The sequence below is a fragment of the Lynx rufus genome, unplaced genomic scaffold, assembly GCF_022079265.1.
Source record: "Lynx rufus isolate CCGP_SWC_20201006 ecotype Redwood Valley unplaced genomic scaffold, mLynRuf1.p SCAF_29, whole genome shotgun sequence".
NCBI classification, from domain to species: Eukaryota; Metazoa; Chordata; class Mammalia; order Carnivora; family Felidae; genus Lynx; species Lynx rufus.
Window position 1 is genome coordinate 3,729,564 of NW_025814844.1, and position 1,153,433 is coordinate 4,882,996.

General features: G+C 41.8%; 4 protein-coding genes across 10 annotated transcripts; 1 reads left to right on the forward strand and 3 right to left on the reverse strand.

The window, feature by feature from the left end:
* The first annotated feature begins 5,099 nt into the window (after window positions 1-5,099).
* On the forward strand, window positions 5,100-27,077 carry MPPE1 (metallophosphoesterase 1). Of its 4 annotated transcripts, none has more exons than XM_047090190.1 (12): window positions 5,100-5,199; window positions 6,059-6,141; window positions 11,437-11,550; window positions 15,296-15,678; window positions 18,844-18,952; window positions 21,558-21,661; window positions 22,301-22,375; window positions 24,217-24,325; window positions 24,465-24,533; window positions 24,619-24,741; window positions 25,440-25,580; window positions 26,596-27,077. In XM_047090190.1, exons 4-12 carry the CDS (start codon window positions 15,410-15,412, stop codon window positions 26,776-26,778), a joined length of 1,182 nt encoding a protein of 393 aa, XP_046946146.1. In that variant the 5' UTR covers window positions 5,100-5,199; window positions 6,059-6,141; window positions 11,437-11,550; window positions 15,296-15,409; the 3' UTR covers window positions 26,779-27,077. The 4 variants fall into 4 exon arrangements, with proteins under 4 accessions (XP_046946146.1, XP_046946148.1, XP_046946149.1 ...); XM_047090192.1 differs by having other exon boundaries at window positions 24,468-24,533; XM_047090193.1 differs by lacking the exon at window positions 22,301-22,375.
* A 685-nt stretch (window positions 27,078-27,762) lies between these two features.
* GNAL (G protein subunit alpha L) lies at window positions 27,763-180,374 on the reverse strand. 3 transcript variants are annotated; one of them, XM_047090186.1, is made up of 12 exons: window positions 179,600-180,374; window positions 135,075-135,147; window positions 134,322-134,376; window positions 134,098-134,217; window positions 71,760-71,857; window positions 40,342-40,396; window positions 39,080-39,153; window positions 38,467-38,525; window positions 37,843-37,963; window positions 35,805-35,935; window positions 33,786-33,853; window positions 27,763-29,586 (listed from the first exon to the last, which is right to left on the reverse strand). In XM_047090186.1, exons 1-12 carry the CDS (start codon window positions 179,964-179,966, stop codon window positions 29,440-29,442), a joined length of 1,368 nt encoding a protein of 455 aa, XP_046946142.1. In that variant the 5' UTR covers window positions 179,967-180,374; the 3' UTR covers window positions 27,763-29,439. The 3 variants fall into 3 exon arrangements, with proteins under 3 accessions (XP_046946142.1, XP_046946143.1, XP_046946144.1); XM_047090187.1 differs by lacking the exon at window positions 179,600-180,374 and adding an exon at window positions 135,410-135,619; XM_047090188.1 differs by lacking the exons at window positions 40,342-40,396; window positions 71,760-71,857; window positions 134,098-134,217; ... (1 more) ...; window positions 135,075-135,147; window positions 179,600-180,374 and adding an exon at window positions 39,892-40,294.
* On the reverse strand, window positions 46,025-48,755 carry CHMP1B (charged multivesicular body protein 1B). Its single transcript, XM_047090194.1, has one exon. The coding sequence runs from the start codon at window positions 48,644-48,646 to the stop codon at window positions 48,047-48,049; it is 600 nt and encodes a 199-aa protein (XP_046946150.1). The 5' UTR covers window positions 48,647-48,755; the 3' UTR covers window positions 46,025-48,046.
* A 60,032-nt stretch (window positions 180,375-240,406) lies between the features above and the next one.
* PIEZO2 (piezo type mechanosensitive ion channel component 2) lies at window positions 240,407-710,521 on the reverse strand. Of its 2 annotated transcripts, XM_047090353.1 has the most exons (56): window positions 710,458-710,521; window positions 628,983-629,078; window positions 550,898-551,023; window positions 490,892-490,934; window positions 446,029-446,191; window positions 431,530-431,740; window positions 429,558-429,771; window positions 370,830-370,992; window positions 367,883-368,002; window positions 364,689-364,727; window positions 363,611-363,749; window positions 360,576-360,724; window positions 357,139-357,369; window positions 352,996-353,119; window positions 351,409-351,692; window positions 349,717-349,865; window positions 347,299-347,472; window positions 343,366-343,407; window positions 336,942-336,974; window positions 336,378-336,571; window positions 334,193-334,353; window positions 324,914-325,090; window positions 324,529-324,654; window positions 322,959-323,159; window positions 322,041-322,245; window positions 321,818-321,919; window positions 320,536-320,701; window positions 316,752-316,995; window positions 314,303-314,399; window positions 312,552-312,711; window positions 308,645-308,734; window positions 306,465-306,586; window positions 305,308-305,379; window positions 300,595-300,701; window positions 299,217-299,315; window positions 295,070-295,184; window positions 290,008-290,067; window positions 285,464-285,630; window positions 284,302-284,468; window positions 277,134-277,301; window positions 274,253-274,657; window positions 273,671-273,929; window positions 270,424-270,606; window positions 267,576-267,828; window positions 266,211-266,343; window positions 263,859-264,006; window positions 263,546-263,760; window positions 257,273-257,431; window positions 255,400-255,547; window positions 250,230-250,418; window positions 249,803-249,895; window positions 248,067-248,239; window positions 246,072-246,200; window positions 244,809-244,888; window positions 242,442-242,625; window positions 240,407-241,106 (listed from the first exon to the last, which is right to left on the reverse strand). In XM_047090353.1, exons 1-56 carry the CDS (start codon window positions 710,519-710,521, stop codon window positions 240,854-240,856), a joined length of 8,568 nt encoding a protein of 2,855 aa, XP_046946309.1. In that variant the 3' UTR covers window positions 240,407-240,853. The 2 variants fall into 2 exon arrangements, with proteins under 2 accessions (XP_046946309.1, XP_046946310.1); XM_047090354.1 differs by lacking the exons at window positions 277,134-277,301; window positions 299,217-299,315; window positions 336,942-336,974; window positions 343,366-343,407.
* Window positions 710,522-1,153,433: the final 442,912 nt, after the last annotated feature.

Below are 1,153,433 nucleotides of genomic sequence, written 5' to 3' on the forward strand. Positions count from 1 at the left end.
GTTGGCCTTGAAGAAGCAACTGCCATGCTGTGGGAAGTGCCATGGGGCAGGCACAGCGGGAGGTCCTGGGAGCTGAGAGCTTAGTCCTATAATCACATGGAGCTGAATTCTCCCAGCAACCATGAACTGGAGGAAGACTCGAAACAGAATGTTGTAAATTGCTGTTTGTGGTAACTTGTTACCCAGCTATAGAAAGCGAATACACAAAAGTCCTTCTGCTGAATGTCAGGATTCATACTGTCTCTCCCCTCAGCTTCGTCTCTATCTCACAGCACAATCCCTAGAATAATCTGTGAAAATTTAGCCCCTAGGAACAGAAAGTCTCAGTGCATGTCTGTTGCATTGCATGGGTGAATGAAGGCAAGAATGCAAATAGCTGGATACTCTGGAGTTTCTGCTACATGTGTTTCACTTTTCTCCAAGGTGTTCATGCACAGGATGCAGGTAAATATTTTTCTATAGGGCAATTATGGTTAAAGTGCCAGAATGATTGCTCAACTATGTCCCTGAGGCTGTCTGATCCTGGACTTTTGTTTGTTGGGAATTTTTTGATTACTGATTCAATTTCTTTGCTGGTAATTGATCTATTCACATTTTCACTTTCTTCCTGATTTACTTTTGGGAGTGTATATGCTTCTAGGAATTTACCCATTTCTTCTAGGTTGTCCAAGTTGTTGGCATATAATTTATCATAATGTTCTTTTATAATCCTTTGTATTTCTGTGATGTCAGTTGTTATTTCTCCTCTTTCATTCCTGATTTTACTTGAGTCTTCTTCTTTTTCTTTCTTTTCTTTCTTTCTTTCTTTCTTTCTTTCTTTCTTTCTTTCTTTCTTTCTTTCATGAGTCTGGTTAAAGGTTATCAATTTGTTGATCTTTTCAAAGAAGCAGCTCCTGGTTTCATCTGTTCTATTGTTCTATGTGGAACAATCTGTCCTATTGTTTTTTAGTTTCTGCTAACTTTCTGTTCTAATCTATTATTTCCTTCCTTCTACTGGTTTTGTTTTTGTTTTTCTTCTTTTTCTAGCCCTGCTAGATACAAGGTTAGGTTGTTTGAGATTTTTCTTGCTTCTTGAGGTAGGTCTGCATTGCTATAATCTTCTCTCTTAAAAAGCTTTTGCTGCAGCCCAAAGATTTTGGACCATCGTGTTTTCGTTTTCATTTGTCTCCATATATTGTTTGATTTCTTTTATTTCTTGGTTGACTCATTCATTGTTTAATAGCATGTTATTTAGCCTCCAAATATTTGTGGTCTTTCCACATTTTTTCTTGTGGTAGATTTCTAGTTTCATAGCGTTATGCCTGGAAAAGATGCATGGTATGACTTCAATCTTTTTGAATTTGTTAAGACTTGTTTTGTGACTTAACATGTGATCTATTCTGGAGAATGTATCATGTGTTCTTGAAAAGAATGTGTTATCTGCTGTTTTAGGATGGGATGTTCTGAATATATCTGTTAGATCCATCTGGTCCATTGTGTCATTCAATGCCACTGTTTCCTTGTTGATTTTGTGTTTGGATAATCTATCCATTGATGTAAGTGGGGTATTAAATTCCCGTACTATTATTGTATTACTATCAATTACTTCCTTTATGTTTGTTACTAGCTGCTTTATGTATTTGGTTGCTTCCACGATGAGAGCATAAATACTTATAATTATTACATCTTCCTGTTGAACTGTTCTCTTTATGATTATATAGTGTCCTTCTTTGTCTCTTGTTACAGTCTTTGTTTTAAAGTCTATTTTGTCTGATAATAAGTATTGCTACCCTGGCTTTCTTGTCACTTCCATTTGTATGATAAATGCTTTTCCATCCCTTCACATATTAATTACACTTTTAATGATACTTTTTAAAAGGACATATATAATTCTTTTTCAAATTAAAATGCATCATAATAATTTTGTTAAGTCGGATTCTGTTATGCTTCAGGTATAAATGAAGTACTTTTATTTTTATTTTTTTAAGTTTATTTATTTTGAGAAGGAGACAGAGAGAGGATGAGCAGAGGAGGGGCAGAGAGAGAGGGAGAGAGAATCCCAAGCAGACTCTGTACTGTCAATGCATGGAGCCCGACACGGGGCTCAGTCTCACAACTGTGAGATCACGACTTGAGGCAAAATCAAGAGTCAGATGCTTAACTGACTGAGCCACCCGTGCACCCCATGAAGTACTTTTAAAATGTATTTCATAGTTAGGTCTATGTTTTTTGGACTTAGCAAACATTACAAAAAATTTTAACCATACACAAGAGTGGAGAGAAATATAGTGAATGCTTATATTGGTTTTCTATTGCTGCTGTAAAAATCACTATGAATTTAGTGACTTAAGGCTACACAAACTTGTTATTGTTCTGTAGGTGAGTAGTCCAAATGAAGTCTCACTGGGCTAATCAAGGTGGTTCTGTGAACGAATCCATTTCCTTGCCTTTTACAGCTTCTAGGGGGCTACGTGCCCACATTCCTTGGCTTGTGGCCCCTTCCTTCCTCCATCTTCAACATCACTAACAGCAGGTGGAGTCCTTGTTAGGCTGCATCTCCCTGACCCTCTGCTATGCACTGAATGTTTGTGTCCCTCCAAAATTCACATGTTGAAATCCTAATGACCGTGGTAATGGTGTTTAGAGGTGAGGCTTTGGGGAGGTGTCCGGTCCTGAGGGTAGAGGCTTCATGAATGGGTGTTCTTATAGAAGAGACTTCCTGGGGCTCCCTCACCCCTTCTACCATGTGAGGGCACAGTGAGAAGGTGCCAGTGATGAACCAGGAAGGTGGCTCCCAATTTTCAGCAACCATGCTGGTACCTCAGTCTTATATTTCCAGCATCCACAAGTTTGAGAAATACATTTGTGTTGTTGATAAGCCACTCGGTATTTTGTGTTTTGTTATAGGACTGACACACTCCTGTGTTACCTCCCCTAACTGACAAGCTGTCCTTCCATAGGGAAGGACCCAGTGATTAGACTGGATAACCCAGGCGAACTTCTCACCTCAAAGTCCTTAACCTTAATCACACTTGCAAAGTCCCTTTTCCCATGCAAGGTAACATAGTCACAGGTCCGGAGATTGGGATGTGAAAGTCTTTGGGGGGCCATTGTTCTTCTACCCACTATGCCATGCACCCCTCTTCTTGCTTCAACATTACCAACATTTTGCCAATGTTGTTTCTTCTCCTACTTCCCTGTTTGTTTTTTAATTTCCTGCAATATTAAAGCAAATTCCAGAAATCTTATAATTTGGCTGTACTTTAGTTTCTCTAACCTTAAAAAAAAATTAACCACAATAGCATTATCACAGCAAAATCACCAACAATTCTTTGCACATCCATTCCACATACATGTTTCCCAATCTTTAATTCTTTTTTTTGAAAGCTAGTTTGTCCTAATTCTGACCCAAACAAGACCCACATACTTGCCTTTGGCTCAATGTGTCTCTCAAGCCTGCTTTATAACAAATTTCCCTCCCCTCCTCTCTCCTTTTTTTTTTCCTGATGCTGTTTATTTGTTGAATAAAGAAGGTAGGCCATTTGGGCTGTAAAAATTCCACATTCCGGATCCAGGGAATTGCTTCCTGGTGGTGTCATTTAACCTGTTCGTTTGGTCCTATATTTCTTTGAGCTTGGAGTTAGTTATAGGTTTTACTGGATATATTTACTTTTTTTTTTCTAGTTAGTGAGAATACTTTAGAGATGATGCTGCATACTTCTGTTGCATCATGTCGGTGTGCATATGGTGGCAAGCTGTGATGGTAAAATTGTTAACCAGGAGGTATTTGAAAATATTACAATATTCAGGGGCACCTGGGTGGCTCAGTCGGTTAAGTGTCCAACTTCGGCTCAGGTCATGATCTCGCAATTCGTGGGTTCCAGGCCCGCATCCGGCTCTGCGCTGACAGCTCAGAGCCTGGAGCCTGCTTCGAGTTCTGTGTCTCCCTCTCTCTCTCTCTGCCCCTCCTCTGCTCATACTCTGTCTCTCTCTCTCAAAAATAAATAAATGTTAACAAATTTTTTTAAAGAAAATATTACAATATTCTTAATCAATAATAATGTTTCCATTTACTGCTTACTTACCAGATAGCAGGCATTTAGCTGGTTGCTTTCTATACGATTTCTATTATATCTCTGCACATTAAGTATACTCAGTTAGCAAAAATATACTAGAATTCGTTGGTTGGGAGACCCTGTGTGTTATTGCTTCGAGCTTCAGTTTTACTTCTTGTAACGTAGGGTAATGGTTCTTGCTCTTAATTTACAAGCTTATTCTGAGGATTATTTGAAGTAATGGATGTGAAGGCCCTTTGAAAAGTAGCCCATGCCATGCTATACTGTTATTAACATTAGTTTGAAAAACATGAAAACTAAGTCCCCAACAGTCGCTCTGATGGCCTCATTTATTCATCGCACACTCCCTGAAGGCACTTTGCCAGGCCCTGGAGAAGACGACGGTGAGGGAGACCCAGCGTGGGACTCCGGAGCGCGGTCCAGCGGGGCAGGAGGAGGGAGCGAGCAATCACAGCGCCACCCACCGACGCCGCGCGGGGGTCAGGCGGCTCGACTTCCCGCCGCAGGCAGCTCCCCGGCGCCCGGGGCGCGGAGCCCGCCTCGAGCCGCAGCCGTGCAGACCGGAAACGAGACCGGGGCCGCCCTGACCCACGAGCGAGGCACCGGGGCCGCCGCAGGGCCGCCCTGACCCGCAACGGCCGGCGCACCCCGCCTCCCCTCACGGGCGCTCGGTGCGCCAAAGGCTTCGCGGCCGCCGCGCCCCCCTCGCCTTCCCGGACGTTGTTCTGGGGGTTCCAGGGAAGCTGCAGCACTAAGGACTCACGGGGAGAGAAAAGTCTAGAAGACATTAAGGATGGCGCAAAGGACCGAGTCGTTGCGGAAGATGCGACCAAGTGTTGGGTTTTGCTTCTTTGCACCGACTGTTTAGGAACGCCGTGAGCCGCAGGGCCGAGCCGCTACCACCTGGTCTGTCCGCACCGCCCGAAGAGTGCCGGGAGCCCGCGTTCCAGAACGCCGGCCCCCAGCGGGGGCGCGGCTGGGGGCGTGCTAGGGGCGGGGCTAGGGCGGGCCTCTCCTTGGCGACTGTGCGTTTCCCCGCCCGCCCGAGGCCGGCGGGGCGGGGTTCCAGGGCCGACCGGGACCCGCCGGGCCATCCGCGCGGAAACTGGAAGCTGGCGGGGATGGTCGGCGGGCTCCAGGACAGGTGAAGTGATGGGGGTCCGGCTTGCCCGGAAGCCTTTGCTTTCTGATCCGCCTCCCTTGTTGCTCTCCGCCCACAGCAAGCAAGATTTTCCAGGAATTCTTATGACCGTGTTATATAATATTTAGGCTTCTAGGTTAATTGCTATTTCTTGTTACTGCAAACTGGAACCTCCTTGCCTTTTTAGCATTGCAAGTTAGCCTATTGAAAAAACGGTATTCTGGGAATTAGTCATTCTTTGCTGGAGAATCACGATTACTTAAGGCCCCTGTATTACATCGTAGGGGCCTCTCTCTAGTTTACCTATGTAGACTGACAAAAAAAAAATACGTCTTATTAAAAAATACCATTTAAGATGGAACATTTAACATGCAAATAGCCATTGATGACACTGTGGTAATATGCTTAAGATAATGGGCAAGTAAGAGAAAAAAACTACAGGTCAGTGCATGTTAAACATGTTTTAATGTTGTTTTTGGGTGGAGGGAATTTAGATATTTAATGATAGCTTTGAAGTTAAAAGTCAGTCAACGGATAAAATATTTTGTTCCCAGTTATGGATTGCAGCTACTGTTCTTATGTGTTGGGCAATGTAGAACAATGTTGTAATAATATAGAGCAATCTTAATATTTTATGCTATAATTTAAAAGAGCTATTCTAGAACAATAACATGTCAGTCATTTCTGTTTAGTGTGTGGTTTTCAGGTTATTTTTGTGTTGTAACGGCCAATCAGCTTCCTTCTCCTTGTGCCACAGGGCAGCAGTCACTGCCCTCTGGGAATTGATGCATCTTCCACTTTAATTAAATAGCTAAACGAATGAAAGATTCTTCAGTAACACACATATTTTGTTTTATTTCAGGTAGAGGTGCTCTGATTTGGGGGAACACAAGCCAACTTAGGGCCTTCATACCAGTCTCATCTACCAGTTGTATCCTTTAAAAGGTGAGAAGGTGACTTAGTGATATTCCCTTGAACACAGGCTCCCAAGACTTCTTTTTAAATATAAAAGTAGTGGCTTTATGGGGTGCCTGGGTGGTTCAGTCGGTTAAGCGTCCCAACTTCAGCTCAGGTCATGATCTCGTGGTTTGTGGGTTTGAGCACTGCATCCGGCTCTGTTCTGGCAGCTCAGAGCCTGGAGCCTGCTTCAGATTCTGTGTCTCCCTCTCTCTCTGCCCGGCCCCTGCTCGCACTCGGTCTCTCTCAAAAACAGATAAATATTTAAAAAAATTTAAATATAAAAGTAGTGGATTTAGATCCAAAAGGAAGCCTTTGCTCTAGGACATTGTTAGCTTGTAGGGTCTTGTGTGTGTGTTTTGTGTTTGTGTGCTGCTTCCTTTTTAAAGAAAATTGTGGCAAAACCTGCATAACATAAAACTTAACCATTTTAACCGTTGTAAAGTGCACAGTTCGGTGACGTTTAGTACATTCACATTATTCTTCAACCATCACCACTATCCATTTCCAGAACTTTGTCTTTTTCCCAAATTGAAACCCTGTAAATAATGACTGCTCATTTCCCCCCTCACCCACCCTGACCCCTGGCCACCACCATTTTACTTTGTCTCTATGAACTGTCTACTCTAGTCCCTTATGTAAGTGGAAGCATATAGTGTTTGTCATTCTGTGTCTGGCTTATTTTACTTAGTATAATGTCTTCAGGGTTCACCGAGCTGTATCATGTATCAGAATATCATTACTTTAAATTAAAAAAAATTTAATTGTGGTAAAATATACATAAAATTTACTATCTTGCCAACTTTTCATAGACTTTTTTTTTTTAAAGAGCAGTTTTAGGTTCACAGCAAAACTGAGCAGAAAGTAGAGAGTTCCCATATACCCCTGCCCCCACATAGCACAACCTCCCCCATTATCATCATTCTCCACCAGAGTCATACATCTGTTACAATTGATGAATCTACACTGACATATCAAAATCACCCAAAGTCCATAGTTCACATTAAGTCTGCTCTTGGTGATGTACATCTAAGGGTTTTAACAATGTATAGTGATATTATATCCACGTATTAAATATCCACGTATAAAAATACCCAAGAGTATTTTTACTGCCCTAAATATCCCCTGTTCCCCGCCTGTTCATCCCTCCCTTCCTTCCCCTAAGCTCCCTGGCAATCACTGATCTTTTATGGTATCCATAGTTTTGTCTTTTCCAGAATGTCATATAGAAAGAATCATATAGTATGTAGCCTTTTCAGGTTGACTTCTTTTGGTTAGTAATATGCATTGAAGGTTCCTTCATGCCTTTTCATGGCATGATAGTTCATTTCTTTTTCGCACTGAATAATATTCCATTGTGTGAATGTACCACAGTTTGTTTATCCATTCACCTATTGAAGGGCATCTTGGTTGCTTCAGAGTTTTGGCAGTTAGGAAAACAGCTGCTGTAAATGTTTGTGTGCAGGTTTTTGTGTGGATGTAAGTTTTCAACTCATTTGGGTAAGATAACAAGCAGCACGATTGCTGGATCACAGGGTGAGAGTATACTTAGTTTTGTAAGAAACTGCCGAACAGTCTTCCAAAGTAGCTGTGCCTTTGTGTATTCCCACTAATAATGAAGGAGATGGTCTGTTACTCCACATCCTCGCCAGCATTTGGTGTGGCCCGTGTTCTGGATTTTGGTGACTCTAATTTGTGTGTGTGTCTAATAGGTGTGTATCTTGTTCTTGTTTTAATTTGCATTTCTTTAATGACCTATGATGTGGAGCTTTTCATATACTTATTTGCCATCATACTTCTTTGGTGAGCTGTCCTTGAAGGTCTTCGGCCCATTTTAAATTTATTTTCAATTATTAATTTTTCATTTTCCCCCCAGCTATATTGAAATATAATTGACAAGTAAAATTGTACATATTTAAAATGTATGATGTGATGATTTGAGATACGTCCCTATAGTGAAGTGGTTATCACAGTCTACACAACCATCAGCTAAAACATCCATCCAATCGCATGGTTATTTTTGTTTGTGGTGTGTGATGAGAATGCGTAAGATCTATTGTCTTACTTTTGCCCACTTTCTAACTGGGCTGTTTGTTTTCTTTTCTTTTTTTTTTTTTTAAACGTTTATTTATTTTTGAGACAGAGAGAGACAGAGCATGAACGGGGGAGGGTCAGAGAGAGGGAGACACAGAATCTGAAACAGGCTCCAGGCTCTGAGCTGTCAGCACAGAGCCCGACGCGGGGCTCGAACTCACGGACCGCGAGATCATGACCCGAGCCGAAGTCGGCCGCCTAACCGACTGAGCCACCCAGGCACCCCTGGGCTGTTTGTTTTCTTATTGAGTTTTAGGAGTTCTTTGTATATGTTTGATAATAGTCCTTTATTAGAAGTGTGTTTTGCAAATATTTTCTTCCAGTCTGAGGCTTGTCTTGTGATGCTTCTGAATCTCTCTGTACTCCATTTTTAAGTGTATAGTTCAGTAGGGTTGACATTGTTGTCCAATCTTTAGTGCTTTTCCATCTTGCAAAACGGGATCTACACCCATGAAACAACAACTCCCCGTTTTCCCTTTTCCCAGCCCCTTGGTCACCCCCATTCTACTTTCTGTTTGTATGAATTTGATGACTCTAGTTACCTCTTATAAATGGAATCACATAGTATTTGTCTCTTTGTGACTGGCTCATTTCCCTTAGTATCATGTCCTCAAGATTCATTCATATTGTAGCATGTGTCAGGATTTCTTTCCTTTTAAAGGACTGAGGAATATTCCATTATATATACACACGTGCCACATTTTGTTTGTCCATTGATCAATTGACAGACATTTGGGTTGTTTCCACCTTTTGACTGTTGTGAATAATGCTGCTGTGTACATGGGTGTACAGATATGTGAGTCTCTGCTTTCACTTCTTTTGAATGTTTACCTGGAAGTGAAATTGTTGGATCATGTAGCAGTTCCATTTTTAATTTTTTGAGGAACCACCACACTGTTTTTTATAGTGGCTGCACCATTTTACATTCCTACCAACAGTACACATGCATTGCAATTTCTCCACATTCTCATCAATGCTTATTATTATTATTTTTTTTTATAATAACAATCTTGTTTCTCCCCCTCATTTTCTGTTTTTTTTTTTTTTTTTGCTGTTGTTTGCTTGTTTTTGAGCAACTTGCATGAGATCACATACTAGGAAATAATACAACTGGGATATAGACTTCCCCAGCTGCTGGATCATGCCATCCCTGGGGCTTAGGAGAGAACCCAGGAGCTACCAAGCAAGTACATGAAAGTCATGTACTTCCCTTGTAGAAAGAAAGCTCTTTTCTCCAAAAAGGCTCAGGGAAGATTACTTCCCTTCCATCAGAGGGCCACCCAAACTTTTCTTTGGAAGAGTTCCACACAGGGGCTGGTGAGAAAATGTGTTCTGGCCACCTGTTTTGCCCATCTTTAAATTCCTGCTTGGCCCTTTGACCAGAGGGAACAGGTACATCTTCTTTAGCTGTTTCTCTTGTTCCTATGACTGGAGACTGTGAAGCGTTTAAAGACCAGAAGAGTGATAATATATGTTTGTAATTCTAGAATGTTTGAGACGGTAAGCTTAAATGGGGGTCTTTAACTCCGTGGATGCGTATCGAGCACTTACTGTTTGCAGGCACTATCCTGGGCACCGGCAGAGGCGGGATATGAAGACGGTGACTAGTGCAATGAGAAATGTATTTTATATCATGATCAGGACACACAGATCCGTGTACTGAAAAGTGGAAGCAAAAGTTTGGTGAAATAAACTTTATGATGCCTTGCCTTGACTCTGTACAGTGCAGGCTAATTTTTTCTATTCTGTTTTCTTCTATCTAATTTTTTAAAACTCTGGTCACAAACCGCCAAACTGATTTCATGAACCAGAGATGGGTTTCTTTTGGCTTTTTGCAAAATTCTGGGTTGGGAGATGTTACCGATGCCATCGTGTGTGATGTCAGGAATACGGAGTGTGTCGGTGGTAGAAATCAAAATCTCCAGATTCCGCGCTTTAGTTTTTACCAGGGCCCTCTGGGACCTTTAATATCAAGTGTAGCTCTCTTAGAGACAAGTCGGGAAGGGTCCTGAGGGGAGTGCATCTGCCTTTTGATCCCAGCCAGACTGAACATTGTTGGGAGGCCTGTATAGTTTTCCCGCTGGGATATCATTCACCGAGTTTAATAAAACTGACAAATTGACCTTGGGGGGTGAAAACACGAACATTTCAGTAATTTTGCGTTTTGAACCCAAATCTGCTACATGCAAAGGAAAGCGTCTCATATGGACAGAATTCTTCATCACTTAACCACAAGCACTTAACACGCAGAGAATATCATCTTTATTGAAACCCCTCATAGCTTAGTTTTACACCTAGTGATATAAGATGGATAAACATCTTTTCCCCCCATGTATTCACTGAGGAGGCAGGAAGAGCTGGCCATATCTGGGCCTGGGTGGAGCACTCCACAGTGTTCTGATAAAGGACCAGACCCTCCTTCCATTTTGTCTTAGAAAGAACACAGTTTCTCTCCGTTAGCCTGTAAAAGCCTGGATGTGGAAGATATAGTAGCATTTAGTTATTCAGGCTGTGTGGCTGTGGAGATTTTAAATCATTGGCCTACATATTATGGTTGAGATAAAATTACAAGTTTACTTCTAGTAAGGGAAGGGTATGGGGATTTTGGATGTCAAGCATTAGAAAGTCCAACTCAGTAAATGAGTGGGGAAGACAGCCGAAGATGGCCACAGCTTCTAGATTCTAATTTCTGGCCTTTATTCTCCACTGGGCTTCATTCTCCCTAATCTGATTATGGCCATTTGAATTGAGTTCCCTTGCCTTGAGCCTGTTGAAATTCATCAGATTGTAAGGTTTACTGTCTAGTCTAATCCTGATATACCTGCTTCATTTAAAAAAATTTTTGTGAACATTATTTCTGTCAATCTCCATGACATCAGTGGAGGCAAGTGCTGTGACCCCCACGATGAGGCTCAGAAAGGATAAGTGGCTTGCCCAAGGTCACATGTAGCAGAGCTGAGCAGTAGGCGGAGTTTCGTCCAATTCATCGTAGCTACTCTCTCTGCTGGTGGGTATTCATAAGTAGGAGAAAATACTGGAAGAGGAATAAGTGGCTGCTGATTCCCTATAGAGCTCTTCGGTTTTCCTGTTTCCTACCAAGAAAGGTAGGCTCAGTTGTCCCATGTCTGCTCCAGGGGTGGAGTGTCCTTTGCTCCCAATGGCTGGTGGTCAGCATGCTTTTTTTCACAGGTCAGCTGCATCAGAAAACGAGGACGCAGTGCCGTCCCTGGGGTTGGCTTAAGTGCAAGTTGGCTTGAACCCAAGGAGGAGGTCACTTTATACCCATCTGGAAGCAGCCATAAGGTAGGAGTGGCATCTCATTACGTAATGTGCACCTGGCATGGGGGCCTTGCTGTGTCAGTTCTAGGGAGAGATTGGATCCTTTCCCCACCCCATCAGCCCTAAAAATTACTGTCTTCATTTCAGGAGGTAAAAGGGGATATGCTTTGACCATAACATTGAAGACCACATTGGAGATACTACTTTGATGAGTCACACGATGAGTTTGGATAGAGAAGGAGAAGTAGTTTCCCAAGATTTGAGCAAAAGGAATTTTTGCTTTAAGGATTTGGTGTCAGAGGTTGTCAAATAATGGTTTTCACTCTGGTGAGGAGTTCTATTGCTTAAAAATGATCACACTATACTGGAGAGCTGATTGACACGGTGTTAGGGTTTTCTCAAGAAAGTATGGAACAGTACCAGCTAGCTCGCTCTCCCTCTTTGCCTTTCCTTTTTTTCCCCTCCTACCCTCCCTCTCGCCTTCCCTCCCTCTCTCCTTCCTTTCCTCCCTTCCTCCTTCCCTCCCTCCCTCCCTTCATTCTGAGTCCTCTGGCTGAATGGCTCTGTGTGGAATATCTTTTATTTCTTTGTGGAAAAAAGAACACAGACGCTTGAGGGAAGGGCAGGGGCTCCCCCAACCTTTTGTTGCCACGTGGCCTTCCTTAAGCTGAGGAATTGTTCCCTGCCTTTGCTGCAGTCAGCCTGGAGGCAGGGGCCAGGCTGAGCCTCAGCAGGATCCAATGGGAACCTGGGAACCGGGTCGGGGAGAGCCAGCGCCACCTGTGAGTGCAAACCCCGTGGCTTGTCTCTGTGTGTCCTGTTCTGCTCCCTTGGTCCAGGGAAGCTGACAGACTGCAGCTTTGTGTCCCCTCGGCTCCTGGCCCCCACTCTCTGCTGCACTTGGAGGTCAGGGTGGGCCTGCTGTGCTCCAGGCCACCCATCTTCCCTTGCTGTGTTCCTGGATCTTAGCTATCACCACCGAAACCAGCTTCTCTGATGAAAGGAGGTGGGTGTAGAGAAGCAATTAGAAAGTTGTCATTCTGGTTTTTACCTCGGGACCTTGGAGCCTATAAAGAGCAAAGCTTTGCATGTTAAGAGAATTCTGAGGCTAACTCCAGAAGGCTGGCATTCCTTCCTCTCAGCTTGTCCTCTGAGGCGTGAGGAGACATTAAAGTTTTAGGAAGTTTCAGCTGCTGTTTTTAGGATTTCAGGAGATCCTTCCACCTTTTGAAAGAAAATGAGACATTAAGACCAAATGGTTGCTTCAGACATATTTGACTGAATCAAAACAAAGGAAATTGGATGGTATTAAGAAATACATTCATTGTTCCTTAGAGTCTTTGTCTCTCTCTTATGAGCATCACCCAAACAAAATCCGTACCCTTAGTTGTTACTGGCAGCAATTGCACCTCCTTCTGGAGTTTGACTGCTGATAAGTGGATGACAGCAGGAGTCCTTGCTTTCTCCTCACCTGCATCAGATTAAGCACCAGCCTTATGGGCTGGAGCCTTATGGGGTGGCTGCACCCCCCGAGTTGCCCAGAACTGCCCTGTTTTTTTATTATTGTTGGTGCCACCTTTCACTCTCAGAGGAGTCCCCAGTTAGAAGATAAAGTACGGTGATTTTAGTTATGTGGCACAGGGGTTCAACCTTAGAGAAAACAGAGGGGTGAGGAGGTTCTAAGTACAAGGACAACGTATGGCACATGGTCATGGTGGTCGGACCCGCTTGACAAAGATACTATGGATGTTCTGAGTAGAGTTCCAGGAAGAGCATTTGAGCCCAGGTTACATGCACAGCTGCTTTTGACCTCTCTGTCTGAAAGGATGCATTTAAAATCTGGCATTCGAGTCCTGTTCCCTCTTTAATCAAATACTTCCCAGTAAGAATGCCACTCGAGAGCAGGTGGAAGAAAGTGAAGGCTTGGGCACAGAGCCATTCATTCCCCTCCTATCCTCTCATTTCTTCTTTTCTGAAAAGCCATAGATGGGCGTGAGGGCTTCGTAGTCCAGCAGACCATTGTCACAGCTCCATTTGGAGAAGCGTGAAGTGTATCCATCATCTTTCAGTTTCTGAAGGCACTTTCAATTCTGGGGTTATGTTTTGAACCTTTGGTAATGGCTCAAAATACATGTTTACCCCCATTTATTTTTCTTTAGGTAATTTTTATGTTTACCCCCACTTAGTTTTCTTTAATCTTACCCTGTAGGTAAGATTTTTAAAAAGTCCTGTATCTCAATATAGAATGCCGCTGTGCAGTAAGCGAGGGCCTTTTATAGGGACTCGGGCTTACATGCAAACATGAACAGCTCTGGAAACGGAATTTTGCAGACATTGTTGTAGACCCTCCAGGAATGAGACTGTTCGTGACCCCTTGTCTGTCAACCATATGAAGGTTCCTGCATTCATCTTAGAACATCATTTCCCCAGAAAGGGCTTTTTTGTATATATTGGCTCAGTGAGCATCTGGTCAATGTCTCTCATAGCCCCCACCCACTCTGAGACTTCTGGAGTTTTTCCCATATCTGAGTTCTCTGCAGCCACCAGGTCACTACCCTTTAAGATCCTCATCCTTTTTTTTTTTTTTCTTTTTTTAAATGTTTATTTATTTATTTTAGAGAGAGAGAGATAGAGAGCGAACAAGCAAGGGAGGGGCAAAGAGAGCGGGAGGCACAGGATCTGAAGCAGGCTCCAGGCTCCGAGCTGTCAGCACAGAGCCTGACACGGGGCTTGAACCCATGAACCGTGCGATCATAACCTGAGCCAAAGTTGGATGCTTAACTGACTGAGCCACCTAGGCGCCCCTAAGATTCTCATCTTGAGCATAAGATGAAGAACTTTAGTAGCATTCCACTTTTTTTTTTTTTTAAAGTGGGCTTCACTCCCCTCCCATTGCGAGGTTCAACTCACAACTGTGACACAAAGACCTGAGCTGAAATCAAGAGTTAGCCGCTTAACTGACTGAGCCACCAAGGTGCGCCGCTCCCCCACCCCACCTCCCCACCAACATGCCACTTTTTAAAGCCCATTTCAGGTCGTCCATGTACCAGCCTTTTTCTTCATATGTGTCAAAAGTAAATGCTTTTTTTTTTTTTAATAGGATGCAAAGTTCATTTATGATTCCAAAAAATCCAGAAACATTTTAAAGTTTCCCATAGAGAAACCATGGCACATAAATGTCTTCTGACAGAAGGCCATCCAGAATTTTAAGGCCGATTTGCAGGTGAAAACCCATGTTTGTGAAACATATAGTCCTAATGCATCATTGACAGATGTGTGCTCTGTGAGGCTCCGGCCTCCGAGCCCAGAGTGGAATGGATTGCTCAGATCCCTGAAGCACATTGTCTGTGAATATTCACTTCTTTTGTGGAAAAGCAGTGTGGAAAAGTGATGAATTCATACCAGAGGCAACACAATGCAGGGGGCTTCTGGCCTGTTGATTTGTAAGGTCCAGGAAGGGCAGTGAATCCCTTTGGGATTCAAGTTACTCCTACTTAATATTTGTTGACTTTCCCTATTATGTGTCCTACCTTAACATTGTCTGGACAGATTGTTATTTAATGATTTCCAAAGTGGTAGTAAAACCTTTTTTAGCGGGAAGATCATTCTTCTAGCATAATCTGACATAGTATTCTTGTACAAGTATTGGACACTTCATGTATTTGGCAATATAGGTAGGATTCTGGAACTCATTAGTTCTTAAAAGAATGAGATAGTGTGTGTGGCATTATTACGGAACGTAATCCAATCATTTCTCTTTTCCCTGTAGGTACATGGCTAAGCCCTGGACACCTGCCGCACCTTATGCAGGATTCCACAGTCCCCCCTGGTGAATTCTTGATGGATTTCACTCCTGATTGCTGGCAATTCCTGGGCAGGAGAGATGGCCCTGATCAGGCTGGGGTTTGGAAGGCAGCATCTTTATCTGTTAAGGAGGAGGAGTTTCTTGCTGTCGAAACTCATAGCCGTTGTCTTTGCTGTGCTTCTATTCTGCGAATTTTTAATCTATTACTTAGTGATCTTTCGATGCGATTGGCCTGAAGTGAAAACTCCAGCCCACAACAGTGGACAAGAAACTCTGAAAGCCATGTTTTTGGCTGATACTCACTTGCTTGGGGAAATACGAGGCCATTGGCTAGACAAATTACGAAGGTAGGAGCTACAGTCAGAAATCTTTCTGATTCTGAATCTTTCTGGTAGAGAGTCTCTCTCCATAGGTCAAGGTACTCATTAGTTATTTTCTTCTCAAAGAAAGACACATGGGACATGGGACTTTTCCTTAAACATACCATTTGCTGAGCATCTGTTATTTATAAGGACCCAGAATTTGGAAGGCAGGTCTGGGTTTGAGTCTTGTGACTTTGGACAGGTTACTAGGGCTCCTCCAAGCCTGTCTGCCTCCTTGTTAGTAACAGAGACCTTATGGGCTGTATGAGGAAAATGCCCACAGTAAGGTCCAGCACATGGGTATGGCCGGTCAGGGTAGGTTTCCCTTTTCTCCTGGGCAGGGGGAGAAACAGAGCTGGGTTGGTGGTCCTCTCTTGCAGGCAATGGTGTGTAGTTTATGATTTTATTTTTTAAAATTATTATTATTTTTTTAATGTTTATTCTTGAGAAAGAGCATGAGCAGTGGAGGGACAGAGAGAGAGGGAGAGACAGAATCTGAAGCAGACTCCCAGCTCCAAGCTGTCAGCACAGAGCCTGATGCAGGGCTCAGACTCATGAATTGTGAGATCATGACCTGAGCTGAAGTCAGACACTTAACTGACTGAGCCACCCAGGTGCCCCAATGGTGTGTAGTTTTGAGCCTACTTGAGCAGATATGTGGCTTTCACCCTGGGGAGAGGATCAGGTCCTGTCTCTCCCACTTAGACCTGCCTAGCATAATCCATCTGCTTTCCCATCAGAAGGCTTTTTAAAAAATTTAACTGTGATAGAGTACACATAACATAAAAGTTACCATCGTAAACAATTTTAAGTGTACATTTCAGTGACATCAAGTACTTTCATATTGTTGTGCAACAATCACTGCCAGCCGTCTCTGGAACTTTTTCATCTTCCCAGGCTGAAACTTGGTCCTCATGAAATACTGACCCCTCCTTCCCCCTCCACCCCAGCCCCTGCAGCCACCATTCTACCTTCTCTCTCTATGGATGTGTCTACCCTAGGTTCCTCATATAAATGGAGTCATACAGTATTTGTCCTTTTGTGTCTGGCTTATTTCACTTAGTATGATGTCTTCAGGGTTCATCCATGTTGTGCATGTGTCAGGATTTCCTTCCCTTTTAGGGTTGCATAATATCCGTTGTATATGTAGACCACATTTTGTTTCTCCATTCACCTGTTGATGGATACTTCCACTTTTGGCCATTGTGAAGAATGCCCACCGAAAGGCGACTGATGGGGCTTTCTACCCCAGGGCATCAGAGCTCTTTTCTTGTCCTTGGTGACGCACTACCCTGCCCCCTTTTCCTCATCATGACTGCATTTGTGCAGGTCTTTAACCTTTACTAGGAGGAATATCCGTGAGCACTTCGGATATGGATGAACCTTGGGGGTTGGGGGTGGGGAGGGGGTGAGATGTGTAATGTCCTTAGAGGTGAGTGACAAAGGCGAGACAAAAGAAGGAAAGATGGATGGGGTCTTCCTTCTTTACTCAGAGTTTTAAACCAAAGGAGGCATGAGATAGAGAAGGGCCAGGGTGAGATTTCCTTGGGCTTCATTTGGGTTTTACCAGTTGAGCTTTCTTCCCTGCCCTCCTGCTGCTGCTGTTTCTAGGTGCTTTCTTCTCCAGGGTGACTAACATTCAATCAAGAAAAACTGAGAAATGAATTTTGGGAGGTATCTTGAGTGAAGGGGTGCACCACGCAGCAGTTTACATGGGGCCTGGCCAGTCTTCTCTGACCCCAAATTACCCTCCCCTATTTATGTGCCCCGGGATGTCACAGTCCCCTTGGGTAGAGGAAAAACAGCCAGGAGGATGCCTTAGAAAGCAGGAAGAGTTGGAATCCTTAGGAATAGGACACAGGTCATAGTTGGTCAGGGAGAGGGGAGGGTGGGTCAAGGAAGCACTAACATGTTTGAACACCTATTGTGTGTTGGTGCTGTGCTGGGCACTTTACAAATGCTATCTCATGTAGGGGCGCCTGGGTGGTTCAGTCAGTTAAGTGTCTGACTTTGGCTCAGGTCATGATCTCACGGTTCGTGACTTTGAGTCCTGTGTTGGGTCCTGTGCTGACAACTCAGAGCCTGGAGCCTGCTTCGGATTCTGTGTCTCCCTCTCTCTCTGCCTCTCCCCTGCTTGCACTCTCTCTTTCTCTAAAATAAATAATAAGACACTAAAAAAACAACCAAACCCTAAAACAACAGATGCTATCTCATTTAATCCCATAACTGTCTTATGAGAGACATAGGATTTATTATTCCTGTTTACTAATGAAGAATAGAAATCAGAGAGAGTAGGCAGCATCTTCAAGGCCACACAAGTGGTTAATGGGTGCAGCTGGAGTGCCTGTCATGTTCTAGATCCCCAGCTCTTTTCATTTACTTGTCTTACCAATGGGATGATTTCTTGGATGTCTGAAGTCTCTAGGATTTACAGTTTTGGTATTAGCTAGTCTGATTCTCTCATTATCTCCTCCCAATTCTGAAGGCACGTAGGAAGTTGAGGTCCCTTCAAGAAGAAAGTGAAACTTAAGCCAGATGCTATCATCTCCTTGGTGTGCTGTAAAATCAGTCTATGCAAGGCATCTTTGGAAGCTGCGTTAAGCCCTCCCTGACCTCTTGGGCTGTCATGAGGGATGGCTTCTGGGGTACAGTGTGTGTGGGGCCTGATCTGTGGGTGTCACATAGGGGGAAGTCAGCCTTTAAGATGTGTGGGCGGGGCAGTCCAACTCCCTGGGGGCTGTTGTTCCCCACATTGAATCAGATATGGACTCTGACCCTTCCAAGCATGGATGGGAAGCAGGGATGGGGCCATGAAGGAGAATGGGACTGTTCAGTTTCCTTTTTTTAATTTTTATTCTTAAATATTTATTTGAGAGAGACAGCATGCGTGCGCTAGTGTGCGCAAATGCAGGAGGGGCAGAGAGAGGAGAGAGAATCCCAAGGAGGCACCACGCTGTCAGCGCAGAGCCCAATGCAAGGCTTGAACCCACGAACTGTGAGGTCATGACCTGAGCCAAAATCAGGAGTCAGACGTTTAACCAACTGAGCCACGCAGGCGACCCTCAGCTCACTTTTTAAATGGCCCATAAGACAGATCTGGGCTCTCCTAAGAAACAGACTGATGCTGTGCTTTTTCCTGTTGGCCTCAAGGGAGTGGCAAATGGAGAGAGCCTTCCAGACAGCTCTGTGGTTGTTGCAGCCAGAAGTCGTCTTCATCCTAGGGGACATCTTTGATGAAGGAAAGTGGAGCTCCCCCCAGGTAGGACCCTATGATCCGGGCACCCTCATCCCATCCTGCTTTCAGGGTGCAGCACAGGCAGCCCAGAAAATCCATGAAGCGGTATCAGTGAGAGTTGAAAGTTTTGCTTACTACCAATATTAAAAATGTATCATCTATCTTGAAGGTCATTAGGATCTGTACCTTGAGTTAAGCTAATCTTAGACAGTTGACCCTTGAACAATGCCAGGTTAGGGGTGCTGACCTTGTGTAGTCAAATATCTGTGGGTAAGTTTTGCTGCTCCTCAAACTTAACTACTAATAGCCCACTATTGACCGGAAGCCTTACTGTTAACATAATTAGCACATATTTTTTTATATTACATGTATTCTATACTGTATTCTCTCAATAAAGTAAGATAAGAGAAGAAAATGTTATGAAGAAAATCTTAAGGAAGAGAAGATACATTTATAGTATGGTCCTGTCTTTATATCTATATATATAGATATATTGTATATTATATATATACATATATATATATTATATAGAGAGAGTATGGTCCTGTCTATATCCACATATAGGTCAACCCACACAGTTCAAACTCTTCTTGTTCAAATATCAATGGTATTTGTTTATGTAGGAAATAGGTAGTTTAGTCAGACCTTACTTTGTTGGAATGTGTATTCCCATGATCCTCTCAGAAAGGGAAAAAGAGGCAAGGTGGGTGCAAAGTTGCTTTTCAGCAGAATTACAGAATGCATATGGAAATATAATTTGACTTAATGCTCTTTTATTTAACCACGAAATTATGAGAACTGTGCTATAAAAGTTACTTGCTACTCTCCTTTTTCTTTCTTCTGAGGGAGAGGTGCAGAAGGGGCCTTAGGGGCCTGTTGTGAGGCTACTGTGCCTGTAGGGGTCTCCATCTGGGTAGTGAGGTGGCATAAGCCTTTCCATCACCAAAGAGAAAGGCTGTTCTCACCCTAGCTGTCAAAATATTTGGCTTATTATATTCCTGGAATTAACGGAAAAAAAGAAAAAAGCTGTTTTGCTGCTTAGTTGAAAATGTTTAGTCACAAATGGTTTTTAGAAGGGATTTTGGGGGGTGGGATATTTTTAAAAAATCCATTGGCATTTCCCAGGATAACCCAAAAGGCATACAAAGAAGGTCTTGGTCCAGATCTGATAGAAACCCACTATTTATAAGGTTGCCTTGTTCGTTATAATCTAGTCTGTAATTAGATATAAGATAATGGAAATACTATATGCAACAAATAACTAGTTATAAAATGAGGCTGGATATACATGTTGCTTTTGCATGTTGGATATGCGACAAATAACTAGTTATAAAATGAGGTTGGATGTACATGTTACTTTTGCTTAATTTTGAAAATTAAGGGCAGCATTTTATGTTTTTATGTTTTTCTAACTTTGTTATTCTAACTTTATTTTTATTTTTTAGTGTTCTTTAAAAAATGTTTACTTTGAGAGAGTGAGTGGGGAAGGGGAAGGGGCAGAGAGAGAGGCGAAGAAAGAGAATCCCAAGCAGGCTCTGTGCTATTAGCTCAGAGCCCAATGTGGGGCTCAATCCCATGACCCTGGGATCATGACCTGAGCCCAAATCAAGTCAGATGCTCAACTGACTGAGCCACCTAGGCGCCCCTATGTTATTCTACCTTTAAATGTTATATGTTAAAGTGAAGTCTTTGTAAATGTATTGAAGGACTCTCTATCCAGCATATTTCTCTAGTGTGGACCTTATTTAAAACTTTTAGGATAAAGTTAATTACTATTCAACTAAGTATTGTCTTCCTAGTGTTTGTCCAAGTGATGTTTTTAGGCTTAATAAAAGTCAGAATGATACAAATCTAATTCTCAAGCTTTAATAGTTAAAGCAAATGTCAGCAGAATCTTGAAATATTTGTTGGATTTTGTCTTTCCCCCACATCCCATCCGTTCTCATTCCCACAGTTGTAACCATGGGGAAATGCTAAGATGAGGGATGTACTCATCCTTGTATTGGTTGAGACATACGAATTTGCTTGGCATTTCCTAAGAGCCTCTTCTTACAATGTGTCCAGATCTGGAGTGATTATCAGCCTGGACTCCATGGTTGGGCTTCGGGGGATCTTTTCAGGGGATCTTAAAACAATGGATGTATGAATCAAATATTTTGAGGATTGCCATCTAATGTTTTAATATGGGGGAATATCATTTAAATTTTTTTCAATGTTTACTTATTTTTGAGAGAGAGAGAAAGACAGAATGTGAGCGGGGGAGAGGCAGAGAGTGAGAGGGAGACACAGAATCTGAAGCTCTGAGCTGTCAGCACAGAGCCTGACATGGGGCTTGAACTCACGAACCATGAGATCATGACCTGAGCCGAAGTCAGACGCTTAACCGACTGAGCCATCCAGGTGCCCCTGGGGGAGTATCACTTAATTAAAAGTTGGCATCAGATTAAATAAAATATTAAGTCTTAGAAAAAGAAGTATGACATAGAATTGGAAATTCTAAGTTCTACATTAGCTCTATGAGCATCTGATTTGGACAGGGTAATTAACTTATCAGAATAAGGAGCATATTTTTTAGCCACAGGGAAGAGAGGTTTCTGTAGCTCTCAGCAGTGACCTGTTTTTCCCACAGGCCTGGGCAGATGATGTGGAGCGGTTTCAGAAAATATTCAGACACCCACGTCATGTGCTGCTGAAGGTGGTTGCTGGCAACCATGACATTGGCTTCCACTATCAGTAAGTAGTTCAGTGAAGCATTGCATCCTGAGGGCTCTCCTTAACTATAACTTTAAACGTACCATTCTGGTGAAAGCCTTACTTATGCTGTGTGGGGGACATTTGTTGCCCTTGAATGATGTAAGCCCAGGAGCATAAACTCCACAAGGGCAAAGATTTTTGTCTTGGCACTTGTATACCCTTAACAAATCTCTGTTGAATAAATGATTTGTATGTGCCCTTGGGGGATTCTGACTTGAAACTTACGTTTAATGACCAATTGTTTTCTTTGGGACTCAGAAAACAAGACCATTTACACTTTTGTAAATGGCATTTATATAGTGCTTATGATGTGCCAGCCTGTTTTAAGCGCTTTACTTCCTTATAGTAACTCATTTAATCTTTCTGATGGTCCTGTTATTTTAACCATTGTGCTGGTGAGGAAACTGAGGCTCTGGGGACTAAGTCACTTGCCCCAGTCTTTACAGTCAGTCAGTGGTGGAGCTGAGATTTCCACCTGGCCTGGGCCAGCTGGAGCTCTCACCTCAAAAAGCTAGTCTGGCACTCAAATCCTGAGTTATTTCTTGTGTTTATGCTAAGTCTGAAGAGGTCCTAAGATGGCTTGCTCTGAAAAATGTTTCTTTTTACAATTGAATGTAGGATGAGCACATACAAAATAAAACGATTTGAGAAAGTTTTCAACCCTGAAAGGCTGTTTTCTTGGAAAGGAATTAAGTGAGTATTATTTATGAATTAAAAAAAAATTTTTAACGCTCATTTATTTTTGAGAGACAGACAGATACAGAGCATGAGTAGGGGAGGGGCGGAGAGAGAGAGGGAGACACCGTATCTGAAGCAGGCTCCCAGGCTCTGAGCTGTCAGCACAGAACCTGATGTGGGGCTTGAACTCATGAACTGTGAGATCATGACCTGAGCCAAAGTCTGACACTTAACCAACTGAGCCACCCAGGCACCCCTATTTGTGAATTCTTAAGGAGCCCTTCAGTCCTTGGAAACTTAATTTTTTAAGGGAACTGTCTTCGCCTGCCACACCGGGCTCTGTGTGGCGTGGTTTACGGTTTCTGATGAAGGCACCACAGGCCTCATCCTGCCTGACGGTCACTGTCAGAGTCACCAGCCCGGTGGACCAGCCAGTCTCTGACTTTGCCTAGCCACTGAGGGCAGCGTCTTCCTGTGTGCGGTGTCTCTGGGTGATAGAGATTCCATCAGGCCACTTTGTAGAGGAGTATATTTCATTTGTTCAAAATGTACTTGTTTCCCTTTATAAAGGATGCTATTGACATCATGCTATCCCAGGATTGGGTGGAGGTGTGTCCACTGGGCTGTGTAGCTGTGTGCCCCACCCCCACGCCCGTCAGCCTTGATCTGTGGACCAAAGTGTCCCAGCCCTTTTGTCTGACCACAAATGAGCACCTGCTCTCCTTCTGCGTGGCCATTTTCGTGCTGTGTCTGGACCCTGTCGAGTCCGTGTGTATGTTTGCAGCACAGTGGACGAGACCATACATGGTGTTCTAGTTGCAGACCTAGTGGAGAGAGAAAAGGTGGGAGAGGAAGGCTCTTCCTCTTTAGGTCATGGCCCCCATGTGTTTCCAGCACTCGTGACTTTGGCCGTGATAGCTCACTGGGCCCATCTCAAGAGATGATCTGTGACACTCCCAGAGACCAGGTCGGGGGTTCTCTACAAATGCTCGCTCTTTCCCTCCCTTTGCCCATAGGACTAAGTTTCTAGTAGCGTCCTTTCCTGAGTCATATGAAGACTTGACATAGTTGTAGTTCTTTTTCCCTAGGGAGTAGAGTTTAGGAAACTTGAAGTGCACTGACCATATTTCAGATCGTTTAGTTAGCTCCTTCTCACTAAAATTCTTTAAATTTCAAGCAATCTTTACTGACAGGTGCCTTCTTCATGCCCAGTTGATACGTGTGTAGGAGATGAAAGCATATTTAATGGGAGTCTATAAAAATATAATTAAGGTAAAGTGGTTGTAAAGGGCAACCAAAACTGACTTTATCATCATCCTAATTTGGGATTATCCATACCAGTTAGCTGTGACCTGCAAACCCCCTCCCACCCTGCCTTGTTTTCTGAGTGCGCAGATGTTAGCAAATGTTGCCTGTGGTTTGCTTTATGTAATAATAACAGTATCTAACATTTACCGAGTACTTCCTAGTGGCAGGCTTGATGGTAGTATTTCATTCCGTCCTTACCACAAGTCAGTGGCATGGGTGTGCTATTATATCCCTGTCTTTTCACGTGGTCAGATGCGAGGCTCAGTGGTAGTCTGACCTCAGAGCTTCTGTAATCTGGGATTTCTGAAAGTTCAAGATTAAAAATCTTCTTATGATGTCTTAGACTCCACTCCCAGTATACTGCTGTTTTGTTTTCTTGACTCGTACCTAAAAACATAGATTAGTCGAGTGGAGATTTAAAGCTGTTCTGGGGCATGTTTCTTCACACTATGGGTGCTTTCCTTTTGCTTCACGGGAACAGCATTGTGAGAAGACAGTACACGGGAAGCCCAGTGGCCCTGACTCTCTGCCTCCTCCCTCTGTCTCAGTTTTGTGATGGTCAACAGTGTTGCCCTGGAAGGGGACGGCTGCAACCTTTGCTCCGAAGCAGAAGCTGAAATTATCGAAATTTCTCACAAACTGAATTGCTCCCGAGAGGTAGGAGAGCATCTGAATGCACAGGTGCTTCTGTTCTGGCATCTTCTGCGGTGTGGTTGCTGCACTTTGTGTTTTGTCCACCTCTCAGTTCCCTCTTCCCTTCCTGCTGGGGTTGCCGGGTTAACTGATTCCTCCCCAACAGGAACATCACTCCAGCAGGTGCACAGATGAGCAGCCGCTGCCGGCGTCAGCCCCGGTCCTTCTGCAGGTGAGCGGGGAGAAGGTGGCTCTGCATATCTGGTGGACCAACCAGGGCCTCCTGGTCACATCTGACCGTCTCTAAATCCTGGCAGCATTTCCCCCTTTACCGGAGAAGCGATGCTAATTGTTCCGGGGACGACGCCGCACCTCTGGAAGAGCGGGACATCCCCTTTAAGGAGAGATACGATGCACTTTCCCGGGAGGCCTCACAAAAGGTTTGCTGTGGACTCCGATGCCCCCCAACAGACAGACAGATGGCTGTCACAGTTAGCCACCTGAGGGCGGAGGGCAGGGCTTTGGCAACATCAGCTTTTCCTATCACCCTTTTGTCCCTCCCGTACCCCACCCCCGGTACTTCAACTGCCTAGTATCAAGTTAATGAACATCCTCAGCTTTAAAAAACTTTATTCGAAGTTTTTTCCACCAATTTAAAGGTATTTGGAAATGTGAATGGAACTTAGAGTTAACTTTGGGGGCTTAGGATGTGCTGACTTGTATGTATTTATATAATACAAATATGTATTTATATATTACACAAATATGTATTGTATAATACTTAAATTATAATTATGATATATCAGTATATGAAAATATTTTTGTTATTTTATAAAACATAATGTAAATATTTATATCATATAAATACATATTTGTGTAATGTATGATATGCTGTACTATGTGATAAGATACAAATATATTTATAAAATACATCTACAAAAATATTTATAAAAATATAAAATCTGCGATGAGAAGGATAGATTTTCCCTAAAAGCTCGAACTTACTTTTGATAGGATTTTAAGAAAAAAATGAAGCACTCTACCAAGTAGGGATTTTATATTTATGTTACTGAATACGGGCCCCGATGGGGCTCTGTCAGAGCACTAACCAGCTATCGCTGTCCCCCGGGTGCGGTAGCTGCTCTGGTGGCTCCGGCCGCGACTGGTCCTGAGCGGCCACACGCACAGCGCCTGCGAGGTGCTCCACGGGGCGGGGACCATGGAGATCAGCGTGCCGTCTTTCAGTTGGAGGAACAGAAACAACCCCAGTTTCATCATGGTAATGTGGACGTTTATTTTCATCTGAAAGCTTTCATATAAGTATTGACATCAACACAGTAATCAACTATTTAATTGCTGCGATCCGTAAACACATACAAAAGCTGAAAATACAAACTTCCCCTGCTCCACACGCGCACTTAGTCTGATACACTGACCCCTGTCTAAACACCTCCCTGGGGACAAATAAACATGGCATTGCTCCTGTAGGGGGCGGGGTGGGGGGCATCTTACAGAGTGATTCCAGGGACGGCACTGTTCTCAGGTCTGAGCCTCTGTGTTTTTAATTTTCTAAGGAAACAGGATCATGTCTTCATTAGCCATACTCCATCATCTTGTCTTAGGTTCCAAACGTGCCCATTTGCTCTGGCAGAAAAAGGCTATGGCTCTTGTAAGTTAGCTCAAGATGTTTCAGTTAGTGGCCACCTGGTGTTTATTTCACCCAGGTCATAATGCTTTTATGTCAGGTACTTTTACTTCATGAAAAGGTGGGGAAACCCTCATGTTTTCAGATTCAGAGTAAACGAAACCATTCCCCAGTGTCGTTCCGCACAGCAAACATGTCTTCAGAAAAACCCATTGAGGTGCCCCCGGCACATGCATTTCTGGGTAACAGGTTGCTTACTTTAGCATCGAGCGCCATGAGAAATGGCCTTGTAGTCACTCCCCATTTCTCAATGGCCACTTACATATGGCCTCTTACATATGCCTCTTGTATCTCTGGCACGTATGCCCACTGCACTTTAGAGGAACCCATTGTGCCGGGGACTGGTTTCAACGGAGAGGTCAGCTCCACTCGGCACACTGGGAGCCTCCACGTTGTGTCTCCGATCAGTGCTTGGGGTGGGTGGCTGGCTCGTGGAAGCTGTGCCCCGCAGTCTCAGGGGAGGAGAGCCACTTCCTGGCCTCACCTGAGGGGACCAAGAAGGCTGCGTCTCCTGTTTTGTCTAAGACTGGTGTGTTGGTGCTGCGGCAGGGCTCTCACTGCAGCATCGCTATTCTCATTTCCTTTCCAGGGCATGTTGACCCCCACAGAGTACGCCCTTGCCAAGTGCTACCTCCCCTATGAGAACACCGTTCTGGCCACATACTGTGTAGCAGTTGGGTTCCTTGCGGTCCTCATGTTAGCTCACTTTAAGCTCCTAGCCTCGCCTCTTCTCTTTGGTTGGAACTTGCTCAGAAAACTTAAGACAATGTAAAGCGCAGGAGACGCTTTTGCATTTCGTCACAAATAACAAAGGCAGGAAAACTGAACTCTGGGTAGTGCTCATGTGAGAAGGGGACAAAGGGGGTGGCGGTCTTTACACCCATCACAGGAACTGTAAATCACGGATGCGAACTCCTGCAAGGATAAATAGTTGACTGTACTATTCTCATGCTATAACAATGGAACGTGTACTCTACAACAAGTCTGTTTTCTCATTTTATCAAATATATGTATAACCAAAGATCGTGTCTGTACAATATGTAAAAGCTATTAAAGTCTCACTTGCATGCACTATGCTGTCTGTCCTTCCCCAAGATGGAGCCGGCACCTGGGATTATGTGTGCACAAACACTGGGCTTGCTTCTGTCCCCCTACGAAGTGGGCCTCAGACTCCTATATATTATAAAGCTATGCACTTAAAATAAAAGTACAGACGCCACAAGCAGGAATATATTGTTCTCACAGACTTTTGTGCTTCTGTGCTCATTATGGAATCAGATTTTTAGCTAAGTGTAATTTTCTCTCCAGCAGGCCAAGCTGTTAAATCTGAATTTAATGTCTGTCTGTGATCAAAAGAAACCTGACAAAGAGCTGGGAAGGGGCTTTTGGTACTTAAAAATAAATATGTCTTGATAATTTGAAACCAGGTAAAACGTGTTCTTTTCCAAGAGTCCAACTCTGTGTTTGAAGAGGAAGTTGAGTTACTGCTGAGTGATAACGTATATAACAGTATGCAGCTTTTGCTTTTTGTGCATATGGGGGTGTGTGTGGCTCTTCGGTTCACATTTTATGTGGAAAGTGCAATGGAAACACAGTAATTTCTACTTTATGTGTCTTTATGTGTGTCATTTCAGATCAGGGTTTTATGAAACAGGGAAGAGAGGTCCAGGAATTTAGGGATGCTGACATAAACAGTGTGCTTCTTACACTGACTGTCTACAAAGTTATCCTTTCATTCATGGAAAAGTAGTATTTCAGTCTGGATGCATTTTTTTTTTTGTTTTGTTTTTAGTCTGGATGCATTTATATAGGATTACAAAATGCCTACTTATAGAGTAAACTTGACAATACTAAAGACTAAAAGGAAATGAAGTCATGTCAGCGAGGCTGTCACCTCTGGGTTTGTATTGTTGAAATCCACCTTTGGACATCTTTGCAGATTATCTCGCACCTAAGGCAACGACCCTCAAAGTTGTGGCTGTGGGTAGAATATGAAGCATCACCGCTATCGTGATTCTTGCTTTCTAGATACTGCGCTGTACGATAACTTCTGACGCTGCATTTACAAACCTTTCGAGCGTGAGAAACAGCCATATATTTTGACTTTGTCTTCCAAATAAAGGTTGTGTAATATTTCTTCTTGAGAGCAGGCAAACGGAGATGCCATCCTTTGACTCTCTTGGGCTGGACACGAACACAGACACCTCTGTCATCTTCTTGCTCTTTGTTTACACTGGAAGCTGTGGCCCAAGTAAGTGGTTCGAAAACTTTGACTAAAGGGAATGGTTGACCTATTTCCACTCAGGGAACTTGTAAAAAGTCTTTAAATAGGAAAATAATCAAAAGACATATTGTCTGGAGAAAAAAAATCCTTGGTTCTTGAAAAGCTTGTGATGTTGGTACAAAATTATTTGTAAGAGGTGAATGATTAATGTGGATAATTTATATATATATGCATATATATATTTAATCAAAGATATTTTTAAAAGCACTAACCTGAAGAATATCCTAAATTCTACACACACCATTCTCTTTTTTAGAGCAAGCAGCAGGTAATGTTGACATTTAGCGGTTCAGCACGATAAAAACACGTTTCTTTTACAGATACAGCCTGATCGAGGCACAAAGATCTACAAGGATTTTTGAGTAATTATAGAAAATAATATTACATTTTGTGGTCTGTACAGTTATAATAAACCAGCAGTAAAACAACAACAAGAATATATGAAGGGAGACTCTTGTCCAAGCATATCACACTCTAGAGGATCATGTGTAGACAGGACACACTTTGCAGTGGTGAATGTAGTAGGTTGTCTGCTCAGAGTAGGTCTAACTTAATGCCTGAGGTTGGCAGCGACTCAGATATGATTGAAACGGGTTTCTCTCCACCCTGTGACTTGGGGTCTAGCCTCGCTCCTGGGCCAGTGCAGCTCGGGAGAGGTGGCCACTTGCCCATGCATGTGGCTCACCGCCTCATACCCCTGCCACTGCAATCATGCCTGATAAGTCAGAAAAAAGTGCCATTTCTCCCCCCTTTATCAAGTTCCTGCCGAATCAAGAAATCACTGAATGGATGACTAAAAGGGGCCCTCACCCAGAGGGGTTTCACTGCAGCACCACCCAAGTGAGAGTGCTGGTTTGCAGCAACACAAATTGGTGGGGTTGGGGAGGCTGTGGAAGGTTGTGTTCAGTGAAAACGAAAGCTACAAACCAAACCTGAGGGGAACAGAGGTAGCCAGAGGCTTGGTGGTCACACAGGTCAGAACAGGACAGGGCGGCAGCTGGATGAAACCGGGAACTCCCTACTTTCTACCATGGCTTGGGGCTGACAGACAATCCTGGAATAAATGTTCCACCTGGTGGGGTGGCCAAGGGAGGAGAGGCAGGTGGAGAGAAGGTGCCAGAAGGCGCGCCCACCTGCCCCAGGGCTGCCTCACAAGAGTTCGTACTGTTTGAGGTGCATCCTCTGGATGATGTCACGGCAGTCATTGAACACTCTGCGAATGTTCTCGGTGTCCACAGCACAGGTGAAGTGTGGGTAGCAGTAATGTTTGCCGTCCCCTGTCGCTGTGCTGATCCTCTGGAAAAAAAAAAAAGCCATCTATGCTGTGGGACCCTGACCACCATGCCCAGGGGTACATGGGAACACTGCTGCTACTCCATTAATTCTTGGAGAAGAATTTGGGCAATACTTTGATCAAAGACAAGAGGAGCTGGGATTGTGACTGTTTAAATACTGAGTACCCTGCTGGAAACTCAAAGAACGTCACACTTCTGGCCACAGAAGCTTAGTGTTCAGTTGACAGAGGACATATATTTAAAAGACAGCCTCGGGGCGCCTGGGTGGCGCAGTCGGTTAAGCGTCCGGCTTCAGCCAGGTCACGATCTCGCGGTCCGTGAGTTCGAGCCCCGCGTCGGGCTCTGGGCTGATGGCTCAGAGCCTGGAGCCTGTTTCCGATTCTGTGTCTCCCTCTCTCTCTGCCCCTCCCCCGTTCATGCTCTGTCTCTCTCTGTCCCAAAAATAAATAAACGTTGAAAAAAAAAATTAAAATAAATAAATAAATAAATAAATAAAAGACAGCCTCTCAGGGGTGCCTGGGTGGCTCTCAGTCGGTTAGGCATCCGACTTCAGCTCAGGTCATGATCTCACAGTTAGTGAGTTCGAGCCCCGCGTCGGGCTCTGTGCTGACAGCTCACGGCCTGGAGCCTGCTTCGGATTCTGTATCTCCCTCTCTTTCTCTACCCCTCCCCCGCTCATGCTCTGTCTCTCAAAAATCAATAAACATAAAAAAAATTTTTTTAAATAAATAAATAAAAGACAGCCTCTCAAGTCAGGGTAGAATTTTCCGGAAATAAATGTCAGTCCCACACCAGCACTGTCCAATGGAACTTTTTGCACTAATGGAAATGTTCTGTATTTCCCCTGCTCTTACGGGAGCCACTATCACTAACTGACGCAACAGAGACTGGAGTTTTAGTTTTAATTTTAATTAACTTAAATTTAAATATCCACATATCACTAGTGGTTCCATGTGAATGGCTCATCTGTCCTACTGAGCCCTCCTCCACATAACAACTTGAGCATTTCCTGGGGCGGGGTTGGGAGGGGGGGGGGTCCCCTGGTTAGTAGTGGGAGGCTTCATGGGCTTTCTCCCACAGGAGAAAAAACATGACTGATGAGGATTCAGAAGGACATCTTGGAGGGATACGCGCATGTGCATTGGGAAGTCAGGTGGGGCAGTGTGGAGAGAGGCTGCCATGGGCTGAATGGTGTTCTCCCCCACCGATTCCTGTGGTGAAGCTCTAACCCCCAGCACCTCTGAGTGTGACTGTATTTGGAGATAGGATCTCTTTTTAAAGAGGTAATTACGGGGCACCTGTGTGGCTCAGTCGGTTAAGTGTCCGACTTCGGCTCAGGTCATGATATCGTGGTCTGTGAGTTCAAGCCCCACATCGGGCTCTGTGCTGCAGCTCAGAGCCCGGAGCCTGCTTCGGATTCTGTGTCTCCCTCTTTCTGCCCCTCTCCCGCTCCCTCTCTCTCTCCCTCCTTCTCAAAAATAAATAAGTACAAAAGAAAAAAGATAAGTTAAAATGTGGTCATATGGGTGAGCCCAAACCCAGTAAGGTCCTCATAGGAAGAGGGGAGATTGGGACACACACACACAGGAAAGGCCATGTGGCGACACAATGAGAAGACACAATGAGAAGGTGAACATCCACAAGCCGAGGAGAGAGGCCTCAGGAGAAACCAACCCTGTTGACATCTTGATCTCAACTTTTAGCCTCCAGAATGGTGAGAAAATAATGTGTTAAGCCCCCAGTCGGTGGTGCTTTGTTACGGCCTCCCCAGCCAGCGAATGTAGAGGTCACATGGAGCTTTCTTCATAGGTGCCCACAGGGATCCCCGGACGTCCTCCTCGTCCCCCCTCCCATCCCCTTTCTTGCAAAGCATCTTGGGAATCAAGATGAGACCCCTGCTGGGCTGGGGTAAAGATGTTCATCAGGTTATGAACCTCCTCCTGGGAGCACAGACTTATTTTTAGCAATAGGATTCTCTTGAGCAATTATAATTTTTAAAAAACTTAAGGACACTGAAACGTGTAGGGTAGGTATCTTTATAGCCCTAGAACATGGGGAGGAAGAGCTGTGTCACACGGGGTGGGTGAATAGGCAACAGGCTTTCTTCTGTAATGATCTGACCAATCTGTCCCCGCCTGGGGCAACAAGAATGTCAGGCAGAGTCATTACAAAGGTAGTGGCTGTCTGCTTATCTCTAAACACACTGATTGTCACTTTAAATGACAGCAATAAGCTTGTCAAGGAAAACTGGGCAGTTCCAGACTGTGCTTGATTGGGTCCCCTGGCTGTTGCCCATCTCTGAGGTCCCGTCAGGAGATGATGTTCAAGGTAAAAGAAATCAGAGGGGAGCTCATACAATACCAGGAAGAGAAGCCCGATTAAAGCATACAGGCTTCTAATAGATGCCTAAGGCATCAAGACACAGGGTGTCACTCATGCTTACCACCTGCTTTAAAAGGTCTGGTGACGCTTGCCCCAGAGGACTCTCTGGCCCAGGTCTGGGCGTGGGCTTGCAGGTGGTTTCCAGTGTGAGGGACAGGACCGCTTGACGGTGACGAGGGGAACACGGGGGGGGGCTGACCACCTGGCCCTCCCTCCTCCTGGCTCCTGGCCCCTTTCGTTCTGAGTTCCTCCTGCTCTGGAGATGAGTTGGGCCTCCCCGTCGTGGGAGGAAGTGACCCTGACTGGGACAAACCTGGTGGTCCTTGCCCTCCTCACGCGATGACAGTTGAGAATGCTCAGACAGCATGTGGCTCTTTCTTACAGAGGGGTCTATCTCATTATGCCCTTGCCTTTCTCTCCCCAAGCCCACCTTTACCTCCTCAAGGCCAGGTCCCCCCACAGACCTCTCCCTCTCCATGTACGGCCTCTATTCCCCACCCCGTCTCAGGGCCTTCTATCACCAAAGTTATTGTTTCGCCCGAATTTGCTCCCGTCCAGATTCGATACTGTTAACCATTTCTGTAACCTGCTCCATTGCCTTCTAAGTCTGGGGTTAGGGCTTCCAACTCAAAACTCCTCCCACGACTCACTGGCCCAGGCAAATTCCACCATAAAAAAAACCCTAAATCAATAACCCCTAGGCGTTTATTTCCCTGACTTGCAAACTGCATACAAGCCAGATTTCTCCCATTGTTAGAGAATCAAAGGTTTCTTCCCAACACCAAATGGTGGTGGCACGGCCATTCATTTGGGAGGGGGGGAGCTCTGTTTCTAATCTTTGAATGCCTCATAGGCACACTTAGTTAACTTTTAGTCCTCATTAGGACAGCTTTTTGTGTGTTTTTATATTTTATGGTCTTGCAAGATGTTCCTCCAAAAGGAAGCCTGTGATAAACTACAAACCGATTTACCTTATCCAAGAGATTCACAAGGCACACGGGCACAGCAAAGGTTCTAGAAAGTCTGACAACGGAGAAACCTGTCTCACTTGATTTATTTCCCAGATTTACTCCTTGCAGAGCCCTTTCCCCGTGCTACCTGTTAACCTCCTGGGGTTAACTGACTGTTCCTCAGAACTCACTCTGGGGACTTGACTTCTTATCCTTGTTACTTTCTCAGTATAAGATTTCAGGAGGCAACCGATGGGGGCCCGTGGTGGGAATAGGATAACGAGGTTCCCCTGAGGAGTCAGGAAGGCACCTTGATCCCCGTGGAAATGTCAGGCAGACTGTGGGACCGTCCCTGCTGCACACTGGGCTGATTGTCACCTCTCCAGAAGCACACAGTCCACGTATATATAATTCTTTCACTTTTTATGTAAATTTGAAATCATCTCAAAATAAAAAGTTAAAAAAAAAAGAGAGATCTGAATTTTTCTGAATGTCTGAATTAGCCTCTTAGTGGTGAGTGAATGAAAGGGGGAGGGGCACCCAGTGTGGGTGCTGGTATTTCAGACTCTGCTAAAGGCTTCTTTCCTTTTAGGAAAACACAAGTGAACACAGTCTGGTGGTCTCAGTGCCATTCTCTGGGGCCTTGTGCTGTGCTCCTTGTTTTCGCTTGGGCGCTGTGTGAACTGAGGTGAAAAGCCCCACCTCTCTGAACCCCAGTATGGTCAGTGGTGAGATGAAGTAATAATTCCTTTGCCTCTCATAATTTGGGTGGAGATTAAATCAGATCATGAAAGGGTAACTGATATGCAAATTGCAAAGAACAATACAACTCTAAGGAGGTAGGAAAGCAAAGAATAAAACTGCTTACCAAAAACAGGTCTCGGATAAAGAACTTGGCTCGTGTAACTTTGGGATCTTCTCCTGCATCTGGTGTTGCTGTAAAAATTACAAGTGGAATTTTGTTTAGGTGATGAGAATACAACTCTATGGAAAATGGAAGAGGAATTACAAAGTAGGGCTGCGGTGCACTCACAGCACTAAAAGACACTCAGAGCAAAGCAGAAAGCTGAAATGTAACTTTCTCTCATTCAGCAGCTGATGAAAGTTTTGGTTTTGTTTCTGATGATGGGGGATGACTCCCACTCAGAGAAAATGAAAGCATGCCACTGAACACTGACCAATCCCACAGCTGCCATCCCCTTCAGAGCTCCCTTGAGAGAGAAGGTTCCAGGGGCTGTGGTTTTAGCAGTGGTTGTGCTCATCGGGTCTGCATTCTCTTAGCCTTGTTCCCGGGAGACCCTCCCCTTCACTGTTCCTACCACAGAGCCCTTCTGTGAAATTGACTGTAGTAACCTGATTCTTCTCCCATGCAGATTCCAAGTTCCTAAAATCTCAGCTTCCCTGCATGGTCTCATCGCTCTTTTCCTTCTCTATTGCAACTACTATGATTATATGATTATTCACGATGAGCAGGTGATGGGGAATTCTACAGATGCTGAGTCCGCCCTGATCTGGAGACCTGCCGTGCTTGACCCAGGGCAGGTGCCTGGGCAGGTTTGGTGCAGAAGGGAGGGAGGAGCAGGCAGAGAGAGGAGCACAAGATCCACTGAGGGTGTGTGTGGGAGGAGCACAGGATCCACAGAGGGTTGAGGGTTTGGAGCACAGGATCCCCTAAATGTGTGTGGGAAAGGAGCACAGGATCCACGGAGGGTTGTGGTGGGGAACCTAGCTTGTAATATTTTCTGGCCGGGTCACGTGTGGCCTCAGCTTGTGGTGAGATTAAGTCTGTGTTGGTAGGGATCGCAAGTAGAGTTGTGGTTGTGTTTCAGAAAGATTTTGGCAGCAATCCAAAGACCGTTCTGGAAAGTTGAGTGAGCAGAATAAGGAAGCCTGGGCAGGATGCTACCTTGACCAGATCCGGAACTGAGAAGAGGGGAAGGAGGGCCCGGACCAAGACAAAGAGGGAGAGCACATGACAGTGGACGCTTCAGTGTTGACTGTCCAGAGTGTGGGGATGGGAGCCTGGCTTGCTGAGGGCCGTAGTCCAGAGATGAGAGGGCAATGCAAGCCGAGCTCTGCTGACTTCTCTTACACCAGGGGCTCAACACTAGACTGGCCAACGTTAGCACAAGGATGAAGAATTTTCTTCACTTCTTATCTAAGTTTCTAGGAGAGTCCCTTTCATTCTGCTTTATCTAGCTGGGGGTTCAAATTTTAGGAAGTGGTAGCATTTCACTGCCAATGAACCCCTCCTACAAGGTGGGCCGAGAACCGAGGAGCCGCAGTTGGAAACGGGGTGTGCCCCGGTCCAGGGCTTTAGCACTGAGAGCCCCCTGCCCCTGAACCCCGCACCTGCTCGACCAGGCCATCCTACTGGTAGCCAAAGTCATCGCTGGGCCGTGGTGGCTGGAAGGGTGGGCTTGGGCATGAAGGTTCAGAGGCTGCCTCGTCCTGGCAAGCTCTACCTGAGTGACCTTGAACGACTGACTACCTCTCTCAGCTCACTTTCCACAGGAAAACATGCAAATAACAAACTTCCACGTAGGGTTACAGTGAGAGTCAAGGTTGACGTAAAGGGCTGACACAGTGCCAAGTTCAGGACAGACCCAGCCAAGACACCAAGAGAGAGTACTTAATAGACACACACCCAAAAGTGCCCTGTCTTCTCCTGCACAGTTTGAATGGAAAGTCAAACCCCGACAAATGGAATCCTAAATAGGACATTTTAACACTCTAGCATTTGAAGGTGGGGGCAGCAGTCCGGAGAGTTATGCAAATTAATTGAATTTCCTTAATTTTCATCACATCTGTTGGAACTACAGTTACAGGGCTAATGAAAAAATAACCAATTTTTTTTCCTGAATCAGAACTGGTTTTGAAATCTTACCATCTTCAGGAACAGTATAATTTGCATACTCTGGGAAATAATCTTCAATTTTTGATTTCCCCGCCAAGACTTTTTCTGCCAGCATATCCTGTTTGTTCAAGAACAAGATGATAGAAATGGTCCGTAACCACCTGAAAAGAGAAATAAACATACAAACTTCACATCCACTAGTACGTGAAAGTACCTCTAACAGAGGAGGTACTCAGTGAAAAGAACAGCATTTCCATCTTCCTGAAATGTACAGGATCTAGAATGATTTGATGTACCAATCTTGTGGACCCCCACTCCATCTGCATGCAAGACATTCTTATAGTAAGTAAACCTTATAATAAATAGAGTTAATTTAGCAGTTCAGTATTTTCTAATTAATCTTTACTGAGAATATAAATTTACTGGTACCAAAGCTAAGGTTTATTTATGGAATAAATACACCCAGAGTTTTACTAAGAAAGGGTCAGATAAACTAGAAGTTAGAGCGATAATAACAATAAAATACATGAGTCATTAGCTAATCACACAGAATGTAATTTGTAGCTGGCTTGAGTCAGAACAGGCCGAATTTCTCCAGAGGTGGAGCAGGTTGTTAACCAGATATCGGTCATGACCACTGCATTGGACAAGTTAAGGGGAGGGGCTCCGTTACAGTGGAGGAAAGGTTCTCTCTCATTGTTTTCCTAAACAGACATGAGAACTGGCTTAAGATGAGCTCAGTATGCACATCAGCAAAGCCTTTGTAAATTCTGTTATTTCAAAGGAATCAAGCTGATGACTAGTGCACAGGAATCTTACTATGAATTAGAAACACAATCTATTCTTCCTCCAAGTGGAAATAGTTTTACTGTTCCTTGTTATAAAATATATAATCCTGGTAAAAATGAATTTGTAATCACAGAAAATACATAGAAAAAAATCAAATGTAATTACACACAAAGGCAACTATTAGAACTGTTATGTTTTTACTTCCAGGTTTTTTCCTATTCTCAGACATATTTATGAAATAAGATCATGGTGTTTTTTAATCTGCTTTTTCATTGAACAGTATTGTGGTCATTTTCTCATGTGGTTGTGTGTGTGTGTGTGCTTACATATATATATTTAAATTTATATATATATAAATTATATATAAATATATAATATGTATAAATGTAAAATTTATATATACGCTTATATAAAATTTTTTTAATGACTCCAAAGTATTCCTTCATGTACCCAGTATTTCCTGACTTTTTTTCTTTCTCATTAACTGTCTCAATACTATATTACTGAGAACAACTGTTAAACACTTGATAAATACTTTCCTGATAATCCGAATGTTTTGCAAGGTCAGCTTACGTTTCCTGTCCTCCTTGGTGATATTTCTTCTTAAATAGTTCAGAAGACACTTCGATTTTTATATAGGTATGTATCGTGTGTGTGTGTTTGCTGGGTTCCTTTCTAAAATAATCACCCCTTTGCACTAGTAGCAATTTCAAACATGATTATGCTGTGCCTTTGACCTGTAAGGGATCTTCTAGAGATCATCTAGTTATTTGTGGATGGTACTTTCTAAATTTTAAAAACCAAGCAAAACCATTTTTTAACCCTCGATATAATCTTGAGCTTTAAAAACGGATATTTAAACTTTCTTTCTTTTTTTTTAATTTTAGAGAGGGAGAGAGGGGCAGAGAGAGAAGGAGAGAGAGAATCTTAAGCAGGCGCCATGCTCAGCATGGAGCCCAATGTGGGGCTCGATCTCACAGCCCTGACATCATGACCTGAGCCGAAATCAAGAGTCAGTCACTTAACTGGCTGAGTCACAAAGACGCTCCTTAAATTTTCTTAACAGAGCACTATCAGAGCTTCATCGAGGACTACTGCCCATTTTAAGTGGGTCTATACACGAGATGGACCAAAAGAGATCCTGCTAACGGTTTTGGATTTACCAGTAAGAAAAGAATGAATATATCTGGAGAATAAAAATGAAAGCGAGCTGAGTGGTATTTTTAATGAAAGAAAATTTGCGATCCAGAGGTGCAACTGAATTTCTTATTTTTATAACCTGTTGTTCCAGATGCTTTCGAAAAGGTCCAGGGACTCTCTGAGCCTGTTGGTGTTGTTATCTTCCCGAATCACCATGTTGTAGCTGCTGCAGGCCGCAACATAAATGATAGCCGTGACATCTTTGTGGAAGAAGAGAGAAAAAGGGAAGCCCCGGTTAGAGAGCCACTGTGTGGTTATGATCAAGTACACGTCCAGCTGCTACTCATTTTCATCCCGTGATTATAAGAACGACTTAAAAAAGCACTGTGTGTGTGGTTGTTTCAGTAATGCATCCGTATGAGCAAATGACAAATGTAAATTTAGGATGCTTACATTCCTTTTTTAAATTTAAAAAAAAAATTAATGCTTATTTTTGAGAGAGAGAGAGAGAGAGAGAGAGAGCGAGTGGGTTAGGGGCAGAGAGGGAGACGCAGAATCTGAAGCTGGCTCCAGGCTCTGAGCTGTCAGCACAGAGACCGACACGGGGCTCGAACTCACGGACTGTGAGATCCTCCCCTGAGCCGAAGTCGGACGCTTAACCTACTGAGCCACTCAGGTGCCCTGGGATGCTTAAATTCTTTATGAGATTCACATTTAAGGCATTTGATGGATGGTCTAATCTGATTCAAAGCACAGAAATCACCATTAAAGCACTGGATCCATTTTCTTCTCTCGTCCCTCTGGCCGCCGACATCAAACATGCTGTGGAAGAACAACAGGACACGATGACGGGGTTGCGGGGGGGGGGGGGCGTGACACCTCTGTGCTTCTTTCCTTGGCTGAGGCTCCCGGCCTGAAGCACTGCCCCATGGGTGGCCCCCGCAGACTGCTCCACTGGCTCTAAGTTTCTGCCTGACCCGGGAGTCCACACCAAGCTGTTCCTTGGGGTCACAGCCCTCACTCTGTGGTCACCAGGCCGGCTTGGGCCCCTCTTCTCAGGGCAGCCTGTGCCGGGAATCCCCCTGCCTGAGCGGGTCCTCTGTACCTACCCAAAGGCCACTGGATCTTTCTCACCTTCTCAGGTGGCTCTGGTTCGCATGTTCCTCCCTGCCCTAAACTTACTGCATGCCCTTTAGGGCCACAGAGTCTGTACGGACTTATCCAAAAGGACAGCGAGGCACATTTGGGATGTTTGATGTCCCAGGGCCCATGGGAGGAAGGCTGGGCTCCCTGACCCCATCAGGACGCCAGCAGACAGCCAGGGCGGGGGGCGTCCTGCCCTTGTCTCCGCAGCTGGTCTGCTCTCAACAACTTACTGAAAGTTTACTTTGTCCACTTGGAATCGGGTCTCAAAAATCCCCGATGTCAGAACTCGGCATCTGAGAAGGTCCTGAGAACAAGAAGACAAACCAAGTGGCAGCACTGTTCTTCAGAAGGAAAAGCCCTGATTGCAACCATAATAACGGAGTTTTTCAGATGACCATCTCTTCCCATTGTAAGAGAAACAATAATAACTAAAAAGTCAGACAAATGCTCTGTCTCACCACCTCCCTCCCAGCAGAAAGTCATAATTAATGTATTAGTTTTGTCTTAGAGACTTAGCAGCTGTGCTTTAATTTCCTTTAGTAGGTTTTGCTGTTATTGTTGTTGTTTTTTAATTTATCACTTCTGCATGTATGTCCATGCCTGTCCTGCACCTGACAGGAGACCCCACGGCTCTCTGCTTGCTGCACTTACCTGCAAAGCCACCTGCTCCGGGTGCAGACCTTCTGGGTGAGAAACCAAAGGCTCGAAAACAAAGATTTGGATAGTTTTGAGCTCTTGGGGTCAGCCTCACAGAGAGATGGATTTTGGGGTGAGAGAGGAGCTCAGGCCTTCAGGAGAGGCAGAGAGGAGAGAGATGCCAGGAGGGGCCCACTGCCAAGGCCCTCCAGGGGACATAGGACACTGGGGGGGGGTGTTGGAGAGGCTGTTTGAATGGAGCCCCCTAACTTCTTTGGCGTTCACTAGCTCTAGAGGCTGCTGGGAGCCTCCTAAGCTGAGCAATTCAGGGTTTTCTCCAAGTCTCTGCAGATGCCTGAGTGCCAAAGGTTTCGAGGGGCACAGAGGGTCCCTCTCTTCTACTTACGAATGTACAGTGGGACGCTTTTATCCAGCTCAACCCAAAGACGACGCTCTGGGTCACACCCGGAGAGTGTGCCTGTGATATGTGAGCCAGGCCAGGGCCCAAAGCAGAATGGGCAGAGTTTACGAAGCTGGTGAAGCACAGGTTCAGTTTTCCGTTCACGGCTCCCAGAGGCACGGGAGTGGCACATTCCTATTCCACAGGGGAAATTACTTTGATATTGGCAGTTTAGAAAGCTAGTAGGTTTTAGAGAGCTATCAGGAGGCACAGCACAGGTTCTGGTGGGTACGCTGCGTGTACGTGCAGGGACAGTGGAAATGATTTGCCAGAAGTAGCTATCTTGTGGAATCCTTCCTCCTTAATCCACGTTAAAATAATCAGTGAGTGATAACTGGCACTTCCTCTAGTCCCAGAAATTTCAAAGAGGTGGTTGCGGGCTCCCGCTTCACCTACCTGGTCTGTGGGTGTGTAGTCCACCAGACTGACACTGTCGATTCTTTCCAGGAAGCTGAAAAGAAAGCCAGCATGGGCTCAGTAGTGTTCTCTGATGGCTTCTCTCCGGGACTGCGGGCCAAGGGGATGGGCTCCTCACACAAGCACAGGAGGGCAGGGGCAGGCAGAGAAGCTGGGGTAAGTTCCCCCTTCCTTCCCTGAATATGTGTCCTCCCAGACAGCAGAACATTACCGATGGAGGGGCCAAGGCTGACTTTTCTTTTTTACCTCTTTTTTTTTTTAACCTTCCCTCTTCCCTTTTGCCCACCGCCCTAGAGTTGGGGGGGAGGGGCCGCTCAGCAATTGGGGAGGGGCACAGGGCCTCCTTCAAAGCCACGCTAGTAGCAGAAGCCCATGTTGCAACGTAAACACAACGCGGGAGGTCAGAGACGTTCCTTTAGTGTCACGGGTTCCTAATAAGATCGAAGTAATGTGCGAGCGCGCACACATCAGCAGGTTTAACCTGGTGTGTTCACCTGGAGGGACTCACAGAGGGAGGGAGAAGTAAATGAAAGGAAAGGAGAGGAAGGAAATCGCACTGTATGTGTACGTGGAAGGAGACGTGGGCACTTGCTCTCTCTCCCCACAGAGAGGCCACCCTGTCCATCTCCTCGCCAACCTTGCTTTATTCTTCCACGTGGCACTTACCACGGCCTGACACGAGTCACATTTATTTGTTTATGTTTATTATCTATCTCTTCCTCCAAAACACGAGACCCCCAGGGCAGGTCTTTGTCTCGCTGGCCCAGGTATCCCCAGCACCTAGCGCAGGCCTGGCCCCTAAATCTTTGTTCGGGGAATCAATGTCTGCTCCGCTCCTCCTCCCGCAGCTAGAAGACGTAACTGAGCAGGTGGCTGAGAGGCCCAGCCCATAATGGACACTGTGGAGATTTTTAAGACACAGGAAGACCTGGGGACTGGTTACCTGGCGAGTAAGGACTGCTTCTGGACAGAGAGGGGGCAGCGGAGGCTTCAAAGGGAGGAAGGACATACAAGTGAGGGAGGGGACTGAGTGGCCCCTGGTCTCCTGGCTGTGGGTGAGGCTCCAGCCCTGGGGAGAGTGAATGTGCCCCAGACTAGGGGGGACATGGCCGACTTCCTGGTCTGTCCAAGCGGGATGGTTTGGGTTCCATTACTGGGCCTTCCTCTAATGCTCTGATGCTTGTGGGCATTTTGCACAGTGCGGGATGCTGTCACCTCCCCATCTCCACATGCTCCCCCCCACCCGCCTGAATGGCAGGCCCGTAAGATGCTTCCAGCCTGGCAAGAGGAAGGCTGAAGGCACATTAAGGCTACTCAATTCCCTTGGCTATTGTTATCTCCTCCCTCCTGGAGAGCTACAGATAGCCCCCAGTGGCCCGAGATGTGGCCTGGTGCTGGGGTGACATTTTGGGGGCCCTTCATGACTGCACTGCCTGTCACGGCAGCGGTCGTGAGTCATCTGCAGAACTGTGGCTAGGCAGCAGGGCTGCTGAGAAGCCAAAGGGACCCGGATCTGCCTGCGGCCTCTCTGGAGCGGGCACTGCGAGCCCTGGTAGGTGTTGCTGTGTGCCTTCCAGAACATGGGTGAACTGGCCGGTGGGTAGAGCTGGTCCCTGAGCAGGAGTTCGGACAGGGCACAAACAATTCTGCAGGTGGGGCAGGAGGGCCTGCCTGGGAGCTGGGAAAACACAGGAGCCCCAGGGAGGGGCCTAGCTTGCTTGAGGTCTGGTTTGAGAGCCACAGTGCAGTTTGGCTCAGTCCTTGCTGCCCTTGAATTTGGTATGGTGGAGAGCGTCTCAGAAGTACCCACCCAGTTCCTGACCATCTAGTGGAAAAGGGGCGGAAAGACTCTGATGGAGTCAGAGTGAGACAGGTTTCTGCTCCTGGAAAGGGGGCTCTGGTCTGTAGCCCAGCCGACCAGGCGGTCCGGTTGGGAGATGGGTGCTCCCCCCACACTGCGTGGGCTACAGTAATTCGATTCAGAAATGGTCTATCCTCCCAGCAGGAGACACATAAAACTGAACGTGTGATACAAAAACCAATCATCTCGGATGAAAGGGGCTAGAAAATTAACCTAAATATGGAGCCTTTGGGTATAGTTAGAGTTTAGGAAGCAACCAATTTCAAACAGGATGCAAGAGGGTGGAGGTAGGTGGGTGAATTAATTCAGATGGTAATAACTAGTATAAGTAGAAACAATGAAATGTGGTTAAAAAAATACATCAAAAGTTCTTGATAGATGTGATTAAAGACTGTCTTCCAAAGGAAGAGGTGGGAGTACCATACCGAACGCTATTAAAAATAAGTGGTTCTGAGGTGCCAATGACAAAGGCAAAAGATGTCGAGTTCTTTCCCATCCCTAATTTCCAGGGCAGATATTCAAAGTTCCACCTGGCTCTGGTACTTAATGATCTAAGTGAGACCTGAGAGGCATCCGAACATTTCCAAGAGTATCTTCTCAATTGTTACTGACGCTGAACGGTATTGTGAGTTCATGCATTTCAAATCTGTGCAATGAAAACAAAACGTGAAAATTCCCCCCTGAATGTAAATGCATCCCCCCAGTTCTTTGAAAGACCCTCTAAGGCATAAAGGAATGACAGAAGAATCTATACTGTGGATTTCTGCCAGCCTTTTGCCTTAATCTTTGATTCAATCACTGTATTTTTTCCAGCATGCTGTTAGAAGTACTTCAAATCAGAGCTCCTAAGATAATATCTATAGAAAGCTGAGTTTTAAAAGGGTCTTCTAAATCATACACAGAATTTCACATGACTACATTTTAAAGGGTTACTAAAACTATCTTCTTAAATATGCCTCTGCCTCTTACATGGAAAAATTAACCAGAGTTAAGACTCAACCTTGGAGACCAGTCACTCACACTGGATTCAGTTGCAAGACAATACCAAACTAGAATTATAAAAAGTCACCATAGTGATATGCATGCTGTAAAAAAGTAGTTAGAAAGCAATTTATTTTGATTTTTTCCCCCCATTATTTCCAGCTACAGCTCAGGATATTCGTGCTTGGAGAAACATTTTCATGCTTTCCATTTCCATCCCCTCTTCTGCTGGATACTGGCACAAAACAGCAGCTCATGGTCTATTTCTCAGCTGCTGTCTGCCACCCCACTATAACTCAAAAGTCACAGAGTTCTTATGACCAAGGCGTTGATCATGAAGCAGGACAAGGGAGTATGAAAAGATGAAAACTGTTGTTTAAACACCTTTAAACAATGAGATCTGAGAAGAAGCACCAACTATATTTAATTAAAATGTATTACAAATTGTTTCGTTTGTGAACAAGTGGCAAGCTGGAATTCTGGCAAAGGTCAGTGAGAAACTTTTCTCAGCGTTAGTGAAGTTTACTTCATGATGCTAATGTGCAAGACATACAGATACCGTTGGAGGAGAAAAATATGACCTCCACAGTGACAAAGCACCAGGCAGTTCTGACGTGCAGCAGGTGAAGACCTACGCTGCCCAGAATGCGATCCTCAGACCGGCAGCACGTGCCAACCTTCGGAATCGGGATTTCCAGCTGAGCCACATCCCTAGGTGGTTCTGACCCACAGCATCCCCGGTGCCTCAGTGACCCCTGTGCACGCATCTTTTCCTCTGTTTTTACTGCCTTCCTGCTCTAGGCTTCATCTCGTGTCAGCAGGACAATACAGTATCTGATGACTCACACTCCTGCTCCTTTCCTCGGGGTAAAGTCCACATTTCCATTCCAGCCTCCAAGCCCTTCGCAATCTGTCCAATCTCTTCCTTGTTTTTGATGCCAACGAACCCTCCACTCCTTTCAAATCCCCGTGTGGTTCTGGGCCTCTCAGACCTTTGTGTAATTCCCACTTTATTTTCTTTGAAGCCCCAGATTCAACCCTACCTCTTGCAAGAAGCCAACTCTAACCACAACGGACATCGTGATCCCATTCTCTGTGTACTCAATGTGTATGATTTGATTAGTATGGGCTACTGCTTTATAGTGTAACTTATTCCCTTTTTTTTAAATGTTTATTCATTTTTTGAGAAAGAGGGAAAGAGACAGATTGAGCAGGGGAGGGGCAGAGAGAGACAGATAAACAAAACCTGTAGCTGTCAGCACAGAGCCCAATGCGGAGCTCCAACTTAGGAACTGCGAGATCATGACCTGAGCCGAAGTTGGATGCTCAGTCGACTGAGCCACCCAGGTGCCCCACTTAACTTCCTTTTTAAAAGTTGAAGTATAAAACACATGTGTGTCAAGTGCACTTAGTGTTCATTTTGATGACTTTTTAACATTTGTATACACTCGTCTCCATTTTTCTCTCTGTGTGTATGCTTCACCTACCTAAATATATGGAGTACTGTTTAAGGCAGAAGCGTGTCTTTTCCCTAGAAAGAAGCCCCAGATCTATCTAGTCGACATCTGATATACTTTAGTCTAAATCTTTTACTGTATTCAGTCACTCTGAATAAACACTGCTGAATTGTTTGTCCTGCTACTATTCAGGAGGGAGGGAGCATGTATAAACCTCAAACAGTAGGAACAAACATTTCAATTTGAAGAAACGTGCTGAAAGAAAAGGATACACGGTGCTTCTGAGGAGACATAACAGGGCTCTGGCCGAGTGCCCCCTGCACCCTCTTTACCCATTGTGTACGTTGTCATTAGAGAACTCTAGGCAGGATCACAGCTGAGAACCCCAAGGGAGCATGCGTTCACACCAGGGACACTACCAGGAGCCAGCTCAGCTGGGTACCACACCAGGCCCAGTAATTGTGACCAAGACAGACACTGCCTTACCATCTAGTTGTAGAAAAACAAACCTAGGTAAACCAGGCAGGCATTCTGCTATGATTTGCTATGATGACCAGTGCCTGTTCCTCAGTTCATTGAAATGTCCACTGGCTTGGAGCTTTTTGCCAGTATTACAGAAGCTGTTGAGCTTTGGATTTTTGGCTACAGAAATGGCTCCTAGAAGATGTTGTGTGTGTTACAGAGGAGGCATCTAAGACACAAGGTTCCTCCCTTCTGCTTTATGATGTGAGGTCTGTCTGGCTGACCCGAGACTACGTTCTGTTAGTAAGGTTATCAGATGGGTGCTTATTTTAGGTGGCTCTTTTCCAAATCAAGGACAGCAGGGTAGGCACCCAGTGTACAAGACTCATAGCATGCCTCCACCTGAAAGGCACATATTCGTTAACATTTCTGGAAGAAACAGCTTTAGTAAGAGTTCTAAATTGCACACGTATCATCTGAAATGAAGGAAGCTAAATCGTTCATAAAATAAACTAAAAGTATATTATAAATCCATGTTAGAAACTGTACATTTGAAGGCAGAAAATAAAAAGGAGTAAAAATTTTACTAGTACCTGCATGGAAGATTAACTATTTCTGTGGGATGTCTGAGCGGAAGCCTTTTATAAAATAGATCTATCATTAGTCCAGCAAGTTTCAATACAAGGAACAATTCTTGCTGCCATGAAGAAACTATTACAGTAAAGAAGTAATAACTAGAGTTTCTAGAAATATACATGAAAATTCCATGCTAACAAAACAGAAATTAAGGTGGTAAGGGAGAGTGTGGAAGAATACCATGCTTTCTGAACCAAATCTTCCTCTGAATTCTTTTTTCTTATATAGTTTTCTTAAATAGGATGTACACTCACATGCAATAACATGCAGTTTAAAATGATTTATTTGACAAACTTCTGTGGCTTACATTTCAGCATTTCATCAGCTGCAAAAGTGAGGAAATAATTCATGGGCCTGGTATGCTTTTGAAAATATTTATGGTTCATAAAAATGTACATTCATATAGTTTGAAATGAACATATTTTAAGAAAGTTCAAGCATATACAAGCATTGTTTAATCTCACAAAATATATTAATTTTGTTGGGAGTATTTGCACTATAAAAGGGTCTTTAATTTACCAAAGGATTCAACACTAGCTATATTTTAAGTTGTAATTATTTTTCCCAGTCTAAAGAGGCGGTTATGACTCATGCTATGCTCACATAGCTGCCTCTGTGCAACCATGTGGATAAGAAGAGACCCCAAAAGGGAAGAGTTCTAGAAAGAAGAGGCAGGGACAGATAATCAATCGACAGGTATCCCTTACGGAAGACTTCGGAACATCCAAATGTAAAGACACTTAAAAATGAGGGTCAGTCCTCATCTGCATTTACCTGTTTTTTTTTTTTTTTTTTCTTTAATACACCCATTCATACTGGAAAACGTAATGGTGACTGTTTGGCCATGAATCTTTCAAGGGGCTTGAAAGAGTCCCTATAACTATTTTTTTGGAACACTGGAATTCTCTTATGGAGAAATCTACCAGTGAAGGAAAGGGGAAATTTCAAATATCCCCAAGTATTTAACTTGGATTAATACACTTGCCAAAATAAAAGCAAGTTGCTGTTCTCCACGTTCAGAGGCTTTGAGAAAGTGGTGGTTACATGCTTTACTTTGCAGCCAGAAAACACACACTGCTGTTCTAGAAAGATGAAAGGCAGCACAGATGGGCTCTAGCCTTAGAGGGTCAAGTCTACTGTCAAATTCTCCATCTTTCCTCCTTCCCAGACTTCCAGCTGGCTGCACATATACTTAAGTTATTTGCATGGCTAAATAAAACATTCCAACTTACTTCCAAGGCTTTTCAACAAGTTGTTCCTCTAAAAGAAAATAATAAATGCAAGTAATTAGAACCTAAAATGCAGTTCTAATTTGATGTCTATTTTTGGTTATTAAAATCAAAAGAAAACCTACAAACACACCACCCCGGAGTTCTCTTAAACCAATCAACAGTTCTTTGGCAATGTTAGAGTAATATGACTGCCATGCTAATTAACATACTTTATAACAAGGCTAATTAAAGTGTTGAGATAGGAAAATAACTAGAAGTGTGTTCAAGACGTTCATTTGAAACTGTCACGTTAAACCTTGTCTTTTGACAAAGTCTTTAGTAAATAAAAATATAAATGAGCAAACAATTTTTCCTTATAATAAATGAAATTATGTGGCCTTTTTCCAGTTGTAAAAACGTAACTACCACATGAAAAATTTATAGAACATAAACAGTAAGAAAATATTATGCACAATGTCCCACCATAATTTCAGTATAAATTATGTGAACAGATCAACAGAAGTCTGGAGGCGATGGCAAAAAAAACAAAACAAAACAAAACAAAACAAAAGACCCCCCAAACCCCACGGAAATAGCACGGTCCATGAAGTTGAATGAGGTGTTGATAGCCCTGTAATCAATCTAAGTAATCCTTCTCCTCTTAATTTTTATGCACCACCTGTCAACTCTAGATATTACCAATTACACTAAATTTAAAAAAAGATCCCCAATTTTGAAAATTCAGGCAGAAAACTGAATACACCGAACAAGAGTTTGGACCAAATTTTTGAGAAAGATTCATACACACCAAATTAACTAGTTCTGTTAAAAGGGAGCTATAAAAATACACATCATCACAAGCTATACGGAACTTTAAAATCCAGTTAAGATGGAGGGAGCCTGGAATTTCTTAGTGTATCTGGAGAGCACTGTAAACCCAAAGGTAGAAGCATCTTAAGTAGAGAGCATTTCAGCATTCTGGCATGTTCAGAGTTTCTAGTGTATAGTATCTCATTAATATACAGAGCATTTCAGAAGGTGGCTACGGCCAGGAAACCTCAGAGTGGGTTCTGTCGTCACACCTGATCCCGCAGGCGGGCCAGTCTCTGGGACAGTTCATCCTGCTCGGCGGAGGCCACGCTCGTGCCCACAGAGCCGGTCTGCCCCTGCGGCAGCTCCATGTTGAGGTCTAGGCCGGCCTCGTCTGCCATTTCCTGGAGCAGCATATCCACTTGGTTCTGGGGAGTGGTCAGCGTTGTCGTGCTGCTCATCGTGTCTTCCATTTGCTGCGTCTGGACGTCCAGCGTCTCAAACTGGTGCTCAAATTTGTCCATCAAAGCAGAGATCTTCTCCAGATTCATAGTCTTCAACGTCGCATCCATCGACTTAACCACACCGGCCATCGACTTGGTCACCTTGCCCATCGTCACCGCCGTCTGGACTCTGGCAGCCACCGCATCGACCCGCGCACTCATTCTCAAGAAATTCACCGCTTGGTTCTTCTGGCGAATGGCATTTTCGGCGTGTATCCTCGCCACTTCCATGTTGCCCTTCTGAATGGCCTTTTTAATCTTGGCCTTTTCGGCCTTTTCCTCCTTGTCGCATTTTTTGGCACTCCTGCTGAGTTCTTTGGCGGCGAACTTTAGGTTGAACAGGTGTTTCTCCATGTTGGACATAGTCGGACGGTTCCTAGGGGTCTGTGGCCAGGGCCAATATGAGCGCGGAAGAGGGAGAAAGAGGCAGGTCCGCTCCCGGCCGCCGCTCCTTTGTTTTGGTCCCACTTCCTGTTTCTACGGCGCGCGGCGCAGACGGTGACGTCAGAGCCCGGCGCCGGGGCGGGGCCTGCGGGACGGACGGCGCTTGGGGTGGGGCGGGGGCGGAGCCTGCGGGACCCAGGGGGCCGGGGGACGCCCTCTGAGGCGGGGCTCGGACCGCACCACGCAGACGCGGACGGACGCATACGGGTGGACGCTGCCGGTGCCGACCAGGGCGCTTGTTTTCTACGCTCCGTTTTACAAACATTCAAGCATTAGTAAATTGACAAAAATGAGTGTATATGCACACTTGGGAATTAATCTACCGACGCAGGCAGGCTGTGTCTCGAACTCCCCGTAAAAAAATCTCCGAGGTCCAACTTGGTAGGGCTTCAGGTGTCTGGTCAGGGGGCTAAAAACCGTCAGCCAGGTCTGCAGACCAGCGCTTTCTTTATTTGCCCGGGTAACTTCCACTTCCTCAGGGGAACCTGAGCCGTGGTTCATTAATTCGTTAACAAAACAAAACAAACCTGCATCCCCGACTTGCTTCTCAATTTCTGACTACAATTTGGAAGGGAATATTGTGATATCCTTTTACTGCAATGGGTGAAAATACCTTCAGAACCGTGGACCACCATATTCATACGGTAGCTTTAAGTTCAGCTTATAGGTGCTTTGCCAGCAACTGTCATCCATCTTTTGCTGACACAATTCTATCTATTTGACGTTTTATAAATATCCAAGGAACTTCACTCACATTTAAGTTTGACAGGCTACATTGTCATTTTAAATTATGCAAGCAGAGGATGGTGAAGTATTGGGACCGACACCCACTGGCATACATCAAAACTGTCACTTGGTATTATACCCTTAAAAAACTCAGGCTTTGCAATGGCGGCAATGTGTGCTGTAGCTTTTTTTTTTTGTTTTAGAAAGATTCCTCAGGTACAGCAATAACAAAATACAAGAAGGCCCAACCTGCCCTAATGAGCTAGGTTGAAAATGAAGAGCGAGAGCTAGTTCTGTTCAGAGAGAATTTTAATCCAGAGTCATACCATCCCGTTCGGTTTCCTGTGGTAACTTGCAAACCGTCTTGCACCACAAAGTAAGGGGGTGCGCGTGTCACATGCATCTTCTTAAACCACAGGTCTGATTAGATCACTCATGTGCTCCAAAATCTGGGCAAAAAGGCTGAACTTCTCTGTGAGGCATACTGGGTCCCCACCTTCTTTTTCTTTCCTTCCTCTCTGTGCCAGTCAAACCCGACTTAAGCATGGAAGTCTATGATCATTTGTGTCACTTGATCAGTGTGGAGAATGAGGCACGCTCCTCCCTCTGTGTACATTGTCCCTGTTGCCTGAGCTTCCACCCCACATACCTCTGCCTATTGAGATCCTGACATTTCTTTTTTTTTTTTTTTCTTTTTTTTTTTTTCTTTTTTTTTTCAACGTTTATTTATTTTTGGGACAGAGAGAGACAGAGCATGAACGGGGGAGGGGCAGAGAGAGGGAGACACAGAATCGGAAACAGGCTCCAGGCTCCGAGCCATCAGCCCAGAGCCCGACGCGGGGCTCGAACTCACGGACCGCAAGATCGTGACCTGGCTGAAGTCGGACGCTTAACCGACTGCGCCACCCAGGCGCCCCAAGATCCTGACATTTCTTAAAAGCCCCCTCCTCCATGAAGCCTTCCAGGATCCCTCTCCTCTGTGCTGCCTCTGTACTCTGGACCTCTGCCTTAGCACACAGGGCATAACTCCTGGTACTGGGTCTGTGGGTTCAGGGCACTACTGTATTATCAACCACATGGAGGTAGAGAACAGTTTTATTCCTTTCCCCCTAAGGAACCCAGCAAGCTCTCTTCACAAAATAGGCACTGAGTCCAGTAAGACTTTGCTGAATTGAATTGTGGTTGAGAGGAGCTAGAACATTATCCTACTTAGCAGCTTAGCCAAGATTACTTTTTTTCCCCAAAGCAGAACTCTTTCTTCACATGGGACACTTCTAGAAACAACAGAAAAAAGCAAATAAAAGGAAATCTGTTTGAAGTGGGGGTAGAGGACCTACGTCTCCTTCTCTGCTCACCCCCACCCCCACTCACCCTCCCTTTCTTTTGGGTTCCTTTCAGTTAGCCAAATGGTTCCTTGACATGTTCTTTAGTTTGCCCAATGACAAATTCTAATCAGGTGAGAGGGTTTGGAGCATAATCATGAGAAACTCTGATAGATGAGGAGGATGAGGACAACAAACATTTATTAAGTACTGGTGTGCCAAGCATTGTTCCAAGCACTTCACATGAATTAGCTCATCTCACCTTCACAAACCCTCTGGGGTAGATGCTACTAACGTCTCCGATGTACTGGTTAGGAAACTGAAGTACAGAGAGCTAGGCAACTGGCCTGTGACCACACATCTGCTTCGTGTTAGAAGTAAGATTCCGTGGGAGCACCTGGGTGGCTAGCCCGTTAAGTGACCGACTCTTGGTTTCGGCTCAGGTCAGGATCTCACAGTTAGTGAGTTAGAGCCCAAAGTCAGGGTCTGTGCTGACGTTGTGGAGCCTGTTTGGGATTCTCTCTCTTCCTTGCTCTCTGCCCCTCCACCCACTCAAAATAAATAAATAAACTTAAAAAAAAAAGTAAGAAGATTCCATGGATATAATGAGACCAGTATAATAAGGAGGACTCCAAGCAGTTAATAAGAATAATAGACTGATCATCTTTGGCTTAAAAGAATAAGGTGACTTAGCTGTTCTTTTGAGAAGACTGAGGAGTTGCATGGACTCTAAGGTTGATGTGACCTAAGTTAAGGTTGCTAAAAGCAATTAACGCCCCTTGAAGCTACTGTCACTGACTGATGGCAAGTCTCCTCTCTGGGCCGGTCAGTCTAGAGCATGGGGTAGGGTTCCAGAAGCCATATTTTCAGACAGCAGGAACAAGGAGGGGCCAACTTCACCTTTGGCCAATGCCCTTCCTCCCCCTGAGCTGGGTAGCAGCAGTCCTTAGGCCTCATCCTCTTCTCTCCTCTATCAATACCCCAGCCATCCCCATTGTGTTCAGTATGATCTATAGCTAACACTCACTTGTGCATTTCTAGAGCAAGTCTCTTTCTGAGCTCCAGTATCCCCAACTGTCTCCTGACACTGGAGAATTTGGGGTGCCAGACTGTTTGGCAACTCCTCCAATTGACTGAACTCTCAGTCCTTCTCCCGAAAACCTGCTCATCCTACCTATGAAATGGCACCTCTGTTCACCCAGTTACTTGCTCGAGCCAGATTCTTAGGAATCATCCTGATGACTCCCTTCTCTACATCTATCTACATTCTATTGCTAAGTTTTCCATTCTTTCCATTCCATTGAGGGTGTAAGCCTTCAGGGTCTGTTTCAGACTAGCATGCTTTCTTTTTGTGTATCTAGGAAAGGGGAGATTATTTTGAGTTTATGTAAGATTATCAAGGAACCTTTGTCCTATGGCAATTCTGACTGCACATGGGAATCTTCTGGACTCAATTCATGGTGTAAAGAAAGAATACAGACCTTCCTTGATTTACGATGTGCTATATCCCAATAAACCCATCATAAGTTGAAAATACCCTAAGTTGAAAAAAATGCATTTAATACATCTACCCTATTTAAATTTTTTAAGTGTTTATTTATTTGAGAGAGAGAGAGAGAGAGAGAGACAGACAGACAGAATCTGAAGCAGACTCTGCATTGTCAGCACAAAGCCCGACATGGGGCTTGAACCCATGAACTGTGAGATCATGGCCTGAGCCAAAGTCGAACACTCAACCGACCGAGCCACCCAGGTGCCCCAATACACCTAATGTATTGAACATCATACCTTAGTCAAGCCTGCCTTAAACGTGCTCAGAATACCTTCATTAGCCTGTATTTGGGCCAAATCATCTAACGCAAAACCTATTTTATAATCAAGTATTGAGTATCTCATGTAATTGACCGAATGCTCTACTGAAAGAGACATACACAATGGCTGCAGAATGGCTGCAAGGGTATTATCCTTGTGATCATGTGGCTGTCTGGGAGCTGTGTCACTGCGAGGAGCTTTACTGCACATCGCTAACCTGGGAGAAGATCCAAATTCCAAGTATGGTTTCTACCGAACGTGTATTGTTTTCACATCATTGTAAAGTTGAAAAGTCCTGAGTCGCAACATCGGAAGTCCTGGACCCTCTGTAAACAGTGTACGATCGTGGGACTAGTCAAAGCTTCTGCAGTACCTTATAACACCCAGATCCAAAGTAGAAACTTTCTTCTTAGGGACTCTAAGAAAATTTTGATTAGAGTACAGATATCTCTAGAAAACTGTGAGTCAAGCCAGCTAATTATTTTTACCATAATATGGGGAAGAAAAATGTTTTAATTTGGTTCATACGGCCTATTCTGTTTCTTTCTTCCTTTGAACCAATACCAATGGCTAAACTTGAGATATTTAAGCGGGTCCTACGGCTTGAGTTCATTGGAAAAGAATCATTTGCTAAATCTAAAGACATTCCAAAATAAAAGAAGGAACTAAATACATATGGAAAATAATTTTATTGTGCGTGTTAAAATCCTACTTCTCACAGGTAGTTTTCCAGGGGGGTTGAAACGTTATGCCTTGAATTCTCTTTTAGAGTTCCTCTTCACTTCCCACAATTGTACCTATGTATGTATCTGTGATTATCTCAGTAGCAGTGTGTCCTTTCCGATTTTCCCATGGTGACATTTTGTTTCTTGACCTGGTACCAGTCAACCTCTGGGACACACAGATGCTTAATACATTCCTGTTGAATGTATGAATGCATTCAAAGAACATGGCATTGGATATATATCTTCTTGGTGACCACTTTAAGGGCTACATTACATATACCGTATTACTGTATATATTATATATATAATTGTTTCTATCACCTTTTAATTTTGGAACACGGCTATAATTGAAAACTCCGAGACTCCTCACACCTTGGGAAATTGCAAAGTCATGGTACCTCAAACTATGTTAACGTGATGTCAACGTTTTAAAATGAGTACAAGGAAGAGTTAGAAACAGGAGAGTTGCATTTGAGTGGACTTCTGCATTGCTGTGCATACAGGCTGGTAACGCCTAGATTATTAGTCCCGACGGTGGTGCAGGGAGTTAACACTCTTAGGAGTACCCGAATTCCCTATGTCCTGATGGTCTAATTTGGGATCTACCAACTGTACTGACGAGGGGGTGCTCATGTTTCCTCTCTATACTGAATAACTTACCTGTGTGATGACAGGCTGGAAATTAAATCTAGATACTCCTGGCTTTCTAAGGATAGTCCAGGATTTCTTTTGGTGTCGAGTGGAGCAATGATCACCTTGTCCTAGATGTTCAGAGAACTGGGTGGGAGGCTCCAGATTCCTTCCCAGTCCTCTTTGCAATAAAGAAAGATCTAGATTTAGAAAAAAATCAGTGGCAGTTTTTTTTTTTTTTAAGTAATCTCTAAATATTAATTTTTCTGCTTGGGTTTTGTTAAAGCATAACTCTACACTCTTTTTAGTTCAGTCTTATTTTAAGATGATTTTGGATCTTCTCAGCAAAGGAAGCAATGGGAAAGCAGAGGGAGAGGCGTGCAGTGTGGTCCTGACTGAGCAAGGGGCCTGGGGCTCTTTTTTTCTGTCCTGGGCAGCGCTATCAGCTCTCCTTGCTGGGCCTCATTTCTTCATTTATAAAACTGGAAAGGGAGAAATTATGATCGTAACAGTGGGTAACAAGGTCTGCATCAGGTCTTGGCACCAGGAAGGACTGTTCCAAACCACTAAATTAAAAAAAAAAAAATCCCTCAGAATAATTCAGGCAAAGTCTCGAAATAGCGTGTTCTGGCAAAGATATAAAGCAATGAAGACTCTCCCTGGGAATGTCAGTGGATATAATCTCCTTGGGAAAAATAGCATTATCTAGTAAAGTTAAAATATGCATCCCCTATAAGCACCAATTCCTTATCTGATTATCCACCCTAGAGAAACTCTTGTACCTGTATACGAGATTTCAGAACAAAATGTTCACAGCATCATTATTCGTCATAGCCCAAACCTGGAAACAACCCAATTGTCCATGAACAGAACAGAAAAATAAATTGTGGTGTATTTTTATAATCGAATACTATATAGTAGTGAAAATAAATAGCTATCACCATACTCAACATATGAATAAATCTTAAAACCTTAATTTGAGTGAAAGAATCAGACCAAAATGGTATAGGCTGCTTAATTTCATTAAAAAAAAAATCCTGAAACAGTCTGTACAGATTCACTGTACAATTTACTAAGAGAAAAACGTGTATTATCTAAATTGTCCTTTTCCCAGCAATTTGTGATGGACGTTTGCAGATCTCACAGGGCACATGTGGAGTAGATTCAGCGAAAACAGAGAAGGCAGTCTGTGTCTATTTCTGTGTTACTCCTCCGTTTACAGAATGTTCTGTAGAAAGAAAACCTACTCCTTCGATGGGGTTCCTGCCTCAGAGGGAGACAAGAATATGAGTAGAAACTAAACTACGGAAGGAAAACAAAGACCTGAAATATTTTCTGTCTGTGAAACAAGCAATATATTCCTCTTTCCAATCACCGTTCCCCCTTTCACCAGAAATCTTTATTATGCTTTTTTTTTTCTTTTTAAGAAAAACTTATTTCCCTGCATAGAAACACACGGTAATATCTAGTACTGCCTGGCTGTCTAATGGGACACTGGTAGGTCGTCCTGCAGACCCAGTGTCGGATGGAAAGCAATTTCACAGCTACAGATCTAGGGCAAATGGGCAGGGGGGCCACACTGGCCTGCCCAGGCTTCGTGCGGGGCCACTCTGCAGGAAGTGGCTGTTCTCACATCACTTTAAAAAAAACTTGAGCATTAAGCTTACAACCTGCGAGTTAAAAAATCGTTAATGTGCACACAAGACAGCGAATTTTGTTGCACACTAAAACCTTCTCTTGTCTTCCTGTTGGTGCACCCTGTGTGTATAATGTAAACAGATCATCAGAAGCTGAGAGCTTCCCCAGGGCTATTTTGGACTGAGTAGGGGGAGGTGGTGGGGGTGGGGGTGGGTCTTTACTGCTGCTTCCGGGAACCAGTATGCGCTGTTGACGCACCCGTATCCCTCATCAATGCTGGATCTGATCTGCCATGTGACACAGCTTTCAAGTCACATCATCTCACAGTTAAATGAAACTTAAGTCAAGTGACTTAAAATATTCACGTCCACAGAATAGAGAGTACTAGTTCTAAGGAATCGCATATTCTGAGAACCATTTGAAGTCTTTTCAATTCTGGTTTAACCCCTACAATATACAAAAAGGAAGGAGTCATTGGCCATTAGTGCCCCTGCAAGGCTGAGCCTGGGAATTCCTTTTGGTCAAGGAAAAGCTGCAATTCAGCTTTTGAGCCAGAACATAAAGACGGTAGTTTAAGCTGGTATCTTTAGTTAAGCAAAACCATATTAGAAACCAAATACAGGGGCGCTTGGGTGGCTCAGTTGGTTAAGCATCCAATTCTTGATTTCCACTCAAGTCATGGTCTCAGGGTTGTGAGACTGAGCCCTGAGTCGGATTCTGTGCTGAATGTGAAACCTGCAGGAGATTCTCTCTCTCTGCTGCTTCCCTGCTCCTCTTTCTCTAAAACAAAAACAAAAACAAAATAAAGAAAAGAAACCAAATATAACTTAATTCAGGGAGTCCTACTAGAAATAATTTATTTTTTAACCCTCTGTTTACATTGTATAAAGCCCTACGGCGAGGCAGAATATTTCTTGTTGCTTCTATACTACTACAACGTACTATTACAGGATTCATTTTTCTCTGAGACAGTGAACACTGGTGGCTTAATTAAAGTAAGCCAAAGATAGATACATATCTTGTAAGTGTTAACTTTAAAATGGTTTTGAACTAAGCCATCAAGTGCCAGATACCTCAACTAAAATATAATGGATATGCATTCTTGTTCTATAATCTTCAATGGGGCTGGGCTAGAATCTTCCAGCTCGTGCCCAAAAATATTTAGTGAGTTCATGGCTCAGGGATGGGAGACAAGTAATCAGCAAACGCGATGCATGTATTAATGTTCCATAAAGCAGAGGTAGTTATTTCCCCCGGTGTTTCTTCTCGTGGAAGGTTCTGCACAACTGGGGCACCAAGGTGCTGGCTGAGCTTTTCCACTAAGATAAGTTCAACATGTGGTGGTTTCTTTTCCAGGAACTACCAGACTGCCTCAGGACATGATTAACCATGTCCTAAATATAATAAGTCCCAGCCAAGATTAACATCTGGAAAATAAGACCTAATAGTAAATCTTAGCATACTGCAGGAAAAGGAAAATGTATTTTTATGAGTAGTTTAGGGGTTAAAGGAGAATTTTCAAAGCTAACTGAATTGCAACTTACGCTACAGTGTGAAACTTTGTGAATTCCTCCAAGTCATTTACAGGAAATAGAATAAGGACACCAAGACAAATTGCATTCAACATGGTTCCTGATCACTGGAAGCATCCTAGGGTTTCCTTTCTGCAGCAGCTGACAATGGTGTGTCTGTGACGGTACCATCCTGGCGGGTCCCACTATCTGCCCCAGGTCCTTGCAAGGAAGCTGACCTTTAGAATCTAACTGGAAGCATGTGGTTGAAGAAGGGTAGAGAAAGGAGCAGTAGGGACTTCTGGACGAGGCGAGCCTTCTGAGAAGGGGTACCCCGTGGGCTCTCTATTTTCAGAGACCAAGTATATGCTGATTTGTTCAGACCACACCATTTGTCAGAGGAAGAAATGGGATTGGCCCTTCCAATCTACATTTACCTGACGCTGAGTTTCTTACCTGAAAAGAGATCTGAGACGTTTTTAACATGTTCAATGCAGGATAATAAAATTTTTTTCACAAATGACCTATTAAGTCTCGTAGATTTTAGAAGAAGATATATTTAGTCCCTGCATGGATCTTGGCAAAGTATAGCAAAGTAATTTCTTTCTTAGCAGTTACCACCTGCCTCAGGTAGCTTGGTACGAAGACTCTTTCATTTCTTCTTCCCAGAAATGATGCAGAACATTCACATTAATGCAAAATATTAATTCCAGATTCATAGTAATATAAAATAGATTAAGAAACAATGGCGTACTGTCCACTTAATTGTTGTTATATGAATAAAACTGCTAGTGAGCAAATGGAAATTCTCTTTGTGCTTAGATTTCCTCAATCTAATATAATAATAGAATAAACTTGGATTTGAAAGGTAGCTTTTCATTGATATCATGCATTCTAATTATTATGTGATCGATGTGGTCTGGTGTAAAAGAAGATATGTAATTCTAACCACTGACACCATGCACTATCTCAAGGAAGGCTTTTTCCTTTCTTCCTGTTTTTTTTTTTTTAAATTTTTTTTTAACGTTTATTTATTTTTGGGACAGAGAGAGACAGAGCATGAACGGGGGAGGGGCAGAGAGAGAAGGAGACACAGAATCGGAAACAGGCTCCAGGCTCTGAGCCATCAGCCCAGAGCCTGACGCGGGGCTCGAACTCACAGACCGCGAGATCGTGACCTAGCTGAAGTCGGACGCTTAACCGACTGCGCCACCCAGGCGCCCCTCCTTTCTTCCTGTTTTGAGGGCTTTCTTTAATGTGAAATTGTCAAAGGGCAGCTTCCTTACTGGCTAAATCCAATTTAAAGGCTTTAACTAAATTTCTTGATACTGTGAACACATTCTTGTTGTTTACTGGGCGGAGGGAAGTAGTTCTACAACGTTCTGCCATGATATATACAGTTTTCTCTGAGACAGTGAACACGTCTGCCCTAAAGGAGGCCACGAGGTAGTAGCTATGAATATTTCATGCTTTTAAGGGCTGAGTAATAGTTCATCGTATGTACAGACCACACTTTGTTTCTCCATTCACATGACAGACATTTGTGTTGTTTCCACTTTCTGGCTATGTTGAATAATGCTGTCATGAACAGATAGCGTGCCTTTACCCGAGCTTTACAGGAAAATCAATTCTGTATACCTGAGAATGGCAGGCTATGAATGGTACAGAACACAGAGAAAGGAAAGTTATAAAAGTCCATTCGTTTAACAACTATTTTCTGAACACCTGCTATGAGGCAGGGGTGGCTCCAGGCACAGTGGCATGTATGCAATAATTCCATGTGAGCAGTCGAACTGGCACACGAACCATCCACAAGGAAGACTTTAAAAACGTGGTTATAAAGAGGTTAGAGTGGGAGAGAGAGCCAAAGCATAAGAGACTCTTAAAAACTGAGAACAAACTGAGGGTTGATGGGGGGTGGGAGATGGGCATTGAAGAGGGCATCTTTGGGGATGAGCACTGGGTGTTGTATGGAAACCAATTTGGCAATAAATTTCATATATTAAAAAAATAAAAAATAAAAAATAAAAAAAATTAAAACGTGGTTAGGTTTCTTACTCATTCAACAAACATTTAATGAGATGTTACTGTATCAGGCCCTGCATGGAGAGGAGTAACTCAAAATGTCACAGAAGTAACTTTATGTAAAATTACCTGCCAATTTCCATGATGATTATTTTTTAGAGAAGTTAAGACATATTTTCAGCATGAGAATCATATTTTGAATCCATAGCTTTGCTTTTTCATTTTTTCCTCTCTTTCCTCTCTTAAACGGATTTTAAAAGTAAGAATATGCAAAATGTGAAATGTTGGAGTCTTATACTGAAAACTATCCACAGCGTAATTACTGTGACCACACTCAATTCAAACACACAGATATGCCGGAATTCACTGTATAGGGAAAGGAATATGAAGTTCTATAGAGCAATTGTTCACTACTTTTGATGGAGTCTCTCCCCCTTGCCTTGGAATTAAATAGAAAGGCCCTGAAATTAGGAAATTCAAATTATCAGCAGTCTCCAAATGAATTTTACTCAGGAGTCCAAGTTAAGATCTAACAAGCTAGTTGCAACAAAGGATCTGAATATAAAGTGCATTTGAAATGCACAATTCAATGTGTTTCACATATTCAGAGTTGTGTAACCATCTCCATGATTATTTTTAGGACATTTTCATCACTCCAAAGGGAAACCTTGTACCCATTAGGCAGTCACTCCTCATCGGTCCCCTCACCCTCCCTCAACGCTATGCAACCCTAATCTACTTTCTGTCTCTAGAGGTCTATTCTGGGCATTTCCTATAAATGGAATCATACAGCATGTGGCCTTTTGTGTCTTCCTTCCTTCACTTAGCATCGTGTTTTCAAGGTTCGCCGAGGTTGCAGCTTGGATCAGTGCTTCATTCCTTTTTATAGCTAGCTAATCATCCATTGTATGGATAGACCCATTCATAATGTTTACCCATTCATCAATTGATGGGTATTTGGGTTGTTTCCACTTTCTGGCTCTTACGAATAATGCTGTTATGAGTATTTGTCTTGAAGTTTTAGTATGGATGTGTTTTCAGTTCTCTTGAATATGTATCTGGGAGGGGAACTGATGGGTCATATGGTAACTCTGATTCACTTTTTGTGGAACTGCCAGACTGCTTTTGGAAGCAGTCCTACCATTTTATATTTCTACCAGCAATATGTGAGTGTTCCAATTTCTCCACATGCTTGCCAACGTTTGTTTTTTATTTGGCTTTTCTATTATAGCCATCCCAGTGGCTGTGAGGTGGTTTTACTTTGCATTTCTCAATGGCTAATGCTACCAAGCGTCTTCTCATGAGTTTATTGGCCATTTACATATCTTATTGGGGAAATGTCTATTCTGCTCCTTTGCTCTTTCTAAAATTGATAAAAGTGTTAATGTTAAAGTTATTTCTGTATTTATTATTGAACTGTAGGAGTTATTTCTATGTTCTGGATCCAAGTCCTTTATAAGATACATGATTTACAAATATGTACCCCCTTCGGTGAGTTGTCTTTCCCTTTCTTGAACCCCCAGGACCTCTATAAAAAAACTATCCTGGCTTTCATTTGCAAACCATACTCATGATAGGAATTGGATGGAAATGGAAGGTAAATGAGAGTGGCTTCAGAATCTGAGAAAATGGGTGCCCTTGTGAAAATCCACTTATTTATAAGCTTAGAGCCAGGCCTCATCACTTTTACAATTTACCATCTGGCCACGTCTGGCACACACGTGTGAACTTGAACTTTTAAGAAATAATCTCTCAGATCTTTAGGTTTGGGTTTTTTTTTTTTTTTTAAGGTTTATTTACTTTTGAGAGACAGAGTGTGAGTCGTGGAGGGGCAGAGAGAGAAGGAGACACAGAATCTGAAACAGGCTCCAGGCTCCAAGCTGTCAGCACAGAGCCCCCAACGAGGGGCTCGAACTCACAGACGCCGAGATCATGACCTGAGCCGAAGTCAGACGCTTAATCAACTGAACCACCCAGGCACCCCATTACATCTTTAGGTTTAAGATTTGAAATACTGGATAAATCAAGTAATAATCTGGCATGATAGAGTCCTGTGTAAACTTAGGTGATTTTGTTTCCTCCTCTTTGGATAAGTACGAGGATTAATTTGTTAACTTACGAAACGTGCACAGAATAGTGCTCCACGTGGTAAATTTCTATAACTATGAGCTGTTTTGTAGCTACCTTTTGAAGGTTAGAAATACAAGACATACCTCTAAGTCTTTCTGAAGCTGTACACTTTGTTAATTCTTGTATTTGGTGGTTTTCAATCTGAGGTCCTTGGGTTCCTTGGAAATATTTCAAAGAATTCATCAAATACTTAAGAGAATTGCAATAAAAACCTCTTACAGGCAAATGTCTCATGTGGCATGTTATACTTATGCAGTATCACTGATGTGTTAACCTGTGTTGCTATGTAATTTATTTTTTTCTATGTTTTCTGATCACATCTGTACACATGTATTTTCCTCCCCCTACATTTCACTATGAAACGTTTCAAACATACAACCTGAAATAATTTCATAGTGGATGCTTGAGTACCCACCATCTAGATTTTGCGATTACCATTTTACCATACTTAAAAAATGATCTATCTCTTATTTTTGATACATTTCAAAGAAATTGCAGACATCAGTTCGCTTCCTCCTAAATACTTCAGCATGCAGATTTTTGTCTACAGATCAGCATTTATTCACAATTTTTTTCTGTGGATGTAAAATTTAGGTTGAAAGAAACACAAATCTTGAGTGCACATTTGCTGAGTTTTGATACATGTGAACACCTGTGTGGCCCCATCCCTCACCAAGTATTCTGCACACATTTTCAACTTCTTGCAGATGTGCTGCTGTGCTGGGAGAGGGGCTGTGGCAGTGCACTGGCCGTTGTGTAGACGGCACAGCACCTGTCCAGCAGTGTAACCATGAAGGTAGGTCCCCGTGAGGCACAGACGAGGCAGCTCCCTGCTGCAGAGAGGTCCAGCCCACAGGGGAGCCCGGGCTCTCATCACACGGCAACTGTCACAGGTGAAAATGTGGCACAGAATAGATTTCTGTCTTAAAGACTGTATCTGTGCATTAAAAAATTTAAAGATCTAAGAACTTAAGTGTCTATCAGACACTTTTTAGAAGTGTGAGTGGGCTATTAGGAATTCAATTTGGAAGAGAATTTCTTGCTCTTCTCCTTTTCACATGCAGCATAATTTAACTTAAAATGTTTCTTGTGATTACACAGCAAAAAAAAAAAAAAACCCTTATTTTTGCTACTATTTGTTATTACTCATCTGCATAAACCAGAGCGTTTCCAAACACCCTGCCCCCAGCAGGAAGAAACTGGATGTTGAGCCCTCGTGAAAGATTCAACGGTCATCTATGTGCACTGAGTTTCAATTTCGTTTTTATCAAAATGGCCACATAGATCTTAGGATAAGTAAGTGTTATCAAGGTGAACATCTAAAATAACTTTCACTCTAATAAAATACCACTTTGGTGGGGCGCCTGGGTGGCTCGGTCTGTTAAGTGTCCGACTTCGGCTCAGGTCATGATCTCACGGTCCGTGAGTTCGAGCCCCGCGTCGGGCTCTGTGCTGACAGCTTGGAGCCTGGAGCCCGTTTCAGATTCTGTGTCTCCCTCTCTCTCTGCTCCTCCCCTGTTCATGCTCTGTCTCTGTCTCAAAAATAAATAAACGTTAAAAAAAAAAATACCACTTTGGTTTGATACAGTTATTCTAATAAAATGCCACTTGGAGTTGGTATTTGATGCAAGTTGCCTTTGGTCCTGCTGTTACAGCTTTGGAAGCTGGCCTTAGTCTTTATTTAAAAAAAAAAAATTTTTTTTTAATGTTTATTTATTTTTGAGACAGAGACAGACAGAGCATGAATGGGGGAGGGGCAGAGAGAGAGGGAGACACAGAATCGGAAGCAGGCTCCAGGCTCTGAGCCATCAGCCCAGAGCCTGACGCGGGGCTCGAACTCACAGACCGCGAGATCGTGACCTAAGCTGAAGTCGGACGCTTAACCGACTGAGCCACCCAGGCGCCCCTGGCCTTAGTCTTTAAAGTGGGCCCCGGGAGTGTTTCTTGGCACTCACTGAGCCACTGCAAAGGAGCACGGGAGAGAGGTTAAGGGTGTTGCGAGGCTCCTCATTGCTGCTGACCCCCTCTTCACTACTGGCACCCCTCACAGAACACTGTTTGACAAAAGTCCTATTTCTAGAAATAACTGGGGACATACAGCTAAGGCAGGAAAAACATTATTATAACACTTTTTTTTTTTTATCATATATAGTTCGAAGGCTTGGTCTTCACAGCTTCAAAATGAATCTAACAATATCTACTGAATGGGAAACACCAGAAACCACTGTGACGTGCTGGAAGGGACAGGACTTGGAGCCCCATCTCAGCATCCTCTCTTTATAAGAAGCCTGAAGATTCAATGAGATGATGCAGGGGAACCAACTAGGATCCTCCACTCAAGGGAGTAGTTTTCCTGAAAGATTTGAAACATTTGTTTACACATGTGAGATAGCCAGGATCTCTGATCCTGATACCTGGCACAGAGCTTTTGAAACTCTTGTCAATTCCTAAGTGATAAGAGCACTGGGAGCATTTTCCATTCTAATATTTGGTCATGGGCCCCTGTTCTTAACACTGCGCTCCTAAATCCCTTGTACCTTCCCGTGTGATAGGAGTGTCTTTTGTTTCAATGAGGCGACTCTGGGTGGGCTCCCTGATGGGGCTGGTCAGCAGAAGGACCAAACCATGACTAGAAGCTTGGCTTCAGCTCCTGCCTACCCCATCCTCCAGGAAGGGAAGAAGGGCTAAAGTTAAGGACAGTTCATGCCTACATGGTGAAGCCTCCATAAAAATCCCAAAGTACAAGGTCTGGAGAGGTTGGTGAACACATGCATGTACCGGGAGGGTGACACATCCCAATTCTATGGCGACAGAAGCTCCTGTGCTCGAGACCCTCCCAGACCTCGCCCTGTGCATCTCCTCGTGTGGCTGTCCATGTATATCCTTTATCACTTCCTTTAATTAACCAGTAAATGTAAGTAAGTGACCTTGAGTTCTGTGAGTCGTCAGTAGTAGAGCAGAAGCTATAGATAACCTGGAGACCTATCGCTTGAGACTGGCGTCTGAAGTCGGGGGCAGCCTCGTGGGACTGAGCCCGCAACCTGTGGGATCTGACGCGGTCTCGGGGTAGACAGCATCTGCACTGAGTTAAATTGTAGGACACCCAGCTGGTGTCGTGGGGAATCACTTGGTGTGGGAAAACACCCCACACATCTGCTGTGAGCAGTGTCGTGCGTGTGTATCAGGTGAGTGTGAGAAGGAGACACAGGAGAAGAAGTGCAGGCTTCCTACTCACACAGAAGCCCTGGTGTTAAGCAAGCCCTCTTAAAAATTCCTTCTCAGGGCAGGGTTTCCAAACGGGCACAGAATAAAATGGAAACAACCAGGGGCTGACCGACTGACTCTGGGGTATTTGGTCCATCTACTTTGTCCTGCCACTGATGCCATGCTTCATACCCACAAGAAATGGACTGTACTGCCCATAAAAGGAACGCGTCCAATTCTGCAGATCAAGAAAATGAATCTGACAATACATTTGGCTAGAAATAAAGATCAACGTGAGTGTTAAGGACAATGTGTAGGTGCACCCAGTTGGTTGATTATATATTCAATGGATTCAACAGGGTGTAGTAACATGGACATTTTAAATTACAGTTTCGTTGACTTGAAGATGACCTCAAAAAAACAGCTTTGGGGCGCCTGGGTGGCGCAGTCGGTTAAGCGTCCGACTTCAGCCAGGTTACAATCTCGCGGTCCGTGAGTTCGAGCCCCGCGTCAGGCTCTGGGCTGATGGCTCAGAGCCTGGAGCCTGTCTCCGATTCTGTGTCTCCCTCTCTCTCTGCCCCTCCCCCGTTCATGCTCTGTCTCTCTCTGTCCCAAAAATAAATAAACGTTGAAAAAAAATTAAAAAAAAAAACAGCTTTGCAGCTGAGACTTCATGTTTGCTAATAATTTCCTGATTGTCCTGAAAGCTTAAATCTGGGGACTTGGGAGCCATGAGAACAAAATCAGTCCTAGAGAGTAAATGTGGTCAATGTGGTCAATGTGGTCCCCAAGACTCCTGAGAGATGGCCAGAGGCAGACGGGGGCATAGCAGAAAATCACTGTACCTTTCTTGCAATTCTTTCCTTTTTTTCTGGAATATTCTCTCTGAGAGTATTCTAAAACCCATTATTCAAATGGATGCACTCCCAGAGGTGCTTATCATGTAAACAATCAGTACAAAGCACTGGGACCTGCACTGAGCAACAGAGTTTCAAGCTACATTAAGCGAAGTCTGATTTTATAAACCTGTTCTAAAGATCCAATTTTCTCTGATTTGCTTTCTCCCAAAATAGCTGTTTCCATGGCTACATAATCACTTATTATTAGGACTTAGAGGAAATGCATTTTGGGGGATAATGCAGGAGAGATTGTCTTTTAATTTTCACAGTGGGAACTGGGCAATTCTGTACAAAATATAACCTCTACTTATTTGTACGGCTTGCTTGGTGCTTCAGAGACATTCATTTTTACCCAAAGTACAATACTTAATGCTCGGTTATGATGACTGTTCCCACAATCCTCTAGCCAAATCGGTCTGTCCTGGCGTTAGACAGTGCAGCCTGGTTGCCCTGCCTTACCGCAGCCTCTGCTCAGGGATGTGGGTGTGGCCACTGACCGCCCAGGGACAGCAGGTGGGGCCACCATGTGAGCAGGCTGGGATCATGGCCAGACGCAGGCTGTCTCCCTTTTAGCAAAGCTGATCTCTCTGCTTCCTCTGGGACCTGGCCTGCAGTTGCAGAGTGGATCTGTCATTAGGAGCAAAGCCAAGCTGAAATGTCCACACAGCAGGAACAGAAGAGCTGGTCCCCACAGCATCTTTGACTCAACAGTGGTTTCCAAGAGAAACTCAGAACAAATTCCCCTCTTTTTGAAGAAGCCTGAGCAAGTTTCTACTCTTTGCATGCCAAATAGCATAATATAGATCATCATAGCTTTTTTTTGTTTTTATACCATAGGCACTTTATAATTTGGGGGCTCCCATTTGCTCATATGTGTTTGCAGAACTGGAGTGTGGCATGCATTTGTGATTGACAGAGGCCTTCTAAAAAGCAGGCCTTGTAAGCTCATGTGTAGACTTTCATCTGATGTTGACAAGAGGACCCCTGGCTCATCGAGGAGACTGTTCCCTGGCCAATCTTGACGAGTGTTCCCTTTGCCTTTCCTGCCCTGAATCCCTCCCACCTCCACAATCTTTCTTTTTTTTAGATTCAATATAACCCACATAACATATATTTCATATAACATAAAATTCACCATTTTGATTATACAATTCAGTGGTTTTTAGCACCGTCACAAGGTTGTGCAACTATCAATACTATTCCAGGATATTCCCATTGTCCCCCAAATAAATTCTATACCCAGCAGCAGTCCCTCTCAATTTCCCCTTCCCCAGGCCCCTGGCAATCACTAACCTACTTTCTGTTTCTGTGGATTTGCCTGTTCTGGATGTTTCATGTAAACCGAATCATATCATATGTGCCCTTTTGTGTCTGACTTCTTTCACTTAATAGAATGTCTTCAAGGTTCATTTATGCTGTCTCATGAATCAACGTTTCATTCCTCTTTATTCCACATGATATTTCGTTGTGTGATGCATCAGGTTTTGTGCATCACTTGAGGGACATTTGGGTTGTTCGCACTTTTTAGCTATTGTGAGTAATGCTGCCATGAATATCCGTGTGTGAGTTTTTGTGAGGACGTATGTTTTTAATTCTGAGTAAATACCCAGGAGTGGAACTGCCGGCTACCTCTGTGTTTAAGCTTTTAAGGAACCGCCAGACTCTTCCCAGATTCCTCACCAGCAGCTCGGCCTTAACGGAATTTCAGCAGCACTGAGAAGCACCTCTTCCCCCAAAATATTCCCAGGGTTTTTGCCACGGAAGAGGTTACTTTAACCGGGCTGAGAATTATTCCCTTCATAACAAGCATGAACGTTCAAAATACAATTCTGCTGAGCCAGGTAACACAGTGACTTCAATTTCCACCAAGATATAAGTTCTATATTTTCTCTGAACAATTTTAATGAGAGGGAAAAAGAAAATGCGTCAGAACACTGGGGATCTGCAAGGGGGAAGAAGGAGGCCACGGAGCCTGAATCCGGGGTAGGGTGCGTATGTTTAAAGGGACAGGCCAGCTTTTCCTATCAGTACCATAGTGAACACCAGGCTCCTGTTTTGCTAACTCATTTATTTCAAATAGCCCCTACTGAGCAGCGACTTCATGAAACAATATTCACCTAAGGGCTGAGCATTTAAGGACGAATAAGACACATTCCTTGAGGAATTAAAAGTCGGGTGGGTTGGACAAGATGACCTGAGGATCATTGTCCCAGGGATTTCCTGAGATCATGTCCCTTCATTGTTTTGATGCTGAAATGTCTTTTTTTTTATTGGAGGGATGGGCATGGCTGATAAAGGCAGCTTCTGTTCCTTTTTAAAAAAAATTTTTTTTTTTCTTAATGTTTTTATTTATTTTTGAGACAGAGAGAGACAGAGCATGAGCAGGGAAGGGGCAGAGAGAGAGAGAGACACAGAATCGGAAGCAGGCTCCAGGTTCTGAGCCATCAGCACAGAGCCTGATGCGGGGCTCGAACTCACAGACTGTGAGATCATGACTGTGAGATCATGACCTGGGCCAAAGTTGGACGCTCAACTGACTGAGCCACCCAGGCGCCCCAGCTTCTGTTCCTTAAAATCCAATTTGGCAGCATGAAATTTGGTAGCTGTGTGTTGGGTCTAACCAATGTTATTGAAATATTCCTTGTATTTTAAATCCCTCACCCCCACCTCAAAACCTGAGTTTAGACGAAAAGCAACAGCTATTAAGAGACAAAGGGTATTGATCCGTCTGGATTCCCACATGCATTAAAATAGATAAAAGAAGCAATGTTGGAGAAGTTAGGATTAGTGAGGTCTAGAGGGGGAATCGCTTCCTGTGATTCTGCCAGGCCCCGAGTCAAGAAAGCATAATGAAGCTCTGGTGCCTCATTCCTGACGAGCCTGGAGTCTTGACCTTACGCACAAGCACTTTGTGCCCTGGCTCTCGGTAATCTGAAAGGACGGGACTGAAGGTCGTGGCTGTGTGCCACCTGTTTCTGGGAAACTGTGATCTTAAGTGCCTTAGTTTACCTCTCTGGACTTCAGCTTCCATGCTGGTGACATAACATCAGGAGCTTATGTGGGGCTCACCCACGTGCCAAGCACCATTTAGAGGACTTTGGTATATACCTATTTAATCCTATGGGAACTGAATGAGAATGGGACCCATGTCTGTTCCCGTGAGTTTGCCCAGAGTCTCACACAATGGTCGGTGGGAGAGCTGAGATCTGAATCCTGCCTCTTGTCAAGGCTCTACTTCTTCCTTTTAAAAAAATTATATTTGCATATTCTACCTTAAATTAAGTCATGATTTTTATTCCTGGAGTGGTAGGAGACTAAGTTGTCTGTTTCTCTTTAAAAAAAATTAAATGTTTATTTTTGAGAAAGAGAGAGACAGAGCGCGAGAGGGGGGATGGGCAGAGAGAGAGAGAGAGAGAGAGAGAGAGAGGGAGACACAGAATCTGAAGCAGGCTCCAGGCTCTGAGCTGTCAGCACAGAGCCCCATGCAGGGCTCGAGCTCACGGACCGCAAGATCATGACCTGAGCTGAAGTTGGACGCTTCACCAACTGAGCCACCCGGGCGCCCCAGTTTCTCTTTTTTTTAAGAAAGAGAAATTCCTAACTTGACACTGAGTAGCACTGTGGTGTTTGCTCATGATGTCCCTGCTCAAGAAATACGGGAAAACAATGATAAAGCACATATTCACATCAACTTTAAATGCCAACGTATGTGAATTTTAAAATTATTTTGAGCTGTGCTTGAAATTCCCATTGCTAGCATTGACTTCAGATAGTCCTTCCATCTGTCTAACACTGCCATGGCCTTTACATGACTCTGAGATGATATGTTCGAGAAAGAGCGAGTAAGAGCTGGAAGGAAAGATAGAGGCCCTTTGGGAAGTGGAGTGCCTCCTGAGACCCTCCCAGGGTGAGTCCGAGCTCCCCTGGGAAGCTTGCCCCACTCCACACCCAAATCTAAACCAGTCTAAACGTACCACACGACGTGAGAAAAACCACAGTGATGTATTCACCAATGTAAACTAAGGGGCACGCCAATTTGAAAAGGGAATGTTGATTTAAGGCAGGACTTGAAGAAGAGGAATTTTAAATACTTTTCTAGTTCATGAAAAATTTCAATCAGTGAAGGGTTTCTTTAGTATATACAGTGGAGGGTCATTAATGCTCACCTCAGGGCGTATGCAACAGGTGTGTGCCATGCCGAGACCGCTCCCTAGATGTACCTGCTGCTCACCAAATGCTTGAGGACCACCTGCTTGTGGACTGGGGTGGGGGTGGGGAGTGAGCCAGTTCTTGGTCATCGTAAGAAGGAAGTTAAGTAAATTGTAACGCCATCAATTCTCCCCCATCTCAACCCCAAGATCCTCTTCCGTCCTCTAAAGGACTCCCTCTCCATCTACTTCTCAGATGTGGTTTTAGGCTCCTCCTCTTCCTGAAACCAACCTCTGAGGATTGAATTTCCATGTCCAGGACCCTCTCCTCTATATACCCTGCCAGTCTCAATTGTGAGCTCCAGGCTCCTGCTTCATCTTTCCCCTCGGGTATTGCCTTTGGGATCGCTAACTTAATTTCTTCAAACCGGCGCTCGATACTGTCCCCTGTCCTCCCATAATACGTCCCAGGTTCCTCCATCTCAATAAATGGCACCATGACCTATCCTGTTGTCATCCTTGATCCCCACTTTCCTCCGCCTCCTGCATTTTGACCCACCATCTAGATCTGCCCGTTTGTGCCCCAGGGCTCGCCTCCACGACCCGAGGCATCCCACTTGGGTCCTTGTTTCCTTCTTTTAATTCTCCACACAGCAGTCAGAGTGACCCTGACAACGTCACTTATTGAGCTGACTTTTACTCACTGCATTTGGAGGAAAATCCAAGTTCCTTGGCATGACCTTGGCACTTGGCTCCACTGACCTCTCTCATCTGTTTATGGCTACTCTTCCATTACCCATCTGCCTTCAGACTGGCTTCCCGTCCCTGCCTGGGACACACCCAGCACCTCTCCTTGGGCCCTTTTTTTTGGCTTCTCTCAGTGTCCGTCACAAGATGATGCTGCCTGAACTCCTATGGGCGGCCACACAACTACCCTCTCCTTGAAATCAGTATTCAGGGCATAGCTCCATCGGTGGGTAACAAATATTGTGAACTCCCAGATTGTATGCTCATGAAATCTCTTCCACACGTATGAAGTTTTATAGTTTACAGACTTAAAATGTAAAAGCACTCATTTCTTGCCGCCCCAAGAGTTATATAAAACAACTTTAAATACAGTTTTTATCAAAATAGCAAACATATCTAGAGCTTCTTGATTCACATTCTTCTCAGGCCCATTATTGACTAACAGATATAGAATGAGGCTAAAATAGCAAAATGAAATAGGAAAATGAGCATTTCAGGGAAAAACAGTGAGCCAGCCTAGGCACCAGTATTTTCCTTCCTTCTTTCTTTCTTTCTTTTTTTTTTTAAGTTTCTTTATTTCTGAGAGAGGGAGAGAGAAGAGAGAGAGAGCGCGCGCGCGCAAGCATGAGTGGGGGAGGAGCAGAGAGAGGGAGACACAGAATCCAAAGCAGGCTCCAGGCTCCAAGCTATCAGCACAGAGTCCGATGCGGGGCTTGAACTCGCAAACTGTGAGATCATGACCTGAGCCGAAGTCAGATGGTTACCCAACTGAGCCACCCAGGCGCCCCCCCTTTCCTTATTTCTTGTTTCTCTTCTTACATTTTTTTCATCAAGTCTTTACTTACTATATTAATTACCACCTACTTTCAAGGTTCTAGTCTACTTCTGACTGTATAAGATGATCACTTAGTACTTTAAGTGAGAGCTTGGGCACAACTGCAGATGTCGATATTATTTTATTAGTATTTTTAAAAAATGTTTTATTTATTTTTGAGAGAGAGAATGTGAGCAGGGGAGGGGCAGAGAGAGAGGGGGGCAGAGGATCCGAAGCGGGCTCTGCACTGACAGCAGAGAGCCTGATGTGGGGCTCGAACTCACGAACCATGACATCATGACCTGAGCCAAAGTCACATGCTCAATGGACTGTGCCACCTAGGTGCCCTGATATTATTTTAAAATTTAATTTGGGGGCCCTGCTCCAAAATGAATATATAACAGTGAATATCTAAGTGCAGTCTAATTTATGGAAATACCTGTAATTTTATAGAAAGCAAAAAAATGAACAGAACTAAAAACACTGATCAGGGTAAAATGAATACACCTGCTTCTGATTCCTATTGGATTTTTAGTTTTCCATCCACCAAATGTGTGCCACTTTAAAAGCTGATTTCTGTAGTAAGATGTTAATGCTTTGTTCCTTGCACTGAAGAGACATCATCGACCCTGGGAGGGCAGCGAACTATGGGTGCAAGGGGAGCTTCAGACAGGCCAGGCCTTGATCAGAAGCTGACTTACTATTGTGCGCAGTCTATCAGCTGGTATTCGTTGGACCTCTCAAAGCACGCCTTCACGCCTTCATCGTCCCAAAGCTTCTTCACGTGATCAAAGAATTCCTAAAATCGGAAAAAGTTACAAAGAAGAAAGCACATGTGTTATCATCTTTTCAAAAGGTAAAAGTAAAAAGAAACTGCCAAAAAAATTTTTGCAGGTAGCGCATGAACGGTTTTCTTTGAGGGAGTCGATGTTACACGCCATATACACCACACAGGGCTTGCGATCAGCGTGACGAAAACATGCACCTCTGTGATCATCGCTCACATCAACAGGTCACACATTCTTATTGTTCCAGGAAGTTCCCCCAAATGAAAATTACAAGTCAAAAGTAATTTTCTGGCATTCACCAACTATACATATGACAGCCATTTTAAGAATAATTTTAAGGTTTTTAGTACTCAGTCACCTGTCTAGTGGTAATGTCACTTCAGCAATGAAAAATCATGCCTAGGGGCGCCTGGGTGGCGCAGTCGGTTAAGCGTCCGACTTCAGCCAGGTCACGATCTCGCGGTCCGTGAGTTCGAGCCCCGCGTCAGGCTCTGGGCTGATGGCTCAGAGCCTGGAGCCTGTTTCCGATTCTGTGTCTCCCTCTCTCTCTGCCCCTCCCCCGTTCATGCTCTGTCTGTCTCTGTCCCAAAAAATAAATAAACGTTGAAAAATCATGCCTATTACAATGATAAGTTTGTGTTAGCTGCTGAGCCATGATTAGGAATGGGCATGACTGAACAGATGGGTCAAATTCAGCCCAGAAGCGTTAGGTACACCAGAAGGAAACCTTTAAAATTTCACTCTTCGGGGATGCTAATTCACCGCTTTTTGGCATTTTTTAAAACTGTGAGTTAAATTTTGAACTGTGATTTTGGTTCCCTCAAGCCCATGTGAGCGCAAAGCTCAACTTCATCCATTACGGCAAGGAGCACCCTCCCTGAAAAGGAGGCCAAGAACTTTCCTTCTCTCGAAGTAAGAGGTGGCTTTATGAATTCTTATTTCCAAAATTACCCAAATTAAATTAGCAGTGCTATGGAACCAAATGACAACACATCAGCTCCTAAATATAAAAGAAGTTATGTAAAATTTCACAAACCCGTTCATTAGCATATTTATATCCCTTCCCACATCAGTCATCAGCCCTTCCCGGCAGCCCTAGGCAGCACCCAATTCCATCTCTGATCTGCATGAAAGGGTCTGGGGCTTCTGATGCCTTATGTTCACTGTGGCTGCCATGTTCTCTAAGAATCAGCATTGATTTTTTGGAGAAAAAAAAAATAAAGGGCTGGTTCTTTTGTTGGAGATTCACAATTCCATACAAGGGCGGATCCAAGTACTGTGGGGGCCTCTTTGAAAAAAGAAGAATAAAATCACGAGTACACAATTCAGTACAAAACCCTAGAAGGGGCAGTAGGACTGAGGGGCCCTGAGCTTAAGCTTCATGAGGTTCTGACTGCCCAGAATCAGGAACAATCTTTAAAGGTTTGCCACATCTTTACACGTGTCATCTGTCTGGCTGCCTGTTGTCATTAACAAATCCAAACTATCCACAGCTGACAACGAAGGGGAACTCCATATGAAGGAGAGATGCTGAACCTCTCAATTTTTATCTCCCTCGATTTGTGGTTCCTTCTGGTGTCTCCCACCACTGCTCTTGTCACTCCACTGACGAAGTTTTTATCAGTATCCTTAAAATTTTTTTTTCATTCTAAGAGCCATATGAAGACACACACACACACACACACACACCCCAAATGAAAACTACTCTACTTGATATTGTCAAGACGGTCTGGTCTTGGAAGACAGTGATAACTCCTGTGTCATGGTGATATTCTGAGTTAAACCCCATCTCTCTCCCCCTCCTGCAAACCCCAAGTGCAACAGTCGCTTGAATAAAGTTCCTGACTGTCTTTATCAAGTGTCAGAATCATTTTCTTCTGTCAGCAGTCTGAGCTGAAGCCTCTGAGACAGAATTACACAGCAGTGCTTGAATCACGAACCAAGATACAGGATTTCTGAGGTCCGTGTTCATAGCAGTAGCAGAACAGGAATCGCGGGCACTGTGGTTTTAAAGCAGATGATCTGGACAACACCAGATGAACACAAAAACAACAGTCTCTCTGTTTCAGCTTCCTAATTGGTGACCAAAGATGTCGGACTAGAACAGAGCTAGAGATCGACAGAGAGCCTGGATTCTCCATGTTTACTTTTATTTTTTATTTATTTAAAAAAAAATTTTTTTTTCAACGTTTATTTATTTTTGGGACAGAGAGAGACAGAGCATGAACGGGGGAGGGGCAGAGAGAGAGGGAGACACAGAATCGGAAACAGGCTCCAGGCTCTGAGCCATCAGCCCAGAGCCCGACGCGGGGCTCGAACTCCCGGACCGCGAGATCGTGACCTGGCTGAAGTCGGACGCTTAACCGACTGCGCCACCCAGGCGCCCCACTTTTATTTTTTTTAATGTTTGTCCATTTTTGAGAGACAGAGTGAGAGCAGGGGGAAGGGCAGACAGAGAGGGAGACACAGCAGGCTCCAGGCTCTGAGCTGTCAGCACAGAGCCCGACTCGGGGCTTGAACTCACCAACCACAAGACCGTGACCAGAGCTGAAGTCAGACACTTAACTGAGCCACCCAGGCACCCCACTCCATGTTTACTTTTAAGGGGTTCTAAAAACCTCATGGAAAATTCCAGAGCCGCTACTGCTGTTGCTTCTGCCTTTTATTAGGGAAAATTTCAAACTTACAAAAGGAGAGAGAAGAATTCCCCAGGCCTCTCATTCCTCAGCCTCCACGTTTATCAACACATGGCCAATCCTCTCTCTCTCCCTTTTAATAACTCATGGCTTTTCCCCCACATTTCCTATTTTGCAGCACATCTCTTACATCTTATCATTTTATTTCAACATTGTTTCCAACAGATAAAGGCTCTTAAAAGTCATAGCCACAGTACCACTACCTCCATGAAAAATATCACAACAAATAAAGAAATGATTCCGTAACATCATTATTCAGTCAGCCAATTCAGCTTCTTCAGCTATATTTAAACAGTTGTCCAGAGCCAGGCTAGAATTTTCACGTGTTTGCTAAACCAACTGGGAAATAAATATGAGGAATAATTTTGGTATGCCTCCATTAGCAACTAAGGTGAATAGTATTAAATAAAAATAATTTCAGTGTCGTGCGTGTGGTGTGTATGTGTCTGAAAAAAGAAGGATGATTCACAGAGAAATGTAATTTGCTTTTGACAACTGAGAATATGTAGAAGTTGAGAGTATAAAAAGAAAATTCTTGGGGCACCTGGGTGGCTCAGTTGGCTGAGTGTTCGACTCTTGGTTTTGGCTCAGGTCATGATCTCACTGTCATGAGATCAAGCCCCCACGGGGGTGGGGGTGGGGGGTGGTCTATGCTGACAGCATGGAGCCTGCTTGGGATTTTCTCTCTTTCTCTCTTCAAAAATAAATAAATAAACTTAAAAAAAGAAAATTACGGACATTTCTTAATTTTCTTCTGTATTACTGAACAAAAATTGCCTTGTGATCTTCATATATTTAGCAACTGAAATACACATTTATGTTATTCTTATTTAAAGGGATTTGACATAGCATAACCTATAAAGTTATCAAGTCACTGAGTTGTACAGCTGAAACTAATGTCACATTGTGTGTCAATGCTCTTCACATTTAAAAATAAAAAATAAAAAAATCCAAAGGGGTTTGAGTTGTGTTATAGAAACTAAAAACCAGGGGCGCCTGGGTGGCTTAGTCGGTTGAGCATCCGACTTCGGCGGCTCAGGTCATGATCTCCCGGTTTGTGAGTTCAAGCCCCGTGTCGGGCTCTGTGCTGACAGCTCAGAGCCTGGAGCCTGCTTCAGATTCTGTGTCCCGCTCTCTCTCCGCCCCACCCCTGCTTGTACTCTGTCTCTCTCTTTCTTTTTTTTTTTTTTTTAATTTTTTTTTCAACGTTTATTTTATTTTTGGGACAGAGAGAGACAGAGCATGAACGGGGGAGGGGCAGAGAGAGAGGGAGACACAGAATCGGAAACAGGCTCCAGGCTCCGAGCCATCAGCCCAGAGCCTGACGCGGGGCTCGAACTCACGGACCGCGAGATCGTGACCTGGCTGAAGTCGGACGCTTAACCGACTGCGCCACCCAGGCGCCCCTGTCTCTCTCTTTCAAAAATAAATAAACATTAAAAAAAAATAAAAAAAAGAAACTAAAAATCATACACACACAGGTCTTGAAGGAGAGCTTTCACATGTGGCGTGGATGGAACCCCTCCCTGGGTTGAGTGTAAAGATGTTCTTCATGCTCATTACCTAATATCCCTTCTAAGACGACTACGGAAAATCTCTCTCCAATATTAGTATCGAGAATACTTTTTCTGCATCTCTCAAAACCACTTTTTATATTTTATTATTAATTTTTAATCACAGGGACCCTCTGGCTCTTGGGCTGTTTTCATTTATGTCACTGAGTTGACCGCACGAAAGCGCTGAGGTCCTGTTCTGGGGTCAGTCTTCATGCGTGTCAAGTCATGATCTCATGGTTCTTGAGTTCGAGCCCTGAGTTGGGTTCTCTGCTGTCAGCACGGAGCCTCCGTGGGATGCTCTCTCCCCCTCTCTCTGCCCCCTCCTCTCTCTCAAGAATAAATAAAGATTTAAAAAAAGAGGTCATACCTAGTATTTACTGAGTGCCTTGTATGTTCTAGGCAGTATTCTACGAGCCTTATATACAAGGTCTCCAAGCCTCACGCTTTGGATTCTAACTCCACTTTCGGTTTCGCGTAACTTACTCTCCTGATCCTAACTTCCTTCTCCTGCGTTTTCACATATTTCATTACCTTGTATTACAACTTTGTAAGCAGCACTAAATCCTTTCTGGAACAAGCTGAAGCACAAACAAATGTTTGCTGGACCTTTCTATGGGAACACAGTGGATAATGTCCACCACCACAATCGAACGGACCTTAGGAATAGGCAGTGGGAAGGTCAGAAGCCCTTTATTTACTGGGATTTTCTACAGCTCAAGTTGCGGTCTGATTCATTTAAAATACACACACTCAATTTTATCCCTTGGCTAACAGAAAGACTGAATAGGTTTTTGTCATTTGTTTTTTCAGATATATCTGGTGGATATCATGCCTGCCGACACTATCGTTCTGTGATTCGTAATCTCTGTCCGTCCTCAAATCTAATTCAATACAGTATGTCTAAAATTCTATTGAGAAACAGCTTTTAGAAACTATATTAAAAGAAAAGCCAAACATTAAATTACTAGCAGTCCCCTCATCCATGTCCTATGACCCACCCTGGGCAGCAATCTCAGCAGGTTACCACGTATGAAAAGAGGTCCCGCTGGGGCACCTGGGTGGCTCCGTCGGTTAAGCCTCTGACTTCTGCTCAAGTCATGATCTCATGGTTCATGAGTTCGAGCCCTGAGGTGGGCTCTCCGCTGTCAGCACGGAGCCTCCTTGGGATGCTCTCTCCCTCTCTCTCTGCCCCCTCCTCTCTCTCAAGAATAAATAAAGATTAAAAAAAAAGAGGTCATACCTAGTATTTACTGAGTGCCTTGTGTGTTCTAAGCAGTATTCTAAGGGCCTTATATACAAGCTCTCATCAGAGACACCCCTGCCATGTAGGTGATTCCATTTCCATTTACTGAGGACAGAATGAGTTGATTACGGATACTTGATACTTGCTCAAGCTCTCTTGGCTAGGAAGTGGTCGACCCTGGATTCCAAAGCCTGCTCTGAGGCCAGCTGGCTTCCTTCTCCTTTGCTGGAATGGCTGCTCCCAGTGAGGGCAAACGCAAATGTACAACGTACCCCACACTCGTCTATTTTTTTCTCCTTTAGGACAGCCTACTTTAACTATTCTTAGAATCATTTTTAACAGCTTTTGAGGTATACTATACATACTACAAAATTCACCCATTTACTTACAAAGTCGTGCAACCACCAACGCAATCAAGTTTTAGAACGCCTCCATCATCTCCTCACCCCTCTCTGGTGCCAAGCTCCACCCCAACCCCGGGTCTCAGACACCGTTCATCTACTTCTGTCTCCACAGCTTTACCTTTTCTAGAAATTTCATATAGATGCAATCACCTTGTCTTTTTGTGTCTGGTTTCTTTGACTCAGCATGATTATTTTCGAGGTTCACCCATTTTGTTATGTATATTTTAGCATCTGTTCCTTCTTAAAAATTGCTGAGTTCTATGCCATTGTATGGATATACCTTGTTTTGTTTATTCATTCACCAGTTGATGGTCATTTGGGTTATTTCCAGCTCTTGACTGTTATGAATAGTGCCATTAGGAATATCTGTGTACCAGACTGGGTTGATAGCCAGAGTGGAATTGCTGGATTATATGGTAGGTGTTTAACTTAAAAATTTTTTGTTAATGTTTATTTATTTTTGAGAGAGAGAGGGAGAGAGACAGACTGTGAGTGGGGGAGGGGAAGAGAGAGAGGGAGGCACAGAATCTGAAGCAGACTCCAGGCTCTGAGCTGTCAGCACAGAGCTCAACGCGGGGCTCAAACTCACGAACTGCACCGAAGTCAGATGTCCAACCGACTGAGCCACCCAGGTGCCCCGGTAGGTGTTTAACCTTAAGAAACTGATACACTGGGACACTGGGTGGCTCAGTCGGTTAAGTGTCTGACTCTTGATTTCGGCTCAGGTCATGATCTCACAGTCGTGAGATCCGCGTGGGGCTCTGCACTGGGCCACAGAGCCTGCTTGAGATTCTCTCTCTCCCTCTGCTCTTCCCCCAGTTGCATGTGTGCTGTCTTTCAAAAACAAAACAAAACAAAACCAAAAAAACCCCCAACAGCAACCCCCCCCCCAACCTGCTGCATTGTTTTCCAAAGTGGCTATTCCATTTTACATTGTCAAGAGGTCCATGTCTAGGGGTTCTAGTTTTGCCACATGGTCTCCCATGCTTGCTTCTGTCAGTCTTTTTAATTTGAATTACTCTGGTGAGTGTGTAATGGCATCTAATTGTGGCTTCAGTTTGCATTTCCCTGACGACCAATGAGTTTGAGCATCTTTTCATGTGATTGCTAGCAACTTGCGTATCGTCTTTTTGAGTGTCTGTTCAAATATTTTGCCCACTTAAAAAAAAACTGGGTTGTATACCTTCTTAGTATGGAGTTTTATTTCTTTTACAAGAATAAGGGATTTAAAAAATTGTCTGGATTTAAGTCTTTTGTCAGCTCTAGGTTTTGCAAATATTTCCTCCTAAAGTGGAACTTGCATTTTCATTTTCTAAAGTGTCTTTTGATGAGCAAAGTTTTAAATTTTCTGATGCCCAGTGAATCAATTTTATCCTTTTAGCATTTATGCTTTTTTTGTGTGTTCTAAGAAATCTTTTCCTAACCCAAAGTAAAAAAAAAAAAAAAAAATATATATATATATATACATATATATATATATATATATTTCCCCCAAGTTTTCTTCTGTAAGTTTTAGAGTCATAGTTCTTACATTTAGGTCTATGATTCATTTGAGTTAATTTTTGAGTATGGTGTGAGGAAAGGGTCAAGTTTCATTTTTTTTCCATATGGGTATCCAGCTTCCCCAGCATATTTATTGCAAAGAACCTTCCCCACTGACTTACTTTGGTACCTTTGTTGAGATAGACTATATACATGTGGGTCTATTCCTGGACTCTCAGTTCTGTATCACATTGAACTGTATGCCCCTTCTTTCGCCAACAATACACTGTCTTGATTGCTGCAACATGTAGTAAGTCTTAAAATTAGTAGTGTGAACTCCTCCAGCTTCGCTTTTCTTTTTCAACATCATTTTGGCTGTTCTAGGTCTTTTGAATTTCCACATACATTTTAGAATTAGCTTGTCAATTTCTATAAAAATCCTGCTGGTATTTTGATTGAGATTGCATTGAATACATAGTTCACTTAAGGGAGAAGTGTTCTAATCCATGAACATGATGTGTTTATTTATGTCTTATTTAAATTCTTTTGTAATTTACTGGGTATAGAGCTTTCATATCATTTGTTAAATTTTTTCCTCTATAGATTTCTTGGATGTTATTTAAACAATTTTTGTTAACATTTATTCATTTTTGAGAGATAGAGAGAGACAGAGCATGAGCATGGGAGGGGCAGAGAGAGGGAGACACAGAATCTAAAGCAGGCTCCAGGGTCTGAGCTCAGCACAGAGCCTGACACAGGGCTTGAACTCACGAACTGCGAGATCATGACCTGAGACAAAGTTGGACACTCAACTGATTGAGCCACCCAGGTGCTCCACTTGGATATTATTTTAAATGTACAGGTTTTTAAAATTTCATTTTTGGATTTCTTTTTCATTGCTAGTATGTAGAAATACAATTGGTTTCTGTATATGATCTTATAGCCTGCAACCTTGTTAATCTCACCTGTAAGTTCTAGGCGCTTCAAAGTGCAGCTGTGTATAGAAACAGCCGCATGGCTCTGGTCTCTCCTCTCTCTTCCTAAAGTGTGACCCATTAGGCAGAATCATACCCTGGAGCAGAATCAGAATTCTCTGTGGTTCCAAGCACAGAGCGCTGAGCCTAGGGGACTTCACTCCCTGCTGTGGCCATGTTTCATGGCTTTTGCTGCTCTTAAACACTTTTTTTTTTTTTTAAGATACGCTTGGGGCGCCTGGGTGGCGCAGTCGGTTAAGCGTCCGACTTCAGCCAGGTCACGATCTCACGGTCTGTGAGTTCGAGCCCCGCGTCAGGCTCTGGGCTGATGGCTCAGAGCCTGGAGCCTGTTTCCGATTCTGTGTCTCCCTCTCTCTCTGCCCCTCCCCCGTTCATGCTCTGTCTCTCTCTGTCCCAAAAATAAATAAACGTTGAAAAAAAAAAATTAAGATACGCTAAGGGGCGCTTGGGTGGCTCAGTTGTTAAGCGTCTGACTTTGGCTCAGGTCATGATCTCGCGGTTTATGAGTTCAAGCCCCACGTTGGGCTCTGTGCTGACAGCTCAAAGCCTTGAGCCTGCTTCAAATTCTGTGCTTCCTTCTCTCTCTGCTCCCCGCTCCCTGCTCACACTCTGTCTCTTTCTAAAATAAATAAACATTAAAAAAGTTTTTAAAAAAGATACACTAAGATTTGTCTAGGGATTTTACTTTTATTTCCAAATTATAACCTCACAAAACAACTGCGGTAAGTATAAAGTTTTAGTTAATCAGATCCACGAACCATAGCAGAGAATTAAATAAATCGACCTCATAGTGATGAGAACATAATATTCCTCAAGTATTTCTTTCTCCACAAACTTAATTTTTGAGCTTTTGATTTCCCCTTCACAACACTCCCACTCTTATACCTAAGAGTCTCTCTGTAAAATCCTAATTCTCTGAGAAAATTGTGCACTTGGAGAATGTCTAAGAGACTCATCAGAGAAACTTATTTGTGTGGGAACAGAAATAAAATAATTAGGTATTTTCATTAGGGATAAAAGACTCAAAGAATCACGACTTTAGTCACTGCTTCCAGACAATTCTCTATCAAGTTTTCTGACACAAGTTCTCGTTGGAACATAATTACATAACCCTTTAAGGTATTATTCTTGGTCTTCTTAGTCACTCTGAATTCTTTGTTTTTTGTGCTGAGAGGCAACATGAAAGGAGGACCCCTCCTCTTTGGGAAGAAAGTGAGATTTAAAGTAAATGTCTTTAAAAGTGCGTTTGCTCTATTTCTGCTGGCAACAATTATAGAATTAGCTACACATTTCTTTGAGAAAGTTTTAGTGTAAAACATACTAACAGTATCTAATAAGGAATCAGAAAATACTCATGGTTTGAGCATGGATTTTTGTACTGGAGTGCCTGGGATCAAATCCCAGCGACTGAGACTCAGTTTCCTTTTCTGCTCCACAGGATACAACAGTTCTTCTAGGCAGAGGTTGGCTGGGACAGGTCAGTATCTGGGGAACAGGAGGTGCACGTGTGAGGGGTGAGGGCAGGAAGGAGACGAAGTAAGGTGGCTGGAAAGACAAAACGAGACGTGGGATGGGGTGACGTGGGGGAGCCAATTCTGACTCAAGACAGCCAAGAGAGTGATGACCAACAGCGTGAGGTGCCGGTGAATGGTGAGGGTCCGGGAGAGTCCTTTGACACAGGACAGCACAGAACACAGCGCAGTGTTTCTGTAAGAATGGGGCAAGAGCCGTCAGATTCCAACAGGCCGAGAGGGAAACACACGGCGAGGAAACAGAAGTCACGGGTAGGCTCCAGAATGGAGTTCTAGAAACATCTACCACACACTTGCTGGTACAAGGCATTACACCAGGCGCTGGTGTGGGAAAGAGAGGGCTCGGGATTTCAGAACGTAAGGAGAGGGATGAGCTGGGTCACCAGCACAAGGCAGGTGATGGTGCGGCTGTGCAAAGAACCAAGAGCAGTGCTTAACTTCCCACCCAGTGCTTCTGATCCTGGATTTACCCTAGACTTGCAGACCCTTCCAGAAAGCCCCCCCCCCCCCCCCCCCCAGCCAATGTGGCTTGTCCAGATTTACCCATTTAACAGCTGGGGAGGGAATGAAGCTGGCTGAATACTGTGTAAGATTACTAGAAGGAAGGAAAGAAAAGGGTGCAGGATATTTACATAAGAATGTGTGCTACAACTTGGGAAATGTGCCTTCATGGCCTTGTGCTGCAAACTGAGCCTCCGAGTCCTTTGCACAGGGGTAGGGTGCCTGCCAGTGACCTCAAGGACCAACAGCTCTCCCCCGCAACAGAAACAGGGTGCAGCCAGGAGCTGCCATGGGGGCAGCTACGTGTGTACCCGGACCCTAAAGTTAGCTGACGGTGTCCTGAATGGGCAAGAACACAATCACGCGGGGTTTTATCATGGGAAACGTGGGGCCCCGCAGCTCTGCTGGGTGGACCAGTCAGAGTGCTCTCTGGGAGGTGACAAACAGCCACCAGAAACTTTGGGACCTCGCACTACATTGGAGGCATTGGTGATTCAAATTTCTATGTAGATATAAAAGAAGGTATTTCAAAGGCAACCACGGAGCTCCTTGGCGATTCTGCAGCAGCTGCCAATCTGACGACAGACAACCGACATAAAAGGGAAGGAAAACTGTCCCCAAACCCCAAACACCGTGCGTGTTTGTGCAAGATCGTCTTTCGGATTTCTTCCATTTCGGGGACTCTATGATTTTAAGTGTTGTGTTTTTCCTCTTTCTTTTTATTTCTTATGCACCAGTTTTACTGGGATATAATTCACACACCATACAATTCACCCATTTAAAGTGTATAATTCAATGGTTTTCAGTATACTCGTAGAGTTGTGCAGCCATCTCGACAATTGCTTTTGGAACGTGACCTCTCCCCACCCCCCGAAGTCCTGTACTGTCAGCAGTCACCCCCCCCCACGTTCCTCCCCCCCAGCCTGTGGCAATCACTGATCTACTTTCTCTCTCCTCGGAGCTGCCTATTCTGGACATTTCATATACATGGACTCGTAGAACACATGGGTCTTTTGTGTCCGGCTTCTTTCCCCCAGCATGTTTCCAGGTTCATTCATATTACAGTACAGATCAGTGCTCCATTCCCTTTTATTGCCAAACAATATCCCATTGTGTGATGGATCACATCTTGTTCATCCATTCATCATCTGGTGGACATTTGAGTTGTTTGCACTTTTTGGCTACCGTGAACAATGCCGCCACGAACATCTGTGTGCGAGTGTTTGTGTGGATGCATGTTTTTAATTCTCTTGGGCACACACCTAGCAGTGGGCCTCCTTTCTTTCCCCAGGGAAACATCTGGAACCATTTACAAGCATTACTAATTGGAATTTCTAATTGCACGTGTTTAATTCATCTCAGCATTTGATGACCAAACAGTTATGTGTCCTAACGGAGGCTGACAGTGTGGTAGATGTTACAAGATGGTCAACCTCATCTAGCTTCTGAATGTACTTCAGGTTTAATGTGAACACAGACGGGGGTGCCTGGGTGGTTCAGTTGGTTAGGTGTCCAACTCAGGCTCAGGTCATGATCTCTCGGTTCGTGAGTTCGTGAGTTCAGGCCCCGCGTCGGGCTCTGTGCCGACAGCTCGGAGCCTGGAGCCTGCTTCGGATTCTGTGTCTCCCTCTGTCTCTGCCCCCTGCCCCACTCACTGTCTGTCTCTCGCTCTCAAAAAATAAATAATGAACGTCAAACAGATTTAACTTTGAACACAGACAGACCTGGCCTTCTTGAGCTCCTGACAATTGCAGAATAAAAAGACTCGAAGATGACCTGAGGCCCCGGCTCCTCCCGCCTGGGCCCCACATCTGTGTTCTGCTGCAGCGGCTGGCAGTCATCTCCTGAGCTCACTTGGGGCCATGCCCCGGGGAAACAGGAGGCACCAGGGAAGGGCAGAGCCGGTTCTATTCCTTTGGAGCTTACAGTGACCAAGTGAGTGTTTGGAAGGAGAGTTGTGTGGGGCGGAGGGAGTGATTATTCCTTCCACACCCTCCACTGTGGACTCAAACAATAGGTGTTATTCGTCCACAGGTGTGATTCGGCCAATGTTATTGAGGGCCCGGAATGGGTAAGCGTTGTGAGGGGCAAGAACAAAAGACAAAGTTAAAAAAAAAAAAAGGAATGAAAAGCGCCTGGCAGGCAAGAAAGGGGGATTTCTTGTGCAGGTGAGGATTAAGCCCGTGACCTCCCAGCTGTGCTGGGTTCAGTGGTCAATTCTCAGTCCCCTCTTACCTGGCCTATCGTAAGAAGCATCCAACACAGCTGACCACAGTCTCTGTACTCCTGGCTTCCAAGACATCTCCCTCTCTCCTGACTTTCCTCCGACCCCATGGGCAGTCTTGCTTGGTGTTCTTTGCTTGGTCCTTCTCTCTTCCCAGCCTCCTACCACTGGATGGACTCACGGATCCTCCTGGGTCGTCTTCTCTGGCTAAACTCACTTCCTCGGTGAGTTCCTCCATCCTGAGACTTACATACCATGAACATGCTTGTGACTTTCACGCTGACGTCTCCAGGTGAACTCTCCTCTGAACTCTGCACTTGTGCATCCATTGCCTGCTTGACATCAACACCTGAATTCTAATAGGCGACTGCAACTCAGGAAGTCCAGAACAGGATGCCTAATTATCCCCCTAAAACTTGCCCCACTTTAAGTCTTCCCCTGTCGCTGGCAATGCCACAATTTAGTTGCGCAGGCCCAACCCCCGGAGTCATCCTTGACCCCTTTCTCTCACACCCGACATGTGATCCTCAAGGAAATCCTGTCGGCTGTACCTTCAGAATACACCCAGATTCTGATCACATCTTGGGCCTGTGCCGCTGCATTCCTGAAGGCAGGTGTCACCCGGGACAGGAAGGTATTGCCACTGAACCCCACCTGACTTGTTTCCACCCTTTCTTACCAGTCTCTTCAACTCCGGAGCCATGGAGTTTTTGAGAACGTAAGTCTGATCACATTACAACTGGGTTCAAAACGATCCCATGCTAACAGCCCAGTCTCCACAGATGGGTGCACAGATGGACAAAATGTGGTATACACATACAATGAAATCATTCAGTCTTAAGAAGGAAGGAAATTTTGCAATATGCTACAACATGGGTGAACCTTGAGGATATTAGCCTCAGTGAAGTAGGCCAAACACGAAAGGACACACACCGCACGATTCCACCTATATGGCGTACCTACAGTAGTGGAATTCACAGAGAAGAAAGTGGAATGACGGTTGCGAGGGGGTGGGGTGCGGGGAATGAGGAGTTTGTGCTTAATGGGAACAGAGTTTCAATTTGGGAGGATGAAAAGGTTCTGGTACGGATGGTGGTGATGGCTGCAGAATAACATGAACATACTTAATGCAACAGAAATCATACACTTAAAAATGGTTAAAATGGCAAATATTACGTTTTGTGTATTTACCACATAAAAGAGTTTATTAAGAAAGCCAAACCAATCCAATCCAATGCTTCCCATCCCAGAGTTAAAGCCGAAGTCCCCACGTTATCTGACTCCCCTCCCCCATTCCTGGACCTCTTGCCTTCTCGTGTCTTCTTGTGTCTTCTCCGGACACAGGCCTGGCTGTTCCTGGGCCAGGTCCAATATTCTCGTTTGCCCCACCAGACTGTCAGCTCCATGAAAGTAAGCTCCTCTATCTGCTGCTGTATCCACAGCACCTAGAATCATGCCTGGCACACACACATTTGACGGCCATTTTTGGAATCTATGAATGGATGGGAAGTCTTTGGAGGTCTGGATCAAGAGAACCCCAGAACTCTGCTCTAGGGATGTGAACTCAGGGGCGACAGGGAATACACCACTGTATACAGCAAGCCTGGAGTGAGCTTGCCAGAGGAGAGAAGGAGTGATAAAGCAAGAAAGGATGGCAAGGATGGGACCTCAGATTGGAGATCCGGAGGAAGAGGAGAGCCAGGAGAAGATTAAAAAATGTACTGTAAAATGAAAACCAAGATGTAGTTGTGGGAGCAGGGCCGCTAGCCAAGATGGAATTTAGCCGATTACCGAGGTCAAAGTGAAAAACCACTTACAACAAGACGGTAGACACATGGCTTCCTTCAGAATCAGTGCAGTTATTCCAGTAAGAATTGAAAGCAACCTCCAGGGGCTATGCAAGACATAAGGAACACAACAAACAGAACAGCTCTAGTTCTCGCTCTCGTGAATCTCTTAGAGCCAAACCATCTAATGAGCAGCCAGCAACAGGGCTTTAGGGGGAAGTCCACAACAAGGAGGATCTTTATTAATTTTTTTCCTACCTTGACTCCAAATATCAAGAAAGTGATATTTTCATGGCAAATGGAACAGTAAGAGGGAATAAATTAAGGCAGCTGACAGATTACAGGAAGAAGAAATATTTTTCATATAATCTTTAAAAAAATTTTTTTTAAATGTTTATTTATTTTTGAGAGAGAGACAGAGAGAGAGAGAGAGAGAGAGACAGAGACAGAGACAGAGCATGAGCAGGGAAGGAGCAGAGAGAGAGGGAGACACAGAATCTGAAGCAGGCTCCAGGCTCTGAGCTGTCAGCACAGAGCCCAAAGCAGGGCTCGAACTCATGAATTGTGAGATCATGACCTGAGCTGAAGCCGGACGCTTAACCGACGAGCCACCCAGGCGCCCCATTTTTCATATAATCTTTATCCTAAATCCACTTTTCTTCCTACCACAAGAAAAATGTCCCTCAACTTTCAGGGAAACAGGTAACCGAGTTATATTTGGAAAAGCTTTGAAAAAATAAACACTATATATGATGGTTAAGCATTGCACTGATTATTGTTGTGCCTGTTCTAAGGACAGCCTGAGCTCACTTATCTGACAGTGTCTCCTTATTCCCTGACCACAGAGCACTGTCCTTGGAAGAACCTGGTACTTAAAGTTGGAGAAGAACAGTTCTAATGTCTTTCCTTGGGTGTCTAGTGGACGTCTTAAACTCCACACGGTCGGTGTTGAACTCCCGACTCCCACCCCCCACCCCCCGGCCAAACCTGCCCCCTCTACAGCCTTCACGTCTGGGCGGATGGCAACTTTGTCTTTCCAGTTGATTGGAACCAAGCGTGATGTCATTTTGATGCTCCTCTTCCCCTCACCGACCACACTGGGATCCGTCACCGTGACTCTGCTTTCAAACTGTAGCTGGGGTTGAATATCTCACCGTGTGCACGGTTCTAACCACTAATACCTGCCACTTAGGTTATGGCGAGACTCCTCCCACCGGTCTCCCTGCTTCCACCTACAGCGTCTTTTGAAACTGCAGAGGATGATGCTTTTATAGTGAAGGTCAGCTCAGGTCACTCCTATGGGGCACTACTCACTCAGAGTCCCCAGAGTAACTGTAAGACCCTGTTTCTTCAGCACCCCTCCCTCCATACATCTCTCTAGATTCATGCCATCAGCTTCCTCCTGCTCACTGTCCAGCCACGCTGGCCTCCTGCTCTTCCTTGCACCCCTGGGGTCTCCCATCCTGGGGCAGGACCTTAGCCCTCGCCTAAGCCTGCCCAACCATTCTTGTCTCTGCAGTCCTTAGCACCTCCTAATACTCTTTAACAAATGCAGTTATCATGTCCCACTTATTCCTTGCATTCCCTGCTAGACTATAAGCCCTACGAGGGCAGGGATCTTCACGTTTTCTTCCCTGATGTATGTCAAGCACTTGAGATAGTCCTGACACTAGGGCTCGAGACGTGGTTGTTTCACAAGCAAGTGGACAAATAAACTGTTATGGGAAGTCCCCTCCTCTCGCTCTGTCAATGTTCACCTCCATAGCAAAAGTTTATGCTAATTGTCAGCTGAAAATTTGGGGCGCCGGGGTGGCTCAGTCAGTTGAAGTGTCCGACTCCTGGTTTCAGCTCAGGTCATGATCTCATGGTTGGTGAGGCTGAGCCCCGCGTCAGGCTCTGTGCTGCCAGTGCAGAGTTGGCTTGGGATTTTCTTTCTCTCTCTCTCTCTGCTCCCTGCCCCGCTTTCTCTCTCTCTCAAAATAAACAAACTTAAAAAAAGCTTAGAGAAAAAAGAAAGCTGAGCATTCATACACGTTATTTGTCAGTAAATTTGAATTGATGGAAACCTGGTTTGTGTCTACAGGTGGGTTTCATCATTTGACGTTTAAAGGCACGTTTCTTCCAGTTTTCCCCTATGAATAATTTAAAAAGTACCTTTTCTCGATCCCAAGAACATTACTGTCTTCAGGAAGTTATAAAGAACTCATGTAACTGACAGCGTGTTGAGCACGACAGGTGAAGGTGCTTCCTTTCTAGGACAGACAGAGCTCAGCCTTCCACACGGGAGCTTCACCACGATGCGCCCTGCAAGTTCGAGGCTGCCCAGCCCTTTCCGGGCCAAGCTCTGACCCCCTGATCCTCAGGGTGGTTGTTTGCCCTGAGGGTTGTAACCCATGGCCGTGTCATCCGGCATGGTCAAGTTCTACCCGGGCCTGTGTCTTGAGGGACATTCTCCTGACGCGGTTGCCCCTTTCCTTCTGTTGGCTTCCGCCAGGATTTATAACTCTCTTCCCACCAAATGCTGTTTCTACATGGTAGTAAATGGCCCCCTGCCACTTACGCATCTCCCCAGAATCTCCAGCAAGAACCGTTTATTCCATACTCGTCAAATTCCTAATTATGACCAGCAATGTGCATGGATAACAAACAACCGAAGCGTAAAGTTACACCCTCAATTTACTCGTCCGTACAACTGGTCACACAACCCTCACGTGATTCTTAAATTCTGGGCCTCACTGCCGGGGTTGGTAGGACACTTGCTGTTTTTCATTTTATCCACCCATCCATCCACCATCCATCCATCCATCCATCCACCCACCCACCCATCCATCTATTATCTGTCCATTTTGTGTATGTTTACATTTGAAATAAATATATAGAAATAAGCATATATATATATATATATACAAGCAACCGTGATAATAATAACAGCACTTTGGTTTCATGGTCTGTGAAGAGTAGAGAGAGATGGGAGAAAAGGAAAGGAAGGGGACAGAGGAAAACAGACACAGAACAGGGACAGGAAGATAGCTTCAGATGGAGGGGAAGACAGGAGAGAGGATGAGAATCAAAGAGAAAGACTCAGGGGCACAGAGACACAGGGGTTCGCACACACCTGGCAGCAAGGAGACAGTGGGACGTTTCGTAAATTGTGTCATTTTCAGACATGGCTACTAACGTTTTAAAACCAGTGATTAAAACAAGCCACAAGCAAAAGTAGTACTAACTAAGGGTAGGTCCGTTGCTAACAAGCAGAAGGCTGCATGGGCTGGATAGCGACCCTGTTATATCACTGTGTTACTGTATAAAACCACGGAGACATCCTCACTGTAGAAATAATAGAACATTTGTGTTTAAGGCGGGGCAACCAAAAGATGCCACAAGACATTGAAAAATGATTGCTCTAACACCTCCTAAGGAGACAATGGTCCTCACAGCAAAACACTCAGACTGCTCCTGGGCCACAGAGGTACCTCTCCCAAAAGCACAGTCTCAGAGGGACTGATGGCCTCTGTGCCTGGGGAAATAGGCTTGGGAGCATAGGGCTCATTAGTTTGAGGTGTGTTTTCTGAAGATGTTGTTGGAAAAGGTATATTCATTTAAAATATGTTAAGCTACTTAAGTGCTTTTAGCTAATGATCTGACATCCACATTTGATTCTGAATGTTCCATCTTTTGATATAAACACTGCTAATTAAGAGAGAATGTCTTTAAAATCCACGAAGGCATTTAACAACAAATATATCAAAGTAATATTCAAAGGATAGAATTCTGAATGTGATAAATATCAGCAAACCATTTTATGTATGCATGTTGTAAATACAAACACAATTTATACACCTTTGACGAACTGGATCGGTACTTGCCTTTTATTGTAAAGATCACAGAAAACGGGAAGACTTAAACGCTAACTACTTTAAAGTATATTTATTTACTTTTGCGAGAGAGAGAGAGAGAGAGAGAGAGCAAGTAGGGGAGGGGCAGAGAGAAAGAGGGAGAGAGAAAATCCCAAGCAGGCTTCATGCTGTTAGTGTAGAGCCCGGCATGGGTTTCGAACCCACAAACTGTGAGATCATGACCTGAGCTGAAATCAAGAGTTGGATGCTTAACCGACTGAGCCACCCAGGTGCCCCTTAAATACTAACTACTTTAAAGGCACAAGGAATAAAGAGAATTAGCTACGTAGGGGAAGGTCCACCCAATTCTGGATCCAATCCATCCAATTCTGTGTTTTGTCGCCATGAAGCTGAACTTCCCTGTGGAATGAGATGGGCACGAAGCCCCCTGTCATCAACCCCAAAGGTCCCGCAGTAGGTCTCAAGGCACATAACACTAACCTGAGGGCAGGAGTATCACCAGCGTGCTTTACATGTCTGTTGCCAAACACTGTACCTGCTCATTGTCTATCTGTTATGGGGAAGTATGTGCTAGAAAATCTAACTTACTCATTTAGGTTACAATGTCTACACCAGCACTGTGCGATTCGTTCACTAACTCCTTGCTCCAATTCCACTTCATGATGTCACTTCATGGTTGGTCCGAAACCACTGGGACCTTTCTGTTTTGTGTTTCTCTGTGTGGGTGGGCCTGTTTGCAAAAAATACATAGCACATTCTGACATTCATTTCTAAACTCAACTGGAAGCGGGGCACCTGGCACCTGGTTAAGCATCCGGCTTTGGCTCAGGTTATGCCCTCATGGTTCATGAGTTTGAGCCCACGTTGGGCTCTGTGCGGTCAGTGCAAAGCCCTCTTTGGATCCTCTGCACCCCTCTCTATGCCCCTCCTCCCCCTCAAAACAACAACAACAACAAACCCCTAAATTCAACCAAAAGCTTACTTCTCTGATAACACTGTCCCCAAAGGGCTCTCAAAAAGGAATACTAAATAATCAAGTAATTCAAGGGACGGAACTTTGTATACCATAAACAAAACATTCTTTTTTCTGTTACAATTAGGTTAGTCCCCCAAAGTAGTAAATATGACAATATAAATCAAAAGCCTTAGGGATGTTGTACCTTTAAGCAGTTCTGTTCGGAATTTATCCAAAACAGTGTGAAGGTTCCTCAAAAAATTAAAAATAGAACTGCTCTATGACCCAACAATAGCACTGATAGGTGATGCATAGGGGAACATGTACACCAATGTTTACATCAGCACTTTCAACAATAGCCAAATAATGGAAAGAGCCTAAATGTCCATCAACAGATGAATGGATAAAGAAGACGTGGTTTACATATACAATGGAATACTACTTGGCAATGAGAAAGAATGAAATCCTGCCATTTGCAGCAACATGGATGGAACTGGAGGATATTATGCTAAGTGAAAGAAGTCAGTCAGAGAAAGACAGGTACCATATGTTTTCACTCATATGTGGCTCTTGAGAAACTTAACAGAAGACCATGGGGAAGGGTAAGGAGAAAAAAAGTTACAAACAGAGAGGGAGGGAGGCAAACCATAAGAGACTCTTAACTACAGAGAACAAACTGAGGGTTGATGGGGGGTGGGGGAGAGGGGAAAGTGGGTGGTGGGCATTGAGGAGGGCACCTGTTGGGATGAGCACTGGGTGTTGTATGGAAACCAATTTGACAATAAATTATATTAAAAAAATAAAAATAAATTAAAAAAGTAATTTATCCTAAGTTAAATCAAGAGTTGTAAAAAGTTACATGCAGTATTTTACATATATAATAAATTTCATATACTACGTAATAGCAAAAAATTAAATGTCTACAATAGGGAGTCTGCCAAATGAGTAATGGGACGCTCGTATGATGAATACTATATATAGTAGAGGGCAGCCATTAAAAATCAGGTTGTAAAAGTATATTCATTAAATGCGAAATGTTTCTAATAAGTTTAAAAAGCAGGTTTTAAATCAGTAGCAAACTAAGATCCCAATTTAATAAAAAACGGGCATGCTTGTCCATAAGATACTGGAAAGATGTCACCGAGGGTTCGTAGTGTTTATCTCTGGGGACTGGGGCTGTGGAAGGATGTTATTTTCTTTCACGGTACTTTCCTGTATTAAAACTAAGAAATCCTACAACATATGCACTCTCACCACGTTAGTCAGCACATTGTGGGTGCTGGGGTTACCTCTCACTGGCTTTCTGCTTAATTATGTTCATTTCTGAATACACAGCAGGTCTGCACAGACGTAATGGGACAGAATGGAATGATTGTTTTCCTCTAATGCAGTAACAGTGTCCTTGCAGGGAAATGTTCTGGTGTCTTTAAAAGCAGACTGCAGTTTTGATCAACCTCATTGCTGGCCCCTCCGTTCCTGGTCCTCAGTCATCTGGAGCTGATGAAAGGGGAACTGTTTTACCCCTACCCTGGGGGGGTACCCCTTCTCCTTCGAGAAGGCTGTTCTCCTCCTTACTGGAGTCTGAGGAGATCCAAAGAACCCAGGTGAAACCCAGACCTTCAACAGAGGGCTGCTTTTCTCAGCCAAGCAACCGAAGTGTGCCGAAGAAGCACACCGAAGAAGCCTGGCCGGCAGAGGCAGGGTCCTGCTGTTACCAGCTCCCGACACAGCCAGATGACCCAGATGTGCAGACAGAGCCCTAAGCTACACCATGATCAAGTTTCAAGGAAATAGCTGCCTATAAAGGATCTCAGTTAAACTTTTCCCGTGATGGAATTTATATTATTTTAAGTATCAAGTCTTTCACCGTATCTGCCCTTTCGTCACTATCCATAAATCTGTAGTTTAGCATGACAGTCCTTGGAAAAACGGCAGTATTTTAAGTTGTTTTAACCTATTTTTTACTCAACAGAAATTCAAGAAAGCAAATTTTTCCTGATGATGGGCACAGACACTGTTAGGTGCCTCTTTATGTACCTCTTAAGATTTTTTCAGAAAACTGAATTGAAATTTGCGTAACAGGGGCGCCTGGGTGGCGCAGTCGGTTAAGCGTCCGACTTCAGCCGGGTCACGATCTCGCGGTCTGGGAGTTCGAGCCCCGCGTCAGGCTCTGGGCTGATGGCTCGGAGCCTGGAGCCTGTTTCCAATTCTGTGTCTCCCTCTCTCTCTGCCCCTCCCCCGTTCATGCTCTGTCTCTCTCTGTCCCAAAAATAAATAAACGTTGAAATTTGCGTAACATAAAATCAACCATTTTAAAGCATGCAATTCAGTGGTATTAGTATGTTCACAAGGCTGTGTACCCACCATCTCTGTTTAAGTAGGTTCTAGAACTTTCATCAGTTCAAAAGAAAACCTGTGCCCATTAAGCAATCAATCTCCATTCTTCCTCCCCGCTCCCCAGTACCAGGCAACCACTGGTCTGCTTTCCGTCTCTATGGATTCGCCTGTCCTGGAGATTTCACAGAACTGGAACCCTACGACATGTGGCCTTCATGCCTGGCTTCTTTCACTCAACGTAATATTTTCAGAGCTCGTCCACGTTGCAGCACGAGTCAGCGTGTCACTCCTTTGTGGCCGAGTAATATTCCATCGTACGTACAGACCACGTTGGGTTTATCTGTTCATCTGCTGATGGACATTAGTTTCTTCCGCCTTCCGGCTATCGTGAATAATGCTGCTATCAACATTAGTTTATGGATATCTGCTCGATTCCCCGCTCTCAATTATTTTGGAACTGCTGGGTCACATGGTAGTTCTTTTAACCTTCTGAGAACTTCCAAACTGTTTTCCAGAGTGGCTGCAGTGTCTTTCTTTCCCGTCAGCAGTATATGAGTGTTCCAATTTCTACGCATCCTCACCAATACTTGTTATTATCAGTAATTTTTATTTATTTTATTAAAAAATGTTTTCTAATGTTTATTTTATTTTTGAGAGAGAGAGAGACAGAGCGTGAGCAGGGGAGGAACAGAGAGAGAAGGAGACACAGAATCCGAAGCAGGCTCCAGGCTCTGAGCTGTCAGCACAGAGCCCGGCGCGGGTCTCGAACCCATGAACTGCGAGACCATGACCTGAGCTGAACACGGACGCTCAACCGACTGAGCCACCCAGGCGTCCTGGTAATTTTAATTTCTAATGACAGCACATCTAGTAGGTGTGAAGTGGTATCTCATTGTGGTTCTTATGTGCATTTCTCTAACAGCCAGTGGCGTTGAGCATCTTGTCATATGCTTATTGGTCATTTGTGTATTTTCTTTGGAAAAATGTCTATTCAAGTTTTTTGCTCATCTTTTTTTTCAGTTGTAAGATGTTCTGAATACTAGACCTTTATCAGATATATCGATTTGCAACTATTTCTCCCCATTCTGTGGGTTCTTTTTTTACTTTGTTGATAATGTCCTTGGATGCACAAACGTTTTAAGTTTTGATGACGTCCAATTTATTTAACTGTGTTTTCTTCTGTTGCTTCGGCCTTTGGTGTCACCGCTAAGAAATCACTGCCAACTGCAAGGTCACGAAGATTTAATCTTCTAAGTCTCTTTATAGTTTTAGCTCTATGTTTAGGGCACTGATTCATTTTGAGTTATTTTTTGTGTATGGTGTGAGGCTACATACATTGTTTGATGGTAGTTCAATGCAGGGGCACCTGGGTGGCTCAGTCGGTTAAGCGTCCGACTCTTGATTTTGGCTCAGGTCATGATCTTATAGTTCGTGGGATGGAGCCCTGAGTTGGGCTCTGCACTGACAGCACAGAGCCTGCTTGGGATTCTCTCTCTCCCTCTCTCCTGCTCCTCCCCCATGCTCGCTCTCTCTCTTTCAAAATAAATAATTTAAAGAAAGGTAGTTTAATTTAGACTATTCCTCAAACCCACGTGAATATTTGTTGGAAAGCGACATATTTCAATGCTGTTAACAAGTCCATACTACATAAACATACCTAACTTTATCAAGGAATTTTGTAGTGCCCTCTTTCCCACAAAGAGAATATGAAGACTCTCACACAGAATCTTCATCAGTATGTCACTGAGATGGTAGTTTGCCAAAGACATTTTGAAATAAGGATTACCTTCTCCCTCAAAACTTGTCTTCACCACTCAAGTATTCTCTATGTGCCAACAATCAGTCAGTCACTCAACAAACATTTACTGAATTCCAACTCTGTACTAGGTACCGTGTTAGGGGTTAGTGAGACCACAAGTGAGTGGGAAATAATCTGAAGTTTTGCAAATTATGTGCCTAGCACAAGGCGAGGTGCTGGGGAGACGGATCCCAAGTATTAGCCCCCACCCCGGGTCTCAAGAAGTTAACTCCTTAGTAGGGAGACCGTGCTCAGATATACCAAGTAATGAGAAAATAATAAAAGGCAGTGAAGTACTGAAAAAAATATAATGACTAAATTTACAGTACCTGGGGCCCTAGGAAGTGAAAACTGCAGGGACTCGGGAAAGGGAGAGATTAGATCAGAAAGGTCTCCAAAGAAGGCAGGCTTAAACTTCAGAGAATCCGCAGGATGCAAACAATGAAGGTGGGAATTGTCAGGAGCCTTTGAATAGACAGGCCTAACGTGTTGGGTGGGACGTTGATACCAGGGCACCTCGAGGGGGAGGCTGGTGGTGCTGCCGTGGAGGCTGGAGAGAGGTCCCTGCACACCTGGATTACTGCAGAGATGGACACAGGAAAGCTACTTGATCCCAGAGGACTTTGTAGCATTGTCTTCTGTGTCCTGATCATTAAACCCAATGGATCAGAAAGCTCTATACCTACGTGTTGCTGGTGGGGCTCAGGTCTAGGTCTGCACCCAGAAGCCAACCTCCTTTTCCCCAGTAACAGTGTTTTACCTAAATGTATCACATGCACAGTAGGTTGATTTTTTTTTTTTTTGGTGGTTACTATATGGACACAGTATCTTATTTAGATAGCAGTGGAGTTGATCATAGGGTTTTGTTTTGTTTTGTTTTGTTTTCATTTTTAAAAGCTTTTGAAATGTTTTACCAAGAAAAACTCCCAGAAGACACCACCTCATTTATTCCAAACAAACAAGCATGATCTCTTGGTAATCAACCTTCTGTTTAGAAGGCAAACACAGTCCCCTATGGCTTCTCTGATCACCTCTCGTGCCTGCGTGTCTCTGTTGCCCAACAAGGGAGTTGTGGTTGCACAAAAAACACCTAGCTGTTCCCACTCCTATAGCTGGCAACGAAGATACAAATGGACAGGGAATTTAAAAATAACTGTGGCCAAGAGATCTCTTACAGAGTGTCAGCATCACTTTCTTGGAAACCTTCATTAGGATGCCGGCAATGGCTAACGAATCCACACAAGCTTCACGACACAGAGCTTTTCTTCACAGTCACCGAAGGGACAGCTCTGTTGGAGATCGTCATCGTTCCCAAATCAGGATATCTTACTCTATACGTTCTGAGTCGTCGTTTTATCTCTTGTACTAAGCATTGAAATAGTTTAGATAGAAAAATCAATAGGCTGCAAACCACAGAATTTTACTTTATGTTAAATGCCAAAGGAGCCTCAGACATAAAAATTGAATGTGTTAACAGACTCTTTTCCACCCCCAGCATGTCCCCTCAGCGCCACTGTAACGTTAAGAACTGCAGAGTTAAAATAAATGTTACAAACTCTTGGCACATTTGCACTAACAATGAGGTCTCTCTCCAAACAACACCCCTCAAGGGGCACAGTGATGTCAGACTGTTGGAAGCTGGGGAGTCATGATGCACTAACAAATGCCCTGGAGAATTCTCCCGTTCCAGTTACGGTGCTGTGAGGTCCCAGGGGGACAAATCGCACCCCCACCCACCTACCCAAGACGCAGCGCTCAGTTCCTCATCACAGGAATGGCTCGAGTGACTTATATTTAAACTATCAAAAACCATTCTTCCATTTACATGTTTTACTTTGAATACATCTGCCATCTCGTTACTTTAACATAAAAGCACCAGGGGCGCCCGGTGGCTCAGCTGGTTGAGCATCCGGCTCTTGATTTTGGCTCAGGTCATGATCCATGGTGGGATTAAGCCCCACGCCCAGAGTGGAGCCTGCTTGGGAATCTCTCTCCCTCTCTCTCTCTCTCCCTCTGCCTCTGTCCCCTGCTCTCTCTCTCTCTCTCTAAAACAAAATAAAGTAAAAGCACCATTCGTTGGCCACTGGAGAGGTTTAGAAAACTGAAGCCTTGAGCTTGGCTTTCTAGAATTTTCTTCTCATTTTTAATACCAATGACCTGAGCCTTTTCTTCTTCCTTATTAATTTAACATATAATTGGCATATGACATTATATTAGTTTCAGGTGTACAACATACTGTTTTGATTTTTTTATATATTCCAAGTGAGACTTTCCTTCTTCAACTACTGCTATATATTACGAGTAATCAGATTCATGATATACTTCAAACAAAATATTTCCTTTGAGACTGTCACTGTGAAACACAGTAGGGTCACTGGGTCACAAGCTACATCTTGTAACAAAGGCATTTTATTTTTATTTTATTATTATTATTATTACTATTTTTAAATTCTTAATTTGTTTTTTTAATTTACATCCAAGTTAGTCAGCATATAGTGCAAAAATGATTTCAGGAGTAGATTCCTTAATGCCCCTTACCCATTTAGCCCAGCCCCCCACACACCCCTCCAGTAACACTCTGTTCTCCACATTTAAGAGTCTCTTATGTTTTGTCCCCCTCCCTCTTTTTATATTATTTTTGCTTCCCTTCCCTTATGTTCTCTGTTTTGTCTCTTAAAGTCCTCATACAAGTAAAGTCATATGATTTTTGTCTTTCTCTGACTCACTAATTTCGCTTAGCATAATACCCTCTAGTTCCATCCACATAGTTGCAAATGGCAAGATTTCATTCTTTTTTATTGCCGAGTAATACTCCACTGTATGTATGTGTGTATATATATATATATATATATATATATATATATACCACATCTTCTTTATCCATTCATCCATCGATGAACATTTGGGCTCTTTCCATACTTTGGCTATTGTCGATAGCGTTGCTATAAACATTGGGGTGCATGTGCCCCTTCGAAACAGCACACCTATATCCCGTGGATAAATACCTAATAGTGCAATTACTGGGTAGTTCTATTTTTAATTTTCTGAGGAACCTCCATACTGTTTTCCTGAGTGGCTGCACCAGTTTGCATTCCCACCAGCAGTGCAAAAGAGATACTCTTTCTCCGCACCCTCGCCAACATCTGTGGTTGCCTGAGTTGTTAATGTTGGCCATTCTGACAGGTGTGAGGTGGTATCTCATTGTGGTTTTGATTTGTATTTTCCTGATGATGAGTGATGTGGAGCATTTTTTTCATGTGTTGGTTGGCCATCTGGATGTCTTCTTTGGAGAAGTGTCTATTCATGTCTTTTGCCCATTTCTTCACTGGATCATTTGTTTTTTGGATGTTGAGTTTGGTAAGTTCTTTATAGATTTTGGATCCTAACCCTTTATCTGATACGTCATTTGCAAATATCTCCTCCCATTCTGTCGGTTGCCTTTTAGTTTCGCTGATTGTTTCCTTCACTGAGCAGAAGTTTTCAATTTTGATGAGGTCCCAATAGTTCATTTTTGCTTTTGTTTCCCTTGCCTCCAGAGATGTGTTGAGTAAGAAGTTGCTGCGGCCAAGGTCAAAGAGATTTTTGCCTGCTTTCTACTCAAAGATTTTGATGGCTTCCTGTCTTACATTGAGGTCTTTCATCCATTTTGAGTTTATTTTTGTGTATGGTGTAAGAAAGTGGTCCAGGTTCATTTTTCTGCATGTGGCCGTCCAGTTTTCCCAGCACCACTTGCTGAAGAGACTGTCTTTATTCCATTGGATATTCTTCCCTGCTTTGTCAAAGAATAGTTGGCCATACATTTGTGGGTTCATTTCTGTGTTCTCTATTCTGTTCCATTGATCTGAGTATCTGTTCCTGTGCCAGTATCATATGGTCCTGATGATTATAGCTTTGTAGTATAGCTTGATGTCCAGGATTGTATTGCCTCCAGCTTTGGTTTTCTTTTCAGGATTGCTTTGGCTATTCAGGGTCTTTTCTGGTTCCATACAAATTTTAGAGGATTATTTGTTCTAGCTTTGTGAAGAATGCTGGTGTTATTTTGACAGGGATTGCATTGAGTACGTAGGATTGGGTAGGATTGACATTTTAACAATATTTGTTCTTCCTATCCAGGAGCATGGAATGTTTTTCTATTTTTTTGTGTCTTCAATCTCTTTCATAAGCTTTCTATAGTTTTCGGTGTATAGATTTTTCACCCTTTGGTTAGATTTGTTCCTAGGTATTTTATGGTTTCTGGCAACTGTAAATGGTATTGATTCCTTCATTTCTCTCTGTTGCTTCATTATTGGTATATAGGAATGCAACCAATTTCTGTGCATTGATTTTATATTCTGCCACTTTGCTGAATTCATGGATCAGTTCTAGCAGTTTTTTGGTGGAATCTTTTGGGTTTTCCACATAGAGTATCATGTCATTTGCGAAGAGTGAAAGTTTGACCTCCTCCTGGCCGATTTGGATGCCTTTTATTTCTTTGTGTTGTCTGATTGCTGAGACTAAGACTTCAATAATATGTTGAATAACAGTGGTGAGAATGGACACCCCTGTCTTTTTCCTGACCTTAGAGGGAAAGCTCTCAGTTTTTTCCCATTGAGGATGATATTAGAGTTGGGTCTTTCTTATATGGCTTTCATGATCTAGAGGTATGATCCTTTTATCTCTACTTTCTTGAGGGTTTTTATCAAGAAAGGATTCTGTATTTTGTCAAATGCTTTCTCTGCATCTATTGAGAGGATCATGTGGTTCTTGTTCTTTCTTCTATTGATGTGATGAATTACATTGTTTTGTGGATACTGAACCAGCCCTGCATCCCAGGTGTAAATCCCACTTGGTCATGGTGAATAATTTTTTTAATGTATTGTTGGATCCAGTTCGCTAATATCTTGTTGAGGATTTTTGCATCCATGTTCATCAGGGAAATTGGTCTATAGTTCTCCTTTTTGGTTTTGGAATCAAGGTAATGCTGGCTTCATAGAAAGAGTTTGGAAGTTTTCCTTCCATTTCTATTTTTTGGAACAGCTTCAAGAGAGTAGGTGTTATCTCTTCCTTAAATGTTTGGCAGTATTCCCCTGGAAAGCCATCTGGCCCTGGACTATGGTTTTTTGGGAGATTTTTGGTTACTAATTCGATTTCTTTACTGGTTATGGGTCTGCCCAAATTTTCTATTTCTTCCTGTTTCAGTTTTGATAGTTTACATGTTTTTAGGAATTTGTCCATTTCTTCCAGATTGCCCATTTTATTGGTATAAAATTGCTCATAATATTCTCTTATTATTGTTTGTATTTCTGCTGTGTTGGTTGTGATCGCTCCTCTTTCATTCTTAATTTTATTTATTTGGGTCCTTTCCTTTTTCTTTTTGATCAAACTGGCCAGTGGTTTATCAATTTTGTTAATTCTTTCAGAGAACCAACTTCTGGTTTCATTTATCTGTTCTACTGTTTTTTTTTGTTTGTTTGTTTGTTTCAATAGCATTAATTTCTGCTCTAATCTTTATTATTTCCTGTCTTCTGCTGGTTTGGGGTTTTACTTGCTGTTCTTTTTCCAGCTTTTTAAGGTGTAAGGTTGGGTTGTGTATCTGTGACTTTTCTTCCTTCTTTCGGAAGGCCCGGATTGCTATATACTTCCCTCTTATGACCTCCTTTGTTGTGTCCCAGAAATTTTGGGCTATGGTGCTATATTTCATGGCGCATATATTTCATAGCTATGGTGTTATATTTTCATTGGCTTCCATGTACTTTTTAATTTCTTCTTTAACTTCTTGGTGAGCCCATTCATTCTTTAGTAGGATGTTCTTTAGTCTCCAAGTATTTGTTATCTTTCTAATTTTTTTCTTGTGCTTGATTTTGAGTTCCACAGCATTATGGTCTGAAAATATGCACGGTATGATCTCGATCTTTGTGTACTTGTTGAGGGGTCACACTGGAATTTAAGAACTGGGCCTTTTACAGCTCCTGGGCCTAAACTTTCCATTTACAACTCAAAGTTAGATGAGCATTATTTGTATAAATAGCATGTAAAACTCTGTGTCAGCGTAAGCTTGCTTCCAAAGTATGTTAGTTAATGCCAAGATAAAAATGGAGATGAAATGTAAGTGGGATGAAGGAGATACACAGAGTACTTTAGTAAAAAATGCACTTAAAAAAGGATATGTTTGTTTATGTTTGTAATCCAGAAGAGCATGGTTGTGTTATCCGATCTGTGGGGAATCTGTCTATACAGAGTCTCCTCACCAAATGCTTCGCAGGTGCCATCACCTGGTGCTACCTGTACACGAGTCCCCCAAGCCAGCCATGAGGCTGTGAGAAAACGCTGAACAGGGATCAACAAACATCTGGAAGCAATGCCAACATGGTGGGAATCTATTACTCAGAGTCTCTAAACCTAGAGACCCTTCCCGGTGCCAGAATTTCGACCACCATTTTAAGATTCTTTAATCACTCACAGCTTCCTCAGGCTTAAATACACAGTGAAAGACCAGGACCATTCTGGGCCACGTTTGGCCATTTTCCACGGGCTCCATCGTTCTGCCTGGGGCTAGCCTTGGCTGACTTCTTGGCATTCCATAGCATTAGCCCAGTCCTGTGCCTGCAAGTGGGAGCTTCCCACCAAACCCCGCGCCAGCCGTCCTCTGTGTCTGGCAGGCCTGGCTGGGTGGGGAGTGAAAGAACAGGTGGAAAAAGGCCCAGGTCCTGTCCCCACACTGGAGGCCAGCGAGAGGTGGGGCAGGTGCCCGAACTGACACAGGGCTGGTGGAGCCACTGTGGCTTCAAGCCTTCTTTGTAACCAATCCTGAGCATTTACTTTACCATATACATTCTGCTTTAGCAAAAATGCTGTTGATGACTTTTAGTGAGTCAAGATTTGTTCTGAATTGTAAACACAAAAAGAGCTGTGGGCAAGTGCGGTTCTTACTGTGACCGTGAACGGTCCCTGCAGAGAAAGCAGGGCAACCCGCACCAGTGACTACTCATCACGTGACTAGACAGTTCCTGCACATTCACTGAACATCGCTGAGATTTTAAAATAGGTTCCTTGAACCTTCCCCCAAGAATTCCTGAATCAAAATCTCAGAGGGCAGCTTGGGAATCCTGGTTTAAAAGCTCCCCAGATGATGTTGGAGTGCGGCCTGCTTTGGGAAGAATCCACTGACTGCGTGGTTGAGAAGTTCTCAGGACTCTCCAAGATCTCAAAGGCCTGAATATGGGAGTGGCTCCAGGTGAGATCAAGGATTAATTTGATGGGGACAGAAGGAAAAGAAAAAGTTGCAGAAGGAAGTGGGAAATTGGCAATGCCAATGGGACCAGGAGCTAAAACGCACTCTGTGCCTTTCTTTATTATCAGGCCAGTCTGGTGCAGGTTGCCCAGGATGCTATTAAGTGGATATACCCTAGATAGACATGAAAACCTCATGAGGTAAGTAAAATTCACCAAGGCCGATAGATCTCAAATACAGGAAATCATCCAATCAGGATGAACGTTTATGAGTTAAGGGATGGCTGCCAGATGATGCCAAAGTCTGGAGTGTTCTAGATCTTATGTCTTATGTCAATGTTGCAAAAAGTCACTAATGATAAAATTAGATGATGCTGTAAATGTTGAGAACAGCTTCAGACCATCTTTCTGAACATCAGATCGTTGCCTCCGAGCACAAGAATGGTTGCCAAACAAGTGATGTGTTATTAGCAGAGACTTCTAATATCTATACATCACAGACCTGTACATGCGCTGTTTTGAAGTTTGTCCAGAACAGACTTTTGCCGTCGTCAGATTCTTACTTTCCTTTCTATTTGGTCATAGGAAGTAGAGACAATTCTAAACGAGGACTTTGTTAAATGCCAGGATCTCTTGGTCTTTAGCTCCCCATGAATATCAGTCTTATCTTCCTTATTAGACCATAAGCTCTAGAACAGGGCTTATTTATTTATTTATTCAGTGTTTTAAAAAATATAATTTGTCAAACTGGTTTCCATACAACACCCAGTGCTCATCCCAACAAGTGCCCTCCTCAATGAGAGCAGAGCTTATTTAAAAAATCTTTTCCATACCCCTCAAAGCCCCAACCCAACTTCTTGAACACTGGAGGAGTGAAATGAACATACGTCGTATAGTTTCGTTAGCCTGGTATGCACAAAAGTGAGTTGAATGAACAGAGAAATTCAGAAATGATGTTCTGAAAAATCCAAAAAGATTTAAATGGAAACTTGTGAAAATCTATCCACTACACTTCCTTAGTCACATGGCAAGAATCCTTACCAAACACTACTTCACATTCAGATCTGACCCCCAAAATAGATTTCTTTTCAGCGGAAGTTCTAGTGCTCAGTGGGATAGGAAAAATCAACCGAGTTTCTGTTCCCTTTACACATTCTTCTCTGTATTTCAGTAATTTGGGGTCTTGGAGTAAACTGCCCTCTGGGGCCATAAGCCCTCCAGAATGGACACCCCCTCCAGGGCGAGCACGTACTCTGTATTAGAGCGTGTCCTGCATTTTCAGACTCTGAATTGTAAGCTGGAATAAGCACACAAAAGGATGAGATAAACTTCCCCTTCTCCTGATTTCTGAGAGCCAGAATTCTTCACCCTGCTTCTGATCACATCCTTCACGGGTGAGGAATAATAAAGGAGGGGCAGAACCCACTTTTCTTCTCTCTCCTTTTGAGAACAGGGAACAGCCATTTTTCTTTCACTTTCATAATTTCCTCCCTTGGGAGAGGAATTCAAATGTCTTTCATTTGCAGGAGAGTGGGAGGAAGGTGGGTGGAAATCTTTAAAGACCTTCAATAACAGCTTGACACAGAGCTGAGCTGGCGCTGTAACCCATTCGGAGCCGAGGCAATCTCTGGCATTTCGCTGGAGGCAGGGAACGAAACCAGGGCTCTGGTCAGAATGACCCCTTAAGGCCTCACATACACCAGCTTGGACCCAATTTAGGAAAGACGTGTGGCAAAAACACAAAACTAAAACAATGCAGTTCGCTTTTAAATTCCCTGGCACTGACTTCTCTTACCTAAGAGAATCGATTATAGGCTAGGGAGGGAAAAGACAAAACCCTTAGAAAGGCTGGATGGGGCGCTCCCTGGACGACAGTTCTTGAAGGGTCATGGCCGCACCGGGTCGGTCCTTGCTGGCCCGCACGGCGCCCGGGCTGCGGGGAGGAGTGCTCCTGGGCACTGGCGCGGACAATTCCAGAGTGGCCCCGCATCCTGTTTCCTCTGTTTGACCTTTATATTTTCCATTTGTTGTACTTGTTGGGAGGGTCGAGGCATTCCTACTTACTATGGAGCATTCCTACTTCCATCTGCTGTATGGACACTGCCCCCCAATCCCCCCCACCCCCCGCCTCTAGAGGATCGCTAGGGGCTGGAACCACGTGAACGGGCAGAAGCCGGGTGCACCTGCATAAGCTTCGCGTCGGCTTCCAAGGACCTTTTCACCTTTCAGCTTTCTGGACTTAATTTCCAAATTCCACTGGGGCAAATCTCATAAAAACCCGTCTAGCAGACTTCTCTGGATTGAAGCAGGGGAAGAAATTTCAAATGGCTGAGAAGAGACGGGACCTGAGCGTGGGGCTTGACAAAGAGTATGAATCACAGTAATTCCAGACTTTGGAGGAACTAAAAATGCTACAATATCTGGAACTTTCTCTCCTCAAACACTATTGTGCTAATTGTCTTCTGGTTCTCAGTTTTAAATAGTAGTGACTGAGTAATGCCTCTTGTTTATTCCCTTTTTCTAAACCTGACTTCTCTGTACACCGTGAATCATATTATTTCCTCCCACTTTTCTGACTCCCTCACGTACAGGACACCCAGGCCCGCACAGCTGTCTCAGAATTAAACAGAACACGCACAATGAGTTCCTTTAAGGCTCAGAAATCAGGTACTGACTTATTTTCTCTCCCGATTCCACTGAGGCTGATAAAGATTTATTTTTCTCCCTCGTGCATCCCATTCAGATTCATGACGCAGTCATTTTAAACACACAGACCGGAATCCAGTTTCTTGTCTCAGAAGTAACATGCTAATCTGTATGTTACCAGTGAATTACCAAATGCCCTAAAAAGTGCATGCACAAAAGAAAAACGGAAAGAACAAAACTACACACTCTCTAGCCATACATAATCCCGTGGCTCTTTGTAAGCAAAGGCATCAAGAATACATTGAGAGAGCACAGCATTAGGCTTACTACAGCTTTCAGTAACTAAGGTGGCACGGTTACACCTGTACACAGAGAACAAGGCTGTCAGCAACACCGCCCATCAATGTGGAAAAGGGCCAGGTGGTTGGATTTAGTCCCCATGTCAGGCCATGGTATTGGCATAAGAGATTTAGAAGCAGTCAGCTGGATTAAGGGGTCACGTCCATTTGGCTGGACACCTCACCCACGGACCTAAAGACAGAAAAGTGTCACAGAGAAGGTTCTACAAGAGTAAGAGGTTCAGGGGTGCCTGGGTGGCTCAGTGGGTTGAGTGTCTGACTTCGGCTCAGGTCATGATCTCACGGTTTGTGGGTTCAAGTGCCACATTGGGCTCTGTGCTGACAGCTCAGAGCCTGGATGGAGCCTGCTTCAGATTCTGTGTCTCCCTCTCTGTCTGCCCTACCCCACTCACTCAATATAAGTAAAACATTAATAAAATAAAAAAAAAAAAGAGTAAGACGTTCTTGTCAGCACTTGGAGGGCAAAGGAGGACACATGGCTACCAGGCCCAGGCTGTGCCCACTCCTTAGTGAACACCACCCAAGATGGGTCTCCCTTCACGACAGCCTCCACCCTCTAAGGGTGCAGTGGGGTTTGGAGAAGCACAACGAACAGCCGCAAATGGTCTTCTCACCTGACCCCGTGTGTGTCAGTAACGTTAATGCTGAGGCTAGTTAAGAAGAAATCATTAGTCTCCTTGCCCACATCCTCTGGATCAGCCCTGCCTATAGCCACTACTGACAGGTGGCTTTTGAGCACCTCACCTGTGGCTTGCTCAAGCTGAGGTGTGCTGTACATTAACATACACACTGGATTTTGAAGACTGATTACACAAAAAGATTCTAAAATATCTCCATAATTTCTAAAAATTACACACTGAAGCAGTCTTTTGGATGTACTGTGTGAAGTAAAATATATTATTAAATTTCACTTGTTCCTTTTGGCATTGGAACGGTATGGCTACTAGAAAATGTAAAATTACATATGTGGTTGTCATGTGTCGTTCACATGGTATTTCCATTTTTTGTATTTGTTCAGTGCGGGTCTAGAGAATGCATTCATTAAAAACGTGCTGGCCACAGTTCCATGTAACGATGCAGTCACTGTGAGCTCAGCAGAATATCTTGGCTTTGCAAACATATAACATGAAAAGTTTGATTTAAAATTTTTTTCCTCTGCATGGCGAATATGGAGTACTTACAATGTGCAAACATTGAGCCCAATCTTTCACGTATATTAACTCATTTAATCCTCATTACAACTCTGTGAGGTAGGACCCATTTTTGAAAGGAACAGACTGAGGCATACTGAGCTGCTCCCCAGGGAAGGGCAGAGCTGGACTCCAAACTTAGGCAGCCTGGCTCCAGTGAGCAGCCTTCTCTCCACCGCCCTTTCTGTTGACTGTTGAAAGTTTAAATTACCTTTAAAAGAATTTGGATTATATTGATAATAAAAAAGAAATAGAAGAGGCATCCATCTCTGGAACTGGAGTCTGCTTAAGTGCAAGCATGACTGACAGAAAGCGATATGAAATTTACACAATGATAGTTAATTACTTTTACAAGCATCGATTTTTGTACCACATCTTCTGCATAATTGGAGTCTGTTTTCATGAAGGTAATACCCTCAGTAACTGTGCCAGCGAATCTGAAAGCACTGCCATCTGTGACAATAAATCCAGATCTCAAATAAAATTCCCGAGATTTATGACTCTTTTTCTTGTGCAGTATGCTCACCTAGCCCCTTCCATATCATCTATGTAAAATCTTCCTTTTTTTAAAAAAAAAATTTTTTTTTCAACGTTTTTTATTTATTTTTGGGACAGAGAGAGACAGAGCATGAACGGGGGAGGGGCAGAGAGAGAGGGAGACACAGAATCGGAAACAGGCTCCAGGCTCCGAGCCATCAGCCCAGAGCCTGACGCGGGGCTCGAACTCACGGACCGCGAGATCGTGACCTGGCTGAAGTCGGACGCTTTACCGACTGCGTCACCCAGGCGCCCCAGTAAAATCTTCCTTTAAGATGGGACATGACACAAAGAAGAATGTATGTCAATGAATGAAGAAAACTCGAATTTCTTTTTAATGTGGACTGCAGGTGAATAGCACTGGCTAATGATACAAGGTCATCGTTAGTTCTCACCTGGTCTTCTTTTCTTTATCTTATTATCTATTTGTTAAATAATACAGTGAACACCACGAATGCCCTCTCTTCCCCCACACTAGGCACGATCAATAATGGACATTCACCCAGGTGCTCATCTCTGCCTCCTCTCCACTACCCTGAATAGTGTGATGACCATTCTCTCCTCTTTTCAAAAAGTTCAGCACAAATATATGCATACTGAAACAATATGATATTTAATTTTGCTTATTTTTGAGCTTTACAGAAGGGTATTGTATTATATATCACCTTTCAACACTGTAGTTTTTCATTCAACATTAAGATACGGAGATCCATCCATCTGCTATGGTATGGGTGTAATTCATTCATTTCAGCTGCTGCATACTTCATTGTATGGCTATTCCTCATATTACGTATCCATCGTCCTATTGCTGGGCATTTGGTTATTTCCAGTCTTTTGTTCTGATTAACAGTACCACTATTTATTCTGAAGAATAACATGTTGAAACATGTTTCCTGTTACACATTTCTAATGATAACATTTATTTATTAAAACAAATTTAACTTTGAAATCCCCTGTAATCCTTGCCCTTCTGGCAGCAGTATTTCTTAGATTTTCCTTAAAAATGGCAGAATAGGGGCGCCTGGGTGGCGCAGTCGGTTAAGCGTCCGACTTCAGCCAGGTCACGATCTCGCGGTCCGTGAGTTCGAGCCCCGCGTCATCTGGGCTGATGGCTCGGAGCCTGGAGCCTGTTTCCGATTCTGTGTCTCCCTCTCTCTCTGCCCCCTCCCCCGTTCATGCTCTGTCTCTCTCTGTCCCAAAAATAAATAAACGTTGAAAAAAAAAATAAAAAAAAATGGCAGAATAAACCAAGACCCAGGAGTTTGATGATTCTACTGTGTCCAATTCATAATTTCCTATCCATGTTACTTACCAAATAAAGCTTTTCAGTCCCTTTAATTACAAATATAACACACACAAATCACTTTATATATATAAAATATAAATTATATATAAGTCACAAAGTACTTTACCATGCTCACAAAAGACAACATTTATCTTCAAAGAACTCTGTAATTTGTACATTATGTAAAATGATGTTTTTTTAAAGAATTATGCAATTAGCCAAGGAAATGTTTACGACTGCTCTTCTCTTTTTTTCAAAGCAATCTGATGTTTAATTTTTCACAAAATGCTGTATTTTCTCCATTCTTGAGGTTCTACTGTTTTAATAATAGACTTTTGAGGGTATGGGGGAGTATGGGAGAAGAATGCTATCACATTAAATGTGCATATCTATTATAAGATACATGGCAACCTCAGAATTCTACATTTTTAAAGTAAATTTTTTTAATGTGTTTATTTCTGAGAGAGTGAGCAGGGAAGGGGCAGAGACAGAGGGAGACACAGAATCCGAAGCAGGCTCCAGGCTCTGAGCTGTCAGCACAGAGCCTGATGCCAGGCTTGAACTCACAAGCTGTAAGGTCATGACCTGAGCTAAAATTGGACACTTAACTGACTGAGTCACTCAGGCACCCCTCTAAGTCCAATTTTTTTTTTAATTTATTTTTTATTTTTTAAGTTTATTTATTTTGAGAGACAGAGTGGGGATGGGGGAGAGAGAGAGGGAGAGAAAGAATCCCAAGCAGGCTTCACACTGTTAGCACAGAGCCCGATGTGGGGCTCGAACCCATGAACCATGAGATCATGACCATGAGCTGAGATCAAGAGTCAGATGCTTAACTGACAGAGCCACCCAGGTGCCCTTCTAAGTCCATTTTTTCATGTATAAGACAGAGAATGTTTTATTTGTAAGGACCACAGGTATGGCATGTTGAAAAGATGCATATAAGAGTAAATGTCAGTAAGGCAAAATAAAAGACCTTTTCCCTACACTGAAAGTCTTACTTTGAGAACTTATTTGGAGGTTCTAGCAGAGGAACACAGATGCTTGTACATCCTTGACCAACGAATGGTCCTCCTCTGTGGGAGGGACGCGCATGGAGCAGTGAGGAAGGAAAGGGACACCCCCTAGCCAGTGTGATCAGTCAAATCAACCCTGGGGATCAGTGGGGTGACAGGAGTCACAGCCAAACCACACTCACAACCCAAAGTCTTAATTTGAAACAGCCCTAAAGATCACTCATAAGTTTCTGTCATTTACTGGTTGATATTTATTTTTTTTTTATTTAAAAAAATTTCTTTTTAATGTTTTATTTATTTTTGAGATAGAGAGAGACAGAGCATGAGCAGGGGAGGGGCAGAGAGAGAGGGAGACACAGAATCCAAAGCAGGCTCCAGGCTCTGAGCTGTCAGCACAGACCCCGACGCAGGACTCGAACTAATGGACTGTGAGATCATGACCTGAGCCAAAGTAGGATGCTTAACCGACTGAGCCACCCAGGCGCCCCTGCCGGTTGATATTTAAAATTTAACTTGTAGAATATCGCTCCAGTACCACGGGCTCTGAGTTGGTTAAAATGCAAAGATACCTGGTAGAGGTAACACGTTAGTAGTCTGTTATCAGTCATTCACACCTTGGTGAGGCTTAGTTAGGTCTTCCGGGTTTGGCATGGAGTTGTCAGGATTGTATACGTCTTTGTGTTTCCTGCTAATTTTTATTGTAATTCAAGTCCCTTTCTGGTGCTGGCATTTGAACTTAGCCAACAGTAATAACATCTATATAATAATAATTTACATCTATTTTGTGTGTGTGTGTGTGTGTGTGTGTGTGTGTGTGTTTGCGTGTGTATGTTTAACTTACCAAGCTTTTTCATGCATGAGACCTAATTCATTTCCCAGCACAACTCCATGAAGTAGGTATGATTATCCCCATCGTACAGATTGGAAAATTCAAAGGCAAGTTGGCTGAGAGACTGTGTCTGGCCAAGAACTGACTCAAGTCTTTTTAATCTTGGGTTCACTGTACCACACTTCACTGGGGTTGATTGGAATAATTTTGAAAAACTGTTTAGACAGGACATTCATCTTCCATATAGCTAAAATATTTTTATTTTAAGGAGCTAAAGCTTCCTTGAGGTGCCTGGGTGGCTCAGTTGGTTAAGTGTCCAACTCTTGGTTTTGGCTCAAATCATGATCTCACGATTTGTGGGTTTGAGCCCCGCCTAGGGCTCGGTGCTGACAGTGCAGAGCTTGCTTGGGATTCTCTCTCCCCCCATCTCTGTCCCTTCCCCACTTACACGCACTTCCTCTCTCAAAATAAATAAATAAACTTAAAAAAAGGAGCTAAGGAGTTTCCTGCAACATAACCACAAGAATTTATTTTTTTGAAGACCTTGAAATATTTACAGATCCAGAGTTAGCACATCTTCAACTTGACAAAACTTATCCTTTTCTAGGTAGAAGGGGCATAATAGGAAATTTTAGATATGCACTCTGAAAGAAGGCCTATGTATCAGGATTCACATATGTAAAAACAGTACACAAGGCTAAACTTCCGGATAAGAGGGCAGGAATGTGATGAAGGAAAATTCCCTCAACCTCAGGGACTGGTTTCGAGTCCCTATTGAATAATTTTATGTAACAGCACATGAAAAGAAGTTAAAAAAATTGAGAATAGAAACTGATCACAGAGATCTTTTTATACTACAACCAAAAAGGTAACACAAACCACCTGAGACTCTAAGAAAGAAAAAAACTACACAACCAAACACTGTAAAAAGACACGAAGTGAGCCAACGATCAATGTTCTAATGGTGTATGTATTCCCACAACGACATATTTATTAAAGGCCTTTCTCAACGTGAAAGCCGTTGAGATGCAGTAAGCCCAAGAATCCTTCAAGTGAGTGGAAAAAGAACGCCTGGTTGACACTTTGCCCCTTGATCTCTGTTCCTGACTGCACAATTAAATTTTTCCAGTAGGATGCAGGGAAATGAATAAAACTGCAGGCGTATTCAAGTGAAAATGGCTGACTTTCAGCAAAAGTTTGGCCGATGCACTGTCCTTCAGGGCAGGGACTGTGATATCCAGTTTCCAGGCCATCCTAGACTTGACCTCTGGAAATTCTACTTGAATGAGTGAATGATCCGGTCATTCCCACACTTCCCTTTTCATCTACCTGCATTTTTGCTCCTATAAAAAACCTGAGTGACTATTAGATCTGATTATTTACAGAACAGCTGGAGGTAGGTCACAATGAACTGAAAGAATGCTCTGTGATTCCAGGTCATTTCCCCCTCTTATGCTGTTACAGGAGGTGGAGCCCCTGCCACACAAGCTCCTGTCAGCAGGTCGCTCTCTGTAAGAGTGGCACTTCATCAGAGGACTTATTCCAGCCAGTGTCCACCAAGCAATCTCACTGTCTATCTGTCAAGGGCAGTGATGGGTCATAATAAGGATACCACATACTTGAAACTTGAAGAGACCTAATAATATAAACTTAGGATGGCAAACTACTAATGGCAAACTACTAAAGGTACAGATTTGGTAACCAAGAAAGTTGCTTCCATCATAACGATTGCTTGTAATCTTTTGCCCTACATTTGGCAACAGCATGAGACGTCATTCTCCAACCCAAAGTGTGTTTGTCTCCGTGCCACCAACCAATGCCACAGTTACTGGGCTAGGAAGAACAGGTCCCTCTGTGACATCTACACACTGTTTCTAGTTCTTTCCATAGTCAACAGTCAGTGTGTCTCCCGATTCATGATGGCAACTGATAAAAATAGGTTCTTGAGAAAAGGGATTTTTACTTTCTCTATGAATTTTCACCAATGTTCTTATTGCACTACTTAAATAGTATCGTTGTCATAATTCTACTGGTTCTTAGAGCTGAACCGGCCTTTCAGGGATCACCTTGCTTGGCATCCATTTTTACAGATGATGCGACAAAACCCCCGGATATTGAGTGATGTTTTGCTTGTACTCACTGAGGGGAGGAGAAGCCAAGTCCCCTCCTACAGAGCTTCTCTGTCACATCACCCTGCCTCTGCAGATGTGACTCCAGGCTCTGAATATTTGCATAACGATCTAGGGGATGCTCACTCGGTCTACAGTTAGCAGCATTTTTGAAGAAATAACTGAAACAAAATTAAAATTACTGGGAAAATAAACGGAACTTAATGTGGACACAAAAGTAACCTTGTCTATAGAACCACAGATGGGTCAGGGTTCAGACATTCCAGAGAATTCAACTCTTCTTTGATACTGAACTATGTTCATCTGTCCCAAGGATGGGTCAAAAGAAAACCTTTTCCATTCCAAAGGCAGGTAACCAAACAGCTGCTCTTTTCCCTGCCTCAACAGTCACTAGTCCCCGTATCTACGTCATGGGTGGCGGTGACAGTCCTTTCCTGAATAACGTGTTTGGAGCCAGCACCGGCATCTGTGGGAAGCAAGCCAGTAAATGGGAATCTCAGGTACCAGACGAGCTGGTAGGGAGGTGTAGATTCTGGGGCCAGAGGCAGCAGTGTGAAGATATGCAGACAGGCTCTGGACCTGAACCCACCACTGACTAGTGGTGTGGTCCTCCTTCCTGCACTGCAGTCTCCTGGTCTATAGAAGACGGGACACCAAGAGGCCCCCCTTCTGGGTTGTGGTGGGCATTAAGTGAGCATGTGTGTCTGAAGCCCTCAGTGAGCACAGAAGCACCTGTTCTTCTGGGAAGGCGGAAATCCTTGGCAACCTTCACAACAGGGAAACAGGCCCATCCAGCTTACCTACTGGGTTTTGATTCAGCAACTTGCAAAGAAGAGACTGAAGAGAGGGATGTGTGGGAAAAAATTTCCAAATCCTAATTATATTACAGGCAGAGCAACACATTGTTCTATCGTCTCGTCATTCTTACTCGGATTTGAAGACGCTTTTCGTGAGCATGCCCTTCCCATTCCAAATGCACCGTTCAAATGAACACGTTGCTTAGATTCATAGATCTCTTCGTTTATATGCCTCTCTTAGAGGTCTTGTGACAAATCATTTGCTGTATTCTGAATACACAGTAGTATGAAATGAAACAGTAGCAGTCTGAATACCTGTTGCCCAGGCCTTCACAGACACAGAAGGTGCCAGATGAACCGAGCTCCTGAAGTAGGTCAGCTGGAATAATGGGGAATTGAGTGTGATTTTAAGCTGTATGGTTCATTGTACTTTAAAGTGAGAAATTCTCACTAATTCCGTGTCATCTGACACACGACTAGGAAGAATATTGATCCCAGAAGAAAGGGCTGTCACTGTTAGTCATGCCATGAACTTGGGGAAATCCTACCCCCTCCCCAGGATTCTTGCTTCTCATCTCTGACTCTTCAGAATTCTCTGAACTTACACAAGCACATCATAAACTGAGTTTTTATAAGAGGATTAAGGGAAAAGAAGAGTAAATAAAAATGCATTTGGCCTTCTGATTCCTAATGATGAGGAAAAGTAAAAGGGATTTTTTTGAAAGTAGTTTTTTGTTTATTTATTTTGAGAGACAGAAAGAGAGAGAGAGAACATCCCAAGCAGCCTCTGGGCTGTCAGCATACAGCCTGACCTGGGGCTCTATCTCATGACTGTGATGACAGTCAGGACCTGAGCTAAAATCGAGTCGGACGCTTAACTGAGTCACCCAGGCGCCCCAGCAAAATGGCTTTTCATTTTGATACATCCTTTATGCTTTTATGATTACTTGTTTTTGAGGTTTCATTTTTGGGGTGCCCTCCTGGCAGGCACAAGTGACTATAAGAATAACAGGTGAAGAAATTTGACAAACCGTGAAGGAACCTACAGCCCATGATCCAGTAACAAGTCTTAGTGATGAAAAGTACATTCTCAACAAAATTACTTTAATGTTTTCAACAAAGCCAAAGGATGAAAAGAATATTGTAGTATTTCTAAGTTTTAAAATCTTATCGTAGGAGTTCTCTCTTATTATTAAACACACCAGAAAGTGTTGCTCTTATAAGATTTGAACCCCAGGCGTCTACGTGGCTCAGTAGGTTAAGCGTCTGACTTCAGCTCAGGTCATGATCTCACAGTTCACAAGTTCGGGCCCCACATCGGGCTCTGAGCTGCCAGCTCAGAGCCTGGAGCCTGCTTGGGATTCTGTGTTTCTCTCTCTATCTGCCCGTCCCCTGCTCACGCTCTCTCTGTTTCAAAAATAAATAAACACTAAAAGAATTTTAAAAAATGTGAACCCTCTCTTCATTAACATACTCTTTACATAAAAAAACTTCTTTTCTCGGGGCGCCTGGGTGGCGCAGCCGGTTAAGCGTCCGACTTCAGCCAGGTCACGATCTCGCGGTCCGTGAGTTGGAGCCCCGCGTCAGGCTCTGGGCTGATGGCTCGGAGCCTGGAGCCTGTTTCCGATTCTGTGTCTCCCTCTCTCTCTGCCCCTCCCCCGTTCATGCTCTGTGTCTCTCTGTCCCAAAAATAAATAAACGTTGAAAAAAAAAATTAAAAAAAAAAAAAACTTCTTTTCTCAAGAGTATGGAATTTTTTTTCCTAATGAGCTAATTAGAATAAGGTTGTTATCTAAATAACATTTTGTATAATCAAAACAAGAGTGGCTAGAGAAATCAAAAGAACAACATGGGTACCTGAATTTAAGAACGAGAAAAGTAGCTTATGAAACAGCAGCAAAAATGTGAATCCTACAGAACTGTATTGAAAAACAAGATTCTAATAAACATAGAGGAATTCTAGAAACCAAAGCTGTTGATTTTTTGACATCACTAGACCATGAGAACGGATGGATAGGTTATACGTCACTTCCATCCAGACTCTCCTCTCTGGGCGTTAACTATTATAGTTAAACCTTAGGTAAACCAACAGTTAACAAGATTCCAAACAGCCTATCAATCCAAATCAAAGATTTCTAGATACTCATGGGTTTAACTTTTTCAGCAAAACGTATTTTCCCCATATCAATGACTTTTGGATAGAAATCTTTCTGAAGCGGTCCATATATCCTTGCCTTCTTAAAAGTCTGGTGTTTCACTTCTTGCTTCTTAAAGACTCAGGATATAGATTATGAGTATCAATTATTGTATCTGACACAGACAAGTGACACCCAAGGGAATCTGTTCCTACATAGGATGCCTCAGAGGATTTGTTTTTTGAGTTCTTATGCATATGTTCTACTCATTTCTGTCTTTTTTCCCAGTTGCTCATAGTACTTTTTTTTTTAACGTTTATTTATTTTTGAGAGAGAGAGAGAGAGAGAGAGATGGAGCATGAGCAGGGGAGGGGTAGAGAGAGAGGGAGATACAGAATCTGAAGCAGGCTCCAGGCTCTGAGCTGTCAGCACAGAAACCCACATGGGGCTGGAACCCACAAACCATGAGATCATGACCTGAACTGAAGTTGGACACTCAACTGACTGAGCCACCCACACGCCCCTGTAGTACTTTTTTTTTTTTTTAAGGTTTATTTATTTTGTGCAGGGGGGCAGAGGGAGCGGGAGACAGAGGATCCGAAGTGGGCTCTGAGCTGACAGCAGTGAGCCCAATGTGGGGCTCGAACTCATGAACCGTGAGATCATGATTTAAGCTGAAGTCGGACACTCAACCCACTGAGCCACCCAGGTGCCCCTTCTTAATTTCCAATCTGATACAGGCTTAGGGTTTCGGTCGTAGACAGACTCTTGGACGTTAAGGCTTAGAGTGCAGGCTTTAGAGGCAAGTAGCAGCCCTCCAAGCATGAGCTATGTGATGTGGGGCCAGTTATTCCACTGAACCCCTTCATCCACTTCATGGGGTTTGTAATAGTGGCTACCTCATAGGTGTGTGTGTGTGTGTGTGTGTGTGTGTGTGTGTGTGTGTAATGAGATAATCCACGTACAACCTCAGAATGGTGTGTGCTGCAAAGCTAAGTATTCAGTGATACCCAAACCAATGGCTTGAAGATGTTTTCATGTGAGGATGGTTAAGCCATGGGGACTTGGAGCAAACCCAGCCTGGCCACCCTCTTCACCGTCACCGTCACCGTGTCAGCAGTTGGCTATTCCCCTCCCTCAGAGTGGGGAAATGATACAGAGCGGTTCCTTTAAGGCAGAAGGTTCGTCTTCAGTGATCAAGAACCGGAAAGAAGCCCCAGTCAAGGGCAGATGCAGCAGGAGGTCTCTGCCTACACACTGGGCTCTCCCGAGATAAAGCAGCCAGGCCTGTGCTGTGGGAAGAGCTGTCATCTCTCAGATGAGGAAGTGAACGATGGCCCCGGTTGGGGGGACCCTGCCCACCCCCAGACAGACTATCATGTAGTCAGATATAGGACCCCGCTCATACACTGCTTACGTCTTCTCAGAGACGTACAAATGAGTCACCAAGTTTCATCGACCTCAACTCTGAAAACAAAGATCAAAATGAGGGACACCCTGCTCAAGTCACACCCTGCGGCTGAAATCAGGCTGATTCAGCGTGTGACGTGGACCAGCAGTCCCTGAGCCCAGGAAGGTGACACGACAGGCTCTGGAGTCAGACCCCCTGGGTTCCTGACCTGAACCACGTGCCCACCAGCTCCATGGCCCCCTGGGCACGTCACCTGCTTCTCTGTGCTTGTGTGTCCTCACGTGTGAAGTGGGGAGAGCAGCGGCCACCCCAGAGTGCTGCTGTGGACACACAACCTAGGGCAGCACTTGGCGTGCAGAGTTGCATGAGCGTTACTCGTTATTTTCATTGCTACCAACTCAAGTTAGCAACATCACTAAAAATATATACATATACACATATATATACACACATATATATGCATATATATATAATAGTGAAAAGTGAGGGGCAGAAAATTTTTTTGGTTGGGTATCATGCATTTTAAGATTCCAATTTGATTTTTCTTATATTTTCATCTAAACTATATAATTTACTCCAGATGAAAACATTTTCTGCAGCATATAGTATTTTTAGCTCTTCCCGTACAACCCCAAGCCTTGAAAAGGTACAGAAGAGAGACAGTCCTCTGCACACAGCACAGCCTGACCCTTCATTGGGAGCCACGCTGGCTCTGGGGCAGCTCCCAGAAGTGCCGGGCAGCCTGGGCGCAGTGCACGCATCTGACGGGGTGGGGGGGGTGCATGGGCGCTGTCCCATGTCGGTGACAGCTCCCATCGCCCTGCTCCCGAGAGCCCTGCTGGTCTCAGGAATTCATCAAGGATCCCAAGCAGTGCACTGTCTCTCTGGAGAGAGTGGGGGCAGCGTCTCCTCACCTCCCCCGGAGAGCAACAGTACTCTGCGTGTTTCTGGTGCACAGGTATCTGACAGCAAAATCCCTAAACGAAGTTTCCAAAGCTTCAGCACTTGGCAATGTCTAATAAATGCCACCAGAAAGGCTATTAGATAACAGCTAACATCTGTTGGAAGCTTGCAGGATGCCAGCCACAGTGGAAAGCACTGAGATGCATTAGTGTATTTCATTTCCATCACAAGGTAGGCATTATTATTATTATCCCCATTTTACAGATGAGAAAACTGAGCACAGAAATGTCATTTAAATCACCCGAGGTTATATAGTAGACGACAGAGAGAAGACAAGAGTCTCCATAACATTTAAGGAGTTTCCTCTAGTCACCAAAATGACTCACATACAACTGTAGTTTTTGTTTATTTTTTGAGAGAGGGAGAGCATGCGCGCGCGCATGCAGAGGGGGAGGGGCAGAGAGAAAGGGAGCCACAGAATCTGAAGCAGGCTCCAGGCTCTGAGCCGTCAACACAGAGCCCGACATGGGGCTCGAACTTATCAGCCGTGAGAGCATGACCTGAGCCCAAGTCGGAGGCTTAACTGACTGAGCTACCCAGGCACCCCTGTTTTAATGGAACTATATATGTAGAGCTATTATAATTAGATTTCTGGTGCAATTTTGCTTCCTTTCTTTTCAAGAAAAAAAAAAAAAGAGCCTGAAGAAAGGATACCAAGCTGAGTAAGGGAACGAGTTCAGAGACTGATTACACAGAGCACACCATCCTGTTTATCTCCCACCCCCAACATGTACTGAGACTCTTTCAGGGTGACTTCACACAAAATCCTTTAAACTGACTGCTTGAAGTTCTCGCTGTTACGACTGTAAACAAGCAAACATGTCACATCCTCAGCCACCAAGGATGTGTAACGTCGACCAAATAAGCACTGAGGCAGCCCTGACCAAATGCATCAGGGCGGGGGAAACAGGGACACCGAGGGGGAGGGGGGACGGGAGGATTTGCCACCTCTTGGCCCACAGGCTCCTTGCAAGGCTTAGGAAAGAACCTTGCCCTGCTAAAACCTGGCCACTGATGTGCCCCTCATCGGGGCCCTGGGCATATAAGGGACTGAAGGCTGGTCGGCGACACTCAATCCATAAGGTTAAACCACAGGAAACTGCATATTGTACGTCAAAAATGGCCGCATACTGGCAATCCCTCTTCCTATAATCTGTCCTATTTATTTTACAACTGGACATTTTAACCCCCTTCTCCTATTTCGTCCATTCCCCCCCCCCCACCTCCCTCCTCTCCACTCTGCCAAACATCACATTGTTCTTTGTATCTATAAGTCTGTTTCTGTTTTGTTTTGTTTATTTGCTTTGTTTTTTAGATTCCACATGTGAGTGAAGTTATATGATATTTGTCTTTCTCTGACTTACTTCAATTAGCATAATGCTGCCCTCTAGATCCATCCATGTTGTCCCAAAGAGCAAGATCTCATCTTTTCATGGCTGAGTAATATTCCATAGTTTATCCTTTCATCTATTCACGGACACCTAAGTTGCTCCCGTATCTTGGCTATTGTAAATAATGCTGCAATAAACACAGTGGTGCATGTATCTTTTTAAATTAGTGTTTTTGTTTTCTTCAGATAAACACTCAGAAGTGGAACTGCTAGATCATAGGGTAGTTCTATTTTTAACTTTTTAAAGACCCTCCATACCCCTTTCCATAGTGGCTGTACCAGTTTGCATTACCACCAACAGTATATGAGGGCTCCCTTTTCTCCACATCCTCACCAACATTTGGTATTTCTTGTCTTTTTGGTAATAGCCATTCAGACAAGTATGAGGTGATATGTCCTTGTGGTTTTGATTTCCATTCCCCTGATGATGAGTGGTGTTGCGCATGTTTACATGTGTCTTTTGGCCATCTGGATGTCTCTGGAGACATGTCTATTCAAATCCTCTTTTTTAAGTTTTTTTTTTTTTTAAATTTATTTTTGAGAGAGAGAGAGAGAGAACAAGCAGGGGAGGGGCAGAGAGTGAGGGAGACACAGAATCCTAAGCAGGCTCCAGGCTTCAAGATGTCAGCACAGAGCCCAACATGGGGCTTGAACCCACAAACCGTGAGATCATGACCTGAGCCAAAGTCAGACACTCAACCCACTGAGCCACCCAGGCACCCCATCCTCTATTTTTTAATTAAATTTTTTTGTGTGTTGAGTTGTGTGAATTCTTTATATATTTTGGATATTAACCCCTTATCAGTGGTATCAGTTGCAAATCTCTTCTTCCATTCAGTTAGTTGCCTTTTCATTTCGTTGAAATATTTTGTTCTGTCGATGGTTTCCTTTTCTGTGTAAAAACCTCTTAGTTTGATGTCGTCCCACTGGCAATTTCTTATTATTCAATCTAATAGGTAATACAAGTCTTCTATATAAATGCAGATCTGGACCATACATAATGAAGCCAATAAGATGAAAAGCAAATGAGGAATTAGGAGACTCTGTGTCTAGTCCTGGCTTGACCTCTGGGTCAACACATTTGGAAGACCCTAGACAAGTCTCTTAAGGTTCTGCTGTCACATCTTGCTCATCTATAAAGTAAGTTCACGCTTAAGGCTAGACTAGACACACTTAAGTCCGCTTCCAGCTGAAATGCTAAGAATCAAGAAGTCAAAATAAGAGTGGAGAGAAGGATGGGGCGTCTGGGTGGTTCGCGTCCGACTTTAGCTCAGGTCATGATCTCATGGTTCACGGGTTTGAGCCCTGCGTCAGGCTCTGTGCTGACAGCTCAGAGCCTGGAGCCTGCTTCAGATTCTGTGTCTCCCTCTCTCTCTACACCTCCCCCACTCATGCTCTGTTTCTCTCTCTCTCAAAAAGAAATAGTAAAAAAAAAAAAAAAAAGGAGTAGAGAAAAGGAGGTGTGGTCAAAATGAAGTGAAGAAGTCAACTGCATATGACCCATGATCTATTGGGACAAGAGTAGTGCTGAGTACAGAGCAAGTACTGGAAACAGACACCCTGGAAAGAGTTAATCTCCCAAATTTCTTGGTCTCATGAAAAATAATTTGGCTTAAATAGAAAGTAGTTTCAACTTTATCCTCAGTGAAATCAGCTTGGACCATTTAAAGCAATCTTTTCAATGAAGCTCATACATTTTCTGAAGTTCTTGTAATTCTTTTCTATTATCTGTGCAGTTGTTTTTATTTCTTTCTACCGTAACCCTTACACTATAAAATCTTACACTGGAGTAAGTATAAAAGTCTCCAGTTGAATTACCTAGAGCTCAGCTCCAAGACAGCCATGACTCTAAGAACATCTCACCAGGATATTTCTGCAGGGCTAGACTCTCTTTCTCGATTCCTGTTGTAAGCAGGACTCTGCGGATGTTTCACGATTTGTACAAGGTGCTCTGGCACCACTCCCCTCCATCCCTGGTCTACCTGCCAAACTCCTTCATTCTGCGGTCTGGTCCAGGTCTCACCTTCCCTGGGACAGGGCCACCAACCGCTCCCTAACAGGCCAATCCGACCCTCCTCTGCATAGACAACATACCTCAACGTGTCCTAGTTGTTTATTTAAACTCCTTCTGGACACACAAAAATGTACCTTGGCATTTCCAGTGTTTACCCCAGTTCCTGACATACCAGGTAACCATTCTTGAAAAACTGTATTGAATGCTTATTCGGAGAAAACTGATAATGGGTAATTTGAAAGATAATTACCCTCTGGTAAAGGAGAGAAATTCACATGATATGATGTACTACTTATTAAAGATAACTTTTAACAATGATCATCTTTATCAGCTTAATTCTTTCAAGCAGATAAAGATGCCAGTTGATGTCCTTTGAGTTTCTTGGGTAAGTGATTACATAGTTTCACCAAAACAAATAAAAATACAACGTTTTAAGAATTATTTTAAATAACCTAAAGAAATTTAAAAACGAGTACTTGGTTATGATATTTCATCATTTAAAATGCAAAGCAATCGAACATTTAAATAATGTAAAAATTTAGAGGAGACTGGGTAAGGAGAGGAAGCTTGAGAAAGACGGGTTAGGGTTCTCCCAATAATTTCTCAAATCAGTCGTATTCTTGTTAAAGGTATTCTTTAGGGTAATGAATATGCTGCTACGGATAAAAACAAATGAAACCTGGTAATAATTCCATAAAACTGCTAACATTAGTTTTGATTAAAATAAAAACTCAAGTAGCGATTCTTGTTTTTTACAAATACTCATTTGACTGAGATTGTGTAGATGGTTCTAGAACCCAATCAAGAATCACGGATGGTAAAACTCATTTTTGAAACCAAACATCACTCGCCTATCCGATGGATGATAATAAAAGGGGGGAAAAATAAGGAGAAAATGTCTGTTTTCCTTTTCCAGAGAGAACTGTAAAAAGAGTTTTTGCTGTGAAAAGTTTTCATTCTTTTCAGATATTTTTGAAGAATTATCATTGCACTAAGTGTAATATTTTATTTATTTTATTTCATTTTATATATAGAGAGGGTGTGTGTGCATTAGTGGGGGAGAAGAACAGAGGGAGAGAGAGAGAGAGAGAGAGAGAATCTTAAGCAGGCTCCATGTTCAGCACGGAGCCTGACATGGGGCTCGATCCCATGACCCTGGGATAATAACCTGAGTCGAAATCAAGAGTTGGATTCTTAACTGAGCCACCCAGACACCCCATAAGTGTAATATGTTTAAAACAATGTTCACAACTTACATAATACTTTGTGCATGATTCAGCCTGTGTATGTGTGCGTGTGTGTGTGTGTGTGTGTGTGTGTTTTAGATGTGTATGTGGATAAATACGTAGGATAAACAAGATTTTGGTAAGGTTCATTTCACCTCAATGTGGGATAAGCAAGTTCAAATGGAAATGAGTGGCTGTTTATCTTTTCTCTTCCTACATTTTACATGCTTTATAGAATGAAAAAAACACAATTAGCCTGAATATAGTTTTGACTACTAACACTTCTTTAAACACTAAGTAATTATGTGCATGTGTAACAAACTGACTGCCACAACTGTGATCTCACTACTTAAGCTAAAAGATGACATTCTTTCTTTTTTTAAACACCATGAAGCCAAGTCGGTAGACCGTGGGCTCACCTTAGGCTCCAGCCAAGCTCATGGCTTCCACAGTCCGTCAGGACAATGAAGGAGCTACACTGGCAGATGGATCCTGATTTCGTGATGGGCGTGTGCTTCCTGACCAAGTGAGTGCTCGTGTGATTCCGTGGACTGCCAATGTCTCTTCCTGTCTGCATTCTTCTGTTCCGTCTCCCAGAAGCCTTGTTCCAAATCCACAGTGTGCCCGATTTTTTAATAAAATGAATAGTAAGTGTTCCAGCTGGGTTGGCAGCCTCTGTCCTGTCTCCCTAACTCTCCATCTCCTTTCAACACCCACCTTGACTTCAGCTAGGCTGGTTTTTCCCAACTCGGTCCGTAGCTCTTGCTGCTCTGCTAATGAAAACATTATTCTCCCAGGAAGTAGCCCCACCACACGAAGCCTGTGGTCTGATCTCTACTGTCCTTAGGAATCTTCTCTGAGTGGCTACAGAATCTCTAGTCTATCCTGCAGGAGGTAGCATTCAATTATACAACACTGTGTGGCTCATTAATTCTATAGCATATACCATAGCTTGCTGTACGTACGTCTTGTTTCTTCACTAAGTCGTAGGTTTCCTGAGGCTACAATCTTTGTGTAACTTTGCATAACTCACAGTCCTAAGTACAGTGCTGAGTGTGCGGCAATTACCTTGGTGACCACAGTACACATTTTGGAGCAGAACTGTGTGGCAAATGCCATGGCAAGCAAGGAGGCGATGGTTCCTACCCCCACTAAATACACGTTTATTGGCAAAACACAACACGACTATGACGTGTGAGCTTTAAATAAGAAGGATGGGTAAAGATTTGAAATCATGACACATAACCCACTTTCTAAGTGAGTTTAAGCCTTGCTAATCGGAGGAACTCAAAGGGGGCAAATACTCCTTTCTTTAGTTACTTATATCCCTCAGCATTAGTTGAGAACTTCCTAAGTACTCAAAAGGAACCTCTGGCAAATCAGTATTTAAATAAAGACGAATAGCACCCAAACTGTGTTTTGGGAATCGTGGTCGTTCAGAGAGGAATTAAGAAACAGCAGGCAGGTTTTGCAGGTGGTAAAGCAAGAACTGGTGGGAAGGAGGGACCACGTATGATGTGCGGAGGGAGGTAAGCGTGGCACATGGGAGGAAACCGGGGTCTTTCCTAATGCAGAAGTTTCAAGGACTGGGAAGTGTGGGAGGGACAGAATGTCCTAAAGCCAAGAAGGAATACTACAGGATGGGTACAGAATGAACGGGAGACTCCTATGAGACAGGGCACACGGCCCGACAGGAAATGGTCAGAGAAATAGCCCCAGAGAACTACCAAACGCTCTGACAGGCTATTAGCCACCCAGAACCCAAAGGTCAAATGCCCTCCAGGTGTTCCACTTGGGTTAACTGTATACTGTAAGGTACCCCTCGGAGGGATGAAGGCTGTGGCTTCTACACTTTAAAACATGGATGTTCACCCTCCAGTTCTATCCACGTTGTTGGGAGAGTGAACTATGCTAAGTGAAGTAAGTCAGTCAGAGAAAGACGGAAACTTAACAGAAGACCATAGGGGAAGGGAAGGAAAAATAAGTTATGAACAGACAGGGAGGCAAACCATAAGAGACTCTTAAATACAGAGAACAAACTGAGGGTTGATGGGGGTGGGGGAGGTGGGTGACGGGTACTGAGGAGGGCACTTGTTGGGATGAGCACTGGGTGTTGTATGTGAGTGATGAATCACAGGAATCTACTCCTGAAGCCAAGACTACACTGTAGGTGAGCTAACTTGACAATAAATTGTTTGAAAAAAATTAAGAAAAGAAAAAAAAAAGAAAACTATTACTCTGAAAGCAAAAAAAAAAAAAGAATAAATAAAACATGGATGCCTAATAAAATTTTCCTATATTTTCATAACGAAGTACTCTGGCATTTCGTCTAAGCACCAAAACCATTTCCTTACAATTTAATGCTAATTCGTCAATGTCAAATTTTATTTCAAAAACATTCACTTGGCAATTCAGGCTAGATATTTTCCCCACATTTAAAAGATTAACTGCAATTGTGTTTTATAAGTGACTACCACTCTGAGATAAAAAGACGTTAAAAGGACTGCTTTCTGAGGGCCCTAAGTCAATTTTATGCTACACCGGCTGTCTCTGGGTGCGAGACTGGGTATCTGGGGGCTGGAGTAAGAGAGAGACTTTTCACCCTTTTACATCTTTTGGACTTTGTGCCATACACAAACACTTCCTATTCAAAAAAATACAAATACAACTTAAAAAAATGCAACTGCTTTGTGTAGTGAAAATGTTATGCATACAGTGGATTTAATTTAATCCAATGTTGTTAAGAAAGGCAGAACAGAAAATGTACAGGAGTATTTTAAGAGGTGAGGAAAAAACCCCACACATTATGGATGAGGTTCTCAAGCAAAACTAAAAAAATTCAAAAATCAGTGTCTGGAAGGAATCTTTTCAGGAGTAAAGTCATTGCTCTGCCTCTTAAAACCTCAGTGTACCTTTCTCACAAACCACACGTGTCAACTCGTTCAAGTCTTAATGTGACATAAGTATACCCTACTTGTCTGCTCCTTCCACCATTTCCTGAGAGAGAGTCGTAAAGTTCAAGATGTTTTCTCTCCCAGTTACATAAAACTAGCAACGATAAGGACAATATGCTCTAATGCTAAGGTATTTTTAAATGTCATAGGCTCCTGGAAAGAGCAAGTGTCCTTCGAAGTGAACTTCTGCTTTGGTAAGCCAAGTGACAAATTCCCAATGTATCAAAATTTGAGATGAGACTTGACAGCAAAAATCTCACACTTTCAAAGGATTGGAGGTTTCAATGACATCTTACTCAAGGAGTTAAAAAAATGTGTTGCTTTATTTTGTGACCCTTGAAAATGTGTCCCCTGTAAGGAAAAACACTCTAGGGAAGAGTTGCCTTGTGGGCTCAAGCCTGGATTTCTTGGTGTGTTGTAGACGAGAGGTTGCTCCACACGCTTTTATTATCAAGAGCACAGAATAATGGCCTTTTAATTATGTGAAGAGCAGCATCACGATCTACGTTCTATTTGGTTTTCACTGTAGGATGTAGAGAGAATCAAAAAAATTGGTAACAGCTTGCCCCTTAAGTATTTACTGTGGATAAAATTTATTAGTCTGCTAAAATCAGAGTGTGAATGTTTTGATAAGAACAGGGTAGTTATATGGCCTCAAAAAGAACATTCCTAGAACAGACGTAGGAATTACAAAGAGGAAAAGGGCAGCAGACCCCACCTTCACTAAGAGCTTCAGCGTTAACATCCGTGATGCACTAGGAAGGATACGAGGTCACTTCTGGGCTTTTGCTGCCAAAGCGTTAATTGCATCTGGTCACGACACATCAGATGAGCCACAGTGAGGGCACTCCACAAAATTAATGTCTGGTCAAGGTCAGGACAGAAAGGAAGGCTGAGGAACTGATGCAGAATAAAGGAAAAATGGAAATGAAATGTAGTGCTTGATCCTGGATTGGACTATTGACCAGAGTTCTCACGATGATGATGACGATGATGATGGTGACAACGACGAAGACGACGCTGCAATTTCACTAAGTTATTCACTATATATTATTATCTGGACAAGTGGTGAACACTGAATAACATTTGTAGGTTACAAAACAAGACCAAATCAATGTTAAATCTCCTAATTTTGATAACCATACTGTGCTTATGGTTAAGCACAGTGCTTAACCGCCTGTCCTTGTTCATCACAATACACACTGGAGTGTGCCTGTCCTTGTTCATCACAATACACACTGGAGTATTTAGAGGTAAAGGAACATGGTGCCTGCAACCAACTCTCAAATGGTTCATGAAAAAAATGTGTGTTAGTGTAGACAGAAGGGGGAAGCAAATATGGCCAACTAGCTATTGGTGAATCTGTGTGATGAGTGCCTGGAAGTTCTTTGTACTACTTTTGCATTTTGGGGGTAAGATTAAAAGTGTTGCAAAATAAAAAGTCACTTGTTAGGAATGCCCCTTATGATACTGTTTCAAAGAAAAAAAATGGAATTTTGTTTTATTTTTATTTATTTATTTTTAATGTTTTTACTTATTTTTGAAGGAAAGAGAGAGAGAGAGAGAGAGAGAGAGAGGCAGAGCATGAGCGGGGGAGGAGTAGAGAGAGAGGGAGACACAGAATTCGAAGCAGGCTCCAGGCTCCGAGCTGTCAGCACAGAGCCCGATGTGGGGCTTGAACCCACAAACTGTGAGATCATGACCTGAGGCAAAGCCGGACGCTCAACCGACTGAGCCACCCAGGCGCACCAAAAATGGAATTTTAAAAAAGCATCCTCACTGAAGCGCTAGTCTTGTCGATGGATCTAACCAAAATACTTTATTAAAATAATATCAATTCCTTTCATTTTATACCAGCTGTGCAAAATGAAGTATGGGGGTTCCATTTGTCCTTAGCATTTTGACACAAGCAAAGTGAGGCTTGGAAGCAGGTTTCTGATGGGGGACTGCCTTCTGCCCAATGGCAGATGGACCCTCAGAGAGCCTTGCAAAGGCAGACATGCAGGAGTGGCCTCTTAATGGATTCGGGAGTAGTCTTGCCAAAGACAACTTACATTTTGTCACTCCCTAACTAGAATCAGTGAATGGTTTTCCAGAACCTTGAGGAGGAGGCCCAAATCCCCTGGCCTCAGCTCAGCATGAAGCTGGTCAGGTGGGGCCCCCCACACACTTCCAATAGCTCCCCATAAACATCTCTAGTGTAGCACTGTACAACAACATCCACTTTGTTCATAAGTCTGTATTCCCTCTAGAGGATAAAAGCGTCTAGAGGAAAAGTAGCGCTCCTTATTCATCCTGGTATCCACAGACACTTAAGTGTGTTGACTAAACACTGAAGAAGCAAGAGGAGCTAAGGTAACCTCTTGCACATCCACCTTTCCCCCTCAGCAGCACCTTCACACTCAGTTTTGGCAGAAAATCCTTGGGGGTCATCAATGCTATCCCACTGAAGACTGCTCTTCAGACCACTCTGTTATAAAGGCCTCTCTCCGGAGAGAAAGGGAAGCCATGTTCCATCTTTGCCAACAGCCAGGGTACTCCACGCGCAGTGGGAAATCATGAAACTCCCTGCTTCCCTGGCAAGTTCTTTCCCTCGTTTCCTGCCGTTTCCTCAACTGGACTCTCAGACTAGATGGTCTCTAAGGCCTCACCAACAGTCCGTTTTCAACACACACCACGGTTTTTAAAATATGACTTTGATAACGCCCTGTAAAATCAATATGGCGGCCTTGCTCTGAGACATAGGCACTCACCACTTCCAGCAAACTTCAGAAAAGGAAAAAAAATCCAGGGGTGCAAATGAGAGAAAGAATGGTTATTCTTTACTTAAAGAAGTAATCTTTCTAGGATTTTTTTTTAAAACTAGAGAAACACATCCTGGGACATTTAAAATATTTTATTTAGCAGAAGTCTAATGCTGAAAACTTTCCTGAGGAGGAAACTATTCTTGAAATGTGATGTATTTCAGTATTAACTTCCCTTGCGGAGGGAGGGGGTGCTTCAGGATACAGCTCATCTCTCTATTATTAGAAAGGGTGTGTTGGGGTGAGTACCGGGTTACAAGCATTAGCCAGAAGCTTGCTGGAACATGTGGCAAAACCAAGCAGACACTGTAGCCCCAGGGAGGAAGGTGAAAAATGTGACAGACATTTGGCAAATCTAGGGCAGTTACAGGTGGCCTCAGAGAACCTGTCGCTAGGCAAGGCACAGAACGGAAGGGGAGGACCAAGAGGGGCAGAGATGGTGGTAAAGGAGGAAGCCGGAAGTCACTTCAAGAAAATCTGACTGGAGGTAAGATGGAGTAGGAGGTACACGGCTGAGACACGGGGGGCTGTGGGTGACAGAGGCCAGGTGGGAGAGTACCTGGAGGAGCTCCCCCTGCCCCCGGGGCATCTGTGCTGTGAGGAGACACTCAGGCCAGGGTTCCCGAGCAGTCAGGGCCAGTGGATGGCTTGACAGCTCTTTGGGGATAAATAGAGACACCTCCTCCCAGGTATGTTGTGAGGTGTTGGGGACATCAGCACTTGGCGTGGACAGAGGACACGGTTTATAGGTGCTGGCTCAAAACAGGGCTGCAGGGTGCAGCTGGCTGGTGGGGGAATAGTGAGAAGGTTCAGTCGTCTCCCCCCCTGCACCCAGAGAGGACTTGACAGTGTGCAGGCAGCTGAGCGTTCATCGGAGGCCACCAGGGCAGGACTGTGGTGAGGAGGGCTGGCACCAAATCAATGCCGGATCACTGCTTCAGTCCTCACAACGACCTCACGCAGTAGGTACTGTGATCACCTCTGTTTCACAGTTGAGAAAAGGCAGACGGCAACGAAGTGATTTGCTCAAGGTCCTGCAGTGGCGGGGACGTCAGAATTGGAGCCCAGGTGGTCTGGCCCCAGTATTTTCCCTCAAGATCAAGACACTGTCCAGTCCACAGACTCCGAGATCCTGGACAGGAGTCTCTGGAGCACCTTGTCCACTTCCTAGCCCAGGAGGATGCTCTTTCTAGGCCCTGCCTTGGCCCTTGAAAGCACAGACGCAGCCTGAGCCCCGCGAGGCCATTCTCCCCTTGGGCTCCCGTTCAGGGCAGTCAGCTCCCCACCCCGCGGCTCCCCACACCAGGGGCGGCTGAGATCTGGGAAGGGTGCGCCCAAAGCGCCCCCGTGCAGTAATCCCTGTTTATTAATCACATCTGAAATTATCCAAGAGGATTTTTCTCTTGGATGCCATATATACAGATTTCTAAGAGTTTCTGGGTTACTGTGGAACACATACTGGTAGTTCCCACTTCTTACACTTCCTCATGTTACCCTTCTCTTTTACAACACAAAGTAAACCTCACTCCTTCGAAAGGCAAAGAACAGGGTGGGTGCCTGGGACGTGGATCGAAATGTCATCTTGAGTGAAAGCGAGGGTTCACTGTTTCGTTGTATGGAGGGGAACCTTCCTTTCCGTAACACAGCGTGATGGCCCAGGTGGCCAGTCCCCTGACTTGTGACACCCACAGCTCCCCAGTGGAGTGGACAAAGGATTGTGTTATATTCTAACAGGCACTCAGGAGTTGTTTTCCGTGTACCCAGCTGTGTGGTGTGAGTTGTCGGGGGAGAGGACAGGAGGACAGCCAGGGGAAAAGCCTGTTCCGTGGGAGCTAACACAACTGGCCTGTCATTTTCTGACAGTGCTGGGGGGCTCAGAGGGTCCTGATGAGGTTCGAGGGCAAATGCTGGGGACCTAGGGGGGTACTGCAGCTGGGGCTCCAGACGGAAAATTTACTCCTACATGACATATATTGTAGGCTTTAAAGACTTTTTGGGTGGTGGGATGAAAGAGTTCAGTTGGTTAGAAAAACACTAGCCCACTAACCTGGGTGATGTGAGTCCTAGAATTCTGCACGCATTCCCCACAGGACACAGGACAAGCGCACAGTCAGGAGTAGCTAAGGGTGCATCAGCACCGGATGCTTCTCAGCCCTTCCGTGCACCCTCCTAACAGCCGCTCCAGGAAGCCTGGCTTCCACATCTGTTCTCACTGAGGGGCAGGCCACTTGCCAGGGGTCACGTCTTTTGAGAGTGGTGGATCTAAGACCCAAGGTGGGCAGCTCCCCGGGCCCTACCCCTCTGCTCTGCAGGGAGCCAGCCTATTCTTCAACCAAATTCCTGGTGTACTTTTACCTGGGAGGGGAGGACAGAATAGTTCCTGCTCTCCGGGCTTATGCTGACCTATAATTCTGATAAAACGGTCACTTAGGAAATAGCAGCTAGTAATGACGGATCAACACATCAGACTGCTTTCACATTTCTCCTTGAACCTTATTTATCAGCTTCCCCTTAGAAAAAAAAAACCTAGCAAGCCACAATTTTAAAAGAGCTAATAAAATCCCCACATTTTAAGAAGAAAGGAACCATACAAATTACTAATTCAATTTAATTAATTGACTTAGGTTTGGTATTGTGCTAAAAGTTTTTTGGGAGGTGAAGGGGGAATGTGTCACAGTCATCAGCTGAAACAATTTTCAATCACCTCATGTGTAGATGAGCTGGAGGCAAAGGCATGGTCCTAACTAGCGCAGGGGTTCCTGGACGGACCCCAGTCCACAGAAAGACAAGTTTTGGATGTATGCATGAGAAAAGAAGTAACTAGGCATCGATCAGTGAATACCATCCCACACCAGGCTGCTCCGTTATCTCCCATCTGAATTGCTTCAATAGCTTCCTGAAGTTGCCCCTCTGCAGTCTTGGCTTCCTACTATCCATTCTCCACCTACAGCCAGAGTGGTCCTGATAAATCACAACCAGAGCATGTAACTCCTCTCCAAAGGCCCTTCAGATCAGTACAGATCTGGGAGGTCTGGCCCTGAACATTCTCCCTTACCCCCCACCTCTCCAGAACAACTGTTAGCTGGAGAGATGCCATCCCCTGTCCACCTCGGCATTCTCTATTAAAACTTAGGTTTCAAGTAATTCAGCTGCCATCCAAATGGAAGGCAATATGAACAGCAAAAAGCCAAAAGGTAAACTTAAGTGTAATATTCTTAGAGAAAATCCTTAAGACACCTCAAGATAAGGCTAAACTTTTCACGATAATGGGCAATCTCATATAATTTTAAATGTATATTCTGATTTTTCCTTCTTAAATTAAAGAACCCTGAAATTAACTTTTTATGATAAAATCCTTTTCTATCTACAAGAAAATGAGCCTAAGACCTCACTTATGACACCGAAAGACTTTCTCAAGGATCCAATCTCAAAAAATCCTAGATTTAATGAATTTGTGCTGTATTTACTATTAAGATACTTGATTTAGCTCTACTTTTATGGCCTATACAATAATATATATTTTCTTTAAATAAAAGTTAATTTTCTCCAATATCTTAATATCTTTCTCAGTGAGGATCATCAAAATGTGAATCCAAGAAATATTCAAGTTAGTAATATAAGTGATGACTATTTCAGAGCATGATAGAATACATGTTACTGAAAAATGTGTGGACATTAAAATAAAAATGGAATCTTCAGAAGGAACGTTATACGTTTAGGTATTAATTTCCTTCTTTATATAAATGTAGACTATTAGAAACATAATCACATTTGACACACCATAGGCACATAAGACAAAAGAATGTCAGGGTTAAAACCTACCGAAAGAGAAAAAAAAGGATTATCTCTGAAAGAGCATAATTGCATTCATCCCAGTCAACCCAGAACTGTTGGGTCCTAATTCTCTTTTATTTTATTTGTAATGAATTATGGTTTCTGATACTTATTTTTAAGTAGCCTTAACACACCTATGTGAAAATACATGTTTTCAAAGGAAATGGGTCCTTCAGTTTTCTCTTTTTATTAAAAATATTCACGATAGAGCTCAAAAACACTTTCACAGGTTAGGTGCTTTGGATTCCTTAGTAATCCCCTCAGGAGTTACTGTTTCTGAACTTGGCATTGAATATGAAATCCCTTATCAGGCGTGAGCCTATCATGTGAAGAAGAAAAACATGTGACTAACACACCTTAATTCTAATTCCTCATTACATGATAAGAATCACTTTTTCTCCTAAGTCAGAATGATATAGGAGATATTTTATGGTTACTTACTTTCAAGCAAACATGCCCAGACAGACTTGAGAATTCAAGTATATGTCTATGAATGTGTAAATCTGAAGTTGCATGGGAACGCCATCTGTGATTTGAGCTAGGACCTTGTAGTTTTGGGGGACCTCTTCGATACATACAGTGTCGCAGAGTACTAGGGGACACCCTAGAGCTCTAGCTGGCTGAATCACTGCTTTGGTCCTACCCCCTACGCTCCTCCCTCATCATCTCCTCTACCCCCTCTAAGCCATCCAGTTAAAAACACAGCTCAGGGAGCACCTGGGTGGCTCAGTCGGTTAAATGTCCCACTTCGGCTCAGGTCATGATCTCATGGTTCATGAGTTCGAGCCCCGCATTGTGCTCTGTGCCGACAGCTCAGAGCCTGGAGCCTGCTTCGGATTCTGTGTCTCCTTCTCTCTCTCTCTGCCCCTTCTCCACTCATGCTCTGTCTCTCTCTCTCTCTCTCTCAAAAATAAATACACGTTAAAAGTAATTAAAAAAATAAAAAAGACACAGTCCAGTAAAAAAGCATTCCTGCTGTGCCAGACACCCTAGCCCCCTTTTCTAGCCAGTTTGCCACTTCTAACCCTCCCTTTTAGAAATTCTAGAGCTCTGACTGGTTACACTGGAATGCTTATCAGAAGCAAAAATCAAATGAAAGGATGCAAACAAAAGCTTTAAAAAAGGGTAATCCTTATCTGCCATCTTGCTGCAAAGCCTATAGGACACGATGCTCCCGATGAAGAGACAGGGTAGGGGCTAGAAGGTGCACACTGGCCCACACTTCGGTCAGAGTACTTTACACGCTGTCTGTTGTACACACTGCTTTTTGCATCACCTTCCCTTCGAAGAGAGGACTCTGAGAAAGAAAAATGCCTCAAGAGCCCTACACCGGGTGATGAAAACTTTGAAATTCTGTTACTGTTGGCAATGTACACATATACACACACACTCACGCACGTACACACACACAGGTGCACGCACAAATATGTTCTTTTGGCACAGCTATAAGAAAGATGAGTTTCTGAGAAATCTAACAAACATATTTTCCTTTGACACATGCTTAATCCAATTACCACACAACAATATTTTGAAAATATGCATATACACCAAAGAAAAGAAAAGTACAATTTATTTCACCCTTTCACATGAGCCATACTGCCATCCCACTGGTTAGGAAAGTGCCCGTAAATACTGCAGATGTGAAGCAAACTACATTTTTCCATCATAGAATAAACACTCAGAAGGGATCCGTGTTATTTACAGCATGCATTCTCTTCTCATTTGAGCTACAGGATGCGCATCGTAAGAGTGACCTGAATTCTGTTCTACTATTCCCATGGAAGCAATCACTTACCATAAGTATTTCTCTCTGCTTACGTAAATTCTATACTTTGGTTATCTGGGAAACTGCTGAGTTATTAATTTAGAAATACATATAGGAAAAAGTACTATCAATATTTTCCTAAAGGTATGCTACTTTCCTGATTACCGACCTCACGAATACATTCATAAAAGCGTTTCTTACGACCCTATCATCTTTAATATTTTTAACAAATGTTAATACTTTGTTATGAAGGAAAGCATTTCTCTAGGCAGAGACCTAGATTTTAAAGAATGTCAAGAATAAAATAATATTAGCATTGATTCCCAAGCAATCTCATTGAAAATGGGTCTCTCTTGAACCATTTAAAATATTTCAAGAAAGATTTACTTACCTGGGAATATTCAAAGTCAGTGATAGGAGCTATACTCTTGATATAGTCTGATCGAAACTGGTTTTCTGGGTTGGCCAGTGGAACTGGAGGTATGATAGTACTCATAGCAGAAACAATTGTCTAAAATGGAATGAAGAAAAAAGTATATGGATAAATAGAACATTGAGGCTCCGTGTATGACAACTAAAATATACCAAACAAACATTTTTTTAAAAAGCCCTTACCACAATAGCGTCTTTAACATTTTTCCGGATGTCCAGGATTTTCTGTTTCTTTTCCCTATATGAAGAGAATTGTTGTTAATTTAGTTCACTTTTAGCACTCACTTGAATCAGTTGATGTGGGGTTTTAAACTTCCAGCTGCAGCATGGGGCTAGACTGGTTTTCCTGGGGGTCAATGTCAACCCCCAAGACAAAAGGTGCAAAGTTTTTAACTGGTAAAGGAAAACATGCTTTTTTCCTAATCTGTACTCTAAGCAAACTTGAATGCATGCGTTACAGACCATATATAGTTGTATACAACTACGCAGGCTACACGTAGCCTAGCAAAGTGGTTATGAATACTGCATATAAAAGATATACAGCTACACTTGTAAATACATTTCATTTGAATTATCATATGTTGATAGTTAGGAATTGAAATAGAAGCAGACAAAGGATATAGAGAAAAATATTTAGTGACATATTGGTTAAGTGTACTCAGAGCAAAACTAATAACACAGACAAATACCTCAAGACCATCTAATAAGTCATATTTTGTTAAGCAAGTTATTTTATTTTTTGAACTAGACACCACCAAAAGGATTAGGCTAAATATTACAAATTCAACAACAGGCTTCTCTTTTCCTCCCTCTCAAAAGTCTGCTCGGTGATCAAATTAACTGTTTAAAGAAAGCACTTTGGGGGAAGCTAGAGAGAAGTGAAAGAGTTCGCATGCAGTTTGGAGGCAAAAGCAAAACTGGTCGATCGTTCCTTACTCAGGATTAAATCCATTGACATGCAGGATCCTCATTTGTTTGACGATAGTGCTTTTCCCCGACTCACCAGCGCCTGCAAACAAACAAAAAGATTGCTGTGATCTGTAGCCCAACACCGTTGCCATCGCTGCCGACAACGCAGACAGCAATTACCCTACCCAGCGTGGGTATTTTCCAGCACGCGCCAGCTCCTGGCTGGAGGAGCGGGTCCCCGGTCGCCGGCGGTGCGCGCGGCCCCCTCCCGGCCCTGCCCGCCCGGCCCCCGCGCTGGCTCGCTGCGCTCTGGGCTGTGCGCTCCGCTCGGGCCGGGGCCGCCAAGCGCCCACCGCCCTTACCCAGTAGCAGCAGGCGGTGAGTCGCTTTGTAAGCCAGACGCTCCTTCTGCAGCTGCTTCTCGATCTTCTTGTTGGCCTCGCGTCGTTCTTTTTCATCGACGCCCTGGTCTTCTGCGGTCTTGCTGTTGCCCAAACACCCCATGCCTGCCCCCTTGGATGGACGTCGGGCAGAGTTAGGAATTTGCACAAAAAGCAATAGAGAGTTGTAGATGTGTGTAGATCCTGCGACGGCTTCTCCTCCTCGCTGCTGAAAGAGATGCTCTGGTCTCTCGGTGTTTTTCGATCAGAACAAGCGTTCCGTCTCCCTCCCTCTGCCCACCGCAAACTCCTAACTCAAAAGGATGCGAGGACGACTCGCGGAGCCAAACAAATACTTTTTAAAGGTAAAGGCTTAGTATTTTCTGCTGGACAAACAGCATGGCATGAAAGGAGACGGGGGCCGAGAGCGCCGAGCTCTGCCGGAGCCAGCCGGGATGGCGCTGCGCCCTCCACTCGCCCCGCGTCTCCGCGCCCGCGCCGCCCGCCGAGCTGAGCCCCGCTCAGCCCCGCCCCCGCCTGCGCGGCGGGGAAGCGCCCAACGGGACCGTGAAGATGCCCGGGCCCCGCGGGCTGCTGGCCGACCGCGGCGCGGAGGGACGGAACTCGTCGCCGGGTCCCCGAAGGGCGATCGTGGGCACCAGGCGGCCGGCTCGCGCTCCGCGCTGCCTCCGCCGTCGGACGCGCGCCCCCTCCCGGTTCCGAGCGACCCCCGCGCCTCCGCCCGGCCGGGAAGGGGAGCTGGGCCTGCTGGCGAGGATCTGGCAGGGGCGCTAGCGCTAACGGAGCTGGAGGGGTCGGGAGCTGACCTCTAGGAGCCCGGCCCCGCGGGACGCTCACCCGCGCGGGGTCCGCACCGCGCCCGCGTGGCCCTCTCGCACTCGGAGCCCGGGAGAATGGGTCTGGGCGTGCGCTCCCCGCCGATGTCTCGGACGCCTCCTTGCTCCCAGGCGGGCGAGGACTCGCGCAGGATCATGCATATTCTATCAGGGAGGAGGATCTGTAAGAGGCTCACCAGTCACACCGCCTTTGTTCGTTCATTTTCTAGACTATTCCAGCGCACCCACGCTGCCGCCTCCCTTAGCCTCTTGTCTTTATCTCCAGCCCCCGTTTCTCCTTCGCAGTTCTCTGAACAGCTCTACTACATCCCTAGGAGACTCCATGGCCTTGAACTTGGCATCTTAGCGGTGGAACTGATGAAGGCAGGAGACCGGACTGTGCTCTCATTCGCTGTGCTGAGTGCGAGTTCCCAGAGACGGTCCGTCCGCAGTCTTGCAGTCGACTTTTTGGATTTGAGGGAAAGATGGCAAAAGAGGCGACCCAGAAGTCCAGGTCCCAGATCACTTCCTTGTGCACCGCTGTTAGGGCTCGGTGAGGCCGGCACACAGATTCTTTTAATGGCCTTGTTCATCTGTCTTCTATGCCCCAGTTTCTTCCCTCCCAGCCTACATTTCTCCCTTTCTCACCAAGGCCTGATCTTCTTTACAGAGAGCAAACACCACGGCGGGGGTGGGTGGGTGTGGGGTGTTTTCCTTGCTCTGCTGCCCCCTCTCCTCTGCAGCCTGCACCCAGGGGCACAGCCGGCTTCACTTGTCCACTTGTCTCTTCTCCTCTGGCTCTCCCCTCTTTCCTCAGCCTCCCCTTTTCTGCTGGCTCGTAACCTCAAGTGGACAAACGTATTCACCTCTGCCTTATTCAAAACCAACAGCACCTCCTTACATCTCAGGCTCCTTGTTAGTGTCACCATTTTCCCTCCTGCACATGGCGGCCTAGAGTTAGGAAGGGCATCTGACTCTGGCCTGACTTTCTTTACCTCCTGTTCACGCCTCTCAGCTCCTGGCAGCCTGGCTTTGGCCCACCTCCCTACTGAAGATATTCAGTATATTTCAGAATATTGAAAATATTCTCATTAGGGTCTTCAGTGGTCTCCCAGGCACTAAACTTCATTCATGAACTTAGGTCTTTACTCTCTTTGACCTCTCCAGGGAGCTGGCACTGACCCTCCTTGAGACTGTCTTGTCCTGTGGTTTTGATGTCCTGTTCACCCTCTGCCTGGTGGAGGTGCCTGAGACCCCACCACTCTTTCTCCCCTTGCACACATTCCTGGAAGGGCTGACTGTATCCTCAACAGTCTGTGCACACAGCTCTATGCCCACATCACATCTCCATCCCGGCTCACCCGCTTGTCCAACGCCGTCCCCAAGCACACCTCCATTTCTATGCCTCACAGGGATCCTCACTTCTACCTGCCAAGGGCTGAGCTCCTCCCCTAAGCCTACCCCCACACCCCCGCCTGTTCCTCTCTGTTCTCTCTCTCTGTGATAAGGGCCCCTGATTTTCCAAACCAGAACATGGGAGCCATTCCTGACTCCTTTTGCTTCTTGCAAACCCGAGTAGTTACTGTGTCCCAAAGAGTCTGTTTCCTAAATATTTGTCCTGTCTTTTCCACCCTATCTTCCGTTGCCATGGTCTTAGATCACGAATCTAACCTGGACTTCAGCAATGGCTCCTGCTCACTCACTCCAGTGCTGGTACCATGTTGCTGCAGTGACAATACAGATCTGCCATGTTCCCGTCGCCTATGAGGGCTTGACCATGATCCTTCAAGGCTGGGTTGATGTAAACTCTGTGGCCACAGCTTTCTCAAGTCTCTCCCCTTCCCAGCACTGCCCTACTACTTGTACTTCCTGAACACCCTAGCTTATCCCTGGGTCCACATGCCGGTTCTTTCTGGAATACCTGGAATACCTTCTTCACTCGGCCACCTCCTAATTATCCTTCCAGCCTCACCACTCCCTCCACATGCAGGTTAGGCCCCCTTCCCTGTGCTGCATCCTCTCACCAGCTCCTTGCATTGTAATGGTTTATTTGCAGCTTTCCCCACAGTTCACTAGATGGGCGACTCTACGAGGGCCAGGTCTGAGTCTGCCCTTTACACATGCAGCACCTGCCTCCAGTCCAGGGCTCGGCCTGCAGGAGCTGCCTGCCCCAGGAACCTTCATGGAATGGATGAATGAATTCATGAAAGCCAGAGATAACTCTGCTCAAAGTCTGGGGTCTCATGAAAGGAATTTTGTGATCAGGTTTTAAGTTCAGAGAGTACTTGTCCAGGTTAGTATCATGTCGAAATTATTCTTTTCGACAAAAGCAAACCTCCAGTGCCATACTATACTCTGAGCTAGGTTGAAAGTTCTCGTGTTGTGTAAGGGGACTATTTATCACTGTTGCCAGGCCTCACACCTCGAGTTAACACAACTGTTCACACGTGGCAACAGCAACCTGGCATGTACTGTGGCTACTGGGGAAGTCGGGAGGCGAGAAAAGGTAAGTAAAAATTGCTTAGTGTAGTGGGATGTTTATAAGGATTTGCCAACTTTCGTAATGCCAAGATTTTTAGAAACTGTTAGTTGGAAGAAAAAGTTTCAAAACGAATCCCATGGAAACTTATAAAGGGAGAATTAAGTTAGAACCCCCAAACCACACTTTGAAGGCAGCCTGATAATTCGGTGACCCTAAAAACACAGCAAAAAGTTTCCACTTGTTCAGATCTAAGAATTAGGGCTGTTACAAGACAAGACAACAGGTCCAAAATGGAGTCCCTTATGCTAAGCCCCGCATCACCAAACTGAGAATCAATTAGTTTTGACTTTCCCAGAAATGAAATCTTAAAGCTGTCAATCTGGAACCGCCAGATCAGCACTAGTTAGATAATCTGCCTCATACACTCCTGTCATCTCCTAACGGCAAGGAACCTTGCAATAACCAGCCCACTTTTTAACCTAGTGTAATTGCCTTGTTTCCGCTCCCGGCTGGGTATGGAAGTCTTTATTTTGTACTGCTCCTCGGAGCTACTTTCCATCAGCTAGATGGGGTGTTGCCTGATTTGAATCGAGTTTTGCTCAAATAAGCTCTTAAACATTTTAATATGCCTGAGTTTATCATTAAACAGGGTTAACGATAAATTCTTATATTTGGAATTCAGAAAGACTTACGTGAACAGGTATGATGAAAAATATGCCATAATACACCCAAGAAGTTAATATATCAATATAATAATAATAATAGTAATAAAAAATAATAATAATCCGTGTAAAATAGCTTCTACTAGTTGTCCACTGATTTCTGGCACTGTACTAATCCTTCCCATGGAGTAATTTGTGTAGCATTTTCAGTAAGGAACTATTGCCAAGATTACTTCCAGAAGCTTAGAAGGGCGAGGAAGAGGTGCATCTGGGATATAAACCTTTGTGTCCTGGCTGCGATATCTGCACTGTACGAGGTACAGTGTGCCCACAGTCCACTGCTAAACATTCGAAAATAGAAAGTCAACGTCCGTATACAGTGATGTGACAAAGCCAGTTTTACCTAGTCTGTTATCAGGTAGGAGTTCAAGACACTTTTTTTGTTTTTTTTTAAATCCAGTCATCTGGCCTTTTTCTGTCTGGTCTGGGAAGCGAATCCTCATTTGTGTTTTAAACCATGGGATCAGAATCCCAAATCCCAGCTGTCTCTGTTGCAGGGGAGCTTTTGGGGAGCACCCAGGGTAACCTGGAGCGCAGGCAGCGTGAGCATCTGTTGCCAGGCAACGGCTATGCAGCAGCATCGCCCTCACCAAGAAGCACGCACACCCACCTGCAGAGACTAAGGGCTGCCCTGCAGCTGCTTGCCCTGAGAGGAGGGGGTGGCAGCGGGGCAGGGAAGCGCCTGCGCCTGCCTCCGAGGCTGGGAAAGGCCCTGGGCTCACCAAGGAGAACTGAGAAGGCACAGAGTTTGAGGCAGAAGGACAAAGGTCAAACAAAGTGGTGTTTTCCTCACTCTTGTTGATATTTAAGACAGGGTATCTCAAGTCTGAGTGCATTTGGAAGTTTAATTATTTAAATTTCTTTTACACTTAGTTTTGTGACTTTTGAATAGTGACTTTAAAATTTGGTTTTGCCTCCGACCCTCTGATTTAAGCTGGCACGTGATGAAAACAAAAAAGAAACTGCACCTGTTCTCTGGTTAGCTGAACTCAACATCGTGGCAGCAGGACCGACACCATTTGCTTCCCCCTTAAGGAGGTACCGGTAGAAGTGTAATTAACAACCGGCTGGAACATTCAAGGAAACAGTTTCAGTTTATGACAAGCCTAAATGATTATTTTAAAAATGTAGTAACTGGTCTTGGGGTGGCATTTTATGCTTTCCAACTTCCTGAACATTAAAGCTGCAGTAAGAATTTTAGAACAGATGTATCAAAAGTTTTAGAAGAAAAGGAACAAAACAGTTTAGGAAAGGTGCATAGTTACTAATTCCATGCAAGGGCAGTGTTCCAAGAAACTAAAAGCTGCAGCCAGTTTTGCTAAGCCCAGGGCGGGGGTGGGGTGGGGGAAGGGGGTGGTGCCAGCATGGCCACGGGCTGAGCGGATGGTGTGCACACAGCCGTGCCACCGTAGACAGCTTGCTGTTGTTTTATCTCTTTTCTTTCTTAGCGCATTGGTGCAAATAACCCGTGTAGATTATTTTCCCTTAGAACAGAGCTCACTGCATGACCTAATTACCATACACTTAAAAATACTGTGGTTAAAAAGTTGTACATTTTTTATGGAAAAGCAGGGACACATTCAGTTTACCCTTTCTGTACATAATACTCTGCAATCAAATACTTGAGAATTCATTGAAATAATTTGTCTTTTTCGCCCTTGCTCCTCCAGCCAAAGTAATATTAAGTAGCATTTGGAAGGGCCATACATAAAGGGTAGTGATGCAGTCTGTTTAGCTGACAGCTTTAAAAACTAAAACAGCAACGAATCTGTAGGAAAGGTATTTTAACTGTCTTTCACCCTGCCCTGTGTCCAAAAACCTAGGACTGAAATATCCTTATTGGAATATACAACTCAGTGTGACAGGCAGGAGTTTAATTACAGTATAAAAATAGAAGTGAGACTACTGAATACCTTAAAGAAAACAACAACAAAGACTCCATAAAGCAGAATGGGCAATCTGCAAACAGCGTGAAACTATTACAGTGTTGCAGCTCAAAACATCTGTGAAAGCTACCAAGCAGGTCAGGTTATGAGGCAGAGACATCAGAAGGGCAGCTTGTGGACCCTCCCCTTATATTGCAAGAGAAACCGCACGCATCAAAGTTGCATTTAGTACACATTTCCCAAACAGAAATCAAATAAGGGGCTCAAGAAGGACGGAGTGAAAAATTAGCCTTCCACCAGTAAAGATTAGCATCCCTAGCTATTTTATCCTGATCTTCAACCTTAGATGGCCTAACAAAATATGGGACTACAGCAGATTTTCAGACACAGGTTGCTTAATTGATAGATTTTGATACTGATGTAAAATTGCAAAGATAGTCTGAACAGTTTTAAAGATCTTTCTTTCTTTACTAATTAACAACCATCAGATGTAAGATGTAGAACTTGCAAACAAACAAATCTACCATATGTGAATCAATTTTACATTTTTTTAAAAGTTTTTTAATTCCACTTAGGTCACATACAGAGTTATACTAGTTTCAGGTGTACAATATAGCGATGCAACACTTTCATACCACACCGTGTGCTCATCCCAACAAGTGCGCTCCTTAATCCCAGTCACCTGTTTCACCCATCTCCTCGCCCCCCCCCCACCTCCTTCTAGTAACCATCAGTTTGTTCTCTATAGTTAGGAGTCAGTTTCTTGAATAGTGCTTAAATCTAAGGAACATTTTATGATAAAAATAGTTTTAGCATTTAGTTCTAGATACCATGAGTTTTCTAGTCCTCAGCTAACTATATCCACCAACACTTTTTTTAAAGATTCAATCTCATGCAATCTCTGGGGTTAGAAGAATGCGCCCGGTGATTAAGAGTTCTCGCCCAATTTAGTTTTTTGTAAAGTGCATCACATTCTTCCCCTGATTGGGAGCAAAAAGAGACAATGTGATGCACGTTTTAAATGCTTACAAACGTTCTCTTGGTGTCAGTGAGGTGCCCTTATGGGATGCCAGAGCTTCAGGAGGCTTGGTGACATGAATCCTGGTTTTCGCACGCCTATTCGTAGGGTTGGACTTCAGCGATGCCTGCCTGCCTCACAATTGTCCTCCTAATTTAAGCAAATCCAGTAACAATATGCTATAAGGCAAGGTCATTAAGAGAATCCAATTTTGTATCTATGCAATATAGATTCATGTCATTGAACACATGTTTATCTCTTCCTACAGGCCATCATCTGTGGAGATGTACCACTGAAGCCATTTTCTCACCTTCTCGAGCAGCTGGGGAAATCAAACTAGCACACTGCCATCATTCAGAGGTCAATGTGTGACAACATGCCTGAGCCCAGGGCTGAAAGGGGTGGGAGGGTTCATGGAATTGGCAAAAGCTTCACCAAGGAGGAGGGGCCCCAGGTTGGACAGGGTAGGGAGTAGGAGCACACTACAGGTGAGGAAGAGCTGCTTAAGTAAAAGCAAAGGGGAGGGAATAGGTATAGCAGAGGACGCAGAGGGACGCACGGTGCACCGTGTCTCCGAGGTGGGGTGAACCCAATGAGCCCCAGGAAAATACATACTCTTGGCATGGCAATTTTCCTAAGATAAAAGCTCTCCCTTGGCTTGTATAGCTCAGAGGTTAAGAGCATGGGTTGCTGAGCAAGAATGGCTGGTCTCAAATCCATTTTCTGCTGTGTGGTTCTGTTTCTTTCTCCATAAATGGGTGAGAACAATGGCACTCACCTCATAGAGTTACGGCAAGAATGTTATGAATCGGTTCATCTTATCATAGTGGCTGGCAAGGAGCAAGCTCTCAATAAATGTAGTAATTATTATGATTCAACATTAATTTAACAAGTACAATTTAACAATATCCACTTAACTCCTCTACATGAAGCAACACGTTGTCCTCGATGAGCTCCTGATTTTTTCTACTAGGCAGACACACGAGCAATGGCATATAGTACAGTCAACAAAGATTGGTTGAGGGTCTACCTACACTCAGCTGAGCAAAGTACTAGCCCTGGCTGGGGACATAAAGGCAACATGTCAGAAAAAAAAAAAAAAAAAAAGCACAAGTGGTGGATGGATAGACAAAATGTGGTCTACACATAGGATAAAATAGTATTCTGCTTCAAAGAGGAAGGACATTCTGGGGACCCCTGGGTGGCTCGGTCTTTTGAATGTCTGACTCTTGATTTTGGCTCAGGTCATGATCCCAGGGTCATGGTATTGAGCCTTGCATTGGGCTCTGTGCTGAGTGTAGAGCCTGCTTAAGATTTTCTCTCTCTCCCTCTGCCCCTCTCCCCTGTTCGTGTGCGTGATCTTTCTCAAATAAAAAAAAAAAAAAGGAAGGAAGGACACTCTGAAGGGTGCTGCAACATGGGTGAACCTTGAAGACATTATGCCAAGTGAAAAAATAAAAACAGTCACTAACGGACATTTACTGTGTGATCCCACTTACGTCAGGGACCTAAAGTTGGTCCGATTCATGGAGACAGAAAGTATAATGGTGGTTGCCAGGGGCTGAGGGCAGGGAATGGGGAATTATTGCTTAAAGGGCAATGAACATTTCTGTTTGGGAAGAGGAAAACATTCTGCGGATGGATGGAAGCAGTGGCTGCCCAACAATGGGATGAATGCAGTTAATGCCACGGAATCATACACTTAAAAATGGTTAAGAGGGTAAATTTTATGTTATGTGTATTTTGACACAATAAAAACAAGAAAAAGTCGCATGTAGAATATTTATCATGCCAATGTGGAATAGAGAAATCTTTCTCCTTTGTGGTTTCAGGATGTTTGTTTTGACTTTTCTGATTCTGGTTAAGGGACTTCAATTTGTTTGGAAACATTTACTGCAATTATAGATTCTTACCAGCAGGTGGCAATGTAGAGCTGGTAGGACAGATGGAAGCTGTAGGGATGCTTCAGTGGTACATTTACATTCATTCTTTCACCATTAAGTATGTTTTTAAATGTCTATATATGCATAGCCTTGAGATTATAAAGATTAATTAGACACGGACCCCATCTCAAGCAGTTTACTAGTCTAGTAGAGAGGGGAAGACATGCAATCAAGTAAATGCGATCAAGTTCTCCGCATTCTGTAGAGATTACAGCAAGGATACATAGAGAGTGTGTGGTCAATTATAAAAGTGAAGAAAGAATATCATTTACTTTCCCAGGGAAATGCATGCTAACCTTTGTTACTCACTCTTCATCTTAATTTTGAAAAGACACTGAAAGGTGCTTTATTTCTAGCATCGCATCCGATCCTCACAGCGGCTTCCAAGATGCACATTATCATCCCCATTTTGCAGAAAGGGCTGTTGGTCTGAAGGTCCCACCAGGGCCTGAAAGGGGTGGGGCACCTGTCTGATCGCAAAGCCTGTGCCTTGTCCAGAAGGAACTCTGTGGCCCTTACAGACTGAAAAAAAAAAAAAAAATCACACCATTCTTCTTCCACTATTTCCAAAAAGAAAAAAAAATCAAACAAGTCCACCTCCTTTCTAACTCAGTTAGGCAGATTAATCTGCATATAATGACTGATGAACTAATTAACTCTTTGCCCAGTTGCCTTAGCAACTGGCTTCTTTTAGAATTTGGCTTAGTTGCAGAGTTTAAAGCAACAGTATTCCTTATAATAGAATGTCAAATTGTATATGAAATTAAATGGAACATAAACTCATTTTACCACAGGTGGGAACCTGTGGCTTTCTCAGAAAAGTTGCAATGTCTCTTCCTAAAGCTTGCAGGGCTGTTGTTAAAGAACAACGAAGATAGAGTCTGGTATTTATTTATATTTGCCATTACATGGTTTGTTTACATTTGTCATTAAGTAGGAACCACTCAGTGGATTTAAACTGTAAATAAATGAAAGACTGACATTCCAAAGGGGAGTCTCTGACTGAAGACAAGCCCCAAACTATCTTAGATGTATGTAGGATTGAGCAAGTGCAGAAATGTGTTGATGTGGTTATAGACAGCCAGGATTTTCAGAGGGGAAGAATAATGCACAAATACAGAATGAGGAGGGGCGCCTGGGTCGCTCAGCCGGTTAAGCGTCCATCTCTTGATCTCAGCACAGGTCACGATCTCTTGGTTCATGAGATCGAGCCCCACGTCAGATTCTGTGCTGACCACGTGGAGCCTGCTTGGGAGTCTCTCTCTCTCTGACCCTCCATCCTGCTCATGGCCTCCCTCTCTCTATCTCTCAAAATAAATAAATAAACTTAAAAAAATATAGAATGAGGGAAGGCAAAGAAAAGCCTGTGAGAATGAGTTGGGATTGTAATGACCGCTGGGAAATCATGATTTTCAAATATGTACGTATATGTTCATAGTTATGGGCACATATGTGTGTTCAGTTGTATGCCTGTGTATATATATATACGTACAGATCATTGACCTTGAACAATGCAAGGTTGGGGTGCCGATCCCCTGCATAGTTGAAAGTCCATGTATAACTTGACTCCTCAAAAACTCAGCTGCTCATAGCCTACTGTTGACCAGAAACCTTACTGAGAACATAAACAAATAATTAAACACATATTTTGTATGTTAAATATATTATCTACTGTATTCTTATAATAAGTAAGCTAGAGAAAAAATGTTATTAAGAAAATCATAAGGAAGGGAAAATATATTTACAGTACTGTACTGTATCAAAAAAAATCTGCATGTTGGTGGATTTGTGCAGTTCAAATTTGTGTGGTTCGAGGGTCCACTGTATGTGCATATATTTTTTAGTGTTGTCTGCTGAAAAGGCCAAGAAGTTAAGACACTCCAGCAGCAGTGAGCGCATCTCCTGTCCAGATCTGGGTCTTTAATCTTACGACCACAAGGAACTTGAGCTCTCCAGAGAAATGGCTGGTACCAGCATGGGGGCCAGGGAAGCTACAGGCTATACCTGGAACACTGTTATGCCAGAAGGTAAGAAAAGTGCTTAAAAACCATCGGGGTCATGTCATCAGAACACAAGAGCCAGATCGAAAGGGCTCTTACCTGGTCAAATCCGGATGACATGAGCACCCACATATTTACTCACACAAATGAGTTCTAAAGCACTGAAGAATACAGGAATATTATGTGTCCTTGCCAATAACACATAGATAAATAAATACATGGGGCAGAAAGGAGGGCTCTTGCTGGCTAGCAGCCAGAGAATGCGAACGGAGTCCTGGAACGGGAGAGTCAGCGCTTGTAACCAGCACAGTGAACTCTGGGTCAGGCAAGATCCAGTGACAGAGGCTCAATCAAGGGGAACATTAAAAAAAATTTTTTTAATGTTTATTTATTTTGGAGAGAGAGGGAGAGAGAGAGAGAGAGAGAGAGAGAGAGAGAGAGAGAGCGTGAATGGGGGAGGGGCAGAGAGAGAGGGAGAGAAAATCTAAAGCAGCTCCAGGCTCTGAGCTGTCAGCACAGAGCCCCATACGGGGCTTGAACCCATGAACCGCAAGATCATGACCTGAGCTGAAGTTGGGCGCTTAACTGACTGAGCCACCCATGCACTCCATCATTAAAAAAGTTTTTTTTAATGTTCCTCTAGATTGAGGGGTGCCTGGGTGACTCAGTCGGTTGAGCGTCTAACTTCGGCTCAGGTCATGATCTTGCTGTTCATGAATTCGAGCCCCGCATCGGGCTCTGTGCTGACAGCTCAGAGCCTGGAGCTTGCTTCAGATACTCTATTCCCCTCTCTCTGTGCCCCTTTCCCCTCTCAAAACAAATAAATGTTAAAAAAAAATTAAAAAAAATAAAAAATATGTTAATGTTTATTTATTTTTGAGAAAGAGAGAAGAGTATGAGCAGGGGAGGAGCAGAGAGAGAGGGAGACACAGAATCTGAAGCAGGCTCCAGGCTCTGAGCTGTCAGCATAGCTGACTATTGATTACTTAAAGTAATCTGTACACCCAACAGAGGGCTCAAATTCACAAGCCTGAGATCAGGAGTCGTCGCACGCTCCACCGACTGAGTCAGCCAGGCGTTCCCCAGGTAACATTTTCTTGAGGAACAGAATTTCTGCATGATCTCCCCACAGACTGCTTATCAGTTACAAAAAAAAAAAAAAAGCTACTCAGTGGAGAAACTAGACAACAATTTGGGTAATTAAAATGAACACCATCACAGGAGGAGGGGCTGGACATTATCCACTTCCAGATACAGATCCTGAGAAGGACACATGTCATCTAGGTAAGTATTCTGGCCAGGGAGGCATAACCTGAGCTTAAGTCAGGAGGAAACATCAGGCAAACCTAATTTTTTTTTTTAATGTTTTTTATTTATTTTTGTGTGTGTGAGAGAGAGAGAGACAGAGTGAAAGCTGGGGAGGGGCAGAGAGAGAGGGAGACACAGAATCCGAAGCAGGCTCCAGGCTCTGAGCTGTCAGCACAGAGCCCGTCGCGGGGCTTGAACCCACAAACTGCGAGATCCTGACCTGAGCCGAAGTCGGACGCCCAACGGACTGAGCCACCCAGGAGCCCCCAAACCTAAATTTTACCAAAAGGAAGGTGGGGGGTGGGTATGTATTCTTCAAAAATGGCAATGTCGTAAAAGGCAATGCAAGACTGTGGCAATGTTCCAGGTCAAGGGTAACTAAAGAGAGGTGGAAACTAGACTGGATCCTGTGCTGGAGGGGAAAGGCTATACGGGACATAGTCGGCTCAACTGATAACAACTAGAATACGGGCTGCAAATAAAATATATTGATGGTGTCAATGTTAAACTCCCCGAAGTTGCTAACTGCACCGTGGTTATGTAAGAAAATACCCCTGTTGTTAGGAAGTGAATGCTCAAGTCTTTCAAGGGTAAAGGGCCACGATGCTGACAAGTCAGTCTGAAATGATTAAGGAAAAAAAGAATCACGAATCTAGATCTATACCAAAGATTCGTACAAAGAATGCAAGTGATGAGGCATGTGTGGCCAATGTTAGCAGGCGCTGGATCTGGGTGACAGGTATCCGAGAGTTCTCTGTACTCTTCTTATACTGGAAACTTTTCTGAGTTTGAAATTACTTCTAAATAAAAAGTGAAATCACGAAAACAGTACCACAGGGATTCTGTGCTCCACAAAAGGCTCAAAAACGCATTAAAAAATCAAATGCCCCTAGGGCATTTAGGTTTGTCTAGAGCCCTCTCCAGGCTGCGTGGCCTTGTTCAGTCAACAACCTACGCACCCACAATATGTCGTTTAGTAGTACATCTAGTGCATGGAGTATGGTAAGAACATGGTGTTAATGTGGGACAGCTAAGCACATGTGACCATCCTCAGCCGCTATGGTCATTAGTGCTCCTTTAGAGGTGCAGGTGTTGAGACCTCAAAAATCACTTGCTGTCCTGCGGCCATCAAACGGGTCCACAGCTCTTTCATGTGCGGTTCACACCATACAATTTTCCCATGCGGCCTGGAAGGAGTGGTCTCGAATTCCCTACTGGGTCCCTGGTCCAAGGGGAAAGCGCTTAGAGGCTAGGAGGAGGGAGGCTGGAGGCATTGTCCACCTGGGCTCTGCCCATGGGAGGTCAGACCTTCCAGACACCCTCCTGCTCCTCTGGAAGACTGGAATCCAGCGCTCGCGCCCTTGACACTCCCCACCCCCGCCCTGCTCCCTGCCAGGAGCAGATGTGACAATACATGTTACAGTCAGTGAAGCCACAGAGGCCAAGAGCCAGGGGCACCTTGGTCTGGGATGTGCTCAGGCACGGCCCAAAGCCTGTCAGGAGAAGGGCCCTGGAGGAAATAGAGAGACTATCACTAGCAAAGTTTGTGGGGGTACAGGCTGTGTTCAGGTTGGGGAGTGCCGATCTCAAAGTTTGCAGCCTGGTAGCTGGAAGAGATAATGTTGGCTAGCTGGGTCTGTGGGAAGTTTCAAAAATACAAATAAGGAATGTAAGTCAGCCCTTTATCCCTTAAGTGCTGAGATACCAGCAGGCCTGTTAGCCTCCAAGTCCACTACCTTAAGTGAATCAGAAAGGATTCTATGCCGGGTATTTTCCTGGTTCTGCAGACCTGTCCTCTTGTGCCCAGGAGGCTGGTTTCTGCACACCACCTCATGTGGGCTCCGGGTTCCCAGCTCCCATGGGTGCAGAGGGGATGGAAAGGCAGGGTGGGGGGTGGTCACAGTGTGTGCCCTAGTCCTCTCCCTGCCAGACTATTGTCCGGCTGTGGCTTTCTCCTCCCCTGAAAGCCACAGCTCCTGGCCAGAGGCCCTTTCCTTGGCTCCAATAACTGCTGTGGCCTCCTGCCCCTTAGGCCTGGGCTGGCAATGGCTCCCTGCTGTTGGCCATCTCCGGGATACGACACCATCCCTTTTGGGTTTTCCTAATCCTGTGCACACTTTTATAAATAATATTTTCATCAAGCTCCCTGAAATAACTTGGTTTGAATGGGATATTTGTTTTCTGCCAGGATCCTGACCCAAACACAGCCCTTCCTCTGAGCTGATGTGTCCGTGTGCCAGGCCTGTGGTTTGGGAAGCAGAGCCATCTGGGTTTCAGTCTCCATGGCTATTTTGGTTAGGTGTCTCTGTCCAGTGGAAAATCGGTACAACTGTGTTTGAGTGGAGCCCAGGCATACTGTCAGGTTCTGAGCGGGCTGTGATCTGACATGGCCTTTGCTTTCAGAAGGAAGAATCGTTCCCAAGCTGGAAAAGATGAGTGAAGGGACAAGGGGGTGGCTCAATCAACAGAGAACTGGAGGCCCAGGCAGGGTGCTGAAGACAGCGCACATTATGAGGAAGAGCGGAAGGGAGAAACATTCAGAGAAACTTGCAAGAACGTGGGGGCTTGGGGAGAGGGAAATGAAAAAGTGCTCAAGATCCTTAGAATTGGCTAGAAGACAATATACCCAGTGTAAAAGCATTTGTGGGTCATTATTACAAAGAAGCAAGCTATTTTTCTTCTACAGAGATCTTTAAGATATGTACAATAAACTGATTTAATAGTCACCACGTCAATATTTAGCTACATGTTTTTCAAATTTTTTTAAATATGAAATTTATTGTCAAATTGGTTTCCATACAACACCCAGTGCTCATCCCAACAGGTGCCCTCCTCAATGCCCATCACCCCCCCCACCCCCCATCAACCTTCAGTTTATTCTCGGTTTTTAAAAGTCTCTTACGGTTTGGCTCCCTCCCTCTCTAACTTTTTTTTTCTTCCTTCCCCTCCCCCATGGCCTTCTGTTAAGTTTCTCAGGATCCACATAAGAGTGAAAACATATGGTATCTGTCTTTCTCTGTATGACTTATTTCACTTAGCATAATACTCTCCAGTTCCATCCTTTTGCTACAAAAGGCCATATTTCATTCTTTCTCCTTGCCACGTAGTATTCCATTGTGTATATAAACCACAATTTCCTTATCCACTCGTCAGTTGATGGACATTTAAGCTCTTTCCATAATTTGGCTATTGTTGAAAGTGCTGCTATAAACATTGGAGTACAAGTGCCCCTATGCATCAGCACTCCTGTATCCCTTGGGTAAATTCCTAGCAGTGCTATTGCTGGGTCATAGGGTAGATCTATTTTTAATTTTTTGAGGAACCTCCACGCTGTTTTCCAGAGTGGCTGCACCAGTTTGCATTCCCACCAACAGTGCAAGAGGGTTCCCGTTTCTCCACATCCCCTCCAGCATCTATAGTCTCCTGATTTGTTCATTTTGGCCACTCTGGCTGGCGTGAGGTGATATTTGAGTGTGGTTTTGATTTGTATTTCCCTGATAAGGAGTGACGCTGAGCATTTTCTCATGTGCCTGTTGGCCATCTGGATGTCTTCTTTAGAGAAGTGTCTATTCATGTTTTCTGCCCATTTCTTCACTGGATTATTTGTTTTTTGGGTGTGGAGTTTGGTGAGTTCTTTATAGATTTTGGATACCAGCCCTTTGTCCGATATGTCATTTGCAAATATCTTTTCCCGTTTTGTCGGTTGCCTTTGAGTTTTGTTGATTGTTTGCTGCGCAGAAGATTTTTATCTTCATGATGTCCCAATAGTTCATTTTTGCTTTTAACTCCCTTGCCTTTGGGGATGTGTCAAGTAAGAAATCGCTACGGCTGAGGTCAGAGAGGTTTTTTCCTGCTTTCTCCTCTAGGGTTTTGATGGTTTCTTGTCTCACATTCAGGTCCTTCATCCATTTTGAGTTTATTTTTGTGAATGGTGTAAGAAAGTGGTCTAGTTTCATTCTTCTGCATGTTGCTGTCCAGTTCTCCCAGCACCATTTGTTAAAGAGACTGTCCTTTTTCCAATGGATATTCTTTCCTGCTTTGTCAAAGATTAGTATGTTTTTCAATTTTTAATTTTGAACTTACAGAAAGTTGTAAGAATAGCATAACATTTTGCTGCAGACCCTTCACCCGGATCCTCCATTGGTAGCATGTTGCTGCATTTGCTTTATTGTACAATCTGTGTTTTCATACTTCATATGCACACACTTTTTCTGGAACTATCTGACAGTAAACTGCAGACATTATGTCTTTGTCAGTGTGTATTTTCTAAGAACGAGATTCTCTCATAGAACTACAAACACTTCCATGGTCCTAGTAACTAATCTAAAGTCTATACTCAAAGTCTGCCAGTAGAAAGATTGATGTCCCTTACAGCCATCCTGTCCGTCCCCCTTCCAGGAGCCAGCCCACCATCACGCAGCATTCTGTTGTTAGGTCTGTCTTTTTCCTAATCTGAGAAATGTCCACCCTGGTGCTGATGTGGGAAAATGAGAAAGGATGCTTTTCATGTGCCGAAGGAGGCTGTGATTTCCAGCAGCTTCCAAACAACATGGCAAAATCTACTCTCAGACATGTGCCTGTCCCCCAGGGCCTTGTGCAGAATCCCGGTGCAAATCTTTTAGGACGGATGCTGTACAAAGGCATTGTAAAAGGGGCATGGCGCTTTTTAAAATCCTCATTCATGAGATTGCCTTTTACCATGACTTAATTTTCAAATTACTTAAAAATCAAACCAACGCCTCCACATTAAAAAGAAAGAAAACCACACACAAGGATCTTTGATGAAAACTACCCTGCCGGTGGAAAGAAAACCAAGTAGTTGTAGAGGCGCCCTGACATGTTAGGTCAGGTCCCCAGTGGGCTGCAGGACAATGTAAGGTGCACTTCCCCGCTTGTCTAAAGTTATGTATGCCCCAGATTCTTGTCTGCGACAATGCAGAGGGCCCGAGGGGCACCCAGAAAAATTGGGACAGGGGAAGGGAAGGTTTTCACTTTTGGTTCTGTCCTTCCGCATTCTCTGAACTTTTTACAATTAATTTGTATTCTTTTAAGCAAAAGAGACCAATGGACAAGTGAAATTACTGAAATCATCAGTCCCTTGTAGTCACCTCTTCAGTTAATCCAGCTCCTTTCCGAGCACCACTTGCTAATACCTTCAGTGTCCATCAACCCTCACACTGGCCCAGTGTTTTCCCCTCCCTGTATTAGTTCGGCCTCTCTCTCTGTCTGGAAAGGTTTTCAACAGCATCCTTGCACATCTATGCACATCCTTTTGCAACCCTAGACTCCTGCCAGTGTCTCCTGTCCGAAGGCGACCCTGGTCCTGCAGTGACACATCTCATGGAAATCCCACTGCGTTTTTAACTCCCTCCCTCGTCGCTGTGGTTCTGTGAATGCCTAGTGTCTCTACTAGAATAAGCCCCTCCAAAGGCTGTTTCCCACAGGACTTATCAGATCCACGATGTTTACTGACTGAAGGAGAGAAAGACTACAGGGCAACCTCCACTTAGGGACAAGTGGTGTTCCTCTTGGAACCCAAAGCCAATGCCATGAGGTGGTTAGGATCCCAGGCTAGCCCATGACATCCCCACAGTCTCCACGATGCCCATAAGGATTCTTACCCAGCCATGTCCAGTTTTTTTCTGTGTTGTTCTTGTCAGCACCGATGTGGACAGAAAACTCCTGAAACTCAGCCATTTCAATTTTATTCATGTCTCACAATCGTTTCTGTTTACTATATCCTAAAGTATGATCCTACGATATTAAAAATCTGAAGCAATATATTTATGGACACAGATTTTCCATGAACACTATTGTCATCTTTTTAAAGTTTGTAATCCATAAAGGAAAAAAGTTTATTACTGCATATGAATTTTCCTGGCATAGAATTCCTTCCCCCACCAAATAGAGAATAAGAAATATTTCAACCTTCATTGAATATAGTTCTGAAATATTACTTTGCCTTTCTGCTTAACCAAATAAAATGTTTTTAAAGTAAGTTACCTTTCATTAATTTTATAGGATCTTAGAGACACTAAAATAAGTGATCAAAATTCTACATTCTCCAGGGTTGTTTCTTTCATATGACACTGAAATGCTTGTATGCAAGAGACGTTAAAAAAAAAAAGGTTATATTGTGGAGGGGGCACCTGGGTGGCTCAGTTGGTTAAGTGTCTGACTCTTGGTTTCAGCTCAGGTCTCATTAGACTCTCCTGTCTACTCTAGCTCAGGTCATGATCTCACAAGCCGTGAGATTGAGTCCCGCGTCAAGCTAGCACTGGGTGTGAAGCCTGCTTGGGATTCTCCCTCTCTCTCTCTCCCAATAAATAAACATTAAAAAATAAAAATAAGAAAAGTTTTATTGTGGAAATTTTCAAACATATGCAAAAGTAGACAGGTGAGTCTAATGACCACCTCACCATGCTCTCGGCCCGCGGAGCTCCAGCGATGACGGTTTCAACCTGATCCAGACTTTCGATCCTTTTGCACAAAGAAAAGGTTGCTGCTCTTGCTTAAGCCCCCAACTCCATCAAGAAACCACTGAGCCTCTGGACAGACAGCTGCATCTGTCTGAGGACATGAGACCCCTCTGATGCCTTAATCTTTCCTGGTGAGACGGGAGCATGAAAGTCTTGGAAAGTCTTGCAGTCTTGATGACCTACAAATCAGCACCCGTGCAAATCTCCTTACGACGTGGCCCAGAAACACCTCAGTTCATCAGTCAGGGAGAAATAAGAACCACTTCTTCACCACTACTTCTGTCAGCTCCTTACCTTCTTACTTGCGATATTTGGATTCAGTTTGTGCAGAGTTTATCACTGATCTCCCCAAGTAATTATGGCATGCTGATGACGTGGCAGGTGTTGTCCCAAGGAGTCAGGGACTCACACACTGACTAGCTGTGGGTTCTGATGAAGATTCTGTTCTTTATCCCGAGAATGGCGGAAGTCACAGAGCTGTCAGAAGGAGGGCAGTGACAGGGAAAGTTTAGTCTCAAAATGATTCTGATATGTGGAGAACTGATTACAGGTAGGACAAAACTGGAATCAGGTGGCAGTTAGGACGCGCTGTGCTTTCTCTGGGGCAGAGACCATGCGAGCAGTTTTGGACAGTGGACAGGTGCATGACGTGACCAGAAATGTGCAGAATCACATGAGCACGTAAGTCTTGGGCTTGGATTTCTTTAGCACAGAAAAAAATATTCCCAGAAGAGAATAAAGAACATACAGATGACGGGATGGTACCTGCTGCTGGCTTAACTCCAACTCCAGAATGCTGCTGTGTGTCCAGGTAAGCGCCACCCAGGCCTCATCCATGGGCACTCTGTGGGGGCCACCTGGTATAGCATGCATCAGACGGACCACTTGAACTTCCCTTTGAAACAGGTAATGGAGGAAATCGTCCAGTACTCACCATTTCATATCTAGGAGCTTAATACGTGACAGTTTTCCACTAACAACAAGAACTTGGGTGGCAGCCGCCCCAAGTAACCAGTATTGGACTCTGAAGGTCCCTGGAGCCCTGGTGACAGACTGCAAGAAGCCCCTCCTCTCTACCCCCTACCCGCCATTCTGGGCCCTCGGCCACGAGTCCAGCTTTCCTGTTCGACAGCACCATCTGGCGGCTGGGTCAGGAATAACCCAACTGTGAGCCCCTAACTTAAGCGTCTCACTTTCAAGCGCCGGCGAACCACCGCCAGGCACCGCCTCTTTTTCCTTCTCAGCAGGACAGCGCACAGATTAATTTCTCTTTTCCCCCTGGTTGCTATTTCTCAGATATCAATTAATCAAAGCTCAGAAAACACCGGTTTCAAAAACACACAGCACTTCCTTTATCCACTCCTTCTTCCCCTTCTCTTTTCCTAATATTGCTGTTTTCTCTCTCCTTGAAGGTCCCAGTACTTCTGCTTACCCTACTGCTGTTAGCTGTTAAATTATCGTGTTCGGGACCAGTTATTAGGGCCTCCCGATTTAACAATGACATTGATAAAACCGATTCAAGGTATATTCACATCTTAATTTGTTTTGAAAATTCCATATATTCCCCCTAAATTTGTAAATGTCGGTAAAGGTCCATATTTAGAAACTTGAAATTAAGACTCTTGATATTGCTAACGTGCAACACAATTAAAATTATAAAAACTAGGGGTGAAAGTTGACATTATTCACTATTGAGTAGATATCCCATGGGCTAGCACACAAGGCTCAGAGTTGCATGTGGTTAGGAACAGAAGGCTCTAGTGTCCAGAATATTTAAGGAACTCCTACAACCCAACGACAGGAAGACAAATAACCCAATTAAAAATGAACAAAGGATTTGAATGTAGACACTTCTCTAAAGAAGATACACAAACGGCCAGCCAGCACATGAAAAGATGCTCAAAATAAAAATCGGAAGCACAGTGAAAACAATTTCACACCCACTAGGATAGCTGTAATCACAAGGACAGACAATAACAAGTGTTGGTGAGGATGCAGAGAAACTGGAACCCGTACGTATTGCTGGTGGAAACATAAAATGACTCAGCCGCTCTGGAAAACTCCTTTACTGTTCGTCAAAAAGATAAAGAGTTAGCATATGACTCAGCAATTCCACTCCTCGACATATACCCACGAGAAATGAACACAACCTTGCAGGCAATCACTTGTGCATGAATGTTCATGGCCGCATTCTTCATGATGGCCAAAGAGTGGAAACAACCCAACTGCCCATCAATGGAATGAATGGACAAATAGTGTGGCATATCCATGCAGTGGACTCTTATTACACCACACAAAGAAATGAAGTAACGGTACACATTACACATGGATGAAAACATCATGCTAAGCAAAAGAAGCTCAACACCAAAGACTGTGTATTGTAGAATTATTTATATGACATGCCCAGAACAGACCATTCCATAAAGACAGAAAATAGATTAGTGGTTGTTAGGGGCTGGGAGGGGGTGGAAAATGAAGGATGGGGTTTCTTTTCTGGGGGGATGACCATGTTTTGTAACTAGACAATGGTGATAATGCCACAACCTCGTGGATGCACTAAAACCCACCGACTTGTACCATGTAAAGAATAAATTTCATGGTACAGGAATTATATTTCAATTAAGAAAAAAAAAAGGAACACACAACAGTCTTTCTGGATTGGAATGAAAATGCATAATGGGATTTTCATGTTCTCATTTCCGTTTTGTCAGTGGTTGTTTCTGATTCATTTTGTGCCAGATTCTTCCAGGTTGTATGGAGGCCACAGAAATGAACCCGAAATGAACCCAGAAATGAACCATGGCTCTCATAGAATACATAATCTGATAATAGATTTAAGCTAAGCTCATGAATATCTACAACATAAAGTAAAAGGCATTGTAAGGGAAGTACCTATAAAATGAACAAAGACTTCCAACAGAGAGGATGAGGACATGTTTCAAAGAGGAGGGAACACTTGAGATGGCTTCTGAAATATGGGGATGGTATCTAGCCATTTGGGGAAGGGATTCCAGGGGCAAAGGAAGCTGAGGAGGCAGCAAGCAGAGAGGTCTAGTCTGGTGGGTTCACACTGCAGATTAAAGGGGGTGTGGTTCATAAGAAATGGGGGAGGGAAGCCAAAAGGTGCAAAGTTCCAGTTATAAAATAAATAAGTCCTGGGATATAATATACAGCATGGTGACTATAGGTAATAATACTGCATTGTATATTTGAAAGTTGCTAAGACAGTAGATCTTAAAAGTCCTCATCACAAGAAAAAAATTTCTGCAGTCCCTATCAAAACAACACCAGCATTCTTCACAGAGCTAGAACAATCCTAAAATTTGTATGGAACCAGAAAAGACCTCAAACAGCCAAAGCAATCCTGAAAAGAAAACGGAAGCTGGAGGCATCACAATCCTGGACTTCAAGCTGTATTGCAAAGCCGTAATCATCAAGACAGTATGGAACTGGCACAAAAACAGACACATAGATCAGTGGAACAGAATAGAGAACCCAGAAATGTACTCAGAAGTGTATGGCCAACTAATCTTTGACAAAGCAGGAAGAATATCCAATGGAATAAAGACAGTCTCTTCAGCAAGTGGTGCTGGGAAAACTGGACAGCGACATGCAGAAGAATGAACCTGGACCACTTTCTTACACCATACACAAAAATAAACTCAAAATGGATAAGAGACCTAAATGTAAGACAGAAAGCCATCAAAACCCTCAAGGAGAAAGCAGGCAAAAACCTCTCTGACCTCGGCCGCAGCAACTTTTTACTCAACACATCTCCGGAGGCTAGGGAAACAAAAGCAAAAATCAACTGGTGGGACCTCATCAAAATTAAAAGCTTCTGCACAGCGAAGGAAACAATCAGCAAAACTAAAAGGCAACCGACAGAATGGGAGAAGATATTTGCAAATGACATATCAGATAAAGGGTTAGTATCCAAAATCTAGAAAGAACTTATCAAACTCAACACCCAAAAAACAAATAATCCAGACAGGAAATGGGCAAAAGACATGAAGAGATACTTTTCCAAAGAAGACATCCAGATGGCCAACCAACACATGAAAAAATGCTCAACATGGAAATACAAATCAAAATCACAATGAAAGTCCACCTCACACCTGTCAGAATGGCTCACATTAACAATTCAGGCAACAACAGATGTTGGCGAGGATGTGGAGAAAGAGGATCTCTTTTGCATTGTTTGTGGGAATGCAAGCTGGTGCAGCCACTCTGGAAAACAGTATGGAGGTTCCTCAAAAAACTAAAAATAGAACTGCCCTATGACCCAGCAATTTACTACTAGGTATTTATCCAAGGGATACAGGTGTGCTGTTTAGAAGGGATACAGGCACCCCAATGTTTATAGCAGTGCTATCGACAATAGCCAAAGTATGGAAAGAGCCCAAAGGTCCATCGACGGATGAATGGATAAAGAAGATGTGGTATATCTTCTTTATACCTATATATACCTATACCTATATCTATATCTATATCTATATCTATGTCTATATCTATATCTATATATATCTATATGGAGTATTACTCGGCAATCAAAAAGAATGAAATCTTGCCATTTGCAACTATGTGGATGGAACTGGAGGGTATTATGCCAAGTGAAATTAGTCAGAGAAAGACACAAATCATATGACTTCACTCATATGAGGACTTTAAGAGACAAAACAGATGAACATAAGGGCAAGGAAGCAAAAGTAATATAAAAAGAGGGAGGGGGACAAAACATAAGAGACAAATATAGAGAACAAACAGAGGGTTGCTGGAGGGGTTGTGGGAGGGGGGATGGGCTAAATGGGTAAGGGGCATTAAGGAATCTGCTCCTGAAATCACTGTTGCACTAAATGCTAACTAACTTGGATATTATTTTAAAAATTAAAAAAAGAAGAAAAAATTTCTTTTTGTAACTCTGTGTGGTGACAGATGTTAATTTATTATGGTGATCATTTTGCAATCTATCCAGATATTGAATCATTATGTTGTACGCCTGAAACTAATATGCTATAGGTAAATTATGCCTCAATAAAAAATACTAAAACAAAATAACCTCCAAGAAAACAGGTTTGCCATCTAAACGTGCACTCGTGGTCTATAGCATCATGCCCCATAGCATCCACCTGCTGGGGCACAAGAGGAAAGCATTTACACGTGGTGCCAAGGACTCTCCTTACTTATTACCATTCTGATCTTAATCTGACGTTCATTTATTTATTGAAAACATCCTTCAGGCACCATGAAGGACACAAGAGACTGAGTAGGAGACATGAAGGCTGAGGTCCCTTGTCCTAGGAGTTTATTGGTGTCAAACACTAAGCAAACACATGAATGAAAATATACTTGAGAAATGCAGTAAGTTCTATGAAGAAAAGAGACAGTTAATCCCCGGAAAGAATAAAATGGGCAAGCAAGTAAAGCCTCTGAAGAGGAAGTGATAATTGAGCTCATATGTGAAGAATAAGATGGAGTTCATGCAGGAAAATTAAAAAAAAAAAAAAAAGGACGCATTTTCCAGTGGCAGGAATACCAAGTATAAAGAGGTTAAAAAAAAAAGGGACAGAGGGGTGGAGAGAAAGTCATCTATAAAGTACACCTGAAATTAAGTTACTGGTGGTATTTCACAAAACAAAACAAAGCAAAACAAAACAGGGGTGGGGGGTGGAAAACAGCATAGTTGGGTCATTAAGAGCCTTAAAACAAGCCCGCTTTAGGCAGGAAAGCTTGTATTCTTTCTAACCTCTCAGGAAAAAAAAATGTTCCATTTCTCTGTGTTAGATGATGCAATACATCACATTCTGAATGTCATTCCCAGGATTTTAGAAAAACGGCTTACATATCTTCTTTGCTGCTAAATATTAAATTGTACAAAGACCAAATAACAAATCAAAACTATGATACTAGAGGTCTCCCCGCGCCCCCTCCCCAAAGGTTCTGACATCTCTCAATGAGACTTTATCTACTAAATGGTCCACCCGCACCAATGTGTTTAAACTCTCGGAACTGTAAGTGATGATTTGTGATTTCTCCCATGAGAGGAAGCAGCCTTTCCTCAGTAGGCTCCCAAGGAAACAATTTGCCTTCAAAATGCATAAGTGTTTTCAGCTTGCAATATTGATTGGTATCATAAAACTCACTGTCTAAGACAGAATCCAGGAACATTTTTCTTTCCTTACAGTGATGTAGCAAATATCTGTTTCTGTTCATTTCATCGCTATAAGGAAATAAAAATATGAAGAAATCAAGGTCTCTTACCAAAGATTTGTGGTGAAATTAAGGTCAGAAATAATTTTAGAAAATACTAAATGAATTTATCTTAAAAAGTAACTTGTATGGTGACAGATGGTAACTAGACTTAGTGTAGTGATCATTTCCTAATGCATATAAATTTTTTTTTACATTTATTTATTTTTGAAAGACAGAGACAGAGCACAAGTGGGGAAGGGACAGAGAGAGAATGAGACACAGAATCCGAAGCAGGCTCCAGGATCTGAGCTGTCGGTAGAGCCCAATGTGGGGCTTGAACCCACCAACTGTGAGATCATGACCTTAGCTGAAGTTGCATGTTTAACTGACTGGGCCACCCAGGCACCCTTCCTAATGCATATAAATGTCGACTCACTCTGCTGTACAGCTGCAAGTAGTGTAATATTGTATGTTAACTATACTTCAGGCTTTTCAAAAAAAGCAATCCTGCGGTTTGGGAGAACAAATGCCAGTTAGAAACAATTTTATTTTATTTTATTATTATTTTTTTAAACGTTTATTTATTTTTGAGACAGAGAGAGACAGAGCATGAACAGGGGAGGGGCAGAGAGAGAGGGAGACACAGAATCCGAAACAGGTTCCAGGCTCTGAGCAGTCAGCACAGAGCCCGACGCAGGGCTCGAACTCACAGACCGTGAGATCATGACCTGAGCTGAAGTCGGACGCTTAACCGACCAAGCCACCCAGGCGCCCCTAGAAACAATTTTAAACTCTCAGTTGAATTGTCCAGTTCAGAATTGTTCCGCCTCTTTCCACTGGGCTCTTAAGACTCTGTGATGTTGGAGGGAGCCCTGGTGGCTGAGTGGTTAAGTGCCCGACTTCGGCTCAGGTCATGATCTCATAGTTTGTGGGTTTGAGCCCTGTGTCAGCCTCTGTGCTGTCTCCCTCTCTCTCTGCCCCTACCTTGTTCACGCTCTCTTTCTCTCTCTCAAAAATAAATAAACGTTAAAAAAAAAAAAAAAAAGACTGTGATGTTGGAATCACTGGTAGCATATCTGAAATAGTGGCCGGAACAGGCAGAATGGAGCCCTGGAAGTGACGGAGTGTGGATGACAATGCCGTCAGGACATGTGGACTTCCTGGTTCCACGCTACTCCTCTCCCTGTAACTTACACGTTTGAGTTCGAATTCTGTCACTTACGATAGAAAGGGTCTGGATTAAAACAAGCAATGTGCAATTTCTTCACACAGTTGGCCCAATGAATGGCTTCTTATCAGGCTTTCTGCCTTTGAGTTTCAGGTTTGTAACTTCAATTAGGGGTCCTGATGTAGAGCGAAGACAGAGGGGAACAGAGCATAAAAGGAGTAAAGCAGTAGGGGGTCCGATAACAAAGTAGTTTATGGTGCCACGATGGCTGGCATCACGTAGGAGCTCCGAAAGTGTCCAAATAGGCAGTTAGTTTGAACACAAAACTCCTCTTTCAATCCTGAGTACACGACAGAGAGATTAGCTACACCACTCTCGCCCCCTCCCACATACCAAAGTCCCACTTCAGAATTTGGTGTTTAATCTTTGGGATCATCAGAACTCATTCCAGCCAGAGGTGGAGATCTTTTTTCTGCATTAAACATATTAAATTCAGGTATGATGTAGCAAGCCGTAATTTATGATCTCATTATACAGTTAGAATCGTCTTTGTTGAATTTTAATGTATCCTTTAAAAAATCCTTTTTTAAAATAGCAAACATTTACTACCTTTTTACCAAGTACATGCAGGCACCACTTTTAAGGTCTTCATTAAAAAAAAGCAAAATTTACCTACAGTGAAATACACAGATCTTAAGTGTATAGTGTGATAACTTTTGATACATATTTACACCTGTAGAATTACCACTTTGATCAACATATAGAATATTTCCATGACCCCAGAAAAGTGCCTCATGACTGTTTCCAGAAATCTGCCCCCCAAAACTACTATTGTGATTTCTATCATCATAGATTAGTTTTACTTGTTGTTGAATTAAATATAAATAGAATCCTAAGTAGACACTCTTTTATTTCAGCACACCTTTTTATATACGTGCATAATACTTTATTTTTATTTATTTTTAACATTTATTCACTTTTGAGAGACAGAGAATAACAGAGCAGGAGTGGGGGGGTTGGGCAGAGAGAGAGAGGGAGACAGAATCCAAAGCAGTCTCCAGGCTCTGAGCTGTCACCACAGAGCCCAACATGGGGCTTGAACTCATGAACTATGAGACCATGACCTGAACTGACATTGGATGCTTAACCAACTGAGCCACCCAGGCGCCCCTATTTTATTTTATTTTGTTTTAAATGTTTATTTATTATCTTTGAGAGAGAAAGAGAGAGAAAGAGTGCGAAGAAGCAGGGGAGGGGCAGAGAGAGAGGGAGACAGAGGATTTGAAGTGGGCTCCACGCTAACAGCAGAGAGCCCAATGTGGGACATGAACCCACAAACAACGAGATCATGACCCGAACCGAAGTTGGACGCTCAACCGATTGAGCCACCCAGGCACCCTATTAGTTTAATTTGTTTTAAGTTTATTTATTTTGGGGGAGGGCAGAGAGAGGAAGAGAGAATCCCAAGCACAGAACCCAGTGTGGGGCTGTGTACATATTTAAAAAAATTTTTTAAGTTTATTTATTTATTTTGAGAGAGAGAGAGTGTGAGCAGGGTAGAGGCAGAAAGAGAGAGGGGAGAGAAAGAATCCCAAGCAGGCTCCTTGATGTCAGCTCACCTTGATGGTGGCTCAAATTCACCAACCATGAGATCATGACCTGAGCTGAAGTCAAGAGGGGGCATGCTCAACAGATTGAGCCACCCAGGTGCCCCTCTGTACATATATTAAAAAAATTTTTAATTAAATTAATTAATTAATTAATTTTTAATTTACATCTAAATTAGTTAGCATATAGTGCAACAATGATTTCAGAAGTAGATTCCTTAGCGCCCCTTACCCATTTAGCCCATCCCCCCCTCCCACCACCCCTGCAGCAACCCTCTGTTGTTTGTTCTCCATATTTATGAGTCTCTTATGTTTTGTCCCCCTCCCTGGTTTTATATTATTTTTGTTTCCCTTCCCTTATGTTCATCTGTTTTGTCTCTTAAAGTCCTCATGTGAGTGAAGTCATATGATTTGTGTCTTTCTCTGACTAATTTCACTTAGCATAATACCCTCCAGTTCCATCCACGTAGTTGCAAATGGCAGATTTCATTCTTTTTGATTGCCGAGTAATACTCCGTTGTATATATATCCCACATCTTCTTTATCCATTCATCCATCGATGGACATTGGGCTCTTTCCATACTTTGGCTATTGTTGCTAGTGCTGTTATAAACATGGGGGTGCATGTGCTCCTTTGAAACAGCACACCTGTATCCCGTGGATAAATGCCTAGCAGTGCAATTGCTGGGTCATAGGGTAGTCCTATTTTTAGTTTTTGGAGGACCCTCCATACTGTTTTCCAGAGTGGCTGCACCAGCTTGCATTCACACCCTCTGTACATATTTTAAAAATTCATCAATGTTGTTTTCCATTAGTAATTTTTATTGTTGAATATTTTGTTGCATGAAGATACATAATTTGTTTATGCATTCTCCTGTTGATAAAATTTGGGTTGTTTCCTGTTTTTGGCTATCTTGAATAAAGTTGATATAAACATTCTGTATAGATCTTTTTTTTAATTTTTATGTTTTTAAAGACTGTTTTTCATTTTATTTATTTTTAGAGAGAAAGAGAGAGAGCGCAAGCAGGAGAGAGAGCAGAGGGAGAGAGAGAGAGAATCTCAAGCAGGCTCCATGCTCAGTGCAGAGCCTGATGTGGGGCTCGATGCCACGAGGCTGGGATCACAACCTGAGCTGAGATCAAGAGTCCACACTTCACCAACTGAGCCACCCAGGCACCCCATGTACAAATTTTTGTGCAAACACATGTTTTCATTTTTCTTGGGTAAATTCCTAGGAGTGGTATCACTAAGTCTTAGGATAGGTATATGTTTAACTTCGCAAAAAAACCCCAACCACAACAACAACAACAACAACAACAAAAATCCAATAATTCTTTGAAGTAATTGTACAACTTGTACCACCAACAAAGAGTGAGACTTTAGGCTCTAGATAAGGGCTCAGCAAACTTCAGTTTGCCACCTGTTTGTATATAATCCATGAGCTAAGAAAAGTTTAAATGGCTGAGGAAAAAAAAATCGGAAGAAGAATAATACTCCACAACACTTTACAATTCTATGAAATTCAAATTTAAGTATTTATAAATAAAGTTTTATTGGCACACAACAACACTCATGTGTTTCTGTGGGGTCTGTGGCTCCTTTCTTGGTACAACGCAGCACTGTGTAGCTGCCACAGAGATCCTATGGCTTGCAAAACATATTTACCATCTGCCCCTTAGAGAGAGTTTGCTGACCCCTATTCTGCATGCTGATCAACATTTGGTATTGCTGGATTTTAAGCCATTCTTGGGGGTGTGGACTGCTATCTCCATGATTTTAATTTGCATTTCCTTGATGACCAATGACGTTGGCAGCTTACTGATTTTTCATGCATCATTTTTCGTGAAATGTCTGCTTCAGATCTTTCGCCTGTTTTAATTGGGCATCTTTTTATGTCAGTCTGTAGGATTCCTTTTTATGTGCTGGAAACAAGGGCTTTGCACCTGTGAGATCATGACCTGAGCTGAAACCAAGAGTTAGATGCTCAATCAACTGAGCCACCCAGGCGCCCCGAGGCTGTTTCTACTTAATAGTGGCCCGGGTATCTTATTTTAAATTGTTAGGATACTTTTATCCCGTAGTCATACAATTCAGATATAACAGCTTCACATATTTGGTTATAATGTTCTGTTTTGAGAATTTAGAGCACACACAGAGACAATAAGTCATAGCTCTGCATCCCCCCCCCACCCCCCACCCCCACCAACTATAACGATAATCCTGGCCTCCCCCTGCCCCACCCGAACTATAACCATAATCCTGGAGTCCTCGCTTTCTCTCTCACTCATGTCCAATTCATCAGCAACTGTTAATCTGCTTTCAAAATCTGTCTAGAAACTGACCACTTCTCATCACTCCATTGCTACCACCCTGTTCCAGGCTTCCACTGGCTATTTGATTTATTACAATAGCCAGAGTAAAATCCAAGATCTTTTTAGTGTCTTGTATGTTCCTACGTGGTTGGCCACCGGCTGGGCTTCTTCCTTGACCATGCTAGGCTCATGCAAACCTCAGGGCCTTTGTACTCGCCTCTCCATATCCTGAGATGCTCTTCTCCATAAAATTACCTGGTCCTATCTTTTATCTCCTTCAGGGCTTGGTGCAAATATCCATCTTCTCAATGAAAGCTTCCTGAACAAATTGCAACCCAGTGCTCATTCAGCAATCCCTGTGCTCATCAGATGTCATTTAGGTGGCGGCAATGATGAAGCACAGCAGAGGTGCCTAGTGGGCAGGTCCCCGGAAAGAGAAGTGGTTATAGAAAGGCTGGGAAGAGCTAAAATCCTAGTGTCACTTATTTTTGCAATTCTGTTTAGTTGCTGGCACTGGGGGTGGCCTTAGAAAACCCTGATTCTGGGCTGTTCCTTTATTTAGATAAAACTTGGGCTTTGTCCCCTGTAAGGTGCAGATATTCCTGGGGAAGGGAACACGTAAGACCTTGCCCTTAAGCCATGGTACGAATTAAGGAACGACAGGAACAGGGGGCAGGAAAGTGCCTTCAGCGTACTCTGTGTCTTGAATTTTCACAATGATCCTTCTGGAAAGTACTCTCATCTTCATGTTATACTGAAGGAAAGGAAGCTCAGAGGTGTTGAGTAACCTCCCAGGGCCTACACGGCAGGGGCTCTCTGTTAGTTCACACAGCCGCTTTCTTTATGGATATGTGCATGCAGAAGACAGAAAATGTAGACAATGGTTCTGCCATATGTAAAGATCCAACTTCGACCCACAGCACCCAGCCCAGGAGGCCAACCCACTCTCTGCACTAACCAGCCCAGGAAGTAAAACCCTTATCTCAAGCAACTTGTTCCAGAAGGCAGACAATAACCCTGTAACAATTGGTCCCAAGTGGCCAGGACTTGATTAATAACTGACAGCTTCCTTAATTTTTGTCCCCAACCTCCAACTTAGGACCACCTGGAGAATGGCAAATAGGTACTCCTAACCAATCAGATGGGATGCCCTTTTTCTAGTTAGCCCACCTGCAGCCTCCCCTCACCAGCAGCCTCTGCTGGGAATTCCACCTGAGGCCTTTCCTTTTTTCCACTGAAAAGCTTTCTGGCTCCTCTGCCTCTGTCTCTGAGCCTGCCAGGTGCAGCGACGGTGGCGGACTCTCCCGCTGTCACAGGCTCTGAACGAACAGCCTCTGCTTGTGCTCATTTGGGTGGTCACCATGAAGTTCCACAGTGGGTTCACAGAAGCAGCTGAGTTCTGGGTACACAGTGCTTGTGGATGCTTTGGGGTGATAAAATTGTTGTTGGTTAGCGTGAAGGACTGCGGTATAGCAGCGTCTCGCAAGAAGCGGTGTTCAGTCTGGGTTCCACGGTGTCCATGGCTGGGAACTTCAGAGAGGATGCTCCCAGCAACCTGGGATGGGGGTCCTTCCCTCCCCGCTTCTGTCACCCCTGCCTGGGGGGTGGGTTGCAGGGGGAGATGCAGGAAACAGACTATTCAGTGAAGACACAGGGAATGGAGTCTCTAAAAGGCGGCTAGTTAATACCAGCCGTGGAAAAGTCTGTGGACCCTGTACCTGTGCTCCTTCGGAGCCCTGACCGGGTGCGGCTGAGTCCTCCCCTCCTTTTGGAGGGGAAACTGAGTAACAGAGCCCACGCTGGCTGGGGAGGGCCAAGGGGGAAATGTGGACCAGGGAGGGAGACCAGGCATTTCCAATTGGACTGGAAACTCTATGGAAAAAATTACAAGTGATCTCGTACCATCCTTTGGCCTCCAATTGAATTACAATTCTCTAGTAATAAAATGTTATCCTTGGTAATGGACTTAATCTTCATTTAATAACGCGACAGGAATGACTAAAATGCCCCACTTAAGAGCAAGGTGCTGTATGGAGAAAATGAAAGCAAATACTGATATCAAGAAAGGGGAAGAGAGGCAAAAATGGAGGAGTGGAGCCCAAAGACCCTAGCGCGGGCCACTTGGTGGGTTCTGGGGGCCGGGGAGGGAGCTAGTGAGCGGATCAGGCAGCTGGAGCTGTCCCTCTGCACCTGTGTATTAACAGGAGCAGGTGCATATTCATGTGGGGGAACATGTCCTCACAGCTCATTGGTCATTGGTTGTCCCTAGCCCTGTCCTCACTGCTCCCACCCTCTGCCCTGAGAGCCTGGGCCCTTAGTACTTCCTGGGCCCCTACCGAGGGGCTATGCCAAGAGTTTTGGCAGAACTCCAAGCTGTCTTCCCCTGTGGTGTCTAACTGGTTCTCCTCAAAACACTGAATTTCTTTGCACAGCAAAAACCTACAATAGTCAAAAAAGAAAAAAAAAAAAGAAAGAGTAACTCCCAATACACTGCGTGATCCAGGCTGTGACCCACCGTGTGACCCACAGTGATCCATGGTGTTCAGGTTCTTTTGAAGAATGGCTTGCTGCTTTTTTTTTTTTTTTCCATTTTGGTTTGAATAACAGGATTTTGAAACCCATCATCTATATTCCTAAGTGAACATTCAGCTATGCTTGATTTAAATCAGGGACAATTTACACATAGGATAACCTATAGGAATTTATGTCAAGGGAGAGCTGAGGCAGAAATAAAAGGCCTTCCTTGGGATGGGGCAGTATCAGGGGAAGCACGCCTCCCTGTGTCCACTTTGGTGACTCACTGACACCAGATCCCTCCTCTTCCTCCATCCACAGGGCCACACAGCTCCTGCGTCTGTACCTGTGCGAGACCATTGACCCTGTCCCCCTGCACCCTGTTATGAGCTCATTATTGTGTCCAAGCCCAAATGGGAGCGGTTTCTTCTAAGAAAATACCATTAGACCAGAAGAGGAAAGTGGATCTGAATATTAAAGAAATATTCTCCATTAGGCACAGCAAAGTATATCAGACCAACTTCCTCTCTGCCTGCTTTTTATTTCTATGCAGCATATATAAATAGTTGATGTTCAGCATGCTGTTCCATTAACAAATAATTCTACAATGAAGTACCAGTTAAAATAATTTCAGAGATAAAGAATTATGTAATTGTCCATTACTGGCCCAGGAAGGAAAGAAATGTATTAAATGGCTGTCTTCCTCTCATGGCATCTGATTGGTTTTCTTTAGCACATTGGGTTTCTTAGTACAACGAAAACCTGTAATAACCAAAAAGAGAGGGTTACTCCCTCATGTCCCAAGAATGTCACATATGTCAATTACAATGTATCTGAACTGGACTTTGAACTTTGCAGTGGACCCAGAGTTTTAATGCACCTCTGGAAAACGTGTGATTTTTTTTTACTTTTTGTTTGTTCTAAGTGGAACCTTAATATACTCTATTCCAACAAACCCCTCAAAATAGAAAGCAAATCCCTTAACTTTATAAATGGAAATATTCAACAAGGGTATTTTCATTTTTCAGTGAGAAAGCTCTTTGGAGGTCGGACTTGGGTGACCTCTGCCCAGAAGCTCCTTTGTATGGCCTCGTCCCTCTGTCCTCAGTGCATCATGGGTACTGGGTTATGCTGTGTCATTCGGGTGCTTTATATCCTTGTCTCCTGCACAAAGCCATGAGTTTCTGAGGATGACCTCGTATGCCAGCCCTTGGCAGACCTGGTAGGTCGCAGGTACCATTGACTGTGATTGAAATAATGAAGGAGTGGCCCATCATATAGCACTGACCTCCTTCTGAGCACACAAGTGACTCAAACAAATAAGGTCGAAGAGCTGATTGATTTGGAACCTACACTCCTCTGGGATATGCTGGCTTTGGCCTTGTTCTAGGTTTCCTTCTCAGGGAGCTGTGGCCTTATGGTTTGTCTACGTGGTCTCTAAGGCCGAACAACCCTCCTTGGGGGTTCAGGTAGGGTGAGGCCCAAGCACTCCCAGGGATTAGCACCCACCTTCTTATTCTGTCCTGCTTCATGCTGTGGGCCCTAATCCACTTTCCGAGTCTTGCTCTGCTCATTCAGAATGGTGACTTTTGTGTCTACATAGATCTTGGTAGCTGGCCTACCTCTGATTGTCTTTCCCCTGAGAAAGAAATACAATCTGGGTCTCAGTGCATGTGTGCCTCATGATTCTGACTCGACCTGATGCCTCTTACTGAGAAGCTACTTGTGGGGAAAGAAGAATCAGAAATTTAGGTCTTGGCCTCCCAGCTGGAGCATGCATGGAGATGCCAAATTATACTCTCTAGATGTTTCTAGAAGCTCCTGCAAAACACAACTGCTTCTCTGCAATGAAGTTAAAGGTTTCACATTATGGCTTGGCATTTATTTTTACAGTTATTTTCTTTCAAACTATAAAACAACAGTTAATTAGAATTATACCATCAAAAACTCCTTACCCACTACTGTCCAGGGGCGGGGGGAAGAATTGCCAATGCCTGGATCCTGGGTAAGCTATTCCCCTCACCTGCGCACGTTTTAAAACCACTTTCATCAAAACTTAAAAACTGTTGTCCTTGGGGCATCTGGGTGGCTCAGTCAGTTAAGCTCTCAACTTTGGCTCAGGTCACGATCTCCTGGTTCATGAGTTCGAGCCCCGTATCGGGCTCTGTGCTGACAGCTCAGAGCCTGGAGCCTGTTTCAGATTCTGTGTCTCCCTCTCTCTCTCTGGCCCTCCCCCGCTCGTGCACTGTCTCTCTCTCTCTCTCTCTCTCCCAAAAATAAATAAGCATTAAAAACATTAAAAAAGAAGGGTGTCCTTATGACAGTAGTAAATAAACAGTGTCCACTGCTTAAATGTGGACCGTTTTTGAGGGTCGAATAACAGCCCTGAACTTCACAATGAATATGTTTCTTCATAAAAAAAAACCAAAGATAAACTTTTGTTTTCTTCATGCCTCTTTACAGTCAGTCTCCCACGATGGTGTAATTCAAGATGCAGCTTCTAGTATTGATTTATGAAGCACTTTGATGGTTGGGGGTAAAAGGAGCCATCTCCCTCTCACTTCACACTGCATTTATACTGCCGTTCAAACTTTCTTCATGTTCTCAAACCATCCGTCCTATTTGGTAAGCACCCCAGGTCTCTGCTACCTCCTGAGCACCTCTGGGTTCTTTCTGTGGCTCTACGATGAATAGGGAAACCGGGCTGCCAGGTGTAAACTCCCAGCGGGTTTCAGAATGCTTCTGCTGGTGGTCTGCTTTCAGGATCTGTAACAGCATTATACACATTTATGTGCAAACGCCAAAATTCCTCCAAGCAATTAAGTTCCTGCCTTCCTTGTGCTCCCCTGCTAAGAAGGCATCCTAAGGAAGGGGGAAGCCTATCACACTGTTAGATTTCTGTGTGACCCCTACTACTGGTGTTATTCACCCATGCTGTTGCCATTCAGCACATAGCACGCGCACACTTACATTGCTATTTCTTTTGTAGGCTCATGCCCTTTTTCTTTGACCACACTGTGAGTATCTTCTGGGCTGAGACTGTATCCTCTGCCCCTTGGAATCTCCGTAATATTACCCAGAGGAGCAACTGCCACACAGTAGGCTCTCAAAGAAATGTGTGTGGTAAGTGAGCAGTAGAAGTGATTCAATGGATAAAGCACCCTTTTCCCTCGTGGCTCAGGGTATCGATACAATTGCTCCTTGTTTTCCTCTCACGCCAAATGTCCTCTGGCTGAGTTCGTCCTGGATGACTTTCAGGGCGTATCTGACTTCCTGGGAGAGAAAACTCACTTTTCTGCTGCAGAAAAATGCACCGAGTGAGCCCTAATACAAGGTATAGGGATGCGGGCCTCCCCTAGGTCTGTCTCTTCTGTTAGGATTAAAGAGAAGGTGACCCAGTGGGCTGCTTTCACACGTCCTTACCCACCATCCGGCTGCAGCTCTGCTGGGCACGCGGCCCACACTTACCCTGGGACAGCTTTGCATCTTCACTGCCCTCACAACAGCAAGTGAAGGCTTGATGGGAGGCCCCCCCAACATCCTGTCTTCAGTGACACTGGGTACGACCCCTTTTGACAGCAGCGGCATAATGATGCTGTGACTGCTCTTGACTAGGACACAGAGATCGGGCAGCCCTACAGAGCAGATGCGAGGCCGCCTGGAGGTCTAGGGCGCGGCATGCTACTCCCCACACTGCGGAGGGGCTGCATTGCGTTCTAAAAGCCTTCTTGGTTGCCAGTAATTTACCCCCTAGTACTGCAGGAGGAAATGTATTCAAGTGGTGCTTTTTTATTCATAAGCCATAGCTTTTGGTAATGAGACACGATCTCTCCTGCTTTGGTCAACTTTTTGGGCTTTTTAAGAGGAGGGCCTGATGCTTGTGGTCCTGGGCTCTTCCTCTTGGGATCCTAATTCAGGGATAAGAATTTTTCTCCTTTTCTATTAAGGGAATTTTAAAAAAAGATCTAATTTTAGAGTAGTTTTAGATTCACAGCAAAATTGGAGAGTATGGAGACTTCCCATATCCCCCTGCCCGCCTTCCCCGCAGCCTTCCCCTACCACTGACATTCCTAGATCAACAGGGTGGTTTGTTTGTTACAGCTGATGACCCAACACTGATGCATCTTTATCCGCTGAAGTCCATAGTTTATATTAGGGCTTTTCCTTGGTGTTGTATATCCTTGGTGTTGTATCCATTGGACAAATGGATAATGACCTGTATCCATCATTACAGCATCATACAGAGTAGTTTAGCTGCTTTAAAATTCCTCTGTGCTCTGTCTATTCATCCCTAGTAAGGAAATTTTAAAACACTAGGCACTTTTCACTGTCCCTAAATAGAATTAGAATCACTGCTTCAGCTGACAGTCTGATTCTCTTCTCTTTTTTTCAGTTTAAAGAGTTTGTTTTGGCTTGAAACCAACCAAAAAAATAACTGAGTATTAATAAATGTAGACATGAAGTCAATTATTCTGGGTGCTGTGGGGTAAGGAACAATCATTCAGGGTTCTTTGTTTACTCCAATTGCTTTATTGATGTCGTGGGGTTTTGACAAGCTCCTGCTTACCTTTCAAAGTCATGAGCTGATTTGAGGCCCTCATAGTTAGGTCTTACCTTTGAAAATGCTTATACTCGGAAACTTTTCATAGACCGAATTAGCTAGAGAATTTGCTCGATCTTTTGGTTTCAACTGAACTGAACAACCTGCTTGCCACTGAAGAATTTCACTCTAGATTGCAAATGTGTCTGACAATGTCAAGAGAACAGTTACCTGGGGTAGAGGCGGGGGGGAGGGGGGCAGGGCCCACACACCTGAATGTGAGACAGCAGACTCATGGGAGTGCTAGGCAAGCCCGGGCTCTCTCAGGAATCCTTGTGAGCACAAACACCTGATCATTCCTTTCCCCACGTCTTTCTCTTCACCTGCAGGAGGCAATCACCAGTACACATCCTGCAATTTCATTTGGATCCTTCCAAACCCTTTCCTTAAGGCCCACGTTGAAAGTTGTGGTCACTGCTGTATTGTCCTCCCCAGAATGGGCTCTGTGACAGCTGCACTGTTCCTGCCTTCTTGTCTCCAGCCTCCTGTACCACCTTTGCATAAAGTGGAAAACGCTGGGGATTCCTTTTTGGTCCTAATTATCTTTGAACTCCCAGCTGAAACTCCTTGGCTTCTCCCAGATGTCTTTGTTATTCTTTATACCTTTCCTTCTGCAACACTCTTCTGATCTGGGGCCCTGTCCTGGGCCCTTCTTCTCCTACTCTGAATATTCTCCTGGGGTGGCATCCCCTCCCCCAGGGCCTGTTGCTTCCCAGAGAATGCCCACCGGCTTCTCATGGGTGACTCACCTTCAACACATTCCAAGGGCAACTCATTGTTCTTTCACTCCGCCTCTCTCTTCCTCCTAAGTCCCCTATTGTAGGGGGTGCCATTGCCATATTGCCCGAGAGAGAAATCTAAGATTTCACCAAGACTCGCCCCGCCCCCCCTCCCCCCCCCCGCCGCCCCTCCTTTCCACCACCTCCTCGGTCACCAGATTTGGTGGATTCTACTTTGCCTATATCTGGATCCCCTCTGGCCCTTCCTCTTTGTTGTTACTACACCGGCCTGCATTTACTTCTTCACCTCTCTTGACTGGACCATTGCAACCTTCTCCAGCTGGCTGTTTGCCAGTGTGGTGCATTGAAGCCAGACTGCTGGGTTGGAATCCTGGGCTCCATTACAGAGAGGTTGTGTGAATCTGGAATGGGATTAGTGTTTTTAGACTGTGTGATCTCGTGTTACTATTTAGTTTACAATTTAGAGTATGGGTATTACAGGGAGGAGTGGTTCCGCTGAATATAGAATTCAGAGATTGTGCCAATTTATGGAGTCTTCACCAGGTGCTAAGCTCTATGCCAAGTAAGTTTACATACTTTTTTTTCTCAACTAATTTCAATTAATCCTGTCAGTAAGCATGTGGCATCAGGATTATTATCGATATGGAAACTGCAGCCCTCACCTACGGTCGCATAGCTGGTAAATGGGTACGTTGGGATTTCAAACAAAATTTCTGACTCCAATGCCATGTTCTTAAACACCATGCATCTTTTAGTGGATCATAAGTATATCCCCAAGTTTTGAGAGTATTCATGAAAAGACTTACATATTCCAGTGACACAATCACAGTAGTTGACATCTAGCTTGAGACCAGTTTCAGAGCCAGTACTAATCATCTGTATAAACATGAATGGGTTTGCAAGTCGTTATGGACTGAGCGGTGTCCCCTCAAAAGTCATATGTTGAAGCTGTGTTTCTGAGCGTGACTATCTGGAGACAGGGTTTTTAGGAGTAAAGTTAAAGGCGGTCATAAGGGTGGCACCCTAATCCAATAGGGTTGGTGTCCTCATAAGAGGAAGGGAGACCAGTGCCCTCTCTTGCCATGACAGAGCGTTCGAGAAGGCAGCCATCTGCAAGCCACGAAGGGAGACTTCCTCAGACACCAAATTCTGCTGGATGTTGAACCTGGACTTTCCAGCCTCTGCAAACTGTGAGGAAATTAATTTCTGTGGTGTAAGCCACCTTGTCTGTGGTGTTATCACAGCCAGAGCTGACTACGACCCAAGTCAAAGAAAGCAGCTTTGACTCGGTGCTCTGACCTTCCGGTGTTTTGACAGGTCAAAGAACAGCTTGAATTCTGGGAATGAAATCTGGCTTCATGTAAACAATGCCAGTGTCAAGCCTGTAAAACTGTAGTTAATGAATTAAACAGTAGAATGATACAGAAGTTGTGACTAAAATACCATAAGGGCATGACATCCCCTTCCAAGGCTGTAAGGAAGTGTGACGCTTCTGTGACTTTAGGAAAGTGAAGGTGTAGTCAGGTTATCTGGGACTTCTACTGACTTTCAGAGCCACGCTCCTACGGGAAGCTGGGGCAAAAGGAAGGCAGCGAGTTGACGAGGATGTGCCGCAGACAGCCACGAACCTCAAGTCTACTGCACAACTCAATGGCTATCTTGGCCACTGTATGCATTACCATGAATTAAGGGGGGGAAAAATAACCCAGGGGCGCCTGGGTGGCTCAGTCGGTTAAGCATCCGACTTCAGCTCAGGTCATGATCTCACAGTCCGGGGGTTCGAGCCCCGTGTCGGGCTCTGTGCTGACAGCTCAGAGCCTGGAGCCTGCTTCAGATTCTGTGTCTCCCTCTCTCTCTGCCCCTCCCCTGCTCACACTCTGTCTCTGTCTCAAAAATAAATAAACATGAACAAAAATTATTACAAAAAAGAAAAAAAAATCCCAGCCATTTATTTGAAAACAAACAAACAAACAAAAAAACAAGTGATCAAAACCCTACAGTGGAGAATATTCCACGTTTCTGTGACTATACCAACCGCCTCCTCTTGGAGCAACTGAACACTTGGACTGAGGTCATTCTGGTTTGTACTAACAGCCCGGCGCAGAGGGAAATCAGCAAATGCCCCAAAGGGATTGCTTCCCTGGTGAAAGGTGTATTTCTGGCACAGAAGTACCAATCATACAAACACAGGACAGGAAATAGTTGAATACAGCAAAAAAACATAAATCCTACCCACCACTGAGAATTGGAAAATTGAGTAACAATCTGGAAAAGGAATAGTATCAAATGAGTAGCTGGGCCGTACATGACGGCTCTGCCCCAACAGGTATGTGGTGAACAAGGTTCACATCAGAGTCAACAAAAGCTGTGGAAGAAAAGACAGTGGCATCTACTATACGATAACCCCATGAGCTCAGTGGTAGAAAAATTCGCTCGGACAATGGTGAATGTAGCTTTCCTTGCTCAAGGTGTTTGGATAAATATTCTGATCCTACCTTCAGTTTTGTCAACTGTGTTTTCATCGGTGTAGACCCAGGGCCGCTGCCACTGGAGCCTAGAAACGTCTGTGTTGCTTGGGACAGAGATCAGAGATAAGAACTGGTGGCCTGTGGACTGCATCAGGCACATAGGTTGTGTTTTATTAATTCGAGCCAATGCTTAAAAATAAGTAGGCGTCAGATGAAAATGGGCATTTTCATCTTGTTTCGGAAATTCAGAAGACCTGGCAACAGTGGGCCTGAGTTCTCACAAGGCAACAGTGGGATGAAGCTAGGACACAACGGCCCCTTGTAGTCAGAGCGTGGTCTGTCTCTGAAACCTCCTTCTGAATTGTGCCCCTCCCCCTACCTCTCATTCTTAAGTTGAAGCCCTAACCCCCAAAGAGCCTATATTTGGAGACAGGGCATTTAAGGAGGTTCTTAAGGTTAAATGAGGTCATAGCGTGGGTCTCTAATCTGATTTTTCCGTCTCCCCTGTGTACAGGTGTACAGAAGAAAGGCCGTGTGAGGACACAGCAAGAAGGTGGCCATCTGCGAGCCAGGAAGAGAGGTCTAAAGGAAACAAAATCGGCTGCGCCTCAGACTTGGACTTCCAGCCTCCAGAACCGTGAGAAAATAACTGGCTGTTGTTTGGTACTTGTTATGGCAGTTCAAGCCTACTCATATACAGCTCATGCTCTGGAGAACAGAGTTCTCTGAGAACTCCTCCCCATGGTCCACCCTACACACCTGACATATGCCCACTTCTCCGAGACCATTCCCTCCCCTTTCCTGCTCCACTGCTCTAGCTCTGACTCCAGGATCCCTTCTGGATCTGTGGCCTGCTAACTGGAACCTCCATCTTATCTCCACACCGTCGCTGCACCCTCTTAAAATCCAGCCACCCCATGCCTGAAAGAATGCTCCATCTAAAGGTTACAATGGAATTACATCCCTCTTGTTGTTAAGCCCTCATGGGTCACATTGGCTCCCAGACTCTGGTGCTCTTAGCACAATGTGGGGTGCTAAGTCCTGTGCAAGAAACAAAGCCCAGGTCATTGGCATGGACCCAGGGGGGCATCAGCATGCATCAAAGTGCCCATGAAGTCCTGTGGACTGTAACAAAGTGCCAAACAAGAGATGCAAATAGAATTCAATATGGACACGAGTGAGTTAAACATTTATTCCCATGGAAGACTGTGGGCATGTCTCCTGGAGGAGATATCAACATGGAAGATGGGACAGCCTTGGACCAGGGAGCATGGAGTAAGGAAGGGCCCTGAAGTGCATGTGTCCTTCCTGAGCCTGTGAGTTCTCTGATACACATTCCGGAATAAGTAAATGGGGTCCGCAAGCAAGATAAATGGCTACTCAACACAATAGCAGCGAAACAAACATTTGAGGACATGAGTGGTCAGTAAATCATGCTTTTGATTCAAAGTTTTCCAGCTAAATCCATTCTAAGTCCTAACAAAACCAAGAACCTTTCTCAGTTTAACTCAAATCTATACAAAATCTGATAAACCATGTCAACCTGATGCAACAGTATATGTTTTAATGTTGACCTCTTTGGGTGACAGATACAATGTATTTTTCCCCCAAAGGGTGAGTCGTTGGGTTCAACACCATTTTCAATATGAGGTTGATATACAAGTTACATTAGGCTATGAGACAATATCTTTAAAGAGGATAGGCATTCAATATGTGTTACTAGAAGTTAGTTCTTTGGCGCACATCAACCCCTTCATTAGATAGATCTCCCAGTTTCTCTTCAAAGAATTATAAGCTTATTCATTTTTATATATATCAGACAAGCTCTGCTTCACCTATCCTTTTATTTTTTAAAAAATTTGTTCAACTGCACAATCACATTAAAACATTACATTGCCACAACCCTAGACCTTATTTTATTCTTCTCTTATTTCTTGCGACCACAATCCTCTCCTTTTTGAGTTATCTTAATCTGATGCACTTACAAATTTTGGCTTGAGCAATTTCAAATCAATTTCCTTCCAGACAAATAAGTGGGTGGGAGCATGCTTTAAGCACTTGCATTTCTGAAAATCTAATTTACCCTCATACACAAACAACAGTTTAATGAGATATGAAATTCTAAGATTACAATTCCATATTTTCGGAACTCTGGAAATGCTGCTCTGTCATAGTGTAGAAGTGAGCACTATTGATGAGAACTCTGCTTCTGATGTGGTCCTTTTCTCTGTTCAGGTAACCTCTTGCTTGTTTAGTTTTTTCTTCTCTGTTTCTCTCTCACCAACCGCCCCCCGCCCCCATTTCATTTTATTTTAGAATTCAGATATCTCACCAGGATACAACAGCTAGGGTTGTGTTGTTTTAACTAGTCATTCTTGCAGTAAGTGAGCTCTTTCAAATTGAAGACTTAATTGGTTCTCTAAATGTTAAAAAGGCCACCTTCATTTATAACCAGGTATCTTAAGTCATGGAATGGGTTCTTTTCCTATGCATAACAGAGCACAGAAGTAAACAGTTTTTTTTCTTTATTATCTCATAAAATTTGGGTCAAAAGCCCACATATTAATTACACTTTTTGCCTTACAACTTATTTTTTTAAGCAGTTTATTTATTTAGGGGTGCCTGGATGGCTCAGTTGGTTAAGCATCTGACCCGCTCAGGTCATGATCTAGCAGTTCGTGAGTTCAATCCCCGCATGGGGCTCTGTGCTGACTGCTCAGAGCCTGGAGCCTGCTTCGGATTCTGTCTCCCTCTCTCTTTGCCCCTCCCTTGCTTGTACTCTGTCTCTCTCTCTCTCAAAAACTAAATAAACATACATTTTTTAAAAATTTTATTTATTTATTTTGAGAGAGAGAGGTAGAGAGAACACGAGCAGGGGAGGGGCAGAGGAAAGAGAGAGAGAGAGAGAGAGAGAGAGAGAGAGAGAGAGAGACAAGGAGGGAGGGAGAGAGAAGCAAGCTCTGCTTTAACGCGGGGTTGAACTCACAAAGGGTGAGATCATGACTTGAGCTGAAACCAAGATTCAAGGTTTAACCAACTGAGCCACCCAAGCGCCCCTTGCCTTAACATTTAAAAGGCGTCAAGCAGCATCAGGAATTCATGATTTTTTAAAAATTTTAAAGGATTTATTTATTTTTATTCTCCAGTAGAGTACATAGAAAATGCTTTCCGGGTGTTAACTTGGAGAAGCACTGCTATGCTTGCTACAGCTAAAGCTTTGAGAAAATCCTAGCAAACCGTGTAGCAGTTTGTTCCTTTAAAACGCTGGTGACTTGGTGCCCGCTTTCTTGCAGGCAGTTAGCACCACGCACAGCTCTCGGGGAGCCTGCCACGCTACTCTGCTTCTGGTTCTGAAAGAGAAGCAAACGTTCCGAGAGCACTAGGGCTGCGATTACTCAATGAAATAGAAGTGCCACATCTTCAGCTGTTGAAGTTACTTCTACAAGCCACACCCACCGACAACTCTGCCCTAATTCTGCGATTGGAATAAAGCTTTGCGGTCACGCTAAAAGGCCTTCCAGTCTCCTGCCATTTGTGTTCCTAAAACAAAGTGCAGCGTGACTACACCGTTGCAGGAAATGAGATGCTCGCGTTAGCCATCCCTGTGGATCACAGGCCGGGGAAGCAAATCAATTGAGGGGGGAAAATTCCCAGAGAAGCTCATTAATTAGTAATAAATGGGCTAATGGCCCAAATCACAAGGTGTGGAAGGCAGCTAAGGCCGGCAGTGTGTTCTCGGCCAAATCACGGATGTAAATACTGTCGGCGTAAAAGTCGACCTAGCGACGATTTCAGCCCGACCACCCGCCCCGCACACGCCTGCGGCCGTAGCCCACCGGGTGCGGAAGGACCCGGGCCCCGCGCCCGGCCGGGGCGGGGCGCGCGCCGACGACACCTACCCAGCAGCAGGAGCCGGTGCGTCTGCTGCAGGTCGCGCTTCTGCTCGCGGAGCATGCGGTCGATGTTCCTGCTGACCTTCCTCGCCTCCCGCTCCGCCTCGCGCTCCTCCGCGCGTAGCTGCTCCGGCCGCCGTCGCCGCTCCTTCTTCGGGGCGGCTTTGGGCCGCGTGCACGCCGGGCTCTCGCCGGCGCCCCGAGGGAGCGGGGTCTGGGCCGCGCCTCCCCCTAGCCGGGTCGGGGCCGAGGCCGGGGTCGGGGCCGGCACCGGGCCGGGCCGCGCGTCCTCCGCAGGCGCTTCCGAGGCGGCGTGGGGGACGTCCTCCGGGTCCCCGAAGAGCAGCGGCCGCAGACTGTAGCACAGACCCATGTGGACGCGAGGGCGCGGGGCGCTCGGGGCTCAGGCCGGGGCCCCCGCGGAGGGGCGGGAGGGGGCTGCACCCGCACCCGGCGCGGCGCTACCGCCCGCAGGCTGCGGGCTGGGGGTGCGGCGGGCCCGGGCCGAGGGCCACAGCCCCTCACTGTCCCGGAGGGCCATTTTGCATTTTCCGCCGGGTGCAGGGGGTGGCAGCCGCCCGGGCTGGAGATCACCTGATAACGCGGCGAGCCGGCCGCGCCGACGGGCCTCCACGAGCCCGGCCCCCGTTACCGTAAATACCGCCTTCCGGGCCGTCCCCCGTTACCGTAAAAGCCGCCGCCAGGGCCGACCCTCGTTACCGTAAATACCGCCGCCAGGGCCGACTCTCGTTACCGTAAATACTGCAGCCGTGCTGGTTGCACCGTAAATCCTACCGCCTGGTCCACTCTGATTACGGTAGATACCGCCGCCTTGGCCCGGCCCCCGAGACGGCAGGCACCGCCTCGCGCTCGGGACTTCGATACCGTAAATACGGTTGCCCGAGTCCGGCGTGCAGCTGCGGACAGTGCCGCAGTGGCGGTGGTGGTGCCGTCACCACCCAGAGCTGCCATTGCAGCACTTAAAATCTGGGATAGTGGTAAAAGAGAACGGGAAGCCGGAGAAAGGGACGGAGATGCTAGCTTTCAGATCTTGAACTGCCGGATGTATTCCCTGCAGAGATTGCCGCACCTTGCCTCGCCTTTTTCTGCTCACTTACATTTTACACGCATGCAGACATGTCTACACACTTTTGGTCCTTACCGTAATTCTATTATGGCTTCGGTGTCGACAAAATCTCCAAATCAGGAGGTCCGTGACATCATTTTTAACAACTACACTTAAGAAAACACTGAAAAGGAGAACATGTAATTGTCATATGCTATTTTTATTTGCTAAGACGAGTTATGAGCACTCTGTATACTATTTGTTGATCCACAGTATAGGGCAGAGAGGAGCAGAGGCACATCCAGACGGAGTGCCCTTTCTCCAGGCCTCCTATGGCTACAACCTCCCAGAAATCCCCAGTTTCCATTGTTTCCCCTTTAATATCCATCATCTTATAGATCGTTTGCAACAGATGAAGATTTCTGTTAGCTTTTAAGAACTCTGCTATAATATGTGGTCCTTAATTTCCAGCAAAATGACATGAAATATTACAACTGATGGTTAAATATATCTAATATAAATCCCGTTAATACAGCAGATTGGTCTGCTAAATGCGACACAGCATGTAACAAGTGTATGCTGTACCAATTGGCACTCGGTGTAAATATTACATTTGATTAAGTTTTTAAAGAAGGAAATTGGGAGATCTAGATTCACATTTACTTCAAGGCCCCATTAATAACAAATGTATATACCATGTAATGTTTTGGATCTAACAACCCCCCAATTTCCCCAAAATTGGCTGCATTTTAGATCTTTGAGTAGTAGAAGAAAGAGGCTATAGAAAATCTAACTTGAGAAAACAAAAAAAAAATTATCTCTGTCATTCTCACTACTCCTTCACTGACCCATCCTCCCTGTTATCCATCCACTTATTTAGTATTTAGCAAGCACTGACAATATGCTAGGCATTCTGGTTTGTATCTGGTGAGGCAAAAGACATGGGTCCTTGTGTTTATACACTAGTGAGGTAGAACTATGTTCAATCACATACACACACAACTTAATACATTATACATTTCAAATTATGCAAATGCTGTTAAGGGAAAGAACAGGGTTCTCTAAGAAGTTATAAGGCCCAGTTTAAATTGGGAAGGGAGGCCAAGAAAAGGAAAACCCTGATTCAAAGTGATACATGCACCCTTATGTTTACAGCAGCATTGTTTACCATGGCCAAGATATGGAAGCAACCCAAGTGTCCATCAATAGATGAATAAAGAAGTTGTAATAGATATATACATATATATTATATAGTAATACAGTATAATATATGGTATTCCATTATGTATGTATACATATATACTTTCATACTATATATCATATATGTATCTTGATTTTAGCTCAGGTTGCGATCTCATGGATCATGGGATTGAGCCCCGTGTTGGGCTCTGTGCTGACATTTAGAATCTGCTTGGGATGTTCTCTCTGTCTTTCAAAATAAACAAAACCAAAATACTTTGAAAAAAGAAACTTTTATTTTTTCTCAACATTAGGAATCAAAAGACCAAATGCAGCTTTTTTTTCCCCACTCTTCTTTTCCTTTGGTCCTCTTTTAAAAATTCAAATTATGGGGCACCAGGGTGGCTCAGTCAGTTAATCATCCAACTCTTGATTTCAGCTCAGGTCATGATCTCATGGTTCATGAGATTAAGCCCCACATTGGGCTCTGCGCTGACAGCACAGAGTCTGCTTGGGATGTTCTCTTTCTCTCAAACAAACAAACAAACAAACAAAATACTTAAAAAAAAAAAGCCCCTTCACTTTTCCTCAGCATTAGGAATCAAAAGGCCAAATACGTTTTTTTTCCACTCTTTTCCTTTGGTCCTCTTATAAAAACTCAGATTATGGGGCTCCTGGGTGGCTCAGTCAGTTAAGTGTCTGACTGTTGATTTTGGTTCAGGTCATGATCTCAGGGTTTGTGAGTTCGAGCCGCCCCCCCCCCCCCCCGGGCCATGGGACTCTATGCTGATAGTGTGGAGTCTGTTTGGGATTCTTTCTTCTCCTCTAACTCTGCCCCTCCCCCACTCATTCTCTCTCAGTCTCTCAAAATAAACTTTAGGGTGCCTGGGTATCTCAGTTGGTTAAGCGTCTGACTTTGGCTCAGGTCATGATCTCATGGTTTGTGGGTTCGAGCCCCACACCAAGCTCTCTGCTGTCAGCACAGAGCCTACTTCAGATCCTCTGTCTCCTTCTCTCTCTGCCCCTCCCCTTCTTGTGCTCTCCTTCTCAAAAATAAACATTCAAATTAAAAATAAACTTTAAGAAAAATAATACTACACACACACACACACACACACACACACACACACAATGGAATATTACTCAGCCATAAAAAATAAGGAGATCTTGCCATTCACAACATGGATGGACCTAGTGAAATAAATCAGAGAAAGACTAATACCATATGATTTCACTCATATGTGGAACTTAAGAAAACAAATGAACAAAGAAGAAAAGAGACAAGCAAAAAACCAGACTCTTAAATACAGAGAACACACTGGGGCATAGTAGAGAGGAGGTAGGTTGATGGTGGGGATGGGTGAAATAGGTGAGGTGGATTGAAGAATAAACTTATCATGATGAGCACGGATAATGTATACAATTGTTAAATCATTATATTGTACACCTGAAACTAATATGACAGTGTTTCTTTTCTTTCTTTTTTTTTTTTTTTCTTTTAAAGTAGGCTCCACGGCCAATGCAGAACCCAACATGGGACTTGAACTCACGGCCCTGAGATCAAGACCTGAGCTGAGATCAAGAGTTGGATGCTTACGTGGATGGAACTGGAGGGTATTATGCTAAGTGAAATAAGTCAGGCAGAGAAAGACAGATACTGTATGTTTTCACTCATATGCGGATCCTGAGGAATTTAACAGAAGGCCATGGGGAAGGGGAAGGGAAAAAAAAAGTTACAGAGAGGGAGGGAGGCAAACCATAAGAGACTCTTAAATACTAAGAACAAACTGAGTGTTGATGGGGGCTGGGGGAGAGGAGAAAATGGGTGATGTGCATTGAGGAGGGCAGCTGTTGGAATGAGCACTGGGTGTTGTATGGAAACAAATTTGACAATAAATTATACTTAATACATACATAAAAAAGAGTTGGATACTTAACTGACTGAGCCACCCAGGTGACCCTACACTGTATGTTAATTATACTTCAAAAAAAAAATTGGTAGGGAAAAAAAGTTTGTGTATGATACAGGGAAGGCCTTTCAGAGGAAGGGATATTTGAACGGAGACCTGAGGAATATATACCAATTCCTTTCCTGTTGTGACTTATTAGCTAAACCTTGTCAACTAGTATCACAAGAGACGGATAACATTTTACATATTTAAGGCAGGTGAAAATAGAAAATACAGATTTTAATTTTTTTAACATTTATTCATTTTTGAGACACAGAGAGGGACAGAGCGTGAGCAGGGGAGGGGCAAAGAACAAGGGAGGCACAGAATCCAAAACAGGCTCCGAGCTGTCAGCACAGAGCTGAATGCCGGGCTTGAACTCACTGACAAGGAGATCATGACCTGAGCTGAAGTCAGATGCTCAACTGACCGAGCCACCCAGGTGCCCCTAGATTTTTAAATTACATAAATTAATTTGTATCTAAATGAGAATTCACTCACATTTAAGAATTTATTTAAAAGAAGAGCTAGAAGACAATGTTTTCTATTGGTACCCAATATTATAAACTGAAAATAATTCTTGAACTCTTATTAACAGACTCTTAGGAAAAACTGTTGTGCCCATTGTGCCCACATTTCAATTTCTTTCAACACTTTTAATTACATATCAATTATACAAAATTGATTACATGTTCTCCGCATAAGATCAATTAGAATATTTAATACTTATATATCACTGTTAATTAAATTTAATGTTTTCTAATGCAAGGCTGATTTTTAATTCATGAATAATTGAGTCATATCAGTAAGCAATTTCTAATGTCAAAGAATGATTGTGAATCTGAAAATAGAAATTATGAGGGGACTCTAAAGTAAATGTAAAATTATAGCATGTTAATTTAGGGTGTAATTTTATGTTTAATCTTAACTGATGCCAATATGATTATTTCAGTCTGAATCCATTTTCCTCCGGACTTCCTAAGAGCAAACCAAATTAGATGTAGTGAAACATTATGTCTAAGGTCTTTGTATGGAAATTATGTTCAGTTGATGAAAGTGGCATTTCTCACCCCAGTTGGAGCTATATTTGAATAGTATGATGTATAGTTATAGAGGATTGATTAAAAATGATACATCCTCAAGAATGTGGTAATAATGTATCCATTAAAAATGAAAGAGGACTAATTTCCTATAATAGAAGATTTCTCAACCTTGGCACTATTGACTTTGGTGGCTAGATAATTTGTTGTGGCGGAGAGCTGTCCTGTGTATTGTAGGATGTTTAGCAACATCCTTGGCCTCTACCCAGTAGATGCCAGTAGGATTCTTCCTCAATGGTGACAACAACAATAAAATGTCTCCAGTTATGCCAAATATGTACTTAGGCAAAATTGCCCCTTGTTCAAAACCATGGTTGCAATAGAATGGCAGAGGAACCAACTCAGTTGGACTAATCAATTAAAAATATCTCCCATTTGAATGTACTAGAGAGTAACCAGGATGAATCTACCCTTGAAAGATAAACATGATGGATAAGATTTGCGATTTTAAGGCTTTTTGCTTGAGGACATTTCCCAATCTGTAATCAGTGGGCAGCAGAAAGCCACAATTATGGGGCCCAGGGCAAAATGAAAATCCTATGCCCCTTGTTGCAAATTTAATTTGAAGACAATAACAGAATATTAAACCAGGCCTGAAGTCCTGTGCGACTTTGCCCGTGAAGCTGGGCCTACTTATGGGCTTGAGATGGTAGAGAATAGAATTTGGGAAACAGCCAGAAAGTTAGTAGTGAAATCCTAGAAGGGAGGGAACTTTAGAAATGTGAGCCCCACAAATCTGTATATAAAATCCACTCAAATCTTTGGCTGACTATTAAACAATAATGCAGGAGGAGACCCTGGGGGCCTAAAATATACAAAGGGACAGAGCAAAGATTTCATGGTCTTCTTTCTTCAGGACAGGTAGAGTTTGAGTCCAACACAATTACTGGGTTAGAGAACAAAACAAAACAAAACAAAACAAAACAAAAATCACTCAGTAGAGAGATACAACAGAAAACAAAGTCTCTACAAGATACCATTTATAATTCCTGGCATCCAATGAAGAGCATTAGACAAGCACCCAGACAGAAAAATGTGACCCATAGTTAAGAAAAAAAGCAGTAATATAAATTGATGCCTAGATGAACCAGATGTAACAATCAGCAGACAAGGGTTTTAAAGTAGCAATTAAAAACATGTTCAGAGAGTTAAAAGAAGATGTCTACATCATGAAGCAACCCATGGAGAATTGAAACAGAAACCGAAACTGTAGAAGGGGAGCAAATGGAAATAATAAAACTCAGAAGTACAACAACTGAAATAAACAAAATCACTGGATGGGCTTCCCAGCCGGTTGAAGATAGAAGAACACATTGATGAAATTAAACATCTATCCATAGAGATGATCCAATCTGAAGAACAGAGAGGAAAAGACAACTGAAGAAAAACTAGCAGATCCTCTGAGGACTGTTGATCAATACTATGTGGTCTAAACTAAGAGCAATTAAAGTCCTAGAAATAGATAGAAATTGGGATAGAAACAATATCTGAAGAAGTAATGGCCCCAAATTTCTGATATTTGATGAGACAACATTAATTTGCAAATCCAAGAAACCTCAGTGAACCTTCAAATATGAAGAGAGATGAGAGAATAAAAGTAGCCAAAGGAAACAGAGACATTATGTATAAAAAGCAGCATATGAAAAATGCTGGCTTTTCATCAGAAACGGTGGATGCTGAAAGGCAGCAGGACAGCATGGCTGAAGTGCTGAAATACAGAGAAATATTGCCAACTGACTGTTTTATATCTTTTGAAGCTATACTTCAAGAATAAAAGTGAAAAAAATAAGATTAAGGAAAATAAGAGAGGCTAAACATCAGCTGACCTGTGCTGTGGAAAAATGCCAAATGGGAGTCTTCAGGCTAAAGGGATGTGACACTAGATGATAACTCAGATCCAGAGGAAATATAAAGATCAGCATAAATGGTAAATATGAAGACTGTCTGTATTTTTCTTTTTAAGATTTCTTTTATAAACATGCCTATTTAAGGAAAATTATTAATAGTGTATTGTGGATTTATAATGCACTCAGGTGAAATCTATGGAAATGTTACAAAGAGTGGGGTGGGCAAGGGACTAGACTCTCATAAAGTTCTAATGTTTTATGGAAAGTCAGTGCCTTTTTCCTTCCCCAGATCAGGGAAGTTCTCAGCTATGATTTCTTCAAGTACACCTTCAGCACCTTTCCCTCTCTCTTCCTCCTCTGGAATCCCAATTATGTGTATATTATTACCTTTTATCACATCACTTAGTTCTCTAATTTTCCCCTCATACTCCTGGATTTTTTTAACTCTCTTTTTCTCAGCTTCCTCTTTTTCTATAATTTTATCTTCTATTTCACCTATTCTCTCCTCTGCCTCTTCAATCCGAGCTGTGGTCGCTTCCATTTTATTTTGCAGCTCATTGATAGCATTTTTTAAAACTCCTTCTGTTTCTTAGTCCCCTGATCTCTGTAGCAGTAGATTCTCTGCTGTCCTCTACGCTTTTTTCAAGCCCAGCGATTAATTTTATGACTATTATTCTAAATTCTTGTTCCGTTGTATTGCTTAAATCGTTTTTGATCAATTCATTAGCTGTCACTACTTCGTGGATTTTCTTTTGAGGAGAATTCTTATGTTTCGTCATGTTGGATAGTCCCTGGAGTGGCGTGGAACTGCAGGGCACTTCCCTTGTGCTGTCTGGAGTCACTTGCATTGGTGGGCAGGGCCACAGTCAGACCTGATGTCTGCCCCCAGCCCACCGCTGGGGCCACAGTTAGACTGGTGTGTACCTTATCTTCCCCTCTCCCAGGGGCTGGACTCACTGTGGAGTGGTGTGGCCCCTGTCTGGGCTACTTGCATACTGCCAGGCTTGTGGTGCGGCTTTATGGGATCTGGCATATGAGCCGGGGTGGATCCACAAGGTGCACAGGGGCGGGAGGGGCAGACTCAGCCTGCTTTGCTTTCAGTGGTCGGCTTCAGGAGGGGCCCTGTGGCACCGGGAGGGAGGCAGACCCGTTGGAGGGATGGATCCATAGACGCACAGTGTTGGGTGTTTGTGCGGTGCAAGCCAAGTTCGGTGCCGGGAACTGGTTCCCTTTGGCATTTTGGCTGGGGGATGGGCGAGGGAGATGGTGCTTCCTAGCCCCTTTGTTCTTCTCCGAGCTGAGCTCTGTCCTCCTGGGCTCAACAACTCTCCCTCCTGTTGTCCTCTCGCCCTCCCTCTCTCTCAGCAGAGCTGTTGACTTATAACATTCCAGATGTTAAGTCCTGCTGGCTGTCAGAACTCACTCTGTCCGGCCCCTCCGCTTTTGCAAGTCAGACTTGGGGGCTCTGTCTTGCCGGGCGGGCTGCCCCTCCACCGCCCCGGCTCCCTCCCGCCAGTCCTTGTAGCATGCACCGCCTCTCTATCGTTCCCACCCTCTTCCGTGGGTCTCTTTCCTACGCTTGGCTGGAGAATCTGTTCTGCTAGTTTTCTGGCGATTTTCTAGGTTATTTAGGCCAATGTGGGTGGAATCTAAGTGATCAGCAGGACGCAGTGAGCCCAGCGTCCTCCTACACCACCATATTCCCAAATTCCTCTGTTCTCATCTGTTTTCTTAAATTCCACATATGAGCACCCCAATATTTGTAGCAGCATTATCAACAATTGCCAAAGTATGGAAAGAGCCCAAATTTCCATCAACTGATGAATGGATAAAGGAGATGCATTTATACACACACACACACATATATACACAATGGAATATTACTCAGCCATCAAAAAGAATGAAATATTGCCATTTGTAATGACATGAATGGAGCTCGAGTGTATCTTGCTAAGTGGAATAGCTTGTATCTTACAAGCAGTTTTGATGCCCCCTTAAAACACCCACATGTAGCCAACTTAATTTCTAATAATAAAGCCAATAGTATTTCCTACACAAAATAGCTGTTTGTTTTAAAATAGTATCCCAAATGGTTCAACAGTCTTCTGCAGTTGGGGAATGGATGGATAAAGTGAAGCATAAAGAAGTGAAGTCACTCACATCAAAGGACATTCATGGAAATGGACCTATATTCTTGATATTCTTCATATTTAGACACAACTGAGAAAACAACAATTAGAAAACTGAAACTAATGACCAAACTCTAGAGCTCCAAGAAGAAAGAAATCAGGAAATAAAGGGACAACATAATTACCATACTGTCCTTTAATGATTGGTGAAACATGAGAACAATACAATCTCAAATGAGATGTTTTCCTGCAATTTCATTTGCCTGTTCCGAGATTATCTGGTTGAATTGTGCATGAAGATGCTACTTAAGCACTGCATTCATAAAATGAGGTATTCACTGATCACCCGTCTTCAAATGTAGCCACTGACTGTAAACATTCAGCCATGAATATGCTGGGTCTGATGAAGATAATCATTGAACAATGCAACAGACAGGATTAACCACTGGCTCATCATCCACGTGTGAACATACTGGATAATATGTGTATGTATATGTGTTCTGGAAGAGTGTGTGTGAGTGTGTGATTGCTTCCAGCCTCTAGAGCAACGCCTGGCACATAGTGAGCACTCAGGAAGCATTTGTGCTTATCCGCTACAGTGCCATCTGTGTGTGACACATCATCTCCCAGAAACTCCTTTTTGTTTAGTTTTATTTTTATCAAAATTGTATACACATATTTTAGAGGGAAATTGTTCTCTAATTTATGAAAAACGGCTTTCCTTTGCCAATCTTCCCACCCATTTCTGGTTCTCAGGAGGCAGCCAATTTCAACTTTCTTAGCTTTTTTTTTTTTTTTTTTAGTATTTATCTTATTCCTGTAATTTACATATGTAATTTCCACTGCTACTCCCTGATTGTTCAATTTCAGGCACAGTCTGTGGGCTTCCCAGAAGGGAAGTTGGGACTTCAGCTCTTGTTAACACCCTGCCTGCTCCCTCCACCCCTCACATTGACTCTTCTAAAAAAGACTTGATGTGTAATTGACATGTAACATTCATTATGTGTACAAGATAATGATTTGCAATTTGTATGTATATTCCAAAAGGATCACCACAGTAAGTCTGGTTAAAATCTGTCACCATACACAGTTACAATTATTTTCCTCGTAATGAGAACTTTTGAGATTTGCTCTCTTAGCAACTTTCAAATATGCAATACAGTATTACTAACTACAGTCACCATGCTGTATGTTACATCCCCAGGCCTGTTGTACCTTTGCCTCCCTTCACCCATTTCGCCCCCCACCCCTACCAATACCCACCTCTGGCAACCACCAATCTGTTCCCTGTATCTATGAGTTGCATTTCCTGTTTGTTTTATTTTGTTTTGTTCTTGTTTTTTAGATTCCACATATAAGTAATATCATACAGTATTTGTCTTTCTCCATCTGACCTATTTCATTTGGCATTTTGCCCTCAAGGTCCACCCATATTGTTGCAAATGGTAGGATTTCCTTTTCTTATGGTGGAATAATATCTCACTGTATATATATTTTCTTTATCCATTCTTCCATTCATGGACACTTAGACTGCTTCCATGTCTTGGCTATTGTAAATAATTCTGCAACAAACATGGGGGTACAAATATATTTTCACCATTCTTCATTCCCTCTCAAAAATCCCATAGCATTTTATTAAAATTTAGGTCAGTATTTAGCATTTACATCATTATGACTAGGTAAATTCTCTTTATAGTTGAGCCACTTGACTATACTAGTATCACTTTTCCATTTCTGTACGGTGTTATATTTCCTCTAGAGTGCATAATCCTCTGTCTACTCTGGTTTTCTACATCTTCATCACTAATTCCACTCTACCTTCTGCTCTTCTCTCCCCTCCATTGTAGGAATCACCTCTGAACACATTCAAACATATTAGTGTTATCAATTCCAGTGTTTGCTTCTATCTGGACTGGTTGCTCTCTCTCTCTCTCTCAGCCTGGGTACTGCTGGGGCTTTCCCTTTGCTAGAAAATTCCTCAGCCCAGGTATTATTTCACTTCTTTTGGCCTCCCCTCCCCTCCCCACCCCTATTTTATTACATAATGTTTAAAAATAAAGATTATTACATAGCATTTCATCATTTAGACATATATTCATTTTCTTTTTTCTTTAAAAAATTTTTATTTTAGAGAGAGAGAGCACATTTGTGAGTAGGGGAGAGGGACAAAGGGAGAGAGAGAATCTTAATAAGCAGGCTCCATGCTCAGTGTGGATGCAGGGCTCGATCCCACAACCCTGGGATCATGACCTGAGCTGAAATCAAGAGTCAGACAGTCAACCAACTGAGCCACCCAGGTGGCCCGATGGATATTATTTTTCATAATCATTCTGATTTTTTCCTTAGGAAATATCGTTAGAAGCAGTGTTACTGGTTGAAATGAATTAACTTTATAAAAAGACTATTTTTTAGAGCAGTTGTGGATTCAAAACAAAACTGAGCAGAAATTACAGAGATTTCCTATAGATCCCCTGTTCCCGTGCATGGGTAGCCTCTCCCATTACTGACATCTTAACTAGAGTGATGCATTTGTTACAACTGGTGAACCTACTTTGACACATTATTATCAGCTATATGTTATAGTTTACATGGTGGTTCACTTTTGGTGCTGTACTTTCCGTGGACTTTAACAGATATATAACAACCATGTATCCACCACTAAGTGCCATACAGAATACTTTCTATGTCCTAAAAGTTCTCTGTGCTTTGCCTATTCATTTCTTCTTTCCCCCAGTTGCTGGCAAGTACTATCCTTTTACTGACTGTGGTTTTGCCTTTACCAAAATGTCATATAGATGCAATCATACAGTGTGTTGTCTTTTCAGATTGGCTTCTTTGCTTAGAAATACGCATTTAAGTTTCCTTCATGTTTTTTCATGACTTGATAGCTCATTTCTTTTTAGCACTGGATAATATCCTATTGTCTGGATACACCAGTTTATTTATCCATTCACCTACTTGCTTCCAAATTTTGGCCATTATAAATAAAGCTGCTATAAACATCTGTGTGCAGGTCTTTGCGTGGACATGTTTTCAAGTCCTTTGGGTAAAAATACCAAGGAGCACGATTGCTAAATTGTGTGATATCATGTGTCTTTTATGTAGGATTCCCTATTCTCTGGATGCTATGAATTTCTCTTTCTTGCTTTACTTCCTCTATTTTGTAGAAAACATCTGGTAATAGCGTTTTTAGAAAGGTACGTTGGATGTAAACTTGCTGAGTAGTTGTGTATCGAAAAATGGCTTCTTCACCATGCTTAATTGCTAGTTTGGCTGGATATAGAATTCCGTATTTGAAATATTTTTTCTTAGAATGTTTAAGGCATGCAGTTTACTTTTTTAAATTTGAATGTTTATTTTTAAGAGAGAGAGAGAGAGAGAGAGCGCAGGGGAGGAACATAGAGAATGCGAGAGAGAGAATACCAACCAGTCTCTGCACTGTCAGCTCAGAGCCCAGCACTGGGCTCCATCTCACAAATTGTGAGATAGATCATGACCTGATCCAAAATCAAGAGTCCAACGCTTATGACTAAACCATCCAGGCACCCCATTCCTCTTTTATTTTCCAGCTATTTGTCTTTTTGCTTTACTTTTTGTGGGAGTTTTAACTCCCTATTCATTGCTTTAAAAAAATACACAGATACGTAGAGATATAACTCACATGTCCTAAAATTTAGCCTTTTAAATTGTATAATTCAGTGTTTTTTTCTAGTATATTTACAAAATTGTAAAACCATCCCCTCTTCCTAATTCCAGAATATTTTCATCATCCCCCAAAGAAATGTGTATTTATTAGAGGTCACTCCCTGCTCCTCTCTCTTCCCAGCTTCTGGCAACCACTCCTCCTCTCCTTCCTAGCTCGATGGATTTGCCTATTCTGGACATTTCATATGAATAGAATCATACAATATGTGGCCTTTTGTGTGGGTTTCTTTTATTTAGCATACTGTTTTCAAGGTTCATCCATGTATCATTACTTCATTCCACCTATTGTGCACCATATTTTTTTTATCCATCAGTTGATGGACACTTGGATTATTTTCACTTTTTGGCTATTGTGAATAACAGTGTTATGAATATTTCTGTACACATTTTGTGTGGACACACATTTTCATTTCTCCCGGGAATTGCTGGTCATGTGGTGACTCTATGTTTAATTTTTTGAGGGACTGCCAAACTGGTTTTTTTCCGTGGCTGCCTCCATTTTATACTCTTACCAGTAATATATGGAAGTCCCAATTTCTCCACATGCTTTTTTTTTTTTGAAGTTTATTTATTTATTTTTTGAGAGGGAGAGAGAGAAGCAGAGAGAGGAGAGAGAGAATCCCAAGCAGACTCCATGCTGTCGATGTGCAGCTGGTCGTGAGGCTCGATGTCATGAACGTGAGGTCATGACCTGAGCTGAAATCAAGAGTCAGATGCTTAACTAACTGAGCCACCCAGATGCGCTCAAAGTTTTCTTAGTCTTGAATTTTTTTTCCATGTTTCTCTTCATATATTTGCCTTAGTGTCTTTCATTCTGTACATTTTCCTCCAAATTATGTGGTCACCCTTTGAACTTAAAAGTGTATTGGAATCTCTGTGCACGTGGGCATTACTATACAACTGTGCTGTCTTCCCTGTAAGGTGATGTGGCTGGAACATTTTATGGGGGTTGGCGGGGGGAGTTCCCAATTAAGTATCTTCAGGCCTTTTCTCCTGGATGATTAGATTCTCCAGAAGTTTTTTCCATGTTTTCCCCAGAGGGTCTAAGCTTGAGCTTGGCTCCTGGCATTGTGATGGTTGAGTGGGGAATCTTATCATTCAGTGTGCAAACTTTCAGTTAATTTCCCTATTTTCAGTTCCATAATCCATCTTTCAGCTGTGCCCAGGTCAGATGTCCTGATTTACCCTCTGCAAAGAACAAGGTTCGAGGCCTCTGCCAGGAGGGATGAAGGGCAGTTGTTTAACTGTGTAGAGTGAGGGAGAGGATTTGGGGTCTCACTGATTTTTTGTTTTTAATTTTTTTTTAAAAATTTTTTTTTCAACGTTTTTTATTTATTTTTGGGACAGAGAGAGACAGAGCATGAACGGGGGAGGGGCAGAGAGAGGGAGACACAGAATCGGAAACAGGCTCCAGGCTCCGAGCCATCAGCCCAGAGCCTGACGCGGGGCTCGAACTCCCGGACCGCGAGATGGTGACCTGGCTGAAGTCGGACGCTTAACCGACTGCGCCACCCAGGCGCCCCTGTTTTTAATTTTTTTAATGTTTATTTATTTTTGAGAGAGAGAGAGAGAGAGAGCGAGAGCAAGCGCAAGCAGGGGAGGGGCAGAAGAGAGAGGGAGACACAGAATCCTAAGCAGGCTCCAGTCTCTGAGCTATCAGCACAAAGCCTGATGCGGGGCTTGGACCCACAAGCTGTGAGATCATGACCTGGGTCAAAGTGGGGACACTTAAACAACTGAGTCACCCAGGCCTTCCAAGGGTTTTACTGCTTTTTAAAAACTTTTTAGCACTAAGATTACCCTCATTTCTAGATTTATGTTCATGTCTGTTATATTCCTGAGTCTTTGGGTGTCTAATGACATCAACCAGGTGCTTTCCTTGATTTCCCACTGCTGTTTTATGGTACAGTTTTCTTTGAGCTGATCCCTCTGATCTGGCTTCCAAAGTTTTGTTTTCTTTGCTCCCACTGTCTTGTTCTTTTTTTATTTCAGCTTAGTGGAGTTTAGGGAGGCAGCAGATGTTAAGCACACTTGGTCAGTTTCAAAATATAGATAAAAATGAGCAAGTATGAATTCTCTGTGCACCTTGGATCACAACACACACACATATAATGCTTTGACATAAAGAATGCCTTCCTGTGACTCCATTTTTAAAAAAGACTTTCTCATCTGGCAATAATATCAGTCAGACCCAGCTTGCTCCTTTTAACTTGTGAAGTGAAGAACTCAGTCAAGGATAGCTTTTGTCCTGACAATCATGGCTATGGGGCCAGTTTGGTTCACCCAGAAATAGTACAATAACCTATGCGTAAATGATATTCAGATTTATGAAACAGTGACCTTAGGCCCACCTACAGCTATATATTCTGTGGATTAGCACAGGTGCAGTGTGTTCAGTAAACATTTACTGCCGACTACCCTGGGGAGGTCTTGAGTGAGGTGCCAGTGGTGATGAGGAAACGGAAGGGAGAAGGACTTTTCTACTGTTAAAGATGGTCCTTCATAGGTCCTTCTTTGTGTGAGAACGATGAATTCTGAGATCTTGCTTCCTTTCACCAAGAAACTAGAGAACAATGAACAGAAGCCTCATCTTCTCCTGGACAAAAATGTAAACCCATTTTCATCGATACCTGTGCTTCCTCTCTTCCTCGGGAGGGGTGTCTGCTTCTATCAAGGTCCTTCTGTGTCTGCTCCCTTCTCACGCCCTCTAGCATCTTTCCCACAATTATCGCCTCTCTTTCCTGCACCACATGTCTTGCTTTCTACTCAATCATCCTCAGTAGGAATTCAGGTCCAATTCTTTCTCTGACCCCATGCTTTCTGGCACCTGTGCCCACTGTCCACTGAAAACAGCTCTGGCCAATGTCAGCAGGGACCCGCTTGCTGCTACAGTTGTTAGGGTTAAATTGTAGTGTAGGGCTAACTGGTGGCTTAAAAAATAACGGCTTTGTTCTGACACTGAAGGTCAAGAGGTAACAGCCTTGCTTTACTCTTGTAAATCACACTTCATACTCTTGTAAATCAGGCTTCGCCAATGAAGGAAACAAAAGCTCAAAGAAAAGAGTATCAGAGGCAAGGTCAAGGAGATCCACTGGTTGCAACTTAAAATAATCACCTCATCCGGCATCTGTTTCTAACTCATCTGGGAACTGTTCTGTTCCCAGGTGATGATAAAACGATGCGATCGGCCATAAAAATTCTGTACTCCGGCTGTTCCGGGCCGCACTCTTATCAAGAGTGTTGGTCCTGATCGGTTGGCCTTGCCTCTCATTGCAATAAACTTTGTTGTGACTGTCACTGGTGCCTGTAGCATTCTGTTTCAGGAGTCATGTGGATGCAACACAGTCATCAGGCATTTCCCGTGTCAACATCAAGTTCAGCTACATTTGATACAGTTCTTAGAGTCTGTCTTCTCTCCTCTTTTGTGACTACTCTCTCCCAATTTTCTTCTCTAGCTGCTCTGTCTCACTCTCCGTTGCCATCCCTACTTCTTTTACCTAATCTCTAAATGGTGTGAGTCCTCAGGCTCAGCCCTTTCTCTCTTCCCAGATCGTGGTTAAAATCCAGCCCACAGTTTGAATCCTTCCTCCACATTCGTGACCCCAGATTTCTAGGGCTAGCTCACACTTCCTCCCGACTTCCAGGTTCTAACACTTAATAAACTACTCAGCAACTGTGTTTGCATGTCTACTAGTCAATTTACTTTAACTTGTGCAAAATGAAACTCCTGCCCCCTTAACGGATTCCTTTTTCCGTCCTCCCCAAGTCAGATAAGGAGACCAAAGACCAACCATTGCTCAATACAGGGACTAAGGAGGCCTCCTCTGTCCCTCTACCTCATGCTCCACACCGGTCTGTGATCAAGCCCTGTCACTTCTACCTTCACGTGTACTTCAAGTACTTCTGTCTCCACCGCCTGCATCCTGGGTCAAACAACTGCCTTCTTTCAGTTGGTTTTCTGCAGGAGCCTAATCAAAATGATTTCCTGGCTTCCACTACAATGTGGTGGCAGCAATCTTTTAAAGGCATAAATCCAATGATGTCACTTTGTTTCTATTAAGCCTTCAGTGGTTTCCCTTTGCATTGAGAGTAAAGCTCCCACCTCCTTGCCCCGACTTATGCGCCCTGCATGATCTGGTTTCTGCCTACCTCTCTGAGTCTTCTACTACTTTCCTATAACATGCGCAGGTCCACTGTGTCTGGCTTTCTGGTCCTCAAACACCAAGTTCATGTCTGCCTCAGGGCCTTTGCAACTGCCCTTTCCTCTGCCTAGATAGCGTTCCCAGGCAGCTACTAGCTAGCATCGCTGAGTGGCCAGGAGTAAGGAATGGGAACTGAATGTAGGCTCTGTGGGAAGAAGAAGCCAGTTTTTCTAATTCCCTGTATCCCCTGTGTCTAGGTCAGTGAATGAATGAACTAGAGTTGTTTTAACCACCGTGTCTCAAAGGAAGAAGACATGGGGGAAAGCACTGAGGAGCATTCAGAAAGAAAGTGGGGTGCCCTTGCCCTTACTCCTCACTTTCCATCCCCAGAGTAGACTCTCCATGCATGGAGAAGGAGAGACAGAGGAGTTAGGAGAAGTGTCCTGCTTTCTGGCTGCAACTCGGGGATGCCAGAAAAACCCAGAGGGAGAGAGTTACGGGGTGGTGCTGCAGTTTGAAAACAGGGCCACAGACAGCTCTGTCTGTAAGTTTCAGACAGAGTCAGCAGACCCAAGGGACTAGGTGGCCACATGTGAGAAAAGTCTCTGAGGGCACTCAGGGGCAGGTAGCCACCACACCTGGAATCACAGCATGATATTCCCAGTAACATGGACAAAACCCCAGGAGTAGGGGGTGGGGATGGAAAGGTGGCACGAGGCTGGTCCTCCATGAGAGCAGGTGAGAGTACTTTGTGGGGCTCTTTCCAGCTCCCACTCAGTGACATCATATTGGGAGGCTGGGATTGGTCATAATGGGAATATTTATATCATGGAAAATAGTAAATGCTAGAGATCAAGATCTTTGCTTTTTCTTTTTCCTGGACATCCTGGTTTACTTGTACACTACTGGGAACAAACCAGTAATTGACCAAGGAATTCCTTCAGTCTGGGTCGAATGAAGTCTCCCAATAGAAATTTCATTGAGTTATAAGAAAATACCTGTTATTCTTTGCATGCATGTGATAGCAATTTATTTTTCATTTTGGCAATCGTTTTCGGTGGGGTTCCCCAACGGCAGACAGACCTTGAGACAGAGATTTGGATGCAAGTGATTTGTTAAGGCAGTGCTCTCCGGAGAAGCTGGTTAGAGAGCAGGGGAAGTGAGGTAGGAAGGAGCCGGGCCAGGTGGGATTTTAGGTGATGGCTCATCTTTGGCCTGATCCCAAGGGAAGCCCTGGAGCCTATGTCGCATCACCGTCTTATTCCTGCCTTGAGGCCTGGGGGGCTTTCCTGCACCTCAGTGATCAGCCACTGGCCACGAGCTGCTCAGAGGGCCACAAATTCCCAGGTACTTCCAGCAATCAGCATGTCTAATGAAGCCATTCTAGTAGCCCAAAGGCCATCTTCTGAAGAAGCTTACAGAAGCAGAAGCTGGGGACAGGCTAGTGTCCTGAGGATATAGTCAGAACAGCAGAGTACCTCCTCAGGGTAGCACCCGAAAGATGAGACTGATTTATTCATCCTCTTTGGTTCTTGGCCCATTAACGTCACTGGTCTGTGCAAAGTCCCTACCTCTGTGCAAGGTCCCTATCTCATTTTTCCTCCTTTACCCCCACCCCCACACTTCCACGTGCCCCATAAGTGCCCACTTGAACGTGTCGGATGGAGATTGATACCAATTACAACATGTGGACACGTAGCATGCTTGAAGATTACAGGTTTACCCAAAGCACCTGTGTGTGTGTGCTGGGGGAGTTGCAGTGGCACAAATGGGTTTTGATTTTAGGAAGGGACCACACGAGCCCAGAGGGGAGAAGGAGCAAGGCAGAAACCCACTCCCTAGGAACATAGAGGAAATGCATCCTGCCGCAAAAGTTGGCCCCGGGGACTCCGGGACGAGCCTGGACAGTCTGCATCGTGGCGGGTCTGCAGGGTAGGGCATGCTTTGGCAGAATTCTGGCAGCTGTCAAGGGCAGAGTACCCATTCGGCGTGGGGCATGGTAAAGGAAAACTCATGGCCCGGCTCTCTGTGGAAGCCAGGATGGCTCTGGTCTGAATTAGAATCGCTGTTGATAGCAGCGACACCCTTAGCCTACAGCAACTCCGCTGTAGGGAAGCAGGTTTGCAAAGATATTGGGAAGGTTCCCTGTCCCCGTGCACCACAGCACTGCTGCCTGAGTGACTCTGTGGTGCCAGGAATCAAGTCAGACTCCCAGGAGGAGATCAAGAAGCACCAGGCCCCTGGAACCGAACAGAGATTCAGCTCACTCTTAACATAGTGGTTCCCAGGAGTGACTGCTGGCCAAGAAGACTCAAGAGTGAGAGCGGGTGACAGGCATAGGAGTTTAATTCTATTCCTTAAGAGATAGTTTATTGCATTAGCAACAAGATCAATTCAAAACCTACTTGGTGGTAGCTCTGGTCTACCATTGACCTCTCATAGGTGGACTTAGTTTCTGGTCACCCTAGCTTGTGGGCCGTGGTCCCCCCTCCACTGGTGCAGGGCGGGGGGGTCTGGCCAGCACATCCCTACCGTGTGATTCCTTCCCTTTTCCGCGCCTAAACGGGTTGCGTGGAGCCTTAACTTTGGATGAGTCAATGACAAAGTCAAGAATTAGTATCAAGAAAGATGGCCATTCTCTGTTTTGATATCTAATGTGCTGATTCAAGGCAGCCAAGGGACCTGTAGTCAGAGGAAGCCATAACAGAAAAGAAAAGAACATAACAGACGTTCAGAGAGGACCCCAGGTAAGACCAGAGAAGGCCGAGGGCTTCTCAGAGGTTGTTTCCAGGACCTGTTGGAGGACCAGCTGTGATTTTGGCTTTGGGGTCTAGAAGACAGACCACTGTCTGTGCAAGGAAAGCCCTCCTTCTTGTCTCTCCCATTTTCTCTATTTGAGAACTTCCTCCTCATCCTTTAGAAAAGCCTCCCAGACCTTTCTAAGTTGGGTCTGCTGTTCCCCTTCTGTGTTACCACAAAACAGTCTGTGTTTCCCACCAGACTCAGAACTCTTTAAAGGGGCCTACATCTTAAATTCATCTTTGTAGCCCGACTGTGTATTCTTGAGTTAGGCAATACGAGGAGGTCAAACAAGAGTTTTAAAACAGAGTGCTTGACAGAATAAGTGGCCCAAGGGATGTCCCAGGATGAGGACAAAATGTATCCATAACTTTTGACAATGAGCAGCTCACTGGTGTCTTTGACAGAAGCTGGTGTTGGCCACGTGGTTAAGGCCAGGATGCAGTGGATTCAAGAGAGGTCAGGAGGGGTGCAAGGAAAGGGGAGAATAAACCGAGCAAAATTTTCAAGAAATCTGGCTATGTGGGAAAGAGAATGTAGTACCTGGGTGAAGGTGGAGGGTCAGTGACACAGAGATGGCCAGGAGGTGAGCCCAGCCCAGGGAAAGTTGGTGGCATCGTGGCAGAGCACAGCTACCTAGAAGCCCCGTTTCTGACTGTGCAAAATTTGAAATGATAGATTTCTGGATACTGAGCCCAGATGTCACCACCTTGGGGCCGAAGGGAATGGCAGGCCCGGGACTAGACTTCAGACAAATCGTCTGGGTGGCCGGCCTAGCCAGAACAACGCCCTGCAGCACTGGATTCCTTTTTTAAGAAATAGCTTTTGTGTGATCCTGAGTCTTTGACAAAAGTATTTAAGCGTGACTTCAAAAGGCTCGAGGCTGGAGATTCACGAGGAAGATGGCGGCGTAGGAGGATGCTGGGCTCACCACATCCTGCTGATCACTTAGAGTCCACCCACACCTGCCTAAATAAGCCAGAAAACCGCCAGAAGACTAGCAGAATGGAGTCTCCAGAGCCAAGTGCAGACGAGAGGCTCACAGAAGAGGGTAGGAAGGGCAGTGGGGCATGGCGCACTACACGGACTGGTGGGAGGGAGCCGGGGTGGAGGGGCGGCCCGGCGGCCAAGCAGAGCCCCTGAGTCTGGCTTGCAAAAGCGGAGGGGCCAGACGGAGTGTGTTCCGACAGCAAGCGGGACTTGACATCTGGAAGGTTATAAGCTAACAGCTCTGCTCAGAGAACGGGAGGGCTGGAGGACAACGGGAGGGAGAGTTGTTGAGCCCCTGAGGACAGAGCGCAGCTTGGTGGGGAACAAAGGCGCTCGCCAGCTCCATCTCCCTCGCCCACCCCCCGGCCAAAATCCCAAAGGGAACCAGTTCCTGCCAGGGAACTTGCTTGCACCGCGCAAACACCCAATGCTGTGCTTCTGCGGATCCATCCCTCTGGTGGGTCTGACTCCCTCCCGGTGCCGCAGGGCCCCTCCTAAAGCGGATCTCCGAAGGAAAAGCGAGCTGAGCCTGCCCCTCCCACCCCCGTGCACCTTGCCGATCCACCCAACTAATACGCCAGATCCCCAGCATCACAAGCCTGGCAGTGTGCAAGTAGCCCAGAGGGGCCACGCCACCCCACAGTGAATCCCGCCGCTAGGAGAGGGGAAGAGAAGGCACACACCAGTCTGACTGTGGCCCCAGCGGTGGGCTGGGAGCAGGTATCAGGTCTGACTGCAGCCCCGCCTACCAATGCAGGATATTCAACACAGCACAGGGGAAGTGCCCCGCAGTCCCGCACTACTCCAGGGACTATCCAAAATGATGAAACATAAGAATTCTCCTCAGAAAAACGTCCAGGAAATAACAACAGCTAACAAACTAATCAAAAATGATTTAAAAAATATAACAGAAAGTGAATTTAGAATAACAGTCATAAAATTAATTGCTGGGCTTGAAAACAGTATAGAGGACAGCGGAGAACCTATTGCTACAGAGACCAAGGGACTAATGAACAGCAGGAGGAGCTAAAAAATGCTATAAATGAGCTGCAAAATAAAATGGAGATGACCACAGCTCGGATTGAAGAGGCAGAGGAGAGAATAGGTGAACTAGAAGAGAAAACTATGGAAAAGAGGAAGCTGAGAAAAAGAGAGATAAAAAAATCCAGGAGTGGGGCGCCTGGGTGGCGCAGTCGGTTAAGCGTCCGACTTCAGCCAGGTCACGATCTCGCGGTCCGTGAGTTCGAGCCCCGTGTCAGGCTCTGGGCTGATGGCTCAGAGCCTGGAGCCTGTTTCTGATTCTGTGTCTCCCTCTCTCTCTGCCCCTCCCCAATTCATGCTCTGTCTCTCTCTGTCCCAAAAATAAATAAAAACGTTGAAAAAAACATTTAAAAAAAATCCAGGAGTATGAGGGGAAAATTAGAGAACTAAGTGATGCACTAAAGAGAAATAATATACGCATAATTGGTTTTCCAGAGGAGGAAGAGAGAGGGAAAGGTGCTGAAGGTGTACTTGAAGAAATCATAGCTGAGAACTTCCCTGATCTGGGGAAGGAAAAAGGCATTGAAATCCAAGAGGCCCAGAGAATTCCCTTCAGACAGAACTTGAATCGATCTTCTGCACGACATATCATAGTGAAACTGGCAAAATACAAGGATAGAGAGAAAATTCTGAAAGCAGCTAGGGATAAACGTGCTCTAACATATAAAGGGAGACCGATAAGACTCGTGACGGATCTCTCTATGAAACTTGGCAGGCCAGAAAGGAATGGCAGGAGATCTTCAGTGTGATAAACGGAAAAACTATGCAGCTGAGAATCCTTTGTCCAGCAAGTCTGTCATTTAGAATAGAAGGAGAGATTAAAAAAAATAAAATAAAATAAAAAAAATAAAAAAAATAAAAATAAATAAAATAAAATAAATAAAATAAAAAAAAAAAGAAGGAGAGATAAAGGTCTTCCCCAACAATCAAAAACTGAAGGAATTCATCACCACTAAACCACCCCTACAAGAGATCCTAAAGGGGATCTTGTGAGACAAAGTACCAGAGATATCACTACAAGCATGAAACCTACGGACATCACAATGACTCTAAACCCATATCTTTCTATAATAACACTGAATGTAAATGGACTAAATGCTCCAACCAAAAGACATAGGGTATCAGAATGGATAAAAATACAAGACCCATCTATTTGCCGTCTACAAGAGACTCATTTTAGACCTGAGGACACCTTCAGATTGAAAGTGAGGGGATGGAGAACTATTTATCATGCTACTGGAAGTCAAAAGAGAGCTGGAGTAGCCATACTTCTATCAGACAAACTAGACTTTAAATGGAAGGCTGTAACAAGAGATGAAGAAGGGCATTATATAATAATTACAGGATCTATCCATCAGGAAGAGCTAACAATTATAAATGTCTATGCACCGAATACGAGAGCCCCCAAATATATAAAACAATCACAAACATAAGCAACCTTATTGATAAGAATGTGGTAATTGCAGGGGACTTTAATACTGCCCTTACAACAATGGATAGATCATCTAGACACACGGTCAATAAAGAAACAAGGGCCCTGAATGATACATTGGACCAGATGGACTTGACAGATATATTTAGAACTCTGCATCCCCAAGAAACAGAGTATACTTTCTTCTCGAGTGCACATGGAACATTCTCCAAGATAGATCACATACTGGGTCACAAAACAGCCCTTCATAAGTATACAAGAATTGAGATCATACCATGCATACATTCGGACCACAATGCTATGAAGCTTGAAATCAACCACAGGAAAAAGTCTGGACAACCTCCAAAAGCATGGAGGTTAAAGAACACCCTACTAAAGAATGAATGGGTCAACCAGGCAATTAGAGAAGAAATTAAAAAAACTATGGAAACAAACGAAAATGAAAATACAGTAATCCAAACGCTTTGGGATGCAGCGAAGGCAGTCCTGAGAGGAAAATACATTGCAGTTCAGGCCTATCTCAAGAAACAAGAAAAATCCCAAATACAAAATCTAACAGCACACCTAAAGGAAATAGAAGCAGAACAGCAAAGACAGCCTAAACCCAGCAGAAGAAGAGAAATAATAAAGATGAGAGCAGAAATAAACAATATAGAATCTAAAAAAACTGTAGAGCAGATCAACGAAACCAAGAGTTGGTTTTTGAAAAAATAAACAAAATTGATAATCCTCTAGCCAGGCTTCTCAAAAAGAAAGGGGAGATGTCCCAAATAGATAAAATCATGAATGAAAATGGAATTATTACAACCAATCCCTCAGAAATACAAGCAATTATCAGGGAATACTATGAAAAACTATATGCCAACAAACTGGACAACCTGGAAGAAATGGACAAATTCCTCAACACCCACACACTTCCAAAACTCCATCAGGAGACAATAGAAAGCTTGAACAGACCCATAACCAGTGAAGAAATTGAATCAGTTATCAAAAATCTCCCAATAAATAAGAGTCCAGGACCAGATGGCTTCCCTGGGGAGTTCTACCAGACATTGAAAGCAGAGATAATACCTATCCTTCTCAAGCTATTCCAAAAAAACAGAAAGGGAAGGAAAACTTCCAGACTCATTCTATGAAGCCAGCATTATTTTGATTCCTAAACCAGACAGAGACCCAGTAAAAAAAAGAGAACTCCAGGTCAATATCCCTGATGAATATGGATGCAAAAATTCTCAATAAGATACTAGCAAATCGAATTCAACAGCATATAAAAAGAATTATTCACCATGATCGAGTGGGATTCATTCCTGGGATGCAGGGCAGGTTCAACATTCACAAATCAATCAACGTGATACATCACATTAATAAGAGAAAAGATAAGACCATATGATCCTGTCAATCGATGCAGAAAAAGCATTTGACAAAATTCAGCATCCTTTCTTAATAAAAACCCTCGAGAAAGTCGGGATAGAAGGAACATACTTAAACATCATAAAAGCCATTTATGAAAAGCCCACAGCTAACATCATCCTCAATGAGGGAACACTGAGAGCTTTCTCCCTGAGATCAGGAACACGACAGGGATGTCCACTCTCACCAATGTTGTTTAACATCGTGTTGGAAGTTCTAGCATCAGCAATTAGAAAACAAAACGAAATCAAAGGCATCAAAATTGGCAAAGATGAAGTTAAGCTTTCCCTTTTTGCAGATGACATGATGTTATACATGGAAAATCTGACAGACTCCACCAAAAGTCTGCTAGAACTGATACATGAATACAGCAAAGTCGCAGGATACAAAATCAATGTACAGAAATCAGTTGCATTCTTATACACTAATAAGGAAGCAACAGAAAGACAAATAAAGAAACTGATCCCATTCACAATTGCACCAAGAAGCATAAAATACCTAGGAATAAACCTAACCAAAGATGTAAAAGATCTGTATGCTGACAACGATAGAAAGCTTATGAAGGAAATTGAAGAAGGTATAAAGAAAGGGGAAAACATCCCGTGCTCATGGGTTGGAAGAATAAATATTGTTAAAATGTCAACACTACCCAAAGCTCTCTACACATTCAATGCAATCCCAATCAAAATTGCACCAGCATTCTTCTCGAAGCTAGAACAAGCAATGCTAAAATTCATATGGAACCGCAAAAGGCCCCGAATAGCCAAAGTAATATTGTAGAAGGAGACCAAAGCAGGAGGCATCATAATCCCAGACTTTAGCCTCTACTACAAAGCTGTCATCATCAAGACAGCATGGTATTGGCACAAAAACAGACACCTAGACCAATGGAATAGAATAGAAACCCCAGAACTAGACCCACAAAAGTATGGCCAACTCATCTTTGACAAACCAGGAAAGAATATCCAATGGAAAAAAGACAGTCTCTTTAACAAATGGTGCTGGGAGAACTGGACAGCAACATGCAGAAGGTTGAAACTAGACCACTTTCTCACACCACTCACAAAAATAAACTCAAAATGGATAAAGGACCTGAATGTGAAACAGGAAACCATCAAAACCCTAGAGGAGAAAACAGGAAAAGACCTCTCTGACCTCAGCCGTAGCAATTTCTTACTTGACACATCCCCAAAGGCAAGGGAATTAAAAGCAAAACTGAACTATTGGGACCTCATGAAGATAAAAAGCTTCTGCACAGCAAAGGAAACAATCAACAAAACTCAAAGGCAACCAGTGGAATGGGAAAAGATATTTGCAAATGACATATCGGACAAAGGCTAGTATCCAAAATCTATAAAGAGCTCACCAAACTCCACACCTGAAAAACAAATAATCCAGTGAAGAAATAGGCAGAAAACATGAATAGACACTTCTCTAAAGAAGACATCCAGATGGCCAACAGGCACATGAGAAAATGCTCAACGTCACTCCTCACCAGGGAAATACAAATCAAAACCACACTCAGATATCATCTCACACCAGTCAGAGTGGCCAAAATGAACAAATCAGGAGACTATAGATGCTGGAGAGAATGGGGAGAAACAGGAACTCTCTTGCACTGTTGGTGGGAAGGCAAACTGGTGCAGCCACTCTGGAAAACAGTGTGGAGGTTCCTCAAATAATTGAAAATAGACCTACCCTATGACCCAGCAGTAGCACTGCTAGGAAATTACCCAAGGGATACAGGAGTGCTGATGCATAGGGGCACTTGTACCCCAATGTTTATAGCAGCACTTTCAACAATAGCCAAATTATGGAAAGATCCTAAATGTCCATCAACTGATGAATGGATAAAGAAATTGTGGTTCATATACACAATGGAGTACTACATGGCAATGAGAAAGAATGAAATCTGGCCTTTTGTAGCAACGTGGATGGAACTGGAGAGTGTGATGCTAAGTGAAATAAGTCAGGCAGAGAAAGACAGATACCATATGTTTTCACTCTTATGTGGATCCTGAGAAACTTAACAGAAACCCATGGGGGAGGGGAAGGAAAAAAAAGAGGTTAGAGTGGAAGAGAGCCAAAGCATAAGAGACTCTTAAAAACTGAGAACAAACTGAGGGTTGATGCGGATGGGAGGGCGGGGAGGGTGGGTGACGGGTACTGAGGAGGACACCTGTTCGGATGAGCACTGGGTGTTGTACGGAAACCAATTTGACAGTAAGTTTCATATATTTAAAAAAAAAAAAAAAAGGCTCGAGGCTCCGATGGAGACAATCACCAGTGCGGGTCACGGTTGACGGTGTCTCAGGAAGTGAGCTAGTCCAGGGCGGGGCCGGTCCCCGGTGGGGACGGGAGGATCGGAAGGCGGTTCTGAGTCACTGGCGGTTGCGTGGAAGCGGTTGATGGGCGGGGCAGCCTTTGGAACCCCAAGGCAGTTATAAGAGGCGGTTCCAAGGCCAGAAGCAGCCTGCGCAGAGCTGGGCTGGGCAGAGGCGGAGGGCAGAGTGTTGACTCTTCCTTCTTCGCGCTTTACAGTCTTTGACTCATAGTTCGGTGTTGCAAGGACCCGAGAAAGAGCAGGGCTGGGGGCGGGGGCGGGGGGGGGGGGGCGGGGAACCGGGAGCAGAGCGCTCCTGCCACTGTCACAGGCTTGGGAGGAAGTTCCTCCTGGCCACGCAGCCGGCAGGGCTCGGGTGGGGTGAAGGCCTCAGAAGACAAGTTTCCCCTCTTCTCTCACCTCTCACCATCAGGCCGGCTCTCTGCACCCCCAGCGCCGCTGGCCAGTGGAGTGAAGAGGCAGACGAGCCATTTCTAGAGAGATTCTCGGCTTGGACAACAGCACCTGTTGGGTGTGTTGGACTCTAGCATTGGCCTCTATTCCCCATGAGGCTGGCCGAAAGGGAGCCAGAGTCACGGGGGTGATTCAAACCCACCGTTCCCTGATTCTCCCAGCCATCCCTGGGCTCTATGCATTTCTCTATGGGGATATACCTACTGCCTTTCTTTCTTGTTTTGTTTTGTTTTTTTTTTCCTGACTCCAATCTACTCTCTACAAAATAGTTTCAAAACTTAAAAAAAAAAAATTAAACATCAAAAAGCAAACCAAAAACCCCAAGAAGCAGTCCCGGCATTTCCTCTCAAATCTCCGTAACGTCCTCTTAGGCCCATGGGGCCTGTAGGCCAGGTCTGACGTGGCCCCCTGGCCCCAGCTCTGGCACGTTGCCCGGTGGTCTGGGGCTGTCCGCCACTGATGGAGCCACCCCGCTGCTCCTGCCTCAGACCTCCAAGTGTGCTGCCTTGTCCCGGAAACCTTCCTTACCTCTGTCTGGGGCTCCTCACCCTTCGTCTGGGTCCCGGCAAAACCACCACTCCCTTCGAGGCTTCGTGACCGAGCTGGCAGCGTCTCCCCGAGAGGCTCTGTCTCCGTGTCCTGTTAATTTGCTCTCAGCCCTCACCAGGTGTGCCGTGTATTTGCTCAGTCTGTGTCCCTAGAGGGGTGGCCGTCACACGGGATTTCTCAGCCAGCACTCGGCATGCAGCATGCACGGTGTGTGTCTGATGAGGGGGCACCCGGACTCTTGGGTCTCCTGTTTACGTTACAACCTATGCATTCTGCCAGGAGGAAGGCTCCACTCCTGTGTTAGCCGAGTGCTTGCAAGCGTTGGCAGCCTTGATTTTTACCGACTGAATCTGCAGCGTCTCAGTCAGGCTTGCAAGGGGTCCGGGCGTTTCTTCCCACTCGGGCCCGCTGGGCTGGGGAGAGGGGTGACATCTTCCCATCCCTCTCTGAACGAGCGAGCTCTTCTAGACCATGTCTTCTGGCGGTGCCTTTTCCATACTGAACTCCTGTCTGTCTTCCCTTGACAAGCCAGTTGCTTCTAAAATTTGCTCTCTGATGTCCTCTCCTCTGAATTATTTTAAGGATTCATTTTGAGACCATTAACTTTGGTGGCCCAGTCACATATCACTTATTGATAACTATTTCTGTGACTGTGTGCTTTGTCTATCTTCCCTCCAGTACTTTTAAGTTTTTAAAGGGCAAAGGCTATGAATTTTGTACTTTTCACAGTGCCTTGCAAGCAAATCAAACCTCAATAAAACCTTGAATTTAGGAAAACAAAAAAAAAATGTGATTCCTACTGGACTATAAGAGCATGCGGTTGCATGAAAAAAATGATTTTTAAAACTGTTTTGATCACTCTTGTATCTTTGGAACCTTGAGTCGTGCCTCGTACACTAATAAGTATCGGTTGAATGAATTAATCTTTTAAAATGTGGTGGGGAAAATATCCTTATCCCATAAAATGTTCATATTTTGTAATAAGAAATTAATATGGAAGTAACATTCCACAGTTTTGAGTTATTTTGAATGTCCCTTCAATGTACCAGCTCGTCTCGATCATGTCGAATCGGCTAACAGCGTTGCTTTGCCATTTCTGTCAAAAAGGTCAATGAAAAAGTAGCATTTTGATTATAGAAATTTGCATTAGAGTCCAACAATTTAAGCCGATGGGCAAGTAGTGTGTAGCTAACACAATCTGGTAGAGAGGGGGAGTGGGATTCGTGAGAAAGTACTGTGGTCTGAGTCAGGAGACCTGTCCCAGACTGAGTTCTGTGGTTAACCAGCTGTGTGACTTTGGACCAAGAACTTAATTTCTCTGGCACTCTCCTGCCTCATGAAGACGAGGGGGTTATGTTAGATTCTGTCTAGTTTTAACATTGGGGGGGGGGTTATTTCTGGATCATATCAGCTGCTTCTGAAGGTGACCCTGTGGTAGTGGAAAAATATCTGGACTGAGATCCAGGACCCTTGAGACCGTGGGGTGACAGTAAGACATACCGGGACCTTAAGCTTATTAACCTCGGGGACTTAGAAGTACAGAAGTCCATAATGCACAGATAAGACATGAAGTTAGCCCTTGCTAACCTTAAAATTGAGTTTCTGGGCCTATATAGCTGATGACCAGAACTTAGGCCTTGAGGTTCAACCAGGAGGTAGCGAAGACGAGGCCTCCAAAGATTTCGGGGAGATGAGCCATGTGCAGAATGGCACATAGTTAATTAAAACAATCTACAAAAGAAAGGCAGCAGGGAAAAAGAGGAATATAGTGTTTTAAATGTAATTCTTTACCCTGTGACAGGCCGCGCCCCAATTTCACGATTATGTGTATGGCAATTAGAGTCGTTACTGGCCCAATTCACTCAGACATGACACTTCTCGACCTCGTTTCCTGTAGAGTAAGGGAGTTGGAATAGCCGGCCTCAACCTCCGTTTCAGCTCTACTGATCTGTGATTTGATTTTGCATCCCTGAAATCCTAGGTAGCAGATGCATTTTGACCTGATCTTACCCTCTTTGGGATGGTGACTTGATACTCTTTGTTGGTGGCAGGCTCAGCGGAGGGTGAAGGGCCACCGCACTGCAGAGCTAATGGTTGCATGAATGCTATTGGGCAGAGAAGCTCATCTCTCAGCCTAGGGCCTCCTTTATTGGTGATAGTTCGGAGAGAAATCTTTGTGCATCCAGAGTACTTGTCTGTTACTGATAGAACATACTGGCAGATACGATGCCCCACAGGTTCCCAAGCTTGCTTGGCCACCAATCCCCCTTCGTGCACAACCAAAAGTGTCCTCATATAAAATCTGTCCTTTCCACGAAGGACTGACTCCCAGTCTTGCCTCTGTTCCTTCCTTCCTTTGGTGAGATGAAAGACGTTGTTTTTTCTTTGCACAGCCAAGCTTGAGGCATGATTTTTGTAATCATGCTCCCCTAATTTACCAGGACAACATTTCTAGTAACAACTCTATTAATAGGAAGGATTAAGGCCATTTATAATAACCGTAACATGGGGGTAGAGTGGGGCCCGGGGGAGCACGCATCCACTCCAGCTGGGGGCTCAGCCACTCCGAAGGTACGAGGACTATTAAATGGGAAGGGGGCGGGTCCCCAAATGGGGGTTGGGCAAAGTGGTTACATCCCTAGTTATAGAATTAATGAATCTGATGCCTCTTCTCAAACCCCCAGGAATGGGGGATGCTCTTGCACCGTAGGTTATAGTTGCTTTGATATTTGAGGAGGAAGGCAGAGGTGCCCAAGGTTCCAGGCACGGGCTTAACATCCTGTGGTCCCTCATGTGTTGCTTCAGGTGTTTTGTTCTCTCACCTCCCAAAGTGTTTGTTGAGAAGCAACAAACCGTGGGACAGACATTCTCTGCAAGCGGGGTCAGTGCATTTTCTCGTAAATGTTGCTAAGAACAAGCTTGGTGACATTTTGCGTCCAAAGACTGCCCAGTGAAGTGGGGAAAGCCTGAGTTCTCGAGTCAGAAACCTGGGGGTCACATTTAGGCCTCTGTTTTCACATCTGGGTAAGTGCTGCTTAGGCATTTCACCTCTCTTTCCCGACTGGTAAGATGGCGGTGGGCTCATCAGTCTCCTCTACATGAGAGGGTTTTGTGGGGATCAAATGAGATTATGCATGGGAGAATGCTTTCATAAAATCAAATAGTTACATGGATAAAGGTCATATATTTAAGAATTTAAACTAATATATAAATGGTATGCTCCCAAGTGTTTGTGTGAGTGAATGAACTTATCTTAAGTGTTTTAAATGTTTTATCTACTTTATAAAGCCCACATCTGTGTTCAGTCAAGATATAACACCCTATTTTTGCTGCCCTAATAAGTTACCACATCATGATTCTGAGCAAGGCACAGAGTAGCCCATGCAGGGGAGGGAGCCCACAGGGATGACTGGGGGCTCTCAAAAGCTTCTCATCTTGGGTCTAGGCACCCCACCAGATCTAAAGCAGATGTGTGACAGGCCAAGGAGTCACTCATTGCTGGGGTCTGGCTGAGATGAGGACACCACTTCTATAAGAGACATGTGAATTCCAGAAACCTCAGTCAATTTCTCCATTTGGAGGGACTATTTAAAAAAGTTGTTTTCAGGGCACCTGGGTGGCTCAGTCGGTTAGGCGGCCGACTTCAGCTCAGGTCATGATCTCGCGGTCCGTGAGTTTGGTCCGTGGGTTCGAGCCCCGCGTCGGGCTCTGTGCTGACAGCCTGTTTCAGATTCTGTGTCTCCCTCTCTCTGACCCTCCCCCGTTCATGCTGTGTCCCTCTCTGTCTCAAAAATAAATAAACGTTAAAAAAATAAATAAATAAAAAAGTTGTTTTCTAGAAGCAAAAGATTAACAGGTCATCTTGGTGAGGAGCTCTAAAGGATCCCACGGCACCAGTATGACATGAGGTCGCGTGGTGGCTGGATGGGTCAGAAGTCATCTGTGACTCTGTGAGCTTCCCTGAGATTGGGGCAGTCCTGGGGCACATACTTATGCCCTTGGTAGTAAGAGCAGAATCAATATTTCTTGAACTGAACTGAAAAGGACAACCTTTCGTCCTTCATCTTACAATGGTATTAGAGGAATTTTGTGGTCCTAAAACACCTGTATTTTGGGAGCTGTAATTTAGAACTAAAACTCATCTACCCCTTTGCTACCACCTTGCTCCCAATCCTTCTAAAAGACAAAGAGGGTGGGATCCTTAACTTTCTAAGGAAGACATTAACGAAAACATTAGTCTGAATGAAAATCAGATCAGTAGTCAATTTCAGGACAATCCTTCAATGTCTCTTAAAAGAGAGACGGAATAGATCCCTATCTCAACTGCATGATTCTGTGGGAATGGACTCCCACAGTTCCTACCGTAGGAAAATCATCCCCCTTGGGGTGGGGAAGTGTGTGGGTGCCCAACAACCGAAACCACAGGCAACGTGAGGGGCCTCAGTAGCAATTCGTAAACTGGCACCCCACCTGTCCACCCGAGCAGCAGAGATGAGTTGGTTGATTCACAGAGTATGTTAAGAAAGTGTGAATTGGCTGAAGACATTTAAACATTGGGGCATTCCACACAAAAATATGTGTTTCTGACTTCCCTTGAAAAATCCAGAAGACCAGGAAGCCTGGGGCATGTATGTGCACAGGCCAAAAATGGACCTCTTTGCTGGGTGATGGCTGCCACGGGTAATGGCTGGACCCCTTTCCGTCTCCTGCCTGGTCCCACAGTGATTTGAACTTGTGACTCTTGCTGCTAGGGTCTTTGAGGGAGGAAGGGAGGGGTAAAGCAAGGATAAGTCATTTGAGATGTTGAAAGCTAAGCTTTCATGGTGAACAATCCAAGCAAGAAGCAATAATTAGGTATTTCAGGGCAGGAAACCTAAACTTTATAAACTTGACTTTTCTTCGTTGATTTTCAAGTGTATTCATATTATTAAAGTCCTTTAGAAAATCACCAGCGTTTACAGATGGGCTGAGGGTGGGGGAAAAAAAAAAAAGACAGAAAGTGCTGAGTTGGAGGGGAGGAGGAAAGTTGCCCTTTCACTGTGGCCTTGCAAGGCTCCGCGCTCTTGGTTCAGAAAGGATCCAGGGAGCCGCCAGGGGGCGCCACACACGACCTCCTTGCTCCCTGCCCCTGGAGACGTGAGGGTCCTCTTAGCCTCTCTTTTTGGTCAGTTTTCCTTTATTCACATTTGTCAGAGAGAAAAGCTGGTTGGTGGAGACTGGGGCAGAGAGGGATATAAAAGAAAGAAAGCCTGAAGGGACAATGGAAGCTCAGATGAACGGAGGCAAGAAGTTCCTTTTTTCGTATTCTTAGGAAGATTTTGGGACATCTTCTCAGAAGGGAGGAGTGTGTGTGCTGTGGTGGGAGCACTCCAAGCTTATTTAAAACTTTTTAGAAGAGAAGAGATTGATAATATGGCTTGGGAATTCACTTCTCACTTATTCAGGGTGTAACGGTTTAATTTCGCGGTTCAGGAAGAAACTTGAAATCATTTTCTAGGTCAAGGTTTGGCTTAGCCCCGGATGGACATTTAGTGACTGCTATTGAATCCTAGCTCAGTGCTTGTGTGGGTGAATTAATGGGTACCGGTGCCCATCCCAGGCAAACGCCACCCCACATGTAGCCCGGTCCTGTTTGCTCAGGGACAGTTCCTGTTAGGGAAGTGCAAGGCCTCACCCTCCTTGCCTCCACTCTGCACCCGCTGCCCACCTTCAGGGCAGATCTGGCGTGTTCTTGCTTCTGCAGAACAAACATTTACTGAGCCAGATGAACAATCTGGCTCTTACTTAGGTTCTGAGGAGAAATGAAGGGACTCCCTCACTTTTAACACCCCTTTCTCTGTCCTGCTCTTTCTTAAATCCCTGTCACGCCTCTTCTGGGTCTTCTCTCCAAATGTTTTCTCCAAAGGCCCTTCAAGCCCACTCACTTTTCTTTCCTGTCTGACTTCTCGAAATCTCAACTTGCCCTTTGGTCAGGAGAAACAATAGAAAAATTTCCTGAACCCCGAAGGCCTGTTCCCTTCAGCAGACCCCTTGGGTTTGGAGTTGGAAGGCCTTAATTCCTCCTAGTTAGGAGAAGTGACAGTTAAATATGACTTGCCAAGTGATGATCTGACTGTTAGCCTTTGTGTGTTCTTCTGTAGCCATGGACCTCCACGTGCCGACTTGTTTTTTGGGCAAGAAATAAAGCGAACCCTGTATTTCTGCGTATAAACAGAGGCAAAAATAGGATAATAAAAGTTAGAAGCTTTATTTGTTACGTAAGACCACAACTGCCTTGTGTGGAGGGGACCCCGGTGCGTCTTGCATGGATGGTGGGGTTTTCACGTGTGGCCCTGGGCTGAGGGAATGGGAAGGCTGGGGGGGCTCTGCATTAGGGCTGGAAAGGGAAGACTTTGGAGCCTACCAGACTGGGTGCTGAGGTAATGAGAAGGGGCCTAGAACAAAGGCCTTGGGTTTCCTATCAAGATCGTACTCCCATGTTTACAGAGGAATAGTTTATGGAATCCATATGGCTCACCAAGGCTTTTGTGTAAGTTGGTTCTTTCAGGGCAGCCTGGGGAAAACATTCAGGTTCATGACTTGGGTTGGCGGGGTGTGGGGGGAAGGTGGGGTGACCCTGGGGGCGTGGGGACCCCAGGGGCAGACAGCATGAGCACTCGCGAAGTAGGGACTTGTCTGGGAGTCTCCACAGACGAGCGTTAGGAGGCTTAGGTTTCCAACCTGTGGTAGGTTTGAAGGGATGGCGGGGGACGGGATGTGGTTCCAGGTCTGTCTCGTGAGGTTGTCATCTCAGAGAGGGCGTTGCAGATGTGCGAAGTCGCCTTCTGCTAATGCTTGTCACATTTGCTCTTGATTTTCGGGGTTTGAAAGAATAAGGAAGTCAGGGTGGTTGTCGGCGAGGAAGCCGGGGAAGGGGGTCAAAGGTGGTCCAGTGTCCGCGCTACCCATGTCCTGTTGTCTGAAACCCTGTGGCAACACCAGCATATTGTAGAGGCTTTCTCCTCCCCTCGTTTAAAAGTAGAGTTTAGTGTCAGTCTCGCCCACTGAGAATCGGCCAGTCGTCGTCTTTGTTGAGGACAGTCCAAATGTGCTTTAGCTGTCAAACAGGCCCGGGGCCTGGCTCTTCCCGGGGCGGGGTGGGGGGGGGCTACTGCTCTGGCCTCCTTCTCTGCCTGCAAACCACGAGTAAGGACAGGCTCTCTCTACCCCACAGGGTTGTTGTGAACAGCAAAGGGGACAATAAGTGCCAGGTGGTGCTTTAAAAAGAGTCCCGAGTGGCTGTGCAAAGTGTACTAGTTATTTGGGGGACCCGCGCGAAGCGAGCAGTGGGATATTGCGGTGGTTGAGGGTGCGATGAACTGACTACCTGTGAGCTGCCTGAGCTCAGACCTCCTTGACTCCGTCCTGAATCACAGCTCTGCCCCCTCGAGGCCCTCACTGACTCCATCCTGCCTCAGGTGGCCCAGTAGCCTCTGCGACGGCCACGATGATATCCGAACGCACGTACCTCACCCCTCACGCCCAGGTGGATATTTCAGTGGAAACCTGGCTGTGGACTTTGGGCAGTGCACCCGCTTCTCGGGTTCACTACCACCTCCGCCCCCCGCCCCGCACACGGCCCCTCTGCTGAGTGTGCCTTTGCACACGCTCTCCCCACATTTTAGAAGGCTGCTTACCTCTTCTTCCCGAATGCAACCTCTTCCGGGTGCTACCACCTCTAACAAAAAGTGAAAATAATTATTCCACCTGTATATGTAAGTCCTGTATGTAGAGTTGAGAGGGGATCATAAAAAGCTGCCCTTCCCTGCCAAACCGGTAATAAATGCATGTTGTACGTTGCAAAAATCAGACAGGCATGCGCTTTACTTCCGATGCCTTTGGCTTTGCTCCCTGTGGCTGGAATCAGTGCCCCGTCGCCAGCCAGTCTGTCACCTCCACGTAGTCCCTCCCCTGAACGTGGCAGGTGCATTTGTCACGGTACACATGCTGGTTTCTATTCGGTTGACTTTGTGACTGTAGGGTCAGATGATGCCCTTTCCCCTACACAAAGTCCAAATTCCCTGCCTGGAGTTAAGGGCTCTGCATGGTCTGGTTTGTGCCTGACTCTTTGAGGTCAACTCAGACTCTTCTTCTCCTGGGTTACCTTCTCCTTTGGCCTTTGGCCTATGTGTGGGCCATGCCAACCTGTGCCTCCTCGTCCCTGGGAAAGCTCTGCCCTCAGGCCATTCCCCTTGTGGTTATGAGCTCCATGAACTCACACATCACACCTCAGAGGAGAGATGGTGTTCAGCACCCCAGTCTTTCGAGAGTGGTGCAGATGCTCTCCGCCGCATCAGCCTTCATCATCTCCGCCTTGACCCGTCTTATTTGTCCGCTTTTGCCCCGTCTCCCCCGTTGTGGGGTGGCAAGCAGAGAGAGGTCTGGTTTAGTTCTCTCCAGCGGTGCCTGCATCAGTGCCTGGCACGTAATCACTCAGTAAACCCTATGGGACAAATGTCTTGCTTCTCCAACTAGATTGTAAGCTCTTGAGCACTGGAACAGCTTGCCCTTGCTTTGATTCCTTCTCCAAAGTGCCTGGAACACAGGCAGTGCCGGGTGAGCATGCATTCGTTCATAGGTTATCGAATGTGGTTGGCTCTCGTTTGGTGACACCAGTTGGTGGAGAGGAAGGCATCTGGGTAACAGGTTTCCCGGTGGTGCTGTGAATTTGCTCGTACACACTACATACAGATTGGGAGCATGTGACACGGGGCACGCTTTGACTTGGCTTCTAGTTCCATTGCTACCACTAAGCAGCTGTGTGTTCTTGAGGAAGTATTTTCATGTATTCTGCAAGGGAGTGAGCCTCCTAGCCTGACCCCCTCAGTTCTCATACCTCTGAATATGGGAATTAGGTGAGGGAGGATCTGGGCTCCCTCCCAGCTCTACATTCTGACCTGCGTCCTTTGAGGCCAGCACGTCCCCTCATCAGGTCTCTTCCCCTTGGTTTTTTGAATATTCACTGATATTGGTAGCTCAATCCTATGCTGTGGGAAGCATCGTTCTTTCCAGGACAGAGAACAGGTACAAAGGCGAGAGGCATAGATATGTCACTGAGAAGTTGGGTCCGGAGGTGTAGGCAAGAGAAGAACCCCGTAGCGGGCGAGCAGAGGTGCCCGGCTGGGTCCTGCCCAGCTGTTCCGGGCTGGTTGCTCAAGTGAATGCTCTCAACGTGCCGCATCGTTCATTTGTGAGAACTGACCTTGGAAAGCAACCTGGTGATGGAGGTGAGGAGGGCAACCGATGGGCAAAAGTTTAATTCTGCAAAGAAAGTTTAATTCTGAAAAAGAAAAGACAAAAGTAAAAGTTTAATTCCGGGCCACATTGTGGTGCACAATTTCAACACGGACTCCGTGGAGGGAAAGGAAAAGCTGATTCCCGAAATTGTTTGAACGAATGCTTCAGCCGATACCCTTCAAAAGCACGAATCGGATGCTTCCTAAGGGGGTGTGTGTGTGTGTGTTTCTGGATGGCTTTAAGGCGTATTCCTTGTGAACATGGATAGAAAGTAAGATGCGGGCACATGCCCAAAGTGCCTGGGGTTGGAAAAATGCCAGCGCGCCTTCCTCAGCTGCTCCCACCGGTGCCTCTGCTGGTTCCCACCTACTCATTCCTCTTCCTTCCGTTCCTGGCTAATCTTCCCCTGGGGCCCAGCTAGTGAGCGTGGTCTCAGGTCACAGCTGGGGGCTCTGAAACAGTCCTGGGGAGCCTTCTATCCAGGGTGCTGGGTGCTCCCCGCCCCCAGGTCAAGTCATGGCGTCTTGTTCAAGTAGGTTTCTCCTTCCGTTTCCGTGTCTAGCGCATGCCGCTGGCCCCGGATCCTGACGCCCTGGCCTAACTTCTTGGTCCCCTTGGCAGGACAGTGCGGGCCCCTCCCTCTGGTTGCGGTCAGAGTCCAGCCACGAGTGCTGTTTGTGTAAACAACAGCGCTGCCACCGCGCCCCCCCCCCCCCCCCCCCAATGCAGTGGTCCTTTCCTGACAGATGCAGCCAACCAGTTCTGCGTCGGCAAGCCTGAGGGCCCACGACCTTTGGGCTTCCTTTTGTACACGTCTTAGGTGGATGAATCTGTCTGCCCCGGCGGAGGCTGGGGTGGGGGGGGTGGGGGCGTGGGGGAGGGGGGTGGGAGGGGGGGGTCGGCTTCGTGGCCGCCAGCGGACTCTCAGGATTGGTTTCCTTTCCCTTCCCCCAAGTTCAAGGCGCTGAGGCCACGTGGCAACTGTCCTCGCATCCACACCGTGCTTCAGGGCGAACCTTTCCCGGGAAAGGAAATTAACCTCACGTTTGAAAGCAATCCCAAACGCCTTACTAGTCGTAGGGGAGGTTGGCTTGAACTTTATCGTTTGACGGTCCGGGGCCTGAGACAAACGAACTTAAAAATGAAATGAATTGGCGACTTTAGGATTGTTAAATTGAAAAAAAAGAAAAAAAGTTGAATTGTTACCACCCCATCAGCCAATGGGGTGGTCAGGATCCTGTTTTTTAAATGGATTGTGCATGTTTATGCCAGTTGGGAGTGTTTGGGAAACTATGTGTGCTTTTCATTATTTTAAAGTCTTGATCTTTCGGCCATTATACTTTTACTTGGGCTTGCGGTAAGCACGAATATTTGTGGAAAACATCCAGCTCTGTGGATAAGGTTTGCAAACCAAAGAGCTGTTTATCCACACTGTCTCGAACCACATAAACGTGGGAGATAATTTTTTACTCGATATAGAACCACGGGGCTCTCGGGGAGGAAGGCAGTTAGACGTTTGCCCAGCCCTACCTGGTGCTGAAATTCCCTTCTGGTGTTCTGTCTGAGAACACTTCTGATGACAGAGAACTCATTACCTCTGAAGAAAGACAGGCTTAAGCTTGGTGTTAGGCCGGTCTTTTACTCAGCCCAAATGCATCTTCTCATACTTGGCTCTCTCCCTGCTGTTTGAATTTAATTCTTCCCTTTGGGGCACCGTGGAAATAGCCTGGGTTCTCTAGAGATCAAAGCTGGACGCAGAAGGAAGAGGGGCCGGGGATAAAGAGGAATGAGGCAAGGGAGTCCATAGCCGGGAACTTGTTCTTGATCATGACTGATGTCCCAGTCCACAGGACCATGCTTTTGAGGGGCTACGCCGGCCAAGCCCTAGGATGTTCCGTTGGCAATGACAAAGGGGGAGAATCCACGCATTGGTTTGGGTCTCCTACTGGGGGGATAGCTCCCTTACACTCTGGGCGCCACCCACGCATGTGTTGGTGTGGACACGTGGTGGTATGGAACAGTGACCTCTCCAAGGTTGGGGACAAGAGGCATGTGGGCAGCACTGTCAGGTTGTGCCTGCATCGAGATGGTTGGTGTACTGCTGATCAGTAAAGGTCAGACCAGGAGCCCCTTTGAAAGTGAAAAGGGACACAATAATCATGTCAGAACAACAGGCATACACTGGGATTGTTCTGGGCAAACTGGGATGCATGCCCATCCTCCTCAGAGCCCATGAAGAGCAGGATCCAGGACTCATGAGGTCTCGAGGCTCTGAAGAGGTGCCTAAGAGGCTCTGCTGTGACTCTCGTCCACATGATAGTGTGAGTTGAGGGTTCATTCATTCACTTCCACAAATATTTATTGAGTGTCTTCTAATACCAGCACTGCACTGGGTCCTAGGGAGACAGGAGTGAGCAAAGCCATGCACAGCTTTCTGCTTTCCTGGAGTCTGTAGTTTAAGAGAGCACATACCCACTTCGCAATGATTAAGTAACTATTTAATTACCCGTCTGGTGCTGTGGAGAAATGCTGTAAATACATAGAAAGTTATAATGTTTTCTGGGGCTAGTGGCAATCAGGAAAATGTCCCTATGGGAGTAATGTTAAAGGCGAGACACTCAAGTGTGAGCAGAATTGGCCAGGCTGGGCTGGGCTGGGCAGAGGAGGAAAGCATGAAGGAGGGAGAAGGGAAGGGGCAGGGCAGGAGAGAAGAGTGTCTTGGGCAGGGCAGGTGTCATGGCAGAAGACTCCTGGCTGCGACGAATTCGGTGTCCAAGATGATAGGAAGTGCAGCCGTGAGCCTGGGGCCCGGCATCCGAGGGGAGGGTTAGATGGGGGTGAGAGCACGTGGAGGCTGGGGCCAGGTTGCTCCCGGCACCAGGCTAAGGATCACGTCTTCGGTGATTTAAACGGAAGCTGTGTTCTCACTACCATCTGCTGTGTGGCGGCACGTGCACAGGGGAAAATCCCTAGGAGGTTTTTGGGAGTGTCGTACAGTGAAAGTTGCAGGTGCTTTGGGTAGGACGGAGGGGGCGGAAATGGAGAAAAGTCGATGGGTCGGGGATATTTAGAAGACAGGACTGGCAGAGCTCAACGACCTGACCTGTTGGGTGCAAGTGGGGAGGGACAGGGAAGGGTCAAGGATGAGCTCCAGGTTTTAGCGCGAAGGGCTTCAGCGCCGAGTTGCCATTTCATGGAGGTGAGCAGGGCGGAGAGGGAGGAGCTGTTTGTGTGCAAGGAAGAGACCCAGCCATGTGTGCGTTCTGGATTTGCAGAGGCTGGGGCGATGTGCAATCCTCCCGTGGAGAGGTAAATTAGGTAGCTCATGGGGCGGACTGGAAATGGAGCAGAGATTTGGCCTGGAGTTAGGGATCGGGACATTATGAATCTCTGAAGCCACGGGAGTGGTTCGACCTTTGAAGGAGAGCCCCTAGAGAGAAGGGAGTCTAGGACAGCATCTCGGTGAACTCCGACGTTTAAAGCTTTGGAGGAGAAGGAAGAGCTCTCAAGAGGAAACTCAGAAACACTGGCCGGAGATTCAGAAGGGAAACAAAGAGAGTGGTCACTCAGGAAGCCGGGGGAAGAGTGTTTCAAGAAGGAACAAAATGGTTAACGGTGCCCAAGGCTTCTGAGAGGTCCAGAAGATCGAGACCCTCCAGGCAGCAGGTTTATCAAGAGGCAAAGTCATTGCTGACCTAAAGGAGAGCTTTAGCGGAGGGCAGGCCGACTGGGGAGGGCGGGAGAAGTAGTGGGGGCTGAGGAAAAGGAAAAGCAAACAGGGAGTGGGCATGAATCAGAGGGAGGCTGAGACAGGAGAGATGGGGATGTCGCACTGGCGGCAGGGGCCACTGGGGAGGCTCACGGCGGGAGAGACAGGAGAATGTCCGCAGGCTGCTGGGAAGAGAGCTCGCAAGGAGAGGCTGAGGGTGTACAAGAAATGGCCGCACTTTGGTTCAGATAAGGTGGTGGGCAGGATCTGATGGAGTTCCTGACTGGTGGCCTCCGATGAAACGTCTGAGATAAGTTCACCCACTACATGGTGGCAAGAAATGCTGGAGGGGTGGGGGGACATTTGGAGGTATTTACTAGGTTCCGTGATACAAAGATGGCCCAGAGGAGTTAGCCAGCTCCTGAATGTTCCCTGAGAAGTTGGCCACCTCAACCAGCAGCACAGACGGTGGTCACTTTCTCAAGAGCCTGTGCAGATATTTGAGGCACAATGTTCCTGCCTTGTCACCGAAAGTCGTTCTGGGCTCAAGTATACTAATGAGCATCTGAGACACTGTTCCCACCTTCTTAGCTTTTCTGTTCAAAACGTTTTCACAAACTACTTTTCTCTGCCCCCTGGTGAGAGATCTCAAATTTGGCTTAAAAAAAAGAAATCGCTTTCTGGGAATGCCCATGACCTCATAGCTGAAGCGACAAAGCCCATACCCTTTATTTTTTATTTATTTTTAATTTTTTAAAAAATGTTCATCTTTGAGAGAGACACACACACACACAGAGACAGAAAGAAATAGAGATTGTGAGTGGAGGAGGGGCAGAGAGAAAGGAAGATACAGACTCCGAAACAGGCTCCAGGCTCTGAGCTGTCAGCACAGCTTGAACAGCATGGCTTGAACCCATGAAAGGTGAGATCATGACCTGAGCTGAAGGCAGATGCTTAACTGAGCCACCCAGGCGCCCCCATACCCTTTAGAACAAAGTACATTTTCTTGTTTTTTGTAGTTGTACATTGGGATGGGGGTGGGGAGGGGTGGGAGGCAGAGCTCGATTTCATTGGCACAGGAAGGCCCCAAATGCATGCATATCAGAGGGGGAAACTGTCCCTGTCTCTTGTCTGTGCTCCTTTGTTGTAGAAAAGATGGTAACATTCTCTGGGCCACATCTGGAGGCTTGAGTTTGCTAAATGTGCTCTCTACCTGGACAAACCACAGACAATTTTTCCTCCAAATTTCTATTTAAATTCCAGTTGGTTAGCATACAGTGTAATGTCAGTTTCAGGTCTACAACATAGTGATTCATCATTCCATACATCTCCTTGGGCTCATCACAACAAGTGCCATCCTTAAAGCCCATCACCTATTTCACCCATTCCCACCCCCCACCCCCCACCTGGTAACCATCAGTTTGTTCTCTACAATTAATAGTCTGTTTCTTGGTGTGCCTCTTTCCCCTTCCCCCACCCCCTTGCGTTCATTTACTTTGTTTCTTAAATTCAAAGAAGTGGTATATATACACTGGAAAACTACTCAGCTGCAAAAATGAATGAAGTCTTGCCATTCACAGACAGCTTTCTATGAAAAGCTATTTAAGGGACACTGGCCCTCCTGGGAATGCCACAGAGATTCAAGGGATTTAAAAGTCTGGAATAAAATCTGTCGCAAACCACTCTATTGGTGAACGGCCTAGTTTTGAGCTGTGTCTGGTTGAGATGCCCCACTAGTGGGCCCGAAGCCCTTGTGGGAGGGAGTAGTGTTGATCTGGAAGCTGTGGTTTAGTGCTGTGGGACTTCCAGTGAATTCATTTATGAGGGATATAAACTTTGTGCCTCGGAGTTACGATTAGGGATTAGATAGAAGGATAATAGTTATTCATAAACACGATCACTGCTGCAGGCTCCCTCTTGACTTCCGACTCCTCACAACGGGGCTGGTCTCACCTCTGATTCCTGGCAGGGAAACTTCCACTCTAGCTCTGCAGAGTAGATGAGGCAGAATCCCCTTGAACTGCCCTCAGGAGCACTCTGGACCCCATGTCTTCTTTCCCCTTGACGTCCTCAGTTCCTTGAAGAGTGGGACGATGCCTCCTATGTGTTTGTATTCCCAGGGTTTCCCACTGAGTACTTTCTGGATGTACGGAACTCCTCGGATTTTCAGAAGAGTTGCTCAGCTGTAAAGACCAGACACTGAACTTGCTAACAAAATTTCCCTTTTACTGTGACATCAGCAAATTCTCTTTTCTATCAGCTTTTAGTAGACAAAGAGCAGCACCCTCGTAATTTTCCCATTGTCCAGACCCAGCTCGCCCGTTCTCCTCTTCTCCTCTCCATCACCTTTCTACTGTTGAATTAATAAGAGGTGAGCCAAGAAGTGCGATCCATCTGTATAAAGCGTGACCCATGCCACGGGAATGATTTCATCCTGGAGGAAAACAGGTGCTGGCAAGGTAATACACAGCGGTGTAGAGCGCCCTCTGCTGGCTTCACTCAGAACCGCAGAGAGGGTTGGTTTAACCCGCTCTGTGTCACATTTATGGAAGAAGACATGGCTTCTCATGAATCTAGAAACTTAGCCTCTTGGGAATGCGAAGACGTAGGTTAATGTCCCTTGGGCCGCCTCTCCAAAGCTGTAGGTTTCATTTTAGTAAGTCGCTTAGCATGACTGGGGGAGGCCGTGTTGCTTTAGAAATCAAATGGTATTTCTGCTTTACAATTTTACCAGACCCAGGCACTCAGCGAAGGTGTCCTTTGAAAAGCCACACTTACCTAGAAGCCAAAGCAGGGGCAGTGTGCCCTGAGGGAAACGGGGGTGGCTGGTGCTGAGGAAAGGGCGCTGGGCTTAGTAGTGGGGAGGTCAGCCTTGGATTCCTGGCTCCTTCCCTAAGCTGGGTTTTTCCTTGTGAAAAATAGAGTCGTTTGACTAGATGATTTCTAAGGACCCTTCCAGCTCTGTGTCTATTGGAGGCAGCACCATCCCTGCCTTCCAGGAATTTATAATCCAAGTAGCACATTTATTGGACCTACTGTGGTAAAGCACGTGCATGGCCTGGCATGGCTGGTTGGGTGAAGTGCTCTGACGTGATGGATGGATGGCCACCTCTGTGACTGAACACATACACACACACGCGCATGCACACATGCTTCCTTCCTGGTCACTGACCCTACTCAACGTTGGCTGAGGTCACCTGGGCATCCAGCACTCCTTCCCGATTCCTGTGTGCATCCCTACACAGCGTTCCCTTCCATTGAGCAAGAGAGCTCTTTCAAAGCTTCCCCGCCCCAGTCCTTTGATCCTGTCGCCTGTTACCATACTCTTCACAGACGAATCTGCCTCCCTCCTGCTTCACAGAGGAAGACAGAAGCTATTGGTAAAGAATGCCCCCACACTGCCAGCCTCCCTCTCATGGCTGGCCTGCTCCCACTAGTATTGAACTTATTCATGTCTGCCCCATCCAAAAAAATAATAAGCCTCTCCCTGGAGGACACACCCCCATTCTGCATCTTCCGTGTCCTCACGTTCACAGCCAAATGTCTTGAAAGCAGTGTCTACATTCACTGTCTCTCTGAGGGCCTTTTCCCCACTCACCCCCTGTTCAGTGTGGTTTTCTCCCTCCATTCCACTCCCCTGAAACTGTCCCCGCTGACCTCCATGTTGCCAAGGCCAGTGGATACTTGGCATTTCTTGTCTTCTCAAGGCTAGATGGTTCCGCTCTCCCTCCGCAAGCCTCTCTCTCCTCGCTTGACTAATGGTTCCACTGGATGCTACCGGTTTCTCTCCTCTCTCTTTGGCTGTTTATTTCTGGTGTTTGGGGTCCTGCCACCTTCGTCTTTCCTTTGGGTTCTGTCCTAGATGCTTTTCTGTTTTGCTCCACACCCTCTCCTGTTGAGACGGGGACAGAAGGAGGGGGAAGCAAGAGCAGAGAGGAAGGTGTCTTGGGTAGGTTGGCTATAAAAAGCAAAAGTGGAGGGAACTTGGCCTTGTTTTCAGTTCCAAACTGTAGGTGGAGGGTCGGGGGACATTTATTAGGGTGGATGGAACGGTGTATGAATAGGAAAAGCACCAGTCGGCATGCCTGCACCCCGTCAGCTCCTGTGTGGCCTAGGGGGCTGGGGCCCAGACATGCACCCACATCCACAGAGGCATGACGGCTGCCAAAGTGGGGGTGGCGAAGGGGCCCTGTAGATGAAGGTGGCTGGGTGAGTTGCCTGGAGAAGGGATGGGGTGGGGGTTGTACCGTAATTGTGACAGGGGACTCCGAGGGGCCCCTAGTGCCAGCAAGGGCTGAACAGGGGTGTATCAGCATGAGCCAGTGGACAGGCCCTTTGAGAGGAATGCCCACGCTGAAGGAAAGGCTCATTTTCCCAGCTGGATGCTAGGGGCCAGACCAGCCCACCCTGCTAAGTGACCCCCCCAACGTGCACCCCAGCCAGCACGTCCAGTCCAAGGTGGAGTCCGAGGTGAAGGCATGGGCAGGCCTCCGATGCCATGAGGGCACCAGGACCCCTCCAAGTGCTGACTCCCTCTTGGATAGGAGCAAGGGAGTGGGAGAACATGGGCACTCACACACCCCCAAAAGTCACTCACAAGAGCCCATTTCATTGGGCAGGGACTGTGGCGACATAAATCGTCAGGTTGAAAGTTGTCCCTGTTCTCAAGGAGGTGTAGGGTCTTGAGAACAAGTAGTTTCAGAAGATTAAAAAAACCCCACATGTTCTTTGCACATGTCAGTGTGACGTGAGAAATGTATACATTTTACAAGACACTTGAAGGGGCCTTTAAAATACTTGAAAATATACATTCATGATAACAATAAATATAGTCTGTGGATCAATACAAAAAAACCCTATGGGATGTGATATTAAGTGAGCAAAGAATACACATTGTATGTTTGATTTTAACCACTGAAAATTATATGCATTTGAGTAAAAATCTGGAAAGAAGCACAAGGAGATGAAACTACCAGTGCCATAGTCACATAGACAGATTTTTGCAAAGTTTGTATTACTGATAAAATGAAACTATTAACGGATTCATTTTATTAATTATGGTATGTTTAAGGTGATGAGTGAAAGTCCTATTTCCGTTTTGTTTTCTGGGAGGGCCTCCCACTCCACACTTCCTTTCTTCTTTCGCTGGAGCAAGTGTTTCCGTTTGCAAACCACCCAGAATATAATTTTCAGTGGCCGTTCCTTCAAAAATTGCTTTCTTAAAAAACATACAACTGACATAGCATTTCCTTCTCCTCTGAAAACTCATAGAAGCTTCAGGTGCACGCTAGGCTACAGAATAGAAAAATGCAGTTTGATCTTATTTGTGTAAAATAAGTCTCCAACCCACGTGCCCCATCTCTGTTACCGATTCCCGACTCTATTCGACGTCTCCCTTGCATTTCAGTAAACCTGTTCTCTTGTAAAATGATTCCTATGAGACATATTATCTGTCGCTGCATGAAAAATCACCCCAATGCTCAGTGGCTTTAAACAATGCTCGGGGGTGTATTTATTGTCTGACACTGATTTGCGGGGAGGGGTCAGGGATTTGGGAGTGGCTTAGCTTGAAATTGCTCACAAGGTTGTAGTCAAGGCCTGGGCCAGCCCTGCAGTTGTCAGAAAGCTTTGTGGAGGGGGTGGAGGACCCAGCTTCTGCCTACTGCCAAATCCACAGCTGCCCCTGCATCTTAGGTTTTTGTTTCTGTAGTGCCCTACCACTGAGTTCCAAAGTCTATCAGTTATCTATGACTGTGTAAGAAGTTACCCCCAAACTTAGATGCTTACAACAACAAGGTGTCTCACTTGCATGACCGGGAGGTGGGGGCTGGCTGTTGGCTGGAGCCCTTAGCTGCTTGCTCTATGGACCCCTCTTCAGGGGTGCTTGCATGTTTTGATGGCATGGTCATTAGCTTCCCTCAAAATGAGTGTTACAGGAGAGCTCAGGGGAACTCAAAATTATCTTTGATGACCTAGTCTTGGAAGGCATATGCTGTGATTTCTATTGGTTCCACACACAGGGCCTGCTCGCTGTGAAATGGGAAGACACAAGGGCATGAATACCAGGAGGTGAGGAGCACTGGGGGCCATCTTGGAGGCTGGCCACCGAAGTTGACCCTCTGGCCTCCCAATGTTACTCATGTCCTTTGCACATGCAATATACTCCTCTCTTCTCAAGGTCCCCTAAGGGTTTCATCCCACCCAAGGATCTCCTCCAAGAACCCAGGGTCTCATTATCTAAATGAGGCCCAGTTCCTCACAGTCTGAAGATCTGTGAAGTAAAGAGACAAGTTATTTGCCTCTCACACCCAACATTGAGTGATGGGGCAGCAGGCGCAGGATAACTGCTATAGACATTCCTGTCCAAAAACCGGGGAGAAGGGGGCTATATGGGAGTCACTGGCCCATAGCAATTCTGAAATCCATCGGGATACATTTAAAAAACTTCTAGGACTCAGTCCTCCTCCTGCCTTGGAATGAGTCTCCCACGGCACCAGTATGACATGAAGTCGCGTGGTGGCTGGATGGGTCAGAAGTTATCTGTGACTCTGTGACCTTCCCTGAGATTGGGGCAGTCCTGGGGCACATACTTACGCCCATGGTAGTAAGAGCAGAATCAATATTTCTTGAACTGAACTGAAAAGGACAACCTTTCGTCCTTCATCTTACAATTGTATTAGAAGAATTTTGTGGTCCTAAAACACCTGTATTTTGGGAGCTGTAATTTAGAACTAAAACTTATCTACCCCTTTGCTACCACCTCGCTCCCCATCCTTCTAAAAGACAAAGGGGGTGGGATCCTTAACTTTCTAAGGAAGACATTAACGAAAACATTAGTCTGAATGAAAATCAGATCAGTAGTCAATTTCAGGACAATCCTTCAATGTCTCTTAAAAGAGAGACGCAATAGATCCCTATCTCAACTGCATGATTCTGTGGGAATGGACTCCCACAGTTCCTACCGTAGGAAAATCATCCCCCTTGGGGTGGGGAAGTGTGTGGGTGCCCAACAACCGAAACCACAGGCAACGTGAGGGGCCTCAGTAGCAATTCGTCAACTGGCACCCCACCTGTCCACCCGAGCAGCAGAGATGAGTTGGTTGATTCACAGAGTATGTTAAGAAAGTGTGAATTGGCTGAAGACATTTAAACATTGGGGCATGCCACACAAAAATATGTGTTTCTGACTTCCCTTGAAAAATCCAGAAGACCAGGAAGCCTGGGGCATGTATGTGCACAGGCCAAAAATGGACCTCTTTGCTGGGTGATGGCTGCCACGGATAATGGCTGGACCCCTTTCCGTCTCCTGCCTGGCCCCGCAGTGATTTGAACTTGTGACTCTTGCTGCTAGGGTCTTTGAGGGAGGAAGGGAGGGGTAAACTAAGGATAAGTCATTAGAGATGTTGAAAGCTAAGCTTTCATGGTGAACAATCCAAGCAAGAAGCAAAAATTAGGTATTTCAGGGCAGGAAACCTAAACTTTATAAACTTGACTTTTTTCGTTGATTTTCCAAGTGTATTCATATTATTAAAGTCCTTTAGAAAAGTACCAGCGTTTACAGATGGGCTGAGAGTGGGGAAAAAAAAAGACCGAATATGCTGAGTTGGAGGGGAGGAGGAAAGTTGCCCTTTCACTGTGGCCTTGCAAGGCTCCGCGCTCTTGGTTTGTAACTGTTCCATGGGTCCTTGGAGAGTTTATATATTCTCCATCTGTAGATGGTTGTGTTCCATAAATAACGGACACATCAAACTTCTGAGCTGCCTTGTTCAAATCTTATTTTTATTGCACTTGGTCTGTAAGTTTCTAAAAGAGCTGTAGGATCACCTCCCACTATGGCTGGGACTTTGGTTTTATCAATTTCTCCTTGCAATCATGTTTCTATATTTTGAAGGAGATATGATTAGGTCCAACTTATTACTATGTCGTTTGGCTCTGTATGCTTATCTCTACCAAAAATGATAAAATTACTGATCAAAAGGGTACATAAATTTCCTCCATCTGGCGATCGTCCCTAACTGACAGGACTTGGCACTAGTTAGCTATTCGTTGCTGATGTACATGCTTTCATTTTACCCTAACGCTATCGTTGTGAGGCCATAGACATATTGGTATTCCCGATTTACTCCGGCATACATGGAGCCCGCACCAGAACCTCAAAGTCTGGGCTCTTTCCTAGGCCCGTGCTGTCTCAAAAAAGGCAAGCCAACATCTGAGGCCAAAACAGTCGTGCACAATCCATTCCCCTCGGAAGCTGTTTTGACGGATCTCCGTGGGGCAAAAACTTGTACTAGAAATTAGCTGTTCCGGCTGTGTCTTGCCAGATTGCACGGCACCTGCCTGCTCTTTCGTTTACCTGGCCCCCGTTAGCACCTGGGAGCACACAGTGGCCCTCAGCCACACCGTCGTGATGAGGGAGAAAGGAATACGAGCTATGTAGTGGAGATGTTTTCCTAGCTTGTAAACCTTCCTCCTTCTAATTCCTTCCCTGAAACATGCATTCCCTTTGCTGGAGCACATTTCCCAGGTTATTCTCACGAGGGGTCCCATACATCAGCCCTGAGTCTGATGATTCATGTTTATACCTCTGCCTCGTGAAGCTTTTGGCCCGATCCTGTGTTGGTGTTTCTGTGGAGCCTGCCTGACTCCAGTGTGTTCTCTCTGCCAGACCCCAGCGTGGGGAGGCAGCCTGGTGGCACGGTTAGGCTCCCAAGCCGACTGCTGTCTGCAAGGGTCTTTGTTCTGTCTGTTCTGCAGACAGGCTTTACTTTAGTATATCAACTTACATCAGACATTTTTTCTCTGTTTTCTGGCATTATTATGTTTTTTGTTTTTGTTTTTTCCCTTATTTAAAAAAAAAAATGTTTCCTGGGTTTCTTGTCCCAAGTGCAATGCAGGACAAAAGCTGGTTATTAACTGCTGCGGGCTCAGGGCAGGGCTGAACAATGTGAGGCACAGCCATCTGCAAGGTTCATTAATATTTCACTGCCTTGCATCGGTCTGGGTGCCACGAAGCAGCATAACTCATAACTGAATATTGCTGGTGTGCAGTTCCCTAATGCATCATTAGTGTTTTAGGATGGTCTGGCCCATGGAGCATATGTTGCATATGTGCTGGCAACCTCAGAGGTCAGGCTCTGGGCAGCCCTTCCGCACCAGGGGAGGGGAGAACATGCTGCGCAGAGCAGCCCAGCTGAGCTGTCCGCTAGCCAAAGGCACTGGGAGTTCAGGGAGGTTACCTCAGAACTTTCCATAGCTCAATCCACCTCGGTGTTTGCACGAAGCCTTCCTACACGGAGATGGAACAACATTCACGGATGTAAAATTTTTTCAGAAAGGACTTCGCTGCGATTGAATTCGTACCAAAAACATAAAAAGATGAATGCGTTATGAAAACAGCTAATAGATGAACACTGATTTTATTTAGGAAGATTTTAAGCAGTGATATTTCCACACTTGGAAGTATAGACATTTATGATTTGGCTTGGCTTTAGGCTTGCAAAAAGCCATCATGGTCCCTAAGTTTTGTGTATTTGGTTGAATACTCCATCCTGTAGACAAGTCAGGGCGGGACTGTATTCTGCCCTGGTCCAGGTACTCTGGACATCACTCCAGGTGATGTCCTTCCCTGGTGACTCTAAGCCTTTTTTTACTCTCACCCTCTCATATTTCCTATTCATCTGCCCTCCATATATCAAAACGGATGCCTGGAGATGATCCACCCGTTGGCATAACTTCAAGACGATGTGTCACCTTTCCTGGTGGGACTTGCGTATATGAATTCTCTCTAGCTGAGGATAGAAAAATTTACGCTTTCTTTTGAAAATCATCTCTCCTGTAATCCAAGGGGGAGGAGACTGATTTCATGTGAGGTGTGAGAGCCTGCTTAGTATTACTGAATCTACTCCAAGTGGGAGACTCATGGCCTTTTCTAGTTATCTTTGAGGCCACGCTTAGGGCCACCAATTGTGCCTCCTGGATTATCATTTATTGATGAGTCCAGCCAGACGTTTCCAATTATTGGCTACTTGGTCCTGAGCCCAGAGACTTCCCTTGTCAGCCATCGTTTTTAGAAGGCTGCAAACATTCTTCACTCTTCTCAGTAAACTTGACCTAGTTTTCCCAATAGGCATTTGACCCACACCCGAGCAAGTGTAACTGATTAGGAAGTGAATGAAAGGGAATGGACCCCTACCTTCTGTCTCTGGAGCTCTAGTTCCCCAATTGCTTCAGACATCCTTTTCATGGGGAGTGGTGGGGACAAAACTTTGGAGCCAGCGTGGCTGGAAGGGTGGCAGAACCAGCCTTTATTGAGCATCTTCTATACATTATCATGATGTCTTAGATATAGACGTATCTGGCAAGGCTCAACTCGAGGACAGAAAGGGAAGGGAGTATCTTCTGACCTGGCTGAGGTTGAAATCATCTGAAAAGGTTTAGACCCTGGCCTTCTAAGTCAGAGTCCTAGGGAGTCCAGAAGTCTGTATTTTTTTAAATTAATTTTTTAATGCTTACCTGTTTTTGAGAGAGAGAGAGGGAGGGTCAGGGAGAGACAGAGAGAGAGAGACACAGAATCTGAAGCAGTCTCCAGGCTCTGAGCTATCAGTACAGAGCCCAGCGTGGGGCTGGAACTCACAAGCTGAGAGATTGTGACCTGAGCTGAAGTTGGATGCCCAACCAACTGAGCCACCCAGGCATCCCCAGAAGTCTGTATTTTTTAAACAAGAGCTGGAGATGATTCTAAGCAGTTTAGGAGCTAAGGAGTTTTAGGAGCCTTTGGATTAGATGTACTGTCCTTAAACACAGATCCATGACCAATACTTCAGAATCATCTGGGTGCAGGTAAAAAAAAAAAAAAAAGGTATTTCTGGGCCCTAGATCTCTATGATCTGATGGTTTAGTCTTGTAGGCTTCTGAACTCTGGCTTTTCAAAGCTCTCTGTGGATTCTGATCATCAGAAAGATCTGGAAGCTGCTGGAACAGAGAGGACGGATGGAGAGTAGAAGCCTGGATGCCCAAGAAGGGGTCGCTGCGGTTAGCAAGAAGTGTGGGGGCAGAGCCACAATACCGGCATAGCAGAGGCTTAGGGGACTGGACCAGACAGGTGTCTGCTCGACTCGGTGGCTTGAGTGAATGTCAGACTCTCTGAGGTCCTCAGCCTGAGACAGTATTAGTAACAAATATAAGGCAGGAAAGTTAAAGAGAGCTGAGGTGAAAATCATGATTTTGGTTGGGGGCATATTGAATCTGAGATGCCAATGGATTATTAACGTAGAATCCCTCTACGTAGAATCCCTCTGAGTGGTTAAGAAATCCCTCTGTGGTTAGAAAAAGCAGAATGGATAGAAAAGAATTAAGACTATACGTCTAAAACTGCCTTCATGGTGGGGACATTGAATGTGGACAAGGGTGACATTCATCATTGATCGTGACATGCATCACCCACGAAGCCAACCTGGAAGAGAGAATCTTCAGAAGAAAAAGGGACCATAGGGAAGTAAACTTGGCGTTACTTCGCATAAGTAAAGGGTGACTTTATATCGGGTGCATAGGGATCTGCAGAAGAAGTTCTGTCCCTGTTAGACGATGGCTTGTCTTGTCTATGACCTGGGACTTGGGTTACTTATGAGGAAGAGCTCATATAGTTGATCCTCCACTAAGAGCCAGGCTCTTTACATTCCTTCTGTGACCCTAAATGAAACTCATGGGCTGTTCTGAACTTCAGTGGTCACCTGTCAGTTAGGTTTGGAGACTGACCTCTTACCCAAGGCAACAATGCCATTAATCAGCCTAGAGCCTGATACCTCCTAAGTAATGGAAAGACATCTTTTAAAAATATAACCCAACTATATATAAATAACTTATACAACTCTATACACACACACACACACACACACACTCCTTACACAACCCAAGAAATAATCTGATTTAAAAATGGTCAGAACAGGGGCGCCTGGGTGGCTCAGTTGGTTAAGTGTCCGACCTCGGCTCAGGTCATGATCTCACAGTTTGTGAGTTCGAGCCCCGCGTCGGGCTCTGTGCTGACAGCTCAGAGCCTGGAGCCTGCTTCAGCTTCTGTGCCTCCCTCTCTCTCTGCCCCTCCCCTGCTCATGCTCTGTCTCTCTCTGTCTCAAAAATAAATAAACATTAAGAAAAAAATAAAAATGGTCAGAACACCTGCACAGACATTTTTCCAAAGAAAACCTACAGATAGCCAACAGACACATGAAAAGATGCTCAAAATCACTCATCATCAAAGAAATGCAAATCAAACCCATGATGAGATATCACCTCTCCCCCGTGAGGATGGCTAGAATCAAAAAGGCAAGAAATAACAAGTGTTGGCGAGGATGTGGAGAAACGGGAACCCCTATGCACTGTTGGTGGGACCGTAAATTGACGTGGCCCCTGTGGAAAACAGTGTGGAGGTTCTTCAAAAAAATGAAAAACAATAATACCAAGTGATCCAGTACTGGATATTGACTCAATGAAAATGAAAACGAAAACACTAATTGGAGAATATTATGTTTGCTGTGGCGTCATTTACAATAGCCAAGACGTGGATGCAGTGCGAGTGTCCATCCACGGACGGATGGATATGGAGGACACGATATAGATATACAATGGACTATTACTCGGCCATAAAAACTACAGAGATCTTGCCATTTGTGACAACCGGGTAGGACCTAGAGGGTCTTATGCTAAGTGAAATAAGTCGGACAGAGGAAGACAAATACCGTATGATTTCACTTATATGTGGAATCTAAAAAACCAAACAAACCAAAAGCAGAAACAAGTCCATAAAGACGGAGAACAGGGGCGCCTGGGTGGCGCAGTCGGTTAAGCGTCCGACTTCAGCCAGGTCACGATCTCGCGGTCAGTGAGTTCGAGCCCCGCGTCAGGCTCTGGGCTGATGGCTCAGAGCCTGGAGCCTGTTTCCGATTCTGTGTCTCCCTCTCTCTCTGCCCCTCCCCCGTTCATGCTCTGTCTCTCTGTCCCAAAAATAAATAAACGTTGAAAAAAAAAAAATAAAAGACGGAGAACAAACTGATGGTAGCCAGAGAGGAGGGGGGAGGGGATGGGCAAAGTGGGGTAAGTCACGGGAATAAAAGGCACAACGTAGAGAATATAGTCAATGGTATTGTAATAGTTTTGTGTGGTGACAGATGGGAGCCACACTCGTAGTGAACACGGCATAACTTGTCATCACCTTGCCGTACGCCTGACATTAATGTGACATTGTCTGTGGACTATGTGTCTGTTAAAAAATATGTGTCTCATCAGCCAGGAATGAGGTGGGAATTCTTTGTAAGACAGCACAGATGTGCCAGTGAGTGTGAATCCTCACATGGGGAGGGTCCGTCCTCTGTCAGGGAACTGCCTGGAGGGCAGATCACGGGAGGCTCTCTTCTCCCTCTTCTCCTCCATTCTGGAAAACCTAAGCTCACTCCCTCAGCCTTTGGCCAATCCGTCTCCTCTCTCTCCCAAGTGGCACCTGAAGCCCGACCTAGCAGAGGGTGATGGCCACGTACACGGAAAGCCGGGAAGAACCGAGACGGGGGGCCATGGTGAGGTAGGCGTGAGCAAACTAGAAAGGATGAGAGGCTGCGGGAGGGGGCGAGGCGTGTGGAGGGCTGACCCGGGTGCTTAGAGGTTTTTGAGACCGCACCCCTGCGCCAAGCCCGAGGATATGGGAAATATACTAGGTGGCTTCTTCCCAGTCCAACCCCTCCACGTTTCTCTATACATTTCATTGCTTGATGTAATTCAACGACTAAATGCCCTTCCAGCATCCATGTGTTTGCTGACATGAGGCTGGGCTCCGACCCCCAAGCCCGACGAGCTCACTGAAATGAAGCTGCCAGGCTGTTCTAGAGCACTTTCTCATAACAAATCTTCGGGCTCTTTCCAGAATTCCTACTCTGGTGTCTCAGCTCTGGTCACCTGGCCTGGGCCTCAGCCACATTGTTAGCGGTCCCTGGCCATGCCACTCTTCCGTGGGCAGATGGAAACACCTAGGCATCTGACAGCCTCCTGGGTGAAGGTAGCCTTTCAGAAACACTTTCCCAGACCTCAGTGCAGGACAGAGGGCAGGAAAATAGGGGGCCCAGAGCTACCTAAATGACATCTGCAGTTTCCATTCCTCCCATAGCATCCTTACCTGAGACATTTAGCTTCAGTTCCTTCCTTTGGCAAAAGGTTTCAAACTAATGTTTTGCTGTAGCTCTAAATCTTTGCCTACCGTCCCCCGAGACGATGAGAACTTGTCCTGAGTCCTAAGCTCTGGGGTACATGGGTGCTGCAGCCAGGGTGGAAGGAGGGCGCAGCAGGTGCTTGGCTGGGGGCTGGGGCACTCAAGGGCTGGGGAGTGTGTCCCCCACCCAGCACCTTCTATCCTCCTGGCTGGTATTACTTACCCTCACTGCCGGAGAGAATGAGAATTAGAAATACGGATGGTGTGGAAATCAATGTTCAACAAAGACTTTGGGGAAAGTGTCCCTGCAACCTATTAAACAATTTCCCTAAAAGCTACCAATTTCCCTCACCCCGAAGGCGATTCTTGACACATTTGATGCATTGCTCTAGAACCGCAGAACAGCTTCATTCTATGGGCACCACTGAGTGCTGGTGACGTATGCAGATAGCGGTGGCACTACGTCAGGTGCCTCGACGTTCCGTCTGCATTTGCTCCCAGAACGGGCTGTCGAGAGGCTAACCTTGCATTCGTGTAGCTGCTCCATGAAGGGCTGCACGGTCCACCCCTCCCGTAGTCTGCATAATCAACTGCGCGTGAGGAAGAGCCCTTGCGCAGGAGGCTGATTTTGGAGGTCCAGATGATTGCATGCCAAGGGGATGGTGGAAGCTGTTACCGCAGCTCAGGACTGATACCGCCTCTTTGTAACTAAATAGAAAGTAGACCCAATAACGTTCCAGCCAGTAGTAATATGGGCGTGAAGAACAAATGGGAACCGAGAAGTTACTAATTGACCGGGAGGGAAAGAGGAGCATCTCTAATGCATTTTATGGCTGGAGCCGTCAACACCGCCAATCTCCACACTCTGTAAAGAGGGCAACCCCGGCTCCCTCCCAGCCGTGTCTCTCTGAGAGAGGGGACGGGGTGCAAATGTGGATCCCTCCCCAATATGGCAAATGCACCGAGCCAAAGGTAACCGCTCGTTGGGATAGATCTCTCTGAGTTAAGATCATGGCTGTGGATTTTGCTTCCCTGGTGCGGACCGACTGCCTTCTCAGCCAGTCTTGGATCAGCACGATTTTCCCCATCAGTTTCACTCAAGCTCCCCTGAGTTTCTGCTCTGGGTTTGCAGTACTCTTGGTGGTTCCGAGAACATGCTTTTGCCTTAGATAACTGGGGAGGCAGGACCTTTGATCATGATGGGTGAGTTCTGTGGGTCCTTTTTGATTTGGGGGCTCTTTAGAAAATGAAGCACAATCAGAAACGTGGTGTTGAATTGAATTGTTGTCTTTTGAACGGTTTTTTGAATTTATTTATTTTTGAGAGCGACAGAGGCAGCGTGAGCATGGGAGGAGCAGAGATAGAGGGAGACAGAGAGGATCCTAAGCAGGCTCCATGCTGCCAGTGAAGAGCCCGATGCGGGGCTGGAACTCATGAAACCGTGAGGTCATGACCTGAGCTGAGGTCAACAGATGCTTAACCAACTGAGCCACCCAGGTGCCCCGAATTGAATTGCCATCGTAAGGACCAAAAGAATCTGTGAAGACAACACAAGCTGCTTTCCTGAAGTGACCTCAATTTCTCTAAGGGGCTGAGAACATCTCTGCCTGAGACTGATCAGAATCAGAAATGGAGGGCTTTAATCTCTTTGACTTTTAATTCGTGAAGATAAGAAAGCTATTAGTGTTCTTGGGTTCTTGGACATTGACTTGATTAATAGTTAATCAATAGTTAATTAATAAATGAATAGTTAATATTTTAACTTCCCTTTCTCACTGAAAAAGGACAGGAGGCTTATATTTCAATTTGGAACAATTCCATATTAGTATTTTACTTGTCAAGTGTCTTAATATTGCCACCTTATTTCACTGCAGAACCTCACCTAGGTGATGTCAGCCAAAGTACTGGGACATAGTTTGTAGTGGAAAATTATTTAGAGATTGAAATTTTGGTCTTAGGTATAGAGTAATGGAAATTACTTAACGAATAGAGTGTTCTGAGCTACTTCAGAACCTTCTGGGGACAAAATCTAGACTAACCATTGGAGGTCCCATGAAGATGTCCCAAGAAGCAGTGTGGCTGGTGTTGAAGGATGGCCTCATTAATGTGGGTGCACCCACATTAAATACCACAGGTATTTAAACTTGAAACGATGCTCTAAGCTAATGAAAAATAGCTTATTTTTTTACAAAAAATTCTTCTTCCTCCAAACAATGTAGGCTTCCAAGAACTAATCACTTGTGCACACTGTCCTAAAGCACCTTTATCGCAAGTAATTGATTTAAGCAAGCCAGGGAAATGTAAGGCTGTTATCCCTAACTGTGAAATTCAATGTATTCTTCCTTGTTGAATACTGTGATTCTCTGTCTGCCCCTCTCTCCTGCTCCTGCTTGCTCCCTCTCCCTTTCTCAAAACAACAACAAAACTAACAGATAGAAACTGCTTCTCAGGACCAGGCCCCATGCCTCGGGGACACTGCTAGGAATAGAGGGGGCAGAACAGGTGCCGATGAGAAGAGAGAACCATGTAGAGGCTGGGTGGGCCTCATGGAGAGGTGAGCAGAGCTGGGGGCTTCAGAATGGAAGACATATTTGTGGACACTCCGGGACTGTGGGAGGGGTCTCCAGAGTCGCAGAGCTAGAAGAGCCATCCCCTGACCCAAAAGTTGGGAAACCTAGTGCCACACCCCAAGGAGCCACAGAAAAGGGCTGTACTTAAATACAGTATCAAATTCGTATCAGTAAAAAAGAATAAAGAGCAGAATCAGGTCCCTAGAGACAATACAAGTTTACCAGAAAGGCATGGCCGCAACAACACGGGTGAAAGCTATAACCCAGTATTTCAAACAGACGAAAATAAATTAGCAATTAATACAAGACACCAAAGAACAATAGAAATCAGGATTTGAAAGCCAGTGAAAAAGGAAAATAATCATTTTAGAAAGGATCACTAAACTAGAAGGACAATATGACAGTTCTGGCAAGGGACAGGGTCACCGTACGGATGGAGCCACGTTACAGATGGGGTCACCTATGCACAGGGTCACCTTATGGAAAGGGTAGGCTGAGAGAGGAAGGCTGCGGCTATACAGTCGGGGAGGGAGGCAGACGCTGTGCTCAGGGGTCCCGGGGGGACCAGACTGAACAGTAAAAGAGGTAAATGCAGCAGCTGGGACCAGAGCAAGGCTGGTAACGAGGACGCTGGGCCCCTATGGCCGAGGGTCTGGCTCACCCTGCCCGGCTCCCTGCCTCATTGGGACAGGGACCAGATGAGGGTGAGGGGAACCTAGAACAGGTGGTGGAGGATCGATGCTGAGTATTATGTCTGGCTTCAAAACCAGCTGCGGCAGCAGGGGCCGGATCTCCTGCGTCTTACTCTTCCCTCATAAGGGAACTAAGTCCTCACAATCTTCTTACGAGAAGCCAGCGGGTCTGAGTGGCCCAAGGATAGACAGTGATGGATACTGCAGTCTCCACGAATGCCCTCTGCACGCCCACATGCCCGTGCTCACGGGTCAAGGCTGTGCCCCTCCTTCCGGGGAGTAGGCTCCCGCCTCATCAAAGGTGAAACCCGCACAGGGAGTGGCGGTGGCAACAACTTGCTGTTCCAGCATCCAGTTGCCATGCCCTTGCCCGGGACGAGGCAGAACCACCCCAGATCTCAAGTGCCCTGAAGGGTTGGGTGACGTTCAGCTGCAGCTGCGTGATGGGGCAGCACGTCCCTCTGCTCAATCCTGCCTTCCTTGCTGACCAGTGTAACTCCCGGGACCACTGCCCCAAACGTCCTTGGTCCAGGCTGCTCGTTTCGGAGGCCGTCTCCAGAGAACCCAATCTAAGGTGGCAGGCCATTTTCACAAGGAGCGTCCGCCGGGCCGGGGCTTGGAACGTGGCTGGCTACAGTACGACGATCCCTTCATGTTGTCAGATACGTGGGGCTGAGAGGGGACAGGGCCTGCTGGCCCGGGGGTTCCCTGCCCAACGGTGGCCTGGCCAGGCCTGCGGACCTCCTCGTTGTCTGCCATTTCCACTCTAGCACATGCCTCCCCGGAGGAAGCGCCTCCTTTCTACAATCCTTTATTTCTATCTTTTATATTTCCTTCTATACCCCCCTCCCCCCACACATACAGGAAGCTTCTTCTTGAACCCTGGAAATTGCTCTCTTGAAGAGCATTCCCATTCTGGTATAGTTTGACTTTCCACTTTCTTCTCGGGAGGATTTCCTACTTCTCCTCTTTCCTGAATGTGTCATAACCTGCTCTCTGGAAACTCCCTTGAGCTGCCCTGTTTTCAAAGAAAGAGTTCACAACCAGGAATACACACAATGATTCTTCGTGTTGTTGGGAAATCAGAGTGTGGGCCACAGTTTGTGGTCTGAGTTTACTGCTACGACGACTGGAGGAGCTGATTGTCACAGGGTGGGAAGTACACTGGCTTTCCCGCCTGAAGAAAAATATGCACCAGTTCTCTAGAAGACACCGAACACCGTCTGATCTGTGTTTTTTTTTAAAGCTCCATATTCCCTTACCATGATTTTTTTAAACTCCTTGTACACAGTATTGAAAATAGTAATTTTTTCCTACTTCACGCAAAGGAGGCAGAATGAAGACTATTCTTGAAATGGCTTTGCAAGATGTGCTTTATTTTAAGTCAGTCCTGAACCCAGACTACATAGGATCATTTTTTTGGACATGTTCTAGTCCATTTAATGACTCCTCAGAAACTGTATTTTAATACAGAATGAAAACTATATTTCAATCATAAATTTTCATGCTACATTGTTATTTAATGAAGAGGTTGTATTACCAATAATAATAATTTAAGAAAAGGCCGTTTTTTTTTTATTTCCCCAAGCTCAATATACATATTTCTTCCATAACTATGAACTTAAAAAACCCGTCTCAGATGTAAAAATGTGAATTGGAATATGTAAACTCTTCGATATACCTGAAAAACAGGAAGGAAAATGTCACATACTGGAAAAAACCATTGCCTTAAATCATCGAAATGGGAAAAAGCGTGTTGAGGGATGGGGAAAAAGGTAGAAGGGCGTTCATGACCTCAGTTGGGAAAGAGTTACAGAGTCAGAGATTTCCACACCCAGCTGGGCGCCATTTTCATCCTTCTGCCTGGAGCCTGTGTCTGAGGAGGAGCCGAACTCTGGAGCAGAACAGCCGCCACTGAAGCGAGTCATTTGCTGGGCCTCGACAAAACCGGTGTCCCCATTTTTGTTTTGCTGCTTTTTTTTCTTTTTTCCTGAGAAGTCACTGGTGTTTAATGGAAAGTTTTTTTTTTTGTTTTTTTTTTTTTTTTTTTTACTAGTCTTCAGTTAAGATAAGGCAGTAAGAGTGTCACTAATGTTAACTTTTTGCTTAGAATGAGGCTCGTTCGTCCACTGGTATCGTCATGGGTCTTTGGCTCCCTCTCTTGTTCCCCCCCCCCCCCCCGCCCCAGAAATCTCTTCAGGAGTTTCAGCCTCCTATTGCTGTTGCGTATTTTCGGGGCGTGCTGAGGCCCATCTGTTCTCCCCACAGCAGCTTCCCCGTTGGCAACAGGGTGCGGCCTACTGAACTAGAGCATCTCTTCAGGAAGTGTGCGGGCTCCGCACAGAAAACCATGGGCAACTTTCCTTTTCCCTTCTTCTCTCCTGTTTCTCTGAGGGAGGAGACCCATAAATGATTCCTTTGCATCGTCAATCAGAATGCAAGACACTGTTGACTATATCATAAAACAAATAGCCCTGATTTTGGAGAAATGGAGTTACAAATAACATTTTCAACAGCGCCTTCATTTACAAGGTAGCTTAGACTGCAGAAGGAAGTCAGCTCCTTTTGACCACCTGTCAGAAGAGAAACCATTTCCATCCAACTAGAAATGCTTAGCTCTTATGAGGATATTGTGCTTTTTTTAAAATTCAAATGTTAATTTGATCTGCAGTCTGTGTCTTAAAGCATCAATTTGTTTTTTCTCTAGTCCATTTGATCATGGTTTCTGGTGAGCGGTACAGGAATATTAATTTGGCATAGAGATCTTCCTCGAGTTCCAGTTCCCCTGTCTCTCGAACTAAAAAAATATCTGTGCACAACTTCAGAATTCGGTCCACATTTGGAAGCTCTTCAAACATGATGGAGTGAGAAATCCCACTGAAGAATTCACGGACAAACTTCCCAATCACAAGGACAACTGAAGCATACAATCCCATGATACTGGGGAAAAAAAAAAAGGTAGCTAGAAATTGTATCTACCAGTTAAACACAGTTAATAGAACACGTCTAAAAGAAAAAAAATAACAAAATTTCTCTAGAGTTTTTCCCTTTGGTGAAAACATTTACTCTGTTTATTAAAAAGGTAATTCAGGGGCACCTGGGTGGCTCAGTTGGGTAAGCAGCCAACTTCAGCTCAGGTCATGATCTCGCGGTCTGTGAGTTCAAGCCCTGCATAGGGCTCTATGCTGACAGCTCAGAGCCTGGAGCCTGCTTCCGATTCTGTGTTTGCCTCTCTCTCTGCCCCTTCCCTGCTTGCTCTCTGGCTCTCTCTCTCTCTCAAAAATAATAAACATTAAAAAAAAATTTTTTTAAAGGTAATTCATATTCCTTGTGTAAACACACTTTATACACTACAGTGTTTTAAGACTTGAAAAATAAAAGTGCCAAAAAAATCTCAATTCTGGAAACAACCAATGCTAGTAGTCTCATGCATGAACTTCAGGGGGTTTTACTGCAAATATTATATAAAGAAACCACATAATATACTTGATAGAAATGCAATTGTACTATATATACTTTTCTGCACCTAGCTATTTATTTTAATACTATAATTCTGCATAGACATTGACTTCTTAACAGACTTTCATGTCTTGTAGGGGATGCGTGTGTCTTAGAATGTAAGCATCAGAACACGGTGAAATGATAGCATCAGACCATTTTGGACATTGGACCATGTCCAAAAATTGCGATGCTTGACTGAGCATCTGTTGAGGTCAGAAGGCAATCTATACGGAAAAGAGATAACCCTACACCAATTTCTAAGTTTAAACATTGAATTACATCAAACGTAACAGGAAGACGTGGAGTCAAGAAACCAGAAATATGACTTCTAGTCCTGTCCTTAATGGTGTTATTCACCCCAGGCATTTTGACTTCTTTGGGACTCTGGTTCTTTTTTTTTTTTAAATTTTTTTTCAACGTTTTTTATTTATTTTTTTTGGGACAGAGAGAAACAGAGCATGAACGGGGGAGGGGCAGAGAGAGAGGGAGACACAGCATCGGAAACAGGCTCCAGGCTCCGAGCCATCAGCCCAGAGCCCGACGCGGGGCTCGAACTCACAGACCGCGAGATCGTGACCTGGCTGAAGTCGGACGCTTAACCGACTGCGCCACCCAGGCGCCCCTGGGACTCTGGTTCTTGAAGGGCCAATGATCTATGAATTTTAACACTGCAGCTGTTAAGTTCAAGAATTTTAGGAAGGTACAAAGCTTCCCATCAACTTTATATGACACAGAAGTAGGCTCTTGTGACTGCTAACTGAAATGCGTCCTTACCCATAGCCAGCCAGGAACCCCAGACTGGGCGGGCTGACTTTGTCATTGAAGACCACCAGTTCCAAGGCCTGAGCGTGCTGATTGTATATTCTGTTTCCAGTCAGGTTGAGAACCCACCACTCACTGTTAGATTTAGTTGTATTGTCTCTGGACAAAATGATGGTGATATTCATGAAGTTATTTTCTGCAAGACGAGAAAAATGAAACCAAGTTAGCATGAGCATATTAAGATTCAATGCACGCAAACAATTGTCAGATGGCAGAACCTGATTACCACTATCCGTAGCGTGTGATGCCAGGATGAGTAGGGCACATGTTAACAGTGTGAGTGGAGAAAGAAAAGTGGGCCGCAGGTGTGCATAAGGTTTCTCCTTGTCGCTAAAGAGGACGCTCACTGTTGCTAAGTGAGCATGGCAGCCATATCACAGGGAGAGAGCGAAGACCCACGTGATATATACGTGAGTATCACACGTGCTTAATATACATGAGTATATTTCTTTGCTAATAATTCCAAGCAACTAGTTAGACATTTAAAAACCCAGATCACTGACTTTTTATTGACTTGACTAATCCAATCATATTACTAGCATTTATTGAGTGTCTTCTGGGAGGAAGGCCCTCTGTTAGGTGATCAGGGGTTACAGAGTTGAATACAGCACAATTCCATATCTCAATGGGAACAGGCCATGTACATGAGCACAACTTATGGGCACCTGGCAACCACTATTAGACCTGTGCTGACAAGGAGAGAACAATTCTGGTTGGTAGGATCCATGAGGGCTTCCCAGATGACATGACTTCTGAGTTGAATTTTGCTGAGAACATCAGTAAAGTGGAGATGGAGAGGGAGAGGAGGTTATTTCCGCAAGGATTGATGGCATGAAGCCCAGAAAAGTTCTGAAAACCCGTGATGTGTGGTTAATGATTGCTTGTGTTGGAGCTTAGGGTGAATATGGAAGAACAGTAAAAGGGCCAACAGAAAGCTTGGAGATCTCTGTGTAGGCCTTTCTAAGAAAATACCACCACTGCCAATGATAATATGGCCTCCACTGAGAATCATGGTGGTGGACTATAAACTCTGTGAGGGTGGGGGCCGTGGCTGCATTATTTCCTGCTAAATTCCTAGATCAAAGGAATCTAGGACAGTGTGTGGCAATGTAAGTCTACTGGATGGATGGATGGATGGATGGATGGATGGATGGATGGAGAGTGAGGCAGGAGACTCATAAAGATAAAGAAACCCCTCCTCAAGAAGAACGTGAACCACTGAGAATGCTCAGGAAGAAAAAGAACCTTGGTTCTGAAGTCTAGAGAGTTCTGAAGGGGGACATGTGGCCCATGTTTGGATCTAGTTTGTCCACGTACTGGTTGTATAACCTTTGCTGAGTAATTCACACACTGGGCCTTGGTTCCCCCTTTGCAAACTGGTGATAACCACCAATGTATGCTAAATAGGCCTTATGGTAAAGATCAGAGAGAACTCAGTAAAGCTAATCAGAGAAGTTGTTGTGTTGGCAGGACCTGAGAACACCAAGACCTGTGGTGTGGGGAAGGGGGACTTCACAGGCTGAACCTCATGAGGAAGAAATGCATAGAGATGTGGGGGCCCGCCCACCCTTGTCTTCGGAACCTCTATGCTGCCTCTACTTCTTGAGATCTCCATGGGGGCGTCTACCTGTTTACCTACGCAATCCCCATCTTTCCAGCTAAACACGAACCATGTAGAACCTTGTCTCCAGTGCCTGGCATACTGCCTGGTGACAGTGAGCAACCCATGTTGGCAAAGGAATGAATGTGACTTGGATATATACCGCATTGTCCTTCTACTTTTACCATCCATACCCATCTGTTCTGGTCCAGGCAACTGATGAAGTCAAACAATGCTTCATAATTAATGCTTAAGAATTCCATATCATCATCTTACTACCATCTCTGTTATTTGGGGTAAATACAGTCCCTAGAGACTACTGTTGATACTTAACGACCCTTGGGCTGAATCACGCACATTTCCTGCTACCTTTTTATTGTTCTTATCGTGGGGCCTTCATATTTAATACTGCATGAGGCCATTTTCTGCCCAAGATATGGACGTTAATAGAAACAAGTAAACAGACTAAGGCACTAAATGTGGATTTAAGCCCATCAAGTTCTATATCAATGAAAACAATGAAGAATATGGCTTCTGGTGACTGACTGATTCCTTCTGGCTGTGGAACGCAGCTGGGAGTCTCATGCTTCCTATAAGCTCTGTCTCACAGAGACAGAAAACTGGAAAGAAGCTCGAGAAAGGTTGAAAATGCAAACTGTAGAAGTTGAATAAAAGAAGGTTAAAAAAAAAGTTCTGAAATAATTCCTTCTCAGCCTTACCAGACAAAAGTTGCTTTATAGGTTTCGAATTCGAATCACTAGGTGCTTTCACGTAATATGGGTAGATCTTTTCTATAGTCCTGTATGTTAAAAAAAAAAAAAGGAGGGGAAGCGTAATTAAGTTTTAGTTGTTTTACCCACATAAAATTGATTTTTTTGTTGCTACTTTGACCTCATATCAAACGATAATGGTGAATCTTTGTATATGTATACAATATGATGTCATCGCAATTTATGGGTTCCATTATAACTAGAATTCTCTGAAGCCAAAAAAATTTTACCTGTTTCTATTCGAATACTCAAGTAAACTCTGTACATGAGCAGTTTATGACTTGAAAACTGCTACAGAGATTTTCCATGACTGTGACTGTTTCTGAAGCAAGGGACTGTCTTTCTTGCTAGGATCTAGGTCTGTACTCTCTCTCTCTAGATATATCTATAATCAAGTGGACGGCATGAATCTATCTAGTGACAAGACTGAGGCTTGAGGTGAGAACTAGTGGCCTGGACCTAACCCTCCCTCTGCCAAGGACAAGCTAAGTGACCTGAGCAGGTCGCTGTGTCTTTCTAGGCCTGCCTGTTCTCTCATGAAATAATGGGGGAGGAACTGACAGCCTTTGAGGTTCCTTCAACTTTAGTGATTAACAAAGGCTGTCGTAGGGAGCACGTCTGAGGACTGCATCACGGAGGCTTATATTCACTGCATTAAAGTGGGGCCAAGGCAGACTGGAGGTCAGAACTAGGCATTGGCTGGTGGACGTCTGGAATACTTCATTTAGTGGTTTTACACCAATACCATTTTTTCTCCCTCCTGCTTAGAATCTAGACATCACAGCTTATATCTGTTTGAAGTGGAGTACTTATACGGCAGGAGAATATATTAAGATGTAGATCCCCCCCCCCCCCAAATTTCCTTTTACCTCTTATCTTCTCCTCATCTCCCATCCATTCAATGACCCCAGGCCAGGGGGTCATAGTAGAGGAGGGGTATCTCAGGGGCTTTCTCTGGCTTTTGGTGATTATGGTCAGATAAGAGCAAAGTTTGCTACCCAGGAACAAGGTCAGTACTCCCAGGGCTAGGTGGACAGAGTACCGGGGGAGGAAAACAGAGCTGCCTTAATGTAACACAATGAGGCCTCCAAGTAGAGATTGACTTGAGTTACTGAAGAAAGTTGCATTTCTGGTATACGTGAGTTTGCAGATGCAGATTTTGTACCAGATATACCCATCTATTAAAGCTAATTAACAGGAGCAATCACTTACACCGGTGTTCTTGAACTTTCCGTGTTGTTGCCGGCTATCATTTTAGCTATATGTTCTCGTGTGGTATTTTTAAGAGGAAAAGAAAGCTTATCGGTTGCAATTTCTGCCTTTGCACCCAAACTCATGTTTCTGTGAAGAGAAATAAAAAGGCTCAATGTCAGTGATTACTTGGAAGTCTAGAAGAGACGTTCAAAAATTCACTTGACTCTTCATTTTATTAATCTCACCAAATCTTCCTTGGATCCACAACTGTCACCCCCAACCTTTTCTGTCCACCTCACCTTTACGTCCAGCTTCTTAGACAACCAAGTTAGTAAAGCCCGGGGAGGCCACAAACACCTTTAAAACAGATGGCAGGTGAGAGGGCAGAGTCTGTTGACTAGAAGAGAAACCGTCTTGATGCTCTGATAATGAGTTTCTGAAACACTTTTTTTTTATTAATCTAGTGAGGTTAGTCTCCATGGTGACTAATAGAATCCATGCTTTTAAAGAATGTTCCATCAAGAGTTGATCTTTAATATTGTTATTATTTATTATTATTATTATTTTGGTAGCTCTTCAAAGAAAAGGCTAGAAAGTGAATTTTGGCAGTACAGAATTTCATGTGAGGAATTTGGGATGTTCTAAAGGAGAAAATAAGATGACAGAAAGAGTTCTTTCAATTCTGAACAGCCCCCTTTCAGATATTTCTTTACTGTTTCCTTGTAAGTTCACTTTAGATTGGAGAAGCCTTCTTCTGTACCTATCGGAATTCTTTCTTAATTTTATCCTAGAAGCCAGGAACCATGAACCCAATGAACCTGTCACTTGACTGCTGGCATAGAATCCTGAACCACAAGACTATGACAAATACAAACAAACAAACACTAAGCCAACCAACTAGTGTATTGTGTTGAGGTTCCCCGATTGCTTCACTAACACATTGGGCTTCTGAATGCAAGAACTTTTCTTAAGACACGCTCATGAATGGATAAGGAAGATGTGGGTGTGTGTGTGTGTGTGTGTGTGTGTGTGTGTGTATGGAATATTACTCAGCGGTAAAAAGGAATGAAATCTTGTCATTTGCACAGACATGGATGGAGCTAGAGAGTATTATGTTAAGCAAAATAAGTCTGTCAGAGAAAGAAAAATACCATATGATTTCGCTCCTGTGCAGGATTTAAGAAACAAAATAAGTGAGCAAAGGGGAAAAACAGAGAGAGGCAAACCAGGAAAGGGACTCTTAGCCACAGAGAACAAACCGACGGTTACCAGAGGGGAGGTGGGTGGGGGGATGGGTGAAATAGGTGATGGGGATTAAGGAGGGCACTTGTGAGGTGCACCGGGTGTTGTATGGAAGTGAAGAATCCCTACGCTGTACAGCTGAAACTAATATTACACCGTGTGGTAACTAACTGAGTTTAAATACGAACTTAACAGAGATCAACAAGTGCAGTAGTGGCCACGTGCTGGCCATGGGCTCAGGTTAGGTAAGAAGGAATCTCTCTCAGCTCTCCCATCTTGGGACTCCCAGGCTGCTCTCACGTCTCCTGCTTAGAGAAAAGATCTGACAGGACCTCCCTACGTTGGAGGGATTCGAGTGAGAATTCGGGTTCCCGAGACTGCCAATTCTTTATTGCTAAGACCAAATGTCCACCTTTCGGGGAAATCTTACAATCATCCAGACATTTCATTTTATAAGTCATGACACTTTTTCTTTTTGCTTTACCTCTCTCTCTCTCTCATTCACAAAACTCACTGCCAGCCTCTCTTTAAAAGCTGGAGTGAGTAGAAAAAAGGAAAACTAAGAAGTTCTTATTTTTGTCAGAGATTCCTAGGCAAACTGTTATTTAGTAAACACAGATGTTAGCTGTAGCATCGAGTGAACGTTCCCAAAGTGTAACGTCAGCTATAAACCACATCCATCGACTTTTTCTTTACTTCTATCCCCCCACCCCCACCCCGAGTTTAGATTGGGGGGAAAGGGGAAATTATGCACGGAAATACAGTAACTACCTCTGAATACTCCATGAAAAAACAACAGAGAAGCTACTATTGGGGTCCATGAGTTCGCTTATCATTTTCTGCTTACTGGGAGGGCTGATGGTCCACAAAGAATTTGAGTTTCCTTCCAGTTCTGCTACAGTTATGTCTTCTTTTTCATAATTTTCCAGAAATTGCATAGCACCCTGTATGCGCACAAATACACATGCATAAATAGATCATATATATGGTGATGTACAAATAAAAAGTTTTCAAAAATGTTTATTTAGTTTTGAGAGAGAGACACAGCGCGAGCAGGGGAGGGGCAGAGAGAGAGGGAGACAGAATCTGAAGCAGGCTCCAGGCTCTGAGCTGTCAGCACAGAGCCCGACGTGGGGCTCGAACCCACCAACCTTGAGATCATAACCTGAGCCGAAGTCGGACGCCCAACGGACTGAGCCACCCATGTGCCCCCTGTGGTGATGTACAAATAAAGTGATTACTGTTCTTTGTAACTGGCTACATGAAGGGGAATTCTTAGTAAGGAAGGGCAATTTTTACAGTGCATGGTCTTCATGCTCAATTGCACCATTCTGTTCCCCTCCCCACAGGGATGGGCAGCCCGAGTGCCGTGGAGCAATCTTGGTGATGTTGCCGCACCAATACAGCTATGGGATCATCCCAACTCATCAATAAAGAAAAGACAAATGACTTGGTATCAACTATTAAGAAGGAAATGTATCAACTATTGGGGTGTTCCCTCTCACCACCCAGTCAAATTTAATCCACCCACAATATCCTGGTCCTGTCTTCACAGCTGCACATCCCTCAAGATTAGTTTTGGCAGTGTGCATTAGAGGCTGATAATTTTATAAAGGAGATAAGCATCTGTGTGCCTAATCATTTTCTTTAAATACAAAGTATTATTTGTAAAGCAAATTTTAATTCTGAAAGCTCGATTTATCATGTGATTAAAAGTTTGTAAGGTAGGGAAGAGAATACATCAGCCACAACTTTACCACCAGGGCATCACCGCTGTGATATATGGCAGGAAATGTAGATTTCATTTGTTTTCATTTAAAAAATAGGAATGTGTGTCCTTTTTCACTTAGCTTTTATCTTGAGAAATGTTCACGCCATGCAGAGTCTCTGCAATGACTATTTTGTATTATGAAAGACGCTGCTCGGAAAATATTCAGAAGACATAGCATGTAAATAAAATGAAAAGTGGTGGTCCCCTTCTCCCACGCCGACCGCCCTAGGGCAGCCAGTGCCTATCAAATTCACTTGATACATTTGCCATAACTTATTTAACCGGTCCCTAGTTATGAAGCCCTCAGTGGCTTCCAGCTTTTACTAATGCAGAGAATGCCAGCACACGCAAGGGCCTGCGTAGAGCTTTTCCAACATTTTGAATGACTCCCTTGATATAGATTCTCAGATTAGACCTACCCATCAAAGGGGTCAGTATCTACTACAATTAAAAAAAAAATTAAAAATATGAAAGAGGACCTACATCTGTTAAGCTTACATTAAAATGTCCCGAATTACAATTACGTTTATTAACACACATCCAATGATACGGACATAATGGCTCAGAGTATCGAAGGGGCCAGTGGCCAGAAATGCGCTGCGGACCCCTGGTAACCCCTGAAAAGTCCCTCCCACCACCACAGGCCATGACAGAGGAGTGAACAAAATGACAAGCAGTGAGCTCACCTTTCGTCTAGAAAGGTCTTCACAGAGATCTACTACATGCGTTTACTTACAGTGTCCCTAGAAAAAGCTTTCATAAATTTATTAAACTTGGGCTGATCCATAACTTTCAACTGGCTTTGCTGTGCACTCATTGTGAAAATAGGCTGGAAAACAAAGAAACAAGGTGCCGTTAGCCCTCCAAGGCCCGTCTCTGCATCCTGGGTTCAAAGAACAATATTTCCGCCGTGTTATCGCCCCCCCGGGTACCCGAGGGCAGCCGGCCTCAGAGATCTCTTTTTGAAGTGATTACCCAACCAGAACAAAACGATTCTTTCACTGTCCTCGGTGCTTTACCTATCTCATACATCACGTATTTGCTGACCAGCCGAAATGTAGGGAGGAATCTGGAGCACCAAAGCTAACTCCACATCCTGTGGCTGTTCATTGGGAAAGGCGCCGGCAGGTGAGTGAGCCCTGGGGGAGGTGCACAGCGGTTACCTGGTACCCTCCCAGGGTGATTGTGACCGAGACGTCCAGGGGCTGGTTGATGACCCCCGCCACAGATTTGATCAAGGACATGAAGAGAAGGGGAAACCAGACAATGCAGATGAGCAGAACGATGATCATGCCTCCCATGCCATACTTCACCACTTTCTTCTTCTTCTGCCCCCGGGGCTGCGGGTATCTCTGCAACAGAGGGGTCACACCGGGCTCAGGCTTCTGGCCCCGAGAAGCAGGCGGGGTCTGGGTCGGGGAAGAGGGGTGCGCGCTCTTGCCGCGGGACCCGACTGAGTCCTGATTCTGCTCAGTTCGCTCAGGTCACTCTAGGAAATTAAGTAGTGATGTGAAGCTCTAAGGAGCACCCAACACGTCCCCACGGTGGTGCCACGAGGGACCAATGGGACCCGAGGGACTTTCTCCTTAAAACTGTGTTGGTTTTGGCTGATGATGAACCTATGGACCGATGGATCAAATACTGCTGAACAAAGCCTCTGCTTTCAAGGGATCATGTGGGAGAAAGACATTTTACTGCAAATTCCTGAATATTCCAAAGCTGTGCCTATCAACCACCTGCTCTTGGTGGGTGGAAAAAAGTTTTTCACTTCATTCATGACACACGTTGTCAGAAGGCAGTGTGGTTCAAGCCCTGCAATACGATCTATACGATCAGAAGAGCCCTCTCTCTCGGCCGCCAGGACTCCACGCGGGTCCTCAGCGGGGGCTGTGCTGAACAGCAGGAACTGGGGGTGGTGGCAGAAGTGTGCGTCACGTGAGGGACCTGCTCTCTCCTACAAAAGCAGTGCGTTTGGGAGGGATGGGATCACTTCCATCAGCTTTGTTAGGGACCCACCAAGCACTGCTCCTAAGCAAGGCGCAAGGAGCCAGCTTTGCTGTCCGGAATCAAAAGGGCTTCAGACATGCACGTGTAATCCTTGCTTAAATGTTGCTTCTCCGTGACCTTTTTGCCTTCCAGGGTCAGCCCCTGAAGCTGGGCTGCATTACCCCCACTCCCCAGCCTGGTTGTGAGATTTATCCTGGGGGGCACAATCCCTCAGGAGGCAGCCATTCATTTCGCTAGAGGCGAGGTAAGGAAAACTCATCCACATTCTGCCTGCAGGCGCTGAGCTCACGTGACAAGCGACAAACAAGGACAGAGGTCTGGGAGCCAGCACTGCTACAATGGCTCTATGGGCCCTGGCCGTCCGTGATTGCTGAAGTCAGGCCTGGAAGTATAGGGCGGGGGCTGGACGGGGGGGCACGGGAGCCAGTATGGGCAGCATTATGGATTCTGTGCTCAGGAGACAGTGCCTCTCAGTGGCTGTGCTCCGACTTAGGGCACGACGTTCAGATCCAGCACTGTATTTCGGCATCTTGGCACTGGAATTTGAGGCCACTGACTATAATTTTCGATTGCGAAAGAAAAACTGCAGTATTGGGAGAATTTCAGATATATATTCACACACACACAGGCTTGCTTTTTCATCTTTTTCTCCGGGAGGCAAGTTGAGACAAGCGGCCTCTCATCCTCACGCAGGAGCGCTCAGGCACAAGGTGGCCAAGTGTTTTGTTGGTTCAAGACTTTTCTCTGCTAAGAACAGCCTGGGTCTCTTCTGACTGTAGTGGTGCCATATCGGTTCCTCTCCTGGAGGCCACCCTTTGAGGCTCACTGCCAAAATCCCCAGAACCTCCCCCTCCGCTCTCCCCGTTCTCCTGCTCAGCCCCGGGGCAGGACAGGGCCAGCACCTCTGGACCTCTCTCTAACTCTGAGGCTACTTCCCCCTTCACCTTTCAAAGGGACCGTCCCCTTCCTGTCCTGCACTGCCTGTCACCCCTTTCCTGGGTAAGTCAATGCTCTTCTGGGTCTCCCAGTTTGCATAACCTTCCAGGCTCCATTTCCAATCAGCTTCCTAAAGTGTTTTGGGACGTGGCTGCCTGGAAACCATTGGAAACGAGGACTGGGACCGAGTGGCCTGCATTTGTGAGTGCTCCTGTGCCAACACTCTGCCTTTGAGGAAATTGTTCCGGCTTCATAAAGTGTGTTCATAAAGCCCCTGGAGCACAGCACATTCGACTTGGAAGAATCCCCAAGAAAAGTTACTTCATTTTTTTCTTTTAGCATTTATTTATTTTTGAGAGACAGAGTACGAGCAGGGGAGGGGAAGAGAGAGAGGGAGACACAGAGTTTGAAGCAGGCTGCAGGCTCCGAGCCGTCGGCACAGAGCCCGACACGGGGCCCGAACTCACAAACCGCCAGATCGTGACCTGAGCCGAAGTCGGACACTTAACCGAATGAGCCACCCAGGCGCCCCAAGAAAATTTACTTTGAAAAGCAGCTTCCTCTTCTGCTTTATACTGGACAAGAGACGGTCACTGGTAACGTTTCTGTCTCTGATGGGATGGAGTAAAAACGCGTGCCAGATTCGCCTGGACTCCCCTGACACTGACCTCCCACACACCTAAGTTCCTTAGCAAATTGTACTACGTGTGATTTAAAAGGCTCTTATTCTGAAATAGCCAGCGACTGAGCATAAGATAGAAGTATATATTTAAGTAGAGGTGATACATTGAAATGAGGCTCTTTATTTCTTGAAGATAAAATGACAACAATAATCGTAAACCTTTGTGGGGAGGAATGCTTCGTGTTCTAGGGCACAGCAAACCCTGTCCTTCACAAGGACGACGGGCAATGGCTGTGACTTCCTCACTATAGTATTAAGAAGGTTGTCGGGGCACCTGGGTGGCTCAGTCAGTTAAGTGCCTGACTTCTGCTCAGGTCATGATCTCAGGGTTCCCGGGTTCCAGTCCAGTATTGGGCTCTGTGCTGACAGCTCGGAGCCTGGAGCCTGCTTCAGATTCTGTGTCTCCCTCTCTCTCTCTCTGCCCCTCCCCCGCTCATGTTCTGGCTCTTTCTCTCTCTCAAAAATGAATAAACATTAAAAAAAAAACTTGAAAAAAAAAGATGGTTGTCACCTGTTGGCTCAAAGGCAGTGAAAAGCTTGTAAGAACTAACAAATGGGGCAGACACAGCTGCTCCCATGAAAGGTGGCCCTGTATCGATGTGGGACAGTAACGTGACCTCTGATTCAGAAACCCCCACCTGAGGACTCCCCTCCCATTCATCCAGAGGAAGTAGTATCTCACGGTTTCCAGTGCTCAGTGGACAGGCTCCGGGTTTTAGGATGCTGTCCTTCCCTCCTGCTGTCAACAGATAAGTTCGTCTACTTCATGCGGAAGCCAGGCTATGTGGTGTGCAGTCGGCTCACCACATCTTTCCCCAGCTTCCCGTAGGATGGCCACTCCTCTTTGCCACTACTAACTTATTCACCCACGCCTCTGGTCCCACGCTTCCCGAGGCCCCCCACCCAGACCTTTATCCTTTGGCTTCGATGCTAAGAATTTTTCTTTTTCTTTTTTTCTACCGTTCTTTTCCTTACCATCTACAGAGGTTCAGATCCTCTCTATTCCGAAATTATCTTCTCCACTTGCCTGTCTCTTGAACCGCTTCTCTCTCGGGCCTTTCTCTGGCCTGTGCCTGCTCCCTCTGGAACAGCAGCCACAGGATGACCCTGGGCAAGTCCGTCCAGCGACATGCAGCCCAAACTGCCGACCCGCAGAATTGTGAGCAAAGAAAATGGTTGTGATTTTTTTAAGTTTATTTATTTTGAGAGACAGAGCACGAGCAGGGGAGGAGCAGAGAGAGCAGGGGACAGAGGACCTGAAGTGGGCTCTGTGCTGACAGCAGGGAGCCCAACGTGGGGCTTGAACCCACATGACCGGAGCCGAAGTCAGAGGCTCAACCAACTGAGCCACCCAAGTGCCCCCCAAACGGTGGTTATTTTTAAACCACTAAGTTTGATGTAGTTTGATAAGCAGCAATAGACAACTGATATGATAAACTGCTGAATGAATAGATCTAGGACCCACGCTTCCCAGCACAGAGGTTTCAGGATGTAAATTCTCCTCTGTGTGACGGTGTAGATGCGGACACCTCTGGGCAGCAGCCACCTCCTGAGGCAGCCAGTCTGTGATGGGGTAGCTTCGACTGTTAGGAAGTTCGTCAGATGCCACGGAAGCTTACTAGAGCTTTTGCCAACCTGTCTCAACTCTGTTATCTTGCGTCTTCTAGACAAATTCAAACTTTCCCCCTATTTCCCACTATTTCAAATAGTTAAAAGCGGCTATTGTCTTTGCCTCCTTCCATTTGTTTTTCTACTTCCGACAGAACAATTCTTGGTTCTTCCCGCTTTTCTTCACTGGTCACAATTTCTGGATGCTTTACCGCCATGACTGTTACCTTCAAAGTCCCTTTGGTAGAATATCTGCCATATTCTGTCATTTTATCAGCTTCTCTGCTCCTTACAAATGAGGACAAGCGAGCAGATTTTAAGTTTGCTGCCAGCCCTGTCTCCTTTACTCTCACAAACCCCACAAATACAGGAGCCGCAGGTCAGTGGGACCCGTGATTATGAAACTGGAACTCCAAGAAGCAGCAGCAGAACATGCTAGAAATTATATACACCGGAGGGAACTTTTTCAAGGAGGGTATTATCAAGAAGAGAAACAAAAAAGGGATACTTTCTACCACCTCAGCCAACGCTTGTTGAGCCATTGCCACTGCTGTTATGACTCCTGTTTCCGACGTTAAGCTTTTGCAAAAAATCCAATAAATAACGGTAATTGTAACCGTATTCAAACTTTAATATTCAACCTAACAGAATAAGCAAATATTTGCACTTCGATTTCCTTTGCACAAGGAAGTTATATTGTCCCGTCGCTCATCAAAGAGTGAATCAGAGGGTGAGCCTGAGTCCAAGCCACCTGACCCCACTTTTCTCCATCCTACCACATTCCCTTCTGCTCCCAAATGAGCCATTTAAGAATTATGGGGTCACAGAGCAATATATCACTTCTTCCTTTAAAAATAACTACAATATAGGCTGGCCAAAAGAAGAACACATCTGGATGCCATTGCTGACTAAGGCAGCAGTGAGTCCAAAATTCCCAAGTCCACCGGGGTGGAAACCAACGGGACAGTCACAGGTCCTCACCATTTTTGCCCCCTGCCTCCATGTATTTGGCCACAAAGCTTGCAGAGATTCACATGAATCCTATACCCAGCCTGGACGGAAGGGAAACGAAAAGGGGTAAGGCATTTTTATTGGCTTACTTTTTCAGACTCCCGCCAACACTTCAGGATGAATATGTGAGCGTAGATGTCCTCCACACAGATCCAGCTGGAGAGGCTCAAGGTCGTGTCTGTCCACACCCAGTCCATCACAGCCCTCAGCTCAGTCAGAAAGGGAACGAGGCGGAACCTGCCAGAAACCACATCTTGCTAGAGAGGCAGTTGTGGGGTGGCCCCCGTCATCCTCCCAACCCCGGGAGCTCATGTAGTTCCTTATTGTTTTAGCCCCTATGACTTGGGAAAAATCCTCAAGGTGACCCTTATGGTAAAATTAACTTGGAATACAACTGCTTCTCATCTTAAGTCAACGTATGAATTAGTATTTTCCATTCTTTTTTCTATTTTTTCTTTTTGCTGATGGTCTTAACAAATTAGGATTGCCTTTTAAATAAGTTTGAAGGTGTCCTCTCCCATGTCTCTCATCAAAGTCTTGTGGTTTTCATTGCCCAGATCTTTTCATTTCTTTGGTTAAATTTATTTCTAAGTATTTCATTGTTTTTTGGTGCTATTATGAATGGGATAGTTTTCTTTATTTTTTCTTTTCTGATGTTTTGTTTTTAGCGTATGCAAACACCACTGATTTCTGCATGTTGGTTTTATATCCTGCAACTTTACGATGAATTCATTGATTACTTACAACCGTGTTGCGGTTGATTCTTTAGGATTTTCTACATTTAAGGTAATATCTTCTGCAAAAAGACCCATCATTTTACATTTTAAAACGTGTATGTGGTTTATGTTATGAGAATCTGTCGGTCGCGGGATTATTGAGTACTGGGGTTTTGCTGTTGAATGAGCTAGGAAAAGTTGTACACCTGATACGTGAAAGCTGAGGGGAGACGAGAGATGTCAGAGGGAGCAGGACATGGGGTTGGGGGCACACAGTAGACTTAGTAGATGGTGGACTGAGTAGCTGCCTCAGGTTAATAAGATTCTGGCCTTACGTTCTCACATTTGGGAATGGGTTGGCGTGGGCTCCTCTCTGGCCTAGGAACTATTCCCTGTTTCTTGACTAACACAGAGCTTCTCCCAGCTGGAGACCTAGGTTCACCCTAGGCTCTTCAGAGCAGCTTGGGTTATACTCGGAAATTCTCCCCTAGGCCACTCAGCTCTGCCAAGTGAACACTAATCCAGCCCGTTGAAGAAATATCAGGCCACGCACATAGAACACCACTAAGTGACTGACCGAGCACACTCCACACCTCTTCTGTGACTAAGTCACCTGTCGCCAGGTCTGGTACAACCAAGGAGCCAGCGGTGCCATGAGCAGCCTCACCTTCCGGGCCATGGTATGATCTTCATTGGAACACAGAGGAGATACTACCAACGAAATTCTTACACGGAAGAGCCGATAGGCCTTGTCTAGTAGCTAACTTACTACCAGGGACAAGCAAGTCATGTGGCATTCAGGTTGACGTTGGGTGGAATAAATGGCCCTCTTCAACGGAGGAACTCATTGTATACGCAAAATTCCGAGGGGATCTTCAAATAGTACAAATGCCGAATTTCTATTCCATTGTGCCCAGAAATACATTAATACCTAAGGATCGTGTATCCCTGGTTTTCATCCTGAAATGTTAGCACAGTAATTATGCAGGATCCAGTAATAGAAAATTAACCCATGTGGATAATTCTAGAACTCTATGCTGACCAGGTGTGTGGCAACTACACCTAGAAAGGCTATTTCAAGAGGCGTATCTGTCTTTTGCGAAAAGTCATAAGAGTTCTGTGATGATCTAAATTGCCACATCAGCCTTTTTGCACCTTCCTGTTTCTTCCCAAGGAAACAAGTGCCTTTCTATTGCCAGCCTCCCCTCTGTGAGTGACTGTGACAACACAGAGTGTCCTTCCTTACCCTTGAAACAAGAAGAGGTTGACATAATTGTAGCTCTTGGTGAGGAAGTTTCCAAGGACTCGCGTTGGGTAGCCACAACGGATTTGGTAGGCAGACAACCCAAAGTAAACACATTTCACAAAGTACCAAAGCTGAGCAACCAGGTTCTGGCTGAATTTCCTAAAGCGCAAAAACATAAAAGTGAAATAATGGAATATTCTTCTGGTATAAGAGCATACCAGTTTAGGATTCAAAAAAAAAAAAGTCGAATTGTCCCTGTGGCATGTAGAGCCAGTTCAGTCAATTGTAAGGAATTCTCTGCACCTAGTAGTAGATTACTTCGAAGGCAAACAGCAGGGTAAGAAAGTCTCATAATTAAAAACAATTCTACAAATGGTGCCTCCAATGTGTTAGTGCATAATTCAGTTGTTTAGGCCATGAATAAACTAATTTCTTTTTAAGTGCATTTACTAATGAACATTTTCTCACAATGTGAAAGATGCTGCTACCGTGATCCAAATTAAAGTTCATCAAAAAGATGTATTTTTTTGTTTTTTACTTCAAAGGACCTGTAATTTGGAAGATGTAGGAGGAGGTATCCTGAGGAATGAATCCCCCCCTTTTTTGCTATCCATCTATAAAGGCAGGTCGTGGATTAACAAAGTTTCAACACCCTTGGTTCCAGTGGTGTTTATAACCTATTGCGTTTGTTCCTCAAGCCATCATGCTCAAGACGTCTGTCTTCCTTTGAAGACTTTCCCTAGCTCTGAAAATCTATGATTCCATGATCTAACATTCTTTTCTCCAATGACATCTTCAGCAGTCGAAATGGTAGTCCCTTTTGCCAAGACTTCTGTATCATCTTCCCTGTGTTTAAAGTTAAGAGCAACACTTAAAGCTTCCTCTTTATTCCTCTTTATGTTTCAGATTCGTCTTAACTTTTAATTCTGACATTAGAAGAAGACATGTGTTATTTTTTTTTAACTGAAAATACTATTTAGTTGACCAGATCTAAGAACCAGCCAGGGATGCACTGGCCCATGTATCTCAGGGACCTAGGGACCTCTATGTGGATCTCAACAACTGGAAATCTTAAAAGTATTTCTTAGAAGTGTCTTACCCTGTAGAGAAACCAGTTTTGGTGTTTCAGGTCCTAATGTGTTAAATACACTTGACCATGATCTAGCACTTGATAAGTTATTAATAAACATATCAGAACTTTACAGAGAGCCAATATCAACTATTCCTTCCCTCTCCCTTTCTCGGGACTGTCTCTATTGGTGTAATAGTAAGAAAGAACATTCTTTCAGCTTTCCAGGGAAATGTCCTTGGATTTTACAAATAATTTATATGAAAACTGCATGAGGAAAAATTGTTATCTATCAAAATTATAATCAAAATTACAAAACTGTGGGGCGCCTAGGTGGCTGAGTTGGTTGAGCGTCTGACTTCGGCTCAGGTCATGATCTCACAGCTTGTGAGTTTGAGCCCCACGTCGGGCTCTGTGCTGACAGCTCAGAGCCTGGAGCCTGCTTCGGATTCTGTGTCTCCCTCTCTCTCTGCCTCTAACCCACTCGCATCCTGTCTCTGTCTCTCTTAAAAATATATAAACATTTGGGGCGCCTGGGTGGCGCAGTCGGTTAAGCGTCCGACTTCAGCCAGGTCACGATCTCGCGGTCTGTGAGTTCGAGCCCCGCGTCAGGCTCTGGGCTGACGGCTCAGAGCCTGGAGCCTGTTTCCGATTCTGTGTCTCCCTCTCTCTCTGCCCCTCCCCCGTTCATGCTCTGTCTCTCTGTCCCAAAAATAAATAAACGTTGAAAAAAAAATTAAAAAAAATATATAAACATTAAAAAAATAAAAAAAAAAGGTTATAAAACTGTGTTGTCTTCTATCCCTTATAAAAGGACCAACCCATGTTGTGATGAGTACCGGGTGTTGTATGTAAATTTCAAAATCACTAAATCATACATTTGAAACTAATATTACACTGTATGTTATGCTAACTAACTGGAATTTATTTTTATTTATTTATTTATTTTTTAAAATTTTTTTTTTCAACGTTTATTTATTTTTGGGACAGAGAGAGACAGAGCATGAACGGGGGAGGGGCAGAGAGAGGGAGACACAGAATCGGAAACAGGCTCCAGGCTCTGAGCCATCAGCCCAGAGCCCGACGCGGGGCTCGAACTCACAGACCGCGAGATCGTGACCTGGCTGAAGTTGGACGCTTAACCGACTGCGCCACCCAGGCGCCCCCTTTTTTTTTTTTTTTAACTAACTGGAATTTAAATAAAAACTTGAAAAAATAAATGAACATTTCCCTTCCTTCAACCTTAAAGTGAATCAACTTGGAATAAGTTAATCAGTGGTTCCTGAAGTAATCCTGTTATATCTAATAGGAACATTAAGGTTGTCCCACAGTGAAGGACTTTTTCTTTTGGTGGTCTCTCCATCCTTTATTACTAGCAGCTGGAGTTATGCCTTACCAATCTGTCCCCCACGGCACCAGCCACACAGCACTTTGTAGACTATAGGCAACCACTGAAAGTTTGTGGACTAAATAAATCACGTGCCCACACACAGAAAAAATCACTTATCAGATGAATTATTTAAAATATTGGAGCTTCCTGATGCTGAATATTATAACTGGTAGCCATAATTTTTTTTTCTGTGTAGTTTCAACTCCTAATCTGTTCCTTCTTTTATTCTTTTCCTGTTTTGAAAAGGATTTAGATAACATAACTATTAATGACTGCTTTCTTTTGCACAGTAATGAGTAAAATGTTTAGCAACAATATCTGGAGGAGGAAAAATGAATCTGGGATGTTAACAAGTGATGGCAGCATGGCTTGAAATGACATGAAATTATATTGTCACTGACATGCTGGCAATGTAGACTCAAGGCTCACCAATCCTAATATATCTTGAATTAAATGTCCAAAAATAAAGATAGGGTAATCCATTGCACTAGGAATGACCATTAGGTGAGGCTCAAAAGTGAGATCCAATGAGACAGAAATGATCTCTGTGGCCATTTTTTTTTTGGTAATATTTATAGCAGCTTTATTTGTAATTGCCAAAGGACTATAAACAACCCCAATGTCCTTCAACTTTTGTATATTTAAACACTCTTTGGTACATTTACATGATAGAATACTACTGACCAACAAAAAATAATTAAGTACTGATACATACAACAACATGGATGAATGTCAAATATATTATGCCAAGTGAAAAAAGCCAGCCTTAAAAGCCATAGGACATGTGATCCATTTAAATGACATTCTGAGAAAGGCAAAATTGTAGGGACAGAAAATGGATGTACCAGAAGCTAGAGGTGAGGGATAAGCCTCTGTCTACAAAGGGCATAGGAGATTTTATATATAACATTATATAATATATATAATATAATTATACTAATTATACTAATATAATATAACATTATATTAGTCTTAGGTGTGCAGCTATGGGCATAGTGTTAGTATCATAGTGCCTCAATCTCTGGAATCCCATCATGTGGTCCTTCCCAGATGGGGATAGGTCTCTGCTTTATTCACGTTAGTGTTATGCCCCTTTTCACCTGGTCTACTGCCCTAGACATAGCAGGTACTCAATAAATGAGAAACTGAGTTGAAGTTTTCATTAATTCAGGTATTATAACAAACATTCCAGCTCTATTTGGTTTGCAAGGTATTGTTGCTTAATGCCCAGAACCTGTGAATATATTACCTTTCTTTTTTTTTTTTTTTTAAATTTGAGAGATTCATTTTTGAGAGACAGAACATGAGTAGGGGAGGGGCAGAGAGACAAGGAGACACAGAATCTGAGGCAGGCTCCAGGCTCTGAGCTGTCAGCACAGAGCCCGATGTGGGGCTCAAGCTCACGAACTGTGAGATGATGACCTGAGCTAAAGTAGGACACTTAACCAACTGAGCCACCCAGGTGCCCCTGTTAACTTTCAAAGAAAAAGAAGGCTTTATAGTTGAGATTAGATTAACGACCTTGAAGTAGGGAGATCGCCCAGGTTATCCAGGTGGGCTGATTCTAATCAATGAGCTCTTAAATGGAAGAAATCTTTCTCAGCTGCGGTCAGAGGGAACCATGATGGTGGAGGAAGGGAAAGAGTGAAGCAATGAGAAGAGGACTCCACTCACTGATGTTGGCTTTGAAGACTGAGGCCGGGCCATGAGCCAAGGAAGGCTAGCACCTCAAGAAGCTAGAAAAGGCGAGGAAAGGGATTCTCCCCTAGAGCCTTTAGAAAGGAATGCAGCCCTGCCTACCCCTTGATTTTAGTCCAGCGTAAGAGATAAATTCATTCTGTTTTAAGCCCTAAGTTTGTGGCAATTTGTTACAGCATCAATTGGAAACTCATACCAGCAGGAATAACCCAACTATTTGGTAATTTGATCCTGCTGAAGGATTCTCCATGGCCTCTCCATTGCCCTATTTCTGGAAACACCAGTCTCTATGAACTTTTCTATCAGGACATGGCAACATCCATGCTCTGGAACTCTGTTCTGGGGATGGAAAAATCAAATCCTTTTCACAACTGCACAACGAATTGTAGGTTGTATTATTTCAAGAAATCTGCTTGGTAGTGAGCACCCCCCCCGCCATGGGAGGTGGGGTGTAGCATACAGTAGGGTCAAGAGGTCTGTGATTGGGATCTGGTCTCACCACTAGCCAACTGAGTGACTTTGGGGACACTACTCTTCTGTATGGGTTTTACCTATCTTCATCTGTGAAGTTAGCAGGTCTAGAAAGCTTTTTAAGGTCCCTTTCATCTCTGAAATTAAGAGTTTCTAGGAAGGCTGGTGGAGAATGCCCATTGATGCTCTTAAATGTCACAGAGATAACATTCATCATCTAACTACCATGGCTTTTGAATGTGGTTTGCTTCTCTGAGTTGATATGTATATAGAATTATTTATAGAGAAAAGCGCATTTATTTCACTTTAAAGACTAACAAATAAGATCCACAATGTCCTTACAAAGTATTTTAACAAAATACTAGTCTTTTAACAAAAAGCTTGCCTTAATCTGAATTATTTTTATCAGCTGAGATATGTTTACTCTCCCCATACACAGTATAGTGTGAAGGACTTATTTGGCTGTTGGTATTTTTCTGGGTAACAATTCTTTATTTACTTAGTTTTACTTCAGACTCATGGGAAATATCCTAACTCCATTTTTGCTTTTACAATATTTGCATTGCCACCAAAATCAAAAGGTCACAGCCTAACCATCCAGGTGAGAGTAGACAGGTAGCTGAAGCATTGTCAGGAGAGAGTTGAATTTCCTCGTTAAGGATGCCATTTGAGTCAAGTTATGAACCACATAAGTGAGAGCAGTTTTCATTACTTTCTAGTCACTCTTCGGAAAATGGCATTGGCCAGCCAGATTGCCATGTTATTCACAAGGCTTGGCCAGGAATGACCCTTGAGGTATGATAAAAAGATCAGCTTCTTGTAAAACATGAAGACTTTTAATGATATGTTCATTAAAAAGATCATTCCTATTACATTATATGGGTGCTTCCATGTCCCCTTCTGTTCACCCTTTGTTCCCATAATGTCCTATTTATAGCAGTCTCCCTTGTTTCTCTTTCATTCATTGGCGCATCCATTTGTTCATGTGTTTGGCACCGACTCGGTCCCAAGTAGTGTTTCTGGTGGAAGCAACCTGGGAAATCTAAAGGGTGAGGAGGAAGAGTGGGTTGGAGGCAGGAGAGAAGGGCAGTGAACAAGGTCCCATGAGGTGTAGGAGGACATGGCGCCCTCAATATGACTGGACCTTAGAGCTCAGGGAGACAGGGAAAGGCAGCAGACAGCCACCTCCAAGGATCTCACTGGCCCTTTCCCCATTGAACTTTAGGCTGCTCTTTTTATGTCCCACTTTCTCATAGGACATAGTCTGAGAGCCTCTCCTTCTCTTAGCAGTGCCTGTAAGACCATCTCTGGTTCACCTCTGTCTACTAAGGGGTAGAGACAATCACAATGGAAGGCCTCTGGTTTTCTCAGATCGCCAAGGTCATCACTTCTCCCACCCTGAAAAACCCGATTTCTATGAATGCGTATGAACACGCAATGAAAATGTGTTTGAGGAATCAGTTCACGTTTTGAGCCACACTGAATTTGATAGTGATGAAGATCTCTAACTTTTCCAACCCATGGTGCTGTTCGGCCGTGCCTCTGCCTGTACCTGGTGATATTGTTGTGGTGATGCGTATGGCATGATAACCTCCTGGAACACATTTGCGTTAAAGTGGGAGTGTGCCTCCGGCTTCCACCTTACCTCTCAGTCACACCAGGCAAGATGAAGAACATCCAGAAGTGAATTCCAAACACAAGAATGACCTGGAAAATGACCTTTCCCAGGACGGTCTTCCTGAGGTATAGTGCTCGGTCCACGACCATGGTTCCAAACTGAATTAGGACCATCACCAAAAAAGGCCCAGGGACCTGGTCCTCTGACAGCGAAGAGGTGATGTCTGCTGCTGCTGAGTGTTTCTGGGAAGGAAACAACAGGTTTAGGCACGAGTGGCACTTCACAGGACAGCATCGCTCTTACTCGTTAGAAGTGTGGTGGCCTTCACCCCCCAACCTACCCCAAAGGCCCAGAAGCCAAAGACGATGATGACAAAGTCAACAGTGTCAGCCAGGAACATGAGCACATACACATCGGTCACAGCACTGTAGTCTGGATGGATGAGGTTGTAGAAGAACTGTCTGATGGGCACATATATTTGCAAAGTCCTGCAAAACAGAGACCCCCAGCACTTGCTTCAGGAGGGGCAAGATGGGAGGGATGACCGGGTATTTCCATCATTCCATTCCTCCGTATCCCTCTCTCCCAGCAGGTCACACCTCCCTTTTCAGCCTCAGCAGAGCCCGGTGTGGGGTGGGGAGGCTTCTGCTCTAATGGCAAGTGCAGACACATTCAAGTGCCTTCCTTGGCACTCTGCCTCCTTGTGCTGATGAGACCACAGGCCTCCTCTGTTGTTCGAAGCACAAAAGAAGGGTCGAAAGCCCCAGAAACGAGGTGTTGGGTTTGTCACCTGATTCAATTACTCCCTGCCTGTGAGCCCCTGAGCATGCTACTTACTTCTCTGTGTTTTTGTTTCCTCTGTTGTAAAACCCCACAGGGCTGGGGTGAGAATTAGATGGGACTACATAATGGTGCTTAGACCTGGAGTCTGACCTGAGCACCCTGTACACATTAGGTAGCCCCTGCTCCTCCCCTTTATGGGTCCGTGCCCCTTCTGATTCCTACATAGTGCCCTAGGCTTTTGACTACACCTTGTTCTGTCCAGCCTCTGCTCTGTCTTCCTTGTTTTCTGGGTTCTGCCTTCAATTCAAGGCCATGTTCACGTTGGATGGCCCTCCTGGTCTCAGAGGCCACATTCAAGGCCAGCCTTGCCGAACCCCTCCATTCCCATTGCTTGTCTGCTGCCTGTCAAGGTCCCCGGCACTGGAGGAGGGGCTCATGCATTTTGCTGGAGACCAGCTGTGTGCCAGTGAACCTCAGTTTCCCCTCTCCAGGATGAGAGTGTTTCTCTAACCTTCCAACTTTAACATCATACACCTCTCTGTCTAGGTGGGATTTAGCATGATGATGCTTGGAAATACATACTGTGAATCCTTGAAATTATTTATTCTATTCAAATAGGAAAACTATGTTTATAAATGTAATGGATATAAAAATGAATCACACTGAAAAGCGATTTTTAAAAACAATACATTACCTCACACAAAAAGACAGAAAAATAACATGTTGGTGAGGAAGTGGAGAGAAGGGAACCCTCGTGCACCGTTGGTGGGAATGCAAATTGGTGCAGTCACTGTGGAAAACAGTATGAAGGCTCCCCTCCAAAATTAAAAAATAGAACTACAATATGATACAGCAATTCTACTTCTGGGTATTTATCTGAAGGAAATGAAAACACTAACTCAAAAAGATCTCTGCACACCAGGTTCAGTGCAGCATTATTTATCATAGCCAACTCATGGCCCCCAAGTGTCCCTCAATGGATGAATGGATAAAAAAAAATGTGTGTGTGTGTGTGTGTGTGTGTGTGTGTGTGTGTGTGTTTGCACAGTGGTATATAATGAAGTATATATATTATTGGGATGAATACACACACACACACACACACACACACACACATGGAACAAGTCTGAGAAAGTCAAATAACATATGATATCACTAATACATGGAATCTAAAAAAAAAAAAAAGAGAAGAACCCACACTCAGAGATCCAGAGAACAAATAGGTGATTGCCATGAGGGAGGGTTGGGCAAAAGGGTGAAGGGGGTCAAAGCATACAAAGTTCCAGTTATAAAGTTAGTCCTGGGTGCACAGCATGGTGACTGCAGTTAATAATCCTGCACTTTACATTTCATTAAAAAAATTTTTTTTTAAGTTTATTTTGAGAGACAGAGAGAGCAGAGGAGGGGCAGAGAGCAGAGGAGGGGCAGAGAGAGAAACCCAAGCAGGCTCCGTGCTGTCAGCGAGGAGCCCGATGTGGGGCCTGAACTCATGAGCCATGAGATCATGACCTGAGCCAAAACCAAGAGTCAGACGCTTAACCAACTGAGCCACCCAGGTGCCCCGTGTACTTCACATTACAAAGCTGCTAGGAGAGTAAATCTTAAAAGGTCTCATCATAAGAAAAAATCTAACTACAGGTGGTGATGAATGTTGACTATTGTGATCATCCCACAACGTATACATCTATCAAATCATTATATTGTCTGCCTGAACTTAATGTATATGTCAATTACATCTCCATTAAGAACAATACAATAACAAGTCATTTTCTTATGCCTTAAGCAGATGATGTTTGTGATATGAGAGGTAACTTCTCTGCTCTGCACCCCTGGTTTACATGAAATAATTGATATCAGCTCCCTGACCCTAAAATAAAACACCCCACACCAAGTGTCTTCATGGACTCACTTCTTTATGGTAAATGCTTTTGCTTTGATTAAATGTTCTTGAAGCTTTTCCATATAAAGTTCCCTTTTACTTTTCTGCTTGATGCTCAAAACACTGCTTCCTTTTTGACTGCTGTTTCGGGTGCTTGTGCTACCTAGAGACAGAAAAAAAACCAAGATGTGCTGAGTTACAGGTTTGTTGACATAAACACCACAGAAGCCCCTGGAACCCACAGAGCAGAGGATGGCCTGAAGCAGATTGAGAGGGTGACTATATACGATGGACTGTAAGAATAGTGACTGGGGATTTGCAATCTGCAGTTTCAACTCTGCCTCCACAGTGAAATGTATTTGGGTTTCTACACCCAACACTGGCTCCTTCTGGGGTTGTTATGCCATCTTTTTTTTTTTTTTAAGTTTATTTATTTATTTTGAGGGAGAGAGAGAGAGAGAGAGAGGGAGCTCAAGCAGGGGTGAGGCAGAGAAAGGGCACAAGAGAGAATCCTGAGCAGGCTCCATTCTACCAGTGCAGAGCCTGACATGGGGCTCAAACCCATGAACCCAGAGATCAAGACCTGAGCCGAAACCAAGAGTTGGATGCTTAACAGACTGAGCCACCCAGGCGCCCCTGTTATATGATCTTTATTCCAGGAAGAAATAGATTGGAAGAATAGTTTTTATCGTGCTAAACGGGGTCGCAGGTTGTGGGTTTTCCAGATTGGGTCCATGCCCCATGCCTTTTTCATGTCCAGATTTCTCTAACTGTGAAACGAATATGGATGACTGCTGGTGCCTGCCTGAAAAGTGTATTCTGAAGATGAATACACGGGTGTTTGGAAAGCTTCAGGCAGGAGCACTATAAATACAAAAACCCAATTTCTCCAAGAGTGGAAACTGGAGAGCTTATCTATCTGCTGATAATACCCAACTATTTAGTTAGAAATTAACTAGCTTAGGGAATAAATAGGTGGTTTTGCTAAAAGTTTCCACTGATAAAATCTAAAAAATATTTTCAAAATAAATTGTGATTTATAGCATTCTGGACACACCCTGAAATATCTCATATCTCTGGATATGATTTAAAAACTAGCATGTGCCCAGCACTTACTATACGAGGCAGTGTGCTGGCCACTTTTCACAACGACCCCAAATCCTCGTCCTGGGAAGGAATCAGATGTTTTAAAGAACGATATGGCTGCCCCAGGTCACACAGTTGAGCTATGAACTGAACTTGAGCCTGTGATGTCAAAGCACTTTCTTCTCACATCACCACATCTGTCTCGAGAGCACCCCGTAAACGCCCCTGCCCAAGACCCAGACCCACTGGCACCGGAACAACCAGAAAACTCAGAGTTTTTCCAGCCTAAGGAAATCATGCGACAGATACCTCTTTTGGACCTATTGGAAGAAAAGCTGGATCTGGGCGATATCTGGGAGCTACTGCCCGATCGCTTCCTCCGGATGGCCGTGGGCTGCTCCGGGAAGGACACGTGCACCGACTCCGCTGACGCAGCCAGGTTGATGGATTTCAGAGAATCAGAGGAGGCTCTCCTGCCACGACTGAGGGACAGCTCATCATCCGACTCTTCCTTGTCTGTGCCACTGTCGGTGATGTCATCTTCATCCCATAAGCCGTGGCACTGAGAAAGCATAAGGGACAACTCAGACGGCCATTCCCGGTGAGGTAGCATCGCATCCCCCACGATTAGAAAGCCAAATGTGAAATACGGTGACTGTGGCTGTGATATTGCATCATAAAACTGACATATGCTAGATAGTTAGAATTTAAATGTTCTCACAAAAAAGAAAGAAAGAAAAAGAAGAAAGAGAGAAAGAAAGAAAGAGGGAGCGAGGGAGGAAGGAAGGAAGGAGAGAAGGAAGGAGAGAAGGTAAGAAGGAAGGAAGCAGGGTGGGGGATGGGAGGAAGGGAGGAAAAAAATAATGAAAAAGAAAACAGATATATACGGGAGGTGATGGGAACTAATGAACCCTATGGAGGTGATCCTTTCACTGTGTCTACATAAAACACATCACCACAATGTATACACTTTAAATATATTACAATTATTTTTGTCACTCATACTGCAATAAAGCAGAAAAAGGATTGGAAAATGAAGGGACTCTAGGAAAGCTTATTATCTAGATGTTTATGATAGTCCCAGAGAGCGGGGATGGTCTGGTGCAGATCATGAGTTTGGCTAACTAATTGACATGGATGCAGATCATGTCTGGCAGGTGGAGTAAAGGCGAAGTTATAATCACTTAACTCGTTCCTGAGGGAAAGCACTTTCTAGAACATATTTCTCTGTGTTTACAAGTAGCATTTTAAATATCAGTGGGTGAATTTAGCCCCACCGTCCATGTTCACCAAATACCTACACTTGAATACAAATGCTGTGTCTCCCTGAACAGCCACGGTAAGCTGTGAACCCCTGCATCACCCACGGCTGGGTCAGGAGCAGAGCTGCAAATACTCTACTCAAAAAATGTTGGCCCACATATGAGACAGAGATTGTGATGCACTCTGTAGAGCCTGCATTTTGCTTCAAAGAAATGGGCAAAAGGGGCTGGTAGGACAGCAGGAGGAAGGATAGCAGGGGAGGCTGAGAAAAACCAGGGGTCTTGCTGGTGCAAGAGGTTACCTGGACAGCAAATCCACCTTACAAAGACCTTGCTGCCATTTCTTGAAGCTCCCCAGGGAGCCCACTGCCTCCTGAGTGCCCAGACTGCCAGGCTATGCATTTATTCCCCCAGGAGCTCACCCAGTCCTCCCTCTGACACATGCTGTAGAGGATAAGAGCTTCAGTCCAATTTGCCAAAATTCAGTTGGTCAAAAAATAACTTGGAGCATGATCAATTCATTAAAAGACAATGTCACCTAAAACACAGATTATTCTTTTATTTTTAATTTTTTAAAGTCTATTTATTTATTTTGAGGTGGGGAGGGGCAGAGAGAAGGGGAGAGAGAAAATCTGAAGCAGGCTTCATGCCCAGTGTGGAGCCTGACGTGGGGCATGATCCCATAAACCATGAGATCATGATCTGCACCAAAATCAAGAGTCTGACACTTAACTGACTGAGCCACCCAGGCGTCCCTATTCTTAAATATTAATAGGTATATTATTTCAAAAAGAAAAGTCAGTGGATGCATTCTTGAAAACATAACAAACATTCTAGATTTTCCTAATGGGATCTTCCAACTTATATTGATTCCTTTTAAATCATTTTTTTTCTTTTAAATCGTTTTCAAAGTTGTTTTCTCTTTGGCCAACTTTGGAACATGTTTAGATTCTTTTACTACTTTCATAGTAGTGTATTTGTTAGTGAATTCTTCCAATTATTTATAAGATCTATAGCAATTCATACCAAATAGGATAGTTTTAACCACATTTGAAATTTCCACATAGTTTGAACTGTTTGATTTCCTAGATTTCCAAAGCTGTAGGGTAGGGTAGTTTTGTCTCCTTATGAAAAGATTTGTTATTCTAAAAATGATTTTTCATATCATTAGCCAAAATTTCAGCATAAGAGTGCCTCAAATACATTCACCATAGATATGAAATTTTCTAAGAAACCAGAGTAAGTATATCAATAGGAAACGCCAAAATTTTGTTTATTCTATGTTTTAAATATTCAACTGTAGCTGCTAAACCACTGAAATATTAATGAGAAGGCAGCAAAATGCCTAAACGTTTATATATACATTTTTTAAATGATGTGAAAAAGGATACAAGTTGCAAGAGAGTTGTGAAGTGACCAAATTTATACAATCATGTCTTTTTTTTTTAAACGGAGGTGTAGTTGACATACAACATAATACCACCATGTCTTAAATGCAGAAATTTAAACTTCAATTTCTAGAACTGAAAACATAATGTTAACACATTTGTTAATATATTCATAACAAGAATTAGTAAACTGCATGAATTCAGGTAATTTATCAGAAGAACTAGAAAATTCAGGCAAACTCAGTTTTGGCTAAGTGGTTTCCTTGGATAACATACCTTTGCAAGGTTATGCATTTTTTCTAACATAATTCCCACAAATATGGATTATGATATGTTCATAATAGAAGTAGAAATATGGGGGAATTCTCTTCTAAGTTTGTTACAGTTTCCCTTATTGAGCCCCATATGCCTTGGCCTCATCGCCAATCGTAATGTTCAGGTTCTCCAGGAGCATCACGGGGGGCTGCAATGATCAACATGACCCGGTTAAGTGTCAACGTGCAGTACCTTCAAAATGGACCGATGGAAGAAAAGAGCCAAGAGCTGAATGAGATCATAAAGGACATAGCCTTCTTTTTTCTCCACTCCTATGATATTCGGTGGGTGGAAAGGTTTATCTTTGTTCAATTCCACGTTCTTGTTCCAGGGAAAGAAGCCAAATTGGAAGAAATACTTGACCACAATTGCCACCTACATGCAGATGATGGAAATAAAAAAAAAAAAAATCACTCCTTTTAAGAATGGTTCTATATGAAAAATAGTGATATAAAAGCTAAGAAAAAGATCATTTCACAGTTTTGGTGATAAGATCACACACAATGATGTGGAAAAATAACATTATCATTCGTACATGGACTTTAGACCAAGAGCAATATCTTACCGCTGCCAGGGCAGGACTGCAGATACATCAGAGCCGGCCAGGTTACTCACGGCACCTACTTATGAGTTTTTCTATTTTTCAGGACTTGGCTAGTTTATGCTGATTTAATAAGGTTTAATTACTCAGCTATTAAGATATGGTAACGAGGACAAACTTGAACAAAAAGAATTCTATATTTTACATATTGCTTTCATTTGTAATCTTCCTGAGCATCTCAAGCTGTTTTGATGCCTATTTTCATTTTCCTCTGACCTCTTTGTTCTCACCATTAAAACAAAATTTTTTTAATGTTTTATTTTATTTTTGAGAAGCAGAGGGGGTAGAGCGTGAGTGGGGGAGGGGCAGAGACAGAGGGAGACGCAGATTCTGAAGCAGGCTCCAGGCTCTGCACTGTCAGCAGAGTCTGACGCAGGGCTCGAACCCACGAACCGTGAGCTCATGACCTGTGCCGAAGTCAGATACTTAACCGACTGAGCCACCCAGGTGCCCCTGTTCTCACCATTTCGTTGCTCCCTGGAAGTTCTCCTCAAGAAGAAATAAAAAGAAATAAAAACTTGCCGGTTGTGGTGACTAGTTAAGGGTACAAATGTTGGGGAGAAGCGGTCTGTGACAAAGACACATGAGAAAATTGACAGGCCTCATCTAAACATCCCTCTGACAGCTGGGTCACCGGGAATCAATTGCAATTCATGCACTTCATCCATAAAAAATATTTTTCGAAGTCCTCTTCCGACCTAGAGTCACTTTACCCTCCTCCCGTCTCTCTCCTTCTTATAGCCAAGCTTCCGCAAAGAACAGTCCTGTGTTTCTGACCATGCTGAGCAGCACTGCCACAAACGGATGTCAGAGCAGATACCTGAAGACTATCTTTGCCTCTTTCCTTCTCACTCGCACCCCCAACCTGTTTGGGTCACTTACTAAAACTCCTCATTTACCCCATCCATCTTCAGCCTCGTGGCCATTGGGTCAGTTCACATCCCATGACCTCTCAGCGTCTTTTCAAAAACTTTCATACCAATGGGAGAAAGTCCCGAGCATACACCCTGTTGACATTCCCAAGAGCCTACTACCGTGCTGTCCACTCACGGCCTGCCTCCCAGCCATCACAAGCCATGTGTCATTCTGGGCACACGTCAGAGCGTCTATACCTTTGTTTGACCCTTTGCTTTTTGTCCTTTGATGACCTTACACTCATCCGTTAAGACTCAGTTCTAAGTTGTCTTCTACTGAGAAGATGCTATGATGGCCTCTCTCCACACCACCCAGGCTGCACGAGGCACAGACCATATCCGTATTTCTTGTACGCTCTCTAATGCGGTTTTGTGTTGTACTGTAGGGCAATTCTTTGTTTACATCCTATGTGTTCACCATATTGGTTTGTGAGCCATTGAGAAACAGAAACAACTTTTTTTAAAAAAAGTTTTTTATTAAATTTATTGTCCTCTTCTTATGCTTGGCATAGTTCCTGGGTTTTGGTGCATAGTCTAACTTGTAGAGTGAATTAACATCACCTTAATCTTCTACTTCCTCCCTTCTTGGTGTGACAGAGAAAATGGGGAACCCCAATTTAACTTAACTAGGAAGATTTCATTTTATGATGAAATAACGTAAGTAGCTCTTGTTCCCTTCTCTAAATTTTTAGAGAATTTCCTTCTTCCTTCACTTCTACATTAGAAACTCCCTTCCTTCACTTCTAGGTTAGAAATTCCCTCACCTCTGTACAGAGGTGGTACAGAGAATGGACCCATTCCCCAAATAGGGGGTCATTTATGTCCCAGATCACAAAGTTTATGTGATGGAAGTAAGACTTAAAAATGATTATTTTGGCAAGATCGTGACAGATAGTCTACTTAAAGTGATAGCTAGGTAGTTGGCTTTCCACCTTTTATAAGTATTTAAATATATTTAAATAATTACTATGGAAATAAGATACATGATACTTTACACTGATACTTTCGAGATGCTTTGATAAAAGCTTTGCTTTATTTTACTGGTGAATTACCTATAAACCTACAAAATTTCTGGAATCTCAATGTACATCCATCATGAATTCCATCCTTTAAGACGCAACTACAGTACCAATGTTAGTGAAAACTTTCCTTTATGAGCCAGGTAAGAAAATTCGCCTTCTTCAAAGACCTCAGAACACAAAGAACTACAATAACCCAAGGAAAAAAAGGCTATTGAGCCTCCCTTTTAATTCCCAATTTTATCGTTGTCATGGGAGTTTGTGACATTGCATATATTTGATGGGGAAGGATAGAAAAACAGGTTCGTATAATTGGGAAGAGTGTCTCCTGTCCCTCACACGTGATGAAAATGAAATGGTAATTTACCCTCGTGTTATTCAGATTTTTAGGTAGGTGCTTATGTGACTTTGTGTTTTTGTGTGTTGAAACTGGCTTTAAGCTTAAAAATGGGAAATATGCATGTTGTATCAAACTATATTCAAATTGCTTACTGTGTTGTTTAATTCAGCATCCATTCACTGGACATCCACTGGCACGAGACACTAATTTCTGCATAAATAACACATTATTTCAGTAGTTCATATCATAGGACAGATGACCAGATTTCAAAAGCCTCCCCCATCACTTGCCAGTTGGGGCAGCCTGGGTCAGTTATTTCATCTCGCTAAAGCTGTTTCCTTGTATGTTAAACCAAACGATATTGGTGCCTATCTTGGTGTGATGTGACCTGTGAAAAGACATGTACAATCGCCAGCACTAAATAACTGTTAGTTAATAGTCATTTGCCTATCTAAGAACATCCATTTACTTGAATGTCCTACGTGAAACTGTCTGGGAGACAGGGCTGGCCTGCCTCGAGTGAATGCCGGAAGCGATTTATTAGCAATTCCCACTCGAGGCTTACCTCTGTGTAGACAATGGCCATCATCCAGAATCGTCTACTGGGCCTGGGCACAGACAGCATGGCCCAGAGGAAGATCAGAATGGGAAGCACAAGGGTGATCATGGAGGCAGAGACCATGTGGTTGAGGATGATCACAAAATAACACACCATTTCTGAGCGGGCCACCAGAGTGTTGTACATGGCATAGAACAACAGCAAGAACCGGGGTTGGCCAACGTAGAATTTTTCGGACTCTTCCAGCTCGTCATCATGGAACATCCTGTTCAAATAAACAACATGAGAATAAACTCGTCTTCATGTCTCCAAATCACTGATTTCTGCTTTGCATGATCCCTCTTGTCCCTCCCCTCCTTCCCATGTGGCCAGAGTTCTGGCGGAGTCAACCTAATAGCCTACTGGAGGAAGAAATGTGTGCACAAGTGTCTATCACGGACTGCTTTGGCTAGTTCTGTGCTTCACGATGGGAGCACTGAACATTGGGTCTGTTTGCTCTGAATGGCCAGGTGGACGGTTGTCCACGGGAGTTTGTCTACCCACAACCTGCAGAACACCCCCTCCCCCCCACCCGCCCAGCACTCTTACTTATTCAGCAGCAGCTCGCTGGCTGTCAGCTCGTGAGTCAGGGGCGGTAAGATGCTGGACTCGAGCCTGTCTGAGCGGCTCTCGTCAGGGCTCACGGCCATGTGGCTCTGGCCTGCAGAGTCGTCCCGCGAGCCGAAGGACAGGCGCTCGAAGCTGACTGCCTTGCTGTAGGAGGGAGGCGCCTCCACGTCCCCATCCTCGGTGGAGTAGTGCGGCAGCTCGGCATCTGGGGTGAGGCCGGCCTCTGAGGCCTCCGAGGCCTCCTCCGGCCCCAAGTCCGCGGCCTCCTCCCCTCCCTGATCGGCGTCTTTGGCCACCGCCTCGTCATCCTGCTCGGCCTCCACCTCCGCTATGGTTTCCGTGGTCCCCTGGCGCGAGTACAGCATGGTGCACTGCGTGGGCTCGCTGTCGGGAGAGAGGGAGGGCACACACCCCGCTCTTAGCATCCTCCCGATTCTCGAGACACCTTCCCAACACTCCCCAATACAAACGTCAAGGCGGGCGAGAAAATTACCACCCCGTTCCCTCCCCTGCCCCCACCACCCCGCCCCCGACATTCTATCCACCTGCTTTGTTCCTTCAGAGTATTCATGTCTGGTCTGCAGAGACTGCAAACAGCAGCCTCAAAATGCAAAAGCCCACAGTGCACGCGCACGGTTGAGACCCTGAACAAGTCACAAGACATGGCTCAGACGTTGCTAAAGCCACCTATGCACAGAGGTTGTCTAAATCGTATCAAGATTTGCAGCCATGGTTTCCAGTGTTTCTTTTCAAATGGAGACAGCATAGCATACCTACCGCTATATTAAAGGATGGTGCCTATGGAGACAAAACTTTGCCAGTTTGGGTCTGTGGGTGTTGGCCAGGAGGTACTCTACTCCCAATTCTACGTAATGGGCCCACTCCTACCCATAAGGGGAGGATAGGAATGAGAAAATATTGGCTAAATTAAACAACCTGCATGCTTGATGGAAAAAATGCCTTATTTCTTGGATATCTGTTCCTCCTCCCTATTTTTCCATCCTTTCCCTCTTTCTTACTGGTGCTTATTACATATGACTGAATTTTCACCATCTCTCTGGCTCCCACCCATCCCCCGCTGGGTTCTTTGTGTTGCACATGGGAAGGCCTGCCATTTTGTCCTCCCCAGTGCTATGGACCCTCTCCAGTACTATGGATCCTGCAGGCTGCACCCTCAGGGTGTACCCCTGCTATCTCTGTCCCCAGTGACTGCAACTTCTCTTTTCTACTTGTTCCCCATGGAGTATTCATTCTCCCTAAGCTTCCCTACTTATCTCCACCCTCCAGTTTTGGCAACCTGACCATCTCTCTTGTACCTCTCCTTCTCTGTCCTTTATCTCCTAACTTTCCCTGCCATGTCTGTGTAGGCGACTTTGGAAATGAAAATACAGCAGCCATAACAGTGAAATTCATGGCCTGCCTGTTTTTATTGTCTACTCCAGCCCCTGAAGGGCAGAAAGGCAAAAAATGTTTTGGAGATGTGGAATCTGGTAGATAGAGGACCATACTATGTTAGACTCTGAAATTGTACTGTTATCTGAATGGCATACGGTGAGCAGCTTGGGCCCATAAACACAGAGATTCTTAAATATACAGGTCGTACCCACTTTTCTTGTCATGGACGACAGTAGACATGTCAATAAGTGAGTGGATGGGTGGATGGATGGATGGATGGACAGATGAACAGGCCTTGGCAGAGCCCTTCATGGCATCCTGAGACCGAAGAACATTTATGTGAACCCTCGGTGCCCACTCATGTGTTTATGTTTCGAGGACCTTGGACTTCAGTACGGAACATCGCATAGAAAGCTCTTGGAATGCCAAGGCAAACTGGGTATTTTTCTAGGACTTACCTCCTAGGAAGGCCATGAAATTGATCACCCCAGGCAATTTTCAGAACAGTGGAGCCAACCCCACATCAAGTCTAACTTCCAGCTGGACTCTAACCAATTACAAGCAGGTTCTTTATGGTTTGGGATCAGGTCTGGCCCTGAAGGGAGTCAACGAGTCCTGGTACCTTCAGGACTCAACCGAGTGCAATGGAAGAGAATAAGTTAACACCCCTCTGATTTACCACCGTGCACGGTCAAAACTGAAATTTGTTTTGGTTCGGGTGATTTTTCTGGTGTCACGAGAAGCGCAATGCAGCTGATGTTTCTGTGCCCCCATGGACCATTCAAAAAGGCAATTCCACAAAGAGCTTTGGGACTGTATATAAATCATTTCATTTCTAAATGAGTATTGTCTTACGGTAGGACTTAATGAGAAAACTCAAGCCCAAAGCAATAAGTTCCAGTCGGCAAAGGCTCTATATTCTACCACACAATAATGTTCTTTACAAAAGCCAATGGTAAAGTATATTCTAAGTTCTGTAGATTTGGTCTTATCCACTAAAAACGACTCCATGTGGCAGATTTTAATTTTTTTTTTCTATTGCATGTCTCTTTTGATGAAATCATGAGAAAAAGTCTTCTATATTTCCTGGCCCATTTTCCTCTGTGAGGACTGCCCACATGAGCTCTCCATCAAGGAGGGAGCATGCTTATCTCTTTACGCCTAGGAAGTGGAAAATACTTACAAAATGGAGGACAACGTTTGTAATAAGGATTTTTAAGAAACTCCTAACAGACAAAAAGCAAAGAGCGGTTAGTGTAAGAGAATGCTGTCCTGGGAGTGACCAGTCATGTCCCAGAATGAGCGGCGGTTATGCTTTTGGTTAGTCATGCAAATTCTTAAAACGAAAATTAAGAAACCAAAACTAAAACCAAATGGACATCACAGGAGCTTATGTTTGCAATGACACAAAGGGGGAAAAGTGGTAACGTGAGGGAAAAAAACAAAACATGCACGAGTTAAGCACCTTGATGCTAAACTGCCACTGTCAGCTGATGAGGAGGACATATCCATGCTGAACATTTTACGAAGCCTAGGTCGAGCACGCTCACTTGTTTTAGGAACAGTTTCTGGTCCATCTAAATCATCAAGGGTAGACTGCCTTGAGAACAGCATGGTTGCTTCAGTGTAGCAGCTAGCAGCGCAAACAGTTACAGAGACACAGTGTTAAAACACCAGCGGTACATCAGTTTACACACGGCTCAACTGACCAACACACGGTCATGCAGCAAATCACACACGACACCAATACTACGGACAACGAGCGCCACAGCGGGGCTCAGGGATGGGGAAGGACCTGTTCGGCCGGACGAGAAAACAGAGCAGTACTACGTTTTTATAAAAGTATCCCGGCTGGCAATAAATCACGAAACGTCACTCTCTGGGTGGGACAGGGAAATAGAAGAATTACAAGTCCCAATATTTCTTTCGCAGAGCGGCATTCGTACTTCATGACTTTGTAGCTGAGTTTGGTTTTGTTTTTAAATTAGAGAAGATATGTTTTATTTGGAGCTCCCAATCCTGAGTTCATTGAAACCATTTGGTAACCAAATGGCTTAAGCAGAAATACCTGCTTGGGTAATATTTATATAGAACATTTCATTTTTAGAAAAAACATAACAGTCTCCAAGATGAGAGAGGGAGCGAGGCTCAGAAATGACCATGACAAACTGAATTATCCACCCCATTTTCTGAGTGGTATTCAGTGAAGCCAAACTAGATGCCTTGCATGTGAAGGAGATGCTGGTTTGATCTGCAACCAGATATAAACCAACATCGGAAAAAAGAAAAAGAAAAAGAAAGAAAGAAAATGGTACAAAGAAAACAACAGAGGAAGTCTAGCAATGGCAGGGTCATTTTGTCTGTTAACTTCTCATTTTGCCTAATGAATTTTTTTCTTCTGGATCACGTTTTAGGTCTTGGCAGATGTTATTTAGGGCGAGAACCCATGGGCTAAAATCCTCACTTCTTGTTACCCCACGGAGCGACACTGGGGGAGAGAAGGCTGGTTGATTCAGGACTGAGGACTGCGTGAGCAACTGAGGAAGAAGCAGACAGAGTTATGACGTGGGCAGAATTTCAGTGCTGACATATAGTTTAACCCAAAGGGGTACAGGCACCCGAAGAACCTATGCAGGAGACTACTGGAATGAAGAATCTTCTAACCTGAGCACTAATGAGCTGGCTGACCCAGCGGGACAGGACTTTGTGACACAGGATGGCTGATCCCCTGGCCGAACACCATTATCACGTGAGTGACTGAGGCCTACTGTGTGCCCAGCCCACACAGCCAGATGTGCTCAGTCAGACTTTGTGAGGCAGCAATGGAAACCATTCAGGAAGTGACAACGTCCAGGGCTCAGGGAGTGTAGGGATATCTGAGTCACTCACTCGCGGAACCAGTTAAAGGGCTTTTCGGGTTCTGAGAGCTGTGGCACCAAGCCCATGAGTGCTCGGTGGGGCCCCCCTGCAGTGCATGTAACATGCTGTGCGTGTGGTCAAGATGCAGGGCAGTGACAGAGGAGAGTTGGGGAACAACCAGATGGTCTCTAATAAGGCCATAGCGACTGTTTTTTTTTTTTTTTTAAAGGCCCCAACTCCTCTAGATATCACCAAATCCTTTATACAATGAAGAGAGGAGGACAAGATCGAGTAGAAACCACTGGCCAAGTACAGTGAGGGCTGGGCTCAAGTCCCCACGCTGACAGGAACTGGCTCTGGGGGTTTAGAGAAATTCATTCTCCTCTCTGAGGTCTCCCGCTCTCTCTCTCTCTCTCTCTCTCTCTCTCTCTCAGAATCAGAAGAGGTTTCATTATGATGAAAATAACTACAGATATTATTGCTTATTTGATAAAGTTCGGTAGAAATTTTTGACTTTAAGTTTATAGAATTGATAACATATAACCTGTTCTCTCATTTATAAGATGAGGGAAATGGATCTTTGAACTTCTGTATTTAATTTTCTAGTTTTAGGGGTGCACCCTTACCGCCATTTAGGGGTTAGCATGCAGGCAAAAAGATACCGTGTGCCCTCTTCTGTGGCCCTGCTCAGATTTTCTGTGTGGGAACCACTGTTCTAATCCCAACGTCGGCTTCACCTTGTTAATTCCTGGGTCTGCTGTCACACTGGCTGACCCTCAGACCCCACACCATCCCACCCAGTTTGGTTACTTGGAGTGTGACCAATCTGTCGTCCAATCCAGGGCATTTTAAAAGTGAAAGGGAAGATTGGGTGCTTTCCGATAACTGGCCCAGATGACAAAGGTGAAAGGGACAGTTGCTGTCACCTCCCTGATCAGCCCACGCCTTTTAGGTGACACATTTCAAGTGACGACCACTCCTTTGGTATCTAGGAATGCTCTTTAGAATGTCATCTAACGCTTCTTGCGGCCATTTAAAATAATTTATTTTCGAGGAATGTAGACGAGACTGATTTCAGGAAACAACCATTAAAATAAGTGCCGTTTTACAGCCGGATTTGAAGGAAATCGTGACTTTTGCAATAAGTCAAGGGAATAGAAAGTCATTTGTTAGGCTTTTATCCCAATTCCATCTGCAGTACGCCCAAAGGTGAAAACGGGTGACGTGGAAGCCAGAGCACGTGTGGCAGGTGCGACAGCCCCATCCAGGCTGGGTCCTCTGCACGGGGAGGGGGGGCCATGCGCAGCCCCACTGGGGGACGATGCTAGACCCTGTCTAATGACACAGGTGTCTCAGAGTGACCTTCCACTCGGAATCCCTTCTAGGGAAGATTCCTGCCTTTCTAGTAATCAGCATGGCCTCCAGCAGACTTCAGTGTAGACAAATTTTGTCTGCAGATTGGATAGTTTCCTAAAGCAAAAAAACCAGAAGGGGAGGTCAGCCACTAAGAAAAGGGCAGGTATGTTAACTCATTTATTAACAACATAATGACCTCTACTGCGCCTCCCCTTTCTTTAGGTTGAAATAAAAAGTAAAAAATACATTAGGAACGAATTGTAATTCTTTTTATGTTTTTATTTTAGAGAGAGAGTGAGTGGGGAGAGGGACAGAGGGACAGCGAGAAAGAGAGAGAGAGAGAGAATCTTAGGCAGGCTGCACACTCAGTGCAGAGCCCAACACGGGGCTCAGTCCCACGATCCTGGCATCACGACCTGAACCGAAATCAAGAGTCGGACGCTTAAGCAACTGAGCCACCTTGGCACCCCAGGAACTAATTTCAAAGGTACTCGTTTTCTACTAATAAATTTATTGACTGATTGACTGGTTTTAAGTTTGGAGGATATTTTGCCAGTCTTTGTTAAAAAGCAATCAGTGGATTTAAATAATTCCTACCTCATGGTTTTTAATCACGGGAAAGGTTTTACACTTGTAATCTTGGGTCCAACATAAAGGTAGTTTACTTGATTTCATTTCGATCAATCTTCTTCTTCCTTTTATTATCGCTCTTATGTTGTGATTTATAATATTAAGTTGATTTCTTAACTGGGCATGTTGTCAATTATTATGCAGTTACAAGTTACTAATATAGGCATCACATGTTTATTTTATGGACAACTCGTCAGTCTACTCTCTAATTCTCTTTGATTTATTTGATTCAGTTTGGTTCCTGAGCAGCTATTTTCCAGCCAGTCCAGAAGGCCTGTAAAACCCTCGAAAATTTATGGGAAAAAAAATTATATTTCTGGGTAGTTTTCCCCTTTGGGAGATAGGACATAGCTTCATGAAACTTCAAAAGAAAAGCGGTTCATGAAAAATAATGTTGCCGATTACTAGCAGTGTCATTGCAAATTATTGAGGGAAAGTTATTCCATCCATTCTCCTTTTTACTTGCCAAGCTTAGGGACCCAGGTAACAACAGCAACAACAACACCCTCTGTATTATGAAACTAGGCAAGGGAAGAGGTTAAAAAAACGTTCATTAGAAAAAAATAAGTCTTATTATGGGCAGCTTTATTATTATTATTTTTTTAAGAACAGATGCAAATAAATATGCAATAACCACATTATATACCCTGGGTGGATGTTAAGTGTATTCTTCGCTATGTGGGAGGAAATCATCCCAGTTGAATATGAACATGACTTTCTGTTAAGTTACCCAGAGCTGACTGAAACCTTTTATTCTGGAATGCAGATAAGGGAAAACGGTTTGCGTCAGACCCAGTGTGCAATACAGAGCAGCACTGTCCGAAGCTGAATGCCGCGGGACATTTGTACATGGTATGCAATAACTCACTAAGTAACTAAGATGTATCTTGAGAAGTATACATCTTACCATTCTCCTTTTTTTTTTTTTTTTAAACCAGTTGTTTGGTCATGAATAGGTTACAGAGTGTGGATCTGGAAACTGTGTGATCCCCTGGGGGCCTTCGTTGACCCCTCTCACTAGAAAGTAGCATCTGTCAGCATCTTGAATATTCACTACCTTCAAACAAATCTTGCCTCCCCCTGCCTCCCTGTTGACACATTGAATACTTTTGTACCCACGCTCATGCAGGCTTTATTTATTATTATGGGAATAGCTACCACGAAGTAACGTGGGATATGTCAGAGCCTGGGTAGAAGGTAGACAGAAATGGATTTTCAGCTTTCGCATCAAAATGAATCGAGAGAAAATAATTCTGTTTAAATGACTGATTTGTAGATAGAAAACTGTTGCAACAAGAACAAATTTAAGAAAGTTGGAAGCTTCCAAATAGACGAGTTATTATGATTTGCAGAAAATGAAAATAAAATATAAACCATAATGATTTTTTGTCTCAGTGGAGTCTGTCCAAAGAGAATGAAGTTCCCCTTTCAAAAATGCTATTTTCCTGAAAGTGAAGACACACAAGGGGGCGCTGTCAGCACTTGCCAATCAAAAGACATGAAAACTAAATTTTCACGTTGTAACTTTGCTATTACTAATGGTTTCAAAAACTACTGATTGAGAAATGTGTGTATGCCTGGGTGGAAAGAGAATGAGAAAATTTTATTAGCATACCCACTGTTCTAACAATCAAATATTTTATTCTAGAAATTAAAAGCATCTTGAACAGGATCTCAATTAGCAAATAAATGCTTTGACCTTGAAACTTTTTTTAAATTAAAAATTAATGTTTATTTATTTTTGAGAGAGAGAGAGAGAGAGAGAGAGAGGCCGAGCATGAGTTGGGGAGGGGCAGAGCAAGAGAGGGACACAGAATCCAAAGCAAGCTCCAGGCTCCTAGGTGTTAGCACAGAGCCTGACGCAGGGCTGGAACTCACAAGGTGTGAGATCATGATCTGAATCGAAGTTGAAGTCGGATGCTCAACTGACTGAACCACCCAGGCGCCCTTTGACCTTGAAACTCTTAATTTTGTCCTGAGTATCTCTTCTCACAAAAATCTACAATAGCTAAAATATTATGTTTCTTTGGAACTGACAAATGAGCAAAGATTATCCCCAAATTAAAGGAAAAATATAATGCCTTTTATTATCCCTCAAAGGACTTTAAAAGAATCAATACCTATTTGGGGGACAGGAAGGGATATATCCAAGCAGAATTTTATCTGTACAAATTTCACATTTAAATCAATATATGCATAACAAATGAGAATGAAGTTTTAGCATACATTCTATTTTAAAACCCGACTTTTTACTCAATGCAATGAATATCTTTCCATACTAATAAATATAGATCTGCATCAATAGGTAGTTATCGGGTAGCAGAAGAACTGGCATGATTGGAGAAGCTCAAATATAGCAATTCAGCAACAGTTAAACATAGCTCTTCAAGGCAAAACATTTTTTTTACCCACCTCTCCCCATTCAAGTTGCAATTTCAACTTGACGTTATCTACTTTGGATGTGGTATCGATAACATAGTCTCAGTTCCCTCCTCTCTTTCATCTGTTAACATATCCAGTATTTGTGGAGGACAGATTTTCTACCAGGCCTCTGATGCCTTGCACAGTGTATGAAGTGGGACTGAGGGTTTTCTAAGAGCTTCTAAGTCAGCCACCCTCACGGCAGGAACCTCAACCCAGGATTCTATGGATAACCCTATTGGTAGGTCTTTCTTCCCAGGCTCAAACTACTTAGAGATGACTTATCTTTATGTGTCTATGTCAGAATTGATCTTGGGGCCTGGCATGGAACAGGTGCCCATGTTTAATTAAACATTAAACATGTTTAATGAAAGCGACAAATGTCCTCAGTGATAATGTTCTTTACCTATGAAGATATGTGCAAGGTGTAATTCATCCAACCTAGCTAATCATCCTAGCCATGTCGGGACTTCTGCTCTAACTCAGAAGCTAGCTCTGTGCCATCAGCAGCAGCTGTCTAGAACAGCGAGGCAGAGAATGGGGAGTCTACTGGGATAGGCAGTAAGAAAGGTCAGTTCTCAAAGTTGGCCTGGAGTGCAGAAAGAGGCCACGAGAGGCGGGGTACCATGGAAGTTGAGAGACCGGGCTCTGAGCCGAACCATGTGGTTTTGGATCTTGGCTCTGCTCTATAATACTTCCTAGCTGTGTGGCTTTGGGTAAGTTACTTAACCTCTCTGTAAGTGAACTTCATGTTCTGTAAAATGGGGATGACAATAGTATGCATCTTGTAGGGTCTTGGAAGGATACCAAGAGGTAACCCATGTACAGTGAGTGGTGCTGGCCCGTGTGTGGCAGGTGCAGGGTCCGTGTTGTGAGAACAACGCACACGATCACACAGGTCAGGGAAGATGGAAGCTGACAGAATCCCTTCTTAATTTTTATTATGAATCACAAAGTAACAATTCTGAAAGGAAAAGATTAAAGACAGCACCAGATGACAATTCTAGTATAGAAGATACTCGATGGGGCAGCAGTTTTCAAAGGAATTAAAGACGCAGCCCTTGACACAGTGTTTTGTGATCAGGAAGGCTTGTTCCTGCCTCCAGCTTAGAAAGCTCTAGCCTGTGCCTCTGCGTCATACCAATACTTCTAATAGTCTATTATGGATACCTGATTTTGTCTGGCTCAGTCAAGGAGAGGACAGTATTCTTTTTGCTTTGTTGCATGCAGGGAGGTAGCCCAAAGGGGGTGGGGATCCATGTAAGTTTTTGATTAACTTTCATTTCACACATTCATTCCTCATATTGGCAAAGCCCACCTCTTTTACCTTTGTCAAAAGCAAACCCATTGTTTAGAACGTGAAATACCTGGAGATACTGTCATGTGAATCTAAGCTATCCATCCTGTGGGCTGTCTGTGCACCTGAAGCTGCGCCGGGACGGTCATCAATGGTGTCCAGTCCCGACTCTCTGGAAAGGTTCATGATGTGGTTCTGGTAGTACATGTGGATGCTCTCCCGGGTGGGAACGTTGCCCTGCGGAGGGGAAGACATTGCCACAGTGCTTACCTGCCTGCGCGTTTCTCCATACCGACAACTCTCAGCCATCACGCGCTCCTTAAGCAAGGATTAAAACAAAGCTACTCAAGGTGGGGATTGATGTTGACTCATTGAATTATTGGCCCCCGGTATCGCTGGGCAAGGCTAACAAGAAATCCCCTCTCGGTTATGGGTGAAGGGAGTCAAAGGCACAAACTTCCAGTTGTAAAATACATCAGTCCCGGGGATGTTGTGTAGAGCATGGTGACTGTCCTGCATACTTGAAAGTTTCTAAAAATCTAGAACTTAATAGTTCCCATCGCAAAAAAAAAAAAAAATTGGAACTATGTGTGGTGATAGACGTTAAGCGGACTAACTGTGATCATGTCGATATACAAATATCGAATCGTTATGTTGCACACCTGGAGCTAATATAATGTTGTATGCCAATTTTATCTCAATAAAAATAGAAACTTTTAAAAAAACAAATCCCTTCTCATATGTAGATAATTTTGCTAAGTGACAGTAACTTTTTCAGAAACAAACTATCAGTTTTAAATACTATCTACAAACCACATGTTACCATATTTTGTTGCTCTGCATATATCTTAATTTCCCCTATGAGAAGTTTCAGACCAAATTTCCCAGACTAAACAACATAATCCGTCATGAGACAGCAGCGTCTGTGCACCTGCAAACTGGTGAAGGGAGAGAACAGAACAAATCAACTGGCCACTGTCCCAGGGCTGTGTGTGTGCGTGTGCGTGTGCGTGTGTGTGTGTGAGTGTACATGCATGCACGCGCATGTAGTGTCTGATTATTTTATTTCTGAGCGTGGAACAGATTGAGATATACAGAAAAACAAAGGGGTTATGTTAAGACTGTCTGAAAGACTGTAGATTTTGTGTTATCCTGTTTGAAGTTCTAGACACTGACTTTTAAAATGTTTACAGTGTGAGAAGAAGCAAAAAGAATTATACCAACAGTGTTACCTTTTTAATTTCTCTGGTCAGCATGCATCGTTCAATCCTCAGAACCGTAGATATGTCAATATGCTCCCTTGAGATGGAGTTAAGCCAAGTTGTGAAACTATCCACTGTTGCCAGAAACAGGACCCAGGTGAATTTCAAAATATTAAATATCCTCTTGATGATATTGTCTAGGAGGAAGAAAAGCAACAAGATTTCAACGGAGCAAAATGCCATCAGCCATTTTGCCGTCGTGTATCACAGCGATGTTTTACCAAAGGCAGATGTGGTTTCAGACCTGCATACCCAATATGGCGTGAGGCGTGTGGCCCTCAGCATCATGGGGGGCATGGAGGACGGGCGGTATAGGAAGCTATGGGTGGGTCTTTCTACACATGCACTTGGTTTTGATGGCTGTATCAAAACCAAACTTGAATAGAATTTTTAATCCTTGGTCAAAACATCAGTCAGAATAGGTCCAGATACAGCTAACAGAAGTAGAGATCGCATTCCAAGAGATTTCTCTTGTTGACACAGGGGTGGAAACAGTTTGTATCTATCCAGGAAACAGGGTCCCTTCATGCTTCCGCTATAAATTTCTTCTTTTCTTAAGTAATAATTATCGTTGGAAACAATTGATGTTTCAATGACTTCCCACTGCAGCTACATTTCAGTTAAACCGCCTTCAAGCTATTTTGGAAAGAGCTCAGTACACATACTCGGAGTATATCCATACTCCTGAGTCATCTTCCTCATTCCTATTTAATTATACTGCGATGGGCTAACTATGGAATTCTGCACATGGGATCAGTCCTGTGCAAACCAGCAGGAGCTGTGAGATTCCTGATGTACTTGGGTTCTCTTCCTTATCTGCGACCGTGATGTAGGGAGGCCAGGCAAGCTGCAGCTCGGTTCAGATTGTCACTGTGTGTGTGACATTATCTCAGGGCAACATGCATGTCTCTCTGGTTCCCTCACGGAGTTCTTCGGGAGCTCCCTGATCATTGCTAAGTTTGAGGCGGTCCCACAGCTGCGGCCTGACTTATTTCAGGGCAGAATCAAAATCAAAGAGTGAAGATGGCAACTTAACTGCCTGTCCTACTCATTCGTTCCTGTAAGCCAGTGGGTTTTTTCAACTGGCACACGAGGAACCTTTCAAGCCATGCTGCCAAATTTTGAGCCCATGTGAATTCTTTTTTAATTTGGCATTAAAAAAATTTAGTTTTCTTAGTGACTTCACACATCAGCTGCAATAAAGTGAACACTTAGTGAACCTCACAATGAATTACAAATTGTCTTCGTGTTTATTAGTAAAAACACAAAACACCACCACCACCACCGCCAAGGAAAACAACTTGTATCCCTTAACCTTTCCCCACCAAAAAAGAAAAAGTAAAAAAAAAAAAAAAAAAGAAAGAAAGAAACAGACAACCAGATTCAACTGCCATAGTAAAATGAATTCATGATTCATGATTATAGCTTGTAATTCTCGTTTAAAACCATGACTATAGCATGCAGAAAATTCATGATTAATGATGATAGTTTGTAATTCTCGTTTAAAATCATGACTAGAGCATGCAGAAAATTCATGATTAATGATGATAGTCTGTAATTCTAGTTTAAAATCATGACCGTAGCATGCAGAAAAGGGCATTAGCCTTTATGGACTTATGTAGGATCCTTTTGCTGGACAGGATCTGATTGCAGGCCATACTGTCTCTATTATAACTCATCTTTTCTGGTGTGCTGTGTAAACAGCTGTAGACTGTTTGCATTGTCCATGAATGGGCACGGCTGGGTTTCCAATAAAACTTTATTTGCGGACAATGAAATTTGAATTCCATAATTTTCATATCTTTTGACTTTTTTAACCACAAAATGAAATCAAAATCAAAATCATCCTTAGCTAACAAGCCATATAAAAACAGCAGGCGGGATCTGACCCCGGAGGTTGTATAGTTTACCTAATCTCGAATCCAGCCAGTGCAATCAGATGTGACCCTTTCATGACTCACCACTAATCCTCTCTCTTTCTAAAGCCCACAGTCTGACTCAGCATTTAACTTTGTAATAGGAAAAAAAAAAAAAATGTTTGTGAATTGGGTTGCCTAGGAGGAAGGCAGAATTTCTCTCAGGGAAAGGTTTGCTCTGAAAAGGAGAACCATCAAAAGGAAGTTGAGCTAACAGCGGCGTGGCCTCGGGACAGAGTCCAGGCGGGCAAGGCAGAGACAAAGAAGTTGAACAGTTCTACCTACTGAAGGAACAGGGATCTTGGACTTGCCAGCTGGTACCTGGGGAAGAAAGCGGGAATGATCTAATGAGCCAGGCTCCAGAGGCACCAGCTGGGCAGAGACACTGAGGTAGGAGTAGTGATCACCGACTTTCCCTTTAAAGTTGTTTCCTGTCTCTGCTGCTCCCCACCCCTGCTCTCCCCCAAAGCCTCATTAAATGTTGTCAGACCTAACCATCTTTCAAGAGGCGCACTTGAGGAAGGAAGGAAATGAGAGTATCCTCTGTTGAGCAAAGAAGCCCAGGAAGGGACCAGCAGCTACATGAAGCTGAATAGAGTGAGGTCCTGCAGATGCCACTGAAGAGCAGTTCTGAGCCAGAGGCAGCCACCCCCCCCCCACCCACCCCCCCCCCCAGCCCGTTTTGGGTTTAATTTTGACCAAGATATGTATTTCCTACAGTGCTTTGGATGGAATCTGTAGTCGCTTTGTGTAGACACCAAAAGAGAGTCTGAGCCTGAGAGGCTGAGGGACTTGGAGGTTACACCTATTAATAAACTTAGCATCTTACATTTTTGACTATTTTTTTCTCACATTCACAATTATTGCCTGAGAGGTGGTGATGATACATATGATTATTCCAGTTTTGCTAAGGCTGGTCCTGATGGCAAAACTAAAATTGCTGTGTTGCAGACACGAATAACATACTTTATTAACTTGGTGATCACAAACTAACATGTGAGATTGCATTTTTAAGTTTTATTTATTTTTTTAGCCATAGGGGCAGTAAAGCATAATGGTTAGGAGCACACACTTTGGATTTAGATCTTTTGTGTTCACATTCCAACTCTACCCCTTGGTAGTTGTGTAGACTTGGCAAAGTTCCTTTCTTTCTCACCATCTTTCCTTTCTTTTCTTTCTTTCTCTCTTTTCTTTTTTTCTTTCTCTTCTTTTCTTTTACTTTTTTCTTTCTTACTTTCTCTTTTCTTTCTTACCTTTTCTCTTTTCTCTCTTTTCTTTATTTCCATCTATTTTCTTTATCTTCTTTCTCTCTCCTCTTTTCTTTCTCTTTCTTTTCTTCCCTTTCTTTCTTTTTTCTTTTTTTCTTTCTTACATTCTTTCTCCTCTTTTCTTTCTTTCCTTTCTCTCCTCTTTCTCCTTTTTTTTCTTTTCTTTCCCCTCCCTTCCTTCCTCTCTTTCTCTAGTTATTTTCTTTACAAATTTTTATTTAAATTCTAGTTAGTTACTAGACAGTGCAATATTGGTTTCTGGAAAGACTTGGCAAAGTTAATTAATCTTTCTCTGCCTCAGTTTCTTATCTCTTAAATGGGAGAGAGGGTTTTTTTTTGAAGTAAACAGTTAACATGCCTTAAAGCTCTTGGAAAAGCACCCGGCAAAGATGTGTGATCTAAAGTGTTAGCTACTATTACTCTATGAAGTTTTGCAGCAATAATAGAATTATCTGGCTTCACATACGTATGAGTGAAATAATCTGGAAATGGGGGTTCAGGGTAAAGTAACTGTGCCACAGATAGTGTTAGACAGCCTTCGGGAAGTCTCATTTTGGGTCAGCAAATGGCATCCTTGAAAGTATTTGTGAAAAGAATCAGAACGCCTCAAAATCTTGCCTGTAGATAAATAATACACACAGGAGTTCGAACCTGGGGACACAGAGGAAATGGCATGTTTATGGAACTGGAGAGGCATTTGAGTTTTTTTCAGTTGGAGGCTTTTGTTTTGCCTTTTTTTTTTTCCTTCATGGAGAAATCTTCCTCCCAGTCACATCTGACATGAAGCCCAAGTGACACCATGACTGAGCTAGACGTTAGAAGACATGGATTCTGTCCCTGACTGTGTCACGTAGTAGCTGTTAGAGTCCTGAGCAAACTCACTGGGATTTGGTTTTCCCTTCATCAAGTGAGGACTTTGGCCTAAGTTTCCAGAGGACCTCTCACTTCCCCAACTGTACTTACCTCTCACTTAACACATTCTATGTTCTTTAAAATTAATTGCCAATGTCTTTTGTGCTTTTGTTTTGATGGCTTCTATGGGACATATATAATGTGTTCCCCCAAGTCCCCTTTCATAGGTATTTGGATAAAAGAATTTACAAACTGACTCTAATCCAACATTTGAGCCAACAGTGTAAAGGTCAGATCTACCTTTAGGAGTCACTTTGAAATTTCACTAGAGATGAGATTTTATGACACATTGATTATTTAATCACAGTCCAGAAACAGTATTTGATTAATTGTTTTTAGGCAGCCTTCCATGACATACCTTCTGGGAAAGCAACATTTTCAAATTTCCCCCTGCTCATATTTGTCTTTATTTTTTTACCTGGTCCATCAGATTTCTTTTTGATTGGTTCATCCTCTCGGGCTTCCCACTCCACAGGACCTGCGAAGTGTGTTGAACAAACATGAGTTACACCCTTTTAGGGTAAATTAAATGTCAACACTACCCTCCTGGACTAAAAGGAATTTTGTAATTAAATCTAGAATATTCTGCCTAATTTAAGAGTTCTCGGGGGGAAAGCTGTAAGAATTCATAGCTCTCAGATTCTCTTTACTCCACTCCAGAATAAAAATCAGGTGTAACTGAGAATGACTAAATGATAATCCACTGGATAAACCCTGCCAGCTTCCCACTGTTGAATGGCCTATGAATTCGGGTTTTTATATTTTTAATAGTTGAAAAAAAACCCCCAAAAGAACAATATTTTGGCATGTGAAAATGATAGGAGATTCAGATTTTAGTGAACAGAACCACACCCATAAGTTTACATATTGTCTGTGGCTACCTCTACCCTACACTGGCAGAGATGTGTTGCCACGGAGACTTAGGATCTGCGAAACTTAAATCATTTACTTCCTATCTGTCTCATTACAGAAAAAGTGTGCTGACTCCTGAGACATACCATTAAATTTTAATTTTGAGCACCTCGGGGTAATGTTACATATTTTAGTGTGTCACCCCATAAAACGGCATTATAGGGTTTCATTTTATTTCTTAGTCTTTTATTCCAGGCTATGGATGTCAGATCTAGCAAATGGAAATACGCGACACCTAGTTAAATCTGAATTTAAGAAAAACGACATTTTTTTTTTTTTTTTTAGTGCAGGTCTCATACAATATGTCCACATTATACTTAAGCTAAAAAAAATATTTGTTGTTTATGTAAAAAAGAAAATTCAACTTTCACTGGGCCTCATGTATTTTATCTAATGGTACTAAAACCATTCACAATCTAACTTCAATTAATCTTTTCAAACTTACTTTCTATGCTGTTTTCCACTATTCTGTTTCACATCTTGTCTTTATCAACTAAGCTGACCTGCCCTTTAGTTTTCATACATGGCCTTGCTTTCTTCTGGCAGGATGTCAGGCTCTGTTAGAAGAGTTTTTCATGAAGCACTGCATTCCTTAACACTCCCAGCTATAAGTTCTCCTTTTTCCTTCTAGTCCCACACTATTTTATCTGTGCTTAATTTTTTAAGTGAAACTCTGCACTTTCTACACCATAAGGGATTTTCCCCTATACTTGTGTTCCCCATTTGTCAAGATAGAGGGTCTGGAGCCACAATGCCTGCATGAATTCCAGACCCATCTGGATGGCTGTGTGACCTGAGGCCAGTTTCTTCCCTCTCTGGTACCTCATTTCCTCATCTGTGGGACAAGGAGAGTAAAATGCCTTGGACTGTTGTAAGGACAAATGAGTTACTGCACAGAAAGCACTTATGGCAACACCTGGCACTTAGGAAGGTGTGCTTCCTCTGTCTGAAAGTAATCTGGAAGAGATGAGCCCCTCTACCAAAGAAGAAGGGGTTAAATAAATATTTATTAAAGAAATAAATAAACATCTATTTCAGTCCCGGTATCTTCTAATTATTGCTGTTTTCAATCTGAAGGTCAACATCTGAGCATGGAATAGTCACCATGACACAGAGCAACGAGATCTTTACAAGATGACTAAAAGACACATTTTTAGAGCCAGTCAATGAATTTTGTAAGCACAAATGTCTGAAAAGAGCAAATACAAGTTTGGAAAAATAAATGGGGTAGTGAGGGGAACTTGCAACACTAAATATTAAAACCTCTATAAGCTACTGAACTCAACAGATGACACTGACCCAGAGCTAGACAGTAGGATAGTGGATCAAAGTCCAGAGTCCAGCAACATACCAAAGAATAATTAGGAGCTTAATATTGACAAAAGTGCCATTTAAATTCACTCGGAAAAGGGAGGATCATGTAGTCAGCAGGGCTATAGCATAATTGCCTATCTATGTAAAAGTAAACAAAGTAGATCTCTACTTCATGGAATAAAAATTCAACATGTAAATAGACTTGGGAGGAAATAAGGGAGACCATTTGTATTATATGTGGGGGAAAGATTTTCTTAAGCAACATGGAAACCTGGAAACTGCAAAAAGACATGGAGACCTCGTTGACATCACAAAAAATTAAAACTCATTTAGATAATAGATACCATAAACGAAATCAAAAGATAAAAATTGGATGGGGAAACAAACTCGTAACACATGAAAAAAGGATACTATCCCTAACATGTAAATAGTCCCTAAATTAATAAGGGCAAACAACCCAGTAGAATGATACTACGAAAAATGATAAAAATGTTTAAATCTTAGATTGGGAAGCAAAATGCCATGAAAAATAGGAAATAAAAAATGTTCAGTCTTATTAGTTAGGAAAGCTCAAATGAAAACAAAAGTCATTTGTCATCCCTAAGAAAGACCAACAGTAAAAAAAAAAAAAAAGTAATAACATCCTGTAGGGTAAGGGTACAGGGAAATGGACACTCCTATCCCTTACACGTAGGAGTATAAATTTCTAAAACCTTTTGGGAAACTATAGATTAAGGTAAAAAAACAAGTCACACCCCCTAACTCAGAAATCCCACTTTTGATGACTTTTCTGTGGAAAGTCTGTGTTCTTTGTGGCTTTACACTACACACACACACACACACATACACACACACACATTCACACCCACATGTATGTATGACTGTATGAATTTCTGTGCAAGAATATCTATGATAGCATTATTCATTGTGGCAAAAATTTGAAAGCAAACTTAATGTCCATTAGTGATGGAATAGTTGAATAAATTATGCATATCCATATTGTAGAGTATTTTGCAGCCATTAAAAAAAGGAGGATATAGTTTTATAAATACTTAATATGAGAAATGTTTATGATACATTGCTAATAATTACCCCAGAGCGATTTGTATAGCACGGATTCATTTTTGAAAGTAAACAAAGGAAATGGTGCCTGCATATTTACACACACACATGAGTAAGGACTGGAAATGAACACTACATATTCTGAGGCTTTGGCACCTGTGGGGGTGGGTTTCCAAGGGAGATTCTGCATCTAGCTCTTGACTGCTTACTTGTTACATTGGCTGTGTCTTCATGTTGTCTTTCAAACCAATAAAGTAAAATCAAATTAAAGCTACCAGGAGGTAGCAGGGGGCAGAATGGTCAAAAAGGAGACAGATTGTGCAGTTAGAGTTCCATTAGTAATTATGCTTTTCTTTGATTTTTGAATACATTTTTAATTTCACACAAAAAATCGATGTATATGTTCTTTGTAATGAATCAAAATATAACAGATAATCATACCACTTAATCTCAGTCTCCCCACTCCTCCCCCAGAAGTAACCACCGTTAGTAACTAATAAGTATTCTTCCTGATCTTTCTCTTGCATTTATACACCGTTATATGCATGCATTAAAAATGCAAAATACTGTCTTGAGGAATGCTGGTTTCCGTTGTTTCATAAATGGTTTCATAATGTGCTGCCATTTGTAACAGTACTTTTCATTTAACAGTATGTCAAGTTTAAAGTACAGCTGACCCTTGAACAACACAGGTTTGAACTGTGCAGGTCCATTTATACGTGGAGGTTTTTAAAAAATAAATACAGTAAAGTTCTGCAAATATATTTTGTCTTCCTTATGATTTCCTGATAACATTTTCCTTTCTCTAGCTTACTTTATTGTTAGAATACAGTATATAACATATATAACATACAAAATGTGTGTTAATCGACTGTTTATGCTAGCAGTAAGCCTTCTGGTCAACAGTAGACTATTAGTTAAGTTTTGGGGAAGTTAAAGTTATACAAAATTTTTGACTGTGTGAGGGTCAGTGCCCCAACCCCCACATTGTTCTAGGATCAGCTATAATCCATCTCACTTTTTTAACTACCGAATAGAATTTTATAATATATAGTAACATAATTTACTTGACTCTTCTTTATGTAGGCATTGAGAATGCTTCCAAGTTTTTGTTATTAACAAAACAAATGATGTTTGATAGGTATTCTTAGACATGGGTCCTTGTGCACATGTGCAGATATTGCTTCAAGTTGAACCACACATCTAGAAGAGGGATCGATCTGTAGTGGGAGATGGACATTTAACATTTTTACAGATATCAACACATTGCTGTTCAAAGGGGATGCACTACTCTACGACACCGCTCGTCGTGTTATATGGGTTGTAACTCATACAAACACTTCTCTTCCCACTAACTCCAAATGGTGATGTTAACAAATTAACGAACGTTTGGGTTTTTCCCAATCCAATAGGTAAAGCAACAAAAACAACAACAACAAAACAACAGTATGTCAAAATATGGGTTGTGGTTCTCCTATTAGTAGTGAAGCTGAGCTCCTCTGTCTATTTCCGTTTCCTGATCTGTGAATTGTTTTTCACATCTATTCATCTATTGGGTTGAACTTTTCTTTTACTGCTTCTTAGAAGTCCTTAATATATCCAGAATACTATTTCTTAGTCTGATATATATAATGCAAATATTTTTTCTGAGTGCCCCACTTGAACTTTCACTCCACTTTTGGTGCTTAGCTGTAGCTTGGAGTTTTTCCCCTCTTTAGAAATGTTTTCCTATCGTATGTTTTCAAATGTGATGTGGAATACGGCATTGGTAGTTATGTTCCATTTTTGGTTCCTGATACTGTGTTTTTCCTTTTCTTCTTAATCAAACTTCCAAAGGTTTCCCCATTTTACTAGTTTTTTCTAAGAACAGCTTTTCACTTAATGATAGATCTTGTCTTGTATTTCTTTTCTATAATTTAACATCTGTTTAAAACATTAATTCTTCCTTCTACTTTGAGTTTAATTTGTTCCTCTCTCTCTTATTTTATAAAATGTACCTTAACTTAAATTTACATTTTTATTTATTCCAAGGGTCAGACACAAGCAACGAAGGACAAGTAGAACTCTGTGCATTCCTCAGAATGTAAGAATGTCATTCCTCCAAAGCTTCTGTCCTTTGTGGTTCCCTTTGGGATCCCAGGGCCACAGGGACAGAGAGTGCTGGCTGGGCCCTGCGCTCACTCAACACTCACCATCCCCAGATCCTTTTCTCCTTCTTTTCTGTTCTTCTCTTGCAGACCTTTTTTTCTCTTTGCGCCTCTGTCGGAGTGCTGTTTTAGGGTCCGTGATCCAGGCTTGATAAACAAACTGAAGGGAGAAAATTAAATTATTTTCTGCCTTTTTAATATTTAAATGAAAAGAAAAGGGACCAACACCAAGCTTCCTGACTTTTGGAAATATATACATATTTTTCTGCCAGCACAAACTAAATCTTCTGCTCCCACATCCCTCAGTATTCTCAGTTGACCTGTGCTATTTCCATGATCATGAAATAAAATATGAAAACAGATGTTGTAGGAGTGTATTTCATTTGGTATCACAGTCAGGAGATACTTTGGGTGACCATCATTCCCCCCAAGTCCCCATGTACCACTACCACTTGTGACAGTCACTGACTCTTTTGTATTACACACAATAGGAATAAGCTAGACCTCTTGCTAAGTGTCACTGGAGTGATTTTTCTCCCCTCACTAATAAACTTTGAGTCAAAAACAAAACATCGTTTACTCATTTACTTTGGGAAAAGAGTTTAGTACATCTGATGCTCTCCCTTGTGAAAAACAGCTATGACTAGCAACTTGAGAAAGGGTTCTGTAGACTGATTAGTATTTGGAGAGGAAAAATGAGTGCGCTATTAAGGTTACAGAGTTATTCCAGAATGTTCTGGAAGGAAAACTGTGGTGACCTTGGTTGCCTTTTGTCATTTTCATTCAAGAGCTGAAAACGGTTACATTAATATGATAAAACCGATAACCACCGCAGAGCAATGTTGAACAGTCCACCCACCAATAGTCTCCCAAATCATGCAGAAGGAACAAAAAGAAAACCCTGGTAAACAAAGTCAGCCATCTGTAATCACGAAGCCAAGCAGGCATGCTCCTCATGCACCCACAAAGCCACCTGGGTCTCAGGGAAGCTGGGTTTTCTATTATGATGTTCAAGTTGGAGGGCTGTTTTGTGGGGGCACTTTGTAAACCCAGACACTTTCACTGTACTCTGTATGACTTTCAGATTTCAGGAATCCTTGGAAAACACAGTGTAAGCAAACCACAGGCATTGTGAGGTCAGTAAAAATAAAGAGGGACCCAACTTTTTGATGTACAGAAGTGTAAAAGTCATGAGTGACTAAGGAAGAGAATTTCTTTTTTCCCAATGGTAGAAATCTGAATCTAACGGCAACTAACACAAGTGTAACATCTGTATTGTTTCTGAATAATAATAAATCCAAGAGGCAAAAAATAATCCTATTTTCTGCCAAAAATGTATTTTGAGAAATGAACTGACACTGGACAAAGAAGGACCACATGAAGGAATTTATGGTAGATGTTTACTAAGCATGCTACTTGGGAACTCTATCAAGAATATCTTTGGGGGTGCCTCGGTGGCCCAGTTGACTAAGTATCCAATTCCGGTTCAGGTCATGATCTCGTGGTTCATGAATTCAAGCCCCACGTTGGGCTCTGTGCTGACAGCTCAGATCCTGGAGCCTGCTTCGTATTCTGTGTCTCCCTCTCTCTCTCTTCCCCTCTCGTGTTCATGCTCTGTCTCTGTCTCTGTCTCTCTCTCAAAAATAAACATTAAAAAAAATTAAAAAAGAAGGAAGAATATCTTTGCCAAATATGTAAGTTCCCTTGCTTATTAAACCTGTCACCTACCAAAAAGAATATCTTTGAGGTTTAGTAAATTAATAAGCAAACTTGCTTCCACAAAATATTGATTCTTTAAAAAAAATCTGAACTGCTAGATGCAAGAAATTTTCAGGTTTAAGAGCAATATACGGTGACATTTTCTTTAAAAAAAATGGGTTATGACCATATTGCTTTTAGATAATGCCAGAATCCCCAAGATAGAAAATAAAAGAGTAATTCAGGGTTTGTGAATGCATTAGGTATACAAGTTGGAGGAATTCTTTTATACTGGAGAAAAATGGGGAAGGAGGGTGAGAAGGAGAGAGACAAGGGTCATTTAGGACAGAATTGCAGAACTCTTGTAGATGGGGGAGTATCATTAGGATTTTGCCTTATTGGGGCACCTGGGTGGCTCCATTGGTTAAGCGTCAGACTCTTGGTTTGGGCTTGGGTCATTACCTCATGGTTTGTGAGTTTTAGCCCCTGCATCAGGTCTGTGCTTGGGATTCTCTCTCTTCCTCGCTCTGCCCTTACCCCACTTTTTCTCTCCCTCTACTTTTCTTTCAGAATAAATAAACATAAAAAAATAAAAAAAAAAAAGATTTTGCCTTATTAAAAGGAAACTCCTGGCTCTACCTATAATCCCAAATGACGAAGCTGTCTCACTAAGATGAGAATTTACATAATTCAAAGAAGGGGGAAAAAGAGAGGGGAAGAAAATCTTATGAGGAGTCCCTATTTGTAGGTAAATTATCTTAATGTTGACGTTTGGAGATACAAACTCGGTATAGTGCCAGGAACATTTGATAGAGGGTCAGTCTGTTTCAGGAAATGGTGATGACAAAGTAGGAGGAAAAATCCCAATTCTTATTGAGTGGAGAAATGGAAGTTTCTTACTGAAACTTCTCAATTCTCACATTGCAGCCATAACCACTGTTCAAGTTCATGGGACACCCACACCACTAACCATAAGTACAAAAAAAACAAGAAAATGTCCATAAATGACCTTTGGTTTCTTCAAATTGCCATTATTAGTCTGTATTCTCAACATTATCTTAAATTCTAGTTACTTATTTATTTATTCATTCATTCATTCATTCATTTATTCACTCACTTACTTTATCTTAAATTTTATCTTAAGTCTTATATGATTTTTATCTTAAGCTTATCTTACCTAGTGGGGGGGAAATGAGATTCATTTTCCTGATAATGTACTATGCCAAAAGCATTTAATTTTTCAAACAGGAGAGGACTTTATTGAAGCGAATGGAGATCCTTAACGGAAATTGGTTAAATTTAATAGACTGTCCTTTGATTCATGTGTAACCCAGGACTTTCTTTATGTTGTCTGAAAGAAGTTGTTTTGTTTCTTGTTTTTGTTTTTAAAGTAAGACGGGGATAATTACATTGCAATCTTTCATATAAATTCTTAAATATGAATGGAGAGACTTATATGGTAGTCATAAAAGAGAAAAGAAAAAGAATCTTAGGGAAGTTAAAACATAGAATATTAAACTAGCAATCAGAACGCTGGCATTTTAAAGATGGGAGGAACCTAGAAGCTTAGACCCTCCTATTCAAGATAGACCCCCAGCTGTCTGTCCCCTGGGAGTTTGAGAGAAATACAGAATTTCAAGGACCTGCTTAATTTCCATAACCTGCATTTAAATAAGGTCCCAGGTAAAATGGGACAAGCACTGGTCCCCCTCACTATCCAAACATTTGCTAAACACATGAGCATAAAGACCTGAGAGTTTAAGTGCCTGCCCAGACTAAGTGCACAGAACCAGCTTTCTATAAAGTACATGAACAGTAATTCATTATTTATGATTTTCAATAATGGGTAGCTACCGCCCAGGTAGCTGGATACTTTCTGCTGTGCATTAGATTAATTGACAAATAGCCTCTTCGCAGTTGATCCCGCACTCTCTCTGGTGACATGGGCATGAGAAACTCCACAGACCGTACATGGCAGCACGGTCTTGTGAGGAATTGTACCAAAGGCAGGAGAGTAAAACGGAAGGCGATATCCGATTGAGGGAAGATGGAGACTTGAAAGGGAAGCCAACAAGAAGGTGGAGAAAAATGAGTCTTCTATTACCTTGGTCATAATTTTACCAGCTTTCTGAGAACGATTATCACACATTTTACACATCACGACTGACGCATGCAACCAGATGTGACCCTTTTCAAATGAGATGTGACGTAGGCCAAACTACAAGAAGGACAGAGTAGATACATATCTGCATTTTCTCTCTCTATGTCTCGATAGGCTCTTGTGTCAACTGAAGAACAAGAATGAAATAGTAAGAAATTTGGCTTCTCAAAACTCTCCTTGGAAATGTTTCCCTAATATTTTAAGTTCTTATACTTCCTCCGTTGTACGACCTATAGAGCAGGGAAAATGCAGATGGAGGCGACAGGGATCTGCTTGTCTAAATTTCTACAGAGCGGAGGGTCACACACCACACGTCAGTGAAACATCAAATACCTTTGCAGCTCTGATTAAATACTGAAGAATAGTTTTGGGAAGTTTAATGACAGACTTTGGCAAGGCTAAAATGGCCGACGCAAACTTCCCAATAGCTCTCTACAAAGAAGGACAAAGCGACAGTGATTAGTAGAAAAACATCAAAGACTAACAATTTTACATATGACGTCAGTATGAATTTGTCTCTACAGTTACATCAGCTAGGTTAAAACGTGCCCCATCACTGAAGCTGGAACAAATGTGCTTTGCTTGTTGGTTCAGAATAGGAAAATAGTCAGCCATTGCATGTAATCCATAAACACGGTGAGGAATGTTCTCTTCTTGGCTGAATGAGTGATGGTTATAAGGAAACTCATGAGAATAAAGATACACACGTCAGGTCATCGGTATTTGACGAGCCAGCCACACGCACAGACACCACCTTTAAGAGACACAACTCAAGTAGCGATGGGGCCAGCGAGGAAGCATCAGAGCAAGGTGGCTCCATAAATAATTTAGTTCTTCAATGTCGTTGGGAATACAGGGGTGGATGTAACCCTGCAGCTTGAGGAGACCCGGTCAGCAGAGTGACAATGACCTTTTCATGGACACATCATGCGGCTTGATGGGTATCGCTCCATATGTCTTGGATTGTAATGAACAGGAAAGAACAGTCCTCACAAGTGACTCTTTGGTAAAAGAAATATATGCCAAGCTTTCACCCCATGTGTAACTCTACTGACAAGTCCTCATCGCTAACAAGCATTGCTTAGACAATCACTGGGTACACCGTATTAGGCTGGTGAGCTATGTCACCAAGAATGAGGTGGCACATTCTGAAAAGGAAAGGCAGCTAAGATGAAAAAATCAGGACTGTGCTGGCTGTTTTCATGACTGCAGTACAGTCTCAAACCTTTGACAACACAAATGAAATGGATTTGCAAAATCTGAGGTAACATGGAAGTGGCCGTTGGTTTCAAAACAAAGCAAGTGCTTTATTTTTATGATCAACTATTTCACGTCTCAAAATGGGAAGTCTGCTCAAGCAATCCAGAGCAATGCCAGAGAAGTCTTCTTCACCTTCTACTTGTAACAGAAAAATAAAGTTCACCCAGGGAAGCTTTATTTTTGGTTTATAGCATCAGAAGGGTTTTTGATGCACCGGAGCAAACACCTGGTGGGAACAGTGTTCTTGAATGGCAGGAATTACACCAAAGCTGAGGGCAAGCAGCGTTACAGTTTAATGAGGGATGGATGATTTCAGGTGGAAATTAGAAGCTTCTGGAAGCTATAACACACGTGAACATGGCAGAAGAAGTCTAGGCCTGCATTCAAGGTCTGTCGGAAAGAAAAGCCCTTCAACCAGCAAAGGGCATGGTTTTCCCAACCCCAGAATTACCTGGAAAGCAGACCTTCTCGGAGGTTCTTCATCTTCCTTTTTCAGTTCTTCCTCTTCCTCCTCTTCACTATCCGTTTCAAACAAATAATAATCTCCACTCCTGACCACTAAGCAAAACAAAATATTTACTTATTTCTTGCAAGAGAGATGAGATCATTAAGGGCTTATTAGTGAACTGCCCCCCCCACCGATATACACATTGTCCACAAAAGACCAGCAAGAGATGTTGGCAGGGGGGGAAAAACAAGAGATGAAGAGAACTCATTCTGGGCTAACACTACGTGGTGTTGGTGTGGCCGGGTCTACAGAGCATGAGGCCTTGTCTATGCCATGTAAGAAAACTGGCCACTGCTGGGTTTATCTGATACTCTCTTCCTTCTTCGTTGTAAATTTTACACAGATAACACTGGATCAACTCTGCAGCAACCAGTTTTGTTACCAAGATGGCCAAAATAGTGGCTGGAAAACGGTTACAGTTTCACAACTCAGACCAGTCGGCAATTTGGGTCCTTTAGACGAGGCCAAAGTGAAGTAGAGGATTTGGTGTTGTCTGAATGGGTCCGGCGTGTGGTAGAGACGCCAATTAGGCTGATTCAGGACCAAGAATCAGCATCACCGACTTCGACTTCACTTTACACTCTGCAGACCTGGCTGCTCCGCATGTGACACAGGGGACAGAGCATACATGGCAAGACATTTGAAAGAGTTAAACAAACACAAAAAACATTCCCCCGCCCCCCCCCCCCCCCCACACACACACAACACACACACGCGTTGCCACAAGGAGGAAATGGGCAGGTAACATTAAAAAAACAAAACAAAACAAAAAAACCAACTACAAAAACAGCACCACCACCACCACTCTGGCTGTTTCTACAAGTAGCACGGGACAGACTGAGGCACGGCAGACATGGCCGATATGGTTTAGCGCTGTTGGGCTTCTGGTCAACAAGGAACTCCGGCTGCTCACTGAAATGTGAGGAGAACCATACTGACCAGAAGACACAAAGCACAGACAGTCTGGATAGTCCGTGCCTTGCCTTGCCTGATCTTCTCCCTGCAAGAACATATTGCTGTGTTAAAAGGAGCAGAGGAAGCTGAAATGTCCAGAGACTTAAAGAAATTTGAGAATCCCATCTTTGTCGGCTTGAGCGTTACGTTAAGTTTATCAGAGAAAAGAGACCCAGCGTACGTATTGCCGATGCTACAAGAACTGTACCATCATTGCGGGGGAAAAACATAGTAGCACTTTCAAGGTACATTCAAGTTTTCAAATGCTGAGGTGTCTTTTGGACGACATAACATGATGTCTTCCGTGATCTTTTGGATTCGTGCGTTGTAAGGTAATGGAACACCTTGGCTTGTTTAAAATTAGTTGCGTGACCATCACTAAACATGGCCAGAAGGAGGTAATTTTGCCCAACGGTTTCAGACCGTATCTGAAGCCTCCATCCGTGAAGTTGCACACGGAATGAATTGGGCCTTATATCCTTGAACAGAAGCACTGTAGTTTGTTACTTTTATTTTGAAGAAAGAACCAGGCCCAGAGTACTGGGTCCAGGCCTGAGGGAATAAATGCAATACAACAGAAGGTAAGAATAAGCAAGAACAAACCAAAGTCACAGCATTACGTTTGACAGTGAGGAAGACCATTAAAGTAATGCCTTCAAGTAAGCTCAGACATTTGCAGGAAAGTTACATGGACTCTATGTCACATGGTCATTTGGTAAAAAACAGAGTATTACAGGATTGAGCATTTTACCCTCATTATAGGCTCTAAAATCAACAATAGCTTCAACTGTATTCAATCATACCTTCTGTGACTTTTACTCGTGTGGACACAGTGAGCCCAAACGGTTTTCTTCTCAAGCAGTCACAACACCGATTTGATCATTTTAAAAAAACAAACTATCAATTTGTATGCGAGAAGTAGAATTGACACGTTAAAACAAAGAAGGAAATGCTTAGGAAAATCCCCTATTCGTTTATGAAATGTTACTGAGATAAAAGTACGAAAACAACAGAGAGTGTTTTCTTCGGTGCTATCTGCTAATAATAAGGAGAGAAGCTCTTACATACACATTTGTTAGTTCAGAGAGCGATCCTGCCCCCAGCCTGTGTCCAGAAACATGTGGATATTGATGTGATTGCTGAACTGAGTGCGAAAATAACTTTTAAAACCTACCACCTGTATCCCCAGAAGCCCAGACCTCTGTTTCAGATATTTAACAAGAGGAAGGTACTGAATTGGCATGGAGGCATACTACCTTGGAATGGAAGGTATCATTGAACAGCAATAATGCAATCGCATGTGTGCACATAGGTATGGAAGTGGAAGATTGGCCACCTACAGACTATGTTAAGATCTTGACTGCTTGCCAGTATTATGAACAACTTGGCCATATCACTGTATCATCTGTAGACTTACACAAGGGTATTCAACTACATGTATTCTCACACTCCGCACCTGTAAGGAACCATCTAGGCAAAAGCCCATTGACTCAAGAGATTGAAATAAGGGCTTTTAGTAAAGTGCTTCCAGATCTAAAGATAACTTTTGGAACTCATGGCCTAAGAAATAATCCACAGAGTCATTCCTTTCCTTTCCTCATGAGCTGGTAAAAGGAAATGTAGTTTGTGGAAAAATTTTAACACCACGGTCAGAATCTGATTCCAAACCATGAATTACACACATTCCTGCATTATTGCACCAAGAGGTGTTGTAACAAGGCACATTTAATTTAATACCAGTCTTCAAGAACTCGATATAATGAGGGTGAAATGAATCAGAAAACTAAAGTCAATAACCTTCATAAGCAGTTCTTTTTCAGTTATTACCAACTTGTAAGATGATTATCGAAGACCATATCCAATTCCTTCCAAAATTCAATGTTTAGACGAGAAAAGGAAAGACAACTACAATTGCAACGGGAATTTACCCCAGGTGAGAGAGAAAACATTCAGTAGGACACAATGTCGAAATGGATAGGTCTGTCTAAACTAGCAAAGGGCCCTTTACAAACAGAAAGATAAGCACAGTTTTCTTGTGACTTGATAGAAACAGGCTTACAGTGTGCTGCATTATTGGATCGTTAGCATGACGAACATGCCAATGAACAAAAGATTCAAGAGTCACACAGAATTTCGATGTGAATCTTTGTCTTTTGACTTGGCAGCAGGTGAAACAAAACTCATTGAAAGTCATGTTTTTTTTTTTTTTTCCCTCACATAATGCTATAAATTCAATGTTTGGGATTAAATTTAGTATCATTCAGGCGTGTTGAGCAAATTTTGAATTAATACTTCCGTAAATCGGCTTGCTGATTTTAGAAAGTTAACTTTGGGGCGAGAGAAGCCAACACTATATCTCAGAGACACGAAGAATCAGGCACAGCAAAACATTCTGATCAACTTGATTTTCTAGTGATTCTGAAGATCCCGTCAGTAGAGTCTGTCCCACCATCGTGCGACACTGTGGGCCTCAGTGATAGTCCCTGTCTGATCACGTTAGCTGAAGTTATTAAGCCACAGGATAAGGCATAAAGGCCTGAAGGTATTATTAGTAATTTGCAACATAATGAATAATTATTCAATATTTGAACAAACGCAAGGAGGGTCAGACTGAAATGGATCATTCCATTCTAAGACCGTCCACTGGCCAATCGTGAGTGATATTTCCTTTGCTAAGCAGAACAAATATAGCCACTGAGTTCCATAATTCCTCATCCCTTTTTTCCTGTTTTTAAAGTTTATTTATTTTGAGAGAGAGAGGAAGAGAGAACAATAGCAGGGGAGGGGCAGAGAGAGAGGGAGGGACAGAATCCCAAGCAGGCTCCCCACTCTGCACTGAGCCTGACACAGGGCTCGATCCCACGACTGTGAAATCATGACCACGACTGAGATCATGACCTGAGCTGAAATCAACAGTCGGAGGATGCTTAACCAACTGAGTCACCCAGGCGCCACCCCCCTCATTTCTTTTAATGATCAGGAGGGAAACTTTAATTCTATGTGGCCATGAAGCTCTGCTTTTCAAAAACTGTTGTCCACCTCTGCTCTGAATTGGTCATGGCTGGTGGCTCTACAGCCACGCCACATGCTAGGCTTCGAATGTGGAATGTAGTACGAGAGCCTTTTGAAACTGGGGCAGAGGCAGAATGAGAAAGTGAACACATTTTAAGTTAGCCTCCCCTTTATATTCAATAAATTGCCAAAAGACCTTACATGCAAATAAAATCAAAGCTCTGGGAAGAAGGGGGAGGAGAGACTCATCGGCATCCATGCCTAGTGCCTTACAAAGAGGGTCACAAACACTTTGAACTTAATGAGTATCCTCCCAGGGGGAGCCAAAACTCATGTTCAATAAGGGTTTTCAGTTACAAGACAAATACGTATCAGCAGAGCTCTGGACCTCAGAATTAGATAAAAAGGTAGCAATTCTTCGCTTTCTGAGCCCTTAGGATGCTCAGGCACGTGTCAGCCACATGTGGGGCTTTCTTCAGACGGCATGGTAATCAGCTGATTTCTCTGGAAGGTGCCATCACCAGGGCCCAGAGACCCATTTCCATGAAAATTTTCCTACACTCTGACCCCCTATCAAGTCACAAGGACCAAACCATGCATGGAACACACAGGTCATGGGGACGCCTGAATTCTGGTCAAGGATATAAGGGTTAGAATCGATGAAATTGTAAGAGGATCAAGAAAACCTACTGGAAGCATGATCAACCCAAGGCCGCCACCACTGCTTTTTTTTGCCCTTGGCTTTCTGTTTGTCTGCTTCTCCTAAAATAAAATATGTCCAAATATTAATTCTTATGAAGTGAGAAAACAAATTTTGAAAACCACGCTTTAACAACTCAAATGTCAAAATCTAGGTAAGTTGCAAAAGTACATCAGACGTCAGGGAAAGAAACTATATCAAATCTGAAATGTTTACACGCATGAGCAGGCGATTTCACAAGGCAAATACTAAGTGTTCTATGAACATTATGCCACATTTTTGCTTTCTTTTTAGTAATAGAGTGCATATAAAGAAATATAAAAAAGAAGGTTAGCTCTCAAAAAGGCATCACACATTGAATTTTCCGGTGAATTAACAGAAAAGAAGCATCACCTAAACTTTATAAAACAATATAGTGGCAGATAATTTGTGAAGATGCATATATTCCAATAACCAGGAGTTTCCTTGTGATTATTTTCATGCATGGTTGGAAAAATACAAATTTATTGGTTATTAAATAGGTGCTATATATTAGAAAACACCATGTATTATTTTGCCATTCCCCTTCAAATAGAAAAGCATGCAAACTTCTATCAGAAGACCTTTTAAACTTAATTGGATATAGTAAATCTGCAGATATACTACAGATATAATAATGTATATTTCATTTTAGACTTCATTGGAACAGACAATAATTGAAGGATACTTAACTACCATTATTCAGATACCACATAAAATATGCATACATATTTCATTTTTGTATAACATTTATAGAAATCAAAGACAACAATAGACTGTGTACCTAAAATATCTAAAATATTTTCTCTAAAGGAATAAATTAAAATTCCTTCTCATTTTCTTCAGAAACACATCTCTGTGAGACAGAAGCTAGGCTATGTGTTGATTAAAGTCATTGTGCTGAAGAAGAGATACTCATAAAGTCACGGAGTCATTACATATGTACTTTGTGAAATAAATACATGTATCCCACTCACAATCAGAAGGTAAAACTTGCTGAGTTAAAAAAAAAATACAAACATGCATAATACCGGCAGAGTAAAAGTAATGTTATTTTACAGCCCTAGCCCTTATCATGCTATTATTCAATGCCAAGCTACTTGAACAAGAGGGAAACGTCTCGACATACTTTCGTCATCCTCTTCAGAGAGTTTTTGGATGTCTTGGCCTTCCCCTGATTCCTGGGTCAAGCTCAGCATCCTCTCCTTACCCTTTTTGTATTTCTGTTGCCTGGCTTTGATGCGATCCATCCTATAAGATAAAGTAGCAGCAGCAATGCCAAGAACACACCCACAGTTACCACATGATCAGTTTGGGTTTCCACTTGTATGTATGTGGGTAAAATCACAAAGTGGTCAATATTTGGGACTTTTGAATGTTTTTTTTTTTTTATTGGCAACAAGCATCTTCTTGGGGGACAATATATACATGTCTACACACATATATATGTATATGTATGTATACATATATGTATGTATATATATGTGTCTCCCCACATCTCCCTGTTATTTTGCTCTACATAGATGCTGGTCTTAATAATATGATCACAATTATGCTGAAGTTTGGTACACAGTACTTTATGTCCACCTACACCTTGTACCAAAGGCATTTTGAACACACTAGACGATGAAATGGAAGTCCTTTATTCTTCCAGATTTTGCAATTTTTAACAATTGATACCTGTGTATCTCACATAGTTGTGAAAATCAAATGAAAAAGTATGTGTGAGGACTATTTTGTAAAAAGCATGTTGCTCTTCAGATGTTCTTAAGTATTCTATCAGACCACGTGACTCTTCTCTATCTCAAATCTAATCTCCTATTGGTTCTGGAAAAATGTATTATTGCATCTTTAATTACTGAGTTAGAGCCTTTTATTTTGTCTGCTTAATTGGGAAGTCCAACTATTCAGAAACTGCAGTGCTGAACTCTGTTTCCCAGACCTGTCCTCCTGCGGTGTTTCAGTTCTTAAGTTTCTTAAAATTCTGGATACGTTGCTCAAGTTTTTAAGCTGATTTCTGCTTCCTGCAACTTATACAGCACTTTTAGCTTCTCTTTGGCAATGATCATTACCTACATTCTTTTATATTCTGACTTTCTGTCACTTAAGAGGATGCATTCTTAAAGCAAATGGAAAAATTCAGTAAAGTGAATGATAGTAACAGGTTTCCCCTATGGGTAATTAGGAACTCATTCTACATGTGGGTCCAAATTTATTATTTCTCTGACCTGATGACTAGAGACCACAATGGCAACAGTTATACCATAACTGTTTATATGACACTTTATGTAACTCATATCGTCAATTGTGGAATAAGCCAGGCAATGGGATGGTGTAAGTTATGCTAGCAAACATTTTTGCATGGGGAAAGGAGCTGGGAAATGAGGTCATAAGGGAATTAAGTAGTCTCAGCAAACTTGGGGGATTTTCCTGGTGGGCTGATGGAGTCTCCACTTTCCTGGAGAAAGTGGCTAGGTTTTGAATTCCGTGGCCATCAGCTCTTAAACCTGCCCCTCAAATGAAGAGCTACTGATCCTCGGAAGTGACATTTACTGCTGAAAATTTCACTCCAAGAAAATTCTTTTCAAGGGATCATTTAAAAATTAACTAATTAATTTTAAAAAGAAATTATCAAAGCTCTTGAGTGGAGTCAGTCCCTTACTCGACTTCCCCAGAACGCTGCGGCAGAAAACAAGCTCTTGAAGCGAACACAGGGAAACGGGGGTTGTATTTCTAGTACTGCCTCTAGTTTGTTGGGGATTTTAAGTCATCTAATGTCATGGGTCAACAGTTTCTTCCCAAAGAGACTGTATCATACTATCTTTAGAGATCCTTCCAAAGCTAGGACTCTGTATTTATTCCTTTAATCCACAGATATAATGAACATTTGCTCCACCTCAATGGTACTGGCAAAGGCCCTGTCTCATTCATGAACTCTTTTCATCTTTATAAAAACCCAGATATGATTGTGAGCCCTAATTTCAACAGGAAGTTGAAATTCAGAGAATCTGAACGATGTGCTCATGGTGCCAGAGTAAGCAGCTGAACCAAGACTTGAACCAAGTCTTATCCAACATGGCTCCCCTTTCTACCACGCTGCAGCCATCTTTCTTTTAAATTACTTCCATTTTCAGTCCAGTGAGCATAAGCTACTGCCATGACACAGAGCAAATACCCAGAAGTTGTAAAAGTTAACACAAATGGGTTTTTCAGGGGATTAAGGGTACCTGGGAGTGGAGAGCCAGCCCAACAGGATCAGGCAAACCAAAATTAAAAGGAAAGGAGAAGAGTGAAATAAAGCCTCCTTACTGCCTCTTCAGTTGATCCATTGATTTTTTCTCTTCCTCAATTCTTGCCTTTACGGCCTTTACAATTGTGGCTTGGAAAAGTTCAGCCCCTCTAGAGAAAAATCAGAAATAGAGAAAAAAATCAGTATTTCTATCCTTTTTACTTACCTTCCCCTGAAAATGATTATGAGGATTAGAAAACATTTCTTTTTAGCTCATTAACTGGATTCTTTTGGCTGGCAGTGGGAGTCTCAAGAGCCCGTGCAGAGGCCCCTTCCCAGTGGATGAACACGGCACAGCCACCCGAGGGAGGGAGTGGGCCTGCTCACAACCACAGAAGGTCAGTAAAACAAAACAAAACAAAAAAAATGGTTTGTGTTTTTCAAGACATTGAAAAGAATGCATCCCTTCAAACCTGTCCCACTGAACCTCGTATCTTAGCGAAGCATTACTCACCTGACCTTGTTATATATAGTTGCCCCATGAGGGACCATTTGCAAGGAGGAGTGAGTTCAGATTACTTTCCTACTCAATGAGCAGAAGCAGGTATGGAGTGAATTGGGCTAAGGAAATAGGCGAAGCTGGAGTTCAAGCTCCATCACGGGCACGTTCTGTCTCCTGCCTCTTTGCCTCTCTGCTTCCCTCCTTCCAATCCCTCTGCCTGTTCTCACTTTTCAAGCCAACTTTGGGTCCTCCTAGATCTATTTCATCAACCTCTCTTAATATCTTCAACTCTGGTTCGTCATCTGATCATATCCGCTTGGTAAATCCCAAGTCAGCAGGAACCCAGTGGTGTGCCAGCCCTGTGGTCAGAGGTGCAGGACAGGCGTGACCGGGCACGTTATCTGCTGACTCCTCATGCGCCCTCGGAATTCTTCCCTACAGCAGCTATTTAAAACCCCTTCTACTTTTCTCAAATCTAGACTTCTGTCAAGGGCTCTTCACTCCTTGTTTCCTACTTCCCGAGAGAACATAAGTCATGAGGCAATAGTTTGCTCAGCTGCCTCCCACCTAGCCTGCGGAAACTCTTTCCTGCAGTGACAGTGGGAAAGGTGACACTGTCGCCTACGGTCTGCCTGTGCACAAGTCCCTTCCCATCCCTGCAGCCAGAGTGGCTCCATCCTTCCCTTATTGCTCTGTTTCTGCATTTTCAGCCTTCTCACTGCCACTGAGTCCTCCTCACAAGCATGCCCACATGCTCACATCCTGCTAATCTTAGCAAATAAAAACCCGCGCACACTCACAGTCTTCTATGTCCGTGCATGACTATCTCCCAGTCACTGTCCCTAAGCCTTTCCCTTCAACCTCAGCTCTCCCATGTTTGGCTCTGGTGCCCAGGTGTTGAGGTCACCAATTTCCGCGTTCAATTTTCAGTCTTGTGTTTGTACATTCTGTCTGCTGAACGTCTGTTTTGAAACAGCCTTTCTCGGGCTCCAAGGGCACCATGCTCTCTTAGCTTCCTTTTCTCCTTTCTGGATCAGAGTTGCTGGTCTTCTCTGCCCATCTCTTAAGTGTGGATGCTCCCCAGGGCCCTCTTCTCATTCACATTCCCTCCAACCACTCACCTGCTCTAATCCCCTATGGGTCATGAGGCCCCTCGAGTCTACTCCCACCTCCATACCTGTCCTCCCACCGGACTTGCCAATGGGTTTGGTTTTACAAGCTCACCAACCCAACAACTCAGGTCTGTGGTCAGTGTTCTCCCAAGTCTAGAGCTTCTTGGCATCTCTACATTTGGGAATGGTACCACCATTTGCTTCAACCAGAACCCTGGGCATATCATCCTCTACCCTCTCCTTTCCAGCTGCACCTCCCTTCCTTCCAATTTTCCAGTTGTGCCAATTTTACTCTTAAATATCTTCCTAGTTTATCCCATCCTGGTCTGAGCCATTGTCTCTCTTCTGGATCAGCAGAGAAGCCACCTAACCGGTCCCTTTGCCCATGGTCCTGAGTACACGCCACAAGCAGAGTGAGCTCCTAAAACATCACTAAGGCCACACCATTCCTTTGCTTCTTATTATCTGTGGTGTTACTTTTAAAGTCATAAACATGGTTTCTCAGGCCCCTGATAATCGGACGTCTCCCTATCTCTCCAGCTTATTTGTCATCATTATCTTCACCTTCAAATTTCTGTTTTTCAACCATGCTGAGCTTCTCAGGGTTTCTTCATGAAAACTTCCCCTGGTAACTTCACTTGGGCTGTGTCCCCGGCCTTCCTCCTCTACCTCCTGTTCATCCCTCAGGGTGCAGCTTAGAATGGAAGGCTGCCGTGGTTCCTGCCATTTGCAGGTGTTTATGTACCCTTGATATAATCCCCACGGCTTCTCTCCTACCATCACACTAGTCACATGGCATTGTGACTGCCTGTTGATATGTCCTTCTCCCCACAAGGCTATAAGCTCTGTGAGGGGAAGGCCAACCATCTGCCTCCTTGTAACACAGTAGGCTGTGGACAAATCAATAAATGAATGAATGTCTTTTCTTTGGAAATTCCGTTGTGAATTCAACGCTTGTTAAGACATGGCTCTTCTTGAACAAGCACGAGCTGTACTCTGAACCAAAGCCATCAGTTTCTATAACATGAGGCATATGGCTTTCTAAATAACTGTGATAACTTTGAGGGAAAAATACCGGCTTACTATTATGATCTGGATGTCTAAGGACCAAATGTTTAGGAAAAGCCAAAAAAAAAAAAAAAGATGTATTTATCAGCACAAATACCAGTTGCTCTACAAGTAAATAAAATTTCTATTAGGATAAAATATCTTGGATGAGCCCCCCCAAAAGAAAAAGAAACAAAAAGAAATAAAAAAGGACAAGACATTGTGCTCTAATGAAACTGATACGCTGGGTGTTAGAAAAACAATTACAATGGTAAATTCTAGGGCCAATATTGTGCAGAAAATGAAGTCCCTGTTCATGCACATAGTGAGGGCCCATGGTGGCACAAAGCTCCTCAGAGTAAATGTAGGTCCCCTACTGAAAATTCTTTTTACTGGGCTCCAAGTTAGTGAACAAAGGCCAGGAACTGCTTCCCTATAAATGGCTTCCGAAATAAACATTTTGTTTATCCTGGCAGAGGGAAGGAATAGTCTCTAAGAGCACTGGTGGTATAAACAGAAGTGTATTAATCTAAAACACAAATCAAAATGATAGATTCTGGAAATTCCATATGAGACAAGCTGATGATTATCAGATTATTTAGCACCATGGGTCTGATGGAATCAGCAAGGCTGGTGTCCCTGACATGGGCAGAGCTGTCTAGGCATTGCCTTTAATACCTAGCTTTCTTCCCAGTCTTTCCCCTTAAAGCTACAAGATTGGGGCAAAAACTGGAAGAAGGGTGGAGTCTAGGAAGAAGAAGGTAGTGTGGCCCGGTGACCTCTTGTTAAAAGAGAAAATCAGGTTGTTGGGGAAAAGAGGTTGAAGGGAAGGAAAAGATAAGAAAAGATGGATAGGAAGGTTTAGAATGAGCTTCAGTATCTATCACACTCCTTCTCAACCTAAATCTGAAAAATAATACGTAAGTGTGCTTTTCTCCGTTTTTAGGACAGAGCCAGAGAGGGGGAATGTGGACTAGTCTCTATAGAGATCAACACGGTCTGTGTTACTGCTCTTTCTGAGGCCAAAATGAGCGATGCCCAGTGAGGTGGTCTGTGCCCAGAGGGCTCTAGATGACCAGTCTGTCTTTGACCTCTCGTAGCATCCCAGATCTTTGTAAGGGTGACTTGGTACCAAAGACTTTCTTGTTACTCTTCTAGTTTAGGTTTTCAAGGCCTTGTGCTAAACCCTTCTTGGATTGGTTTCTCCAGAAGGGGTTTCTTAACCTATTGCAGGTTCTACAGGCAAGCTCAGACAAGAGCACAGTGCAATATTACTTCCAGACAGATACTTAAAGAGAAACCACTTGATTTCATGGCCTGACCCACCTTGATGCCAGGATCTGTGAAGCTTTTATATCAGCCACAACATGTAGGAAATAGTAACTCATGAAAACTCTTCTCTGCAGTAGGAGGAAGGCAAAACATATGCTGTCCCAAATAATTCCTGCTTCACCACTGGGGAGTTTACATGAGGAATCATCATCAGCTGGGGTCAAAAAGTAGAAAAAAAAAAAACAAATTAAAATTAACATCCATTTTCATTGTTATTTTTTAATATCTGTGGCATAATCAGGCTTGGGAAATCCCACAGGCCTCAGAAAAATATTCTGATGCATGGACTCACTTATGGATGGATTTGTTTACAAGCAAAGATACACATTTCAACTCCAATGTCAACATTGATTTGTAAGACTGACCACAAGTAACAGTGTAAGGCACAGACAGGACTCTTCACCAAGGGTGCCTCCTCAGGACTTCTCTCTCTGGGAGAGAGAGGTTTCTTTCTCTCTGAACAAGGGCCATGGAGAAATAATGTCTCTATGTCCCAATGCCAGAGGCAATGCTCTGATATGAACAAATAAACAAACAGAAAACAAAACAAAAAGCCCCGGCTATTCTGGGAATGGTAATCCGAGTATAACCAGAAGAGCAGTTAACGCAGTATGGTCTGTTAGAAAAAGAGGTTATCAACAGATATCTTATCCTAAATCAAAACAAATTCCCAGTTGCTCTTCATCCTGGGCAAAGGGTAGCCTGGATTGGAAGCCACAGTGGAGAGAGTGCCGTGGTCAAGTAGCCCCCATTTCGGGCACCATGGAGGACCAAGTGTGGTTTTGTCCTGGGTTCTGGTACAAGAGGCAGAGGATGGGAATGGAAACTTCTGCCTCTGCCCTGGGAGTCTAACTGCAGAAACTGTGGAGGTTCTTCTAGTTGCCTTCCTGATTTTGAGGTTCCCTGAGCTTCCTGAGGAGAGAAAAATCTGGAAGTCAGAGGTACTCTGACTGCCCAAGAATCTAGCTGCAAACACCACAGGTCTATGGACTTCTGTAACCCTTCCTAATGTAACTCAAAGAAGTTTGGGGAATTATTACAGGCCACATACAATCCCCAGACCTGCCAGGTCTTGTACGTTTCCAGAACATGACTAAACATGTCTAGAATAGGGGCACTTCATGGTAGGGACAATAGAGTCATAATGTACTACAGTCCTATAGCCTCCATCTAGAAAGGGAATTGACCTCTTTTTTTCTGTTTTGTTTTTTCATTTTATTTACTTTATTTAAAATAAGTTTTTTTAAGTGTTTGTTTATTTTTGAGAGAGAGAGAGAGAGAGAGAGAGACAGAGAGAGAGAGAGAGAGAATGTGGACGCATGTGCATGCAAGTCGGGGAGGGGCAGAGAGAGAGGGAGACCCAGGATCTGAAGTAGGCTCCAGGCTCTGGGCTGTCAGCACAGAGCCTAACCTGAGGCTCAAAGTCACGAACCGTGAGATCATGACCTGAGCTGAAGTTGGACACTTAACCAACTCAGCCACCCAGGCGCCCCTCATTTTATTTATTTGAGAGAGAGAGAGAGAGAGAGAGAGAGAGAGAACACAAGTGGTGAGAGAGGCAGAAGGAGAGAAAGAATCTTAAGTACGTAGGGCTCAATCCTGGGATCATGACCTGAGCCGAAATCAAGAGTTGAAAGCTCAGTGGAGCCACCCAGGTGCCCCTTTGGCCCGATTTTAACATTAGAACAATACAACTGTTCTTCCTTCCCTGCCCTCCCACTTCCAAATTTGCTTTTCATACTTACGCATTTTATAGCCTTTGACTGTACAGGCCAGGCTGAACGCTTGGATCAACCAGCAACTATTTTGAACCAATTTTTCAATGTATCCACAAGCTCCTATCTGAAAAACAAATGGGAGTGGCAAACTGTGAAACCCTGCACCCAGAAAAAGAGGTTGGTGTCTTGTGATCTCCGTAAGCGCAAGAATTCATGAAGTCTCTGTGCTAATGATTCCAGAGGTAACCTGTAGTACGTAAATTTCAGTCACCATGGGGAAATGCATTTGATGCTTTAGAAGTACCATAGTTGCCTGGGGGAAGATAAATCCCATGAGTAAAGGAAGAGTCTTTAGTGTGATGATTTTAGCACTTAGAAGCCTCTGTCTTTTCACAGAGAAAATCTTGGACTATTGCAGGAACAAGATGAACTCTGTGATATCAAATGGGTGAGCAATGACCCCCAAGGCTTTGATTTTGGTACAGTCACTTTCCCACAAGATCGGACAAATTACACCTATGCTGTTTGCCAGAAGATCATCACAAACATCAGCTGCATGGTTCAGTTCTTAGAATAGGAAAAGAGTATGTATTCTGAGCCTTTTTTGGCCAATTGTCTGTGAAAAGGATTATTCTTTGTTGATTGGCATGTAGTTGTCTCATAACAATGATGCATGTTAAGTTCACATCTTGAGGGGGAAGGAGTTTAAACAAACAATCATTGCCAGCCAAAACATAAAGGTGATGACTGAATTGTGTGTATTTCCTGGGGATATGTGAGGTAGGAAAATGTCATTAGAATTTGCTTCCAAACTGGCAGTTACCCAGCTTGAGTTGCCCTGCCCATTGGAACACGCTTTCCATGTGATGATACCTGTCCTCCATGGTCATGCTTTCATTTGGGTTCTCTAGGTTGGGAATCTCCTCCTCCCTTTGCCTCCCTGGACACCCTTGATTCTGGTTTTCAAGTCTCTGACAGGTTCAAATGGCATCGCGTCTGGAAAGTCAGCTCCCAACTTACTTAAGCAAGGTATGAGTCACTCCTTTTTCTTGTTCTGGTTTTCCGAAGATGTTGTGATAATTAGCATTAACAGACCAAATTATAATAACTAATAAGTAGGTTTGTTTTCCCTTTTAGAGTGTGAGTTCATTACGGTAAAACTTGAAGGCAATACTGTACCTAGTTCTTCAGGAGAAAAGTAATGTCTAGCAAAGAACAAGTCTGCAATATAGGTTTACAGAATGAATGAATGAATGAATGGACTTTGTAGCTACACCATTTTCAGGACTGGTTGTAGGAATCAGCCTCTGGCAACAGATCCCTCACCATCACACTGGCTATTAAATAAAATGTTATTCTGTAGTCCTGTCTCGTACCCTCTCCAAGAGCTTTCAATACTACCCCAAACGTAAATAAAGATCAGTGGGGTAAAATTGTTGCATAAAAGTCACTTTTACTATCAACTGGTCTTAGACAAAATTTCAGTGGTCTTAGACAAAGTAAATGACTTGAATACATATTCATGGCAACCTACACTTGGCTTTCCAAGACCTCTAAACACAGCAGTACATCTGTCAAAAAAAATTTAAATGCCTTCATAGATTTGCCCGGCGAGCTCATCTTTAAGTAGCAAGGAAGGTGAGAAGCAGGAAATTCTTACATCACGCCTCCTCTAATGCACTACCACTACTAGAGAGTAGTGGACACAAGGATTCGCTTTGACTTAGGCCAGCTAGAGATGTATTAACTCGTTCAGCTCGTGCAAGGTTGCCATTTAATTTCGTGAAACAAGTAAGTAACTTAAAAGCTGTCCTGTGAGCCAAAATATTTGATGCAATTCTAGGATTACTAGCGGGCAGTCTAAGTTACCTACCAGGCCAAGGGACAAGTTGTACCCTGAAACATGGATATTTAATAGCAGAGCGGCTAAATTTTGCAGAGGAAGGACATCTGTTTTGCCTCAACCCTCTACTGGCTTAGCTGAGCCCTAATCAGGACCCTTCTGCCCAGAGGTAACCACAAAGTTGCATTCTCCTGTGTGTTTACATCTCATGGGTACATGAAATGTGCATTTAATAGCCCATTCTGCCTCATTTGCCACCCTACAAAGTGTTACAGAGAACTACGCTCATTTTATTTTGTACTTCCATAATGCTTTCTAGGCAAGCCAACATGATATGCCTTTGGAAGAGATTCAGTGACTAATTCAGCTCATGAAAGAGCCATTTTGTAGCACAAAGTGTGAATGGTGATAAATTATCCCTCAGAAGAAAGGGGATTTTAACTGAAAAGTACATTTTAGGATGCAAATACACATCCTCTTGTCATGTGACCTTGAGATGCTGACCTTGCAGCATCTCATTTGGGGCTTTTAAGAGAGCAGGGTGACTGGCAATTGGGCTTTTAATAACCACTGAATGGATTGTTTACTCTTGTGCTGAAACCACAAATGTGTTATACAGTGGGAGGCACTTACTGATAATATGTTTTTCATCGTAATCACAAAAACGTTGTATGCAATCAGCCAGTCCCAATAGCGCAGGATGCTCCTGATGGGTTTCAGCAGCAAATCACCCCCAAAGAGCAGGAAATAGAAGCAGGCCACCAAGTAACCCATGCAAAAGATGCTGATCCTGGTTGTCCCCGTGATGAAGATGATTGTGAGGACAAACCAGAAGAGGTAGCTGAAGATGATCACTTTGGACATGTCTAAGTATGATCTGGAAAACAAAACCGAACCATCAAAGGGCAACGATACAAACACACAAAAAAACTAAGTCGAGAGATTCTGCTTTAATGAGGGTAGAAGTTCATATTACTCATTTGACTCTCTTGTAAGCAAGGCAGGCCGTGGGGTCAGTATTCATCTTTCATTTAACACTGCCACGTCTGTAGGAAATTCTTGCCCAGTTAGTAAGAGACGAAGAGGTAAGCTGCAAATACTTGTTAGTATCTTATTTGGGCCAAATTTCCCACAAACAGCAGGATTTTCTGCCTATTACTGGAGTACTCAAAATTCCTCCCTATCTTCCTGTGGGAGGCATGAAAAATTAATCATATGTTAGAAGAAATTCTAAGATACAGATGCCTTCTGAAGCAAGAGAACAGGGAAGAATGGATTCACTTTCAATGAACTAGACATTAATAGATAAAACGAATCCGTGTTCTACCCGAAGGTCTTACTGGAGATGGAAGTCTGTCCCTGCAGATGAGTAGTAATTCTCACAAAGCATACACGGTCATGGTGAGGCTTGTAGGCTCTGTCCAACACCGTGTCTTTGGATGGCGTCAAGATTCCTTTTTGGGGAGTAATTTTCCCTGTGACCTTCCTGATGAAAGGTGAGGCAGCCTGTAGGTCACTCACTGTGCAATAAATGGCAGCTGCTGGGAGCTTCGGAGCATGGGTCACTGACAGCTGAGGGAAGTGGTACCCACAGGCCAAGACCCATCTGTTTGTTTAATTAGAGCTTCTTTAACTTGGATGTTTTGCTTTAGCTGTTTCTCTTCCCAGGTAAGGGCAAATGTACAGTAGAACCAATTGTGGGTCAGTTATTTGATGAATGAGCTGTGATTTTGTAAGAGTTAACAAGTAATTTCTTGATAAAATCTGGACTCCACTACCCAGCATCATTAGAGAACATCATTCCTAAAAGTACACTGTCACATAAGCAACCTTTTGAACTTGACCCTTTGGGGACTAAAACACTCAATCCTTTAAAATTGTTTCCTGAAATGTTCATCTCAGATCTATTTCACTCTTCTTTACCTTCCTACCCAAAGGAGAATGAATAACATGTCAGTATATGTCAGGATCCCGGGAGCACTGCAGGTGAAATTAATGATTCAGACGAGGGGTAACATGGGAAGGCCCACAGGGCCTTCTGGTGTGTGTGTGTACGTGTGTGCGCTCTGGAGTCAGCAGAATCAGCCTGCTGGCATTCTGGGTGTGAGCGTGTGTGTGTACAGAAACATGTGTGGTAGTGCACCATGTGCTTTCCATAGATTTCCCTTCCTTGCCTGCAGTTGCTTCTCATTCCTGCTCCAGGGGTCTTGGCCTCCACTCCTCAGCACTTCACCTGCTTTAGTCTCAGGTATCATTAAGACCAAGCTTGTGAGGGCCATATGGAAAAGTCTAGTCAAGGTGCCCTGAAGAGGAGCCTCATGGGCCCCGGAGCACATGAATGAGCCATGGTGGCATGTCATGAGGTTAAGAGGCTCCTTTCCAGAGCGGCCGAGCACGTGCCCACGGAGAGGGTGTGTGGGACTCCACGGTGCCCCCGACTGCCAAGTGCTTGCTAGCTTCCAGCTCGTGACTGTGCTTTGTGATGGGTCACTTCCTGATGCGTACTTGTCCGGCAGCCCTAATTGGGAAACAGAACTAAAAGCTTGAAATAATTCCATCTTGAAAAGATATCACTTTAAAAATCAGTGGTGCACAAGCATTATCTTGTTGACGTTTTAGGCTTTTCATAAGTGCACTGTAGAGTTGAATACATGTCTTTTTCCCTTTAAAATAGGGAAAAAGATGAGCTGCACTGATTTTTTTTCCCCTTAGTATCACAGAGAAGAGGTAGAAAGTGGAAGTCCTAGCTTATATTCGTGTTTAGTATGATACATTATTCCTAGAAGGAATCTATAGGTCTACATAGCTTATCATTTTATTTATTTATTTATTTATTTATTTATTTATTTATTTATATTTATTATTTTTTTTGAGAGAGAGAGAGCACGAGCTGGGGAGAGGCAGAGAGAGAGAGGGAGAGAGAGAATCCCAATCAGTGCAGAGCCTGACACGGGGCTTGAACTCACAAACCGTGAGATCATGACCTGAGCCATAATGAACAGTCAGATGCTTAACTGACTGAGCCACCCAGGCGCCCCTACATAGCTTATCATTTTAAAGCAAATTCACTTATTGGTTTGTTCAGTATACGCTGAGCTCTTAGGCCGCAGAAGGGCCTCAGCTCCCAGGTACTGGAGCTGGGTTGACTGGCTTCAGATCCTTGCTCAGATTCCTGATCCACAAAATGGCAATAACAGTTTCTCATAGGTGGTCGTTAGGGTCAGATGGCTTCATCCATGTAAAGCACCTGGAACACAGACTGGCACTCTGCAAGCACTCAGTTACCGCTGTTATTAACATTGCTATATGCATTATAGGCCAAAGACTATTGGTACAGATGGGGGGCAGGCATGTACACGAAAAGTAAGTTAGAAGTGGACTTTGCCCTAAGTTGCCTATATCTTAGACTGGGGGTGGAATAGGTTTAGATTCTTCAAATAACAATCCCATGCAAACACGATACTCTGGGAGTCAGATGCTAGGGAGCAAATCTCAGGTGAGGAGAGGCACGCTGGCTTGAACAAGACTGATTTCCACGTGGCACTGATGCACAGCCTCCCCGGGGCCCTGACAGCAGAACTGGAGGGTGGATGCTAGTTAGTGAGGATCGGCAAGTCCAAGGGCACACAGCTAGCGAGGAGGCATAGAACATCCCGCCAGCCTGTCAGATCCCCGACCACAGGGGTGGAGCTGGACTGTGAGAGTTGACTCTGGAGGCAGTGGGATGCCCGCCACAAAGTGGCATCAGGCGAAAAAAGCATGAGGACTTGGGAACCCAGAGAACACAGAAAGAATGCATAGTGAGAAATTTCGTCAGGTTCAGACACACACTCTGCAGAGGGGACTATCAGGCTGCCCAGATCGGCTGCCACCAGACTGCAGAGGATGGTGGAGGACAGAGGAGGTGCTGCCGGGGGGAAGCCGCACACCCGAGGAGATGGCACATAAGGGGGGGGTGCCAGCACAGGACACACTGTGGTTCCCATGGAGCCCACTGGCTATGGGGGGCCAGGAAGGGGAAGAAGGACAGGGGACAAAGCTGAGGAACAGGGGATCAGGATGGACAAGGGGTGAAGAGGAGTTGGAACAGAAGATAAAGATGGGGGACAGTGAACAAGAGCAGGGGGTCTCTGCTGGAGCACCAGGAAGCAGTATCATGGGCACCGGTCAGTTTGTGTGTGACGAAGCGGAGGGAAACAGAGGGGACGTGTGTGGGTCGTGCCGAGGAAAGCAGGAGCAGAACCGTAATTCTGAGACCCAGTCTCCCGATCGCCAAACCCTCTGCATTTATGAGCTTGGCATGTACAGGTAGGTGCCCAGTTTCCCAAGAACGGGGAGAAGGGACCGTGAGCCGAGGTACGGCTTCCAAGTGAAACACACATGCAAAATGGCTTTCGACCCGCACAGCCACCCTCACCTGCAGTGAATGAAATCTGGCACGGGGTTGTGCTGGCTGAAGGAGGCCGCGTCGAGGTTCATGCAGATCTCCACGTTGTCCCCTGCCATGATCCGCACTGCAGCCTTGTTTTCATCCTCAAAGATCTGCCTTTGCAAGGAGGCGCACAGGAGCAGCATGAAGTCATCTGGCAGGGCAGAGAGATCACTGAGTCACCTTCTCCTCATCCGGGTTTCCATGATATAGGAAACAGTCCCCACACGGCAGGAGTGGCTCCCCAGATCCTGAGTGAGTTGCATTCCCAAAGTTCCCAATGTGCAGTTCTCCTTGGATTCTCATCTTGGGGCCAAGTCCCACCTTGCCCACCATGGAAGATGGAAGAAGGGGGCACAGGCACAGGGGAGCCTGGATTTTGTTTACACATTGGTGGGTATGAGTATCAGGTGATAATCACTAGTCTTAGGACTTGCTTATGGGATGATGTTTACTTGCATTTATCTCCCACCAGAATTTTGAGGAGGCCACTCGAGTACACTTCTCCATCTTTATCTTTTTACTTATGGTAGAGGCAGGTACTTCCGGTTTTCTTCATCTTCTATGGGATCCCCCATTGTACTTGTAACCAGACCCTTTCTGGAGTGGACACGGCAACGAAGGCAGGGAGCTCAGGTGAAGATCATGGCCAGTTACAGGCTGGCAGCCTCCAGCACCAGTGGCTTCGTCGTACTTTATGTTCAACCTGAGTGTGAGTAGGCAGCACGGTCCCTCTGTAGGTGACCCTCTCATCTTAGGTGGGGCTGCTCCAACCTTGGGACCATCAGCCTGCCCTTGGAAGGGCCAGGGGCTACAGCCCGGCACCAGAGCAACTGCAGTTTGGGTAGCATCTTCCTGGCTTCTACCCTCTCAGTTTCAGCTTTGGTCTGTCTGTTCTAGCGGCCTGAAATAACCCACCTCACAAAATACAAGGCTTCCCTCTGCGGTCTGCCTGGTGGAAGGCGGAGGAGTGATGGTGTGTGTGTGCGGGGGTGGGGGGTGGCGCTGGAGACTGGGTGTGTGTGTGGGGGGCGGTAAAATCATGGAAGTGGATATGGTATTTCCAATGTTTATTTATTAATTTTGCAAATGTAATAGGGCAAGTAGAAGCCATTAAGGACCTGTGATATTAATGCATCAAGACAAGCTTTTACATGATCGCAAAGTGCAGTGGAAGAAGGGGGGGCACTAATGCATAACACATGAAGAAGACTTCGCGAAGAGACAACCAAACCCCAGTGCTTCGTGGCCCCGGGGCTGCAACACTTACAGACAAGAAACACGGGGTTGGGCCGCACGATGAAGTCTGGGAAGTACAGCCACTTTATGATGTTGTCGTTGAAGCTAGCACCCTTGAATCTCCACGGGTAATCTGCAGGGAGGGAAGTGGTAAAGAGCAAAATCAATACGCTTCTTCACTGCCCTCGCCCCAACTGTCCACAACATAAGGGCTGATTACAAGAGCGGCAGGCTCCTGGGGAGAGCCCACTCACCCCTGCAAGGAGCCGGAGGGACGCCGATGCAGATGAAATACTGGAAGGTGATGATGCATGCCAGGAAGCAGCAGTACTTGGGCCAGATCTCAGCAATGGCCTTTCTTCTGCGCCGATACAAGACAGCGATTAGCCAGCAGGCGTGAATCATGGCATAGAAATCCATTCGCTGACCGATTACATTAACTGACATTAGGAAACAGGTCTGTATAAGGATGAAAAGAAGAAAAAAAAAACAAAACAAAACCAAAAAACAAAAAACAATCGGATTTACAGAGAAGGGGAGTGGTGTCACCTGTCAGCCCTGGGCAGGTGCCTCAGAGACCTGCATTCCTGAGGGTAGGTCTGTCTACACACGTTCACCAAGTCTTGCCTCTTTGGGGTGTCTTTCAGCATCAAGACTGAAATAGCATATAAATTACTGCCAAGGGAAAGACTGACTACATCACTGTTAGCAAGAACCGCTTCACGCTGTGAAGAGAATACAGCTATGATCTCTTCATGTTCCAAATGTGCTCCGTTAAGAGACAGGCACCTACCGCAACCCTTTCAGGTCAAAGCAGTTCATTTTGGCTCAAGTTAAACTTTCAGAGAGAATGCAAAGAACACAAAGAAGATTTATAACACATTAAAGAAACCAGTTAAAATGACAAAGTGGTATTCATGCATCTGTAAGGCTACAGAGATCCAGAGGGGCCAAGTTCATGGCTCCAGAGTATGGAGCACTGGCCTTGGTCTCAGAAAACTTTCAGCCAGGCCAGGTTAACCCTTTAGGAGAATCTCTTTCTGCTGATCTGAAGAAGACAGTCATCACAGCATGGAGGTGTACAAGTAAGCTCCAGTGGCCAACTGGCCAAAAACAGCGATTGGGATTTTCACAGAAAACAGAAAAAAATATATGTCAGCAAAGAAACTCACCTCCAGACCAAACTTGTAGAAGAAGTAATTTATGAAATATTTGGCACAATTAATAAGTCCATCATCTAGATGGAGTCTTGTAATGTCATGAAAGATGGTTTTAGACACAGGGGCCATGAGGTTGTTTCGACCTCGATAGTATTCCTGATGGCGGTAAATTGTAACCTCAAAGGCCAGAATGGCCAGCATCAGCAGATTATTCTACAAAGCAAGAAAACACAATTGTGCGAAGCCAAACGCTTGAGCTGGGTAATTTTAAACAATCCCCACAATATATTATTTCTTTTCCCATTCGTGGTGTCTAGAAGAACAATGCTTTATAAAATCCCCCCTCTATAAAAGCCTTGGGTTCAAAGTTCATTTTCCCTATGGTACGGTAATGAGGTGGAGTTATGTGCATTCTGCCAATCAGGGTGATTCCCATGATACTAGGATCTAGAAACTCTAGACAGAGGGCTGGTGATGCTCATACCTGTTTCTGGAAAAGTATACTACCCATAGGAAGATGCAGTGAGCGGTTGCCTGGGGAGGGTGGTCCACCTCGTTTGCAAGTAAAGGTGCAAAACAGTACAGGGCCATCTGGGAAACACACTAAAGCTGGAGCAGAAATCTTTTAACACCTCGGAAATCTGGCTAGAGAGAGCTGCACACTGACAAGCATGCTCCTTATGACAAAGTAATCAGAATCATACTGAAAGTCGTTAACATTTATGGAACCTTATGTGGCCAGACACTGTTCTGATTGCTCTTTTCAAATACCAGCTCCTTTTACCCTTATGATAGGTCTTGATGGTGGAGAGCATTTGTATTGCTGCACATGATGTCTGTCATATGAGAAGAGAAAGCTACACACACAAACGGGATGCCTTGTACATTTAAAAATTCCAGACATTGAGTATAAATGCTTTTTTTTTTTTAAAGTGTTTCTGTCAGTGTGTTAGGAAGACTGCTCAGATCATCCAATCAAACTAAAATAGGAACAGTCTAAAGTATATATTGCTTTCATTCTGTTTGTTAGGACTGGTTGCAAGTTTCTTTTCAAAGATATGTTGTTTAAAATTGTATTCCCTTTAAATATAATACATGTCTTTCATTAAACATTATAGAGACATAGAATTCAGACAGCAAAAATTACTCATAAATCTACAGCTGCTTCTCAGAAATAACCACTATATACAATTTGGTATATTTTACTTAATGTTTTTCTTTGCATCTAGAAGAGATCATATGATGCATATGGTGTATTGGAATTTGTTTTTTTTTTTTTAAAGTTAATATATTTTGGACATCGTTCAACATCTCACAGTATCAGTCTACAATCTTTTACATCATATTCCAGTGAATATTACATTTGTTATACTTTATTCAATCAATTTCAAACTACTTGATCAATTTCTGTTTGGTACAATGCAACACTGATGGCCATGCTTAGTCATTTGTTTTAAAGGTGACCCCAAATGTCACATAAAAAGGTTAGCTTCCTCTCAAATGTGATATCAGAGGTCTCAAGGCAGAGGATCTCAGGCATTAATTGTGCAGAGGCACAAGCGAAGCATGACGGAGGCCTTACCCTCAGGTAGACGAGCAGAGGGGAAGATTTCCTCAGGCCGACCCATTCTGTTGGGTCAATAGGAGTGCTGTAGAGTTGAGACTTGTTCAACTGGTGGATGGGTATATTCGTTTGGTTTTCATTTGGCTGAAAAGAAGAGAACATGGGGTTAAAAATTTCTCCTTCAGCTTCCAGCAAAGGGACCTGGTGGGGACAGGGAGGGAAAGATCCACTTTAGGGGGAAGATCTTACTTAGCATGAGAAGAGAAGAAGGGTCAGAACATATCCAACATGGCTGAGGTGACTGAAAGGCCAAGCAGAATGTGCCTGGGGGTATGGGTTTCCCAATAGCCGCCTCGCTTCCCTAAGCCCCAGTCAAGAAGATTCCCCTCTCTTTGAGGCTCACCAAGGAACAGTTAACAGAAAAGTTCTCAGGCTTAATGGTTTGCAGCTGGTACAACATTTTGCAGACGATGATCACACAAGTCCAGACGGTGCAGACACTTGAAGCCAGACGGCGTAGCTTGGCGTATGGCAGAGCAAAAGCCCAAGAAATCAAAAATACAGAGTTGAACAGTGACACCTGAAAACATAAAAATCAGAAATGGGGACAAAAATACATAATACGGCATAACATCCACACAATGCGGCAACTCGACTTATTCAGTTCAGCAGAGTTTGATGGAGTTCCCAGCACACACAGGGCATTGCCCTATGTGTGTATGTGTGGAGATATCTCATATGGCAGAAAGATACATAACCAGGATATGTTAATACAGCATAGTAGTGGCTCAACTATAGATGGGAACAGGCTTCTATGAGAATACCCAGAGGGGGTCCTTGGCCAATGTGGAACTTCCAGAACATTTCCCGGAAAAGATACTACCTGAGCGAAGCCTTGAAAGATGCATAAAGCCAGCCAGGCCAAGAAAGATGAGAAGCATATTCCAGGTAAAGGATGTATAAGAAAAGGCAGGAAAGCATGAGGTGGCATGGTAGGGACGGGTGATCACAAACAACTGGAAATTCTGGAGTTGAACACAGTGAGCTGCAGCAGCAAATGAGGCTCAAGATGCAGCTGGGTGCTGAACTTTTATGGACCTTTTTTAAACCATGCTGTGGCCTATGAACACCTTGTGCAGAAAATAGAGAGCCAAGGGGCGCCCGGGTGGCTCAGTCGGTTGGGCATCCGACTTCGGCTCAGCTCATGATCTCGTGGTTCGTGACCTCGAGCCCCGCATCCGACTCTGCGCTGACAGTTCGGAGCCTGGAGCCTGCTTTGGATTCTGTGTCTCCTCCTCTCTCTGCCTCTCCCCTGCCCATGCTCTGTCTCTCTCTGTCTCTCTATAATAAATAAACGTTAAAAAAAATTAAAAAAAAAAGCAAAAAGAAAATAGAGAGCCAAGACTTCCCAGGGAAAATCTTCAGGAAAGACTTTCATTTGTTGAAATAAGTATGACTGAAGAATGGAGGTACATCACCTTCAATGAGAGGTGAGGAGACCAGCTTACATGTGCTGCCAGGAGAGCATGACCAGAGCCCAAACTAGGGCAGTGGAGCAGAGACGGGGATGAGTCACAGATTTGAGATGGGTCGTAAAACTAGCTGGAGTTGTTGGCTGGTTGGCTTGGAGGTGGTGATGGGTGGGGTAAAGGAGGAGCCATAAGAATGCCTCCCAGGTTTCTGGCTTGGGAGCCAGAGCCTTGAGAAGATGACAGGGCCACTACTGAGATATGATCTTGTGGGGGGAGGGGGCAGGTGTAAAGAGGGAAGGCAGTGACTGCAGCTTGGGTGTAGACTCCATGTATGTTTATCAATCAGGTGATATGTCCACTCATTTCCAACTGTTCTCAATAGCCAATGGTTCGCTGAACAATATGGAAGCACAGCCATCTTACTCATCCATGGAAAACACTCATGTGATTAAAATAATGATTAAAATAATATCTTAATATTGTTAAAGTAATGTTCTAAGAACATTCAATATTATCGGCATGAATTAATTAACATTAGCAGCATGTGCTCAATTGATAAAATTCAACAGGTACAAAGGGCTAAGCACACTCTGGGCTATCAAAAACATGGATGCCTGTTTGGTCTATAAAACTAAAGAACTGGAAGTGTGGAGATTCCAGGACAGTACTTAATTCTGTAATTTGTTAGCTACTACTTTTCTACTTAATTATTTGTCACAGTCCAAGGCAAGGGACCTCTCTGGGAATTAAGGGCTGAAATATTAGGGTAGTAAGAACTGCCTTACAGAATTAATTGAGGAGGAAAGAAATATTGGCCTGTGAAGTATACAACACTCATAAACACAACAAATGTTACATTTTAACAAAATACTTTGATGGCTAAGTGACTCATCCTCAGTCATCGGCAAGTGTCATGTTAACTGGGATGTTAAAAAACATCCTTTCCTCCTCAATTCTGTAAGCCTAGTAAAGCTACTATGACATTAAGGCTCTTCATTATTCCTTTTATTATGTATTTAAGGCACTGAGTATAAAAACAGCACAATGAATTTACATACAACTCTTCATCTTTTGAGTGTTAGAGAAAGAGAAGAAAAGATCTATTTTATTAAGTCTTAATTAGGTTCAAAGTATCATATCCTGTGTGGATCCCTGGCCTCAAGAGACATATGAGGCAGTGCAGAATATAACTGCATAAAGGGCTCATGACAATATGGTGGAGGGGATATCTGCCTGGGCTGATGCTGGCCGTACGGGAGCACAGGGCTGAATGGCTAGTCAGGGATTAGGGAAGATTGCTCAAGGGCATTCAATCTAAACTGAGGCCAGAGGTACAAATAGGAGTTAGCCAGGCAGAGGAACTGTAGGGATGGGGCCTTCTGGAGAGAGCGAGCATGGAGTGGATGTCCTTGGTGCCCCAAGAAGCTCACCAGGAGAGGACTGTGATCAGGGTCCCTGTAGAAGGCTTTGGGATCCACCTAGGTAGGCTAGGGTGTTTGGGAAAGAAAATGGCAAAGCGCTCTAGGGCCAGATCATGGGGGTCCTATATCTCATGCTTGTGAGGACAGGAGAGCTGGTGAAGGTTTTTGAGTTGAGGATTAACAGGATCATATTTATACACTGGTAAGAGGTTCTGGCTGCATGATGGAATACATACTGGCAGGAGAAGAGATTGGAACAGGGTTGGACATCTGGTAGAGTAATCTAATAGGAAACTGCTGTGGAGGTAGGGAACTCAGTTTTAGACATATTTAGTTGAAGGTGCTTTGGGGACATTCAGGGATAAGGTCATGTCCAGCTATCACTTGGAGAAACGGGCCTGGAATTCAAAGAATGGACAGGATGAAGGCACAGATTTATAATTCTTGCACGTAATTAGCAAGTGAACCACAGGAGCTCATGAGACCACCCACAGGGGGTCTAGAACCAGAAAAGGGGGCTGCGGATGAAACCTAAGGAAGAGAGGAATTGGTGGGAAGAGAAGGAGGCCACGAATGAGGCAGAAGGGAGGCCACAGAAGTGTGCTGTTTTGGAAGATGACAAAAGCGCTTCAAGGACAAGGAAATGATTGTCAATATCCAATGTCATAGAGAATCAGGAAAATGAGGACTGAACAGCATCTGTGAGGTGGGACAACAGGGACTCGGAGAAGGACCATACTTTGTTCAATACAATCATGGTTGACAACGGTTTCATCCTTTCCCTGATGGTAGGAATCTCGTGAAATGTCCTTTAAAAAGCAAAAAACAAAGACAAATACCTAGAACCCAACCAATATCTGGTGAACCAGAATTTGTAGGGAAAGAGCTGGGTCATCCTTGTACCTAACAAGTATCCAGGTGATTCTTATTATCAAGTACCTTGGGAAAGTAATTTTATGCCTCAAGCCTTCCTCACAAAACGTTTTTCCACAAATTGCCATTTTCTCTGAATATAAACTTGTAAGGCTTGAGGCCACTGCCTTGAAAGAGGGGTCCCTGAAAACCGTGGTTCCCCAGCCGTGTGTTGGCCCAGCTGGCCTCCTCCCTCAGAGCACCTGCAGCTTCGGTGATCACTTTCACAGTGACACACCCCTGCATGACACCCTTCCCTTGCACTCACAGCCTCCTGGGGGCCCCTCTAATCTGGCCGTTAATGTGACTTTGGCTTCATTTGCCAGCCATGACCATCAGACTGCGAGCAGAGACAAGAGATGTGTCTTTCATACTTTTGTGCCAACGTCTAGCACAGTATAAGCATTCAGCTTATTGTAATTTAATTTAAGTACATTACAAAGGCTAAATGAATGGTGAGTGAGAGTGAGAATCATAATGAAACATCAACTGACATCTGGGGACAATCTCAAGCTTTCAAGGTTTTATTTATTTCCTTCAGTCAGTAAACATTTATTGAGCTTCCACAACTGGCCAGCCTCCGGAGGAGCTGGTCAGGGTACTAAAATAAGGTGTGGCCCCTTCCTCAAAGAATAACCTGATCTCTCAGAGCTTTCTAGGAATGTAGTTGCACATACAAAAAGAAGACAGTGTTATATATATTTAAAATCTAGGTCCTTCCTATGTGGTGTTGCTCTGGTAAGAGGAGGTGATGTAAAAGAAAGGCCTCTGTTGGGGCGCCTGGGTGGCTCAGTCAGTTAAGCGTCCAACTCTTGGTTTTGGCTCAGGTCACGATCTCCCCGTTCATGATTTCTAGTCCCGCGTCCCCGTGTCCGGCTGTGTGCTGACAGCATAGAGGCTGCTTGGGATTCTCTCTCTCCTCTTGCTTTGCCCTTCTCCCTGCTCACTCTCTCTGTCTCTCAAAATAAATAAGTAAACTTAAAAAAATAAAATAAAAGAAAGGCCTCTGCAACAAATTCTTTCTCATGGCCTCTTCTTCCTCAGATGTCCATGATGATAACCTTGGAAAGGTTTAATGTTTGATTCCAAAATGACCTGAGAAATGACCCCGAAAGTTTGTGAAAACAAGTGGCCTTGCTGATGGCCTTAGATAAGGATGAAGACTTCACTGGGGTTGTTGACTTTGTTCTCATTTTGCCATTTACTGATCAGCAATGTTTGAGAAAGAGTATCTTTTGCGCTAATCAAAATCAATAAGCTACAAATGGAAAATATATGTAGCAAATGTCATTGCTGATGGGCTTCTTTGGCTGAGGATAAGCCAAGCCTTCAAAGCAGAAGAGGCCCCTGCAGGTATAAATCGGCACCTCAGAGGTGCACAACGTTGGGGGGTTGCTGTTCGCAGGTGAACACTGCCCCCGGAACTGTGCAACATGGTTCCCCTCCCGCCCATTCCCCCACCATGAGAATCCCCATACACTTGCCTCTATTATAATCAGATCAGATTTAGACACATGATAGTCTGGATTGGCATGCAGCTCCTTACAAGAGTCAATGGTTGTCTTTCTTCCCTAACTGTGCTCAGTATAGAAAGACTTCAGTCAAAGCCACATGAGGCACCAAGTTAGAATGGATGGAAGCAAAAGATTCCAAAATGAAGTATTAGCCAGCCATGTAGACATTTCAAATCAAAACCGTTGATGGAAAACCGTTTAGAGGTCTTTAAGGCACTCTGAGAGGGTACAGATGGGTCAAGATGGTGAAGGTGACAGGACAGAGTGTGAAGAAATTTCTTTGTATGAGGTGCTTCTGTCAGTCCCCCCTTATTAGGTGATGGGGTGGGAAGGAAGGGACGCTACATTCTTCACCCAAACCCCAAGAGAGCAAGGAGCTCCAAGCAGCACCACGCAGAGACGCTGATGCGTGTACTCTGTGGTCTGGACACTGATGTCCAACTTCAGCCAGGAAATCCGGCTGCCAGGGATTTGGTGAGTAGGCACAGGAGTTGCCTCATGGGGACCCACATACACTAGCAGTGTGAGTGCTGCCTTTGGACCTGAATCGTGAGAGAGACAGAGAAAGAGAGAGTGCCCAGAGCTATTCTAAGTCCCGCTCAGGGACACTGGCCACACGGGTGACGAGACTCCAATGGAAAGTGTCCGGAAGGAGAGGATGCTGGGAAACCAGGAGGTAGAAGAGCCCCATGAGAGAAAGGGAAGATTTGATCCCCTCCAGCCCAGTGTGAGGCCGTCCTACGATAGCACACCACCATTCCTGCCTGACGCTGTGGTTCAGCCCGGGAGGTCACGTAACGGAAGTTAGTTCACTGGAAGTGGGGGTAAGGAGGAAGGCAGTGAGGGGAGGTATGTGTGAGAAAGAAAGAAGCCACTAGAAAAGGATTTGCTTCTACCTGGAAAGAGATCAGAGTTCAGGTGTTGGCAAGGATGTGGAGAAAGGGGAACCCTCTTGCACTGTTGGTGGGAATGCAAACTGGTGCAGCCATTGTGGACAATGGTACGGAAATTCCTCAAGAAGTTGAAAAGATAACTACTCTAGGAGCCAGCAATTGCACTGCTAGGTATTTACCCAAAGAATACAAAAACACTAATTCAAAGGGATACATGCGCCATGGTGTTTATAACAGCGTTATCTACAATAGCTTAATTATAGAAACAGGCGAAGTATCTATCCAATGACTGATGAATGGATACATATGTATATATGTACACACACACACACACACACACACACACACACACACAATGGAATATTACTCAGCCATAAAAAAGTGAAATCTTGCTATTTGCAGTGACGTGGATGGAGCTAGTGAGTATTCTGCTAAGTGAAATAAGTCAGAGAAAGATGAATGCCATATGATTTTACCCATGTGTGGAGTTTAAGAAAACAAATGAGTAAAGGGGGAAAAAGGAGAAAGAGAGGCAAACCAAGAAACACACTCTTAACTATGGAGAACAGACTGATGGTTACCAGAGGGGATGCGGTAGGGGGGAGGTGGATGAAATAAGTGATGGGGATTAAGGATTGCACTTGTGAAAAGCACCGGGTGTTGTCTGGAATGGTTGAATCACTATATTGCACGTACATCGTATGCTAACTAGCTGGAATTTAAACAAAAGCTTTAAAAAAATAAAAAATAGGAACACTCCACCTTCATGCAAAAAAAAAAAAAAAGAGAGAGAGATGAGAGTTTGCTTCTTTTCTGTGGCTGGACAAGTCTAATTAATGAAGTGAGATTCTGTTTGCTACCTGAGGTAACTATAGTACTTTGTGTTCCCTAGGAATGATCAGACAGCATTTAGCATTCAGGGGCATGGAGAAAACTTTCTCTGTACAATACATTTTAAAGGGACAGCAGAGGTCCAAAATAAAGTGTGTTTTATGATTCCACCCCACATGTTCTGATCCTTGATATTCCAGTGACCTCAGTACTCATCAGCAATGAAGGGAGCCAAGAGACCAAAGTCAGCGTGCAGACAGGGTAGACCTCGTGACATCCAAGGCTCATGCAGGAACTCACCCTTTGGGGCCGGAAACCCCTCATGCGGGTGGGATGACAGCAGGTGAAGCTGGGCTGATAAACTTGGGGGCTAGCCATCTCACAACAAGGGGTCTCTGGCAGATGCTAGTAGGAGTGGGGGCAGAATTTCTCTGATCCAGGAGCCTCTGATGTGTTTTATTTTTTATTTTATTTTTTAAAATGTTTATTTACCTTGGAGATAGAGAGAGAGAGACACAGAGTGTGAGTGGGGGAGGGGCAGAGAGAGAGGGAGGCACAGAATCCGAAGCAGGCTCCAGGCTCTGAGCTGACAGCACAGAGCCCGACGTCAGTCTCCAACTCATGGACTGCAGGATCATGACCCGAGCCGAAGTCGGACACTTAACTGACTGAACCACCCAGGTGCCCCGATGTGTTTTAAACTTACAGGTGAAAGAGGTGGAATTAGGAAGGACAATCCTGGAAGTGTGCACAATGTATGGATCCTAGAGAAGGAAATGGTCATGTGCTATCAAAGGCCATTTTCCTAATGGTGTAACAGGGTGAACAGATCATGTTGCTTTATCTACTTGACAGTCTATTAACAGGGCACTCTTGGGATTCATTAAGATGGTTTTAACAAACACATTTGGGATTTGTAAGAACGTGGTATCATTTAACTCTTTTATTTCTCTGTCTGAACTCTGTAGGATGGATTTCAGACAGGGGATTTTCTGTGCCCTAATTTCTTTCATTTAACGCCCAGGCCCATCATAATATTGTCTTCTGTGCAACAACTTCTCATGCCATCAGAAGATATCTGTGCATCAGATTTGGTTAATTCAGAAACAGCCTTTGTGGATTTTAGGCAAATGCCTTCTCTTGCCCTTCTTCATTGCTCTCTATTTTTTTAAGTTTATTTTTACTTATTTGGAGAGAGAACTAGACGGCGAGGGGGGCAGGGGGAGAGAGAGAGGGAGACAGGATCCCAAGCAGGCTCTGTGCTGTCAGCACAGAGCCCAATGCGGGGCTCAAACTCCCAAACTGTGAGATGATGACCTGAGCTACAATCAAGAGTCAGATGCTCTCGAACCACCCAGGCGTCCCTTCATTGCTGTTTTAATACTCTGACCCTCAAATTCTGTCTGACTTGGTGGATTTACTTCTGCAGTTAAAATGCTGAAACTCTTTTTCCTCAGTGAACACACATATTAGGCTAGATTTTAGTTCTAATTAATGTGGAGACTGTTAGTTAACAGTGGAGTATATGTCACTCTCTTCTATACATCTCTCACAGGGAGAGCAGTTTATGTTTTTGTTCCCATCTGGCAGTGATCACAGATCCATTCCAGATGGTTTGTATAAAATGGAGAAAGGTCTAGGTTAGACTGGGGAGCTCAAATAAGGTGCATCCCTAGTGACCTTCTCGTGAATATTTCAGGTAGTATGATGTTATTATTTAACTTTTAAAAAAATTAGAGGCAGTAGTTCCCTGACTTAATTTTCATAGGGCAAAGACTCTTTCGAATTGTCACTCAAAACTAGGTCAGGCAGATCAGAAACATGCAGAAATTATCTGCTGAACAAACTGAAAGACAGCTAATCTCTCCACAGTATGCATCATAGATTTGTTGGCAGAATGATGCCTCTCCCCTTTCCAAATGAGGAAACAGAACTGCAGTCCAATGTTGAAACACTGTGTCTTGTCACAAAACTCCCAATAATCAACAAGGTGAACTCTACCACACTTTTTATTAAATTTGGGAAGCTGAGGGGTTCCTGGGCGGCTCAGTCGGTTAAGCGTCTGACTTCGGCTCAGGTCATGATCTCACGGTTCATGAGTGTGAGCCCTGTGTCGGGCTCTGTGCTGACGGCTCAGAGCCTGGGGCCTGCTTCGGATTCTGTGTCTCCCTCTCCCTGCCCCTCCCCTGCTCATGCTCTCTTTCTCTCTCAAGGAATAAACATGAACAAAATTAAAAAAAAAAAGTTGGGAAGCTGAATTTGCTCCTTGGTAAACTGGAATCTTCTTGCTTTCCTCACACACAGTTTATGGAGCTAGATTTCCACAGGTTCTGCAGAACAGTAGCCTGCTCTCACACACTTCCACCAAAGACTACATGAAAATAAGTAACCTTTCTGACATGAACAAGCCAATCAGGAACTCAGCCAGGAGCCTCTTTCTGCCCTGCTATCTTTCCCACCTCTCAGGGCAACTGCCCTTTGATTTTTCCATATGTCAAAGGGTATGCGCCCTCTTAGAGCCTTGGTGTTCTAAGGTAGTGGGAATTACGCTTAAAACAAAATCGTGGACAGCTGGAAACGGGAAATGTTGACCCCCTGGGGTTCTGCTTGGCCTGAAGATACAACAAACATTCACTTGCCTCTTTCACAGAGACCCAGATGATGTACGATGAAACAATTTTGATGATGTGCAACTCCAAAATCCACCACATGAACACCTGCAGTTTGTGAAAATACTCCAGGAATTTTAAGAAGAGCACAGTGAGGCGGTCAATCACCAGATGCCATTTGTTTCTTAAATCTGCAAAATAGTTAAATTCACCCAAGAGCATAAAAAAATGTGGGTGGCTTTTTTGTTTGCATTATTATTTAAAGCATATCTTATGCAGACTGGAACGAGAAACTGCAAAATAACAGTAGTGGATGAATTCTAAGAATATCAAAATCTGGAGGAAGGGCGGTCTAAGAATCCCACATCATGATGATGTAGACACCATACGCTGAGATTCGGAGGGACAAGGATTTTTATCCACCTGTTAAGTTAGTGTGAAGAGGAATTTTGACCTTATTTACTTCTAAGGCTGAGAGATATAATTCCCTAGTTTCTTGGGAATATTCAGTAACCGAGCTCCCTCTAAATGACATCTTCCTTGCCAAAACCAGGCTTCCATAAGTTCCAGTCTCGTCCACCCCTACCTCCCCCCAACCCGGGGCTTAAAGAGGGCCAGGCTGAAGCTCACCAGTGGCCCTGGGGGAGCGAGCCTCCTCAAAATTGGGAATGAACACCAAGGGTCTGAATGACCCGGTCCCAGTTCATGAAATGTGGTCAGATGAATTCTAATCATAATTTTTAAGCAAATTAGTCATTTCCCTCTTTCCACCTTGTGCCAAGTAGTAATATTTTGCAGACTGGGGTCATGCTTTTGTCTAGAAGGGCTGTCTTGGTTCATCTAAAGGGAGGTCAGGACAGAAGCATTTTGTGGTATCAGCACGTCACCACACGTGGTCACAAAAGCTCACGAGCCCAGGCAGATAAAGACCTGAGCGTGTCTAAGTAGCTTCTTCACGTGGCTGGGGTGGTTGTAACAGTTCTTGTACTTGGTCCGAAAAGTTTAAGTGAACTTTCAGTCGTCGTCGTGAAAAATGGCTATTTACAAAGTGACTCAGATAAGAGTCGATACAAAGATTTCAGTCATAACTGAGCATACTTTAGAGGTGTGGACGGCAGGTGTGTGGGGGGATGCCAGAAAAATGAAATCCAATCTTTAGTGAGGTCCTATTAGTAATGCTCAAAACCTTCATGAAGTAGGACAGCAAATCTTAGTCCTGGGTCCTTGGTCCCACCGAGCTCGGTGCTCCTTCACCCTGAGGAACAGCCAGTGCTCAGATATGGAAAGGGCAGTTCTGGGCATCTCTCGGGGTCTTCTGAGATGAGGGAGTAAAGGGACCAGGTTTGGGGGAGTGTGCCTTTGGGAGGGATCTTCTGCCTTGTGCTTTTTCATTTTCTAAGCCCGTAAAGCACAGAACACCAGCAAAGTCAAGTGCAGCACATCACTGTCATGCCCCAGGCCACCACCCCAAAGGCTATGCAATCTTTCCTCCCATAGTGTCTGGGAGCTGCTAAACAGAGTAAAGCGCCTCGTGTTCTCTGCTCGCTGTCAGATAAGGCTTCCTGATCACCACGGCGGTCCAGATCTCCGTCATGCCCTATTAAACATTATTTCAAGTCTATGAAGAGAAACAGGAAAAAAGAGCCTAAAGAAGAAGGAGGGAGAAAACCTAAAATAACAACAACAAGAAAAACACCTCTAGGAGTTGGCTTCAAATGATAATCATCCTGTTGCTTATGTGCTCCACTGGTTCCCAGGTCCTGAAACATTAGGGCTGAATTACAAATATGTTCTCAATGACCAGTTCCCTGGAGAAGTCCCAGCCTGGCTTTTTTGAGAATGCATTTGAAAAGGCCCTGTCTAGAACTTTCTGAAATTCTACACAGCTGCCTGCCTCTGCTGCCGGTAGGAAATGTCCTGCCCAGGTTTTCTACTGAACAGAGGTTAGAGCCACACCCCCCTGGTTCTGGCCAGGATCACCTCTGGCAGATCAGTAGTTGATAACCAGTCATCTGCTCTCTTCTTCTAAATCAGAACCACACAGAAATGATGGGAGCAACTAGAACTGGAATGTTGTAACAATTGCAGAAAAGACGCCACCCCAATTTGTATTTCAGACTGTTTCAAATATATATCCATCGGGCACATGTCAGTTTCATTCACTGAGTCAGTCAGCCAGGATTTTCTGAGCAGCTACTGATAGTGGGTGGGTTACCTGATGTCTCTTCCTCCTCCTCTTCCTCCCCTTCCTCCTCTTCTTCGCTGTCTTTCCCAAGCTCAGCCTTTTCAGGGCATTCCTCTGGTTTGTCCTCCCCAGACTCAGCCAGCTTCTTCAAGTCCGGCTTCTCCAGGCTGGCGGCCAGATTCATCATGGCAAGGTCTGGAAGGCTTCCTTCAGGGTGGGCCAGTCTGTTGGCAGAGAGCAGCCGAGTCAGGAGAGGAAAGAACGCCAGGAGAGATTTGAGTGAGGGGCAAGTAAAAGGAGGATAAACAAAAATGAAAATCAGTGCACGTACACAGGCCTTGCAATGTGGGGTGGTTAGCGTCTGGTCGCTTTTTTTTTTTTTTTTTTTAAAGCTCTTTCTAAAAACAAACTGTAAACTCAGCTAGGTCTTGTTAGTTTTTCCAATTCAGGTTCTAGTGATTAGTCAGTAATGAGAGCTATCGACACCTAAACTTGACATTTTTCCCGGAGGAGAAAATGGTCAGAGTTTAGGATGTAGAAGCATGAAATGGCATCATGTAGAGCAAGCATTTCATGGCTTCACGGGGGACTTACTCATTTTGGTGGATTGGTAATTTTTTCTTGATGCTGCTCAAAGTAATTGAAATAGAAAGGAAAAAAAAAGGAGATGAGAACAGAAGAATTATAAGGAATGTCAGAGATCACACATCATGCTACATATCATCCACTATCGCATTCCTGTATGCCGGTTGCAGTAAGTCCTAATGCCAAGTGCATTCCAGGATGGCGTCAATAGCGTGCTTGTGCTATGAACCCTAGGCTTGGCGACTTGAGTTGAGAGTGGACAGGACTGCAGGTTATAAAGGGGAGAATGTATAGACTACAGAGGCAAATCATGTCATGCTTTTTTTTTGGTAACATAGCAAACCATCCCGCAAGAATCCAGTCACTTCACGCTTTTAATAGGCTTTTAAAAAACCATTCTTAAATGATACGTAATCGTAGTCAACCTTTGCATAGACTCATCTCATTCTGCCATCATCTAAAGCACATGTAGTGGAAGCGAAATGCTTTCAGGAGCAAGAAGTCTGCATCACATCCCAGTCCGTGGGCATGGGTATCAGCTGCAGGACACGCAGTCGTAAAGACACGGTGTGTGACAGCCCAAGTGAGGCACCGGGAGGCAGTTTCACTGAGCCCGGACAGCAGCCAGAGCATTACAACTTATTTCATACTGGACAATAATGAGTACGATCTTCCTCCTAAATCCTTAAAGATTGTTATCTTTGGGCTCATAGCCAGTTTGAAGGAATATTTGTGGGCAATAAATTAGATATTAGGAAAAGGTCTACTGGAAACACCGAAAGTCTTCCCCATTTGTAAAAATTCATGTATACCTTTCAGCTTGGGTGTAACGGGATAGACAATTAATAATGTTATTTTATTTGTATAACTGTGGACTCGGAGTATATTATTTAACCTTTCTGGAATTCACTTTATGTTCTATAAAGTGAGAAAGTTTGGCTAGAGAAAAAATCTAAGCTTACTTGCAACTCATTGGTTTTATATGTGAAACACACCTGCGATGTTGGGTAACTTGTGATGAATCTGCATTGCTCTTAGACTTTCAGAGCGGTTACCGTTCCAAAGTAATTCCTCTTAACAGGGTGTCAAGCAGGTAAACTATAGAAACACTGTTAATCGAATGAATATACAACATCCCGGGGATGGTTCAACATTGGTGGAAGGGCTTACACTGACTTACTACTTTCTTATTTTCCAAAGCTAGGCAATTCACCCTCCTGTCTCTGAGAACGTCTTCCACTCTTGAAACTCCAGTACCATATTTTGTACACCAGCACTGCATGTCAGATCTCACGGGGCACACGTGCTATTCCTGCTTTGTCAGGACTCTGCGTATGAAATGGTATCCAACGTAAAAGCAACCGGGTGTCACACAACCGTCGATATTTATGTGTTCTCATCAGCATTGCCAGGTGATGCATCTTATAAGTGAGAAGATACTTCTCATGATGACATTTGGTGGAAGTATGACCGTGTCAGAGTGCATTTCTAACATCTACGTCAACACTGCCATGACTTGATACTGACATGAAATACAACTTGTCAAGAATTAGAGCTAGTTTATGGAATGAAACTTACAGACCTGAGGCTGTTGCTTCTGCCTACATAACAAAAAGTCCTGAGCAACAAGGCCCCCAAAGTGTCGTGGTACGAAAGGCGGGGCAGATTGAGGGGAGATTAGCTAAGGAAGGAATCAAAGAAAAACACTAGAGTAAGCCTGGTGTGAGTATGTCCCAAAGATTGACTTCTCGAAACCCGTAACAGTTTACAAGAGATCTGGGACTAGATAATGCTGGGGAGAGAAGAGAATCAGATATGAGTGTCTAAACCAAATATCTGCACATTTCTGTCTGACATAATCCTTATGAGGAAACAGGGCACCCGGCTGCCTGCAGGAGCAGACTAACCTCAGGAGCTGGTAAATGGCAAAGGGAAAAGGGTAGACTTCTATCAGGCTGTCGTTGACTAGAGTCTAGGAGTCTGTTAACTGAAAAATTGCATGAGAAAATCTACGTGCATAAAATGTGTACGGACAAAAATGTTTTTAACGCCTGATTGGAGTTTACGACTTGTTTTGCATTTTTTTATTTTTTATTTTTTCATTTATTATTATTTTTTATTTTATTTTTTTAAATATAATTTATTGTCAAATTGGTTTCCATTCAACACTCAGTGCTCAGCCCAACAAGTGCCCAAAGGACAGCTGTGTAAAGCCTTTCATTTTCTCTTCCATTTTTTCATAGCAGTTTTTTTGAAGGCAATACAGAAGAATGTTAAAGCATGTTCCTTAGAATCAGAAAGACTTGGATTCAGGCCTCAACTAGAGAACTTACTAGCCAGGTGACTTGGCAAAACTCCCCACCCTGTCACCTAAATCTCAGTTTGCTGATCTATAAAATGGAGTAACAGCACCTACTTCACAGGATGCCATGCGATTTCTGTTAAGCTCTTAACAGCGTTTAGCACACAGGGAGTATTTTTAAAGTAAGGAGCCACCTGCTAACGATAGATTTTCATACACTGCTTTGATAATCTCTATCATGAAGAGGAATTAGAAACATGCCTTTGTAAGGGACACTAGACACTGGGGCAGGTGCTCAACTTGGACTATAACTCTGTCATCAGCACATTCTTGAACATAACTTGTGTATTAAAATGGCCACTCGGAAGAAAAAGAGCAAACGTTCCTTCCTTGGGGGTCTGTCTCCACCCCTCTCAATCTTCTGCACCCTCTGCTGTCTGCCATCCTCTCCCACCACATTTGCCGAGGCTGGGCTCCTGTGGAGGTAGGGCCATCTGCACAATGTGGAGTTCATGGGCAGAACTAGCCCCTGGTCTGCCATCCTGAACAGCTTGACTGATTCTCCAGGAAAGGCTGTGTACCTCAATCTAGATATTTCCACCCCCCCCCCCCCCGCCCAGTAAATTTTAAAAAGGGATCCTGGTTTTCCAAAAATTAAATTAGTAACCACGCTCCCTGAAACTTCTGGCAAAGAAACTTCCAATACTGGTATTTCTGTATTGATCCTCATGGGCAAATTATCTAATCATCACTTGAAGGAGACTTATAAATAGGGTGATGAACTGGATTCTCAGAGAACCCCCTCTCGCACTTCCTCAAATCCCACCTTTTTTGCATGCCTGGGCTCTCCCCACCAAAGAGTTCATTTTCTTTTCTTTGCATTGTCTTTGTCTACACCTATAGCTTCCGTAACTTGCTTTAATGATGATCCAGGCAGGCTCTGAGCTGTAATCCTCTCATTGACTGGCCATATCTCTTTCTGCATTCTAATAAAGCAGGTGATGTTCTTCTCTTTGTGTCTTTACTCACTCTTTCTTTCGTGCACCCACAGCTCTTTATACGGTCCATAATATGTGCATCTCTGCAATTGTATCTACATACTTTTATTCTAATTATGGCTCTGGGGATTCTTCCTTTAAAGGGCAGAAACCCAGTCTCAAGTCTACTGGGCTCGCTTGCAAAATGTGATTGACTGAATGTCTGGTGAATGGATTCTATGTACTGGATGGCATTCTTATTTGAAACAGAAGAAACAAATTATGATACACGGACAGCTGAAGAGGCTTAATTCTATACCAGGAACTGACTCAATATATTAAGCCACATATTAAAGAAAATGGAGTCTACCACGGTAAAATCTCTTTAGTCTAAATTCCATTTATTTATAACTATTCTAATTCGGAATATGTGGTAATGTAAACTGCACTCACCCCATTCATTAGACTATTAGAAAAAAGAGACATCTTGCAAATTTCTAGTGTTCATAAGTAATATTTAAAGAATGTCTATACTGCTTGTTTTCTAGAATGTGTACTTTTAGAAGACTATAGACACAGATGAGCAATTTATTTGTAAGTTTAATATCACATATTGAATGTGTGTGGTAGTAATTCCTTCAAAAAATCTACTAGACATGGAGCACCTGGGTGGCTCAGTCGGTTAAGCATCTGACTTTGGCTCAGGTCATGATCTCGAGGTTACTGAGTTCAAGCCCCGCATCAGGCTCTGTGCTGACAGCTCAGAGCCTGGAGCCTACTTAGGATTCTGTGTCTCCTTCTCTCTCTGCCCGTCCCCCGCTCACACTCTGTCTCTCTCTGTCTCAAAAATAAATAAACATTAAAAAAAATCTACTAGACAGGATTGGGTATGATGACTCTAATATCTGCATATGTGACAGAAATGACCATTACTCCTGTTAAAACATTCCAATTTATTCTATTTATGAATTCAGTGGGAACTTCCCCACAATGATTCATATCATCAAAATTTTATCAGTCACCCACTGTCCCCAACACTCTTGCCTACACCTTTTTAGGTCATGTCTAAATGTTGATCAACCCAGAAGTTGAATGTAGGTATGTCTTTTCCTCCACCCAGAACTCACGTTTACAAACACATTATTCTCCCTGTGAAATAACACTGAGCATTAAGGAAGAAATTATGGGAGAAAGAAAGCTCACTTACTTAATAAAAGAATCGACTTATTTCTTACTTTCAACAAGACTAGGCCCTATTCAAAATTAGGCTTTACACACAGTCTTTCGGAAGCATAGTGAGGGAAGAGTTTATTGGGGAATGTCTTCCTTGGGGCATAAATCTGGCCTTTCTTAATATGTTAGCATTCACACAAAAATGAAAGATTGCACTGGAAAGAAGACAGTGCTAACAGTGGAATTCTTTGAGTTTTTAATTCTTTCAGAGGACTTTGAATTCTGAGAATTCCTGAATGTATCCCCTGGCCTTGTGACTTAACAGGCATGGGCTTTCTCTCAAGAGAGAAGTCTGAGACAATCAGAACCATAACTTCTGTTAGCCTGGGCTATTGGAACCCATCAAACCAACTCCTGCCTCCTTAGGTATCCAAGCCATCCCCTCACATAGCAGATGGTAAATACTTTATGGGAAGACACAGTGAAAGACAGAGAAAAAGATATAGAGGGACAGGGGAAGAAGGAGAAAGGGAGAGGGATGGAGGGCAGGGCCAGGAGTGGAGAGGAGAGAGGCCGAAAGGGAAGGGATAGAGGGGGAGGGATGGGAGGGGGAAGAAAGAGAGAGAGAGACAGAGAGAGAGAGAGAGAGAGAGAGGTTGAGAGAAAAGTTCCTTATGTTTTAGAGATGAAATTTCAATAGTTGCTCAAGATCTCCAGCTAGAGTTTTTAGCTAAAAACCTGAGGTTGATTTTTCTCCCTCAGCCTGTCGACAAAACCGCCCCCCAAAGGAACCAGTCACTCCTCACCCCTCCTTCTTCAGTGACTTGCAGAGCGATGCACTAATTTTTCACACTTCCTCCTAGAAGTTTTGCCTCCCAGGGCTTGCTACTTGGTTGTCAGCTTTAGGATTTTATTTAAGAGAATAGTGAGTGAAGTAGAAAACCAACAGATCTTACCTACAAAACCAACAGATCTTTCAAAAAAGAGTTATTTTGTTGATTGGGTTTGTTGCAAAACACACGTTTCTATGACCTAAATGACTGGGTTTATTACTAATGACATAAAGTTATAGGAGGGGATATTTTAATTCACTTATTTAATAAAGTAAGGACAGCTGTAGTAAATTCACTCCCTAAGGATCTTTTTCTCTGTGTTCTTAGGAAAGTTGAGGATAATTCTGCAAACAACACTTATCAAAGCTTATTGTTTATTATGTGTGGTCATTTGCACGTTTTATCTCCCCAGCTGAGTTATAGGGCTATAAGGTAAGGGCCACGCCTCAGTGCCCAGCTCTGCATCCGTTGTGAACTCTAGTGATGGGAACTATCTTTCTTCAGTATGCTGATCTATTGAGGTCTTAATTTTCTTATAACCATATGTTGTTGTGACTATTTTCACTTCATTCACGACATATGTACAGATGGAAGGTCAACTAACGGGCAAGGCCCTGAGGCAGATGATACGCTGACACAGTGGTGAATTATACAGGGACTCTAGGCCCGAGGGGCTGATGCCTCTGGCAGGGGAGATAAGATAGGCAGGCAGGTGGGGGGGCTGGAAGGCAAGTATCAGGAGGCAGCAACCAGAAAGTGCTATGGATATTCAGAGGGAGGGCGGATTACTTTTAGCGGGGGAAGTTGGCATTGGTGGGCACGTTCGTGGGAGGAGCGAGATAAGCTCTCACGCGAGCCTTGGACTAATTTGCCAAAGAATGAAATCGATGGGGCGTACGTTTGAACCAAGACCCAAGGCCGAGCACCAGCTGAAGACCCTTGGCAACCTCCGAATCCACTTGTAGCACCATTCGGAATAGTCACCAAATGGTTGTGTTGGCAAAATACATCTATGAGCATGCCTGAAGACCACTGTGCACTATCTGACGACATCATTTTCCGTTTACAACACAGTAAAGTGTTTAACACACTAAGCGACCGTTAAAAAAAAACAAAAACAACAAGAGAGAAAACATGGAAGTACCCACCTATTTATTATTAGATATACGCGCCCATTGACTTTGGCATGGCTACGAGGTGAAAGATGGAGCACGAGGTAGCATGCGGTGGCGACGGGGAGACAGGTAGGAGAGAGAAAGAGCAGACTGTTAGAGAGGAAAGAAGTAGACCGTCTTGCAAGCTTTACGTCATCACGGACACTTTCATGCACGAAGACAAGTCAGGGCAGAAAGATTCAGGAGCAACGTGAAATTAGATGTATTCAGGAAAAATGCTGGAAGGTGGCAAGGTCCGGTCCGTTCTTCTCATTCCTCCCCATCTCACACACTTCGCTAAAAATCTGTAACCTTTCAATTCTCAGAGCAAATTTATCAAAGAAAATACAATCTAATAGATTAATTCTTGCTCCTTCCCCCGGATTAAAAAGAAATGAAATCCTACTAAGTAACTAAGTGATCCTGACTAAGTAATATTGTTTTCTATGTTTTCTAAGACTGAAGGTAGAAAAAAGCCATTTTGTTTCCATATGCATTAGAATACTTTCTTTTTTTTAAAAAAACATTTATTTATTTTTGAGACAGAGAGAGACAGAGCATGAACACGGGAGGGTCAGAGAGAGAGGGAGACACAGAATCTAAAACAGGCTCCAGGCTCTGAGCTGTCAGCACAGAGCCTGATGCGGGGCTCTAACTCACGGACCTCGAGATCATGACCTGAGCTGAGGTCGACGCTTAACCGACTGAGCCACCCAGGCGCCCCTAGAATACTTTCTAAAATGGAGCATGGAGGAATTGCAGGGATGGATATTAAATACCTAATGGATATCTAGTACCTTAGTATTAAGTATATATATTATAATAATTATGTTGTGATTCTGCTCTAATATTATATATTTTATCAATAGATAAGTGGAATAATATTCCTGAGAACACCTGCTTAGAAATAAAAATAGTTTTTTCTATTATTATGATATCACAAAACTTTTTCGTAATACTAACTTGATAATTCCATAAGGCTAACCACAATAGATTCTGCTTCAGTCACATGTGACATTTGCCTGTATGACCTATTTATGCACAAAAACACAGTTCGCACAAGTAGTGAACCAAATAGGAAAAGAACAGTTGGATATTTACAGAAACAACAGCAGTAGAATCAATGTAAGGAATATAATGGATTGATTATTCCCAATTCGTGGGCCATGGTGGGCGCAGAGAAGGCAAAGCGTGACTGTCCATCTCAACACTGTAAATATTTTTTTCTTCGTCAGTTTTATCCTAATATGGTCATTTATTAGGGCTCCAGGGACAAAAAATACTCTGAGGTGAAAACTATTAGTAAAGAAAATACCAGAATGGAAACAAGTTGCCTAAAAAGATGGGATATGTATCCTAGCTTCAAAGTTAAAATTTGGGGACCTTTATATTAAACTCTTGCAGGAAATCCCAAAGCACTGAACTTGAGTTTGAACCAAACTTTGAGCTCTTTAAGGTCCTAGACAACTCTTTTTTTTTGAGGAACTAAAAGTGAAATCCCATGTTCCTAACCTCTTTAGATAGCTGGCCTTATATACTCTCATCACTGTTTATGTTTTCTTGGAAAATTAACTGTTCAGGGCATTCTTAGGGCTAAACCATGGCCATGAAGATGACAAGCAATGACCTCAAATGGCTACAGACCATTTAGACCTTCTTTCCCCTCTTGCCATGACATGGAGGGTGAGGGCAGTGAATGGAGCAGCGGTGGCAACGGGGAGAAAACATCTTCATGTGAAACTGTAGTCTTTCCCCAGAATCTACATAATTAAATAATGCTCTATATGCTTCCAGGAAACTCTGAGGAACAAATTCAGTTTTCATGTACCCTAGGTGATTCTTTGGCTGGTACAATTTTTGCTGAGCTGCATTGTCTTCTGCAAAACTGTGGCCCTGAAAATCTCTTATCTTCCTGGAAAATTGTAACCTATATCTCTGTTTGATTGTGTGACATTAGACTCAAAGGCTTATGATAACAATAAGAACAATGGCGGGGCGCCTGGGTGGCTCAGTTGGTTAAGCGTCTGACTTCGGCTCAGGTCATGATCTCATGGTTCATGAGTTCAAGCCCCACGTCGGGCTCTGTGTTGACAGCTCAGAGCCGGGAGCCTGCTTCAGATTCTGTGTTTCCCTCTCTCTCTCTCTCTGCCCATCCCCCCCCAGCTGTGACTCTCTCTCTCTCTCTCTCTCTCAAAAATAAAATAAACATAAAAAAAAGCTCCTATATCCTGGAGAAACTTTGAACAGAAAATAAAGATTTGAGGGAAGAAAGGCATTTTGAAGAAAAAAAAATGGAAAGGTATCATTAGCTTTCACCAATAATTACATTTCTTTTACAAACATACAAACATGCCGACTAAAAGGCTTTTCTCAATTATTGACTATGATTTTTCGAACAGATGGTGAGGGTTTAGGGTTTATAATTAAATAAAGCAGGTTACCTTGCCAGAGTCAAATACCAAATACTAATTTTAGCCCCAGGTGTGCCAAGCAATGTCAAAAAGGTCATCAAAAAATACTTTTTCTAATTGTTGGTAAATCTTACTTTCCTAGACCAGCACTATGTTTGCAAGCTTTTTAACCTTAGAGTGACTTCTTCTGCTAACAAATTTGCCTATAAACAATCTCTCCTAGAGGGCTCCCAAACTTCTAATAACTACCTTATTTTTCCTAATGTTTGACTATCACTGAAGGCAGCCACTGACCCCATTCATACCCTCTTCCTGGCGGGCATTTGGAGGAGACAGGGTTTAGCTGAGTTCTTAATGATGGTGGCAAGACAGGGTAGGAAATAACAGCTGCTTGCTATCTCTGCATTCTACTGGTTGGTCATCTGGAGCGCACTCAGAATGAAAACGACATGTGAACTCAGATTCAGCAAAACGCGATACGGAAAACAAATGTGCTAAATACATAGATAAAGATTATAAAATGGTTTTCATCACCAAATAAAAGAGTTTTGGAGTTATCTGCAACTCCAGCCCTTACTATAGCAGAAAATGGAACGCTCGGTATTTCATCAACTGTGCGTGATGAAATACTACTCTAACTTCTTTTGACGTACTCATTTTTTCCCTTCAAGAAGAGTTCAGAGGGAAGCCAAAAAGGCTAAATGGGATTGTCAGCTGGCGTCTATGCTCCTTTCATACAGCCCTTTGCCCCCTTGGTTGCTTAACAAGTGTTTTTCCAGGAACTGAATGGTAAGGCTAAATCTGAAACAAAAGAGGAAAATCAGTGTGAACGTTCACTAGAAGAATGCTTGAAATTTCCCTGTGAGGGACCAGACTGAGAGATTTGTGATAAATCCATCACGGTTTCAACACACATGGGCAGGGAGAGAGATATCTCATCTGTTGCTTGTAAACACTTGATATTTATCGATGAGAAGACAACAGAGAGATGATCACAGCAATTACTGTCTTCACTTTATTCCCTTTCTTGTTATTCTCATCACTAGATTGGAGATCCTATCCTTCTTAGCTGAGGTTCTTTATTTCCAAAGCGGAAGGGAAAATCCTGCGCCTCACCTTTTGGTATGCTCTCACTTCCTTACTGGTTGTCAGCCCACGCTCTGAATCAGCCAGATTTCGTAAATGTTCTCAAAACACATCACCAGCCCAGACACGAAATATCCACTGCCACCTCTGAAGTGTTTGCATCTGCGCAGCTATTTTGAACCCACTCACATGATGGTGAAGATCACTTCGCATTAACCAGTCATGAGTCACCACCAATTGTTACAGAAAGTGTCATCAAATACTACACATTCCGCGCCCCCCCCCCCAGGTTGGTACTCAAGGGAAGTTCAAGGCTGAAACTCTACATTAGTTCTTGGCCTCTTGCAGGCCCCCCCCCCCCCAAGCTGAGGTGGGGAATCAAAGCCGCCCTGACCAGAGCAAGTGGCTCCTGCTTCCTGCTCGCGCTCACCTGTAGATGGCGCTGTCTTCCTTGCTGGGAATGGACTTCAGGTCCGTGAGCTCCAGGAACCGATCATGGAAGTAGTGGAGGTGTAAAATGCACACCAACAGAAAGGAGGTTGGGATGAAGATGCGAGTGAATAGTTCTGCTACGGTGAACTGTTTTAAGCCGAGATCCTCGAGCCTGTAAAACAAAACGACACGAAAAGCAAGAACTTTTCTTAGGCAATGAGGGCACTTTTTTTCCCCCCCATCATAAATTACATCAGTCTTCACTGTCTCAGTTATACCATTCCTTGAATTCCCCTCTCTCTTCCATGCGTTCCACTTTGGTTTCTGCTTCCACCAATCCAACGGACCCGCTCTTACATCGGGCGGTAACAACCTCAGTATCGCCAATCCAGAGTGGCTGCTTCTCTTTAATTCAGCTTCCAATCCTTCTTGAAACCGTCCTGGCCTTGGTGCCGCCACACTGTCATGGTTTTCCTCTTCTGTCGCTGTCTCCTCCTTTATTGGACCTCCAGATGTGAAACAGCCCCAAGCCTCGGTGCTGAGTCTCTTCTCCCGCTGATGTTTCCCTTAGGTAATGTACAAGTCCTGGGGATTTACACACCATCTTAACACCAATGATTCAAACGCACATTCAGAGTTCCGGCTTCTCCTGTGGATTCTTGTGCCCACATGTCTACCAGCAGGTTTTTTTTTTCCCCCCAGTTATTTCATATTTAGTGTTTTCCAAACGGTATTCTTGATTTCCCAGTTTTGCTTGGCCACGCTGCTCTCCACCCCGGCCCCCCACTCGAGTCTTCCTGGTAATAACTGTCTACCTTGTGCCAAATTCTGAACTACCTCTTCTAGATGAAACCACCATCGTTTCTCACAAGAACACTGCTGTTGCCGACTCACCCGCCTTATGGTTTCTACGCTTGCCTTCTGACAGCATTGTTCTTTTCAGCCAGTCAAGGGTTACTTAAAGACTTAAAAATTTCCCCAAGAATAAAATGCCAACACCACTGCCTACAGGCCATGCACATCCTGGGTGCCTGGCTCTATTCTGCACCTCTGCTTCCAGTCTCCCCCCTGCTCCTGGCAGGCGAGCCTTCCTCTGGTTCTTCATTTGTGCCGAATTCAGTCTTGCCTCAGGATCTTCACATTTGCTGCTGTCTTTGCCTGGGAAGCTTTTCCGCAACTCGGCTCCCAACTCACGCAGTTTTCTTAAGACAAGCCCTTTACGTGGAGTTTAAATGTCACCTTCTCAGGGAAGCCTGCCCTGATCACTCCATTTATAGTTCATATCCCCCACGGTTTACTACCTCAATCTGTCGTTGGTTTTCCTTCACACACTTGCCACAGTTAGCAATTAATTTATTTGCACATTAAGTAGGGCTTTTTTTTTGGTCTCCTCTACTAGAATATAAACTCTGTAGTGCTTAGACTCCATCTGTCTTGCTTCCTGTGTGTGTCCCGAGGCAGAGTCAGTGTCTGGCACATGGGAGGCATTTGATAAATATTTGCTGAATAAATGTTCAAGATGTGTTAGCCTAGCTACATGGCGATCCGTTCCCTTTCAGCTTTTCGCTTAGCCACCTCGGTATATGCATTCAGCCCTCTGCCCAATTCTGGTAACTAATTTCAGAAGTTTATAGCAGCAAATTAGAAAAAGACAGGGTACATGTACAGATATTTCACACATACATGAAAAAAAGATTTCATCATCATTACTCCATTAGCACTTACAGAAATTTCTTTTAAGTCTATTCATTTAATTTTAAGCCTATTCATTTAATTTTAGAGAGTGTGAGCAGGGGAGGGGTCGGGGGGGGGGAGAGAGAGAGAGAGAGAGAGAGAGAGAGAGAGAGAGAGAATCCCAAGTAGGCTCCATACTATCAGCACAGAGCCCGACCAGGGACTCGAACCCACAAACCGTGAGATCGTGACCTGAGCTGAAATCAAGAGTTGGACACCTAACTGACTGAGCCACCCAGGCGCCCCTGAAATTTTCTTCTACGGCATCGAGTGCTCCTTAGAATCTTAGCACCTGCTACTTAAATGAGAAGAGGCTGATGCTTTATATTATGAGCCTGTGAACCAACTGAGCCGCAGAACTGAACTTCCCTTTGGAAAGCAGAAGGCATGCCTGGTTAAGTACTAAGCAGGTGTTTCAGATGAAATGGCCATTAGAAAAAGTTATGGCATTAAAATGGGGCTGAAAATTCACTTTTCAGTCAATATTCATTGAGTATGTACTATGGGTGTCAGGCTCAGGGCTTGGCAGGGAGACCATAAAATGACTTGCTCTCCAGGAACTTACAGACCCTGACGACACCATGTTTTATTAAAACCTTCCACAAAAATGTTTGAACCACATGCATGCAAGTCTTCATCCTGTCTGTGGTTTCCACAGCTCATTTTACACCAAACTGCTTACTTTTCTTTTTTCAATCCTGTCATATTTTGCCACAGGCCTGGGAAGTTTTCAAACTGATATGTGTATATAAAGATAAGCACCAGCATAGTGTAAATAACCACAGACATCCAAAAATATTTTAGGATTCGCCTCCACCATTCGTAGTGCACCTGTGAATCAGATGTTGAAAAACAAAGAAGAAAAGAAGAATTCGTTATTAAAAAAAAAAAGCAAATTAAAAAAAAATCTCATTTATTCCAGTATGACAGGTGGTGATATTTACAAATACTAAAAAATCAAATCTAATTCATTTTTTTTATTTTTGAACCTCTGTTCCTCATAGAGTTGGTTGGATCTGGATTGGAATCTCAGGACTACAAGACTTGCTACCTAGGTCCTTGGGGGAGTCGCCAGACCACACTGAGCTTTAGTTTCTTACTCCCTAAGTGCCTATTTGGAGTGCTGTTAAGAGGGAGAAATCAGAATATTTATAAGGCTCTTGGCACGGTACCTAGTTTATAAAAGGCATTCAAGCATTAGTATGGAAGATGTTGCCATCACGGCAGTTATCACTGAGAGAAAATTGTGCCAATTTTGAAATTCTAGGTGGTACTATATGAGAAAAATGTGAAGCCAGTAAAGAGAGGTTTACCACCTCTTTACCAAAAGCCTGTGTATTTCCATCTGAGAACATCTACCCTGATTTTTTTTTTAAGTAGGCTTCATACTCACTGTGGAACCCAATGTGGGGCTTGAACTCACCACCCTGAGATCAAGATCTGAACTGAGATCAAGAGTCAGATGCTCAACCAACTGAGCCACCTAGGTGCCTCCCTACCCTGAATTTCAAAGATATTTCAAAATTTTTATCAATTTCGGTTGAGCGATTTTAATCTCTATCAGTGAATTCTTCTTGCTTATTTCAGTTGCTTTATTTGCTTGGCTGCCTGCAAGATTAGTGTACTGTTGCACGTGTTTTTCTTTTTTTTTTCTTTTAGAGAGAGCGAGAGAGAGACACAGTGTGAGTGTGGGAGAGAGGCAGAGGAAGAGAGAGAGAATCTCAAGCAGGCTCCACGCTTAGTGCAGAGCTTGATGCGGGGCTCGATCTCATGCCCCTGGAATCACAGCCTGAGCTGAAACCAAGAGACAGACACTCAACTGACTCAGCCACCCAGATGGTCCTATGGCACCTGTTTTTATCACTGAGTTAAAATTTCTCTAGAAGTTAAGACTGAATTTGTGGAGAGGCTAATTGTTTTAGTAGAATCTTTTATATATTCTAATTAATAAAATATTAAAATAGTTGATACAACATGCATATATGTTTACATACACAGTTTTCTGATTCTAAACTCTGAAGAATAAGTGAACTGAGAATCAACCAGTACTTTAGATTTTCCAGCCACTGTTCTTAAACTATTATTCAAAAATTAATTTAATTATACAGGCTTTTTTTTTTTTCCAAGAATTTTTGAAAAACTCATGAATATTTTTTTACTTTTTAGGAACCCCAAATTTTAAAACAATGAACAAGCTGAAGATAGTCATTTCCCATTTTAGGCCTTCTTAATATGTAATGTTTGAATCACATTGATCACTTTATATAATAGGTTCACGGCATTATATTAATTTAGGATCTTGTCAAAGGAAGCTCACATATATTTCTGGGGCTGCCACAAGGATCGGAAAAATAGAAGACAATCATTTACCTACCTGATACAAGGCCACACAGAACAGAAACAGCACCATGTAGATGATTTTGTACATCACAATTTTACCCTCGAAGCTGACGAAGAAGAACATTCCTCCACACACGTAGATCCAATACTTGATGAACATGGCCACCACCAAATTGCCCAGCACTTTCATGATGTCCTGGTTGTCATCTTCTTCCATTTCTTCTTCTTCTTCTTTCCTTCTCTCTTGCTTTTCTTCCTTTGCTTCCTCTCCCTCCTTCTCCTCAGCCTCTCCTTCCATTTGTAGCTCTTGCTCATCATCTTTAAAACAGAAGATTTTGCTGTTACATTTAGCTGGTTCCCTGCCCGGAGCCACACTCTGACTGGGTGTCATATGTGGGACTTAGAAGCACATGGTTTTATGTGTTACTCTATGATTTGAATGATTTCAGACTGTTCTAGTAAACAAGGCAGCATTTATGACTAATCATAATCAATTTTCATAGCCTTTGTGAAATATAATTTCAAAGAAATAAACCTGGTAATACTTTATGCTAATCTGTTTATAACACCTAATTTGATTTCCGACATCCAAGGACAGATTTAAGAATGGCAGAATCTAGGGGCATCTGAGTGGTTCAGTCGGTTGAGCATCTGACTTCGGCTTAGGTCATGATCTCACTCCAATTCATGAGTTGGAGCCCTGGGCTGGGCTTTGTGCTGACAATGTCAAGACTGCTTCGGATTCTGTTTCCCTCTCTCTCTGCCCCTCTCCCACTTGGGCTCTCCTTTTCTCTAAAATAATTAAAAACAATAAATTAAAAAAAAGAAGAACTGCAAGATCTAGAAAAGTAACTACAGTGGTCCCCCCTCCCCAACTCTGTTCCATGGTTTCACTTTCCACCATTTCAGTTACCCGAGGTCAACCACAGCCCAGAAGCAGATGATGCACCTCCTGACGTATCATCAGCAGGACAATACTAGCCTAATGCCATGTCACATGCCTACGTCATTCACCTCTGTCTCATCACATTAGTATTGTATCATCTCACGACATCACCAAAAGGGTGAGTACAGCATAAGATATTTCGAGAGAGAGACCACATTCACATAACTTTTATTACCCTTTCTTACTATAATTGTCCTATCTTATTAGTCGTCCATGTCTTACTGTGCTTAATTTATAAATTAAACTTTATCATAGGTATGTGTGCGTAGGAAACGGCCTATTTAGGGTTCAGTACTATCCACAGTGTCAGGCATCCACTGGGGTCTTGGAACATGGTCTCTGTGAGTAAGGGGTCCCCTGTACATAACAACACAAACCCAAACTAGTATATCAATTTCTAGTTCTGATTGTTTCACGGCTCGAAAAGTGTGACCATGGATAACCATTTAACTTCTCTGAACCTGTTTCTTCTTCCCTTAAGTGGGAATCCATTTTGTGAGGATCAAACGACAGCACATTTTCTAAAGCTCCTTGTGGGCTCATAGTGTTGTCTACTGCTCCAGGTTAATGTTTGGCTTTTATCTGGTCTGAAGCACAGAGGCTTTCTGATGCGTTTTGGGTGCTCTTTCTCTGTAATTCAGCGGAGCACGAAAATCTCTGGTCACGCTAATTTACCTTTTCCTTCATTTTCCTGACTTCTGATTTTGACCTCAGATAAAAGAGATTCCTTTTCTTGAAGAGCTTTTTGCTCCGTGAGGTGCTGCCTCAGCAGTAGCCAAAAAGTAATGGTGAAAAGTATCTGAAAGCAGAGAATGAGCAAAACGAGAATTAAGCCACCGTCCCAAGCATACATGCATTTCAGCATATACAACAGTTTGCCCACTTCTCAGTGGGAACACAATAAATAAGCCTTTCTATCTGACACAGAGTCGGGCACCCACTTGCTTTCACCTGAAAGTCACTGGCTTTTAAATCCCCTTTGCTGAAGACACGAGCAAGCGTGTCGAGGGCCAGGAGTCCATTCGGCAGTGTGCACAGGCCCAGGGGGAGATGTCTGGACAGTCCAAACCGCTTCCATCTGGGCTGGAAATCAGCTTTGGCAATTGGTCTCCCTGGAGACCAGTCCTCGATAGGACCACTCCCTAGTCCTCGATTTCCTGTCCTGATGGTGACATCAGCACAATTGTAAGAGGAAGGAAGACATGTTTCTTCCACAATACTCCTGGACTCTGCAGTGTTCCTTGTTATGAAGAATTCCACAGATGGGAAAATGTACATTGCATCCTGGAGAACAGAGCCCTTTAACATCCCATTCAGCTCCTAGAGCTGAAGGAAGAATTGTTCTAAGTGTCCATGCTTGCACATTAATATTTTATGGAGGGCTAGGAAAAAAATAGCTGACGCTTTAGGGAAGCTCCGTTCTTCAGAGAATATGGGACCTGGCACAGAGCAGTTTCTTTTCTTGTACTAGCTTCATTGAAATGTAATTTACATGCCATACAATTCACCCATTTAGAATGTGCAACTGAGTGGTTTTTAGTAAATTCACGGAGTTGTGCAACCATCACCGCGATCCATTGTAGGATATTTTCATCGCCCCAAAAGAAGACCCATGGCAGTCACCCCGTCCCTCCCCACCTCAGCCCTAGCCAACCATCAATTTACTTCCTGTATCCAAAATCTATACTTTCAGGGATCATTTCTATAGTTCGTTACTTCCTGTCTCCATACACTTCCTAATCCGGGCATCTTATATAAATGGAATTAATAATAAGCATTCTTCTATAAGTGGCTTCTTTTATTTCGCATGATGTTTTCAAGGCATATTCATGTTGTAGCCTGTATTGGTACCTCATTTCTCTTTATTACTGAATAATAGTCCATTGTGTGGATGGATAGACAACATTTTATTTCTCAGTTGATGGGCAGTTAGGTGTTGCCCGCTTGGGGGCTATTAAGAATAACACTGCCATGACATTCAGGTGCAAGTTTTTGTGTGGACATAGGCTTTTGGTTCTCTTGGGTATAATATCTAGGAGTGGAATTGCTAGGTCTTATGGTAATTCTATGTTTAACCTATTGAGGAACTGAGAGACTGTTTTCCAAAATGGCTGCAGCATTTTATATGCTCCCCCTCCTTCAGTGGTGTATGGGGCTTCAGTTTCTCTATTTCCTTGTTAATACTTATCATTGTCTGCTTTTTTTTTTTATTCTAGCCTTCCTGGTGTGTGACGTAGTATCTCATTGTGGTTTATAGTAGGATTTTAATAAATATTTGCCAAAGAAATGAAAACATAAATCGGCAAATGAATGGGTCCTTTTTTACTTTGACTAACTGCCCACTTAACTATCCCTAAATATCCACTTTTCATTTGCCTTCAACATAAACCAATCCCAGGAAGTCCTGGACAACATGTTTAGGGCCTGAGAAAGTCAAGGACCATTTCAAGAACTGTAGTCAAGAACACTTCTGGAAGTCACAAGCCATTGAACTGTAACTGCAATTTGGGAAAGAAGTCTGTTTCTCGAATGCATATGTGTAACAGTCTAGGGATACTTGAGGGCAGGTGGGCCATTTTTCCTAGGTGAGTTACAGGACAGGCTTGGAAGGCACGGTTGACGGATGTGGAAGACATTTTAGCAGCTGATAGATACTATGAGGTAGCTGAGTCTGGCTCCCCCAAAGTGGTCAGACTTCTGAGGATCCAGGCCATATTCTTTCTTTCTCTCGATTTCCATGATCCACTCAGTACTTTGAAAACACTGTGTTTAATAATGTGCTCTGACATATGTCACCGTGATAGAGATTTTATGATCTTGGGTTATGTTTTTTTATTTTTTTTTATTTTTTTCAACGTTTATTTATTTTTGGGACAGAGAGAGACAGAGCATGAACGGGGGAGGGGCAGAGAGAGAGGGAGACACAGAATCGGAAACAGGCTCCAGGCTCTGAGCCATCAGCCCAGAGCCTGACGCGGGGCTCGAACTCCCGGACCGCGAGATCGTGACCTGGCTGAAGTCGGACGCTTAACCGACTGCGCCACCCAGGCGCCCCAAGGTTATGTTTTTATCTATGACAAAACTTGTTTTCTTTTTAGCTCCTGAGTACATTAAAATATAAATGCAGACCCTGCTTTCCCCAGAATAACACTGCCTTTTTTCTTACAAGTAATAAATTTATTTCCCCCAAATGTCCCCCCATCCCAAGGACTGTTGATTTAAAAAATTTTAATATTTATTATTTTGAGAGAGAGGAGAGTGCAAGTGGGAGAGGGGCCTAGAGAGAGAGAGAGAGAGAGACAGAGAAAGAGAGAGAGAAGATCCAAAGCAGGCTCTGTGCTGACAGCAGAGAGCCTGACACAGGGCTCGAACCCACAAACCCTGAGATCGTGACCTGAGCCAAAGTCAGACACTCAACTGACTGAGCCATCCAGGTGCCCCCCAAGAGCTATTGATTTTGGGCAAGAAGTAGTTCAGCCAGTTAGGTGGCATACATTTTCAGATGCCTCCCCAATATTCTGAGCCAGGATGACACAGATTTGCACAGTCACAAGATGAGATTTCAAATTTCTCTTATTAAAAAAAAAAGACGAACGTATCAGTTGTGTGTGTGTGTGTGTGTGTGTGTGTGTGTGTTTAAGAGGAAGTCCAGGGAAGGAGAGAATGAGAGGGAAGAGTGGGAGGCAGAAGTGACCTGTGAATGGGAATACGCTGTGGGACTGTCATCGTGGAGTGGGGTTTGAGAGAGAAAGTGGAGTAGGGTGGGCATGGGAGTTTTATATGAATGAATGAATCAATAAATGAACTGGCCATGGTCCATGAACACAGGGGATTATGATCTAACTTCTAACTCTTTAGAATTCACCTGTTAGGAGTTTCTCCCTTACCCCAATAGCCTTCACCCAAAAATCTGTTATGAGAACCAATCTTTGGTGTCTCCTAACACCCTGTTGATGCCTGGTTGCTTTGGCTATGGGCTGTCTGGTGTCTGGTAACCTGTAAAAAAGGTGGTTGCTCTCAGGAACGGTGGATTTCATGCAATGTAAATTAATGTCCCTCTAGGCAGAAACTAATTCTCTGCCTAGAGGAGAAAGATTTCAAGGCTCATGGAGTAATTACATGAATTACCCAGGACTGCTTTCACCGTCTTACTGCAAAGTCATCGACACAAATGGAATGTGTTTAGAGTCTGCCAGTGGTCACAAAACAAAGTTTGGGGCAATTTATAATCTTCTGAAGTGAAAACTATTAAAATGGGGCATGAAAATAATGAGTAGTGACAGATCATGAGCTTTCTCACTACAAATGAAGGCACATCATGTAATCCACAGAAAGAAAAAAATAAGTGTCCTATTTAATTTTTGCTGCTATAGTGTTTTTAAGACATAATTGAAGAAAAAAGGTTTTTATGAATAATCGGTGATTATCTGTAATAGCAATGTGTTCAGCCTGCTTTGCAAACTGAGATCAAAGTCTCCTAACCCTTTGATACATTTTACACTGTATTTTCCTGTTTCCCCCTCTAATTTCTACCACACTGTAATTGACATTAAAATGTAACAGCCTATATTTTTCCTTCCAGTGGAAAGCACTGTTATTTTAAATAAAATCTAAAAGCATGGTGTAATATTTATTCACATTTAAATTATAGAGACCTCTAAGGAATATGAGTTATTTCTTAGAGCTTTTAACGTACTCATTTTTGTAAAGCACTGAATATTTGGAACCTACCTTTGTAAGTCTGTGCCTGGATATGCTTATTATGATTATTGTGGATTGGTTTCAATGTTTTGTTTTCTTATTTTCCCATTCACTTACCTTTGAGGCAAGTTCTCCTGGCTCTTTCTTTTCTAAAAATCCTGGGACCTTTTTAATTTCAGGAAGTTCAAAACTCCATATATACTGTAATATCAGCAACAGATTTCCATAGACGACCATGAAAGGAGAGCTGATCATGGCATATTTTCTTCTGTTGCGAATCATCCAAAGGGTGCATGACCAAATCAACAACACAAAAGTCAACCAGCTGTGATAGGTGATGCTCCAAGCCTTGAGGGTGAAAGGAAGAGGAAACACAATGATGGTCACTACACTGTATAGTCCCCCGCTCTGGTACGTTAACAGTTATCTAAAAGGAGGGGCATTTAGGTGGCTCAGTCAGTTAAGCGTCAGCCTTCTGTTCAGGTCGTGATCTCACGGTTTGCGGGTTCGAGCCCCATGTTGGGCTCTGTGCTGACAGCTCAGAGCCTGGAGCCTGCTTCAGATTCTGTGTCTCCCTCTCTCTCTCTCTCTCTCTCTCTCTCTGCCCCTCCCCCCTCATGCACTGTCTCTCTCTCTTTCTCAAAAATGAATAAATGTTAAAAAAAATTAAAAAAAAAGTTATCTAAAAGGAAAAAGTCAATAATATTCAAACTTAGGAGAGGAGACAGTGGTGAAATCATGGAGAGATACCCCAACCTGGGGCATAGGGAGAGAACTGAAGAGAAAGACTGATCTTGCTGAGAAGAGCATTATTTTTTAACTTCCTGCAGGGAACAGAGCCAACGGCAAATGTATGGCGGGTCTTCCTTCTAAATATTTTTCACTTTAGGTACAAAGATACAAAGGTACACCCTACTTTGCAGTATTAAAAGCAACTGTAAGTGATCTATCCCTTCTTTTTCCAAACTAGACTGGAGAGTTATTTAAGAGTGCCAAGGAAACGTGGCCATAAAAATTTCCTCATATTATTTCCTCTCGGCAATTTGCAAGTTTGTCCTATAGGAGAGCTAGCTTTTTAAGTGGTGAACTTACTTAAAATTTATTTAAAATTGTTGGTTGAAACACATGATAAACATAAACTGGAAATTAAAGTTGCTTTTATTGAAATTAGGTGAGTGACTGCTAACTATTAGCAAGTCTGAATTATTTTCATGAAAATATTATTTCTTGGAAATACTGTTTATCAAAGGTTAGGTAGGTAACAGTTAATGCACTTGCATTAAGTAGTGTATTTAATTCATTTATCCCGGTACGAAATACAGATGTAATGGCCATTCGTTTGGGTGTGACCCAGGAAAATCATCTCCGCAGATATTACAATTCCAGCAAGTCTGTTCCCCTGCACCCTATTCTTGGGAAGGTGGGGGTGGAAGAAGAAGAAAAACAAGTTATGAGGATTTTTTTAAACCTCTTTCCTGTGTAGTGCCTAAGTGACATATGACTTTATGTTGTGGTATTTGGGATGCTTCTGCATTATGTTCAGTTTCCAGATTGTCTGACAGTTTACTGTATTCCGACTTTATATTTTTGAATAAATACAAGTACCATTCTAATAGACTTGGCTCCTCAGGACTACTTTTTCTGTCTGTGATTAAAAGTCTGTCACATGGGACACTTCCATGGAAGGCAGGCTCTTTTAAAACATTAATATGATGGCTCCGTTAAAACAATGAATATGGCACCAGACAGGGGCATGTCTTTAATGAAGGATCTGCTCTCTTAAGTTGTTTTTACAATAGATTCTTTTTTATACTAAGTAGCAAAATGTGCAATCAAGGTTTTTGGGGTTCCTTTTTAAGCTCTATTGCTTTACAAAAAAAAAAAAAAAGACCAGACTTGTTTTTAGAAAGAGAGAAGAAAGGAATATACTCTTTTGAGTTCTGAATCAGAATTGTAAGTTGCATTTACATTTAATAGTTTGAATTTGGAATTTTGCTACAGTTTAGAGGATGACATGTCGAAAATGCCAGAAAGCACCCAAGAGCACAGAATTTACATTAAAGAAGAGTTTGCAATCACCTAACGAGCTATCTTTCATTTCTTTTAGCACAGAGCCTGCCACAGGGTTCAAACCCACGGACCGTGAGGTTGGGTGCCCAACCAACTGAGCCACCCAGGCACCCCTGAGCCATCTTTCATTTCAAGGAGCTTTCTTTCTGCCACCCCTCTCTCAGATGTACCGCTGTCCTTACTAGAAGCTGAAGTTGATTGGACACACAGGTTGGTTCATTTGGTTCATCTTGAGGGGAGGCCTGGAGAAACCGGGTTCAGGCATTTCCCGCCCCCCCCTCAGAGGTATAGAATATCTTCATTCTATTATCATTAAAGGTGTTCATGGGATCTCACCATTGACTACAAAATGTAGAAGAGTCTTGTGTTAGGTAAGTGTTAGGTGTCTCAAAAATAAATCAGATTTCCCATAAAAGTTTGTTTTTAGGAAGGGGACAAGTTAGACTTTCTTATAGCCCCTCTCTCTAGGCCAAAGGATGATGGTGATGATGATGATAATGAGGATGAGGATGAGGATGAGGATTTCTGAAACTGTGATGCTGGGGATGGAAGATGTACCTAGAAGTGAGTACAAACATGCATCAACTGAGCACTGAAAATCGGAAAAGCTCTTGGGAACTCTGGCTGCTGGATGTTCATATCAGTAAAAATTTATTGCAGCTAAGATGGACTACAGTTTCACTGAAATTTAAGATAAGATGTGAATGTAATTCTCCCATGTGAAGAAAATAAAAGCAGTTTATGGACAATCTTGAACACCTTCAGCGTCACATAGAAAAACTACCCAATAGATCCTTTTAAACTGGCAAAACAGGCAACCGTCTCACTTGTAAGGCTAATTTGAGAGAAATGCATTAATATTTAAAAGGAGGTTAAATAGAACAGAACCTGACTTAAAAAAATTTTTTTTAATGTTTTTGTTTATTTTTGAGACCGGGAGAGACAGAGCATGAGCAGGGGAGGGGCAGAGAGAGAGGGAGACACAGAATCCAAAGCAGGCTCCAGGCTCTGAGCTGTCAGCACTGAGCCTGACACGGGGCTTGAACTCATGGACTGTGAGATCATGACCTGAGCTTAAGTTGGACGCTTAACCGACTGAGCTACCCAGGCGTCCCAGAACCTGATTTTTTTAATGTTTATTTATTTATTTGAGAGAGAGAGTATGCAAGCAAGCAGGGGAGGGGCAGAAAGAGAGGGGGACAGAGGATCCGAAGCAGGCTCTACTCTGACAGCAGAGAGTCTGACGTGGGGCTTGAACTCACAAACTGGGAGATCATGACATGAACCGAAGTCAGACACTCAACTGACTGAGCCACCCATGTGCCCCAAAACCTGATTTTTGAAATCTGTAGTATAAAGATGCTGGGAAAAATAAATACCCAACCCTTCTCTGCCAAGATATTGGAACGATTAGGTATTTGTGCCAGTCACGAGAGGATGGTGGGGCATTTCTTGAGCATGCCACTGTCCCATTTCATACATACCATCATGGCAATAAGGGCACAGATGTAACTTTGTTTCATAATAAACTGGAACACAGAGACCATGGCATGAACTTTAACACTTCGTTTCTCCTCATGGCTCCTTTCCTCCTCAAAGTCTTCCTTCTCCTCCCCTTCTTCCTCTTTCTTTTCTAGATGGAGAAAAAAATTATGTAACTATTTATGCTAATATGTGAATTCTGGATAAGGGTCCCAACTGCTGCACCACATATATGGTTTTAACAGAGACTTTTATTTAAGACTTCAGAGATTCTTTCCAACTGACAAAGCCCTTCAAATTCAAACAGAATGGCCTGGCCAGCGTAATGGAACCCAGCACTCAGAAATCCCGGAAAGAAAATTTCAATTTGAGAGGAATGGAAAGCAGCCTCAAAGATGGTCCCTAATAATCTCTACCTCCTGGTCTTCATGCCCTTGTGTAGTCCTTGTCCCTTGAGTGTGGGTGGGACCTTTGATGAGCTTCTAAAAAGTAGGAGGGATGGAATATGACTTCTAGGATTAAGTTTAAAAAGACTATGGCCTTGCCTTAGGCACCTGGGCACTTTCTCTCATTTCTCATTCATTCTGAGAGAAGCCAGCTGCCATGTTGTACACTGCCCTAAGAAGAGGCCCGGGTGACCGGGAACTGGTGCCTCTGGCCAGCAGTCAGCAAGAACTTGAGGTCAGTCAACAACTACATGGGTAGATGTGAAAGTAGATTCTCCTCAGGTGAGCCTTCAGATGAGACCACAGCCCGAGCCAGCAGCTTATCTACAACATTATCAGAGACCTTGAGTCAGAGAAGCCCATCCTAGTCACACCCGATTCCTGCCCTACAGCAACTATGACACTAAACATTTTAAGCCCTTAGGTTTGGCCATAATTTGTTATTCAGCAATAGATAATTAATACAAGCAGTATCTAGAGTATGGATAGAATGAAGGTGCAGAAAACCAACCAGCCAGCCAACCAACCATCCAACCACGTTGCCAGCGTGAGCTCAGTGGCCCATGGTTTCCTAGGTTATGCCAAGGCAGAAAAGTCACACTAAGGATGAAAGATCATCTTAAAAAGCAAGAGAAAGTGTGGAGGGCTGAGGAGAAGAGGACCAGCAATCGGAAAATATGGGCATAGCACTTAAAGAAGGATTTCTTCTCAAGATCCTCCCCTACTTGTCAGGAAAACTAATTTGAATTCAAAGATGAAGTAATGAGTGCCACATCCCTTCTGTCCTCCTGTTTAAATTAAATGGGCTACGTATAACTGGGTCACACCAGGGAGTCGCTCTACACCATGCCAAGGAAACAGAAACCAGTGAAGAACCAGTGGCCATGCACAGCACCTTGTGCAGGCTCCAGAAGTGAGTCTCTAAGCGAGGGGCTGGTATTTCCTCCTGCAGAAGCCTGCTGCCTTCCACCCTTCCACTGTGGGGGCTGAGGATTATAAGGGGAAGGCCACAGATTGGACACAGTGATGAAGAAACGGAATCTGATGGATTTTACAGCTCGTGGCATTACCTCTCTGCTTGTAACACTGTCTGCATATATATATTCAAATTTAAAAATAACTGTCCAGCTTTTATGTTACCTTTGAAAGTTCAACTTATGATGTATGTGTGAGTGTGCCTTGTCAGCAGCCAAAATTGTATTCATCTCTTTTTACGTTAGCTATGTGTAAAGAGAAGTGTATCTGGCTGTGACCTGAGCGTCCCAGACTTTAAAAGTCACAAATGCTGGCTCTCGGCCTGCCCCGTGTGATTCTGATGCCAAAGCACTGAAGACCACATTGCAGAAAGTACTGGATTTTCTTGAGATATTCAGTAAGTGAACTGCAAACTAAAACACTTGCAAGTAGGAAGCAGAAATGGGTAATTAACCCATAGAGTCTGGGGCTCTGTGGAGACGGCAGGTGCCATCTAGGGCTGGGGGTATGTGTGGGCTGCTGGGTTAGGGAAGTGAACCTGGTCTGACCTTACTGAGGAAGGCTAGATAGTGTGACTAACCCTTTGTATTGCTAAGTAGATGCCAGGTCAGAGGCAACTTCGGGGTATACTGATAACTATGCAGAACAATACAGTAGAGTAAGTCTGATGAAGAATTATGAACAAAAAATACATGAAGCTTAATGTACCAATCACAGGCTGGATAGTTGCTTGCCATTTACTTAAGGTAGGATCAGGTGTAACAACTCCAGGGTCAGTTCCATATAAATAGAGAGAAAAATCCAGTACAGTTTTGCAGCCACTTTGACGCAAACTGCGTACTCTGCCTTTTCCCCCCAACAGTAAACTTAGCTAATTCTGTCGTTATGAACTGGTGATTGGCATGGTCCCCGTCAGGGCAGTGACAACAGTGGTTGAGTCAACGCTTGCCTCGCAGGAGTGAGGGGCTAGTGTTGCCAGATATTCACATTCTTCAAGAGATTCCAGAAATTTCCGTATCTCAGAGCTGCAGCTTTTAAAATGTGGGTTACTTTTTTTTTTTTCATTTTAGAAAATGCTGCATAGGCCAAACAAAACAAAATAAAACACAACCCAAGTCAAAGCCACCAATTTGTCATCTCTAGTATCCGCCTGCTTTCCTTCAACATAATAAACTGAGAGAAACGCAAAAAAAGGCCTAGTACAAGTTTGAGCCCTCTCCTTTTTTTTATAGACAAAATAAACTCTTTCTAAAAATGGTCATCCATTAACCAGCAAAACTATTAACCATGATTACAATATCAAATTATACAAAAACCCAAACACACGCACACACACTGTAAGTTGATGTGTTTAAAATAACTGTTTACCTTTTATTTTTCAGAGTTTGCTCCAATTATACCATTTATTTTATATACAAGGATAAAATACACAGAGAAATACGCTAGGGAAAAATAGAGAACTTGAGGAAATGAGCTTAATGATACTGACCATGGAAGACAATGCCCGTGTTAAAAGGAGAAAGAACCAACACAATAAACAATAAACAAGATAGAGAGAGATGTTGAGCGTGTGCATGAGAGGAGATCAAAGTTGAGGTATGATGTGCACCCCTTACCTGAGGAGTCTTCAGAGGGCTCCCACCGGTACTGCGGGGTGGAGTACAGGTCGGCTTTGGCGGGGCCGTTCTCTACGGGGAGACTGGGGTGGATGGTGTGGTAGTCTACGGGATTGCCATTCACGGTCACCAGCAGGCCCTGCCAGGGGAGCATGGGGCAAAGGCACAGCTGTGACAGCAGTTCCAGTTTTCAATGTGGACATACCACCTCCTTCCCTTACGCTAGAAAGGCATAACTCAACAGTGAAGAACTAAATGGAAGCCAGACAACTAATCAAGTATCCGCTTTAGCAAGATGAATCACGTACATTCATTCCTGTGTCCAAATCTATTTTCCACAGAGTGGTCCCAGTAAAAATTTAATCTGATCTTGTCTTGCACTTCTGCTAAACACCATGCAAGGCACCCTCTGTTCTAGGTACCAAGTGTAAATCCTGGAAAAGGCTGGCTGAGCCTTGCTGATCTGGTGTGATCATCTCTCCAGCCTCTGTTCTGATGGCCTCTCTCCCAGCCATCCCTCCAGCTAGTGCAACTCCAGATCGTTCCTAGGCCCCAGCCAGAGCACCCCTGTCCACACTTAGCACATCTGCGCATAGGACTAATGTAGTCTCATTAGCTGGCACCCCCTCTTGAGATCATTGCTGATGCTTTGCAATTTCTGTGCTGAAGCATTTCATACACTAAGTGCGATTTCTTGTTTTTTTTTTTTTTTTTGTTTTGTTTTGTTTTGCCTCTTTGGCTTTACGATATAAATATACATGTGTGTGTGTCCATGAACATGCAAGACTTCCTATTCAAATTATGTAATAGGTCTACCTGCAGAGCAAAATGCTTTTACAAACTCTCCAATGTGGCTTTTTACAAGTTTAAATATATTTTGTATGACTATACGCACGCTCATGTTACATGAGTTAGTGTTTTAACAGCAATAAACCAGATATAATTTCTACAAAAAATTATTCAAAAACTTCTGGAAATTTTATAGATTATTAAAATATACTCAAAGGAGCTAATTCCATTTATATCACTTTTACATCACTTACACGAGCATAAATGATAATTCTAAGAATATACTAACATCAGATGGTTTGTAGTCATCTTGGGTCATGGATAAAAGCTGCGAAAAGCAATGCAGGACAGCAATGTTAATATGTAAGCAAAAAGCATGGTAAAGTTTATACATATCTATAAAGTTTTGCTTTACACATACCCATTCTTTCAACTAGCTGGATGCTAGTATGTTAAAACTGCCATGCAGAATATGAAGGGACAAGTCACTGAACTGGCTGTTGCTGTTTATTACAACTGTTTTACAGCTGCTGATGTTAACGTTTAATTGTGACAGCAAACAACCAGTCATAAACCACATGACTTCAAAAGCTGATCATGTTTTTCAACTGTTTTGTTCTAATAGAATAAGCTGCTTCATTTAATACTCCTAAGACCCTTTGAGACGTCTGCAAAATTCTGAAAATATTTACTTTTCAATAGAAGTTTCATAATAGAAGTTTCATAATAAAGCAAAACTGATTTGTAATGTGTGGGGTGAGATTATTTTTAAGATTTGCATATTGTCTACCACAAAATAATTATTACATGACTGTGCTTTAATTTTTTTTGAACGTTTATTTATTTTTGAGAGAGAGAGAGAGAGAGAGAGAAATGCGAGAGGGGGAGGGCAGAGAGAGAGTGAAACACAGAATCAGAAGCAGGCTCCAGGCTCTGAGCTGTTAGCACAGAGCCTGATGCGGGGCTCGAACTCACGAGCTGTGAGATCATGACCTGAGCCAAAGTCGGAGGCTCAACCGACCAAGCCACCCAGGCACCCTAATGACTGTGCTTTTAAACTATATTAGTGCCAGGTGGTTTGGACCCTCCTCAAATAATAAGTGTTTGCTATTCTGTGTTCTGCGTGATTCTCCGACCATTTTGGATCAGGACTCATTTATAATTATAAACATCACGGAGAGTCCCAAAGAGTTTTAATAATATGGCTCTTATCCATCAATATCTACTATGCTAGAAATTAAAATTGAGGCATTTAAAAATATTTGTTAGTTTGTTCAATTTTTCTTAAAATTTAACATGCTAATAAAAATCATTTTGTTCAGTTGTATTTAAAAAAACCAAACAGCGAAAAAAGTGGTATTATTTTATACTTTTGCGTATCTTTTTAATATCTGGCGTAAATGAAGACAGCTGGATTCTCATATCTGTTCGTGTGCTCAATCTGCCATGAGGTGTTATTCTGGCTGAAGTATATGGGGAAAATTTGGCTTCAGCGAGCTATGCAGTTGGAAAAGGAAAGAGTATTTCAAAAGTCTAGCCAGGCAATTGTGGGCAGTTTTTTTGGTTTGTTTTCTTTTTAATACTACACCAAACTCAACAAGTGGTAGTAACCGGAAGATTAGTTGCAACATGGAATCTGAAAGTCTATCAGTGAACTTTTTACACTCTGTTACCTTAAAGTCCAATGATGCATTTCACGTGTTGGTGATTTGCTCCAGTGAGTTATACAGTCTCCCAAATACTGACACATTTCGTTACACAATATTTAAAACACACACGTGTTAATATCACCACTGATCTCATCAGAGAGGTGCTCAGTATTGGGAAGTTTTCCAGCTCCGAAGAGTGGACGCAAGTTTTCTAATATTCTAATCTTCACTCATAAGTTCAAGTGTTACCATTGGCAATAAGTGCTGTCTGTTGCGTGCCTTGAAGTGACGGGCTCACTTCTCTTCTTTTCCAGTAACTATCTGCCAAATACCCATCCCTGAATCACCATAATTTGTCTCCTAGCAGCTCTGTCAAGTGAGTCTGGTGTGAGGTGGGCAACAGCTAGTTCAGTTCACGCTTCCTACAACCAGCCAAGTGCTTTTCGTCAAGATGCTCATCACACGTTTGCAGGTGGTACTTTGTGGCGACTTCCCTTTTTACCACATGGGATATTAAACAGATGTGAGCTCTGATGTGGAGATTTAAAAAAAAAAAAACGGTAACTATTTCTGGTTCATCAAGGATATTCTTTTTTTTTTTTTAATTAATTTTATCTCTCCAAGGATATCCTTAAACGAAATTGGCCTTCCTGCTCTGATTTCTGTGAGTGCGTGGTGGTGAAGGGCAGGACCGCGGCTGTAAGGTTTCGTGCCACGGCCTTGGTCTGTGTTTTTGTGTCACCAGAACAAAGGTCAGCACAGGGGGAAAAGGCACATATTTTAAATATTATTTCAATAGTAGTTTTGAACCTGTGGATCCCTGTGAGGGTCTCAGGAATCCCCGGCGGTCCACAGACCTCAATTTGAAAAACTCCTGAGCCATCCTCTATCGCTATCTGTCCTTAGGAAAAGGGGCAGGATAACTGGACACATGATGTGATGAGAGAGAGAGAGAAAGGTCCCTGGAAATCCTCACACATCTAAGGGAACCACATGTACTCCGCACAATTGTCTGCTGTCTTAAGCAGCCCATTCATTGTGTAGCCTTCTCTCTTGATATGACATGACATGACATGACATGACATGACATGACAGCCATGCTTAGAATAAGACCATGTGCCTTAGGGAAACTAGCCTGCCACCAAATACGTCAGAGAATCTACTCCTCAATTCTCTAACATGCCAGGAAGTAAATGCTTTGTGTTTGTCATTACCACGTTACAAATGGGCAATTTTTAACAAGTCAATATGGCGCTGAGTTGAGTTCAAAATGGTCAATAAATAATCAAAAGGTTACATGAATTACCCATTGTGACTCACTTTTCCTCATCAACCCATACTGTTGCCTCCGAGTGGTAGGAGATACTTAATCATATTCGTATCGACTGTTTTGTTCTTTCTAAGTGGTTACTTGAGTTATTATTGGGGCTGGCTACCCGATAGAGTGAAATCATTTTCTGCAATGTATTTCAACACTAAGACTTTCCCTGCCGGTTGGATTGCTTTGTTATATTTTGTTACTTTAAAATACAAAGTTGTTTTTTTTTTTAATTAAGAACAATCTTTCTTTTTAGGATTAAGAGACTTCAGTAGAAAGTGCTGCAATATAAAATGGTGTTCTCATGGGGTATTATGGAACCATGTATTTCCTTCAGAAGCACTGGGTTCTCCTCTCTGAATAGAGCGCTCTGCTCTCGAGACATCAAAATCAAACTATTTCTATAAACTATGAGCAATCTGACTTTGCACGTGATACATGGCTCATGTTCAGCAATGTTAACACAAAAGTAGCAAAATTAGTTAGGAAAACAGAAACTGATTTCTTGTGGCTTACTTTTCTCTCATCCGTTGGGTACTGTGTGGCATACCACAGGCTTCGCCTCCTCTCAGCTGTTATTTGGATGGGGCTACAAGCCAGGGCTCTGTCCTCTTCTTTGGTCCTGTCATCCTGCACCTAAGACACAGAATAACCCACAGGGCCAGCTCTGCTTCCTGGAGCAGTTCCCTCTGTGGCTTGGGTGACCCAGAGAGAGAGCTTTTCGTCTTTGCTCCAGTTTTTAAATTAATGTATACAATATGTGGAGTTTTATCAAGACGCTTTGGGCATGACACCAATACCACCCTGTAAATGCTAAGCACATCAATGTTAAATGTTGCTGATCCCTCCTAGGCCCCGTAAATCACAGAGATATGCTTCAATGTTAAATAGCCACAGCTTCTCACTGTGTATTCCAAACTGTACTAGAAGGCAGCTATGTACATGGTTCTTAAAGGAAGAACTTCCAAAAAAGTGCTCAATGAACTGTGTAAGCCATCCATGGACAATCTTTAATTAAGAAGAAATTTATTAAAGGTGGAATCATCTAGAGCTTATACACATGAGTAAGGAAGAACATATCTAATGCACAAAACTGTCACCTTGCCTTATGGGACACTGGCCTAAATTAGGCAATTGGTCTAGAAGAGATGATGATGATGGAGAGAGTGTAAGGGGCAGAATACACTGGGTGCTTTTGTATGGTTTCTGAACAAAAGTGCTCCAAAAGGGCTTTAACACACTATTGACACCAGAGGTTAGGAAGGGAACTTAGCCTTAGTGCCCAATTTCCTGGTTCTAGTGTGCCAGGGTAGAGTAGCCATGGGGAGCACCCAAATGCCCTGGTGGGAGCCCATATATTATTTTACTCTCGACACCTGTTTCTGTCTCTGTCTCTCTCTCTGTCTCTGTCTCTCTCTCTCTCTGTCTCTCTCTCAAACATGCATCATAGACTTTTGCCTCAGGACTCACATTTGATAGCTGACATTTTTCATGAAGGGTGCCAGGTCATCTGGAACTATGATATAACCAGCCACCTGTCTTCCATCAGTGCCTCAATGACAAAGTGCGGTGTCCCAGCACATTTAAAATATAGGCCCCTTGAAATGTTGACACTGGTATGAATTAGGCCCTGTTCTCCACACACCCTTCTAGACACTGTGGTCTGTAATCTTGCTATTAACTCTACCTTCCTTCATCCCCAAATGGTCCAAGGCTGAGGAAGCCAAATGTCTCTTGGGCCTATGGGACTATAATGTGGCCTTCACCCACTATGGAAGCATGACAACAGGGGTCACATGCTCCTGGCATGCTGGGGGTGCTGAGATACCCCCCAGAGAAAGTGAAGGACACCTGTGACTCTTACTAACTTGAATGCCTTAATTTCCATCCCTCATAGGACACTGTTCAGAGACCATCCCCGTTAACATATTTTAATTTCTTTTGTATCCACTTTCATTTGTGCAATGTGCACACCCTTTACCTTCTGTGTGTTTGTGGACGAAATGAACACAATGACTTCACTTGAGAGCATTTTACTGGCACACTCAAACTTTGAGGAGAGAACTGGTGGAAACTGTAACCATAAAATGATGGAGATTCCTTATGACCCCAGAAAACATTTTGTTACATGAAGCTGCTATCGATGGCCCAAAGAAAGACACCATATGAGAATCCTGTGAACAAAGCTGCCTCTGTGGCCCTTGGGCCTGCCTGCCCAGTGGGGACAATGGATCACCGGTGGGGCACATGACAGCGCCCCATTTCTGCAGGTAGCAGTTCTGCTGGGGATGGACGAGACACGCGTCTCACCCAGTTCCACTGTGCTATGTGACTTGGATCCCACTTACTTGTTTGGACTGCTTTTTCTCTTCTGGAACGTCCAGTTCCCCTGGGGCACCTTGCCTAGGGCGATGCTCTATGCCTGGCCCCCAGCTTCATGTCTGAGAGCGTTGGCTTTCAATAAATATTTGCTGTCTGCCTGTCAGATGAACTGAATGGATGTGTAGATACAGTCTTGTGGGTGTGAACACAGAAAAGGCCCTAACCTAGAAGTGACAGGAGAGGAGGCGTGACTTCACGCAGATGGGCTTCCAGTCAGTGAGCTCCCCCCGCCCCCCAGAAGGTGCTGGATGAGAGGTGTGACCATCCTTGTCTACACTACTTTCCTCCCTCATGTGCCAACAAGCTCCCTTACAACTGAGCTTCTTATAGTCAATTATGGGGAAAAATGAAAGGGGCTGAAGTTTTCTGTCACCAAAAAAGGAAAAGAGAGAAGCTACCCAGACTCTCTGGTCCTGCCCTCAAAAGTGCCTTGCCCTTGTTAATACCTCACAGGAATAAATCACTCCTCTGTTGTCCTGAAGGAGACCCCCAAGTCCCCATGCCTCACAGTGGGGCTACTCAGAAGGCTACAGGCCCCGCTGAGAGCTGGGGTGTCCCTATCCCATCCTCAGACGTTAGAGGTCAGAGAAGTTTCTGAAACTCCAGTCACCATGATAACAGGCTGTGTAGTCACTGAAGCTCTCGCTTTGCTGTCAAACATGAGTTTGAATCTGATTTCTACCGCTCAGACCAATGGACCTCTCTAACCTCGTTCTCCTCATCTCCAAGATGGGTATGATACTATTCTAATTCTTTCAGAGTTATGCAGTGAATTCAGTGAGATAATGTCTATGGACAGCCCATCGTATGGCATTAAGTGCTCAATGCAAAGGTCTTCCATTCTCCTCACCAGGGACCATTCTCAGCAGCACGTGGTGATGTACTGAAGAGACCAGGCTTTGTTATGAGAGCACTTGCATTTGCATAGTGCTCTGTGCTGAAATAAGGCACCAGAACTAGAACACTCCAGTTGTTTTGGAATATAGCCTTGACCGCTCAGTAGTTAGTAGGAATGAACCACTTCTCCTGGAGTTTCCAGGTTCCTTGGCATATCAGATCACCAAAACCCTTTTATCCTTACAAGGGGTTCCTGCAGCCAGATGCGGATCAGAGTTGCCAGCGTATAGTACATCACCAGCAGGACTATGGGGTTGGCATGGTGATACCATGACAGGTCTGGGTTTGCTACGATCTTCCACGTGCTGGAACAGTCCGTTTGAATGACTGATTTGATACCAAACAACCTGTTTAAAAACAAAGAAAAATATCAGAAAAATACAATAAACTATATGTCCCTAACACAAAATAAAAGCAGGTTTTTGGGGGTGCCGGGGTGGCTCCCAGTCGGTTGAGCGTCCGACTTTGGCTCAGGTCATGATCTCGCGGTTCGTGGGTTCCAGCCCCGCGTCGGGCTCTGTGCTGACAGCTCAGAGCCTGGAGCCTGCTTCAGATTCTGTGTCTCCCTCTCTCTCCGCCCCTCCCCTGCTCAAGCTCTGTCTCTCTCTCTCTCAAGAATAAATAAACATTACGAAAAATTAAAAAAAAAATCTTGTTTTTAATATACTCATGAGCTAGTCCTAGGTTAATCCATCCTACTCTAGACATTTCATTATTCTTATATATACAACTACATCTTTGTTAGTTTTAATTTTTTTAAGTTTTTTTTTTGTTTTGTTTTTTGAGAGAGAGACAGACCATGAGCAGGAGAGGGGCAGAGAGAGAGGGAGACACAGAATCCAAAGCAAGCTCCAGGCTCTGGGCTGTTACCACAGAGCCCGACGTGGGTCTTGAACCCACAGACTGTGAGATCATGACCTGAGATGAAGTTGGACACTTAACCAACTGAACCACCCAGGTCCCCCTATACAACTACATCTTTAAATGACATATGTATGCATGTACATAATATACATATAAAATATACATCCTGAAATCATATATATATATACACACACACACACACACATAAAAATATATGTGTGTGTGTGTGTGTGTATATATATATATGATTTCAAGATGTATACTCATATATATATATATGAGTGTGTGTGTGTGTTAGTATATGTGCATGTGTGCAAAATAGATGCCAATATTGTTTTCATACTGGTTGAAAAATATAATACTATCTAATCCAATACTATGTAATATTAATACCATTAATCTAAGTCCTTGCTCCTTTTAAAAATTTACATTTAAAAAATATTATTTATTTTTGGGAGAGTGCAAGTGGGGATGGGACAGAGGGGGACAGAAGATCTGAGAAGGACTCTGCATTGACAGGTTGACAGCGGTGAGCCCAGTGTGGGGCTCGAACTCACGAAGCACAAGATCATGACCTGAGTCGAAGTCGGATGCTCAGCTGACTGAGCCACCCAGGTGCCCCTAGAAATTTACATTTTAATTGCCATTGAACCCTATTAAATCCCTGCATTACTGAAATGTCAAGTATGTGGTAACATGTTACTAAGTTCAGCTAAATGAGCACTTATTTTGTTTTTAGCAGGATTTAGCATTAGCTCTTCAGCTAATGCTGATGTTTTTGGGCAAATATTGAAATTGGACTCAGTTCTGTGATTCAGTCATAAAAGCCAGATTATTATATACTAGAGTTTCTGGAAGATACGTTTCTGTCAAATTTTATTTATGGGCAATTTATCTTAAAGCCTTATAATTAATTCTTTATTTTGAAATATAACTTTATGAGGCTTATTAAATTTTGAAATGATTTTATGTTATTTCTACTATATAACAGAATGAATCTGATTAGATATTGGGAAATTATATAGACATGATTCATTTAGAAATTCACTTTATATGGACTTTTTCTAAGAAAGGATTTTACAAAGTGAATAAAACTTTTACATGAAATGAGTCTCGTATCTCTCTGGGTGCCTGGGCAGCTCTGTCGGTTAAATGTCCTTGATTTTGGCTCAAGTCATGATCTCATGGTTCATGAGATCAAGCCCCGCCATTGGGCTCTGTGATGACAGCATGGAGCCTGCTTGGGATTCTCTCTCCCTCTCTTGCTCTCTGCCCCTCCCTCTGCTCACGTGAGCTCTCCCTCTCAAAATAAATAAATAACCATTAAAAAAACACAAAAAGTGAGTCTCATGTCTTTCTACTGTTTGTATCTTTCATATGTGAACTTCCTTTAATTTTTAAGTTCCATTCTTCATTCAGTTATAAGCTCTTCAAGGACTGCATGCCCATCACTCGTAAAACCACTTGGAAAACCTCTCAGGGCTATTACTGTTTTCTCTTACGAGGCTAGTGCCGTATTAGTGAATTGTTCGACATAGATTTTAAAGAAAGCTAAATAGAAACTAAACTTTCTTCAATTTTATCAGAAAAAAATAAGTTAACTAGAACTTGCTCTTCCTACAGGTCTTTTCTTCCCAAGTCTAGGCAGATTTTTTTTATAGTTAGCATTAGAAAGAAAATTTCCTGCTAACAAAACTTATGTCCCCCTTAGAGTGGTAGAACACTGGGAAATTGTTTTTGCAGTCCCAGATTAAAACGTCAATTTCTTGTATACAGTGCACAGAACTGAAAGTGTTTAGATTTAGAATCAATTGTTAGCTGAAAGTCTCTGTTTTAACGAAGCGGTAGGTTTCAGCCCCCAAGTCTCTCGTCTTCTTGTCCCACAGCTAGCACACATGCTAGAAATGACCTCCTCGATCATCAGTTTCCAAATACCTGTCTTGCCCCATCAGAAAGTCTGTAGGGATTTCTGCAGCTGTCTGTAAACTGAACCACGTGCCTCCTAAAAGACTTGGTATCACATCGAGACCCCACACCTTACTGTTGATATCATAGTTTATTCCAAACTGATTTTGCACATTTTATAAGAATACTGAGAATCAGTCTCACGTTTTGTACAATGAGTACGGACTAACCGACATGGATACAAGCTACAGAATGACTGACTGTTGTACTTGTAAGGAACTTTTTCTAACAGAGCTATGGAAATATCATTAAGACCTAAGAGTTCTCTTTTCTTGCAAGAAAGAAAGAATTTTTTTTTATTTAAGTAGGCTAGCTCCTATAGAAAAAATTCCTATACAAGATGGGAAGTTTGTACTTCAAGTTTCACATCCTGTCTGGTGCTAAAATTCTAGGAGGCTGTGCAACATCCAACTGTTATTTGACTTGCTTATTAGCTTTTTATTGGGAACCTCACATAATCCAGAATTGCTTCGTAGTACTGATGATACAAAGAAAAGTGAAACCGGAGGGCCTTGCCTCCAGGAAGTGACTCATGATGTAACGTGACATGCTCCTTTGGGAGAGCAAGATGTGACAGAAACCTTTCCTGTCTGTGGCTGTTTCTGTCTGGGAAGGGTAGTCAGGAAGAAGAATGTGGCATGTCAAGATAGTCCAAAAAGGGGAGATGAGTAAATGAGAGAAAAGAGGAGTCCTGTATAATGGCCAGGCTGTGGGACTGGGCTGGGAAGAGAGAGAAACTGGGCACAGTGAGAAGAGCACCCTATTTTTTGTTACGGAAGCATCATTGGATATTTATAAGCTTCCTCCTGTCTTGATGATTCCCACACAACTGCTAGTGCCCTTGCAGTAGCCCTAGTTCAAACTGGTTGAATAAAAGTATCTGTATTGTTTCTCAGTCATTAAAGTACGTAAAAATGACTATCTTTTATCTCTCTCTCCACAGAAATGTCTCTTTGCCAGAGAAGTATATGATGGCACAACTTTGGAGTAATGAATTCCTGTTTACTGCTTATTTAGAAGCAGAAAGATAAAGCTTCTCAGATCTTCTGTGTATTTGGAATATCCTTGGACCCCAGGCCGGGTCTATCAATAACAGATGGGAGTGCATTTGGTAGATGGCTCACAGTGTCTGAAAATCCAGTTCCTTGTAAAGCCTAATGGAATTGGGGGTGGGCAGAGGGTGTAAGCATGTGGACAAAGAAAGGACATTTTCCTGGCGATTTTATGCTAACTGCTTAAGATCTCACAAACTCTTCTAGTTTTCAGAGTACGGCTGGAGACAGCTTCCTGTGTGATCGTCAGTTCCCAGTGGAAACAGATCAGCCCCTTGGGCTACACACTCCTGCCTTGGTATCTGGCCAGTCTTGCTCTGCTATTTCACTCCCAACATCCTGTCCATAGAACAGGTCCTCAGCTTCTCTTCCTGCACAATTACAACGTAAAGGGCAGTCTTTAGTTTCTCTCCCTTCCACAGCATGACCATTCCCAGAGTAACCTTCAAGAAGGTTCGGGTTCAGCATGCCACCTTCCCCTTCCTACTTCCTATTCATTCATTGCCTGGAGAATACCCCCAAATGCCAGCAAAGTATTGCACGCGTTAGCAGCCAGGTTTCCTCTCCTTTCTCCCTGACGCCATCAACCCAAGCTGCACTAGACTATGTGGGGGTTATCGTAAAATCTTGGTCCCCTTGGTCTTGCTACTTCTTGTTTTACCAGGGTTATTTCCAGGTAGTTGTGACTTTTTGGGGGGAATTGCCAAATCAACGATTGAGGTGTATGTGCCAGGTAAGCGTTGTCCACTCCTTGGCAATGCAAATCCAAGGTGGCAGGCTAGGCAGGGTTCACAGACTCTCAGACAGATATCTCTCTGGACAACTCCAGGACAAGCCCCACCCCAACCGTATCTCATAATCTATACATATCCATGTATTCCTTCCACGTATGCTCAACCACCTTAAATTATTGCAGAGGTCCCCCAGGATACCAGTGGCCAGGAATACATAATTATATTAACACCATAGCCCAGGAATACATAATTATATTACCACCATAGCCCATCCCCTGAACCCTCATGCTAATTTATGGTAGTTGTTTTTGCTGAAAGCATCAATTCTTGATTCTTTCTTTTGGCCCAGATGGTCTCTACAGTAAATGTGAATTAATACTCCAAAACCAATCTCCATCCCTCTTCATTTTGGCTTCTTTTTCCTATTCCTTTCTGTTTTGGTGGGATAGCCTTGATATCATCAAGGCCTAGCTCTTGGGAGCTAGGGACCCAACCTCTGGGAAATGTATGATTTCTAACTGGAATAAATTTGTCCTTCCCAGTGTATCCACAATAACTATTTGTAGTCACGGTTTGTAATTGCATTATTGTTAGCTTATGTGCTTATGTCTCTGCCCGGCTCGATTCTACTTTCTTCAAAAAAGGATACGTGGGGGCGCCTGGGTGGCTCAGTCGCTTGGACATTCGACTTCAGCTCAGGTCATGATCTCACAGTCCGTGGGTTCAAGCCCCGCGTCGGGCTCTGTGCTGACAGCTCAAAGCCTGGAGCCTGCTTCGGAATCTGTGTCTCCCTCCCTCTCTGCCCCGCCCCCCCCCCCCACTCATGCTCTGTCTCTCTCACTCTTAAAAATGAATAAATGTTAAAAAATTAAAAAAAAAGGGTATGTGTTTTGCCACCTTGCTTTGATGGATGTGCCTAGTGTATAGCAAGTATTAAGTGTAAGCTTACTGAGTTGAATTAAAAGCACTAAACACTAAGTTATACCATAAAGTTATCATAGGCGACCATGGTTATATAGGAGAAGTAGAGACTAAGGGATAGCAAAGTTCCTGCTTTGGAAAAAGAAAAAGAGAAAGACAGGATAGAAAGGAACTATATCACATGTGCATTCTAGAATTTTAGAGAAACATTGCTGTGGCTTAGGCCACACCATCCATGATTTTAGTGCCCTCGGTCCGGGAAATAAGAACACAGAATAAGAGCATAACAAAGGCATCACAAGAACACTTTCGCTAAACAGTATCTTGCATCATATGGAACGGATAATTATTTTTGTTCCCTACAGGTTGCCAAGAAGAATCTTGAACTTCACCTTTTGGATGGATCAATAATTAAATGTATATAGTCAAGAAGTAACTTTTTTTTCAGCCCAAGAGCTCTCTAATTAAGAAGCAATGAGAGATTCAAATATCCAATAAGAGAAAAATATGGAGCAGCCTGGATGGTTCCTTCAAGACCCCCAAACTGCACTTTACTCAGCTTATTATGTCTAAAAATTCATTCCAAGCCTTTTGCTAGAAGAGGACATCACAGCTACAGGAAGTGTCTCTGACCACAGCCCTTTGGTTATTCTTCCCCCGCCCCAGTGTGCAGCTGACTCTCTCAGCTCCGTTGGGGCTCTGGGGGCTCATTGTCAATGCCTCTCCACCTGCCAGGGAGCACTGGCTTTGCACTTTTTTTCCTCTGCCTCCAAAGCACTCATAACATCTGAAAGCATTCGGTGAATGTGAATTGGCAGCATATTTGTTCTGATTCACACATGTTGGCAACTTTATAAAAACTCCACCTGTTTTCAGGTTCACTCCAGACCATATCTGTTTGGTCGCTAGTCATATAGATACCCAGTGATTTGCAAAAAAACAAAAACAAAAACAAAAACAACAAAAAAACCTATGTAATACTGAAAAAAATACCACGTTTTAAAACAATTTATTTGGGGGCGCCTGGGTGGCGCAGTCGGTTAAGCGTCCGACTTCAGCCAGGTCACGATCTCGCGGTCCGGGAGTTCGAGCCCCGCGTCGGGCTCTGGGCTGATGGCTCGGAGCCTGGAGCCTGTTTCCGATTCTGTGTCTCCCTCTCTCTCTGCCCCTCCCCCGTTCATGCTCTGTCTCTCTCTGTCCCAAAAATAAATAAATGTTGAAAAAAAAAATTAAAAAAAAAACAAACAAACAATTTATTTGTGGTAAAATACACATAACAATTTTCATCTTAAATGTTTAAGGGTCCAGTGCAATCATATTAACTATACACGCAGTGCTCTGCAACCAATCTCGAGAACTATTTCATCGTGCAAAACTGCAACTCTGTACCTGTTAAACGATAACTCCCTATTCCCCCCTTCCCACAGCTCGTGGCACCTAACCATTCTAATTTCTGTCTCAATGGATATGACTTCTCTAGCTACCTCATACACATGGAATCATGTAGTATGTGTCCTTTGTGTCTGGCTCATTTCACTGAGCATTATGTCCTCAAGGTTCATCCATGTTGTAGCATGCATCGTAATTTCCCTTCTTTTTGAGGTCGAAGAATATTCCATTATATGTATAGACCATATTTTATTTATCCATTTCTTTTTTTTTAATTTTTTTTCAACGTTTATTTATTTTTGGGACAGAGAGAGACAGAGCATGAACGGGGGAGGGGCAGAGAGAGAGGGAGACACAGAATCGGAAACAGGCTCCAGGCTCTGAGCCATCAGCCCAGAGCCTGACGCGGGGCTCGAGACCTGGCTGAAGTCGGACGCTTAACCGACTGCGCCACCCAGGCGCCCCTATCCATTTCTTTACAGATGGACATTTTTCCCTTTAAATAATTATAAATAATGCTGCTATGACCACACATGTACAATTCTCTCTTCAAGTCCTCGCTTTCAATTCTTTTGGACATATACACAGAAGTAGGACTGCTGGATCATATGGTAATTCTATCTGCAATTTTTTGAGGAACCTTCGAACCTTCCATCATGGCTGTGCCATTTTACATTCCCGCCAATGGAGCAGAAGGGCTCTAGTTTCCCCATGTCATTCCCAACACTTGTTATTTTCTATTTTTTGATAGTAGCCATCCTAATGGGTGTGAAGTTGGGCAACACACTTTTTATTTAGCCTTTTCCTCTCCAGAGCTCAGGGCTCTTTATAATCTAGACCTCTTATGATACAGGGAGGCATATCCTTCAGTTAAATAAACACTGCTAACTAGAATGGATTAGTACACAGTTAGGTTGATAGAAGCCTGGGAAGGTTTTAAATCCTCTTATGAAACCAGGGAATCTATTCTTTCCAACTAGAGTAAAATGACTGTTTTGGGGCAACAACTGTCTGGAGAAACTATCTTTTAACAATCTTTGCATTTTAAACTTAGATCCTTTAATGAAAATAAATGGGGGACTGAATGGAGGGAAGAAATAGAAAGGGAAGGAGAGGAAGCTATTTCTCAGGGAATCTGCGTGCCAAGTGCAGGCTGTAGGGCAGAAACCAAGCTCAGAAAGGGGGAGGCTTCCTAAAGAACCCGCGCAGCTCCACCAAGATGAAGATTTTCACACTGTCAGAACTCCAGGGTGCTCAGCCATTTCTATTCTCACTCAGACTTCTCCCCTTCCCTGCTAAGGAGTTTGATGGCAGATGCCAAGGGTCCCAGTGCTCACTATGGAGAGCCCCCATGCTGAGTATTGTGGAGGTTCACGAAATACAAGAAGCCAACCAGCGGTCATTATCACTGACCAGTTGTACACACTTACCTGACTCAGGTGAGTATCCAGGAACAAGCAGCAAGTAGAGTTCAAAGAGGGAAAGGTGAAGCCTCATCTCTGTAAACCAGTCGGGGTTCAGAGGGAAGCACAGAGCCTTTGAGTATAAAGCCAGCCATAACCACAGCTGCCCAGAAAAGGTCTTCGGGGACCTGACACTTTACACAAACATGGGTACCCTAAAGAAGCTTGTGGAAGTAACTCAGGGGAAAATCACCAACTGCCTAAAAATAACTGACTTTTCTTTTTCTTCCATCTCTGCCTACTCTTTCCCGACTCTAAGGACCATAAGTCTAAGGGTAACAAAATGTGGGTTTATTTTTTATTTTTAAAATTTTTTATGTTTATTTCTGAGACAGAGAGAGACAGAGCATGAGTGGGGGAGGGGCAGAGAGAGAGGGAGACACAGAATCAGAAGCAGGCTCTGAGCTGTCAGCACGGAGCCTGGTGCGGAGCTCGAACTCACAAACCGTGAGATCATGACCTGAGCCGAAGTCGGTCGCTCGATCGACTGAGCCACCCAGGCGCCCCAATGTGGGTTTATTTTTAAAGGTTAAAAAAATGTGATGAAGAGTCAGTGGTATATATTCTATAATATTTTGATTATAAAATGAATCCCTTGAATTAAATGGCCTTAGCATGAACTCATAATAAACTTGAAAATAATCAAAAGCTATAGGGCTCAATGGAAAGAACAGGAATATACGTAAAGACTCACATCCTGCCTCAATTATCAGCTGTGTGTCCTTGCATATGGCCTTCAACTTTTTTGAGCCTCAATTTCTTCACATGGAAAATGAGGCTAGTAAATATGTATCTTTAAAAAATATTTTCTATGTTTATTTATTTATTTAGAGAGAGAGAGCACGTACAAGCAGGGGAGAGACTGAAAGAGAGAGAGAGGATCTCAAGCAGGCCCCATGCTTTCAGTGCAGAGTCCAATGTGGGGCTCGATCCCATGAACTGGGAAATCATGACCTGAGCCGAAACCAGGAGCCAGACGCTCAACCGACTGAGCCACCCAGGCGCCCTGCAAATACGTATCTTGAAAAGATACCGTGAGGATTAGAAATGATAGTTGTAAGACTTGGAAATACTTCTCATGCCAGTTCAACTTAGAATTGTTGAAATGGGGTTTGCAAATACCCTATGTAAAATAGTTTCAGATTGCAAGCAATATGGTCAGTACATTTCTTTTAAAATCAGACAGGTATTAATTTCTTTCTTGTATAAAAATACAGACTCAGATAGTTCAAGCTGGAATGATATATCTATTTTTTGAACAGCAGTATATATAGCTAATATTTGGATTTGGTGATGTGAATGAGAAATACATGGAGAATAGTTTCTTGATGGTATATTCAGGTTATAATCTAAATATTCATATATACTTTCCTCTCACACTGAGAACATACCTTTCCCACCCCAAGGAACACCATTTCAAAATTCTACCCAGTTATACAACTCACCAGCTGGATCCCTATGTGATGCTTGGTCATTTCTTACAGTTCAAGAAATACTCCATATAGTTCTGCAAAATTGCACTGAACAGTAACACCACAACAGCAAAATCTCCCATTGGAAACATGGAATATGGACAACACACTACAGCCACCAGGCTGTAGTTGTTATCAAATCCTGCTAGATGCTGGACATGAACTGAGACATCTTCCTGCCCGGCAGACCAGTAAGTCTCTTGCTGGAAGTTCTTGGTTCCTCTCAATGGGAGGGACCTCCTTGCCCACTGTCTCTCATGACCTGTTGATCTCTGCCAATATGAATCCCATTCATTCCCCAGACCCATCTCAAATGTTGTGTGTGGTTGACATTTTGGTTTATTTAACATCTAGAGTCTTCATTTAACCACAGATCACAATGTCTTATAGTATTAGTCTTCTTTGATATGTCTGTGTACTGTATCTTAAGAGCCAATATCATGCAGTTCTTAGCATCTTCTACAGCATCTACAATAGTTTTACGAACAGCCCATACTCAGAATAATTATAAGGGTGGCCCTAAGAGTAGCCTTACTAAAACATGTTCAAGAGTAATTCAAAATATTGACTACATATTTTAGATTTCATTCACGTAATCAATGTAAAATTAATGCTGCATTCACAAGCATTGCAAACGGTTCCAAAGACTCAGGTATGAAGCTCTTAAAATGGCCGTTTCTCCAATCAGTTTGACACCGACTGTTCTATCAGATTCCATACCTCACTTAACAGCCCAAAGGTAAATGGTTCCAGGGTGGTTGAATCTGTGATGAATCAGTAATGTGTATTCTCTTTTCCCTGCTATTGTCCTCCCATGATTCTTCTTTCATGGGCATGACAAGCGTTTCAGCTTCAGACAAAATATCTTCACAAAAATTCATTGAGAGGTAGAGAAAAGGGGAATCTCCTTTCCAGAGCTTTATATTTGCAGCTCTAAGTTTCTACCTAGAATCACTTCTCTGCAGTCTGCAAAACACCCTGTAATGTTTTGGATAGTGTCTGTTGTTTCTCTAAGAATATCTTTATTTGAATTTTATTTTTTCCACCTACATCCTTCAATACAAAATTATACACTGATGGGTATAAAAAAATTTTTTTTTATTTCTGCAGAATTTTAAAGATGTTGTCCCATTGCCTTTTGAATGTACATCATTCTGGCAAGAAGTCTGTGACAATTCTTATCATTATTGCCTTGAACCTACTGTATTTGGTACTGTATTTTGAACCCAACCTACTGTGTTGGGTCACTTTTAATATTTTTCTCTGCCATGGGTATTAAAACATTTAATTATATTGCACGTTGGTTGAACTTTTTTTGTGTTTGTATTGAGGTTTATGGAACTTCTTGGATTTGTGGGTTTCTATACATCACCATTTGGGGGGAACACTTGCCCATTATTTATGAAAATATTTTTTTTCTGTCCTCGTACTTTTCTAAGACTCCAATTACACTTTTATCAAACCTTTTAAAACTATCCTACAGGCCACTGTGGTTCTGTTTACAACTATTAATTTCTTGATCTCTTTTCTCTCTTTGTGTTTCAGTTTGAATAGCTTCTGTTACCCTGTATTTAAGTTTATTGATCTTTTCTTCTGTGGTATCTAACTTTCTCTTAAGCCCATTTGATGGGTTTATTTTATCTACGGTATTTTTTTAAACCTCTCCCAGTTCCATTTGTTCTTTTTGTACATTCATTCTTTTTTTTTAATGATTCCATTTCTGTCTTCCTTATGTTCATGTTCTTTAATCTTGAAAATAATTAGAAGAGCTGTTTCAAAGAGCTTGTCATTTCTAGGTCATTTCTTGATTGATTATTTTTCCTTGATTCTGTATGTGTCTAATAATTTTCAACTGGATCCCGGACATTGTAAGTTTTATATTGTTGAGTGTCTGGATTTGTTTGTCTTCCTTTAAAGAATGTTGAGTTTTGTTTTGGCAGGTAGTTCCTTGCAGATCAGTGTTATTCTAGCAGGCTTGTTCTTAAGTTTGATCACTGTGGGTGTGGAGTGGCCTTTACTGTGTAACTAGTTTAACAGGCTTTTAAAAAATGTTTATTTATTTTGAGAGAGAAAGAGAGAGAGAGACAGAGAAAGAGAGAGAGAGAGCACGAGCAGGGGAGGGGCAGAGAAAGAGGGAGAGAGAGAGAATCCCAAGCAGGCTCCATGCCGCCAGTGCAGAGCCCAATGTGGGGCTCAAACTCACAAACTGCCAGATCATGACCTGAAGTCAGACACTTAACTAACTGAACCACCCAGGTGCCCCAACAGTCAGACTTTTAACGGTTAGACTCAGCAGTCTTTCTATTCTGACTAGCTAGAACTAAAATACTTTCCCAATCCTATCTGAACTCCAGGAGTTACTGAGTTTATACGTTCTCAATATTTGTTCCTTCCCCCAGGAGTCTTGATTTGTCTGGTTTCATGGAGTCTCACTCTGTGCATGCACAGCTTAGAATCCAGCTAAAGTATCTGGGTGAACCCCGTGCAGATTTCCAGAGCTCTTTCTCTGTCCTGCTTCCTTATTTCCATTAGTCTTTACCGCAAGTTTCAGCCCCCTCAGCTTCTCTCTTTCTACAGCCCAGCAAGACCACCGTGCTCTTCTTAGGTTCACTATTCAACACAACATGCAGTGGATGCTAAAAGGTGAAAAGCTGGGGGCATCACAGAGCTCATCTTGGTTGTTTCCCTTGTGCCAAGCATCACACTCCTATACTTCCAACTGTGAAGTGTTCAAAAACAGTTGTTTCATATCTGTTGTCTAGTTTTCGCCTTGTGGCAGGAAGTCTGGTCCTGTATACTTTATATAACTTTTAAACACCAGCCAAAGCATAAGAGACTCTTAAAAACTGAGAACAAACTGAGGGTTGATGGGGGGTGGGAGGGAGGGGAGGGTGGGTGATGGGTACTGAGGAGGGCACGTTTTGGGATGAGCACTGGGTGTTGTATGGAAACCAATTTGACAATAAATTTCATATACTGAAAAGAAACCACCAGCCTGGCTCATACACACATATACTGGCATAATGATACCTGTCTTCCTATCTATCCAGAAGTAGGGTACTCTACTTAGAAGATTTTTACCATAGATTTACTAATCTGTAAACACAACGAGAATAATAAATACGTCCATTCCAAAAACCCATGCATAAAAATAAATGATTGTGTCCTTGGCTCATGTTTTCTCTTCTGCCTTCATTTCAGATACAACCCAAAAGCTTTCCAGGTTGTTGTCAGCAGGAGCATTGGTCGTGTGTCACCAGAGGAACATTTTCATTGAGATTCCTTCTTCTCTTGTGTGTCTCACCCTTGACAACATATACCCGACATGAATGCACATTCTCCTATATATCCCTCCCTGCTCACCTTCCTTTAACTCTTACCAAAGAGCCTCAGGAAAATTTCTTCTTTTCTTTTCACTCTATCTCCATATTATTTGTAAATCTTCAAGTGATTTACATGACAAATTATAAATACAGCAGTGTTAGCGATAAGTGTGTTTTGGGGAAAATCAAAAGTTACATATTTTATAATGACAATAGGTGTCAGGCCAAGTTCAATCACTTTCTAAAACTTGTTTCCCAAACCATCTATGAGGACCATTCAGGAAATCCCTATCCATTGCGTGCAAATACATGTGTAAAATATAAGAAAAAGTAATGAACAGAAAATAATCCCATGCCTGAATGCCACAGCAATGCCAAACTGCTACATAGGTTTTAAATGCTTTCTCTCTTTAAATAGATTTCTGTATTTAACTTGTTGAAAATCTGCTTCAAACAAGTCGTGGACCTGCAATGATCTGCAACATAGAGTATACAGAAGTCCTTGTCCGAATATTGTCAGTAGTCTATCACTATGGATTGACCATCTCTAATTAACCTTTTCCTCAGACACGTCTTTCAAAATAAACATTTAGAGCTTTTCTTCCCGATGTAATTAATGTTCTTAACACAACAAATATAACCCATGATGATAACTAAAATTTCCTTATAGGTGTGTGTGTGTGTGTGTGTGTGTGTGTGAGAGAGAGTGAGAGAGAGAGAGGGAGAGATTCTTTAAAATCGAAGAAACGCTAACACATGTTTTCTGTTGTGCTTCGTGTCATCAGGGTGTCTGACAGCTAGTTAGAAGAGAAGCTCCCTGATCCAGCACTGTAGATGGAATGTTGGCACCCCAAAGCACTTCCTGCTTAAATCTCTGACCTGGAAAGAACAGAAGGAACCAGGTCAGGATTTGCTGGTCCCCGGCCAACCAAGGGGATCAGCTCTCATGGGTGAAGAAGAAGGCAGGGACCTGGTGACTACCCACTGCCATACTTCCTGTTGGATGTGATCAGCATCTCTCTTTGCAACTTTGTATTTAGTGAGGATAGGCTGGAGAGTCTAGCCTTCCACTCCAAAGTTTCTAAAAATAGCACAAGCCAAAAGACAGCCAAAAAACAGAGGCCTGATCATTTGGATTAAGCTAGCTTTCATAAATAAAACTTGAAAGCTAACATCTATGTCTAACCCAAATAGATCAGGAGCTCCACGGACTTCTGGAACTGGACCACAGTGAAATCTGTGTGCTTCTTATATGTGGTATAAGTCACTATTTTTAAGTAAATAGAGTCCATCTGAAATTAAGATGGTTTTGAACACGCTATGACTTTTTTTCCCAAGATTTGTAAAAGATTTAAGATCTTTCATGACCTCGCAGCCAATGTTACGAACACCCAGTCCATTATATGGTAGTACACTCATAGAGGTATGAAGTTTCTGGTAATTTGTCTTAGTATTTTTGTCCTTTTAATTAAAAATAATCAATTTTAGCTTTCAGATTTTTCCTGTTGTATATGTGACTTTGAATTATTTACTTATTGCGTATTTTGGAGAGTTCTAACAAAAACAACCTGAAGCTTCTTTTCCTATCCCCTTTAGAACTGTGATGCATTTTTTAATGTTTTATTTATTTCCTAAAGAGAGAGAGAGTGCAAGAGGGGGAGAGGCAGAGACAGAGGGGGGGGGGGACAGAGGATCCAAAGTGTACTCCATGCTGACAGCTGGATGCGGGGTGTGAACTCATGAACCGTGAGATCATGAACTGAGCTGAAATCAAGAGTTAAAAACTCAAACACAGTACTGAAGGCACTAAAGCTCCATCTATTATCCAGTAAATGTGGGAATAAAAGACCAAAAGCTGTGTACTATTTTGGTGAATGCTTGAGGGAATACAATTTTTCCGAGTTAGTTTTCATTCTCTTATAGTCTTGCTTAAATTGAAAAGAGCAATGTGTCTGGAGGAAAGAAAAAGAGAAAGGAATAAATTTAGGTGCATTCAACAGGTGCCAACACAGGCAAGATAAAGTCCATTTTTGAAGTATCAGAGGGAAGAAGAATCCTATAATAATTTGCCCACAATACAAGGGGCTGAACGAAACCACATATAAATAAAATGATTTTAAATTTTAAAAACTGGGTGTAAAGACAGAATTTATTTTTTTTTTTATTTTTTTTATTTAAAAAAAAATTTTTTTTTAACGTTTATTTATTTTTGGGACAGAGAGAGACAGAGCATGAACGGGGGAGGGGCAGAGAGAGAGGGAGACACAGAATCGGAAACAGGCTCCAGGCTCTGAGCCATCAGCCCAGAGCCTGACGCGGGGCTCGAACTCACAGACCGCGAGATCGTGACCTGGCTGAAGTCGGACGCTTAACCGACTGCGCCACCCAGGCGCCCCAAGACAGAATTTATAAAACACACATAGATACCCCTTGCTTAGATAAAACAGATATTAGCGTTCTGCCATATTTGCTTCTCTCACATTTAAGCAAAAAAAAAAAAAAAAAAAAAAGGTTAGTGGCATACCTAAAGCCTTGCCCATTATTCTTTCACTCCTCCCCTACCTTCTTCAAACACTATCTAGACATTAGTGTGTATCATTTCCATGAGCATTTGCTCACTTGCTACATATGTCTACAACTATAAATAATCCATACTATTTTTATGTGAGCTTGACTTCATATCAGTGGTCGTATTTGCATATACTCTTATGCACATATATAATAGAGTTCATTTTTTTAATTTTTATTTTTTGAGAGAGAGAGAGAGAGATTGAGAACACAAGCAGAGATGGGACAGAGAGGGAAGGAAACAGAATCTGAAGCAGGTTCCAGGCTCTGGGCTGTCAGCTCAGAGCCTGACATGTGACGTGAACTCACGCACTATGAGATCATGACCTGAGCTGAGCTGAAGTCAGACGCTTAACCAATTGAGCCATCCAGGTGCCCCTATAATAATAATTTTAATTTCTGGGTATTATTTCTTGGTATAAATAAACAGAGTACTCTAAAAATCCAGAAATGGAATATTTGACAGGAGTATAAAAATACAAGTTTCATTAATTTGTGGGAAAAATGTACTAAAAATAAAGGCAACATTAAGGTGACATAAAGGTCTTCAAGTCCTCAATATTTTCAGAGACTTTGCTTCTTATATGCAGCTTTTTCTCTGGCACTTTTTCAAAGCTTCTTTAGACTCTATGTGTTTGATAGAGGCAAATTCTTGTATATGTGCATATTTAAGGATGTTTATTGGGCATGGACAGTAATAGGACAAAGCTACTAACTTTCTAAATGAATATGACAGGGTATATCCAAATAAGTCATGGCATATCCATATATGTTATGGAATACTATGCAGCCATTAAAAATAATAAAGAATATTGGGGCACCTGGGTGGCTCGGTCAGTTAAGTGACCGACTCTTGGTTTTGGCTCATGTCATGATCTCATGGTTCATGAGTTCAAGCACTGCTGTCGGGCTCTGCACTATGGAGCCTGCTTCAGATTCTCTCTCTCCCTTTATCTTTGCCCCTCCCCTGCTTTCTTTCTCAATCTCTCTCTCTCCCTCCCACTCTCAACATAATTAAAAGCTTAAAAAATTAATAATAATAAAGAATATCTCACCATATTTGACAAAATGTTGCAGGGGATTATTTTAAAATAAGTTTTAAACTTTAGAATAATTTGAGATTTACAGAAAAGCTACAAAGACTTCACAGAGGTTTCCCCACCCCCAGTTTCCTCTATCATTAACATCTTAAATTTGTCACCCCTAATGAACAATACTAGAACATTTTTTAAAACCAAAGTCCATGCTTTTTTCAGGTTTCATTAGTTTTTACCTAATGTCCTTTTTCTGTTCTAGAATCCCATCCAGAGTAGAGCATCATGGTTGGTCATCATGTCTCCTTAAGCTCCTGCAGATTGTGACATCTTCTCAGACTTTTCTTGTTTTTGATGACCTTGACAGTGTTGGGTCCTGATAAAGCATTCTGTAGAATGCCCCTTAATTTTGGTTTATTTGTTTGCTATGGTCAGCAAGATTTATGGATTTGCGGGGAGGACGACCACAGAGGTAAAGTGTCATTCTCATCACATCACATCAAAGGTACATGCCATCAACAGGATTTATTATTGATGATGTTAACTCTGACCGACCAGCTGAAGAAGGGTTTGCTAGGTTTTTCCACTGTAAAGTTGCTCTTTTCCTCCTTTCCCTATTTTAAACTTTGGAAAGAAGTTACTATGTTCAGCCCACACTCAAGGGGTGGGAGGCTATGCCCTACCTTCCTGAGGGGTTAGTATTAACATGTATTATTTGGAATTCTTTCATATGGGAAGACTTGTCTTTTCTCTATTTATTTATTAAATCATTTATTAGATCCATAGGACTCATGGATATGTATTTTACATGTATTTCTAGCCATATCCACAGATATGGTTCTAATCCAATACTGCTTTATTTATCTTGTTGCTCAAATTGTTCCAGCTTTGACCACTGGGAGCTCTTTCAGTATGCTCTTGTGTTCCTTTGACAAGTACCATTACTTTGTTATTTTTTGGCACTACAAGATGCTCCAGAGTCATAGTCCCTGACCAAACCCTGGAATCAGCCATTTCTCCAAAGTTCCTTTTGCTGGAGAATGGTGTTAGAAACCAAGCCCTGGGCACTCGACGTGCTAATTTCTACTGGGGTGTCACTGCTTGTATGCCCTCTCAGCTGACAAAGCGAGGAAGCACTTGTGTGCATACTTACTCATGCATATACACATATCTGGACATATTTGTGTATGTAGCCATCTGTGTCTTCACTAAAGTCCACGGGAGTTCATACTGATGTCTCCAACTCTACTCTGTTATCAAATGGTTCTATCCTTCTGCCCTTATCTGTGAACTTCCTCTTTAACAGTGACAAACCTGGTCTCCAACCTGCCTTGCATTTACTTATTTAATCCCAGTATACACTATAGCAGCCTTAGAATTTTAACACGTAGCTCCATGGTGAACAACTTCACCAACCGGAGTATAGTGCTTATGTACAGTTCCCTTTGTCTCTAGTTTTATGATCTCTACTCATATCTAAGGTTACTTAAGTAGGCACCTTTCTCCTTATCCCCTTAAGGGAGGTTATATCATACATCTGTAACATTATTTTGCCACATACGCATTCCACGGTGGGATCTTCTAACCTCTTAGTTGATTATTTTTAAATTTGCATACACTAAGGCTCACTATTTATGCTATTGGTGTCATGTGCCCACCACTATGGTGTCGTACAGAGTAATTTCACCACCTTAAAATGTTTCCCATGCTTCACCTATTCAGCCTTCTGCCATCTCTCCCCCCAAACTTCTGGAAACCACTGATGTATTTACCATCTTTATAGTTTTTTCCTTTTCTAAAATGAAATTATATAGTATGTAGCCTTTTTGGACTGGCTTTTTCACTTAGCAATATGCATCATCCTTCTAGCCTTACTCTGACCTTACATGTGTTCTTATGTGTGTATAAATATACCGGGAAAATATTTGGAAAGAGACTTATTATTGGACTCAGCTACCTCTGGTAGAAAGGAACTGAATTACAGATAGCAACGAGGTAGAGGGATCAGAATATATAAAATAATCAGAATATATAATAGGGGTAAAAATATATATTCTGATATAATATATATATTATATTCTTATTGATTTAGACTTTTTCCAATGAACATGCATTACCACTATAATTTTAAAGATTATTAAAAAGATATTCCATTCTCTACCACCTTTGTTTTCCTTCTTTGTTCATGTCTTTATATATTTCTTAGATTTTTCATTACTATAATTGATATTAAGATTTTTGATTAAAAGTATTTACCCTATATACAGAACAGACCTAGAACTTCTTTTATTATGCATCTTTCCAAAGTTTTGATGTTTAAAATAATTTAAATGAACCTAGTTTTCTTTGCTTAAACCAGCGTTTGCCTCCTTTTCTTTCTCTCTCTGCCCTTTTTCCTTGTTTTCCTTTTGTATCACTCCCGCCACTGAACCCTAACAGGCATTACACGTTAGTGGGCAACACACAAGGCTTACAAAGGCAGTTTTCAAAAGAATTACCCTGAGAACTGCCCAAATTGATTGCATCAACCATTCTGAGAAAAAGACCTCAAAACATGGCATCATGTTCCCACAATTTCAGCTACAAGTTTTGCAGCAGTTACAGATAAAGACAGCTATAACCTTGGACAAGACCACAGTCGTGTACCTCGCTCTTCTCTTTGCTTCATAAAAATGAGGGGTGCCTGGGTGGCTCAGTCAGTTAAGCGGCCGACTTTGGCTCAGGTCATAATCCTTCAGTTCATGAGTTCGAGCCCCGTGTCAGGCTCTGTGCTGACAGCTTGGAGCCTGAAGCCTGCTTCAGAATCTGTCTCCTCTCTTTCTGCCCCTTCACCATTCATGCTCTCTCTCTCTCTCTCAAAAAATAAATAAACATTAAAGAAAATTAGAAAAAAAAAAAAAAAAAACCTCCGAAACCTTCTTCAGCTCAGGGAACTAAAATTTTGAGGGGCTTCTTGATGTACATGAAACAAATAAAGCCTTCAACTTCTATCTGAGTACTGTAACTATCTTTTTCTTTGATATTGTCAAAAGGGAAAAAAAAGTTTCTGGTAAAAATAAATCTCCTATGCAAAAAAAATAAAGAACTAAGCAGCTAAATCTCAAGGGTAAGTTATTATGTAAGCAGATTTTATAAGCAAAAGGCAGAACACAGGCATAAAATATTGCCTGATTCCACAGCAAGCTTAACAACAAATAAATCTACAAAAAGTTTAAATAGCACGATGGCATCCAATTCAAATAAAACCAATCTTGTAGACAGTCAAATGTCACTGAACTTCAAACTTTAATAGTTGGAGACAGGATGCTGAAGTACTACGTGATGTAAACTTTCCCCACTTTCTGAAAAGTGTGCTAATAATGGAAAATTTTCCCAGGCTTTTACAAGTCGAAGTTGTTGGAGTCTGAATACCCACTGACTAAACTGGGTATTGGACAATAAACTCATCAAAAGGAGAAATGGAGCTGCTGCCCCGTAGGGATTTCTGTTTTAATAAAATGGTTGGCACTTTTGGTGCATTGTGACTGCTCTCTTCTATTAAAGGAGCCAAGTTTTCCTTCCGTCATTTTCTTTATATATATATATATAAAATTTATTGTCAAGTTAGCTCACATACGTTGTATACAGTGTGCTTTTGGTTTTGGGGGTGGATTCCCGTGACTCATCGCTTACACACAACACCCAGTGCTCATCCCAACAAGTGCCCTCCTCAATGCCCATTTCCCCCCTCCCCCACCATTTTGCAAATGAACCTGGAAGAGCTATTAACAGAAGGTAAAACGTACAGAAAGAAGGGGCTCTAGGGAGACTATGGAATTACTGTATTTGGCGTGAGTTGTTGATGTCCAGAAAGGACCCTGGATCTCATGTGGTGAACTGCAAACTCTGTTTCTTCTCACCACCAAACACACCAGCATTACCACCATGCATGTGACAATGTGCGCCCATACGTTCAGAGAAATTCCAACGTCTACAGTCTCAGCATCCACAAAAGTATCAGAGCCTTATAATACATTCCCCTCCCTTACTATCTAAGGCTGAACATTCCATCACATCTCTTATCAGTGGCAAAGTGCTGTGTCCTCAGGGTTCTGGTGGTTGCTCCTCAATGCTTTAATGAGTTCAATGTATGTGAAATAACACAGAGGCAGGAGTTCACAGGCAAACTCATCTTTCATGAGCAGTAACGTACATTCATTTTTCATGTGGCCATCAGCGGTTCATGGTTCAGTCCTGCTATCTCCTATCTGATTCCCCAAATGAGCCTCAGTCCTGGTCAGGAAGCCTCATCCCTGCTCCCAGCATCTCCAGCTAACCTCCATCTTCCAGCAGTTGTTCACATCTTTTCCTCTCATGAACGATCCTGACTCCCGGTTCCAACTGCTCACCTTCCCTCCAAGGCTGTGTCCACACTGGTCTCTCTTCTCTCAAGTTTTTACACCTTATTTACCTCAACTGTTGAGAGCTCCCTTGCATGTTAAGGGCCATACATGATTTGTACCCAAAGTTACTTCACATGCCTTATCTTATTTGATGGGTATATGTTTCATACTTGCATGAGTCTAGAACCCATCTCAGTGACCTCTGAAACTCTCCTAAGAATAAGGTTTAAAATGTATGCCTCTTTGCATCACACAGAGCATGTAACTCAGACTTTTACTGGGTGAAATGTTCTTTGATGGCCTGGAGAGACTGGTAAAATGTCAGGTCCTAGGTCCCAGCTCTAGGCATTCTGCATCCTTACGACTGAGTGAAGCCCAGGGGAAAGCCTTTTTTAAACTTGTCCTCTAGTCCCCAATCCCTGAAATTCTTATGCCACCATCAGAGCTGAGCTCTGATCAGCTCAATGCCAGTCAAAAATGAATAGTTACTGATGAAATGAAGTTGGAGACATTCTCACTAGACCAAGAACATTTCTAGTTCTTGATTTCTCGTTAGCATTGAAAGGAAGGGAGAATACATGTGAAGGAAAGGTCTCCTACAGGCAGACAAGGTACTGGAAGAAGCCATACCCATAGAGAGTGTTAATTTACCCGGTGCACATGGTTCCTGCCAAGTGGTTAAGCAACATCTGAATACAGACCAAACTGGCCCTGGAAGAGGGGGGTGAGGCATTTTGTCTTCTTGAGTAAGAACAGAAAAGGTTGGTGCTTAATGACAATATTTCTTGGGTGAGCAAAAGCAGGAAGGAAGGACATGGGGAATTCAAACAAATAGAACTCTGTAATCCTAAACGATCCATCCACCATGGCATAAATGGCGGACTAGCCTGTCCAGTGTAATCTGGTATGACGTGCATCTCTTTGTGGTTCCTTGTATACCGGAAGAACTTGTTAGGATGCTAAATTTCCAGGCCCCAGCTCTGAAAATTCTTGATTTTAATTCATGCGGGGCTCAGGGGTAGGCATATTTTGGGGATCAGCACTTCAGGTAATCCCTAAGTACCCCCCCCCCCCCGAAAGACCCTGACGGGCAGCTCCCCAGGCTGCAGGGCCTGATGTTTCCTCCTGGGGCCCATCTCCCCGCCCTCCACGGTCTGCTCCGATGAGCCCCCTTCATAACCCCGCAGGACTGAAGGGACAGGAGAGGCATTTTCTTTAGAACCTGCTTGCTGGCAGCTGTGGTCAGACTTGCCTCGGAGAGAAAGTTCGGCCCGGAGTGGGCGACTGTGTTTCTGTGTGGCTGGGAGGTCGCCACACCTGAGGGCTGCAGTGATCACGGCGGTGGCACTTGGTGAATGGCCGAGGGCTCAGAGAATGCTGGTCGATGATACAAGCCACCGTGCCGTGGAGGGGTACAAGGATGAAACAGAGACCTGAGGCTCTGGGCTCACTTTGTCCCACTTTTCTCTTCTCCTCTGGTACTCGAAACCCACTGCTGTACTTGTAGACTCTCTCCTCTCTTGGAGTCACCTGGGGACCTTTCAAAGTACCACTGGTTGGCCCGGTCTTGAACCACCTGGAATCTCTTCAGGTGGGGCTAACGGTGGCAGAGCATTTACCGAACTCCCCTGCGGCTTCGCCTTTGCGATTGGAGCTGACAGTGACCTGCCCACGACAATGTTCGCTACAAGGATGGGCAGCCCTACAGTACAAACCATACACAAACGGAGCAAGTTGTAAAGACCTCACCTCACAGAGGCTTCAAGAGCCAGTCTCGCTCTTTCCTCCTATTTCGGCCCCTCGGGCTTAGACCAAGCTCCTCAGGCTTCTAGGTCACTGGAGAGAGGCCTCCTTCTTTCCCCTCAGCTCTAGCTCAAATATGCTTTCTCTCCTCAGCTTGGAACCTCAACACCCTGCTTACAAAAATGTATCTGCAAGTCCTTTGTTTGCAAAACTCATTAATTTACTCTTTCCCCAAAGCAAAGGTTGCCCTTGTATACACGTCCTTGGCACTGGCTAACATTCCTTCTGAATGCTGTTGTTTTTTTTTTAAAGTTTATTTATTTATTTTTGAGAGAGAGAGACAGAGACAGAGAGGGCGCAGAAGAGACAGAGAGAGAGGGAGACAGAGGATTCATGCGGGGCTTGAACTTACAAACCGAGAGATCATGACCTGAGCCAAAGTCTGAAGCTTAACCCACTGAGCCACCCAGGCGCCCCTGAATGCTTACTTTTACTGTTTTTCTACAGAGCCCATTACCTTTCCGTGCAGTAGGAAAGCAGGGCAGAGATTTGGAGTATGGGCTTCAGTTAGGTTTGACTTCAAACCCTTCCTCTGCCATTCCTATCACGTGACTTGGGATGAATCGCTTAGTTAGCTACACCTCACTTTTCTTATCTTTAAGATGGGGGATTCTAGAACCTACCTTACAAAGTTGTTGGGGGGGATTCAACGCATTGGTTAGAACTTGACAACAGTAAGTGTTCAATAAACCTTAACTATTGTGATTAGGAACCTAGCCCCACTGTGTATACTAGGTGCCTGCTTTTCCTTTCGTATGTCTTCATGGAGTTCTGGAGCTCTCCTGCCAGGCCCGTTATAGCCACAAACTGTGGATCCCCGAGGTGGGTATTATCCAACCAATTACAGGATGGAGAAGTAAACCAGAGAGCGAGCGAGGGCACGTGGGAACCCAGGCCAGTCTGAATGCTAAAGTCCCTCCCCTCAGGAGGCCACGCTGCCGAGAAAAGGGACAGCTCCTGGATTGGTTGCACTAGAAAGACTTCCCATCTCACTTAAGCAAGAAGCACCCAGTTTCCTTTCTTCACACCATCTCCATCTCTTCATTTTTATAGTCATGTCATCATAGGCTTTTCTAGGCTGAAGGTCGTATGAACGACCTCCGTCCACTTGGTAAGGAGGTAGAAGACACAGGATGAGAAATAGACGTTCCAGATTTAGAATATTGAGCAAGGAGCCACAGAAGTGTTCAGGGTCCAATATAAAGCATTGTTCTAGAAAGACGCAGACACTTTCCAGATATCTATTCAATGTTTTTCCAGCATTTTTTACACCACCATTGCATTAAAATGTATATAATGTCAACACTGGCAAAATGCCTGTGATATAACTGGAGTGCATGGTAAAACCCCTAACCAAGGTTGTACATTGATAACTTACATTCCTAGTAATTCTTACAAAACCTCAGTTCTGACTAGCAGTATCCTAGCAAATGCTCCATTACAAAGACCCAACTGATGTTCTTACATGAATTTCCTTTATGAAAAAACATTCGCTTACTCTGATAGTGTAATTAACGTCATTGCAAGAAACTAATATAAACGACTCAAACTTAGCCAACATCACTTACACTTCAATTTTCTCCCTAGTAGAATGTAAAGTAAAACTTCTGGTTTTCTAAATGGTTTTTGTGATTCTCTTGGTTACTGGATTACATTAATAAATTCCCCCCAAATGGAAAATAACTCTAAGCCAGACTTAACTACTTTCTGGAATCACTCCCTGCATCTCCAAATTTAAAGAGTCCTGAGTTATACTCGCTTCCTCCTGCCCGACTGGTGATTATTAGAATTTCTAACGCCATACCTTAATAGTGAATGATAAAGCTGTCCCATGGCAGCAAACAATCCGCAGCCTATTGACTCCGTTATTTTAGGCCTTGGAGTTCTATTTTGACTCATAAATATTTTTGAATGGGAAAAGATCTTAGCCGTCACTGACCTTTACCTCTGCCACTCCTCTCTCTATCCAGTGCCCTCCCCTCCCTTCTTTTCTGGTCCAGATACGACTTGCTCAAGCTCACGTACCATACTGAAGAAAAGGACTAGATCTAGAAGAAAGAACTTTGGAGAACTATTGCCAATCCATTGGTAATTCCTCTACTTTGTTGTTATGACTAGACTGAAGTAATGAGGGGTATGATATAATGCATATGAACCAATACCACAGAATGTGGCACATAACAGCTGCTCATGAAGTTCTGGCTATTGGTACTAATCACTGTCATTCCTATAAAGTATAACAGGAACCTGGCTTAGGCAGGGGTCACAGCTTTTTTATAAAACCATAATGATGTTGCTGGCAAATCAGAGTAGACAAATGCCCTCTTTAAGACGGAACAGAATGATAATCCTCCCCAGGGTAAAATGGGTCTCTTCAAGGCTGGTAATATTTGGCACAGGTTCGGGCAGCTTGCTGAGGTGGTAGGGAGGGTGTGCGAAACTTACCCCATTGCGTTATTAATTAGGTTATTCACCAAGAAAGAAATCTATGTCTTTCATCCCGGTAATGCAATCAAAGAAGGGAGAAGCAGGCCAGGGAGAATACTCAAAACTGTAGATGGGTTTCTACAAAACATACATTCTTCCATTGTTGGCATATATGCACTCTTATACACTCACAACTTGTATGCTAATTTCTTGTATCAAACAAAGAAATACTCTTTGTCCTGCAACTACTTTCCAAACCGAGGAGAACGTGAATGAGGTGACGGTGGTGTAAGCCTTGTATGGGCATCAACTGGACACAGGAATCGACTAAGGGGGCAAAACAGAAACTCCTGAGGTCACCGTTCCCAACTGCACCCACATTGACGGTGCTCATCCCCCACTCCTATCATTCTGATACATTTCCCCGCGGGCTGTCTCCTGGGGCGGGATGGTGGAGTGGTACGGAGGGAGGGCTGTCCTTGAGATAACGGGGGCCAGCCAACAAGCTTAAGCTTGTTTGCCTAGACGGTGGCAGATGCTAGACGGTGGCAGAATCTCTTCCCAACCCAACACTGCATGGCGTGATCAGCAAGAGCAAAGGCCCCAGGGCTGACTGCCGGCACCAGCGGGGAAACAGAATTAGCTTTTACGTGTGAAAGAAAGCAAGGACACACTGTCAAAAAGGCCGGGGAGATCAGATGTGCACAAAAAGCGATGTTTGTGTTTCCAACCCTTTTAAGAAATGCCTTCAGTGTTAGACAAATGCCTTTGCTGGAACAAGATGGACTCTATCTTTAAGTGATCTTTCCAGTAAGATTCTTCTCTCTCTTTCTTATGGCATCTCCTCCATATGAGTATAATACTGCTTTTTACACATGAGTTTTTGCTACTTTGGCTTCCAATTCCCCTTTTCCCTCTGCATTGCATCATATGAAAAACACAGCCAATGTTTAACGATCTTTTTTCATTAGTTTCTTACTTATGCTTTAAACACGTTTCCATGCCAAACCCATAGACACTTTTCGTGTGTGTGGGAAAATTGAATTCTGACAGGTTTCGCACTACATTGTTTTTTTAAGCTTGGAAAAACTTTGCACTGAGTCCCCTGGGCTCTGCATCATGGCTTTGAAGTCTTTTTTGGCACACATGGGTCTTAACTGTTTGCCAATTTGCTATAATTGGGCTTGAGGCTACATGTGCGGAACAGTGCCTTGTAATAAAGGCATTCTGTCCAAAGGACAATTTTGCAGCAGGTAAAAGGTGTGCTGTCTTCAGAACTGTGATTGTTGTTGAACAAGCTGAGGCCATTTGAAAGGTAGTTTCCATTTAACTATTAAGGCACTCTAGCTTTCTCTGATGTCACATCTAGGTTTCATAAGAGAACATTTATATTCTATGAGTGTTTCAAATTTATGGTCTATTTCCCTTGCCTGAACACATTTTCACCTCTGAAAGAAATGTGAGAAATGAGTCAGGACCAGGACTCCCAGGGCTAGCTGCTCATCCGGGCTCCTTCCTGTGCTGCTTCTTAGGACAGTAAGACCAAATTTGATGCACAAACCTTGTGACCTTTTGTGCTGGGGAGCACAAGATAAGAAGTAGTAAATGTAGGCATTTCTATCACACACAAGTATAACATTCCTCAAGTAGCTGTAATGTAAACATGAATTTAAATACCTCATTTTGAAGTCCTACATAGTTAATAACCAATAAAGTTGCAAAGTGGGAAAGAAGGAGACCCAGTAAGTGGCTCCTCCAATGAATCAGGTACTGTTACAAGGCTTACACCAACTCTGATGGGTATCTCCTGTTGGTTCTATTATACATGTAGATTTGGGGCACACATGACCAAAAAGGCGGTAAGTGGTGAAGCTTACGAATCCAGGTCTGCTGGTTTCAAATCGCGCTGCCTATTTCTCAAATGCAATGAGTGGTGGTGTAAGAAAATCCTAAAAGTATCAGGACAAACCTTAAGGAAAGGGCATTAATGGAAATTCCATTACAGAACTCACTTATTAATTCATCCTTTTATTTGCTGAATCCTTACTCTGTGTTGGCTACTATAGACAGGGCTGGGGACACCCAGATAAATAAGATACAAGGAGCCCCACGCTGTAGAGGTATGGTGGAATGCTTTTAGGAAATTGGCTCTGACTTGCTCACTCCATAGGAAGATGGTTGTCAAGCTTTTCTTCTTATAGATTTGCTTTGCCTGGATGGTGGGTGGAGGGAGACGATGACTCACCCCACCTCCGTCTGAGCAGCAAAGCAGCAAGAATTAACTCTGAAGGGCACAGAGGCTCCTCACTGACCCCACAGGAGGGAACCTCACTTCCCAAGAGAGTGGATGCTTACCTGCTCTTGCATTTTAGTTTATAGGAAGGGCACGAATAAGAAACTTGCAAATTAATAATTGAGGAGTTCAGGTAGTGCTAAAAATGCAGAGAAATAAAAGGAAGAAGACTGGATAATCCACTAATGGAGGTATACTCTACCAGGGAAAGCCCTAAATCTGTAAGAAAAGTAGCTAACTGAAAACTACTCAAGAAAGAAACTAACAAATCTAGACAAGGAAACAATTGGTAGAAGTCTAACTAAAACGCAGATCTTCTCACTGCGAGTCTAGGTAAAATGTTTCCATAAATGCTGGGATAAAGTCCTAAGTGTCTAAGGTTCAGGTCATAGGAAATGACCATAACTTCCCATGAAATATCCTTATAACATGACCCAACAAAAAGTACAAGCTGAATGGATCATCCTTGGGAATTTTCTTTTTTGGGAAAAAAAAAAAAGTAAACCTAAACATTTTAATATACAAGATGTATCATGGAACTATTGTTCAAGGTAATTTTATTTATTTATTTTTTTAATGTTTGTATTTATTTTTGAGAGAAAAAGACAGAGCATGAAGGGGGGAGGGGCAGAGAGAGAGGGAGACACAGAATCCGAAGCAGGCTCCAGGCTCCGAGCTGTCAGCAGAGAGCCTGATGCGGGGCTTGAACTCATGAACCATGAGATCATGACCTTGGCTGAGGTTGGACGCTCAACTGACTAAGCCACCCAGGTGCCCCCGTTCAAAGTAATTTTAAAGAAAGGCAAAGGTTATCTTTATGAAAAAAAGTCCCTTTCCATTTAATCCTAAAATAATTTCTTATTTATGTCTACTGTCACAGAAATAAAATTAATATATGGTTCACTCTTTCATGTCATGCATATTAGTGTCAGATGGGATTAAAAGGTTTAGGAGAGTGAAATATTGGCTTAGTGGTTACATTAACCACTTCTAAACCCAATGAATCATGGGAATGAATGTTGTATCTATTTCTTTTTCACTCTGGGCAGTGGTCAAGAAGGTGACCACAACAATTTCTCATTAATATTAGCTTCAGGTATGATTTCTTCCAGAACTTTCAGTGAAACCAGTCCTTTTAAAAACAGATGGGAAAAATCTAGCTCAATAAAAGTAAAATATGTAGAGTTTATAAACAAGCACTCAAAATATCTGATTTCAACAATAAAGGGCCCATTTCCCATTAAAAGGTATAATGGGAAAATACTGGAATTGAGTTCATTGAGTCAATTTAAAAGGTATTCTCCATAAACATATTAGATTTCCCATTTGAACCAGGCTCATAATTGTCATGGTTGCAGATTCTTCCTGGCAACTATATTTGGGGGCTGGAGCCCAGATTTTTCAGAGTAGCTGGAAAAATGTGAGGAAAAAAAAACCACTTTTTTCTTGCCCAATGAATTTCCACTAGATGTTCAGATTATTATCCAGCTCCTTCCTATCAGTGATGATACAGATACACTAGTTAAATGTGGGGTGAGAGGACAGCCTGCATGTGACTGATAGAGAAAAGGCTCCTTCATGGGTTTGTCAGCATCAGGGTCTAGGATGACTGTAGGGGAGGGATAAACAACATTCTGAGCTTCTGTCATTAGCACTAATAACTACACAGAAATTTGTTTCTTGTCAAGGTGACAGCGATTGGATTTACCGTCTTTACTGGAGCTACCAAAAATATATGAAGCAATGATTTGATAGACACGGCACATCAGGGAATGCAGAATAGTGATCTCTGAAAAAAACAATGAGAGAAAACAAGATAATCTCGTAAATTACCCATGCTTACTGCACTGACATCCCCTCCTCTGGGGCTGGCAGGAGAAACACAGGCAGAAGATAGCAGTTCTCTCGGTTGAAGAGATGGTTGAGGAGAGTTTCAGAAGGCTGCAGTAGCTAAGTTTCAGAGGACAGAGTATCTGAGAGGAGGAAACTATAGACAGAACTCCAGAGAGTAAGAGAGGAACATTCTGATATTCTGCAGAGTATAGTCCAATGCAAATACGTTCATGCACGTGAGGAAACTACACTACACTGACAAAGGAATCATCTGGAAGATGGCTAGAGATAACAGTACCTAGTGTTCCTACTGGGTAGAGAATAGTGCCTATCTCACCAGCCAGAGTAAAAACTCTTATGATCATGGAGCACTGGGTAGAGTCAATAGAAAAACCTTGCCTCAATAAGGAGGAATGTTTCATCCATCACTGAGCACTGCTTTTGTCCCTCCCAATTAATCCTAAAAATAAGACCTGAAAGTCTCAAATATTTTCACACAATTTAGTTGCTTTCCAGTACACCCTTCATGAATAATTTTAGGAACACAAAACATTCAGCACCAAACAAAGTAAAAATAACAATGTCTGGCATCCAAGAAAAATTACCAGGCATAAGAATACAAGCAATTATAACCTAATAAAGAGGAGAAAAATAAATATTGAAATTGACCTAGATTGGAGTGTGATGCAAAATCAGTAACCAAAGTCAAATATTTCATAATATACAAACAATTAAATGAAGACATGGAAGATATAAAGATACAAAATCCAAACTAAACTTCTGTTGATCAAAACCAATGTATGAGAAGAAAAATACAGTGGATGAGATTAACAGCAGATTAGATATTGCAGGAAAAAAATGTGTAAACTTGAGGACACAGGAATAGAAAGTATACAAAATGTAACACAAAGAGAGAAGAAAATAACGAAAAAGTGAACAGAACATCAGTGAGCTGAGAGATAATTTCAATTAGCATAATATATGTGTTACTAGAGTTCTCAAAAAGGGATGCATATGTGAATAAATGATGGTCCTATGGGGTGCCTGGGTGGCTCAGTCAGTTAAGTGTCCAACTTTGGCTCAGGTCATGATTTCGCAGTTCATGGGTTCGAGCCCTGTATCGAGCTCTGTGCTGACAACTCAGAGTCTGGAGCCTGCTTTGGATTCTGTGTCTCCCTCCATCTCTGTCCTTCCCTGCTCATGCTCTGTCTCTCTCTCAAAAATAAACATCAAAAAAATTTTTTAAAATGATGGCCCCAGAATTTCCAGATATGGGTGAAAACTATATACGAACAGTTGCAAGACACTCAATGAACCTCAAGAACAAGAAAAGTAAAGAAAAACTATACCCTATTCAAAACTAATGACTGTGAGAAAAATCTTAAAAGCAGCCAGAGGAAAAAGGCATGCTACAGAGGAACAATTATAAGAACTGCAGATTTCTTATTAGATACAGTATACCTGAAAAGTGGGACAGTGGGACAACCTCTTTGAAGCAGTGAAATAAAAACTGTCACCCTAGAGTTCTACAAAAGCAAAAATAGCTATCACCAGCAGACTCACAATACAAAAAAACGTGAAAGTAATTCTTTTATGCAGAAGAAAAATAATGAGATGGAAATATAGACATATATAAAGAATTTATATATATATAAAGAATATATATATAAAGAAATATATTTATAAAGAATATATATAAAGAAATATATACACATAAAGAATATATATATGTATATGAAGAAATGAATAACATGAGAAATGATAACACATGAGTAAATATGTGCCTTTCATTAATTAAAAATATTGAAAATATGGTTGAGGCACTTAAATATAATAACAATGTGGTATGGAGCTCAGAATATATACAAAAGAAAAATGTATAACAGCATTGGCACAAATGTTGGGAAGAAAGAAATTGTAGTTTACCATTGAATAGGTCTTATATTACATAAGAAGTGGTATAATATCACTCAAATTTGAAATAATTAGGCCTTAAAGCAACCACCAGTATATAAATATATGAAGTAATTATTTTGGAACTCTAGAGTTTACTAAAAGGCTTGACCCTTTGAGAGAAATACTTGGCTAAAAGTCACAGTTAATACTGGTCAATTCATCTTTCAATGTGGTAGTAGCTACACATCTCCCACGTTCCAACCCCATGAAAGGTGGCAATGGGGATGGCAGCCTACATTCCTGGCATGGCTCGTTGGGGCTAGGGTGGGCAATATGGATCTCGATCTCCTAATATCAGAGTTTGTATCTGAATTGCAAATTGCTGTTCATGGTCACTGAAGTTCAGGGAGAGAGGTTAACTACCATTGTTTCAATTTCCACTGAGTGAAACAGCTTCTAGGGGATTTAAAGGAGCCACATCTGGGCTTTTTTTGAGGGGACCCAGGGGACATTCAAGAGCAACCATGTATAAGAAGGAATTTAGAAAGCTACTAGGTACTCAGGAAAGATTCAGATTCATAAAAGACCAGGGAAGACCTTAAGCTTTCACCTCAGATTGATCCCCAGCCAAGACACTCTACAATTAAAAAAGAAAAACAAAACCCAGCAAACCCTGTGGTTTATTTCTAGAGTTAACACATTATAAGATTCAAATGTCCAGTTTTCAACAAAATATCACAAGGCATGCAAAGAAACAGCAAAGTATTACTTATTCAAAGGAATAAAATAAATTGAGAGAAACTATATCTGAAGATGTGTGGACACTGGACTTACTAGACAAAGGTTTTTTAAAAACTATTTTAAGAAGCTCAAAGAACTAAACAAAGACATGAAAAAAGACAAGAAACTAATGTATGAAAAAATAATATTATCAATATGGAGAAATTATTAAAAAGAAATCAAAAAGCAATTATGAAGCTAAAAGGTACAATAACTAAAATGAAAATTATACTAGAAGGTTTCAAAAGCAGATTTGAAAGGGTATAAGAGTCAGCAAATTTAATGATAAAACAATTGACATTATAGAGTCTGAAGAAGAGGAAGAAAAAATAATGAAGTAAAATGAGCACAGCTTAGGGACTTGCAGGACGTCATCAGAGAGAACCAACAAATGCATTGGGGACTCACGGGAGAGAGAGAGAAAGGGACAAAGAGAATATCTGAAGAAATAGTGTCTGGAAACTTCCCAAATATAATGAAAGACATGAATCTTCAAGAAGCTTATAAACTTGAAAAGGTGCACACTGAGATAAATTATAATCAAACTGTCAAAAGCAAAAGAAGGAGTCTTGAAAGCAACAAGAGAGAAGTGATTCATCACATACATGCAATCCTCAGTAAGATTATCAGTTAATTTCTCATCGGAAACTTTACAGTCCAGAAGGCAGTGGGTTGATATATTCAAAATGCTAAAAGAAAACAACTGTCAACTGAGAATTCTATACCTGGCAAAACTATCCCTCAAAAATGAGGGCTAAATTAATATAAATTAAGATAAACAAAAACTGACAAAGTTCATTACCACTAGGCCTGCCCTGCAAGAAATGCTAAAAGGGGTCCTGCAGGATGAAATGAAAACTGTTAAATAGTTACTTGGAGCCATATGAAGAAATAAAGATCTCCATTAACGGTAAATACATGGGCAATTTAAAACCAATTTTGGTTTATGACTCCAGTTTTTAAATTTTCTACATGATTTAAAGGACAAAGTCATTATAATTCCATGTGGAAATTTTACAAAAAAATGGACCATATTCTGGATTACAAAACAAATTACATTCTCTGACAACAATGGAAGTAAATTAAGATCAAAAGAGAAACGTCTCTGGAAAATCTCCAAATATTTGGAAACCAAATACATATATAAATAACCAATAGATCAAAGAAGAAACTCAGATGGAAATTAAAAAGTATTTTGAACTGAATGAAAAGTGAAACATGGTAGGGGCGCCTGGGTGGCTCGGTTGAGCATCCAACTTTGGCTCAGGTCATGACCTCACAGTTCATGGTTTCAAGCCCTGCATTGGGCTCTCTGCTGTCAGCACAGAGCCTGCTTTGGATCCTCTGTCCTGCTCTCTCTCTGCCCCTCCCCTGCTCTCTCTATCTCTCAAAAATAAAAAAAAAACATTGTTAAATTGGAAATAAAAAAACATTAAAAAAATAAAACATGGTAGGTACACTTGGGATGAGCATCGCATAACATATAAACTTGTTGGATCACTATGCTGTATACCAGAAACTAATATAAAATCGTGTGTCAACTATACTAAAAAAAAACAAAAACAAAAAAACTATACCGTATCAAATATGTAGGATGTTGCTATAGTAGTATTTAGGTGGAAATTTAGATTTCAATTTAATTAAAATTTTCTAAACACCTATAGTGTTTTGAAAAAACATATCAAAAAACATATCAAAACGTATCAAAAAAGATATCAAATTAATGGCTCCAATTTCCACTTTTGGATTAGCAACAGAGAAGGTAAATAAAAAGAAGAGTCTACTAAGGCCAAAGTTTAATTTAATTAAGTCAATTAAACAGAAAGGAAGTGGAAAAAAGGAAACTAAAAATATCTGAGTTGCAATCAGTGAATAGAAAATAGAATATCAATAGGAAAAAAAAAACAAGGGCTAGTACTTTGAGATGATAAATTGATAACATCTAGATAGACTGAACAGGAGGAAAAGAAAGAAGGCACAAATTACTAATTTCTGGAATAAATTAAATGGCATCATTACAGATTCTACTAATATTCAAAGGAAAATAAATACATATTATCAATAACTTTATGCCAATAAGGTTGACATATTACTTACAAAAGCAAATTCCTTCAAAGACACAAAATACCAAAATGTACTCCAGAAGAAATAACCTGAACAGTTTATATCTATTTAAGAAATCACATTTGTGGTTAAAAACTTTCCTGCAAAAGAAACTTCAAGCCCATATGGTTTCACTGGTGAATTCTACCAAATGCTTACAGACGAAAAAAAAATACAAATTCTAAACCAACTCTTCCAGATCACTGAAAAACAGGAAATACATTCCAAGTCATATTTGGGGTACAGCATCACTCCATATCCAAATCAAAGACACCCTAAAAAAAGAAAATGACTGGGCATTATCTGAAATAAATATGGATGTAAAAATTTGAAACAAAATTTTATCAATTCAAATTCAACAATACACATAAAAAAATATTCCTGCTTGACCAAGTGAGATTTATTCTGGGAATACCAGGATGGTTTAATATTAAAAAAATCTACTTACCATATTAACTGACTGGAAAATCATTAAAAAATGATGATTTCAATAGATGCAGACGGAGCATCTGGCAAAATCTAATATGCATTGTGGATAAAACCTCTCAGAAAACAAAAATAGATGGGGATTTATGTCAACTTGAGAAAAAAGCATCTATGAAAAACCTACACTCAGCATCATATTTAATGATGAAAGAATGAATGCTTTTCCTCCAAAGACAGAGAAAAGACAAGGCTGTCCATTCTCACTACTTCAATTCAACATTGAACTGGAGTGTTAGCAAGTGTGATAAAACAAGAAAATGAAATAAAACGTATCTGAACTAAAGAGAAAGAGAATAAACTATCTTTATTCATGGATGACATGGTAAAAAACAAAACAAAACAAAACAAAACAAAACAAAACAAAGAAAACACCTGATGGAATCAATAAAAAAATCTTATAGAACTAGTACATGTGCTTAGTAAGGGGGCAGGATACAAGATCAATATATAGAAATTAATTGTATTTTTATATACTAGCAATGAACAATCAGAAATAAAAATTAAAACTTCCACTTGCAATGGCATTAAAATCATGAAATACTTGAGGGATAACTGACAATAGATGTGCAAAACCTGTGCACTAAAAATTAAAAAGCATTGCTGAGAGAAATTTGAAAGACCTAAATAAATGGAGAGATATAACATACTCATGCATCAGAAGACATAATGCTACCCAAACCATTCTACAGGTTCAACACAATCCCAACCAAAATCCCAGCAGGCTTTGCTGAAGAAATTGACACACCGATTTAAAATTGGGGCGCCTGGGTGGCAGAGTTGGTTACGTATCCAACTTTGGCTCAGGTCATGATCTCACGGTTTGTGGGTTCGAGCTCCACATTGGGCTCTGTGTGACCACTCAGAGCCTGGAGCCTGTTTCAAATTCTGTGTCTCCCTCTCTCTCTGCCCCTCCTCCACTCACACTCCATCTCTCTCTCTCTCTCTCTCTCTCTCTCTCTTTCTCAAAAATAAATAACATTTAAAAAATTTAAAAAAATTCATATGGAAGGGGCACCTGGGTGGCTCCATTGGTTGAGCATCTGACTCTTGATATCAGTTCAGGTCATGATCTCATGGTCTTGGAATTAAGCCCTGAGTCTGGTTCCATGCTCACAGTGCAGAGCCTGCTTGGGATTCTCCCTCTCCCTCTCCCTTTGCTCCCCTGCCCCCAACTCTTTCTCTCAAAAAAATAAATTTTAAAATTCATATGGAAACATACATGTCTTAGAATAGCTTGAACAAACAAAAACTGAACTAACACTACTTAAGTTCAACTTATTATCAAGTTACATTATAGCAGTCACCCCTTATTAGTGGTTCCAACTTCTACAGTTTCAGTTACCTGCAGTCAATATCCAGAAGCATATGACCCTCCTTCTGATGTACACCAGAAAGTCAACAGTAGCCTAAAGCTATGTCACAATGCCTAGGTCATTCACCATACTTCATCTCATCACATAGGCATTTTATTATCTCACATCACCTCAAGAATAAGAATGGTGGATACAATAAGATATTCTGAGAGAGACAGACAGACAGATAACTACGTTTATGTATTTATTACAGTACATTGTTCTACTTTATTATTATTGTTAATCTCATATTGTGCCTAATTTATAAATGAAACTTTATCATATGTATGTATGTATACGAAAACAATATTATACGTATATATATATATATTATATATGTATACCAAGAGCCGTATATATAGAATATACAGAATATATACAGCCATATATATATAATATATATAATATATATATACGGCTCTTGGTACCATCCTCAGTTTCAGACACCCACTGATGGTCTTTGAATGTATTCCCCATGGATAAGGGAGGACTACTTTAATCAAGACAATGGTATAAAAATGAATAGATCAATGGTACAGTGCAAGGACATATACATGGACATTTGATTTTTAACAAAGTACAAAGGCAGTTCAGTGTAGAAAGAATATTTCTTTTTCTTTTTTCTTAAGTTTATTTATTTATTTAAAAAATTTTTAAGGTTTATTTATTTTTTAAAGAGAGAGAAGGAGCACAAGTGAGGGAGGGGCAGAGAGAGAGGAGACACAGAATCCAAAACAGGCTCCAGGCTCTGAGCTCAGTCTGACACGGGGCTCAAACTCACAAAACTGAGATCATGACCTGAGCTGAAGTTGGACATTTAATTGACTGAGCCACCCAGGTGCCTCAAGTTTATTTATTTTTGAGAGAGAGAAAAAGAGAGAGAGAGAGAGGAGAGAATGAGTGGGGGAGGGGATGAAAGAGAGAGATAGAGAGAGAATCCTAAGTAGGCTCTGCACTGTCAGCATGAAGCCAGACTTGGGGCTCCATCTAATGAACCGCTAGACCATGACCTGAGTTAAAATCAAGAGTTGGACACTTGACATACTAAGCCACCCGGGCATCCCGAAAGAATAATTATTTCAATAAGTGACCGTGGAACTATCTGAAATCACAGGCAAAAAAAAACAACAACCCAAAACAAACAAACAAAAAAAACAAAAACAAACAAACAAAAAAACACCATAAAACTTCCAGATGAAAATATAATTTGAGTTTGGCAAATATTTCTTAACTATACACCAAAAAGCATGGTTCCTGAAAGAAAAACTAAAAATTGTACCTCATCAAAAGTAAAATATCTACTCTTACAAATTCATAGACTGGGCAAATATTTTCAAAAACATATATCTGATAAATAATAAATGACTTGTATCTTGATTTTCTAAACAACTCTTAGAATTCACTACCAAGAAAACAAAGAGTTCTGATGCTTTTTTAAAAAAATTGGGTGGAAATATTTTAAGAGACACTTCATCAAAAAAGTATGTGAAATGTAAAATCAGCTCACAAAGAGATTCTCAGGCTCCTTAGTCATTAGGAAGATTAAAATTAAATTAAACCCACAATGAATTGCCAGTACACATTTATTAGAAGGCACAGCTTTAAAAAAAAGATTGAGGAGAACCTGGGTGGTTCAGTCGGTTAAGCGTCTGACTCTTGATTTTGGATCAGGTCATGATCTTGTGGTTGTGAGATAGAGCCCCGTGTTGGGCTCTATGCTGAGCATGGAACCTGCTTTGAATTCTCTCTCTCTCTTCCTCTCTCTCTCTGCCCCTCCCTAACTAATGCACGCATGTTCATGCTCTGTCTCTCTTTCAAAGTAAATAAACATTTTAAAAAATGTTTAAAAATTAAAAAAAGATCAACCATATTAAGAGTGAGTGAGGATAGAGAACTAAAGTTCCCACAATGGAATGTGACTGAATCTCAAAATAACTAGGCACAGTGAAAGAGTCCCTACCTCCTACCCAACAGGCAAATCACAATCGTAATCAGTACATAATGTATGATTCCATTTATATAAATTCTAGAAGATGTCAACTAATGTAGTTACAAATAGCACATCAGCCATTACCTGGAGATGGAATGGGAAGAAGATAAAGGTCAGGAAAGAAAAATTACAAAAGGCAAGAGGAAATTTGGGTTTGATGAACATGTTCGTTATCTTGCCTGTGGTGATGATTTCATGGGTATGTTTATATCAGACTTATCAAATTGTATGCTTTAAGTATATGAAATTTATTATATTATCGATTATACCTCAAGGAAGATGTGAAGAAAAACAATCACACTCCTTTCACCAATAATAAATGACTAGCAAGTTTATAAAAACCTCTGTCAAATCTTCTCAGTAAAAAGCCTGCTTGGAGAATAGAAACTCTGAAGAGAAAATTAAAACATCTTGGTTCATTTTCGGGGCTGATCTCTTGTGCTTGAATCAGAGTTGCTTAGATCTAAAAAGGAGACTCAACTGCAGAAGTTACTGCATAAGCAACATTTGGAATGTTCGTAAGTCAAGCAGTTATGAGGCAATATTGTTCATTATATTTATTCTCAAAATACTTCACGAGTCAGCCAAATTGGCTTCTCTAGAATCAAACTAAAAAAAAATTAATGAAGTGTTACTGCAATTAATGAGAACCCAGACCAGGATGAGAATCTTAACTCTAATAAACAAGATGGCTACGCTTTTCAGTAAAAAGCTTGACAACTAAATACATGTTTTGTTACAAAATGCCCTTTCTCAAAAGATCACTTTAGATTTAATTTTTCATAAGCTGTTATCGTAACTTGAAGGAACCGTTCGTTCATCTTTCTTTTACAAGAAATCCTACCATCTTTAATCTGATATTAATTTTTAAAGTTGAAAGAATCTAAATGCACCATCCAGGCCTGGTATGTGATATGTTCATTAATACCAGTCATTTGGAGCAAATTTAGAAAAGAATATAACTACGAACTATATCTTTAGTCTTCTTCATATTTTGAAAAATGAAATGTAACAAGAGTCATTTTTTTTCACCTAACAAGTGTTCAGTGGAGGCTGCGGCATGCTGGGCATGGCTCCACATTACTGAGAGGACACCAAGATAAATTAGATGTGGTTTCTGCCTTTGAGTTGCTAAGGCAAATCCTCTAGCACTGCTCCTTGCCCAGATGTAAATGTTATGTGCCCAAAAGGACTAGTTCAGTCCACCTCCATTATGTCCAGACCAACAGGCTGCCTCATGTTGCTATGACTATAGATAGATGTCCCACATGGGCTCAAACTACAGACTCCGGACCTCTGACACAGGAAAAAAGTACAAAGACTGGGTCACTGAAAAGCCATTTTGGGGCCTGGCAGTACAGTATAAAAGGGATTGTTCATCAATATTCTAGAAAGGTAGTGGAAACATTATTTTATGAAGGCGGTGATACTCCGGATAGCTAATAGGGCACAAGGCTGAGTCAGACAGAGTAAAGGTAAAAATCCTGGCTCTGTCACGTAATAAACCTGTTGCCTTGATGGTTACTCAACCTTTGTAAGCCTCAGTTTTGTCTTTTAAAAAATGGCCATAAAAATAACAGTACCTACCTCTAAAGGTTTTTTCAAAATTAAATACAATAAGAGGTGCAAAGCAGTAAAACCAAGTGTCTTTGTGCAAACAAAGTCACATACCAAAAATAAAAGCTATTTTTAAGTCATGCAACAAACACCTACAATTATGTTGCCTAAAACCAAAATTGTTGTTTGAGCTCAAAGTTTACAAATAAAATATATAAAATAAAATATTATAGCTATATATTGTTATTAAAGTTCTGATCAAAGACTTTAATCCTTGATTAACTGTTGACAATTTATTTAATAAGTTTTAATAAATACCTCTTTACAGTTCTTACTATGTGCTAGGAGTCATTCTTTACAAATATTAACTCATTTAATATTCATGACAACCTGTGGGGAAGGTACTATAGCTGTCATAATTACCCCCATTGTATACATATTTGCAAAATATATATTTATGTATAGGACTTATATACATAAATTATATATATTAATATAAAAACATATATATAATTATATATTTATATGTAATATAAATAAATTTATATGTATATAAATATATATTTCCTTACATACAAATATATATATTACATATAAATATATATTATATTTATATACATATATTATATATTATACATATAATGTATATATTTATATATACATATAATATATATTATATGCATGACATATAATATATATTACATATAAATATATATTTCCTTACATATAAATATATATTTATATGTATATAAATACATATTTCCTTAGGTTTGCCTAAGGAATGTGTTTTGTTTTATAGGGAGGATACCAAAAAACTGAAATAAACAGTGCTAAATTTTCCCAGAGCCAGGGCTGATTTTGGTATCAATAATACAATGATGGTGATGAGACTTTTATGGGAAGATGAAAAAGCGTTATTTTATTAGAATGGATTTCACTAAACTACTAGATGCCAGGTAAGTTGGAAATCAGCAGATGGAGAAAACATCATTACTTACTACCCCTTGCATACAATAAATAGTTCGTTAAATGAAAAAAAAAATCACATCACCAAGATGGCGAAATTGGTCATTCCTGACTTCACAGGAAGAACAACTCATAAGAAGAACAACCGATAACTACTCAAGAGCAAGGCACCAATGAGAGAATCCTAGAACACAGGGGTCTGAAGCACCCCTGCACCACAGAGCCCAAGACAGGCTACCTAAGAAGGGTAAGAGAAGCAGCTATAGTTGACTGCATTGCCCCTTCTCCAGGGCAGTGCAGCGCCACATGGAGAGGTCCCCTTGAACTCCCAGTTCCTCCAGGGGGAAAAGAGAACCCAGAGGGACAACCATCACCACCCAGGTGTTATGGTCACTTTGAAGGAGCCCCTACTCTGATCTCACCCCACGGGGACTACAGGGGGATCTGTGGGACTCAACCACTGGCAATCTGACTATGACAGAGAGCAGGGGGAGGAGCTTGCAAAAACCAGTACACAGATCCTGGCAGACTTGAGTTCAGCCATGCCCAAGTAGCAGTCTCAACTTAGAGAATCAAGTCAGAGGTGCACTCTGACCAGGGAACTCAGTGGGGTGCGGATCTGCTTGATATGGATCCTCAAAGGAAGAGTTGTGCTGGCCCTAGAGCCTAGTGTGCCCATGCTCATGCCAAGAGTGGATTTACAGCACCACCAATTGTGGAGTGTCTCCCAGCCTCGTTTCACCAGGAAGGCTGGCATAATTCTTGGACGCTGTGATGCCCACAGGCGCTCCAGTCAAGAGAAGGGCAGGAAAAACCGAGTTTTCAAAACAAAGCTGGTCGGCCTGTTCAGAGAAACTAGGCTGTAGATTGACTTGGGACAAGAAAGAGTTTTACTGGCTTCAGAGCTGCTTTTCCAGCTGCACCTGGAGCAGAGAATCTAATTTGTAGCCGCACTCATCACTAAACAGCCTTCATCCTGTCTGCCCAGGGAACCTAACAGAGCACATGGGAATCTGTCTAGCCCATTCAGTGGCCCTCTGTACAGCAGCACTTGAAGAGAAAGCAGAGTCCATGACTTCCCCCAGTGGCAGAGCAAAATTAGTAGCTTCACGTGACGAGAGAATTTAGTGCACACTTGCTTGATTTGGCTCCCCAAACAATGATTTACATAGGCACCGAGTCCCAACTTGCTGCCCTGCCCGGGTAGGGGAGATAATTCATAGCCCCTTACACTACTAAATATAGTACGCAGTCCTGGCCATCTAGTAAGCCTGACCAGAAAATCCAGGCAACGGCAGAGCCCATCCTACAGCCTTAGGTAGAAAACCAAGTCAACAGTTTTATTTTACTGTTGTTAGCCAGAGGCACATGCCTACCATCCCCATCATTAGAGCTTGAACAATTATCTCACCTAAAAATAGACTACAAGGGCAGGTCCCACTTGCCCAAAGACATTATCAGCAGGCACGCTCAGAAAAACAAACAGCTGACTTGTGAAGAAGAGTCTCTTTCAAAGCAAACCTCTACAGTCTGGATAAGGTGGTCAACACCCAAATGAACAGATAACAACATAAGGAATCAAGGATCATAAAAAATCAGTTAAATAAGGCCATCAAGGGGCGCCTGGGTGGCGCAGTCGGTTAAGCGTCCGACTTCAGCCAGGTCACGATCTCGCGGTCCGTGAGTTCGAGCCCCGCGTCAGGCTCTGGGCTGATGGCTCAGAGCCTGGAGCCTGTTTCCGATTCTGTGTCTCCCTCTCTCTCTGCCCCTCCCCCGTTCATGCTCTGTCTCTCTCTGTCCCAAAAATAAATAAACGTTGAAAAAAAAAAATAAATAAGGCCATCAAAGGAAACTAATGAAGTTCCAGTAACTGACCCCAATGAAATGGAGATCATGAACTGTTGGACAAAGAATTCAGAATAATCTTCTTAAGGTAGTTTAGTGAACTACAAGAAAACACAGAAAGGTAACTAAATGAAGTTAGGAAAACAATGCATTAACAAAACAAGTTCGGCAAGGAAACAGCAACCATCAAACAAACCAACAAACAGAAGTCTTAGAGCTGATAAATATAATTGAAATAAAGAATTCAAAAAAGAATTTCAACAGTGGGCTCAACCATACAGAAAAAAGAATCAGCAACTTAGAGGATAGGACACTGGAAATACCCACTCAGAGGAACAAAAAGAAAAAAAAAAGAATGAAGAAAGTCTATGGGAATTATGGAATACAATAACAATAAGCAATATTTACATTATGGGAATTACAGAAGAAGAATAGAAAAAAAAGGGACAGAAAGTATATTTCAAGCTATAATGGCTGAAAACTTCCCAAACCTGGAGAAATGGACATTAGGTCCATGAGATGTCACCATCCAGGTGACATCTGCTTATAAGACTCTGGGCAGGTATTTCAACAGAAACTTTTTAAGCCAGGAGAGAATGGGATGACATATTCAAAGTACTGAAAGACAATAACTGTCAACCAAGAATTTTTTATCTGGCAAAGCTGTCCTTCAGAAATAAAGGAGGGATAAAGACTTTCCTGAACAAACAAAAGCTAAGGAAGTTCATCATCACCAGACCGACCTTATAAGAAATGGTACAGGAAGTTCCTTGAGTGGAAGTAAAAGAACACTAATTAACATCATAAAAACATTAAAATTAGAAGGTAGAGTAAATTGTACCAGTAATGGTAAACATATGGTCATAGTTAGTTTTGCAGTATGGGATTGTGGTTCATAACTCACTTACATCTCTAGCTTAAAAGGTAAAAACAAGTGGTAAAAATAACCACAATTGTAACTACTCTGTAACTATATGTACATTTGCATGCATAAAAACATGCAAACTGTAACAGCAATAACCTAAAGTGTGAATGGGGAGTAGAAGTGAAAGTGTAAAGTTTACAAATTCTATTGAAGTTAAATCGTTATCAGTTTAAAATTGTTATAAGTTTAAGATATTTTATGTAAGCCTCATACTAACTACAAGGGAAAATTCTGTAGTCATTATACAAAAGAACATAATAAAGACGCCAAAGCATACTGATACCAAAAGACATCAACACACATACACACACACACACACACACACACACACACACACAGACAACAGCATAAGAAGTAAGGAGCAATTATGCTACATCATAACCAGAAAACAACTAACGAAATGGCAAATAGTAAGTCTTTACCTGTCAGTAATTACTTCAAACATAAACAGATTAATACTCCAATGAAAAGACACAGAATGGCTGAATAGATAAACACAAGATCCAACAATGTGCTACCTACAGGACACTCACTTTAGCTTTAAGGACACTAGACTGAGAGTGAAAGGATGGAAAAAGGCATTTCAAACAAATGATAACCAAAAACCACCAACAACAGAAAAGAAGGGTAGTTAAACTTACATCAGATAAAATAGTTTAAAATGGTAAAAAGAGGCAAAGAAGATCATTATGCAATGATAAAGTGGCCAATTCATCAAGAAGAATATATAAGGCACCTGGGTGGCTCAGTCAATTAAGTGTCTAACTTCGGCTCAGGTCATGATCTCATAGTTTGTGAACTCGAGTCCTGCATCAGGCTCCGTGCTGACGGTTCAGAGCCTGGGGCCTGCTTTGGATTCTGTGTCTCCCTCTCTCTCTGCCCCTCCCCCACTCATGCTCTGTCTCTCTGTCTCTCAAAAATAAATAAACATTAAAAAAATTAAAAAAAGAATATACAATAATTGTAAATATTTAAGAGCCCAATTTAGAGCATCTAAATACATAACGCAAAAAACTAACAGAGCTAAAAGGAAAAATAAGCAGTAACACTATAATAGTTGGGGATTTTTTTTTTAATTTTTTTTTTTTAACGTTTATTTATTTTTGGGACAGAGAGAGACAGAGCATGAACGGGGGAGGGGCAGAGAGAGAGGGAGACACAGAATCGGAAACAGGCTCCAGGCTCTGAGCCATCAGCCCAGAGCCCGACGTGGGGCTCGAACTCCCGGACCGCGAGATCGTGACCTGGCTGAAGTTGGACGCTTAACCGACTGCGCCACCCAGGCGCCCCCTAATAGTTGGGGATTTTGATATCTCATTCTCAATAACAGAGAGATCATCCAGTCAGAGACTCAATAAGGAAACAGCAGGTTTGAACAATACCAGCGACCAAATGGACCTAACAGACATATACAGAACATTCTCTTCAACAAAAGCAGAATAAACATTTCCTTCAAGTGCACATGGAACATTTTCTAGGACAGACCATATGTTAGGCCATAAAACAAGTCTGAGAAAATTTAATAAGACTGAAATCATAACCAAGCATCTTCTCTGACCCCAGTGGCATAAAACTAGGAATCGGCAAGAGGAAAATTGGAAAATTCATGAATGCATGGAAAGAAAACAATACTCTCCTGAGCAACCAATGGATCAAAGAAGAAATTAAAGAGGAAATAAGAAAGTTTCTTAAAACAAATGAAAGTGGAAATTCAACATATACCAAAACTTATGAGTACAGCAAAAACAGTTCTAAGAGGGGAGTTCACAGCAATAAACACATACTTTAAGAAGTAAGAGAGGTCCCAAATAAACAATCTAACTTGACACCTTAAAGAACTGGGAAAAGAGGAACAAATGGATCTCAAAGTTAGCAGAAGAAATAAACTAATAAAGATTAGAACAGATATAAATTAAAAATTGAAAAAACATAGAGAAAATGAACTAAACTAAAAGTTGGTTCTTTGAAAAGACAAACAAAATTGACAAACACTTAGTTAGACTAAACTAAACATGGAAAAAATAGAAAGGACCCAAATCAAACAAATTAGAAATGGACAGAAGACATTACAACTAATAACACAGGAATTCAAAGAATCATAAGAGGCTACCACATACAACTACACACTAATGAACTGGACAACCTAGAAGAAATGGAAAAACTGTTAGAAACATACAAATTAACAAGATTGAATCAGGAAGAAATAAAAAATCTGAATAGATCTGGTAAGGGAATTGAATCAGCAATCAAAAATTTCCCAACAAACAAAAGTCCAGGAACAGATGGCTTCACTGGTGAATTTTACCAAATATTTAAAGAAGAATTAACAGCAATCCTTCTTAAGCTCTTCCAAAAAAAAAAAAAAATCAAAGAGGAGGCAACACTTCCAAATTCATTTTGTGAAGCCAACATTATCCTGATACCAAAACCAGAAACAGACACTACTAGAGAGGAAAACTATCTATTATATTTGATAAAGAAAGATGTAAAAATTCTCAATAAAATACTAGCTAACTGAATTTAGTAGCATGCTGAAGGGATCATTTACCATGATCAAATGGGATTTCTCCCAGGGATGCAAGGACAATTCAACATATGCAAATCAATCAATGTGATACATCACATGAATAGAATGAAAGAAAATAACCACAGGACCATCTCAATAGACACAGAAAAAGCATCTGACAAAATTAAACATCCATTCATGATAAAAACTCTTAACAAATTAGGCATAGAAGGAACATATCTCAACATAATAAAGGGCATATATGACAAGCCCAGAGCTAATATCATACTCCATGGTGAAAGGTTGGAAGCTTTTCCTCTTAGATCAGGAACAAGGCAAGGTGCCCACTCTTACCACACCTATTTGACACTGTACCTGAAGTCCTAGCTACAGCAATCATGCAAGAAAAAGAAATAAAATGTATCAAAATTGATAAGGAAGAAGTAAAATTGTCTCTGTTTACTATCTATATTATAGTAAATATAGAGAGAATCCTAAAGACTGATTTAATTATTAGAGAAATCCTGAATACTCAATGAAAAAATTGTCAGATATAAACAATGAATTCAGTAAAGTTGCAGGACACAAATTAACATACAAGAATCAGCAACGTTTCTATATGCTAGCAACTAATTTTCTGAAAAAGAAATAAAGAATTGATCCCATTTACAATAGCATCAAAAATAATAAAACACTCAGGAACAAATTGAACTAAGGAGGTGTAAGATCTCTTGGTTGAAAACTAAGACATTGATGAAAGATACCAAAACAGACACAAATAAATGGAAAGGTATTATACATTCATGGACTGGAAGAATTAATGGTGTTAAAATGTCAATGCTACTGAAAACCATCTATAGATTCAATGCAATCCCTATCAAGATTCCAGTGGCATTGTTTTTACAAAAGTAGATATAATGCTCATGAAATTCACATGGAACCAAAAGAACCCCCAAATAGCCAAAGGAATCTTGAGAAAGAGGAACAAAGCAGGAGGCACCACACTTCCTGATTTCAAGCTATACTATAAATCTATAGTCAACAGCATGGTAATGGCATAAAAATGGATAAGTAGATCAAAGGAGCAAAACCGAGACCTAGAAATAAACCAAGTATGTGCAGTCAACTAATATTTGAAAAGGGAGCCAGGAATACTCAATGGAGAAAAGACCGTCTCTTCAATAAATAGTGCTTGGAAAATGAATGAATGTTCATACATAAAAGAATGAAACCAGATGTATGTATTACACCTCTCACAAAAATTAACTCAAAATGGATTAAATACTTAACTTTAAGCCCTGAAAACATGGAACTCCTAGAAGAAACCTTAGGAACAAAGCTCTTTGTCACGAGAACTAGCAATCTTTTGGATATGACACCTAAAGCACGAGGAAGAAAATAAAAAATAAAAAATTGGGACTATAGCAAACTAAAAGGCTTCTGCACAGCAAAATACATCGTCAACAACATGAAAAGACAACCAATGGTATGTGAAAAAATATTTGCAAACCATATATCTGGTAAGGGGTTAACATCCAAAATATATAAGAGACTACCACAAGTCTATGGCCATAAAAAATATAACCCAATTTCAAAATGGGCAAAGAACCTGAATAAACATTTCTTCAAAAAAATAATATATATATATATGAAAGGTCAATAGGTACATGAAAAGATGCTCAACATCACTAGTCATTAGGGAAATGCAAATTAAAAACACAATGAGTTATCACCTCATGCTTGTTACAATGACCATCATTAAAAAAAAAGATAACAAATACTGGGGAGCACGTGGAGAAAGGGAAACCTTTGCGCACTGTGGATGGGATTGTGAATTGCTGCATCCACTGTGGAAAACAGTATGGAGGATCCTCAAAAAGTTAAAAATAGAACTATTGTATGATGGGGTGGGAGGGAGGGGAGGGTGGGTGATGGGTATTGAGGAGGGCACCTTTTCGGATGAGCACTGGGTATTGTATGGAAACCAATTTGACAATAAATTTCATATTTAAAAAAATAATTCCATTTCTGATAATATATCCAAAGGTAAAGAAAATGCTAACTGGAAAAGATATCTACACCCCCATATTCACAGAAGCTTTATTTATAATAGCCAAGACATGGAAACAGCCTAAGTGTCCATCGATTGATGAACGGATAAAGTTGTAGGATATATATGCCATGGAATATTTTTCAGCCATAAAAAACAAGGAAATCCTGTCATTTTTGACAACACAGATAGACCTTGAGAGCATTATGCTAAGTGAAATATGTCAGACACAGAGAGACAAATACTGTATGATCTTACTTACATGTGAAATCTAAAATCAACCAACCAACCAACCAACCAACCAACCAACAAAAAACCCCAAACTCAGAAAAGAATATCAGAATTGTGGTTACCAGATGTGGGGAGAGGGAGGGGAACTGGAGGAAGGTGCTCAAAAGATACAAAATTTCAATTATAAAATAAATAAGTATTAGGGATGTAATGCACAACCTGACGACTGTAGCTAAGCCTGCTGTGTGATACATAGCAAAGTTGTTAAGACAGTAAATTCCTAAGAGATCTCATCACAAAGAGAACATTTGTTTCCTTTTTTCTTTACTTCTTTCTTTTCTGTTTATTGTATCCATATAGGAAGACGGATGTTAGTTGAATGCATTGTGTTAATCATTTCATAATATACATAAATCATACCACCACACTGCATGCCTTGAACTTATGGTGATGCATGTCAAATATCTCTCATTAAAACTGAAGAAAACCGTACTGTGCATGCTTTCTACACAAAATACTACAGAGAAAAGTAGAACTAACATTTCTTAATCGCCTCTGGATTGCCGGGCTGGGGCAGACCTTTATTTGCATCATCTCATCAATATTACCATGGCTCTCCTATTTTTAAAACAAAGTCTAGGGGAATTAAGAAACAAAAATCAAAGTCTCTCAACAAACAAGAGATAAACTGGATCCCCGAGAAACACCGAATGTGAACCGAAATCTCTAATTTCTTCAAAAGTGAAAGCTGCTTACTGCTTTAGCTGTGTTAACTTTAACCACCAGGGACAAAGCTATTTTTGAATTTTCTAAATAAATACATGTAAAACTATCATTTTTTTTTCTCAAGCAAAAACTAAATATTTGCCAACACCACAAGTAAGGAGCCACATGTACTGTAGCCACCTTAGTTTTTCACTGAACTTGACATTCACAAACTGGGGACATGTACCACAGACCACAGCAGTGGGGCTACACTGGGTGCACTGCAAGTGACAGTGACCTTTCTGGGAAATAATTTTCCCATACATCTCATAAGCAGTGGCTCCATCTGTGGCTGGGAGTTCAGGAAAAGCCTAAACAAATTTTACCTCATTTTGGTGCACAAGTACATGAAATGCAAGGGGTACAGGAGACAGTGCACAAAACAGATTAAACAGGGATTTCCTGAAAACCATGTGATCAGCAGTGTTAGAGGCTGAGTCCCCAGGCCACCCAGACCAGAACCTAGCAGGGAGACACATTCATGGACACATCATTATGGTCTAGTGCAACAAATGGGAGGAAGCAAGTTTGCATAGAGTAATTGCCCAGAAGATAATTCTTGTTCCTCACAGAAGGAAACCTGGAAGGTTCCAGAAGGAAGTGTATGTGCTAGGTTTTGAGGGAAGAGTAGGAGCGAGTGGGATGAGGAAGTAGAAGGACATTTCCAGTGAAGGAAACAGCACAAGGGGCAGAGTAGCTTAATGAGCTCAGGGAACTGCATATGAGATGCCAGATAAGGCTGCAATCACCAGACATGGGAAGTTAGTTTGAATAGGAAAAATATTTTATGTGTGTTAATATGATGTTTACAATAATAAAATCAGCTCCACATTGCCCAGCATTTGGTGACTCTTCTCCTGTTTGATACAATACTCTTCTCTGAGACAGGCACTATTCTCATCCCTATTTCATAGATTAGGAAATACAAGCACAGAGCATTTGGTAATGTGGTGACCAGATTCTCTGTTTAGAAAGCAACAGGGCCACTCCTGAGCTGTTGGACTCCAGAGAATGGGTTTGCAAGCATCAGTGTAATCCTCTCAATATCACATTAGGAGAAAGTAGATCCTCCACTTTATCCTTGATAACAGGGCTAGCATTTGGGCAAAAAGGTCCTGCCCTGTTGCAGTGTGTGCGTGGGTGTGTGTGTGTGTATGCACGTGTGTGCAGGTGAGCTGTTCTTGTACATATGAACCCAACAGAGTGAGACACAACTGTCAGGTCAATCACTGTAATCCTCACAGAGAATAGAGTAGATTTTCTATGAAAACGGAAAGGAGACCCCTCCTGAGAGATGCTCTCAGTAAGTAAAACATGAGCAGTTTGGTCCACAACATTTAATCAAGACTGAAATTCAGGAAAGCGATGTTGGGAAGTCTTAGGTCTCTAAGTGAGACAGACATCCTGTGCCAAGGCTTGTCCACCTGGTGAGAAGCAGTAGCTGCTTCACATGTAATATCAGGTGTCACAGCTGGGCAGGGCACCCCATTTCTCAGGGATCCGGGATCCACAACACACCATCCTAAGTGGCCATAAGGTTGTGCAAATTGCCCAGATGGACTCAGGGGTTCAAGTATTTACATTCGACGGATTTCCCATTTCTCTGTGGAAAGTCAACTTCTCTTCTGGCTTCTATCGTTCACCTTTCAGACAAATGCAAGTGAACTCTGCCTGAGACCTTCGAACAAGTCACTTAACCACTAAGAATCTTTAAAAAACGAAACCCAGAGTCTGGTTATCATTATATCACCTACCAACTCTACAGTTCGATAGATACCTACCAGTGCCATCTTTCAGCAGGAAGGCAAAGGAAAAGTGTCAACTTCTTTGGGTGAATTTACATTTTTTACTGTGAAAATGGCCTGCTTTTACCTTTGTTTTTCCCCACATGCTGGACCGCTGTCAGATGAAATTCTTGCCAACTGGTCTCCATTGAAAACAATTTAGTCTTTCTGTGCTGTTTTTGTAACTAAACCTCAGATTACCCCAAAGCAAGACAGGCAGGCACAACATAGCCATCTGGGGCTGGGGTCCAAAAGTGCATTCTTTTAAATAACCTGAATTCTGTAACAGCTTGCGAAGCAAACCACAGTCGACCCAACATAAAAACTGATTGTGCTGTTTCATTTTCTAAAGGACCCACTGGCTTTCTCCAAATGGGAGAGAAAGACATACAGCACTGGGGCCTCAGAGGATCTGAGGCGGATTCTGTGCTGACAGTAGAGACCCCCACATGGGGGCTCGAACTCAAGAACTGACATTCCTACATGTTACTGACATTTTTATGACTAGCATAAAAATAGTATAAATGTAATTAATGAGATCGCACTCTTAATGTTGGTTTTTTAATGTTTTTCATAGATAGTTTACTCACGATGTTGGAGTTTTAGATTTTGCTTTTTCTTTTTTACATTGTTTTTACACTGAAATAAACATAGCTTTTCCTTCACTAAACATAACGCATTTTCTTATCATGATGATTTACTGAAATAGAACATAAAACGGATAACATGGGACAAGTCGTTGTGTATTTATTTTATACAGAATCCTACTTTCACAGAGAATGGCCTGAAACTCTCTCATTCCTTCCCCCTATTTCATATTCAAACTTCAGATCTTAAAGTGGAGAAGGCAACAAATGAACTCATTGAATTGGGCAAACAAGAGTCCAATGACTGCAGTCACTCCTGCGAATGTTCTTGAGAAAGTTCAGGACTTGGAACGAAAGCCAGTCAAAGTTCAAAAGAGACAATTTAAAGCATGGCCGAGGAATGCCTGGGTGGCTCAGTCAGTTAAGCATCTGATGTGGGCTCAGATCATGATCTCACAGTTCTTGAGTTCGAGCCCCACGTGGGGGTCTCTACTGTCAGCACAGAGTCTGCCTCGGATCCTCTGTCCTCTGTCTGCCCCTCCCCCACTTGCGCTCTCTCTCAAAAATAAATAAAAATCCTAAATGAATAATAAACAAATAAACAAAAAAGAATGGCCTACTCACTCATCTCAATGCTTGACATACACAAAATGTTCATTAATGGGGTCGAAAATTCAATGTACGCATTCCAAGTGCCTCCATCATAATTAAGAAAAGAGTAGGCATTTAGTCTCCTGCCACATCTTCCACCCTGGTCTAAGTCAGAACTTTTACCTGTTCTATCCAGATAACTCAAGATTAAAAAACAGGGAACCCGGGGCACCTGGGTGGCCCAGTAAGTTAAGGGTCCGACTTCAGCTCCGGTCATGATCTTGCTGGTTAGTGAGTTTGAGCCCCGTGTCGGGCTCTGTGCCGACAGCTCAGGGCCTGGAGCCTGCTTTGGATTCTGTGTCTCCCTCTTTCTCTGCTCCTCCCCTGCTCACGCTCTGTCTCTCTCTCTCTCAAAAATGAACATAAAATTTAAAAAAAAACAGAAAAAAACCCTGCCCTTGGCCCCATCCCTACCCAGCACACCTTCTGCACTTCTAATGCAGAAAACCTGCAGGACAGAAATGATCTACGACTCAAAGCTTCATAAATGTGGCCAGTCCTACAAGCAGAGAAACAGGTGAGGATAAACACATGTGCAACTGGAGAAATGTGAACACGAGCCCACCACCTTTACTCTTGCTTCGTCTTTCAAAACAGGAGGGGTTTGCTGTCTACAGAAATTCACCTGAGCACTGGATGTTGTATGTAAGTGATGAATCACTGGGTTCTACTCCTAAAATCAATACTACGCTGTATGTTAGCTAACTTGAATTTAAATAAATAAATTTAAAAAAATTCACTTGAAAATACAAATCTCTTTGGAAGAGATTACACACTGCATTAGCCAAGCCAAATTTTGTTTAGCTCACCATTTTTGTTAGGGAGACCTTCTAGAAGAACAGCTGTCACAGGACTCTGTTCTATTAAACACACTATGTTGACTGGTATATTCTTGATCTTATATAGTTTGTGGATTTGTTCTGAAGTTTTATTTTGCTGGATCAACTTCAGAAGTGTGATCACTAATGTTTTTATATGGTTACAATATGCTACAACATTTTAGCTTTGGGAAAAATAATCTTTTCAAATGCAGCGTCTTCACCTTTCCATAAGTACAATCATAACTATCAAATAATGAGCTGACTGTTGTTTTGGAAACATCTGGTCATGTGGCTCCTATGTGAAAAAATGGAAGAGAATCACTAATTTTCCCCCTGGGGCAACATCACTCTCCTACTCTGCCTCCATCTGAACTTTGGTCTCCTGTCCATCCCATATGGCTGCTGGTCCCCACTCACCTTCTCAACACCCCTCCCTGGATAAACGTAATGGAAAAATTCCATCACAGGTTTGGATGGAGCTACAAGGAAGCTCATGATCGCTTGGTTGAAAGAAGAGCTCTCTCTAGAGAAAAATAAAACCCCAGATCTGTGCTACACCTAGGTATGGGATTTAAATGTACAATACCAGCATGGTGAGGGAATCACAAACCAGTACGTTATCCTAACATTGGCCCAGGACCATTGAAACCTCCAGATCCCACAGCAGAGGTAAGCCCCAAACAGTCCTTCAGAGGCTCCTTCCCAACTGAGGGTACATGAGGTTGCACCTTGCTCGTCAGGAGTTTTACTTAAATTTAGAAGTAATGTGGGTGCACACCACAGTTTTACTGAAGACGGCAAAAATGAAGAATGATCTAAATCTACACGGTCAGTGAAATCATAAAAATCCAAGAAGAGAACACAGTCAGTAACCCCTCTGACAATGGCCATAGCTACTTCTTACTAGATATGCCTCCCGAGGCAAGGGAAACAAAAGCAAAAGTAAACTACTGAGACTGCATCAAAATAAAAAGCTTCTGCACAGTGAAGGAAACAAACAACAAAACTAAAAGGCAACCTACGGAATGGGAGAAGATACCTGCAAATGACATATCTGCTAAATGGTCAGTATCCAAAATATATGAAGAACTTACAAAACTCAACACCCAAAAAATGAATACTCTAATTACAAAACGAGCAGAAAACATGAAGAGACACTTTTCCAAAGAAGACATACAGATGACCGAAATACACATTGAAAAGATGCTCAACGTCATTCATCATCGGGAAAATACAAATCAAAACTAAAACGTTATATCATCTCACACCTGTCAGAATGCCTAAAATCAACAACACACAAGAGAAGCAACAGGCCTTTGAGAGGGTGTAGAGAAAGGGGACCCCTCTTGCACTATTGGTGGGAATGCAAACACAGGCAGCCGCTCTGGAAAACAGTATGGAGTTTCTTCAAAAAGTTAAAAATAGAACTACCCTATGATCTAGTAATTGCTCTACTAAGTATTTACCCAAAGAATACAAAAATACGAATTCAGAGGGATACATGTACTCTGATGTTTACAACACCATTTTCTGCAATAGCCAAATTATGGAAATAGCCCACTTGCCCATCGACTGATGAATGGATAAAGAAGATGTGGCATATTTATACAATAGAATATTATTCAGCCATAAAAAAAGAATGGAATCTTGCCATTTGCAATGACATGGATGGAGCTACAGAGTATTATTCTAAGTGAAGTAAGTCAGTCAGAGAAGGGCAAATACCGTACGATTTCACTCATATGTGGAATTTAAAACAAAGGAGCAAAGGGGAAAAAAAGAGAAAGGCAAACCAAGAAACAGACTCTTAACCATAGAGAACAAACCAATGGTTACCAGAGGGGAGGTGGGTGGGGGGATGGGTGAAATAGGTGATGGGGATTAAGGAGGGCACCGGTTGTGAGAAGCACCTGGTACCGTATGGAAGTGTTGAGTCATTATTACACTGTAAACCAATATTACACTGCATGTTAACTAACTGGAATTTAAATAAAAACTTAAAAGCTTAAAAAAATAAAGTTAATGGAAAAATGGGGAAAAAATCTACATGGTCAGAAATCAGGGACTGACTATATCTACACATTCAAAGACTTCGCTGCCTATGGAAATCACATTTTAGAAGAACATTTCATAACATGGGAAAATGTAGAACTTGAATATGGCAACTTATAAAAGAGTACTTGCCTTATGATTCAAAGTTTGTTTTAAAAAGGCACATATATGCCTAGGAAAAATTCTGGGAGAATACAGATCCTGAAATAAATAGTATTTATTTCTGGAAGTTAGGATTACATTTTTAAAAGGTGGTTCTCCTTATCCTTCATTACATTTTTCCAAATAATCACCAAAAAATATGTATTATCCTAATGATGAACAAATCAATTCAACTTTTCTAAAAATAAAGGTAATTCTGACCAGAGACGCATTTGAAAGCTTTTGAGAAGACAAAAATGGCTTGGATTGTTTTACGAACAGCCACATCCGAAGCTGGATATATGCGCTGGGGTCTCTGTGGTTATGAAATTTGTGACAAATGCCCACGCAAAATGAGTGTTTGTTTGCCACTTTCCAGTTTTTTCTTCTAACTCATAATTTGGGGTTAATAGCAATGCACTGGAATTGTGCCTTATGAAAAAGCTATTGTTTTAGAGATGTAAATTTCCAAGCTTTCTAGGACTAAAATGCAATGTCTTGTTATCACCAAGTTAACGGGGGGAGGGTGGGAATCTACAACATGGCAGTGTATTTATATTTATATTTATATTTATATTTATATTTAATTGCTTAGCTCAAACTGTCTAGAGCCTGACAAGCAACTTAACTTTTAATGACTTAGCTCTATGAGATCATAGTAACGGACTTTTTAAAATGTTTAAACGGATCATCTACAAAATGTAATTATTAATTACAGGTAATATAATTATTATTACCTGTAATAAGTTATAATTATTTTGTTTGGGACAAGTCAAGTGAATAATAGAGATAGTACATTATTAGCCTATTGGGACTACTATTATCTACACCGTAGGTTGGCAAGCTCATTCACCACCTATCTGGGTACAGCTGGTGAGCCAACAATGGTTTTTATATTTTTGAGTGGCTGGAAAAAGGCAGAAGAAAAAGAATATTTCATGAAATGCGAAAGCTAATATGAAATCCAAATTTCAGTGTTCACACAGTTTTACTGGAAGAGAACCACACTCATTCTTTTAAATCTGTCCGTGACTGCTTTTGCACTACAACGGCTTCTTGAAAGAAATGCGACAAAGTCTCAAATATTTGTTAGTTGATCCTTTACAGAAACTGATGCTTTCAAGGTGGTTCTGAATATTATTTGTATTTCCCATCATCAGTCTCTAGATGGCAGAAAAGATCCTTAAACTGGGGGTTACTGGCATATGGAATATTTTTATATTCCCAATTAACTCACCCCCTGAAAGTCACCCCTTCCAACAGCACAAAACATTTTTTCTATACCTGTTCAATAAACCCAAAATTAAATGCCTCAAAGAAACCAAAGGGTTCATTTAGCCTAGAACGAATGTCTGTACTGAAATTTAGCGTTTATTCACTACTGCCTAAAATAAATAAATATTACATAAATCTGCACCATTAAAGAGGCTGACAGTATAGCTGACAAGTGAAATTGTAATATATTTAAAGCGTACAATGTGATGATTTGACATATGTGGACATTGTGAAATGATTACCTCAATCAAGTTAATTAACACATCAATGACCTCACCTAGTCATTTAAAAAAATTTTTTTTACGATTGACTCCTTTAGCAAATTTCAAGCATACAATATACAATACAGTACTATTAGGTAGAGTGAGCCTGCTGTACGTTAGATCTTCACAATTTATTCACCTTATAATGTTCACCTTATAATCTTCAGAATTTATTAAACTTTTTAATGAGTTTATACCCTTTTACCATCCTCTCCCCATTCCTTCCAACACGCCACCATTGGCAACCACTTTTCTACTCTGTTTCTATCAGTTGACTCTTTTGTTCAGTTCCATATATAAGTGGACAAATAGCATTTGTCTGTCTCTAACTTATTTCAATAGCAGAAAGTCTTCAAATTTCATCCATGTTATCATCAATGGCAGGATTTCCTTCTTTTTTAAGACTGAATAATATTTCATCATGTGTATACACATACATACACGCAGATACACACACACACACACACACACACACACCACATTTTCTTCATCCATTCATCTGTCGATGGGCACTTAGGTTGTTTCCATATCGTGGCTTCTTAGTTTTAATGTGTCCATAAAACATTCTTCTCTTTATAGACTGAAGTACACTTGTTAAACCTCCACATTATGCCAATAGGTTTAGAATTAGTTACGCTGTGTGTGTATTGGGTACTAACTTGTTTTAACAGAATATAGGAGGTTTTAGGACTTGAATTTTCTCCTAGCGTTGGGTAGACATAGCTACAAACTAGACAGATTTTACACACGGATCAAGAAGAGCAAGGTGAGTGGGTCTGCACACACACATCGCTGCTTCATATTTACTATCACATAAAAAACAGATGGGGATCCCTCGAAAGAAGGATGCAAATCTATACCATCAACATGATAGCATGACTCATGTTCTTTGAAATTCCAAGTTCCTCATTTCTCTGTTCACACACTGTTCACCCCCTCACATTCCCTTCTGCCATTTCTGCCCCCGTTTACTTTTCCTGTAACTTCCAGGCATAAACTTTTCCACAGAAGTGGAGAAGTTAACATAGGACAATGGATACCCCAGTGGCCAATCCCCTGGTTTAAGTAATTTTATTTGTCTCTCTTTCCTGCTTCTCTTTCCCTGCCTCTCCCTCCCTTTCTCTCTCCCTCTCTCATGTCTGTTGCTAAACCAGTAGAAAGTTGCAGACATCATGACACTTCACTCCTAAATAATTCACCACATATCTCCTAAAATAATGACATTTTCCTGTACGCCCACAATACAATCATACACATAAGAATTAACAATAGTTCTAGGGGTGCCTGGGTGGCTCAATCAGCTAAGCACCTGGCTCTTGATCTTGGCTCAGATCATGATCTCATGATTCATGTGACAGAGCCCCACGTGGGGCTCTGCTTGGGATTCTCTCTCGCCCTTTCTCTCTGCCGCTTCCCAAGTGCTTGCTCTCTATCTCTCAAAATAAATAAATTTAAAACCAGTTTAACAGTAATTCTATACAATCAACTAATAACCGGTGAACATTGAAATGTCTCCATTTAACCTTAAAATGTCTTTTAGAGATCTGCGGGTGACCAGGATGTAATGTAGAGTCAGGCTTCACATCTGGTTGCTGGGTTTCCCAAATTCTCCTTTAAAACTACAGGAGTCCCTGCCCCCACTGCCTCGACACACACTTCTTTTTATGATGCTGAGTTTTTTTAGAGACCAGATCATTTGCTTTATAGAATCCACATTCTGGATTTCTCTGATTGTTTTCCTCTGGAGTCATTTAAACTACTTTTCTTTAAACATTTTTTTTAATGTTTATTTATTTTTGACAGAGAGAGACAGTGTGCATGCGTGTGCACGTGAGTGGTGGGGGTGGGGGGCACAGAAAGAGAGGGAAACACGGAATCTGTAGCAGGCTCCAAGCTCTGGGCTGTCACCACAGAGCCCGACGCGGGGCTCGAAACATGAACTGTGAGATCATGACCTGAGTTGAAGTCGGACGCTCAACCGACTGAGCCACCCAGGCGCCCCTGCCCTTGTTATTATTTTTAATGCTCTGTTTGGTGTGTGAGAGCATCTTCCAGCTGGATGCTTTAGCATGTTGTTATTATTCTTTGATGCAAAATGTTCTTCTGGGATCTTTTTCCACAGCTGAGACCAAACAGCAGCCTTCCCTCTCTTCCATGTCTCAGCAGCACCTCCATTTGAAGAGACCTCCCACTTCCTTTTGGACTTTGTCATTCAATAACTTGAAAGTGCTACATTGCTTCCCCCATCCCCACCGACCCTTTGCGGAACACATCAATGGGCATCAAGAGGAACCCTTGCAAATTCAAACAAGATCATAAAGGAGAGTCAGTTGTCCTTGAAATGCCTTAACGTTTTGTCTTACCTTGCATAGTAGTCATTGGGTGGAACTGCTTCTTGAAAGAACTGGAACTGGTATAAATAAAGTCCAATCAAGTGCCCCGCAGTGAAAATAGCCAGCAGCACACAGAGACAGCTGAACAGCAATGGATCAAACGTCCGGCACCAGGACCACCAGGTGCACAGACCCAAAAATACAAAGAAGTACACAGATGAGGTCAAAGATGGCAACATCATACCTAAGGAAGAAGAGATGTGATCATGAAAAATCGCATGGAACTGGGAAATCATTCACCACTCGAGACATGTTCCTATTGGAGATGATGGACATTTCCTTCATATGCTTTCCGGTGTGGATCCAGTGATTAAAATGGGAATCCCATTTCATTTATAAAATCAGAGCTAATGCTATTTTTTTTGTGGAAAAGATCACACATAAAGTGGTATTTGTTAATATAGGGAAACACAGGATGATGCCAGAAATTCTTCCCGTGCTGTTTGGCAGAGCAAGTATCTACTTTTCATACAGTAAAGTTAGCACAGTTACTTGCCTGTTTCCATCTTTCTACTTCTCCCCCCAGTTTTTTCCGGGATACTTGTGTGCCCATTCCAACTTACCCTGATACCATTTTTAAAAATGTTTACTTATTTATTTTTGTGAGAGAGAGAGATTGAGAGAGTGCAGAAGGGGCAGAAGGAGTGACCGACAACCCCAAGCAGGCCCCGCACTCCCAGGGCAGAGCTTGACATGGGGCTTGATCTCATGAACCCTGAGATCATCACCTGAGCCCAAATCATGAGTTGGAGGCTTAACCGACTGAGCCACCAGGAGCCCCTCCCTGATATCACTTTTTATAATAACTTACTTTTTTGGGGGTAAGTTGGATTCATAAAATTATTCCATCTATGGCAAAGTCTCACTAAAACTTTGCCCTACCCAATGAAATCTGATTCATACTATTACCAAAAGGGGACATGGAAAATGAGGGAATTTTTTTTTATAGGCATTTAAAAACTTTTGTAGGGGGCGTGTTGAAATGACTCTTCATTAAAATATTGGGATATTTCTTGAGAAATTCAACTCTCTTTTCCACTTTTTAACTTTGCTATTTAAAAAACTGTCACATTGTTTCATCTTGTGCAACTTCAAGGAAGCGGTATGGACCCAACTTCCCAGTGGCTCTGGAGCAGCCGCCAGCAGCAAGATGGAAGGAGGGAGAAAATGGAGATAACATTATTATGGAACAAGCAGTCAGCGGCCAAGATTTAAAGGAAGTGAGTGTCTGTGCTGCAAGATTACAATCTAACTGAGGAAGAAAAATAGTATATCCTGGAGAGTTAAATTAAGACTCCTAATGACCCAGTGTAAACAGACGTGCTTTCAGAATGCACACATGTGGCTCTCTGGAGAGTATACTGACATTGTTCATCGTAGCTGATCGCCATTCACGGGCTCTGGGGGAGGAGAACGGTGGTCTTTCTGATCTACGTATAAAACATAACATCACCTAGATATGGAAAAAGATTGCTTTACGGAGGTTAATAGAAACGAACCAAGGGGCATCTGGGTGGCTCATTCGGTTAAGCGTCTGACTTCAGCTCGGGTCATGATCTCACGGTCTGTGAGTTCGAGCCCCGCGTTGGGCTCTGTGCTGACAGCTCAGAGCCTGGAGCCTGCTTCAGATTCTGTGTCTCCCTCTCTCTCTCTCTCTCTGCCCCTCCCCACTCCTGCGCTCTCTCACTCTCAAAAATAAATACACAGTAAAAAAAAAAAATAAATTAAAAAAAAAGAAACCGACTAAAAACACAAACATGAGAACTGAACAGGAAAAATTATTTGTGTGTGTGGTGTGTACACGTGGCCAGTTTTACAAGTTATGGCTATGAGTTTGGTGTTCTGGAATGAGGCCGTTTTCTTCGGCATTTTCTCCTCAGCCTTGTCTTTTATGACTCGCCAAAGCGCTACCTGTATTCCAACCCATACTGGAAACTCTCACCTGATGAACCGAGTAAAATGGTCACCACAACTTTTCCAGCAGTGGTTATCATGTTGCCGATAAACTCCTTAAGCTTGGAGGCCACCGAGGCGAGTCTGCGGAACATTTTTAACTTTGTGCTCTCTTCCACCTCGCCTTCCACACCGTCCCCTTCATCTAAATCCTCTTCGTAGATCAGTGCCTCTTCTGGATCTATTTTTTCTCCTCCGGCCTAAATAAAGGGGAAACAGAAAACACTGCAGTCCAGAACTCTGCCTACCACCCCGCAGATTATATGGTTTGTAATTTATGGGTCAGTCAGTGAGGTGAGCTTCACAAACCAGGGGAAAAATGCAGACAACCACCGAAGTCCCCCCAGGTCTCTGCCAGCCCCTGTGTAAGCCCAAGTCACTTGGATCTTTCCTGAAGAAGTAAACAGGAAACATCACCAATCATAGAACCCATAACAACATGCTACTGAGCCACATGAACTCACTTTTTATAGTCAGAGGAAGAAACTGTCTGAGACGTCTATTAAAACCTTAGCTTTCATCAATCTTGGTTTGGTTCCTCACATTTAAAGTGTTTGCCACCAGGGGGATAGGTAGTTTGATTAAAGTATCCATGGCTTTACCCAAAACGGTGGATCAAATCTGTGCTTGTGCAATCCCTTTTCTTTCTGAAGTAAATTTTGTCCACTATGTTAGTGTCTCCTGGTCAGAGGAGGGTGAGTGCTCTTAGGTCACCTGACTAGATATACAGTCACTTCCTAATTTATCCTTTGACAGAATGATATACTGGTTCGATCCTGGGTGATTCGGCACCTCAGTAACATCCTCAGAGATGTAGGGGAGAAATACAGGGGTAGAACATACAATTTTTTATATATTATTTTAAACTGGGTATACTGATGTGTTTTTGTCTGTTTTGTTTTTAGAGAATACGTAGAAATATTTTTTTTTGGCTAATTATAGTCTTTCCCTAGAAGTCTTAGGATTTTTTTTTTTTAAGTTGTTAGAAATATAAACCATCACCTAAGACTAAAGGTTGTTTTAGGTGCTCAGACTCTCTTTGCATTTGCCCCTAGGCTGGCAGATTTCTTTTTTTTAATTAATTAAAAAAAAATTTTTTTAACGTTTTTATTTATTTTCGAGACAGAGAGAGGCAGAGCATGAGCAGGGGAGGGGCAGAGAGAGAGGGAGACACAGAATCCGAAGCAGGCTCCAGGCTCTGCACTGTCAGCACAGAGCCCGATGCGGGGCTCAAACCCACGGGCTGTGAGATCATGCATGACCTGAGTCGAACCCAGGACGCTCAACCGACTGAGCCACCCAGGCACCCCTTTTTTAATTAATTTTAAAAAATATGTTTATTTGTTTTTAAGCTAGACAGAGCATGAGTGGGGGAGGGACAGAGAGAGGAGACACAGAATCTGAAACAAGCTCTGGGCTCTGAGCTGTCAGCACAGAGCCTGACATAGGGCTCAAACTCTGAACAGTGAAATCATGACCTGAGCGGAAGTCAGACGCTTAACCAACCGAGCCACGCAGGCACCCCTAGGCTGGCAGACTTCTTTTAGCCCAGTTGAAAAGACCACACTGGCTGCAGAGCCAGAAGGGTCTTTTAGGCCCAGTTCAGACATCCATTTAAGGCCTAAAGAGTACATCCCAGCCTCTCTATTTTCCCACTTAAAGATTTCTTTCTCAGCCCAGCCTCTCCATTTTCCTATTTTAAAGGTTGTTTTTTTTTTTTTTTCCTTGATACACTTAGCTCAGATATTCACATGATATTCACTGCTGGTAACTGAACCTCTAACTATGCCCTTGGGCATGAAAGGAAGCCTGCAGAGAATGGCATTAAAGCTCAAGTTAGTGCCCAGTGGCCTTGAGAACTTAGAGATCTTCCTTTGCCTAGGAAGATACAGGCTGCTTGTGACAAGCTATCTATCGATGAAGCCAAGGGTGTAGGATGTACCCTTACCCTCTACAACGCACCCTTTCACACACAGATTTAATCTAGGGCCTATTCAAGTCTAAATACCCAAACTGGGTTCTATTCTCTTCTATCATGACACATTTGTATTTTTCCCTGAAAGAAAAGAAATGCCTCATGCTTCTTCATGAAGACTTCTCTCGCTGTTCAGGGCCTAGTAGGTGCTAATATCTCATAGGAGATACAGTGATAAACATGTAAACAAGTAGAAAATTAACAAGCTGAATCTCTCGCAGTAACAAATTCCAGTCAGGGAATGAAAATAGGGGGATATGACTGTGAATGGCAGGGTGACTGTTTTAGATTCCGAGGTCAGGGAGAGCCTCTCTGAGGAGGTGACATTTAAGCCCAGATGTCACAAAGTCACCAGCCATATGAAAATCCTCTTCAAGAACATCCCAGATGGAGGGAAGGGCAGGTCAAAGATTCCATGGTATGTTCAGAAAGAAGGCATGTGTTCCCTGACACATTGCCTCTTCTAGTAATTCACCCTCCTCCTTGTCAGTTGTCAGTCAGCTGATGAGCCCACTTCCTACTTCACTGAGAGAAGGGGGGGAGAGCACCCCACCAGCATGACAGGGAGCCAAAGACATGCTGAGGACAAAGCACAAGCTAACAATTGTCCCCCCCCCCCCAAAGTGACATTCCTCAGACACTCCTGGCTGTCCAAGAACAAAGGAAGGGGAAAAAGGGGGAAACAAATGGTTAACTGATAGAAATCAGTTTGCAAATGTCTTAGTAAGTGACAAAAAAAGGCAATGTTATAATAACAGCCAGACTTCCAGAAATCCACAGACTCAGTTACCTGGAGCCCTAACATCACCTTCCCTTCCTTAGTGATGTGCAGAACAAAGGCAGGAAGAAAATGTAAATAACGTTAAATTTCTTTATAACCTGCAGCCCGTTGACAAATACTTGAGGCAAATACAGAGTATAACATTCCTCCAGGAACCCCCTACTGTCTTAATGTTAACACTTTGCTAGAGGGAAAATCAACCAACTCAACAATAGCAAGGACTCAGTATCTTATGAGTCCTCTTGAACATATGAAAGTCCTTTTGGAAACCTCCCTTTTTCCTTACCTGGCCCCCCAATTCTGTAGTATATAATCAGTCACTCTTCACAACCCCAGTGCAGCTCTTTCTACCCACAGGTCCTGTCCCACTGCTTCAATAAAATCACCTTTTTGCACCAAAGGTGTCTCAAGAACTCTTTCATGGCTGTCGGCTCTGGACCCCCACCACCACTCCAAAACCACATCAAGCACATCAGCCTACAGACCTAGAGCTAACCTGTGCAGTGGCACTCGGATTCCCTGTCCTGTGACTGTGGATGAGTCGTATGCCCTGGGAGACCAGGGAGAAGGGCAGTCCTTCTCTTTCCCCTGCGTCACCTCCTGCTCCCTTCCGCCCATATCTCCCCATCAACAAACAAATACGCCTCACCAATTCCAACCCACGTGGCCTCCAAACCACATTTGCCTCTCAAAGTGACTCTCCCAAGAGTTGGGCTAAAAACATGGCACCACTTCCCCTATGCCTAACTTCTCTTGAATTCACTCTAAAGGGAGTTTGATCACCAACCACTCCACCTAGTGGGGGCTCTCATGTGGTCTGTTTCACATGGTGATGCCAAGGCAGACTGCAGCTAGGAGGCTATTGCTGTGGTCAAGGAGACAGGAACTCACAGAGCTGAAGGGAGGTTCATGTCTTTGCAGTTTGTCTTAAAGGTCAAGTCAGCAGGACTCGCTGGTAAATTTGATGTGGAGGGTGGAGGGACAGAGGAGAAGCAAAGAAAATTCCTGTATTTCTGTCATTATTGAGGAGACAGGGATAACCAGGGGCGGAGAGGGTTGGGGGAAATTCAGTTCTGAGATGCCCTTCAAGCATTCTTGTTGGAGGTGTTATATGGGCAGCCAGGATAGGAATCTGGAATGCTGGAGGGAGGTGGAAAACTGGAGAGGTCTATTTGAAGTTCAGGGACATAGAGATGGTTTTAAAGTCAGGGGTCTGGTGAGATTACCTAGAGAGAATACAGAGGTTGACTACCCCTCAGATGCTACCACAAGTAGAACCAGTCTGTCTCTCCAGGCTTATCCTCATTTCTGTCTAGAAGCACCCTGGGAAAGCAGGCATATGGAGAATCCAGAATCCACACTCTTGGCCTTGGAATACACATGGAACGTGATCCTCTCTCCATCTCCTAAGCCTTTCTACCTGCTCCAGCTCCCCCAAGCAGAGTTTCTATGGGGATCTGCCCAGTGAGACTGCTGATATGGGGCCCACACTGCTGTCTATATACAAACCATGCACTCATGGGGCACGTGTTGCCTAATATCCCCCTCACAACAAGGCGACCCATAAAAATCTTCCTTGAGGAAGAAAGTTTGGCCAAAACCTTCAGTCACCGTACTTGAAAAAGGAGACATGGAGAGAGAACACAGCCAGTGCTGCCTGGGTCCCAGTCAGAAACACACTCCTAACTTTCATAACAAATGGCTTGTTATTCAATTGCAGAACTGCTACGGATATAGATAAAATCAAATAAGATTCTCTGGTCAAGACTTTGTGAGGTTAGACAAATGCATTTCCTTGACCTCTCTCGGGTGGGACCGGGGCCCCTGTGACTTTTATAAACATACCACTGTACTGGAGGGTTTTCAGCATTTTTGTACCGGAATCCCTGGGGACCTCAGTTGGAAACGCTTTCTAAACCTGCCAAGCTGAAAGAGGGCCGAAAGAGAGCCAGGTTGGCCTCCGTGAGCCCTCACTGTCCAGGCTGGGGCCAGAACAGCCATTAGTCATGGCAGGTCTGCTTATTAATGGGCAGGCTTTCTCCTCCTAAATGATTCGTCTGCTGAAGTATAAACACCGATCCTCTGGAACAGCATCCACTCGCTTAACCGTATTTACTAATAAGCACCCTTGCTTGGGGGAGCCATAATTTGTCCCGGCGTTAAGGAGTAGCTGTAAATGAAGACTTAATCCCCCTGGTTCCAGAGCTGTCTTAGAAATTAAAGACAAAGAGAACCCTTTACAGTTCAGAAAGGCATATAAAATATTCCATATTATTACCGCCCGTGTCAACATCTAAAACTTATTTGAAGACATGTAAATCCTTTAACTTGCCTTTGCTGAAAGTTCCTGACTTCGAATGTTCCAGCACATATTACGAGAGACCCTCTCATTTCACGAGAGGAAGCTCTCGCTGCTCTGGGACCAAATGCATGCAAGGTCATGCTTTTACCAAGCAGCCACCCCCTTCTCAACCCGCAGCTGCTTCCCACCACGGCCACATCCACACTTAGCACAGCTTCAGCAGCCATTTCCACTCAAATGGGACAGGGAAGTGCCTCAGGGTGGAGCACAAACATCCATTTCTCTTTAGCTCTGAGCACTGCATGATTCATCCTGGGTTGGGGTAAGTCCTGGAGATCACCTGGGAACCCTTAAAGGGACGGGTATCAAGCCTCACCTCAAACTTCCTCAATCAGAAATTCTGGGAGTGAATCTCAGGAATCTGTACAATCAAAGAGCTGCCGTACGTGATTTTGAAGCAGCCCATCTAGAATCCATGCACAGGCTACATCTGCAACCCCCAATCAATTGATTCCACGCTCGGCAGACTAGATCACACTGCAGATATTTTGTTGGACTCAGACGCTGGGCAGACTCCTTTAACTGGAAAATACATGGAAGTAATTTATCTGTGCGACCTCCTTCCGGTTTCAGGCAACCTTTGTGCGTTAGCCCAGAACTTCTCCTTAGATGAATCCGCTTTCTTCTTTGTGGCTACAAGCAGGCTATTAGAAACATTTCAGTGGGGGTGTATCAAAGTCACAAACAATGAGCCAAGGATCTGGGAGGCAAAGGGAACATTTTTCTAAAGTGTCACGAGTTGTTTATTGTTTATTATTGAAAGTTAACAATTTATCTTTACAGAATGGGCTCATCTCAACAGAAGAGCCCAAGAAAGGAAGAAGCAAGTGTGGTGCCTCATTGCAGAAGACAGACAGACGCTGTAGGCACAGCGCTGCCTGTGAAGTGAACAGAGAGAATCTTGTCTTTATGATGTCATGTATGTTACTCAAGCCTACTGTGAGAACATCGTGCAGATGAAGCAAATATTTCATTCCGTTGCTACCCTTGTTCTAGAAAGGCGATTTTTCCAAACTTGTGAGAGCAGTGGAGCCTGGGGCCACCATGCCCATTTCTCGGCCTCCCAGACACTTTGATTCCATAGGTCTGGGATGGGCCTTGCATCGGAACCTTCATAAACTTCCCAGGTCAAGTCCCCAAGTTAGAAATTGCAACAGTCTTTGAGAATCACCTGAACGTCATTAGAAAGGGAAATGAACAAAAATGGAGAGGAGCCAAATGGGACTGACCATTATTTTAAAGGTTTGTATCTTTAAAAGGACCTGCCAAGTCCTCTTTAAGGTTTATTTAAAAAAATCACTTAATGGAACACTGTAAAACTAAGTCTGTATTAAAATACACACACACACACACACACACACACACACACAAACACACCCTGATATCATCTACTCAGTTTGTCTTTGGTTGTAGAGATTATTCCTGACCCTGAACCACCCATTTTCTCTTATAAGAAGCAGCTGAGTTTAGCTCTTCTAACGGACACACCCGGTGCTCCCTCTAGAAATAAAGAATTCAGGGAGTGATAACAAAGCAGCATTTTGAGGGCACACAATCCGTCCGGTTCCCGAATCTTTCAGAATTCCTTCTGTAGAATTCCTTCTGATGGACTAAGATGCAAATAAAATGCATGCTTTTGTTATTAAAACCTTACAAGGCTGAACAGTGCTATAGCTGCCCTGGGATCCACAGTGTTCCTTCTCCATCCTCCCTTCCTGTTCCTCCCTCCTCTCAGAACTTTTCCTGACCCTGAGCTCTGCTCTGAGCACTGTGCAAGATCTAGAGAGGTTTGAACTCACTCAGAGGAAATAAACCAGGTGTATACGACTGTTTCTAAAATGTGACTATAAGATCCTAAGAACATTGAGAGGGAAAGGGGGGTTGCAACTGACCACAGGGATTTGGAATGCCCAATACCAGTTATACCGAAAGCAAATATGATAGAAAAAAAAAAGAGCAAATGTCTTGGAAAGCAAAGAAAAAAAAACTAAAGAACAGTCCCTCTTAGATATTAGTTTCTGCCCATCCTGGCACATAGCAGATACTGAATAAAAAAGCATGCCCATGGATAAATACACATCCTTTTGTGCAGTCACAGCAAGGAGAGACCACTCAAGACAGGCGTGTGGATTTTTCTGGTAGTTTGTGGGAGAAGCAGCTCTTTGCAAACAACCCTCGCCCGGGACTGACACTTTACACTTTGTTCCTTTAGTTTTACACTTTGGATTGCATTGTGCAAGACTCCATATTAATCAACCAGTGCTTAACCAATTAACTTGATAAGTATTTGAGTATTACCATGTGTACAATTTCAGATCACTTTGCTAACTTAGGATTTGCTGCAACAAAGAACAAGACAGATGTGATCCTCTCCCTCAGAGAGCTTACAGTTTACTGAGGGAGACAGAAAGTAAATAACAAAAAAAGCATTATGCAGAATAATTACAGATTATGATAAATGTTATGGGTACAACAAGGTGGATACAGCAAAGGCCTCTATGCGAAAGAGCTCGCCTGATGATGGAGGAGGAATCAGCCATGCAATGAGCAGGGAGTGAATTGCATGGCAGAAGGGAAAGAGCTGGCCGGTGCTGGGCACAGAGAGGGGGGCAGTGTGGGCACAGCACAGAGTGGGAGTGGGGCAGGGCACAGGGTGAGGATGTAAAGGCAGGAAGTGCCATAGCCCTCAGCGTTAGGAGCCCGAATTTTGTTCTCCTTTCATGGGAATCCAATGACGTGTTTTACCTAAGGAAGTGACACGTTCGATTTATAATTTTACAAGGATAATCCAGATGCTATGCGTGGTATCCGTGGGGTAGGGTAAGAACGGAAGCTGGAAGTGAGGGGGTCTGGTAGGAGGTTACTCAGTGGTCTAGTTGAGAGGTGGGAGAAGGACCGTGGCAGTAGAGACAGAAAAGTGAACAGTTTAGACACAATGTGAAGGGAGGACCCATGGGACTTTTTGATGGTAATGGATAAGCGGCCCAAGGGACCCAGTGTCGTACCAGGGCTTGGGGCTCCAGTGACAGTGAACGGTGCTCCTGTTAACTGGGTGGGCAGTCAGCAGTCAGGCTGGTGGGAGCAGGGCTGGGAGGTCTTGGGAGGTCTTGCTCCTGCCCTCAAACACACCACCAATACTTTGAAAGAAACCTGGGCAGCACATGAAAAGATGCTCAACGTCGCTCCTCATCAGGGAAATACAAATCAAAACCACACTCAGATATCACCTCACGCCAGTCAGCGTGGCCAAAATGAACAAATCAGGAGACTATAGATGCTGGAGAGGATGTGGAGAAACGGGAACCCTCTTGCACTGTTGGGTGGGAATGCAAATTGGTGCAGCCACTCTGGAAAACAGTGTGGAGGTTCCTCAAAAAATTAAAAATAGACCTACCCTATGACCCAGCAATAGCACTGCTAGGAATTTACCCAAGGGATACAGGAGTACTGATGCATAAGGGCACTTGTACCCCAATGTTTATAGCAGCACTCTCAACAATAGCCAAATTATGGAAAGAGCCTAAATGTCCATCAACTGATGAATGGATAAAGAAATTGTGGTTTATATACACAATGGAATACTATGTGGCAATGAGAAAGAATGAAATCTGGCCCTTTGTAGCAACATGGATGGAACTGGAGAGTGTTATGCTAAGTGAAATGAGTCAGATAGAGAAAGATACCATATGGTTTCACTCTTATGTGGATCCTGAGAAACTTAACAGAAGCCATGGGGGAGGGGAAGGAAAAAAAAAGAGGTTAGAGTGGGAGAGAGCTAATGCATAAGAGACTGTTAAAAACTGAGAACAAACTGAGGGTTGATGGGGGGTGGGAGGGAGGGGTGGGTGGGTGATAGGTATTGGGGAGGGCACCTTTTGGGATGAGCACTGCGTGTTGTATGGAAACCAATTTGACAATAAACTTCATATATTGAAACAAAAAAAAAAGAAACCTGGGCAGTTCAATGAAACCAAGTTGGTGACAACTCCATGTCAGGGGTATTTGCAGCTGAGAGAAGGATGGAGAGCATGACCACCCTGGAAGGAGTGAGGGTGACGTGGAGCCTCTGGAGCAGGAGCAGGTGGCAGGGGTGGGGCACATGGGTTCCTCCCATCACATGTGTGCCTGACCGCACACCCTCACTGGAGGGACACCAGGCCCTGCAACTTCCCCACGTGAGTCTCCCTTGGGACCGTTTTGTTGTTATTTGCACTTCAGATGCACAAAATCACCTATCAAATATTCCAAACACAGAACAAAATATGCCAAGAATTTCTAAAAACATTGATCAAGACATACTGTTTAAGGGTAAAAGTCTACCTTGAAGCTTTGATTTTTTTTTTTAATGTTTATTTATTTCTGAGAGACAGAGTGTGAGCAGGGCAGAGGCGGAGACAGAGGGAGACACAGAATCCGAAGCAGGCTCCAGGCTCTGAGCAGTCAGCACAGAGCCCGATGCGTGGCTCGAACCCACAAACCGTGAGACTATGACCTAAGCCGAAGTTGGATGCTTAAGGGACTGAGCCACCCAGGCGCCCCTGAAGCTTTGATTTCTTTAAAAAAAGCAGAGATTAGTCACACACTGTTAAATGTTGTCAAATGAACAAATGGGTGGGAGAATGAAGATGTATTTAATTTGAAATCATTTTATTTTAATAATTTAAAAATATTTGAGCTCTCTTCCTAACTGCTGATTCTTCTTTTATTTTTACTATCAGTCACATAGTCAAGTCCAGTCTAGACAAAGTTCACTCAATTAACATACTGTCAATAACAGAATGTCCCTGCCTTTCTATGTGATAAGGACGCCTCTGACTGTCACATGGGTATGCTCCCCACGTGTGTTTCTATCAGAGGAAAGGATGAGAGGGACCTCATGCTCTCACCTGGTGTCCAGGAAGATGTATCTGGAAGACAGTGGGGGGTAAATTTAGTCAGGGATCTGAAGTTAACTTGTCCCTGTGATACTTTGTTGCTCAGACTGTAATACTGAGCTCTCCTGGAGCTTTCTGAAGACAACAGGCCAATGGTTTCCTCCAGTTAAAAACTTTTTCTTTATTTAAATGAATGGCATCTAAAATCACCACCATTAAGGTTCCCCCAAGTTGTAAATGTGTTTAACCCAGAGAAGGCAGACCAAGCGGGCTGCATTTTGGCGGGGGGGAAGCAGTTGTCCCCACTTGCTAACATTCCAAATGCCACCGGAAAGACCTGAAAAGACAGTGATCTGTCTTAAATCTGATCCCTTAAAGCAAGTGATTTTGGACTACATCTCAGGGGAGATGCGGAATGCTTATTGAGAAGGTGACAACAAAACGATGGGTTTCTTTCATTCTTTTTTTTTGTTGTTGTTGTTCTTCTAAAAAAAAATAGTAACTTGAACCTCAAAGCTGAAACTTGAGGCATAGCCCCATTGGTCATTTTATGTGCCAGAATGTGGATGCCACAGGAGACTGGTTCACGTTAGATTTTAGAAAGGAGGGCACAGGTTTTGAGGCTCAGAATGAATTTCCAGATAATGTTAGCAGGATCCAAATGTTGAATCCCCAAACTTTTAACAGATGGCGGATGACTTACACTGAAATATTCTTTTTTTTTAAATTATATTAAAAAAAAAAAAGCTGTTCTAGAGACAGAGCACGCAAGCAGGAGAGAGGGGCAGAGGAAGAGAGAGAGACAATCTCAAGCAGTCTCCACGCTTGCATGGAGCCCAGTGCAAGGCTTGATCCCATGACCCTGGGATCATGACCTGAGCAGAAATCAAGAGTCAGATGTTCAACCAACTGGACCACACAGGTGCCCCTGAAATATTCTTTTTTATGCTTCACATTTGATTTGTCAGACTATTTAACCAGACCAAGTCATGACTAAAATTCCTATTTGAATAAACATTTAGTTTACCATAAATTTGTTTTCATAATATATTAAAATACTATTTGTTTCCCAAAAAAATAAAGCCTGAAATCTCATTAAATAGAAAGAGCTAGTTTTACAGAAATACACAAGATAATAGCAGTTTGGTGAAATTACGAAGTGTTTTGAGCAGGAAGCCCTTTTCTACACAATTTAATTTTCATAACATAACTTTTTTTTTTTTTTAAGATTTAAGATTAGGAATCTTTCTCCCAGTTAGGATTTGTAGATGTGCTTCTGAGTTACAATGAACAGGTAAACAAGCCCACAGATTTGTCAGTTAAAGAGAACCTTCCTGGTACTGGAGGAGTTGGCTCCCTTACTGAAGTCTGTTCTCTGTACAACGCAAAAGCGAAACAGGTTCTCCCACCCACTGACTTCCCCTGGGGATTTCTGGGGGGAATTCTGGGATTTGCGATGCCCTTTAAAACACCAAACTTGAGCCTCACTATCCAGTCGAGGAAGGTTACGAAAGACGCAGGAGTCTTCTCCAGAGATTAGTTGCTAGTTTAAAACAATGCTGGATTTGAAAAAAAGTCTCTCAGGCACCAATGGATTAATCTCGCCCTTTCTCTATTGAGATAAATGAAAGGAGAAGAAATGCCCGCAGCACTATTTTTTTCAAAGGATCCTCAAAAAACAAACATTGGTGCAAATGTCAAGATTTATAAAAGGGAAGAAATATGTTGGGACCTTCCAAAACAAAATAACTTCCCTACTTATTTTGGCCGTGTGTTTCTATTCTTTTCAGACTTGAGCAAGATTGTTCACATGTTAGAAATATTTCCTTGTGGATTTGTCTCAGAAGATTCACTCACCAGCCTGCTTCTCCCTGGCCACCTGGTGGGCTGGAATGTGCTAAGAGGATGGAAATTAATATCTAAAGGAGGCCAAAACAAATGTAAATGAGAAAGAAATCGACCTCATAATAATATTTAGTATTTTCAAATCCCCAAATAAGTAATATAGAATGTCTATCAATTTATTGTTATTTTAAATTTTTTTAGTATTTATTATTTATTTTTGAGAGAGAGAGAGAGAGACAGCACAGGGGAGGGGCAGAGAGAGACAGAGACACACAATCTGAAGCAGGCTCCAGGCTCTGAGCTGTCAGCACAGAGCCCGACACGGGGCTCGAACTCACAGAGCGTGAGATCATGACCTGAGCTGAAGTCGGACGCTTAACCGACTGAGACACCCAGGTGCCCCAATTTATTGTAATTTTTTAATAATGTGATTGATAATATAGGGAATACAGATATTTAAACAAATTTTAAACAGGTGAGAGGTATCCTGAGTGTATCTTTGAGAGCTGTGAGAAATCAGGAAGGAAACATGATTTTAGAATTAATCCATGTGATGGTTTTGTGTTCTCTTCTTCACCAGATGTGTGACCTCAACCATAACCTGATATCCATGACCTTCCAACAGTCATTGTAGGCTTTCTTAGTCCTATGGCAAAAGAGCGTTTGTCCTCGGTGACAGAAGTTCTTTTCCTAAGAAGCTTTGTGATTCATTTATGGCTCAGTGACGAATAAGAGACTCTTACTGAGTAGGTTGGCCTCAAACGGACCGCCCAGCTTAACTTTCTATCATTCTAAGAGGACTCTGAATTTGAAACTGCTCCAGTAACTTTCCAATTGGAGAAGAGCAGGATGCGGAGAGCAAGTAGCATCTCATTAAGCAGCCCAATGAGCAGACGCTGCCCTAGGTGTGTTTTATTTGACATTTCATTTAGTGGTTGCAGCAACTCTACGACGTAGGATTATGATCATCCTCATTTTGCAGAAGAAAGAGAATAAACACATTTCTCGACATCACACTAACACTGTTAGGTAGCTTCCAAGTCTGCCTTCTGAGTCCACTCAATTTGCAATAAGCATCCTTTACCCTCTATCCGTAATATGAGGATAACGGAAAACCAGTCTTGCTTTTATAAATAATAGTAATGAAAAATCCAAAGTCTGGAGAGCTCAAGTTCCTGGGTTTACTTTCACCAAACTTGGACAATTTTGGGCAGTAATTATCAAAGCCAGATTATTTTCAAAACTGTAACTATTATAAATAAATGTAAAAGTAGAAATTAAAATTTAAGTTCTGCTTTAAAATTGTGAAGCCAACAAGAAGAAAAGGCACTTTCATAGTTTTACCCATTTTTAAGACACTGATAAGTCCTACAGAGTTTGTAGACATAAATGAAAGATAAGGTTAGTTGCTATCTTGCTATAATTGCTTTTTACACCAAGTACTTGTTAACGTCTGCCTTTAAAAAAGCAGAATATTGATATACAATGTGATCATTTATTTACCCATAGTGATTTTAGGTAGTAATATCATTTCTAGTCTGTATGGATTTATTGAATTATATCTTCGCTTTCTTTATTGTTTTTTAAATAACCATACAAGGCAATTTGCTACCTATTTTTGAGGCACATAAGTAAGTCATTTGCTATAACTGAGAATTGTCTTCCCTGATGCCCTTGTGATTACCATTCTCAAAATAACTGATTTCAATTCACCCCAGTTTTGCAGGTGAAAGTTCTTGCCCAACTTCTGAGTAAAAACATTTGCTAGTTGTGTCTCTTGTGTCAAATGTCCAGAGTAAGTCTTTTCAATATTTTTTCCTTTGCAAATTTCATCTTTCAATTACCAAATCAATTACTTTTTAAATCAACGTCACTGAAACTCACATAACAAAGTACAGTGTTAGAACAGAGCAACATTCTGAAACAGATCTGGGGACAGTGACGAGCTGTCCAACTTGCTCTCATACAGGGAGTGAGATCTGATGTGCTCCCTGCTCCTCCTGAAACTCTTTCTACTAAAACACATAGATAAAAATTAACATACATTTTCCTCATTATTTTTACCTTTTTCCAATTCTTATACTTTTCCAAAGGTGTGTGTGTGTGTGTGTGTGTGTGTGTGTGTGTGTGTGTATTCCTTCCCCACCCCCCGCCCCGAATTGCTTTAAAATAATGATCAAAGCATGCTCTGAACACAATTCTTCTCTGAAGAGCAAAGTACACAGACCAGAAAGCTTCCCTTCAGGAAGGAATTACTTTTTTTCTCCTAAAACTACCAGGTGCTACTTCTCTAAATATTTTGTATTGACTAAGGTATCTAGACAACGGGCCACAATATAATGAATTTAAAAGGTTAACCATCAGAGATAATATTAGATGAGAGTAAAAAGAACACTGGATTGGGGTGAATGCCTCATGAATGGCAGTGTTCACACTCCTTGAACTGTCTCCTGGTGGCCAAGGTGTGGAGGAGACTGCCTACCCATCAGAACTACACCGGGGGAGGGAGGGTTGTGCAAAGTAACTGTGAACATTTAAGCCAAGCTCTGCAGAGCCTAAGTGCTATGCACATTTCACTTCTCCACAACTTATTAAGGGTCAAGGCTCTCAGAAATCAAAGAAGGAAGAGGGATGCAGGACGTCAGATTTACCAATTCTTCATTTTCAAACTCCGAGTTATACTGTGCTCCTTCTTCGGTCACGGGTTTCTGAACGATGTTCCTGCAGACGAGCCAGATGGTCAGACTAGCAATGAACATCCCGATATCAGGCACAAACACTCTGATCCCATTGCCGGCATCAGCTCCCTTTAAGCTACGGAGGGAAAAAAAAAAGAGGGAGGAAATTTAGTTGTTTTTCTATTTCTATGGTTACACTATCTTAAAGTATTTCTGAATCTTCTTAATGAGTTTTAAAAAAGGGATCCTCAGTTTCTGCCTAGAAGGGACTGGAAAGCTTTCCCTCCATCTCAGAATCTTATATAATGTACTAAGATTCAGGAATGTTCCACGATTTCACTGGAGTTTCTGAAATACTATAAAGGATCCTAACCCAATTCTCACTCCTAAAACATGCTAATGATCCATATTGTTATTAAATAAGCCACATGTGCAGCACAGATACAGGTGTCTGCAATCTAGCTGAAGCACATACTAGCAGCTGGGAGATAGTTTACCTTAGACGTAAATCAAAGCTAGAGAAAAAGAGAGAAAATGTTAAAGCAGTCCTTGAATGCAGGACCTCTTCATTATTTTGAATACTTAGTTGATTTTGTTTTCCATACTGTTCCAAGAAAGGTGGATCTAATATGTTTCTTCCTTCAACCTAGGAGAATGGACAGTGAACTTAGAATTGGAAGATTTGAGTTCAAGTGTAATGCCTGACACTGACAAACTGTATTCACTGGGGGGTTTCCCATGGCCAATGCATTCCTTCTCCATGCCAAAGGGATACTACTCTTTGCCTTCTTTATAGAAGTCAAATGAAAGTGATTCAATGTTTATCAGAGATAAACTCGTTTAGGAACTAAGCACGTGATCAAATACATACTCTATTCATTTATATTGTATGCATTATATATTTTGATAAAAACATAAAATGGGGGGCGCCTGCATGGCTCAGTTGGTTAAGTGTCTGACTTTGGCTCAGATCATGATCTCATGGTTCATGAGTTCGAGCCCCACATCAGGCTCTGTGCTGACAGCTCAGACCCTGGAGCCTGCTTCGGATTCTGTGTCTCCCTTTCTCTCTGCCCCTCCCCCACTCATGCTCTGTTTCTCTCTCTCTCAAAAAGAGACATTAAAAAAAAAACATAAAATATAATAAAAAGCAAGATCCCCATTGCCTAGAAATGACCGTTGTTAACATTTTGGTAAATGAAAGCATTGTTAATAATATCTACTACAACTGAGCAATTGCTCTGTATTAAGAGCTTGGTATATAGTATTTCATCCAACCAACCACCATATGGAGATAGGTATTATTATTTATCCTCCTTTTACATATGAAAACAACAACAACAACAACAACTAAGTCTCCAAAAGGTAAATATACTTCCCTCAAGTCAACACAGATAGAGAGAGAACAGAAGTATACTCAAGCTCCCTTTAGGACCAGATTTTATGTTCTCAACTACTGGGTTCTCGCATGTATATCTGCGTGGCTTTTCCTTCTAGTTTTCCTCTGTTTCTAGACATACATAGTGACGGTTTACAACACTAAGCTCATACTATGTTTTGAAAATGATTAGCTCCTGTAATAGATCATTAATAGTTTTTCAACTCACTGATTATTTAAAAAAATTTTTTTTAACATTTTTTTTTGGCACAGAGAGAGACAGAGCATGAACAGGGGGAGGGTCAGAGAGAGAGGGAGACACAGAATCGGAAACAGGCTCCAGGCTCCGAGCTGTCAGCACAGAGACCGACACGGGGCTTGACCTCACGGACCGCGAGATCATGACCTGAGCCGAAGTCGGACGCTTAAACGACTGATCCACCCAGGCGCCCATCAACTCACTGATTATTTTTAAACATCACCATGTTCATGATCTGACAGCATTTAACTATTCCACTACTGCTGTACATTTAGAATGTTTCCATTTATTTGTCACTATAGCATATGTAAAAGTTAAGTGTTAATTACCTAAAGAATCTTCCCATCTAGGATCTTCCAGGACAAAAAAAAAAAAAAAAAAAAAAAAAAAAAAAAATATCCTCACATCTTCTTTTTAAAGAATGGTCCAGAATAGGGCATGCCCCACATAAGCTTCTTTTTTTTATACATGGCTCTAAACCCTTCTGAATAGAGAAGCATGAGTAGTTAAGAGATCTCTTACCTCCATAAATGAAACAGACATGATTGTGGCAGAGGTATTTAAAAATGGCAAATCCCTTTCATTTGGGGGAAGGGTAAGAGGATTTAATTAAGAAAACTTCACCCCAAACGAAACATACAGCATGAGATCTAATGATTGATTTTATCTCAGGAAAAAGGGAGAGGTTTGTTGTATACTTTAAAAGTGATCAGACAGTGCAAACAAAAATAAGAATAAAAAGAAAGAAGAAAGAAAGAGAAAGAAGGGGTCCAGGGGAGAGACCAGGAAAGAAGGCCAGGCTCCAGGGGCTGTTTGGTGCTGTGCGGGGCTCAGTTCCAGAGACCCACCAGTCCTAATCAGGGGGGCTTGGGGGAATAGATTATTATAGCTCTTTCCCGGGAAACACGTTGACTGTGGCATTTTATGAAGAGCACCAACCAAGCGGAGTTGAGAGGAAAAGAATTCTTAAAGGAAAGGTAACAAGGATTCTAGGTCTGGCCTCAGCTGCTTCTTGCCTCACAGCACAGAGACCGGGAAGCCAGAGCAGAGCCTTATGCCTTTCCCACCTGTGGACTGCATTAAGTTCCCAGTCTGCAGTCACTTTGAGGCAACAGTCTCAGCTTTGTGTTTCTTGGTCCCCGAAGACACATTTCATAGCATACATACATCACGGGAGGAGATGAATGCTGTTTGCAAAAGCAATCACTCCACTCACTGTGATAGAATTCAGCTACTGGATCCAGGATTGGGCTGTGATCCCGATTTGCAATGAAACCATTCAGCCACAGAGGTGCTAACCTATTAACTACTACTCTTGGCTTGCTGAGTTAACAAAGCAGTGCATTCATGCAACCGTTGAAGAAACAATGAAACTTCTGAAGAATCTGAAGAGCATGTACAACGAACAGGTCACAGTCTAATTGATATGTCATTTGGGGATCGTCTCATCAATCAAGTTTCCTTCATTGTTTGGACAATGTAGTGGACCAGTGTCTACTAAAGTAAGCTAATCAGAATGTTAGTCCCCAGAAATGCTGTGAATTGAATATAATAAGACGAAATAAAAGAAAACAAAGTGGTCAAATAAGTGTCAGAAAATCACAGTGCATATTACTGTAGTAGAGAACTTGATAAGTTATGTAGCAAAACAAGAAATTTGAGTTTACCTCCTTCTCTGTTTTTTTTTTTTTTTTTTTTTTTTTATGAAGTTTATTGACAAATTGGTTTCCATACAACACCCAGTGCTCATCCCAAAAGGTGCCCTCCTCAATACCCATCACCCACCCGCCCCTCCCTCCCACCCCCCATCAACCCTCAGTTTGTTCTCAGTTTTTAACAGTCTCTTATGCTTTGGCTCTCTCCCACTCTAACGTCTTTTTTTTTTTTTTTCTCCCTTCCCCTCCCCCATGGGTTCCTGTTGAGTTTCTCAGGATCCACATAAGAGTGAAACCATATGGTATCTGTCTTTCTCTGTATGGCTTATTTCACTTAGCATCACACTCTCCAGTTCCATCCACGTTGCTACAAAAGGCCATATTTCATTTTTTCTCATTGCCACGTAGTATTCCATTGTGTATATAAACCACAATTTCTTTATCCATTCATCAGTTGATGGACATTTAGGCTCTTTCCATAATTTGGCTATTGTTGAGAGTGCTGCTATGAACATTGGGGTACAAGTGCCCCTATGCATCAGTACTCCTGTATCCCTTGGGTAGATTCCTAGCAGTGCTATTGCTGGGTCATAGGGTAGGTCTATTTTTAATTTTCTGAGGAACCTCCACACTTCTTTCCAGAGCGGCTGCACCAATTTGCATTCCCACCAACAGTGCAAGAGGGTTCCCGTTTCTCCACATCCTCTCCAGCATCTATAGTCTCCTGATTTGTTCATTTTGGCCACTCTGACTGGCGTGAGGTGATACCTGAGTGTGGTTTTGATTTGTATTTCCCTGATAAGGAGCGACGCTGAACATCTTTTCATGTGCCTGTTGGCCATCTGGATGTCTTCTTTAGAGAAGTGTCTATTCATGTTTTCTGCCCATTTCTTCACTGGGTTATTTGTTTTTCGGGTGTGGAGTTTGGTGAGCTCTTTATAGATTTTAGATACTAGCCCTTTGTCCGATATGTCATTTGCAAATATCTTTTCCCATTCCGTTGGTTGTCTTTTAGTTTTGTTGGTTGTTTCCTTTGCTGTGCAGAAGCTTTTTATCTTCATAAGGTCCCAGTAATTCACTTTTGCTTTTAATTCCCTTGCCTTTGGGGATGTGTCGAGTAAGAGATTGCTACGGCTGAGGTCAGAGAGGTCTTTTCCTGCTTTCTCCTCTAAGGTTCTGATGGTTTCCTGTCTCACATTTAGGTCCTTTATCCATTTTGAGTTTATTTTTGTAAATGGTGTGAGAAAGTGGTCTAGTTTCAACCTTCTGCATGTTGCTGTCCAGTTCTCCCAGCACCATTTGTTAAAGAGGCTGTCTTTTTTCCATTGGATGTTCTTTCCTGCTTTGTCAAAGATGAGTTGGCCATATGTTTGTGGGTCTAGTTCTGGGGTTTCTATTCTATTCCATTGGTCTGTGTGTCTGTTTTTGTGCCAATACCATGCTGTCTTGATGATGACAGCTTTGTAGTAGAGGCTGAAGTCTGGGATTGTGATGCCTCCTGCTTTGGTCTTCTTCTTCAAAATTCCTTTGGCTATTCGGGGCCTTTTGTGGTTCCATATGAATTTTAGGATTGCTTGTTCTAGTTTCGAGAAGAATGCTGGTGCAATTTTGATTGGGATTGCATTGAATGTGTAGATAGCTTTGGGTAGTATTGACATTTTGACAATATTTATTTTTCCAATCCATGAGCAGGGAATGTCTTTCCATTTCTTTAAATCTTCTTCAATTACCTTCATAAGCTTTCTATAGTTTTCAGCATACAGATCCTTTACATCTTTGGTTAGATTTATTCCTAGGTATTTTATGCTTTTTGGTGCAATTGTGAATGGGATCAGTTTCTTTATTTGTCTTTCTGTTGCTTCATTGTTAGTGTATAAGAATGCAACTGATTTCTGTACATTGATTTTGTATCCTGCAACTTTGCTGAATTCATGTATCAGTTCTAGCAGACTTTTGGTGGAGTCTATCGGATTTTCCATGTATAATATCATGTCATCTGCAAAAAGCGAAAGCTTGACTTCATCTTTGCCAATTTTGATGCCTTTGATTTCCTTTTGTTGTCTGATTGCTGATGCTAGAACTTCCAGCACTATGTTAAATAACAACGGTGAGAGTGGGCATGCCTGTCGTGTTCCTGATCTCAGGGAAAAAGCTCTCAGTTTTTCCCCGTTGAGGATGATGTTAGCTGTGGGCTTTTCATAAATGGCTTTTATGATCTTTAAGTATGTTCCTTCTATCCCGACTTTCTCAAGGGTTTTTATTAAGAAAGGGTGCTGGATTTTATCAAAGGCCTTTTCTGCATCGATTGACAGGATCATATGGTTCTTCTCTTTTTTTTTGTTAATGTGATGTATCACGTTGATTGATTTGCGAATGTTGAACCAGCCCTGCATCCCAGGAATGAATCCCACTTGATCATGGTGAATAATTCTTTTTATATGCTGTTGAATTCGATTTGCTAGTATCTTATTGAGAATTTTGGCATCCATATTCATCAGGGATATTGGCCTGTAGTTCTCTTTTTTTACTGGGTCTCTGTCTGGTTTAGGAATCAAAGTAATACTGGCTTCATAGAATGAGTCTGGAAGTTTTCCTTCCCTTTCTATTTCTTGGAATAGCTTGAGAAGGATAGGTATTATCTCTGCTTTAAACGTCTGGTAGAACTCCCCTGGGAAGCCATCTGGTCCTGGACTCTTATTTGTTGGGAGATTTTTGATAACCGATTCAATTTCTTCGCTGGTTATGGGTCTGTTCAAGCTTTCTATTTCCTCCTGATTGAGTTTTGGAAGAGTGTGGGTGTTCAGGAATTTGTCCATTTCTTCCAGGTTGTCCAATTTGTTGGCATATAATTTTTCATAGTATTCCCTGATAATTGTTTGTATCTCTGAGGGATTGGTTGTAATAATTCCATTTTCATTCATGATTTTATCTATTTGGGTCATCTCCCTTTTCTTTTTGAGAAGCCTGGCTAGAGGTTTGTCAATTTTGTTTATTTTTTCAAAAAACCAACTCTTGGTTTCGTTGATCTGCTCTACAGTTTTTTTAGATTCTATATTGTTTATTTCTGCTCTGATCTTTATTATTTCTCTTCTTCTGCTGGGTTTAGGCTGCCTTTGCTGTTCTGCTTCTATTTCCTTTAGGTGTGCTGTTAGATTTTGTATTTGGGATTTTTCTTGTTTCTTGAGATAGGCCTGGATTGCGATGTATTTTCCTCTCAGGACTGCCTTCGCTGCGTCCCAAAGCGTTTGGATTGTTGTATTTTCATTTTCGTTTGTTTCCATATATTTTTTGATTTCTTCTCTAATTGCCTGGTTGACCCACTCATTCGTGAGTAGGGTGTTCTTTAACCTCCATGCTTTTGGAGGTTTTCCAGACTTTTTCCTGTGGTTGACTTCAAGCTTCATAGCATTGTGGTCTGAAAGTATGCATGGTATAATTTCAATTCTTGTAAACTTATGAAGGGCTGATTTGTGACCCAGTATATGATCTATCTTGGAGAATGTTCCATGTGCACTCGAGAAGAAAGTATATTCTGTTGCTTTGGGATGCAGAGTTCTAAATATATCTGTCAAGTCCATCTGATCCAGTGTCTCATTCAGGGCCCTTGTTTCTTTATTGACCGTGTGTCTAGATGATCTATCCATTTCTGTAAGTGGGGTGTTAAAGTCCCCAGCAATTACCACATTCTTATCAATAAGGTTGCTTATGTTTATGAGTAATTGTTTTATATATTTGGGGGCTCCGGTATTCGGCGCATAGACATTTATAATTGTTAGCTCTTCCTGATGGATAGACCCTGTAACTATTATATAATGTCCTTCTTCATCTCTTGTTACAGCCTTTAATTTAAAGTCTAGTTTGTCTGATATAAGTATGGCTACTCCAGCTTTCTTCTGGCTTCCAGTAGCATGATAAATAGTTCTCCATCCCCTCACTCTCAATCTAAAGGTGTCCTCAGGTCTAAAATGAGTCTCTTGTAGACAGCAAATAGATGGGTCTTGTTTTTTTATCCATTCTGATACCCTATGTCTTTTGGTTGGCGCATTTAATCCATTTACATTGTTATTATAGAAAGATACGGGTTTAGAGTCATTGTGATGTCTGTATGTTTTATGCTTGTAGTGATGTCTCTGGTACTTTGTCTCACAGGGTCCCCCTTAGGATCTCTTGTAGGGCTGGTTTAGTGGTGACAAATTCCTTCAGTTTTTGTTTGTTTGGGAAGACCTTTATCTCTCCTTCTATTCTAAATGACAGACTTGCTGGATAAAGGATTCTTGGCTGCATATTTTTGCTGTCTAGCACCCTGAAAATCTCGTGCCAATTCTTTCTGGCCTGCCAAGTTTCAAAAGAGAGATCAGTCACGAGTCTTATAGGTCTCCCTTTATATGTGAGGGCACGTTTACCCCTTGCTGCTTTCAGAATTTTCTCTTTATCCTTGTATTTTGCCAGTTTCACTATGATATGTCGTGCAGAAGATCGATTCAAGTTACGTCTGAAGGGAGTTCTCTGTGCCTCTTGGATTTCAATGCCTTTTTCCTTCCCCAGTTCAGGGAAGTTCTCAGCTATTATTTCTTCAAGTACCCCTTCAGCACCTTTCCCTCTCTCTTCCTCCTCTGGGATACCAATTATGCGTAAATTATTTCTTTTTAGTGTATCACTTAGTTCTCTAATTTTCCCCTCATACTCCTGGATTTTTTTATCTCTCTTTTTCTCAGCTTCCTCTTTTTCCATAACTTTATCTTCTAGTTCACCTATTCTCTCCTCTGCCTCTTCCATCCGAGCTGTGGTGGTTTGCATTTTGTTTTCCATTTCCTTTAAAGCGTTTTTCAGCTCCTCGTGACTGTTCATTAGTCCCCTGATGTCTGTAGCAAGAGATTCTCTGCTGTCCTGTATGCTGTTTTCCAGCCCAGCGATTAATTTTATGACTATTATTCTAAATTCACTTTCTGTTATATTATTTAAATCCTTTTTGATCAGCTCATTAGCTGTTGTTATTTCCTGGAGATTCTTCTGGGGGGAATTCTTCCGCTTGGTCATTTTGGATAGTCCCTGGTGTGTTGAGGGCCTGCAGGGCACTTCCCCTGTGCTGTGGTGTATAACTGGAGTTGGTGGGCGGGGCCGCAGTCCGACCTGATGTCTGCCCCCAGCCCACCGCTGGGGCCACAGTCAGACTGGTGTGTGCCTTCTCTTCCCCTCTCCTAGGGGCGGGATTCACTGTGGGGTGGCGTGGCCCGTCTGGGCTACTTGCACACTGCCAGGCTTGTGATGCTGGGGATCTGGTGTATTAGCTGGGGTGGGAAGGCAAGGTGCACGGCGGCAGGGGGGGCAGGCTTAGCTCGCTTCTCCTTAGGTGATCCACTTCAGGAGGGGCCCTGTGTAGCCGGAGGGAGTCAGATCGCTGCCGGAGGTTTGGCTCCGCAGAAGCACAGAGTTGGGTGTTCGCGCGGAGCGAGCAATTTCCCTGGCCTGAGCCGGTTCCCTTTGGGATTTTGGCTGGGGGATGGGCGGGGGAGATGGCGCTGGAGAGCGCCTTTGTTCCCCGCCAAACTGAGCTCTGTCGTCCGGGGGCTCCGCAGCTCACCCTCCCTTTGTCCTCCAGCCTTCCCGCTTTCTGAGCAGAGCTGTTAACTTATGACCTCCCAGACGCTAAGTCGCGCTTGCTGTCGGAACACAGTCCGTCAGGCCCCTCCGCTTTTGCAAGCCGGACTCGGGGGCTCTGCTTGGCCGGCGAGCCGCCCCTCCGCCCCGGCTCCCTCCCGCCAGTCCGTGGAGCGCGCACCGCCTCGCCGCCCTTCCTACCCTCTTCCGTGGGCCTCTCGTCTGCACTTGGGTCCAGTGACTCTGTTCTGCTAATCCTCTGGCGGTTTTCTGGGTTATTTAGGCAGGTGTAGGTGGAATCTAAGTGATCAGCAGGACGCGCGGTGAGCCCAGCGTCCTCCTACGCCGCCATCTTCCTAGTCTTCCCTCCTTCTCTGTTTTTATCTTATTTTATTTTTCCTTCCCTTCCTCTATGTTCATCTGTTTTGTTTCTTAAATTCCACGTATCAGTGAAATCATAGTGTATTCGCCTTTCTTTGACTGACTTATTTCAAATGAGCATAATACATTCTAGTTACATCCACATGGTTGCAAATGGAAAGCCTTCATTATTTTTGATGGCTGAGTAATATTCCATTGTATTCCTGAAATCAATACTACACTATATGTTAACTAACTTGAATTTAAATAAAACCTTGGAAGAAAAAAATTGATTTAGTTAAGACTCTGTTTCCCAAATTTATTTGACCAAAAATCATTTCTTAGAAGTTTTATCTAATACCTATTACATTTTACTGAGCTGGTGTTCGTGGAACAGGTCTTAGGAAATGTTGGGTTACCGTCTGCTTATTGGTCTAGATTTTTGGTTGAAATTAATAGATACTTTGGAAACTACCCTAATGGGTAGCTAATCCTTATAAATTCGATTTTTAATAGGTCTCAAATGAGTTTAGAAGTCAGTGGCATCTCAGTCCCTTCTCACATCCAATTGTCCAACCATCCATCCATTGACTCCGTAAGTCATTGAAATTATGCAGCTGGAAGATAACTAGAAATAGTCCAGTCTTCCTCATCTTACAGACTGGAAGCCAACAAGGGAAAAGGTTAAATGACTGGCTCAACTTCTCACCTAGGGGCAGAGCACTTCTGTTTCAAGCTGTCTGGTGAGTACAGCCACCCCTCACTGCACCTGTCCTTGCTCGGATAGTCCGGCACCTGTCTTCCACCTAGTGCAACAGGCTCCTTTCCCCACACTGCTCAGAAAACGCCCTGTGGAGGGTCACCAGTGATCTCCCAGCTATAAGGCCCAAACGACCCATTCTAATTCTTATCCTACTCCACCTCTGCGCTGCACTTGACAAGCAAGATCAGCTCTTGCTGCCCTCAAATCTACTCGGTGTTCTCGCCTCTCTTTTCCAGTTACCTACCTACCCATGGATGTTCTTGAAATCTCACACTGCTGGGAAATCCCACTCAGAAACACGCGGTGGGTTGTGCCCACCAGACTCTTCTTTTCTGCTCAAATATTGATGAGTCTGCAAGGTTCTACTCTTCACTTATTTCTCTTTTAACTCTACATGGTAGACCTGGATGATGTATCTATTCCCCAGACTCCAGTCGGCACCAACATGATGACTTACAAATCTACATACTCAGTCCTAACATGTCCCCTGAGACACACAAACAGATACCCATTTTCCTACCAGATATCTCCACTTCTACAGCTTTTAAAACTAAATGCTATCTTTATTCCAAAATCTGTCCTTCCAGTGATATTCCTCACCTTGAAAAAGGGTGCTGTTATCCATCCAGCAGCCAAGAGAGAACCTGGACCCTACCACTCTCTCACTGAAAACCTGGAGGTTCTGTCTCCATACTGTCTCTCTTACTGCCATTTTATTCCCACAGCTCAGTTCTGCTCCTCGATTACTGGAATAGCATCCTTACTATTTTGTTTCAGGTTGTCCTCTCTGCCAGTCAGGTCTCCATATTGCTACCAGAGCTTAATTTTTAGAAGCATAAGGTCGAGCATGTCAACTGTGATGCCTACAGAAAAGGTCCGTATCGCTGAGTGTGACATATGAGGCCTTCTGTGTTCCGGGCCTGGCTGCCCTAACTCTTGTTATGATTTCCTTGTACCTCAAATTCCATCCATCTTGAACGCAAGCACCAGAATCTGCAAGTGTTTTCCCCTATGAGCTACTGTGCGATCTTTTCCCACAGGCAACAGTGGCCTTTCTCCCATGACACTTTTACATTCTGTTCATCTCTCAAACCCACTTCCCACATCTCCACTGTGAACCCCTTCCATCTCCCTTCCTTGACCACTCCCTCCTTTAGAAGCCTGCCATACCTTGCACATACTCAATCATAAAATGTTTAACATTTTATGTCACTCGATTATTTACCAAAGGAGGGCTTCCTATCTACTTCCTCTGTGTATCTATATATAGAGATACATATATATCTATACATATATATATACATACATATACATATATATGTATATATATGCATGCATGTGTGTATATATATGTATAGGTATGTATGTGCATATATGCATGAATGTATCTATGTATCTATATATATACATATGTATCTATATCTATATCTATACATACATACATACATACATATACATATGTATCTATATATACACATATATCTATATACGTACATATCTATCTATCTATATATACATATACTCTCTCTATATATATACATATGCATATATATGGTACAATGTACACACTGAATAAAAGCTGGCAGAATAAATTAAATGTTATCTCCAAATATTTACACTTTGCTTTGTACCACAGCAGTTTGTGCGAAGTACTGCTGAGGCATTAGATGAGATATTTTAGTTCATTTAGATAATTTCACTCAGGAAAAATAAAATACAAACCCAGACAGGAAGAAATGTCTCTTTGTCTGGGACTAGCTGGAGATCAGAAGCCCATGAGTAGTCTCAGTTACTTGGACACAAAGATGTAATTGTCAAAACTGGAAAATATAAGCCATGAAATATATACATGTGGTTTCGTCCAATACAAACGTTGGAGAAAACATTTCTAGAACAAGAGATAGGAAGTGCATCTAATGAATGTTAAATGGCTCAGTTTGGCAGAATTTGTCATTTGTTCATTAAAAAAAATATTTTTTAAGCATCTATCATGTGCCAAGTACTAGCCTGGCAATTGACTGTTGGTTTTATGAAGGTAGGTAAGGGGCATGATAAAGTCAGAGAGATGGGTTAAGGCTGGGCCCAGGGCTTGGACTTTTGGCAAAGAACCCACATAACCAGAACTACTGAAGGATTTAGAACAAAGGAGGAACATAATCACCAAGGAAACTGAGAGATCGCAGGAGAGATTGTGATTTGGTTGCAGGAAGTGGGACATGGAAGCCGTGTTTTCATGGCGGGTGTGATGTGTAGTGCAGAGGCGATATTTCATGCTGGAAGTCCCATGAAATTTGTGCCTGAGAGAGAAATCATGGCTGAAAGGGTAGTTTTGAGAGTTTTCTTCCATGTGTGTTGGCTAAAGGCAATAGAATAAATTAGGTTGTCCACGGACGGGGCACTGTATAGAGTACATTTTTGTATAAGGCCCTCTAAACTAATTATAAGTATACATACAGGGCATTTAACAAAAAAGCAAATTGCATTTCAAATAAATTCTACATTTGAAATCAGGCTAACCATGTTTTGTGTAGAACGATTTTAATAAATTAACGAGATGAATATATACATTTCCCTATAAAATGTTATCTTAGATAGTGTTGCTTTCCGGGCATACAATGATACTTTTCATATAAAAAAGCATACACTAAACTGCTTAAAACACCAGGTTCTCTTAAATAGGCAAACATTTTCTTTCCAATCGTGCTATAGTCACATTGATCTTATTTGTTGAGAATGATTTTACCTCTTGACAAGGAATTGAGGGGGCGCCTGGGTGGCTCAGTCAGTTAAGTGTCCGACTTCAGCTCAGATCATTATCTTGTGAGTTCGAGCCCCGTGTCAGGCTCTGCGCTGACAGCTCAGAGCCTGGAGCCTGCTTCGGATTCCGTATCTCCCTCTCTCTCTACCCTTCTGCCACTCACACTCTGTCTCTGTCTCTCAAACCAAACCAAAACAAACCAAACCAAAACAAAAACACGTTAAAAAATTTTTTAAAAAAGAAAAGCAAAGGAATTGAGGAAGCTGAAAATTGGGAATAACCTGCATATCCTTCAAGAGGAAAATGAATTGGTTAAATTAGTATGCTTCCACAAAATAAAATACTATAAATGAATAAACTAGAGCAAAAGTGTGTGTGATGGATCTAAATAGGGATATATCATCTCACAAACATAACGTGGAACAAAAAAGAAGAAGAAGCAAAAGTACAGAATACAGATCACTTAGGGATCCGTGCATAAAGAATGGCATGAAAATGACAAATACTTATTTCTGGGCAGGTAAGAGGGGTATCATAAGCTATTATATAAATACCAATAATCAAATATTGGTAATGCTCAAGGTCTTAAACTGGTTGAAAGCCAGTTGGTAGGTACAAAAGTTTATCTTTAATTCTTCACATTATTTTTAAAAGTTGGAATAGTCATACTGCCTAAAATTCCTTGTGTAGAACATATGTGAAAAACATGAAGGCAATTATCTTGGCTGGAAAAGATAGTGACTTTTATTGAGGTAAAACTGCTACATAACATATCAATTTCAGGTGTACAATAAGTTGATATTTGTACATACTACAAAGTGATGACAGTAAGTCTAGTTACCATCCATCATCATACAGTTGACCCCTCTTTATCCTTTTTGTCCGCCTCCGAACCTCCTTCCCCTCTGATAACTACCAATCTGTTCTCTGTGAGTTTTGTTTTGTCTTAATTGTTCATTTGTCTTGTGTGTTCATTTGTTTCGTTTTTTTAAGATGTCACATGCAAGTGAAATCATATGATATTTGTCTTTCTCTGTCTGACCTATCTCACTTGGCACAATATCCTCAAGATCCATCCATGTTGTCACAAATGGCAACATTTCCTTCTTTTTTATGGCCAAAAAGTAATCCATTATGTGTGTGTGCGTGTGTGTGTGTGTGTGTGTGCGTGTGTGTCGTATTTTTATCCATTCAACTATCCATGAATGCTTATTTCCTTACTGTTGGCAATGAACACAGGGGTGCATATGTATCTTTTTAAATGAGTGTTTTCATTTTCTTTGCATAAATACCCCAAAGTGGATTAGCTATATCTAGATCATATGGTAGACCTATTTTTAATTTTTTGAGGAGCCCCCATACTGGCTTTTACAGTGGCTTTACCAATTTACTTTCCTACCGACAGTGTAGGAGGGGTCCCTTTTCTCTAAAACCTCTTCAACACTTGTTATTTCTTGTCTTTTTGATAATAGCCATTCTAACAGGAGTGAGGTGGTATCTAACTGTGATTTTGATCTGTATTTCCCTGACGATAAGTGATACCGAACATGTTTTCATGTGCCTGTTGGCCATCTGCATGTCTATTTTGGAAAAATGTCTTTTTAGATCCTCTGCCCATTTTTAAAAATTGGATTGTTTGGGTTTTTGCTATTGAATTATTTGAGTTTTATGTGTTTTGGATATTAGCCCCTTAACAGATATATGATTTGCAAATATCTTCTCCCATTTAGTGAACTGACTTCATTTTGTTGATGGTTTCCTTTGCTGTGAAGTTTTTTTGTTTTGTTTTGTTTTGTTTTGTTTTGTTTTCCGATGAAGTCCAACTTGTTTAGTTTTGCTTTTGCTACCTTTGCTTTTGGAGTCAGATCCCAAAATTCAACAATAAGATGGAAGGAGCTCATGGCCTATTTTTTTTTTCCCTAGGAGTTTTATGATTTCAGGGAATAGTGACCAATCGATGCTGTAATCACCATGATTGTATTTGGTATGACTCATTAGTCAAATTTAATCACCATCCTTCCCATCAAGGTGCAGAGAAATAGTGCAGCATGTGGGTATTTCCATGGGCACATGGAAATTTTTCTAAGTTTCAGATTTTCTCATCTACGAAATGATTTTTCAGGGTCTTCTGAACTCTAAAATTTCATTCCAACTAGAAAAATCCAAAATAAAGAGGCAGTGGAATTGAGATGGGACTGGGAGAGAAGAAAAATGGTGAAGTTTCAGTATTGCTGAGAAGAAACATCCAGATACAAAAGCAACCACAGTCACCTCCAGAAGTTCAAGAAGAATAATTTAATTTGTGCAACTCCTTTGGGGAGGCAAGTCCTTCGGTTCAGAGTTAGTAGAAAGGTCAGCTTCAATTGAATTCCAATAGATGATTAAAATATCAGATGAGCATTATTTAAATGAATACAAGCTATAAATATGGTTTACCTTGTTCTCTAGTGGCCTCTGAAGTTCACACGCTAGCAGTCAGACTTTTGATTTTCTTAAGCTTAAGTACTCTGACGTCCATCAGTCTCTCAGATTTAGCAAACCACTTTAAGAACAGAGTGAATGTATATCTAATAGTAAAACCTTAATGTGAAATATAGAACTCTGATTTCAATGGTTTCCCACATATGTCTTGAAAATATGGATGGAGGCTATCTCTTTATTGAATATATGATTTCATACAGCAAGTCACATAAACCAAAACCAATAGAGTTGATGTCAATGAATCAAGGTATAGATGAGAAACTCTGGAAAGAAATGTACCACTTTTTGAGAATCACTTTCAGTATCCAAATCAAGGAATTCAAACAGAATTCCACAGTTGTTGATGCATTGGAGAATCCAAATAGCTCATTTCTGTGAACTTTGAAACCTTTTCTACCCTAAAATAGCAATTGCATACCAATTTCTAATATCCTAAAGGTATGAGCTGATGCTGGATTTTCAGGATTTTTTTTTTTTATTAGTGGCAAGATTTTTGTGAGCACCTTAAAGGTGAAACAGTACTCAAATATTTTGATCCACTTATCTCACTGTGACAAGTTGCTACTTTCCATTTGGAACACACACACTTCCCTCTCATGTAAGTGTGCAGATGGCTTTTCACTTCTGTTATTTATGAGGCAGAAGGTCAGTTAAGAGAATCCTAAGGTTCTTGCTCTGATGGAGGGCATTCACAAAAGGGTAGGGAAGGAAGGGTAGGGTTAGGTGACTGACAAATCATTTGTCCTTATGTACTTAGCTGTTCAGGAGTGTGCTGGAGCTGGCTGGTTCCAGCTGTGTTCAGTGACGATGTATTACTGGCTTGAAACTGACTACAGTACGAGTATTTACATCATGGAAGTTGGCAAATGCTGCCAATAGTGCACTTTTCCCCCAGAGAGCTGGTTGTTCCACATTTACCGGCACACCACTGCTGCTATCTAAGCACTAATAGGTATTTACCCAAAGAATACAAAAACACTAACTCAAAGGGATACAGGCACCCGGTGTTTCTAGTAGCATTATCTACAATACCCAAATTATGGGAAGATCCCAAATGTCCATTGGCTGATGAATGGATAAAGAAGATGTGATTTATATATATATTATATATATTAATACATAATATTATACATAATAACAGTTAATACATTAATATATAATATTAATAATTAATGCATGATATATAATAATATATTATATTAATATATAAATATATTAATATAATAATATATTATTCTATAATAAAATTATATTTATATAGAATTATTATTCTGTATAAAATTATTTAATTATAAGTCTTTTAAACTTAATTTAAATTTAATTTTTGTAATAATTAAAATTTATTTATAAAATTATATAAATACATAAATTATATATTATATTAATGTAATATAATATATATTATATAATTTATAATTAAATAAATTATAATAATTATAATTAAATAATTAAATTATACAATTATATATAATTAAGTTTACATAAATAAATTATATAACTGAATATATTATATAATATAATATGTAATGATATATTATATTAATATATCATAATACATTATATTAATATATCATAATATATTATATTAGTAAGTTATATTAATATGTTATATTATATTAATATATTATATTACATTATATATTGTGTAATACTATGTTATTTTAATATATATTGCATTAATACATTAATATATATTACATTAATATGTATTATATATAATGGAATACTACTCAGCCATAAAAAGGAATGAAATCTTGCCATTCGCAACCACATGGATGTAGCTAAGTGAAATGAGTCAGAGAAAGACAAACCATATGATTTCACTCATGCGGAATTTAAGGAAAAAAAAAATGACCAGCAGGGGGAAAAAAGAGAGAGGCAAATCAAGAAACAGACTTCTAACTATAGAGAACTGATGGTTACCAGGAGGGAGGTGGGTGGGGGTGATGGGTTAAATAGGAGATGGGGATTAAGGAGGGCACTATCTGTGATGAGCACCTGGTGTTGAAACACTAACCTGCATGCCTGAAACTAATATTACACGGTGTGTTAACTAAGTGGAATTCAAATAAAAACAAAAACACTACAACAAAATACAAAATAAAACAACCCCCCAAAACAGACAATAAAATGCACTCCTTTTGCCACATGACTCTCATGGGCAATATTCTAAAAACTACCCTAAAACTTAGCATCAAATCCAAAATTCTCTCCGTGAAGTTCAAGTTTCCCTATCTTTAATCTGATTTCTGGTTCCTCCTGAACTTGTGACCTTCCTCTAGGGGTCTCACCATCCTATGACAAGGACATATTTCTTCCAACTTCTGGACCTTCGCTGATGTAGTTTCTATCAGCGTGAATTTTCACCCACATCTTCTGCACTTGTTCCAATCAAAACTCACGTGTGTGCTCTTTTGAACTTGTTGATAGAAGCCTCTGTGTAACTGATCATACATTCTATCCACTGGTCTCACTTCCTGTCCACTTCTCCATGCATTTGAGAGCTCCTCATATGCCTCCTGTTTATTGATTTTGTGGCCACAAAAAGGCTACCACCAAGGCAAGGTCCTGGTGAAACCCCCTCAGAAATCTTTTCTTATGGTTTATCAAAAATATTGATAAAAATGCAGTGACCAAGAACTTCCTCCAGCTGTCCTCTATTCCTTGCTGGGGAACCGCCTATGCCCGCCTCTTGGATTTGTCTTCTTCTTACTTACTTTCTCTGAGCCCTCAGAGGATAGTCTGTCCACCACCACCACCACTAAATCCTATAGATCACTGTTTGGAGTCTCCACGTCATGTATTCATAACAAAGGAGAAAACTCCGTCATAACATTCACAAAAACCAGAACTGCACCACCTGGAGCATATCCCGAAGTGGCTTGCCTTCCAACTTGAAAACAAAGCACTGGTCACACTGTCCAGCTGGTGAGCTACCAGGTTCTGGTGGAGGTGGGGCTACAAGGATAATATTAAAAACAATCAGAGGTCTTCATCCTGAAACCACACTGGAGTAAACACAACATGCCACATCAGAGGTTCCCCCTTGTTTGAATTCCCGTGTTGAACAGTTTGGGGAAAATGAACTACAATTAATTTTGTTGGAAAGAAAGTAAGACATGCGATGCGTGGCTGCAACCAAGTAGCTCATTTATCATCTTGATAAACACTGGATCCGAAAAAAGCAAAAGGCTTTGTGTGTCACTACGGAAAGCTAACACGGAATAAAGAAAACAGCATGAACTTTGGACTTAAAGACCTTGAAGTGAACCCCATTCCTGTTAATTTAATTCAACAAATATGTATGAGTATGTATCAGCTCACAGGCATTTTGCCAGGCCCTAGGCAGACGGTGCAGAGAAAGACACTGCGCCTGGCTGTAGCAACTAAGAAAGGCTGGTAGGAGGCCAATAAACTCCTGAAGATGGGTGAAGTCAATATTATCAATATTACCCATGTGTAGAAGTGTCAGCAAAAAGAGGGAACGATGGGTGAGCTCTATTTGTCAAGGAGGCAACAGGGGCTGCTCCCTCGGTTGAACGTCTGAGATGGGTTTCAAAGGATGTCTCAATTAGTATGGTGTGTCTGGGGAATTCCAAGAAAATTCATTTTGTTGTGATCTAAAAGATGAGAATGAATGGTGGGAGAAGGTCTTGAAAGGTAGCAGGATCCAGGCCAGGAATGACCTTGAATGTCATTTGGACGTTCATATGTCAATGCCAAGGCATGTGCCGAGGTTATTGGTCAATATTTACAAGCCACTTGCTTTTTAGTGTTTATTTATTTATTTTTTTTAATTTTTTTTTCAAATGTTTTTTTATTTTTGGGACAGAGAGAGACAGAGCATGAACGGGGGAGGGTCAGAGAGAGGGAGACACAGAATCGGAAACAGGCTCCAGGCTCTGAGCCATCAGCCCAGAGCCTGACGCGGGGCTCGAACACACGGACCGCGAGATCGTGACCTGGCTGAAGTCGGACGCTTAACCGACTGCGCCACCCAGGCGCCCCAGTGTTTATTTATTTTTGAGACAGAGAGAGAGCATGAACGGGGGAGGGTCAGAGAGAGAGGGAGACACAGAATCTGAAGCAGGCTCCAGGCTCTGAGCTGTCAGCACAGAGCTCAACTCGGGGCTCAAACTCACGGACCGTGAGATTATGATCTGAGCCGAAGTCAGACGCTTAACTGACTGAGCCACCCAGGCGCCTAAGCCACTTGCTTTTATATGTACATGTAGGCAAGTTGTTTAATTTCTCCGTTTCCTAAATTATAAAAGAAGAGAACCGGATATCTCCATCTGTGTCACCCCTTCTCTCTGCTCCACTGAATACTTCACCCAAATGAGGGCTCTCTCCCGCGTTACCACCATGCATTCTTCCCATGCAGAAATCAGCACCGACATGCCACTATCCAATGACCACCCCCTTCTTATTCCATCAAATGTCCTGACAGTGCCTTGTCCTCCTCTGGGGCCAGGACCCTCCCCAGGCACGGGAAGTGCATGTAGCTGTCATGTCTCCTCAGTTTCTTACCATTTGGAACAACTTCTCGGTATGTCATTCTTAGTCTTTTGTGATCTCGACAGTGGATGAGTACAGTCTTCATTATGTAGGATAACCCTCAATCTGTCTCATGCTTCTTGTGAAAAGTTCCACAGAGATGATGCTATCTGGTCTCTGTGTACCAGGTGGGGGCACGTGATTCCACCATATCCCACCTGAGTCATTTGGTTGGGTCACTGTTGCCATTTTCCCTTTTGTACTCGACTCATATTTTGTGGGCAGATATTCCAAAATTACAAAAACCCCATTCCTTGTCAAACCTCCATCCCCCAACCTCAACCCTCATCAACATCTCCTGCCAGGATCAACTACCATTATGATGGCTGCCAAAGCTGGTTAACTGCGCCTGTACTTAATTGCCGTTCCGCTCCAAGCAAGCCCTCCCCCCTTATCCCCAATTAATTAATTACTTAGCCAACTGACATCAGAGTGGACCCAAGAATTCCACATTGTATTTTGAAACTACCATTATTTATTTTGAGGCTCAGACTGCCCCTGAGCTGGAGAGTCCCTGGAAGCTGGCCCCTGTGACGTCCTTATCGTCCATGAAGCATTTTCGAACTTTCTGGCACAGTGAGGTTTCAGGCCCATCCCCTATTTCCTCTTCTTCCATCCTTTCTACTCTCTGGTCCCCAGAGAGCCCTGTTTTCCCTTAGTGGAACATGGTATTCAGAACTGGGTTCTCAGAGGTCTGGGTGCTTGGCCATTGTTTCTGGGCTATCCCACTCAACAGGGTAGGAAACAGGTGTATTTAGCACACAAAAATGTACATTGATTACGATTTCTACATCTTTCTGTGCATATACATTCTTAAAAGACTTGAATCCATTCTGATACGTTCCCTTTCAATTTCACACCTCGGGATGTTTTCTAGTCTCTGCCTTCCCTGTTTCATATTTTTTTCATGTTTATTTATTTTTGAGAGAGAAGGAGAGACAGAGCATGAGCAGGAGAGGGGCAGACAGAGAGGGAGACACAGAATCCAAAGCAGGCTCCAGGCTCTGAGCTGTCAGCACAGAGGCCGATGGGCTCGAACCCACGAACCGCGAGATCATGACCTGAGTGGAAGTCAGACGCTTAGCCGACTGAGCCACCCAAGTGCCCCTTCCCTGTTTATAAGTCTTTGCTCAGATGGTGAGAAATCTGGCTCTCAGTGTGCTTTATATGTTTAGTTATATGCTCAATCATTTTGTTGTTATTGTTGTTGTTTAATGGAACTAATTTCCAAACCACACCAGCTGCCTCATCCACCTGCAGCTATGTAATCCCTGGTACAGGGTCACTTTTTTATACTGGGGACACTCCCTCCAGTACCTCCATACAACCTGCTCCCCAGGCCCTGGCTTGCCCACACCCACACTCCAGCAGTTAGCACTTCAAGGCAGCCCTTCACCCCTAAGGGCACACTTTGTGGCAGTAACATTTAAATGCTTGATTGCAAAGGGGGAGAAGGAAAGATGGGGAGGCCGGGAAAGACGGGAAAGGGCCCCGCTGATTCCTGATATGGGGAAGATTTAAGAAAAGACAACAGGGAGGAGAGAAGTGAAACGCATCTGGGGCAGCACCTATGCGCATAGGTACTTCCGTCGGGCAATGCCCTGGGTTCCAATCTAGCTCCCATGTTCTTTCAGTTTCCCCCACCCCCCAATCTGAGACTTGCCTACTGAATAAAGTACCACTGAGCAATGTTTGAGGAAAACAGCAGCAAATTATTCTAAGCCACAGCCTATTAATAGAGTAGTTTGGTTAGGTCAGACTGAGAAATCTTTGTGTTTTGATAATGAATTGTTTTCAGGCTTTGGACCAAATGCTTGACCTCTCCAAGCAATCATATATGACTGTAATGTCTCTGCAGACTGGAGACATTAATGATGAACATTAACAGTATGGTTTCTGAAGACCACAGTTAAAGGTATTTAGAATAACAATCTGCAGTTTAGGGTAACCTCCTAGCTGCTGGGTTGTGCTGCCTCAACTTGGTTAAGGTGGGGCTGTTTCTGGAATCTTGACCCTTCAGAGTTTTGAATCAGAAATGTCCCAGGAGATACCTGTGTGTGAGCTGGAGGGTACAAGAGAAGCAGGGCCGCTGTGTCCTGGGGCTTCTCACAGTTGGATGAGGTGACAGAGGTGTCAGGCAGGAGTCCTTCGCCCCGGCTCTCCTCCACTCCACACCCAGCCCTTCCTCCTGGAAACTGGCCCCGCAGGTCAAGCAGACCAGGCCCAGCACAGACTGTGGCTGCACAGACAGAGCTTCCCATAGGCCTTTCCAGAAGCTTCCCACCAGGTCCCACTTCCAGTCCTGGATGTGCCCACTCCTCAGACGCACTGCCTCACCTCCATCTTTCCCGTCAGAACTTCGCTTCCCTGGCTCCGCCCACAACTTATACAGTCTCGTTCCTGGAACAAATTCTCTGTCGTATCACAGAGCAGCTCTGGTGCCCCACAAAAGCCCTGAGTGGCACATTCCTGCTATAATTCTCTCGTGGGCTTGCAAAGCTCTCTTGAGTTACTGCAAAATGGGGACCAGGCAAAATCTACTCTGGAGGTCAGGGATTCACTCTACGTTATTAGAGGATCCACAGCCTTGGGGTCTCCATTTGCTTGATCTCAGGTGTGAGGATGGCGCATCTCATCCCCATTTCTGAGGCAGGGCGACTCTCATTCGTCAGTGTGACACTCTTCAAATGCCATGAGGTACAAGCATTTGTCACTGTTGTAATGTCTCCCAGTAAGCAGCTAAAAGAGGGATTAACTTCCACTAATTTGCTGCCAGCTTTCTGTATATCATGCTGGGCCTCACCCTCCAGCTCAGTGTTGTGTTTTGCTTTGTTTCATTTCCAACTATACGTCATGACTAATTCATTTATTAGCAAATACACTGAGTGGTCATCAATCAGCATTTTCTTTTTCATGAAGCAAGAGAATGAAACGGAACAAAAACATAGGAGCGTACCGCATGTGGTAAGAGCGGCCATTGTTTTTTGAAATTTCATATATTTGCATTGTATTGTACCATTGGCATAAGGGTACTAGCGTGGTCACAGGAGAAGTTTGAAAAGGATTCTCTAGCACATTCCGTCAAACAGGTGGGGCAGTTGTATAGGGCAGAGCACAGATAAAGATGATACCCAGGTAGAGAACAGATGAAAATAACACAAATCCTCTCTCCAAATCTCTTGGAGCCAAATGTATTTCAAAATTCATACTCTTCCAGACTTAAGAGAGGCTCCTCTTACTGTATGATTTAGTGCTGGCAGCCGGCACTGGGGCTGTGGCCCCATCCAAACACACACGCCTGGGACAAGCCACGCTAACTGCAGTGGTCTCCCCTTGGCTACCAGGTGCGTTCAGGTCAGGTTAGGCTTTTCCATCAACAAATTAGACTCAAACGTTAAGTTCCCAGGCATTTTTGAATTTGAGCTTGCAGGTAAGGGCTGCGGATCTGTACTCTACCAAATTAAAGCAAACTAGAAGTACTAAGCTGTAAAACAAGTCAAAATTGTTCCAGGTAGTCACGTGAGTTTAAAAAAAAAAAGAAAGAAACTCTGAAGTTTTAACTGTCAAAAAAGTGTACCCGTATAGATTCAAAAACATGAAAATACAAATCTATGAAGCAAAGATTAGAGTGTGCTGGTCTACAGCAAATAGAATTGCCAAAGAGTATCTCTAAATATACTTCCCCATGCAGTTAAAATGTGATTTAGTTTTCAAAAGTTTGTTCAGTAAGCATTTTGAGTAATGCAGAATTCATTAACTGGCAGGCATACTGAAGACAAAATAGACAATTTAGAGACTCCCGGAATAAGAGAAGCAAAAATATATAGTCACACAAAGACCTAGATGCAAATGTTTTTAACAGCTTTATTCATAATCACCCCAAACTAAAAACAACCCAAGCACCCACCAACTGGTCAATAGATACTTCTGATCTATGCAATGATCTATACAATGGAATGCAAATAGCAATAAAAGAGAATGAAGTACAGATACTTTCAACTCTGTGGATGAACCAAAAAAAGCATTATGCTAAGTGAAAGAAGCAGACACAGGAGGCCACGTGCTCCATGAGTCCATTCATAGGCCAATGTGGACAAGATAAAACCACAGAAAGAAAAATCAGATCAGCAGTTGAGCAGGGAGAGGGCTGACTAGGAGACTTTTCTGAGATGATGGAGATGTTTTGTATCTTGAATGTGGTGGTGGGTACATGATGTATCTGTTTGTGAAAGTCACAGAACTATACCCTGAAAGGGGGGGGGTGAATCTCACTGAATGTAAATTATACCTCAGTAAACCCAATAAGAGAGAGAAGAGGAGGGAGAGAGAGATTGAGACTGACAGAGAGCGTGAGAGCAAGCTGGACTAATCCAGTATGAAATGACAAAGGCAATCTAGAATGACCTATGAGGACTCAAGACGAAAACCACCATCTGAGACAAAGGAAAGGAAGAAACACTGCAACCAAACCAAGCAAGCACTCGGTACAACTGGCATTTTTTAAACCAGCTGCATCTGTAAATCTGTTAACTGAATGACACAGAAAATGTACTGAATGGTAGCCATTGCTCTGTGACGTCTCAACATTCAACAAGAAAGATGGTCCCAAAGGTCCTTGGGCATTTTGCTACTGTACTTCCACAGAAGCTGTTCATCGGCTGCTTCTCCCAGGGGGTTTCCCTAATAGAAAAATTTATGGCAAGGATAAAATTAACACTGCTGGATGCAGAGGAAATGGTTTCTTTTGTGCATCCCTTTGCTCGAAATTCTGGGAAGTTATGTTCAAACAGTCCGAGACCTATTACCAAATCCCCAGTTTATGGGATTACAGCTAGGTTATTGAGAGATTTTCTCCTAAACAAAGACTTAGTATTCTTATAAATAAATAAAATCAACACTCTTCAAGTGACCTGTGGCCATTTGTAAACCTACAAATCTGAACACCGGGTGCTTCTCTCCTGTTTTCAGGATACGAGTCTTCTGCCCCAGCCAAGCCAGACTTCTCAGCAGTGCTCATACAGGTCACGCCTACCCCATCCTTGTTGCTGTCACTGCCCCTCACAGACTCTCCCTTCACCCCCTGCAACTACTAACTAACCCCCATGATTCATCAAGATGTAACCAGTGTTCCACGTTGGGTCTCTTCCTTTGAGTCCAGACCCATGGTGTCTCCACTTGGGTTCCTTGATATGAATGCAAAAGCTGTCCTGTTGATATTGTCCAACAGTCAACTTTGGGGCAGCTATTTGAGAATGAGTGAACAGTTCAGAATGAGGCCATTTCTTATGTTTCTTTCCTACCCTCTTCATGCCTGCCTCAAGGCTGGGTATGAAGTATTTATTTAATTAACACCTTTATCACACTGTACAAGAAATCATCATTTTTTAGAGTTGATAGCTTTGGTGCGACTGGATGTTCAATAACAGCTCACTGTTTATGCTGTAATGAAGTTCTCATTTTACCATGCGATTCAACAAGCACTTCAATTCAGTATTTTTGAGTGCTTAGCCACTGTGATGGCTCTAGAGTGTCCTTCTAGAGCGTGTTTTAATATTATGTGTCTACAGATTTCAGTATCCCTTCCTTACTGAGAATAAATTCTTTTTTTTAATGTTTATTCATTTTTGAGAGACATAGAGAGAGAGAGCCAGGAGGGGCAGAGAGCCTGACACAGGGCTCGAAACCACGAAACCAAAGTCAGACACTTAACCGACTGAGCCACCCAGGCGCCCCAAGAAGAAATTCTCTAATAGAGAAAAGCATTTGGCTCATGCTTCGACCTGGTTCTTCCTCTCCCGCAGCCTTCATGGACTATCATTTGCCCAGAGAACGTCTGTCTTTCAGGTGCTTCCTAGCCACCAGCACTGGGCTACTCCTGGCTTGCTTCGTAGAGAAAGCCAATGACCTTGGGAAACTACTTGGCCCCCACACCAGAACCACCAACAGAACACATGGCTTGGGGGATGGTGCTATTGGTCAGATAGTGGGCAGTGTCAGGGCCTGAGAGGGACTGGTGACCATGGGGTGCCTCATTCAGACAGAGCCAGAAACAAACTTCAGCTTACTCACTGGAATGAGTACACTCACTTTGACACACGGGTTTTATCTCTACCTGACGGCTCTCTGCAACAGATGGCCTGGCTCTTTGTTTTTTGTTTGTTTGCTTGTTTTGGCTTTTTTATTTTTCTGCCCTAATAGTAACTCAGAGCAAACGTGTGGATAATTTGTAAACCATACGAGCATCCCTTGGGTGGAAGAGGTGGAGACCAACACGAACCACTCAACCACTCAGCAGATGTATCCTAGTAATAATGGATGAGCCGAGCAGAACGACATTCACACCTCACCGTCATTTTCCTTCAAGAAGTTAGGCACCTGTTTCCTGGAAAGTGCTGGTGACTACCCAATAATTGAGGGCAAAGCCTGAGCATCTGGTTTGGGATTTCTAGGGACAAGGACATCCTATTCCTCCGGACAATGGTCTACATCCATTAGTGTTCTAATACAAAACACGCACGTCCCCTGAAATGGTATTCATTCCAGTGCGGAATTCAAGTATCTGTGTGGATTTCTAAGTAAATACATTTCACTAGTCAGATCAGAGTGCAGAGAAGATTTCAAACCCTAACAGTTCTCATGATGACCAAGTGAAAACAATTTTCTCTCTGTTTATGAGAAACAGGTCAATGAACAGCATCCAGTAGAATCCATTTGGAGCCATCTCTGTGGCTTCTCTGACTTGTCTCATTTTTTTAAAAAATTAACATTTATTTATTTTTGAGAGAGGGAAATAGAGCACAAGCGGGGGAGGGGCAGAGAGAGAGGGAGACACAGAATCTGAAGCAGGCTCCAGGCTCTGAGCTGTCAACAGAGAGCCTGAGGTGGGGCTTGAACTCACGTACCGTAAGATCATGACCTGAGCCCAAGCCGGATGCTTAATTGATCGAGTCACCCAGGCAGCCCTGACTTCTCTCATTTAATGTCGATACTTCTCTGTGCTACTGACTTGTTCGTTGTTCAGCATTCTCCATTTGCTTTGTGAATAATATGCTCCCAGGCTTTTTATTGTTCACAGCTTATGAGATGAGGGCAGAAATGCATGATATTGGTTAACTGCTCCACTGTGGGAGTTTGTCACTGCCTGTTTCCATCTCTTGTTTGAAGAGCAGGTTTGTGAGTCTGTTTCTCCTCACCACCGACTGTACCATTAAGAGTTGTGGGGGTAGAGGTCCAGAACTATTTCCTTCTCAGGTAATGGCCTTCAACACAATTTCTGCACAAGAAAAAATCGCTCAGCCTCTCATTGCCGCAACAGAGTGATGCAGTATTGATTCCCAAGTCCGAAGACCGTCATGTGAAAAACTAAAAATACCAAATAGTGCTGCTCCTTCCTATAGCCATGACCATTGACATGCACAAATATTCATGATTTTTCCCATTTCCAATGGCTTTAAACATGTTTCAATGTACGAGACCATACTCTTAGAGTCAAAGGAAAATACAATCTGTGTTGCCAACAAATTGTAATTATTTTATATGATCCTTCTGAAATAAGGACCGCAACTAACTCTTTTGGTAATACAATGACTTAAGGATTTCTAAAGTACTTTTCCTTCTCCACTGGAAGAGCAGATGACACATCTTCATATAATAGTCTGTATTTATTTATTTATTTATTTATTTATTTATTTATTTTTTAAATGTTTATTTATTTTTGAGAGAAAGAGCGTGAGCAGAGGAGGGGCAGAGAGAGGGAGACACAGAATCTGAAGTAGGCTCCAGGCTCTGAGCTGTCAGCACAGAGCCTGACGTGGGGCTTGAACTCACAGAGCCTGAGATCATGAAGGGAAATCTAACCCAGTGAGCCACCAGGTGCCCCTAATACTCTGTCTTTAAAGCTTTCCCTGCTGTGAAATGATATTCACATGGGCAGATGCAAACATTGCAAATTCTTGTTAATTATGCAGAGGAAACATTGATTTAGATAAAGTTCTAGCTTACCAATTATCTCTGAGATTCAGTGCAACAAATGTTATTTTGTATCTGCTTTGCATTTGGTATCCGGCTGAGCACTCAGCCATGAATATGGTTGTCTGTTTGGCAAGGATGCTCTCTGAAGTAAAAATTTTACGAAGAGAAACTATATCACACGGAAACTCAGGACAGGGGGCGGGGGGGGGGGGAGTGTCCAGAAAGAGGTGAGGTGACATAAGGGAAATGTCTCCGAGATGGCAAGATTTTGGTAACAAAGCACGAAGCAAAGGGTGTTCCAGATAGAAACAGAGTCTAGAAAGTATGGGGCGGATTCTGATTCCAATCTTCAGAAAACCTGAGTTATGTGTGTAGAAGGAAGCAGTGGGAGACAATCTGGAAATGTGGGTGGGTCCCCAATTTGGGAAAATGTAGAAAATTAAGGTTGAGGACAGACATTAATTCAGTAGGCTAATGAATAATTTCATTATATCTGTTTTAGTAAAAACAACTTAGTTTTCCTGTCTTGAAGCAAGGGGATATGGAAAAATTGGAACACAGCAGGAAGGTAAGACAGAGAAGGTCATTTCACATTCCCGAGGAGGAGTAAGGTGGGCCTAAACCGAAGTAATGACAATAGGAAGTGTATGGCAAGGAGGGAATGAACCTCAGAGCCTTTTCAGATGTTGGGAAGTGTTCCTCGAACGTGTGTAAACCTGTGCAGTGCAGGAGTGAGGCGAGAAGAGGGATGCAATCACTTGAGGCCAGCAAAGCGTAAAGAACACAACCAGTGACATTCACATCATCACCACTCTGGCGGCGGGATTCCCCCTGACGGGTTCCACCCGGATTCACATCTGAGAGGTTAGCAAAGCAAAGAAGTATGCAGGCTTGACGATCAGAGAGACCTAACTGCCACTTGCTCGTGTGAAAAGAAGTTACTTCACTCTTCACTCACAGGTCACTATGGAAATGAAATGACCAAGCTACAGAAAATGGTGCAAAACTGTAATTGTGTGCCACTTCACATATCTTGTGTGCAGACGCATTTATGTGCCTACGGGCATGTGTAAAGATAGATCAGGAAAAAGAAGAGTCAGAAGGAACTGTTTCCACTTTGGTCATCCAGGATGATGCATTTCTTTAAATTTTTTTTTTTAACGTTTATTTATTTTTGAGACAGAGAGAGACAGAGCATGAATGGGGGAGGGTCAGAGAGAGAGGGAGACACAGAATCCGAAACAGGCACCAGGCTCTGAGATGTCAGCACAGAGCCCGACGCGGGGCTCGAACTCACGGACCGCACGGACCGCGAGATCATGACCTGAGCCGAAGTCGGACGCTTAACCGACTGAGCCACCCAGGCGCCCCAGGATGATGCATTTCTAAGGGTCCGATGGAACACTCAAACAGTTCCTACGACATACACTTAACACAAACTGCAACTTCCCACAAGCAATAATGGCTTGGCCTCTAGCTAAGGTGTTTAACTGGAAAAGACATTTCAGAGTAGTTTGAGCTATGAAAGAGCTAATTTCAGAATTGCAAGTAAGACGTAGAGCAAATAAGAAATCTGAACCCCATGCCTGTATCGGACTATTAGCATAAGTCTCCAAAACATTCCATTTTATAGACTCAACATCCAAATTCTACGTCCATATCAAACAGCATGAATTTCCTGTCTATTATTCATCATGCTGTCTACACCAAGACTTGAAACCTTTAAGTGATATATTACACAGTTCATTTGTTCATGTTACTAATGAAATATAAAACATTCCTTCTGGTACCTCTAATTTTGTATGGGACAAGGTGCCAAGGTAACCACCTGAGAATTTAGGATTTTAGTTCAAGACTGCATCATTTTCCATAGGACCTGATCTTTATCACTCATTAACTCAGACTGTTTATATTAGTCACAATGACCTGATTTAGTGAAGATGGGGATTACAAATCAGAAAATCTTTTTTTCCAGCCATATTTTAAGAGAGAGATAAATTTCAATGAAGGATTACATCTTTTTTTTTTCTAGAAGAAAAATAGATCTGTTCACCAAATACTTACTGACTGATGTCACTATACTTGAATTTAAAGTCATTTTCTAAGTTGTGAGCCAAATTCCTATGGTAAAGCTTTCAACAACGTAAGAAATGCAAATCACCTACTTTCGTGATATACAGACATACACACACACCTCTGTACATATATTAGTCTGTGGCTTTTAATTTGTTTCAAGTATACACAAGATATTTTGGCAGATCAAAGAAAACAGCAAATCTGATCAATTGCAAAAGAAATGTTAATGCATTTCTATATGTTACATGTTATATATAACTATATGTAACTATACGTTATATGTTATATATATGTAACTATATGTTATATAGAGACGTACAGCCTCAGATGTTAAGATCTTCTGGCATTTCTTCCAACTGTGTGGGAATTACAGGCACTTGTTATGCACTCAATGTCTGTGTCCTCTCAAAATTCATATGAGATCCCAACCAGCAATGTGATGGTATTAAAAGGGGTGCCTTTGGGAGGTGATGAGGTCGTGAGTGCAGAGCCCCCACGAATGGGATTAATACCCTAATGAAAGAGTCCCCAGCGAGCTCTCCTGCTCTCTTTGTGCCATGTGAGGACACAGAGAAAAAAATGCTGTCTCTGAACCAGGAAGCAATTCTTCTGGCAGATACTGAATCTGCCGGCGTCATGATTTTGGTCTTCCCAGCCCCAGAACCATGAGAAATAAAAGTTTGTTGCTTAAGCCACCCAGTCGGCAGTATTCTGTGACAGTAGCTTGAATGGGCTGAGGCAACACTGAGTAAGTGCTTATAACAAGAATGAACGGGACCTCTACCTACTATCTTATGCTGAAATGTGGCCATCTCATGACAGGGAGTTTAAAGAAAAGCTAAGACTGAGTTCCCTCATCTTACAGGACTTTAGACTAAGGTAAAATTATTCAGTCGGTCTTAGAACATAGTGGTCTTCTCTCAAGGTGCCTAGGGGGACTGCTACTCACCACAGCCTTGCAAATCTCTGATGGACATATTCTGATCCCAAATAGTAACATCCTGCTAAGCCAGGCTGGGGGTGTGAGGATGGTCACCCTGGCACAGTCCACAATCCCCTTGGGAATGGGAAACAGAGGCAGGTGTGCTTTTAGTCCCCCTCCACACCCAGGGCAGATATCTCTGCCTGCCAATGGCACTCATTTTTGCCTAAAAACTTTTAAGTTGAGTGTTTCAGTCAGCCACTGGCAATAAATCTGAGTTCCCTGGTTACATGGTTATAGAAAATAATATTCCTTGTTTTATTTATTTATTTTGAGAGAGAGAGAGAGAGAGAGCATGTGAGTGAGTGGGGGAGGGGCAGAGAGAGAGAGGGAGACAGAGAATCCCAAGCAGGCTCCGCTCTGTCAGCACAGACTCCAACGTGAGGCTCGATCCCGCGACCTTGGGATCATGACGTGAGCCGAGATCAAAAGTTGGACACTTAACTGACTGAGCTACCCAAGCTCCCCAAAACAACATCCTTACTTAGTCCTGTGCTTGATTCTTTAAAGATACATTTTTGAAAGGAAAGGATAAAGGGAGGGTTAGAAAATATTTATTAAACAAAACTGTTACTGACAGAGACTATTTGACATGTGCATACTACCCTCATCTGAGAGAACTGATATCCTGTGACTTTAACGAAACCTCAGCCAATGTCGGAGATTGATGGTGAGACGCAGGGAGAATCAACCTCTCAGATTCTCTGGTGTTTTTTTTACGCTTGCCACATTGTTTCCAGGCAAAAGGAGCCTAGCTGTTTGTTTTATTCTATATGTGGAGTATATCAATAGATTGCCGTGAATGTTTCATCGTGACGGCCCTTCTTTGAGCCCTGGGGCTCTTGGTTTAGCCCTTCTAATGGTGTGGTAAGAATTCTGGACTGTGTATCAGCGGTAGGTGGGTCTGAAGCAGGAAAGGTAAGTCACTTGCTCTTCTTAATACATAGTTGCACACATGCACACACACACACACACACACACACACACACACACACACACGTGCACCCATCCAGCAGGGCACATGAAGAGTAAAGGTCAATAGAGTTATTTTTGGCAACTGTCATTGAGACCTAAAGCAAGAAAGTAGGTTGAGTGGTGGTGTTCAGAGATTAAATCCATTGTCTACTGCTTCCGAGCCACGTGGCCACTGAGGGGAGGGGCTCTGCGCCTTGGTTTCTATACGCATAAATTGGCTTGGTGCTATCAGCCACTGCAGGAGACTGCGTGCGGGTGATGCACACACAGTGATGTCTACAGCGCTTGGCTGAATATTATTACTTGGCTGAATGATGACATAATTAGCCTTACTAAATGGTGGCAAAATAATTTCATTAGTAATAAAATTCCATTTCACGGAGTTTTATGAAACGATCTGGATCTGCACACAGATCTGGGCTTTGACCAATCTTGAGTTTAAAAGCCGATTTCTAGCTCTCCTGCTTAATTTCTCTACGCCTAAATGTAACCATGTGCAAAAGAAGGAAGAAGGGTCCTCTGGGGTCTCTGGAGTCTCTGGAGTCTCAAACGGCATGATTCTAGGACCCCAATTTAACTCCTATTGGCCATGTACCTCCGGGTAATTGAGGGAGGAGAATAAACATTTGCAGATTCTATACACTGAGAAAGAAATACAATGATGTCTTCATCTAAAACAGGGCTTTTTAACTGAGGTTCATTTACTGCGCTGTGCTTCTAAGGCTCTTTGAATCCCCTGAATCTTCAGCACGTAAAATGTTCTGTTTATGTGAGTATGAGAATTTTTCTGGAAAGCCTATTACTTTCAGCAGATTTTCTAGCAATCTATGACATGTCACCACCTATGTCCCCCAAAAATTTAAACCAAAGATTGCTAAAGGTTCATAATTTTTTCATTAAAATAATAATATGACAGGGGTACCTGGGTGGTTCAGTCGGTTGAGCATCCGACTTAGGCTCAGGTCATGATCTCACGGTTCGTGTATTCAAAGCCTGCACTGGGCTCTGTGCTGACAGCTCAGAGCCTGGAGCCTGCTTCGGATTCTGTGTCTCCTTCTCTCTGTCCCGCCCCCAGTTGCCCTGTCTCTCTCTCGTAAAATAAATAAACATTAAAAAAATTTTTACATACTATTACAAATAATAATAGCGCTATTTCGTACTCACAAAATAAATCAATACCAAAGATAAAATTGGAATCTAAGTTTTTTTTTTTTTTTTTTTTTTTTTACCTTAGTGTCAATTAAGATAGTTTAGCACTGGTATCTTATTTCAGGTCTTCCAAAAGCCTGCCTGGAGTGGAAGCCCTGGGTGCAGGTGGTTTATTTGGGGAGTCTTCTGGAAATTGCAAGAATGTGACAGCGATGGATGGAGAAAGAGAAGCCCACAAGGTGTGCCGTTGACAGGTCACTGCTGTAAGCGGCTCCTAGGAAGCTTTTGCACACTCCAAGCGATGCCCTCTGGATTCTTGACGGCAGCTGCAGCACCTATATCCCTATATCCACTTATTTCTCCTGCTCACCGATGCTTCCCGGCCTTTCACTGCAGGCCCTTCCGGGCTGCCCTGCCTGTGGATGGAGCAAATTTCCTAAAGGCTAGAGAAAGCCCCAGGGCAGAGAAGCAGAGTGTTGCAGGCACTAGATGGAGAGACAGCAGCCAGAGAGTGGAATCAGCCAACTGGACGTGGCCCATTTCAGAATTCTTCTCTCACACACCACATCCAATCACCCACTGAGTTGTAACTTCCCATTTTAAAGCCTAAAACACATTTGGCACACATCCTCTCTATCATATTCAGTTGCCCCTACCTCAGTTCAGGCAGGAGTAATCGCTCCCCTGAACTACTGCAGTGTTTTCCAGTTCATCTTGCTCGCCTAAGCTATCCTCTGGTCCATGTCACTGCCCACGGGATCCTTCTAGAAGTACATCTAACAGTACCTTCCCTGGGTTTCACACTCTTCAGTGGCTCCCAACACTGTCAAAGATTATCCTGATGGGTTTCCCACCCGTTCTCAGTTTCATTTCTGTCTTCATTTGTGGCCCTTGTGCTCTGTCTCTAACATCTGATGGTTGGTCTCCAAAAAAATCACCCTTGTAAACCCCGCCAGGGCAGTTGCTGCAGTGACGTTTCAGAAACCACTCTTCCCTGCCTCTCAAAACTAGTCAGCCAGGCCTCTGCTCGTGCCCCCGCAAGCAGGCACATTGCCCCATTTGTCTCTACTCCATTCTGTATTATTTGCATCATTATGGTCATACCTGGTACATAGTAGCCCCTCAAACACATTTTCAAACGGCTGCACTAAACAGTAGCACATCATCGCTGCGTCATAGTTTATATTTACATATTGGTGTCTTCTAGAAGACCAAGACCGTGTCTTTCCATCCCCTCCCCCCCCAGCCCTCAGCGTAGCAAGAATAATGTGTGTTCAACCAATGTTTGTCAGCATGAAGCATCATAAATGCTGGACGGAAGACTGTGAAAGTACCGAAGGTAGAGTCACATAAAAGTGAGTTCATATCTTGTCTTTGACACTCACTAGCTGTGTGGTCTTGAGCAAATTACTTAACCACTCTGATGTTGCTTTGCTCATTTACTAAATGCGGGTGGCATGCTCTGGTAGATTATATAACTTCTTCCAATGGGACACTCTCCTTTCCTGAAACAGTAGTATACACTCCTGACCATTCCCGTGTGACTTATAGTGCACCTCTGCAGGAGGAGTGTGCTGCTTTGCCTACAGACTGTCACTTGGCCACGGGACCTGCCTGAGCAACTAAAAGTAAGCGGAAGTGGCTCATCTCCCATTTGAGCAAACACTGGAAGAGCCACCGCTTGCCTTGGCCATAGCTATTTTCCCCAGCCACAAGAAGGGCATGTGCCAAATGAAGGCTTGGTTTCAGCCTGGATCCCAGAATGAAAAAGGCTTTTGGAGAAGAGCCACAGTTGGTCCACAGCCTCTGAAACCAACACCTAATATGAGCAAGAAATAAACCCCTGGTCTTGTAAGTCACTGGGATATGAGGTTGTTAGCTAGCTTAGCATAAGTCAGTAGAATCCAACTCCTGAATGTTGTAAGAATTCAATAAATCAGATACGCAAAGTGTTTCTCAGAGAGGCCACCATTCGATAGGTCTTTGAAAAATCTAACTCCCTTACCCTGTCACGTTCCTCTGAAAACCCAAATCTATCCCAGAGGTGGGCATAAAGCAGAGGTTTGAAAATGTTCAAATTGTCAAATAAATGAATAAATGCATATGTTGGGCTTAATTTTAAATACCAAAATACAGACACATCTTTTTCATCTAGTCATTTCCTGCGTATAAATGACTTTGGCAGGGTGCCTATGTGGCTCAGTTGGTTAAGCGTCCAGCTTCTTGATTTTGGCTCAGCTCATGATCTCATGGTTCGTGAGACCGAGCCCCGTGTAGGGCTCTGTGCAGACAGCGCAGAGCTCACTTGGGATTCTCTCTCCCCCTCTTTCTGCCGCTCCCCCACTCCTGCTTTTTCTCTCTCTCAAAATAAATAAAAAACATTAAGAAATTACTTTGACAAATATTTTATTTTATTTATTTATTTTTTTTTCAACATTTATTTTATTTTTGGGACAGAGAGAGACAGAGCATGAACGGGGGAGGGGCAGAGAGAGAGGGAGACACAGAATCGGAAACAGGCTCCAGGCTCTGAGCCATCAGCCCAGAGCCCGACGCGGGGCTCGAACTCACGGACCGCGAGATCGTGACCTGGCTGAAGTCGGACGCTTAACCGACTGCGCCACCCAGGCGCCCCTGACAAATATTTTATATCGTAATTTCAAAACAGCTTGCTAAAGCTTCCAGGAATATTTACATGGGGTCTAAAGGAATTCAAGAATTTAGTAGCTCATCTTTCAGAAAACCAAAACAGGGCAAATCATTTAATTGAGAAACATCTATTGTGCACCTACATCCATATGCAAAAATACCATTGGCTTAAATGCTGTGAGTGTGAAAACACATTGCTAAAGCCCAGCTATGATTTCCCTTGATTTACTCCATAGACCACAAGACTATAACAATGCTGTGATTTGAATTTAATGTGTTTTCCTTTCCGTAGGCTTCTCTGAAAGGCAATGTAAGGAAAAACTTGTCTTGATCTAAATGAATAGGTATTCAAAATCATCCATTTTATCCCACAGACATGACCTTAAACAATTAAGAAACATAAACAGTGACTCTAGGCATTGATATCTTTGTTTCTGTCAAAATTGATTTCCCTTAACCATCACATTTCTTGGATGCAAGTTTTCATATGGAAAAGCACATCATAAATCCATCATTGGAGTGCACCTTTCCATTATTTTCCACATTTTATAGAGCATTATCTGCAGAAACAGCATTAATTTCAATAGCACAGCTAGTGAGTTACACATAAAGCGGGAGGATTGAAAGGAATTTGAAGATTTGCCTTAAATTTCTCAAGGAATCAGTTAATTCTCCGAAGCCAAAAGAAACTAAAATTTATCAGGACAAGCAGATTCCACGGGGCTGGGCCAACAGAGAAATGCCATACTAATATTTATTTGCAAGGCCATTTATCGAACACTTATTAAATGCCTGTATTTGCCAATGTGTGGGCCAGCACTAGAGGCCATAAGATGGTGAGCAGAGGTCCTGCCCTCAGAAGGATAGGTCTAGTTTGACCTGATATGCACTGATAAGTACATATAAGATTATGAACATACCTGGTGGCTTTGTTCTAACAGAAGAGCAGGAGGGGTTGAGAGGACAGGAGAGGACCCTGAGGGTGGTGCTCAGTGGGGCGAGGGGAAGGTTCTGGGAGGAGGTGGGGGCTGGGCACAAACAACCGTGAGTGTCCTGAAAGGCACCAGAGGCAGGAATGGGGGAAAGCCAATGAAACGCGGTACAAAGAGTCTGCTAAGCCCTCCCCTGGTTCTGTTGCCAGAATCAGGTCCTCACTCCTATCTTCCTTTATCCAACCACTTCACAAAGTGAGTTAGGTGCCAGGTGTCTCGGTTAACAAGACAGACACAGCTCCTGCCTTGGTGGAGCTCTCAGTCCTATCAGAGGGAATCCTATGCTGGGAGGCAGCGGGTGCCAAACCCGGCGCATGAGACTGAGTAGTTTGAGAAGAGAGACTCGGGATGCTCCGTGTTAATACGAAGGTCAGCGAATTAAGTAATTGCTCACACTGACACAGAGAATAAAGCCACATCCTCCTCCCGATGCTCTCAGGGACGAGCTGGCTCCGGCTGCAGGCTCCTCCTACAGGCCACCACAGTGCAGGAAAAAGGAGACGCTGGGACCCTGCTCTCCTGCCTCCTAAGAAGCGCACTCTTGTACAGTCCCTTTCCACCCAACCCCTGAGCTCCTCGCCACAGAGGACTCAGTTCTGTACTCAACACGCAACACGCGTCTGCTGAGCTAGCACACTGCGAGAGTGTCCTGGGCACCAGGGTATCAAGGCAGTTCCATCCTTCACACACTCACAGACTTCAAGGTCCAAAGGGAGAGAAACACAGGAAGTAAGTTTCAATACAAAGTGTCCATGTATCACACCATATGAGGTAACTGATCAACTATGCCCACATTTCATCCAATAAGGTATGGCACTAATATGGCAGCGTAGAAGAATGCATGAGGTATGATGGAAGAGGTGGGGCCCTGGGAGGAAGCCATCAGGTAAGGTTTTGCAAAAACAATAATATTTAAAATTAGAATGGTGGGTAGATGGTCTTCACGGGCTAGATGCGAGGGAGGAGCCTGACAACAGACAGGCTGTGGAAGGCTGGTGAACCCCCCGAAGACAAAGCCATGTTCTTTGAATTATGTCTACATTGGCAAAAAAAAAAAAAAATCCTTGGAATATTTGCGTTTCATCACAGCAGGCTCTTTTAGGGTGATTTATATTTTAAAATAATCTTTGAAGGGGAAAGATACTTCATTCCACAATTCAAGTAGAGCATCAAATAAAGTCACATGCAATACTGTTACTAATAATCTAATTTGAGGTACCGTGCTGATTATACAGATTCATTAAGAATAGGCTCTCTGCTTTTTAAGTAAAAAAAAAAAAAAAGGGTGGAATATCAGTACAAGATTGTTATTTTAAAATAGGCAGCAATAAGACTTCCCAGAAAGTAGGAACTTTTATTTCTTTTGGCAAGTTACTCTGCAGGAACCTATTTACTTGCTAAAAAAGTTTTTTTTTTTGTTTTGTTTTTTTGTTTTTTTGTTTTTTTTTTGCTCAGATGAAAAGTGCAGCTTTGGAAAGAGAAAGCCATTTCAGACCTTGCTCAGAGCTTATTGTGACAGATATTACGAGTGCCTTCTACTTCTGTCACGGTGACACCTCTTCTTCCCCCTAAATTATTAGCAAGGTGATTCTCTTTGGGCCCCAAACTGTGAGTCACAGTGACAAATGCCACTTCCAGGTGGAAACATTTAAGGGCCAGGATGCATTGCTGCAAGCTCTCCTTCCAGGCTTAAGCAAACTCAGAAGCGTCCTGTTGAGGCATAAGTGCCACAAGGTTGAAGCCGGAGAATGGCAGGCCATGTACAAGGCAAGATGCCCTCTAGATCAATCTGGCCTCCTCATTAGACTTTGCCTGAGTGAGAAAGAAACATTTGTTGGAGTAAGCCCCTGAAAATGTGGGCCATTCCCTAGCTGATACATTTGCTTAGAACATGTTGGAGTATCAGTGAATTTCCAAAGCCCCACCCATATGCATCACTTGAACAGAGATTAATGAAGGACTGTGATTTGGAAACATTTACAATCATTAATTTAGACGATCTGCACAAGAAGCTGAGCTTCAGATTGAAGTCAAACTGTTAGGCACAGATTTTTTTTTTTTTTTATAATAACAACAAAAACCCCATGTCTGCTTTTGTTATGTAAATATCAATATTGTAGCAGGGCTGAGAAGGCGGTAACGAAGGTCAGATCCAAGACATATGAACCTATACCTTTTGTACATTACAACACACTCCTATGCTGAAATCCTAAAATAAACTCTTGATATCCTCCACAGAGGGGCAATGTGGTTGTCTGCAAGGTGAAAAAACACATTGTCACGAATTCAGCCACATAAACTGTGACGATGTGTATTTACTCTGAGATAATGTATATAATCACACAGATTCCAGAAAGGAAATGGCTAAACACCATCTCACAGGCAAGTGTTCCTGCAAGGACAGCAGGCAGGGCAGATCCCTTAGGTCTTGCTTTCGGTTACAAAATGTACAACAAAGGGAGTCTTTGCTTTCTTATTCTTGGAGAAAACTTTGAAGCTTTAGCTGACTTAGTCACTTCTTTTCTTTAGATGTGGCCACTTTAAAATAATCTGCTAGCAAACAGATTGATGGACAAACTTCAAAGGACACAGCGATGAAAAGATCAATATCTCTACACAATTTCTCTAAAGAACCAGATCGCTTCATTTAAGATATAATTGGAATTACCTTTAAGAGAAAGAAGAGGTTAAACTCCAGAAGAAAAAAGCACAGCCACATTTAACAGCACTGCTCGACAGTCTTTGCGACTGTAAATGCGCAATAACCTCCAAAATCAATATTTGTTCTATATTTTAAAATGCTTCATGCGGGGTGCCTGGGTGGCTCAGTCAGTAAAGCGTCCAACTTCGGCTCAGGTCATGATCTCAGGGTTCACGAGTTCGAGCCCCGCGTCGGGCTCTGTGCTGACTGCTCAGAGCCTGGAGCCTGCTTCCGATTCTGTGTCTCCCTCTCTCTCTGCCCCTCCCCCGTTCATGCTCTGTCTCTCTCTGTCCCAAAAATAAATAAATGTTGAAAAAAAAAATTTTTTTTAAAAATTAAAAAAAAAAAAAAAAGATCAGGATGATCACCCAGCTGAGATTACGTTAAACAATAAAGGATCGCACTTGATATATTCCTTAACAATATTTTTATCTGCACATTTGTTTGGAAGTATAACAATTTTAGGGAGGCATTGCAGCATGAACTTGATACTGCCTAGTTTTATTCAGATAAGAATATCCAGTAAGATGGTGACTGGAGATTATATCCCCAGAGCTATAAGGACATGGAAAATAAAACAACACAACACAAAAGAGACCTATAATGAAGAATTTAGGGTGTTTTGGTGTAAAAATCTTCATCCTTGGAACCAGGCAAACCTGGAAATGAATATAGGGGAGTACTAATGCAAGTCAATGGCCATGACTATATGGGTAGATTACTGGATTTCTTTGAGTTTCTTTACCTTTGAGATGGCAACCACAGTCTACGGTGGGGGGGTGGGTGTCAATAAATAATGGCCAGTTGCCTGTTTTTGTAAATAAAGTATTATTGGAATATAGCCATAATCACTGTCTGCGGCTGCTTTCTGCCAGAAGGCAAAATTGAGAGGTAACAGAAACTATATGGCCTGTAAAATCTGCAATATTTACTATGTGTCCTTTATAGTAACCATTTGCCAATCTCTGGTCTGTGTGGTTGCTATATGGACTAGAAATTATTTAACATAGTGCTTGGTACACAGTAGCTGTTTCTTTAGATCATTATTCAAGTAAGGAGGGAAAGGTTAAGGTCATACAAATGTGTATGACAGAAACACACAGAAAATGTCTCAACTGCCAAATCCTGTTGATCAGTGAATCCTTAATCATCTGAGAAGAAGCTCTTGCCCAAAGTGCTCTTGCTTCATGTAGTTGACAGCAAAGATCTTAACCTGTTCTTTACTCTAATGGGAAAATGATGCAGGATAAATGCAAATTAAATGGGCACTGAGATACTATTTCTCACCTATCAGACTGGCAAAAATCTCAAGTTTGACGGCATGTTCTGTTGATGAGGCACTGGGGAAATAATCACTCTCCTGCATTGCTAGTGGGAGTGCAAACTGTCAAAAGTCAAGAGAGTGAAACTTGGCAAAATTAGCAAAATTCCGTATAAATTTACCCTTTGATTGTCCTTGGGAATCTAATCCCTAAGATAATCTGGCAAAAGCACAAGTGTGCACAGGGTTATTCATTACAGAGTTCTTTTGGAAGAGCAAAAGACTGGAAATTAGCCTGAAGGTCCACCCACAGAGTACTGGCAAAGAAGGAGTTGAAGCAAGTTGCTTGTGATCCATTTTCCCCTGAATACCAAGGAGATACTGGGGTTGAGGGAAGAAGGTAAGTGACCTGGTTTAGGTTCTGTGTAAACATATTAACTAGATCACCGGGCAAACAGATTAATTAATTAGTTTTTCTTTCGCTAGGAAGAGAGTCCTCATCAATGGAATGTGTCAAGCAGGAAAGCCTTGGTTCAAGATGTTACAATAAACAAATCTTCAATCTATAGATGGATGAGTTATGACTCTTTGGAGAAGGTCACATTTCTTAGGCATAAAACTAGACATGTTGCAAAATCAAATGCTTCCTCCTACGTGAGGGACTTGCAAATCTCATTAGAAACCTCAACTATCACTCTGGGTCAAAGGGGATAGAGCCGGTATGAAAAAGGACCTGAGGAGTCACATGGGCTATCCTGGATTTCTCCTTACATTACCAGTGTCCTTTGGTCATTTGAATCCCTGAAATGATTAGTAAAGCTTGATACTGGATAAGATCCCAGTCTCATCCTTTGTGCTGGCTCATCCACACAAAGTAGTGCCACCGGCAGGTTCATGGAGTGATGAATACCTATCGACACTGATGGGGAATGATCTCCACAATATACTCTCAAAGTGTAGAATAATGGGTATAATATGCCACTCTTCATGCAAGATAGGGCAAGGATACAGATACACACGAGGACTGGTTTGCACGTGTGAAAATAAACACCAAAAGGTTAAACCAAAAGCTAATAAACATGGTAATTGTAGAAGGAGGAAGGCGTGGGGCACAGGGGAAGAAGATGCATGTGACATTTCTCTGAAAACACGTTATACATATAAAAACAATATAATTGGTACATGGAGATATATACATGCGATATATTCAAAAATGAAATGTTAAAAATCCATTGACATTAAAAAGGTTCTGAAACAAATGAGCCAAGTTATATATAAAAAGTTAGACTACAATCACATAGGAAAAAAACCTTAAGCAACTTTACTTTTACTTTTCATTCTTTGATTGTACATCCTTAATGTAATACGGAGTTAAGACAATGAAAATTTAATTAATTAATTAATTAATTTAATGTATTTATTTTACATTTTTGTTTTTTTGGAGAGAGGGAGAGAGCGTGAGCACGAGCAGGGTGGGGGGAAGACAGAGAGGGAGAGGGAGAGAGAGAGAGAGAATCTTAATCAGACTCCATGCCCAACACAGAGTCCAAGCCAGAGCTGGATCTCACAATCCTGAGATCATGACCTGAGCCAAAATCGAGAGTTGGACATTTAATCGACTAAACCGCCCAGGCACCCCAAGACAATGCAAGTTTTAATTTTTTTTTCAACGTTTATTTATTTTTGGGACAGAGAGAGACAGAGCATGAACAGGGGAGGGGCAGAGAGAGAGGGAGACACAGAATCGGAAACAGGCTCCAGGCTCCGAGCCGTCAGCCCAGAGCCTGACGCGGGGCTTGAACTCACGGACCGCGAGATCATGACCTGGCTGAAGTCGGACGCTTAACCGACTGCGCCATCCAGGCGCCCCGACAATGCAAGTTTTAAAGACTTCATTTAACATTCTTAGTATGAATTGTAATATTAGTGTATTATTTTTAAATTATTTTATATAATATTTTATATATACTATATATTATATATATATATACATTAAAATGAAATAAGTTTTGTTAAGAACCAAACAAAACTTTATTTTTCAGTGAAAAATAAAATAAATACAAATATAGTACCAGAGAAGTTAAAAATTCTGTAGGGCTACATTTGATCTGGAAATAATGTATGAATTTAGGGTATTTTTTTAATTAAAAAAAAGTATTTTCTACCTCTAACATGTATTGAAGAAACAGCCCGGAAACAATGATGGTCTAGAAATGATGGGCATCCCAAGTATTTAGATTGTGATTTCAAAATACCACTCTCCACAAAGAAAGTAGGGCTCCTTGGAAGAATGCGTGACTCCGGGTCTGGAATACCGGATGGGCTTGTACATAGAACTGTACTAGAAACACGGAAACTATAAAAGACTGATGGTCCTGTGTCAAAAGGACAAAAAGCCAAGGTGAAGTTGTTCCCAGTGAGTGAAAGGGAACATGCTGAATTGACATGAAATAGAATGAATAGAGACACAATCCCACAAACAGACAAATCCAGAACGTGAGACCTTCTTCAAGACAACTGACCTAGTTTCTTGATAAGTCAATGACATGAAGAAAACAAAATGAAGTTGGTAGGGAATTGTTGTCTGTGATGTAACAACAAACAGGAATGTGTGTGCTTCAATAGCACCCTGATTCAAACCAGTATCTTTAAGATGGCATTTTTGAGATCATCAGGAAATGGAAGCATTGATACCAAGGGCTTGTTTTTTTTTTTTTTTTTTAAGTTTATTTATTTTTGAAAGAGAGAGAGAGAGTATGAGCTGGGGAGGAGCAGAGAGAGAGGAGACAGAGAATCCCAAGCAGGCTCTGTGCTGTCAGTGCAGAGCCCAATTCGGGGCTAGAACTCATGAACCCCAAGATCATGACCCGAGCCGGAAGTCAATTAACCAACTGAGTCACCCAGGCTTCCCACCATGGACTTATTGTTATTTGCACTTGGTATGATGGTATTATGATTCTGGAAGAAAACACCCATTTTTTTTTTTTTTCAGAGATGTATCCTCAACTTATGTAGGGAAAAAGTGACACGATGTCCGAGGTTTTCCCTAAAATAGACAAGAAAAAGAAAACAGACGAAAGAAGTATCCAGCTTCCCACTGAAGCTGGATAATGACTTTCAATTTATTATTTTCACCCCTTTGCTTATGTTTGGTGTTTGTCATTAACATGAAAGAAGAATCAAGAGAAAGAAAGATACTTTGGGAAAAGACTTCACACAAAATGAAAGAATGATAGGATTTTCTATTCTCTGTTTTAAGTTGGCCCACGATATCTGCCTCTCAAGCCAACCTCGTGCAATAACCTTCAGAATAAACTACAAGGATTTACGGGGAGACCAACAGCGATGGTGCTGATTTTTGGTGGAAGTTTAAGTGGAGAGAGAAATAAATCTCTGAATCAAATAACAAATGATACAGGAAATGCCACCATAGTTAGCCTGGCGAGCCTGACAATTCTTATTGTCTCTTGCTAACGGAGAAATGCATTTTAAAGTATTTTATTATTTCTCTAAGCATTCTGTCAGCTTGATTAATACACCTAAAAACACATTTCCAATGTGATAAAAAGAACTAGTCAAAATCTGCTTTTAGAGTAAAAAATAAAATAAAGTCACTTTCCTCTATTCCAATAAGTTTGTACCGACCTGGGAAGCTCCATAGTAGACACCAAATGAGAGACGTCTGTCACACAAGCTGCCACTGAGTTCCAAGGCAGGTTGGTTAGCAACCTTATTAACTCTACCTCTACTTTGATGGTATAATAAGTCCATTTTGTTTTCTTTTGGGGAGATGCTGGTGAAGGAGTGCTTTTAGCTAGGAGAGACATGATCTCAGCTTCTAACTTGCAGCGACTAAGATCTAACAATTGTGATGATTGGAAAGGTGTCAATATCAATGTACATTTCTTTGTGCTAAAACTGTACAACTAATGGGACACAAGCGGTGATAAAGCTAGAAAAGAGCAAACGACTTCCCATAATTCTCCAATTAGACAACTCACGTTTGATGCTGTTTCCTGATTTAAGAGGCATTTTCATATAAATTCCTCCATCTGATCTCCATGTTCACCCTGCAGGCTGGCAGGGATTTTATCATTCAAAGGGCTACTTTACAAGGAAACAGAGGCTCTGGGGGCAAAATGATGACTTCCTCATGGGCATAGAGTCCCTACAGCAGTGGTGACGAGACCACTGATCTATCATCAGTAAATTACTTAGAGTGAAATAGGACAGGAGAACCGAAAAGTGAAGCCATGCTAAATGGTGCTTACCTTTCAAAGCCAATCTGCCGAAATGTCTTTTCCCATGTTGAGCCTGTAAACGAGACAAAAGAACATAATTAACTGATGTACCTCAAGCATTCAGTTAGTTTTGTCCTCTTTTTGCACACCCTGGTAGATACTTGGCTTTACAGTTACATGGGATGAGTTTTCCCTCAAACTCATCGTTCCCACCACCAGTCCCCAAATGGCCCTTTTAGAGAACATTCCACACAACGAACAAGTGACAAAGCTCTACCTCCCTTTCCTCTGGTTATACTGTAGGCCACAAAATCACACTCTAAGAGTCCGAATGCATCAGAATAACAGGAGTAAAACTCTCTTGTCTAAATTAACGCAACAGCATCTTGTAAGTTGTAGCCGCTAAAATTCAACTTTTTTTTTTTCAACGTTTATTTATTTTTGGGACAGAGAGAGACAGAGCATGAACGGGGGAGGGGCAGAGAGAGAGGGTGACACAGAATCGGAAACAGGCTCCAGGCTCCGAGCCATCAGCCCAGAGCCTGACGCGGGGCTCGAACTCACGGACCGTGAGATCGTGACCTGGCTGAAGTCGGACGCTTAACCGACTGCGCCATCCAGGCGCCCCTAAAATTCAACTTTTAATTTCATGTGGCACATGGAAAGCAAGATGGTGCCCTCAAGGTCTAACTCATTAAACACCAGGCCTTTATCTCACCAGTGTTGAAGCACAAGGATGAACAGTTCTTTCTTTTTTAAATTTTTTTTTTTTTCAACGTTTTTTATTTATTTTTGGGACAGAGAGAGACAGAGCATGAACGGGGGAGGGGCAGAGAGAGAGGGAGACACAGAATCGGAAACAGGCTCCAGGCTCCGAGCCATCAGCCCAGAGCCTGACGCGGGGCTCGAACTCACGGACCGCGAGATCGTGACCTGGCTGAAGTCGGACGCTTAACCGACTGCGCCACCCAGGCGCCCCAAACAGTTCTTTCTTTTTAAAGCTACACATTTAAATCAGAAGTCTCTTGCATGCAAAACATACTGTTTCCAGTGACATGATTTAAAGAGTAGTATATCCAAATCCATAAAAGAACAGCTGGGCTTTAAAAAAAGATTTTCTATAATATTTTTCATGTAATAATTCTTCCCTACCTTATAGGCATAATAATTTCCCGAGAACCTGATAGACAGAAGAGTGCTAAATTTTTGTTTTTTATCAAAGACCACTTTAATAAAAACTGCATTAATAGAAGTTAAGGGTTTGTATTAACTCATGGTTTGACGATTTACATGAGTCAGTGGCAAATACATTTTGAGTTCAGCACTCACTCACTTAGCCCTAAATTCGTGAGTTATGCTTTGCATTAGCTTGTTAATCACAGCAGATAATCACTGCCCTTCTGTACAACTGATTTCTGCAAACAGGAAACGGGAGATTCAGCACTGGGTCTCCAGAGGCAGATAAAGTCTACCCTGTTTGTTTTCCCCCAAGTCACAGTGAACTACGATGGTGCTGTATCTCTTTCTAGAGAATTCGGCTTCAGATGCTTTACTGTCTGGTGGCAACTCAGCGTCTCCTAGGGTTAGGCTTCCTGAAAAGGCAGGGGATTATACAGTGGTTTCCCTGGGCCCTCTCTGAAGACTGAGTCCCAAGAGAGCATGAATATGATGTTTGCCTTCGGTTCACATACTTGGTTATGACGAAGCATTTTAAACAAGTATTCTACATAATAAAGGACTACATTTTTGTTATGAATTTTGAGCACACATGCACACATGCACACACACACACACACACACACGCACACACACACACACAGATTTAAAGCAGATTCAGGCTTATCTCTTTGGATGAAGTCACTCTTATCCAATTGAATTCCAGTATGCTTTGCGGAGTAAAAGTAGGAGTCGTGGAATTTTAGTTAACCAGCCCAGGAATGTCCATGGCTCCTCATCCAGGGGAGTGGGCCCATATGAATGTCATCTGTCCTGTGAGTCACAGGCAATTCAAAATCCCTATCTCAGGAATTCTTGGAAGACAATTACCCTGCCCCTGAGATACTAGCAATTAAGACCCTGGCAAAACATAACAGAACCTGAGTCAGAAACCACACTGTATTCAAAGACAGCTGGCAACAGCCTGGCCCAAACAGAGAAGTGGGAGAGATTAAGAGTCTCCTGCCAAGTGAGAACCAGACAGTCTGAGCTCAGACCGAGTGGCAAGGGTCTAGGGGAGGCTGAAGGGGTTCATGAGAGGGTCCGGACGCTATTCTCGTTGACTTGCTTCCGGTGAGAAACAAAGCACCTTTACATTTTTTTCTACATTTTCATTTTTTTTTGCCCAGATCTGCTGCGTGCATCCCTAAACTCATTTTTTAAATACATTTCTAAGAAAACTCCCCTTTTTAATAGATCTATTATCTATTATCAGGCTCTATTATCTATTATCAGGCTCTTAAAACATGAAACTTTAGTTAAGAAATAGCTTCCAGGGGCGCCTGGGTGGCTCAGTCAGTTAAGTGTCCATCTTTGGCTCAGGTCAGGATCTCGCAGTCCGTGAGTTCAAGCCCCGTGTCGGGCTCTGTGTTGACAGCTCAGAGCCTGGAGCCTGCTTTGGATTCTGTGTCTCCCTCTCTCTCTGCCCCTCCCCACCCCAAAAAAATAAACTAAAAAAAAAAAAAAAAAGAAATAGGTTCCCTCTTCACATTTCTTAGTAGACTCACTCAAATAAGCAGAACAAGATAAAAGTTTTTGGTGCAAGACTCCCAGCACTCCTTGGAATAAATTTTCTTCAGCCACTCAACCAAGCACAACAGAGATGGTACAAAAACGACTTCCTTCTAGTGGCCAGATACTAACTTAATTGATACTTTGAGCATCTTACCTACAACTGGCATTCATCATTGTTTGCTGTGGATACTCTACTAATCATCTTACTGTGTTAGTTATACGACTGAATATATTAAAATATGGTTTCTGCCCTCCAACACCCCACATACCCTGGAGGTTTGGGTTTTTATGTCTTTTGTGAGCACTTAGTCATGATGAAATGAGAAACACACAATAAATGAAACAGACATATCCAGATCCCTCTGGCACCAAGAATATTTTTGGCAGCTCATTATTCAGTTGTTGGGGAATTCTTTTAAAGCCATTAACCATGTTTTACATGGTAAGGTAATATTATTCTCCTTTGCTGGAGCGGTCCAACAGGGAGAGAGAAAAGTAGGGAAAACAAAAGTAGCTGGCAGACTTCCTTGATTCAACACTTTTCAAATGAGATTTATAATATGGAGAAGTCTAAAACATGTTCCATTCTTCAAGGGAAAGCAAAGGACAGCAACAACAAAAAGAAAAATATATGGCATAGAATATCAGACACAAAGCCTAGGGGCGTTTTTCCTTTCTGATTGTAGATGGAGTCAGAAATAATGAATTAGGGTTCTTTAGTTCTAAAAATCGCCCTTGATAGCACCAACATCCAACAGCAGAACTGAAGTGTGGAATGGCATATGACAGTGTCCAGAAGCTGCAAACAAACCAAGACTCAAGGCCATTCGGTCTGTACAGCAAGTTCCCGAATCGATGCTGTGTGTGCCCAAGGTTAACAAAATGCCCTGTAGCATCCTGCAGCACGGACTCTTCAAGGGGGGCACCACCATGCAGAGAAGTGCAGGACATTTCCTCCTTGAAGAAATGAATCAACCATCGCTACTTTACAGAACAAACAAAACACTATCCATTCTCTCTCTCCCTCTCACCCCCATTTTCCAATTGGCATCTGAAGATCCAAGTTCCTGTTCTTTCCGTAAGAGAAAGAAGTTATGGAAACTTCTTTTCTTGGGAACCATCTTCCCCAAGCCAAATGGGTGCGTTCTGCTGGGGCTCCCTGGCCCAGGAGGCAGGGAAATCTAGATTTGGGGCCACAGAGTCAACGTTCTGAACCTCCTTACTAATTGCTTTGTCATCCTGTCTTCTTGCCTTTCCATACTTCTTCACCTTCCTTTCCTTACTCTCCTTGCTATCACTTGTCTCTCACCCTGATCTGGCCTCAATATGGAATTCATAACAATTTTTTTAATTTTACAAAGTTTTCTGTGTCTGGTTATTAATTTCAGAAGCATGTGGGAGCCTCCAGTAGAAGATATATCATCAAACACCTTCCCATATGATCTTTCATCTAGGACCTGTGAGTTTCCAAAACTATGTTAATTCTGTTTAGCACTCAGCATGACCCCTAGGAGTACGATTTATACAAATATACATAGACAGAAGGCCACACGCCAAAATGTAACCTGAAGATGATGGGACGGGGTCGATTAATTTTGACTTCTTCAAATTTGTTTATTAGTAGTAGTGTAAAATCGCAGGGCTGGGCCTGTTGTTTGAAACCAGCCATTCAAGTTCCAGGGTGTCCAACAGGTCCCTTTCAGTTCGTAATTTTCTGTTTTTCATAGACGTCAATTTACGTCCTGTCATAAATTGGTCACTCGCTTTATTATGTTTCCTCGGCGATTACTTTTATCAGTCATTCTTTCAATCTGTTGCTCAATTTCTAATACAAAAAGAAAGTAACATGATTTTTCCTACAGGCTTCATAATGCACTGGTAGACCTGGTGGCCATATGGGGCAGAGATTTTCTTCCAACTGAACAGTTTTAGCCCAAGTATGTCTCAGATGTTGAGAGCCACTTGAACTTGGACCTACACCTCTGCTTTTTTTTTTTTTCCAAAATAATTAGCAGAAAAGGACTAATAATTCATAGAAGTGGTAGATGTTTGCCAGCACATTCCTATAAAAATGGAAGTACTTTTTATATATCGCAGGGGCCGCCAGGCAGCTGAACGTGTGGCCTGGCACAGAATTCGGTGATCAAACACAAATACCAGGAAATTAGACCGCTTACAAGTTTTCTGGTGGAAGCTTCATTTACATTATTTTTAACTCCTGAGAGATGTTCACATCTATGCCACAAGTCAAGATTGTACCATGCATCTAACGTTGAACATAATGTGAAATTCTAGGAGAAAAATAGATTCTTCTCAGTTGGCCAGCAGTGACAGTTCACTTTGCAAATATGAAGATGCTCTTGGGTTGAACTGTAGCTAAAACTCTCTTAAACCACAGAAATGGCTGTTATAATGAATGATATGAACCCAAGTAATGCAATTTTTCCAGCCACTGAGCATGCCTGTAGCACTCTGGGTTACATGGTAAGAGATCTGTCAAATTTTCGGCATCCTAACTCCCAGATGAGATTTGCTATTAATTGGTTAAAAGTCACTGTAAAAGATCAAGAAAAAAAATTCTTCACCATCTCTTATTTAATAATTTTCATATTCAATGACATGTATTTTCTAAAATATCATTTTCCCCTCCACCTAATACTCTTGTAATGCCCATCATGTCCTGCTCTGTCATGTAAATAGATGACACACCACTTTATGTACACAGTTAGTGTCATTTAGTTGCATACTTTGGTTTTCATTACACGTACCCTTTGTCAGTTCTTTTCGTAATAAGTCTTTTTTTTTAATTTAAAAGAAATTTATTTTTAAGAGAGGGGGAGAGACAGAATGAGAGCAGGGGAGGGGCAGAGAGAGAGGGAGACAGAATCTGAAGCAGGCTCCAGGCTCTGAGCAGTCAGCAGAGAGCCCGATGCGGGGCTCGAACCCACAAGCCGCAAGATCATGACCTGAGCCAAAGTCGGACACTCAACTGACTGAGCCACCCAGGCACCCCCATAATAGGTCTTAATTTTCCATCATCTAGAGATGATCACTCATGAATGGTAAGGGTCAGAATTCATAATTCTCATGAACAATATGGTGGCATATATAGAACACATCATCAACAGTATGTTTTTCAAAATAAGCGACTTTATTTTTTCCCTTATTTGTAAAATAATATATAGTTGACCCTTGAACAATGTGCGGGTTAGGGGTGCTGACCCACGTGCATTTGAAAATCCACATATAACTTTTGACTTCCCAGTAACCTAGCTACTAATAACCTATTACTGACCAGAAGCCTTACTGATGACATTAACACCTATTTTGTATGTTACCTGTGTTCTATGTTGTGTTCTTACAATAAAGTAAGCTAGAGAAAAGAAAATGTTATTAAGAAAATCACAAGGAAGAGAAAATACATTTACAGTATTGTACTGCATTTACCAAAAAACATCCATGTATATGTGGACCCACACAGTTCAAACCTGTGTTGTCATTAAAGGGTCAACCAACCACAGATCATCACAAAACATGAAAATACTTATAATCTTTTATTTTTGCATTAACACCCACCCCCATGCTAAGACTCTCACATTCATACCCGCACATATAAACTAAAGGTCATCCTATTTTGAAACCTGCTTTAATCACTTAGTAATATGTAATATAGCTTTTCCGTGTCAATAAATGTAGGCATGTAATCATTTTATTGCCCATATAGTATTCTATAATTTTTCAAAAAAAGTAAGTCCTTATTAATATGTAAACTATATCTATATTTTTGCTAATACCATAAGCATGTGTTAAATACCTTTTTACATATATCTTAAACATTTGTTCAATTAATACTTAAGATAAATTCCTAAAAGTAAGAGTTAATGTAACATGATCTATGCATATACATTAACATGTATTAATATACATTGTGTATATATATATATATAGTGCATATTAAAGTATATACATATATATACATGTGTATATTTGATAATATTAATCAAAAATTTACCCCCAAATTTTATTCAGATACATGTAACTGACTGAATTCCTTTTACCTTCTATAAAACATTTTAACTTACCTTTTTGTAATTAGTAATGAAATTCAATAAATTTTCCTAGATTTTTAAGATTTTAATATTTTCTATTATGAATCGCTTATTCACGCTCATTGTCCATTTGCCTATTAGATGTTTGTCTTTTATCCAATTGATTTATAACAACACTTTATATATTAGGGTTCATAATCCCAAATATAGTATGTCTGCAGGAAATAATTTGCTTTTTAGACTAAAATGTTGAATACCTAATCATTTTACTTTCCTGAATAGAATTGATGACTGTTTGCATTATTAATTAATTTCTACCATTTTAGCTTTTTCAGTCTCTCAATTTGAAAGTTTGCTGCCTCAGTAAGTAGGAACAAATATTACATTTGTGTTTTTGTATCCAAATATCTCATGTCCAGGAGGTTTTGAAGGAGCACCACACATGTTTCATGCTGTCATCTGAGCTGACTGGTCAGTATGTGACAAAATCCATTACCCGTATTCATTCTTTGTGGAGACTAAGACTAGCCTATTCAGACATAGTCAACAAGTCTATTCACAAATATGCCACTCTCCTCTATGAATGGAGGCTGTTACAACACGTGAAAGATTTTCTTTTGAGAAACTATCTTCAAAGTACTCCAAAATGAAATGTACCTCCTAAATAATGAATCCCCTCATCAAATAATGGATTTTTAAAATGAACTGTTGAGCACAAAAATTGGCTCTAGGGTGCCTGGCTGGCTCAGTCAGGGGAGCATGGGATTCTTGATCTCGGGGTTGTGGATTTGAGCCCCACGTTGGGTGTAGAGATTACTTAAAAAAATAAAATCTTTTTTTTAAAAAAAAGATTGGATCTGATTGGCAGCCTGTGATGTCTCTTCTACCAACTTCCAGGGAACTCACATGCACACACACACACACACACACACACTCTAAGAGTAAATCTATTTTCAAGGATCTAAGAGGAACTTTCACAAGTAGGTCAACTGAACTGTGAAACTCAGCATGTAGTGTTCTGTGCATCTGTTTCCCATGGAAACCAAACAAACCAGTCGGCCCTTCAGAAGGTAAAAACATGTTCCATTCTCTTCCCACCATACTCCTCCTGGTTCAGAAACACAGATCCATACAGAACAGGAAGTGGTAGTGTGCCTTCCCTGCACAGAATGCCTCTGAGGAGGCCAGATTGCTGGCCCTGTCATTGTCACCATCACCCTGCCCTTCCCTGCCCTTCCTGCCTTCTAGATCTTTCCACATCCACTCCAACCCTCAGAAACAATGGACACCAGGAGTGTTTGTGTGTGTATGCATGTGTGTGCACGTTCACATGTGTGGAAAGTGATTGACAGGAGGGAAGGGACCCAACCCTCTTGGCCCAGTGTCTTTTCGGGCACATAGTCCTTATCAGGGAAAAGTTATAGGAACACTTAGGATCTGAAAATACTTGGTAATTACCCATCCTGAGAACTACAAATAGCCTAAACATGCAATGATTATAAAATGTTTAAATACATTATTTTACAAGGTAGGATACTATATGACTTTAAAACTTAAATTAAAAAAATGTTTTTTTACATTTTATTTATTTTTGGTAGACAGAGAGAGACAGAGCACACTTGGGGGAGGGGCAGAGAGAGACGGAGACACAGAATCTGAAGCAGGCTCCAAGGCTCCACGCTGTCAGCACAGAGCCCGATGCGGGGCTTGAACTCACAAACCGCGAGATCATGAACTGAGCCAAAGTCGGACGCTTAACTGACTGAGCCACCCAGGCGCCCCTAAAACTTAAATTTTAATAGAAATTGATGAGATAATGAGACTCAGAATCTTTATATAACCTAACTGAAATCGTAGCTGATGTGATGTCCCATTCATTCAAATCCAGGTTTCCACGATGCCAAATTATTTTTGCTGCTTCTTCAGCAAGAGTGTTTAGAGACATAAGATCATCAGGGATGGCGATTGGGGGAAATTAGTTAATTTTTAAAGAGCAGTTTCAGAAAGATGATCCAGTTAAGAAAAAAAAAAAAACGTTAAATGAATGTGAAAAGAGGGGGAAGAGGGAATCAAATGTAGTAGAGGGACCAATTTTGATAAGAGGGCATTCACATATTTTTAGCTATTGGAGAAGACAGGTAACATGTGTAGCAAAGTCTCAGTAGAATTACAGAAAAGATCGTGCAGAAAAGGAGTGATTGAGAACTATATGGATGGTCAGGAAGTGGAGGTGGTGAGGGCAGACTTCTTTTAAAAGCCAGGCCTTTTTTTGGGAATGCAGACTGGTACAGCCACTCTGGAAAACAGTATGGAGGTTCCTCCAAAAACTAAAAATAGAACTACCCTACGACCCAGCAATTGCACTACTAGGCATTTATCCACGGGATACAGGTGTGCTGTTTCAAAGGGACACACGCACCCCCATGTTTATAGCAGCACTAGCAACAGTAGCCAAAGTACAGAAAGAGCCCAAATGTCCATCGATGGACGAATGGATAAGAAGATGTGATATATGTATACAGTGGAGTATTACTCAGCAATCAGAAAGAATGAAATCTTGCCATTTGCAACTACGTGGATGGAACTAGAGGGTATTATGCTAAGTGAAACTAGTCAGAGAAAGACAAATATATGACTTCACTCAAATGAGGACTTTAAGAGACAAAACAGATGAACATAAGGAAGGGAAACAAAAATAATATAAAAACAGGGAGGGGGACAAAACATAAGAGACTCACAAATATGGAGAACAAACAGAGGGTTGCTGGAGGGGTTGTGGGAGGCGGGGATGGGCTAAATGGGTAAGGGGCACTAAGGAATCTACTCCTGAAATCATTGCTGCACTCAATGCTAATGTGGATGTAAATTTTAAAAAATAAAAAATTAAATTAAAAAAACAAATAAAAGTCAGGCCTTTTTGAGGTGGGGAGGGGTGAGAAGGGGGTGGGAGGAGCCAGGTCATGGACAACGTGGCTCCTTCAGGTTAAGCTGTATGGAGGTCCTAATAAACTAAAGCGAGGATGAAGACACAGACAGGAAGGACACTGCCAGATTCCAAGGTAGCCAGGAGAGAAGGCTCTGAGCAGGCAGAGGACTCTGAGACCACAGGAGACAGACGAGGGAGAATCCGTGGACTGTGTCTGCAGTAGAGGCCACGCAGGATGGCGGGCAGTTCAGACAGCACTCTTTAAAGAAGGAAGGGAGCAGGAAATGTAAGCGATGGACGCACAAAAAAGCATCCTGGTTGACTGCCTCCTTCAAGAACTGCAGACACTACACATCCATATATAGGTTACTTTCTTCAGGGAGTGATATTATGTAGAACACTGAAATTACACAAATAAAGCCATCTGTTTTAGACAAATGAGAAGATACTTAAGGATCCGGCCATGTTCTTTACTATGAAGAACCACCTTCATTGTGGAAAGCTTAGAATGAAGGGCTACCTCTGAATTGGTCTCGTGATATGCTCTGAAATTGACTTTAAAAATAAAATAATGTGTCAGTTCCCTAGTTAGCCTGAAACTCTTAGATGCTCTCATAAAATTCCAGTCTGCCCATTCTTTTTTTTTTTAATTTTTTTAGTGTTTCTTTATTTTGGAAGGAGAGAGAAACAGAGCATGAGTGGGGGGCGGAGAAGCAGAGAGAGAGGGAGACACAGAATCTGAAGCAGGCTCCAGGCTCTGAGCTGTCAGCACAGAGCCCGATGTGCAGCTTGAACTCACAAGCCATGAGATCATGACCTGAGCCAGAGTCAGACGCTTAACCGACTGAACCACTTACGCACCCCATCCTGCTCATTCTTACAGGAACTTCGTGATATGGCTTGACATAAAAATTTAAGGAGATAAGATCTAATCAATTAATGAGTGGAAAATCACTAGAAAGTGCTAACTGTTAAAATTCACAGTCTGCTATCCACCGCTGAGGGTGTTCAGCTTTAGGGAACACGGTAGGTCACAACATTGTGAAAATTCAAGAGCAGCTCATCAGAGGTAAGGCCTGAGTTGTAGCAGGAGACCAAGTTAGAGTCACCTTAAAAAAAGGCGTCAGGAGCCTGGCAATCTTGGGTCCGTATATGTCACATCTTCATAAATTAATATTTAATTCACATGCCCTTATTTTCTAGGCCTCAAATATAAAATTTTACATGTCAGAGTCAATGACACACAGCTTGTCTCCTTTCTTAAACTAGTCTGCTATTTTGTATACGTTGGCCGGACGGCACCACCGAAGCTAACTTCTCTCCATTTTGGGGTGTCGGTTTCCTCTCAAAACCAAAGATGAAGTATCTGAAATTTCAGCAGGGCCGATCGCAGTAACTCAGCTCCAGCAGCAAAGTAACTTTAGCCTTGAATCCCTTCTCCAATACCTGCACGGTCAGCTATGATGCTGGTATACTCACTTTGGGTCCTCAGGTTAGTCAAGGCGTCTCTACAATGCGATCAGCAGCATCTTCACACAAATCCAGACAAATGTAGACAGCTGGTAGCCGCTACATTATAAGCCTCTTGACTAGCATTTCAACGTACGACGTCGCAATGCAGGCAGCACCGGGGAGCCTGAGAACCTTAATTGCATGGAATAACCACAGCCCAATTTCTCCTTACACACACACACACACACACACACACACACACACACACACACACAGATTTCAACAAAGGCATACATTAAAATGTAGAGCAATTAACTTCAGCATTTCTGTTCTTAATTTGGTACATCACTGTGTTTTGTGGTTGGTTTCACGGTATCATGTTGTACATACTTTTCCTTTTAGTGCACGTTTGCCAAAACTCTCCTAACATTATCGCAGGGGAAAGGCGCAGAATGTGTCTTTAGGTTAAACCAATAAATAACTTTATTCGTTTACACTGAAGCACTTCACAAAGAGCTTACCAAGCTTATAAAAGTTTTCAGGTTGGTGTTTATGAGGCTGTCCCTGAAAGATACACGTGAGAACATGAATTGTGTGCGAGAGATCTTGTCACTTCCTGCGCTACTGGTCCCAGGGGTATGCCACATGTGCAAGGTAGGTGGCGGAACAATGAAACGCAAAGTTGACCCATGAGGTCTTTTATAACACAACTGTATTTTCTCCACTAAAAATGCACTTATAGTATTCTTCTGAGAGAAGGAAGAAGAAAACAGAGTTATTTCAGGTTTCTTATTTGCCAGTATTTATAGAACACTGGCAAGCATCTCAGTGGAGGATGCTTAGTTTCGTAGGATGAGGATTTTCACTTTTATGTGCCTTTGGGCGTCTTTTATAACATTACAGTTCCTTTGTATGGTTTGTGGCTTTCTTTACGCTAACTACAAACTTCCCATTGCCAGAAGCGTATGCCAAAGACTGATGTTCACTTGTAAAAACAGAATAAACACTGGCGGACATTTTGATAGCTGGAAATTTTATGAAAAAGAAAAACTGATGAAGCATATGTAGCTTAAAATTGCAATAGCAGCAATTGAGTTGTTTCCTCTGAGCATGGGTCAACTATAAAGTGCAGACAAAAGTCCATAATACCTATTTATTATATGGAGTGCTGGGTAGCTTGTAGTTCTTCATTTTCAATACAGTTGATATAAATTTTATCATGTCATAAAACATTTAATGTATGTAGAAAAACCTCCTCTCATTGTCTGTCCTACATTTAACAATTTTTATTTCAAGATTACCTTATTCCTGAGAACACTGTATATTTCTAAATGATTCATTCTGTAATTATTTAAGTTATCTTTGCTGTTAAATGTCACCTATTATCTTTGGGTTAATACGGTAATAAAATCCAGTCGTTATTTAATAATACCTGTGAAAACAGGTAAAAGTAAGGTATTCATTCAATTTATTCAATAGGCTTTATGAAGCCCTATTACATGCTAAGCAGTGGTAAGAGAGCAGCAAACGTGAATCTTACATTTACTGGGGGGAAAAATAACAAAAATCAGGCTATACACATATACATACATATACATGCATACATACTATGGAGAAAATAAAGAAGAGAGTAGGGTTAGGGAGATAAAAGTGTCACAGATTTAAAAGGGTAAATCTTTAAGAGGATTTAAGGATAAAAGTGCTAAGTAAATAAATGAAGGATTTATTTATAGTGAAGTGAAATTTTTATGTTTGTAAATTTTTTTGAGCCACATTCAAGGTGGGTGAAGAATCATAAAACTAAAGTTTGACTTTGTGGTGCCCTTCCTTCATTCGGCTAGCCACTTCCTCTGCAACTGGCTGCCCGTTTTACTTAGAGAAACACTAATACTGATTTTTTTCATTTCAGATATTAGGAAATACATCCTCAGGATCCCCTCTCTGATTCAGTTTGCATTCGAGGGTAGAGACCTGTAATGGGAAAGGTACAGAAAACAAGTGTCTTCCAATGGCAGCTTGAGCGAGGATGCAGAAGGTCACGGTCCGACCCTCAGAGACATTTGTTTTTTGGCTGACCACAGCCTGGGGAGCAAGGGTGAGCTGGAGGTAGCTGGCACCAGCCCAGGGTCTCTTCCTAACTCCCTGGTCAGTCGCATCATGTTCGCAGCTTGGGGTCACCCAGGGCTAGGGTATTTATGCCATGGAAATCAGTGACTACTACAAAGCAGGTGGTTTTCCTTGAATATCTGGTTGAATGTCAACTTCCCCAGTGCACCACTAGATGGGACATATTTAGGTGGCCGTCTTAGCACCTGGAAAGGCTCAATTCAATCAGGCAGATGGACTACGTCAAAAGAGGGGGCTTTGAAAATCCGAGTCCAATAAATCAACTAGAGAGGAAAGCAGGTTCCAATGAACCCAACTAGGTAGAAACCTCCATAATCCAGACTCCCATTTGAGGCCAAATTGTGCATTTCCCCCTCTAATCCTCTGCTTTTAGGAAAAAAGAAATAACTGAAACAAACTGGACGCCAGATTTAATGAAAAGAACGGAGTCTAGGCTAATTCCTGCACCTTAAGCAAATACCCCCATCCTCTCTCCAGCGCCAGCTTGCAAAGATGAACAGGCAACATGACTTGAGATGTTCTTGCTGGAGCAGGAAGACAAGAGCTTCCCTCAAAGATCTGCAATAAGCAGGAGTCTACAAGGCCAACCATTATTAGCTGACTAGAAAATACAAACTGGACACACTAAGGAACTAGTCCTTATTTTTCCTGAGGTCTTATTGGAAACAACTAAGCAACTATGTAGTCTGACAGCTAAACGCACACGCCACACAGCACTCCTCCAATCTGCTTCTGTGAAAGAAACAATGAGAATGTTTTCTTCCTGAAGATCTTTCACTTAGTAGCCACCAGGAAGGAGGGGCAGGCATATGCTTGTCATCTGGGTCACACACAGGAGAAGGCCGCAAGCTACAAACTTCCTGAATGTCCTTCCTGTGCATCCTCTGTTCTCCCCAGAGACTGGTAGCCACTTTTCCAAGTATTGTTATCTGACTCTCTCAGACGTCACGATTTTTTCTTAACTTTTTTTTTTTTTTTTTTTTGATGAGACCCCTTTCAAAGCTTGAGTTCTTGGCTCAAAAAAGCATCTGTGGGGGTGCTCTGTCTCCCACACAGAAACTTGAAATTGGTTAGATGGGGAGCTCCATGGGGAGTTTCCAGACCCACCCCCCATAGGATTCCTCTGGCTCCGCCCCCCCACCTCCGTACCCCCCAGGCCATGGGGAGAGGCTGATGTAAGACAGTTCCGGAGCAGCCAAGCCTATCCCTCAGAATCATGCTTTTTACTGATAAATACTGTGAACACTACATTCGCATTTAAGAATGTCTGACTAATTTCTTGGCACAAAGCAGAATCCCTGAGTTTTAAATTTGAACCAGCTGAAAAGCAATCAATACCCATTTAAATAATGCAGCAAATATCAGACATTTTAAATGTGTAGATAGATAGATAGATAGATAGATAGATAGATAGATAAATAGATAGATAAATATCATTTTTTCAAATCTGAGGTATTTAGTAACACCTAAAACGAAGGGCAAAGCTTTCTTGGACAAAGTACAGAATTTTCCTGTCTCTCTGTGGTTTTCCAGTAGTCCAGCTCAAATCAAGCCAGACTAACACTTGCAGACGTAAGCTTTTCTGGGGGCTGATAACTATAGCAGGCTTCCTTTATTTTATTGTATACTCTCTATGCTTTAGGTCAAATTGGAGATATAAAAACTGCATTTTTAGGGGAATAAAATGTTTATGACGAGGGCAGCAGACCAAACCCTGAAGAACTTAGACGTGGATTAATATATTTAGTCTAGGGAGGATTCAAAATGTCATAAGCATCCAGTTCCTTAATAACAATACCATACCTTTGCATGGCGACACCGTGCCCAAAGCAGCCTTTCAGATGTGACTTCACGTGGAAGCAATAAGGTCAGGCTCACACACAGACCAGGAGGACAAGTCGCCTCATTTACTATATGGTGATTTCTCTGCTTCACTACGTGCTTCTCACTTCCCCTTTGAGAGGAGGAGCTAGGGTTTTACTTTATTTTTTAACCCTCAGTTCTTAAACACTGCCTGGCACATAAATGCTATAAATAAAAAATGAAAAAGGGGTATTATAAAAGACTAAATGTGACAAGCATGGAACAAACGACTTCACAAGTCCCTGGTCGCAATGCCATCATGTTCTGGTCCACGGGGACAGATTAAAACCAGGAGACTATTCTAGATCCAGCATCACAAGAGCCAAGAGTTCCCCTTATTTATTAGTGACCTAAAGTGGTCTGTGGCCAGCTTCCTTAGAGCATCCATTTGTCCCCTCTTTTACTGGCCAAAACCTCTCTTCCCAGGCCATAATTCAAAGCAAAGGAACCTTTGCAAACAGCCCCATGAAGCTTTTGGGATAAAAGGTGGAGAGTAAGCCGAGCCTGGTCGCAATGTCTCAAAGCTGGACACAGCCCCTCCCTCTTTCTGCAAAACTTTTACAACAATTTACCTTTAACCCTGTTTAATGGCTTACTTCGGATGCATTAATGGGAGGAGGAAAAAGGATTCTTGGTTTGTCTTAGTGCCGACTCAAAAAGATTTACAGCGCTTTGCTGAGGTTTTGGCTGACTGTCGTCTCTCCCAGCTGCTGTTCAAAAGGTATCTGTGCATCCGTCTTCATGTAAACTCTCCCAGCGTTAACCATGGCTGCAATGTAAATTAGCGCCACAGAAAATATCCTTCTTTATGTGGTGAGGTGGACCATCTCAACTGACAGAGCTCAAAAAAGGAATCTTGAAAAAGGTGTGGCAGGAGCTGCAAACGCTCACAGACAGCACTAAGGCGCTCTGCTGCTGTGTGAATGGGGACACCCTAAGGCAGGCTGCCCTCCCAGAGCCAATTCAGAATGGCGCAGAACCGCCCCAGGCGCACAGAAGGTCTGAATGATTTTGCCTGGATCCCTACACCTGCCCCTGCATCTTCCAGTAAGACTGGACAGTCTGAACCAAAGAAGAAAAAGCTCTTACAGATCGCTTAGCGTAAAGGAGGCTTTTTTGCATTTCAGAAGTTTCACACTTGGGGGCCCTTCCAAGTAAGGCACAGGTAGGTCGCTGGCTGCACACGCTCTCACCTCGGAGGAGCTGGGAAGCGGAAGGTCACTGGCAAGGTGCTGAGAGGAGGCTGTTCCCCGCCCCCCCCCCCCACTCTCTCAGACCTCGTTCACGGCCGGCCCTGAGGACACAGGCTGCTAATCTCACCCATAAGTGTTTAAAGCTCTTCTGCAGTGTTTATTGGGGTTTGACACAAATTGGTACACGGATGGGATGTCAGAGTAAACACCTTGACCCGAGGGGTTCTTGAGTGTACAAAGTTCTAGTGGCTTCTTTGCCGGGGGTGCAAAAGGGCACTAATATTTACTGAGCCCCCAGTACACGCACGGCTGGACCTACACTGTCTGGTCACAGGTGCTTCTTCAGGTTCTTGTTATACTTTGGGAAGAATAAGGTTATAACTCTAAGATACTATTTCCAAAAATATATCTAAGGAGCTATGACAGATAACATTTTTATAATTCTGTTATCAAGCTCAAACGTGCCTTAATTTCGGAGAAATGGATGTCCCTGTAGGTAATCTCCTACCTCCTAAAGGCACCACAGTGTGGTATTAGGAATGCTTCATTTGATTTTTCTCAGCCCTTTTAGTTTAAAACGGAGAATAGTTTATTTTAAATTGCAGAACCTCACACTTACCACCCCAGACTTCCGTGATAAAATCAAGAACTCTGTTCTGTAACTGTGGTAAATAGAAGTTGCTTACAATTTGGGAGTGTCTGAAGTGTAGATTTCAACTGAATTATGATTCTATTTCTCTCATCTTTATCTGCCATCCAACTATCTAAACATACATTTATCTACAACTTCAATGGGTTCTAGAATTTAATCTTCTCAAAGGATCTTTCCTTATAGCACAAATGTATGTGCATTTAAATCATAAGTAACCCCACCTTCCAGAAATTAACCATTGTTAATATGTTGGTATATATCCTTCCGGGCTTCTTATCGATGTGTGTGTGTGTGTGTGTGTGTGTGTGTGTGTGTGTGAGAGAGAGAGAGAGAGAGAGAGAGAGAGAGAGAATCATATGCACTGTTACATAATGTACTTCTCTTAACTTCACTTCCAGTACATGGATGTACCCTAATTTAATTAGCTTCTTCTTTTGGAATAGACATTTAGTCTGTTTCAATCTTTTCTTTTTCAATCTTTTTTTATTATTACTAAATTATGAATAAGGCTGTGAGCGTCGCCACCTCTCTGCATATGGTTACTTATATCTGTGTATCTTTATCTATACGTCTATCTATCCTTAGATAAAGAAATAGCAAGAGTATGGGTATGTTTACATCTTTTAATACTGTAACTGAAAATATCCCCTGAGAAATCACATTAATTTACAAGTCAAACCATGTTAAATTAATGATAGTTGACAAAAATAATGATAGTTGAAAAAAGGCAATGTCATAGGACTCGACATACCATAAGCGTAACATTATTTTAAAAATCTTAAAGACCCCACTTCATGAATGTATTCAGACATCTGGAAAATACGAAGCGAGCAGTTACTGCACGCTAAGCATTAAATCAGGTCCCGCGTATAAATCGGGGAACACACCATCTATGCTTCTTGCCTGTTTGCAGTTTACAGTCCAGAGCAGAAGAGACGCAATGAAGAAAATCATATGATTAAAAATTACAGCCAATTTTAAGAAGGTGAAAAAAAGCTGAGAGAGAGAATACTTTAAACTGGGAGGGGAAGGGACATTTTTATTTTTATTTTAAAAAATGTCTTCACGTTTATTTATTATTGAGAGACAGAGAGAGACAGAGCATGAGCAGGGGAGGAACAGACAGACAGGGAGACACAGAATCTGAAGCAGGCTCCAGGCTCTGAGTGGTCAGCACAGAGCCAGACGCGGGATTCGAACCCACGGACTGTGAGATCATGAGCTGAAGTCGGACGCTTAACTGACTGAGCCACTGGGCGTTGGGGAAGGGATATTTTTAAGCAGAGCAGACAAGGAGTCGGGGGAAGACTTTCCAGGCAGAGACAATAAGATTCAGAAGACCTGGAGCAAAGTTGTCCATTAGCACCTTTGAGAACTTGCTGAATGAAGGGCAGAAGGGCCGAGAAAGTTGTAATCGGGGGATAAAGCTGCAGGCTGCAAGGTGGGAGAGCAGAGAGCCACCATTCACTTTTTCAGTCTATCCCAGTTTTACAGGCAAAGAAAATGTTACCTAACTCTCCCGTGAATTTACATTTCTTTAATCCTAATGATACTGAACTTCTCTTCACACTACATTGGCCATTTAAAATTCTTTTTAATTGCTTGTTTTTGTCTTTTCTCTATGTTTCTTTTCTTTTTCCTTTTTCCCCTCTATTTTTCTTTTTTTTTTTAATTTTTTTTTAACGTTTATTTATTTTTGAGACAGAGAAAGACAGAGCATGAAGGGGGGAGGGTCAGAGAGAGGGAGACACAGAATCTGAAATAGGCTCCAGGCTCTGAGCTGTCAGCACAGAGCCTGACGCAGGGCTCGAACTCACGGGCCGCGAGATCATGACCTGAGCTGAAGTTGGCCGCTCAACTGACTGAGCCACCCAGGCACCACCCCCCTCTATTTTTCTATTGGAGTCATCATTTCCTTATTCATTCCTAAGGTTATATATTAAGAATGTTAATGATTTTCCATTTATTTTGCAACTTTTCCCCCCACTTGTTATCTTTGGATATGGAGCTAATTAGTGTGTGCTAGGCTATGTACTGCAAGGGTCTCCACCATCACGGGACAGGCTACATCACACATATCATCTGTCATTTATTTGAGATGATGGAATTACACCTTCTCTCTATCCATCCAACACACCTCCTGGAGGGATTTGGGAGCCCTGCAGAGGACCGCTGTTTGCCACGCAGACATGTCACGAGATGGATCTTCTTTTCCCGAGCTCTAATTCAGGTGAACTGATGGCATGATGTAACTACTTTTCAGTCTGAAAAATGCTCGTGGTCATGTTCTATGTCCCCCAGCAGAATTAACTACTGTGATCTCCTAGTACCTGAGCAGAGGACAGTGGCATTGTGTCCTCAGGGGGAGAACCGAGGTCAAAGACTGGACAGTGTGACCGCTGGGTGCCCACGTGGCTCTCACGGCGAGTGTATTTCAGCAGGTGTGGACAGAGATTTCTGTGGTCCCACCCCCACCTCCAATCAGGCAGAAAATCCACTTTAATTCATGCATTTAGATAGTGGAAAGCATCTGTTAATATGCTAAAGAATCCTGAATAATTTCAGTTGGGTAACTTGAATCTTATGCAAAGACTGAGAGACGAGAAGAGTTAGGAGTTTTTAATATTATAAATATATATTTACAGACTATATACTACTTTTGGCAAACATACAATACCCTCGTTGATAATTTTTTTAAGGTATGTTAGGCTTGTTGGGCACAGCAAAGAGCCTCAAAACCTAAACACTCAGAAGAATCGCTTAACTTAATGTCCAACTCTCCACTCCTCTTGAGACCTGGTCCAATAGGATGCTTTCACCCTAGGTCTGTTATGAGCCCATGCTTAACTGTCCCCCTATCGACATGCAAAGAAATAAAAAGTCTTTCTTCTTAAATAACTTCATTTCTTCCTTCCTTCCTCCCTTGCTTTCTTCCTTTTTATTTAATAAGCCATTTTATATCACTTAACATGTAGCAGGTATTATTGCAGGCTTTTACAAATCTTCATTCATTTTGTTAGATCTCCTCTGTGAGATAGAGACTCTTATTAGATCCATTTTACAGATGTGGGAGCTGGGGCCACAGAGAGGTTAACTACCTTGCCATGGGTCGCATGGCCATTGTGGAAGAACCAGGATTCCAGCATAGGCTGTCTGGTTCTAATATCTGTGTTCTAACCCCTGCTTTGGCGGTGCTATTCCCCCAGTAAATAGCCCTGCATGGCTGTTGCAATTAAAAAGAAAAGGTATGTCATTTTTTGATAACTGAGAATATCATGGTTGAAGTCCTAGTTTTCTTCTTGGGGACAATGCACCATGCAGACTCTCAGAGAGCCTCCCTACGATGCCACCATGCTCATGAACAGGAATATTTACTTGGCTGGCAGAAACCTGGATTATTTAGCCTGTAGTCCACAGAGGGGAAGGGAAGCTTGACAACTCCCGGGAACATTCCAGTGCAGTGATGCAGGAGAGAAGCTAGGCTGCGCAGCGCTACTCAGAGGGCAGAATTAGAAGTCGTGGATGACCATGACAGCAGAGGTTGATGTGGCTCCTTCTAAAAGGACACCACTTGTGAACTAGACTCTGAATGAAATGGATAAAATTCGGTGCAAAGGTGGAGGGAATGAAAGAGAGCACGCTTCCAAACCTAAGATTCCAGGAAAAGGAGATTTCGTGCACATAACAGAAATCTGCTAAATTAGAACTATGAACAAATTCTGGCTTCAATTAAGGCACATTTTGTTCAAAAAGCAATCTGACTTATTCAAGAGCCAGGACTCTTCATTCTATTGCGGTCAAAGCCACCTCCCTGCCCGCCCCCCCCCATTTACTGAGATTTCGCCCATCTCCAGCACCACTGAGGCCACTGCTCGCCACCCTGACCGCGGTGGCATCCCACCCACGGCATCCCTGGGAGCACTAGGCATGGCCCAGCGTGGAGCTCTGTAGCCCACATTTACCTGGAAGGAGATTCCAACTCTCCACACTCTGTTCTTCCTATCACTTTTGAGGAAGGATTTAGTGGGGGGTATGCTCATGGGAAGTGATCCATTTAAAATGGTCCCCTTAAAAACCTTCTCTTTTGGGCACCTGGGTGGCTCAGTCGGTTAAGTGTCTGACTTCGGCTCAGGTCATGATCTCGTGATTCATGGGTCTGAGCCCCACATTGGGCTCTGTGCCGACAGCTCAGAGCCTGGAGCCTGCTTTGGATTCTGTGTCGCCCTCTCTCTCTTCCCCTCCCCTGCTTGCACTATCTCTGTCTCTCTCAAAAATAAATAAACGTTAAAAAAATTAAAAAAAAAAAACCCTTCTCTTCCACACATTATCCCTAGCTGATATGTATGAGGATGTTCTGGGCAGTCTGCATAGGGAGCAGATTCTAATGACTTCTCAGAGTGACAGCAGAGAGGCTCTGTGGGGTGACATTTAGCATTGTTAGCTGGCACCGGCTTTCCCTGAAACTCCTGCTAAAAATGAGGCTTTTGCTTTCTCAGAGCATGAATGCCTCTCTGGGGGCCCTGCTTTACTTTCTATTGGAACATCTTGCAGATCAGAGTTCTGCAACTGAAACGTCTCAATTCCTTCTTCTTTTTTTTTTTTCTTTAAACTAACGCAAACTTCACAGCTCATCACCTTCATTGGATTTACAAAGGTGAAGCTTGCTTTGGAACGTCTCCTGGAGTCTGTGCACATTGAGATTGCTTTTGAACACAGGCCGGAAAGAGAGAAAGAAAGATAGAAAGACAGAAAGAAAGAGAAAGAAAGAGAAAAAATAGAGAGAGAAGGAAAGAAAGAAAGAAAGAAAGAAAGAAAGAAAGAAAGGAGGGAGGGAGGAAGGAGGAAGGAAGGAAGGAAGGAAGGAAGGAAGGAAGGAAGGAAGGAGGAAGGAAGGAGGAAGGAAGGAGGAAGGAAGGAGGAAGGAAGGAGGAAGGAAGGAGGAAGGAAGGAAGGAAGGAAGGAAGGAAGGGAGGATGGATGGGTTAAAATCACAGAAGGGAAGCTTCATCCACAACCAGGCTGTAGCAAGCCCTCAGTGCAGTATCACTGATACAAAAGTCCTGCCCCTCACCGTTTCTTTGTTTCTGCTGTTGTGCCGGTTGGCGTTAACCCTCCTGGCCAGGGGAAGTTCAAGGCCTGGCAGCTAAATTGTAGCAGTTTTGCCAAGATTAAAATTCCTGGGGCTAGAATTAATAGTGTCTGAAGGTAGGAAGGAAACAGTCAGATGTCATCACTATAGGCCAGGCAATCAAAAACTTAACCCAACAGAATACATCTTCGCTAGAGATAAGAAAAACAAAACACTAACTCCACTGAGTTCTGCCTTCAGGCATGTGTAGACACAAACCAATAGTGCTCCCGTCAATACTGCAGCTGCTTGAATCCCGTGAGGATGAGGCTTCTCCCCAGCTCTGCACGACAGAGTTATGGCCCCTCCTCCCCTCCAGCTTCCTCCTTGTGGATGCCCCCCCAGCCGTTCTCTCTGACATCCCTGGAGATCCGGGCAGTTTTTAAACTTGCTTAGAATGTTCATTTTAGTCTACTCTGGTTTCTCCACAATGACAACTTCTAAACAGACAATCCAGCTTACTGTCATCAAGAGAAATGAATATTTAGTTTGTGAAGAGTAAACTATTCGCTAGAAAATTACATGTAATGACGGGGAGATGGCATGAAATTAAACACAGCTCCCGGAGGCTGCTGAATGGAGCCTTGCCACGAGCTACTACGGGAATGAATGAAAAGCCACCTCCCGTTTGTTTGGTATTTTACTGATTTCAGCCTTCTTTCGCAACAAACACTAGAAGTCTTCATTCTTTTCTGACTTTGAGTTTGGCATCTTAAACATCTTAAACGAGGCATCCCAGACCTATTGGCGGTATGCTCTTTGAACCAGCTTGTGCATGTGATATTTTCACATGTTCTAAGCCTGTAATGCTGGTGGAGAGCTTCATACAGGGAAGAAAGGGTCAATGGTCATCACCCTGTGGCTGGGATTGGACAGATCTGGGGAATTCTGACAGATTTCCCTAAATTTCTAGATGTTATCTCCCCTATATACAGAGCTATGCATTATAATGGTGTCTTTATGCTTCATATGATAGACGGAAGCAATTTTAAGACAGCCTTCTACTGGAATCATAACCAGACTTCCACAGAATCAGATTTTTTTCTTTATTCCTCTCATTTTACTAGTGTTCTGTCTCCCAAATTGTGGGAACTTCCTTCCAAGCACCTCACCTTCCAGCTACTTCCAGTCCCTCCTGAGCAATTTACTAGGCTCTCGATGGCCTTCTTGTCACCTTCTTCCCTGATGTTCTCTTGAGTTATACTCCAAATTCTCAAAGGCTTTGCCTTGGCTGTGCTTATGTAGGAAAATAGTAAATTAAGGCACATTAGAGTGTTCCTTTAAAAAAAAAGCTTTAATTCAATTGGCTGAGGCACAAAGAGTGGATTTCAGAGAGCAGAGGTGAGAGAAATAACTCTCAGTGAGAAGTTATGTAGGTAGACTTTAAATAAGTCTTATATATGTGAGCTTATATATGTTTTGCTTTTGTACATGTTTTGCTTTCAACATGCAAATAACTTAGCCATCTGAAATGGCATGTAAAAGGCTCATTATATATTTAATCCCACGTCATAATTCACCAAAATGGGAAGTGAGGTATCTACGGAATAACAGAAGGAGCATACTTGGGATTCAAAGACATATGGTTAAATCTCCATTCAACCCTGACCAACTGTGACAGCAGGCTATTGGCCTCAGGTTTCTTATCTGTAAGACAAAATTAGCAATACCTGCTTTATGTGGTTCTTAGCATTAAATTGAAATAATAGTGTGGCGAGTGCTTTGCAAATTGCTCAGTGCTCCAGAAATGTGAAAAGCTGAATAAAAGTTAATATACTAGGCATCTAATAAGTATTAATAGCAGCAATGTCTGACCACAGGCAAACACCTATTTTAAGCTCTGACTTGTGCCAAAAATCCAGGGCCAGACGGAGGAAGGAAAGGCTCATAAATCAGTCTCTTTAAGAAGTCTCCTTAGGAAGTTAGCGAAGATTTAAACATTTTTAGCTTTCAGTTTAATTACCCTTGAACAACTCCAGAAATATACTAAAAATTAATTATTTAGGCTTCACATGTCATGAATAAAATATATCGTTCTAAAAGACAACAATAAACATATTGAAAGATTCTTCATGACCAGAAAAAGAGAGACTAGTCAATGCATTTTATGAATGAATTTATAAACTAATTCATTTTATAAATGAAGAACCAAACAGCAAATTTCTAACACACAAAAGAGATAACGAGGGTTTAATTTTCACATTTCAAAAGGCATAGTTTCAAGGGGAGACTGGGTGCCTCAGTTAGTTGAGCATCTGACTCTTGGTTTCAACTCAGGTCATGATCTCATGGTTCGTGAGTTTGGTCCCCACTGACAGCAGAGAGCTTGCTTGGGATTCTCTCTCACTCTCTCTCTCTCTCTCCCAAAATAAATAAATAAACTTTAAAAACTGTATAAAAATAAAATAAAATAAATAAAATGTAGGAGCTTGAGTTAATATTACAGATTGCACTGAAATTGTAATCCCGAGCCATTTTTCAGTTCATAGATGCATGTGCGTTTATGCTGGCTGAAGGGCTGAGACAGATGATCTCAGCCTTTTTGTGTAGAACAATCCAAAAAGAACGATCATCACATACCACGAAAGTGATGACCCTAAGAGAAAAATGTACCTGTGGAAAGGGCTCGGCGGTTTAGTCTATAAATGTGTTGGCACAGGCCATGGGAGATACGTGCACGTTAGCGGCTTTTCACCCGCGCCCCAGGGGCAGTCAGTTGCCCTTGTCAGACACACACACTCCAGGGGGGTTAGCCAACATCTCCTACAAAAAGCCACACCCTCGAGGAGCTTCTTTGGCCATCTCTATGTCTGATTCACACAGGGATTGTTATTAATCAAAATAAGTGTTAAAGTGAGGGCTCCCAGGTGAAAGTGTTGGTGTTCGAGCTGTGTCCACTGGTGGGCACATGGTGGAGCCCTGGTACCCACATGTAATCCTCCTGGTGCTCCCAGTGGCCTGGCCCACGGTGCAGGGGGAGGGCTGATTGCATCATAGTGCCGGGCCTACCTACTGAGTCCTCAGGGTTCATGTGCACCGATGCCAATGGCAGGTGTGACTCATCCTACCTGTAGACACAGTGTTTTCCTCTAGTGAACACGGCATGCATGCTGTGCTCACAGCTCTTTCTAGGGCCAGGCACTCTGGGAAGAATACAGGACAGGATATGTCACTACTTTTGTGCCTATTGATAATGAATGCTTACATCTCTAAAAACATTGAGTCTAAGGGATGCCTGGGCGGCTCAGGCAGTTAAGCATCCAACTCTTGGTTTCAGCTCAGGTCATGATCTCACGGTTTTGTGAGTTCAAGCCCCGTATGGGGCTCCGCGTTGACAGTGAGGAGCCTGCTTGGGATTCTCTGTCTGTCTGTCTCTCTCTCTGCCCCCGCCCCACTTGTGCTGTCTCTATCTCTTGCAAAATAAATAAATAAACTTTAGAAACAAAACATTCAATCTAAGATACTAAAAGATGGAATCTGAGAACTCATACCCCAACCAAGGATATAGAGAAAAGACATATGGCCCTAGATTTCTCTAAATATCAGGGACTACTGCTATTTAATAACTTAATAGTTGTGCATGACCAAATCTACTTGGGCCTGTTTACAAGTCTGACACATTGATTTGAAAACATAAAATGTCTCTGGGGCGCCTGGGTGGCGCAGTTGGTTAAGCGTCCGACTTCAGCCAGGTCACGATCTCGTGGTCCGTGAGTTCGAGCCCCGCGTCAGGCTCTGGGCTGATGGCTCAGAGCCTGGAGCCTGTTTCCGATTCTGTGTCTCCCTCTCTCTCTGCCCCTCCCCCGTTCATGCTCTGTCTCTCTCTGTCCCAAAAATAAATAAACGTTGAAGAAAAAAAAAAAAAGAAAACATAAAATGTCTCAAATTTACATATCTAAACATAAAGGAATTCTATTTTTGGCAGTGTAGCCAACTAGATACCCTAAATAAAAGCAAAAAGTGTCGAGTACAACATTTCAAAAGACATTTACATGCACCTCTGAAAGCATTTAAATGCTTTCTCCCAGGAGAAAGCAAGGAATCCTCTGAGGACAGAGAATGAGCGAGGCATTGGTCTGTGCTCCAGAAATGTCTGCCACACTCTGGAATGCTGGAGAGTCACACAGAGCAGTGTGAAATGGTTATCAATCCCAGGTTCCACCCATATTAGGGAATCCAAATGAGGACATCTGGATAAAGTTGGCCCCAGGTGTAATGGGTTATACCTTAACAGTGACCTCTGAGGAAAGGAAACAAACTAAGCAGCACAACCCCTGTTCCCAGATTACTGCCATGAGAATGGAGCATGGAGGGGCCAGGGGGCCAGTTTAGTCCAGGGGACCCCCTGAGTGGAGGAGACAGAGCTGAGGGTCCAGGGAGACCAAGGATGGTACAGTTCACAGGACAGAGTACAAGGAGGTAGGGATCGGCACAGAAAAAGTACCCTGGATATCCAGTGTTCTGCTTGGGGATTCAGTCAAGTACTAGACAGCACATGTGTATGAGAAAATTCCATGAGCCTGAGGGAAAACCCATCTGAAAGGATTAAAAGGAACAGTGCCTACCTATCTTACAAGGCCAACGATATTTCCTGTTCCTACCAGGCAGCATTGAGTAGAATAATCAAAAGGGGCCTGCCTCAGCAATGAAGAAAAGTGGACCCAGACTTAATGCTGTTCTGGTCCTGCCTAACAAATTTTAAAAACAAGACCCAAAGGATCAAAATGTTTCCAAAAAACTTAACTTCATTCCAGAACAGAGCTTAAGAGCTTTTCTAGGAATTTACAAGGTGGGCATCCAATCAAAAATTTCCAGTTGTATACAGAATCAGAAAACATATGACCCATAATTAGCAGAAAAATCAATCAAAAGCATCCCAGAGCTGCCACAGATGTTCACCTCAGCAGACAAGTAAATTAAAGCAGTTGTTGTAATTGTATTCGATACGTTCAAGAAGTTAAATAGGTAGGTAGAAGATAGAAAAGGACAAGAAATTATGCTTCTGGAGATGAACAGTACAATGTCTGAGATGAAAAATACTCTGAAAGTGATTAGAAGATTAGATGTTGCAAAAGAAAAAGTTAGTGAGCATGAGTAACATCATGCAAGTAACCTAACTGAAACACAGAAAAGAAAAACAATCAATAAAAATGAAAAAAAAAAAAGCACCATTGAACTGTAGGCAACATCAAGTGCAATAGTACACAAGTAATTGGACCCGGAAATAATTGTCAAACATTTCCCACCTCTGATGAAAACCATAAACTTAAAGATCCAATAAGCTCAATGAAGTCCAGGAACAAGAGAGATGGGAAAAAAATCACCCTGGGGCATATCATTTAAATGCTCCAAATCAATGAAAAAGGAAAATCTTAAAAGCAGACAGAAAAAAAGACACGCTCACGACAGAGAACAAAGTAAGAATGACTGTAGATTTGTTACTAGTGGCAATGAAGTGAGAAGACAAGGGCACAACGTACTTAAAGGACTGAAAGGAAAAACCTGTCACTTCTAATTGTGTCTCCTGCAAAGAGATCTTCCGAAAATGAAGGGATGCTTAGTGAGGAACAGCAATTTCACTCCCACCATGCAACAACAGAGCAGTGTCTCCCATTCCCTGGTATTCTTGCAGGTTCAGCGAGGAGCTGAGCTTACATTTTGAAAGGAATGAGGTAGTATGAGGCCATACACTAAATTTCACCGGGAAAGTGCCAGTGGGGTCAATGGAAATTTGCAATTGATCTCACATATCCCTGATAAGGCAATGTGACTCAACACTCCACGTGGTTCTCTGGGCTGGTTTTGGAAGCGCTTTGTGGGAAGCTGAACACCCACCTGGGCCTTGTGCTACACCTCAACAGGGAGACTACTTTTTTTTTTAAGGTTAATTTGGATCCAGAATCTTATCTATTACATCTAACATGTCCAGGATACAAGTGAAAATCAATCATTGGCATCAGAGCCAGAAAAACCGCAACTTGAACAAGGGAAAAAAAATATATCCCAGACCAACACCAAGATGAATCAGATTTTGAAATGATTTGGCAAGGGTTTTAAGTCAGCAATCACAAGTACACTTTATTAAACAAATATAAATTATCTTGAAACACACGAAAAATGAAAAACCTCAACAAAGAAATGTTATTAAAAAAAGAACTAAATGGGGGCACCTGGCTGGCTCAGTCAGTAGAGCATGTGGTTCTTTATCTCGGGATTGGGAGCTCAAGCCCCACATTAGATGTAGAGATCACTTAAAAATAAAAATCATAAAAAAAAGAACAAAATGGAAATTATAAAACAAAAAATACAAATCCACAACTTGCTAGATGTGTTCGGTAGTAGATGACATGGAAAAGTCAGAGACTTTTCAAAATGATGAATTTGAAGAACAAAACCTACAGAATCTGTCTAGTCTTAAAAATACAGAATGGAATGGGGAAAAAAAGGAGTTAGATGTCAGGGATCTTTGAGACAAGAACAAAACAGCTAACATTCATATTTTGGGATCCCAGATAAAACAGAAAGAAAGTAGAACTGAGAAAGTATTCAAAAAAATAATGGATGAAAACTCCCTAATTTTGGCAAAAGACAGAAGCCTACAGATTCGAGAAGCTGAGAAATCCTCAAGAAGGTTCAACCCAAAGAAACTCTTGCCAAAACACACCTTAATTAAGCTTCTGAAAATTAAAGACAAAGAAGAAACTCTGAAAGTAGCCAGAGAGAAATCATGCATCATCTATGGGGGAAGATCGGTTCAAATCAGAACATCTATCTCATCTGAAACCATGGAGGCCAGAAGGAAGCAACACAAGATTTTTCAAGCATTGAAAGAACAGAAACGTCAATCATGAACTCTATGTCTGGTAAAAATTTGTTCCAGGAATGAAGGAGAAATAAAAACATTCTTAGATGAAGAAAAACTAAGAGTATTTCTTTCTAGCAACTCTACCTTTTAAGGACGACTAAATGATCCTATTTAACAGAAATGAAATAATAACAGAGGAAGGCTAGGAACTTCAGAAAGATAGGGACATGGCAAGGGCCACAACTGGGCTAAATGTAACAGATATCCTTCTAATGAGTTTCTTAAATCACATTTGATGATTGAAGTAAAAATCATGACGCCATTTGATATGGTGCTCAACATATGGACAGGAAATAATTAAGACAATTATATATTTTGAAGACAATATATATTTTGAAGTGTTAAAAACATCAACACCAATAATCTGTGATATGTTACATATCACAGCTATATACTGTAACACCTAGAGAAAACAATGAGAAAACTGTAAAGTGATGCCCTCAAATACTGTAAATAAATCAAGATTTCACATAACCCACAAGAAAATTAAAAAGAAGAGAGAGAAAGAAGCACAAGAAATAAACAGAAAACAAAGAATAAGATGGCTGAATTAAGCCCTACATACATATCAATAACTACCTTAAATACAAATAGTCTAAAAACATCAATTAAGAGAGATCGGCAGAGTGGCTAAAAAAGAAAAAAAAAAGAAAAAGAAGAAACGTGATTCATCAATATGCTGTCTGTGGCATCTCATCCCAAACACAATATAGGGAGCATAAAAATAAAATATTGTGGGCAGCAATAGAAACTTGAAGTGAAATAGACTTTTTGCACACTAGGAGACTGTCTCTATGAGAAATATGAAAAGAAGTCCTTGAGGCAGAAGGGGATGATCCAGGTGAAAATATAAAAAAAGGATGAAGAACACCGGAAATGATAACTACATGAGTAAATATAGAAGATGTTTTATGTATTACGTATATTTCTTTGAAAGATGACTGGATAAACAAAACTATGTATTATGGGTTTTTTTTAAACATATGTAAGTAAAATGTAATGGGAACAGTGTAAGTGCTAGGAGGGCATACATTCCAGTATGCTACAGCAAGGTTCATAATAAATGAAGTGTTATAAACGTCACATGAACATAGACTATGATAGGCTAAAGGTGAATATTATAAGCCCAAAGAAAGCCATATATATGTGATGTACAGCATATTGACTATAGCTAATAATACTATATTGCATATTTGAAAGTTGCTTAGAGAGTAAATCTTAAAAGTTCTTACTACAAGAAGAAAATACTGTAGCTACATGTGATGACAGACATTAACTAAACTTACTGTGGTGACCCTTTCACAATATATACATTTATGAAATCATTAGGCTGTACCACAAAATCTAATACAATGTTATATGTCAATTATATCTCACTAAAACTGAAAAAAAGAACACTATCAAAAGAACAAAACAAAGAGTTTTGGGTAGTAAGTAAAAACAGGGTAAGATAAAATTTAATTAAAAATAATCAAAAAGGGGGCGCCTGGGTGGCGCAGTCGGTTAAGCGTCCGACTTCAGCCAGGTCACGATCTCGCGGTCCGTGAGTTCGAGCCCCGCGTCAGGCTCTGGGCTGATGGCTCGGAGCCTGGAGCCTGTTTCCGATTCTGTGTCTCCCTCTCTCTCTGCCCCTCCCCCGTTCGTGCTCTGTCTCTCTCTGTCCCAAAAATAAATAAACGTTGAAAAAAAAAATAATCAAAAAGAAGGTAGAAAAAGAAAAAAGGGGGAAAAATAGAACAAACATAAAATGACATCAGCTTAAACATATCAATTACCACCTTAAATTAAATCTCCAGATTGTAGAAGGGCCCACTTGAGGCTTCTAAGATATATGCAAGGTTTTAGTTGTATTGTTAATCTTTTTATTTTAAATATGATTTCAATATATAATTAAAATACACAGAGGTGTTCAGAGAAACTTGTGCTAACAATTACTGTACTAATATTCATACATATACAATGGAATTATTTTTATATGCTGACCAGTAGTTCTTTATTTATCTCAGATTCTTTATGAGATATAATTAACTTTGTTAAATTAGAAGACTTTTCTATAAGAAATGTGATTTTTAAAAATTTTTCTAATGTGTATTCATTTTTGAGAGACAGAGACAGACCACAAGCAGGGGAGGGGCAGAGAGAGAGGGAGACACAGACTCCGAAGCAGACTCCAGGCTCTGAGCTGTCAGCACAGAGCCGGATGTGGGGCTTGAACCCAGTGAACTGCGAGATCATGACCTAAGCCGAAGTCGGACACTCAACCGACTGAGCCACCCAGGTGCCCCTATAAGAAATGTGTTCTTAAGAAAACCTACGATGCATGTGTTTTGATTAATGCAATCTCTGAATACCAGCAAATATCAAATAATCCTAATAAAATCTGACCTGCTTCTCAACTTGTTGTATTGATGATGTTTTAAGATTGATGCATTTTTTGGTCTGTTGATTGGAATGGGTGTTGAGAATGTATTCACAGATGGTCAGAAATGATAGGGATCAGTATGGTACCAAACAGGAAAACTGTGTGTGGGGCTGAGGACTGTGTAAAGATTTACAGTCCCAAAGGGGAAAAATATCTGGAAGTGGCTATGAAAGACCTGCTGATTCTTTTTCCAAACTGTCTTATTATTCTCTAACAGTAATTTACAAAGATATAATCTTCTTTGCAAACTTTAACTTCTAGAGAATTTGACTTCAGATTTGATTTTATAATATGTGTATGTGTGCATGTGTGTTACAGAAATACAAAGCATGCAAAAGAAATTAAATGGTGTGTTTTGTAAAGCTGCGGGTAGATGTGCGTGCATTCACTCTCATGACAATATATATGTGAGGGTGTGATAGCCTGTTTCTACAAGCCAGACTCTTATAAACATGTTGATATTACGCAAGCCCTTACTATCAGCTCCAGAAAATAGCTGGGACCTGTCTATTTCAATGCAAGGCCAAAAGCCCTGGGAAGAACGCTGAATAATAGAACTCGTGAGTATTAATACAGGGATAATCATTTATTGGCTAGTAAAATAGTAGTTATATCTATTTTGAGATAAAATTTCCCAGGAAGCAATAACCTAAGGTTTGAATTTTGTAATTGGCTTCTGACTGAAAAATAGGAAACCTTTTTTTCCTCATTTCCTGCCACTTTGTAGCAGCCTAAATCAATAGCAATGCAGGATATGAGTGAAGAGCTTGTGTAGGTTTGCCCTTCACATAAGCAATGCAACAAGCCATATGAGAACAAGAAAAATCAAACAAACTACATCAATACCAACCTGAATGTGCTCAAATAATTTTTTTCATTAAAAAACTTTAATGTTTATTTATTTTTGAGAGAGAGACAGAGAGAGAGCGCGAGCAGGGTAGGGGCAGAATCCGAAGCAGGCTCCAGGCTCTGAGCTGTCAGCACCGGAGCCTGACGTGGGGCTCGAACTCATGGACCGTGAGATCATGACTTGAGTCAAAGTAGGATGCTTAACGGACTGAGCCACCCAGGTGCCCCTTAAATTAATTTTTTAAAAGGAGTTTGGGCAAGAACTTTATGGGGCTAAAGATGCCCCGCTTCTCAAATACCCTTTCTAGCGATCATCCCAGGGCTGTGTTTTCCAGCCCAGAGGTGATAGAAGGTCTCCAAGAGCCCCTCTTCCAACCTCCTTATTCTAAGAGTTCAGGTGGCTTCGGGCAGAGCAAGAAGTCATGCCAGCTCCTAGGACCCATGCAGCAATCTTGCACAAAACTCTTCTATGTTGTCTGGATGAAAAGGCTCAGAAAAGCATTCAGTCTGGCCGGGACATCAGCCACAACTGGCAGAAAAATCGCTGCCTTCAGACTCCTAACGAGGCCAACTTAAGCAGGTCATCTGAGACGTATGTTGGCTTCACTCTACATATTTTAATGAGAGCTAATATTGAAAATAAATGACGAATTAGAGTTTAACTCCAGTGAGGGGGTTAGCGCAGATAAACCTACTCCCCCCCCAAATTAATGGGCATGTAATGAGTATACAGTGAACTGAAGAAAGGTCAATCGATAGCATACCATCTTGTCACTTAAAAAAATCTGTCTCCTATGTGCCAGACACCTTGCTTAAAGCTAAAGAGAAGAGAAGTAAGCTTCTCTGAAGTAGTTCACCACCTAACGGAAGAGGCAGGTACGAAAACACACAAAGCACACGTTAGAGCAACCGAATGGAAAGCAAGAACTGAAGGACACACACACCGTGCAAACTGATGATGTTTTGTCATTTCAGCTGAAATCTCTGATTGCCAATTGAACAGGGCTGGTTTTCTGCTCTTTCTTTCAATGAGGGAGCAGGAAATGTAAGTTACTGTAAATGTGGCTTTATCTATTACCAGCACCTTGATAACCTCAATATTCGTGTCTCCAAGGTGTCTTTTCTGAACCATGGAGCCACTTACACAATGACCTATTGGACGTTTTCACTTATAAAGCACATGGATCTCAGGACAGACGCATCGATCTTAGGATTTCAAACACTAAACTGACTCCCATCCTTCCTGCCCCTCCCACCCTTTCCCTTTCCCTCTGCCAAATATGAGCTTCCTTGCATGGTCTTATACTGTTTAAATGGTACCTCTAATCACTGAGTCAGGTATCTTTCTCTTTTCTCCTTGAATTAGATAATAAATCCTAAATATTCTAACATTCCTCTGTCATCGGCTTCACTCAGACGCCACTTTTCACCCAACAGTCCCTGACTGGTCTTTCTACCTCCATCGTCCCCAGTTATCATACACGCATACCCCACACCCGCACCCACACCCACCTCTACACTAACAATTAACACTGTGGCCAGGACGATCTTTCTAAAACATAATTTACTCATGTTTCTACAACTCCGTAAAAATTTCAGTGGCTCCTGCTACCTAGACACTAATTTCTAAATTCTATAAATGATGTACAAGACCTTCCAAGTTTCTCAATTCCCTCCCATGGCCCCATAGCTGGAGAAGTTCTTCAATCATTCTTTTTTTTTTTTTTTTCCAATGTTTATTTATTTTTGGGACAGAGAGAGACAGAGCACGAACGGGGGAGGGGCAGAGAGAGAGGGAGACACAGAATCGGAAACAGGCTCCAGGCTCTGAGCCAACAGCCCAGAGCCTGACGCGGGGCTCGAACTCACGGACTGCGAGATCGTGACCTGGCTGAAGTCGGACGCTTAACCGACTGCGCCACCCAGGCGCCCCTTCAATCATTCTTTTGAGGACCACTTGACCCCATAATGATCTACAGGGCTTTATCGTGCATTGCTGCAGGGATGTGTTTCCATGTCGAACTCACATTTTAGATGTGCAACTCCCAAGGCAGGGGGCTACAGCATCCTCCTCTGTGAGACCCTGAGGCTGGGACACTTCTTGGGAAACAGTATGCCCATATATTCAGTAAGTATTTGTTGAATAACTCAATAAAGAAAATATAAAATATAAGACGGTTTCAAAAACATCATCTAATTTGGTCTTTATAATAGATCTTGACACACTGATCTTGAGAACTTATAGCCAGAAACAGAATCTACCGCTGTGATCCCTCCACTCCTCATCAAAGCCTCAAAACTAACACTGAGGAAAAAGTCCAATCTGTTCCAATCGTGGTCACTGACTTTCAAAATCTATTTTTTTTTCGGGGCGCCTGGGTGGTTTCGTCAGTTGAATGTCCGACTTCAGCTCAGGTCATGATCTTACGGGCGTGGGTTTAAGCCTTACGCCAGGCTCTCTCTCTCTCTGCTCCTCCCTCACTTGTGCTCTCTCTCAAAAACAAATAAACATTAAAAAATTAAAATCATTTTTTTCTTATTAAGGTATAATTTACACAATAAAATTCACTGGGTTTTTTGTGTATAAATTTTCAAGTTCTGATAAAGCATACCGTCATGTAACCACCACTTCTGTCAAGAGGTGGAGAAGTTTCCTCAGCCCCCAAATTTCATGACATCTGTGGTCAACCACTGCCCTGATCCCCTTACCACTGGTGTCCACTGATCTATCTCCTGTCCTTAGAGGGTGATCTTTTTCAGAATACCATATATGTCATCATATAGTATGTAGCATTCTGAGACTGGCTTCTTTCACTAAGCATAATACATTTGAGATTTATCAATGCTACTTTGGGTATCAATAGTTTGCTACTTTTTGTTGCTGATTAATATTCCATCAGAGGACCACAGTTTCTTTATCCATTCATCAGCTGAAAGACTTTCAATTGTTGTTTCTTTTTTCCAGTTTGGGGTAATTATAAGTAAAACTGCTATAATCATTTGTTCAGAGATTTTTGTGTGAGCAGACATTTTCATTTCATCTGAATAAATGCCCAACAGTGGGATTGCTGGATTGAATTATAAGCATATAGTAACTATGTAACAGACCACCCAACTGTTTTCAAATTGTCTGTACAATAATCATTCTTACTAGTGAGGTATTTAAATTCCAGTTCCACATCTTTGTCAGAACTTGGTATTGTTTCTTCTTTCTTCTTCCCTCCTTCTCTCCATTCCTTTCTTTCTCCATCCCTCCCTCCCCCTCCCTCCCTCCCTCTCCCTCTCTCTCTCTCTCTCTCTCTTTTTTGTTCTTTGCCAACCTAAGAGGTGTATAGTGTTAATCTCACGTTTTAAATTTGCATTTCGCTAATGACTAGCAACGTTAAGTGTATTTGCCTGTTTTTATTTGCCATTGGTATATATTCTTTAGTGAAGAGTCTCTTCAAATTTTTTGCCCATTAAAAAAAAATGAGATGCATGTTTTCTTAGTATTGAGTTTGGGAAGTTCTTCATATATTCTGGACAGAAGTCCTTTACCAGATATGTGTTTGGCAAAAATTTTCTTCCAATTTGTGGTTTGCCTTTGTTTCATTTTCGCAGTGGATTTTGAGGAGCAGAAGGTGTTTTTTTTTAAGTTCATTTATTTATTCTGAGAGGGAAAGAGACAGAGAGCAGGGGCGGGGTAGAGAGAGAGGGAGAGAGAGAATCCCTAGAAGGGGCACTCAGGTGTTGTAAGAGTGTTATGGTTTTAACTTTTATATTTAAGTCTATAAGCCATTTTGAGTTCATTTTTGCATATGATGCAAGGGAAGCGCTGAAGTTATTTTTTGTTGTTGTTTGTTTGTTTTGGTTTTTAACATGGATACCCAACTGTTCCTGCACCATTCGCTTCAAGTCTTTTCTTTCTCCACCAAATTGCTTTTGCAACGCTGTTGAAAATCAATTGATCATGTCTATGTGGGTGGATTTCTGGACTCTCTCAGTCCGGTCAATTCACGTATATGCCCTTTCGCCGATGGCAAGCTGACTTGAGGGTGGTTTTGCGGTGTTCTGACTGCCTCCTGTTACCCCTTGGTGAGGGAGGGATCCCCTGCCCTAAACAGTATGCGATGGCCACACAACACACAGCACTAGACAGATCAGACTGGCAGCAGTTTCTCAGTGACACGTACTCACAACCCTGGGAAGGAGGGCACTGTAGACACACAAGGTTACTGGGTTGCACTCAGAAACAGAGCGAACCAATAGGGCTGTGGGAGGCGGGCTTTGTGATGTGAAGAGGATAGGGTAGACCATGGTTACCCAGGGGGATGAGATTGGCTTGTTTGAATGATTGTGTGGGGTAGCAGCGAATGAAGCCCAGGCTAGCTGGGCTGGCGCAGCTGAGGGAGGCTTTCTGGCTGCAGGGCGCGTATTCAGTGAGAGCTGGGGAGCTTACGGTTTGGCGGGGAGCCCGGGGAGGCTCAAAGATGTCAAGGTGGAATATGAAACTTTACACCTTACACGACATAAGTATATCTTGAAATCACGGAGTGTAAATATTCAAACTTTCATTTTTCTTTTTCAAAATTATTTTGGCTCCTCTAGTTCGTTTTTCCGTGTGGGTGTGTGTGTGTGTGTGTGTGTGTGTGTGTGTGTTGGAATCAGCAGGTTGATCTATACAAGAACACTCTGCTGGGATGCTGGCTGGAATTGTTTTGAATCCACAGATCATTCAGGAGATAAATGCCATCTTAACAACACTGAGTGTTCCAATTTATGAATACAATGTATCTCTCCATTTGTTTAGATTTCATTTGATTTATTTTAGCAGCACTGGGGTTTCTGCACATGTTGTTAGATTTGTATCAAATCTGGTGCTATTTTGGTGCCATTAAAAATACCATTTTAGGGGCGCCTGGGTGGCTCAGTCGGTTAAGCGTCCGACTTCAGCTCAGGTCACGATCTCTCGGTCCGCGGGTTCGAGCCCCGCGTCAGGCTCTGGGCTGATGGCTCAGAGCCTGGAGCCTGCTTCCGATTCTGTGTCTCCCTCTCTCTCTGCCCCTCCCCTGTTCATGCTGTGTCTCTCTCTGTCTCAAAAATAAATACATGTTAAAAAAAATAAAAAAAATACCATTTTAAAAAATTGTATTTCCAATTGTTGACTGCTAGTACATAGAATTGCAACTGACTTTTGTATGCTGACCTTGTATCCTGCAACCTTGATCTTCTGGAATTTCTACACAGACAGGGTCCCTGACAGCGTGCATGTTTGTATAGGAATGAGAATCATTTATATGTGTACCCAGCAGAAGTGATGCTCCTTAGGACACAAAAACAAACAGTAGGAAAACAGTGACATTGTAACTTACATGAGTTCTCTTCAGGTTCGTGTACCGCTCATTGGAGACAGGCTTTGTTTGGACTTCCAACTCACAACAGAAAGAAGGGGAATTCGGTGGACATGCTGACCCCATCCACACACCTGTGGTGTGGTCAGAGCATGGGAACAGTGGTGACTGAGGCATGACAGCAGGCAGAGCCCGGAGCCAACTGAAAGCCCTGTAACAGAAATGGATCAACTAGGGATCGAGTGGGCTGTTTCTTATGCCAAACGGCCAGATGCCAGGAGTGCTGAGCCAGTCGCTCACATTTTCTGGTCAATACCTTGTTCGGCAGGTGCCTGGCGCCAAGAGCAGAGAGCAATGCACGCTTCCGGCCATCTACAGAAAGAATTCCCTGGGTAGATTTAGTCACTGAACAAATAATTGTCAGGAGAACAAGAGGTGCCTTCGTCATCCTGCGCTATATTCATTATTTTCAAGAATGAAAATAATTTATGGCTGTTTTCCCAATCTTCAGAAATGATCGAGTATCCGTGACACCAGTTTTTCTCTACAGCTGATCACATCCTAGAACAGGCTGGTGAGTCATGAGAGCTAATAGTTGAATAGGATCCCATCTCTGTGGATTATTTGGCAGATCAGGTCTAAGCAATATGAAACCATCTCAAAAGTTCTGCTTCACCCTCCCATCATCCTCTGCACAGGTAAGCTGGCAGACACACACCTGTTTGGTTTATCTAAATAAACAAATGTGAAAGCTGCATTAAGAATTTCTAGAGATGTCTTGTATCTAAACTTGATTATTGTGAAAAATATTTGGCTCTCAGTGCCTGAAGACAGGAATATACAGAAAAGAGGTCATCACCAGGAGCTCCAGGACTAGGGACAGCAGACCCTGAGGGACTTTTTTTTCAAGAAGGCAATCTCAAGAAACAAGAGTGAAGAAGAAGGGAAGTGAAGTCAGGAATTGGACATTCTAGCAACTGGCCACCACCTAGGGGCACTCATAGCTCCATCTTGCAGGACTATCTACCAAGAGGTAGAAACTGCTTCTCAGGACAATCCATCCTGGGAGAAAGTGAGATAAACCTATCCTCCTCCTGACAGGCACTGATGGAAGGTTCTTCCCCTGAGGTATCAATCCCTCACCATTTGTGTGCAATGCGCCTCTTCTCCATTGGCCTCCCTACAGTCGCACCTCAACACCACAGGAGAAGCTGCAGACAGGAGGGCGAGGTCCAAGCCTGGGTGACTGGTGGCAGCCCACGCAGAACTGGTTGCCACGGTGACGGCCGTGGCTGACAAGGGTGACAAAAGGCCCCAGAGATAGGGAGGCTGAGGGGATCTGCAGCCGCACGTAACAAGTGTCTGCTACAAAGGCACACAGACTCCTCACGCCCTGAGGGGTGCAGACGTCATGAGATGCTAAGTTCTTTACATTCTTCTGGCTCTTGAGACAATCCTTCACACACTGTGACTATTCAATAGAGAAGATGAGTAGTCAGAGAAGAGAGAAGGGACTATAAGGAAGGAGCAGAAAGGAAGATGAGAAAGGAGAAGAGAAAGGGAAAAAGAGAAAGAGGAAGTGAAGCAGAGCTGAAAGGAACGTGAGCGCGTGCTTTTACCTTGAAGTTCTAGAAGAACATGTGTCCTTCCTTATGTTGTATTTCACGGCGGAATTGAAATATGCAAGTTCAAACAGAAAAAGACTTTCTAGAAACCGAGTCCAAATTACATTCAGACATGATCACCTTCATCTCCACTGACAACGGGGCCTCGGGGTGGCAGGAGTGAGGCTGGGCTCTAGCAGGAGAGAGGGGACAGAGAAATGTCCCCTGAGGAGGCCTGGAGGCCTGTGAGATGCCTGACAGAAATTATTTAATTCTGTCTCATGTTTCCTCTCAGTTACCTGTTTCTTGTTTTGTTTTTGGGGTTTTTTTTTACTTATTTAAATTCAAGTTAGTTAACATCAGCGTAGTATTGGTTTTGGGAGTAGAATCCAGTGATTCATCACATACACACAACACCCAGGGCTCATCCGAACAAGTGCCCTCCTCAATGCCCATCACCCATTTAGCCACTTGCAGCAATGTGGATGGAACTAGAGGGTATGATGCTACGTGAAATAAGTCAGTCAGAGAAAGACAAAAATCCTATGATTTCACTCATGTGTGGAATTTAAGAAACAAAGCAGATGAACACAGGGGAAGGGAAGGAAAAATAAGATAAAAACAGAGAGAGGCAAACCATAGGAGACTCTCGGTTACCTGTTATCTGGGATCCTGAGGTGGGAAGGATGTGGATACGGTCACTAGAACAGAAATGCTTGTGTTTTCATGTTTCCTTCCAGCTACTTAACATTTCAGCTCTATAAACAACTCCATAGAGTGTGTGCTTTGGATGCCAACTCATCCGAAAATAGAAGTGATGCATGAGGAAAATTGCTGCTGTATTTTTTCATGTTTCCACTTTGTGTGTTTCTGTGACCTCCCTATCTAAAACTTCAAGCATGGCTGACGTCAATATTTCATTTCTACCTTCTTGGATTAATTTTCTTCTTAGCATTTATTGCCATCAGAATGTTATGAAGCTTGCTTATTTATATGCCTTCCACATTACAGAGTGTCTGCTCCTCAAGGGCAAGGGTTTCCATTTTTGTTGTTATTTTGAAGCGACTTTATCCCTGGCATCTGGAACAGTATCTAATACATTGTGGGTGTGATAATAAATATTTATTGGGTGAATGACTAGCCTCAGGCTGTGCTTGCCATGACTCTGACATTCTTGGGGTGGGACAGGGACATCCTCTCTCTGTTTATTTAAATTAGACATCCACCATTATTTCCTGGAATCAGATATAAGGCCTTGAATGACTTGGCCTCCTGGGAAAGAGTTTCCAACTGATAAGTCTTATCAGCTTCAGGATTCTTAGCCAATCCCAACGTCCTTGGAATAACACCTTGGTTTCACTCTAATGGAAACAAAAAGCCTACTTTTTCCAGAAATGCATGCATGTACTTCAGGCAGCCTATCATTTAAAGTAAGTCTTAAGGCCATAAAACTGTAGACATATTCTAGGGAATAAATTTGGTCACTCTGACTTTAAAACATAAATAAAAATACCAACTCTGTGAGAATTGTAGCTTATTGAGCATCAAGTTTACTGGCATAGTTACTGAAGCATAATAAATTTTTACAAAAATTACATCATTATTGAGAATGTTTACTGCTATGACTCACTGTCAAGAAAAATAATAGTTTCAAGAGTAAAATAAATGCCAGATACTGTTGATGATAATGTCCACCTGTAACTGTAGCACAAAGACGCTGAATATATTTGTCAACAAAAAAATAGGTTAATTATTCAGTCTTATTAAGGAGATGCCTCTTGTTGCTTTTCACTAGCCGATTAATTCAAATTTTAAAATATGAACTGGTGACTCAAAAAGCTGTTTTAAATGGAAAATGTATTTGGTTTTTTCTTGTTTGCAAAATCTTCATGGTAAAATGGTATGCTCACCTGCATCTGAATTAATAGAAAGGGTCAGTGATTTCATAAAGATCTCATCAAAAACTTCACATCTTACTTTTATTTTAGGATTATTTTATCTAAAGTCAGAATTTTAAAGTCTCGAGTTTTGGATCACTTAATTGTTTGGGCTGAGGGAAATGTCACATGGCCAAGTTCATTGCCAATATGTCAGAACATCATATAAAGATAATCTATTGCAGGTATGGTTGACATGAGGTAACACATTCATCCAAATATAACATGTTAATTCTCAAAGTGTTTTAGGACAACTCTGCGTTGCGCTTTGTTAAACAACACCTGTGCATACCAACACCTTCTGCAAGATTTCTAATCAGTTCATATGTTTCTACCACCACGCTTCCATTTCATGAAATCACAAAATCTGCTGAGGAACAGTGACCTGTCCAAGGGCGGAGAGTCAGAAGACTTTTAGACTTAGTTAAGAGCCTCCGGTTTAAATTAGAGCTCTAATATAACAAGCATCAATATTTCTTTTAAGTAAAATATTATTCGACATACCTTCAATAAAGTCAAGACATAATAAATAAATACAAGACATAAATTTTAATCTCATCACAGACTGTATCAGTAAGTCTTTATCATACCTATTGTATCTAGGCACTTAGAAATAAAGAAATGTCTCTGTGTCATAAGTACTGAAACTGTTAAAGATGCCACATTTCTAGTTTCAGAGAATCTGGAGTTTCTTATATATATGGATACTAACATTTTAATATTTGTAAAAGTAAAAAAATGATCAAATTGAAGTAAATCAAGCTTTTTATCAGCTTTGGAATAACTGAGATCACAAGGCTCTGAGCATGATCTTACACGAATGCAGTTGTGCTTTTCATTTTTTTATTGAAATTAGGAAATTTTTTATTTTATTTTATTTATTTTTTTAATTTTTTTTTCAACATTTATTTATTTTTGGGACAGAGAGAGACAGAGCATGAATGGGGGAGGGGCAGAGAGAGAGGGAGACACAGAATCGGAAACAGGCTCCAGGCTCTGAGCCATCAGCCCAGAGCCTGACGCGGGGCTCGAACTCACGGACCGTGAGATCGTGACCTGGCTGAAGTCGGACGCTTAACCGACTGCGCCACCCAGGCGCCCCAAAATTAGGAAATTTTTTAAATGACCAGCCAATATTCATCTGTACTTTAAATATTAACATTGGTTTTAATGCTGCAGAATTCACTTAAAATGCTTTAAATATAGCTTTAAAAGGTTTAGCTACATGATAGCAAAAAGCAAAAGTTCTTATATGCCTGATTCCGAAGATCTCTTGCAAGAAACAAGGAAGCCAGACTCTACAATAGAAGTAAGAATTCTCTAGCCTAGGGGTGCCTGGGTGGCTCAGTTGGTTAAGCATCTGACTTCAGTTCAGGTCATGATCTCACAGCTTGTGAGTTTGAGCCCCACATCCGGCTCTGTGCTAACAGCTCAGAGCCTGAGCCTGCTTTGGATTCTGTGTCTCCCTGTCTCTCTCTGCCCCTCCCCTACTCATGGTCTGTCTGTTTCTGTCTCTGTCTCTCTCTCTCAAAAATAAATAAACATTAAAAAAAATTAAAAACAAAAAAACAAAAATAAAACAGAAAAAGAATTCTCTAGCCTAAAAGGGTGTCTTTATACTATTGCTTACCTTCAAACTCTAAAAAGTAATTAAAAACATAAAGTGTAGCATTTCCAGCCCTAAAAACGTCTTTTATAGACCCAGTATATTTTTTTTATTTTTTTTAACGTTTATTTATTTTTGAGACAGAGAGAGATAGAGCATGAACAGAGGAGAGGCAGAGAGAGAGGGAGACACAGAATCTGAAACAGGCTCCAGGCTCTAAGCTGTCAGCACAGAGCCCTACGCGGGGCTCGAACTCACGGACCGCGAGATCATGACCTGAGCCGAAGTCGGACGCTTAACCGACTGAGCCACCCAGGTGCCCCATATAGACCCAGTATATTGAAACACCTTCGTTAACATCAAGAAGCAATCGGGTATTAGTAATTACATGGCTGTGGCTGCAAAACAATGAATTTTCTAACTTTATGGTAAACATCTATTTTTATTTGGTTTTCATAAATCAACTGCGTGTGCATTTATTTCGCCCTGAATTGACAACTCAGACCAGAAAAAGTGCCCCAACCCTAATTTTAAAATGATATTCACAATTTTCTCAGAAACATGATTATATGAGCATTGGACTAGGTGCCCTATTATGATCTTTGCAATTAGCTCTCAGTGACCTTGGGAAAGTCACATAAATACTGTGTCTCTGTTTGGTTATCCTTGAAGTGAAAAGGTTGGATGGGATAAACTATACATTCCATTGGATAGAGAAGCCCATTATTCTCTGGATATAGACATTAAAAAAGGAGGTGGCACATATAGAATACAATTCCCAGGAGGGTAAATGCCGTTTAGAAGGTGATTCCAGGGATCCTCTTAAGGCATTTTTGTACTCTCTATTTACACTGCTGGGGATCTAACTCCACAAAGGGAATTTGAGTTCAGTAGAGAAGGATTTTTTTACGAGTGATATAAGGCCACACTTATCCAACCTTAAATGTAAAAGTCAATATGGCCGGATGGCTCCTATGTCTGAGAGGAAATAATCTGAAACGAATAACAAAGAAACAGAAACAAGGACTTTCCCTAAAGATCCATTAATGAAAACATCTCACAACCCAAAACCAGCATTGGCTTTCCCTGAAGGACTTAACAGAATTTCAGGTGAGACCCCTCACTGTTTGGGCTGCACGAAAAGCCATCCAGGTATGCACCCTGATTCTCACAATTCACATTTTTTTTTGTCCAAGAACCTATGACCAAAGACTATAATCAACTACCTTAGCAAGACAACAAGCTCTTTACACTGTGCACTTATACTGATTCCCCAAATTGCAACTGAGTTAGAATTCTTTCCACATGCTCTGTTCAATGACAGAGTCTCAAAAGGAGTGAGAAAGAATGACATCCCAGGCTTGTGTGTGTGTGTGTGTGTGTGTGTGTGTGTGTGTGTGTGTGATACCTGTGTCTTTTATCTCATTTCTCCCACAAAGATTCAAGCCCTTCTCATCTTCTTAGACAGGGAGTCCACCCACCTGGCCCTGCCCAAGGCTGGTGGATTGCAATGGGAGGGCTGCTTCTGCTGAGGAAACTACATCCGTGTGTAGGTGCGGTAGGTCAAATACCCAACCATTGCCCCTCTGCCTGTCTGTTGATTGGCATCTTCCCCCTGCCAGCCCACAGCTTCTCCCTGGGACTCACTGCCCTGTTTCTGCTCCCCATAGCTTCCTCCTGACAACTGGCATTCTCTCCCAACGCATTCTCAACTTTTTCATTGAGTGAGTGGAGACATGTAAAGACTGGGGCTGCACACAGGATTCATTCACTCATTGCTCCTCTCCTTGGGATTCACGGTTGATCTTCATGCAGTCTCGGCAGTTATGATGGCAGAAGAACCAGACTTTTGTGCTTCATACAGCTACGCTACATCACCCTTCCTCTTTCTACCTTTCCTTCTACTTTTCTTTCCTCCACTGACACATTTCCAGTACTCACCCGGAGATGCTCTATCACTGCAATTTTGGGACTCATAATTCCATCCCAAGGATGTGCTGGTGATTGAACCTCTTTAAATGGAAGGGTCCTTTCTAGTGACCACATTCTATGAGTACATGTTAGCTACATAAGGGGTTACTTTGCCCTCTGAGCTGATAGCTATTTGTTGTAACAACCGTGAAAGCTCCATTCAATCAAGAAATGCACACCCCTCTATCATGTTGTGGACTCGAAAATTTTAGACTCGGCTCTGGGGCTATAAACACTCTCATGAATGTTCCTCCAATCAAGATTAAGTAGAAATAGCTTCAGAAAGAACCAGTTTACTGAGACATTGGATAGCTCTTAAAATAGTAGCATTTACTCTATAAAACTGAAAGCAACATTTCTGTACCTCTGCCTAGGTAACTGAAGAATTGCACCAGAGACATATCAAATTTAAAGTCGAGATCTTGACCAGATGCGTAACATCTGGAAAAAGTCAAAGATGGTTTTCCGCATTAACTGGCTATACTAGATAACACTAAGAAGAAAAAAGTTTAATTTCTTTTCTACCTTTATCTTCTGTCTCCCCCAAATAGATGTATTTACTCATAATGATGTAATTCGTGGAAGGATGACAGATAAAAACATCTATACATTAAAGGTGAGCTGAGTCTGAAAATATAGGGTATAATCTTATCCTTCCCAGAAGCTCTTTCTCAATTTTATGGTTTGGTATTGAAACACACATAGTTGATGTCTGACTTGGACATGAAGGTTACTGAGCCTATCAATAGTTGCTAATTCAGGGTATGGTCATCTGCATTTGGGGGAATCTACATTTTCTACTAGCATTTCAGTTTTTCAGGCTTATTCAGAATCTCCTCCAAATAGAATTTCAAGTTTCACAATAAAAAGAAACATGGGATGCGGAGCGGAAAGCAAGAGAAAGAGAAGCAGCAGGAGAGGCAGATATATTAACGAAATGAACTCCTACAGGATACTGAAGAAGCCACCTTTCCGCCAGGCCTCAGAGAAGAGTGCCTTGTGCATGAGCAAAGCTCACCTATTGGTATCAAAGAAAGGATTATTTAATCAACAGTGATGGGAAACCTACTATCCATTTGGGGTGGGGGGGGCGGAATCCATTCTCCAAGGTTTCTATGCACAGTGAACTCCAGAGGAATTAAAAGACTTGCATCTAGTTTATTAAAATGTAAAAAAATTAAAAAGTGGAGTACAATAAATATCAGCTCTGTAAATTTACAGCATTGAAGCGATAAGAAAAGCTAGGAGAAATGGATTACAATTTTTAAAATGAAAAACTCAATGTAATGAAAGTTAACCAAAATTAGGATTTAAAAAAAAATGTTTATTTATTTATTTTAAGAGACAGGGAGACAGAAAATCCCAAGCACAGAGGGGACAGCACAGAGCCCCAATGTGGGGCTCAATCTCATGAACCGCAAGATTGTGATCTGAGCCAAAACCAAGAGTCAGACACTCAACTGACTGAACCACCCTAACAAAAATCAATTTTATTTTATTTAAAAAAATTTTTAAGTTTATTTATTTTTAGAGAGACAGAGACAGCATGAGTGGGGGAGGGTCAGAGAGGGAGGCAGAAAGAGAGAGAATCTCAAGCAGGCTCCATGCTGCCAGCACAGAGCTCCATGTGGGGCTTGAACTCACGAACCATGAAATCATGACCTGAGCCGAAATCAAAAGTCAGATGCTTAACCGACTGAGCCACCCAGGTGCCCCACAAAAATCAATTTTAAAAATCAAACTTGTAAAATATATTTACAGAGAATAATATGAATAATAATATGAGCAATACTATTCCACAAAAATAAATAGTAAACATATGGGAAAATGTTTGTTTTTACCAATAATTATTTTTAGAAAAAGCACTGGTTTAGGGGCACCTGGGTCGCTCAGTAGGTCAAGTGACCGACTCTTGCTTTCGGCTCAGGTCATGATGTCACAGTTTGTGAGTTTGAACCCCACATCAGGCTCTGTGCTGGCAACGTAGAGCCTACTCGGGATTCTCTCTCTCCCTCTCTCTGCCCCTCCCCTTCTTGCACTCTCTCTCTCTCAAAATAAATGAGTAAAACATTAAAAAAAAAAGAAGAAGAAAAAGCACTGGGTTATTTAAGACTGACTAGGGCAGCAAAAATGCTTTCTTCAAATGCTGATGAGACTTCAGTGACTACGGTACACTTCTTTATTATTTTTCTCCTTTGCGGAGATGAAATTCATATACATAGGGTTAAGTATCTGGAAGTAAACAATTCAGTAGCCTTTAGTACATTCACATTGTTATGAAAACCTCACTTCTCTCTAGTTTTAAAACATTTTCATCACCCCAAAAGAACACCCCACACTCATTAAATACTCATTCCCTGTTGCCCCTCCCCACATTGGGTTTATCCATTCACCCTTTGATGGACATTTGGATTTTGTTTCATCATTGGCTATCATGGATAATGCTGCCATGAACACTCACATATAAGTATCTGAACGCCTGCTTTCAATTCTTTTGAGCATCTACCTGGAAGTGGAATTGCCAGATCACCACGTCATTCTGTTTAATACTTTAAGGAACCACAAAACTGAGTTCCAAAGTGGCTGCACCATTTATACTTGTAATAGTAATGTATGAGGGTTCCAATTTATCCACAGCCTCGCCAATGCTTGTTATTGTCTTAACATTTTTATTATAGGCATCCTAGTGTTTGCAAGGTGGTATCTCATTGTGGGTATGATTTGTATGGCCCTAGTGACTACTGCTAAGCATTTTTTTATGTGTTCCTTGGCCATTTCTATGTCAGAACGAAGCTGTGATTGAGGATTTCTCTGAGGCTTTCAGGGGTCCCAAGACTTCAAAGTTTATGAGACAGTCTTAAATTTCTCTCTCTCTCCCTCTCTCTCTCTCTACTCACTTATTTGCCTATCTATCCATCAATCCATCCTTCTATTCATCATTTATTTATGTTTACAGGTGGCATTCCAAAAGCTTTACAAGTATGTTGATAAGCAATATGCTACAGTATAAGAAGAGGAATAATAATATTTAAACTCTTTGACCTAAGAAATCCACGCTTGGAAACTTATCCTCAGGAAATAAACAACAGATTTGCTCACCAACAACAGTTGCTCACCAACTGCTCATGTATAACTGCTCACCAACGATACTGAACAGCAAAAATCAAAACCACCCAAGGAAAACTTTGGGACACTCTTATGTATCACGATGAAGAAAGATTATGCCAGAGGTGAAATATTTATAGAAATGTGGAAACACAACACATAGCAAAAAAAAAAAAAAATTCTGATTTCCATCAAGGTGACCCAGGTTTGATGTCCATCACAGGGACACAGATTGAAGGGATTATACTCAGCCTTCGGGTTTTTGTTTCAGCATCACGTCCTCGAGGGAGTCTCCCACCCAGGCCAAAGGAGGTAAGTACTATGTATATTTCTATCGTTCTTTGTATAGCTTATGCCATACACTAGTGCCTACACCAGGCTATTACTGTCATTCATTTATTTGTCTGCTTTTGCCTTTTACTTGTAGACTGGAATGTCTGTAAGGGCAGGAGGGCCTGTGGTGTCTATTTACTGCTGTATCAGAAGCACCTAACAGAAGGAACGCACACAGCAGGGATTTCATAAACACTTAGCAAATAAATTAATACATGACAGGATCGCGGAATTATAAATAACCTGAATTATTTAAAACTAATTTTCTTTGGGGCACCCGGGTGGCTCAGTCGGTTAAGCGTCTGACTTCAGCTCAGGTCATGATCTCACAGCTCGTGAGTTCGAGCACGTCGGGCTCTGTGCTGACAGTTCAGAGCCTAGAGCCTGCTTCGGATTCTGTGTCTCCCTCTCTCTCTGCCCCAGCCCCGCTCACACTCTGTCTCTGTCAAAAATGAACATTAAAAAAAATTTTTTTGAACTGATTTTCTTTGTGGTTGTTGTGGTTTCAACTTTATGGAAAATATTTTCAAAATTGACAAGGCAAGATATCATGGTTGTCATTATTCTAATTTCAATGTAACATTGTTTCAAATTTCTCAATTAGGAAATTCTGATACTGCAAAAATAAAAAGAAGGAAATCTGTGCGTGCTGTATCCTGATTTGATTCATGTGGTTTATATGTCATGACTGCCTTGGGTTTTGTGACCTGTTGGCAGTGGGGGAGATGCAATCATCACATGGGGATTTTTGGAAATCAGCCGTCGCATCTTACTCCACAGCATTGCTACTGAACAATGGTTTGGGGCCCTTTGAGAATGATTGTTCCCTTAAACCTACAGATTATCACTAAATAACAATGCAAAGTAACGAAACTAGAGCATTTGAAGCCATAATTATCAATGTGATGCACATATTTGCAAAGCAAATGCTTTTATCAGAAAATAAATGGTAAACAATATGCAAAACATCTGTCGATAAGTGTTATCAGATATTTTACAGTAGTATCTTTGATAGTAATATTCTATATATGCCCATAACCTACAATAGAGACGTCAGGAAATGTTTTTGATGTCTCTAAAAATGAACATAAGAGAGAAATTATATTAACAACTTCTCTGCTGATCTTCTGCATCCTTGAAATACACTTTTAACATGTGAAATCAAGAGGGATTTTCTGAATCTAAACTTCTGTTTATAGGAAGAAATGGTATTCATTTATGAACCCACATACCTCAGCCCTAAGGCACAGATCACTTTGTAAGTCTGAAGAATAAGTGAACTTACATCCACACGATTAATATCTTCTGGAATGTCATGACTATATCTGGCCCAATTTTGCTGCTTGTTCTATGCCCTTGAAATATCCTTCCATTATACCATGAGTTTCAAAACATACACTGATAGCTTTATGTTGTCTATCACTTTGAGGTTAAGTTTATTCCCATACCACACAGACTTGCCTTAGTGCTTTTATGGTAAATAATTTACACTAGAAATGCTGCATCATGAAACTGAGGCTAGGGAAATTGTTATTTAAGCAAACACAATCGATCCCAAATCATTTTAAACTTCCTGCCCTGTGATTTATCTTACAGCAAGGACCGGTGGGCCCATGGAGTGGGAGCAATGAGCTGGAGGAGAATGGCATGTCTATTATCTTTGGCGGGCTTCTCTTCCCTCCCTAATTATTAATGAGGCCACCCTGCCACAGCACACGTACCCCTTCTCCTCTCCCCTCCTTGCGACTTCCAGCATCATCTTCTCTACGTTCATCCTCGATGGCCCCAAATACGAATGGAAATCCAAATTTCCTTGTGCAAAGGAAATCAATACTAGGTTCCTTTGTTTGGGATATCGTTTTTAAAAAGAAACAAAAGCCCTCGCGTGAATGGATCGTTCTCCTATTTCCGCCTGAACTGAAAGGAGGGGAATGGCAATGACTACGAGTCAGATCTTCAGGAGGCACATAGGGGACAGAGAGAGCGGAACAAGTTCGTGGCAGAGAGGGGACATCGTACGGGACAGCTGCTCTCCTCAAAGGTTTAACGACAGACCTCGATGGGGAGGAGTCCCCTGAAAATTGGTGACAAAACAAGACAGTCGTCCCCTCTCATCTTTGTCACATTTTCATTTCCTTTTTTTCCCTGCTCTTAACTCATTTCTTTGCTCTTCGAACACTTACCGGGCCGTATACTACACACGGGGCACTGTGGTAGGCACTCAGGTCACAAAAATAAACAAAATGTGATGGTCCCTACCCTCAATTTGATCACATGCTAATGGGAGAATATATATACAATCAGTGATTATAAATCAGCACAAGAAGATCAATGGACGATGCGCAGAGCTTTCAGGGAGCAGAAGGGCACGTGACCCAGTCGGCCAGGTCTCCTGGAACAGGTGCTCAGCACTGAAGGGTGGGCCCAGCGGAGGAGGAATGGGATGGGAGGTGTGGGTAAGAAGACTCCCCCAGGGGAACAACTACAGCAAAGGTACAGATGGGGAATTGGAAGCTTGCAGGACTGGCCAGTGGGGGGGCAGAAAGGACACCCATGGAGACGGGAGAAGTAAAGCTGGTGAGGTCATCTTTCTGCCTTGTCTGTAGCTCTTCCCCTCCCTCTCCTTAGAGAGGCACAATTGACCTGTGGTGTGTGCGCATGCGCACACACACCATGGGCCCCAGGGAGCCAACGCCATCCTTGTGAGCCTGCAAGTCACATTTGTCACTTTTTAACCAATCAGAACCTATCTCTTCTGTTGCTGTTCAGTCTCTTTAACCGCAAGTGAGTTACTCACTTGTAAGTACAGTACAGTAAGTACCTTGCAGAACTATGCGATATTGAGATTATTACACAAAAACGATGCCTGGCCCATAAGGGGCAGTTGTACATTAAAGCTGTTACCAATACTGATTTAGAGCAAAACTTAGAACTTAGAAAGGGATAAAAAGATGTTATTTAAAAAAAAAAGATGAAGAAGAAGCTGGGTGTGAGATACGGTGAGGCCAAAGCAAGAGTGAAGAAAATAAGACTTATTGGCGTGCCAGGAGATCCACACATTTTACTTCATTTAGGGATAAGAGGAGGATGCTGCATGGTAAGGAAAGAGTTCTACTCAAGGAGAATCAAAATCCCAAGTCAAGGATGGGGGCACATCTGCCTTAAGGGAATTAGAAGTTGGATTCACAAGAAATAGATCTGGTATCTTAGGTGAGAAAAGATCTACATGGCAAATATACAATCCATGACAGACCCATAAGTTTAGCTGATGGGAAAAAAGGACAGTTTCGAGAACAAGGAAAGTCACAGCCCTGTGAGGTCTGTTACCAGTTTCTGGAAACTGAAACCACAGTTTCCCCACCTGGTAAGACATTGACGCTTTCTTATCCAATCAGCCACACAAGACGCTGACCAGCTGAGCAGACAGCACAGGGGAGGGACTCAGGATGGACCTGGAACAAATACTTAGATGCGATATCACAGCTGCCTTCAAATATTTGAAAGACTGTTGTCTTCAAAAGAAAAGATCAGACGCTATTATGTGTCATTCTGGAAACTGCCTCAGGACCCAGGATCTCAGAGATTCACATTTCAGGGAAGTAGATGTCCGTGCACCGAAACGCAGCCCACATAATCTTGATTTATTGACTGATTTACCTCTTCAGGAAAAAACAAAACAAAACTCCAATTTTCTCAGGCTTGATAAATACAGATTAAAACCGCTCACAGACCAGAAGGCCTCCATTGTTAGCAAGCTGATAGAGGATCCACAGGAGGTGAGGCAGACAGGGACAGTCGATCCGGAAGGACCAGGAAATACGCATTCCCTGTGGCAAACGTACATCCATGCGCCCAACCAGGAAGCCTCTGTAGAGTCCACATTGTTCGCTTTTGGGGGTGAAGATATTCTTAAACACCAATATTTACCAAGTAAAACATACTACCAACCATTAATGCTTTACCTAGAGTAAGTGCGATTGATTAATTATCCTCTCCCTCAACAGATCCTCCAAAAAGTGTGCGTCCTAGTCTTATCTATCTCTCAAAATCTAATTAGCCAAAGCCCCATTTCTCCATAAAGTTTTCCCCACACACTTACAAGGCTGCACAGCACATTAGAAATGATGTGGTCTGTGGAGTCCGAAAGACCTCAGTTTGAATTCTGGTTCTGCCACTAACTGAGTGACCTAACGGAAGACACTCTTCACCTCTAGTCCTCACATCCATGGGAGCGAGAGCCACTATGTTTTAAGAGACATAGGAGGAATTAAGTGGGATAATATGAGTTAAGTGCTCGTTTAGTTTTCCAAAACAAAACAAAACAAAAGTTAGCACTTCTCTTCCTAACATTTTCAGCCTTTGCCTTGTCTAAAATTCTGTAACATAGAAAAGGTAGTAAACAGTGAATATGTTAGTATTTATCCCTCTATGCTGGAGGGCATGGGGTGGGTGACAAGCTTCAGGGCAGGGAAGGAATGAGGAGAGGGCTCTGATGTATTCACGAGTCCAGGCCAGACCCAGCAGTACAGCCATGGGGCAGGGATCCCTCAACAGGGGAGGTGCTCTTGAAGAAAAGGGGGAAAAAACAGTACTGAAGGAGGCTGGAGGGTCACTAAAGACACGTGTCATTGACACCACCTTCCAATCAGCACCATTTCACCCTATTAGCCATGATTTCGACCACACAGGGTAGAGTCGCATCAATCCAAATGTAACAGAATTAGTAGGCAATTAAGATAAAGATTGGAATACAGAATTATTTGGTACCATGTAAGTTTCACACATTTCATAATTTCGAAGGTGCATCCGTGTGACTGTGTATAATTTGGAGGTGGGATTCAGTTCTGAGAAATTTCTGTCACCTTGTAGCTGTGCTACATGATAGCTGTGCTATCATTATCTAATGATAGTGACAACAGTAATAATAGCTTATATCTAATGAGCACTTGCTATGGGCTGGGCACTGTTCTAAGGGCATTGCCTGTATTAACTCAACCGCCACAAACAGGCCTTGAGATGGCAGACATTTACAAGCAAGGACGCTGAAACACAGAGATGAGTAACTTACCTACCATCACGTAAGATCCTGCCTCTGCTCCAGTAGTGAATAGTATACACAATTCTCATGCCAAATATTTCTCACAATAAAATGAATATTCTATTTGAAAAACACTACGTAAACCGAACGTCACTGCATGACTATTAGTCCAAGAGAAATCAGGGTATCAACAAGGTACTGGCCTAAGAGATTCTCATCCTGATGGGGTTTCTCTCCCACATGGTACTACCCTCTCAATCCTTCCTCTCGCCTGGAGAATTCTGGCTTTTGGCAGTAAAAACTGAATGCATTTGTTATTCCAAGAAAGTAGAAGCCATCAAATCTCAGGTTGCTAGAGTTCTCTTTCAGCAATGCTTCCCATCCAGAGAGTACGGATCATAAATTAGTCTTAGACTGGAACAGCCTTCCTTGCCGACAGTGACGAGCGCCAGGCTCTATCACAGGCTGGCACGTGCCTAAGCGTGTCGGGGGATGGAAAAAGCAAGCTGCCTCAATTACCAGGGACTGAAGGAAATAACACCTAAGGCTAACTGCACTTACAATAAATGCAATCGTAAGGTGTATGTACAACCCAGACGCTTTTAGACTATTTTAGTTAAGAGAAAATTAGACCAGTACCCTCATCCTGGCACAAATGACCAGGGAACTTGGTCCAGAGTTTGTTTTTTTTTTTTAACTGTTGTATTGAGGGGCAGTTTGTCGATTCACGAAGGTGTCAGGGGAGAGAAGAAGAGAAGAAGGAGGAGAATCAAGGCTCTCCCCGATGTCACCTGTTGGCGACTCCAGGCTAACTTCAATAAGAAAGCAAGCAGCAGAGGGATGCCTGGGTGGCTCAGTCAGTTGAGTGTCCGACTTCGGCTCAGGTCATGATCTCCCAGTTCGTGGGTTCGAGCCCCGTGTCAGGCTCTGTGCTGACAGCTCGGAGCCTGGAGCCTGCTTCCGATTCTGTGTCTCCCTCTCTCTGCCCCTTCCCCCCTCATGCTCTCTCTCTCTGTCTCTCAAAGATAAATAAACATTAAAAAAAAAAGAATTACATAAAGAAAGCAAGCAGCAGAAAGTAACTTCAAAAATTACTGGTAAAGCAAGTGTAGGGATAGTTTCCTTTTACATATTTTCCCTCCCACTTCATAAATATTCACTCTTTCCTCCATAGTACTGTGTGAAATGTAAAAAATAAAGACTATCCATAGAGGTTACTTCTACCAGGATGGACTCATCAGATGACTGCAAATCTAAGGGTCTATCTCCAATTAGCACGATTAACGATGAGCATGATTCTGTCTACATGTGCCAAGAGCGAAGTCAGCATTGGCACCAGAAATCAGAATGTCTATAAGAATGGCTCACTCCATGCACCCACCCCATCCGATGAGATGCCGAACTGCCAGGCCCACATCTGTCCCTCAGTGTTCTTGTCCCATGTTAATGTTTCATATATTGGGTCTCAGCACGGAGACCCTCATGTTTTGGGATAGACGAGCATCAGGATAAAGTACTATTAAGGCCTATAATAACCTCTTGGTCAATGGGCTTCTAGGCCTAGTTTCCTGTGCTCTTAGTGTGGAAAATCAGAACTCTAGATGCTCCCCCATTCTGCCCCAAAAGAGGGAGAAAGCAGTTGATCTGATCCTCTGTCATTCAGGAGGAAAGACTCTAACTGAATGCTGCAATCTAATAAAGCAAAGGAAATATTATGAGGACATACCAGAAACATATGTAAATCCTTTGAAACTAGACTACTCCGAAGTCCTAGAAAGTGCAATGGAGGACACAATCCTAAATAGATGGGGAATCAGGAGTTCCCCAAATAGAAGGAAAGATGGTTGGGGCACCTGGGTGGCTCAGTCGGTTAAGCGTCCAACTCTTGGCTTTGGCTCAGGCCACGATCTCACAGTTCCTGAGTTTGAGCCCCACATCGGGCTCTGTGTTGGCGGCATGAAGCCTGCTTGGGATTCTCTCTCTCCTTCTCTCTACCCCTCCCCTCCCCAAGTAAATATATACACGTTAAGAAAAAAAAAAAAGAAGGAAAGAAGGTGGAAAGCCAGGCAGGTCAGTGCTCAGATCCCAGTTCAGACGTGTGGCAGTGTGGATGACTCACTTGCTCATTTCTTCACCGTCACGCTCAATGCTACCCTCACTCCTCACCCCTGTCTCATCCATCATTAGCCTCATCCCTACCTCAGCGCCACCAGCAGACAGACACCGCATGTATACAAAAGAAAGGCACCATCTTGGGGCAGACAGCTCATAAAAGGCACAGCCCCACCGGGGCAAGGCTTGGCCAGCAGACTGCCTCTTTGTGGCAATAAAATGATCCCCTACATCCGGCTTACTCCAGCCTGGCTCTCAGAGCCTGGAGTGGATGGCAGCTCCCACTCAACTCTTCAGGGGGTGCCCATAGGCAATGCACAGCTGGCCATCTGCAGACCCTAACCTACCCTAAAGATTTGCTCAGAGAACGGACCAGGGCCATGAGTATGGAGTGCCCTACTTAAGGATATCCGGGCTCATCTGTGACAAGAAAAAGGAATCATTAATTAGAAAGGGAACGTAATGATCCTTGGGGCCTACCAGTTAGTAGACGCTCTACAAATAGCACCTATTATCACCACCGATTTCTCCTTCAGAGTTTCAAACTCAAAAGGTCCTTCCAATCAATAACGCGCTTTAGCACCGCACAAGAAGCCAGACTGGCCTTGAAATTTCACTAATGTTGCCACACATCCACCAGTGAGTCAAACAAACTACTTCTATGGAATCTGTAATGACATAATTGAAACCGGGTTTACATTTATTTAAATAATATAGGTTTGATGGAATGAAAATATTTTAGTAAGCGGCACAACACATGTTTGAGGAAAATTTACACGGGTTCCCCCACCCCTGCCCCATAGATTTCCTCACTTACCTATAAGCACCATTTTGGAAATGAAGAAAGAGAGAGAAAGAGGGGGTGTGGAGGTTACGTTTCAGGTCTGCACAATGGCACCTTTAACAAACCTGCCAGCTAGTCAGAAACTAAATAGGCTGGTTTAAAAAACTCTTTACTACTGCCAGTTAATATTCACAGGGCTCTAGGGGAACGAGAACTTTCAATGACTCAATATTTATAAATGCTACTGTTGTCCCCCAGACATGTGTCTTAGATTCCTGAGGGATCCTGGGAGCTTTTGCTATAATGAGGGTAAGAGTATATGAGTTTCAAATGGGGAAAGGAATAGGTAGGAAAACAAAATTAAACACATATAAATGAGCACATGGTGGTCCTGAATTTGAATATGATTGGGAAATCTGACCTGTGTGGGCTATTGCATTTTCATTTACCAATGTCTTGAGCAGAGAGAAAGCATTCAAAATGCACAGCAATGCTGGCCAAGACACGTTGTGTCTTTTTGTTTGAAATTTTGCTGCTTTGTGTCTACAGATGCCAAAAAAGGGCTACCCTTCAAATGTGGGATATCAAACTAGCTGGGTTTGTGTTTACAACTCTGATGGTGTAATCGAAACTCCAAATGGTCAAGGAACAATAACATTACTGAAGTGAAGTCAACTCTAAATTAAAAGTCAGTGTTTCCATTACCCACTCTAACAGTATTTTCTGGAGTTTATATAACTTGATCATTAAAAAATGCTCGAGGCTGAAAACCTGGTCTGTGTCAATTTTGGACTAACCTAGTTTGCAAAGCTCTGAAGTTTGTTTGCCTGTCCCTTTTATCCCTTTTCAAGAATGTATTGCTTTTAAATGCTACACACGAAACTGGACCAAAAAACTCTGTAACACCCGATGAGCCAACAGTGTTACATGCATCACTCATTTTTCAGAAGAAATTTATGATTTCTGTAAAGTCACTTTCAAGGGGCTTATGACTGAAAGCAAAGAGTTCAAATTCCTTTTTCTAACACAGTCTTTAGCGCATCCCTTCTCTGTTGGTGACCTCATCAAAAATATGCAACTGCAAATTGCAATATCAACTTTTGTAGGGACAAACTTCACATTAGAATTTAACGTGGTAGAAATAAAATTTACTGTTATGATCTCCATTATATCGGCTCTCGGTGGAACAGAATAGAGCTTTTGTATGGAGATGTCAAAAAAGGAAGGGAAGGCAGGATGTTAGATCAGGACATATTCCAGTTACACTGCAGCGAACGATGACAGCAGAAGGTAATTGTGCATGAATAACAATATCTCTGACAGACACATGGAAATATCTTGGTATCTACAAGCCCAAATATTTAGGATGTGAGGTTAGTAAAGGCAGACCTAACTCAAGGTTGAGTTGTACAGAATGCTATGTCAAGAGGCCAGCTTTGAATACACCAAAGATGGCCTCCATACCTTCACCACTGAGAAGTGTGGACTTCTCATGGCATTAATGCAGGGCCCATCCACAGGATCCAGGCAATTTGGACCCTTGCCTGGGAAGGAGGAGACAAGGGAGGAACAAATTTCCATGTGTATGTGTGTGTGTAAGTCTGTATGTCTTCCTGTCTGTCTGTCTCTGTGTCTACCTCATAAGGGAGGCCATACATAGAGTAAATATATTTATAAATGTGGAAAGGGGAATACTGTTTTAACATTTCATATTACATTTGTGTTTTGACTTTTGTAGAATTGTGGCAAATCATCATTTTGATTTAAAAAAAAACCCCAGAAATACCTAGACTCTGGGTCAGAAGAAATGATGAAGTGCATTTCCTAATCTAGACACCCTCCGGTACAGTTGTTTCCACAATATCACTCAGTAGAAATGGGCAAGATATTTATAAACTCAAAATTTTAAAATCTGGTAAGTTGTAATATATCCTGTGATTAAATACTTCCAGTGACAGACAACTCATTATTCATGAAACAGTCTTTTATTCAGACAACCTTCCTTATGATCCTACGAATGCCTTCTTAAGAAATCTCCAAAGGATTTGTGACGGAAACACATGAGAAAATACAGCTTCTGACATTTCTCCTAAGTCCAGAAAGATCTGAACCTGGCCAAACATAATAAATGCTTTTTATCATTATAGCATAACTAAAGGAACTAAAGTGTCATGATTTAAACACTTTATTTTTTCAAGTTTTGAATAATGAGCTGACTTTTACCAAACAGCAAAACAACATTGCTAACAATCCATGTTAACAGTGGAATATTCTTCAGCCACGAAAAGGAACAAAACAGCAATACATGCTACAACATGGATGAACCTTGAGATCATCATGCTACGTGAGAAAAGCCAGACACAACAGGTTACATATCACACAGTTCTTTGATGAAATTTCTAGAACAGGTAAACCTAACAGAGGCAGAAATTAAATTAGGGCTGGGTGAAAAGGGAACGAGAAATAATTGTTCCATGCACGGGGTGGTTCTCTTTGGGGTGATGAAAATTTTCTGGAATCAGATAGCGGGGATGGCTGCACACTCCAAAAACCACTGAACTATATTCCTTACATAGGTGAAATTTGTGGTATATGAATTATATCTCAATGTGAAAAACAAGAACTATATCTTCAATCATAGATTTTTAAATCAAAACCATTTTGATAGGCATTGGTATCCAATGAATTTTGAATTCAATAAAATGGCCAAAATGATTACTAACTTTAGATCTGTAAACTGTAGATTCCTAAAAGTTAGATGGTGAAGGATACTGAATAATTTATAAATATGAATTTTGCTAAAGACTATCTCACTATATTTGTGTTAACAGTCTTTGATTCATGAAGAATTTTGACCTTTTTTTATTTGACAGGAAAGGATAGGTTTACTTCATATCACTTGTGCTTGCTTTTATGAAAAATCAGGAAGTTGAAAACCTACAAATAGGTTCCTCAAAGAAAAACTGACAATTTAAAACAGTTATTATAATCTTTTTCAAATATCTCAGGGTTTCTTTAGGCCTAACTTAAAACAGGTGGAATGTATTCCATCTACTTGAAATGCTTCTGTTTTTTCAAATGACAGTCACACATCGTATAAAAACTGAAGTCAAATTATCTGATAGCACGTTACTTTTGGAAAGATGATGTCACCTAGATGAAGAATATATATGTTGACTTTCTCAGATCAAAACTTCAAAATATAATGCATACAAACATACTATTTCCCTGTGAGTAGCAATAAAATACTCCCAATTAAAAAAAAGAAACTCTGTGTCATTACATTTTTCTCATAAAGTTATATGAAATCTTACATTATACTGTAGAATAGTATAGAGATAGAATAGTAGAATAGGACTGAGGTCACAGTCATAAGTTATTCAATTTCTGTACTCATGTTAATCATGTTAGAAACTGTATATGTCTTGCTTCACTAGCTGTACCATATGCTCCAGGGACTATATATGTACATATACATATATATATGTATACATATATAGTCACCACATATATGTGTGTGTATGTGTGTGTGTATATATATGTGCGTGTGTATGTATGTACATGTGTATATATACATATACATATATACACATATATGCATATATTCATATATACATATATACATACACATATATGTGTGCGTGTGTGTGTGTGTGTGTGTATATATATATATATATATATATATATATATATCTTGATTTTTTTTTAGATTCAGCCCAGTAATAATGTCTTACATACAAATAGGGCCCAAATACCTAATTTTTGTTGAACATTCATTAAGTAATTTACTTGTAATTTTCCATGACAGTTTCCTTATATGTATTTCTCATACAGGATTGCCAAATGACCACAAATGATTGTGGATTTCATGATGTAATTGTTGTACAGATTTCTATAAGCATTACAGCACACAGCTTTATTCATACATAATATGAAGAAAAAAATCACCATAACACTCACAGTTGTAACCAGGTCTGATACGATGTTGAGCTTCCAGGCTGGCCAACGTGATGTGGAAAATGATGTGAAGCAACAGGAAGGAAAGACTGGTGAAGCACAGAGACTTTAATAACCGGCCCGTATGTCCTAGAAGGTAAGAAACACAGAGACGGTGAGGGCGCTTCAGATGCAACACACTCACTCTGACCTTTGCAGCATTCCACGCGGATTCTGTTTCTGCCGAATCTATTACATAGACACACCCAGAAGTGTGTCAAGTGTAATAATTACTCTCTTAATTCTTAGTTTAAAGCTAAAGGTATTTTGTTCCCTTTGTAAAATTGTACAATTAACATTGATTAAAAATCCAATGTGAAAGAACGATGCTTTCCTACTTATTATATGACAAATTACCACAAAATGGACCACAAATAGCCCCTGGCCCAGAAAGTATTATAAGAGAGCTTTGCCAAAGTTAAAGGGGAAAAAAAAAACTATCTTATCAAAGTAGTTTCGGAAAATAGGAAAAGAAGGGAAGTTGCCCAAAATATTTTACAAAGTTAGAGTAACTTTAAATTCAAAATAAAACAAGGCTAGAAAATAAAAAGGAATTTGAAGCCAGTTTTACCTATGAACATAGACACAAATTATTAAAAAAAGATATTTGCCAACCAACTGAATTAGCAGAGTAAAAATAGAATACATCACATTAAGCTAGGGGTTAAAAGAGACCTGTAATACAAAAACAAACGTGGCTTTCGAGGGAGAGGGGTAGAGGGACGGGCAAAATGGATCAAAGGGAGTGAAAGATACAGACTTCTAGTTATGGAATAAATAAGTCATGGGAATAAAAGGTACGGCATAAGGAATATAGTCAATGGTATATATTATAGCATTGCATGGTGACAGATGGTAGCTACACTTGAACACAGAGAAAAACTGAACCACTATGTTGTACACCTGAAACTAATAAAACACTTTGTGTCAACTATACTAAGAAAATAATAATGAGCTAGGGTTTATTTATCACAGAGACACAAGTATTTAACATTAGCAAATGCATATGTGTAAGTCACACACCAGTGGGCTGATATAATTTTCTAAATGGATGCAGAAGAAGCATTCATAAAGTCAAATTCTATTTATGATAAAAGAAAGTAACACTCAATAAACTAGGAATAGAAGGAAATATCCTTAATATGATGAAGGTATTACACCACAGCTAAAACAAGCAATCTACTTGTGGTGGAATTTTAGACATACATTAATGTCAGAGAATGATCAAGGACACTTAATGATCAATGATCAAGGACACCACTTAACATATCACTGGGTGCATAGGCCAACGTTATAAGAAAAAGAATGAAGAATTGTAATAACTACAATTATTTGCAGACAATATGAGCAAATGAAACTATTTGTAGATGATATAATCAATATAGAATGCCAAAGTGAAGCCACAGACCAACTATTAGAATGCCAGAATTCAGAAAATGATTTAGATCATCATATAAAAATCAATATAGTTCCTTTATATTAACAATAATCAAATAGAAAACAAGATACAACCTAAATTAGCAACCAAAACTGTATTGTAAATGGTTTTGCCAATGTATCAACTTGGCTGGACTATAGTCCCCAGTTTTTTAATCTAACACTAATCTAGACGTTGTCATGAATTTAGAGATATGATTGAAGTCCATAATCAACTGACTTTAAGTAAGGATATTATCCTTGATAATTTGGGCAGGGCTGATTCAATCAGTTGATAGTCTTGAAAACCAGTCTGAGAAGAGAGAGAAACTTTCAGGCCATCAACAAACATATTCCAAAATATATAAGAAAAGAATTTTTGAAGAACTCAACAAACTTATTTAAAAATGTATTTGGAAGAACAAAAACCTCAGAATTGCCAGGCCAATTTTGAAATTTTGAGATAAAAAATGGGTGAGGTTTATTTGTCCTACCAGACAATTAAGGTATGCTTTAAACCTGGAAGTTAAAACAAAACAAACAGAAACTTAGTTCCCTTACAGAAAGGAAGAAAAGTCAAATGGAATACCACATACAGTTCAGAAAAAAAAACCTAATTCACTCATATGAGCTTGATGAATGTCAAAGTTGACCCCACAAGCCAAGAGAAGAAGAATAGGCTATCTAGCAGGTGAAAAATCGACTTCAATAAAAAAATAATAAAAATAATACTGAATCCCTGTCATAAAGGTGATCTTCCAGCAAATAAAAACCTAAATGTGAAAGATAACATTCTAAAGTCAATAGATGAAAATATGGAAGAATAACTCTGTGCTTTGGATTTCCATGGAGATTGCCTCTAACATAAGACCCAAAATATAAGCTATAAAAATAAAGATAAATAAATTAAGTAAATGAATAAATAAATAAATAAATAAATAAATAAATAAATAAAGATGAGTTTGACTACATTAAAATAGAAAATTCAATAGACACCACTATAAATAGATTTCACAGACAGATGATCAGCTGGGGCATCTAAGATTAGAGATGACATTACTGAGATTAATATTTCAATAGACAAAGAATGCCTGAACATCAACAAGAAGACCACTGAACCAAGAGAGAAGTGAACAAAACATCTACATAGGTCTTACAAAGGAAAACTTGAGAGGGCAATATATTTATACAGAGAAACTAAAAGTGGAAAGACATTATTTAAGTCATTAGAGTTAAAATCAAAAATGGGTTAACATTTTACACCCATCACATTAAAAAAAAATTTTTTTTAATTTATTTATTTTTGAGAGAGAGAGAGAGAGAGAGAGAGAGAGCAGGGGAGGGGCAGAGAGAGAGGGAGACACAGAATCCAAAGTCGGCTCCAGGCTCTGAGCTGTCAGCACAGAGCCCGATGCGGGGCTTGAACTCACAAACTGTGAGATATGGCCTGAGCTGAAGTTGGACTCTCAACCGACTGAGCCACCCAGGCACCCCTTACACCCATCATATTAGCAAAAATTATGAAATCTATAATATTGGGGTGCCTGGGTGGCTCAATTGGTTGAGCTTCTGACTCCATTTCACGACAGGTCACGATCCCAGTGTCAGGAGATCGGGCTCCATGTCAGGCTCTGCACTGAGCATGAGCATGGAGCCTGATTGGGATATTCTCTCTCTCTGCCTCTGCCCCTCTCCCCGTGCTCTCTCTCTCTCAAATTTATATATATATATAAACATATATAATATGTTTATAAATAAATATATAAACATATGTAATATATAATTATATATAACATAAGTAAATATATAATTTATATATTATATATGTTTATATATAAATTATATATTTACTTATAAATAAATTTATACATAAATTATATATTTATAAATACATAAGCATATATATGTGTGTATATATATGTGTATGTATATATACATATGTGTGTATATATATATGTATGTGTATATAAATGTATATATTTCCATAATATTGAGTTTGAGTTTTTTTCCGAGGGGAAACAATATTACAGTAATAGCGTGAAATTGGTACAGCCTTCCTGGAAGTCAGTACGTAAATACGTCTCAGTCTCTGACTTGGCAGCCACATTCTGAGTTATAAAGTCCAGAGAAATTTTTGCAACAGGTCTACATGGGGACTTGAGTCATAACATTCATCATCCTTGTCTGTAGCAGCAGAGATTTGGAGATATTCTAATTTTCTGCCAGTCAAGAGATGAATATGTAAAAATGTGCTGAATGTGCATCTTGAAATATGTGCAACCATTAGGAGCATGAAAGCAGAACCACCTATGTAGATCTTAAAAAAAAATGGGTTAAAAATAATAAGAAACAAAATGGGACAATTATTTTGCGGGACACAGACCACAAAATAATTCAGATTAACCAAGAACACAGATCTGGAAAAATAACATATATGTTTAACACAAATGTGTTTATGTATAGTTAATATATGTCTAAAACACATTTAAGGAGTTTCCTATGGGGAGGCAGGAAATAGGAATGAGAATGGGGTATGAGAGATGCTCTCTGAATAATCCTAAAATAAAACTGGTCTGTGAATTAAAGAGTACACTTCTGCAACTCTGCTCTGGAGAGGACTAGGTAGGTGCCAGACTGGATGGTCTACATTCTGGTCCTTGGCCTGCCTCTGGTCATGCAACTGGGGAATTGATTAGATGGACCCCCAGGCCTTTGAAACTATAAAGTTTTATGTACAAATAAAATTTATTTATATGACAAATATATACCTGATAAGTATGTAGTATACTTATGAATTTGTATGTATAAATAAATTATATCTTTATATTTACATAATGATAAATACATAAGCTATATATATAATATAGTGCATATAATTTTATATTTAAGTATACTTGTGTTATACACACACACACACACACACACACACACACACACACACTTTAAGATCTAACCAAAAGTTACATTATCTCATTTCAGCATAAAATCCTTCTTTAGTGGTTAAAAAACTGCTTGCCACAGTCTCACTGCCTTGATTACTAATCTGATGTTGGGAAAGAAGAATGAGCCAGGGTTACCTTAAAATACGGAGACACCATTAGTTGAATATCTCTCAGGTCTACTTTCAACAAACCCATACAGGAAAGAGGGATTTCTCGGTAGCCCAAGAGAAGATCCCATCAAAACCTGGGCAATATTTATCTTTGAGGCAAAGTGAGAAACCACACACATGTCCTAACTCACTCTTTTCAGCAACTGTGTTAACCGCCCCCATCCACTGCCATGGTTGCTGGGGCGATGGCTCTCCCCAGGCTCTGAGCTCAGGGTATTTACTTCTGTGTTTCTAATGTTGACGTGGAAGCATTAGTGAATGCTGCTTGCGTGGACCTAAGACAGAGGAGCCCATAAAATACCCTCAGGGAAAATACGGAACAGTCCCCCCCCCAAAAAAAAATGAAGCATAAAGATTTAAAATGTCACAAACATAAAATATATATACAGCTAAAATGTACATTTCATTCTAAAATGCATTTTCTTCAGGTTTCTCTAACTTTTGACATAATATACTTTTGGCATGTGGTCAGTTACTTAGAAACATAGCTTAAGGAAGTTAAATTTTATTAGCCTTTTAGGAAAATGAAAAGCTTAAAATAAAAGGAAGCAGAAGGGAAGGGAATTAATCTTCTGATTTCTTCTCAATTCTACTGTAGTTTTTATTGCTTTCATTAGGGACAACTAAGGATTAACACACAGAGATAAAATTTTCTCAAGATCAGTCAAATAATGTATACTTATATGATATGAATAACTGGGTTTTACTTATCAAGTATTCCCTTACAGTAACATTTCTTGATTTATATATTATACATATATTATGTATATAATATATAAATATTGTATGTGATATATAGATGGCATATGTGGGACACATAAACAGTTTCCCAAGACACTGTTTTGCCTCAAAGATAAATATTGTGCAGGTTTTGATGGGATCTTCTCTTGGGCTACCGAGAAATCCCTCTAAGGGTTTGTTGAACGTAGACCTGAGAGATATTCAATTGATTTTATCTCCCTATTTTAAGATAATCCCGGTTCACATTGTGAATATATTCTATATGTATATCCACAGTGTTGTGAAACCATTGCTTCTATATACTTTACAAAACATTTTCATCACTCCAAAAGCATCCATGAAGCAGTTACTTTTTCTCAATTCCTGCTTTTCCTTCTCCCTGGAAACCACAAGTCAGCTTTCTGTCTCTATGGATATTCCATATAAATATTATCATACAATACGTGGCCTTTGGCGTCTGGCTTCTTTTCCCTTAGCATAATGTTCTCAAGGTTCATCCATGTTGTTGTGTGTGTACTTCACTCATTTTATGGCTGAGTATTATTCCTTTGTATGTATGAGCATTTCTTCATTTATTCATCTGTTGATGGATATTTAGGTTGTATCTACCTTTTGACTACTGTGAACAGTGCTGGTGTGGACATGTACGTACATGTATTTATGTTAGAGTACTTTTTCCACTTATTTTATGTACATACTTAGGAAATGAATTGCATATGATCGTATGGTAATTATATATTTAGCTTTTCGAGGAGCAGCCAAGCTATTCCCACATTTTACATTCCTGCAAACCATGCACAAGATTTTCAAGTTCTCCATATCTCTGTCAGCACTTGGTATTTTCTGATTTTTTAAATTATTATTTACTATAATAATGAGTCATTCTAGTGGATGTCAAATGGTATCACATTGTGGTTTTGATTTCCATTTCCCTAATGACTAATGATGTTGAGCATCTTTTCATGTACCTGTTGGCCATTTGCACATCTTCTATGGAGAACACTCAATTCTATTTTATTGGCTTACACTTTTATCCTTATAGAAATTCCATATTGTTTTGATTACTGTAGCTTTGGAGTGAGTATTAAAATCTATTAAAATCAGGAAGTAGAAGCATGATTGCTGAAACTTGATTCTTCTTTTTTTCAACCGTTTTAGCTATTTGGGACCCCTTGCAATTCCATATGAACTTGAAGATTAGCTTTTTTTATTTCTGCAAATAAAGGCCATTGGAATTTTCATTGGATTCGCACATTATCTACAGCTTGTTTGGGGTAATAATGACATTCTTAAGGATATTAAATCTTCTAACCCATAAGTACAAGATACCTTTCCCTTTATTTCAATCTTCTTTAATTTGTGTCAGCATGTTTGACATTTTCAGTGTACAAGTCGTTCACCTGGTTAAGTTTATCTGTAGGTATTTTATTATTTGATTTGCTAATGTAAACAGAATTGTTTTCTTAATTTTTCTACAGATTGTTCATTTCCCATGGGCAGAAACAAAACTGATTTTTGTGTATTGATCTTTTGTGTGTGTACGTGTCTGTGTCTGTGTGTGTGTGTGTTGATCTTGCATCCTGAAACTTAGCCGAATTTCTTTATTAACTCTGGTAGTATTTTTGTAGATTCTTTGAAATTTTCTATATGTAGGAACATGCTATCTGCAAATAAGAACAGTTTTACTTTTTCTTTTCTACTTTGGTAGTCTTTTACTTTTTTTCACCCAACTTCTCGGCCAGAACTTGCTGTACAATGTTGACTGGCAACTGTAAAAGTAGATGGACGTATTCATTTGCTAAGGCTGCCAGAACAAAGTACCACAACTGGGTGGCTTAACCAACGGAAATTTATTTTCTCACAGTTCTGGAGGCAAGACATCCAAGATCAAGATGTCAGCAATTTCTGGCTTCTTCTGAGGCCTCTCTGCTTCACTTGCCCTTGGGTGGATGCCTTCCCATTAAGCCCTCACATGGTCTTTTCTCTGTGTACATGTACCCGTGGTATCTCTATGGGTCCAAACATCCCCCTTCTATAACACCAGACAGACTAGATTAGGGCTCACTCTAATGGCCTCATTTTAACTTACTTCTTTAATGGCCAAATATGGGTCAATTGAAATGATTGTTATTTTTTCCCCTTTTGTCCTATTCATGTTGTGTGTTACACTGATTGACTTTCTTATGTTGAACCATCTTTGCATGATAAAATAAACTCCACTTAGTCACAATGTGTAATCCTTTCAAAGTGCTATTTTTGCTTGTATTTCACTGAAGACTTCTACATCTATATTCATAAAGGATACTCGATTGCAGTTTTGTTGTTTTTTTTCCCCTTTTGTGTTGTCTCTGGCTTTGTTACTTGGTAACACGGGTACCACAGAATGAGTTAGGAAATATTCCCTCCTATTCTATTCTAGTTTTTGGAAAAGACTGAGAAGTATTGGTGTTAATTTTTCTTTAGATATTTGGTAGAATTTATCAGAGAAGCTATCTGGTACAAGACTTTGCTGACAGGTTTTTGATTACTGATTCAATTCTTTACTTTTATAAGTCTGTCTACATTCTCTGTTTCCTTTTTGTGTCAATTTTGGTAATATTTATGTTTCTAGAAAATTCACCATTTCAATTAGGTTATCTAATTTGTTGGGGTATCTTTGTTCATAGAACTCACATAAAATTATTTTTTAAATGTTTTTTAACATTTATTTTTTTTTTAAGGTTTATTTATTTTTGAGACAGAGAGAGACAGAGCACGAACAGAGGAGGGGCAGAGAGAGAGGGAGACAGAATCGGAAGCAGGCTCCAGGCTCTGAGCCATCAGCGCAGAGCCCGACGCGGGGCTGGAACTCACGGACCGCGAGATCGTGACCCGGGCTGAAGTCGGATGCTTAACCGACTGAGCCACCCAGGTGCCCCTAACATTTATTTATTTTTGAGACAGACAGAGACAGCGTGTGAACAGGAAAGGGGCAGAGAGAGAGGGAGACACAAAATCCAAAGCAGGCTCCAGGCTCCAAGCTGTTAGCAGAGTCTGATGTGGGGCTCGAACTCACAAACCTGAGCTGAAGTTGGATACCCAACTGACTGAGCCACCCAGGCACCCCACATATAATTATTTTAATTCTGTAAGGTTGGTAGTATTGTCTCCACTTTCATTTCTGATTCTATCATTTACATCTTGTCTCACTTTAGATTTGTGAATTTAGCTAAAGGTTTGACAATTCTGTTGATCTTTTCAAAGAACCAACTTTTGTTGATTCAACAAATTCTCAATTAATTGCATTCAATAAATTTTGGTATATTGTGCTTCTGTTTCCTTTTGCCTGTAAGGATTCTCTAATTTCCCTTGTAATTATCTCTTTGACCCACTGGTTTTTAAGAACACATTATTTAATTTCCATGTATCTGTGAATTTTCCACTTTTCCTTCTGTTATTAATTTCTAGCTTTATTCCCTTGTAGTTTGAGAAGATGCTTTATATGATTCAATCTTTAAAACTTTCTTGAGTATTCTTTTATGGCCCAACATATGGTCTCTCCTGGAACTATGTCATGTAAACTTGTGAAAATTATGCGTTCTCTTACTCTTCAGGGCAGTGATTCTCTCTCTCTCTCGCTCTCTCTCTTTGTCTGTATATATATAATTGGTTTATAGTATTGTCCAAGTCCTCTTTTTCTTTATTGATCTTCTACCTAGGTGTTCTTTCCAGTACTGAAAGTGATCTAGTGAAATATTCAATTACAACTGTAGAATTGTCTATTTATCCTTTCAAAACTGTCAAGGTTTGATTCCCATATTTGGGGCTGTGTTGTTTGGTGAGTACATGTTTATAATTGTCATATCTTAAATGTTTTATTTATTTTTAAGAGAGAGATAGCATGCAGGGGAGGGGTAGAGAGAGAGGGGGACGGAGTATCTGAAGCATGCTCCACGCCGACAGCAGAGAGCCTGACGCGGGACTAAAACTCACAAACCATGAGATCATGACCTGTGCCAAGTCAGACATTCAAACTGAACCACTCAGGCGCCCCAATTGTCATATGTTTTTGATGAATTGATCTTTTATTGATATAGAATGCTTCCTTTGTAACAGTTTTTTTTATGTAAAGTATGTTTTGTATAATATTAACGTAGCCATTTCTGCACTTCTTCGGTTATTATTTGCATTGAATACCTTTTTCCATCTTCTTCACTTTTAACCAACTTTGTATTTGGATTTTAAGTGAGATTCCTGAAGACAACATACAACTGAATCATGTTTCCTTATCCATTTTACCATCTTTGCCTTTCACTGGAGAGTTTATATAAAAATGATTACCACTTATATAAAAATGATTACCGGGGCGCCTGGGTGGCTCAGTCAGTTAAGCGGCCGACTTCGGCTCAGGTCATGATCTCGCGGTCCGTGGGTTCGAGCCCCACGTCAGGCTCTGTGCTGACAGCTCAGAGCCTGGAGCCTGTTTCAGATTCTGTGTCTCCCTCTCTCTGACCCTCCCCCGTTCATGCTCTGTCTCTCTCTGTCTCAAAAATAAATAAACGTTAAAAAAAATTAAAAAAAATGATTACCAAAGATATACTTCTGTCTCTTTGCTATTTTTTTCTGTCTGTCTTATATCCTTTTTGTTCCTCACTTCCTCTATTACTTCCTTCTTTTGTGTTTAATTGATTTTTGTAGGGTACCATTTTGACTGCCTGCTCATTTTCTTTTGTGTGTATATTTTTTAGACATTTTCCTATTCATTACCATGGGGATCGCAGTTGATATCCTAAATTTATAACAATCCAGTTTGAGCTGGTTACCAACTTAGCATCAATGTTATACAAAATCTTGTGGTGCCTGGGTGGCTCAGTTGGTTAAGCATATGACTTCAGCTCAGGTCATGATCTCATGGTTCATGAATTCAGTGAGTTCGAGCCCCGAGTCAGGCTCTGTGCTGACAACTCAGAGCCTGGAGCCTGCTTCTGATTCTGCGTCTCACTCTCTCTGCCCCTCCCTGACTCGCACTCTCTCTCTCTCAATAATAAATAAAAAAATATATGTGTATATATATATATATATATGTGTGTGTGTGTGTGTGTGTGTGTATATATATATATATAAATATAATATTATACAAAATCTCTGCTTCCATACAGCTTCATCCTTTCTTTATGTTGGTGTCACAATTTACTTCTTTATACATTGTGTACCTATTAGCATATATTTATACTTATTGCTTTATGCACTTGTCTTTTAAATCATATAGGAAATTAAGAGAGAAGTAGTGAACCAAAGATACAGCAATACTGTGTTTTATGTTTACACAGTATCTTTATTGGAGTTTTTCCTTTCTTTGAATGTCTTTGAGTTACTGTCTAATGTTTTTTTCATTTCAGCCTGAAGGATTCTCTTCAGCATTTCTTCTAGGACAGACCTATGAGTGACACATTAGTCTTTGTTTATCTGGGATTTTTGTCTTCTCCTTTGTTTCTAAAGGATAAATTTGCATGATAGAAGATTCTTGGTTAACAGTTTTCTTTTCTTTTTGTTTTCCTTTCAGCACTTTCAAAGTATCACATTTCTGGCTTCTATGGTTTCTCATGAAAATCTGCTCTTAATCTAATTGAAGTTTCCCTGATTGTGGTGAGTCATTTCTTTCTCCCTGTTTTCAAAATTTTCTCCTTGCCTTTGGCTTTGACAATGTGATTATGATGGGATTCAGTTTTCTCCTCTTGGAAGTTATTGACTTTTCAAATGTGTAGTTTCATGTGCTTTTTCAAACTTGTCATGTTTTGATATTCTTCAAATATTCTTTCTGGCCCATTCATTCTCTCCTCTCTCCCTGGGACTCCCATTATGTGTGTGTTGATATGCTTGACAGTGGCTAATAATTCTGTTAGGGGCACCTGGGTGGCTCAGTCTGTTAAGTGTCCAATTCTTGATCTTGGCTCAGGTCATGATTTCACAGTTCGTGAGTTTCAGCCCCGTGTCGGGCTCTGCACTGACAGCATGGAGCCTGCTTAGAATTCTCTCTCCCTCTCTCTCTACCCCTACCCCACTCACGCTCACTTGCACACTCTATCTCTTTCTCTTCCTCTTCCTCTCTCTAAATAAATAAACTTTAAAAAAATTAAAAAGAATTCTCCTAAACTCTGTTCATTTTTCTTTATTTCTTAAATCTGCTCTTAGACTGGATAATTTACACTGACCAATCTTCAAGTTCATTAATTCTTTATTCTGCCTGCTCAGATCTGCACTTTGAAACTTATTTTTCTTTTTAGCTATTATACTTTTCAGTTTCAGAATTTCTGTTTGGTTACCTTCTATAATTCCCATCTCTCTATTTATTTCCTCTAATTTGATTAGAAATTATCTGCATTTCCCTTAGTTCTTTTTTCATGACTTCATTTACCTCTTGGAACACATACAACATAGGCAACATAAAATGTCTAGTAAGTTCAAGGTCTGTTGCCTCAGGGAAATTTTCTGTTGATTTCTGCTGTGAACAGGTCATGTTTTCTTGTTTCTTTTAATGCTTCACACTTTTATCCTGAAAATTAGATATTTTGAATATTACCATGTGATAATTCTGGAAACCAGATTCTTCCCCCTCAGAATTTATTTTTGTTGATTACAGCTATAGCTGTATGTTTAGTTACTTTTCTTTCTTTTTTTTAAGGTTCTATATTTTTCAAGTCATCGTTATACCCAATGTGTGGCTCAAACTCACAACCACGAGATCAAGAGTCACATGTTCTACTGATTAAGCCAGCAAAGTGCACCTAGTTACTTTTCTAAACTAATTTTCATGAAATACATATCCATTTCTATGTGTGGTCCATTCCTCTGTGTTGTCTTTCACTAGTGTTTACACAGAAATGTTTTTAAATATCAGGGACCGTGGATGGTGAGAGAAAGAGTGGGAGAGAGGGAGGAGGCTGCTTACAATTCTGCCTTAGCCTTCACTTCCTACTTGCGCTGAGACTAGAGATCTTACAGAAGTGAAAGCTTGGGGTCTTCTCGGGTCTTTTCAGAGTATGCATCCTGCCCTTAGCATGCATATAACTTTCTATATTCCCCAGTATACATGGGCACTTTTGGATGCCAAAAATTCCCAAAGAAATTTGGGAATTTTACTTCTCGGCTTTTACTCCCAGGCTTTCAGCACCCTATTGCTTGCCTCAGCTGTAACCTTCTGAAACAGGCAGCTGTGAGTTGTTCATTTGCCTCACAAGGTTTCTGAGGAATGGCTGGTCTTTTCTGCTTTAAGCGACTTCTGAATTGGGTGAAACAAGTCAAGTGACTTTCAGGCAGCCCCAGACATATTAGAACACACGAAAACAAGTCTTTGAGAATAGGTCTTCTCTCTTCCCTCTGGAACCAGGGACCAGGATCCCACATTGGCAATGTTGGCAGCTGTCTTCAGGACTGCCAACATGCTGGGGCTGGGCAGGGAGCAAAGGCAAATAAAAATGCCAAAAAATTATCCTGCCGTTAAGTTACCTTTTTCTTGATTCAACATTTCTTTGGCCATTGTAAATCTTTCACTGTTTTCTACGGTTCTGAAAAAATTATTCTATTTTTTTTCTTGAATTTTACCTCATGCTGTGTAGGGAAAACTACCTTCTCTGCCATTTTTGCTGATGTGTTCTTTCGGTTTCAAAAGATTTACCATTTTTAAAAAATTTTTTGAGTTTATTTATTTTGAGAGAGAAAAAAAGGACAAGTGGAAAGGGGCAGAGAGAGATAGAGGGAGAGAGAGAATCCCAAGCAGGCTCCACACTGTCAGCATGGAGCCCAATGCAAGGCTCAAACCCACGAACCATGAAATCTGACCTGAGCCAATGTCGGGTGCTTAACTGAGTCACCCAGGCACCCTTATTATTTTTCTTAAGTAGATTCCATACCAAGCGCAGATGCTAATGCAGGGCCCAAACTCACAACCCCGAGACCAAGACCCAAGCTGAGATCAAGAGTCGGATCCACCCAGGTGCCCCTCAAAACATTTTTTATTCAAACTTTTGGTTTTCATTTATTGTGTGTGCATGTACTGTGTATATATACTCTTTTGAACGAACTGAATAGGAGATTATTATTCCTTTATCTAAATAAAATGCAGCATAATAATTACATCTAATACCATCAAACATAGACTCTTTCAAAACTGTTTTTTTCCTTCTAATCCTGCACCAAAGACTCTTCCAGTTGCAAAGCTTCACTGCTGCTACTGCCCTGAAGACCTCTAAAGACCCCCACCTCCTGCCCCCAATTCTACCTCTCTGTGATCAGAGGAACAAGGGAAAGGGGTACCACGAGGTAAAGATTAAAGAGGAGATACTGGTGAGAAGAAAGCCAGAAGGGGAGTTCCTCTAATTCTGTTACAAATCAGCACAAGTCTTGTTCGCACGCCCAAATTACACATGCGTGGAATGGACCCACAAGACCTTTAAGAACTGAACTATGATGCAACGAACTACTCAAGTACCAGACTAATCTCTGAGTGCTGCATATGCAGGGAAGAACCAAAGAGAAAAGCAAAGATTTTGATATTGGTACCACCACCCATAGAACGTGAGATAAACTTGTGACGTAAAACCAAACAGACTAACTGCTTGCTAAAACACAGACGTGAATAAAAACAAATCGACAGTTGTCTGAAAATTTTAACATGACCCTGATGTCTCATAACATAATATTCAAAGTGACCAGGATACAATCTCAGATTACTTGACATACAAAACATCAGGAAAATCTGACCAATTGTCAACAGAAAAGATAATAAGGTCAACTTTAAAATTACCCAGATGTTAAAATTATTAAAAAATTATTTTAAAACATCCATCATAACCACATTCCACAAGGTAAAGGTAAACAATCTTGAATGCATGGAAATATCAAAGTTGTCAGCAGAGAATAAATAAATAAAATTTTAGAACTGAAAATATACAGTATCTGAAATTTAAAACTCCCTGGATGGGCTTAATAGTAGAAGACAGATAACAAAGGAGCGAGTCAGTCAACTTAAAAAGATTAATAGAAATTATGCAAGATGAGTAACAGAGAGCAAAAGATAAAAAAAATTAACAGGCCCTCAGGGACCTGAAGTTCAAAAGGCTTATCACTTGTTTCATTTGTGTCCTTAGAGTTATCAAAGGAAGAGAGAAAGAGATTGGTGCAGAAAAAAAAAAAGGATAATAGCTAAAACTTCCCCAAATTTGGTACAGACATAATTTACACATTCAATAGGCTTAGTAAACCCTAAAGAGGATGAACTCAAGGAAACCACTCCCTGCCACATGATAACCAACATGCCAGAAATACTGCAAGCAGCAAGAGAAAAATGTCACAGTATATACAGGAAGACAACTATTTGAATTACTACATATTTGTCACCACAAACCATGGAGACCAGAACGCAGTGTGGAGCAGTACCTTTAAACGTACGAAAGGAAAGACCACGAACCCAGAATTCTCTAACTTGTGAAAATATCCTTCTGGAATGAAGGCAAAACACAGACATTTTCAAATGAAAAACAAAAACAAAAATACATCGAAGAGTATCTGTCATCTGAAGGATGACATAATGGATAAAAAATGGATAAAAAGGTATTTGTTTCACACACGCGTGCGCGCGCGCGCACACACACACACACACACACACACCCCTCTTGATTATAACCATGCTCCAATTAAGTCATGGCATTTCTAGAAATGATCCCTGGGTTTTTTTGTGGTTTTGGAAATATTTCGTGTGAACAGAAATAATTGGGGGTATTATGTTGCCCATGTGTTTTGAATAGTCACTCTTATTTATACAAGAAATATGAAATATCCAAAGATATGTCACCTAATAAATAATCACTCATAATTAAAAACACAAGAAAATGGGGCATATATTAAAAGGATTAAAAATATATATGCTAACTTCAAGATGATTTACAGAAGTACCCAAAAAGCAGATTCACAAAATGAACAATTTATGGCCAGAATTACAGAGTACCAAATTGTGTATTTGTATACTATATTTCTCTAATTATTAGAATGCTAAGGCAGAAAAAATTCAGTGCTATCAGAAGAAATAAATAATAAGGAGAAAACATAGAGGTTTTTTTTCAAAAATTTTAGCTTAAAGCTTTTTTTTTCTCATAGATTCTGTTTATTTGTCATATATTTCCTCAAATAGAGCTAAAAGAAAGACTATTATTATTTATGGATTTTATCCAGGAATTAGGATTTATTTTTTACTTTTTCTGGTGTTTATTTATTTTTGGGGGGGGGAGGGAGGAAGAAAAAGAGAGAGAGAGAGAGAGAGAGGGAGAATGAGTGTGGGAGGGGCAAAGAGAGAGGGAGACACAGAATCCAAAGCAGGCTCCAGGCTCTGAGCTGTCAGCACAGAGCCTGATACAGGGCTCGAACTCACAAACCATGAGATCATGACCTGAGCAGAAGTCAGATGCTAAACTGACTGAGCCATCCAGGTACCCCCAGGAACTGGGATTTAAAGACAGGTATAAAGGTAACTTAGGTATAAATCTAAACATAAATGTGATAATTTGTTACACTTATAAAAGTAATTCAGAGGTTATTGCCTTAGCCAACATTTCCAATTCTCTAGCTTTCAATGTATTCAAAGTGTGACATACAAATGTGAAAGATCCACGGTTTTCATGATTATGCCGATATTTATAAGCTAATTTAAAAATTTTCCATCTAAGAAGTAAGGCATTCCACAGGGCGCCTGGGTGGCTCAGTCGGTTAAAGTGTCTGACTTCAGCTCAGGTCACGATCTCGTGGTCCGTGAGTTCGAGCCCCGTGTCGGGCTCTGGGCTGATGGCTCAGAGCCTGGAGCCTGTTTCCGATTCTGTGTCTCCCTCTCTCTCTGCCCCTGCCCCATTCATGCTCTGTCTCTGTCTCAAAAATCAATAAAACGTTAAAAAAAATTAAAAAAAAAAAGAAGTAAGGCATTCCATAAACTTAACAATTCCTGTAAGAGAGCTCTGAGCCTTGTGGTCATTCACTTTTTGGTGAAAATGAAACAGCAAGAAGTTTCACTGATACGGCTTTATAGATAAGTTAATTAATTGAATTCAAATTCTGCATAAAAACAGAGTTTGAAGAGTTCTATATATATTTCAAATTTTTAAGCACCCAAGATATGTTTATTATTTATTTGCAACTTAATTAGAAAGACCCCAGTGGAATTAACCATGTCGCCAATGTAAATGGCATTTACAGAAAAAATATACCTCGGAAAGCAAGTATTTATATTTAAAGGATTTCCCACAACTTTATGCGCCAGGTAGAAAAAACGAAAAGCAAGTCAATAACATAAAACCAAGGTTTTTCTCTTCAATTCAAAATGAGGTTAACTATTGATACCTATTAGCTGGAAAAGAGTGTGCTAGGACTTCAAAATGAACTAAGTCGTCAAGCTTGTAGGTTGAGTATACATGAACTTGCTAATCCTAACCATTCTGATCTACAGGAATGGCCATTTCATTAGTATCAGACTCATACAAATGCAGAGAAGAAATACATGTCTGCCACATATTCTCCTTGAAATCTCATTGAGGTCATCATTCCAACCCTCCTGGAACTCTTTGTTGCTAAAAAACAGCAAGAGGGGCTTTCTGGGAGCACCACAAAGCCAACGGAAGAATGGATGACAAGATCATTGCCTTCGGAGTCCTCCGCACCTTCACAAATTAGACTGCGAGCTTCTACTGCATGTCTCTGAGTGGGACTTGCAATTCCCCACCACACCCACGTCTTAATCCTCCCTTGCAAACGCTCAAGTTTCTATTTCCAATTTTTTTATTGACATATTGTTGGAGCCAAAAAAAAAATATTTTTTTCCCTTCTGCCTTCCCATTTGGATCCGTCATTTATTACCTTGGCTTTATGTGCTATTATTTAATAACTTTTAAAGTATTGTAGTTTCTTCTAAAAGGTTCCTCACAATGAAATGGATATAATCAGAGGGCAGGGGGGGGGCGGTGGTGGTTAAAAGAATGCCAGAGAGAAAGATGACTCTCTGGGCACACAGAAGAATGCTAGAGGAGGGACCAGGAAAAGGACACGAAGCTGCCAGCATTACAAATGTCCACTCCATCCTTCCTTCTAAATCGATCATTCATGACCAGGTCTCACATCTTTTACATCTTTCCTTACTACTCTGACCCAATGTCTTTATCTGACACTCAGAAATGTATATCTTATATTGTCAGTTGCTGCCCTAGGCTGGGTGACCAGGAATAGACTCAGACTGAGATTGGTGTACAGGAAATTATTGGAGAGGGCTGTGGGCAATATCATCAATAGAGGGGTGAGGGAGGCAGGACTGAGCCAGGGGAGAATCTGGACTGCAATGTGGCTGCAGCGGAGCCCTCAGAGGGTCCTTGGGAAGCTTTGGAGCTGGAATGGCCCTTCACAACTGTCTGGAATCGAGGCAAGCGGGCTAAGCCTGTGTATCCCACTCACCCCCATCACTGGCCAGAAACTAGATGTGAGCTGTCCCCAGAGATGGGTGTTACTTAAGCAAGGCAGCTTCCTACAGTTCACGACAGTGATTGCTGTGAGCAGTCCTGAGTCAACTCTCCAGGAAACCTGGGGGAATCAGTGCCACCATCATGGAGGGGCTAGGGGCAGCACCTCACAGAGCAACTAGGTCATCTTGTTCTAGACATTCGTTGTCCTCAGATGCAGCATAAGCCTCCTGAAAGCAGGCACCACGCTAGCATAATATCTCAAGCTTAACAGGGACCTCAATGGCTAAATATCTGGGGCAAGAAGCAGAACTGAGAGCATGAAGTGGCAGGGCTTTCTCACTCTAGAAAGCACAGGGGCCTGGGACTTCCCAGGGGTAGAAAGTTCCTATTTTTGAGGTACCTTTTGCCCGACATACATGGAAATATAATTGACACTTGGACAACACGGGTTTGAATTGGACGGGTCCACTGGTACACAGAATTTTTAAGAGTTAACCACACAAGCCAGAGACATTTCTCCATAGGACCCAATGGAAGGCAATCTGCACAGGGGTCATGGCCGCTGACCTCTGAGGACCAAGGAGGCCCCCTGGTGAGCCCAGGCAAGGGCAGGACCTGGCAGGGCTGTAGGTCACCCCATGTATGGATGGGGAGGTTGGGGAGAGCACCAGGGCTGGCTGTCAGGAGGCTGGGCTGAAGCACAGGAACTTGCCCAGAGGGCAGGGATGGCGTAGCACCAGAAGCGCCTCCCCACTTTGCCCCCAACCCTAAAGCAGCACCTCAGCATCTCTGCATCCGAAGGCCAATGCACTCATGTGTGGCTTTGGCTGCTGATGGCCACCCATTATTGGTGGGGTACCTCCAGGCACACAGGGCAGCTGTCCCTTCCTGCAGTTCCCCTGGAAGCTAAGTCCAGGCCCCTGCGCCTGTCCCAGCCTGGCCTGCCTATTCATGGATTTTTTTTTCAAAAATTTACATACAGCACTGTAAATATATATTCTCTTCCTTAGGATTTTCTTATCAACATTTTCTCTTCTCTAGCTTACTTTATTGTAAGAATACAGCATAGAAGACACGGAAAATACAAAAATATGTGCTAATTGGCTGTGTTACTGGTAAGGATTCTTGCCAACAGTAGGCTATTAAGAGTTATGTTTTAGGGTGTCAAAAGTTACTGGTGGATTTTCCACTGCATGGAGTTGGTGGGGGGGGGGCTTGCCCCAAGCCCTTGGTTGTTCAAGGGTCAATTGCAATAGGTAAAATATGAAGCTGATCACCAGGAAAATATAACCAGGCACCAGCATAAGATAAACATATGTAAGGGTCAGGATGAGCAGAGAAATGCAAAGCTGAGTGCAGGCTGGTCTTAAAGCAGGCACACAAAAAAATGAAAGTGGGCTTCATGGTGAATATCTAATGACATGCTTGGCATGAGCAAGGGAGCTGTTGTTAGGAACACTGATTAAAATAAAGGTTTGGTTACAGCTCCCCAGATTTTAAAAGGATGCTGGGAAAGAATGTTCTCCTGACCACTTTGTGATTTACAGTTTACAAGGAGCTGTGTGCTTAGGGAAGAGGGAGAACATGGATACCCCATACCTGGGAAGCCCAAACCCCCAACATCATCACAGGAGAGATCTCTCCGTCTCCACTGGGATCCCATAGGTCCAGGTGGGAGCAACGGAAAAGTTTTAGAGAGATGAGCACAGAGGGTGTGGAGAAGGGGAAAGCTAGAACCAGAGCAAGAGGGGTTGGGGTGGAGACCAAGGAAGCCTTCTTGTTCGATATTAGTGAACAAACAGTAATTCAAAATACATGAAGAAACACGAATTCATCGAAAGTAAAATGAAACATACAACAGACTGAAATTGACTTTAAACTAAGTTTCTTGGGGTTCCCCCAAAAAGAGAAATAAGGTAAATCCCGAAAAGTGAACAAGAAATTGTTTTTTCAAAGACAGAAGAAATGAAATAAAATAGATGACACTGAAAACAGCAACGAAATGTCTTAGAAATTTAAAATATGGTCATTTAACTACTGAAACAGATCAACAGGTAAGCTACCCCCTAGATTGGGTGGAGGCCAAGATAAATTCGGTGAACTGGATGACAGTATTGAGGACCTCATGCAGAACTCAGCACAAGGTAACAAAGAAGATGTAAAACAGCAGTCGAGAGCATGGAGGACAGACGGAAAAAATTCAACATAGATCATTAGGAATTCCAGGAAAGCAGCAGAAACAGTGGGAGAATTATTTGATGAATTGCCTTCCATTTATTTGTAAATGTATTCATGAAACTACTGTTTTGCAACTACTATGTGAGAGACATCTTGTTTAAAACTTCAGTGTCTTTGGATAGAACAGGACATATTGTACCTTTGAGATCATACATGTTATTGAGAAGCAGAAAATACGCTAGGTACATCAGAAAGGTAATAAAAACTAGAAAGCAACTGGAAATGACATTTTTTTTCTTAAATTATTAGAAACCATGTTTGAAACATACAGTTGACTCTTAAACAATATGGGGTCAGGGCCACTGGCCCCCCCCCCCACACAGTAAAAAATCCACATATAACTTTTGATTCCCCAAAAACTTAACTACTAATAGCCTACTGTTGACCAGAAGACTAACCAACAATAGTTGATTAACACATATTTTGTACCTTACATGTATTATATACTGTATTCTTACAATAAAGTAAACTAGAGGGGAAAAAAAGTATTAAGAAAATCATAGGGGCGCCTGGGTGGCTCAGTTGGTTAAGCGTCCAACTTTGGCTCAGGTTATGATCTCACGGTCCATGGGTTAGAGCCCCATATCGGGCTCTGTGTTGACAGCTTGGAGCCTCAAGCCTGCTTAGGATTCTGTGTCTCCCTCTCTCTCCCCTCCCCCACTTGCTCTCTCTCTCTCTCTCTCTCAAAGATAAACATTAAAAAATTTACAAAAGAAAGTCATAAAGAAGAGAAAATATATCTATAGTACTCTACCATATTTACTTGGAAAAAAAACATACACATGGGCTTGCATAGTCCAAACCTGTGTTGTTCAAGGGTCAACGATACATACATGTACATGAGCATGAACATGTAGAGTGGGGAAGATGCCAAAACTTTCATCAGAATTGGAAATTCTAGGCCCTCTAGCTCTAAGGGCCAGATAGTACCTATTTTAAGCAAGGACACAATTCTGCCATTGTAGTGCAAAAGCAGTCACAGACAATCCATGAGCAAGTTATGGTTGTATTCCAGTAAAATTTGATTTGTGGAGACTGAAATTTGAATAAAAGGTAATTTTCCTATGTCACGAAACAATTTCAATGTTTTTTTTTTTTGGGCAATTTAAATTAACTCACAGGCCACAGTGGTGGGTAGAGACAGTGTTGGCCTGTGGGCTGCAGTTTGCTGATCCCTGCTCTAGTAGAAGAAAGCACATTTGAAGTCAAAAAGAACTGTGCTTTGATAGTCAAGAAATTTCCTAGTAGGCTTTGCACTGATTCTGTGATGTCTGAGGGTCCTTCCACATTTGTGGGGAAGAAACAAAGCCCAGTATGACTCATCCATACCAGGTGTCCCTGTCTCCATTCATGTGGCTCCGTTCCCTGGAGAAGACCCCCCCACCCCATCCACTTCACTTTCGCTAATTTCCCCATTTCCAAAAGGAGGTCAGGCCAAAAGCCAGAACTCAGGTTGTAGATATATGCTTAATTCTTTTTTTTTTTTTTTTAACGTTTATTTATTTTTGAGACAGGGAGAGACAGAGCATGAACGGAGGAGGGTCAGAGAGAGAGGGAGACACAGAATCCGAAACAGGCTCCAGGCTCTGAGCTGTCAGCACAGAGCCTGATGCGGGGCTCGGACTCACGGACCGCGAGATCGTGACCTGAGCCGAAGTTGGACACTTAAACGACTGAGCCACCCAGGCGCCCCTACCTAATTCTTAATATTATGAGGTAGTTGTTCTGTTGTGATGTTTTACAGAAGGAGAAAAAACGATAGGCAGGTAGAAATGTATTAATATACACAGAACCTTGTGTAAGCACACTTAAAAATGTCTGCTTAAGTCTCAAAAGCTGAACTATGGAAAGGAGGCCAAATTGGAGAACTCAAGCACCCAAATAAAATGGCTTTCCGTGCACATTCTCAGGTCCCTCCACAGGCAGGTTTGGCAGAGAACAGGCCAATACAAGCATCCAACGTGGATATGAAGAAATTCCTTTAGTAGGATCAATTGATTAACCAGTCTCACTCAAACAGAGGAAGGCATTTCCAAGTGCAGTGAGCACTGGGGCTCCCTCATGGAATGGTCAATGCCTTTGCATGAAGTCAAAGGCAGAGAGCCAAACACAGGAGACAGGAAGTTGCTCAGCCTTCCGCAGACCCACCCCAGTAATGGGGTAATGAGCCTTGTCCTTGTCCTTCCACGTCTTCCTTCTGGAGAGGAGGACAGCACTTGGAGGCTGAATGATACAGTTAGATTCAAGAATATGTACGCTATTTAGCAGAGCACTGAGAAAAGCTTTCATGTAAAAGTGAAACCTCTGAATTGGGGCTTTCTGCCAATTCAGTAAACAAACTATAGGACAAGGGAAGAGAATTAATAGTTGTTATTTTTTGGAGCTTTTCTCTCTCTCTCTCTCTTTTGTTGTTGTCTTTTAAACCATGTTATGGCTTCTGCAACTTTGACTCTAAACAACTGATGGTTTCCATGTTTTTCTGCCAAGACCTGAGAAGTGTAGGCTGTGAGTGCAGGCCTATCCACTGCAGAAACTCCCTGTCTGCAGACATCTTCTGACTGCAGACATGTCCTGCCCCATGCCCCTGTAAGTTCCCAGGGGTCTACATATTGCCCATGGGGTGGGTAGTAACACCCCCCAGCACTGGGAGTAGGGGGCCGGCTACACTGCCCCCTGGTTCCCTCTGGATAGAGATCCCACAAATTTCAGAGTGAAACAAAAAAAAGAGAGGAACTTAGATATTTACCAGACCCTGCCCCATTCCACCTCTGGTTCTGGGATTTCACAGATTATCCAGACTGAGTTATACCCCCACACTTATCCTCAAGGAAACTGCATAACAACTCAATGTATCAGGGAGTTGGCTTTTGGGAATAAAAAGGCTTAGTCATGTTTTAGATGATTCCAACTATGAGAAGTTGTCCAAATCGTAAGGGAGAATTTTTTTTAAGGAAATTGTGAACTTAATGGTCTCATTTCTAAGAACTTTAGTGACCTCCATAATTCGTTGGTAGGGGATAGAAAAAGTGCCTTCTGAAATCTGTGCTTCCCCAATTCTGACTGCATTCAACACCACGCAGGCTTGTCAGAGAAGTCCTTTCCAACATCTCGTTCCAGATCATTGATTTGTGTCTTTCTTAATGTTGACCAGACTGTAAGTTCCTTGAAGGTAGGAGCCAAATATCACACCTCTGTAGACACTCCTGAGTGTCTCGTACAGCACTTTGCACACAAGAGTCCCCATTAAATGGTTACTGAGAGGACTTAATAAATGAAAATCACACAAATGAGAGAGAACGTGGTCCTTGTGTACTGATCCCAATGTATGTTGGCAAGAACATTTCGCATCAAGCCAACAAGAAGTCTGCGTACTTCTTGTTATTTTACTAAGCCAGTTTGCCAAATTCTGCACCAGGGGACCCACAAATGGTAATGAATGGGAGAAAACAATCAGGTTATTGAGTCCATTCCCCTTCAAGGCGGGCTCGTTCCCTGTGGAGTATTCTTCCAGCAATTAGCTTTAGATGTTTTCTGTACAGAGTTATTCTGCAATCCCTTCAGGAAAACGGTGAATTCAATTCTGAAAAAAAAAAAAAAAAATGTCTGTTCTGCTACACTTCGTTCTCTTAGATCTACCCATATAACTTCACCTTTGTCTTTTTTTCTCTTGCATCTCTTCAAAAAGGCGGGTTTAGTTCCACACGTATTGTCAGGCATGGATAGATGGAGGAAGGAGTTACTGCCTTCAGCTTCATGTGGATAGAGACTCGGAAATTTGGGGGGAGGAACTGGAGGTGTCCCCACACACCTGAGAGTGGCGCTCACCAAAGACAGGTGTAGATGAGTGACCGTCAGCTTGCTTCCGGCTGTTCCCCACCTTCGTCAGGCTTTTTTCCACATCTGCTTTTCCATTGGCGTGAGGCGCCCGGATTTGCTGGCCAGGAGAGTCTTTCTGCCCTGGCTGACTGGTCAGGAGAGATTTCTGTGCTGTTATCATGTCCTTTTCCCCACAGGGAACATGCACCAGGTTGCTATGACTCAGTGCATTGTGACCTGCAGTGTTTATGTTCCCCGTTCCTGAGCTCGTCAGCCAGCACTGCCTTCTGTTGGTTGGTTGTGCTCACAGCACCAGAGGAATGACTCATCTGCAAAGGCGGGAGGGGGGTGTGGGTCCTCCAGTAAAAGGCACATATTATCCTCAACGTCTCTCCCCAGAAAGAGCCTAGCACATTCTCAAAAAACAGCCTTTTAATTAGTTTTTTGCCATTGCTCCATGGGTATGTTTTCATTTATCTATGAAACTGGCAAGAAGACATGCCAATTTCTCTTTTTAGATTGTACATCTGTCCCCTTCCTTTTGCTCAGGTCTCAGATCAGACATTTAAACCCATCTCTGGTCTGCAAGCTGAAATGGACACCATCTCCCCGCCCCCAGGTGCTCATGTTACCCTGCCTTGCACACCTCACCACTTGCAATTACCTTAATTTGTTTCTTTTTTTATTCTCTCCCCTATCTCTATCTCTCTGTCTCTATCTCTCTCTATCTATAGCTCTCTCTATCTCTATCTCAAATGTAAGCTTCACAAGTCCAAGATCCTACTTGCCCTGCTTGATTATCCTTGCACCCCCAAAGCACAGAAAAGTGCTTAAGTAGCACACAATAAATATTGGTTGAATGGATGAACGAATGAATGAAAAGCAACAGGTGAACGTAAGAAGTCATGTGCTGATGTACAGCTGTTACCACAGCCATGTGGAGGACATAATGTAAAATCTTTAACCTTCACCAGGGTAACAGATTGAAAGAAGCAGGACATTAGTGCATGGAAGGGAAAGAAACAGGCAAAACTTGTCTCCTCCCAGTTAAATTCATTGAGCTAAAAAATTTACCTATTAGTTTATTGGCCTTGCATTCATACCGACATCCCTATATCTGCTGTGAAACATAGTGGCCAAATTCACAGATCCCTCCTTCCCATCACCTTCAAGTTCATTCATCCTTTTCCTTCTTTCCTTCCTCCCTTCCTCTCTCCCTCCCTCCCTCCCTTCCTTCCTTTCTCCCTCCCTTCCATCTTTCCTTCTTTCCTTCCTTCCTTCCTTCCTTCCTTCCTTCCTTCCTTCATCTTTCCTTCCTTCCTTCCATCTTTCTTTCCTTCTTTTCTTCCTTCCTTCCTTCCTTCCTCCCTCCCTCCCTCCCTCCCCTCCATCCTTCCTCCCTTCCCTCTTTCTTCCTTCCCCATTCTCTCTCTCTCTCATACACACACACAAATTCTTAAGATGCTTCCCTTTTAGTTTTTTCTGTTGACACTTGAGTACATCCTTAATATTAAAACCCTTCCCAAGTAATCTAAAAATGATCTTAAAGTACTTTTACTATATCACCTATTTTTTTTTCACTTTAACCAGGACTTACATCATTTAGAGGAAAAAATATACGTGCAGAGATTTTTAAAGAGTCCTCAGAAACAAAATAGTAAATTGAATTCCCACATTTAGTCATTACAGACTCAATTTTTAGAGAAAATACACACAGCTCCCATAGGTCATGCTTAAACATAAAAGCTTTAAGTCACTTGTCTAGACTGAATAGTGAAATACATATTTAGTGTAAGATTCAGTGAGTTTTGGCAAATGTCTGCATCTGTGAAACCATCATGACAAGATCTACAACATTTACACCACCCAAAATGTCCTTCACACCCTTTCTAGTCAATTATCACCCATCTTAGAGATTTAAAAATCTCAGTGCACCCTAAGCATAATAAGCTCAAAGAGGAATCACCATGGTATATATCATACTCAAATTACTGAGAGTCTAAGGTAAAGAGAAAAGCTTTAAAAGAGCCAGAGAAAAACACATTAAGGGAGAACAATCACAAGATTTATGACTGACATCATCAAAGACTATGGAGGCTAGAAGATACCGGAATGACATATTTATTATACAGAAGCAGAGAGGGAAAGGTTTTTCAACCAAAAATTCTACAGCTAGTGAAGCTATCCTTCAAAGGTGAAGGCAAACATGAGGGCATTTTTAGACACACAAAAACCAGGAGGATTCACAACCGCCAAAACTGTACTGTAAGGAATGCTGAAAGTTCTTCAGGAAAAGAAAATCGCACTACCTAGGAACTCAGATCTACACGAAACAATGAAGAATACAGAAATGGTAAGTATGTGAGTAAATATAAAATTCTGGCTCTCACCTACACCAACTTCAGTCCGAGTCTCACTGGCTCCTGACTGCCCCTCAGAGAGTACACCTTCTTCCTCATTTAGCAAGTGCACTGTGTAAGTGACAAAGGGGTGATACATGTACCTACAGAGTAATCCATAAACCCGGAGATCCTCTGTCCGATAGTTTTTCCCATCAATCACTTTGTGGGTATCAAACTCCCTAAACTTAGAAATGTCCCCTTTTTAAAAAAGAATCTTTTTTTCCAGATCATTTAGAAAACAACCAAACTACCTTTGCCTTCTGAGCCTGTAATACACATTCCAGCCATAGCAGGCACCTTGTGCTAATCACCCAAGATGCTGTCTCTGGACTGAAAACAGACCAACCAACACCAGAGCGCTGGCTTCTGTCCAACCAACAAACATCAAAGTTAATTCCAAATACATATGCCCTTGTCTTAATTAGTTCACACTACAATGGCTAGTTAACTCTTGTGGCCACTTTGCCTCCCAGCTACCTGGACAGTTTAATGACTCAGTGATGATTTTCCCAGTTCCTCAGTTGTTTTCCTATGGACATCTGTCTTTGGCGAGGCACTGGGCCCTATTTTTTATTGGGTTCACTGGCTTCTGCCATATATCCCAGCTTTGCTACTGATAATAATAAATCTTCCGGCTGATTAATTCAATAGGGAGAGAGGCACAGAAACTTTTTCATACAATAATTGTTTTTACTAACTTCTCATAGTAGCCCTTATGCTTCATTTATAGGATTAAATTTGCTATATAACGACTCATGTGATTTTTGCTCAAGTCCTTCAAAATCTGTGACACACTCTCTTACTACACCAAATCAGAGGTTGCCTCAAGGCAGAGATTGTGGCTGGCTGTTCTTGAGGTGTAGTTGTCATTTAACTGGACAACATACGCGAAGGGTTTTTATGAAATAATTATTGACTAAGCTTTGAGTCTCTGAAGGGTGCAGGGATTCGCAGAGGTTGCTGCGTTAAAGCTACTCAGGGGCCCTCGCAAACAGTGTGTCCAGATTCCACTCTCAGAGCTTATGATTACATTGCTCTGGGATGGGTTCGATCATAGGCTTGTTGTCAAGTCTCCCCAGGTAATTCCACAGTAAGCCAGGGCTGAGGACTCCTATACAGAAAGTTCTGGATGAGGGAAGGTGAGGCCTGGCTGGGCAAGAAGGCTGGTCAAGGTAAACTGTGGAAATGTTTTAGAGGTCTTAATACCTCTTAATTTTCTAAAGATTACCAAACTTCATTTGTACTCATACAGATGAATACAACAAGTGGGGCACCATACAAATAAATGTTATGGGCCAAATTGCGTCCCCCTCAGATGCTTATGTGGAGGTCCTAACCGCCAGTCCCTCGGACCGTGACTGTTTTTGGAGACAGGATTTACAAAAAGGTAATGTTTCCTGTAAACTAACATGAGGTCGGGGCGGGGTGATAGGGGAGGGCTCATCTAATACACTTAGTGCCCTTATAAGAAGAGGAAATTAGGACGCAGACACACACAGAGGGAAGATCATGTGAAGATACAGGGAGAAGACGGCCATTGGCAAGCCAAGGAGAGAGGCCTCAGAAGAAATCAAGCAGTGCTGACCCCTCGATCTTGGATATCCAGCTTTCAGAGCTGTGGTACTTTGTTATGGCAGCCCTAGAAAATGGGCACCTGTGGGCACTGCACGAAAAGAAAAAGATTATGAAGGAACTTCTGAACCTTCACTTCAAGATGTTCTTCAACAATAGATCCTTAGTGAAAGGACTCATTGCAAAGCGCTACATAAAAAGTAGCTTTAATTCAATAAATATGTACTAGGTGCAATGGATTGCACCTGCCTTTGAATAACACATAAACCAGAGAGAAATAAAGGCCCTTAAAGAGATCATCCCTCCATCCTTTGGTTTCCAAATCTGTCAAATGGAGCCATTCAAAATGCTCCCTATCTGCTCCCCAGATTCTATGCAAGATCATGATTTATTGCTTGTAAAATGCTCTGAGAAGGGGAGCAGGCTGTATAAAAAACAGGAATGACAGACACCTAATCACACAGTGAAGTCCAGGATGTGACCTCACACTCTTCACATACATCCATAAAGTCTCTGAGGACAGAAATGCACCAATGGAACTCATCTTTGTTCTATGTGTGAGTGAATCAAGTCACTGATTCAAAGGGTCTTAACTCACAAACGCTCACTTATTCTCTAGCTCTGTTTTCTTGGAAAACCTCAAGTTGGAATGGGTGGCTCTGAAAAAATGGAGAGAAACGAAATTACAAACAGTCATCTGTAGTTCATTAAATAATGTAAGAATCTAATATACTGACTATTATTTTGCCTTCCTGATAACTGCCATGAGGATGGGGCTCTTGTCTACTTTCTATGTGTTCACACACTTGTCCAAAGAAGTACTTGGCCCAAAGAGGAAGCCAAATCAATATTTTTTAAAAGAGTAAGTATATTGTTATAAACATCCTCCTACTGAATCAACAAATGGATGAAATGTTAGGTTATTCTTTAATCCACTGAATTTATTTGTTCATTCAACATGTATTCATTATACATTTATAGTAGATAAGACACTATGTTTTCAGTGTGGAAAAACAAAACAAAACAAAACAAAACAGAGAAGGCACAGCCCTTAACTACAAGTTGCTATACCCAGTCCCTCAGCTATAATATGCAAGGACCTTCCTATAAACTACAAGGATAAAGGACTTAGGAACTTTCAAAACATATATTCATCTCTCTGACATTTTAATTTTCAAATTAAATCTTTTATTTCTTCATTCATTCATCTATTTGACAAGGATTTGTTTCCACATGTTCTATTTCCTCTAAGTGTACTTTGAAAAAGAGTCTTAATTCAATTATATTACCAATGATTGAAAAATGGGGTTAATGTTATAAGCATCAGTATCAAACTCATTTCTCCTGGCAACTGGAGTCAGACTTTTTTCTCTTATGTAAATCAGAGCATGAGTGCATGCTAATCCTTTTCCTTTTGTAGTAGGATGAAACTTACATCTATAGCTAACAAAGACCTTATTACTGCATGTATTAACACAATATTTATATTTTAAATATGCTAGATTTTACTTTAAGCCTCTTACATACAAAAACCACTAGAATTCTATCTTAATTTTTAATTAAATTTTATTTATTTAATTTTATTTATTTTGAAGAAAGAGAGACAGAATGGGGAGGGGCAGAGAAGGAGGGAGACACAGAATCTGAAGCAGGCTCCAGGCTCTGAGCTGTTAGCACAGAGCCCGATGTGGGGCTGGAACTCAGGAGCCATGAGGTCAAGACCTGAGCCGAAGTCAGACGCTTAACTGACTGAGCCACCCAGGTGCCCCTAGAATTCTATTTGAAACAGAATATTAAAAACCTTGCAATGGGCGTTCCTATTTCTTTTCTAGCATAATTATTTTCCAGCACTCAACTGCTAGAACCTCATTGAGAAGATTCACAGCCTGGATAGCCCATACCATTGCCTTGGAAGAAATGCCCTTGAAATAGGCAGTTAGCTGCTCTCTCACTTGCACTCCCAACGAAAATTAAGTCCACAATCCTTGATATAGCTAGGACCACCAAAAATATTAAAGGTAAACGTGCCTAAAACTGAAAACTGGTACATTACCAATGGATTTCAGTGTACTGTCCCTTAGCAAAAGGAAAAAAAAAATTTAGGTTGTGTTCTATTTTTGAAGGTGAAATATTTTCAAAAGTATATAAACCTGAATGATTATTACTTGTAACTTTAGAAAATCATTACCAGCATCCTCTTTAACTCCCTTAAGTGCTCCATTATGACATCTAAATGTGAGCTAGAGCATCTACCCACAATGTTTAATGAACATGTTTTTTCTCAAGTACCACACATCCTCAAACTAAGGTACAGGAATCATCTATATTCCCAGCACCTAGGACACGTACAGCGTTCAGTCCTTATTCATCTTATATCTAATTTCTACAGACACTGTGAAAGCCTATTAAATGCCTCTAGATGCCAACAATCTTTAATTAGGCTTCATTTCTATTTAATAATTAAATAGATTCAAAAACTTGTGTGAGCAACTTAAATGTAAATGTCTGATTTTCATCAGATGTGCTAGGCTGCAAGCTCAGGTGGCAATTTAAATTGATTTTTCTCCATTCCTCATTATATGACACCATGCAAATGAAAACATCTTTAAGCCAGAAAATAGACGGCCATCCTTTTCTATCCATTAGTCCATAAATGAATGTAATGTTTAATTTGATATACATTAGCACTGATTATCAGTGCATTCTTTCAAAACATTAGGTTATTCATAGATCCTAAAATTTTCTGATTAAATCTTTTATTTCTTCACTATCCATTTGAAAAGTTACCTGGCAAAATAATGGCCCTTCAGGATGCCCATACCTTAATCCCCAGAATCTGAAAATATGTTTCGTTACTTGGCAAAACAAACAAACAAACTTTATAGTTGTGATTAAGTTAAAGATCTTGAGATGAGCTTGAAGTACCCACGCATGCCCTGTGTCATCACAAAGGCCCTTACCGGGTTAAGATGAAGGCAGGAAAGAGATGGGATCATGAGAAGGATTCAACCAGTCATTTCTGGCTTTAAAGATGGAAGGGGCCACGAGTCCAAAAAAAAAAAAAAAAAAAAGTGCCCTGGAAGCTTCTAGAAGCTGAAAATGACAAGAAAGTGGGTTCTCGCCAGAGCCTACAGTAAGCACTACAACCCTTAGTTTCAGCCCATTTCAGGCTTTAGACCTCCAGAACCATCAGAGAATACATTCATGTTGTTCTAAGACACTAAGTTTGTGGTAATTTGTTAGAAGAGCAGTTGATCTTGACTTTACCATTTTCTATTACACTTCAGTCACTAATTCAAGATCATCCACATACCAGAAAAAAATATGCATTTTTGAGCAACTGGGGAGGTTGTGAATAGAGCAGATGGACCGGCTGCTACCCCTACCAGTTGCAGAGCTAACCACCTAATGGTGAACAATGGGATGCAACATTCTAATTCATTAGGAGCACTGCAAGGCATGTGGGTGGTCTGATGTGGGCCTCAATCCGAAACTAAATGATCTCTTTAAGGTGGTGATATGGGAAACCTAACACTTAGATAAAACATGTCAGAGAGACTTCTACCAGCTGGATGGTGCCCAAGACCGTACTGTTTCAATCCTCAAATGCGTTATTCCTCCTCAAATAGAGGTCATTCAAAAACACAAAGTTCCAAAATCCATCCAAGGTCTATAGAAGAAGTGATACCTGAGAACTAATGGGACTTTAAGAACCTTGCAAGTGGACTAAGAAACCCAGAGGAACAGAAGGTAAGTGAAAGTTTATTGGCTCATGAATATAGGGGTCATCTACTCAGTCCCAAACGAAACCCAGAGCCTCTGTTGGCATTAGCAGCTCAGAGGCGCCATCACCTGCAACAGGTGTGGCCATAAATCCAAATGACAGTCACCTGGGCCCCTGTCCCATGCCTGAGAGTCCCAGCATCACCAGACCTCCCTGATTTCATCTAGAAATAAAAAAAAAAAAAAAGAATATTCTCTGGCAATCAAGATTTATCACTTTTCCCACCTTGTCCACTTGGCTGTTTGACCCTGAGGGGCACAGGGCACAACTCTTATGTACCTTAAGCTACAGAACAGAAAAAAACTCGTATGTGTAATACTTCATTTCTGTTAACTGGCACGGCCCTCTATGGGCAGACTTGAATTTCTTATGGAAAATTAAAACCCAGACACACATGAAAACCCCTGCGTGAGTGTTCAACTTAAAGGTTTTTTTTTCTTATTTAAGTAATCTCTACACCCCATGTGGGGCTCAAACTCACGACCCTGAGATCAAGAATTGCATGTTCTTCCAACTGAGCCAGCCACATGCCACTCAACTCTATATTTTAGACATTATTTTGAATATAGAAACCTTTCCAACTATTTTGTAACATTTCCTTGTTTCGGTCACCGCATTAGTGACAAATAGCTAGGCATCAGACACAGTGCTGGTGACACACTGGCACACGCCCTCTTCCTTCTTGCCTTGCTTTCCCTCTCCTTCCTCACCTCCTTCAGTTATTTTTCCCTCTTTTCCTTCATTCTGGTACACTGAAACCAACAAGGACAACAGAAACTTTTATTAACCTATGTTTATGTCTCAGTGTTGCAAATGTAATCAGTACTGTGGGCAGGAGGAAGGAAATGAGCCTTTGATGACTCTCTAGGGAGCTGGACTCCCACGGGGAGAGAAACAGAGGTCGAGGGGCCGAAACGGGCTGGACAGAATGACAGTGAACCTTATATCACAATAACCGGACAGATATGAACAGTGAAGGTATGGAAAATAAGAGCAAAGAAATAGGCACAGACAAGGCACAACGAGGACAACCTCTGTAGGTAGGTAGTTCATGAAGAACAGGCAACAAGGTAGGCATGAAAACAAGAGATCAGGTGACAAAGAAAGAGATATAAAAGTTGCATGTAGATTGACCCCTAGAAAGGGCAAAAGCAAAAGTGTGTAAAAACAGACACAGGGTATTAAAAAGATCACTTATAATTATAAAAACTGCATCCAGGTGTACAGTATATTTTTCTTGGAGGCATATTCCCTTCCAGTTTTTATCAACATGCATGAAGGTTTTATGTATTTATTTAGCTTTTTCTTTTTAATTTTGCAGATGCGAAAAGTTCATCATTTCATGCTCAAAGCCTTTATGTTATTTCCTTCTCTCCTCAGTATTGATTTTTAATGAGGACACTCTGACCTGCCGATGTTTAAGCATAGAGTTGGGAAAGATGCTGGTGAGCAGAAGGGAGGGTCAGGGACTCCCAGAGGGTTGGTGGAAGCCAGAAACAACCTTGGATGGAAGAATCGGTCATACAAAGCTAGGGCGAATTCTCACCAGCAAGCGGCATTCACACATCTAAATGGCTTTCCAGGTGATGAGACATGGAATTTAACTTTGAGATCTTTCAAAGGACAGAACTCAGGAAAGTTGCCGAAGTCATCAAGAGACGTGTTTTCCCCTCTAAGGTCAAAACTTCCAAATGTCAAATGGCTGGATTCCCTGGAAGCCAATGAGTTCCTTATCTGACCGGACGTGTTTAAGTAGAAATGGAGTGACCTGTTCATGGTAACACAGGAAACCTCAGCTTTAACAAGAGAGTTCTTCCAGAGATAACCTCGAATGTCCCTTACGGTTCTGAAAACGGTGGTATTTTTAATACTCTGAGGAAGTGCAAATGACTTTCACTATAACACATTTCACTGCAAGTAGGCAATCTTTATTAAAGTATGAATGCTTTTTATTTACGTCCACTGGGATAATATAACATAATAATACCTATTTCAATCATTCCAGGGATGGAAACATGCTATAAAATTTCACACCTATTTATTTTCTTAGTGTTTATGATAGTTGCATTGCATAATGATTCTTAAGTATAAATGAGATAGCATCACGTTGCCCAAACGAGTGCTCTTCCCTCTGCCTGGAACATTCTCCCTTAGGGTCTTCTCATCTTCCAGTTCAGACCTCTTTCTCTCAGCCCAGAAGGACTCTTGTGCAAATCACCTCCTTAGGCATTATATTAGCTTCTTGTGGTTGCCATCAGGAAGCTACAAACTGGGTGGCCTGAAACAACAGAAATGTTATTGCCTCACAGTTCTGGAGGCTGGAAGTCTGCAGTCAGATTGTCAGCTATACTCTCTCTAAAGGCTCTAGGGCAGAGTCCTCCCATGCCTCTTCCAGCTTCTGGGGTGGCCAGCAACCCTGCGTTCCTCGTCTTGCAGCCTCATCACTGCAATCTCTGTCTCAGTCATGACGTGGTACTGAGTTGTGTGCGTGTCTGTGCACATGTGTGTGTGTATACATCTCCATGTCTCGCTCTCTTCCTGTTAGGACACCACCAGTCATCTTGGATTAGGGCCCATCCCACTGTATGACCACATCTTAACTAGTAACATATGCAATGCCCCAATTTCCAAATAAGGTCACATCCTGAGGTGCTAGGGGTTAGGATGCCATCATATCTTTCTGAGACACAATTCAATCTGTAACAGTTATCTTTAATATAACATGTCACAAGTGAATCTCTTAATTCCCTCCCAAAATGCTTCCCCACCTTTTTATTTCATGTCAGTAAATATCACTATAATCCATCTAGTTGATCAATGCAAAAGCGTGGGAGAAGTTCTGGATGTTTCTGCTTCCACCATACTCCACATCCAATCCTTCAGAGACACCTGCTGAGTTACCTCCCAGAAGTCCACTAATCCATCCCCTCCCCCATCTCCACTGACAGTGAGCCCAAGCTGCCACCACCTCTGTCCTGGACCATGGAAAGCAACAGCCTTCTAAGGAGTCTCCCTGGTACCCCTTTCACTCCCTTATCATGTATTTTTGATGGAGGTCTTGTAAAGATGTAGATCTTCTCACATTATCACCAGTAGGGGATTTTTAAGTATAAAACCCTTTATTTAAGACTTCCACAACACTGAGAATGAAATTAAAATCCTTACCAAGGCCTACAAGATCCCCAGTGACAACCCTCCCACACTGTTCTTACACTGTTCTCCATTATCCACATGGGCTTCCTTTCACATCACAGGAACAGGTAAGCCTTTTACCAACTGAGTGCTTTTGCACTTCCTGGGTGGTAAATTCATCCAGACCGTCAACATGACTGGATGTTTTCCCTCCCTAAAGTTTCAATCTAAATGTCCCGTCTTCTAAGGGGCCTTCCTTGTCTTGTCACACCAAGACATTGTTTGGGCTTCTCTCCTGGCCTTGTAGCAATGTTTGGTATCGGTGCCCTTGCCATGCCTCAAACTGGTCAGAATGCCCTACATCCTTGCCCCTACACACACAAATGAACAAGAAATGATGGTTTTTGTATATCAGTGGGATACTGGGATTGTGTGTTATGCAGCACAAGTTGACTTACACACTTTCTATCTCACTATCCTGCTTACTTTCTTCATAGCACTAATTACAACCTATAATGGAATTCTGTACTTGATCACCTCCTTGTTGATTAGCTCTCCTTAAACAGTAAATCCATGAAGACACAAGTCATCTCAGCCCCAACGTTGTGCACACGAAGTGCTTTGCAGAATGTATGCAAGAACTCTCTTTGGGACTGATTTTATTTAGTCTTTATTTGACCCAATATTGTACTCTGTTTTAAAAAAATGCTTTCTATGAAACAAATTAGACACTTCGGCTTCAATTTCCTAATTCTCAAAATGTGGGATTTGGAGACTGGCTTAAAACAAAACAACTCCTCTCTCCGCAAGGAAAGACAACACAGAACAGACCACTTTCAAAAAGATTAGATGTGACTTTTAATTATATCTTATGCCATTTCATGGCTTTTAATACTTGTCCGCAGTCCTCTACTGTCTGATGGGCTCCATTAACATCTTAAAATCACCACCAGAGCTCTAGGGTTCCAACGCTCCAGACGATTCAACAGTGTTCAACCAGGCATTTCCCACGGTAATATTTCTGCTTAGCCTAAACCGAATTGGCACTTGGGGTACAATTATTTCCCATCATTGGTTCAAGCCAAAACGAAATGCAAAATTAGGTATTTCTAATTTGCACATTTGCATACGAGCTGTTTTCCTGTCTATGCCTGGCACTAATGAATTACTGTATTTTTTCTGGAAAAATTAACCCTCCTAGCTCTTGGGGTTGTGGACAAAATCATGGCAGGCAGCTGGTGTCCAAACTGCCCAATAATTGCAGAGTAGTGTTTTGAAAATATTAAAATCACAGGTCTCTAGCAATTTTCTAACCGCTAAATATAAGTTGGGAATAAGGGACAGGCAAACTCATAGTTTCTATTTCACAAAGTGAGCCCTGTCTTTTTAAACAATTAATGGTCTCACTACGATCATCCTTTTTTGAAGCCTGAGGCCTCACGGGTAGCTTTAAGAATACGTGAAATTCCCAAGTTACTAACCTGCTACTGTATTCTTCTGTCTTACGCTTTGAGTTATTTTCTTCTGAGCTTTCAAACCAAAAACCAGAAGAAACAAACTGACATGAACCCTAATGGAAAACAAAGAAGTGCGTGAGGTGAAAAGGTAAGAGAGCAGACAGGGATTAGAACCATTTCATTACCTGAGGTGGAGATACTGGCCTAACCCAGGAGCACCGACCGACATGGGTCCACCATAGGCAACAGGGTGTCTGGGCTAGGCAGAAAAACCCCAACCCCACTGAGGGGTCTACAGGGATCTTCTGGTTCATAAAAGAGGAAACTCCAACCATCTCCACCTGTCCCTGAACCACACCATCTCAACCAGCTCACATGTCACAACCCGGAGGTGCCGGTCACAGGGGCCGGGAGATGGGCAGTCCCTTCCTGGAAGGACTCAAGATGGTTTTTCATAGAGTGAAATGGAACGTGATGTCACTTCCCGTTTCTTGGTCTCCTTTACTTTGGAGGAAACACTTCCTGTCCCCTTCAACGAACGCGTCACACGGCAAGCAGTCCACCCGGTCTGGGTGTTTCTGAAAGAAAGTCTCGTCTCCTCCTCCACGCCACAGAGAGTTCGACGTGCGTGTCTTCATGGTGGCGGGGTTGGGAATGCGGGCTGAGCTTCTGTGCGGAAGCTAACACTCCACCCTCTGATGGCTTTCTGCCTCCATTTTGTATTCCCTTGAGGATGAGACACAGCGGCTTGAAAACCCCTGCATGGGGCACCTGGGGATCTTTTTTCCCTCAGCTCTCATTATCTAGGTCACGCTAAAACGGTTGGTGGAATAAATGAGAAATGTGTGTCCTTTCCATCCGTGCTTTCATTAGCTCATTCTACTCAGCACGTGCACTTGAACACCTCCAGGGTGCCAGGCATTTTTCTAGAACTGGGGACTACAGACTAAGTGAGGGAAATGCCTGGCCCTGACGTGGCTCCATTCTTCTTGATAATTTTTTTAAAGAAATTTTTAACATTTATTTATTTTTGAGAGACAGAGACAGACAGAGCACGAGTGGGAGAGGGGCAGGGAGGGAGAGAGGGAGACACAGAAGCAGTCTCCAGGCCCCGAGGTGTCAGCACAGAGCCCGACGTGGGGCTGGAACTCACGAACTGCGAGATCATGACCTGAGCCGAAGTCGGACACTTAACTGACTGAGCCACCCAGGCGCCCCCTCCATTCTTCTCGATCTTAATAGGACTGTCCAGGTGCCCGGTGTTCCTGGCAGCATCCTTTGGCCTTACCTTCTTCTAGCTCACCCAGTCACCCCAGCAGGGCCTCCAACACGAGGCAGGTGAGCAGGAGAGCAGCTCATGAGCAAACCCCATGCATTCACCCTGTGTTCGCAATTTCCTCCAGTTGCCAGGTTTGAAATGCTCTGTGACCTGTCTCTACCAGGGCTCACTTCGGCAAGCGGGCTGGTTGCGTGAAAGCGGGCGACGGAGGGAGGGCGCTTACAGTTGGAGAGATGCTGTCAACCCTTCCAAGTTCGCGGGTCCCTAGAGGCGTGGCCTTCTGCCCACGCAGGGTCACATGCAGCGACACAGCACGCTGGCCGCTCAGATCTGGCCTTTGGACAGGGTGCGACGGTAGCGGCCTCTGCAAGGAAACCGCTCAGTTCTGGTTCTGAGAAACAAATATGAAACTCTTAAACAATTAAATACAGAGTGTTGATGGGGGTGGGGGGGGGCGCTGGCTGGGATGAGCGCTGGGTGCTGCAGGTAAATGACGAATCTCCTCCTGAAAGCCGAGACTACACCGAATGCTAGCTAACTTGACAAGGAAGAAAATAAAAAAGAAATAAAACAACCAACCATGCTTGAAGTGAAGTCAGTAAAGAGCAAGCTGGCCTGTCAGGCAGGTTTGGGCTGTCTCCATCTGCTCAGGCTGCCATGACAAAGTATGGCACACCAGGGGCCTGGTCTACTTGTCTTCTCACAATAAACGTGGGGGCTGGAAGTTCAGAATCATGGCGTTGGCACGGTTGCTCCAGAGGCTTCTCTCCTTGGCTTACAGACGGCCACCTTCTTGCGGTATCCTCAGAGCGATGTGTGACATCCTCTGGGTGAGCAACAGCTCCGTTCTCTTCCTCCTCTTGTGAAAGCAGTCCTACTGGGTTAGGACCCCCCCCCCCCTTATGACCTCATGCGACCCTAATTACCTCTACAGAGGCCCTAACCCCCCGTACGGTTGCAGTGGGGACTATAGCTTCAACATACCAATTTCAGGGGACACAAGTCAGTCCATAACAACTGCATAACACGGGGACCTTACACGCGAATGGAATTCTGGATCTTTACAGTACACAATTCTGTTTAATTATATGAATGAAAATATCTGTACTTGGCTGGGAAATAAAAGTAAAAAAGAAGGATGGGGGAGAGGTAAAGGAGGAGGGCTGGAAAGAGAAAAAAAATGAAGATTTAAGGGTTTTTTTTTTTAAATAACATTTACGATATGTGATTTTTGCCTTACAGTTGGACATGGAACACATGCACCGTGCACAAGGTGGAACTCAACTTGTCACGGAAGTTCTGCAAGCATCCTCTCATTGGGGGTTGCTGTCGTGCGTAGCAATGTACTCGATGCCAAACTGCCTCTGTTCACATCTCAGCTCCTACAGTCAAAAGTGGTGAGCCCTGGGGCACCAGGGTGGCTCAGGTGGTTAAGCACCTGACTTTGGCTCAGGTCATGATCTCAAGGTCCGTGAGTTCGAGCCCCATGTCGGGCTCTGTGCTGACAGCTCTGAGCCTGGAGCCTGCTTTGGATTCTGTGTCTCTCTCTCTCTCTCTCTCTCTCTCTCTCTGCCCCTCCCTTGCTTGTTCTGTGTGTCTCTCTCTCTCAAAAATAAACATTAAAAAAATTTTTTTAAAGAGTGGTGAGCCCTTACACTACCTCTGCCCTCTGTCCTCCTCGGTAAATAAAGAAGATAACCAAAATATCTCCCTCATCTTTTGGTTATATTAAAATATGTAACACGCTTGAAACAGTGTCTTTTAAATAGTAAGTCATGAATATATGTGTCTTATGACTTTTGATCCTCACAAATCCTATGTGAGGTAAAAAGGCAGATATCTGTATTTGTTGTCTTACAGGAAATATTTGGGGTTTGCATGGATTGCCCAGGGATGCACCACAAGTTCCTGGTGGGGCCAGGAACTCAGGTCTGAACTCCAAGTGCTCTTCTGAGTACAGGGCGAACTTGGAAAGAGACAGTGGGCTTCCAGGGACCAGGAGGAACGCCAGGGATCTTATCGCATTATCCCCATTATCCAGGGGATCGTATCCTGGCAGAACCCAGGGAACTCTGTTCCTCTTTCCACCCCAGAGGACTGTCACATTTTGGGCCTTCCTGGAATCAGAAGACTCTGTTTTTGACCAACATTTCCTGAATGCCTGGCCCCAAGTAAGACCGTGAAGACACAGAACGAAGCCACATCCTTTAAACAGATCAGAGCCTTCAAGGACAACTGTGTGGCAAATGAGAACATCCCCATAATTTACTCTCCCCCTGTGCAGTGGCTGGGGAGGATTTAGCTGGCCCCGCTGAATACTGCACAACTATCGCTGAGCCAATAAGGGCAGAAGAAGGAGCTTGGCCTACCTCTGCAGATTTTCCACTCTGAGTTCCACTCAGAGAAGGGACAGCATCAAGCCTCAGGAGCCACCAGTCCCTTCTGGGGCCCCCCTTTTTGGAGCTACTCTGCACAGACACAAGTAGGAAGTGATGTCCTTCCCAATTCTCGCCAACTGGTTGCTGGTTGAGACCAAGAGAATGCGTTGTCTCCAAGCTTACACGGACCCATCTGCTGTTCCACCGGGGTGCTCGGGATCGTTCCTTCTTTATGAACATGCTTTTGAGTTGTGCCAGAAGCCATTGCTAATACCCAAGGCCACCAAAGATATGAGGAAGTAGTTAGTCTGGAGCTGTTCTGGGTGATTGTCTTTATTTTCTTTCACACATTATGCTGATTTTTATTAAACTTTTTTTAATGTTTTTATTTATTTTTGAGACAGAGAGAGACAGAGCATGAGCAGGGGAGGGGCAGAGAGAGAGGGAGACACAGAATCCAAAGCAGGCTCCAGGCTCTGAGCTGTCAGCACAGAGCCCGATGTGGGACTCGAACTCACGGACTGTGAGATCGTGACCTGAGCCAAAGTCGAATGCTCAACCGAGTGAGCCACCCAGGCACCCCTGATTTTTATTAATATTTTGAAACCCGGGTTGCATTTAGAGTCTGTTGCAGAACTAAACAAAGTAGACAAAGTGTACCAGGATTGAAACAATGTTTCTGCTCACCTCCCTGCTTCCAGCCTGGTCTCACTCTTTAAAAAGAAAAAAAAATAATAATGTTTATTTATTTTTGAGAGAGAGAGAGAGAGAGAAAGGGAGGGCACGAACAGAGGAGGGGGCAGAGAGAGAGAGAGGGAGACACAGAATCCGAAGCAGGCTCCAGGCTCTGACCTGTCAGCACAGAGCCCGACGCGGGGCTCGAACTCACAAAGCACAAGATCATGACCTGAGCTGAAGTCGGATGCTCAGCCGGCTGAGTCACCCAGGTGCCCCGTGCCCGGTCTCATTCTTATACATAAACAGAAAGTTCACCATTCTGCTCCCTTACTTAGAACCCTTCCATGGCTTGCTGATGCTTCAGATAGCTCCAAGCTCCTGGACACAATCTGTGACCTGATCTCATCCACATTTCCATCTTCTAGGACTCCTTGTCTTGAATCTACTAACAAACAGTAAAGATAAACTAAGGGCAAGGCACCAATGTATCTGCATTCTGTTCTCCATTCTATTGCCTGCACTCCTTGTGGACTGAACTCCACATACCAAACTACCTCATGGCTTCTCGGGGCTTCTCCCTCTGTCCAGAACGCCCTCCATTGTCCCTCACCCATTCAACTTTGTTCATCCTTCTCCTGAATTCCCAAAGGCTCAAATGTCTAACTTCTATCTCCCCAACCTCCTCTTCAAAAATTCTATTGCTTTACTTATGTATCAGGTATTCAATTAATTCCTGATGTATGTGTCTTCCCAACTAACCTGTAAATGGTTTAAGACACAGACCCACATCATGTTCAGCTGTGTATGTTCAGCCCCCAGATAGGATGAGGGGCAAAGAGGCATTTGCTAAACGTGTGTGGAACTGAATCATGAAGAAGGAAGGAGAAAGAAAGAAAGAAAGAAAGAGAGAGAGAGAGAGAGAGAGAAAGAAAGAAAGAAAGAAGAAAGAAAGAAAGAAAGAAAGAAGAAAGAAAGAAGGAAGAAAGAAAGAAAGAAAGAAAGAAAGCAAGAAAGAAAGCAAGCAAGCAAGCCAGCCCACTGCCCTGGAAAGAACCAAATGTAAGTAGCTATGGCAGACTTGAACTGGTGTGAACCCCTTCCAAGTTCTGCACAGGACTCAGGCTTACTGGATTTGACTCTGCTGGAGAGCATCTTACAAACTATGTTGTGACACAAGGCCATCGCAAAGGAAGTCTCAGGGAGCAGTCAACTGCTCACCTGTGTGAAAAGGGATGTGAGCTCAGCCACACTTTTATGATGGAGATTCAGGCAAACTGAAGCAAGTGTCAGAATTCACAGTGGGTTGGCACGGTGTCTGAACAGCCCCCAGAGTGTGGGTAAAACTTGGAGAGATGAAAACGAACAGCATTTGAGATGAAAGAACAGAAGGAGCTAACTGTGAACCTTGACCTCTGAGCGCCTGTCTAGGTAGGACCCTGCTCTGTCGAACGTACGCTTGAATAGATGAGGGGCTGCTCCAACTGGTCAACAGAATACCACAGGGACCACTGGGCCACTGCAAATGGTCCCGTTGGGGAGCTCTGGTAATAAAGCTCAAGAGGTTAAAAAAAAATCACATTGGCAGTGAAATAGGAAATATCACTTAAAATTTAATTTTCAAAATAATCTAAGCCGGGCATGAGAGCCATACCTAAAAATCTTCTGGAACAATCTTCAACTTCGTATCTTCTTTGCCTCGTTTTCTTCAGAAACCATGGTCGGTACCATTTTAAAAACTACAAACTGGAGAAAATTTAATTTAAACATCTGTCTTAGGTAATTGGTTGATGGACAAATGCAGGTTCAGTGGGGCTTAAGTTCCATTTGGGGTATACTTTCACAATTATGCTGTACAAACAAACGTAAAAATCATTAACATTAACTGAAAATAGCCATTCGCTGTAACTCCAGGTCTAATAGTGATCCTGATATATCACTTAGAGTTTCAGTTCAATACTGGAGTTTCAGTTTATGACTTGGTAAGTGGTTTTTCCATTTAAGAGATTTTTATTTTGTTTTGTTTTAACAGCAGAACAGACTTAAAAATAATTGTTACGTAGACTAAAAGAGTTTTACTAAAATAAAGCCTTTTTCGATAAATTCTTCAAAAACCCTATCCGAGAAGGACGCCACAGAAACAGGAGATTTGCCGTTTATGGTTAGTTGGGTCCCTATGTTTACACAAAGGCTGTCACAGAAGGGCGAGCACTGGGCACTTCTGTTTATAGATCGGATGCTCACATTCATATTTATGGGTGGTGGCACCAGGAGCTGTAACTTCTAGAAATTCCAGTTGGTATTCCACTTTCAGAACCAAATGCCAGGAAAGAACTCAGGCTTTGCTGCACTGGGGCATCTTACGGAGGGAAGTAGCATCATGGACGTGTGATGGCACAGTCATTGAGGGTTTTCCGTAATGTTTCCTGAGACGACGTGTGACAAAGTAGAGCCAGACCACCAAGTCTGCCATTTTAGGCACCTGTGTTTCCTTGGATAGATCCTCAAATATTCTGGAGAGTGGTGGAACTGACAGTCTGGGCAGTTCTGAATAATACGTGGCCACCCAGAGTTGGCCAGGGGGCTGAGATCATCAGTCTTGGTCTTTCCCGCACTTGGTACTTTATCAGAAGACCTACCAGTTCATCTCCTCAGCAAATATTCAAGCGCCCTCCTTCCAAAGACCACATTCAGTGTCACAGGAGCAGAGTTGGGGGAAGAAAAAAACAACTAGCTGTGCTGGCAGAGCATATTTTACCTTGCATCTAGAGCACCATGGATTATAAGCTGCATCGCCGATTGCTTAAATAATAACCGGGGGAACATCACGCTACGATTTTACGAATTTACAACGAAATAAGATTACCAGGAGATTACATGAAATGCTCACGATCACAGTTCAAATGTAATCGAGGCTTTCTTCATATTCCACTTGAAAATGTATCTGAATCCGGCCCCCATGGCAACACTGCTGGGCAGATTCCCTGCCAACTCAAACACAGCACATCCAAAAGGAAACTCTGGGTTTTTCCTCCGCCGACTCTGCCCTACCTTCATTTCAGCTAACGCGCACCACCACCCAGCCAGTTGCTAAAACTCAAAACCCAGGGCTTTTCCTTAATCCCGCCCCCCCCCTCCCCAACACGTCCCATATCAAATGCATCTGCAAGTCTCACTGCTTTTTCCTCCCAAACAGATTGTGGATGTCTGCCCTTCACTGCTGCTGCCAGTCACATCGGCCCCGCCCCCTGCTGCATTACATCTCTCTTCCCACTCTGGCCTCAGGTGGATTGTTTTCTCGTCGAGCTGTAATTGACATACAGTATCCGTTCCAGGTACACAACGTACTGATGAGACAGATGCATACATATTGTGAGATGAGCAAAATATGTTTAGTTAACATCCATCACCTGGCATAGTTATAATCTTTAAAACAGCAAATAAGACCGCACCATTCTCCTGCTTAAAACCCGTTAGTGGTTCTCCACTGCACTTGGAAGAACATCTAAATTCTTGGCCAGCGCCTACACGACACTGCTCATCTGTCAGAGATGCCCTTGGCATCTCTCACTCCTGTTGGTGCCAGACACTCTGCCCTCCTTCTGTTCCTCAGCAGGCCAACAGGCGTATACAGTTCTCTCCGCCCCAGGGACCCCCTCTGTGTCCCCACCTCTGCCCCATTCTTCACTTGGCTGACTTTTCATCCTTTATCAGACATGCCTAACCAGACCCCCTAATGAAGGTGGACCTTTCCATCATCTGTCTCCTCTCTCACATCACCATCCTCATTTTCTTCACAGCGCTGAACCCAATTAGTAACTACATCGCTGTCACTGTCCTTGGTTATTGTCTGTTCCTCTCGCTGGGCAAGCTGTACGAATGGATCTGAACAACCTTAATTAGCTTGAATATGTTTTATCTCTTCTGAAAATTTTGGTGATTTTTACCGCCTTTAAGAAATATAAGAAGGGGGTGCCTGGGTGGCTCAGTCGGTTAAGCGTCCGACTTCGGCTCAGGTCACGATCTCACGGTATGTGAGTTCGAGCCCCACGTCGGGCTCTGTGCTGACTGCTCAGAGCCTGGAGCCTGTTTCAGATTCTGTGTCTCCCTCTCTCTCTGACCCTCCCCCGTTCATGCTCTGTCTCTCTCTGTCTCAAAAATAAATAAACGTTAAAAAAATTTTAAAAAAATATATAAGAAGGCAACGCTCTGCATACACGCCTTTCAATGTCAATGCTTCTCAAACTATGCTATTTCTATGCTATTTATAAAGAATTTTAAATGACAAGTTACCACCCAAAATTTCAGCCAAGAAACGAAGCCCTGTTTGGTGCTTTAATGTACATAAATTCAACTAAGGTGCCAAGCATCTGAATAGATACTCACTGCCCTTGGTCAAGTCCACAGGTTTGATGGAAATAGAGACTACGAGCCAATTTGCTCCTCCATTCTGAGATATTCCATCATTTTCAAAATCCCAAAATAAAGGAGAAAATGTATCCAGGAATCAAGAAAATACAGCACTTCTTCTTAGTATTCTCTATAACACTTCCTTTGATTTTGGGACCGCCTTTCATTTCTTATCTAGAAATATTTCTATGTACTTCTTGAGTTCAACCGCTCAGTTTGTGATGAGAAAATAGAGGCCCAAGACTAGACAACTGCTCAGTGTAATTGGGAGTGCCTGATATCAGTTAGAAAGCTCTGGCATTTATTCACCTGATATCTTCATCAAGTTTAACTTCTGTCCTAGTTTCTGAAAGTCAAACACAATGCCAGCTTAGCCCACTCTCCAGTGAAGGGCTAGAAACTCTGGTCTCCTCTGGGTCCGTGGTGAGGACTCAGGCTGTCCACTTGTGGATTTTGTGCAAGACCTCATCCACAGGGGGCACATTCAAGATGACTCACTGATTCAGACTGTAAAGTATGTCCATTAAGATGAGCATCTAGAAAAAAGGTATGATTTCACTAAAAAATCATATTTTTTATTAACTTGGGTTTTGTTCTAGTTACTCTGCAAAATGCATCTATACTTTTAGCAGGATTTCAGAGTCAATAGACCATTTCATGGTGATAAAATCTTGCTTTGGTAATTTTTTAATTGGCCCGTCAGGATCTTGAGTAAGCTTACTTTTTGTCTTTAAGAAAATAAATTTCACACATCACGGTTTTTAAAATTATATTCAACTCTTAATTCTCAGATTTTATATCAGAAAAAAAAAAACATTTGGTGAAGACTCCTAGAAGTTTTTTAATTGGCCTAGTCATTTCTTAAAGCAGCTGAATTTTACAACTCTGAAACTCATACTATTTTGACATTTTAATAATCTTTACAAAGGTGATATTCAAATTGGACTATTTTTATATTTTTCTAATTTTTCTGGGAATAATATTCAAGTTACTTAACCACCAGTCTGACCTAAACACCAACTACTCAGAACTATGCTAATTTTATCAGTGGGAAAGGATTCTGCGAGGGGGAGGGCGGGAGGGGGGTCAGTCTTCTGATGAGCTGGATGTAACCCTCTAGATGCTAAAGCATAAGGTGATCTTATGGTCCTGGAGGAAGAGTTGAGAGCTGGGGCATCTGGGCACTGGAGTCGAGGCTCAGGGAAGTGGCTATTTATTAACCAATTGGATATATTTTAGTATTCTATGTTCCACTTGGCTGCACAAGTGCATGCCAGCTGAATATCATCCCAACCCTTTATATTCACCAACACCTCTTCAAGATCTGAGGCAAAACTCTCTGTGTCTCTCTCTCTCTCCCTCTCTCTCTCTCTCTCTCTCTCTCACACACACACACACTCTCTCTCTCTCTCTCTCCCACAGCTGATTCTAATGATGATTATGACAATAATAATGAGAACTAACATGTCTGAGGGCCTGTCACGTGCCAGAAATACTTGATATTAATTACTTTATTTAGTTTGAACAAGAAACTGATGAAGTGAAAAAAGCCTTTGTGAATGGCAGGAATTTAAAACCCCAGTGAATACACCAGCAGAGAGTCCTCGGTTCCGACATTGATTTTCAGGTCTCCAGTATGGTCTGAAGGATGGAGGACTACATTTGAAACAAACAAAGCTCAGGGGTCTCTTAACTAGGCCACAGAGATTTCTGCAAAGGAATCAACGACACTGACACCGTTAGTGGCCATTCATTTCCGTGTCTGCAGACAGAAGGTAATAGCATCTGCCCATTATAGCCTTCCCTCAGCTGGGAATAAAGACTCTCTGAGTCTCAGCCCCTGCTCTCTTAGTACAGAGAGCTATTCTGGGACTGCCCTAGAGCGAGCATAAATACTTTAGCCACTCTGGCTGCATATGGACAAGAAAGAGGAATTCTAGGCCCTGAGCCCCTTCCGGTCCAGGGCAGTGCTCAACTCACAATCCAGGAAGATAAGGAATGGGGATACAAGTGACCAGTGACCAGCCACTCCTCTTCCAACTGGTCGGATATGGACAGGTGGGGAAATAATGATAGCTAACACCTGGTAAGCCTCCATTCTGAGCCTGACACATTATGTCATTGAATGCCGTCTACAACATGGAGGCGGGCACTATTCTTTTTTTTTTTTAATTGAAATATAATTGACATACAATATCCTATTAATTTCACGTGAACTTAGGAGTGGTTCAGTATTTTTATGTTACAAAATGATCCTTCATGATAACTCTAGTTACTGTCACCATACAAAATCATTACAATATTATTGACTATATTCCCTATGCTATACATTATATATATATATATGGATATATATGGATATATATGGATATATATGGATATGTATATATATCCAGTTATTTTATAACTGGAGTTTGTACCTTTGAATCCCCTTCACCTATTTCATCCACCGCTTCACTCTCTTCTCTGGTAACCAACAGTTTCTTTCCTGTTATCTATAAGCTGTTTCTGTTTTGTTTGCTCATCTGTTTTGTTTTGTTGTTTTTTGGTTTTTTTTAGGTTCCACATATAAGTGAAATCACACAAAACTGTCATTTTCTGACTTACTTCACTTAGCATAATACCCTCTAAGTCCATCCACGTTGTCACGAATGGCAAGATTTCATTCTTTTTTGTAGCTGAGTAATACTCCATCATGTGTGTTTCTGGGCATGTACCGTATCTTTATCCATTCATCTATCAATGGACACTTGGGTTGCTTCCGTATCTTAGCTACCATAAATAATGTTGCAATGACCACATGGGTGCATATAACTCTTCAAATTAGTGTTTTTGTTTTCTTGGGATAAATCTGCAGAAATGGAACTGCTAAATTATATGGTAGTTTTATTGTTAATTTTTTGAGGAATCTTCATGCTGCTTTCCATAGTGACAGCACCAATTTACATTTTCAACAGTATAGGAGGGATTGCCACCAAGAATACCCTATCCAGCAAGGTTATTGTTCAGAACTGAAGGAGACGTAAAGAGCTTCCCAGACAAGCAAAAGCAAAAAGAGTTCATCACTACTAAGCCAGCCTTACAAACAATGTTAAAGGGTGCTCTTCAAGCAGAAAAGAGAAGGCCATAACTAGAAATAAAAAACATAAGACAGAAAAAAATCTCCCTGGTAAAGGCAAATATATAATAAAGACAGTGGATAAGGCACTTAAAAAGTGAGTATTGATGTTAAAAAACAAAAATAATAAAATCAACTATAACTAAAATAGGTTGTTACAAGTCAAGGGATGTGTAATAACTTCAGGGATGTACATAATTAAAAAATGTAAAATATGATGTCAAAAACAAAAATGGGGGAGGGGGCAAAAACATAGTGCCTTTAGAATGCAGTTGCATTTAGGTGACTTTCTATGCACATATATATGAACCTCATGGTAACCACAACCCAAAACTTACAATAAATACACACACAAAAACAAAGGAGCCCAAAGAGCACTAAAGAAAGCCATCAAGCCACAAGAGGAGAAACCAAGGGATGAAGAAAGGAAAAAAGAACTACAAAAACAACGAGAAAAAAATTAATAAGTATATACCTACCAATAATTACTTTAAATATAAATGGACTAAATGTTCTACCCAAAAGACAGAGGGTAGCTGAGTAGATTAAAAAAAAATGAGACCCATTTTTATGCTGCCTGCAAGAGACTCACTTCAGATCTAAAGACACACATAGGCTGAAGTGAAGGGATAGAAAAGATATTCCATGCAAATGGAAATGAACAGAAACCAGTGTAGCAATACCCACGTCAGAAAAAACAGACTTTAAAACAAAGACTGTAACTAAAGACAAAGAAGGGCACTACTTAATGATAAAGGGGCCAATCCAAGAAAAGGGCATATCATTCATAAATACTTACGCACCCAACCAAGAAGCACCTGAATATATGAGGCAAACACAAACAGACATAAGAGGAGAAATGTACAGTAATATAATAATAGTAAGGGGCTTATATATCCCATTTGCATCAGTGGAGAGCTCATCCAGACAGAAGATCAATGAAGAAACATTGGCCTTCAGTGACACATTAGACCAGATGGACTTAACAGATGTTTACAGAACAATAGCAGCAGGATACAACATTCTTGTCAAGTGCACGTGGAACATGCTCTAGGATAGCACACAGGTAAAGCCCCAGAACAATCCTCAATAAACTCAAGGCGGGTCCTATTCATACCTTCATTTTGCCAATGAGGAAACTAAGGTTTAGAGGTACGACGTAACTTACCAAAGCCCTAAGACTACTCAGTGGAGGAGGCAGGATGTGATTCTAAGTGCATGGAATGTCTGAATCTAGACACTAGACCACTAGTGAGTTTAAGGCTGACTCTGGCTAGCGATGCCAATCTCTTTCTTGCCAACCTAATGCAGATACGACACTGGCTGTAGGCCAGCGTTCTGCCATGCATTTGTATTTCGGGTGAGATTAATGTCAAAGCTAGCATGATGTTGACTTAGAGAAAGGCTTATTTTGCCATGGTTTTTGACAGCATGACCTATGAGATGCTGGAGGAACACCTTCCATGACAAATGTTTGTCTCCTGGAAACTGTCTCCGATGCCTAATGTCAAAATAACTGCATTTCACTGAGAAAGCCGGTCTCAAAACATAAACAGTGTAACAAGCGTCATACACATACAGTGCGCGCCAGAGATGAAACACTCTTGTCACGTGAACCCGCCAGGCTAAGAGGATAAGCGTCGCTCTCACGACGGCCGCTCAGAGGAACTCAAAATAGGATTTAAAGTTGGCACATGACTGAATTAGGTGCATAATCACTGACAGCTAAGAATGTGCAAAACTGACAAGTAACATTTTTTCCCCCTTGCATCCTACCAAAAATGTTATCTGCAGATTTTACTGCGTCACGCTTGAAAAACTCCACCTCACTTTGTGCTGAGTTGAAACTGAAGGGAGAAAGAAAGTCACATTTTATTTTCTGACACAATTTTTTAAAGTCCAAAACTTGGGCGGGGTTTCGCAGTGGCTTCCTCTCAGTCAGGGCTGGCATGCACATTTCCAAGGGCATCTGGAGCTGACCCTGGTCTTTTAGTGCTAACGTGGTCCTGGGCTGCCCCTCTCTCCTGAGATGTTTAAGTCAAAAGTTTCACTTTACTCTCTTCTGTCTCAAACAGGAACAGCATTATTTCCTCTATTAAGGAAGGAGTGGGGGAGGAGTACAGTAAATTTATTAAACGTGCCATCCTTTTGGGACTGTCTCCACCCAGTCCTACTGCCCCACTGCCTGCTACTGGAACTGAAACAAACACATAGGCATCCATGTGCTGAAAAAGTCTTCCAGCATCGGAAGACTTGGGTGGTCTTCCCAAGTGCCTGGGTGGCTCCACTGGTTAAGCATCCGACTTCAGCTCAGGTCATGATCTCAACGGTTCGTGAGTTTGAGCCCCGCGTCAGGCTCTGCACTGGCTGTGCAGAGCCTTGTTTGGGATTCTCTCTCTCTCTTCCCTCTCTGCCTCTCCCTCATGCATGCTTTCCCTGTCTTTCAAAGTAAATAAATATATGTAAAAGAAAAAGTCTTCCAGCATCAGGTATCCGGCAGTCATAACCATTTTGAAATCGTGTATCATGGATTCGCCAAATTGCCACTTCCTGAGTGCCAGGCAGATTGCTCTTTCGCCAACACTAGACATGAGCCAGGAGGGAACTCAAGACCATCTTTATCCCACAGCGCAAGGCAGGAGCAGCCCCAGTTTTCTGGGGTGTAGCAAGCCAATTCGCCAGAGAGAACAAATCATGCATCCCAGCGTGTGGATGTGGACGAGCTGAGGGCCGCTCTGACTCCACCTGTTAGAGGTTAGACATGGGCAGCCTACTCAGGAGACGGAGGTTACAGGCTAACTGTCAGGAGGCAGAAAAAATATCCGGGACCTCCAATATGAATGGGAAATTGCTTTTGCCCCTGAAAAATGTCCACAGAGGGCTAGAAAGTAAGATATTGATGAGAAAGTCAGTAATCCACACTGTGGGAAGATGTACTAAATGGGTACAGCGCCCATTTGTATGTAAGTTATCTTCAAAAAAATGATGCCCTGACTCCAAAGCCCATGGGGCTCTCTCCTAATGCGCAGCAGTAGTGTCTACACTCCAGATATCCGTTGGAGGGCAGAAATTCAAGATCTCTACCACTCCCTACCTACGCTTGTTAGCAAAAAGTCCGTGTCTGGAGGATGGCCTGAAAGCCAAGGCACAGCCCTGGCAGAGCTCCGGAACATGGGAGGGACTGTCAGAACCACCAGCGCTGGGTCCTCATCCAGACAACTGGACCCAATTTCAGCAAGTCGGTCTGACGTGACTGCAGCATGGGGACCCTCAGGCTCAAACAAATGCAGTCCTCTGTTCCCTGGGAGAATCTCCATTTTATCTTATGCATAAGATACACAAGGGAATCGTCTCCATTATTTAACTACTGAAGATATTGTAAGAACGAGGGTCACAGCATCTCACAAGGTCCCCTTCCTGAGGATGAGTAAGACTGACTCTACACCATGGTATCAGGAATTGTTATACTTCTGAGATTTCCGTCTTAGGGTCTCTGAATACTTTATATGACTGTTTCCCTCTTTGACTTGGCTGTGAAGATGCTTGGTGTTTCCTATGAACCCACCTCTGCTAAAGCCGGCAGAACCTCAGGTATTAACTTTATCCCTGGATTTACCTTTCTTCCCGTGCTATGTATTATGCTATATATTATATTATATATAGTTTGGTTTTTTTTTAATTTTATTTTTAATTTTTAAAACTTACATCCAAGGGGCGCCTTGGTGGCTCAGTGGGTTGAGCGTCCAACTTCGGCTCAGGTCATAATCTCACAGTTTGTGAGTTCGAGCCCCGTGTGGGGCTCTGTGCTGACAGCTCAGAGCCTGGAGCCTGCTTCGGATTCTGTCTCCTTCTCTCTGTGCCCCTCCCCATTTGTGCTCTGTCTCTCTCTCAAAAATAAATAAATGTAAAAAAAAAATCTTTTAATTAAAAAAAAATCACATACAAATTAGTTAGCATATAGTGAAACAATGATTTCAGGAGTAGATTCCTTAGTGCCCCTTGCCCATTTAGCCCATCCCCCCTCCCACAACCCCTCCAGCAACCCTCAGTTCGTTCTCCATATTTATGAGTCTCTTCTGTTTTGTCCCCCTCCCTGTTTTTATATTATTTTTGTTCCCCTTCCCTTATGTTCATCTGTTTTGTCTCTTAAAGTCCTCCTATGAGTAAAGTCATATGATTTGTGTCTTTCTCTGACTGACTAATTTCACTTAATAGGCTATATATACTTTTGTAAGCCATTTTACATCCTATTTGGAATAAAGTAGGATATAAATTTAAAAGCCAGATATTTATGTTTGATAAAAATAGGTAAGTATTTTATATAAAACTTTTGACAGTGTTGAAGGCACTGAATTATTAAAGGTTGCTTTCACACCAGGTAACCTGTATGGTCCTATTAAGTCTGTCCTATGGGATAAACTGGGAGAAAGTATCACCAAAATCACAATAAAATGAATTTCATGTTTATCTCCTTGAGGCTGAATTATCGTAATATTGGCTACATATCTGCATCCCAAATGAGTTTACTCCCGTGATCTGTTATGTCCTAGCCTTTCTCTTCCCCAGATCCCAGGCGCCAGAATCACTGTGCAAGAACATGGCCATAACCATCATACCACCAATTCACATAGAATCCATCAAATTATATTTGAATAACACAAACTCCTTGCAAGGAAAACCCATAGCTTTCAAACTGCCTAGCTGAGCAATAGTGTTTCTAGGTTGTATTTTTCTCCCTAGTTTTTAACCCAGACTTACTCAATGACAGGAAATTAAAAGGTAGCCATTTACCACACCAAGCGTAAGTTGGGCCATTATTTAGGAATCTCCATCCATGCCAGAAGTGTTAGGCCCGATCCAATTTCTCTTCCTCACCTGTCATTTCTCAACATGCATGGAGGTCTGGGAGACAGCGCTTCTTATGCAAACCTCCCGTGAGCACGTACGGTTCCCACTGTCCGTACGCGACAGGTGAGCACCCTGTCACTGCAAAGCAGCATGGGAGTTATTAGCAAAGAGACACACACCTCAGAAGTGCAGGTTCCTATGTTGGTTTCATCTCTAGCTTACTTTGTGGCTTTAGATAAATTATGAGACTTCTCTACACTTCAATCTCTCCATGGGTAAAAAGTAAAAGAGAAGGAAAGAGAACAGAAAAGAACAGGGAAGAAAAGAGCTCCATGCAATCCATAAGCATAGCTGCGAGGGACAAAAGGGCTATGCTTCGCTTTTTCCAAGCTTCCCATTTTTCCGCTCCTTTGAGATAGTAGAGAGGACAGTAAGTCTCGTGGTTTTGAAACCACAGTAGCCTTGGCTGGAAGAAGGTGGATAGGTGTTGGATGTGTCCTTAAACAAAATAAGTGACCAAGGGATACTTTTAAAGGGTGTCTAGTTCATAAAATTAGTGTTAGCAAAACTCACATCACGTGTACGATTCCATGAAGCTGAAGAGGAAAGGAAAGGAGGGAAAGGAAGCCAGTATTCTTGCACAGCTTAGGGCAATAAGCAGGAACACATTAGCACAGCCTGGTCCGCATGCAGAAAGCCCACGGGCTTTGATTAGGTGACACTCAACCAGTGATTAGGTGACAGTAGCGAACCCTTTGCAAGGTAACACCCAAACACTGACTTTACTTTTTCAGACAAATGGAACATTCTATAGGCAGAAAGGAAAAAAAAGCTGTGCCAAGTTCCACAATATGGGAGAGACATCATTTTAACAGATTTCTTCTAATACCAGTCTGCTCTGGGCAAGGTTTCTGTTACGCTCTGCTTTCTGGCTTTATGTTACAGAACAGTACTATCCTCCTTTAAAATGTTGAGGCAAAGCCTCCTGACTTTCCCATTCTTCCCGTTCTTCTCATCTCCTTGACCGAAATAACCCACTTCCTAAGTTGGATCTATGTTAAATAGACATGTACGTACTACATGATATACATGATGCACAGATACAGATGAATACACAGGTACACATGAATACACACATGCATGCACACACACATATACACACATACTCAGGTACACACAGGTACACAAACATACACCCACATGTACACACACAGACACAAAAATGCACATTCACATGCACATATATACATGCATGCATACACACACACACTCACATACACATGTCCACAGACACATAACACACATATACATGCACACACATACACACATGCACACACATATTTACACATACACATATGTACATACACAGGCACACTTTCTTCCCCTTTACATCACTACCTTCAGGATTCAAAATCAGCAAAAACAAGCTTCCACACTGGATATGTTAAGATTCCCCCAAGGACTTCTTTTCCTGATGCTTTACTATGAACAGGAACTACAACTGCTCCAACCTTCCCAATCCTCCCTGCTCCCTAAAGACACACAAACAGACTCAAACTTTTTTAACTGAGAGCTGTAATAGTTGAAGCAGACTTTGCATGAACCGTAGCCCAGAAAATCACAGATATAGCTCGTCACACATGACATGGCCCTGTTTTCACTTTTCAGGAGAAGCCGTAAAAACATACAGAGCTGTTATTGGCCAAACACTGTCTGAAAGAGGGGCTAAATATTAATTATGCCAAGCTAAAATCAGGACCCTCAGTACATGTTCCTCACCATCCAGGACAAGCCCACCCCCTTTAGTTACAAAACAGTATACTTTAGCTAAAGTTCCTATTATGGACACGATGTTACATTGTCTGACATTATTTCCAAGTATAATCTCAGAATTAGATGGCAAACTACTTGAGTTTAGAGACATTTGATTCTTTCTATTTCTTTGTATCCTAAGTCCTAACTTTAAAACTCTCCAATAAATATCTCAGAGATAATGGGTATAGTGATAAGAACATAATGAGGACCTGTCATCTTCATTGTTGATAAAATAATTGCATCCCATGTCTGCAATATAATTAAATTTGTTACATAAGTGGATGTTTTGCTGCTATTCTTGAATGACAGACACCACAGAGGGATGTGGCTGGGGAGGCCACATAATGCTCAGGGTTCGATCATTCATGTAGAAAACACATTTGGGGCGCCTGGGTGGCTCAGTCGGTTGAGCATCTGACCTCGGCTCAGGTCATGATCTCATGGTTTGTGGGTTTGAGCCCCTTGGGTTGACATCTTAGAGCGTGGAATTTGCTTCAGATTCTGTATGTCCCTCTCTCTCTGCCCCTCCCCTGCTCACGCTGCATCTCTCTCAAAACTAAATAAACATTAAAAAAAGAAAAAGAAAAGAAAGCACAGTCTACTATCATCTATGTACCTACTCATGAGGGTTACTTTCTGGCTTTGTACTTACAGCAGTGTACTTACCTTTATGAAATCTTTCTCCTTCTCTTTCATCCCCACCCCCATAGTTAACCTCAATTTGGAGGGAAAGAGTGTCTTTTGGTTTCATCATTAAGATTGGTTCTTGCATTAGGGCTAATTTTTCTTTCCAGGAAGGTTGATTTTCATGAAGTTGTATTCTGTTTGTCTCCTTTCCAAAAACATTCTTGTTTTTCTCACAACTTAAATTCAACTAATAGTCAAGATAAGATAAAGGATTATTGAAAAGTAATTTTATTTTTCTAGAGAAAAGTATAAATGAGGCCAAGTAAATGGGCTTCGTGGGAATTGTCCGAAAGGCCTTGAAGTACTGAAGTTGGTGAGCTGTCTGGGGCAAAATGGCTCCCTCTGGTGGAAACAGAATCCTGTCTCTGATGGGACATGTTACATAACCCACAATGTGAGACTGTCCCAGGTGTCACGGTGAGAAGGGAGAGTCTGCTATTGGTATCCTGATAGTCCGTGACGGGTGGGAAAACTGAAGAAAATTCTAAAACGTGGATCATTAACTGGTTTGCATTCCACTAAACTTCTCTAATCATTGCCCCACACTCTCTGGGGTAACAAGCTGGGGGAATCCTGAACAGTGATGTGTGCCCCAAAACACGCACATTGCAAGTTCCAAGAAACCGCTGAGGAGATGGTCGGGACATGACTTACAAGTTCCCCAAGTTTAATCATAGGGCTCTAGGAATGAAGAGGAAGAACAATTCAATACCAAGCTCGGGAGCTGCAAAAGACCCACAGGCTGGAAGAGTTGTGAGCGGGGCAGTGTAGCCCTGAGCTCATGAAGGGACAAAGACATGATTTCAAAGCAAAAACAGCACCACAGAGCCCGTCCTGTGTTGCCGACAGCCACTCTCATTGTTTCTAAAGGTCAGTGGGTTCTTAAACTAAATAGTTGGAACCGGAGGAAATCACGATGTTAGTCATTGTTTATTTTACCATATTAGCTCCCCACATCTGTGGCCATTTTGCGTGTAGACTAAACGTGTTCACCATTTTTCTGCGATGTCAACTGTATAGACCTTCTTAACATGAGAAAACATCACAAATCAGCGCTGCTTCAATACAATGCTGTGCAATTTGGAAAATTAAGTATAGAGTCCTGTGAGGAACTAATCTGCCTGCTATTCCATCCAATTCTCCAACGGGGTAACATCCACTCACTAAATGTCTATAGTGCCACTCGGCAAAACCCAGCAATGTCAAAAATGATACCTGGAGCTGAACAGAATTAGTGTCTCTTCACCGATTATAGCCATGTCCCACCTATCTTTCTCCAGATGGCCATTTTATCCAAGGTCCTGGCTGCCATCTTATCTCCATGACATCTAGTTCCTACTACTCATAAAGGCCAAGTGTTCTCTCTAGGAAAGATGCTTTCTTTTAGCAGTGTTTTGGGGGGAGGCAACATGGAGCACCCTGTAACCATCTCTCTCCTGAGAGTTACAAATCGTGTTCTCATTCAGGCCAAGAAGAAACCTCTCCCTGACAAGGCAAGATGCTAAGAAATGTACACCGGGGAGAAGGCTACCGGAAGGACAGACCCTGGGGGGCAGCCTCAACCATCTGTTGTCCCCTCCAATCTCAGGAGGACTCCCATCCTTCACAGGCCAGTCACACAGGGTCAGCATCCCGCACACACATGTGCCTCCTGGCCAGGGGAACTGACCATGTGCACTTTGTACGCACAGCCCCCACTGACCCTTGTGGGGCTAAGTGTCAGATAGCCAGTGTGGGAAAAGGAAGTTCTGCTGTTTCACCAATAAAAGCATTCCAACGCTCGCCAGATTGTGAATAAACACCACCCATGATTACTCAGTGGCTTCTCCACAGAACAATGATAACCTGGACATAGTCCTACCCGGAATGGGTTTGTTAGCAATCTGGAGGGTAGGGACGGAGATGAAACAGACCTCCTGATGGCCTGAGAGGAGGCTATTAGAAAGTCACCTGTTACGGTCAGCAGGATGCGTGTGTTTGATGAAGGATACACCTGGATGTTATCATACGGCTGTGAGAGATGGGAAGAGGAATGCCAGAAATTAACTGTAACATGGGGGCACTTCAGGGACCCTCATCAGCCTCCTCAGTTGAATGAAATTTATAGTTAAGATATAGAAAAGTCCTTCTTTAGAGTCTTCTTCTGATAACTTTAAGTTTTAGCTTTATCAGTAAGCAGGCTCTGACTCTCCAAAAATTATCAAAAAACTGTTTTGGCATATAAACGGGGCTATTCTAGATACATGTTGAATCAGCTAACTATAATCCCAGCCTGATGAAATTTCCAATCTGTTTTGTTGTTAACAGGCTACAAATAAACAGTTGATTGAGTAAATCAACATTTTGCATTAAATTGAAAAGCCAAGTTAACAAATGCTTACTGTATAAAGCCCATACTGAGTCAAGAGAATGGTGATCTGAAAAAGTAGGGAATATCTCCTTCCTTTTCACACACACAGCGCGCGCGCGCGCGCACACACACACACACACACACACACACTTATCATTAAGGTCACCAGATTTAGCAAATAAAGATGCAAGGAGTCCAGTTAAATTTGAATTTCAAATAAAAGTGAATAATTTAATTTTGTACTATTAAGTATACATTTCGTGTAATTTAGGAAAAATTATACTAAAATGTTGGTGGTTATCTAAAATTCAAAAGTAACTGTCCATACTGCATTTTACCTAGTAATCATAATGTTTCATATTATGTATGCATGTATGGACTATAGATAATTTGCTTGTTTTTTGGACATTTTTCCTCTGTGTAGGCAAGACAGAAGTTTCAAGAGAAAGAACAAACCTATACATTATGCAAGAACCAAGAATTAAGAAACATTCATGAAATTCATGGGGTGTAAGTACCCATTTTCTGCCTTCCTATATTCCTCATAAACAGCTTACTGATATGTTTGAAAATAATACCATTGTTAGTGAAAACGGTCTCATCAACACACTAGTCCTGACATTATCTTTTCACACATATTAGATCCACAAATGGGGATTGAAATATTAGAAGAAAAATTACACACACACACACACACAGGCAAATTAACCTGAACCTACTCCTCATTTGTAAAGTGGGAAGATAATAATACCAATCTTTTAGGATATTGTTGTGAACGTTATAGAAATTTAAAAAGTAAAAAAAAAATCTTTGTGAAATATAAAAACAAATATTATTAAATTAATGGAGAATTTAAACATTCAAAATTTTGAAATTGCAAGCTTCTTTCACATCCCTCCTCTACACCCCATCTTGTAAGGATAACACATATCTCACATAGTGCCACACTCCCAGAGATAGATCTATGTCTCAAGTTTAAAATTCCAGGCCTTTAAGAAAAAAAAATTCAGAAAAGACACAGTTAATTGCAAACCAAACAGAGAACTCCTCAACAAACAGGAAGTTGTAACAACTTCCTAGAGGCTTTCCTCAGCCACACTATTTTCCAAGCTGTCATAGCATAACTCACCTTAAAGAAAATTCTAACTGCAACGTTTTAAGAAATCCGTTTCAAACAATATGATAGTTCTACTCTCCTACTTGAAGCTCTGTATCACTATAACCCTAACCTTCACATTCTAGTGTAAATGTATACAATTAATTCTTGTTATTCGAGGCAGCTGCGTTCCATAATGCCACCATGAACACTGAATTGCAGAATACTGAACCATTGCTCCCAGGGGAAAAATAGGGTTAGGTTCCTGGTTACAATATTTTCATCAACCAATCAATATATAACCTTGTTTTATGTGTGTGCCTGTTTAAAGACACATTATTCAATATATATGGTTGATTCATTAACATCAAACTCATGGCCAACAGCACTATGACTCATGGCCAACAGCACTATGACTCATGCCGAAACAAAACCTTCCTGATAAATGTAGTTTCTCCATAGGGCACCTCACATTCTTCTTGTACTTGGGAACACTAGGCAGCACTTTAGCACTATGCTAGGGGGCCATTTTATTTTTAACTTTTTAATTTTATTTAAATCCAAGTTAGCTAACATGTAGTGTAATAATGATTTCAGGAGTAGAACTTAGTGACTCATCCCTTATGTATAACACCCAGTGCTCAAAACAACAAGTGCCCTCCTTAATGCCCCATTTAGCCCATCTCCCACCCAACACTCCTCCAGTAACCCTCAGTTTGTTTTCTGTTTAAGAGTCTCTTCTGGTTTGTGCAGGGGCGAGGGGAGCATTTTAAACAGCAAAATCACCAACAAAAAGGACAAAATGTGGAAAATGGGGCACTAAATAGACTGCAAAAAGGACCCTCGTTTACCAAATGGGAGCTAAAGCAGGAAGAGTTTCACCTTGTTCTTCCCCAACTGGAAACACTCATGGTGGGTGACTCCAAGTTTCTGCCACTCTGCACACGTCCACGAATGACCATGAAAGCACTACGAGCATCATTCTGGCATTACAAATAAATTTTAGCAGGTAGGTGAATTCACAAACACAGAATCTTCGAGTGATAAGAATCTCTAGACTCTAGAACATTTTCTAAATAAAAAACTTACCCTTGAGGATCACTAACTAGACAGTAAAGTTCTGGATTACAGGGCTATGGTTTATATTGCTTACGGTTGTATTACTCATTCGTAACATATGATTTTCAAAAAGTAACTGCCTCAACAATATTTGTCAGATGAAATCAATCGATCAACCAACACTACAATCTTGCCCTGACATTCAATATAGTTCTATCTTCCTATAATAGATTGTCCCATGAATAAATGGAGGGGATTGTTCACTCAGATTGTGTTAGGATGTTACAAAGTATAAGAAAAAATCCACAAAACCCTGGGCCACAAATATTTTTAAACTTCCCAGGTAACCATTCCCCAATCCCCTCCCTCCTTCCAACGAGCTGGTACTCAAACAAAAAAGCCAAGCATAGCTTTCAGAAGCCGAGTGTCCTTATTACCTGCTGCATGTGCACGAGAGTATAAAAAGCCTTTGTAAAAGCCCTAGCTGCTGAATATTTGATGAGCAACATATGGCTGAACGATAGAACCAGCGCCTGTTATACAAAGACAGATGCAGCCCAGTCAGCACCTTGTCACTGTTTTCAGCTCACTCAGATGGACAAGTGTTTGCTAAACCCTTGTCTTTATGAAAAAGTAGCCTTCAAAGCCTGCGTCTTTGATCATACCTCTCTAATAACCTGGGCGTTGAATGAACATGGCAGTAAATAGGTAATTAATCCTCACCTATTGCACAGTCTGCTGGCAGGCAACTGTGGACCAAAAAAAGGGTGCCAGGTGGTAACAGATCACACCATCCAGAAGACCCTCATCCTGCAACTTTGTTGCCCATTACTCACCTCTGCAAGGACCTTGCCTTACCATTGGCCACTCTCTGTGCTCATTCTGGCTCTGCTGCTCTTAACAACCTGACCGCTTACTAACTCTCAGTATGCGATAGAGCAGCGATGGATCATATCAACCCTTTAGTTCTGTGACCGGCACACCGAGGTTGCTCCACGGAGGCGGAAGCAGGAACCTTAGAGACTGAGGGCTGCACAACGTCCTGCCATGTCATGGTGTTTCTCAAGAATGCTGAAGAAGTTAGGAGCGAGCATTTATAGGATCGTTTTGAGTGACATAGGGCTCACCTTCAGGAAAACTGTGCTTTGCTCTAAAATGTGTCTGCGGTGTGCTCTCCTACTTTTTTTCTCATTCTTAGCTCACCCACAGGATTCATTCCTCTGGAAGCAAGTGCTTTTGCACTAGACTAGTATTTTGGGGGTCGGCAAAACAGGGGCCAGAATTCAGCCTTTACAAGTCCTCTTGGCCAGAGCTCATGTGGATCACAGCCTGTATAAGCACTCTGAGATGCCCTGTTTCCCAACCCGTGTCTCCCCACCAGCCCTGCCCCAGGGTCACCTACTCTGTGATGTCTCTCATGATTGCCATCCTTGCTCTCAGAGGGAGGGATGGGGGAACCTGGGCAGAGCACTACAGATCCACTCCAAGGAGAGTTAAGGCATTCCCCACGGACTACAGGAGCCCTACCTTGCCGGGTGTCCTTGCATTTTAAAAGAGCAACTTTCACTTTGCAGATGCCATTAAACCCAAAGGAGTGTGATATACAATGAAGAAGTTGATCCATGAGGGTGACAATCCTTTGCACCCAATTGTCAAGGGATCCTGTAGCACTGGTCATGACGAGCCAGTTGTAGAGAAAAAAAGAAAGAGGCTATCTTGATGATCTGAAACCACTCCAGAATACATGCACGCAATCCTTGATACCTAAATGCCCACAGAGTCTTGGCCTTCAGGTCTGGAGCTCTGGAAAGGGACTGCAGGCCAGCCCAGCCGTTGCCACCTGCAGAGGCAGTATGCCGAGCACCATGTGCCACTTGTCACAGCTTGACAGCTCTGTCTCCAGGCCACCGAAGAGGCTGCTGGTGGCTTTCCCCAAATGCTCCTTACATGCGCATAGTATTGGCAAGTGGAAATGCAGAAAATATATTTAGGAAAAATTAATTTTAAAAAATGGAGAGAGTGGGGCATCTGGGTGGCACAGCAGGTTAAGCGTCCGACTTCGGCTCAGGTCATGATCTCGTGGTCCGTGAGTTCGAGCCCCGCATCGGGCTCTGTGCTGGCAGCTCAGAGCCTGGAGCCTGCTTCAGATTCTGTCTCCTCTCTCTGCCCCGCCCCTACTCATGCTCTGTCGCTCTCTCTCTCAAAAATAAATAAACATTATTTTTTTTTTTTAATGGAGAGAGTAAGGATAGGATGGAAGCAGGAAATAGAGAAGGGAATGATGGAGAACCAAATGGTAAGCTATAAGATTAAAAGAACCAGTGTTTTCGGTTACTGGTGGCTCTCGTGCCAAGTTGAATGCCTGGCCCACTTCAGACACTCAGTAATGCTTACTCAGTGAACAAGCAAAATTAACGCATATTTTGTATCAATATCCTCAGTATATTCTTTCTGCTTAATGCTGAAGAAATACAGTAAAAAGTGGTTTACAGTACAACTGTCCACTTACATTGTCATAAAGCAATTAGACAACATGCCAAATCTATATGGAGTTATTTTCACTTTGTATTAATTTTATCATATAGTCCAATGAGGGAAATGTCCATGTAGGTAACTGAATTATTTATACTAGATGCTCTCACTCCTTTAATCAATTTACAACTTGTTCATTTCAAGAATTATTCATGAACCTCTGTGTGTTTCTCGGTTTCCTTATCCATAAAATACAGTAATACTAACACCTATCTCATAAGGGAGTTATAAGAATTAAATGAGTACTGTCTAGAAAACTTGGGAGAGTTTTCTGGCATATAGTAAACTTTTAAAAGTTAAAAGTAAGTTTTTATCTCAAAAGGTTATTTTGTATAAATCTGTGCAAACACAGGTGGGTTAAGAGTAATAGTCACACAGGAGGTAAAGTCCAGACTCCCTAACAATTGAATCAAACAGAAATTAGTCTTGTCCAGTCTTTGAAGTAAGCCAACTTCTAAACTGAAAGAAACTGACTCAAAATACATACATAAGCATATTAAATCAGTTGAACATGTTCAAAGGGAAAATAAATTGTAACAGAGGAGGTGTGCTCCCTTTCTCTCTTTCTCTCTTTTTTTTAAATTTTGTGTTTATTTTTGAGACAGAGAGAGACAGAGCATGAGCAGGGGAGGGGCAGAAAGAGAGGGAGACACAGAATCTGAAGCAGGCTCCAGGCTCTGAGCTGTCAGCACAGAGCCCGACGCAGGGCTCGAACTCACAAACTGTGAGATCATGACCTGAGCTGAAGTTGGATGCCTAACCGATTGATCCACCCAGGCGCCCCATCCCTCTCTTTTTCTTGATGAGTCTGTCTAAAAGTTTATCAATTTTCCTTACCTTTGCAAAGAACCAGCTCTTAGTTTCACTGATATTTTCTACTGTTTTTTTTTTCAGTCTCTATTTCACTTATTTCCTCTCTGAATTTTATTATTTCCTTCCTTCCACTTAGTTTGTGTTTTGTTTGTTCTCACTTTTCTAGTTTCTTTAGATGGAAGGTTAGATTTGAGATTCTTCTTATTCCCTCAGGTAGGCCTGTATTGTTATAAACTTCCCTCCCAGAACTGTTTCTGCTGCACCCCAAAGATTTTGAACTGTTGTGTTTCCATTTACTTTTTCTCAAAGTATTTTTTGACTTCCCCCTTTGACTTCTTCATTGACCACTGGTAGCATTTAGTAGCATATTTTTCAGCCTCCACCTGTTTGTGTTTCTTCCAGATGTTTTTTGTTGGTTCATTTTTTGTTTTTGTGTAACTGATTTCTGGTTTCATACTGTTGTGGTCAGATAAGATGCTTGACATGATTTCAATCTTTTTTAATCTATGGAGACTTCTTTTAGGGCTTACCATGTGCTCTATCCTGGAGAATGTACCATGTACAGCTGAGAAGAATGTGTATTCTGCTGCTTGTGTATAGAATGTTCTGTGAGCATCTATTAAATCCCTCTGGCCTAATGTGTTAAGACTGATGTTGCCTTATCAGTTTTCTGTCTGGTTGATCTTTCCATTGATACAAGTGGGTTACTAAAGTCCCCTAGTATTCTTGTATTACTATCAACATCTCATGTTATGTCTGATATTAGTTGTTTATATAGTTAGGCACTCTTATGTGGGTGCATAAATTTTACAAATGTTAGATCCTTTCTTGGATTGACCACTTTATCATTATAGAATGCCCTTCTTCGTTTCTTGTTACTGTCTTTCTTTTAAAGTCTATTTTGTTTGATAGGACTATATTCTCATTTCCACTTGTGTGGAATATCTTTTTCCATCCCTTTATTTTTAGTCTGTGTGCATCTTTAAATCTGAAGTGAGTCTCTTGCAGGCAGCACAAAGACACGTCTTTTTTTTTTTTTTTTTTTTTTTTTTTTTCTCAACCACCCCACATCTTTTGATGGGAGCACTGAGTGCATTTACACTTACTACTGATAAAAACAACTGAGAGATTTGTACTTATTGCCGTTTTGTTGATCATTTTCTGGTTCTTCTGTAGTTCTTCTCTGTTCCTTTCTTCTTTTCATGCTCTTTTCCCTTGTGATCTGGTGCCTTTCCTTAAGGTTATGTTCGTATTCCTTTTTCTTTAGTCTTTGTGTATCTATGTATAGAGCAGTCTATTTTAAGTTGATGGTGGCTTAAGTTCAAACACATTATAAAAGCAATTACATTTTTACTCCCACCTCCTATGTTTTGGTTCTCATGTTGTATTTTACATCTCATTATTTTGTGTATCCCTAGACTGGTTATTGTATATATAGATGATTTGACTACTTTTATCTTTGAGCCTTCATACTAGCTGTGTAGGTGGCTAATGTACCACCTTTACTGTAAGTTTATCAGGAAAAAATAGAAAGGTCCCGAATAAAATCATAAATGAAAGAGAAGTTACATCTGCTACCACAGAAATACAAAGGATCATAAAAGACTACCACAAACTATTATTTACCAATAAATGGGACAAGCTGGAAGAAATGGATAAATTTATAGAAACATATAATCTAACACTGAATCAAGAAATAATATAAAATATTAACAGACCAAATACTAGTAATGAAATTGAATCCATAATCAAAAACCTCCCAACAAATAAAAGTCCTAGACCAGATAGCTTCATAGGCAAATTCTACCAAACATTTAATGAAGAGTTAATAGCTATTCTTCCCAAACTATCCCAAAAAAATTAAGAGAAAGGAATGCTTCCAAACTTCTTCTATGAGGCCAGCAATTCTGTGATATCAAAACCAGAAAAAGACATGACAAAAAAGTAAAATTACAGGCCAATATCCCTGATGAACATGGATGCAAAACAAAATTCTCAACAAGATATTAGCAAACCAATTAGCAAACCACCTTACCAAACAAACAAAAAAGATAAAAACTGTATTATTGTTTCAATAGATAGAAAAAAAGCATTTTATGAAGGTCAACATCTACTTATGCTAAAAAAAAACACCTCAACAAAGTGCATATAGAGGGAACACACCTCAGAATAATAAAGGGCATGTATGAAAATCCCACAGCTAACATCATACTCAATGGTGAAAAGCTGAAAGCTTTTCCTCTAAGCTTGGGAACAGGACAAGGGTGTCCACCCTTGCCACTCGTATTCAGCATAGCATTGGAAGTCCTAGCTACAGCAATCAGACAAGAAAAAGAAATAAAAGGCATTCAAGTTGAAAATAGTAAAACTGTCACTATTTGCAGAAGACAGGAGACTATATATAGAAAAAAACCTAAAGACTTCACCAGAAAAACCATTCGAACTAATAAATGAATTCAGTAAAGTTACACAATACAAAATTAATATACATTGGGCACCTGGGTGGCTCAGTCGGTTAAGCATCTGACTTTGGCTCAGGTCATGATCTCACAGTTTGGGAGTTCGAGCCCTGTGTCAGGTTCTTTGCTTGTCAGTGCAGAGCCCACTTTGGATCTTCTGTCCCCCCAACCTCTGCCGTGTGCGCGCGCTCTCTCTCTCTTTCTCAGAAATAAATATTTTTATTTAAAAAATTAATATGTATTGGGGCACCTGGGTGGTTCAGTCAGTTAAGCATCTGACTTCAGCTCAGGTCATAATCTTGCAGTTCGTGAGTTTAAACCTCATTTTGGGCTCTGTGTTGACAGCTCAGAGTCTGGAACCTGCTTCAGATCCCGTGTCTCCCTCTCTCTCTGCCCCTCCCCTGCTCTGTCTCTGTCTCAAAAATAAACATTAATTTTTTAAAAAAATTAATATACATTAATTCTGCATTTCTATAAACTAATAAACTATCATAAAAAGAAATTTTAAAATCAATCTAATTTACAATTGCATCAAGAAGAATAAAATATGTAGGAATAAATTTAAGCAAGATGGTGAAAGACCTGTGCTCTGAAAACTATAAGACACTAATGAAAGAAATCGAAGATAAATGGAAAGATATTCCATGCTCATGGACTGGAAGAATGAATGCTGTTAAAATGTCTGTACTACCCAAAAGCAATCTACAGATTTACTGCCATCCCTATCAAAATGTCAATTTTTCACAAAAATAGAATAATCCTAAATATTGTATGGAACCACAAAAGACCCTGAATAACCAAAGCAATCTTGAGAAAGAAGAACAAAGTGCATGCATCATGCTCGCTGACTTTGAACTATACGGCAAAGCTATGGTAATCAAAACTGTATGATAATGGTACAAAACCAGACACATAGATCAATATAGAAAGCCCAGAAATAAACCCACACTTATGCAGTCAGTTAATCTTCAATAAAGGAGGAGGGGCGCCTGGGTGGCTCCATCGGTTAAGCGTCCGACTTCGGCTCAGGTCATGATCTCACAGTTTGTTGGTTCGAGCCCCGCGTCGGGCTCTTTGCTGACGGCTCAGAGCCTGGAGCCTGCTTCGGATTCTGTGTCTCCCTCTCTCTCTGTTCCTCCCCCGCTCATGCTCTGTCTCCCTCTCTCCTTCAAAAATAAATTAAAAACATTAAAAAAAAACAAAGGAGGAAAGAATATACACTGGGGAAAAGACAGTCTCATCAATAGATGGTGTTGGGAAAACTGGACGGCTCCATGCAAAAGAATGAAACTGGACTATTTTCTATACCAGACACAGAAATAAACCCGAAATAGATTAAAGGTTTAATTGTAAGACCAGAGAATTAAAATACTAGAAGAAACCATAGGCAGTAATCTCTTGGACATTAGTCTTAACAATATAAATATATATATTTGATCTGTCTCCTCAGGCAAGGGCAACAAAAGCGAAACTGAATAAATGGGACTACATAAAACTAAAAAGCATCTGCACAGCAAAGCAAACCATCAACAAAACAAAAAGGCAGCCTATTTAATGGGAGAAGATATTTGCAAACTATATAACCAATAAGGGGTTAAATCCTTAACACAACTCAGTATCAAAAAATCAAATAATCCAATTTAAAAATGGGCAGAGGACCTGAATAGACATTTCTCCAAAGAGGACCTATAGATGGCACATGAAAAGAGGTTCAATATTCCTAATTATCAGGGAAATGCAAATCAAAGCCACAATGAGATGTCATCTGTTGGTGTGTACATGGAGAAGAGGGAACCCTCGTGCAGAGTTGGTGGGGATATAAATTGGTAAAGTCACTGTGGAAAACAGTAAGGAGGTTCCTCAGAAAAATAAGACTAGAACTACCTTATGATCCAGCAATTCCACTTCTAGGTATTTATCTAAAGAAAATGAAAACATTAATTCAAAAAGACAAATGCACCCTATGGGGGCGCCTGGGTGGCTCAGTCGGTTAAATGTCTGACTCTTGATTTCAACACAGGTCATGATCCCATGGTTTGTGAGATCAGGCCCCACACTGGGCTCTGCACTGATAGTATGGAGACTGTTTGAGATTCTGTCTCTCCCTCTCTCTCCCTGCTCCTCCCCACTTGCTCTCTGTCTCAAAATAAATAAATACCTTAACAAAATTTTTTTTAAATAAGAAAAATAATAATAAATGCACCCTATGGTCACTGTAGCATTATTTAGCCAAGATATGGAAGCAACCTAAGTGTCCACTGATAGATGAATGGATTAAGAAGATATATAGTGGAATATTCCTCAGCCATAAAAAGAATGAAATCTTGCCATTTGTGACAACATGGATGGACCTAGAGGATATCGCGCTGAGTAAAATATGTCAGACATAGAAAAACAAATATGGTATGATTTCACTTATATGTGGAATCTAAAATACGAATGAGAAACAGACTAGAGAAACAGAACAATCTGGTGGTTGCTGGTGGAGGGTAAGGGATAAGCGAAACAGGGGAAGAGGATTGAAAAGTACAAACTACCGCTTATCAGATAAATAAGTCATGGGGATGCAATGTACAGAACGGGAACACAGTTAATAATATTTTAACGATTTTATTTGGTAACAGATGGTGGCTAGGTTGACGTGATCACATCATTATGCATATAAATGTGGAATCACTATGTTGTGCACCTGAAACTAACATAACAACGCATGTCAACTATAATAAAAAAAAATGTAGGAGAGGAGCTATGATTTCTAGAGCTCTTTCTCCATCTGTTCAGCATATATGGCATAAGTAGGTGCCCACGTACGGGACACGTGACCCCCACAGGTAGATCTCTTAATATTGTGTCAAGGACCAGTGCCAAGGACTCAACATATGGGGAAACAACGACGCTGATAATCTAAGGACCTCGCCCAAGACCACACAGTTAAATAAATAGCAGAGCTGGATTTATATCCTGGGGACAGAGAGCCCATACCATTTACCTCAGTCTATCCAATACAGTCTATCCAGTACAAAGCCTGACAGGGTAGGCAATGGTACATGTTTGTCCAATGAATAAACAAAAGAATAGTAATTTGGAGATGAGATCAACAAACTGATACCAATTCAGGTAAACTGCCTTCCTGTAATGACAGGACCTCATCTGAACAACAGCTAAGGCCATATTACAGGCTTGGTATATCAGAGCCAAATAAAGGAAAGCGTTTGGGATTTCTGAAAACCTATCCCCAGTCATAAACCAACATGATCCAATGCTTGCTGGGCTGAGAATTACATGTATTCCTGAAAGTCCTTCTGTCTGACCGAGCAGTGGTTGCCAAATTTAAAACAAAAGAATGTTACATCTGAACCATCCCGAAAAAGGACCTATAATTAATTCATTCAAAAGTGCGAGAAACAAGCATCTCGTTATTTCTGTTAGCATTCCTCTTGGTGGTGAGAAGATATTAATAGTAAAACACCTAATAATTTACTCAATTAAATATTTTCTTGGGTTTTGCTTTATTATGACATAATAAAACATAGTAATAATAAGTCTAATGGTATAAAGACTAACAGTGTTTTTAACAAAAACCAGATGCAAGCAGTTTTAAATATCTGCTACTATTTCCTCCCTGACGTCTAAACATGTTTTTACAAGTTAACAGACCTCTTCGCCTCTTCATAGAGGAAAATTGAACATCATTCTTTTCTCAGGGTGCTGTTAGTGATTCTGGTAAGGTGCATCCTGGGTGAGAACCTCAGAATAAGGCCCTTTTGATGATTATTTTACACACGTACACACACACACACACACACACACACGCAGTCTCCGTATGATTAGTACAATTTCCACCTAAAGCGGGACCCCTGTTCAGAGCTGGATAGATGAAAATATCTTTTTCTCCCCTGTCATTTTAAAATTAACTTTGGCAATCCTTTACAAAAGTTAACTTGGCCTGCTAACCACTGTCACCAAAGTTCAGTGAAGCCTCATCTCCTTTACTACCCTCTCTAATTCTATCCCCCTTCCAAATGTTGAAAGAGATCCCAACAACGAGGAAAAAAAAATACGTTCTTTGTAACTTACACATGTAAATGCAAGCAAATATACCAGGGGACCTGTTACCTTATTCAAAATAACAAAGCAAAGTTTATTTTTAAAAAAACAAGATATTTCAGGGACTCACTCCTTTGATCACAGGGAAGATAAAAATCTCCTCCACAAACCACGTATTGAAAAATATTTGAAGGCAAAGCCCGAAAGGGTTGGCAGCATGTGGTTCTGTTTTTCCTCTGGCAATCTGGCTTTGGCACAGGACTGGACCCACTACCTGTGCTGCCCCTACTGCAGGAGGAGCTAGCCATCATAAATGAAAACAGAAAACTTAAGAAAGATCCACACAGGCACCCGAGGTCCTTCCCTTGCCTCTACCACTGGGAGTGCTGTTCTCACCTCCTACAGGGTTGCCCAATCTTGGCAAACATTTGGGAAGAAGGCTCTCAGAATGACTATGGGTCTTCAAACAAGAAGACAACTTTGGCATTAGAGAGAATTATACACCTTAGACAACAATTATCTCCGTATGTCTTAGTGTGTGTGTGTGTATGTGTGTGGGGGCTGGAGAATTATTAATCATGGAGCCCCCAAAAAGGAAGTGACTATATGAACTGAATAACACTATTAAGATAAGAGCCTTTTATCCAGCAGCCCAAGAGAACACCTGCTGGCAGGACCAAGCAAGCAGACAGAAGCAATTTCCAGCGAACAGCAAATTCACACTGTGGCCAGATGTATGCTTCTAATGTCAGAACTATTATTTATCCAGAGTAAATGAAAAGATGTAAAACTTTTTATTAAAACCAACTGAAAGACGCCCCGGACCCAGAGCATTTACAGAGTCAAGACCCAAGAATTTATGACCAGGTACGTGCAAGGACTCACTCTATCACAGTTTTGTGGGGAAGGACCCATGGAAAGGCTTGATGAGGTGGGGTGGCAGAAGGAGAACGGGCATCTAAGTCTCACAAATGTAGCCTCCCCACCAATTCCTTAATAAGAGGAGACAACAGTAATATGAGAACCTCACCATGGACTATTCCTAGCTTGTTAAGTGGATTTATAACCCGGTTCACAATAAATGTGGGTTTTTCTTTTCATTCCAGAATGGAGGTTCTCCCTTTTCAATAAATCATTTTTCTATCTTCTTATCAAATGAGTTACTATACAGGGAGTGCTTACAATAGACCCTGTGACATAACAGTTGGCTACCTTTACTGTTATTAACATCCTCCCTCCAAGGACATCTCCAGATATGACATCTAACTCTCTGGTCTGGGTCAAGAAGGCACTGCCTACTATTGTAATCAAGATTCCAGGGTAAATCTAGTTAATCGCTACTTCCTTCAGGATACTGCCTTCTCGTCTGGGTATCTCATTTGATAACAATACCCTACATGTAATATATTCTTATATCCACATATATTCATCATGGAAAGATGTTCCGTGTGTATTTGTCCTTTGTGTACAGCAACAACAGTGTTCTTATTCAAATAAACTTTATGTTTTTGATGTGTTTTGAGAGAAAAAGAGAGTGCAGAGGGAGAGGGAGAGAGAGAATCCCAAGCAGGCTCTACACTCAGCTCAAGCCTGACACGGGGCTCAATCTCAGGATCGTGAGGTCGTGACCTGAGTCGAAATCAAGAGTTGGATGCTTAACCGACTGAGCCACTCACGGGCCCCACATTCATATAAACTTTAAACATCCTCATTTATAATGAGGAGAGACCTGAAGATATTTTGTTTATACTAAATATTCTGGGTTTTATCTCTTTTTTAAATTTTTTTTCAATGTTCATTATTTTTGAGAGAGAGACAGAGACAGAGAGCAAGCAGGGGAGGGGCAGAGAGAGAGGGAGACACGGAATCCGAAGCAGGCTGCAGGCCCTGAGCTGTCGGCACAGAGCCCGATGCAGGGCTCAAACTCATGAATCCGAGCTGAGGTCAGAAGCTCAACTGACTGAGCCACCCAGGCACCCAAGGGTTTTATCTCTTTTCTTAAAATTGACAAGACTAATTACATCACCAGCAGCCCCCCACCCCCACCCCCCGCCATTGAAGGGACTCCAAATGTTGCATAAATCAGACCAAGCTTACTCCTAAGGCCAACTGCAGGAAAGTAGTGTGAGATGAATTTAGAGAGATGACAGCATCACTGAATAATTATATGGCTTTCTCATTCAATGAGATATATAATATCCATGTGTTTGAGAGGCGAAGAACCCCTTTTTCTTCTTTTTATCCTTCACAAATTCAAACATCGTATTTTGCGAAGGGAAGTCTTTGAATTCATATTTGTTGAAAGAAATAACCCGTCACCGTAAGATATATGTTCTATATAACATAAGGCATAGGTCATCAATCTGAACCAATGCAAATTAAAATATCTCCTTTAAATATACTCAAACTGTCTCTCCAGACCTGGAGCCTAGTAATCTATCAGCCAACAAGTATTTATTAAGTGACTAGGTTTCCCTTGTCCCTCGCAAATCCCCAGAGGACCTTGTTCTCTCTCGGGGGTGTGAGTCAGAACAACATAGTTGTGAAGAGCACAGCCACCCATAGGGCACCTGTGTGTCCTCGGGCTTATTATTCTCAACCCACCTGGAATTCAGTCTCCATCTGCAGCACAAGGATTTGGGGTAACAGTTTTTAATAATAGCAGCAGCCACTTCAAAATGTCGTTGTGAGACTTAAACTAGTTCATGCACATAAATAATATGTGCTTAGTAGGCAGTGCTATTGGCTTTCTATTAACAGGTTATTTGACCCAAATACGATTTAGCAAGAAACGTTGGAAATCACGTGATTCTTAGAGATATTGAGACAGCGCTGGAAAAGTCCCGAGGTAAATATTGATGGTGGTCATCCAGATGAGGCTAGGATTTCTAAAACTCTCTCGCTCTGATGTTGAAAGTAATAGTGTACTTCAAAATAATAATATTATTATTAGCCAATATACACTGAGCATTTACCATGGCCTTCTTCTGCAACTAATATGTTTTACTACTTATATTCCATTCAAACAAAACACTCTTCCACCATATTGGCTGATGTGGTATACTCCATATGCCACAAGGTATAGGGAATCTGTGTCTGGTTAGAGAACATAGTATCTTGGGGCACCTGGTTAAGGTGTTATCAGTTGGTTAAGCCTCCAAATCTTGATTTCGCCTCAGGTCATGACCTCACAGCTCATGGGTTTGAGCTGTATCAGGCTCTGGGCTGGCAGCATGGAGCCTGCTTGGGATTCTTTCTTTCTCCCTCCCTCTCTCTCTTTCTGCCCCTCCCATACTCATGCTTGCGCTCTCTCTCTCTCTCTCTCTCTGTCTCTCTCAAAAATAAATACATAAACTTAAAAAAAAACTTAGTATCTCCTTGACTTCAAATGTATGAGCCACTTGAAGCTAATTATATATTAGTGTTTAATGGAGTGCAGTCTCAATCCCAATGCAAAGCACACCATTAGGGAAACAGCAGAAAAAGATTTCTTTTCCTTCCTACAGTATTATATGCTTAAATAAAATGCCTATAAGAGCATAAAACATCTTGATGTACTAAATTACTCATGATCTTCTGACCCCAATTAAGTCTGAAATAGCAAAATCCCATGGCCCATTGTACCCTAAGCTTCTGTCTCCGAGGGATGAAAATATACACTAAACTGTTCTATGATGTTTGCTATTATGGAGACTGAGGTAAGCATAAGACCATAGCTATGTTTATAAATGCTTCTAAAATGAGAAAGTGTGAGTATAAATTCACTCATTCATTCATTCCATAAATATTTACTGACTGCCTTACTATACACCAGACATTGTTTCTGTGACCTGGAAATACAGGAGTAAACAAAACAGCAAAATCCTTCCCATCTTGAAGTTTACATGTCAGAAGGGAAAGAGACTCAGATAATAAATGCATTAAAATGGGACTCTGGCTCAGTTTCAGAGGCAACCCTGAAAGAGCTGAGGAACCAAGCCTCCCTCACTTTCCAATGAATGCTATGGCAAAGGACATTTGTTCTCAACCCGTGGTTCCTTCCCCCGAAGAGGGTATGAAACAGAATGGTGGAGAAGCCGAGAGAATTAACTATCTTAGAAAGATTTTCAAGCCTAGTGAGAGTGGCTTCCCAGAGACACCCCTGTGAGCTCCAGGGCCTGGAGCGGCTCTGAAGTATGACTTGCCTGGGAAATCCGAAGGGCAAGAAGAGGGGTGAGGGTCTTGTTGAGGTAAGTAATTGCACGCTGACCTATGGCAGATGAAAGGTGCCTGTCCTCCATGGCCTGAGTGTGCACACCCGTGTGTGTGTGTGTGTGTGTGTGTATGAGAGAGAGAGAGAGAGAGAGAGAGAGAGGGAGAGACAGAAAGCGAGAGAGGGGGGAATTGGAGGGGAGAGAGAGCTCCCTTCAGACATCAACTCCCAGGGAGAAATTCCAAGGCCTCCTGACAGCTGGGAAATGGGGTGCCTAGTCCTCAGAGGCGATTCCAAACTTACACCTCAGCTTCCTGCACTTGGCAGTTTAGGAGGGATTCTGACAGGAGGAAGGAAGCGCCTCCAGCTCACGTCCACCCGGATGGAGCGGTGGAAAAATCACTCTTAAGTAACTAGGGATGTTTTGTCTGGTGGAAAACAGACTGAAGGGAAAGATCCCCTCCACCACCCCTCCTGACAGTTGAAAAGCTATGGGGAGTTCACTGACCACGAACATGGAACTGTCTCATTTGCCTCACATGACTCTTATTAGTAAGAGTGCCAGGCATGCCTGGCCGCACAGATCGGTCCCCTGACTGCCTCCTGTGGTTCTAGTGACACTCAGGTGGCTCTTGTGTCCCAGTTCTGCTCATGACACCCCTGCCTCCCCCCCACTGTAGTCTAATCCAGTCCCATCACAATATTGCAATTATGTAATTATATCATCTTCTAATGACTATAGTCCTCCAGCCTCTGTTAGCTCTTTTTTTTTTAAGTTTATTTATTTATTTTGAGAGAGAGGGAGAGAGAACGAGCAAGCATGAGCAGGGGAGGGTAAAGAGAGGGAGAGAGAGAATCCCAAGCAAGCTCCAAGCAGTCAGCGCAAAACCGATGTGGGCTCAAACTCATGAACCACGAGATCATGACCTGAGCTGAGCTCAAGAGTCAGACGCTTAACCCACCGAGCCACCCAGACACCCCTGTTGACTCTTTTTTTTTTTTTTTTTACAGTTTTTTAAGTTTATTTATTTAAGAGAGACAGAGACAGTGTGAGCAGGGGAGCGGCAGAGAGAGGGGGAGAGAATCCTAAGCAGGCTCCGCACCGTCAGCACAGAGCCTGATGCCCGATGTGGGGCTCAAACCCACGAAATCGTGAGGCCGGGAACTAAGCCACAGAAACACCCTCCAAGCTGCAACCCTGAAACGCTCCACCTGCTTGTCCCTCTATGGATACACTTAGAGGAAACATAATCACACAAGAGTGAAAGAAATCCAACAGACCAAATGCAGGGCACGGGGTCACGCGGTAACTTTTACACGTCAGCACCATGCTTCCAGTCTAGGGGGTCCACGTCATTACGTGGTCCCTGCAATGCGCACAGACGCCTTTGGCTCCGGGGGCAATCCAAACTCACTTGTGGCTTCAGGCAGACAGTCTGCGAGCAGGCAGCACAGAGGCTGCTGACAGTTCTTTCAGTTTGACAACGTGCTCTCCTACCGATTCATGAGAAACGTAGGTGAACGCGAATTTGGAGGTCCGAGCATGTCGGAGCCTGACTCTTCCTGAAAAACCACACTGTGGTCACTCTGCCAGACCCACCACTGCTTGTGTCTATGCCACGTCGGCTTGCAGGTCCCGGACCACGCACCGCCAGAAATGCCCAGTGTGCGTATCTCCAAACACAGACTTTAGAAATGTCTGGATTGTGAGCCCTGCACGTTCAGAAAAAAATGTGTGGGGTATCCTCGCCTAGAGACCCTCTGTGTCTCCATAAACAAACAAACAAATAAATAAGTGAGGTTACTGTATCTGAATATCAGTCCTGTGTCTTAGCTCCTTGGTCCTGAAGTGCAGGAAAGAGGAAAGTACTCACAACAGTGCTTCCCTATACTAGCTGCACAGATGCCTGTGGGTTTCCGTTTCAAGCCCAGTGCCTCCCTCTCTCCCATTAGGAGCAGCACCAGCAGACGTGCGTGCTGATCATGCTTTGCCTGGGCACCGACCTTGCAACATTTTGTGAATTTGGGATATTTCTTTACATAGAGAAGAACGGCTTTTTGCTTTTGATTTCATGCTTCACCTCCTGACAGTGTCAGTCCCTGGTGCACCAGGTAGAAACATTGGGCCGATTGTCCCGCGCTTCTGAAATAGTCGCATGACCACCCCTGCAGAGACTGAGGCAACTCGACAGAAAGCAGGGCTGGTTAGTTGGGAAGAAGGCAAAGCCAGGCACTGTCATCTAAGTATGAAGGGAAAAAATTCCAGTTACCTGATTTTCAGATAAAACCATAAGGAGATACCTTGATATAAAAGTAACAGATCATTTAATTGAACATATACAGGTACTCCTTTTTTATTTTTTTTAATGTTTATTTATTTTTGAGAGACAGAGAGAGAGACGGGTATGAGCGGGGGAGGGCAGAGAGAGAGAGCGAGACACAGAATCAGAAGCAGGCTCCAGGCTCCGAGCTCTCAGCACAGAGCCCGACATGGGGCTTGAACTCACAAACCATGAGATCATGACCTGACCCGAAGTCAGACGCTTAACGGACTGAGCCAGCCAGGTGCCCCAGGTACTCATTTTTAAAGCACTTGTTTCTGAATGTGTATGATACCCCCCCTTTTTTTTTTTTTTAAACATGAGCTCCAGGCCAAGCCATGAAATACAAGTTGCCTGTATGTTATAACCTTGGTTCTGAGGCCAGAAATTACTCTGTTTCAATGTCTTCGTTTATGTTGAACTGTAGGAATGAGGCAAGAGTGGGTGTGGTCCCCTGAACAAGGGATCTTGAGGTTTGATAAGGATTATGCTTGCACTCACTTTTCTCTAGCTCTTCGTCACTTGTTGTAGTAAGGATTTAAGTGACTTCGAAGAGCCCTTACTTAGGGGGGCACCTGAGTGGCTCAGTCAGTTAAGCATCTGACTCTTGATTTCAGTTTAGGTCATGATCTCACGGTTCGTCAGTTCGAGCCCCACATCGGCTCTGGGCTGTCAGTGAGAGATTCTCTTTCTCTCTCTCTCTCTCTCTCTCTTTCTCTCTCTGCCCCTCTCCCACTCTCATGTGCTCTCTGTCTCAAAATAAATAAGTAAACTTAAAAAAAAACCAAGAGTGGTTACTCCGGTTCTCCCTCAGGCAGGAAAGTCAACACGGCGTCTGCAGTCCTCACTATTCAGATGAAGAATCATAATATGCATTATAAATGCAATAGTTCAGGAAAGACAGAGCCATTATTTGCTGTACTGCATACACCAAGTCGTCCCCTCTTTTCCTGAAGACTCACAAGTTGATAAGTTGGCGGCAGTGACCAATGGCCCTTCCCGCACCACCCTGTTGGTTGGGCCAAACACAACTTCCTTTTTTTTCCATGTTAATATACAGCCATCTCACCTGAGACACTGGGCACAGTCTTTATTTCTGACGGTATTGTTTGGAAAAATTGACCTGGTGTGGTTTAATGTTTATACTTGTGGAAGAACTTCAAATATGGAAACTCAGAAGGCAGACCATGCCTCCTAATTTGAACCTCAGAAGAAATCGTCACATTCTTTTCTATGCCTTCAGATTCTTGCAGGGCAATGGGAAATGGATCCAAAATTTTGCAGCAACATGCTTGAGAAACCCTCCCCCAGACTCAGATTACTCTCTTCCAGTACTTGATTGAGGCATATGGAAGAGATCTCAGCTGATGTATAAACAAGTCATGACCGGGACCCGGCCTCCTACCCAGTACTCCTGCTACGTGGCTTGGAAATGTGAAGACGGTGCTCTGCCTCCTTTCCACTTGCCACCACATTCTCCCCAGCAATCCAACATGCAAAGCGTGTGCCAATGTTGCTCCACCCTCTGCCTTATTTTGTTGAAAATACCCTGAGTTCACCTTAACCAGCCAGAATGTTCCAGATACACTGCAAGCGTACCAACGAAGACCGACTTGGGAACTTGTGGGGGAGGATAGCTCTGTAAATGACAAAAACGTGTCACCAACCAGCTCCACGCTACTCAACTTGCAGCTGCTCAAACACTTGACGCCCGCTCCCAACGGGACCAGCACGACACACAGACAGCATCTCTCGTATCGGATAAAGACAGACCCAGAAGCCCAGCGAAATGCATTCCGACCTCAGCAGAGAACAGCACAAGTCTCTTACCTTGCATCGTTGCTTTTGTTGGTTCCGAGAACAGGGGGATGAGCAAGAGGTAGATGAGGTAGACAAAGGAGAGCCCATTGTACCGGAACGCACACGCTGCGGTTGGGAAGAGAAATGAGAGGGAGAGCGTCATTAACAATGGCAGGCTGATGGGACCAGGGTGCACAGGGCCTGCGTGGGTGACCGCATCAGCCGTCGCTAGATCAAATGGCGACCTAAGCAGATAAGTCAATTAGGAAGTAAAAATTCAGCCTTTCTTCTGTGTTCCTCACTCTGTCGAGCACCATTAGAAATGCAGAATTAAAACGCATGATCCTTGCTCTTAAAATCTACCCAGGAAGGCAGCACCCACATACCTGAATGCAGTCCATAAATGAGTCATAAATTAAGCTGGAGAAATTAACATTGCTACAGAAATATAGAGGCAACGGGATTGGGGAGGGTTTGGGATGCGCGGGGAAGGTTTTTCCATGGAAGAGAGGAGACAGAAGAGACACACAACAGAAGGATATTTGGTAAACGCTCCATGGCAGGGCTTTACACAAATTTTCTCATTTAATCCTCATTTTATGAGTAGGAACAGTCAGGCTCAGAAAGACTCAACCGCTCACCTGAATCTCCCAACTAGGATTTGACCGAGTTAGAGTTAAGCTCAGACCTGCCAGGCTCCCGACCCTACGCTCTTTCTTCTGCATCGCTTATCTGACACACAGAACTCCAACGACTGGCTCCAGTGCGTGCCTTAGCTCTCCAGGTTCCCATTTCCCCATCTGTGAGGCACACATGATAACTGTCTCTAACTCACTGACTCATTATGAGGGATAAATAGAAAGATATAATATGATAATACCTATGGCTCAGCGTCTTATACCCCGGAGGCCCTCAAAAACATGAGCATTTATCGTATCATCCTCATTATTATCCAGGGAGAAGAAAGTGTGCAGTGTTCCATGCAGAAAGAAAATGAGCACATTATAGCAATAAGAAATAAATTTACTGGCTGACTAAAGAAAAACTAAAGACGAGAAGGACTGAATATGAACCTGTGAGGTGAGGAAATCTGTTTAATGATTACACAGATGGAAACATGTTGGAATGAAAGTTGGGAGGAGAGAAAATAGAAGGCAGTGGACTATGGAGTTGATGTTAGTACATAACCATAATAACAATTATTACTATTAAATAATAATAATGATGATGATGATGATGATGATGATGATCTGGTGACTGTGTGAGAAATTTGGACTGGGAGAGAGTGAAACTGAAAAGTTGTGGTAATTGGGGAATAAATGAGGATTCCAGACAGAGCAGTGATGACAGCAAGTTTAAAAAGCAGCAGATGGAATAAAAAAGCATTTTGTAAAATAAATATGGAGAGGTGTGAAGAGAAATTATACAACAGTGACTCCAAGGCTTGTAACCCAGGCAATGATAAGGATTACTGCCATGGAGAAAAGTGATTTAAGAAGTGGTAAGTTTAGGGGCGTCTGGGTGGCTCAGTTGGTTAAGTGTCCAACTTCGGCTCAGGTCATGACCGCACGGTTCATGAGTTTGAGCCCCACACTGGGCTCTTTGCTGTCAGCACAGAGCCTGCTTCGGATCCTCTGTACCCCTTTCTGTTCCTCCTCTGTTTGTTCTCTCTCTCTCTCTCTCTCTCTCTCTCTCTCTCTCTCTCTCAAAATAAATAAACTTTAAAAAATATGAGTTTACCTTTAGACAAACTCACAGAATTAAATCACAGGGTGGAGACCAGATGGAAACAGCCAGTCGTTAGCATGGACAGCATCCTTGCTTAGCGCTCTAGGGGGAAAGGGAGCTGCAGCCTGAGCAAAGTGTTCGCAGAAATGACAAGAAAGGAAAGATTCTCCCAAGGCAAGAGCAATGGACAGATGTACACAAGACAGAAGCATCTGCCCCGACTGCTGCCTGCATATGGGGTAAAGATGGAGGGGAAACTGGCAGGTATGCAAGAAAAAAAAGCGGCAGAAAATTTAGGACAGACATGAGAAAATCCAGGAAGGTCCAGTTTCACAAGAGAACAAGTGTTCACGAAAAAGTTCACTACGACAGAGAGGTGAATTGATCACCAGCAAGGATGTCTTCGAAGGTCTCTGAAGGAGGAGGTCGTCACATGGAAATGCAAGAGAAGCACTGTTGTAACCAAGAAGTAGGAAACGAGAAGGGCAGTCCGGGGGGGGGTCAGGAGACCCCGAGAGGATTGAGTAGGGGAGACATGGCACGGGCAAGGCCTGGGTGCCCTTGGTCAGAGGGTGGAGCATCTGGAACCACAGGACAATCCAGTGTGGGATGCACATTGGGACTCACAAACATGGTTCCCACACAGGGAGACCAGATCCAGGAGGGCTGATCTTGAGACAGAATTTGAACAGCAGGAGCATGGCATAGGCCAGCCCCCAGCCCTCGCTTCTGGTGGCTTACTCTAGAGTCCAGCAATCAGCGGCAGAGTAGGGCAAAGTGAGGGATGGTATCCTAAGGAAAGGAGGAATTCAGAAAACGTGCTTTTTCATTCCAAAAGAATCGCGCACATATTTGTAGCTGTTTACACCATCACTGACATTCCTAATCTCCTTTATGGAAAGACCCAAAGCAGGAATAAACTTTCACACTATTGATGGGGCTGATAGGAAAATATATAAATGGGACAATGTAAAGGAATAAAAACATATGCTTGAATTGGCTTTCTAGATTGTTTTTCCTTCTGTCTCTTATTTCTCATCCACAGTTGAAGCTCCTTAAAAACAATTCAAAGACATTTGGTTATTCATTCAGCTAACAAATATTTATTGAGCGTGTACTATGTGCCGGGACCCCCAAAGATCCTCCTCTGCCTTTGGGAACTCACATTTTGGTGAGGAGACGTATGAGGAACAACAAACACAAGGTCAACCACCAGAAACGGTGGAAAACAAGCACTATGTGAAGAGGAAGTCAGCAGGGAAAGGGGGTAGGTGAGGCAGGTGAGCCAGCTGACCGAGTCTTCCGTGGGAGAGGGTGCCGGGGCGGGGACTTGGAGCAGAAGCGGGCGCGGCCTGGCTGACCCGCCCCAGAGTGTTCCACAGGGCGCCAGTGTGCCAGCAGAGTCCTGGATGGGGCCAGACCGGGTGCACCTTGCAAGGAAGGGATCAGAAGACACTGGCTGTCACTCTGAGATGTCAGTTCTGTGCCGTTTCTCACCCTCAGTTCCAGGCTGCAAGCCCAGCTCCTGCCTACGCCCGTGGCTCTGTGCCTCAGTTCACACCCTGCGTGCTGCGCCGCTGCCCAGCTAAAGAGCCAGCACCCTCCATATGCTGCTTCCTGCCTGCAGGCTTCGCCCGCATCCCTCCCTCCGACCGCAACACCTTCCCATCCTTCCTCCACCAAGCATCTTGCCACGTGGCTTACGTGTGTCCTCCTCTGGCTCATCGCCCATGTCCACAGCCTCCCAAACAGGTGCATTTCACCCCCTGGTGCCTCTCCCAGGTCACTTCTCATTCAGCGTCGCACACATCAGTACAGATGCCTGTGACCACCTCTGCTGTCTCCAGGGTCCCGTGCACAGGGGGTGCTCAGACCCACGAGAATCACGAAAAGTGCAGAAATGAATGAAATGGAATGGAAAAGACGTGAGGGCATCCAGAAAGAGAAGCAGGCTATCCAAGTGTGCAGCCTGCCCGGCAGCAGAAACACACCACAATGGACATTTAAATAAAAACATCACAATTGACATTTACACAACCGTAAACAAAATACACATCTAAACAACTGGAACATTTCTTTCTTTTCAGCCCTACCCTAGGGGGTTTGTCCATGTTCATTAGTATTGTGCAGCAAAATTACCCATTCCTGAGTATTTCTGGGGGAAAAACTCAAGTAGAATTCACTTTAACGAGCACTCACAGTGACTTATCCGCTGTGAATGTGTCTCATAATAGCTTACAAAAATGTGCTTGCTATGTGTCAAGCCCTGACGTGTGCACTCCATGCACACTGACCATATGATTACCATGCCCCTTTCACAGGGACTGTTATTACTCTCTCTCTACACACGAAAAACCAGGAAGTGCAGGTAAGTAACCAGGCTGAGGATTGAGCCGGGGAGTCTAGTCCCCGAGGCTGCACAATCATTAGGAAGCATCTCGGCCTCACGATGGCTCCATGCCGTCACCTGGCTATCCCGTCCCCTGGCTATCCCGTCCCCAGTTAACCGTCAGGGGCTCAGTGAGCCAGAGCCTTCCCTCCACAGGATGATAAACGCTCTGCATGTATCAGTCTTGCTGTTTCAGTTTTATAACCTCACTCTGTCAGGTTTCCAATTATGCATAGTGGAAATGTGTATACTGGGGACATTCCCCAAGACTGACTGTGGAGGGGGAGAAAGGAGACCGCTGTTGGGGTCTCGCATCACAGCCTTTGGTAACCACTATTCACAGCTAAGTCCGAAGACCTTAAGGAGAGGACAAGGACAATGGTCCCCCGTAATGGCCACCTCCTGGTTGTCATGCCCATATGTAATCCCCTGCTTCTGAATATGGGCTAGAGCCAGTGACTCCCCGTGAAGAGAGACAGTAAAAGTATCCTGCTACCACTTGGTGGCTTCTATTCTGGGTGCCCCTCTGCCTCTCCCCTTGCTCACCAGGCATGTGGCAAGGGGCTGAAGTCTCCAGCCAGCAGCCAGCCCTCTCCGGCCAGCAGCCACGCGAGTTAGCTTGGAGGCAGCTCATCTGGAGACCGTGACCTCACCCCCACCCCCCACCCCGCCTTGACTGCAGCCTTGTGAGACAGCCTGCACCACATGCGGAGCCACACCTGGGTTCCTGACTCCCAGAAACTCTCAGATAGTTTGAGATGCTAAATACCTAGGCAATTTGTATGCATTAAGAGATACCCACACTTAAAAATCAAGCCACTTCTAAAAATCCAACTTCATTTATTTTTGTCTGAAATTATCCCATTTGACTGATGACAGTGGCCCAACAAGGTGAATTCCCTGCTTTATTTTTTTGTGTAAAGTTGCTATCCAGGAGCTCACCCAAGCTGCTGGGGACTCTGAATGACATTTCCTTTCTTTTTTTTTTTTTTAATGTTTATTTTTTGAGACTGAGAGAGAGAGAGAGAGAGAGAGAGAGAGAGAGAGCATGAGCGGGAGAGAAGCAGAGAGAAAGAATGACACAGAATCCGAAGCAGGCTCCAGGCTCCTGAGCAGTCAGTACACAGCCAGACACAGGGCTTGAACTCACGAACCGTGAGGTCGTGACCTGAGCTGAAGTCGGACACTTAACGGACTGAACCACCCAGGCACCCCTAAATGACATTTCTAAGTGAGTTATCCCCATCAAGCGCAAAATGTGCCTTTGAACTTGCTGAGGCAGCACATGTGAGCTAGAAAAGCCTTAGAAGGCAAAGAGCAATCGCTCCTTCATCAAGCATGATGTTGCCTTTGTTCAGGAGCACATGTGCAACTCTTCGTAATGAGCTCTTGTGTTCTGTCTGCACTGTGTTCCAGATACCCCGCACCTCTCTTGGACAGTCAAGACACCTGGACCTCTGCCCTCTGCCTCAAGAACTTTACTGTTGATAGTACAATTTTTTTTTGAAATTGCTCAAAGGAGAAAGATTCTTTGCTTTGGCTAAGAATGTACTACAGTTTCCACTATTCCTACCTGGTTTTAATGACCCAGAATTATATGGAACCCCCCCCCCAAAAGGGTGACAACGGTTGACAGGAATTTCCCAAACAAAAGACCTTGCCAGGCCTAGAGGGCCCACAATTACAAACCAGGAGTCAACAAGTTATCAAGTGAAGTGGTTTATAAATGCGAATACCATCGTTTGAACTGTAAACAATTGAACTTGCCTCATTAAGGAACTTCATTTTGTAAAGATCAAAGTTGGCAAGCAGTTTTGGGAAAACTCTCCCAACAGGAAATGATTGGACTTTGACAATTCATCAAAATGAGAAGGGGAAAAATCTGTTGCAAGTATGAAATTGTTAAGATGACCACACAACATTATTTTAAATTTATTTTTATTTTTTTAATGTTTATTTATTTTTGAGAGAGAGAGAGACAGAGTGCAAGTGGGGGAGGGGCAGAGAGAGAGAGGGAGACACAGAATCCAAAGAGGCTCTGAGCCAACAGCACAGAGCCCGACGCGGGGCCTGAACTCACGGACTGTGAGATCATGACCAGTGAGATCATGACCCGAGTTGAAGTCAGATGCCCAACTGACTGAGCCACCCAGGTACCCCTGTCATGCAACATTTATAAAAATACTTGATTGCAGTTTGTGTACAGATCTTCCTCGACTTACAGTGGGGTTACGTCCCAATGAAACCAAAGTAAGATGAAAATGATAGTCTAAAATGTATTAATACACCTAACCTACTGAACGTCATAGCTCAGCCCAGACTGCCTTAAACGTGCGAAGGACACTTACTTTTTTGTAACGTTTATTCATTTTTTGATAGAGACAGAGCGTGAGTGGGGGAGGGTCAGAGAGAGAGGGAGACACAGAATCTGAAATAGGCTTCAGGCTCTGAGCTGTCAGCCCAGAGCCCGATGTGGGGCTCAAACTCATGGACCGTGAGATCATGACCTGAGCCGAAGTCGGATGGACTGTGAGATCATGACCTGAGCCGAAGTCGGACGCCCAACCGACTGAGCCACCCAGGCGCCCCGAAGGACACTTACTTTAGCCTACAATTAAAGGAATCATCTGACACAAGCCAATTTTATAATCAAGTGTTGAATCGCTGGTGCAACTGACTGAATACTGTACTGAAAGTGACAAACACAATGGCTGTCTGGATATAGAATGGCAAGAATGTAAGTCTTACGGCTACTGACCCTCGTACCCAGTGTGGTGAACGGGGAGCAGCGGCTGCTACCACCCAGCATCGTGGGAGAACATTGCACTGCAGGCCGCCAGCCCAAATTCCAAGTTCAAAATACAGTTTCTACTGAATGCATATTGCTTTTGTCCAATCATCCGCCGAAAGGCGGGACCATCTGTATAATAATTTCCCCTTGACTACAATATGATCGCGGAGAGGTTTAGGCAACTTTAATTTACCCTTCCATAATAGTTGAAGGCAATAATTTTAGATTATGTTATTAAAGGTAAGGGCTCACAGAGTTGAATTTTTAGCCAGATGTGATCTACTTCCTTCATACCCTGTAGCAAAGCCAAACAGCATCTCACTATTGATGGCCTCGGAGACAATGCTTTAAATGTTTAGAATCTCCATTTCAACTAAGTACATTCTAAATGCTCTTTATTGCCTCAAGGAGTTTTGTTTATTTTAACAGTTGCCAGAGCAGTAGAAACACAGTATTCAGAACAAGCAACTTCAGCACCAAGTGACAAAAGAGTTCTGTCCATTCAGTGATTCCAGAAATTTTTTGTTGGTTCGTACTTTTAATATTTTTTCCTTCTCCGCTCTGGAGCATTTAATTGCTTTTAAAAGGATGTCCTCTCAAAATCCTGGTTATTTTATTTTTAAAAAATGACAACAAGAGAATCAGCTGCAAGTATTTACAATGGAGCGGGGAAAAAAATTAAACAATGGTAGATTTTTCCTAAGGAAAGCTATCAAAGAAGAGGGACAGGAAAAAGGCTGTTATGTCACCTGATTCATTGTCTATTTGTGTAGAATTCTTTTTCCCATTATACACTCCTGTGTCTTAGATCCGGTTAAAGTTATAAATGTCTCAAGTAGTGATGCTTTAGAACTGAGAGGCAGGACCCAGTTCTTCCCGTTTCCTTTATGTCTGACCTCCACGTCCACAAGAGGCTGGACAAGGCTGGGACAAGAACACCTTCCTTCAGAAAGGTTCAAAAATATTTCATCAAGAAAGATGCTACCAGGGGCGCCTGAGTGGCTCAGTCAGTTAAACGTCCGACTTCAGCTCAGGTCATGATCTTGCGGTCCAGGAGTTTAAACCCCGCATCAGGTTCTGTGCTGACAGCTAAGAGCCTGGAGCCTGCTTCGGATTCTGTGTCTTCCTCTCTCTGCCCCTTCCCTGCTCACACTCTGTCTCTGTCTCTCTCTGTCAAAAATAAATAAACATTAAAAAAAAAAAAGAAAGATGCTACCAAAAGGTCTCTCTCCCCCTACAGGTCAGAAAGGCAAGACATATGCTTGCATACTTATTCTTATCATGTAACACCTGCATTATCTCCTTTCTGCACACCATAAGAATGTTCATACATGTGTACCACAAAAAGCTAATAGAAATCATTTTCAAATAATAGAATATGCTGTCACATTTGGGGATAGTCCCTATATTTTAACATTGTCCAGAGATGTATGAAAGCTGACTTCGTTCCACGGAGTTCGTCAGTACAGTCCTGAATCCATCAATCAGGTATTTGTCACACTTCAAGAAATAGAAATATCTCACCACAAAAAAAAAAAAGAAATGGAATTACATGACATGATGAAGGTGTTACCTAACACTACAGTGGTCATCATTTTGCAATATTTAAGTGTATCAAATCAATACAATATATACCTTTAAACTTATACAATAGTTATATGTCAATATATCTCAGAAAAACTAGAAGAGCAATATTATACTGTACATTAATTTCATTAAAGAAGTCAGTTAAAAGAATGTAATTTTAGAATAAAGCATCAAAGAAAATAAGACTTTTACATGGTAATGGATTGCAAGGTCTTAGAATCAAATTGTAGTAGCAGAAAATCATAACCATTACTCAGTTTGCTAAAATTTAAAGCCAGTTTAAGGAAAAATCAGGTGAAAGCATCTCATTTATAAAGGATAGAAGCCTTGGGGCGCCTGGGTGGCTCAGTCGGTTGAGCGTCCGACTTCGGCTCAGGTCACGATCTCGCAGTCCGTGAGTTCGAGCCCCGCGTCAGGCTCTGGGCTGATGGCTCGGAGCCTGGAGCCTGCTTCCGATTCTGTGTCTCCCTCTCTCTCTGCCCCTCCCCCGTTCATGCTCTGTCTCTCTCTGTCTCAAAAATAAATAAACGTTAAAAAAAATAAAAATAAAGGATAGAAGCCTTTGGTATGAGTTTTCTACTTAACTCAAAACAACCTGGGGTGCTATCTCTAAAACATAAGCTGAACCAGATGGTCACTAAAATCTTAGTTGGATTTTTTTTTTTTGGCCTCTGAATTTAAACATTCATTGCCTTTTAAATTATTAAGAGGTAGGATTCTGTTTTATTTTTTAATTAATTTAATACATAGCAAATATTACTAACAGTATTAAAAGCTTAACTTGGGGTGCTTGGATGGCTCAATCGGTTAAGCCTCCAACTTTGGCTCAGGTCATGATCTCTCAGTTCGTGAGTTCAAGGCCTGCATCAGGCTCTAGCCTGAAGCCTGCTTCAGATTCTGTGTGTCCCTCTTTCTCTGCCCCTTCCCTGCTCACCCTCTCTCAAAAATAGATAAACATTTAAAAAAAAATTCTAAGTTTAACTGAGTTTTCTAAACACATCCTGATTGATTATACAGTTGGCATAAAACGAATTCTAAAGACTATGGTGCTTTTTCCTTGTTTATAAATATCTTTGAACCTATTATTCACCATTTTATAAGTTTACCCACAGAAAGTTGTCATATTTAAAATACAAATCCTTCCGCTCAAGCTTGACCTTGCTCACCCCTCCTCACGTGAGAGAATAACAGCACAGATTGTCTCCTGTATTTGCGAATGAAACAAAACAAAGCTTTTATGAATGAATTTGCGAATGAAACGTGTTGCCACGTTTACTAAATCACTCCCCTTTCTTCATACACACATTTATTCACAAGGACGGAAAGTACCTTTTAACTCCATCTTGATGCACCTCTGTGTAACTAAACACTTTACAAAGCTATGGATCATTCTACCTCTCTAGCAGACTGTGACTAGCAGAATGTAGACCCTCTTCTAGGGTTTCAAATTATTGATTGCAATGAAGACTTAACCTGTAAAAAGATTATTTGTAAGAATTTAAAACTTATTGTGCTCAGTAAAAACTATTTTTTAAGTTTATTTATTTATTTATTTATTTATTTATTTATTTAGAGAGAATATGAGCAGGGGAGGGGCAGAGAGAGAGGAAGAGAGAGAATCCCAAGTAGGCTCCGAGCTATCAGCACAGAGTTCGATGCAGGGCTTGAACCCACAAACCATGAGATCATGACCTGAGCCAAAACCAAGAGTCAGATGCTTAACCAACTGAGCCATCCAGGTGCCCCAAACACTGTTTTTAAATAAGAGTGCTGATTATCACTCATGCCTAATTTTATATTAACTTTTCACTTCCAGTTTTTGACTTCTAATTAACTCTGTCTTTATGAACTCAATCTTATTTTTAATTAATGCTACTTTTCTGTAATTTTCCCAAAAGTTAAAACTTCTCTTCCTAAAAAATATAAATTCTACTATATTACAAATTTACTGTAGCTGGGCTTTTACATCATTGGTCCTCTGAAAAAACTAAGAAGTGCTTAGGAACCTAATGATAAAGCAAAGTTCCTTACTGGACTTTGCTTAGATTTGTTAACAAGTTTACTTTTACAGACTCATCGAGACTTCACGTTTGGAAATTTACCCTCCATCTATGTGGATATCAGCATCTCTAAAGTACTAGGTTGAACCACTGAACTTGATATGCCACTGATGTTTAAATATTAGTAAGTTCTCATGATTCAAACCGTGTTACAAGTGGAGAATAAACATCATTTCCATTTCAGAAATAAGAGAATCAGCCACAGTGCTATTCTATGTATAAACCACTTGAGACAAGTATGGAAAAGGGGGACAGCCAGGGCTGGAACATAGGTATAGGCATGTATAAAAAGTAGGTTTGTGTAAGTGGCAGTGACTTTTTAATAACAGGGTTAATTTACTACCTCCTACGGTTCCTTTTTTGAAAGATTTAGTAAAGTAAGATTTTTTGTGTGTAGGCTTTCACCATAGGCTGTAGAACAGTCTGGATTATTCTCAGTAGCATTCTTCCTGGACTGACATGTGCACTCACACAAGAAGAAATCAATGAGTTCATGTTTCTTTCATCCTCAGCACACGATGCTGCTCAGAGCTATATCTTGTTTGACAACTAATAAGGCTGAAAACTGATGAAAGATAACCATTTTTATCTTGATAAATTTACTCTGACATCCTGCCTGCTTCCTCCTGGGAACACCTTCTTCTCTGACATATATGGAGCTATTGCTATTGCCTTCAAATATTTCTGTTGCCTGAGAAGCAGACACACCTTTCGTGGCACCGATTCAGCTCTCGACCATGTCTGGGCTTTATGCTTATGATACCACATGAATGAGGGCAGCCTCCGGCCACGGTGTCAAACCATCGCTCCCAGAACAACATCCAAAACAGCAATGGATTAGCCTCTTCTGCCAGATCTCTTTGCTCTGTATGCAGGATCTTTGACCTTGGATTTAGTCCCTTCCTCATCGCTCCAAATGCCGATTGCACGCAAAGTCTGTGTCACTGACAAAGGAGTAGGTACAAAAGAATCCTTACAGAGACTTCTAGGCTTGCCCACCCAACCACATCCCACTCCCCAGACTGCCTTGGCCTTTTCCACTCTCTGCCTTACTACCCTTCTTTTCATCATATACCACATCCTCCTGCCTTATGAAATTAAATAGTTTAAAACTCGTTGACAGGCTGCTCTATTTGGAGAAATAGAGTAACAATTCCAGTAACATGGTTAAGCTGACTCTGTTTCCATCAGCTCTCGGCCTTGACCCGATAAAGCATTTGATTGTTGGCCAATAGATAAAGAAGTCTTGGATCTCCTAAGTTTCCAGGCATAAGATGACATTTGACCCTTCCTGACCCATTGTTATGCCCCATTATTTACGAGATGATCCACAATGTGTCAGAACTTTCCCCAGAGTCCCCTCAGATGAGACTGTTTGGGTATCTTGGTCTATCTCCCAAATGCAGGTATGACTCATGAGCCATTGTGAGGCTCAGCTGGGTGGTTCATATCAAAATTCTGCAGAGGTCGGGTTACCTCTACAAATGCGTTTGCTAAGTCACTTGGTAATATTTCATTGAAAGATAGGGAGGTCGCAGACCCTGCCACCATTACCTATGTCTTGCAAAGGCTCTAAGCAACAATGCACTCTCTTAAATATGCCTCCATTCCAGCTAGAGCCCCCTATTAGCCATTCCCCAAACCTGCATATCACCAGGCCCTTGGCCACTTTGGAACAGGGGCTCCTTCCTGTTCATTACTCTATTTCCACTTTCTATTCCTAAACACAGTATGCATGCAGTAACTATTTACTGAAAGAGCAAATAAAAAAAGCACAGCCCCCGCTTGGGATTCTCTCTCTCTCCCTCTCTCTGTCCCTCACCTGCTCGCGCACGCGTGGTCTTCTCTTTCCCTCTCTCCCTCTCAAAATTGACTTTAAAAAACGGGCAGGAAATTTGCAAAATGAAACGTACGTGATTTGGGGTGAATCACACAATGGCCAATAAGTCACCCCCAACCACTCCATCAGTAATAACTAGTGTAGTAAGCCAACTAAACCTTCGTAGCAACAACTGAAGTAGGAGGGCAAGGGCAGGGAAACAGAGATTAGGAGCTCTCACTACCTTCCACTGAAATCCTGAGGTGGCTTGGTATTTTTAAATAGGCTTGCCCTTCCTTGGCACAAATGGATCCTGAAGAACAAATGATCCTTCTTGGTCTTGTCTCAGGAAAAAAAAAAAAAAAAAATCAGTTTCTGTGTTTTTTTTTTTTCCCTCAGCTATCATCTGGAACCTGTTAACTTCTGTTAACTTTTGCAGCAGATTGCCTAGAAATACAACCGGGACGGTAAAGGAAAGCAAACTCCAACTTTCTTCTTCCTACTCATTTTCTTTAGCAAAACACCCTGGGGCCCCCAAGTCCCTCCCCCCAAGTCCTCTTCCAGACTGCAATAATGGGGGGCATTTCAAAGGAGAAAAAGCACAATTTGGTCCTAGTAAATTATATTCAACTCCTCTACCAGCATGTAGGAATGTGGAAACACATGGGAATGAATCCATCCATCTGTAGCGTCCTGTGAATCAGAGGTGACCCTTTCTGTCACAGACGTCAGTCACCAGAGTGGCTGTCACCTCCTTCACTCTGCAGAACTCCTTCAGGTGAGCCCAGCAACCTGCTCTACCTGCCCGCCCCCCGCCATTCACAACCGGAGGGTCCAGCCCAGACCAGTCTTTTTTCTTCCTGTTCCTTCCTGACCAGCAGCTGGTGCAAGGCCAGTCCTCTCCCTCAGGAAAATCTGAATACGATCACTTTACGGGTGAAGAGTATGAGGCAGACTGACTTCAATATTTTAACTTTATTTCATGTCTAGCTACTCTCAAAAGCTAATCTGTTGTGTTTTATTACAAGATGGCAGTATTTTTTTTTTTTTTTTATTCAATTAGTAGCTGGGACCAGGGTTTCTCTTAGAAAAAGAACTGTATTTGTTTGGACATTTTGTGTGATAGATTCTTGGGTTTGAATGGGAGATCCCGAGGATTCCAGGAAAGGGCACAAAGGCTCTCCTAGACGGGGTTTCAGAAAAGGAGAGAGATTAGAAAGAGAACCCTGAGCATGGAAGTGAAGCCACTCAGCTGTGTACGCCTTGCAGGACACGGTGTGACCTCCTCCTAGGAAACAGGGGACTCATAAAGCCTCCGTGCAAAGCACCTAAAAGAATCGCACCTTGCATCCGACTTGACATGACGCAGAACTGAGGCAAGCCACAGATATAGGAAGCCCCCAGGCAGAAAGACTTGGGGAATTTTGCAGAAATCATCCTCAGAGAGCTCTGGGCTCTCACAGGCCAAGCAACTGGGGCTCAGGGGACAGGGAAGCTTCATTTGACAGCCACTGTATATGTCTTTGCTACCAAATAACCAGTCTGCATAGTCCATTTTTTATTAAAAAGCCAATCAATTCAATTAGGAGAAAGAGGAGGTAAAAAAGGGAATGGTAGTTATTTGATATCTGATGTAATTAATTTTCTCTTCATAACCGTTTGGTGAATCAATCATATCTTAAAGAGCATTTGCCAGGTTCTGGGGAAAATAATTTGCTAGAGCTGTTCAGGTTACAAAGCTTTATCTCATTTGATACATCCTACAGTCCTGTGAAGTAGGAATTGTTAACACTCCTTTTCAGAGAGCACATATCCCACAAGGGTTAGGACGTCGAGCCAGAACTCAAACCTTGGATTCCAGAAGCTTTCCTTCATTCACACTGGCCATCCATCACGATGGGGACCCACCCACAGTGAGTTTGTCCCGTGGACTTCCTCCTTTCTCATCCCTCCCCTCGAATGCACAGGGTTTGGGTTTGGCTGCCCATGTGATTTAATTTTACTTACTCTTAGAGGCCTACACCCTACTTTTTTGACTGTTTTATCTAATGAGACCCCGATCCTAATAATTTGAGATGGCGGAAACTCCGCTAAGACATCACTCCGCTAGCAAATGTGACCTTCCCCAGGTCCCGTTTTCCAGAAATCAGGTTTCAGAGGGAATGGGGTGCAAGGCTCCCAGAATCATCTTTCTAGGATATAAATGTGAACACCCCCTTCCCTTGCCTTAAACTAGCTGTGGGATAAGAGTAATGACAATTATTAGTTATATACATTTTGTATCATCTATCACTCATCCTGATGTTAGAGACTCGACATCATCTGGTTCTTCCGTTGGTCTGTTTCCCCCAGAATGAAGTCGCCACACAGCAGTTGCTAAGTAAATGAGTCAATGACAGAATGAACCCACACGTGAGTATATTTTTTATCTGCACAAAGTCCCGTGCTGTACTGTCATTTTCTTTTAAAGATGAACACGATAGGACTCTCAAAGGATCTCGTGCCCTAAGTCATGTCAGTAACCAGAAGACAACAGAACAAGAATCAAAACTGGCTCAACCTCTCAATTTCAGACTTCTTGCTTCCTTATACTGACTCTTCATCCACAACGGTCCACACCCTCTAAAATCTGGACAACCCCTCTCAGCCTCAGGCCTCCCCATGCCACAAACTCCAGTCACCTGCCTGCTTTTCCTGAAATACCCAAAAGTTTTCATTCCTCCTTTCTTTCTGATGGGATGTCGAGTTTCCTGGAAAGCCCCTCCTCTTCCTTCCCTTTCAAATGTATCTGGTGAAACCAGAAGCTGGCTAAGCTTCTCCACCCCAGCCTCCCACACACCCGCCCTGACCTAGCGGGGTTCTTACACACACCTTTAAATCTTTAAACCATTTCCTGGTCATAAACGATGAGCCAGTACTCCTAGCTTGATAAATTATGAATCTCCTACCCTTCCTTCTTCCTGAGCCCCTCTTCCCTTCTCTATTAAAGCTGCAATTTCCTAGACCTTAATGGCAGGCTAAATATGGAACAACACACATCACTATGAAAATATGGGAAACTTAAATCTCACTTGAATTATAATGCTTACTAGAACACACATAAAAAAAGTAGGGAGGAAGAAAGGAAAGGTGTGGGGAGGGAGGGAGAGGAAAGGCATATTTCCCATAATGAAAACCTTAATGGTATATGTGGTGATCTGAGCCCTGTGAAGTACCCAGGACAAAGACTATAAATGATTCCCTTATACTCTCAGCATCTAGTACAACTTCCTGGCATGGAGTGAGCGACCAACAAATATATGTTGTATTGAATTGGATTGACAGGACATATAAGAAAATAGTATTTATTATCATATACACAGATTTTTGAAGATTGAGAGTATGTCAACAGTGGGAAATGTTTTAAAAACATTTTTGTTTTAATGTTTTAAATACATTATTATGCCTGTTCTCGTGTCATGAAAACTCGGTATGGAATCCCTAACAACAGGTTAAAGAGACTGACAAGTAAGTGGAAAAAATAAGTAAGAGGAAAACTTGATATTATTATAAAATACCCAACAATAAGAACAAATTCACAAACCTGCCAGAAATTATTCTGAAGGAAGTGATCAACGTGCAAAACACAATCATGTGGTGATAATGGATCCCTGTTTATCCAGCTAAACTTTTTTATAATACAAAAGTTGAGGCAAATAAATAATTCAAGTTTTTTTTTTAATGGGAAGAATTTTTTTAGGGTGAAGAAGCTGAAAATGTCACATTTAAGAGAAGTAGGATTTTTCATTCAAAATTGCACCTCAATCTCCAAGGTTTTTCTTCTCAGGGAATAACGTAAGTCTTGTGTGTTTTGGATAACAATGACTGACAATCCCATCTGTAGCATGGCAGGAAGTTGGCCAAACCCATCAGTGTCCCTTCCCACCCTGAGGCTGTCAGAGCGGATGAGTTAGCACAGGGCCAAACTACCTTCTCCGCAGGCAGAATCCTGTGTCTGTGCATAAGCATCTCTCCTCCAAGCAATACTCTTGGTCATTATTCACCGTAATGTAAATATATTTATCTGACTCTAGATAATAAAAGTGTTTTTCCTCTGCAAATAAATAAGAACATGGGGCTGGTGTTCAAGGAGGGTATAACCTTGACGTACAGTGACAAGAGAACAGCTTTATGCTCTGGGGCTTTCTATGAACGCTGATGATTTTATTCCCACTTTGTCTACGTACCTCCTCACATCCCCTAAAAAATACTGTGCTCACCTTCTCTTCTGCACTCTTTCTACAACTTTTCTCCAAGAGTGCATAACCCCCCCCCCCACCCTGCCCTAACAGGTTTGCATTTGTGCTTCTGTCTAGCGACATAAAGTCCTTTTTTTTTGTTAATTAAAAAAAATTTTTTTTAATTTATTTATTTTTGAGAGAGACAGTGTGTGAGCGGGAAAGGGGCAGAGAGAGAGGGAGATGCAGAATCCGAAGCAGGCTCCAGGCTCTGAGCTAGCAGCCCGGAGCCTGACGCAGGGCTTGAACTCACAAACCATGATCATGATATGAGCCCAAGTTGGCCACTTACCCGACTGAGCCATCCAGCCGCCCCCAGCTACATGAAGTCTTGAGCTTCCTCCCAGGGAGGCCCCTCCAGGGTCGGAAGCAAGGTGTGGCAACAGGAGGAGGGCTTGCCATGCAGCCCAGAGACTCCTGCGTGCTGGTTCCTTCTGCCTTTCCACCTATTCCCTTCTGAGCACACTGAAACCCTCAGGCACGACAACCTGCTGGCAACTGCCATTGCTGTTGCTTCTTTTCTGGCTTTCTCTTTGCCTTTGTGTTAAAACATACTGCCTCCTGTGTCGTCTTCTTAATCACTCAAGTATCTCATTCAGAAAGTCATCTCTTGAACCCTCCATGCTGAACGAGGCACTTCCTTGGCTGTGTTCCCATGAGGCCTTGTACAGACTCGTACGTGTACCCAACACTTGAATTATTTGGTTGCAAGTCTTCCCCTGACCCACAAAACTGTAAGCACCCAAAGGCATCAACTATGTCCTATTTGTTCCCGTATCCCTGGGGACTTAACACAGACGGTCCTGAAAGCAACACGTGAGAGCAGAATTCTAAGACAATTAGAATAATGAAGAACTCTCACTCTGATGCTCTTACAATAACTGCTTGGTTGAGGAAATTTAGATGAAATGAAGTGCTAGGACCCACACCCTTATATGAGAAGTCCAGAACATTCTCTGCGACTGTCTAGTCATTGGATTTCCATACTCAGCAAGACTTCTTCGTCTCTACAGAGCAGACATTAGAAATGTTCATGGGAGAACCTTAAAGCTCCTGGCAGACTCACAGAGAACTGTATTGAGAAGTTTTGCTGTATTCTAATTTTCTTTCCTCTTTGATCCGTAGCGTAATCAATTTATGCTTTACCATATGTATTGTTTCCTAGCTACAAATACATAAGGCCATGTCAACCAAGGACCTAGTGGACCACAGGTGGTACCCTCAAACCAGGCAACTAAAGTGTAAAGCAGGGGCCATATCCAGTAGGGTAGTCTGGGTTACAAAAAGGTATAAAGGATTGCAGGGGCACCTGGGTGGCTCAGTCGGTTAAGCCTCTGACTTCGGCTCAAGTCATGACCTCTTGTGAGTCACGAGCCCTTGTGAGTTCGAGCCCTGCATCAGGCTCTGTGCTGACAGCTCAGAGCCTGGGGCCTGCTTCGAGTCTCCCTCTCTCTCTCTGTCCCTACCCCCACTCACACTCTGTCTCTCTCTCAAAAATAAATAGAAACATTAAAAAAAAAAAAAAAAAGGATTGCAGAGAACCAGAGTGCCCTCAACAGTGGGCACTCTCTCCTCCTGCCCTCCGGCCCCTTGCCAGTGCTGCTCACTGGCCAAACAAAGCCAGAATGGCAAGGGCTTGACTAGTCCATGCGGGGCAGCCTCCGGTGCCCTCAAGGGTGCCTTGAGGTCTGGAGGAGTAAATGGGAAATTTCCAACATCGCGACCAATGTCCACTGAGACGAGCAAGTACCAAGAAACAGACTGCCTATGGGAATCAGCCAGGTAACTCTACAAATAACATTTAATTTGATTTAGTTATCATAGAAACTGTGCTCCTGATATACTGTTTGTAAATCAATAACAGCCATTATTAGCTGGCCTAGTGTTAACGATATGTGCACATGTGTGTATCGTCTTCACTGGTCAGGGGTCCTTACAACCGGCCACATGTCAGAATCTTCTGGGCAGTCCCATTCGCACTCACGGAGTCCAAATCTGCAGCAGTCGTGCCTCAACAACTACACTTTTCCCAAGTATTCCAGGAAGTTTGGGTGTGCATGATGGATGACCACCCCTGTAAACTCTCAGCGCGTAATTCGTCTTAATGCATCTTGATAATAGAATGCTGAACAGGATACACTGAGGATCTCCCTAGTAAGACTTAAAACCTGCTGTTGGATTGAACTAAAACAGAACACAATGTATACTCGAACATTTGCAATAGAAAAGCCATAACTGAATTTAAGAAATCATTCACTTCATCAAGAGGTAAGAATCCAAAGCAGTGAGGGGCACCTGGGTGGCTCAGTCGGTTGAGCCTCTGACTCTTGATCTCGGCACAGGTCATGATCTCACAGTTTGTGAGTTCGAGCCCTGCACTGGGCTCCTCTCTGACAGTGCAGAGCCTGCTTGGGATTCTGTCTCTCCTTCTCTCTGTCCCTCCCCTGCTCTCTCTCTCTCTCTCTCTAATTAAACTTAAAAAAAAAAAAAAAGAATCCAATGCAGTGAATTACCAACAGCCTCCATAACCTTCCAAGATGCCTTCCCATCCCAGGACTCTGCAAATAGTGGGTAAAGGATGTATGTACAATGCTTAACTGTCCAAACTCTTGTAATTTGTTTTAAGTGACAAGCTTATGGGCACCTGGGTGGCTCAGTCGGTTGAGCGTCCGACTTCGGCTCAGGTCGTGATCTCACAGTTCGTGGGTTCAAGCCCCGCATCGGGCTCTGTGCTGACAGCTCAGAGCCTGGAGCCTGTTTCAGATTCTGTGTCTCCCTCTCTCTCTGCCCCTCCCCTGTTCGCGCTCTGTCTCTGTCTCAAGAATAAATAAACATTAGAAAAATTAAAAAAAAAAAAAACTTTTTAAAAAAGAGACAAGCTCTGGGGCGCCTGGGTGGCGCAGTCGGTTAAGCGTCCGACTTCAGCCAGGTCACGATCTCGCGGTCCGTGAGTTCGAGCCCCGCGTCGGGCTCTGGGCTGATGGCTCAGAGCCTGGAGCCTGCTTCCGATTCTGTGTCTCCCTCTCTCTCTGCCCCTCCCCCGTTCATGCTCTGTCTCTCTCTGTCCCAAAAATAAATAAAAATAAAAAAATAAAAGAATAAAAAAACGTTGAAAAAAAAAGAGACAAGCTTATGTAACCAAATCTCAGGTGAAATGATGGGGCCGGGGGGAGGGGAGAACCATTCTTTTTTCGAGGAATAATAACCACCATCTAGCATTCTGGAACACCAACTGTGCACTAGGGACCCTGCCAAGTCCCTAGAAACTCCATCAGAGAACTTTCTAATTGGCACATGGTTTACTGACCTGATAGCACAAGAATGTTGACAGGTGGAAGGTACATCTCCCTCCTCAAATATTCTATTGATCAAGGAATGCTGCTGAGGTGCTTAGCGGGAGGAGGAGACGTTCTTTTCCATGTCTGCAGGGCCTGAGGAGTCAGTAGTGTTTCAAACCCAGAGGTGTCTGAGCTCTGTGCAAGGAGCATCTCCTGGCCTGGCCCTTCACTGCAACCTCCTTCTGGGCTCTGATCAAAATCCAGGCCATTTTAAGTCCTACAAAGAGAACCTACTGATCTCATAAGCTGTGGTCTCAAACGGTATCACAAAATCATGACAAAAGATGTCAAAAAACTTTCCAATGTCTCTTCTCATTCCATAAAAGAGAAGTGTGTGAAGGGTTTAATTTGAAATTCGAAAAGGGGCCTCGAGGTAACGCCCAGCCAGGAAGAGCCCTTCTGAAAGGCGCGGGATGGTGAGGCCAAGCAAGGAACCTAACGGTCCTGATGCCCAGATTCTGCCGCTTTGTGCCTCTTGTTCAGCTCAGCTTGCCAAGGTTCTTCTTTTCTATCGATTCTCCATTACAGAGCATCTGTAACGGCGCCTTTTCCTGGAAGAGACGGCAGAAGTCCCCTCTGACCTCTGATAAACAGTTACCTGCCATATCTGGCCTACCAGATTAAGTGCAAGGAAGCAAGGATGGTGGGGGGACGGGGGGGGGAGGGAGGTGGCACGGGGTGAGACAGGGGTGAGGGAAAAGGAGGTGCAAAACAGCAAAGGGGCAAATAAGGATTTATATTGGGCTTTAAGCTTGGAAATGGAAGTGAATGGGAGACCCTCAGTGCGGGCTGCACGAAATTCCACAAGCTAATGGCTTGACAATATCCACTGGCTAGGATGGCCAAACACCATGGAAACCTATTTTGGACCTGAAGGGACAGGGGCTCAGGGGAGAGGGGAGGGCAAGGGAAGTCAATTATTTCTAGGCAAATTGCCCAATATGCAAGCTTAAAGTATAAATACAAGGCAAAAAATAGATGCGCAACCATTTTATCTTTCCAATCAGAGTTTCACAACCACATCCCCTACTTCCTTTAAGAGTCTGTGCAGGACACATTCTTCTGTAAAAGGCCACACCACACATTTCCACAGGGAAGACACATTTGTTGACAAAGCCACAAATACAGGGACGCAGGGAGCCTCGCCAGCCTCTGTTTAAAATTAAATGTATGTAAAATGTCCCCTCGCCAGCCTCTGTTTAAAATTAAACAAGAAATATTAGCTAATAAATACAGAGGTATAGTGGGGAAATTACAGGAACGATTAAGTTTTGAACAGTGCCATTAATAAGGGATGCTTATATTGAAAACTTACTCCAAGACCGAAATGATTTAACAACTCATTTAGCAACTAACAACGCATTCGGTGTAAACGTTATTGGTTCTGTCATCTCATCTGCAGTGTAAGGATAAGAAGACTACCCATTTCATGGGTGACATGGGAGGGGTTAAATAAGATCTGAGCATGCCCACCAGGAAGGGCTGTGACCAGGAACACTGCACAAGTGTTTGGTTTGTTCGGGACGCCACGGCTGCTGTTGGAATCCTAGCACTCAATGTATTCTCTGGGATAAAGACCGGATAACTGCCAATCCTTGATTCAGCTCTCAGAATCAGGGATGAGGAACCAACCGGACACTGGCTTCCAAAGGTAGCAGCCCCAAATCAACAGCACAAAGCACATCTCACCCCGTCTGTCCGAGTCACAACTCAGACACAATCAGGGGAAGTTCCCCTTCCACCCCAACACCCTCCTAAAGCAGAACGTGTTCTGTCACCCTGTTCAGTAAAGGGTACAACAGCGGGTTTTCCCGTGCAGTAAGTGAAACACAGCCAGTGTTCCAATAAAAGACTCTTTGAGTATGTGGCAAATGTGGTTTTTGATGCAGGCTTAATGTCACTGAGAGAGGTGGCTAAAAAGTCAGCTTTCAAGAGGCTGCCTGGCACCTTGGCTGTAAAAAGAGATTTGAGGCTAGCGATTCATGGGGTATATTCCACTCCAAGATCAAAACACAGCATTTCAAACACTACTGATAAACGCAAAGAACTGGAAATAACAATAGGTTATATAGTTAAATATAGTTTAAAATATTAAGGAAATTCCAAATTACCAAATACTGTTCACCCATCTGAAATCATGTTAATAATGAACATTTACCAAGAGATTGCTAGATAAGTATAGAAATTACCAAAAATGTATAGCATATGATTATTTTATTAAGATATAAAAAGTTATACCTAAATCTTCTTTTTTTTTAAAAGCTAGGGTAAGGGAAGATAAAAATAATAGTAGTGGTAGTCATTACTCAGTAGGAGAAGACGATTGATTGGTATTCTGTTATTTACAGATTTCAGTCTATTTTTAGATTTCCTAGAATTAACATAGATTATTTTTGTAATCAGGAAAAGAAATTATTAATTAAAAAAATTTTTTTTAATCCCTATGAAAAAACCTAGACACGTTTTTTTCACAACCAAGAATAAACTTAACTGGGTGGGGCACACTGGATTCAACTTGGCATACTGAAAAAATGTGAACAAAAAGAGAATTGTAAAACCAGGAAAGGGATTCACAGATGAAGTTCAGTTTTTGTCCCGTAGTAATTGAGTAATTTTGCCTATATAATGAGGGTTGGAAGTGAGAAAATTATCGTGCACAGAGCTGCCATACCTGCCTTCCCCAACTCACAATTTTCACATACCTATCTTTTCAGCAAGTGGCAGACGTTCATATTTTCTCTTGCCTTTCCCTGTCGAAACCTAGCCTCAGAAAAAAATGGTTTCATATCTGTTTGAGGTATTGCTTAAGACCACACCATTCTCACTTACCCTAAGGCCTGATGTGCGTAAGGATTTACAATACTGAATGTTTGGAACCCAGGTCATTTGGTTTCCAAAAGATTTTCAAACCAGAGAATGATTTCTGGAAACATTCTAACTTTAGTAGTTTTACTTCTCAGTGATACATTGAAAAAATAATATGGAATAGGTCATTAAGTAGCTTAGGGGAAGACAGTAACTTTTCTCTTTGGTCTATAAGGTGACCTGCCATTTCCAGAAATGTTGTGTAGCCTAAATAAAGCAGGGCCACCATTTTGGGGCAGTGGCCAGTCCCACCACTCAAGCTGTTGCCCAACCAACACCTTCCATGGCAAACACTGTTGATCCAATATGAAGATCCCGAAAGAGTTCTAAAATCACTTCATCTTAACATATACAATTTAATGAACAAACACAATAACTAAATGTGGTTTAATTTTTTTTTTTCATCATTTTGTAACTTCATATGAATTCACCAAGAAGAAAACAAGCTTGCTCTGATGATGTCATTAGATGATTACAGTCAACTTAAGTTTGGGGCACTAGGTAGTCTCTTCTACAAAATTCTCCCTTTACAGATTCCGGGAAGATGCCAAAAAAATGGGTTTCTCTTTGGTATCAATCTACTCACTCAACATCTTAAACTACCTTAAAAGACACTTTAAAAGTTTTAAGTGCTCAGCATTTGTAGGCTAAATAAAAGGCTTCTCTCTGAGTGTAAGTACCTTGAAGGTAAAGAATATTGTTCATCCCCATACACTCAGCACCTGGCATAGAGCCTAGTGCATTATAAACACTCAACACATGGATATTAAGTGACAGAATATTAAATGCACAGCTGTGTAAATCGAGTGGACTGGATGGCCGAAGTGATTCAACCTTCCCATTCTAATAACCTGACCTACCGTTTTGTGTTCAACCCTTCACGTGCATATGTAATAGTTAACCCTCCCAAGCCAGTGGGGAAGCCATTTATTCTGAAAAGGTTATCCACTTTCATAAAGTCACATGGAGAGAAAGTAGCTGTAATAGACTCAAACCCTGGCCTCTGACTCCAAACTGATGACTTTCCCACTATGTTACAGTTTCCTCAACAGGTGAAGCAACTTCATCCTCTTAAAGACAGTGCCAGAATACAGGAGACCAGACAGTTGTAGGTGCCTGGAGGTAGCAGCAGCATCGGCCCCAAATCAAGTAATTTCTGCAGGTGCTCGGAAGCCCAGCCATTCACCTTCTGAAAACAGACATCCCCCCCAGCCAGCCCCCCGCCAGCCCCCCAAGCCTTCCTACTAACGCCAGCTGTCCTTTTAAGTCTCTTAATAAAGTGAAGACATTCCTTCTCAATTTTTTTTTTCTGTACAGATTCTAAACAGGAAAAGAAAAACAGGAGCTGGGTGAAGAGCTGATTATTCTACATAAATTATAAAATGTCTTTAGACACTGCCTGGGACCATTTTCCAGCTCTCATAAAAATGTCTCTCCTATGTAAACATTCGTCTGCAAATTTAGAAGCACTTAATAAAAAGTCAAGTGAAACACCACAGGGATGGACTTGACTGAAAGCTGTCTTGGGAGCTCTTGTCAGGTCTTCCTAGGAACCCGAAATCCATCCAGCGGAAGAGGGTCTAAGTGGCCTCATCCTTGGGGGCAGGGAAGGGAGCTGCGCTGGTCCCCTCCCACTGCCCATGCTGGCTCCTCTCGGGTGGGACTTCCCGCTCAGGCCAAGATGTTACTGGTTATGTTCTTCTGAATGGGAGGGAAATTCCAAAGTTTGCCCTGCGGTTAAGTGAAAATGGCTGCTAACTGTGGAGACCCATGGGAGAGTAGCCATTTTTCTCCCATCTGTAAGTCACAAATAAAAAGCATATACCAAATCAGGACTTGGAGCTGAAGTCTAGACATTGGCCTCCTTCCATTGTCTTCTGCGGCCCAGTGAGAAAAAAAATTATATTCTCCTTCCTTGCCATGACAGGAGATACAAGCTACTTACAAAGAAAAAGGCCCTCACTCTGTGTTTTGGAATCACGGTGTGTTGGAACTGGGTGGCTTTCATTTGAAAAGCGAGGAAATTGACACCCAGCCAGGCAAACTCACTTGTCCTAGGTCAGAGCTAAACCAGAACTCAGGTCAATATCAACTTAGCATCCTATTTATTCCATCCCCCAACTTTGCTTCTTCCCCTTTCATTTTTAAAATTAACTCAATGGTGGTCGAAGGCATTTCGGAACAGTACGGAACACATAACAAACTCGTATAACACGTGTGAAAATTACTTTATTCATCCCAATCAAGAATCAAACAGGAGTGGGAAAGAAACAGGCATATCCTGTTTCGCGGCTAATAAAAGTTAATAACCTCAACATGAACCCCCTTGCTTAGGATTCTTGGATCCTAAATCAGGACGTCAACCAATCTGGAAGATTTGATCTAAAGAGCCCTGAAATCCCCCGCAGCAGATTAGAGGAGAGACAGAAGTGAATTGGGCTCTTTTTCCTTTGCTGGCCCCCATGACATCCAAAAATAATACTCTGGCCCAGCTGTTCAGTAAGGCCTTTAGTTTATTTGTAGTTAGTTGAAGTAGAAGACTATAAATTAAGTTCAGATGCCATGAGGGAGAAATGTCAATCCTTCCAAATTCAATATTGAAAAGCCTTTCTTGTTTTCGGGCTGAATGAAAGACCATGGGAGCAATGGAGCGTTGACCCGTCCCCCACCGATTCCAGGATAAAGGGCCTAGAGAAAACTGGAGTTGTCTTAAAATGGTTCACATTCTCTAATCCCGCAAGCCAGCTCCAGTCCCTTGTTTGAATCCTCAAAGGTACCTGGGCAGCAGATCTTCCGAGAAGCGGCACAGTGGCTGGGCCACCGCCAGGCACCTACCCTGCCTAGGCATGGCATGTGGGCTGAGGGAGGCAGCCATGGGAGAGGGACCACAGCGCCCTTTCCCAACCAAGTCTGTCTACCAAACAGACCCTGCGGGCTCCAGGCACCGGGTTCCATATCCTGCTACCAAATACCATGTCATTGGCTTCTGTGATATTTGCTTGGCTTTTACTGCGGAATTCCTTCCAAACGGGTGGAGGCCCTGAGCAGGCACACAGGAGCCCCAATTCTAAGTTCCAGAGCTCCTTCCGCCACTAGAGACGGTCAACCTGAGACATACACCTCACTGTGCCTGGGTTCCAGCTTGCTCATCGATTAAATGAAGACGCTCTACTAAGCCATCCATGTGGCCACTTCCAGTCCTTTTCACAAGGATTTGAGGGAAACAGGAGGCCGACTTAACCTTGAAAACGTAACTTCTCACATGTATGCTTTCTTTTCTGCACTTCGCCCCCACCCCTAGCCCCCCACCACGATTTCTGTCATTCAAAGGAAGTCTGTCTGAAAACTGGGACAGAGGAAGACAAGGGGAGAGGAGGAGGAACCGTGTGTCATCCGGAACTAACTGACATGAGAAGCGCTCATCCTCCTGTGTTTCCGGCTGCCCACTGCCCCCCAGATCGGCAATTTGCTTCTGCCGGTCCTCCATCCCCCACCCCAGGAGATGAGAGTGGGCAACAGGTTTTCACCTGCTTTGTCTGAGAAAGGTTTCACATCTAAAGATACCAAGGTTTTTCCTCTAGGACAATGCCAGCCAAAAACAGTTCATGAGTAAAGCCTGTCTCCAGTGCAGGACCTTTCTTTTGTATCTGAGGCAATTCCATCCTTTCCTTGGAAGAGGTTCCCGTTCCATATTCTGTGAACAGGTGCCTGCAAACTCCATCCCTTGGGCCAAACCCTCCCTGCAAGCTAAAAACGGTTTTTACGTTTTTAAATGATGGGAAAGAAGTCGAAAGAATATTTCGCGAAATGTGAGCATTATATGAAAGTCAGATTTCAGCGTTCATAAATAAACTTAATGGCAGCACAGCCTCGCTCTTTCCTTTTGATATTGTCTACAGCTGCTTTTTTGCTACGGCAGCAAAACAGAGTCTTTGCAACGCAGCCTGTGTGGCGTGCAAAGCCTGAAATACTGACTGTCCGGTCCTTCGCAGAAAAGGTGTGCCGATCCCAGATGGAGAGGGATCGAGTCCAGAATTTAGGACAGAGCAAGCACTGAGCTGGGAGCCCTCTGACAAAACACAGGGCTTGGCCAGAACTGGCTTACAGTTTGAGGAGCGCAGGAGCTATTTATGAGCAAAACAGCCTACTACCACTAGTCAAATCATCTTCACTGACCTCTCCCCTCTGTATAACTTGTCCCATTCCAGAACGCTCCAGTTCATTTTCACCTGAATATACTACCTCTCTCTCTCTCTCTCTCTCTCTCTCTCTCTCTCTCTCTCTCTCTTTATTTTGAGAGAAAGAGAGTGGGGGAGGATCAAGGAGAGTGGGAGAGAGAGAGAGAATCCCAACTAGGCTCCGTGCTGTCAGTGCAGAGCCCGATGTGGGGCTTGAACTCATGAACCATAAAACCAAGACCAAAGGAGAAACCAAGAGTCAGACACTTAACCGACTGAGCCACCCAGGCACCCCTACATTACCTCTCTTCTCCTATTACAAACACCTTGGTTTATGCCTACGAAAGATTATTTTGCATTAAATGGTTGGAAGTACTGTTTCATGGCAGATGAATATTCCTAAATCAGAAATAGTTGACTCACTTAGCTGTTTTCTAGAGACATCTGGGAATTTATATGTTTTTCCCATTATTTTACATACTACACGTTGGTGACAAAGGAAACATGGGAGCCTTTTATTTTTCACCTCACAGTCTTCTGTTCAAGGATTTTCAAAATTAAATTATAATTACAACTGTATCATAAAGATGAAATTATAAAATTGAAAGTTAAACAAATGCTCACATAGTTCAATCCAGTAAACTTATTTCTAAGAATTTATTTTAAGAAAACAACCAGAGATGCAGGCAGAGATTTATTTGTCAGAATGGTTATCTCCGCAGTTATCTGTAATACTTACAAATTAGAAACACGTTAATGTCCAACAATGTGGAATAATTAAGTTAATTATGATATTGCTCTGGTGGAGGATGTCATAAACCACTATTAAACAGGATTTTCTCAAAAATATTGACACAGGGGAAAATCGTCTGAAAACAAGAGACATACACACACACGTGGAAATATATACATGAAAGTATTATCCCAAATGTTAAAAATAGTTACATGTAGGTGGCGAAATTATGGGTGACCTTTGTCTCCCCCCATGTTTCTTTATTTTCCAATTTTCTATTTTTTTCTTACAAAATAACAGAAGGCTCTATATAAAATTTTCCAACATTAAAAAATTCATAAAATAAAAAGAAAGTTCCCCACCCCCTACTTTGAATTCCATTCCTCACAAGTACTCATTATTAATTTTTAGTGTGTTTTCTTCCCAACCAGTTTCTTTTTTGTAAAAACAAGGATATCTCACAGGCTATGTTCTATGACTTGCCTTTTTCAGTAAACAAGCAATTTATTATGTTAGGACATAAATATGTATTGTATTCCTTTTTAAAAGGCTGCATAGTTTCCACAGTTACCATGATTTATGGAACCAGTCCCATATGACCAGACCTCAGATTTCAGTCCTGCATTCAACCATATTATACACATGTCTCTGCTCATGTGAGCCAGTATTTCTGTAGGTTAACATCCTAGTGGAAGAAAAATGGGCATACTTTTAAAGTTGTTTTTTTTAATTTGTTTATTCTTGAGAGAGAGAGAGAGACAGAGAGTGTGCATATGTGTAGGGGAGGGGCAGAGAGAGAGAGAAGCAAGAGAGAATCCTAAGCAGACTCTACACTGTCAGCACAGAGCTTGACGCGGGGCTCGATCTCAGGACTGTGAGATCATGACCTGAACTGAAATCAAGAGTTGGATGCTCAACCGACTGAGCCACCCAGGTGCCCCCCCCAAAAATGGGCATATTTTAAATTTTGATAGATAACACCAAATTTGCCTCCATAACAAGTTGAAAAACATATGCTCCATAGAGAAGTTCCTTATTAAATACATCCTCAGCACTACCTAATGAGTCCATTTATTTTGTGCCATTTATGTTTCAACAGGTGAGGTACGAGATCTTGCTATCATTTAAATTCACATTTTTATTAGTAATGAGTTTTATTTCTATATGACTTATTGGTAATTTGTACTTCTTCTTTTGTAAGTTGTTGCTAAGTATCACTTTCCATTTTTCTTGTAGGCTTTTTCTTCTTTATTCCAGCTGAATTGTTATATTCTCTTATATGTTATGACAAGTGAACCTTAGTTATATGCCCTACAAATGTTTTTTTCCTAGCACACCATTTGCCGTTATACTTTGTTTATGAAGTCTTTCATCATAAAAAGCTCTTAATTATTATTTTTATATTAAGAAAATTAAGGATATTTTAAAATACATCAATATAAAGCTTTCAACAGATATGAATAAAATGGTCAATACCTTGGCCATTTTTTCCTCACCAACCCATACATTAAGTTGCATATTGCTCTGCAGGGAAGATTTAAAAGTTTAGACTTGGGAGAGTTTCCATAATTATTCAAAAACAATGAGGTTTTTAATTGAATACACCCATTGCCTTAAATCCACAAGCATTTATTTGATTGTCTTGCTAAAACAACTGATGTTTCAAATGATTGTTCCATTTGATTTTTCCTTCCATATGAAAGCTTTTTAAGAAGGAATGGAATTAATTACCATAAAAATATTCATGTAACAGAATCAAATGACTCTTGAAACTAAAGTGACAATTTAGATGATCTAGCTGGCTTCTATCCTAAATGCCAAGGACAACATCTTTTTAGGTCCGTCCTGCCCATTGAGAATTTCAACTGTACCCCATCAAAAGGTGTTTCCTTGTATATCATGACTCCCCCTTTGATTCTGTCCAGGGACATGCTCACCATATTTTCACTTTTGTTATTTTCCAAGAAGTGCCTTGGGCACCTGGGGGCATACAAAGGCAAGCAGAAATGACCAGTGTAACCTCAGGTGGCCATGGCAAATTCAAGAGTTCACTCCAGGTGGGACAGCCTTCTGGGCTAGAGATGCACTTTTGGAGAGTATCTAATGATGGAAGCATCCCCAGCGGTCTAGGAGCACATGGGGTCTGGGTTTGGTTCAACCTCTTCACAAGCTCCCCAAGGTTAAGTGGCACCCCCACCCTGGGTTAGGTTCATCCTACTCAAGCCCACTTTGGGTTCCTTCCAACTGAGCCTACCCAAGCCCTCTACTGGCCTTCCCTAATTATAAGCTATCAGACGTGAAATTATACGTCAATGTGTTTTGAAAGTGAATAAAAAATAGGTCAAGCATCTGTCTTTTTCAGTAAAAACCATATCCTTTTAAAATTCCTTGACACCCCACTCATTGCTTTTCTTATTTCTGCTCTGTATTTTTTCTAGACCCATGACACAGCAGTGATGGAGGGATTATGGTTGTCATAGAACATATCCTGATCATTGTCATTTTAGAAAGTCGCAGTAAGGGGCACCTGGGTGGCTCAGCCGCTTATGCTTCCGACTCTTGATTTCAGTTCAGGTCATAATTTCACAGATGTGAGACTGAGCCCCATGTTGGGCTCTGTGCTGGGTGTACAGCCTGCTTGGGATTCTCTCTCTCCCTATCCCTCTCTTCCTCTGCCCCTCTCCCATGCTCTCTCTCTCTCTCTCTCTCTAAAAAATAAAAAAAATGAAGGAAGAAGGAAGGAAGGAAGGAAGGAGGAAATTCTCAGTAAAAAAATGAAGATGTTAATTGTTATAAAGAGATAATCATAAAAGAATTAAATTTTTTACTTTACACTATGTTACGTATTCTTTGATTTAGGCTTAGCTCATGGGGATCAATGTCCTGCATAAAATTTCTCTCTCTCTCTTTTTTTTTTAACTTCCAATTCTAAGTGGCTTAACAGTAAGCACATGATTTGGCCTGTTGGATGGATTCTTAGTGAATGGACCTTGCCAGTCCTGTCTCCATCACTCTTGACAAATAAAAACTCTTTGATATTTAAAATAAAACTGTTTTGGGGCGCCTGGGTGGCGCAGTCGGTTAAGCGTCCAACTTCAGCCAGGTCACGATCTCGCGGTCCGGGAGTTCGAGCCCCGCGTGGGGCTCTGGGTTGATGGCTCAGAGCCTGGAGCCTGTTTCCGATTCTGTGTCTCCCTCTCTCTCTGCCCCTCCCCCGTTCATGCTCTGTCTCTCTCTGTCCCAAAAATAAAATAAAAAACGTTGAAAAAAAATTTAAAAACAAAATAAAACTGTTTTCAGGGTGCCTGGGTGGCTCAGTCGGGCGGCTGACTTCAGCTCAGGTCAGGATCTCGCAGTCTGTGGGTTCGAGCCCCACGTCGGGCTCTGTGCTGACAGCTCGGAGCCTGGAGCCTGCTTCGGATTCTGTGTCTCCCTCTCTCTCTCTCTGCTACTCTCCCGCTTGCACTCTGTCTCTCTCTGTATCTCAAAAATGAATAAACGTTAAAAAAATTTTTTTAATAAAACTGTTTCCAAGGGCATGAAGCATACTTACAAAGCCTTCTAAAGTTACCGAATATTATGGATTATACATTTAATTAAGCACCAATTATTAAATATGAAGCTTACAGAACACACAGCCTCTCTATTCAAAACTGCAGAGTGGAACAATTCCATGACATCATGTAGTAGAAATCTAGTTTACTTCTACATCTTCCCTCTCATCTTCCAGAAGTGACACCTTTTGTTTGGGGGAATGAATGTCCCCTTAGGCGCCTCTCCAAACATTTTTTTCCTAATGCCCCAATCCTAGTATACCTTGGCCCTGACTAGGGATGATTGAGCCAGGGAAGATCCCTGACCCACAGAAGACCAGTGAGAGTCCTTCCCTGGGTTTTTTTTTATTTTTTTATTTTTTTTTATGTTTTTTTACATTTATTTGTTTTTGAGAGACAGAGTGAAACAAAGTGAGAGTGGGGGAGGGGCAGAGAGAGGGAGACACAGAATCTGAAGCAGGCTCCAGGCTCTGAGGCTCTGAGCACCGACCCCGACACGGGGCTCGAACTCACGGACCGCGAGATCATGACCGGAGCTGAAGTTGGACGCTTAACCGACTGAGCCACCCAGGTGCCCCAAGGGATTTTTGAGTTATAACTGGAAAAAGAGGCACCATCACTCCCTGTTGAAAAACTGGGAAGTACAGTGCCCCAGGGATGGATCAGCCAAGTTTCTAGACTTCCAAATGAAGTGCACCGATCTGGGAGAATAGAGGGAAGCATCGGGTGGCATTGGAATTCCTGGTTCTAATTTCCCTGATGCCAGTCTTCCTGCAATCAGACAAATATTCCAAAGCCTTCTTCTCTTTGTCTAAAGCAGGCTGAGTTAGACAGCTGTGACTTGGAAGCAAGAGGTCCTTATGGACCTGTGTGTAACAAAATTGAATCCTATGTTCTTCCTGTTCTAAGCAGTACCAGGGGATTGTGTTCAAATAATATATATACAATGACCTCACCATTCTTTGGTGAGGTAAATATTGCCATTGCTATAAATGTAATGAAGATTCATCTAATATCTCTACATGGTGACTAACAGGGGGTAGGGGATTAGACCAGCAATAGCCACAAATTTCACTGAAGATCCAGTTTGACTCTGGAACCAACCAGCTGGGTGAAGCTCGATAGGCCTCTTCGCCTCAGTGAGCCTCTGGGTCCTAATTTCTAACATGCAAATCTGAATAGGTGATAGCTAAGGTAATTGCCAGTCCTTTTTAGCTCCCACAGTACCTATCTGGAGGATTCTCTTTCCTCAAGCAGCCATTTTCTGAGAGTGGTACCTCCGGGTATCAAAAAGAAAAATCTAAGTAAACCAAACATTCATGCTGGGTTTGTGACATAGAGAAAGTCATGTAACTGTGCTGTATCCAGTCAGCCTGTCACACAGAAAGTGCCAGTATCTCCATCCTCTCACCTCTCCTTCTGCAGCAGGGGGGTCTCGGGACCCACATCACAGTAGCTCCAGGAAGAAAAGTCTTGAGGAAAGGCCGAGCAAAATGAGTTCATTGGCAAGCCAAAGTCACAGGAATAGACTTCACAGCATGTATTAAAAAGTAATTTTCTCAGCCTTTCAAAGTACTGGACAAGTACTCATGAAGTTTTGCCCGGGACTGCCATGGTCCCAGGCAAAGCTGTCAGTATAAAAGGATCCCCAAAAGCACCTAGCCTACTCTCCTGGCCTATTCCTGAATCCCTTTCACTAGCCAGATGCTCACCATCTATTCCACAACTAGCTATACCCCTTTCCTGAGAATTCTCCTTACCTGACAAGATACTTTCACTCTTCATGACTCAGCACACCTGCTTGGTCTACACGCTCTTCGAGGGTGAGCCCCAGAACCGACTGTAGCCAACGGGTCCACAGCAGCAGAGCCTACTGTGGGCCTGCACCCTGGGGTGTGTGAGGACCCTTCTCGCACACATTTGGCCGCTACTGGCTGCCATTTTCTGACTGCCTTTCCAGTAGACTGTTCATCATCGTGGCTGCAGCCCCAGAAGGCCCCACGGTAGGAGAATCACACGATCCACTGTACGGATACCAGGCTTGACCTTGTGACTTGCTTGAACAGCCATATGAGAGAACAGTGCACTTTTGAGCGAAAGCTTTAAGAGCCGCTGTGCGGTTGGCCACCTTCCTTCTCTGCCACAAGGCAAGCACTGCCCTATGGGCTGCTTCGTGAGCTCGTCCCACAGCGAAGAGGCCTCAGGACAGAGCTGCAGCAAAACTGTGGTGAACACGTAGGGCCAGCAAGAGATGTATCTTGGTTGTTGGAAACCACTGAGATCTTGGGGTCGCGTGTTGCTGTAGCACAACTGCACCTCCTTCTTTTGGGGAATGTTGTCTTCCAACGTGGTTTATATATTTCCAAAGTGGTAGACCAGATCCTCCAGTCCAGGCTGTGACCTGGCTTGGCCAATGAGTTCCCCACCCCCAGCCCCCTCACACGCGATTCCTACTGAAATCCCAGCAAGTCCCCTCGCACTGTCTCCAGGACCTTTGTTAGAGCTGGTGAAAAAGAGATTATTTTCATGGGACTCACCAGCTCTATGTCCATTAGCAGAGAATTGCCCCTTGCTTCATTTGACAAGAAATGGCTTGACGAAGAATGACACCAGTACAGAAAAGAAGCAGGCCCAGGGAATGGAAAATAAGTGAGATCTGGACCCCAGGCCTTGCCATGACTAAGGAAGTGCCAGTGAATCATCTGCTTTCTGTAATCAAGATTTTGCTTCTGAACTTTGCAACCAAAAAATCCTAGTTCTGGGCCGAAACACTGCAAACCAAAATAGACTCATATCCCTTGTCTGACAGTGCCTGAGAGGGAGGGAACTTGAAAATCAAACTTCTTCCTCTGGCCTGTCACCAGACAGAAACTAAGCTATTGTACATTGGTAGGAATACGCCCCATGTGTAAAATGCTTCTAGGCTTGTGTAAGAAATAGCTTGATGCAGAAACTTATTCCAGCATTCAACATCATCAGCACCGCATGCTCCCACACTTAGAATGGCCACTTGGCAAGGATCTCTAGCTTAGTTTATCTCAATCTCCCCAGCCTCTTAACAGTTTAGCAAGCTTTAGGTGTGCGGTTTTAGCAAAACGGACCCAATCATCCGCAGGGTGCTCGAGTCTGACCCACATGACCCCGCGGTCATCGGAAAGCAGCCACGGAACAGTATCCCAGCATCGCATGTCCTGCAATGGCCTGAACTGGGGAATATGTCATTGAATGCCGCTGCTTCTTGAGATTTGACCGTAAAGTTCCCTAACTGCATAAAAACTACATTATAAAATATAAGCAAAATTATGTTGGACAACAACCAGCAAAGCATTTAGATTGATTCTCCCTCCAGGCAAGATTCAGCTGGAAGTAGCAGTGGCCTAATGGACCACACAGATTCCCGAACATCTAGTGCCTCTGCTGTAGGGTTATCTGACCGATTAGGTGGTCCCAAGGGCTTCTCAAAAGGACCGAAACCTTCTGTTTATTTGAAAAATTCAAGCTTCGTTGTTTGGCACATGGGAGGAAAAGTCATTCATGAATCCATTTTAAAAATGTCTCTTGCGGGGGGGGGGGGGGTCACCTGGGTGGTTCAGTTGATTGAATATCTGACTCTTGATTTTGGCTCAGGTCATGATCCCAGGGTCGTGGGATCGAACCTGTGTCCGGATCCGTGCTGAGTGTGGAGTCTGCTTAAGATTCTCTCTTTCTCTCTCTCTCTCGCTCTCACTCTTTTTCTCTCTCCCTCTTGCACTCTCCCTCTCCCTCTCCCCTGCTCACAGACTCTATCTCTTTAAAATAAGATTTTAAAAAATATCTCTTGGTCATTGTGCCTGAACGTATCTGGAAAATGCTGCTTTAGGCCAACACTCATATGGCAGCTGTTTTAATCAACAGGCCATCTCCTCATGACCACTCAACCGTGGGGCCCTATCCAGTCTCCTCTTGCATGCATAAACTATAAGGAGGGTCCCATACAAGGAGTGCCTTGACAAACAAATCTGGAGACGATGGTGGCAGGTTTCCTTGAGACATCCCAGGAAGGAATGACTTAGGAATGGCTTTTAGGAGGGATTCCTGTAAATGATGCTCCAGCAGAGGCTGCCAGTTCTTGGGAACGGAAAGAGGGACTACAATGCTGTCCAGAAAGAAACCATTCCAGAGGGTATCCTGAGCCCCAAGAAGATGGACCACTGGGGAGAGTTCTATGAATCAGGTAAAGCTTCAGTTGACAAATCATGTTTGGTTGACGTGTGCAGGGGTTCAGAATGAGTCACCACGAGGTGTGCCACTTTGGCATGTAGATTATTTCAAGGTGAAAACAATCAAGGCCCAAAAGGCTCAGGAAGAAACTCTGACCTCCCCCCCCCCACCCCCCGCAACTGCCTAAGAGAATTTCAACAGAGGCCCTGCTACTGGAAGAGAGCTATCACCATAGGTAACCATAGTATAATGCAAACTAGACATGGTAGACAGGGAGGAACCTAGTAAAGTCTGGCAAAATTCTATGTCCCATTGTTTCAGAGTGGCCCAGCGAACAGTGGCTTACCAAACATTTACTTTGCCATCTTCCTGTAAACTGCTTTCCTTCTCTTTGCAGTCCCAGACCCCTACAATCTTCTCCTTAGTGCGGGATGACATATATACCTCATTTTGCTTGAAATCTCATGCGTATGTGGATTCCCTGTATGTAGGAAATTACATTTGCTTTTCTCCGGTTAATCTGTTTCATGTCAATTTAATCCTTCGATGAGCCAGAGTATCTTGAAAAGCAGAATAAAATTGCTCCTCGCCAACACCTATGGGTGGTTTTGTCCTCCAAACTTGAGTGTTGTGACTTCATACACCTTTTTTTTTTTGAGGGGGTGGGGGGAGGTGGAGGGGAGTGGATAAAAATGCTCTCTGAATTATTTGAAAGATCACATTTCAAAAGGGAAGGAAGAGGTGCTTATTAATAGTGTGCATTCCCCATAGCTGTTGTGAGCCTTAGATGTATGCAAAGGGCTTAGAACAGTGCATAGCCCCTCAAAAACACTCGGTGAAGGTGTTGGCTATTATCATTAAACTTCAAAATATTGCCATAAGCTTTCTTTGTCTTCAAAGTGTGAGAAAACAGGCCAGGAGATGCTATTAGACTATCAACCTTCAGGAATTTGGAGGTTGGGGGGGGAAGGCGGTGGAAGACAATAAATTGAAAATCACAGACCAAATTTAAGTATTTGAATAAAATAACATACAAGAATCTAGTGGGGAAGAAAATATGTTTTTGCTTCTCCAAAGTAAAACATTCAAAAAAACCAGTTGGGTCCATTTTTTCAAAAGAAAGCTTCAAAAATTTACATAGACTATTATGGAGTTGACTGGGCAATAGTCAGTAGATTTCTTTCTACTTTTTCTTTTCTTTCTTTTTTTTTTAAGAGAGAAAACGAGTAGGGGAGGGGCACGGAAAGAAGAAGAGAGGATCTCAAGCAGGTGCTATGCACCTCTCACAGTTAGTGAGATCATGACCTGAGCCGAAATCAACAGTTGGAAGCTTCACCGACTAAGCCAGCCAGGTGCCCTGTCAATAGATTTCTTTCACAGGCGTTCTACATGATGGCATTATAGAACATTCGAAATTGTGGAGACCCAAATTGAATACTAGTGAGTTGAAACCTTAACCCTGCCAAAATCCCTTTGATTTCACTTTGTAATTAGGTAAGTCAGAGGGCAGTTTTTTTGTTTGGATGACTGGGGCTGAGAAGTATCATTTAATTATGAAGGTTAAGACATTCGAAATTGTGGAGACCCAAATTGAATACTAGTGAGTTGAAACCTTAACCCTTGCCAAAATCCCTTTGATTTCACTTTGTAATTAGGTAAGTCAGAAGGCAGTTTTTTTGTTTGGATGACTGGGGCTGAGAAGTATCATTTAATTATGAAGGTTAAGACGGAAGCCAGCAGCAAAAACGACAACAAAAAGTAAATTCTTTCCCTCCGAGTTTCTGCAAAACTGGGTAAATCCAGAACACATATTTGTAGTTTGACAGTGGCTTTAAGCATACGACATACATTATCAAACTTGCATCTTTTATATTAACTTGCTCTGATTTAACCTACAAGTAGAGTAAGTAGGTCTGGGGGGAAATCAAAGTCACCTGGGTTCCATAAAAACAAAGAAGCCATAAGAATTCACATTTGCTAGGATGATTATAATATTAATTTAATAAAGATCTGAACCACTCCTTTGCTGCTGAAATTACTGATGTAAAGTTCTCATTGAAACTCCGTGCCCAGCATATTGCTGTGTTCTGCATTTGCTTGAGAAAAGGTACAGAACAGAATAGGACACATTTACCACACACATTCAGATCTGTAGCCTGAAACAAAATTCACGATATTTTCATTCTTAAAAAAAAAAAGCTAGATTCTATCTGCAGAATTTCAGAAGGGAAAAGCATCACAGTACAAAGTGTTGAGGAAAAGAAATCATTAAGTGAAAGTCCAAGATTAACAACGGACATTTAGTTTTATAGTTTAAACCAGATTTTCATGAGTTCTCTAATTTTATTCTCACAACAACCCTGTGAGGTGGGTCTTGTTGTTACCTCCTTTTTTTTTTTTTTTTTTTTTTTAGTTTATTTAGTAATCTCTACACCCAACATGGGGCTTGAACTCATGACCCCGAGATCAAGAGCCGCATGCTCTTCCAACTGAGCCAGCCAGGCACCCCTGTCCCACTTTTGATGCAGGTTTAGGCACCAAGGGTTAACATCCACATCACAGCTGCTAAGTGACCAGTACGGGGTAGAAAGTTAAAGACCAGTGTTTTTTCTACTGCACCACATTGCCTTTCAACACCTGGGTAAAAGACACATCAATATTACCAGGGGAAGTGTTACAGGGCCATGTGGATTTTGTCTTACACAGGAACTCTTCCCAAGAGATTTTCAAGGAAGGGTACCCTTTCCTTAGAGTACAACAGACACCAAAGTGGAGTGACCAGTCAGCCTGCCATGTCTGCAGCTGCCTGAGGTGCCCTGCCTCTAGGGATCCAGGGAAAGGTGACATCATGCCAGGGGAACAGTAGCGACACTGAGCAAACAGTCTGAAGAAGTCAAAAACCACAGCTCCAGAACTCCACTGAGCCCCCAACTTCACACCTAAACAGCTAGAGATTTTAGTAGTGCCTTATGGTCCATGCGCTCCGTTGAGGGAGACAAAAGCCTCTTTGGCAGAGGTATTGCTGAATCAAACAACATTAGCAAATCTCTGTGAGATGAAAATCACTGTACTCTGTATGTATTGTGATGGTCTTACTCCTTTGGCTATTTACGTGCCATGTTTGTGGGTGAGGAGGGCCATCTTTAATTCAGTATGTATTGAAAAATCTAGTAGTTAGAAAATCTACTAATTCAGTAGTATTGAAAATCTAATTCCAAGAAGTAAAAAAGTTGTATGCTTGGGTCAATTCTTCATACAGGTGAGATGCTAAAATCTTAGTTTACAGACCATTCTTTTCTCGTATTGCTTTTGCTAAAATTTCTACTTTTTGGCATAAACCTGTTTCTACCTTAGAGGTTTGACTTTATAGGCATAGAAAGTGGAACAAGTCAATTCTGGTTTTTACCAGAAGTTTAAAAGAAAGTAGATAGTAAGACTTGAAGCAAAGTTCCCATTTTAACCACATAGCCCTCAAACCGTGCACCCTCCCAATCCGTCTGCACCTTTGGGGGATGAAGACAAGTTCAAGAGTGGCTGGAAGCTTTTCATTTTCCCGAGGCTGCAGCTCCAGAATTTCAGCCTCCCATCCCCACTTTTCCCATCAACATACACATAAAATGTCTTAAAAAGTAAGTCTCAATTCTGTTTCCTCTATAAAAACATCCTTTTATTGAAGAAGAAAATAAGATCACTTTCTGTGTTAAGAACTGACCCTCTACCACATTCTAGCTGACAGGCCTTTATGATGGGCAGTGAGGACTTGAGTCCTCACAAATCCAATGGGTTCCCATGTGATTTTAGTCCAATCATTTACCTTACTGTGATATTGTGATTTGCAATAAGAAATACACATTTGGTCTCTGCCCCTGTTTTTGGCACAGAGCTCCTAGAACCTTGGGAGTTTCCTAAGTGATAAGAGAGACACAGTGTCTTCTGTTATTCTTAACAAGCCCTTGCAAACACACCAGAGTTTATGTGAACGAGGTGACTTTTGGAAACCCCTAGGGATGGAGGCTGGTCGCCAGGGGAACCAACCAGGTGTCTGGAGGTCTGGAACTTTCAGCTCCACCCTCCAACCTCTGGGGGTTAGGGGAAGGGCTGGAGATTTCCTTAATCACCAATGGCCAATCATTCAATCAATCATGTCTATGCAATGAAGCCTCCATAAAAACTGAAAGGACAGGGTTCAGAGAGCTTCCAGGTTGGTGAACATAGGTGTTCCTGAGTTAGAGCCTTGAAAACAAACTAGTAATCTAGTCAGTAAAATGGTTCTCTGAGTTCTGTGAGCTGATCTAGCAAATCAATGGAACCCAAGCAGGGGGTTATTGGAACCCCCATCCAAAGCTGGTTGTTCAGAAACCCAAATGATAACCGGGACTTATGAGTGATATCTGAAGGGCAGGGGGAGTGTTGTGGGACTGAGCCCTTAACCTCTGGGATCTGATGCTATCTCCAGATAGATCATGTTGGAATTCACTTAATTGCTTGATGGTATTGGGGGAAAACACACATCGGACCTATTCAGTAATCACAGATGTGGGGAAAATGGTAATGGCTCCACTATTTCTCAGAGATACTGGGAGTTTGGAACAGGGGAGCAAAATGAATTCAATAAGCCAGGCTCGGCCATATCCTTAAGTCAATCATATTGACTTAGTGCCTTGCCATCTGTTCTGAACCAGCCTGCCTCCTGACGCCTTTCTGTCCGTCCTGGGTCCTGCACTTCCTGCCATTCCTCCCGTCCAGCTGACCACAGGCGCCCTGGCCCACACACGCATTTTCTTTGGAACACACAGTGTTGGCTAGCACAGCATTTTACATTTGAGTTATCTGCCAAAACACTAAGTCCAGGAATGGGCTGGATTGTCTGCCATCCAGTCCCCACCGCTGCCACCCCCTTCTAAGGCCCTCCTTGCACATGAAGGGGAAGCCAGGACTGCTCTGCCCAGAAGCTTCTACTCCACAAGGGTCTGTGTTAGAGTCTATCGGGAGAAACCCTACAGAAACTCAGAAGAGAAGGGAAGCTGAGATACTTCTGGAGCAGCTCCCACAGATGTGCAGGGAGACAGATCAGGTGGCATACCTGAGGGTCTCAGCAGCCTTCCACAGTCCTCGGGAATGACCCACGTCAGTGCCATAGACACTGAGACTGATGGCGGCAGCTTCTTTGGGCTCCTGGAGCACTGGGGCTGGCAACCTACAGAGTCTCAGAGCTTTCGGAGATCAGCCAAGGCTGCCGGCTGCTTCTTGGTACTGCAGACAGAGGACTGTAGGTCTGTGAGAACTCTTTGCTCACATCCTTCCAGAGAGACCCAAGCCTGCAGTTCCCTTACTCAGAGAAAGCCGCCTCTGTTTCCCCGATCAAATTTTGAACCGACGTAAGATTTCTTACAAACACCCGTTTTCCAATTTTCTTCTTTCATCATGCTTCTGGCAGAAGTAGGCTCACGTGCCACACGGTAGCAATGGTCCTGGCATCTTGCCCTTTTGGAGAAGCACGTGTCCTCCAGTGGCCAGCATCCCCCAGGTCTGTGACACTGAGGCCACTCTCTGCACCACCTTCACCTGCCTGGTACCTGCAGGCACTTGACCTTGAGAGTCCTCGTCCATTCTCCTGCCGCCCCTACTTCCTCTCGTGCTCTCAGGTCACACCGAATCCCTGCTTACACTTGAAGCTGACACAGCTTCTTGAAGCAGGTAACCTGTGCACACTCAGCCGTGACAGAGCGTGGCCAATATCCCTGAGGTTTCTTGACTGGCATGCTATTCTTGATGAGAAGTCATTTTTAAAATATTATTATGATATCAAAACAACTATGGATAAATTATGACGTACAAGGAAAGTGTGTCTTTTTCAAGGGAAAACACAAGATCTCCAATAAACTTTTATCTTGGGCTGGTGTCTCCAAGCATATTCAGGAGTTCTCACTGAAGGGTGAGGCTCTTCACTGGGATTGAGAAGCCCTGGGCTGGATTCTTTATACTCGTGACAGTATGTTATACCAATAAAGAACTCCTTATAACTGAGAAGATGAAAACAGACTAAAAGTAATTTAACTTTAAAACAGGATTTGGAGGATTATGATGTGTTCTTGTGAACACCCAGATATTCATATTTATAATTTATCTTGTAGGTAGTTTGTATCTATAGGATTCGATTTTGAACGTTTGCAAAGATAAAGGTGACTGTTTAAACTCTGAACAAACAGGAGTGTTTTGTTTTTAAATTTTTTTAAATTAATTAATTAATTAAATTCATTTTGGCATCAAGAAGATGGTTTGAGTTAAAATCAGTTAAAACTGCTGTTTGAGGGGCGCCTGGGTGGCTCAGTCCGGTAAAAGTCTGACTTCAGCTCAGGTCGTGATCTCACGGTCTGTGAGTTCAAGCCCTGTGTCAGGCTCTGTGCTGACAGCTCAGGGCCTGGAGCCTGATTCAGATTCTGTGTCTCCCTCTCTTCTCTCTGCCCCTCCACTGCTCATGCTCTGTCTCTGTCTCTCTCTCAAAAATAAATAAACACGGGGCACCTGGGTGGCTCAGTCGGTTAAGTGTCCGACTTCAGCTCAGGTCATGATCTCGCGGTCCGTGAGTTCGAATCCCACGTCGGGCTCTGGGCTGATGGCTCAGAGCCCAGAGCCTGCTTCTGATTCTGTGTCTCCCTCTCTCTCTGCCCCTCCCCCATTCATGCTCTGTCTCTCTCTGTCTCAAAAATAAATAAACTTAAAAAAATAAAATAAAAAAAAATAAATAAATAAACATAAAAAATTTTTAAATGCCGTTAGAGAGGTCCCATCCAATCTGTCCAACTAAAGGCACGGGCATCTGTATTGAGAGCAACTGTTCAATACTTTAACCCCCCACCAGGAACTCAAAGAGGCCTACGACCTCAGAATCTAAGTGTCAGGACCAAAATACATACTCCAACTCCATCATCTACTTATATAGTACTGCTGAGAGTCAAGGCTCCAAATTACACACCAACTGATGAGTCCACTGCACATCCACAAAGTTATCCCAGATTGGCACTGCTGTAGCTGTTTAAATCACATAAATATTTGATATCCATCAGGGTCTTTCTAGGGTTGTGAAGAAGAATTACATATTTACTCATAAATCAACATTTTCCACATCAGGTACGGAAAAAAGTCTAAATACTTTCTGAGAATTAAGCTAAAATGCATGCTGTGCTGTCTACTGTGAAAACACATCATGCTTCAGGATTTGCCCAGAAATTTGGATGCTGCCTCTTCCCCTGTAGATAATGCACGTACAGGAAGAAGGCGGTGCTCCAGAGAAGAAGGAACATACAAGGCTGCTCAGAGTCCAGATACCTTGATTCTTTGATGGTCTCAAACATGGCCTCTGGGTCTACTGCATCTAACTACCTCTCTAAGGTGTTCTCAGAGTCAATTCAGACCTGGAGGAAAAAGGTCATGGTTTGTTTACTCATTTTTGACCCAATCCCACACCCAGCATAGCACAGACATTCAAACACTGCTGACTCAAATTGATTCGTGGAATGTCAGAAATATGCCTTTTGCATAAATAAGGTGACAATATAGAACTTCAGGTGAGCTCTGTGCTCCTGGAAAACAGCACAGGTGAAGACACTCCCCGCCCATGAGGACACTGGGAGCTCAATCATACTTGGGGATTCAGGCAGTAAGAAACTGATTTGGGCATTGCATGCAAAATCAAACTTTCAAATGTTACCCTTTCAAAATAGATACGACATAACTGTAAATGATACAATATTTATACATGTAAAGTCTATGTTTGTTTAATCTGAGCCATTAAATCTGAACCAGTGTATGTGTATACAATGAACAATTTAAATTCTTAGTTATTTTTCCCAGCACCGTGTAAAATAACCTGTCTCTGACAGTGAGATTTGCAAACATTTGCTAGTAACAGAGTTGCTCACTTTCTGGAGAAGATGGTTCAGTACTCAATTGGTAATGAGCCCAGGGGTTCAAAGTTACTTTTAAATGCATGTACAAATAGTTACCAAAAGTAATGTTATTAAAAGACATTTATTGTCAAAAGAAAGAAAGGAAAAAGAGCCCCTTCCCTTTTGTGTTTCAGGAAAAGGCTCACTGCAGAGAATCTCCCTTCCTCTATGATTTGGATGAAATTCTCAGATGTTCTTCTTGTCTACCGATAACAAGGTGACACACAGAACCCCCATACTCCCATTCTTTGTCTCATAAATTATTAACAGAACTGTTTGTCCTCGTTGACCAATCGGGACAAAATACCCACTTTCTTCACTTAACCAAACTTCAGCCAGCTACCCTTCCCATAGGGCCTTAGATAAGACTCACCCATGAGCAGAACCCCCCACTCCTTAAGGGGCCTCCTGAGAACAGACTGACCTCAGGGTCCCCAGCAACTGATGGCTGTCCCATGATGCCACCTGCTCATCCCACTTCCCACACCTTGTTTATCCGTTTACCCCTCTCTATGAAGGAAAAGCCCTCTCTTCTTGACCTTCGAGATGCTGGCAGATCTCGTAGCCAGGACGTCCTTCCCCCTGCCCCAAGCCTTTTTGAATGAAGTCCTTCCTTACCCAAATCTGAATCTGGCTTTTGATTTCAGAGAAGGAACTGCTCAAATATCAGCAAGTAGGTTATCCCCTTACATATTATCTACGACAGTGCAGGTCGTAGATAATGGCTCCCAGCCACCACCTCCCCAACCCTGGAGACGTGATAATGAGGAACGGCCCGAAGCAGACAGAGCCAGAAGCAGAGGACGCCCAGATTTGTGCCCAGACTGTTGGTGTGTTCCCAACCACATAACCCTTTCAGACACAACTTTTTAGCACTGTCCTTTTTTAATATTTATCATACCACTACCCTATGATGAAATATTCATGTGGTTTCAACAGCTACCACAAAGCCAAGTCTGTGACAACTCTGTTGATATGCACTGGAGTCCACTACATTAATGTAATTCGATACACTAGGTAATTAAATATCATCGTAGGCTGATAATCTTCAAAAAGCGTATGCCTCTTTTAATAAGTCATTACACTAGTCTAGTTGTACGCACAGCTTTAAAATAATCACCTTATAATGTTCAAGTTAAGGGAGAGTCTATCATGGGTCCCCTCTGCACAAACTCCCAAGGTCTTTAGCCTCCCACTCAAGGCCCTCAGACACCTCCTCTCAAACCACTTCTCAAGCTTATCTTGAAATGCTAGCCATATTAAAATAGGGCTCTTTACAAGGAGGAGGCATGTGCAACTGTCTTCAGTAATAAGGCATTTTTCTAAAGCTACCAGAGAACATAAGATCTGAGGAATCATCTTCTTAGCCATAGACGCTCACTTCCAAGGTCAGCAGTCCTCAGGAGATGCCCACAAAAATAGTTCAATGTCCTTCAGAATGCCATCTGCTGTTCAGTGAGCTTGCTCTCTGTGCAGCTCCAATTCCACGATCCCCAAAGAGAGGATCCTTTCAGGTCAGCTGGTCACCATCCCACATGGAGTATTTCCTGTCCCCTCAGCTCCGCACCAGGCACTATAGAGGTGTTTCACTTTTCTGTAAACAGTTGTCTTTGACTGAGAAGGGAATCATGATTTGATTCATCAGATTAGGGCTGTGGGATTGGTTTCACCCAAAAGAAATGCCATGAGCCCCAGGTGATCTACGCAGAAAAAAATCCTGGTGGTTCTTTCCAAGAAGCAATCCTGGTTTCAACTCCAGGATAAAGAACCTCCAATGTCTACCTTCCCCTCTACCCCTAAATCCTGCCCAAACAGGGCCTGCTTCTTTTTGATTGCTCAAGCCCCAGCTTTTCTCCCAGTTGGCAGGATTTGCTGCCTTCTTACAACCAACATTCTTTAGTTATGGAGATCTTTTATCTTACCATGTTTTTTATTGTTTGTTTTTTATTTAAAAAAATTTTTTTTAACATTTATTTATTTTTGAGAGAGAGAGAGACAGAGCATGAATGGGAGAGGGTCAGAGAGAGGGAGACATAGAATCTGAAACAGGCTCCAGGCTCTGAGCTGTCAGCACAGAGCCCAACGCGGGGATCGAACTCGCGGAGCGCGAGATCATGACCTGAGCCGAAGTCGGCCGCTTAACCGACTAAGCCACCCAGGCACCCCTGTTTGTTTGTTTGTTTGTTTGTTTTAATTCTTTTTTAACGTTTATTTATTTTTGAGACAGAGAGAGACTGAGCATGAACGGGGGAGGGGCAGAGAGAGAGGGAGACACAGAAGCAGAAGCAGGCTCCAGGCTCTGAGCTGTCAGCCCAGAGCCCGACGCAGGGCTCGAACTCGCGGACTGCGAAATCGTGACCTGAGCTGAAGTCGGACGCTTAACCGACTGAGCCACCCAGGCGCCCCTGTTTGTTTGTTTTTTTAATACACCTTGTCTTTTTCCTGAAAAGATTCAAGGGAGCCTATATAGGGGTACATTTTCAACATTATAAACAAGAATGGCTGGAAATCAAGATGAAAACACTGCAGGTGGCTGCATGTTTTGTTGGGGAAAAAAGCACATAGAGATAGAAATATTTTGTACTGATGAAGTCATTCCAGAATTGAGAAAAATGTGCTATAGCAACACTCTGGAAAGAAAAAGGCATTTTAGGAAACCTACAGTTAACCCACACACACAATACAAAATGCTATCAAGATACGACTTCATGTGTTGAATGAAGATTCAGTTTCTGATTAAAGCACTTAATTATTCTCCATAAATTCTGTGCGAAGAAAATGAAATGATTAAACGAAATTTTATATTGAAAAACTTAGTATGAATAAGAACGCTTCATTCTAAGATTCACTATTAAAATTAATTTTCCTAAAAGCACTGGAAGAAAGTTAACATATGGCTGAAACGTATTCAGAGAACTTAATGCTTCTAAATATAAGAAGGAAAAATATATCAGAACACTGTTTCAAATTAAGATAAATTTTATTGTATCTGAATAACAGGTAACTCATACCTCTTGCTCATAAAGTTAGGCAAATAAATCTAAATCTTGATTCATGACCACTCTAATTCTTTAGATTCTTCCCCTAACAAACTGAAATCCAAGTCATATTTTAGACCTAAACTTTTCTAACCAGAATAAAAAAATCATACCCCGTAGAAAGATATTTTGAAATTGTAGTTGCTGGGGAGTCTGGGTGGCTCAGTAGTTGGTTAAGCATCTGACTTCGGCTCAGGTCATAATCTCATGGCTTGTGAGTTGAACCCCCGTGTGCGGCTCTTGCTGGCAGCTCAGAGCCTGGGAAACTGCTTTGGATTCTGTGTCTCCACTGCTCTCTGCCCCTCCCCCACTCGCGCTCTGTTTCTCTGTCTCTCAAAGATAAATAAATGTAAAAAAATTTTTTTAATAAATAAATAAATACAATTGTAGTTGCCGAGGCTAAGTTCATCCAACTTTCATATGATTTCAGGAGATTTACTTTCTAAATACTTTTATTAATTGAATCATCGTTAACATACAGTGTTCTATTAGTTTCAAGTGTACAATTAATGAGTCAACAATTCTATATATTATTCAGTGCTCATCAAGATAAATTGCACTCTTACTCCCCTTCACCTATACCACCCATCTTGCCACCCACCTACCCTCGGGCAACCACCAATTTGTTCTCTATACTTGAGAGTCTGGTTTCTTGTCTATTTTTTTGTTGTTGTAGTTATTTATTTTGTTCCTTAAACTCCACATATGAGTGAAATCATACGGTATTTGACTTTCTCTGACTTACTCATTTCACTTAGCAACACATCTACTAGGTCCATCCATGTTGTTGCACATGGCAAGATCTCATCCTTTTTTATGGTTGAGTCACACTGCATTGTATATATGTAATTACCACATCTCCTTTATCCATTCATCTATGGATGGACCCTTGGGTTGCTTCCATATCTTCGCTATTGTAAATAACATTGCAATAAACACAGGGGTGCATATATCTTTTTGAATTAGTGTTTTGTTTTCTTTGGGTAAATAGTAGTGGAATTACTGGATCACATAGTAATTCTAGTTTTTGTTGTTGTTGTTTATTTATTTTGAGAGAGAGAGACAGAGCATGAGTGGGGAAGGGGCAGAGAGAGAGGGAGGCACAGAATCGGAAGCAGGCTCCAGGCTCTGAGCTGTCAGCACAGAGCCCGATGCGGGGGTCAGCCCATGAACCGTGAGATCATGACCTAAGCTGAAGTCGGACACTTAACCTACTGAGCCACCCAGGTGCCCTTGGTAATTCTATTTTTAATCTTTTGAGGAGCTTCCATACAGTTTCCCATAGTTTGCCTTCTGGACTTTACTCAATAAGTAAAGTCCAGGACCAGATGGCCTCAGAGGTGAACTCTACCAAACATTTAAAGAAAAGCGAATACCTGTTTTTCTCAAACTATTCCAAAAAAAATAGAAAAGGAAGGAAAGCTTCCAAATTCATTCCACGAGGCCAGCATTACCCTAAGTCTAAAATTCAATAAAGACACTACACAAAAAGAAAGCTACAGGACAATATCTGGTGAACACAGATGCAAAAATCCTTAAGAAAATATTAGCAAACCGAATGCTACAATACTTTAAAAAATTCACTCACCACAATCAACTGGAATTTATTCCAAGGATGCAAGAGTAGTTCAATAGTTGTACATCAATAGGTTTTTTAAATAATTTTACAAAAACCTAATTAAATGTTTTCCTTTTGTGAAAATAGTTTATCCAAAAAAACCATGTTCTACAGTAACACTAAAGATTCACTGTAATAATTAATTATTTAGAATTTCTTAAAATTTGACCTAATGTAAACTATGGACTTTAGGCGATAATGATGTGTCAATGTAGGTTCATCACTCGCACAGATGTACCACTGCAGTACTAGACATTAAAGTGGGGTGTGTGTGCAAGGAGCAGGAGTGTATGGGAAATCTCTATACTTTCTGTTCAGTTTTATTGTGAACCGTTCTAAACCTGCTCTAAAATACCGTCTATTTAAAAGGAAACAAATTTTTGATGTTCTCTTACGAAAAATAAGTATCCAAATAAACATCAAAATCATCTTCCCTCGTCTTTTTGTGCCAATTATAGCCCAAGACTCTATGAAAGAATAAAAATGCACTTGATTCTATCTCAGCTACACGACTCCCTCCCACAAATTCCTTGCTCATCCAGCCTTGAAGCTGAGTAACCATTTTTGAACGCCCTTACACTGATAAAATTGCACAAAGCTAACGTAGGAAGACTTTAGAAGCATTTTTCTCAAATATCATACGGTGTCACTAAACAACAACAGAAAGAAGTCCTAGATACAGAGAACAGATTGGTGGTTGCCACCAGCAGGGTGGGGGGTGTACAAAATGGTGGCGGTGGGTAAAAAGGTACACATTTCCAGTTATAAAATACTAAGTCCGAGGGATGTAATGTATAGCGAGATGACTGTAATTAACAATATTGTTGTATATTTGAAGATTACTAAAAGAGTAGATCTTAAAAGTTCTCATCACAAGAAAAAATATTATAGCTGTGTGGTGATGGATGTTAACTAGACATATTGTGATCATTTGGCAGGTACTTTTTCAAGCCTTTTATTGTCACCTGCCACCTGCAGTGTTTTCATCTTGATTTCCAGCCATTCTTGTTTATAATGTTGAAAATGTACCCCTATATAGGCGCCCTTGAATCTTTTCAGGAAAAAGACAAGGTGTATTAAAAAAACAAACAAACAGGGGCGTCTGGGTGGCTCAGTTGGTTAAGCGTCCGACTTCAGCTCAGTACCTTGCAAAAATACAGTAGCTAAAATAATTGCTATTTTCCAAAATATAAGAGATGTTAAAAGAATTATAAAAGTGAAAAAAACGAGTGTTCAGTATCTGCCCTTACCTATCCTAATGGTATCTGGTTTTGGAAACTTCCAAGGGTGTGGGGGCCCCCTGATGGGCAGTGGACCCAAGCCTCAGAGGCACTGATTGAAGATGTACTTTGGAACCTTGAGAAGGCAGCTTCCAGAAGGTGTGAATATGTCCCTTTGTGATGCTTGATTTGCCCCCTGGGTGTAAATGAGTAAGACTTGCAAACTTCCTTTCTTTATCCTTTGGTATGAGCTGAAAATCATTTTCTGTGCAAAACAGGACTATATCTAAAGTTAAAAGAGCTCTGGTTAAATCCCAGGGAGGTCTTCAAACTTCAAAGTCATCAGAATGCAAGCAAAAACAGATGCTGATAAGCTACATGACTGAGAGACTCCAAGTGGCTGAAGTTATAGCAGTCACGATTTTATTGAGCACTTTAGGAAAATATAATTTACGTTGCCATCTTAAGGACACTCTACAAAATTATCCCAGTATGCACATTTCGCAATGTGATTTGTAAACAGCCAACACAAAGCATTTGTCTGGCTGGCTGGGGAATCCTCAAGTTCCCAATTCCCAAAAGCATTTACAAACTAATCCCGGCATTCCGGAAAGTAAGACATAACTGGCGGCCCTAAGTGCTACTTTTCCCTAGAAATAAGGAGACCTAGATCCTGTGCTGATTTATAGAAGTTTGATGCAATAAAACAAGTTGTTTAGGACTTGCTCCCCTACGTTTTAACTCATCACCTACATCAGTAAGTCTCAAAATTTCCAAAGTCTAAGAATTTAAATATTTCGAGTTGAGACAGACAGAAATTTGCCTTTAGATGTTTGTCTATGGGATCAAAATGTGGCATCGACTTGAAAGACGCAGCTAACTAACCTTTAAAAGAAGGTTGGATGGGAAGAGTCTGCGGAATCAATGGGGTTCTTCTTTAGGTGTCAATCTTCACCAGGAGCATCACCAGGTCCAACAGAGGGACATGAAGTCAGTGCCCTCTGCTTCCAAAAGACTAAATTCCACAAGGATATTCGTGCTCAAATACAGCTGCTCAACGCCAAGGGATACAGAGGCTGCATTCAAAGACGTTCTTAAGACCAACATGTTGGCTTCTCTTCCATTGATTCAGAATACTAAGCTTTCTGTTTATTTACCAGTTGGATGGCTAAACGTTTATGTTGTCAGCACACATGTACCAATTTTTATATTTCCTTCAATCCCCATAAACTTCTTGACACATTCCACCAAATTCATGTTTATTTTTACCTCATTCTACTGTGTAAATTATTTCTTGGGGTACTGTTATCACTCCAAGTGGACACGTCTGAAGCACAGCTTATGCCAACTGTCCACCATCGAGAGGCAGACGTGAACCCAAGCACTCGTGTTTCACTTTGCATGATCTTTACCACTACACAATCTGCCTCTACCAATGCTGTGCTTTTGAAGGGCTCTGGGGGTGCAGGTGTTGCCCCGTAGGCTTGTCCTCTTCCACACCTGTTCCTTTCTATTTCATTGTGCAATTGACTGAGATGCCTGGAGAGAGAACCCTGAGATGTGTTAGCATCATTCACTTCCAATGGGCCTAAGATGAGAACAAACCTTTTCCAAACAGCATTAGAACATCAGACAAAATAGTAAGGCACGATCGATCGCACCTAACCTTCGGATCTCATCCAAATGCCAAACAATGCCAGAATGTTTCATAACAGAAATAATGTAAAAAGAAAAAAATACCATCCGGAAGTGGAATGAGAAGTATAAGAAACACCTCACACGCCCTTATGTTATTATAAAATAGTGTCCTAAGGATGAATCACTGACACAGATTCTGTAGTACCATTGTCTCAGAGTGTTTTAACGTAGAGAATAAGTCAGATCCATCCATCATGTCAGTTTAGTTACACCAAAAAGACATTAGCGTAGACTCTGTTGAAAGAATTTGCAGCTCCAGTAAATGGGTGGATTGAGGGCAGAGAAAGACCCAGAACAGGACACTAACCTGCAGGGGAATTTTGAAATCCTTGCCTTGAGAACAACTGAAGCCTATAAAATCTATCCCAGGGAAACCTGTATCCTGTCACGTGGTTACATAGCTGGGAGCAAGGACGAAGCTAGGATAGTTGAATCTACATTCTTGCTGACTACTAACAATACTGAAAACATAAAAAGAATAGTTCCTTGGGTGGATGAGGAGAAATGCAAAAGAACAAAACACTAGCAACTGATTACAAATAAAACCAAGTAATTATGGCTCACTTAAAAAAAATCACCAACGGTAACTGCCTTTGCCTAATTATGTTCTAGAAGAACTGTGTGCGTCTTTCCCTGCGGAAGTGATTTTGACCTCTATGGTTTATACTAACAACGAAATATAAAGACAGTAGGGTTGCAGAATATGGAGGAGGCAACAAAAGTTGGTTCTTGAACATGACCCGGCATGTACCTGAATCTAGCTGTTACAAACAAATCTGAACACTGCCCCTGGTCATGGCCAGCACCAGATCATGCCAGGACCATCAATGTAGGAGGTGCCTATTTCGAACGGCTTTCTTTCCCGTGGCTTACAATATACTAAACTACTAGTCTCAGAGTTTCTCACAGTAAATAAATAATCTCATGAACGTGAATGCAATGAAAAACAACCACAGCTTGGAATTACTAACCAGTTGATACCTCATAAAACTGCAGTGATTTTGGTCACCAAAATGTAAGTTTAATTTTTTTAATGTTTTTATTTATTTTTGAGACAGGCAGAGAGAGAGAGAGAGAGAGAGAGAGAGAGAGAGAGAGGACGAGTGGAGGAGGGGCAGAGAGAGATGGAGACACAGAATCTGAAGCAGGCTCCAGGCTCTGAGCTGTCAGCACAGAGTCTGATGTGTGGCTCAAACTCACGAGCTGTGAGATCATGACCTGAGCCGAAGTCAGACGCTTAACCGACAGAGCCACCCAGGTGCCCCAAAATGTAAGTGTAGAGACTGGGTTTGTTGCAGGTCCTAATTTGGGATCATTATAAAATGATCAGGATAATCAGACTGCATCCAGCAGAACTGCCTAGGGCACTACGTCTCCCCACCTATGGGCTCATGCTTCTACCATAGTACCAATCAGCCTTCCAGACCCATGCGTAGTTAAAATGACTGTAATGCCCGAAGTTCCGAAACCTCCCACAAAAGTCCACCAGAGTCGTAAGTCAAAGCCAAGCGGCAAGGGTCGTTTATTGCAGGTTCGAACCTGGTCCTCTGCGCACTCATCGCCGGTGACGCAAGAGGCCACGATCAGGGTTGGTACAGCGTTTTTATAGACAGAGACAAATAGCACAGGGGAGGTTTCAAATTATGAGGGGCCTGATTAGTTGATTTTAAAGTAAGGACATTTGTTGTTCTCTGATTGGGCGTCCTTTGTCTGTCCTTTGGCGGGAAGGCTTTGTCCGTTACTTGTGGCAGGAGGAAAAAAGGGGGAAGGGGGAAGGGGGAAGGGGGTAGGGTGAGGAATGTGCTAAGCAAGCAGGTTTACAGAAGCGAGAAATGCCGGTTAGTTTATGTACAATCACTCATTCCATTACATATCAGACTACATTTAGGAAGGTTTACAACCCATTCTACTACACAGCGGGTTACATTCAGGAAAGGCCTCACAATGCTCGTAGCAAACAGCAAGCAAAACAGACTTCTCAGCAATTGTATTTCTTATCAAAGATCCATAATAAGCAGAAAAGAGAACTTTAGCTTTAAACTAAGGCAGGGCTGTCATTTGGATTTAAAGCTGTTCTTTTCATGACCATGAGCCATGGTTACCACCGACCCAGAATAACAGCAAGTCACACTCGGTTAATAAGTCACCCAGCCTTTGTAGGCTTCACATCTGTTACAAAGCACCAGTGAGATCACAGCACCATGACCCAGATGTGGGTTTGGGGGCATTTTTTTTTTTATTGAAAAATATTTACCACAAATTAGATTCTCCTCCAAAAGACATGGTTTGTTGCTTTGCATTGTTGGCTAAATTTTCTTCAGTGCATTCTTCACCTTGTTAGGGAAGTCAGACATGTCAGCATTTAAACGAGACAAATGCTTACCCACTTTGTGGTTCCTACCCAGGGAATTGGCAGAAAGAAAAGCGCAGCACGTTTTATTGAGCACCTACTATGTTAGGTTCTCGGGGTGCAAGGGAGGTCAGGGAGGGCTACTAAATAGGAAAATACACAGCTAATTCTACCCGCCATGGATTTAAAAGACTGCCATGCACCCTGTGACCCCAAACCTTAAAAAGAATAAAATTAAAACGGAAAGCTTTGAAAAATTATCAGCAATTTATGGAAATTCTAGTTACACATCAAATCTAAATCTAATGACATATCTTTACAACCATATCTTTACAACCATGGCTACAGGACTTTGAGGATATTCATGGCATTATGAATCAAATACCTACCTCTGCAAGGCCACGTTACTATTCCTATTGATCTATAGTTTTAGGACCTATGGTCAGAGACAGAATATATCTTTTCTGTTCATAATTTACTTGTATTTTTAATGACAAAAATATGCAAATTAAATCACATTTTATTTTGAACAAATCACTTTTATGAAGAAGTATAAAATTATATTAAAAATACAAAATTCAGCAAAATGTCATGTCGGCTCTTTTTTTCCCATTAATCAATAAAGCTGATGGAGCAATATTTCATTGTTACACATCTGAGGAACTGGGCTTGCTCCATAGCGGCTCATGCTCCCCAACATTCTCAAATATCTCTTGGCAAGTCTTTCCTTCAAATTCCAAAAAGCCGAAAACTCCAAAAGTCTAAACAGTCAAAGTCTGCTCTGACGCCATATGTGGCTAAGCAGTGAAAACTATTTCTATTATAGCATTAGATCCAGCAATGAGCGGACATATTTGCATATATTCCCATGACCGAAATACAGGTATATTCAACCCTTCATTGTAGGACGGTGGATAAATCCTTCTTTCTGAACTCTTGATGGCCCATTTCAATGATGCTGTGAACTGATGTATACACTTCATGACAAAATCATGCATTAAATGAAAAGATCTCTTTCAATCTCACCTGGCACTTTTCCCCTTTTCCAGTGCCTCTGATAGACACTATCACGATTTACCTTCCAAAGTCATGATTTAAACAGTCAGGAATCGCTTTGTAAACCTCTCACAGCACATTCAAACGGAAATGAATACCATCACTGAGAATTTCACTTCACAAATTTTATACAAAACACTAAAATGATCATTTTCCTTCCTTAAAATTCCAGCCCAAGAATAAACATTCACACACTGATTCCACCTCATATGGTTGGTCAGTCTACTTTTATTTTAGATCCAATGTCATGAGAATTAGCAGCAATATTGCATAGGAAACAAACCAAAGTTCTGAAATAAATTTTTCAAAACAACTATTCACAAGTGGATTTTTTTTATCCATAAAACATGAGGTGAAATTCATTAGTAACAGTAGCAGGGAGGGAGAGCCTCAGAGTCTTGTCCTTGAATGTAGCAAGCTGCGTGTACAAGACACTTGGATAAGATTTTACTCATCCGAGAGCAGCCAGAAGCATCATTCTAATACACTGATCACATAATTTTATAAAATCTTTACATAGCAAACAAGGTAAGTCTTTACCATCTAATCCCTTGAGAATTAAAGTTGATCAATATATCTAAAATTTGTGGGTATTTTTTAACGTGAACAAACAGATTAGTCTTGCATTGAGACACAATTACACTCCCCCCCCCTTCCAATAATGAACTAACTTCAAACAGAGCAGGTGAAGTAGATGGCTTCAAAGATAAACACTTTCCAGTGAAATGGAGACTTTCTAATTCCAGGAGAGAAAAATCTCCCATGAGCTTTTTAATTTCCAGACAAGTAAAATTTCACTAAACTAGGCTAATTGGTAGATGACCATTCTGTGTTAGTATAAAGCCTGTCCGCCGATTACTTAGGAAGGAACCCTTTCATTTTCAGGAACATAAACAGATTTAATTAAGTTAATATCTCCACCAGGCAGAGATCCCACAGTTTCCTTCGCTATAAAGATAAACCAACTAGAGCACGGATAAGTATAGGCAGCACTGTGTAAGACACACAGGAGGCATTTTCACCACATATTTCTTGAATAAATGAATGAACGACAGTCTAATAAAGGACGTTTCGGGCAAACTGCAGTTGACTATATGAACGTTACTCAACGTGAGACCCTATCTTTTGGCAACTTTGTATTCCTCCAGGATCACAATGGCTAATGTAACGCCCCAAAATGGATGAAGACAATGAATTCATGAATTGAATTCCTAGTCCCTCCCAGCACTGCTATTATGCAAGTAATCATTTATGGTGTCAGTCCATAGAACTGTAACAGCACTGTGCAAGATGGAAAACAATCCAAATATGCTAGTTGAATGTCTACAGGACATGTGTTAGTGACAGATGTCCCCCGAAGAAATGTATAGAATGCTGAACCGCTTAAATCTTAGCAGCTAAAGTCAAGAGTGTCAAGTGAGGACAGTTAGACAAGAGGAAGCACCATGACCATGACCTCACCCTACCTGCCCCTCGAGGCAGCAGCCAGGACTCCGTGGGCGTGCCAGCAGAAGCGTCCAGCAGGCAGGACAAGACCTTCACAGAAAGTCCCTTCCTGTTGGCAGAGCCGGGATAATCCAAGGGGTACATGGGCTCCTTTATTCATTCCTCAGAGTAAGTGACACATTCTATTCTAAAAGCTAAAGCTACATTTATGCATTGGGTTTTCCCTGGTCAGATTTTCCATTATAAAGATGACTCTGGCAGAAATGGAGAAAACTGATGGAAAGATCCAGAATAAGAACATTCATGAGAGTCAGTACTTGTTGAGATTTATTTCATTTTATTTAATTATTTTTTTTGTTTTTATTTTTATTTTATTTATTATTTATTTTGTAGCTGGGGATCACTTTTTTGGTACACCAGACCAAAACTTCAAAAAGAATATTGGAAGCCCAATACTGGACTTCCAATATTGGAAGGCCCAGCCCCTTCTTGGTAGCAGACCACACAAAAAAGTTAATGTTTCCAAGTTTTCATTTTCCCACGTGAAATCGGTTTCCTCCTTCCGATTCCCGGAACATAAATTCACCATAGCAATACCGGTTTCACACAGCACTTGCAAGCAGTACGCCAGAGAGAAGGAGGCTTCCGTAGACACAGGAACACAAGCATGGATACATACGAATGCACCTGCCAGGCTGCCCCAGCTCCAGAGTGGGGAGGGGATGTGAAAAAGGAAACCACAGTCCCTTTTCTTCTTGAACTTATAGGGCAAAACGCATGTGACCTGCAATGTGTTAGATAAAAGACACTAATGTTTCGTCACTAGCGCTGTCAGAACACTTGCGACGATGAAGCTGTCGTTAAAATCTAACGTTGGCCCTTATCTCAAGACACTTGAGGAAGGAAATAAGTCATTCCAATCACATATACAACTGGATCACTCTGTTTACTGACAGAACTCCTGTTGAGTGCTAAAAGACCAGCACACTTCATTAAACTCTTGCATTGTTTCCTCCACGTCTGAGGAAACTGAAACACGCTCCATTCCAAATAAAGGATTACCCTTCAGGGAAGAGCCTGATTTGTACGGAGGCCTGTGGTAACCACGAGGAAAGAAAGAAACTTCAAAGCCAGGATTAAGCAGACCTATGCCAAAGAAAAAAAAGAGACTCGAGCCCAAGACCAGACAACCTCCTAGCTCGGGCGGACAGTAACTTTGGATCCTCTTTTTGAGCAACGCCAATTTTCCTGAAGTGTTCGGGTGTCTGTGCCAGCATTGGCTTTTCAGCAGTTTGACTGCAGGAAGCAGCCAGGCATGTCCAAGACAAGGGGGAGATCAGCTCCTCCAAGGGAACGACAGATAGAGTCACTCACGTCTCCTACCGCATGGACTTCCGGCACAATTCTGGCATACAACTTCAGAGGAAGACACAGCCTACCAGAAGCTGGACAAAGAAGAAGTGACTATGATTTTACGCATGGAGTGCTGTCCTCACTCCAAATCAGAGAATGTGTAACTCTAGTTACTTCCCCAAATATGCTGGCTTTCAATCTGGACTTATGCCTGGATCTGCCTTCCAGGAAGAACAGCTATGCAGCTGAGCCCTGCCAACATCGGGGGCAGCTGGGAGACCCCACCACCCCCTCTCTCTGTCTATGCCCACCAAAGGCCTACGGCAAGGTTGCCCAAGTGTAAAACTCCACCCCTGACATTTGATTCTTTGGTTTAAAGTCTCTGTCCCCTGCTTTAAATACTCCCAAAAGTGTCAACGCGTTCTTTTCGGTCACAGTTTTGTCTATTACACATTTTCTGAAAACAAGTCTTGCTGGTGAGGTTGGTCTGTTATTAGCCAAGCAGTACTTTCCCTCCATGCTTGTTCTCCTTGGCCTTTAACTTGTTCTAGGACTCATCTCCCTATACTGCACTGGAGGCTGAGCTCCCAGGTGGCAAGTACTGCGACTTTTTCATATTCGTGTCGCCTACTCCTATTAAAGGGCTAACATTCACACACCAGGAACTCCTTTCCTTAGCTTTGGTTCAGTTTCTTATTCACCTCCTATCATCATTCAAAACATTTAGTGGCATAATCGGATGGACACAATTAGCAGTTTTCCCTTCTGAGCACTGCAGCGAATCTGGGCTCCCTAAAGTTTAGGGAGAATCTTAAGAGCAAGAACCATGCCTTATATATTTTCTTGCATTCACAGAATCTAGCCATACTGCTTGACCAGTAAATGACTATTGAATGAACCAATGAAATATCAACATCATCAAAATTTTATTTATTGAAGGCTTACTATAGGGGTGCCTGGGTGGTTCAGTTGGTTGGGCATCTGACTTCAGTTCAGGTCATGATCCTGCAGTTTGTGGGTTCGAGCCCTATGTCGGGCTCTGTGCTGACAGCTCAGAGCCTGGAGCCTGCTTTGGGTTCTATGTCTTTCTCTCTCTCTCTCCCTCCCTCCCTCCCCTGCTTGTGCTCTGTCTCTCTGTCTCTCTCTCTCAAGAATAAACATTAAAAAAATTTTTAAGTGCCTACTATATGCCAGATACTATGTTAATAACACTTTGAATACATTATTTTTTGAATTTCCCAGTTACCCTATGAGACAAATACTAACATTATCTCCATTTTATGGATGAGGAAACTGAGACACGAATGAATGAACAGGATGACACCATTACATTGCTACTGTATAAACATTAACGTAATGTACTAAATTGTATGCTTACTGTAGGCAAGGCCCTATTCAAGATGCTGAAATCTGAGCATTTGGGGGAACATCAAAGGTGGTGGGAGGCATATGGAAGCATATCCTGGAGACACTTCAGGTTCAGTTCTAGGCCACTGCAATGAATCAAGTCAGAAGAAGTCCCTGTTTTCCCAGGGCATATAAAAGTTATGTTTATATCATATTGTAGTCTAATAAGGGGGCAATAGCATTATGTCTTAAAGAACAATACACACACCTTAATTTAAAAATACTTTATTGCCAAAAAAGTGCTAGCCATCATCTGAGCCTTCAGTCATAATCTTTTTGCTGGTGGAAGGTCTTGTCTCAGTGTCAGTGGCTGCTGACGTGTCGATGGCTATGTCAATGGATTCTCCCTTTCACAAAGAGTTTCTCTGCAGCACGAGATGCTCTTTGATGGCACTTAACTCAGAGTAGAACTTCTTTCAGAATTGCAGTCAATCCTCTCAAACTCTGCAGCTGCTTTACCAACTAAATTGATGAAATATTCTAAATCCTTTGCTGTCATTTCAACAACCTTCACAGCACCTTCGCCAGGAGAAGATTCCATCGCCAGGAGAAGATTCCATCTCAAGAAGCCAGTTTCTTTGCTCCATAAGAAGCGACTCCTAATCCATTCAAGTTCGATCATGGGATTGCAGGAATTCAGTCCCATCTTCAGGCTCCACTTCTAATTCTAGTTCTCTTGCTGTTTCCACCATATCTGCAGTGACTTCCTCCACTGAAATCCTTAACCCCCTGAAGTCATCCACGTGGGCAGGAATCAACTTCTTCCAAACTCTTGTTGATGTTGACAGTTTGACCTCTTCCCATGAATCATGAATGCCCTTAATGGCTTTTAGAATGGTGAATCCTTTCCAGAAAATTTTCAATTGACTTTGCCCAGCTCTATCAGATGGTTCACTATGTATGGCAGCCATAGCCTTGCAAAATGCATTTCCTAAATAATAAAGCCTGAAAGTCAAAATTACTCCAGGATCCATGGGCCGCAGAACTGATGTTGTGTTGGCAGGCATGAAAACGACATTAATCTCATACATCTCCATCAAAGCTCTTGGGTGACCAGGTAATATTTAGAAATGAATCTTTTTTTTTTTTTTTCTAAGCAGTGGGTCTCATGTTGTAAGCGGATGTCCTGTCATCCAGGCTTTGCTGTTCCACTTACAGCACAGGCAGAGTAGATTTAGCATAATTCTTCAGGGCCCTAGAATCTTCAGAATGGTAAATGAGCACTGGCTTCCATTTAAAGTCACCAGCTGCATTAGTGCTTGACAAGAGAGTCAACCTGTCCTTTGAAGCTTTCAAGCCAGGCATTAACTTCTTTCTAGCTCTGAAAGCCTTAGATGTTGTCTTCTTCCAATATAAGTCTGTTTTGTCTATATTGGAAGCTGTAGAACCACTCTCTTGAACCATCTTAGCTAGACCTTCTAGATAATTTGCTGCAGCTTCCACATCAGCACTTGCTTCTCCATCTTGCACTTTTATGTTACGCGGCTCCTTTCCTTAAACCTCAAAACTATCCTCTGGCAACTTCAAACTTGTCCTCTGTGGCTTCCTCACCTCTCTCAGCCTTCATAGACATGAAGAGAGTGAAGGCCTGGCTCTGGATTAGGCTTTGGCATGAGGGAATGCCGTGGCTGGTTTGATCTCCTATCCAGACCACTGAAACGTTCTCCATATCAGGAATAAGGTGGTTTTGCTCTCTTATCGTTAGTGGCTTCACTGGAGCAGCACTTTTAGTTTCTTCAAGAACTTTTCCTTTGCCTTCACAACTTGGCTAAGTGTTTGACACGAGAGGTCTGGCTTTGGGCCTCTCTCAACTTTTGACATGCCTTCCTCACTAAGCTTAATTATTTCTAGCTTTTGACTTAGAAACTAAGAGACACGTGACTCTTCCTTTCATTTGAACACCTAGTGGCCCCTGTACGGGTATTAACTAGCCCAATGTCAATGTTCTCGTGTCTCGGGCAATAGGGAGGCCCAAGGAAACGAGAGGGATGAGGGCACAGTCAGTCAGCGGAGCTGTCAGAACATACCCAACATCCACCAGGTTCACAGTCCTGTCTGGGTGCGGTTCGCGGCACCCCCAAAACGATTACAGTGGTAACGTCAAAGATCACGATCACAGACCATCGTAACTACTATAATACCGATGAAACAGTTTAAAATATTGTGAGAATTACCAAAATGTGACACAGAGGCACAGAGTGAGCAAATGCTGTGGGAAAAACGGTGCTGACACATTTTGCCCGATGCAGGGTTGCCACAGCCTTTACATGTGCAAAAACACGCGGTTATCTGTGAAGCACAGTGACGGGAAGCACGATACAAGGAGGTATGCCCGTAATCATACAGGAACTCACTAACATGAAAGAGATAGGAGAGTAGTAAGCACTGTGAAGGCCATTACAGCCGCGTGGCATGGCATGGCATGGCGTGGTGTGGCAGTGCGTGAGGGCTGGGGTCTCAGGTGGTGTGGAAAGATGTCCCTAAGGGGTGACATTCACACCGAGGCCTAGAGGGAGCTGCTCCTTAGAGCGAAAAACAAGGGCAAAGACCTTAGAGCAAACATAGCTGGATCTGAGTTTTACAGACAATTCCCGGGTGGTCAGAGGGTGCAGGAACCATGGGCTTTGGAGGCCAAGTCGGGGATTTAGTGTTTCTTTTCAAATGCAACGAATGCTGGAGGCCTTAGAGCCGAGGATGACATCTGACTACCTGACTTAAGTGTAAAAGATCACTGTGGCCAGCATATGGAAGAGGAAGTGCACACAGGCAGACAATGCAGTAAGACCCTCCGGAGGCCACTGCAGTGTTCAGACCAGATGGGACGTTACGGGACGCGGCTGGGCTTATTTTAACCCTTGTTGCCCTTTCACTCTGGTGCTGCTGGGCCTGGAATGTTTAGAGCCTGCTTATCTGCAGGCATTCTACAACAGCTGGAATGTCTAGTTTCTTAACTGGTTTCTCTCCCTTTGACCACTCTGCTTTTACAATAAGCCATGGTGCAAACATAAGTCAGCAATTACGGTTAAGAAAAGAACAATCACGTTTATTCTGTCCTATAGTAGGTTTGACAGGGACCACCAGTCAGGCTTGGCTTCATGCCACACCTAAAAAGGAGATTGTGGGTCTTCTGAAAGCCACCCCTACCCCCAAATAAACTCCTTCATCGGTCTGCCAGTTAGTCCAAAGTTCCTATAGCATGTTCCCGTATGTGCTCCCAAGGACACCAGGGCCAAGGGAAACCCGTAGGGTTTCCAGGTCAAATAGGTCTGGGCAACTCTGCATGTTATACCAAATTCTTAGAAACTCACACTTTGCATCAGATACTATGCTCTAAATGGTGTTGCCGTAACGAACATTTACATTCATTTAGCCCTGTGTTTCTCAAAAATATCGAATTACGAAACTCTTTCTTTGTATTTATCCTAAAACCGGATTGAGATATTGAACGTTTATGTAAAACAAAAATATTTCCCGACAGGAATGACATCATAAAATTCAAAAGGTCCCATGGGGGAGGAAGAGCAGTGGATGATTTACTGAGCATCATTCTCTCTGAGGCACAAAGTCACCCTGAAATGGCTGGGGTAGGTCCCCCCACCCCCCTCTGGGAACAACTGAGTCACAAGGCCATTAGCGTTGGGATACACGGCCGGACTCCATATTCCATCAGCTGAGTTCGAGACCAGACTTGGCCAGGATCACAAAGTGAGCCTCAGTGAGGCAGGACAATGTCTAGAGTCCAGCTGGTCTACCAAACCCAGGGGAGCACACTCCCATGAGCCCCTTCCGCCTGCAGCTAAACCCTGGCCTGTGTCTTCAGTAACAGTCAGGGAGCACGACAGATCTGGAGTCTTTGGAATCTTTGTTTTACTTTAACACAAAGTGGTAGCTCTGTGACCCTGGGAAAATCACCGGAACTATCTAAAACACAGTGTTTTCACCTATAAAGTAAGATTTAATGCCAGCTTTGGAGAGTTCTAAGAATGAATAAGGAGTGATGTATGCAAAATACCTGGGACCTAGGACCAGCTGGTTTCTCCTTCAGCTCATTCGTTCTGGTGCCTCCCACACGGTCACACGCATAAAACAGTCACTTATTACACTTTATTAAAAGATTGAATAAATCAATCAACTATTCCAAATAATTTTTCATATTTCAGGTGCTTCAAGTTTTCCACAGCAAAGGCATAGGATACATGCTGGATATTTTACATAGCGGGGTTTAAAACATGCCAGGCATTTCTAAATGTAATCCTCTGAACGACGCTGTGAGACCGGGCCTATAATTCTCCCCATTTTATACGTGGGAAAACTGAGGTGCAGAGAGCGCAGTAGCTTGCCTCATGTCACACAGATCCAATGTTGCAGAGATGGGATCAGACCAAGGTGGGCTGGCTCTGTACCAGATGCTCAGCTGTCACTGAACTGGTGACTATTTCACTCTGTGTAGTGACTTTCTCTGGCATAGGATGAAACTGACAGCAGGTGGAAAAAAATAGAAAAATGGTGACATAGAGTGTGAGAAGCACAAATGAGTCACTTCATTTTTTTAAGCAGAATCAAGGCCTGCCTTGATGTGACCCATTCTAGAACTACTCAGATTAATGCCTGTGAATATAAGAAAATGTGTAAGATTTTTACAAAGATGCTTGAATTCCCCAATTGTGTCAATGAGTTGCAATAATTAAGGCATTAGTTCTGAGTTAACTATTGTTGTCCATGCTGATAAAATATCCAAAGCTAAACTTCATTTATTTGCTCATTACTTTCTCACATAGAGAAATTGGCTAACATCTGGTAGACATACAAATTCAGAACAACTCTGCAGTTAGTGAGTCCATCGATTGTTTATAAGTTTTTATTGTAATTCAAGCTAATTAACAGAGAGTTATGTTAGTTTCCTGTGTACAATATAGTGACTCAACACTTCCATACATCACCTGGTGCTCATCAGACAAGTGCACTCCTTGAATCTCCTCTCCCCTCTAATAACCATCAGTTTGTTCTCTATAATTAAGAATCTGTTTCTTGGGTTGTCCCTATTTTTTTTTCCCTTTGCTCATTTGCTTTGTTTCTTTTATTTTAATGTTTAAACACGTTTGGGAGAAATAAAGTGAGAGAGAGACAGAACGTGAGCGGAGAAGGGGCAGAGAGGGAGGGAGACACAGAATCCGAAGCAGGCTCCAGGTGCTCTGAGCTGTCAGCACAGAGCCCAACAAGGGGCTCGAACCCACGAATCACGAGATCATGACCTGAACCAAAGTTGGACACTTCATTGACTAAGTCACCCAGGTGCCTTGTTTGTTTTGTTTCTTAAGTTCCACATATGAGTGATATCATATGGAATTTGTCTTTCCCTGACTGATTTATTTTGCTTAGTGTAAAACTCTCTAGTTTCATCCACATCACTGCAGATGGCAAGATTTCATTCTTTTTTATAGCTGAGCAATATTCCAGTGTGTGTGTGTGTGTGTGTGTGTGTGTGTGCGTGTGCGCGCGCGCGTGTGATGTCTTCGTTATCCAATCATGGGCACTTGGGCTGCTTCCATAGCTACACCAGTTTGCATTCCCATCAACACCTGTTGTTTCTTGTGTTGTTGATTTTAGCCATTCTGACAGGTGTGCTTCCATGGATTTTAATACATCACAGGAGATCTGTGAGGAGGCTTATGACCCCTTAACATCTCTTCCTGGAAGTTAACAGAATCCTACCTACTTGTAGCGTGCCTACAAGCTCCACTCGGAATTTTCGATAAGGTTGCATAAGATACCTAGTAGAAATTCAAATGTAGCCTCAACCTTTGGCCAATTGCATTAAAATGTCCTATAACTCAGTCTGACTGTATTGGGAGCTGAGTTAAAATAGCATAGCCGGCTGCCCCCACATACTAGAAATCCATGTGACACATAATGAAAATGTCTTTTTAGCGGGAGTTCTGATGTTATTAAAATTCTTGACACCCTGATGGTATTTAAAATATCGTCAGAACATAAGATTATATAAGATTAAATAATTAATTTAACACCGACAAATATTCATTTACTCTGCTTAATGTCTTTTACTTATTACAAAAACTTTTAATTTCTATATTATAGCTAAGCACAGAGAATCACATTTATATTATATCTTTGAAGTTTTTCTTTCTCTTTTTTTTTAAATTGTGCAAAACATGATAGTCTTTGATACCCTTACAGAATTCTCAATATTCGGCTCACCTAACAACTATGATAAAATCATTCATTTTTCAATAATTGCTAACAAATGTTTAAATCAGGAAACTATAATTATTAAATCTATCCAACTTAAATAAGCCATCCTTAAAGGAATCCTTTCAAAAATACTCTTGTGGGGTGCCTGGGTGGCTCAGTTGGTTAAGTGTCCGACTCTTGATTTCTGCTCAGGTCATGATCTCACGGTTCATGAGATGGAACCCCGTATCGGGCTGACAGCACAGAGCCTGCTGGAATTGATTCTCTCTCATCCTCTCCCTCTGCCCCTCCCTCACTTGCTCCTTGTTTCTCTCAAGGTAAACAAACTTAAAAAAAAGAAAAAAGAAAAAAAGAAACTCTTGGAAGATTAATTCGACACCCAACAGACTCAATCGGAACCAGGCTGTAAAGGCAAAGGAAATTACTCAACTCCAGTCAGATTTTTATGAAATTACCTGTTAGCATTTAAACCCGAAGTGGGAATATGTTCACTAAATTTCAGTATCACAAGAATTACAATTAGGGAAAATAAGATATCCAAAACTCAAAACATAACACGTTTCATGGCTATTAAGTTCAGTGTCTGAGATAACAATTAAAAAATCAAGAAACGCAACTCAAGTATTATACGGCCCTGATATTTTATGAGTTGGAACTAAGTTTTATTTATTGCATATTGTATCACCACTTCCTTAACACAGCAAACCTGAGACGCATCACCGTTGGGTAACCTTCACCCATATCTACCATCATTTAAGGTGGATCCACCTTAGTTCCTACCCTTTGCATATTTGACTAAGTGACTACTGTAAAGAATTATAACTGAATTTAAGTCACCATGAGCTCCACAGAAAACGCACTTTATCACCACGGTTGGAAACAGAAATGGCCTTCTTTTAGCCTCATTAGTCACTGAATTCCTATCGTCAGAACTGCCCTCTTTTTGGCCACAGCTTTTTGTCTAGTTGACACCAGGTACCCCTGGGAGGCAACCACATTCCCTTGAAGCCTTACCAATCCACAAGGCTCTGAAGCCGAGGAGCCAAGGCCACATTCAGGGTACAGTGTTCAGAAGACAGAGACCCCAGGCACGAGGAAGAAAAAGGAAGAGAAAAGTTAACCAGAAAATTCGGTTAGCCCTTCATGTGTCTGCACCGTACTAGGCACCTGACTTACATCCTTTCCTTTATTTCTTACTATTATTTTTGAAATACGTGGGATTTCTGCTATTCTTCAGGCTGGGAAACTGAGGCTCAGAGAAGCTACACAACTTCAACTCGTCTCCATCTTACCACTAATGAGCAGTTAGGCAAAAGTTTGAAACCTTGTCTGATTAACCCCAAAGCCCGTGTTCTTCCCTCACCTGTCACCTTGCTGGAAAAGTCCTGGAAGCCCATGCAGGAAGGGAGAGAAGAGAAGGTGAGGAAGTAGTACCACTGGAGGCAGAAAAGCTCAGAGGGAAGGCGTGGAGCTTGTTCGGGCATGTTCCATTTTTGCCTCGGAGTAGCTCTAAGTGGAAACCCTGTACCTCTGAGAGTCTCTAAACTTTAGAACTCTACTTGCTGAGAGACGACCACACTTTGTATTTACGTAGCCACGGATATGTAGGACACTCTAGAGAGAAAATGGTGAAAACAAAAGAAAACATGTTTGTTCTGGACTCGTGGAGGAACGATATCAAGAAGACGAGCTGTGGTGCTCAATGATGGGCATAGTCATGAAAAAACTGCAATTTAATTAGTTTTGCTTGAAACACACACACAACAGTGAGTATATCCATGACAAAGGCCTTTAATGAACACCTAACAGCTTACTGCCCGCACAGAAACAGGAGCCCTAGGAGCCCAGCCCCCTGCTACTGCACATAGTAGGCGACACACACGGAACAAGAGAGGACTGCAGCCTGGGGTCAGCACTGAGCTATCCACACCACGGATCACCCTTAAGCCTCTCTTATATGTGTCCCTCCATGTTGTTTAATTTTTAAGGAGAAAAAAGAATATGGGTGACTTAAAAAAAAAAATCTTTCCTTACGTTCTCATTGGGAATTGAAATGAAGTGCTATTAATTGAGCCAGGAATACACCGGTGGGAAAGTCGAAAAGGTAATATTCTGAGAACTGAAAAATAAGATTTTAAGAAACTGTCAAACTCCTCTTGGGCATTTGCCAAAAAAGAAACCTAGAAAGCAATAAAGTCAAAAGTGATAGAGGTGAATCAGCAAAAAAAAAACCCACCATGAGTTTTCTTTGACATTGGAATAAACAAAAGCCAGTGCTATTTTAAGATAGGGAGACTGGGCACATTATGAAACAGTCTTGGATTACTGTATTATTTGAGTGCATTCTGGGAAATGTATAACAGGAGAAGGGCCAAAAAAAAATTAGTGGAAATCAGAAGATAATAAAAAATAATGAAGGAAACAAAGTCACCAAGGACTATTAAAATGACAATTTTAAGTATGTTCTTTTTCAGAGAATTGCATTATATACATATTCAAATTTATGAAATATGATTGTAGCGGGGCTCGTACTGCAGAGATGCTTTAACTGAATATGATTAGCACACTGCTCTCGCTGTGGTAGACCAGCACTACATTTAAAATGTAAATGTAGGGACCAGATCTGATATGCAAATCTGACTATTGGAACAGATAACAGATCAATGTCATAAGGATAAGATAATACCTTTGGATGGTAACACTGAATCTAAAGATGATTGCTCAAAATATTTTGATATCCAATTCAACAAACGCCTTTGGGGCCTATATCACATCCCTTTTAATTAACCTCTACGGTAGGAGATTGTGCATGCCAAGAGTGGTTTTCATGTTTGAACGTAGCCCAAAGTGTGAAATGAGGTAGGGGTTGTTAGACCATGCCACCGTGGGTCAGAATACAGCATGCCTATAAGGCAATGCAGCAGCAAGAATGATGATGCTTTGGAAGTTATTGTTAAAGAGGTGTGTGGTTGTTAACGATAAAGTCTAGGGAGCTGGAGGTTTCCGGGAAATACTGGCTCCCTGGAAACAAACCCCATTTTATGACTATCCCTCTTCCCATTGCCTTGTAATCTGACCTTTCACCCTCTCTCCTGCCTGAAGATGACCACCAGAGGCTGTGTGCGACAGCAATTCGGTCTGGCAGGGGAATATCAAGCCTGGCTGTAGCTGGAAATGCCTCAGTGCTTATCAGCTGCAGTGACTTCAGGCCCCAAGGCCAACAAGAGTCAGGATTTGCCTGGCTGGGCAAAATTAAAAGACTTTTAAAACCTTAAATTTAAAAAAGACTGAAAAGAGGAGGAGTGGGTAGAGGCTTTGAACCACAGGAAGCTCACACCCCCACAGCTATCCCTGAAGCCAAGAGAGAGCAACGCCAGAATGGGGGAGCCCCCAGTTCCCCACACCAGGCTTGGACTCTTACCTACACACACCTGTAGTTTTGTGCCTCTCCTGTGTCCTTTGTTGGATAATAGAACCATCCAGCTAAAATCTCATAAGGTCTACAATGTCACTGAAATGCTACGTTTTGTGATAAATTTGCTATTTTGCTCAAAATCTTTTCCTGATTCAAATTGTTTCCATAATTCTATGTCTCTACACTTTCGTTTAGCTTCCATTAATAACTGTGTATTTTGGTTTTCCTTATAGGCACATGTCTGACCATAAGTGATGGGTGGTAAAATTCCTTTGTTACGCAAAGCTACACACGGCCAATTCTAAACCAGATCTGACCGCACATTTTGTGGTTCTTGTTATTACCATCACCAATGATGATGTGTGCATGATTCTGTGTCGAGGGCAAGTGAGGGAGAGTCACTGAAATGTTAGGATTACAAAACCTAAACTCTCCTTCATACCAACCGTTGTGAAAAACCCTCAAGTACCTAAAGTGATACAAAATTATTTCCCTTTCCTTTCCTAATAGTTCTTTGAGGTCAAAGTGTGAAACGATTTATGTACGATGGTTATTAAGAGCCGAGAACAAGTTAGATGTAAAAATTCTGCTGTGCCGGTTAAAAACCAATGCTTTACAGTCATATCTTCTAATAACGAGAAGAATTATGTGCACAAATATTACTCTGAGAATCTATGAAAATATTTCTCATTCTTGAACACCTCATATGCTAGATGATGTAATTGAGGAATAGAGAGTTTCTGCGACTTGGCAAAGTCACAAACCTCTTTATTAATAGGGTTGAGACTTGGTCGTTAGGCTTTCAGACCAGGGCCCTTTCCAGAATACTCGCAGCCTAGATTCTCCAGCAGGGGCACGTGTTCCTGAGGGGATGCCAGAGCGAATGCTGCAGGCAGGTACAGTCTGGGGAACACAGAAGGAACAAAGAATATGGCAGGAGCAGGAACCACTCAAAGCTGCACAGATCTATAATTCATGTCCACGGAGCTCTGCTTCAAAATTACCAGCTTGTTAAGGTTCTACACTCTTCCTCCTTCCTGCACCTGTGGCCAGAACTGCTGACCTAGTGGATTTGGCCACAACAGAAAACAGATCGATTTGTGTGGTTCCAAGAGAGCTGAAAACATTTTCAAAAATAATATGCACTTCAAGGATGACATTCCGGTCAAGCTTTACCACCGTCAACGTGTTTTTCCTTCCCTCTTCACTGCAGAGCAAGTACCATTTATTCATCCACATGTTGATAAAATTCACAGTTTAAAAGCTGTGGCGCGTATAAATTAGACTGTTAGGAATGTTCTTGTCAAATACGTAGAAACCAATAGCTATAAGATGCTAGACCTAACTGGATTTTCTAACTTCTGAGACCTTCAAGAGAAAAATGGTTAGCCTATGAATTCCTTATTTATTCAATTGGCAAATATTGCTTCAGTATTCACGGGATGTTATAGCCTTTGCTAGGCAGCTGAAGTATAATGACGGGACAAAGAAACCTATAATTCAAATAAGATACATATTTTTAAATATCTACTACTTGTTAGGCAGTAAGTGAGTGCTGAGGATATCTAGAAGGATTACGTGAGGTCCCTGAACTTGCAGACACATGGGAGGGAAGACAGCAATCATATAACAAAGTATAAAACTCTGTGATGATATGAACCAAGTGCCAGGTGAACACAGAGGGAACAACTCACTCTGCCTGCGAAGGGGAATTAGAGGAAAGACACGAATGTCACATTGTTCCAGCGGTAGCAATAAACAGTGGTGCAGAGGCTTCCAGCATAGATGACGGGGGCAGGAGGGGGTCCAGACAGACAGTTTTCTTTTTTCTTTTGTTTATTTATTTTTGAGAGGCAGAGTGTGAGCATGGGAGGGGCAGAGAGAGAGAGGGAGACGCAGAATCCGAAGCAGGCTCCAGGCTCCAAGCTGTCAGCACAGAGCCCGACGCAGGACCTGAACCCACAAAGAGCAGATCATGACCTGAGCCAAAGTCGGATGCTTAACCGACTGAGCCACCCAGGTGCCCCAAGAAAGGCAGTTTTCAATTTACAACAGGTCTCATTCCAAAGCTCCCCTGGAAGTTGATTAGAACCCCAAAGCATCTGCCCATTTGAAAGTATGTTGTTCCTGATGAGCAGGTCCTCAAATCAGCCTTTGGCTAATAGCAATGCCTAATTTCTGAGTCTGGAACTAATCATCAGATCTAAGATTTATTGAATATTTACTATGTGGCAGGCACTGCATCAAGCACTTTATGAGCACTATCGTCTAAGCCTTGCAACAATCCTCTGAGCTAAGTACTATTATTATCAACTCATTTTATGGATGAAATAATTGAAGAACAGAGAGGTTAAACAACTTGATTAAGGTCACACAGCCTGTACAACAGGCCAAGATCTGTACCTAAACAACGAGACTTTAGGGCTGTACTTAATCACAACAGGTTCTCCTTGGATGTCTGAAACCATGTAATACAAATAAAGAGAGGAGAGGAAGGATTTTTTGTGTTCTGTCTCTTGTGTATAGGGCTAGACCTAGGAAAAATGTGCTCCGTTTGTTATTGGCATACTTTGGTAAGCCCTAAGTGACCCATGGTATTATGGCTCCTTGAAAAAAAGATCTCTGGAATCTAGACCATACCTACACCCACTATTTAACAACTACGCCTCCCCATTCAGTTAAAGTGTCCATTCCATCACAAAGTGAAAAAGGGAAAATAAGCTATTTGAACTTATACTAACATGTGGATGATAAAATAGTCATCTTATCTTTCCACAAATATTTACACTTTAAATAAAGACACTTGCTACCCAAAGAAATACAATGGGAAAAGCGAAATGCAAGTGTAGTTGGTAGTGTAGAGGGTCCTTCATCAAGGGGACCTAGCCTGCTACCCTGAGAGCAGAGTACTTAGGGCTTTTCTCAGCACAGCACATTCCAGCCTCACCTCAGTCAAATCAGGCAAACCAGTGTTGTCATTCCACCTCCAATACGGAGCTTGGCCATCAGCCCAGAAAGTCTGTATTCTTGTCCTGGTAGCAAGTAGAGTCTTTGTTCTAGTTGACAGAGAGCCCTTTGAGCCATTTCTAAGCAAAGATAATTCAGTTCCTCACAAGCCCTTCACTCAGGTTCTGAGTCTGTGAACTAGCTCAAGCCTGGCAACTGATTGAGGGGCCAAGACTCTGGGTTGGTGATTCAAGTCAGACTTCAGTTCACTTCACCTAGAACTCTTCCCATGTATACAGACCAAGTCAGAATTTGGTGAGCCAAAGGCCAAGGTCTCCTCAAGTCAGACTACTCTGATTACTGCTTTGACTCCACTGTCCATTACGATAACCACACCCATCTTGGCTTTGGCAATTAAGTGGGCCACTTGGTGCCTGGAACCCAAATATCCCCACGGTATCTAAGGATCCCCAGTTAGTGGCAGCAGTTTCCACTATTGCACTATAGAGAAGAGAAACCACAGAATTCTTCAAGAATTTTGAGGGTCTCCTCACAACTTTATTTCTCGGTTGTGGAGAAACGTGTCCTCTGGACCAGGTGGGTGCACTGGTCTTCCATGGTAAATTCACTCTATCGCTCCAATCTCCCTAAGCCTTTGGATCTCTTCCTCTATAGTTTACTAAAACAGATCTGGCATTACAACTTCTTTTAGTGTAGGTCACCTTTTTGTCCATGCTCCAGCCAACCAACCAACCAACCAACCAATCATAGCCCTTTCTAGAGTAACAACAGTGAATCCAGAATTTCTTCTTAGTGGTTCCACATCAATAAATTTGGCGAGGTCCAACCTTATGTTTCTTCTTTATATTATCCCATACCCTTAACACCCATTCCTACACATCTTCCTCAAATTTCCATCTCTATAAATTAGAAAACTCAGTTCTTTTGGATTCTCATGGATCACACTTTGTACCTTACCTTTAGGAGCCTGCTGGTACCTGAGTCTAGTTATAGGCCTGGAAGCAAAGTGGAGATGGTTGGTAAGAAAATCAGCGTCTGCAAAGCACATTAAATTACCTTCACCTACAGGAGGCATAGACTTATATTTGTATGCTGATATTCATTCTCTCTTTCTCTATCACTGTAACAGAACCATCCTCCCCCATTTTTAGTTGAACTCATTACCAGCCAAAATAAAGATGGATTTCCCAGATTTCCCTGCAGTTAGGTAGGTAAATGATATTATTAAACTCAAGCTAATAGGACGAGAACATAAGTGATTCATGCAACTTCCAGGTTGTGTCCTTAGAGGGTGAGAAAGTGTCCCTTCTCTGTTTACTTCCATCCCTCAGCTTGACGTTAACATGAGAACAGGCTATCTTGAACCACAGGGATGAATGCAACACCTGCAACGTAGCAGAGCAATGGTGGCTTCCCCTGGAAACGTCACAGAGAATAGTTAATATACCAGCTCTGGATCACCTACATCTTGACTGTCATGTGAGAGACATAAAGTTTATCTTATGTAAGCCTCACTACCCTGGGAAACCTATAAGTAAAAAAGGACTTGGGAAGAATTGAATTGTATTTGCTTTAAACTTGCTGAAAGGGTCATCTATCAACTGGAGAAAAGAATCTACTTGCTCCCAGGAGAGGAATACAAATGTCCTGGGCTGATGACCAAGCCCATACGGTATGGAAGGTGGAATGGCAATGCTGGTTTGCCTGATTTGACTTGGGTGAGGTTGGAATGTCAGTGATGCTGACAAAAGCCCCAAATACTACAGAATCAATTCTGGAGGGCTTTGAAAAGGGGGAAGTCACACCTGGCTCAGCACATGACAAGGACTGAATGAGGCCAAGAGGCCAAGATGGCGACTGGAGGTTCTCCAGCACTGCAGAACACACGGGATGTGAACCCAAGGCAACCCTTCTGTTGACTGAGGTGAAAGAGCAAAGACAAACCTAGAAGAGCATCTGTGAATGAGATACTTGATTTGTAAAGCACCTGCACCTGAGGGTCAATGGCAAGAACAGCCTTTGTAAATGTGCAGGTCAAGGAGAGGAGGGGAAGCTTGCACTGAGCTCACCAGAGATGGCTGTAGGGGGAAGATAAGAAGCCTGGTGTTGACCAAACCAAGTCAAAAGGCAGGGAGGAGCGGGGGAGTGAACTGGAGAGTTCAGAGTTGGGAAAAAATACTTAAAGGAGAATCCACCTGAGTTTGGGTAACAGGATAAATAACTCCTTAAGAGAGTAGTTAATGCACTAATGATGAAGTTTTCAAAAAAGAAATAAAGAAACAGATTCCATTTCCAATGGCATCAAAAACAATAAAATACTTAGGAAGAAATTTAACAATAAAATACTAAGGAGGTGAAAGATTTCTATGCTGAAAACTGTAAGATATTGATGAAAGAAATCAAAGAAGATATAAATAAATGGAATGGTATCCCATATCCCTGGACTGGAAGGCTTAATACTGTTAAAATGGCAATACCACCAAAGCCATCTATAGATTCAATGCAATCCTTATCAAGATTCGAATGGCATTTTTAACAGAAGTAGATAAAACACTCCTAAAGTTTATATAGAACCACAAAAGACCCTGACTAGCCAAAGAAATACTGAGAAAGAAGAACAAAGCAGGAGGCATCACACTTCCTGATTTCAAATTATACTATAAAGCTCTAGTCATCAAAACAGCATTGTATTGACATAAAAACAGACAAATAGATGAATGGAACAGAATCAAGAGCCCCAATATAATCCCAAACACATAGAGTCAACTAATATTTGATAAGGGAGCCAAGAATACTCAATGGAGAAAATACAGTCCCTTCAACAAATGGTTCTATAGAAAAACTGGACAGCCACATATTAAAGAATGAAACTGAACCCATATTTTATACCACTCAAGGAAATTAACTCAAAATGACTAAAGACTAAAAAGCAAGACCTGAGGCCACAAAACTTCTAGGAGAAAACATCCGAACAGAGCTCCTTCACATGAGACTTGGTAATGAATTTTTGGATATGACACCAAAAGCATGAAGAATAAAATAAAAAATAAACATGTGGGACTACATCAAACTAAAAAGCTTCTGCACAGAAAACAAAACAAAACAAAAAAGTGAAATGACAGCCTATGCAATGGGAAAAAGATTTGCAAACCACATATCTGATAAAGAACCCCTGTAATTCAATAGCAAAAGCCAAAAAAAAAAAAAATTAAAAAATGGGCAAATACCCGGATAGATATCTTTCTAAAAAGGATATACAAGTGGCCAACAGGCACATGAAAAGATGCTCAACATCACTAATAATTAGGGAAGTACAAATTAAAACTACAGTGAAATATCATCCCATCAACAAGAAGATAAGAGCTAACAAATAGTGGTGTGGATGTGAAGACAAGAGAACCTTGTGACTGCTGGTGGGATTGTAAAATGGTGCGGCCACTCTGGAAAACAGCATGAAGGGTCCTCAAAAAAATGAAAAGTAGAACTACTATATCATCCAGAAATTCCATTTCTGGGAATATATCCAATGATAATGAAAACACTAACTCAGAAAGGTATCTGCGTTCCCATGTTTACAGCAGCTTTATTTACAACAGCCAAGACACGGAAACCACCTCAGTGTCCGTGAATGGATATGGAAACACACACACACACACACAAACACACACACACACACACACACACACAATGGAATACTATTCAGCCATCAAAAATGAGGAAATCATACTACTTGCAACATTATGGATGGACCTCGAGGGCATTATGCTAAGTGAAGTAAGTCAGACAGAGAAACACAAAACAAACACTGTATCGTTTCATTTATGTGTGAAATCTTTTTTAAAAAATGTGGAGAGTGAGAGAGGTAGGGGAACTGGAGGAAGTTGGCCAAAAGATACAACCTTTCAATAATAAGATGTACAAGTACTAAGGATGTAATGGACAACATGATGCCTACAGCTATCCCTGCTGTGTGAGACACAGCAAAGTCGTTAAGAGAAGAAATCCTAAGAGTTCTCATCACAAGAATCTTTCTCCTTTCTTCTTTTCTCCTTTCTTCTCTTTGTATGGTATCTATTCAGAAGGTGGATGTTAGTTGAACCTACTGTGGGGATCATTTTACCATGTATGTAAATCACACCTTCATGCTACGCGCCTTATATTTACACAGGGATGTGGGTCAGTTATTTCTCAATAAAACTGGCAAATAAACATAAAATAAAAATAAAAAGAGATACTAGATAAAGTCTCAGCAACACCTTCACCCCCAGAGGGCTAGTGGAATTGCCACAGGAAGCCAGAACTAACCACACAGATAGAGCAGATCCACTATTTTTTTTAATAAAATATATCAAGTATTTGAAACTCACATAGCAAAAAGTTTAAATATGTCCATCCACAATATCCTAGCTGAATGCAGAACTGTGCCTACCAGTACATTTTGAATGGAGAATTCAAAAATAGCAATCAGAAAACGTCACACAAACAAAAAAAAAATGCATATTCTGCAGGAAACTTGAACCACATTTTAAATTACTATTATAGTTTTTAAAAATCTACCAATATATAGAAAAATATGCAAAGGTTTATATTATACTCAAGTTTTAAAAGTGATTTAGCTAAATGCTCCATGCCTGTTAGATAATTATGGGATAGTTCACAATTATGAAATTGTTAAAAAGGTCTGATGTGCTCTCTCCACAGATACTTAGTAGGTATCATCCTTGATCCTGCCATGTCCTGATGGGTCTGAAAGGCCCAAGTGGAGGGTCTGGTGAATGCGATAAGCCTCATATACGCTTATCTCTTACAGCCAAATACTTGGAAGTGTTTCCCGATACAGCTTTGCGTTTAGCCTCCATTCAATGGAACACTTGTTTTATTTTGTATACCTGATTCTGTATCCTCAAAAACAATTGTCTAAATCTAAAAATGTTACAAAATTTAATATTTTACGTTATATACATTGTATCATCATATAGTTCTTAATCAACTGCTCTTAAATATCCAGGTGTGCCTACACTCTTCTAAGTTCTCCCGAATAGAAAAGTTATAACAGTATATACTGTTACTGTGCAACTTCATATACGATTAAAGTAGCAGAGGGTCTAAAAGGAAGATGTCCATATAAAAATAAATAAATGAAATCATATTCAATGAAGATGATGAAAATAATGGTGTAGCATCAGAAAGGCAAAAGTAAGCACTGTCAGCACAATTCAAAGGAGAACATATTTAACTAGAAGAACACAATTGTCCATGAGTATGATGAGTAAAACTGGTGTGAAAACTCCTGATAATTAAAAATTCTCCTACAACACACACACCAACTTTCAATGGAGTAATTTGGCTGTAGGAAGGTACAGACTTGCTTTCTTATGAATCCTACCTACTCTTATCAGTATCCTTATGACCCAGGTCACTAGCTGGTAGTTTTAATTGCTACTGAGCCGTTCCTCAAGCATCACTGCTCTTCTGCTCATCTACATAAATGCAATAATAATACCTCCCATGTTGAGCCCCTGCAGAGTGCCAGACATTACACAAGGTGTGCAGTGCCCACAATCTCACAACTACCCAAGGAAGGAGGCATTAATAACTCCCTTTTGCAGGAAGAGAAACAAGGAAAAAACAACTCTATGATCATATGGTAAAGGGCAGAGCTGGGACGTGAACGGAGATCTCTGAAATTGCCAAGTCACAACACCTCTGCCCCCAAAGGTGAAGTCCGAAGCATCTTGCTTATCTCTATGAACAAGCATATATTATTGCCTGTAAGGCAACAGACACACTGGTAAACCACAGGCTGGACACATAGTTCCAGCTTCCACGACTCCTGTAACAAAATGACCATGTCCGCTTGTGCTTACAAAATATTTTATTTTAGAATTAAACTATGTATTTCCAACCTTTCCACGATTAACTTTTCTCCTTTCTGAAAGTAATAAATACTATCTACCTAGATAAGGCTGAGAAGGTGTAACAGGAAAAGAAAGTAACTTTCAACACTGTGAATGCATCCTTCAGCAGCTGAAACCTCCTACCACCAAGAGCTATAGCAGCACAAAGCGGAGACCTCTGACCAGGCATCATCTAGAATTCTTGGGGTGTGTGTGTGACTTCCCACATGGCACGTACCACACAGGGAGAAACATATGATGCCGTGGAGAAAAAAAATTGTATTTAGATAGCCCTACCCACACATATTTCAAGACTGACTCCATGTTTTTGCTCTAATGTTAATCCAACTATCTCTAAAGGGAATTTCAGAAATTATTCCGGGATTTGCACAATTACCCAAGTGTGATTTTTTTTTCTCAGAGCACTAGTTGGGTGGTTGATTCTTTTTGTCTGCTGTTCTGCTCTGTTCTTTCCTAAGCTCCAGTCACTTCACTTAGGGGAAGCACAAGGTATGAGGCCACTGTGGCCTTGCGGCACCTGGACCACTGCCCTGACAATGGTTAAGTTGGCTCTTCTAGGCAAGACATTAGGAAACTCCAAGCAACACTAGGCAAAATGGAATGAATGGGTCAGATGCATGTGAATTAAAATGTACAAATCCAGATCTGACCCAGGAATAGACTCAAATCATATACTTTAAGATGGGTGGGACAGTACAATCATGTTAAAAGAAGTATAAAAATATGTCTAAAGTACTCAACAATGACCAGATATTATTATAATTATTAACGATTTCATACTATTATGGAAAGTTTTGTCTGTTTTTTTCTTCCATGTATTATTTAATTTTTTAACGTTTATTCATTTTTGAGGGACAGAGCGAGAGAGAGATTGAGTGGGGAAGAGGCAGAGAGAGAGGGATTTACAGAATTTGAAGCAGGCTCCACACTCTGAGCTGTCAGCACAGAGCCCAATGACGTGCGGCTGGAACTCACTGACCGGTGAGATCGTGACCTGGGCCAGGCACCCCTTTCACTTATTATTTTTAAGAAAAAATCAGAATGGCCACTCAAGTAATGATAAGTAATTGTGCAGATCTTTAAAATTTTCAGTTTCTATCGATGTGGGAAAGTCTATCACTGGATGTTCATTTTGAAGGTAAGCAACATTTATATTATTTCATATTAAACTATAGTTTTTATTTTGCTCTTAACACTCAAGAGCCACACAAGACCTACATAAAAGAGGTCTGATATCACTTACCACTTCTCTGTAAACTTCTTTCTATACGAAAAAAAGAAAAACCTCAAGCATCAGTTTAAACACAATGGCACTTAATTTTAGCATCTATCATTAGGCCCAAAGGCTACAGCATATCCGTGCAGAAAAAGTTCAACATCAATGTTAGAGAATTAAAAAAAAAAAAATACACAAGCTTCTGCAAAGGCCTGGCTTTGAAGACTGCCTTGTCCAGATACAAAAATAGATGTCTAAAATGTAAAAATCGATTCTAATGGCAAACAGATCATTGCACTCTCCGTGACCAGGATATTAGGGAAACCTGAATATTTGATTTAGTAGCACCTTGGGAGCAAGCAGACCTGAAAACCCTCCAATAACCTTGAAAAGATCCACTTCTTGTTTAGAATTGAATGCCCAAATCAGGTGACACCTACCCAGCCCCCTTTTGTCCCTGCAAGTGCAATGATTAGAAGGCATCTCATCGCTGGAAGTGGTTGTCTTTCTTAAGCCAAGGGGTGAGGGGGTCCTCAGGGAATAGGCCCTCAGGTCCTCCCAAGGGTCTCTTGCTCTCTTGCAGGCGGGGGCGAGGTCCCAGGTCCTGGTACCTCCTTCACCTTCCCTTAGGTGGGCTTTCCACGAGGGTGGGGTAGGCAACAGGCTCAGACCCAGCTGGGGGCCTCCACCGCCCCCCTCTTGCCCCCACAGGCGCACAGGCTAGCCTCCCTTCGGTTAGCCCAGAAGACCCACGGTAATTCAGAAGCGAGAGCGGGAAAGGGAAGGTGGCCCGGGATCACAGGGCCGAGCCGGCTTTCCCGGGAGCTAGGGGAGTAGGCCTTGGGGCGGGGGGGGGGGGGGGGGGTGGCGGGGGGGTCGGGGTTAGCGTCTGAGTTCCTGGAAGCAGCAGCTCTCCTTCCAGGAAGGTCCGGTCCCGCGAGCCGGCCACTGAGCGGGGCCCACGCGGCGCAGAGGAACAAGCCGGAGGGCTGGGGTCCTGCTGGACCGGGCCGGCGGGCAGCGCTCCCCGCTCTGCCCTGCACCCCGGGAGCCTCCGCGCAGCTCTGGAGTTGCCGGCTCGAGCCTCGGGGCGCGGGAGGTGGGCGTGCCGCGCGCCCTTTTCCCTCTGCAGGGCAGAGCTCAGCAGTCTCACTGATGGGCTTTGCGGTGTAGACCCCCGGATTATCGAAAGGACACGGCCCCAGCAGCCGCGGAACACTCCGGGCTGGCGAGCTAGGTTCTGCAAGGGACGAAGCCCAGAGCGAAGTGGGTGGCAAAGGGCGGATAATCCCTGCTGTCACATCACTCAAGCAAGAGTGGCCTGAGCTGGTGGCAGGTAACCACCTGCAGAACTCCAGGAGGAGCTGCTACCCTGAGGAGGGGCTGAGAGGGAAAGAAGCTGGGGTGAGGGAAGAAGTGGGGGGGGTGAGCTGTGGAGAGAGGAAGAGCCTGCCTTTTGACCCTCTGACCACTCCCCAGGCCTCCTGCCCAGTCTGCAAGGACAACCACAAATCAACCCTCATACTGAAACCCCCTTGTTTAACTCAGGCACTGGCTTCCACTAGTCAAACAGTAAACGTGCCAGGCACGGTGCCAGGCGCTACAGATACACAGAAGATGCCCAGAGCCTATATGTATGTAAGGCACCAGACGTAGCCTGGTGCTGTTTTCCCCAAAATCACTCTCCCAAAGTCTTTTCCCTTTTCAAACTTAAGCAAACTGGTGGAGAGAGGTCCACATCAACTTCGTGGATGCTGGGCTCCTCCTCTCCATGCTTGGTTATTGGTTATTAAGGACCAAGATCCCTGAAAAATGGTCCTGCCTTGAAACTCAAATAAATGGCAAAGGCAGGCGAGCACACGCATGCAGACCCCTCCAGCTGCTCAAGGATTTTGCATCTCTGCTGCAGACTGTTTCCACCTGAAAGCTTTCTTTGGTTTTTCCGTGGAGTTTCTGGCACTACAAAATCCTCCCAGGTAGCTGGGATTGACCCCCTCGAAACACTCTAGAGCCCCCCTGTCGATTGCTCGCACAAATAAAACCCTCAGCACAGGTGTGATCTTGAGTCCTCAACCTCTAGCAATCTGCAAAAAGCTGGTCTTTTCTCCGAAGGCCACGTTTTCTTTGTAAATGCAACTGCTACTTGGTAAAAGGTGCTCTGTTTTCTAGCTCTGGTGGGGGAAGTGAAAAGTTCGATGCTGTCAGTCATTCCTAGAAGTGGGATTCAGCGAAACAGGCACCTTCTATTAGAGGAGAAACGCAGAAACTCTCCAAGCAGGCTGCCAGTCTTTAGACCTGACACCCAGTTGCTTTTAATACCCAGCAGGCCCTGTAGAAATAGTGAGATCCTTTACTGGGAGTGGAAGAGGCTCACTTCTGGCCTTCCCTTAACCCTCCCCGGTCCCAGGGAGCCCCAGTCCGGCTTTCTGACCCTTTAAAGATCTGTTAGGGTGGGTGTCTGGAGGGCGGAACTGGGACTTGGTCCTCCATAGGACCCCAGCATCCAGCGCTTTTGTTAGAGGGACTTTGGTGGAATAAAAGAAAGTAAGCAAGCTCAGGACATTGTTTCCCTATACCTTCCTCCTCCTCTTCTTTTCAGAACGACCGGAGTCCTTCACTTCTTCCGTCACTGTTGTTGGGCTATAGAGTGGGGGCGAGATGGCGTCCATACCTTCTGCATGCACCATGTGCTGTGCGTCTGGGGACAGGGGCCTGAGGGGACCCTGGTAGGATCCTGCACTGTATCTGGGAAGACGGTTTACAACCGCCTTCCAGCTAAATTTGCATCCTTTATGCACAAGGCAATATTCTACGAAACAAATTCCACGTGTAACTAAATTCAGCACAGTCTCCAACACATGCGGAACCTGGCCGCCAGGACCCTACACGTCACTAAGCGAGACCCCGATCTTGCGCCCCAGCGCGGGAAGAGAGTGCCCTGCTATGGCACTCGACACAGCAGCAAGCGTCTGACTCCGCCGGCACCGGGACCTTGGCGCTGACTTCCCCAGTCCCTGAGCCCTAGAGCCCTGAACTTCCTTTGCTCCTTAGCCTGGCCCCCTCCCCAGGAGTCCCCTTCATCCCCCCCGCCCCTCAAGTAACCTCGGCTAGAGGGCCACACTCACCTACTGCCAGGCAGATGGGGAGCAGCAGCCTGAAGATGAGCCCGCACACTACTTCCGAGGCCATTGCGTTGGTCCGGCGAGTCCAAGCAGAGCGGCGAAGTTCGAGGGTCCCTAGGACTGGGGCGCCAGGTCCATGCCCACCTAGGACCTCGGGCGGCCGGCTGCCCGCAGCCGCCCGGGCATCGCCTCGGAGAGGACCGCCGCGCTGTCCGCCCCGAGGGCGCGTTCCCCGGGCTGTTGACCGCTCCTCGCCGGGCTCTCGGTCGCCCCTATCAGGTCTCTCCGCCACCCTTCGCTGGTCCCTCCGCAGTGCCTCACCCGGCGCTCGGCCGCCCCTAACCAAGCTCTAGGTAGCCCCCTCGCCCGGCGCCCGGCGCCCCCTCGGTCGGCCCATGAAGTGTGAAATCCCCCAATCCCCCGGTGGCTGCGGCTTCTTCAGAGGGTGGCCGGGGCCAGAGCCCTGGACGGGGGCACTTCGGGAGGGTCCCGGGGGGCGGCACGGCGAGGAAAGGGGACTAGAAGGGGCTGTCGTTCCGTCTGGCTCCTGGGGCGTAGCTCAGGGGCGAAGGGAAGCTTTCTTTGCGGAATCCCCTCTGAAGCCAACGTGAGTCGGCTGCCGGGGCCCCGCCGCCTGCGCACGCCGCGACCTTTGGCCCGGGCTCTCGTAACTGCCGGCGGTCCCGAACCTTCTGGCGGCGGATCCCCGAAAGGCGACGCGGCTCAGCCTCTGCGCCCCCCAGCTTCGGGCCGAAGAGACCCGGGAGGGAGCGGCCAGGCGCGCACAACCATCCCCGCCTGCACTGGGCTCGAGTTATCGGTCCGCGGGGTGGCGGTGCGAGTCCCTCTCTCACCAGGAGGAATGGTGCGAGCGTGGGCAGAAATCGAGACGAAAGCACACAGCCAGTGGGGCCGACTCCAATTCCCTCCTCCACGGCCTCAATTAAAAAAAAAATAAAATGAAAACCAAACGCTGTCCGGATGCCAGCGCGCCCCCCGCCCGCCGCCACCTCCACCGCCGCCGCCGTGCAGCCTCGCCCTGGAGGCGCAGCCCCGGCTCCCGGGCGGGCGCGCACTTCTCCACCTTCAACGAAACTTTCGAAGCCTCACTCGAAGACGGGCGTGCCCCCGGGCCAATGGGACCGCGGCTCCGGAGCCGGCGCGCGGGGAGCCCGCCCCCCGCGCGGCGGCTCTCGAGGCGGGCGCAGGGCTCAGACGCTGCGGGCACGTCCGCTCCCGCAGCGCCGGCGCGCACGGACAAGCCGGGTCTCACCAGCCCCGCGGACTTTTAAGCGTTCGTTCGCCCGGGCTCCGCGCTTTTCCACCGCTCCTCGCTCCCGCAGACCCTCCGCTCTGCTCCGTCCCGTCGTTCTGCAGAAACAGAAGCCACACCTCCTGGCATCCTGTCCACAGGGGGTGCCCCTGAGCTTACCCAAACCCAGAGAATCTTCGAGTGCTCCAGGAACACTGCACAGGCGTGGCACCGGGAGTAGTCAGGAGCTTGAACAACTGCGTGACTGTCACTTGTGCCAGGTTCTCTCGTGCCCACTTGCACTGCTGAAGAATAGAACCGGGATCAACCCAGACCAATGATCCCGTCCATATTTAACTTGAGAGAAATTTCAACTCTGAATGAATGGACTCTGGGAAATCCTGGGTCTTGCTAAGAAGGGGTATGGCGTTCAGATATGCACACACTTCATACATTTTGGAGAACTATTCTTTTCGCCTCAGCTTTGGTCGTTGCTTGTTATGATTCCTGGGAAAGAGAGTATACTGTTTCCCTTTTCTCCTAAAAATCTCCGTTTTCTTGTTTTCCAGGGGAGATCCAGAGAAATCTGGTAACAGCAGGGAGATGCCAGCGTATCTGGGATGTGTCCATCATCCAAGAGTTGCGGAGATCTGCTCCTGCTGGAGCACTGTTAGAATTCTCAGAACCAGAATTTTGAATTTGTAGGGGGGACCATTCAGAATTGGTCTTTCCATCAAGAGGACAGAGAGGGAAGAATTTAACTTCATTCGGCACCGGTATTCTAGGCTTGAATTGGTTGGAGATGATGGAAAATCTGTTGATGAAAATTATACAAACCTTGGTTCTTTGTGTTAACCAGGTCTCCCTTTTTTGAGATAAAGTAAACTTGTATTTTAAATTCAGATGTCTTGGGACACCTGAGTGGCTCAGTCGGTTAAGCCTCTGACTTTGGCTCAAGTTATGATCTCACAGTTCGTGGGTTTGAGCCCCTGCATCCGGCTCTGTGCTGACAGCTCGGAGCCTGGAGTCTGCTTCAGTTTCTATGTCTCCCTCTCTCTCTGCCCCGCTGGTGCTCTCTCTCTCTCTCTCTTTTAAAAATGAGTAAACATTAAAAAACTAATAAAGTAAAAATAAGTTCAGATGCCTTTGCAAAATCTCTGAGAATAACAAACTGTGAACCATTACTTTTCTTTGAAGACTGGAGGTAGCAAAATCTTGTGAAGACACTCTAAAACCTAGACTCTGTGTGTGCTTCGGAGCCCTGAAGAAGCCTGGATATCTAAATCTCAAATGTAGTCACGAGCCTAAAACTAGGAGTGAAGGAAACAATAGAAACTTACATAATCAGCACATCATTGACTACTACCAAGAAATGTTTTGTGTTTGGTAGAATCTGCACCTTTCTGACATATCTAACATTTGATGTTCATAGATGGCGTTCTCCGTCCCTCTCTGGTACAACTTGTTCTTGAGACCTAACTAAGAAGTCAGGAAGCCTTCCTGGATTTCAAATAGTATTGTGAAATGACATGAATGCTCAGTTGTCTCTGAATATTTTGTCACATTCTTGGTAGGCTTTCCATATACCAACTGTGTAGGTATCCTCAAAATAACTATCTGGATGCTTAAGTTAGGAGACAAGAAACCCAGCGCAACGGTGGGTATTTCTTGCTTTCTCTGCCACAAAGTGTGCCAAGATGTCTGTTCAGTTTTTAGAGATTCTAAGACCTGCATCCCACTTCTTAGTCTTACCAACACATATACTCACAGAGCTTTGTCTAGACTACACATATAAAGGATTCTCCATCCCAACTTCAAATGGCAGTTACCTGGGGAGCTTTTTAGGGACTCTAAATACTCAGCAGTCTTCACATCCAGAGATTCTGTTTGTTTGTTTGTTTGTTTTTTCGTTTGTTTTTAGAGAGTGAGCGAAAACATGCAAGCAGGGGAGAGGGACAGAGAGGCAGAGGGAGAGAGAGAAAGAATCCTAAGCAGGTTCCATGCTCAGTGTGGAGACTAATGTGGCTCTCGATCTCACAACCCCGGGATCATGACCTGAGCCAAAATTAACAGTCACTCAGCTGACTGAGCCATCCATCCAGGTGCCCCTCCACATCCAGAGACTGTGCTTTAATAGTCCCACCTACCCCTCCATGCCTGTATTTTTGTGAAAGCTCTTACATGATTATCAGGTGTGCAGTCTGAGTAGAGAATCACTGTCTTCATTTACATATCAGAACTCAGAAAATGTCAGGGTGCCTGGGTGGCTCAGTTAAATGTTCGCCTTCGGCTCAGGTCATGATCTCATGGTTCATGAGTTCGAGCCCCTCATCAGGCTCTGTGCTGACAGCTCAGAGCCTGGAATCTGCTTTGGATTCTGTGTCCCCCTCTCTCTCTGCCCCTCCCCCGTTCACCGTCTGTCTCTTTCTCTCCGTCAAAAATAAATAAATGTTAAAAAATTTTTTTTTAAAAAGAACTCAGGAATTGTGCTATTGGTTTTCAAAACCAGCATCACCAAACCAAATCCACCTTTCTAGAGCTACATTTTCGCAATGGGGTTACCCAAGCATGCATATCAGTAGTCAGTGGCATTGTCTTTACAAGGGCTATTTTACCCTAACATTTACCTAAATTGAGAAGCAGTATCTAATACCTAGACAGCCTTGTTTTTAAGGACTCTCCAGCCCACAAGAATATTGATCCCTTCGGTCAGGAGTCCTGCATGCTAGAGACCTTAATCCTCAATCTGAGCGTGAAACCTGGCATGAGGTAGAAAATACTTTGGGGAGAAAATCGACTACATAGAATACGCATGCACACATTGTTTTGATAGTCGATGAGTGTCTAAGCCTATGGCCTCACGTTTAGCACAGGTGATGAATCAAGCACCAATCGCCCTGTGCCTCTGTATCTATGTGGACAATCCATCGATGGCTTCTTTTGATGACCACTGAGACTTTAGTGCCTCGGAGTCCTCCTCTAAGTTGAAGAATGTGATAAAACCTACGAAATACGCAGTGCTATGCAGAGAGAGACAATCTATAGAGTGCTAAGCAAGGTGCCTGGTGCACTGTAATCATTCAATGAATATTAACTGCCATTACGACCACTATTGTCATGGCTATTATTGGAAAGCAAGGTCTGGTCCTATATTTCTGAAACTGTCAAGCTGAAGTTCAGCAGCCTGCTCTGACACTCAGAAACACACCCGCTCTTAGTAATATGTTTAAAACCTGTGACACAGGTGAGTAATAGACATTTTCCTAAGTGCTTGGTTTTCGCCATAAACAATATGGCACTTTGTGCCTTGCGTGGGTTTCATCCCACCAGTTTAGCTTTTATCTTTCCTGAACTCGGTTTAATGCTACACCGATTGATGAGATCATTCAGAAACACCAGCTTTGTCCCCAGTGCTAATTTTCTCTGACATGCTCAATATGCAAATACTGTTCTATTTCGTGTTGCCCTATGTTGATTATTATTCCCTCAAATACTGGAAGATCTCAGGGGTGGATATTGTCTCAGATGGTAGCTTTACAAACCAGTTATTTCCCAGAGGAGCATAAAGGTTGTCAACCCGGCATTTTCTTCTCCCAGTGAAATCTGCCGGAATTCCTCAGTGCCATCTAGCCCATAGGGGATGTGGTGCCTCTTGGCAGCTGGAGGATGTCTTCTAGCATTGGTAACATAGGTTCTCCTTATACATGTACCAACACATTTTTAGATGTAATCCATTTCTGTTTTTTTCATTTATAAGTCACAATATTCACTGAGAAGTTATTTTAGTTAGGAACCACATAGTTTGGGGCGCACACACACAAATATCTATGACTGGGTAAGAAAGATCTCATATGAAAATAATGGAGGATGTAAAATTTTATTTATTTTTTTGTAAGGTTGATACATAAAGGAAGAGATTATGAATTCATGGGGAGGGTGCTCCACCAAAGCTGGTGCCTTGCCTTGGGCACACAGGTACCCATATGGTTGACACTGAACATGGAAACCACCATTCATTATTCACAGCCAACACCGTGAGCAGATTTTTATCTCAGAAGTTGTCTGGCTGCTTTCTGTGTATTTGCTGCTAAAGTCTGTACTGTTAAAACTACGGGTTTTAACACCACTTTGTCTTAAAAGGCTTATCGAATTCTGGGAAGAGTTTCAAAAAGGGAACTGGAATTGGGGGAACAATTTAACAGTAATTACAGTTGTTTGAAGCAAGTTCATAAACTAAATCACAAGATTTTTTTCTTTACCTATAGCTTCCCTGCCTATATCCTAGTAGATATTTATTAGTTACTAAATACACATTTCAGAATGATTTGAATGCCAATTGTATTTGTTGGAACTCCATCAAGATCTTTTCAATGGTCTTAGAAATGGTGCCATTCTTGGGGCGCCTGGGTGGCTCAGTCAGTTGATCGTGTCACCTTCAGCTCAGGTCACCATCTCACGGTTCATGGCTTCAAACCCCACATCGGGCTCTCTGCTGTCAGCACAGAGCTGTTTCAGATCCTCTGTTCTCCTCTCTCTCTGCCCCTACCCTACTCACACTCTCTCTCTCTCTCTCAAAAATAAATACATTAAAAAAAAGAAAAACTTTACAAAAAGAAATGGTAATATTCTCAGTAAGCCTAGGTAATTTTCACTCATTAGTCTTTAATAGAGGTTTCAGATATGTGTATACATTGAGTGTAAGCAAGTTTTGGAATTGGTTATTTCTAGTTATTAACATTAGCCTGTAACTGGGACTCACATATCCCGTTCAAGGACCAGGGAGTCAACTAGTTTAAAGCTTTGTTCACTTATTCTCCTGCAGTGCCACCTTTTGGCTAAAAGTATATTGAAAAAAATACAAGCCCATAGAGTCCAGAGCAAGCAATTAGGTATGACAACAAATGTCTCTTGCAGCCGGAGATAGGCTGATAGGCTCAGAAATACCCCAGTAAGCAGAACCAAGTAGTTGCTGCCTTCAGGAAGCGACCATCCATCCTATAAAGACAGACAATAATCAAGTAATTATAAAAAATTAAGTGAACAATACAGATGTGCAGAGGACTGAACAAGTACTAGGCATCATGGGAGAGTATAAACGGTGAAACTAACTCACTCCCAGGGAGTTCGAGGAGAACAGATTCCTCAAGAATCTGAGTTGTTTATTGCAGTTTGGAGGGTGACCGTGGATTTCCCAGAGTGTAAGATCCATGAGGGCAGGGACTTTGTTCTGTTTGTTGCTGTACCCCCAGTACCTAAAATAGGACGTGGGCTGACACTGTATAAAGACTTGTTGAATGAATAAAGGAGTTCTCTAGGTGAGTGGAGAAAAAAGCAAACATTATGAGGCAGGAAGAACAACCAGCCTCCTGGAAACAGAGAACGTGACGTGAAGGCATTATAAGCAGTTCATGGTCAATTTCCATATTTTACCAATATGGGTCCTCCTCAGCTTAAATGGGGATTTCCAATCCATGTCCTTTATATCTTCTTTTTTAATTCAATTGTAACAGTAATAAACACTTACAAAGCGCAAGTAGAATAATGGACACAGCCTGGCATGTTAAAGAAGTAAGGATGGTCGCCCCCAAAACCTAGGGAGTTTACCAGTCCGCATTAGCCTGTCTCAGCTCAGCTGCTTTTCACTGAGATGCAGTAAAGAGATAGTGGTAGGCAGTTTCCAGACTTGGGTAATTGCTGACTTGGTTGAAATGACTATAAATCGCTTGACCTTTCTGGATTTTGTGGAGGTTTTCCCCTCTTTGGCGTTTCTGTGTGCTTAATTTACCTTATTTTAAACCTTTATACAGGGAGAGCATATTTATGTGTGTTCTCTGGGCCTGTGGCCACAATGTAGCCAATAGGATGCTGTTCTTTAGACCCAGAATTTATTTGTGCTGTCCATTCACTCCAGTAGATGGAAGACACTGGTGGTTATGAGCAGTCTCACCACACTTGCCAAACAAGCAAAACAGACGTCGTTGGTGACTTCCTGACTCTGGAAAGTCCAATCCCGTTTTCTCCGTGGATCAGCGTGAAACTGTCTCTGCTTGCCCAAAGATGAGATAAACATCACGGGTTTTTCCAAGACTCTTTTAGGTCCTTCAAACAAGCATTCTGCTTGTTTGTTTTGAGATGTGAGGAGATGGCCCCTCTTACTAAACTAAACATAAGACACCGGTCTCCTTTCTCCCCAGTCTGAGGCACTGCATCCAAGTCAGAAGCCCCCAGCAGAACAGGGTCTATTTCTCACTAGCACAGAGCTAGCCTCAGGGTTCGCTTTCCCTCCATTTCCAATTGGGGAGAAAACGCCTCTTTTTGTATCCTGTTAAAAAGCTGAGAAAAGTAGACATTTTATTGTTCTTTTTTCTTTTTTTTTAAATTTTTTTAAAATGTTTTATTTATTTTTGAGACAGAGAGAGACAGAGCATGAACAGGGGAGGGTCAGAGAGAGGGAGACACAGAATCTGAAGCAGGCTCCAGGCTCTGAGCTGTCAGCACAGAGCCCGACACGGGGCTCGAACTCACGGACCATGAGATCATGACCTGATCCGAAGTTGGACGCTTAACCGACTGAGCCACCCAGGCGCCCCGAAAGTAGACATTTTAAAAACAAAGAGTGCTACAAAATTAAAGGTGAGCGAACCATGACTGGCATAAAATGCTTTTGCTAAAATACAAGTTGCTGATGTTATACATCTTAATACGGTGGCAGCATTCTGAGACACCCTAAAATAATTGGTCTCTCCCCGGATGAATGAGTCCAGGACCAGCTACATAGTTTGCAAGTTCCAGTGCAAAATGTGGTCTCCTTGTTCAAAAAGCAGGAGAAAAGTGTTACTAAGAATACTAGAATATAAAGCTTTTCTCTTTCTTCCATGGCCTTTCTCTCCAAATGTCATAGCATTTTTTTTTTTTTTTAAATTTTTTTTTTCAACGTTTATTTATTTTTGGGACAGAGAGAGACAGAGCATGAATGGGCGAGGGGCAGAGAGAGGGAGACACAGAATCGGAAACAGGCTCCAGGCTCCGAGCCATCAGCCCAGAACCATCAGCCCAGAGCCCGACGCGGGGCTCGAACTCACGGACCGCGAGATCGTGACCTGGCTGAAGTCGGACGCTTAACCGACTGCGCCACCCAGGCGCCCCTGTCATAGCATTTTTAATTTGCCATTTAATGATGTTTTATATGAAAAAAAATTAGCATGGATTTAACCACAAATCATGATATTCTGCAATGCCAGTTTTTAATGCAAATATGAGAGCATGTACATCATATGCAGAATCATTGAAATCAGCATAATTCATATTTTGTAGCTTGTATATACATTCATATTTTGTTCTCAGCAAAACTGTTAACATGAAACTAATTCAACTGTATTTTTTCTTTTTTTTTTAATTTTTTTTTCAACGTTTATTTATTTTTGGGACAGAGAGAGACAGAGCATGAACGGGGGAGGGGCAGAGAGAGAGGGAGACACAGAATCGGAAACAGGCTCCAGGCTCTGAGCCATCATCAGCCCAGAGCCTGACGCGGGGCTCGAACTCCCAGACCGCGAGATCGTGACCTGGCTGAAGTCGGACGCTTAACCGACTGCGCCCCCCAGGTGCCCCCCAACTGTATTTTTTCTTAAGTTTATTTATTTATGTTGAAGGGCGGGAGTGGGAAGAAAGAGGGAGAGAGAGAAAATCCCAAGCAGGCTCCACACTGTCAGCACAGAGTCCCAGGCAGGCCTCGAACCCACAAACAATGAGATCATGACCTGAGCTGAAATCAAAAGTCAGATGCTTAGGTGGCTCAGTCAGTTAAGCGTCTGACTCCAGCCCGGGTCCATGATCTCCCCATTCGTGCATTCAAGACCCGCATCTGACTCAGTGCTGTGACAGCTCAGAGCCTGGAGCCTCCTTCCCATTCTGTGTCTCCCTCTCCCACCCACACTCTGTGTCTCACTCTCTCAAGAATAAACATTAAAAAAAAAAAGTCAGATGCTCAACCGACTGAGCCACCCAGGCACCTGTAATTCAACTGTGTTTATTTCACTTCTTGGTGCACACGCATGCTACCATTACTCTGTACTTCCAGTTTTCTGATGAGTAGGAACAGACTAAAAGGGAAAGGAACTGTGGGTTGTCTTTTTTTCCTCTGTCCCTCTGTTATCACTTAGAATGTACGTGCTTGGCTAACCCAGGAAAGTAACATAAGTAAGAAAGGACATGACAGATAGAGTTCCTTGGCCATTAGTGGTTTTTACAATACAATTGCCTTCTTTCTGCCCTCTTGTTCAAATAGAAAGTGTGGACTCTGGGAGCTGTCAGTCGTCCCTCAACTTCCTCAGTCAGATATAACACACCTGCCATTTTCTCCCATACATTGTGGTCCACTGGGATTCTGTGCTCTCAGGCATCAGAAAGGTCAAATGTGAACAGAGCAGCAAGGTACAGTGGACAGGCATATCACATGTATCTCTTTGCTCACGTCATGCTCCATTGTCCCATGGACTTCACTTGCAAAACACAAGCCCAAAGATAAAATTATTAAAAATTTCAAGGTGGGAAGAATGGAGCATTAAACCAAGCATGGAGCTTTTCTTGGTTGAGGGTGGGCAGGGGAGAGGCTGTGTGACTTGTCAGGTGGCACACAAGTCAATCCAGTCCTCGGCGTCCTTTTCCCGATCCTTCACTCAGCTTCTCCTCTCCAACAGAGTGTCCAAGCATGGCCCCTCGTGTTGCTTCACCTGGACATCTAATTCTGTGTCCAGAAGAATCCCAACTTCTCATATAATCAAAATCTATCATTGTCCACCTGCTTGTCCCACTTAGGATTCAACTTTGTAGTTCCAGGCTGTGCTGTAAATAAGCTGCTGCTCAACCATAAGAGAGTCTTAAAAACTGAGAATAAACTGAGGGTTGATGGGGGGGGGAGGGGAAAGTGGTTGATGGGCATTGAGGAGGGCACCTGTTGGGATGAGCACTGGGTGTTGTATGGAAACCAATTTGACATAAATTTCATATAAAAATAAATAAATAAATAAATAAATAAATAAATAAATAAGCAAGCTGCTGAGATAAAACTGTAGGTTTCAAGGTTCCCTGCGAGCATTCCTGGGCCCCGGGAAATAACTCTCATTCATATTTTCATTCCAAAAACCCCTTGAGTTCCCCCATTATCTCACCATATACACCTTCATGAAGCTGGGCTTGCACAAACCCATACATAAAGTTTTTCAATGTTGTCAGACTTTAACCATGTGATAAAAAAGCATATAATAGGAATTAGCATCATGAAAATGTGAAAAGAAAACAATAGACCAAGGGGGATAGTCACCACACAAATGACAATGAGTTGCAGCTGCTATCCATGTTGTTTAAATAATTTATGAAATTTACCTGGGAGAAAAATAATACACGGGAAGATACTGACCCACACTGAAACTAAGATTAGAAAAGTTAAAACCAAAATGAAGTGCAATTTTTCACCCATGAAATAAATGATGAACTTTGAAATGTAGTAAACAAAGTTGGCAAAATTATGCTGATAATGCAAACATGTGTTTCTTGTTTAATCCAATGTAAATTTGAAAACTCCTTTCATAAAAGAATGTGGGAAAATATATCCCACATAAATTCTATAAACATTTCCTAAAGACCTAATCCAAAACAGGGAAGAAATTTTCATCATAAAATGTTCATTACATTGTTCAATAATAGTGAAAAACTAGAGATAACACTTGATTATCTAGCAATAATGAAATGGATTAATAGATCTGATCTCACTTATAGGTTACTCATGGAATAGTATTCACATATTTTAATTATGAAACAATCAGTAGCAAGACATTTCTGATATGTTTAAAAAACACAAAATTCTAGCTAAGCTACGATTACATTATATAAAATGAAATACGCTAACAAAACAAATTAATATAGTTTGATCCAGTCAGTGGTAGATTGTAGTCTTTTCCCCTTTAATCTTGGATTGCCACAACATTCTATGGTATTTGTTGGGCAATCACAATTTCTTTATTGCGGCTAAATTCATGTATCATTTAATTTTCTCAGTAATTATATGGTGATGCTGATTTATGATTTGGCATACGTAAGCCCAACTAAACACACAAGGTTCTTGAGAAAATAAAATGAAAAAACACATTTGATCATATTTAATAACCTATAAACTATGAAATGTAAACCAATATGTAATATCATCATCATCATTAATGCTGTACTTAAAAATTTTTTTTAATGTTTATTTTTGAGAGAGAGAGAGAGAGCGTGCTTGAACAGGGGAGGGGCAGAGCGAGAGGGAGACACAGAATCTGAAGCAGGCTCCAGGCTCTGAGCTGTCGGCACAGAGCCCAACATGGGGCTTGAACACATGTATGGTGAGATCATGACCTGAGCCGAAGTCGGATGCTTAACCGACTAAGCCACCTAGGTGCCCCAGTTAATGCTGTACTTTCGAAGCCACCAGCTTTGAGAAGAATTCTGTAACAAATAATAAGTATCAAGCATATTTTTCCGCATGCGTCCTGACTCCGTTTGTTTTATGCACGAGAGCAAATCATATGAGATTCGACAACGTGGTAGGAACTTAGATGCAAGGAGAGTGGCTTTTAGGGTGTTCCCCACCTCCCCCCACCCCCCGCCCCACCATGGAGTGAGCAATATGTTTCTTAAGATAATTTCTAAAAACGTGTCAGCAATAGCGATTTCAGGAAGAAGTTCTGATTCAGAATGGAAAAAGAATACAACTGAGCAACAGGACATGAGCCAAAAAACCAGAAAGTCTGGGTGTGTGCCTGCCCCCATGGCTTCCTTGCCAAGGAAGACGGCACAAGCCACAGAGCCTTTCTGAGCTACAGTTTCGGCAGCTATAAAACCTAAGCAATAATATTAATACTCCTTAGGTCTCAGGGTCATTATGAATATCAAATGTACCAGAAACTATAAAGCTTTGTATGACTCTTACCATTGAGTTTGGAGACTTTATGGAAAGATGGTCTCCGTGCCTTTTGGATCACGCACACGTACACAGCTATCAGAAGAGCATTTTGTGCATATGCGCCAACTCTGAGTAATTATATATTTGTAAGTTATGAATTAAATATTTAGGTATTGTATGCCTTATCTATATCAGGTAATAGTTAAATGAATATTGTTATATATGGTATTTGTATTTATATGTATGTTTTATGTCTGATATTTATATTTATATGCATAATATTTATATATTTTTAAATAGTAGTTAAACTTATATAATATATGTATATGATATTTATCTTTATATTTTATATAGATGGTATTAGTATTTGGCATATATGTACACATCTCACTATCACTGACTAATAAATCAGGACACACAACAAATTTAGGACAAGGATCGTCATTAATAAGACATATTTCAAACATTCCTTCGTAGACCTGATTTTTTTTTCTCAAGTTCCTGTTAGATCTGATGGAATGAAAATTGCTTTCATGGAAACCCTACAGTAGTGGCTTAAGTGAACGGGAGTGAATTTTTCTCATGTGCCCAGTGTCCCGAGACGGTGGTCCTGGGCTGGTGCAGGCGAACAGTGACACCTCCGGCATCTCAGGCTGCTTTGGTACTTCTGTCCTGTCATTGTTGGCCACTGATTTGCCTCCTTGTGGTAACTCGTGTGCAAGATGCTGGCTCCACCCTTAGTGCCCTGCCTGCTCTCCGGGCTGGAAGAAGATCATGACAAGGGCATCAAATATGCACTGGTTAGTGTGTCCAGGTGTGTTTTGAAGAGAAAGCACCTCGGGCTAAGAGGCTGTGATTTAGTATCCCTTTCCCTTGCCTCTAAAATGTACTTTTCAGGAAAAAATAATAATAAAATAAAATGTACTTGCCACCTGGTCCCCAGCTCACGTAGCACCCGAGTTGCACAGAGGTTTGTCTTGTTCAAGGTCTCTTGGTGAGCAAGAGGCAGAGTTAGGGCCATCAGCTGGATGGACAGTCTGGACCAGAGTCCTTTCCACAGCCCTATGGTGGCTCCAGGACAGCGGGCACTAACGCATGTCACAGGCAGGCACCAAACACATCTTGGGGGGTGGGGGGTGGGAGGACTCGGACTGTGCCCCCACCTTCAGCACCCATGTCCTGGCATTGACCTCGGAGATCCACTACAAGAAGGATGACATCTTGATTCCTGAACACAAGGTTTTAGGAGGACTCAAGAATTCACTGAGAATGACAGGATCCGCGCTGTGAGGTGAAAGCACACTGCCCCCGAGCCCTCACCACAACATGAGTGTGCCCACCCCTCCCCTCTGGAGTCGCTACACAGTGTTATTCAACCTCATTCACTCTCTTCCAGCCTCTCCTCATCATGGAAGCGGGGAGGCTAGGGAAGCTATTTCTTACCCTCAGAAAAACAAGAGAGAGGAAGGGATTTGAGGTTAAATGGGATCAACAGTCAAATCCCAGAGCGTGCACTTAGAAGCTATACCACCTACGGTTGGCTACTTAAAGTTTTGTATTTTTGTTTCTGTTAAAACAATGAAGGTGAAGTGTGGCCAGAGAGAGCGGCAAGCTCACAATCTGTACAGAAATCAAGGGTCTGGCCACTTGGGTACAGGACTGCTGGAAAGGAAGAAGCAGCTTAATTGTGTTCCCAGAAGCATGAAAGTCAAGCAGAATGTAGTGACTCTGATGAGGATACCTTGTGTTTATCTGGTTCCTTTCTCTTAAGAGCTCAGAGTGCTTCACAGACATTATCTCATTAATTTGCAAATCATTCCTGGGAGTTAGGTAGGAATAAAGCCAGACGAAAGTTTCTAGCTTACCATATTACTAAGAGCCAAATATTGAAAATCCTCTCTGCAAATAGATGCACCTTCGGTCACAGACATACTGTTACATAAAGCATGTACAGGCAAGATCAATCTGCAGAGTCTTGTGATCTTCAAAATATCTCTCAGAAGATAAGGTATTGTCATAAAAAGTCTTATTTCTTGATCTCTTGATAAATGGAAGCGTTGATGGAGTTCTGCTCCCAGAAGTGACATAGAAAATTAGTGAGATTCAAATCTCCTATTGTATTTAGTATATGTGAATGTGAGCTTTCTCCCCCCAGCACAGGGCAATGACTGGAGTATGATTGCCCTTCAAAAAAGAATAGAAAAGTATGGAGAGTGGGAATAGCATTTTCCAGTGACCAAATGAACACTGTGCAATAGAAAAGGAAATCGATACACTGCCAATATCTGGTCCCATTAGCAAGGCAGTTCCTAGAGGGAATGTTTCCCCTGACAATTGTTTTTAGCACAAGGATAAGAAGGTAAACATGAAATCCCCAAGCTCACAGAGTCTGGGAAACAGACTTCCAACTGGGGGGATCAGTTCAAGCAGAGAGCAAAGCCCTTGTCCAGAAGAAGGATGAACTCTGGCTACCTTAGATTGGAGTCCCTAGAAGTGAGGGTTTTGGTGCAAGTGACCAATTGAGGGGGGCTGCCAGGAGGAGAGGGGTGGGAAAGCAGGTAGACAGGGGAGGAAAGCTAAAGAAGAGGGATCCTAATACCCACTAGTGTCATCCTGGTCGCAGGAAGCACTCAGAAATGCAAATTACATGACGGACATGGCCTTGCTTTAGGAAAGGTGCTGCAGTTGTATTTCTTTGCCTGTCGGTCACTGGCCATGAGCAGTGTAGGGCATGTGGTAGGATCATAACCTCCCCAGAGAGGTAGCTGCTGTTCAAGCAAGGGCCATGCTCTGGAAAGGGGCAACCATGAGCAGCTCGTTCTCAGTGTGCCTGGTGAGGTGGTAAAGGCCAGATGCTCAGTACAGCTCCTGGGCCGGCTTTAGTGCTGCTTAGGGACCAGGCAATCAAAAGGATTCATGGTCTCTCCCAAAACATACACTTTGGGGGAATCATCCTTTCCTTGCCAAACATCTTCCCTTCCCTTATAACAAACCCACGTCCAGGATACCGAAAAACCAACTAATCAAACAAAATAATAAATCAGACCGTCATGTGAAACAAGCTATTCAATAAAAGCTGTGAGATGCCCTCTATTCTCAAAGCACAGTGGCCAAATGACTCCTTCCTTTCCCTTCCCTTCACTGCTCTAAATCCCATCCCATCAACTTATGCAACTTTTTTGTGTGTTTTGGGGCATTTACTGTATTTCAGACACTGTCCTTGGTTCTGGACATGTGTCCCATGTCCAATCCAGTAGGACCTTTTAAGGAGCCATCGCCACCTGGCACTGCCTGCCAGGCCCTCCATGTTGGGTCACGAAGCTGTGTTCTCTCTTCTTTGGCATGGTGTGTTACTGAGAATCATGTCAGGTCTTTCCTTGCCCAAGTGGACAGTCGCCAGTTAAGTGTGCTTCCCTGCTCTCGAAGATTCAGACAGATGCCAGTGGCTCAGCCGTCCTGGTTGTACGTGTTGCAGCCAATCCTGTCCCACAAGGTGGCCCAAATGTGGGTTGATAGATCCCCCTCACAGAGTAGTCCTGAATCCTGGCCAAGGATAACACATATTATTTCTAATATACTTTCTACATTAAAAAGGATTAGAAGTAGGCATTGATATTGGCTGAATGCATTGGACACGCAGGTAGGCAAGTGGTTTTGATTTCGTGCCACGTGAAAATACCCAGTTCTTTTTTTTTTTTTTTAAAGGCTTCCCACATCTGGTTTCTCTCCCCAGAAAGCTCATCCTCCCTGTCTTCTTGCGAAGGTGCTGTTCTCATTCTTCAATCTCAGCTTTCAGATCCCCTCCTGAAAGAACCCTTTCTTAACCTCACGATCTGTGGCTTCTGTTCCCTCTCCCCAAGTTCTCACGATTCTACTTCTCAATGGGCTGTTCTTTGTCTTCATAGTGGTTATCACTATCTTAAATTTTACGTGTATGTGTCTGTGCACACGCGTGTCTATTTGCATCGGTTGTCACACTAGACTGAAAGCCCATGAGGGCTGCAAGCATGTATTTTGTTCAGCACTCATATCCAATTCCCAGAAGAGAGACTGGCTCAGCATACACGCTACTTGAGGAGTCACTATGGTGTAATAACTAAGAGCATGGGCCTGGGATTCAAGTCCGGACCTACCAATTATTAGCTCTGGGGCCTTCGATCTCGCAAAGCCGCAATTTCCCTCTTGCAAAGCCGCAATTTCCCCATCGACAGAGTGAGGATATTGATAACATGTATGTTTCCGTGTCATTGTGACAGTTAGATGGGCTACTTCACGTAAAGCGCTCCCATAACTCCCTGGCACGTGGTAAGCACTTAGTAAATATGAGCCACTTGTATTTGTAGCTTCAATGAAGAGGTACAATGTGTGGAGCACTTCAAAATCGTGGGATGCTAACAGCTGTATTTGCACAAAGCAACTGATTTGGAAGAATGAGCACTTTCAGACTCGCTGTTGAATATGTCTCTTGAAGCTTTGACAATTTGTTTTGCATGCTTTTCGGTCATCCCTTTCCATCCTGGTGAGAGGTGAGAAGGAGAACGCTTGCTGCCTCTGCTGACCTCACCGCAGGGAGCAGAGAAACAGAGGCAGCAAGCCCACAGGGCCCCGGCCAAGCAGGAGCCATGGCGACGCGTCCAGCACCACACAGGCTGATAATGGCTAAAGCAGGCAGAGGACGAGCTCCCACGTGGCTGAGCACTCCCTGGAAGGGACAGTCACTGCCGTTCCCCATAAAGTGTGCTTCCTCATGAGAACACTCCATAAGCACAGACGCAAAGGGAAATGATGATTTGCAAATGGAAAAAGAAAAGACTCAGGGAGATGTATTTATTTTTACTATCTACAGAGTAGAAATGACATCTATGAAGACATACATGAAAAATATTCCTGCCCACAAGACATTTATAATCTAGGAACTCAGACTAGGCTCAAACTAAGCCGATGTCCACCATAGGAAAAAATGGTAAATGTGAGACTTGGCCCACACCACAACATGAAGGCCATTTGCTTCCATGAAGGCTTTCCCCTGCATCAGTATGAACAGAACTTAGATTCTTGATTTGAGAAGCAGTATCTGTGGATTTAAAAAATGCTAGTAAAATTTAAACAGAGTTCCTTGACAAGGGGGCCACTCACTCTCAATTGCTCTAACAAACAAGTGACTGAGATCACAGGGTGTGGCATAGTTATTGTGACATACTCACCCTACCTGTGAAGTGGCACAGTGTTATTTGAAAATGGACTTGGATTCATTGTAAATGCATATCGCAAACTATAAGGCAGCCACTGAAAACATGTTAAAAAAAAAAAGAAATATACGTTATTTGTTCTCTGCATGTCTTTCTGGGAGAAGCCATCGGCAAAAGACACATCTGATGAAGGACTGTATCCAAAATACACAAGGAACTTGTAAAACTCAACAATAAGAAAATAAACAGCCTGATTTAAAAAGAGGCCAAAGAGGCTCCACATCATATGTCCCCGGGGAAAGCCAAATCAAAACAATGAGACACCGTTCCACACCTGTTTGAATGGCCAAAATGCAGAACGCTGACAACACCAAATGCTGGCAAGGATGTGGAGCATCAGGAACTCTTGGTCACTGCTGGTGGGAAATGAAAATGATGCGGTCACTTTGGAAGACGGTTTGGTGGTTTCTTACAAAACGAAACATATTCTTGCCATACGATCCAGCAATCACACTCGTTGGTGTTGATCCAGAAGAGTCGGCACATTATGTCCACACAAAACACTGCACATGGGTGTTTACAGCAGCTTATTCACAATTGCCCAAACTCGGAAGCAACCCAGGTGTCCTTCAGTAGGTGGGTGGGTAAATATATTGGGGCATATCCAGACAATAGAATATTATTCAGAGCCCAAAACAAATGAGCTATCAGGCCATGAAAAGACATAGAGGAAGCTTAAATGCGTATTACTAGGTGAAAAAAGCCAATCTGAGAAAGCTACATATGGTATGATTCCAGCTGTAGGACATTCTGGAATAGTCAAAACTATGGAGATAATAAAAAGGTCAGTGGTTGCTAGGGATAGGGCAGAACCCAAACTGACTCAGGAAGAAATAAAAAATTTGGCTCTCTTCCAATCCAGTTAAAAATATGTATGTTTTTAATTAAAATCTCCAAACCTAGGGGCACCTGGGTGGTTCAGTTGGTTAAGCGTCTGACTTCAGCTCAGGTCATGATCTCACGGTCCGTGAGCTCAAGCCCAGTGTCAGGCTCTGTGCTGACAGCTCGGAGCCTGGAGTCTGCTTCAGATTCTGTCTCTGTCTCACTGGCCCTCCCCCGCTTATGCTCTGTCTTTCTCTTTGTCTCTCAAATATTAATTAAATTTTTTAAAAAATCTCCAAACCCAGAAAACCTTAGTTCCAGATAGTATCATTGGTAAATTCTCTAAGACATTTAAGGAAGAAATACTATTAATTCTATATACTCACTTTGTAAAAATAGCAGAGGCAAAAGCAGTCATTTTATGAGGTCAATGTCGTTCGTTCTGACACCAGAATCAAAGATATTACAAGGAAAGAAAATTACAGATCAATATTCCCAAGGAATGTAGACTAAAAATCTTCATCAAAATATTAAACCAAATCCAACAATATGTAAAAAGGATAATACTTCTTAACAAAATAGTGCTTATTTCAGGATTGTGGCATGGTTTCAAATTTGAGAATCTATTAGTAAAATTCACCGTATTAGAATAAATAAGAAAAATACACATGATTATCTCAATAGATGCAAAATTCAACCCACAGGCGGGGATAAGCACCTATGGAACATCAGTTGTATTGCTGAGTTATCTCCCCCTGAGGCACAAGGCCCTGAGGTGACTCATGACAGGAAAGGTCAAAGGACAATTTTCCAGAGAGGGGGCTGTAGTGAGGGAGTAAGTAGGCACTGGGTGTACCAGCCAATAAAGGGCATCTTTGGCAGGGGGTAGGGGGGGGGTGGGGGGAGGACCACAGCATCGTCTCTATCATGTATGTTCTAATATATGGCATCTGTTCAATTTGTTTCTTGTATCTTCATCAATAGATCAAATGGTTAATATAGCAACAAAAAAGTGTGTGTATATATATATAGAAATATGTACTTAAAATATTTTGTATTGGTTTGGATTATTTTTTAAATTATTTTAAATGTTTATTTATTTTTGAGACAAAGAGAAACAGAGCATGAGCAAGGGAGGGGCAGAGAGAGATGGAGACACAGAATCTGAAGCAGCTCCAGGCTCTGAGCTGTCAGCACAGAGCCTGACACGGGGTTCAAACCCACGAACCATGAGATCATGCCCTGAGCCAAAGTCAGGTGCTTAACCGACTGAGTCACCCAGGTGCCCCTATATTGGTTTGGATTGGATTCATATCTATAGTTATAGAGAGAGAGAGAGAGAGAGAGAGAGAGAGTGCACGACAGGGAGAGAGAGGGGGACAAATATCAAATATGAATGTTAGAAATTTTTGGATAAATAAATTTTGGATAAATTTTGGTAAAGGCTATTAAAGCATTTGTTGTATTATCTTTTTAACTTTTTCTGTGTTTATAAAAAGTTTGGGCTTGATGAAAACTCTAAGTATCTCCTTTAAGTATACAATAAATATAGAACAATATAAAAAACAATACTTTTCCCTCCAACACATAAAAGATGCTCAGTAAAGTTTTGCTGACTGTAGGAGGCTTCCTTGCAATTAGCTTGTGTGCAAGTGACAGACTGCTTGTACGATTAGATTTTCTGAGAAAAATACGACCCAGAAATATCCAGACCTTAGAAAACTAGGAAAGCAAAATGCCTTTTAATTTGCACACCATTCATGTCTTTCTGTATATACATATTTTAAAGTCGATTTTAACATTTAGGGTTTTGTATATGTTCTCCTATATAAAATTAAAGGAAAGCCTCTTCTGACTTTCAAAACTTCAAAAAGTTAAAATGCTTAAACTTATTTGAAGAGGTTTTATGGAGTTTGTGAGAACTATGCAGCAGTTTTGTGACTGCAAAGCTTGGCAAGCACCTAGTATTTTGGTTTGGTAATTACAGAGCTATGGTATTTAACATCATATTTTTACAGTTTTGTCACCGCATTGTGCTATTCTGCAGCCAAGAGGAAAAATGGCAAACCGTTTTATCATCTGATTCCCCCCCCACCCCCGCCGCCCTCAAAAGAGAAACAGCATCATGACACTGAGGCCATGGTATTAAATTAACATAAATCTGCAAATTCGAAATGGTAGTTTTCCTAGTTTACTAGCGCCCTCGCTAGAAAAGATCCACAGAATTCTCCACCACTCTCGGTCTTTTCCCTTTCTCATTTCATCTGTCCCTTCTTCCTCCCAGTCCACAGCTCTCATATCGTGCTCAGATTCAGCCTCTCCAGAGCATCTTCAGAAACAGGGACATCTTCAGAAACAGGGACATCTTCAGAAACAGAAAGTCAGGCAAAAGTCAGGATGCTTTTGCTACGAATAATAATAAAGACAAAACAAAACAAAATACAGAAGGCTGTGTTTCTGGGAGGCCAAGACATAAACAGCTCAGGAGACACAGATCAGCAAAGCACAAGCTTCTTTGCCACGGTTGCCCTGGCCACGTGGACCACTTCTACTTTTCACTTGGAGAGAATCGTATGTTCCTTTCACTCACCTCTTGCTTCTCTATATCCTCCTCTCCTTTTCTCCCCCCCCCTTTCTTTCCCTCCTTTGCTGCCACCCCACTGCCACTTTCTGTTCAACGCACAGACAGTATGAGCCCAGTGACAGCCACATGTGCCGTGTATTATACCCTAGAAGCTCAGGCCCATATCTTCTCTGGCCCTGAAGGCCCCAGAAACACTCACAAGTTACAGTGAGTGGGATACCTGGGTGGCCTCTGCCATTTGAGCGTCTGACTCTTCATTTTGTCCCAGGTCATGATCCCAGGATCACAGGATCGAGCCCTGAGTCAGGCTCCACGCTGAACATGGAGACTGCTTAAGGTTCTCTCTCTCTCTCTCTCTCTCTCTCTCTCTTCTCTTCCTCTGCCTCTCTCCCCTGCTCACGAGCTCTCTCTCTAAAATCAAATTAAAAAAAAAAAAAGAAATTACAGTTGGGTGACTAGCCTAAGAAAGAGAGGGGTGAAGAAATCTTTGATGCTAAAGTGCATTGAACAGTTCCCTCCCTTATTCTGTGTTGCTACGTTCCATCCAGTCAAAATAAAAAAGCCAATCTATAATACAGTAGTAAGCCTATCTCCAAATAGTATTTTATGAGAAAAGTCATACAGAAGTTTATTGATGAGATTCATGGAAAGAATTGAAGTTATCTGCAAAGTAAAGGACACCCCGTAATCATCGTTATCGCTCTTCTTGCTTTTGAAATCACAGTTTATCTGGGGGGCCTCGGGGGCTCAGTCAGTTAAGCACCTGACTTGAGCTCAGGTCATGATCTCACGGTCTGGGAGTTCGAGCCCCACGTCGGGCTCTGTGCTGACAGCTCAGAGCCTGGAGCCTGCTTCGGATTCTGTGTCTCCCTCTCTCTCTGCTCCTCCCCAGCTCTCTCTCTCTCTCTCTCTCTCTCTCTCTCTCTCTTAAAAATAAATAAACATTAAAGAAATTAAAATCACAGTTTATCAAATGCAGAACAAACATTGCACAGTATCCATGTTAGCAGCAAGGAAGGGGTTCCGGGTTCCAAAACAATTCCTAACTTCCAATTCTGGACAGCTTCAGAGACCTTCAAGTACAACTTCTGGAATAGACTCTCTTTTTGTAATATCTTACACCTGTAATAGCACCTTATGATTTGTAACCTAGGCCCCAGACACATCCTGGCAAGCTCTCCCTAATCCAGGCGAGTTAATATTGAGTGTCTCTTGGAATGTGTGTATTTCTCAGGCGATGCCACTTGGTAAATTCCATGATGTTTTGGCAGAGTCTATCCACCTCCTCCCTCCTCAAGTCTCTCAGGATTGCCAACTGAAGTGATTCCATATGACTCAGACCATCCCCGGCCCCACGTTTCCTGCAAAAGCCATCAGAAGTCAGTGCAGAGTTGAATAAGGCTCAGGAGAACCATCAGGTGATAATGCATTTTCCTTGGAACATCAGTCCTGAAATAACCTCTTCGATGTCCAGGTCAGGCAACTCCCCGTGAAAGCATCAAACAGGCATTACAGCCTGAAAAATAGAAAAACTGGACGGTCCCCAAGAAAGAACTAAAAAGGCACCAATTAGTGATACCACAAAGCCACAAACAAACCTTCCTCCTTCATCCTGTCCTGCTCTTTTAATTAAAAACACCAGTAATACGTATAGTGTTCAGAAAACATTTATTGAGCACCAACTGTGGCTGTGCAGCCTCTGCTTCTCCTCTCCTTGCCAGGCAATGAATTATTCCGGCCCCCGCAAACCCCCACCCCCACCCCCCACCAACCATGAGCTTCGTTACATAACTTTTTACACAAAACTGTAACTCCATCTTTACTCGCTGTCCCCCCACTACTTAATCCCAAACTCACTGATGTGTCTTATTCCGTGTTGTATACTCAGACCACAGCTGGGTGCTCAGCACATAGTAGGCACTCCATGAATGGCTGTTGCGTGGATGAATCTTCAATGGAGGACTTGTCAGGCACTCTGTTGGAATCCGAACCTTAAAAGAGGTCTTTTCTGAGATCTTGCTGCGCTCTAGGCAGTGTGTTTAGAAGTACGTTACAGTATTTCATTTAGTCTTAACACTAGCTCTGCGAGACACGTGCCATTATCCACGGAGTTCAGAGGAGGTCATTCCGAGCGAAGAGATCAGATAACATGTGCACAGACAACAGCAGAATCAGGATTTGACCCCGGTCTCTCCAGGACCATAGATGTCCTTTATCCTCAAGGAGCCGATGGTTACTAGCGAGAAGGTATATGAGACATGATGATGCTAAGTGCCGTAATCACCCTTCATGTAGATTTCTGTGAGGCTACAGGGGACCTCACTGCTGATAGGTATGTGTGGGGAGAGGGAGAAGGGCACGAAAGGGTTAAGCTGACTTGTGAAGGACAAAGAGAGTGGGGCATCCGGAGAAAGTACATGACCAGGAAGGACATAAAGGCGCATGCATGGGAAACAAAAATGAGTCACAGGACAGAGCCAGACTCTCCTCTGGCTGGCAAAAGAGCTGATGGAGCCACAGAGAGGCAAGACTTGCTCCCATTTGTGGATCAGAAACACGTTCCTAAGCAATAATGTGGAGGGGGGACATTATCCTGGAGACAGGATAAGGACAAGATTCTAGTTAAAATTAGTGAGAAAGATGAGTGAATATGGGGGTAAAGGGCAGAGAAGAACTCAAGATGAACTCTATCTCAGAGAGTGGCTAGAGAGGTGGAGAGGTTGTCTGTAGAGGGTCCAAAAAGCTTGATGAGTAAGTAAAGCCACCGAATAGGGCTGATACAGGTTTTGAAGGATGTGCTTAATGAATGGTGTTCTCAGTCAGCTACTCTTCTCATTCATGAATTGGACAAAGGTCCCAGGCCTGAGGGACATTGCCCAGCCCAGATCACTCATATCTACAGAAAATCCCTGATGAAACCAGAGCGGCCATGGTTCTTGCTTCCTGGTCCTCTGACTGTGTCATCCCGTGTCATTCCACCACAGTTCCCTGTGGCTGAATTACCCAGGAGAAGTCATCAGAGGACCTGGGTAGCGGGCACGACAATTTCCCTGGGCATAGAGCCCGCGGCATGCAGATCTCAGGTCAGCGAGGCCCCGTACACTACTGGGGACCTTGTCCACAATGGCAGGTTGGTGGCTGAACATGTCTTGGTGATGAGGCTGTAAATATAAGGGACAATAGGAGGCTTATCTGGGATTTTGGAATGTGGGCAAGAGGCAGGCTTTGGCTAAACTGGCCTTCAGCAGAGAGAGGAAAGTACAAACTTGGTTCAATACAGCCTGTGCATCTAGAATCTGGCCCCCTTTCATAACTAACTTGCTGTCGCTGCTTGGGTCCACGAGGAGCATGTAAGAAAGTCAGTTCCAGAGACTGGAAACCCAGGGTACTCTGCAAGCACCATTTAGAGCTCTCCTCTGGAACCAGTGACAGCACAAATGCCTACAGTTGGGTGCCAGCTAAGGTCGGAGGTGAGGCTTTGGAGTCAAGCCAGCTGATGTGGGGGCAAGAATGTGTCCGGTGTTGCCTGCCTTGGTGGATGTGGGCAGGAGAAGGACATGGCAGCTCTAACCCAGGCTGGCATTTAGACGGAACCAGCAGCGTGAGCGTAGAACAGAAGGACATTAGAGGTATTGGTGACGGGATGGTCCAGATGAGCATCAGCGGGGCCTTGCTGACGGTGGGGCAAACAGATAACAGTTTTGCAAATTCCAAAAAAGACGCTCTCCTTTTGTAGGAATTGGCCAATCTGCTTTTTTTTTTTCTTTCCTTCTAGCTAATAGTTACAAGGAAAGAAGGGCTGTATTACCTATAGAATAAAATCTGCATGTCCAAACACCTGGGGCTTAAAGAAAAAATGGCCTAGAGAGAGGGTGGGGAGAGAGAGACACACACAGAGAGAGATATAGAGACCAAGAGACAGAGAGACATGGAAACACACACACACACACACACACGCACGCACGCACGCACACATGCACACACAGAGCCACTATGGAAACCACAAAGGCATGAGATAGCCCCAGGCTTTGTGAACAAAAAAATCACAGCTAAGAAGGAATTTCTGGCTTAGCCCTATAAAACAGGCATCAACCCCCAGTGCTTGAACTCAGGCTGGTGACTCAACAGGGTGCAGAACTGAGCGGGCATGATGATTTATGGACATGTCAAACCCACAGCAGCTTTGGGTTTCCTTGGGGCACAGCATGTCAGAGTGCAGAAGTCATTGCTAAAAAATGATGGGGGTGAGAGAGCTGGGGGGTAGGGAGTGGGGGCGGTTCTCAGATCCTTCCATGTGTGCACAGACCTTCTTTGCATATTTATTTATTTGTTTTTAAGTTTTAAAAGTTGAGATATAATTGACATGTGGCATTAGGTTAGTTTCAAGTGTACAATGTAACAGTTCGATATTTGTACACGCTGAGAAATGATCACAGCAATGAGCCTAGTTAGCATCTGTCACCATACAAAGTTACAAAAAAAGTTCTTTTTCTTGTGATGGGAACATTTAGGATTTACTCTCTTGGCAACTTTCCAGTCTGCAGCACAGTGTTATTAGCTAGAGTCACCGTGCTGTATATTACAACCCCGTGACTTCATCATTTTATAACTGGAAGTTTGTTCCTCTTGACCCCCTTCACCCATTTCCCCTGCCCCCGATACTCCCTCCTCTCCAGAAATCACCCTTCTGTTGTTGGTATCCATGAGTTTGTTTGCTCATTTGTTTTGTATTTTATATTCCACATATAAGAGAGCTCATATGGTATTTGTCTTTCTCTGTCCGACTTATTTGGCATACTAGCTCCCTCTGGGTCCAACCATGCTTTCACAAATGGCAACAATTCGGGGCGCCTGGGTGGCTCAGTGGGTCAAGTGTCCATCTCCTGATTTCAGCTCAGGTCATGACTCACGGTTCGTGAGTTCCAGCCCCTTGTGGGGCTCTGTGCTGACAGTGGGGAGCCTGCCCGAGAGTCTCCCTCTACCCCTCCCCCACTAGTTCTCTTTAAATAAACAAACAAACTCTAAAAAAAACAAATGGCAAGAATTCATTCTTTTTATGACTGAGTACTATTCTATTGTGTGTGTGTGTGTGTGTGTGTGTGTGTGTGTGTGTGTCACATCATCTTTACCTACTCAACTATCAATTGACAGTTGTAAATCAACTGACTATTGTAAATAATGCTGCGATGAACATAGGGGGCAGATTTCTTTTCAAATTAGTGTTTTCACTTGCTTTTCTTTCTTTCTTTCTTTCTTTCTTTCTTTCTTTCTTTCTTCTTTCTTTCTTTCTTTCTTCTTTCTTTCTCCCTCCTTCCCTCTGTCTCTCTCTCTCTTTCTTTCCTTCTTTCTTTCTTCCTTCCATCCTTCCTTTCTCTTTCTTCTTTCTTTCTCTTTCTTTCTTTCTTTCTTTCTTTCTTTCTTTCTTTCTCCCTCCTTCCCTCTCTCTCTTTCTTTCCTTCTTTCTTCCTTCCATCCTTCCTTTCTCTTTCTTCTTTCTTTCTTTCTTTCTTTCTCCCTCCTTCCCTCTCTTTCTTTCTTTCCTTCTTTCTTTCTTCCTTCCATCCTTCCTTTCTTTCTTCTTTCTTTCTTTCTTTCTTTCTTTCTTTCTTTCTTTCTCTCTTTCTCTCTTTCTCTCTTTCTTTCGAACTAGGTTTGAGCCCAGCACAGAGCCCAGCACATGGCTTGAACTCACAACCCTGAAATCAAGACCTGAGCTGAGATCAAGATTCAGATGCTTAACCGACTGAACCACCCAGGTGCTCCTATGTTTTCATTTTCCTTAGATAAACACCCAGAAGTGGAATTACTGAATCACAGGGTAGTTATATTTTTAATTTTTTGAGGCACCGTCATACTGTTTTCCGGAGTGGCTGCACCAGTTTACATTCCCACCAACAGTGCATGAGGGTCCCCTTTTCTCCACATCCTCACCAACACTTTTTATTTCTTGTCCTTTTGAGAAGAGCCACTCTAACAGGTGTGAAGTGGTATCTCATTGTGTTGTTGATTTGCATTTCCTTTATGATTAGTGATGTTAAGCATCTTTTCATGTGTCTGTTGGCCATCGGTATGGCAAATTGTCTATTTAGATCCTCTGCCCACTTTTCAGTCGAGTTTTTTTGTTTTTTGTTTTTTGCTACTGAGTAATATGAGTTATTTAAATATTTTGGATATTAACTCCTGTTGGATATATGATTTACGAGCATATTCTCCCACTCTGTAGGTTGCCTTTTCATTTTGGTGATGGCTTTCTTTGCTGTGTAGAAGCTTTTTAATTTGATGTCATCTTATTTATTTATTTTTGCTTTTGGAATCAGATCCAAAAAATCATCATCAAGACCAATGTCAATGAGCTTATTGCCAATGTTTTCTTTTAGGAATTTTGTGGTTTTAAGTATTGCAGTTAAGTCTTTAATCCATTTGGGGTTAATTTTTTGTTTTGTTTTTGTATGCCATCAGATGAAGTCCAGCCATTCTTTTGTATGGAGCTGTTCAGATTTCCCAGCACCATTTACTGAAGAGACTATCTTTCCCTGTTATACATTCTTGCCTCCTTTGTTATAGAGTAATTGACCACATAAGTGAGGGCTTATTTCTGGGCTCTCTATTCTCTTCCATTGATCTCTGTGTCTGTTTTCATGCCAATATCATACTGCTTTGATTACTATAGCTTTGTTTGAAATAAAGGAGCATGGTGCCTCTGGCTTTGTTTTCCTTTCTCAGTATTGCTTTGTCTATTCAAGGTCTTTTCTGGCTCCACACAAAATTTTAAGTTGTTTATTCTATTTCTGTGAAAATATGTCACTGGAATCTTGATAAGGATTATATTTGAATCTGTAGATTGCTTTGGGCTGTATGGACATTTTAACAATATTTTCTTATCTATGAGCAGGAAATATCTTTTCACCTGTGTCATCTTCAATTTCTTTCACCAATGTATTAGAGTTTTCAGTGTACAGGTCTTCCACCTCCTTGGTTACATTTTATTCCTAGGTATTTTATTGGTTGGGATGCAACTATAAATGGGATAGGTTTCTTAACTTCTCTTTCTGATGATTTGTTGTTAGTTTATAGAAACATAAGAGCCTTTTATATTGATTTTGTATCCTGCCAACTACTGAATTCATTTGTTGGTTCTAACAGTTTTGGGGGTGGAGTCTTTAGGGTTTTCTATATATAGTCTCATGTCATCCACAAATAGTGAGTTTTACTTCTTCTTTTTCAGTTTGGATGCCTTTTCTTTTTCTTGTCCCATTCCTCTGGCTAGGACTTCTAATACTGTGTTGAATAAAAGCAGAGAGAGGGGGCATCCTTGGCTGTTCTTGATCTTAGAGGACAATCTTTCAGTTTTTCATCATTGAATATGATGTTCCCTATGGGTTTGTCATAAATGACCTTTATTGTGTTGAGTTACATTCCCTGTATACCACTTTGTTGAGAGCTTTTATCATAAAAGGATTTTGAATTTTGTCAAATGTTTTGCTACATCTATTGAGATGATCATATGGCTTTTTTCTTTATTTCATTAATGTGGTGTATCACATTGATGTTGAACCATTCTTGCATTCATGGAATAAATCCTACTTGGTCATGATATATGAACCCTTTAAAGGTGTGTGTGTGTGTGTGTGTGTGTGTAAGCGTCATGCCCAATGTGGGGCTTGAACTAACAGCCCTGAGATCAAGAGTCACATGTTCTATCAGCTGATAGCAGACGCCCTCTTTTAAAGTATCTTTGAATTTGGTTTTTGTTAAGCATTTTTGCATCTATGTTCATCAGATATATTGAACTATAATCTCTTTGTGTGTGTGGTATCTTTGTGTGGTTTTGGTATCAGGGTATTTCTGGCCTCATCAAATGAATTTTTAAGTAGTCCTTCCTCCTCAGTTTTTGGAAGAGATTGGGAAGGATTCTTTGAATGTTTGGTAGAATTTTCCAGTGAGGCAGTCTGATCCTGGGCTTTTTTTGTTGAGAGTTTTTTGATTACTGATGGAATTTCCTTACTGTAATTGGTCTATTCAGATTTACTATTTCTTTCTAATTAGGTTGTCCAACTTGTTGACAGACATGTAATCATTTACAGTAATCTCATCATCATTTGTACTTTTGTGGTATCAATTATAACTTCTCTTTCATTTTGTATTTTATTTATTTGAACCCTCTCTTTTTCACTTGTTAAATCTAGCTAAAGCTTTGTTAATTATGTTTATTTTTCAAAAAAAAAAAACCCAGCTCTTAGTTTCATTGATCTTTTCTATTGCCTTTGTAATTTCTTTTTTTATTTATTTCCACTCTGGTCTATGTTATTTCCTTCTTTCTACTAATGTTAGGCTTCATTTTTATTTTATTTTTTTATTTTAGAGAGAGAAAGCACAAGTCGGGGAGAGGGGCAGAGGAAGAGAGAGATGATCTTTTTGTTATTGTTGTTGTTTATTTTGAGAGAGACAGAGAGAGACAGAGCACACGCAGGCAGGTCAGGGGCAGAGAGGGAGAGGGAGAGAATCCCAAGCTGATAGCGCAGAACCCAACGCGGGGGCTTGAGCTCACAGACTGTGAGATCATGACCTGAGCTGAAATCAGAAGTCAGATGCTTAACCAACTGAGCCACCCAAGTGCCCTAAAAGAGAGAGAGACAATCTTAGGCAGGCTCCATACTGAGTGTGGAGCCCGATGAGGGACTCAATCCCACAACCTTGGGATCCTGATGTGAGCCAAAATCAAGAGCTGAATGCTCAACTGGCTGAGCCACCCAGGGGCTCCAGGCTTTGTTTTCTTTTTAGAGCTGCTTTAAATGTAAAGTTAGATCCTTTATTTGAGATTGCTCTTATTTCCTGAGATAGGCCTGTATCTCAATGAGCTTCCCTGTTAGTACTACTTTTTCTGCATCCCATAGAGTTTGATATGTTGTATTTTAATTTTCATTTCTCTCAAGGTATTTTTGTAATCTACTCATTGATTTCTTAATTGATCCACAGGTTGTTCAGCAGCATATTGTTTAATCTTCACATACTTGTGATTTTCCAATTGTCTTTTCTGCAGTTGACTTCTAGTTTCATATTGTTGTGATCAGAGACAATGCTGGATACGATTTCAATCATCTTAAATTCATTGAGACCTGTTTTGTGGCCTAACATAGGATCTATCTTGGAGAATGTCCCATGTGCAATTAAAAATAAGTGTTCCACCATTTTCAGATGGAGGGTTCTATATATGTCTATTAAGTCCACCTGCTTTAATGTGTCATTTAAGGCCGATGTTTCCTTATTAATTTTTTGTTTGGATGATCTACCCATTGAGGTAAGTGGGATATTAAAATCTACTTCTTTTTGCATTGCTGTCAATTTCTCACTTTAGGTCTGTTAATATTTGCTTTATATATTTAGGTCCTCTTACGCTAGGTGCATAAAAATTTACAACAAGTTTACTTTACCTTGTTGGATTGAAACTTTATCATTATATAATGCCTTTTTTGGTCTTTTATTGTTGTCTTTTATTTAAAATCCATTTTATCTAAGTATAGCTATTCCAGCTTTCTCTCGGTTTCCATTTGCATGGACTAGCTCCTTCCATCCCTTCACTTTCAATCTGTGTTTGTCCTTATATCTAAAGTGAATCTCTTGTAGGAGGATATAGATCGATGCATATGTGGTAGGGTCCCTCCCTAAGGAAATTAAAAAAAAAAAAACCTCGGGGCAACCTGGTTATACCCATACATGACAACATCCCTCACGACCTTGTAATATGAGACCACTTAATCAGACTACATGTTTGTATGTTACCATATATGGGAGACAAAGAAGTGGAAAATATATAATAAAACTACACCATGTGGCATTTGGGGCTCTCAGTTCTTTGGGTATGAACCCAACTGAGAGATGCTGGCAGGTAAAGTTGCTTCCTGGAAAGAAAAGCCTTGGTGTCATGACTCTCTGTGTGGGAATCCTGCTACACACAGACATTCTTTGTTAAACCAAGTTAATGACAGCAGACCTTTAAGCTCTCATTCCTTCTAGAGTATTTTAAATTTGACTCAAGAAAAGAAGGGAGATCAAGTGTTTTGAAGGTCATTTTTGGCTCATTTTTCATCCAGACTTATTCAAGGTAAGAAGAACAAACTTATTTTCGAGGAACAGAGTCTTTGTCGATTTCACCAAAGAATCCATATCAAAGCAGAGGAGGAAATTAACAGGGACATCGATACATTTATGTACATTCATAATGTATGCTTTGCTTTAAAAGAGCAATAAGATAATTCTTTGAAGTTGTCACCAGAACAATTTATCCACTCACTTTGCTAACATATAATAAATTCCACCAGTAGTAACATTCTTCTTGAGAGTAACCTATCGCAAGCATCTAAGAGAAGAATGTAAATTAGCAAAATGATGTATGTTCCAAAGGTTTAGTTATATTTCAGTTAATTTTGCTTTAAATCCAGAATAGGAAGAGGAGAGTTACAATTATATCAACAAGTAAGCCAATTCATTCAAGATAATAAACTAAACCACAGTACTTCACTATCTAACACTATTAAAAACCATATTTCAGTAACAAGTAACTTCAGGTTCCAATTGAGGATGGTGAGGGGAAAAAGAAGCCCCACGCCTCCTCAGTTCAACGCGTGGCAACTGAGAGGCTCGGTGTGAAATCTGGGCAAGGGGCTGAGCTCCTTCTATGGATGATTTCTGTCACCCTGTGCGGGCTCCATCCAGGAAGACCAAGTGCCAGCTTGGCAGCTTCATGGAGTTAGGGCCTTATGACAGAGACAAGGGCTGGGACGGTGCTAAGAAGCAGAACATCTTTCCTCCTGTTTCATTTCATTCTATCAGGTGCTGATAAATATTTAGTTGAAAGATTGGTTCGTAAATGAGAAGGGAATGTGCTTTTCCCTCACTGCACAAACTAATTAATTAATTATTTGTAATTATTTATCTAATGCCTACTTTTCCCACTAGACTTTCAGCTCCAGGATGTCAGGGACCCTATTTGTCTCATTCTTTGCTGGCCATCAGCACAGACCCTTGCCCATACTATAATTTGTATGAATAAAACAAATGAAAATGAATGAGGGAATCATTGGGTGTAACCGGTGAAAAGGAGGGATTTGTTGGTTGTTATCTATTCTCTTCTGGCATTAGAAAAACCACTCACAGGGCCTATTGTCACATTGCATGTCAAGTATAGGAGGATTTACAAAAGCTTGGAGTGTTCCACAAGTAAGATTCTCATAAATATCTCAGGGACCCCAAAACAGTTCTCTATGTTCATAACACTGGGTGACACCAAGAGGGCTGGAGATTCGCAAATATCAGGAAACTTTTCAATCCCAGGAATATCCACTCTGCATCAGACTGCATTGATTTGCAGGTACTTCCTCCCTCCAACCATCTCAAAGGTAACCTTGAAAATGATCATGTAGGAAACATTGCAATTCTTGAAAGTCGGAACCTACCAGAGGACTTTGTGTTTACTGTTTACCAAATCTCAACTTTTGATGTAGCCAAATTCTTGTTAGCAAAAGTTGGGCTTTGATCTAACTTGTTATACTAACTAATGGATTCTTATGTTCAGACAAAGATGTTTCCAAAAGTAGAGGTTGCTTATATACAATCAAAAGGAGCAGCAGACAGGTTAATTCCTGCTCTGGGGAATCAGGACCCTGCAGAGAAAAGTCCCCGTGGACCTGGTGTATGAGGCGCACTTTTTTTTTACTTATTTTTGCCTATTTCTCAACAATCACCTCATTCCTAAGGAATTTTGCAAGTAAAATCTCTTCAATTTATATTCAAAAGGTGGTATCACCCTGGGAGCTTGTTTGAAAAACCAAAACCCTCTACAAAACTAAGTGAGGTTCAGATGTGTGTACTTTAAAAAGGAGATCGGGCCAATTTTGAAATGGTTAGGAAGCTTTGTTCTAGTGTAATCATCTTCAAGCTCTTTCATCCACAACCCGCATGATAAGAAATACATTTTCCTTCCAGACCACACATGCATACACATGAAATCAGAAACAAAATTTTGCTGAACAATGCACCATGTGGCCTATTTGCTATTCTTTTCCATTTCATTAAATTTGGGGAGGGGTTGTGACCCATCAATGGGTGACTTTGGCTCGAACATTTTTACTTTTTATGTTCATTTATTTTGAAAGGGAGAGAGAGAGGAGGGGCAGAGAGAGAGGAAGAGAGAGAATTCCAAGCAAGCTCTGCACTGTCAGCACAGAACCCGACATGGGGCTGAATGTCCTGAACCATGAGATCATGGCCTGAGCCAAAATCAACGAGCTCCAACTCAACAAACACTTTTAGATAGAAGATACTAAAACCTGGAGGTGCCTGGGTGGCTTAGTTGGTTAAGCATCTGACTTTGGCTCAGGCCATGATCTCATGGTTCGTGGGTTCAAGCCCACGCATTGGGTTCTGTGGTGACAGCTCAGAGCCTGGAGCCTGTTCCAGGTTCTATGTCTCCCTCTCTCTCTCTGCCTCTCCCCCACAGGCACTCTGTCTCTCTCTCTCTCTCAAAAATAAACAAACGTTAGAAAAATACATTATGCAGTGCGTGGTAGACCCAGATCACGTAAACCCAAAATACACTGGACTTAAGAAAACACTTTGGACTAGTGTCCTGATCTTTGACTCAAATGTTTAATTTAGCTCTTTGCCATATTCCGGTCTCAGCCAAATAACACTGATGAGCCAAATACAAGTTTCTACTAATTAACTTACTAAATTCACTTTAACCTTTCTAATTAAGAGCAATAATACTAATAATTGCCTTCTTGCTACTTTGCTCATTTAGGGTGAAGCCACAACATAGCCAGATAAAGAGAGCTCTTGATTCTAAATAGGAAAGGGCCCCGTACCTGGTATTTAACACCAACCACAAAACTAAGCATGTGGCAGGTATTTGAAAGAATTTAGATTAATTAATTCATTTAGAATGGTTTAATAATTCCTGAACAGTTCACCACAGATATTTTGCTTTTAAAATGACAATAGAAAATTGTTATTATTATGGACAATAACAAGACAGGATAACTGTCAATGTGGTTTTTGCTAAAAACCACCCAAAGCTGAAACATTTCAACAATACAGTTATTCAACCACTACACTGACATTTCCCAGAAATATTCTGAATGGAGCATAGAGAAAACTTGTTTCTATTTTAAAGTTTCCAAACTGTAAGTTCTTTTGAAAGCATCTAGGCAAAAATGCACCACCGTTTTCCTAAGGAAATACTTCTACAAGTGTCATAGAATCAGACTGTTAACCAACTAATGATAAAATACAATGTATCTGATTAATTTTGGCTGACAATTGGTATAGCATAAAAAGACCAGCTTCAACTATAAAAATAATAAATTTCAATAGGGCAAGTCCCACGATTTCCAGGTAAATCTCTGATAGGCCAGAGTGTACTGACGAAACAGAAACAACAGATCAGTACTCGTCATTTTCAACACAATTCATGATTAAGCAGAGAGGAGATATTGACTCCAAGCACAATTTGAATAATGCTTACTCATCTGTCGAGGGTGTAAAATTTTGCACGTTACCAAAAGGGGCAAAATGAAAAAATCCCAATATACTGAATGACTCATATTGGCTTTTCAAATGAAAACACACCTACTTATTATGGAAATTATGGCTGTTTAGAATGATAGAGTTAAAGCCAAACCTTCAGTGCCTGCCTATGGAAACAATTAAAGGGCAATTTGTCTCTTATCTAACTTAATTATCACAATTATTAATTAATAGGCCTGCCTTCCCAAAAGTCTCTATCCAATTTTTACAGCATGACTCTCAGCATTTGGAAAATCGTTCATTTCCATCACTCTGCTAAAAGGTTTCAAGAGCCAGAGAAGCTGGGTCATCAGTCTGGAAGTCATACAGTCAGAGAAAAGTTAACCACAAAATGCAAACTTGCTTTTAAGTTCACAGGGCAGTTTAGAAAGGTTACTCCCATACTTACTGCAAATTGAATCACACAAAAGTCAATACATAAAAATATATTGCTTTTGTTCGATAAGGATGTTTGTGCAGCCCAGGCCAATTTTTTTTTTTTTTCTTTACACAGACCTTTGCAAAGTCAGCAACTCAACAGAGTCAAATCTGTGGAGACTTTAATTCACTTTTGAGGTAAAGGTGAAGGGAATTATACCAATAATGTGAGAGGCTAAATGTTCAGTAATCTCAGACTTTGTTTATTTAGCAGCAGCAAGGGATGAATTATCCGAAACCCTTTAGGTCGCTCCCCTTCGTGTTCTGCTTGTTTGTTTTCTTTTTTAATGAAAATAATCTTATTGATGCCATATTGTGAAAACACCATTAAATATTTAGTCATTCTTATGTCAGAAAAATATACCCTAATATACAGTATTAGTATAATCTTATAATTAGTTAAATTGAGTGATTTATAAGAAATCCTGAGTTCAGGGGGCACCTGGGTGGCTCAGTCAGTTAAGCATCTGACTTTGGCTCAGGTCATGATCATGGTTTATGGGTTCGAGCCCTGCGTAGGGCTCTGTTGCTGACAGCTCAGGGCCTGGAGCCTGCTTTGGATTCTGTGTCTCCCTCTCTCTCTGCCCCTTCCCCGCTTGCACTCTCTCTCTCTCAAAAATAAATAAACAAGATGAAAATAAATAAAATAATAAATAAATAAATAAATAAATAAAATATACAACAATGTGCATACAATGGCATATTCTAAGATGGTTTTCTTTTCCAAATAACCTACAAGAACACAGCCACATTGCAGGGACAGATGCACAGGAAGGCCAGAACTGGGTCTGCTTTACTTTCCAATTTCTCTAGAATTATTCTGTCAAAAGCCCAAACTGGCAAGCAAACGTCTTCCTTTATTCTCTCTCTGATATTGATTTGCTCTGGAACTTTGCTTTCGTTGTTAGTCCAGGATGTGCTATGGCTACCTGCAGGCTACAATGGTCCATAATCGTTTCAAAATCAATCACTTGATTTCTGATAAGCAAATCCTTAGTTTGAAAATAATACCATAGTTGAGGGGCGCCTGGGTGGCTCCGTTGGTTAAGCATCTGACTCCTGATCTCATGCTTCTTCATGGGATTGAGCCCCACTTTGGGCTCTGTGCTGACAGCGTGGAGCCTGCTTGGGGTGCTCTCTGTCCCCCTCTCTCTACCTCTCCCCTGTTTGTGCTCTCTCTCTCTCAAAATAAATAAATAAACATTTTTTTTAAAAAAGAATATCATAGTTGGAAATTGTTGGATTCAGAATCTGAACACTTGACCCCTAAGTCCTGATTACTAGGCAGAAGAATGCTCCCTAGTCATGTCCATGTACTAAAACCCAGTGTCTGAATATGTTAGGTTATATGGCAAAGGGGAAATCAGGATTGCTAATTAGCTGACCTTAAAATAAGGAGATTGCTCAGTTAAAAAATGGGCAGAGGACCCGAATAAACATTCTTCCAAAGAAGACACACAGATGACCAACAGGTACAGGACAAGGTACTCATCATCACTGATCATCAGGGAAATGCAAATCAAATCCACAATGAGATTATCACCTCACACTTGTCAGAATGGCTAGAAACAAAAGGGTAAGAAATAACAAATGTTGGCAGGGATGTGGAGAAAAGGGGACGCTTGAGCACTGTTGGCAGGAGTATAAATTGGTGCAGCTGCTGTGGAAAACAGTGTGGAGGTTCCTCAAAAAATTAAAAACAGAACTATCATATGATCCAGTAATTCTACTACTGTGTATTTACCCAAAGAAAATGAAAACACTAATTCAAAAAGATATATGCACTCCTATGTAAATTGCACATTACTTACCGTAGCCAAGATATGAAGCAACCTAAGTGTCTATCAACAGATGAAAGGATAAAGACGATGTGGTATAGATATACCGTGGAATGTTACTCAGCCATAGCATTAATCTTTATTGAAGGCTTACTATGTATCAGACACTGTGCAGTGTCCTTCCCACACATTTGATCCATTCCCCAACAACTTTATGAGGTAGATATAAAAATTATGCCCATTTTATCTGTCTGAAAACCCAGGCTTATTGGTAGTCTTTTGTTTCAGGTCATAACCTGCCAAGTGGCTTAGCTGTGGTTTGAATCCTGACACGTACATACTGAGCCTACCTTCTCAACCACTCCACCATACTGTTGGGCCAACTACTCGCCCATTTGCCAAATATTTCATCAACCAGCAAATATTTACTGAGTACTCACTATGAAACTGGCACTATTTCATGTAACAAGGTTAGAGCAACAATAAAAACATAGATAATGCCAAGCTCTCAAACAGTTTACGATCAGTAGCGACTGACATATTCAATAAATATTTTTCAAGTGCTCATCATATGCCAGGTATTATTCAGGGGACCTTATCAAATGTCGGAGCCTACAACATTTAGTATGTGCATCACAAGCATAGGCCAGGATGATCATCTTAGAATCATCTCATCCAAAATCATTGTCTGATGTATCACAGCCTGTCACACAGGGACTGAAGTTTTTACTGCTTACAATATGGAGGGGCTCTGTTTTCAATGAACAGTGAATCTGACAACTGTTAAAATTCATCAAAGCCTTAAAGACTTAAACCTTATTGCTACCTGGAAGTGAGAGGAAAATAGTGTCAGAAAAAAATGGAGAGATTTTATAATGTATCAGGTACATAGAATTTACTTAGCATTATAATGTTTTCAAATTATAGTAGAGATATGATAGTTAGAATATGTTCCAGTTTCTAATTGGAAAGGACATTGTTTAGTGGAAAGAAAGCCATGTGTATCATATCAAATTTTAAATTTTGCAAAAATCACTACCTTTGCTCTTATACAGTTTTAGCAATGATGACAGAGAATTTTGGCTTGTCGACTTCCTGCCTTTCATCATAGTTGGCTTGTGAAAAGGGTTTCATGCTTAAAATGTCACAATACAGCAATGTTTATTCATATCAACTTTTATTCCAAAAATAATTTGTGGCAGCTAAATGTCATAATTTTAAGCATTTAGTGAGTAAATCCACTAAGTGCATGATTTTAGCAGATTCTCTAAAAAGGCTTAATCTTTTTCCCTAAAGCACCACAAATCTTCACAAGAGATCATCTTTTAAGAATGCATCCAGAATTCTTTCTCATTCTGCATGGCCATAAATCACACGAGAATACCATAATGGATCTTGGTTTATTCTAAGCTTTTACAGTTTTTGAGAACCATATTTGATAAAATGATGTTAAAACAGTGAGGTTTGATGATGTCAAAATGAAGAGTACATTCTTACTTAATAAATTACTAAGTGAATTGGGCATCCATATTGGAAGCTAGGGATAAGGGAATATCATGGATATGGTTCTTTTTATTCTAAATGATGAAATCCTAATCAAAATTCAGTGAGTATATACACTTACATATTCAAAATGAGAAAAAAAAATATCTCAGTTATACATATTTTCTTTTTTCTCTATCAACAAATTTTGACTTTCCCTCCAAAGGAAATAATAGAGATTATTCTCTGACGTCAGACCACATGTTTCCAGGAATAGATATTCTCCCGGCTAAGGGGGCAGAGCATCATCTTTCAAAGGATTATCCCTCCTATGAAAAGAAAACAGTTTTGGTTTTTGGTTTTGCTTTGTTTTTGGTAGTTCCCTCTCTCCCCTGAAAATTAACCTACAAGGTAGGCTATACGTGTAAATGTGTGTTGCATACATAGACACACACACAACCTCGCAATTGCTCTAGATATTCAAAAAGTCAAGTAAGGGCTGGGGGGAGAAAAGGTAGCTGATCTGCCATTGAAAAAACATGCCATCCGTTATAGAGAAAGACCCAATTTCTGGCAGAATTAAGAGGGGGAACAGAATTAACTTGGGTTGAACATCTCAACATGCAAATCCCCTCAGAGGGTTGTCCGGTGGGGTAGGAAGACTAAACATTAGGTCTAAGGGGCTCTGGAACCATTGTTGCAAGACTCCCGGCAGCCAGAGCACCCCAGCTCAAGATGACTGCATGTCATCTTGGAGAGAAGAAAAGATCAGGAAGGTGCCATGATGCTTATGACTCAAATGGAGGCTTTACAAAAAGTCCTAAGGTATTTAGGAAGGTGGTCAGAAGATTTGTTTTGTATGCAACATCTACTACAAAAACATTTGCTTTGAAAAGGTAATGATAGAAGGAAGCCATTGCTTACCTCATCTGTTTTGGGAAGAAAGACTATTACATTATAAGATAATTAAAGAAGATAAAGAAATAGACTTTTAGTGCTGGAACTCTAAAGTTCAACTGCAGTAATTCTAGAAGGGTAGAAGGATAAAAAAGCCAAATAGAAGCTTCGTCAGCAGTCACAAAGTCTCTGCAGCGAGCTAAAGAAAATGCATTGCAGGTATTCTCAATTGTTTACTGAAGATTTCACAGCTAACTGTGGACATCTCCAGTCTTGGCTGTACTGGCTTATCTGAAATGTTTGTCTATAAATTTCAATAGACTGCTGACCTAAGTGTTATTTCAAAGGTGTGTGCCCATTAGGTTTGGAATGCCATAGTTAAGTACGATTGCTAGTTTAATTTTAAGGTAAATATGATTGATCTGAAGCCCTCACATTGAATACGTACATGGTAAACATCTCTACATGTAGACTACTTTTAAATATACTTATATAATTAATGTGTATGTATCATGCAGGTTTTTGGGTGGGCAAAAGAATATTTGGATTTGTAAAATATAATTTTGCCAAAGTTCCTTCTGTATCCCAATTTAGGTTAATGCCAACTCCCGGGACACAAACACTTTTCATGCGGATTGTAATAAAAACAATCTTCTTTTAGAAAGGGTCCATCTTGGTATTAATACAAAATCACAACAGTTGTCATTTATAGGAACTTCCTGTGTGTGGAAGAGAATTTAAGAGGCAGATACACTGATAGACCTCAGACTCTTACTCATCAGTGTCTTTTGCTCTTTGGGTGGCCCAAACACCACGAAGCAATCACGCCCACAACTGGGCACAGTAACCCTCTGGGTATTTTACAGCAGCCCTCATCCCTCTGGTTGACATCAGCCTGGGACTTTGAGTCATTTCTGTGTCCAAAGAACCCTGTGTTGACATTCGGGATATATGGTGTCAGCCACTTCCAGGACTTCTCACCCTCACCTTATCTTCCCATCCCACCCCTATCCTCTACCAGAGCCTCATCTATACCATAACTTCCTATCATACTTTCTGAGCCTCCTTATGCTAACGAATCCAGCCTCCTCCCACATCTTTCCAGGGTTCATTCTGGAACTGCCAATTATAAGCCCACTCCCCTACAATACTGTGTTTTTGAAGAAACACCCTTTCTATCCACTTGCTTCAAACACTTGCACCTACAAATATAGTGGGTATACACCGTCAACTCACATTTTCCTGCCTCCTCACTGCAGTGTGTGTTCTAGTACTCTCTCACTAGCCTTCCTTGCATCCTCTGAATGCGAAGCAGTTGTAACCAAACTTTCTTGCCATTGTCACTTGCTAATCTCCCTCTAATCACAATCTAAAGCTATACTCTAACTCCAGTCTGTACTTGGAAGATTTAATATTCATTACAACAACCTATCCAATAACTAACTTTGCAATTACTATACATTCACCTGCGCTTGACTTGTTACATCCTTCTTTTTTGGTGTTTCTTTTAAAAAGTTTTTTCAAGAGCCTGAACTGGGACTCAAACTCACAAGCTGTGAGATCATGACCTGAGCCAAAGTCAGAGGCTTCACCAACTGAGCCGCCCAGGCACCCCTTATTTTGCTGTTTTCTAACCATTTTTATCGAGGGGTAATTGACATCTATGAAGTATTTAGACTGTACGGTTTGGAAAGTTTTGCCTTAGGTATGCTTGCGTAAAACCACCATCACAGTCAAAAGAATGAAGAATTTCATCATCCCCCAAAGTTTTCTCCCAACTTTTTATAATTCCTCGCTTCCGATCATTCCATTCCCTGCACTTTGTCCCAGGCAAACGTGATCTACTTTCTGTCTCTCTACATTAGTTTGTACTTCCCAGAGTTTTACATAAATGGAACTACAGCATATGTGTTCTTTTGGCCTGGCTTTCTTCAGTCGGTATGATTATTTTCAGATTCAAACATATGTGTGTATCAATACTTCATTCCATTTTATCATGTGTGTGGGGTATTCCATTGTAAGCATACATGATTTATGTATCCAATTATTTGTTAGATAGTTTCCAGTTCTGTTTGTCAGATAGTTTTCAGTTTGTGGCTATTGCAAATAAAGCCCCTAGGAGTATTCATGTACAAGTCCCTATACGGACGTTTGATTGCATTAATCTTGAGAAAAGACCTAACAATGAAATAGCTGACTCTATAGTAGGTGTATATGCAATTATTTAAGAGACCTCCAGATTTCTTTCCAAAGTCGTATGCCATTTTTAATGTCCACCTGCAATGTTCTGAGAGTTCCAATTGTTGCATATCCTTGTCAACGCATAGTAAGGTTGGTCTTTTAGTTTTAGACATTCTAATAGATACGTACAATATTTCATTGTGGTTTTGATTTGCATCTCCTTAATATCTAATAAAATTGAGCGTTTTATCATGTGTGTATTTGACATCTGTATGTCTTCTTTGGTGAAATATCTATTTAAATCTTTTGCGCATTTTTTGTTGGATTGTGTTCTTACGATTGAATTATGGTAATTTTTTTATGTATTCTAGACAGAGGCCCTCTATCAGATATGTGATTTGCAAATGTATATTCCAAGTCTGTAAAAGTTCTGCGTCTACGTTCATGAAAAATATTTGTCTATAGTTTTCATTTTTTTTGTTGTTTTGTTGTTCTGTTTCATTTAATACTAACTTCATAAAATTGTTTGGAAAAATATTCCCTCTGTTTATATATTCTGAAAAAGATTACATGAAATTGGTGCTAGTTCTTTTTCGTTATGTTTGGTAGAACTCTTCAGTGAACCTAACTGGCCCTGGCTTTTTCTTCTTCAGAAACATTATAATTTAATTTAACTTACAAATCAATATTTGTAGTGTTATTCAGACAACCTATTTCATGTTGGCTGAATTTTGGTAGTTTGTGATTTTTGAGGAATTTTCCCATTTCTTTAAGTTGCTGATTAGTTATTTCTTGTCAGTACTGCTGGAGGTTTATCATTTTTGTTGATTCCTTTTTGAAGAATTAGCTTTCTGTGTTCACTGAGTTTTTTTCTATTGTTTTCTTGTTTTCTGCTTCATTGATTTCTCCTCTGATCTACCATTTCCTTCCTTCTACTTGCTTTGAGTTTATTTGCTGTTCTGTTTCTAGTTCATTAAGGTAGAAATTTAGATAATTGGTTTGAAATCTTTCCTCTTTTCTTATGTAAGCTTTTGGTGCCATAAATATTCCTTTTGGCATTGCTTTAGCTGTGTCCTACCTATTTTGGTATACCATATTTTCATTAATTCTGTGCATTTAAAATTTCCTTTGAGAGTCACTCTTTGACACATGATTTTTTCAGAATGTGTTGTTTCATTGCCAAATGTTGGGAAATTTTCTTATCTTTCTGTTTTTTATTTTTCAATGGATTCTGATATGGTCAGAGAACATACTTTGTGAAATTACAACTCTATAAATTTAATGAATTTTTTAATATCTTAAGATACAGGCTATATTGGTGAATGTTTCATGGGCACTTAAAATATTTATTCTATTGCTGCTGAGTAGAGTGTTCTTTTATACATGTCAACTAAATCCAGTTGATTGATTGTTCACTTCTTCTCTATGCTTGTTGATTTTCTATCTAGTGCTTCCAGAATTTACTGAAGTTTTGAAGTTCCCAACTATAATTGTTGATTTGTCTTTTTCTCCTTTCGACTGTATACATTTTTGCTTTGTGTATTTTTTTTTTTAGGCTTTGTTGTTTGGTGCATATACATTTAGTATTGTTATGTTTTCTGGAATATTGATCCTTTTATCATTTTATAATACTCCCCTTTTTATCTCACTCTGAAGTCTACTTTACCAATATTAACAGAGCTACTTCTGTTTTTGTTTTGTTTTGCTTTGTTTTGCTTTTTCAGGGTGGCAGATTATAGGCAGCATGATATATCTTTTTCCTTACTTTTATCTTCAACCTCTCTATGTGTGTTTGAAGTGAGTTTATTGCAGACAGCATATAATTGGTTCATGGGGTGTTTTTAAGGCACTCTGTCAATCTCTGCCTTTCAATTGGTATATTTAGAAAATTTACATTTGAAGCAATTATGCCCATGTGAAGGCTTAAGTTTGATGTTTTACTTTATATTTTGTTTGTTCCCTCTGTTTCTCTTTCACTGTCTTCCTGTGGGTCACTTGAACATTTTGAAGAATTCTATCTTGTTTAATTTGTACTGATTTTGAGCATATTGCTTTGCTTTGTATAATTTCTCAGTGGTTTCTCTACATGTTACAATATGCATATAGAACTTATCACAGCCTACAGGTATAGATGTTTTACAACTTTGAGTGAATTATTGAAATCTTACTTCCATTTATATCCTCTTGCCATCACCATTAGTAATATAACTGTCTCAAGTATTTCCCCTACATTCATGGAGCTCAACATCAGATAATATAATTTCTGCTTCAACCACAAAATATGATTTCAGAAAATCATGAGGGCAATGATACTCTATTATATTTATCCCTATTTTTACTCAGCTGTTGTGCTTTTCTTTCTGAGGTCCCAAGCCTTCTGATGTTATCATATCTTTTCTGTATGGAGACCTTCTTTTAGTCATGCTTTACAGGTTGTTCTGCTAGTGAAAAATTCTCTTTCCTTGGTCTGAGGATGTCTTTATTTTCCCTTCATCCTTTCATTGTGTTGCTAGAGTTAAAATCTGCCATTGATAATATGTTGTCCACTACTTAAAAAATGTTTTCCACTTCTTTCTGGACTCTATAATTTCAGATGAGTTACCAACTCTAATTCTAACTGCTCCCCCATAGGTAATGCATCATTTCTCTCTGGATCCCTTTAAGATGTCTTCTTGGTCTTTCATTTTCAGAAGTTTAATTATGATATATCTTGCCTGTATTTCTTCTGGTTTATCTTATTTTGTTTCATGCAATGTCTTGAATCTGTGGGTTTGTATCTTTTGCTACATTTGAATTTTGGACGTTTCCAGCCAGTACTTACCTGAATATTTTTTTAGTCTCACGCTCTTTCTCTTCTCCTTCTGGGCTTCACACTATATAATCTGCAATAGATCTTTTGTTATTGTCCACAACTACCTGGAAATCTTTACTTTCTTATAATCTACTTCCCTCTGTTTGATTGAAATAAATTATATTGATCTGTCCTCAAGTTCACTATTTCCTCTCTCATCTCAAGTCTACTTTTGAGCCCATCCAGTGAGTTTTTAATTTTGATTATCGTACTTTTCACTTCTCGTAACTTCCATTTGGTTCTCTTTTATAACTATTATTTCCTTGCTGTTACTTTGTATTTTGTACTTGCTTTTGGAGACATTTTTATGATCATTGCTCTCAAATTCTTGTTGGATCATTTTAACATCTTGTTCCAGTGTTGTGATTTTTTAAATTAATACTTTATTTTTAGAGAGTCACTACTTTCTTTATTCTTGCTAAGACACATGATTTTTGTTGAATCCTGGACCTTTTTAGGTATTATTTTAGGAGAGTATAGATCCTATTTAACTCTTCTATTTTAGCATGCATTTTCTCTGTTTAGGTTTAGTGCATAGATTCTGGCTTTCTTTGGTGGGCTGTGAATCCTATGACAATTAGTTTTCAAAATCCTTTCATGTCATTCACTCGTCCCCAGTGGGGCACCCACTTCATTCCATATGGTGCCATATTCAGGGACAGAATACATTTTTATTGGCCTGTTGTTGTTAGGTAGGACACATGAGGTACAAACGGAGAGAACTTTCTAGGACTCCAGCCTGCTAGGTGCTGGCAGGGCTCATGCCCAATTCCTGATGGTGTCACCCTCAAGGTCAGAAGAAGCTTCTCTGAAATGTCCCATGGCTCTAAGTAGAGAATGTGGTCACTTGGCCTGCCATCCAGGTTCCTTGGTTCTATGGAGCTGCTTGCTTGGTTTCTGCCAATGTGGCTGGGAGGAGGAGAACACCTATCTGGACCACTTTCTACTGCTGGGGGTAACTGTGTTGAGCTGCAGACTTGAAGGGAACCCTCTGCAGATCTCCAGAACTCCAACATGTCTTTAAAGACCACTCTCAAAATTGTTATCAGTCCATTAATCAAGAGAATAGTATAAACCAATTCTAGCAATCTATAATGTATTTATACTATTCTCCAGTCATTGTTTAAAAATTAAACATACAAGGGTGCCTGGGTGGCTCAGTCGGTTAAGCGTCCGGCTTCGGCTCAGGTCATGATCTCACGGTCCGTGGGTTCGAGCCCTGCATCGGGCTCTGTGCTGACAGCTCAGAGCCTGGAGCCTGCTTTGGATTCTGTGTCTCCCTCTCTCTCTGACCCTCCCCCATTCATGCTCTGTCTCCCTCTGTCTCAAAAATAAATAAACATTAATAAATAAATAAATAAATAAATATTAAACATATATATGTAATTCAGAAATACCATGTGACTCAAAAATTCTACTCTAGAGAAATAACAACATATGTCCATAAACATCCCTGCCTTACCTAGTGTCACAAAGATTTAGTCTTATGTTTTCTTCTAGAAGTTTTAGAATTTAGGGCTTTACATTTAAAATTCATAATCGCATAAGGTGTGAATTTTAGATTAGTTTTTTTACACATATATCCACTTATCACAGCACAGCACAGCACTGGATAAGTCATTCTTTTTCCACCACATGGCCTTTGTACCGTTGATAAAAATGTATATATATATATATATATATATATATATATATATATATTTCCAGACTCTGTATTCTATTTCATTAATCTATTTAAGGCAAATCTCTATGCCAATAGCATACTGAATTGATTACTGGAGCTTTATAATAGATTTCAAGTTAGAAAATGTGAGTCCTTGAATTATGTCCATTTCTACAGAGTTGTTTGACTACCTTAAGCCTTTTGCCTTTCCGTGGGAATTTTAGAATCAGCATTTTCATTCCCACCGAAAAACAGTATGCTGGGATTCTGATCAGGCTTGCATTAATTCTATAAATCAGTATGGGGTGAACTGACTCTTAACCATATTGAAGCTTGATCTACACACTTGTAGAACTTCCCATATATTTATCTCTTTAGCTTTTCTCAGTAGTGATGTACAGTCTTTAGTGTTTAAGTCTGGCATACCTTTGTCAGATTTACCTCATTTTTTATGCTATCCACTATCATTTTATATATAGTTCACTTCTACTACTGTGATTTTTGTTATTTTTTTGTATTTATGTGTATGAAGGATATTTATCTATACTTTTCATTTGTTTCAATATCTTTTTTTTTTTTTTTTTTTTTTTTAGAATCAGAGTGATTCTGACCTCATAGAATGAGTTGGAAAATATATTCCCTCTAACTTTCATTTCTTTGGAAGCATTTGTCTATCATTGCTACAATTTATTCCTTAAAGGCCTGGTAGAATTTGCCAATAAAGACATCTGGGCATGGAGTTGTCTTTTCAAGCATATTAATAAATATAGTGGAATTCAGTTTCTCAATTTCTTCTTGAGCAAACTTTGTTAGACTCTTTCTTTCAAGGAATTGTCCATTTCATCTACATTATTGATTTTTTTGTCTTAAAGTTGTTCATAAGTGTCTCTTATTATTTTTTCAATAACTGTATAATCTATTGTGATGTCACCTATCTGATTTCTGATGTTGGTAATTTTTTTCTACTCCCTTTTTTCATTATGATTCTGAATAGAAGATTTTGTTTAATGATTAAATTACATTTTCATTAAATTCAAAATACCTCCTATCTCTCCACTCTTTTATTTTCTCCCTTTTCCGTGGACTACTTGGTATGCTACTTAGTTTCCAAATATTTGGGGATTTTCCAGATATTTTTCTGTTACTGACCTTTAACTTATTTTCATTGTGGTCAAAGAACATACTTTGTATGACTTGGATCTTTTTGAATTTTGGGGATTTGTTTCATGGCCCAGAATATACTCCATTTTGTTAAGTGTTCCGCATGGACTTCTGAGCACTCTACCCAATGGCCCATGAATTATGAGGTGTTCCACTCTGGCTTCTGGGAACAGGAAATATTCCCACCTGATGTGCGTTCCAGCTTCATTTCCTCTTTTCCTTTTGGGTGGGTCTTTCCCCAGCACTGGGTATTTTCCTTATTTTCATGTAGTGATTCATAGGCACTCAGCTAAAGGCTCAAGGGCAAAGATTCCCCAGAGCTCTTTGTGAAGCTCTTTCTTCCTGGAACTCCCTCTCTGTGAAGTCCTGTGGTTTTGCCCTCCTCAGACTCCTAGCCTTCCTCAGTAAGATCACCCTATTCTCCCTGGCTCCTCCTTCCTTGTGCTTAATAGAGAGGAGGTGGGTTTTCATATTTGTTTCCAGATTCAAAATGTTGTAATATGTTGTTTAGGATGAACAAAATCCAGCCTCACAGAGATGTATGCTATATTTGGAAAAGAAAAGATTATTTTAGTATTTTAGTAGTTTTTCCAGATTATTACAGGTATTTTTTCATTGACAGTGCACGAAAGCTTGACAAATGGTAATTTCTTAAAGTTTAATTGCAGCGTGGAATCTGTGATCATATTGATGAAATATGTTTGTTGAGGCAAGAATCATTGGTCTATCTTTCACTTGGAGTGGATCATTTATCCATATGTGATTTTGTTATATCACACATTCATCATCTAGAAAATATTGACTCAGGAGGGCGTGTGGGTGGCTCAGTTGGTTAAGCATCCGACTTGAGCTCAGGTCATGAGGTCATGGTTCATGAGTTCCAGCCCCACATCAGGCTCTGTGCTGTGACAGCTCAGAGCCCGGAGCCTCCTTCCGGTTCTGTGTCTCCCTCTCTGTCTGTCCTCGCGCTCTATTTCTCTCTCTCAAAAATAAATAAACATTAAATAAGACACAATTAAAAAAAAGAAAATACTGGCTCAGAGTTATGCTGATTTAGAAACGTTCACACATTTTATTACACACTATAAAGCACTCACAATGGTTATTTTCATTATAAATCTCACATCAGTTCTTGAAAATTGGGAAGAGGTCAGGCTCACAGTGGCGATTACGAGTTTTCAAGAATTCTGATTTGCACTCGACACCTCTATCATCACAATGAATGCCATTTGGTGTTTTCTAGAAAGTGACAGACTCACTTCATTTTTGAGACAAGCCTTGGCCCAGGCCCAAATCCGAGAAACGGAAGGTTTTCAGTCGTTCTTTCAGGAACAATTGCGTCGTGTGCAGCTGAAGTAATCTCACAAGTGCTTCTGCGCAGGCGTGCACCCTCGTGGGGCAGGCGTGCCTGCGTGTTCCATGTCTCCACACGACAGACACACTGGAAAGACTTACAGCTCCATTCGGTGACACACAGTAGCTAGGCTTGTGACCAGAGGTTGAAGAAGCGCTAGGTTGACCACTCGAAACTAATGTCACATTGTGTGTCAACTCTACTCAAAGTAAAAAAAAAAAATTTTTTTTAATGTATTCAGAGCCAAAATGCCATACAATTAATAATACTTAGAGCTTTGCCAATGATATGCTGAGGTGAAACTGACATTTCGGTCGAACTGTGCGGCAGTGAATAGTACAAAGACAGCACAGTCGTTCGCCACTACCTTAATTTGTGCTAAGGTGCTGACGTTTCTTCTCATCTCTAGTTTTTTTGTTCTTTTTTTTTTAAGAGGCTCTGCATCCAGTGTAGAGCCCAACCCCGGGGCTTGAATTCACAACCCTGAGATCAAGACTTGAGCTGAGATCAAGAGTCGGATGCTTAACTGACTGAGCCCCAGGTGCCTCCCCCCCTTATTTATTTATTTATTTATTTTATTATTTTTTCATTCTTTTCATCTTTAAATACAAAGTTCAGCATGGTTAAAAAGGCAAGTCACATTTTAGTTTTATTCTGAAGGTTAAAAAAGGTTTTTTAATGTTTATTTATATTTGAGAGAGAGAGAGGGAACAAGTGGGGGAGGGGCAGGGAGAGGGGGGAGACAGAATCCAAATCAGGCTCCAGGCTCTGAGCTGTCAGCACAGAGTCCGACCTGGGGCTCAAACTCACAAACCATGAGCCAAAGTCACATACTTAACCAGCTGAGCCACCCAAGAGCCCCTTATTATGACGTTTTAACCTCATGAATTCCTTGAAGAAACCCTAGCAACTCCAGGAGTCCCAACTTTGAAATCCCACCTTGAGAATCACTGACTTCCAGGAAAAGTCAATCTGATTATACATTGTAACCATTAATTGAATCCATTCTCTTGAGTGGAACTGACTCCCAGCTCTTTCCCCTCCCCCATGCCAATGCCTTCTCAATCTTCCGTCTGCTATCTAGTATAGTTATGAAGTGTGGGGAGGTGAAAGAGATAAATTCAGTTCTTCTTTGCAGCCAAGCCTTGCCTCTACCACCTTTTTCTCATTAGCTTTCATATCATTCTGCATTTCATTAGGGCAGAGTTGTAAGAGGGAAAAGCACTATTTTTTTCAGAGTTAGAGGCTTTATCGCCCAAAGCCAGCTAAGCTATGCTCAGGCAGACTTTTCTTTCTTTTCATCTGGAGGCAAAAGAAACAAAATAAAAGTCTAAACAAAAGACATCCAGACCAGGAGGTTTGATGCTGCTACTGAATTTGAATGTGCAGACACACCATCTTGCCAGAAATCTGACTTCCAGCCCCTGACTTCCAGCCCCTGACTCCTGCCAGGCCTTTTGTCTTATGTCTCCCGTAAATCAGGTTGGATGGAAAGGACGGGATATCTTTGACCTGCTGGAAAACCCTGGCCGCCCCATCCCAGAACTCACTGTGCTATCAACTGAGCCTTGCAATTCTATCAGTTTCCAAATGGTCTGCATTTGACTGAGGACAGGAATCTTGGGCCAACTCGCAGAACAGGCTCCATACATGGCCACCTTCCTGTTGGACATATTTTGAGGGTTCCATAATCATCCCCGAGATTTTCTTGAAATGATTATTATTTTAGCTTAAGATACTGACGATCCATTAAATGTGCTTCATGTTACTTGGCAGAGATGATGTAGTACTAAAGTATTTCTCTTCGTATCCAAGATGAGATATCCCCAAATCTTCAGCGAGTCACCTAGGAAGATCATGAAATGTGGGAGATAATACAAATAAAGGTTAACGGATATGAAGAAGTAGAGGGCACTGGATGAGAAGTCTGTGACATCTTGTTCTTAGTCATTCAGAACCTTCTAGTGTATCGCCAACAATAACGCTTTATGTGAGTCTCCAACAACCATGTTTTCATTAACACCGGGTGTGAGTCAACATGTAAACAATTGTGGAGAAATCATTATATATAATACAGCTCTGTTTTTTAAAAAGATGGGCGCCTGGCTGGCTCAGCCGGAAGCACATGCAACTCTTGATCTCAGGGTCATGAGTTCAAGCCCCAGATTGGGTGTAGAGATTACTTAAATAAATAAAAACTTAAAAAAAAGAAACAAGAGTCCATTCTGTTTTATGGGACATGAAATAATTTTTGTTAGGAAACGTAGTTAAGGCTAGAAGCTTGTAGAAAACAAGATAACAACTTCTATGAATTCTAGCCAAAACATCAAAAATCATTTCCTAGGAATTGGTAGATGACACCTGCCTACGGCAGGAAATTCTCCTAATTAGAAGGAAAACGTCACAATGTTTAAAATACCTGACTTAACCATTCTTTCTTTGTTCTGTCTGAAATGAGGGAAATAGAGACAAGGAGCCAATGAAAGGGAAGAGAGAGGCAGTATAATGACTCGGACTGTTACTACCAGCATAATAGAAAATGGTTTTCCCTAGATCCTCTAAGAACTACATACACAAACAAGCTGCCTAGAGTCTGGAAGCACAGACTTCCACAAACACGGATGGGAAAAAGCAAGGAAAAGAAACATAGATGTAATAGAAGACACAGCTGAGGATACACACAAAAAAATAGTTTCACTTGTATTTCTGTTGAAATTATGTCACCTTATAGGGGCGCCTGGGTGGCTCAGTCGGGTTAAGCTTCCAACTTCAGCTCAGGTCACGATCTCCAGGTTTCTGAGTTCGAGCCCCGTGTCGGGCTCTGTGCTGACAGCTCGGAGCCTGGAGCCTGCTTTGGATTCTGTGGCTCCCTCTCTTTCTGCCCCTCCCCTGCTCGCGCTCTGTCACTCTCTCTCAAAAATAAAATAAACATTAAGAAAATGTTTTTAAAGTACATCACCTTATAGTTAATGTTTGGAGAGCTAGTTCTAAAATTCCTACTGGAAGTCCAAGTGGAAGCCAGGTCCTCTGGACAATGAAGGAGCTGTTGTCACCTGGCTCTCCAAACGGTGCCAGCAGCTTTCACTTGGTCTCTACCAAAGAAGAAAGAAATAGCTGTGTACGTGCTAGCAAACGTCACTCTAATACAGGAAAATGAGCCTTCACGCTGCCTGGGCCGGTATGCACTGTTCTTGATGAAATCCACCATAGAGGCAATTTCTCCCCCTCCTGATAAATGTTCAGAATAAAAACTACCTCTGCTCCATAGTGCACCAAATGGGCCACGGGGGTGTTTATGTCATGAGAGGGAACATTAGTCAAGTTTTCAGGCTGCTTGGTATTTTTTTTTTTTAATGTTTATTTATTTTTGAGAGAGCGAGAGACAGAGTGCCAGCTGGGGAGGGGCAGAGAAAGAGGGAGACACGGAATCTGAAGCAGGCTCCAGGCCTTGAGCTGTGGGCACAGAGCCCGATGCAGGGCTGGAACTCAGGAACTGGGAGATCCTGACCTGAGCCAAAGTCGGAGGCTTAAATGGTGGCCCTGCTTGGTATTTTTTTGAACAACCGTTTAATATTTGAAGAATTCCCTCCCCAAGGCAGAGCCAGAAACTCACCTCCCCCCCCCACCCCCCCCGCAGGTCTGGGCCTCACGTGGGGCAGGCTCCCTGGTCAAACACAGAGAAACTTGAGCGCTGAAGACAGCGCAGAGAAACCCGCAGACCCGTTGCTGATGACGCAGAAGCAGAGGCAGCCAGAGCTGGGGGGCTGCAGTGTTGGGGCTTCTGGCCTTGTTCCCCCGCAGCCACCAGCGTGGGGGGGGTACAGCCACCAGTGCGGGGGGTACAGCCACCAGCGCCACTCTGGGCAGCAGTGGGGGGGGGGTCTTCCTGGGCACGTGTGCACCTGAGCAGTTTGAGCCTGTGCCTGGCTGCGTAGCTCTCCTGGCCAGCAGCCGCAGCGAAGATGCACTGTGCTAACACTCTTCAGTAAATTACTTTTCACTTTTAACCGATAGCGTGAGTCCTGGTGTGGTAGGGTCCCCTCCCTAAGTAAAGAAAAAAACCCTCAAGGCAACCTTGCTATTTGCTTACTTGATTGACAACATCCCTCACGACCTTGCAACCCGAGACCACTTAATCAGACTACATGTTTGTATGTGACCATATATGGGAGACATAGAAGTAAAAGATATATAAAAAACTACGCCACGAGGTGTTGGGGGCTCATTTCGTCGGGTACGGATCCAACTGAGCGGTGCAGGCAGGAGTAAAGTTGCTGCCTGGAAAGAAAAGCTTCAGTGTCCTGACTCTCTGTGCGAGAATCTTGCTACATTCCTGGGGGGGGCTCTGGTCCGGGATTCTGAGACGGTGCATTGCCACCTTCTTCGCCACCGGGGATGCGAACCTCAAGGTGCCAGGAGAGGTGGCTCACCTGACACCAGCAGACAGCTGGATCCACAGGAGACTACCCTAGCCTAATGCAGGCTAGGACCCTCTATGCGCCAATGGAATCCGTAAGGCCCAGGAATCAGTTCAGAGAGCGCCCATCAGACTGTGAGAACCCAAGTTGGTTTTGGCCGACCCGCCCGAAAGAGGCAGACGGGGAACTTGATCACCTCCCAGAGTTGCCCTAGCAATTCCGCGAGGGATGAGGAACAAAGCTGCAACTCTAAGGCGTTGGGCGCTGGGCACTGGGCAGCAGGTTGGAGTTACCATATGACTGTATACGGGGACTTGTCTCTCCTTCATTTCTCTTATATCTAAATATCTCTCAGAATGGGAGATATTTAAGGAATATTCTTTAAGGAATATTCCCAAGCAGCTGCTGAAACTCCTTTTGTTTCGGGTAATTCCCTGTCTTCTCCAAACTGACATGGACTGCCTAATTCCACGGGTGGAAAACAAAACAAAAGAAACCTGGAGTCTGCCCCCCTGTCTGAGCTGCCAAGATTTAAAACTGGGAATTCTCTTTCTCTGCCTTCTGCTGGAACGTCCTCTCTTCTGCCTTCCCTTCCCTCCCTCCTGTTTTTGCACCACCTGAGGGGTCACCTGCATAACTGGCTCCTCAGTGCCTCAGGCACCATCAGCTCCCCCTCCCATCCTAGACTTCGAGGAGTGAAGACCACAGACGTTGGATTTCCCCACCAACATTACAGGTAAAAATTAACCATGGGGAACAAATGGTCTTACGTGGACTCCAGTAAAACGTATTCAGTGTTTAAGCTAATTTAAGTTTGTTGGTTTGAGATAGACCATGTTTATCAACCTTAAAAAATTTTTTTTTGTTCTACATAGATTTGCTGAGGGTCAAATAAGCTCATGTTATCTCTGTTCCAATTTGTTAACAAAAGGATGACTTAAAATGATGGTTAAGTCTGTCTGTCTCAAAGTTTTCATGGGTAATTGTTAAGATAGCTTTCAATGTCTTTGGTAACCTAAAAATGTTAAAGTTTTGCTTGCATGATAAATTGAGACTAAATTCATTGGATATCTAATGAGATAAGAGGCTATATATATATATATAACACAAATTACTAGATGTAGGTTTGTGCTTCTGACTTGTTGCAGAAAAAAACAAACTAAGGATATTTGGAACTGTTGAAAAACATGCTTTGTGCTTAATAGATTCATAAGTTTGCCATCTAAAAAAAAAAATTCTGATGTAACCTAGAGTTCACAATTGGTTACTACTTAGTTTTCACCGGAAACTAAGGTTTCTAAGAGTTAAAATTCTGCTTCATGTAGTTAAAACTGATACAAATAAGAAAAGCAACTCTATATGCAGAAAAGTAGGAAATATAAAAGAAAGGTATAAGAAATGAAAATATATTTTTGTTGAAGGTAAAAGAAAGTAATTTGGTCCTAAATGAGACTGGTTATTTGGAGAAAAATGACTTGGGACAAAACCTAAATGCAAAGAGAAGTTGTAGAAGCTTCGTGAAGGAAACTCTTTAAAAAGAAACTTTATGTGTGGTCAGGACAGACTAAGGTTAAAATAAATGAATTTGAAAAGTACACAGGGTTAAGATTAAAATTACTCCTCCTTTGGTCGAAAGGCTGGGAAAATGATGGCAATATTCTTGTGTGAGCCTCAAATTCCTCCACATTTGTGTGTTTAACAGAGGGATGGATGCCTGTGCCATATGAGGAATGAACCCTATATAAAGGGCTTTTACTAAGATACATGGGAGCCATTTTACTAAACTTAGCCCATTGTAGGCCAAAAATGGATATCCACATGGCTGAAACATATTTATGTGGGCATTGTTGAAAAATGCAGGGGGCGGGGCGCCTGGGTGGCGCAGTCGGTTAAGCGTCCGACTTCAGCCAGGTCACGATCTTGCGGTCCGTGAGTTCGAGCCCCGCGTCAGGCTCTGGGCTGATGGCTCAGAGCCTGGAGCCTGTTTCCGATTCTGTGTCTCTCTCTCTCTCTCTGCCCCTCCCCCATTCATGCTCTGTCTCTCTCTGTCCCAAAAAATAAATAAACGTTGAAAAAAAAATTAAAAAAAAAGAAAAATGCAGGGGGATAGGCCTTGACTTTGGCTCTTTAACCCCTTCCCTCAATAGCCAATGATCAATATGTAAGTTACTGTTGGGCCAAAATAAAATTAATACATCCTACAATGGCCAAGAAAATCTTGCTTGGTCACAGCCCATACTCCCAAGGTCTTACAGGTGGAAATCAGAGGGGTTTAAAAAAAAAAGAAAAAAAAAAAACAACCATTTACATTACAAGGTTTAAGACAGATAAAAGGAGATCTAGGTAAATTTTCTGGTTGGATAAGTATATAAGGGCTTTTTAGAATATTACATATGTTTTTGAGTTGACCTGGAAAGATATAATGCTTTTGTTAAATCAGACTCTTAATGAAACAGATGTTTTGGACCAAAAAAAAAATTTAAGGAAATCTAAGATTTAGCCCTTAAGTTATGCTAAATTAGCCATTATTTTACAAACACAAAATGGGAGTCCAATGGCCTTCCTGGAGAGGTTGAGGGAGGCTCTCATTAAATATATGCCTATCCTCCCTGACACCCCTAAGGCTGAGATGATTTTAAAGGACAAATTTGTCACTCAATCAGCCCTAGATATTCAGAAAAAATGCAAAAATTGGCTGTTGGTCTTGAAGGAACCCTGAAGGAGTTCTTGTGAACTTCCAATTGGATATATTACAAACAAAACAGAAAAGGAAGCTTTGCGGGGGGGGAAAAAAGGGAGAAATCTGAGGCCTTACTTGTGGCCTTACGTATTATGTCAGAGTGCACTTCCCAAGGTCCTGACATTGTGCCATTTATGTGGCCATTCAGAGCACTAAAATGAGAATGTCCTCAGAGGGGGCAACCAAAATGAAAACCCTATAAGCCATGCCCCTTGTATGGAGACAATCACTGGAGATCTGAATGCCCTCAGGGACCTCTATCTGTGAGGGCTCAGATAACCATTGTCCCTGGAAGGGACTAACGGGGGGCCGGGACTCTTCACGGTGGCTACCCTAAACCAACCGTTCATCAGAAACCCAGAACCTCCGGTACTGGGGTGACTCTAAATGTAGAAGGAAAACTGGTTGATTTCCTCCCTGATCCTAGAGCTGTCTTTTCTGTCCTCCTTTCCACTCCAGGCCAACTATCCAAATGCAGCATGACGATTAGAGGCATCTTCAAAACATTTCTAACTAATTTTTTCTCTCATCCCAGCCCCTGGGATGTATATGGGGAAACCTAATTTTTTCTCATTCTTTACTGATAGTGCCAGAGAGCCCCATTCCCTTGCTAGAAAGGGACATTATAACTAAATCAAAGATTATGGTGCTACTGTAAAGGACAGATAAACAATTATGTGAGTTTTTAAAAATTACTGCATATTGTAGGCTGTAGACACCAGGGTTCAGGAAGATAGTTTGCTGCTGTATCAATTACTAAAGGAGACTCAATCCCACCTACTCTCCGCCCCCAAAATAAACTGGGGTCTGACTTCTAGGCACTATCTCCAGCCCTTGGAATGGTTACAAACAGAGCAGGGCAATTATTATTACCAAGCTCACAGAACTAAAAGATTATTAAAACACAGCATCAGGCCTTTCACTTAGGGAGGGACAAAACTTATCAAATGGCCCAAAGGATGTTTCCTAGGAAAAAATTTGTCAAGGACCGTTCTGCAAGTAGTATTACTAATTGGGTAAAGGCCTTCCCCGACAAGACAGAAAAGGCACAAAAAGTAATAAAAATTCTGCTTTCTAAAATAATACTCAGGTTTGGCTTACCCAAACATTTACAAATTAATCATGGTAAATGGCTACCTTGACTCTTTCTCTAGAACTCCTTCCTGGCTCTGGGAAAAGTTTTACACCTCAAAATACAGCAGACTGTCTGCCTATACTCAGCAAAACTCTAAATAAACTCCTCACAAGCATTAGATGCTTGAAAATTTTTGTTTTTAATTTAAGTTAGGGTCAAACTCTTGGAAATAGGGCCACCATTTTTTACTTACTGATCCTGCTTCTCCATCACCTGGGTTATGAGAGATTCCCTGACATATATTGTTTGCAAAGTCAGGGTCTCTCTTAGATTATTTGACAGGTGTGGAAACTGTAGGCATTATCTTTTTTTTTTTTTTTTTTAAGTTACCCAACTTTATTTTTTATTTTTTTTATATGAAGTTTATTGACAAATTGGTTTCCATACAACACCCAGTGCTCATCCCAAAAGGTGCCCTCCTCAATACCCATCACCCACCCGCCCCTCCCTCCCACCCCCCATCAACCCTCAATTTGTTCTCAGTTTTTAACAGTCTCTTATGCTTTGGCTCTCTCCCACTCTAACGTCCTTTTTTTTTTTTTTCCTTCCCCTCCCTCATGGGTTCCTGTTAAGTTTCTCAGGATCCACCTAAGAGTGAAACCATATGGTATCTGTCTTTCTCTGTATGGCTTATTTCACTTAGCATCACACTCTCCAGTTCCATCCACGTTGCTACAAAAGGCCATATTTCATTTTTTCTCATTGCCACGTAGTATTCCATTGTGTATATAAACCACAATTTCTTTATCCATTCATCAGTTGGCAGAAAACATGAATAGACACTTCTCTAAAGAAGACATCCAGATGGCCAACAGGCACATGAAAAGATGTTCAGCGTCGCTCCTTATCAGGGAAATACAAATCAAAACCACACTCAGGTATCACCTCACGCCAGTCAGAGTGGCCAAAATGAACCAATCAGGAGACTCTAGATGCTGGAGAGGATGTGGAGAAACGGGAACCCTCTTGCACTGTTGGTGGGAATGCAAATTGGTGCAGCCGCTCTGGAAAGCAGTGTGGAGGTTCCTCAGAAAATTAAAAATAGACCTACCCTATGACCCAGCAATAGCACTGCTAGGAATCTACCCAAGGGATACAGGAGTACTGATGCATAGGGGCACTTGTACCCCAATGTTTATAGCAGCACTCTCAACAATAGCCAAATTAGGCATTATCTTAAGATGCCATCTTGTTGGTCAGTATAATCTTCACTTTGTGTTTTTTTTCTTTGTGTCTGTTAATGTTTATGCCGCTTCCTGCCTGCCAGGCTTCCTGTAAAACCATACTGTGGCCGTTTGACCAACCCTTGGGTAGACTCTAACAGCTGTACCCCTATACCGTCCTTTATCAGCTTGAAGAAGCCAGAGCGGTCATTGGGTCCCTGTCCCCTGTAGCACTTACAGGCCCTGTTCCAGGGGAGAAATAAATAGGGAAAGGGGTAACAGTAGGCAGGGAGAGATACGGGACCTTCAGGGAAACAGACTACAGCTGCAGTTGGGAGGCGGAAGAAGAAGATGGGGTTCTCCCCTCATAAAATCCTTTATGGGTGCCCTCGCCCCATTATCCAGGGCATAAGGGGTGATCTAAATGAGATAGACAACCTAACCCTAAAACAACAGATGCGGGCCCTTGGCTTTACCCTAACCACCTTTCAACACTGGGTCAGGGAACGATTACCAGTGAATCTGACCATAGACGTTCACCCTTTTAAACCAGGAGATGCTACATGGATAAAGGAGTAAAGTGTCCACCCCTTAAGATCCCTCTGGAGGGGCCCGTTCACTGTCATTTTGTCCATCCTTACTGCAGTAAAGGTAGCTGAAGTGGGTCCCTGGATTCACTACAGCAGAGTGAAGCCGGCATCTCGAAACTGGGAGTGCAGTCCTGATCCATCAATGCCATGCAAACTGACCATACGGAAGAAGCAATCTGCAGCTCCAGAGGCTCCGGGAGACCGCAGCCCTGCTTTAGTCACTCCGGAAACTGACTAATCTATGCACAGAAGCTTGAGGAATTGAAGGCCCAATGAAACAAAAGACTGTCTTTATTTTCTATATATTTCCTTGCTGTGATGCACTGTCATGCCTTGTTCCTCACTATTATTGTGATTCTCGCTCTACTCTTTGTCATAAGATTGGCCGAGGCCGCCCCAGCCAGCTAAAAATCTGATAAGAGTTTTCTGTTAACACTCTCCTTTTGTGGATAGGATACTTTGTTGGTACCAACATGGGGAAACAATGGACATGAGACTAAAAAATTAGATCCCCACAAACCTTACAGGAAAACAAAATACCCCAGTCCTACTACCGGGGTTTGGCTTTTCAAAAGCTCAGTTATTGGGAAAAACTGTCTTGCCTACTGGGGAAAAAGTTCATCGTCATCTCTGTTAAAAACTTAACATGCAGGGACACCTGGGTGGCTCAGTCGGTTAAGTGTCTGACTTCGGCTCAGGTCATGATCTCAGTTCGTTTGAGCCCCGCATCAGGCTCAGTGCTGACAGCTCGGAGCCTGGAACCTGCTTTGGATTTGTGTCTCCCTCTCTCTCTGCCCTCCCCTGCTCTCTCTCTCTCTCTCTCTCTCTCTCTGTCTCTTTCTCAAAAATAAATAAACGTTAAAAAATTTAAAAAAACAAACAAACCTTAACATGCCTAGGCCAAAGATTTCATAAATCAACTGCCCAAAAAACCCAACGTTGGGGACCCCAGATCACCTAGAGCCAGATCCCCACCCCTTGTCTAACTTCTCTCATCTCCAAGAGGCCTGAGACAATGTCAACACAGCCATCAAATGGCAGGGCCCAGGTGGACTGTCCTAGCTATGTGGAAGGACAGCCTATATGGTACTTCCCTCAGTCTGGTCAGGGTCATACGTGCTGGAAACTATTCGTCCATCTTTCTTCCTGCTCCCACTTGCCAGATGGAAACATTTGGGAGTCCAAATGTATAGGGACAGGGAGACTCAAAAATATAGTGTGCCTTACAAATTAACAATTAAAAAAGATAACAAATGCCCTCCCGAGCGTATAATCCAATATTATGGCCCTGCCACCTGGGAAGAAGATGGGTATTGGGGCTACGACACTCCCATTTACATGCTAAGCCACATAATTAGACTGCCAGCAGTTGTAAAACTTGTAACCAATGCAACTGCCAGAGCTCTTAACTTACTAGCCAAGCAACAAACCAAAATGTACAATCCCATCAAAACTGCTTGGCCTTAGATAACATGCTTGCTTCTGAGAGAAGTGTTCGTGAAAAATTTAACCTGAGCAACTACTGCCTACAGATAGAAGATGAGGGAAAAGTCATAGAGGAGATCACAGAGCAAATAAAAATGGTTACTCATGTCCCAGTCCAGACCCGGAATGGCTAAAACCCCAGGGAATTATTTGAAGGATGGTTTTCAACTTGGGGGGGGGGGGCGGATTCAAAACCCTCATGGAGATTATCCTCCTAATTTTAGGAGGGTGTTTAATCATACCCTGCTTAGCTCCCCTGGTTGTATGGTCTGCCTCCAGTCTCATTGAGGGCATAATTTAAAAAAAGATGCCACTCATGTGATGATGTTATAAAAATATAAACCTGTAAACCAAGATGATGCTCCTTGACCCTAAATAAAGGGATTCGAGCATCAAAGGTGGAATGTGGTAGGGTCCCTTTCCTAAGGAAAGAAAAAAAAAACCTCAAGGCAACCTTGCTATAAGAAAGAAAAAGATAGTTACTTCCCATCTGGCTATTTCTACTTACCACTGTGCTTCTCAACACTGATTAGGATAAAGCAAAGTGAACTGAAAAGAGTAAACAATCAGAGAGTAGGGTAACAGATTGTCTTTTGTCCCTTTATTACACTTGGATTCTTTCATTGGTTTCCTTTTTCCAACATAGAGTAAGTATAGCAAATTTCCCATGGTCTTTTCTGTTCATTAATGAACAAAAAGCATTAAAGGTCTTGAAATTAGAGTTGTTGGTTGAAAGCACACCTTTATAATTTATACAGATATTTATTTAAATGCTACAGAGCAGTGCTCAATAATTCTTAATTTCATTCTTGTGAGTTTTTTTTTCAATTTCTTAATTTATTCATTTCGAGAAAGGCGAAGAGAGTAAGCGGGGAGGGGCAGTGAGAGAGAGAGAAAGAGAGAGAGGCTTTGCACTGTCAGTGCTTGAACTCATGAAACATGAGATCATGACCTGAGCCGAAACCCAGAGTCCAATGCTTAACCCACTGAGCCACACAGGTACCCCCTGAATTGAATTTTCTCATATCTATAGGGAATACATAAAATATGTTTTATTCTTTGGGCGCCTGGGTGGCTCAGTCGGTTAAGTGCCCGACTTCAGCTCAGGTCATGATCTCACAGTCTAAGTCCAAGCCCCACATCGGGCTCTGTGCTGACAGCTCAGAGCCTGGAGCCTGCTTTGGATTCTGTGTCTCCCTCTCTCTTTGCCCCTGCCCTGCTTACACTCTGTCTCCTCTCTCTCTCTGTCAAAAGTAATTAAACATTAAAAAAATATGTTTTGTTCTTTAAAAAAAAATTTAATGTGTGTTTTAGAGAGAGAGAGAGAGAAAGAGTGAGTGGGGGGGGGGTCAGATTTTTTTTAATCCCTGGGATGATGTGGATTTTGGAGGAAGGCAGACATTATATATTCCTTTCTATTTCTGCCTTAACACATACCACAAACTTAGTGGCTAGCCACAACACCGACTTATCTTTCAGTTTGGACGTTGGAAGACATGTCCCAGTGTGGCTCAGCTGGTTGTCTGCTCTAGGGCTCACAGGCCTCAAATCAAAGGGTCAGCAGGGCTGAGTTCCCTCCCGGAGGCTCTGGGGGTGAGCTGCTTCTGAGCTGTGCAGGTCGTTGGCAATTCAGTTCTACATCGTGGCACTGAACTTTCCATTTCCTTGCTGTTCATCGGCAGCCATCCTCGGCTTCCAGAGGCCACCTATCTGGTGACTCACAGTTCTCCCCCCCCCCCCCCACTTTCATCTTCAAAGACCACAACAGCAGACTGAGTTCTCCTCGTGCTTCAAATCGTTCTGACGTCCCTGTGCCACCTTCTCTGATGGGCTCCGCTGACTCCCTCTTCCGCTTTTAACGATCAGGAGATTCCATTCAGCCCACCTGGATAGTCCAGCATGGTCGCCCCATCGTGAAGTCTACTACAGTAAAACCTTGCTTTGCAGGCATAGTTACTTCTGGAAATATGCTTGCAATCCAAAGCACTTGTATATCAAAGCAAATTTCCCCATAAGAAATAATGAAAACTAGGATGATTCATTCCACAACCCAAAAATATTCATATAAAAATGATTACAATACTGTAACATAATATAAAATAATAAAGAAAATACAAAATTTAAAGAAAAATGAACAAATTAACCTGAAGTAACCTTTGACAACCTTGGTGGCTGGTATAGGAGACAAGAGAGCAGAGGGTTATTGTGTAGGACGACTTTCACCATCACTAATGGAATCGCTGCTATCTACTGGCTCAATGGAATCTTTTCCTTTTCATGCAGCTTTAACAAGGACTCTATCCAATGACTTAGAATGAAGCAAAGCATTCCTAAGCTTACTCTTGTATAGAAAAGCAAAGGACTGTCCATAGGTGCTTTGAAGTGACAAAAAATACACTAGTGCCAGTTTTGGGCACCTTCCAACGTCCTGAAAGATCACTGATTGCTGCCAAACATCAAAGCTTGAGACTGAGCATCTGAGCACGGGAGATGATCACCCACAATCCAGCAGAGAGAGAGAGAAGGACCATCGGTTTAGCTGTCATCATGTGACATTCGGTGTCATATTGCAAGACACTACTCATTTATCAAGTTAAAAGTTATTAGAAATGTTTGCTCGTCTTGAGGAACACTTGCAGATCAAGTTCCTCACAAGGCTTTACTGTATTTAGTTGCATCTGCAACTAGTACTAGGCTAGTGTTTGATGGAAAAAACCAGAAAAGAGAATCTTGGAAGAACGACTCTAGAATTTTGCCGACTCCACAGGGGTGTGACTCCCACTTAACAAACTGAGTGGTTCTTGACTAATCCATTAAGTTCAATGAGTCTTGATTGTTCTTTTTTTTTTTTTTTGTAAAATGGAATTAATTAAGATATATTTCACAGAATTGCTGTAAACATTAAAAAAGACTGCTCATTCAAAGTGTTTGCCACAGTGGTTTGGCAAATAGTAAGATGAGCAATAAATTGTAGATATTGGTAGGAGGAGAAGGGGGAGGAGGAGGAGAGGGAGGAGGAGGAGGAAGGGGAGAAGGAGGAGAAGTGATAGTAATAGTAAAGTAAAAGTGTTGAGAGCAGAGAAAGTGCTTAACAAATGCCGATTTTCTTTCTTCCTACATACATTGGATTTAAACACTAAGCTTTCACATTTCAGGGAATCACTCAAGGGAGACTATACTCTGATGGCCCTGGAGCCTAAAGTGTCTTACTTTCACAGTTCTTTCTCTGTTTTCATGCAGCTAACTCCATCATCGGCATATGGACAGTTATAACTGTAGGGTAGTCATGTGGTTGGGCATTGAAGGCTATGAGGAATTGGGTAAAAGAATCTGTTTTACATCAAATATTGAATTAAACCCAAAAGACTAATTCATCAAGAAGACATAACAATCCTGAGTGTTTACATATTTAACAGCGAAGCTTCAAGATACAAGAAGTGGTAACTCAGATCTGCAAGGAAAAATTGACAAACCCACAATTATAGGTGGCAGTTTCTATATTTCCCTTTCAATAACGGATGGACTAATATGAACTCATATGGAGGTAGATGATTTTATCAACCAGCAAACAACTTGACCTAATCAATGTTTATAGGACATTCTATCTAACAACAGCCCAATACATCCTTTTCAAGTGCACAAGAACATCATACCCTTACCAAGATAAACAATATTTTGAGTTATAAAACAAGCCTCAATAAGTTAAAATCAACAGACCCAAGTCGTACAAAGTATGTTTTGTGATCATAATAGAATTGGATTAAAAATCCACAGCAGAAAGATCTCTGGAAAATCTTCAAATATTTGGAAACTAAGTAACACACTTCTAAGTAAGGCATGGGTCAAGAGTGAGTAAAAGTATTTTTAAGTGAGTAAAAACAAAAATACAAGATATCAAGACCTGAGAAATAATAAACTGGTGGTTGCCAGAGAGGAGGGGTTGGGGGATAAGAAAAAATAGGTGAAAGTGATTAAGAGGTACAGGCTTTCCAGCTATGAAATAAATAAGTCCCAGGGACGTAAAGTCCAGCATAGGGAATATAGTCAATAATATTGTACCATACTATGTATGGTAACAGATGGTAAATAGAGTTGTGATTATTTCATAATGTATAAAATGTTAAAACACTGTGTTGTATTCCTGGAACTAAGATAATATTGTATATCAGCTATACTTCAAAAACAAACAAAAAGATACTAAGGTTTGATCAGTGTTGCCAAAGCAGTCCATTGTGGGAAATTTATAGTGCTGGTTTGAAAAGAACAAAGGTCTCATATTAAGACCTCAGATTTTACCTTAAGAAATTAGAAAATCCAATGAAATCTAAAGTAATAATTAAAAAGGAAGTGATAATGTGGTAGGCAGAATTTAAGATGGCCTCCAACATTCCTTCCTCTTGGTGTACACACTCTGTATAATACTCTCGTTTTGAGTATGGGCAAGATCTGTGAATACATTAGGATATCACTTCCAAGGTGGCAAAGGAATTTTGCATGTGTCATTAGGTACTACTCAGTTAACAGTGAGTTAATTAAAAAGCAAAACAAAAACAAAACGAAACAACAACAAAAATCCATCTTGGGTGGGTCTGACCTAATCAGGTGAGCTCTGAAAAGAGGGTGAAACATCAGAAAGATGTTTTTGCTGTCCTTGAAGAAAGCAAAGAGCCATGTTGCAAACTGCCTATGGAACTGAATGGCATGTAGCTACTGAGTGATCCAAAGCCAACAGCTAGAAAGAAAAGGGAGACTACAACCACAAGGGACTGAATTGTGTCAACAACATGATGGGCTTGGGCCAGGACTCAAGGATCAGATGCACCAGCTTATGCAATAGAAAACTAACACAGAAAAAAACCAAAGCAGAAATAAAATAGAAAAAAGAAAAATGGAGAAAATTAATAAAATCGAAAGCAGATGTTGTGTAGGAAGATTTTAAAAATTGATAAACCTCTAGCCCACTAATCAGAAATAAAAGGAGATACAAATTCCCAATATCTGGAGTTAGATGACATCACAATAGATTCTATAGAAATTAGAGGAATGGCAGTGGAATAGTATGAACAAATTTATTCCCATAAATTTGAAGATTTATATGAAATGAAAGAATTCCTTGCAGAACACAATCTTCTCAATGACTATGCAAGGAGAAATAAATAACTTGATATCCTTCATAAATAAAGAAATTGGACTGAAAAAGGTCTCACAAAGAAATAGATCAATTTACTAGTGAGTCCCACCAACTGTTTGAAAAGTTAGTGATCCAATTCTACAGAAACATTCCACAAACTGGCAAAGAACGAATACTTCCCATCTAATTATATGAAACCAGCATTACTCTGATACCAAAACTAAACAAATATATTCCAAAAGAGTAAAATACAGACAGACTGGCGTCCCTTAGGAACATAGATGTAAAAATTCTAAACAAGATTCTCGCAGATCAATTTATATAAAATGATAATATATCTTAACCAAATGGAGTTTATCACAGGAATGCAAGGTTGATCTAACATTTGAAAATTAATCAATGTAATTGCCCATATTCATGAACTGAAAAAGAAAAGCCATATTATCCCCTTAATATGTATAGAAAAAGCACTGGACAAAATCTAACATCCATTCTTGATAAAACTCTCGGGAAAATAGAAATAAGAAGGAATTTGCTTATTCCTGATCAAAGGAACTTATGAAAAACATACAACTATTATCATACTTAAAGTTAAAAGATTGAATGCTTTCCTGCAAAGGAAATGTAGTCTCCCCACTTTTATTTAACATTGTACTGGAGATTCTAGGCAGTGCAAAAGGCAAGGAAAAGAAATAAAAGGAATTAAGATTGGGATTTATGGAGAAAAACTCACTTTATTCTCAGATAACATATGGTCTATGTAGAAAATCTGATGAAATTTATGGAAATTTTACTGGAATTAACATATATGTTTAGCGATGCAGCAGGATACAAGATCAATATAGAAAATTCAGTTCTATATATTATAAATGAACAATTGGGAAATGAATTTGATAAAAGTTAGCAATAAATCTGAAAAAAGATGTACAAGACCCGTGCCTTCTATTTTGCTAATCATTGCTGATGGAAATTAAAGAAGGCCTAAAGAAGTGGATAAATGGAAAGATATACCATGTTCATGGTTAAGAAGACTACCTTAATATTGCTAAGACATTAGTTCTCCTAAACCTATCTATAGATTGAATTTGGTCCCAGTCAGACCTTGGCAAGCATTTTAGAAAGAAACTGAAAAGCTTATTCCAAAATTTATATAGAATTGAAATGTATCTAGAGTAGCTAAAACAGTGTTACAGAAGAACAAATTGGAGTACCAACACTACCTGACTTCAAGACTTAATGTAAAGCTACAGTATTCAAGACAGTAAGACATTGTTGCCTCGATAGACAATTTGATCAATTGAAGTAAATAGAAACTCCAAAAATAGACCCACTTGTTTGTACACAACTGATTTTTGACAAAGGTACAAAGGCAATCAGTAGAGAAAGAATAGATTTTTAATACGTGGTGGTAGAACAAATGGATATCCATGGGAAAAATGTGAAGTACGGTTCATACCTCACACCATTTACCAAAATTAATTCATTGCAAAACTTAAATCTATGAAACTTAAAAAAAAAAGAAAAACAGGAGCAAAAGATCATGACCTTGGATTAGGCTAAGATCTTAGATATCACACTAAAACATAATCCATAAAAAAGATTGATGAATTTAACTTTATAAAAATCAAAAATGAAAAATACAAGCCACAATCTGGAGAACATATTTGAAGTCTTATATATGCTAACACATTTGTATCCAGAAGAGTAAATAAGTTATAAAGTCAATAACAAAGAAACAACCTAATACAAATGAACAAAAACTTTGAACAAACTTCACCAAAAAAGATAGCAAATAAGCATATAAAAAAATGTTCCATATTATTAGTGATTATGGAAATTCAAATTAAAGCCACAAAAAAGATAGCACATTTATTACAATGGTTCTACTTATGAATACTCACAATACCAAGTATTGATAAGGATGTAGAATTCTCATACACTGCTGATGGGACTTTAAAGTGATACAAAGACTTTTTGGGGAAAAATGTCAGTTTCTTAAATAGGTAAGCCCTATACCTTCCGTATGATCTAGCCATTTCAATTCTAGACATTTAGAGAAATAAGAACATTGTCCATACGATGACATATACTTGAATATCCATAGTAGTTTTATTGGCAATAGTCAAAAAATGGAACTAACCTGAATGTCCATTAACAGGTGAATGAATAAACATTGTGGTATCTCCATGCCATTGAAAACAGCAATAAAAACAAAAAAGTGAACCACTGATACATACAACAACATGGATAAATCTCAAAAGCATGCTGAGTGAATAAAGCCAGATAAAATGCAGTCCTATTATATGATTCTATATGAAATTCTAGAAAATGAGGGGCACCTGGGTGGCTCAGTGGGTTAAGCATCCGACTTCAGCCAAAGTCATGATCTTGAAGTTCATAGGTTTGAGCCCTACATCAGGCTCTGTGCTGATAGCTCAGAGCCTGGAGCCTGCTTTGGATTCTGTGTCTCCCTCTCTGCCACCTTCTCCTGCTCATGCTGTCTCTCTATAATAAATAAACATTAAAAAATTGTTTTTAAATAAAAAGTAAGATAAAATTCTAAGAAATGAAAATTAACCTGGAGTGACAGAAAACAGATCAGTGTTTGCTCCCGAAGAGCAGAGGGGCACTTGGGAGGATTTCAAAGGAGCATGGGGAAACTTTTTTGGGTGATGGGTATGTTCACCCAACTCCAGATGGGTGGTTCTGGCCAGAGCCTCTTGGTGATGACCCATGGACACGTACTCCATTTCTACCAAAGTCCAACAGCTTGCTGAGAACTCCTTTCCCATTAGCATCTACTTTTTCTCAGCAGAAGTATGGTCTTGCGCAGAACCCTAGGGGACTGCACTGTTACTCTTGTAATGGGACTTGTCAGAGACTCCCTAGGGATCTATGTGTACTACAAATAACTCTGTGGGATTTGTTGGGCCATATAGTCCAAGAGAATGGGCTGTTTGTATCTCATCATGTACCTGCTGCAGAACCTGCTCCTTTATGGATTCCCCTTAACGTGGACAGCCTTTCAGGTCATTTAGTACGTGATTTGGAGCAAATTTCCCAACAGTGATACATGCTGGCTCCAAGATCCAAAGAAACCTCCCAAGCACTATACTTCTCTCTCAGTGGGAGGAGGTGCATGGCACAATAGCTTGTTCTTTCCCCTGGAAGAAATGTCCTGGCGTTCCCCAGGTCATTGGATTTCATTGATGCGACAGTTGCCTCAAACTTTATAGCATTTATCTCCAACTCACTAGCCTATGTGTATCTTACCAGTGAATTCCAATATGTGGCATTAACCATGATGACACCAATCTAGGGAAAGAAGATGACACATTGCAATAAAGAGCAGGAAAACTAACATGGCCCTGGGGCAAGACTAGAAATGCATATTGCAATAGCTCTCTCATGGTTCTCCTCCAGGATGGGAACGACAAAGCTTTCATTCATAGACTCATACCACATTTATCCACTCTCATATCATTGAGGCACAGCAGCTGACATTGAGATTATGGCTACTGCTTTACTACTTTATTATGTTTGCAGGGGTCCATTGTCTTTGGTCATATTCTTCTATCTTCCTCCCTCCCTTCTTTCCTCTTTGTCTCCTTCTCTTTCTCTTCCTTCTCCTCTTCCTCCTCCTCCTTCTTCTTCTCCTTCTTCTTTGTTTGTTTTGGGGTTGTGTGTGTGTGTGTGTGTGTGTATCTGTTTTGTCATTGAAACCCCTGAAACAGCCTCTAACTATAGCAATGTAGTAAATTAAAAGCAACACCACATCCCACATGGAATGGGAGATATTTTCATGGTCCTTAAAAGAAGAAAGGATGCAAGGGATGTATTCATAAATACATCTACATTTAACTCATTGGTCTGGTACCAAGATAGAAACATTAATTTATCTTATAGGCTATAATCCAATAATATTTTGGATAAAAGGTCATAGAACAGTTCACACCACTATGAGAAACTCTGAAATATAACCATGCATTTCTGATGTATTTTGTGGTGAAAATGACACCTCTGATTCAGGTAGACACTGGAGGGAAAAGACCAAATGTTGATGTGGATTATCTGCTTGAAAACTTGTACAGTAAAAGATTGACAGTCAAATATCAAACCTGCTTGTGTGGCTTGGAAAGTAGTCATGTTCTTTAATCTTAGTGTAAGATCGAAGTGCCTTTGGTGTTCTATTTGCAGAAAATAAAGTCAGCTAAGATGAAGACAATCTAGCCCATTTTCCTTTAATGTGGTATAAGTCAAAGGACAATGTCTGTAAATAACAAAGCTTAGTTAAAACTAGCTTAAGAACAAAACAGAGGGAATTTAACAAAACTATAGGTTAATGGTGGCAGAGCTGGCCTTACAAACAATTCATCAATACTCTAACCACCTTAGAGTCTCTCCTGCCTCTGGGATAGCTTCCCTGTCCTCCCTCTCCAGGGATGACAAACCCTCTTCACACAGCAGCCAATGCACCACAAGCAAATCTAAACTCACATTCTTCTAATTTTTCCAAGCCCAGGAAGACAGAAATCTCCCTCTCCACCAGCTCCTATTAGAAACATTTTAGGAAGCTCGCCGTTGTCCTAGTTTAGACTTCATCGTCCTCTTCCTTATGGCTAGCTGGTTCGGACTATCACTAGCCTGCCTCCGTTACATTTGTGCATATGTGGTTAGGAAGACAGGATACGTCATATCAAGATTGGAGGAATCAGAGACAGGCAGAAAAAAAACAATCAACACTACCCATACTTTTACTTTGAGCTGACAAGAAACTTTTGTGTTGTACCAAACGGAAGTGTTATGTATCCTTGTGCACATGTGCATAGCCTTTATTTCACCTACTATGTAGAGGGCACCCTAAACGTTTCAAAGTTCAGCATCATTGTATCTCAAAATTACTAACCTCAAGACACTTAATGTTTAATGAAGAAAATAGTAACAATAACAATGAAACTGGCATCAAAGGGCTAATAAGCCAAGTGCTTTCAGAAAGGTACAAGGATCTCTCGTAGTTCAATGAATTTGGTGGAGAACCATACATTGACCCATCCACACACCCGTGCATCAGAATCGCTCATGGAGTTTTGACAAATCTAGATAACTAGGTCAACCTTCAGAGAAGCTGATTTGCGGGTCTGGGATAAAGTTTGAACTTCTGTGCTTTTAAGACCTTCTATGAGACATTGGGCTAAAGCTGCAAATCCAATTAGTGTTGAGAGCCAACATTTGGAAACATTGACTGGGGGACAGTATTCACTGTATTGTAGGTGCTTGACACCTTTTGATTGCCAAGGCATCCATCACAAAGAAATATATTACCAGCTGTATGACACAGCTACTAACCAAACAACTAGATAAGGAGGGCAAAAGAACCACAATGACTAAGACAGAGCCATAAAAAAACAAAAACAAAACAAAACAAAACACCCCAAACCTCTTGTCTCCACGTTCTGGAAGTCCACTTGTATAAGGGGTGAGGAAAACGGACACACTCCCTGCTCATGTGGAGCTTATGGTCTGGCTCAGGGAGTAATGGACACGTTCACGTGGGAGATCATGGGAGACATGTTCGTTCCAGGATTCACAGGGTATGTTCACAAAGGATGAGAGAAAGAGAAGCTTGAGTCAGTCATGGTGATGGCAAGCTTAGACTCTGAGAACGGCACACAATCCAACTTAACTCTAAGACAAATATAGAACACTAGTGAAATATAAGGCAGAGAGATCATCTGAAAGATATTGCAGCAAATCTCAGGCTTGGAATTTGTTGTTCAAATGTAGGTTACGTGAAACCAGTGGAAGTTTTAGAGCAAGAAAATAAAATGATTCAAGCTGAGTTTTTTTTTTTTTTTAATTTTTTTTTTTCACCGTTTATTTATTTTTGGGACAGAGAGAGACAGAGCATGAACGGGGGAGGGGCAGAGAGAGAGGGAGACACAGAATCGGAAACAGGCTCCAGGCTCCGAGCCATCAGCCCAGAGCCTGACGCGGGGCTCGAACTCACGGACCGTGAGATCGTGACCTGGCTGAAGTCGGACGCTTAACCGACTGCGCCACCCAGGCGCCCCCTGAGTTTTTAAGAAGTAAGACAGCTCGGAGCCTGGAGCCTGCTTCAGATTCCGTGTCTCCCCCTCTCTCTGTCCCTCCCCCACTCATGCTTTGTCTCTCTTTCTCAAAAATAAACATTTAAAAAATTTAAAAAAAGCAGTAATCTTGGAGTGAATATAAATGGTGCTAAGATAATCTAAAGCATGACTTTGGGGATGTAAATTATGGACAGAGAAGCACATGTAATAGATGCTATTGACAGTATTATCAGTGAAACTTGGAAACTGATCTGATTACGAGGCAGGGTACACATAAGAGTCAGGAGTGATCCAAGATTTTATGTCTGGATGGCTGGAAAATACAGGGCTTTTAATAGGAAAGAGGTAGGTCTGGGCAGAAAGGTAAGAGTCTGATCTCGTTCACTGATGGAATAATCATATCGTAATGGTCAGAAGGTTAGAATGTTGGGACAAAAGCCTTCACTAGAGTTAGAGATTCTCACTTTTGACAAAGGCAGTTAGGTGCCTATGTTCCCAACATGAGCCACAGAATTAGAATTTTCAAGAGTGGACTACAGAACCTGTGTTTTACAAAGCATCATGGTTGATCCTGATGCACAGAGAGTGTTGATAATCACCAACTAAATGCTACTTTTCATTGATGGAGCATTTCTGCAAGGGTGCTTCCATTTTACCAACTCCACATATAGGTTGTGTTTAGACAAGGTTTTTTCAATTTATTTATGTCAAAAGTCCACTTAGTATATCCCACTGAACCCCTTCTCTCAATACATTGAGCACATGAGAGCAATTTAAGGGCCTATCACTTTTCTAAGACTTCAGCACTTTACAAACCACATTACTGCAATTTATTTGTGCTCTGTAAGTGTTATCATAAACAAGTCAAGCTCAACTACATTCCTTAAATCAGTTAGAACTGAGTACATATTACAATTTCCATTCCTAGATTTTGGAGAAGAAAATAAATTTAAATGACCCACATTCTGCACACTCTTTGGTAAATGGTACCAGCACACCACAAATTTGTATCACAAAGTGCCATTTCTGGAGTTTTCCATAATACGTGTAGTAGGTAACCATGTACTGCTTTTTCATGCACTGTTTATATTAAACCAGAAAATAGATATTAAAAAGAAAAACAGTCCTAATGACTGCACCTGCTTCTCAATTTTGCCGAGAGTTAATCTACTTCTGTCCAACACAGAGAGAAAGTCGTGCACAAAAGCAGAGTACTGGTGGAAATAATATGGATAACGGACAAAATGTTTGAATCAGGATATATAAGGGACATTTACAGTTCAATCTGAAAATAAAGATAAATAACCTTGTAGAACATATGGTTTATGTATATAAAGAAGTCTGCTTAAGAAAAAAATAAAGAATAAACAAAACAGAATATGTTCAGCTTTTAAGTCAATGGAGAACGGCTTACTAAGCATTGGAAGAAACGCTAGGCACTGGTGCAATCAACGATGTGGAGAATTTGGTGCCTTTGACAACATTGTTGACGGACACGTGATTGGGCACCCTTTGAATGAACTTAAGAGTTTCCGTTTCTGTATTTATTGTATTTTTTTAAAATTTTTTTTAACGTTTATTTATTTTTGAGAGAGAGACAGAGCATGAACGGGGGAGGGTCAGAGAGAGGGAGACACAGAATCTGAAACAGGCTCCAGGCTCTGAGCTGTCAGCACAGAGCCGGACGGGGGGCTCGAACTCACGGAGCGCGAGATCATGACCTGAGCTGAAGTCGGTCGCCCAACTGACTGAGCCATCCAGGCGCCCCTGTATTTATTGTATTTTTTATTTGTATTGCTGTGGACATAAATGGTGTATTGGTTTCAGGTGCACAACACGGTGATGCAGCAGCTGCATCCATTACCCCGGGGTCACCATGAGAAGCCCAAACCACAATCCCTCGCCATACAAAGTCATTACAACACTATTGATTACGCTCTCTGTCTTGTACTTTTCACCCCTGGAACTAAACTATTTTATAACTGGAAGTTTGTATCTTTTAGTCCTCTTTGCCTATTTGGCCCATTCCCCCCATCCTTCCCTCTCTTCTGGCAACCACCAATTTGTCCTCCATCTTTATGATACTGCTTCTGGTTTGTGTGTGTGTGTGTGTGTGTGTGTGTTCTTGTTCATTTTTTGTGTTGTTTTAGATTCCACACATAAATGAAATCACACGGTATTTCCCTTTCTCTGATTTATTTCACCTAGCATAATACCCTCTAAGTCCATCCATGTTGTTGCAAATGACAAGATTTCATTCTTTTTTACGACTAAATTATACACACACACACACCCCCCACATCTTCTGGCTGTGAAATTCCTCTTATCTGTGTCTAATCTGGAGAAATATTCACACAAATGCAAAAGGACATATATAAAGGATATATTACAACATTGTCTCTAAGTGTGAGAAGTCTGGGCGCCTGGGTGGCTCAGTCGGTTGAGCATCCGACTTCGGCTCAGGTCATGATCTCGCAGTTTGTGAGTTCAAGCCCCGCGTCCGGCTGTGTGCTGACAGCTCAGAGCCCGGAGCCTGCTTCCGATTCTGTGTGTCCCTCTCTCTTTCTGCCCCTCCCCCACTCATGCTCTCTCTGTCTCTGTCTCAAAAAAGAAATAAACATTAAAAAAAAATAAGTGTGAGAAGTCAAAAAATAACCAAAATAACGAAATCAAAATAACAATAAAGTACAGGATGAATTGTGATATATACCTACTATGGAAAACCGTGCTGCAGATAGATAAGACGAAGTGCATCTTTTTGACCTGGGAGGTAGATACTTCAGTGTATTAAAAAAGAAAGTAGTAGGATCGAATTTACAATTCCATAATAATGTTGAAATGGTAAATTAAAATCAAATATTTTCGGTGGGGACATATCTGCTTGTTAAAGCAGGAACACACTACTGTTTGGAACTTTATGAAAAGGTGTGGTAGGGCTTCCAGTTGCAGCGAGAGGGCTGGGATGGGAGGCAATGGTTTCATAAGGAACTGAAGTCTCACCTGCAGTGCTGAAATCTTGTATCAAAATAATTAGATTCCCATATGATATGGCCAGTAGAGTGTTATTCGTTCGAAAAGACAAAATTCGTTATGGGTTTCGTCCGGCGCATGTACACGTATCTGAAAAGATGGAATGATTCTGATTTGTCGAGTGTTACTTTGTAGAGCCTGTCTCTTCTGCCTTTCATCTCCCTTTTTTCTTATAATTTTGAAGTGACGAGGTACTTTCAAATGTATCATCTCATGTATTACTCCCTATCTGTGAACTAAGGTAAGGAACCAGGCTCCAGAGAATGATATAACTTGACTAATAACCCATAATCGACAGTCTAAATAAGAATTGAGGTCTTCTGAGGTCAGGTCACTGTATCCCTTCTGCTTCTCTATGATTGATGAACTTAACATAATCCCCTTCACATCTTTTGATGTGAATTTGTGTGATATAGATACGTGTCAAAGACCAAGTCACCTGGGCCAGATGTATGTCATGAAGCCCAGAGTTGTACGATATGCAATATGCTCATTAGCATACAAGCCAGCATGAGCTAACCTTTCGTTTTTCACTCAGCTTGCCAGGCGAACACAGCCAGATCCAAGTACATTCCTGCTGTCTGTGCTGTGGAACTGGAAGAAGGGTCACTTACCAGACCTCTTGGCAGTCATACAATGGGCCCTTATAGCTCATCCTGTGATCCCCAAACTCTATCATTCGGTCCAAGGGAAAACTATTCCACATTAACATATAAATTAATAAGAATAGCTTTTCCAAATTCATGGAACAAGCATTGAATTTTTTAAATGTTCCATCATGTTCGTGATATTATACGAATAGATGTCTATGGGAGAAGTCTTACCAAAACCCTTCACTGGTTTACATTTCTTTAGAATATATTAACTGTATCCCCCACCCTCTCTTGCATTATAGCTTCACGTCATTGAGCAAAATAGCAGAGTTTTTCCCAGGAAAAAAGAGATAAGAGTCAAGGAATAGTGGGCAGCCTGTGTGTTATTAAGTACGGAGAAGGATGCCAAAATCCCTTTGGCATCTGAATGCTGTTTTATAGCCTCTCTGAGGAACAGAGGACAGACGTCTTGGAAAGACTGGGCCTCTGGAGGGTCAGCTGGGTGACCTCTTCTCTCAACTGAATCCAATGTCGGCAGAGACTGAAAGACAAAGAAAGACAGTGAGCCATGAAAATCATGGCTAGTAACACAAGTGATTATATTCTCAAAAAATGTATCATGAGAATCCCTTATAAAAGTTGATGCAAACAGTACATAAAAGAAAACCAGGAACATCCCTGGAAATGCTTTAAACATAAGTCACTATTGTTAAGGTAGGAAGGCAGCATGGGGAGTGTGGAAAGCAACTGTTTCCATTGGACACAAAAAGTGGATTCAGGAACCTCGTTCCCTTGCTACCCAAGTTGACCTTGGGAAGCAGTTTTCTCTATTGTCCATCTATTGTTCAACAACTTTGTAAGTTGTTGCCAAAATCAAACGAAATATTTGTACACAGATTAGTTCTTATTGTTGAAAAAATCCCTTTGTAGAGCACCTGGTATCATCAGATGTACATCTGTAGACAAAGCTTTTGAAAATTATTCACACTGTGTTTTCTCCCCCCCCACACACAAAATTCTACTATTCTTTTTTTTTTCAACGTTTTTTTTTTTTTTAATTTATTTTTGGGACAGAGAGAGACAGAGCATGAATGGGGGAGGGGCAGAGAGAGAGGGAGACACAGAATCTGAAACAGGCTCCAGGCTCCGAGCCATCAGCCCAGAGCCCGACGTGGGGCTCAAACTCACGGACCGCGAGATCGTGACCTGGCTGAAGTCGGACACTTAACCGACTGCGCCACCCAGGCGCCCCAAATTCTACTATTCTTATAATTTAATTGCCTGTCGTTTTCTAAGGAAACTATGTACAATAGCATACAGGCTGTCAAAACAGACTTCAAATCATAGCTCAGCTAGGGAGTGATTTGGGGGAAAAACTTAACATTTGGGCACCTCAGTTTCCCAAAAAGAACATAAAATGAGGATACAACTAGAGCCCAATCCATAGTATTTCTATAGGCATTAAATAAATGGTACATACAGAGTACTCAGTGCAGTACCTGGCACATAGTGAACACTCAATAAAAGGAGCAATGATATATGATGATGATCGTCTTCTCACAAGGAATGAGGGGCATATTTAAAACTGGCGTAGGCATATCAGGGTGGCAGAAACGCTGAGATACGCCACAGCTCTATCAGAGAACCGTGTTAGTGGCCAAAAGTGGAGCAACAGAGGAACAGGATACCTCGGCCCCTGGTTTCCTAGAAATGATTCATTGAGTCATTTTACTGGTGTTTGTTGGTTGTTTGTGATGTAACAAGCACAGGAGATTCAAAGGACAAAAGCAATCATGGTCCCTGCCTTTGTGGCCTGGACAGTCTGGAGAAGAAAACGAATGTAGTTGCTTGGCCAGTCAAACAAATGTAAAATTACAATAGTGGGGAGGGCTAAAAGGAAGTCAGGCAGGGCTGTAAGTACATACATGGTCAGGATGAGGATAGACCATTGCAGGCTTCCCTGGGGGACAATGGGAGAAGGATGAGTGGGGTCGAAGAGATAAAAGGAGGACATGGTAGTTTGCCAAACACACAGTCCATGGAAGGCCTGTGGCAAGGGGAGCAGGTACGTCTGAGGAATTGAGAAGGGCAACATGGATGTAATGTGGAGGGGTGAGGAGCATGGGGAAAGGTAAGGCTGAAGAGTAGGAAGGACCCAACCATCTGGATCCAGGAGGTTAGAACAGAGATTTCAAGGTTTACCCCAAGAGAAATGGAAAATCTCTGATGTGTGTGCAGAAGTGGTGGGTGTGGGGGGCCTATGAGGGGCTTGTGATAGGAGGAGAGTGTTGATTCTCATATTTGCATTTTAAACACTCTCTGGCTGAGGTCTAGAGAATGGACCATTTCAATACTTGTTTGGAGAATAGAAAAAAGAGCTCAAAATGCGCAGTGATCACAGAGTTAGGAGAGAAGGGGTAAAAAACAAAAGAGAGTAGACTGGGTAAGGGATTGGGATGGGGAAGAAAGAGGCAGAAGGAATAAGGAATGATCCCCAAATGTCAGACTCAGGCAACTAGGTGGTGGTGTCATTCATTGAGAGTGTGTCCCCCTAGAGGTTCTGGTGAAGAGGGATTTATGTTTTGAGTGGGGTGGTTAAGGGCATGCTCATTTGGTAACTCTACTTAATCTGAGAAATAGGAGAAGATCTAATTAGGGAGGTAGGGAGGGGAAAGGACTAGGAAATTTGAGAAGCTTGAGGAAAACTTTTAATAGTTTTTAGAGAGTTGGAAACAGTTATCAGGGAGACGTGTGAGGCTTGTAAGTAGTATCGGCCCTATTTGAGGCTGGAGATCATGAATTCATGCTTATAACAATATTCTCCGTTGTACTCTTTTAGCAAGAATTCACTGCTGACATTCAGGTAGAAACATATCCAAAGCTAGGGTTTTAGCTAGTGGGAGTGAAGAAAAAAATGTGAAAAAGTGAAGGGTATCAGAAGGAGAGGTAAATCAATGGACCATGGAATCTAAAGATATAGTTGAACTGCACAGCAATCATTCAACTGGGTTTAATTGATGTTTGTAGAATGTTATCCAAAAATAGAATACATATCCTCCTCAAACTCACATGGGACCACCACCAAGAAAGACCATATTCTGGGCCATAAGACACATCTTAACAAATTTAAAAGAAAGAAATCATACAGAGTATGTTCTTAGGCTACAATGGAATTAAACCAACAAACTGAAACAGAGAGATAGCTGAAAAATACATGGTAATTAATTAGCACACTTTTAAATAACACCTGGGTCAACGAAGCAACCTAAAGAGAAAATATTTTACTATTTTGAATAAATAAAATAAAAATACGACTCATAAAACTTTATGGGATTCAGTGACAGTGATGCCTGGGGGAAATTTATAGTATTGGATATATACATTAGTAAAGAAGAAATATCTAAAATCACTAATCTGAGCTTTCACTTTAGGAAACTAGACAGATTAGAACAATTTAAGCCTAAACTCATTAGAAGGAATAGATAATAAAAAGTAGAGCAGAAATCAGAGAAACTGAAAACAGGAAAGTAATAAAGAAACTCAACAAAACTAAAAGTTATTTGAAATCATCAATAAAATTGGTAAACCTCTAGCCAAGCTAACCAAGAAAAAATACAGAGAAAATAACAAATCATTGATGTCAATGAAAGAGAGATCATGACAGCTAATCCCATAGACATTGAGAGGATAATAAGTAGGGTTCAGGAGAAGAGTTAAGATGGAGCAGCATGGAGACCCTGAGCTTGTCTCGTCCCTGAAATGCAGCTGGATCAGCACCAAACCATTTCAAACACCTAGGAAACCGATCTGAGGATTAACACAACAACCTGCATAACTTGAGCCACATAACTCGGCAGGTATGTGGTGCAGAGAGGTAAACTTGGGGAGAGAAAAGCCACGGAGGGTAGAGAGCCATTTTTGCAGAGAGAGGACAGAGAAAGAGAAAGGGGGAGAGTGTGGCACATTGGGATCATGCAAGTAAAGCACTCCCCTGAAAGTAGCTGGAGAGAAAGAGAGAGAAAGAGTGAAAACACTCACAGAGGAATGAACAAGAACTCTATTCCCCCAAAACCATTGATAGGAAGAAAGGAGAGGGTTTCAATACCACCAGGATTCTATAAACAGTGGAGCAAAGAGTATGAAGTTATAGAGCTCCGTGCTTGGTGGGGCTCTGGTGAGGAAGCAGGGCAAATCCCCAGGTACAGGGAGCATGGTCTGAGGGGTTTGTGTGCCACACAGGGAGCAGTGGTTCCCCTACTTGAAGTGCATTTGGTTACAGGCCATATGGCCTCCCCACAGGCAAAGGTCCCATCAGACCCCGGAAAACAGACACGTTTGCTGGTATTGGGACAAAGACACCAGAGTGTGGTGAAAACTAGCACCAGCTGTGTTGTGGTTTGTCATAATCTTTGAACCTCTGCTGCTGCGGGATCACACGAACGTTTTCTGGGGCAAGCTGGCACCTGGCCATTGCTAGGGAGACCCTCCCCCAGAGAGTTGGCACAGGTCCAAGACGCAGGGGTCTCTGAAGTGTGGGGTTTTGAAACACAACCCCATCTGAGATAAAACTCTGGAGGGAGGTGCTGACTGGCAGGCGGATGGCTTGGACATGGACAGGATAGAGGGAGGTAGTAGATGGAAGCCTGTGACAAAGGAAGGGTGCTTTATCATGTATCGGTGAGAGCTTGAAGTTCCTGTGCCAGAGACTGGAGCTGGGTGAAGCCATTTCCACATCTCCTATTAACGCATGTGCACCCTACACTGATCCACCCCAGTAAGCTACGCTAGGCAGCACCACCTAGTGGAGAACGGAGCCGATACACCAAGCCCCACCCAACTGCACCCTCTAAGCACATCCCCTAGAAGAGAAACAGAAGTCACTCCACCTGCTTAGCGTGTGGACTATAGAAGACTTCATAATTTGAATTCTAGGGGAAACTGGATGTAACTTTATTTGGGTTTTGTTCTGTTTGCTGGTTCATTTATTCATTTTCTTTGCTTCTATTTTTGCTAAAATTGTTTTCTTTTTTCTTTCTTTTATTTTCCCTCCTTCTTGGATACCGAAAGAGAAAACTTTATTTTTATTTTATTTTTTACTTCATTTTTTATTTTTTTAAAAAATTTTTATTCTATTTCATTTTTATTTCATTTTATTCTATTTTATTGTATATATTTTTTAATTTTTCATTTTTTTCTTACATTTTTTCTTTTCTTTTCCGTTTTTCTCTATTCTATCAAGCTTCTTTCAACAAGCAGACCAAAACACACCTAGGATCTAGCTTTATTTGTTTGATTTTTTTGTCTTTAATTTTTAGTTTTTAATTTTTAATTTTATTAATTGTTTTCTTCCTTCAAAATGACAAAACGAAGGAATTCACCCCAAAATAAAGAACAGGAAGAAATGACAGCCAGGGACTTAATCACCACAGATATCTGAACTACAATTTAGAACCATGATAATAAGAATACTAGCTGGGATTGAGAAACACAGAGTCCCTCTCTGTGGAGATTTTAAAAAGTAAACTCTAGTCAGGGCTAAATTAAAAATGCTTGTAACTGAGACAATCTTTAATGTATGCAAGGATGGACGAAGCAGAGCAACAAATCCGGGATATAGAAGTTAAAATTATGGAGAATAATGAAGCAGAATAAAAGAGGGAAACAAAGGCAAAAGAGCACAATATAAGACTTAGAGAACTCAGTGACTTATTCAAAAGGAATAATATTGAAATCATAGGAGTCCTAAAAGATGAAGCGAGAGACAAGGGGGCAGAAGGTTTATATGAGCAAATTATAGTGGAAAACTTTCCTAATCTGGGAAAGGACAAAGACATCAAAATCCCAGAAGCACAGAGATCTCCCATTAGATTGAACAAAAACCGATCATCACAAAGACATATCATAGTCAAATTCACAAAATACACAGACAAGGAAAGAATATGAAAACAGCAAGGGAAAAAAAGTCCTTAACCTATAAAGGAAGACAGATAGACCTATCCACAGAAACTTGTCAGGCCAGAAAAGAATTGCAGGATATATTTAACGTGCTGAATCAGAAAAATATGCAGCCAAGAATTCTTTTTTTTTTTTTTAATTTTTTTAACGTTTTTATTTTATTTTTTGGGACAGAGAGAGACAGAGCATGAACGGGGGAGGGGCAGAGAGAGAGGGAGACACAGAATCGGAAACAGGCTCCAGGCTCCGAGCCATCAGCCCAGAGCCTGACACGGGGCTCAAACTCACGGACCGCGAGATCGTGACCTGGCTGAAGTCGGACGCTTAACCGACTGCGCCACCCAGGCGCCCCAAGAATTCTTTATCCAACAAGGCTGTCATTCAAAATAGAAGGAGAGATAAAGAGTTTCCCAGACAAACAAAACTAAAGGAGTTCAAAAACACTAAACCAGCCCTGCAAGAAATGTTAATGGGGACTCTGAGTAGAGAAAAGACAAAAACAAAACAAAAGAGACCAAAAGCAACAAAGACTAGAAAAGACCAGAGAACATCATTAGAAACACCAACTCTACAGGCAACACAATGGCACTAAATTCATATCTTTCAGTACTCTAAATGTCAATAGACTAAATGCTCCAAACAAAAGACATAGGGTGTCAGAAGGAATAAAAAAACACCCACCTTTATGCTGCTTATAAGGGACTCATTTTAGGCCTAAAGACATCTACATTTGAAAGTAAGGGGGTGGAGAATGATCTATCATCCAAAGGCGCATCAAAAGAAAGCTGGAGTAGCCATATCAGACAATCTGCATTTTAAAATAAAGACTGTAACAAGAGATGAAGAGGGGCGTTATATCAAAATTATGGGGTCTATTCACCAAGAAGATCTAACAAATGTGAATATTTATGCCCTCACTGTGAGCACCCAAATATACAAATCAATTAATTACAAACATAAACTCACTGATAACAATACCATAATAGTAAGGGACTTCAACACCCCACTTACAGCAATGCACAGATCATGTAAGCATAAAATCAATAAGGAAACAATAGCTTTGAATGACACACTGGACCAGGTGGACTTAACAGATATACTCAGAACATTTCACCCTGAAGCAGCAGAATACACATTCTTCTCGAGGGCACATGGAACATTCTCTAAAGCTGATCACATACTGGGTCACAAATCATCCCTCAACAAATGCAAAAAGATAAAGATCATAACTTGCATATTTTCAGACCAAAATGTTATGAAACTCAAAATCAACCACAAGGAAATTTTGAAAAGACCTGAATACTTGGAGATTAAAGAACATCTTACTAAAGAATGAATGGGTTAACCAAGAAATTCAAGAGGAAATTAAAAAGTATATGGAAGCCAATGAAAATAAAAACACAACAGTTCAAAACCTGTGGGATGCAGCAAAGGCAATCATAAGAAGGAAGTATATAGCAATCCAGGCCTTCCTAAAGAAGGAAGAAAGGTCTCAAATACACAACCCAACCTTACACCTAAGAGAGCTGGAAAAAGAAGAGGAAATAAAGCCCAAACCCAGCATAAGAAGGGAAATAATAAAGATTAGAGCAGAAATCAATGATACTGAAACAACAATAACAACAACAACAACAAAACCAGTAGAACAGATCAATGAAACCAAGAGCTGGTTTTTTGAAAGAATTAACAAAACTGATAAACCCTGGCCAGTAGTTTGATCAAAAAGAAAAAGGAAAGGACCCAAATAATAAAATCATGAATGAAAGAGGAAAGATCACAGCCAACACTACAGAAATACAATCCATAATAAGAGACTATTATGAGCAATTATATGTGAACAAATTGGGCAGTCTGGAAGAAGTGGACAAATTCCTAGAACCATATAGACTACCAAAACTGAAACAGGAGGAAATAGAAAATTTGAACAGACCCATAACCAGTAAAGAAATTGAGTCAGTAATCAAAAACCTCCCAAGAAACAAGAGTCCAGGACCAGATGGCTTTCCAAGGGATTTCTACCAAATATTTAAAGGAGAGTTAACACCTATTCTCTTGAAGATATTCCAAAAAATATAAATGGAAAGAAAACTTCCAAACTCATTCTATGAGGCCAGAATTACCTTGATTCCAAAACCAGACAAAGGTCCCACTAAAAAGGAGAACTATAGACCAATCTCCGTGATGAACATAGATGCAAAAATTCTCAACAAGATACTAGCAAAAGCAGATCCAACAATATGTTAAAAGAATTATTCCCCATGATATAGTGGAATTTATCCCTTGGCTGCAGGGCTGGTTCAATATCTTCAAATCAATCAATGTAATACATCACATTAATAAAAGAAAGGATAAGAACCACATGATCCTCTCAAAATATGCAGAGAAAGCATTTGACAAAATACAGCATCCTGTCTTGATAAAAAACCCCAAGAAAGTAGGGATAGAAGTATCATACCTCAAGATCAAAAAGACCATATATGAAAGGCCCACCACTAATATCATCCTCAATGGGGCAAACCTGAGAGCTTTCCCCCTAAGGTCAGGAACATAACAAGGATGTCCACTCTCACCACTGTTAGTCAAACATAGTGTTGGAAGTTCTAGCCTCAGCAATCAGACAACACAGAGAGATAAAAGGCATCCAAATCGGCAAGAAGAAAGTCAAACTTTCACTCTTCATAGAGGACGTGATATTTTATGTGGAAAACCCAAAAGACTCTACCAAAAAAACTGCTAGAACTTATCCATGAATTCACCAAAGTCACAGGATGTAAAATCGTGTACAGAAATCAGTTACATTTCTATACACCAATAATGAAGTGGCAGAAAGAGAAATCAAGGAACTGATCTCATTTACAATTGCACCAAAAACCATAAAATACCTAGGAATAAACCTAACCAAAGAGATAAAAAAATCTATACACTGAAAACCATATAAAGCTTATGGAAGAAATTGAAGAAGTCACAAAAAAAATGGGAAAACATTCCATGCTCATGGATTGGAAGAACAAATATTGTAAAATGTCGATACTACCCAAAGCAGTCTACATATTCAATGCAGTCCCTATCAAAAAACACCAGCATTCTTCACAGAGCTAGAACAAACGATCCTAAAATTTGTATTAAACCATAAAAGACCCTGAATAGACAAAGCAATCCTGAAAAAGAAAACCAAAACTGAAGGCATCACAATTCCAGACTTCAAGGTATATTACAAAGCTGTAATCATGAAGACAGTATGGTACTGGCACAAAAGCATACACATAGATCAATGGAACAGAGTAGAGAACCCAAAAATGGAACCACAAACATACAGCCAACTGATCTTTGATAAAGCAGGAAAGAATATCCAATGGAAAAAAGGCAAGTCTCTTCAGCAAATGGTTTTGTGAAAACTGGACAGTGACCCGCAGAAGAATGAACCTCGACCACTTTCTTACACCATACACAAAAATAAACTCAAAATGGATGAAAACCCTAGGAGGAAAACCCTAAAGGAGAAAACAGGCAACTACCTCTTTGACATTGGCCACAGCAACTTCTTACTTGACATCTCTCCAGAGGTAAGGGAAACAAAAGCAAAAATGAACTACTGGGACCTCATCAAGATAAAAAAAAAATCTTCTGCACAACAAAGGAAATGATCAACAAAACTAAAAGGCAACAAACAGAATGGGAGAAGATATTTGCAAATGATACATCAGATAAAGGGTTAGTATCCAAAATCTATAAAGAACTTATCAAACTCAATAACCAAAAACAAATAATCCAGTGAAGAAATGGGGAAAAAGCACATGAATGAACAATTTTCCTAAGAAGACATCCAGATGGCTAACAAACACATGAAAAAATGGTGAACATCACTCATCATTAGGGTAAAACAAATCAAAACTACAATGAGATAGCACCTCATACCTGTCAGAATAGCTAAAATTAACAACTCAGGCAACAACAGATGTTGGTGAGGATGAAGAGAAAGAGGACCCTTTTGCACTGCTGGAAGGAATGCAAACTGGTACAGCCACTCTGGAAAACAGTATGGAGGTTCCTCAACAAATTAAAAATAGAACTACCCTATGACCCAGCAGTTGCACTACTAGGTATTTATCCAAAGGATACAGGAGTGCTGATTTGAAGGGGCACATGCACCCCAATGTTTATAGGAGCACTATCGACAATAACCAAAGTATGGAAAGAGCCCAAATGTCCATCGACTGATGAATGAATAAAGAAGATATGGTATATATATTTGATGGAATATTACTTGGTGATCAAAAAGAATAAATCTTGCCATTTGCAACAACGTGGATGGAACTAGACTGTATTATGCTAAGCGAAATAATTCAGAGGAGAAATACATATACTAAAGATTTCACTCATGTGGAATTTAAGAAACAAAACAGATGAACATAAAGGAAGGGAAGCAAAAATAATATAAAAAACAGAGAGATGGGCAAACTACAAGAGACTCTTAAATACAGAGAACAAACTGAGGGTTTCTGGAGGGGTGTTCGGTGGGGAGATGGGCTAAATGAGCAAAAGGCATTAAGGTGGACACTTGTTGGGATGAGCACTGCATGTTATAATATGTAAGTGATGAATCACTAAATTCTATTCCTGAAATCATTATGCTATATGTTAACTAACATATTTAATTTTTTTTAATTTAAAAATGAAGAAGATAAAGGATAATAAAGAAATATGATGAACGACTCCAAACTCACAAATTTGGTAATCTAGATGAAATGGACCAATTCCTTAAGACACACACTCAACAAATCACACAGAGATAGATAGTCTGAATAAGCCCGTATCTATTTTTTTTATTATTTTTTTTTAATTTTTATTTATTTTTTTGAGACAGAGAGAGACAGAGCATGAACGGGGGGGGGGGGCAGAGAGAGAGGGAGACACAGGATCCGAAACAAGCTCCGGGCTCTGAGCTGTCGGCACAGAGTCCGACATGGGGCTCGAACTCACAGACCGTGAGATCATGACCTGAGCTGAAGTTGGGCAAGCCTGTATCTATTAAAGACACTGAATAAATAATTACCTCCCCAAACAAAGCACCAGGCTCAGATGGTTTCACTGGTGAATTCTATCAAATATTTTAGGAAGAAATGATACCAAATCTCTTCATTATCTTTGAGAAAATAGAGCCAGAAGGAATACTTCTTAACTCATTCTAGGAGATGAATGATACCCCAGTATCGAAAACAGATGAAGACATTACTAGAAAGGAAAACTAGAGAAAACAATCTCTTATGAACATAGGTACAAAATATCTCCAACAAAATGCTATCAGCTTTATTTATACATGAAAAACTGGAAGTAACCAAGATGTCCTTTAATATGCGAATGGTAAAACAAACTGGTACATCCATACAAAGGCACTAGAAAGAAGTGAGCTACCAAGCCACAGAAAGACGCGAGGGAAGCTTAAAAGGCACGTTACAAAGTAAAATAAACCAATCTAAAAAGAGTACACATGATTTGACATTTTCCACTTTGACATTCTGGAAAAAGCAAAAGAGAACAAAGACTATGAAAATACATTTCTCTAAAAGAAGATACAAAACTAGCCAATACATACGTGAAAAGGTATTTAACGCCATTAGCCATTAGTAAAAAAAAAAAGGAAAACCCACAAAATACCACCTCATACTCACTGGAGATGACTCTAATAAAAAAGACAGCCAATCACAATGTTGGAGAAGAGAAATTTGAACCCTCATACCTTGCTGTTAGGAATGTAAAATGATACAATTGCTTTGGACAATAGTTTGGCCATTCCTTAAAACAGAAAATGTATTTTTTATATGATCCAGCAATTCCACTTTTATATATATACCCAACAGAAATGAAAGCATACTTGTACACGAGAATGTGTACACCGATGCCCACGGCAGAATTAGTCATAATAATAATAAAAAATCATCAACCAAGCGTCCATCAGCTAATGAATGCGTAACTACAATGTTGAATAACCACATGGCGTAGTATTATCTGAGAATAATAAGGAAAGAAGTATTGATATGTGCAGCAACATGGGTAAACCTGGAAAACATTATGCTACGTGAAACAAGCCAGTCACAAAACATCATATTGTATGTTTCCATTTACGTTAAATGTCCAGAATGAACACATCAACAAAGACAGAAAGCGGATTAATGGTTGCCTTGAGTTAGGAGGGGGGAATTTAATGGGTCTAGGGTTTTGTTTTGGAGTGATGAGTATATACTAATGTTAGCTTGTGGTGACGGTGGCCCGACTCTTTCTATATTCTAAACACTATTGAATCATATACTTAATTGGGTAAATTATATGTTGTGTGAATTATATCTCAATAAAACGGTTAAAATTTTCAGCATAAATATTTTCATAACATTTTGGGTAGAGAGGAATTTTCCTTATATGCCAGGAAAGCCAGAGCCAGAAAAATTATGAGGGGTAGGTTTCACTACATAAATATTTTTAAAGTCTTTTAGGCAAACAAAATCCACTGCAAAGTCAAAAGAAAAAGATGGATAATATTTAAAAACATAGGACCAATAAAGGTTTACTATCCTTAACAAATAAAGATTTCTACAAACACAGTAATAAAAGAAAGAAACTGTTCAATGGAAAATGTGCAATGGAAAGCTATTTACAAAAGAAAAAAAATCAACTGGGTAATAAAGACATGAAAGAAATCAATCCTATTTTTCTATAATCGGAGAAATATAAACAAAAATGATACATAGGTATACTTCCCTATTACCTTGGCAATGACTTAAAAAATTTGATAATATCCAATAGTGTAAAAAAATGAGGAAATGATGCTGAACAAAATGGTATGATCCATATGGAGGGCAACTTAGAAATAGGTGCCCAAATTTTTAATTACCAGAAATTTCACTTCTGTAATGTATTTTTAAAAAATGATTGAATAAAAAAATTTATAAAGCTATCTATAGAAGAATATTTATCGGAGCACTGCTTGTAAGAGTGAAAACGCCAAACAAGTTAGAAGTCCATGAAAAAGAGGTTTTTTTTTTTTAACGTTGTGTATTTATACAATGGAATAATGTCGATCTGTATATAAAAATGTCTAGGTTACACTATTAAATCAAAGGGTTGTTTACAAACATATAGAAAAAATATTTTAAAAACGTTATCAAACTACAAGCAGAAATCATCTGCGAATGTAGGGTTATAGTTGATTTTTATTCTTCCTTATGTATTTCTAAGTTATTTTCATTTTTTTAATCGTTATTTATTTTTGAGAGAGAGACAGACAGAGCATGAGCAGGGGAGGGTCAGAGAGAAAGGGAGACACAGAATCTGAAGCAGGCTCCAGGCTGTCAACACAGGGTCCCACGCGGGGCTTGAACTCACGGACCACAAGATCATGACCCGAGCCGAAGTCGGACACCCGACAGACTGAGCCCCCCCGGGCGCCCCTAAGTTAGTTTCATTTTTAAGAATAGATCAATATTAATTCCGAAAAGGAAATCACAAAAATATTTCCAAAAATCTGATCTTATGTAAACAAGGTAGAAAATAAAGAAGTAGAAAGATATGGCCTTGCCCAACTAGGGAAGATATTCACTTTCCAAATATCATCTTCAGACAGAGGACTGTGAAGTTTCTGGTCTTAACACAGGTCGTTAGCACATATTGTTTCCCATTCAGGTTCTCTATCCACCATGAGCCCTCCACAGTAGGGGTTAGAATTGATGGTAGCATGGGGTGCAGATGGCAAGTTTTCAGCCGTGCTGCAGCAGTGCTGGAAGGTCAAATATTTAGAATAAAATATTCCCTATGTTCATGAAGCATGAAAAGAGTAACATCTTCTATCACATTGGAAGAAAATAATAGAATCTGAAATGTGGGTCCCAGCTGCCCTAGTGTTTGCCACACCATCATTCATGAAGTGTTCCTGGGGAAACAAGAGCCCTAGGAAGAGAGTAAGAAATGATCTGAAATCCTCATCCATAGCACAAACAATATACCAAACAGTAAAAGTGTGTCAAGTTCGATACTGGTAGCGTGTTCTGTACAAACCATATGAGGCAGGAGTAGATGTTCTTTGCAAAGGAATTGACTTTTTCAATAATGATTTGTAGTCAGTTTCGTGATAAAATTGTGATTGGGTTGTAACAATTTCAAATATCGAGTAGGAGTTTATGTCAAGTTGAATCATATCATGGGATATAGTAGGCCTGGTGCAGTTAAGTAAAATGGAGGGTGGGGGTGCTAAGTCCTTGACTAGAGCCCAACCTACGAGATCCTACCTATGCCAAAGCTGAATGTAAGTGAAGCTCAGACCTCAGGGCCATGGAAACCATAGACCCAATCCCAGCATACGGGGATGGAAGGGAACCCGTCAAGACAGGCATCCCCACAGATGAGGCAAGGATACAACAGGGAGCCCAGAGATAAGCAAAGCTTATGAATCTTGGCAGCTGGCGTCCCAAGAGTTGGATAAAAGATAGTCGGGCCATTGATGTATGTGTGACGGGGGTGGTGATGTTCAGAAGACCAGTAAACAAAAGTGGAGATGAACAAAAGACAGTTTCAGCCCCTGCAAAGGCAGAGGCCTAATCTTAAGACCTGTGTCCCAGGACCTTGGAAGAACTCATCCCAAGTGACCTCACTCTGCGTCAAGCTGCTTCAGCCCTTCCCACCTGAGATCCTGCCTGGTCTTGAATAGAAGCAGAGAAAGTGAAAGCACTGAGACCGCAGAAGAAGGCCAAGGACTCCCAGTTCTGTGAGGGAAGTAGGGGACATTTGAGTGTCTTTTAAACTCATCTAAAAGAGAAAAGTTGGTATTTATGATTGATGTATAACGGAAGTAGGGGTGCAGAAATTGACTACAAACAGCCAACATTGTAAAAATTAAAGCCCTCAGGTAAAACGGTCCTTAAAGCAAAACCCTTGGTAGCAAGACCGTGGAAGGACCGTGGGTCCTTCTTTTCCTGGGCTGTGGCCAGCTACGGGCCATGCATGTGGCAGGCTCACTGGAGCACTGTGCATTTCTGGATCTTTTCCAGTGGCACTGGGCTGACACATCTGCCCTATGAAGCGCTGGCCAACATCACCGCTGGCCACAAAAGAGCGGTTCTATTGCAAAGCGCGCAGCTGTCTTTGAGTGCCAGTGTTCCCATCTGGAGGCCATTTGCAAAAGTGCATGCATATCTTTTCTGTTTTTTACTTGCTTAAAAATGTCTAATTTTAGGGCCTACTGGGCACGTGTGTTTACAAATGCAAAGCCATTATTTACTCTGAAGTATTTCGCAATGTTGTTTACTCTTCTTCTCCACCCACCCCTGAAACTACTTATGTATCAGCCTTTCTTAGAAAGTCTGCTTCTCTGCATGAGTGGAGGAGTGGGTGGGACCCCTCCCAGTCTCCATGGGGCATGCATCTTTTGAAAAAGATTCATGGGGCATGCATCTTTTGAAAAAGATTCAATTTTATGCAATTTTTATATCTGGGAGAAAAAGGTAAAAGCATATTATCATAAAACCAATGGCAGAAAATAAAAATTAATCAAATCTTTTTGACAAGAATATTTTGGTAGGGTCAGCCTATTTGACTTTCTTTGTGATGTCCTTCCCTTGGTTATCCGTATTTCCCACTCCATGACCTCCACTTGATTATGGGTTCCTTGAGGACAGAAAAAATAATACTTTCTACATTTGCACGGGCCTTTGCAAAAATGGTAAAGAGCTTTCATTGTCAAACACAGCACGACAAAATGGGGAGCTGCCCAGGTACCGCAGACTGACTGCCTGGGCTCAAATCCTGACTCCATCAGGACAAAACTCCATGAGCTTGAGCAAGTCTCTTCTTCCATAAAATCATGACAATACTATTATATTCCCACGAGATGATTGTGAAGGTTAGGTGAGTTATGTGTATTTAGAATAACATTTAGAGTCGTTCTAGCTCACAGTAAGTGCAATGTAAGTGCTGGCCATTATGTCACATGTGATACATGTGACAGATACATGTGTACCTGGCAAATCCTTGTAGCAATCTTACAATACCATCCGGGAAGTGAGCGCCACTTTGTTAACTGGGTCTCAGGGAGACTTGCCTAAACCTTATAGTTACTGAGAGCTGAAGCTAAAAGTAGGTCCCAATTCTTAGACCACTGCTCTTCCCAGGACCTATGCTACATTTTGTTTCAATTCATGTCAAGGGATTGATTGTGAAATCTTGTCAAGAACTTTAGACCTCTTTAGGCTACACTGATCTGAGTCTAAGTTAGGGTCACAATGGCACTAGTAAAACATTTGTCTGGCCTATCCTCGCCAGTTGAAAGATTCCACCGCCCATAAAATTCATTTAAGCCGGTCTGAGAGCCTTGGGAGGGTGTGATATGCCCTTTCACACAATCCCTCTTGGCTGTCACTTGGCAAGTAATCTTTTCCTCACTGAGTCCGTCCACTGTGGGGATGGCTGTCCACGGCCACCCGGGTGTGCCAAAGCTGCCAACTTATAGGTCTCCCCCTACTTGTTGTCATTTCCACAACCTGAGCATAAGCCTAGTGGGAGCTGTCGGACCAGCCTGGCTCACAGCCCGCTGCTGAGACCCTGACATGCCTCAGGCCAGGCTCAGTTGTGACCCACTCCCTATATAGAAAGTCAGGAAAATAATTATTTCTTTATCAATATATTAATTCCTTGTTAGTAATAAATGTTAAAGTGTAATTGTCATACATATAAAAACATGACTCTCTGGCAAATATGAAATGAGTACAGATCAAAAATTTTATTTAGCGCGTTAACTAGCGAGGGGACCAGTAAGGTTCCATGACCAGTTCAAAAAGCATTTTATTTATTCTAATGTTTATTTATTTATTTTGTGAGAGAGAGTGAGAGAGCAGTGGAGGGACAGAGAAAGAGGGAGAGAGAGAATCCCAAGCTGTCAGTGCGGAGCCTGATGCGGGGTTTCTTAATCTCATGAACTGTGAGATTACAACCTGAGCTGAAATCAGGAGTCAGCTGCTTAACCTACTTAGCCCACCAGACACCCCCAGAAAACATTTTAAAACCTAAGGCATTTATAGGAGGATAAGATTGCTGGCTTAGACACAAAACTGGCAAATGCCCACCAGGACCGTGAGTAAACCAAAAATTATTCTAGAGACATATGGAATCTTTCCAATCAAGCAGGTTTTAGGAAAGGTGAAAAACAACCTTTTTAGCCTCTTGTTAAGAGTTCAAAGATAAATCAATCATCTCAATAGAGAAAAGCCAAGTTCAAGTTTTAACATCACATATTTCACAGTAAAAGTTTCACAAGGTTTTTTTTTTTTCCCTTATGAGTAAATCCATCAAAACTAAGCCAACCTTGTCAAAACTTTAATACATTTTATTGCATCTTTCAGGCTCAGTATTATAAATCAATGCAAATAAAAATTTCCTTTTTATAAACCCTCTGCAACGTTCTGTATCCACTCAGATATATTGCTGAAACAACCAGACACTTACAGACACTGCCTTATTCTCTCTTTTTTTAATGTTTATTTTTATTTACTTTTGAGGAGAGAGAGTGAGAGAGAAGGGTAGGGGCAGAGAGAGAATCCCAAGCAAGATCCATGCTGCCAACACAGAGCCAGACACGGGGTTCGAAATCATGAACTGTGGGATCATGACCCGAGCTGAAGTGGGATGCTTAGCCAACTGAGCCACCCAGGTGCCCCTACTCTTCTCTCTTTTTAACCTGACAAATAAAAACATATCAGACAAGAATGTACCTCTGACTTGCAGTTGTATTTCTGTTACCATTGCTCACCTCTCCTGACAAAGAGTCATAACTTTTAATCAAAGTACCATTTAGTATGAGAAAAATCTGGAAGGTAGATAATTAAGAACTATCTGTCATATGCAAATATTTCAGCAACAAATACATACAAGGCAACACACATCCTTTTTCTTCGTTCTTAAAGTGGCCAAATGAATAGCTTTATGAAAGTGACATTATAGCATATGAAAATAAGAAGCAGGAGCAGGTAATTTTACTTCTGTTTCGTAAGGTCTCAGCATTCAATTTTACTTAGAAATTATCTAGGCGTACAAAGATTATTCAGTAATTAATTGATTTAATATTAATCAAGTTGTTTTTTGTATTTTCTAAGTTTATTTATTTTGAGAGAGACAGAAACAGCACGAGTGGGGGAGGGCAGAGAGAGAGAGGGAGAGAGAGAACCCCAAGCGGGCTCCATCTTGCCAGCACAGAGCCCAATGTGGGGCTTGAACTCACGAAACCATGAGATCATGACCTGATCTGAAACCAAGAGTCAGATGCTTAAACTGACTGAGCCACCCAGGTGCCCCTAAATCAAGTTGTTAAGTAATCTAAGGCTCTTGGACTATTTAAACTGTTGACAATGTTTGTCAGAATACAGATATAATTTACTTGAACACAAACTTATCTTTTTCATAGTCTTAAACATGACGTAGCAGCAGTGACTGCTTTTTGATCAGTAAACCGATATAAAATGTTTGGAAGATTCAACATAAAGCAAACTTAAATATCAGGAAGAATGTACAACTGTATTATATTTAAAAAGTCAGAGAAGAGAATTATAGCTGTTTGTTTTTCTTTCTTAAGCCAAGATCATTAAACCAATCTGTTTTTTCTGAAGATTCGTCTTAATTACGTAAAATTGGATGTTTTAAGACATTTCTGAAGTAGCAGTTTTTATCAGAATGTATATGCTCCTAAAAGTATATCATGTTTGTAGTATTCGAAGTTCTGTTTAGTTTATGTGATATTTGGGGATCTTATATTTATGTAAGTGCTTATTTATCTCTATTACCGAATCAGAACAGGGATCCTTTAATTTAAGAGACATAATATAATGTATTAATACCATCTGATGGTAAGAAAACATTTCACACTCATGTAATGACAGTCAAAGGCCTTCCTACAGACTCACAGATGAATGGACACCTTCAGCCACAGGTTAAAAGTAAATATAGAAACACAAAATTTCACCTGTTCAAACTCAAAGAGCTGCCTTTTCAAGCAAGCATGAAATTCTTGATTTGAGCGCACAAACAGACGAAAAACGACTAACTGTATTCTTTATCATGTCTCGCTAATAAGGAATATACCTTCATCGTCCATCCAACAGATAGCCTCATGTGGTCAAACCATAAAACCAACATTTTCCAAAGTTTCCAAAGTTTCTACTACCACTAGGAATAACTTATCAGCCATATATGAACCGAAACAAAATTATTAGAAAGGAAAAATAAATAAAAAGAGAGGGAGTCAGTGAAGTAAAATCTCTGTTGCTACTTGGGATTCATTCAGGAAGCCAAGAAAAGATGCCTGGGCTTAAACAAGCCATGGGGTCCATGTCACAGACCTGGTCTAGGTTTGGGTACAGCTGGGTGAGCCTAGCTGAGCCTCTTGGTGAACCTCCAAAACAGTTCAAGTTTCCAAAGAATAAAATCATGACTTTCATGCAAATACAAAAGGAGTATCTGTATCATAGGTTTTATTTAACTCGCTAAATAATAAAGTATGGTGGACTGACTATTTGCATCACCCTAAAATTCAAATGTTGAAATCTTAACCCCTTCGGTGATGGTATCAGCAGGTGAAGCACTGGGCAAGTGATTAGGTCATGAAGGTGGAGCCTTATACAAAGACACAAAAGAAAGCTCTTTTTTTTTTTTTAATATATGAAATTTATTGTCAAATTGGTTTCCATACAACACCCAGTGCTCATCCCAAAAGGTGCCCTCCTCAATACCCATCACCCACCCGCCCCTCCCTCCCACCCCCCATCAACCCTCAGTTTGTTCTCAGTTTTTAACAGTCTCTTATGCTTTGGCTCTCTCCCACTCTAACCTCTTTTTTTTTTTTTTTTGCTTCCCCTCCCCCATGGGTTTCTGTTAAGTTTCTCAGGATCCACCTAAGAGTGAAAACATATGGTATCTGTCTTTCTCTGTATGGCTTACTTCACTTAGCATCACACTCTCCAGTTCCATCCACGTTGCTACAAAAGGCCATATTTCATTTTTTCTCATTGCCACGTAGTATTCAAAGGAAAGCTCTTAATCTCTCATTCCGTCTCTTTCTCTGTATCCTCTGTCTCTTTCTTTCCTATGTGGGGAAACCAGGAAGAGGACCCTCAGCAGAGCTTGACCATGCTAACAACCTCATGCCAGACTCCTGGTCTCCAGAGTTGTGAGAAATAAAAGTTTGTTGTTGAAATCACCCAGTCTATGGCATTCTTAGCCTGAAATGACTAAGACATGAGGGAACCTGTAAGATGTTATCACCCTTTAAAGGAATATTTGAGAAACTAGGATGTTTAAAGAAGAATAAGAACGCTTGCTGCTTCGATACAAAACTAATTAATTTCCACGGGGCAATAAAACCTTGGAGTTATGTGTTTTACCGCATAGAAGTTATTGTGCATTTATTTAAAAAATCTATAAGTTAATGTGAAACTTGACTAATCCCAGGACATTGAATCAGTGGGAAACTATGGGTAGTACTAAGTGCAGCACTGAAAATAATCCTTGCCTGGCCTTCAGGCCATATGACATTAGCAATCATGCCTCCCACGTTCTGAAATGTTATTTTCCACTTTTGGATAACTTTCCTGATTTAGATCACAGAAATTTAAAAACTGTGGTGTGGTGGAAGTTCAATTTAACTTTATAAAAGAAGAGTAAGAACTCAAAATTTTATAAAACTATATGCAAATGTTTACCATTCACAAATCCAGCTACCGTGGAATATTAAGGTTTTTGTCCACCACCCATATCTTTCCTTCCTTGTATTCTTCTTCTATCCTTTTCTTGGTGTAGTCTTCTCCCTTTCCCCAATCCCATCCCACACTAAACACATTTTCCAGGAGACTACAATTGATCATACAGACGCCAACACACACACACACACACACACACACACACACACACACACACACATTCCTCTCTGTACTCTGTTCCACATTCAAAGTATCCCTCCTGTTCTGAAATATATTTTCCCCACTTCACTGCTATTAACCAAATGTGTTAATGGATGAAAGAGCTAACACATCACTCACACCAGGTTAATCGTAGGTTAATTGTAGGTATCACACCAAGTAATTTAACTCACACCAGTTAAAAGAGTGGAGCTGGCTTCTCATTTATCCACAGATATAACAAAAGATTAAAAAAGATGACATTATTGTCTACGTAGAAAATTCCAAAGAATCAACAAAAATACCCTTGGAAGTAAAAAGTGATTATATATAGAAACTTAGCAAGATGCAGGATTAAACAACACATCTGAATAGACCTACAATTAGTAAGGAGATTGAATCATTAATAAAAAATCTCCCAACAAAGAAAAACTAGGATCTAATGGCTTCATTGGTGAATTCTACCAAATATTTAGAGAAGAATTAACACCAATCCTTCTCAAACTTCCCCCCAAAAATTGAATAGAAGGGAATAGGGAATACTTCCTAACTTATTCTATATGCCTTGACACCAAAGCCAAAGACACTACAAGAAAGGAACATTTACAGACCAATACCCCTTATGAATATTGGTGCAAAAATCCTCAGCAAAATACTGAATTAGGAAACATTAAAAGGATTACGCACCGTGACCAAGTGGTGTATAAAAATCAGTAGCTTTTCTGTCTAGCAGAAGCAAACAGTTAGGATTCGAAATTAAAAATGCAACATCATTTACATTAGCACCAAAAAAATGAAATTTTTAAATAAAAACCAAAGCTGATACGTATCATATATATATGAAGAAAACTGCAAAAGTTCTGATGGAGGAGATCAAAGATTTCACTAATATTAATGTAACTCTATGACATCCTGGAAAAACTGCAGAGTCAGTAAAAATATCAGTGGTTTCCAGCAGTTTGGGGGAGGAAGAGAGGAATGAATAGGGGGATTTGGGGGACAGTGAAACTATCCTCTATGATACCAGAATAGCAGATATATGACCATATACTTGGCAAAACCCTTAGAACTGTGTAATGTTGAATGTACCCTAATGTAAACTGTGATGTTTATTTAAGAAGGATGCATTAATATTGATTTTTCAGTTGTAACAAATGTACCACTAATATAATATGTTAAGAGTAGGGGAAAATGGAGGAGGAGGAGAGAGGAAGTATATAAGAACTCTCTGTACTGCTCTGTAAATCTAAGGCTTCTCTAATAAATTATTTTATGAAAAGTAATTTACACAACTGTTTACAAACTAGACTAGTTTACTTAATTTTTTCTTACCCTGTGACCCCAAATAAGATAAATTATTCACTGACAATCATGTAGTTTTGACACTTAAAATAGAGAGAAACCAATAACTCATCCATTTTGGAAATGTTGACGTGTTTGATCTTAGTTGCCCACAGGTTCAGGTTATAATGGAATCTGTTCTTTTGTGAATCAGGTTTGGAAGAGGGGGCAAGGAGAACTTTTCTAGCATGCCAATAGGTATGGGACCTTGCATGCCAACTTGAGGACTTCTACGGCTCTCTCCCCTCAAGATCAGGGTACAGTAGGACCTCATGGAATGAAAGAATAAGGTTAGAGGGGAAGGTATTAGGTGGGTATGTAGAATGTGTCTCTTCCAGAAATAAGTAGCGGGTGCATGTGGTGTATGTGTACGTGTGTATGGTTTCTGTGGTTCCATGATCACGTAAAATCTGAAAGCTATCATTTGAATTTCTTTGCTGGAAGTGTGATTTTTGATTGTATGGAGGTTGTATGGCTGTGATCACTATCACTGTTGGCGTAGTAGGACAAAATTAGGTGGTCTAAATAAGGGTTCAGCATAGTATTTAGTAGAACATGTTCAATAGTGATATGCATTAAAATTGCTAGAAATTGGAAGAAAAATAATAAAGGAGTCAAGTAGGTAAAAAGAGATAATTAAAATATAGGGAGGAAATCGAAATAGGCAAAGGCGATCTTGAATAATGTGTAGTTCAGGAAAATGAATGAAGGGAGGATGACCAATGCACTGGGATACACCTTTCATGTTCAAGCACAATTGACCATAGCTTCCCTCTTTGAAAAGATTTCATTGCACATATGTATTCATGTGATAATTAAGTTCATGTGGTAACCGGACTGGGGCATGAGGTGCCTAGATTGTTTATTAAACATTATTCTGAGTATGTCTAGGAAAGCGATTTTGGATAAGATTAACATTTAAATTGGTAGACTGAGTAAAGTAGATTGTCCTTCTCAGTGTCGATGGGCATCATTCAATCCATTGAAAACTTGAGTCGAACAAAAGGCAGAGTAAGGGAGAATTTATCTTTGCTTGTCTTTGAGAAACTGGACACCACGCTTCTCAAGCCTTTCAAGCTTATACCATCAGCTCTCCTGGTTCTCAGGTCTTCAGATTGCAGATCTTAGGGCTTCTGAGCCTCCATAATTGCAGGAGCCAATTCCTTATAATTCTCTCTCTCCATCCCTCTCTCTCTCTCAGTTCTATTTCTCTGCAGAACTCTGATGAAGACAGATTTTGGTACCAAGAATGATTCTAGGGAAGTAGAATTTTAAGAATGAGTTTGCTGAATTAGTTCTAGAATTTCTGGAATTGACTGTCTCACATGATTAGATTTAAAGACATGAATGATTCTGTTTCTAGAAGTAAAGACAGCACTAATGGTTCATGGTATGATCTTACAATAGATGCAAGTTACCTGCATGAAATACTCTTAATAAACCACTTATAAAAAGCAAGCAGTTAGGTGACTGTGTATATATTCCTGTTGTTTTTTTAATTTGTTTATTCTTGAGCAAGAGAGAGTGAGAGAGGATGAGCAGCTGAAGGGCAAAGGGAGGGAGAGAGAGAGAGAATCCCAAACTGGGAATCCCAGAATCTCTGCACTGACCGCGTGAAACCCGATGCAGGGCTCGAATCCACAAACCATGAGATCATGACCTGAGCTGAAATAAAAAATCAGACGCTAAAATGACTGAGCCACCCAGGCATCCATTTCTCTAAGTTTTTATTTAAATTCCAGTTAGTTAACATGCAGTGTAATATTAGTTTGAGGTGTACAATTTAGAGATTCAACGCTTGCATACATCATCCAGTACTCAGCACAACAAGTGCACTCCTTAATTCCCATCACTTATTTAACCCATTTTCCTCATTCACCTTCCTTCTGGTAACCATTATTTTGTTCTCTGTTCAATTTTATTCAACATTCAGTATAGTTGAGTCTGTTTCTTGGTTTGCCACTCTCTCTCATTTTTACCCTTTGCTTATTTGTTTTGTTTTAAATTCCACATACGAGTGAAATTATATGGTATTTGGCTTTCTCTGACCAACGTATTTCACTTAACATAATACTCTCTAGCTCTGTTAACATCATTCTTTTTGTGGCTGAGTAATATTCCATTGTATGTGTGTGTGTGTGTGTGTGTGTGTGTATATACACACATACATATATACACATATATATACATATATGTACATATACATATACATACATGTATATATACATATATACACATATATACATATACATATCTCACATCTTCTTTTTTTTTTTTTTTTTTTTTTTTTATTTTATTTTTTTTTATGAAGTTTATTGACAAATTGGTTTCCATACAACACCCAGTGCTCATCCCAAAAGGTGCCCTCCTCAATACCCATCACCCACCCGCCCCTCCCTCCCACCCCCCATCAACCCTCAGTTTGTTCTCAGTTTTTAAGAGTCTCTTATGCTTTGGCTCTCTCCCACTCTAACGTCTTTTTTTTTTCTCCCTTCCCCTCCCCCATGGGTTCCTGTTGAGTTTCTCAGGATCCACATAAGAGTGAAACCATATGGTATCTGTCTTTCTCTGTATGGCTTATTTCACTTAGCATCACACTCTCCAGTTCCATCCACGTTGCTACAAAAGGCCATATTTCATTTTTTCTCATTGCCACGTAGTATTCCATTGTGTATATAAACCACAATTTCTTTATCCATTCATCAGTTGATGGACATTTAGGCTCTTTCCATAATTTGGCTATTGTTGAGAGTGCTGCTATGAACATTGGGGTACAAGTGCCCCTATGCATCAGTACTCCTGTATCCCTTGGGTAGATTCCTAGCAGTGCTATTGCTGGGTCATAGGGTAGGTCTATTTTTAATTTTCTGAGGAACCTCCACACTGCTTTCCAGAGCGGCTGCACCAATTTGCATTCCCACCAACAGTGCAAGAGGGTTCCCGTTTCTCCACATCCTCTCCAGCATCTATAGTCTCCTGATTTGTTCATTTTGGCCACTCTGACTGGCGTGAGGTGATACCTGAGTGTGGTTTTGATTTGTATTTCCCTGATAAGGAGCGACGCTGAACATCTTTTCATGTGCCTGTTGGCCATCTGGATGTCTTCTTTAGAGAAGTGTCTTTTCATGTTTTCTGCCCATTTCTTCACTGGGTTATTTGTTTTTCGGGTGTGGAGTTTGGTGAGCTCTTTATAGATTTTAGATACTAGCCCTTTGTCCGATATGTCATTTGCAAATATCTTTTCCCATTCCGTTGGTTGTCTTTTAGTTTTGTTGGTTGTTTCCTTTGCTGTGCAGAAGCTTTTTATCTTCATAAGGTCCCAGTAATTCACTTTTGCTTTTAATTCCCTTGCCTTTGGGGATGTGTCGAGTAAGAGATTGCTACGGCTGAGGTCAGAGAGGTCTTTTCCTGCTTTCTCCTCTAAGGTTCTGATGGTTTCCTGTCTCACATTTAGGTCCTTTATCCATTTTGAGTTTATTTTAGTAAATGGTGTGAGAAAGTGGTCTAGTTTCAACCTTCTGCATGTTGCTGTCCAGTTCTCCCAGCACCATTTGTTAAAGAGGCTGTCTTTTTTCCATTGGATGTTCTTTCCTGCTTTGTCAAAGATGAGTTGGCCATATGTTTGTGGGTCTAGTTCTGGGGTTTCTATTCTATTCCATTGGTCTGTGTGTCTGTTTTTGTGCCAATACCATGCTGTCTTGATGATGACAGCTTTGTAGTAGAGGCTGAAGTCTGGGATTGTGATGCCTCCTGCTTTGGTCTTCTTCTTCAAAATTCCTTTGGCTATTCGGGGCCTTTTGTGGTTCCATATGAATTTTAGGATTGCTTGTTCTAGTTTCGAGAAGAATGCTGGTGCAATTTTGATTGGGATTGCATTGAATGTGTAGATAGCTTTGGGTAGTATTGACATTTTGACAATATTTATTTTTCCAATCCATGAGCAGGGAATGTCTTTCCATTTCTTTAAATCTTCTTCAATTACCTTCATAAGCTTTCTATAATTTTCAGCATACAGATCCTTTACATCTTTGGTTAGATTTATTCCTAGGTATTTTATGCTTTTTGGTGCAATTGTGAATGGGATCAGTTTCTTTATTTGTCTTTCTGTTGCTTCATTGTTAGTGTATAAGAATGCAACTGATTTCTGTACATTGATTTTGTATCCTGCAACTTTGCTGAATTCATGTATCAGTTCTAGCAGACTTTTGGTGGAGTTTATCGGATTTTCCATGTATAATATCATGTCATCTGCAAAAAGCGAAAGCTTGACTTCATCTTTGCCAATTTTGATGCCTTTGATTTCCTTTTGTTGTCTGATTGCTGATGCTAGAACTTCCAGCACTATGTTAAATAACAACGGTGAGAGTGGGCATCCCTGTCGTGTTCCTGATCTCAGGGAAAAAGCTCTCAGTTTTTCCCCGTTGAGGATGATGTTAGCTGTGGGCTTTTCATAAATGGCTTTTATGATCTTTAAGTATGTTCCTTCTATCCCGACTTTCTCAAGGGTTTTTATTAAGAAAGGGTGCTGGATTTTATCAAAGGCCTTTTCTGCATCGATTGACAGGATCATATGGTTCTTCTCTTTTTTTTTGTTAATGTGATGTATCACGTTGATTGATTTGCGAATGTTGAACCAGCCCTGCATCCCAGGAATGAATCCCACTTGATCATGGTGAATAATTCTTTTTATATGCTGTTGAATTCGATTTGCTAGTATCTTATTGAGAATTTTGGCATCCATATTCATCAGGGATATTGGCCTGTAGTTCTCTTTTTTTACTGGGTCTCTGTCTGGTTTAGGAATCAAAGTAATACTGGCTTCATAGAATGAGTCTGGAAGTTTTCCTTCCCTTTCTATTTCTTGGAATAGCTTGAGAAGGATAGGTATTATCTCTGCTTTAAACGTCTGGTAGAACTCCCCTGGGAAGCCATCTGGTCCTGGACTCTTATTTGTTGGGAGATTTTTGATAACCGATTCAATTTCTTCGCTGGTTATGGGTCTGTTCAAGCTTTCTATTTCCTCCTGATTGAGTTTTGGAAGAGTGTGGGTGTTCAGGAATTTGTCCATTTCTTCCAGGTTGTCCAATTTGTTGGCATATAATTTTTCATAGTATTCCCTGATAATTGTTTGTATCTCGGAGGGATTGGTTGTAATCATTCCATTTTCATTCATGATTTTATCTATTTGGGTCATCTCCCTTTTCTTTTTGAGAAGCCTGGCTAGAGGTTTGTCAATTTTGTTTATTTTTTCAAAAAACCAACTCTTGGTTTCGTTGATCTGCTCTACAGTTTTTTTAGATTCTATATTGTTTATTTCTGCTCTGATCTTTATTATTTCTCTTCTTCTGCTGGGTTTAGGCTGCCTTTGCTGTTCTGCTTCTATTTCCTTTAGGTGTGCTGTTAGATTTTGTATTTGGGATTTTTCTTGTTTCTTGAGATAGGCCTGGATTGCGATGTATTTTCCTCTCAGGACTGCCTTCGCTGCGTCCCAAAGCGTTTGGATTGTTGTATTTTCATTTTCGTTTGTTTCCATATATTTTTTGATTTCTTCTCTAATTGCCTGGTTGACCCACTCATTCGTGAGTAGGGTGTTCTTTAACCTCCATGCTTTTGGAGGTTTTCCAGACTTTTTCCTGTGGTTGACTTCAAGCTTCATAGCATTGTGGTCTGAAAGTATGCATGGTATAATTTCAATTCTTGTAAACTTATGAAGGGCTGATTTGTGACCCAGTATATGATCTATCTTGGAGAATGTTCCATGTGCACTCGAGAAGAAAGTATATTCTGTTGCTTTGGGATGCAGAGTTCTAAATATATCTGTCAAGTCCATCTGATCCAGTGTCTCATTCAGGGCCCTTGTTTCTTTATTGACCGTGTGTCTAGATGATCTATCCATTTCTGTAAGTGGGGTGTTAAAGTCCCCAGCAATTACCACATTCTTATCAATAAGGTTGCTTATGTTTATGAGTAATTGTTTTATATATTTGGGGGCTCCGGTATTCGGCGCATAGACATTTATAATTGTTAGCTCTTCCTGATGGATAGACCCTGTAACTATTATATAATGTCCTTCTTCATCTCTTGTTACAGCCTTTAATTTAAAGTCTAGTTTGTCTGATATAAGTATGGCTACTCCAGCTTTCTTCTGGCTTCCAGTAGCATGATAAATAGTTCTCCATCCCCTCACTCTCAATCTAAAGGTGTCCTCAGGTCTAAAATGAGTCTCTTGTAGACAGCAAATAGATGGGTCTTGTTTTTTTATCCATTCTGATACCCTATGTCTTTTGGTTGGCGCATTTAATCCATTTACATTCAGTGTTATTATAGAAAGATACGGGTTTAGAGTCATTGTGATGTCTGTATGTTTTATGCTTGTAGTGATGTCTCTGGTACTTTGTCTCACAGGGTCCCCCTTAGGATCTCTTGTAGGGCTGGTTTAGTGGTGACAAATTCCTTCAGTTTTTGTTTGTTTGGGAAGACCTTTATCTCTCCTTCTATTCTAAATGACAGACTTGCTGGATAAAGGATTCTTGGCTGCATATTTTTGCTGTCTAGCACCCTGAAAATCTCGTGCCAATTCTTTCTGGCCTGCCAAGTTTCAAAAGAGAGATCAGTCACGAGTCTTATAGGTCTCCCTTTATATGTGAGGGCACGTTTACCCCTTGCTGCTTTCAGAATTTTCTCTTTATCCTTGTATTTTGCCAGTTTCACTATGATATGGCGTGCAGAAGATCGATTCAAGTTACGTCTGAAGGGAGTTCTCTGTGCCTCTTGGATTTCAATGCCTTTTTCCTTCCCCAGTTCAGGGAAGTTCTCAGCTATGATTTCTTCAAGTACCCCTTCAGCACCTTTCCCTCTCTCTTCCTCCTCTGGGATACCAATTATGCGTAAATTATTTCTTTTTAGTGTATCACTTAGTTCTCGAATTTTCCCCTCATACTCCTGGATTTTTTTATCTCTCTTTTTCTCAGCTTCCTCTTTTTCCATAACTTTATCTTCTAGTTCACCTATTCTCTCCTCTGCCTCTTCCATCCGAGCTGTGGCGGTTTGCATTTTGTTTTCCATTTCCTTTAAAGCGTTTTTCAGCTCCTCGTGACTGTTCATTAGTCCCCTGATGTCTGTAGCAAGAGATTCTCTGCTGTCCTGTATGCTGTTTTCCAGCCCAGCGATTAATTTTATGACTATTATTCTAAATTCACTTTCTGTTATATTATTTAAATCCTTTTTGATCAGCTCATTAGCTGTTGTTATTTCCTGGAGATTCTTCTGGGGGGAATTCTTCCGCTTGGTCATTTTGGATAGTCCCTGGTGTGGTGAGGGCCTGCAGGGCACTTCCCCTGTGCTGTGGTGTATAACTGGAGTTGGTGGGCGGGGCCGCAGTCCGACCTGATGTCTGCCCCCAGCCCACCGCTGGGGCCACAGTCAGACTGGTGTGTGCCTTCTCTTCCCCTCTCCTAGGGGCGGGATTCACTGTGGGGTGGCGTGGCCCGTCTGGGCTACTTGCACACTGCCAGGCTTGTGATGCTGGGGATCTGGCGTATTAGCTGGGGTGGGAAGGCAAGGTGCACGGCGGCAGGGGGGGCAGGCTTAGCTCGCTTCTCCTTAGGTGATCCACTTCAGGAGGGGCCCTGTGCAGCCGGAGGGAGTCAGATCGCTGCCGGAGGTTTGGCTCCGCAGAAGCACAGAGTTGGGTGTTCGCGCGGAGCGAGCAATTTCCCTGGCCGGAGCCGGTTCCCTTTGGGATTTTGGCTGGGGGATGGGCGGGGGAGATGGCGCTGGAGAGCGCCTTTGTTCCCCGCCAAACTGAGTTCTGTCGTCCGGGGGCTCCGCAGCTCACCCTCCCTTTGTCCTCCAGCCTTCCCGCTTTCTGAGCAGAGCTGTTAACTTATGACCTCCCAGACGCTAAGTCGCGCTTGCTGTCGGAACACAGTCCGTCAGGCCCCTCCGCTTTTGCAAGCCGGACTCGGGGGCTCTGCTTGGCCGGCGAGCCGCCCCTCCGCCCCGGCTCCCTCCCGCCAGTCCGTGGAGCGCGCACCGCCTCGCCGCCCTTCCTACCCTCTTCCGTGGGCCTCTCGTCTGCACTTGGGTCCGGTGACTCTGTTCTGCTAATCCTCTGGCGGTTTTCTGGGTTATTTAGGCAGGTGTAGGTGGAATCTAAGTGATCAGCAGGACGCGCGGTGAGCCCAGCGTCCTCCTACGCCGCCATCTTCCTCGCTCACATCTTCTTTATCCATTCACCAGTTGGTAGACCTTTGGGGTGTTTCCATAATTAGGCTATTGTATATAATGCTGCTATAAACATTGGGATGCAGTCACCTCAGGCTGGTCAGAGTGGCTAAAATAAACAAATCAGGAGACTATAGATGCTGGCGAGGATGTGGAGAAACGGGAACCCTCTTGTACTGTTGGTGGGAATGCAAACTGGTGCAGCCACTCTGGAAAACAGTGTGGAGGTTCCTCAAAAAATGAAAAATAGACCTGCCCTATGACCCAGCAATAGCACTGCTAAGAATTTACCCAAAGGATACAGGAGTGCTGATGCATAGGGACACATGTACCCCAATGTTTATAGCAGCGCTTTCAACAATAGCCAAATTATGGAAAGAGCCTAAATGTCCATCAACTGATGAATGGACAAAGAAGATGTGGTTTATATATACAATGGAATACTACTTGGCAATGAGAAAGAATGAAATGTGGCCATTTTCAGCAACATGGATGGAACTGGAGGGTATTATGCTAAGTGAAATAAGTCAGACAGAAAAACACAGATGCCATATGTTTTCACTCATATGTGGATCCTGAGAAACTTAACAGAAGACCATGGGGGAGGGGAAGGGGAAAAAAAGTTACAGAGAGGGAGCGAGGCAAACCATAAGAGACTCTTAAAAACTGAGAACAAACTGAGGGTTGAAGGGGGGTGGGGAAGAGGGGAAAGTGGGTGATGGGCATTGAGGAGGGCACCTGTTGGGATGAGCACTGGGTGTTGTATGGAAACCAATTTGACAATAAATTATAATAAATAAATAAATAAATAAATAAATAAATAAATATTGGGATGCATGTATAGCTCTGAATTAGTACTTTTGGATTCTTTGGGTAAACACTTAGCAGTGCCATTGTTGGACTGTAGGGTAATTCTATTTTTAGCTTTTTGAGGAAGCTCCATACTGTTTTCCAGAGTGGCTGCACCAGTTTGCATTCCCACCAACAGTGCAGCGAGATTCCCCTATTTCCACATCCTCACCACCACCTGTTGTTTCTTATGTTATTGATTTTCTGACAGGTGTGAGGTGGTATCTCATTGTAGTTTTGATTTGCATTTCCTTAATGATGAGTGATGTGGAGCATCTTTTCATATGGAAAATATCTATTCATGTCTTCTGCCAATTTTTTATTTGATTACTTGTTTTGGGGAGTTGAGCTTTGTAAGTTCTTTATGTCTTTTGGACATTAATCCTTTATCATATATGTCATTTGCAAATATCTTCTCCCCTTGTGTAGGCTACCTTTTAGTTCTGTTAATAGTTTCCTTCGCTTTGCAGAAGCTTTTTATGTTGATGAAGTCCCAATAGTTTATTTTTGTCAGGAGACATCTAGCAAAAATTTGCTATGGCTGATATCAAAGGGGTTACTGCCTGTGTTCTCTTCTAGGATTTTAATGGTCTCGTGTCTCACATTTAGGTCCTTAATCCACTTTGAATTTATTTTTGTGGAGGGTGTAAGAGTGTGGTCCAGTTTCATTATTTTGCGTATAGCTGTCCAGTTTTCCCAACATCATTTGTTGAAGAGACTGTCTTTCCCATTGGATGTTCTTTCCTGCTTTGTCAAAAATTAATTGACCATATAGTTGTGGGTTCATTTCGAGTTTTCTATTCTGTTCTGTTGATCTACGTGTCTATTTTTGTGCCAGTACTGTGTTGATCACTACAGCTTTGTAATATAATTTGAAGTTCAGAATTGTGATGCCTCTAGCTTTGCTTTTCTTTTTCAAGGTTGCTTTGGTTATTCAGGGTCTTTTGTGGTTCTATACAAATTTTAGGATTGTTTATTCTAGCTCTGTGAAAAAAACTGGTGGTATTTTGATAAATATTGCACTACATGTGTAGATTGTTTGGGTAGTATAGACGTGGTAATAATAATTTTTTCTTCCAATGCCTGAGAATTAAATATCTTTCCATTTCTTTGTGTTGTCTTCAATTTATTTTATCAGTGTTTTGTAGGTTTCAGAGTACAGGTCTTTTACCTCTTTGGTTAGGTTTATTCCTAAGCATCTTCTTGTTTTTGGTGCAACTGTAAGTAGAGTTGATTCCTTAATTTCTCTTTCTGCTGTTTCATTATTTATGAATAGAAATGCAACAGAATTCTGTACATTGATTTTGTCTCTGAGACTTTACTGAATCCATGTATCAGTTCCAGCAGTTTTTTGGTGGAGTCTTTTGGGTTTTCCGTGTAAAGTATCATGTCATCTGCAAAGAGTGAAAGTTTGACTTCTTCCTTGATGATTTGGATGACTTTTATTTTTTGTTGTTGTTGTTGTCTGATTGCTGTGGCTAGGACTTTAACAGAGAAGGATGAGCTCAGGATTTGAATCCCCACCTCAAGCACTGCATAAATGACCCAAAAGCTTCTATATATATATACTCTGAAGAAATCCCTTATCTCTTATAGCTGCAGTGCTGAGATTGCTGAAAATCAAATACAGAATCTCATCCTGTAACTGAATGAATTACAGTGCAAATTGAATCCCCAGCCTCACTGGGTGTCTCCTGTTAAAACAAAGGCATGAATTGGGAAGGAATGAAATCTTATAAGTCAGAATCGGGACCTGTTGGAAGACCCTGATGAAGCTGGAGACATGGAGCCCTAAATTTTGACGAGTCTTTGCTTTTCTATTCCAGTGCAAGCAGTCTCCTCAGCCCCAGCACTAGGGGCCTCTCCACCTCCATCTGAGGGGATTAACACTACATTGCTTGTGAAACTGTAATGGCCTCCCCTGAGGCAGTTACCATGCAAGACCAGGCTGATTCTCCTAAAGACCCGCCTCACCACTCCTCTTTGCTTCTAGGCTTTAACTAGACTCAAATCCAAACAGGCCTCTCCAGACCAGATACAAAGTGTGACCTATGAGGTAGCTATATTCCAAAATAACTACTTGAGTTTTCTAATTTATGCAGACAGAAATCCAGGGCCCATGCATAGGAATGCATACTAAAGAAATGGGATAATGGTGGAAGGAACATAAAGGTGGATTAGGCCAGATTTATTGGTAGAGCTCACTAAACAGAAATTCTGCATTTAATGTCGCAGTTTGAGGAGTTAGGAAGGGATTGGCTGAAACAGGAAGGGATTGGCTGAAACCAAAATGGGACCCACAGTGAGTGAGCTGGAAATGCCAGATATGCCTTGGTGTAATGTAGAGGAAGAGATTTAAAGCCTTAGGGAAATTGGAATAATCCCCAATAGGGATATTGGATTTGTCATGTAAGACCTCCTCATTCAGGGAGGGTCCAGAAGACAAACTTTTTACTACTACCATGACAAGTAAATTTGTGAGGGGAGCCCCAGAATCCTTGAAGAGCTCTGTGATCACTCTTCTATGTAGGCAACACCTTACAGTGGGTACTGTGGTCACTGAATTGAAGGAACTAAATGCAATGGGAAGAATTGGACCCTAAGGTGGCAGAGCCAAGTGGCATCATTCAACCACCAAGGGCGAAGAGAGTGTGGTTACCGTCATGAACAGCAAAGTCAAAGCAGCAAACAGAATAGTCTGACTCATATAAACTTCTGGTGTTGGTTGGTTCTCTGGAATTCCTAGAAGTGAAAGAGAGAGACAGCCTATTACATTCTTACTTGATCTGTATAAGTAGAAAAGAACTAGATCAAGGGAACAAAAATCTAACCTGAATTATAACAACAAAGAGTCACAGCCCCTCCATCAATTCCCAGACTTGAGCTAGTTTATAGACCCAGAGCTCCTTGAATGAAGAGAGGCTGGGTACAGTTGAGGAAGTACCCCAGAACACTGTCAAAAATTTATGCTGTTAATCTTTTCCCCAGCCTTCCCTAAGTAAACCTGGATTTTTTTGCCAGGGTATCTGCGTTGAGGAAAAGGAAGTAAGTGACATTTTGGGGGCTCCTTGATGCTGATTCTAAATGAGACTAATTCTAGGAGACCCCAAACATCACTGTGGTCCACCAGTCGAAGTAGGGCATATGGAGGTCAGATTAGCAATGGAGTTTTAGCTCAGCTCTGTCTCATGGTAGGCCCAGTGGATCCCTACATCTATTTTGTTATTTTCCCAGTTACAGAAAATATAATTGGAATAGATATATTTATCAGCTGACAGAATCCTCACATTAGTCCTCTGACTTGTGGAATAAGGTCTATTATGGTGGGAAAAACCCAGGAGAGGGCAAATAGAAGACCCTCTAAATAGTACACCAAAAGTAATACCACATTTCTGGAGGCATTGTAAAGATTAGTGCCATCATCAAGGACTTGAAAGACGCAGGGGTGATGATTCCCATCGCATCTCCATGGAACTCTTCTTTTTGGCTATGGAGAAGATAGATGGATCTTGGAGAATGACAGTGGACTATAGCTACAAGCTTCACCATGTGGTGACTCCAATTGCAACTGCTATGCCATATGTGGTTTCATTGTTGGAGTAAATCAATACATCTCCCAGTACCTGGTATGCAGCTATTCATCTGACAAATGTCTTTTTCTCCATCCCTTTCAATAAGGTCCCTCAAAAACAGTTTTCTTTCAGTTAGCAAGGCCAGCAATATGTCATCACTGCCCTAATTCAGAGGTATGTCAACTCCTCACCCCTGTGGCATAATGTAGTTAACAGGAGCGCTGTCCCTCAGAAATAGTTTATTTCTCAGACTTTCTTGGATAACTAAAAGCTATGAGAGTTCATCACCACTAGACCCTCCTTACAATGCTAAAGATAACACTTCAGGTTTAAATAAAAGCATGCTAATCATGAAAATACACGCAGGTGTAAATTTCACTGTGAAGGTAAGAATATAATCTAATCCACAGAACTCCAATAGTGTAATGGTATGCAAATCACTTTTAACTGTAGTATAAAAATTACAAAAGTATTAAAATATTGCTACAATAATTTAGCAGATACAAAACATATAAAAAATGTAAATTGTGACATCAATAATATAAAACGTGGGAGGAGAAGTTAAAGTGTAGTTTTTTATAGGTTAAAGTTAAGTTACCATCAGCCTAAGTATATTGGTAAAGTATAAGATATTTTATGTAAACCTCATGGTAACCATGAAGAAAAAAGCCAGTAGGATATACACAAAAGATACAGAGAAAGGAATCAAGCCATATCACTACAAAAAATCATCAAATCACAAAGCAAGACAGAGAGGAAGAAAGAAACAAAGGATCTACAAGCCAGTCAGAAAATGGTTAACAAAATGGCAATAGTAAGTCCTTACCCATCAATGATGAATTTAAATGTAAATGGATTAAATTCATAAATCAAAAGGCACACAGTGTCTGAATTGATTTTTTAAAAAAATATCGAACATTATGCTGCCTATAAAAAACTCACTATCCTTTTATCAGACAAAACAGTCATTAAGTCAAAAACTATCACAGAAGACAGAGTTCATTATATAATTTAAAGGGGTAACCCATAAGAAGGATATAATATTTGTAAATATTTTTGCACCTAATATCAAAGCACCTAAATATATAAAGCAAATATTAGTAGACCCAAAGGGAAAAATAGACAGCAATACAGTCATACTAGGGGAAGTCAATATTCCACTGTCAACAATCGATAGATCATCCAGATATAAGTACAAGAAGGAAGCGTCAAACTTGAACAACATTGTACACCAAGTGGACCTAACGGACATATATAAAACACTCCATTCAACAACAGCAGAACACACATCCTTCTCAGGTGGACGTGGGACATTTTCCAGAATGGATCATGTGTTAGGCCAGAAAACAAGTCTTAACAAACTTAAGATCAAAAACATATCAAGTGTCCTTTATGACCACAATGGTATGAAACTAGAAATCAGTAACAAGAGGAAAACTGGAAAATTTGCAAGTGTGTGCAGATGAAACAACAGGCTCCTGAAACAGTTAATGGGTCAAAGAAGGAATCAAAAGGGAAATTAAGAAATGTCTCGAAACAAATGAAAGTGGAAGCACAACATATCACAACATAGGTAGACGGGACAATCTTTATATTCCCTGGCAACCCCTAGTGCAGCTTTGGGGGCTTAGGGAGCAGTAAATACCCAGACAATTATATTATAATGAAGGCAGTGCCTCCTGGGTACCAGGTAATTACATTACGTCACTTCTACATCCATGTCATGTCACATCACCCCTCTTAGAGATGAGGGACTGGAAGCAGAGAGGTTGAGCACTCACACATGTTCAGCCAGGTGGCACCTGGCACAGCTGACCCCTGTCCTCAGTGTGTCACGTTGCCCGTCACATCCACTTCCACCGTGACAGTCCCATGTGTACCACGCAGCTGTCACCTCACATGGAGCTTTGGGCAGAGGAGGGCCTAGAGATTCTGGGGAGTCACTGGTCTTTCTGCCCACAGCACTGGGCTCTCCCACAGACCCTGGTCCTCTTCCTGCTTCCATCCTGCCTTATGATCAGGGACCGTACACTTCTGCAGACTTATTCAAGTTCAAGGCCAAATGGCTGGCAAAAGCCAGGAAACAATGGGGGATCTCTCAAGGGTTAAAGACTAAACAGGAACTCACACAGACTCCTCTGCCTTTTGCTTTCCATGCTCCTTCAGCACCACAAGTGCTGCCAGCTATGAAATTATTTAACCAAGGCAATCACATCCTTCCATAGAAACCAGGGGGTATCCCCCATCCGGTTACTACAAAGTTTGCCCCTCCTGGTTCACTATGCTCCTGGGTGCATTTTTTCACGTGGCCTTGCACGTTGTGCAGTGTTCTCTTCCCCAACTGTGGGTATATGTGACTAGTAAACTGCTGTCAATATCATCTGTTCAGTGGCAGGGGTTGTGTGTTCAGCCATCTCACACAACTTAGGTGGGAAATCCCTTCTTCACCAATAGGGTGAATAAGAGGTGATCAGCATACATGGATTCCCTATACTTTATGAAAACGGGACTCTTTTGTTTCTTGATTGAAATAAGGGACTCATATACCCATACACATGTCTGGAAAAATGCTATTCCGTGTTATTGAGCTAAGACTGTGGCTAGATAATTACCTAGAATCGATTTTCTGGACAGTACTCACCAAATAAACAATAGAAAAGAGCAAACAGAACAAAACTTTCCATTGAGAACCTGTTATGTGCAGTAAGCACGGTTCTTGGAATACTAAGTACACTATATGATTGTTATCTTCAGGCATCTAAGAATTATGTGATCTACTTTGAAATTTTCAGCTGGGCTGAATATACTAAGTTTTATTGAGGATCAGTCATGAAGAGTCAAAGAGACTTCAAAGGAAAGATGAAATATTAACTAGTCTCTGAAAATACTGGTGGGGCTTAGGCAAGTTGGAATAAAGAAAAGCAACCAAGGCGTCAGTATGTGTAAGAATTAAAGCACAGGGGCACCTGGTGGCCCAGTCGATTGAGCATCCAACTTTGGCTCAGGTCATGATCTTGTGGTTTGTGAGTTCGAGCCCCACATCAGGCTCACTGCTGTCAGTGGGTCTGCCCCTCCCCTGCTCATGCTCTCTCTCTATCAGAAAAAAACAAAAACAAAAACAAAAACAAAAAACCACACACACACACGAAAAAAACAGAGCTAAGTCACAGTTATGGAAAAGGGTAATGAGTCTTCTAAGGTGTTCAGCTTATAGTATTTGGAGAACCAAGAATAGAGGATATTTTATAAAAAGCAGTCTTTTGTTAGAAAGAGTATTAAGTAAATTGAAAGTAACAGGTGCAGAACAATATGTAAGGAATTATATGAAATAACGGTGTTAAACTTTATCCAGAATGTAATAGAAAGAACATTCTGAGTTGAGATGATGTCCAGTCTGAGTTGAGATAATGTCCAAGAAGAATAAAGGGCTTTAACTCTTCAAGTAAGTGAATACCTGACATTTAAAAAAAGGATGTGACATACAAGTGAAATTCTGAGTACACTTTTCCCACAGTGTCTTTGTTCATAATTTCCATAGTTATGTTAAAATTATATGAACTCTAACATAATGGTAACTTAAATTCTCTAAATATTTGGAAATTAACAACACTGTCCTAAAAAAGAATCCATGGGTCAAAGAGGAAGTCTCAAGAGAAATTAGAAAATATTTAAGCTGAATAAAATAAAAAGTATAATACATCAAAATTTGTATGACACAGCTAAAATGATGTTTACCAGGAAATTTATAGCATTCAATGCTTGTGTTAATAAAGAGCAAGGATTTTAAGTCAACATTTTAAACTTCTGTATCAAGAAACCAGAAAAAGGCAGAAAAAGAATAAGATAAATAAGATAAAAAATAAATGATCTTATTTATGAAAACATAATAGACTAATAAAGAATGATATAAATAAGATCAGAAATAAAATACTTATGAAAACATAAATAGAGAAAAATCAATGAAACAAAGACTTTTGAAAAAAATTGTCAAAATTCATGCACCTCTAGACAGAATGACAAATAGAGATGACATAAATTACCAATATGAAGAATAAAAGAGGGCATATCAGCACAAAGTCACAGATATCATAAGAAAAATAAGGAAATATTATTAACAATTCTATACAAATGAATTAAACAACTCAGAAAAAATAAGCCATTTTCTTGAAAGTAGGAAAAATTAGTGACTAAGTAAACTCATCCAAGATGAAATAGATAACCTGAATAGTCCTATCTACTAAATCTGTAGTTTAAAATCTTATTAAAAAGAAAACCCTATGCACAGATCATTTCAGGAATACTATCAAATATTTAAAGAAGCAGTAACACCAGTTATACATCAATCTTTTGCAGAAAAAGAAGGGAACATTTTATTCAGTTGAAACTTTTCTAATTTCCCTTGAGGATTTCCTCTTTGACCCATGAATTTTTTAGAATGGTACTATTTAATTTCCAAGTGCTTGGAGATTTTCCAGTTGTCATTATGTTAGAGTTCATATAATTTTAACATAACAACTAACATGCTAAACAAAGATGGTATGAGAAGGGTGTTAACATGCATCCTTTTAAATATTGGGTGTTCATATATTTAAAAAATCATAACTCTTTACACATTATGTTTTTTGTGAGTCTGAAATTACTTTGATGCCAAAACCAGACAAGGATGCTCCAAGTAAGGAAAATTACAGATTAATACTTCTCACAGACATAGAAAATTCCTCAAAATATATTAGCCAATCAAATCCATCAATATATAACAAGAATAATACACTATGTTCAAGTAGAATTTTCCCCAGAAATGCAAACTAGTTCAATATTCAAACTCAAGCAAGAGTAACTCATCATATTAATAAACTAAGGGAGAAAAAAAATGAGATCATATTAAATGAGGTCGAGGCATTTGAAAAAAAATTCAACATCCATTCACAACAAAAATTTTCAGCAAAGCAGTAGAAAAAGAATTTCCTTAACTTGATAAAAGATACCTACAAAACCCCACATCTAACACAATACTTAATGGTGAAATACTGAATCCACCCCCCTCAAGACTGGGAAGAAAGTTATTTTTAATCTCATCACTTCCATTATTTATTATTGTATTTAAAGTCCGTGTCAGTGCAACAAAGCAAGAAAAAGAAAGTATACAGACTGGTCAGGAAACAAGAAAGCTGGAATTGTTCAAAGACTACACTGAAAATATCAAGGAATCTACAAAACAATCTTGAATTAATAAGTGAGTTTATCAATACCACAGGGTACAAGGTCATCCTTCAGAAATCAATTGGATTTCTGTATGATAGTAAAGAACAACTGGAGACCCACATTTGAAAAGCAATATCATGTACAATAATTCTCAAAAAATACTTCAGTATACATCCAGCAAACATATTCAAGATTATATGATAAAACTATATAATGTTGTTGAAAGAAATCAACAACCTAAATAAGGCAAGAGACACACCATGGATTGGAAGACTAAAAATAGTTAAGATATTAATTTTTTTTCAAATTGATCTGTAGATTTGATGAATTCCAATCAAAATCCCAGCAGACTGTTTGTAAATACAAAGATATCTAAAAATTTATATGTTAAAAACAATTATAATAGCAAAATGATTTGGGGGGAAAAGGCAATAAATATGGGGAATTCACACCACCTATTTTAAGGCAAAACAAGTCCACACCAATTAAGAGTGTGATATTCGTGAAGCTATGGATTTGGAGGTCAATAAAATAGAATATGGAGCTCAACTGGTTTTTGACAAAAGTGTGAAGGCAACTCAATGGAGTAAGAATAGTGTTTTCAATGAATAGCATTTGAACAATTGGACAACCATATACGAAAACCTGAACCTGTATCTCAACCTCTTGCCCTATACAAAAATGAACTCAAGATGATTTATAGAGCTAAAAGCAAAACATAGAACTATATAATTTTTAGAAGAAATTCAGAGAACTCAAAATGAAAAATGCCTGCTCTTCAAAAGACACTAAGAATGAAATGAGGTGCTGTATAGATGAATAAAATATTTGCAAGTCACCTAACATAGGACTTGTAACCAGAATAAAGAAATCTGAAAACTGAACAATAAGGATATAACACAATAAAAAAGGACAGATTTTAACAGATGCCAAGGGTGATAATATAGATGGCAAATAAGCACTTAAAAAGATGTTCAACATCGTTAGCCATTAATAAAATGGAAATTAATAGCAATATAAGATATTACTACAAGTAGAATAGTTAAGATTTTTTTTTAATGACAATATCAAGTGTTGAGAATAAGAAGAAACTAGAACTCATACACTGCTGGTGGGAATATAGCCATTCTGGAAAAACAGTTTGACAATGTGTTATAAAGTTGAACATGTACTCACCAGATGATTTAGCAATCCCACTTTTAGTTATTTTCCCCAGAGAAATGAGCGTTTAACTTTTTTAAAAACATCTGTACCTAGGGATGTCTGTCTGTCTCTCAAAAATAAATAAAAACTAAAAAAAAATTTTGTACCTAAATGTTTATGGTAGCTTTATTCATAATTTTTGAAAAATGAAAACAAAATGTCCTTCAGTAGCTGAATGGGTAAGTAAACTGTATATAATGGAATACAATTCAGCAATAAGAACAAACTGTAGATACACCAAAAAATTTGGATAAATCTCAAAGGTATTATATCAAGTAAAAAAAAAAACAGTGTAAAAACTTTACATACTGTGATTCTATTTATGTGATATTCTGGAAAAGGGCAAAATTATAGGGAAGAAAGTCAGAGACCTCCAAGGGCTCCAGTGAGGGGAAGAAACAGATTATAAAGATTATAAAGAAACAGCATGGCAGAGTTTTGGAGAGTGAGAAATATTTTGTACCCTGAATGTGATTTTGGTCAATAAGAATCCATATATATGTTAAAACTCAGAGTTATACATCAATAAAGAGTGTTCTATGTAAACTTTTAAATAATGATGATTTTTTTAAATGCCAGAAATTATTGACCCCAGCCAGTTGCCTTGAATAGCAAAGTAGAGAAGAGGCAAATTATTTAGAAAGGCATTATTTTTCGTGTATAGACTAACAGGAAGATAACTTAAAAGACCAAAGAAGGGATACAACAACTTTTGTCATAACGCACATTACAACCACTTATTGTTTGAATTGAAACAGGAGTTGGGGAACAAAAAAAAGACCACCAGTCTTGTTCTACCCACTCCAGGAAGGAATGGGCAGCAGGCAGTGTTAGTGGAGGGAAAATTTGGGAGAAAAGGAATTATAATAAATGATCAGTTCTCTGGTTCTATGTCATGGTCTTAAGTTTCCTAAAGGCAGTCCTGCTGCTTCCAAATGACTTGAAAATGGGAAAATCATTATAAAAGGAATATAAACTTGTACATTTGGTTCCAAAATCATTGACTCATTAACTTGTTGGGGTGGCGCCATTAGTCAAACCATTCAATAAATATTTATGGAGCCGCTACTGTTTTCTAGATGGCAAGGTAGTCAGTAGGAATAGAGAAGTGAATAAGATCGAGTATCTGGTCTCAGGAGCTTACAGTCTAATACGTATCAGGTGATAAGTGCTGTCTGCAGATGAATGTGGTAGAGTCAGGAGACACGTGAAGGATGGGCAGGTGGTAATGGTTGCTATTTGGAGTGATCCTGGAAGACTTCTCTCATAAGTTGATACACAAGAGAGATCTAAATGGAGCCAGTAGGAGAGGCAGGAGGTTGTCTGGTAGGAGATTTTCCATCTGAGGGAACAAACAGCAAAGGCTGTGAGGGAAATGTGGGCTCATTAAGTCCTAGGAACAACAAGGAGACTGGGGAGGCAGGAGTGGAGAGAGTGAAAAAGAGAGGGAGAAGAAATGAAATCAGAGAAGCAGGTAGGTATAACATCCAGTAGGACCTCGAAGGCAATAGTAAGGACTGTATTTTTCTCTCCGTGATACTGTTGACCACTGAAGGTTTTCAGCAGAGGAGTGACGTGATCTATGTTTGGGCAATGTGTAGACACTAATTTCCAGCAGAGTAAGAGTTGGGATAAGGGAGGCCAGTCAGGAGGAGGCTTCCACAGCCTTCTTGGACCATGGGGATAGCAGTGCAAGGAATGGGAAGGGGTTTCAGGTTCTGTCGCCCACTTCCAGTCTGTGGGGCTTTTTTACTTAAGTTTATTTATTTTGAGAGAGAGAGAGTGAGAATGTGCATGACTGGGGGGGGGCAGGGTAGAGAGAGAGGGAGAGAGAATCCCAAGCAATCTCCCTGCTGTCAGCACAAAGCCTAAAGTGGGGTGGGATATTATGAACTGTGAGATCTTGACCTGAGCCGAGATCAAGAGTCAGAGGCTTAACTGTCTGAGCCACCCAGGGGCCCCTGTGGGGTTTCCCCCACAATTCTTGGACACCATCTGGATGTCCTACGGTTACCTCAATTCTGACACTATCTATGGGGAGATAGCAATGATTGATTAAATCATTGGCTGCTCTTGATTGATCCAACCATCAGCTCCTCTCCCTTCTCCCCTCTCAGGAGTTCAGGCAGTGGAACTGAAAGTTCTAACCCTCCAATCACATGGTTAGCTCCACTGGCAACCAACTCAGTCTTTAGGTGCTTTCCAAAAGTCACCTCATTAACATAACAAAAGACACCTGAGTTGCTCCCATCACTTAAGAAATTCCAACAGGTTTAGGTGCTCAGTGCCAAGGACAAAGACCAAATACACATATTTCTTCTCATAAATCACAAGACCACAGGTTACATTTGAATGTATTGCAAAGTTGCAAATTCTACACTGAACTTTACATTCCTATGACTTAGGTATTGTATAACTGGAAGTTTGTACCTCTTAATCCCTTTCACTTATTTTGCCCATCGTCCTATCCTCCCTCCCCTCTGGCAACCATCAGTTCGCCCTCTGTATTTGAATCTGTTTCTGTTTTGTGTGCTATTTCGTTTGGTTTTTCAGATTCCACATAAAAGTGAACACATACGGTATTTGTCTTTGTCCTATCTGACTTACTTCACTTAGCATAATACCCTTTGGTCCATCCATGCTGTCACAAATGGCAAGAGTTTAGTCATTTTTAAGTCAATATTCCATTGGATATAGATACAAATATAGATATATACAGAGATATATCATATCCTCTTTATTCATCTTTTGATGGACACTGAGGTCACTTCCATATCTTGGCCATTGTAAAAATGGTGAAATGAACATAGGGTTGCATATATCTTTTTGAATTAGTGTTTTTGTGTTCTTTAGAGAAATACCCAAAAGTGGCATTGCTGCATTATATGGTAGTTCTATTTTTTATGTCTTGTGAATCTCCATACTGTTTTCCACAGTGGCTGCACCAATTTACCTTCCGACCAATAGCGGGAATTATGCTAATTCTTACAGAAATGGGGGAAAAGAGAGGAACTCGTGCAAAAAAAAAAAATCATGGGTTAATTTTTAGATGATCTGAGGTGATGGGAGAATAATAATTAGATATCCAGTTAGAGATGAGGACCTAACATTAAGTGGAGAGTGTGAGGATATGAGAAATTGATACTTTTGGTTAATAATAATAACGATAATAATAATAACAACAACAACAACATCACGGGCTAATATTTGTTGAATCCTTACCATGTACAAAGCATTATTTTTAGGTTATTATTATTAGGTTTTCTACATGTATTATTTAATTTAGCTTTAACAATTTCACAGGCTAAGACCTTTTATTGTCCTCAGTTCACAGGTGAGGAAGTTGAGGGGCAGAGAAGTTAAATGCCTATCCTAACCGCCAAGACTCCAGCTTTGGCGGTTTGACTCTGAGGTCGCTATCTATGCCCTGGGTTATGTTACTTGAAAGCTTATATTCAAAACAACACAAGCATAAAAAAAGTGGTAGCATCTCCTTTAATTTCAGGCATTAAATTTGTTTTTTTAAAGCTTTCTTAATCATGTATAAGCTTTTAAACTTTTTGTTTTTCTTTTTGTTTTACACCTGCTCAGGCGGGGTCTGAAAACAGCACTATTAAATTAGGAATAAACTTAGAAGCTGGTGACAACCAGCCATGCAACATGTCAGGACCTTGAGATGGAAGCTGCGTGGTGAAGAACCAGCCCCCTAAGCAATCTTCATTTTGCAGTGAGTTTCTTCTGATATATTGGAAAGCATTATGTCACTCCCATTGGATCTCAATAAAAATCAAACACTCTTCATTATTGTGAAAGAAAATCCTTTTAACAGAACTGGGAGCTGAACTGGAAAGAAGAAGTAAATTTCCGAAGAAAGGAAAGTACCATTCAGAGGCAAACGGGTCCAGAGCAGGTCAGAAAGGAAAGTAGCAATATTCCCGTGCCAGGAAGAGCAAGGTGTCAGCTTCCTTTATCGACTGAAAGAAACTCCTAAGGAATAAGGACTGCCATAAATCCCCTCTCCTTTAGGACCCTAAAGATGGACCTACACAAACAAACCTTGCTAAGCTAGCCCTTATTTTCCATTTGTTTCCTCCATATATTTGTCTTCCCACAGTTTGCCATCCTTGGAAGCTCAAAACTCTTTTCCATGATCATGTCACATCTCTACAATTTTTCAGTCTTTGTTGAAATGGTATATAAGCTCTCAGGTCTATCCACTTCTTTGGGTCTTCTTTCATAAGAAGGCCCCCTCCTCATGTACAAATTGACAGCAAATAAAAATCGTATGCTTTTCTCCTGTTAATCTTTGTCAAATTGGCAGGACCCCAGGCAACGAACCTAAGAGGGTAGAAGGAAACGTTTTTCCTCCCCTACACCTGCTAATTGGATTCAACTGAATTCATATATGTAGCTAATGTGAGACTAGGGAGGATAAAGACACAAAAGTTTAGGGAACAGAGTTTATAATAATGTTGCCATTAATAAGATTAAGTCCGTTTGTTAGAGCAATGTGGTGCATTCGTTTCCCACATGGGCAAGTTCACCCAGAGAAAACCAATCCTACGAGGGAGATGAAGCCAATGTGGGCTAGTAGACACAGGATGTGAGCTGTTTTTAATGTTAGTGATAGTAGAACTTCATCTCCACTCTTGGAAAATCAACTCCAACTGATGTCAGTGGGTCAACAAACATGCGTGGGGCAGATCAGCCATTCAGACAGAAAACACTCTAAGCAATTGCTCTAAGAAGAGAAATATCCTGGTTTAAAAACAGGATCCATGAAGTTGGCCCATGAACCAGAAGGGAATAACCTTGAACACATTTGTCTGTAGCCTTGAATAAATAAAAACTCTTTCTGAGCAAAAAGTCGTCAACATATAAGAAGTGGAACTTTCAGAAGCCAATTCAAAGATTTGATAAACATTCCGGCATGGTGGGAGGCTGGTGATATTTTCTTACTTTATCTCTTCTTCAGCCAAAGGGATGTCCAACTCATCGTTTGATTAATGCCAGTTCCTTCTTTATCAAAGTTAAAGATCTGATGTAAATGGTTATTGCAATCTGTTTTACATCAAAGTCACTAAAATGCACACGAGTAAAGAAGAGGGAAAATACTTCCTTTAAATTCAAATGAAAAGTCCTTTATGCAATTAGGAAGGACTTATTTATTGTGGGAGGGACATACTAGACAACAGACCAACAAAAAAAATCCCAAATACCTGTTAAGGATACAGAAAGCCAATGTTAACCAACCCATCACATCTTGTCGCCCCTTCCTCCACACTTCTCTCAAGAAAAAGACATAGAAACCCACATACATATTTCCCCCATCATTTTTTGATAATTATATCAAAAGTGTGAAATGTTTAGCAGAACAGAGCTATGCTGCAGCAAGAAATTAATATCCATAATACTTAAAGTCTACTTAATGTTTTCTTTAAATGTTTGTATAAGCATAGCCTAAAAATCCTAGACTTATTCCTAGATAAACTGAGGGGAAAAAATAGTCGTTTAGAATAAATCCAATCTAAACAATTAATGGCAGAAAAGAATTGTAAACGAGTATTTCTTATTATCCTTCTGAAGTACAAACTTTTATTTGTTTGGCACTCAACCCTCCCATTGCCAATTGCCTAAACATGTCTCATAAACCTACCTCCTCTATGTACAATATAAATAAAATTTACTGCTGGAAAGGTGGCATAATGACCTGAATATGTACAAATAAAGTTCTTCCAACTGAGAATTTTTTTCTACTTCTGGTAAAAATTCAAATCAAAACCTTATAATTCAGTTTAATTGGTAAGTCACACCTCCCACCAGTTTTATTATGGTGATTATAACTGGAGATCCTAGGTCCCTTTTGATAATCAGGGTCTCTTCTTCCCAGGTAGATTCTGGCCTGCAAAAGTAAGTACTGCTCTCATCCCATCCTTAGAGTTGGTTCAGGCAAGCCCAACCGCCTGTATTCCACAACTAATAAATTTCACAAAGTTCACGGAAACTCCATCTACAAAGCGTCTCATCTCTAAAGCTGGGCTGAAGACAAATTTTTTATTTGCAATTAATTGTCTCCAGCTGTTGGAGAGCGAAGAAAGAACACTCCAACTTAAAGCATCAAATGGATATTCTTCATGCCCATGGGGTGCAAAGTTCATTTTGTTCAAGTGAGCCCCGCAGAAATGCAAGGGGTGTTAAAAACATTTAATCTAACGCTTTCAGCTTCATGGATGAAAAGTGGGGCTCAGAGATTGTGAGTTCCAGGCCCAAGGTCAAATTTTTTTTTTTCAACGTTTATTTATTTTTGGGACAGAGAGAGACAGAGCATGAACGGGGGAGGAGCAGAGAGAGAGGGAGACACAGAATCGGAAACAGGCTCCAGGCTCTGAGCCATCAGCCCAGAGCCCGACGTGGGGCTCGAACTCACGGACCGCGAGATCGTGACCTGGCTGAAGTCGGACGCTTAACCGACTGCGCCACCCAGGCGCCCCATCCAAGGTCAAATTTTTAATAAATGGTGGGTCCAGACCATACTGTGAGTCTGACATTTTGTATGGTATGTGTTTCTCAAACATGTTTCTACTTTCTTAAGGAGGAATCGTAGGTGCTGCAACATACCCTCCGTTGTACACTGCAAAGAAGTATCTATGTGCGTACGTGTGGTGGGTGGGCATGGGGGAAACTAGATGATGGAGGAGGGAAAGAGTAAAGCAAGATCAACATGAATGAAGGTAAACCCTAAGGAGCATTTTAGCCAATGGGTACATGTTCTATCAATTCATTTCCCAGAGCTACTAAAGGAGAAAACAACAAGGCCAGTTTGAGTTTCGCTTCTTCTTCCGGCTCTCACCACAGCCTCCTATGGAAATGATGTAATGCAATGAATTGGACAAAGCATGAGGAGCTGGAGGGGAAAATGAGAGAAAGAGATTAGAATCCGTAAAGTGCAGTCCCTCAATTACTGAGTATTGACTGCAGAATTACATTTGGAGAGTACTGGAGTGCTATCAGACTTTTAGTTGATAGAGTCGGGAATTAATAATGTAAGCATTTTGCTCACTATCATCATCATAAGGTACCAGGTAACAACTAGCCTTGTCTTGGGATCCCCTTTTAGGGTACTGAGACACACCCTGTCATTAAGAATCACGACTAAGTGGAGACACCCACCAAACCACAAGATCACTGCAGTTCTCTTAGTATACAATAAGAAGCATATTGCCTTCTGTTTATAGCCCCATCCCTTTCTTCCAGCAGCTTGGAAGCAGCACATTCGAGCCACGGGATTACTTGAAGGGATCAAAAGCAAGTCCCGACGCCACTCTCCAGCACAGAACCACCGTGAAATTATGGTAAATCATGTCAGCACCTCTCCGTGTTTTTCCAAGTCCTCATCTGTAAAATGTTAACGGGAATCTGTGAAATGCAAACCCTGCATTTCCTTGTGTTCTTAGAACATGGTGACGATGTGTGAGATCATGGTTACCCACATGCCACGGCGATCATGGTGCCACTGGTTGGGAACTTCCATCCCAGCCAGCGGTGATAAGGCCCGAGGCTCTTTGGAGGGTCGCCGCTCCCAGCCCTCCACTACTATTGCTGGCAGAGACTGCCTGAAGGCCCACAGATGATCACACACACGCACACACACACACACACACACCCCCCACAAACCGAGCATTGTACAAGAGCTAAAATGGGGCACGTGCTTCTGATCTCTGAGACTTTACGCATGCTGCTGCCCTTGTTTTTGCCATTCCTTCGCTTCATTCAGGCCCTGGATGACTCTTCCTCATCCCCTAGAATTCATATCAGAGGCCAGGATCTCCATTAAGCCTGCTCTGTTCCCTCCAGAACTTGACTGGGGCTTTCTGAAGGCCTTCCATAGAATCTTTATGCGTTGGTCTGCAAGCCCTTAACTTCTGTACTGAAATTGGACGTTTATGTGCCTGTTGTCTTCACTGCATTGTCTCTATCTCAAGAATCCAGCACTTAGTTGGTGCTCAGTGAATTAAATAATAAATGAGCGGTGAGCGAGTGAGTGGATTTTGCACAGAAAGAATTGCTTGGGGAGAGACATTGTACAAATCTGGGATAGGCTGCCTTTAATCAGAAAATTCCCAGATGTGATTCTTTGAACAATTTATCCACCATCTAGTGAAAACAGCAGGCTTTGGTGAATTCAACACCTACATGCTTATTAGCATGTGGATCCCACACCCCTTACACACACACATGCATCTCATTTCCTGGGAACCGTTGTGGTTTTCAGTAAAGTCTTTGCTTTTGGACACATGTCCACACACCACACAACAACCACTTCTATGAAGTGTGTGCCACGTATATGGACTTAACAAATACCATGAACTGGCATTGCTCTGCTCACACACCCTGGTAGCCACTACTTTGGAGCTGAAGTCTGTGGCACTCTTTCTTTTTACATTGTCCATACTTTTCTTCATTCCAAAATCTCTTACTCTGCTTCCTCGCCAAGAATTTACTTTTTGTTTCAGAGCACCTCCTCTGAAGTTTTAATTGAGGGTTTTTTAATTCTACTTTCTTGGCAAACCTGCTTATTTTGCAAACTGCTTACTTATCAGGTCCAAGAAACCCCTTAGCCAAGAATGATACATTCTCAGTATTTCCTGGACATGTTTTTGTTAAGATACCAGAAGACTCCTTTCCCACTGTGATCATTCTCTATTCAGAAGGCTCTCACCTGCTCCTGGCAATTTCAAATTATGAATGTTCTTGCAAGCGAGAACATTTAGGAATCCCCCATTTTTTTCTAGTTTGATCGCTTAGTACAAATGGGGGGCTGAATGGAAAAATCTAGAACTGCAATAATGGCTGATGTGTTGATTCCCCCACCTTCCCATGGGAGTACCCACCCACCCATGGCTGCTCTGGACTTACCATGGTCTAAAAATAGCTGCAGGGTCAAGGTCATGTTCTTTTATTCATTAAATTGTGCCCATTAGTTAAGACTCCAATTTTCCAATAATACAAATTCACCTCAGACACATAAAGCAAAATAGCACACTTATGATTAAACTTTTGGGATTAGACACAAGGAAGAACTGTGGTTAAACTTCAGGCTCCGCTGGGACCAGACTCGACTGATGTCAAGATTTTCTCTCCTTCTCTTCTCTCTAAATGTTGATGCATCTGGATTATACATTCTGCTCACCTCTGCTTCTTGGTCGACTTGGCCATCATCTGGTCCTGACCTTTACATCATAAACTGAAGACACCCAGAAGAGGCTGATTTATTCTTTTTATTCACTTCCAAAATTCTTGAGGGGGGAGTTTTTTTTTATTAACCTGCATTGAATCTCATGTCCACTCCTGGACAAATAAATGATGGCCTCGAGGTGGGGTCCCCTTACTAATATGATAGCTCCCACAATGGTCATATGGAAAGAGATTGGGAAGGGCAATTTTTAGAAAGAGACGCTGGATACAAATTTCTGTGGGTCTCCATTATAGTAGCTGTTGATGTATCTAGGACAAAATGCTGTCTATCTCTGTGTGTCTCAGATATGACTAATGTATATTGTTAGTTATATTTTGTCTTCCTCCTTCGACCTAGCTTATTCTTCCCCTGACACACACACGCACACACCACTAGGCAAAGAATTCACTCCCATATGCAAACAAAAGAGCATGTCTTAGGAAATTATTGACCTGGATCATGAGACGGATGTTATCAAGTGAAACTTTTGCCCCCAAATCTAAGCAAATGAAGTTCATTGGGAAATGCTAACCCTTGATCTCTAGACTACTTTTATGTTTTGTTTAAAACTTCATTAAAATCTTATCTTAACCAAAAAGCTGACTTCATCATTTTTTTTTTTTTGCAAAATATGCCGAAAAGCCAATAGAGAGGATAGTGTTCGTGATTTCTGGAATAGTTGTTTCTTCTCCCTCAATATCCACAGTTGCTGGAACAGTTTCCATCAAATCTTGTCTTTGCACAGTTTACCCATCCAAAGTTAGAGGTAGGTGGGGCAGAATCTTTGTTACCATGGCAGAACCATTGGTGAGTAATGCTTTATGTTAAGGATGGGCTTACTTTGATGACATATTCCATTATTTTCAAATAGATCATTTGTGAATGTAGGAATACAACTTTTAATATACCTCAGGTCCTCTAATAAGACAATAGTTCACATGGTAGAGCATGGAGGGTCTTCAGGGATTGAGGGAGTTGTGTTGGAAACAGGGAGAAAAAACAATGCTATTTCAGCCAGGAAGGAAAGAGATGCAGATCTAATAATGGGACAGTTACGGTTATTTTTCCTGCTGTTCCAGTTGTGGCTAAGGAAGGCCCCAAAGTCTGAGATCATTACATTGGATGCCAAGTCTGATCACGTGATGAGAGAGTCCACTAGACCACCTGCAAGTCTCTTCCTTAGAGAATGCACAATGAGTTCTTACAGCACGAGCCCACCGTCCGCCTCCAGACTGTGTGAGACATGGTAAATCACTCACCATGCAGCCTGAAGGAACAGCAACTAAGAATGTTTTGATGATCATTGTGACTGAGCCCTGTGTTTTCCTCCCCCATGGGCACTGGGGTATGTTTCATGTGAAGGCGGAGCTTCCAGAGAGCCACAGGCTGGTACCTGCTCCCTGGAATCTGAAGGACACAGGATTTGTGTGTAGCTCAGACTATAAACGTGGGTGTCCAGCTGGCTGCCTTGCGATGGCAGAGGAGGACGGCTGGAAACTCTGTGGTAGCAGAGTTAAGAGGAAAGGCGGTGCAGGTTCTGTGGGCGGGATATGAACCCCAGCATGGAGATCCAGGCTAAGATCCTACCCAAGAGGACTGCTTGAAGGGTGAGTTGAATGCAAAAGGGGGGAATTGCAAGGAACAAGAATCAGGAAATCATCAGGAAGCAACCGGAGAAGGAAGGACACCCCAAGACAAGAGAACCCCATTGACAGGGTTGGTCTTCAAAAGAGTCCAGAGGGTCTCCTAGGAAAGTAAGAATTAGCCCTTAGAATCCTTGAGAACAAGATGGCATTTTTACCAGATAAGTAAGGTGGGGCCTGTTCTTTACCTTTGTTCCCAACTCTTAACTAGAAGTTTGTATGATTACCAAAGTAACAACCACTCAGGGGAGGAGGAAGTGGGGCCAGGAAGAGAAAACGAATCAACCACATCCTTTCCTATGGTGGGCTTCCCTGGCTGAGTTGGGCTCAATGGGTGAATGAAATGAAGATCTACGTGTTGATGTCACACTGAACTGAAGTTTGGTCCTTGGAAAACGGAAACCATTTTGTTTTTACCTAGTAGTGACTGGAAAATGCTAAGAATTGCCTGACATTGCATCCAGAATATGGGTGCGAAGGGACAGTGATGAGCAAGAAGTCTCTGCTTGCCCCATCCCTAGTTCTGTCTATTCAGTTATTCGGTTACACTGCAGATGACTTAATATTCATTTCTGCCTACATTTTTACGTTCTGCTGCAGCTCTTCGAGGATGGTCTAGGAGTTGTGCTTGTACTCTTCGCACTTGGCCCCTGTGTGCAGGGGGGGATGGAGGTGTCTTCCTAACACCTTTTTTGGAAAATGACACATACTAAATAACATGTATAAGCAATTTCAGAATACCCCCATCAGGAAATGATTTCAAATTGTCACCTGTCTCTTTATCCGGACTTCCAATGCCACAGTCTAATTAACCTTTAAAAGATCAATTTTATAAGAAAAAACCAGACCACCAAAAAGCCTCATTCCAGATTTACCAATGCTGTTTTGACCACCTTGAAGTTACAGGGGGAATACACCACCTCCCATTCATGCCTCAGTGGTTTATTTATTGTCACCTGAACTTGCATGATCTCTGGAGGCAGTGACATCACACTGCTGACATGCAACTAAAACCTCTAATCCTTTTTCACATGTGCCTTTATTGAACAGAGGAAGCCTGACTCTGTACTTAAAAGTTATCATTTGAGGGGCGCAAATGCTTATCTTTGTATCTGCTTCCCTTAAATATCACTTCTTTCTTGTCTCAGTCCAGTCAAGTTTTGCCTCTTTATTGTGATTTAATTTCTCTTTAGATTACACTAATGCCCCAGAAGGGAAGCATTTAACTCCTGCTTGTCTCTCAGGCTGTCTTTAATTCACCTCTAAGATAAAGGGGTGACTGTCAGATTAGTCAATAGTGAGCACACCCATTTAAGGACCTGACTTTCTGGCTCCAAACCTCACTAGTTGTGCAACCATGGGCAGGGTACTTAATCTTTCTGGGCTTTTCTTCCTCATCTGAAAAAATTGGAATAGTGCATACCTCACAGTGTTCTTGTCAAGATCAAGGAAGGTGCTACATGTACAGCAATAGGCTACCACTTGGCTTCTGATAGGTTCTCAGTAAATCTTAGCTATAATGATATAATGTCAATGTGGATTCTGACCATGAAACTCTGTCTTCATCCGCAGGGCTAGGTACCAATTTTAAAATTCAGTCTCATTTGGAGAACCTGCCAATTTAAATTTGGGGCTCAGAACTTCTGGTAATGAACTTCTTGAATGTTGTGATGATTTTCCCATTCCCTGAGGCAATGCGTTGGCTTCTCAGAGGTTGGCAGGGGGCTCGAATGTGCCCACCTCTCTGACCGTTCTGTCCACTTTATGGCTCCTGATGGCCAGACAACCAACACCTGAAAGTAATGTGAGATGTGAGGAGGAGGGACCTGGGATTTCCAAATTACCATTCCTGGGAATTTAACCTTTTTGTCTTTCTTTCTGATGCCTCCGTGTTGTAGGAATAAGGACTAGATGCTTGGCCCTGTTCCTGTTCCTGAACTTTGGTGATTCAAAGAGCATGAATTCTTTTGTTTTTCTTAAATAGAAGAGTAAGAAAGAAAACAAAAGAAAGAAAGAAGGAGGGTAGGAGGGCAGGGAATGAAGTTATTGCCTTTCTCCACCTCTACCAAGGCAAAACCAAGGAGTCCCCTACAAACATTCCTCAAATGCCTCAGTCCTGACTCACAGGAGCTCACAGATGTTTCTTTGTACTCTCCCTTCTTTCTGACCCAGCTCACTCACTCTCAGGGACTAGTCAATGCCAGCTCCCCTGGCTCTCCCCCCCCCCCCCCCCCCCCCCCGTCCCCCAGGCAGCACCTCCATACTGGTGGTTTCCTACTCCTGTGACCTCTTTTTAAGGTTACATTGGTTGAGGTAGCCAAGGGGTTTTACCTCACCTTTAATGAAAATGGTTCTTCTGTTTTTACTCACGTTATCTTCCTCCCTAAAACTTACAGTGAACTCATGATTACAGACCCAAGAAAAATAATCAGATGCCACGTTTTAATGAGAATCCTCTAATTAGGGCTTTGCAACTGGGTCATAGTGTAGCATCTAGGTATAATAATAGGACTTCTTTTGTCATATTGTAGGTGATATGATATGAGTTAATACTTAGGTCTTTGCACAGAGTGAGTGCTCAGTAAACCTTACTACTGTTATTATTTTTTTATTACTGTTATCACCTCCCTTACAATGTTTTCTCCTGGAAAATTCCCCTTGCCCCCAACAAGCAAACTTCTGTGGCCTGCCTCACTGATTTTTCCAAGTTGTCTTTGAGTGGGCCTGGTAAATGGTCCTCCTCTTCCCTGCCAGAACAAAGGAGACACAAGTCCAAGATGGGGACAGATGGAGATCCACAATATCTTCTGTATTACAGATCAAGGTTAAGTTGGAAGACAGATCTAAATGTGAGAAAAGAACGGATTGCTTGTTCCAGACTACGGGTACCACCTCCATCGATGATGATGATGATGATGAAGATGGTGGTGATGGTGACAATGACAGCGATGATGACCACAGTGGTGAGGGTGGAAACAGCTATCTTTTGAGAGTACTTTACAAAACATGCTGGCACCCATTTAAAATGCTTTCAAACATATGTTCTTTATGGGAGATAAAAACCTATTTATACGTTCTTAATACCAAGAAGTTTACAGTGTGGTAGATAAGACACAACAAGGAAATAAATCACTACCTGCCAGGGCGAAAAGTGCCAAGTTCTAAGGCAGTGGAGCTAAAATGTTAAGAGAACCCAGAGGAAGGAGTAAGTACTTCTTGCCCAGAGTTTTAGGGAAGACTTCACTGAGGGGCAGAATGTTAGCCAACCCTTAAAGTGTGGATAAAAGTTGGACATTTAGAGTGGGAAGGTGCATCCCAGAGAAGGCAGGTGTCGCAGCCACATAATGGAAAAAGAAGCCAGGCAGAGTCCGGGAGTTACATGACCAGACTCACAGGAGTAGCACAGAGAGATGAGCGGTATTATGATGGTTTCACTGCTGTTCCTCTCAGGGTGTGGGCAGTCAGGCAAGACACTGCCACCACTCTTGCCAAACTGAGACCACATCATTTGAGCCTCTTAATGAGGTCTACACCGAAAGCCTACACGTCAAGAATGCAATCTGGTGAGCAAACTGCGAACGAGAACAAGTCCTGGGACCCTTACCGTCTCCACCTGGATCACAACCAGAGCGATTCCACTAGAATCTCAAAACTGGTGAGAAAAGTGTCCAGTTTGCAGCCTGCCCTAGAGGTCTTTAAGTGACACATACAATTATAAAAAGTCCTAATTTCATACATAATATGAAGTCGATATTCATTTTAGGGTCCATAGTGTTAACTATATTTATATGATGCACACTAGATTAGATATATAATTATTTATATAGCTAGATGTAAATATTACAATTAGCCAGATTTAATCATGTCAAAACTATAAATCATCTAGAATCCCTAGGATTTTTGAGAATGCTAAAACAATGACCCCAAATATCCAAACACCTATCTGAAGCCATTGAATAATGTTTACATTTATCCATTTATAAAATTTCTTTAAAATAATGCAAAATCAAGGTCTATAGTAAGTATTCAGCCATTTTCTATAGCAAAATACTCCTGAAGGTGACTAACTCAGAATATATGACACATTGCACTAAATCTAAGACACTTCATGGTTTCAGAGAAGATAAAATGTGAAAAAAAAATGTATCTTGGAGTCAATGAAATGAGATCTGATATCTTTGTCATGTGTGAGAAATGCAATCAATGTTTTTTCATGAAAAGGATCTATATCCTGATACTGTCATTTCTAGTGGAAAAAATACTTAGAAGTCAATTATTTTATTTAAAAATAATACTACAGGACTTGGAAAGTCCCTTTAAGTGGGCAACCTAATAGTAGGAGTTTTAAAAAAAAAAGCAGTAGTAAAATAATTGCCAACAAAATGTATAGTGGGATGCTGGTAAATTGGGATTAAATATCTGTTTATCCATCCAACCATCCATCCATCCATAAATCTATTCATCCATCCATCCATCCATCCATCCATCCATTTTCTGGACGTATAGACAAATCATTTTTGAAGAAGTTCTCTTCATTTTGGGGAAATCTCTCCCTTAGGTGCCTATAGATAAGACCAGTAGGCTTATCTAGCCCTGAGGGAAAGATATGTCAGTCTTTATTATCAGACTTGTGCGGTACCATCATCTCTCAGGTGGAACAGAGATGTCCTTTGTCTGACCTGGAGCTTTCTGGAGGCGGTTAGACTGGTCTGCATAAGAAGGTATTGAAATTTCCCAATAGGTTTTTACAAACCTTTAAATTTAAGGCTGCCAGTCAGCATAGATTGTGCAAAGTGGCGTTGTATCTGCACCAGACCAGAAGTTTACAGGTCGATTTCCTCATTACTAATGGAGAAGGGAGAAATATACTTATCCTAGATATTATTAATTCAGCCTTAAGCTCTACCTGCAAAATATAATCAGTGCTTCAGAAGGGAATTCAAATGGAGAAGAAAAAAAAAAAGTACTTGAGTTTGGTGACTGGAGCTCAAAAATGCAATGGACAAGAAGGGCCAAGCTGGTTGTCTCATGCATGTTTGAAAGCCACTGCCCACCCACCACCCCATCGTCATGTGTGGCGGTGAGGGTGAAACTTCTGAAATGAAACAAAGCAATGCTTTTTAACTGAGGACAATGGGTAGAAAATCTCCTTCAGTTTCACTTGACTTTAAAGAAAAGAGAGCGAGGATAAAATGGCAGAAGTACATCCTGGCCATGGCTTGAAGCAAGGGACAATATTACACTGTCTCTTTCAGCACTTGAGCAGATTTGCCTTGAAAAGAGAAGAGGTGTTGGATTCACTCTTTTCTGGGGGGGGAGGGGGGTAAACAGAAAGAATAATAATAAAAACAGTATAATTTGAAAATTCAGCTAGTAAAAACAAAACGAATATTTGATAGTATTATGTACTGGAGAGTCTGTCATAAATGATGTCAGGGTGTGCAGAGCCCCTTGTCAACAGCCACCCGGACCAGTTTCTTGGTGATCCTAGGCCATCCAAATATATTTAAATGTTTCCTAGGAATTGTAGAAGCGCAATATTTTATGAAATGACTCTCACTCAGGGAAATGACTGCATTTTTAATAGATTGCTGTATGCTCTCGGGCCACCCAGAACCAGAAATAATTACGTTGATAAAAGTGCTAAAAGAATAATGCTTTTCTTTGGGGAAAAAGAGGATCTTCAACTCTGAACTGAGTGGCTACTACCCATGAATGCCTAGGATGTATTAATGTTGTTTGAAAACATTGTCTTGATATTGATATTGGAATAAATAGGTGTGTATCTCCTGCACAAAGTGAAAAAAATACATTTTAAAAAAAGCTAACTTCGACCATTTTACCAGTAAGAACTTCCTATCTGAATCGTGATCCTGTCCACACATCAGCAGATCTTCGTTGCCACCTTGATGATCCTTGATGCCATCTAGCTGAGACCTCGAAAGAATCTGAGACAGAAGAAAGAGGTGACATGAGCAGCCTGGGACAGATGTCAAGGACAGTGCAAAGATGATGGGATTACCTTGAATTGCGATCATTGTGCATGTGCGTGACTTTCATTTTATAAACTGGAGATCAGCCATCTTAGTGGCACTTTGCATCTCAGAATCACATAGGAGCATAGGGTCAATCAGTAAGGAACTGCCTTATAAATGACTTGACGTATTGGCCTGTGACAAATTAGATTTACTTTGAAAGCACTTGGGTTTTATTTCATTTTGATGGAAGCCTAATTTATTATAAGGATTTATTCCTGCGATTAACAGTCTGTCCATTGTGTTACCAAAAAAACCAATCAAGAAAACAATGACAAAGTCAGTGATGTTTTAGCCAGAAAGATGACAGTGGCCAAAGAAGTTGAAGTTTTATGCTTTTCTTCTGAGATACCATATCATCATGGTCTGTCCTACAACATCTTCTATTTCCCACCTATAAAATGTAAAATGTCGAGGCACCTGGGTGGCTTAGTTGGTTAAGCATCCGACTCTTGATTTTGGCTCAGGTCATGACCCCAGGGTCATGGGAACGAGCCCCGAGTTGAGCTCTGTGCTGACAGCACAGAACCTGCTTAGAATTCTCTCTCTCCCTCTCTCTCTCTACCCTTTTCCCTCTCTCTCTTTCTGTCTTTCTCTCTCTCAAGAACAAACAAACTTAAAAAAATAAAATAAAATGGAAAATGTTGATTCTGTATCAGAGAGATATTTCTGGAATGAAATGGAACAGAATCCACAAAATCAAAGGAAGGAAACAAAAAAACATTCACTAAATAATTTGTAGTTTTTTTTTTACCTTAAACCTTCTTTATTTATATCCTTGACAACTGAATGCCTCACTCCAATGATAAAATGAGGAGAAGTGGATACCGTCTTCCTTCAGCGGGATTCATTGTACTGAGATCCTTGAAGATTTTTCTGGACATACCTGATGTTTGAGATGTGGGAAATGGCTCTAATTCCAATTGGAACAGATCAGGGAAAGAACAGTGGGGCAGCGGTTGCCAGTCTTAGAGTAAAACGTGCTTCCATGTCTTCAGGGCACAGAATAAATGTTTCATGAAAAATGGTAAGGTTTTAGTGCTTACTGGCACCTATTTTTAAAATGCCCTGGGGGCACCTGGGTGGTTCAGTCGGTTGTGGATCTGACTTCTCAGACTTTGCCTCAGGTCACGATCTTGAGGTTCGCAGGTTGGAGCCCCGCGTTGGACTCTGTGCTGACAGCTCAGAGCCTGGAGCCTGCTTCAGATTCTCAATCTCTCTCTCTCTCTCTCTCTCTCTCTCTCTCTGCTTCGCCCCCATTCATGCCCTGTCTCTCTCTCAAAATGAAAAAGCAATAAAAAAAAACTAAAAAGTAATAAAAATTAATAAACAAAAAAAATGCCCAGTGAAAATAAGTTGCGTGAATTTGCTAACGGACTCAGAGCACACTCTTCCTTGTGGAATCATTTGACCCGAGCCACTCCGACAGGGCTGGACGCTGATTTTCAGATGCCATAGCCTCACGTTGCGAAAGGAATGTAAAAGCCTGCTTCAATCACACCATGTCCAGAAAGCGGCCAGAGCATGTCCAGAATGGTGCCTGGCTGGTAGCCTTCCAGTTGTTACCAGTGGCAGCATCGTTAAAAGGTTCTGGTTGTGAGGAATGGGATTTGGATTTAGCCATTTCTGATGCCGTTGTAAGAATAGGTCATCATGCTGTGTCACAAAGCAGCGTCACCAACTGTATGATGAAAGCGCCGTTTCAACTGAAATATCTATCTAGAGATGATGCAACCCAATTGTAAGATGGAGCAAATTAATCACAAAGCGTAGCCTGGTTCAAAAGGGGTGTGGAAGGGACTATCCCTGCCCGAGAGTCCTGCTTCCATCGTGCAGTGGTCATTGGCGAGGGCAAGCATGAATCCATGACCACTCCTTTAAAATGCCCTCGGTCCAGGAGCGCCTGGGTGGCTCAGACGGTTAAGCGTCCGATTTGGGCTCAGGTCATGATCTCGTGGTTGGGGAGTTCGATCCCCGTGTCCGGCTCTGTGCTGACAGCCCAGAACCTGAAGCCTGCTTCAGATTCTGTGTCTCCCTCTCTCTCTGCCCCTCCCCCACTCTCTCTCTCTCTCTTTATCTCTCTCTCAAAAGTAAATAAACTTTTAAAACTAAAGAAATAATAAAATAAAATAAAATTCCCTCAGTCCAAACAGGAGGGATTAAAAAAGCAGGTGTGTAATCGGTCTACATGCTAACGGCACTTCTAGGCATTGAAGAATCAGAAGAAAATGCAGTTGACTACATATTTGTGGGTTAAGAGGAAAGATAGAAAGGGAACTAAGAAAAATTTTTTTTATGTTTATTCATTTTTGAAAGACAGAGACAGAGCACAAGCAGGGGTGGGGCAGAGAGAGAGGGGGACACAGAATCTGAAGCAGGCTCCAGGCTCTGAGATATCAGCACAGAGCCCGAAGCGGGGCTCGAACTCGCAAACCGTGAGATCGTGACCTGACCCGAAGTCGGATGCTCAACCGACTGAGCCACCCAGGCGCCCCAGAAAGGGAACTTTCATTTCTTATGGCCGATAAGGTTATACCTTCAAGGAATCATAGTTTAAAAAAAATATATGATCCTTTACACTATGCTATAAAAAGAACTTTTGAAATACTGAGCTTTTCAGTAAATCATACGTTGTTTTTTTTTTTTTTCTTAATCCTTACAGACAATATTAAAAGACTTTTGAAATACTGAGATTTAAGGTTCTGGGATTTTTTGGAAAAAAAATTTTTAATGTTCATTTCTGAGAGAGAGAGAGAGCACGGGCAGGGGAGGGGCAGGGAGACAGAAGATCTGAATCGGGCTCTGTATTGAAAGCAGCAAGCCCGACTCGGGGCTCGACCTCATGAACGGTGAGATCGTGACCTGAGCCGAAGCTGGGTGCTCCACCAACTGAGCCAACCAGGCGCCCCAGGTTTTGGAATCTTCTTAAAGCCCTTCTGAAAACGTACGTGTGGTTTCTCAACATGCCCGGCAGAGTAACTTGAACCAATGCTGTGGGTACAGACAGCACACACAGGGATTTGTTAAGAGGATTTGATCCAGGGCCCTTTTGAAACAGACATGGAAATATGTGTCATCTTGAAGCGTTATTTCTCAGGCAGAGAGCCACTAAGATTCCCTCTTAGCTGAGAATTAGAAAGTGTGTCGTTAGCATCTTTCCAGCTTTTTCGTCAGTGCCCCGTCCTCTCCTCCCTTGCTCTCCACCTCTCCCCATATGGCACACCAAGCCCTTTCCTTCTGAGCCACTCCAGAATCTTCCATGCTGCAGTTACTCTGAGACCTTCAAGTGTATCTCCCTCTCCTGTGGGAGGAGGTGTTCTCCTTCATTGCTCTCTCCCCTGTAAGTATCTGGAGCATGTCCCCAGGGCGTTTATCTTTGGGAGACCCTGCAGAGAGGTCCAGTACGTGCCTAATAAGGGTTGGCTAAGTCGTGGAGGCCACTGTGACACTGCTCTCTCTTACGTCAGTGTCAAATATTAAGGCTACTTCCGGTACCTTACCTTGAATCGCCCCCTTCCGTTTACTCACTTGTTATACAAGTCATGCCTGCCATGCCTGGTTCTGCTCCCCTTCCACCTCTCTCTCTTTGTCCCTCTCCCCCCATGTCACTCATATCAACATATTGACTATTTTCCTCCACAAGCATCCCTAAGCCAACATACCAATATATATATACATCACCCTAAGCCCACCTTCCCCGTGAAGCTTTTGGAAATGAAATAAGAGCAAATGTAATACTCTGCAAATGATGTAACACGGTAGATAGACTCTGCACAATGGAACTTCGGGAAACAAATTCAACATGTACTGAACTGAGGCACGAGATAGAATCTGATGACTAAAGAAAGAAACCATAACTAGTAGGCATTTCGGCTGCAGTCAGATGGGAGTCCGATTTCTACGGAGTAGAAAGAAAACAAGAAACACAGCAGGACATGATGGGAGAGATAAAAACCGAGAGGAAATCTAGGACGATGGCTCATTTCCACCTAGGACTTACTGGCTAACACTCTTCAGAAAGCCTACCTCAAATCAGAAGCAGAATATGTGCTGGGAAGGGTTCTCGCTGTGCTCTTGCCGTATGAGACACATCAAAAGTCCAGTTTCCAAGGGGCTGCTCTGGTCCTAGTTCTCACTGCTGTGAGCCCCTTCTAAGCTTCTAACTGCCACCTCTGCAGACTCTCCACATTCATTTTAATATTTCATTGCTCTCTTGACACAGGGAGGAGCAGTATCTGTTTTTGCGTGTTCCTTTTAATCGATTTGTTATGGCAATTATTTATTTATTTTTTTTACTCCAGAGGATGCTAAAGAGACTGCTACTTCCCTGAAAGGGAAGATTTTAGAAGCATGTGTCATGCAACTGTCATTCTCATTGTGGCACATGCAGAATATTCCCGAAGGATTCTCCTGTGTTTGTGAAAAGCTTTGGCGTTAATTTCGACGACCCGTTTTAAGATGAGGCGATCCTCACCCTCTGATGCAGGTCTGCTCACTAGTGATCGAGTAATAACTTAGGAAAGATACCTTTCTTTCCTGGCCACAGATTTTCCCTCCAGAGAAAGCTCTGGATTATCCCAGTCTCCATGAACATGGCCTAGTGGCTTCCCACCATTCCCAACCAAAACTACAGAGCACTGACTCTCCATCCCTGTCTTATGAACAGCCAATGAGCTATTTGTCACAGTATATTTAATGTTTTCTCGAAGTTTGTGCTTCCAGAGTTGGAAACGATTGTTGCAAGTAACACTGATCAATTTCACACCGTTATGTTCTGGAAATTTCATAAATCCCAAGTGGTAATAATACGCAAAATAGAATCCGTTGATTAACTGAAAAATATCAGGTAGCATTATGCTAAACTGAGCAATGTTTCTTCCGGTCTCCCTATCTCCCTTTCTCCCTCCGTTCCTTCTCTCCATCTTTCCTTTCCCCTCCCTTCCTTTCCCCTCCCTTTCTTCTCTTCTTTCCTTCCTTCCTTCCTCCCTCCCTTATTCTGTCCTTCCTTCCTTCCTTCCTTCCTCCCTTCCTTCTTTCCTTTGTCTTTCTTTCATTTGTATTCCACTGATAAAAACCATTAATTTATTCATAAATATTAAGCATCAACCATGTTGGGTACTTGGGATAACACAGAAAGCAAATCAGATTGGGAAGCAAGGGAGTAGACTGTGCCCATATCTGAGGAACAGAATTCCAGGCAGAGGGAACAGCAAACCCTCCAAGGAGGTGAGCGTGCCCGACAGGATAGAAGGAAGTGAAGAAACCTGGGGCCAGTGGGGGAGTGAGAGGGGGGTCAGAGAGGCCACTGTAAGGACTTTGGTTTTCACTCCAAGCGAGATGGGACACTCTTGGCAGGCTGAAAAGTAACATGACATGACTTGGGTTAACAGGGCCACTACAGTCACTATAAGGAGACCAAACCATAGAGGAGGGTTCCCATCACATGCTGTAGCCGTCCTCATTTTTGAAAAATCCTTATTTATTTTTAGGAAAATAAATGAGAAAGAAAACTATCAGTTTCCCTGTCTTATTAAGCAAAATATACAACACATAGTTAGGTCATTCTGATGACAGTATCTTCTTTGTACTTCAAGTCATGATCAGAAATACCTCACGCTGCACGTGGCATTGGGCTGGGGCGCTGAGAAGGTAGGCCTCGAGGACAAGAAGGGCATTCCAAGCAGGAAGGACCCTGAAGGGAGCTGAGCCGAAAGCTGGAGGCACAGCAAACACGCTTGACAAATGTTCTACCACAGAGTTAATGCCTTTTACTGGGCTAAGAGATTCTGGGCCTCATCACAACGAGAGGAGACACATTTCCACAGAAGCGTCCAGACTCAAGACCCTCAACCAGCATCGTGGGCACAGGAGGAGGGGAGACACTACTCCTCGGCGTTCTTATAGGCCCATCCTTTTACAAATGGGCCTATGTGCTGGCCTGGGCCATTTTACCTGCACTGACTCATATCATTTATCTGGCATTATCCCTGTCTCCTGGGCTCACTCACAGAATAAAGTTATTCTCAGGGAAAGGTTTTAGACCACTGGCCAAATCACCAGCAAACACAGGTCAGTCTTTCCCAGAAATCCTGTTATTTTAATAGTTTAAGTCTCATCAGAGAGCACTGTTGACCCTGACAGCACTGGAAATTTTTTTTTTTTCTTTTTTTTCCCCCAAGTGATCGAGTTGATTCTTTGCTCTCTGCAGTCCCACTGTCAGGGAAGGCTACTGAGACCCGGGATTTAGACACTGGAATAACATTCCTTAGCTCAGCAGCAGCTATAGCAGCCACGAAACAGCACAGTCAGTTTGTCCCTTTGGCCTTTAGTTTTTTGTTTTTTTAACGTTGATTTATTTTTGAGAGCGAGAGAGACAGAGAGACAGAGACAAAGTGTGAGCAGGGGAGGGGAAGAGAGAGAGGGGGAGACACAGAATCTGAAGCAGGTTCCAGGCTCTGAGTTGTCAGCACAGAGCCCGACACAGGGCTCGAACCCATGAGCTGTGATATCCTGACCTGAGCTGAAGTTGGGACGCTTAACTGACTGAGCCACTCAGGTGCCCCATCCCCTTGGCCTTGTGGAAGCAACGGTTGTGAGCACATGCACTGAGACTTTTATAGTTAATTGGATGGGTGCAAGTGTGAATATCTCGGTGATGAGCTATAAAAGCATTCACACATTATTCTGTAGTAAGCTAGCACGACTCCATGTCAGTTTAAGAGATATGGGCACTTGAGTTGCATGTATATGCATTAGAACAGGCCTGAATGTGAGACCAAAGTATCAAATGTATATTCATGGCCTACCACGTCTGGCCGTCAGTCGGCCAGGCAGAGGGGTGGCTTTTGCTGAGCTGAACAACCAACAGTCTGGCATCTCTCAGCCTCTGGGCCCCAGCAAACCCAACCTGGACCAGAATATTGAGAAGCAACTACTTCTCCAAGATTACCCTTCATAATTTGGCTTACTTTAAGGTTTTGGAATTTGGGGAAATTTTAGAAATGAAGGAATCGAGGCTCCTTCCCTTCCTGGAGACCTACAGAGATGCTTTGTTGATTGACTCAGTCCCTGACTGAGAGACGAAGTAATTCACAATGAACACCACTAGCCAGGGGCATTGTAGCTCTTCTGTTGATGATGTCTTTATTTTTTTTCTCTTGAACCTCCCTCATCCAAGTACCCAGATGTGTAAATTAACTATTGTTTTAGGATCAGGTAGTCCCGGAGGGACATTAATGGTAAGAAGGGAATATATAAATAGTGAAGCGGTATAGAACATTACTATTTGCTGACTTTATCTTGACTTTCTAACAGCACAGAAAGTTTAAAGTTTCACGGGATGCCTAGGTGCTAAAATCAAACTCAAGGCATTAACTGTTAAGCCAGCTTGTTTATTTTCTATTTCCCATAGAGGGTACGCAGGAAAGGGCACGGATTTTTACTTTTTTTTTTTTTTTATCCTTTGCTATGTTCACAACCTTGAGACAGAACCCTTTGTGCAGAGACTCACTAAATGTTAGTTGAATGAATAAAAGCAATGCAGGAATTGTCAGTATGGTGGGCAATACACCCCAGGCCGTGATGGCAGTAGCCTGATCAATCTCAGAGAACCACATAAAGCCTGCTGGTTCGGAAGCACCAACCAAGGGTGGTTCCAGATCTGAATGACGACTTGTGTGAGAAGAAAACAAGGAACTTAATGTTTCCAAGCCTTGATTTTGTGATCTTTTAAATGGGTAGAACAATGTCTATCCTTTAAAATACAAGCATCATTGGGGCAGTTGGGTGGCTCGGTAGGTTCAGTGTCTGACTCCTGATTTTGGCTCAGGTCATGATCTCACGGTTCATGGGATCGAGCCCTGCATTGGGCTCTGCGTTGACAGCGTGGAGCCTGTTTGCGATTCTCTCCCTCTCCCTCTCTTTCTGCCTCTCTCCTGCTCGCATGCCCACATGCATGTGCTCTCTCTCTCCGTCTCAAAAACAATAAACGTAAAAAAATACAAGCATCATTTTAGAATAAAAAAAAATAGTGTTTTAAAGAGATAAACATTAGGGGCGCCTGGGTGGCTCAGTCGGTTGGGCATCCGACCTCGGCTCAGGTCATGATCTCACCGTTTGTGGGTTCGAGCCCTGCGTCGGGCTCTGTGCTGACAGCTCAGAGCCTGGAGCCTGTTTCAGATTCCGTGTCTCCCTCTCTCTCTGCCCCTCCCCTGCTCACATTGTGTCTCTCTCTCTCTCTCTCTCTCAAAAATAAACATTTAAACAAAATTTTTTTAATTTTTTTAATAGAAAAAGAGACAAACATTAGTTTATTATTTGTGGAAGTATTCTGAAAAGATAAGTAACTACAAAAACACAAGGTACTGTTATTATTACTAAATTAGCTCTTCCCTCAGTATTGACCATGGCCTGACTTGCACGAGTCAAAGCTCATCTTCCTTAGTTCTTCTTTGATTCACTTGCCTTCTTGCTTTACTTCCTGCTTGCTTTGGCACAGATACGTATACTTTTGTATTTGTACCCTGGGCCACCCGTTCACTTCTTCAACGAGCACTTCGGAGCACCCATTTAGCGATAAAAGGTGAGAAGTCACAGCCCTCCAGAGGCACAGGAGGAACAAGGACCTAGAGATGGCAGAGAATGTACTGGCAGTGTGGGGAAGGGGCCCTCCTCCTGACCTCCGTGCTTTACTCTCCGATGGCGAACCTGGGGGGCGGGTAGCCCTGGTCTCCACTGAAAAGAAAGACAACACAATAAAAACAATAGGAGGGAATGTTTGACATCCTCCCACATCTCCTCCCCTTATCATGTGGGCCTTCTGTTCTGAATAACGTTAAATTTATTTCCAAAAATCAAAGAGAGCTTATCAAGTTCTGGCTAAACGTATCCCCATGATCTGAAAGACTAATGCGATTAACTAAATCATAGACCTTAGAGCAATCGTAATGTTTGCTGTCGTTTCTCAATTACCTTCTACTTGGCAAATGCTATACAAGCCTATCGTAGTGCACAAAATATATACTAACAAAAAGGCGGGAAAATGCTGTAGCTAACAGCACAGGCTCTGAGAACAAATGCCAGCTCAGCTCTGTCACTTAGTAGCTGCATGACCTCATCTTACCGTGCCCCCCTTTGTCATTTTTAACATGGGGATTACAATAAAACCTCTACCTGGAAGGATATTTTCAGAGGTGAAATCAAGGAACATACATCAAGCGGTTAAATGCAGGAGGCACACCAAAAATTCCAGGAAGGAGTGGGGCACCTGGGTGGTTCAATCGGTTAATAGGCCAACTCTTGATTTCGGCTCAGGTCACGGTCTCATGGTTCGGTCGGTGAGTTGGAGCCCCGTGTTGGGCTCTGCACTCATAGCGCAGAGCCTGCCTTGGATCCGCTGTCTCCCTGTCTCTCTGCCCCTCTCCCACTTGAGCTCTCTCTCTCTCTCTCTCTCTCTCTCCCTAAAATAAATAAAACATTAAACACAATTTTTAAAAAATCCCAGGAAAGAGTAAGGATTGTGTAAGGTTAGCTCTCATCATCAATCAATCATCCTGTCATCAATAATCCTCACACAAATGATGTATGATTATCAGCTTTCACAGATAAAGAAATTGGAGCCAGAAATATTACGTAACATAGAGCGTGAATTCACCTCAAGACTGTCTGACTTCATGGCTCAGGTTCACTTAACTACTACAGTCTCCGTGCCCCTCAGCCTCGAGTATCCTTCAATAATAAATTGTATTTGTAACTACTAAAATCAATTCAACAGATATTTATCTAACATCTGAAACATAGACATTTTGCATAGCTACAAGATTATGGCCCCCAAACTTATCTTGCTGGCGTTGGGATAGAAGGATGAGGTTGGAGACAGACTGTGGGCCTTGATATGTTAAAAACAAAATGAGGGGATTATTCTGATGTTACATTCACAGTAGACCCTGGACCGAATTTGTTGAATTTAAAAGGATGATGAAGAAGGGGTCCTAATCAAATCAAGACGTGATGAGTAGGATATATGGACACACTTAGGTAGAGAACTTGGGCGTGTATAAGAGAGGGTTGGAGAATGAAACGGGGAGGGTGGTGGTGGGGGGGAAGGTAACATTTATACCAGCCCACAAAGACCGATAGGATCTGGAAGGATCTGTAGACTGAGGTAAGAAGGGCAGAATGAACAGTCTGAGCAAAGACCCTGAGGCTGAAAGGCCAAGTATATGTTCAGGAAGGTTGTGTTCAGATGCCCAGAAAAGTTCAGGGTACCCAGAGGAGTGGAATGCAGTGGGAAATGAGGCCCAAAAGTTTGTTGGGCATGATGTTAAGGCTGTCTATTCTTCCGGCTGTGAGGGTTGAGAAGAGAGGGACAGACTCAGATGTGGGCTCTGCCAGTGAGGTGGGGAGCAGGGAGCCACTGAGGTGAGAAGCAAAGAAACCAGCTCTAGAGCTAGGCCAGAGGGCATTAATAACTCATAAAGGCAGGATAGGAGACGTGGAGTATCAGTACAATTTAGTGGTGGGCATGGGAATGAGGGGCACAGAGGAATACAAAACGGCTAGGGCTTCGGGTTAAGTGGGAGAAGGCGGACGCATCTCACCGAGGAAAGAGGCTTAAGAGGCAAGAACCTCTTTTACTGGACGTCAGTAAGGAGAGAAGCAGGGCCCCGGCAGATCCGGTGCGCAGCCACCGTCGTGCAGGTGCATTTTAGTGCAGGTGCCTGATAGGCAGCTGGAAACGGGGAACCTGGATTCGAGGAGCGTCTATGGGGCTACATGTCAGAGGTGACCGTCCACGCCTCGGGAGCAGATAAGCCGAGAATAGATGCTGGTATTTTAGCATGAAGCTGAAGAAGGAAAACCAGCAAAAGAAATGCAGAGGAAGTTATTTTTTTCCAGAGATGGAAGGTGGGCCTGGGGAGGGGCGGGGGACAGGGAGGGGGGGACCGAGGGATGCTAGAGAGAGGCAGAGCAACAGGAACCCTGAAGGGAAACCTCTAGGTGCATGCGGAAGTAAAACACGTCAGGGAAGAAGGTTGAATTAAAAAAAAAAAAATTCCTCCTATTGCATTAAGAGGAAAATGGTCAAGGAGAGCTTCAGAAGCACACTTCAATTGTAAACAAATGTCTTTGGGGACATGTAAATGGTTTTGAACGCCATGCTGTTTAACTCAAACCAATAATAGTATAAAGTCTTTAAAATCATAAGTCAAATGACCTGGTCAGATCATCCTGTTTTTTTCTATTTACGTCTCTTTCCCCGTAAAAGCAGATGAATATTTGTGCTAGGTGTCTGTTTCCACATTAACTGAATAATAAGGTATGTTTTCCCCAATCCCCTGGTACCCGCTGTTAAAACACCCAAAGAGGGATCCTTCAATTTGTTTATCCCACTGAATTTTGAAGAATTTGAAAGAGTCAAAAAGAGTTGGCCATTTGTCCGAAACAAGAGTGTGCTTTTAGAAAAGAAAAGCTTCCCCAGAGAACCTTTTCATACTACTGAGCATTTAGTAAGACAAACATTCAGAAATAACCAACATCAGTGGAATCGTGGAGGCTGCAAATCTGTCAGTAAGTTTCAAAGGAGAGGCAGGCTAAATCCGTCAGACGGTGCATTGCTGGAGACGGAGACTGCCTTCCTAATCCGCTTCGCCGTTGAAAAATGTAGACACATCATTATGAATTGCTTCTGATAGCCGAGTGCTCACAGCAGAGGGTTTGTTCTTAACTATTTTTCTGCTGCCAAGTCGTGCTCAATTGCAGCATGTTAAATTATGTGCTCGCTGATGAAATTGGATGCACTGCTTTTTAGGTTTTCATCCAGCTAAGATCATGGTTGGGGAGAAGCCAATTGTAGATGCAGTTTTCTGCCTATGAGCTGGAAACTCCAAGTTCACGAAAGTTCAGAAAGTTCAGGAAGACAGATGACAGGGGAGGATGGACGTGCCTGTTTGGTGGCTCAGGAGCTTCCCACGACGCCCTCGCCGCCCTGACCCTGGCTGGTTCAGGTCCACACGCAGCATGGTCATGATGCATGATTTTCTACTTGGCTCAGCCGGGCTCCATTTCCTTTCTCAGGGAAGACCCTCAACACATACGTGCTAATTTGGCTTTGTCCTCTGAAGATATTCCACGTTTTGTTTCCAGAAATCCTATTTAGTTAAAATAGCCCTCTGACTTTCAAACAATTTTTCTTTTCCCCACAGTTTTTCTCTCACTGCATTGTAGAAATGACTGGGGCGGGGGGGGAGGGGAGGAACTGATCAACTCCAATTAGCCTTGCAGGCACCCAAAGAAAGAGCATTTTTAGTTCTTTGACAGTGGCCTCACGGCGACATCAGTCCAGACTTGCTGGCTCCACGGGTACACCCTGTCTTCATACCACATTCGCTGCTGGGACGCAAATCAGCATGACTTGAATTCAGCCTTTAAAACAGAGAGAAACTTGGAAAGCAAAACACAGTATAGAGGAGCCTAGAAGCGGTGACAAAAAAAACCTCAAGTAGGAACCCTAACTCCAAAAAGCAAAAAAATGAATCGAAAAAATTAAGAGTTATCCGAGGTGAGGGAATGTTTTCCTGCCTAGAAAGCCCGTGCCCAGGATGGTTGGGTGGGAGTCGAGAGAATTACTCCACCAGCACTGAGCTCTGCAATTCAGCTGAGGTCACAGATAATCTATCTAGTCTAGTGGCCGCAGATTTGTTTCTATAAAGGTAAGTATTTTAGGTCTTGTGGGCCATATGACGGCAACTATTCCACTCTGCTGCTGTATGTAAGCCTGACTGTATTCAACAAAGTTTTCTTTGAAAAACCAGGCAGACCCCATCTAGTATGTCTATCATTAAACCGTTTGTTCCTGCCTTTCATCTGTTAATCATAGTATCTTTATCATTAAGGGCGGGGGGGTTGGGGGGGGGGCACCTGGGGGCCCAGTCGGTTAGGCGTGTGCCTTGGGCTCAGATCATGATCTCATGGTTTGTGAGTTCCAGCCCCAAGTCGGGCTCTCTGCTGTCGGTGCAGAACCCACTTCCCATCCTCTGTTGTCCTCTCTGTCTGCCCTTCCCCCTCTTACTCTCTCTCTCTCTCTCTCTCTCTCAAAAATAAATAAATAACAACTTAAAAAATATCTGATTTATCATTAAGAACACCTTGAGTTGAATTTTGGAGAATCTTTGACTTGTTCAGCTTCATAAGGCCACAACATTAGCCTAAATCCTTATCTAAACACCAAAAAGTTTCTGATTTTAAAAATTTCCCACTGAAATCCAACCTTTGTCAGAGATCTTTCTGGAGAAGATTTTTTTTTTATTTAATTTTTCCACCAAGAAGGAACAGCAATCCTAATTAGCTAGGATCAAAGATTTGAACACAACCTTGAAAGAGTCTCTGTTTTCAGACAATTTCCTAGCTCTGTAACTTATACGTCTAACTGCTTATTTTTGAACAAACAACCAAATCCTCATGCACTGATTTCCAAAATATATATTCCTGATTTTCCCAGCATATTATAAAGGACTAAGTTTGCTTACCAGGTACTTCTAGGTTAGTGCAAACTTTTCCTACAGTAATTCAAAGACAAAGACCTGATGAGTTCCAAATAGCCAGACTTGGCTATTCGAGTAGGACCTTTGGTTCTTGATATCTTACAATTTAGGACTTTTTTCCTAGTGTGCAACTATGTTTTGGATTATACAAATATTTCTATGATATATTTCTATGTAAGGCTTAAAGCCTTACATTAAGAACCCTTATATATTTCTTGCTAGAAAATGAGAATTCAAAATCAAGACCAACCTTGAAATTAAGAATTTGACATTCTTTTAATTTTTTTTTTAATAATTTGACATTCTTAAACAGCTACCTGATATTGATTTATTCAGCTAAATGTGGTTATTCTCAGGATCTCACATACACAAAACAAGAAGTTTCAAATTGTGAAAGGAGGTTCCCAGCATTTTAGAAATCACCTGGAATATTGACTCTCACTGTGTGTTTTTATGTGAAATTAAAGTTATCTAGCAAAGCAGAAACTTGCCTTGTCTCATTTAATCTGTATTTGAGAAGTTCCCATTTACTTCACTTTTAATGAATCTACTTGAATTGGCTTCTGGTTAGCATCAAACGTTGCTCTGGAATGTTTTGCAAGGAAGTTATATTTTTTTAAAGGAAAACAGTCTACGTTAAATACCGTAATATCACTAAATCAGGCAATTCATCTCCAACAAGTAACAGACTCAGACAATTAAAAACATCCCAAGTAAGGTCTTTATATAAACCTTTGAAAAATATAGAAAGGAATTTCTAAGAATGTGTCAGTTTTAACAAAATGTATGGCATGCCTTGTGATTTGATCTTTCTTACTGTTTAAAATATAGTCTTTGTAAGGATGTGAAATATGAGAGTATATTCTAAGAAGGTTCAGTCGTTAAATAATTTGAGGACATAATTCTAAAGTATGCTGAATCTACTTCAAGTACCTAATTGCAAACCGTGTGTCTAGAGTTTCCACGGGAAACATCCCATGACAGAGGGACTAACAAAATTACTTTGTTTTGTTGACTAACTCCTACCTATATGACCTTCTTTCTTTTCAGGGATATTTTTTGTTTGCCCCTGGTGGCAGAAAACAATGATATGCATGGCAGAAAGTGGTGACATGGAAGGATCCCAAGAGTAGAGTCACTGGGAGGTGGGCCAAGGCTCCATGGCAGGACATACCTGAGTTCTAAGCCCCGCTCTGTACTCTTCTTTCTCAGGACAACTTGGATAACTATTCCCACCTTTGCACCTCAGTTTGTTTATCTGTGAAAGGAGGATAAGAACACCTACCTTTCAGAGTTAGAACTGCATTCATTTAAAAAGTAATTGACCATTTTCTCCCAGAAGCCCACCACTTTCTGGCTGTGCCATCTTTAGCGGGTTACTTAACTTCTCTGCGCTTTGGTTTCCTTGACTGTAAAATGAGGCTATTACCATATCTATCTCTCACTGAGAGAGAGGATTATGAGATATACATGCAGGTTCAGAACAATAGGTAGCCCGCGGTAAGTGCGCAATACGTATTAAATATTGCCGTTCTGTCATTTTAAAAGTATTAATGGGGCGCCTGGGTGGCTCAGTTGGTTAAGTGCCCCACTGTTGATCTGAGCTCAGGTCTTGACCTTAGAGTCATGAGTTCAAGCCCAGCATGAGGCTCCACACTGGGCATGAAGCCTACTTAAAATAAATAAGATAAAAACTATAAAGTATTATCAATGGCGGCCAATAGACCGCTATGTGTTATTAGGCTTATAGGCTAGCAGGGAAGAGAGACAAAAAAATACCAATGATGTTGGAAGACTGTGCTATCACAGAGAAGAAAAGGGAAGGTGAAGGGAATGTGGAGGTCACTGTGTACCCCTGAAAGAAGTGCCTCCTGAACTGGGACTGGTGGGGGGAGCTGAGCAAGAAGTAACTAAGCAGAAGGGTGGGGTGTGGGGCCACAGGCCCAGACAGGAAATAAGAACATGTCCTTGAAGCCTGGAGCCTGTGAAATGCTCCTGCAAGGACGAGGGGTGGGAAAAGGTGAAGCCCAAGGGACAGGTAGGGACAAGCCCGTGGGGGGCCCTGCAAAGCTTATAAGGATTTTCGATTCTCTCCTGACAGTCACTGAAAGCCGGAAAAGAGATTTAAGTAGGAGACTGAGAAGGATTTCCTTTGAGAGGCAAGGTGGGGGCTGCCTTTGAAAGACTCCATTGAAAGGACAGGACTGGAGGCAGGGAACCAGGTGAGAGGCTGAGCAGGGACCCGGTCTAGAGGGGTGGGGCTTGGCCCGGGATCCAAGTGATTGATGCAGGGGGTGCGTGGTGGGGGGTGGGGAGGACAGGGGGTGGTTTTGTCGAATTCCTCAGGGCTGACTTCACATACCAGCTGAGTTTGTTGCTGAGGTGGAGATACTCATGTATTAGACCTGCTGAGTTAGGTTGTAGTAAAAATGGGCCAGCAGTTGAGGCGCGTCCACTAAGGTGATGTTTTACTGCTAACAATGAAGTAGTAAAAGGTTTCACTTGCTGTACAAAGAGCCCGTGAGAGATGCTGCTTGGGTCAAGGACGCCTTTGTTGGAATTAACTTCCGCGATGATGCTCACAGACCCTGAGCAGGATCGTGGGGCAGAGGTTCCATAGACAGAACCTGAGGGGCCGAAGGTTCAGGCCTTGGGACACTGCCAAGAGGAGCCCCCAAATCTTGTCACCTAATGTTGGCTTCCTAATTCATGCCTACCCACCCCCCCCCACCATGTCGTGTGCTTTCCCATATTATTTTTGTTGTTGTTTTACTTATTATTGAAATAGAATTGATATACAATGTTACATTAGTTTTAGGTGTACAACATATTGATTCAACAATTCTATACATTACAGTCCTCACCATGAAAAGTAGTTATCGTTTGTCACCTTACAGAGTTATTACAATATTATGGACTATACTCCCTATGCTATATTTTTCATCTCTGTGACTTATTTATTTTATAACTGGAAGTTTGTACTTTCTCATCCTGTTCTGATGACAAACACATCATTTATGGCGATTTAGGTCACGCATAACAGAACACCTACCTCTAACAGCTTTTATAAAGGGGAAATTGTCATTTCATATAACAATCTGTAACAAAAATCAATTGTTTTTGTTTAGTGGAGTGTCTCTACAGTTTCCCCAGCAACCTGCATTCATACACTACTTAATTTTTTCTAACATTTATTTATTTTTGAGAGACAGAGCACGAGCAGAAAGAGGGAGACACAGAATCTGAAGCAGGCTCCAGGCTCTGAGCTGTCAGCACAGAGACCGATGCGGGGCTTGAACTCACAAACTGTGAGCTCATGACCCGAGCCCAAGTCAGCACTTAACCGATGGAGCCACCCAGGCGCCCCTTGATTCATACATTTCTAAAGTTTTTTAATGTTTTATTTATTTTTGAGAGAGAGAGACACACACAGAGTACAAGCGGGGGAAGGGGCAGAGAGAGAGGGAGACACAGAATCCAAAGAAGGCTCCAGGCTCTGAGCTGTCAGCACAGAGCCCGACACGGAGCTCGAACTTGTGAGCTGCGAGATCATGACTTGAGCCGAAGTCAGAAGCTTAACTGACTGGGCCACCCAGGCACCCCTGGATTCATACTTTTCTATATTTGTCTTTCCTCCTCAAGCTGGCTCCCTCATGGTTGGAAGAGGGCTTTCTCAGCTCCAAATATCCTGTCCTCACATAGCAAGATCTGAGGGGAGAGAGACAGAATGACCTGGTTTTTGACCTTTGCTTAGATTGGGAAAATCTTCCCTCGACACTCTGTTACCACTCCCCTTACTTCTCATTGACGGGAACATCATCTCACGCCCATGCCCCAAATAAACCTGGGAGGTGAATAAGGCTTTGGAACCTGGGGTGGGGTTGGGCCCAGACTCTGCTCAAGTGCTTGGCAACCACAACCTGAAGGAAATCCAAGCGCTGTTATTAAGAAGGGGACAAGCTGACAGCAGTGAGTGCCACAGCAAGCCCGATTAGAAGGTGGCTATTGGCTGAGGTTAGACGAAAAAGTCTATCTGACCCAGACTTGAGAGTTGTAAAGAAGCTTCTCTTATGGTCTAATCAGCAAACTTGAATGGTAGCCCTTACATTTTCTGGATCAAAAATGCCTTCTATTGTCCTTGGTGGTGCTTAACTCTTGGAGGGTTAATAACCACAGTCAGATCTCTTGAGACCTGTGGATCCTCTACCCCCAAGGGTAAATGGCTCAGAAGGTCATACATACAAAATTTTACTTATGGTTTCAGGGGGTCGTGAGCTTTCTGAAGCTCACTCATGGACTAACCAGAGGCTTATGCCCAGGAATCTCTGTTCAGAACCCTTCAGGCTCCTGCAAGCCCTTGGCAGTCACTGAAATGGAAGCCAAGCTGCTGGCCGAGACCCAGCCATTCCTGATATCCATCTTCTTGCAAGAGGTTTATCCGTTGAGTCAGCTCTTCAAGTCAGACCCCCAAATTGCACAAGAAAGTAAGTTTTCCACCTTTTGAGTTGGCACTTAAAGCCATTTTCATACTCCTTCCATCAACATTGTGAACACCCTTCCCGGGAATGTGCTCAAGTGAAATGACCACTCTCTAGCTCCTGACACAATGCCAATAGAAACAACCTAGATGTAACAAATAGGTAAAAAAAAAAAAAAAATACTCAAAGCATCTCTACTCAAGGTTCTCTAACTTCTACAGATGAATCAAGTTGTGTTTACAGAAAGCTATATTGATAGATCACATTCACCAGACTCAAAACAGTATATCTCAACACATTACTTTTGGATTCATGCCCATTTACTGAGACTTTTACTGAGGCCCATCAATGGTTGGCCACCTGAGGGCTGTTGAATTCATTGTCCGTCACTTTGAGGGGCTTGGGGCTCAGGGAACCAGTGCAAGAAAATATAAATTTCCCAGATATTCCTATTGTGGTGAAGTCCTTTGTCTCTGACCCAGCCGTCTTGTGTCCCCTGTCAATATCCATGAAACTCTGACTGGCTAAGTTGTTAGCTTACAAGTAGGGGAAAATCTCAAAGCTTCCACAATTTTTGACCAGAGCTCCTCATCTGGAGATCCGTGTATGGTCAGAGAATTTATTGCTTATGAAAAACTGTCCTTTCAGTAAACTGGTAAATGCTGGTATGAAAAGTTCATTTTCTTCTGGTAAGTGGTACATAAATTCATAGCCTGGAATGTAGCTATTGTTGTGTCTAACCACTCTCAATAGTTATTTATATTAAAAGTGGCAACCCAAATGCCATAGGCCCTCTCTTTTCAGAATAGGAGCTCAGTGCAGCCATGGTCTCTAGCAAATCTGTGAAGCAGGGCTTGGGTGAGCCATACTATGGCGGCAGCTCTGGAGTGCTCCTCAAGTAGCAGCATTACTGTGAGTTCTTACAAATGTGGGCTTATGTGATTCCTTCTTGAAAGAAACTAGGTCTTGAAAGAAAGACCTCCTTCCTGGCAAAGTGCAGGGCATAGATTCAAGATATGGGAATGATGAGGGCAGAAATTCAGAAGGCAAAGAGCATCAAATAAAAAGTCCAGCAGTGGGGCCCCAGAAAATGCTCCGGCAGTGTCCAGAAACAGAGGCTGGGAAAACGTTTCAAGTGTGTCTGATTGGTTAAGAAAATTCTGTTCAGAAAAACTCTGTGAGGGAAGGAGGGAAGCAGGATAAGGTAGACGGAAAGGACCAAGCAAGATGTGGTCTTGGTTTGAGTCTACTTTTGGCCTGTTCTTTGGCAAGGGAGAGGGTGTGTTGCCTCCAATGAGGCAAGTACGCTAGTCTTAATGGGGAGGGATGCAGCCAAAGGGCTCTCACTGGATTTCCACAGAACCATAGCAATGAGAAGCAACGTTCCCAGCAGGTGGAGGAGATATAACATCCTGGTAAGTGACACAGATGGTGAATAACACCAGCAGTGTCCACCATCTACTACAGCAGTGATGATGGTGTGAGAAGGTCAGCCAGTGGGGGCCAGCAGGGGACAGGACAGCATAGAGTATGTGATGTCATAGTAGAGTTGCTGTATGACTGTAGACTTGTTTTCCTGACTGTAGATGATGGTGGGTCACTGCTATTCTTGATGCTGATAACTTGGGGACTCTCCCTCCCAACAGTATCTACACATGGTCTCTTCCAGGATTCAAGTCAGTTAGCACCTTATTCCATTTTGTTATGCTTTCTGAAGTTCTGGAATTCTAACTCACATGGAATCATGGTGTCGATAACTCCCCATTTTCATCCAAAAGGAACAAAAATCAGCTGGTCTCTACAGTCCAGGAGAACGTGCAGTTAGACCTTTTCTTAAGACATCGCAATATGGTTCACCGTGGAACAAAGAAGATTGAAAAGGGCCCATCAGCTTTTTCCTGCTGATGGGAAAATACGGGTTAAGAAATGAAATTACCTGGTTACAAATTCAATAAAAGTAGGACAACGTTGGGCTGAGCTTCTTGGTCACTGGTCTGTTGCTCAAATTTTGTACATAATGTAGCCACCACCATGTTTCTGGAAAGATCATCTCCTCCTAGTCACCAAGTTATTTTTTAGCAAAGTCTCAAGGGAAACTTGGTTCGATTCATACACACTGAGGTTTGGGGAAGTCTAAGGGAAGTATCATTTTGCATGTCATGGGTCAGAAGTGCCATGCGAAGAGGAGTTAAGAGTCAGCACCAAACCACGCAGCACAAACTTGCTTGTTTAGTTCCGGACATCTTTAGATCAGGAAATTGCAAATGAGTCCCATGGGACTTGAGTTCTCTATGAGAAGTAATCATTCCCACTGCACTGTAAGAAGTTCCGAGTAAAGGAATCTACTACTACTAAGTATGTATTAATTGCCCACTTGACATTCTATAGCCAGATAAATAATACAGAACAGGCTCATAGAAGGTTTCAGCTTTTCTAGAGTAGAAAGGCCAGCACCATCCCCCATCTGCCACCCAACCTGGACCATTCCAAATTGGACCCAAATAATGTCCCCTCTACAAGGAATCATCTCTACAATAGATGCAGTAGCCCTGAGTGGTCATATCACTGGGCTTGAAAGGCAGTGAGGGAAATCCCAGATCATGTGTGGAGAAAAAGATAGCTCTGAGGGATGTAAATTTGGGGGATTTCAAGCTGCAGGCTTGTATAATGTCTGTCATGGTCTTTTGAACATACCCGTTCTCTCCTTGGCTGTGTGAACCCTTCGCCTCCCAGAAGAAGAGATTGTACCATTGGGCGAGTAAATGTTAATCTCATTCCTTGAAAATAAAAGACAAGTTATTCCCTCAAGGGGCCTATAAAGGAATCAAATATTTTGCCGAGAAAGTCCTTCTTTTTTACCCTATTCCTTACTTTATTTTCTTTTTAAAAATTTATTATTGAAGTAGAATTGATACCCAATGTTATATTAGTTTCAAATGTACACCATATTGATTTGATAATTCTATACATTATTATTATTACTCCATGTTCACCAAAATAAGTGTAGTTATATCTGTCACCATACAATATTAAAATTATTATAATATTATTGACTATATGCCCTACTTGTACTTTTCACAAATGTTACCTATTTATTTTCTAACCGGAAGTTTGTACCTTTTTTTTCAGCTTATTTTTTTAGCAATCTCTACACCCAACATGGGGCTCAAACCCATGACCCCAAGATCAAGACTCGCACACTTTTCCAACTGAGCCAGCCAAATGCCACTGGAAGTTTGTACCTGTTTGTCCCCTTCGTCAATATCACCGATTCCCTCACCTTCTTCTCTGGCAACCACCAGTTTTCTCTCCTAAGATTCGGTTTGGTTTTTTATTTGTTTGTTTACTCGTTTTGTTTTTTAGATTTCACATAGAAGTGAAATCATATGGTATTTGTCTCTCTCTGTCTGACTTATTTCACTTAGCGTAATACCCTCTAGGTCTATCTATGCCACAAATAGCAAGATTTCATTATTTTTTATGGTTGAATAGTCTTCCATTATATTGGCTCTGCAGAGAACCCTAGTAGTGAGCTATGGCGGAACCAACACTCCTAGCAGATGGGGGAGATATACCATCCTGGTAACAGAGAGGGATGGTGAAGAGCGTCTACCATCTACTACGGCAATGATGATGGTGTGAAAAGGTATATCATATCTTCTTGATCCATTCATCTATCAGAGGACATTTGGGTTGCTTCCATACCTTGGCTATTGTAAATAATGCTGCAATAAACTCGGGGGGCATGTATCTTTCTGAATTAGTGTTTTCATTTACTCTGGGTAAATACCTAGTAGTGGAATTATTGAATCATATGGCATTTCTATTTTTAATTTTTTGAGGAACTTCCATACTGTTTTCCATTATGGCTGTGCCATATTACATTCCCACAAAAAGTACATGGGTTCCTTTTTTCTCCACGTCCTTATCAACACTTGTTATTTCTTGTCTTTTTATTAACTGGCCATTCTGGTTGGTATAAAGTGATATTTTGTAGTTTAAATTTGCCTTTCTTTGATGATTAGTGATGTTGAGCATCTTTTCATTGTCTGTTGGCCATCTATGTCCTTTTTAGAAACATGTCTATTCAGGTCCTCTGCCTGTTTTTAAAATCAGATTTTTTTTTGGTGTGGAGCTTTATAAATTATTATATATTTTATATATTAACCATTTATTGATTATATTGTTTGCAAATATTTTCTCCCATTCACTAGGTGCCTTTTTGTTTTGTTAATAGTTTCCTTTGCTGAGGAAAGTTTTTTATTTCGATGTAGTCCCAATAGTTCATTTTTGCTTTTATTTATTTTGCCTGAGGAGGACCAATCCATAAATATGTTATTAAAGCTGATGTCTAAGAGATTACCACCTTTGTTTTCTTTCAGGAGTTTTATGGTTTAAGACCCCACATTTAGGTCTTTAATCCACTTTGAGTTAATTTTTGTGTACTGTATGACATAGTGGTCTGGTTTCATTCTTTTGCATGTTGCTGTCCAGTTTTCCCAACATTATTTATTGAAAAGGTTTTTCCCCATTCCATGTGCTTGGCTCCTTTATTATAGACTAATTGACCACATAGGCATATGTTTATTTCTGGTCTCTCTACTTTGTTCTATGGATCTGTTTTTGTGCCAGTACCATACTGTTTTGATTACTATAGCCTTGTAGTATATCTTGAAATCTGGGATTGTGATACCTTCAGCTGTATTCTTTTGTCTCAAGATAACTTTGGCTACTGAAGATCTTTTGTGGTTCCATACAAATTTTTAAGATTATTTGTTTTAGCTCTGTGAAAAATTGTATTGGTATTTTGATAGAGAACCTATAGATTGCTTTGGGTATGCTACTGGGCATTTTGACAACATTAGTTCTCCAATCCATGAGCATGGAATATTTTTCCATTTTTTGAGTCTCATCTTCAATTTCTTTCATCAGTGTCTTATAGTTTTCAGAGTATAGAGCTTTCGCATCCTTAGTTAAATTTATTCCTAAATATTTTAATATTTTTGGTGCAATTATAAATGGGATTTTTCCCCTAATTTCTTTTTCTGCTACTTTGTTATTATTGTATATCAGGCACCTGGGTGGCTCAGTTGGTGAAGCATCCAACTCCTGATTTTAGCTCAGGTCATGATCTCAGCATTGTGAGATCAAGCCCCACATTGGGCCCCATGCTGGGTGGGGAGACTGCTTAAGATTCTCTCTCTCTCCCTCTCCCTCTATTCTTCCCACCCCACTCATTTTTTCTCTCAAAAACAAAAACAATACAAAACAAAACTTAAAAAAAGTAAAGCAACCGATTTCTGTATGTTAATTTTGCATCTTGCAACTTTCCTGAATTCACTTACCAATTCTAGTAGTTTTTTGGTGGAGTCTTTAGGGTGTTCTATATACAGTATCATGTTATCTGCTAATAGTGATAGTCTTACTTCTTTATTACTGATTTAGGTGCCTTTTATTTCTTTTTTTGTCTGACTGCTGCAGCTAGCACTATACTGAATAAAAGTGGTGAGAGTGAACATCCTTGTCTTGTTCCTGACCTTTTTCCTTTTCCCCATCCAGTGTGATGTTCACTGTGGGTTTTTCATATATGGCCTTAATTTTTTAAAGTTGTTATTTATTTGTAAGAGAGAGAGAGAGAGTGAGCAGAGGAGGGGCAGAGAGAGAGGGAGAGAGAGAATCCCAAGCAGGCTCTACGCTGCCAGTGCAGAGCCTGATGCAGGGCTCGATCCTACCAACCATGAGCCAAAATCAAAAGTCAGAGGCATAACCAGCTGAGCCACCCAGGTGCCCCTATATGGCCTTTATGATGTTGAGATATGTTACCTCTAAGCCTACTCTGTTGAGAGTTTTGTTTTGTTTTGTTTTTTGTTTTTTATCATGAACAGATATGACATTTTCTCAAGTGCTTTTCTTTCATCTGTAAGGTGACCATACAGTTTATATCCTTCCTTTTGCTAACGTGATGTTTTGCACTGCTGATTTGTGAATATTGAACCACATCTGTATCTGTGGAATAAATCCCACTGATCGTAGTGAATGATCCTTTTAATGTATTGTTGAATTCAGTTTTCTAATATTTTGTTGAGGATATTTGTATCTCTGTTCATCAAAGATATTAGCCTATAGTTTTCTTTTCTTTTCTTTCTTTCTTTTTTTTTTTTTTTTGGTAGTGTCTTTGGTTTTGGTATCCGGAGAATTCTGGCCTCAAAGAGTAAATTTTGAAGTTTCCCTTCCTCTTCTATTTTTGGGAATAGTTTGAAAAAAAATGGTATTAAGTCTTGCTTAAATGTTTGGTGGAATTTACCTGTGAAGCCATATGGCCCTGTACTCTTGCTGCTTGGGAGTTTTTTCATTACCAATTCAATTTTGTTACTGGTAGTCCATCAACTCACATTTTCTATTTCTTCCTGATTCACTTCTGGAGACTGTATGTCTCTAGGAACTTACTCAGGTTGTTCAACTTGTTGGCATATGGTTTTTCATCGTATTCTTTTATAATCCTTTGTAGTTCTGTGATGTCAATTATTACTTCTCTTTTGTTTCTGATTTTATTTATTTGGATCCTTTCTCTTTTTTCCTGATACATCTTGCTAAAGGTTTATCAGTTTTGTCTACTTTCAAAGAAACAGCTCTTGATTTCATTGATCTGTTCTGTTTTGTTTTTTTTTTTAAGTCTCTATTTCATTGATTTCTGCTGTTCCTTCTACTGGCTTTGGCTCTTTCTTTTCTTTAAAGAAACAAACATTGATCAAATCAGCACAGAATAAATGGGGATAAGTGCTATAAAGGGCAATGTAGGGAGCCACAGCTGTATTTAACAAGGCTTGGAATCAAGTCTAGGAGCGCAGGGGAAGCTTCTGTAAGGAAGGTCCCCAAACTGAAATCAGAAGGATGAGTGAAAGTTAAAAGTGGAGCAGAGGAGACATTCAGCAAAGGCCCAAGGCAAAATGAAAACATGAAAGCATGAAAGCATGAAAGCAAGAGTTTGGGCTGTAAGAGGGAGGAGGCGAAATGAGGGAGGAAATGCAGGAAGGTCACGTAAGTCCCTGTATAATTTTATCCTTGACAATGGGACATGATGAGTTGTAAGCAAGAGGAACACATAATCATATTTGCTTCCACACAGTGGCAGTTTGGAGACTGGAATAGTAGGCAGAAAGAGCAGATACAGAAAGATGGTTAGGGGTGATTGCAAAAATGAAGCAAAAAAAAAAGATAATATTTAGACCCAGGTGGTGGCAATGAAGATATTAAAAAAAAAAATGTGAGCCGATTCAAGAGCTGTGCTGAATTGGATCAATCCTCTCTCAAAGACTTATTCTTCCTTCTCCGTATAGCTATTTCTATTTTAGAATCAGTAACTCTCCTTTTTTATTTTTTTATTTTTGAGTATAGTTGCCACACAATATTACATTAGTTACAGATGTGCTGTGCAGTGATTCAACACATTTTGCTGCGCTCACCCCAAGTGTAGCACCCATCTGCCACCATACGACACTAGTATAATATCATTGACTATATTCCCTGTGCTGTATCTTTTATTCCTATGACTTATTCACTGCATAACTGGAAGCCTGTATCTCCCACTCCCTTGGCCCATTTTGCCCACCCTCTCTCCCCTCCTCCCTCTGGCAACCATCAGTTTGTTCTTTTTATTTGTAGGTCTGATTCTGCTTTTTATTTGTTCTTTAGTTTTGTTTTTTAGATTCCACCGGTGAGTGAAATTATATGGTATTCGTCTTTCTCTGGCTCACCTATTGCACTTATCATTATACCCTCTAGGCCCATCCATGTTGTTGCAATCTTTTTTATGGCTGTGTAATATTCTATTGTGTGTATACACACACACACACATATACATATATATATGTATATGTATGTGTATATGTATATGTATACACACCACATCTTCTCTATCCATTTATCTACTGATGGATACTTAGGTTCAGTAACTCTTTAAAACACTTATAGTTTATGTGTTTTTCTTCCCTACTAGACAATAAACTACTCAAGGGCAAGTGTAATGCCCTTGATGTTTGTATCCCCAGCACTTGGCACAGATAGAGCTTACCGCCAAGAAGTCCCTCCGTAAAGGTATGTGAAATGATTGATGCCTAGTTAATCCAGATATTGGAATGGACGGGGGCATGCTTCACAAGAAGACGAACAAACAGAGAACTGATGTGGAGGTTACAGACAGGCAAAGATACGAGCAAAAATGGTAGATGAGATGATTCCATGATGAATAAAATGTTTATACTTAGGAGACAGCAGTCACTCTTATGGTTTTTTTCTGCTATGCTGTACTACACCCAATGAACTTGATCCTTCCAGCAATACTCTATAATAGTCCAGTGTTAATCCCTCTCAATTAGTTATATCTTATGACTACCCACTCACAATGGTATATGTTCCCATTTGTGGACCTGGAGTAAAAATTTAGAAGAAGTTGTCATGTACTTAATCAACTATAAAATACAAGAATCCCAAGGTGAGAGTTTCCCTCCCTTGGTGTATCCCTTTCTGGTGTACTGGGGCTCCTCAGAGAACACCTATGCCTCTAATACTCTGAATACCACAGCTGGACTGCAGGGCCGCACAGGCTAAGGGGCTCAGCACTTGGCACCTCATGTGGTTGTCACCCCCGCCCAGGAGAGAGCATGCCGGCAACATCTACAGTGCAAGGGCCATAGACCTGAGAGTGCAGGCATAATGCATGCAATTCCATGGCCAGAGGCCTCCCTATACCCCAGGACACAGATGGAACTCAGCAACAATTCCAGGTCATTTGCACCAATTCAGCCATCCATGTCCCTTGCAGGATTGTCATGGATAAGGTTATAACTGTTCCCAGGTCTCTCTGATGGAAGGAAGGTTTGGGTGCCGATCAGCAGGGCCTGAGTAGCCTTCCCCGCTCTCACTCTCTTCCTCCTTAGTTGCTTTTCTCACCCCTTCCAAACATGTTATACCTTGAGTTCCGCAACATGAAAAATCTGGAAGCTTGAGCTTTCTTGGTCCCCAGTGTCCAGCCATTCCTGCAGCCTCCTGGCACTGGGGCTTCTGGATGTTTTTCTTCACCCTGCTCCCTACTCCCTTCTGCTCCCTCTCCCTACTCCATCGCACTCCCCTTCTACTCCATTGACAGCAGCACATACACAGTGACCAGAGGGACTAGAGAATTTCTATGTGGGAGCGACTCTGGAGGTGGACATCCAGAAGGTAGGAACAGCACTGGGAAAGAGCGTTTGTTGAACAACCCCGCTTTGCAGACATTTGCATGCACTTGGGTGGTGCTGTGGTTCCCATGTTACCCACATTCTGGTAGGATTCCTAACTAAATATCAGGTTGAAACTTTTAAAAAAAAATTTATGCATTTTTGAGGGACACAAAGAGACAGAGTATGAAGGGGGACAGACAGACAGAAAGGAAGACACAGTATCTGAAGCAGGCTCCAGGCTCTGAGCTGTCAGCACAGAGCCCGACGTGGGGCTCGAACTCATGAACCCCAAGATCATGACCTGAGCCGAAGTCGGACGCTCAACCGACTGAGCCACCCAGGCACCCCTGAAACTTCTAATTACTAATGTGTACACTGGGAGCTAGCTCAGTTGGCTGAAAGTCAGCCCAGATCCTACTTCCCTCTTCTCTCCTGTCCCCTGTTGGAGTAGAGAGCTGGACCCTGACTCCAAATGCAGCCTACTGAGCCAAGGCTGAACCGAGAGATTGACTGCTTGATTCATTCATTCCCTTGGCAATCATTTATTGACTTCTTCTTCAAGCAAGCTGCTAAGAATACAGGGGTGAATAAGGCAAAGTCCCTAATTCCTTAAGAAACTGTCAACCTAAATTGTGAGGAGCTGATAATTAAGTAAAAGCATTTATTTAGGATCAAAGAATTACAATTCGGGGTACAACAGGTTGGGGCAGCAGCCACAGTCAGGAGATTTTGAAGACAAAAAGGAAATGCTTGCCTATGTTGTTTACAAAGGATTTTGATTGGTGTTGGCTGCAGAAAACTAATCGTGGTTGACTGTAATTGGTCGCTAATGCTATCACAAAACAAAAGTCTGTTATTGTAGCAAGTTATAGGTATTTGTGCTGAGTCCTTGGAGTATTTGCAGTCTGGCCCGGTTCAAAAGTTCATGGTTCCACCTGTGAGGCCCCGCATCGGCTCATTGCCTTTATGGCCTCCTGCCTCCATTTTAAAACCCCTTGATATGAGTGACCCCATTTCATTTCACCTCTCATAGAACCAAAGGCCTGATGAGAAAAAGACCAGTATACAGGCCATTGTGACGGCATGAAATACACACTCTCTGATGGAGGTGGTCACAGGGTGTTAGGGGACCTGCTGGGGGTGGTGAGGCTCAGCTTTGGGAACACAGAGAAGGAAGGACAAGCCCAGAGTCTGGACCTTTTTCTAATACCCCTCAGTGTCCTTCTTCATCTCCTAAGCATCCACTTCTGGCATGGAATGGGACTTTGCCTTGGAAATCAACGCTTGCAATGTCGGACCATTGCCCACTGTTGTCTTAGGCTCAGAAACTTACAAGGGAGTTCTCCAAGAAGTGCACGTGTGCCCAGGCGTGCAAAGCAGAGCGCTAACAGCTATTTTTGCCTTTTCTAAAAATAGAAAGGGCTTGGGCTTTTCCGCATTGAACATGGACAGGCACTTAGGTCCTCACCCAACATGAGCATTGGTCACTGTTATGCCCAGAATTCGTGATCCCCAAAGACCACTAGGGAGCAGAGTCCGATGCAAAAGCAAAAGAGCCTTTATTCGAGCTAGCTCGAGCTCAATCCCCTACCTGCACTGACGCAGCGGTGAGATACTAGGGAGAGAGAGCGAGTTTCAAAAGGACAAAGGTTTTATTGGGGCCTAGGGGCAGTTGGTGAGGTAATGGCTATGGCCTCAGCCGATTGGCTGGGAAAGGGTCCGAGTCCTGTTAGGCAGGTGGGGGGGGTGGTTACTCAAGGGGAGGAGGTGTGGTCAAGGTGAAGGACACAGAACAAGATGGAGTCGGCAGGCGTAGGCCCCCCCTTTCAGTCACTGCCTGGGCGTGGCCAAACACCTCTTGCTCGCTGATTCCCTTCAGCTTCATGTGATGCACTGCTAGCTATGTATGCTCACAATTTACTGATCATATTATTTAGATTTAACTGACCTGCACAAAAGAAACCACAGACTGAAGACAGCTCTTGTGATAGGAGCTCAAGAGAACAAAAAGTGGAGGAGCTAACACTCCTGAAATGAACCATGTTTGCAGGTAAAAGTAATAATTACTTCATTTTTATGGTAGCCTTTATAAATTTCCATTTCACTTAAAATGTATAGTGTACAAAATAGGCCCATACAACAGAGTGTTCTCCAATCTATAATAAATATGGAAATTCACACTGTGCTTAAAAATGTTTCATTGATAGTGATGTTTCATTAAAAAGGCTTATGGACCCAGGGCACCTGGGTGGTTCAGTAGATTGAGCGTCCGACTTTGGCTCACGTCATGATCTCACAGTTCATGGGTTCAAGCCCTGCACTGGGCTCTGTGCTGACATCTCAGATTCTGGAACCTGCTTCAGATTCTGGAACCTGCTTCAGATTCTCTCTCTCTCTCTCTCTCTCTCTCTCCCCTTTTCCCGCTCATGCGCTGTCTCTCAAAAAAATAAATAAACATTAAAAAATTACAAATAAAGGCTTAATGGACCCTCGTGTTAGATTGCCAATCCTCACCTCAAGGTAAGTAGTCCATCTGTCAAGTAGCTTATCTTGTCCTCACCCAGCTGGCATTAACTTTCCTCCACACCCGAAGTTATGGCATGAGTGAGTTCCATAGTAGAACACGGAAACAAAAATGATGCCATAAGTAAATTGCAAAGTACAAGCCAAGAGGAGCTCTTCCAGCTTCCTGGCTGACACCCCACACAGGTATGACAGGAACAGACAGCTCTATGCCTTCCTGGGCACGCCAGACCAGTCTCTCCCCCGGTGACAGGCACGCTGCTCAGCATCTGCTGAGAGGTATCACCCAGCTCCACGATGGCTTTATGAAATCTTCTCTTTGATTTGGCTGCTGGCAGTTTGCTGTTTGAAGTCTTACCTTGTTCTGGATGGAAACCATGTAAAAGTATCACATTCTATGTTGTTTCCATTCTAGACTATGAATTCATTGGCACACGTCCAAATCAAACCTCAGTCCTGATTTCCTCAATATTTGGCTCATATTTATAAACTTCAGAGAACCTCCCAGCCAACCTGGCTTGAATCTAAAGCTTCTTTACCCACATTTTACACAGCCCTGCTTTCAAAACAGAAAGCTTGGAATCAAATGTTCAAGAATCCCCCACCTTCCTTCCAGTTGTTTTTTGTTTGTTTTATTTGTTCTTATTTATTTTATTTTTTTAAATTTACATTCAAGTTAGTTAGCATACAGTGCAACATGATTTCAGGAGTAGATTCCTTAATGCCCCTTACCCATTTAGCCCACCCCCCCCCACAACCCCTCCAGTAACCCTCTGTTTGTTCTCCATATTTAAGAGAATATGTTTTGTCCCCCTCCCTGTTTTTATATTGTTTTTGCTTTCCTTCCCTTATGTTCATCTGTTTTGTATCTTTGTATCTGATGAGTGAAGTCATATGATATTTATCTTTCTCTGACTAATTTCACTTAGCATAATGACCTCTAGTTCCACCCATGTAGCTGGAAATGGCAAGATTTCATTCTTTTTGATCGCCAAATAATACTCCATTGTATATACATACCATATTTTCTTTATTCATCCATCGATGGACATTTGGGCTCTTTCCATACTTTGGCTATTGTTGATAGTGCTGCTATAAACATCAGGGTGCATATGTCCCTTAGAAACAGCACACCTGTATCCCTCCGATAAATACTTAGTAGTGCAATTGCTGGGTGTAGGGTAGTTCTATTTTTAGTTTTTTGAGGAACCTCCATACTGTTTTCCAGAGTGGCTGCACCAGCTTGCATTCCCACTAACAATGCAAAAGAGATCCTCTTTCCCCGCATCCTCGCCAACATCTGTTGTTGCCTGAATTGCTCATTTTAGCCATTCTAACAGGTGCGAGGTGGTATCTCATTGTGGTTTTGACTTGTATTTCCCTGATGATGAGTGATGTTGAGCATATTTTCATTGTCGGTTGGCCATCTGGATGTCTTCTTTGGAGAAGTGTCTATTCATGTATTTGTGTTATATGTAACTTTTGTATTGTTTGTTAAAAAAAAAAGAAACAAGACAATTTAGCTACTCAAATCAAGTAAGTTTCATAGGATTGTAATGATCTTGGCAATCATTTTTGAAGCTGCCATAGCTAATTATGGTAGATCTAGCTATATGTCCTGACAGACACATGGAGAATATTAATGGAAATCGCCCCACAAAGTTTCTTTCAGAGTAGGACTGCAATTTACTAAGTGCTCTTCCTCACTTTCTGTAGAAAAGATCATGATCCCTTTATAAACAAAGACTCTAACGCTTTCTACATATTGTATCTAATAAAACACACAGGCAGAAATACATACACGGATGCAAATATATTTGTATGCAAATACAGACGTGCGCAAATGGCCGAATGGGAGCAGCATTTTCCTGTGGTGACATGTCACACGGTCTGCCTCACGACATGGCAGAGTTAACACACCACCTGCGAAAAATATTGGCTCTGGAATGAATGCTTATATTGTAAGTACAGTAGAAACAGGCCATGTGTATTACACCTTATAAATGTAATACAGGAAATTAACATAAAGGCATTTGCAAAGTCAACGTTTATATAGCTCTCTCCCACGGAGAGTCCCAAGACTTGACTTCATCCCGGAACTGCCGGGTACGGATGCTTTATAAATTGATTCTTCCATCAGTCCTGTGTACACTCCCAGATTTGTTTTCCTTTCCTAATATTTATGATAGCACCTGCGACATATAAGCAGGAGACGCAGACCTCTGGCCAGATTCAAAGACCCATTGGAAAGCACGTGTGCCACCGCCCCCCATGCTGAGCCTGATAGAAAAGCGTGAGAGGAGTTCCTCCCAGGCTTCTGGCACGCGCGCAGGCTTCCTGTTACATGCTGGGATTAATGCTTGCAGCTGAGCTCAGCCTGTACTTTACAACTACACGGACAGGGTAAACGGAAAGGAACAACGTGGCGTTTTAGGTATCGGTGGCTGGCAGGCCACCCGCCAAAGGGGGGTCTTAAACCACATGCAAGAAAAACAGAAAGGGGAGAGGCTGCATAAGCACATGGGTTACAGGCTAAAAGCGACCTCGGCCCGCTGCCTTTTACACTGAAGTTGAGAAACCGGCGTGGGGGAGGGAACGTGTCTTAACATACCCAGATTGTTTACCTAAATGCCACCTTTTTCTCTGCAGATGGCATAACCTTCTGTATCATTTTGTGGTGCACCAAGTAGACACAGACTTCGGTGTGACCTTCTCGTGATACCTTTGTCCTTTTCAAGGCCTTTGTCAGTGTTGAAACAGAGTTTCTTTAATTTTTTTTTTTTTATGTTTTCTTTCTTAAGAGAGAGAGAGAAAAACGGAGTACCAGTGGGGGAAGGGCACAGAGCGAGGGAGACCCAGAATCCAAAGCAGGCTCCAGGCTCTGAACTGTCAGCACAGAGCCCAAGGCAGGGCTGGAACCCTCAAACTGTGAGGTCATGACCTGAGCTGAAGTCAGATGCTTGACCGACTGAGCTACCCAGGCGTCCCTGAAACAGTTTCTTATTCACAAATCAAGCAGCAAGATGAAATACTGATTCCTGAACCGAATGAGAGATGATTGAAGGGGTTCATCTCCTAGAAGGCAAATTGGAATGTCTCAGTTAGTTCATGGCCTATCCCCGACTATCTTCACTTATTTAACAGCGACTGCCATTAATCAAATCTAAGACACTGCTGATGGCCATGTGCACCCTCTCTTTATGTACCTCTAAAAAACAGAATGCACTCAGTTATAACCGACAGAGCCACCAACTGAAAGAGGCACACTGATGTCAGAGGTATCAGTGTGAAAATATAGGAGACTTGGAATTCAGGATATAGTGTATTTATTGTGGGCCTATTACACGCCAGGTACTGTGGAGATTTTTTCCTTTTATTCATGGAACTTGCTGCCCCCTCAGATATGGGACAAAACCACATCTGTAATGCCTTCAGTTTTTCCATAGGACCCACAGCAAGGAAGCCAGACACTCTCTCTTTAGTATTTCACTTTAGAAGGACAAGTTGGCCCTTCATGCCTGCTATGTGTAACAACACGTGAGCAAGTAAATAAAAGAAAATAGGAAGATAGTAAAAATCTTCAAAATAGCAAGCATATGAATTCTACAGTGCTGGAAACCTTCTAGAAACTAATTTCATGACTCCCCATTGATTCCTGTTTTGTTTGCAAATACATTTCCTGTATTTATTCCTTGGGAATAAATAGCACGGACTAGTTCATTTTTAGAAAAAATAAACATGTGCTGTTTCACAGACAGTAATACACTGTGGACAATCCAGATGGAGATCACACACTTTGAAGTAAGGTTTTAAAAACAGATTGTTAATCACCTACACTTCCCCAGGGAGAGTCTTAACGCACCTTGCTTTACAGGTATAGCCCAGAGGCCAGTTTTCCTTTGACTGGGTTCGGTTATTATTTACCCACTGAGACCCACTTCCAAAAGTGACAAGGACAGAGATTTGAGACGGGCAGGTGGGCTGGAAAGAGTGCCTGTGTGCGCTGACTCCAGCCCACCACTCCTTGAGGGCTCTGCACTGTGTCTTTAATCCCTGGTCTGTCTACTTAGTCTCTGAACCCCAAGCTGTTAACAACCCATCCAAAGAAAAGGAATCAATTTATTTTCGCCTATTCTCTATGTTGGGAGCATTTTCTCATACATCCGGATTGGAACCTGATTTAATTCTTTGAAATGAATTACAGTAAAACCTTGCATTGTGAGTAACTTGTTCTGCGAGTGTCCTGCAAGGCAAGCAAACATTTCTAATAAGTTTTAACTTGATAAACGAGCGATGTCTTGCGATACGAGTAGTACGTGCCGCCGGAAGTCACATGATCACAACTGAGCCAATGGTTCTCTCTCTCTCTGTCTCTCTCACTGCAGGATTGTGGGTGACCATCAATGCAATATCACATTTCCGTGAAATCCTCAAAAGAAGGCAAAAGCAAGTGTCATTGGATAGGTTCCTTGTTACAGTTGCGCAAAAAGAAAAAGATCCCATTGAGCCAATAGACCGCAGTGATTCTGTTAGTGATAGTGAAAGTCATCCTACACAATAACCCTCCTCTCTCTTGTCTCCCTCACACCAGCCACGAAGGCTTTCAAAAGTGCAGTTTAATTTCTTTGTTTTTCTTTATATTTTGTATTTTCTTTATTATTTTGTATTATATTACACAATTATAATCATTTTTATATGAACATCTTTGGGTTGTAGAACAAATCATCTGAGTTTCCATTATTTCTTACAGGGAAATCCCCCTTGATATCACAAGTGCTTTGGATTACAGGCATGTTTCTGGAATGAATTATGGTGACAAACCAGATTTTACTGTATTTTCTTCATTTTACTTCATAAAAGAAGGATGTTCCATTGAAAATGATGCATCTGGGGGCACCTGGGTTGCTCAGTTGGTTAAGCGTTTGACTTTGGCTCAGGTCATGGTCTCATGGTTTGTGAGTTCGAGCCCTGAGTTGGGTTCTGTGATGACAGCTCAGAGCCTGGAGCCTGCTCTAGACTTGGTGTCTCCCTCTCTTTCTATCCTTCCTCTGCTTGCTCTCTCTCTCAAAAATAAACATTAAAAAAATTTTAAGAAAATGATGCATTTGATTTCTGCCTTATCCAGCCTTAAAGAAGGTTCTGGATAAGTTGTTTGTAGTATTTTGAGTAGTAACATGATCTATAAAACTGAATGTACAACGTAAACTCAAAAATGTCACGTCAACTTCCTTACAGTAGTCACAGCATTCGTTAGGGCGGTTCTCCAGTTCACAGTCCTGGGCTATTTTAGTTTCATTTTGATTATTTACATTGTTTTTTAAAAATATGTTTAATGATACTGACATTTGCAGATTTGGCTGTGTACTGTGTCCATTTTTCCATAAAAACAGTTTGGTCATTAGTTAGCCCAAGTATTTTTATCAATGTTTCTCAAGATCAAGATTGGCCACCTCATTTTACTCTTTTTCTTTCTCCTTACAATGTATCTGACAAAAAAATAAGTCTTACATTTGTATTATGCTTTGCAGTTCCCAAGACACTTTCTCATACCTTATTATATTTGAAATTCACAAAAATCTTTGTTAAGTGATCAACAAAAACCTTTGAGGCATAAGGCTTTCATTTATATATTCATCCTCAGGGAGAGGAAAGGAAAATGGTTCATCAGTAGACATTCCAGTCTTCTGTCAATTTTAACACTAAAAGATGTAGACAAAATAATCTTCAAACACAAACTTAAGAAAGACTGTTGTCAGGACATATTACAGAATAAGATTTTTTCTCCTCCCAACTATGTAAATAATAAGAATGATTAAATTCCATTCAAGTGTCTAAAAACAGAGCATCAAAACACAAAGTGCTACTTATAATTTGAGCATGGCAGCATGAAGCTGACATTTACACCTTCTTTACTGGGAAATCACTTAATTGCCATGAGAAGATTAAGAAACAAACGGAAACTCCATTTGCAGTGGAAAAGCATACGAAATCACGAACCTAACACAAAAAGAGGCCTTTCCAAAAAGGGAAAATGGGGGACTTTCTAAAAGCCTTGGGGGAGGGGTGGGAGCGCAGAGGACACAGGTCTCAGGAAAAGCTGGGCTTCAAAGATAAGGAGTCCTTTGGACAGCTGGGCAAAGCTATCAAATCATTTACAGCATTTCCACAGGACCTATATAATATTATAATAATGTAATGATGTATTATTGCAATGATAAAATAGTTCGATAAAGCACCTGGGTGCAAAATCGATATACAGAAACCAATAAGTTTCATGCATACACACAATGATTGGAAGACACAATAGCAATAAAAACCCCACTTATGACAACACCGAAAGAGAAAATACGTAGGAATAAACTCAATAAGAAATATCAAGATTCCCATAAAGAAAAAAGTTAAATGGTTAGGAGGGAAACAAAAGGAAATTTGAAGAAATGAAAACGCATACAGTATGCATTACTTAATCCATTAGGCAACTGTTTACTAAGTACCATTTATTGCCATTTTGAGATCCTTCAGATATCTTTGTCTTTTGGTAAAGCAACCAGAATGGTGACCGTGGTCGTGGCTTTGCCAGCCTGAGTCTCTGAGTGATTCTGATAAGTAGAACCTACTGTTAACTCATGGAGGACATACATCACAAGAAATAAACCTCTGTTATTTAAACTTTTGAGATATTGGGATGATTTGTATTTCGTCATAACCTAGTCTCTCCTGACTAACACATTACCGGATAGTCTTAATTCAAGTAGTTTTATGTTACATTCCAATACCTCGTAGAGCGGGAGGCGGGGAGGGGTTGGAAAGTTTTGGCTAGTGTTACTTGGATATTTTTTCATATTGAAGTTCAGAATCAACTTGTCCAGCTTCTCCCAACATACCCCTCTCATGTATGATTGGTGCTTTTATGGTCATTGTATCATATTTATAAATTAACCTGGAGAAAAAAAAATATCTAATTATGTTGAGTTTTCCTATCTTCTCTGTCAGAATCAGATTCCCTTATCACACAAAACTCACCCAGTACCAAGTTTTCTAACAATTAACAAAAGATACAAAAAAGAAACAGTGGAAACATATTGATGTCTGGGGAGTGCCAAATCCATCATATGTAATTCCCCTTTTATTCCTTTTGGAATGAGTTTGGATTTAAAGTGAATAACCCTCTATACAGGATGAATCAGTTACTCAATTTTCATGTCTCTCAAGGACTACAAAATTCCATTCATCAGTATAGCTGTGTTTCAGAAAGTCATTAACTGTAGGTTTCTTTAAATAAAAGATCATGTCTTTCCCACTAAAAGAATGCTGTAGGTAAGAAATTAGTACACAGCATTCCCTGGGACTCCCTCATTGATCCTTCAGCTGGTAAACTCGATCAGTGGGTTTCCAAGGAGACCTGGTCAGAGTCAAGACTAGGAGTGAGGAACAGAGATGCGGACCTGCTGTTGATCCTGTACTTCCCATAGTCCCAAACTCCAGAATCTCATGCACACTGTTAAGTGATGACTTAACATCATCACAATCAGAAGAAGATTTTCTTGACTTTCCACCAAGTCTACTAAATTATCTGAAATTACATCTTCATTTTTCATACTATCTTCATCTGGCATTGGTATGAGATTTTACTCATAAAACAAATAAAATTGAAAAATTTGTGAAATACATTTGCAAGTTTCCCCTCTCTTTCTAGTCTCTGAGAGAGTTTTTGTGAGATAAGAATCTCTTTCTTAAGAATTTTTGGAAATTACCTATAAAATGTGACTGGGCAAATTGACTGGTTTTCTGATGATAGGATTTTAAATTGCAACTGCAAATGCCTTAATAGTTATAGGACTATTTAATTTTCTGTCTTTTTGAGTGAATTTTGGTAAATTTTACTTTTTAGGGAATTCATTTTATCAAAAGTTTCTAATTTATTAGAATAAAATTGTCAATTGTATTCACTTACTATTTTTTAATCTTTGGTATATCTTTGGTTATGTCTCATTTTCCTGTCTAGTGTTTATTTGTGTTTTCTTTTTCCTTCTCATGCTGTACCAGTTTAGACAAAGAAATGTCTTCAAAAAACAAATTTTTTTCTTGATTTTTTAATTTTATCTTTGGCTGATTTTTCTATTCTCTGCTCTTTATTATTTTATTTCTTCTGATTTGGGGGCCTTAATTCTATTACTCTTTTTCTAATTTATGAGGTTGGACATTTAAACTTTTTTTTCATGACTTTCTTCTATTATAATTAAAGAACTTAAAACTATACATTTCCCTTCAAAATAGGTATAACTTAGTTGTCGTTTATAATTTTGATTTATGATATTTATGTTATCATTCATTTTTAAGTATTTCATAACTTATATAGTAGTTTCTTCTTGACTTCTGATTTACTTAGAAGGGTTTTGTAACTTCCAAAACCATGGGGAGATTTTTGATCATCTCTTCATTATTACTCTCTGACTTTATTGCATTGAATACAAAGAATATGTTTATATAAGTTTTTGAAATGTATGAAGACTTGCTTTTTTGGCTACTTAATGTCCAATTTTAAAAAATGTTCCCTGCGTAGTCTATAAATGTAGGGCTTTCTTATCAACAGTATTTCCACAATCAGCTTTGTTAATTGCATTTTTTAAAGTCTTATGCTCTGGCCACGTTATGAAGAAACACTTCCACTTGTCCACTGGAACTTATCCTCTCGTCGATTTGAGGATTTCCTTCTGCATTCGACCTCTCTCTTCTTGTATTATATTTTTCTCCCTGCTTGAACATTCCCATAAACATACAAATATACCACAAGTGTTGAAATTCTAAAATATGTTCCCTTGACCCAACTTTCTCATACCACTGTGTCTTTGTTCAGGCTGCTATAACAAAGTACCATGGACTGGATGGCTTGTAAATAATAGAAATTTATTTCTCAAAGTTCTGGAGCCTCAAAGTCTGAGATCAGGGTGCCAGCATGGTCAGGTGGGAGATCTCTTGCAGATTTCTTATATCCTCATGTGGCAGAAGGGGTGAGGGATCTCTCTGGAGCCTCTTTCATAAAACACTAATCCCATTGATGAGGATTCCACTTTCATGACTTAAGAACATCCTAAAGGCTCCATTTACTAATACCATCATCTTTGGGAGTTAGGGTTTCAATATATGAATTTGAGAGGGGCGCATTTACACCACAGCACACTACCACCCCGTTTCTCTGTGATTGACAACTTCTTGATGATCTAGCTCTCCTCTAACTCTGTAGCCAACCTCTTTAAATCCTGCTTTTGTCCCTACCGTTCCAAAACTGTTCCTGCCAATAACCAATGGCATTCATGTTACCAAAGGTAATGGTCAATAACCACAGCAACACTGAACACATTTGCTCATTCCCTCTTCCTTGCCTTGATCCCTTTGGCCTGTTTCCTTTATTTTCCTAAACTCTAAGCATTCCTCACATACTTGGAAGCCATCAACAGATAGATCATATTTAAGGGTATGGGAATGGAGGTCACCTCTAGAATGACCATGACAAGAAGGAAAAGGAAAGAGATTGGGGTAAAATTTAATAATGGGAAGTATTGTCAGGTTAGCCTAGCAAACTCTGCATAAAGACTTGGACATTTTGGGGTCTCATCTTCTTCCTCGTCCTGTCCTGGTTTCCTCTTTTTGGGTGTCGGTATTATAGTCCATATTGTTTTCCCTCAGGACTTCATTGCTTCTCTTTGTGTCTCTGTTTTCTCTCTCTCCTTTTCTCCCGACTTGATGGCTTTCTCCCTAGTTTTTTAAACTTTTTCTGAAGACTCTTGCAAAGTTTAATAACCATCACCTTAGTATAGAAATTTTCATGGTAGGTCACCTCCGTGGCACCAGCAAGCTTAGAGATTCAATGACCTTAGACCAACCGTGTGCCTTTAGATCAATCAGTGTCAGCCACTTCCTCAAAACACAGCCTGAGCCATGATCTTCAGCAGGAAGCTAGGCGAGGGACAGTTTTCCTTAGGAGGGGACAGTGGGCATTGTCAGGTTACTTAGTTGAAGACCTTAGTACTGTGAGTGTTGACCATTGATCTCCATATTTGGCTATATTGTCTTATAGATTAGAAAACATTAAAAAATATTGAGAATTTACCTGAAATACTTTTTTTTATTATTAATTCAAAATCCTTGAGAGTCGGGGCGCGTGAGTGGCTCAGTTGTTTAAGCGTCTGACATCGGCTCAGGTCATGCTCTCACAGTTCTTGGTTCGAGCCCCATGTCAGTGCCTGGAGCCTGATTTGGATTCTGTGTCTTCCTCTCTCTCTGCCTCTTCCCCGCTCATGCTCTGTCTCTCTCTGTCTCTCAGAAATAAGTAAATGCTGAAAAAAATTAAAAAAAAATCCTTGAGAGTCTGTTGACCATAATTTAAGAAATACATCCCATCTAATTTAAAGCTCAGTGATAATATTTAAATTATATTCATCACAAAATTGTGTAACATCATAGAAAAAAACTAACCAGACTTATTACCCTATTTACAATTCATGTACTTCCTCTGCCTAGATGTGGGCTATGCAATTTATCTCCAAGGAAGTGTGGTAAAATCACCCAGATGCTTAGGAAAACTCAATCTTGCTCCTATATTTAAATATGAAATTCTTTAATTTTGGGGTTGTGCAGCTGACATTATCACCACAGATATCATAAAATAAATTTTAAAAAATCAAAGGGATTGTGATATGAGTAATTTGAAAAATCACGAGTAGTTACTTGTTTTGAAGTCCTTGTACCTAAAGCAGATCTATTCATCACAGTCACTACTCTGTCTTACTGGACCCCAGTAGGCAGCAAAGAAAGTTGGTACCTATGTGTGTGAGTGACAATGTGGTGAACAGCGTGGGTCAGGCTTCCAAGCCTGGCCCGATTGTTGACCAGCTGTGCTACCTGGGAAAAGTTACTTGAAACCCCCATTTCCCCAAAATGAATGATAAAAATGTGACTCACAATTAATGCATCTCAGCTGCTGTAAAAAGTAACTGAAATAATAGGTAAGAAAAACTTAAAACAATGGCTAACACTTAACAAAGCCCTGTACACGTGTAATTTATATTTACTTTGGACATATATCTCCCAGACTACTCACCAAGGATAGCATTTCATTTGTACACACTTGCATTTAGCAAAATGTAATTGTGACAAGACTTATTAGATAACCCATCATATTAACAATTATAATAACATAAAACTCAAGCAATTTGTAGCAAATACAGAAACACATTAAAATGACTCTTGAGTTTCTCTACTAAGTGGGTGCTTCTCAAAATCTAATGTGCATAGGAACCACCTAACGCCCTCACTAAAATGTGAATTCTCATTCAGTAGGTCTGGATGAAATCTGACATTAAATGTCTAACAAGTTTCCATGTGACATTGATGTCCATGTTCTTTGGACCACAATTTGAATAGCAAGCCTCCAAAAAACAAGCTAAGAGTTGAAATTTAAATATTATTGTCGTGTGTATGGCTTTAAATTGAAAATGGAAAGGGATAAAATCAAAAATAAAGTGTGAACAAAATTTAGGCTAAGTGGTATATTAACTCAGGGTTGTCTACAAAATCTCCTAAATAAATGGCTTTGTTGATAAAAACAGGTTAGATTATAGACGTTCATTCTTCGTCATATTCTCAATTCATACTTTGCACAAGCATATAGTGACCATGTTTCTTGAACTATGAAGTCATGTAATGTGGAAAATGATAACAGATGAGAATATTTGAAGCAAGGATGGTCCAAAACTTTGAGATGCATGACCCTAGATATCTGCTTTCAATGTTGATACACATGCACAGTCCCACAGTGGAATCCTTGCTTTCTGCATCTATTTAAAAAAAAAAAGCTTTAAATATATTTTTGGAAATCATATTTGCCTCTTCTTTCCAGCCTCCTGATGACTGTGTAATGGAACACATATTTCCTTTCTTATACTTACAACAGAGTCGGTGTTATCTATATCAGAATGTAGACATCTCACACACACACACACACACACACACACACACACACACAAGGCATTTTCCATCTCTACCACTCCTTCCAGTCAGTGCTGGAAAGGTGAAGGTGGAAAGATGACAGGACAAGGTCTGGCAGGATTTCTCCACCAGAGGTCAACATCAAAACTGTGCCTTTGGGGTCAAGGGTAAGTGTGAGGTAAGGTTTTCATTCAGTCTTTGGAGAAAAGTTGTAACAAATCGCCACCCCTGGGAGTGGACATTCATTGATTTAAATTTATCCTACATTATAAATTGATTGTAATTTTAATTTCTTATACCTTCCTTTATAAAAACAAAGCAAATGAAGGTAGCTTATATAAATACATGCACACTGTAACAACATTTAAAATAAAAGCAATGAAGAAATCGCAGAGGAAGAAGCAATAAAGTGATCAAAGCAGCAGTAAAGCCAATATCCAGATCTCTGCCTGGAGGTCTTTTACATTTATGAGAAATATGTAAAAAAAATAATAATAGGGTTCTGAGTCTTTTGGCCACTGATTAAAAGAGTTAAATAACAGTTATATGACCTGAAATGCCTTCAAGTTGACAATAAACAATTGGTCAGGGACCATGTGCTGTGAATGCGGGCAAGGAGCAGCTTCTTCTTCACGGAAAAGACACGGAAGGATAGACGCAACACCCTGGAAGTTATCAGAGCAGTAAAGACAGCCCGAAGTTGCTAGTCTTTCCTCCTCTGCTCTCCCAAAGCGGACATGTAGTGTCAGGACAAAGCAGGATTCAGTAACAGCAAGTTCACAGTTCGGTCCAATATGCAGATTGCTATTAGCCAACTGATGCAAGAATAGATTTTATAGCATCTAGAAAAATGCATTGGTTGACAATTCTTTAGACAATCACCTAGAAGTATTGCTCATGACACAGCTTTCATTAGGTAAGGAAGACCGTGGTGCACATTTACACTCTGGAGTATACTGTACGGAACCATGTTGTTCAAATGCAAAGCAGTAGCCCTAGCTGACTTGAGGGGCAAGGTGGGACTGTGGTCTTCCTGTGAAAGCTGGGTGGTGTGACAAAAAGAACCCCTGGACGCAAGGCCACTCTGAGATGTGGCCCGGATGTGGACCATGGGGCTGCTTATGAAAATCCAAACATCCTTAAGAAACAATTCTGGTCGACCAAACTGGGGGATGCTGGCGTGATGTTGGGGGGGGATGGGTTAAATCAGTGACGTGCGTTAAGGAGGGCACTTGTTGGGATGAGCACTGGGTGTTATATATAAGTGATGAATCACTAAATTCTAGTCCTGAAATCGTTATTACACTATAGGTTAACTAACTGGGATTTAATTTTTTTTTTAATAAATAAATAAAAAGAAACAATTCTATTCCACTATGACAAGATGCTGAAGGGTCATCTAGTCCCTAAAGTTCTGGGTCTTAAAGCAATTCTATCAAAGTGGTTGTGGTAATTAAACTCTTTATTCAAATAAAATCTTATGTGAATGCCTGGTATCCATCAAGGCCGACAGAGGTGTCTGCCCCTATTGAGGCAGGGACAGCCACACCCCTCCAGTCTTCCGTGGACTGCCCACAGTGGCCCCGGAGGCATCTCAATCTCAATAGCAGGTGTGAAAAGGTAACCCCACAGTCTACCGTCAAGTTCCAGAAAGCCGTTTCTGTTGAGGTTAACAAAAACAACCGGAAATCTTTAAAATCAAGAATCGTCAAACACCCACCCTGTAACTGAAAAAAAAAAAAATCAACAAAGCTCTCATGGAATATTTGTTTATTAATTTTTTAACATTTATTTATTTTTGACACAGAGAGAGACAGAGCATGAACGGGGAAGGGTCAGAGAGAAAGGGAGACACAGAATCTGAAACAGGCTCCAGGCTCTGAGCTGTCAGCACAGAGCCTGACGGAGGCGGGGGGAGGCTCGAACTCACGGACCACGAGATCATGACCTGAGCCGAAGTGGGACGTTTAACCGACTGAGCCACCCAGGCGCCCCTCTCATGGAATATTTAATACTAAGCAATACAACTTCCTGATGCACTCACCAAGATTAAATAGTTGCAGAGTGCATGTCTGAGCAATGAAGTAAGTTCATTAACTCAAGAGCAATAAAAAGTTGGCGAATGCCTAACAAAAATTATGTAATTTGACAATATTGTCAGCTGACTCTTAAAGCCTCATTGGTGACAGGGAGCTCGTAACTCTTCAGCTTCACCTGAGAGAATGTTGTCCTCTGTGAATAACGAAGTCATTCAAAAGAGCTTATCTTTGAAATGTTAAATGTCGAAAAGTTTAAGTTTTTAAAAAAAGTGCACCCAAAAACAAGCTTAAAATTAAAAAGTATTTCAGAATAGATTGCACTTCACTCCGCGGGAAGTGCTTTTCTTATCCTTCAAAGATGGTGCCTGTCACATTTGACCTTCAAGATAAAATAAAGGATAGATTCTTAATAAGGGCCAGAAACTAGAAAGTTGGAATTGAGCTCCTTCCTTTTCTAAAGAAGACATCCAGATGGCCAACAGGCACATGAAAAGATGCCCAACGTCACTCCTCATCAGGGAAATACAAATCAAAACCATACTGAGATACCACCTCACGCCTGTCAGAGTGGCTAAAATGAACAAATCAGGAGACTATAGATGCTGGCGAGGATGTCGAGAAACGGGAACCCTCTTGCACTGTTGGTGGGAATGCAAACTGGTGCAGCCACTCTGGAAAACAGTGTGGAGGTTCTTCAAAAAATTGAAAATAGATCTACCCTATGACCCAGCAGTAGCACTGCTAGGAATTTACCCAAGGGATACAGGAGTGCTGATGCTGATGCACTTGTACCCCAATGTTTATAGCAGCACTCTCAACAATAGCCAAATTATGGAAAGAGCCTAAATGTCCATCAACTGATGAGTGGATAAAGAAGATGCGGTTTATATATACAGCAGAATACTACTTGGCAATGAGAAAGAATGAAATCTGGCCTTTTGTAGCAACGTGGGTGGAACTGGAGAGTGTGATGCTAAGTGAAATAAGTCATACAGAGAAAGACAGATACCATATGTTTTCACTCTTAGGTGGATCCTGAGAAACTTAACAGAACACCATGGGGGAGAGGAAGGGGAAAAAAAAGTTACAGAGAGGGAGGGAGGCAAATGATAAGAGACTTTTAAATACTGGGAACAAACTGAGGGTTGATGGAGGGTGGGGAGAGGGGAAAGCGGGTGATAGGCATTGAGGAGGGCACCTGTTGGGATGAGCACTGGGTGTTGTATGGAAACCAATTTGAAAATAAATTATATATTTAAAAAAAAAGGAATTGAGCTTCTTCAGTTAATTTCATTATAGACATATATCCAATTTAATATATATATGTATATATATATACACACACACACATATGTATATATATATGAATAAAATTAAAACTAAATGGGATGTAACTGGGGGCGCCTGGGTGGCTCACTCAGTTAAGCATCTGACTCTTGGTTTCGACTCAGGTCATGATCTCGGTTTGTGAGTCTGAGCCCCATATCGGGATCTGCACTGACAGTGTAGAGACTGCTTGGGATTCTCTCTCTCTCTCTCTCTCTCTCTCTCTGCCTCTCCCTGCTCTTTCTCTCTCTCAAAATAAATAAATAAACTTAAAAAAAAGGGGGGATGTAACAGTGTCCAGAATTAGAGTAGCCAAGCTTGAATTCCAGAAGTTCCTTATTAGCCAGAGGAGAAAAACCTTTTTAAAAGAATTTGAGTGTAGTTGACAAACAATGTTACATTAGTTTCAGGTGTACAACTTAGTGACTTGACACATTTACACACTAGGCCATGTTCACCACAAAGGTAGCTGCTGACTGTCCCATTACATCCCTGCTACAATATCATTGGCTGCATTCCTTGGGCTGTGCCTTTTTCTCCCATGACTTCTTATTTCGTACCTGGAGGCCTGTGTCCCCCACTCCCTTTCACCCATTTTCCCCATCCCTCCCCATCTCCCCTCTGGCACCCACTAGTTTGTTCTCTGTATTTACAGGTCTGATTCTGCTTTGTATTTATTCATTTTGTTTGTTTGGGTTTAGAGCCCACTTATGTATGGAGTCATAAGGTATTTGTCTTTCTCTGACTTATTCCACTTAGTACAATACTTTCAAGGTCCATCCAAGAAAAAAAAACATTTTTAAAGTTAATTAAGAAAAAAAGCTGCCATCATATGACCCATATAATATCACCTTAAGGGAAAAAGGTGACAGTCTTTTTAAAAATTGGGTAAACCACGTATTGCATCCACCAGGGACAAACATGCTCATATAATCACAAACTCGGTAACATAAACAGAAATGGCGAAGAATATAACGTGCATTTCCAATTTGGCCTGAAGCTGTTTCAGAGGACAGAAATTGTTTCCAGTTTTGTTTTGTTTTGCTTTCGACTTGATTCAACCACACAATAGAAGAAAATTATTCACACGCTAACTTGGGGAGGCGTAAGGTCAGATTATTTCTGGGAAGACGCTTGAGTCAGTAGACCGCACACCTGATCTTACAGGTGAGAGACAGTGAGCACACAACCATCTGCGGGCAGACGCAGGAGGCAGAAGCTGGAGAATACGGACAAAAATATACCAGGCAAATGACTTTTTTTTTAAGACAAATAAGTAAATGTTTACATAAGGGATACTATTACTCCAGTCACATGTTTAACTTATTTGCTATAAAAATGAAATCCCAGCTAAAATTCCAGCACTATTTTTTATAAAGTGGGAAATATTGGGGTGCCTGGGTGGCTCAGTGGGTTCAGTGTCTGACTTCGGCTCAGGTCATGATCTTGTGGTTCATGCGTTCGAGCCCCGCGTCGGGCTCTGTGCTGACAGCTCAGAGCCTGGAGCCTGCTTCGGATTCTGTGTGTGTGTGTGTCTCTCTCTCTCTGCCCCTCGCCCACTTGCACTCTATCCTTCTCTCTCTCTCTCAAAAATAAATACACATGAAAAAATTTTTGTAATAGAAGTAAAGTGTGAAATAGTAATTGCAAAATGTGGTGTGTGTGTGTGTGTGTGTGTGTGTAAAATAGGCAAACAGCCTAAATGTATTTTACGAAGAAGTAGAATGAAGGTAATATTAGATGTTAAAACACATTAAGTAATTACACTAGTGATGAATTCATAATTGGGACAGAAATAACCAGTCAACAAAACAGGTTGAAGTCGAGAGCACACACATGCATATATATGAGAATGTGATGTATAAAACAACGGTACTTTACCTAATTATTGTATAGTATTATAAATGAAAAGTGTTTTCAAAATGGCACGTCCACTTGGAAAATAAATTTCCATTCCTATCTCACATCATGCAAAAAAGGAAGCTCTCCATGCATTAAATAGCTACATGTGAAACCGCAAACTAGAAAAGCACTAGCAGAAAATATTGAAAGATGTTTGTATAATCATAAAATGGAGGAGCTTTTCCTAAGGTCTAAAACCGGAAACCTTAAAGATTTGAATATGTTAAAACTTAAAGGTTTTGTACAATAAAGATAGCATTTAAAAATTAAAAGACAGGGCGGCTGGCTGGCTCAGATCGGAGAGTAAGCAACTCTTGATATCAGGATCATGAGTTTGAGCTCCGCATTGGGCACAGAGTTTACTTAAAAATAAAATAAAAAATTAAAAGACAGACACTAGGAACTTAACGTTTAACAAAGCAAAGGTTAATTCTTATCCAAAGACTTCCTGAAAGTAAATAAGAAAAAGGGAGACATAGGGGCACCTGGGTGGCTCAGTCGGTTAAGCGTCCGACTTTGGCTCAGGTCATGATCTCACAGTTGGTGAGTTCAAGCCCCTCATCAGGCTCTGAGCTGTCAGCACAGAGCCTGGAGCCTGCTTTGGATTCTAGGACTCCCTCTCTCTCTGCCCCTGCCCTGCTCACTGTCTTTCTCTGTCAAAAAATAAATAAATGTTAAAAAAAATTTTAAAAAATAGAAAAAGGCAAACATAATGTAAAAGTGGATAAAAGATAAGAAAACATAGTTTTGTCATATCACTTTAGCACAAATTTACAAAATTTGACAATAAATAGTGTTTATGAGATTGTATGGACAGAAACTCTCAAATACTATACAAAAATATTGGAATGAATTAGTATGCTTTAGTGTAATTTGGCTGTACCTACCCTAAGTTAAATGTTTTGTGCATATTTATGGCACAAAATGATCATATCCAGAGCTATAACTCGCATAAATAATATCCCTAATACGTAAAGATGTACATAATTTCAGTGAAATGTTTATCAGTGAAAAGTTGGAAGTGATTAGATGCCACAAAGTATGAGTATTAATTAATGAGTATTAATATACTCATACTCGTAAAAATAATAAGGATATATCTACATGTCAGAACATGAAAAGGTATTAGTGATATGTTATTAAAAATAAGAAACAGATTATAGAAAAATCAATACAGTATGATCTAATTCATTTTATAATACTTATAAATTTATAAATGCATAAAAATCCAGAAAAAAAGCACACATTAACCCCGACCACCTTTATCTGGGATGTGGGGGAAAATGAGGATTGGTCTAAAAAGGGCTTTTCTCTTTATTTCTCTATTTAAATTTTTTACCATACTATTTTTAATTGAGATAAAATTCACCATTTTAAAGTGTGCAATTCAGCGGGGTTTTTTTTGTATATCCACAATGTTGTGCAACTATCACCAGTATCTAATTCCAGATTATGCTCATCATCCCACCAAGAAATCTCATGCATATTAATAGTCATCCCCCATTTCCCCCTCTCCCCAGCCCCTGCCAACCACTAATCTCATTTCTGTCTCTATGGATTTGCCTAGAGTAAATTTTATAAAATGGACTTTTTATGTCTGACTTGTCATAGCATCTATCAGTACTTTATTTCTTTTTATCACAGAATAAAATTCCACCGTATGGGGGTGCGTGTGTGGCTCAGTCAGTTGAGCACCCAACTATTGATTTCGGCTCAGGTCATGATCCCAGGGTCATGAAATCGAGATCCACATCAGCATGGAGCCTGCTTAAGATTCTCTCTCTCCCTCTCCCTCTGCCTCCCTGCCCTGCTCTCTCTCTCTCTTAAAAAAAAAAATCCACTGTAGGAACACACTCCATTTTACATATACATTTATCCATTCATTAGTTGATGGATATTTGAAGAGTTTCCACTCTTTGACTATCATAAGTAACGCTGCCATGAACATTCACAGACAAATTGCTGTAGGAACACCTGTTTTCAGATCTCTCGAGTGTGTACCTAGGAGTGAAATTCCCGGGTCACGTGGCGACTCTAACTTTGAAGGAAATGCCAAAACTGTCTCCAAACTGATTGCGCCATTTTATACTCCCACCAGGTTCTCATTTCTCCACCTCCTCACCAACACTTGTTCTTTTTATGTTTGTAATTATAGCTCTCCTAGTGGATGTAAAGTGGTCTTCCCTTGTGGTTTTGATGTGTCTTTCCCTAATAACTAGTGACGTGGGGCACATTTTCATGTGCTTTTCGATCATTTTTGTATCTCTTGGGGAAAATACCTATTCAAGTGCATATTTAAAAGTGTAATTGTGCTAAAATACATATAGCATAAAATTGGCCATCTCAACCATATTTAAGTACACGGTTCTGTGGTACTAAGTACGTTCCCGTTACTGTGCTACCATCACCACTCTCCATCCAGGGAGCTCTTTCATCTTGTAAAACCAAACTCCACTCATTCATCAGCAATTCCCATTCCCTCTTCCCCAGCCTTGGGCAAATATGCCACATTTTGTTCATTCATGCACTTGGTGAGGATTATTTCATTTGTCTCCACATTTTGGCCATTGCGAATAAGGCTGCTATGAACACGGGTGCGCACATACTCAAAGACAGACTCGCTACATCACGTGGTAATTCACCTTTAGTATTTTCGCGGAACCGTCCTACTGTTTTCCACAGGAGCCGTACCATTTTACATTCCCGCCAACCACGCTCACGGATTCCAGTTTCGCCACATCCTCACCAACACTTGTTATTTTGGGTTTGTTGTTTGCTTGTTTTATGGCAGTCATCCTAAAGGGCAACAAATGACACCTCCTTGTGACTTTGACTTTCATATTCCTGAAGATTAACGATATGGAGCATCTTTCCGTGTGCTAACTGGCCCTGTGTACAGTTTCTTGAGAGAAATGTCTGTTCAAGTCCTTGGCCCATTTTTTAAATTGGAGTGTGTATTTTTGTCGTTGAGCTGAAGGTGTTCTTTATACATGGTCATAATTATGCGGATGTTATATGTTACCACATATATATGTGATTTGCACATGTTTTTCTCCTGTGTCGCCTCTGTTGTGAACAGAAGTTTTAGGTTTTACTGGGTTTGTTAAATGAATTAACTAATTAATTAATTTCTTCTTTTTTTTTTCAAGTTTCTACTTAAATTCCAGTTAGTTTCCAAAACAGTGTGATATTAGTTTCAGGTGTAGAATTTGGTGATTCATCACTTACATACGGACAGAAGTTTTTAATTTTGATGCAATCTATCTATTTTTATCTATTTTTCCTTTTGTTGCTTGTGCCCTTTGCACGTTTTCTAATGGGTTATCTGTCCTTTTGCTGTTGAATGGTAATAGCTCTTTACAGATTCTTAACGTTAAACTCTCATCAGACACATGATTTGCTAACACTCTCTTGGATTCTGTGACTTGCCCCTTCACATTCTCTCTAGCGTCATTCAATACCCCAAAGTCTTCAAGTCTGGTGAGGCACATTTATCTATTCTTTTTTTATTTGGTTGATTATGCCTTTGCTGTCACATGTAAGAAATGATTGTCTAGGAGTGCCTCGGTGGCTCAGTCAGTGAAGCATTGGACACTTGGTTTTGGCTCAGGTCACGATCTCACAGTTTCGTGAATTTGAGCCTCTCATCAGGCTCTGTGCTGGTAGCACAGAGCCTGCTGGGGATGCTCTCTTTTTCTCTCTCCCCTCCTCTCTTTCTCTGCCCCTCTCCCCCTCACACTGTCTCTGTCTCTCTCAAAATAAATAAAAGAACTTAAAAATAAAGGAAAATAAATGATTGTCTATACGAGGTCATGATGACTTACACCCATTTCCTTCAAAGAGTCTTATAATTATAACTCTTCCATTTAGGTCTTTGGTTTATCAGGGGTTAATTTTTGTGTATGACATGAGATAGGGGTCACCTTCATTCTCTTGCACGTTGTTTCAAGAACATTTGAGAAAAGGAGTACATAATCTTTCCTTCAACAAGTAGCTTTGGTATTCTCATCAAAGCCCAGTTGACCATAAATGTGAGGGTCTGCCTGAATAAAATACCTTGTGGCCCGCCTCTTTCTTCCCGCATCCGCCATACTGGACCCATGACAGTGCCTGGACACTCTCTGTAGCGTCACTGTGCATGCCTGTAGGAGGGCGCTTCCTCCCTCTGGCCCATCTCATGTAAGACACAGTTATTGGCACCCATGCCTTCCCTCGCTTTGAAAAAAATTCAAATGCTGTCAACTGAGAGAATGTGTGTGTGAACACACACATACCTCTCACAAATACACATGCTTTCCCTTTTGCCATTTAATGCAGTGCATGTCAAAAGTTAATAACATTAGAGAAGGTAGCAAAATCATTTTTCAAATGTTTCTCATGAGTGCCTTGAACAGTTGGCCACGGAGCGCTAAAGAGGACAGACATTTACATTCCGGCTCAGGAATGACTGAGAAGGTTCAGTGATATTGGAAGTGCTTTCAGATTAAGTACTCTGGTCAATAAAGTGGTGGAGAACCTTCAGGCCAAACAGCCAAAGAGTGGGCAGAAGTCTACCCAAAAGCTGGGGGCGCAGAAACACTCCTGCTCACGCCTAATGATTTCTGGCTTTACCAGCCTCCCTCCCACCACTTTGGTCTCTCCGTTGCTTCCTTACAATTAAAATAGATGCTGTCCTACCATCCTCCATATGCCTTTTGCATTTTCTGCTCTCTTCTCACTTCCTGGGGAACTTAGTTCCCCCATATGCTTCTCCTCCATCTCTTTCCTTTCCAAAACCTGCTTTGGAAAATGAGGTAATAAAATTAACTCCAGTGGCATAATGACTTCCCCGAGCCAATAGCTTCCCTGAGGATTTGTATTTTCACAGAGGACAAGGTACCTTATATTAAAAAAAAAAAAAAATCTCCAACTGTGCCATTCCAAATATCATCAAGCAGAAAGAGGATATGATTTTCAAAAATAGCAAACATTCCCGGTGACCTTCCATCCACCTGGTATCCAGCTGTTCTCTCTTCACCGAAGGCTGGTGCCATCCATGTTTCCGAGTGTCATTACATGCAGGGAAGACGCCTTCCTAAAATAAATCCAGGAACCAGCTACATCTCTGACATCTAAAGACTGGCACAGGCTGAAAGGAGTTTATGCCCTCTAGCTCCAAACGCCAAACCCCTAAAAGCAAATTCTAGCAGCCCCTGGAAACCCATATATATATATTATAAAAGTATGTATTTAAAACATTGCAGAACCAGAAGAAATGAAAATCTTTTTCTTCGGTGGTACCTGTTGGGTTAATCAAATCTCATCTAAACAAATGTATTCACAACCCCAGGCACAGGGAAGGAATTTAAATTCAGTAGTGATTCAGAATCAAAGAAAAAACACAGGCATGTGTCTCTGGCATAAAAAGAAAGCCTGGGGACAGGATGTGGCTGTAAGAGGACTATATCCCCTTCAAACCCCTGGTTCCATGAAGCCTTCGGTAAGACAAGATGAAGAGGTCATTTTCATCTGAGGGCCCACGTGAAAGAATTTTCGAACTTAAATAGCTAGCAAAGGTACTGACGATTTGGGGATGCTTTGATCTGTTATTTATTACTAGGGTGCTAAGATCAGCCTTATAAACAATCCGCAATGTAGGAAAGTAAGTTAATAATCTAATGCTCTATTACTTTGCAGTGCATGTGACAATTCTTTGTCATTATCATAGCAAATAATAATGCAAAAAAACACATTATCCTTAGAGGATGTTTTATTCAGTTTCAGGACAGTAAATAAAGGAGATTATAGATTGAAAATAACCCTAAGGAATAAATACCTAGGTTCACGGTTTGAGCACATGTTAACTTACTGGAATCTAAACTAGGGAAGACAGGGAAGGAGCAGATTAGGGAACAGGGTGGGGAGGCGAAAAGGAAAGATCTGTCTGGGACATGTTTGCTTTCAACTGCCTGTAGGAAATTCAAAAAGAGTGGTCAAATACACAGTTGCCCATACAAATTTAGAACCTGTAAAACTTTGGTGAAGAGATATACATGTAGGAGTTAGCGGCATATAAATAGTACCAAAGTCACGAGAGGAAATGTAGACAAAGATGGGGACCCAAGGCAAAGGTCTGGGGTTTTCTCTGCAGTGTAGCTCACAACGCACACAATGAAAGAACAATAAAGCCGATTTTGCTTATAAGGGGTTTCCTAGAAACCGGCCCCCTGCAGCACAGGCCAGGGCGGGTAGCGGGGACAGTAGATGTAGAAGGGGAAACTGAGACTACTCTCCAGCACATCTGATCAACAACTGACCGTGCACGTGGTTGCTGTCCACTTGCAGACGTCACTAACCCAGCGTGTATATGCCATTCAGACCTTGTCCTTCAAATTGCAAACTTTTCTGGCTGGAGTAGAAATGTCTAATCCAGTTTTGCCTGTCACTATCTTGATCTAGAGGGCAGGATTTGTACCATACCTTTAATATTTTATTGAATATTCCATTCTTTGTTTTGTAAAATGATTGGAAAAAAGAAACATACAGACTGATGCTATTCATGGGAAACGTAAGCCTTACGGTTGTATGCTATTGAAACAAAAATGGAAATCATGACATGTCCTAATCAGAAGCCAATCTTAGCTTTCAAACAGAAGGGCAGTATGAAGGAAAGCGTGAAATTAAAAAAAAATTGTATAAGATGCATAAAAACAGTGCCAATAATATGTGTCTAAATAGAAAGATTTATTTAGGGATTTTAGATGATCTTTGGGCTTTTAGCAAACAGATTTCCCCTCTATATTATTTGAACTTTCTAAGATTTTTCAAGAAAACATTCCCTATGAAATTCAGTAGGAGTGTACCATCTTATTTTGAGTTTAGACAATGATTGACTTTTCAAAGTTCTTCTGAGGTGGTCCCAACTCTTGCGGTCACATATACCTGGACCCACATTGGCCAATAAAAAACTTGCCGGAAATGTTCTGTATCTGTGCTCCCAATAGTAGCCACAAGCTGTGTGTGAATAGTGACTAGTGTAAATGAAGTACCAAATTTTTAGTGTTATTTCATTTGTATTAATTTACATTTTAAAGGACACCTATGCCTGGCGGCTGCCATACTGGACAGTGGAAGAATCTAAACATTTTAAGAGTTTATCCTACGTATGCTTGCATTACATATGCCAGTGTATACACATGAACACACACATCTAGATCGTCAGATGAGACACAAAACTGACATCCTAATTACTGATACTTGTAGATATCACCCACCATAGAAAGTTATCATCATTCAACAAATAATTATTGAATTCCAACTACATGCTCAGAAGTAGGATGAATGGATGGGGTGCCTGGGTGGCTCAGTCGGTTGAGCGTCCCACTTTGGCTCAGGTCATGATCTCACGGTCTCGTGAGTTCGAGCCCTGCATGGGGCTCTGTGCTGCCAGCTTTGAGCTTGGAACCTGCTTGGGATTCTGTGTCTCCCTCTCTCTCTGCCACTCCCCGCTCGCATTCTGTCTGTCTGTATCTCTCTCTCTCAAAAATAAATCAACATTAAAAAAAATTCCTTTTAAAGGAGTGGGATGAATGGGTACCTGGATGAACACAGTTCCTGACCCCGACATTGCCTCTCATCTCACAACTGGAGTAGGTGCCTATTTGGGATTAGATGTGACAGAGAATTAATAAGCAGCAGCATGTGACATGGTGAGGAAGGTGGGAAAACAGAATGCCAAAGAAGCCAGGGCAGGAGGTCCGGCCTCATCGAGGGAGAGCAGGAACTTTGGATGTGACTCAGGGTGACCACACGTCCCAGATTGCCCAGGCACTCCTGACTGATGCCTGCCACGGGGCATAATTAGCTCTCTTGCGCTTTTTGGCTCTCAGATGGACCCCACTTTGGTCTATAAATTACATGGTCAGCCCAGATAGGGCGATTGGATATCTTTCTTCCCCTGGAAAAAGGCAAACCTCTTAAGGGCCTAGATAGTTTTTTATACTTATGTATATTACATGACAACCTCTAGTGCAGTTTGGGGGACTTTAAGGAGCCATGAATAATCGGGCAATAATGCAATAATGCACGTAGTCCCTGCTGGGTGCCAGTGATTAGATTACATCACTGTCACATACATGTCGTGTCACATCAACCCTTTTAGAGTTGAGGGATGGTATGCAGAGAGTTCAGAAAGGTTCATTCACGTTCAGAAAGGTTCGCTCACGCTCAGCCAGGAGGTACCTGGCACAGATGGACCTTGTCCCCAGGGGGTCACGCTGCCTGTCACAGCCACTTCTGCCACAGCAGCCCTGGGTTTACTGTACAGCTGTCGCCTCACATGGAGCTTTGGGCAGAGGGGGGCCTAGAGGTTCTGAGGGGTCACTTGTCCCTTCTGCCCTCATCACCGGCCTCTCCCACAGGCTTTGCTCCTTGGGATGATGTGTCTTCATCCTACCTTGTGATCAGGGACTGTAGACTCTTGCGGACTTGGTCAAGTTCGATGCCAAGTGCCTGGGAAAAGCCAGGAAACCATGGGTCAAAGACTAAACAAAGAAGCTCACACAGACCCCTCTGCCTTCTGCATTCCACGCCTATCCCCCTTGCTCCCTCAGCAGGAAGAGTCCCTTCCACCCCATCCTTATCCTTCACAAAGTTGCTGTAACTTTTATCCTTGCATTTTTTGACAGGTCCTTCCGTCCTATGTAGTGTTAGTTTTTGTTTTTTTTTTTTTTCAAAATGTTTTTTAAGTTTAAATTTAAATTGCCATATGTCCCCAAAGGCTGCCATATTGAGCAGTGACACTTTCGAAGTCCCACTAGTTGTGATGTTCATACCTGTCCTAAGAAATCCTCATATGTTTTTAGGGAAAGAAGTCAACAATTCAGTTGATCTTGCTCCGGTACAGGGCTGAGTGCTGTCCTATAGCTCATCTCAAAGAACTTACCCCAACTTTGTCAATAAAGAAAGTTCGCTCACACCGCTTAGCTAGTTACCGATGAAAGACGGGTTTGCACCAGATATATGTATTTTTAGAAGCTTGGTTCTATTGTTCTCTTTTCCTGGAGGTTCCGTGTAGTGCAGTGGTTGAGAGCTACCCTAAAAGTTTTGCTTTGATGGGGCGCCTGGGTGGCTCAGGCGGTTAAGCCGCCGACTTCGGCTCGGGTCATGATGTCGCGGTCCGTGAGTTCGAGCCCCGCGTCGGGCTCTGTGCTGACAGCTCAGAGCCTGGAGCCTGTTTCAGATTCTGTGTCTCCCTCTCTCTGACCGTCCCCTGTTCATGCTCTGTCTCTCCCTGTATCAAAAATAAATAAAACGGTAAAAAAAAAAAATTAAAAAAAAAAGTGTTGCTTTGGGGTCAGGCATATCTTGGCTCAAGTTACACTTCTACAGATAACTTGCTTGTGGCTTTGGGTCGCTATCTAACCTTGCAGAGCATGCTTTCTTCATTTGCAAAGTGGGGACAGTAAGAGCAGCTGCATTGCATATTATATATATTGCATAATACTGCATATTATTCCAGGTGTATTTCATGCTATTACATGTGCAGAACTCACTAACAGTATTATTATTACTTACATGCAAAAATTCACTTCAAATCATTCTTTAATTTAATCACTAAAGCAGAATCCCGCAGTCTTCTCTCCACACTTTCTTGGATTTCTTTGAGATAATGTTTAAGATGAAAGTGTAACACTATATCTCTCTTTTTTTTTTTTAAATCTCAGACAAGGGGGAAAATAAAAGCCTCTTACTCACTCTAGCATTTTTTCCCAGTTATTTTAAATAGTTTAGAGATTGTCTGGTTTTGCCTTCAATAGTCATGATTGAAGAGAGTGAGATTTCAACAACTCTCTGATATGGTGGCGAACATTTTCCTGCATGCCAGCCCTGGCCAGTCCCGAGAAGGTGACCTTTCAGTGTCTGAAAGGGAGAGGTCACTGAAGTCCTAGAAGTCGCCAGAATCCACTTGAAACTATGTGGCCTCAGAGTCCTAGAGTTGCTCCCAGTTTCCAGATCTTTCCCAGTGGAGCAATCCTGAAGGGAGGAAAAGAAATCATACTTTAAAGATTAGTCTTTCAATCCCTCTGCCCTGAGAGCCAATGATGCAGGCACATAACTTTTTAAAAAATATTTGGCCCCGTGCTGGTGCTCTGTCAGCTATCAGATGTTACCAATATTTTATATTGATTCTATTATTTTTTTTCCAGAGGATTGTATCATAGTTAGCCAGGTACATATTCATAATAATATAAATTAATCTTGTCGACTATTATATTAAATTCTGGGGAATTGCTGACTGTCCTTCACAAAGCCAAGAATTTTTCTCAGATGAAGTTTTTCTAAACTCAAGCCAGATTTTTCACGGTTCATATGTCAGGCAGTTATGTTCCCGGGGCAAGGATCAAATAGTCTACAGTGCCTTCAGGCTGGTGGACGACATTTATATCAACTGTGGGGACAATGGGACATTGACGAGGGTGGGTGACGAGGGAAAGGCACGGTGCTGTGCAGTCTAACAACTCAAATTTCTCTTACGAGTTTCAAAAGGATTGGCTGGCTCAACGTGAGAAGTCGAGTGGGCTATAACAACCGCAAAGATTTCAGAAATCGTCTTGATTCCGAGCAAAACAACGCTCTGCAACCTTCCTGGGAATATGGCTTACCTTTGTGGAACACATATGTTAAGGTGGACAATAAAGCCAGCCCACATTTAACACCGAAAGTAGAATTACAGGTGACTGTGTGAGGAGAGGTCAGGCAGGGAAAAAGCCATGGGCTGGAGCCTGAGATGCTTGAGGTTGAAGCAAAGGACCCTTTAGTTCCCCACCTCTAGCATCCATTTGGGGTTGGTGACACTGGAGGGAAAGTCTGGGGTTTCACCTGAGTGCCTCAGAGCCCATCGCTGCTTCAGCTACCGAACGCTTTTTCTTAGTGGAAACGTTATTCTTTTCTACACAGTGAAGTCAACTCCTAAGTTTAAAACCGGGCGCCTGGGTGGCGCAGTCGGTTAAGCGGCCGACTTCAGCCAGGTCACGATCTCGCGGTCCGTGAGTTCGAGCCCCATGTCAGGCTCTGGACTGATGGCTCAGAGCCTGGAGCCTGTTTCCGATTCTGTGTCTCCCTCTCTCTGCCCCTCCCCCGTTCATGCTCTGTCTCTCTCTGTCCCAAAAATAAATAAACATTGAAAAAAAAAAATTTAAAACCAATGTCTGTGGGACACCTGGGTGTCTCAGTTGGTTACGTGGCAGACTCTCGATCTCAGCTCAGGTCATGATTTCACAGTTTGTGAATTTGAGCCCTGTGTGGGCTCTGCACTGAAGGCATGGAGATTGCTTGGGATTCTCTCCTCTCTGCTCCTCTCCCGCTCTCTCTGTCTCTATCAAAATAAATAAATAAACTTAAAAAAAAAATCTTTAAAACCAATGTTTGTGTGGTTCTGATTCAACTATTATGGCTCCTCATGAAGCTTGAGGCCTAAGGAGTAAATGGTGTGTTGCAATGAAAAATGACTAATGGCAAAGAAAGATCTTATTACTAACAAAACAAGTAGTGACCCAAATCATGGATGAAGTCTTGCACATTGGGCTTAAATTTAATACATTTCTTTTTTTTTAAATATGAAATCTATTGTCAAATTGGTTTCCATACAACACCCGGGGCTCATCCCAACAGGTGCCCTCCTTGATGCCCATCACCCACTTTCCCCTCCCTCCCACCCCCCCAATTACATTTCTTGTTTTTAACGTTTATTTATTTTGGGAGAATGAGAGAGCATGCGTGAGTGGGGGTGGGGCAGAGAGAGAGGGAGAGAGCGAGAATCTCAGGCAGGCTCTGCGACAGCACAGAGCATTACATGGGGCTCTATCTCACAAACCATGAGATCACGACCTGACCCAAAATCAAGAGTCGGTTGCTTAACCGAATGAGCCACCCAAGCAGCCCAAATTTAACACATCTCAATCTAATAAATTTTGCTAATTAAAAAATTTTTTTTAATGTTTATTTACTTTTGAGAGACAGAGAGAGAAAGAGAGAAACAGAGTGTGAGTGTGGGAAGGGCAGAGAGAGAGAGAGAGGGAGACACAGAACCTGAAACAGGCTCCAGGCTCCCAGCTGTCAGCACAGAGCCCAACCCCGGGATGGAACTCACAAACCGTGAGATCATGACCTGAGCCAAAGTGGGACCCTTAACTGACTGAGCCACCCAAGCGCCCCTCAATCTTACCAGTTTTTAAACTTACTGCTGAGAAAGGTTCCAGTTGTTTACCAGAAAAGTCAGAAAGGCAGAAATTTTTTTTTTTTTAATGGCATTTGTCAAATGGATTATCAACCGGAGCACAGACCGTTAGTAACAGATCGGAACGGCGTGTGGGGTATCGGTTTCTGAGAACGGTCTTCTCGTGGCAAAATAGGTCAAGTACTTTCGAGCTGCAGCCAAATGCAGGATGACCATACCAACTATAATTACTGTCGGGATCATATTGTTGGAAGGGGGGCTTCTGAAACTACTGCCACGTTAAAAATGAAGGTATTCTCAGTGAAGGTGAGGAAGATGCCACCGTGGGAAAAAAACTAAAAGATTATAAAAGGAATCCGGGGCACTATTATATTGCAAATCCTCGTCCTATATTTTGCTAACTGGTTTTGGGATTTACATTATTTTACGTTTAAATTTGCATGTGGGTCAGCGGTAAGTTTACAACTGTCTCTGCTCTGCTTGGTTGACAAGACAGATCCAAGGCTACTTTCGACTTGGAGTAAGATTTATTACTCACAGAGATAATAGGTGCTACTCTAAAATTTGACAAGGTCGGGACCAGAAGGGGCTCTCCAGTGGCTCCCACGTCTCCCATTCCTGACCAACCTTCAGAGAGAGAGGGAGGGGTTCTAATGGATGGAGCAAGGGTCCCAGGGCAACACAGTCCCAGTGTGTATTGTGCTTCCAGACCCCTAAGACTCCAGGTCATGTCCAAGTTGGGGTGTCCGGTTGATTTGGGATCTACTACAGGACTGATAAGTTGCAGTGATTTGAGATTTGAGGAGATATTCGGAGGGGTGAATACATTGTGCACGTGGGATGGTCATGGATCTTTGGGTGCCGGAGCGGGGGTCACAGTAGACAGGATAATGGCCCCACAAAAGTGTCCACATTCTAATAACCAGAACCTATAAACATGTTACCTCACATGGCAAAAGGGACTGTGCAGATATAACTAACTGAAGGATTTTAAGTAGGAAGATGATCGTGGATGATCTGGGTGGGCCCAGTGGGGAAGCACAGGGGGTCCTTGGAAGAGAGAGGCAGAAGATGTCGGTGGGAGATGCGATGTGGTGACGGAAGAAAGGTCGGAGACAAAAGCTGAGACACAGAGACAGAAGGGAGACACAGAGTGAGCCAAGGTATGCAGAAGCTGAAAGAAGGCAAAGAAACAGATTTTCCCCTAGAATCTCCAGGAGGAACGCAGCCCTGCTGACAGCTTGATTTTAGGACATCTGATCTCTAGAACAGTAAGATTATAAATATGTGCTTCTTTAAGCTACTAAATTTGTGATCTTTTGTGACAGCGATTATAATAGGAAACTAATACAGAAGTGGGTTTTTTTTTGTTTTTGTTTTTGTTTTTTTTTTAAGTAACACAAGGTTTTTTTTAGTCCTGTACTCCTCGGTCTCAAAGGGAGCTTGGAAATGACACTGGCATCCAGATTTTCCACTGCAGCCAATGTTGGCAGGATTCAGCCGTTGAAGAGTAGGACCAAATCATTGGCAATTTAAAAACGGGTTCAGGCGACAGTAGTTGGTTTTCTTGCAGTTGCGGCAGCCGTTACATTGGGCTGGAGTCCAGAGAGAAAGGACTTTGGTCATTCCAAACTTTTGGGCTTTGGCACTTTTAGGGCTTCATGGCACCTCTTCTTCAGGGAATAATAATGGTTAGCACTAGTTCCCAGAAGGATGGTGTAAATCCTCATAATGTCACTCCGCTCACGGCTGCTAGTTTGGGCAACCAGGTAACTCCTTCAAGATCACCTTGGATGGGTCAGGGTCTGTGCTCCTGTCTCAAGACCTATTACTACATATGAGTTGGTGCCTTTTCCTTGGTTCAAACTCCCACCTGAGTCGTAGTAGTTGCCAAACTTGCAGTTCTGTGCTCAGCCTGGGAGCCTGCCCTCGCGGGTGTGGCTAAAGGTAACTCAGCCTTCTTATAGAAACAACTGCATCTAACCCAACTTGACCGCGATTGATGCGTCTGCATTGCGGTTACACAGTTTGCTAAGGATACAGGTAGTAATTTGGCAGCCATTCGTGTTGGTGGGATTTCTGTCAACGCCGTTTACGTAGCACGCCAGAAGCGTGGCTGATGAACCCAAAGGCTGTTACTGCTCATTTAGAACATTTTTGGTCCAGGACTTAATAGGAAACCTGCTTCCTATGAAGCAGTTCCAAAAGAAGTTCCACGGCTTTTGGAGATTCCTCAACATTTTATTCCTTTACGAATTCACTTGATAAAAGGTGGCTACACCTCTTTCACTGTGATCTTCGTGGTCATTTACTTATTTGCTGCTTTGTTACAAGTATTAACTCTAAAACACTTACGGATTTCTGACTGGATGGCCATGTCATCAGCAAACGAAGAAATTTTTTTTTCTTTCCACCTGATTTGTGTGCCTTTTATATCTTTTATTTGCCTTATGAATAGCTGTACAATAAGAATAGAAATTCTGAGAGAGAACATCTTTGCCTTTTCTTCCATTTAGTAGAGTAACTAACTAAAAGCTGTAGAAAAAATCTATAGCTACTATCACGCTCTAGGTAACAGCATACATCATTTTTAAGTTGCAAAAATATATTTTTTACATTGCCTTTAGATGGAAATATGAAAACTTGGAATATAATGTTAGCTGTAGATTTCCAATACATATATTTTATCATGTTTCAGAAGTTACCTTTTATACCTTATTTTCAAGAGTTTTTTTTAAAAAAAAATCATGAATGGGTGTTGAATCTTACCAAATAACTTTTCCACATCTAGTAAGTGATGATATGGTTTTCCTCCTTTATTCCATTTATATGGTGAATGACAATGATTAGTTACCAGGTGTTAAGTCAACCTTCCAGGCTTATGATCATTTTTATATGCTACTGGATTTCATTTGCTGAAATTTTGTTAATGAGAGATATTAGTCTGGAGTGACCATTTCTTGCAATATATTTTTGGAGGTTAGGCACCAAAATAGTATTATTCTCAAAACAATATTTTGAATTTGTTCACTCCTTCTCTCTTTTCTTTCAAAGAGTTTTGTAGAATATATATTACTTATCCCTTCCTTTCTGACCTGCCTGGCATCTGAATGCATTGAGAAATAAGGTGAAAATCAGTATCTGGAAAACCATAATATCTCCTAAATTGAAGGACACATGGGCCCAAAACCTATGAAGTATGCAGACTGTTCCCATTCTGGTGTCACTGCACCAGCTCAGGAGGCTCTGGATTGGCAGGATGGGGGAACAGGAAAATTCCTTCTTCCTCTAGAAAGCTTATTCCCAAAAAGAAGAAAAAAAAAATGAGGAGCTGGGCTGGGCTAGATGAGCTCTGCTTAATTTTCTTTTCTTTTTAAGTTTACTTATTTCTTTCAAGAGAGAGACTGTGTGAGCAGGGGGCACAGAGAGAGAGAGAGAGAGAGGAAAGAGACAGAGAATCCCAAGTAGGCTCCACACTGTCAGCGCAAAGCCCCATGCAGGGCTAGAACTCATGAACCATGAGAGATGACCTGAGTTGAAATCAAGCATCGGATAGGCTTAACCAACTGAGCCACCCAGACACCCTTTCATTTTCTTAAATCTACTGTGGTTTTAAGTCATTCCACCTCCCCTGAGCTGGTGTGGGTAAAGGGGTAAGAGGAGGCTAGAAGTGTTACACTAATAGAGCTCCCTCAAGGTAAGAAACATCAGGGGTGGAGAAAAAGCATTCCACCTTGACAATCAGGACTAGGTAGGACTAGCACAACTGTAGCAGAGATCACTGAGTACAAAAGATGGCAAGAGTATCAGATGCCTTACCTTTTTGCCACGATACTATAAGCCCCAGCCTCACCTCCCAGGCCCAGGAGAAAGTGTCATGAAGGGAGAGGGACAGCAGCCTGAATAGGGCCAAAATGGGTGCAAGAGTCAGGTTGAAAAAGCAGATGATATTGTGAAAGGGCAAGGAATTGTTTTGCTATCAACATGAGTAAGGGTAAAGTCAATTTCAGTGCTACAGGAAGGAAGAAAAGCACATTATTGCATTGCCATGGTGCTTTTAACTTGTAACCTTTGCCTTTGTAAATATCAACACAAGCAGTCTTTAATTTCAGAGAAAGTCACTATGAAACAGGAAAGCTAAGCAACCCCCTCCCCCCTCCCCCATTGGTATCCTGCTATACTTAATGGACCTAGTTTTATGAACTAAATTCTTCCAATCCAGATAATGAACTATTCCACAGCAAATATACCAGTCAGAAGGAAGACAGACTAGCTTCATTAAGCGTCAGACTCCTGTAGAAATCTGACGAGTTAAGGACTTTAAAGGTGTAGGTTTCTGCAAGTGACATATTTTATTTGAAGCTCTATTATAGAATATGCTGCAGCCAGATCCCCTCTTTTTAAACATTTTTAAGTTTATTTATTTATTTTGAAAGAGAGAGAGAGAGAGAGAGAGAGAGAGCATGGGAGGGGTAGAGAGAGGGGGAGGGAGAGGATCCCAAGCAGGCTCCACACTGTCAGCCACAGAGCCCGAGGTGGGGCTCGATCCCACAAACTGGGAGATCATGACCTGAGCTAAAATCAAGAGTCGGACACTCAAGTGACTGAGCCACCCAAGCACTCCAACAGATCCCCTTTTTAAGAGTGAGGCATCCATCCCCCCTGCTGAGAACATTGCCCGTTGCTGACCACTCATAATTGCATTCCTTCCTGGGAATTCTCCTGGGCCTCAGGAAGTACCCCACCAAAGTCATGCCCCCTCCAGGGAAGCCTGCATCAATGACTGGCTGATGCAAGCCTACACAGCCCTGACGCTCTTTCTAATCAGGGGCTACCCCGACGACCTATTCATCTCCAGAGCTCCCTGGTGGATTGGCTGCCACACCAGCCGCACCTGCATCATGTGTCAGCTTCCCCTCTGTCCTCTCTCTTCGTCACAGGGATAACTCCTGAGAGCACTCCTCAGAAGAACATCCATAAACCTGTTTCGGAGTCTGTGTTCAGGAAACCCAGTCTAAGAGCATTGATACCAGGTGTGGACCTGGGAAGCGTCCTCTGAGAGGGGATCTGAGGGTGGATCATCACCAGCGCTGACGACACCATCTCTGGCCGTTGGTGGAATCTACACAGCCCCTAGCACGCGCTAGTGGTACAACCGTCCATTTCTTGCACTGCATTGAAATGGGACGGCGCCCCATTGGAAGGGGGCGTACTGGCCGATGCGCTATCTTTTGCACTTGTGAGGCATGAGGGAAATGGTAATTATAAGGGCTATGGAGCCGCATGGATGTGAGAGTGCCCCTGGTTTATTGAAGAGAGATAATAACAGGGCAGTGTGAGTAATGAACAATGGAAGGTATCATGTGAAAGCCAGAGGGCCCCTTGGTCGTACTCCACGAAACCCTCATCTCCTGAGGCCGAAGACTAGCAGAGTGAAACGCCAAGCCCAAGACCTTATTGTAAGAATAGCAGAATTTCAGAGGGTAAATTCTCAGCCTGGCAGGTCTCCTACACAGTGGCCAGAGCCCCGGCAGTGAAGGACGGGGACAGTGAAACGTGGGAAGGGAATATCCGGTGGATGCAGTTAGGAGTTTTGAATTCCCAGCTTGCCTTGGACACATCAGGCTTGCAGAAATGACCCATTTCTCCTTGATTGAATCCCCCTTGTCTGGGGTTCATGCAGAGGTCCCAAGTGAGGCAGCCTCCTTATATGACAATGCTCATCCCCTTGGGATCAGCCCCTACCTTCCCTCTTGGCAAGCAGGCCAATAAGGAGATCCAAATCCCAGAAAACCAACTGGGAATGTAATGGGTCTACTAAGGAAATAGTGGGATGAAATGCCAAAGAATCTAAAGCACCAAGATGCTTTTAATGATTACATAATAAAACAAAAAAAGATTCTTATGTATTTTCCACGTGATGCAGGGGAAACTGCCTGCTATTTTCATGCTAAAAGTGGCCAGTACATTGTATCTTACAGCTAACCCGCCTCTCCCCACAAAAAGCACAAACAGTAATAATCCTTGCAAGAAATTATGACAGATTTGAACATATGACAAATTTCTTTGGTATTGCTCATTTAGTAGCCAGTGAATAAAATTTATTGAAGGGAGTTCTGGAAATCTTTGAAATGAAATTCCACAAAATAAAAGTAAAAAAATGTTCCTTTATTTTAAAATACGACCTTGATTTGTTTAAGAGGTACATTCTTTAGGTCTATGCAATAAATTAAACAATCACCTGGTTTATTCTGAACGAGAAACTAATGTACAGAAGCCAATCACTAAATTTTAATGTACTTGTGCCATACCAGAACATTTCAAACTGTACAACATATTGATAACAAACACCATTGAAACAGGTCCTACATTGTCTGATAATGGGTCTGTCATCACAAATTGTTTATTTGAAATAGAAGATCTCTGTGTAGAAAACAAGAAGAAACATAAGCATATTAATTGCACAACACTGCTTCTATTTAATCAAAATGTATTATTTGGCTAAAAGTGATATTAAATGTTTGGGAACTTGGAGAAAGTCAAGATTCAAAAGTATTCTCCTACTCACTGCAAGATAGAAAATTGAAGCAATTTACTATTCTTCCTGACAGATTATATCTATTTGAAAAAAAATTACTTCTAATATATTTCCTCTATTTTTAGAAAAAAAAAAGAATTTATTTCTTATAAATTTGTTCCTCTACATTTAAAAAAAATTTTTTTTAACGTTTATTTATTTTTGAGACAGAGAGAGACAGAGCATGAGTGGGGGAGGGTCAGAGAGAGAGAGGGAGACACAGAATGTGAAACAGGCTCCAGGCTCTGCACTGTCAGCACAGGGCCCCACACGGGGCTCGAACTCACGGACCGTGAGATCATGACCTGAGCCGAAGTCGGACGCTTAACCGACCAAGTCACCCAGGTGCCCCTCTACTTTTTTATTTTTAATAATTGTGTTCCCCATTTTTCCAGCTCGACAAAACCCTTTTTTAAGAGTCATTCCAAGAATATATATAAATTTTCCTTAAGTGATCTCTAAGCAACATCAAGGAAAATTAATTTATTCCATTAATATTATTCTTCACAGACATTTTAAAAAAATCCCAACTAAGGAAATTCTGAGTATTCTAAAATTAAAACCAAGAAATTGGCCACATTTAACCTAGGTATTTTTTGTTCTTATAGATTCTTTTCCTAATGTTAACAAAGAACTATGTTAACTTTAAAATGCCATTATTTAGACTTAAGAGGAGCTTCATTTTTTTACTAAAATGCTGGCATTCATGTTCAATAAAATATTTAAAATATAAGCTTATCACATGAAACATCAGATATCATCCACCGTGATTACGGGATATAAGGAAGGTAGGTGTTCATGCAAGAAATTTGGAACTTTCTCCAAAATCAACCCACACAATTTTCCTTAACATCTTCTTTCTTCAGAGAACTCCTGAATTTCTTCTCCCACATGAAATGACTTGAAGCCAGGATAAAATATATGAAATAATTTTCTATACCGGATACCAGGCAGCACACAACTGATCCTTGAGAGATGGGGGAAAAATGGAGTCCACCATTGTGCCATTTCACCACCTAGAGTGTTCAGGCAGCAACACCCCAAAACCCCCCAGCAATCTCCTTGATTTGAGGAGATAGAGCCGGGAATCCAGGGAGGCCTCAGAGGAAGTTCACATGGCAGAGAACAGGAGAGAGGGGAGGCGCATGCAGAGAGCATTCTGGACGGTCTTCAGTTGAGTTCAGATGGGTCATTGCACACTTGTGAAGAAACCACACACCAGGAAAAGAAGCACCCAAAGGAGTAGAGGGGGCAATCCTTGCACATCACACACAAACAGGCTTAGAAGAAGTTTGTGTCCCCGCCAGTCAGAGTATAACACTTGATCATTCATGGGGAGGCAGGTAGAATCCTCAGAAAGTTATTGTATCTACAAAACTTGAAACTGAGCCTTGAAAAGATCAAATTGTTTGTAGAACAAAGCTCAGAATATTAAACTACCCAGCACCCTACAAGGTAAATTTCACAGTGTCTGGCCCAGGCAAATATTATCCAGCATGCAAAGAAGCAGGAAAACGCAATCCATAATGAGAACATCAGTCCATGAACACAAACTGGCCAAGAAATGATGTAAATGGTAGAATAGTAGAAAAAAACAGTAAAATGTTATTATCTATATCCATACATTAAAGAAGGTAAAAAACAGTAAAATGTTATATCTATATTCATATGTTAAAGAAGGTACAGGAAATTTTGAGCATGTTAAGATACAGAATATTCCCAATTGAAATTCTAGGTTAAAAAAAAAAAATGCAATGCCTAGGATGAAAAGTACACTGAATGGGAGAAACTGTAGATTAGACACTGCAGAAGAGAAGATTAGCAAATTTAAAAACACAGCAATAGAAACTGTTCAAAATGATGAAACACAGAAAGAAAAATACCGAAAAATAAATAGAGCATCAGTGAGCTGTGGAACAACTTTACTAAGTTCCTAATACACATGTATGTAACTTGAGTTCCTGTAGAAGTGGCACAGAAAAAAAAAATCTGAGAAAATACTGACTTCAAATTTTCCAGATTTCATGAAAACTATAGATCCGCAGATCCAAGAAGGTCAATGAAACTCAAGTATTAAACCATGCCTAAAATTAGACCAACACACATAATCGAATGGCTCAAAACCAGTAATTAAAACACTTCTTTAGGTTTTTAAAACTTCTATTTATATTACAACCACACTGCACTGGAGCTAATATTTTGCCTGAAGACCTCATACAGTTTGTGCGCATGAAATAAAGTCTGTAAATATCCCTTTATAGAGCAAGTAAATTTGGAAGATGGAGCAGCTAAAATAAAAACCTGGACTAAATCATGGTCAATTTATCACCAATTTATTAATCTTGACCATTTATATGAAAGAAACCATTATGGAAACCTTGTAACTACAAAAATCTCTCTCGTAGTTTGAGGTTAGAGAGCCTTTGGCAGAAATCCAACATAAATCTGCATCTGAATCCCATTGGCTATTGGGTAGTGATTTTTTTGTGGGTCAGGATTTTGTTTTTGCTTTTTGGTTTGTTGATTTTAAGGTGGGGGGGGGCGGGAAACCCAGAGAAGCAATGTAGATGTTTATTTTGCAAAAGTAGAATTAAAGTGAACAAAAAACTGAGGGTGACTGGCAATTTAGAGAAGAGAATCCAAATAGTAAAAAGACAGGAATTCACAAAATGACTTAGAAGCTGAGGTCTGCCCAGATATTAGGGAATGGTTTCAGATGATACCAATTTACTCCTAAGTCTGGTTAAATATTTCTGACATTATGTAATTGAATGGGAAAAGGAACAGAATGCAGCTAATAGGAAAACTATAATAATTACAGCTATCGTTTAATGCATCCTGTGCGGCAAGTCCTTTTATACATTTTAATATTTAATCCTTAATACAACTGTGTCATGTATGAGGTATTAGTTATTAATCCTATTATTACAGAAGCAATAGCTGAACAAAACCTGAGGTTTTGAGATACTACCACGTATAGATGGTCCCCAACTTACAATGGTTCTACTTAGGATTTTTAGACTTTACAATGGTGTGAAAGCCATACGCATTCAGTAGAAATCATACTTTGAATTTGGAATTTTGATCTTTTCTTCTGCCTTAAGTTTTTATTTGAATTCCTTTCAGTTAATATACAATGTACTATCAGTTTCAGGTATAGAATATAGTGATTCAACACTTCCGTACAATACCCAGTGCTCATCGCGACAAGTGCACTGCTTAATCCCCATCACCTGTTTGATTCTCCCCACCCCACCCCCACCTCCCCTCTGGTAACCAACCATCCATTTGTTCTCTATAGTTGTTTCTTGATTTGCCTCTCTCTCTCTCTTCTTCCCCTTTACTCATTTGTTTTGTTTCTTAAATTCCCCCAGACTAGCAACATGCGGTAGATACTCTCCTGTCGTGCGTCTACCACAACCACCCCATCAGGAATGTAAACAACGGACACACAGCCGTTCTGTGTCTCACTTTCAGTCCAGCATTCAATCAATTGCATGAGATATTCGACACTTTATTATAAGATAGGCCTGGCGTTAGATGATTCTGCCCAGCTGCAGGCTCATGAAAGTACTGTGAGCATGTTTAAGGCAGGCTGGGCTGAGCTCGCGTTCAGTAGGTTAGGTGCGTTCAGTGTGTTTTCAACTTACGATATTTTCAGCACACAAAGTCGAGGAAACTCTGCAGGCCATGCTTAGGTCGCACGGAGTATGAAGTGACACGAAATACAAGGCACACAACGAGGAAAGCCATGATCATCCTTTTCAAAACATATTTACACTGAAAAAGAGAGCAAGACCTGTTAGATTAAAACTATTTGAATTCTCATTCAAGCCTGCTATTTAGGAGGCTTTGCATTAGAAATGGACTGTTTCAATAGAAAGAGCCCTTTTATTAGAAGTAGCTATTGTTTTTACTTTTACAATCTTATTGGCTAAGCAATGTTGCATAAGAGAAAAGTAACTAAATAAACCGCCACTTCATGTTTTCTAAGTCTGTGCAGTGTTTTGAAAGTAATTAAAATTTTTGTGGCTTTTGGGTATTTGAAGTCATCAAGCCAACAATCTCTTCAGCCTTATTTTCCTGATTCTCCCATTTCAATATTCATTCTGGTCACCAACTGGCTTATGGACTCAGTTAATCAAGTGCAGAGCTCCATCAGTATTTAACATAAAACACATGGTAACGTACACACCCAGAAGCCATTAAATAACGTGAAATTCAGAATGCACTCCATTCCCTACACCTTGGAGCTCCAAATGTGAACCAGTCACATCCATCGAGGACAACTGTGGACTGGATGGTGGAGTGAGACATTTGTAGAAAAACAATCACAGAAGAGGTTTCTTCAAGTAACAGATCTGTGCAAAGAAAATGACAACAGTATAAACAGCTTTTGTCTTTCTAATGCCCAATGAATTAGGAGAATTAACCTTAATTTTTAAACAAAAAATAGAATACACACAATAAATTTCTCTGCAATTCTACCAAAAGCCATTACTGCCTCTGTTTTAACTGATAGCCTCTTAGCCCAAGTAAATTTTGTGCCTTAACATCTAACTTAATTTAGATGAAATAAAACGGTGGGGAAAACATGATTTTTATCCCCCAACTCAGGTTTTGAACCTTTGCTCTCTTGCAAACTTAACGTAATTTTTATTTATGGGATTTTATGGTGATTAAATCAAACAAAGGACCTTATAGAGATAATTTAAAAAAAAAAAAAGCAAAAAAACAAGTGTACAAGGATCCATTATGGCTACCTCACTGCCTGGATCACTTCATACGTTTCTGGTCAGTTTTCTCTTCTGTTGGTTGCCTCATCTCAAATCAGTCCATCTGAGATGTTAGCCTTCACTGGCTGCTTGCCAAGGCCCCTTGGTTGTCTTTATTTATTTTTTTAAATCTGTCAGTGGCAGATTTTTTTTCCAAAATTTTTTTTAACGTTTATTTATTTTTGAGACAGAGACAGAGCATGAACGGGGGAGGGGCAGAGAGGGAGGGAGACACAGAATCCGAAGCAGGCTCCAGGTTCTGAGCTGTTAGCACAGAGCCTGACGCTGGGCTCCAACTCATGGACCGTGAGATCATGACCTGAGCTGAAGTCGGATGCTTAACCGACTGAGCCACCCAGGGGCCCCATGGCCCCTTTGTTTTAAACAATGCACCTAGGTGTGGGGCTGTGCCTTGCTCTCCACCAAATCAAGTAAACCACCCTGGCAGAGAAGCTACCAGTTCTTGCTGCCTGCCCTGCCCTGTCCTAGAAGACTCCCGATGAGTAATGGACCTGATAGGAGGTGGGAAGGGAATGGCAGCAGCTCCTGGCTAAAATACCGCAAACTCCCATGGTGTTTACCAAAGATTCAGTAATTTTTCCTCGAATGAACCTTTCTCCACTGCTGTACGGCTATGGGTCAGTTTCTAGAATCCTGCAATGATGGTTTTTGGCAATTTTGCATATTTTGGTCATTACTTTTGGGGGAGAAAATTTGCCAAGATCTTTACTTCCTCACACTGGAAGTCCATGGTCAACCTTTGTAGTTTTAAGAGATTTAAGGATTATTTGTTACCTAGCCTGTCCTGACTCATATAGCACATCTCTCTCTCTCTCTCTCTCTCTAGCTCTCTCTCCTTCTCTTTCTCTTTCCCAAATCAGTCACAAATATTTAAAACATTCAAAATTTAGGGGTGCTTGGGTGGCTCAGTCGGTTAAGCCTCTGACTCTCAATTTCAGCTCAGGTCATGATCTCACGGTTGTGACATCAAGCCCTGCATTGGGTCAGCATGAAGCCTGCTTGGGATTCTCTCTCTCTCTCTCTCTCTCTCTCTCCATCCCCCTCATGCTCTCTCTCTCTCTCTCTCTCAAAATAAATAAATAAATAAATAAATAAACATTTAAAATAAAAACATTCAAAATGTAATTCCCACCTCTAATTTCACCTCCAACAGGTAAAGAGCTTAGAGTTTTCACTCCCTTTCTCACAAGATAAAAACTGAGTACCCTAAAACTCAATGAATTTGATTAGCACCATCATAAAAGTGAGGTCACAGGACAAACCATCACCCCAACATCTGGAGATACAAGAGAACACAAAGAATCACAGCTGAGGTCAGCTTACCTAAAGCAGAGCTTCGATACCAATAACTGGTACCAAAAAATTTCATAAAGGTAATTTTGATTAATCACTGGAGGCTACGTGTAGACTAGCTTGAGAATGAAAACTCTTAAGTTTTAATATGCTCCCAGAGTTGATCTACAAATTTACAGCAATCCCAATCAATGTCTTTGCAGGACTTCTTATATGCAATGTCTTTGCATATTTCTTAGAAAACAAGTTTGTTCTAAAATTTACATGAAAACTAAAAAAAAACCAGTACCACAAAAATGTGTTTGCAAAAAGATCAAAGCTGAGGTACGCCTACTACCTCATCTCTAGTCTTAATATAAAGCTACTAAGGAAACTAGGCAGGGGAATAGAGATTTCAGATATACAAATACACATTATAGACAATTGGGCTTTGGCAAAGGTGCAAAGGAAAGTCAATGGAGAAAGAATATTTTCAACAAATCGTGTTAAAATAGTTGGACATCAGGCAGTAATTTCTTTGATATCAGCTGAAGCAACATTTTTCTGGATATGTCTCCTAAGGCAAGGGGAACAAAAGCAAAAATAAACTACTGTGACTACATAAAAATAAAAAGCTCTTTCATGGCGAAGAAAGCCATCAACAAAACAACAAGATAACCTAGTGAATGAGAGAAGATATTTGTAAATATCTAATAAGGGGTTAATATCCAAAGTTTGTAATGAACTTCTATAACTCAACACCAACCAACCAACCAACCAACAAAATCAATCCAATTAAAAACTGGGCAGAGGACCTAAATACACATTTTTCCAAAGAAGACATATAGATGTCCAACAGACACATGAAAAGATGCTCAACATCACTCATCACTAGGGAAATGCAAATTAAAACCACAATGAGATATCCCCTCATACCTGTCAGAATTGCTAAAATAAAAAAAGATAAGAAATAAGAAGTGTTGGCAATGATAGGGGAAAAAAAGAAGCCCTCATGCACCGTTGAGAGGAATGTAAATTGATACAGTCACTGTGGAAAACAAAATGGAGTTTCTTCAAAAAATTAAAAATAGAAATACCGTATAATCCAATAATTCTACTACTGTATATTTACCCAAAGAAAATGAAAATGAAAATTCAAAAGGAAACATTCACCCCTATATATATTGCAGTTTTGTTTACAATAGCCATGCTATGGGAGCAGCCCAATTGTCCATTGATTGATGTTTGAATAAAGAAGATGTGACATATACATGCAAGGGAATATTATGTAGCCATAAAAAAGGATGAGCTCTTGCCATCTGAGACAACATGGATGGACCTAGAGGATATGTACTAAGTGAAATAAGTCAGGCAGAGAAAGACAAATACCATATTTGTCAAAGATCTCCCTCCATCTCTGTAACTTTTTCCTCCCTTCCCCTCCCCCATGGTTCTCTGTTAAGTTTCTCAAGATCCACATATGAGTGAAGACATATGGTATCTGTCTTTCTCTGCCTGACTTATTTCACTTAGTATAATACCCTCCAGTTCCATCCACATTGCTACAAAAGGCCAGATTTCATTCTTTCTCATTGCCAAGTAGTATTCCACTGTATATATAAACCACATCTTTATCCACTCATCAGTTGATGGACATTTAGGCTCTTTCCATAATTTGGCTATTGTTGAAAGTGCTGTTGAAACATTGGGGTACAAGTGCCCCTATGCATCAGCACTCCTGTATCCCTTGGGTAAATTCCTAGCAGTGCTATTGCTGGGTCATAGGGTAGATCTATTTTTAATTTTTAGAGGAACCTCCACACTGTTTTCCAGAGCGGCTGTGCCAGTTTGCGTTCCCACCAACAGCGCCAGAGGGTTCCCATTTCTCCACATCCTCGCCAGCATCTATAGTCTCCTGATTTGTTCATTTTAGCCACTCTGAGCAGCATGAGGTGATATCTCAGTGTGGTTTTGATTTGTATTTCCCTGATGAGGAGTGACGTTGAGCATCTTTTCATGGGTCTTTTGGCCATCTGGATGTCTTCTTTAGAGAAGTGTCTATTCGTGTCTTCTGCCCATTTCTTCACCGGATTATTTGTTTTTCGGGTGTGGAGTTTGGTGAGTCCTTTATAGATTTTGGATACTAGCCCTTTATCCGATACGTAATTTGCAAATATGTTTTCCCATTCCGTCAGTTGCCTTTTAGTTTTGTTGTTTCCTTTGCAGTGCAGAGGCTTTTTATCTTCATGAGGTCCCGATAGTTCATGTTTGCTTTTAATTCCCTTGCCTTTGGAGATGTATTGAGTAAGAAATTGCTGCAGCTGAGATCAAAGAGGTTTTCTCCTGCTTTCTCTTCTAGGGTTTTAATGGTTTCCTGTCTCACATTCAAGTCTTTCATACATTTTGAGTTTATTTTTGTGAATAGTATAAGAAAGTGGTCTAGTTTCATTCTTCTGCATGTTTCTGTCCAGTTCTCCCAGCACCATTTGTTTAAAACTTGGTAAAAATTTTAGTGGGCACTTCACCAAAGAAGATATATTGCTGAAAAATAAGTACAATAAAGAACACTCAGGGCGCCTGGGTGGCTCAGTCGGTTAAGGGTCCAACTTCGGCTCAGGTCATGATCTCACAGTTCGTGAGTTTGAGCCCCACATCAGGTTCTGTGCTGACAGCTCAGAGCCTGGAGCCTGCTTCAGATTCTGTGTTTCCCTCTCTCTCTCTGCCCCTCCCTGGCTTGGGCTCTCTGTCTCTGTCTCTATCTCTGTCTCTCTCTCAAAAGTATATAAATAAACATTAAAAAAAAAGAATACTCAACACCATTAGATATTAGGAAGTGCAAATTAAAACCACAGCAAGATGAATGAGATACTACTATAAAGTTTTTAGAATAGCTATTCAAAAGAAAAGTGACAATGTAAAGTGCTGATGAGGACAAGGGTAATCAGAACTTTCACACATTACTGATAATGCAAAATGAATTCACACATTACTGATAATGCAAAACTATGAAAAATAGTTTGGCAGTTTATTTTATTTTATTTTATTTTATTTTATTTTATTTTATTTTATTTTATTTTAGAGAGAGAGAAAGAGGGAGAGCGTGCACACACGCACAAGCAGATGAGGGGCAGAAAGAGAGAGAGAGAATCTCAAGTAAGCCTCACGCTCAGCGTGACATGGGGCTCAATCCCACAATCCTGGGATCATGACCTAAGCCGAAATCAAGAGTTGGCTGCTCAACCCACTAAACCACCCAGGGGCCCCAGTTTGGCAGTTTCTTTTAAGGTTAACGCACAGTTATCATATGACCCACCAACTCCACTCTTAAGTTTTTGCCCTAGAGAAGTGAAAACTTCTGTTCAGAGCAATCTATACATGAATGTTGACAGCAGCTTTATTCAGAACTGCCAAAAATTCAAGCAAACCAAGTTTCCCCTAATTGGGGAATGGATAAATAACCTGCACTATATCCCTACTATGGAATACTTACGAGAAATAAAAAGAAACAAACAATTGAAATTTGCAACAGCATGTATGGATCTACGATGCATTATGCCATGTGAAATAGGCCAGACTAAACCCATGCTGTTTAAGGTGGGGGGGTGGGGGGGCAGGGGGGAGGGAGCCAGACCAAATACTGTACAAGTCCATTAATGTGATAATTAGGAAGAGGCAGAACTATAGAACTGGAGAATAAATCATTGGTTATCAGGGGCTAAAGAGGTAGAGAGGAAAGTTTGGCTAAAAATGCATAGCACAGGTGGTTTGGGGAACCAGCACGATGTAAGTGCTCTGTGTATTGATTGGGTAGGGGACGGGCTGCTCAATGCATTGGTCAAAACTCACAGAACTGCACACCAAAAAGGCCCATTTTACTGTATATGAATTATTTTTAACAAAAACAATGGTAACAACAAAGATAAACAACAAAACAGACATAATACAATGTATTTTTGTCTTTGAAACTTGTAAATCTAAAATACATGACAATAGCATAACAGATGGGAGAGATTAGAGATGTACTTAAAAGATAGATTTTATTAGCATAGATAAAAAGGCAAAACCCAATAATACATTAGCTATAAAATTCCACTTTAAAAGACATAACTAGCTTAAAAGTAAAATTAAGTTTTTCTGCTCATTAAAAGATATTGTGAAACTTAACAAAGAAGATACAGTCTGGGAGAAAATTATATATATATATATATATATATATATATATATATATCCCAGAATTATCTGACTTCTATCCACAATATATTTAAAATGCCTACAAGTCTTTTTTCTTCTCTTTTCTTTTTTCTTTTCTTTTCTTTTCTTTTCTTTTCTTTTCTTTTCTTTTCTTTTTTTTTTCTTTTCTTTCCTTTCCTTTTTAAGATAAAGAGCCCAGTCATACAAATTGGTAAAAATCTTGGGCAGACACACCACAAAGCCATGAATGGTCAATGAGCATTAAAAAAGGCTCAATATCATTAATCTTCAGAGAAATGAAAATTAGAGATGCGTTAAAAAACCACTACTCTCTTGAGAGAACAAGCAAACTAACAGAAAACTTTTAAGAGTGGCTAAAATCGGGGCGCCTGGGTGGCTCAGTCGGTTAAGCGGCCAAATTCGGCTCAGGTCATTATCTCGCCCTCTGTGAGTTCGAGCCCCGCGTCGGGCTCTGTGCTGACAGCATGGAGCCTGCTCAGGATTCTCTTTCTCTCTCTCTCTCTCTCTCTGCCCTTCCCCTGCTTGTTCTCTCTCTCTCTGAGTTTCTCAAAATAAAAATTAAAAAAATTTTCTTAAGTTTGCATATTTTTATTTCATTAATTTCTGTTTTTATTATTATTTCTGTTCTCTTACTATTTTGGAATCAGTCTTTTGTTCTATTTCTAAATTCTTGGGTTTTATTTTTAACTCAAAAATTTTAATTAATTATTATACACAATTATATATAATATATAAATTATAATATTGCACATATATTATGTATTATATAAGGATCCTGGCTCTTTACCCTTTGAAATAGTGGTGTCTCCAGGGGAAAGGCAACATGAGCATCCAATAAAAAGTTTTATCCCTTTGAAATGTAAACACATTTCAAGAACAGAAAAATAAGAAAAATAATTCTCCAAATCTCTCAGATGATCTCAGGCTTATTCACTGTCCCTTTCTACTGTTCCAGGTCCCTAATCTAGCCCTTTGTCTCTCAGGGAGGTAAACAAACTTTTATCCTTTGGATGAAAGTAAATTAACTCTACCTATAAATAGATGAATAGCTGCAGAGGTAATACACAAAGCATATGAAAAATTAAAAAAAATAAATAAAAATATTTGAGGAGTAAAGTAAATATTTGAGGAGTAAAGTAAATATTTGAGGAGTGAATGTTGGCTTCATAGCATGTCAATTTCAGTGCTTCAAGAGGCCAGAACTTTGCAGGAATAAGAGAAATCAAGGGAAGATTTATTTCCCCATGCATATGTTTTAAGGCTATAAATTTCCCTCTGTTGGTTTATTTAGCTGTATTTCACAAATGTTGCCTTGGAATTTACCTTCTCTTCTAACTAGTTTCTAACTTCTATTGAGCCTGCCTTCCTTCCTTCCTTCCTTCCTTCCTTCCTTCCTTCCTTCCTTTTTTCTTTCTTAACTTTCCATCTTTCTTTTTTCCTCCCTCCCTCTCATTTTTCTTTCTTTTTCATTTTTTATGCTGTTCTGTTCCACATGCATTTTTTGTATGTGCATGTGGTGAACTATCGGTAGCAACAAATTTGCCATTTCCAACATTTTTAAGTCCTTATATAATACAACTCAGTGGCACTGTAAGTTTTCACATTTTCTAATTGTTAGTTGCAAGGTTATTACATGTATACTAAATCAATATTGTGTGTTCTTTAAATCTTCTATATATTTATTAACATTTTGTTGCTTTTGGTACCCAATATTGAAAGAGGTACAAATTTTCTTACTGTAATTTCACAATTTTTTACTTGTAGACATTAGCTTTTGCACCACAGACTTTTCCACTACATTGTAAGATCCACAATTATTTTATCTTCTCAGCAAGTTATTCATCTTGTTGATACATAACTATCCTAATTAATACTTACCAATTTTTGCCTTAAAATTTATTTCATTTTATATGCTATTATTACCGGGACCAAATGGAGTGACCTAAGATAATGGAAGTTCCAGTAGATGGGACATGGCAAGATTTATTTTCCTTTCAGTGGATGGCCATGTGAAAATAGCTATTAACCTTGGGTGAATAGGGAATTCTTTGGAATGAAAAACAAAGGCAAGTTTTCATATGATTCAATCCTCTGTGGGATCTCTGTGCTTTCCCTTCTCTGTGGTCAGTGGACTTTTCCTGTGAAGATATGCAATACCCCGCCGTTCCATGTGGCTCTGACTCATCCTCTTTGAAGAGACCTGGGGTTTGGAAATTTATGACACCTGATATTTCTTATTCTCTCCTTCATATGTATGTTATTTTCAGCTGCAGAAAAGTGTTACACAAATGTGTTCTCCCAGTCATTACTCCCTTAAGATAGCTGTACTCCTTGATTCGTTCCTTGCCCATGGCGTTGGAAGGGAAGCCATGCTCCTTTTGATGGCATGTTCTATTTTTAAAGCAGTCAGCATTCATTGAGATTCGCCCACGCAGCATTCCCAGGAGGCATGGAAAGCCCTGCTATTCATATTTATTTTGGTCAAATTGGAACAAATATAAAATTAGATGGTGAGCAAATAGGTCTTGATCACGGCGGCGATGAGAATGAGTAAAAATTGTTGTGAAAAACTACACCCACATCTTGATTTTCACTTTTAGAGACTAAACTAAAAGGTTGAACTCATACCAACATGGTCCCACTCCTGTTTTGTCAAGCACTGTTTGTCTGTTTGACATGTCAAAGGAAAACAGCCTTTTATTTCAAATAGAATGTTGGATGCCATTCCCACTGTTCTCCATGTGAAACATAGCCTCTACCATTTTGCCCAGCAAAAACAAGCCCACATTCTATCTGTTGCAGTTCACAAAATGACTTCACTCTTTTCACTCCTCTTCTCCCTCTCATGGGACATTTTAATGTATCGACTTAAAAAAAAAAAAAAAGATTACTTATGCTACTAAAAGTTGTCCAATTCTAGGGGCACCTAGGTGACTCAGTCGGTTAAGCCTCCGACTTTGGCTCAGGTCATGATCTCGGAATTTGTGGGTTCGAGCCCCACGTTGGGCTCTGTGTTGACAGCTCAGACAGGGCCTGAAGCCTGCTTAGGATTCTGTGTCTTCCTCTCTGCCCCTCCCCTGCTCACGCTCTCTCTCTCTCTCTCTCTCTCTCTCAAGAATAAATAAACATTAAAAAAATTAAGCTGTCCAATTCTTTAAAATATCCCAACTTAACATCACTGGCTACTGCCACCGGTTAGAATCTAGATATAATCAGATAAACCTCAACCTCTGTCTTCCCATCTGTTTCCTGGATGTATATTCTTTTGTAAGAGGTTTCCCACTGAATATGGTATTCCCATGTTTTCCACATAAACCCTACCATCTCTCGGAGTCACTTCACAAACTGATAAATCTTCCTGCTAAATTCAACAGATTTGGGAGGAAAACTTTCTTTTGGATCAATTGATTCTTTTTTGTTTGTTTTAATTATGGTAAAATAACACATCATGTAAATATACCATGTTAACCGTTATTAAGTGTCAAGTTCAGTGACGTTAAGTGCGTTTATATTGTTGCACAGCCATCACCACCTTCCATGCCCAGAGCAATTCCATCTTGCAAAGCTGAAACTCTGTCCCCCGTTAGATAGAGATCAACCATTTTACATAAAGTTGTAGTGTATGTGCTGTCGTAAAATGTCGTTTTTAACTGAACAATATACCACGATCCCGTTTCCATGTCAAAAGTTGTAATCTACATTATCATCTTCATGAGTGGATTGTTGTCCATTAAATAATCGTGCAGGAATTTACTTAGTCCATTTCCTATAAATAGAGGTATAGTATCATCTTTTTTCACATAATGTAAACAAGATAGCGATGAAAATATTCGGGCAAATATTTGTTCTTCAAGTTTTTATTAAATTCTAGTTAGTTAACATGGGCAAATTTCTTAAAGTACGATTTGAACTCAAAAGAATACCTACGTTCAGTGAAAAGGATTAAAATGTTAAGTGTTTTGTTTTTATCTTGAAAGTGAATTGCATAGGAGAACGATAATATCTATTTTAATGTGTATCGATGAAGTTAACAATCTTTTGATATGCTTGTTGGCCATTTGTAATTTTTTCATGAATTGTCTATGTACATCCTTTGCATATTGTTTCTTTTTTAAAAATACCGCTTTGTCCTTACAATACTACTTATATGTCAACAATTTTGTTCAAACCATTTTCCTCTTTTGTAGTTTTTCTTTCAGTTTCTATGAAGTATCTTTTGAAATAAGGGAGTTTTATTCTTGTGGAAGTAAATTTCTTTTATATTTTTTGTGGTATCTGATTTTTCCAACATTCTGAGGTTCTCATCACAACAAATATTCTTTTGCAACTGACACACACATACATGTATACATGATTATAAACTTAATTAGCTACACTTTCTAATGTTTTATTTTAAAATTTGGAATTCCTTGTTACATTAGAATGAGGTAGTGTTTTCATAAACACGAATGCTCAGGTTTCCCAGTGCCATAGATCAAATATTTCATTTCCCTTTATTCATTAAAAAATTTTTTTAAATGTTTTTATTTATTTTTGACAGAAGGACAGAGCATGAGCGGGGGAAGGGTCAGAGAGAGAGGGAGACACAGAATCCGAAGTGGGCACTGGGCTGTCAGCACAGAACCCAACGCGGGGCTTGAACTCACAGACAGAGAGATCATGACCTGAGCTTAAGTCGGATGCTCAACTGACTGAGCCACCCAGGCGCCCCTCCCTTTATTGATTTAAAATGTCATGTTTATAATATACTGAATCTCATAGGTATCTTAGTTTTATTTCTGGATTCTCTATCCCATAAATGGAACGACTAATATCTTACTGATAATACAGAGTTCTAATTATCGCACTTTTAAAATATATGTAATGCAGATATGGCTTTGTACCTTCTTTATTTTCATTATTTTTAGATTTTCTTTCAGTTTTTTCAAGATAAACTTATAACGATTACGAGCAACCTGCAAAAGACTCTTTCTGATGTTGCCCTGGAATATACTAACTTCAGGAAAAGTACTTTTTAGTAACATGAACTCTTTATCCAAGAAGCAGGTACATCGCTCAATTTGCTCAATTTTTCCTTTATGTTCTTCTACAGGTACAAAAAATGCTTGCTAATTTTATTAAGAGTATTTCATAATTTTAAAGAGATTTCTGTTGTCAATGGCTTATTTCTTTCTACTATATCTTATTATTCCTGCTCAAATAAAAAGTTCCTGTTGGTTTTAATATATTAATTATAACTAACAATCTCACTGAATATCTGAATTCAGTACTGAATATCTGAATTTAGTTTTTACAATTACAGTTTTATTTCTATGTGATGTCTATAACTTATATTTGGTGCTACAGTTGTATGATCTAATACTTCCAGGACAATATTTTAAAATAGTGCTGAAGGGTACCTGGGTGGCTCAGTCGGTTGAGTGTCTAACTTCAGCTCAGGTCACCATCTTGCGGTTCGTAGGTTCGAGCCCTACTTTGGGCTCTGTGCTGACAGCTCAGAGCCTAGAGCCTGCTTCGGATTCTGTGTTTCCCTCTCTCTTTGCACCTTCCCTGCTTGCACTCTGTCCCTCTCTCTCAAAACCAAATAAACATTAAAAAAATAAAAATAAATAAAATTGTGCTGAGAATAAAAGTGTTATTTTCCTCTCTCTAATAGAAATGCTTCTACCATTCTGTTATGAAGCTTAAAGTTGTCTTATGGTCAGGTATGTGTGTGTCCATATAAAGATATATATTTGTCCTTCTAAGCTCTCCACCTACTTCACTAAAGGTGTTTGGCACCTATATTAGAAATAGTTGTCAAATTGTTGTTATGTTACATTGAAAACTACAGGTATAAACACATAGCGTCTCCCCTTTGTTGTTGTTTTTTTTTTAATTTTTTAACGTTGATTTATTTTTGAGACAGAGACAGAGCATGAACAGGGGAGGGCCAGAGAGAGAGGGAGACACAGAATCTGAAGCAGGCTCCAGGCTCTGAGCTGTCAGCACAGAGCCCGACGCGGGGCTTGAACTCACTGACCGTGAGATCATGACCTGAGCCGAAGTCGGACGCTTAACCGACTGAGCCACCCAGGCGCCCCTAGCGTCTCCCCTTTGGAACTATTTCAGTACTTTCTAACGAGCCATTTTGTACTCCTCAAAACTGTTTAAAATTTTTACCAGTTATTTATAAAAAGAAAGCACAAGAGTTTACTAAAGTTGTAAGAACAGTAAATAAATTTTTCTATAATTCTTCAACTAGATGGAACAAATGTTAACCTCTTGCTATATTTACCCCGCACCCATACGTTTCTATTTACTGACCTATTTCAGAAGAAATTGCAGTTATGATTAATCTGTTCCTCTAAACACTTCAGAATGTATGCAGCAAAAACTAGAACATTCTATTATACAACCACAGGTACAATGATCAAATTTAGGACGTTGTTAACAATGATATAACGCTATGACCCAAGCTATGGTTTATATTAAAGTTTTGCCAATTGCCCCAAATGTTTTTTACGGCTCTTATTTTTCTGATCTAGGATCCAATCCAAGCTTTCCCATTAAATTCAGTTGTTCCTTTAGTATATTTTAACATGGAGAAGTTCCTCAGGATGGTTTTCCCTTCATGACACTGAAATTTTGAACAACGTCTTTATTGTTTTATAGGATGTCCCTCAAAATGACCTTTTCTTGTGTCCTAAGGATGAGGTCCAGCATTTCGGGCAGGAATGCCATAGAATAGTTGTGTCTTGCTCAGTGTATCACAAGAAACATCTGGTGTCAGTCCATCCGTTTTTGGTCATGTGCATTTTGGTAAGGTGATGTGTGCCAGGTTAAATCACCATTTTCTTCTTTGTAATTGATAAGTAACCGGTGGAGGGAGGTAGACTTCAAAGACTGTAGAACATCTTTTGCTCATTTACATTTTACCCATGAGTTTCAGAATCCCTTTATGAGTTTTTCCTGAATCAAATAGTATTGTGCTGGTAGCAACATAGTGTTTCAAAGTCTGCCATTTGTTTTTATATTTATTGGTTAGTATTTTAGTATAGAGAAGAGTTTCCCTTCTTCCTAGTTCCCTCCCTTCTTTCTTTCCTTCCTTCCTTCCTTCCTTCCTTCCATCCATCCTATGGACACATGCGTTCTTTTATCCCCAGTGGGCTATAATCCATTACTATCCTTATTATGTATTCCTTCATTGTACTGCCAGATACCGCTTCTTAATATTTTATTTATTTGTCATCAATATTTATAAGTGACACTAATCTAGTTTTTATATCGTGTGCTACGTTTATCTGGATTTGGTACAGCTTTTATATAGGCACTGTAAGGATAATCAGGAAGCTTTAGAACAGTTGAAATAACATAAAAATTAATCTGGTTTTTTTTTAAGTTTGAAAGAATTTCCTTAGAGTTTATGAGATTGAGTAGACATTTTGGCCTCTCTGTCTCTGTCTCTCTTTCTCCCCTCTCTTTCCAGTTTTGTGGTTATACTTTTTTTTTTATCCTATATTTGATCTTGTTTAGGATGGACTTGTGTAAAGTACGCTTTTATAATTATTTTAAGTCTTATTTAACTGATTATTTCTCCATTTTGGCATTCTTACACTCTTCTCCTTACCCATCCCTTGATTTATTTATCTACTGAGTTTTATCTAAATTATTGCTTATTTTCCTCTTGAAGGTATAGCCCATGATATATGCATCAATTCTGTAAGTTTTTTACTTTTTCTGACTGACAATATCATCTTAACTTAGGTAATTTTTCCCTTCTGCTTTTCTTAACTTTGTTTTCTGGTACTTTTTAACAACCTAAGTTTTATTCTGACTTCTATTTTTCTCTGAGTATAAGTTTGGCAATAAGTCATGGGTTTTTATTTGGAGTTTTCCCATTTTTGTTATTTCCTAAATATTCTGCAATTTCAGGCTTGACTTTCTCTTTGATCCTAAAGTTATATTCCAGATGTTTTTATAAAATCAAAATGGCTGAGGTTTTATTATTTTACTTTCAAAGTTGGCACTTATTTATAGTATTATCGCATAGCCAAAAATGGACAATTTTGACTCTCCTTCTCACTTGCAATATTATTTTTCTTTGTAATCTAATATATTGCGAGTTTGTATAAATGCCCCATGAACATTTGAATTGAAAGTCCAGTGTCTGTGTATAACGTATACATTTCAATGTATGTTAGATCTATTTGATAATACGTTATTCAATGTCTTTCAATATTCAATGTTGGATTTTTCAATATTCAGTATTATTCAATGATAACATATTATTCAATTATTTCACTCAAATATTCCATATATGCATTTACTAAATATTTGATCAAGGGCTGAGAAAAATGTGTTAAACTCTCCTACTTCCGTTTTTGTTAATTTGCTTGTGGCTCAAATTCAGCTTTATATTATAATCCCCTGCTTATGTGTTTTTTAAAATTTGCCTGTTGGCTTTCTATCCAGTTTATTCTGGAAAGATCAAATTTAACAAATAAAATGTAGCCAGGTCCAAACAAAACCTGAGAGGTAAATTCCATGCTTTGCCCTATCCTGTGCCCTACTTCCTCCCAACCCATCCATTCCAGGGTTTCCCCTCTGCTCTGGATCAGTGTGAATAGGCTTCAGGAAGTCTTACCCTTCTGAGAACAACTCATTTTATGCCTACTGCAATGAATCTCAGTGAAAAATTGCAGTCCCCATGACAAAGTGAGAAATATATTTGGACACAAGGTATCCCATTGAGTTCCTGGGATCAGGCTGCCCCTAACACTCACAGCCTCTCTGTGATCCCTACTTCATAGTGGTCCCTACACCAGGCCCCCTAAAGTCCCATCCTATCTTTTATTTAAGCTCTAAGAGAAAATGCCTTTTCTGCACACACTGTGAGAGTATAGGCTAACGTTTATGATGGGCCCGGCACTGCTGAGGCTGTCAAAACCTATGCTCAAGCAGTAACAAGTAACCTTTTCTAGATCTTAGCCGTGTAGTATTTGTTTTCAAAGTTTCTCGCCTTGGCCTCCAATGTTGGTATCAAGATTTCCAAAAATCACGCAGATACTAAACAATGGAATGAGGATAGGCAGCCAGTTTTGCCTAGCTTCCACACCAGGACTGTTTCTCAACATTTGGGGGGCACATGAATCAACCAGGGGGCTCAGTTAGGATGTTCATTCCACCCAACTCTCGGCCCCCAAAGCTAATTTCTTAGGTCCGTCCGGGGCACACAAATCTAAGTGTCTACCAAGCAGCTCACTTAAGTCCGATGCAGTGTTACTAGTTTGCTCTTTGAAAATGGCTCACCATGCTGGTTGACTTTGGATGCTCTCACTTGCTTATAAGAACCTCAACTAAGAAGTAGATTTTGATCTCTGATATGAAAGACTGGCAAGAATATCTGATTTTTCTGTGTCTTCCAGTGCCATTGGGTAAAATGTTGAAGAAAAAAAAGTTTTGTTCTGAGTTATTCCTGCTTTGGGTCATTATAGTATCTAAGAAGGACTTCGCTCCATCAACATAGGTTGTAACTTAAAAATCATTCATCCCCAAGATCAAAGTTATTCAATATAGTTTTCCCCTTCATACATATGTCGCAGTAGACAGAAAAAGAGAAAGAACAATGAAAAAATAAAGAAAATTTTTTCTTCTGCCATAAGTACTATCGCATCCAGACCACCCTCCCCCAATCCACCTTTGCCTTGAAGATATTTTTGTTGAACACAGAGAGCTCTTTATTCTCCTTTCAACTGTAACAGGAAGAATAACTTGGGTGATGGTTTGACCCTTACCAGCTGGGTCACTTTATCTGATAGGAAAATACGAGCCATATATTTAAAAGTAAGTAGTAGCAAGTGACTGATCAATAACACCCTTCAAAGGAAAGACCACAAAATTGAGCCTGGTGGTTAATCCCAGCACAGCTCATTCATCAATCTGCAGAGTTCCCTCAATTTCCCTCCAAAGGCTCACTTTTCACAATCACTGTAGAAAATAGTCCAAGAGCCCAGAGTTTAGAGTGAGGACATCTGGGAGGATTCTCAACTGTCTCTTAACTGGATGCTTGACTGTGGACAAGTTGCCAAATTCTCTGAGCCTCAATTTACCCATGTGGAAAAGAAACCATGCTATTCATGCAGGAGATTGCTGTGAACATTAAGAAAGATGAGGGACACGTGGGTGGCTCAGTCAGTTAAGTGCCCATCTCTTGATTTCGGCTCAGGTCACGATCTCACGGTTTTGAGATCAAGCCCCACATTGGGCTCTGTGCTGACAGTGCAGAGCCTGCTTGGAATTCTCTCTCTCTACCTCTCTCTCTCTCTGCCCCTCTCCCATTTCTGTCTCTCAAAATAAATAAATAAACTTTAAAAAAATAAGAGAGATGATATATAAATATTCCCTCCTCCAACCTTTCTGACGACATTCTGGTCTGTAATGAAGCAACAGCATAGCACAGGCGATCCTGAACTGTTATCTCTCCACAAAGCTCTTAGTTTCACTCGGATATAGCTACTCCTGATTATTCTCCCAACATCATTCCACAATTCCCCATCCTCCTGGAGGATATGCGGCGTGTTATTTATTAAATATGATTTGTCTACTAAACGTGAGATAGGTAACTTCAACAGAAAATGAAGGACATCTAACAACACGGGATATAAGAGTCATGGGAGGCCACAGCCTCTGGTCCAGGGACCCTCGGACTTTCCGGCGATGTCGTAGGAGCAGAGGTGGGAAGCAGATTAGGGAAGTGTAATGTACTCTTGGTTCACAATTCTGTTAACCCCGGTTATATTGGCCGTACGTATCTGGCATCCATGAATGTTTTTTGAAGATGTTTTTCACAAAAATTTGGAAAACCACTAAAACTGTCTGGCCTTTACATCCAGGGAAGAAAAGCAAAAGAGTTGTCCAGCTCACATGTCTGCTGATATCGAGACACAGGATTAGGCCCTGGGTTTTCCAAACCTCAGTTTCCTTTTAATTCTAACATTCGTAGAGATACTGCATGTACAGAGACCCAAACTGGTTATGGAATAATTCAGTAGGGGATGGAGCTCCATGTGTCACATAACAAAGAAAGTTTTGACTTCTGCCCCCTTCCTACCCTAGCAACGTGGGAACCATCAAATGGTGTATTTCTGAGAAATTAAAAAAAAAAAACCAAAAACCATAATCGCCATTTTGAATTCACAATAGCTGGAGTGGTTTCTTTTTGACATGAGGCTGAGCATTTACTTAAGAAGCTTTGAAGCACGACTTCTCAGTAATTCAGTGGACGGAGATTTCATTTCCCAAACTGCAGGCGTACCTGAATTTTTGGAGCCCCGTTGAATGAGCCTAAGAAATGCCTCCCCAACATCACAACTTCTATGTTAGCACCAAATCCTGTTTGATAGGAGAGACCAACTGTGGCCATTCGGGGAGGGGGGACTTGGAGGTGGGGGTTGTGGTGGGAAGAGGAGCAGGAACTTAAGAGCAGCCAAGCGATGCTGTCACAAAACACACTCCTTGAAACAAGAGCCCTGCACTCTAGTGGGTTTGGTTCCTGGTGAAGCTTTCGTTTCAGCCATTAATCTCTGTGCATGGGGGGGGGGGGGCGGTAAAAACCAAGTTGTGTTGTTTTAGTTGATTCTCATGACCAGTTCTGTCAGTCCAATCGTTCCACATCACCTCGAAGCCCCAAAAGGCTGAGCAGGGAGCTCAAAGAGTAGGAGTTAACATTTCTGACCATGGAGGCCATTATTGATCCTTCTTCAAATTGTCACATCGGCTCTAACAGCTGAAGTAGAGGGGGAAAAAAAAACAAAAAACAACTTTGTCTTCAGTGAAAAAAGAATCTGAGGCAGGCAGGATGGGATTAACCCTTGTCTTCTTTGGGAAGGTGCTCATTATCTTATGAAAGAAAGTGAAGGTAGATTGCAAAAGGAACCAAATGGCTAGAAATAGGATGGAAGTATCACAGAAGAGCAAACCGTTAGCAGGTGCCTGAGATCGGATGTTTGCTTTTGCCCTGAAGCCAGCCTAAAGCTCATTGGGTTAGCATGGTTCTATTTTTCGGACAAAAGAAAAGTTCCAATAAATGCATTTGCGAAATACAGTTTTTGGCGCCTATAAATGAGCTGAACCAGATATTTATCGGCTGGTGCCCTATAGAGAGAATATGGTAATTTGGGTCCCTTGGTACCTTGGAAACAGGATGTACACGAACGTCATGCCGGAGACATTTAACTGGAGATCCCCGGAAGACTGCTGAGACCCTCTGAAATGCACACTTTTGGTATCAATACTCCATGAGACCTGAGGACATCATTTAAGTGAATGATGACACGGCGAAGGCATGTCTGTGCTGACGCCCGGCAGGAAACAAAGGGCACAAACAGAGCAGTTTGGGAGGGGTTTGGTGAGGGATTATTTACGAAGGTGTGGGAAGAGAACACAGAAACCAGAAGGCAGTAACTAACACACAGAAACCCCTTTGTCTGTTTTCCAACCTGGAATCAATGAGGCAGCATTGGAGACTTCGAAGCTTCCCCCCAAAGCTCATGGAGTAACTTAGAAATGCTGTAACTTCTACACCAGGCAGAAACTTCACCGTGTCTCGTTTCAGTGCTACTAGCAACCCTGTGGGGCTCCCTCTTGGTGTAGTTAAACCCGAGGCTCATTTCCAGAATATCCAAGCATCAGACGGGGCTGCAGGGTAGCTGCTCCCCAGGCCGGTCCAAACAGTCAAGTTTCGAATGAAAGAAAACTATTTTTTTTCTTATTCGGAAAACTCCATCGGCCTTGGTAAATAGATGGTTTGTGGACTCGAGCTATTTTTAGATATATCCGTCTTCAGAAGATAAGCAAGGGCACCAGAGCTCTCCAACCATGTGTGCGATGGGAAACTGAGGCTGCACGCCTTGAGCCCATGGCGCTAAGTCAGGAGCGCACCATAGGGCGGCACCTTTATGCTGCTCTGGGTCTGGAAGAACAGGCTGACCTTCTGAGAAACAGAAACACCTGCTACGCGGGGCATAGAGTCAGACAGTGGGAATAGAGATGAGAGACACAGGGTCTCAGGTTGAGGGAGCCACCAGCTTGATGCAGAGGTTGTTGCTCTAAAGGGAATGAGAAAGAGTATCTATAAAACGGAATAAGGGAAGTCAGAGCTTTGGGGAGAAGTTGATGGAAAACGTAATGAATTTGTAATCTTGTGTAAGTAAATTCCAGGATGGATGTTCTGAAACCATAACCAAATGTTACAGTTACTCAGACAAACAAAACAAACATCCTTTTAAAATATCATTGTCCAGGGGCGCCTGGGTGGCGCAGTCGGTTAAGCGTCCGACTTCAGCCAGGTCACGATCTCGCGGTCCGGGAGTTCGAGCCCCGCGTCGGGCTCTGGGCTGATGGCTCAGAGCCTGGAGCCTGTTTCTGATTCTGTGTCTCCCTCTCTCTCTGCCCCTCCCCCGTTCATGCTCTGTCTCTCTCTGTCCCAAAAATAAATAAACGTTGAAAAAAAAATTTAAAAAAAAATAATAAAATAAAATAAAATATCATTGTCCATTGGGCTCACTTTTAGGGGCGCCTGGGTGGCTTGGTCGGTTAAGCATCTGACTACGGCTCGGGTCATGATCTCACGGTTTTATGAGTTGGAGCCCCATGCCAGGCTCTGTGCTGACGGCTCAGAGCCTGGAGCCTGCTTCAGATTCTGTGTCTCCCCCTTTCTCTGCCCCTCCCATACTCATGTTCTGTCTCTCTCTGTCTCTCAATAAGAAATAAATGTTTAAAAAAATTTTTTTAATAAAATAAAATATCACTGTCTCAAGACCATTTGAATTACAATCAAAAGTTAAAAACAAATGTCTTTTAGGAGACTATAGCTCTTTTTGGAAAGGCCACTTCTCTTGATTAGCTTTCTAGTATTTATCACCACTCTGGGGCAGGCCCATTTCTGGCCCATTAACTTGTTTCTTTCTTTTTGTACAGTTAATTGAAATAAAGAAACGTTGTGGCGAGGCAATGAGAGGAAATTCTTCTCATAACGAGGAAATTAAGATTTTGTTTTATTGTTATGACAATCATTATGGTTAATTACAGCGTATTAGTGCATTGCAGGACCAATAAGAAACTTGGATATTCTGAGCTGGGATACTTCATTCATTGTCGTTTATGAGGGAAGGCAAGTCAGAATTCTAAGGCAGAGAAAGGAGGGAGGGGAGACGGGGAGGGAGGGAGGGGGTGGGACAGGATTCATCTTTCCTGTTCAACCATAGACACAAGCACTGGGCTCCTGTTTCCTGTGGATGGATGAAGCTGGTAGGCGACAGAAAAAGAAAGACTGTATCTGTCCTTACCTGTGAATGAGATGAGGAATAATGGTTGGCGGACCAAGACCAGTAGGAGGAAAGGAAGGCCAGCCTCAAGGGATGCCATCAGAGATCCCGGCTGCCGTAAGTGTCCTGGCACCCGGCTTTCCGAAGTCAGATCAGTTTTATCTTGAGGGCTCTGCACAGGTATCCTCAGTGTACCAGCCAGGGCCATGGCAAGAGGTAGACGCACACTCCCATTTGGTGATGAAGAGGGCATTTAATGCAGGCTCTATTTATAAATGTCCAGGAAGCCAAGAGGCAGAGTGCCAAAGCCAGGGGCTAATAACACTAAGGAGAGCAAAGGGGGGGGGGGGTCCTGGGAAAGAGAGAGACAGACCTGCAGAACAGAAGTAATCAGAGCAAGACGGTTGTAGGAAATTAGCTGAGCAATGGGCCAGGGACAGGAGCTGGGCAATGAAGACCCTTGGGTCCAGATATCCTTGGCCTTCAGGGACAGGAGCCCTTTGCACAGTCTGCACTGGTCAGCCTCCCAGGGCACTGAGCAGAGGCAAAAAGGTGAAGGTCCTGGAGAGGCATATGGAAGGGACTCTGTATACTCATCCATCTGCCGTTGGTTGTCCCATCTGGCCCTATTTACTGAATTAGAAAGATGTAGGTTGGGGGGCACCTGGGTGGCTCAGTCGGTCAAGTGTCCGACTTTGGCTCAGGTCATGATCTCACGGTTCGTGAGTTTGAGCGCCGCGTCGGGCTCTGTGCTGAGAGCTCAGAGCCTGGAGCCTGCTTTGGATTCTGTGTCTCCCTCTCTCTCTGCCCTTCCCCCACTCATGCTCCATCTCACCCTTTCTCAAAAATAAACAAATATTTAAAAAGAAAGAAAGGGAGAGAGAGAAAGAAGAGAGAGAGAGAAAAGAAAGGAAGAAAGAAGGAAGAAAGAAAGAAGAAAGAAAGAAAGAAAGAAAGAAAGAAAGAAAGAAAGAAAGGAGGGAAGAAAGACGTAGGTTGGGTGGGACCACAGTGTGGATGTACAACCATAGAGACAGAGGGGCCCAGGAAGCCGAGGTGTCAATCTAGTATCCAGTCTGTTATCATACTGCTATGAAAACACCAGGTTTTTCAACCCTGGGAACACAATTTTCCCCGAACAGATCCGTGACCGCAGGTGGGGAATCCAGGAGATCCAGGGGCAGGTAGCATGCCGATGCCCAAGTAGATGTTATATTCCAGGAAGTGACCTTGCTACCAGAGTCGCGGGCGCCAGGATGGCGTTCAGAGCCTGAGCGAGGCACCAGGTTCGGAGCAGGTTTTTAGGGCATCCACATCCCAGAACAGATGGGAAGCTTGACTAAGGCTAAGATTTGAATTAATTTTGAGTACACCCATAAAGAACTGTGTGGCAACATAGTCAAATCATACTTTCTTCACTCAGTTTCAAAACAGCTACTGATGAGGTGGAAAGAGACAGATGAATCTCCTTAAGACGAGATCTTATTCCTTGTTAAGTGGAATATGTATTGAACATCTCTGCACTGGGTGCCATCCCAGGTTAAGAGGATGTCAAAAGCAACAAGATAGAGAGTCATGGAGCTCGCTTGGTGAAGGGTCGACAAGAACCCGAAAAATACTTATTTTTATACACACCTGAATGTTAATACTATAAGAATAGAGATTTTGTATGTTTTGTTCTAAGCAGGATCCCAGAACCAGGGCTATTTGTTGACTGACTCACTTTGGACATAGTCAGTAAGAATTTGACTGGCCAAGGAAGACATCATCGCTCACTGCCTTAGGAACTGTACAAACACATGCTGGCCAACCAAAAATGAAGCTGCACGTAAAACTCAGTAGGATCCCATCATAAATGATGAATTATGACCAACAGGTGCAAGAGGTAGAACATTTACCACAACTGATCAGACCCACAAAAGAAAAGTATCATTGAAAGACATTTTTATTTTATGCCCCTTCTATTTTGGGGGGGGCAGGGGGATAAATATGGCATCGCTCTTTTGTTGACCTGCATCTGCAAAATCCTACACAGGTCGAATCTTTCCCTAAAGTGAGCATGTGATTGGAGGAAAATATTTCCAAAGGCATTCACCTTCTACAGGCCGTTAATTCTATATCCCTGATGCCCACATTTATTCCCAATTAATTTTTTTTTCAAAATCATCACATTTAAAATTTAGCACTAACAACCGTGAAGCTCTTAGCACATTTCTTTCAGCCAGGTATTTTAATAACGGTCTTCAATCTTCCCTCCTTGACCATGTTGTTTCACACGTTGACAAGATTTATGACAGACAGTAACTGACTCCATACGACAGTGCAGTTTTTTTTCCTAGGACCGGGTACATTAAGAGAAAATAAGGAATGGCTCCTGATGGCTGTTTTGAAAAATCTGCACCGCATAAAAATTGATAACGGTTGAGTCACTCAGGGCAGGAAAAGGACAATTTGTAAAACATTCATTATAAACAGCAAACTTTTGAACTTTTTGTATTTGCTTTTCTCCCAGAGACTTCAGCAGTTTTGTCCACTTTGGTACAAAATGATCAGAAAAACCCCACTGTTTATAAAATAAAACCCTATTTTTCAAGAACCCATGATTTTCTGTGTCCCCGGGGGATGTGGAGGTGAAAGCCAAAAATGAAGGAAATCTTAAAATTCAGGGAAAACCCTGGCAGTCAGCCCTACTCACAGTGAGAACCCTCCATAGCTCTGTGTGCTAAGCAATGAAATAGAAATTCAAACGTCACCATGGCCACTTTCCTGAACAGAGATTGGAGTTTCTTCAGCTCACTATTATCCCTGGTGTGAAAGCAGAAAAAAGACAGTATGAATCATACAGCTGCTAGAAAAGATTAGCTGTAACATTACCAAAACTATCATAAAACAGGAGGGGGAGAATTGAAGACTTGCTGAGAATTCATGTCAAATGTGAGTGCATCCTAATGATTCTATGGGTTCACTTTATTTTATTTTGGGAGAAGGGGCAATGACAATATCACCATGAAAATCGAGCTAAGTTTCTCCATTTCTTTTTATGTCTTAGAAAATGCTAAGGGGAAGAGGCAAGATGAGAGCATTCTAAACAGGATAGGGGCGCCTGGGTGGCTGAGTGGGTTAAGCATCCAACGTACGCTCAGTCATGATCCCCTGGTTTGTGGGTTCAAGCCTCGCATCAGGCTCTGTGCTGACAGCTCAGAGCCTGGAGCCTGCTTGGGATTCTGTGTCTCCCTCTCTCTCTCTGCCCCTCCCCCTCCCCCCCTTCATTCTCTCTCCCAAAATTAAATAAACATTTTTTTTAAAAAAGTAAATACTCTTGGGGTGCCTGGATGGCCCAGTCAGTTGGACCTCTGACTTCAGCTCAGGTCATGATCTCACAGTTCGTGGGTTCGAACCCTGCCTCGGGTTTGAGATTCTCCCTCTTTCTCTGCCTCTCCCCTGCTTGCTCGTGCTCTCTCTCTCTCTTAAAAATAAATAAACATTTTTAAAAAGTGTTTAAATAGGATAAAATAAATATTTGAGTTTAAGAAAGTGGAAAATAATGCAGTATATTAAACTTGATTATAGATAGATCTTTCCTATACACACGGATATAGATTTTTCTTTGGGCAAATAATGAGCTTACTTCCTGTACTACATTGGCACTGCTTTTCTCAAGGAATCTTAGTGAGTCAATCAGGAGGATATAAAAGGTGAAATAAGCAGTGGTTTAGTATAGACAATAGGTAAAGCACCAACAAAATCATTGCATTTCACTATTTGCCATAGAGCCACACGGAGCTGTGGAGGGTTGAAATGTTTCTGATTAAAATGAGGATTTTTTTCAACTGCTTTCTTGATTGAATGAATGTCTACTACTTGCTTTTAAAAAATCTGATGTAGGGGCACCTGGGTGGCTCAGTCAAATGTCCGACTTCAGCTCAGGCCATGATCTCATGGTTCATGGGTTTGAGCCCCACATTACTCTCTGGGCCAACAGCCTGCTTTGGATTCTCTCTCTCTCCCTCCCTCCCTCTCTGCCACTACCCTGCTTATTGGTGTGCTCTCTCTCTCTCAAAAATAAATAAATAAACTTAAAATATGTATATTTAAGAAACATTTTTTTAATCTGATGTAATTCTTAACAACTGCTCTATTACAAACAAATGCTTAAATAAAACTAGGAGATTTTCTTTCAAATATTTGTTGGTGGCTTTATCTGAAAAGAGTGTCAGAATAATGTTTTGAACCAGTTTAACTTTGATGGCATAGAAAAGGAGGGGAAATGTGATATTTAGAAAACTCTATCACTTAATTTTCTATTTTAACTGGATCTTTAATAATATCTTTAAAATACAACACATTATCACAGGTTAAGCAAAGTCTTAGGTTCCGATCTGTTGGTTTCCCATGGTATATGGCTCAGGGTTAAAGCAAAGGTAAAAACTTTTTTCTCTATAGGAAAAACATAATATATGGCTAAGGGAATAAGCAACATAAAAAATAGTCTTTCACTCTCTCTCTGTCTATGTATATATATATATACACACACACATATATATATATGTATATATATATATATAATTAGCAAAATATAGTAAATATGCTAAATTGCATAGAACTTGGTAAAATTAGTATGTAGGTGATATGTTTATATGAATGATCTATACAGGCAGATGTGATATGCATATGTATGGATGATCTACGCATGTGTCAGTTATCAGCGTGTTCCAGATTTATGAAGGTAGAGAGGAGGGAGGGGAAAGACTGGAGTGACCTATATCAAAATGGCAATCTCTGGAAATTTTGGTCTTTTGTCCTTGGACTTTTTTGTGACTTTCTGAAATTTCTGTAAAGACCATATGTGAGTTTTTAAAATAAATATGATAGGGGCGCGTGGGTGACTCAGTCGGTTGAGCTTCCCACTTTGGCTGGGCTCAGGACTCACTGTTGGGTTCACGTCCCTCATTGAGCTTTGCACTGCCAGTGAGGATCCTGCTTTGGAGTCTCTCTGTCTCTTTCTCTCTCTCTCTCTCTCTGCCCCTCCCTTTCTCATGCTCTCTCTCTCTCTCTTTCTCTCTTTCAAAAATAAATAAGTTATTAAAAAAATTCTCTTTAAATTTACAATGAGTATGATAGATACCCTGTTTGACTTCCAAGATCCTGATTGCCTTCCAAGAGTCACTCTTTTATACCCTGCTGCATTTCGTGGATGGCCGAAATGTATGGACTACATCTATGAACTCAGATTATTGTTTTGGCCAATAGGATCCCAATTTCGGTTGGCCAACGGAGAGCAGTTGCAGGGCATTTTGGGAAAGTCAGTGTGAAGTTGGGTGTCTATTTCCCTGGCTCTTTGTCCATGGTGTCATCAAGGATGATTCTATCCCTTGACCAACAATGACTATTTTTAAAAAACAATCTCCTGTTTTCTATGGGCTTCACTAAAAATCCCTTACCCCCAAGTTCTGTTAGTAGTCTTGGGGTACTGTGCTGGTCTTACATCAGGTCCACAGCTTTTAAATAATCTCTTCAATATCTCTTTACAGATAACACAGTTTCATGTATGATCTTGTTGCTACGGGAAACATAACCAAAACATGGGGGTAATTCCTATGACTACATTTTCTGGAGCTCCACCATTAATGATGTTCTTGAGACTTCACTGACCATGAGAAACCATTGGAGATGGAGTTCAAGATACACTCATATAACACCATATATTGCAACGGAATTGCTGTAAGAAATGTTAATGTTTGAACTAAGGTAGCTGGGATAGAGCCAACCAGTGTTATGAATTTTTTACTTGTTATTGGGACATAAAGTCTTTTGGAAAGTTTTTAAGGCCCTGGGTTGTCTTTACACCCATCCTAAAACACACTCATTTTCTCTCCTACTTCCCAATTTTAATTCCTTTTGCCCATCATCTTTCCTGGTATCACCAATGCCTTTCCATCCAGGTCTGCCATATGTGCTTGGGGGCAGGGAACAGTTTCTCTCCCATGATAAGAATCATCTGGCATAGGCTCTGACAGTGATGAAGTAACTGGAATCAGAATTAACCTCTTGCCTGAAAAGACACGTACATGAGGAAATTATCAAAGGCCTGGAAAAGAAATATCACAAAAGGCAAATGAAATCATTCCTGGAGCTCACACATGGCCAGGGTTAAGGTTAGTTTCCCACCAGCCAGACGGAGACAAACCTTGCAAGTCATAGGGCAAAAAGATGAGAACTCAGAAGGATGTTGCCTCAGTTATGAGACCAAATAGGTCCTATGCAGAAGGTTGCACTGATATTGCTGAACAAAATTTAAGAACAAGCTTGACAAGAATCAAGCTGTTCCCAAGGAACTTAACTGTGTTCCACAAAGTCACTTACCCATAGTTCCAGAAACACTGAAAATTCTGATAATCAACAGATGTTGGGCATTCATTCAGAAATTACCAGCTATGCAAAGAAGCAGGAAAAAACAACCCATAACAAAGAAAATAATCGGTCAATAGAAATAGACTCTGTAATGATAAAGATCATAAAATCGGTAGATAATGACATCAAATCGTACACTTTAAAGAAGTACAGCTCATTGTGTGTCAAGTTTACTACCATAAACCTGTAAGGTTTTTTTTTTTTTTCCAAATAATCAGTTGACATAGGTCACTCAATATTTTTCCATCCACAAAACCTGTCATCTACTCTCAGTGTGACCATGCCACAATGTGCAAATGATGATTGTAAGAATGTCACCTCTTCCTATTTTATGAAGTTGCTCCTCGGGATCCCAAAGGAGGCCATGCCCAAAGTGACTTGCCTGGAAATCTGAACGTTGAGGAGCTGAAGGTGAAGGGAAAATCAAAGCCAGAAGGAGGAATGAAGTCAGGATGCTACGGCACTGCAGAGGGCTGCCCTGGCCACGGCCATGCCCACAAAGATTTCCACAAGTACAAATAAGGCCACTGACTGTTTCTCCCAAACACCGAAAACCGAAGTCTTTCCAACTTCATAATGAGAACCAAAGTAAGTGAACATAGGCAAAACAAGTCCTCTGTGGCATGGTATAATTATTTGTCTAAGTGCCGTATTGCAAGTCCTAAGTGGAGTCCCACAACCTCCCTTTTTTTCTCACCTTCCCCATCCTCACAGGCAGGTCTGTGCCGAGGACCACACAGTCCAGGGAGTTGATAACAAGTGTGAAGAGTGGAATTAAGACAGGAAAATTGGGCTGCCTGGGTGACTCAGGTGGTTTAGCGTCCTACTCTTGATTTGGGCTCACGGATTGTGAGTTCAAGCCCCACATCGGGGCCCTGCACTGTCGGTGCAGATTCTTTTGTCTTGGGACTCTGTCTTCTTCTCTCTCTGCCCCTCTCCCACTCGCTGTCGATCTCTATCAAAATAAAGAAACAAACAATAATAAAAAGACTGGAAAATTAATGATGTCTTACTCTCAGATGCATTCACTTCTCAAAGAAATTACAAGAGTGTTAACTCATTTGATCTCCATAAATTGCTTGTAAAGCAAGCAACACCAGCATGATCACCCCAAATGTATCCTGTGACCAATGAGGAGTGGAAAGCAGGGCATTAAGTGGAGTGAGGCATTCTTGTCAAGGCCAACTCAGGTGTGAATGTCCCACTGGATCAAAGGAAACCCACTCGGATTTATTACCTGTTTACTTGGACCCAGAGCCCAGCGGGGCTCCAGCCCCAATCTTTGAGGTCTGTTAGAGTCCTGTTTATTGGCAGGGACCGTTTGGGAATGTGGTGCTACATCCTTATTTCTTAAATGAGAAAATAAACAACTAGGGAAACTATCAATGCAAAGATAAGGACAGAGAATCCTAAGGGAAGACATGAGCCAATCTGCTGCTGTTTGTTTTCTATGCATTAGCAGAAACCATCAATATAGTCAGCATTCTTTCAGCTGAAGAGACACCACATTAAACGACTTCCGTGAAGCACTTTGATGAGCATGAATAATGTTCTCAGTCACCAACACAAGAGTTGAGTCTTCCATTATCATGAGTTTTCTGCTTCAGTATTAGTCCAAGCTAGAGAGAACCAGAGACTTCTGTTGGTACAATAAAAACATAAATAATTAAAAAGACTTAGGTTGCCCCTTCCTTTCACATTTCCTATCCAAAATGGCCATAAATCACTTCCATAAAAATAACTCATTTTTGTAAACCCTGGTTCTGTGTTAGGTTTATGTGCTTCCGTTTGATGTCTGCATCTGACACAGCAAGAATTAAATTACTTGTTCTACAATGTCCTAGATATGTGATCACCACTCAGTACTTCCAACAAGGGGAGGCCATGAAAGTAGGTTTCACAAGAGACCACCCACCCACAACTTTCTGCTTCTTCCAGAGATTTCATCCTCCAAGCCCTGAACCAGATCATTAGCCACAATTAATTAACTCTAGTTAAGGAGCCCTTTTAAGAGTAGATAATCTGAGAGCACCAATAGCAACAACAACAGCCTAATAAGTGTCTGGTGCCTAAGACCCTTTCTTATATCAAATGCTCAAACATAAGCATGCATGGTTAATTCTATTCTCTCCATTTTGCGGACTTAAAATGATAATGGACTTGACTAAATCTCCATAAATGACCAGGGGAACCTGGATTTGACTCAAGTTCTCTCTGACTTAAAGTTCTTAAAGTTCTCTCTGATCTCATCAATAGATCTCATGATCTCGTGGTTCATGGGTTCAAGCCCCACGTCGGGCTCTGTGCTGACAGCTCAGAGCCTGGAGCTTGCTTCAGATTCTGTGTCTCCCTCTATCTCTCTGTGCCCTTCCCCAGCTTGTGTGCTCGCTCTCTCTCTCTCTCAAAAATAAATAAACATTGAAAAAGAATAATTAAAAGATGACTCTGGTCCAATTAGTGGAAATGGATATGAGATGTCAATTGCTTTAATAGCTGTCCTCAAAACAAGATTATGACCATGTGGTAAGGCAGATGGGGAAGACTTCTATTATTGCACTTCTTTAGGGAAAGCAGTTTCCCAAAGTGCTTCCATGCCCAACGTTGGACCATTCTATACATGTAAATTCAGTTCAGAAATGTCGCTCACCCTCTGAGCAGGTTCTTCTAATTCTACTCGAATCCATCAACAGTACCTAGTGGTAGTAACAAGTAATACGTACCAAGTGCAGGAACATGACACAACCAATCCATTCCTTTCTGGGAAATTCTCACCCTTTATGTATTGCAGCAAACTGGATTTTGACATCATAACTGGATTGCAAGCAACCTGGCAAAGCAGAGAATGAATAGATTTGGGAGTCGGGGATAATTGGAGTTAAATCCCAGCTTCATCACTTAACAACTGATTAACCTTAAGAAGCTCACAGAGTATTCTTTTCCTTACATCTAGAAAATGGAGTGTACATAGTGATAGGAATTTTAAGTGAGATAATGCAAGCAAGATATTTAGTGATAAATTAATAAGTGTGAGTATGTAATTTTCACAGAAACACACACACACACACACATATATATATATATATATATATATAATCTTAGTTGTTCTAGAATTAATTCAATTTATCTCTATGTATACGTGCAGACTTACTAATGAAATATCTCTCAACATACTCTTCCACACAAGTTTCATTTGTGAGAGAACAGTGCAGTAATGCCTGAAGTAAGTGGAGGAAATACTGAACACTATGACCAATCCCAGATTTGGAAGGACAAGGAGAAAACTAGGAACGAAATGGAGCCACCCTTTCTGGTTCTACAATGAAAGGATGGAGCACCAAGTAGGTGCTCCTCAACTTGTGTTTTCCCTTCTAACTTGGCTCTCTGATACCATCATGTGTGTTCTTTGACATCACCATAACATCCTCCTGATCTGGAAAGGGAGTCTAGAAGCAAGGGATAAAATTTGGGAAGGACACTTTAAAAAAAAAAAATCACCTTGGAATCATCTTGTGGCAGTTGAGTTTCAACTTGAGCAAACGAAAAAAATCTGTGTTGTAAACACCTCCAACTAAATGTCCTTACTCGAAGTCCATCTATTTAAGATAATTTCACATCAAAGTAGTTAATTCGCTGTCTGAGTGGGGACAAAAATCAAACTTAAGAGGAATACTCTAATTCCTTGAGGTCTATTCCTGCAGGGGAAGGAAAACATTTCTCCCTCTACTCTTCTGAGTTCTTGGCCAGACCCCTGTAAGAAAAGACAGATGAACAAGAGAAAAACAGTGTACTCACATGTATTCCTCATGTACACATGGAGTGACCCAGGAAAAAAATGAGTGCCTCAGAGGGTTGCTTTAGAATTCCAGTTTATATAGCATCTTTAACAAAGAACAATAAATTCGTGGCGATATGACAGGATAAAGGAAAACAGTTTTAGGCTTCTGAGGTCAACAAACTGTAGGAAAGTAAACTAACAATAAAGACTAGTTGGTGAAGTTAGTTATATACATTTTTCTGGTACCATTCCCAGGCAGATATAATCCAAAATTATCTCCAGTGTTTAGCTTTTGTCCTCCCTTGTAGAGAAGGGAGGAGGGACCCCTTTGAAATGTGTGTCCTGCTTTTAGGCAAATGGGGGAAGGGCAGGGATCTTCTCTTGTATCTGCTTCTTCTCAATTGCCTTCAGCTCAAAATATTCCTTATGTCAAAGTGGCATATTCTGGGGTGGCATCTTCTGCTACCCTTTATTCCCAACATAGCAACCTTGACTGGGAGGCAATGGATTTTTACAAATACCAAGAGAAAGCACCAAATGACAAAGCTCCAAGACCTTCAGGTGCTCACACTCCCCGTTCTTTCTCTACTTCCTTAAAGAGCTTAACAAAAGAACATATCATTTATCATTCTGTTGTCTTTACAGTGCAGAAAACTCAATGTATACTGGATTAAATAATAATAGGGCTTTATTGGCTCATGTACCTGAACGTCCAAGTATGGGGTGGCATACAGGATTACTCGACCCAGCTGCAGAGAATGCCATCTGTTCACTAAGACTTTCACGGTATTACAAGGCATAATAGTGGCTGCAGGATCAAGCTGACCACTGGTGACTGGTTACCTTTGATGAAGGCAGTAGAGTATGTTGGTAGACATAAGCCAAAACTGGCACCTCGGAACTAAGGATCAGTTTTCTCCTATATGAATGAGTTGACTGGGGAGGACCTAACAAACATCTGGTCCTATTTGAAAGAGGTGGAGGAGAGTGGGCACTGAGTAGGTATACAAAAATACACTGAAAACACTAGAAGCCATCATTATCTAGGACTTCTGTGATTTCAGTGGAGAAATTCAAGCTAGGCTCCATTAATCAGGAAATGCATCAAAAAAAAAAAAAAAGCAGGGGAAAAAAGATCTACACTACATTGGAAACAGACTAACTCCTTCTTTTTAAAATGAATGGATAGGAAAAAAATATGTATTGTAGAACCTGTGTCGGTTAGGTATGGGTTTGGTCACATACAACAGAACAGCACAAAACATCAGTAAGTTAAGCAAGATGAAAGGTTTTTTTGTTACATGAAAGAATATAGAAAGATCTAGTATGGTGGCTCCTTAAATTAAAAGAGCAAACAAAAAATAATGAAGGACGTCTAGCATCTATTTTCTGCTCTCAATGCTGGTTTACCTCTTCACTCAACTCAAAGTTTAAAATATCTGTTAAAGCTCTACTCATTATTTCTACATCACAAGAAAGTAAGAAAAACAAGAGGTCAAGGAAAACCAGAAGAGTACTTGCCCCTCCTTCAGCACCTTCTTTATGTTTTTAAATTTTTTTAAATGTTTTTTGATTTTTTTTTTTTTGAGAGACAGACAGAGACAGAGCTTGAGGGGGTGAGGGGCAGAGGGAAGGAGACACAGAATCCGAAACAGGCTCCAGGCTCTGAACTGTCATCTCAGAGCCTGACACAGGGCTGGAACTCATGAACCCTGAGATCATGACCAGAGCTGAAGGCGGGCGCTTAACGGACTGAGCCACCCAGGTGCCCCGCCCCCCAGCACCTTCTTCTGAAAGTGACTTCTTCAAAGTCCTGTACAACACTTACCCTTGCATCTCATTGGCCAGAAACTTATCACATGACCATATTTATACAAAAAGAAGGCTGCCAAGAAATGTAGCCTTTAAGTAGAATACACTACCTACCCTTCGGAACCAAAGGAAAAGCAAGAATAAATACTGGAAACTATTAATGGTATAATTTTCATAACTAATGAAAATCACCTAGAACAACCAAAACAAATTGAAAAAAAAAAGAACAAGTTTAGAGGGCTTATACTCTTTGTTTTCAAGCATTATAATAACAGTAAATCAAAAGAGTGTGGCTTTGGCATAGGAATAAACATACACAGCAGTGGAACACAGTATCCAAAAACAGATGGAAACATATATAGTCAATTTTTGGCAGTTTCCAAAGTAATTCCATGGGAAAGAAAAGTAATTTCAAAGAACGTTTGCTGTAAAAACTGGATGTCAGTTTCGGAAAAAACTTAACTTCAACCATTGTTTTACAACATACATAAAAATGATACAAAATGGAACCCAGGAGTTAAGTGTAGGAGCTAAAATTCTAAACTTCCTAGAGGAAAATATAGGAGAGAATCAGTGTGTCAGGTTTAGGCAAGAGTTTCTTACAGAGGACTCGAAACCCACAAATCGTATAAGAAAACTGATATGATAAAACTGACGTCGTTACCATTAGGAACTTGGGCTCTTCAAACAACAGAATTAGGAGATTGAAAAGATAACCTACAGAGTGAGAGAAAAAGTTCACATAACATATATCAGACTCAAGGCATGGGTTTAGAGTTTAAAGGAGAGTCTTAGAACTTAATAATAAGAACCTCGACGATTGAAAAATAGGCAAAATTTATCACCAGACACACACAAAAGACAACATATGAGCAGCCATTAAAAACATACAAAGTTGCCCAATACCACTGGTAATTAATGCAATGCCAATTTAAAACCACAATGAGTCATTACTAGTAGGTCACTGGAATGACTAAAATTTAAAAACTGGCAACATTCAAAGTTGGTAAGGATGTAGAGTGACTGGAACTCTCATACATCGCTGGTAGTGATGCCTAATGGTGCAGCTACTTCAGAAAACAATTTCAAAGTGTCATACTAAATTAAACATGTACTAATCATACGAACCAGCTATTCTGCTGTTAGGATTTACTCAGCAGAAATTAAAATATCTGTCCACACAGAAATGTACCTGAATATTTATAGCAGCTTTATTCATGATGGCCAAAAACTGTAAACAATTCAATTCAAAAGCTGATCAACTGGTGAGTGGATTAACAAATTATGGTACGCCCATAGTATGGAATACTATTTAGCAATGAAAACAAACAGAATATTGATACATACAAAAATATTATACCAAGAAGGGACGCTTGGGTGGCTCAGTCGGTTAAGCGTCCAACTCTTGGTTTTGGCTCAGGTCATGATCTCTGGGTTGTGAGATCAAGCCGGGCTCTGTGCTGTCAGCTTGGGATTCTCTCTCTCCCTCTCTTTCATCCCTCCCCTGCTTGCTCACATGCTCTGTCACTTTCTCTCTCTCAAATAAATCTTTAAAAAAATATATTCTACTAAGTAAAAGAAACACAAAATAATACATACCACACGATTCAGTTTAAATGAAATTATAAAAGAGGAAAACTAGGGGCGACTGGGTGGCTCAATCGGTTGAGCATCCAACTTTGGCTCAGGTCGTGATCTTATGGTCCTGAGCTCGAGCCCCATGTCGGGCTCTGCGCTGACAGCTCAGAGCCTGAAGCCTCTTTAGATTCTGTCTCCCTCTCTCTCTACCCCTCCCCTGCTCGCACTCTGTCTCTCTTTCTCAAAAATAACATAAAAAACTTAAAAAAAGAGAGAAATTACTGAAATTATAAAGAAAAACTAACAAAAGGAAAATAGAGACTTTGTAACAACTCACTTGGACTTTGACATTGTAAGTAGACATAAACAAGATAATTGACTTTTTTTATTTAAAAATTTTTTTAATGTTTATTTATTTTTGAGAGACAAAGAGAGACAGAGCATGAGTGAGGTAGGAGTAGAGAAAGGGAGACACAGAATCCAAAGCAGGACCCAGGCTCTGAGCTGTCAGCACAGAGGCCAACATGGGGCTCCAACTCACTCGAATCATGACCTCAGCCAAAGTCACACACTTAACCAACTGAGCCGCCCAGACGCCCCGATAATTGTTTAAACAAAAATAATAGTGAAATGTGGGGTTTTAATGCATGTAAAAATAAAATATGTGACGATGATAGTACCAAGGCTGGTAGGGATGAATAGAAGTATAGTCTTACTTCTTAAGAATATCACTTAGAGGGGCGCCTGGGTGGCTCAGACGGTTAAGCGTCCGACTTAGGCTCAGGTCATGATCTCGCGGTCCGTGAGGTCAAGCCCCGTGTCGGTCTCTGTGCTGACAGCTCAGAGCCTGGAGCCTATTTCGGATTCTGTGTCTCCCTCTCTCTCTGACCCTCCCCTGTTCATGCTCTGTCTCTCTCTGTCTCAAAAATAAATAAATGTTAAAAATTTTTTAAAAAAGTAAAAAAAAAAAAAGAATATCGCTTAGAAATAGACAGTGTTAAGTTAAAAGTGTGTGTTATGAAAGTCTGTACACCCCCATTAAAAAGCAGAGATTTTCAGATTTGCTAAAAGGCAAGACTTTACTTGACACTTCCTACTTTAATATACACTAAATATAAAGACACAATTTTTTTAAAGCAAAAGAATGGAAAAAGGTATCCCATGCTAACATGAAACAAAAGAATCCTAGAGTGACTATTAATATCAGACAAAGTAGATTTCAGAGAAAGACCATTACTGGAGCTTAAGTAGTATATTTCATAATGATAAAAGTATCAGTTGAAGAAGAGGATGTAAAAATTCTAAAGGTTTGTATACATACTACTAGAACTTCAAAATGCATCATGCAAAAACTGCTACAACTGCAAGAAGGAAAAACATAATCCACAAATATAGTAGGAGATTTCAGTGCTCATTTCACAATAAACTGATAGAATAAGCAGAAAGAAGATCAGTAAGGAGACAGAGAAATTGAACACTAGCAACCAATTTGTTATTTTTTAAATACTCAACACAAGATCAGAATTCACATTCTTTTAAAATACACAAAGAACATTTAGTAAGACAGACTATGTTCTGAAACAAATCTAGATATACTTTAAAGAATTCTTACAAACCATGTTCTCTGTCACAATCGAATTAGAATAAATAAGAGAAATATATCAGGAAAATCAACAAATATTAAGAAACTGCATAACGTACCTCTAAGTGACCTGCGGGTCACAAAAGAAATCAAAAAGAAAATTTAAAAGTATTGAAATAAATGAAAATGATAACACAACATCTAATAATGTGTGGGATGCCACTGAAACAGTATTTAGGGGAAATTTTGTAGCACTAAATGTCTATATTAAAAAAATTCTCAGGGCACCTGGGAATGGTGGCTCAGTCAGTTGAGCATCCGACTTCAGCTTAGGTTATGATCTCAGGGTTCACAGGTTCAAGCCCCATGTGGACTTTGCACTGACAATGCAGAGCCTGCTTGGGATTCTCTGTGTCCCTGTCTCTCTGCCCCTCCCCCATCTGTTTGCGGTCTCTCTCTCTCTCTCTCTCTCTTTTTCTCTCTCAAAAACAAAGAAACATTAAAAAAATAAATAAATAAATAATTCTCATATCGGTGACCTAAGCTTCTGTCTTAACAAACTAGAAAAAGAAGTTCAACCCAAGCAAAGGGTAGGAAATAATACATGTTAAAATCAAAATAAATGAATTAGGAAACAGAAAAAAAAATAGATAAAATCAAGAAACCAATGGCTGGTTCTTTAAGAAGATCAATAAAATTGACAAACTGATAAATTGATAAAACTGATAATCTGACAGATTAGGGGAAAAAAAAGAGAGAGAAGACACAAATTACCATTATCAAGGATAAGAGAACTGATATCATTACAATTAGAGCACATACTAGAAGGATAATAAGGGAATATAATGAACAGTTTTAGGCTAATCAATTACTTAGATCAATTATGCAAATTCCTTGAAAGATACAAACCACTAAAATTTACTCAAAAACTGAAATAGCCCTATTTCTACCAAAGAAACTGAAATTATATTTTAAAAGCTTCCCACAAAGAAAACATGAGGCCAAGATGATTTCACTTGCAAAGTACACCAAGCATGTAAGAAAAAATAAAACCATTTACACACAATCACTTCCAGAAAATTGAAAGAAGCAAATAGTTCCAAACTCATTTTATAAAGTCAGCATTGCCTGAAACCAAACCCAGATAAAAGCATTTTAAGGAAATAAAACTGCAGGCCAATATTCTCTATGAAAACACATGTAAATACTCCAAACAAGATTTCAGCAAATAAAATCCAAGGATGTGGAAGGGATTATACATCATGCCCCAATGACATTTATCCCAGAAATGTAAGGCAGGTTTAACACTGGAAAATTGATCATTGTAATTATTCGTATTAACATACTCAGAAAGAAAAGTCATGTAACTATCTCAATGGAGACAGAAACATACCCAACAAAATCCTTCATCCATTCCTAGTAAAATTCTGAGCGAATTAGGAATAGAAAGGAACTATCTCAACCTGATAAAGGCAATCTGTGAAAATCTAGAGCTGACATCACACTTGACTCGTGAAAGAAAGGATGCTTCCCCCAAGCCAAGAAACAAGGCAAAGATGTCATTCTTTTCACTTTTATTCAATATTGCAGAGGTTCTAGCCACCACGACAGACAAGAAAAATAAATAAAAAAGGAATCTACGCTGCAAAGGCAGATATAAAGCTGTTTGTATTTACAAAAGATATGATCATCTGAGTAGGCATTTGATGGAAATGTCAAAAAAGCTACCAGAGTAATAAGTGACTGGAGCAAAGTTATAGGATACATGACCGTTATTTAAAATGTAACTGTGGGGGCACCTGGGTGGCGCAGTCGGTTAAGCGTCCGACTTCAGCCAGGTCACGATCTCGCGGTCCGTGAGTTCGAGCCCCGCGTCAGGCTCTGGGCTGATGGCTCAGAGCCTGGAGCCTGTTTCCGATTCTGTGTCTCCCTCTCTCTCTGCCCCTCCCCCATTCATGCTCTGTCTCTCTCTGTCCCAAAAATAAATAAATGTTTAAAAAAAAAATAAAAATAAAATAAAAATAAATAAAAAAAATGTAACTGTGTTCCTATATATAATCAACAATCAGAATTAAAAATTTTAAAGTTGATACCATTTACAATAGCATTAAAAATATAAAATATTTTGAAATAAGTGTAACAAAAATGTGCAAGAGGCATACACCAAAAAGTACAAACATTGCTGGGAGAAATTATAGAAGACCTAAATAAATGGACAGATACACCCTGTTGACGGTTTGGAGGTCTCAGTATAACTAGAATGTCAATTCTCTCCAAATTGATTAGAAATTACAGCAAAACCAGTTGAAATATTGGCGGGCATTTTTTTGTGTGGAAATTGTTGAGCCAATCCTAAAATTCATACAGAAATTCAAAATATATAGAATAGCAAAAACAACTTTGAAAAACAACAAAGCTGGAGGACTTTTACACCACCTGATTTCAAGACATATTAAAAAGGAAAAATAATCAAACGTGTTGGTATTTGACTCAATATAGACAAATACTAACGAAAATGAACAGAAAGCCTAGAAGACCATACAAATCTGGTCAATTGCTTTTTGGCAAAAGTATTAAGGCAATTTAATAGCGAAAGGAGAGTTTTTCAGCACATTGTGCTAGAATAACTGTATATCTAGTAGCAAAAACAACAACACTTCAACTTATGCCTCATGCCGTATTAAAAAAAAATTTTAATGAATTATAGAACTAAGCATAGGGGCATCTGGGTGGCTCAGTGGGTTCAGCATCCAACTCTTGATTTCAGCTCAGGTCATGATCTTATGGTTTGTGAGATCATGCCCCACGTCAGGCTCTGTGCTGACAGCAACACAGAACCTGCTGAGGATTCTTTCTCCCCCTCTCTCTCTGCCCCTCTCCTGCTTGCACTCATTCTCTCCCTCTCTCAGGGTAAATTAATTAATTAAAAAAAGAACTAAGTATAAAACCTAAACTATAAAACTTCCAGAAAAAAAATAGGAGAAAATTATTTTACCCTCTATTACTTAAAAATTTCTTAGACACAACACTAAAAGCATGATCCATTAACAATCAAAAATGATAAATCAAACTTCATCAAAATAAAGAATGTCTATTCTTCTAAAGGGCAGAATAAAATGAAGAGGCAATTCAAAGACTGGGAGAAAAAATATTTGCAAATTACGCATTGGATGAAGGACTTTGTATCAGTTAACCACTGCTGCATAAAACACGACCCTCAAAATTAGCAGCTTAAAACAACACATTTATCCTCTCACAGTTTCTATGAGTCAGAAATCTTAGCATAGCTTAGCTTCTGCTTCAGGGGTTTTCACAACATGTCAACCAGGAATGCAATGTCACCTGTAGGCTCAGCTAGGGAAAAATCCACATACAAGCCCTTTCGCATGGTTTTCAGCAGGATCTATCTTCTGAAGGGCTGTTGGACTGAGGGCCTCAGCTCCTCATCAGTGATTGGCCAGAAGTCGTCTTATGCTCTTTGCCCTGTGGGCCTCTCCAGTTTACTTCATCAGAATAACATGTAAGACAAGCCAGAGAAAAAGTGCCAGGCAGAGAGAGTACTAGTAAAATGGGTGTCACAATCTTTTGTAACCTCGTTATAAAACCTCGTCTCAGAAGTTATACCCCATTACTTTTGCCTTCTCTCCATCAGAGGCCATTGCATCAGTACAGCCCACGCTCGGAATGAGGGGATCACCCCAGGACATGCACATGTTGAGCCAGAATCATTGGGGACCATCTTAAAAGTCTGCCTACTATAGACTTCTTCCTGGAATATATTTAAAAAACCCTCAAAGCAGAGCAATTAAAAAATAAAGCCAATTAAACATGGACAACTTGAACAGATACTTTATGGATGAAGATATACCAAAGGCACATGAGCACACAAAAAAATGCTCAACACCATTGGTCATTAAGGAGATGAAAATTAAGACCTCAATGACATTTCACTGCAAATCCATCAGAATGTATACAATTAAAGAGACTGAACACAAGTGTTGGAAGGAAATAGAGCAATTAGAACTCTCATACACCACCGATGGATGTTAAAAATAGTACAATCCCCCTGGGAAATCATTGGAGAGTTTCTAAAATGTCAAAACTTGTAATTAGCATAGAATTCAGCCATTCTACACCTAGATATTTCCTCAAGAGTAAGAAACACATATAGTCATACAAATATGGATGTATACTCATGTTCATTGCAGCTTTATTTGCATTAGTCAAAACTTGGCAACAATCCATATTTTCAGCAGATGAATAGATAAACCAGTTGTGGTATATGTTATAGTGGAATACTACTCTGTAGTATTAATTAATGTGCTCAGAAAGTGACACTTTATAGTATTTGCAAATTTTGTGACTGTTTCCCTTGAAATGCCTAAGAGATTTCAGTAAATATCTGAAAACAGTAGATTCAATAAGAGAAATTCCCCAAACAGGTAATTATAAAATAAGACATAAGAATTAAAAACTTTAATGATATAAATAGTTAGAAACATGACTAAAACTTTCGTTTTCAAGGCCAACGAATTATAATATAGATAAATACACGTATCGTGAATTGTCTAAGGTTTATAAGGAAAAAAAAACAGAAGTACATACTGAAAACCTTAACAGACTTAAGTAAATTAATAGATATAATTCGTTCTTACATGGGAAGACTAAAAACTTGAAAGATTCTGAATTTCTCCCAAAATTAACTTATAAATGCAGTGACATCCCTGTGTAAATTTCAACGCTATTTTGGTGGGGGGGCGGGGGAGAGTGGTACTTGCAGATTGTCAATCTGATTTTAAAATGTATCTGAAGGACAAAGTATGGGAACAGATTCTGAAAAAAGTAGAATAATAACTTGGAACTTAACACAATCGGATATTAAGATATATTTACTGATTTAAATTAAATTAAAATTAACTAATTATTTAAACAGTGTAGTTACTGTGCAAGACAGAAAAATCAGTGGAACACGATAGGAATTAAGGAAATATATCAAAGTATATTCATGGCATTTCAAATCTATAGTGGAGACTGAATTATTCAATAAATAATGTTGAGACAAATGATTGCCATTAGGAAGAGTAAAATAATAAAGAATATTTTAAAAAGAAATTAAAAATTTTAAATCAGAAATAAAAAAATAATAATTCAGTTATGACATAACCTCGATGGATTAAATTGGATCTGAAAAAGAAGAGTATATAAAAAAGTAACATAAGAAATTATAGCTCCATGTATTTATGCCCTGGGATGTGAAGTCTTTTCTAAGCATGATATTAAATGCAAAAACTGTGAAAGAATTAATGATATATTTAACTACATAAAATTTTTAATTTTCTGTTCTTCAAGCATTTTTTATAAAATATTAAGAACTGGAAAAATATTTTCATTTTATATGCCAAAGACCTATAGCATTAATATACAGAGTTATCACCAAGTAGTAAGGAAGACACAATAGAAAATTGGATAAGACATGATAGGCAATTTACAAATGGCCAATACATGTAAGAAAAGATAATCTAGGGCCTGGGTGGCTCGGTCGGTTAAGCGTCCGACTTCGGCTCAGGTCATGATCTCACGGTCCTGAGTTCGAGCCCCGCGTCGGGCTCTGTGCTGACAGCTTAGAGCCTGGAGCCTGTTTCAGATTCTGTGTCTCCCTCTCTCTCTGCCCCTCCCCTGTTCATGCTCTGTCTCTCTCTGTCTCAAAAATAAATAAACGTTAAAAAAAATAAAAAAAAGAAAAGATAATCTATTAAATAGTAAAGAAGAAATATGAATAAATATAAGGTTTTTGCATATATAATTAGCAATTTTAAAAATATTCACAGTCTGCATAGTTGGCTATACATATGGTAAAAAGCACATTGATGGGCCATTCTCTTTCCAAGCTATTAACAATTATAACTTTTATCTGTCCATGGGCATGCTAATATATCCTTAAAGTAGATGAGTGGGAAAAACAGTTTATCAAAACCATTAAAATGATCCCGGTTTAAAAAAAAAAAAATGTGCGCGGGCACCTGTTTGTGCATGCATGTCAATGTATGGAGAAGAGCCTATAGTACCATACTTCACAGGGGTCAGTGTTCGTTCTCATTGTGTACTGAAAAGAACATGATTGCAGGTTGGCAGTGACGAGGTATGGCATATGGACCTTAACTCTCAACGCATGGCTGGTTGTCATTTTTGCAGCTGAACACGTGCTGCGATCCCCTTCTATCCTCCAACCTGTCTCAAAGGCCTGGGAAAGCATTGTGAGCACTCTGCTGGAGGAGAAATCGGTGAAAGTCTCCTTGGGGCGCCTTCCTCTTGCGCCACCCAGTGTCTTCACTACTCCTGCCCCCCGCCTGAGTGCAGAGGGCGCCCGGAGAGGGGACACCAATTGAGAAGCAAAGTACAGTATTCATAATAAAGGGAAGTTCTACTAGGGAAGTTAGAATATTTTAAACCCCATGCCTTGAGAATGCCTGGAGAAATTCAAGATTTTCTGAAGCAGAATGATTTGAAGGGACCATTTTGACCCTGAGTCTATTTTGACCCTTTCCCTCCCTATACCTTCTCTTACCTCACTTACCTTCCCTCTGCTGAGCCCTTCTCCCCCTCCTTATCTCCCCTGACCTAGTCTACTTCCTCCTCTCATTTCACTCTCTACCTCACCCCTTCTACTTTCCAATGCTTGCCCTCCACTCGCCTCTTCCTCCAGCCGTAGTCTGTCCCTTTTGTGACCTCCCTCTGTCTCTCTCTCTGTTGGAGCCTCTTCCTTCCCCGCCCTCCTGCACTTTCTCACATTAGCTCCCTCATTTATCTGTCCCATAAAATTCCCCCAGATTTCTCAACGATTTGGATAACAAAATCTTAGAAGTAATTTTTTCAAATTTATAATAAATAATATTGATAGAAATAATTAACAAAAACTGAAAGCGACACAGGCTAAAACCTTGTATGGTAAAATTTTCTGCTGCTCAAAAACTTCGGATGCATCACAGCACCTTGATATCTGTTTTAGAACTGCAAAATCTGGGCTCTAAAAATGTGGGACTCGAGGGAAATAAGGACTACAAATAAAAATTCATGGTAGGAGAACTGACAATCCAAAACATGTGATGGGAGAGAAATATTTATTAAATGAATAAAATCTGTGTGTGCAAAAAAATTAAATAATTCATTCATCAAAAAATTATATGGAAATATGGAAACTGTTTAGCTGTGTTATATAAACCATTGGCTCAGCGCTTAGTTTGACATAACGGAATTCATTTCAAAAGCCACGGTCTTGATGAAAAGTTATCAGTGTCGGCATAATTATGGTGGTTGCAAGTTAATATTTTAAAATCTTCCATGTCAAAATGCCAGAGGTCAAAAATGGGATCGCAAATGGGACTTAAATGAGACCACGAATTTCTCGTTATTACATCAGTCCCACCTACCACCCGAGCCAACGGTTGCCTTCCCTTCACAAGGAAATGGAAGAAGTCCTAGTCTCTGGGTGCTCTTGTTGCGATGCTACAGAAAAACTGCAAGCACTAAAAAAAAGCCAAAAGAAATGCATGTTAACGAGAGCTGAGGAACCCTTCCAAACAACATCACCTTCTCAAACAATTTATTTCACCAAAAGATGTTGGGAGCGCAAACTGTAGAGCCAAGCAGTGTGTGCGAACATTCTGGTTCCACCTCCGGCGCTTTAGCTATCAAACCCCAGACCCTCCCCTTGCCAAAATTCAGACAATGCAATAACACTGGGATAATGCAATAGCAGGATAATTTTTGAAATCATTAAAGAGACCAACACCTAGAGGGAAGGGAAATTGTAGAAAGACTGCATTATTTATAAAGTTAAACCATTTCCTGGAATGCATCCACAGTGGACGTTATTGAGCAGGGAGACCTTGACTACTGTGATCGAGCCACTCAAATCTGTCCTATGAACGCGATCCAGCAGGTAGATGGTTCGAGCCCACGCTGATGAGGTGAATTGCAAAAATGTGCGGTGGTGTGTATGTTAAAGTTCATACTTCTTCCATCACTGTCCTTAAAACAGATATCAACTGTTACCTACAGAAACTCAATGAAATGTTTTTAATGGCATTGTTGCCTAATTACATTATGCCAGTGTTCGATTTCAATTTTGTGTTCTATTATTGTTCAGTGATTATGTGGGAGTGCAGTGTGCAGATCTCTACATGATTTTCTTTCATCCTTGTGGCTCTTAGGTAAACTGCTAACTTATTTCCACTTCCCTCTTTTTATATAAAACTGGCTTAAAAAATATAAGTGTACATTCAGCTGTCTCAAAGTACAATGATCAAAGTGCTCCCTCTATCCGTCACTGTCAACTCTCCATTCAAGGAACTCAAATTTTCTTCTTAGTACCCATCCAACCTCAACATTGAAGAAAATTGAATTTGTCTCCTTTGATCTCTCTGCCTGATACAACTCACTCATCTAGCCCTCACAAGAGCCTCAAAAAGCATAAGACTGTACAATTCATAGATACAAACTGTCTCCTATGGATCATCCTCACCACTTAGCTGCAGCCTGAACCTGCTCCCCATCCAGCCATCACAGGGAGACCATCCTTCCCTCCTTCTAGATCTGCTTCTTCTTGTCCTTGTCAGATAATTCTCCTCAATGCTCAGTTGAAACTTACCTTTTGTGCTGAAGGGAAAACTACTCTTGAAAATGGCTGTGAAGAAGAGAAGTGACCCACATGCAACAGAGCAGGAAAAAGAAGTCCTGGTCCTTGAAATTAATAATCCTTGAAATTAATTGAGAATTATCCCATTAGTCAGTGAAGCCAAGGAACATTGGTGGGTCTTTTGTTGTAGTTCTCCAACAGCAGGAACTGATTGAGTCTACAAATACAAATTAGTATCAATCCAGAATGAATAAAAAGCTTGAAGGAAAAAAACCCATTCAAAATTTGCCTGGTCAAAAGGTGAATTCATCACATTGAAGTGAATTAAAAAGCAATCAGCAAACACTAACTACTGAGTCAAATAAGACATTTTAAAAGTATGATAGGCTAATTAGAAATTAATGACAGTAATATTTATAAAATGCAGTCTTTCTAACTTCTGATTTGGGAAAATAGTGGGGGGGGTTGTTGTTGTTTGTTTGTCTGTTTTGTAGTCTAATATATTATTCACTCTTTGTTTTTTTCTTTCTTTTTTGTAAGTAGACTTCACACCCAGCACAGAGCCCAATGCAGGCTTGAACTCATGACCCTGAGATCAAGACCTGTGCTGAGATCAAGAGTTGAACGCTTAACCAACTGAGCCATCTATGTGTCCCAAATGTGACTATTCTTTTTTAAAAATGTATTCAAGGGGCACCTGGGTGGCTCAGTCAGTTAAGCATCCAACTTTGGCTCAGGTTATGATCTCACGGCTTATGAGTTCCGGCCCTGCGTCGGGCGCTGTGCTGACAGCTCAGAGCCTGAGCCCTGCTTCAAATTCTGTGTCTCCCTTTCTCTCTACCCCTCTCCCATTCACATCTGTCTGTCTCTTTCTATCTCAAAAATGAATAAACAGAAAGACATTTTTAGTGTACTCAATAAACAATGACAGTCATTCTTGATATGTAGGATAAAAAATTCATATGCATTTATTAAAACAGCTTACACAATTTAGTAGATTTTCAGTCATTGAGTAAAACTCTAGTGATTTAGTAAGCTTTCAAATCTTCTATTTTTTTTTTTTACTACCATAAGCCTTAGATGGTGAGAGATATTCTAAAGTCTCCCAGTGTTATTCCATTTCTGTGAATTTCCCATTGCATTACTAAGATCTTTTGCTCTATACATTTTAATGCAATTAGTTTTAGCACAGTTTCATAGAACTTATATTGACAAAATGAATATTTATAATTTTATTTCTTTTTTAAAAATTTTTAATGTTTATTTTTGAGAGAGACACACACACAGAGTGTGTGCAGGGGAGGGGCAGAAAGAGAGGGAGACACAGAGTCTGAAGCAGGCTCCAGGCTCTGAGCTGTCAGCACAGATCCCGACACCGAACTTGAACTCATGAAGAGCAAGATCATGACCTGAGCCAAAGTCAGATGCCCAGCCAACTGAGCCACCCGGGTGCCCCTATAATTTTATTTTTAATGTTTATTTATATAGTGTACAGTAGCTAAGAAAATAAAGTTGTAAAAATAAGGCAACAAATATATGAAAACCAAAAGATTGATAGAAAATTAATTCATCTTTTTGATCCCTCCTCTGGGCAGCCTGTCTTCCTTCCTCCCCAGTTGAAACCTTTGTACTACTTCTTAAGTTAACATTTCAAGTAAATTTTTATATACTCATATATTTTTGTTAGCTCTGAATCCAAAAATAATATACTATTATAGTATTTTATGCAGCAGAATTTTATGCAGCAATGAAAACAAATGACCTTTAGTAAGACCTTTCAAGTTGTATGACTACCAAAAAGTATTTAAGGAAAATAAGCGAATACACAAAAATATATGCAGCATGAAACCACTTATATCATGTTTTAAAGTAAGAATTGTACCTTACTGACAGAAGATAGTCCCTTTGCTCCCATTTTAGTCTTTCTGCTTTGAATTGTTGCTTATGTTTTAATATTTAATTCTGATGTTTGGTTTATTTTCTTTCCATGTTCATGATTTACAAATACCCGTACTTAGGCTCTTATTCTTTTTAAGGCAACTTTAAGTATGTTTATTTACACCATTCCCTTGTCTTATATCTAATGTGAAAGAAGCAAATAATTCCACACTCACAGTTGGAGATTTTAACACAGGAGTCAGCAAACTTTTTCCCTAAAGTTCCAGAGAGTAAATATTTTATGCTTTCAGCACATTCTTCGGGCAAGGAGGGGGGGAACGCTATTGATAACCCGTTAGGAAAGTAAAAAACAAAACAAAACACAAAACAAAGAAAAACAAACAAACAAAAACCACTCTTAACAGCCTTCGGACCAGCGATTGATAGGACGGTCAGACAAAAGAATCAACAAAGACAGAGAATGGTTGAACAACACTGTCAATAACCTAGAGCCAATTGATATTTATAGAACACTACGCCCAACAAAAGAAGAATGCACATTCTTTGCAAGTATATAAGCTACATTTACTAGCATGCAGCATATATTCACTCATATAAAAAAATCTAAAATTTAAAAGATTGGAATCATGTGACTATGCTCTCTGGCCTGCAATAACATTGAATTAAAACTCAGTAACGGGGCGCCTGGGTGGCACAGTCGGTTAAGCGTCCGTCCGACTTCAGCCAGGTCACGATCTCGCGGTCCGGGAGTTCGAGCCCCGCGTCGGGCTCCGGGCTGATGGCTCAGAGCCTGGAGCCTGTTTCCGATTCTGTGTCTCCCTCTCTCTCTGCCCCTCCCCCGTTCATGCTCTGTCTCTCTCTGTCCCAAAAATAAATAAACGTTGAAAAAAAAAAAAAAAACTCAGTAACAATAAAATACATAGGAAAATGCCAAATGTTTGGAAACTAATCACTTTCAAATAATCAATGGGCCCCCAAACAAAATAAAACAAAACAAAACAAAAACAAATCCCAAGGGATATCCTTCAGTGATTAAACCAAATGATCAAAAAATTTCAAAAAGTCAAAATTTGTCAGGCGAAGACAAAATAGTACTTAGAGAGAAATTAAATACCTGTGCTAGAGAAGAACTAAAACCAATGTTCTGAGTTCCCACCTTAAGAAATTAGAAAAAGAACAAATTAAATCCAATGTAGGTAGAAAAAGGAACTAGAAATAAAGGAAAAGAAGAAAGCAGTGCAGTAGAACATGACAAAGGAACAGAGAAAATAAATAAAACCAGTATCTTGCTCTTTAAAAAGATAAATGAAATTGATAAGCCTCTTGCAAGACAGATTTTGGGGGGAGAAAAGATAAGATACAAATTATCATTATCAGACGTGGGCAAGAAGACATCACTACAGATCCTATAAACATGGAAATGTAATTATTATGAATAACAACTTTATGGGGGCGCCTGGGTGGCTCATTCAGTTCTGCTCAAGACATGATCTCCCAGTTAATGAGTTCAAGCCCTGCATCTGCTCTCTGCTGTCAGCGCCCAGCCATCTTTGGAAGGATCATATCTCCCTTTCTCTCTGCCCCACCCACACTCCACTCAGGCTCAGGAGCACACAATCATTCTCTCAAAAATAAATAAGCATTAAAAAAAAATAACAGCCTTATGTTAATAAGTTCAAAAATTTAGATAAATTAGATTAAATAATGAAAAGGTGAGAGTTTCCAAATGGATATAAAAACAAATAGAAGATCAATTAAAGGCATTAAATTCTCGCAAAGAAATCTCAAGACCTTGGAGCACCCGGGTGGCTTAGTCGGTTAAGTGTCCAACTTCAGCTCAGGTCATGATCTCATGGTTCATGGGTTCAAGCCCTGCATCACGCTCTGTGCTGACAGCTCAGAACCTGGAGCCTGCTTTGGATTCTGTGTCTCCCTCTCTCTCTGCCCCTTGCCTACTTATGCTCTGTCTCTTTCTTTCTCCCTCTCTCTCTTGCTCTCTCTCAAAAATAAACATTTAAAAAAATTTTTTAAAAAGAAAGAAAGAAATCTCAGGGCCCAAATACCTTCACTGGTGAATTCAATTAAATGTTTAAGGAAGAGATGATAAAATTCTTTATAAACTCTTTCAGAAGATAGAGGATTAGAGAACACTTTCTAATTCATTTTACAAAGAGAGCGTTACAAGAAAAGAGAGCACTACAAACTAATATCTTTCATGAACATAAATGCAAAAATATCCTTAAAATCTTATAAACAAGGCAAGGATATCCACCCCTGCAACTCTAATACTGGCAGTCCTACCCAGAACAATTAGAGAGGAAAAAAGAAATTAAACATACCTACCTCCCAGAAAGGAAAAAGTAAAATTACCTCTGTTTTTAGATGATATTTAGATCTTATATTATATGTAGAAAAGCTTAAAGACTCTGAAAAAAAAAAAAAGTTGGCGCTAATAAATGAATTCAGTGAAGCCACAGGATTCAAAATCAATATACAAAAATTCAGCGGTGTTTTTAGACACTAACAATGGATTACCCGAAAAGGAAATTAATAGGACAATCTTACTTAAAATAGCGTTAAAATGAATAAAATATTTAAAAATAAAAAGGTGAAAGAATTGAAAGCTATAAAACTCTGATAACAGAAATTTTAAAAGACAGAATTAAATGAAAAGACATCCTGTGTTCATACATTGGAAGAATTAATTTTGCCAAAATGCCTAAAGTACTCTAAAGTGAGCTACAGATTCAATGCACTCCCTATCAAAAATCCTAATGGCATTTTTTATAGAAATAGGATAAACAATCCTAAAATTCATCTGGAACCATACAAGACCTCAAATAGTCAAAACCTTTAAGCAAAAAGAACAAGGCAGAAGGCATCACTCTTTCTGATGTCAAATATGTTACTAAGTCACAGTAAACAAGACACTATGATACTCACATAAAAACAGACATATTAATCACAATAGAGAGCCCAGAAACAAACCCACATGTGTATGCTCAACTGACCATTGAAAAGGCTGAGGGAATAAACAATGGGAAAAGGATAGTCTCTTCAATAAATGGTATTGAGAAAACTGGATATCCACAAGAAGAAAGAAAGAAAGAAAGAAAGAAAGAAAGAAAGAAAGAAAGAAAAGAAAGAAAAGAAAGAAAGAAAGAAAGAGGGAGGGAGGGAGGGAGGGAGGGAGGAAGGAAGGAAGGAAGGAAGGAAAGGAGAAAGGAACTTGGACCCTTATTTCACATAGTACATAAAACTCAACTCAAAATGAATTCAAATGTAAGACCTTAACTTTGGAAGAAATCATGGGGGAAAAACTTTTGGACATCGGCCTTAATGATTTCTTGGACATGACACCAAAGCACAAATGACAAAAGCAAAAAACTAGAAAAATGGAATTACATCAAACTAAAAATCTTCTTTACAACAATGAAAACCATCCACAAAATGAAAAGAAAATTTATGTCGTTGAAGAAAATATTTTCAGACCATATATCTGATAGTTAATATTCAAGTATATAAAGAACTCCTACAACTCAACAGCAAAACAAAACAAAAAAAAAAAAAAACACCTAATTTAAAAATGAGCAAAGGAACTGAACAAACATGTCTCCAAAAAAGATGTGCAAAAGCTAACAGGGGTATGAAAAACTGGTCAACATCACTGATCATCAGGGAAATGCAAAGCAAATCCACAATGAGATATCACCTCACACCTGTGAGCATATGGCCATTTTCAAAAACCAAATGAAACAAAAAGTAGCAAATGTTGGCAAGGATGAGGAGAAAAGGGAACCCTTGGGCACTGTTTTTGGGAATGTAAATTGGTGCAGCTCCAAAGACTGAAAATGGAGCTATCATATGATCTGGCAACGCTATGTCTGGGTAAGATCCTGAAATCAGGATCTTGAGGAGATATCTGCACTCCCACATTTATTGCAACATTATCCACAATAGCCAAGACATGGACACAACTTAAATGTCATTAAGTTTTGAATGGATCAAGGAAATGTGGTCTAGTGAAAAAATGGAATATTATTCAGCCTTAAAAAAAGAACTAAATCCTACTACTTGCAACAACATGAATGAACCTGGAGGATATTTATTGCAAGTGAAAGAAATCAGACAGAAGGACAAATACAATATGGTATCACGTATATTATGAATAAAATAGTCAAAGTCATGGAAGCAGAGAGTGAATTGGTGATTGCCAGAGGCTGGGCAAAGGACGAAATGGAAAGGTGTTACCCACAGGGTGCAAAGTTTCAGTTACACAAGGTGAAAGTCTTAGCTACTGTGCAGCATAGTGCCTACAGTTGGCAATACTGTACTATATACTTAACAATTTGCTAAAAGGGTAAACCTTGTGTCAACTGTTCTTATCACAAAAAACAATCACGAATAATAGGGTAGGAGGAAACTTTTGGAGGTGATGGATAGGTTTACGGCATAGATTGTGGTGATGGTTTCACAGAGGTATACTTGTCTCTAAAGTCATCAAGTTGTAGACATTAACTCTGCACAACTTTTTGCATGTAAACAAATTTTCCCTTAAAAAAATAAATGACTGGGGCGCCTGGGTGGCTCAGTCGGTTAAACGTCCGACTTCGACTCAGGTCATGATCTCATGGTCCGTGAGTTCGAGCCCCGCGTTGGGCTCTGGGCTGATGGCTTGGAGCCTGGAGCCTGCTTCCGATTCTGTGTCTCCCTCTCTCTCTGCCCCTCCCCCGTTCATGCTCTGTCTCTCTCTGTCTCAAAAATAAATAAACGTTAAAAAAAATAAAAATAAAAAAGAAATTATATTCATCTTTTTCCCTTCTTCTTGAACGTTAGTCCAATCCTTTACCTTTCTTAGCTGGAACATGGCAATCTGCTGTCTACGTTACTGCTGGACAGACCTTGAAAGACCTTGAAAGACCTTTCTAATGTGCATGAGATAAGGTCCAATATCCCCAGCGTGGAAATCTTATGAATAGATTTCCATTCTCCAGTTTGCTCTCTTGTCAGATTCCAGGTCCCATTTTGCTCCTAGAATTCCCAACTGTGATGCCTATAAACTTTTACACCCCTGTGTCTTTGCTTGTGCTGTTCTCCATTTGTGAATTGTCCTCCTCAACTGTGTTTGTGGAGTTCCTCTGGGTACTTCAAGACTCGGATAAGACATCACTTCTCCTGATCAATTTAGACTGAGTTTAGTGCCCTTGATCTCTGTCCACGTTGCCCGTCTGTGACTACATTTGCTCATTTACCACATTTTACTGAGATTTCTCTTCCATTTTGTCCGACTCTCCAAATAAATTGTATATGCTACCCTCACGTACACCTAGCATAAATGTCATATGGATGCTGGATAAACGTGAAACTTTTCAAATGCCCCCTAATTTCTAGATAAGGAGAAAGGAGTTTTTATGCATTAAACTCCCACAACTTTCTCTGACAAATTAAAGATGTCTCTTGACAACTCAGGAAGCTTCAATGTATGGAATCAAGAGTGCTGCTGTATGACCGTCACTGGTGTAGTTAGTCATCACAATCTGAACTACATACACATGACTTTAGCCAATAACTGCAGTCTCTGATTGCAAAATTCAGAGCCATTTACACACTAAGTGAATAATTCACCAGGGTAAGTGAACTGTGATGTTCAAGCCTTCATATGCATTTCTTGACCTCTCCAGCACTGAGTCAAGCCATGATGTTACTTTAAGTGATTGATTGCCTGCATGGGGTTTTAAACTTCTGAAGTGACATGTTCTAAAGGTGGACGATGCAAAGACCTGCTATTTTTCTATTCTTAAAACGTACCGTGAACCTTCAAATAGCTCGTACATTTGATGAGACTAACCTTATACGGGACCCCGAATACAACAAGTATCCGCGAATGTTTGTGACTGAGTCAGTAAGACTGTTCTCACAAGTACTTTTTATATTTCTCTGGTTTCTACAAACAGTACAAATTTAGTGCAATGATCACATTAAGGTAGGCATATCTATGGAGGAAAATGTGTGCATTGGTGACATCTCTGAGCTGAGAAACATTTTCCCAAATGGACTGGTCTTCTCAGTATACTGTATGACTCACTCTGGAATTACTGGATCCAAATATAGATGACCACTAAGATATCTATAATCTCCCCAGTGGGGCTTGTTTAATTAATCCTGGGCAGTTTCCCCAGGCCAGCTCCATACTGCATCTGCACATCTCAGATCTGGCCAAAACTAAACCTGCCTCGATGGGAGCAATGACCAAGGACCACTCGCTCTTCTGATCTTTGGATACCGGATGTTCACTTACGTGGGAGGTTGTCTCTCTGTTAGAATCCTGCCTCCATTAAGTTCAGTGCAAAACAGAGGTCTGAATGTTTCAGATGTTGAGTGAATTAAAAATGTAAGTGATTCTTTAACCAGGTTGTGGGTGACCCCCGGAAAGGTCGGGGGTGGGGGGGAGGAAGTAATTCAACAAATAATTAGACTCTCTAATATGTAGTTGAATCCCTTGTGTGCAGTATGTTATTTTTTATGCAATCTCTTGGCCTCCTTGGCATAAGTTCTCAAGCATTTACTCTGCAAAATATTTGTTTGTTCAAAGGTTTTCATCATAAACAGGAAGGCAGAGATTTGCAGAGCTCTTCTCTATGCTTTATTTTCTTTGTGAGTAATTACTTAAAGCTTTTGAGATTACTAGAAAGATTTTAGAACGATGCCACAGATGGTATTTGTTAGTATTTATGCTCTAAGTTTTGATTATTTAAAGCAGAAAAATAGGGAACTGGGCAGCTGGCCCAGCCATCCATACCATTCACAAGAACAAGTCGCCTAACAAGAGAACGAGGCCAGCTCTCTTTTTTCCTGGCAAATGCGAACGACAGGCAAAGAACCTCACAAAACATTAGATGCAGAACTGAAAAGGGAAAAGAAGTCTGGAGGAGAAGGTCGAAGTCGCAAGAGACTTCCTGCATGTGTTATCCATTGTTGGGCTGAGCCTCCGCCAAATCCCCAACACGGATGAAAACTTAAACTTTTAACCAACTAATTATGGCCTGCTTTTTGAGAAAGCCGGTCTTTTCAAGTGAAAGGGTTCTCGGAGCACCCCCTTCTCCTGGTCCCTTCAGAACAGCAGGCCCTTCCAGCCACCAAATGGCTTTCCCCTTAGCCGAGCTTTAGAGCAAGTAGTAGAGAAAGGCCCATGGAGGGAGCGGTAAGGGCTTCCGCTCTTTCTCGGCTTGCCGATGGCATATAAAAGGGCTCATCCTCCAGAAGCATCATCCAGGCGATCTTCGTCATAAAAATAAAGCAGAGTAGAAATGCTAGAAAGAAAATTCATATGTTCCTTTCAAACACTGAAGGTCAGATTTGGCAACGGTGCCCCATGCTGCCGTTGAGAAATACCGCAGGGCCAACTGGTCAAATAGCATCACACTGCTCTGCTTGAATTTGCCCCCCAGGCCCGGGAGAGGGCTTTTCTGGTCAGTAAAGACCCAGAGGCCAGAAACCTTCTTTCAGACTGTCTCTCAGGACAGCCTGCCAGGCGTAAGGCCTGAGTTCACACTCCCTCGACTCCTGCTTCGCAGCTGCTGCCTAGCCCCGGGGATGACCACAGGCCCCAAATTCAGGGTCAGGCCTGGCCTTACATATCCAGTTAGCAAACACTCTATGGAAGAAGAGGAAGAAGTTAGAGAGTATTCGTTTCCTCTGGCAGGTTGAACAAATCGCCACAATCAATGTGCTTAAAGCAACAGAAATGTACCCTCTTACAGTTCTGGAGGCCAGAATGTCCAAAACCAAGGTGTGGCCAGAACAGTGCTCCTTCCAGAGCCTTGAGGGGACGTTGCACTACTCTCCCCGTCCAGCTTCTGGGGGCTGCCAGCCTTCCTCGCCTTGTGGTTGCATCACCCTCATCTTCGTGTCCATGGTCACCTTGCCTCTTCCTCTTCAGTGTGCCTGGAGTCTCCATCTCTCACTTACAAGGACATGTGTGATTGGATCTGGGCCCTCAGATGATCCAGGATAATCTCCTTAGACCAAGACCTTTACCTCGAAACATTTTCCTGTTAGGCAACATTTCCTGGTTGCAGAATTAGGACATGATGTCTTTGTGTGGCCATTACTCCACCTACTGTAGAGGGTAAGAAGAGAGTCTCCTTTATTTAATTCCATCTTCTCTTATTATACCTGATGTCTTCGTCTGTTCAGGTTGCCATAACAAAATACCTTGAGCTGGGTGGTTGGAGCAATAAAAATTTATTTTCTCACAGTTCTGGAGGCTGGTAGTTCAAGATGAAGCTGCCAGCATAGCGGGGTTCTAGTGAAATCTGTTTTCCTGGCTTACAGATGGCCCTCTTCTTGCTGTGTCCATGCATGGCCTCTTAATTTAGTGTACTTGAGCAGAGAGCACAAGTTTTCTGGTGTGCCTCTTTTCAGAGGGCCACTAACCCCATTGTCAAGGCCACCCCCTCATGACCTCACCTAATCCTAAGTACCTCTGGAAGACTCCATATTCAAATATCATCATGATGGGAGTCAGGGCTCCAACATGAGATTTAGAGAGTTTGGGGGGACACAAGCATTCAGTCCATAGCATCTGACTATGTGTTCAAACTTGGTCTAAAAAAGCACATCTACAAATTTCCAAGAAGGAAAAGAATCCAGGACCCCAGAATCATCCAAGGGTCCCTGAGTGCCAGCTCCATCAAAAGCGGAACTAGCTCAGTGAAGAGCAGAGAACTTTCTTTCCAGAATGAAGATGATGCCCAGGCTCCCTGGCACTCAGGTGGGGATAAGATAAACACTTTACAGGACAAAAGTTTACGTCACCAGACTTTTTTGCCCTCAAACCTGCTAGTATCTCATTCTTTTTCAGCTAATGGCACAAACGTAATGAAAAAGTACAAATATCTTTTAGATTACCTTGTTTGACTAACATCTAGGTCATAATAGTTCCTGAGACCTCGAGGTTTCATTAACTTCAATGAGAATTTCAGACCATATGTTATACATTTCTCTCTGCAACTTTACATTCTGGATCTCCATCTGGGCCTAATCTGAAACCATCATGTAATAATTCTGCAAGGCAATAAATTTTATGACAAGCTAAAGAATGCAAAACCATAATCTAACATTAAAGCATATATTTTTCACTGCTAAATAGTTCAGCCGCTTATCCTGAGAGATCAGTAATGCAGCCACTGAATCCAACTTCCTTCCTTGTGTTCTGAACAAGGAGATTCAGAAATATTAATCCTTCCTCCACTTTTCTATAGTCTGTGAAAAGAACAAGACATCACAACATTTACAGAGTACATGTTAAAACATCCTAAATGAGAGGGAGGTAGAGGGAGAAGGTGAGAGAGACAGAGGCAGAGAGACAGAAAGGTGAACACATTGAAAAGACTGGGGACAAATCAGAAAGACCAATATGAAGCCAACTGGTCCTGTCGTTGAAACTTTCAGTTGTTTGTAAAAAGTATTTTGCACTATTTATGGAGAAATCTCCCCATGGATATCACCCAATTCTTTTTGTGAGCATTTAGACCATCTTCTGTTTGGAAGGAAATAAAAGCAATGTATAATTTAAAAATAAGCAATAATCAAAAGAGACTAAAATCTCTGAAGCTCTTTGTTTTCTCTGAGAGTAGAACTATACTTTAAATGTAACACATTTTGCTTGAGGTAAACACACAGTTAACCAATCTCTTTCCCTTTCATATACATGGGGTAATTTCTTTGTTCGTAAGTTGGCTGTTTATATTCTGAACTCTTCCTTCCTTCCTCCCTCCCTTCCTTCCTCCCTTCCTTCCTTCCTTCCTTCCTCCCTTCCTTCCTCCCTTCCTTCCTCCCTTCCTCCCTTCCTTCCTTCCTTCCTTCCTTCCTTCCTTCCTTCCTTCCCTCCTTCTTTCCCCTTAAGGGCACAAATGACTATGTTGAGTATGAAGGATAACATAGTTTATAAACCTAACATTCACAGTGCCGCAACTCATGGACATATAACTGGCCTGTTAGAGTATACAGAAAGAATAGGCTGTTGTTTTTGAAGAAGAACCATGTGGAATCTGCTGCTGGGATTTCTGTAGCATGAACTTAAGTGTTCTTTTAGGGTTTGTTGAGGAAATACTCTGAAATGCATATTTATAAGGAACCCAACATATATATGCATGGCTTGATTGCAGAAACGCATCGCACTGAGGGTAGCTTCCAACCTAAGAATGGCTTGCACTCCCTTTTGATCGGCCCGAACTTGATGGTTTGCCATTAAATTCCTCCTCCAGGTAACCACATAGCGGGTAAACTACCTGGCCTGAAATCCATGTTACCCAAAGCCACTGAAATAGTTCTGCCCAGGGCAATGGCCCCTGCAGCTGTGGCTTTAGCAGAAAAATTCTATTTGTGCTGCCTGGTGTCTTCGAAATGAAGGATCTGTGAGCTGAGGATGCCCAAGCTCCCTCTTTGTTGACAAGCATATTCTTTAGTTGCCGAAAGCCCTAAAGCTTTCATAAACGCCAAGTTCTCTCAGAACAACAAGATGAGTAAGAAAACATTATTTCAAGAAGGACCAGTATCTTTCTGTTATTGGAAATATTTTTTTAAATGATGGTTTCAATTCATTATATTTTTAATTACATTACTTAAAAATGAAAACCAGTTGTGTTCTCGAAATAGTAACCATTAAATAAGTTCCCAAGCCAAATTGTATCTGAGGAGGACATTGGCTTTTCTAACCATGGTAATTCAGAGATCTTTGCGTGAACAAAGCTTTTTAGAAATGACAGAGTATTTGCTAATACCCACCTACCGTGGATAGAAACATTTGGAAGGCGAACGTCTACCATTGAATTAGCTGCAAATCGGCACCAGGCCTCTCTTGTCAGCCTGCCTGTGCTGTGGTTTTATGATTACTATTGCCTGCATCATCAATTTGTATTTACTATATTCCACTCTTAAGTGAAAACACAGTTTACTGCATAAACCACAAAAGCCTCCTGTTATCCTTCTCAGTCAGGCATTAATAATGTATCCCGATGTCCTGTTCATAAATGCAAGTGCATTTACAAACTTCACATTAACCATTGAGGCCTCCGCAGAGTCCGGTGCCCTCTTGCAGCCATTAGAGGGAAGAGAGGCGGAGCATCCCCAGCCCTGGCCCAACACCTCCCACCCCCTCCCACCGTGGGTAACGGCGCCCAGCATTTCCCAGTTTCCCCATCTGCTCCACTGGGACCCAAACTTTGGGTCTAATCAATCAACTTCTTTCAAAGAAGAGATAATTATTTTAATAATCATTTTAAAATTTGATTGATTGTATTACAGCCAAGGAAAGTCAAGGCTGGCAAGTAAAACACCCTAGACATTTACCAAAAGTTTAAATATTCATAGCAACTGAAGTAAAGCTTCTTCCACAGAGCATCCTTTTTACTATTGCAAGACAATCCTTATCATTTTTCCCACAATAACTGATTTTTAAAAACACTCTACTGTTTAGGCTCAACTGAGGTAGTTTTAGGAAAAGAGAGTGAGTGTCCTGTATATATCTGCACCTTTTTCTCTTGTCAAAGAGGAAGACCTCCACCTTGACACAGAACCCATCAGGGCACCTCCTTGCATTATTCCTACTCTCTTCTCTATCCTTCCAACTCTTGTGGCTCTTTATTCACTATCATCTTTATTCTGTACATTATCTTTTTCCTTCCTTCCTCCCTTCCTCTCTTCCTTCTTTCCTTCCTGGCTTCCTTCCCTTCCTCCCTCCTTCCTCCTCCTCCTCCTCTTCCCCCTCTTTCTTCTCCCCCTCCTTCTCCTCCTCCTTTATTTAAATTCAAGTCAGTTAACATATAGTGTGGTACTGGTTTCAGGGGTAGAATTTAGTGATTCACCACTTACGTACAACACCTAGTGCTCATCCCAACAAGTGCTTTCCTGAATGCCCATCACCCATTTTTCCCATCCCCCCACCTCCCCTCCAGTAACCCTCAGTTTGTTCTCCACATTTAAGAGTCTCATGGTTTGCCTCTCACTCTGTTTTTATCTTATTTTATTTGTCTGTCCCTTCCCCTATGTTCATCTGTTTTGTTTCTTAAACTCCACATATGAGTGAAATCATATGACATCTGTATTTCTCTAACTTATTTCACTTAATATAATACACTCTAGTTCCATCCATGTTGTCACAAATGGCAATAGTTCGTTCTTTTTCATCACCAAGTAATATTCCACTGTGTGTATATATCACATCTTCTTTATCCATTCATCAGTCAATGAAAATTTGGGCCCTTTCCATATTTTGGCTATTGTTAACAGTGCTGCTATAAACACTGGGGTGCATGATCCCCTTCGAATCAGCATTTTTGTATCCTTTGGATAAATAACTAGTGGTTCAATTGCTGGGTCATAAAGTCATAAGGTCATGATGTAGTTCTTTTTTTAATTTTTTGAGGAACCTCCATACTGTTTTCCAGAGTGGCTGCACCAGTTTGCATTCCCACCAGCAATGCACAAGAGATCCTCTTTCTCTGCGTCCTCACCAACATCTGTTGTTTTTTGAGTTGCTGATTTTAGCCATTCTGATAGATGTCAGGTGGTATCTCACTGTGATTTTGATTTGTATTTCTCTGATGATGAGTGATGTGGAGCATGTTGTCATGTGACTGCTAGCCATCTAGATGTCTCCTTTGGAAAAGTTTCTTCTTCTTCTTCTTCTTCTTCTTCTTCTCTCTGTTTCCTCTCTCTCTTTTTCTCTTTCTCTCTCTCTCTCCTAATTAAGGTTTTGGACTCAGACCCTCCTGACTTTCAGCAACTTCATCAGCAGACCTGGAAATAATGCTTCCCTTGCAAAATTTTTGTGAGAATTAAGTGAAATCACATATGTAAAAGTACCTAGCATAGGCTCAGTATATACATTCCTTACTTTTGAACTTCTGCTTATCTTTCTTTCTTCCTCTGTGTCTGGTATTTCCCTTACACTAGACTGTGCGATTTGGTTTGATCTTAGACATTTAATACCAGTTCTGATTAATATTTAACTTCACCTCTAATAATTTTCCGATTCATATGAGAATTGCCCTTTCCTCCAGTAATCAAGATATCAATGTATCACAAGGGCATCATAGAAAAATATATAGTAAAAAGAATTAACACTTCATATTGCTACCATTCACTTCAGAAATAGCCCTGCCTTCATCTATGCCCAGACTAGGCTGTATTTAATTTAATCTCACAAATCATTTTAAAAAGCCAGATGAATAAAAAAAATCCATGTTATCTTGCACATTCAGTTAGAAGGACTCATAAATTGAGATATAATAGGTAATCCAGTCAGCTCTGAGTTTCTACCATATTTCTTGGGACTTGAATAGTTAAATTCCACACAGGCAATGACATTAAGTTTTTAGTGGAATTATCTAAATGTACCCATCCTATGGAAATGCTTTTTATGACCACTAAGATAGCATAAGCAAAATGGGATAGGCACTTAATAGGAAAAGAAGAACCTTCTGTTTCAGTGTGGTCTTGTTCAACTATCAGTAAGCATGTGTTTCCCCTGCTAACTAATTTATAGAATCTTAACATAGGGAAGAAACCTGGAAGTCATCGCCCAGTTCAAAACAGAAATTTTCCTTAGCCCCTTTCTGATACACTAGAAGGGAAATTTCTAAGAAAAAATATATTTAGTCATCTTCTTTTGTTTTTCTGGATAATGAAGTGCCTCTGTGATAAAAAGTACATCCAAGATTATCTCCATAAACTGTGAGCGGGTATGAAAGTGGCAAACAAGTTTCATCATGAGCAAGTTTAAGTTTTAAGAGTAAAATTCTCTGAAAGGATTATACAAGAAACACACACTTGGCTTCTATTTTATATAAAACATACTTTAGACAGTGTGGGAGTTTATAATCTAGTAGAGGTTGTATGCAGAAAATATTTGCCAAAAAAATTTTGCAAGCTAAAGCACCAGTGATATCAGAAAGGTACAGATAAGGTGTTCTGGGTGCGTAGAGCAGAGAAAATATGCTTCCTGATGCCAGGATGGGTTTGAATTGTTAAGAAAATTTAAAAAGCATTGGAGTCATATCTTCCTTAGATACATACATTTAATGAATTGCAACATATCAAAATTCCAAGAAATGTAGTGAATCATCGGGGTCTATTACAGACCACACACATAGTACTTGCCAAATAAATCTTTGTTCCATGGATCATGAAGAAAACATGTGGAAGAAAATGGAAGGCATTCTGCTAACTGTGCATCTTCACCTGAAATAAAGTGTGGTCCTGAGATCCAGACAAAAGCAACCCAAACACCCATGGAAACGGTCAGTTTTTCAAATGAGGATAGATTAAAAAAATGATCAAAACCTTTTATAGCTGATCCTAGAATGTTCTTACTCTTTGCCAGCACAATTCTAATTCATAGAAAAGAGTCAACATCTCAAGAGCATGTCATTGAATCTTCTTAAGTTTTGAAAAAAAAAATATGTGGAGAGAGTGAACACAGATTAAATCATCAAATTGGATTGAGGAAGATTGCTTTCATTTTGATAGCTTTACTTGCAACTGCCCAGAGAGTATTACAGGCTGAAAACATTGACTGCATCAAACAAAAGTCTGTGGGACTAACTGGATTTTTCCTGAGTGTCCACTGTCTAGCTCCTCAGCCCAGATACAGATTTGCACTAAAAGTTATTTAGTCTTAGTTTGGGTTCTCTCGGAGGTGGACCTCGAGACAAGGATTTGAGCACATCCAGTTTACTGGGGAGATGAAGAAAACATCACTGCGGGAGTAAGAATGGAGACCAGGCAGTGAAGGTAGGCAACAAATGGTGCATTGTCAAACCAGCTACCACAGAGCGCCCCAGGGGATTCTGGGAGCCAGTGTATCTGAGAGCCACGCACCTCATCCAAGAAATGGATTCCCTGCGGTATCTATCTGCCAACTCTTGTCATTGATTGAAGACCCTTCCCAAATGGTATTAATCTCCCCAGGTAATTTCTCTGATGCTTTGTTGCCTGGGACATCCAAGGCTTTGGTGGCCAAAGAAAGCCCTCTGCTGAGAAATACGGAGGTGGGCAATAAGTCAGACAGTGCACTGAAGTGTACAAGCAAGGTGGCATGTGTGGGTATGGCAGCATCTGCTACTCTTAGAATGCAGGTCTTGGCCTTGATAAACATCTTAAAAGCTGTCATAATTGAGATCTCAGAGACAATGGAGAAGCCACCTCCAGAATATCACCCTTGGTCATGCCGTCTTCTGTTACACTGTTGGGAATAATCTAACTCTTCCACTCTACTTGTCTGCTTCTTCTTCTTCTCACTCTAGGAAACACACGTGCACACACACACACACACACACACACAGATCCTACAGCCAAAACTAAAACCGATCCTGTCTCAGAGAAGCCATCAGAGAAGTGAGCTCTGACTTGCGATGGTTTTCTGGTAGCAGTGTCCCTAACAAACTACAGAGAGAAAGAAAACGATACTGCCCCTGCCACACTCCACCAAGACCAAGCAGGCAACCAGCTCAGTCCTTACTTGACTTAAATACTTTAAGAAAAATGATAATGTTTATGCCAACAAGGCTGAAAACACTGCTGGTAGTTCTAAGGGGTTCTAAAATAAATTAATATATCTGAAGCCTCTAATGGCTTTCTGTTGACTGTCTAGAGATGTAAAGGGAAAACTTCTCCGCTAATATTAAGCAGCAGTCAGCAGCCTCTGTCTGACCATAATGCACCCGGCCAGCTTTCCAAAGCATCAAGCCCATGACAAATACCACTGTCAGACCAACAGCTGCATTACTAAAATGTCAGCAGAAAAATGACCCTTCTATTCGCATTTCTTATAACTAGGGCAATAGTCTCATCACTGAAAATTTTTCTTTTCTGCGCTCTTGCAGAAACAATGAAGCTTGACTTACCTAATCTAAAAGAGTAATAGTTTCCATATAGTCTTGGGATTTCTGAAAAACATGCTATTTTCAGAACTACAACTTACTGAAATTCTGAAAGAAAATAAATTCTCCACATTCTACCTGTGACTATATCAGGGATCTCTGCAAGACAAAGTAAGTGTCTTGGGTGCCAGGAACCCTGCTTGGTCCCCAGAGACACACACAGTTGGAAACTCTTTAAAAAGATATAATAAATAAACCAAATTGGCTTATTCTTATGTAAGTTTGGGCAGGATTTGTAATGTCTATATTTTGCTAGCTTACCCCTTAATTCATTCAACAAATATTGACTCACTCACTTTTGAATACCAAGCCCTGTACAAAATGTTAGGTAATCAATGGTGAGCAGACAGTCTCTCCTTTTTTATGACTTATTGCACATACAGCATCAGAATTACCCTTACAGAAATCAAAATGAAGAAAACTTCCCAGAATGCTGTCATCTCGCTTTGTTTCATTTTCTGACTCCATAACCTTCAGGGGCTCCCCATTGTTCTTTACATGGCGTGGAGAGTGTGCAAGAATTTACTTCAGGTAGTTTTTAAGAAGATATTCCACCAAAGAAGAGGTGCATACAGTGGAAATGGTTTTTTCCCCTTTTTCATTCCACAACGTATTTGCAAATGTAACAGATAGAGTCCCCTACCTGGTGTTTTGTAAAAGAATAGAGATTCTATTCAGATACGCAAGTCAATTCAAGTTAGAAATGTGCAAGCAGTCACAAATTACTTCCTAGAAAAGCTTGGAAGTATAATGCAGAGGTGAATTCAACAAGGCAAAAAAAAATTCCCAATGTTTAAATATGACAAATACAAACGTCATTTTGGGTTTAGGTTTGAATATTTAAAAGCTGGAGAAATCTAAAAATGTTTCAGGAAAAAGTCATACATTCGGTATTCCTACAATCCTGTCACTATCATTGGACAAATCACAGATAGCATAGACTTTTGTATTTATAGGCAGAAATAGAGTTTTTTCAATTATGTGTTTCTGTAAGTCTTTTAGAAAGATTTTCCTTTGCCTTGAAGATACCTAGGCTTATTTACTTGGAAGCCTAAATCAGACACCAGCAGATAAAAAGTGTTCTCAGTTCACCTCAGCCAATTAAGGATAATTTATTCATGGAGAACCCAGAGAAAAAAAAATTCACTCACCCATTCAACAAAGTATTTATTAAGTGTTTATCATGTGCCAAATGCTGTTTCAAGCACTTCAGATTGAATGTGAGAGAAAAAGTCCCAGAGCTCATGGAGCTCTTACGTAGAGTCAGAAGGGCTCATTCTAGCCTCCAATCTCTGTGCAAACTGGCTAAGTGAACCAGGGGAGGACACTGTGCACTTGGGGACTTCAGGTTCCTCGGGTAGAAAGTGAAGAAGTGCTCAGCTCTAAACTTTTATGGTTCCACACCAGGGATAATACCAAACAGAAAATGCTTCATGTAGATGAAGACGATATTGGCAGTAAGAAACATCATCCCACTTAAGAAGATGAATCTCTGCAAACCCACCCACATCCTCTTGTTAATACCTTAATATAAAGGTAAATGATCTATTGTCCCAAGGATCTTACGTGGATGGATTCTAAGCTGGCTTTAAACTCATTAATCTTAAATTCCAAGCAATGGATTTATAGATTAAATCCACTGTAGAATTATTTTCATGGACTGAATATGGTAACCTAAATGAAGGGCAATGTTTACTGTATAAAATAATTCAACTATTCAAAATATTGGAAATGTTGGAATCACATCATCATTATCAAAGCAAAATACAATATACTCGCCAGAATATAAGTTACATGAAGGCAGAGATTTGTATTTGTTTCATTTAGTACCTCAACACACACAGCTTAAACACTACCTACATATAGTAAACACTTCATATATACTTGGAGGTTTTTATTGTTTGGTGGTGATTTTTCTCAGTGAGATCAGCCAAGCTCAACCTAGACCAGTAGACCTGGTCAGCTGACCATAGATTCAGGGGCAAAAATAAATGGTTATTGTTTTAAGCCACCGTGTTGGGGGATATTTGCTACACAGCATTATTGTGGCGATAGCTGACTGATACAAGTGGCTTACAGAATCACAGGGAGGGCTGAAGAGGTAGCCTCTGGGGCCACATCACTGAACACACACACCCTGATGTCAGAAAATTGTACAACCAGGAGATTCCTTGCTAAGTTAACAAGCTACAGCTACAAACCCTGGTTCCAGAACCCCCTCACTTCTATTGTGATCAGGAAGCTCATGATAGAGCTACCAACTCAAGACCATGCTACTGCTGCTACCGTTATGATCAATACCAACAGAATAGGGGGCCAGGCTTTGCTTTATTCCATGTAATTCAGTTATGCGTCTCACCATCAGAATATGAGTTACACCTGAATTTCAGCTGCAAAGGAGTCTAGGATCAAAGGAACTTTTTAATAGAAATTAACTTTATTTTTTATTATTCATTCTTAATTGAGATTGACATATAACACTTTATTAGTTTCAAGTGTACATGATTCAATATTTGTATATATTATGAATTGATCGCCATGGTAAGTCTAGTTAATATCCATCACTGCACATAGTTACAGATTTTTTTCTTGTAATGAGAACTTTCAAGACCTACTCTTTTAGCAACTTTCAAATAGACAACACTGTATTATTAACTATAGTTTATAGTATATAAACTATATAGTGCTATTATATTATAGTGCTGTATTATAGGGCTACTATAGCATAAATACTGATAGAACATTTTAAAATATTGTAAAGTATTTTAAAGTATTTTTAATACCTTTGTGTACTTGAATTAACTGCCAAGTAATTTAAGTCAATTGGTAAATCCAAATTATAAGAGATGGATGGTAATTCAAAGATATGTAAAGAACTGGACGTTTAAAGGGGCTATCAAAGAGTATCCCTTTCTTCCAATCCAAGTAGAAAGAGGTTTCCCAAAGGAGCCAATATTATAAAAACTCTTCCAAAAAGGAAAGTGAAAGTTGGGGAAATATTTCAATAGCTATGAATGATAGATTTCCCCAAGCATAAGGGAAAGATACCTAGGAAAAATCATCAAGATTAATAGAGCATCTTTTCATGCTCCTTGACAAAAGGGTTTTAAAGGGTTTATATCTTTAGTATTTACCATATGCTTAGCAGGTTGTATGGGACTAAATGCACATATGATTGAAGGTTGGCTACAGAAATGACTGAGTGAATAAGAGACACGTGTTCAATCAAACAAACCATTACAAGGAGCAAGTCAGTAACCTCAGAATCTGAATACTGGAGCCATCTGCAGTTAAACAAGCACACAAGTTATACCAGTTATGCAAGTTATGCCAGCATACAAGAGAAGTTGCCTTATAAACACAGATAAAAGAAGGAGAGTTTTATTGCTCGGGAACATGCAGGAGCGAGTAGGAGATCTGAAACTGGGGACTCCGTAGAGGAAGGTGAAAAGAGCAGCCATTGCTGGAAGGCTAAGAACTTTTGAAAGAAAGAAATGCAATGGACTCCAAACCCGCCAGAACTGTAGCTAAACATTTAAAACCTATTAGACTTACACACTATTTATATTACTGGAGTTTTTCTTAATAGAAACTAGGAGGGAGATTAAAAGTGGGTTGTAGAGGGGCACCTGGGTGGTTCAGTCAGTTAAAGGTCCCATTCTTGACTTTGGCTCAGGTCATGATCTCGCGGTTTGTGGAATTGAGCCCCTAGTCGAGTTCCATGTTGACAATGAGGAGATGGCACGGAATTCTCTGTCCCTCCCTCTGCCCCTCTCCTCCACTCGCTCTCTCTCTCTCTGTGTCTCTCTGTCAAAATAAATAAACTAAAACAACAATAACAATTAAAGTAGGTTGTAGAACCAACACCCCAACTATGGAAGCTAAGTCACCAGAGTATACCATGAAACACAAGCCCAATGCATACACAGAAATCTTGAGAGCAACTTTAAGAATCACAGGGCAAAGGGGTGCCTAGGTGGCTCAGTCAGTTAAGCTTCCGACTTTGGCCCAGGTTATGATCTCAGTCCATGAGTTCAAGTCCCACCTCAGGCTCTGTGCTGACAGCTTAGAGTCTGAAGCCTGCTTCAGATTCTGTGTCTCCCTCTCTCTCTGCCCCTCCCCCGCTAAGTGCACCGTCTCTCTCTCTCTCTCTCTCTCTCTCTCAAAAATAAATAAACATTAAAAAAATCACAACACATGGAGTGGAAATTCAAATCAACCTACTAAAACTCTCAAATGCCTGGGGGACACCAACCCACATGCATGTCTATGGTTTGCTTCATATTTTATTTATAGGAAACATTTCTTTTTCATACTATTACATTGAGATGTATACATTCTGTTCTTCCTAACTTTTTTTTTTTACTTGCTGTCCTTGAGGGATTGTCTTATGTCCATTCAGCACTCAACTTCTTGTTTGCTTTTGTTTGCACATACTGCTGGACCCATAACCCTTCTTTGGATCACTTCTGATACTTCTGGCTTCTTCCAGGTTCTTTGCTAAGTCCCATCCTCAACTAGATTTACATCAGAACTCAACAAACAACAAGTAAATATGGAAACTCAGATCATCCCCCCAAAATGTGACATGATATTATGCACAAAGAACAAGGATAAAATTCTAGAAGAAGCAAGGAACATAATATGAATAATCACATTACAGTATTTGAGATGTGGCATTGGAATAAATAATGTCTTGGAATCTCTAAAGAAAACATTGAATCATACATCCCACATTTACCCTCATTATTAAGAGTTTATGCACAGGCTTCAGCAAATATTTTATTGCACATTAGGTGGAAAATGCCACAAATTAGAGATTGGAAAAGGTGGAAGTTGAAAATAAAGGGATTTACTTGTACTATGGGTCAAATTTAAGGATAAACATACTAAATTTTTGTCCAAAAACTGTCTATACATGCAAAACCTAGCCATTGAATTTTATTATAAGAATCCCTGAATCTCTGGGGCACCTGGGTGGCTAGTCTGTTAAATGTCTGACTTCAGCTCAGGTCATGATCTCACGGTTTGTGGGTTCGAGCCCCGCGTTGGGTTCTGTGCTGACAGCTCAGAGCCTGGAGTCTTCTTTGGATTCCGTGTCTCCCCCTCTCTGTCCCTCCCCTGCTGGCCCTCTCTCTCTCTCTCTTAAAAAATAAATAAGTATTTAAAAAAAAAAAGGATCCCTGAAGCTTTTAAGATATTTACTAGGAAATCCGATTGTCTAAGTCAAGGGAGCTAGCAAACCATAGAAAACTGTCTTTAAATACAACCGCAAAAAAATAAAATAAAATAAAAATAAGTAAATGTATAAATACAACCACAAAATTGTAAATGATTGACAGAAATTGAGGCACGCAGCTGGAGTGTGATAAGAATAAAGTTGTAGTTTTCACTTGGGGGCTGAGTCGACTACTACTAGAATAGATGTGGAAATCTGCAGCTTCTCAGGATTTGCTGGAAGGTTTTTTGGAGGGGTAAATATTCACAACAGAGACTTCGTGACAGAAAACGGTCTGAGGGAAGCAAGAAACAAAACAAAAGAAAGACTTATTGCAGAATTTTACATAAAGGAAAAAAAAAAAAAACCCAGGTAGGGGCTGAACAATGCTTTTCCATACCTTCTTGATGTAATTTACCCTGCATGTTCTTTACCTCATCTCTTTAGCAAATAGCTGTTCATTTTTCTCTGTTCTCTCTTTTTCCTACTCTCCTGCCCCGTAGTGAGCTTGGTGACCGTGTGCTCTGATGGCACAGCTACAAAGATGGAAGTGTTTCTTAACACCTTTTGATGATAATGAAATAATAAAGCATAGAGTTGCTATCATTTCGTTTGTATGGCCAAGACTGCCTGGAAACTCTTCTGCCTGCTTTCCATTCCTCCCGAGCTTCCAGATGGATGACGTTCCTCCGCCTTGGTGGCAGCATGTGACAGCGGTGTCCGATCGACTGCGAAGCAGAAGTGATATTCCCTCCTCCCCGTCCTGGCACATTAGATTCCCCTGAGCAATTATTCACTCTACCTCTCCCCCTGATGAAAGGTTGGAGGCATAGCATCCAACAGAAGAGGCCCAGGAACCAGCCAAGCCACAGGTGGAAGGGAGATCGGATCCCTGCCCTGCAAGGTGTAGAGCCTGCCATTGAATCGTCAGATCAGGCAGACACTTATGAGGCCAAGAAATAGATTTCTATAGTGCTATTCCCCAGTACATGTGGGGGCTTGTTATGAAGGCATCTATCCATCCTGAAGAATATGATGTGTTACTTCAAAAAAGTTACCGCTGCTTTTCAAGCCAACCATGGTGAAGGACTGGGGGTCTTTTGGCCATTGTTTGTTTTGCATTTTATTTCTTTTTTTAACGTTTATTTATTTTTGAGACCGAGAGAGACAGAGCATGAACGGGGGAGGGTCAGAGAGAGAGGGAGACACAGAATCTGAAACAGGCTCCAGGCTCTGAGCTGTCAGCACAGAGCCCGAGGCGGGGGGGGGGGGGGGGGGGGGAGGGGGCTCGAACTCACGGGACCGCGAGATCATGACCTGAGCCGAAGTTGGCCGCTTAACCGACTGAGCCACCCAGGCGCCCCTGGTTTGCATTTTAAATTTCGAGCCTATGGTACACCTGGGTGGTTCGGCTGGTTAGGCATCCGACTTTGGCTTAGTTCCTCATGACCTCACAGTTTGGCTCATGACCTCACAGTTCGTGGGTTCAAGCCCCGTGTCGGGCTATACGCTGTCAGCTCAGAGTCTGGAGCCTGCTTCAGATTCTGGGTCTCCCTCTCTCTCTGCCCCTCCCCCACTCACGCTCTGTCTCTCAAAAATAAATAAATGTAAAAAAATTTTCTAATTTCGAATCTAGCATGGGCTGACAACTTTGTAAAATATAATAGAAATAAGTGACTGGAACATAACATTTAAAAATAATAAAGACCCCCAAGGCACAAACACAAATTTATGGTTGTTAGAGTCAATGGACACTATCAAATTGCTATAAAGTTCCTAAACTTTCCTTGCGCTAATGTGCCTTTTAATAATCTCTTTTTAAAGCCAGTTTTTAGAACCTAACCATAAGAAAACAAATAATTCAATGAAAAAAAATGGGCAAAGATCTGAGCAGACACCTCACCGAGGAAGATACACAGATGACAGACAAAAAGACACCCAAGGAAAGGAAATGGGACTTAAACAGCAATGTGATACCCCTACCCACCTATCACAATGGCCAAAATCTGAAGCATTGACAGCATTAAATGCTGGGAAGAGAGATAGAGCAGCAGGAATTCTCGTGCACCTGCTGATGGGGATGCAAAATAGTATAGCTACTCTGGAAGGCAGTTGGGCAATTTCCGACAACGCCGAACAGTGCCTTATCTAGCAATCCTGTCTACACAACGCAGGCACGTGAATGATAACAGTTTTATTTTATTATTATTATTTTTTAATGTTTATTTACTCTTTTGGGGGGGGGAGGAGGGGGAACAAGCAGAGAGAGAGGGAGACACAGAATCCTAAGCAGACTCCAGGCTCCGAGCTGTCAGCCCAGGGCTTGAACTCCCCGGCCGTGAGATCGTGACCTGAGCTGAAGTCGGACGCTTAACCAGCTGAGCCACCCAGGCACCCCTGATAAAGGCTGTATTTATAATCAGCAAGAAGAGAATGCAATCAAGACATCCTTCAATTAGGTGAGGGGATAAACAAGCTGGTGTACCTGTAAGATAAAATGCTACTAAGCAATTTTCGTAAATAAACTATTAAGCCGTGTAAAGATATGGCTGAGCCTTAAACGCACACTGCAAAGTCACAGAAGTCAGTCTGTAAAGGCTACGTACTATACATTCCATTTATATGATGCTCTGTAAAAGGAAAAGCCATAGAGATGGGAAACAGATCAGTGGTTTCAGCAGTTTGGGGGAATGGAGTAAGGGAGTCTAGAACAAATTAAACACTGTTTTCAGGTGATGAAGCTATCTCTAGTGATGGATATAAGGCACTGTGCATTTGGCAAAACCCATACAACTTAACAGCAGAAAGAATGAACTCCAAAGTATACAAATTTTTCTTAACAAATCAGTCAGTAGGTAGAGGGATCACAAGGTAGAAGGCAGACTGTGACAAAAGGGTCTGGCTGTATTACAAATGTACAGAATGAACTCACAGGGAGGGGGGGGGTAGGAGACAAAGGTGCCCTACCTAACTTTGGAAATTAGTGAAGTCTGTAAGATGGAAGCCAAAATAAACTGTACAAAAGCACCCTACTGTAGTTGATAACATCATCTCCCATAGAAGTACAAATTAAAAATTCAGAAATCACTAAGCCAATACACTGGAATTGAACAAGTAAGTGAATGTGCGGCCAAGGGTGGGAGCCATGTTCTTCAATGTCAGAGTAGAAGGTTAGAAGCAAGAAAGGGAGGAGACTATAAAGGTCTATGTGGCCCTGGATAGAGTTGGAGACGTCAGAATGAACTCGTGCTTGGTTTAATACAGGCACAGATGGCTACATACAGAAATTTTTATAGATATGTGTATACATGCATAAGTTAGCAGCACACATATATTCCCTTGCTGCCAGCCGAGAGGCCTAGAGGCAACAACACTCCAGTGGCAATGAGCACACCTAGACCTCCAGGAAAAGAAACCAAGCTTTCTTGGGCAAAGAGCTGACTCCATGACTGAGGCAGGAAATATGCAAGGTGACCCTGGGACATCTGGAAGGCCAAAAAGTAAAGAAGCATTTTTAAAAAGCCTATCATGATGCCGCTATGTCAGAGGAAGACACCAGAGCCAAATGAAAGAGCTTCCAATGTCCAAAGCGGAAACAATTTGAGCAGAAAAATAAAGCAGCTCTGGGTTAGAACCCAAGAATAAAAGAAATAGCCAGAGTCAATGCTGATATAAATAAATGACTCAATAAATAAATAAAAGAGAATAGATAAATCTCTCATGCAGTAGAATTCCAAATAATTTATGTAAACACTGTGCCCTCAAGGAACATAACTCCCAATGTGGGCTTCCTTTCAAACCACACATAGTGACTTCCTTCCAAAAAGTACAATATGGACCTTTTATGTCACAAAACACCAGGCCAACCTAACATGGCTTGTGAAGAACAATTTGAATGTATATGCTTTCTTTTTTTTAAGTTTATTTATTTTGAGAGAGAGAGAGAGAGAGAGAGAAAGAGAGAGAGAGAGAGAATGAATCCCAAGCATGAGGCTCAATCTCAGAAACCATGAGATCATGACCTGAGCCAAAATCAAGTATCCGATGCTTAACCAAGTGAGCCACGCAGGCACCCCTGAATATGCTTTCTTAAGAAAATCTCCATGGAAAATTAGTGATAAAAGAAATAAAATAGCTTCCACATAGAAATCTCAACTTCATTAAGCCTCTTCAGGGTATATGCAATAGCTCAGTGATCCAAGATGTAAAAAAGAAAGGATTGGAATGACCCTAGGCCAGCCTCAGAAAGGTTAATCTGAGGACATCAATGTTTTGGTCCATCAAAAGCACTTTTACCATCGTAACATGTAAAATGTTCTCAGTTGCCTTTTGCATATCAAAGAAAAGAGAACTCTGGAATTAAACCAGAATTCTAAGTTTCTGTGAGAAGCCTAAAGAGAAACTTTTCTATGTTTCCCTATACACATTGGGGAAAAGCTATATTTAGGAACAATTTAGATGATGTGTTAGTTTGCTAGGGCTACCATAACAAAATATCACAGACTGGGCGGCTTAAACAACATAAATTTACTTTATTTGTTTTCTCACAGTTCAAGGCTAGAAACCCAAGCAGGGTTGGTGTTTGGTGAAGCCTCTCTTCCTGGCTTACAGATACGACCCACTGTGTCCTCACATGGCCTTTCCTTGGTGTGCCCACAGACACAGAGAGCTTTCTGGAGTCTCTTCCTCTTCTGCCAAGGACACCAGTCCTATCAGAATAAGAATCCACCCTTATGACCTCATTTAACTTTAACTCATTAAAGACCTCACTTGTAAGTGCAGTCACATTGGGGTTAGGGTTTCAACATATAAATTTGGGGAAGATACAACTCAGTCCATAACAGACGGACAATCTAATTTTGCATTTTGGATGATCTTTGACTTTCCGCACGCTCACTATGTTATATTAAAACTGTCTAGTAAAATTAAGTATAGATCCTGGAGTGACCCAGTATGATGTCCTGTTACTTCTTTTAGATGTTTATAGACTTCATACTTTCACCTTTCTTGACAGTCATAAATAATGTTATTTATGTTCATATTGCAACAACAACAACAAAAAAAATAGAGCATTACTACTGCCTTTTATTTTACCAGAGGGATCTGAAGAAAAAATATATTACATAACATGTTCAATATGACCACAGAAAAATAGCAGAGTAAGGTTAAAACTCAGTAGACCAGGCCTTCTTATCCACATAATGCTGGGTTTCTATTTGCTTTTCATAATACTCTGCAGTTAGACATAACACAAAGACTTTTACCTCCACATTTTCTAGTTATTTAAAGAACTCAAAGCTTCTTCATGTTTCACCTGGTATTTAGACTGAGTCCTTGGGGGAGTTTTTATTATTATTTTAATTATTATTTATTTATTTACTTATTTATTTATTAACTTAGCAAAGGAGACTTGGAGGCTCAGAAGACAAACCAGACTGGCCTGGTGAATGAGGCCACAGCAGGAAGAAGGGTCAGGAATCTTCAAATTCACACCATTTCAAGGAAATTATTAAAGACGGCATGGTGTGCCCAAAACACGTAGTTCATGGACTCTGACAGTCTGTTGAGATTACATATTCTCTTTGAGACAGCATAATCACTATGCAGGTCTACAATCATCATGTGACCTTAGAAAAAAACATGATTATTATAGTATTATGATGATGATGATTTTATCAGTTGATAAGAATATGTGGTAATAACTCTGGAAAATCATTCATTAATAATGGAAACATGTTAACAGAAGTGAGGCAATGTGAAGGAGGGTAAGCTATCCTAAGAAAATAGAAAATCCCCTTTAAATTTCTCATCCATTTCCGCTGGGTGTTTTACTGAAAGCAAATGCAAATTTACGACAAACAAATTCCAGCAGCATGCCAGGTAGGTGTGGGCTTGAACCCATTAATCAGTGAGCTAAAAGCTGAAGGTAACAACGTAGCTTTTTTCTGGTATCAGAAAATTTTTATTGAATGTATTTGATATTGTGTAAATTTAAGGTGTGCAACATGTTACTTTGATACATTTACATGTTGTAAGGTATTTGCCATTGTAGTGATATTTATCACGTGACATAATTATAGCACAATATTGTCCATATTCATCATGCTGTGCGTTAGAGCTCTGGCTTATTTATTGCTCATTACAAGTTTGTACTCTTTTATTTGGAGAGAGAGAGTATGTGAGCAGAAGAGAGGGTCAGAGGGAGGGAAAGAGAGAGAGACAGAGACAGAGACAGAGACAGAGAGTCTTAAGCAGGCTCCACTCTCAGCACAGAGCCAGATGTGGAGCTTGACCCTGGGACCCCAGGTTCATGACCTGAGCTGAAATCAAGAGGCCGACGCTCAACTGAGTCAGCCACCCAGGCGCCCCCAGGTTTGTACCCTTAAACATCATCAGTCTTACCCTCCCACGCCCATCCCCTGGCAACCACCATTTTACTCTGTTTTTTATGAGTTTGACTCTTTTAGATTACACACGCGATAGCATACATGTGCAATGGAATAGTATTCAGCCATAAATGTAGCTCTATTTTATATTTAAAATATAAAAGCTTCCCAGAGGACAACAGGTACATGGGCCCAGGAGGCCTCTTGGCTTCCTGTGCACAGTAGTCCCCTTTATCATGGTTTCGGTTTCTACAGTTTCAGTTACCCCTGGTCAATCTCCATCTGGGAGCAGATGGTCCTCCTTCTAATGTATAGTCAGAAGGTCAATAGCCGCCTAGAGTTATGTCATACACCCACGTCATTCCCCTCCTTCATCCCAGCACGTAGGCATTCTCTCATCTCACGGCATCACAAGAAGCAAGGGTGAGTACAGTACAATAAGAGACAGAGAGACCACCTTCACGTAACTTTCATTACAGTTTATCGTTATACTTCTTCTATGCTATTATTAGTCGCTGTCGGTCATCCCTCGCTGTGCCTAATGTATAAATTCAACCTTATCACAGGTGCGATGTGTAGGAAAAAGTATACATAAGGTTCAGTACTATCTGAGGTTTGGGGCATCCAGTCGGGGGTCTTGGAACGCATCCCCCATGGTAGGAGGGGGTGCTAACCCCGTGTAACCGTCCAGTGACACTTCCCACGGTCCAGGCTCACTTGGTGTCCGCTGGGCAGGCTGCCAGGGCCGCAGGGCGTCTCCCCCCCTCCAACCCCTCGGTGTCTGCGGAGGAAGCCGCTTGCATTCCCGCTTCGTCAACACTCCGTGCGGTTTGCTGGGGCAACAGAATGTTTCCGCCACTGCGTTCAACTAACCGATTGGTTTCATCTTTTTATGCCACTCTCTTGAGACAGACCGCGTTGACAGAAGTGCTGTTCGTTCTCTGAGGTGTTTGTGCCTGCACGTGCACGCTGGCCTGTTTCGTACAAAGACAGACAACCCCAAGTGAGTGTAAGCTGCTTTGCCAACAGGGAACAGAACTTCAAAAATAGAAGGGATCTAAGAGGTGGCCTAACCCAAAACCATCATGATGAGGAAACTGAGGTCCAGAGACGTGAAGCAACCGATCCCAAGTCAATGAAAGCTAACCAGGGGTCCTGAGCTCCACGCCGCTCCTTTGGCTGGACCACAGTTACGACCTCCCCACTTTCCTCCCGCATTCTCTCCCGCTTTCTCCTTCTTAGTCTCAGTTGTGGCTTCCACCGACCCCCCCCCTCACCTCCTCTCCTGCTGGGACGCTCCTCCAGGGATCTCCTCCATACAAACGACTTCAGTGACGTCATGTGCATGTGCATGGGTGAATCTCAAGTGTTTCTGCTGGGGCTCTTCTCCCCTTCCCCTCACCCTCACCGCCAATGACATATGGAGGACCACCCGCTGGACCACCTCACTCCTCCATCTGCCCAAAGTGCCCACCACATGGATTTCTCCTCCAGGAGTCTTCCTCAGCAAATCACCCCACTACTCCAGCTGTCCTCCCAAAGCAAAAACCCGGAATTAATTCTCGAATCCTCTGCTTTACACATGCACATGCACTCACCACTTATCCAGTGACTGGTCTTCCCCCTACGAAACCACCTTCTTTCCCTCTCCACCATCACTTCCTCGGGTCAACCTCTTCTCTCTGACGCATCAAGAGGAGAGAACGTTCTTCTGTGTCCAGGGGACTCCTCCCAGAGTGCTCTCCCTCCCTGCTTCCAGTGACAAGAACAATAAGCCAGTTCACAAGACTGAGTTCATTCCTCAGAAGAACTCACCCAAAGAAGTACAGCAGCATGAGAACGTTTCTGATCGAAGCACCTCTAGGAGAAATGCCCCAAGGCCACCTTGTCCCAGCACTAAGTGTTCAAAGGTACAGCAAGAGCTGATTACCACTTTTCCTGCGAGGATTTATCTCATCATTTCACATCATATGACGGTGAATCACGATAAAGAGCACCTACTTTGCAAAACTTTTTTTTCCTACAGTATAACATTTTGAATCTATACAAAATTCTGGAAGTGTCACCAGCTGAAACACAGGTTTTTAAAATAGTCAGTATTTTCATCATTCTAGAGTTTTCTAGCTTCCTTCATTTAAACATCTTTATTGAGGCCTGATCATTTAAGTGGATAGCTTAATGAGTTTGGGCAAATGAGTTCAGTCATGTAACCACAACCACACTCAGGATGTAGATCACTTCCATCACCCAGAAATCTCCCTCACTGCCTCATACTATCACCCCTCCTTGCCTGTCTCCCCATCCCGGTTGCCACCCCATTCTTAGACAAACACCAATCTACTTTTGTTCACTCTGATTTTGCCTTTTATAGAATTTCGTATAGTTTTTGTATAGAATTTCATTACTTTTTATTGCTGAGTATTTATTCCAGTTTATGAATACACCCCATTTTCTTCTTCATTCCCCGGTTGATGGACATTTGGATTGTTTCCAGTTTGATTCTAGTAAATAATGCTGGGGTGGATATTCGCATACAAGACGTAGTGCAGACATGGGTGAAAACCTAGAATCGTAACTGCTGAATCACATGATAACTATATGTTTCACTTTAAAACAAACTGCAAAACTGTTTTCCAAAGTGGCTGTACTGGGGCACCTGGGTGGCTCGGTCGGTTGAGCATCTGACTCTTGATTTCAGCTCAGGTCATGATCTCACAGTCGTGAGATAGAGCCCTGCAGGGAGCCTGCTTAAGATTCTCTCTCTCCCTCTCTCTTTCTGCCCCTTCCCTGCTCATGCTCTCACTCTCTCTCTCTCTCTCTCTCTCTCTCTCTCTCTCTCTCAAAAAAAACAAAAAAAGAACAAAATGGCTGTACCATTTTCCCACAAGTAATTTATGAGAGTTACTGTTGTTTCAAATCCCTGCTGACAGCTGGTACTATAAATTGGTGTTTTATTTTTTAATTTTAGCTATTCTGGAGAGTGTCTAGTAATTTTAATATTCATTTTCTTGGCAACTAGTAAAATTGACCAACTTATCATGTGTTTTTGGCCCTTTGTACACCTTCTTTTGTGAAATGCCTGTTTAAGTCCTTTGCTAATTTTTAAAATGGCTCGTAGCTTCTTATTTTTTAGTAGAGAGCACTTAAAAACATATATTCTGGATAAAACTCCTTCTTCAGATATATGTTTGGTAAGTATTTATTCTAGCCTGAGAAGTTTTCTAATTTTAAAGAAAAAAAGGTTTAAATTTCTATGAAATCCAAAGGATCTTTTTTATGTCTTTCGTGGTTCATATTTTAGGACTGTACTTAAGAAATTATTACCTACCCCAAGGTCATAAACATTTTCTTAAAATTTTTTAACGTTTATTTATTTTTGAGAGAGGGATAGACAGAGAGCGAGCAGGGGAGGGGCAGAGAGAGAGGAGGACACAGAATCGGAAGCAGGCTCTGTGCTGATAGCTCAGACCCCAATGCAGGGTTCGAACCCATGAACTATGAGATAATGACCTGAGCCGAAAGTTGGAGGCTCAACTAACTGAGCCACCCTGGCACCCCGAAATGTGACTGAATTTTTAACCCCAACCTGTTCTTTGCTACCTGCCCCAAACCACTTTTTTTTTCTTTTTTTGTGTTTCTTTAGATTTGCTGCCCACACAATCCTGTTGCAAAGTTAATTTTATTCATTTCCAATCTGCATTCCTTTTACCTTTTTCTTTCCTTATAGGACTTCCAGGACAATGTCAAAAGAACGCTGAGTCTCGTTCTTGATCTTACGTACAAAGTATTCAGTCTTTCACCATTAAACATGATGTTACTTGTAGATTTATCATACCTATCTTTCATCAGGTTGAGGAAATTATTTTTTATTACTAGTTTGCTGAGAGCTTTTATTGCTTGTGTTGAATTCTACCACATGCTTTTTTGATGCCTCTTGAGAAAAATCATGTTTTGTCTCTTTATTCCAATATAAAAGAAAAGAGAATATAAATGAGAATATAGTGAAATACGTTTGTTGATTTTCAGAATTAAAACAACCTTGCATTATTAAGATTAAACATTTTTCATAACTTATTATTTCTTATACATTTAATAATTTGATTTGAACATTTTTTGTTAGGGATTTTTGCGTACATATTCATGAGGGATATTTTTCTCTATCTTCTATTTTTGTAATTTTTTTATCTGTCTTTGGTATGAGAGTACACTCACCTTATAAAATGAGTTGAGAAGGGTTAATTTGCCTCAATGGCATGCAAAAGCACTTGTAGCTTTAGTATTCCTTCTTCCTAATTTTTTTTTTCAGTAGGCTTCACGTCCAGCATGGAGCCCAGTGTGGGTCTTCAACTCCCAACCCTGAGATCAAGACGTGAGGTGAAGACCTGAGCTGAGATCAAGAGTCAGACACTTAATCGACCGAGCCACCCAGAATTCACCAGTGAAACCATTTGAGTCTGGAGATTTCAATTTGGGAAGATTGTCAATTTCTTTCATTGACAGAGGACAATTCAGGCATCTGTTTCTTCTTCAATTAGTATTGATTTTTCAAGAAATACAATCATTTCATTGAGGCTCCTCTAATAGTCCCCTATTTAAATTTTCATCTTAGAAACTGATTTGATGTCCCTCCCCTCTGTTACTCTTGATATTATAAATTTCTTGTGGTTTAATATGCTCTCCTTTTCTACCTTCTTCAGATGAAAACTTAGATTATTGTTGTTAGGTCTTACCTCCTTATTTAATATAAATACCAAGGGAATCAATGAACTCTCTAAAACACTGTTTTAGCTTCATCTAACAATGTTTGATATGTTTACTTTTGTTGCTATCTAACTTAAAATACTTTCTAGTTTCCCTTGTTATTTTTTCTTTGGCCAGTGAATTATTTACAAATGTGTTGCTTAATTTCCAAATATTAAGATTTTCTCAATATCTTTTTGTTACTGATTTGTAATTTCATTCCTTGGTGACTATAGAACATAAGCTATGATTTCAATTCTTTTACTTTAGTTGAGATTGGTTTTGTGTCTCAGCATATGATTTATTTTGGTCAGCGTTCACGTGCACTTGAAATTTTGTCCATTGTTGGGTAGGGTGTTCTAAAAATGTCATTTTTTAATGTTTATTGATTTATTTTGAGAGAGAAACCGTGTGAGCAAGGAAGGGGCAGAGAGAGAGGGAGAGAGAATCCCAAGTAGGCTCCGTGCTGACAGTTGATCCCATGACCCTGGGATAATGACCTGTGCCGAGATCAAGAGTTGAAAGCTTAACTGACTGAGTCACCTAGGCACCCCTAAAAATGTCCTTCCAATTGAAGTGTTTGATCGTGTTGTTCAAGTCTCCATTATTACTGATTGTTTATTTTTATCTATTACAGAGAAAAAAAGTGTTGAAATTTCCAAATAGGATTTTTTCCATTTCTTCCTTTAGTTTTAACAGTGTTGTTTCATATATTTTTGGCTCTGTTAAAAAGGCATATAAAGACAGACATGTATATATACTATTATATTAATATTATATACATGTTATTTCATTCTTCTGAATTGACTATTTTCTCATTATAAAATATCACTCTCTAGCAATGCTCCCTATCTTAAAGTCTATTTTTTCTGATATTAATATAGACCATTCAGCTTTTTTATTCTTACTATTTTTATAATATATCTTTTTCCATTATTTTTACTTTCAACCTACTTATCCTTTTGTATCCAAAGTGCATTTCTTTAAAAAATATATGTAGCTTGCTACTAATTTTTATCCAGTCAAATAACTCTGCTTTTGTTTTGAGTTAGGCATCGGAGTATACAACTAAATACTATTTTCTTGTCCTGAACCTCTCTTAGACACGAAAGCAATGTTGTCTTTTACACTTACTAATTCTCTTTCCCTCGGTAATCATTTCATCTTCTTCCCATTTAGTATTATTCCTCACCTACATTTTCCTCAATATAGTAGAACTATTGATCTCGGCAAAAAGGTTGAACCAGAAAGCTGGGGGCACCATCAAACCTATGCTTCCCCTTTAATCCATTCCCAGTCGTTCCTGGTAGAATTGGATAAATGTGGGCATGTAGAATTGCTTCATATTCTAGATAGGAAAGAGACGAAGGGGAACCTGCGTGGCTCAGTTGGTTAAGCGTCTGACACTTGATTTTGGCTCAGGTCATGATCTCACGATGCATGAGATCAAGCCCCACGTGGGGCTCTGCGCTGACAGTTTGGAACCTGCTTGGAATTCTCTATCTCCCTCTCTCTCTGCCCCTCCCCGCCTCGCACACACCCTCTCTTTGTCTCTCCCTCCAAATAAGTAAATAAATAGATATTAAAAAAGAATAAAGGAAGCTAAGATGTTAATCTTAGATGAGTAAGGAAAGTTGGCAGCTTTCATGTCCTTAAAAATTTAGGTACTTGGATTCAAAAGCATTGCCATTTTGTTGTGTCTTACAATAGAAATTGTAGATGCAACCTACATCATAATCTACAATATTAAGCAAAAAGAGTTTTTTGAGAAGTAGACAAGATACTTATGTAAATTACTATATCCTTTCCTCTTTTCTCCGTATTTCCCAATGTATCTTACAGTTGATCTGATGGTGATCCACCTTGATGCCACACATACAGATAGAAATTCAAGCCATCCCTTTAACTTCCCTCACCACCAATTCAGTAAGCAGGTGTTTTAACTGTCCATTCTAGTTTTCTAATAGTCCACTGCTTTGTGAATAGCATTATATGTGAGAACTCCTTTGGATGCGGTATTTTTAGCCCATTTTTGCCCTGCCTCCTCAGTGACATGGGCTCCTTGATATGAAGATATATAAGCAGAGGATCTAAACTGAAATGACACTTTCTGTTCTAATCATCGGATAATATTAGAAGCAACTGCTTCCGTAACCGAACCCACATCCAGAATAAATGTCGGTCACGTTCAGCACTCTTTGTAACCTCCCCGGGCCGTGACCAATGCATATCAAGTGGGTTTGGGTTGAAAACTCCACACTATAGACAATACATTATACATTGTCCAAACCCCGGTATTGGTCCTATTTTTCTAAGGCGCGTTTTGCTTTTGCTATTGTTGTGGTTGTTCTAAGAGGCAGTTAATTTGCCTGGAAACAAGCTGTGCAATCTCTCAGGCGTGTGACGTACAGCAGCTGATATCTTGCCTCCGCTGGAGTTGCGTATCCCTTTGTTGCTTTCTTAGCTTGGCCCCTGGAGGGATCTCCCCTACCCCTGTGTAGGTTAGTAATCAGCCAAAGATTTGTGCAGAGTCTACATTCACATTGTGGGGTTTATCTGCTGGGTACTTACCCCGATTCTGGCTTTTGTTTCTTAAATTTCCCGTTGCTGTGCCAGACCTAAGTTCTGTGTCATGACACCTGAAGCCAGTAGGATTGTCACTATCTGCGGCAGGAACTATGTATGTTGGGAAATACACCGGGTCAAGGGCATGAAAACTCAAAACTCTTACCAGAGGCAGTTGTGACTGGCAAGTAGGGACTCCTCCTGCGAATGCTGCCTGCTTTTTCTTGCAGCTGTCTGGAATTGTTGGGTGCGTGTGTAGTTTCGTGCTCAGCCAGTGATTTGAACGGAGGTTTATGCTCAGACTTTATTTTATTCAGACTTTATTTTAGATTTTCTGTGGTTCTCTTGCTTTCAAATTTTCCCTTAAAATGTCCAGCTGCCCTGCGAAGCTATCATTTTCCCCTTCAAGTCACTGATGCCAGTGTGTGACTAGGGAAGGGGATTGTGGAGTGGCCCCAGGTACATTAACTCACAGGTTTTTGTTTTGTTTTGCTTTGTTTTACCCCGTACTGTAATAGTCATTCATGAGTCAACTTGTCGCAATGTTCTGCCTGCTTTTGGCCAGTTTCCATTTTGTTCCAGTTTTTATAATTATTGTCTATGGGAGGAATCATTTCCCCTCTTTACGTAACCGTTTAGTTCTAAATATTTCTTAAATTTCATTCTTGTCACTTTGATTCATGACTTAAAGTATTTGTTTTAAATTTTCAAAAGTATAGGGGAATGAACTCTATTTTGTTATTGATTTCTAGCTTCGCGGCACTGTGATCAGATAAGATTTTACTAGATTTGTGCTCTCTTTTCAGATTTGCTTTGTGCTCTCCCACAGGTCTATTTTTATAAATATTCCTTGAGTGCTTGAAAAGAGTGTGGTTTAAATCCAGAGTGCATGCGTGTATTGAATCACACTTGTTTTTCAAGTGGTTTTCATTCTGACTCATTTCTTTTGTGCTTAAACTATTTCTGAGAGAATGGTGTTTAAAAATCTCACTTTTTCAGTATTTATCCTTAAATTTTCATACACATATAGTTGATTAACATTATATAAAGTTATTAAATATCCTTACCTTAGTCCCAAATAGTGTAAGATTTTAATTTGACTCATACCTAATTACCTTCTTCCTGTCTGTTTTTTATTCCCATGCATATCGTCATTATTATCCTTGTTCTATGTTGTTTCTTGCTTGTTTGATTACCTACTGTGTATTTATTTGTGCTCTACGTAGCTATCAAAGTGTTTTATGAATATCTGGTAGCAGGAGTTTGAAGTCAGAAAATTCTGGAGCAAGAAATAATATTTTCTCAAGCACCTTTTGAAAACCATGACTTTACTACAATTCAAATCCTTGAACAACACAGGTTCAAACTGTATAGGTCTACTCATATAAGGATAATGTTTTCAATAACTACAGTGCAATACTGCATTTTCTCTTCCTCAGAATTTTCTTAATAACATTTCTTTTCTCTAGCTTACTTCATTGTAAGAATATATCCTACATAACACAGGTAACATACAAAATATGTGTAAACTGACTTCATGTTATTGGGAAGGATTCCATCAATAGTAGGCTATTAGCAGTTAAATTTGAGGGGAGTCAAAAGTTATATGTGTATTTTCAACTGTATAGGGGTCAGGACCCCTCACCCCCTTCAATGGGCAACTATATTTAAGTAAAGGATAAAAATTCCATTTCTTGAGAAAAAAAATATTTCAACTCCAAGTAGGTGCTCTAAAGTGAAAATTTATTTACCATGGTTTTTATTTATTTTATAATAGTAATAAAGAAAATTAAAAGTCCTTCTCTCATTACTTATTATAAAATCGTTTCTCATGGGGCGCTTGGGTAGCTCAGTGGGTTAAGCATCCAACTCTTGGTTTCGGTTCAGGTCGTGATCTCACAGTTCAAGTTCAAGCCCCACTTTGGGATGCCCACTGCCAGTGCAGAGCCTGCTTGGGATTCTCTCTCTCTCCCTCCCTCTCTGCCTTTCCCCCCTTCCCTCACTCTCAAAATAAATAAACTTTTTTTAAAAAAAGATCTTTCCTTTGTCTCTGATGTTCTTGTTTCACTTCAATATTCCTAGGGGTATAATTATTTTTTTTTAATCATGCTTAAGTCTCACGCTTCTTGAACTGATGAATTTATGTCTTTGATTTTGGAAAACTACCAAACGTTTTTAAAAATATTACCTCTCCTGCCTTCCTTCTAAGCAAGACGATTTCTATGTGTTGTACTCTGGACCTTTTAAATCTATTTACCTGGTCCCTTTACCTCAGTTACATATTGTTAATCTCTTGAGCTCTTGTGTTGTGTTCTGGTAAATTTTCTCATCCCTGTCTTCCAATTTCCTGCCTTCCCTTCAATTGCGTATGTCAATTGAGATCTAGTTTCAAATAATATATTTTTCATTTATAGATTATTTCTATCAAATATATTTATTATTTGTTCGTGGACTTATTTTTCCTCATGTTTTTTTCTTTCTTGGTTTTGTTCTTGATTGTTTTCCATGTGTATACTTGATAGACACCCTACGGGAGCTCCAGATTGGAAGCATTTATTTTCAGGCAACACTTGCTCATGGTATATTTTCTCAGTTGTCCTATAATTTGGGCTTGTTATCACGCTCAGGGAGACTTTATTTGCAAGACTTTTCTTTCGCTGGTTTGGCGACCTACATCTTCCAAAATGTTTTAAATTAATTCTTTTCATGAACCCCAGATATATCATCTATCTGGACTTCCTTTTATTCACCTATGTGTCCAGTGACATGGGACTTACATAGAGTGAAGCAAACATGAGTTAGGTGCACAGTTCAATGAGTTTTGAATCATGTGTAAACTGGTGTAACCGTTAACACAGATCAAGATACAGACCATTTCTCTCAGCCTAGAAGTCTTCCTCACTCCTGCTTCCAATCAATTCCTTCGTCCCCTAGGCAATGACTATATTAATTTCTATTACTATAGAACATCATAAAAATATCATATTCTGTTGATTATTTTTGCGTCTTGCTTATTTTATTCAGCATAATTGCCTCTGAGATTTATCCATGTTGTTTCATGTAGTGGAGTTTATATACTTTTTATTCTTCCACTGAGGATTTTATCACAGTGGGTACGGGATATTATTAAATTATTTTTGTGCCTTCTATTGATTTGATCATGTTTTATCGCCTTCGTTCTGTTAACGCGGCAAGTTACACTGATTTTCATGTTAAATTAATCATGTATTTCTGGGATTAACCCCACTTTATCTTCATGTATTATCCCTTTTAAATATTGCTGGATATGTTGCTAACGTTTTTTAAGGGCTTCTGCACCTATGTTCATAGTGGATATTGCTCTTTGATTTGCTCGTTATAGTCTTGTCTGGTTTTAATATTGCAGTTATGCTAGCCTCATAAAAATGTTAAGGAGTGTTCCTTTTCCATGAGAAATTTCTGAAAGAATTTGTGTAAAATTGCTATTACTCCTACCTCAAATACTCCTAGAATTCACCCATGAAACCATCCAGGTCTGGAGGTCTCTATTTCTTTATAGAATATTTCTTTATTATGTACTTGTATATAATAACCACGTTCTGCCAGGCATAGAACTATTCGTATTTTTATTATGTCAGCTTTGCTGTGTTGTTCTGCAAAAAAAAAAAAAAAAAAAAAACAAAACAAAAAAAAAAAAAAACTTCCATTTCGTCCAAGGTAAGGAATTTATTGGAATAAACCCAGAAGAAAGAAAAATAATATGGAAATTATCTTTGGCACCTAATGCCTTACTGAGAGAAAAAGATGTCGATTTCATAATAAAGATCTTAAAACAGATGCTAGTCAAACAAATCAACCACTAACAGCTCCAGCTAACTGGGTTTAAGAAATAATTTTGAAACAGCCAACCAACAAACCCCCATAGAAGAAAGAACTAAAAGTTTGGAATTTTAACAGAGAATGTCCAGTTGGCCCGGACATTAAGCTGAACTAAGTAGGAAGAGCCAGGTGACACATAAAGTATCCCCTGCCCCTCCCTACATGGATTCAGAATGAAGACAGGTTTTCTGGTTTTCTCTGTCTAGAAGGGAACTTTCTCTGTCTAGAAGGCTGAGCTCAGGGAAGGCAGGGCTTTTTCTTTTATCTCGTACCTTGATAGATACTGGGGGAAGCGGGTGTTTAGGTTTTTTTATTTTTTTTATTTTTTATTTTTTTTTTTTATTTAAAAAAAATTTTTTTTTCAACGTTTATTTATTTTTGGGACAGAGAGAGACAGAGCATGAATGGGGGAGGGGCAGAGAGAGAGGGAGACACAGAACTGGAAACAGGCTCCAGGCTCTGAGCCATCAGCCCAGAGCCCGACGCGGGGCTCGAACTCACGGACCGCGAGATCGTGACCTGGCTGAAGTCGGACGCTTAACCGACTGCGCCACCCAGGCGCCCCTAATTTTTTAGTTTGGGTATAGTGGACACACAATGTCACTTTAGGTCAGCAATACAAAAGGATGAGATCTTGCCATTGGCGACAACGTGGATGACCTAGAGGGTAGGAGGAATGTGTTTTTATGTTGTTTTCTATTTCATGCGATTTGAATGTTATTGCTGACTTGCTCGAATAAGTTTTAATGAAATGCAAAATTAATTGCTTAGTCTATGGTCAAGTAAGCAATATACATTCAAACCACAAACCACATGAGGTTAGGCCTGTGGTTAAAAATTCTCAGATATAATCCTTTTTTTTTGTTTCCAGAACTCAGGCTGGAATAAACAAATTCATTTGTCATCTCACTATGCCAAAATGCAATTTTTTATTCACAGTTTCACTGATGGTATGGTGTTCCAAAAGTCCAAGGTTCATATAAGGATCTCAGACCCGGTAATTAGCTTTATTTCACATGACATAACCAGACTCTTATCTTTGTGTGGTCATTAAAACCCAATCCTTTTGGTTCTTAATGCCAATAACTCCTGCTAAAGCAGCCACAAGGACAGCTTATCATGTTTATTTTCCAGTTTCTTTTGGGTTTACTTTTAGGTCATACTATTTACTTAGTATAATATTTTGATATCCAATAGAGCCTTCAAACATTATATACCCAAAATAGAACTCCTGATTTTTTTCTGTCCACTTTCTTTTCTCCAGACTTCTACATCTCAGTAAATAGCATCATTATTCATCCAGTGTCTCAAGTCATCTCAATTCTACAGCCAAAATAGACCTTAATTGTGTCAGAAACAGAGAGAGAACACATGTGCAAGAGTGGGAGAGAGGGGCAGAGGGAGAGAGAGAGAGACTCCCAAGCAAGCTCCTCTCTACCCTCAGCAGAGAGCCCAACACCAGGCTTGATCCCACGACTCTGGGATCATGACCTGGGCTAAAATCAAGAGCCGGACGCTCAATGAACTGAGCCACCCAGGCACCCCATCAACTAAGCTTTTAAAATAGAAATCACGGGGTTCTCAGTTGGTTAAGCAAAGACTCTTGATTGCAGCTCAGGTCATGAACTCAGGGTCGTGAGATCAAGCCCCACATGGGGCTAGTGCTGAACGTGGAGCATGCTTAACATTCTCTCTCCCTCTTTCTCTGCCCCTTCTCTGCTTCTGTTCTCTCTCTCTCAGAAAAAAAAAAAAAGAAATCAATTGTTATATCATTTCTCTACTCAAAATAGTATAGTGGATTTTTTTAAATCTTTATGCCCAAAGTGGGTCTTGAACTCATTACCCCAAGATTAAGAGTCACATGCTATATTGACTGAGCCAGCCAGGGCCCCAGTATAATGGTTTTATATGCTTAAATGATTGTATTTGTATGATTATTTTATTTGTTTATTTTTTTATAATTTTTTTAATGTTTATTTATTTTTGAGACAGAGAGAGACAGAGCATGAACGGGGGAGGGTCAGAGAGAGAGGGAGACACAGAATCCGAAGCAGGCTCCAGGCTCTGAACGGTCAGCACAGAGCCTGACGCGGGGCTCGAACTCACAGACCGTGAGATCATGACCTGAGCCGAAGTCGGACGCTTAACCGACTGAGCCACCCAGGCGCCCCGATTAAATTATTTTAATGCAGAATTCACTCTCACCCTGGGCCACAAGGTCCAGCACGATCAGTCACACATACCTCTCTAATCTCCCAGTACACACAAGCCACACTGGTCTTCACACACCTCCTCATTTATTCTTCCACCTATCTGGAATGTTCCTTAACATATTGTATAGTTTTAGCTCAAAGGTCAACATCCCAAAGAGACCCCTGAAAAGTTCATTTAACTTTTTTTCCCTCCTAATGGTTAACCTCTATCACAACATCCTACCTATTCCCTTCATATCAGCCACTGTTATCTGATAGGGTCTTTTAAGGAATCTATATACTTGTTGTTTATTCATCTTCTGGAGCATAAAATCAATGAGGGTCAAGATCTTTTAGGTTTACCACTAAATTTTCTGCTTTTATACAACCTATAAGTTGTTCAACAAATGTGTATTGATGTAAGCCAAGAAGGAAGGAAAAAATTAAAGCTGACAGAAAATCTCCCCGTCAGGGCAGAGTGATCCCGCTGAATAAAGAAAATCAGATACAACCAGAAGGGTATTAAAGGAGGTATGATCCTGTGTTGATTTAAAGAAAAGTCTGTTGCTTTGCACATTGAGTGTAGGTCTTTACAGAGAGAAGATATAGCTTCTGTGTGTCTATGAGAAAGATCAATCACAGTGACAACTAAAGCAGTTATAATGACTAATTAATTGTGCCCATTCTCAGTAGAGAAAATTTAACATAAGATAAAAAAGGAAAACCAATGAGCAATAAACTCTGGTTGATGCCACCAATGCTTGCGTGAAATTAAATTACTGGGAAAAGTCCAACAAAATTGGAGAGAAAAGGAAGAAAAGATGTAAGTATATTCTGAATGACGAATAAGATTGCCAGTGATGAAGTATGGCGACTTGCCTTTTCCATAGGTTGGTTCTGTTGGTTCTCAGTAAGTTACAATCCTTGTGGGTGTCCACCTTAACTTCCCCTAATTCATATTGCTCTGCCACCTTCCTGTGTGTGCGTGTGCATGTGCATACACACACACACACGCACACACACACACACACACACACACAGTGAAACCACATCCTATTCTTTCCCTCCTCAATACCATTTAATCTGTTCCTCTAGCTCCTTCCTTTCCCACTGTGCCTGTCTTTCACGTTTTCATTCTTCTCACCTGGTTATTGCAATAGCTTCATAGCTGGTCTCCCTCGCTATAGGTTAGCCCCCACTGTGTTTCATATTCTACTCTGCTACCAGAATAATCTTCCTAAAACACAAGACTGATTATGTCACTTCTCTGCCTGAAATCCTCTGGGTGGCTTTTTCAGCTTATAGAAAATGTTCAAACTTCTTAACCCAACACCCAGCACACGTAACCATTCTTGACCTGATACCAGTCTTGTTTCCCTCAATTTCTCCAAATATGCCCTCCACTACAACCAAAAAAACTATTTGAAATTCCCTGAATGAGTCAAGCTTTTGAAGCCTCTAAGCTTTTCTATATACAGTACATCCATCTCTATATATTCTCTCTACATTAGTCACTATCCCTGGGCTGTCATTTGCCATCTCCTTCTTTAGTTAGACATCATTCGTCCTCCAAAATCAGTTCAAGCACCATTTCCTCCAGAACTGTCTCAGTGTGATTTACACTCCGTTATGTGTTCCCATTATGTTCTTTAAACACCATGATTATTGACTGAATCATCTACGTCCTCCGTGAGGTTATCCTTGGTGGCAAACATAACATTTTATTTTATTTCTTAGCTTCACTCTCTGGATACATAATAGTTGCTAAATAAATGTTTGTTAGAAAGACGAATGAATGGTTGAATAACAAGTGAATGCAACCCATGACAAAACTTTCCATCTGGTCTATCTCATTAGTGAGCTCTCCGTGGTACTGGGGGTGCTGCTTACGGCCACAATCACAAATCATTAGAATTCTTAAATCATTTCCTTTGGATAACTTGTAGTTAGGCATGAAGACATTGCAGAGTGAAGGTAGATAAGAAAACTTAGAGCCAAGTCCTGATTCCCCATACACTCATCATACATGAATCATCCTCAATCTCATACATGATTCTATATACGTTTTGTCATCCATAATGTGGTGATGATACCAATGACCACTTCCACAACTGGTCGTGTTGTAAGAGAAGATAGAATCTTTTATTAATCATTCTACAGGTTCCAAATAGCAAGTATTTTCATTAAAGTTTGCTTTTTCACTAAAGAGCAGTCATCGAACTGGCACAAAAAATAATAAAATATAATTCCACCCCATCTACTGCATTGTTATCTATTTAGTTCTATGATCAGAACTATTACAAGCAAGTCACTTCCTTGCGCCCACAACTTGGAAAAGATGTGACCTTGTGTGTCAGAGGATCAGAGTGGCCCATGTTAAAGTGCTGACCACGCAACAGTGGCAGAAACATCATCCAACATGGTGCCTGGGAACCCAGGACCAAACCCCACAAGATTAGAAAAAGCTTGCAGCACAACCAGCCTGGTGTTAAAGGATGGAGGGAGGCAGAGGTCTGGGGAAGGGTGCATACGGTTGCTGCTATAGTTGGAAGCAGTTAAAAGGTTTTATAGGTTATTAACTTTCAACAGTTGGACATTTCTAGCTTGAAAGATTACTGGGAGGGGCAACCTTGCCATGAATTTCTTCCGTATAATGTTCAACTCGAGCAGAGGTCAACAAAATTTCTCTTGACAAGGCCAGACAAGCAAATATTTTAGACTTTGCAGGGAAGGCATTCTTGGTTGCAGTGACTGACCTCTAGGATTTATCCAAAATCAGCCATAGACACTACGTAAATAGATGAGCATGGCTGTGTTCCAATAAAACTTTATTTAGAGGCACAGAAGTTTGGGTTTCATACCATTTTTCACATATCATGAAATACTATTCTTCTTTTGATTTTTTTAAAACCATTTGAAAATGTAAAAATCATTCTTAGTTTGCAGGCCATTATGAAACAGGCGATGGGGCAGATGTGGGCCCTGGGCCATAGCTTACCAGCTCCTGAGAGAAAGCTCCTTTTGGGCTATGGTGCGGACTGCTCTAGTTAAGCTTTCTGCGTGCTTTGGGGGCTATGATGTCCGCTGGAGCTGGCTTGCTCTTCTCCTGGAGCTCTGGAATTCCAGCATGTTCCAGGAAAGTGTTGATGTTGGCAATCTGCAGTCCGATTGGATCCCAGAGCATGTCAGGATGAGGCCTCGGGCTTTAATTTAGTTGCCACCCAGTCCACCTCAAGGAAATTTGCCTCAGCTGTTCCCTTACACCCCACCCCAAAGATTGTGAGTCAGCTAGAGGATGGGAGTGCTGCCTTCAGTCTACCAGCAGCTGACGTGATTCTAGCTGAGAAGGGGTAAAGAGGACTCCCCTGGGCAGTGCTTGCAATGAGGTCATGATTGGGGGAGGGGGTGGGAAGGTGGGGCGGGGGGGGGCGACTCTTCCAGTCTGCTTTCCAGAACCAGGAAAAGTTGGAGTCTAGGAAATGCTGGAGGAAGCATGTTAGAGTGGAAGGAACACGGACCTGGGCAACGTGCAGACTCAGGTGTGAAACTGCTCTCACTGTGAACTCAGGGTAAATCACGTCAACCCTGAGCCTCCGTTTCTTCATGTCGCAGGTGACAGTGACAATTCCTTCCCAGCCTCCAAGGGTGTCAGATGTGGTGGGAGCCCAGCTAATGATACTCACTCAGTCTGGGCACACAAACATCTGTTAGGTGCCTCACCCTGAACCAAACACTGGTCTTGTTCACAAGGGGTTCACACTGTGAACAGGGGTTCACACTGTAGCACTGAATACGGAGAATTAAGCAAACACTAACAACATGAGAACAGCGCTGTGATGGAAGAAAACCAGACGGTGCTGAGAACAGATGCCAGGAGGTCCAACTGTTGTCGGGAGTCAGAGAAGGCTCTGGAAGGACGCTGTTTAAGTTGAAGCATTAAAAACTTTGATAGAGGGGCAAGAAAGAGGTAAATGGAGTCTCTCCCTCAGCAAATAGTCCCAGCACAGCATGTCAGCAAGCCCAGACCCTGCTTGTGTGCCCCAGGCGGAAGAGTGGGCTGGTTAGAATACTGAAGCTGAGATCAACCATTCATGGGCTCCTGGGAGGTCACCCCATCCTTCTACCAAAGCAGAACAAACTGAAGTTGCAACGGAAATACGACTTTGCTCTCCCTTAGCAGAGAAAGGGTTAACATTGAACTTTGACGAGGATCCATTTCCTTTAGGCTTCTAAAAAGTTTGCAATTCAGGAATATCGATCTCTGTAAAGTAGGATGTTGGCCTTTAGTAAGCAATAAAAGAAAAGCATAAACAATCTCTTCTGTGCCAAAGAATTTTGTTTTATTATCTAAGCACCCCATGCCTTTGCGAAGGCTCCAAAACTGCCTACCATTCATCAGTGCCTCCCGCAAGATTAGTGAAATTACCTAAGAAAAAGAAGCGGTTAAAATTATCTGACGCCTTGCTAATGAGGCATCAGATAATTTTGGTTTTCATTAAATGATATCTGGTATTAATGATACTAATTTTCTTGACTACATTACTCAAATCAGAAACCTCTAGAACATAGTGTCTTTAAAAATAGTTCGTAATACCTTATAAACAATTCACATTGTTTACTCTTCTCTTTGCCACTCCTCTGTCCCTCTTCCACTCTCAAAGAGAAGTGTGTGCATGTATGTGTGCTGTGTAGTCATTAGTCATATTTCCTTTCCTATACAAACAATTGAAATGCTGCCCAGTAGCTTTCTAACACTTTTTTTTTTCTTTTGAGAGAGAGAGCGAGCCGGGGAGGGACAGAAGGAGAGAGAATCTCAAGCAGGCTCCACACTCACTGTGGCTTCCAACGTGGGGCTTGATCTCACAATCCTGGGATCATGACCTGAACCAAAATCAAGGGTCGGAAGCTAAACTGACTACACCACACAGGTGCCCCCTAACACTTCTAATCACAACTCATAGTAAACCTTCAACCACAAATTCACATGGGTTCTCCATAACCTAATTGTAGAAATGTAAGTATTGATCCTAAGGGATGATGAAATCCTTTGAATATTCCTTTCACAGGACATACAAACATTTTTTACCAAGAATGCTAGTAACATAAGGCCATTCAATAAAATAAGAGTAAAATTAGGGGCGTCTGGGTGGCTCAGTTGGTTAAGCATCCCACTCTTGATTTTGGCTTAGGTCATGATCTCATGGATTATGAGTTCAAGTCCCACATCAAGCTCTGTGCTGGCAGTGCAGAGCCTGCTTGGGATTCTCTATCTCTCCCTCTCTTTCTGCCCTCCCCCCACTCTACCTCTCTCTCTCTCTAAATAATAATTTAAAAAAAGAATAAAACTAATGGAGACTTCCAATGTGATCTCAATTTACTTGCCCTGATGCCCTACTACAAGCCCAGTTCTCATCCCTCAACTTACGGAAATCATAGGTTGAACTGCACCAAAACAGAATAAATTAGAGGGCAAGAGAATGATGGCTATTTCTCTTTTAGGAATACCAAAGACTTATATGCTCACTTTTTTTTTCTTTTTTAATTTTTTTTATATACATGAAATTTATTGACAAATTGGTTTCCATACAACACCCAGTGCTCATCCCAAAAGGTGCCCTCCTCAATACCCATCACCCACCCGCCCCTCCCTCCCACCCCCCATCAACCCTCAGTTTGTTCTCAGTTTTTAACAGTCTCTTATGCTTTGGCTCTCTCCCACTCTAACCTCTTTTTTTTTTTTTTTCTTCCCCTCCCCCATGGGTTCCTGTTAAGTTTCTCAGGATCCACATAAGAGTGAAACCATATGGTATCTGTCTTTCTCTGTATGGCTTATTTCACTTAGCGTAACACTCTCCAGTTCCATCCACGTTGCTACAAAAGGCCAGATTTCATTTTTTCTCATTGCCAAACAACCAACAAAACTAAAAGGCAACCAACGGAATGGGAAAAGATATTTGCAAATGACATATTGGACAAAGGGCTAGTATCTAAAATCTATAAAGAGCTCACCAAACTCCACACCCGAAAAACAAATAACCCAGTGAAGAAATGGGCAGAAAACATGAATAGACACTTCTCTAAAGAAGACATCCAGATGGCCAACAGGCACATGAAAATATATGCTCACTTTTTATGAAAATCCCATCTTTTCCCCACACAAAAGGAAAATAAGCTGAGTCAGCAAAATTATTGCGTCTAGGATTCAGAACCCACGTTCTATGATGAATGTGTAGTCCTAAAGTTCTCTGTAATGTGACTAAAAGAGCATTGAGCAGAGAAATGAGTGATAGTTTTCCTAGTACAAGTCCTATCTCTACAGTGTTGTATGAACTTGGGCTACTTATTCATGTCTTTAGGTCTCATTTTTTTAACATTATGACCATCATAGCAAATGTATAGCAAAAAAAAAAAAACAAACCAAAAACAAACACACAAAAAAAACCCAAAATAAAAAACAAAACAAAACAAAACAAAACCTCGATATGATCTCAAAATATCCTACTACATCCTACTACTTAACCTGGGATGCCTCCCTGTTTGTCTTCTAAAATTTGGGTAAATATTACATTATCCTTTGGGTAGGAAGGAATTTTTCAATTAATCTTGCCTCACTTGTGTCAGATACACAGTCTATGCTTTCATCTGCAGAGCACTTCACAATCTACAAAGTCTTTCCACGAAGCCTTCCTCCCAAAGCAATAAAATAGATATAATATTGCCAATGCTATGGATTAAGAAATAGCCTCTAAGAAAATAATTCATGTGCTCAGTAAATAAGCAAAGGCTCAATTTCCAGTGAAATCTCTCTTGTATCACGCCACCTCTCAGAAGTTGTCATATAACTCGGTTGCTACCCTGAGTTTCTTCCGGTATCTTATGATGCCAGTTAATTTTTACTCCAGTTAGAATATCTGTAAAATAAAACTGTACTGTTATCTTTGAAAAAAAAAATAGTAAGGTAACAAATATTAGGAGGTAAAGTCCACATCGTGTTGGAAGGAAAAATCTAAAATAATTAATTTTCCAAGTCTCATAGGTTTGAATTTGTATACTGTTGACTAAGTTTTATTACTTTTCTTTTACTAATTAGAATTTTTCTGCCCAATGATCAATACAGAGGAGAGGTAACTCTTAAAAAGTGAACACATTAATTAAGCGTAAAAATGAAAACAAAAAACTTCCAAATGGAAAGCCACCCTTATTCACGTCTAGAAATAAGGCAAATTGGAGACAAATAACTTCCAGGTGATTCACTCCCGGTGCATACTTAAATTTGTGTCAAAATCAACTCTTCATTCATAATCATTAACTTTGAAACTTTTTATTTGAGATGGTTCGAGATTCACATGTAGTTCTGAGAAATAATACAGAGATTCCTTGTACTTTTTACCCAGTTTCACTCAAATATTATTTCTAAATTATGGTATCAATATCAAAACCAAAATATTGACAATGATACCCTCAAAATATAGAATAATTCCGTGACCAAAAGGACCCCTCTCACTGTCCTTTTTTTTTTTTTTCAACGTTTATTTTATTTTTGGGACAGAGAGAGACAGAGCATGAACGGGGGAGGGGCAGAGAGAGAGGGAGACACAGAATCGGAAACAGGCTCCAGGCTCTGAGCCATCAGCCCAGAGCCCGACGCGGGGCTCGAACTCCCGGACCGCGAGATCGTGACCTGGCTGAAGTCGGACGCTTAACCGACTGCGCCACCCAGGCGCCCCTCTCACTGTCCTTTTATAACGATTTCCACTTCCCCCTGGGCCTTCCTCCCGCCCCACCTTTAAGTGCTGGCAGTCTAAATCTGTTCTTCATTTTTATAATTGTATCATTTATCTTTTAATAATGCTATGTAAGTGGAATCAGGTAATATGTAATCTTTTGAAATTGGCTTTCCTCACTCAGCATAATTCTCTGGAGTTTCATCCGGGGCGTCCTATGTATAAAGAACTTATTATTTTTTATTACTGACTAGTATTTCATGGTACGGATGTAGCACAGATTTCACCATTTACCCACGGAAAGACATACACACTGTTTATAGGTTTACATTATTAAGAACAAGCTGTTTGGAACTATCTTTGGTTTTAGTACCAGTGTAGTACTAGCTTCCTAAAATTAACAAGGGAGTGTTTCCTCCTTTTCTATTTTCTGGAATATCCCTTACATATCCCTTTCATGGGAGCATTGCAGTAGTTTGGAATCGGTTCTAGGATTTGTCCATTTAATTTATAAAATATGTGCATGTGGAGTTGTTTGTAGTACTTATTTTTGTCATCCTATTGATGTCTGCAGGGTTTACAGTGATAGCTCTGTTTTCATTGTGATTTTGGCAGATTGTGTCTTCTCTTTTTTTTTTTCCTTTGGCAGTTTTGTTAGAGCTTTGTCAATTTTATTGATCTTTTAAAAGAACCAGATTTTGGTTTTATTGATTTTCTCTATTGTTTTCCTGTTTTCAATTTCATTTATTTCTGCTCCCATCTTTATAATTTTCTCCCTTCTGCTTGCTTTGGGTTTCTTTTGCTCCTCTTTTTCCAGGTTCTTGAGACAAAAAAATTAGATTATTGATTTCAGAACTTTGCTCTTTTCCATTGTAAGCATCAATGCTATAAATTGCCCTCTCGGGACTGCTTTACCTATGCCCTGTGTTGTATTTTTATTTTCACGCAATCAATATATTTTTTATTTCCCTTGATACTTTCGCTTTGATGTATGGATTATTTTCAAGGGCATTGTTTAGTTTGTCAGCATTTGGAGATTTTTCTATTATCTTTCTCAATGATTTCTTGGTTGATTCCACTGTGATCAGAAAACACACTCTGCGTGATCCCAGTTCTTTTAAAACTTTAAAAGAAGGTTTGTTATATGGAACAAGATATGGTCTTTATTGGTATATGTTTCATGGATGTTTGTAAGTACGTATTCTTCTGTTCTGAGGTGGAGTGTGCCAGAAATGTCGATTCGATCCTGTTGGTTATTGATGTTTTTGAGATCTGCTGTAGCCTTGCTGGTTCTCTATCTAGTTGTGATATTGATTGTTGAGAGAAGGGTGCTGAAGTCTCCAGCTGTAAATGTGGATTTTCCTATTTCTCCTCTCAGGTCAATCAGTTTCTGTTTTACATGTTTTGCAGCTCTGTTGTTTTGTGATTCACATTTAGCATTGTTACATATTTTTGATGGTTTGACCATTTTATAACTATATAATGTCTCTTCTAGTTTCTGGTCCCTTTTCTTTGCTTTAACTTCTATTTTATCTGACAATAATGTAGCCGTTTCTGCTTTCTTTTGCATAATTTTTATGTGATTTATCTTCTTCCTGAAAACATTAAGAATCCTCTGTCTCCCATGAGTTTCCATAGAGTCTGAGTGAGAAACCTGGACTTGTACCCTCATCTGGTGGTAATGAAGCAGTGTACCTCTCCTTCCTCTGTAGGAGTGGTGTCAGAGGAGGCCAGCTGGGTTTAAATAAGATCCAGAGTTTCATAGGATAACACCCAAAATATCCAGGTGTCCAAAGAAAATCACTCTCTATGTGAAGAACCAGGAATATCTCAATGTGAGTGAAAAAATATAATCTATAAGTGGTAACATTGAGATGACAGTGATGTTAGAGTTATCTAACAAAGATTCCAAAGCAGCTCTCATAAAGTTATTTCACTGAGCAGTTGCAAACATACTTAAACAAATAAACAAAAAAGTCTCAGCAAAGAAGAACCAAATGGAAATTTTAGAACTAAAAAATATATCATAACCAAAATTTTAAAACTCAATTAATGGGCTCAACAACAGAATGAATATAATGGAGAAAAAAAATCAGTAAATTTGAAGAAAGAATAAAAATTACCCAATCTGAACAGCAAAGAGAAAATAGACTGGAAAAAAAAAATAGAAAATCATGACGCACTTGTAGGACTATAATAGCACATCAAATATTCGTGACATTGCAGTTCCACAAGGAGATGAGAAGGAAGGCAGAGCTGGAAATTTCCCAATTCCAACAAGATACATTCACCTAAAGATTCTAGAAGCTGAAAAGATCACCCATCTACTCTCTCTACTCTACTGTCTACCTCACCTCTTCTGACACCACCCCTGTGTGGGGACTGGGGGTTCTCACTGCAGCCTGACCAGGGTAAGTGTTTAAGTTCCCCATTCGACCAGTGCTGGTGAGAGTGGAGCTGCTGGGTTTTGTTCTGTGGCATTTAGCTGCAGTAGAGTAATTATTATCAAAAAGTCTTCTGTCTTCCTAGGCTGCTCCTTTCCTGGGCCTTTGACGAGAGACAGCAGACTTTTGTTGGGCTTTTGTTGTCTGTGCCCATTGGTGTTTCCAGGCTGCTGACTTGAGCTCCAACTCTGGAATGTATGAGGCAAAAAGAAAACCAAGGTGACCCACCCCCATGTTATTTATTAGGTCCCCACACCCGTAGCCAGTCTGCTTTCTTCTCCACCTTCCAAATTCTTTTTCTATTTGTTGTATATAAAATGTGCAGGATTTTTAGTTGTACTTAATGAGAGGAATAAGGGAAACTAAATCTACTCCATCTTCCCAGAAGTAGAAGTCCCAACAATTAACTATTTAGGAAACTTCTCTGCCATTTATTTTTCTGAAATATTTAAGAACCTTTTAGATTTGCCAATCCCTCTAATTGAAGCAAATGATTCAGTGAGGCAATCAGCAAAGATGAAGCATCCATCCAGCATCACCCCATTGGGAGGAAAGAACAAGACCAAAAGAAGGTAAACAATAACAAAGAAAACTCTAAAGGAGCAAATCCAGATGGGGTTGATAAGGGAAAATAGATCTACTCCTACCATCTCAAAGGCAATCTAGATGAAAACATGAGTCTGTGTGAGAGAGATGATGGCCATAAGCAAAAACAGACACATCAAGCAAACATGAAGCAGTCTAGATGCAGAATGCAAATTGCTATTAATAAGAATTAATACCTGGCCATTGTATTTTTCGTGACTGTCTTTGGGAGTCATTAAGTCTTAAATTGTTGAAAGGGAGGGAGGGAGGAAGGAATGCTTTTGCTCTCTGCCGTCTAGAGTACCAAACCTAGTCATAGAGAGGGTGGTGTCTCAGCCCCTTTAGCGCCCAAAGTGATGTACCAATGAATAAGATCGTATTTTCATCTCTGTTACACGTTTTCCTACTGCTTAGGGCTTTAAATATGACTGTTTCTGGCATCCTTTACATTCTGCTTTACTACTCGCTGTTAGTAATGCTTGGGTTCAACAGCAAAGGGCTTCTCTCCTGCAACTTCTCCACCCCAGGAACTTGGAAAGCAGATGATCTCTGAGAGAGAAACTTGACAACAAACACTTAATGACAATTGAACTTCAAGAGACAGGATGGCTCTCAGACCAGCAATATCTGACTAGAACCAAAAAGATACTCACCTCTCTAAAGAAATGTGCCCAGGGGCGCCTGGGTGGCTTGGTCGGTTAAGCGTCCGACTTCGGCTCAGGTCATGATCTCATGGTCTGTGAGTTCGAGCCCCGCGTCGGGCTCTGTGCTGACCACTCAGAGCCTGGAGCCTGTTTCCGATTCTGTGTCTCCCTCTCTCTCTGCCCCTCCCCTGTTCATGCTCTGTCTCTCTCCATCTCAAAAATAAATAAACGTTTAAAAAAAATTAAAAAAAAAAAAAAAAGAAATGTGCCCAAAGAACGCGGATGATCAGTAATGCAGGCAGAGGAAAAGGCTGGTGAGGGGAAAGTTCTAACACTGTGTCTCCTGCCCTGTGCCAGGGAGAAGATGCCCTACCCCAGGGTAGCAGGAACCTGTTCTTGGGGCAGAATATCCTGTCATCAGGAGAGAGGACATGGGACTGATGCATCAGACATTTCTTCTTGCGCAGAGCCCGTGCTCTGGTTATCGTTTGGCTCCCATGTAGATTTGTATACAAAGAGAAAATAAGCTGTGCAGCAGATCGAATATCTACTCTGCTTGGAATTCTTATTGTGTCTGTTTTTATTTCGAGTTTTTATTTCAACTTTGGTTAGTTAACATATAGGGTGGCAATAAAATGGTATTTTGGTTTCTAATCAGTCTACGTGGAGTCAGTCCTCCAGCTTGATTACTTCTGAAGGCACTGACAATCACATTCTGAGTCCAGAAAGCCAAGGCCCAGGGGAGGCTAACCTGCCTCCTGCGCTCGTGGGGAGACCTGCCTGGTGGACAGCCAGCCTTCATCGGGGGATGATTTCTGGTTTTATTGCTTGTTTTCTTCAAACTGCAGCATAAAACCTCCACCTCCCATCAGGTCAGACTCCCCAGTGCCTTATCCTTTGATTGGGGTAGACCCCCTGATGCAACATCCTTTTAAAATACTGCATCCAGGGGTGCCTGGGTGGTTCAGTCAGTTAAGCGTTTGACCCCTGCTCAGGTAGTTATCTCACAGTCTGTGAGTTCGAGCCCCACGTCGGGCTCTGTACTATCAGCTCAGAACCTGGAGCCTGCTTCAGATTCTGTGTCTCCCTCTCTCTCTGCCCCTTCCCTGTCTTCTCTCTCTCTCTCTAAAATAAACATTTAAAAGACTAAAAAATTAATAAAAATTTAAAAATTAAACACCAAAATTAATTAATTAGATAGATAGATAGATAGATAGATAAACAAACACCATATCCAGTTGCCAGACTAGACTTCTGTTCAGTGTCTGAGGCTGGGTCTGTGTTTCAAATCTGCCCCATCCAGGTCAGCAACTCCAGCTCCAGGCACTGGTCCATGGGTATCCAGGCCATCATCATGGTTACCTGGACCATGCGTGGCTATGTCTTGAGAAACAGTATTGGCCAAGAAGCAGCAAACACAATTGAATACTTTTAACTGCATGTGAAGCATCTCCAAATGTAATAAATCACTATTATTGCAAACTTGGGGTCTTGAGGCTGTGATGAAAACTTGAAAGTATTCAATATTGTCTCACTATTTAAATGCATAATGAAACTACATATGCAAGGAATATTTCGCAGTGGAATTATGAACATGACCCATGGATCACGTGGAACAAGTCACAAATCATGGTCTGCCTATAAGTCTTGCCAAGGCGTCAAAACACAACTCAAGATAAGGTCTTTCTGCTGAAGCTAAATCCACTAATACTGTTTCACGCGTGAATTCAGCCTCCAAACAGGGAACCATAGAAATACACAGAGACACAGGTGGCCTTGTTCTGTCAGTAGATCACTTTTTGTGGTCAGCAGTGGAACCGTATTAACAAATGACTGTATAATGGGGGACATCCTGGGGTACCAGTGCCCCGTCCAGAGCTCAGCACTGCCCCCACTTTCTTCTTCCCACTTACAAGGGAAGGGCCATCCCCTCAGGCCCTCAGCAACTGGCCGCAGCAGCCTCACACCTGCATAAAACCCATCCAGCTCTGGGGAGCTCAAGTACTCAGCAATGGCAAAGAGCAAAGGACCCCCAACATCTTCAGGAGCCGTGGACGTGCAGTTCCCAGGCTGCAGGAAGAGCGGGGTCATCCTTTGAAGTCCTTCTTCTTACTAGTTTCCAAATAGCTTCCAAGATAAGTGCGGCAAAAACAGGTATATGCAGATAATTAGATTAGGTGAAAAATATGTTCCAGCTCTCAAATATTGTTCCTTTGTCACACTCACAGATATAGTAACATGCCACACCCTAAGGCATTTCCACTTGGATGCACAAAAACCTTTTCCCAGTCTTTGGCTGACCGGAGTAGAAAAACTGAACGACTCTCCATGCTTTTGTTATTTTTCTCATAAACTCAAATATAATTTCCTTAAACCAGCATTTCCCAATCTGAGAAAGGGTCTCATAGTCCAAAAAGTTTGGAAACGCTGCATATGTTGTCTAATGCTTAGGGACTCAGAAGCAGCATTAGTACACGAGAATCTTAAAAGCTCTGGGCAGTCTTGCAATTAAGAACCAGCTAAATAGTATTTAACCAGAATTTTTAAGTGTTTTATGTGTGTGTACATATGTATGTATGCACATACATATGAAATATCTGTTTTCATAACCCTTTCAGGCGTGATTTGCATACAGTCATATGCACCCATTTTTATGCCATAGTTCAATCTGTTTTGACAAACGTATTCACCCATGTAGCCATCACCACCATAAAAAACACAGGATATTTCCATCACTCCAAAGTTTCCTGATTATTCTTTCCATAAATCTATAATCCAAGTCCAATGATGAGAAAAACATCTCAGAAGCCCAAATTGAGGGACATTGCACAAAATTCCCAACCACTACTCCTCAAAATGGTCAAGTCATGAAAAACAAGGGTAAAATGATAAACTGTCCCTGAATTCTGGACAGCAAAGGAACATCACAACTAAATGTAGACTCCTGTATTGGATTCTGGAGCAGTACAAGGGCATTAACAGAAAAACTGGTGCACTCTGAACAAAAGCTAGAGTTTGGCTAATAGTAGTGGACTGATGTTGACTTCTTAATTTTATTAAACAGACATAACATTAAAGAAAAAGGAACCTGAGTGAGGAATGTATGGAAAATCTCCGTATGCGTCCATGGACAGTTTCAGTAAGTCAGGAGTCCCAGCACAGCTACGCTGATCCCGTCGGGCTGTCATTGGCTGTGATCAAGGTGTCAGTCAAACAGCCTTTCTTTCTAGAAGAAGCAGTCTTATTTCAAGTTCACATGAATGTTGGAAGAATTCAGTTCCTTGCAATTGCAGGAACAAAGTTTTCTGCTGGTTATTGGCTGGAGGCTGCTGTCAGTTACTGGAGGCTGCCCACAGTTCCTTGTCGGGTGGCCCTGTCACAACATGGCAGGTCACTTCTTTGAGGCCAGGAGAATCCTCCTCCAGCCTGCTAAAATGAAGTCTTATACAGCATGATGTGGTCACAGGAATAACATTCCATCAACTTTGCCATACGATCTAACTGAATCAAGGGAGTGACATCCCGTCAGTATATTCTATTTATAAGAATCAAGCCACAGTCCTTCTCATACTCAAAGGATGGGACTGCACAGGGGTCACACTGGGTGCCAAGATCAGAAGGGTCTCTTAATTCTTTTTATCTGTATTTTGTATGGATTCCACAGTCCCTTTTAAGATACGATTTTAGAGACAAAGAGACACAAAAGTAAATCTAGTCCTAAACCCTAATTTGACAGAAGAAGAAACTGAGACCCAACAAAGTGAAGTGACCACTTCAGGTACATAGACGATCAAAGACAAAATAAGGGGTAGACCAGGTCCTAGGAAAGGAAAACTTTTCTGGAACTCTACACTTTTTAATTTAGCTTTTAAAAGTTTTTTCCACATCAAAAGAAATTTGTAGCTTTCGTGGACATGACGTCTACATTTTCAGGAAGAACAACATTACCAAATGCCCATTATTACCATCCCCTTAAGGTGGGCACAAATTAGAAAGTTTATGCAATGGGCATGCTATCTGTAATTGGACAAACACAATAAAACAAGGTGTGGCAATAAAACTTTGGCAAGATTTGGAAAGGTATAAAAAAGCTGGAGTGAGAAGCCATGTTACATCCTGTAATGTTCATGTTCTTGTAACTTTTCACACAAATTCTGCATCGAGACTTTTGCATCTTCAACCCGTTTGCTCAGATGATTGCACAACAAACGAACTATCTTTCAATTACAGGATTAATATTTTGTCTGGACTATTACAAGCAATACTAGCTCATATTTGAGTCACTTAAGAGGCTTTGTTGCTCACAGTATATTTGTCACAAGACAAAACCATAACTCTGTTGTCCTCTGGGGTATAGCATGAAAGATGGAAAAATAGTTGGGTTTTTTTTTTAATTTAAATGAATATCATGGCTGTTTCTCAGAAATCTTTAAATAGTTCATTCTTTTTTTTTTTTTTTTTTTTTTTAGAGAGAGAGAGATTGAGAGTGAGCAGTGGACGGCCAGAAGGAGAGAAAGAGACACAAAGAGACAGAATTTTAAGCAGGCTCCACACTCAGTGTAGAGCCCCAAACAGACCTGGACGCTACGACCCTGGGATCATGACCTCAGCTGAAGTCAAGAGCTGGGCGTTCAACTGACTGAGCCACCCAGGCACCCCTAGTAGTCCATTCTAAATAAAATGTAAGACTAAATTAATTTTAATAACAGTAGTATGATGCGGTGCAAAACCCACATACTGTAGCATAGAATGACAGGAAAGAATTTCTAAACAACAACTAAAATTACCTACTTATATGAAAAATAACATTTTAGTTCCTCTGTGCTGACTAGTCCAAAATAAGGATTACAGGATAATTCATAGAATTAACAAACCAGGAAACTGTATTTATTTTTTTTTTCAACGTTTATTTATTTTTGGGACAGAGAGAGACAGAGCATGAACGGGGGAGGGGCAGAGAGAGAGGGAGACACAGAATCGGAAACAGGCTCCAGGCTCTGAGCCATCAGCCCAGAGCCTGACGCGGGGCTCGAACTCCCGGACCGCGAGATCGTGACCTGGCTGAAGTCGGACGCTTATCCGACTGTGCCACCCAGGCGCCCCAGGAAACTGTATTTAAAAAGTATTCTTGGGACTTTTGAGGGGCACAGTCAGTTGAGCGTCAGACTCTTGATTTCGGCTCAGGCCAATAATTCATGGTCACGAGATCGAGCCCCACACGGGGCTCTGCTGGGTGTGAAGCCTGCTTAAGAGTCTCTCCCTCCTCCTCTACCCCTCCCCCACTCGTGCAGGCACTCTCTCTCTCAAAATTAATTAATTAATTAAAATTAAAATTAAAAATATTCTTATGTACTTCCCACAAAGCATAGAATTGAAAAATGAAACAATGTATGAGAAGCATTTTTCCATAACACCCGTAAAGGAATGAATAGGAGTTGGGTAAACTGTGGTAATTATACAATTCAGTCCATGGATCACCAACACAGCTGAATACAAGAAGCAGCTAAGTGGGTTCATTCCTTCTCTTCAGTTCTTTCTGTTACCATGAAGACCATGTAGACAACCTTGTCATGGCTGTTGTCAAGACATGAGCACTGAGAGAATCCACAGAGGGCCCACGTCCTATGTTCCCAGGGTCTTCACTGGGATGACAGATACCAAAGCCAGCTCAACTTCAAAATCACATGAATACTGAACACAGAGAAAAGTGCAGAGACAAGAAACGTGCAAGTTACATCATTGTCCCAAAATCATCTATAAACTGTGATCAAAACCAAAGAAGCCTTAGAATTTTTGAGCTATAAGGATTCAGCAATTATCAAATGAAGACATTCACATTTTGCAGTGAAACATTCAGCCATGTTTGAAAACGGCATTTACTTTGGGGGTTATAATTTAAGTTGTATTTTTCATGCATATACGTGTTATTCAAAAATAACTTTATTAAACTATATTCTAATGCTAACTCATATTTCTAAGATACATATTGTGTCGACATGTTTAAGATTACGCAATAGTTCAGTGTTTCCCCAAACCTGCAATAGTCAAACCTTTAAGGGATGATCTAATATTGCTTGTATATCTGAAATTAGACAGATGACTAGAAAGATAAAGGAATGTAGCATTAAAAGCATAAATCTCCTCCGGATCCAATTATTTGCGAGTGCTCCTTGGCTCCCTGAGGAAAGGAAAGAAACTGCTGACATCCTGGAGAAGAAACAGGCTAAGTACACATTACTGAGGACTGGGCTGGCTTGTCCTCCCTTATGCATATTCTCTTTTAACAAAATATAAGGTAAGTAGAATATAGTCGATTCTTTTCATGTCTTCCCAAATTTCATCAAGAGAAATAGTGGAGTTCCTGGCACACTAAATGCACGTGAGCACATGCATAACCCCATGCCTCGTGCAAGCCATCCAAATCCAAAGAAACATTTAACATTAGGCCCCTTGTAAGGAGCTGACATTCTGGAAATAATTTACTTTCCTCTCACATATATCTTGAAGAAAGCAAACCTTCAGTGCTCTTAGGAAGAATGTGATCATTTTTGGTCTTCACAGAAGGACATTTAATGACGACTCTATCATAAGGGGCAAATTGCCTTTTTGCTTCAAATCAGTGTTTTGAGTATGAGTGACTGGTTTCTCAGGTTCTGACCACCCCTTGGATGAGTGGACAAAGCAATGGTAAGAGCCAGGACTAGTGAGCGTTAATATGTCTACACCCCAATGACCAATCCACCCTTAGTATGCACTCTGGTCTGACAGGCTTCCATTGTGATAATAACTCCTAGAATGAAGTAAACTGGATATGTAAGACCCTGAGCTCAAATATAACTGATTATATCTCCTTCTGTTGCTAATTCTTACTCTGTGCTCTCCCCAGGGAAATCTAAACTGCCAAACTCTTTTAGATAGGACTAGACACATCTGTGAGCTTGAGGGACTTGGGGTGCTACATCAGCATCAGGGAAGTTTGTAATGGTGATCAAGGACTCTTGTGTCCTTCATGCACATTGTGCTACATGCATTGTGTATATTAATGGATTGAACCTTTTCAGTGACCCTGAGAACAAGAGGTTCTAAAAGTGTGGTCCATGAATCCCTCCCAGGGCGTTTTCCAAGGCACCTTCATATTTTTGTTATTTTATTTTATTTTATTATTTTTTTTTCAACGTTTATTTATTTTTGGGACAGAGAGAGACAGAGCACGAGCAGGGGAGGGGCAGAGAGAGAGGGAGACACAGAATCGGAAACAGGCTCCAGGCTCCGAGCCATCAGCCCAGAGCCCGACGCGGGGCTCGAACTCCCGGACCGCGAGATCGTGACCTGGCTGAAGTCGGACGCTCAACCGACTGCGCCACCCAGGCGCCCCTGTTATTTTATTTTAATATTTTGTGATAATTTGATTGTATTTTATATTTTTATGATCTTTCTTTAGAATTTCATAATAATTTTTATAGTACTCTGGAGACATTATTTGCCTTTCTCACATGTTGACATGCACTTATGGCACAAAAACAATGGGGGGGAGTGACACTGCTCAGGCATCTGAGCACAAATCAGTGCAGTGATACCAAAGTGTACGGGCCATCATTGTATTCTTCACTGCCAAACACACGAAAGTGTACAAAGAGCCAGTTTCGTTCAAGAACGTTTTTTTAATAAAGGAGTAAAGAAATTTAATTCTATGAACTCTCAACCCTTGAGTACACATCTTTTTAATGTTCTGGGAGACAAATTCTCTTAAGGCACTTCTGCTGTGTATGGAAGATGACAGCTGTCTCAAGGAAAAGGCCACATAACTGTTGTCTAAGTCGCGAGCTGACCAACTGCTATTTTCGTGGAATGACATTTTTTTATAGTACTTGAAAGGATGACTGACAGATCAACTATGACTACTCAAATGGATATCTAGCAGACGTTTTCTTGAAAAGAAACAAAGTAAGCATGTAACCTCAAAGAAAACAACTGGAGATTTGTTTCCAAAGAAAAATTTGGGATTTCAAGCAAAAATTAGAAAATTGGAAAACCGTATTTACCATAGTGAACTCGCCATAGTGAATCCTCCCAACATTTAAAGGCTTTTTAGACAAAATCAGTAGTAATATTAACAAATGTGGATTTTCTGTGTTATCTTGGAATAAAACATGTCAACATTTAGAAGACCTACATGGCTCAGTGCGGCCACGCATAATGTTACAAATCATTCAGGGTAAAAGATCCATTCAAAGTGCAAGCTAGGCCAATAGATTTTAATGTAATCAATAACAAGAAGTTTATTGATATGCTTTCAGATTGTACAGTGCAACTAGCCTTTAAGAAATTACCACTTGTTGGGGCGCCTGGGTGGCTCAGTTGGTTGGAGATCCAACTTCGGCTCGGGTCATGATTTCGCGGTCTGTGAGTTGGAGCCCCACGCTGGGCTCTGTGCTGACAGCTCAGAGCCTGGAGCCTGCTTCAGATTCTGTGTATGTTTCTCTCTCTGTGCACCTCCCCTGCTCACACTCTGTCTCTCTCTCTCTCAAAAATAAATAAACATTAAAAAAATCAGAAAAAAAAGAAGAAACTGCCACTTGTTCAGTCTGAGTAAGGCATCCAAGAAGCATACCCACACCAATTGGAAAAGACTATTAAAATACTTCTCCCTTTTTCAATTATATATCTGTGTGAGGCCAGATTTTTCTCATATACCACAGTTAAAACAACATAGGACTGGATTGAAAGCAGAAGCAGATATGAATCAGCTGTTCCTTATTATTAAAAAGACATAAAATATAGTAAAGAGATTTCAAAAGTGTAAAACAATGCCACTGTTCTAAATATTTTATTTGTCTTGGAAATTATCATTATTCTTCATTAAGAAGAAGACTCTGTCTCTCTCCTTCGAAAATAAACATTTAAAAAATTAAAATCATATAGAGAGATTTTAGAGTTTCTCATTTTAAGTTTCTAATATGGTAAATTAACATGGGTTAATTGGGGCTCTTGGGGGTACTCGATAATTTGTATGGGCACCAACAGGTCCTGAGACCAAGAATGTTGAGAATTGCTATCTTAGAGGGAAATGCTACAATGGAATCCCACCTGTCTGTTACAATTCAGGCTGGTGGTAGAATTCTGGGGGGAAAAAAATAGCTAAGTCAGGAAATCATAAAACAATGCTATAGCCATACATTATACTTTAAAAGAAAGATGAAAATAAACATTCTGTCACTCATTGATGTAAGAATAAGACATTTTCTTTGTGTATGGATCTGCATTTTGGAGTTTTACAGTGTCTTTCTTGCATAATGCATCATCAAAGAGTTCCTTTTTTGTGTGGAGAAAGATTTTAAAAACACTCTGGAAATTAGCCTAAGCAAATGCTGTCTCTAGATTTTTAAATTATCTTACACTATTTGTTCCAATTTTAAAACTATAATCTCACCCAGAGCTACTTCAACATAAAAAATTTAGCCCACCACTTTGTTATATTCTTTCCAAAACATCCAACTTCATTTTATAAAAGTAGCAACTCTCTATATGCAGACATCTTATTAGGTTATATAATATGTAAAAAATTTTATTCACATTGAGAATTTCAATAGACATACACGGGTTTGGAAATAAATGCAATGATGTTGATAAGCATATATTTGGAAGGAATTGCTATGGTTGACTTAAAACATATTAGGAAAGCATAAGATGTTTAAGAATTTTTTACGGAATGAACCATTTCTTACGGGAAATTTGACTATGTTTACACATTGCGCAACCTGTAGATGCATTTATTCTAAAATTTTGTATAATCTCTTTCATGCACGTATTTTGCCTTTTCTCTCTGGCTAACTCCAGGACCTTTCCAAAACTAATTGAATAATACTGGTATAAGGCTGGTTTTCTAAACTGAGTTGGAAAACATTTATTTAGCTACTCAAGAGGCAAACAGTTGTCTAAATGTAGAGACTAAACAGCCAAGTGACTCTAGTTCCAAGAAATTAGAAGTTTCTATGTGACCACCTTCCTCCCAAATAGGAAGCTATTATCTTTTATCTGCCTTCCCATTTTTGAGCAAATGCTTACAGGTTTTACATAGTTTTGTGTTTTAGAGATGGAAAAAAAGATAATATGTTTAAAGCATATTTTCCTATACCTTTTTTTTTTTTTAATTTCTGTTTGGATGGCTCAAATGGGTTAGCACATTTGATTCTATTCACATTATGGGATAGAGTTACCTCAAGGCCTGCAGTCACATATCATCCCACTTCCTGAAATGGTAACCTTGTGCCAAGAATGTCCAAAGAGCCCCGAAAGAGATCAGAAAAATAGCATGGCTGCTTTGTAGTCAGTCATGGCCTCTAGAAGATTCTTGCCTTCTAAGAAAACATAGTTAAACTAACTGGAGAAGTAATGAATCCAACACAGATTTCATAGAACACCATATGCTACTGTAGGAGAATTTTTTTTCTTTCAACAAAACGTTTTTAATGTTTATATATTTTTAAGAGACAGAAAGAGGAACAGAGCACACACAAGTGGAGGAGGGACAGAGAGACAGGGAGACACAGAATCCAAAGCAGGCTCCAGGCTCTGAGCTGTCGGCACAGAGCCGCACACGGGAGTTGAACTCACAGGCCATGAGATTATGACCTGTGCCCAAGTCTAATGCTTAACCAACTGAGCCACCCAGGTGCCCTGAGAACTTTTTCTTCTAAAGTAGACCTATGATGGGTGCCTGGCTGGCTCAGTCTGAGGAGCATAGGACTCTTGATCTCGGAGTTGTGAGTTTGAGCCCTTCGCTGGGTGTAGAGGTTACTTAAAAATAAAATCTTAAAAAAATAAATTTAAAAAAATCAGACTTTACGAGTAGACTGTAATGTGAAGACTTTGGAGAACAGATTCAAAAGGTAATCAAAAAAATAATAATACAAATAAGCTCATAGCTTTACTGAATTTCTTATTATTTAAGTTGAGAATTGCCTTGGACTTCTGGAAGTCTTCCATAAATGCAGACCTTAACCTCTTGACTTGCTACTCTTTCCAAGATTAAAATTTGTGATATACTGTAGTCAGGATTTAGGTAATTGGAAGTTGGGATAAAAGGCAATAACCAAGAAAATTCATTAAAATTAAAATAAACTGATTTTTAGTTCAGTTCTCAATTCTGTTTGTTATTGGATACTATCGAAGTTGAATATCTTTGAGGCATCTGGGACATTAGAGCATTACTTGGCATTTTGTAATTTAGTAAACACTAGAGAGAGCACTTCAAATTTCTCTAATGATGCATTTTGGAATACATTTTTGGGAGTATTTTTTTAACCTCAGCATCTTTGTCACGGAACTACATCTGACAATGCATAATACATTAAAGAGGCCATGAAGACCACATTCTCTGTGTATATTCTATTGAGCCTAACCCACAGATCTACATAATAATGACAATGGCAACCCATAGTAACATGTTCAAGAAGAGAAGAATGTCTCTATACCTGAATCAGTATTCCCTAATCAATCATAAACTATCAACAAAATCGTAGAATCATGAGACTTTTTAATCAATAAAATATGTGATCAGGGCCCAATTTTCTTCAGATAAAATAAAATTATTCTCCAAGTAACAACAGTATATTACTATATAATAAAGCAAAAAGAAATATAAGATATATAATAATATCATATGATAACAATAAATTATGCTTCAGATACAAATATAATTGCATTATATACAATTGTTCTCAAGAGAGCATAATAACTTTTTTATTAGTTATTAGCACATAGGAAACTGTGTTTTATTTTTAAAGTAAATGAATGAGCGCCTGGGTGGCGCAGTCGGTTAAGCGTCCGACTTCAGCCAGGTCACGATCTCGCGTTCCGTGAGTTCGAGCCCCGCGTCAGGCTCTGGGCTGATGGCTCAGAGCCTGGAGCCTGTTTCCGATTCTGTGTCTCCCTCTCTCTCTGCCCCTCCCCCGTTCATGCTCTGTCTCTCTCTGTCCCAAAAATAAATAAACGCTGAAAAAAAAAAATAAATAAAGTAAATGAATAGAGCGTTTCACACTTAGGTTTGTATAGTCTGGTTTAAATTGGCTTTTCCAATACAATGGCACCTGGAAAACTGATAGGAGGCCATTAATTGCCTCTGGCAGTCCTACCCACTGCTTTTCCTACAGCCCTAAGAAGTAGCCTTCCCAGAGCCAATGACAGGGATTCTAAGAAGGGCTTTCAGGTACCCTCAGAGGGTTGGAAAGGTAGGTTTTGAGCCAGAATCAGCAGAGGTGAGAAGGAAACCGTCAAGAGAACAAGAAGCAATTTTGGCAGAGCTGGTATTCGGCAAGTTCACAGAAAGAAGCATCTGCTATCTCCTCTCCTTTCCTGATCCAACATTATCCACTTTTCTCACACTACATCAGCAACCAAACACATAACCTCTTAGGGTCCTGTCTGTAATCCATTATTTAAGGAGCCTATGCATAATCCATGACGTGGAGGTACCTTCTTGCTCATATTACTACGGCACATGCAAGCAGTACTGAGCAAGGAAATACCGTACAGGACAAGGAGAGGGAAAAGTCAGCCATCTTAAACAACGAGAAAGGACTTTGTGTATTTGCTGGTTGACTGACTGAGGGCGACCCTGGGCTGCAAAATGGCAGCATTATTTGAAAGACAATTTCATAGTCAAAGTGTGTACAGGGAGGCAGACTTGGGTTCACTTGGACTTTGTGAAAATTACGTAACTTCCATGAATTTCAGTTTCCTCATTGGTAAAATTGATATATCATACTCTCCTGGTTGGAATATTATACGGATTCCAGAAAATATACAGAAAGACCTGGCCCTGCACTTGATCCACAACAGGGACACAATAAATGAACAGCCAACAGCAGCAGGGGCTGTAGGAAGAGCAATACTTCCTTTAGAAGGTCTTCTAACTACAAAAGCGGAGGTCTAGGACTTGCTTTTGAAGGACACAAACCACTGACTTCTCTAGGACAGGGTTTGCCCCAAAGGTATTCTGTGTCTATTAGTTCTCTCCAGATAGTAAATGTTTTTTCTTTTAATTTTTTTAATGTTTTTATTTATTTTTGAGACAGAGAGAGACAGGGCATGACCAGAGAAGAGGCAGAGAGGGAGACTCCACAGAATCTGACGTAAACAGACTCCACAGAATCTGAAGCAGGCTCCAGGCTCCGAGCTGTCAGCACAGAGCCCGACGCAGGGCTCGAACTCACAGACTGTGAGGTCATGACCTGAGCTGAAGTCGGACGCTTAACGACTGAGCCACCCAGGTGCCCCCAGATAGTAAATGGTTTTAAGAAGAATAAAACATGGTTGGATTCATCTAGTCACATAAGTTTTGGATGTTGTAGGTTAACAAAGAATACTGTTTCCTTACCAAAGATTTCTTTGGGACTTAATACGCTAAAGCACATTAAAATGCTCCAAGAAGGTAATATATGAAGTGCACCCCAAAAACTTATTCATTAGCAGAATTATTTTTGAGGAAGCATCATATGGGACTAGTGATTCATGGAAAAAAATTGGAGATTGCTGCTCTAAAGATACAAGGGATCACAAAAAGTCAATTTGACAACGTAAATGGAAAATAATACAATAAATGTTAGCATGAAATGCAATAGAATTCTTTGATAGTTTTATTAATAGCATCAGCAATTCTGTAAATTCTGGCTTTTATTTGTGTAATCTATGTATATACATAAAAAGTCTAACATTTATAGTCCTAAGGGAGCCATTGGTTATGCCAATCCTTGTCTCGGAAACCATGGCTAGCACAGTCCTGGGGCTCAGTGACGTCAATTCAGCAGTTCATCAATCCAGCCACAAAAGCTGGGATCCAACCTCCAGAGAGGCCATCTGGGTGGGCCAGAGCAACGTTGGGTCTGGGCAGAAATGAGCAAAATTCTCCCGGTTCTGTTCAAAACTTTGTCACCTAAACCCCAAGCGAACATTGTGCATATCCAAAGCTTTACCAAGTCTTATGAAAGCATATCCTTTCATTTCTGTTCCTAACTCATGGCTCCACTAGAGGAAAATAAAAAAAGTCAAAGAGACCAAATGGGAACTGAATATCAGGCTACCAATTATAGAATTCTACTATCCCATCTCATAGCTCAAGGCAAGCCGAAGACTACCAAGTCATGCAAACAAGTGCCCAGGTGAGTCACTGGCCCTCGGGTGCACAAACTGCCAAGCCCTGAATCCCACCTCCCCTTGCTGAATTTGAACAGATGGTATCCAAGAACATGAACAGGAAAAGATATGTGCAAAAGACACATGCAAAGGTGGGATTCCGGGGCAAAACTAACTACCTATTATTTAAGGGATACTGAGAGGGAGATAGACCCAACAATATCTCCACCTTAAAGTTTATTTTTTTTTTTTAGAGAAAAAGACAGAGAGAGAGAGAATGCACAAATGGGGGGCGGGGGCAAAGGGGAAGAGAGACAGAGAGAAAGAGAATCGTAAACAGACTCCACGTTCAGCACAGAGCCTGACGCAGGGCTTGATCCCAGGACTGTGGGATCATGACCTGAGCCGAAATCAAGAGTCAGACGCTCAACCAACTGAGCCACCCAGGCACCCCACCACCTTAATATTTATGATTTGGGATCTATTTCAACATACTTTTAAGTGTTTAATCACTGAAATGCCAGTATTCTTTGGAGGACTCATACATTAAACTGTCTACACGTCCTACTTTCAGTAAATATTAATTCAGTGTCCACTAACTATATGCTAGGCACTGTTCTAGATGCTGGCATTACAGCAATAAATAAGGCAAATAGAAATCCCTTCCCCAATAGAGTTTGAATTCTATTGTGATTATGAACAACTAAAAAGTCTCTGATGTTAGTCTTGTTGTTTTAGCCCACTTAGAGCTGGGTTGGAATAACAGCTTGTTTAAGTACATCCAGCAGATAATAAACATTGCCCAGGGAGAACAGACCAGGACAGAGTCTTGGAAAGAACAAAATCTGAAGATCCTGGGCACTGAATCCATTGTGTGTGTGTGTGTGTGTGTGTGTGCACGTGCATGTGCTCATGCATGTGCATCATGTTTGGAATGGATGTTGAAAGCATTCATGCAAACAAAATTGAGGCAACTATGCCAACCTCAAGATTCATCCTAGGCCTGGCTCAAATAAAAATGGTATGAGAAACAAAAATAAACTGATGCCCGCAAAGTGCTTTGCTGAAGCAACATTACCATCTCTATAGTAAGTCTGATGAGTTTCATTAACTATTTACATAGGCTATGCTAATTGCAAAGGGCTCTTGGGGAATTCTAAGAGGGTGTATACTTTTAATGGGTGAATAGAAATTCTGAGTCTGACAATACAGTTTTAAAATAAATGGGGGTGATGGTGTAATAAATATAGCGGGGCCCTTTCAAAGTGTCTACCTAGTTTAAAATTTTTTTAAATGTTTTATTTATTTTTGACAGAGAGAGAGAGAATGAGACAGAGCATGAGTGGGGGAGGGGCAGAGAGAGAGGGAGACACAGAATCCTAAGCAGGCTCCAGGCTCTGAGCTGTCGGCACAGAGCCAGACACAGGGCTCGAACCCATGAACCGCGAGATCATGACCTGAGCCGAAGTCAGATGCTCAACCGACTGAGCCACCCAGGTGCCCCAGGTCTGCCTAGCTTAAAAGAAAGCCTGTGAGCTTATGATCAGCCCCCTAACCCTGGTCCCAGACACAGCTGACTGAACCAGGGAGGACATCAGACCCAAGTTTGGAAAATCAGTTTGCAATTGGAGCTATATGACTCTCACTTAGTCTGTGCTAGTCTCTTTTATGTAGAGTATCTTACTAACTCTCAAAAAAAAAAATTTAGGAGGGATTGTTGTCCCCATCTAATTGACATGACACTGAGGACCACGGAATAATATATCCTTCTTTCCCCCTGTCCCACGTGTAGACTGAAAAGCAGAATCCGAATGCAAAAAAAAACAAAAACAAAAACAAAAACAAAAAACAAAAAACAAAAAAAACAAGAGAGAAGAATGAAATAGATGTAAAAAAAGAATCTGCTCAGGTACCTGATGGTTTTGTAAGTACCCCTGAGAGGCTACAGATTGTGTTTTCCAAAGACAACCAAAATGGTGTCTTCCATTCCACGTGCTCTTCTGAAAGCTTGTTATTTACTTCCCCATCAAGACATGGAGCATAGGGCTTTTGGCTCACTGGTGACCAATAGAATGCAGCAGCATCAGTGGCATATGACTTCTGAGGCCAGGCCACGAAAGGTGGTACAGCTCCTGTCTTCCAGGCTGCATCACTCCCTTGGAGTCCTGACCCACTACATAGGATGCCTGACTACCCTGAGGCCACCATGTTGTGAGGAAGCCCAAGTCACATGGAGAAGTCCCATAGATGTCCCACAACAGCCCCAAATTAGGCTCTCTCTACTGACAGCCAGTTCCAACTATGGGACAGCTGCAGGACTCCAAGCCCAAGATGCCAATGCATTCTCAGCCTCTTTATCTTCCATCTGAAGCCTCTGGCATCATGGAGCAGAGACAAGGCATCCCTGCTGTGTCCTGCGTGGATTCTTCACCCACAGAACCCAAGAGCCTACAAAGTGGTTGTTTTAGGTCACAAGTTTGGGGGCTGCTGGTTTACCAGCAACAGTAAATGGAACAGAGACCCAGCTTGATTCCTAAGCTACAGTTCCAGGGGATTCTACTGAATCTTGTTTTAGCCTTCAGTACGTTTCGAGGATTTCCATCACTTGCCGAAACCCATGAAATTAATAAGAAGACTGATATTGGGAATGGACTGAGTCAAGAGGATGAGATGAAGCAAGAAATCTGTTGCTTTGGGATGGAGAGCCGGCAATGCATGTATGAAGGTTGCAATGCGTCTTGTTTCTTGGGATTCAGACCCTCCGCTTCATCAGACAGTGAGGCGTTAGAGGAATTCATCAGATTGTGTGAACGACTCCTCGTGGCCTGCCACAAAGCCAGAGGAAATTTAAACTCCAGCCTAGAGTTGCTCAGTGGAAACCAATGGCAGAGAGAGAGCAGAGGGTGCCCAGGAGACTACAGGTCTCCAGATCACAATATCCATTAGTAGCTGGGCCAACTGCAATGGCCAGATTCATGTGTGTGTATGTATGTTTACGTGCCGTGTGCATGTGCATGTGAGATCATGTACCGATAGAGAAACAGAATTACTAGAAATTGGAATGAGAATACCAAGGAGGAGCCAGAGATTTTAGCAAATCCTTCATAATGTACCTTCTCCCTCACCAAGCAAAAATGATGTCCCCCTTTGCGATATTTGTTTGCCTCTGGTGAAATATGTTGGTAATACTCCAAAGCAAATTTGAGAAAAAAAGCTCCCTGCAGCCCATGCCAGAACTCCAATCCATCATATCCCACTCATGCCCTGAGGTTGTTATGAGAAAACATGGAAATATATGGAGGCCCAGCATTCCCACTAAAAGTCAGAAGTCCCACAGGTATGACTTAGCCCTGAGAATTTATAAGGGCAGGAGATTCACAAGGCATGTCTCAGCAATATTTCTGACATTAGTCTTTAGCAAATACAGTTCTCAAAAATGAAACTGGCAGACAGCTGACTAAGGTTTTACAAGACTGTACTCTAAGAAAGATCCTTCAAACTAACATCCACCTGAAACCCTCAAGCGCAAGTACAAACAATGTTGGTAATAGTTGAAAATGTACGAAGGTCTCTGTGCCCCTCCTCCACAGAGAAATCTTTCCCTTCCTGATGCCCTGGAGGATTTAGGAGCAAGTAAAATCTCCCAGAGAACAGGATCTGTGGCAGTCTTTTTTGGCTGACCAAGAAATGTACTCTATTTACCAAATAAATTAGCCAACAAGTTACTGTTAATGAGAAATGTTGGTCCTTTGATTTACTTTATCACCCCTGTAGAAGAAGCCTCTCGTCTCCTAACCAATGTATGGCACTGTCTTGGTGGTTGGTTCCCCTTTCCTCTTGGGAACATGAAAAGTTGATCAAGACGGAAAGAGAGGGAATATATCACCCAACGATAAGGAGCTCTAAGAACGGTGGCTCCAGAGCATCATCTGTAGATGAGTGATGGGATTGAATTTCATTTGTTTTCTCTTTGGGGGGCAGTCAGTGGGTCTGCATTGTACATGTGTCACATCAGGTGGGATTCCTTGCAACACATGGGATGAAGGGTGCACGAGACACTCAAGGGACAGACTGTGGAAGCATCTTGGGGTAAGTTTCCTAGAAGCAGAACCTGAGGTGGAGTATCTGTGCAAGACATGTATTAATGGAGCGCTCTGGTGAGAAAGTTGTATGGGCATGAGGGGAGCCTACAGGCAAGGGAGAAGCAAGGTAAAGAAGGATGTGGTTCAGCCTGATCCCTTAAGGGTGTTCTGGAGAATGAACTGCACCACGGAGTCTGCTGAGTCTTGAGGCAAGAACCTGAGGACTTTTTACCATCGTGGCAGGCAATTATCAGCTAAGGACAATAAGAAAGAGTACAAATAATTCCCAGGTCCTTCCAAGCATCCAAGGCCGACTGTCCAGAGAGGGTGGCAGGTGAGCTGTTGGTGACAGCACCTGCCATCTGGGGGGACAGCCCATGGAACAGTGAAAGGGATCCTCCCTCACTCACAGGTGCCACCTGCCTTTACATATATTCAGATTTATGCAAAGAAAAACTCAGCAAACAATGAATAAAGTCACGGTCATTGTCAACAAAACCATCAAAGAGGAGTTGTACTGAGTTTTCTACAAATATCAAGGTCTTCTCTCTCATTTGAATTGTCATGCCAGGTTCTCATCATCTCTTGAATTTTTAGAAGAGCATTTCGTGCATTATACTGAAATTATACATTCCAAGTCCTTCTTCCTGGTCAACATGCCAGGCACGGGCAGGGCATGAGGGGGACCACAGGGCCTGAGGCCCTTCTCAGGAGGACCTTCCAGTCTGATGGGGCCACACTGGGCCCCTACTCCCCTGTCTGCACCCATTCCTGAAACCACACCCCACCCTGCCGGCAGCCCCTCCCTCTATGTGAAGCCTAGAAGTACCTCCAGGGATACGAGCTCTCCTCTCCAGTCACCTAGAGGACCTGACCCAGGGATGGGACCATTAATGGGTGACATGCACATGACCGTGTCACAAGAGAAGTCAGGAACGAAGGATGCAACTCAGTGAGAAGGATAATGCATTTGATCTTGAATATGATGAGACGTATCAGGCCATGGAGTACTTTGCTATTTTTCCTCCTGACTTCTTTTGGCAGCAAACCTCTGATACCTAATGTTGGCAAAAGGCAGCACCAGAGTGGGGCTGAAGTTACCGAGCATGACGTGTGAGTGAGCCTACAGTGACTGCATAATTAGAAAGGAAATTCAAGGGGCCCTGGAGAAAGAGAAGGGAACATTTTGGGGTGCCTACTTTGGGCTAGACACTGAGACAACACAGGCATTTTCAGGTTTCTCACCACTGTGGCCATTTTATGCAAAGAAACCTAATGCTCAGAAAAGTGGACACGGGGGGGGCGCCTGGGTGGCTCCATCGGTTAAGCGTTCGACTTTGGCTCGGGTCACGATCTCACAGTTTGTGAGTTCGAGCCCCGCATCCGGCTCTGAGCCTGGAGCCTGGAGCCTGCTTCAGATTGTGTGTCTCCCTCTTTCTCTGCCCCTCCCCAACTCATGCTCGGTCTCTCTCTCTCTCTCTCTCTCTCTCTCAAAAATAAATAAATATTAAAAAATTAAAAAAAAAAGTGGATACCGGAGGCAACTTAACAGTAGGAATTCAAGTCAGACTCTCTACTACATGCCCTGCCCTGTGCCCTAGGCTGCCACATGTCAGGGCTGCAAGGGGGAGGGGAGGGAGAGGCGACCAGCCTAATAAGAGGCAACTCTACTTGGAACTAGTCACAGTCATGATGGTGACAACTGAAAACAAGAAAGGAAACAGGGTAGAAAGCAGAAAAAAAGTCATCTCTGAGGACTCAGAGGAATAAAATCCTAGGACAGGGAAGGTGTCTAGCCGATATATGGCCTGACCTCCCATGTGGTGGAGGAAATGTCTCCTCAGATCCCTGCAGATCCCCTTCAGCCTCCGCCTCGGGAAGACCAGTTGGGGTGGGGTGGGGGTGCTTGCACATCCTCAGGTGAGAAGGTCCTTTCTTAGGTTGGAGCAAAATCTGTCTCCACGTACCTGCTAAGACACGCTTAGTTCCTTCTCGGCGGGTCACCCGCTCTCTTGTTAGCAGTGGTCCAGACTAAACACCCTCTGTTTCCTCAGTTAGTCCATATATGACACAGTCTTCTGACCTTCAACATCCTGGGTGGCCCAAGAGGTCTGTTCGAATATGTTGCAAATATCTTTAATCACACCTTGTAATGATGACTTAGATAGAAACACTATTTCCCTAAAATGTTCGAGTTGTTCGTCTAGCTTCCTAAACCTACAAATACTCCCTTTAAAAAAACTCAATGCCTTTCCTAATTTCTATATCCCTCACTCAGGTTGAATCTACTGCCTCCCCCGCACCCGAAGGGATTTCTCATCACACTGTGACACCAAAGTGCACAGGAAATGCTTAATCTCTTTCTTTTAGTGCAAAATTGAGATTTGTTGAATTAAAGTGAGCAGTCATGTTTGTGCTTTTGTTTTCCTCTTTTTTTTAAATTTTTTAATGCTTATTTATTTTTGAGAGAGAGAGAGAAAGAGTGTGAGCAGAGAAGGGACAGAGAGAAAGAGAGAGACAGAGACAGAGACACAGAATCCAAAGCAGGCTCCAGGCTCCGAGCTGTCAGCACAAAGCCCCATGCGGCGCTGGAACCCACGAGCTGTGAGATCATGACCTGAGCGGAAGTCAGACGCTTAACCCACTGAGCCACCCAGGCGCCCCTGTTTTCTTCTTGTTTTAATTGTTTATTGACATATAATTAACACACAGTGTTATATTCGCCTCAGATGTACATTATTATGATTCAACAAATGCTTAATTTCAAAGAACCTGTCACTGTTCTCCCCGACAGACACCCACATCTTAATGCCCAAGCCCACGGATTTGTATTACTGTTTTTAAGACTCATCTTCCAGGCATTTGACAAGTCAGTGGAGAACTGGGCCGGTTCCAAAACCCTGCTTGAAAGTTAATCTTTAATAAAAAATGTTTCGATGCAGCAATTGATCTGCAGTCCTTGCCTGTCCAGGCTTCCCAGCTGCAGCTCCAGACCATCGAGAAGAGGGGCCAGGGCAGCTGTTTTATGCCATTTACACTCCTCCCTTCCAGCAAAGGCTCAGGATCACCTTGCCGTGAAGCAGCAAAAGAAGACATATCCGAATGATGACTCATCTCTCCACCTTCGGCCTGTTTAACAATTTTCAATCCCAAGTACTGAGGGCAACAATTCACCAATTGCTTTAACTCTCATTTTCTTAACGTGACTTGAGTCCCTCGTCTTTCGAAGGTTATTTTCTAGGACAGCACGGAAGTTCCAACCCAATTTCATTCTTTCCCGTGACCGTTCAATGTGCCTGCTTTCAGCCTCCCCTCCGCGGCAAGGGTTGGCAATGGTGACCTTTTCCAAGAATTGCCCTCAACTAAAAGAGCCACCTCACCCAAGTTCATGCTCCCTTGCCAGGGTCAGCCCCTTTCCAGTGAGGAGGCCGGAAGTGTGGCGTAGAGAAGCCCGGGCATCTTGTCTGAAGGCCAGAAAACTCTGAAGGGCCAACCTGGCCCAGGGCTCCCTCAGATCACTGGCTAAAGCTCTAGTGAAGCCTCATCATGGGTCAAATTCTCCCCAGCCTGAGTCTGCTTCCCTCACCATCAACAGGTGTTGCTCCCCAAGAACCATCTACATGCTTCTCAGCATCTTTTTCCTGCAGAAAGCAAATTACTGTGTCTATAATATAGAACAAGGAAAGACATCAAAGGTGAAGGCAACCTTACAGATATATGTTAGATTTAAAGCCGAACAGTTATTGATTCAAGTTGCCCCAAAATACACCTGGAAAATTTACAAAGGTTGGAGCAATTTATTATTATCCTTAAAAGCATCTATCAAAAGCAACCTAACCATCAACTGTTGCACTTCTTTGTTGCAGAAAACACACAAAGCAGATATTGGATTAAGCTACATATTTAGCTTAATTTAATATCCTCACGAGATATAGTATCTATAATGAAGAATTTCTCTTTTTAATGTTTATTTATTTATTTTGAGAGAAAAAGAGCAGGCAGGGGAGGGGCAGAGAGGAAGACAGAGAATCCCAAGCAGGCTCCGCGTTGTCAGCACAGGGCCCGACACAGGACTCCACCTCACAGACCACAAGATCAAGACTTGACCCGAAATCAGGAGTTGGATGCTCAACCGATTGAACTACCCAGATTCCCCTATAATGAAGAATTTCTGGACAAAACATGTTCAAGCCTTTGATATTATTTAAGGGATCCTGAGGCTTACAGGACGTATTAATAATTACTTATATATCTGGAATCGGTTAAATAGGTTTATCATCCAAAGGTGAACCTTTCAGTAATGTGGTAAAGTAAGGACAAAAGAGAAATCGGAAGGCTTGGTTTCCACTGCTGTTTTAATTAGTTCGGTGACCTCCTCCAGCTCACTTCACTCCCTGGCCTCAGTTTCTTTATTTGTAGAACAAAGAAAGCATCTATGATGTGCTTCCAAATCTCGAACTCCATAATTGTAGGGTGACACCCTAGGCCTTCGATGTAAGTGTTTCAGGCTCTCAGGGCTATTAGAGAACCATAGCAAAGAACGGGAAATTTCTAAAGACACTAATTCTGTAAGGCATGGCAGAACTTCTTCCTCAATAACATTTTTAAACAATCTGCAGGGTACAGCATAGGAAAATTCTGCTCTATGCTATTTGTATCCATAGCAACAAATGGCAAGTCTGGCACATAGTAGGAGCTCGAATTTTTGATAAGTGGGTAAGTGCTCTTTATATGAATGGATATTTCCATTTCTGGACATCATCCTACAAGAGCGCTACTTACCCAGAGGGAATGCAAAAAATTCTATCCAATGAATAAACCCAGGTATCAAATATTTTACCATTATCTATTTGCCCATCTACCTGACAAAAAATAATATCCTTTTGGAAATATTTCAATAGAGAAACAATATCTGAATATCTGACTGTAATCTACATATTTTAACTAAGCCAACATGAAGTTTAAATTGTCCATTGGCTGGTTAAAGTAATCTTTTAAAATTGTTTTGGAGAGAAAGTGCTTTCACAATGCTTCCATAAACATTCAAGGGCTGCGACCACACTGGTTTTGTGCTGAATTCTCTAGTTCTTGTTCTTAGACTTAGCTCATAACAGTTTTGAAGAGATTTTCACATTTGACACTCCAACGGGCTCAGCATAAATAAAGATTTGCATGGCTCTTCCATGTCGTGATCTAAGGGTGCACTCGCGTACGTGTTAATGCTTCACCTCCAAATTCATCTGCTAGTACTGGCCTTGGGAACAGGTGTGTGTGGTACTGTGAGTGTGAATTTTGCAGTCACACAGCCTGTTTTGAGTTTCAGTTCCAATACTGGTTAGATAGGTATCTTTTCTCATCGTAAGTTGTGTATAGCAACAGATAATATTATAAGAGCTCATACAAATACATTGCTTATCACAGTACCTAATTATATATATATATATATATATATATATATCTTATATGTATATGCCATATATATATATATATATATCTTATATGTATATGCCATATACATATGTGTATATATATCTTGCATGTATTTGCTAGCACAAATTATTATGGTTACGGTAAAATATGTACGTCATTTTAAATCTTAGGAGTTTTTTAATCTATAAAATAAGCTTAGATGATTATTGAGATCTCTGATTTTTAAATTTTATAATTCTATGTTCTCCATTTTAGAAGCTGATGGACATAACATTGAGTGGATTTTTGAGTCTAAGATGTAATCATTTCCTCTGTACTTTCAAATGTCCAGCTGGAAAGAACATGTAGGAGTTTCACCCAAGTAAGATGGATATTCCGAAACCTATGAGCCAAAAAATACTATGGAGACAAATATCTTGTAGTTGAATACTGACCAAAGAAACTGTGACCTATCAGTATACTTAAACTCTGTAGAGAAGCCAAAGATGATCTGTTTCAAATGTGAAATCTACTGCTGCTGGGAAATGCATCTGTGAAACGTTACACGAGAAAAGCAAAATGTCAAGGAGTATGATGAGCCCCTGTACCTAAGAGGTTATCATATCAGGTTTAATTTATGCATCTCTCCATATCTGCACCTTTACCTTCCGTAGTATCAGGAGGGTCCTACAGGCCCTTCCAGGTGTTTCCATGCCCCATGACAGCTGTAAATAGTAATGTCTTCAACCACACACCTGTAAGAGGCAACTAAGCTTTCAGACCCCTAAGTGTTAAAGGCCTGGGCTACCCGACCAGTCAAACCACCCAGACCAACTGAAGGGCCTGTTAATGGTAAGGCAATCTTGAATGGCCAGTACAGAGAGGAAATAATGAATATTAACTAGGATCCCAGGGCAGCTGCCGCAGTGGAGACTGTAGCTTGGCTTCCAGACTCATTTGCAATCTACAAGAGACTGCAACTGACCATCTCTGCTTTCTGGGAAAAAGTGAGGTCATCCTGTTCCCGGCCACTTAGTTTGTAAAGAACAGAGACGTGCCAGGATGCTTAAATCAATTCTCCAAATGCGGTGTACAAACGGCAGCACATTTTCTTATTGGATCAGTTCTCTGGTCAAGAGTCTTCCTATGTTAAAATAAATATATTAAAGAGTTGTCAAATCACTGTGTTGTACACCTGAAACTAATGTAACATTGTGTGTCAATGATACTCCAATAAAAAGAAAAAAAGATCTCTCGTCTTAACAATAGTGTATTGTGCATTTGAAATTTGCTAACTATAGTCACCACATATATATATATATATACACACATATATACACGTAATTCATATACATTTATATAATAGATTGAAATATGAAAATAGGGTGCATTTTCGAGATGACAGGAAAATGAAGGACTCTCTAGCTTGCTGCCTACAACTTTGGGCAGGTCTCCAGACCTCCAGGTCTCCTGTCACGGCTCTCAGACTGCGGGGGACGTTGATTCAAAATTTTGAGGAACACTGCCTTAGGTAGGGGCTTATGATCATGATGAAAGGGAAACATCTCAGAAGCAACATAGCCAGGCCTCATGGAAGCCATCACGGAAGATGCCCCTCATCATCTGCACACAGCAGAACAAAGTCACCCTGAACACCATTGAGGAGCAGATGCCCATGGCTTCCTCTTGACTGGCTCCGTCCTTCCCATGACACAGCTTCACTGGCTCAGCTCTTTTCCTCATCTAAGTCTTCCACTTCTGCCTCTTTACGATGCTTACCCTTTGTCTTTACTGCTCTTTCTGTCTCACATTAAAAAAATACAAGATTGTGTTGGCTGGTAGCTGCCCAACAGGAGCGTCCTATTGTGCTGAACACTAACAAGGTGACATCCTTGTGCCGAAACACCTCATAAGCCAGAACTGCACTTCATGCTTGGTTGATGTTCAGTGTTGCCCCATCAGTTTCAGGGCAGCATACCTGGCTTTTGAGTGTGTGTGCCTTTGTCTTGAGAGAAGACAGAAGATACCTAGCTTGTCTCAGATTCTCAAAGGTGCCCGTGACATGCTTAAAGGTAACCGTGTTACCCTAATTTTTTCGGTATGTGGATAGGCCATGTATTAGGTTCCAGTGGATCAACTTTTTTTTTAATTGAGGTATAATTGACACATAAAATTGTATTCATTTCAGATGTGCAACATAACGATCCAATATCTATATACGTTGTGACATAATCACACAAGTTCGGTTAACATCTGTCACTATACATACTTAACAAATTGGTTTTTTGTGATGAGAACTTTTAAGATTTACTCTCTTTGCAATTTTCAAATATGCAATGCAGTGTTATTATAGTCACCATACTGTACCTAACAGCCCCAGGATGTATTTATTTTATAATTGGAAGTTTGTATCTTTTGACTCTATCATTCATTTCATCCACCCCCACCCCTGATCTCTGGCAACCATCAATTTGTTCTCTATATCTACGAGGCTAGTTTGTTTGTTGTTTGTTTTTAGATTCCACATATGAGTGACATCATATGATATTTGTCTTTCTCCGTCTGACTTATTTCACTTACCATAACACCCTCGATGTCCATCCATATTGTGGCAAATGGCAGGATTTCCTTCTTTTTATGGCTGAATAACATTCTTCTCTGTGTGTGTCTATGTGTCTGTATGTCTGCGTATATATCGCATCATCTTTTTCCATTCATCCATTGATGTAGGCTATTGTAAGTAATGTTGCAAGGAACATGGAGGTGCATATACCTTTTTGAATTAGCGTTTTTTTGTTTTCTTTAGATAAGTACTCAGAAGTGGAATTACTGGATCATATGATATTTCTACTTTTAATTTTTTGAGGAAACTCCATACTGTTTTCCATAGTAGCTGTACCAGTGGCATACAATGGCTCCCTTTTCTCCACACCCTCACCAATACTTGTTATTTCTTCTCTTGTTAATAACTGCCATTCTAACAGGTTTGGGGCAATATCTCCATCTGGTTTCAATTGTCAGTTCCCTGATGATCAGTGATGTTGAGCATCTTTTCATGTACCTGTGGGCAATCTGTATGTCTTCTTTGAAAACCTATATATTTAGATGATTGTCATTTTTTAATCAGATTGTTTGTCTCTACCCTTGTGTTATATGAGCTCTTTATATATCTCAGATATTAACCCTTTATCAGATATATGATTTGCAAATATTTTCTCCCATACAGTAGGTTGACTTTTCACTTCATTGGTAATCTCCTTTGCTGTGCAGAAGTTTTTAGTTAGTGAACCAACTTTTAAAAGCTTTCATTATTTCCCAAGATTTCAATATAAATTTTGAAAAAATGTAAATACTCCATTCAAACTAAATTTAATATTTGTCCATCATGTCTGCAGTCAGTTTAAATCAGCACGTTTTGTAATTATTTCACTGACACTATAGAATACAAAGTGACTAAAACTGCCTTTCTAATTATTTCTCCTAACGATGCATAATTCTCCAAGTTCCCAGTCTCCCAGAATTCAGGGAGCTTTCAGTACACAAGAGTATCTTTCTCATTGTTTCAAAGTTAATTCCCTCTAATACTTTTTTTTAATTGAGTCCAAAATGCAACAATGGCAGGACTAAGTGGTTTTGATAGACCCACCAAAGTCATAAACATTAATGACTTTCCGTTGAAGACAATTCCATCAATGCTTTGTTTCCAAACATCTTCTAAATACCCAGTGATCCCTCTAGTGGAATCTCTGATGAGGCATAAAAACTACTGGCATAGAGGGTAATTGAGTTTTACTTCTATCATGAACATTATCTAATGTTCCTTAGAGGTTTTATGAAACCAGGGAATCATGCGTTCCCCGTTGTGTTTATTCCTGAAAATCTGGGCCTTGGTGTTACAGAGAGGCCATGATTACACATGGCCTCAAGAGTAAACATGATCTCATCCACCAGGCAGGGAGAGCAAAGCTCACGTGCGCATGCGCAGAGAATTAAGCGTCAAGCAGGAAGACAAAACATTATTTTAGAAAAATGTACAAGGAATGTGCTCATCCAGTGATGAAGATATTATAGCAAATGCCTAATTCACTTCACTGAGCACACAAAATTAGATGTTCACTTTGATGAACCTAATCATCGCAATTTCACAACTACAAATGGCTTTGGATGGGGCGGGGAGAAAACAACCTAAAGCTGAAGATTTTCAAGTGAAAACCTGAAACCCAGAGCAGTTGAGGAAATTACCCCCAGTATAGCCTAGAGCCATCAATAGAATGGAAGTTTTGCTCATTGCCCATCTGTCCCCAGGGAAGAAATCGGCGCTTAAGGCGCTCTAGGAATTATTTCCTAACCTGAAGCCTCTGATACCCAAGAGTTGCCACTCAGACAGGTAAGGGGACCTGATAAAGTCAGCTAAAGAAGGACCAAAGATTAGCACGCAGCTCTTCAGACAACTCTTTTTCTCACCACTTACACGTGTTACCTTTCTTCCCTACACTACTGTTTGTCCAAAACGCTACAGGTCTTGCCAGAAATATTCATATGGTATATCTCTCTGTGAAACCTGCCAGGCCACCGGTCAGTATTTGTGATTTAAACTTACACTTTGTGCTCTAAAGCTATTGCTATATTTTGTTTTGGGCAAAACGGTCCCTGCACTTGGATTTCACTTCAGTGTCTGAAGTCAATCTTCCTGAGGTTACCAAGAATCTCCATGTTGCTAAATCCAGTGGAATCTGATCAGTCTTCATTTTATTTGACCATCTGTAGCATTTGGCACAATTGAGTATTATTCTCTCCTTTTTGAAACACCACCTTCTTTTGGTTTCCAGGAAAACTATATTCTCTTGGTTTTCCTCTTACATTTTCCTCTCAATCTTCTTTGCTGGCTCATCCTCCTCCACCCAGTCATAAATGCTGCAATTTCTCAAAGTTCATTTATAGTTCATTCATTTCACACTGTCTCAGACCCCATAGCTATACAATGACTCCCAAGTTCTTAAACCCAATTTCAATGCCTTTTATGAGACTCAAATCTATATAGTCAATTGCCTTCAGATGTCTCCATTATAATATCAAAACTATATTTCAAATTTACATTATATCCATCTTTCCAGGAAAAAAAAAAAACCCTCATCCTCTTCCAGTGGCTCCTACATGAGTGAATAAAACCACCATCTAACCATTTGGAGAAGTTCAAAATCTGAGAGTCAACCTGCAGCCTTCTTGTCTCTCACTTGCTGTGGGTGATCATCTCCAAGACAAGGCGGGGTTTCCTTTCTGGCTCCAAGTCTCCACCCTCCCACCACTCTCAACCCAGAAACCATGCCTACCAGCTGCCTCTGTCACCACCTCCTAGCTTGTCTCCACACACCTAGCCTGACTTCCTACATTTTTTTCTTCACGTGGCAGATAGAAAGTTCTTGGCCAAATACAAATCTGATTATATTGCCTCCTACCAAAGCCTCAGCCCCTTTTTCAAAGCCGACAACCGCTCTTCATGGTCTGCCCCTACCAAAGCCATTAACTTCATTCACACCATGCCCCCCAAGATGCCCAAGCACCAGTGATACTCCCAGGATGCCCAGGGGCCAACTGCATCCCCAGCCACACCCCCAAGCACAAGCTACGCCCCCAGGATGCCCAACTGCATTCAGTTCTCCAAACATACCATTCTTTTCCCCATCTTTGCCACCACCACCACCAAGACTCTGAATATATTTTTCCCCTACCTACAAGGCATTCCCCAACATTTGACAAGTTAAAACCTATTTCTCCTTCCGTTCTCAGCTGAAACAAGACTCTCACAAGAAAATCTTTCCTGAACCCTCTTCTAGGTCGGGTCCATTCAGTCTGCGTTCACGGCTCCCCTTGCCTTTCGTTGGCAGCACTTGCCACAGCTGCTCTTTTGCATTTGTCCCTTGACCTTGAGCTCCAGGGAAGTAGGAACCATGCCTGGTCTTATTGTTTTCTGTACTGAATCCCCAATGCCTAGCCCAGGGCCTGGCACATAGCAGGTGCTTCATGAATATTTGTTGAATAAATGTCAGTCCATGTTTTTACCTTTTCCGGCAGACGTCCATGATGGGAACTGGATTATTCGGGAATGGAGAGTGTGTTCTTAAGTTACCAGTCTAGCTGATTCTCTCTCCTGCCCCTTCCGTCTCCTTCAGCCAGCCTGACTTCACCAGTGTCACAGAATATTTCCATCTCTTCTGGCACAGATAACTTGTATTCCAAAGATGGACAAGAGGGGCTGTTTATTCTGCCCCTCTGGTCATACTAGAAATTTTTCTAGAAGATACGGAAACCCCTAACAAAAGCCAGTTTGTGGATTTAATAAATGTCGATCATCCTAATGCCTCATGAGGAGATATTAGTGAAAGTAAGCTACAAAGACAACTTACCTAAACATACAGGTCACAGCTGTGCCCCAGGGCGGTCAGACCCACAGCTACCCACTCTCAACATCCCATGAGTCACCCCATGGTGCTGGAAAGAACAGTCTTGACAGGGATTCAAATTCCTCAGCCAAATAACTGACAAAAGGTCACATTGTCACATTTAGCCTCAGCAACAGGCAATAAATTTGTAAGTGTATTTTTGACTTAAGTTTCTGCTCTTAAATTTTAAAAGATACTTAGTCACCTTAAAAAAGAAGATTTTAATTGTAAAACCAAATAATTCTTTTTATCCTCTGAAAAGGGAAAAGTCAGGACACCAGTGTTCTGGCGAGTCATCTTTGCCAGGGCAACAAGGAGAAGCCCATAAGCAACATGCATTTTCCAAAGGGGAGTAGGTCACTAGTCAAAGTTCCTCATACAGACAAAAGGATGAATCATCTATTATTGGTTATGCAGATGCTTGTGTTTGGGCTGGATGTCCTTTAAACATTTGACCTCAAGAAAAAAACATTTCATCTTTATCAGGCTAAAAAATTTCTACAGGAGAAAAAACATTTTTTATAAAAGGGAAAGAGAATAGAGACTTACAGATTGGAAGGGACCCAGATCTTTTAGCCACAGTGAAATCACTCAGCCCGGGAGCTAGATCAGAAAGCATGCTATCCAGTGTCTCCTCTGTCTGACTTACTCACTTAGCTTAATGCCCTTAGGTTCTGCCTATGGTGTTGCAAATGGCAACATTTCCTTCTTTTTATGGCTGAGTAATATTCCATTGAGTATATAGACCACATCTTCTTTGTCTATTCATGCATCAGTGAACAGTTAGGTTGTTTCAAGGTCTTGGTTCTTGTGAGTAATGCAGCAATGAATGGAAAATCCTGCAGCAACAGGGGTAAAACATGAGGGCATTATGTTGAATGAAATAAGTCAGACAGAGAAAAATAAATACTCTATTAATCTTAAAAAGTCAAACTCATAAACAGAGAGTAGAGTGGTGGTTGCCAGAGGCTGGGGTGAGGGGACCAAGGGGGAGGCGGAAGGGGCATGTTGGTCAAAAGGTACACACTTTCAGCTGTGCAAGATGAATAAGTTCTGGGCACCTCATGTACAGCACGGTGACTATAGTTAACAATATATTGCTACATACTTGAAATTTGCTAAGAGAGTAGATCCTAAATGTTCTCACTACACACACAGACACACACACACACACACACACACACACACACAGAAGCGAGACCTCTGTGAGATGATGAGTATATGAACTAACTTCATTGTGGCCATTGTTTCGCAGTTTACATCCATATCAAGTCATTGTGTTTTACACCTCAAATTTACCATTTTTTTCTATTATACTTCAATAAAGCTCTGAGACAAGAAGGCACACTGTACGAAAAATAAAATAATCATTGTCTCCATTACCACTATCATTCCCATGTTTGAAGTTTGTCTATAAAAGCTTGACTTCTCTTCATCATCAGGATTTAATATTACAGACTTTACTCTTTAGATATCTTCATATTCTCTTTATAGACGAGGAAACTGACATGCAGAGAATTTGTTTGTTTAGTGATTTTCAAAGTATAAAGGACATAAAAGCTCAGTGGTGCTTAGGAGCATGGATTCAAAAGCCAGATTGCACGTGTCACATCCCTACTCCATCACTCACTGTGTGGCCATGGCCAGGTTCAATGTTGCCTCTAAGCCTCAGCTTCCTTGGCTAGACAGTAGGGGTAATGATGATAATCCAAAGCTTGTAGATTCATGTTGCACTGTAATGAATGAGATAATGAATGCAAAGCCCTTAAAACAGTACCTGCCACATAGTGGGTTTTCAGAAGATTTGTTTATGTTCAAAAATCACCTGGACAGCTTTTTAAAAATTATGTTGTCTGGGATCCTCCTCCAGAGATCCCGATTCACTAGGTCTGGGCAAAAACCCAGGAATCTGCACTTTCATAAGTACTGCAGGTGACTTAGAGAATCACTGTTAGTGTGGCCAAATACATCTAATTCCAAGGTCCATGTGGCCTCACCAGGAAGAAATTCTTCAGTTCCCCATTTTTGACTGGTATTCATATGATTTTCCAGAGGTGCCATGTGTTACTTCAATCTAGCACCTTCCTAATTATTACGTTTCATCTACATTAACTTAAAAGAATTTTGCTTTTTTGCCTTATAGAAGCTCTTCTAAGACACAGTAGTTTCCCCAGTGCTGATCTTAACTTTCAATGTCTCATGAACCCCTCCATGACTGGGTCATCAGGATCTTTATTCATGTGTATCAGGGATTTGACTCTTGTCCTCTATAGACTAGAACCCTGTCCCCCATGCAACCAGAGAAGGCTCAAGAACCCTGAGGAGCAACTGTAAGCCCCACATGTCAAACAGCTGGCTTGTGACATTCATGATGTCATTACAAGGAGATGACCAAACTGCCTGCTGAAACATGAGAATCTTATACTGAGACTATATTTTATGTAATGCATACCCAGCGCTTTCTGGAAAAAATAGTGTACAACTTTATTTTCACCATACTGTTTTTGGAAAATGGACCTCAAACCAAAGGCAAACTCTCAACATTCCAATCCCACATTGCCTTCTGAGATCTGGGCAGTGAAGTCACCTTTGGTTGGGTTTCAGTTGCCCTCAAGAATGATGAATTCAGAGTAATATGGACATTCTAAGAAGCAAACAAAAGCTTTGTTTACCAAGCAAACAAACATTTTTTTGCAGTATTTGTGTATGCAGTTTTTTTTAATGACTACATGATCTGACAACCGAAGAAAATAGCATTGGTCCATACTGTGAGTATTCATTTTGAATGGGCCTTTTGAAGCCTTCAGTGGTTCAGTTTGGAGACATAGAAACACCTGAATGTTGTCAGAATGGGAACCAATTCTCTAATGTGCTGCAGATCTGACAACCGAAAAATAAAAATTTATTAATCTTTTTGCTAATTTCAGTTCTGTCTACATATTGGAAGAACAGTACTCTTTTCTACCAATAAAACATACCCCAAAGTGTTCACAGAATCCTGCTCAAAAAAGATAGAACATGTTCAAGTACTTTGTGTTATCAAAATAGCATTGCGGGGTTTATTTTCTCTATCTCTTCAGCAAATCCAATCATTCTGTTCTATTCTGTATTCTTCACAAAGGGTCCATTACCCTCCTTATCCATTCTGCCCAATAGCTGAGGGATCATCAGTCTTTACTATCTTAAAAGGAAGGATATGAAGTCATTAAAAAGTCATAAATATGGGGGCGCCTGGGTGGCTCAGTCAGGTAAGTGTCTGACTTCGGTTCAGGTCATGAGCTCCATGTCTGTGAGTTCGAGCCCCGCATCGGGCTCTGTGGTGACAGCTCAGAGCCTGCAGCCTGCTTCGGATTCTGTCTCCTTCTCTCTCTCTGCCCCTCCCCCTCTCACATTCTGTCTCTCTCTCTCTCTCTCAAAATAATAAATAAACATTAAAAATTTTATTTAAAAAGTCATAAGTATGGGAGTGCCTGGGTGGCTCAGTCAGTTAAACATCTGACTCTTGATTTTGGCTCAGGTCATAATCTCGTGTTTCATGAGTTTGAGCCCCACATCGGGCTTCTCACTAATAGCGCTGAGCCTGCTTGGGATTCTCTCTCTCTCTCTCTCTCTGTCCCTTCCCTATGCTCACTATCTCTCTCTCTGTCTTTCTCTCTCTCTCTCTCTCAAAATAAATAAATAAACTTCAGATTTTTTTAAAAAGTCATAAATGTGAAGGTTTAGGAAGATATAAGCAAGGTACACAAGGTAATGTGAAGTAAAAAATAGTGGAATAGGAAAATGGATATAGTCGTTAACAAAAACAATGATTAAAACCATGTAGCTGCACAGTTACTATCATAAGAGACCATAACTTGTTCTGCTAAGCCATTTGCCAGAGTATGATTTGCAACAAAAAAATATATGGGTGTAAACTTCAGTCCATTTTTAGAAATCTGTCCAATGGAAACAAAACACTACTATGTACACATAAATCAGAACTGTTTATTACAGTATCCTGAAGGCAAGTTACAAAGAAAAATCTGACGTCAATTACAGAAAGAATTGTCAATTACAGGCCCCAACAGAAGATTCATCAACAGGAAGGAATTGTCAATTTCAGGCAGCAACAGGGAAAGATGGACACTGCATTTCCTACATGAAATCAACTGCCCTGCAGCTCAGTCAGTGAGAAACCCTCATCATCCTCAACTCCTGCTTCTCTCCAGTGGGCTTTCATTCAGAAACAACCCCTCCTAACTTCCTCCTTCTTCTCCATAAAATAATGTCCCTCTGCTTTGTTGGATTAGCCTATGGTTTTTTCTGTAGCTTGCTTGTCCTGAATTGCAATTCTTTGTTATTCCCAAATAAGCCTATTTTTTACTAGTAAAATAACAGACTGCTTTATTTTTAAGGTTAACTGTGTGTGTGTGTGTGTGTATTCCATTTTTGTGAAAACAATTAAAAATTATCTCTGAGCTGGAAAGGAAGAGTAGAAGAACATATACGTGGTGGTTATCGTGATGTGGGTGGGGACATGGGGGGGTCGTCAGGCTGATCTTATGAATGGTTTCTCTCCTTTTAGGCATGTGCTATTCTTGAAGGTTTTAAAGGGGAATTTAATTTTAAAATTCAATAAAGAAGAGACTCGCAGAAATATAGAAATACTTAATTGACATATAAAGTGAAGGGATTTTTTAAATGTTTTATTTATTTTTGAGAGACAGAGCACGAGCAGGGGAAGGGCAGAGAGAGAGGGAGACACGGAATCTGAAGCAGGCTCCGGGCTCTGAGCTGTCAGCACAGAGCCCGACACAGGGCTCGAACTCATTAACCACGAGATCACGACTTGAGCCGAGGTCGGCCACGTAACCCACTGAGACACCCAGGCGCCCCTTTTCATACCTTTTAAAGGCGATCTTAAATGTCTAACTTTTGTCAAAGCCTTTGGCAGTACTGAGAACCTACCGCTCTCTCTCTCTCTCTCTCTCTCTGCTCTTTAAACGTGCCTACCACAGATGAGAGAACATTGCTTCAGGAAGAGGAAGCCTTCTCCAGCCAAGGCAGGGCTCTGGCGTTGGGACTGGATCTCCCCAGGTCCCGGTGTCACTCTTCCAGTCTGAGGTCTGTCCCTGTGACTGGTCCTCTAGCCAAAAGCAATCATTCCTTTTTTAGAAAACGATAGCACTTTTCGCCCCGGCCTTGTATTAACCGGTGGTCTATGTTGCACAGTGCTCCCAGGGCAGGGACTCATTCATGGCTGTGTGTCTCCAGTGCCTGGCAGTGCTTGGCACACACTTCGTATTCAGTTGAAACTAAATGTCTTCCTGGGGCTGGTCCCCTTCAGATGGTAGAGTCTTTTTTAAAATATAAGATTTTGGCCTTCTACAGAAACTACTTTTTATCTAACTGCAAGAAGTGTTTTTAGACGATTAAAGTATTTTGATAGAATATACACTTCAGCCCCAATATTTCCACCTGTAGGGAAATGGTTACACATAGCAATAAATTGACAGTATACCATTATGCACAAAATTTGAAAAACATTAAGTTAACCTGTAGGTACCAACATGGAGAGATCTTTATGATATTAACTGAAGACAGCAAAGTACAGAAATATAAGTAGGGTGTTATCTCACTTCCTAACTAAGGTAAATGAATCGTGCATTTGCAGAGGGCTTGTACGACTTTCATACTTTTTAAAACCGCTCCCTCCCACACGCATACATAGATCGGATCATGTCAATAAAAATTAAAGATAGAAGGAGAGACGTCCTACTCTCATCCAAAAGAGATTCTTGGCAAAGACGGTGCACCTAACCTTGAACCTGTCTTAGGGGAGAGGAAAAAAGGGGAGGGGAAAAAACTTTGAAGAGGTACCTGGTGTCGTCGAAGCTAAACAGGCAGCGTGAGTCCAGATGACACAGAGCCTGTGAATGCCAGGACCTGGGTTTTCTTTCCCAATAAACAAAGGGCAGTTCCTGGGCAAAATTATTTCATACTGCTTGGCCATTTTTAGTCCATTCAACCACGAATTGAATCTAATTATTAATCTAATCTAATCTAATTATGACTTGCTACCAAAGATGCTGGCAACATAGTCAACAAATAACTTCAAGATGCAGTGATTCCCTTGCTGTACTATGTATATATTGCTGATACAGTGTCTTCCAGCCCACCCAGGGGGATGTCAGAGTGCTAAGTGCTGACATACATCTCCACCAACCACAGATGGGCTCTCAAAGAATGATGGCTGTAGGGACACGGAATTTTCAGACACTCTCGATGACAGGCTCTTCCGGGGTCACAGCTAGCTCTCCAGCTACCCACAGACAGCCTGAACTCAAATCTTCCTGCAGACGTGCCTTTTAAAAAGTTTTCCTGGCATTATTGCTTTTTTACTTCTGGTAATTGCTTTAAAAGAACAAAGCTCTTTGTTTAAGGGGGGCCCAGGGATCTCATAATTGCCACGAGGCACATGAGAGGTTCCTAGACTTTCTAAACAGTTTCTCTTTTAACATTAAATATTAAGTGCCTAATGTTTGGCCAAAATGTAGATGCTCCCTAGGGAAGGATGCTATCAGGAAGATCATGGAGACTGGTAAGTGATACCTCCTGGTTGCTTGCCTCGGAACCACAGTGCACAAAGCACACCTCAGGTAAGCGTGGGGCTGAGCAGTGCCTGCGTATCCAAAAACCAGGAGCTGGAGACATAACACGTTCCTATCTTCCAACAACGTCCGAGGCTCGCTGAAACTATTCCTACATCACAGCAAATTTGATTCGCTGGTCCACCAACTTGGAATCCTGTCGAAACAATTCTTTTTTTCTTTAAATGTTTATTATTTTTGAGAGAGGGTGTGTGAGCAAGTGGGGGAGGGGCAGAGAGTGAGGGAGAGAGAGAATCCTAAGCAGGTCCTGTGCAATCAGCGCAGACCCCGATGGGGGGCTGGTTCTCACGAACCACGAGATTGCGACCTGAGCCAAAATCAAGAGCCGGGTGTATAACTGACTGAGCCACGCAGGCGTCCCTCAAATCAATCCTTGGAGTATTTCCCAAATCTTTAGAGATTCCAATCCATCCCGTGCTGGTACCTCCTTAACCCTTTTCCCTTCAGTGGCTGATATCTCTTCTTTTTCCAGAATTTTCCATCTGTAACTAACAGTAATTTCTGCAACACTAAGTACCATAACTGGGACTTTAGAAATGCACAGGACACTTCAGAATGAAGACCTTTGGCAAGAAGATTCAGACCGTTTATTCAACTAATGTTAATCAGGAACTGTTAGGTGAACCCATCTGCCTGAATGGATGGATGATGCAGGCACGCAAAAGAGAAAATGGGCGTGGAGGGATCTCAACTTGCCCTTTCCAGGCACAAGACCAGTTTTCAAAATAATGTCTGCTTTGCACAGAAAGTCTATGCAGTGATAAAAGATCATCTGCTTGCAATTTTATGATCCAGACCTCAAATCTACAAACAATGGAATTTCTGCCTCTGGGTTAACTGGAAACAATGCGAACAGTCCAGGAAGCTGGGCTTCCAACGTCTTTGGGAACAAGAGAGAGGAAAATAAAAAAACAACCAAGAAATCCTAGCTTCTCAGTCTGGCTGTCACTTTTACTAACTAGTTCTGCACTAGTTAAATACTTACACCTTGCCTTGCTAAATGGTTTACAAAGAGCATTTAATTTTCACTTATGAATTAGGCACTATTAGCAACATTAAGAGACGAGAAAATAGGGAGAAGTCTTTACCCAGGCCTCTCTGGTTCTCGGAGCTATACTGTTGAGCCAATCTGGTTGAAAGTTACTAGGAGCCCTTCTCTAAAGAACCTGAAATAGTAAAGCCTCAGCAGTGGCAACAACAGGTAACCCCCACTAAATGTGCACCTGCCCGGCTCTGAGTCGCTGGACAGACGTCTGCATTTTCAATCTGCACAACAACCCTGACACAGGTGCAGATCTTCCGGGACTTGTGTCTGAATGAACTCATCATAAATTTAGAACATCGTCAGTTGAAAACCCACTGAACACGCCTTCACCTACTGAACATCATAGCTTAGCCTCGCCTGCCTGAAATGTTTTCACCACACTTACATGAGCCTACAGTTAGGCACAATCATCTAATACAAAGCCTATTTCAGAGTCAAGTGCTGAATATCTCAGGTAACTGAATACTGGCCTGAGAGTGACAGAATGGCTGTTAAGTGCTGTCCTTGTTCACCCTCCGGATCACCGGGCTGCCTGGGAGGCGCAGCTCGCTGCCACTGCCCAGCCTCAGGAAATACTCATATCATATAGGAATTGAACATTCGAAGTTCAGCTGCTACTGAATGGTATCGCTTTCATACCATCATAAAGACACAAAATCTCAAGTCAAACCCTCCATAAAATGTGAACCGTCTGTATTATTACAGCCCCACTTACATTATTTTGGGGAAGTCAGTATGAAAGACTTTGTCACTTCACTCTCTTTCACCCCATTTACTCATGCCGGAAGCAATTTGCAGGGAAAGCCTTACTCCACAATTTGAGGCGGAACCGAGGGTAGCAAAGTCGCGGATTACCAGAACCCCTCCCACGCGAGCCTGTCTTGACATGCTATGCCTAAGGGTGGGAGGCGGCATCTCCGCAGAAGAAAAGGGACAAACAGAAGGACAGCAGGGTCCACTCTGCGACACCAAATGGTGATATCACAGTGAGGTCCAGCGCTGGCTGGGTCAACCTCCGGTTTTCCCAAGTAATCACAGGCATCCACTGAGAGGGTTTCAGCTCACTGGGTAGACAAAGCATTCACCTAAAGTAGTCAAAATGAGACCCATCCAAATGTTTGGCAGTGAGGAGGACAGGGACAGAGGCAGGACCAATACCCCTCCCCCCCATTGGAAAATTAACATCACTGGTAAATATTTGCAGTTGCCTGGGTAGAAAAAGAGTTACAAGAACACCTGCTTTGACATTTTACTATTTTTTAAAAAACACACACACACACTTCAGGGGCTCCTGGGTGGCTCGGTCGGTTAAGCCCCCGACTTTGGCTCAGGTCACGATCTCTGGGTTACTAGTTTGAGCCCCAGGAGGAACTGTATGCCGACAGCTCAAAGTCTGGAGCCTGCTTCGGATTCCGCGTCTCCCCCGCTCTCTGCCCCTCCCCCACACGCTATGTCTCTCTTAAGAATAAACATCAAGAAACATTTTTTTAAATTAAAAAACAGGGGCGCCTGGGTGGCGCAGTCGGTTAAGCGTCCGACTTCAGCCAGGTCACGATCTCGCGGTCTGGGAGTTCGAGCCCCGCGTCGGGCTCTGGGCTGATGGCTCAGAGCCTGGAGCCTGTTTCTGATTCTGTGTCTCCCTCTCTCTCTGCCCCTCCCCCGTTCATGCTCTGTCTCTCTCTGTCCCAAAAATAAATAAACATTGAAAAAAAAATTTAAATTAAAAAACAAAAACATGTTACATCTGGCATAAGTTAAGAGGTGTCATTTTTAAACCTAAAACATTTTTTACAAGAGAGCTTTGGCTCCACTGTCAACCAGGACAGCCTGCTATTCAGAACCAGTGTCAGCCAGCTCGCGTCAGGTCCCACGGACATCGTGACCACAGGGCTCCGAGACCAGGAGCTGTGCGTCTGCATCAGGGGACACCCGGCTCCCACCTGTGTTCTCAGTCTCTCGTCCAGTTTAGAAGAGGCGGGAGACCACTTCAAGCCACCGGGTTTGAGCGGGTAGTGTTCAGCAGGTCGGTGAAAGCGGGCATTCCATCCATAAGATGGAAGGACATTAGGAGAAAGGAGTTCTTCTCCATCTCTTTATTCAACTCATTGTTTCAGAGATTAAGAAAAGGAACCCAGCTTAACCCAAAGGAGCTAAGCCTCAACCCAAACGTGAGGCAGTTAAGTTCTTAATCCAACTTAACCCAAAGGAGCTAAACCTCAACCCAAACGTGAGGCAGTTAAGTTCTTAACCCAACTTAACCCAAAGGAGCTAAACCTCAACCCAAACGTGAGGCGGTTAAGTTCTCAACCCAACTTAACCCAAAGGAGCTAAAACTCAACCCGAACTCCCCCCAGGGGCTGCTCCCCTCACCACGCCAAAGAGCCCCCTCTCCTCTCACTCACAAAGGGCAAATCCAAGTCTGAGGAGAAGAGTGAATGTTTACCTCCACACAAACGCACTGGTGACAGAGACACCTAACCGTGTGGCCACAGTAATGGGACTTTACTGTCCCCGAGACACGTGTTTGCAGTAATAGAAGCAGTTCTGTTGGTGAGACACTAGGGCTTAGACAAAGAAAAAACATACTAAGAGGAAAACCATTTATTTCTATTTCACCTTATGATGTAGTAAATGAACGTTCGGCAGCTGGTTCCCCTTTGCCTTGCTAAGTGCTCATTTTAAAATGCGTTTGCATTCCTGAACGTGTACCCAGGGCCAACTCCACGAATGCCTGTGTGTGAGCCCAGTCCTGGCCAACACCACTGAAAACACCTCCTCCCCCCACCCCCCCATGCCACACGGCACCTTTCTCTGACTTTCCTTTCTCCCGGTGCCTCGCTCTCGCTCTCTGTGGTTCTCTTTTAAAACATTCCTGTGAGGCTAAACACATTAAGTAACTCACACCAAGATTATAGTTATTTTTTCAGCTATTTTCCTCCTGACTGGAAGAACCTGGGTAACTTGAGAGTACTAGGAGCCAGATGGGATAGCCTCATCAGAAAAGGAAAACGTGGGGTGGGAAATCGCTTTACAATTTTTCCTGGAGCTGGCCCTGGGACACTATCAACAGGTTGAAACGGACCTCATGCATGCTGGCCGGAGGCGAGGGGGACAATTTGGACTAAACGTTCACCATGGAGAATTCTCAGAAAGAAAACAGTGCACACAAATAATAGAGAGTTGATGAGATTAAATGCCATAATAATTAATTGAGCCATGGTTACACTCAAGGAAAGTCAAGCGGTGACGTGGGTGTGATCGTTCATTCGTCATTCGTGAAAAACATGTTTTCATTCATGTCGTCTCCAGCAAGACTGACCTGCAAGATAGTGACTTCTGGATTTTTTTTTCCAGCTTTACTGGGACCTGATTGACATGTAACATTGTGTAAGTATAAGGTTTATGATGTGTTTATTTGATACACTTATGCATTACAATATGTCACGTAATTACCATGTTTTTTTTTTTTTTTTTTTTTTTTGTGGTGAGAACATTTAAGATCTCTCTCGGCAACTCCTAAGTATATAATACGGTATTGTTAGCTGTAATCACAATGCTGTGCATTAGATCCTCAGAACCGATCCGTCTTTATACTCTTCGACCCACAGCTCCCAATCAGGCAAAATTTCAGATGCGTTACCATAGAAATGAGCGCTGTGGCGGTTTACCCCACGCTGAGCAGAAGGAACAACTTTTAGAGACACCATAGCAAATAATCCGTGAGTCTGGAAGAGCAGTGTTTGATCTGGGCCCGATGGCACAAGACAATGCAGCGAACCTTGGGACATTGAAAAAAGAGGTGGACGGTGCTGTGGATGGTCACGGCACCCTACAGTGTGCGTGGGGCTGCGCAAGTCAGTTAACCTCCCTGAATCCCAAAGCCCTCCTCTGTGACTTTCATCATACTGTATGCCCCACCTCATCTCCAGACTTGTTATGAAAACTAAAACTTCACGTGTTTCATTCCCATGAGAAAAAGTGCCACATGCCAGTGGTGATGTGTGCCTTACCATCTGCGACTGAAAGGGAGGCAGGGCTGATTTATTCACCCAAACAACGAAGATTCTTTCCCCTGGGATACTCTGGCCACGTCTTCAGCTGACTTAGTCATCCTCCAGCTTCCTGCGTCCGCTTCTCCAGAAAGCCTTCTCTGAACCCCTGTCCGAGTTGAGTCCTTTTCTTCTTTGTTTTCATGTCATCCTGGCCATGCTGTAGAGGAACTGCTGCTTGTGTGTGCCCATTTCCTCCTCTGGGCTGTAGCGCTCTGTAAGAGCAAAACCTTCCCCTTCTGCAGCCTCTGTGTTCCCCACATATCCCCTGGGATGGCTCTGGTCCAAACTAATACTGTCTTCCCTGAGTTGTGCAATAATCTCTTCAAAGAACACTCCATTTGTTTTCTTGCTTCCTCTAATCCACTGTCCACACTCTCATCACAGTGGTCTTCTTAAAATTAAAACCTGATCACAGCTGCTCAGTTGAAAAACTCCCTTCAGTGGTTTTTCATTGCCCTTGTGATATAGGAACACCGAGGATATATTGTAAAGCCCTGCATAACCTCAGACTCGGTGGCCATCCCATTCCCTTGTTTTTATGCTACACTGACTTCAGGTGCTTCTAAAAAACATATCGTGTTTCCATCCCCAAAGGCAAGGGAATTAAAAGCAAAAATGAACTATTGGGACCTCATCAAGATAAAATGCTTCTGCACAGCAAAGGAAATAATCAACAAAACTAAAAGGCAACCGACGGAATGGGAAAAGATATTTGCAAATGACATATGGGACAAAGGGCTAGTTATCCAAAATCTACAAAGAACTCACCAAACTCCACACCTGAAAAACAAATAATCCAGTGAAGAAATGGGCAGAAAACATGAATAGATACTTCTCTAAAGAAGACAGCCAGATGGCCAACAGGCACATGAAAAGATGCTCAACATCGCTCCTCATCAGGGAAATACAAATCAAAACCACACTCAGATATCACCTCACGCCAGTCAGAGTGGCCAAAATGAACAAATCAGGAGACTATAGATGCTGGAGAGGATGTGGAGAAACGGGAACCCTCTTGCACTGTTGGTGGGAATGCAAATTGGTGCAGCCGCTCTGGAAAGCAGTGTGGAGGTTCCTCAGAAAATTAAAACTAGACCTACCCTTTGACCCAGCAATAGCACTGCTAGGAATTTACTCAAGGGATACAGGAGTACTGATGCATAAGGGCACTTGTACCCCAATGTTTATACCAGCACTCTCAACAATAGCCAAATTATGGAAAGAGCCTAAATGTCCATCAACTGATGAATGGATAAAGAAATTGTGGTTTATATACACAATGGAGTACTACGTGGCAATGAGAAAGAATGAAATATGGCCTTTTGTAGCAACGTGGATGGAACTGGAGAGTGTGATGCTAAGTGAAATAAGCCATACAGAGAAAGACAGATACCATATGGTTTCACTCTTATGTGGATCCTGAGAAACTTAACAGAAACCCATGGGGGAGGGGAAGGAAAAAAAAAAGAGGTTAGAGTGGGAGAGAGCCAAAGCATAAGAGACTCTTAAAAACTGAGAACAAACTGAGGTCTGATGGGGGGTAGGAGGGAGAGGAGGGTAGGTGATGGGCATTGAAGAGGGCATCTTTTGGGATGAGCACTGGGTGTTGTATGGAAACCAATTTGACAATAAATTTCATATATTAAAAAATATATGTATATCTCGTGTTTCAAATGTTCTTCCAAGTCTCCTTCTTGCAGTAGATAGCTCCAGTTCACCCTTTAAGCTCAAGTGAGGTGCCTCCCTCCCAGAAAGTCTTCGCTGTCCTTGGACATTAACCCTCCACCACCTAGATCAGATCTCCCATTGTATGTTCTCAGAGCACCTGTAACCTCTGGAGCACTCTTCACAACTGTGGTTAAGTAATTAATTGTGAGTTTACTCTATGAGAATGAAAATTCTAAGAAGGCAGAGCTATATTTTCACTGTCTCTTCACTGTTGGAATGCCAATAGCCAGTAGGTACTCAAAGGTTATTTGATAAATGGGTAAATAAATGAAACTTAAAATGTCTAGAAAACAGTGGAAATTCCATAAGTAATTCATAGATAGATGGATGGATGGATCCATGGTGGATGAATGGATGGAAGGATGGATGGATGGATGATGGATAGAGGATTGAAATGGTCGCCTCACCCTTCTGGTTTCCACACTTGTCTTACCTCCAGGTTCAATTCTCCGTGCAACAGTCCGAGTAACTGTTTTCTTTTTTTTTTTTTTTTTTTAACGTTTATTTATTTTTGGGACAGAGAGAGACAGAGCATGAACGGGGGAGGGGCAGAGAGAGAGGGAGACACAGAATCGGAAACAGGCTCCAGGCTCTGAGCCGTCAGCCCAGAGCCTGACGCGGGGCTCGAACTCACGGAGCGCGAGATCGTGAGCTGGCTGAAGTCGGACGCTTAACCGACTGCGCCACCCAGGCGCCCCAGAGTAACTGTTTTCAATCCTGATGTCAGATAACATGTCTTATCATGTCACTCCTCTGCTCAAACTCTCCAAGCCCATCCTCAAAACACCTGACGTCCTTTCCAATGTCTACCAAGTTATACACAACCTAATCCCCCACTACTCCTCTAGGTTCGTCTCATCTGTTTTTCTCCTCGTGTTTACTCCACTGCATCCAGTCTGGCTTCCTGAATGGTCTTCAAGCATGGCTGAACACAGTCTTGCCCCAGGGCCTGTCACTAGCTATTTCTTCTGCCTGCAATATTTTCTTAAAAGTGACCGTATAAAAGCCCCCAAATACTAACAACAGAGATCTCTCTGAAGAAGTATAATAAGAAGGAACTTCCCATGAAAAGATAGAGTAATAGGAACTGAACTTACCCTCCTTCCTGAAACAACAACAAAAATATATGAAGCAACAATTTTTAAGACACTGAGCATCAGATGACATGCTGAGAGAGTTTTTAAATGGCATTCCACATGTTCTAGAAGCTAGTTAGGGGAGAGATTAAACATGTGAAGTAGTGACATGGAAGATATATTAAAAAGAAGGAGGAGGAGGAGGAGACCTAAATCAAATAAACATAAAGAAAAGTACCCTAGGGGCACCTGGGTGGCTCTGTCGGTTAAGCGTCCGACTTCGGCTCGGGTCATGATCTCACAGTTCGTGAGTTCGAGCTCCGTGTCAGGCTCTGTGCTGACAACTCAGAACACGAAGCCTGCTTCGGATTCTGTGTCTCCCTCTCTCTCTTCCCCATCCCCACTTGTGTTCTCTCTCTCTCTCTCTCTCTCTCTCTCAAAAATAAATCCACGTTAAAAAATTAAAAAGAAAGAAAAGTACCCTAAGGCATATCATAATAAAATTGACTAAAACTAATGAAAGCAAAATCTTAGAAGCATCCATAGCATGAAAGGACACAGTATAGACAAAGGAACAAAGAAATGACAGCCCACTTGTTATTAGAAACAACAAAAGCCAGAAAACAGGGGAGCAAGATCTTTAAATCCTGAAAGACAGAAATTTCAGTATAAAATTCTAAAATCAGTGAAAATATCTTCCAAAAACAAAGGCAAAATAAAAACTTTTCAGATGTGTCAATGCTGAAGGAACTCATCACTGCACTCATCTGCATTACATGAAATTATTTTTTTTACTTCTTTACACAGAAAGTGAAACCAGATGAAATGGAGAGCATCAGAAATTGTAACTATGTAGCTAAATTTAAAAGACTTCATTATTTACATATCCTAAAAATATACATAGTTATTTAAAAGCAAAATAACAGCATTCTATTGTGAAATTTATAATATGTGTAAAAGTGAAATGTGTGAAAACAGTAACATGAAATCAGATGGGAAAAATAAAAGTACACTGTTAAAAAGTTCCTATATGATACATAAAAAGCTGTATTCTCATTTGAAGTACAGTGGTAAGTTAAAGATGTATAGTATGAATCCTAAAGCAACAACTAAAATAACACAAGAAGGAAATATATAAAACATATCAAGAAAATACATAAAATGGAACTATAAAATATAATCAATTCAAGAGAAGACAGAAAACAGAGAGAAAAAGCAACAAGGAATAAATAGGACAATTTTTTTAAAGTAGCAAGATAGTGGGTATATCAACAATATTAATAACTACATTAAATGTAAATGGTCTGAAATCTCAATTAAAAGACAGATTGGATTTTAAAAATCAAACCTTATCTATAAAATGGCTATAAGAAATTCACTGTAAGACAAAAATATAGTAACGGTGAAAGAATCAAAAAAGATATATCATGCTAGCACTTATAAAAAAAAAAAAAAAGCTGGAGTACCTCTATTAATATCAAGAAGGCTTTTAAAACAAAAAAAATATTACCAAAGATAAAAATAGCTATTTCATAGTGATAAAGGGGTCAAATCTTAAAGAAGACATAATAGTCTTAAATATTGATTCAAACAAGAATGGAGTTTTAAAAGACAAGAAGCAAAAATTGAGAGAACTTATAAGGAAAAATAGAAAATTTCACAACTATAGTCTGAGTCTGAGGTTTCATCACCTCTTCTCAATAGGTAATTTTAAAAACCAACAAAATAGCAGTAAAGAATATAGAAGACTTGAAAAGACTATCAACATTTATAGAACATTCCACCCAACAAGATAGCAGAAACCACATTCTTGTCAAGTAAACATAGAATATTTACCAGGATAGACCACATTCTGGGCCATAAGAGAAAATGTCCTAATTAGTTTAAAAGTTTTCAAGTCATACAAAATATATTCTCTGACCACAATATAAGCCAGAAATTAATAATAGAAAGATATCTGGAAAATTTCCAAATACTTAGAAACTAAATAACACACATTTAAATAAATCATGGACTAGAAAAAGAAATCAAAAAAGTAAATTAGATGGGGCGCCTGGGTGGCTCAGTCGGTGGGGCATCTGAATTCCACTCAGGTCACGATCTCACAGTTTGTGAGTTTGAGCCCCGCATCGGGCTCTGTGCTGACAGCTCGGAGCCTGGAGCCTGCTTTGGATTCTGTGTCTCCTTCTCTCTCTGCCCCTCCCCCGCTCGTGCTCTGTCTCTCTCTCTCTCTCTCAAAAATAAATAAACATTAAAAAAATGTTTTCAGTAAATTAGAAAATATTTTAGACTAAAAGAAATTGAAAGTACTACAAGTCAAAATTTGAGGGATACAGCTAAAGAAGTATGCAGAGGGAACTTTGTAGCACTAAACACATATATTAGAAAAGAAGAAAGATTTCAAATAAATTATCTCAACTTCCCGCTTAAGAAATTTTTATAAAGAAGAGAAAATTAAATCCAAAGTAATCAGGATGAAGGAAATAATAAAGATCAGAGTTACAATCATTGAAATAGTAAACAGTGAAATGAGAGGTGCAACAAAAACCTCGTTCTCCAAGAAGCTCAGGAATATTAACTAATCTCTAGCACTACTGATATAAGAAATAAAGAAAAACAAAGCAAATAACTCATATTGAGAATGCCAGGACTTAAGTAAGATACTAATTTTTTTTAATGTTTATTCATTTTTGAGAGACAGAGAGAGACAGAGCACAAGTGGGGGAGGAGCAGAGAGAGACAGAGGGAGACAGAATCCGAAGCAGGCTCCAGGCCCTTGAGCTGTCCGCACAGAGCCCGACGCGGGGCTCGAACTCACAAACTGTGAGATCATGACCTGAGCCGAAGTCGGACGCTTAACCGACCGAGCCACCAAGGCACCCCTAAAGGCTTTTTTTTAAGAGCCATTATAGGTTCACAGAAAAATTAAAAGGAAAGTTTAGAAATCTTCCATATATTGGGGCGCCTGGGTGGCTTGGTGGGTTAAGCGTCCGACTTCGGCTCAGGTCATGATCTCACGGCCCGTGAGTTTGAGCCCCGCGTCGGGCTCTGTGCTGACCGCTCAGAGCCTGCAGCCTGTTTCAGATTCTGTGTCTCCCTCTGTCTCTGCCCCTCCCCTGTTCATGCTCTGTCTCTCTCTGTCTCAAAAATAAATAAACGTTGAAAAAAAAAAAAAAAAGAAATCTTCCATATATCCCCTGGCTCCACACATGTACAGCCTTCCACATTGCCAACGTCCTCTACCAGAGTGCTACGCTTACTATAACTGATGAACCTCCATTGACAATCACCCAAAGCCCATACTTTACATTATGGCTCACTCTTGGTGTTGTATATTTTATGGGTTTGGACAAATGTATAATGACATGTATCCATCGTTAGAGTATCATATGGAGTACTTTTATTGCCCTAAGCTGTATGTTTTTTATACATGCTCTTTATCAGGTTAAGAAGGTTCCCTTCTACTTCTTATTTGATAAAAAGTTTTGTCAATAATAGATCTGGGATTTTTTCAAATGCCTTTTCTGTATCTATTGACATAATTGTACGGTTTTTCTAGTTCAGTCTGTTAATGTGGTGAATTACAGTGATTGATTTTGAATATTAGAGCAAACTGCTTGCATTCCTGGGATCGATCCTACTTGGTCATGGTATATGATCCTCCTTATATACTGTTGGATGTGATTTGCTGAAATTTTGTTTATAATTTTTGTATCTTTATTCATGAGGAATATTGGTCTGTAGTTGTATTTTAAAGTATTTGCCCAGGGCCTGGAGCCTGCTTCGGATTCTGCGTCTCCTTCTCTTTCTGCCCCTCCCCTACTTGTGCTCGGTCTCTCTGTCTCTCAAAAATTAAAAAAAAAAAATTATTTTTAGGTCTTTAAAGAAAACCTACCATAAACATATGGCAAACATATGTGTAAACGTATCTTTACACATGATATTTAATGGTAAAAGACTTTATGGTTGCTCACTAAGATCAGGAAAAGGCAAGAATGTCCATTCTTAACATTCTACCCAACTTCATACTGGAATTTCCAACCTATGAGGCAAGACAAAGAAGTACAATTCATGTCGACTGAAAAGAAAAAGAGCATTCTTCATTCACAGGCAACATGATTGTCTATGTAGAAATCCTATGGAATTTCAAAAAAAAAAATACCTATGAGAACGAACAGGGGAGTTTAGCAATGTTGCTGAATATAAGGCATACAGAATCAGTTGCATTTCTGTGTGTTAGCAATGAACACTTAGAAATTTGAATTAAAAATTAATTCCATTTACAAAAGCATCAGAAAACACAATACTTAAGAATGAGTCTGACAAAAGGTGTGAAAGATCTTTACACAGAAGACTAGGAAACATTGCTGAGAAGAAATTAAAGACCCAAATAAACGAAGACACAGACCATCTTCATATATCAAGAGACTCAATACTATTTATTTTTTAAGTTTATTTATTTTGAAAGAGAGAGAGAGACCACAAGTGAGAAGAGTGACAGAGATAGAATCCCAAGCCGGAGAGAGAGAATCCCAAGCACGCTCTACACTCTCAGCACAGAGCCTGACACAGGGCTCAATCTCACGAACCCAGAGATTATGACCTGAGCTGAAATCAATAGTCAGACGCTTAACCGACTAAGCCATCCAGGTGCCCCAAAGATTCAACACTGTCAAGGGAGCAATTCTCTGCAGACTGATCTATAGACTCCACACAATCCAAATTACAATTCCAATAGACATTTCTTAGAAATTGGCAAGCTAATCCAAAAATTCATATGGCAACACAAAGAACCCAGAAGAGCCAATCCTAAAGATGACTCTGAAAAAGGAAAACAAAGGCTTGCATTTGGAGGGCTCGTATTATCTGACATCAAGACTTATTAGAAAGCTATAATGATCAAGAGAGTCTTGCATTGGTGTGTACATAGACATATAGGTAAATGGAACAGAAAAGAGAGTCCCAGAATAAGCCCAATCATGTCAGTTTATATTGCGCAAAGCTACAAAGTGAAATTAATGGAGAAAGAATAAAAAATGGTGTTTTCAACAAATGATGGAACAATGGGACATTACTCTGAATTTTTTAAAGTCAGAACAATTAACTCAAAATGGATCATAAATTAAAATGTAAAACATAAAACTCTAGGGCTTCCAAAAGAAAACCTAAGATAAACCTTTGTGATTTGGCATTAGACAAAGATTTCTTAGATACCATGCCAAATGCCTACAAGAAAGAAATGATTGGGGTGCCTGGGTGGCTCAGTGGTTAAGCATCCGACTTCAGCTCAGGTCACGATCTCACAGTCTGTGAGTTCGAACCTCGCATCAGGCTCTGGGCTGACAGCTCGGAGCCTGGAGCCTGCTTCAGATCCTGTGTCTCCCTCTCTCTCCGTCCCTCCCCTGCTCATGCTCTGTCTCTCTCTGTCTCAAAAATAAATAAATAAAGACATTAAAAAAAAAATGATTAACTGGCCTTCAGCAAAATTAAGGAACTTCTGCTCTTCAGAAGAAGCTGTTAAGAAAATGAGAAGGAAATGCTTGCAAATTATATATCTGACAAAAGAGCTATGCTCAGAATATTTAAAGGACTCTCAAAATTCTCTATAAAAAAAGTTTTTTTAAATGGCAAAAGGTTTTAACAGAAAGTTCGCCAAAGAAATAATATAGGAGGCAAAGGAGTGTAGGAAAAGATGACCAACATCAATAGTCATCAGGGCATTGCAATTCAAAACCTAACAAAATAGCACAACACACCTTTGAGAATGTCTCAAATTAAAAAAGACTGACCCTAACAAGTATGGGTGAGGATTTGAAGCAATCGGGATGCATACAGCCTACAGGAGAATCTACAATGTTGCAGTCACTTTAGAAAAGGGCTTGGCATTTTATTTATTTTTTTAATATGAAATTTATTGTCAAGTTGGTTTCCATACAACACCCAGTGTTCATCCTGAGGAGGTGCCCTCCTCAATGCCCATCACCCACCCTCTCCTCCCTCCCACTCCCCATCAACCCTCAGTTTATTCTCAGTTTTTAAGAGTCTCTTATGGTTTGCCTCCCTCCCTCTCTAACTTTTTTTTTCCCTTCCCCTCCCCCATGGTCTTCTGTTAAGTTTCTCAGGATCCATAGAAGAGTGAAAACATATGGTATCTGTCTTTCTCTGTATGGCTTATTTCACTTAGCATAACACTCTCCAGTTCCATCCATGTTGCTAAATTTATGTACCTACCCTATCACACAGCCATTTCATTCCCAAGTATTTATCTGATAGAAACGAAGCATAAGGGGCACCTGGATGGCTCCGTCAGTTGAGCGTCCAACTATTGATTTCCACTCAGGTCACGATCCCAGGGTTGTGGGATGGAGCCCCACATCAGGCTCCACACTGATTCTCCGTGCTTCAGATTCTCTCTCTCCCTCTCCCTGTGCTCCTCTTCCCTGCTTGTGCTCTCTCTCTCTCTCTCTCTCAAATAAAATAAATTTAAAAAAAAATTGTTTTAAGAAATGAAACACGTCCATACAAAAATGTGTACATGAGTGTTCAAAACAACTTTATTTATAATGGCCAAAACTGCAATTTACATATCCATCAAATGGTCAATGGTTAAACAATGGAATAGTACTCAGCAATTAAAAAGAATGGACTATTGGTACACTCAACAAGATGAATCACAAAATAATTAAGCTGAAAGAAGCAATAAACCCTCCAAAAAAAGTACATGCCAATATGATTCCATTTGTATCACTATGTAGAAAATTCCAGCTGACGTGCATAGTGACAAGAAGCATAGTAATAATTGTTGGTTGGGCAGCAGGGAGGGGCAAGAAGGATGGATTACAAAGGACAGGAGGAAACTTTTGAGAGTGATGGATGTTCATTATCTTGACTGTGGTGGTTGCTTCCTGAGTGTATACTGCGTACGTCAAAACTTCTCAGATGTCCATTAAATACGTGTGGTTTATTGTATGTCAATTACACCTCACTAAAGCTCCTTCTCTTATAAAAAGCCAGTGAGGTCCTCTCTGATCTGACCCTCTTGCTTAAAACTGTAATTTGACACTCCCCCCAGACCCTACCTCTCTCCTCAATTTTTCTCCACAGATTTTATCACTTTCTAACACAACATAATTTACTTATTTATTATGTTTATCCTCTGTCTCTCCCCACCCATCCCACTAAACTGCTGGCTTCCTGAAGGCAGAGATTATTCTCTGTTTTCTTTAGTGATGTGTCCCTAACAACTAGAAGAGAAAGAACATGAATGAGTGAGTGAAGGAAAGAAGGAAGGCTTCTTTGTCTCTCTGCCCTCCCATGAGCACCCTTATGTTCTTTTTTGGCGTAGAATGAGTCCTCATGCCTAAAAACCATGAGATGACTACTCACGGCTCTCCATTAATTGTGTTAGTCATTAGGCCTTTCTGGGTTTCGATTTCCTCGTTTACGAAAAGAGAAATTTTACTCAGATGATCTCTAAGATCTAAATGTTTGCTATTTGTAATGTACTTCTCTCAAGAATACCCTACAGGTCCAGGGGTGCCTGGGTGGCCCAGTCAGTTAAGTGTCTGTCTCTTGATCTTGGCTCAAGGCCATGATCTCATGGCTCATGGGATCGAGCCCCACATAGGGCTCTGCGCTGTCACAGCTTGGGATTCTCTCTCTCCTCTCTCTCTCTGCCCCTCCCCTGCTCATGTTCTTTCTGCCTCACACACACAATAAATAAATAAACTTAAAAAAAAAAGATGTAAAAAAGAATAACCTACAAGTCCATTAAAATTGGGACAACTTAGTGATAATATATACAGGTATTTGAATACTTTGTAGCAACCTTTAAAAGTGAAACAGATTTATTTGAACTGATTTGGAAAAAATACCCATGTCAAAGATTAAGTAGAAAGAGATGCTGTTAAACACTACGTACAGTACAGTCCAATATGGTAAAAATACCACTGAACTATGTGTGTGCAGATGTGTGTAGTCAGAGAGAGAGGCACAGGGAAGAGGCTGGTGTGATGGCTCCTAAACCATTAGCTGTGGTTCCTTTGGGGGTCAAGGGGAAAGAAAGGGAAATCTTCACTTCCTAATCCTTACACTTCAAACCAAGAGAAGGGAGGCATTCTAAGTCTACGTTTTTGCATTTTTGAGGGGTTTTTTTGGTAAATTTTCTATTTTCTATTTCATAAATAATTAAAAAAATTATTTTTTATTGCTCCCAACCTCAAGTCTCCACTTCTATTACAGAGACCTCTCCAGATTTCAGACTGCAAGGCTCTTGTCACTATTTTCTCAGCCTGCATATCACATTGTAGCTAACAGAGGAGAAGACTGGACGATGGAATCACCAAAAGCCTAAGGCTATCATAGCGAGTCCGAAGCCAGGCTGTGGTCGTGGAGATGTTTCAGATGCACACTGGGGCAAGTCCCTGGCAATATAGTTTTCCTTTATCGGTTTTTCCCTACCAAGAAAGGGACCAGGCTTGTAAAACTTAATGTATCACATAACCTTCCAGGGGCTGGCATAGAAACACTTTCTCCTAACGCGTTGTTAAAAGCACAGCACCCTCGCAATGGTTATTGCATTCCAGACAGCAGTTTGGGCTGACTTCATCTCACAGAGGAAGAACAGGTTTTGGAAACAACCCAGTCCAAGCGTTTCAGACTGTTGCATTTGGTTTCACTTAGATAATTCTTGGCATGATGCACCCACCCTTTCTAGCTGATCGTTTTGTCTAAAGAAAATCAGAAGATAATATATCACACCCCTATAATTCCAGACAAGTCCACCATGAAAAATGTAGGGCAACAAAACCCCCTGTCGCCACAGGCCTGTGCTGGACTGAGTTACGTGACTACAATGCCAGCTTCTAAATTTCAAGTTCACCTGCCTCCTTTCCTGTTCATGGGTGTTCAGTTTTCACCTGTTCTCAGCTGCAGCTGCCGCCAGGTGGAAACAGTGTGTGCAGGTATAAAGGCACTAATCCAAAAGGTTTACTTAATAGTTCAAGTCTGTGCCAAGCTCACCAGTGAATTCCATTTAACATGTCCCCTAAAGTGTGCTTACTCTGCAGGAAAGATAAGTTCCCTGATCCTGCGAGATGGACAAGATGGGGATGGGGAAAAACAGAAAGAGAGTTACTGGAAATGAGAAGAAAGGCCCAGATCTTTAATCTGGAAGCCAAGGATTGCCCATTTTTAATGACCCACTGGTGGCTATCAATGTTCATCCAAGATCGACCCCAGACTAGATAGCAAGATAATCCAATTTTCAGACATTACATTTTCAAGGGCAGCCATAAGATATAACACTAACTCCAGCTGAATCCTTCCTCTGAATTCAGCATGAGCAAGGACATTTTGAATATTAGGTCTCTGTTAATAAATCAGACTTTATCAAGGGACCAAAGCAAATGGATTCATCAATAGAATCCACATCTTCTGTAGTTATACAGCCTCTCCAAAATTTCATACCACTGATGTTGATTTAAGGCACCTTAAGTATCAGCATACAATTTGAACACAACTGCTTGAAATCTACATTTCTAAACAAGAAAATAAATTAGCATTATTTCTCCAATCCTCTATAGACTACACCTACCTTAATATCTTCAGATGGCTCCTTTGTGCAATTCATTGGATCTTTAAATAGAACATTAAAGTAATCTTTCAAGCTATTAAAAAAAACACAACAACTGATACCATGATATTATTAATTGTATCTATAAGGTTTGCTTGCCTGTGCATTGTAGTGCATAAGAGATCATATTGTAAAAAGGGTTGGCATTAAAAGATGGATAAAACCATAGGGATTTTGACAATGAGACAACTGATATTTTATATGTAAAAAGTTTGTTGCACTACATCCGTAACGGAATCAGCACACACTTACTGAATTCCTACTATGTACTTTGAGGGTACAAATTACCTGTTGTCCTTAAGGAACAGTTCTGAAACCATTTCATTGTATTTGTTGTACTACATTTCCTCAAAACCGTTTTGTGAACACAGAACATTGATGAGCAAATAAAAAGATACACTTATGACCTCTGCCTTTCCAGATATACTCTTCATTTTTTTTTTTCATTCTTTGTCCCCACATCCCGTCTACCAGGTACTTTCTGTCACGATCGCCGAATTTGTATCCTTAATCTTTTCTTAATCCCAACACTCAGATTGTCACTTCAGCGGAGAATTTTCTGCTGCAAAATGTTGCACCACTGCTTTTTTGCAGGGTTTTGTTTTTGTTTTGTATTATTGTTTTTTTTTTTGTCTTTAGACACTGGAAAATAAAGTGGCAGGGAAAAAGGGTTCTTTCTTAATATGAAAGTGACTACGCATTCTTCGGCACCCAGGGAGAAGGTCACGGAGCTTACCTGACCTAAGGAAGGGCCCGGTGGAGACAGCAAATTCATTTTTTCAAAATGTAACAGCAATTTATCACTTGGCTAAGAGGTCGGCCAGGGTCTAAAAAGGCTCCCTAAAGAAAAATGACATCCAGAAAACGGTCTCAAGATCAGAACTTTGAAAGAACAACTGAAGGACTTCCAAGTGATGTTCTGGGCTTTGGTCTGCCTCAGCGTTACCGAACAACATTGAGGAAGCCACCAATGCCTAACCAAGGGATTCAATTCACCATAACCAAACATAGGCGATGGGTTATATGCGAATTATAAATGTTTCTGCCTCCTGAGGAAGAAAAGGTGAGAGAAACTGCAACTATGCAACAGAAAGCCCTAGTACCCGAGGGCAGGGGTGAAGGATATGGCTGAGCAGGGCACAGCGGCAGAGTAAACCAAACACAGCCCATCGCCTGGAGACCAAGGCCTGAGTTCTAACCTCCCTTAAGTCTGGGTGATTCCAGGCAACCCACTGGTTCGCTGAGGCCTCTTCTTTCTCTAAAATCACGTCAACTTGAGTTACATTAGAGTCTGCTCTTGGTATATCTTTCAGCGGATATGAAAATGCCCACACCTCTTGCGACGTTTGCTCATGCCAATGTTAGAGTTTTCTAAGCAAACTGGGAAAATCATAACAGAGAGAATAATATAAAGTCATGGCTTCAGGCTGCGCCTTAGAATGACAGTAAAGAGAGAGAGAGATCAACAAAACTTAACCCTAGCCTTTACTGTTTGGGGTGAGCCTCAGGATTACTCGCTGGGGGCTGTGAGCAATCTCAGAAGCAGCCCGGAGACGCCTTCCCTAAAAGCGCTCACAATCAAAAAGGGAAAGTGATGGATGCGACCACGTCTTTGGGGAAGAATCTAATGAAATTAGTTCTTGGGACTGTGCTAGACACGTTGAAAGAACAAGATGGCTGAAGTGGTTGCCTGGAGGGCATTTGGGCTCTGTCAGAGGGAAACAAGACAAGGCAAAGGGAACAACTAAGTGCTAGCCTGACTGGCACAGTCTCGAGAGACTTCCATAGAGGATGGGATGAGCTGGGCTCTGAAGGATGAGCCAGACTAAAGCATCAAGCACGCTGGGAAGAAACACATGGCCTCGGGACGGAGATGGACACACCTCTTGAGGGATTGAGAAAGCCATCCCAATTACACCCAAGGATACTGGGGACCAGTGAGGATTGATGGTCACAAGAAAAAGGTGGAGCTGAGCACACAGGACTCTAGAAACCACCCAGGAGCCGTGAAAAGGTTTGGAGTCGACCCACATGTGCCGATATAGAACAGTCTTCAAGAGGTAGGTTTGAAAGAAGAACACAAAATGCAAAATGTTGACTGGATACCCCATCCCACTGCTTTAACCAGTGACAGGGGACCATGTGCTTGCACCCGCAGGGGAGTTTCGGAACCACCCAGGTAAACTATTCATTGTGGTTGCCTCAGAGGAGGAGTGCTGGGAGCAGGAGACTTACTTTTTTTTAATTTTTTAATGTTTGTTTATTTATTTATTTATTTATTTATTTATTAAATTTTTTTTTTCAACGTTTATTTATTTTTGGGACAGAGAGAGACAGAGCATGAACGGGGGAGGGGCAGAGAGAGAGGGAGACACAGAATCGGAAACAGGCTCCAGGCTCTGAGCCATCAGCCCAGAGCCTGACGCGGGGCTCGAACTCACAGACCGCGAGATCGTGACCTGGCTGAAGTCGGACGCTTAACCGACTGCGCCACCCAGGCGCCCCAATGTTTATTTATTTTTGAGAGACAGAGCACAAGTGGGGAAAGAGCAGAGAGAGATGGAGACACGGAATCCAAAGCAGGCTCCAGGCTCCGAGCTGTCACCACAGAGCCTGATGCGGGGCTCGAACTTATGAACCGCGAGATCATGACCTGAGCCGAAGTCAGCGCTTAACCAACTGAGCCACCCAGGCGCCCCGAGACTTATTATTAAATGTGTGCATTTTATCACTATTTAAAGGAATGGGTTGGGGGCAGAGAAAGGGAGAAAAGGAACAAGGGAGCATAGAGGGTAGAGGTGAGCCCTCAGCAAAGGAGTCTAGACTTGAAGCAGTGAGTTGCTAACCTTCCTTCTCTACTTCATCGCAAATGTTGCAGATCGGTAAATCAACTAGCAGGCTGGATCAGAAAGCTCTAGAAATGGATGAAAGAAATGTGATGGAAGAGGAAAAGAAAGCAAAATTCAGGGTGAGTAGAAAGATTGAAAGGAAACAAGTTCTCTTATTTTGATATAGAAGAAACAACCCCAGTCTTACATTAGTGGTCGCTCACAGAAAAAAAGGGGGAAACAATGATATTGAAATCATTACCAAAAGAAATTTTATTTTTGCTGCCTTTTCAGTTTCGTAAGCCACATTATTTAGAATTCAAAAGAAGAAAAAGGGAGATTATGGAAATAACATCTACAAGGCATATTTTCCTTCTTAGAAGAAAATATATGCACATACAAGTTATCATTCAGGATTTTAGGCAGCAATTACCATTCTCAAACACAATCCTCCATCCATCTGAACAATTCTGGAAGGATTCATTTAATGATAACATGTAGAATGACTCAGCAGACCACCAAGTACAGGTCTGTCTTGTCGATCCCACGGCAGATACTAACATCCTCTTAAGTTTCCATTAAGGCTGACCTCGCTGAGGCATGCTGGTGTCAGCAAAAACATCGCAACAAGGATCTCATCACGTGACCCCACGTGAACATTCAAGAAGGCAAACCCTCATTTGTTCACAGTATTTGGCCCACCATTCTAAAGAGCCACATCCAAGCTAAATCATTGGGTATACAACCGGGTGACGTTGATAGTCAAACAGATGACCCACAATTTCCCCAGGCTGTTGCTGGGGCATTACAGGAGAGTCCCCAACCCACGCCTGAGCTCCAGGACTGCCCAGCTGGATGCCAGTGATGATGTTCAAAGCCGGGGTCCAGCTGAGAGGAAAAGTGGCCTGTTGGGCCACTTGATGAAGTGTTAGTTGGCGAATTTTCCACTGAGCATACATTTCGCAGTTCAGTTAAGGAGGGAAGAAAAAAAAAATGTGCCTCTTGCAAATATTCTGTGGGGAAAATGTCTATTCTAGGAAGAAGCCCACTGCCCACATTTGACCAAAATGGACAAAATGTCAGTCTACAAATGTGCATGAGGAGTGGGCTCCTAATCCGTCCCAGATGGTCCTGTCTTCCCTGCCGCTGTGAGGGCTCTGTCTGCACAAGACTTCCACTCCTGCTATCTATCAGGACTTCAGAGGCTTCTAGAGGCAACAATAGCCCTAATAAGGAGTTGAGAAAGTTAAACAGATGTCTGTTCTCTTTTATTCCTGGGTCTTGATCCTTATTGTCAGAAGGGTGCTTTTATTGGCCATTTTTCTGGGGAGCTAATGGGGGTGGGATGGTTTTGAGCAGGAGCAGCAAACTGTAGCCCACAGCGCCTGCCGCTTATTTGTATAAATAAACTTCCACTGGGGACACAGGCATTCCTCTTCATTTGCATATTGTCCATGGCTGCTTTCACAATACAGTGACCGAGCTGAATTCTGACAGGACCGTGTGATCTGCCAAGCTTTAGATAGTCCCTATCTGTCCCTTTACAGAAAGAGTCTGCCAACCTCTGGCTCAGAGGCTGGTAGCAGAACTCATAGGTTTCTACTTCATCAGATCCCACCCCACCTGTCACCTCTCCCTCACGTTTCGTAGGATGGAGGTGTCTCTCCCTCTGGGGGGCAAAAGAGTCCAGGACCAGCGTATTGGGAAGGAGTCCACATTGTGATCATGTCATTTAGAAGGTGGCCGGTTCCCTCTGCCCCATCCACATGGACAAGGCTGTACTTTGCTGGTGGAGACCGGCTCAAACCCCATGGTTTGATAGAAAAGAGAATACAGCAAAGGTGCTTTCGGCTTTTGGAGGTATAAATGTGGGAGTTCTCGGGGGACTGATTCACATGGCCAGGCTCACATAAGCAGATACCGTAGGGTCGTGGGGTGCGCTTGCTGCAAGGAGAAAGGCGAAAGAAACAAGCTTTTAATTTATTTTCTCCAGGTAAGACTGGGGGGCGGGGGGTCAGATTCACCAAGGGACAATGGTGGCTGTCGCTGGGTGGGAGTCTGGACAGAGTCAGTCACTTGAAATGAGAAGTCTGGAGGAGAAGGGGCCACTGTCCTGGCTGTCCCAAAGTGCCTCAGAGCCAGCGCTCAAGAACTTTTCACAGGCCGTGAGCTGACTGTTGGTATTGGCTTGGGCTCAGCCTGGAGCACCGGGTTTGTCTGGCCCAAAAAAGAATTTTCCCCAGAACTAAAGAGGGTGACCACTTCCCGGGAAGGGACACAGAAGCCAGGAAGAGTTTCCTCCGCACACGGCTCCGCTCTGCCAGCCACTGACACGACTTGTCCTAATTGTTCAGTATTAAAAGGCGCACCTGCATAATTGTAACTTTGGATGGTAGGCATGCTGAGATCTGGCAGCTTTAGGTTTCTTTCCTTCAGCGAGATATAAATCTCCTAATTGCTTGGGGCGCCTGGGTGGCGCAGTCGGTTAAGCGTCCGACTTCAGCCAGGTCACGATCTCGCGGAGCGTGAGTTCGAGCCCCGCGTCGGGCTCTGGGCTGATGGCTCGGAGCCTGGAGCCTGTTTCCGATTCTGTGTCTCCCTCTCTCTCTGCCCCTCGCCCATTCATGCTCTGTCTCTCTCTGTCCCAAAAATAAATAAACGTTGAAAAAAAAAATTTAAATCTCCTAATTGCCAATCAATCATATCAAAGCCTGACGGAAACATGGGTTTAGCTCACACTCTCATAAAAGGAGCTCAATGTTTCCAAAGTGAATATTCAGGTCAGTGCTAGGTACCTGATGGCATCTTTACCCTTCACTTAATAGCTAAGGGTGAACACTTGATTTCCTAGAAAAATCAAAACTTTCATGAGAACAAAGAGTGACATAAAATTTACAAAGCTTTTGGTTTTTTGTTAATAAAAGGGTATATTTAATATTTAAGATGATCAGTGTTTTTTTCTTGAACCCGTGAAGTTGATGCACTGGACAGGCATGTATAATTTATACTGGAAGATGTTAAAACACTTCAATAACTTACTGGCCTTAGAATCAAAACTACAAACACCTTATGTCAGAAAACACATTCTGGGGCACCTTCGTGGCTCAGTCAGTTGAGCGTCTGACCCTTGATTTTGGCTCAGGTCACAATCCAAGGGTCATGGGATCAAGCCCCATGATGGGCCCCATGCTGAGTGTGGAGCCTACTGAAGATTCTTTCTCTCTCTCTCTCTCTCAGGGTGCCTGGGTGGCTTGGTCGGTTGAGGGTCCAACTCGTGATTTCAGATCAGGTCATGATCTCACAGTTCATGAGTTCAAGCCCCACAGAGCTTGCTTGGGATTTTCTCTCTCCTCTCTCTCTCTGCCCCTCTACTGTTGGCCTGCGCACTCTCTCTCTCTCTCTCAAAACAAAATATATAAACATTTTTTAAGGAATGATTCTCTCTCTCTCCCCCCCCACCCCTCTCCTACACTCACGCTCTCTCTGAAAAAAATTTTAAAAAGAAGAAAAAAAATACATTCTGCTTTCTCTCTTACATGTAATTTCATTGAGGATAGAAGATTCAATAAGAACATCTTGGTTCTTGATGAGCAGAAAATTGTAAAACTTTTCAGAGAGAGAAATTCTTTTCTGTTTAGAAGTTTCTTACATAAATAATTAAGACATGCATAATATGAAATACCTAGAGAGAAAAACTATTAAAACATTACTGTTTAAATCTGATTTAATATCTTCTTTAGCAATTCTTATGGACCTGATTCCTTCACAAATACCCTCAATCATCATACAACCTTTGAGAAATAGGCACCATGCACTCGTTTTGCAGGTGAGAAAATGCAATCTCATTAAATTTGCCGAAGGTCATAGATGTACTACGAAGTACATTTCCCATTAAATCACACTGATTCAAAAAAGATGCTGTCAGGGCACCTGGGTGGCTCAGTCGGTTAAGCCTCCGACATTGGCTCAGGTCGTGATCTTGCGGCTTGTGAGTTTGAGCCCCGCGTCGGGCTGTGTGCTGACAGCTCAGAGACTGGAGCCTGCTTTGAATTCTGTGCCTCCCTCTCTCTCTCTCTGCCCCTCCCCTACTCACGCTCTGTCTCTCTCTCTCTCTCTTTCTCTCAAAAATAAATAAACATTAAAAAAAAAAAGATGCTGTAAAATCAAAACATGAAGAAAATCCAGAAATGTAATGTCTAAAATCCAGCAGAATATTTAGATGCAATTTTTCTTTATTCCCCCCAATTAATACTTCCCAGTTCATAATTGTAAAGATTGCAAGCTTCAGTACAAAGGATCAAATAACTGGACTCTGCCACTGTCAAAAACTATTCTTGTTAATACCGGAGAGAACGCTAGGTGAAAAACAGAGAAAAAATCTTACACTGTGTCTATATCAACCCTTCCAAGGGCTTGTGCTCTGCCCCTGGAGAGAACAGGCTGCTCAGGCTACGAGACTCAGGGCTTCCTGCTCTCGCTGCTGGCTGACGAGCGCCCTCTAGGGGGCATTTTATGAAAGTCCATAACATTTGGGGCTAATTCTGCACCCCATTAACAGGAAAGCCTTGAATCGCTGTCCCGCAAAACTACGCTACTGCAAAATGCGCACACACTATTACTGAAAATGTGTAAGTGAGTAGATCAATGAAGGTATAAATCCACAGGTAAGTCGTGAGACACACACACGCACGTACACACACACACACACACATTGAGTGAATTCAAACCCTTCCCCAATCCTCGTGGAAGAGGACCAGAGCAAGTAATCTGGTCATTGGCCAACCGAAGAATTTAAATAACACTTAATTTGAGGATTATAAAAGTGTCACTGCTTGTGGAAATAATAAAACCAAAACTAAAAACAAAAAAATTAATGTTTATTTATTTTTTAGAGAGAGGGACAGAGCGTGAGCCGGGGAGGGTCCCAGAGAGAGGGAGACACAGAATCTGAAGCAGGACCCAGGCTGTGAGCTATCAGCACAGAGCCCAACACGGAGCTTGGGCTCAGGAACAGGGAGATCATGACCTGAGCCGAAGTTGGACGCTTAACCGACTGAGCCACCCAGGCGCCCCAATAAAACCAAAACTTTAGGGAGCTGAAATCACCTTATATTTCGGTAGCTACAGAGTGTGTTTTCAGGAACAAAAAATGCCTTTCATTTTAGCAAATACCTTATTTCCTTCCTACCAGTTCTGAAACTACTTTACCGTGAAACAGCCCTAGAAATGTTTTTTTTTTTCATAAAAGAAAGTTCCATTTTTTACACATAAAAATAATTTTAGATCTCCCTTTCAGACTCCTGTATTCAGTTTGCTTTAAGCTATTTATTTAAAGTTTAAACCTATGTTTAAATACTCACGTAATTTTTATTAAACAAACAGAGGTTTTAAAACCACCAGGCAGCAATGCATTTTTTCCTTAAAAAATGATGATTTTCAAACCATTCAAAAATTCTAAAACACCTATTTAAACCTGTAGGCAACTTGCCTCCTCAAATTCCACAGGCTACGACAGAAAAGAGAGATAAACTAAGAGGAAGGATTTTAAACTGTACAATTTCCAGGAAATAAAAACACATATGAGAGAAGAAGCTATCATTATTTTCTAACATAACCTTTCCCATCAGAACTTGAGGTCAAAATCATGTCCTCCTTATCTGTCACTTCTGGAGGGATTCATTGGTGATACGGTAACTGTAGGATGATGTTTGCAGTCCTCAGCACAAAGATAATGTAACTGGGAAAATCCTCATTTCAGGGCTTTCTACTGCTCTATGGAGAGCTACTCCGAGCAATCGTCTCCTTTTCCAGTTGTTTATACACTAAATATGAGGTTTCCTACCTTTTCATACCATTTAACATTGCTTCTGGCACAATTCCTCTTCACCTAGGAATACTGCAGTGTATTATATATGTATATTCCAATTAGTATTCCTATACTTCATGATTATCATAATAATTATTTTTTCTTATTATTTTTTTATTTCTTTAAGTGACTGTCTTTAAAAAAAAAAAAATCAAAGGGTCCCTGGGTGGCTCAATCGGTTGAGCGTCTGACTTCAGCTCAGGTCATGGTCTCATGGTTCGTGGGTTCAAGCCCCATGTTGGGCTCTGTGCTGACAGCTCAGAGCCTGGAGCCTGCTTCGGATTCTGTGTCTCCTTTTCTCTCTGACCCTTCCCTGCTCATGGTCTGTCTCTCTGTCTCACAAAAATAAACATTAAAAACAAATCCTCAATGGGGAAAAACAGAGCTTTCCCCTGAGATCGGGAAAACGACAGGGATGTCCACTCTCACTGCTGTTGTTTAACATCGTGTTGGAAGTTCTAGCATCAGCAATCAGACAACAAAAAGGAAATCAAAGGCATCCAAATTGGCAAAGATGAAGTCAAGCTTTCACTTTTTGCAGATGACATGATATTATACATGGAAAATCCGACAGATTCCACCAAAAGTCTGCTAGAACTGATACATGAATTCAGCAAAGTCACAGGATACAAAATCAATGTACAGAAATCAGTTGCATTCTTATACGCTAATAAGGAAGCAACAGAAAGACAAAGAAACCGATCCCATTCACAATTGCACCAAGAAGCATAAAATACCTAGGAATAAACCTAACCAAAGATGTAAAAGATCTGTATGCTGACAACGATAGAAAGCTTATGAAGGAAATTGAAGAAGATACAAAGAAATGGAAAAACATTCCATGCTCATGGATTGGAAGAACAAATATTGTCAAAATGTCAATGCTACCCAAAGCTATCTACACATTCAATGCAATCCCAATCAAAATTGCACCAGCATTCTTCTCAAAGCTAGAACAAGCAATCCTAAAATTTGTATGGAACCACAAAAGACCCTGAATACCCAAAGTAATTTTGAAGAAGAAAACCAAAGTGGGAGGCATCACAATCCCAGACTTTAGCCTCTACTACAAAGCTGTCATCATCAAGACAGTATGGTATTGACACAAAAACAGACACATAGACCAACGGAATAGAATAGAGAACCCAGAATTGGACCCACAAAAGTATGGCCAACTAAACTTTGACAAAGCAAGAAGGAATATCCAATGGAAAAAAGACAGTCTCTTTAACAAATGGTGCTGGGAGAACTGGACGGCAACATGAGAAGAATGAAACTAGAGCAATTTCTTACACCATTCACAAAAATAAACTCAAAATGGATGAAGGACCTGGATGTGAGACAGGAAACCATCAAAACCCTAGAGGAGAAAGCAGGAAAAAAACCTCTCTGACCTCAGCCGTAGCAATTTCTTGACATATCTCCAAAGGCAAGGGAATTAAAAGCAAAAATGAACTATTGGGACCTCATCAAGATAAAATACTTCTGCACTGCAAAGGAAACAATCAGCAAAACTCAAAGGGAACGAACGGAATGGGAAAAGATATTTGCAAATGACATATCGGACAAAGGGCTAGTATCCAAAATCTACAAAGAACTCACCAAACTCCACACCTGAAAAACAAATAATCCAGTGAAGAAATGGGCAGAAGACACAAATAGACACTTCTCTAAAGAAGACATCCAGATGTTCAACAGGCACATGAAAAGATGCTCGACGTCACTTCTCATCAGGGAAATGCAAATCAAAACCACACTCAGATACCACCTCATGCCAGTCAGAGTGGCCAAAATGAACAAATCAGGAGACTATAGATGCTGGAGAGGATGTGGAGAAACGGGAATCCTCTTGCACTGTTGGTGGGAATGCAAATTGGTGCAGCCACTCTGGAAAACAGTGTGGAGGTTCCTCAGAAAATTAAAAATAGACCTACCCTTTGACCCAGCAATAGCACTGCTAGGAATTTACCCAAGGGATACAGGAGTACTGACGCATAGGGGCACTTGTACCCCAATGTTTATAGCAGCACTCTCAACAATAGCCAAATTATGGAAAGATCCTAAATGTCCATCAACTGATGAATGGATAAAGAAATTGTGGTTTATATACACAATGGAGTACTACGTGGCAAGGACAAAGAATGAAATATGGCCCTTTGTAGCGACGTGGATGGAACTGGAGAGTGTTATGCTAAGTGAAATAAGCCATACAGAGAAAGACAGATACCATATGTTTTCACTCTTAGGTGGATCCTGAGAAACTTGACAGAAGACCATGGGGGAGGGGAAGGAAAAAAAAAGTTAGAGAGGGAGGGAGGCAAACCATAAGAGACTCTTAAAAACTGAGAACAAACTGAGGTCTGATGGGGGGTGGGAGGGAGGGGAGGGTGGGTGATGGGCATCGAGGAGGGCACCTGTTGGGAGGAGCACTGGGTGTTGTATGGAAACCAGTTTTGACAATAAATTTCATATTAAAAAACAAATCAAAAGCCATCCCTTGAGGTAAGGTCAGGATGTGCCCGCCTGCCTTCCTACTGCTCTGTTCCCAGTCATCACTCTTTACCTCTGCTTCTTTTCCAACAGACATTATGAGGTTGCCGGCATTTCTAGCAATTGCTATACACACGAATCAGCAAGTCCCGAGTGAGAATGTTTGCTCTGTTTTTCTTCATTAACTAAATGAGCAGACTCATAAGCAAGCAGCGTGGCATCCTTATATCTTGGCCCCTGACAGGAAAACCATTAGAATTGTTTTCCTTCATTTTCCTGAGCTACCTTTCAAAACACATAAACTAAACCAGGCTTCTTCCAGGTGCTCGTGTGTGTATATAATTGTGTGCATGTACTTGCAATTTTAATCAAGAATACTTCTGGAAGAGAAACTGATAACAGGCTTAAACCAGTGCCCTTCCCTTCCTTCAATTCTGCACACAACAAAAAGCTGCATGGAAATGGTTTCCTTAGGCATCGCACTTCGGTAGCAGCATCCAAGACCAGGAACACAAGACATACATTTACATTTGTATTTCATTCTGATTCTGCCTTTCCATTCCGAGAAGCATGGCTCGTGCCTACATACCACCCCCCACCCCACCCACACCCACCCCATACCCTACCCCTGAGGAGTGTGACAGGGAGAATTCCCACCTCTGCGTCCAGCCACATAGAAATTTCTTATCCAAAGAAAATCAATAGATCATTTCTCCACGACGTTCCTGACCAGGTTCCCGGGACTGTGCTCAGATAGACCACAAGCAGGAGGCCCAGTCCCAGGCGCTCTTCCCTCCTCACTTCTCAGCCATCACTCCCAAATTCCCTTCTCTAGACCTGACCTTCATGCAGAGTTCCAGAACATCGGCCATTTGGGTGTCTCAAAAGCCAGCTCCACGAGGCTCCCAGGCTAACACATATCTCTGCCCTGGTGAATGGCACCATTATCCTTCCAGAAGTGTGGGGGTAATCACTAGAAAGCCCCTTTCCCCACCTGACAATGGCAGCTCATCGCCACATCCTATAAATTTAAAGTCCTAAACACATGAGGAATCCCCGATTCCCTCCCTCTCTACCGCTAAGCCCCTAGTCCAGGCTACGATCATGAGATGCTTGGGCCTACGGAAGACCCCCAAAGTCTGCCCAAGTCCACTCCCCCTCCCAAAACCTGTCGTTGATGACAAGCCAGCACATCCTCTTGCCCTCACCTGCAGCCCTCTGCTTTTTGGGTGAAATCCTCACGTGACCTAGATCCCTTGCATGGCCTCACGTGATTCATTCTCTCCTTGCTTCCAACCCACACAGCCGTCACTGCCCCCTGCCCTCCTCTCCTTCCCCTCCAGATCCTTCCTCTTCCCACTTGTCAGCTGCTACTCATCCATCAGACCCCAGTGCAAGAATATTCCCTATCAATACCCTTCCCGTGAGCCCCTCAGACTCTCGCAGCACCTGGCTGCTTCTCTGCTATGGGGTTGTCATGGCAGGTAAATGCAAAACGAGAAACTGACCTATCTGACTGTTCAACTGTTGTGCTTCCGTTCTATTTGGCTGTAGGTCCTCTGAGGAGGGACCACGTTCCTCTTGCTCACCGCTGGAGGCCTACCATGTAATACCAAGTCCAGCTCATAAGTGCTGTATGATTAATACTTGTTCAAAAATGTATTTTTGCATGAGCCAAGTGTAGAGCTCACGAAACAAACAATCGTGCTGCTAATGAGTGCAGAATAAGGAGACAGTGTTCTTGGCTTCTACTATAACTTCACCATACACCCAACATACAGACCAAAGAGAAAACTTCATTTAATTTTCAAGAGACAGTACTGATGGCTCGTAATGCCAAGCATCATGCGCATTCTGCTACAAGCGTGGACTACCTTATTGAATAAGTTCAGGACATACCGGCGTTTGGGGGCACCGATCGGGGGCACCGATCAGGGGCACCGATCGGGGGCACCGATCACGTTCACCTGTGTCATCACAGATCAACACCACAGCTCTCTGGGATACGAGCCCTCTCGTGATGACAAGGAAGTTCAGAACTTATGGGCGGCGGAAGCTCATGCAGCCGGTTAAGTGGCAAAGCCCACGTGGCCCCCTTAATCAGATCGTGTGACGACTTCCAGCACTCGCTCCATTGCAACCGTTGCCCCGAAACTGTGGCAAATTATAGACATGTGTAGCTCCCACTGCTAACCGGACTCCCCCGAAGGCTGATTTGGGTGATCCAAAATATTCTGTCCTAATTTGTGGTTTCCTCAAGAATCTACCGTGAGCAGAGGACAAGAGTCCTTCCTGAACCCCAGCAAAACAATTTAAATAGACCCATTGCCTCTCCCAAAAAACTTGATAGTATCACCCAGGGCAGGGGAGGGCAGGAGGGCTGCCCCCCGCTGCCTGTACCTTGCGTCCACTCCCTGCCAGACCCCAGGACTTATAACAACCCTGGGACTATACATGTTTCTAGGAAATTCACTTCCTGGGCTCAATCACTACATTTTTATAACTCTTTTCAACTTATCCAAAATCCTACATAGAAGTTATTCCTTTTTCTCTGCTTTCCAAACTGCTAACATGACAATTTATTCTCAGTATGGGACCAGGTACAAAGAGACCAATTCAAAGAATATATTTATTCACGTCTGTAGCTGAAACACCTTTGGAATGTTCATTTTGTTGGCATTCTGAGTAGGGCTGGACATTTTTTTTTATATATATATTAAAATGTTCCTATCATGGCGGTGGCTCGGGCTGTCAGCGTCCCACTTCAGCTCAGGTCATAATCTCGTGGTCTGTGGGTTTGAGCCCCACATCAGGTTCTGTGCTGACAGCTCAGAGCCTGGAGCCTGCTTTGGATTCTGTGTCTCCTTCTCTCTCTGCCCTTTCCCCACTCATGCTCTGTCTCTCTGAAAAATAAACAAACATTTAAAAAAGTTTTTAAACAAAAAATAAAAAAAAAACCAGTCTGTTGCTTAAAAATACAGGATGCTTTTTATTTTTTTTTTATTTTTTTTTTCAACGTTTATTTATTTTTGGGACAGAGAGAGACAGAGCATGAACGGGGGAGGGGCAGAGAGAGAGGGAGACACAGAATCGGAGACAGGCTCCAGGATCCGAGCCATCAGCCCAGAGCCCGACGCGGGGCTCGAACTCACGGACCGCGAGATCGTGACCTGGCTGAAGTCGGACGCTTAACCGACTGCGCCACCCAGGCGCCCCTAGGATGCTTTTTAAAATGTCCTATGAACTTTGGCCGTATTTCTTTAGCCGATTTCCAACAAATCAAATAAAATAAATAACTTTTTCAAGAGAAAATAGCATCTTTGAAGAGACTTCTTGTAAAAATTTAGATTGTCTTACTGAAAACGTTAGGAGGAAGCAGCCACAGCTGCCTATGAAAGATGTGTTGCTGGTCCGGGAGGCGTCCCTCATGTGCCCCTGCAGCCTGAGTGACAGACATGTCAGCTTGCTCTGTACCCAAGTTCAGAGTCCCATCGTTAGACTGTGTATGCCATTGTGTCAATATTTCTTACGCCTTTCCTAACTCGCCCGTTGTGGAGCACATGCCCAAATCTCTGTGTTTTCAATACTTGATCTACTGGGACTTTCTCCAAATATCATCCCCGACAAGGAGCAAATAAACACGTTTTCCCAACACATGGCCTGTGATTTTCTGTCCCTAGTTGTATTTGCTGTGGCTATTTGGCTGAGCCACCTAGAAAACCAGAAGACTCTTACCATTTCTGTCCTTGCTGCTGGAGATCTTTCCGGAATTACCCTACTTCCCTACCTCAACTAGAGCACAAGCAGTATTCCAAACATTCATTTTTAACAGATCATTTAGAACTTCAATCACGTCATCCCATAGAAGCACAGCAACACAGAAAGCGTTGCTTTTGCAGGTTAGTTTCCCAGCGATCGTTTTGTCCTAACGCGCCTGAGGTAGTGTGCCATAACAGGGAAGATGTCCGCCCGGGGCCTCCTCTCAGGAAGAACTTGTAATCACTCCTGCCCTTCATTTCATTGAGAGGCTCCAAAAGAACTAAACTCAGTTCAGACACGAGGGAAGAATTTGGCCAAGCCGGTCAAGCCAGATGGCTCCCTGAGTCCTGATTCTCTGTTATTCCAACCTTGTAGTGGCTCAAAAATCCCCATTCGACAAATCCTTAGCACTGACTATGTAGTCATAATGTTGCCATTGCCTGCCCTCTGATCACTGAGGGTAAAAAGCCTGCTTCAGAGCTGCGATCTCAGACTTCCTAGACTGTGGTCTGTTTCTTGTCCCAGTGGACAGCTGCTTCTTCTCACCAGCCTGTATCCCACTAACCCAACTGAGGGATGTGCAGCAAATCCTGTTGGACGCCGACCGGCTTTCCCTCCAGAGCTGAGGCGATCTTTCTACTGCTGCCAGGATGTTGTTGGCTTCTCGCTGGGTCATAGCCGAGTCCTCTGCAGTGATTGCCTGTGGCTGAAGGGAGCAGTTTTGCCCAAGGTCATGACCACTTGCCGGGCACAGCCTGCTTTCAGGGGCTGGCCCAACACAGGAGCACAATGGCCCAGGGCCCATCACCCAATGTGGGACACGGCAGTTCCAGAACTCCCTAAAGAGTTGTCCTCCCTGAAACGGGAACCCTCTTGCGCTGTTGGTGGGAATGCAAATTGGTGCAGCCACTCTGGAAAACAGTGTGGAGGTTCCTCAGAAAATTAAAAATAGACCTACCCTTTGACCCAGCAATAGCACTGCTAGGAATTTACCCAAGGGATACGGGAGTACTGATGCATAGGGGCACTTGTACCCCAATGTTTATAGCAGCACTCTCAACAATAGCCAAATTATGGAAAGAGCCTAAATGTCCATCAGCTGACGAATGGATAAGAAATTGTGGTTTGTATACACAATGGAGTACTACGTGGCAAGGAGAAAGAATGAAATACGGCCCTTTGTAGCAACGTGGATGGAACTGGAGAGTGTTACGCTAAGTGAAATAAGCCATACAGAGAAAGACAGATACCATATGGTTTCACTCTTATGTGGATCCTGAGAAACTTAACAGAAACCCATGGGGGAGGGGAAGGAAAAAAAAAAAAAAAGAGGTTAGAGTGGGAGAGAGCCAAAGCATAAGAGACTCTTAAAAACTGAGAACAAACTGAGGTTTGATGGGGGGTAGGTGATGGGTATTGAGGAGGGCACCTTTTGGGATGAGCACTGGGTGTTGTATGGAAACCAATTTGACAATAAACTTCATATATTGAAAAAAAAAAAGAGTTGTCCTCCCTGAGGACAGTTCAACTTCTCCTTTCACCCAAACCTGCTTCCCTCAAGCCTCACAGGTACTGTTCCAGAGAGCACTGCCCACCCTCCAGAACAATAAGATAAAACCCGGCATACAAATAATATGTTTCAGAATACCTTCCCGGGAGAGCTCAGACTAAGGCATTTGGATATTTGTAGCTGGGAAGAGTCCTAGGGAAAGTCACTGGCGCTCACTCATCCGCTGGCTGGCTGGCTGGCACTGAGGCTTCCACGTGGTAACAGGTGGAGCCCAGATGATCCCACATAGGTTGTAGCTGGGCCAAGTTTCCAGTGGAGCTGATCCACTGGAGGAGATCTAGACCAGCATCCTTATGAGGAGGAATATAGTAGTAGGTGCTAATGCACAGGCATTCCAGAGGTTCTGCTGAAATAGATTATGAGGGCTATGGAATGAGACGGCTCGTCTGGGAGCCACCACCAATGCAGAAAGACAACAAAGGTTGCTTTATTATTTTTTTTTATACGAAGTTTATTGACAAATTGGTTTCCATACAACACCCAGTGCTCATCCCAAAAGGTGCCCTCCTCAATACCCATCACCCACCCTCCCCTCCCTCCCACCCCCCATCAACCCTCAGTTTGTTCTCAGTTTTTAACAGTCTCTTATGCTTTGGCTCTCTCCCACTCTAACGTCCTTTTTTTTTTTTTTTTCCTTCCCCTCCCCCATGGGTTCCTGTTAAGTTTCTCAGGATCCACATAAGAGTGAAACCATATGGTAAACCACACTCAGGTATCACCTCACGCCAGTCAGAGTGGCCAAAATAAACAAATCAGGAGACTATAGATGCTGGAGAGGATGTGGAGAAACGGGAATCCTCTTGCACTGTTGGTGGGAATGCAAATTGGTGCAGCCGCTCTGGAAAGCAGTGTGGAGGTTCCTCAGAAAATTAAAAATAGACCTACCCTATGACCCAGCAATAGCACTGCTAGGAATCTACCCAAGGGATACAGGAGTACTGATGCATAGGGGCACTTGTACCCCAATGTTCATAGCAGCACTCTCAACAATAGCCAAATTATGGAAAGAGCCTAAATGTCCATCAACTGATGAATGGATAAAGAAATTGTGGTTTATATACACAATGGAATACTACGTGGCAATGAGAAAAAATGAAATATGGCCTTTTGTAGCAACGTGGATGGAACTGGAGAGTGTGATGCTAAGTGAAATAAGCCATACAGACAAAGGTTGCTTTAAACTGACCTTTTATCCAAAGTAAAATCTGGGGCCACCTGGGTGGCTCAGTTGTTTAACCATCCAACTTCGGCTCAGGACATGATCTTGCAATTCGTGGGTTCAAGCCCCACATCAGGCTGTCTGCTGACAGCTCAGAGCCTGGAGCCTGCTTCAGATTCTGTGCCTCCCTCTCTCTGCCTCTCCCCTGCTCACACTCTGCCTCTCTCTCAAATAAATAAATAAACATTTAAAAAAATTTTTAAGTGAAATCTGAAAACTTCTGGGCCACTAGAGCAACACAGAAAGACTTTCATGCCCTCCGGCCAGAGGGCAGGACAGGCAAAAGATCAAGTGCATGACTTAATTTAAAATAATCAAAGACCAAATGCTCCGACCTGGCCCTGAAATATCGAAGTCAAGGCCCTAAATGGAAAGGATCCTGAGATTGAGATGGGATCATCTGGGAAAACTGAATCCTCACATGTCCCTGAGCCCATGGGGCCCACAGAAATGATTGCTTCTCCCTATCAGATGACTGTGCTCCCAATTGCTTAAAGTTGACGCAGGGCCTCTGGCTTGCGAGACAATATGCACCATCCACAGAATTTACCCCCAGATGTCATCTCAACCAACAGGTCGGTTAGGAGGGTCAAGTCACAACATAACTTAATTAAGTGCCACAGTGCTCTTGTGAGGAAGTATGGGAGATTAAAGAAGGCAGCAAATTCTTTGCTATTCTCCCCATTAAAAATCGTGTCTAATCTCTTCTCCTTGAATCTGAGCTGGCTTCAGTGACTTTCTTGATCAATACAATGTGGAAAAACAGACACCATTCTAAATTTCGGAGGGTAGGTCATAAGAAGCCTTGTAGCTTCCAGTCTCTTATAACACACTGTCTGGGAGCCATGCGGTACGTGTGAGAAGTCCGCTAGCCAGTGACACCATGCTGGGGAGACATCATAGGCCTTGCAGCCAACACTGTCAAGACGTCAGCCACATGAGTCAAGCTGCCTCAGACCCTCAAGACCAACCCATTATGTAGCTACATACCGCTGAAACCCGTAGAATGAAAGAGCCACCGGGCTGAGCCCTATGTGTATTCCTAACCCAGGAAATGGTGATACATGATAAAATAGTTGTTGTCTTAAGCCACTAAGTTCGAGGACTATGTGCTGAGGTTGCTGTAAGACATAGATAATGTGTACCAGGAAGAGCCAGGAGAACATGTCTGGGACTGGATACTGAGGGGGCTGTATTAGGAGTGGTGGGACGTGAAGTTAGAAACGAGAGAGCCCATTAAAATGAGAAAACTTTCCTGTTGCACAGAATGAAACATCCAGCAAGAAACTTGGTAGGGTGGTTCTTAGAAGCTTGGGTAACATGGCGCCACTAAGTGAGCCAAAATGTCGCATCTGCTGCAGCAGAGAATGAAGGACCCATCAGAAGGCTGCAGAGGTGGACATACTAGGCTACATATTCCACGTAAGGCCACAAACCATCACTACCACCACCAAGAGAGGACCCGGAGGACGCGCTGTCACCAGAGATAAGCATCGTGCTGCTGGGAGGAACACCAGCCTCACTGAGAGGCTCTGAGGTGGCCGGAGGCCAGGGTGATCTCAGGAGATGCTGTTACAGAACTCACAGTAATGGAGACGACAGGATCCAAACATAATAGAAGCCAGGTGTCAGCACTTCACCGTCAGAAGCAAGGTAGAAGCAATTACCAAAATGAGGAGCAAGACTGGAATGTCATCCAAGACTCCCGGCCTGTAAAGAACTATCCAGATAGTTAACAGAACACAGTGTTCTCAGGGGAAGATGGATGGGCGTCCAACACAAGCATTATTCAAAATATGCGATTTTTTGAAACCAAGGATGAATGATTAGGGCGTTTAGAAGTAACTGCCCTAGTAAAAAGTCACAATGCCTTGTCCAGATTCCAAATGTGAGCCAGTTTTCCTACCAGGAGACCTTTGTTTGCACAGGAGGTCATGTTCCCATGAGGAAGAGTTACAAGAATACCCTAGCCTGTGTGCATATGGTTATGATGCCTTCAGTTCTTCCTTAAAGGGGCCCACGGCTATTTATCAAGGTAATTGTGCACCAGGGAACAGAGAATACCCACACACTTCAAGGTCCATTAGACATGAGATTTGAATTGACTTTGAAGTCTAGGAGCCCAAAACATCATTACATCACCCATTAGAATGCGGTGTATGAATCCAGGCGATAGTGTCCTGGTCCAGGGCCAATTTTAAACAGGTCTACTGTGTTCCTAATCATTTCACTGGACCTCAAATGTGATTAGAATGAACATACTTCAGGAGCATCTGGGTGTCTCAGTTGGTTAAGCCTCCGGTTCTTGATTTCCGCTCAGGTTATGATCTCACGGTTTGTGAGTTCAAGCCCTATGTCAGGCTCTATGCTGACAGTGTGGAGCCTGCTTGGGATTCTCTCTCTCTTGCCCTCTTTCTGCCCCTCCCCTACTCATGATCTCTCTCTCTCTCTCTCTCTCTCAAAAATAAATAAACATTTATAGGTTGTATTAGTTTGTTGGCCTATGCCAAGTGGAGAAATCAAAGTGGAAGCCATTAAACCCACCACATGTGCATGCACATGCACACACACACACACACACACAAACATGCAAACACCCCAGCAAACACACTGCCACACAGTGTATCAAAGCTTTCACATTCCAGAGGGAATGGAAGTAATCAGGGCCACCCTCAACACCCTAAAATTGCAGGGATAGTGATCCCCATTATGTCTTAATTTTCTTCCCCAGGCTGTCCTCTACAAAAGCGAAGTTAATCCTGACATATGGCAAATGTATTATTTTTCCATTCTGTAGAAATGAGGACCAGAAGCAGCTGCCTTCCCAGGGAATGGACAAAGTATACATGTGTAGAGTTGCCAAATTCCCAGCATTTAGGACAGTATCTGGTACACCGGAGACAGTCAATATCTTCTGAATGACTGAGTGAGTGACTGAATGAATGAACGAAAAGGAAAAAGAAATAGCAAGAGGCAAGAACAAACAGAAGAGAGCATTTGTAAATCGGGGATGGGCTTGGAGAAATGAAAACTGACTCTGTTCCAAAGTAGATTTTGCTGTTCCAGGGAGAGCTGGAACATAAATTTCCACCACCTGTGAGCACTTTATAGGACTGCATTTAACAGCCACGATACGGTTCCCCTTTCCGGTCAGATCCAGCCATTCATTGCTGTCACTCATTCAGTCTTTCAACAAACACTTGTTGTTCATTATACACGAGTTGGAACCATTTAGTGGAAAAGGTCGGACAGACTCAGTAGCTGTGTGCCCTCAGTCAAGTTACTTAACATGTAGAGTCTTGGTTTCCTCAACTGTGAAGGAGGGAAATAAAGAGGGTTCTGGGTCCCATTCCACCTTGGAAAGAAGAGTTTGTCCCCACACCACCCTCCCCGTGGAAGACTTTTCTTCAACACAAGCTGGCCTTATAATCCAACTCAACTGTGACACTATCTACCCGGAGGTAGTATCAGATGCTATAGGTGAAGGGCCCATTCCAACCTGATCACCTTCCACTTCAGATGCCAATCACAAGTCCAGGTCATTACTATACTTCTGGCCAACTGGCTATCAATCAGAGGTGCCCATGACCCCCTCCCTGGGTTTGATTAATTTGCTAGAGCAGCTCACAGATCTCAGGAAACCACTAGATGTCTTATCAATTACAGTTAAAAACTTTAATTTAAAAAATTAAAGAGTATGCATCAACAGCAAATAAAGAGATATATAGTTTGAGGTCTTGAACAAAGGAGCTTCTGTCCTCATGCAGTTTGGGGCCCAACATGGTAGTACATGAGTGTGTTCTGGTTTCCCAGACCGGAAACTCTCCAAACTCCCTCCTTTGGGGTTTTCATAGAGGCTTCATTACAGAGGCATGATTGATGAAATCATTGGCCATTGGTGATGGACTCACCTCGAGTACCTCTCCGCTCCCTGGAAATCGGGGCTTGAGATGGAAAGTTCCACCCCTCTAATCCTAGTTGGTTCCCCTGGTAACCAGGCCCATCCTTAGGTGCTTTCTGAGAGTCACCTCATTAACAGAAACCCAACTGTGGTGGAAAGGAGCTTGTTGTGAATAAGAAGAATCCCATTCCACCTTTATTCTGAAGTGATTTTGAGAACTGAGGACCAGAGAGCAAATATTGTAACTTTTGGTACAATGTTCCCACTGCTCTTATTACTCAGGGAACTCCAAGGGCTTGGGAGCTATGAGCCAGGAACCATGGCCAAAGCCAAATATATACAAGAAATATATTTTGGTCATCTGGATGATATCGCAGGAAATTGTGAAACAACAGTGTACATGAAGCACCTCTCCCTGCGTCTGGTCCATAGAGGCACTTAATAAAAGCCAGGCTGTGGCGAAATCAGAGATCTTGAGGACCCCATCATCTGACAGGAGAGATCAAAAATAAGCCACCTCACCACACAAGGCAACCAGAGCAATGGTTGGAACAACTGCAAAATGACGAGAAGCAGGCCAGCAGTGTCATGAAGGATGCATGTGAGTTTTAGAAGCATCAAGATGGGTTGGAGAAGACACCCTCAGTGGAAGGAATAGGAGGGTAGGCGTAGGCCGTGTCCTGGCAAAAGAAAGCAGCTTCGTGTTGATGAAGTATGGTGCCGATTGCCACCTCAGGAACCATCCTCAGGGGGCCTGCTCCATGTTGTGGCCTGCTGAGGACCTGGGGTCCCCGTGTGCTTGGCAAGCAGGGTCCAATTTCATTCTTCTGTTTGCCACCCAGACTCTGAACCCGTGCCTTGCACGTGGCAGGTACCCGGTGATGCTGATGGGTTGTTTGAACTGGTTCTCTGATAGGAACCACGTGAAAGATTCCACATGGGCCAGGAGCTGTTGGCAATACCACTCGATGACTCGGGGGGCCTGACCGCTCCTCTCTCTGACCTCCGGATCCACATTTTGCCCTGATCTCTGGGAAAGGTTGGCTGTTGTTTGAACTGCCGGATCCCTCATGTCTGAGGTCTAGACTATTGCTTTGTTCTGGGGTTCTCTTAGGCACCTAGGTGCCCACGTAGTCCTGGTCATATTATCTCTGGCCCCTGATTTAGCCGGGCTGGCCCTGGACTGCCCCTGGGCTCCTTGGTCTGAGAGCATTCTCCTTCCTGATACTCTGGAAGCTTATAGCACTCAAGGCTGACACCAGAATTGACTTACTAAACGATTCTGTTATCGAGTTGATTTCTTATTATTTCCTTTCCTTAAAAATGTTTGTGGAGAGGAGAAATCCAGTTGATTAAGGGTTTGGGTAATTAGCTGAGACTCTGGTGAATTTTCTGCACTGAGAACGCATTAGAAAAGAGTGGTTAATGAAGACTGTAGATTATTTCAAGCTGAGGACAATCAAGGTGTGACAGACTCAGGAAGAGCTGTTATCTTCCCCTAAACTGCCTAAGAGAATTTAGATAGAGGGCCTGTGCCAATTGAGAGACAATACCAAAGATAACTTTTTATCAGAAAGATTTACCTGTGTGGAAGGGCAAATACTTATACACCAAACATTTGCTCTTCTCACCTGCCTGTGAATTGGCTTTCTCTTGTTTGCAGCCCCAGACGCCTACCCCCCTGTCTTCACAGCTTCACCCATCTGGAAGCTGACACCGGCCTTCCCCAAAGCCCCTCCATGCTGCTACTTGACTTCTGCCCAGAATGGTGGCTGAATTCCAAAAGCAAGCAACCCCCAAGATAACAAGACAGAAGCCTATTCAGCTTTTCTGACCCAGCCCCAGGATCACATGGCATCTATTCTCCTAGGCTCAGCTAGCTGAGACTGTCACCGGTGGCCACCAAGACTCAGGGAAAGCTGCCACAGACTCCCCCTTTTGATTGCAGGAGTAGTCAGATGCTGGTAGTGCAAACAGGATGGGAAATAAGTGTGCAACTATTTCTGGAAAATACTATCTACCACCCCAGGATTTCATTGAGTCCTTGCAGCATATGTATCTAATGCGGACTTTTGGCGATGCCTTGTATCTGGAGGGGCCAAGGGCAGGCCAACCCAAAATCTGTCGCTTTGCCATGTTGATTATTTTGAATTAAAATGGACTTAAGAAACAGCCAGCACAAGAAGACACTGATGCCCCTCGGTTGTCTCCAGGAAACAGGAAACAAATCTCCCAGGTGGAAGTTCCCCTCCCTGTCCCAAGAGGTAAACAGACATCCTTGTCACCAGAGATAGGAAATTCAGGGCTGAGAAGGCTGCATAAATCAACCTTGTACTTTTACTCATTTATTACCTCAGCCCCAACTCTGTTTAGAATTTCTTACTAACTGAAGCTCCTGAACATAAGTTTTCTTTGTCTTATCAATTCCAGGCCGTATAAAAACTGCCTACCTTGGTCATTTCCTTTGGGTCTCCACATGCACATAATTCTTTCATTATTGGGCCTCCACATGCACATAATTAAACTTTGGGGGTGTTTCCCTCCTGTTAATCTGTCTTATGTCAATTTAATTCTTAGGCCAGCTGGAAGAATTTTGAAGGGTCAAGGAAAACTCCCCAGTTTCCTCCCCAACATACCCAAATTAGACATTCATTCATTCATTCCAAAAAAAAAAAAAAAAAAGTGTGCTGAGTTCCTTTCCTAGGTAATGGATATGTAAACACTAATGTGACATGATTAGACGTGTAAAAACTGTCACTGCCTCTGTTGAAAATAAATGTCACCTCCTAACTTAATGATAATGTGATTGAGAATGACTTAGAGCAGTTTTAGACCACCTGGGTGCAAATCCTGGCTCTGCTGTCCATTTTTGTCAATGGATTGAGGCAACCTATTGAATCCTCTCTGGGCCTTGTTTTGGTTTTTTTGGGTTTTGGGTTTGGTTTTTGGGGTTTTTTTTTGTGTGGGTTCTTTTTTTTTTTTTTTTTTTGCCTGTAACATAGGACTCGTAATAGTATCTGCCTTCCAAGAATATTCAAGAAGCAAATGTATTCACTCACGTAAAATGGATTTCAAATACTTACGACATAATAATGATAGGTGATGTTGTCACCAGCTAGACGCCACGACCTGACGTTTACTGACCATCTGCTTGTACTCACCAACCTTTGTTTTACATTTTTCCTTAAGCTCTTCTCTCTGACTTACCTCTTAACTCAGGCACATGAAACCTAAAAACACCCCACAGGTAGTGGAGACTGCCCTCCAGCCCAGACCACCCTCCAGCCCAAACCACCCACGACCAGTTTGAGCTAAACCCTCCACTGTGCTTGCACAGATAGACCGGGCAGTGACCTCTGGAATGACCTACGATCACCATTACCTCATTATAATACCAAAATCTCTGCCCAAGGGGGAGCCTCAGCCTCATTTACATAACATAAATATATGCATAGACATGTTTCCTTAAGGTACATGTGCGACCTCATGTCTGCCTCTCCATAGATGACAAGGTTTCCCTCTCTAAGTATTCATCCTAACCCTAAACAAAAGGAACCCATCTGCCCTGTCTCTCGGGGAGTCACAGCTTTGGAAATTATTCCCCATGATCTTCTTGTTTGCTACAAATAACGTTTACTTTGTGCCACAACTCCACCTGATGTATCTGTGATTCACCGAGGAATGAATTCACGTAGGTTCGGTTACAGCGTGGAATTGTCTACGATCTCTGGGCATGACAGAGATCTTAAAGTTCCATTTTCCTATCTAACAAATGAACTCCTGAACGGGGACAGAAGTGGCAATTGTTTTACAAGCAGTTGCTCATAAAATTTCAATAGACCGACTGATATTCGGATCAGATGAGTACCGCAAAGTTAATTAGTACATACCAAGGACGATTTCATTTGATAATACGACTAAAATAATCACATAGTAATCAGAAGCAGCTCCACTGGTCAGCACCAAATCAGCAGGGTTTTTTCCTCTTCTCTTCTTTATCTAAATCACGTAATCACCCTTCCTTTTTTCTCATAAAAACCCCTCACTTTCCCTGCACAAGCAGGACAGTTTTCTGGTTACTCTAGATCTGTGCTTTCCCTAAATTGCAATTCTGAAACCCCAAATAAAGATCTTTGTTCTTTTTCAGTTTCATCTCCTTGATGGTGAAAAACAAGAGAATCGGAAAATAAATAATGCATACGGTATCATCATAACAAAGACAGAAAAACCTTACGTGGGGGAGAAATTTTATGTGGGGAAAAATGAAGCAAAATATTGAAAAAGGTTTGTTGGAGTGGAAAATTGTGGGAAGTTGTTTTTCTTCTCTTCTCTATATTGCAAAGATTTCCCCCCAACATAAAATTTTAATTTATTAATAAATGTCTAATTTTTAAACGTGTTTTAAGTACATAGAAACTATCTTTGCTGACCTATACCTAAAATAATACAGCTGTTTCCCGTTAAGGAGAAAATCAGATTGTTTAAGGTATACGTTCTCTGTACTTGCAGCTCCCCTTAAAGCTGATCATATTGATTCACATTGTACTTTACTCTAGTCGATACAGGGTACCTAGTGTTTCAGCCTATAGGGAAAGGAAAGAAAAGTGGCTTGAAACTTAATGACATGTAACAGCCTGAATTCCTAATGCAAACTTGGTCAATCTCTGATGCCCCGAAGACCATCTGTCTCCCTTTAATGTCTTGGATAACCATCTATATGTTTCAGATTTATCACTCTGGCCCTAATGCATTTGCCAAACACATGAATATTTAAATATCTACAAATGATCACATCAACAGAAAATGTGACAGATTTATAGCTGGGGTTTTTGCCTTTGGTTACCCATGGCCATGCACCGGTGCTGAAGACTTTGGGGAATTCAAATTAATTTCACCTGGAGGGATGATTCCCCCGCCCCCCCCCCAACCATAGAAGTTCCCTAATAACAACAGCTAACCCTTGTGGAGTGCTTACTGTGTCCCAGCCCCAGGCTCTGCGTCCGACACAGATTATCTCATTTCATCCCCTAACAGCTCTGTAAGATATGTTACCCTGCAATACAGTCGCTACATATATATTTGTTCTTCATCCCGGTTTCTGGCACAGACCTCTCAAAACCCTTGGCATTTGCCTAAGGGATCACAGAGCCCTCTAGATGTCTTTTGTTGTTCATAACAAGCCCTTTTCAATTACACCTCAGTTTGTGTTAATGAGGTGACTTTGGAAACCCCTAGGGATGGGGGCTTTTTGCAAGAGGAACCAGTCCTATGATTGGAGGTCTGGAACTTCCAGTCTCATGTGTGACAGCAGTGCCCCAGAGAGCATGGGAGCTCCGCCCCTTCCCCAAATCCTGTCTCCTGCATCTTTCACAACGTGCTGTCCCCAAGTTACATCTTTTTAAAATAAACCAGTAATCTGGGAAGTAAAATGCTTCTGAGTTCCGTGAGCCGCTCGAGGAAATAAATGGACCTGAGGAGGGGTCATGGAGACGCGGATCTGGTTGGTGACAATCTGGACCTTTGGCTAGCATCTGAAGTGAGGGAGGACTGAGCCTTTACCCTGTGGGATCTGATGCTGTCTCCGAGTAGGCAGCTGGTATCCAAGGACTGCTTGCTTAGTGGTGTGGAAAAACACCCCACACAGTGGGACTTGCATCAGCATCACTAAGCCCCATCTTACAGGGAAGGAAACTGAAACTCACACAAATGGCTTGCTGAGGTCAAGAGCCAGGGGGTGGCAGGGCGGGGACTCAGGTGCATTTCTTCCCAGCGCCAAACCTGGCCCTCCTGCAGTGACAACTGGGCTCAGGAGGCTTAGGGAGGCCAGGGCATCACCACTGCTCTGGGTTCTCCCTCCTTGGTGCCACGGGGGTGACAGGCAGAGTCTGGGCAACAAGACTATGAATCCTGAGGTTTTCTCTTCATAGATTCCCACCAGGCCTCTCAAGGTGAAAGAGGGTCTTCAAAAAAAAAAAAAAAAAAAGCCCTTGTGCTTTTCTTCTTTTCTCTCACAGTAGAATATTGACATCACCCTTCAATGGGACTGGGGTTAGGGTGTGCAAATAAAGACTAGGGGGCTTATTCCTAACTAATATGCAAACAACTGACTCCTAACCATCAAGCCCCATGGCAGAGTAACAGCATGAGAAATATCCAGACCAACGAGCATCAGCATCAAGGTCAGCCAAAGAAATCCAGCCCACTAAGTCAGACTGAAGGTCTAAGGTGGTCAGAGGTGGGCCTGGGAGAAGTGAGGAGAAAATACAAACAGGCAGCATTCGGAATGAGAAAGAACAAACGACCGCCTAGGCAGAGATGCTTTTTTGAATGTACAACGTTAAGCTAATACCTTTGTTAGTATGACGGAATTTTCTAGTCTGAACTTAGTAAATACTACTTGAGCTAATATACAAACATTCTATGACAGGTGTTGTTTAACTTTTTTTCCAAGGTTGGAAGAATGAAAGAATTGGTTGTTCAAGAGCTAAAATTGAAAAACAGATCCTTTCACTTTTCTTCTTTTCAGGAACTGTCTGCTAGGGCTGGGGGAACTGTTTCTCATGAAACCACCGTCTTCTCTTAGAACAACATAATGTTAGAGCCAAAAGTTACCTTAGGGGATCACTCTGCCAAAAGCCTGATTTCCCAAATGAGGAAAGTTGGATGCGCTTTTCCAAATTCACTTAGCTGATTAGTGAGGAGGCTCTTAGACAGAATAAATTCAGTGTGTTGGCAAAATCCGCCTTTCTCTCAAGTGCTTCCTTAATAACTCGGCTACAATGAATCCATTGTTCCTTCAGGAAGTTGCTAACATGGTCACCTTGAAGGGATGACATGCCTCCAAGAGACCCACCGATTAACCCCCTAGAGGTCAGACCATCACAAGAAAATGTCTCTCACATCCTGCCTCAGGTGACTCCGGCATCTCAGAATCTGGAACCTGATGAAACATCTGAGCCTCGTACAGCCTGCCTGTGTGACCGCGTTACCGACCCCCGGTCTACATGGTACAGGACACAGACCCTGAGCTGGTCTTCAGCATACACGGGAATAGGCAAGGTAATAAATACTCAAGTCAAACGTTTTGGGTTACTCTCATGAGCGGGGGCTTCCAAAGACAAAAAAGAGGAAACCCCAAGCTTGAACATCTTTCACTCAAAGAAATCAATCCATCAAGTCAAAGTGGAGGGTCTAATGTGGTCAAAGGTGGGCCTATGAGAAATGAGAGAAAATATTAACATGCAACGTTCAGAATGAGAAAGAGAAAATGATTACTTAGGCAGAGGACGCTTTTTAAAGTTTTTTTTTTCTTCCGTTTCCTCCCCTATAACTCTTCATCTTTATCTTCTCCCCAAACATGATATGTGTTCCATAAACTCCCTCATTTTCTTCCACATAAATGCAAAAGTGATATTTTCCCAACCACATGGCCTTTGTTGTTCCCCATAGCCCAGACCCATCCATGAAATCAACAGCAGTGGCTTCCACCAACCTTGCTTGGAGTCCTTGCCTTCCCCCATTCCTGTCACCAGACATGTGCATCACTCCTGGCCAGACCCCCCCTGCCTCCCCCCCATGCACACGTGTCCTAAATGACATCTACTACAAGGAAACACGTGAACATGCCACTTGTCGCCAAAAGACCTTTGGAAAGCCAGTGTCCCCTCCCTTCTGCACTATCTCCCTCCATGCTGGTGACCTTCCAAGCCTCAGCCCAAAAAGGAACAGCTCTGATCATGCGTGGGCATTTCAAGAAAGCAAGACAGGGCGGGGGTGCCAGCCCAGGACTGCCTGGGTGGCTCAGTCGGTTAAGCGTCTGAATCTTGGTTTCTGCTCAGGTCATGATCTCACCGTTCGTGAGTTCGAGCCCCACATCAGGCTCTGTGCTGACAGTGCAGAACCTGCTCTCTCTCTCTCTCTCCCAAAATAAATAAACTTTAAAAATAAAATAAAATTCATTAAAAATTGATTAAAAATTCATTAAAGAAAGAAAGGAAGAAAAAAGGAAGAAAGGAAGGAAGGAAGGAAGGAAGGAAGGAAGGAAGGAAGGAAGGAAGGATTTTGGAGGTGGAGAGGGACTCTGGAAACTTTAGAACCACGCCACAGAAATAACTGTTCCATCCAGCTGCTGCTGCCAGCCACAGTTGCTCTCACACCCAAATACCTTTCAGGTTTGTCTCCACTGGGGCTCCTCTCCCCTGCCCTTTCTTATCAGGCTCAGAAGGCTCAAACAACTCACAACACCACCAAACAAATTAGAAACAATTTTGGTGATGTCGCCCTTCATCACTGCGCCTCAATTTGAGTTGAATTCAGCTCTGTTTCATCCCGGGTTATCCCAACTAACACATAAGCTTTCGTTGGTGTCAGCTGAAAATACCACTTGCCCATCGAAAGTTGTCCCCACTCACGGCCTTTCGGCGCGATGGGCTCAGTTCACAGGCTACCTGACAGATACTACTCAAGAGTATCTTTCTGACTGGAGCCATGAAATCCACCGATGTCTTATCTAGACTGGGCAATAATCTTATGAAGGGTCTGGATCCCCCAGAGGGCCATGACACAGCAGTTGAGAAACACCATTCCACCCCTAACAAAAAGGTAAGGTGAGAACAGGGAGTCCTGAATGGGTTACTAAGAAATCTGATTTCTAGAATCGAGTTCTTCCACTAATTAGCTGCGTGACTTTGGAAAGTCAGTCCTCATTTTCTCACTATCAGTGAAGTAGTTGCAAGACATGCAGTCATAGGAGTCTTCTGCTCTAAAGCCCCATGGTTCTCAATCAAGTCTCACAGGGGTTCCCTGGATGATGTACCCTCACACCCTGTAGACAAATAGTTCTGGAAAGGAAAGCAATTTTATAATATATCGGATAACTTTTGTTTTCTGCTACCTACTGAACGCCCAATTCTGCCTTCGAAATTTGCTTAAGCCACGGGTATAGAAAAGGCTATGCCGTCTGCAGAGTTGAAGATTGGGTATCTGCCATAATATCAATTTCTTGACATCCAGAAAAATTGGGAAAAGGCCAAATAATACATTTTTGGTTATAAATGCATCATCATATAATAATGATTTGTGTGCATATAAACTTCCCTTTCCTATACTCTTCATCCTTCCTACAGATATAAAGTAACACTTTTATCAAATGTAGAGAAAATTTATCCTTAAATACATATCCATAATACCATAAAATATTTAACAAATGATACTATCTGGTGAGGCAAATAAAGAGAGAACAAATAAAGTAAATGGAGAAAAAATAATTTAAACCACATTTAATGATTATATAGCAATTATAAAAGACAGTGATAATATTTTAAAGAACACAAATTATCTGTCGTAACCAAAAGTATTCATACCACTGAAAATGAATTAGCGTTTTCTTATCAGTGAGATAGACTTTCTTTTTTTTCCATTCTGAACTTCCAGTTGTATCAATGTTCAACTTATTGTTTTTTCTAAATTCTTTAAAAGTCATTTTATTTCTTTCCGTTCAATATTAATGTTCATCTTTGGACAAATGACTCATCATAACACAGGGAGGCACCCAAGACCCTACACATGACCTACCAAATGGCCTCAGGGAGTCTCAAGGACTCCAAAACTTACAAGCAATTTCTGCATTAAAAATATCTGACCTAACATAAAACCACCCAAGGAAACTTCACCCAAGGTTGGACTCTTTGGGCTGCCAGAAAAGGTGTATCAGAACTCCCCAAGACACTTCAGTGACACTGATTAAATACCTCACAGTAGAACTAAACTTTCCAATGATGCGTTCACTCCCAACACGGGACAAGGATCCCCGTCTGAGTATCAGTGGGTCATCTGAGGGTCTGCTCTAATCTGAGTTTGCATTCTCCAGGGATTCCTGTATCAAGGCTTCAGATCTTCTTCATCTTCCCATGTGCTTCAGTTAAACTCTACCAGACAGTCAGCTCTGATTTTTGTAAAAGGCTGAAAATTGCCCCCTAAGGAGATATCCACACCCTGATCTCTAGAACCTTAAGTGGTTAAGAACAGAACTTTGCAGATATGATTAAGTTAAGGATCTTCCAATGGGGAGATTATCCTTGATGACTTGGGTGGGCTCTCGGCACCATCACGAGTGTCCTGATAGAGAAGCAGAGGGAGTTTTGATACAGACAGAAGAGGAGGCCATGTGGGGATGGAAACAGAGATTGGAGGGATGTGGCCACAAGCCAAGGAACACCGGCGGCCACCAGAAGCTGGAAGACATCAGGAAGGATTCCCCCCTAGAGCCTCCAGACAAAGTGTGGCCTTGCCCAGTAATATTGATTTTGGATTTCCAGCCTCCAGAATTGTGAAAACTGTTGTTTTAGGCCACCAAGTTTGTGGTAATGTACTACAATAGCCACAGGAACTTAATACAATTTCCAAGAGGACTTTCCATTGTTTTGCACTGACCGTGACCTCAGAAACAAACTTTGGTACTAAACACCCCTAAGAGATCTTCTACAGACAGTAACTATGCTTATTGTGCCAAGGACTGCTCTCAAAATAGTTCTGCTTGAGAGAAACATCCATTTCTGCTGACGTTAAGAAGCAATTCAGCTTGTTAAATATAGGAAAATGCAATTTTAGATTCTGATTTCAGCGACTAGAGCTACTTTATATGCAAATAAAATTAGCATTCCCACCCTAACTGGCCAAAACCAGTAAATAAATTAAATTCCATTTCTAACCTTCTGCACAGTTATACTATTTATTTTTTGTCCAGACCAAATTCCAAAAACAGGTTTAGAGGGGAGTTTTCAGGACAGATAAACATGTTCTCTAAAATGTGATCAATTTCAGAAGCTTTAGTAAAAACAACCCCTTTAGAAGTGACTCTTTTCCCCCTTACCATTTCAAACCTTTACACCTTCGAGATACATGTACTTTCTGACAAATGTAGTGTCAAACACTTTTCGCAGGATTATAATATTTGTCATCGTGCTAAATTGAGACTACTGTATAATACGGTTCATTCACATAAAATCCCCATTTTAGACACTTCGGCTGTACCCATTAGCTCTGACTGGTGCCGCTCCCTCCTGGCCACACGACCACAGTTTCTGCCAATTGTTTTCAGCAGCCGAATGGTCTCCCTACTCTCCTGTTGTGGTGGTACCATCAATGTGTGGACCATAGTGTGATGGAGAGTTTCCCATTCATCCAGACACAGGGCTGACAAAACCTGGGCTCTCAAATGTCAACATTCATGGAGAACTCCCGTTGTTTACATGGCCGGCATCTGCCAACCCTAGAGTGACATTTCACAGTAAACAAGGCACTCTTCCTCTGCATGAGCAAACGTAATTTAAAAGCAGCCCATTTTGTGATGAAGTGTGGGTAAAGATTTATTGCCGGGCTGGGTTAAGCCCTTCAGGAATAAGGTCACGGGAGGATACTGAGCTCCTATGGGGCACTGAATCAGCAACAAGCCCTCCTGTGGCAGGTCCCCCTGCTCCCACATGAATGGTCTGCATCTGTGACTGAGAGGGGTCAGATTGGACACTGGGAACAAAGCCAGACCTGGATCAGCACTTATTCAGCACGGTCTAGAAGGAGAGTATAAGATTTGGGTTGATCAAGGTTCACGTGAGCTGAATATTAGGGTAATCGTCTAAGCCCAAAAATGTGGGTCTTGTCTCAGAAACTAGGTTGCCAGGTTACCTTTCAACTTTTGGTGCTTCGGTTCTTCTGCTATAAAATTTAAATATGAGTTGAGGGGCGCCTGAGTGGCTCAGTCGGTTAAGCTTCTGACTATTGGTTTTAGCTCAGGTCATGATCTCGGGGTTAGCGAGTTCAAGATCCATGGAGGGCTCCGTGCTGATGGCGCACAGCCTGCTTGGGATTCTCCGTCTCCCTCTCTCTCTCTGCCCCTCCCCTGCCCACTCTCTCTGTCTCTCTCTTTCAAAATTAAATAAACTTTAAAAAAATTTTTAAATATGAGTTGAACTGTGAGTAGCCTACATACGCCCTGTGGGGAACACAGAGGTTCCCATGTGAACTGACTGAAGTTCTCTATGAGGTTCTCTATAATGAACTGACTGAAACAGAATTTCTTAACATATATTCCAGAGAAGACCTTTCCTGTGCAACGCCCCAGCAGAGTTCAGACAGCTGGAGACACGCTGCATACTGAGCTCCCTGCATAGATAAGTAACAATGCACGTTAGCATATCCAAAATTCTGAGAGGTCTTGGTGGCAGATATTTGCCTACCCAAAACCCTTCTCCTCTCCTTCTATGCCACAGGGACCCAATATTTGGACGGGATGCCATGCAACCAACTAAAAGGCACACTGCCAGCCTCCTTTGCAGCTAGGGATGGAAATTTGACACGGCTCTGGCCAAGGAGATATACAGGGAGATCACTCATAAGATGACCCAGACGATTCATATCACTTTTGCCCTTTGACCTTCCATTTCTTTCCTGCTGAAATGAAAATAAGACGGCTGGTGCTTCAGGAGCCATCTTGAAGACATGAGGACAAAGGTCAGCAGAAGGGAAAGCTACAAAACCTTGGATCCCTAAAGATACTATGAATCTTCACATCAGTCTAGACGAGCCACCTTCAGAGGGGCATTACATGAGAAAAATTAAATCCCCGATTTGGTTTCAGTCTCTGTGCTCTTGGATTGCTTGGTACTGGCAGCCAAATGCAACTCTGAGCTGATTCATCATTCGGAAACCAGCATGCATATGTTTCGGGAATGTGCACTGAGACACGTTTCGTGTGCACATCTATTGATTCTTAAACACCTTCATGGCACTCTTCTGTTTGCCCGGAGGGCTGCATTTTTGGTAGTGTTTGAAAAATCAGTCCACATCTTATAACTATAGGTTTTAACTGAATACAGGCCCCGGCAGAAGTCACAGCACACACTTCCTTCTATACGTCCACCAATGTTTACATTCTCACAAAATATGGCAAGGTTGGCTGAAATCCTTCAGAAGCCAAAGTTCAAGGGGGAATAGGATCTGTCGCCTTATTAAATTAATTGTTAAAGGGTCACCTGGGTGGCTCGATTGGTTGAGCGTCCAACCTAGGCTGAGGTCATGATCTCGTGGTTGGTGAGTTAGAGCCCCACTTTTTCTCTTAAAAAAAAAGGGGGGGCGCCTGGGTGGCTCAGTCGGTTAAGCATCCGACTTCAGCTCAGGTCACGATCTCACAGTCCGTGAGTTCGAGCCCCGCGTTAGGCTCTGGGCTGATGTCTCAGAGCCTGGAGCCTGCTTCCGATTCTGTGTCTCCCTCTCTCTCTGCCCCTCCCCCATTCATGCTCTGTCTCTCTCTGTCTCAAAAATAAATTAAAAAAACATTAAAAAAATTTAAAAAAAAGGAATGTGGACATATTAAAGAAACAAACCGAAAACAAATAAAATTCACCTGACAGAGCTAAAAAGCCTAACCAAAAACTCAGTTTTTCTAAGACCACCTTCAAGTGTATCATCATGGGGTAATAAGCAAGGGGCCAGGGCATACCCGCTGTAGGGTCTAGTCCATTCATGGTCTCCAAGAATCCTGGATTTAATGCTTTACTACAGAATTTAGTGTTACAAAGTTAATAAATGGGGGCCTGGATTTTAAAATAATATATCTTTTTGAAAACCTTGGAGAATGACTCCATTGCCTAATTACTCAGAGAAACCCTGGTGGCTCACTCCTTCGTATCTCACCCCTGCTGACAGCTAATGTTTGTGAGAAGTACCAGAAAAGAAAGTTCCAAAACCAGGGTACAGAACAACAACATGGGTCTTAATTCACGACTCACAGTTCAAAGGAGCAAAAAAAAAAAGCTTATGAATGGACAAGGCTTGATTGATGCATGCGAATATACACTAGGTGACGACCCTCGTGGTTATCATCTGAAGGGTTCAGAAAGGCCAACGTGCCCACAATGTCTCACCATCTAGCCACCTAGAGGCTGGAGTACTTACCCCGGACTTGAGTTAGAAGATACGCTTCTGGCCAAGTCCTGGCATTATGGGAGAAATAGCAGACTAACCAGCTAACATATTAGCAAGGACCCACTCATTTGGTTAGTCTTGTCTACCTTCTGGCTCCTACCAGAGATCAGAGTGTGGAAGAGACAAAGACAAAGAGTTAGGAAAGGCTGTAGGAACACTGAGGCCCCCGGACCCTCTCTGGGCAACAAGGCTGCTGTGGACCCTTACCCTGGATGGAGCAGAGCAGACAGACAGCCAGGGGGCTCCAAGGGAGGGTGGAGTAGAACCAAACACAGCTCTTTCAGGGCGCCTGAGTGGCTCAGTCGCTTAAGCATCCGATTCTTGATATTGGCTCAAGTCTTGATCTCACAGTCGGGAGATCGAACCCCACATTGGTCTCTGCACTGACAGCGCGGAGCCTGCTTGGGATTTTCTCTCCCTCACTCTCTCTGCCCCTCCCCTGCTTGTTCTCTCTCTCTCTCTCTCTCTCTCTCTCTCTCAAAAATAAATAAACATTAAAAAAAATAATAAAAAGACAACTCTCTCCTAGGCTAGTGAAAGGTGCCCATGACCATGGGCCACAATAACCATAGACAGTCCAACGCTCCTGCCATGGATTGAAAAGAAGCCAGAGGAGAAGGAGCGTTCCTGGAACACACACTCAACTCCCGTATCACAGGCTTACTGGCTACCATAGCACACACTCCCTGACCACAAGCCCTCACTCCACTCAGAGAGACAGGGACCGGATCAGGAGAAAGGGGAGAGGACAAATGGAAGAATGCCCTCAGGGAGAAACGCCAAATCCAAGGAGAAGACAGACATGAAGATGTGGGGAAGCAGAACAAAGTGAGACGCGGGGGCAGGACCGGGAGGGCGGGGAAGCCAGCCAACCATCCTCCTGGAGGTGCTTCCGCAAAGGGTCGCGCCTGTGGCCGTCATGCCCCCATGATGGGGCTGGTGGGCAGAGAAAGGGCCCAGGCAGTGCTGGAGCGTCAGGAGGGTGGACCCAGAGGACCAACTGTGCCCACAGATCCCCACCACATCCGCTACCTCTGCTCCCCTCCTGGGTGGTCTGATGGGTCCCTCATGATGCTTCTGGATTCCCCGGGAACCCCTGCTGCGTGTTCCATCCTTATTCAACCGCAGGGACCGACTCCGTGTTGCATCCTTGGACACCTTAGTATAAACTAGTTGTAATTTCTGCCTTGTGTCCCCAGGCTGTCCTTGGCGCTTCCCTCCCCCCACCCCGCACCCCCAATCTGAGTACAATGACTACCCTGGAAGGGCAAATCTCAGCCTGGCAACAGAGTCTCCGCTCTCTGCAGAAAAAAGTCCCTGGGGCCAATATCACATAAAAACAGCTTTCCCACAATTGGTCACTTTTTTCTAATGTTTATTTATTTTTTAGAGAGAGAGAGAAAGAGAGAGTGGGGGAGGGGCAGAGAGGGCAGGGGGACAGGAGATCCCAAGGGGGCTCTGCCCTGACAGCAGCGAGCCCTGGGCTTGAACTCACAAGAGGCCTGAGATTATGACCTGAGCCAAAGTCTGACACTCAACCAACTAACCCACCCAGGCAACACTTATGGTCACTTTTTAATGGTCCTATAAAATACCAAGTGAAAAACAGGACTGTCATTTAATTAGACGCATTTCTAGGTAGACAACCCAAATCATGTATAAAATAGCCTTACATGTATATAAGATGTTACACAAAATGCGCTGAAACACCTGTATAATTCTTTGTTTTCGAAGAATTTAACTGTTACTTTGTATTTATTCAGAGAGTGCAGAGAACAAAACAGTTCTCAACAAATAACTTACAGATGTCTAAGCTGCCAAGTTTGAGTTACAAAATGATGCATAGTAAGGACATCCGGAACGCCACAAAAAAACAGATGCGCTCATGATAATATCCTCTCAGCCTCCCTGTGTGAAAAGCTCCGATTCAACATCCTGTTTTAGACAACAGCGCCCTCTTATGCTACAAGAAGGAATAATATTTTTGTTGTTAACATACTTGGATTTTCTACTTCGTTACTGCCTTAACCTTTTCTAGGCGACGGGACAGGAGGCAGGACACAGAAGAAGGAAAGCCCCACTGGGAAGAGGCCCCTGATGGGAACCGACAGCAGATGTGGGCATTAGCAGGTGATCTAGGGAGCGGCGTGGGGGTAAATCATGGAGCATCTTGAAATCCTGGCAGTTTAACAGAAAATGGGAGACCACTGACTACTCTAAGCCGGGAAGTGTTGTGAGAAGTTATTTAAGAAGGCGTCATAAATCAGTGATTTTACAGCTTTTCTGTAACCTGCTGAAAAGATTGTGCTGCATCCCCAGAACAGCAGCGAATGACAATGGAGGCGCCTTGTCGAATCCTCCTCTGTGGACTCGTGTGACCAGGGGGACGTCACCTTCTCCCAGCTTGCTCTCTGCCTTTGTAAAGTTCAGAAAGGAGCACCTCTTCGGGGCTCCTGTGGGACTGAATGGCACGGCCCCTGCTCTTCTGCGCACCTGCAAGAATCAGCCCCTGGGGGGAGCTGCTGCCGAAGGACTCGGGGAGGGCTCAAGAGCAGGACAGGAGACGCGGGCTGGGCTCAGGGGGAGGCTGGGCTGCGATGGGCACGCGCCTCTCGTGCAGCGCACGACCTGTCCCAGCTCTTCAGGGTTCCGGAAACATTTGCTGAGGACGGGGGTCACGAATGGTTTAACTAATGGAGCCATGGTGAAGCAGGCTGCAAAACCCTGGCCCGGCCAGCACTGTTCATTGTTCACAATGGAATTTAATAGGCGCTGCCCCCAAGTCACCTTGCGATCCACCCGCAGTGGATGGGTGCGTTCCCCGGGGTCTTGCAGTGAGCGCTGTGTTCCCACCTTGTCTCTGTTCTTCTGTCGTCTCCCATCGTCCCGGATTCCTGTGTTTCCAAATCTTCCTCTGATCCCAGAGCTAGGCGGGCTAATGCAGTAGCCACTGACCACCTGTGGCTCTTGAGCATTACACTGTAGCGAATATGAATGGAGATGCACTATTAATGTAAGTTACATGCTGAATTTCAAAGACAGTGTTTTTTCATATAAAATATTTCATGACTGATTTTTACATTGAGTACATATTTACATGATAATTGGAATATCTGCTTAGGTTAAATAGAATATATCACTAAAATATATTTCACCCATTCCTTTGCATATTTTAATGTCATTACTAAAGCATTAAAATTACATAGGAGGCTCACATTATACTTCTGTTGGACAGCACCACTCTAGACTTTGAGTGTCCTGAAGGCAGGAATTTTCTTGATTCCCTAGAGCTCCTACCCTTTACACAAAGCTTTGTCTTAGCTCTCTTTATCATCCCAGTGATCCATCAGCAATGGAGTCTGAGTGATTACCCCCCATAGCCTGCCATGGCTAACACTTTGTCTCTGCTGTCCCCTAAATTCAAGGCATGCTGCTGCTTGCCTTACTTCAAACATCTTCCCTAGCCTATGACCTATCAATGACCCCCAGAAGCACAGAATCACTCACTTGGAGAATGAATGTAATACTTTCCCCTTCAATATTGTATTCTCTTTATATTTCTTGCTTCTGTCCATGAGATTGCAAATCCTTCCATCCCTCTGTAGTTACTCAACTGTTACTGTTTGATGATGTAGCTCATGAATGAAACAAGATAAATACCAGCAATGAATAATCTCCTAAATTGGTACAGTCATGCTTATAGTTTAACTTAGATCATAGCTCAGATTTAAAACACAAGGGTTAAAAGTAGACTAATCATTTCTTAATCTCTTGCAAGAGTTCAGTTATTCTGAAAGGCCATGGTTGAGGGGCGGGGAGGAAGGTCAGTTTAATGATAATGTTTCCAACTGATGACTATTTAGACTAAAAAAAATAAAACCACAGTAAAATTCCTGGGAGGCCAAGTATTGGTCAGTCATGAATTAGAAACCCCATCACTCTTATTATAAATATGTTCCACTTTCTCTTTTTTTCTCTACTTGGATTTACTCAGGCTAGTTGCAAAATTTCCATCCCCTGGAAGTCTTCCTAACATTTATTTCAGAATACTAGCTTTCTGGGAATCCACCATAAAACAGAATCTCAAACCTCTCTTTATCTAACTCCTGTCAAAAGCCTAAATTAGAGAAAACAAATTTACAGAAGATTATTTGAAGGATATAGAATCTATCCACTTCCTTAAAAATCCCATACATTCCACAGTTTGAGTTGTTAGACTCTGGTAAGTCTAAATACACCCACAAATCTTTTTTAACATGGGTTCCCTTAGCAATACCTTCAAGAGGTGCATTTTTTTAAATCTATTTATTTATTTTAACGTTTATTTATTTTTGAGACAGAGAGAGACAGAGCATGAGTGGGGGAGGGGCAGAGAGAGAGGGAGACACAGAATCGGAAGCAGGCTCCAGGCTCTGAGCCATCAGCCCAGAGCCCGTCGCGGGGCTCAAACTCACGGACCGTGAGATCGTGACCTGAGCTGAAGTCGGACGCTCAACTGACTGAGCCACCCAGGCGCCCCAAGAGGTGCATTTTTATACCATGCCCTTGACATTTATAGAAGATCATTTCAAGGGGGGAAAAAGCACATGAAATTCAGAGCTGCATTGTTGTAAAAATGCTAAGGTTATAGCTTGCTGGATATGTGTTCTCAGTGTCTCCTGTAAATCCCAAGAGGGGAATTCCTTTTAAATTTCAACTTGAAGGCAAGCTCATCATGCATTTTCCTTTAAAATAAGAAATACTATGTAACTCATTGTTTCCAAATTGAGTGGTTAAAAATCTGCTCACAAAGAAAACCCTAGGGTCAAAGAAAGGAGATCTACCAAACAGGTAAGAAACAAATGATTAACCACATAAAGAAAACCTTCCAGGTAATAGAAAAAAAAAAAAAAAATTCCCCAACTAGCTTCTGAGACTAAAATAAACACACCAGATACAGGCAGGACAAGGAGACAGACAAACCACAGGCCAGTTTCACTTTTTTTTTTTTTAATGTTTAATTTTTTTATTTTGAGAGTGTGAGAGAGAGAGAATCCCAAGCAGGCTCTGCACTGTCAGCGCAGAGCTGGACATGGGGGTTCGATCCCACAAACCACTAGATCACCACCCGAGCCAAAATCAAGAGTCTAACACTCAAACTACGGAGCCACCTAGGTGCCCGAGGCCAATTTCACTCTTGAATGTAGATGCAACAACCCTAAACAAAATAAAAACCATCGTTTGAATTAAAAGGGCTAATATATGAGCTCAAGCTATTTCAACATTGGAGTATCTGTTAAGGTAATTCACCAAATTAATGGTTTGTTAAAGAGAAAACCATCTGGTTGTCTCAACAGATTTGAGGAAAATAATGAAGTTTAAAAACATTCATGATATAAAAAATAAGCTCTCGGAAAGCTAAAATTGCAGAGAAACTTTGTTATCCTGATAAAGAGAGGACACCAAAATCCTCAATGTTGAAATAGCAAGAGCATTCCTTTAAAATCTGGAGGAAGACAAGGGTAACTGCTTTCTTTGTTACCCAGTCAACATTTTACTGGTGGACCTAGCCAGTTAAATAAAACAGGAAAATAAGAAGCTAGAAAGTTAATGAGAAACTCATTATTTTTAATCTATGTGACTGTCCACATAGAAAATCCAAGATAATCAACTGAAAAGCTCTTGGGGCTAGTAAGATCGTTTAGAATCATTACTAGATAATAAGATAAAAATATAAAAGGTGATAGTTTTCCTATATACCGAGAAGAACTAAGCAATAATTGTAATGGATCAAAATAGCCATATTCAACAGCATCAAAAAAACTTTAAAAATATCTAAGAGACTAAATAAGAAACATACAAAATTACATGAAGGAAACTAAAATTTCTTAAAGTTCTTTTAGGCAACCTGAATTAATGGAGAAGTGTATCATGTTCTTAGAAAGATTCAATATTATAAAAAATGTTCTTCCTATCAAAATATTTTATCAGTAAATATTCGTTTTGGTGAAATTCCCAAAGCAATTCATTTTTATGGAACTTGATATATTCATTCTAAACATCAACTGGAAGAGAAAAAAATGCATGTAAATTTTTAAAAGTTGAAAAAGCAATGAAGATACCTACTAGAACTCAAACATGATATAAACTCATGATAACTGAATGTTTGTGTTTGCCTTTAGAAAGACACGTAGAGGGGCACCTGGGTGGCTCAGTCGGTTAAGCAGCCGACTTCGGCTCAGGTCATGATCTCGCAGTCCGTGGGTTCGAGCCCCGCGTCGGGCTCTGTGCTGACAGCTCGGAGCCTGGAGCCTGTTTCAGATTCTGTGTCTCCCTCTCTCTGACCCTCCCCTGTTCATGCTCTGTCTCTCCCTGTCTCAAAAATAAATAAAACGTCAAAAAAAAATTTAAAAAAAAAGAAAGAAAGAAAGAAAGACACGTAGATCCATGGAATAAAAAAGGGAATTCTAAGAGAGGCATATCTATATGTCAGAATTTAGAATATGATAAAAGTATCTCTTCAAATCAGTGGGGAAGAAATGGAATAGAATTGGGACCATTATCTATCTGGGAAAAAATAAAACTAAATCCCTGATATTTACATTCCCATGTTCATTGCATTATTATTCACAATAGCCAACATATGGAAGCAACCCAAGTGTCCATCAACAGACGCATGAATAAAGAAAATGTGGCATACGCAGTCACTGGATTATTATTCAGCCTTTAAAGAGAAGGAAACCCTGCCATTTGGAACAAAACGGGTATGCTTGGAACACATTATGCAAAGTGAAATAAGCCAGTTACAGAAGGACAAATACTGCATGACGCCACTCTTTTAAGGCACCCCAAATAGTCAAACTCATAGCAATTGAGAATACGATAGTAGTTGCCAAAGGCTGGGGGCTGGGGGAGTTGGGGAGTTGATCAATGAGTATAGATTCAGCTATGCTAGATTAGTAAATTCTAGAGATCTGCTCTACAACATAGTGCCCAGAGTTAACAATATGGTATTGTCACTTAAAATTTGTTAAGAAGGTGGATCTCATGTTAAGTGTTTTTATCAGACACACAAAAAATGGGAGAATACAAGAAACCTTTGCGATCTCTGTAGCACCATGTTCGTAGTAATAGAAATGGTATCATGGGGAAGACACACTTCCAAACTCATCAAATTGTACACATTAAATATGTGCAATTCTTTTTTTTTTTTTTCAACGTTTATTTATTTTTGGGACAGAGAGAGACAGAGCATGAACGGGGGAGGGGCAGAGAGAGAGGGAGACACAGAATCGGAAACAGGCTCCAGGCTCTGAGCCATCAGCCCAGAGCCCGACGCGGGGCTCGCACTCACGGACCGCGAGATCGTGACCTGGCTGAAGTCGGACGCTTAACCGACTGCGCCACCCAGGCGCCCCTGTGCAATTCTTTATACATCAGTTATGCCTCAATAAGCCTGTTTTAACAAAAAACTAAATTCCTTACTTTTACCATCCTCAAAAGTAAATTCAAGATGGAACTAAGTCTTCAATATAATCATTTTATATTATACATGCAAGTAATATGTATTTAAGCAACAACATAATCCATCCTAAAACTGAGAGTTTTGCCTACATAAATATTTTTAAATTCTGTGTCAAAAATCTATTAAAATATTTAAAGACATGTCATAGACCAGGAGAAAATATCTGCAACCTATATAACATAAAGGGTTATAATGGATAACAGTTTCCAAAAATCAATTAGAAAAATACAAATAACCTACTAGAAAAGTTATTATGGGCCATGAATAGACTCTTCACACAGAAAAAAAAAGTGACCTATAAAATGTAAAAAGATGGGCAGCCTGTCCAGTAAATACAAAAATACAAATAAATCTCCATTATCTATCATATTGGAAAACTTAAAAAATTAACAATATCCACTGGTATGGTGAATAAAGAGAAATGGACACTCCCATTGACTGTTGGTAAAACCATAAATTTAACAACCTATTAGAAGCAGGAGATTTAAGAGCATCTATCAAAAACTTAAATACACATACTCTCAGAAGCAATTTATGTATCCAAAATAAACACATAAATGTACAGAATTATGCACAAAGATAGTTTAACTGTAAAATTTTGGAAACAACTTGAATATCTATCAAAAGGATAATACTCAAATCGGTTAAAGTGCGCATAGATTATGGAATGCTATGCTGCCTTATATAGCCCATCTAAACATACGAAGATGGAAAATTCTCTAAAACACACAGTTAGGTGAACAAAATCAAAGAACTTTATTATGACATCACATTCATTGGTTTCAATCAGAGAGAAGAGCAGATTGTGATAATATTATAAACATTCGGGGAAAGGGAGCTATAAGATCTAGTTTTCTTCTGAATTCAAATAAGCTCTCATAGTGTATTGAAAAATGTATTAGGAAGTGTAGTCTTTTTTAGAACTTAAAAAAATTTTTTTAATGTTTATTTATTTTTGAGAGAGAGAGAGAGAGAGAGAGTGCAAGCAGGGGAAGGGCAGAGAGAAGAGACACAGAATCTGAAGCAGGCTCCAGACTCCACGCGGTCAGCACAGAGCCTGACGCGGGGCTCAAACCCACCAACCGTGAGATAGTGACCCAAGCCTAAGTCAGACGCTTAGCCCACTGAGCCACGCAGGCACCCCATTTTTAGGACTTTTTAAGAAGTGTAGTCTTTTGTTTATTCATCTGTTTTTAGTTTTGTTTAAATGCACTGACTCCCATGTAGTAAGTAAATGTTTTCCTTATTAGACTTGCTTCTACTTCTACAGCAGAGAGTTCCATGATAAAATAAAACTACCGGGGTGCCTGAGTGACTCAGTCAGCTAAGCATCCAACTTCAGCTCAGGTAATGATCTCACAGTTCATGGGTTCAGGCCCCATGTCAGGCTCTGTGTTGACATGACAGCTCAGAGCCTGAAGCCTGCTTTGGATTCTGTGTCTTCCTCTCTCTCTCTGTCCCTCCCCTGCTTGCTCTCTCTCTCTCCCTCTCCCTCTCTCTCTCTCTCTCTCTCAAAATTAAAGAAACATTAAAATAAAAGTAACAACATCCATGTGTGAGCAAGCAACTTACACCTCGAACTTCATTCTTTCCTCCCACCTTTATCACACTTCATTACACACACACACACACACACACACACACGAAACTTACTCTACATTTTCCTTCACTATGTAGCAAACTTCCAGAAAGTAATAACTTCTCAATTTAAAATGTTATTACTTGGATGCAACTAAGAAGTTGATCATCCCACAGCACATCAATGCCCTCTGAAAGAAATACAAAAACAATGTTATAAGTAACAAGAAACTGAACAAAAGCAGGCAGATTCTGAGGGAAAGTGGAAACTAAGAGAAAGTAGCTGGCATAGGGTGAGTTTCCCATTTTTGTGGTTTTGCTCTGAAGGCAGTTGTAGCTGTGGTGGTGTGGAGTATGACAAAAATTCTGATAAAAAGCTTAACGTATTTCTGGAATTAGGGGACGGGAGAAGGAGCTCATAGCCATCAGAGTGAGGGAGGAATTGCTGAAAAAGAAGACAAGCAAAGTAGTACCCCAAATTCTGTGTACAGACTGCTCAAATTTCTGCCTAGCCCCTGAATTACATATGTTCAGGACATGCTGAAAGCAAACCAAACTGAGACCCGAGCTGCCACCCACCACAATCAAGACGGAGACTGCAGTTTGAGTCTAAGCTAAACACAACATCAACACCCTTCAGAGCAACATAACAGAATCCAGAGGCTCCACAATATACTGTTCACAATGTCTAGAACACAACCCCAAATTAACCAAAATACTAAGAATCTGTATAGTGCGACCAACCTATTATCAAATGAATAAATAAATAAACAAGGAACCTCACCAATACAAGACACAATTTGGAATCAACAGAAAATGCCTTAAAACTGCTATTATAGCAATGCTTATAGGGGAAAAGGAAAATAAGCATCTGATAATGACTGAATATCAGCAGAAATAAGAACTATAAAACAGGACTTAACAAAACATTTAGCACTGAGATATACAATACAGAAAATTTCAAAATAATTGGATTTGTTTAATATTAGAATAGAGAAAATGGAGGGAAAAAACTAGTGGGCTTGAAGCTATGTCAATGGAAATTATTCAATCTGAAAAAAGAAGAGGAAAAATTGAAAAAAAAGGATGAAAGGCCCTCAAGGACATGTGGAGTCATCTCAAGCACTCTAGCATATGTATAACTGCAGTCATGGAAGGAGATGAGAGAGAGAATGGGCAGAAAAAATAGTTTAGGATATTATGACTGAAAACTTACTAAAAATCAAACGCTCAGAAAACCCCAAGCACACAAATATGAATAAAATAGGGTCAAGACACATCATAGTTAAACTGCTAAAATCAAAGATAGAGAGACAATTGTGAAAGAAGTCAGAAAATAATGACACATTAAAAATATGGTAACAATAACTACAGGTCAATATCCCTTAAGTACATTGATCCTCCATAAAATACTAGGAAACCAAATTCAGCAGCATATTAACAAGATTACACACCATGACCAAGTAGGATTTATTCCTGGACCACAAGGATGCTTCAACATATGTAAATTGATCGATGCAATATGCCTCATCAAAAGAATGAAGGGGAAAAAACATTACCCTCTCAATCAATGCAGAAAAAGCATTTGATAAAACTGACCCCTTTTATGATGAAAATACTCAGTAACCTAGGAATAGAAGAAAATTACCTCAACATAATAAAATCCGTATTTGGAAAACCCATAGTGAACATCACACTCAATGGTGAGGGACTGTAAGCTTTTCACCTAAGATCAAGAACAAGACAAGGATGCCCATTTTCACCACTTCTCCTCAACATAGTACTAGAAGTCCTAGCCAGAGCAAATAGGCAACAAAAAGCATGCAAATCATAAAGGAAGAAGTAAAATTATCTCCATTCACAGATGATATTGTCTCGTATGTAAAAAATCCTAAAGATTCCATAAAAATCTCTTGGAACTAATAAGCACATTCAGCAACATGGCAGCATACCAAGTCAACACACAAAACATAGCTGCATTTCTATACACTAACAAAGAGCAATCTGAAAAGGAAATTAAGAAAATAATTCCATTTAAAATAGCATAAAAAAAAGCATAAAACACTTAGGAATTGACTTAACCAAGCAGGTGAAAGAGTTGTACAATGAAAACTGAAAAAAAAAATGTTTTTGAGAGAAAAATAAAGAAGACATAAATGAAAATATTTCCCATGTTTGTGGAGTAGAAGGCAACATTGTTAAGATGTCAGTACTACCCAAAGTGATCTAGAGATTTAATGTAATCCCAATCAAAATCCTAATGAGGGGGTCTTTTTGCAGAAATAGAGAAAAACCGGTCCTAAAATACATATGAATTTCAAGGAACCCCAAATAATTCCCCAAAATAACAAAGCTAGAGGACTCACTTCCTGATTTTAAAACTAACTGTAAAGCTACAATCATTAAAATGGTGTGGTACTGACACAAAGACAGACAGATAGATCAATGGAAGAGAAGAAAAAATCCAGAAATAAACCTTCAAATATATGGTCAAATGATTTTCAACAAGAATGCTAAGACTATTCAATGGGGAAAAGACCATCTTTTCAACAAATGGTGCTGGGAAAACTGGCTATTCACATACAAAAGAATAAAGCTGAACTCTTACTTAATACAATATACAAAAATTAACTCAAAATTGATCTATGACCCCAAATGTGCAATCTAAAACTATAAAACTCTCAGAAGGAAACATAGGATTTGGCAACAATTTCTTGGATATGACACCAAAGGCACGGGCAACACAAGAAAAACTGACAAATTAGATTTAATGAAAATTAAGCTCTTTGTGCATCAAAAGACACTGCTGACAGATTGAAACCACAGAATGGGAGAAAATATTTGCAAATAATAGATCTGATAAAGGATTAACAGGGATATGGATATAGAGAACTCCTATAACGCTCCAAGCAAAACAAAACTCAACACAACTCAAAAACAAAAAAGCAAAGAACCCAATTTAAAAACTAGACAAAGGACTTGACTGGACATTTCTCCAAGAAGATATACAGATGACCAATAAGCACATGAACAGATGCTCGACATCACCACTCACTAGGGAAATGCAAACCAAACCCACAATGAGATGTCACCTTATACCCATTAGGATGGCTACTATCAAAAACAAAAACAAAAACAAAAACAAAAACAGAAAATAGCAAGTGTTGGCAAGGAAGTGGAGAAAATGGAACCCTGTGCACTGTTCATAGCATAAAATGGTATAGCTGCTATGGAAAACAGTATGGCAATTCTTAAAAAAATGAAAAATCTAATTACCATACTTTCCAGTAATTCTACTTCTGGGTATATACTCAGAAGAATATAAAGCAAGATCGTGAAGACATATGTGTACGTATATGTTTATAGCAATCTTATTCATGACAGCTAAAAGATGGAATCAACCCACGTGTCCATGAACAGATGAATGAATAAGCTAAATGTGGCATGTATATACAATGGAATATTATTCAGCTTTAAAAAGAAAACATTTTTAAATTCTGAAATACACTACAACATGGATGAAACTTGAGAACGTTATACTACATAAAATAAGCCAGACACAAAAGGACAAACTCTGATTCCACTTACATAAGTTTCTTAGAATCATCAAAATCATAGAGTCAGGGGCGCCTGGGTGGCTCAGTCGGTTAAGCATCCAACATCAACTCAGGTCATGATCTCGAGGTTCGTGAGCTCAAGCCCAACATCAGGCTCTGTGCTGATAGCTCAGAGCCTGGAGCCTGCTTCAGATTCTGTGTCTCCCTCTCTCTGCCCCTCCCCTACTTGTGTTCTGTCTTTCTCTCTCTCTCAAAAATGAATAAACATTAAATTTTTTTTTTAAATCATAGAGCCAGAAAGTAGAATGCTGGCTGCCAGGGCTGGGAGGGCTGGGGAACGGGAAGTTAGTGTCTCTGTTCCTCACCCGTTCATGCCTCTCTCTCTCTGTCCCTCTCAAAATAAATAAATAAAACTTTAAAACAAATGGTTAAGATATAAGTTTCATGTGTATTTTACCACAGTAAAAAATGGGAGGGGGAGGGGGGATTAGGGTAACAATAATTTAAGTGACCATAGTCTTTCCACCAGAAACCATGGATGCCGACAGACAGTGAAACAACATCTTTAAAGTGAATAAAGGGGGAAAAACTGCCAACCCAGAAAAATAACCTTCAAGAATAAAATCAAAGAAAGTGTAAGAGAATTGCCACCACCCAGCTGCATTACAAGAAATGCTAAAGAAAGTTCTTCGAGGCAAAGGGAAATATCAGAAGAAAACTCAGGTATTCAGGAACAGATAAAAAACATTAAAATGATAAATATAGAAGATTATTTTCTCTTAATTTCTTGAAAACATGACTGTTAGATGGCTGTATCATCATGTAAGATTCATTATATATATATGTATATTATGTATAATGTATGTATATATGCATATTACATATATATATAATTATAAAAGTATATATAACATATATATAACAAGTATATATATGTATATATAATCATAAAAGTATATATATATATATATATATATATAAAACAAGTATATATAACAAGTATAGCATAAAGGACAGTAGAGGGTAGTGTATGAACCTATAGAATACCAAAGTGTTTGTTTTCTTGTGCAGTGATGTAATATCAACTCTCAGTAGACTATAAAAACTAAGGGTGCATATTATAATTCCTCCAACAAACACTTTTTGAAAATATAATCAAAAGAGATGTATCTAAAAAGCTAACAGAGAGTCAATTCATCAGGAAGATAACAATTATAAATGTTTATATGCCTTAAGATACATAAAGCAAAAATTAACAGATTAAAAGAAAAAGAGACAATTCCACAATCCTAATAAGGAATTTCATACCCTTCTCTAAGCAATTCATAGAAAACAGAGACAATTTATCTCTGTAGATAAAGACAGAGAACCCAAGAAACATTGTCAACTACCCTGGCCTAATTTATATTTATGGGACATTAAACCCCAAAACTTCAGAACATGCCTTCTTTTTGAGTACAAATTGTGTGTTTACCAAAATAGAACATTTCGTGGGCCATAAAACTAGTCTCAATAAATTTAGAACTTCTAACCCTATACAAAGTGTATTATCTAACCACAAAGGAACTAAATTAGAAATCAGTAGAAATAAGATATCCAGGAAAGTCCCAAATACTTGGAAGTTAAACAACACACTTCTAAATTATCAATATGCTAAAAAAAGAAATTCCAAAGTTTTAAAATATTTCAAAATGAATGATAATGAAATGCAGCATATGAAAATTTGTGATGTAGCTACACATTCTTAGAAGGAAGTGTATAGTTTTAAACGCTAATAATAGAAAGGAAGACTTGTCTACAACCAGTGATCTGAGATCCCACTTCAAGAAGCAATAAAAAGAATAAAGTGCCCCCCAAGGATATAAAAGAAATGAAACATTAAAAATAAGAGCAGAAGTTAACAAAATAGAAGATAAACAATGGAGAAATTTGACCAGGCCTAAAACTCATTCTATATAAAGATCAAAAAAATGCTAAACTCCTAGGTATATTAATCAAGAAAAAAAGGAGAGAACACAAGCCACCAATAATAAGAACGAAAAGGGCATTATCACTGTAGATCTTACCTACATATATTAAAGGAATGATAAGAGAATATTGAACAATGTAAAGCCAAAAAAAATATGACACCATAGTTAGAATGAACAAAGTCTTTGAAAAATATGACTTGACAAAAACATACAGAAGATTAAAAAGGAAATCTGAACAGCCTTGTAGATACTAAATGAATGTGTTATCTAAAACCTTCCTACCAGGAAACTTCAAGCCCCAGGTAAATCAATGAATTCTATCAAACTTTCGAAAAATAAATAATACATGAACTTTTTTAGAAAATAGAGAAGGGAACACTTCCAACTGTGTTTTATTACCAGTATAACACTAATTTTAAAGAAACCCAATAAATATTTCAGAAAAAATACAATTCTAGGCTAATATATCTCAGAAACACAGACACAAAGTTTCTTAACAAAATGTTAGCAAAGCATATCTAACAAATTGTAAAAAGGACACTAATGGCCAAGTAGGGTTTTTTTTCCAGAAAATCCGGGAAGGCTTAACTCTCTAAAACTGATCGAGATAATTCACAGTATTAACAGATAATTCGGTACTGACAGAACAGTATTAACACAGTATTAAGAGTATATAAAGAAGAAAAATGATAAGATCCTCTGATAGATACAGGAAACACATTTGCCAAAATTCAACACTCATTTATGGTTTTCACCAAACTAAGAATACAAGGGAACTTCTTTGATTTGATTAAGGACATATAAAAAAGAAATCTCCCATGAACATAGTTGATGGTGATATTTGAACACTTCTCCCTAAGGCTAACAATGAGTCAAGAATTTCCACTCTCACCACGTCTATTCAATGTTGTTCTGAGGTCTTGGCCATTTCAACTGGACAAAGAAAAGGAAAATTAAAAGCATAAAGCTCAGAAATAAAGAAGTAAGTTTGTCTCTATTTAGGGTTGCCATGATTGTTTACATAGAAAAATCTACAAAACTAATAAGTGAATTAAGGAAGGTCTCAGACTACAAGGTTTATATACAAAACTCGCTTGTATTTTCATATAACAGGAGCGAAGAATTTAAAATGAAATTTTAAATAATAGGGAAATATGCATCTCCAAGAAATAGAAGCAGGGATGGATTTAACAAAAGTTATGCAAGATGGCTTCACTGAAAAAGACCTAAATAGATGGAGGGCCATGTGGTGTATAATGTGGAAGAATCAATACTGTTACGATGTCTATTCTTCCCAAATTGTGGGGGCTGACAAGTCTGAAATCTGGTGGGCAGGCCAGCATGCTGGAGCCCCAGGCAAGCGTTGGTATTGCAGCCTGAAGCCAAAATCAGGCTTTGGTGAGAATTTCCTCTTCTTTGGGAGCATTGGTCGTTTTCTCTTAAGGCCTTTAATTGATTGGATGGGGCCAACCCTCATTATGGAGAGTAATCAGCTTTACTCAACATCTACTTATTTAAATGTTAACCTTCACAGAAACATCCATACTGGTGTTGGCACATATGTGGGTATCTGGCCTAACAAAATTGGCACAAAATTAACAGTCACACACACATTTACTAGCAATGGATCGTAAATCTAAACCTGAAAGCAAAAATTAGAAACCGAACAGAGGAGAAAAGTCTCTGTGACCTTATGGCAGACAAAGATTTCTTAGGAAATGTTTAAACACACACAAAAACCATAAAAGAAAAAAAGCAAAGATTAATTGGAATTTGTCAAAATTAAAAACTTCTGGTCATTGAACAGCACCATCAAGAAAACCAAAAAGCAAGCCACAGAATGAGAGAAAACATTCACAATCTGGATATCTGACAATGGCCTTGTATCCAGAATACATAAAGAACTCTTATAATTCAAGAAGAAGAATTCAGACAACTCAGTGAAGTGTGAACAAAAGAATCAAACAGATATTTGACCAAAAGTGATGTATGAATGACCCATAAACACATGAAAGACACTCCACATCATTTATCATCAAGGAAATGAAAGTTAAATTCACAATGAAATATTGCTACAAACCCATTAAAATAGCTAACATCAAAAAGACTGGTGATGGTAAGTACTGGGGAGAATGCAGAACAATGGAACTCTTACGGTAGAAATATAAATTGGTAAACTACCTCGAAAAAGTGTTGGGCAATTTCCTTAAAAACTAAACATATATCTACCACACTGTATTGAACATATACCTACATATTTAGCCAACAGGATTGAAAATATATGTTATGGGGCGCCTGGGTGGCTCAGTCGGTTGGGCAGCCAACTTCGGCTCAGGTCATGATCTCACGGTCCGTGAGTTCAAGCCCCACATCGGGCTCTGTGCTGACAGCTCAGAGCCTGGAGCCTGTTTCGGATTCTGCGTCTCCCTCTCTCTGACCCTCCCCCGTTCATGCTCTGTCTCTGTCTGTCTCAAAAGTAAATAAACGTTAAAAAAAAAAAAAAGAAAAGAAAATATATGTTATGGCAAATACTTGTATACGAATATTCATAACAGCATTATTTGTAATAGCCCATAAGTGGAAACAATGCAAATGCTCATGAACAGGTGGCTGGCAAAGAACCTGTGGCATGTATATCCATACGATGGGCTCCTACACAGCAAAAAGGAAAATAACATGCAACAATATGGGTGAATCTTAAAATCATTACCCTGAGTGAACGACATGTAAAATACTGTGTGATTCCATTTACATGAAATCCTAGAAAGTGCAAACTAACGTGTAATGCCAGAAACTAGACCAGTGATTGCCTGGAGCCTAGGACATAGAGACGGCTGACAGGAGATGGGCATCATCTGGAGTGATTGAAATGTTCTCATGTTAATGGTGGTGGTTTCACAGGTACAAATAATTGTCCCGCTTCATCACATGGTACCCTTTATATGGATGAAGTTTATTCAGTGTAAGTTATACCTCAATACACCTCAATAAAACCGTGGCCATATAGTCAATGGCATTGCAATAGCTTTATAACAGGATAGATGGTAGCTACAACAGCAGTTAACATAGCGGGATGTATAAACTTGTCAAATCACTAAGATGCACACCTGAAACTAATGTAACATTGTGTGTCAACTCTGCATAAACAAATAAATGAATAAGTGAATAAAATAAAAGTTAATCAGTAAATAAAAGCATAACCTCGTATGAGATTTTCCTTCCCTGTGTTTTTACCCCCTTGGCAATCAGGAAAGGGGACAGGCCATGGATGTCGGTTTCTTAATCAGCTTTTGATGCGTACCAAGCCACTCCAAAGATTACAGACTTAAAACAACTAGTTCTCTTTTTTGAATATATTTTACGGTTATCCTTCAATCGTTCAAAACAGTATTTTTGGCAAATGATAATATAGCATAAATGTAGATATTCAAATACTAAAAAGAATGATATCCGTTAACTGCTTTCCCCAAGAGCTGATGATCTTCAATCAAGTAGTTCCATGGTCTTCTCCCCCCCCCCCATATTTTATTTTGCAATTTTCCAAACTTTTGAAAAAATTGGAAGCACTGTGGAGTGCACACCTGCATGATCACTACCTAGATTCTACAGTTGACGCTTTACTAGATTACAACAATAGGTTCTTGGGCTCACAGTCCTACTGGACCCGTGGTTTGGCCAGAGCCAGCCCACTGCTGTCACTCATTGCCTGCCGTGGAGGTGTAGGTAGGGGCTCGCTGGCTCGGCCTGGGCCTCACTCCTGTGTCCAGCTGGAGGCTGGATTCCAAGTATGACTGGGCCTTTGTCCATCACCATCCAGCAGGATGGCCAGAGCCCTTTACATAGCAACCAGTTGCAAAGCAGCAAGACTACAAGGCTCTTGAGGCCTGGGCTTCTAACTTGTATAACATATAGCTTCCATAACATTCTTTCCACTAGATGCTATTGGCAACAAAGCCAACCCCAAACTGGGAGGGGGTGATGTGGGGGGATGGGGTAAATTCTCTCTCTTGACGAGGTCTTCACTTTTGAAGTCTATCACACTCAACTGATAGGTGGCTCAGGGACTAATTTTCTAAAATGTCTGGAGTCCCCAGCCTCACATGTCTCCTCAGCCTGTGTCCTCGGCCAGCTAACAAGAGTCTTAACTCACAGACAAAGGGCTGTGTTCCCTGCCCAGGTAAGGATTCTCCAGCATCCAGGATAATAAGCACCCGTTAGGCACCAGGCACTCTGCTTGGCATTTGACATCCTTTCCTCCTACACCCCTTAAACGATAATAATAGTGAGATGCTCCCATTTTACAAATGAAACTCACAAAAGTTAATGAACGTTATTTACGCGCAAAAGGTTATTTAAGCTCACAAAGGTTAAAAAACTCATACAAAGGTAAATAACAAGGGCGCCTGGGTGGCTCAGTCGGTTAAGCGTCTGACTCTTGGTTTGGGCTCAGGTCATGATCTCACTGCACTGACAGTGCGGAGCCTGCTTAGGATTCTCTCTCTTTCCCTCTCTCTCTGTCCATTCCCTGCTCCTGTGTGCTCTCTCTCCCTCTCTCAAAAATAAATAAACATGTTTTTTACCAAAAAAAGGTAAATAACAAGAAACCCACCTGTGATAGGGACATGGGACCCAAACCTCCTTCTGTCAAACTCCTAGGCCTGTCGTCTTATGCACTATCCGTGCTGCTCAACTGCTTCTAGAAATCGTAAATGTTGTTCAGTTTTTTGAAGACAACTAATGAAAGACATATCTCCTTTTACCCCCAGATAGTCAAAGAAGTTTTCGAATCTCCACCCAACGCAAACACACACACACACACACACACGCACGCACACATACACCTTGGGGCGCCTGGTAATATTTTTTAAACCTCTTTAGCAATTATTATTTTGAAAGGACAATTTTGACTGATGAGTCACTGTTTCAGTGTCCCAGGGCTTAATAATAGCAAAGCCTGCTGGAAGTTAAAAAGGGATCAGGAGGAGAGTGGAGGCGGATGGAGAGGCTGCCCAGGGGGATTTTAGCCAGATGGCAAGGCCATGCAGCTGAGACCTGCTCATCTTCTTGTCTTCTCACATCAGTGCACTTTTAGGTCCTAATCCACCTAGTACGAATTAATCACCAAAGGGCAATTGCTGCTTTTAGGATCAGAATGAAAGATAAGGAAGTTCTTTCTTTATGGTGTGCTTTGGAGGATGTGGTTACAGGGCTTATGAAACTGAACAGAGGAAAAATAATGAAATGTCAGGATCCGTCCTTGTAGACTGGCCTGGGGAAAGAGTCTAAACGCGGAGAGGAGCAAGGAACACGTTGAAAGGACTATTTAGTGCCTGCGACCTAACAGCAAGCCGCCAGCCAGAGAGCACTTCAATCATCGTGAATAGGAGCCATCTGTCGATTCGTGAAGCTTCCCGAGGCTCCGTGAGATATTTTAATATCTCACAGCGTTATAGACAAGAATCTTGGGGTGACAGATCCGGAGGTTGTTTGCGGAAGGTATTCCTCACATTTCTTCTGCTAGCTCCAGAACTTCCTCTTGGAGATGGTATAACCTTGTAGGCACAGGGATATATGTTTCTGACAGGAGAAGCGGACCAAAATGAAAGCCACGCACACGCCTTAAAAAAAAGACTAAACTAAATTAAAATTTAAAAAAACACCTTTGTCTTATAACACACTGAATTTTATTTTTTTTATTAAAATTTATTTATTTTGAGAGAGAGAGGAGCACGCGAGAGGGGGAGAGGGGCAAGGCGAGAGCAAGTGAATCCCAAGCAGGCTCTGTGCTGCCAGCACAGAGCCCAGGTCCGGGTTTGATCCCACGAACCCTGAGATCACCACCTGAGCGGAAACCGAGAGTTGGACGCTGACTGAACCACCCAGGTGCCGCAGTATACTGAACTTTAAAATGGGGTTTTCAGGGCCGCCTGCGTGGCTCAGTCGGTTAAGTGTCCAACTCTCGATTTCGGCTCAGGTCATGACCTCACAGTTGATGAGACTGAGCCCTGCATCAGGCTACACGTTGACAGTGCAGAGCCTGCTTGGGATTCTCTCTCCCCCACTCTCTCTCCTCTTCTCTCTCTCTGCCTCTCACGTGCGCTCTCTCTCTCTCTCAAAATAAATAAAAGTTAAAAAAAAGTGTATTTTCTGAAGATCGTGCAGCCAGTGAGGGAAAAAGCCAGGATTCAAACTCAGGACAGTGCGACCCCAAAGCCACGCTATTTTTAGCTCTTCGAAAGGGATAAAAATGACAAATGTCAACTCCAGCGATGCAGACAGTATACAACACAGACACTTAAGCTACTTGCGGAAATTTTAGGAGGCAGTAGTGGATGAAGGGGAAACCCACCTGGAAATTGCTATATTTCCATCCCTAATTCAGGGCGGAGCTAGCCCAAGATCAACCTTCCCAGACCCCTCCAGAGGGAATAGCATCTTCAGCAGGGCATCTAAACAAAAGCCAGAATGTCATCGCACAGATAAAGAACATCTCTCCTTGTCAGCCCTGACCTATCTCTGTCGAGCATTTGATTTTCCATTGCAGTGATTCTTGAGGTGGGGGGCCCAGATCAGCAGCAACAGTGTCACCTGGGAGATTGTTAAAAATGAAAATCCTCAGGCGTATCCCCAAACTTACTGAATCAGAAGCCGTGGGGCTGAGGCGTGGAGAATTGTGCTCTGATAAGCTCTCCAGATGCTTATGTTGAACGCTGAAGTTTGAGAACCTCTGCTCGCCGTCTCCCCAGTGCACAGCATGTGCAATTCTCTCAGCAGATAGGGAATGAATGAGTGAATGAATGAATGGTTATTTTTGCCATGGCACAATGCAACCATATATGCTCCCATCGTGGACACTGAGACCAGCCAGTATCAGTGCCCTGGAGTCAGGGGTCCTAGCTGCCTCAGTAGCCGTGCAGACAGAGGCCCCTCAAGTGTCCAGACAGGTGGCCCTAGCCAGTCACAGGGACTCAGCCTTAGCACCGCATCTGAGCTCTAACCCCACCTCCCTGAGCTCCCTCATTGAGCTTATATTTGACTCCGAGGACTTGGGTCTTTTTAGGGAAGTGTCCTCAGCCTCCTAAATATTAATTTGATCAAGTTTGTGTTTGTATCCCTTGGTGAAAATGTCGGTGTTTTTTGTCTTATTAATTTGCCCGTCTGGGTGCATCAAAGACGCGCTTTCACAACAGGGGCTCAGACAGTGAGGCAAACATGGGTCCAGGTTGGCCTGAGCAAGACCCACGAGCAACACTGCTAATGAGACTGGTGCCCTTCCAAAGATAAACTCAGGTCCCCCAACAAAATGTCAATGATGTGCCCCTATTCTACCTCATGATTGAAGCATTGGCTCTAGGACAGACCTGCTCACCATAAGTATAACCGCCTTGAGTCACTCTTGGTCAGGTTAGTGACAGGGGAAGGCCAAACCCTCCAGGGAGGAGCCTGAGGCCCGGGTGACATGGACAGCATCTCAGACCTGCCCCAAAACTTGTTCATCATGAGTAGGTAGATGTTTGACACTGGTTTTTTTTTTTTTTATTTCAAGTTTTTCTTTAAATTCCAGTTAGTGAACATACAGGGTAATATCAGTTTCGGGTGTGGAATGTAGTGATGTTATCACTTAAATACAACCCCCAGGGCTCATCACAGCAAGTGCCCTCCTTAGTACCCACCACCTATTCAACCCACACTCCCCCCCACCCACCTTCCCTCCAGTAACCACTAGTTTATTCTCTATAGTTAAGAGTCTTTCTTGGTTTGCCTCTCTTTTTCCCATGTTCATTTGTTTTATTTCTTAAATGATACGTATGAGATATGGTGTCTTTATCTGACTTATTTCACTTAGCATAACAATCTCTAGCTCCATCCACATCCCTGTAGATGGCAAGATTTCATTCTTTTTTGAGTAATATTCCATTGTGTATATATATATATACAACATGTGTATGCATTCATCAGTTGATGGACATTTGGGCTCTTTCCAGAGTTTGGCTAGCTGATATGCTGCTGTGCACATCAGGGTGCATGTATCTCTCCGATTTAGTATTTTTGCATCCTTTGGGTAAACACTTAGTAGTGTAACTGCTGGATCCTAGGGCAGTTCTATTTTTAACTTTTTGAGGCACCTGCGTACTGTTTTCCAGAGTGGCTGTGCCACTGTTCAGACACATTTCCCATGGTCATTCTGATTCTCATGTTTCTGTTTGTGAACAGCACAGTTTCACCAAGGATATATTAGAATTTCAGTAGCTATTTGAGAAAAATTTTGAAAATCGTGGAAGAGACACTCTAGAACAGAAGGGGAATGAAATCGCTTAACACTCAAGAGTTACCATGCTTTAATTGACAAGAAGAGGCTTCAAAAAGAAATTCAGATTCAAAAAGTGGATCTTTTTAAATTTTCATTCCAGTTAGTGAACAGTGTTAATTAGTTTCAGGTGTACAATACAGTGACTCAACACTTCTATACATCACCCAGTGCTCATCACAAATGCACGACTTAATCCTCATCACCTATTTTACCCATCCTCACAGCCACCTCCCCTGGGGTAACCATGAGTTTCTTCTCTATAGTTTAGAGTCTGTTTCTAGGTTTGTCTGTCTTTTTCCCCTTCACTCATTTATTTCTTAAATTCCACATATGATTGAAGTCATGTGCTATTTGTCTTATTTCACTTAGCGTAATACTCTCTCGCTTCATCCATGTCATTGCAAATGACAAGATTTCGTTCTCTTTATGGCTGAGTAATATTCCATTGTGTATATATATCCATATATAAATATGTGGTGTGTGTGTGTGTGTGTGTGTGTATTAATCGATGACCACTTGGGCTGCTTCCATATCTTGACTATTGTAGACAATGCTGCTATAAACATAGTGATGTATGTATGCCTTTGAATTAGTGTCAAAAACCGTCTTTAGTAGAGTCCTTAACTAAGTCAGGCACCACCCTTGCTCACTTTGTCTGCCCAAACACCTTTTTCTCCTCTGTGCCTTCTTCTACCTTCTGCTCTGCCTCCCCTTTCTAGCCCAGCTCTGTCTCAACATCTCTTTAAGTCTCTTGAATCACTTCGACTGTCTCTAAAAGCCAAACCACTCGACAGGAAGCCCTTACAAGTAGACTTTAATGCATGGGCTACATCAGAAGTAAGGCATCATCCAAGACTTTCCTAAGCCTAAAGAACATAAAACAAAAAATATACTAAGAAATCCAGAATAGTCCTAGAGGTAAAACCCTCATTGCCAGACACATCAAGTGGTCTCATGCTGGCAAGCCTTTCAGAAGTGAAATCCTTGGCGGGAAAGGCTTGCTGTGACCATGCTGTTGATGTGATCAAGGACAGTGGTTCCATGGAACAGCTAATTGGTTCAATAGGGCTGTCAAAACTGACTCGTTTCCTTGTGGGCTATACACAACGATGAACCTGTAAAGATTAACTAAGATCTTCACTCTTGTAAGCAGGGAACTGACGAAGCTACTGGACAATTCAGAAAAAAAATTCAGCATAAATTCTAAAGCACGGAGCACAGACTCCAATGTCAATGTGACCACCGCTCAGACTTGGCTGTCTGTGAGGGAGACAAATTAAAACCTGAAATTAGAGATTTAATTAAACAAGTTAGGATGGTAAATAACTTCTTTGTTTTCACTACAGCATCCTAAAGAGTATTTTGAAAGGGTAACAGATAAAAAGAAATTAAAACTCAGAGAAAACTTTTGAGTCTCCAAATCAAACAATTACATGCCCCAACACATAAAAACAATTGCTTAAACCCACAGACAGAAGAATTCCAAGATGGGGAGTCTTGCAAATAATACAGGCAAAAAGGGTATTCAAAAACTATTGGATAGGAGGGGCCCCCGGGTGACTCAGTCGGTTAAGCATCCGACTTCGGCTCAGGTCACGATCTCACAGTCCTTGAGTTCAAGCCCCGCGTCAGGTCTGTGCTGATGGCTTGGAGCCTGCTTAGGATTCTGTGTCTCCCTCTCTGTCTCAAAAATAAATGAAAACATTAATTTTTTTTTTTAACTACTGGATACGAAAGATAAAACATTGAAGTAGAAAAATACAATGCCTGAACAATGCAGGCGTTCAAGAGAGAAACAGTGTTGTTCCCCACCATGTTGTAGAAGCTCTCCCTTAAGGCTACTCATGTGGTGGGTATCTCTAACAGTCCCCAAACACATCCCATAAGCCTCTGTCATTTGTGGACATTTCTGCCTCCGTTGTGACACCACACCTGCTAATTTAATAGAGCTCCACTATGTTAATGGGATTGCCAGAAATCTTTACTTCTGAAGGTCTTTGCCCTGAAATTCTTGAAAACTCAGGTCATGGCTTATTTGAACATTCTCTTGCCAGTTAGCTGATTTATATTTACCAGTTGATTTGTCTTTAAATCAAGCCCAAATTGAACAGCTCTAGAAGGAACTAGCCTCATAAGCAAAGAGTTCTGCTGACTTGCAGAAGTTATGGAACCAAACCCATTAGGGTCCCCAATATCATTCTATCCAAGGTAACAACTAAGTCCTCGTATTTCACATCTTTCTCTGCTTTCTCCAGCAAAGATCCCTCTAGATCAGGATAGCTTATACCTGTTCATTTCATTCTGTGAAGGCCAACACTAAACTTGGGCATCGTGCCTAAGAATTTGACAGAAGCCTTGTATCACTTTTCATAAATCCTTAATCAAGACCTTAAAGGCCTTAGATCTCCTCAGAACAGTTCCTACAGACAATGGGTCTGTATTTTTTTACAAAATCAAATTTCCACATGATGTAACGAAGTCTTCAGTATCCCATTGGGAACCCAATAATGAGCAGGCATTTTGTGATTTGAAGTTAGCCTTCTCAGAGCCTCCCACAGCTAATCTACCTCGTTATTATAATATGTCCACTTGTTGGTACGCAAACATTCCAAACAGACCTTTGGGGCTTTGACTCAGCCCTATGGGCACTGTAGAGACCAATAACTGACTACAACGTTTCACTGGTAGCCAGAGGCATGTCTGCCTTGTTTCAGAGCAGTAGCAACGCCGTCTAACCATCTGCCAACTGAAGTCCTAGGATCCCCTTTGGCGTAATTGTTTGTCATGCTATATAGCACTTTTCACTCACTGGAGAAAATTAACATTTCTCAGCAAGCGGGATCACCTCACAAAAACCCCTGCTATTTTCAACTCTCACATTTCCGCCCACCCTTATAACGTCTTGAAACCTGCTACACGTCTTCTACCTGACAAAGGGGAATCAAAATTGCTAACATCTTGGGTGCTCTTCATGCCTCAAAAAAAATGTATTAGAGATTCTCATAGAAAATCCACATTCAATACCATTTGTTGATGGATCACGTCTTAATAGGATTTTCATTTTTAAGAAACCAATGAGGATATCAGTTTGGGTTCTCAAGGCTGGGCATGTCCTAACATAACAAACATCATGTCTAGATTAGCACTCCTTACCAGAAGCAAAATCAATTCACATGGCAGAGCTCTTTAAAGCTGGAAGTGATCTCGGGGTAAAAAGATTCACATATATACCTGTGGGGATGTGCATGATTCGGAAATGCCCTGAAAATAATGAAATCAGTCAGGAGCCCAATTTAAAATGGTCATCAGATTAAAGAACTCCTAATACCTTGATGCTCCCCAGAGAGAAGGCTGATCTAAAGGTAGAAGCGTACACAAAAGAGGATAATTCGGATGCTCAAAAAAAGTGTTCTAGCTAACCACTCTGGTGCATGGGCAGCCGTCACTACAATCAGGGCCTTCTGAGACTATACAGTGGCAAATTCTCAGACAATTTCAGAGAGGCTATCACATGGTGTCAGAAAGTGGCTCCAGAATCAGACCATAAAATGTTGGCGATGCTCTGGCTATATACTAATGAAGACAGTCTTTCCCATTCTTATCAGCCTTCCAGTGGTGCCAGAGAACTTCAAAAATGCAGAGTCCTGCTTACCAACGGGACCCTGATTTAATTACAAGGTACTGATCCTTAGATTCGTGTCTCCCAATTCAATAGAAGCCAACTTTCCTTAGACCACTGGAAAGGGATCCCAACCGAAGCCTCCAGATTTCTAAGAATCCTCCAGAGGTATGTAATCTCCTGAAGGCAACTGCTGAAGCCAAGACCCCTGGATAAAGCAGACATTGCAACGTGAAATACGCCCCTTCCACCTAACACGTCAAAACAAGACGGATCTCAGATGGCTACAGCTTTTGATTGGCATGCACCTACTCGCATGCTTCGTTTCTTATGGCCCTAGCTATTGTTTTTCTTGTCTGCGGTTTTAAGGTCCTGGGATTCTAATAGAGGCGTTATCACATCACACTAGGACACATAACGCCTCTCTCCTTAATACCAGCATATCCTTAATATCAGCACTCACTCCTTAGCGTGAGTACAATACAGGGCTACAACTCCCTTGTGATTGGTCTAACACATACCACTGACCCATCTCTTGGGCCAGAGAGACTCAACCACTACGTGACATTCTCTATGTCACATACCACAACACACCACCAGACAGCCAAAAGTCTAAAGCCCCCCTAGCACATCATAAGAGAGGATTTTATCTCTTACAGGAGCTAGCTTCTACAACCAAACTTTTCTAGAAATAGAACGCAGTAAGGAGTTAAGACCTGGAGGTACAAGTGGGAGAGACTTCATTTTTATAAACCTTATAAAGAAGGTTTATAACGCAAACACAAGTTCATCCCCTTCTACTATAAACAGGCTGCTGGCCTTCTTTTAATTTCATCTTCTGATGAGTAATCACGCTCAAATTAGAATTGTAGAGGCCAGGGGCGCCTGGGTGGCTCAGTCGGTTAAGCGGCCGACTTTGGCTCAGGTCATGATTTCGCAGTCCGTGAGTTCGAGCCCCGCGTCGGGCTCTGTGCTGACAGCTCAGAGCCTGGAGCCTGTTTCGGATTCTGTGTCTCCCTATCTCTCTCTGACCCTCCCCCGTTCATCCTCTGTCTCTCTCTGTCTCAAAAGTAAATAAACATTAAAAAAAAAAAAAAAAAAAGAATTGTAGAGGCCAAAAACACTTGACTAGGGGTCCCAACGACCAGTCGAAGATTTTCAGCACAAAAACATCTTAGTTAATACCTCAAGTTAAATAGGGACTTACTTTCCTGGTAAATTAATGCCTACCTTCAGGAAAGTCCCTGATATCACTCAAGGTCCGTTTTGGCCCATCAGCTTTCTCAGAAAAAAAAAAAAAAAAAAAAAAAGAAACTCTTTAGCCAACTCACAAAGAAGAAAAACTGATCCTCAGTTTGTGAACTTAACAACTATTTGGGGCTACTTTTTTTCTTTCCTCATAAATCTTCATTTCAAGTTTCAAAGTACACCTGAAAGGCGGAGCCATTTAGGATTCCAGGGACTATAGAAGGGCCAGACAATGCCATTAAGGTGATAGGTCTCCCACCAAAGAATTTCACAAGCTAAACAGAGTGGTTCAGAAATGAGCAACTCCAGTCAGGCATAGCTGTCAAGGCAAAATGTGTGCCGTTTTATGGGGCTATTGTTGTGCCTAATGCCCACAAGCTTTTCCAGAGTCTTTAATATTCCTCCAAATATCTGAAAAACCCACAAAGAAAGTATGACACTAGGTAATCTATCAGATATCCCTGTGTCTACTACTACAGGCTCTATAGATTGAGGACAGGATTTGTTCCCAGGTTTAATGTGACTATGCGAGGCTCGTAGATTCAAAGTGGGTTACACACTCTGCTCTTCATCCTCTTTTTAGTATTTGCATCTTTGCAACATTCAAATCTGTGATCCCCCTAAATGCTGAGTAACAGTAAAATGCTGTTACTCAACCACTCTCTCACCAATGACTACTCAACAGAAACAAAACTTTATAAAGTATGTTGAAGCGACTTCCAACAGAGCCACAGATACCTTTTTAAAAAAATTGTTTAAATGCTTGTTTCTGAGAAGCAAAGAGAGACAGAGAATGAGTGGGGGGGGGGGGCGATCAGAGAGAGAGGGAGACACAGAATCCGAAGCAGGTTCAAGGCTCTGAGCTGTCAACGCAGAGCCTGATGCGGGGCTCAAACTCATGAACCAGGAGATCGTGACCTGAGCTGGAGTCAGACACTTCACCGACTGAGCCACCCAGGAGCACCCACAGATACTTTGACCAACAGTGCACATGTGGAGCGATCACCACCCTGAGAATGTAGTCTATCCTATAGTCTTGGTTTAAGTATAGCCAAAAGACAGAGCTGAGGAATGAAATTTTTTTAACCACAACATGCAAAATAGACAAAGTGTAAACAAACCATAACTTGCAAAACAGAGAAACTATGCAGAAATCACATTTAAAACACAAACCCTTTAAGCTCTATGTGCATTAGCGGTAGCTGTCTCCGACTGTATGCTAGAAAAAGAAAACCACAATTTCAGCAATAACCTTGCTTCACAAACCAGCCCAATAAGCTATTCCCTAGTTTCTAACTTCCAACCAATCTCTGCCAAGCCCTACTTGCTACCTCCCACCTAAAACCACCTATGTCAAACTCCTCTCCAAAAAACCCAAGACCTCGAGCTACTAAATTCACTTAATGAAGGCTTTCTTCCCCAGCAAGTTTCTAATGAACTCATCTTGTTTTCCAATTACAACTAATGTTTCCAACCATCTTTTATGGGGTCTTTGACTGAAACCACCTGGATAAACTTGGATAAAGATCCATTTTCCCACGTCCAGAAGATGATGGACAGCAACTCCATGAAGTCCATCTGTATGTTGTTCTTGCCCAAACATGAGTTCCTGGCACCAGGTAGGCACATAACATCTATTAAGTGGATAAAAACAAGCCACCAATATTAAGTGAAGAGATTTTACTGAGGCCAACATATATATTTGTAGTTGCCTATTCAATCTCAGGAAAATCAATGAAAAACAAAAGCTTCAAGTACATGAAAATGCACCCAGTTTATACTGAATGAAAGCAATACTGAATGAAAATGTTCTTTCAGAACAGTCAGTGAGGGTTTTTGTTCCAGAAGTTCAATCAGTTGGATGTTTACAATTTTTTTCTCTTAAACTTCTCAGATGCATTACTCAGATTTTTAAATATAAGGCTAACATTACTTCTCCAACTGAAAACCCTGGTGATCAAAGACCTTTATGGGGCAAGACAGACAGAGACCCGGCTCTGGAAGGCCCTTCTTCAGCCTCATCATACTCAGGGCCCATCTCATTGCCCTCTGGGGGAAACCTGGCCTCCCCATTGGTTCCCAGGACAAGCCGAGGCAAAATGGAGAAACCAGCTACTGTGATCTGCAGAAGATGCTATAGGAAAGACACCGGGCTGGAAATGGGGGGAAAGTCAAAAGAAATAGCAAGGGCAGGCATTCGGTGGGTGTACAGATGAAGAATGCAAACTGACTTCTCATTAGAAACAGAGTGACAGCCATAAAATGATGCTCAACGTCACTCCTCATCAGGGAAATACAAATCAAAACCACACTCAGATACCACCTCACGCCAGTCAGAGTGGCCAAAATGAACAAATCAGGAGACTCTAGATGCTGGCGAGGATGTGGAGAAACGGGAACCCTCTTGCACTGTGGGTTGGAATGCAAACTGGTGCAGCCACTCTGGAAAACAGGGTGGAGGTTCCTCAAAAAATTAAAAATAGACCTACCCTATGACCCAGCAATAGCACTGCTAGGAATTTACCCAAGGGATACAGGAATACTGATGCAGAGGGGCACTTGTACCCCAATGTTTATAGCAGCACTCTCAACAATAGCCAAATTATGGAAAGAGCCTAAATGTCCATCAACTGATGAATGGATAAAGAAATTGTGGTTTATATACACAATGGAATACTACGTGGCAAGGAGAAAGAATGAAATACAGCATTTTGTAGCAACATGGATGGAACTGGAGAGTGTGATGCTAAGTGAAATAAGCCATACAGAGAAAGACAGATACCATATGTTTTCACTCTTATGTGGATCCTGAGAAACTTAACAGAAGACCATGGGGGAGGGGAAGGAGAAAAAAAAGTTACAGAGAGGGAAGAAGGCAAACCATGAGAGACTCTTGAAAACAGAATAAACTGAGGGTTGATGGGGGTGTTAGGGAAGGGAAAGTGGGACCCCACCATCTTCAACTGGGTTATTTCCCAAAATAATTTTGTATGCACCCGTGAAAGTGTTTTCATATGCTGTTAAAAAGTTGAGAATGAACCAAATAATGAAAAGAATGTGGGAAAGAACATTTTAGGCAGAAGAGACAGACTGTGTGGGAGCCTTCGTGTAAGAAGGGTGATGTTAATGGGAAAAGTTAAAAGATAATGATGCATGAAGAAGAAAGTGGCCCCAGATGAGGAGGCAGTAAGTTACTATCCAAGTATGAACACATTTCTAAATTAAGGTAATCTTACATGTTCATATCCATTGCTGAGACATGAACTGAGCAAATGCCTTTTCTTATATTACTCAAACCCTGTCTTTATTTTCTGTTCTCATCTCCTTTCCTACACTTTCTTCAAGGGAACTCACATTTAATTGCCTGATGATAAAGCTGGGGTATGTATTCATCTTTCAGGTGGTCTTTCCTGCATGTCTCCTAGAGACATCTGGACATACCTTGTTTCTTCTTGGCTTGTCTGATTTGGGGGGTTTGGTCTTTTAACTAGAAGAACACCTTACTCTATCAGTGAGAAAGGTATTCAAGGAAGGTAGAAAGCCTCCTTTCCTTCCCCCAAGTCCATTGGAAAGTAGTTTAAAAGCAACCACCCAAGGATGCTCTAAATCTCAAATGGCCAACAGGCATCCAGTAGGTGATTTGCGGGTCTATGATCGCCCGCCTACTCTTCTGATTTATACACTGGAGTAATCCCTGAGCAGTTTCTTAGAAAAATCTTGGATTTCGGGGACAATTTTCCACAAAATGATGCCACTCTTACCCTCTTTTTTCCCCTCCTTTTCCCCACCTGCCATTTTAGCAAGAATGTTTTCACCTCATTAACCTGCTCTCATGAACTCTCACAGCCTAGCCATCGGCCAGTAAAGAATCTGAGAAGTTTAGTCAAAACATGGAAAAGTTGAGTTAATCAGCAAGGAAACATAGTACCTTCAGCGAAGGAGGGGGAAAGTGTCAGCAGTCATAACATCCTTATATTATGATTCCATTGCATCATTTATTGTAAGTTTGTGCTGCGGTCTGTAAGTCAAGTTTATTGAATGATCTAACGGATGAAGCTATCCCCTTAACTCTTACCAGGTTGGGGAATATACAGAAGACCCTGAGGCCTAGTAAAGGTATTCAGTTTTCCTTACTTTGGTCATATGGCTGAACAAGGGAAACTTGACAGGGAGATCTACTGATCTATTTTCTCACATCCAGGACCTTTTAGAATTACAGCTGCCTCCCCAGTGGTTCACCAGCTGCTGCATTCTTCCTGATGTAACAAAAACATTTGGACACACTGACACCTATCCTTCAGGAGCAAAAAAACATTAATTTAAAAATTCCCAATTCCTTCTAAAACGTACACTGGTATACAGACTCGAGCTCAATTTTCATACTGGAACAGGAACGATCTATGCATAAGCTGTGGCCCTGAAGTCACTGAATAGAAGATGAAGGTACAGATGCCTGATAGACATTTGGAAGGTTTCATTTACCCAAGGGAGATTTCCATGCCATGGGCTTCGGGAGAAGCCACTGCCCGTGCCCAGTTCAGAGGGAAAGTCTTTGCAGTTTGTGCCAAAACACTACTTCATCTTTTCAGTTTGGCTCTATATCCCTTTCCATCATCAGACAGTCCTCTGTACAAAAGGTCAAGAGCGGAGGTTTCCTTTGTGATTCTTAACCAAGAACATTTTCTCATCCTTTTGTATTTCGTTTGTGACTCACCGGTTAATGGGGAGGTATGGCAGCCTTTTCAACAGCCAAAGGCATATATCTAAAATTATGTTACGGAGTATTCATATGATGGAGAAGAAATAAGCCTTCCTCTCCTTTTCTAGGTCCCTTAACAAGAGGAGGCGGATACCTTCTGAAGACCTCAGTTGACATTTAAAAGAAATGCAGTGAAGCCAGTCAGAATAGGAGCTCTAGGATCTGACAGTTCAGGTGGGTTTCTTGATCCTTTGACTTACTGTGCGTATTTGGGCTAATATTTTAGAATTCTATAAACTTTTTGATTCCGTTAAGCAAAGGTTTTACATTTCTTCTTTGGGAGCATTGTCTGCCATCTCAACATGGGAAGCTCCATAATCTGTTTCTAAAATATTTTCATTGACAGCAGACCAAACACAGAATATTTTGACTCCTGGAAAAGAATGGCATACCCTCAATAAAGATGAGAAGGGCAAAACATCCGAAAGTTTTCTGTCTCACTCTATTTTTTTATCTTATATTAAGGTTGAAGATTAATATTAGTTACTTTGTAGAATCAGAGATTTTTATCCCATACATGTTGAGCTCTGGAGCTCATCTGCCTGGTTCAGTTAAGGCTCTTCTGCTCACTAGCTGTGTGACCTCAAGTGTTTTGCTTAACCTCTTTCAAGCTTTATTCTCCTTATATGTGAAATCAGCATAATAATAGTTCCACTCCATAAGGTTTTGATGGGTTTTAAAGGGGATAATACATGTAATGATTTAGCCCAACATCTAGCATATAGTTAAGTTTTCAATAAATGTTTGTATGGAAAGGAAGAGGGAAAGGGTGGCATAATTTTGTGGAAAATCATCACCCAAATCCAAGATTTTTCTAAGAACGTGGTCAGGGATTACTCCAGCGTATAAATCAGAAAGATCTGGGGAGGAATAAGGAAAAAGGAGACTTTAGTTAAATATGTCATATTGAAAATATGGGTATCTCTCTGTTTTCACTAAAAGAACACTTAAAGTGGTTTTTAAAAAACAAGACACAAGGATGGAGAGAATGAGAGAGGATGATACCTGAGGAGAGATAAAATAAAATGTTGAATGAATAAAGAAAATGTGATACACACTTACACACACACACACGCACATGCACACGCACACACAGAAATGCTATTCAGCCATAAAAAAGAAGGAAATCCTGCCTTTTGAAACAACATGGATGGAACCTGAAGACATTATGTTAAGTGAAATAAGTCAGACAGAGAAAGACAAATACCATATGATCTCACTTCTAAGTGGAAAACAAACCAACACAAACCGAAACAAAACACTAAACTCAGAGAACAAAGAACAGATTGGTGGTTCCTGGACACAGGGGTTGGGGGTGGGTCAAATGGGTGAAGGAGGTCAAAAGGTACGAGCTTCCAACTATAAAATAAATGATCCCTGGGGATGTAATATACAGCATGGTGACTAAAGCTAACAACACTCTATTATATACTTGAAAATGGTTAAGAGAGTAAATCTTAAAAATTCTCATCACAAGAAAAAAATATTTGGTAACTACATGAGGGGATGCATGTTAACTAGACTTACTGTGGTGTAACTAGATCTATTGTGATGATCATTTTACAATATATGCAAATATCAAATCATTATGCCGTACACTGAAACTAATATAGTGTGCCAATTATATTTAGTATATGTATGTGTGTGTGTGTGTGTGTGTGTGTGTGTGTGTGTGTATGAAATACGGAAAGCAAACAGACAAATGCAAGTGATTTAGCCAAGTAAAGAAAGCTGAAACCTGCCTATCTAAAGAAGGACAACCAGAAAGAAGCATGTAAAGTCACATTCCAGAAAGTCTTGAAATTTAAAGGCTACAGTCAACTTTGAAGATATTGGGATAGGGGTAGGCTGAAAACAGCAAAAGTAGTTGGAAGTTGTGTGAACCAGGCTGTTCATTCGCCACATGTACCTCCTTATACCAAGCAGAAGATAAGAGATTTACTCTCTGAAGAAAAGTGAGGCACAGGGACTCTGGACCTCAGAACATCAAGTACAGAAGAAGGCAGGGCCAAGGCAAACAGCCATAAGCCAACAACAAATTAGAAGCATTGCGTCCTACAGGCTGCTATTCCCACTCAACCCAAAAGGCTGGTGGCCACCTTACACCCCACAGAGAACTGTAAACTAAGTCACAAAGACTAACAAATACGGGTGCTTTGGGTCGTTCAGTGAAATAATTTGGTCTGCAATCAACAATCCCACACGAATTCCCCTAACAAAACCACACACATGCAGCTTCCAATCAGCTTAACTGTCATGCTCTTTAATGTAAATGGACAGATGTGTATTAAGAGACATTCTTATCAGTCCCCTTTTACTCGTCATTCTGTAATATCGAACACAAAAATCAAAAACAGTTTACAAAAACAAATGTAAGGACTTCCTGTTTCTGGTCCAACATATAAGGGGTGTGGATGTCATCACTCCCATCTTTACAACAATTAAGAAAAAAAAAAAAGGCTGAACAAACCGAAAATTAACAACTCGTCTTGGCTCCATCGGTGAATCGAGGTCATAGGCAAACACTACCCCAGAACCAGAGGAGAGACAGACAGGCAGGTGCAGAAAACCCCTGCCTAGCAGGAGCAGGAGCTCAAGAGGAGAAGCCCACCCCTGGAACTAGCACCCGGGCAGGAGAACCTAAACTGCAGTTTACTCATTGATGAATTGCTCCGTGTGGACTAGTTTAAGAGTTAAAACCTCCAGAGGGGGCCAGACGTAGAGTGGGCCCCATACTTTTAATAAATTTTACTTCCAGCAGCCCTACCAGGTTCTCATGGTGAAGATCAGAGAAAATCTGTTCATGCTTCCAGCAGGAAGAAAGGAAAAGTCGCCATTTTGAAGTATACCCTCAAGAGACACTACTTTACCAGAGCCTAACCAAGTGGGGCTTCATCAGAGTCTTATTGTCCAAGGGAAAGGGAAATGCCCAATTTCAATTCCTTCTGACCTTCTTGCCTCACCTAAGGGGAAAAGGGAGAATTGAGATGTACTTGTGAAGGTCACAACCAAGGGACACAGGGACATTGATGACGGACATATAATCATAGGATTATGGACTGCTTCTTCTCTCCCACCCCCACGCCTTGCCAACAAATCAGTAAGACTCTTGTATAATAACAGAGGATGGAACTAAAAGAACTGCATGTTTCAGACCATATTTAAAAAGAAGTCTCTAAGGGAAACCCAAAAACAATAGAGGAGATGAGAATAAATACATCAGAATAAATCTTAGACTCTGATACCTACAGCTATAGCAAACCAAGCATAGAAGAACTCCTAGCCAGATAGATACACATAAAACCTCACACTAAAGGTCTATTTGCCCCAGCTCCTTTTGCCCAATACACCATGTCTGACTTTCAACAAAAAAAATATAAGCCATACTAGAAGATAAAAAATGTAATTTGAAGAGACAGACCATCAAAGCCAAACTCAGACATGGCAGAGATTTTAGAACTATCAGATCAAGAATCTAAAACTCTGAATGATATCATAAGAACTCTAACTTAAAAGACTAGCATTTTATCCAAGTGACCTAATGTCATTTCAAATCAGTATAATCCAAAATGCATCTTGACAAAGGATTCATTTGCCAGATAATGTGGCAGACCCAAGGGGGAAAATAGTAAACAGAGTTTGCAATTCACTAGATGGCAAGCTTCTGGCATGTATAGGCAAAAAAAAATTCTTAACATCTACCAGCCATTGAAGAAAACATAAGACAGGAATAAGATCAACAATACTCATTTGTTTTCATACACGAAAAAGGAAACAATCATAAAGGATCCTGGAGAACTCCCCAATCCAAGTAATACCCTGTGCCTAGTGAGCCCAGAGAACTAGAACTAACTTTTGCATCTCCAGAGGAGTTTTTAAAAAATGGTCAACCGTGTTAAGACCATATCTTACATCTACAGAGGATACCAATCGTGATGATTAAAATAAAACCAACAAGTTGTGAAAAGAGAAAAAAAAGTTAGCCAATCATCCAAAAACGTATAAAAAGAATTATACCCTATGACCCACTGGTATTTATTCCACTTAGAATGGTGAAAGTACACAGCAAAATAACAACAATCATAATCATAATCATAATTAATAATAAATAACCCATGCAAAATCACATGACCACAAAATCTCAGAATCTTAGGGGAAAAATTCTAAAAACATTCTTAAGAGAAAAAGTGATCAAGAATAAGTATGCAACTTCTGAACCACAACAACAAAAATGTAGAAGAAAATGCAGCAATGGAAAATGAAAACGATGAAAGTATTTTCCCAAATTATGATTTTATAGTTCTCTCCAAGCTATCAGTTATAATAAATGAACAATGCATTGCAGACATATAAGTTTTAAAATATTTTACCTATTATGCGTGCATTCTCATGAAACTACTGGAGAAGGTCTGTTTCACCAAACTGAGGAAGGTAGCCGAGAATATGGGAATTAGTAAGGAAGGTATCCAACACTGACAAAAAATTCATCAAAATTCTGAAGATGATGATGAAAAATGTCCTAAAGAGACACGGGCCCATCCTGGAAAAGAAAGATAAAGGGCTCCAGAAGAGATAACATAAAGGGAGAAAATATATACATCTGAAAGATCATCAGATGTGTTTTTCCTCTATTGAGAGGAATTTTATAATTCTCATCAGTGTTTGGAGGAAGGATTTATGACAAGTATATTTTAAAAGGCAAAGGAATATTGAGGCAATTAACCCTGGGTGGGGGGGAATAGAACAATGAAATAACATTGCATGAGAAGTAATAGTGCCACTAATGGTTTAATAGTATGTATCCTACTAACCTTCCAGCCAATAATATAGACTCCATATTATTTTTTCAAAACAACTATTTGATGGATACAGAGAGTGAGCATAAACAAAAAAAAGAGGTAACTTGGTTGCTTTCTTTAATCTCTTCTTTCTTTTGAAAGAAGTGAACCACACAAAATGAGATCTATATTCATCACCTGAGAACACCTTCCAAACTCTGCAGCACAAAGAAACAAATTCAAGCAGAAAGCCACAGTATTGTCAGCTTGTAGTACCAGTGGGTGAAGAGGACTATTGCTATACTAGTAAGAAATTGAGGAAGTATACACCAGGAAAATGGGAGCTAAAGAGGGGAGAGACTCCAAAGAGCCATATAAATGTACCTAAATTCTTGCTGAGCAAACATGAACAGAGCATGCACAGAAGAGAACACCAGAGCCTTGCAAAAGCAGTATCTAAGGAGTTGGGGAAAGCTGAGAAGAGATTTCAGCTACTGCTCACCACAAAGTAATCAATATTTGGAGACTGAATCTCACCAACTGAAACCCCAGAAGGGCCATGCCTTAGAAAAAGAAACTATGTCCCATGATTATGATTTTTCCCTAAGACTAAAAGCAAAACAGAAACAGATACAATCTAACATAACGTACAATCAAACATATACAAGTTTAAGGTGAACTGCCAATAACTGACATGCCCAACAGAAAAAAAATAACATTCTCAAGTAATAAAATCCAGAATCTTCATCATGTAATCCACAATGTCCAGTATACAATAAAATGAAAATGAAAAACATAGTCAACAGAAAAAAGAAGCAAATCAAAATAGGTCCTGAGATGATACGGGTGTTGAAGTGAACAGATAAGAACTTTGAAGCAACAAAAATGTCCAAGAGCAACCAGAAAAGATAATCATAAGGAGTAAACAAATGGAAATATAAATCAAGAAATGGGAATTTTTTAAAAAAACTTTTAATGCTTATTTTTTGAGAGAGACAGACAGACAGACAAAGTGTGAGAAGGAGAAGGACAGAGAGAGCAGGAGACACAGAATCTGAAGCAGGCTCCAGGCTCTGAACTGTCAGCACAGAGCCCGACGCAGGGCTTGAACCCACAAATCGTGAGATCATGACCTGAGCCTAAGTGAGACGCTTAACCAACTGAGCCACCAGGCGCCCCAAGAAATGGGAATTTTTTAAATGGAGTTTCTATAACTGGGAAAAATTAACTAGCTGAGCTTATCATCAAATTATAGAAGGCACAAGAAATGGTCATTGAACTTGCAGATAGAATAATAGAAAATACCCACTCTAAATGGAAAACTGGGGGTGGGGGGATGTAGAAAAAAGTTAACAGAGCCTTGATAATTTGTGGGATAACATCAAGGGGATTAGTGTATATGTAAGTTGAGTCCCGAAAGGAAAGGAGAAAATGGGATTTTTAAAAATTTTTTGAAGAAATAGTGACCAGAATTTTCCACTAATTTGGTGAAAAACATTAATTAAAAATACAATAAGCCTAATCCATCCCCCCCAAAATATAAGGAAACCCATACCTATTCACACTGTGGTCAAACTGCAGGTAACCAAAGAAAAAAAGAAAATCTTAAAATTATCCAGGAAATAAAAGACCTTATATACAGGAGGAAATTCTATAAATCACAATATCCATTAAAAAAAATGGTGACCAAAATTCATTGGATCAACAGGATAACTTACACTGGAAAAAATTAAAACTCTCAATTCAAAATTATATATCCAACAAAGTTACCCTTCTCAAATTCAAGACAACGGGTTGACTTTGCTGCCCAAGAGAGAGGAACAAGAGTCAATTGCTTTCCCTCCCAAAACAACTAAAAATCCAGCCATTTATGAAACAATAATTGTCATACGTTGGAAGTCAGAAAGTGGAGATCCAAAAAAGGGAGGAAATAGAAGTTGTGAGCCCCACAATTGCTGCGATTACTACCTTGAGAGTTTCTAGGAAGCACCTTAAGTAAGGGGGAATCAAGGCAAAGCTGGTGGTCTCCCCGAGTTGAGAAGCTAGGAATTGGAGGAGGCTAATTTCATGGGAAAGAGCATCAGAGGTGAGGATGCTTCACTAAGAGCGAGATCTGGGATCTGAAGAAGGCTCCTTGAGTCTTCTGTCAAAGTACTGACCAACACATGAGTATGAACAAACTACCCAAAGCTTGTAAAATACCACCCTAATGTAGAAGAGGGGAAAACCCTAGAATTTCACACGGGGCTTGGAAGTATATTTTACAACTGTCAGAATGTAAAATATAATTGATAGGACAATGACAAGACTGATGGGACACTCAGAAGAATATTATTTCAATATCGCTTCATTCTGTCTAATAAAGCTAAAACACAACCTTGAAACAATCGAACAGTTTCCAAGTACACTATGTCCCAAAGGAAAGCTCAAGAATATGTATAGGAAAAAAAAAATCCGAAAGCTTCCAGCACCCAAAAGATAGATTTCATTACGTCTGGCACCTAATCAAAATATTCATGCATACAAATAGACAGGAAAATGTGACTCATAATGAGGAAATAATCATCACAAACAGACCCAGAAATGACATAGAATATAGGATCAATAGGCAAGAAATCTTTAAAAGATTTATGACAAGTATATTCCGTAAGTTCAAGAAGGGAAAATCAAGCATATTAAGACACAGAAGATACAAGACCCAAATCAAAATGTTAGAGATGGAAACGGCAATGTCTGAGATGAAAATTATGCTGAATGGAATTAAAAGCAAAATAGACACTGCAAATAAAAGATTCGTGAACTTGAATTCATAGCAGCAGAAAGATCCAAAATGAAACACAAATGAAAAAAAAAAAAAAACAACAACAGAAAAACTAGCGTATCAGCAGTGATGTTATTATTCCAAATACTGTGATAGTTGTAAATCCACAAATCCAAGAATCTGAAAAACACCCAAGCACACTAGAAATGAAGGAAAGTACACCAAGGTATGTCAATTTCATTCACGCTAATAACCAAAGGAAAAATCTAAAAAGAGCCAGAATGAAGAAATGCATTACATACAGAGAAACAAAAATCAGAACGACTATAAATGTCTTGTGAGAAGTAATATAAACAGATGAGGTTGGAACAATATCAATAAAAGGAAAAAATGTCAACCTGGAATCTACACCAATTTAAAATATCTTGCAGGCTAACAAAAGGATACCAGGTACAAATCCAAATCTACACAGAGAAACAAAGAGCACCAGGAATGGTAAATATGAGAAAAATGTAAAAGATAGTTTTCTTCTTTTTACAATCTCTTTAAAAATAATTGACTCATTAAAGAAATAATAACAATGTAGAATGAGGTTTATAATAGAAATAAAATGCGACAATAGCACAAAGAGCAAGAATGGAAAAATGAAATTATACCATTGGCAGGTTCTTAGACTATATGTGAATGATATAATATTGTCTGAAAGCAGATTTTGATAAGGATGTATACTATAAACCCTAAAGCAACCATTAAAATAACAAAACACAATGTTACAGTGAGGATGCAAAGAGAGAAGATAAAATGGAATTATAAATATACGAATTCAGCTAAAAGGAAGTAGAGGGAAAATCATCAGCACAAATAGCAAGACGGTAGTTTAAACTCAATAACAACATTCACATGTTAATATGTGAAGTACAGTGAAATGTAAATTGTCTATACGAAAGAAAAGGCAGAGGATATCAAATGGGATTTAGACATAGCAAGACAAGTACATGAGCCTTACAAAGGAAACACTTTAAATATACAGACCATTAAATTGAAATGAAAGGATGAAAAAAGGTATGTCATGCTCCCACAGATAAGAAAGCTGGGGTGGCTATATTAATTTCAGGCAAGGCAGATTTTATTTTATTTTTTATATTTTTATATTTTTATATTTATTTTACTTTATAATATGAAATGTATTGTCAAATGGGTTTCCATACAACACCCAGTGCTCATCCCAACAGATGCCCTCTTCAATGCCCATCACCCACCCTCCCCTCCCTCCCACCCCCCCCCCATCAACCCTCAGATTGTCCTCAGTTTTTAAGAGTCTCTCATGGTTTGGGTCCCTCCCTCTCTAACTTTTTTTTTCCTTCCCCTCCTCCACGGGTTTCTGTTAAGTTTCTCAGGATCCACGTAAGAGTGAAAATATATGGTATCTGTCTTTCTCTGTATGGCTTAATTCACTTAGCATAACACTCTCCAGTTCCATCCACGTTGCTACAAAAGGCCAGATTTCATTCTTTCTCATTCAGGCAAGGAAGATTTTAGAGCAAAGACTATTACTAGGATAAAGATGATTATTTTGTAATAATGAATCAATTCATCAAGAAGATGTATACATCCAGGGGCGCCTGGGTGGCGCAGTCGGTTAAGCGTCCGACTTCAGCCAGGTCACGATCTCGCGGTCCTTGAGTTCGAGCCCCGCGTCGGGCTCTGGGCTGATGGCTCAGAGCCTGGAGCCTGTTTCCGATTCTGTGTCTCCCTCTCTCTCTGCCCCTCCCCTGTTCATGCTGTGTCTCTCTCTGTCCCAAAATAAATAAACGTTGAAAAAAAAAAATTAAAAAAAAAAAAAAAAAAAGAAGATGTATACATCCATCCCAAAGGTTTATGTACCTAATCACAGAGATTCAAAACAGCAGCAGCCAAACTTAGTAAAAATAAGGTGAAAGACATAAATCCACCATTACAGTCAGAAATTTCAGCAACCCTCAATAACTGATGAAACAAGAGGACAAAAATAAGTAAGGAGATAGAAAAGCTGAATAACATTATTTACCAGCTTGACTTAATCGACATTTATAAAATAATCCACTCAACACGAGCAGAATAAATCTTCCATTCAAATGCATACAGAGCATACACTAAGGTGGGCCATCTTCAACACTTTAAAACAAGATTACATAAATTGAAAAGTACTTAAGTCATACAAAATACATTCTCTGACTACCAAGGAAGCAAACTAAAAATCGATAACATGAAGACTTCTGGAAATCCCCCAAACGTTTGGAAACCAACAAACTTCTAAGTAACCCATCTGTCAAAGGATAAACCAAAATAGATATGGCAAAGTACTGTGAACTAAATAAAAACGAAAACGTAAAATATCAAATTTATAGAATACAGCTAAAGCAATTCTTAGAGTAATACATATAGCATCAATCACCTTTAGTAGAAAAGAAAGGTTTCAAATTAATAACCTGTTTCTACCATCCATAAGAAACAAAAAAAGAAGAGCAAGCTAAACAAAGTAAGCAGAATAAAGGAATAATAAAGGTCAGAAATCAATGGAAGACAGAAAACAATGGAAAACGAGCAGAGAACAATCAGTGAAATTAAAGCTGTGTCTTTGAGACTATCAATAAAATTGATAACGCTCTAGCCAGATTTATCAGGAGAACAGTAGAGAAGATGCAAATTCAGAGAAAATTTTAAAACCACGATTTTAAAAGCACAATAATGGATGGACCTAGAAGGTATTGTGCTAGGTGAAATAAGTCAGACTAAGAATGTCAGATCTCCCTCATATGTGGAATCTACAAAGCAAAACAAATGAATAAACAAACAAAAAGCAGAATCAGACCGGAGTTAGGAGGAAGATGGAGGCATAGGATGACACCGGGCTCACCGCGTCCTGCTGATCACTTCGATTCCACCCACACCTGCCTAAATAACCCAGAAAACCACCGGAAGACTAGCAAAATGGATTCTCCGGAGCCAAGCATAGACAAGAGGCCCACAAAAGTGGGTAGGAAGGGCGGAGAGGCTGTGCACGCCACACGGACTGGCAGGAGGGAGCCGGGGTGGAGGGGCAGCTCACTGGCAAAGCAAAGCAGAGCCCCCGAGTCTGGCTTGCAAAAGCAGAGGGGCCGGACAGAGGGTGTTCGGACAGCAAGCGGGACTTAACATCTGGAAGTTATAAGTTAACAGCTCTGCTCGGAGAATGGGAGGGCTAGAGGACAACGGGAGGGAGAGTTGTTGAGCCCCAGATGACAGAGCTCAGCTTGGGGGGGAGGAACAAAGGTGCTCACCAGCGCCATCTCCCTCACCCATCCGCCAGCCAAAATCCCAAAGGGAACCAGTTCCCATCAGTGAACTTGCTTGCACGGCACAAACACCCAACACTGTGCTTCTGTGGATCCATCCCTCCGACGGGTCAGCCTCCCTCCTGGTGCTGCAGGGCCCCTCCCAAAGCGGACCACCAAAGGCAAAGCGAGCTGAGCCTGCCCCTCCCGCCACTATGCACCTTGCGGATCCACCCCCGCTCTTATGCCAGATCCCATAGAAGCAGCACCACAAGCCTGGCAGTGTGCAAGTAGCCCAGACAGGGGCCACACCACTCCAAAGTGAGTCCTGCCGCTGGGAGAGGGGAAGATAAGGTACACACCAGTCTGACTGTGGCCCCAGCGGTGGCCTGGGGGCAGACATCAGGTCTGACTTCGGCTGGCCCACCAACACAACGTACTCCAGACAGCACAGAGGAAGAGCCCTGCAGTTCCGTGCCACTCCAGGGACTATCCAAAAGGACAAAATGGAAGAATTCTCCTCAAAAGAAACTCCAGGAAGTGGCGACAGCTAATGAACTGATCAAGCACTATTTAAGCAATATAGCAGAAAATGAATTTAAAATAATAGTCATAAAGTTAATCGCTGGGCTTGAAAAAAGTATAGAGGACAGCAGAGAATCTATTCCTACAGAGATCAAGGGACTAAGAAACAGTAAGGAGGAGCTAAAAAATGCTATCAATGAGCTGCCAAATAAAATGGAGACAACCACAGCTCGGATTGAAGAGGCAGAGGAGAGAATAGGTGAATTAGAAGATAAAACTAAGGAAAAAGAGAAAGCTGAGAAAAAGAGAGATAAAAAAAATCCAGGAGTATGAAGGGAGAATTAGAGAACTAAGTGATGCAATAAAACGTAATAATATACGTATAATTGGGATTCCACAGGAGGAAGAGAGAGGGAAAGGTGCTGAAGGTGTACCTGAAGAAATCCTAGCTGAGAACTTCCCTGATCTGGGGAAGGAAAAAGGCACTGAAATCCAAGAGGCACAGAGAACTCCCTTCAGATGGAACTTGAATCGATCTTCTGCATGACATATCATAGTGAAATTGGCAAAATACAAGGATAAAGAGAAAATTCTGAAAGCAGCTAGAGATAAACGTGCTCTAACATATAAAGGGAGACTGATAAGACTCGTGACGGATCTCCCTACTGAAACTTGGCAGGCCACAAAGGAATGGCAGGAAATCTTCAATGTGATGAACTGAAAAAATATGCAGCCGAGAATCATCTATCCAGCAAATCTGTCATTTAGAATAGAAAGAGAGATAAAGGTCTTCCCAAACAAACAAAAACTGAAGGAATTCATCACCACTAAACCACCCCTACAAGAGATCCTAAAGGGGATCTTGTGAGACAAAGTACCAGAGATATCACTACAAGCATGAAACCTACAGACATCACAATGACTCTAAACCCACATCTTTCTATAATAACACTGAATGTAAATGGACTAAATGCGCAAACCAAAAGACATAGGGTATCAGAATGGATTAAAAAAACAAGACCCATGTATTTGCTGTCTACAAGAGACTCATTTTAGACCTGAGGACACCTTCAGATTGAAAATGAGGGGATGGAGAACTATTTATCATACTACTCGAAGTCAAAAGAGAGCTGGAGTAGCCATACTTCTATCAGACAAACTAGACTTTAAATGAAAGGCTGTAACGAGAGATGAAGAAGGGCATTATATAATAATTACAGGGTCTATCCATCAGGAAGAGCTAACAATTATAAATGTCTATGCGCCGAACACGGGAGCCCCCAAATATATAAAACAATCACAAACATAAGCAACCTTATTGATAAGAATGTGATTAATTGCAGAGGACTTTAATACTGCACTTACAACAATGGATAGATCATCTAGATACATGGTCAATAAAGAAACAAGGGCCCTGAATGATACATTGGACCAGATGGACTTGACAGATATATTTAGAACTCTGCATCCCAAAGCAACAGAATATACTTTCTTCTCGAGTGCACATGGAACATTCTCCAAGATAGATCACATACTGGGTCACAAAACAGCCCTTCATAAGTATACAAGAATTGAGATCATACCATGCATACATTCGGACCACAATGCTATGAAGCTTGAAATCAACCACAGGAAAAAGTCTGGACAACCTCCAAAAGCATGGAGGTTAAAGAACATCCTACTAAAGAATGAATGGGTCAACCAGGCAATTAGAGAAGAAATTAAAAAAAACTATGGAAACAAACGAAAATGAAAATACAACAATCCAAATGCTTTGGGATGCAGCGAAGGCAGTCCTGAGAGGAAAATACTTTGCAATCCAGGCCTGTCTCAAGAAACAAGAAAAATCCCAAATACAAAATCTAACAGCACACCTAAAGGAAATAGAAGCAGAACAGCAAAGGCAGCCTAAACCCAGCAGAAGAAGACAAATAATAAAGATCAGAGCAGAAATAAACAATATAGAATCTAAAAACACTGTAGAGGAGATCAACGAAACCAAGAGTTGGTTTTTTGAAAAAATAAACAAAATTGATAAACCTCTAGCCAGACTTCTCAAAAAGAAAAGGGAGATGACCCAAATAGATAATATCATGAATGGAAATGGAATTATTACAACCAATCCCTCAGAAATACAAGCAATTATCAGGGAATACTATGAAAAATTATATTCCAACAAATTGGACAACTTGGAAGAAATGGACAAATTGGGGCGCCTGGGTGGCGCAGTCGGTTAGGCGTCCGACTTCAGCCAGGTCACGATCTCGCGGTCCGGGAGTTCGAGCCCCGCGTCAGGCTCTGGGCTGATGGCTCAGAGCCTGGAGCCTGTTTCTGATTCTGTGTCTCCCTCTCTCTCTGCTCCTCCCCCGTTCATGCTCTGTCTCTCTCTGTCCCAAAAATAAATAAACGCTGGAAAAAAAAAAAAAAAGAAATGGACAAATTCCTAAATACCCACACACTTTCAAAACTCAAACAGGAAGAAATAGAAAGCTTGAACAGACCCATAATCAGTGAAGAAATTGAATCAGTCATCAAAAATCTCCCAACAAATAAGAGTCCAGGACCAGATGGCCTCCCAGGGGAGTTCTACCAGACATTGAGAGCAGAGATAATACCTATCCTTCTCAAGCGATTCCAAAAAACAGAAAGGGAAGGAAAACTTCCAGACTCATTCTATGAAGCCAGTATTACTTTGATTCCTAAACCAGACAGGGACCCAGTAAAAAAAGAGAACTCCAGGCCAATATCCCTGATGAATATGGATGCAAAAATTCTCAATAAGATACTAGCAAATCGAATTCAACAGCATATAAAAAGAATCATTCACCATGATCAAGTGGGATTCCTTCCTGGGCTGCAGGGCTTGTTCAACATTCACAAATCAATCAACATGATACATCACATTAATCAAAGAAAAGATAAGAACCATATGATCCTGTCAATCGATGCAGAAAAAAGCATTTGACAAAATTCAGCATCCTTTCTTAATAAAAACTGTCGAGAAAGTCGGGATAGAAGGACATACTTAAACATCATAAAAGCCATTCATGAAAAGCCCACAGCTAACATCATCCTCAGTGGGGAAAAACTGAGAGCTTTCTCCCTGAGATCAGGAACACGACAGGGATGTCCACTCTCACCGCTGTTGTTTAACATCGTGTTGGAAGTGCTAGCATCAGCAATCAGACAACTAAAGGAAATCAAAGACATCAAAATTGGCAAAGATGAAGTTAAGCTTTCTCTTTTTGCAGATTACATGATATTATGCATGGAAAACCCGACAGACTCCACCAAAAGTCTGCTAGAACTGATACATGAATTCAGCAAAGTCACAGGATACAAAATCAATGTACAGAAATCAGTTGCATTCTTATACGCTAATAAGGAAGCAACAAATAAAGACAAATAAAGAAACTGATCCCATTCACAACTACACCAAGAAGCATAAAATACCTAGGAATAAACCTAACCAAAGATGTAAAAGATCTGTATGCTGACAATGATAGAAAGCTTATGAAGGAAATTGAAGAAGATATAAAGAAATGGAAAAACATTCCATGCTCATGGGTTGGAAGAATAAGTATTGTTAAAATGTCAACACTACCCAAAGCTATCTACACATTCAATGCAATCCCAATCAAAATTGCACCAGCATTCTTCTCGAAGTTAGAACAAGCAATCTTAAAATTTGTATGGAACCACAAAAGGCCTCAAATAGCCAAAGTAATTTTGAAGAAGAAGACCAAAGCAGGAGGCATCACAATCTCAGACTTTAGCCTCTACTACAAAGCTGTCATCATCAAGACAGCATGGTATTGACACAGAAACAGACACCTAGACCAATGGAATAGAATAGAGACCCCAGAACTAGACCCACAAAAGTATGGCCAACTCATCTTTGACAAAGCAGAAAGAATATCCAATGGAAAAAAGACAGTCTCTTTAACAAAAGGTGCTGGGAGAACTGGACAGCAACATGCAGAAGGATGAAACTAGACCACTTTCTCACACCATTCACAAAAATAAACTCAAAATGGATAAAGGACCTGAATGTGAGACAGGAAACCATCAAAACCCTAGAGGAGAAAACAGGAAAAGACCTCTCTGACCTCACCCGTAGCAATTTCTTACTTGACACATCCCCAAAGGCAAGGGAATTAAAAGCAAAAATGAACTATTGGGACCTCATGAAGATAAAAAGCTTCTGCACAGCAAAGGAAACAATCAACAAAACTCAAAGGCAACCAATGGAATGGGAAAAGATATTTGCAGAGGACATATCGGACAAAGGGCTAGTATCCAAAATCTATAAAGAGCTCACCAAACTCCACACCTGAAAAACAAATAATCCAGTGAAGAAATGGGCAGAAAACATGAATAGATACTTCTCTAAAGAAGACATCCAGATGGCCAACAGGCACATGAAAAGATGCTCAACGTCGCTCCTTATCAGGGAAATACAAATCAAAACCACACTCAGATACCACCTCACGCCAGTCAGAGTGGCCAAAATGAACAAATCAGGAGACTATAGATGCTGGAGAGGATGTGGAGAAACGGGAACCCTCTTGCACTGTTGGTGGGAATGCAAACTGGTGCAGCCACTCTGAAAACAGTGTGGAGGTTCCTCAAAAAATTAAAAATAGATCTACCCTGTGACCCAGCAATAGCACTGCTAGGAATTTACCCAAGGGATACAGGAGTGCTGATGCATAGGGGCACTTGTATCCCAATGTTTATAGCAGCACTCTCAACAACAGCCAAATTATGGAAAGAGCCTAAATGTCCATCAACTGATGAATGGATAAAGAAATTGTGGTTTATAGACACATGGAGTACTACATGGCAATGAGAAAGAATGAAATATGGCCCTTTGTAGCAACGTGGATGGAACTGGAGAGTGTGATGCTAAGTGAAATAAGCCATACAGAGAAAGACAGATACCATATGTTTTCACTTTTAGGTGGATCCTGAGAAACTTAACAGAAACCCATGGGGGAGGGGAAGAAAAAAAAAGAGGTTAGAGTGGAAGAGAGCCAAAGCATAAGAGACTGTTAAGAACTGAGAACAAACTGAGGGTTGATGGGGGGTGGGAGAGAGGGGAGGGTGGGTGATGGCCATTGAGGAGGGCACCTTTTGGGATGAGCACAGGGTGTTGTATGGAAACCAACTTGACAATAAATTTCATATATTGAAGAAAAAAAAATAAATAAAATAAAAAAATAAAATAAAAACTGAGAACAAACTGAGGGTTGATGGGGGGTGGGAGGGTGGGGAGGGTAGGTGATGGGTATTGAAGAGGGCATCTTTGGGATGAGCACTGGGTGTTGCATGGAAACCAATTTGACAATAAATTTCATATATAAAAAGAAGAAAGGTATTAAAGGAAAGTAATTATATGGAATGATAGATCTTGTCATTGGATAGTCTCAATGTAAAAAATTAACTATCCCAAAATTAATTTATAATTTTAGTCTAGTTCCAATTAAGACTAATGACAATAAAAAGTCTATTTGCTGATTGGACATTTTATTGTGAAGAGAAAAATGACAAAAATACAGCAAAGACATCCCAAAAGAACAATAAAAACAAAGTAGGAGTACGTAGAACCTTCTCATATCAAGATTTATTATAAAGCTATACTGATTTAGGATGGGGGTAGGGAGAGGGAATTCTGGAAAAAAGCAAGCAGAACAATTACTAAGGTTCACACAGAAGCAAGCATATTTCATCTATCTACCAGCCCAGGTAGAAAAACTTAACAGAGAATGTGTTACCTCAGTAGAAAGTTAAATTACCCATGAAATAAGGTTGTTTGGGTTCACCTAACAGAGCTTAAAAATCTCTGGGGTCACATTATTTCTAGGTAAGTTGACTGCATCACAGGACAGTGTTCCAAAACATTCAAAAGAATACAGACTCAGTAAATCCAGCACCCAAGAGCATAAAATTGACAATGTTTATAACGCAATAAAAAATTAGCAAGGATGCAAATATACAGGTTAAAAAAAGTGATCCAGCATGAAAATATATATCAGTCAATAGAAACAGACACAGAAATGACACAGAATTTCTAGATAAGGACATTAAAATAGCTACTATAGGGGCGCCTGGGTGGCGCAGTCGGTTAAGCGTCCGACCTCAGCCAGGTCACGATCTCGCGGTCCGTGAGTTCGAGCCCCGCATCGGGCTCTGGGCTGATGGCTCGGAGCCTGGAGCCTGTTTCCAATTCTGTGTCTCCCTCTCTCTCTGCCCCTCCCCCATTCATGCTTTGTCTCTCTGTGTCCCAAAAATAAATAAAAATGTTGAAAAAAAATTTAAAAAATAAAATAAAATAAAATAGCTACTATAAATATGTACCATATGTTCAAGCTGGTAGAGAAAAGCCATGTACAAGGTAAGAAATATAAAAGATATATTTAAAAAGACTCAAACTTCTAGAGATGAAAAATACAATGTCTACGATTAAAATACACTGGACAGCAAATCTCCCTGAAGATTCAGGGAATTATGCTGAGTGAAAAAGCTAGTCACAAAAGATAACTGTATGATTCCACTGATGTACATTTTGAAATGGTGAAAATTCACAAATGAGAGGGTGGATTGGTGGTTACCAGGACTTAGGGATGGAACACATGTAGAGGGGCAGGAGAGAGGTGGACGTGCTTATAAAAGGGCAGCATTAAAGATCCTTGTAGTATTGGAACTATTCAGTATTTTGACTGTGGTGGCGAATACATGAACCTACACAAGTGATAAGATTGCACAGAATGTTACACACGCACACACACACACACACACGCATAGAGCACCAGTAACACTGGGGGCATCTAAATAATGTTGGTAGATTGTATCTATGCCAATATCCTGGTTGTGATATTACACAATAATTTTGCCAAGTGTTAACTTTGGTGAAAATTAGGCAAATAATACAACTGCATGCGAACCAACAATTATGTGAATAGAATTTTCCACTAAAATTATACACTGGGTGGGATTAACAGCAGATAAAGCACTACAGAAAATAAGATTAGCGAATTTGAATGCATCAACAATTAGAAACTACTCAAAAGGGGACACAAGGAAAAAAGATTTTAAAAAATTAAACAGAGTACCAGTTAACTGTAGGTCAACTTTAAATAACATAATCGTGGTCCCCAAAAAAGAGCAGCAATTAGTAAGGACATAAAACAGTATGTCAGGAAATAATAGCTAAAAATTTTCCAAATTCAATAAAACTAGTAGCCCACCGTTGCAAAAAGCTCAATAAACCCTCACCTCCCCATTCACCATAGCACATCACAATCAACTTGTTTAAAATCAGTAGTAAAGAGAAAATCTTAAAAGCAACCAGACCTACCTACAGGGGAAAAAAGATTTGAATGACAGGAGACTTCTTGGCAGAAACTATGTAAGCCAGAATATAGTAGAGCAACATCCTTAAAACATGTTAAGGACAAAATAGTTAACCTAGATTTCTACTCTGAGGAGGAAGTCTTTCAGAAGCAAAGGCAAAATTAATATTTTTTTCATACATACACAAGCTGAAAGAATTCACCATCACCAGAACAACATTATAGGAAAAGGTAAAGTCTTCAGGCAGAAGGGAAATGATACCAGATGGAAATCTGAATCTACAGAGAATGAAGACCACACTACATTGTTAAAATGTGAGCAAATATGGCAACATTTCTTGAGCTGCTAAATAATTGAATGAGGAGCACCTGGGTGGCTTAGTCCGTTAAGCATCCGACTCTTGCTTTCAGCTCAGGTCTTGATCTCAGGGTCGTGAGTTCAAGTCCTGTGTTGGGCTGCACACTGGGCATGAAGCTTACTTAAGAAAAAAAAAAAGAATTGAATGATTAAAGGAGAAAAAATAATAATGCATTGTAGAGTTTATAACATATTTGGGAATAAAATGTATATACTAGTACAAGGACTAGGACAGGGGAAATGAAAATATTTAATCGTAAGATTATTATCTTAATCTGCTTGAGCTGCTGTAAAAAATGCAACAGATCAGGTGGCTTAAACAAAACAAATTTATTTTCTCA

Excerpts from the sequence above, each read along its gene's own strand:
- CHMP1B (XM_047090194.1), bottom strand. The coding sequence starts at position 48,646 with ATGTCCAACATGGAGAAACACCTGTTCAACCTAAAGTTCGCCGCCAAA.
- PIEZO2 (XM_047090353.1), bottom strand. The coding sequence starts at position 710,521 with ATGGCCTCGGAAGTAGTGTGCGGGCTCATCTTCAGGCTGCTGCTCCCC. Across the intron at positions 364,728-367,882 it reads ACCCAACGGATGAGAGAAAA|CTTTTATCCATGACCCAAGA; the intron begins GTAAGCCACAAG and ends TGCTTTTCGCAG. Across the intron at positions 323,160-324,528 it reads CTCTGCTCGTCTACCTGAGG|AATAATCTGCTGATGCTGGC; the intron begins GTAAGGCCTCCG and ends CTTGCTTTGTAG.
- GNAL (XM_047090186.1), bottom strand. The coding sequence starts at position 179,966 with ATGGGTCTGTGCTACAGTCTGCGGCCGCTGCTCTTCGGGGACCCGGAG. Across the intron at positions 71,858-134,097 it reads CTGACTTTGAATATTCCCAG|GAATTCTTTGATCACGTGAA; the intron begins GTAAGTAAATCT and ends TTCCGATTTTAG. Across the intron at positions 35,936-37,842 it reads GAAAGCATCTGGAACAACAG|GTGGTTACGGACCATTTCTA; the intron begins GTTATAAAAATA and ends TTCTCTTTTCAG.
- MPPE1 (XM_047090190.1), top strand. The coding sequence starts at position 15,410 with ATGGCCCTGATCAGGCTGGGGTTTGGAAGGCAGCATCTTTATCTGTTA. Across the intron at positions 15,679-18,843 it reads TGGCTAGACAAATTACGAAG|GGAGTGGCAAATGGAGAGAG; the intron begins GTAGGAGCTACA and ends GTTGGCCTCAAG. Across the intron at positions 22,376-24,216 it reads TTTTCTTGGAAAGGAATTAA|TTTTGTGATGGTCAACAGTG; the intron begins GTGAGTATTATT and ends CCTCTGTCTCAG.